General features: G+C 46.6%; 3 protein-coding genes, 2 long non-coding RNA genes, 1 other non-coding gene and 1 pseudogene across 17 annotated transcripts; 2 read left to right on the forward strand and 5 right to left on the reverse strand.

Annotated features, from left to right (window-relative positions):
• The first annotated feature begins 312,181 nt into the window (after positions 1–312,181).
• Positions 312,182–314,532, forward strand: LOC131515160 (uncharacterized). Its single transcript, XR_009263483.1, has 2 exons — positions 312,182–312,679; positions 313,447–314,532. It is a non-coding gene; the product is annotated as an uncharacterized LOC131515160 (long non-coding RNA).
• Positions 314,533–317,746: 3,214 nt separating this feature from the next.
• Positions 317,747–346,203, reverse strand: C6H6orf118 (chromosome 6 C6orf118 homolog). Of its 3 annotated transcripts, XM_058735859.1 has the most exons (11): positions 346,124–346,203; positions 339,309–339,991; positions 338,346–338,468; positions 337,227–337,286; positions 334,430–334,554; positions 327,788–327,846; positions 324,003–324,184; positions 320,904–320,957; positions 320,281–320,342; positions 318,259–318,582; positions 317,907–317,998 (listed from the first exon to the last, which is right to left on the reverse strand). In XM_058735859.1, the coding sequence occupies exons 1-10, from the start codon at positions 346,146–346,148 to the stop codon at positions 318,513–318,515; spliced, it is 1,443 nt and encodes a 480-aa protein (XP_058591842.1). In that variant the 5' UTR covers positions 346,149–346,203; the 3' UTR covers positions 317,907–317,998; positions 318,259–318,512. The 3 variants fall into 3 exon arrangements, with proteins under 3 accessions (XP_058591843.1, XP_058591841.1, XP_058591842.1); XM_058735860.1 differs by lacking the exon at positions 318,259–318,582 and having other exon boundaries at positions 317,747–317,975; XM_058735858.1 differs by lacking the exon at positions 318,259–318,582 and having other exon boundaries at positions 317,747–317,998.
• A 14,762-nt stretch (positions 346,204–360,965) lies between these two features.
• On the reverse strand, positions 360,966–974,948 carry PDE10A (phosphodiesterase 10A). Of its 8 annotated transcripts, none has more exons than XM_058735867.1 (23): positions 974,360–974,948; positions 716,490–716,624; positions 543,024–543,152; positions 481,904–481,932; positions 463,267–463,387; positions 462,191–462,240; positions 451,128–451,268; positions 448,092–448,247; positions 446,503–446,553; positions 445,414–445,472; positions 443,312–443,363; positions 435,523–435,665; positions 432,978–433,070; positions 430,007–430,193; positions 410,658–410,800; positions 408,268–408,351; positions 405,511–405,661; positions 401,882–402,037; positions 396,018–396,190; positions 376,167–376,278; positions 373,353–373,433; positions 369,577–369,665; positions 360,966–366,807 (listed from the first exon to the last, which is right to left on the reverse strand). In XM_058735867.1, exons 2-23 carry the CDS (start codon positions 716,536–716,538, stop codon positions 366,690–366,692), a joined length of 2,367 nt encoding a protein of 788 aa, XP_058591850.1. In that variant the 5' UTR covers positions 716,539–716,624; positions 974,360–974,948; the 3' UTR covers positions 360,966–366,689. The 8 variants fall into 8 exon arrangements, with proteins under 8 accessions (XP_058591850.1, XP_058591847.1, XP_058591844.1 ...); XM_058735864.1 differs by lacking the exon at positions 974,360–974,948 and adding an exon at positions 973,078–973,478; XM_058735861.1 differs by lacking the exons at positions 716,490–716,624; positions 974,360–974,948 and adding an exon at positions 666,960–667,824.
• Positions 651,740–651,812, forward strand: TRNAK-CUU (transfer RNA lysine (anticodon CUU)). Its single transcript has one exon. It is a non-coding gene; the product is annotated as a tRNA-Lys (tRNA).
• LOC131514938 (glutathione S-transferase kappa 1-like) lies at positions 756,429–757,767 on the reverse strand (annotated as a pseudogene).
• Positions 974,949–1,091,528: 116,580 nt separating the features above from the next.
• On the reverse strand, positions 1,091,529–1,100,106 carry TBXT (T-box transcription factor T). Its single transcript, XM_058732639.1, has 8 exons — positions 1,099,901–1,100,106; positions 1,099,236–1,099,500; positions 1,098,341–1,098,475; positions 1,097,490–1,097,551; positions 1,097,308–1,097,369; positions 1,095,644–1,095,820; positions 1,094,079–1,094,208; positions 1,091,529–1,092,449 (listed from the first exon to the last, which is right to left on the reverse strand). Exons 1-8 carry the CDS (start codon positions 1,100,104–1,100,106, stop codon positions 1,092,176–1,092,178), a joined length of 1,311 nt encoding a protein of 436 aa, XP_058588622.1. The 3' UTR covers positions 1,091,529–1,092,175.
• An 11,296-nt stretch (positions 1,100,107–1,111,402) lies between these two features.
• Positions 1,111,403–1,132,543, reverse strand: LOC131515164 (uncharacterized). 3 transcript variants are annotated; one of them, XR_009263484.1, is made up of 6 exons: positions 1,132,329–1,132,543; positions 1,121,969–1,122,064; positions 1,119,505–1,119,614; positions 1,118,400–1,118,521; positions 1,112,408–1,112,507; positions 1,111,403–1,111,967 (listed from the first exon to the last, which is right to left on the reverse strand). It is a non-coding gene; the product is annotated as an uncharacterized LOC131515164 (long non-coding RNA). The 3 variants fall into 3 exon arrangements; XR_009263485.1 differs by having other exon boundaries at positions 1,112,236–1,112,507; XR_009263486.1 differs by lacking the exon at positions 1,118,400–1,118,521.
• Positions 1,132,544–1,136,472: the final 3,929 nt, after the last annotated feature.

Genomic DNA, 1,136,472 nt, shown 5'->3' on the forward strand with positions numbered 1-1,136,472 from the left:
AGAGAATCCCAAGCAGGTCCCACACTGTCAGAGCCCGATTCAGTGTTCAAATTTACGAAATGAGAGATCATGACCTGAGCTGAAACCAAGAGTCTGACCCCAACCAACTGAGCCACCTGGGTGCTCCATATTTTGCCAATTTTTAAAATTTGTTTTATTAATGAGTTGTAAGAGTCCTTTATGTATTTTAGAGACCAGACCTTTGTAAAACATATGCTATACATATGTTGTCTCCAAGTCTGTATATTATCTTTGAAATTAACAGTGTTTCTCAAGGCACAGAAGTTTTAAATTTTGACGATGGACAATTTATCAGTTTTTCTTTTGTGACTTGAGCGTTTTGTGTCGTAACTAATAAATGTCTTTACTGAAATCAGTGTTGCAAAGATTTGATAGTACTTTGGCTGTCTTTAGGGGGGATGCCCTTCAGAAATTCCATGCTTTCAGTTTTACGTTTAGGTCATGGTCCATTTGGGGGTAATTTTTGTAGCTGGTATCAGGTAGCATTTATTGTTTTCTAAAGATGCCCAATTGCTTTGACATTATTTCTTGTAAAATCTGACCATTTGCACATAATTGTCAATACAGTTCTATCTAAATCTACTATCTTGCAAGTTGTCTTTCCCTTTTCCATTCTTTATTTATTTTATTTTTAAACATTTCTTTTTTTAAGTGTATTTATTTTGAGAAAGAGAGAGAGAGAGAGAGATCAAGTGGAGGAGGGGCAGAGAGAGAGAGAGAGAGAGAGAGAGAGAGGGAGAGAAACCCTCAAGCAGGCTCTGCACTGTCAGCACAGAGCCTGACGCACGGCTTGAATTCACAAACCGTGAGATCATGACCTGAGCCAAAAGCAAGAGTTAGACGCTTAACTAACTGAGCTACCCAGGTGCCTCACTTTTTACAAGTTTCTTTTGGATCACTTGAGTGCTTTTGTGTTTCCGTTTCCGTCAAATACCCTGAAAGTTTATCATTAATATTTTTGCATAAGGGGCACCTGGGTGGCTCAGTCGGTGGAGCGTCCAACTTCAGCTCAGGTCATCATCTTGTGGTTTGTGGGTTCCAGCCCCGCATCGGGCTCTGTGCTGACAGCTTAGAGTCTGGAGCCCGCTTCAGGTTCTGTGTCTCCCACCTCTCTCTGTCCCTCCCCTGCTGGCACTCTGTGTCTCTCTGTCTCTCAATAATAAATAAACGTAAAAAAAATTAAAATCATATTTTTGCTTAAGACATCTATTTATTACAGTCATTTAAAAATAAGAGAAAAAATTATATTTACTTTCATATTTATCATTTCAAGAGTTCTTTATTTGCTTTTGTATACTTCCCTTTCCTGACTGGTATTGTTTTTGTTCTACCAGAGGATCTTTTAGTGAAAATATACTGGCAGTAGGACTCCTCGGGTTTAGTGTTTCTGAAAATGTCTTTATTTCATATTCAATTTTGAGAGAAATTTTTGTTCTGCATAGAATTAGGGGTGGTGAGCGTTTTTCTTTTTGTTTTACCTCTCTAAGACAATTGGTGTTTTCAGAGATGGTGGATCCAAAGGAATTTTCCTCCCTGACTCTCCCTGGGGCAGCTTACCAACAACCATGAACACAACCCACAACCACAGCATCAAGAATGGAGACTGCTTCCCCACTAGTTTGGAGGGAGAAATCTTCCCAAAACCTCTCTGAAGAATTCCGAAGAAAGCTTCCAGTACATTGCCCATATTTTCCTATTGTCTACCCTACAAAGATCTGGGGCATTTCTAATAATCGATGGGACCCAAACTGGGTTAATCAAAGCCAAATAATATGACCGATACACGACGAAACTGGTTCCCCTTCCTAGTAAGTCCTGTTTCCCTTGACAGCCATTTAATAACCTGTGCCCTCTACAAAAATATAGGCAAATGATGGAAGGTAATGAGGCCCGCCATAACATGATCATTCACCTGTTAGGCTTAATGAGGCTTATGCTATATTCCTCCAAGTCCTGCAGAGTCTAAAGCTTAGCCGATTTATTTAATCAGGACCCTGATACATAATAGTGCTATTTTCTCCTGATAACTGCCAGCCACAGATTTAGCTTGATGAACTTCAGTGCCTCTAAACAATGCATAGAAAGTACAAGGAACCGGTTAAGGGGTGCCCGAAGTGTCCTTTCTAAGGTAGTTCGCGGCCATTATTGGGGGAGGGGCGGGGGGGGAGGGGCATCGATAATAGAGAGCAATCATTACCATCCTCCTTTTTATCTTTCCAGGCTACTGTCTCTGCTATGAGCACTGCTATACAAGTTGCACTTACTCTTAATTTAGTGCTCAAAATCATGTTTCATCCATCTCATTGGACAGCGACTCAAGAAAAGTGGTCTCACTAGCTTTTTTTTTCCCCCTTTATTTTTTTTGAGACTTAGGTAATCAAGACAATTCCTTGATTCAAACTCGTTGCTTGCAATATGGTTTGTGCAAAAACTTTAGACTTGCATTACCACACAGATAACCATGAATCAGAGTGAATGAGGGCTCTTTTGCGAACCATCTAGAATGTCTCCTGGCAGAAGGGATCGATTCTTTGTGTCTTGCACAAATGTGCAAATATAAGAGTCTAAACAATGCAATTTAGCTCCAAGCTCATCCTTAGCCCCACCAATAGGACTGGCTCTTTGCACATTATTTGTAATCTTGCATTTATACACCTCAAACTGAATTAAAATCCACCCTTCGTATCCCCCTGCCTTCTTCCAAACCTATTAACATCAGTTATATAGTAAATAAATACAGTAAAGTGAAAGAAAAACCATTTTTGCTTTCTGCTTTGTCTTCTAGAAGCAACTCTTTTGGTATTAACACTTCCCAACTCATCCCAATTGTGTGGGTTTTTTTTTTAATTTTTAGAACGTTTATTTATTTATTTTGAGAAAGAGAGAGAGAATAAGCAAGGGAGGGGAAGAGAGAGAGACAGAGACAGAGTATCTCAAGCAGACGCCGCACTGCCAGCGCAGAGCCCCAGTGCAGAGTCTGACGCGGGGCTCGAACTCATGAACTGTGAGATCATGATGGCAGCCAAAACCAAGAGTGGGACGCTTAGCAGACTAAGCCACCCAGGCGCCCCCGTCCCAACTGTTAAGGAAAGAACACACGTCATAAATCAAACGTGTTTGGTGCCTTCTTGTTTAGAACCAACAGGGAGAGGTGTTGAGATTGAAGGCAGGATATTAACCAGGATAAACTTCATAATTTTAGAGGCTTTGAGATTGAATAGACTATGACTGAAAGATACAGAAATGCTTACTCCTAATGCTCTTATACTCACCCGTTATCATGCTTATCTCTGTGGAACAAGTCAAGGAAAGACAAAGGAATGCACTGGCTCACCCAGACTTTCACTGTAATAGGGTCTCAATATAAATTAGACGCTAATAAATTATTTATAGGTGCCAGGCATCTTTCCTCAACGTTCTTATTCATGACTCCTTATACTATGCTTTAAAGTTTTTTACATCAAAAAACCACTGTGGTTATGTCTGGACTTCATCTTGAACTCTAGTCCCTTACCCCCTCCCTGCCAGATATTTCTACTGTCCTTCCCTCCACAGCTGGATTGGAATCAGCATCCATCGCTACAACTACACGTTTACTTATATCTCCAACAACTTTGTCCCACTGTTCTATCAGGATCCACCAGGAAAAACTCATTCCTAGAATTATTGTACAGTAACCAACCATTCCCGTTTGCCTGGAACTGATTGGTTTCCCAGGACACAGGACTATCAGTGTTAAAACTAGGAAAGTGATGAGCAAATCAAGATAGCTGGTCACCTTGAAACCAATTTTCCAGCCACTTGCCTTCTTTTATTCATTACCCATTTTTTCTTCTGGTTTCGGTTCACTCTTGGGAGTTCTCTCTGTTCCTCATTCTCCGTGGCAAATCTGATAGACTTCAATTAATTATGTCCTTCCTGGGGGGTTCCCAGCCTCCGTGGGCCTTCTCTTGATGTACTTTGGGGGCACAAGTATAGCTTTACATTTCTTAACAGTGTAATTAAATTTAAAATTTAGTTAGTTTCTGATTTATTTGCCTCCAGTCAGATACATGTGCCAGTAACTACATTCTTCGCAACTAGAAATAACTTTTGAGCTTTACTTTTTCTCTTGCTCCCAAGCCTTTCTCTCTCAATTTAATATCAATTATCTTGAGACCATCTGAAATTAGGCTTTGAGCAGGGAAAGACACCCAGGGATGAATCTCTATGAATAACTTATAAATTCTAAGAAACATTTATTGTCCCGGCCATTTCTTTTCTGTATTGTCTCCTCTTGTTGGGATCAGAAGGGAGCTGAATTTTCAGACCCTTTAAAGCCCCAGTGGTTTTTATTAATTTTGTTTTACTTGTTCTCTCAAGCAATTTTTGCCTAAGCTCACCTCATTCTTTTGAGATCTTGCTAAAAGCAGAAATTAAGAGTTATACTGTATTTGACTCTTTCCAATCTCTTCCTCCAGACCACACCACAACAGGCATATGGGCTGCTTTCCAAATTTTTATAAGTGATGTTTTATCAAATGTTTTGCCACTGCACACAAAATATAGCCTTTCCTCATAGTTTTCCTTTTGAACACTAACATGATTCTATTATGGCCATACTTTACGTCAAGGTGCCCCTTTTTTACTCTCCCAGGTAATTTAAGAGTTAAGTAGAGTGAACGAGGTAATTAAGTTAATAAATTAAGGTATGTGGGGTGGGGGGAGGTGCATACTTGGGTGGCTTAGTCATTTAAGCCTCTGACTTCAGCTCAGGTCATGATCTCACCGTCCTGAGCTTGGGGCCCGCATCGGGCTCTGTGCTGAGGGCTCGGAGCCTGGAGCCCGCTTTGGATTCTGTGTCTCCCTCTCTCTCTGCCCCTCCCCCGCTCACGCTCTGTCTCTGAAAAATGAATAAACCTTTAAAAAAAAATTAAAACAAAAAAAAACCGGAAAAAGAAAATTAAGTGGAAAAGGACCTATCATATTGTCGCCTGTAGTCCATGGTCATACCAGGCATGCCATCCATCTAATAACAGAGGAAGAAGTGTGGACGGAAAGACAACTCTGTGACTTCCTTAGCCTAGACGTGATTCACATCACTTCTGTATAGCCTACCGCCGAGAACTGAATGTGTCATGAATGCATTGGGGTGGGGGCAGGGTTTCCCCGACGGGCCACTGCTTCCGAGCTCTATCCCTGGAAGTCAAAGCACGGCCAGCCTCCCAACTGCTTGGCTCAGGAATGTTTCACCTTTCCCCTGTGCTCTGTGGGCCCGTCAGAGAAGCAATCTTCATTCTTACTAAATCTGAGTTCTGACCTTGCGTAGTTTATCAACCTCTCCCCGTCAACTTAGATTCGGCCATCTTCTTCTGGAGCATTCCCTCCACTGCACCAAGAGCGAGGTTTCTAAACTAAAGCACAAATATGAAGACATTCCCCTTTTGACGTCTTCCAAAGTTTCCCCGTTACCTTCGCACCTTCTCACGGTTTGTATGCCTTGCACCTGCCACCTTCTCAAAGCTCCTCTCAACTCTCTTGCAAACTCGTCCCTCTAGATTTCTCCAATCACCTTCCGATCCTAGCACTGAAAGCACCCAGCTATGTATTTACGTCCGAGCTATTTCTTCTGCCCGGTTCTCCCCATTTCCTCCCAAATGGTTTGCTTGGGTAACCATTACAGTGCCTACCTGATAGGTCTCACTTCTCTGGGTTTTGTTTAATTTGAGGATAGTTGGCACACGGTGTTACATTGGGTTCAGGTGTGCAGTGTAGTCTGTATGTCATCCTGTGCTCACCGCAAGTGTGACCACCATCTGTCACCATCTTCTGTCACAATACCATGGACTCTGTTCTCTGTGCCGTACCCTGTATCCCCATGACTTACTCATTCCATAACTGGAAGCCTGTGCCTCCCATCTGTCACCATACACCTCCATTTTAATACCGCTGACTATATGCCCGATGCTGATAGGTCGCACTTTTACCGTTACCTCCTCGGGCGGGCCTGCCTTCCTTACCCCAATCCTCAGGTTCTCGTTAAATATTCTCATTTTTGTCTCACAGCATCTTCCTCCCTCAGACTAACATTTACTTGAGTTATAGTGTTATGATCGCCTGATCACTTTTCTGTATACATTCCCTTATGATACCAGAATTCAAAACTCCTTCCCTTGTGTTTGTATCTGTTGCACCCAGTAACCTTTCTTGTACCTGGTGGAGCTCTGAAAACATTTGGCCCATTGACTCAAATTTAACTTGTGTGACACAAAGTCCGGGAACAGTGGCTCACATTATTGGCCAGTCACGAATAGAAGAAAATGGTTAGGCAAAGTCAGATTTTGTATATGTGTAAATGGAAGTTGGTAGGCTGAATTTCATATGAGGAATCTTTCAGGAACATTATCAATATGAATCAAACACTTTTAGAAGCAAATGCAAATTGAGAAAGCCACATAAATATTTTGCGAGAGAAATGCGCAGTCTAGCTTGGCATCAGAAAACTAAATGTACCTGGTACAAAATGCTTTGCAAGTCAGGAAACTATAGGGAAAAAATATATAATGTTTTAGATATTATTGATGTGTGTGTTTTGACACTTTAGCCATTTAAATCCAAAATTGCTTTTTGGTGGGGGGCAATACTTCCCAAATCTACCCCAGTAAGTGCAGGCAAATGTAGTGTCACTGATTTTAGGAAGAATAAAGAATAAGGTAAATCATACTAACTAGAATTATATCTCAGCCTTGTGTAAAATAAAATCTTTTTTTTGACCAGAAAAATTAAATAAGTAAAACATATTTATGTAATTATATATTTAATTAAATATACTTAATTATAAGTAAAAATATATTGCATATTTCTTTGCAACTTACAAGATGACAGAATACCTCAAGAATAGACAAAAACTGTTTTCACACTGGTTTTATTCTACTGGAATTAAGAGACATTTTTAGAGTCACACATACCGAACAAATCATTTTATTGTTTAATAATCCAGCTCTTCGAAATTGAAAACATATTTTAATTTCAATGAAACAAATGTTATTTGCTCCTAACATGTGTCTGACAGGCACGAGGACATCAATTCCAAGAGAGATGAGTCTCTGGCTCCAGAGCGGGACTGGAAGGAAAACAAAAGTGAAGAGTTGTTCACAGACCATTTCCATACAACGTGGAGAACACTGATGGAAGGTATGGATGCCCATTGACTCATTTTATCCTTGCCACCTAAGAAGCAAACGTTGACTCTGGCACTGTGTTTAATCACTGTTGTAAAGAAAAAGAAACTGGACCTCAGGGCCACCCGGGGGGCTCAGTCAGTTGAGAGCACAACTCTTGGTTTTGCTCAGGTCATGATCTCAGGATTCGTGAGTTCGAGCCCCGCATCCGGCTCTCCCCTGCCGGCGCAGAACCCACTTGGGATCCGCTGTCCCCCTCTCTCTGCCCCTCCTCCACTCTTACTCTCTTTCAAAAAATAAAAATAAACACTAAAAAAAAAAAAAAAGAAAGAAACTGAACCTCAGACCGTGTGTAGCCAATATCATATTGGATTGTGTCTTATCCTAATGACTTCATTCGAACATAATCAGCTCTTTAAAGACTCTGTCTCCAAATAAGCCACATTCTGAGATACTAGGAGTCAAACTTCAACATATCAATTCTGGGGGTTGAGGGGGGGACACAGTTTAGCCCATAACAGGGGTTAGATATTTAAAAGCCCTATGGATTTTTATTGCCTTTAAGAATCGTCCTGAAGCTCCCACCAGATACGCTAAAAAAAGTCAAGTTTACTATATAATTACACTGTATATACTTGACTGCCTCATTTTTTCTTTTTTTATGTCCCTTTATTTCTTTCAATGCTCTTTTACAAAGTCGGTAGAGATGTTTGCAATTTTCGCTTGCGGAGTAATTTCAGTTTGTATCTTGGACCTTTGACGTTATGGGATGCTGGGTCTCGTTTATGGTCTATAGAGAATGTCAGCATTTTTGTGGGCCGCGGTTGAAATGTCAGCTCTGCTTCCAAAGCCATTGCAGCGATATCCGTTCTGTTGCTGGCCTCTGAGAAATGGTCAGCAAGCCAGGATGCACCCGCAGCCGTTCATAAACCTGCCTCCAGGACGGTTCTCCCGAGCTGCTCCCTCTCTAGGACTTATAACATCAGCGTTTACCCCTTCCCGAGGCTCCCCTTTCAATTCTGCCAGAAACTCACCACTTCCATGGTTGTGCCATCTCTGGGCCCTGCAGGGAGGGGGACGCATGGAGAGGAATACAGGCCATAGGGTCTGACGCTTCCGTCCCAGAGACGCAGCTCTACCCCACCGAGGAAGGCTCCCTTCCTGGGAATTTTGATTCCTGCAACTTCGTTCCTGAAGCTCTTGCCCTGCCATCGCCTCTGCCTGCGACAGCCCAGGGACTGAGACATGAACAAAGCGAGACAATGGAAGGAAGAAAATCCTGGAGGATTCCCCCCATTCTTTCTTGAGACTTAGAAATTTCCTTTTCCGTTCCAGGAGCAGGAACAAGAAGGTGTGCCCAGCATCTCTCCCACCGGCCCTGCATGGTCACGTCTGGGTTTAGACGTGAATTGAAGGAAATCGTATGCCCATCATCCCCGTTGGGCTGTACCTGCATTCTGGTGACCCCCGGTTCACCTGGCCACACGCACCACTCAGCATTCTCCATAGCAGGCTTTATAGTTGAGTTCGGTGAGAATTAAGCATTATTGTTGTTATTCTTTATCATCGTTAGTGAAGCTTTTGAAAATGATTCTATTTACCTACACGTCTCTCCCGACTCCCAGAGTGGTGCATCTAACTACGCTTTCTAAATAGTTCTTCCTGACACGGGCATGTAGGAGTTACTAAATGTTTGCTAGAAGTATGGATTAATGAGTAAACGTGGGGATTCCTATACCATGGGCTCGTCAACTTCCCCATAAATCCATCCAACTCAGAAATCTGGACATTCATGCTTCTCTCTCATTCCTTCCCCCATCTGAAAATGATTCTGTTTGCTATTTGATATTTTCACTTTCGTGGATGTACCCATGCTTTCACAGTTTTTCTGTTTTCTCATTATTTATTTGAAGAGCTCTTTCTGTTTTGTGTAACAAAAAACAACACTTTGTCACATATATCAAACCCCTGCTTTTTTCTTTTTTTTTTTTTAATGTTTATTTATTTTGAGGGAAAGAGAGAGGGCAGAAGGAGAGAGGGGCAGAGAGAGAGGGAGAAAGAGAAAGAATGACAAGGAGGGTCTGCACTGTCAGCCCAGAGCCCAACATGGGGCTCGAACCCACGAACCAGGAGATCATGAGCTGAGCCGAAATCAAGAGTTGGATGCTTAACTGACTGAGCCACCCCGGCGCCCCACTCCTGTTCTTTTCAAAGACTGAGACCTGCTAACTCTGCTTTGTCTCCTGTTCGTTATTGCTTTATTCGTGAATTTCCATCTGTTAAAATAAAAAAACAAACCGAGACAAGTCGTAAAAATTCCCTGAACAAATAAAACCAGTTGAGCCATACAAATGAAGCTTAATTTAGCTTATTTTGCAAGCCTAACTTGATGGGAATCCTTTATCGCTCTGCCTCTGGAAATCATAAGCACAACTTGAACTGTTTTCTCAGGCTGATGTGAGGTAACCACTGACCAATTCCCTGTCATGTAAGAAAACTCTGGTATTATAACCAATCCCTGTGAAGAATAAACAGTCGCTGCTCTCTCACTATATAAGTTGCTTTATAACTCTACACCCCTGAGCCTCGTTCCATGTTTCAGTTTGAGTGCTCCCAGTTTGCCAACTGTCTTTCTGGTGTGTGCACAATAAACTTGCCCTGATTACTGCTGTGATGATGATTCATTGGTTTTACCTCTGTTTTTTATGAACTTGTGACACATCCATAGTTCTTCCCATTCTTTCCCTTTTATCACTATTGGTGTCACCTTCCTCTCTCACGTCGCGTCCTTTGGCATGAAAACAGGCTGTGTTATACTGGCAGGAGAAATCTGCTTTTACGTTCCCTTCTCCCTCAGGGAATCTCCCCATTCCTCTGGCCCCCTTGCAGAAAGGAAGACTGCAAGGGTCTGTAGGTGTCTACTTAACGCTTCCCATTCACTGCTGTCATACTCGAATCTTCCTTCCACCGTAATGACACTTGTCAAGGTTAAACACCACCTGCATGTTGCAAAATGCAATGGTCACTGTTCATCTCTCGCAACCTCCTCAAAACTCCTTCCTTTGGATTTCTGCACATTTCCGTCACTTGCTGCTCCCAGAAGGATGGCTTCCCTCCACCCCCTTCGTCCTGATGCTCAGTGTTGGACTCTTTCCTGGCTACATCCTCCCCATGCTCCTCTTCTCTTTCCATGTTCATGGTTACAATTCTCAGGAAACTAGGAGCAGAGATGGCCTTCCTCAACCTGGTAGAAGCTATCTCCAAAAGTCCTATGGATCCCATCATTCAGACTGGTGAGAGACCAATTACTTTTCCCCTTTTCCCCTAAGATCTGACATACTTGTGGTTGTCCACATGTAACTCCTATTCAACAAATTCGTGGAAGGGCTGGGATGTGTAGTAAGGCAAAAGGAGGAAGCAAAAGGCACGTGGACTGGGAAGAAAGAAACAAAAGTGTCCTGTTTGCAGACAACATGATTGCTGTGTGAGATATTCACAAAGAACCCCGGAGAAAGAACTAGAACCAAGATCACACAGATCGTAAGGTAAGTTTTCAAAGAGCACACAAGCAATGAACAATTTGAAATCACAAAAATTTAATTGCCATTGAAAATGGACCAAACACCATGAAATCATTTTATGTAAGTTTTTCGAAATGTGCGTAAGATCTGTATGCTGAAAACTACAAAATAATGACAAAAAAAAAAAAATCAAGGAAAATCTAAATAAATGGAGAGGAGTGTCACATTGGTTGATTAAAAGACTCAATATCATATCAGCATCTGTCTTCAAAAACTTATCTATAGATTCATCTCAATTTGAGATAAATATTGGAGAAAATTTTCTATAAATTAACAGGATGATCTTAAACCTTATACAGAAATGAAAAGAAACTAGAAGAGCCAATTTTGAAAAGGAAGAAAGTTGAAGAACTTATAATAGCATCTAAGTTAAATATTTACTATAAAGTTAAACTAATCCACCGACACAGTGTGTTTGGAAAAAATATTACCTATTGGGTCAATGGGACAGGATAGAGAGTCCAGGAATAGGACCATAGAGACCATCACTTGATTTTTAGGTAAAGATGCAAAGATAATTCAATGCAGAAAGGATAGTCTTTTCTAAGAATGGTGCTAGAATATTTGGGTATCTACAAGAAAATAAAAAAGTTGATCCATATCTTGCATCCAATAAAAATTTAACTCAAAATGGATCATAAATAGACATGTGAAACTAGAAGAAAATCTTGGTGATTTTTAGCTGGGCAGAGATTTCTTAGACATGGCCCCAGAAAAATGGCCCATCTAAGGCAATATTGATTAATTGAACCTCATCAAAATTAAAAACTTACACCTTTGAAAAGCACTCATAAAAAAAAAAGAAAAGAAAAGCACTCTTAGAGAATACACGCCCACCGACTGGCAGAAAATATTCGCAAATTACATATTTGAAAAAGAGCTTGTATCCTAAATATATAAAGAACTCTCAAAATGCAGTAGTAAGCAAACAACTCCTTTTTTATTTTTTTTTCAACGTTTTTTATTTATTTTTGGACAGAGAGAGACAGAGCATGAACGGGGGAGGGGCAGAGAGAGAGGGAGACACAGAATCGGAAACAGGCTCCAGGCTCGGAGCCATCAGCCCAGAGCCTGACGCGGGGCTCGAACTCACGGACCGCGAGATCATGACCTGGCTGAAGTCGGACGCTTAACCGACTGCGCCACCCAGGCGCCCAAACAACTCCTTTTTTAAATGACCAAAATATTTGAACAGGAACTTCCAAAAGATGGCAAATGGATGTCAAACAAACATATTGAAACATGCCCTACAGCTCTTGTTATTATGGAAAAGAAAACTAAAATGATGATAAGAAACCACTGCACATTTATTAGAAGGGCAAATAAAAATTAATAAAACCAAGTACTGACAAGAGCAAATAAAATTCTTACACGTTGCTGATGAAAATGCAAAACGGCACACCTAGTAAGAGAAACACAAACAAAAAAAAATTGTAAGGTCAAGAGAGGTGTAGAGTTTGAAGAAGAAAGAATGAATCCACCAGCTCAAAGGCTGCTGAGAAATCATGTGAGACAGAGTGGGAAGTGAAAATTGGATTTTGCAAAATAAATTATTAGTCAAGATTCTCCAGATAAACACAACCGACACAGAACCAACAGTCTCTCCCTCCCTCTCTCTCTCTCTCTCTCTCTTCCTCTCAAGTTTGTTTTACTCATTATGGAGGCTGAGAAGTCCTATGATCAGCCATCTGCAAGCTGAAAACCCAAAAAATCCAATGGTGTAACTCCAATCTTGTTGAAAGGCCTCAGAACCAAGGGAGTTGAAGGGTTCCAAGAGCAGAACACAGATGTCTCAGCTCCACAGGCAGGCAGAAAGGAGGTTGGCAGGAAAGTGAGATGGCTTAGTTCACAGTGGAGAGGTAAACACGAGTCCAGGTAATGATTTCATTTTCGTGAGCCAGCGTATAGACCCATATCTATATCTTTATATATGTTATGTAAGGTGTATATGACTATACAGTGTGTAGATGCATATGTGAAGCGAAATGTAGTGAAAAATAGCAAATGATGTTCTTCTGCCACAGTGTACATAACAACATGCTTTGAAAAGTGTATCATTTATTTTCTTTACTAAATTTTTTTTTTTTAATTTTTTTTTTCAACGTTTTTTATTTATTTTTGGGACAGAGAGAGACAGAGCATGAACAGGGGAGGGGCAGAGAGAGAGGGAGACACAGAATTGGAAACAGGCTCCAGGCTCTGAGCCATCAGCCCAGAGCCTGACGCGGGGCTCGAACTCACGGACCGCGAGATCGTGACCTGGCTGAAGTCGGACGCTTAACCGACTGCGCCACCCAGGCGCCCCTTTACTAAAATGTTTTTTAGCATTTTTATTTATTTCTGAGAGGCGGAGAGAGACAGAGAACAAGCAGGGGAGGGGCCGAGAGAGGGAGACACAGACTCCGAAGCAGGCTCCAGGCCCCGAGCCATCAGCACAGAGCCCAACGCAGGGCCCGAACCCACGAACCGTGAGATCATGACCTGACTGACGTCGGATGCTCAACCGACTGAGCCACCCAGGTGCCCCTGAAAAGTGTGTCCTTTCTTAAAGTTCATCATCTTTGAACCTCTATAGTGAGGAGAACAAATATATCCCTGAGAAAAGCCATACGTATTTGAGGAGCCATACGTATTATCTCATTTATGGTCATACGTATTATCTCATTTATGGTCTCTGCTGTTCATGGACAAATGGGATAACAATCTTATTTTTTTCCTTTCTTATTTTTCCTTCCAGGATAGCAAACAGGTTTTAAGGCATGTTTTAAAATTTTGCTCCTATGAGAAAGCAAAAAAATAAAATAAAATAAGCAAACAAAAAATAAAGCACCTAAGATAAATTACAAAAACAAGAGGGATTGGCAGGATTTGACGTGGATGCATTTTCCCTATTTTAAAACTAAACTTTAATGCAAAAATCTTAGTGGAACAAGTTCAATGCAATATTTGAAATTCCCAATATACAGAACTCACAAAACATAGGCCTTTCCTGTAACTAATTAAATAAACAGCTATTTTTAACCATTCACACAAGGCACTTGTCAACTTTCCTTTCCCAGGGATTCCGGTATCCATGGCTCCCGCTCAGCAAATGTGTCCTTTCTCCTGTGCCTGTCCGATGTGTGTCACTCAGCACAGAACCCAGTCCCCTTGTTATCCATGAGCAGGAGGCACGTGTACAAATAATTTCTCAAGAAGAATATACTTTAGAACAGTATGCACCATTCTGCTTACTCAACGGACACTCGATTTTATTAAAAATCTTAGGGGCACCTGGGTGGCTCAGTCCTCTGGGTGTCTGACTTCAGCTCAGATCATGATGTCCTAGTTCGTGGGTTCGAACCCTGCATCCGGCTCTGTGCTGACAACTCAGAGCCTGAAGCCTGGGTCAGATTCTCTCTCTCTCTCTCTCTCTCTCTCTCTGCCCCTCCCCTGCTCGTGCTCTGTCTCTCTCTCTCAAAAAATAAATAAATGTTTAAAAAAATGTTTAAAAATCTCAGACAACCTCAGAGTCTTAAATAGTGGAGTAACTACCCGATGAATTTCTTTTTTCTTCAGTACAGTGGAAAAGACCAAGCTGATGCACACAGAGAGAGGTGAATTTTCATCCGTAATTCCCTTTATGAAACTATTCTCTCTTTGTAGTTCTAGCAGTCAGACTAGACTAGAAGCTAGAAGCTAAAGACACAATTATTTATCTGAATCTTTTCTTCAGTGGGCTTGGGAAAGAAAAAGTGAAAGGAGACAGGAAGTGAACATGTCATATCCGTTTATTCTCCATGATCCACTCCAGCCACTTCTCCTGTATACACCTGCAACACTGAGGCAGTATTCACATATTGTTGTAACCATCAGAAGTGTGGCTCAGAAAGCTTCTGTTTCTCCTACTGAATATGGCCCAGAAGTTCCTTACACCCCAAATTCTTATTTTGTGATTTTCCTAAAAAGAAGGAATTGGAGGGGTGACCAGAGCCTCCGACTTCAGCTCGGGTCGTGATCTCACGGTCCGTGAGTTCGAGCCCCGCATCGGGTCCTCTGCTGTCAGCACAGAGCCCGCTTCAGATCCTCTGTCTCCCTCTCTCCTGCCCCTCCCCTGCTTGCTGTCTCTCTCTGTCTCTCTCACTCTCTCTCTCGGTCTCAAAAATAAACATTAAGAAAAAACTTTTAAAAAAAAGAAACAATTGGCAGATTTTACACTTTCAACATTCTTATTCTGTAATTTCCCTTGAGAAAAAAGGCAATGTGAGAATTTATCCTGTTCTCTACCATAGGCAGACAAATTAACATTTACTATTACCTCAAGATTTTTGCATTAAATGCCAAAATCCGCATGATTCCTTCCCCACCTATACCCCAAAACATGTGCTTTCATACTTGAAAATGAGTGCTTCTCTGGTGGTTTCCAGAAGCAGAACTTTCACAGGAAAAGCACTACACATTTATCACATTAAATGCTGACTTTAGAAAAGAAGTGTATTGACAAATGCGGAGTTACATCAAAATAATTATTTTCTCTGTTGCATTGATTCTATCCTGGTAAATAACCAGATTATTTAGAGTAAAGATTTCTGTGTGATCTCTGTGTTTTAATATAATGATATTTATTAATCATTATTTACCCTATTGCAAATTGGAATGAAGTAAGTGCCCAGCGATAATGGATTGACCTGATTTATTTTAGGACAGTTGCAGATGGAATAACACACATTGGTTGAAAAATCTTCGCCCTGAGAAGATTATTCAGTTACATGAGAAATATTTAAATTTTTCTGATGTTTATTCATTTTTGAGAGACAGAGAGAGACAGAGTGTGAGCGGGGGAGGGGCAGAGAGAGAGAGAGAGAGAGAGAGACAGAATCCGAAGTGGGCTCCGGGCTCCGAGCTGTCAGCACAGAGCCCGACGTGGGGCTCGACCTCACAGACCGCGAGATCATGACCTGAGCCGAAGCCCCAGGCTTAACCGACAGAGCCACTCAGGCGCCTCTACATGAGAACTATTTAGAATATTACTTTAAAGCATGATTAAAATTGTACGTAGAGAATGAAGCCTATGCAAGTGTGCCTGTGTGAATGTGCGTGCACACGCTCACACACACACATAGAGAATTACTGCAGTCTTTCCATGCTTGGACAGTGAGAAATCATCAGATGTTTTCCGGCAAGATTAATCAAGATCAGGTGTGCACTTTAGCAGGAGCAATGTGATGTCACGGCGAAGGACTTATTACAGGGACCGTGGCTGGGGCAAGAGAGAAATTAGGAGGTTACTGCCGTGGACGAGCTTTGGGGGCGGGGGGGTCAGGATCTGAGCTAAAGCAGGAGGGGAGTGGAGGCGGCAGAAAAAGAAAGGAGTAAAATGTTACCCGGGAGACTCAGTTGGTTAAATGCCCGACCTTTGATTTCAGCCCAGGTCATGATCTCCCAGTTCGCGGTTCAAACCCCATCCCCCCCCCACACGCGACTCTGCTCTGACAGCGAGAAACCCACTTGAGATTCTCTCCTCCTCTCTCTCTCTCTCTCAAAAAATAAATAAATGAACATTACAAAAAACTTTTTAAAGTGAAAGGAGAAAGTGGCAAGGTCCCTGTCCCTATAGATGGTGAGAGGCTCGCTATCTATGTTCTTTGTGTGTCTGCAGGTGTGAACTACCTTGAGGGGCACGCTAGCTGCTTGGATGCCTGTCTGAAATCTCACAGAAACAACGGCCAGACTTCAGCTCCCGGGAAGGAGGTGTCTAAGGGGCTCCTCGAAGCAGGCACTCTGTCCTCTCTCCGGCTTTGTCCCCCCCAGCCTCTGGTGCGGCACAGGGCCTCAGCAGACAAGCGATCGATGCTGCTCATTTATAACTGGCGGGAAGAATGCAGGCCGGGCGCCGGGCTCCTGTCCCAAACAGGCAGGGTGTCTTTGAATCTTCTACAGTCCGCTTCCCCTGGTCTCTTTTGCCAGGGTTCAGACGCATATCACTTCTGTGTTTGACTACCGAAGGTTCAATATTTGCAATCGGGCACATCGAGCCAAACCCTAAGACAGCTCACAGCATTTAAAATTGGGACAAACATGCTGTGGGCCTCAGGGAAGCAAGGGATTTCCCCAAAGAACCTATTAGTTGCCCAGAATCCAATAGTGGTCAGGAACGGTAGCTAAATTTCCACTGGTTCCTTCCTGCGAACGCTTCACGAAGAACAATTGCCTCCCAAGTAAGGAGGAGGTAATCAATATCAGTCTCTCTCCCCGACCAGTGCCGGGTCTATGAAAGTTCACAGTGGTCGAGTTTGACAGAACATTTCACCTTGTCTGACTTAAAAGTTATTGAGTTTGATTTGTACCCTGAGACACAGTATTAGAAACGCTTTGGTTGCTACGGCACTTGCTAAAAAGAGAGATGAAATCAGATGCCGGAATCAAGAACCTAGCAGTGTAGCTAGACCAGGTGAGTCTGCTCAACTTGACAGTGAGGGCACAGCACAGACGTCTAGAACGGAGGGCAACGAAGGGGGGGCCCGGGAAACTGGGCCTCGAAGAGACCGGAAAGGCCCTCACGTTTAAAGAAAATCCAGGGACGTTGGAGCCCCCATCTGAATAAATGACCATGTTTCTGACCTAAAGGAAAACTTGTGTCATGGGCCTTTTATTAGCTTTAGGCAACAGATATAAAGAAAACCCCATTCATTTTTCACTTTAAAGTAGCGTTTTTTTACAAAACTTTCGAAGGAGCCTGGGTGGCTCAGTCATATAAGCGGTTGATTCTCGATTTCGGCTCAGGTCACCGCTTGTGAGTTCGAGCCCCGCTTGGGATTCTGTCTCCTCCTCTCTCTGCCCCTCCCCAGCTCACTCCCTATCATTTTTTAAAAAAATAAATAAAAAGAAACTTTAAAAAAATAAAAGAGGGGTACCTGGGTGGTTGGTTAAGTTGGTGAAGGGTCCGACCCTTGGTTTCGGCTTGGGACATAATCTCGTGGTTTCATGAGTCCGAGCCCCGTGCTGGGCTCTGTTGCTGGCAGCTCGGATCCTGCTTGGGATTCCCTGCCTCTTTCTCTCTCTGCCCCTCCCCCCACTCACACTGTCTCTGTCTTCCTCAAATAAATAGTCCTTTAAATAATTAAAAGTAAAATGAAACATTCATTTACGTTGTCTCCATAAAATAAAGTAGCATGGCTTCTTATTACTTATGTAATCAATAATCTATTTTCATACACCGGCTTATGTTAAATATTTCGTTATTTAAAAAAGTAAGACCAAACAGGCTTATAGACAATTATTGGAATACGTCTATGCCTGTTTCCAGAGTGTAAACACCTGGAAGTTAAATTATGAAATAGAAACACTTTTAAGAATAAATATTCGCTCTCAAGTGCAATGTATGGCAGAAGGCAGAGAGAATCCCCTGGAGTAAACAGACATGGTCCCAAATTCTAGTTATGCTATTTGTCTGCTATGCGAACGTCGGCTGGTTACTTTTTTTTTTTCATATGGGTATTGGACAAAATAGTTCTGCCTTATAGGATTGTTAGACAAAATAAATAATACATCTTTCTTCTTCAAAAGCCAAGCATGGAATACAGACTCAATAAATATAAGATTGTTTCCATTCTTGAATAAAATGATGTCCTTTACGAAATGTGCAATGATCCCCAGATTTGACCTGCATTCCCACGTTTTTTATGTAATAGGAGATTCTTTTTGAGAGTTTAAAATGGTTCTTACACAGAATGCAGCTAAGGATACATTGATTTCGCTGATTCATTTTGGTACGTGTTCTGTTTTCTAAATTAGCTTAAAGTCTTTAGCTTGGTAGCTAAGAAGGTAAATGTACCGTATATACAGCAATAACACAATTTCTCCAAGTATATTTGAAAAGAATAAGGAATATGGAATTCTAGAGATACTGATTTCTTGATTCCAAGCTTTCCAGAAATGATATAAATAAACTTCTGACAGCCGGCATTGTACTATGGAGAGAGGAGAGGGCGTATCACGGTATAACAACCTCAAAGTTTCTTCCGAAGCTTTGATCTGGGAGTGTGAGCACGAGTAACGCATAGTTAGTTGTGGTTATTTTCACGCGTCACTCAAGACCCTTTGAATCTGTTCTGCGACAGCACTGGCCAGGGGCTTAGAGATGTGGATCCTGAATCCCTGTTATAATCATGTGTCAGCCTCTTTCAAGGATATAAGGGGAGAGAACATGGGACAAGTGAATTGTTTCAAATTTGATAAAAACTCTAGTACAAATGGTAAAAGGAAAAATCTAGTTCATCTTCCTCTCTGTATGTAACTAATAAGGGTTTCATTTGACCTCTTGTTTCCAATCGTCCTATTACTATTGGGAATCTATTTATCACGGGATTCTGTTTATGAAGCACCCACCTTGCGCCAGACAATTTAATGTATTATTTTGCTCCGATACCAATTAGACAGCGATGAAAACACTGAGCATTATTACACAGCGCCCAACAATTTGCATTTGAGACTGAGGCTGACGATGACGCGAGGGGAGGAAGAGAGTGTGGGTTTAATATTTCGATGTTCTTTGTTACTCAAGAAAGATCATACCGGACTTTCCAGCTCAAACTAGCCGGCCTGATGAATGAGACATAGGACTCAGGAGACCAGTAGCCAGACCCCTGAGAATGTTCAATGGAAATATCCTGCAAATCACTCAGGAGCCCACAGACCTCTGCCCATTTCTGACGAAGTTGCCAATGCCGTTAGAGTTTCACCTCTGCGGAGATCTTCCAATAAGGAACTAAACTTCCTACGCAAGCCTCCACAGCTAGAGCCTTGAACAAATTGCCCAACATGCCAAATTACTAATAGTGAGAAATCAAGTGTGCATGTGTGTGTAACATGCCTTTCCTTCTTCAAATCCAATTGTTTCCCATGCCCGTAGACATCTACACAATGGCAACCCCCGCCCCAGTGGAAACTACCCCGGGTGAGGTCGCCTGTGGCTTTCCTGTGGACGAATCCAGGGGATGCATGTCAGCACTTATGTGACTTGTCAGTTGCATTCACCACAACTGCCTCCTTCCTCTTCCTTGAGATACTCTCTCCTGACACATAGGAGACCACAAGTCACGGGAGTTCCTTGTCCCTCCCTGGCAGCTCTTTTCCAGCCTTCAGGGATACACTTTCGAATAAACGTTACCTGAACCAAGCAATCAAAAACACCCATCTCTGCACAATCTCTCCCTGGGAATATTGCAGCCAACAATTAATTCTAAACACCTTCCTTTATTCACCACCACGTACCACCATGAATCATTCAGGAGCCAACTTCCTCATGTACAAGCAGCAAATGAACATACTTGAGTCAACATTATTCTGAGGTGTCCATTAAGAGGACTCCATTACGTGTCCCTCATCCCCAATTATCCCCCTATCTATCTCCTAGGTTTGGAAGACTCACAACCTTAATAAAGCATGGCCTGCTGTGGATTTACAGCAGGTTTGTGTCCCATGACCGCTCTCTCATCCCGGTGTCATCGGAGCCACCGTTAGACCAGACTGTGTGTTGTGTACAACATCTCTGAGTGCAGACTTAAAGGCTGTCATCAGTGAATGGACTTATTTTTTAATCTCTGAGGAAGAAATCTGGAGATGGGTGCAGAATATGACACTCTTTAGAACTCGAAAGAAAGCTCCTAGGAAGTTAGATCCTTTAAGGGAAGCCAGCTCTTGGCATCCTCTGAGCTCATAGCACACAATCTCTCCTCGTGTTGGCATCTCTCTCCAAGCACCGCCTTCCTGCAGCTCCCCCAGAGAAGCAGCCATGTTCTTTTTCAGGACCCGCCAAGGACCCAGAGGGTGAGCCGCCTCAGGATTCCTCTCCCTGCTACCCTCCGAGAGTACATTTTCCCAAGTCCCAGGCACTCAGAGGGGGAATGTGACGAGGATTCTATGCTGACTGCTAATTTCCCAGTCTTCACTCAGTTGTCCCAGGGAGCTGACTGTGTGGCTGTGAGCCCCACACCCCCACAAGCGAGGTGGGGGTGTCTCTTCATGCAGGGTCTCCAGGGAGTATTTCACCAGCTTACATTGCACAGATGCCTGTGTTTTTCCTCAAAAACTTTTCAAGGTTTAACTCTCCCACCAGTTTGCTACTACACATACACTCTCAGAGACCGTGCAAGTTCATAATGCGGGAAAACCCAATTCACTCACAGTCACATAACTTGAAAGCGTTCAGGTTCTCCTCACTTCTGTGTGGTGCCCCTTTGCACTGGCCGGGACTGAGGAAGAAGTCACATGCCTCCAGGAAGGTGTTGCCTTAGCCTCACAAGGGAAGCTCCATGTGACCCGTCTAGTGAGTTCTTTCAAAATGTTGGTCAAGGTCCCTAAGACTTCAGGCTCTCTCTCTATGCAAAGTCTGTCAGCTACATAAGTGAAATCTTAGATTTATGATGGTTTAATGTCTGTTGTGCCCACTTATTTGTGAGAACCACGGAGACACAGGTTATGTCCGTTTGCTCTGGTGCATTGTCCATGCATAGAAATGCTGGGTGCATAGCAGACCCTCAACAATTCATAAGTTCACGGTGACCTCTACAAGCCTTTAGATGATGCACATGTTAACCTGAGAAGTAGGCTTTGATGCCCATCTATAATAATTGATTATTCTAGGGAGTTTATTTACAACTACAGGCTAATAGTTGTACCTGGCTTTAAAAAAAAAAAAAGTCACTATGTTAACCAGCTTTTTCTTGTCAGCCATGCGTGCCCAGCATGAAGCAAGAGATCTAGAACCAAGTGTCAGAGTATATGTTTAGACATCTGAGGAATGCTCCTACTGCAGAGTTCTACTGGCAGTCCCGGAAGTATGGAAGAGAGCTATCCAGCAATGGCTGTAGTTAAATGATCACAGTGTCACAAACTCGTGAGACAATACTCACTGATAATAATGTTTCAGAATCACTCTCAAGCCAGGAGTAAATGATGATTAGTGTGACAGTGCTTGAGGTCTCACTCTGCAGGAAGTGGCCTTGAAGCATTGCTTAAACATCCCTTTTGCAGCCAACCGCTTAAAAATGAACCTCTAACTTTGAGAAGGAGAGAAATCACCAGGACGTCCAACTAGACTCGAAACAAAGCAGGTTAAAGATTATCCTACGTGGGAGGGTCCTGGACAGGCTTGGGGAGACACTAAACACCAACTAGTTTTCTACTTATCTTGGTAACTGCACACCATCGCTAAGCGATGCCACTCAGATAAGAGGACAAGTCCATTGCCAGTGGGACCAATATATCATACTTCATTCCACATACATGTAATCCCAGAACATTTAGGAATTCCGTAGTTTAGACAGTGAAACCCATTGTTCAAATGAAAATCTCATGCAATATTGACAGGGGATGAGGAATTGTTATTCTTGTATGCCGGGGGTTCTTGTACTATATTCCAGGAAGTCTTAAAATTCCAAATAGATAACCACTCCATGCGGGTAAAACAGGGGAGGTCAAGAATACAGTGTGACCTCTTTCAACTTTATCCAGAAGTTTCTTCAAGGGTCCAGTTAATCATAAAATCACTCCAATGACAATGTTCAGCAGATTTGCCCGACATTTTTAATGGTGTATGTATTAATTTTAAATAAGAACTCTGGAGCACCATGCTAGCAAGTTTAAAGCAACATCTGCATCAGTCTTAAGCATCAGGACAGGTAGGTGTCAAAGCACTGAACTGCAGTTTGTATCTTAGGTATCTCTTGTCACTGGTAGTTATACGAACCTTTAGGGGAACAAAGGCTATTTTTTCAAGTTTATTTATTTATTTATTTATTTATTTTGAGACAGAGAGGGAGAAAAAGAGAGAGAGAGGGAGACAGAATGCCAAGCAGGTTCTGTGCTATCAGCAAAGAGCCCAACATGGGCTTGGATCCCACCAACCATGATATCATGACCCAAGCCGTAATCAAGAGTTGGACACACAACTGACTGAGCCACCCAGGTGCCCCAAAGCTATTCATTATTGTAATGTGTCAACAACAAGATAAATAGAGAAGCAGTGACACTTGATACAAAGTGGCTGCCAAACGGAGTCACCAGTAACAAAGCCCTGAGACTGGAAGGCCTGGGCCCTGAAGACTTGTTTTCCATGAGGTGTTCTTACTGGACCTACCACGTGCCCAAAACGAACCCCAGTAGCCACCTCAGCAGGGCCCTGTTGAAGTGGGCACCTGATCCCAAGAAGCCAAACCAAAAAGGGCCACTGGATCACAATCTCAGAAAATAGGACCATTGAGTATGGAGTCCAGCCTCTGAAATGTGACCTCACATACATATCCCCTGGGTTCTTGTTGTACTGTGGCGTCTGCCAGAGCAGATCTGGAGTGAGCCTGGAGGCCTGGATTTCTGCATCTCTAACAATTCCCCAGGAGCACTGATGATGCCAACCCATGGCCCACACTTTTGAGCAGCAGGTGTGCAGAGGGCTGGGAAACTCTCCTTCTGGTCAGCAGCCCTACGAAGTAAATTGCTCTTTGAAAGAAAAGCCTTTGGTCTGATTATTAAATAGAAAGGCAGAGCTACAAACTAGGGTACTTCTTTACAAAAACTTATTTAATGGGAACGCAATGGCAACATAGAAGCACAGCCTTCAGGCTCCGAAAAATCCTGATTCTCTTGGCCATCCCCATCAGCACCTTAGAATACAAAGGCACTGATATATAAGCCATTCCAGTATTATAATATCCGACTTGAATTAAAATCCACTTCATGTGAAAAGAAGCAGCAGGTGGTAAAAGGGCCATGCATTTGGGAAAGCGTTTGGAGACAACCCTTGGAAACGCAAGGACGATCATGTTGCTGAATCAGTTATATGTGTCGCCACTGAGGGAAGCAGACACCTTGATGGTGGCATTCGAAAGAGTAAGAGAGATATCACCCCAATCTGAAGCTTAGACATGAAAAGGAATGTACATCTAATAATAACAAGAGTAAAAAGTCACCCATAAGAAGGATGGAGTTGTCTCTGTAAAGGTGCTATGCTTGACTTGAGGTGAATTAAACTAACAGAGTCCATGCCCCTGAGAAGTTTACAATCTAAGATCAAAAAGGATAGAACTACTGCCTTTGCTGGCCAAAGAAATAAAGAGTTTAAATTCTCTGTCACAGAGAACATCTATGACACAGCTTAGGGGAATTTACAAGAAAGCAAAGCAAGATTGAATTGCTGTATGAAGAGATCAGTGGGTACGATTGTATTCCTCTCTCCTCTCATTCAGAAAATCATCGTTCCCTTTAATCTTCCTCACTGATTCTGGCCAGCAAAGCTGGAGTACCTTGAAGGCAAGTGCTTTTTATCTACCAAGAAAAACCAGGGGGTGCTTTGGGAACCTTGGGTGGTCCTATGAAACACATCTGGATCGCATTACATTCAATCGCTTCAAAGATTAACTTGGGTGAAAGCATCAGGAGCCTGCTCAACTACTGGACCATGACTCAAATGGTAGTAAATTCTGCAGCGTGCACCTGAAGCAATGGGAAAGTGGAGAGGAAGGAGTAGTAGCCGTTGACTGCTTCAGCTACAATACTTCCATGCATGGCTTCAAAACAAAAGCTAGTTAGGTGAGTAGGCCAAGATGGACGGTGCATCAGAAGAGTGATTATTTAAACACCACTAATTAGACCATTTTATGGAGGCCAAAATTATTTCCAACCCCCAGTCAGTTTAAACAAAATCTAACATGAAATGCATGTACAGTGTAAGAGAACACATTTTATTTAGCTTACTGCGCTGGTTTTTACCCTATATATACTTCTTTGAAACAATTTTTACAGAAAGAGACTTGTGACCACCACGTTCCTTTGTAAACTGGTGTTTGTCCTCCTGGAAACTGGAAAGTTTTCATTAGAAATGTGAAAATACTCTCGTAAAGAAAATGAATTGAATGGATCTCTTCTGTGTACAGCCATTTCTCTTATCTCTCCATGCCCAGTCTGGTAGAAACATTATTACCCAATTATGGCTCCGAGATTTCTCCCCTGACTCTCATAAAAGATTCCTAGTTTAAATTCAAACATTTTAATTTGATATGTCTCTATATGTTTGTTTCATATATTAAAAGGCTTTAGGCTCAGTGTACAAATAATATTGGCATAACACCTCATATTTAAGCGTCTAATGCCCTTAAACTTGGTTTTAACAACCCTTTAAGGAAATAGCATTAAAAACAAATAGATGGAAAACAAAACGAATAGATGGGCTGCTCTGTGTCATCCCCAGTTTCTTCCAGGCTCTCTGATCTGTGACTGTCACCTTAATTCTCAGGAGCCCATTTCTTCTCTAACCAGTGACTCTGATGGCTGTGTGCTTCTGGATTTGGACTCCATTGCTTATACCATTTAATTGGCTCTGTTGCGTCTGCCTTGCTTTGGGCTCATTTCTCTTTTTGACTTTGACTTCCATCATTGGAGAAGCTCAAGGACTCCTAATCGTCTACGCCTTGAGTTGACCATCGGCTTCCTCGGTTCTGTCCAATCTGTCTCCAGCCTTGGCCTTATCCCATGTCAGGCATCTTGTCCTCCTCGTCACAATCTAGCCATGGTGCGGACAAATGGAGGGCCTTGGTGTACATTTCTCAACAAGGAAATCACATGTCTCAGAGTCTGTAATTAAAAGCGATTGAATGGCAATGTGTAGGTTGTATTGGAGGCACACAGAGTGGAAGCAGGAAGTTCACTGCATACTTCATTGCTACTCTTTGGAAGTCCAGTATATCTGCTTCTCAGATCTTAAGCACTGTTTCTACTAGCTTGGGATGGTGAATGAAGTTTTCCTTCATACACAGAAAGCAAGAGGGTTAAAGTGGTTTGTTTCAAGCTCGTTCAGAAACTGGGATCATATAAAGTCAAAAACAATGGATTTCCAGATGTTAACTTAGCATCAGGCAGTCATTAATGTAATTTGCTGGACTGCATTTAGATAAAGCCTAATAGATTCATGCAATGATCTCCAGTGCAGAGTACTGTAGGATTCAATCATTCTTTCTACCAACAGAACATGTTACTGCCATGTCAAATTACTCACCCTCTGCAGAGGATGAACTTCTCCAGGAAGCTTGAAAAGCATTTCTAGTTCTATATGGCACTGAATTTTTATCATAAAAAAGGTAAGGGAATTTTTTTTTTACCTTCTTTCAGAAAAGTCTATTACAGTACTCAATGCTCTGATTAGAGGGATGGTAACTTAAATCTCTTGAATATAAAAAGGGAGGAAGACAGCCTTTGGCCATAATCACTGCCTCACTGCTCTGGTTAAACAGGAAACTCAGAAAGATTCCTCTCATCTTAGCTCTTGGCTCAGGAAAGAAAATCTTTGATCTCGTACACCTGCATCAGACTTCTGGGTATATTATGGACATTTTCACCTCACTATATAAACCAGAGAGGAGGTTTCCAGAAATGCAGAAAGATAACAGGGAATATTAAAGGAACTTTATATTTCATATCCAGGAAGGAGTCTGGCTAATAATTTAATTCCTATTTTTCTATCAATGTCGCAAGGACTTTCCCTCTTGCATATTACCCAGGCAAATATCTGCTATCTCCTGCGATCTGTTTATGAATAATGTGACCACTTCTATTTAAAAATGATAGCTTCGGGGCACCTGGGTGGCTCAGTCGGTTAGGCGTCCGTCTTCGGCTCAGGTCATGATCTCATGGTTCATGAGTTCGAGCCCCGGGTCAGGCTCTGTGCTGACAGCTTGGAGCCTGGAGCCTGTTTCAGAATCTGTCACTCCCCCTCTCTCTGTGTCCTCCCCCAAGCTCATGCTCTGTCTCTGTCTCTCAAAAAATAAATAAATGTTAAAAAAAATTTTAATGATAGATTCAATTTTATTCCTTCAATATTGACTGATTTTTTTTTTATTTTATGATTTTTGAAAATGTGTCCTGGCTCCACCATTTATAAGTAAACATCAAAAATGTGAAGATAATTCAAAGCAGTATGTAAAAGGAAAGAGTTAAGGGTAATGAAGGAGTCCTGCAAAGTTTCCTCTTCATTAGGTAAGAAGATCTATAATAGGTTAATTACACATATCATGGTACCCATTTATCAATAGCCTTTTAGAAGATCTATCCTAAAAAAGATTTTATCCACAGTAAAAATAAATAAATAAATACATAAATACATAAATACATAAATAAATAAATAAATAAAATCAGTATATTGAAGGCAATAATGCATCTAATTAGTAGGACAGCTACCAACTTAATCCTACCTTAAGATATATATTTTGGGGTGCCTGGGTGGCTCAGTCAGTTAGGTGTCCAACTTCGGCTCAGGTCATGATCTTACGGTTTGTGGGTTTGAGCCCCATGTCGGGCTCTATGCTGGTGGCTCAGGGCCTGGAGCTTGCTTCGGATTCTGTGTCTCCCCTTTCTCTGCTCCTCCCTGCTCTAGCTCTGTCTCTGTTTCCCTCTGTCTCTCTCTGTCTCTCTGTCTCTCTCAAAGATGAATAAACGTTTTTTTTTAATTAAAAAAATTTTTTTTAAAGATACATATTTTAATGAGTAGTCAGTACGTGCGAAAATGATTTCTGATGATGTGCAAACACCAAGTGTTCGGAGGGCAGGCATCCAGTCATATTTATCCTAAGTGCCCCAGATGCCCAACCTAACAGCACAAAGTCGAATGAATGTTGGTTATATATTGAATGGATGAGTTAATTAATTAGTAATCATCTATATTCTGATTGAAGTGGACAAACGATTTAACTTGTAACTGGAGAGAAATCACTTTGTTACCTAGCTTAGGTTTCAATAAGTTATCCAAGTGAAACCGAAGAGAGTTTGAAAAAGCTTTTAGGCTTTTAGTGCATATGCGCTCAAAATCGTAGCCCCAAGTGGCTTCTGCTATTTTACTTGGTGAGGGGACCACTTTCAAAGAAGCTATCAGAGCCTCCCGTTCTACTCAGTGACAGTCTTTGTTTATTTTTAGTGTGATCTCTGTCCCAATACCAAATTAGTACACGTACGCCCTATAAATAAGAACGTACAGAAAAGCAACAGTGAGAAAATAAAAATCACTCACACTCCTATCAAGGCTCTGCATTTACTATGATAGTCTTAAAATGTGCCTTTTAGATGGCAAATGTGTATGCGGTGACATGCTTCCTACAATATTTGAACTCAGTACCTAATATTCCACGACTACATGTGCCGTTACTTTTAAAAAAATTCCTCTTGATAGATTCCAAGGTTATCTCAATGTTCTGATATGATAAATAAATTTTAAAATCTGAAAATATTTCTCAGTATTTCTTTAGGGTATCTTTGTAATAAGTAAGAATTGCTTGGTCAACGATTTTAATAAACATTGCCAAACTGTTCTACACAAAGTTTGCATCGACTTGCCATCTTCCTAAAAGTTCGTAACATTTCATTTTTCGCTTCACTGTCATCGACAATGTGTGGCATTCATTTTTATCATTCTCAATTTGACGAGTCATGTACAATGTAGTGAACATCAACGATGCCTGCATAGGTTCATCCTCTTTTTTTGTTTCTTCTACAGAGAAATGATTATCCATACCCTTAATCCATTGTTTCTATTGATGTGTGTTTCTTTCTGTTATTGATTCATGAGGGTGTTGAAAACATTAAAGGTATTAATATTTTGTTCGTCATATGTACAGAAATTAGTTTTACCCTTAAAAATTTTTTGCAGCCCCAGAGTTTTATGGTAGGTCATAAGTTTGGTAAAGTTTGTGCCCCACAAACATTTGGCCATCGTCCTGGTTATAGCACATTGTCGGCTTTGCACCAATAGAATTCATGTTTGCAACTGATTTGAGATAACTGAGGACCCATCTGAAAATGCAAAGTGGCCTCTCGGGGCCATCCAAATAGGCGCCTTACTCTTAAGAATGACCAATAATTGGGGCGCCTGGGTGGCGCAGTCGGTTAAGCGTCCGACTTCAGCCAGGTCACGATCTCGCGGTCCGTGAGTTCGAGCCCCGCGTCGGGCTCTGGGCTGACGGCTCGGAGCCTGGAGCCCGCTTCCGATTCTGTGTCTCCCTCTCTCTCTGCCCCTCCCCCGTTCATGCTCTGTCTCTCTCTGTCCCAAAAATAAATAAAAAATGTTGAAAAAAAAAAAAATTTAAAAAAGAATGACCAATAAACTCCTGTATAAGCACTTATTCATTTATTTAACAAAACGCACTGGACCACTGCTGTGTGCTGGGAATTGTTCTAAACAAGAGGGATGTTTACAGTACTATTGTTGCTTTTTTGAACCTGACCCTATGCCAGACAAGTCTACACTATGCCCTACTAAATTACACAGGTATCAATAATCTACCAAGTAAATATGAGTGAAATTAGGAAACAAATAGAATTTCATCAGTGAAATTGGTGAGACGTATAGCATATGAATACATATAAGGTGTCTTGCTTTCCTCTTTCCTATGGGTGTGCCATGATACTTTCCTTCTGAGTTTCTGCCAATTATGCATTAAGAATGGGACGAGTGTCACAAAGTCGCATCACAGAGGTTAAAGCAAAGGATTTATCAGAGAGAAAAAGAAGGCTTTAGAGGCCAAAGGATACTGAGAGAAGAAAAGGTAACCTTCTACTTCCCCATCATGCACAGAGAGGCGAGCTGAGGCCAGGTGTCCCACTCTACGAACGGGCACAGCCCCGTGATGCCCTGCCTTTCTCTCAGGGAACCAAGGTGAGTTACCTGGTCAGTGGGACATGTCACAAACTGCCTGGCACTCAGGGGTCTGGAAGGGGATGCCAACTCTTACAGGAGTTATCTAGGAAAACCAGTCACTCAGCACCCAGGAAACATGGAGCCTGTAGGAAGGTGATCCATGGAAGCCTGGAGAGACAGCCCAGTGTTCCAACAGAGGCTAAGCTCACACCAGGACAGAACACCAGGGGAAGGAGGAATCCTCAGTCCTCGTTAGCTCATTGCCCAAGAAACCCAGAGGGAGCTTAGGTTTCTTTGTTGTTTCTGCTTTTGGACCCTTGTGTTCACAGCACTACTTATGACGATAGAGTGGCGATTTCAAGGATGGCAATGACGGTCAGGGTGGCAGACCACCCTTTCCATGAAGTCCACAGAAGATCTCCCACGCACGAGTCTTCTGTGCAGTGTGACTCGGGCCCTCCCGCCATCAAGAGTTCACTCAGTTTGGATCTGCGGAGGTTTGCGGCTACTGTGAAAGCTACACTGTGTGACTTCTGAAGCTAAGGCAATAGGTTTTCTGCCGGTCCTCATGAGACACCCCTTCTTGGTGGCCATTGACTACGCCCTGAGCAGGAGGGAGTCTATATGAAGCATTTATGTGTAAACATTCCAGCAGACTGTCCTCGACCAAAGTGCCAGATGACAGCCAGTATCAACCTCCAAACATGTGACTGAGCCTCAAAGTGACCTCAGCCCCACCACTGTCAGCTCTGCCCGAGAGTCTAGCAAAAACCATCGATTAGAGTCTAGACAAGATCCGGAACCATAGGAGCTACTTATAAAATAATCGGGTAATTATAAAATTATAAAATTATAAAATTGCGGGTAACGGGTGGCTCCGTGGGTTGAGCGTCCGACTTCAGCTCAGGTCATGATCCCCCAGTTCATGGGTTTGAGCCCCACGTCCAACTCTGTGCTGATGGCTCAGAGCCTGGAGCCTGCTTTGGATTCTCTTCCCCTCCCCCGCTCATGTTTTATTTCTGTCTCTCAAAAATAAATAAATGTTAAAAAAAATTTAAATAAAAAAATAAAATATTTATTGTTTTTTAAAGCCACTGTGTTGGAATCATTCATTATACAGCTATAGATAACCAGAACAGTCATATGTTTTTCTAGACCTCAACAGAAAGTTAAGTGAAAGTATCTTTAATTAACTATTTTGAGCTTCTTTTCAGTTCCAATAAACATATTCTATAGTCCCAGGAGAAATTTAGAAAGATAATAACTGTTTCTTCCTTTATGAATAGCTATCATTCTGATTGAATTAAAAGATTCCAAGGAAAATGTATGTCCAACAACTGTATCAATTGTCATATTCGATGCATATTGATCAAAAGAATACCTGATTAAAGGAATAAAAATTCTTCATAATTTTCAAATCAATTAAGACATTTCACAGGGGTGCTCGGGTGGCTCAATCTGTTAAGCACCCAACTCTTGATTTCAACTCAGGTCATGATCTCACAGACATGAGATCAAGCCCCACATCAGTCTCTGCACTGGGTGTGGATCCTGCTTAGGATTCTCTCTCTCCTTCTCCCTCTGCCTCTCTCTATCTTAAAGGAAAAAAAAGACATTTCACATTCAAAGTGAATTTTATTTCTTTTTCTTGAAGTTTTATTTTATTTATTTTTGGAGGCAGGGGAGGAGCAGAGAGAGAGGAAGAGAGAAAATTCCAAGCAGGTTCTGCACTGTCGGCACAGAGCCCCACGTGGGGCTCAAACTCACAAACCATGAGATTATGAGCTGAGCCAAAACCAAGAGTCAGATGCTTAACCAACTGAGCCACTCAGGTGCTCCTCAAAGTGAATTTTAAAATTTAACTATAATGGTACTTTTGTGTCTGACCAGCATGGACACACAGAGGCTAGATGTTCCCTCCCCACTGACACAATTTTTAAAAACACGTGAAACCATGATTTTCGAGATGCAGAATGCCAGGCAATGAAAGAACGAAAGATAATGACCCCTAAGACATAGGAAACAAATGAGATGAACCCTGTAACCACCATAGCTCAATGCCTTGAAAAGTTTGCAGGGCACAGCACAGGGAAGGGAAGCTAGGCAGAATCCAGTGGGTCACATGATGAAGTGACACAGAAGCTTTGGGAGAAGAAGCTGGCTGGAGTTTAAATGACTGAATATTAGAGATGAGAGAGAGAGAGAGAGAGAGAAGAGGCACACAGAGACCAGAAAAAAGGATAAGGACAGAGAGAGATCTACAGAGGGTCCCCTCAGGTATTTAGCAGAGTACTAATTAGCACATGTCTGTGACAATCTACCTGATGTTGAGGACAGAATCATCCAAATGGATTAAAGTGAACAGAAGAATATTACGGAAGGTATTGCATAGAGGGCAGTGGAGTTAAATACTATAGGCCGTCCTGCATTGTAAGTGAGATGAGAGCAGCATCTCTAGAATCCTAGAGGGAGCTTGTCCTCCTAGAAATCTATATCCAGAGAAAACTTTTGTCAAAAACAGAGAGAAAACTCAAGAAATTTTGAGATACATTGTAAACACTATAGGGTTGAGTAAAAAAGAACACAAAGAGTTATAGCTAATATGCCAACAAGGAGATAAAGCAGAATCATGAAAACATACTCAATCCAAAAGAAGAGGGAGAGGAGAAAAATAGAAGAAAATTGGAAAACCCAAAAACAGAAAAATCATAAACTTAAATGTAATTATATCAATAGTCACATAAAATGCGAAAGGTATAAACACTTCAGTTACAAAGCAGGGATTGTCAGAGTGGATAAAAAAGCAAGACCCAACTATATGTTGCTTACAATAAATCCATTTTAGGTGTAAAAATAAAGTGGCTGAAAGGAAAGGAATGGAAAGAGACATATCAGGCTAATCCCAGTCAAAAGGAAATCTGACATGCTGTATGAATACCTGACAAAGATTTCAGATTAAAGAATACTACCAGGAAGAAAGAAGGCCACAGTATATCAATTACTCAAAAAAACACAGCAGTCCCTAAATATTTATTCACCTAATAACAGAATATATTCCACATGAACTCATCAAGAAAATTAAAGAGGAAGGAATTCTTCCCAACTCCTGTGAAGCCAGAAGCCAGATAAACCAGAAAAAGACATTATGAGATAAGAAAACGGCAGTCTAATCTCTCTCAGAACGTAAATGCAGAAATTCTTAACAATACCTTTAACAAATTGATCAAACAATATAAAAAAAGGAAAACATATTCTAAGTATGGTTCATCACATGAATGCAGAGTTGATTTAATATTCAGAATATCTAAGAATGGAATTCTACATATTAAAAAACAAAAAAAAAAGAGAGAGAACACACATTGCCACTGCAATATGTATGGTAATATGGGTACAGTATAGGATGAAAATCCAAGAGACTTTCCTGATGAGTACTCTCAGGAAAGTAGGAATAGAAAGGAACATTCTCTACCTGATACGGGACATCAACGAAAACTTGAGCCAGCATCGTACTCGGTGGTTGAAGACTGACAAAGATATTCCTCTGAAAACCTACATTCCACATTGTACTGAGGTACTAGCTAGTGCAATCAGGCATGAAAAAGAAAATGTATCCACATTAGAAAAAAAGAACAGAATGATCTTTATACGGATATCACAAGGTCATCCACACAGGCAATCTGATAGAACCTATAAACAAAGAAGCGGATCTAATAAATAAGTTGATTAAGTTGCAGAGGAGAACAACAAAAAAAGTCCATTGTATTTCCGTAGAAGACCAATTAACAAATGGAAATAGAAATGTATGAAATAGCACATAGAATGGCATTGAAGATAACACAATACTAAACAATGAATTTGGCAAAAAAATATGAAAGTTCTGAGCACCGAAAACTATAAAACCTGGCCGAGAAAATGTGAAGAAAGACTACATAGTGCATTCCATGAATATAGCGTGGAAGTTTCGATATTATTAAGATGTCAGTTCTTCCAAAAATGATCAATAGAATCAACTCAACTTCAGTCAAAATCCCAGAAGGATTTTTTTTTTTTTTTGGTCAAAACTGACACCAACCAAACAAAAAAACCAATAAAAGTAGTTAGGATGCCAACTCTTACTGTGCCTGCATCGTACAGAAGGGGATTTTAGTGCTTGGGCTGTATTTTCGTTGCGGAGCATAGTTGCAAACGGAAAAGAATATGCACATCTTTGTTACAGAAAGTTGAGCGGCATGTGAAATATAGCAATAAATGAGGCAATATTGCTGAAGAAAATATTTTCTTAATGTAAAGCCAGCATTTGAGGGAAGATAGGAAAGAGAAAAAATAGTAGCTATTTAGAAAGGCAAAAAAACCAACACGTACAAGGTCTGCGCACGAAGAAGGGAGGGAGTCAGTGAACCTAGTGATCGCTCTTACTATCTGGCTGGCTACAAAGCATTTTTATCTCTATTTTCTCTGTAATCTTAATAAACAACCAGATCGACTGTATGCAGGTATTCCAAGAGCAAAATGGCTTTTACTTGTTATGGTCTTTTTGTGAGGGTAGCTAACCATGTGCCAGTCATTTAGAAGTTTAGAGGAACCGCGGGGGCAGGGGGCGGGAGGCTCAGTAAGTTGAGCAACCAACTCTTGAATTTGGCTCCGGTCCTGATCTCACGGTTCAAGGGTTCGAGCCCCGAATGGAGCTCTGCACCGATGGCATAGGGCCTGCCTGCTTGTGATCCTCTCTCTCCTTCTCTCTCTGCCCCTTCCTTGCTCATGTTCTCTTTCTCTCTCTCTCAAAAAATAAACTTAAAAAAAAAAGTTAAAAGGAATGTGAAAAAAGAAAAAAAAAGAAGATAGAGTTCCAACTGAATGTAGGGACAAGAGGGAGTTTTTGGGGTTTTTTTTTTAATGTTTTCATTTATTTTTGAGAGACAGAGAGAGATAGTGGGGGAGGGGGAGAGAGAGAGGGAGACACAGAATCCGAAGCAGGCTCCAGGCTCTGAGCTGTCAGCACAGAGCCCGACGTGGGGCTTGAACTCACAGACCGTGAGATCGTGACCTGAGCCGAAGTCAGATGCTCAACCGACTGAGCCACCCAGGCGCCCCTCAGAAGGAGTTTTTAAAGGACAGGAGGGCGACCACCCTCCTTCATAGATCTGCCTCTCGGTTTTCCAGATCACTGCTCTTTTTGCCTGCCCTTTAAATATCCTGATCTAGGAGCCTGTGCATGCCACAGACTCTTTGTATATACACTCCCCTTATGCCACCTCCTCATTTCTACTTTTTAGGGTTTATTTTAATCTACAGTAGCTGAGAAAACACAGGCCCTCAATAAATATCTGCCACCATTGCGTTGAATTCCCCAAATGAATAACAGGTTTGCCAGGTGACTAGAAGCTTTGTGTTCAAGTTCAGTATGAAAGGTTTGTGGTGAATTTGATCAAAACGGTTACATATTTTTTTCCCGCCTTCTTCAACTGGTGATTGGAAGAAGTATTTATGGTCTGAGCATTCTGGGAACTTGAAAGAGAGATGCTGAAGTGCGAAACGTCAGCGAAAGTGTTTCAAATAATTGCAGTGGCCCAGCCCTTGGCGTGAGACTCCTAGAAATGAGGACTCTGGAGATGTTAAAGCAAAGTGACGATAAGTGGTAGCAACAAGCACGTGAGGGGATGTGCCCCACGTGCCCGGAGCACATACAAGATTGACTTGGGGGTACGTTCCATGCCACCCTCTGGGGCAGTGTTACGCTGCCCTCCACCTGCTTGCAGCTCAGGCGCCCTACGAAACCTGAGCGTGGATTTCTACCAAGACCACTCGAATGTCTGCAGGGAATACAACGATATGGATCCGGTGTGGGCTCAGGGTGAGAAAACGACTCTCTTCCTTCTTGCCTACCCCCCCAAAGTGTTTTCTTTTCTCTCCCAGTTTTGATCATTAAGTTAATCTACTGGAAAATGAATATGTGTTCCATATTTCAAGTATAGAAAAATGACCTTTTTCAGTTGTTCACAGCTGCAACTGTGAGAAACCGAAATTAATATTGCTGCTAAATATGGCCATGAGCTGGAAAGAGGACAGCGCTTCTGTAGAAGGGGACAGATACCCTTTCCTGGAGAAGAAAAAGGCAGCTGCTCAATCCTTTCCCCAGAAGGGCAACACGGAATTTGAGCACCTACCTTTTTCACGCGGATCGCGATCATTGTCAATATTTGTCTGTGTACCTTGGAGGAGGCACTCTGTCCTGTACTCGCTGTGTTCCTGGAGAGTTGAATTGCCAGCCCGATCCCACACGACCCGGGAACTGAACCCCACTGCACACCTGGGAACCTGCCCTTTCCCGTTTACCCAGGTTTCACCCATTTCCTGTCCTCCCTATGATGGCCTGGCTAAGCATGACCATTCAGGGAAAAGGGCTCACTCAACTTCATGCAGGAGAAGCAGGCTGAGCTGGAAAAATGGACAACTGACCATAGTTTGCATCCATATGTTACTCTGCAATGTGAGGCAGGCCCGGAGGGGAGGGAAGGCCAAATATTTCCTCTGTCCCCAGAACAGAACCCGACTCTCACCAAGTCCTTCTTGTGGGGTGATGCACGGTGCACGGTACCTCGATATCCTGATTCCAGAGTGTTCTGATCTCACGCCAGGACTGTACTCAGTCACATCATCGTGGCTCTGCTGAGTTTAGCTGAGCCTCTTGGGCTTCCCTTCCCTTTTCTGATCCACAGCAGCCCTGCTCTGACTGGACAGACCTCCCGTCCCCCTTCTCATGCTGCATCGGTAGGTGCGCCCTCTCCATGGAGAAGCCACCTGCACCCAGGCTGACCTGCCCCTACATGCGGGCTATTTTCCAAACCGTGTGTATGTAAGGGTTAGTGTCAGGGCAAGAGCACCCCGACTGATGGGACCAATACCCAGCAAGCACCATGTGGAGTGATTCTAATCATGATGAAGAGCATCCCCCAGCCCCCACATCTTCTGACACCCTGGACTTTCTCCTCCTGAACCCAGACGGCTCCATAACCCAGCAGTTGGGCAGGACATGCCTGGCCAGGTGTCTTGTCTCTAGACTCTTGTTCCTGAGTCACTGCCAACACTTTTCGGGATTCGTCTGAGCCTGTGCCTTCACGGTTGTCAGATGTTTGCGTGCCAGCAATGCACAGACACTGCCTCTGCTCCCGGACTACCACCGAACCTTACCACAGCGCTCTCACCCTGAAGCCGCTGCTCTGTCACCATCCCCCCCATGCCTCCTGTGGGGTTGCAGGGATTTCCTCCTCATCTTCACTGACCACTGTGTCTACTTTGGACCCTGTCTTTTCCCTCGCTCTTGTAGTTTTCTTTCCCTGTAGCTTCCATGACATCGTTATGTCCCAATGATCTGACTGCCATGGTGTTTCTGCTGCTCCTTGTTCGTGGGGACTCTCTTCTTTCTTCCCCTGAATGTTCGTGTGCCCCATGCTGCCTTCCCATGACCCTGGCAGCCTCTTTTTCCTCCAAGGCTCCAACTTCATACTACTCCATCAGAAATCTCAGTTTTCAGTCCAGAATTCCCTTTACGCCTTGGTTACATACGGCTGATTAAGCATGTCAATTTTGGATGTCTCCAGCACTCATCAGATTCGTATTCCAAAATTAAGTCCCTAGTGTTTCTTCTCAGCTTTCCTGTTCTTCCTATGTCCCATTCTCGATGAATGGCGACACCTTGACCCCACGATCCAAACCACAACCCTAGATGCCTGTGTCTTACCTTATTCTATGAAGCCAGACATCAGCTGTGCCCCCGGTATTCTTTCCCTTTAAAATTTCTCTTAGAAGTCCTCACTCTGCCTTCTTTATTATTACAGATTAGGCTCCCTGAAGTAAAAGCTAAGACAAACATTTAAGTGCGAGTGCTTTGCTTTGGAGAGAATCCCAATCAAATCAGGAAGGGAGAAAAGGGACGGAGGGAACAGCAGCCTATAAAGCATGGATTTCCAAACGTGCTACCCTTGTGAGTAGCTAGCGTTTACTCCAAAAAAAGACAAAAAGCCAAGTAAGCCAAGAGCCTTTCAGTGGCTCACTTTCCACCTTGGCATATAGATCAAATGCCTCATCCTGGCACGTGCAGGCATCATGACAAGCCGCTGCCTCCCTCCCCTGCCACATCCCTGCGGGACCCCCACACCCAGAGCTCACACATCGTAACTGATGTCCAGTTTCCTCAACTAACCAGGCTGCTTTTCCCAGGCCTTATATCTTTTCCGACTGTTTGTTGCATCTGCTTTGGCAGAGTGTAGACAAGGTTCAGCCCAACAGATGCCTCGTCTATATACTTTTCGTCAACCTAGAGGTAACATTTCAGAGATCCTAGAGATGTCCATTTGAGGAGCCATAATACTTTTCTATTTACTTGTCTGCCTCTCCCACTAGATGGCGACTCTTCAGCGGACGACCGGGGTGGGAGCGTCTCCTCTCCAGCACAGGCCCTGACAAGGTCTGCACCATGCCTGATGTTTGTGAGCCTGGGGAGGCGGGGACCTGCCGAGCACAGCAGAGGCAACGTGATCTTATTTGATCTTAAAGCTTCTAGTGAGTGGTATGTGAATGTGTGTGAGTGTGGATACACAGAAGGAGGATAATTAAACGTCTGATGCAATTTAGCACGATTCCTTTCCTGTTATTGTTCTGGCTTTGCTGTCTGAATTGATAGCATGCATTTGGCCCAAACTCTGTGTTAAGCATTTCTGATGGTTTTGGCAGGTTTCCTGATGAGGTGCCAGATGTGCAGGTACCGGGATGGGGACCGCCAGCTTCTATCCATGGAGAAATTAGGGAGCGTATAAAAGTCACACCTTTTAAAATGACAAAAGCCGGTATTTTGTCCCTGAAGAGAGGATTTTCAGTGAATGTGTATACTTACAAAGGGACAGAGAAACACTGCTTAAAAGTAGGACAAGTAGCAAGTAGTTATTATACACCGAGATATAATATCTTTGACTGGAAAGGGAACCTGCGGGCGACTTTCCTAAGTACATCTCTAAGTACATCCCTGTCGCGCGTACGTATTTCTCACATTCTGTCCACCGCAAACGTAGATACTTGCCTCCACCGAACAGTCAAATGGCATTTTTAGAACCACAGACTTTCAGTCGGTAAAAGACTTGAGCCAGGAGAGCAAAAAGTGCCTGGACGCCACCCCTCGCCTGCCCCTCCTCACCAGCCCGGGGCCTCGTCGTCCCCCGGGATGAATCCCCCATGAATTCTAATTATAGGAGAGGGATCACCACCAGCCGGAAGGAGATATTTTATTTTTATATCTGCTGCCAGTAGATTGCCATTCACACTGCTCGAGGAAAAAAATGTGTTTACAAATGTATCATTAAACAGCAGATCTTAAATTGCACCACTATTAGCTGGTAACTATTGACCATTGTCAGAGCAGCACTGCTGTCTGGGAAAGGTCAGGCCTTTCATGTGTGTGTTTTTCACGTGATGAATAACAAATAATGAACCGCAGAATTTACCGGCTGCTGAGACTGCTTTCTCATATCTGCAGACTCGTTGCTGGGTTTATACTTTCTTGGCTGGCAGCAGACGAATCGGTTCGTATTTAGTCCATTTTTTAATCCCAGAAAGGAGACCCCGATTGGGGGAATTAGCCCTCGGAAGACCAACCGCAAACAAATTATGTCCCGTGCTATTTCTTGCCCTTGGCCAAGAGCTGAAAGGTACGTTGGCTCCGATAACAGGAGTCCAGGTGATTGATGAACCCGAGAGGTGACAAACGATAGCCTCTTCTGTGCCCATGCGCGTCAGGGCTCTACGTGGCCGGAAGGCTGAGAACAGAAAGACTCCACTCGCTCCACTCAGCAGTTCACTGGCCGAAGACAGGTGTTAAGTCGAAGCAGGAGAAGAGAAATAACCATTGGAACTCCCTACCACTGACTCTTCACCTCCAGCAAAGCATCACAACCCAGTGACAGGTCCAAGCAGAAACATCCTTGGCAGATAACCACCTGCTCGCTGGGCAAGTGCATGTGAGTTAGACCAGCGGCTTCCGGGAGCCACGCGAGGCCACTGAGCCCTGCTTCCCAGCTCACAGACAGGCCATGAGTTTGGATGTCGGCAGTCAGGTTACAAGAGGGCACTCAATCTTCACGAGGGCGTGGGCTCCTTGGCAAAACAAAACGTATCATCTAAGGTTTCAGCAGAAGAGATCTTTGGAGAAGAAAATATAGGCGAAAATAAGATGGTCTCGTTGCAAGAATTAAATGCAAATGTGTTACGTGCTAAATGACCACTTAATTCCAGTTCTCCTCCTCCTCCTCCTCCTCCTCCTCCTCCTTCTCTTTCTTCTCCTTCTCCTCCTTCTCCTCCTCCTCCTCCTCCTGCTCCTCCCCCTTCTCCTTCTTCTTCTCCTTCTTCTCCTCCTCCTTCCTCTTAGTCTTAGTCTTCTTCTGGCTGAGGAAGAAAAATTCATCATAAATGTGGAAAACCCATACAGACAGAACTGGAATTGCAGATGAGTGTGTTGACGTGCATGCCAGTGATGATACTAAGACAATTTGCTGTCCAGAGTGGGAAAATCAAACCGGATTTGTACATAAACCCCACACAAAAGTCATTTTCTGGTGGATTAGAACATTTAAAGAAAGGCACATGGGTGGCTCAGTCAATTAAGCGTCCAACTGTTGATTTCTGCTGAGATCATGATCTCATGGCTCGTGGGTTTGAGCACCACATTGGGTTCCATGCTGACAGCGTGGAGCCTGCTTGGGATTCTCTGTCTCCCTCCCTCTCTGCCCCTCCCTCCCTCATGCTTTCTCTCTCTCTCAAAAATAAATCAATAAACTTTTATATATATATATATATATATATATATATATATATATATTAAAAGAAAAAGAAAAACTTTAAAATACTGGAAGAAGTTATAGGACGTATCTTTATAAGTTGGGAAAATATTTGTTAAATATTGCACAACAAACCACGGTGAGATATCACTTTACACTGATAGAATGGTTAAAATCAAAAACACAAGAAATAACCAGTGTTGGCAAGGACATAGAGAAAAAGAACTCTTGTGCACTGTTCATGGGAATGTAAATTGGTGAAGCCACTGTGGAAAACAGTATGGAGTTTCCTCAAAAGCTTAAAAATAGGAATATCGTATCACCCAGTAATTCCGCTACGGGGTATTTACAAAAACACTAATTCAAAAAGGTATTTGCATCCCAGTGTTTACCGCAGCATCATTTACACTAGCCAAGAAATGGAAGCAACCCAAGTGTCCGTCGATAGATGAGAGAATAAAGAAGATGTGGTGTATATAGACAATGGACTATTACTTGGCCATAAAAGATGACATCTTGCCATTTGCAACGTGGATGGACCTAGAGGATATTATACTAAGTGAAATAAGTCAGACAGAGAAAGACGAATATCACACGTTTTCACTCACATGTGGAATTTAAGAAAACAAATAAAGAAAGGGAAAAAGAGACAAACAAAACACCCTTAACTACAGAAAATAATTTGGTGGCACCAAAGGGGAAGACGGTGGGGGGATGGGTGAGATACGTGAAGGGAATAAAAAGTACATGTACTGTGATAAGCACCAAGAAATGTACAGAATTCTTAAATCATTATATTGTACACCTGAAATTAATTTTCAAAATATTACACACAGAGACTGATAAATTCAGCTTCATGAATACTAAAAAGTATGCTTGTATCTAAATACACCCTAAGAAGGTAAAAAGATAGCCCTCACTTTTAGAGGAGATATTGACACTCTGTACATACGACTGACGAGGGAAAAGTACCCTCTACATTGTAAACAGCAGTACAATAGGTCAATAAGAAAAGATAAGCAGCACAACAAAGGAGTGGAAAATACCAGTAAACACAAATAGGCAGTTCACGGGAAAGGAAACCAACTGAAATATAAACTAAACATATGAAGAAAACTGTCAACGTCAAAAGTAACTCTCTTTGCAAGATGATAATTCATTTCTCACAAATTAAAATATTAAATGTTATCAAGAATGTGGAGGAAAACTATTTGCATAATTGATGGTCATACAAATTTATACAATTACATTGGAGATTTGCTTGGCAATATTCACTTACGTTGAAGATCACGAATGTCGGGTAGCCCAAGAAATCTGTTCCTTAATCTTAGTATTTTAGGAAAATCATTTTACATATTCACAAACGAGCACGCACGGCGAATGTTCATGCGCACTTTCTCCCACGGAAATGACAAAAATGCTAACAAAATATTTGATAAATATTTGATAAAATTGATATCAATTTTACAATGTTGTAAAATATACACAGTGACATCATAGACTGTTTGATGACATATGGATTTTGAAATAAAACTATAAGATGTGTAGATATGATAAACATCAAATTCAAAAAGTTATTTTTCCCAGGGAAAAGGGATCAGAGAAGATGATCAGGAGGGTATATCCTTGGAAGTGGAGGCTTGGGCCATATTGACAATATTTAATTTTTGAAGGTAGAAATTCGATTCTTCTGTCCACTGTTTTATATGTACGTTTCATAATAAAATTTTGACAGTAATAAAAGAAGACGGCAGCTACACTTGAGGTGAGGACAGCGTAACTTACAGACTTGTTGAATTGCTTTGTTGTACACCCGAAGCTCATGTAACATTGGCAGCCGCACCTTCCATAGAAAAGAGGTGAAAAGTTATGAAGAAAATGAACGAAACTTTTCCTCAAAGCAAACACGTATCTCTTGACATCTGATAATGAAAATCAGTGCAAAGCAATCTGTTAAAATATGTTGCCCAGGCTTGGAATAAGCATTGTTTCATAGAAGCAAACCGGGTTTCCAGGGGAATAAAAAAGGCATTCATGGACAACGGCTTCATTTGACCTGTAGGAGGAGATCTCTTGTCACTAGCCCAATGTCCCACCCATTTTTTTTCCCCAAATGCCTTGACTTCTCATTGTTCCATGAATGTTCTCGTATTGCCTTGCATGATGAAAAGACAAATAAACTTCCCCTTATTTGAGAACATCTTGTATATACGTGGGAGATCCCATATATAATCTGCAAGTCTATTGTAGCTGTATGTTCTAATCTATGACATTCCAAATGCCAAACTCCACGTTTCATAACTTTAGAGCCAACGACAATGATATGTGTAGAGAGGTGAAGCTAAGGATTTTCTTTTCTTTTTTTTTTTTAATGTTTATGTATTTGTTTTGAGAAAGAGACAGAGCACATGCCCATGTGGGGGAGCAGCAGAGAGAGAGGGGGAGAGAGAATTTCAAGCAGGCTCCGCGTTGTCAGCACAGAGCCCAACACGGGGCTCGATCTCGAGAGCCGTGAGAGTGTGACCTGAGCCGAAATCAAGAGTCAGACGCTTAACCGACTGAACCACCCAGGTGCCCCGAAGACGTGAATTTTCGAATAAAGCCACCCTGTGCATAACCGCCCTTGACACAGTCGTCATAACAGCAATAGCACATAGCATAATAACAGTGCAAGCTAAGGGCTTCCTAGGCGCCCTTAGGACCTATGTGCTTGGGGTCGATCCACAGCTACCACATTCCTACTGTGGACAAGAAATAAATCCCGGTATGATAGGGAACCGAGACCTGGGTGTCACTGCTTCCGGGGCAAACCTGGCTACTCCACGTGAGCGTGTGGGTGAACACACACTCACACACGTTCACACACACACACACGCCCATGTGTACACAGATGTGCGCACACACACACGTTCACATGCACACACACATGCACACGTGACGTAAAGCGAAGTGTGCGTCGGGCGAAGTTTCAGGGAAGAGGCAACGTTTGGTCTGCGGTTTGAAGGATTTGCCCAATATTCACTCCTCTCCACTTAAATTTAACATCTGCTCTTGTCTCCTGACCCTGACTTGGCTCTTCCTTCTGCTTGGATCGCCCCTCCGCAGGGTCCCAAGCCTGGGTCGAAGCCCGTGCTCCCTCCTGGTGTCCCCAAGCCCCCATGGCCACGTGCCCTGGGCCACGTGGGAGATCATAAAGCCAGGACACCACACCCGTTCGGATGAGGAAAATGAAAAGCCTGATTCTGTTCCGCACGTGGGACAAACACTAACAGGGGTCAACACGAGCACATCTTTCGTAAACTAGAACAAGATATCCTATATTTATTGCCAATCTCTCCGTGTTGTTGTTTACTAAACTGTAACCGTGGTTTCTGGTATTACTCAAGATGCAGGAGCCCACTTCCTCCGGCTCCCGGTGTGCCCCACAGACAGCACAAGCCACCACCATCACCTCCAAGCGAGCTCGACAACTCGGGGGAGGCCTGGAATGCGAGGAGGCTGGTGATGCTTCCCTGCACTCCACTCAGTTTAGGTCAGCTGGCCTGGCTGTGGCAGAGTGCTCTGCCCACGCGAGCAGGGGGACAGGTGCTCTCCTGAAACTGTACGCAGAGGGGACAACAAGCTTGTGATAGAACCCTCTGGCACCCAAGCATTGCTCATGGAACTGTGAAGGCACATTCGATTTCTCCTCGAGCATCTTGAGAAAAGCAGTGCCCACCAAAGCCAGCACGGTAACATTGGTTGAGGGTCATCGGCCACCAGCGCCGAGGTCCGAAATATCATCCAGCACAGTTAGCAGGATTTGGACACCACGGCCTGCGAAGTCAGGAGCAGGCATGCAGCCCGTAGCATTCAAGGGAACGTCTCTGATTTATGTCTTTTCCCCCGAAGGGCATGTACCCCGACTAAATCTGTAACCCACCTGAAATGTGCCTTCAGACTTGGCCAGGTTTTGATTTTAAAATTTATTTATTTATTTATTTATTTAGAGAGACAGCATGTGAGCAGGGAAGGAGCAGAGAGAGAGACAGAGAGACAGAGAGACAGAATGCGAAGCAGGCTCTGGGCGCTGAGCTGTCAGCACAGAGCCCGATGCAGGGCTCAAACTCACAAACCGTGAGATCAGGACCTGAGCCGAAGCGGGACGCTCAACCCCCTGAGCCACCCAGGCGCCCCTGTAGGCCAGCTTTTGCCTTTAGATTTGACCACAGACCCCTCCCCCCCATTCTCCATAACCCGTGACTAGGGAGGAATTGATCTCTGAAAAGTAACTTTCAGAGAACCGATGGAGGACAAAAGTCAGATTGTGCTCGGCTGGGTCGGGAAGAGTACGTGGCAAGTGAGGGTAGACTGGTCTTTGAAGAATGTTCTTGGCGTGCTTTATGGGTCCTCTCTCAACAGACGCTGTGTGTGGCGATAGTGGGTTTCTGGGGCTAACGCCCCAAGGCTGTGACTCCAAAAACCAGTGACTAGAGCATGTAGGCATTCAGTAGGACTTTGACAGATGAATGAAGGCTAGCGATGAGGCAAGTAGAAGCAGATAAAGGATCCAGAGACAAGTTTTCCATTTGTTGGCTTTTTGTAGGTGTTCCTTTTCAATACAGTCCATTTCCACATACATGATAAGACCTTGTAACACACCTGCTAACGGCACAGGGTTTTGAATCAGATGGGACTCTACTTTGAATTTTTCGCCCTTATTTGTGGCTTAGAGCCTTTGGCGGGTCACTTAGCCTCTCGGGCTCTCAAGGCCATCACCGGTAAAGTGGGAGTATCTCCTGAGGAAGAACTACACACAGGTTTAAGCTCAGTCATGTGGTGCAGGGTTTACCTGACTGACGGCATCTGGCACGCAGGGGAGCGCCTCCAAGGTGCATGTGTTTGTGGCTTTTGAAAAGGAGGGGATTGTTCCATGATCGAAAAGGGAGGGATTGCATTCAAGGGCGGGAAGGACAAATGTAGAACTTCGATAGTGGCCTGGGGTGAGTGGGGGGAGGGGGATTGGAGTGCGATGTGGGATCTCCACAGCACATCTCGAAGACCCGCTCGGGTTGCCATGAGGACCCTAAGTGCGATGGTGGGCCAGTCAACAGACGCGAGGTTGAAGGAGGAAGACCCGATCCCAAAGGCCTCGTGGCCAGGTAACTTAGGGGGGAAGAACCTTTTTCTGATCAAATAGCTCTGTAAATGCTCCCGTCTTAGTCTCCCTGTGGTTTTGCACCTGCTTTCTCTGCCCCAACCTCCAGCAACAGCAGAAAAGGTGTCTTAAGCCACTTTGTTCACTGGAAAGGTGGTCGCCTGCCGTTAACATCGTACACGTGGCATGGGGTGTGTGAGGAAACCTGGCCCAGGTGTGTGTGGGCTCGTATGTGTGCACCTGTGTCTGAGCCCACAGGCGTCGCCCCCTGCAAAGAACTGCTTCCTGGCTGGGAAGAAAGGAAAATGCACGTGCAGACACGCCCCTGCCTCGCACCCCTGTGCAGAAAGGCTAACGCAGAGCAAAAGAGGCACAGCCCCGACTTGGTGGCGAATGATGTCTCCTTTTATTCTGCTAGTACGTTTCATGAAAATCTCATTTCAAGTCAGCATGATTCGTTAATGCTGCAGCATAATTCCGTTACGTACTTCCGGAACATTTTGACGGTTACACTCGGTTGAAAATTATTCGAAACACGGGGTCTCAAATGAAACGCGCATGCGACAGCCCGCGCATCGTCCCCAGACTCGGCGATTTCTCATCGATTGCATTTACAGTATGGCCTTTTCCCCCTGTAGCTTCTCTTCTTAATATATTTTCTGACGCAAGCACCCCAGACGCCCTAAAAAAAAGCAGAAAAAGAGATCGTAATAAATGGTGGTACAGGGTGATTCGGTAGTACCATCTAGAGTCTTTTGAGATCATGACAATCTTTCTCATAAGCAAAGCAGTCTTTTCCTGTCCCATAGATTTAGTGAGATTTGAGGGAATAATAACTGTATTTTCTCCTTACACCTCCTCAGTTTAACCCTAAATCACTTGAACTTGTGGTAGGCCAAATACTTTCACTTTTGCATCTTATCGTTTTCCAGACACGTGTCTACTTTGCCAACAGGCCACTAAGATCTCCCTGAAGGGACTGGGGTACCAGAGGGCCTGTTTTTACCACGCAAAATTCAGTCCTCGGCATCATTTTTTTTATTATATAGTCTGGGGACAGGATATTTAAAACCATTGCATCAAATGGGATTTTATTAAATATAGGAAAATATTCAGCTGGACATCTAAGCAAATGCATCATAAGGAAAACCTATGTTTTGAGTCCAGCCCGTTAAGCGTCAGACTTCGGCTCAGGTCATGATCTCACGCTTTGTGGGTTCGAGCCCCCGCGTCGGGCTCTGGGCTGACGGCTCGGAGCCTGGAGCCTGTTTCGGATTCTGTGTCTCCCTCTCTCTCTCTCTCTCTGACCCTCCCCCGTTCATGCTCTGTCTCTCTCTGTCTCAAAAATAAATAATAGTTTAAAAAAAATTAAAAAAAAAAAAAGAGTAAAGGAAGGGAAAAAATACAAAGTGTCAATTCTTCTTCCCGCGTGCTTCCCCCGTTCCCTTAAAACCCACTTTATCTCAGGCCAGTTGGCTGCCCCTGCGGTGTGCCTGCCTTTTTATGAATATCTTCTTTATGCAGAGCGTTGCCCCAAACGATCAGTGGTCCCTGTTTCCTCTGAATTAATGCCATTGATAAGCGGTAAAAGGGAGAGATGCTGGCAATATACGATTATGGACGAACCGATGCAATTTCAGGGTCCGTTCCGCAGAAAGCCCTTGGGGAGAATCTGAGGAGTGGACCCCCGGGAAAAGGAACGCGGCCTTTGCAGCCGCTTGGGCGGCGCCCCGCAACTCCGGGGCTCTGCTGCCACCTGCCGGCCGCGAGGGGAACCGCGCTCCTTACGACAGTTCTTGCTTTAGGTCCCAGCTGACCCTCAGCTCCCGGACCTGCCGATCGACCCCCTTTTGGTATTCTTGGCCAGTCCAGCTGCAGACGCGCCAGACACCGGCGGGAGCGCGGGGAACTGTATTCTGAACGCAGTTCTGAACACAATTCTGGCAGGTTGTGCTTTCCCAGTACCTTGGTGCTTTGTATGGCAGCTATGTACCCGGTAGGTTTCAGCAACGTATACGCGACAGCCAGGCCGAATGAGGAGAGAGAAGGGGTGAGAACTTCGAGGGAACTTTCAGATTGTCGCCTTGCGATTCGTTCTCCGCCCCGATGCAGCGAATAAATGCGCACGTGGCCTTTTGGTCGGAGCCTTATTTGGTGAAAACCCGAGGCTAAACAGCGGTGAGGGGCTCTCCCTTCCGGATCTCGAAGGTGCTGAAAATAAATTCGATGCGGTTCTTTTTTTCTTTTTCTTTTTCTTTCCCCCCCAAATTGACTCGGTATTTGATTTCTCCCGGGAGACTGCCTGCTGCCTGGGGCCCTGGATCGAGATGAGATTCCTGTCGTGCATTAAACTAATTTGGATTGTGAAAAAGGACAAGACCAGGAAGTCGATTGAGAGACCAGATACCCTGAGATGGGCCTGGGGGATAAGGAGGGAGAAATTAATTAGCGCCGCCTTAAGCATTTCACCGAAGGGAGCAGGGCTGTGGGTGCAGTGGTCAGGACGCTGGGCCCCAGGGAGCTGCGGCCACAGCCCCTGCCCTCCGCGTGTTGCTCGAATGGAAACAACGCACATACCACAAGAGCACGGAAAACCTCAGGACGGTTTGCAAGGTGGTAGACTGATTACAGTGGGGGGGGGGGGGGGTGGGGGGGAGGGGGGGAGCCGTTTCCTGAGCTGCATTTACAACCGGAGCAGGAGGGGAAACGAACATATTTGAGGTCTTTCGATGGAGCACGGGTATTTCAATGCAGTGACCACTCGGTAGGGTGAGCTGGGACAACGAACCCAGGAGGGCTCCCCGGTAACATGGCTTTTCTCCGTGTGAAAGAGAAGTGAGTGGTAGGTGCTTCTCCAGGAAATAATGTTTTCAAAGTTTATATGTGCCTGCAGGTCAAATCTTCCTCGTTTCCGGTCTTGGCCATGCGCCCCTCCAACAACAGATTTCATGGCTGGCTTCTTTACTCTCTTTATCTTGTTGGTAATTCCCTAGATTGTTGGGAACATAAATAAATAAATAGATAGATAAATAGACAAATAGATAAATAAATAGATAAATAAATAAATAAATAAATAAATAAATAAATAAATATTTGTACCGGGACAGAGTAGCTGCATTCCTTCTTTGTCCCCCCAATAAAACGAATTTAATAAAATACAGCCAAAAATTCACATGCTTCTAAAATTAACGTCATAAACGTAAGTGGCATCAGAGGCACGTCTTCTGCCCGAGGACACGGATGAGACCCGATGACTGAATGTCCTGGGAGTCTGAGACACCAGGCCACGTGGACACTTGCGGTCACCAGCAAGGATGGAAGGATGTGGAGGGGAGCCAGTTGGCCGAAACCGCCCCGGCGAAGCTGTCTGCACAGTGGATCGCGGGTGCGAGGAATGCCTTGAGCTTTCTTCCAGCGGAAGAGTTGAAGAGGAAAATTAAAGGGGGCAGGACTTCGTCATCAGGCCACCTTGTCCCGATGGAATAATTAGGCACTTAACAAGGCTGCACCTTGGTGCAGGGGACCCTGCGATGAGGCGCAAGATTAGGGTCCTGCCTGGCGTCCGCGTGTCCACGAACAGGCAGCGGGTGGCTGGGAACTGCCATGCCGGCGTCCATGCTCAGATATGGACTCTGTTGGCCGCAAAAGAACTCCCACAATGCTGTCTACACCTTCCAGAAGGCAACAGGCTCAGGTGTCTTTCTGTACCTCCCCAAAGCGGTTGCCTAACATGCACACCACGGGCGAAACAAACCCCCTCCGCTCTCTTCCCCTGGGGGCCACAGGGTTAAAGGTGGCTCGGGGCAGGCAGGGTTGGAGAAGAGACCCCGCCTGGGTCCCCTCTGCAGGCCCCAGCACCTGCAGGCTCCGTCACCAACCCCAGGGGAGCGGCGACAGACCTGTCCCTCACGCCCACGTGGCCCCGGGAGCATCATTTTGTCTCTCTGTGCCCGAGTCTCTCCACCTGTGGTGGGTCGATGATGGCAGGGCCCCTCACAGGGCAGCTGTGAAGAGAAGAAGAGCGAAGACACAGAAAACATCCAGAAGTGCCATTGACTGACGTTGTAACTACTATTTATTTACGTTTGTCCAGCATCTGCCATACCCCAGGTACAAGACAACACCACTGTTAGTCCTTTTCTTTAAGTGTGTATTTATTTTTGAGAGAGGCAGAGTGTGAGCAGGGGAGGGGCCGAGAGAGAGGGAGACGCAGAATCCGAAGCAGCTCCAGGCTCCGAGCTGTCAGCCCAGAGCCCGACACGGGGCTTGAACTCATGATGGATCACGAGATCATGACCTGAGCCAAAGTCGGATGCTCAACCGACCGAGCCACCCAGGCACCCCTACATTTATTTATTTTTGAGAGACAGAGAGACAGAGCATGAGCAGGGGAGGGGCAGAGAGAGGGGGAGACACAGAATCTGAAACAGGCTCCAGGCTGCGAGCTGTCGGCACAGAGCCCGACGCGGGGCTTGAACTCACGGACCGCGAGATCGTGACCTGAGCCGAAGCCGGACGCTTTACCCCCTGGGCCCCCAGGCGCCTTCAGTCCCGCTGTTGTTCCCAGCAACAGCATGGTGAGTTTGATCTTGATTTCTCCATCTCGCAAATGAGGACGCAGGGCTGAGGGCAGTGGAAGTGCCCTGTCCAGGGTCACACGGGACAGGTGACGAGGTCCGTGTGTACGGTGAGGACTCGGGAGCCACCTGTGCTGTGCGATGCTGCCCGCACGGCAGTGCAACAATGTGGCGCCACGGAGGGCTTTCTTTTGAGAGCATAAGGCACGGCACCCGTGATTCCCGCCAGGGAGAGAGGACCCTGGGCTGATTCCTGAAGGATGTGAGACGCAGGGAGGGCGGTCCAGGTCCACACTGGAGGAAGTGCCACGAGGCGGGGAGATGGGGGAGGTCTGGGAAGAGGAAGGGAGGTCAGTGTTGGACTGATTGGGAAGGGGCCCCAGAGAGTGTGCAAGAAAAGAGTCGGGAAGGCTGTCTGAGGACAGATTTGGAGAGATCTGAAGGCCAGGCGGGGTTAGGATGTCAGACTCCCAGCCTCTGATCTTTCTTGTGCCGGGTCGGGGCGTGCTCAGGGCTGTGTTCTGGAAGCCGTGGATAGGATTCCCTGCAAGGAAGGCAGTGACCAGTTACCAGAATATCGCACCTGCAGGAAGCTTATGATTTGTGGTCTTAGGGGAAGGGTACTGACCCACAGGCCTTGTGAATCTTCTCCCGTGGACCACCTGACCTCCTGTGACCACCGCCCCCTCTCCCATGTGCTGGCACCCGCTCCCTCCCAAGAGGGGCTGTGAGCTGGAGACCCTATTCCTTACATTATCCCCCCGAAAGTAGCAAGGAACAATGACAAGGACAGGGACTCACAGCTCAGCCTTGCCATCTACGAGCCATGAAAGTTACTCAGCTTCTCAGAACCTCCTTTCCTCGGTAGTGAGGGGAAAACAATGTATCTAAGTGGCCAGGGGAATGCAGTCTTCCAGTGAGGACAATGAAAATAAAATGCCTGTGCTTTCTGCCATCGCTCTCCCTGGACTCTGGCCTGTGGTCACGTCTCCCATTCTGCTCGCTGGCTGAGCCCCTGTTCTGCTCCTTCTGACTTTTATAGGAAATCTGCAGGAGCTATGGCAGGATGGGCAAGGACGGCCATCTCCACGCACACTCTAAAATGTAGCGTAAGACCCTCAAAGAGGAAGCCGCCAAGATGGGGTGCCACCTCCCACCTGTCAGAATGGCCAAAATTAACAACTCAGGAAACAACAGGTCCTGGCAAGGATGCGGAGAAAGGGGAACCCCTCTTGCGCTGCTGGTGGGAATGCAAACCCGTGCGGCCACTCTGGAAAACAGTACGGACGTCCCTCAAAAAAACAAAAATAGAACTACTCTATGAGCTAGCAATTGAACTACTAGGAATTTATCCAAAGGCTACAAAAATGCTGTTTTGGGGGGCACATGCACCCCCATGTTTATAGCAGCACTATCAACAATAGCCAAAGTATGGAAAGAGCCCAATGTCCATCGACGGATGAATGGATAAAGGAGATGTGGTGTATATATACAATGGAGTATTACTCGGCAATCAAAAAGAATGATATCTTGCCATCAGCAACTACGTGGATGGAACTGGAGGGTATTATGCTAAGCGAAATTAGTCAGAGAAAGACAGATATCGTATGATTTCACTCATATGTGGAATTGGAGAAACACAACAGATGAACATACGGGAAGGGAAGGAAGATTAAGATAAAAACAGAGAGGCTGGCAAACCATAAGAGACTCCCAAATACAGAGAACAAACAAGTACAGAGGGTTGCTGGAGGGGAGGGGGTTGGGAGATGGGCTAAATGGGGGATGGGCATTAAGGAGGACATTTGTTGGGATGGTCGCTGGGTGTTACACGTAGGTGATGAGTCACTGGGTTCTACTCCTGAAGCCAACACTACACTGTTTGTTAACTAAATCAAATAGAAATAAAAAGAAAAGGCAGGACTATTGGGCATGGCCATCCAAGGAGCAGGTGCTGTGTTCTCTTCCTTTCATTTTCCTTCGACTTTTATTTATTTATTTATTTTTTTTACTTTTCTCCCTCAAAGTGAGAGCTGTAATGTGTACTAGTCTGTCTGACGTATGGGGGACATTAAATAAGTACTAACATAATAACCCTAAAAATATGCCACAAACAAATCACAGGGGTACACCGAGTCTCCAGCTGTTCAAGTTGGAACTTGAACAAGAAAGCATATGATCTTTGTAAAACACAGCACCCAAACTGTGGGACTCCTCCTTCTGTCTGTAGTCTTTTCCTACGTAATTTATCAGAATTATAAAATATGGCATGAGAGAATTGCATAAAGAAGAAAATGACAACTGAATAGCCTCATTTCCAGGTATAACATAATTAGCCATTCAGGCTTTTGAACTACAGTGTGTTTCCCCATGAGTATGTTCAGTGTACTTACATACGTCTTTATTTTGAAACAGTCGTATAGATGAATTGCGTTCACTATTTTTTCACTTAGCATTATTATAACTGTCGTTTCCTACGTTATGAAAATATATGTAACCAATACCCAATAATTCCCCCGCTACAAAGAGGTGATACAATAAATGAAATTTTACATCATATTTGGCCCCATTTCTGATTCTTCTAGGCTGGAATGCCAGCAGTAAAAATACTGGAATAAATGTTAAGGATATCTGAACGATTGGGGCACCTGGGTGGCTCAGTCCGTTGAGCGACCAACTTCGGCTCAGGTCACGATCTCACGATCGGTGAGTTTGAGCCCCGCGTCGGGCTCTGCGCTGACAGCTCGGAGCTTGGAGCCTGTTTCAGATTCTGTGTCTCCCTCTCTCTCTGACCCTCCCCCATTCATGCTCTGTCTCTCTGTGTCTCAGAAATAAATAAACATTAAAAAAAGAAAAAAGAATATCTGAACGATTTTGATACATGACCCAAAGTACTTTAATAAAGGAATTTGAACTCACATGGCAGTGTGGAGAAGGACTAACCCATTGTATTTATCAGCTGTCGTTATATTTTTAAGTCTTTGCTAATCTAATTGGGCTAAAATTGATCTGTGGGAAGAGAAGGGCAACTGAGTTGTTTTCCAGGATAGAGACGAATAGTAGCAACACGGGAATTATGGCGCTGGAGCCTAGAAGAAAGTTCTGGGCTGCACGTGTCGATCTTGGAGATGCCAGGACACAAAACTGAGTTGAAGCCAGGAACTTCTGGCCATCACACCCAGATTACGTGTTCAGTCATTTTCTTTAATTCCCCCAAAGCTGAACAAAACATGACAGAAAGTGTCAAAGAGCAGAAAAGGTACTATCGTTGGCAATGGCCGCAATGCCACCGATGAGGAAAACATCAATAATACGGCATATCCAGAGCATATTAGGCTCCAGGCTACTCCCGTGCAATATATTCACAGTAGCCCATCACACGTGGAGAGTACTCTTAACAGTTCCATTGAATCAACAAGGGGCGGACGGAGGCCCAAAGCCACTGTCCAGCTCGCAAGTGTAGGCGTGAAACTTGCTCCCAAGTTGTCTTAATCCGAAACATGTGCGCTTTTCCATCAAGTTTAGGCGCATCCATAAAATAGTCATCGACCAAGGAGCATGTTGGCTGGAAACGGCTAAAAAGAGAGCTAGCCCTGTCTTGTTCATTCAACCCAGTGCCTGTAATGGGTTTATGGACTTACACCTCCCGTGATTCTCTCCTCTAGAGGTGTAAGTATTGCACCTATAAGTACATATGAAATTAAATGTATAAAAATAAATGAATAATCCAATGAAACCTTCTACACGTATATGTGAAACCTATGAATATTAATATACATGAACATACGAGTACACCACATGTTTATATCACACACGCATAACTATGACCTGATGTCACTTTTGTAAATTTCAACCTGTCATTGAAAATTGAACAGTAATATTCCCAGACCCGCGTTTCATGAATTTCTGTGCCAGTTAAACACGTCAGAGGAAAATGGGAGTGACAGCTTCAGCTTTATACGTAAAGACCAGGTGTGTGCCACTCCATCCAGGTGACTAACATGAAGAAAAGACACTTATTCGTGGTACTTCACTCATTCCTGTCAAGAAGCCACGCAGAGTGCTTGCACGGTTTCTGGTCTGGAGCGCAGAAAACACGGAATTAACCACTCCCATCCCCACCCCCAGGAAAAAGCTGAACACAATGAAAATCAACAGCTCTCTTTCTCTCTCTCAGAGAACTGCAGTCACAGGCGGTGTGGAAATCGTGGGGGGAGGGGGGGCCAGACACGCAGGAGCAGAGAACCACGACCTCCCCCAGCCCACACCCAGGAGTAGAAGCCACTTACAAGCGTCGAGCAGGAGCATGTAAACCGAACCCGATGGAAGGGTGGCCGTTCGGATGCTGAGAGTTTAAAACCTGAGTCTTGGGGGCCCCACATTTTCCTGAGTTTCGCCACCAGAGGCCCCTGGTATCCTCAGAGTGAAGGTCAGTGAGCAAACCCACGGTGCTCCCTCCAGGGGGGTGAGGGAAACAAGCCCAGGACTCTGGTCTCCTTCACAAGGTCTCCTCTCAGGGGACACGGTTTCACCAGAGCTCTACTGCCAGGGGTTCTCTGAAACCTAGCTGATCCGGGGAAGGGACATACTCAGCTCAGTCTCACTGAGAGACTGGGGCCTCACCTCCAGACTAGAATGTTCCTCCTCCTACCTCTTACCTCCAATCAATGGGCTGCAGCACAGCAATGGGAATTGCAAGCCGCAGCCCCATTTCGGGAGGCGGGAGGGACACCCAAAGGAAACAAGGGAGACAAAACACACTGACTAAAGGAAACATTAACCTCAGACACCACAGCCACTGGGCATGGTAAACAGCTTCCAGCCACATAGACGTAAAACCTCACACCAAAGGTCTTTCTTGGTGCCTTTTACTCGATATATCATGTCTGGCATTCAACAACGAAAGAATCACAAGGCATTCCGAAAAGCAAAAAACACAATCTAAAGAGACAAACCAAGAATCAGAACCAGACTCAGAAATTGCAGGTATTTCGGAGTTATCAGACTGGGAATTCAAAGTAACTACAATATCCTAGGGCCTCTAATATGTAAGAATATACAGGTATGTGGGGAACCTGGGGGACTCAGTTGGTTAAGCGTCCAACTCTTGGTTTCGGCTCAGGTCATGATGTCGCAGTTTGTGAGTTCGAGCCCCGCATCAGGCTCCGTGCTGACAGTGCAGAGCTAGGGATTCTCCCTCCGTCTCTCTCTGCCCCTCCCCTGCTAATACTTCCTCTCTCACTCTCTGTCTCAATATAAATAAATTATTTATTTAAAAATTTTAAAAAGAGGGGCACCTGGGTGGCTCAGTCCGTTAAGCAGCCGACTTCGGCTCAGGTCATGATCTCGCGGTCCGTGAGTTCGAGCCCCGCGTCGGGCTCTGTGCTGACCGCTCAGAGCCTGGAGCCTGTTTCAGATTCTGTGTCTCCCTCTCTCTCTGACCCTCCCCCATTCATGCTGTGTCTCTCTCTGTCTCAAAAATAAATAAACGTTAAAAAAAATTTTTAATTTTTTTTAAAAGAACATATGGGTATTTAAGCAAGGAGATGGAAACTAAGTGAAAATCAAAAGGAAATCCTAGACAACAAGAATGCTGTAACAGAAATGAGAAGTGCCTTTGATGACCTCATCAGTAGACTGGACATGGCTGAAGAAAGAACCAGCAAGCTTGAAGATATATATGTTCACAGAAATGACACAAACTGAAATGCAAAGAGATTTTAAAAATGAAAAATAGGAACAGAAAATCTGAGAACAGTGGGCCAATTGCAAAAGGTGTAAAAACACACATATTGGAATAATAAGAAGGAGCAGGAGGGAGAAAGAAAGAAAGAAAGAAAGAAAGAAAGAAAGAAAGAAAGAAAGAAAGAAAGAAAGAAAGAAAGAAAAGGGAGGGAAGGACAGATGGAGGGAGGAAGGAAGGAAGGAAGGAAGGAAGGAAGGAAGGAAGGAAGAGGAAGGACCACTAAAATAAGTAAAAATAAGTAAAATAAGTAAAAAAAAAAGTCAAATTGTGATGCTAAGAAAATGGAGAAAATGGAATCATATAAATACTCAGTTAAAGTTAGAGAAGGCAGAAAAAAGTGGAAGTCATTTAAAAAAAAAGAAAAAAGGCAATGACTAAAAAATTTCAAATATGGTAGGCATTAATTCAAATATGCCAATAATCATTCTTAAATGTGAGCGGTCTAAATATATAAATTAAAATACAGAGTCTTTCAAGGATACAAAAAAACCCACTTAAATATAAAGGCTCGATTTGGCTAAAAGTAAAGGGTTGGAGAAGTCTATACCATGCTAACACTAATCAAAGGAAAGCCAGAAAAGTTACATTAACTTCAGTCAAAGCAAACCTCAGAGCAAGAAAAATTATCAGAGAAAAATTGGAGCATCAATTCTCTAAAAAGACATAAAAATCTTTAATGTGGATGCTCCTAACACCAGAGCATCAAAATAGGTGAGTCAAAATCGCCAAAAGAAATAGACTGATCTACTATTATGGTTGAAGACTTCAGCACCCCTGTATGGGTAATGGACAGACTCAGCAAGTCAGTCAGGATATAATTGAACTGAATAGGACCATCGATCAACTGGGTCTAGTTGACATTTCTAAATTACTTCACTCAACAATAGAGTATACATTCCCTTCTCCAGCCCACAGAGAATAGTCAACACTACAGAACACATTCTGGGTAATAAAACACATCTTAAAATTTTTTTAAAAAATAGATATCATGAAGTAAGCTTTCAAACAATGATGGAATGAAGGTAGAAATCAGTAACAGGAAGATGGCTAGAAAATCCCACATATTTGAAGACTAGACCAATTCTCATCTAAAAAACATGTTTGAGTCCAAGAAGTCTCAAAGGCAATAAGTGTTTTGAACTAAGTGGAAATGAAAGTATAACCAATACAAGTTTGTAAAATGCAGAAAAAGCAGTCCTGAGAGGAAATGTACAGCAATGAAGGCATGAACTAGAAAAGTTGAATGACATAAACTAAGCTAAGTGTCCATCTTAGACAAAAATAAATAGAAATAAGTAAGACCTAAATAAACAAGATCCAAATAAATGGAAAGATATTCCATGTTCATGAATAGGAAGACTCACTATTGTTCTGCCCAACTTGATCTTGAAGAGTCAGTGAAACCCAAATCTAACCTCACTAAGTTACTGGGTGAATATTGACAAACTGACTCTAAGGTTTATTCCAAGAGGCAAAAGAAATGGAAAAGCCAACACAATATTGAAGGAGAAAATGAAAGTCAGAGAATTGACACTATCTGACTTCAGTCTCACCAAACTTCAAGCCTCAGTAATCAAGACAGAGTGCTACTGGTAAAATGATAGACAAACAGGTCAATGAAACAGAATAGAGAGACCAGAAATAGTCCCACACGAATATAGTCAACTGATCTTTTGACAAAGGAGCAATGACAATTCTTTGGAGAAAGGACAGTCTTTCAACAAATACTGCTGAAACATCAGGGTGTTCACATGGAAAAAATGAATCCAGACACTGACTTTACACTTCTTACAAAAAATAGCTCAAAATGGATTATAGACCTAAACATAAGACACAAAACTATAAAACTCCTAGAAAATATCATAAGAGAAAAAAATAAAAGACCCTGAATTGTGTGCAGTTTTAAATACAGCTTCAAAAGCATCACCCATAAAACATATTAATAGGTTGAATATCATTAAAATTAAAAAATTTTGTCTGGCAAAGGCACTGTTAAGGGAATGAAGACAAGCCACAGATTGGGAGTAAACATTAACAAAACACATATCTAAGAAAGGAACTTGTGTCCAAAACACACAAAATATACAAAGAACTCTTGAAACTCAACAGTAAAGAAACAAACAAACAAACAAAAAAAGCAACTAAAAAGGGCGGGAGACTTTGACCAGACACCTCACCAAAGAAGACCTACAAAGACAAATTAGCATTTGACAAATATTCAACATCATATGTCATTTTGCGATTGCAAATCAAAATAACGGTGAGATACAACTATGCACCTACTCGAATGGCTAAACTGGCCTAAATACTGGTAAGGATGTGGAGCAAGGACTCTCATCAGTGGTGATGGGAACGCCTAATAGGGCAGTCTCTTTGGAAGACAGTCCGTCAGTTTCTTAGAAAGCCAACTTAGCTCCACCGTATAATCCAGTAAACACACTTCTAGATATTTACCCGAGTGAAAAGTACGTTCACACCCAAACCTGCACATGACTCTACAGAAGCTAATTGCCAGAGCAACCCAAATCAGACTCTGGACTTTAGTTACTAATAATGTATCAATATTGGTTCACGGATCATAACAAATGCGCAACATGAATGCAATATGTTAATACTAGGGAACCTGAAGTCAGGGGGAGAGAGAGAATATGGGAGTCCTCTTTAATTTATGATCGGTTTTTCTGTAAGCCTAAAACTTCTGTAAAAATAAAATTTATGGGGGCACTTGGGTGGCTCAGTCAGTTAAGCATCCGGCTTTGGCTCAGGTCATGATTTCATGGTTTGTGAGTTCAACCCCCACGTAGGGCTCTGTGCTGGCAACTCAGAGCCCAGAGCCTGCTTCAGATTCTCTCTCGCTGCCTCTCCCCCACTCGAGTTCTGTCTCTCTCTCTCAAAAAGATATAAACATTAAAAAATTTAATTTAAAAACAAATTGTATTATTTTTTAAATCCTTGCATTTTAAGCTAAAAGGAACCCACCCAGCCAGCCACCCACGCATCCATCCAGAAAAAGACAGAAGAAAACGCCATTCTCACAGAGTTTGCAAAAGAGAAAAATAAAGAGAATCCTGTCATGTCAAGAAGGAAGAAGTGCATTTTACGAGGAGTCACAAGTGCAAAGGGCCAATTACTGCTTCAATTTAAAAAGGACCAAGGATCTTTGGGTCATTTGAATGACATGGGGAAATGGGTGAGATAAAGGAGTACCAACTTTCTGTATAACTTCAATATTGTAATAATCTCTTTCACGTGGCAAAGAAAAAAGTCTCTTCTTTGGAGGCTGCCTTCCCAATTACATGATTTACATCTGAGGCTTGTTAAATGAATACCAATAAGTCAATGCCAATAATTAAATTAACAATATAGAAAAAGCTGAAATAATAAGACCAAGAACTACACATTTGTGTTTTGGTTTGAGATAATTATTCGATACGATTGTTTTTTAACCCAGTGACCAAAATTAGTGACCCATAACTTGGACCTTTCTTTTTTGTAATACTGGAATTGCTATTAAGTATTTTTAAAGACCGAAGATAACATAAATACCACCGGCTGAAACAGGTAATCACTCTGAGTTCTGTTACCTAGATATCCTCATGAGGCCTCGCGTCTTAGGCGAGACAACATATGATAAGTACGTGTCAGTCAATAGGGAACAGTCTGCCTTTTCCTCAAGTTAACCAAGGTGAAAGGAAATGCAGTGGTGCCTGGGTGACTCGATGAAGCATCTGACTCTTGACTTCGGCTCAGGCCACGATCGCACAGTTTGTGGGATCGAGCCCCACGTCGGGCTCTGCGCTGGCAGCACGGAGCCTGCTTTCTCTCCCTGCCCCTCCTCCGCTCATGTGCACGCAGGCACACACCCTCTCACTTTCTCTCTCAAAATAAAGAAAGAAACTGTACAAAAATAAAAAAAAGAAGAAAAGAAATACAAAATTCAGTGCAGAAGCAAAACGCCCTGGGTGAATTTACCCTGAACAGACTGATACCAGAAAGAGTATGTTAAAAATGTTTTAAGAACTTTCTCTCAAGTGGACAAAACAGGCAGCTATTTATTTCCTAAATTATATCCTTGCCTGGACAGGCTTTTTCTAAAGCCCTCAGGGAATCTTTTTTTGCTTATATTCAAGTCATACCACATATCTAAAGAAAAACAATTCTGGGATGTGTGATGTAACTATCAGTCACACGTTCCTCTCCTTGAGTGAATCTACAAGTCTCTTCAGAGACAAGGTTTTGACAGTGTGAGGAAAGGGGATCATCCTTTTCCTAATTTCTTAAAAAGTCACAGAGCACTGGGAAGAGAGAGAGGGTGGTGAGTTTGCAGACATTCCTCTCCCCCTGCCCAAACTCTGGCTTTCTTGTGGGGGACAAATGGACCATACAGATGGCAAACTCCACATCACGCTCTCAAGGCCAGCGAAACTATGTCATACAGCAGCACTCTCTGTTAGGCATGTAATAATCCAGCGACAAATTGCCTGGATTATCTGGTACTATCTCTCGCTCTGAACGTACTCTGTCAGGATATGCAATGATGACAGAGACTATCTTTAAAGGATGGAAGCAAGAAGATCATCTGGATCTACAAGATAATGTTACATCAATTCCATTTCCTTGCGGATAAATTGATTTTCAGTTCCCGAATTACAAGGGAAGAAGACGAATGGGGGTATTAGCTCGCCGTCCTTGGAGAATGAACTCACCAGGCGGCAGCTGTTCTCTGTAGACAGTGAGCCATCCGCATGCGCCACGTGTGGGCTGGGGCGTTCCCTGGGCGAGAGGTGTTCAAATGGTAACACCGAGGAGCAGAGCTCTGCCCCTGTCACCTGCTCCAAAGGGCTTCCCTGGTACATTCTGATTTGGGTAAACAGGATCCCATGGATCCTCACAGAGCAGAGTGTTTAGCTCACCACGTGTTTCTGACAAATCTCTTAGTCTTAGTCATCAAAAACTATATTCTACTAACCAACAGTAGAATTATCAATAGGTGAGAAAGTCTTCAACAAAATGGATTTATGCATGTGAAAACCGCTATTGGTGAAACCAATGTGGGCTGCCAACACAGGCATCAGGGGAAGCCACAGGCGATACTGAAACTTAGCTGCCTTTGGCAAAGGTGACAAGCTTGTCTTTGATGGTGATTTCAGCCACCAGTGTGTATGTTCTGGCAGAGTTGCATCCGGATGCTATCGAGGGTGGGAATGATAGGTGGTTCCACAGCAAGAATAGAGAGGGATTGTTACTTATCTTCCCTGCACGGCCTCCATGAAACGCCAGGTGTGTAAGGAACATTCAAAGCCAGATTACCCAAGAGAAAATGTTTCCAATGATTCTATTTCCAAGTAGCCCTGGGAGAAGCCTTCCAATGGATTAATGTCCCATGCCACGTGGGACCTCTTTCTCGATCTTCCTTAACGTTGGTTCCGTGATTTGAATTATAGTGAAATGAGCCTCAAGGTCCTTTGTAATGATTAACCAGTAGGCAGAATAAGTGTCGACAAGGCATCGTACGGACTATCTCTCAGTGTCTCTCTCATATCGTCAGTGACTTGTACAGATACAGACAAGTATTGATAACCCGTGATAGCATACCATCATAGATTTAGTAGAATTGACTCTTGTGGACGCTTATGTGCATTTTTATCAAGGAGATAGAGCACTTTGGGGCAAGTCTCCAGTCCACGTTACAATGCTACCAGTATAGTCTTCTTTGAGCCTGAGAGAAAAGAGGAAGAAATGTAGAGTGTAATAGAGAAGCGTGTTATAGCTGAAGGGATTTCAATTCTAGGGTCAACCACTTGCCAATTGTGTGCTCTTGAATGAGCCACCTTACTCTTTTTAAAACCTCAGGTTTTCTCCCGAAGGGAGAACTTCACTTGCCCAAGGACTTCTGGGAAGGGCTAGTTGTGATTCTCTTGGAAAGCACCAAAGACAGCATCTGGCACATAATAGTGTTTAATAAATATTGATTGTCCACATCTCACCACAAATGATTTTCCTGTTTGCAAATTCCTGCTGTCACTCCCTGAAACACAGAAGACTGGCAAACCACATTCGGATTAGAATACAGAGCTATGACGCATAGAGGAGAGCGACCCTTTGTCAAGAGAAAGTTATGTAAAGGGGACCTCTCCTTATAAGTTATGAAAGAAAAGTTTCCTCCCTCAAAGATTGCTCATTACCTACAAATGTTCATTGTTCCAGGTGCTAGAGTGCCTTTCGAAATCTATCAACACATTGCAATAGCAGATTGCTCTAATGGAAGGATGGCCCTAGACTTCCAATTCTACCAAGTGAAAGTTAACCAATTTGTTCTCAAGAGGTTTTTTGCACACCCCCTTCTGTGATGAATGGAAATGGCGTTGTGAAATGGGTGGAAATCTTTTGTGCAGCACTGCCCCCAACCCCAGTCTCAGGACTTAGCACCTAGCAAATGTCAGCTTCTAGGGTCCTGGTAACCTTCTGTTTCTTGAACTGAGTATTCAAATTTTTGAAAGTTCAATGGCATGCATTTTATATTTTTATAAAAAATGTTCATAAAAAGACCCCATAGCCAAATCGAAGAGCCTCTCATCAACCAAAAATGGTCAGAATCTGAACATCAGTAAGTATAAACCATAGTCGACTGAATGCCACAAACATTTAAATCTTTTAGTAATAAAAAACACAAAAATAAATGAATAAATAAGCTTTTTTGGTCACCTTGTCAAGATACTAAGAAACCTACTCACTAGTTTGAAAATGAATAAAAAAATCAAACCCTTATTTTGCCTTCCTTTTATGAGCTTTATCACAGCATAACCAAATGTGACAAGTTTTTCTTCCTGGAAGTGTCCCAGCTAATTAATGAAGAGTGAGTAAATGAATAATGATTAGATGATCACCGTTTATGCCACCTAATGAAACTGTGGACCAAGGTTATAAACATCCTTGTGAACAGTTCTCCTCGCAGACGAAAGATAACCATTCATGGTTCCTGATGGAAGGAAACGGACAACCCCCGTAAGAAGTATTCTTGCCAAAATCTGATTTCAGATTAGCCTGAAGATCTCACTACCAACTCACAGAAAGTTCAGAGGGGGGATCGATGTATTAAAGGATATCACAGGGATGCAATTAGTGATTTTCCCCCACAGAATCTGTGTGCAGAGAACCCAGTTTCATCAACAAATAAAACTGCAAGGAAAACATGAGTTGGGCATGCCCGTCGACTTCAGAGGCTTAAAAGTCACATCCACTGATGACAATGTCTGAACTTTATTTTGATACCAATTCCAGAAATAGCTTTAAAAATGATGAGAAAATCGAATATTAACCATATAGCTGCTAGTATTGCAATTTACTTTTTATTGTTTTAGGTAAGATCGTGGTATTGTTACATTCCTTCAGAGTCCTTATCTTTCAGAGGTACACGCTGAAATATTTATGGATAAGATACACTGATGCCTTACCTTTACTTCAAAATAATCTCGGAGATAGAGAAAATGTGTGTTTTTCTTGTTTTTGTAGAGATGAACAAGATTAACCGTGAGTTGATAATTTTTGGAGCTATGGGATAAGTCTGTAGTAACGTTTGCTCTGCTGCTGTGTTTTTGAAAATTTTCATCATTAGAAACACTACAAAGAGCTGTTCATTCCTTCCAAAAATAGGAGACTCCTTAGCATCTGTCATGCTCTTTGTGACTTGGCTTTAGGTTGCAACAGTCACCGTTCCTCGGGCATCTTACACATTTACCACTTGCTTTGTTCACACACACACGTCTTACTCCATGACTTTGCCCTGGTTATATTCCAGGGAGAATCTCCACTCATTTACGGAGGTCACTTCCGATAATATTTCTGCTTCCAGGATCCCTCCTCCACACCCTGCAAGTAGTAATTGTTTATGCGTTTAATTTGCTTAGCTCTTTGTTATCCTTGGTTCTGGCATTTGCCTCATCACACATTACTTATAGAGTCATACATATGCCCTGCTTGAATCTGGGCTCCCTGATGATGGCATGATCGCAGACATCACGGATTCAAGTACACATAGCAGCCATTCAAAGGCACAGAATCGGTGCATGCCATTTCCAGAATCAGTTTCCCTGCCCTCAGGCACCTCACGTACTCCCAACAGTACCCTGTGAGTTCCTGCCGCGGGTCTTCCGCTCTCAAAAGAGAGCTGGTCCCCATTATCAAATATATGATAGTACCCCCTTTAAATATGGGTTACGTGCTTCTGAAAACCGTTCTTGGAATGTATGCCAAGGGCCTTTGAATTCTCAAAATAACCCTCTCAAAAAATCAAGAGGAAAAGTACTAGCCTGTTATAAAGGTGAACAAGCAAAGAGAGCAAAACACGATACAAATTGGTAGAGACTCTTATGGGTCTTGCTTCGCCCAAGAAGCAGTGCAGGTGAAGAAGTCTACCTCTGAGCAAATGCTCGTGTCCCAAGAGTTGGTCTGGAAATATTGTGCACTAGGGTTCTTGAGTTCCAGTGTGCTTGTGACAAGACTTTTCTGCGTGCCAGTGATATCCCAAATACTTACGCGAAACTGGTCCTTTAACTCTCAGGATATGGAGGCTTACAGCCTTACCACCACCCCCCCACCCCCACCAAGGGCTTTTCCTGGAGCTGATAGTAATCAGTCAAGGAGCAAAGTTAGAAAGCTTAGGTGTGCAATTCAAAGCATCTAACTGTACACAAACTCAGAGTCTAGACAGACGGAGCAGGTCTATGAGGGAAGCAGTCGCTGGTCCTCTTCGGCCCCATTATTGCTTCTGGGGAACGTGAGTCCCAGAGCCGCAGGTGATGGCAAGTGACAGTGCTCTGTTGAGTGATGGCACAATTGTAACACTGGCTCATTTCTAAATACAGCTGCTGATAAATGTGTACACTTTGATATCGGAGAGAGTTTCTTACTGATTACTAACGAACAAATATTCGCTAAATGGGTTGAGTGGAGATATCCGTACAGAATCCAAAAAAGTGATCAAGCACAGAAGTGAAGCAATAAACATTTCAGCCATAAACATTCAGAGAGAGGGGGAGGCACAGAATCCAAAGACAGGCTCTAGGCTCTGAGCTGTCAGCCCAGAGCCCAAGGTGGGGCTCAAACCCACAAACTGTAAGATCATGACCTGAGCTGAAGTTGGACTCTTAACGGACTGAGCCACCCAGGTGCCTCCTAAATTTATTTTCTAAATAAGAGATATTTTGAGCTATCATTCACAGGCTATAAACTCCATTTTTTCAAGTATACAATGTGGGGGGAAGGGATGACCCATTAGTAGGTTCACACGGGTTTGCGACTGTCAACACTATCTCATAACATTCCATCACCCCGCCAAATAAGTCTCATACCCATTAGTGATCACCCCCCATTCTCCTCCCACCTCTAACAAACACTAATCTATGTACTGTTTCTATGGATATGGTTACTCTGAACATTTCATAAAAGTGGAATCATACAATATTTGTTCTTTGGGGGCGCCTGCGTGGCTCAGTTGGTTAAGCATCCAACTTCGGCTCGGGTCATGATCTCATCATGCCTGAGTTTGAACCCGGTGTTGGGCTCTGTGCTGACAGCTCGGAGCATGGAGCCTGTGTTCGGATTCTGTGTCTCCCTCTCTCTCTGCCCCTTCCCTGCTCTCTCTCTGTCTCTCTCTCTCTCAGAATAAATAAACATTAAAAAAAAATATGTTCTTTTTTTTCTGACTTGTTTCACTTAGCATAATGTTTTCAGGGTTCATCCATGTAGTAGCATGTGCCAGTATTTCCTTCACTTTTATGGCTAAATAACATTCCATCTTGTGAATATATCACATTTTATTTATCTATTCATAAATCGATATACTTTTGAGTTGTTTCTTCTTATCTATTATGTATGATACCACCATACATTCCTGTGCAGATATTTTTTTTATTTTTTTTTACACTTATTTATTTTTGAGAGACAGAGAGAGACAGAGCGTGATCAGGGGAGGGGCAGAGAGAGAGGGAGACACAGAATCCGAAGCAGGCTCCAGGCTCCGAGCTGTCAGCACAGAGCCCGACACAGGGCTCGAACTCACAAACCATGAGATCATGACCTGAGCCGAAGTTGGACGCTTAACCAACTGAGCCACCCAGGCGCCCCTCCTATGCAGATATTTTGTGTGAATATATATTTTAAATTTTCTAGAGTAACAGCCAGGGGTGGGACCGCAAGATTGCATGCTAAACGTATCTTTAACATTTTGAGGAACCCCCAACTGTTTTCCAAAGTGGCTGTGCCATTTTTCAATCCTACAGGCAATGCCCAAGATGTCCGATTTCTCCACATCTTCACCAGTGCTTGTTATGTTAATGCATATTGCATTTTGGTTTAAAAAAATTATAAACTGTTAAATTGTGGTATTTGACCATATTCTTCAACACACTGAAGGATCTGAACTATAGTATGGGTTGTGACTAAAATGTATGCAGTGGCTGGTTTATAAATTTAAATATTGACTGCCAAAACAATAATTGTTACCTAATTTTTAGGACGGTAAATATTTCTGATTTATGTGACCTAGACATCCACCATTTAAGCAAGAAGAAAGGCACATTCAGAGAAGAAAGAAAGATAATCCCAAAAGAAAAGTATGTGTGTGTGTGTATGTGTGTGTATATATATTTGGGTGAAATTTTACATAAATATTTAAGGTAACTTTGTGAATCCTTAATTAAGCAACCCCTAACACAGCTCCAATTCAATTTTTTAAAAAAATTGTCCGATACCTGCTACTTGTTGAGAACTGGGAAAAAATTGAATTAGAGTACAGAATGCTTGACATAACTTAAATTTGAGTAAATTAATGCTCTCTATCAACATAGATATAGCATCAGTTGTATGACTTACGTATGTGGGAAGTAAATATGTAAAGAAATAAATCTGAATGTTAGACACCTAATTCAAGATCACGGTTCATTTCAGAAAGTCAGCAGGGAACTATGGCTGATTGTGTAACGAGAGCTATGAAGTTTACACAGACGATTTTAGCAATTCTTTGCATTTATTGTTTCTTAATCTGGATGTTGGGTTCACCAGTATTCCTTATTTTACTTTTTTTTAATAACACGTTGTACGTCTGAATGTTTCATAACAAAAATGAAATTAATAGGATAAGTACTCGCCTATTACAAAGGTGAACAAACAAAAAGAACAGGCAGAAGTTAAAGTATCACTTACTTGAGACGCCAAGACAAAATTTCGATTGCTATCATTCTGTGCAAATAAAGCAATGCCAGGGAACACTTATACTCCTCTTACTGGCGAACTTTCTGGAAATAAAAATAGAGCTGGCATGGCTACCTTGCGCAGCGATCTCATATCCTGGGAATCTTTAAAGTTATAACTGGCCAATGTTGTTGGACCGTCAACAAAATAAAAGTACTAACTTTGGATGGCGCCAACTGGTTGTTTTCAGTTTTGTCCTAAGTTTTCCTTACAAGAGTTACATGATACATTTAAAATCGAAAGTCAAATATTTTAAATAAAATTTGATGTGCGAATCTGGATTAATTTTACCTGCCAGCAGGCCTGAATCTCAAACCATCCAGTAGTTTAACAAAATGTAATTGTATTTGTCACTCATGCAAAATCCAAATTAGGTAGACCAGCTGTTCGCCATCTTGTGGCTCTGCCATATGGCACAGGTGGCCTCTAAGATCCTTGTGGGTAAGGAAGAGAGTTACAGAGAGGCCCCTGGTCTTCACCACCATGGGCTCTCACAGTCCACTGGCCAGAGCCACACAGAGAGTCCCTCAGAGGAACCTGAAAAAGAAAACGGAGCACGTGAATCTTTGGTGAGAATGTACCATCCCTCCCAGAATTAGTGACTGCTTAGTTTTAAAAATAGGGAGTGAAAGGAAATACTAACGGCATGTTACTATAAAAAGAATTCCCCTCTCCTTACCTGGGGAATGTTTCCTTATAGCTTTTTACTATAGAAATAGAAAATTTTCCCATTTTATACATTAGCAGTTAGCTGGTGCATGTGTTTTCCACATGGAACTGTTAAAGCAGTGAAAACAAATTGTATGCAACAGCAATGACTTTCCTCTTCTCAATTTTTCCCTGCTGAAAATCATTTCCATAGGAGTTTTAGAAGTATGTAAATAACATGAAAGACTAAAACATAAACTCAATAACAAAAACAAAATCAAAATGTGCATTTTACTTTATATCCTCGGTCTACCTCCTTTTTTTTTTTTTTCAAAATCTATTAAAGGAAGAGTGAACTAATGTATTTTGGACCAAGAAGATGATGTTCATTAGATTTTAATGCTTTTTTACATTACTATTAAAATCTAGAGAAAAAGAATGCATATCGGCAGCATTTGATGCAATTCTACTTACTGTATAACACAAATACCAATTTGACCGATCGGTCCCCCCAAAACCTCGTCTTGCATCATCTTTTATCTCTACTACCCCTTTCTTTGTATTCTCTTGGGACACCTCCCTGATATAATGGGTTGAACAGCTTAGCAAAATAAGAAATTAGAGAATACGTAATATTATATGACTTCGTAACAGAAAGAGAGAAAGAGTGAGTAGTCTCGTGACTTCCCTATGAGAAACGCTGCTTGGGGAATTGATCCAAGTATAGAGTATGGAAAAAATGGACATGGAATTGCCACTTATATAATAATAAATTCTCCAAGTATTAACCTATGTCTTATCAGATAAAGATACAGGAGCAAGGTGATCATAAGGGCATGTAAAGTCCAAACCAGTGAAACCTCTCACACAAATGCATGAAAATATGAATATCCTACCTATTTTAACTAAATTTACAATAATAAAAAAATAGACCATATAATTTGCAAGTCACACTGGAAAAATCTCTAAACCCTGAGCTGTGCCTAAGTATGTAAGTAGTTTTCCTAAAAAAGAAATAAAGAAATAATAATAGTGAAGCCAGCTTCTTACCTGATTTTTCTACAGAGTATGATGAATGGAAAGGAAATAATATTATCCATTATGGGCATCAATTTGAATCCACTTGTTTCCTTAATACTTTTAATAAAACAAACTTTATTTTTTTAATGTAATTTGTTGTCAGATTGGCTTCCATACAACACCCAGTGCTCATCCCAAGAAGTGCCCTCCTCAATGCCCATCACCCACTTTCCCCTCACCCCCCACCTTCCACCCTCAGTTTGTTCTCTGTGTTTAAGGGCCTCTTATGGTTTGCCTCCCTCCCTCTCTGTAACTATTTTTTTGCCCCTTCCCCCATGGCCTTTTGTTAAGTTTCTCAAATTCCACATATGAGTGAAAGCATATAATATCTGTCTTCCTCTGACTTATTTCGCTTAGCATAATACCCTCCAGTTCCATCCACGTTGCTGCAAATGGAAAGATTTCATCCTTTCTCTCTCATTGCCAAGTAGTATTCCATTGTATATATTAACCACATCTTCTTTACCCATTCATCAGTTGATGGACATTTAGGCTCTGTCCATAATTTGGCTATTGTTGAAAGCACTGCTATAAACATTGAGGTACCCTATGCATCAGCACTCCAGTATCCATTGGGTAAATTCTTAGCAGTGCTATTGCTGGGTCATAGGGTAGTTCTATTTTTAATTTTTTGAGGAACCTCCACACTGTTTTCCAGAGTGGCTGCACCAGTTTGCATTCCCACCAACAGTGCAGGAGGGTTCCCATTTCTCCACATCCTCACCAGCATCTATGGTCTCCTGATTTATTCATTTTAGCCACTCTGACCAGCGTGAGGTGACATCTCAGTGTGGCTTTGATTTGTATTTCCCTGATGAGGAGTGACGTTGAGCATCATTCCATGTGTCTGTTGGCCATCTGGATGTCTTCTTTGGAAAAGTGTCTATTCATGCCTTCTGCCCATTTCTTCACCAGATTATTTGATTTGGGGGTGTGGAGTTTGGTGAGTTCTTTATAGATTTTGGATACTAGCCCTTTATCCAATATGTCATTTGTAAATATCTTTTCCCATTCCGTCGGTTGACTTTTAGTTTTGTTGATTGTTTCCTTTGCGGTGCAGAAGCTTTTTATCTTCATGAGGTCCCAATAGTTCATTTTTCCTTTCAATTCCTTTGCCTTTGGAAATGTATTGAGTAAGAAATTTCTGCAGCTGAGGTCAAAGAGATCATTGCCTGTTTTCTCCTCTGGATTTTGATGGTTTCCTGTCTCACATTCAGGTCTTTCATCCATTTTGAGTTTATTTTTGTGTGTGGTGTAAGAAAGTTTCATTCTTCTGCATGTCGCTGTCCAATTCTCCCAGCACCATTTGCTAAAGAGACTGTCTTTTTTCCATTGGATACCCTTTCCTGCTTTGTCAAAGATTAGTTGGCCATACATTTGTGGGTCCCATTCCGGGTTCTCTATTCTATTCCATTGGTCTCTGTGTCTGTTTTTGTGCCAATACCATACTCTCTTGATGATTTAGGTTTGTAGTAGAGGCTAAAGTCTGGGATTGTGATGCCTCCCGCTTTGGTTTCCTTCTTCAGTATTACTTTGGCTGTTCGGGGTCTTTTGTGGTTCCACACAAACTTTAGGATTGAATAAAACAAGTTTTAAAACTAACTTTCCTTGCAGACCTTCACACATAACTTCTCGTATTATTAGTTACTATTCAATAATGATAGGCAATTCTTTAACAATGTAAGCCCAAAACCTTGGGCTTTAAGTGCATGGAAGCTATTTGGTAGCTCCATCAAAGCCTATATTCATTTTCCTTTATTAAGTTAATAGATTTGCTTTTAGGAAACAAGATAGGTGTCCTGGTCGTCCAGGAGTGGGGCTTCAACACCTAGCCAAGGAATGGAGAATATGGCACAAATCTGACCAGTGAAACATTAAACTCCCCTTTTCCAGTTGACTTAATGGTACATACATGGCCTAGTATATCTCCAAAAATGTGATTTCACCCCCTGGATCCAATTTGATCATGTGAGAGTGGACCCCAGGATTTTTCTGAAGCAACCGGGTAGAGGCAAAATCTCAGTTGGACTTGAACTTCTGGTCACAAGAGCTTAAGTGGGGTCGACATAGTCGAGAGGAGGCTGAGAGGCAGCAACAAGAGCAGGTAACATTTAAGTCCCTTGGTCAAGCCAGGCCTGAAGCTGGCCCCTTTGGTCATTTGATCTGATAGATTATGTTTTTACCTAAAGCAGCCTAAATTTATATTTTATCCTTTACAACTCTATTTAAAGTATTTATTATAGGGGCACCTGCGGGGCTCCGTCAGTTGAGTGTCCGACTTCGGCTCAGCTTATGGTTTCGCGGTCTGTGAGTTCGAGCCCTGCGTCGAGCTCTGTGCTGACAGCTCAGAGCCGGGAGCCCGCTTCAGATTCTGTGTCTCCCCCTCTCTCTGCCCCTCCCCTGTTTGAGCTCTCTCTCTCTCTCTCTCTCTCTCTCTCTCTCTCTCAATCTCTCAAAAATAAACATTAAAAAATCAATAAAAAAATAAAATAAAATATTTTTTATAAAAGACTGTGCATTTGTTACAACGAAGCTGCCATTGTTCAAAGTGGTTTTATAATGTTTCTGAGTGAATTAATTTCAGGAACAGTTCAGAAGACACAAATGAAATAAATTTCATTATTTTATAAGCACATCTCATTTCTGGTCCCAAATAGGTTATTATCCAGGTTGACTGCCAATCACAGTTAATAGATTGGTTTTCTTGTTTTCTTTTTTAATTTTATTTTTTATTTTCTTAAATTTATATCCAAATTAGTTAGCATCTAGTGCAACACTGATTTCAGGAATAGATTCCTTAGTGCCCCTTACCCATTTAGCCCACCCCCCCACACTCCCTCCAGTAACCCTCAGTTTGTTCTCTATATTTATGAGTCTCTTCTGTTTTGTCCCCCTCCCTGTTTTTATATTATTTTTGTTTCCCTTCCCTTATATTCACCTGTCTTGTCTTTTTAAGTCCTCATATCAGTGAAGTCATATGATTTTTGTCTTTCTCTGACTGACTAATTTCACTTAGCATAATAGCCTCCAGTTCCATCCATGTAGTTGCAAATGGCAAGATTTCATTCTTTTTGATTGTCGAGGAATACTCCATTGTGTGTGTGTGTGTATATATATATATATATATATATATATACCACATCTTCTTTATCCATGCATTCATCGATGGACATTTGGGCTCTTTCCATCCTTTGGCTATTGTCGATAGTGCTGCTATAAACATGGGGGTGCATGTGTCCCTTCGAAACAGCACACCTGTATCCCGTGGATAAATGCCTAGTTGTGCAATTGCTGGGTCGTAGGGTAGTTCTGGTTTTAACTTTCTGAGGAAACTCCATACTGTTTTCCAGAGTGGCTGCACCAGCTTGCATTCCCAACAGTTAATAGTTTGTTAACACAGACACACAGATACACACAAGACAAAAGTCAACTACCACTTAGAATATTCAGACAACTGTGTGTTTCAGGCTCCAAAACTAATTTTAGAGGTGTTCTAAATATGGCCTGAATGATGGAAGAAGCAAGGTTCGTAGATGCAGATAGCATCCTTAAATAGGAATTCTGTATGTGGCGGTAACAACTATGCTAGTGTATAATTTCTTATGTTTAGTTAAACATCTCTTTTTAAAAATGAGCTCAGGTAACAGAGTATCAGTTCACCTGGGAATTCGTTAGCTCTTTCTGGATGAGAAGACTTGGATTTTTAAAGGAATTTTCGGCTTTTACTAAATGATTATGAAAAATAGGTTGCCAATAAAGGTCAGAAGTCAAATTTTTACAAGGAGAAAATTAACCAAAGATAAAAGAAAAATGTTGCTAGAGAACAGTTCCATAGCTGTTAAATAAAATTGTTCTTTATTATTTTATTTGTTGAATATTTATGAAGAATCATTAAAAACCAAATAAATAGCTACTCAAGGCCCAGATGCTTGAAACTTCATAGCTAAGTATTAATTCATAGAAGGATGTCACTATCTTTGTTATAATTCAATTTTTTTAATTACCAAAGAAAATTAACAGAGATAATAAAAGAGAAAATTAAAATAATTCCAGGATAAACACATGCGAGGTTTACAATTATTTACAGGAATGAGTTTTCCAATTAGCCATGGTTAAAAGCAGTAACATTTTTAGAAAATTTCATTCCAAACACGGAACAGAATTCTTTCACTTCAAATGTTCACATACATTAATAAAAGTAGAAACATGTCTATGTAAATAGATTAGTCCTGTTAATACACATGTTCAACTTGTGAATTTCTACCAAGAATAACCTTTTGTAAACTGATCAACTTCAGTTATTGGATTCCTATTGGCTATGGTGCCTGCTTTATTTGAATTTTGAAAGAAGTTTTAAAATATCTTTAATGTCATGATGTGTTCAGTATATTTTAGTATTTTACAATTTTATATTTTTAAATGTCTAATGTAAAAAAAAAATTCACCAAAAATGAGAGACACAGATAGTGATAAGACATCTACTGAAATACCATTATTATATGGATAAGAAAAACACGTCCAAAGGAAGGGGAAAATACAGCTCAGTAATGGAAGGGACAATCCAAGCCCACTGTTTCTCTCCCTAAACATAACTGTTTATTATTCACATAACTAGCTGCAGGAGATACTCATAAACTATCAGGACACCTTCGCACATCTCACTCAGGCATAAGGTCCATAAAATGCAATCAAATCCTAATTTTCTAAGAGTAAAAGTAAAAAGTAAGTCCAAACACTGCAAAAAGTCAGAAGTCTTGCCTCGTGTGTGTATTCAACTATTTACAAATGAAAACAGGCATCGCCGTGACACAAATATACCTGTTCTCATTTATCTATAAAAAAAACAATTAAAGAAAACGTTCATTCATGATAAATAAAAACCTTCAACAATAATACAGTAGTGCTATTCCCAGACGAACATTAGGAAAATATACTGCTTTTTCCAGTTGCTCTGGTACACTGATCTAGAAAATGTGCCCGTGCAATTCATCCAAGAACAGGAGAGTCCTACCCCCAAGTCATTAGCACGATAAAGCACCCCTCGACAAGTGATGTGAGATACCACTGGGGAATCTGCTCCCACCATGTTGATATGGTTCTCCATGAAGAAGTGCACGGCCACACCAAGAACTGAAGTCAAATCTCCAAACATTGTTCCTTAAAGCAAAACGTTCAACGAAAGGTACCCATGAAAAATGAACTGTTCAGATGCCCTCGCTACTCGCACTCCAAGTACATACTATTCCATAGAGCTGCCGCATGCACAAACCAGCAGTAGAGTTTCAAGTCTAATTTTAAATTTAAAACAACGACAAAATACCGCTCTGCCAATTTGATTGCAAATGAAATTTGCACACGCTTCACATGGAACCTGGGGTTCTAGTGGATGATGAAGCATTTATAATGGATTTATAGACCCTGTAAATTTTCACGAAGAAAAGAAATACTGGGGGAGAAAAGTAAGCCACTCTGAGTGGGATGAATAAAATTTTTTTAAAAATAATAAGTTTTATTTCTTTTGAGAGAGAGAGAGAATCCACAGCAGGCTTCACGCTGTCAGCACAGAGCCCCACTCAGGGCTGGATCCCACCAACCATGAGATCAAGACCTGAATGGAAATCAAGAGTCTGAGGCTCAACCAAGAGAGCCACACAGGTGCCCCGTTAAAAATTTTTTTAAACAAGCAAATACAAATACAAACAAAACTTGCAAAGGAGAAGAAAGAAGCCTTATTGTGAGTCGGAGGTCCATCTGGTGTGAGCAAAAAAGCAGGCAGGGGAGGTGCCAGGAGGGTTCATCCTTGGTAGTCAGTCAGGTTTGTACAGGTGAATGAGGCCGCCCCTGTCTCCAGAAAGTAACAACCATCAGGTTACAAGATGATGTTATTCTGCTGGTTGACAGGCAGACAGGCTGGGATGGGGACAGTGGGGACAGCATGAAAAGGCTAGTGCAGTGGCAGAGGGAACTAAGACTTCAGATCATGATCTGAGCTTCTTTCCTGTTGATGTCCCCAGACAGAACCACCTCCAGCAGGAGGCGCGACTCCCTGGGCAGGTGCCCGCTGAGCACCAGGCGGTGGAGGGAAGTGGACCAGGGAGCCAGCTGCCCAATGCAGCTTGTGGTTTTCAAAAATAGATTCTCTGGAAGAGGCTCACCCCGAGTTCCTTGTAATTCACGGATAAGCTGCCCTGTGAAACACAAGCCATTTAGGAAACTTTAATTACTTAACCAAAGTAATAAAATATTTATGAGAAAAAAGAACAGCCAGCAAGTCCATAAAGTAAACTAGCTGACAAATTAATTAGTGCTTAATAACAAGAAATTTCTATCAGTTGCCAAAAGCGCTACAAATTACTTATGGAATAAACAGACATTTTTTTTTCATTTCTGTTACCACTCTCAGTAACTAATTTGGGGCCATTACTCATAATTTCTTCTTTGGAGTACACAGCATGATTAGTACCATATAACATTAATAATCTGGGAAATTGATTTCAGAACGTGATTTTCCTCTTTTGATATAGGCCTAGTAATATGCTCTGATGTAGACAGAATGACCAAGCACTTCCACTGACCTCTTTTTCTTCCCAAATATTAAATTTAATGGACGAGAATCAAATACAAAAGCAAGCACAGGCAGAGTTTATTTAATAATGCCAGGTACTACATGCATTTTAGGGAGTTGAATTATTGCTTGTTAAATTAGCAAGCCTATTTATATAACATAGGTATTACTATGGGCAAGCATAGAATCAGTTTTTCAGATGCTAATATTAATGTTTCTAGCTCCAGGGGACCTAATGGGGGAAACCAGTTTCCTATTGTGGAGTGTGTTGGGCCTTCTCAAATATACAATCAAATTCAATGTAAGGTAATCAAAAACACAACAAATTCGGGATTTCAGAATTAAGTCCAAATATCTACTTTACATCAGTAAATAAATATAAGATAAACTCATTAAGACAAAGTTGACACAAAGACTGAGTTGAGAAATGAAATATTATTATTTGTGAAACACAAAAGTTTGTCAAAAATCCCCAGGAAAAGTGTTTACAAAAAGAAAGCTCAGTGGCTTTTCCACATGCAGAAGGTATGAAATGAGATCAAGTGGAACAGTATATGACAGTGAGGGACACAATGTTCAGTGAGGTTTTTTGCATAAACATTTATGTAGCAGATAGTAGCAATCTAACTCAAAAAATCACACATTTCAGGTATTGTAGTAAATTGCAGTTCTATTCCCTGGGAGAGGAAGAACATAAGAGAAAGAAAACATGTAAAGAATCAAAAGAACATAATTTATAAGGTTAGATTAATAGATATTTAATAAAAAAATATCTTGATAAAATACTCTTTCAAGTTTATGAAACACTGAATCAAAATTATAAATACATATAATCATAAAGAGAAGCCACACTGAATCAAAATGTAAACATATATAATCATAAAGAGAAGCCAAATAAATTCCAAAATGTAAAAAGAATATAAATAGTGTTTTCTGACCATGGGGAACACAAATTGTAAAATGATAATAAAAACAGACAAAAAGTGGTTATCTGAAAGTTTGAAAACCTTAGTAAGCAATACTTAGACTAAAGATACACAAATTATTATTTGATAATGAAAACTTTACACATTAAAGTTTATTGGATATGGCCAAAGCTATACTCATAGGAAAATTCATAGTCTAAACTTATTGTACAAATAAATGGGAGTGGGTTTTTTAAGCTGTTGTTGCCATGCAGTGCATAGGTTTTGAGGTGTTTCTATTTTTAAAGAGCAATATTAAAGCACAGAAATCAGAATAAGTGGGAAAACCAAAAAAAGCAAGAAAAATGAAACAGACCAAAAAAAAAACCCTGCAAGAAATGGATCAACCACGAGTTAAGGATAATTATTTTTGAAAAGGAGAAAGCACAAATACAAAAATCACAACAGTAAAGGGGAATATATTTATGGTTACAAAGGAAATTTTTTTAAATAGGTGTGTATATTTTATAACATTTAATTTAAAATTTCTATGACAGATAATTTATCAGAAAATATCAAAATTGCTCCAAGAGATACTAGAAACTCAAAGCAAAACAGAAATAATGTAAAGCATTGAAAAAAATTCAGTGGGGTCCCTGGGTGGCTCAGTTAAGCGTCAGACTCTTGATTTCAGCTCAGGTCATGATCTGTGTCAGGCTCTGAACTGACAGTGTGAAGCCTGTTTAGGATTCTCTCTCTCTCCCCTTCACTATCTCTGCCCCTACCCCACATGCTTGTGCACCCTCTCTCTCTCTCTCTCTCTCTCTCTCAAAATTAATAAATAAACATTTTAAAAAAGAATTCAGTTATACATTTTTCTTCAAAAAATAAGATCCAGATAGTTTCATATAAAAATCATTTGAGGGGGCACCTGGGTGGCTCAGTCAATCCAACTCATCCAACTTTGGGTTCGAGCCCCGCATCGGGCTCTGTGCTGACAGCTCAGAGCCTGGAGCCTGCTTCGGATTCTGTGTCTCCCTCCCTCTCTGCCCCTCCGCTGCTCACGCTCTGTCTCTCTCTGTCTTTCAATAATAAATAAAGGTTAAAAAAATTAAAAAAAATTAACTCATCATGACTGAATGAGCTGGATTCATGAAATTCAAGAATGTTTTACTTTTAGAAAATTGATTAATATGATGCTTTTACTACTATATCAAAAAGAAATGCAATATGACAATAGATTCTGTGAAGGTTTTGAGAAAATTCTTATGTAGCAATAACAAGAAAAAAACAAACAACCAAGATTAAAACAGTTTGATAGCTTCATAAACTCTGTCTGTTTGACACACACATGCACATGTACTCACATGCATTTATACTTACTGATATATAAAATTAGTATATTAATTATCTATGTAAACTAATATGTACATCTATCTCCTATGGTGTGTGTTTATGTATATACACACACACATACACATATATATACATTATATATATAATATACATATACATACACATATATACTTACATAATAAATGTATTATATTATGTGTATACACATATATATACAATATATAATATAATGTATATATACATATATAATATATATTATATATGTATAATATATATATATTAACCAAAGAGAGAATTAGCCAAAAACTATTAGAAAAGTTAGGGCAAGTAGAAAGGTGACACATTCTAAAATTTTATTGCCATTGTTTTTAATACACTGGGAATAGCCAATTAGAAAATATATTAAACCCTCCAAAGAGACATTGAAATAAATGAAAACATCTCAGTAAGTACAGTTAATATTGAACCAATGTTTATTCACCTATAAATGTAAACAGCCAGTGGAATCTCAAATAAGCACCACTATTTTACTTTTTTTTAATGTTTATTCATTTTTGAGAAAGAGAGAGAGCATGAGTGGGGGAGGAGCAGAGAGAGGGAGACACAGAATCCGAAGCAGGCTCCAGGCTCTGAGCTGTCAGCACAGAGCCTGATGAGGGGCTTGAACTCACAAATGGTGAGATCATGACCTGAGCCAAGATCAAGAGTCAGATGTTTTACTGACTGAGCCCCCCAGGCGCCCACCACTACCTTACTTTTACTTTTTAGCTTGCTCGAAGATACCCGAATATGCTAGGTAAACGGGTAGATTGGACCAAACTTTAGAAAGCACGGTTTGCCTAGGTCAACTGCAATGTCCATTATAAGCACTTTGCAACATATGACTTCTATTGCAAATGTAACTTATTGATAAAATCCTAAGTGTGAAGTGTAAGAGGTGAACATGCATTTAAATCATAGTTTATAAAAGCAAGCCGATGCAAAACCATCAAGTGTCACTCAGAAAGAGACTGGTTAATAATATGTGATGTGAGCCTCTGAAATTAGGGTCACCTCGGGGAGACTAGGGAAGCGCTGCTCAAGGATGACACACAAGTCTGTGTTTTATTTCACAGTGTTCTGTTCGTTTTGCCACTTTTTACCTACACATATATCATCCAGTGTTTGTACTGCGTGTTTAAAAAGAATAAAATGGGTCTGTCTGTGCCAATATAGAAAATTCTTTCAAAAACAGTAAATGAACAAAGTAAATATTTTATGTAAGTTTGAAAGGGTAAATAGATGTTAGAGACAGACAGACGACAGCAGGAGGGTAGGTGTATGGATTGATAGATAAACTGGAATAACATTAAAGGAAGAAAATATGGAGAAGCCACAACAGTCCCTGGGGACGGAGACCAGAATGGAAATGGATTTTGACTCCGAAACTTTTGTTTTTCAAACTGGACACCTGTGTTGTTTTCATTTAATTCTCTTTAATCATTTGTAGATACAGCATTAAGTACCTTTGTTTTTTCTTAAGACTTCTTTGTCTTAAAACATATTCATAGGATTTTAAAAACCATAATTTAAAAAAAAATCTGTGTGGTGGCTTGTTACAATCTTGCATGACTTTTTTTTTTAACTTTTTAATGTGTGTTTATTCATTTTTCGAGAGACAGAGTGTGAGCAGGAAAGGGGCAGAGGGAGGGAGACACAGAATCCGAAGGGGGCTCCAGGCCCTGAGCTGTCAGCACAGAGCCAGAAGCGGGGCCCGAACTCACAAACCATGAGATCATGACCTGAGCCAAAGTCAGACGCTGAACCGGCTGAGCCACCCAGGTGCCCCGCGTGACATTTTTAAAAATAAAGTTTGTTTATTTATTTTGAGGGAGAGAGAGAGAGAGAGAGAGAGAATCCCAAGCAGTCTCCACACTGTCAGCGCAGAGCCCATGCGGGGCTCCCTCCCACCAACCGTGAGAACGTGAACTCATGACCTGAGTGGAGATCCAGGGCTGGACGCTGAACCGACTGAGCCACCCGGGCGCCCCGCATGACATTTCTTATGTCAAATCTAGGCAACAAATGTTAAGCTAAAAGTAATATAATATTTATTAAATCAACATGCCTTAGAGTTTAAGAAATCCTTAGACTGTTATTATTCATGGATTCAAAAACCATTTCTCAGGTTCTTTTTAGGAGTTAGATGGAAGCTAGTTCCAAGAAACAGCAAGTGACAAAGCGCAGTTTCCGGTAAGAGGTCCCTGTGCAGCGAGGGTTGGCATGTACCAGGTGGCGGGAGGAGAGTTAACGCATTCTAGACATTCTAGATGTGCTCTCAGAGGAGACGCCCCTGATGCATTATGTGCCCCCAAGAAAGCAGGCCATTCTCCAACATTGGTGATTCAAGGACCTGGGCTCTCAAACCTGACCTCCCCGTGAACCCAGAGACCCCGCCTGTCCCCTCCCCAGCTCCCCAGCTTGGTGGCAGCTGCTCAGTCCCACGCACTGGGTTGGAGCCGCTTCTTGAATTAGTTCTTTGATTCTATTGTCTTCTTCCACCGTCATTCATTGTACCGTCTTATGACAGCAGGTTTTTTTTTTTTTTTAATTATTGTTTTAAGTGAGTGATACGCAGATACAAAACCCAACAGGCATGTATGGATGGTGGACAAACAGTGGCTGCCTGAGACTCATTTTCCCTTTTTTTTTTCTCACTCACAGAACCCCTATATCGATAAGAGTCGCAATTCACTCAATATTTTGTTAGGTATTTTGCTGATCTCCCTTTGGAGCAGACACGTCAATAAAATATAAGCTGTGGCCATAGAGTAAGGTGTCTGGGAAAGCTCTTAGGTTGCCTAAACTGGTCAGCATTGTTCGTCCTTCTTTCTTGCTTCCTTCTTCGTGCCTCAGAACAGTGGGAGTTCCAGCATCTGTCTTGTGGACCCCAAGGTGACCCGGGGGCCAGAGACCGCGGGAGGCAAGGGTGTAGCCATCTGGCCCACCGAATATGTCACAGGCCTACGGTTAGCCCTGGTCAGCCAGCTTCCAGGCTTCCCACCATCTGCAGTTCACGGTCCTTCCCTTCCCACCAGATCAAACACACACACATTCACGTAGGTCATACCTTCAGAAACAGCGTGTATTGTGTGCGTGTTTATGTACCCAGACTTCTGTGTGCATGTGCTTCTGTGCATTCAGAGAGAGAAGAGTAGGGATGAGAACCTAAAACATTTATTTTATTTTGTGGGGCACCCTGGGTGGCTCAGTCGGTTAAGCGTCCGACTTCGGCTCAAGTCATGATCCCAAGGTTCATGGGTTCGAGCCCCGCATCGGGCTCTGTGCTGACAGCTCGGAGCTTGGAGCCTGCTTCAGATTCTGTGTCTCCTTCTCTCTCCGCCCCTCCCCCACTTGTGCTCTGTCTCTCTCTCTCTCTCAAAAATAAATAAACATTAAAAAAAACACATTTATTTTATTTTAGTCATTTACTCCCCAATGTTTCCCAAAATGATAGAAGATTCTGTTGGAGATATTGGAGAGGAGGAGCTAAGAAAATCATTCATTTTGCTTAGGTTTCAAACACAAGCTGGTGGATTGGTTTGGTGATAGGTGCCAGAGAACTTTGGAAGCCAGCATGACCTTGGGTGAAAATTCCCTAAGAGTCTCTTATGTTTTGGCTCCCTCCCTCTCTAAGACAAACTGAGGGTTGATGGTGGGTGGGAGGGAGGGGAGGGTGGGTGACGGGTATTAGGGAGGGCACCTGTTGGGATGAGCACCGGGTGTTGTATGGAAACCAATTTGACAATAAAGTTCATAATAAATAAATAAATAAATAAATAAATAAATAAATAAATAAAAATTCCCTAAGATTGTGTGGATCAGAAAAGCCTTGGAGAAAGCACTCACCAGCTAAGAATTTCACCTTTCATAAATCACAACTGCTTTCGGCCTCTTTCGACGTGTGAGGCCACGCCGTAGCTGTGACCTGCGACCCGTAGCACCTGCGTGTGGATGCCTCACCATTCCAGGGGACAAGTGTCCACGCCACGCAGCAGAGGTTTCCAGGTAAGGAAGCAAGGTAGACCCAGTGTGGCTCCAAATGCCACCACACAACTGCATTGTGCCTCATGAAAAGGAATCATCTTAAAGGATACAATCGTTATGGCGTGTCACACAGGTGATGAGCGCAATGGAATCACAGGAGGGAGAGAAAGAGAAAATCCCAGAAGAGAAGACAGCAGTTCGGTTGCAAATCAAAACCTGCTGCTCCCTGAGTTCCGTAGTGGCACCCCCATGGTTTCCATAACCAGCTTTATAAAGTGCCTGTGGATCACAGCCTCTCTTATGGGGCACATCTGTGAGCGTACCTTTTAACCACCTCGACGGTGCTGAACGGAGACGACAGGAGCCAGTGACCACGAAGGGACCTGGATGTGGTATTCTCCCACGGAGAAGAAATTTGTCCTTCAGTGGTTTATACGCATGTACCTTAAAACCTTTATTTCTTGGATTTGGGGCTCACATTGTATGATCAGACGCATCGATTCCAAGTTGTGACATCAATTGCTGTCCCGAGGTGCGTCCTCTGAACTGGAATCCTCTTCTGACACGGAGAAAACGGAATAAGGGCTCACACCGTAAGAGGAAACAAGAATAATGAAAACTTCGAAATTTCTACAGACCAAGGAAAGCTCCAGAAGGCTGTCACTGTCACGGTGCCGAGACGCGCAGCGCAGAGGGCATTTAAATGCCAGAGCTCGCTTTCATTTTCCTAGTAATTACAGCGTCAGGGAAGATAAAACTTTACCAGTAAAGCCAGCCAGATCGGCGAATTTGTCCACATCTTTTAAGCTTTCAAATTGATGTAATTGCACGTAATATCGTCTTAAGGTCTTTTTCGTGCTGAGGCCGTCTGTAGTTACATCCTCTTTCCGATCTTCATCGGGGGTTTTGTGTCCTGTGTCTTTTATCCTTGCTAGATATTCCATGTGCTTTTAAAAATAACACATGTTCTTTACTTGTGTGTAAATGGTGAATGTGTAAACTTATTTCTACAGATGATAGATATATGACAAAGTCTGTTCATCTGTTTGGATATTCTAGATCTCTGGTTATTTTTAGCCCACTATTTTATGTCTATTCACGTATCTGTCCATTTATGCCTTTTGTTTGTTTATCTTAAACAATAAAAGAGCTTATTAAAAACAGCAGAGATCTTCCCAAATTCACAGGAAACCTGACAAGCTGGGCTCAGCCAGAAACGATGGCACCATCTAGGCAAAATCTAATATGTGCATGACCAGATGCTTGGAGAGGTTTGATTTAGCATAATCCATAATGAAGGCAGTTGATCTCCGCATCAGAAGTGACCACCACGATATTTTAGGCTGATAGGTGTGAACGTTCTCATTCGTAGCTGACCCCTAAAACTACACAAATCTTTGGCTGCTCACATCAGTATTTAGCACAGTTGGTTTAAGTGTATAACATTTTTGAAATCTTTTCACAAAACAAGGTGTTTCCCGGCAATTCTAAATAAATATAGAAGGCCAAACCAGCAAATCTGAGTGCATTCTGATTCCTACTAGAGCATGGGGGATTATGACCGCCCCCCCACCCCCAGGCAGAAATATTAGAGAAAAAGCCTAGTAGATTTGCTGACACAAATTAATTTTAGAACCTGTATGGCTGTGTGCAGGAAATGAGGGCGGGGCGCCTGGGTTGCTCAGACGGTTAAGCGTCTGACTCTGGGTTTCAGCTCAGGTCGTGATCTCCCAGTTTTGTGGGTTCCAGCCCCACGTGGGGCTCTGCCCTGACAGTGCAGAGCCTGCTTGTGATTCTCTCTCTCTCCCTCTCTCTCTCCGCCCGTCCCCCACTCCCACTGTCTCTGTCCTTCTCACAATAAATAAATAAACTTTGGGGGAGGGGGGAAGCAAACAGGGAAAGGATAAAAAGTTGAGTGACAACCCGAAAAAAAAGTATTTGCCACTATGTCACAAAAAGAGTTACAATTCACTACCCAGAGAAGGTGTTATCGATAAAAAAAAAAAAAAAAAAAGTGAAAGCTTAAATAACAAACCACTGAAAAAGAAATACAGAGGCTGAGTAAACACATAGGTTGTATTCAAAATAAAAGTGCAACCTCACTGGTAGCCAAAGACATGGAAATTAATAATGAGATGATCTTCTATGAAATTCTTTTTATCGGTGGAAACACCTAATGTTCACCTAATGTAAGTGAAAATCAGCACCTTAAGCACACTGTTTATGACGTCAAATGGCACAAGCTTTGTGGAGGACAGCCTAATAGCACACGTATCTCTTCGGATGGTTTTCAAAAGTAAGACTCCTAGGAAAACAGGGGTTCTGCTTCTAAGGATGTAGCCCAGAGAAATAGACAGGAAGATATTTACATTTTGAACTGTTGCAGAATGGCCACCACTATAGTGCATTCACTGCGTTCCAAGGACAGGACCACAAATGGGGTTGAAATTCCTCCCCACAAACCCCTGCTGAGTTTCGTTCCCATCTGCACACGAATGAACTAACACCGTGCAGAAACACGTCAGAGTTCTCACAGCTATCTACCCAGACTCCAGAGCAGGCGTTTAAACCCGGAGTCTACACAAATCGGTGCTAGAATACTACACCACAGGGCCTGCTTCATGGGTGTTTCCTGCATTCATATTTGAATAGAAAAAGGGGAGGAGGGGCAGGAAACAATGCTGAGGGCAACAGTACACTTATTAAGGATTTCGGAGTGAATCCGTGCAGTTTCACTATAGGCGCGCCCTGAAAACAGTGGCTGATTGTATTCGTCAGTCAGAAACACTGTCCCTAGCGTCATGGCACAGTGAGCAAAATTCTTACACGTGGCTAAATATATGCACAGAAATACTGGAAACCTGTACAGCACAGAGGAGAGAATCTCGTAAGTTTCTTATCATCCTGCATATTATATCTTTCCAAAGAAGATATATTCCATATGCAATAAGGAGATGATTAGATGGGTAAATCATTAAGAGTGGATAGAACGCTGAACCACACAACACAAGTCAAGAAGTCAGAGTCCCTGGGGTTTGAAGTCCGTCTGAAATCCATCTTAGCTTTTTGTGACCTCACCTACTTAGGGACTAGAGCTCCCCCGTCACCCGTGAACTTTAATTGCACTTCCCCCCAAATTTGGCTGGTGGGTTCAGAAGAAAACCAGCTTCGCAGCTTTGAATTTTGCCCTCTGGTAATGCTTCCGCATTTCAATGCCTCCCCCCAGTTATCTTGTGTTTAGGAGAGTATCAGTTGAAGTCGAAGGAACAGGTGCACGTACATTGGAAAATATCTAACTAAATCAATGAACAAAAACTCACTGGCGACTTTGGGTTATGTGTCTGGGCCATGGAGGAGGGAAGCCCAAACCTAGCTTCTTCCATGTTCTCCAAACCATTTCTTGCCTTTGCCACTGTGAACTTTTAATAACCACACTGAGAAGCGAAAGCACGGGTCGCACAGGCCCTTTGTGTGTGTCTGTTCCTTGGGAAAGGAGCCCATGGCAGACAAGTGAAGGTGGTGATTTACTGTCCATTAAAAGGTGGTAATAAGCACGGGGAAAAAAGAAAGCCTCTGCCCGGCATCTGCCCTGGGCCTTCCGCCCTGGCTCGCTGCGTTGTGTAGGTGCTGAGAGCTAATGAGCCTTCTTATATTGCCGGTCATAAAAAGGGCCAATGGCTCTCCATGCAGTAATGGACTCTCCACCGAAAGCTGCCTAACGGGCTTCATAAGGAACGATGAAAAAATCAATTGCCTCATTGAGGTTAGTCTCACATAGCTCTGCAGCAAAATAACCTCGCACAGGTCAGTCCACCGCGGTTTCACAAAAATTAAAAAATGGCTTTGGAACTGTGTGTTCCCCTCAGTGTTAAAGAGGGGAAAACATACATTTTCCATGCACTGTGTTCCAGTTGTCTACACCACAGGTCAAGAACAACCGGCAAAAGAAAGGGACCAGAGAAATGGATGAGGAACTGAATGGTGGTTCTGCTTCTAACCACATAAAAGCCTGATTCCTGTTTGCATGGCGTGTTCAAGTTCGTTGATCATTTCTTAACAGGCTTGTGAAGTACGTATGGCCATCTCTGCCTTATACCCAAGGCCACAAAGCAGTCCGTCGGGGCAGAACCCAGATTTAAACTCAGATCTGTTGCTTCCAACGGCAGTGAGTTGTTTGAGTCTTTTCTGACTATTTTTCTCTCCCTCCCATTTCAAGCAGATGGTCAGACAATATGCTCCTTTGTCTCAGCAAATGTTTAAGGCAGGCAGAAAAGACAAAGTGCTTGAAGTCAAGTCTTTCCTTCCTTCCTTCCTTCCTTCCTCCCCCTCTTCCTTCCATCTTTTTCTTTCTTTCTGTTTTTTTTTTTTTTTTGGAGGTAAAACCCAGAAGCCTTAAAGAGATGATTCTGAATATCCTCACCAGAAGAGGTCAGGAATTCCTTACAAACAGGAGGAGGAGACAGTAAGAGAATTTTCTGAAAGCGGGTGAGCAGAACGTAGGAGAATGCTAATGGTTCTTGGATGACAGTGTTTCCATTAGAGAGATGTTTAAAAAGAAAAATGTCAGCACATAGCGTTATAGATGTGGAGAAAACAAGCAAACGAACACCCAAATAAAAAGGAGCAACTCTTTGAAGCGATGGTGTTGAGGCTGCATAACCGTCCCCCCGAAAGATGTGAGTGTCCTCGTCCCCAGAACCCGAGACTGGCATTCTTGAATGTGACGTGGCAGAAAGGACCCACCGAAGTGACTAAACTAAGGATCACGAGATGGGGTCATTACCCTGCGTTATCTGGGTATTCCCTAAACATAACCACATGTGTCCTTACAAGAGGGAGGCAGAGGGGGGTTGGGTAGAGACAAGGGGTGGAGTGATGGAAAGAAGAGATGAAGGTTTCATGGGGGACAGTCCCCAAGCAAGGAATGAAGTTGGAAAATCTCTGGCATCTCCAGAAGGAGCACAGCACTACCCACATCTTGATTCCAGACTCTGAGTTCCAGAGCTCCGAGAGAGTGAATGTGGCTGTGGGTTCCAACAGCAGTGTTCTGACGGAGCCTTGATCGTAGGCAGGCACCCCAGTTCTGGGTCCGCAGGTGTGATTTGGGCAAGATAGTAGCCTCCAGGTTCAATGGCGGGCCTCCCAAGTGCATTCCCCATACTAGACATAGAGCTTTGGTTTTTCTCTTCCCTTTTCCTCATCAGTGGGATTCCCACCAGGGCTCTCAGTCAACAGCTTCATGGCCTTTCCCCTGCAGATTAAAGCTTTTGTTCCTTGAGAGGAAGGGGAGATAGGTCTGAACAGAATACCTATGATGAGTGCCATTCCCTTGCCCAGCAGGCGGGGAATGTTCTCAGGATTCTCCCTGACGTACTCCGTGAGTGCTTGCCGAGGCTTCTGAGGAAAAGCCTACAAGAGTGTGCACACGGTCCCATGTCTGTGACCTGAAGGATTTTCACCTTCTCAGCCTAGCCCATACTCAGCTTTTGGCAACTCGTTAAGAATTACTGGGGTGCCTGGGTGGCTCAGTCAGTTAAGTGACCAACTTCAGCTCAGGTCATGATCTCGCGGTTTGTGAGTTCAAGCCCCACGTCGGGCTCTGGGCTGACAGCTCAGAGCCTGAAACCTGCTTCAGATTCTGTGTCTCCCTCTCTCTCTGCCCTTCCCCACTCACGCTCTGTCTCTCTTTCCTTCAAAAATAAATAAGCATTTGAAAAAAAAGAATTTCTGACCAACTTATTTTGGTGACACCTGTCCAGGTAAGCAAATATTTGGGATCCGTTTCTTGCTATAGGAACCGTCTCTCTCCAGATTTGAAATTAGTTGTTTTTTCTGTGACTTCAGATTTCTCATGAACTCGAGAAAAGTTTTAACTTGCAGTTATCCAGTGTTGTGCTGTTGTTGTTGTTGTTGTTGTTGTTGTTGTATGGGTGAGAACAATGTTCTTGCTAATCGCACTCAAGAGAGGACTCTCCCACTGGTGAAGGTCATTGTCCCCCGCCACAGACTTGCACATTTGCTGATGCATTTTCTTGTCAATGTCAAATACAAGTCCACTCAAATGCCGCCAAACTACTGTTGAACCACTACTCATTTGATACAAACTGTCATTAAAACTGCTTACCTCTAATACTAATTGAAAATTGCCACCTTATTCTGATCTTTGTATAAGAGGAAATTGGTTTTCGTTTTTGTTTTTGTTTGTTGTTTTTTCTTTTACTTTGAGTTTATTCTTTCAAGAAATTTGGGCAGCGTATGTTAAGATAATGCCCCAGCGCATCACATGGTACCCTGAAGACCAGGGCAAAGGAATTTATCTCCAAATAGGATGCAAAAGATTCTTGACACTCAGGAAGAACAAGCCAGTGGTTTCTGCTCTAAATACTTTCTGCACATCAATTATCATTAAAAAATACTCAAATTTCCACTGAATTTGTAACCACTCCAGTTACTCTATGCTGAGTAAGAAGTGCCCCATATTAAAAATAATAAACGAAGCAAAAGACATTGCAGACAGTGGCCCAAGTTCTCCATCTATAAAATTCTTTATGTGAAATTACTTGCTTATTAAAAAAAAATGATATCCAGTAACCCAAGACCAATATTCTTTTGGTGGCTATGTGTTCCTTTTGAAGAAGACAGAAGCTCATTTTAGAAGCTAGCTGGTAATGTTCATATCAACAGGGAAGCACATTGATGCTATCTCAAATGATTGCATTAATTACAAAGTATAATATGTGTATATTTGTAAGCCAGCAACTAATGGGAAACACGGAGTCTGCAAGTAAATATAAGAGAGTGTGAAAAATACCGAATGAGGTTAAAGATACATAAGAATAAAACTCTCCATTTAATAGATGAGGTTGCTGAATGCTCAGACAGCAGCATTGTCCGAAATGGAATGGAGTGTTACACTTCATACGGCTGTATCTTCAACGTTTTTTAATAAAATTTACATTTTAGAACAATGTTCGATTCCCAGCAAATTACGAAAGTACAGAGATTTTTTATTACCCCACACTCAGTTTCCCCTAGGAGGAACATCTTACACAAACGGACATTTGTCACCATTAATGAACCAGTATTGGAATATTATTATTCATTAGAAACCACACTTTATACAGATTTCCTTAGTTTCATCTAATGTCCTTTCCTGTCCCACGGCCTCATCCAGACGCCAAATTACATTTATTCTTCGTGTCTCCTGAAGTTGTTCTTGGTTAATGCCGGGTTCTCAGGTACGTTTGTGATATTCGTGACAGTTTTGAGAGGTACTCATCAAATATTTTATAAGAGGCCCCTCCGATTGGTTTCTCTGATGTTTTCTCAATATTAGATAGGGGTTTGGGTTTGGAAGAGGAAGATCACAGAGGTGAAAGTCATTCTCATCGCATGGTCTCAAGGGTACGCACTCTCAGCGTGGTTCCTCACTGTCCACGTTGACCTTTCTCACCTGGCGGAGACCAGGGGGTCAGTTTCGCCACTTGTAAGTCTGCTTTTTCTCTTTTTCCTGCCGCACATGTTGGAAAGAAATCACTGCGAATGGCCCACATTTATGGAGTTATGCTCACCTCCTTAGGACATACTCCCCAAATCTTAACTCTAGAGACAATCATAAGTTTTAAAGAGACGGTTTCCAGACTCGATCCTCTGTAACCAGGGTTATTTTCTACTGCTGATATTAAAAGTATCTCATCTCCTCCGTAAAATAAACCTTGTTCCCCTACTCTAATGCCTCTTCAGGATGCAATATAAAATCTGTTGATGTTTGAAAGGAGAAACGAGACTCCTCTACGTGCAGAAATTTACTGCCAGTTGCGAGGTTTGGTGAGAGCAGCCTGAAATACACTCCGGCCCCAAGGTTCTGAAAGTTTGGGCTGTTAATGATGACACACACGGGTCAATTTCAATTCCCAAAAGCGAGAGCACTGAAACGATCCCTTCTCTGAGTGTTTCCAGAGTGGTTTCAGTGGGCTTTCCAACATTAGTTATGATTTATGTTGTCAAATGAAGCAAGAGCACATAGTCAGGTCGACTCCACAGGAATCTGATGTGGGACCGGCCAGGTCCCACCAAATGGGACTACTTGAGTGTATTTTTAGAATTTGACCCGGTTGTTTTATGAAATGAAGGCGAGTGGACTCAATCTATAGGTCTTAGAGGCTTACGGTACTCGGGGCGGGGGAGGGAGACAATGACACACAAAAGAAGACAGAGGAAGATTTGGTCGTGAAAACCCAAAACCCCGCACATACAGCAACGCATTTCTAAAGTTGTTCTGCATTTCCAAGAGTGGTTGATTAATTCAAAGGGCACTTAAAGGATCTCATTTGCAGCATTTTACTCTTGAACTGCTACCTAGTTTCTTCATTTCTAAAATGCCATCAATTTTAAAACGCATTGATGTAGTAATAGCTTCACGGGGAGAAGCAGAGAACAGGCGCATGAAAGAGATGTATCTAGATTTTACTCATTTTAAAGCAAAAATTGATTATAGAGTTTGAGAAAGTATAAAAGTATTTTAAATTGGCACAATGTTGGGGCGCCTGGTGGCTCAATCAGGTGAGCGTCCGACTTCAGCTCAGGTCATGATCTCTCAGTTCATGAGTTCGAGCCCCCCAAAGGGCTCTGTGCTGACAGCTCAGAGCCTGGAGCCTCCTTCAGATTCTGTGTTCTTCCTCTCTCTGCCCTTCCTTCCCTCCCTCCCTCTCTCTCAAAAATAAACATTTAAAAAATTTTTAAATTGTCACAATGTTGTCACATTTTTTTAAATTCCTTCACTCATCCCAATAATAGCATGGCTTTTCTTTAATGGCAAATTCATGACTTCCAGGGAATAGTCAATATTTTATTTCTGTATCGTTCATTTTAAAATTACAGCATTTCCTCATAAACATACACAAACACAGACAAATCTTGAGTAAATGAAAACCAACATAAAATTATACTATTGTAATTAACAAAAATGTTTGCTTTTTTGGTGTTTGGTTTTGTTCATAGCTTTTGGAGTAACACTTTTACCTATTTGAGATTTTTTAAAAATTTTTTTTAACGTTTATTCATTCTCAAAAGAGACAGAGAGAGACAGAGCATGAGTGGGGAAGGGGCAGGGAGAGAGGGAGACACAGAATCCGAAGCAGGCTACAGGCTCTCAGCCATCAGCACAGAGCCTGATTCAGGGCTTGAGATGCGGGGCTTGAACGCACGAACTGGGAGATCATGACCTGAGGTGAAGTCGGACGCTCAGCCAACTGAGCCACCCAGGTGCCCCTCTGTTTGAGATTTTTAAGTGAGGTTTATTTTTTTTTATTTTTTTTAACCTTTATTTATTTTTGAGACAGAGAGAGACAGAGCATGAACAGGTGAAGGGCAGAGAGAGAGGGAGACACAGAATCTGAAGCAGGCTCCAGGCTCGACGCGGGGCTCGAACTCACGGACCGCGAGATCATGACCTAAGCTGAAGTTGGCCGCTTAACCGACTGAGCCACCCAGGTGCCCCTAAGTGAGGTTTAACGTAGTATATTTTACACTTGTTACATAGTCCCCTCTAAAGATCAAGTTTGAAACATGGGCAAAGGCACACAGTTGTCTGATTCACAACCATCACAATGAAGACAGAGCCTCTCAATCACCCTGAACACACTCATGGAAAGGTCTTTGTGTGCATGTAAGTTTTCTTTTCTCCTGGGGAAATACTGAGGAGTAAAATTGATGGGTCAGTTATTATTAATAATTATGAATTATTATCAGTGGGATTATTAATATGGTTGGAATAAAAGGTACCATTTTGCTAAGTCTGTTGTATTTCCCTATCCATTCTTTGTTACCTATTCTTCCCCTTTATTCTTAATTATTGATTTAAAAGATTTATGATTTCCTGTTATCTCTGGTGGCTGATCCAGGGTCTACAAGATACCTCTCAACATGCCATTGTCTGACTTCAAATACTATCCCACGTTACACAGAGGATAAGAGCGTCCCCCCAACTCACTTCCATTTTCTCCTCCTGCCCTTTACCACTACGGCTTTTGTACGTTTTCTTCCTACATAGGTCGTAACCTCTACAATCCATTGTTATGATTTTCCTTTAAACAGTAATCTTTGGAAGTCCTTAAGAATAATACAAATGATATCTTATGTATACCTTCATTTTTATGGTTTCCAATGATCGTCATTGCTCTTAAGTTCCGCATTTCCATCTATCATCATGATCCTCTGCCTGAAAAATTTTCTTAACATTTCTTAACATGTATGTCTACTGGCAATAGATTATTTCAAGGTGGGTTTTTTTCACAAATAGTTTATATTTCACTTTAATATTTAATCCAGATTTCTGAGTTAACTGGTTTCCCCCCTTTGAATACTTTTAGGATGCGGTTCCATCCTTTTGGCCACCCACCATTTCTGAGTAGGGGACCGCCCTGACTTCTCTTTATTCCTCTGTGCTCTGCCTTTTTATCCTTGGTTTCCTGCAGCTTTCCTCTGGCGTCACTACGTGCAGAGTTTGACTTTCCGTGGTACATGGTGGTTCTGAGCTTCCTGCATCTGTGGTTTAATTTCTTTCACTAATTTTGCAAACCTTTCACTTGTTAACCCGTCTGTTCTCTTTTCTTTCTCTCTTGTCTTTCTGGAACTCCGGTTATGATTATCTTCGACACTTGGGTGGCCCACCATCCTCGAATGTACTAATCTTTTTCATATTATTTTTCTTTGTGACTCAGTTTGAAAGTTTCTACTAACCCAACTCAACTTCAAGGTTGCCAGTTACCTTTAGAGATGCCCGGTCTGCTGGTTAAGTGCATGGATTAAGTTCTTCCCCCCCTGACTTTGTATGTGTGCTGTTGTTGTTGTTGTTGTTGTGTGTGCGTATGTGTGTGTGTGTGGTTATTATTCGTAGCATTTCTATCTGATTCTTTTTTATTTTATTTTTTACTTTTTAAGTTTATTTATTTTTGGAGACAGACAGAGACAACATGAATGGGGAGGGGCAGAGAGAGAGAGAGGGAAACCCCGAATCCCAAGCAGGCCCCACAACTGGCAGCACAGAGCCGGATGCAGGGCTCAAACTCACGAACGATGAGATCATGACCTGAGATAAAACCAAGAGTCAGACACTTATCTGACTGAGCCACATAGGTGACCCTCTATCTGATTCTTTTTTATGGTTTCCGACTCTTTGGGAAATTCCCCATCTATCCATACAAGCTGAACCGTGTACTTTTTCCATATGTCTTTTTCAACATAAAGGTAGTGATTTCATAGTGCCTGTGTGATGGCTCTAACCTTGACGTCTTCTCCAAATCTTGTTCTGTTGATTGCTTTATCTCTTGATTATTGATCTTTTTTTTTTTTAATCATCTTTGCTTTTACTGTGTTTCTCATTAATCGAACATAGGATTTCTTTTTTGAATGTATAGAATAAAATGATAGAGACTGAGGTCAATTTCATTTATATACAAAAACCGGCACATGTCTTCTGTTTAAAGGCCACCGGGCTGGAAGTTAGATTCAGTGTGGTCCGTTGAGTCAGGCCTGGGCTCCGCTGTTTGCTACTATTGTCTGCGGCCAATCGCTCCCGTTGTCTGCAGGCTCCAGACTTCTGCGACAGCACTTGCTGCTAATTTGTGCTTGGCCTCGGGCCTCAAGTGACAGAGGGTTTGTCCCCGAAGTCCTGCTTTCAGAAGTCCCCGCTGATCCATCTTCAGTCTTGGGCAAGCCCTGTGTGCTCAGGCGTTGGGAGCTGAGCCTTCTCAGCATTTCTGGGGCCTCGCCTCTGTGGCATTTACACTCTGCCTTGTATCTCTGGAGGCTCTTGGATGGCACCAGCACCTGCCTGCGTTGGGCATGGCCTTGGGCCTAAGAGAGTTTCCTCCTTCCTCCCCCAGGGACGGCAGCCTTTCAGTTTTGATCTTCTCCCATACTCAGTGAGTCTCACTTAGGTCCATGGGCAGGAGGGTTTCCACTGCCCTCTTACAGCTACAGATGCATTTTGCTTCTACTCTTTGCTTCTACTCTTCCTCTTCCAGAAGCGCTGGATCTTTGCCTGGGCTGGAGGGTGGAGGGTTCCCTGCCCCTCACCTCAAAGTTTTGCCTTCAGATAGAGAAGGGTGTGGGTAAGCGGGTGAGCTTTCTTCACTGGCCCTGGAAGCAGTCGGTCATCACTGGGATGTCTGCACCGTCCAGGGAGGAACCACCCCAGTTTTCAGCCCTGTCCCCACTCTTCCTCGTGAGCGCCTAGCAGAGCAGCCCGAGGGAGAAATGGGACCATTTGAACTTCTCTCCTGCCTGCGGGAGCGTCTCTCCTGGTTTCTAGGCTGTTGTCTAGCCCACACCTGGCGTTTAAGAACGTGTTAAAATTTTATCTGCTTTCTTCTTACCTACTTTCACAACAGCCACCTCTTTCTCCCACCTGCTGCCAAAGGTAAAACCGTTCTTGTGTTCCTTCTCTTCTGGAAAGCCTTGTCAGTCTTCACAATTCAACACATTGGCTGAACATGTGTAGATTTTCAGACTTTTCTCATGGTCAGGACCAGAGTGGGATTCCTTTGAATTTTTCCACATACAAAGCCTAACTCCTTATCTGTTTTGCCCTGGTTTTTAACTGTTGTCGTTGATGAAACACAGAAGCCTCAGTTCGCGTGTGAATATTGCTATTTTAAGGTTTCTCTAATTGTAAGGCTTTTAAACCACAGACTCCTAGAGAAATGATTGTTTTGAGACTTCAAAGGAGAGCTACAGAGTATTTCTTTCACAGTAGCTCAGGAGAAGACTAGTCCTTTGTTATGTAAACTGCTACTTAATAAGGTAATTTCTAAATCACAAAAACACCAGAACTGGTCTGATTCCATCGCCATAGGAAAACCCCATCAAGATGTAGCCAGTTTATTTATTTTTTATTTTTTTTAACGTTTATTCATTTTTGAGACAGAGAGAGACAGAGCATGAGCAGAGGAGGAGCAGAGAGAGAGGGAGACACAGAATCTGAAACAGGCTCCGGGCTCTGAGCTGTCAGCCCAGAGACCAATGCGGGGCTCGAACTCACGGACCGCGAGATCATGACCTGAGTTGAAGTCGGACGCTCAGCCGACTGAGCCACCCAGGCGCCCCAAGTTGTAACCAGTTTAAAAAGATGTATTTAAGATCTAAAAATCTGAAATGCACTCACTTTTTGTTCGCCATCCTCACTGAACTTTCCTACCTTCCTTCCCCTGAAGAAACTCCATCAGATCTCCTATCTTTCAGGGCACTCCTAGGGTCCGTCCCGTTGAATCGGACATAATGAGTCCATAAATCTAAGTCCATCCTCCCCAACTTACGAGTGGTTTTCCTGGATCCCTTCAAGGCCAGGGTGAAGGATAGATGAGCCTGACGCAGCAGTGTGCTGGTAATGTCTAATGACCAGCCTTCCAAAGAGTAGAGAAGGACTTGATCAGTGGTGCTTACTGACCTCCATGCTGTAGATGCTCCAGCCAGGATTCACCCGTTATTGCCAAGGCAGCATCACCAAATACAAGCGAGAGAAGAGGTGCGCACAGCCAGCTCTCCCGAGTGCCAACACCACCCTGCACTGGAAGACACGTGGTTTTCCTTGCCCACCGCAGACACAAAGATTCCAGCGCAATGGAAGTAACACGATGAGGTTACCCCCTCGTGCAGGTTGGACGATGCTGCTTTCCGGCCTAGGACTCCCCTCTCGTGAGCTTTGACTTTTCTACCTCCGTGCCCTCTCACGTGGTACCAACAAGCAGGTCTTTCCATGGAGTCCGCCTACAACGTCTGGAAAACATGCATCTCTGGAGGAAGTGTGGCTCCCTTACAGGGCTACGCTCCTCATTCCACCTTCCCACGCCAGCGTGAGCCAAACACCAGTCCTTAGATTGAAAGAAAGTAACCAAGAGCCCACCGCAGACTCTTCCAAGGAAATGCCCCCTGTCAACTCGTCCACAGAACTTTTCCGGAGGCTGGGCGTGAATAACGGGTGAATCTCGTGGAATCAGAACTACCATCTCTCACTGTGTCTCAATAGACACATGGTCCATCGTCTTCACTAAGGACGTCTTGGGCACCTGGTCAACCTCCTGGTGCTTTTTTCACAGAGCCAGCGTCATACAAACCAGGACAGAGAGAGCCCTGCTGTGACACTCAAAGCCCGTCGCTCTAGGACGTGTCGGGTAAATAAGACTCAACCGAACTACCCATAAAGAAGAAAGCGTAAGCAATGTTTGTCAAGGCACAATCCAGGAACTATTTTGAAAGCAGCAGCTTTGGCATGCGAGGCAGACAACGGCTCTGTTCCTTGGTAACAGAACGTCTTCCGCAGACACCAAATGAGGAATTCGATACCTGCCTTAGGTGAAGTCATTTTTATTTCTATTTTTTTATGTTGGTTAAAGACACAGTGGTAACACGTGAGGCCAGGGGGGCTCACCCTGCGGCCTGCCTTTCCTTCATCCCGACCTGACACACAGCCCAGCGCCGTCCCGGCCTCTATCCTCCTTGTCCTCCTCGTCCCGGGCGGCAACCTGCCTGCACACACAGCGAATCCCTCCTTCCCCCCTCCGGTTTTCTTCTTGGCTTCTGCGTCATCGCCCCCTTGGTGACTTTCCCCCTGCTGCCTCGTTTGCTGGATTCTTGCGTCTCCCCTTTGCTCGTGTGCGAGATAAAAGTACTGATCGTACCATCTTACTCGGAGAATGTTACGCTGCTGTTTGGAAAGGACTGAGAACACGCCTTTCACTCAGCAAAAGCTGTACACCTGTTACCTGTCAATGTATTTACCATGATGGGGGGGGAGTTACATACTCACAGCTGGTACTAGTTGAATGCTTATTATACACCAGGCACATTTACCTTTTATTCAAGAATAATTTATAAACGATATAAGCTATATATGTTAATTCTTACTGTTGTTGTAAGAAGCACCCAAGTACCCCGGTTTTGCAGCAAAGGGCTCGGAGTCTCTGGAAGAACAAGAAAGCCTGTGTTTGTAGCAAAGCCCACCTGACTTCAAATCCCATGCTCTTTCACGAGCCACGAGCGCTGGTCCACACTGAGATGCCCACAGTCCTGCACTTTCCTCCCCTTCTGAATATTTCACATTCCCATCAGTGTTTGGTTCCTGGGCTGCTGACATCGCCGGGCACACGGTTACAATATCTAGAATTACCCATGCCTGTTCAGTCTTCCTGTGCACTCACATTCAGCTAATGAGTGAAACTCGATCATTTGATGTCTGCAGTGTTCCCTCACTCCACCCTCCCCTGTCCAGATCTCGGCTGGCTCCCGTCGGACCCTCATCACCTCCTGTGCACTGAGTTTTATAAAATACATCTCTGTCCATGGGGTTCTTTCTCATTCTGTATAGAGATTGAAACTGGTTCCTTACTGTCCATAGAATAAGAATTACAAGTCTGTGTTTACCCTTCACGAACAGCCTGGATGTGCACGGACAGGTTGACGACTTGAGAGATCATATGTAGGATGCAGGACTGTGTCCCCTTAAAACTCCCACCTTGATTGGATGCTTGGGTGGGTCAGTCAGTTGAGTGACCGACATTGGCTCAGGTCGCGATCTCACCGTTCGTGAGGTTGAGCCCCACGTCTGGCTCTCTGCTGTCAGCACAGAGCCCACTTTGGATCCTCTGTCCCCCTCTCTCTCTCCTCACCTCCCCTCTCTCATGCTCTCTCTTTCTCAAAGATGAATAAAGATTTAAAAAAACTCTCCCCGGAAGCCCTGCTCCCCAGCGGGACACTCTCTGGAGGCAGCACATCTAGGAGGTACTTAGGATTAGATGAGGTCATGAGGGCGGGGCCCCCATGACACATTAGACTCCTGAGGAGAAGAGAAATAGAGACCAGAGCCTACTTTCCGTGGCTCCTCCCCAACCCACATGAGACCCGGTGAGAAGGTGGCCGTCTGCAAGCCCAGAGGAGAGCTCTCCCGAAGAACCCAGCCAGCTGGGCCCTTGCTCTTGGACTTCCTGGCCTCCAGAGTCATGAGAAATCAATTTCTATTGTTGGAGCCACTCAGTGCGTGGCATTGGGTTAGGGCAGCCCGAGCAGACGGACGGAGAGACAGCAAGAGAGAGTCAGACCAACACGCTTCTTGGGGACACGTGCGTGGCAGAGGCAAGCAATTGCTTCCAAGACAAGCCAACCCCTTCCTCATTGCCATACACTGCGTCACACTCTTTCTTGTCTCAAATTCCTCTCTGGACTCATTTCTCCTCCAGGAGAAAGCTCCATCTCAGTCCCGTCTCAAAATCGAAGTCCCCCAGAAGCTGCCCTGGCCTCTCCGCGGGCTCCGTCCACACCAGCAGCCGCCCTTTCCCACCCCGCGCGTTTCAGTTGTGACCGCACGCGCCCCCAAGGGTGCTTCAGGCTGTGTTCTCACCGGGACCCCAGGCCTCAGCACCCTGACAATAGAAACGGCCAGGTCCACTTCAAGTGTCTGTGTTGCACCAGAGGAGGATGAAGCAGAGATGAGAAGAAACCACGAGAAAGGGCTCTTGCTCTCACACAGCTCTCCTGGGGCCACACGACCAGCAAAGGCGATGCAGACGCAAGGCCGCCTGGGAAGCGGTGTGATGTCATTAAGGGCCCTGTTCAGGGACGCCCAATAGACAGAAGGGTATGCAGCTTCTCTAACAATGACCCATGTGGCCCTCCGGCCCTGTGATGGTCAAGGAAAACCCCCACAGGAGGCAAGAGCTGTCTCACCCACAGGCCATTTGCAGGAAACTAACTGCCTCTTCGTTTTTCCCGGGGTTTCGTCTGCACACGGGCTCTTACGAAGCATTTGACTTTAGGACGACGGGCTCCTTCCTCTGCAGAAGCTGGAGAGCATCACACACACACACACACACACACACACACACACACGTAGTGTACAGGTACGTGCACTCGTTTGCATGCACACAGTTACACACAAACACCATCATACTCTCTCGCGTGTGTGCACACGCTCCCTCGCGCGAACGCACACCCACACACATTCACACACGCACACACCTGGCTACTGAAGCCTTGCGGAAGTGAATTCCCCATGTCTGGACACGCTGCGAAAACAGCACCCCCTCTCCCCTTAACTGGCAAAAGGCAAACCTCGGCTTAGAAAGCAGATTGAAGGAACGTGTGGTACATTTTCTTGACTTTTGAGCATTTCTCTCTCACAGAGGTGAAACGTTTCCATGCCCACGCAAACTGTTATTTTCAGGAGAAATGTCTGTTTTCACACAGAGACAGTGACTCATTTTCTTCAGGTGGGAGTTTATGTTTTATGAGAAACTTTCCAGAGGCAGCTGGGCGATGTGAATTTTTCTGTTTCTCAGTAGTATCATCAGCACCTGCTAGTTACGAAAATGGCTTCTACAGTCAACACGATGGGGTTCAATGCTAGATTATTCAAGTATTTTAAAGCAGCCTTAGTATTCACCTCTGGTTAAGATGACTTCCCTCTGTGCATATCTGAGAAAACCTGCTTTTATCCCATGTTATGACCTGTCATGGAAATGCTCAGAGGGCTTATGCCTGAAGAAGCTTCCAAATTACCATAAGGTAGAATCAGAAATGGTCAGAGACATGTGCTCTGCATCGACAAACGTCTGTGCGTGAAGTCAACGGGACCAGGCCCAGAGGCCCATCGCTGGTCTCCATAGACCTTCAAGCATATCAGGAAACGGCTCACTTTCCTGTGGCACCTGGGGGTCAGACGTCTCCTCGCGGTGAGGATGAGGGTTGGTGGGTCCCACCCCTGCGTCACAGGATGTCCGTAGCATCCTTGGCCTCTACCCACTAAATGCCGGGAGTAGGCTTCTGCAACCAGAAAAACCAAGTGCTGTCTCCAGACATCTTCCTCCTCAAAGTTTTAAAATGCATAAAGTCTCAAACATAAAGTCCTGAGGTACAAAACAGGCCTTATTCCCCAACCAGAACGAGGTCTCACAATAAAATACGTTTTTCTATCAATAAATTATCCTAAACTTTCTGAAGTCAGGGGCTGCCAGCTACTGCTTCTAAATGTAATTTGTTTTTGTTAAAAATTGACCCATATGTGATTATTTTTCAATTCCCTCAGTAGACCTCTAAAAAACTCTTTCCTGTGCCGTAATGATGAGTCTCTGGCTGAAAGTCTCACATCAGCTCTGTTTAAACTTTCAGAGGAGACACTCACACAAATGTGTTTAAGTCAATCATGATAAACTTTTTTTAACGTCGACTTATTTTTAACAAAGAGAGACAGAGCATGAGTGGGGGAGGAGCAGAGAGAGAGAGAGAGAGAGAGAGACACAGAATCCAAAGCAGGCTCCAGGCTCGGAGCTGTCACCAAAGAGCCCAACACGGGGCTTGAACTCACGAGCTGCGAGATCATGACCTGAGCGGAAGTTGGACGCTTAACCGACTGAGCCACACGGCTGCCCCTGTTTAAGTGCATTATAGAACGTCCATCAGATCTGACTTGCTGAAAACCGTTTTATGAGTCAATGACCTGGGAAGATGCAGGAGGAAACCCACAACATAATTTAGTTATCTCTAGCTATCTCTATCAGTGTCATCTCTATCTCTGTCTCTGTCTCTACATTGTTCATAAGCTTAGGGAAAGCTTTGGCTAAGTGAAACCAAGAATTACCCTTGGCTCTCAAAAGCTCTCCTGTCACACCTTCTTCCCCTTCCATCGGGCTTTCCAACTTCCAGCCACCGGGTCACCATAATCCGTATGTGGTCCAGGAAGTAGACTGTGTTTCTGAAGTCCTTCTCTCCCTCCTCATCCTTTTATTCATTCCCATCAGGTGTGACCTCTGCAGCATGACACTATTGATAGGCCGCTGCTATTGAATCAGAAAAAAATCTAAAAACAACATCACTAGGATTTTTTATAATATTCGCAATTCCCTCCTGACAACATGGCGTTCATATCATTGGCTATAATTTTATATGCATATATAATTCAACCCCATATTTCACACGCATAATATATAATATCAATAGTGAGGCATACATTATTTAGAGATAGCAGTGAAGTCTTGTTTTGCCATAGGATATAATAGTATTTAGACATACACACAGAAAGTCAATAGGAGCCTGTGAGAGATTTCTTTTTAATTAATTTTAATTAAATATTCAGTGAAACCCATTTATATTTCCCAATGTACAACATTTAATGAGTCTTTGTAATGCTCATATGATTTCCTCTGTTGAGTTCTTTCCCTGTAGCATTTTTCTTTTCGTAGTATGTTAGAAAAAATGTTATAGAGAAGAAGGGTTTATTGTATTTTAAATTTATATTCATTGCCAACTGGATGCCCAAGGGGCACTTAGGAAATGCCTTTTCATAAATCAAAAAATAAATAGGTGAATAAAGATTGCTCAGTAACCTACGAGACTCATGTGACCGTCATTGATCCATGCCAATAATCTGCACGATTCTCTGACACTGGAAGTTGTGGTTTAAGGATCCCTGTAGTGTTTATTATACAGAATCTGTATTGTTCTTCAGTTATGTCAGAGGACTTCCACTGGGAATATTTAAAGAGGAGGTCCATGAAAGAATGTTGACGTCTGCGTGAGTGGCTTTATGACTGGTCGAACATCACGCATTCATTGGTGTGATAGAAGGTCTTTCTGTTGGCTCAGATTTTATCAGTGATGTAAGAAGACAGCATATCTGTATGTTGTGCATAAAATGTAAAAATAGCTATTTGACAAACCAAGAGTCAATATCCATAGTCGTTTTAAAGATGGCTTCGAAATCAGAAATGCCTCTGTCCAAATCCTAGCTCACATTCAAAAATTTAGAATCTGTTTCTTGGTCTTGTCACATAATCTCTCCCTTCCACAGAATATTTGTCCAGGAAACTGAAATATTTGTTTTTACGTAGCAGGGCTCCTGGGTGAGAAAAACAAAACGCAAAGCGTTTTGGTGGAGGTGAAACCACTCTGGCAAAACTTCATGGCATTTCTATTTCTAATGCACAAACACAATTGCTTTCAGAATATTTTAATCATGAACATACGGAGATTGGAAAGGAAAAAATAAACTGGCCTTCATTCACAGATAATGTGTTTGTAAAAGTAGAAAATCCAAAGGAATTTACAAAAAAAAAAAAATTAAACCTAGTAAGTGAATTTTGCGAGGTAACAGGATACAAGGTCAATATACAAAAAGCAGGTGTAATTTTATGCGTAAGCAATGAACAATTGGAAATAAAATTTAAAATAAATACCATTTACAGTAATATCAAGCATTTAAATGATCAAGAATAAATACACCAAAAGTTGTTGAAGATCTCTTCCAAAAAATGACAAAACTTTTTTCAGCACAATTAAAGGCATCCTCCATAAAGTGAAATACATACTACGATTACAAGTTAGAAAAGTCAAGATGATGAGCAGTTTGCCCAAACTGATTTCTTTTTTTTTAATTTTTTTTTTTAATGTTTACTTATTTTGGACAGAGAGAAAGACAGAGCATGAGTGGGGGAGGGGCAGAGAGAGAGAAAGACACAGAATCTGAAACAGGCTCCAGGTTCCGAGCTGTCGGCAGAGTCCGAAGCGGGGCTGTAACTCACGGACAGCGAGATCGTGACCTAAGCCGAAGTCAGACGCTCAACTGGCTGTGCCACCCAGGCTCCCCTGCCCAAACTGATTTCGAGACCTAATGCAACAGACATCATGACAGTGCGGGGTTTGAATGAAGATAGACAAATAAATTATGAAACAGAATAGAGTCCAGAATTACACCGAGATTTAAGTGGAAAATCAAATTTCAACAAAAACACCAAATAATTAAATAAGAAAAGGAAAAATTTCTTCAACAAATGGTGCTAAAACACCTTAGTGTCCAAATTGAGGGGGCTTGGGGGTTGCCTCACATTCTACCATACACTGTTTTTTCTATGCGGATGATTGAAATAAGCACATTTTCAGAAAGAGACAAAGTGATGATATTACGTGATTCTGCAGCACACATCAACTACATTCCTTTTTTTTGCACCACTTGCAGAAATTTCACTCGGCTTTCATTGACATTTTCTTACTTTATCTGCAATTATCCTTTATATTTTTTTTAGCCTCAAGGGATTAATTTAGTAAACATCATGTGGAGAGAAGGGCTATCATTTTTATGTGTAATTACACGGTATTCTCTGCAATCTTAGATCAACTTAAATTTCCTATTAGAAGGATATAAAAACGAAAAGTCTTAAAATACAAATGAGATCTTATCAATGAGATCCATGCCTTTGAACTAAAATATATATTTCTTTCTTTCTTTTTTTTAGTGTTTATTTGTTTTTGAGACAGAGAGAGACAGAGCATGAACGGGGGAGGGGCAGAGAGAGAGGGAGACACAGAATCCAAAGCAGGCTCCAGGCTCTGAGCCGTCAGCACAGAGCCCAACGCGGGGCTCGAACTCACGGACGGCGAGATCATGACCTGAGCCGAAGTCGGACACTTAACCGACTGAGCCACCTAGGCGCCCCTAAAATATATATTTGTAACAGTGAATTACCCCATACCTTCCAACGTTAGAAGCCACAATCGTTTCCTCTAAATGTGATTTCTGTTATTATGAATTGACCAATGAATGATCATTTTGATCTACAAGCTAAATTAAATTGATCATGGATCAATGTTAAAACTGTAAGTGTAAATAAACGTTATAACTATACACATAAACGCTAACTAAACTTATCCTCGCTCCCATCTGAATATTTATAGAATGTGTTCACGCAATAAGTATGTATACACTCAAGTGTTTTTCTTTGTATATTATTAACTGCTTAAACGTAAGAAGGATTATTAAAATTAACTATTTAAAACTGCACTCAGCACTATTTGTCACTAAAAAGGAATGGAGGACTGATACGCAACAACATATGTGAGCCTCCATGGAAATAAAATCAACCAGGCACAAAAGACTACATGTTTGTATTCGTTTTCTACTGTTGCATCACAACAGCCACATACTCCACTCGGTGGCTGACAAAACTCTCCTCGAGCACCTCCCGCTTGTAGGTTGGGAATCTGCACACAGCTCGGCTGGGTCTTTGGTGCAGGCCAAAGTGACTTCAAGGTGGAGGTCAGGCTAGGCAAGTACCTGGAGGCACTGGGGAGGAACCTGTTTCTAGCTTGCTCAAGTCGCTGGCAGAATCCGGCTGCTTGAAGCCTGAAGATAAGAGTTCCTCACATCCTGGCCAGCTGTCAGCCGGGGACCCTCTCAACCCACAGACACCCCCCTCCCCAGTCCCACAAGGGGCCTCCTGCCTCTCCAAAGCCAGACAGGGCTCATCAAATCCTCTTAGTGCTTAGTCCTGTCTTTCTTTCTGCTCCAAATCTGGAGAAAACCCATTGCTTTTAAAGATCTACTGTGACAAAACGATGCTCGACGTCGCTCCTCGTCAGGGAAATACAAATCAAAACCAGACTGAGATACCACCTCACACAGGTCAGAGTGGCTAAAATGAACAGCTTAGGAAACAACAGATATTGGCGACGATGTGGAGAAAGGGGAACCCTCTTGCACTGCTGGTGGGAATGCAAACTGGTGCGGCCGCTCTGGAGAACAGTGTGGAGGTTCCTCAAAAAATTAAAACTAGAACTACCCTGTGACCCAGCAATAGCACTGCTAAGAATTTATCCAAAGGATCCAGGAGTGCTGATTCATAGGGGCTCACGTACCCCAATGTTTATAGCAGTGCTTTCAGCAATAGCCAAAGTAGGGAAAGAGCCCAAATGCCCATCAACTGATGAATGGATAAAGATGTGGTTTATACATACAATGGAATACTACTTGGCAATGAGAGAGAAAGAATGAAATCTTTCCATTTGAAGCAACGTGGATGGAACTGGCGGGTATTATGCTAAGCGAAATAAGTCAGTCACAGAAAGACAGATATTATGTGCTTTCACTCATTTGTGGAATTTGAGAAACTTAACAAAAGACCACGGGGGAAGGGAAGGGGAAAAGATAGTTTCAAACAGAGAGGGAGGCAAACCAGAAGAGACTCCTAAATACAGAGTACAAACTGAGGATTGATGGTGGGGGAAAGGGGGAGGCGAAAATGGATGATGGACATTGAGGAGGGCACTTGTTGGGATGAGCGCTGGGTGTTGTATGGAAGCAATGAATCATAGGAATCTATGCCAGAAGTCAAGAGCACACTGTATACACTGTATGTTAGATAACTTGACAACAAATTATATTTTATAAATAAATAAAAATAAAGACCTAAAGTGGTTATATTAGGCCCACCTGAATAATCTCCCTTTTATCATTTAAAGTACCATAGTCACCATTAAAATACCCGAGGATCAAGGTCATGAAGGCCACTTTAAATTTTGCCTATCACAGTATTGCATGATTCTATGTGTATGAATATTGGAAAAGGCAACTCTATAGGTACAAAAAGCAGATTAGTCATTACCTGGGGCAGGGGATGATTACAAACAGGCATGAGGGTTCATTGTGGGGTGAAATGTTTTGTTTTTTTTTTTAATTTTTTTAACGTTTATTTATTTTTTGAGACAGAGAGAGACAGAGCACGAATAGGGGAGGGTCAGAGAGAGGGAGACACAGAATCTGAAACAGGCTCCAGGCTCCGAGCTGTCAGCACAGAGCCCGATGCGGGGCTCGAACTCACAGACCGTGAGATCATGACCTGAGCCGAAGTCGGCTGCTTAACTGACTGAGCCACCCAGGCGCCCCTGAAATGTTTTAAAACTGGATGGTGGTGATGGATGCACAACTCAATGCATTTACTTAAAAGAGCTAAATTTTACATTTAAATGGGTAAATTTGTGGTGCGTAACTTATACATCAGCAGAGTTCTTAAAACATTCAATATGTTGACTGCTAAGAGTACTGTATATGTAAATATGTAAATAAATATATGATCGTACATATATGTAGTTGGTTAGGCAATTAGTTAGTTACCTTGCAATAGTCATGGATTTCTTAGAAAACACACAAAAAGAAATAGCTAGTTTAAAAAAAATTTTTTTAATTAAAAAAAAGAAATAGCTAGAAAACAAAATTTATAAATCGGACTCCAACAACATTATAAAAGAGTTCAAAACACTTTTGCTCGATAAAGGACACTGGTAAGATAATTAATAGGAAGGCCAGACACTGGAAGAATATATTCTCTCTACACGTGTGTGACAAATGACTTGCATCCAGAATGTAAAAAACTTATATAACATGAACAATAAAAAGACAAAGAACTCAATTAAAAATTGGCAAATGACTTAAACAAGTACTTAACAGAAGAAATACGAGTCGACAGTTGGGAATACAACATCATTAATCATCAAACAAACGCAAATTCTGCCCATCCTTAAACACTAAAGTGGGTGGAAGACAAGACTCACAGCACCCTATGTTGACAAGGATGTACAAAACCAGAAACTTTCAGACATTGCTGGCAGTCATGTAAAAGGTCACAGTAACTTTTGGAAAGTATTTTGCCTTTCTTTAGAAAGTAAATCTATACCTACACTATGATCAGTGATTCCATTCCTAGGTATATACAGAAGAAATCTTATTTATGCCCTTAATTTTTTTCTTCAAGTTTCTTCATCGTAATTTTCTTCATAATAACTGACCCTGGAAACGGAAACACTCTAAATGTCCAAAAACAGAAAAGTGGAAAAATATCATGTGCTACATTAATACGATGAAGTGCAACAATGACAATGAATAAATTACCACTCCCCATCAAAACGGAATAAATCTCCCAAACACACCCTAGAGTGAAAGAAGCCAGACACAGAATGAACCCCTTTCTAAATAGACAATTATTTTACAACAGGCAAAAACTAACTCCTTTTATAATAGGCAAAACTAATCTATGGCAACAGAACTCCATATAGAGGTTACCTAGACAGTGGTGTTTGAATGAAACCTCATGAGAACTTCTGCGGTATAGGTTATAAGATTGCCTTCATCGTGTGACGGTTTATTGAGCTTTACGCTTACACTTTGTGCACGTTTGTTTGTGTACGTTAGCCTGCAATAGAAAATGTCATTGAAAAAGTGTGAGTAAAGTGAGGGGTGCCTGGGTGGCTCAGTCGGTTCAGCGTCTGACTCTTGATCTCAGCTCAAGGTCTTGATCTCAGGGTCGTGAGCCGATGCCCTGGTTGGGCTTCACGCTGGGCATGAAGCCTACTTAAAAAAAAAGTAAAAGTAAAAAATGAGAATAAAATGAATGAAAAAGACAAATATGAGACTGGGGGAAAAAATCAGACACATCTGATAAAGGACTGCCATATGAAGAACGCACCAAGAACTTTCAAAACTCAACGGCAAAAAAAAAATAAACAACTGAATTAAAATGTAGGCAAAATATGTCAACACGCTTCACCAAAATATACAGATGGCGAATAAACGTACGGAAAGCTGTTTCATGACATAGGCCATCAGGGAAATGCAAATTAAAACAACATTGTGATAGTACGACACACCCATTAAATAAAACCGTCAAAATCTGAAACACCGCCAACACCAAATGCTGGCGATGATGTGAAACGACAAGAGCTTTCATTTATTGCTGGTGAGAAAGCAAAATGGTGCGGTCGCTTTGGAAGATAGTCCTGCAGTTTCTTACAAAACTACATAGACTATTACCACACAATCCAACAATCATGTTGCTTGGTTTTTGTATTGAAAAGTGTATCGAAATGTATTGAAAACTTACATCCACACCAAAACCTGCACATACGTGTTTATAGCCCCTTTATGTATAATTGCCAAATTTTGGAAGCAAACAAGACGTTGTTCAGTAAGTGAATAAATAAAATGTGTTACATCTAGAGAATGGGATATTATTTTTTTTTAATTTTTTTTCAATGTTTTTTATTTATTTTTGAGACAGAGAGAGACAGAGCATGAACGGGGGAGGGGCAGAGAGAGAGGGAGACACAGAATCGGAAACGGGCTCCAGGCTCCGAGCCATCAGCCCAGAGCCTGACGCGGGGCTCGAACTCACAGACCGCGAGATCGTGACCTGGCTGAAGCCGGACGCTTAACCAACTGAGCCACCCAGGCGCCCCTGAGAATGGGATATTATTAAGCACAAAAAAGAAAGGCACCATCTATGGGCACCTGGGGGGCTCAGTTGGTTAAGCATCTGACGCTTGATTTTCAGCTCCGATCATGATCTCAAGGTCGAGAGATTGAGCCCTGTGTGGGGCTCCACAGTGGGTTGGAACCTGTTTAAGATTTTCTTCCTCCCTCTCCCTCTGCCCCTCCACTACTCACACTCTCAAAAAAAAAAAAAAAGGAAGAAAGAAATTTTATTTTTGAGAAAAGAAAACAAAAGAACAAGAAGGGAACTAAAGAGATAACATGATAACATGAAAAGTGCTGCCAATCACTGAAAGTGTGACAATTTGGGCACTTTCCAAATGACTAATAGACTAAAACACAACGAATATATAAAACCCCAAAAGTGGATGGGGCGCCTGGGTGGCTCAGCAGGTTAAGCATCCCACTTTGGCCTTGGTCATGATCTCGTAGTTCCTGAGTTCAAGCCACGCGTCGGGCTCTGTACCGACAGCTCGGAGCCCGGATCCTGCTTCGGATTCTGTGTCTCCCTCTCTCTCTGCCCTGCCCCGCTCACACTCTGTCTCTCTCTTTCTCTCAAAAGTAAATAAATCATTAAAAAAATTTTTTTGAGTGTTTTTGCCTAAAGGAGAGTGAGAGAGAAAGAGCTAGACTAAAGAAAAACAGTAAGGGGAGAACAAAAAGCACTCTTACTGTTGACAGTAACTAAAGTCCCCACAAAACAAATCTTGGGACAAGGACTTGTGTGTAAGCAGCGTCTTTGGGAAATAACCCCTGGAAACACCAGCCCAAAGAGTGGGGTGGGGTGAGGTGGAGATAGGAGACAAGCTTGAGAGAGTTTACAGAGTGGGCATTATCCAGCTACCCATTACCGCGGTCAACCAGAGTTCAATCCTCATGGAGAATTCTAGAAGCCAGTGTACAACGAACGCCTCAGAGCTTCCTCAGCTGGGAGTGCAGGATCCTGTGTCTTTTCCGCTCACACCTGTCATGTGTCAGAGCAGCAATGAGGAAGGGATGTGGTGACGTCAAACCCCTTGCCCTCTGGTCCCTCACCCCAGGCAAAGTGACGTCTGGCCGTCTGAGGAAGCCATCAGGCAAAGAGTGCAGTTTCCGTTGGTGGGAAGGAAACAAAGCTTGTGCAGAAATGCTAAAACTTAAGGGACTATGGCAAGGCATCACAGTGTCTGCTCGAGGCACAACGTCTCGCTCTGAGAGCTGTCAAATGAAGAAAAGAATTAAACACATTCCCGCCACTCTTGTAGGAAACGTACTTCAAGGTGATCAAAACGCTGAGGCCCCTGAAAGACACATAGCTTTAAAAGGCAAACCCAAAGACAAAGTAACACTAGAATTACATCCAGCAAGTGTTCATCTAGAAGGCGCTGCCGGCATCATCAAGGCACATCTGGATGAAACACTCCCCCCGCCTGCTGGGATCCATCCTGGCCCTTCATCTTCAAACAAAAGAGGAGGCTTCTGCAGACAAAAAGCTTCTCTCTCATGGGCATCTGTGATAAAAGATGATGTTATTCTGTTGCTCTCAGACTCTCAATGTGTACTTTGTGGCTGTCAGATCTCCTTCCCCCTCCTCCTTCCCCTCCTCCTCCTCCTCCTCCTCCTTCTTCTTCTCCTTCTTCTTTCATTTCCTTCCTTCCTTTCTTCCTTCCTCCCCTCCTTTCCTTCCTTCCCCCCTTCCTCCCTCCCTTTTCCCCTCTTCCTCCTCCTCCTCCTCCTCCTCCTCCTCCTCCTCCTCCTCCTTCCCCTTCTCCTTCTCCTCTTTCTCCTCCTTCTTTTTGTGTTTATCCAATGTATCCATTATCTATTTACTGGCTCCCTTTATCAGGCTAACCACTCCTCCTCCATTTCATTTGTCATTAATTTTCTACACAGAGCCTAATCCCCACCCGATGTAAGACCATCAGATTTAGAAAGAGGACTCACTCATACAACTGGCAGCCATAGGAGGCTGACCACTGTCCCCTGTGTGTCCATTCCCAATCACGTAGAGCTGGGCTGGACAAGCACAGACTTTTAGGACAGTCTTGTACCCTGGGTAGGAAAGAAATAGGAACCGCCAGTTTCGCACCCCCATAGGTTTTCGTCTCCCTGTATCTATATAATCTATTGGTAATCTGAGTAACCAAGACCACATTCTAATCCAAGGAAATATCCATCAAACTCCCCCTTGTTTCCTACTCAGTGGGCCTGGCAGCCTGGGGCCCTTACTCAGTTACTTCCTTTTTGCTCAAGCTGTGAAAAATCAGCCATGGCATTGAATGCTTGGCTGAATTCCCATCTGTCTGAACTTGTCTTGAAATCCATTTATACATTGTCCCTGTCTCTGGATCTACTAGCCTCGAGCTCCATGATAAATACGATTATGCAATATGTATGTTAATTAATTTGAAAAGCAGTATGCCAGGGAAATTTGTCTTTTAGAAATGATCCAACCAGATTATAAATTTTAAAAGAAAACGTACCTCAATCAATTGATCGAGGTCAACATCAACAGTGATAAATCATGTTGGAATGTGGGGATGAAAATTGCACTTCCCCTCTGTGGTCTTCCTCCCAAATACATAACCACAGTCCAGTCATGAGAAAAACATGATATTCTATAAAGTACATGACCATGACCGGCACTCTTCAAATCCTCAAGGTCATCAAAAACAAAGAAAGGCTAAGAAACAGTCACAGCCAAGAGCTTCTTAAGGAGACAGGACAACTATACTGGGTTGAATGGTGCCCCCCCTTGGAAACCTATGCCCATCCCACAACTCAGAAGTAAGGGTTTTGTAGATGTGATTAGTTAAGAGGCGCTCATGGTGGCCCTTAGTCCGATATGATCGATATTCTTATAAAAAGAGGAGAATAGGCACAGAGACAGACACGTGCAGAGGAAAGACCGTGTGGTGAGACACAGGGAAAAGGTGAAACGATGACGGCAGAGATTGGACTGATGCATCTACAGGCCAAGAAAAGGCGAGGATGTCTGGTGACAGCAGAATCTCAGGCGAGGCAAGAGAGGATTCTGTCTGAGAGTCTGCAGAGGAAGTACGTCCCTGTCGACACCTTGATAAAACTTCTGTTGTAGTCAGCCATTCAAGTTGTGGTAGTTAGTTATGGCAGCTCTAAGAAATTATAGGTTACATTAAATTACGAAATAGAATGTGGAATCCTGGATGGAATCCTGAGGAAGAAAAAGGACAGTAGGTTAGAATTAAGGAAATCAGAATAAGATATTGACTTAGTTAATAATAGTGTACCACTATTGTCTATTAATTATAGCAAATATACCATACTAATATAAAATGTTAATAGGAAAAACTGGGTGTGGGATATATGGGAACTCTATGGTATCCTCATGATTTCTAGAAAACAAAAGGATTATTTAAAATCAAAGAACACTTGGGGCACCTGGGTGGCTCAGTTGGTTAAGTGTACGACTCTAGATTTCAGCTCGGGTCATGTTCTCGTGGTTTGTGAGATCCAGCCCCGCATGGGGCTCCACCCTGAACATGGAGTCCACGTGGGATTCTCTCTCTGCTCTTCCCCAGCTCATGGTCACTGTCTTTCTCTCTCTTTTTCTCAAAATAAATAAACATTCAAAGAATAAATACATAAAATTAAAGAATGCTTGAAAAAGTCAATAATCATGTAACACATATTTAATTGTATAACATAATTGTCTTTAAAATGTTTTTAAGTTCAAAGAGTTTTACCAATAATTTTTATGAACAATTTCTCTTGGGCTTAAAAGTAATAACTTCAATATACATAAAATTTGATCCAAATGATCTCAAAAGACTAAAAGTTACAAAACCTTCTTTCCCCTAATGAAAACTCTTTTAGCAAAACCTGACTAAAAATAGCACATTAAAAAAAAAAAAAAGAAGCTATAGTCCAAACTCTTGGTGATGTAGGAGCAATTTTTTTCAAGTAAAACACGAACACACAAAATGCTATGTTTTCAATATAACAGTATCAAAGCTGAGTAGGGGGAATTAAAAATTGTAAAAATAGGTTAAACTTCATAACCAACTACTATCCTAGATCATTATGAACATTCTGATAAAAGCAATAAAATTTAATATTCATTCCTGATTAAAATGATAATTATATGTGAAAATAAGAGGATGTGTCCTAAAAACAATAAAAACAAATATATCAATACCCAACATGCTTCTTGAAAGTTAAATAGAGGGCACCTGGGTGGCTCAATTGGTTAAGCATCTGACTTTGGCTCAGGTCATGATCTAATGGTTCGTGAGTTTGAACCCTGTGTCAGGGCTCTCTGCCATCAGCATGGATTCTGTTTCAGATCCTCTGTCCCCCTCTCTGCCCCACCCCTGCTCTCTCTCTCTCTCTCAAAAATAAACATTAAAAAAAAGTTAAACAGTAAAGCCTGTTAATGAAACAATTACACAGACATACTATGCAACTAAGTGTACCCCAGTTCGTTATTGCCATTCGTCATAATTCTATTGTATATAATCAACGTAGTAATCAATTATAGAATCGAAAAATTAGTATAAGTAATAAGTAATATAAAAATATATAGGAGATTCAACATGGACCCTATGTATTTAAAATTAAGAAAAGTGGTGAAGAAACATAAGTCGACAATAGTATGTAGAAGAGAAATTATTTTCATAGAAGTTAAAAGCAGAGGTTGATAAATCCATACCCATGGTGGGAGAACTAAGTAACTGATAGAATAAGCATACATAAAATCACTAACGTATACAGAATTTGAAAAACGTGATTATTCAGCTTACATGTATGAACCACCAACTATGCAATTTGTACTCATAAGCATGAGACGTTTACCAAAACAGATGTTACCTGGCTCGTTAAAAAAAGAAAAAGCAGAGGCGGACCCATAAACACAGACAACAAACTGGCAGTGGCCACAGGGGAGGGGGCAGGGGCATGGCAAAATGAGCGACAGTGGGAGGGGGACACAGGCTTCCAGTTACGAAATGAAAAAGTCACAGGAGGAAAAGGAACAGCGTAAGTAACATAGTCAATGATACTGTAATAGTGTTGTGTGCTGACAGATGGTGGCTATACTTGCAGCAAGCATAGCATAATGTTTAAAACTGTCCAGCCACTATGTTGTACACGTGAAGCCAATGAAACATTGTGTATCAACTATCCTCAAATTAAAAAAAATACATTAAAAATTTTAAATAAAAAGATTCTCTGACCACTTTGAATCAAATTAGAACACAATAACATAAAGAAAACCAAAAAATCCAAAAATGATTGGGAAGTAAGTAACACATTTCTCAATGGTCCACATGTCATTGAAGAAATTATAGTGGTAGTTAGAAAGAGTTTAAGGTGAATAATAATGAAAATATATAAAAATAGGTGGGATAAATCTAAATTAGTATTTCAAGGGAAATTCATAGTGTTAGATTAATATATTTGAGAGAAAAAACAAAAGTCAAAAACCAATGGCATAAATTTTCAACTTAAGAAACTGGATAAGGGAACAACAAATAAAACCAAGCTAAACAGAGGTAAGGGAAAAAAATTTAAAGACCAAATATTAATGAAAAAAATGTACAATAGAGGAAATCAACATGGTTGAAAAGTTATTTCTTTGCAAGCATTGATAAAATTTATATACACCTTACAAGACTGATTCCAAATCAGAAAACATTACTAATATCAGGAAAATAAGGAGACATCACTAAAGATACTAGAGATAGTAAAAGATTAACAAGAGGTTATTTTGAACTTTATGCCAATAAATTTTTAGAGATGAAACATAGTCATTCTTTAAAAAATCACAATTTGGTAAAACATTCATAATAGTAAAATAAAACCTAACTTTTCCAATATTTATTGAAGAAAGCATGCTCTAGGTCTATATAACTTCACTGGTGAATTTTTTCCAAATATTCAAGGAAGAAATAACATCACTTCTTACACAACCTCTTCCAAAGAATACAAAAATCAGGAAATATTTTCCCACTTATTCTATGAAGCCAGCATAACCTTGATACCAAAATGTTGTGAGGGTTTACAGGAGAAGAAAATTACAGGATAGTTTATCTCACTAACACAGAGATATCTTAAACAATATATTAGCAACTCAAATCCAGCAATATATAAAAAAGATAATATCATAACCTCCTGGGACTTATTCCAGGGATACAATTCCAGCAAATGAAAAACAAGGCACTACTAATTCACACAACAACATGGATGGATCTCACAATCAAAATGCCAGGTGAAAGAAGTTAGAGCGGATAGGCTACATTCTTTATGGTCCCATTTATATGTAATTTCTTTTTATTTCTTTTTGAGAGAGGGCACACAAGCACAAGTGGGGGGCAGAGGGAGAGAGGGATAGAGAGAATCCCAAGCAGGCTCGACACTCAGTTCAGAGCCCCACATGGGGCTCAATCCCATGACGTTAAGATCTTGACGTGAGCCAAAATCAAGAGTTGGATGCTTAACCGCCTGAGCCACCCAGATGTCCCTTTATTATATTTTCCATAATACCATAATTCCCATTAATGGTAAAATTGGTTTCAGGTGTAGAATTTAGTGATTCATCACTCACATACAACACCCAGTGCTCATCACAAGTGCCTGCCTTAATACCCATCACTCATTTAACCCATCCCCTCCTCCCTCCATCAACCCTCAGTTTGTCCTCTATAGTTAAGAGTCTTTTTATTTGTATGTAATTTAAAAGCAGGAAAAACTTACCTTTGATGTTAGAGTCAGAATAGTGGTTACCTTTGGCAGGGACTTTGACTGAGATGCTGCGTTAAGGAGCATTGTGGGTGTTGGATATATTCTGTATCAGTCTGTGCAGTATATACATGAGTAAATATCCTTTGAGATTTACAATTAAGATTTCCACATTTACTGTATGAAAAATATATCTCAATTTCTCAACTAATAAGTAGAATGTCCTCTCTCTAGTACATGTGATTTTTAAGTCGTTCTTCATTCTTTCACTTAGTCAGTTGTATCCCTTTCCACCAGAATAATTATTTAGAAAAATGACTGGAAATAGTAGAATTCAAACTTGGCATCACAAAATAAAGTGGAATAAACTTAAGAAGACTTTTGTGAGAATTATATGAATATGGCTATAAAACGTTACTGAGAAATCAAAGAAAACTTAATGAGGTGAAGTGTATCCATGTTACTGATCAGATGATTTTTTTTTTACATTGGAAATGCATTAACTGTAACCAAGATATAATAATGATTTCATGCAATTCCAACAGAATTTCAACATATACATTTACCACAAAGTTTTATAATATTTTAAACTTGAATAAAATCTAAATTTCCAAAAAGTAGTTAGCTTACTGTATTATGGTAAAACTACAAATAAACATACATTTTCTTCATTGGACAACTATCAAAAGCTATTTTTCAAATCATCATGGATTTTAGATTGTGCAAAATATGGTGCTGATGACTTAGGCCCTGCTGCACTCTCTGTCTTTAGCACAGTTCAGCACTCACCTGGAGCACTCAATTTGATGCTAAAAGGAACATGGCTCAGCCCAAATGAGGTTGACCAGGATAGAGAAAATTCATGTCAGAAATGTTTGACTTGGGATCAATAAAGAAAGAGTATTTTGATGGTGCTATTCTTCATGAGGATAGGCTATCTGCACATGGGTAGATGCTGAAATTAGGAATATCATCAGAGGGGACAGTCCTCAAGATGTAGGGACATTTGTGGTGAGTTCCTCATGGCTCTCAGTCCCAGCAATTAAGCACATCTTACATACACACTAACCATCTTTGGATGGATGGGAGAACGAATGCATACATACATGATAAATAAATACTCTTTGAACGCTCAGTTTCTGCAACTCAAAAAATTTTGTGTCATTTAATTTTATAATCACTTTCAGGATTAATCGGGATCAAAGCCAGGTCTTTTTTTGTCAAGTTAGCTAACAAACAGTGTGTAAAGTGTGCTCTTGGTTTCGGGGATAGATTCTCATGATTCATCGCTTCCATACAACACCCAGTGCTCATTCCATCAAGTGCCCTCCTCAATGCCCATCACCCATTTCCCCCTCTCCTCTGCCCCCCATCAACCCTCAGTTTGTTCTCTGCATTTAAGAGTCTCTTTTCAATAATAGCCAAATTATGGAAAGAGCCTAAATGTCCATCAACGGACAAATGGATAAAGAAGATGTAGTTTATATACACAATGGAATACTACGTGGCAATGAGAAAGAATGAAATACGGCCTTTTGTAGTTACGTGGATGGAACTGGAGAGTGTTACACTAAGTGAAATAAGTCAGTTAGAGAAAGACAAATATCATATGTTTTCATTCATGTGGATCTTGAGAAACTTAACAGCAGACCGTGCGGGAGGGGAAGGGGGGAAAAAAGTTACAGAGAGGGATGGAGGCAAACCATAAGAGACTCTTAAATACAGAGAACAAAGTGAGGACTGGGGGTGGGGGGTGTGGGAGAGAGGAAAGTGGTTGATGGTCATTGAGGAGGGCACCTGTTGGGATGAGCACTGGGTGTTGCATGGAAGCCAATTTGACAATAATTTTTTTTTTAAAAAAGAGTCTCTTATGGTTTGCCTCCCTCTCTGAGACATAAAATTAAGTTGAGACATAAAATTAAGCATTACAAACACACATTGGCATGTCATATCATACTCACATTGTTAAAAAAAACTCTGTGAATCCAATCCCTAAACTCTAACTCAACATCTTCCTTTCCTTCTTCTGATCCTTCTCTTCCTGTTCTTTCTCCTGTTCCTTTGCCCTTCCATTCTCTCCCCATCAGCATCTCCTTATTTTTTGGTAGGAATTAATTACTGTTCTTAAGAAAAAAATCTAATATTTGGAAACTAATTGTGCTCTAGCCCATTTCAGATGGGACATGAAGTTATCAAAAACTACAATTGTGGGCTCCCTGAATAGTTCAGTTGGTTAATCTTTCAACTCTTGTTTTGGCTCAGATCATGATCTCATGGCCGTGGGATCAAGCCCCATGTAAGGTTTAGCTCAGAGTGCAGAGCCTGCTTGGGAGTCTCTCTCTCTCTCTCTCTCTCTCTCTCTCTCTCTGCAGCTCACACTCTCTCTCTAAACACACACACACACACACACACACACACACACAACAAAACCCTAGAATTCCTATATTTGGGAATTTTTTTTCATTGTAGTTTGATTATTTGTGCACCACAAATAAAGCAACAAATATTTCCAAGTTAGTATCTTCAAAGACATCTGAAATTTGAATGCATCTGAAAATACATGCATCCTGTATGCATCAACTAGAACAGTTCAGCTTTTATGCCTTCTTACATTACAAGTATTTCAGGGATGCCTGAGTGGCTCGTTGGTCAAGCGTCCAACTTTGGCTCAGGTCGTGATCTCGTGGTCCATCAGTTCAAGCCCCACATCGGGCTCTGTGCTGCTGATGGCTCAGAGCCTAAAGCCTGCTTCAGATTCTGTGCCTTCCTCTCTCTCTGCCCCTCCCCCACTCACAGTCTGTCTGTCTTTCTCAAAAATAAATAAAACATTAAAAAAAAGAAGCATTTTTTTTGTTTTAGTTTGTTTTATGTTTTATAAGAATTATTTCATTAGAGGGATACCTGGGTGGGTCAGTCAATTAAGAGCTCGACTCTTGGTTTCAGCTCAGGATATGATCTCATGGTTTGTGGGTTTAAGCCCTGTGTCGGACTGACAGAGTGGAGCCTGCTTGAGATTCTTTCTCTCTCCCTCTCTGTCTGCCCCTCCCTAATCTCTCTCTAAATAAATAAACAATTGGGGCGCCTGGGTGGCTCAGTTGGTTAAGCGTCGGACTCCAACTCAGGTCCCGATCTTGCGTTCCGTGAGTTCGAGCCCCGCGTCGGGCTCTGGGCTGATGGCTCAGAGCCTGGAGCCTGAAGCCTGCTTCCGATTCTGTGTCTCCCTCTCTCTCTGCCCCTCCCCCGTTCATGCTCTGTCTCTCTGTCTCAAAAACAAATAAATGTTAAAAAAAATAAATAAATAAATAAAAAATTAACAATAAACTTAGAAGTATTTCATTTGAGATTATTTATAACCTCCAGACACTCAACATCATTTTTCTCAATTTTGTTTTCAATTAGGTCGATTCTCATTAATTATTAGAGTAAATAACCGTGTAATACTTTGATTGGATGTTTAACTATTGATCCTGCAAAAAAACTACCAGAAAAAAACAATTGACTAAAGTTTTGACTAAACTTTCAGTTCAAACAAGGCAGTTTTTTCAAGTATCCATGTAAATAAAGCTGGATAGTTAGATGTTCATGAAAATATATTTTTCATATTTCCCATCAAAATTTATGGTGAGAAATTTGAGAAAGATGACAATTCACTGTTACCAAAAGAAATACAAAATGAAAATTTCAAGAGATTATTACCAAGACAACTACCTTAAAATGCCATTTGGCTGAAATCTGACATTTGAAGGGTAGTGAAGATAACAGCAAGTAGACCTCGTCACAATTTAATATTTTTTACCTTTTGTAAAGTCATTATAGATAATGGCTGGGGCTGTAAGACAAAACACAGGACCTCCAGTTCAATTCGATCTTCAGATAAATAATGAATAATTCTATCGGGTAAGTATATGTTCAGCACTATTATTTTTCACGTAAGTTTATTCCAATACTGCATTGGGATATACTCGCACTATACAACAATTTGCTGTTTGTCTGAAATTCAAGTTTATCCAGGTGCCCTGTATTTTGACTTGTTGCATATGGCAACCTTGGTAACAATACCATGCAACAAGTCTCTGTAATCTAGACTCCACTATCTCCCTGATTTGTACAGAACTCCATACCCCGTCACATATTAACTATGCCTTTTTGATCAGCTTAGTGTTCTCAGATGATTAACTACCAGATATTTCTCACCTTTAATGCCAAATACAGCAACAACGTGTTGCAGGGGTGGGGAAGGGATGTTTAAAATAAAGATGTTGAATGGAAGGGTTGAATCGCTATGTTGCACACTTGAACAACCGTCTGTTGTAGGTTAACTAATGGTTAACTAGCTGCATGTTAACTACCAGGAATTTAAATTAAAACCTAAAAAAATATTTTAAAAAACTAAAGATGGATGTCAGGGGGGAGAAAATAGAAACCATCATGACTTTCTCCATCATAAGTAGCTAGCAAATTTTATCCCAAAATTCCCATTAAACTCTGCTTTCTGGCAAAGAAAGCAAAAAATAATACAACTAATCCTTTAAAAGGTACGAGGAAGAGTACAGAATAAAGAGAATACGAAACAATTCATATAAATAAATCAACCATAAAGAAAACTTAAGGAAGACGCTGATCATGAAGGAGATCACAGATTTCGAAACAGTAAGGTATTCCCAAACATCGGACGTCCAGATGAACACCTGATGCTTGCCAGGCACGCTCACTGCAGCAGAAAGAAAACTGCCCATATCATTTCCCAGCCACATGTGTCAATCATGTCATTCTGTGGTCTGAGGAACAGTTTTCTGTGAAACTCCTAGTAAACCTTTTAAGAGACACTGTGACCTTTTGTTATGTGTGCTTTTACCTGTATATCAAGAGTAAGTTGTAAACATTGTGAGGATAAGTCACAGGGGAGTGGAAATCGCAGATTTCAAGACATACTACAAAGCTGTGGTCACCAAAAAAGTATGTTCCTGAAACAGAAATAGACACACAGATCAATGGAACCGAACAGAGAGCTCTGAGATAAACTCACGCTTGTATGATCAATTAACCCATAACAAAATAGGCAAAAATATACAATGGGGAAAAGATAGTCTCTTCAATAAATGGCATTGGGAAAACTAAACAGCTGCATGCAAAAAAAAAAAAAAGAAAAATGACACTGGGCCACCAACATAAACTCAGAATGGATTAAAGGCCTAAATGTGAGACCTGAAATCATGAAAACTCTAGAAGAGACCACAATCGGTCACTTCTCTGACATTGACGGCAGCAATGTTTTTCTAGATATGTCTCCTAAGACAAGGGAAACAAAAGCAAAATAAACTATTGGGAATACATCAAAACAAAGAGCTATTGCACAGTGAAGGACGCCATCAAGAAAACAAAAAGGCAACCTACTGAATGGGAGAAGATATTTGTAAATGATATATCTGAAACGGAATTAATGCCCAAAATATATAAAGAATGTATACAACACAACACCAAAAACAAAACAAAACAAAAACTCACAAATAATCCAATTAAAAAATGAGCAGACAGGGTCGCCTGGGTGGCTCAGTGGGTTTAGCATCCGACGTCGGCTCAGGTCATGATCTCACGGTTCGTGGGTTCGAGCCCCGCATTGGGCCCTGTGCTGACAACTCAGAGCCTGGAGCTGCTTCAGATTCTGTGTCTCCCTCTCTCTCTGCCCTTCCCACACTCACCCTTTGTCTCTCTCTCTCTCTCTCAAAAAAATAGACATTAAAACAAAATTTTTTAGCTGGGCAGAGGACCTGAAGAGACGTTTTCCCCAAGACATCCAGATGGCCCACAGACACATGAAAACATACTTAACGTCACTTATCATGAGGAAATGCAAATCAAAACCACAATGATATATCATCTGACACCTGTCAGAATGGCTAAAATCAGAAATGAAAGAAATAACAAGTGTCTGTGAGGACGTAGAGAAAAAGACACCTTTGCGCACTATTGGTGGGAACGTAAATTGGTACAGCCAGTATGGAAAGCAGCCTGGAAGATCCTCAAAGAAATTAAAAATACAAATGCCATATGATCCAATAATTCCACTACTGGGTATTTACACGAAGAAAACAGAAACCCTCATTTGAAAAGATACAGGCGCCTCTCTGTTTATTGCCACAGCATTTCCAACAGCCAAGATACAGAAGCAACCTGTGTTTGCCGACAGATAAATGGATACGGAGACGTGGATGTATATTATATATTACGCAGCCGTAAAAAAAAAAAAAAAAAGTGAGATCTTGCCATTTATCACAACCTGGATGGGCCTGGAGGGTATATATTATGCTAAGTGAAATAAGTCATGCTGAGAAAGACAAGTGTTACATGATTTTCCTCCGAGGTGGAATCTCAAACAACAAGTGAACAAATGAATGGAAACCAGAAGCAGACCTGTGAATACAGAGAACAAAGCGGTGGCAGCAGGAGGGAAGGGGAGGGGAGGGCTGGGTAAAATGGCAGAAGAGGAGAGGGGAGGTACAGGCTTCCGGTTATGGAGTGAATAAGTCATGGGGTAGGGGGGAAAGGCACAGCGTAGGGAAGATAGTCAATTATGTTGTAACCTGTTTGTGCGGTGACCGTGGAAGGTACACTTGTGAGCGCAGCGAATCATTGCACAGAGAGGTTGACTCCCTGGGGACTAACGTAACATTGTGTGTCAACTGCGCTCAAAAATTTTGTTACGAAGGAGGGGGATCCAAGTATGGAAATGTAAATATGGTGTGTCTATGCAAGATTCCCTGCTGTGCTATTTCCATGGTTCCCCTCCCCACCGATCTGACGCAGTTTCTCCATCATCTTACAGAAAGAACGTGGCTTGAGTTTACACTCGGCATCATGGAGTGTGAGAACGATGTCTGGGCTCAATGGGAAGCTTCGTCCAAATGAACCGGGAGACAAGATGAAACCAGAAAAGAACCGGTTTTTTCTCTGCAACCGCTTGAGGCTGCTCACTTAAATCTGTAACATCTGCATCAGCCGTGAATGAAAACGTAGGGTCCTCCTGAAGAAAAATCAGAATTCAAGTGTGGGAGAAGCCGTCAGCTCCGCGGCCCAAGAGCCCTATAATATTAACCTCTGTGCAAGTTTAAATTGTGCCTCCGGTTTTGAGATTATGGAAATGTGTCCCACGGCAGAGGCAGAAGAGTGAGGTTGAGAGCTCCCGTATTCCGAACACTCTCAAATAGGTTAATATATACGGAGCTGAGAATTTGAGTCTTGCCAAAAATATTAAGTTCCGTATAATATTTAGGGTAGAGTCCAAATTAAGGAATATGTACTATGGATGACAAGATTATCAATATATCTACTGTAAGAAATTTGAAAAGTCAAGTCAGATAAAAATACTGCCCAAATACCCTGTGATTAATTAAAATGGGGGATTTAGGGGTGCCTGGGTGGCTCAGTTGGTTAAGCACCGACTCGCAGTTCGTGAGTTCGAGCCCCGAGTCAGGCTCTGTGCTGACAGCTCAGAGCCTGGAGCCTGCTTCAGATTTCCTATCTCCCTCTCTGCTCCTCCCCTGTTCATTCTCTCTCTCTCTCTCTCTCTCTCTCTCTCTCAAAAATAAATAAACATTTTAAAAAATTAAAAAATAAAATGGGGAATTTAAAATTACCTCCAGTAAGAGTAATTTTATAAGAGATTTCTATTTGTAGAATTATAGAGGCATCGTTCTGGACAGAAGAGAGAGGAGAAAACCTTTCACTACAAGTAGATTGAAAATTATGATCTCTGCTCAATGAAAGAAGGTTCCCACTGCCCGTTTAAGATTTAAAAACAGGAAATTTTATTCATAAGAAAGTCTGTCATTCCCAGTGCTCTTAAATTAAACTTTAAACTTTATGAACTTGTGATGAAGTCATATTCAAATATTCAAGTAGAAGATTATGCATGCATATGATCTATACAAGGAGCTACATAGCTTTAAAATCAAAGTCAATTTTAGTGAGTCAGAATAAATCAGAACATCACTGGAATGTTACCTGCACTTTCTTCCCTCTCGCTGTCTGTCACCCACATGTTGTGCTCAAATATATCACGTAAGTAGAACGATTAACATATACCGACTTAAGCACTCGATTCGACTGATAAACTTTCTCAAGAGAATTGCAACATAAACCCAGATTTACCCAACCTTGGTACAATCTTGTTTTCTTTACAAGTTTTTACTGTTCCTCTACTACGCGCAGGCTTCATGCAGAGTTAAAACTACAAAGTCTGACCTCTGATTGTTCGGGGAACGGGTTGGTGGGGTGTTCAAGACCAGGTCTCCAAGGGCCAGTCCAGGGTATGACAGAAGGGCACAAAAGTGGCTTCATTAACGACCTTGATGGGAAGGAGGGGAAAAAAAAAAAAAAAAAAACCACCAAGAATCGCTGGCGGCAAGTCAACATGAAACTTCCGGTTTAAAATAGCAGGTCGAAGGCACCTGCGTGCCCCCTCTCCTTGCAAAACTTTCCAAGTATCACCGCAACAAAATGCAAGAGGCACGAGCCCAGCCAGCCGAGCAAACCAGACGGGGAACAACACGCTGGGGTGACTTACCGGATTGTAAGAGGTGCTCGGGAGGTGAAGGGCTGCAAAGGGCTTGAGGGTACCAGGAACATCTGAAAAGGGCATGAGGGGGCTGGGGCTGGGGAGGGGTGGGTAGGCTGCACGTCAGAGGAGAACCAGGGTCCCCACACCGAGGGGCTGGATTTCTGGCCCCCCCCCCCCCAAACCACCACCGACGGACTCCAATCCACAGAACTGGAGGCTTATTTTCTGGAAAGCCTCAACACGGGGGGGATAAGGGTTTGAGAAAGGAGATCCAGCAGAGGCCTGGGGTGAGGAAAGAGGTTGAAAATAGGGAGATTGATTCTATAATTGAACTCTGGAGACTCCAAAACCTTTCCCGGATCAGCTCCCCGAGTGCTAGCCCTGGTTTTCTATCCGCCACAGACGGGGCTGGTGTAGGATTGCTCTCTGGACATAGCCACCGGCCGCACCCCGCTGTCCTCGGGAGGGAGGACGTTGGCCGGCCCTTCCAGACACAAACCAGTTCCTCGGCAACCCTGGCCTGTGCCCAGGGGCTTTAAATCTCCTTTTTAGGGATTACTCTGAAACCCAAGCAGAGGAAGCCCTACACCCAAAGCAAAGGGGAAACACGATAAATGGAATGTTTTGAGCACCACTGAATGCCTTTCTTCATTCCTTCGGAAAGAGAGGATCACAGTTAGTCACTGGCACCAGGCTGCATAGGAAGCAGGAATGGAGAGAGGGCCGGGGTCCGGGGGGAGGTTCACCGGGGAAAGCCTGTGGGTGGGCAGAAGGGAGGGAGCCAAACAGGTGGCCGGCCTTCAGATCAGGATGTATTCCAGAAAGAGGAGGGAAGGCCTGGGTAAGAAAAGCCCGAAATGGGGAATTCCTGATTCCACAGCAGGGGAGCCCAGAGCAACCCTTAATGTTAGACGAGCCCCCACAAGGCGAGAATGTTGGGTTCCAGCTCCCTCCCTCCACCTTGCGGGGCTCAGGGCTCAGACAGCTCATGGGGGAGCATGGTCTGCGTTAACAACGCGCTGACCCACAGACTGACGGCTGGACGCGTCAGTGAGGCAAACGTGTGCCCAAGAGCACAGGGCGGTGGCTCCCGAAGACGCGAAGACGTGGCATGAGCCAGTAGCTTACCCTCTGGTGGCACTTTTCCGGCTCCTTGCCAGCTTGCACTTCACCTCCACTCAGGGACTCACAGAGCTTCCCGAGGGCCAGCGAAAGCAGAAAGTAGAGTCCTGAGCCTGGTTTGCTGATGGTTCTTCGGTTACACTGCTGTAGTTCTGTACTGAGAGATGGCAGTTAAAGAACCCCCTCCCCCCACCACCGCCAGGTGGGAAGAGCTTCAGAGAGGACATCGGGCTTCCTATTTGCCTGGCCTGGAAAATGGTCGGATGTGTTAGATCGATGCTGAGTCATAGCGAACAACCAGCATTCTGGCCAACGGGCAGGAACTTGGAATAAAAGATGGAGAGATAGATGACCAGAACTTCCGGGGCAGAAACCTGTAGGTGGAGCCTCAGGACAGGCGTGATGTGTGAAGGCTTTGTGTGGACACTCACCCACGTGCACCCAAGAGGAGGCCCTCAGGCATCAGGTGGACCGGGGGACGTCCTGCGCGTGTCACTCATTTCCTCATCCACCCTGGTGCTCGCTGAAGTTCATGGAGAAAACGGCCAGGGTGGCAGGAATGGACACCCTGGACTTCCCTTCACCGAAGCTTGTCTGGCTAAAGACTCAACCGATTGCCCAACCTGCCCAAAGTGGGGGCCGCCTGAGCCCCCCGCGTGGCGTCATCCCCGGGTGGAGCAGAGAGCCACCTCGTCCACCTTGGTCATATGGAAACCTCCTTCAGGTCTTGTCCTCATCAGAGTACACACTCTGCATGGATATGGAGGTGCCTTCCCTGCCCACAGTGCTTCTCCCAGAGCCATCGTCCCGGGCTTGCTGGATGCCCTCTTCACTGCCGTGGTATTCCAGGACGCTCTGCATCTACCAAGAACCCCTCGTTTTCTCAGCAGAAGTGTTGCTGGGGGCTCCCACCCGCAGAATGCACTGTCTTTGCCACATCCAGATTCGGGATGGCCTATTGAAGACTCCCAGCACCACCTGGGAAGCACACCGTGCAAGTTTAGAAAGTTACACTCAAAGACGGGATAAATTCTTTGAACCAGCAAGCAACCCATGTAAGGTGCCATATTGGTTTTCTACTGCCGCACAAGAGATTGCTACCAACTTGGCAGCTTTAAAAGACAGTCCTCTGTTGTATCACAATTTCTCTGGGTCAGAGTTCTGGGTACAGCTCAGCTGGATCCTCTGCTCAGAGTCTCACAGGTCTGCAATCCAAGTGTGGGCTGGGGCTGTGTTCTCTTCTGAAGCTCAGGGTCCCTGCTCTTCAAGCTCATGACATGCATCGGAGGCATTTATTTCCTTGCCTCTGTGAGACTCATGGGGACTAGCTTTTTCAAGGCCAACAAGAGAAAGCAGCTCTGCCTCCCAAATGCTTTTCATAGGACTCGACTGATAAGGCCAGGCCCACCAGAGGCTTTTTGATGACCTCAAAGTCTGTGGATTAGGGACTTTATTTACATAAACAACAGTCCCAAGATAGAATTGGTGCTAGATATTTGTTAGATATATGTCTACATGCATCCCTTTATATATCTGTATTCCTGTTAATGAAATGATTTGAGGTATCTTTGCACAAATTGTACACAGGACAATTTCTTCCCACACAGCATGTATTCCGAACTGTGTTGGTACAACATGCCTACCCCAGCAGCGTCCCTACAAGCATCTTGGGCGGGCCTCTGTGGCAGGACTAGCTTTGGGAAGCTGTCATTATCATAGTTCACGCACTCTACCAGGAACATTTATTTCTACTATGAAGGGAGGTCTTGACAGACGACCTTCTGCTCAATCTGAAAACAATTGTTCAGAAAGCCAGAGTGAGTGGGTTTCACGCCTCTGTTAATGAAGCCTCAAATATATTGGTGTTCGTTTAAGCAAAAGACATTTTTCTTAAGGAAGCATTGGCTTACAAATTGATATATCTCTCTGGGCATAAACTAAGGAAGAACTGGAACCTGGTCACAGACTTAAATCAACACACACCCGTTGTGGGTGGCTGTGAGTGTCCTGCATCCCATATGACAGCGTCCCTTCGGGTGAGCTCACTGCTCATTACTAGCCATCTACTTCTCTAGTTTTCTCACAATAAAGCAAATACCCCAAGGTCACCAAAGGATTTCTCTTTTTTTAATTCTTCTCTGTTAAGAATTTCAGGTCACTGTTAAGAGGACAACACATTTTCGGGGCGCCTGGGTGGCTTGGTCGGTTAAGCGTCCGACTTCGGCTCAGGTCATGATCTCACGGTCCGTGAGTTCGAGCCCCTCGTCGGGCTCTGTGCTGACAGCTCAGAGCCTGGAGCCTGTTTCAGATTCTGTGTCTCCCTCTCTCTCTGCTCCTCCCCTGTTCATGCTCTGTCTCTGTCTCAAAAATAAATAAACGTTAAAAAAAAATTAAAAAAAAAAAAAGAGGACAACACAGTTTAAGGTCATCTCAAAAACAGTGAACTCAGCCTTGAAAAGTATGTTGGGGGACAAAAACTAGGAGAATGAAGCGATGTAGGTCTGGGCAAATCAGCTCAAGAAATAAGGAAATAGGAGATTATTGGTATGAGAGGCAGGACCTGCCAAGCCTCCGTTTGGGTCATGTTTTCCTCGGCCTTAAAAAATCCCACTCTCAGCACCTGGGTGGCTCACTTGTTAAGCGTCTGACTTCGGCTCAAGTCCTGACCTCACAGTTCGCAAGTTCGATCCCACATCCCGTGAGCTTGAGCCCCGCTTCGGGTGAACGTGAGCCCTGTTTTGCATAAAACACGAGCCCCGGATGAGCCCCACTTCCTCTTCTCTCTCAAAAAAATAATAAAATTAAATTAAAATTAAATCCCATTCACATCTTCTATTGGACTTCCTTGTATAGACATCAAAGAAATAACATGTGCTCTCACAATACATGGTCTCCTAATGTGAGCCCTACTCAAGAGGCACCCAAAGGCGACAGCTGGCATCAGAAATGACTAATGTTATCAACCAGAAAGCCTGAGTCAATAGCAGGTGCAGAAACCATGCTTCCGTCTTCAGGAGACTATTATTTTCCTACACAAAAATCACAGTTTTGTGAGGCAAATCTCTATTTGCAACCTCTTCTCAAGGATACTTACTATGAATGAAATAATCCTGTTGTCCCTGGAGAAGTTTACATTTCTGATCAAAAGCCCAAATCTCTCCCTATGTAATTAAAAGTTTTCCAGGTTATCGAAAACGACCAACACCAACACACAGCCCCTACTTGAGTCTCTGTTCGGATAGGTCTACACCAAAACAGGTCTGCCGATTACACGTTTTTTCTTAACCAGCTCCTGGGGAGGTCCCTGAGGTCATCACGGGCCTGTAGGCTGATACACCCACCAACCGAAATGTTCGAATCTGCCAGCTGGACCACCGCAGCCTGCTGGCATGCAGGCAGGGTTAAAATGGCTAAATTTCGTCCAGGGCTTAGAGGAATTCAGACCTCCAGAGCTCCATAAATTAAAGACTGATAACACTCATTCTCCTTGGGCCTTCTCCAACACTGCATCCTGTTCGGCCCCATCTCTAGTCGGTTTGACTTGGTACATTTCCTCAAAACAAGGGCCAGGAGTGCAGCACTGCCAAGCTGAAAGTCATTTCCATTTTGGATGGAAATAAGCAATTCCAATTTAGCTCCACTTTAAATCTTTCAAAATAATTTGTAAATATAACCCGATTTTCAGCAAAGCCGGATGATTCTGGCAATAGATCCCTGCTTTTTGGAGAAATTCAATAAGTGTTGACTGATTTCTTAAAAATTCATCAATTCTTTCTACTAACGATGGTTGGGTGATCCATCTTAAACCTCACCGGAGAATACACCAATTTTATTAGGCTGAGTAAAATATTACCAAGATGATTCAAGTAAAGGGATCAATTACCATAAGGCACCATTTCTCAAAACCCAAATTATATCAGACTAGACACGCTTGTTTCATAGAGTTGATGTCAAAGGCCGGTGTGTGTTTGTAATCACATGCACAGATTGATCTTCTAACATTATCTTCTAAAGTCCATGAAGGGAAAGCTCAGGGTTTTTGAAATTGCTTAGCCACCGTAATCTTTAATTCAAAAGGAGAACCTCGGTCTCCACTATCTCCAGGAATTTTTGAATCTAAATGAGCTTAAAGTACCAAACCAGCGTATTGACCAGTCTTGTTCCAAGACTCCAAATCAATAAACTCTCCAAATCTAATAGTCTCAGTAATAGAACTGTTCAATCATTCACTCACGGAAATAAGGATGCACGCAGTTATAGTCTGGAACAGCTTAAAAGATAATTAAATCAACACCATTCATCTTCCTGAGGATTGTCTGGAAAAGATGAGAGAAATAAACAAAATACGGAAGGACAAACTCCAAACTTATTTAGTGAAACATTCTGTCTTTTTGTAAGATTCCAAGGCCCACAAATAGAACACGATCCGCAATCATTTTCCAATATTTTCTCTTCCTTTTTGACCCCACAATGCCGACTGTGGTTAAGGCAAAGACACAATTAATGGAACGCCATTTCAGTGCGTGCACACATGTTATTTCCCAAGCAAGGCCACCATATTGCATAAATCTGGGAGGCACCGTGCACCTCCTGGTCTCTTTGAACGGCACCCCATAGGGGGCGCCGGGGTGGCTCAGTTGGTTCAGTGAATGGCGCCCCCTGCCGTTATATAGCACCCACTTACTGTTTTAATACAGGACTTCAAAAAGAAGGAACTCACCCTAAAATCAAACTTCACCTAGTTCACTTAATAGCATTCCAAGATTTGCCTGAATTACCTGAATTTTTTGTTTAGAAAACCAATGGATCTCCTGGGAATTTGTCATAGATATGAACATTGTAATTAATTCAAAAGCAAACATCAATGGGCCTTTATTCACATTTACCAGTACTTTGTGGTTAAGAACATGTAAGGAAAGAATTTTCAAAATCATTACCCACTGATACCTCTCAGTCAAGGGGAAAAAAGGTATAAAAATTACAGTCCAAGGTCCAGCTCTTTTAATCTGAGAGAAAAATATTTAAGGACAAAATAAGGGTGTATAGACATTTTATAACCTTCTTATTTGTTTTCTTCTTAAGTAAACTGCAAACAGATTACTTTAAAACAGTTAGGTAAAACTCATAGCCATTAAATAAGAAATGAGAAGGAGAGATTAGGATTATTTTGTTGTAAGGTATTTGCACTGCCCGAGAAGCAGTTTAGGGTTATTTGAAAGCAGATTTGTATTAGTTGTAAATGTATATGCAAAGTCTAGAACAACCACTAACAGTAAGAAAAGAAGTGTAACTTGTTGAGAAGAGGGGAAAAAGCTAATCCTATAAAAGGCTGAATTAAAATCACAAAAGGCAAAACCAGTGGAAGACAAATATAGGAACAAAGAAAAAGGGCGGGGCACCTGGGGGGCTCAGTCAGTTTAGCATTGGACTTGAGCGCAAGTCATGTTCTTGGGGTTCGTGAGTTCCAGCCCCACGTCTGGCTCTTCTGACAGCTCAGTTTCTGTGTCTACCTCTCTCTCTGCCCCTCCCTGACCCATACTCTCTCTCTCTCTCTCTCTCTCAAAAATAAATAAACTTTAAAAAAAAAAGGAAAAAGGGCAAAGAATGGAAAACAGTAACAAAAGTGATAGATATCATTCCAACCGTATCAATAATCACCATATTTTGTTTCATGTTTATTTATTTTGAGAGACAGAAAGTGAGCGGGGGCGGGGGGGAGGGGGCGGAGTGAGTGAGACAGAGACAGAATATGATGCAGACTCCATGCTGTCAATGCAGAGCCCAATGTGGGCTCCAACTCAGGAACCCGTGAGATCATGAGCTGAGCTGAAATCAAGAATTAGACACTTAACCGACAGAGCCACCCAGCAACCCCTATCAATAATCACTTTTAACGTCAATGGTCTAACTATAGCAACTAAAATACAGAAGTCATCAGACTGGATCAAAAAAGAAGACCCAACGGTATGTTGTCTACAAGAAACCCAGTTTGTTTATTTTTATTTATTTAAAAAAAATTTGTGTTTATTTTTGAGAGACAGAGCACAAGTGGGGGAGGGCAGAGAGAGGAAAACACAGAATCTGAAGCAGGACCCAGGCTCCGAGCTGTCAGCACAGAGCCCAACACAGGGCTGGGACCCCCGAACCACAAGATCGTGACCTGAGCCAAAGTCGGACCCTTAACCAACTGAGCCACCCAGGTGCCCCTACAAGAAACCTGCTTTAAATATAAACACATGTAGATTAAAAATAGCAGTTGGAGAAAAATACACCATGATGACACAAATCAAAAGAAAGCAGGAGTAGGTATATTAAGTTCACACAGAGCAGACTTCATATGGTGGAACGTTATCATGGGCAAAGAGGGACATTACATAGCGATAAAGGAGTCAATTCTCCAGGAATATATAACAAGCCTTAACATGTGTGTACCTCTCAACAAAACATAAAAATATATGAGGCAAAAGTCAATAGAATTGCAAGAAGAAATAGATGACTGAACTAGTATAAGAGAGACTTGAACTCTGCTCTATCAGACATGAACGGACCCAGTAGCGGAAAGTCAATAAGTCTCCTTCATCCAGCAACATCAGCATACACGTTCTACTTGACCTCACCGGGACATTCGCCAAGACAGACCACATTCCGGGTCATAAAATGTACCTTAAAACTTTGTGAAGAATAAAAATTAAGGGCATCTGAGTGGCTCAGTTGGTTCAGCGTCCAACTCTCGATTTCAGCTCAGCTCACGATCTCACATTTTGTGAGACTGGGTCCCACGCGGGGCTCTGCGTGGCAGCACAGCGCTTTAAATTTTTTTTGAATGTTTATTTATTTTTGACAGAGAGAGAGAGAGAGAGAGACAGAGCGTGAGTGGGCAAGGGGCAGAAAAAGAGGGAGGAAACAGAATCTGAAACAGGCTCCAGGTTCCGAGGTGTCAGCACAGAGCCTGATGCGGGGCTTGAACTCACGGACCGTGAGATCATGACCTGAGCAGAAGTCAGACGCTCAACCGACTGAGCCATCTAGGTGCCCCAGGAGCACAGCGCTTTAAATTCTCTCTCTCCCTCTCTCTCTCTGTCCCCTCCCCCCTCAAAATAAATAAATACGTTTTTTAAAAAAGAATAAAAATCATGCCACAGCCACATCTGCTATCAGACCACATTAGAATTAAACTAGAAATCAATTGGAGAAAGAAAGTCCCAACACATTTCTACATAACACATGGGTTGAAGAAGAAATCACAGTGAAATTAAAGCATTTTTTGCCAAATGGAAGCAAAACTACAACTTTTCAAAATTTGTAGAATACAACAAAAGCAGTAGAGGGAAGCTTGAACTATTGAATGAATATATTTGAAAAGAAGGAAGATCTATAATCAAATATTTAAGCTTTCACCTTAAGCAGCTTGAGAAAAATAGCAAATTAAGTCCACTGTAAGCATAAAAATAATAAAAATCAGAGCAGAAATCAATGAAATTGGAAACGGGAAATCAATAGAGAAAATCAACAAGACCCAAAACTCCTTTTTTATAAGATCAGTAAAACTGATAAGCCAGCTAGCTAAGAAAACATACACACACATATTTTTACTAATATCAGAAATGAAAGAGGGGCGCCTGGGTGGCTCAGTTGGTTGAGCAACCGACTTCGGCTCGGGTCATGGTATCGTGGTTTGTGACTTCGAGCCCCTGTCGAGGCTGACAGCGGGAGCCTGCTTGGGATTCTCTCTCCCTCTCTGTCTGCCCCTCCCCTGTTCTTGCTCTCTCTCTATCTCTCTCTCTCTCTCTCTCTCAAAATAACTAAATAAACTGTAAAAAAAAAATAAATAAAGTGATGACGACGATGTGGATGGAGCTAGAGTATAATAGTAAGTGTAATAAGTCAGAGAAAGGCAAATACCATGTGATATCACTCATAGGTGGAAATTAAGAAACGGATGAACATAGGGGAAGACAAGGGGAAAAAGAGAGAGGGAGACAAAACGTAAAAGACTTAATGATAGAAAACAAACTGATGGAAGGACGTGGGTGGGGAAGGGACTAGACAGGTGATGGGCATTAAGGAGGGCACCTGTTGGGATGAGCACTGGGTGTTATATGTAAGTGATGAATCACTAAATTCTACTCCTGAAACCAATATTACACTCTATGGTAACTAACCAGAATTTAAAAAAAAAAAAAAAAAAACGTGTAACATTAAAAGAAATCTGCTCTAATAGAAAGTCTTTATTAAAAAAACAAAAAACAAAAAACAAAAAACCAAACATATATGTGACTCTTAGAACCTTAAAATAAATGAAGCAAAAACATATAAAGTGGAAAGAAAACTAGACAAATCCACAAGTTACACACAGCATTGTTCTGTTTATATGACATTCTTGCCAAGGCAAACTATAGAGACAGAAAACAGATCAGCGATCACCCAGGACTACGGGCAGGGGAAAGGTCCACTACAAGAGTGCGGAGGGAAATGTTTTAGGGTGTACAAAATCTTTATTGTGGTGGTCGTTGCCTACCTGTATATGTTTGCAAAACTCACTGAACCCTACACTAAAAGAGGGAATTTCATTACATGTAAGTTAATTATGTTTTAATTTTTAAATTGGGAAAAATGAAGAAATATAAAAAAGTGACAGAAACTATTCACTGCAATCTCTATCTGTAATCTCTATTCTTACTTCCAGCAATTCAATTAACTCTTTTTTTTTTTTAAACAAGGCCCAGTTAGGAAAACTCAGTTCTAAGACTAGCACTCACACTTCTTAGCTGTGCCACCATCGAAAGCACCCTAGGGTTCAAATTTCTCGTGTGAAAAAGGAAAGGAGCACGTTCAACACACAAAGTAGATGATACTTAAGACCTCTTTCAGAACGCATGGCATTTCACTGATCCGGTGCACGTCGGTTGAAGCCATGCTTTTAGTGTTTTGTTTCCTCGCCATCATCATAAACCAGTCTGCAAACAGGGGGAAAGAAAGTCACATGAATAGCTTTGCAGCCAGAGATGTCGTTATTCACTGAAGTGGAGACTTCCAAGTCTGATCAACGTCTGATCAAACATTGCACACAGTAGACAGCGTGGCCTCACACGATATGCCTCCTTCTTGCTTGTGTGACTTCTCTTCTTACGACTCTGTCCCCATTCCTTCCAATCCAGGGACACAGGACTCATCGCGGTACCTCCACTGCCAAAAGCTGGCTCCTCTTCGAGAACGCTCTTCCCTGGCATCGCTTTGACTCCAGTTCTGTCTCTCTCATTTCCTCCAGGTCTTTACTCAAACGCTACCTGAAGCCATAAAGCCATCCTGTCTAGAGGTACAAAACCTCATCCCCGTTGACTGCGTTCTTCTTAGCACTGCTCAGTACATAATATGCTGTAGGTTTCCAAACAATGTCTGTTCAGTCCTATCCAACTGGAAGGGAAGCCCCACGAGACAGGGAAAGTGGATAAAAGAGTTTCTCCTCAGTAAGGACAATTAGAGTTCATCAAAAATGAGGCTCCATTAGCCACAGAGTCTCCAAAGAGCCTCCCTGGCATTTGTTCTGGAACGGTATGAACAGTGGATGCTATTATCTGTCTGCCATTAGTTAATGCTTTTCTGCACTTGACATTGGGTTGCGGTTATTGGCATGTGGTTCTTCACGCCATGGCCGGAATGAGGAACTTGTCTATTGGGCCATAGCTTTCTAAACACTGAGCAGCCACGTTCAAGCCTGCAGACAGCAATGAGGTCTGGATTTGGCACGACATGTACTGACTGGGTGGGACCCTGGGTCGTCTCCCTTGGGAACAGGCAAGAATATTGCCTTTGGGGAGGTGCCTGAGTGTCTCAATCAGTCAGACATCTGACTCTTGATTTCAGCCCAGGGCATGATCTCAGGGTTGTGAGACCCAGCTGGCAGCAGACTGCACACTGGTGTAGAGCCTGCTGAAGATTCTCTCCCTCTCTCTCTCTCTCTCTCTCTCCCCCCACCCCATCCACTCAGGCTCTTTCTTTCTAAGGAAAAAAATTCCCCTTGGGAAGAAGAGTGCAAACAGATATCGGGTGCTACTACTGGATGACGAAACTAACACGAAAATACCTACACCTCTCCCTATAGTACAGAGTTGTCACTGGAAGCCTTGGTGGCATCCAGAGTGACAGTCCCCGGCCCTCTCTTTGCCTCTAGAAGGGGCCACGGATGTAGTCTTGCCAATGGAACATAAACAGAAGTACCTTTGTCACTAACAAGTCACGGCAGGAGAAAAGTCGAGATGAGTTCCTTCACGCTGTAGTTCCCCTCCTGTTGACAGAAGAGTGGACGTGCAAGGTGTGAGGAACCGTGGACTTGAAGCCATCGTGGTCAGACCTGGATTTCCACATGAGCAAGCACCAAACGGCCGTCATGTTAAGCCCCTGAGAGGCAACGGGTTTGTTGAACCTGCTCTTGCCCTACCTAACGAGTGCTCAGAGGTTCTTTCCTATTGATGACCCCCCCCAATTATGTTTAAATTGTTCTAACCCTGTCTCAGAGTTAGAAAGTTCACGATATGAACTAACGGCTCTCAAATACCACCACCACCACCACACACACACACACACACACACACACGCATTGATCTAGAAAGGATTCCCAAGGGACTGTTAACAAAATGAACAAGGTCTGCTCTGGGTTCATTTTCTCTGCATGCACACATGTGCACTGTGCAGTGATCTTTGATGATGAATGGTGATGCTGACTTTTTTTTTTTAAAAATGACCATTCCTGGTACCCCATAAAGTCATAATATGAAGTGATTAGTACTAAACAGACATCGCTATAAAGTGCTCTGTGAGGAGATCACAGAAAATCTGAAAACTTGGGAGTCATCGACAAGAAGTCCGGAGGGGAAGCAAGAATTAGATGGTGAAGGTCCCCACATGCCTGAATAAAGGGTTGGATTTTGTATTAAGTAAATGTGCACTCAGGTGTCTCTCGGATTCTCTCTACCTACACCTCACCTGCACAGAGAATTCTTCCCCGACCAGCCACCTGACTGGAAACTCTGTCCTTGAAGCGTGTTGTCTCTCTTTATCACGTGACCCCTTTCCCGCCTGCCCTCCTCACTAGACTAGAAACTTTCTGACTCAGGGGATGCTGTCTTACTCATTTGCTTATTCTTTGGACCTAGCAGACTGGCTGGCCCGGAGTGTACATTCAATAAGTAATTGCTGAATGAATAAAATTGGGGGTGTTCGTGACTGGTTTGTGTCACTCTGTGCCTGTGCCTAGACCCACGTGGGTCTGGACGTGTTGTCTCCATTAGCAAATAAACCCTTCAACCTTGGAGCCAGAAATGTACACCCAAGCATTTTGCAGGGTGGCCCTAAAATTGCCATGTTCGTCTTCAAGATCTGTCAGTGCACCTCTCTGTAAGGAGGAACATTCGCACAGCGAGTGCCAGGTTGTCTTTCTGGAACAGGCGGACATGAGCCAGCCTTCCCCTGTACCTGGGGAGTGTGGTAGGCAGATGGGGACATATTTTCGAGCCATCCCAGAGCTGGAGAGCTCATTATTGAACCCACTAATAAATGAGGCGGGCTGTTTTCTTTTAAGTCTACATGCCTTCCCTCATTAGGTTCTCTCGTCACCTCCGAAGCAGCCCCGCCTTGCCAACACACCCTGGCCTTGAAAATTCCTGTTTGGGAATGGGAAAAAGTCCTTCTGTTTCTACAATGCCCTTCAGACATGCTATGAACGCATGAACCTAGAAAGCATTTATCCTTCTCCAAATCCCTTTTCTGAGCTAAGCTGTGTGTTTAGTAGACAGCGAATTGCTTACGGAATTGGAGAAGGAGGCTCTTGGGTGGCTCCATCGGTTAAGCGTCCGACTTCGGCTCAGGTCATGATCTCCCAGTTCGTGGGTTCGAGCCCCGCGTCGGGCTCTGTGCTGACAGCTCGGAGCCAGGAGCCTGCTTCCGATTCTGTGTCTCCCTCTCTCTCTGCCCCTCCCCTGCTCACGTTCTATCTCTCTGTCTCTCAAAAATAGACATTAGAAAAAAAAATTTTTTTTCAAAAAAGGGAATTGGAGAGGGGCGCCTGGGTGGCGCAGTCGGTTGAGCGTCCGACTTCAGCCAGGTCACGATCTCGCGGTCCGTGAGTTCGAGCCCCGCATCAGGCTCTGGGCTGATGGCTCGGAGCCTGGAGCCTGTTTCCGATTCTGTGTCTCCCTCTCTCTCTGCCCCTCCCCCGTTCATGCTCTGTCTCTCTCTGTCCCAAAAATAAATAAAAAACGTTGAAAAAAAAATAAAAAAAAAAAAAAAAAAAAAAGGGAATTGGAGAAAAATAAATCCCAGACACTAGCGAGAGAAATAAGGAAAAGCAAAATAATAGGTCTTCTCCCCCAGAGTATTTGACTGTGTCAAACCCACATCTCTCCCTGCAGGTAAAATTTATATCCAGTTCTTCCCAGGATAAGTAAAGCCTCTTAAAGGACAACTTGATAAGGGTGCCTGGGTGGCTCAGTCGGTTAAGCAGCAGACCTTGACCTCGGTTCAGGTCATGATCTCATGGCTCATGGAATGAGCCCCACATCAGCATGGAGCCTGTTTGGGATCCTCTCTCTCTCTCCTTCTCTCTCGGTCCCCTTCCATGCTTTCTCTCTCTCTCTCTCTCTCTCTCTCTCTCTCTCTCTCTCTCAAATAAACCTAAGCAAAGGAAAAGGACAACCTAAACTATGTCAGGCTCAGAAGCGTCTCTACGAAAACAAACTCCCACGGGCCTCTGCTGCTAAAGACCTTTCAAGTCTATGGAGAGCCTGATGCCAAAGTGACCGCAACATTAGCAGTCCGACCCGGGACTGAACGATTGTGACCTCAGTACAGATTTCACTGCCCACGAGCCCTTGCCTGTGGCCAGCAGTAACACAGTACAGTGGCTCTGGTTTTTATCTGCTTATTCACAGTTGATCAAGTTTGGGAAAAATGATTCATTATAACCAAACTCCTGAGAGACTGATTTGTGAACCAGAACGCCAATATTATCCGTTGATAACATGAGCTACAGCTGAGGAAGTGGGGGGTGTCTGTTGTACCATCAATAGAATCCCTTCCTAGAAGTCAGTTCTCTTTAACAAATTTATTTTCAGGGCACATTCTTTATTTTACTTAGCTCATCTATTATCATAAGCTCCTAGGTGATTTTCCCAGGAATTAAAGGCACTGAAATTATCTGGCATATTTCTGTGACATGAAGCTGTTATTCGCGAGATCAAAGACAGTGTTAATGAAGCATAGGGTTTACTAATCCCCATAAAGTTCCTAGCTTACCAGTTGAAAATGCATGGGCATCTAGACCGTCAAATAAGAACAATAATCAGTTTATAGTGATGTAAAGTCACAACAAATGCTGTAGTCAATAGAGAGGTTTATTCTTTACCATGGAAAAATCATCTCTATGTCTGATTCATGAATATATTTTTACAATAACGGTTTTGTTTTTAATAATTTATGTTTATGTGAATTACAAATCTATTGCCTTGCACACTAAATGCATGCCATTCTACTATCCATGTCCTTTGTATCGAGAAATTACTCAAGAAAATGGCGCACATTTATTTGAAAAGCTCTGAGTCATTACCTTCAGATGCTGTTATTAATTAAAAGTGCGAGGCCGATGAGCACAAATCTTCTGATGTTAGCACTACATTGATTCACCTCATCGTATGAAAGCTGGTTTTGCTTGACCCAGTAAGTACTGATTTCACCTCCGGAGTGTTATATCCTCACTTTGAAGTCCAAAGTTGAATTTTCTTTTTTTTTTTTTTTTTTTTTTTTTTCAACGTTTTTTTATTTATTTTTGGGACAGAGAGAGACAGAGCATGAACGGGGGAGGGGCAGAGAGAGAGGGAGACACAGAATCGGAAACAGGCTCCAGGCTCCGAGCCATCGGCCCAGAGCCCGACGCGGGGCTCGAACTCACGGGCCGCGAGATCGTGACCTGGCTGAAGTCGGACGCTCAACCGACTGCGCCACCCAGGCGCCCCCAAAGTTGAATTTTCAATGACGAACAAATTCAGATGTTACAAGCACCAAGTAGATTTGGTATGTCTGAAATCATAACAAGGGATTCTTTAAAAACACGGCTCAGGGGCGCCTGGGTGGCGCAGTCGGTTAAGCGTCCGACTTCAGCCAGGTCACGATCTCGCGGTCCGTGAGTTCGAGCCCCGCGTCAGGCTCTGGGCTGATGGCTCGGAGCCTGGAGCCTGGAGCCTGTTTCCGATTCTGTGTCTCCCTCTCTCTCTGCCCCTCCCCCGTTCATGCTCTGTCTCTCTCTGTCCCAAAAATAAATAAAAAATGTTGAAAAAAAATTAAAAAAAAAAATAAAAAAAAAAAAACACGGCTCAGTGGACACCTGAAAAGGTGTATCTGAATATTCTCTCTCTGTATATCTCATAGGGAATATATATTGAACTACTTGGAGATTTTTCAAAAGAAAAAACGTTGAGTTGTCACAGAATAAAAGTATTGATAATAAACATTAACTGAAATTCTTAATGTTAGTTATCATTATATGCCACTAAGATATGCTAAGTGTTTAATATACAAGATTTTACCGTGTAGATATTATTAGACAATAGCAGATATTAAATCATGTATATTGTTATTGTCCCTAGGATTTGCATATTGAGGCTTAATGGATTATAGAACTTCCTCAGTTCATGATGTCGGTAAGACACAGAGTCAGAATTTGCTCTAGTCTCTTGGCTGTTAACTGAAGCAACACCACTGTTTTTATGCCAATACCCTCTGACCCCTTCCAGAATGCACTGAAAGAATGAACGTAACAAAATTGATCATACTAAACGATATATAAATTACTATGGGGTATAGGAGCACCTTTCCAACCCATTCTGGATAAGGCAAAACCTTCACAGCCAAGTTAGGGTAAATGACTGACTTTTGAGTGACCAGGTTGACTTCTGAGATTTCAGATGGGCCAGTTTTGTAAGACACCATCGCCATGAAGGGGGCCACCCATAAATCGTTACACAGTTCCTGCACCTTCCCTAAGGATTATTGGGCAACTTTGCATAATATCCATATAAACCATAGAAAACAGTAAAGAATCAAAAAATAGACACTGGTATACAGACATTTGATTTTTGACAAAACATAAAATAAATTGACCAAAGCCTAAGGGCTAAAACTAGAAAACATGTAAAAGAAAACATGCGAAAATCAACTTGACTTTGAATACATGAAAATTCCTTCTTTTAAGGTTTATTTTTTTTATTTTTTTTAACGTTTATTTATTTTTGAGACAGAGAGAGACACAGCATGAACGGGGGAGGGATAGAGAGAGAGGGAGACACAGAATCGGAAGCAGGCTCCAGGCTCCGGGCCATCAGCCCAGAGCCTGACGCAGGGCTCAAACTCGCAGACCGCGAGATCGTGACCTGAGCCGAAGTCGGACGCTTAGCCGACTGAACCACCCAGGCGCCCCTAATGTTTATTTTTGAGAGAGAGAGTGAGTGAGCAGGGAGGAGCAGAGAGAGGGGGACAGAGGATCTGAAACGGACTCTGCACTGATAGGAGCAAGCCCGATGCGGGGCTCGAACTCACGAACCGTAAATCATGACCTGAGCCAAAGTCAGAAGCTCAACCAATTGAGCCACCCAGGCACCCTCAGACATGAAGATTTCTTAGTTATGACACCAATAACAAGAACTGTGCAACAAAATCAATACGTCCAACTTGCATCAAATTAAAACGCCTGTTCTTCAAAGACAGTGTTAGGAAAATGAAAATGTGGCCACAGAAAGGTTTACAATATATCTATCAGACAAAATAATGGTGAATTCTTACAACGTAATAGTAAGAAAACAACCAATGAAAATCAGCAAAGTATTTACAATCTCTGAAGAACACACAAAAATGGTCAATAACCATATGAAAAATGTTTGACATCTTTACTCATTAAAGAAATGCAGATTAGGTATTGAAAACACATGTTCCCACAACAACTTTTAAACAAACGTTCCTAGCAGATGTATTCACGTATCTCCAATCTGAAAATAACCCAAATGTCCATCAACCAGTGAAGAGATAAACAACTTGTGGTATACCCATATCTGTACTATTTCTCAGCAATTAAAAGGACCAAACTATTTATATATTCAGTATCATGGATGAAAGTCAAAACCATGCTGAGCAACAGAAGACAAATAAAGCGTGCATGCTGTGACTCTACTCATGTGAAATTGCGGAACAGGCAAAACCAGTCTATAGTGACAAAAAGTATCCCAGAGGTACGCTAGTTGTCAAAAGTAGAAAGGAGTAATTATTTCAAAGAGGCATAAACAAGCTTCGGGGGATAGAAATGTTCTAGAACTTGACGGTGCTGGTGTTTACACTGATGTATACATTTGTCAAAAGTCATCAAACTATGTGATCAAGATAGATGTATTTTTAAATACAAATTATAACCACGATAAATTATAGAAGAATGGCTCTGCTATTACCATTTCACCTTTTTGTTAAGGCTTTGGGGAAACAGGCGTTTTCATACATTGCTGGTTGACACGCAAATTGGTTCATGCAATATTTAGCAAACCTACTCAGCGTTCATCTTTTGACTTTGCGATCATACTTTTAGTAATTTACCCTAAAGATACACTTCAACCATACAACTGTATATGTGCATAAGGTTACTCATAGCAACATTGTTTATGAATGCCAATTGTTAGGAACAACCAGATACCTATACACAGGAGTTGAACAAAACTGATACATGTCCCCAAGGGTATATTAGGCAGCTTTGAGGAATAAAGAACATCTCAATGAATTGACATAATGTGATTTCCAAGATATAATTGCCAAGTGAAAGTAAAGTGTAAATATCTGTATATGGTGACCTTTTATATTAGAAGGAAAATGAAGAAAATAAATATGCATCTACTCACTAGTGCACAGAGAAGTACAGATGCGTAAACAAAAACCAAATAGGAGGTAGGGTCAGAAAAGCACAGAAGAGACGGCAAGTGATACCCATCTGAGTACACTATTTTTCACAGTCTGACTTTTAAACGATTTCCACGTATCATATACACAAAAAAGTAAATAATAAAGTCAATAAGAATACGAAAATTGCAGGCAAACAGCAAGCAACCTAACTATATTTCTAACGAGAGACATAACCACACCCAAAAGGGTGAGAGGAACTGACCCAAGTGACCTTTAGCCAGTTTATTTTGTATTAGATAGCCTCAGGATGAACAGAAAAAAATGAAGCATAAACACATTTTAAACTCTAGTTATAAGGGATTTGTTTCTTTTCAGTGGGTGTGACTTAACAATTCTAATACTACTTTCTCCAAATTCTAGGATTGAGCAAAGAAGTCAATATATCACAGCCAGATGAAGCCAGGGCTTTCCTGTGAAGCATAAAGAGAGAGGAGTTGAGAGTTAACCTTCTATATTGCATTGGAATTGGAGGTGCCAGTGTGAACCCATGATCTGATAGGCGGGTGTAGATTTGATGTACATACTGACATATACATGTATAGTGATATCTTGAGAGTTAAACAGGTGTGTGTGTGTGTGTGTGTGCGTGCATGTGTGTGCATGCACGCACATCTGCACATGTTTCCTGGCTCTGTCTGCTAAGAGGAACTAAAAGCAGTAATATCCAGTAACAGCGAGTGTACCTCATCATATTATGATATTTAGAAACCATAATCTCGGTTTCTATAATAACACTCTCTGCTAAAATATACCAGGGCTCATTAGGATACTGAGTCCAGGGCTGAGGCTGGGGAAGTACAAGATAAGAGGGAGTATACTGTTACACCAAAAATTAAAAAGAAAACAAAACAAAACACACTGGAGCCAGGACACAGGACGTGAGCAAGTCCGAAGGGGCTCCCAATGGTTAAAATGCATCGACTCAAGTAAGGACGCGTGCTTCCATATCAAAGTGGATAAATGAAGAGTCGAAACTTCAAAGCACTTCCTTATACGACAACTCCAAAGAGTACATTTAGAAGGAATGAGCAAATTAGAAAAACACCATTTGATTATCATTACAGCAAGCATTTATTCAGGTGAAAATCGTAAACAGATACTAAAAAAAGTGGATGCGATATTTAAGGAGAAACAAGATATTGACAGAATTTAAGGAGAAACAAGATACTGACAGAATCGCAAAGCATTTCCTCAAGAGATACTTTTTGATAACAAAGGTAAAGTAGTAACGTTATGGTAGAGAAACCTGGAAGACATAACTTGAGCAAAATGATGGAAATTAACATCACTGGGAAAGGGACAAGTCAGTGCTATGTGCCGTCTGATATAACGTACTAAAAACATCCATCTGTGTTGTTCCAGTGACAAATGCACACCCTGAATCTATTTGTTAGAAAACATCCAGCAATCACAGATTAAAGGGTGTTGAACACAACAACTAGTCTGTGCTTGTCAAAATGTCGCAGACTGATGAACTGTTCCAGGTTAAAGAAGACAAAAAGGAAGTGAGAACTAAAAGCAATGAGTATTCCTGGATTGGCTCTCTGATCAGTTTTTTTCTTCTGCTAACACAGATATGACTGGGGCAATTGGTTACATGTGAGTGATGACGGGTGACTAACAAATATGTTAAAACCACTGATAACTTGCACTGCAGATATGTAAGAGACTGTCCTCGGTTTCAGGAAGCACACACTGAATTATTTACCTGTAAGGAAAAATATTTCTGCAACTTTACGAGGTCCAGAAAAAAATGATAGAATAGATGTATAATGACCTCAGTACATTAACGTATATTCCTATGTAAAATAAATCTGGTATCAACGTTGAGTAAAGGGCATATGAGAATTGTTCATGCTATTTTTGCTAAACTCTCTGTAAGTCTGAAATTATTTCACAATACCATGCTTTTGAGAATTACCATGATTAGGCACATCATTGCCAAACAGGTAAACATAAGAGAGGAGGAAACAATATTGAGAAAAGACCAATAAAAAAAAAAATTAAAGACAGAAAAACAATGATACAAATGATAGCTGACTTACCAGAAAAAAAGGAGACCAGAATAATGGAATGCCATCTTATAAAGTATGAGAAGAAAGAAAGAAAAAAAAAGGAATGTCAGTCTCAAATTCTATAGCCGGTGATAATATACTCAAAAACTTAGAAGATAAAAAGACGTTGAAAAGAAAGAAAAACTCAGTGAACTTATCACTAGCAGACATGCACCACAAGGAAAGGAAATGTTATCAGAGGAAAACTGCAATCTTCTGAAAGAGATAAGGACCACCAAAATCAGCATAGGTATGAAAATATAAAAACACCAGATTTTAAACTCGTCTCTTATTTCCTTTATAACGTGTGTGATTAATGTGGGGCTACTGTCTATGTGGAGGTAAATTAGCAGACAGTGTGTATGACAAAACACTTCAATGGAAAGGCTGAAATTATTGCAGTGCATAAAAATGTAAAATCCAGCTAGATGCTATCTGTAAGAAATGTCCTTTAGAGACAGTTTGAAAGTAAAATGATACAAAATGCAAACAGGAGGCATAAAGAAGCTGGAATGCTTATATTAACATCAGACAAACTAGACTTCAAGGCAAGGTGTATCACCTGAGATAATGAGGGACATTTCAGAATGATAAAAAGTTCAGTTCATCATGAACACTTCATAATCATAAATGTGTTTGAACCTGACCGTCTCCATCAGAGTTCCACCAGAGAAACAGAATCCGCAGGATTTATATATTAAAAGATTTATTAAATGGGGTTGGCTTACATGGCTGTGGGCGTTGGCTGGGCAAGTCCAAAGTCTATCAAGGGCATCAGGAGGGGGCACACCGATGCTCTCAAGCACGAACTGAAGCTAGTCCACAGCTCGAATTTCTTCCTCGGAGAATCCTCCTCAGCTCTGCTCCTGAAGCCTTTCCACTGATTTCCTTTCCACTGATTGAGTGAGGCCCACCCAAGAGACTAATCTTCCTTACTTAAAATAAACTGATTATAGACATCAGTCCAATCTACTAAACACACTCACAGCACACCCTAGATTAGTGTTAACTATGTAACTGGATCAATAGGCTAGACAGGTTGACAAAGAAAACTGAATATCACACTGAGCCTAGAACTTCAAAACAGACCAAACAAAACCTCACGGACGTTCAGGAAGATACAGACAAACCCACAATCATAGTAGGAGATTTTCATACCTTTCTCTGGTAACCGAGAAAAGAATAAGACAAAGAATCGGTAAGCCCAAGGAATACCTGAACGGCATTATCAACTATCTTGATTAACGTGCACTTAAAAATAAAATACTGTAATGTAAAGCAATCATTGGGTATGCTATATGCCACATTACCACAAATTTAGTGGCTCAAAACAACACACATTTATCATTTCAGTTCCTGCGGGTTAGGCATCTGGACATGGTTTAGCTAAGTCTTTTGTTTGATGGTCTCATCAGGATGCAATGCTGGTGTTAACAGGGGCTGCATTTTCATCAGAGGCCAGACTGGGAAAGGATCGCCCTCCAAGCTTTTTCTGGTTTTTGGAGAATTTATTCCCTGGCAGCTGAAGGATTCATGAAGCTTGCTTTACTAAACCCAGCAAGCAAGAAAGAGACAGAGACAGAACCCAAAGACAGAGAAATCCCAAGTCGAGTCTGCTAACAAGACAAAATCTTGTATAACACAATCACGTCATTACAGGAGTAATAAAATATCCCTCTCCTCGCCCTATTCTATTGGTTATAAGCAAGGTACTGGTCTGACCCAACCTCAAGGGGAAAGAATTGCATAAAAGCGTAAGTACCAGGAGAGAGGATCTTGGGGGCCAGCTCAAAGTCTTTCTATGGCAATCCCCAAACCCAACAACTGAAGAAATCAAACTTTTTTCAAATTCACATGAAAGGAAAGATAAGACATATATAAATATATATATCAGAAAACAAAGGAAAAGTTTAGAATCCAGAAGCTAAACTCTCACTTAAAGAAGCTAGAAAAAGAGCACATATTAAAGCCAAAGTAGTAAGTAGAAAGGAAACTCTAAATATAAGATCAGAATGAATAAAATGGAAAGTAAACAATTGTAAAAAAATAACAAATCACAGTGCTTGAGAGAGTAAGGGCGAAAAAGGTTTAAAAAAAACCCTCAAACTATCAAAATCGTAATGAAAATGAGATATCATTACAGATACAGACCCTACAAGCATTAGAAGATGAATGAGAAAACAAAATGAAAACTTTTTTGCCAAACAATTTAACAACATAGTTACAGTCATGATTTCTGAAAAATGCAACTTTAAAAATTGACTGTAGGTGAATAAAAATCTGAATAGCCCTTTATCTCTTAAGGAAATAAGAGATTTCCTTATTCCCTGACTTTCCTTATTCCCTTATGTCCCTGACTTCCCACTTATCTTTCAATTCACTATTGAGAACCTTTCCACAATCAGTATTCTAGGCCCAGATGGTTTTACCAATCAATTAATTCAAAGCCTAAAAAATAAGTACCATCATTTCAGAAATTAGAGGAGGAAAAAAACACCAATTCATTTTATTTAACCAAAACAAACCAGATAAAGACATTATAAGAAATTAAAACTACAAACAAATACCCTTCATGAAACTTGACAAAAATACACTTAGCAAACATGAGTAAATCAAATCCAGAAATACATAAAAAGGACACTATGACTAAGAGTGTTTTATGCCAGAGATATAAGGATAATTGAATGATTAAATATCAATAATTCACCATATTAACAGAGAATAGTGACATTAACTATATAATTTGATCAAATAAAATGTAGACAAACATTTGATAATATTCAACCCCTATGCTAATAAAAGTTCTCCACAAAGAAAAGGAAACTTTCTCAAATTAATAAGTCATTTAAAAATAATATAGTTAACATTACACTTAATAGGAAAAGTAAAGCTTTTTCCCTAAAATTAGGAAACAAAGAGAAGGATGTCTTCTCTCACCATTTTTATTCAACATTGTTCTGCAGGTACTAACCAGTGAAGACAAACAACAACATCAATATATATCAATATACATATATATTGATATATATACCGGTATATGTATATGTATATTGTATATATTACACACACACACACACACACACACACACACACACACACACACACACCAGAATGCTCATAGCAGCTTTCTTCATTATAGCCAAACTCTGGACACCCAGATGTCCATCCACAACAGAATGGACTAAGGAATGGTGCCACAAAAAGGAGCAAACCACTGACACACTTGAATGAATTTCAAAGTATGGAATAGAGCAAAGAACCTGGACACTAACAAGTACATTTTCTATGTTTCCATTTAGTTTTTTAAATTTCTTAATGTTTATTTATTTTTGAGAGAGAGAGAGACAGAGCACAAGGGGGGGAGGAGCAGAGAGAGAGGGAGACACAGGATCTGAAGCAGGCTCCAGGCTCCGAGCTGTCAGCACAGAGCCCGATACAGGGCTTGAACTCACGAACTGCAAAATCATGACCTGAGCCGAAGCCGGACGCTCAACCGACTGAGCCACCCCGGCGCCCCTTATACGTTTCCATTTATATGAAGTTCTTGAACAGGAAAAATTATAGTGCTCAGGAGCAGAACACTGATTGCCTCTTGGGACAGAATTGAAGGAAAAGGCACGAATGAACCTCATGGAATGAAGAAACTGCTCTGTATCTTGATAAGGACATTGGTTATGCCAGTGCATGTGCTTCTCGAAACTCATTTAACTGAGATCTGCGCATTTCATTCCATGGAAAGTCATCTCCAAACTTTTTTAAAGCACTGCAGGAAAATACTGCGATTTAATGAATAGTATGAGTTATGGGCATGGGGTCTGAAAAACCTTTTTAAGTGAGTAAGGCTTGAATATGAACAATTATGTCGAGAATTTCCAAAAGATGAAAGCACGGAGTCACCGTGGTAGAGCAAAACCATGAGCCCCCAAGCATCATGTACGTACTTAGATTAGCTGCCCACCACACGATCTTGGCTGTCCATTGACTGTTGTTCTAGCAAGGAGCAGATAAGGTCGTGTCCCTGACTTCCCACCTGCACCATCAGGAACTTTCCATCTTGTAAACACTCTCCGAACCTCTGATTCTACTGGGCTGGTCTCATACTACTGAAAGCCCCTCCGCTTCTGAACGTTGGCTCTCTGGTTGGCATTCGTGACGAGACAGAACCAAGAAAAGGATAAAGACATGTTTTTAGGGGTTCGGTTGCCTCCTAGAGGTTAAAAAGGCTATTGAGCTATTGATATGAGAATTGCCCTGAAGCCATCCTTACCTGTCATAGCTGGATTCTGATGAGATGGGGGTTGGGTGGAGAGAGTGCAGGTGAAGCCGTGAGGTTTATCATTAAGCTGCAGAGGAGGAGTGAGGAATCTGAAATGGAGGGAAATGCTGAGGTCACTGGAGTCCCGCAAATTGGCTGACAGACGGCTAAAGATTAAGGCACAGCGATTCATAATTAAAAGATGGCAAAAGCACTCCTGAGCTGGTTTATTCCAATGTAACAAATACATCAGGGAAAATGAAATGGACCAGTCCAATAAAACTTAGATACGGTGCCGATGGAAGTAAAACGTAAGGGCTTATTTGGGCAAGAAATGGAGATCTGTGGGACCTGTGATGTTGTTTTGGGTTCATCAACGTACTCTTTTATTTCAGTCACTTGACCTTTCTTTCTTTCTCTTTTCTTTTCCCCGGCTGAAAATTGAAATAATAAATAGTTTTTCAGCCTTTTCAATAGTACAGATCAATTGTGGGGGTACGTAATCAATACAAAATTACCCAAGTTTAGCACCTGGCAAGAAAAAACACTGATTCACAGATATAAATAATCTCAAATTTTTATTATGGGGAAATAGATCATAGAATGAAGATATGTCTTCAGGGAAAATATCAAGAGCTAGACAGAAATATGTTTGCAACACACACCTCAAAACAAACTCCTTCTTATAATTGAAGACAAAAAGAAACACAAGGACATGAATTAATGGTTTTGGTTTCCTTTCCTTTCATCTCGTGGCTGGGAGAATGGAACATAGTGACGAAAAACAGACCATGAACGAGAAATAGAAGCCATCCAAGTGGCCGTTGTAATATGCTCATGATTCTGCATTTTGGTGATGACATCATTACATCAACCTAATATGTGATGGCTTTATTATCAGGCTAAAATTATACTGTCTTAGGCCAGATGTGCTGAGCGTGTCAGGGCTAATGCCAGTAATTAAATTAACTGTCAACTGTTGCATAGTTAGGTGAGTCCAAGGGTCTGGAGGGTGTCCCACAGCCCCCACATGGCCAACTCTATAAACTGACTCATATCTAACATTCGGAAGGGGATTTAACTCCTTTAACTGCATAGACTTGGTCCCTGTTAAAATTCAAATGCCCCAGTGTAGACGTGCACCGTGTGTGAGGCGTCAGTCCTGTTGTGTGAACAAAGGATCTGAGTGCAGGTGTTTCGGAAACCATTAGATGCCACCATATCTACCCGCCCCGTCCTCTTTGTTAAAGGGCTCCATTTGCCAGACGTTTGCCACACGTCCATCAGGCCTAAGTCGAAATTATTCAGCAGGGCTTCTGGAAGTGCAGCAACCATATTTTCTGGATGGCTAAGGAGGAAAACAAAGGGCTGGGTGCTTGATGGCAGGCTGTCCAGAGACAGCGTTCCAACCTGGATGACAACTTCCAGGCTACTTGACATGTGACAAAGAGATGATCTAACACACATTCATCTTCTTTAAGCTATTATGGTAGAGTGTAAATAGCTCATGTTTTAAGCTGTTTAAATATTATAATAGCTTATAATTTTAAGATATTGAAATTAGGGATTTTATTATTTGCAAATGAACACAATTTCTAACTAAAGCCACAGGAATTACAAGAATCAGAACTGCATTCTGAGACTGAAATCAAAACAAATGTGTGACATAAGGTAACCATTTGACAGAGTATCTGATGTTCGTTCTTCCAGATGACCTGAGCTGAACACATCACCCGGGCAGAAAGGGAGAGGAGTCATGGAGCCGGAAGGCAGCCCAGAACGACAATGCCAACGTGGCAGAGACAAGGGCAACGCGCCCCACCCCCAACTTTTCCCAAGCAGGTGTACATGGTACACTTGGAGCATCCCTGTTTCCCTTAGCACGTGCACACGTGTGTCCGCACACCTTGGGGCTTGAGATTGTGGACACATAACACCCTTTCCCTTCCCTGCACCTCAGGCCCGGTGAAAACCAGAGCCGTGAGACAGCCTGAGGTCGGCACGCTGCCACCGGTAGGAATGCAGAGGGCAGGTGACTCGACCACACCCCTGGCGCAGGGGACAACGGCGACATCCCCCACAGCTCCGCACACTGCCAAGAGCAGAAACAGGAAGTGCTCCCTAGAGACGTGCGATCCCTCCAGAGAGCCTCCACCTGCGAGAGGGAGTGCGCACCACAGACTCAGGGCCTCCTCCACACGGAGGCATGAAAAAGGGAACAGTGCACACACACACACACACACACACACACACACTGCTGAGATGCACCTCCTGTGCCTCAGCTCGAGCAACAGGTCAGCAACGAAGTGGTTGTTTTGATGATGACTGACGCAGTCCCCTTTTCTTCCCTGGACTTTTTGCATTGTCTCTTTGGGCCAATGTTGGACTTCGTTCTGAATCCAAGGATCCTCAAGATTAACTTTATGTCCTAATAAGACTTCAAGATTCTCTAGAAAACAGCAAAGCTACGTAGATAAAGGAAGTATCCAAATATTTTTGCAACCTTAATATAAACTCTCTAGATTTCATACACAGTTGGAGCCACAGAAGACATCGGCAATGATCAAAGCGACCCTTTTACTTTATAGGCGAGCAACCCACATCAAAAAACAGTGAAGTGAGTCTCTCAGGATAATCCCTGGTTACTACCAGATTTAGGACTTGACCCAGGGTTTGGGATTTGCAGAGGACTCACCCACTGCTCCCCTAGCATTGCAGAGCCTGCTTTCTTCCCCTGCGTAAGGAGCACCTCAAAGAGCCTAGACTCACAGAGCACACGGATGCCTTGTGCTCCCACAGAGCTCCTGAAGGCCAACAACATATGGCCTGAAGTCTTAAGAAATACGGTCAAAAAAGCCATTCCCAAAGCCTGATCACAGATCTTCTAAAATTTCCAAAGATGGGCAGAGGCTCTCGATTGCCATGATGACGAGTGATAAGACACATCCTGCTGAACATGAGAACAGAATAGTCTTCAAAAGCAGGCGATTCTCAGTCTCATTTAGTGGATTTCTTTCTGCTGAATGGTTCTGTCTCTCTAAAGTCATGCTAACCCTACAGGTTTTTTGAGGACTTAATTTTACACCCTTCCTTAGAACTTTATCTTCTGTAATAATGGTCATTTGCTTAAGTGCTATAAAATCGAGATGACATAACCTTCTCCCTTGAAAAAGCAAAATGGTCAAATTACTACCAAAAAAAGGCTTAAAAAAAAAAGACATCAGCTTGCACTTGGTTATGTACCAATTGAGAGGAACAATAAGAGACAATAAAATTGTCCAGAGAGAATTAAAAACACTGAAGAGTCTGCTTTTACTTTTCACCACACCCCTGTAATTCCAAACAATATCCTTGATAAGCTATCCCTCCCCACTGTGGCATTGCCTAAACTCACCTTGATCCATCAGCGCCTGTACTGTTGACTCTCAGCTGTGTACAGTCAGAGCCGACATTAGACTAACCCAGTGGTCGATAGTTACTGTAGTATCCAAGGTCTGGGCACACGGTCGGAGAAAAGTAAATCATACCCCTTTTAGAGATTTATATGGATGCTCTGAGCAAAAGCATCTCTGACTTAGATCCCATGGTACTGGAGCTATGTAAGCCAGGAGCTGCTAAAAACGGTCTCCTGGAGCTGAGAGAACTGCCCCGGAAATGAGGGTATTTTAGAGGGAAGGTGGAGCCAAGACACGGAGAGACAGATTGCCGATGATGTGTCTGAAGTCAAAGATGTGGCCAGTTCTGATATTGAGCCAACATCTTTTCTATATATATATTCATTCATTTGAACTTTTGAATTCTGCCATTTGCAACGGAAAGTATCCTAACGGATAAAACGTCACGTGCTCATTCCATATTTCCCATCATGTTGTCAGACGCCCAACCCTTTTGTATGCTTCTAGTCTTCAATGTCAGTTCGATTTTCCATGTTCTACAAAGTCTCAATTCTTCTGATGGATGTAATTGGTCATTTTCTGAGCTCCCATTGAACTGTGTCTGTTAGCTTTACTCACAGTATCAAAACCTGGTTTCTTTCATCATCTCCTACTTGAAGATAATAAGCATGACGAGTTAAAACATCTGTAAAATGTACTTACAACTAAGCAACAGTCATTGATCATACAACTACTTAGTTGTGAATACAGCAGATACTTTCACTCTTATCTTGCATATGAGTAACACCTAGTTTTTCCTGAAATTATCCCCTCCCTTGGCTGCCAGGATACATCTTATTCTTGTCAAACTAAAACATGATCAATCTTTTCTCTTTGTAACATGCTTCCATTGCTCCCCAAGGTGCCGTCAAGGGTAAAGGAAAACCCCGTTTCTGGCTCAGGTCACAATGTAAAATCATGTTTGTTTACGGACTGTTGCTCTGATTCCATCTTTTCCACCGGTTAGAATCTAAGCTTCCTGACCCTTCAAGACTCTTATATACTCTGTTTACTACTGTGTCCCAGTCACTTAGTGTCCTTTCCCTCAAGCATTAGGGAATTCGGTAGTTATTTGTGGGATAAATGAGTGGATGAAGCCAAACTTAGCATCCCACACCCTTCGGGGCACACCTCTCTGTCTCTACTGCTCTGGGGGGCCCTCCGTGCCCACATCAGCACAGTGTGCCACGGCCATGCCCACTTTGCTGACCTCACTCCTCTTCTCCCCTCAGTCTGGAGACCTCCTACCAGTATTTTTACCTAATTTCTCTCTTTTGAAATTTGTCTATCAGTCTTTCCTGACCTCTTCCCTCCTCTACCATCTGGAGTAGGTACTGTTTATCTACTCTGGTAGTTACTTCTGGAACCCTTTGTTCCAGTTGTTACCACAGTGCATTGTGGTGTTCTGAGCCTTTGTCTGCCTCTCCTTTTGAGTGCAGGAATGCTGCCATTTCTGTCAGTATTTCCAACACAATAACGTATCTTTTTTTTTTTAATTTTTTTAATGTTTATTTATTTTTGAGAGAGAGAAAGAGAGACAGCATGAGTGGGGGAGGGGCAAAGAGAGAGAGAAAGCATGAGCAGGGGAGGGTGAGAGAGAGAGACAGACAGACAGACAGAATCTGAAACAGACTCCAGGCTCTGAGCTGTCAGCACAGAGCCCAACACAGGGCTCGAACTCTGAATGGGAGATCATGACCTGATCTGAAGTCAGACACTTAACCGACTGAACCATCCAGGCGCCCCAAAAACATAATGCCAAGATCTACTTTTAAGAATAAGTAGTTTATTGACAGGGTGCCTGAGTGGCTCAGTCGGTTCAGCGTCTGACTTCAGCTCGGGTCATGATCTCACAGTTCCTGAGTTCGAGCCCCACATTGGGCTCTGTGCTGACTGTTCAGAGCCTGGAGCCTGCTTCCTCGAATTCTGTGTCTCCCTCTCTCTCTGCCCCTCCCCTGCTCCCTCTCTCTCTCTCTCTCTCAAAAATAAATAAACACTAAAAACTAGTTTATTCACAATGATAAACTTGGATTCCAGGTTCACAAAAAGACATTGTAGGTCATTTCTGCTCCGTGTTACAGCTTTAGTATCCTGGCATTAGCATCATTCCACAAAGATGTTTGAATATATACTAGCTGCACTATAATTCTGGCCTTGAACTAAAGAAAAAAATTGTATTTTCTATCCAGAAAATAAAGGGGAAAAAATGCTACAAAGTAAGTGATTTAGCCATAAAGTGGACATGTTACATCACCGTGAATCATCTTTTTTAAATTTCACTAGTTCACCATATGTCACTGTAGTGGGTTGTTTGCAAAACGTCTGCCATAATTACCTCCCTGTGTCCACACACTTGCATAATCCACTCCCACATGGAGTCACAGATTGCCCATGTTACTTGTTTGGGGTGGAACAATAGCAAACAGACAGAGACAGAGACATGAAAAATGCATGTTCATTAGGTCCTGCTGTCTTGTGCTACCCAGGATCTTTCTGTCACCATGTGAAGGACCCTGCACTCACCTGACAATGTAGTTAAGAGCCTTCACGGAGCAGAAATGAGCCAACCAACTAAGCATCCCACACATCCCACACACCCTAGACCCCCAGCCAGCCTGCCAATGGCCAGACATGAGTGAGGCCTTCTGGATCATCCAGTCCTGACTGTGCCCATGCAGAACAGAAGATTCCCCGGCTTACCCACAGCATCCTGGGAAATAATACATGTTCATTGTTTCTAACCACTAAGTTTGGGGATGGCTCATTATTTAGTGAAAGCTAACTAATAAGGTCATGGAATTTGAATAATTGAGCTACACCCATAAAATATATAATCAAACCAGAAAATAACTTTAGTTGAGGTAACTAAACCGAATAGATTTTTCATTTAATACTGAAAGAGTCATGCTTTGAAATCCGTCTTATCTTCAAAATCCATTCATTGACTCAACAAATGTTATTGAGCACCTACTCACATATTTACATAATTCACTTATGTGAATTAAACAGTGAATTATTTGAGACTCATCATCCGGTTCAGGACGCACCTTTGCTCGGATGGGACTTAAATGCAGAGACACCAGCACCAGGAAAACTTTTGAAGGAAGGGATGACGTTGACTGAAACTGCGGTACAATTTTTCTACAAGCTCAGAAGGAAAAGGAGAGAAAGAAAGAGAAGCAGATTTTTGTTTCCCTCTGAGTCAAGAAGGAAGCAGGAAATAAATATTTGTTCTCCGTTGGTGGGGACTTGAGAGAAAATGAAATAACGCGTGGCATACCAATGGAGGATACACATAAATGATGGCTATTTGCTGGCCCACAGGCGCCACGGGGTGATGTGACATCTGGAGCCACGGGGTGACAGGGGAACCAGCTTCCACGCAGTCCCCACAATGCTGCCCCTGGAGAATGTCCAGTCAGGGGGCATGTGTGGCAAACCCATTTGGAAAACCCATTTGGAAAATTAGCCTCAATCACCCCTTCCTTCTCTAAGTCCATCTGAAAGCAAAGTGGCTCCTTCCCTTCTTCAAGGGTAGCATCACTCTAGTGTTGAGCAAGGCTTGTGCCCACATTAATTATGAGTCTCGACCCATGCTTGAGACTCATAAAATGTAGGAAACGACTTGCTTTGTATCGGGGAAAGACAGAGTAATAAAGTGGCAGGAAGAGGGAGAGATAAAAGTCATAAAAAGGCAGCAGCCAAGCCAAAGAATCTGTCCCAGGGGAGGCGTATTCCAAGGAAAGGATCAACTGGTGCCACACCGGCTTGTGGTTTTAAATGAAAAGACTTATTAGACAATCAAATCAATGAGACAGCCCTGAGACACAGTGGAGCGCCCCACCACGGGGCTCCCCTTGAAGCAGGAAGATCACCGCAGTTTGACTTACACAGAAACAAGCACCCCAGGGACTGGCCAGAGCAAGAGGGGATCCTGCCGTGGGCTTGGGGATGCCCACGTTCGCATGTACCTGCGCATGCCCGCAGTTATGCCTGAAGATATATAACATGTTTTATGTACATTATATATAGTACGCACATACATGGGTGGGGATGTTACATCGTGGGCTACTTCTGGCCATGTTTATGTAGCCTGTATACGGTACCGAATAGGTTCCCTTGACAAAGAGTTTAAGGCAACTCATTAGATAGCCTTTCGAAAAACCAACTGTTTAGTTAATTCAGCAAACAAACTATGTGCTAAATACTCCCCAGGGACAAGGACCATACTGGGCCTGAGACATACAGTAAGATGGAGAAAACAGAAATGGTGTTTGCGCTCACACAGGCTGTCATCTAGAGGGGAAGCGGAGAATTATCGACCAATCACAAAAATGGATGCATAATTACCACAGCTATGAGTGCTATCATTAAAAAAGTACCACCATCGTGCATAACAGAGGCAGGCGACCTAATCAGAGAGATCAACAAAACCTCCTCAAACAAATCACTTTTGAGGTATAATCTGGAGGATGAGAAGAAACTCTCTCAGTGACGCTGGATAGGCTGGGAGGAGAAGGGACTGCAGGGGGGAGCCTGTGATGAGGGATAGGATGGGGTTTTCAAGGTCTTGTGAAGGTCGCTACAGCTTAACTACAGACCATAACAGAGGGAAATGTAGATGAGGCCACAGACTTGGGGAGAGGCCAGGCTGGCCAAGCCTTCGAAGCTATGGAAGACTCTAGACGGTAGCCAATGAAAACTTTAAGCAAAGGCTAACGTAGCCAGATTTGCTTCTTTTTCCGTTTGTTTGTTTTTTTAAAGAGAGAGAGAGAGCATGAGTGGGGAAGGGGGCAGAGGGAGAGAGACAGAGAGACAGAGAGATTGAGAATGTTAAGCAGGCTCCCAACCTGGGCCTCAATCCCACACGGATCCGATCATGACCTGAGCCACAATCAAAAGTCTCACGCTCAACTGACTGAGCCACCCAGGAGCCCCCAGATTTGTTTTTTGCAAACAATGAAGCTGTCACGCAGGGAAGAAAGCGAGAATGTGAGAGGATGCTGGGGTATTCCAGGTGAAAGGTGAATGTCATTTGTGCCACTGAACAGGAAAAGGAGGTAGTGAGAAGGAAACAGATTTGAATTCATTGCGATTTAATCCTTTTCTTCCTCATATTATTTTTCTTTGAGCACTAGATCCATTGACAGGCAAATATCCAAACCATGAGGCTCCAGAATATGCCTTGGATTTTTAATCATTGTTGATAGGTTCTATGCAGCCATCTTGACTGGTGCAGAGACAGAGGCACCAATGGCTATAGACTGAATGTTTGTGTTTCCCCCAAGTTCATATACTGAAACCCTATGCCCCCACCCCAGTGTGACGATAGAACCAGGTGGAGCCTTTGGGAGGCAATTAGGGCTAGATGGGGTCAGCCAGGTGGGGTCCTCACGGTGGGATAAGTGCCCTTAAAGGGTCACCAAAGAGCTTACTTCCTGGCTCTGCTGTCTGCCATGTGAGGGTACAGGAAGTGGGCAGTCTGCAACCCAAAAGAGGGTTCTCACTCGAACCTGACCATGCTGACACTCTGCTCTTGAACTTCCGGCCTCCAGAATTTTGAGAAGTTAGTTTTTGTTGTTTATAAGCACCCAGTCTACAGTAGTCTGTTTTACAGTCCAAACCACTGACCTAATACCAACCTCTGAGTTTTACCACCACTTTCCAGACCATGTTCCAGCAAACAGTTGTGTACTACAGAACATATGCTCAGTCAAAACAGCTCAGCCTCTGAAAACATTGGGAACCTGCGAACTAACCCCCCTTTGTATATTAATGTCTCTGAGGAGTCTTTTAGAAGAGATACCCGTTGGACATCATTTGACCCGATGTCTACAAAATGCATTTGACCCAGAAACATGTACTGTTCTTTTGTCTTGTGTTGTTTTGGTGCGCTATTCTTCTTCTTCTGGAACACCCGTTTGTGTACCTTTTAAAATAGGATCACAATTATTTCAGGTACCATGAGATTGTGATGTGAACCCTTGATTGCCACCCACACTTTCTTAGGACTCCATTAGTAACACAAAAGGTTTCCAAATGACTCAGAAATATGAGGATTAAAGATTCACAGCTTCCCTTTAAGGTGAATTGATAATGCCTAGCCTCGATGCTTTATATTCTTTTTCCAAAAACAACAATGAATTCCCTTTTTCTGAGCAAGAACCACACTTTCCCCTCCCAGTAACTTCTTCTGACCCATAACACTTGCTCTCTTACTGAGAGCACTTGTTAAGCACAAAGATGTGAACTAACCTACTTCACGGTGAATGTGCCATTAACAATATCGTTAAGAAACCAAACTCTTGCCCATTTTTTAAGCTGTGTCAAAAGGACTGGAAAGGCGGAAGAAAAAGGAAACGATGCAACTTTTTAAAATATTTTTCTCCGCTTAAAAAGAGCTTTTTTAATCACCTATTTTTTAATTAAAGTATAACTCACATGCAACGTTCCAGTAATTTCCGGTGTGCGAGATGATGCAATGTTGGCATACACCGGGAACCGATCACCACATTACGTCACGTCAGTCACAGTGCGCTGTTATAATTTTTTCATGAGAACTTTCAAGATCTGTCGTTTTCGCAACTTTCCAAGGTGTAGCACAGTATTAATACTATCGTCACCGTGCTGTAGCTACACCCCCAGGACTGATTTATTTTATAACTGAAGACTTCTCCCGCTTGAGCTCTCCATTCATTTCACCTGCCTCTTGCCCCCAGTCCCTCTGGCAACCACCCATCTGCTCTCTGTATCTATGAGTTTTGTCAAAACAAACAAACACCTATTTTTAAGCAGTTTCTTCCAAGCAACACAAATAGCTAATATAGATCTGCATACATTATCCCTTGAATTTTCACAGGCTTCGCTAGAAAAAAAGATTCCCCCCCCCCGCCAGTGGAGATACATGAATACAGTTCTTTTTTAAAAGACAGTTTACAAAAAGTGTTCCCCAAAAATACTTCTTGTTTCCTTCCCAGCAGCATCATCTATTGACTATTTTTCTCTTGAAAATAGAATTGTTTTCTTCCTCCCTTTCAGAAGGAGCCAGCATCATGAAGAACTAAGTACATACGTTGATTTCTTACACGTGTCTCATCCCCTGCGTCTAACTGTCTGCCCATAATTCCTGATGGGAAGCAGTCCTTTAAGAAACACTTGGTGGTAAAGCAATGATGGCAGGAACTACAGTGACCACTTTGGACTGAGTTTCTTTAATGATGAGGGCATCGCACACACATTATTTCATCTTTGCCACTGAGCTTTAAAGCGGGTAGTTTTTGTTATCCTCATGTGTCCGTCCGTTTGGGCTGCTGTAACAAAAATACCACAGACCAAGGGCTTGTAAACAACAGACATTTATTTCTCACGGGTCTGGGGGCTGGAAGTCCAAGTCCAGGGACTGGTAGATCCAGCGTCTGGTGAGAACCTGCATTCTGGTTCCCAGAGAGCTGTCTTCTGTCTGTTTCCTCACTCATTGGAAGGGCAAGGGTGGGGGTCTCTGGGGTTCCTCCAGAAGGACACTAATCCCTATCATGAAGACTCCTCCCTCATCACCTAATTACCCACCAAGGCCCTCCTCTAACACCGTCACATTGCAGGTTAGGTTTCAACATACGCGTTTAGGGAGGGCACAAACATTCGGTTTACGGACCTCCATTTTACAGACGTGCAAACTTAGACAAAGACCAACTCCAGTATGATTCCTGGTTTGTATGTCCAGGCAGCACCCAGATCTGCCTGCTTGGAAGAAAGCTCTCCTCACCCTACCCCTATGCTCTCTCAACACCCATCAAATGTCAGCCAACACCCAAAACTGCTCATATAAATGTCTGTCTTTGGGTAATTTATTACCTTATTTTTGCTCAGTGGTCTTGCGATCACTTCTCAGAAAGTGATTCTATGACTTCGACCTTATTTACGCTATCGAGAGTGCTGCTGTAATTTCCCGTGTGCTCAGCATGTGCCCCCCCCCGCCCCTCTGAATCACCACTTTGCAGAGCCATAAACTATGTCTCCATAATGGTAAGTTTCAACCACCCCCCCCAGTGTCTTCTCTTTCTCTACGAAGATATTTAATGAAATGTACTTAAAAACAAAAGCCTGCAGAAAGCTGAGTAATCACAACATAATGACAGGAAAGTATCAATTCATTCCATAAATTTTTGACAAGAATCCATTCTTTCCAGGCACTGTGTTGGGACTGTACATAAAACAGTAAACAAGACAGACTTTTTGACCGCAAGGAACTTTCAGTACGGTAGGAGACACAAACAAAGAAAGAGAATTCATAATGTGAAAAGCACTACCTTAGGGGTAAGTCCAGGGACTCTGGGATTAATGACTCTGTTTGAAGTTTCTGGAATAACCTCCTGAAGAAAGTGATGTCTCAACTAAGAAAATGAGTAGAACTGAACCAAATGAAGAGAACAGTGCAAGTGTTCCATACACACACACACACACACACACATCATATATAGGCCTTTATACACAACAGGGACAGTTAGCTGGAATGCACAGTGCGAGGATAAGTCTTCAGAGTTACAGGAAACTACTTGTTAAGCAGAGGGCAATATAACCAGATTCGTATAGAGCCAGCACTCTGTTTTCAAGGTGGAGAATAAATTGGAGATAATGAAATCTGTGGCTGAAGTTTGAATTAGAGGCTGTTAACTGCAGGAAGTGATGTGTGGCTGTTGAGTCTTGCACGTAGAGAGTTCTCTAACCCTTATCTGTACATCATGCAAGTGGGAAATTCAGGATCCATATGGGGTCTGGACAATCCGTTTGCGCAAGAAATAGAGAGGTGAGAGAAACAAGCTGAGTACAAGCCGTAGAAGGGGTGTCTGGGTGGCCCAGTCAGTTGAGTATCCAACTTCAGCACAGGTCATGATCTCACAGTTCATGGGTTCGAGACCCACGTCAGCTCTGTGCTGAAAGCTCAGAACCCGGAGCTTGATTCCAGTTCTGTATGTCTTCTCTCTCTCTGCCCCTCCCCTGCTCTCACCCTGTCTCTCTCTCTCTCTCTCTCTATCTGTTTCTGTCTCTCAAAAATAAATCAACATTTAAAAAAATCTAAAAAGTCAGAGAAGATGTTGATATGAAAGAGACTGACAAGGACCACGTAGGTAGTGGGAAGAGAAGAGCCTAGGACACAGGCACAGGGCCAACAACACTTTCAGGCAGAGAACGTGATTGCTGTCAGGAAGACTTGGAAGGATGAGCAAGAGAAGAAGGAAAACCGAGACACTACAGTCATGAAAGTCAGAGTGAAAGGTGGACTCAGGTGGGGAGAAGATTGTGAAGTGGCCTTCAAGACCCTCAGTGAAGGGCAGGGTGTATATTTCTGCAGATCTGTGATGAGCAGGAGGTAAAACTATACAGCACATATTTTGGAAAAGCTGAGCTCTGTGTGTGTGTGTGTGTGTGTGTGTGTGTGTGTGGTTCTGTTTGATTTCTTTTATTTGTCCATTTATTTAATACAAGGTGGAGAAGTAATAGTCTAGAAGTAGAGGTTGGACTGAAGGAAAATGTCACCCTCTCCTTCTGAACTCGATGGAGGTGAATGTAAGGGAAACGAGCACCAGCCATTGATGTGACGGCCACCATGGCACAGCTGAGGCCGGTAACTGAAGGGAACATTGAAGGAGGAAGTCAAGATGTGGTTCTCTCATCATGGGAGTGCGGTTTGTTTGGGCACGGAAGGTTATTTGGGGAGGAGCGGGGCAAGTGCGCACAGAAGGAGAGGTAAGGAGGCAGCAAGTGCAGGAAGGGACCCACAGGAGAGGCACAGCACTGCTGGGTGACTGATGGTGGTTTGGCGTAAGCAAGGTGGGGCTGGAAGACAGTAGGTCTTCCAGTGTTGCGCCAGTCGTCTCCAAGTCAGTTTGTGAGGGTGTGGGAAAGGATGCCCAGGACCTAAGAGAAGCTACTAAACTCTGGACAGACCATGCCCCTCACAAGTCCTAGTCCAAGGAAGCAAGCCTGCATTCAAGTACTCGGTTTTCAGGTCTCTCCCAGTGGTGGCCTCCAAGGACGTCAGCTATGGCATCTCTTAATGGAAACTCATAGATTGATGCTTATTTTGATTTCTGGCTTCTGAAACTTATTCCAATCTCCCTTCTAGATGAGAGGAAAGGCTCTTACTTAGCAATGCCCTTGCAAACACGGACCAGCACATCAAAGAAAGCATGCAAACAAAGAGAAGTGATTGAGAAGTCATGATGACCAAGTGGGGATGATCCACTGTGCGGTGAACTAGCTATGAGTTGACCAGGACAGAGAAATGAGGTAGTTTCTTTTAAGAAGAGTGGTTGATCTGGGGGATTCAATTATTAGTTCAATGGGATAAGAATAAAGGAATGGAAGTGAGGAGGACAGAAAATAAATTCAGTAAGCCCTTGAGAGTTGGCTGAAGGTAGAGAATTAAAAAATAATCACCGTGCTCCATTTTCTTGTTCTTGTTTCCAACCCTACCCCACTGTTAGCATTCAGTTGTCTTCTTTTGGGGCACCGTCTTTCTATTCCCCCCCTTACTTTCTTTCCAAAGCAAGCTATTTGTATCACTGGGAGAATTCTAGAGATCATCTAGCCGAACTTCACATTTTATAGGTGAGAAAACTCCCTTCGGGAGAGATTATGTAAATTGCCCGTGTCATACAGCTAAGACACAGTCAGAACTAAACTGGTGTGTGGCAACTTCAAGCACAGGGCTCCTTCCAAAAGCAGGGTAAATCTTCTCTCAATTTTTAAATACTGAAATTTTTCAGCTGACCATTCAAAAGCCCCATTTATCCATAACTTTTAAAAATAAAATGTCATGCCCATTTAATGCAAAGAAAAGCTGCCAGTTAACATTTTCCGATGTCTTCGGTCAGTAGGCAAGTCTTAAAGATCATTTTCCATACACAAGGTGCCATGTGTGTGCTTGAGTGCGCGTGCGCGCGCGCATGTGTGTGCGTGTGTGTGTGTGTTGGAGAGAAGGGGAGGAAGGAAGGAAGTTCAGAGAAGGGAAACATAGGTTATAAATACAAAAACAGAGAGGACAAAGTCCCTAACCTCAAAGAACTTAAAATATTTTCAGGGAGCCGCAATGTGAAACGACAGAACAATTACAAAGCAATTTATCAAAATTACATAGAGCATAGTGAATACATAAGCCTGAAGACGAAGTAAGGTCAAGGAGTGATTCTAAATAATGCTGTCCCAAAAAGCAATATAAAAATCATGGCTGCGAAACCCATGCATCCAGGTGGTGGCAGCCACATATAAATTACTCGTAGCAAAACTTCAGTGGAATTCATTCAATCCTACACCTTCTGGCATCACTCATCATTCTCTTTGGCTTTGGGTTGGATTTGGACAGGAGAGCAATATAGAGCCTTTATTGTTCTCAAAGTCACATAGTCTCTGTCCTTACATTTCATGGGCTTAATGTTATTAACATTATTTGACCCCATCACTCTCTCTGCTCAGGGCTTTATTTTCATTCTCACAGGTAAAGGGCTTGTGTGGTGTGAGTCTCCCCGCCCTAAATGTTGTTCTCTGTTTATATATGTCATGCTTCCCGGATTGTTCTGAAGTTTCATCCATTCTTTTCTTGCACACTTTCTTTGCTTTTGCGCTGCCCGCAAGGGCATCATGAAGCCGTTTATTTCTACTTCCTATATTCTCTAATCTGCCTTTGCTCTCTTACTTATATTCATTAATTCCCTTTTACCCCGTGCTCCTTTGTTGGGCGTCTGCCACAACCCCACTTACCCCCGCCATTTTTAATTTTGCTCCTTACTCTACGTTGCCTCTCCCTTCCCCTGGCCCAGGGGTCGGATCTCGACTTCTAAGGAATCACGTTTTATCTGTGGGTGTAACTTCCAGAAAACCTTGAATACATTCTTCTTGTGTTTTTCCTCGGGAAAAGTGAAATATAGACATTTCTTAACCATGTTTACTAGAGAGAAAAGATAGGTGTGAGAGAGACATTTTCACGCCTGAAGCATTCCACTATGAGAAGTTAACTACTGAAATGTTCCATTGTACGTGTGCATGTATGTCTGCTATGGCGAATATATATGTATACGTTATATATTCACCATATATGTGTGTGGATATGAATAATATACACATATATGCATTATATATACCTTATACACAATGATAGAAGGAACTTGGGGCTTACTGCCCCAAATCCATGTCTAAGTCCTTGGGCGTCCCTTTATCAAACCATACCCTCTGGTCCCCCAACCTCATTCTTTAGATAAAGCATTAGCACTAATAACAGCAGAGTTAAGGGAAAACATATAATTCTGTAGATGTTGAAGGAGTATTTGCTCACCATCTCCCTGATGGTGTGACGTGCCATATCAGGGCCAGTGTTAATCTCCCCTTGCTTACCGGCAAATACTAGAGGAACAATTCTGCGTGATCGTTTCTGACCTCCCCCAACTCCTACAGCTGTACCCACTCACCTTAGTTCTTTGCCCTTGAGTTTTACGCCTTCAGCACCAGACTTGCTTTCCTTTCCTTACACATTCACCATCTCACGTGTTTACAGTTTTCTTGGTGTTGTTTTGATGGAAACACGTAACTTCTACTCTCTTAGTGAATTTCAGCTACATAATACAGTGTTGTCAACTGTAGTCACCATGGTTTAGCTTAGACCCTCAGACCTTACTCATGTTATACCTGAAACTTACACCCTGTTACCCACCTCTCCCTGTTCCCTCTACCTCCAGCCCCTGGAAATCACTTTTCTACTCTCAGTTTCCATGGGGTTTACTTTTTATTATCATTGTTATTATTATTATTTCACATATACATGATACCATGCAGTATCTTTCGCTGTCTGACTTATTTCACTTAGCATAATGCGCTCAAGACTCACCCATGTTGTTTTAAATGGCAGGTTTCTTTCTTTCTCATGGCAGAATAATACTTCACCATATATATGTACCACAACTTCTTTATCCATTCATCTGCCCATACTTTGTGTCCATCTCCTGGCTACTGAGAATAATATCAGAATAAACATGGGGGTGAACATATCGCTTTGAGATCCCATTTTGGATATATGCCTTTGGATATATGCCCAGAAGTAGAATGGCTGGGTCATAGGATAATCCTATTTTTAATTTTCTGAGGACCCTCCCAACTGTTTTTTTTAGAGTGACCACACCAATTTATATTCTCATCAACAGTGCACATGAGTTCCCTTTTCTCTACAACCTGGCCAGCATTTGTTATTTTTGAGTTTCTGATGACAGTCATTCTAACAGGTACGAGGCGGTATCTCACTGTGGTTTTGATTTGCATTTCCCTGGTGATGACTGATGTTGAGAACCAGGCTTTCTTCATGCCCTGATTTCTCTTTTGTTGCTGCAACGATATCTTACTTCTTTTGATCGTTGGACATTAATTCTCTTATATGCTCCATAGTCTCTCTTTTCTTCTCAGTTACTTTCGGTAGTTTGTGCAGAAACTGCCTCCATCTTTTCCTCTCAGAAATCGGTCTTTATGCAATGACCTATTCCCATTCCATAGGAAACAGTAATTTAACTGTGTTAGGTGACATAACTAACCAGTAAAACGTTGCTCATCAGAAGAGGTGCCGATGCCCACACGTCTTCGGTCAAACCACACTGCTGGCTGGGAGAATTGCCTCTTAACTTCCTCGGCTGAAACACTGCCGAAGACTTCGAGTGAAGAATGACGTCGGGTTGAGTTGAAAACCTCAGAATTCCTAAGTCCCATGACTTACGCATCGCTTTACCTCCTCAAGGATCAGTGTTACAATCTGTAAAGCAACACGTTCAACAACTGCCCCCACAGGATTCTGAGCCTGCATATTACGTACCATAGGCAATAAAGCCTTAACAAATGTTTTCTCTTAGAAAGTTCTCATGGCTCTTTAACAGAAGGAAACTTGAATCTAATCGATATGGGTAGTTAATACAACTGCAACAAGAAATTGCAAAAACTCATTAGCTAGTAAAATTTATTTTGAAAATGTGTTACAATTTATAATGTTAAATATTAAGTACAAAAAAAGCTCATTTTAGAGATGAGGTTTGTGACAGGGATGCAAATATTTCTGTTCCTCCTCATTTTTAAAGTTCCCATCATAGAAGGATGTAATTGGGGAAACAAATCTAAAACGAAATCTGCCGGTGGAGCTGAGACCAAATCATTCGTGCTAGTGTTTTTCCAATAAGTGTGCAATTATCATAAACTAGATGAGATCCTAAAAAGTTGCAGGGAACCAAAATCTTGGGAGATGGAATCCTGTTTCCCCGTTGACTTTATAATCAATTCCAGCAGGCCTCTGAATGAATGTTTGCCAGACCCAATCTCATCATTCGCCTTTGGTAAAATAGGCCTCGCGAACTTGAGTGTTCAAGCTGACTGAATTTTGGAGAGCAGCCGGTGGACACTGATTCTGGGACCTGGTGCTTCATTGGGCACAAGCATGATAGGGTTGGTTTTAAGTCCAGGGTGAACCCACAGAACCCCACCTCAGAATCAAAGGAGGCCACTGTCATCCACGGCATGAAACATACTCATCATTGTTCCGTTGGAAAGTAAATCCCTGGTTTTCATTTTAAAGTCAATTTGAAGTGAAGTCCATCAACTACCAAATAAACGAAAGAGCTAAAACCACCTAAGTGTCAATAAAATAGAAACCACACAAATGTCCGCGTGGCCACACTCACACTGTGACCGAAACATCACAGAGGGTCACATCATCATTGACGTGTGTACCGGGAAAGTCCGAGTTTAGAGGAAGGGAGGATTGCTTGAAAACACAAGGAGGGAAGCCCAGGGACAAGGATCCCTGTGGCTCACACCTGTTAAAGTAACCAGGTTAAGCCCAAGATGGAGTCGCTCATGCTAAGCCCCACATCAGTAAACCAGTAACACTGAAGTTCCTAGGCTTGCTGTCCTGGAAAAGGAAGGCCGGGGTCCACCAACCCACCTTTGTCTGCTCGGCACACATTACCTGACCCCACCAGCTCCAAGCCTTCCCTTTGCTGCACCTACAGAAAATAACCCTGTTTTCACCCATCAGCAAATGCCCTGGATAACTTGCTTGTTCCTGTTCCATTTGGTCGATAAAAATCTCGCTTTGCTCAGCTCTTCTAGAACACCTTTCTCCTTGCTAGACCAGACACTGCCCGACTCATTAGTCACAGGATAAAAGCCTCGTAGATGAGTAAATTGTCTATGGAAAATTTTCTTTTAACATGCAAGACCAAGGAGCACTGAAGCCCATCACAGGAACCTCCATTTGTTTCCTGGGACTCTCAGAAACCGGGCTGGCCCCTTCTCAGGTGTAACATGATCACATGATCGTTGCCCCTTCACAGAACAACAAGGAAATCCCACTAAAAGGAAAAGCAAAAAGCCTCCACAAAGGGCTTGAGGGGCTCTGATTTCCAGATGGTTTCTGAGAGATGCCTTCATGCATTAGCATCTTTCCAACAGCCTCATTTTCTGCTTGGACATCTGCCCCCATGCGCCGCGCGCCCTGAAACTAAAGTCAAGTGTGCCTGGCACCCCACGCAGCCAGGCCACCGGCACAGCACGGGCCTCCTGACTTCCTAGGTCTGTGGTCTTTTCTTCTGATTCTAGGTAACTTTTCAAGCTAGCTGATGTCTAACACCGACCGCAGAGTGGTGCAAATTATTTCGAAAACCAAAGACATTGTACTCTCACGTGTCGAAGAAATCTCTAAAACATCGACTTTGTTGATTTGGAATTACATGTGCGTCTACGTCTCAACCACACCCCTTGTCCTAAATCTCACATTTGCTTTTCAGCTTCGATTGCCAGAGTTAAATATGGAGTCTCTAACGTAACGTAGCCCATGTCCATAGTAAACTCCTAAAGAAGGCATGAATACGGAATGAAAGTAACCCCCACCCAACCCCAGTGATACCTCGTTTCATTTCTAGAGGTAGTACGTTTTTTTAAAATATTTATTTTATTTTATTTTATTTTATTTTATTTTATTTTATTTATTCTTGAGAAAGAGAGAGAGCTGGGGAGGGGCAGGGAGAGGGAGAGAGAGAATCGCAAGCAGGTTCCACACTGTCGGCGCAGAGCCTGATGAACAGATCGATCCCACAAACCGTGAGATCGAAGCCTGAGCCGAAATTAGGCGTCTGATCCTCAACTGACTGGGCCACCCAGGTGCGCCATCTAGAGGTAGGACTTTTTAACACACACGTGCCTGTGCACATCATTTCCCACAACGTGTCCTGGAAATTTTTCGCAGCAGCGCACGTGAATCTACCTGTCCTTTTCACACCACATGGCCTTCTCCTCCACGGACCCTCCACAGCGGACTGAGCCAACGCCCCACCAGGGACTAGTTGCTTCTACATTCTTGTTATAAATATATTAGCGTAAACATCCCCAAACATGCATCTCCACACACTTGTATACACAACACACCTAGCTGTGGAAATCTGCATGTATTGTTTTTATTTTTAAGTTATTTCCAGAGTTTGCATTGTCACTGAATTGATTTATTGTTTACCTCACTTAGAGCAGTGAAGATATAATAGTTCTGATGGATTTGAAAAGTACACCACGTCCACAGCTTGACATTGTGAACACCACAGAAAAATGGATGAAATACACTTTTTTTTAATTTTTTTTATGTTTATTTATTTCTGAGACAGAGAGAGAGCATGACGCAGGGCTCGAACTCACAGACCACGAGATCCTGACCTGAGCCAAAGTCGGTCGCCCAACCGACTGAGCCACCCAGGCGCCCCAAAATACACTTCTAAGATTCAAACAGCTCTACCCTTCCGAAAAGAAGCTATTGGTATCCCTGATAAATGACTGACCTTTCAAAATATTTTGCTGTTTCACTGTTTCCTTCTTAATGAAAATGGAAATAGTAACCAACGTGCATTTAAACATAGACAAAAGAGACAGATTTACATTTCACCAAAGAAGCTATGGGGGTTGCAAACAAACACATGAGAATTGCTCAAAATCATGACTCATTAGAGAAATACGAGTTAAAACCACAAGACACATCTATCGGCAGGGAAACAATTAAAAACCCCCACCATGGAAAGTTTAAGTGAGGATGTTAAAGAACCATAACCACTCCACACTGCGGTCAGAAACACACATTTTAAAACACAATTTGGCAGTCTCTTAAGTTAAACATTCATGTGCTCTCTGACATAGGCATTAACTCAGGAGAAATGAAAGCATATGTTCATATAGAGGCTTATATGTTCATGGTCCTCGCAGACTCATTTGTGAAAGCTAAAAATTCATAAGTCAATTAACAAGAGTAGAATAACCGTGGTACATTCATCGTATGAATGAACCATTCACATGCACCGCAGGGAGAATCGCAAGAGAATCATGCTGTAATGAAGAAATCAGACAAAAAGAAGTGAACGCTTTATGTTTCTAGAAGAGACAAAGAATTCACTAATAGAAAGAAAAGAAAACATTGGTTTCCTGAAGACGCGACGCTGGAGAGGACTGGGAGAGAGCGATTAGAAGGGTAAACTTGAGGGTGATGGGTGTGCTCACTATGATGATGCTTTCATCCGTGAATATGTATTTCAAAACTTACAAAATTGCACACACCAGGTATTTATAGTTTCTTATACATCAGTCGTCCTTCAATAAAATGTTTAAATGAATCTTTGCACAAGAAAATCTGGATTTACCTCTTATTTTAGAAACACAGAAGATTTCATAACCCCCTATTCACTCCACCATCTCTCACCTCAACCTTGGCTGCAAAGACCAGCGAACAATGAGAGCCCTTTCCATCTGGGTCATCAAGACTCCTCTGTCATGGGTCACTTGGGTGGCTCAGTCGGTTAAGCGTCAGACTTGATTTCAGCTCAGGGCATGATCTCACCGTTCAGTTCCTGGGATTGAGCCCCGTGTTGGGCTCTGCGCTGACAGCATGAACCCTGCTTGGGATTCTCTCTCTGTCTCTCTCTCTGTCCCTTTCCTGATCTCTCTCTCCCTCTCAAAGTAAATAAATAAACTTAAAAAAAGAAAAAAAAGGTTGTTCTCAGAACTTCTCTCTGTCACGAGCTGTTACGTTAAGGAAAAAAGAGAGCATGGTCTCCGCAATACTAAAGCCTCTCTCCAGTGGGAACTTCCTGGTTCTGGAAGAGTTTCGATCTTTGTGCAAAGGTTTTCCCACATCTGCTGCCTCAACAAACAGCCTCTCTGGGTTGTTAAATTTCTGGTGCTAATCAGATTAGCCCACAGGCTGACTGCTCTCCCATGGTCGCTGTCCTCCTAGGGCTGCCCCTGGCGTGAGCTTTCTAGGGCCCTGCCAGGTGGGACAAGACCTGAGGCCTCCCCGCATTCACTGCACTCAGAAGCCCCTACCCCTGGCTGAACTCCAATCTGTCATGAGCTGTTTAAAGAACCTCTCCATCTGCTGTACTCGGAAGGCTTTTCTCCCGTGTGAACTCTCTGCTGTTGAAGGAGATAAAGAACTTCCCGCATTCGCCACCGGTGTGGTGCTCGGGTGGGAACAGGTGAAGGTTGGCCCATAGTCACTGCACCTGTAAGGCCTTTGTACGGTGTGGATGATCGCCACACGCGCACCGCAAGGCGGTCCCGGGTAGCTCCCGCCGCTGTCCTCGCAGAAGGCTACTCTGATGGGTGGTCGCAAATGAGGCCCCGCCTGCCCTTTTCCCTTTCCATGGGTTTCCCTTCATTCTGCCGCATCTGGTGCTGGTGAGGGTTTGGCCTGAACCGGACCCTCTCCCCCAGGGTCCCCCTCCCCCATGCAAAATGTCTTTCAAGAATAGGCCACACACGGGTAGGGTATGAAGGGGGTGGAGGGGAGAGGGAGACACGGGCGTCCGGGTTTGGAGTGAGTAAGTCACGGGAAGAAAAAGCACAGTGTAGGGAATATACCGAAAGGTATTGCAATGGCGTTGTGTGGTGACTGTGGTGGCCACACGTGCAGTGAGCCCAGCATGGCGTGCACGGTGGTCAAATCCCTATCTGTACACCTGAAATTAAGGTCAAGTCATGGGTGAGCTATACCTCGATTTTTTAAAAAATAAAAAAGAGGCGGCCACCCATCATCACCGGGGTAGGCCTGTCCCAGCCCTGCGGCCCCCACAGGGTTGCGTAGAGACAGCTTCCGGAAGCTTGCAGATTCCCGGAAGCCCTCCCCCTCCCCCAGCCTCGGGAAATACCCCTTTCGGGTCCCACACTTTTTATTTTAAAGTCATGGGGCATCTGGGTGGTTCAGTCGGTTGAGCGTCCGACTGAGCTCAGGTCATGATCTCACAGTCCGTGGGTTTGGGCCCCGCGTTAGGCTCTGTGCTGACAGCTCAGAGCCTGGAGCCTGCTTCCGATTCTGTGTCTCCCTCTCTCTCTGCCCCTAACCCACTCATGCTCTGTCTCTCTCTGTCTCAAAAATAAATAAAAACATTACAAAAAAAAAAATTAAAAAAAAAAAGTCTTTGCCCAGTTGCTGCAACCACGATCGCAGAAACGATGAGGCACATTTAAGGAAGTCCCAACCCAGTCAGCTGGCCCACCTTCGCCTCCAGACACCTGCGCACAGTGCGTGCTGCTGATCCGTCTCAATCTGATTCCTACCGTCTGTTCCCTTCAAGCGTTACTTCAAACATAGCCTACGGGATAATCTAAATGAATCTCTGTTCACAGGGCCTCAGCGTTTTTCTCTTTTCCATGTCCCTACCCTGTGCCACTTACACATGACAGTTATTTTTCCTTTTCCTTTCATGGGGGTTTTTAAAAAAGGGAAGGAATCCAAAGAACAATTGACCCTTGAACAGCAAAGTTCTGAACCGTGTGGGTCTACTTACACATGAATAAATACAGTATGGTACTGTAATCACTCTCTTTCTGGTGATTTCTGTAATGATATTTTCTTTCCTCTAGCCTACTTTATTTTAATAATGCAGCATATAATACATATACAAAATTTGTGTTGAGGGATTGTTTGTGTTATTGGTAAGGCTTTCGGTCCACGGTAAGCTTCTAGTAGTTAAGTTTTGGGGGGAGTCAAAAGTCATACACCGGGGGCACCTGGGTGGCTCAGTCAGTTGAGCATCAGACTCTTGATTAGGGCTCAGGTCATGATCCTAGGGTGCTGAGATCAAGCCCTGTGCCGGGCTCTGCACTGAGCATTGAGCCTGTTTAAGATTCTCTCTCTCCTTCTCTCTCTCCCCCTCTTCAAAAAGAAGTCATATGCAGATTTCCAACTACATGGGGAGTCAACCCCTCAACACCCACACGTTCAAAGGTCAACTGTAGTGTTACTTACTCAGGATGAATCAATAACTGACCAATATTAAGGTTTCCTTTATTTCATCAAGTTTCTACGGTCAGCCAATGTCCAGAAATCATGAAAATGTGTTTACTGCAGTGGCTTTCATAAAACAGTACTCTTTACAGAAGCAGCTCCACTGCTGAGATGTTCAGCCAGCGGTCCTCAACGCTTTCCCCTTCTACAACGTGTCCTAGGGGTAGACTCTCTTCAGCGGCTGCAGAGACTCAGTAACTAATGGTTCTCCTACACTGGGTGGGGAGGTGGAGAATCAGAATCTCCGGGACACGTGTTCCAGCTTGAACCTCCCACGCGGATCTGACCATCTGATGGCTCCCTACATGAGGCCGCCCTCCATCCGCCAGCTCGGTTTCCCCACCCAGAAGTGGAAGGACAGTTTCCAACTGAAAGGGTTGTGTAAACTGGTAAGTGAGAGAATACGAGGCTTTGAAACTTCTAAAAACGTGACTCCTATACTAACGGCAGCCGTGGTTACGGAACTACACCCTTGACCTCCCCAGAAGTAACTTGCATTTATTAAATGTGATGAATATTAATATGGAGGAACAGAAACACTAAAACGTGAATCATTCTGCTGCCCTCAAATCTATGTGACTCTTAGTATTGGCTTAGAATTCTTACCTTCTTATAAAACCTGGTAGACACTTCAGATAATCACTAGTAAAGGTGAGGACTTCGGCACTTGAGTTTCTCCCAAATAGAGTTTTTGTGTTATTAACAGTAAACTCTACACTGTAATAGAGAGAGAAGTATCCTTGTCTCATTTTATTTTTACCTTGCCCTCAATATCACCTTTTACGTCGTAATTACGTACAATTACGTCGTAATTGCCGAATTTTTAAAACAAACTAATTCAGAGAGCTGAGCACAAGAGATCAAGCACACGGGTGAGAAATGGGGTTTTCTGAGAACTGCATCCATAAGCACTGTTTCAAGTCTAGTCCACACCCATTCACCACACTGCCCCGCACACCCCACCCAACCTCACTCCCACGCTTTCGTTGGTGCAGTCGAGCCAGAAAAACACAGTCACAAAGGCTCAGCTCGCCCATTACTGTTCATCAGGGACAGTTAGGGCTTGCGTCTTCTGTGACCCTCAGCATTTTGCGAGCCTCTAATATAGCGCTTGTCACATCACACTTCAACTGTCCATGTATTTTTCTCTTTTCTTAATGTTTATTTATTTACTTTGAGAGAGAGAGAATGCATGAAAGTGGGGGAAGGGCAAAGACAGAGAAAGAGAGAGAGAATCCCAAACAGGTTCTGCGCTTCCAGAGCAGAGCCTGACTCGGGGCTCGATCCCACGAACTGTGAGATCTCGACAGGAGCCGAAATCAAGAGTCAAACGCTTAACCGGCTGAGCCCCCCCGGCGCCCCTAAACTGTTCATGTATTTTTCTGCCTCCCTCATTGTAGGTTCCCCAGGACCTGGAACTGAGTTTGGAGTAAATTTTTATCCTTAGCAACCAGCACACTGCCAGCCTATCGTAGGTATGAAATAAAAGGCAAATGAGTAGATGAACAAAGGTATCCACAATTGCTGAGTGAAACTTAGAAGTGCGCTCTAAAATCTTAGATCTGAGAAACATGGGCCAACAGCCATTCAGATAGCGATCACCACGTCTCCCGAAGGTTGGGAGCCCCCAGCGAAAACAGCAGCATCAGCTACTATGTTTAACGGTAGAATTGCCCACTACAGTCTGTTGAGCCCTGAGAAGTTGACTGTAAAATGAACTCTTTGGCTGACTCAACCCTGTCCGGTGGGAAGACCGAGAAGGACAGCCTCCAGCATCAACTCCTTTAACACTAATTATCCAGCCTGTTCCAGATTAAATTCAGAATAGAGCGGCCACAGGTCAGGCAATCTCCTTAAACTTTAACAGAAGTTAATTATTCATTGATCAAACTCATTTATACCTAATTAAAGTTTTCTCACAGTAGAAAATGCAAGATAACTGGGTTATGTTTCTCTCTTTGGGAGCGTACCTGGTATAGAAACAAGTTGGAAGAATTATGGCATTTGTGTTACATGAACATGCCTTTGCAAACTGAATTGTCAACTTAAGGCATGATTCGTTTAGGTGACTTTCCCCCGTGAAGGCAGCTTCCACGATACTTCCAAATTTTGGTGATTTCTGTAACCAGAAGAACATGGCCTTACTATAGACAAGCAGTGCTTATGACCACTTCATCAAAATCACAGAGACTGACTTGATGGAGGTAACTATTACTGTTTTATGAAGCACAATCAATGGGCCTCGCCACAAATATTTGTAACAAAACAACTGAAGAATTGAGTCTTGGGAAGGAACTGCCATTTCTTAAGGAATTTTTATACCGCCTTCTCCCAAGTCCTCTGTGCTGGCAGAAATATCGAGAAAGTGGTAGAGATCAGGCGTTTCTCCTTAGAAAAATAACATATGTTTATCCTAAGAAAAAAATGTTCTTGTGGCTTTCATTTTAATACCCACTGGTTATATTACGCGACTTGAAGTATGTTACTTTCTTTTGTAGAGTGTTTTCTAATATTGCACATATTTCAAAGTTTTCTATTTTTGTTTCAGGGATATAATTTCTTTTCTCTAGGCATATCTTTGAATGTCTTGTTCTCCCATGATGGCCAGATTGACAGCTTTATTTCCTGACACTGTGCATCTACAATTAAAACCGATGTCTGAACGTGCTAATTACCATAAAGACATTTCATGCAAAGTCTGAATTTCGAAGGCCAAATGTTAAGCCTCTTTCTAGATCCACAGTACTTTACAATTGTGTTATTGTTTTCATTCATAATAACAAGGATCTAAAATTTGAATCGAAACCCTCAATTCTCTGCAGTTTTCTTTTTTTTTTAACGTTTTATTTTTATTTTTGAGACAGAGAGAGACAGAGCATGAGCGGGGGAGGGGCAGAGAGAGAGGGAGACACAGAATCTGAAACAGGCTCCAGGCTCTGAGCGGTCAGCACAGAGCCGGACGCGGGGCTCGAACTCACGGACCGCGAGATCATGACCTGAGCCGAAGTCGGACGCTTAACCGACCGAGCCACCCAGGCGCCCCTAGTTTTCGAGTTTGGTGTATGCAAAAAGTCCCCAGCCCCTAGATCTATAAATAAGCAACTATGCCCTACAGGCATACTTAACTTTTCCTTGGAGGAACAAAAGATCATTTCTTTCCATTATAGGCAGAGTCAGGCCCTCTCAAGTTCCCACATTGCTGATTTGGGTACTTCCCATAATTTCCCATAATTAAGCCACATCATAATTGTCTGTTTATTTGTTAGTCTACCCACCAAGCTCCAAGAGTTGTGTTTTATTTTCCTTTGCGCCCAGAAACCGACAAAAAGTCCCACACGTGACGTGTGGCGGGAGAGCCAGAAATATTTGACTCAATCATGGAGAGTTAATAGAAAGTTTGGTTCACAGTTTGCAAGTTAAAAAGAAAAATCTGTGCCTACGAATCTTTCAATACATATTTGTTGTAAGCGTCAAATAAATGGATGGGTGGTGTTGGCGGAGGTCGCTGAGAATATGTAAGCACTGGCTGGCCCATGAGGTGGACCCCAACAATTTGAGGCACCCTGGTCCTTGGAATGTGCCTTCTGCCTGCCTTCCCTGCTCCCCAGAAGCTGCCCCAAGGGCACAGGCTCGAGACAGTGATGCGGTGTGGAGACCATCTGTAGATATGGCTCAACTCGATCCAGGCCTCCATATAATCTTTTAAGATTTGGTGTGCAGGCAGAGAGATCTGCTCATCGTGTGGCCGCCCAACGGAAGCCTCATTGGTCAAGTTCCCTTGCTTATTAAACCTGCTACCAGTCCTCTGGGGTGGCCTGCCCCTTTCTTTGGTCCCTCCCTGAGCTCCACATAAAGGGTCTGGTTTCAGATCACCCCCAGGATGCTCCCAGGGCGTCTGCGAGCCAGCAGGTGGCTGGATGCATGCATGAACTCACCATACAGTGCCTGATACGCTGGCACGTGAGTGTCAGATATGGAGACAGACGCCCAGCCTTGTTCCCTTTGCGAAAGTAAATAATGGCCTAAAATAAATTTCTAAAGGATACGACCGTATGGACTACCTGAAAGATTTTGAGAGATCTTTAGCAATCTTCACGGAACCACAGAAAATATTTTCATTGGAAGAAGCAAGCGGCTACCGCCGTTTCTCCTGATGAAATTTCATAACCTTGACCTTATTTGCATTTTTTTGTATATAAGCACAAATTTCAATGCTAGAGAATCGTCAGCACTATATAGATATGGATCTAAATACTGACTGAACTCACTAGATGAGGGGAGTCTACTCGAGGTTAAGAAAATAGCAAGCTGGGGTCCTTCAAATACATGTGATCTCCGCAAGAGATAAGCCATGAGAAGCATATGGAGGGAAATGCAGGACAGATGAACCAGTCTTCAGGTCGCTAAGATGTTGGTCTGAAATTGCTCTGCTTATGGATAGGGCCTGTGCTGTCTTAATGCCTTTCCTATACAATTATCCGTTTCTCCACTAGCCCCCAGATAAAGAAGGGCTTCCAAATTGATATCGATGAGTCCCAGCCCTGCCTTATTTTACCACGAGTTAATTTTAAATCTCTTTTTACCAGGAAACTCAGCAAACAACACGCCTTAGAACCCAGTCTAAGCTGCGTCCCTTGATAAGCCAAGCAGAAACAATGTATGTTTCTCCTTCTGAGAGATAATCCACATTATTTTTGAAATAGTTGAGGCTTTATACCGGCAGCGCTAGAGAACATGTTTCATGTTCAGGCCTTTTTAAAAAATAATAATCGTATTAATTCTTATGGAGCTGGTAAAGAAGAGGAAAAGGATTTTCTTTTCTAGAAAAGGATGAGATATTTAGGTTCTTAAAGCAGAGACACAAGTGCATAATGGCGGTAAAGCACCACACTGTCTTGAGAATTGGCAATCAGCACCCAATTTCGAAAGAAGTAAAGGCACAATAATGGGCAGCTATTGGGGATATTTTTCTTGCCAGCCAACATCTCATGCATCTTGTGTTAATTGGATTAAACCCAGCTGCTGTGCATCCAAAAACAGAACTTTGTCACACAGGGGAGCAGAATGGTAACAGTGATGTTTGCTCCGTTTGGAGAGGAGTCCACAGTAATATTTAGGAAATGTCATTTCTTTGTTATTTAAGTCGGCTGAGAGTTGCTTTCCAGAAACTTCCAGAAATTTCCAAATAATTAAAACCTGGGCCCATATACTGTAATGTGAGGTCCCCTCTGCGGGCACCTGGGGCAGGTGCCCAGCGTTCGGTCACGAGCGCGCCCACCCGCAGAGGCGCAGGCTGTGAGTGCTGCCTCCCCACGGCCACCCTGCAGGTCCCTCCTATGGGTCTCTGAAGGCCTTTCTGGATCTTGCGGGACATCTGAGTGTTCCCTGAAGATGGGGGCATCCCCAGTGTCGAGGGTGGGGGAGTTTTAGATTGCATTCTCCTGAAAACTTCTTCTGAGATTGTTTTTTAAGTAAGTCCTTTTCGTTTGTTGGCTTGTTTCCTGGGCTTGAATCCAAGTGCATGTACATCCCCTGTGAATTCCCCCCTCCGCCTGTCAGGACCCCAGCCCCAGAATGTCCGCCTGTGATGCTCTCTGCTGAGAGACACTGTTCGCAGGGGGACGTTTGTAGAATAGCTCCTGAAGGGGAGCCGGGTTTCACTCACATCACGGTGGGTGCTGAGGGAACTGAGGCAGAGCTGGTACGTGTGCCCAGGCACAGGCTGGAGGGCAATAAATCATCGTCGCTGAAATTATCTGCTCGTTCTCTCATTTCAGGTCATCTCCTGTGAAGAGGAAGAGAACCAAAGCAGAACATAGCCCCCTGATGTCTTAACTGTGTCTTTGACAAAAGCCACGTAGTCGGGAACCATCTACTTCCTGTAAATACAGCTTGAAGGCACTCAAAATGTCATCAAGGAAATGATCTCATAAGCTCGATCGTCATTGGTAGTTAGATAATACCGGCGTCTTGCAATAAAGACCAAAACTGTTTTAACTGTTATTATGCCTCGCCCTACGCTCTCACAACCCATGCTTCCCTGCCCTGCCCCGATCCCCCAGTGCCCCTCGCACCCGGAGAGGAATCCAGAGGCTGGTGCCCAGTGCCAACAATCCCTCACTTACCAGGAGGCCTCTCAGACCTGTGTGACTTCACCAGCTCCTCGCAGCCCCCCACACGGCTCGGTTCTCCCTCCTGATCATCTCACCCTGATCTCTGCGATGGTCCCTGAACGGTTTTCTGTGGCCATTCGTGCCTTCCACAATCCCTTCTCCCTTTGGCAGACACAGAGATTATTTAAACTACGTTTGACTACATCATCTGCTGACATCCTGTTGTACTTTCCGCGTCAAAGTCCTGAGCGTTCTGGTCCGTGTCTGCCTTCGGCAAGGCCATTTCGTGGCACCCTCCACGATGCTTTTAAGCCCCTGACACACCCGTCTTCTCTTGTTCCCTAAATGTACCAAGATCCTCTATAAGTGCCAGTGTTCCCCATGTACAATACTCTCCATCCTTCTTTCTTTTTTGAAATTTGTTTATTTCTTTCGAGAGAGAGAAAGAACGAGTGGCAGACACGCAGAGAGAGAGGGAGAGGGACAGAATCCCAAGCAGGCTCCCCACCGTCAGCACAGGGCCCAACGTGGGACTCAAAGCCATGAACCTGTGAGATGGTGACCTGAGCCAAAATCGGGAATTAGCCGCTCAACCGACTGAGCCACCCAGGCGCCCCTCCATCCTTCTTTCTTCTGGCAAAGTCCTGCTCCTCCCTCAAGCATCAGGGAGGCTTCCTCATGAGGGCTCACTTCAAACTTCCAAGACCAGAGAAGACCCTCCGCCCCACACACCGTGCTTTCCTCCACCGCGCTTGCCACCGTGGTGCTGGTTGGCAAAATTACTGGTAAACTGCACGTGGGCAGAGTCTGTGTCTCCCTTCTCCTTTGCTTCTCGAGACCTAGGCACACAGTAATCCCAATGGAGGCAATGAATGAGTTAATTGATAAGGGAATAAGCATACTTCCTAGGAAAGGAGCTGAGGAATAAACAGCGATGTCCTGGGCTTCTGATAATCCCAATTCATTGACGATGTGGTTGAAATGCTTCAATGTTGAGAAACGTGGAGAGATAAGGACAGGAGTCGTGATACCTGAATTGGCATAGATGTAAATGCATTACTCAAAACTGGAGGGTGTTTTTTTTTTTATTTTATTGAGAGAGAGAGAGAGAGAGAGAGCACAAGCGGGTGGGGAGGGGCAGAGATAGAGGGAGATCCAAAATCCCACAAACCAGGAGATCACAACCTGAGCTGAAACCAAGAGCCGGAGGCCCAAACGACTGAGCCACCCAGGCGCCTTCAAAACTAGAGTTTTTTAAGCTAGCGCAGAGTGTAGACATTGTAAAAGTAATGTATTATTTACTCCTGAAATAGTTAAAGAATTTATCTAGTGCCCATGTCTTCAGATACAGGAAAATATATAAACTGTTAGTTAATGCTAATTAATATAAAGAACTAATAATTTTAGATCTTACCCCTTTTTTCTGTTTGGTCTGCATTCTAGACACACGGAGTAAGACAAAACGTGCATTTTTACCGTTTGGACTACATGGCTGAAACACTCATCTGTATTATTTATGAGAGGAAACAATGAATCAAGAACGCTGTATGGTGTTATCAACAGCGCCCCCTTGCCCTAGAAATCCGTGGTGCCAATTCTATTTCCGGCACATGCGCGGCGGTAGAACACCTCGTCCAACGCGATAACTGTCCTCTGGGTCAAGCCAAGTGTCTGCGCAACGTACTGGGATCTCTGCAAGTGGGGACACGTGCTGATCTTTTCGAGGGCAGGGTCAGTTGCAGAAGGAAGTGGATGGACCGTGGGCATCTTTAACTTACCTTCATAACCATCAGCGACGACTGTATCTCTCTTGACACACTCCTCTCCTCGCCTGCCCTTCACAAGCGAGTCCTCCACCAGAAGACTCCGTACTCGCTGCCTCACTCTCTCGGTGCCCGTGGACCCCCCCCAACCCCCAGTGACACAACTTTGGTGACCAACACCGGATCCAATAGACTGTGTACTTCTCGCCCTCGGGGACCTCTCTGGAGCATTTTAAGGTTCTTCTCAAAACTCTCTGTTTAAGTAACACGAGTTTCTGACTCCCTTTAATCGTCTGCTCAACTCTCAGTGCGTTTGAAGGAACGCTCTTCTTGTGTTCTCGCAGATTCTGTCCTTTGTCCTTTCTCTTCTCTTGGCACACTTCCCAGACTACCTTATTTATTCCTGATGTTTAAATACCACCTGTTAACTGATTGCGCCCGGCAGGGCATTCTTCCCTAGCTTACACCCGGCACTTTAGCTACATTAATAATAGTATCTATTAGGTTCCGACATTTCCTCCGCTGGTGTCTTCATCTTTCCCCTGAAAACTTCGCTCTTGTTCATATTTCCTATGCTAGGGGATGATTCCATTGTCTGGCAGGCTATGCCAGCCCCACGTTGGGTGGCCGCCTTAAAGCCGGGGTCCTTAACTGAAACTACATTTATTTTTTTAATATGAAATTTATTGTCAAATTGGTTTCCATACAACACCCAGTGCTCCTCCCAACAGGTGCCCTCCTCAATGCCCGTCACCCACTTTCCCCTCTCCCCTACCCCCCCCCCGTCAACCCTCAGTTTATTCTCAGTTTTTAAGAGTCTCTTATGGTTTGCCTCCCTCCCTCTTGAAATTTTTTTTACCCTTCCCCTCCCCCATGGTCTTCTGTTAAGTTTCTCAGGATCCACATAGGAGTGAAAACATGTGGTATCTGTCTTTCTCTGCCTGACTTATTTCACTTAGCATAACGCTTTCCAGTTCCATCCACGTTGCTGCAAAAGGCCATATTTCATTCTTTTCATTGCCAAGTAGTATTTCATTGTATATATAAACCACAACTTCTTTCTCCATTCCTCAATTGATCGACATTTGGGCTCTTTCCATAATTTGGCTATTGTTGAAAGTGCTGCTATAAACATTGGGGTACAAGTGCCCCTATGCATCAGCACTCCTGTATTCCTTGGGTAAATTCCTAGCAGTGCTATTGCTGGGTCATAGGATAGATCTATTTTGAATTTTTTGAGGAACCTCCACACTGTTTTCCAGAGCGGCTGCACCAGTTTGCATTCCCACCAACAGTGCAGGAGGGTTCCCTTTTCTCCACATCCTCACCAGCATCTATGGTCTCCTGATTTATTCATTTTAGCCACTCTGACCAGCGTGAGGTGACATCTCAGTGTGGTTTTGATTTGAATTTCCCTGATGAGGAGTGACGTTGAGCATCTTTTCATGTGCCTGTTGGCCATCTGGATGTCTTCTTTAGAGAAGTGTCTATTCATGTCTTCTGCCCATTTCTTCGCTGGATTATTTGTTTTTTGGGTGTGGAGTTTGGTGAGTTCTTTATAGATTTTGGATACTAGCCCTTTGTCCGATATGTCATTTGCAAATATCTTTTCCCATTCTGTCAGTTGCCTCTTAGTTTTGTTGATTGTTTCCTTTGCAGTGTAGAAGCTTTTTATCTTCATGAGGTCCCAGTAGTTCATTTTTTCTTTTAATTCCCTTGCTTTTGGGTATGTGTTGGGTAGGAAATTGCTGTTGCTGAGGTCAGAACCTGAGGGATAGAACAAGAGCATGCTTGGGGGGAGGAGGTAGATCTTTGAACTCCTTCTCCTATCTCTCAGCAAAACTTTGTGTGTTTGTGAGCTGATAACGTTTTCTAAGTCAACATTTTATGTGATTCTCAAAAGTCCATGGACTCTAAAAAGCCAAGAATCATCTCACCCCCTGATCTCTCCTTCAACCCTCATACCCAATATATTGCAAAGTCTCGTCCATCCTACTTTAATATCTATCCACACTGTCCTTTCTATTGCTATTACCCATGTCCTAAAGTTCTTAAAATCTTTGCTTCCTAAAAAGGTTACCTGCCTCCAATCTATCCCATTCTCCATATTACCAAAACAATCATCTTTCTAAATAGCTGAATTCTTCCCTGCCCCAAACCCTCCAAATGCCCACCATCACTTTCAGAAAAACTCTGTAGCATGGCAAACTCACTCTCTGTGATTGCACTCTGCCTGACTCACCAGCCATACCCTGTCTGACCCTTCCTCACTGGTCACCCCATCCTCTCTTTACAGTCTCAGACCACTCTTTCCTGAAGCTGCCTTCTGCCTCCTGCCCCGTCCCCAACATGTGGCCACCTGCCCACACTCATGCCAAGCCATAGCCATTGTTTCTAGCCAACCAACACAATGATACCCCAAATCTGTAGGAAAGATGGGAGTCGTCTAGAGGCATATGGTGAGACAGTGTTTATAGAAGTGAGTCTTGGGGATGAGCAGGATTTTGCCAGGAATGGAGGAGTGACATGTCCTCCAGTGTAATTAGATATGATCATTGAGCCCTCCCCGCAAACTATGCATTCCTGTTTTAGCTTCTGTCATGCAGACCAGCTCGTCTGCTCTTTCAAGAAATAATTATTTACCATTTTAACCCCTCTACTACCTTTCAAGGCCCCTTACGTTCTTACATCTCAACACTTTACGGAGCTTTTATCTTTCTGAAATATTTTTAACTTGCTAGCACGTGCATTCATTCATTCAAAAAATCGCTGAATAAGCATGAACATTCTGATAAGCAGAGCGTCAGCGCTAAGGATAGGCCCATACAAGAGAGAGATGGTTTCATTCCTACGTGGTTTATAATCTGTTCGCGTCATAGCCAGTACGCAAATAACTATAGAAATACTTACTCAGTTATAAATTTGGTAGGTAAGACGAAGGGAAAATAACAAGTTACTCTGAGAGTATATTTTTGAAGCTCTTCTTTAACCAAAAGCCAGACATATTTTATGTTCACCTTATTCAGTTTCCCACGGCAAGGAATATATTAACACTGCTTATAGCCACCTTCGTTCCCTCCCTTCTTGAATGGGTGGACGGTTGTGAAGGCACATGGATTAAGGTATTTGCAATGGTCCTCGTTTACTCACTGCAAAAATTTAGAGGCATGCCCCTTCCACTAACGTCTTCCTCACACAAATGTACACACCCCTTTGCTTACTGTTGTTTCTCTCTGAGGCTTCCTAGGACCTCTCTCCCCATCCCCTTATTTTCAACTTTCCTTTGACTCATATGTTAATTCGTTCACCGTCTTATAGGGAACCTAATCTATGTCCTTCAAAAAAGTGAACGTAACAGCAGCTCCTTGACGGGCTTGGATGCCTGACAGCCTTTGTGCTTGACTGGCTATGTTGTTCATCAGTGTGGTCCACATGAGAATGAGATTTTCCGGAAACTAGGAGTCACATCTGGATTGCAGTGGTCGCCGTGTGAAGGACCATGTGTCATCCAACGTGTCCCTCCAGGTCACTAGTTGACTCATGTTGGTTTCAGGAAGCGGACCGCAGCTTTTCCAGCACCGTGGTGATGTATGCAGTAAAGCTAGTTCTTGCTACCCGTCCTAAAACAACGTTACTACGGCACCTGGGTGGTTCGGCCAGTTAAGCGTTGGGCTCAGGTCAAGATCTCACGGTTCGTGAGATCGAGCACCACGTCGGTTCTGTGCTGCCTGTGCACAGCCTGCTTGCGAATCTCTGTCTCCCTCTTTCTCTGTCCTCCTTCTCTCTCTCTCTCTCTTTCTCTCTCTGTCTCAAAATAAATAAACTTAAAAAAACGTTATTGAGTGATAACTGCCAAGTGTGCGTCGTAATATAAAACAAACATTAAATCAATAGAACTCATTTGGGAATGAAAATTTCTGAAACTGCCAAGATCTCACAGCTTCCCCTTTCTCCTACCTCACTCACGATGGATGGAGAAGCAGGAGACCAGCTTGTATCTTCCCCGTGGATACTTACACGCCTTCAGGTTTGCGGCTCCAGAATCTTGTTTCACTCCACGAGATCGGTTTTTGTCTTTGGTCCCCTGGTTGGCTTCGTTTTCACGGAAAAGGACTGTGTCGTTTTATAGGCAACTTTCTTTCCCTTTCCCTGGTATAAACAATACCGATGCACCTTACGACCAGTGGGGTATTAGATACAAAGAAATACAATGAAATGTCCAAGCTTTTTAAATTATCATTACTTGCTACCTTGAGAGGTTCAACATCCTCTTAAGACTAAGGCTAGTCTCTCGTAAAAACAAGGTGTAATTATTACACCTCAGAAAATTAAAAACGCCCCTATGATGCCACCTGATACCTAATCCATACTCAAGTGTCTTCAACGGTCCCAAGAATGCCTGGTACCACTGGGTTTCTTTCTTCACCGGAATTCACCCAAGGTGTATGTATTGCATTTGGTTATAAGTGATATTATTAATGGCACTGTGCACCAGCTCAGTAGGAACAATGTTTTTAAATAAAATCTTCTGTTTTAGGCAAAGTCATTTATTTCGTCTTATTTTTATCTTTCTTGCCTCTTTTTTAAGCAATGTTATCAAAGTATATTTTACACATCATAAAATCCACCCATTTCAAACATACAATTCAATGACTTTTATTAACTTTACTGAGTGATACAACGATCACCATATTTGGAAATATGGTTTGGGAATATTTTCATCCCTCCAGGAAGATCTCTGATGCCTGGGCAGCCTGGGGAGCTCAGTCAGTTAGGCGTCTGAATCTTGATTCCGGCTCAGGTCATGATGTCACGATTCGTGGGCTCGAGCCTCGCATCAGGCTCTGAGCTGAGCATGGAACCTGCTTAATATTCTCTCCCTCCCTCTCCCTCTGCCCCTCCCCCATTTCTCTCTTTTAAAAACAAACGTATCTCTGATGCCCACTCACAACTAATCCCCATCCCAAGTTCAGCACAAGGCAAGCACTGGTCTGCTTTCTGTCTCTATAAATTTGCCTTTTCAGGTTGCATGATATAAGTGGAATCATACCATATGAAGTCTTTCATTGAGAATAATGCTTCTGAGGAGGGCCTTGTTTTAAAACATCACTTCAAAGACTTTGGAGTTCAACTGCTAGCTGGGTCATGTCTGTCCTAATCCCCGAGATGAACCCAATGGTCTGGGTTACTACAGACCAGCTATTTCTACACCCACTGTTTTGCCTCAAGGACAGCAGACGGGCATGGCTCCCCTTTTCTCTACCTTCCCGTCTTTTTCTCTGCCAGGTAGTGACATTTTGACCCTTTACTATAACTTCCATTGTTATGATCTTGGAAGATTCTGTCTTCAATCCACTATCTACACCCTGCTCCCCACCCCAATACCCATTGGAATTCTTTAAATCCTGACCTAAACTGGGGTCTCTATTTGCAAGGGTGGGAGGTCCAGCACCACTAGATTCCGGGCAGCAACCGCATCATCAGGATTTGGTTGATAGATAGACGTATACATCCAGGTATACAGGTATCGTCAATTTCCGCCTCCTCCCTTCCCCTTCAGTGCTGACTCACTTTCCCTTGGTTAGCTCCTTTCTTGGGAGGCTCTCTCAACATGGCAACCGAGTTATATCTCCTCTAAACTTAGCAAGCCAGCAAGAAAAAAGGCCTCTCGTCTGACAAAAATGCTTCTTTCAAAGTTTCTGAATTGGACCGAAGCAAATAAAGTGCCCGTCCCTGAGCAGTCATGCTGACCTTGATTGCCCAAGGTGACTACTCCCGGGACTGGAGCAGGACTGGAGTCATCAAAGAACACGGACTGAGAGCAAAGGAGGTTGGTTCCTTAAAGGGACACCATGAGCTATTACCAGAAAATGGAAAACGGAATACTGACCAGAGGAAACAGTATTTTCCCCCCGACACAGCCTCTAAGTCAGAGTAGACAAACTCTCCGTAAAGGCTCGAGTAGAAAAAGGATTTGTGGGCTCTGAGGTTTTTGCCACAACTACTCACTTCTGCCACCACAGTGCAAAAGTGGCCACAGACGACATACAAGTAGGTGAGTGTGGCTGTGTTCCTAACAGCTGCATGTACAAGAGTCTGCAGCCACTCAGTTTGCTAACCCCGTGCTCTGTCATCCACAGAAGCCACACCCAAGACCAGTAGGCATGGCTGTCACCGTGCTTTAATAATACTCTATCGGCAGGGCTCAGTCAATTAGGCATCCTACTCTTGATTTCAGCTCAGTTCATGATCTTACAGTTCATGAGTTCGAGCCCCACATTGGGCTCCACGCTGACAGTGCTGAGCCTGCTTGGGATTCTCCCTCTCTCTCAGCCCCTCTTCCACTCACGTTGTCTCTGTCTGTCTCAAAATAAATAAACACACTTAAAAATATATATAATACTGTATCGTCCATATGTCGTTTTTAACGTTTATTTATTTTTGAGACAGAGACAGAGCATGAGCAGGGGAGGGGCAGAGAGAGAGGGAGACACAGAATCTGAAACAGGCTCCAGGCTCTGAGCTGTCAGCACAGAGCCTGACGTGGGGCTCGAACTCATGAACCGTGAGATCATGACCTGAGCCGAAGTCGGACGCTCAACCGACCAAGCCACCCAGGCGCCCCCATATGTCGTTTTAAAGAACAATTCAAAGCTCTTCTCCAAACATTATCAATGAACAAGATGCCCACTAATGACCAGTGAGGATGCAAACAGTAATGGTGATAAATCCCAAATTGAAAGGACCCTGAAGCTAAGAGGAAGTCCTTCAACAAATCTTTATGTTTGTATTGATGCAGAAAGGACTGGTAAAATGTTAAAAGACATTGAGAGCACCTGTAGAAAGAATAATGCTAAGTGAAATAAGTCAGACAAAGACAAATACATGTGATTTCACTCAAATGTAGAACTTAAAAATCAGAGCAAATGAGCACGAGAGAGAGAGAGAGAGAGAGAGAGAGAGGCAAGCCAAGAAACAGACTCTTAACTACAGAGAACAAATTGATGGACATGAGAGGTGAGGTGAGCGGGAAAATGGGGGTAATAAGATATGGGGGTGGAAGGGTCACTTGTCCTGTTGGGCACTGGCTGATGGCTGGGAGTGTTGAATCACTGTATTGCACACCCAACACTAATATCACACTGTATTATAACTAACTGGAATTAAAAATTTTAACTTGGGTAAATAGATAGATAGATAGATAGACAGACAGGTAAATGACACTTTATTTCATATGCTCAGACTTTCCTATTTCTAGTTAAAATCTTAACGCTTGCTACAATTTTAAAGCATTGATAGTTCTTTTATCCAGGATGACTACACTATTTCTGCATTACTAAGAAAGTTAATAATTTTATAGAAAATATGGACAATTTCATACCTCCCACTTAAAATTTAAATACATATATGACTTAATGACTAATATTTTTAAGACTCTCATAATGAAATATAAAGTAGAAAGCAGTGAGCTCTTAAAGCTTATAAAATTCTGCAACTCAAAATACCTACACTTATCACGATAAATACAACATTTTTCACAGCCTGTTACTTGTTTGTTGCAGCCTTAATTCATTTGTAAGTACAATCCTTCTTTTACCATGAATTTGTAAGACTGCCACTACTTGTCACGTTTCCAGTACTCATGTGGCCACCTGTCCCTATATGTCCAAATTCAGTTTTTATTGCATTTTTATCATCACGCCAAGCATGCACGATGGGTACCAATCCCAACAGGTTCGTTCCCCTCCATAATTTCAGAAATTATGAAATTCACAAATAAAGCAATAAGCATTTCTAATTTCTTTCTAGAATAGAAACCTTGGCTCTTCTCTAGAATAAGGACGTTCCTTGCCTTGGTGCCTTTAAAAGGCAAAAACCAAAGCAATGCTTCTGGTAAAATGTGGCCATGCTTTCACGGCAACAGGGACCAAATGACTCCTTGATTTGCATATGGGCTGGTGGATTCTACCTGATGCGTGGAGACCCCAGGAAAGTTAGATAATCGGCCCCAAATCAGCTTATCTTGGCATGGGTCTGGTCCTCTGTGAAACCCAAGAACTGTTCAACCCACCACCTGGCCTAATTAACCTATCAGTGATGGAAAGCTGTGTGAAGTCTTTTGGCAACACTGTTGCTCTCGAGCAAATAATCGCCCCTCCGGCACCCGTCTACATGGTAGTTAATCGGGTGGCATGTGTTTGGGTAACTTCCCGGACCCCTTAGCGTGAACACCCAGGCGGGACTCCGTTCCTGCTGGGCAAAGCCACAACGCATCCCTCATCTGGTGCTTACTGGGCAAACAACTCTGAAGTTGGCAACCTTGACTGGAATCCAGTTGAGTCATTTGTTGAGTGGGTAGAGTGACACTTGTCAAACGTCACCAGATTGCTGTGAAGCTGAACGACACCCCTGTATTTTCAAGTATGAGGTAAATTCTAAGGTCGCCCGGGTGGCTCACTGGTTAAGCGTCCAACTCGTGATCAGCTCGGGTCATGATCTCACTGTTCGTGCGATCGAGTCCGAGCCCAGGCTCTGCACCGACGGCCTGCTTGGGATCTTCTCTTTCCCCTGCTCTGCCCTGCCTCCCACACCCTCAAAATAAATAAATAAACATTTTTTGAAAAGTATGAGGCAAATTCTAAAATATCACAGAAGCATAATGGTAACTATTGCAGAAGAAGCTTTGTGTCCCCTGCAAAGACCTGTCCAGCACCTCGCAGATAAGGTGTTGATAACTAGTAGTCTGGCTTTTCTTTGAAATTGCACCTTGTGTTTTGGATAAGGCAAAGTGTGCCATGCTTTGTGTGGGACAAAGGAGCACAAGCCATAGTCCTCAAAAAGAGGGAGAATGCTAATTGAAGAAATGAGACATGTAAACATAACAGGAACGATCAGGGAGTGATACAGCATGTAATCAGAACAGAGCTGTGCAGGGCATGTGCTGTAGGACACGGGCCGCGTTTGTCCTCCCGTGAAATCATGTATGTTCTCAAATATATAAATGTAAACCATAACCCTCCCCCCACCACCACCGCCAGAACACTTGCAGATTTGGATGTTGAAAGCTCTGAGAAATCTTGTGGGGAAGAAACTCAGTTACAGTAAAACCTCGGTTTGTGAGCTTAATTCCTTCCAGAAACACACTCATCATCCAAAGCACTCGTATAGCAAAGCGAATTTCAAGAACCATTGGCTCAGTTGCGATCATGTGACCTTCGGCATCATGGACGACTTCTATTGGAAGACATCGCTCGTTTATCGAGCTAAAATTTATCAGAAATGTTTGCTCCTCTTCCAGAACACTCACCAAACAAATTACTCAGAATCCAAGCTGTTAGTGTAACCTCATTTAAATCAACCACTCCCGAATGTATTGGAGCCTGAAAATTATCAACATTCCAAAGAAATCCCTCAGGCCATGTTCACGAAGGGCTGTTCTAGAAGTTCCACGTGATTGCCGGGCGAGTGAGGAAGAGCTGGGGGCATTTCATGGAGCCAGAACGAGGGGCAAAAGGCCAGCATCAGAGAAGAGGGAAGGAAAGACTTTCCAAGACGGGGATCAGAGGAGGCTGCGGGTTGAAGGAGGACACTGAGCTCTTAAAAGGCACAAGTGAGTTATGTGGACATTCTTGTCCATCACGGTTCCCAGCCCGCTGTCCACACGACAGCAGATAGTACATTTCTGATTGATGAAATTCACAGATTAGGACACTAGCATTCATGTTGGGAGGGTAGTGAGTAGAATAGACTGAGTACTGCAGAGAAGTAGAATGTAAGGCTGGGGAGGAGTAGGAAGGGAGGAAAGTTAACACTTACCTCGCATCATGTGCCAGGCTCGGTGTGGCAGGGATTTCCTACCTGGTCTCACTTAAGCCTGACGGTCATCCTGCGGCAAGCTAGTGGATGATTTCACTAACGCAGCAGAAGGTGGCAGGGAAAGGGGAATCCCATGTGGGAAAAGCAGTTCAACTCAATAAGAAAGAGAAGAAAACCCTCTAGACGAATTGCTACCAACCTTTTAAATCTGATGAATTTTTTTTTTATTTTTTTTTAAGTTTTATTTATTTTTGAGAGAGAGACAGAGAAGAGTCAGTGGGGGAGAGGCAGAGAGGGAGAGAGAGAGAATCTCAAGCAGGCTCTGTGCTGTCAGAATGGAGCCTGATGCGGGGCTCGAACTCACACACTGTGAGATCATGACCTGAGCCGAAACCAAGAGTCGGACTCTTAACCAACTGAGCCACCCAGGTGCCCCTGACGAATTTTATTTTTGATAGTGTGGGTAGAGGGGCACCTGGGTGGCTCAGGTGACAGAGCGCTAACACTCAATTTCGGCTCAGGTCACGATCCAGGGTCCTGGGTTCGAGCCCCACATCGGGTTCTGCATCGAAAGCTCGGAGACTGTTTGGGACTCTCTCTCTCCCTCTCTCTGCCCCTCTCTCTGCTTGTGTGCTCACGTTCGCTCGCTCTCTCTCTCTCTCTAAAAATAAATAAACATTAAAAGAAATTTCTCTCCTTCTGCCCCTCCCCTCTGCTCACTCTCTCTCTAAAAAAAAAAACAAAAAATAGTGTCAGTAGAATCCAGATCCCTGAGCTATTTTATCTTACAATTTCTTATAAAATGAACAAGAATTATACATTTAGGGTAATTACCATGGTTATTTTTCTCTTTTAAAATGATGTATCCTACTTCTTAGTTTCTGATCTCCTGATACCTTCCCAGGTGTCTATTTTTGTACTCTCGAAATAATCCTTAGTAGTTGAATGTCTCGTCACTAATTCCACTGCACCCCTGCATTGAATGCCATCTGGGGCCACTAACTTTATTTTGTTGGAATGATCCAAGTGTGCTTTTACTTGAATTTCCACAGCAGCTATTTTTACAAAGTCCTCAATATTTTCTAATTTTCCACAACACACTTCTTCCTTTTCCAGAATTTTAAAAGAAATGATTAAGATACTAACAGAATCCAAGCTCCGTGAAAAGCGCTGCTTTGAGATGTCTCCATTTTAACTACAAATGTCAGTAAGATTCGGTTGAAAACAATAGATTTTTCACTTGTTAATGGTCTCTCAGGTGCTTAATTAAAAGCCTCTTCACTTTTAAGATTCAATTAAAAGATTATTTTCAAAACCTTCATTTTCAAATCAACAGGATACTGATTTAATCTGCTTTGAAAGATATTTAATGAAACTGAGTCACAAACAATTATTTCAATAACTAATGGAGCACAGGTGAGCTTATAAGCCTGCAGGGGAAAGAGCAGGTGACATCATTGATACAGGAGCAGGTGCTTTCCAGAATATCTACACTAGTCTATGCACCCCGGTGCTCCCAGGTTCTGGGCACGCCCTACTCTATTTCCTTCTAGACACTGGGCTCACATAGAAGGACCAATCCAGCCCAGTTTCTACACCACCCTTGTAGTGCAGTAAGGGGCCTGACAGTCCAGCTCAAAGGTCACAGAGCTCTTCTGACACCTGCCTGGAATCTTCCTGGTCCTGGCCTCAGCCCTGAGATGGAGCTTCAGTGTTTGAGGAAGTACCCTGCTAATGCCAACTGCCTGTCTACCCAAGCCTGCACCTGTCACGTCACTTAGATTTCCCACTGCCTCCCCCTACCTCGCATAAGACCACCACACTAGCTTTTTGGTTGAATTTTCACTCATCGTTTGTCAGATCCTTTGACTTACATGCCTTGGCTTTGGAGTGGACCTCCACAGGGCCCTCAGATGGCCATTGCGGGGATCAAATTCCCTTTAGCCTTGCTCTTTCTCAGCCTAGTCTATCTTAGGAGCAATTACACCAGGTTTGATGCAATCTAAGCTTTAAAAGCAATTCTGATATCTAGGGGCACCTGGGTGGCTCAGTCAGTTAAGCGTCTGACTCTTGGTGTCACCTCAGGTCACACTCTTCCGGTTCATGAGTTCCAGTCCCGAGCCAGGCTCTGCACGGACAATGCGGAGCCTTCTTGGGATTCTCTCTCTCCCTCTGCCCCTCCCCAACTTGCACTCTTTCTTTCTCTAAATAAATAAATAAACTTAAAAAACATAAAAGCACTTCTGCCATCCGCAAAAACATTCAACCGGCAAATACCAACTAATGACATTGAAGGCCATGTAGATAGAGATACAGCTGGCCAAGCACAGAAATGGGGTCAAGGGCCCGTGTGCTAGGATAGGGCATATAAGTTTCCTACCGAGAGAAATATTGAGGAGAGGAGTAATAGAATCAGACTTTCAAGTGATGAAGAAGACATTCTGGGAGGGTCATAGAAGAGAGGAGACCTGAGGCAGAGAAATATACCCTTACCAAAGAAAATGAAAATGAGAACCTGAAACCAGAGGAATAGAGACAAAAAACACTTCAGAACCATCATGGATAGTAGGGAGTGACGGCTGACTGGGGGAAGAAATGAGAGAGGAGAATGAATGTCCAGATTTCTGAGTTGGATGGATTTGTGGAGAAGTTGATGGGCCCACGGTACAGGAATCCACACATTCACTCATTAATGCATACTTTTACCAAATGTTTAGTAACTCCTACGTGCCCACATTAGGAAGAACTGGAATGTTCAGTTAGATACACAACTCTGGAAGTCTGGAGAGATGTGTGGGCTGGGCTCTTGTGGGCACGCAGACAGGACTTGAGTGCCATGAAAGTCAACTGAAAAAGCAAAAGACAGTTTGTAAAATTAGAGGCTAAAACAGCTGGATAAGGCAAAATTTTCAAGACTAGACCTTTTAAAAATGCTTAGTTCACATTGAAAAATTCCTTAGACAATACAGCTGGAAAACGTTATTGAGACAATTGACAAAATTTCCATCTGACCCCTAAATTATTTAGTAGTATTGCATCAATGTTAAACATCCTGATTTTAATAAATGTACTATGATTATTTAAAAGAACGTCTCCTTTCCTTAGGAGAGACATTCTGAAGTATTTAAGGGTGGAGAGCTATTGTTGCCACTTAATGTCTAATGGTTTAGGAAAATAATATATATTAAACGTATAATTTAATTTATAAATATATAAATTTATCTAATGTATAAGTATGATTTCGCTTATATGTTATGTATATGTCTAGAGAAAACACACCAGAGCAATTGGGTAAAATGTACATAATGAGTAAATCTGGATAAAGGATATACAGGTTTTATTTAGCTACTCCTATAACTTTTTATAGGTTTTAAATGACTTCAAACTATTAATTCATATCAAAATTAAAATTTTATATAAAAACTTGATGAAGTGGGGTCATTTAGGAAAAGCCAAAGAAAAGGACAAATTGTTGTGTAATAAATCATTTTTAAATACTGTTTAATATAAGTAAAAAATATGTCTTTTCATATAAGGCGTAGGGAATCTGACCCATTGTTTAATAAGCACTCCTCAATTAAAAAAAAAAAAAAAAAACTATGTAAGCAAAGGAATGGAGCCGGGATATGAAAATTCTGGACAAAATCAGCAAATAGAGAGGTTGTCTGGGCATCACGGATTTCTGGCCACCTCATAGTAAATGTCCGTGACAACTGCCAGCTCTGATCAAGATGTGTCCACCGGCAATAAAAGTCTAGGAACCCTCGTGCACAAGCTGGACTAGGGTTTCTTTTGCATCTGTGAATCCGTAAGAGCCCTTCTAGCCTCACACACTTGATGGTAGCCTAGCCATTCGGCCTCTGTCCCATTCGTGTGGTTGCACATAAATATCCTGCCAAGGTGGGGCTACATGCAATAATGCAGGCGTAGTTTTCTATCTTTTCATTTCTCCTGGGCACAATGAGAGTATCCCTTGTCTTAAGGATCATCCTCACTAACTGCATCTAAAAAGAAATTCTGTGAGTCGCAAGTTAAGTGGAACTTCTGATGGGGATAGAGGTGTGATGAGGAAACCCAGTGCAGGGACAGTGCTGGGCCTCAGAGAGACTGGAAATGGAAACTGGTCAGGGGCAGGGACTCTCCATCCCTCACAGCTCTTTCTTTTCTAGTTTTGCTTCAATCTCCTCTCCCAGCAGACTAGCTTCCTCTTTATGATCCACAATTAAGACATCGTTTACTCAGAGGATCTGCTTTCACGAAAATGAAAAATGAAATGTAGTCATAATTTGACTCTATTAAAATACACAATTTTCCTGCCTATTGATTTTCCACAATGACGCCAAGACTGTTGAGAGCGGGAAGTACAGTCTTTTTAACAGGTGGTGCTGGAGCATGGATTTCCGCATCCAGAAGAATGAGATCAGACTCCTAGCTCACACCATATACAATAATTAACTCAAAAGACATCAACAACCTAAATACAATAACTGAAACCATAAAACTCTTAGAAGCAAACATGGCAGTAAACCAGTATGACTTTGCATTTCACAATGAATTCCTTGATATGACATCAAAAGCATGAGAAACTAAAGTAAATATGAATACATTGGACTTCATCAAAGTTAAGAACTTTTGTGCATCCAAGGACATTAATCAAAAAAATAACAGATGACCTACAAAATAGGAGAGAATAGTTGCCAATCACATATTTGGCAAGAGTCTAGAGTCCAAAATGTATAAATAACTCTCATATCTAAGGAACGATAAGATACCACCTTATGCCCGTTAGAATGGCTAAATCAAGAAGGCAAGAAACAAGTGTTGGCAGGACTTGAAGAGAAAGGAAGCCTCGTGCACTGTTGGTGGGCATGTCAATGGGTGCAGCCACTGTGGGAAACAGTATGGAGGTTCCTCAAAAAACTAAAAATAGAAATAGCATATGATCCAATAATTCCACTACCGGGTATGTAGCCAGGGAAAATGAAAACGCTAAGTCGAAAAGATCTATGATATAGCCTCTATGTTTATTGCATCATTATTGCAACAGCCAAGACATGGAAGCAACCTAGGTGACCATCACTTGGAATAGATGAGTGGATAAGGAAAATGTGCACACACAGATACATACAATGAATATTACGCAGCTATAAAAAAGGACGAGATTGTGCCATTTGAGACAACACGAATGGACCTAGAGATTATTGTCCTAGGTGAAGTAAGTCAGACTGAGAAAGGCAAATATCATATGATTCCACTCATAAATGGGATCTTAAAAAAAGTGAATAAACAAACAAAAAGCAGCCTCAGAATTATAAATACAGAGAACAAACCGATGGTTGCCAGAGGAAAGGGAAGCTGGGGTGGGGAGGCAAACTGGGTGAAGGGGAGTGGGAGACACAGGACTCCAGTTATGGAATGAATAAGTCACAGGAATAAAAAGCAGAGCATAGGAAATACAGTCAGTGATACTGTGACAGCAATGTACTGGGACAGATGGTACCTATACTTGTGGTGAGCATAGCAGACTCTGTAAACTTGGCAAATCACTAAGTTATACACTTGAAACTAATGGAAACCTGTGTGCCAACTACACTCAAATAAAATATGTAAATGCCAAAAAAAAGAAAGAACAAAAAGGTAAACAACGCAATTTAAACATGGGCAAAGGACTTGAATAGATATCTCATCAAACAAAAGATACAAATTGCCAACATGCACACAAGAAGATGCTCAACATTATTCATTTTTAAGGAAATGTAAATCAAAACCACAACTGGGCACCACTTTATACCCACTAAGCTGACTATAATTTTTAAAAATGGAAAAATTGGGGGTGCCTGGGTAGCTCAGTAGGTTAAGCATCCAACTCTTGATTTCGGCTCAGGTCATGATCTCACAGTTCGTGGGTTCAAGCACCACGTTGGGCTCCATGCTGATGGTGCAGAACCTGCTGGGATTCTCTCTCTCCCTCTCTCTCTTCTCTCTCTCTCTCTCTCTCTCTCTCTCTCTCTCTCTCTCAAAGTCAATTTAAAAACTTACAAAAAAAGAGGAGGTTAGAGAGGAGGTCCTGTTCATGGTTCCATTCCCAACTCCCTATTCAAGTGTTTGGTGATTACCACACAGTCATAAAATGCCTACTGAGTTCATGAAAGAAGGAAGGAAGGATGTCGTGGTCTTTTCTCCTTAAAATAGCTTTTAGCTAGAGTAGCTAGATGTCGTAGAACTTCTAGAGTATCCTTATTTTGAATAACCTCACTCAATATTCTCACTTACGCACACTTACCTTTGACAGACCAAGTGCTCTGATTCTCAGCCCCAAACACAGTCACTGTAGCTACTGAGACGTGGCTTTTACATGCCAGCTATAACCACCGGGGTCAAAACTGGCCACTGAAAGCTTGCAGAGTTCACGTACTATAGTTATCAATATCCTTGTTCACCGGCACCTTGTAATACGCCAGCCCTGAAACCAATTTTGTGTGTTCAAAGGAAAAGTACAAAAATCAATTACCAAAGAAGGATTACTTTTGTATTGCAACCTCTTGCCTCCCAGAGTAATCCAAAAATCATTAGAGACCGTCACATTCATAGAAACACACTCTTCACCTCTTTCCTGATAGATTTTTCTTTACAGAAAAAAGGGAGAAGAGGATGACAACCTGTGTATTGAAAGCTAAGAAATGTCTTTGTTTTAGTGATATTTCAGTTTGAATCCGTGGTGCCTCTTTATCACAATTTTTACAAACTAAGTTGTCAAATTTAGTCAGTTTAAAAGACAAGTGAACAAGAACCGAGGATGATCACATGGCCTGTTAGAAAACCTTTTTTTTTTTTTCTGTTTTATTAGTCACATTAGCATTCTATTGCCCTTTAAATGTCACAAGTTCAATATCACAGCTGTATGCATCCCGGGAATATTTCTTCTCGTTATAATAAAACATGAGGCTACAATTTCCAAGGACATAGATAAGATGACAGAAAAACAACAAAATAAGAATCAAAACACATTGGACACTGTTACATATAAGAAGCTTGGTTATTTTTGAGTCAACATTTTGTCATTGTTCTAACGCTGAGCTCATCCAGACTTGGTTCCATTTGCTTACCGATACACGTGATTGTTTCTCCTTTTGTTATCTAAAACATGATTGGAAAAATAAAACGTGTTTACCCAGCCAACAAGCTGGGTATCGTTTCCAATGTTACATCACCGTAGTTACAGATAAGCATGTTTATAACATCCCGAATCTCTGAGAAGCTGGGGAGCTGAAGCCATCCCAGGAAATAGATCAAAGAGCAAAAATAGGGAAATAACAAAGGATAGATGAGTTCTGATTGTTTCCAAGTCTGGAGTCCATGAGCAGACCATGTGACAACAGGGTAAGTTGTGGTTTCCACCAATATTTTCAAGGACTGATGCCCAGGAAACACACACACGAGGTTTCTTCCTCTATCCTATCCTCCCCGTGACAGTTCTTGGCAACTTCTGAAATTACGATTTCTTCTTATTTCATTTTTCTTTTCTCATCAATATCCGTGTCTTGTCAGTCCTCCTGCCAGAATACTTCTCATACCCATCTTCTCTCATTTGCTCATCTTCTACAACTTTCCTGGTTTGTTACTTATCTAAATTACACTGCGCTTTTCAATTCTTTTCTCTGACTTCTGATTCTTCCCTCCCTATTTCCTGTGCTGCCTTGTGATCAAAACTAGCTTTTTGAGATAAATCCAGGCATGTGTTTCTCTTGATAAATAATATTCTATTTCTCCCTATTGCCTAAAGCAATGGTCCCCAAACTGTGGACAGAAAACCAATATACATACATATTTTCTGAATCAAGGTGTGAAGGCACAACAGTCACGGCGTGGTCTACAGATCCAAAGCCTCGTTGCTTAGGACAAAAGTAAGAACTAACTCAAAGAATAAGACAAACTTATTGGTGTAACTATACAGGAAAGAGTGTATGTAACCAGTGAAGAATAAAAACTAGAGATCTATGGTTGATTGGCTCGCCTGGGGGTGGGAGTGCCGTGATTGGCAGCTCCCACTCAGATCCCATGGTTGGAATGGAGGTCCCCGTAGTTTTTGAAATACGCCCACGTCCTGCAAGGAGGGAGGCAGCGCTCGGGTGTGTCAGCACGAAGGACGTCTGCCATAGGGGTCTTGAGATTCTCCATGCTAAAAGCAGGCACTACAGAAGGGTGTTCAGTACTTGTCATGGAGCATTGGGTTGTTATCACATCTCCAGCAGGAAACATGAAATCTGGGAAAATGAAGAAAACACTGCCAAAAAAAAAGAAAAAAAAACTTTGGAGCGTAGCCAAAGCGAGAAAGAATGAAGCGTCCCTGTCCTCCAAAGGGAAGCAGAATGAGGTGAGACCTCACATTCATCCCAACACCGTTACCCAGAACTTTGACATTTTCAACACAGAGGGACTGAATGTCACAGAAAGCTACCAGAGATTTGAGTTCGGGTCAAGGTGGAGCAGTTGTAATAAAAATACCAGAGGGGCCACTTTCTCAGAATAAGGGCGGGGCTATTAAAATAGACCAGCCTGAAAAAGGCTTAAAAACAATCCTCAGCAGAATTTAAGTGATTACTTCATTACTTAACATACTCCATATATGTTATAAAAAAAAAAAAATGAGGAAGGAGGACATGATCCAGAGACTCTAAATTTTTCAATTTTTATTTTTTTAATGTTCATTTATTTACATTACATAATGTAATGTAAATTTATTTAATTTATTTAATAAATTTATAAATAAATTGATTAATTTATAAATAAATTAGTTAATAATTAATTTATAAATTAATTAATTATAAATAAATTAATAAATTTTACAAATAAATTTATTAATTTATTTACATTACATAATGTTTGTTTATTTACACAGTATGTGTGTGCGAGTAGGGGAGAGGGGCAGAGAGAGAAAGAGGGAGAGAGAGAATCCCAAGCAGGCTCAGCACGGAGCCCTACTCAGGGCTGAATCCCATGACTGTGAGATCATGACCTGTGCTGAAATCAAGATTCAAAACTTAACCGACTGATCCACCCAGGTGCCCCTAAAGTTTTCGATTTTTAAACATCTTTCCTGAGATATATTTCACATATCATAAAATTCACCCATTTAAAATGTACATATCCGTGGTTTTTCAATATTCACATCATTGTACAATGATTACCACTGGGACATTTTCATCACCCCATCCCCAAAACGCCTGTCCTCAGTAACAGTCATTCTCCAATCCCTTCTCCATCCCCCAGTCCCTAAAAACCACCGGTCTACTTTCTGTATGTGTTGTTTGGACATTTTATGTAAGTGAAATCATACCAATGAGCGGAATTTCTGGGCCATCCAGTGACTCCATGTTTAACCTTTTGACAGCTATCACTTTTCCAGAGTTCTGCATCATTTTACATTCCCACCAGTAATGTAGGAGGGTTTCAATTTCTCCCCAGCCTCGCTGGTGGATGCCATTGTCTGCCTTTCTTATTATAGCCATCCTACCGTGTAGGAAGTGGCATCACACAGTTGTGATTCTAACTTACATTTCCCTGTTCACTTTGTTTTTTAGCCATTTGGAGAAATATTAGCCATTTCTTTGGAGAAATATCTATTCCGATCACTTGCCCATTTTTAATATGCATATTGCTGAACTTATTTCTAATAGTTTTATTGGGGAATTCTTGGATTTCTCTATAAACAAGATCATGTAATGGGCAGATAGAGCTCTTCTATCTGTACATCTCCCTTTCCAATCTTGGTGTTTTTCACTTCTTTCTCTTGCCTAATTTCACTGGCTAGAACCTTCAGTGCCATGTTGAATAGAAGTGTCTTGTTCTTGACCTTAGGGGCAAAGCACTTAGTGTGTCCCCAATAAGTATGATATTGGCTGTGGGACTTTCCCAGATGACCTCTGTTGGATTTAGGAAGTTCCCTCGACTTGTAGTTTGTTGAGTAACAGTTTTTATAATAAAAGCATGTTGGATTTTTGTCAAATGATTTTTGCTGTATCTATTGAAATGTTCATCTGATTTTTCCATTATTCTATGAATATGACGCACTATCCCGATTGATTGTTGGGGTTCCTTGATGTGTAGATTAATTTTGTTCATCAAATTTGAGAAATTTTTGGCATTGTTTCCTCAAATACTCTTTCTGACCCTTTTGACCCTTTGTCTTTCTCTAATCTTTGTGGTATTCCATTACGCATTTGCCAGTACCCTTGATGGGGTCCAACAGGTCTCTGAGGCTCTATTGACTTTTCTTCACTCCATTTTCTTTATGTATAATCTGTATAATCTCTATTGACAGATCTTCAAGTTCACTGATTCTTTATCCTAACAGCTCAAATCTGTATTATGTCCATCTAGTAAATTTTTTATTTCAGTTATTTAGTTTTTGAGTCCAAAATTGCTATTTGAGATGATATAAATAATATAAATATATTTTTTGCTATATAAATTTTGTTATGGAGTGATGTTTGTATGCCCCAAAATTTAGAAGTTGAAACCCTCACCGTAATATGATGGGATCAGAAGGATATTTTCCTGGAAATTAATTGGGTCATAAGAGTGGAGCCCTTAGAATGGGACTGATGCCCTTATAAGAAGAAACGACAGAAAGCTCTCCCCCCCTCTCTCTCTCTTCCCCCATGTGATGCTACAATGAGAAGATGGCCTATGAACCAGAAAAAGGATCCTCACCAGATACCCGATCTGCCAGCACGCTGATCTTAGATTTCCCAGGGTCCAGAACTTAAGAAATAAATTATATTCTTACACATTTAGTCTATGGGTATTTTGTTATGGCCACTTGAACTGACTAAGATAAATCTCTCTTTCTTTATTGACATTCTTTGTTTGGTAAGACCTTGTAGCTACATTTTCCTTTCATTGTTTAGACTCTCTCTGTCTACTAAGTACACATCTGAGCCCCCCAGGGACACTTTCTGTCAACTCTTCTTTTTACGGTAAGTGCGTCATTCTTTCTTCTTTGTTTTTTTTTTTAAAGTTTTTTTTTTAATGTTTAGTTATTTTTGAAACAGAGAGAGACAGAGCATGAACGGGGGAGGGTCAGAGAGAGGGAGATACAGAATCTGAAACAGGCTCCAGGCTCTGAGCTGTCAGCACAGAGCCTGACGCGGGGCTCGAACTCACGGACCGCAAGATGGTGACCTGAGCCGAAGTCGGCCGCTTAACCGACTGAGCCACCCAGGCGCCCCATCTTTCTTACTTCTTTGTATGACACATACTTTTTTATCGAAACCTGAACATTTTAGATAATAACATATCTAGTATTAGACTCCTTCACACACACACACATCCCATTGTTGTGTTTGTTGCCGATTTTAATTTTCTTCGTTGTAGCTCACTTGTTTAGCAACTTTCCCAAACTAATCTATAGATTCTGTGTATTGAAATATATAGTATATTATAATAATATATATAGGATATATATAGCATTATATATAGATATAGCATTATACATATAGATATATATATAGCATTATATATCCTATATATAATATTATGTATTATGTATGTATATATCTATATATATATAGCATTATATATCCTATATATAATATTATGTATTATTATGTATTGTGTACTATTATTATGTATTATTTTATATAGGCTATATAAAGCAACTGACTTCTCTGATAACTTTTTCTTTAAATCCTCATCTTTATTTTTAAAACTGGCTTCATATGGGTCAGACCTGGATCAGTCTAATTTAGTGACCAACCAACGATTACTTCGTTGGAAGATATTTTTCTGTGCCTTCTCTGTATGTCTCCTACTTTTGCCAAGTGGGTCAGTATGCGGATACAGGTCTTCAAACATCAGGCGCTTAACAAGACAGCTTTAACTTTCACTTCCCGCTGTGCATACAGTCAAGGTCAGCCAGAGGTGAACTCATGGTACTTACTCTTTCGCAAAGTCTTTGCTGGTCTTGCACACAGCTGTGCATATGCACGCGGCCTTTTAGATCACAAGGACTAGATCAGAGCTTTTCAAGTTCCTTCTCATTATCTAAGCGTCCTTTTAAATTCTGCCCCGGCTCGTGTTTGCCTTCACTAAAATCACAGCCCTAAGCAGGTGAGATGTTGCCAGTAGTCAACAGTTTGCTGTAGTTTTTGTAGTGACCAACACATTTAAAAACTTAGATGAAATTAGAAAATGCCCCCAAAAAGCAAAACTTTCCAGGGTATATTGAAATAAAATAGGCTAACTGAAAAGCACTATTATGATTAGAGTAAGTAAACTTACAATGAAAAACTACCAGATAAAAATGAAACAATAAAAATTCTAGTTCCAGGAAGCTTTGCCAAAAAATTCTGCACGTTTTTGAAGGAAGAAATGACATTCTTACACTAACTGTTTTAGGGAATAGCCAAGGCAGCGAAAATCTTTATAACAAAACTAAAAAAAAAACATTACAAAAGGAAACTCAGACCCATCTGTCATGAACATAGATACAAAACTCCTGAGCAAGAAGCAGACTGAATCAAGCAGCAAATAAAAAGGATAATCTACTAAGATATATTGAAGTGACCTCAAAAGCAAGGTCTTGGTAATAATATCAAGACTCATTGTAATTTTCCAAATCAATAGAGTAGGTGGGGAAATTCATATAATTAAATCAATGAACACAGAAAACATTTTTATAATGTATCTATTAAGGATGGGGGTCTGGGTGGCTCAGTCGGTTAATTGTGCGACTCTGGATTTCAGCTTGATTTCCACTCAGGTCATGATCTCTCGGTTCATGAGCTTGAACACTGTCAGTGCAGGCATTCTCTCTCTCTCTCTCTCTCTCTCTCTCTCTGTCTCTCTGTGCCCCTCCCCTGTTCTCTCTTTTTCGAAATATTTTTTTTTTAAAAAAGGATGAAAAGTCTTTCTGGAAACTAAGAATGGAAGGTAAACGTTAATCTGATAAAGGGCATCTGTGAAATACACAAAATGGCAAAAACAACCTCAGTGGCGGAATGTTCAAAGCCTTCCTCCACAGTGGGTTGTGTTTAAATCCTACCTGCTGCCGTTATTACATACCCGCCCTAACCTAGGAGAGAAACAGAAAGAAAAGTACACGGATGGGAAAGTGAAATTAAACCTGCAACTATTTACAGGAGGCATAGCTAGGTGCTAAACTATGTACTAGAGTCTATACATAATTTATTAGAATTAATAGGTATGTTTAGAAAGGTTGCTCTCTCTAACAACCTGCTACAGATACAAAAGTAGAAAAGTAAAAATGCCAAATTCGAACACATTTTTTACTACCAGCAGCAAAGAGGAAACAAAAATACAGAGAGGTAGCGCTTCCTTTTCCTTTCCTTCTCTGCCTGAACAAATCCGCTCCAAGCCACGGTGCGGAGCCAAGCAAAACAGCTTTCTGCTGGGGCCTGGGGGGTGGCCCAGTGCGGAGTCTGGGAACCGGAACAGTGGAAGGAAGATATGCGTGCGTGGGAGCCCCACAGGGTCTCAGACCCAAGCAGAGGGGCAGGCCTGCTGTGCAGCGAGTCCAAGCAGGGTGAACAGGGTGATCTCGGGCTGGAGGGGAAGCAGACGGGAAGTCAGAGCCAGAGTGGTGAGCTGGCCAAGGAGGGCGCGCCGGCAGGGTGGAAGGTCTGGCCTGTGGCGTCTGAACCTGAACAGGGTGAGCGTCCCCATCCAAGGAAAGGGGGGAGGAGAAATTGATGGGTTACATGTGAGGCTTGGCCAAGGAGGTAAACATCTTCAAGAGAATGAGAGCAGGTTTATGTTAGGAAACAGGTGACCAAAGAGTTGCAAGGGAGGGGCGCCCGGGGGGCGCGTCCGACTTCGGCTCAGGTCGTGATCTGGCAGTTCCTGAGTTCGAGCCCCGCCTCGGGCTCTGTGCTGGCAACTCGGAGCCTGGAGTCTGCTTCGGATTCTGTGCCTCCCTCTCTCTCTCTCTGCTCCTCTCCTGCCCTCTCTCTTTCTCTCTCTCTCAAGATTAAACAGTTAATTTTTTTTTTTTTTTTTGGATTGCAAGGGAGAAGAAAGCTAGAATTAATGCTGTGGTATGAGATCATAATTAGAGTTGTCAGTGTGAGCTCACATACTTCAAAATATGCAGAAAGGTATAGAAGCAAATACACGTGTACATGCACACACTCGCTCATGCACATACACGCACCTATCATGCATGTACACACATTCGTATAGTGTCCCACTCTACTGCCAGGCCTGGGAGCAGCCGGGCCCCAGCAGCGATGATTACACCTAGTGCTGCACACATAGTACGTTCTTAACACCATCGTGTGCCAGAAGGAACCAGGGCTCCCTGGAGAATGGGCTGATTCTAGATCTGGGACAGAGAAAGTAAAAAAAAAAAAAAAAAAAAAAAGGACCTGGAATATCTTGCGATTCTTGAAAACAAACAAACCAAAAAAAAGTGCTCAAAAAATGATGTGCAAAAGGACACAGAAACCAAGTTGAAGCACCTCCAGTGGCCAAATCTGGGACCATTGAAACATCAGAATACAACAAACAAATAAACAGAATTGTAATTCATTGGATACAATGGGAAACCAGTAGTCCCTGATAGCTACATACATACCTCCACGCGTAAGGGACGGGTTTTACCACACGGTTTGGAAATCCCTCCCCATAAAAAAAACACGTTCATTAATTACAAGGAGTAAACAAGTGTCTTCACAGGAGGGACCCTGGCAAACACTGCATTCATCACTGTCATCCAATTCATCATCTTCAGCAGCAGAACAAATAGCTTTCGAGCCTCCGTGTAAGATGTAGGAGAATAGCCCCACCGTTGTATTCCTGTGTTACGGTTCTCCAGAAAACAAACCCGATAGGATGTATAGATCGGCATGGAAGGGGACGTTTATCACACGGATTGGCTCACGCAGTTCCGGTCGCCTAGAAGTCCTGCCACCTGCCACGTGCAAGCTGGAGAACCCGGGAAGCCTCTGGTGTCACTCGGTCTGAGGCTGAAGGGCCTGAGGACTAGAAGCCCTGGTGGTTGACAGGAGGGGGAAGAAATGAATGTTCAGCTCGAGAAAAGAGAGAGAAATCTTTCCTTCCTTTGGTTTGTTGTTCCATCAGGTCCCCCACGGAAGGGACCATGTCCCCCACGGATGGGATGGTGCCCCCCCATGGATGGGACCGTGTCCCCCACGGGAGGGACGGTGCCCCCCACGGTGGTGAGGGTGGGTCTCTTTACTCATGTACGGAATCAAATGCTCGTCTCCTGCACGCACCCCCTCACAGACACACCGGGGGATGATGCTTACCAGCTCTCCGGGGTCACTTCTGTCCAGTTGCCCATCACACTGACCGAACTCAACTCCAAAATCTAATCGTGAGGAACAGCAGACAAACCCAAACCAAGAACATTTTGCAAAATAACTGGCCTGTCATCTCCAAAAGTGCCCCATTCCCCGAAGTCAAATATTGAGGAACTCATCCAGGCTGGAGTAAATTAAAGAGACCCGACAACTACACACGCTGATTCTGGACTGTATTCCTTTGCTGTGGGATGTCATTGGGACAATCAGAGAAATTCAAATGCAGCCTGAACTAAATATTATTACTGTATCAGTGTTAATGACATGATTTTAATCGCTGTTAGGTAGGAGGACGTCAGCATTCGTAGGAGATGAACATGAAAATATTTAGAGGAAATGAAGCATCGAACAGTTCAGGATTTTTAAAAGCCTCGTCCCGTCTCACAACCTGTTTATAATTTTATGATTGCTTTAAGCTTTTAAAAAAAAAAAAAAGAGCAAGAGCACTACATGACTTAATATAACATCTTTACAAGTTACGTGTATTCCTGTTGCAGACGTGCCAGTCACTGTCATGCAGTGTTTGGTACGCCAAAAAATATACGACGTCAGAGAAAGTTACAGTGGAGAGACCCACCTTGCATGCCAGTTCGCCCCTGTATTGTCATACAAATGTCATGAAATTGAGCCACCCAGGTGCCCCATAAATGGACAGTTTGTATCACAGTGCAGTGGAGAGACAATAGATTGTGGAATACGATGGGGCGTCACAAAGTAATGAACAAACCGCCACTACGCGCAAGAGATGAGAATTACCAGCATCGTCATGAGTGAAAGGAACAAGACACAAAGAATATGTATATATGACTCGTTTTGCATAAGACTCAAGTACTAATCCGTCAGGTTAGAAGCCAACACGATGGTTACCTATGGGCAGGAAAGGCATGGGGAAGAGGTCAGAGGGCTTCGAAGGTGTCCGCGCTGTTCAATGTCATCCCATCCTGGATGGAGGAATCGTAGGTTTGTGCCCGTGTGATCAGGCATTCGGCTGTATGCTTATAATGTGTCACTGTGTTTTCCGCTGGCTGTATGGCAAAAGACAAAAAACAAAAAAAAACTTAAAACATTGTTACTGTGAATTCATAATCAGAAATTTATCAAATTAACCGAGTATATCACCTCTTCCCATAGTTCAATAATTCCAAGCCTGGTGTATTGGAAATTGCTACTCCTGCCAATGGTTTCAAGAGCATGCTCAGGCATTTCAACGAGCCTCAGAATTGAATTACATTAATTTCTTTGAAATTCAAAAAACAAATGGTTATGGTTTTAAGAGACAACGAGGGTATCACAAAATTCCACAAAGAATTTGACTTTGCAGCCCCTGAAACCGTGGTATGCATTGTTTTGAACCAATGGAACTCTTCTTCTAGCAAATGTTGATGGAGTCTAACTTTCCAAGGAGAATTTTATGGTACTCACAACTTTCGTAAATGATTTCTGGACTAAAATATTGAATTAGTGTTATTATCCTTCGGTGTGCCATTAGATGTTTAATGAATGTTTTTCACACAGATAACAATGGACACCGTTATCCTGGTAGACATATAAAAGAAACCATTATCTTACTGCTTTAATATCCTTCTTTGCTTTAGTTCTCTTAAAATCCTTCCAGAAGAAAAATGCCTATTCCTCCTTCCCTTCTTTATGCCTCTCCAGGGCTTACATCAGTTGCTAATTGCAGTGTCCTGTTTTATCTACTTGGGCCCATAGAGATCAAAGACCTTTTTTGTGACTTTCCTTCCATAATACCAAACGTAAATTGCTATTTATTATCAACATATATAATGTGCCAACATTCAAGGGGAAGTTTCTCTTAGATGAGAAAATTTGCATAAAAATAGATGCTTGCATTTTAATTGTAGGGCATATGGCTACTCTTACCCCTGCCAGAGTTAAAAAATAAAAACAGCAGAACACGAATGTGACAGGAAGAGTGTATCCCGTAAGCTGATGCGCATTCCACTGTGCCCTGACCTACGATAAACTACGCAGTGTCAGAAATTAGTAGTAAGATAAAAATAGTATTATTCTAACTTCAGTAGGCCAGACTAACCTTCACGTGGAACCCAAAGACTTGAGGATGTTCTGAATTGTGAGATTCTGGAAAACTTTGCCTTAAATTTCATTGTGCAGCATCTTGAAATCTAGTCCGGTGACACCCAGGGAAGACTTACATTTTCCACGTGCGTTTGTGCCTTCCAGTCGTTCTTGCGTCCTCTCACCCTGCCAGCTCCCTTCCCATCGTCAAATGGAATATTTCCTTAAAATCTGAGGTCTCTCTGGTCTGTCAGAATAACTGACAGAAAGGCTGAAAGGTACTTCCACTAAACAGTGTGTGACAAGCTGGTCTAATGAAGTATGGCAGCTTTCATCATACCTCAGTGACCCTACAAAAGAGTTACCCATTCCTCTTATAGAAACAAATTACATTCCTCTTGATATAGTTTCTACCTTCAGAAAAAGCAACAAAACCCACAAATGACTCACAGGCAGAGTTGTTCCCACGTTGTGCCATCTGATACAATCCATTAATGCCATGTGACAGCCGTCACAACCAACACTTGTGTGGCGATCTCTGTGTGTGTGCGCACACGGGTGTGCATGTGTGTGTGCGTGTGTGTGTGTGTATGTGTGTCTTATTGGTATTTCAGAAGAGGAAGAGAAGAGGAATGTCCCCTCTTCTAGTGTGGAAAAAAATGAAATGTACATATTTGTAATACTCTTAACACCTTGTTCCACCACTGGGACCAAAGAGAAAGAAGTGTAGGGTATTTCTTGGCGGCATTTCCGATGGACAATCATCGGGATTTCTGTGACCCGCTAATCCATGGCTGTTAGCTCACCACTTTAAATAGAAACTTTATATTTGTGCTCTTCTTCTCTGCCGTGTCTTTACGTCCGTGAATTTTCAGACTTGGTAAAGTTATAAAAGGAAAGAAAAAATTGCACCTGTGACTAGTTTAGCTCTTTGCAGAATTTCCTTCATTATTATTCCAGCTGTCTGTGCTTTGAGTAAGAATTCCCCATCCACACGAAGTGGCTTCTCTATCTGCTTGATCTTCTGGAGATAAAATGTGAATGCCCTGCCATAGACTGATGATCAGAACTTCAGTGTGAGGTCCATATGGCTCATGTGTGTCCTAGGCTGGGAAATAATGAGGCTGCTTTTGTTTTCTTTTGTTTGTGTTACTGCTGTTTTAGCACAATTGGATCCAAACAGAAAATGGAGGCCAAAAAAAAAAAAAAAGGAAATGCAGGTCAAAGGTAATTGGAACCTTGTTTTATGAGATGACATACTTTTAAGCCCTTTTCCCAAGCTGGGGTTATTGTTGGGGTTTTTTTGTCTGTCTGTTTAGTTAAAAAGCAAAAACAATAGTGAAATAACAAACATACGGTGGAATTGATTTAAATCATGTGCCCTTTAGTTGAAACTTTGGAAAGAGTCCCCAGGACTCTTTATTTACTAAAGATTTTTTAAATTCCAATACACTGCCCACGAATACAAGTTATTTCATGAACTAATCTTTCCAGAACATGACACTTCTTAGCCATGCCAGATTTTTCAGGCTACCACTAAAGAAATAAAACAAGGGTCAGAACAGAGTAGGCAGAAAAGAAGAAATCTTATGCATCAACATAAAGAATGTCCCAAAGCCAAAGGGCCTGTTTTCCAGCTGGGACTTAGTGTTGCAATCCGAATTTTATCAACACGCTCAGCAATTTTCAGGCTGCCAACAGAGATATTCCGAAAGCAGAAGGAGACCAAAGTCTGCTGGGGAAGAAAGGCCAACTCCAAAGTAAAATGGTAGACTATATCAAGACACTTCAGCCTCTTGGTTGGTTCTTTTGAGTTTGAGAAAGGGTCGGACAAGCAGGAGCATGAAGTCTCCACTTAAGTGCATGAGATTTGCCACCGCAAATTTGACAACTCGTGCACAGACACTGACAGGCAAGAGACTGTCATTATCTGGTAGGTGACTGATATGAGAAGCCAGACCAGTGTGCCAACACTTTGGCCACTGTAACCCATACCTGCTTCTCAGCTTTCAAACTCTATGTTTGTTACTAGGTTTAAAGAAAAAAGGGACAGAGAGACAGAGAGGGACGGAGATAGAAGGAGACACGAGCATCTCACCAGCATTTGGTCTGTAGGAAACTTAAAGCTTTGGATGTTACTTCCTACAGCGTCAACTGGGAGGTCCCTAGAAAGAGAGAACAAAAGAAAAAAAGGTCTTAAATAGATATTAACCATAAACATTTGTTTATGAGCACTTCATATATTGGCCACCAATCAGTACAATGACCTCAAGTCTTCATAATAAGAGGTTTTTTAGGGTATTCAAAAGAAATTTCTACAGTTACTCATGCTACCTTTTTACTAAGCCTATTAGATTTTGAATGAGAGCTACTATCTGAATGTATTTAATATGCCTACTGACAAAAATGTTATTGCATGAGAAATTTCAAAGTCAAAATTACTCAGCCAAAAAAAAAAATCTTTGGGAAATCATCCAAATTATTTCAGATAAATAACAATACAGGCAAAAAAAAATGTTTAATGTAGATCATCTAACAAGAACAAAAAAATAAATGCTATGAACCTGACATTCTAATCCGTAGCTAATTCCCTTATTTGTTGAGAATTCGCTTTGTGCAAGACCCCGTGAAAAATGTAATGGATAAAAAAGATGAAGAAAATGTGCTTTTTGCCCTCCATTAACTCCCATTTTAATAGTTAAGATAAAAGAAATGCACTAATCACCCTGACCCATGGTAATATACAGTGAGAGCGAGGGGTGTCTATTCGCTTCAACATATATGTTCTCCTCATGGAACAATGTGAACACCCTTCTTAATTTATGTTTAATTATCATTTTTATGGACGTTTTAAAATGCAAAAAAAAATAAATTAGAAAAAGTGGTACAATGAATCTTCAATGACCCACTTTCAAACACATCTGAATTTTTGCCTTTATTCTTTCAGCAATACGCCTCCACTCTTGTTATGGGGGACAGCACATCTAGGCTACATGAAAATAAATCCCTGGCAGAGTCAGTTAAGCATCCAACTTCAGCTCAGGTCATGATCTCACAGTTTGTGAGTTCGAGCCCCATGTTGGGCTCTGTGCTGACGCCTCAGAGCCTGGAGCCTGCTTCAGATTCCAGGGCTGCCTCTCTCTCTGCCCCACCCCTCTTGCGTTCTGTCTCTCTCTGTCTCTCAGAAATGAATAAGTGTTTTAAAAAAAGTTTTAAATAAATAAACCAATCCCAGGCATCACTATATGCTTAGTACCTATTCTCATATAAGAACATTTTTATAAAAATAAAACCACCATTAATGCATTTAACCAAATTAAAATTTATTTCTTGATATCTTATAATACCCAGTCTGAATTGGGATTTCTTTTTTTTTTTTTAATATGAAATTTACTGTCCAGTTGGTTTCTGTAAAACACCCAGTGCTCATCCCAACAGGTGCCATTCACTCAAAAATATCTTTTTATTGTTGATTTGCTTGAATTAGGATCTAGGAAGGCCCTTATCTTACACTTTGTTGATGTTTTTTAATCTATAGTAGGTTCCCCTCCCCACCCCCTTTTTTGGACTAGGATTAAACTGTGTGCCCTCAAAACTCCTATTTGAAGCTCTACTCCTCTCTACCTCTCAGAATGTGACTGTGTTTGGAGAGGGAGCCATTACAGAGGTAGTTATGTTATAATGAGGTCATTGGGGTGGACCTTAATTCAATCTGACTAGTGTCTTTACAAGAAGAGGAGGTTAGCACACGGGCACACAGAAGAAAGACCATGTGAGGACGCTATGAGATGGTGGCCATCACAAGCCAAGGAGACAGGTCTTAGGGGAAACCAAGCCTGCCAAAACTTTGATCTCTGACTTCCAGCTTCCGGAACTGTAAGGAAATAAAGTTGTCTTACTTAGACCATGCTGTGGTATTTTGTTATGTCCCCCACAGCAAATCAATACACCCACATCTTAGATTTAGTATGCTTGTCTATGCCCCAAAGCTTCAGTTAGCTCCTTGTAGATGGATCTGTGATGACTGCCAGGTCACCGCCACTGGTGGCCACTGGTCCACCAAACCCATCGAAGTAGACCTTACCTGAGACCACCTTGCTCAGTGCTCTCCCTGCTCTCCTGGCCTTCCCAACCTATAGCTTTTTCTGGGGCCCACTCTCTCAATAAATCACATCCACTGAGCCCTGCAGTGGCAACTGCTTTTAGGGAACTCAGTGTAATGTGGTTGGTGACAGTCGAGGTCCTAAGAAGGGATTCTGGATGGGATGGGCTTCTGGACTTGCACGCCTGGCTGCGCGTTGCTAAGGCAGTGACGTTGCTAAGATTGGCACGGCAGGAGGTGTATTCAGAGGACCCCTCAGGTACGTAAAAGTATGAGTGCTGAGGCCTTGGCCTGTGTAAACTGGAACAGGACAAACACAGAAGGACATACACCAGCTCCTGCAGTGTCTCCAGGATTTGAAAAAAAAAAAAAAACAGGGGGATAGTGAGAATTATAAAGACTGTAGATTTGGGTGGATATTCCCAAGTGCCATAGATTCCTTAAAGAGAGAAAATGGCAGGCTCAGATCCATGAATCACAATGTAGAGCATAATGTGAAAGTCGGGAAACTTCTTTGACTCTATGTAAATGGATATTCACATCCGCAGCCAGAGGCAAACAGGGCTGGAGATCAAGCCTAGGACCTAATTTGAACAATGGAAAACTTCAAAGAAAGCTGCCCCTGCAGTCTCTGATAGCTTCCTTACTTTCCAGCACAATAGAATGGCTAAAGGTTTTACTGCCACAGACCCAGAACAGCTATTTCTCTAAGTAGTTGTTATTCCTTTCAGTGGAAAATGGTATTTCAGTCCCTCATTCGACGTAAGGGTGCTCCGAATGTGGATGGAGATGTCACATGCAATAAAGCCAGTCTAAAATTAGGTTTTTGGGGTTTTTTAATGCATGTTGATGTAGAATTAGAACTACAGATCAAGTCTGAGGATTTTCAGCTTCAATATTTCACTGTTTTCAAGAACACAATTTCCAGTATCAAGTAGCTTAATATGATATCAAGTGACTTCCATAACCAGGTAAATTTAAAAGCATAATTATGGGTGGGGTGATGGGTACTAAGGAGGGCACTTGTTGGGATGAGCACTGGGTATTATCTGTAAGTGATGAATCAATAAACTCTACTCCCAAAACCAATATTACACTCTATGTTAACTAACTATAATTTAACAAAAATTTGAAAAAAATAAGAAAGGCATTATTAAACTGGAAAACCCAAAGAAATCTATCCTTTTTTTAATTCTTCATAAAAAAACATAAAACTCTATGTATCAATGGAGAATGAATTTAAAGAATGGAATAGTAAAAGGCATAAGAGATACAATGTTATAAACTAAAGTAACAGGAATTGGTGACGCAGGGAATCCCATTTACAGTTGATATAAGGTAAAATATAGTTCTTCATTCACGCTTTCTTCATTAACCAATTTCGTGTCTAGTATTTTCTTTAGAAATATATACAGAAAAATTCATCATGTTCAATACATTAGGACCCAACCTCAGTACGAAAGAGAAAGACTAAACATAAATCATAGAAGTCTCAGCATTGAAAGAAAGCATAGATACAACTACCACATTGGCGGCTGTCCATGGTCCTGATTGTACATGGCGGGGAGCAGGGGGAAGGGGAAACAAAGAGGGTACACAACATAGCCCCCACCCCAACTGTGCGCTATAACAACTTAAAATCCCAATACTTATGAAAAGAGTACGTACATTAACCGAAAATATGACAGAACTTAAACTATGATTGTGTACGGAATCCACTCTGTAAGTTGTACGAGGCAAGTGATTATTCCATTTGTTCTACAAAAGTATAAACTTTATAAATATCACCATCAAGATAAAAAAAACAATAAGATAAATGAAAGGTGCAAACTTATGGGCTCATGTCCCACTCCCAGCTCAGACCGTGTCCCCAGGGCCACCTCATAAATCCACTATCTAGTCAAAAGCACACCTTATATAACAGTGCTCTTCATAGTGTCTTCCAATGGTCACCCCTCCTTAACTTCAATATTTGTGGAACAGTTTAAGATATAGGAGCTTTTTTTCCTTAACAAAATTTATTTTTTCTCGTCAAACATTCAAAGTTTCCTCAGATCTTAATTTGTTCCGTTTTGTGAGAAAGTAAATGTGTTACATCATGTGACCTTTCTGTAATGACTGTATTATTCCTTGGGTACACCATCTTCCCCTCATTTCTTGTAGCTATAAGTTACTTACACGTCTCCACATGCTCATGAGTCATGGGGAGGCAAGATAATGCCTAGACATTATGTAATGCATGAGAGCTAAAAGATGGGCACCAAAATCCAAGTCCTAGCTTAGAGTCCAAGAACATAAGACACGAGGAAAGCCTTGAGAAACTAACTCTACCATTTAAATTATTTTCAATGTCTTAAAATGAAAATAATGACACTCAATTTAAAATTTTTAAAAATTTTTCTTTATTTAAGAGACAGAGACAGTGTGAGTGGGTGAGGAACAGAGAGAGAGAGAGAGAGAGAGAATCCCCAGCAAGCTCCATGCTGACCGCACAGAGCCCAACACAGGGCTTGAACTCGTGAAATCATGAGATCATGACCTGAGCCAAAACCTGGAGTCAGTCACTTAACCAACTGAGCCACCCAGGGGCCCCACAATCACATTCGATTTAAAGGTACAACATTAATTCACTTGGGTGAACTGGCTGTGTGTGCACGTGTGTGTGCATGTGTGCATGCTTGTGTGTGAGTGTGTACATGTGCATGCTTCTGGATGCACATCTGTGTGTGCGTGCACATATGTGCATGCTTGTGTGTGTGTGTGCACGCATGTGTGTGTGTACACATAACTAGGAGACCAAAATACCCTAATGTACTCTAAATGTACAAAAATATTTATGTATGCAAATTTGTGTTGCAGATAATCACCAAATGTTAGGCAGGAAAGCCCCAGTAAGAAATTCTTCATTTATGTAATTAAGTTTATCGTTTGTGTGTTTATTTCAAGGTGAACTCCCTTAAGATTCGTTTCCTAATTTGAGGCATTAGCACATTCAAACAGTGGTTGAGTCTCATACTTAACAAGGAACGTAGCATCTGTAAAATGTGTCTAGAAATATGCTCTTTCTATGGGGAGAGGCTAATGAGAGGAACCAGGATAGGACCCATCACGGAAATGATTTACATTCGTAACTGACCCTTCCAAGCCAACTCATCAATCAGTGGGTGCCTGAGAGCAGTGACAGGATATTCACATGGTTTTTATTACTCTTGGCTCTATCATTCTGTGTATTTTGAAATCTTGATGCTTTCTGATGCTTTTCTTGATGCTTTCTAGCTTAAGCCTATTCAACCAAGACGTGATAAGGACCACTCTATGTTTTAGTACACTAAGTGTTTTGAGGCAAATTCATACAAAAATTAGGTCCCTTTCCTCAGGAAGATTTTTACAACCTGCTCTCAAACAAGACAAATATAAGATGTGCTACAGTGGAGGTATATACACAATCATAAGAGAATAAATACAGAGAGACTTCTCACACGGCCATCCTGGGAGGATTAGTACAGGCAGGTTCACGGCAGCACAGGAAGAACAGAAGGCTTCTGGTGGATTCCACATGTAAACAAGGTCTTCAGGCTGGGAAGGATTGGAGAAAAGGATACCACAGAAAAAAGCCAGAAAGAATAAAATTGTAGGTCACATTTAGGGAACGATAGATGTTCCAGTACGATGGGCTTGTCCTGTGTCATCAATTCCCCATATTTTTTAATAATGGTAATAACGTAATAATAATTTTTAACAATATAATCTCTACACCCAACATGGGGCTCGAACTCATGACACCGAGATCAGGAGTCGCATCCTCCACCCACGGAGCCAGCGAGGCCTCCCTTCTCCATATTTTATGTCATAAAATACTTCACTTTCTGAAAGTGTTCAGATACTAGGGTCTTCGAATACGTGTTTTGATTAGAAATAAAACCGCAGAGGCCGGGCTGTGAAAATAATATTTAAAAAAAAAATCCAGATGAGACTATTTAATTTTATCATTTATATTTAAAAGGAAGAGTCTTTCGATCAGAGGCAGGAAGAAGGGACTGGAGCAGGTGCAGGCAGTCAGATGCCACCGCAGGAGAGCGACGTTGCCAAAATAACGTTGCACACAGAACCCCAGGCCGGGCACTGCATTAACGCTGCCCCCCAACACTGAGCAGGGTGCTTATGAAGGGAGGAGAGTGAATATGGCCCCCACGTATTATCAGCGTTCTGATCTAGTTGAGGCTTTGGCTTTGCTACCTTGGGTTCTCTGGCTTCCCTCTCGCCATATGTCCATTAGAGGCACCACCAACGTCCAGCTAGGTCTTCTTGCAATATCAATGAACTCAACCCCTCAGTGCCATCTTGTCCTCCCGCCAAACTCCCCAGAGTGGGGGGGGGGGAGGGACACCCGCCACACTGTATTTGGGCCATGGAACCCTCACACTCTTGGTCTTTTCCCCATGCCCCAGTCCAGTGCCCTTCCTCTGCCCCCTCTGAACATGAACCTTCTGCACTTTATGGAGGTCTGCAGTCATCCTCAATGAACCAGTAAGTGGCTGACTCGGTTCCAACCGAATGCTTACACGATGAAAAAGAGAGAAAGAGATAAAAACATAGGGCTTGGCCTTGTAATCATTTTTGATCTATCCATAAAGGGAAGATAGATATGTTTATCAAATGGGTGCGAGATAAGAGCTAAGTAAGTCTCAGAATGTGCACCTTCTTCTGTAAATACCTTTTAAGGTACTGAGCCCATTCTCTTAATTGGTGGGCGTCTGGGGCGCCTGGGTGGCTCGGTCGGTTAAGCGTCCGACTTCGGCTCAGGTCATGATCTCGAGGTCCGTGAGTTTGAGCCCCGCGTCGGGCTCTGTGCTGACTGCTCAGAGCCTGGAGCCTGTTTCAGATTCTGTGTCTCCCTCTCTCTGACCCTCCCCCATCCATGCTCTGTCTCTCTCTGTCTCAAAAATAAATAAACGTTAAAAAAAAATTTAATTGGTGGGCATCTGTCTAAATATTAATGGGGTGGATAAAGTAGATGAATATATATCATGAATCCCTAAATAAAAGACTGTCGGCAGATAAAGTAAATTCCAGATAGTAGACCCTATCTAACCCTACGGCCAAAATTACTAGGTGTTATAAAATGTTACAGGGAGGGGAGAGGCTGGTAGGTTTGAGTTGTTTCCATACAAGAGGGAATACATGGAATAATCTAGTGGTTAAAGAAGCCAAGAGATGGGAGCTTCATATGTTTTCTGACAACGAAGAAGACATTGAAAGCTGTTGCAAGGGTATATCCTCTGCAAAAGAATCATAATTTCCTGCCTATTTTTAGCCAGTTAATTTTAGCCTAAAATTTCATCTCTCCCAAAGAGTTGCCAGAATTTTTTTCTAAGGTAACTGATGAAATTAAGAATGTGAACAACTTGGGGCGCCTAGGCGGCTCAGTCAGTTAAGCCTCCGACTTTGACCCAGGTCATGATCCTGCACTTCGTGAGTTTGAGGGCCACGTCGGGCTCTGTGCTGACAGCTCAGAGCTTGGAGCCTGCTTCAGATTCTGTGTCTCATTCTCTCTCTGCCCCTCCTCTGCTTGCACCTGTCTCTCTGTCTCCTAAAAATAAATAAACATCAAAAAAAAACTTTTAAAGAATGCAAACAACTCTAAAGTTGTATTTCTAAACTTTCACGTGGATTTAACCACCTTAATGATTTCAAACCCCACTGCAGAGGGCAGATTCAGATTTCCTCTGATTCAACCTCACCTTACACTGCAAACAAAAGTCAAATCTAAATGTAAGAGTTAAACCTGTATTTTCAGATGAAAAGAATTTATGACTGTGGGTTAAGAATAGATTTCAAGGGTAGTACTCAAGAAGCACAAACCATGAAACAAAAATTGAAAATTAGACTTCCTCAAACTAAGAATTTTGCTATTTAAAGGCATTTAAAAATGAAACAGGCAATCCACATACTGGAAGCAAATATTTTTAAAATGTGTATCCAATTTAGAAACCTTGGATCCACTGGGGACCGGGGTAGCTCAACTGGTTGAGCTTCCAACTCTTGGTTTTGGTCATGTTGCCAGGGTCATGGGATTGAGCCTCGTGTCAGGCTCTGTGCTGAGCAAGGAGCCTGCTTAAGATTCTCTCTCTGTCTCTTTCTGCCCCCTCTCCTCCACTCGTATGTTCTCTCGAAAGAAAGAAAGAAAGAAACCTTGGATCCAGAATATGTAAAGAACTCTTAGAGCTCAACAAAAAGACAAAAAAAAAAACCCATCTGAAAAAAATGGGGAAAATATTCAGACATTTTACCAAAGAAAATATACCAATGGCTAATAAGCATAACAAAAGATGCCCCTGTAACTAGTTATTAGGCAAATACAAATGAAAACCACAGTGAGATACCATGACAGATGCCCTAGAATGGTGAAAAATTAAAACACTGACTTTTCTGCCTATTGGCCAATAAAGGAAAGAACCAGAGCCCTCACACATGCCCCGCAGGAGTGCAAAATGGACAGCTGCTTTGGAAGACGGTTTTGGCAATTTCTTACATGTTACCCATGCTTTTATCATACAACCCAGCAATCTCCCTCCAACCTACTGAAAATAAATTGTAAAAATTATTTTCACTGAGACTTATTCATAATAACAAAACAATATGAACAATCCAAATGTCCCTGAACAGGTAAAAGAACAAACAAACTGTGGCGGATCCCTACGATGCCATATTATTCAACCGAAAACGAACAAGCTGCCAATACAAAACACAACACGAGTAAACCCCAAAACATTACAGAGAGATGATATCGGATGAAAAGGAGCAGTGAGGTCCTAACAACAGGAAAGATGTCAGCAGTGGCCACGGGCTGGGGTGAGGGACCTGGGTGACTGTGCAGGGAACTTTCTGGTGGTGGTTACACAACTGTAAATGCTTATCAAAACTCATTGAACTGTAGCTAAAAATTGGTGTATTTTGTTGTATGTAAATTAGACCTTGGTAAATCTTAGTTTAAAAAACAAAACACAGACACAAGAACAAACACACACATGCAGAGGCCTTTTTCTGAAGCTCAAAAGGAAATGTGCATTCAGACATAAATTAATAAAGTTTTCCTGGGCATGCTGTCTAATTATTATGATTTGAACCACGCACTGAGTTTTCTAGAATCGCACTGTCCAGTACATTCAGTACATTAGCCACTAATACCTTGGGTCTATTTAAATGTAAATTAATTAACAGCAGAAAAATGTACCATTTCCTCAGTCCCACCAACAACATGTCAAGTGCTCAGTGGCCACTGCAGAAAGTTCTATTGGACAGCACTAATATAAAATGATGCACAAAGAAGGAGGCCTGGGGGGTTCAGTTGGTTAAGTGTCTAACTCTTGGTCTCAGGTCATGATCTCGTGGTTCGGGAGATCGTCATTAGGCTCTATGCTGTTAGCACTGAGTCTGCTTTGGATCCTCTGTTTTCCTCTCTCTGCCCCTCCCCTGCTCATTCTCTCTCTCTCTCTCTCTCTCTCTCTCTCTCTCTCTCTCTCAAAAAAAAAAAAATTAAAAAATAAAAATAATATGCAAGGAAAGCACATTATTTTCAGATCCAAAAGGAGAAAGACATTAATTCTCCATTTTGTCCAGCCCTATACTGATACTGTAAAAGTACTCAGGGAGGGTACCTAATGGAAACTTAAAGCTTTCATTATTTTATATTTTGAGCAAGAGAAAGGATAGTTTGGGCAGTTCTCGGTTAGAACGCAAGGCAGGTAATCACGGGAGATAATGGTCTCTTTCATGCAATCTAGCGAGAGCCTGTAAGTGAAGACCCGTAAAGTGGTGAGCTGATTAAATATTGACGGAGACGGGAAAGCGAACGAGGGACACATTCTCATGGAGTCTTGTACCCACACATAAACACTGACCTTTACTGTCCACGTAGGCAAGAGCTCAATTCCTCTCAACCTACTTTCTTGCTTTTTCCTCTTGAAATATATCCCTGAGAGGGGTGATATGCTCCCACCAGAAAGAATGTGTTTTTACTGATTCTCACTTGCAGTACATTCATGGACAGGAATATTAATAACATGAAAATAACATTTCATAAGGACCTCCCATGGATGAAACATAAACCCGGGCTGCGGTGACTCCCTATTTGGGGGCGGGGGGCGGGGGGTAGGGTAGCGTCTAATAGCTACTGTCGCTTCCAGTTCAAGTCAGCTTCAAGTGTGCTCGTGATTTGTATGTTTCCGCAGGAACTGTTTTCCCCGTGTCTCCTGGTATAAAAACTAGCCATTCCCGTATTTCCCCTTTCTACGTGGGAGAGCTTTTACCACAAATTGGTAAACAGTTGTGACGCAGTTGTTCTGCTTTAAAGAGGCCCGTAAAGATGACCGTCGTGGAGCGATTCTGTGAAACAATAATATGTTGTTGGGAACAATTTAGGTTCCATGTTTTCTGCATTTTATTTGCCCTTCACACCGGTGGAGTGGCCCTCCTCATTAGGCCTCCCATCCTGCAGAAAATGATGCAGCCCCTGGGAAAACAGGCACTTCTCGAGAGGCATTTATCAAGCCGTAGGATGAGTTTTCCATTTCTATTGCTGGCCATGCTCTAATGTGTTTGTAGAAGAGATAGCGAAATTGAAATTGGGCCGGTCCTATCTCTCCACGCCAGCCGAGAGCTAGCAGGCTGGAAAAATGGGGGTGTGCGGCTCTCACTCTTTTAAAGCAAAGGCTGAAAGTATCTTTAAGGGGGTTTTTCTTAACCTGGGGGAAAAGACAGACTCCACCACCTATTTGCATACGTTAGAAGGGCCAAACCCCCTAACATGCCACTGAAGACGCTCTGATGCCTGATGGAAAGGTGGCTTTCTCAATCCAAATCCCAGCATGGAACCCCATTTCCTCAGCATCCCCTTTTGGGCCCCACCCTTCTCTGTCTCCTTGCCATTCGCCATGCTGTACTCCCAACACTCTCCCCCTCCCACCCTGCTCTGCCCATGGAACTCCTTCGAGGTAAGTCTCGGGGGGGGGGGGGGGTGTTCCATAGTAAAGCCATTCATTAAATTAGCACAAATTGTCACAGAAGAAGCATTTCTTAGCAAACCTCTGCTCAGTCGCATATAGTTGAGATGATCGAGTAATGTTTTTCAAAAATAACGTATTAAACAAGTGTTCCGTGCCACACCCCATGTTGCACTTGCCTGCAGTTACAAGTAACAACAACAAAACTCAAACGACGATTTTTTAAAATAAGGGTTTGATTCTCTCCCACAAATAGGAATCCCAGTACAGAATGGACATGACGGTCCAACCATATAAAGGATTTAAGCTCTATTTATCTTCCTGTTCCACCTCCCTTACTTGTGCAACTGTTGGGTTCATGGTAATGAGATTCCCTTCCCACTCCAAACATATCTTCCACATTCCTGGTAAGAAGGGTGGGGAGAGGGAGAGGTAACATTCAGAATGGTGGAGTAAGGACCAAGTACATTAATAAGAACTAACTGCTAATTACAGGGGCGCCTCGGTGGCTCAGCCAGTTAAGCATCCGACTTTGGCTCAGGTCATGATTTCACGGTTCATGAGATGGAGCCCCACAGCAGGCTCTGTGCTGTCAGTGCAGAGCCTGCCTGGGATTCTCTCTCCCCCTCTATATGAAAATACGCTATTCCGCAAAAGCAATCACAACACCAGCAAAAATGGCAAATCAACCTTTTTAGAACTCTGGAAATTAAACAAAGGCTTGTAACCCTCCAAGAAGAGCTTATTCAAGAGAAACAACATCCCTTCAGTGAGGTGTTGGTGTTTTCACTTGCCCTGTTGCTGTGTTCCTCACCCCCCTCCCTCTATGAGAGCCTTGCAAACCAGCAGCCCCACCACCGCCGATCGGAAGGCCGGCAGCCTCACCACCATGGGACGGGGAGGAACTGGATTAGAGCCCCCCATGCCCCGTCCTCCGTGAACTGTCAGTATTTGACCCGTCTGCGAACTCTCTGGAAACCCCTACTTTCGGAGTTTTCTTTATTTGACCTTACTCAGAAGTCACACGCTCTGAGCTCCTTTCCTCCAGACAGTTATTAAAAATGATCGGTGGTGATTGCTAAACATTACAGCCACCTGAGGAGGGAATAACCATTGGATACAACAAGAGGTTTGCAAAAAAACGGTTACAAAGAAAATCCAAAGCATGAGACGTCCGTAGAAAGCTTGAAAAACTCCAACATACTTCTGGAAATCGAGCAGCCCACATGTACATGCAAAGCTACACGAATTCCCAGCAAACACCTTACAAGGTCCTAAACACCCCCATCTCGCGAACCTTGAGGCTTTGTGCAAGCATGAGGAGGAGACAATGCAGAGCTGGAAAGTACAGAAGCGCTGAGGTGGAAACCCAGCACACACACGCAGAGCCCTTAGCAAGCACTGGAGACCTAGTGACTCAATTTAAAGACATTTCTGTCCAATCATAGCTGACCACCAAGTCAACAAGGCAGGAACTTCAGTGGTTTTACATGACAGACTTCACAGAATCTGTTCAATCAAGTCATTAAAGAAAATCATCAGCAACAACAACAAAAAGAAAAGCCACAATAACAAACTCTGAAGAGGGGCTGGTGAAGAATCTGATTTCCAGAGTTGTCACATTTTAGTATGTAAAAGTCTACTTTTCAGTAAAAAAAAAAAATATATCACATGACGTTCAAAGAAGCAGTAAGATACGGCCCATGTGCAGGGAAAAAACAGTCAATAGAAATGACCCCTGAGGTAACCCACATGTTGGACTTACCAGACAAAGATGTTAGGTCAACTATCATAAATATGTTCAAAGTAAAAGAGACCACATCTAAAGACCTGGAGGAAAATATGGGGGGAGGGGGAATGCTTCACCAAATAGGAAATATCAAAAAGAGAAAGTTTTGAAAGGTACTGAATAGGAATTCTGGAGTCGGAAAGTTTAGTAACTTGACCAAAAAGTTCACTAGAGTGGCTTAACGTAGATTTGAGCTGGCAGAAGAAAGTCAGTAAACTTTAAACCAGTCAATTGATACTCTCCAGTCGGAAGCACAGAAATAAAAAATAATGAAGAAAAATCGCAGAGCCTCAGAGACCTATGGGCCATTAACTGGGCCAACATATATGTAATGGGAGTCCCAGAAAGAGAAGGGAGAAAGAAATGGGCAAATAGGATATTTAAATAATCTCTGAAAACTTACCAAATTTGGCATTTTTTAAAATGTTCATTTATTTGTTTTTGAGAAAGAGAGCACAAGCTGGGGAGGGGGGCAGAGAGAGGGAGACACAGAATCCAAAGCACAAGGCTCCAAGCTGTCTGCACAGGGCCCGACACTGGGCTCGAGCTCACAAACTGTAAGATAATGACCTGAGCCAAAATCGGATGCCTAACCGACTGAGCCACCCAGGTACCCCCCCCCCCAAATTTGACTTTCTGAAAATGTTAATCTACACATTCAAGAAGCTCCGTAAACTCCACATACGAAAAATTCAAAGAGATCTCGACCAAGACACATCGTAAACTGTCAAAGAGAGAAACTGAAAGTGGCAAGAAAGAAGCCAATTGTCACCTATCCTCAAAAATATTAACGGCTAATCTCTCACGGTGACTAGAAAGCAATGGAATAACACATTCAAAGCGCTGGAAGGAAAAGAATGTCAGACAAGAATTCTATACTGAACAAAACCACCCTGCAAAAATGAAGGAGAAATGAAGATCTCCCCAGAAAAACAAAAACTGAGGACATTTGTCAGTAGCAGGGATCCCCAAGAAGAGGCACTTCAGATGGAAATAAAAGGACAATGGATAGCAGCTCAATCCACACGAGGAAAGACAGAGCACTAGTCCAGGGAACTATGTAGGTAAATGTAAAACAACAGCATAAACAGTCTTTGTTTGCAATGGTTTCATCCCTCTAGCTAAAGGAATACTGCATAAAGCTATAATGGTAAAACTGTGATCGTGGATTGTAAAATTGTGATTTGTACAAGAATAGCACAATGGAGGGGGAAGAGTAAACCTGAATAACAGCAACATTTTCGTGTACTGCTGAAATTAAATCGATAAAAACTAAATGGTTATAGGATGCCTGGGTAGCTCAGTTGGCTAAGCATCCGACTTCGGTTCAGGTCATGATCTCGCAGTTCGTGAGTTCAAGCCCCACATCGGGCTCTGTGCTGGTAGCTCAGAGCCTGGAGCCTGCTTCCGATTCTGTGTCTCCCTCTCTCTCTATCCCTCCCATGCTCATGCTCTGTCTCTGTCTCTGTCTCTCTCTCTCAAAAATAAATAAAGATTAAAAAATTAAATTTAAAATGAAATGGTTAGATGCTAAAGTATTAATTGTAATTCCAGGGGAACTAGTAAAGTTAGTTCAAGAAATATAGCAAAGGAAATAAGGGAATTAAAATGGTACAATAGGAAATATTCAGTTAACATAAAAAAGACATTAGTAAGACATAAAAAGACATTAATAAGGAATAAAGATGATAGACATCAAATATACAGAAAATAAATAGTAATTACCATAACATATCTTACATACATTAGTAATTACATTAAAATAAATTAATTAAACACTAAAATCTAGGGGCAGAGATTGGCAGGATGAGTTTTTTAAAAAAATGATCCAAGTATAGATCAAGAAGTATACTTCAGGTTCAAAGACACGTATAAGTTGGAACTAAAAGTGTAGAAAACTCTTCCCAGGCATAGAGTAATGAAAAGACAGCTGGAGTAGCTAACCTCATATCTGACAAAACAGATTGTAATACAAGGATTGTTAGTAGAGACAAAGAAGGACATTTTATATTCATAACAAGAGTCAATCCGTTGGAGAGATATAACAATTATAAACTTACATGCACTGAATAATAGATCCCAAAATACATGAGCCAAAACCCAATAGAATTGAAGGGATACACAGATTATTCAGCAAGAATAGTTGGAGACTTTCATTTCCCTGCTTTCAGTAACAGATGGAAAAATTAAGCGAAAGATCAAAACAGAAATAGAAGACTGGAAGACCACTAAGAACCAGCCAGACCGAACAGATATCTATAGAACACCCACCCACAACAGACTGTACACTCTCCTCAAGTACTCCTGGAACAGAGAGAATTCCACAGCTCTGAGTGCTCACATTTAAAAGGAAGAAAGATCTCAAATCAATAACCTAGCCTTCTACCCAAAGCACTGGAAAAAATACGAGAAAACTGGGGCGCCTGGGTGGCTCAGTCGGTTGAGCATCCGACTTCGGCTCAGGTCATGTTCTCACAATCCATGTGTCCGAGCCCCACGTTGGGCTCTGTGCTGACAGCTCAGAGCCTGGAGCCTGCTTCGGATTCTGTCTCCCTCTCTCTCGATCCCTCCCCCGTTCATGCTCTGTCTCTCTCTGTCTCAAAAATAAATAAATAAAAACATTAAAAAAAATTCGAGAAAAGTTAACCCAAAGCAAGCAGTAGGAAGACTATAATAAAGATTAGTGTGGAAATGATGAACTAAGGAATAGAAAGCAATAGAGAAAAATCAACTAAACCCAAAAGTTTCTTCTCTGACAAACGTTTAGCTAGACTGACCAAGAAGAAAAGGAAGACAACACTCACATTACTAAAATCAGGAATGAAAGAGGGGACATCACTACCAACTTTACAGAAACAAAAAGGACTATAGGGAATACTATGGACAACTGTGTCAAGAAATTATATAACCTACAAGAAAGGGTCAAATTCCTAGAAGGACACAAACTATCAAAAGGGGCTCAAGAAGGATAAAATACGAATCCACACATAACAAGGGAAGAGATTCTACTAGTAAACAAAATGTTCCCACAAAGGAAAGTCCAGACCCAGATGACTTCACGGGTGAATTCCACCGAATGTTTAAGGAATTAACACCACGAAATGTGGCAAATCCATACAATGATATATCTTGGGCAATAGAAAGAACGAAGTACTGTGACAGGGACGACATGGATGAACCCGTAAAGCACGCCCAGTGACAGAAGCCAGACACAAAAGGTCACAGACTGCTCGGTGCTACCTGTGTGAAATGTCTAGAATCAGCAAACGCAGGAAAGCAGAAAGCGGGTTACTGGTTGCCAGAGGCTACATGGAAGGGAGGACGAGGGACTGATCATTGGCAGGTACAGGGTTTTCTAACCCTGGTGGGGGGAGGGGATGAAACACACCTGAAACCAGACAGGGCTGATGAGCATGCCCCTCTGTGAATATACTGAAAACCACTGCTGATGCCTATAAATTAAAAGGAAAAAATGATGGTCTGTGGATTATATCTCAGTTGAGCTGTATTTTTTCCTCAAGTAAATGGAGGAAATACACAAACTGTGAAGAGCAAAGACCTAAAAGAACGTGGCCACTGAGTCTCTGGTTCAAAGAAAGCCTTCTTGATAACCCCACCCAGCACATCCTATGGGCCAGCACCAGCTCACCTGCCCCCCGCACCCCCACCCCCACCCCCGCTCCCCCTCGCAGTTGCATGGTGTTGCCCTGAACCAGCTGGGATCAGATTCTAATAACAAAAAGGAGGGGAAAGCGGTATTAGATATTTTAACTGATGTTTACAAAAACAATGTATTAAATGACCATTTCGCACACTACTCTGACTCCCTAGCGAGGCCTCACAGCACTGTGCACCCCCACTTTGCAATATTTGCCACTATAGCCATTTGCATGAGTCTGCGGATTGTTTGACTAATGCTTGCGTTCCCTGTTACGGTTTAAATTTCCCAAGGATAGGAATCGTGTTTGTTTTTTGCCATCATTTTATCCCCAGTGCCCAGCCCGGTAACTTGGCATAAAATCATCAGTAAATAAATACATGTTGAAAGAATCCTAAACTAATGAACCTTGAGAATATTTTGATTGTCAGTAGAGGAGAGGTTTTAAATAACCCCAGGGACTAAATTAAGGGAATGGAGAATCTATAATAGGAATAGCATCATACACTTCAAAATAGATTCTGTTGGCTGACTTTTTAATTCTCTGGTCTCAGAGTCCAAATGAGGGACCTATTTTACCAAAATTAAGTTTTAATAGAGAAAAAAAGCAACCGTATTAAGTGCACGTGAAACTGAGCAGGAGGTTCTGTTTCTGTGGGGGGCCTGGCCAGGGGAGGGGGCTCCTGGTGAGAAGAACAGACAGGTATGGGACCACCGAGGGAAGCTGGGGTCCACCTGCGGAGCGGGCCAGAGCACACAGCACCCCTGGATGCCGGGATCTGGAGTGAAAACCAGGAAGGGAAGCCTCGTCAGCCCTTTGAATCCATGAATATTTTGCTCTTAAAGTCATAGCTTCAATACATCTTGGTACGTGTTCAAAGTATTCTTTTTTCTCTAAGAAGAGCAAATTTGCAGTATATTTTCCCCGTTCCTGTATATCTAAACATGCTTTAAATGCCTTTCTCCATAAAAGACTTCTCCGGGCACATTTCTTGGGTAGCAGGCATTTATCTCGAAAATTGTTGACTATAGCACAATTGTCTTCTGAAACTGGGGACGGAGGAAATGATGCAGGGCAAGTGAAGTTTTTGCACCTCTGAATGTAAACTATTCACATGTCTCCAATACTTCCAGAATCTTTGCAAGCTCTTGTAACTAAAAAGAAAAGTAGCATCGAGGGAAGGCTGTGCACGTGTGGGGTCAGAGAACATATGGGACCCCCCTGTACTTTCTGCTCGATTTTGCTGTGAACCTAAAACTGCTCTAAAAAATATAGTCAACTTAAAAAAAAAGAGAAAGAAAGAAAGAAAGAAAGAAAGAAAGAAAGAAAGAAAGAAAGAAAGAAAGAAAGAAAAAGAAAAAAATACCTATGTGGACAGAGGAATGGATCTGTTCTCACTTCTAACTCCAAAATGCAGTCATGATTTGTAGACAAATCTTTCACATTGACTTAAGTGTACTATTATGTTTTTAAATTTTCACTGCAGCCCTTTCTTGCCTCATGCCTCTCAATATTTATTCTACCCTGGTGAGGCTTTCTCTTCTCTTCTCTTATGCGTTTCTCCGAGTTTATTCTACCCTACAACCTATTAAGAACGTTAAGCAGTTTTCTACGTTTTTCTTCTTATTCGGGTCATAAAGCAATTAAAGGTTATGTAAACTTCTCTCTATGACTCAAGATGTTAGTCACTTGCACTTTTGGTATTCCATGAAACACTTTGTTTGTTGTTAAAATAAGTCAAGCTCTCAAGGGCGCCTGGGTGGCTCAGTCGGTGAAGCGTCTGACTTTGGCTCAGGTCATGATCTGTCGGTTCAGGAGTCGAGCCCTGTGTTGGGCTCTCTGTTATCAGAACAAAGCCCGCTTTGAATCTTCAGTCTCTCTCTCTCTCTCTCTGCCCGCCCTCCTCAAAAATAAGCATTTTTTAAAAATAAAAATAAAGTAAGTCAAGTTCTAGGCAGAAACATTTTTTTACCAATAGGAGGGGTATGTGGCTTGCTTTTGACCATTCCCCATCCACTTGGATGACAACCAAAATCCCTCCTTGGATGTTCAGGTGCAGGACGAGTTGACAGACATAATTTCTATCCCACTCTCCAAGTGCTCAGTAGACATTCATCCAGTTGGGCTCTGTTGGGTCTTCTATGGTGGGTCCTCCTAATAGTCCCAACCAGTGAAGCACAAGACCAGCCACAAATCCCAGCATGCACTGCCGCAGAGTGGTCCTGATTCCTCTCTCCCTGTGACCCTGACCTGCAAAGTCAGGGTGTTGTTATCATCTCTCCTCCCCACCCACCACCCCCCCTGCCACCTACCTTCTGTCTTGTTTTTTTTCTCCTAGGAGTGTAAAGAAATACAAATGTCTGATAAAAATATGGGAAAATTCCATCTCACGAGAAATGACAGAACTACAACTTGAAAAAAATGATACATTCCAGTATATTTCTCTCTAATCTTAGTCAAGATTTTAAAGCAGTTATTTTGTGAATATGCATTATTGGTGAGAAAGCAAATCAGGGCAGGTTTATAAAAAAGATTGCACCCTTTCAATCTCCTTCCAGGAATTTATTCTAAAGAAACAATAATGATAACTATAATAATAAATATAATAATTAGTATTCACAGCATTATTTATAACAGAAAACCAAAGTACCAACATTGGAATAAGGCTTAAAATGCAAATCTATACTGAGATCTTATGCAATGCTTTTAGGTTATTTTTAAAAATATATTTAATACCATCTAAAAATGCTCATTATATCATATTAAGTCAAAAACATTTTATAACTCTGTCACACAAAATATCACGTACAGGGTTACCCCAATTTTGTTCTCTACATCTATATTTGTGTAAGCAGATTCTTTCACCACATAAATACGGGTTTAAATATACGTTTACCAAAAAAACCACAGGAAATGAATATAAAAACGTGTTAGTAATGATTTTTATGCAACAATTTCTAATTTTTTCCTCAATTTTTTCTATTTCTAATAGACCCTGCTCTGAGGTTCCATTTCTTTTGAAATTAGAATAGAAACAAGTAACGTCATAAAAATATTTTTATTACCGAGAAAGAAAGATGAGTTAATGCTCTGATACAAAATTAGTATTTTTGGCTTGCTTTTAATTGTTATTCAGACCTCGAAACTTTATTGAGTGCATAGCACAGAATTAGACATAGCCGTGTTACCACAGTAACATAATCACAGCCCAAATAATGGTAAGAAAAGAAGTTCAACAGTTGATTTACCCCAACAGTGAATCCTATTTAGATATTGTCCTAAGCAAACTGTACTGGATATGATGTGAATAAACTTACTTCTGGAAGTGTTTATAGTACTGAAAGAAGTACTTTATCAAGAAGTACCCATGTGTAGGTTAGAAATGATTAGCGCTTCTCGGGGCGCCTGGGTGGCTCAGTTGGTCGAGCACCTGATTTCGGCTCAGGTCATGATCTCACAGTTTGTGAGTTCGAGCCCCACGTCGGGCTCTGTGCCTGCTTCAAATTCTGTGTCTCCCCCTCTCTCTTTACCCCTCCCCTCCCCGTGCTCTGTTTCTCTCTTTCTCTCTCTCTCTCTCTCAAACATTAAAAAAGTGTAAAAAAGAAAAAAAAAGAAATGATTAGTGCTTCCCAACATGTCCTAAAATAAAAGCTGATAGATGATCGACTGAGAGAGAAACAATGCAAACTAGAAAGGGAACAAAATTCAGTTCCAGGCGGAAGTCTCACTTACGAATTTGATTTGTTCTCTCATCACTATTATGTTCTCTCTTCTGGGGAGAGAACCAAAGAGTCAGAATTTCTGAAAATTCATTCTCTGCTAGTTTCCTCTGGGCACCCATCACGAAAGGCACTCCAGAAAAAAGCTGCACCTCAGCGATTCCTAGAAATTCAGCCTCCAATCTCCATAAAAAGTCCGAGTGTGCTCTCAGTGTCAGCATGAAATGCTGGGTTTTCCTTCAGTAAAGATCAGACAAAATGAGAGTTTATGTGGTCTCTCCCCGGCTTACTCTGTCCTGGGACCCATGGGTTGCAACTAGGCGGCTTTATAACTCGGAGTTAGGAGAAAGAGGGTCGGGAGAAGTATTTTCCCCATGTTGGAGGAATTCTGGCCCATGTTTCATCACCCTCGTGGAAGCGGAATACAATAAGAGATGATTCTAAGCGACAAAAAACATCAGAAAAGGACATGAAACAGATCTTCTCTAACCACTGGGCTTTGCCATCCAAAAGCCTTACTTACTTTACTTACGAAAGTGTACAAGACTTACTTGCCAGAGGGAAGGTCACTTTCCCCATATTCATTGGCATGGCTCATCCCTATGGGTGGAGGGGATTGGGAAACTGCACGCCCCCTAGAGGTATTCTCTAGCCACAACCACAAGCTGCTTGGACGCTTTCTTTAAAAATGAAGAAAGCAGCTATTGCTGTATATTTTGTTATGTTCTAGGCACTGTGCTTAGAATTTCCACTTACCGTTTCAACTAATCCTATCGGCTGTACGAAATAAGTACCGTGATTGCTACATTTTAAAGATGGGGAACTTGAGACTCCGAGAGGGTCTCACTGCGAGAGAGGCGGGTTTGGGATTCTCGCCCAAATGTGTCTGAAGCCGGAGACTTCGTTCTTCACATCTCGACCACGCTGCCTGGAGAACTGACCAACTTAACCACATCAACTTGTGTTATAGCCAGGGCAGAGATAACTTTAATCTGCTCGTCCTTTACTTCATTCCACATGTTCGTGTAGGTTTTAAGATGGGAGATACTGTAGGTAATCAGATGTCATTTGCTCTCTACTTTACTGCTTACACCCAGCGTGTGAACCCATCCTTTCTAGATATACCCACACACGCACACAACCGATGCACGTAGCATATTTCTGTGAACACGTAAGTGGTGAGAGGAGAAATGTACGTGACTGAAACACAGATCTGACCCCTCCATCTTAGAACTATCATTTTCTTTGTTTTGCTTCGTTTTGGTCACCGAATTCTGCGGGTCCTCACTCCACTTGAACAGCTTCTCTTTAATCGTATTTTTTTTTCTTTCTTCTTATAATTACTCCTGAAGTGATGGTATTTCTTGAGATTCAATATCTGTGTCCAAGACTGCTAACTGACCATCAATCCTACTTCCTCGTATTTCAGGCCACAGCCAGGCTGCATTTTCCAACTTCCCATGTGCGGCCGCCGGGAATGATTTGTAAACCCACCAAGTCATACTTGTAAAAACATTGTATGCACAATCCACCATATTCTTACATATCTGCTGGCTGAACATTGGCCAGTGATATAAAGATAGTAATGTTTGGCATCCTGGGTCCCTGAATGAAACACGAGGAACAGAATATCCCACATCTACCAACTCTCAATTGGACCCATAGGGTCTTGTTAGATGCACAGGAAATAAATTTCCTCTGTGTTAAACCCATGGAACTTGGGCATTTGGTTTTTATAGCAATCAGCCTACAGTCACCCATACGGAACTTGTTATCTTGAAGGGGGTGCTGCCCTAAGGAAACCTTAAATTCGTGACATGGTTTTAGCAGGAAGGTGGAAGGCAACACGGCACACTGGAGAGTCTTGTGATGCCACGGGGAACAGCTGGCGAAACTGTGTCCTGAGTAACGTGGTCAGCAGAGCATACTGGGTCAGGACAGAGTCAGAGCACTATGTTTGGGATGCTTTGGTCCGCCCTTCGCAAGGGATAAAATAAGCTTGGGCAACACATTGATGGTTTTCAAGAAGAACTTAAAGGAAACACAGAACATCTGAAACTGAGCAAGTCTGGTTAGAAAAACCAAGTGCTTCTGGCCCCAAATGGAAGAGAATAAGACCAATCAGAGCTTTGGTCCACAAAGGCTAATGAGATTCCTCGATCGACCAGAGACCCGGATGTGTGTTCACTACCAGACTCCACCCCTGAGCCTGTGGTTTAAGGTTCAAAATGGCAGCAGGGAAGCATGGGCAGAGGAAGCAAAGCTAAAAGGCATGTCCAGGAATGAACTGGGGTATGGTCAGTCCCACATGCAGCCAACCAGAAATAAACAGGTCAGAATGCCCACAGCTTCTGAGGAGAGGGTGCTGCCCAAAAACCATGATCCTGGTCTAAAAAGTTCCATGACCATTGGGTAGGTCTTGAAAAAGGCTTCAAGAGCTAAACTCTGCATAAGCAGGGAGTAAAATGCAAGTTATTCCATCATTAAAGAGAGCATACTCCACACAACCTACTCAAAAGCAGCCATGGAAAAGAAAGTTCCCAAATGTGCATACTTAGGATTAGTGTATAACAAGTTACCCCCAAAACTTAGCAGCTCAAGAAAGTAAACTCAGTATCTCACACAATTTTTGTGGGACAGGAATCGGGGGTCAGCTCAGCTGGGAGTTTCAGGATCAGGGTCTCTCAGGAGGTTGCAGCCAAGAGGGGGCACTGGGGCTGCAGTCATCTGGGCTTGACCGGGGCCGGAAGGTCTGTTTCAGGGTGGCCTGTTCTCAGACCGAGCAGGTCAGTGCTGGTGATCCTCGACGCTCCTCACCCCATGAACCCCCCCAGCGGGTTGTGTGTATGTGTCCTCAGAGATAGCAAACAGCTTCCCCCAGGGAGTTCCATGCACAAGAGGACAAGGTAGAAGCCACGTGTTGTCATTCTGGCAATATCCCATTGGCCATGCAGGCCAGCCCTATCTCACACGAGAGAAGACTGCATGGCACAGGACCTTGTACTAGTTTCCTGTAACAAAGTACCACCAAGTCGCGTGACTTAAAACAACGTTCTACCTCAGCTCTGGAGGCAGGAAGTCCAAAATCAAGGTGTCTTTAGGGTCTCTTCCTTCTGGAGGGAAGAACTTCTTCCTCGCCTCTCTCCTAGCTTTTGGTGGTTGCCGGTGATTCTTAGCCATCATTGGCTTGTAGACGCATCGTCTGATCTCTGTACCCACCTTCGCATGGTGTTCTAGGCTTTGTCTGTGTCTTATATGTGGACACCGGCCATTGGATTTAGAGATCCACCCAATCTAGTATGAGTGCATCTTAACTCAATTACATCTGCAAAAGCCCTATTTCCAAAAAAATACCACATTCTGTGATTCTGGTGGACATGATTAGAGGAGAAGGGTGGGGGAGCCTGTTCAACCCAGTATAGACGCCAACACCAAGGTCTGAGAATTGTTCAGTGCCCCGTTGCAAGCTCGCTACCATAGCCCTTGACAGTGGAATGTTATTGTTGCTGTTGACATTGTTAGAGCTGTGAGAAGAGCACTCCTTTGTTATAAAATATTCCGTAGCTTTCTATTGCCAGCTTTTCACCCTGGCCCCTAAAAATCCCATAAGGTGATGAAGTTCTATTCCCCTTAACACAATCAGTACTTAATCTTTCTTCACCGAAGTTGTTTCTTCTGCGTGAATTACCCTTCTTGATTCTGGACATCTTTCAAATGATCTCTCCAGTTTTGGTTTCTTCAAGAGGCTATTCTACTGACTGTGTGTGTGTGTGTGTGTGTGTGTGTGTGTGTGTGTTTATCCACAAATAAAGCAGCCCTCTCCCCTTCTCTGCCCTCAGTACCATATTGTGCCTTACTCCTCAGATATCTGCCCTGGAATAAAATCATTTACAGATGTGCCTGGCTCCCTGACTGGATGTTGAAATTCTAGAGAAGAGGGACAGATTCTTGGTCACCTTGTTAATCCCAGGGTCCGACTGAGGACACCACCCCTATTATGGGAGTAAGTGCTGACTGAATACATGTTGAATGAATTACTACTGAATTATTTTAGACCCTAAAGTTACATACATTGAAAACGAGTATTATTTAGACATGGTTTTTCCACCAAAATCTAATTCAGGCACATTTACTCTTCCCTTCCTTTATAAAAGATTGGAATGATCATAACCTAAGCTTAAAATGTCACCGTTCTATTCCACAATGTCAGAAAGAGAAAAAAGAGAGAGAAAGAGAGAGGCAGGAGGGAGGGAGAAAGACAGGTACAGCGGACTTACTGTCCTGTAATCAGAGTAAGACATTGATTCCAAATATCATTTTTAAAAAATTCTGCTCCTCCAGGGCGCCAGGGTAGCTCAGTCAGTTAAGTGTCCAACTCTTGGTTTCGGCTCAGGTCATGATCTCACAGTTCGCGAGTTCGAGCCCCGTATAGGGCTCTGGGCTGACAGTGTGAAGTCCACTTGGGGTTCTCTCTCCCTCTCTCTCTACCCTTCCCCAGCTCTTTTTTCTCTCTCACTCTCTGTCACTCTCTCTTCCTCTCAAAAATAAATAAATAAACTAAAAATAAATAGATAGATAGATAGATAGATAGATAGATGCTACTCCTTAAAAGCAGATCAGGACAATTGAGCATACGTAAGGTCTTAGCCAGTCTGATGACTTTTCTTCCCAAGATAATGGTTGGTAGGAGATGTTTTGATGGTGATGGAAGTGTTTTCATTAGGTGTCTCTTGCAGACTTTTTCCCCGTCAATACTCTTTGTATTTCACACAGTAGGATGTGTTCTTTCCTTCAGCCGACAATGGCATCAGAGAAAACCCGGCTGGAGTGTGTGTCAGACATTTGCCTTGAGCAGATCGCAGAGACTTTATCCAGTGTCCTGTTATAAGTTTCCAGAAAAATATATTTTTTGCCAGGGCTAAAAACCACCAGATGACATTTGAACTATTGATTAGAAGGATTCTGTTTGCCATCCGCATAAATGCCTTATGCTCTGAAATATATATGCAAATTTTATTTTCTGCAACAATGAGAAACATTATCAATTCATGAATTCACTCTCTTCTTCGAAGGGCAGAACTCATAAGGAACAAGGGAAAAGAAAGCCTGGGGCTTTGGAAGAAGGACTTCCGGCAGGAAATGAGACAGGTCCCACTCCCCATGACCGTGATGCTTCTTGGCTCCTGATAGCCTTTGCAATCTGGGGAAGGCTCCCAACGCCGGAGAAATCCGTTAACTGTGTGCTTTTATAAAATAAAAAGGATCGAAGATCCTATTCTGTATATAAACTACCCGGGCATTCTTCAAAGAGAGGCCCACTGATTTTCATCAACAATAAGTCCAGAAGATTCACTATCAATGGATGAAAACATTCCACATTCTCTGCCAAGGTAGAGCATTTCCTCTTTTACTTATAAAAGTTGCCATACGATCACGACATTTTAAAGGCAGTGAGCCATCTGTAAAAGAAAAGCTTAAACAGCTTTCTAAACGCTATCTCCTCCCCTGAACATTTCAAGAGAGGGCTGTCTTTGCTCTGGGAAGTTTTCATTCTTCCTCTTTAAAAAATATGGGTATGGGGGCGCCTGGGTGGCTCAGTCGGCTGAGCGCCCGACTTCGGCTCAGGTCATGATCTCGCTGGGCGTGAGTTCGCGCCCCGCGTCTTACTCTGAGCCTGGAGCCTGCTTCTGATTCCGTGTCTCCCTCTCTCTCTGCGCTTCCCCCCCTGCTCACACTCTGCTTCTCTCTCAAAAATAAATAGCAAAAACGTAAAAATTCAATACATTTTTTAAAAAATTTTAAATATGGATAATATTTTTTTTTTATTAAAAAACAGGCATGGTTGGGCACGTTGGTGGCTCAGTCGGTTAAGTGTTCGGCTCTTGGTGTCGGCTCAGGTGGTGAGGTCAAGGTTCTTGGGATCGAGCCCTTCATTGGGCTTTGCGGATGGTGCAGAGTCTGCTTGGAGTTCTCTCTCTCTCTCTCTCTCTCTCTCTCTCTCTGTCTCAAAAAATAAATAAATAAACTTTAAAAAAAAAGCATGGACCATATTATAAGGAGAGAAAACACACCACAGGGGGTATGTCAGAGCCCAAACACCATCAGCAGTGCTTCGTGAAATGCACTTCACCACATCACATCACTATCTCAGCACCCGTCACAGTGAAATTACAATGGACCAGGCAGAACTTACCAACCTCTCCAGTGAACACAGTGAGACAGGAGCCCCCATACTGATGAAGAACCAACCGCACCGTGCGAAATTCTGAAGGCCTGGCCCTTCATACCTAGAATGCAGAACAGGATGGATACCGGGCGGGCAACGTTCTTCAGAAAGTCAATGAATTTCTCGGCACTTCTGAAAACTATTTAGCATGGAAGCCATGATCTCTCTGAAGAACCATACAGCTTCTCGTCCTCAGATATGCCAGCATTTGAATCAATGGTACCATGTATTTGCAGAGAAATGGCCGGACCGTGCGCTCCTTGATGGTCTAACCTGCCCGTGTCCATAGCGGCCTCCATACCCCGGACAGCAGTTGGCTTATGCATCGAATTAATAACTTGATTTGAAGTTTGATCGGAAATTTGAAATCTACACCACTAGCTTATGAATTAAGCAGATGATTTCATAAGATAGCTGTTTTATTTCATTCCTCGTTTTAATGAATTAATTACAGTTTGGGATCCTAACTCCCGTATAATCCCGCTTCTCAGTGGATGGGAGCATATCTGCTACAGCCGGGGCCAGCCACTTTGGAGGAGACACTCCAAGAGCACAGTAAGTTGGTCTCCAGTTGTCAGCCACTGCTGACCACTGCTGAGACAGAGAAACCTCCGAAAATCAAAATAAGCAGCATTTCAGGGGCGCCTGGGGGGCTCAGTCGGTTGGGCGTCCGACTTCGGCTCAGGTCATGATCTCACGGTTCCTGAGTTTGAGCCCGGCGTGGGGCTCTGTGCTGTCAGCACAGAGCCTGCTTTGGGTCCTCGGTCCCCCTCACTCTGCTCCTCCCCAGCTCACATGCACTCTCTCTCAAAAATAAATCAACATTTAAAAAAACAAAGCAGTACCTCAACTTAGGGCAGATATTCTAACAGAGATGTCAACCAGGGCTGGGGAGTTTCCCCTTATTTCTCCTTTTTCTTTCCTTTGTGCCTTATCATTTCATAATTGCTTTTGTTGACCTGGAAAAAATACGCAGAATGTAAAAGTTTCACTTGACCAAAATTTTTTTTTCAGGGCGCCTGGGTGGCTCAGTTGATTAAGCTACGGACTTCAGCTTGGGTCATGATCTCACGATTTGTGAGTCAGAGCCCCGCGTCGGGCTCTGTGCTGACAGTGTGGAGCCTGCTTGGGATCCTCTCTCCCTCCCTCTCTCTCTGCCCCTCCCCTACTCATGCTTTCTCTCTCTCAAAATAAATAAATAAAACTTAAATTTTTTTTTCTTTGTCCTTATACTTCTAAAGGTAACCCTTACACAGTGAACTTGAGCTGTCAACTCAAGCAAATACAAGTATAATTTGAGTGAGAAAATAACGCACAACAGCTGCCCATCTATGGAAAAGCCTAAATGCACAGCTATACGCGTTGTCAACCGTGCTGGATCGGACCACGCTAGGCTAGTTAGGTTCTTTGCTTTTTAATGCAATCTGCTTTGCTCAAAATACAAGACGAGATGGCGAGGGACAATATGAGAAAACTCACAGAGCAGCAACCATCCGTTGTTACTGGGTGTATGTCCTTTGGAACGCAATGTGCTAAAGGTGTGGGGATGTTCGGGCAGTAAAGGTCACCCTCTAGAAAGAATAATCCCTAACGGAGGCAGGAGAAAACATAAGGGAAAATACAGAGAATGAAATAAAGCAATGTACAGAGCCCACGTCCGAGCTATCTAACCCCACTGGGAGGTCCGGCCAGGAGTTCAGGGCTTCGCCCACAGCAGCCTCCAAATCCATCCCAAGTTCGGCTGTGCCTTGAGCTCCCTCGTGGCCATTGTCCACCTTACTTAGCAAAGGAGACAACTTTGAGTCTTGTGGTTGGTTGGCTGAGACTTAAGGGCGGTGTGGAGATTCCAGAAATTGCCCTATGGTTTGGTGCCTCCTTCTTCGGCCAATCTTGGGATCTTGATGATTATGAGCTCCCCACCCTCCCTGCATCGTCAGAGAGGGTCCTGGCTGTGTCTCTCAGCATCTTCCAGAAGGAGCTGGGCTGCAGGTAGGAGCCGAATGCGAACAGGTAACCCGCAATCATAGAGGCGGTTGTGCTTAACTTGATAAACATTCGTCATTCTCACCATGCAAATGTCTCAAGTAGCCTTATACATAGTTACCCGAACTTTCTCAAAGGGTTGTGATACAAACTTTTCTTTTCAGAACGAGTATACCAGTTAAAATCCCCACCAGCCCGTGGATGAGCATAATAAACCCCCAGGACTCACACACTGAGTAATAACACTTTTCAAAGTAGCTTCCGACCTGGTATTTGAAAATGTTGTTTTAATCGCCTATGTCCTTGACTACCAGTGGGGATGACCTCTACTGTTGTCAAATGTTTACCAGCTGACTGTTTTTCTCATTGTGGGGTTATCTGTGTTTGTCCTTTGGCAATTCTCTCGAGGAATCCTTCCCACCCCGGGGAAGACCGATTAGAGTGATCCGCAAGAAATGAAGCAGGGAATGAAGAGACGGTGCTTTCTTTGGGGCCCTCTTCGGGAGGAAAAGCTGTTAGAGCTGCCGAGACTGACGACAGTTGTCATTTATTGAGACCGCTGTGCGCCAGGCACCTGACGTCATTTCACTTACAGCTGACCCTTGCACAGGGCGGGTTTGAACCGCGTGGGTTTGTTCCTATACAGATTTTTTTTTTTTTCCCCAAGAAATACGGCACCGTAAATGTATGTTCTTTCAGGATTTTCTTAGTAACACCTCCTCTCTCTTGCTTGCTTTACTGTAAGACTCCGGTATATAATACACATCACGTGCAATACGTGTTCATCGAGTGCTTATACCATCAGGCTTCTCCTCAACAGTAGGCTACTACTAGTGGTTAGGTTTGGGGGATCACAAGTTATATGTGAATTTTCAATTACATGGGGGATCGGCGCCCCTAATCCTGCATTGTTCAAGGGTCGGCTGTATTTTACAAACGGTAAGCTGAGAACCTAAGTAATGCAAGTTATTTTAAGGTGACTGAAGGTCACAGCTAGGCCACTAGGTCTTTTCTTCTGTCTTCAGAGCTAAAGCACACAGGCTCTGGGGTCAGATTGCCAACTTTTGATTTCTGGGTCCACCGCTTACCTGCTGTGTGTCCCTGGGCAAGTTACTCAACTACTCCGTGCTCCCAGATTCCTCATCTGGAAATAAATTCCTATCTTCCTCATGGGATTACTGTAAGGATTAATTGATTCAATTCATTCAATGGGCAATGGGCTATCACTTCCTTCTATAAGTTTATTGAAACATCTGCTATGTGAGTAGATTTGTCATCAGTTTCACAATCCACTCTTTTTCTATTGCTTTAAATATTTTGAGGCAATGGAGTTACGTGGAAAGGGACTTGATTTTCGTATCTTCTTAATTAATGTTTGCTTTTTATCCTCGAGACTTTTTCTTCCTTATCCTTCTGGATGCTTTTCTCCTAACTTTATTCTGAGGTAGCTAATAGAGCTCTCTGTAAAGTAATGCCTTTGCGGTTTAACTTCTGCCCTTTCTATGTTTTTGAGCCTTCGAGAGCCTCACGTGTTAGGTACATAGCTCTTTCAAAGGTCATGTAGCTAGGTTTTCTTGATTCTGAGAATATTTGTCTTTTAACAGGTGCATGTTACCCACTTAAATTATTAAATCGATTCTCAAACATATCACCTCTTTTGTTCCTGTTCTAAATGGAGTTTTCTCCTTCATTATACTGTAACTGGTTACTTTTTCTATATATGAACACTATTGATTTTTTAGGTAAGGCTCATATCCTACCAACCCAATAGATCCCTTTATGGTTTGAGTTAGTTTTCTTCTTGCTTTTCTAGGACATTCGAGGCATGCTATCATAGCGGCTATCAGTAATGGTCTTCCTTGAATTCTATGTCTTGTGCCCTAGTTGTGCTCTCTTCCTTACTTGCACTGGATTTCCCACCACGTTTAATATCCTTGCCTTGTTTCTGACCATGAACCCCAGGCCTCTCATCTCCCCAGTAAGAATCCAGCCCTGATACTTCAGTATTTATATGTTATGATGTTAAAACCGTGTCTATCCTTTCTTATTTCCTCGGAAGTTTTTAGTAGGACAGCTGTTGAATTTGCCAAAGTGTTTTTAAATTCATTTGGAGACACTCATAGGATTTTTTTTTCTCCGACCCAGTAGTATGGAGAATTATATTAATAGATTTCTTAATGATAAATCGGATTCGTGGTATAAATTCCACTTAGTCATGGTGTACTTTTTTTTTTCTTAATGTGGTTTTTCAATGTTTACTAACAGTGTTTTTGCGTTGATATGAATAAGCAACTTTGATCTACATTTTCTTTTTGGTATATTGACTGGTATCTAACCTTGATTCACAAAACGAATTTAAGTTTTGACTCATTTTCTGTGGTCTGAAAGAATGTTTTTGACTTTGAGATCATCTGGACTTCGAACATTTGGTAGAATCCCTGTGATAGCAACTGAGCAGGGGGTGATTTTTGTGGGGTGAGCCTTGATAACCTTCTGTTTCTTCTGTGGGAACTGGTGGAAGGTTTTTTTTAGCTCTAATGAGATCATCTTGGGTCAATTTTATTTTCCTAAGAGATTGTTAATTTTGCTGAGGTTTTCAAATGTATTAGCACAATGGTGTAAAAATGGTGTTATCTTGTTTCAAATTTCCTTCAATATCAATAGATATTTTATATATTTGTGCTTTCTCCTTTTACTTCATAAAATTGGCTAGTGGATTTTCTTTTTTCTTTCTTTTTTTAAAGTATCTTCAAAGAATCAAGATTTTGATGATTACTTTGATCTAATATTTTTCTGCTCTGTACCTCATTAGTTTTTTTTTTCTTTATTTTTATTATTTCCTTATTATGCTTTGTTCTGTTCACCTCGCGCTTTGAATAACTTTTCAAATTGCTAATTCAATCCATTTATTTTCACCCTTGTGTGTTTATTGCTACAGCTATTTATTTAAGACTGTGAATTTTCCTCTAGTCACTGCTTTAAATGTGTTCCATTGATTCTGAGATGTAAATTCTTTTTTTTCCCCGGAAATTCTTAAATTTCAATTCATATTTCCCCTTTCTTTCCGGAGTCATTGAAGAGAAGGCTTTAAATTCCCAAATGAAAAGAATTGGGGGAGTTTTCATTTTGATAATTCCCTTTTAAATTTCTAGATCTTTAATATTTTGATCAGAGTTTGCTTGTATTTATTCCATGTGATTTTCTAACGCTTTCGCGATGATCCAATATATGATCAACATATAATTTTTGAATGGTCTACGTGCAACTGTGAGGGAGGTACATTCTCTGTTTTCAGGATGTAGTTCCATACACACGTGATACACTTTGTTTCGGACACTGTTTAGATTGTTTATGTTCTTACTTATCAGTGCAGCTGACCTGTCTTAGACTGACCGTTATGACAGTTTTCTACCCTTTCAGTGCCAGTGTCTGGTCCTCCTTGCCTTTCCTACAGTTTCTGCTCCGTGCAGGTAGGGGCCATGCGGTGCGTAGATATTCACATCTTCATTATGAGTTTTGACTCCGGATTATAAAATCTCCTTGTTTAATGCTCTTCCGCCCAAATTCCCCTTTATCTGAAATCAGAATTTATCACCGATCTTCTCCTTGTTTCCATCCGCCTCGTATATGGTCCTCATTCCTTTATTTTTAGCCTTTTGAATCAATGGATATTGGGTAGGTCTCTCTCCACAGCACAGAGTCGGGTTCTATTTTATGTGCCACTGTGAAAATAGTTCTCTTTTAATGGATGAGTTAATCCCATTCGCCTTGTATTTGTACCACTGATATATTGGTTTCAAACCTGTCACGTAATCTTCTGTTCTGATTACTCTATGTATTTGGTCATATTCATTGTATTTCTTTGTACGGTGAAGCTTCTTTCTTCGTATTTTTGCAAATTCTTTTGGCACTTTTGGAATTGCTAACCTTTGGTTCTAGTAGTTAGCTGTATATTTATAGTTCTTACAGCAGTCCCATTTTTTTTCACCTAACCATTACCACCCAGGCTCTGAGGTTTAACAAGCAGCAGCGTCTGACTTACATCTCTTTTCTATGTATTAGTCAGTGATCAGTGTCATTAGTCACTAGTCATTAGTCACCGATGTCATTCTCCTTTGCCCTCCGTCCCTTCCTTTCCTTGCACTTTCTGTATGTTTCTTTCTACTTTGTCACAAGATACGACAGTCTTGGTTTAATCTTGGCTCATCAACGAAAGTACTGAATTACCAGCACTCGCTGGTTCTTTCCCGGCTGGTCCCCAGTCTGTCCCCAGTCGGATGATGATCATTCTCTAGTCGGTGTCTCCAGAGGTTTCTGTGCACCGTGCTCCCTGAGCTCATACACATATGCACTCTCTGTCCTAAAAGCCTTATGCTTCCAGAACAACTTGGTCTCACGCCTGCCCAGCTCATTCAAACACACAAGCAAGGCTGTTTGTTTGCAAAGGCTCAATGAGTGCTTTCAATGAGCCAGGTCTCAGATTTAACCATTTCCATTTCAATTTTCCCTGAAAAACAACTGCCCCTTTCATTATATACAATTATGCTTTTTCCCATTATCCAGAAATTTTATGTGGATCATTATTTTAAATATTCATTCTTTCCCTTTATTTTGTTTTATTTTTTCAAGAATTGCAATGATCTCTATTTCCCATCTTCCATTTCAACCACTTTCCCTCTAGTCATTTTTACTTCTGTTTAATAAAATTCTTGGTTGCTTTCCTGTCTTCCTTTAATGTTTCTTATTAAATTTTCATTCTAGTTGACTCACCCTAGGACACCAAGTAATTTTTTCTTCACTTCTGAGATGGATTTTGCCTTTTCCTTCCATATTGTTCCTGATTTCTATTCACTCTGGTTAATACACACATACACACAGGGGCACCTGGGTGGCTCAGTCGGTTAAACGTCTGACTTCCTCTCAGGTCATGATCTCACAGTTTGTGAGTTCGAGCCCGGTGTCGGCTCTGTGCTGATAGCTTGGAGCCTGGAGCCTGCTTCGGATCCTGTGCCTCCCTCTCTCTCTGCCCCTCCCCTGCTCGCACTCTATCTCTTCTTTAAAACTAAATAAACATTAAAAAAAAATACACACACACACAGGTTATATATGTGCAGTTTACAAATGTTCAAACTATATACATCCAGGTATATATGTGAGTATGTATGTCAAGATTATATATATACATATTCAGATTATATATGTATTATATATTTAGATTACATATGTATATCAGGGTGCCTGGATGGCTCAGTCAGTTGAGTGTTTGATTTGGCTCAGGTCATGATCTCACAGTTTGTGAGTTCAAGCCCCACGTTGGGCTCTGTGCTGACAGCTTAGAGCCTGGAGCCTGCTTTGGATTCTGTTGTCTTCCTCTCTCTCTGTTCCTCCCCTGTTCACTCTCTGTCTCTCTCTGTCTCCCAAAAATGAATAAATGTGAAATTTTTTTTCAATTGATTATAGATAGATAGATAGATAGATAATATGTGTATATAATTTAGATTATAGATAATCTATAATTATTGCTTCCTGGTTGTTTTGTGGGGGGATAATTTTTATCAGTAGTAAAGGTTGTGATTTGCATTTTCTAGTTTTTTAGAAAAGGTTTCTATGAAGTTGCTTTGATTTTTTTCCATTCCCAGACATTTATGAAGAGGGCTCCTCATTACAAACTTTCTCTCTCATCAGGTTAGCAAAACCGAGTTTACTAAGTGGTGATTTAGGTATTGGTAGAAGGTTACAGGTGGGTACATCTCATTTCTTAGTTTCTGCAAATTCTTTCTCTTCCTTCTCTCTCTACCCTGACGCCCCTCTGAGAGGCACCCCCCTTACAGATCTGATTCTCCCCAAGGGGCAGTGTTTCCCTGAAGCCGCAAAATCCAGTGTTGCACACTCGAATCCCTACCCCTGGAGCCAGTCCCTGACCAAGGTTGAGCAGTTTAGACTCAGGGTCGGACTTTCTCTTTCTGAGAGTGATTTTGCCTGTATTTCATTGTGGATTCCCACTGTCCTCTTCTATTGTTCACAGGGTCTCTGAAGCCTTCCTTCCCCTCCCCTGTTTTCTGCACCTAATGGCTTGTAACGGTGATGGAAACTCCTCTGGAATTTGACATTTGCTTCTTTAGATCATTGAAATTTTTGGTATTCTCTGCCTCCCAGCAATTAGGGTGCTGGGGCTTGCGTGTGACTTCATTTATGCTCCTTTAGGACTCTTGTTTCCAGGAAGACGCATGAAGAGATTCTGAGTCCAGCCCTTCCCATTACCCACCCAACATGACAGCTCAGCTATTTCATTATCTCATGACATTCGTTTCCCCCAAAGAGTAGGCATTCACGCTGTCACTCCTCTTTCTAGACATTCTGTCTTTTCTCTTTGATGGCTGTTTAGATATTTGTCTCTGTGTTTGATGGTTCACGGTGTTCTGATAATGTACCTATGACAAAGTTTGGGGTCACGTGTTTTGATTGAGACTTACTGTGTTTTTTCACACTCAAGATCGATGCCTTTTTTCAATTCCGGAAAATTTCCTCGGCATTACTTTATTATCTCATTCTGGAACCCTGACTTGGTACATGTTGGAACTTTAATTTCTGCCCCAGCATCTATTTTCCTTTCTGGCTGATAACAAGATCTCAATTTTTATCTTTGTATACTGGGATGATGGCCACGTCAGTAAATTCTTGCCAATGAGCAGGGAATTTGAAAAACTTGGTTTTTTGTTTTTTGTTTTTTGTTTTTTTTTTTTTGCTTGTACGACCTTAGCAAATTCAATTAAAATCTCTCCCTTAGTTTCTTCAGATGTTAAATGGGCTATTTTATTTTTTAAGTTCATTTATTTATTTTGAGAGAAAGAGAGAGAGTGAGCATGAGTGGGGAGGGGCATAAAGAGGGGGAGAAAGAGAATCCCAAGCAGGCCCCGAGTGGTGAACACAGAGCCCGACGTGGGGCTCGAATGTAGAAATGGTGAGATCGTGACCTGAGTCAAAATCAAGAGTTGGACACTTAGACACTTAACTGACTGAGGTACCCAAGCACCACAAATGGGGCTATTTTAGAAGAATCAATGATGCGAGCGCCTGGCATAGTTCCTGAAACAATTTTTTTTTTTTTAACCTGAAGATCTGCATCAGGAAAAATTAAACGTTGGTTCTGTGTGATTTGTCTCATCCAGGAGGTCAGCGGACTTTTAAAATCCCTACACTCTAGTGGTGATGCCACGATATGCAAGCATCTCAGAGCAAGTTCTCACCTTAAAGACCTGGTTGCTAAACGTGGTCTTCCCATGTCTGTTGTGTTTTAAGTAGCACATGGGTTTCATTCTCCAGGTATCCTGTTTAGTTATAAAATTAATTTAGGAAACATCTCTAAATGCCCAACTTGCGTAATCCCATAATATTTAATACGTACGCATATATAGGCAACATTAAAGGGTTTCATTGACATTAGCGGTAGGTGTTTATATAACTCGCTTCAAGGAAAGAAGGAATCCAAGATCTCCATGAACGTTAAAGGTTGAATGTGTTCACTTTTTCATTTTATCATATCAGAGTCAGTGTTGCGGTCCGATCCTTTGAGACATCGGCATCATCCCGTAAACATCCCAGCGGCCGCCTGGGTCTTCAAGGGAGACTGTGACGCAGACGAGGACACGAGACGGAGATGAGATAAGGGTGGCTGTGTCCCCGTTTGCCAGAGCCGTTGAAGTCTTTATCACCACCCCTCTTATTTTAGAATCTCTTGCGGAGCTACCCTGTCATTCCAGAAAGGACACCTTACAAATGGTAGATTAGTGGGCAACAAGGAGTTGGTGATGATGTGACTACTAGGCGGTGAGACCAGGAGCCTGTCATTTAAAGCGATCACCGATGAAGCTTTCTAATTCATGAGGGGTAGGAAAAGGGTGCATTTGTGCATTTCTGCAGGTTTCCACTGACGACGCTTCTTCCCTTGCACGTGTGTCTTGACCAATAAAATGTGCAAGTGTATTTGGCTGAGCATCAGTCGTGAGTATAAAACTCGAGCACAGAGAGAGAGCATGTGCCCCAAAACACTACGAAGTGAGAACATAGTTACCACTGTATAAGCAAAGTTGCTGTGGAATGTTAGATTTTTCTGACCAGGAATGACCCTGAAAACACCTTGTTCAACCTTCACGTGCACCAGCCCTAAGTCATTTTGTAGGACCATCTTGTCTGACCTGTGCTGTGAATGTTCCTTTTATTCTCAGTTCCAGAGGATGAAGAGAAAGAAGAGAAGCGCCAGGGAACTGATTTAAACTAACACAGCCCCGGGGCACCCAGGGGGCTCCGTGGGTTGAGCGTCCGACTTCCGCTCAGGTCATGATCTCACGGTTCGTGGGTTCGAGCCCCGTGTCAGGCTCTGTGCTGACAGCTCGGAGCCTGGAGCCTGCTTCGGATTCTCTGTCTCCCTCTCTTTTGGTGCTACCCCCCACTCACACTTTTTTTTCCCTCTTTCTCTTTCTCAAAAATAAACAAACGTAAAAAATTTTTAAAATTTAAAAAAATTAAACTAACCCAGATTTCTGGAGGCCAGGCCAGCAGATTGCAACACAGAATGCCAATGTATTTGCTCATAATAATGAGGAAGTAGACAAGTTTTTTTAAGTTTATTTATTTATTTTGAAAGAGAGAGAGAGGAGAGAGAGAATGTCGCACTGAGCCCCATACAGGGCTCGGTCCCACAAACCCAACTGTAAGACCACGACCTAAGCGGAAACCAAGAGTCGGACACTTAACTGACTGAGCCCGCTGGGTGCCCCGGAAATAGATAATTTTCTGACGATCAGCCTATGTACGCTCCAAGAAACCTCCTATCCCAGAAGCAGACTTAGAAGACAGAACTGAATGCATTCCTCAACACGCGCAAATGATAACTAACAAATATGTTGAAGATGATAAATGCAGTTAGATTTGTACCTTTATCTTTTTAAGTTTATTTATTTATTTTGAGAGAGAGAGAGAGAAATAGAGAGAGAGAGAGAGAGAGAGAGAGAGAGAACCAGCAGAGGAGGCGCACAGATAGGGAGAAAGAGAATCCCAAGCAGGCCCTGTGCTTGAACCGATGAACCATAGGTTCATGACCTGAGCTGAAGTCAAGAGTTGGATGCTCAACCAACTGAGCCACCCAGATGCCCCTAAATTTGTACTTAATTTTTTTAATGTGTATTTATTTTTGAGAGAGACAGAAACAGAATGCGAGTGGGTTAGGGGCAGAGAGAGAGGAGACACAGAATCGAAAGCAGGCTCCAGGCTCTGAGCTGTCATCACAGAGCCCAAGGGGGGGCTCGAACTCACGGGCCCTGAGATCAGGACCTGAGCCGAAGTTGGACGCTCAACAGACTGAGCCACCCAGGTGCCCCTAAATTTGTACTTATAAAACGCATTTTTAAGCATGCCTGTGAAAACACTGATGCATAAAAAGAGAGGAAAGAAATAACGGAGTTAAAGTTCATGATTAGACATGCATTTGGCTTATATTAAAAAAGAAAACATCTAAAAAATCAAGAAGAGATTCCTTAGTAAATTTCATGAAGTTCCAGTAAAAATGAACATCAAACAAATCTTTTTGTGTGTGTGTCCTGCTCCCCCGAAATCTATGCCACCGGTCATGTATGATAGTACGGTTTTGAAAATTTGACAGAAAACTGCAATAACACATTTTTCCGGAAATCTGCGTATTCTTGACATCTTACTGAAATATTGCCGCCAGAAGAGTCCCTGAGCTACTAAGAGGTAAAATTAAAGGTCACTTCTATCATTGAATAAAAGTGATTGCTCCAGAAAAGTAGCAAATGGCTAGAACAAACCGAGATATAATTTCCTGAATGATTTATCCCTTCCTCACTGATGGGTGGCACCAATTTTAATATGTATTTTGTTCTTGTAGTGGTCTAGATTTTCACCAATCCCCGACGTTGCGACTATTGGAGCCCGCTTCGGATTCTGTGTCTCCCTCTCTCTCTGCCCCTCCCCCACACATGCTCTGTCTCTCTCTGTCTCAGAAATAAATAAACATTAAAAAATAATTTTTTTTAAGTACATGCGGGAACTGGGTGGGAGCGTGGCTGTCTCCCAGCGGGACTGGGACACTCTAGGCTTACCTCTGGGGACGCTCAGAGTGTCGTCCTGACTGTTGGCCAAAAGAAGGATGAGGTGGGTCGGCTAATGGTTTGTCCTGTGCTGTTTAGGGTTTGAAACCCCCCTGGAGATGTTCTGAATTCGTGCGTTTGCCTTGTTAAGGGGTGAGAGACGGATGCCGTGCTCCAGCCTTCCTGGGCTACACACACTAACTTCAGCTCCGCACCAGCTGACAGAAAAGATACCTTCGTTACACTTCTGTCTGGTCTCCTCTGACACCCAGCGATATCTCTCAGTGGTTCACAAAGCACATCCCCGGAAAGGGGGAAAGGGGTGGGGGAGGGAAGGCGGCTGCATCTGGATGTTTCTTCATGCTTGATGATGATGAGTACCAGTGTGCCGCATGGCTGTATCCTTCGTCTTTACACGTGTGAGTACACCCTACGGAGGCTGCACACCCTTCCGTCTACCCCACCCGGGGTGATTAGCGCAAGGTCTCATATGGCAAGAGACCTCATTATTGATTGACAAATATACCTTTATTTTCATGCTCTTCTACATTACAAATTTCAAAGTCTTGTCCAGTTCTAAAAGCCAAAGCATTAAGATTTTGGCTGGAGTTTTGCTAAACATACACATCTTATTGCATCAGAATTGACAATTTTACAATATTTCCGACTGTCTTTCCCGCCCTTCAGTACAATAGGGAGAAAGACATACACAACAGTCAGTATTTGTGCTGCCAAGGCGAGCGCTTTCCACAACAGTTAAAGATAAAAGCAACACAGCAGGGCCTGTATGCGAACAAGACTGGAGAAGGAAAATATTGGTTGCTATCAGGGGCAAGTTTAAGGGTGCCACCAGACCATTTTAAAAGCTAACATTTATTATATACTATATTGCCAGGCACTGTTCGAAGCATTTTGCGTATAGTAACCTGTTTAATCCTCATAACAACCCATGAGGTGTGGATAGATACTTGACGATAGATAGATAGACAGATAAGATGATAGATCAATAGATGATAGATAAGAGGATAGAGATAGGTAGGTAGATAGGTAGATAGATACATAGATAGATAGATAATAGATAAAAGATAGATACATAGATACATAGATAGATAATAGGTAGATAGATAAAAGATAGGTGATAGATAGATAGATAATAGATAGATGATAGATGGGTAATATATAATAGATAGATAGATGATTGATAGATTAGATATATAGATAGATAATAGATATCCACTTTTCAGGTGAGGAAACTGACATAGAGCAGTTAAGGAAGTTGCTCCAGGTCAAACATGGAGAAGAGAGAGTCTTCAGACACGGTGTGACCCAGAGCTTGAGTTCTTAGCCAATACTCTAGACACCTATGCAAATAAACTAAGAGCTGTCTAGGACGGACAAGGTCAGCATGATGTAGTCAACCCTGCCTCTATCGTGTGTGTGCCTGTTTTGGACACACTTTCTTGCACTAGAGGGAAGAGCAAGATTTCTAGAGGGAAGGAAGTATTTAATGTGGTTGCGAAGGCCCAGCTTTCCACACTTATTCCCGACAGGACAGGACCCCTCTCCACACCCTCCACTAGCCCCACATGGCAGAGAATTCGGAGGGCCAACCAGCGGCACTCAGAGAGGGGAACCCGGGGACACTGATCTAGAAGGGTACCCCTGAGGTGATATGTAGCCAGGAATATACAAACCTTGACAGAAACCGGTTCCCCAACCTGTGTATCCAAGGAAGCTTGAATGTGGACCTAAGCAAAGGCTAGGGATGGTCTGCAAGAACTGAACTTAAGAAGGCAGATGATTCCCTGATGGTTTTTTAGCATCTTTTTTTTTAATGTTTGTTTGTTTGTTTGTTTGTTTTGAGAGAGAGGGGGTCAGACAGAGAGAGAGAGGGAGAGAGAGAATCCCAAGCAGGCCCCACACTGTCAGCACAGAGCCCAATGTAGGGCTCAATCCCATGAACCATGAGATCATGAGCGGAGCAGAAGTCAAGAGTCGGACACTTACCTGACTGAGCCACCCAGGGGTCCCCTAGCATGGTCAAGGGTCTTAAGTCAGGTGCAATCTGAAGAAAAGCAGGACCCCCAGGTGGCCCTTGAGTGCATGGGACATCTTGGAAGAAAGAGTGGTGCCATTCACACCCAGAAAGGGGTTGTATCATGTTCCTAAATGCTCGTCTCCCTCAGAGTTCTGATGGGAAGCGGGCCTCCGCACATTCTTAACCGGTCTGAACCGGGTGGACCCAGTCCGAACAATTACAGTCCCACGGCCAAATTCTTAACGACCTCAGTGGACAAGTCCAAGCGTTTGTGGCCAGTTGCTCTGTTCAAGCTGGAACGAAGAGCCTCCGCTAAGCCCTTTACGACGTGAGGATTTAAACAAGCACCAGCCACAGGCAACTGTAAGCTGCTTTGTAACTCAGCAAACGGGTCCAAGTGTTCTCACGTCTGCTTCCGGAATTCAGATTTCTCAGGTCGGGAGGGGTCCTAATGAGCTGAAGTTAATGCCATTTACACAGATCTCCACCGCTGTAAGAGCCTCTTACAGCCTGAGGACAGAATGTAATCTTATGTAATCGCTGATCCTATCCTGCCATGGGTTTCCATCCCATTAGAGGCAATTGCCTTTTATTGGTGACATGGCAGAGCCCTGCTGTGTGCCAGGATGCCAGCCAGAGCGGGAATTATTTGAACCGGTGAAACGGTGTTTGGGGAAAACAACAAAAGAACAACGTCCATGGGCTTTACCCAGACTCGCCCACTCAAGTCAATGCTGATTTGCTGACGAACATGATTTGGACCCATTTTCTCCTTGACTTGCTTGTGAGTCTTCCAAACGTCTCTACCCAAGATTCTTTCTGTCCACACCTGCTTGGACTACCCCCCCCTCCCCCCACACACACACTTGCTTTGCTCCACCTTCTGTACTGTAAAGACTCAGGGGCTTGTAACACCGTACAAGGAGGGTAGTCTGGGCATTACTAGGATTCTGATCTGCATTGTCTCTGCAGAGGTGTTCTGGCCCCAGCCTCCAGCTCAGAGGAATACATCCATGGTTCAACCAAGCTCTCACACGTCATACTCAGGAGGCCATGAGGCTGCAGACAAAGAGGTCAAAGTTTACAAAAGCATGTTCCATTTCATTGTGAGTATCATAAGGCCGTTTTGTCATATTTATTGCAAAAAAAGAAGTATATTAGTGGCTTTCTTACATTCACTTAACTGAGCCAAATAGGAAAAGAAGATGGGTCTCATTTTCCAAATAAATTCATACATCAAATAGTCAGAGGACGAGAAGGATCCAGGTAGCTCTAAGAAGGTCACGATAGCTCCAATGAGCCCACCTCCCACTGTACTAGGATTGGCCCCCGTGAGCAAGAGAATACGGCAGAAGTAATATGTCACTTCCGAGATGATGGTGTGAGAGACACTGTGTTTACATCTCCACATTCTCTCTCTCTCGCTCCCTCTCTCTCTCTCCCCTCGCCCTGTGTGAAGTCTCTGTGTGAAGCCAGATGTCAAGTCCTGAGAAAACCCACAGAGCAGCCCATGTGGCGAGGAACTGAATCCTCCCCCCGGCGGCCACGTGAGGGAGATCGCAAGCCGCTCTCCCACCCCGGTCCAGCCTTCGGATGACCGAAGCCGCAGCCAGCCCCGTGGCCGCACCTGCAGAACCTCTGAGCCAGAAGCACCCAGCGAAGCCATGCCCGGAAGCCTGACCCTCAAAACTTGTGTGAAGCAGTGAGTGTCGTCTTTGTCTGTAGGTTTGGGGGTAATTTGCCACGTAGCAGCCGGCATCTGACTCGCCGGGTCTCCAGAGAGGGAGACTAAGCCACCCAGACATCACACATCACCTCTGTCCCTTTGCTCGGCCTTTCCTGCCCAAATCCAGGAGTTATGGGGCTGCTGTGCTAGGGGCTATCACAAATTTGTGTTCTCAGATGCCTATGGTTACTTCACAAAACGTATTGAATTGCCACATTAAAATGTTCTACGTGATTTGCATGCTTCTCTGAACAGGATGCCTTGCTTTTCTAAATAGCCCACACTCAGAAGGTTTTAAACACAGCGGAACGAAATCAGCAGGAATGGCATTTGCCATCTCAATGAAATTCCAGGGGACAGGAATTCTTGGATTCACCATGACATGGGTCTCCATCACAGTGAGGACTGTGGGAGTCCGTGCTCAGCTTATCCTTCCTCTGCAGAGAGTTCTAGAAAGGGCTTCCCCCAGGGATCGGCCTCGAACCCCAATTACCATCTCAAAACTTAATCCCACGTGATAGGCTCCTGTCTGAGAACCAAACTGATCCACTCAGAGATCCAGCAACTGGGGATGAACCGTAACCACGTTAAGTCTTCACTCAAGAAGAAGCTCTCCCTCCCTCTCTTTTTTTTTCTAATGTTTATTTTTGACAGAGAGAGAGAGAGACAGAGCATGAGCGGGGGAGGGGCAGAGAGAGAGGGAGACACAGAATCTGAAGCAGGCTCCAGGCTGTGAGCTGTCAGCACAGAGCCCAACGCAGGGCTTGAACCCACGGACCACGAGATCATGACCTGAGCTGAAGTCAGATGCTCAACTGACTGAGCCACCCAGGTGCCCCACTTCCCCCTCTTAAAAATATAAAATAGGGGTGCCTGGGTGCCTCAGTTGGTTAAGCATCCTACTCTTGATTTCGGCTCAGGTCATGATCTCACGGTTCATGGGATCGAGTCCCGCATGCGGAGCCTACATGGGATTCTCTCTCTCCCTCTCTCTCTCTCTGCCCCTCTCCCACTCCCACTCTCTCTCTTTCTCAAGATAAATAAACTTTAAAAATAATAATAAATAAAATAAAATAAAGTAAAATAAAATAAAGCAAAGTAAAATAAAATAAAATAAAGTAAAATAAAATAAAACAAAGTAAAGTAAAATAAAATAAAATAAAACAAAGTAAAATAAAATAAAACAAAGTAAAGTAAAATAAAATAAAATAAAATAAAATAGAATAAAGTAAAGTAAAGTAAAGTAAAGTAAAGTAAAGTAAAATTATATCAAATCAAATCAAATCCTGCCAAAATGCTCAGGAGCAACCCTGGGACATAAGCGGAGGCAAGGCAGAACGGTGGCCAGGACGACGGTGTCGTATTACATGTGGGGTCTCCTGTCTACATGTTTGTCTGCGTTCCTGCTCTTGCTGCTGCCCACCCTGCGCCCTAGGAACATTCTGGTTACAAAGCCCGTCTCGGTCAGTGTGCACTAAAGCCCTCGCCCTCCTGGTTCACCAGAATTTCTTTCATTCTGGCACAGAAGAGAGATCGGATTCATGTGACAAAGCTGCTTTTTCGCAAAGGCTGCAAGAGGGTTCAGAGGCTCGTCAGCTCAGTACTGATGTTTCCAGACGCAGGATTTCCCCAATGTTTGAATGTTATGAATTCATAAAATCTAAGACACTGAAGGGAGAGCAAAAAGTCTGCTTTTACGGAGTTAACGTAATGAGCACGTGATGTTTAAAAATTTTTCCAGTTTAACGCCCAGACTAGAAATGCGGGATGACAGATCATTCGAACACAGGGCTTTCTTCTAGAAGTATGACGACCTGCATCGGCATCATATCTTCGAGCCCCATTCCAGTGGATAGGGGTGTCCTGTTTGGGAGGGGCCTGTGGAGAGAGGGGGGTCTTCATTTTCAGTTCTGAAGCTGTCAAGTTTGAAACAATGATACCCTAAGAGGTGGCCCACAAGGTGTAATAAAAGAAAAAATATTCTCTGCTTATTCTGATATGGTCTCAATGGTTTTTTTTAATATTTGTTTTATTCATTCATTCATTCATTCATTCATTTATTGAGGAAGGCAGAGGGAGAGAATGAGCAGGGGAGGGACAGAGAGAGAGGGAGAGAGAAAGAATCCCAAGCAGACTTCGTACCAACAGTACAGAGCCCGACGTGGGCTTGATCTCACGAACCCTGAGATCAAGACCTGAGCTGAAATTAAGTCAGACGCTTGACGGACTGAGCGCCCCATGATCTCAATGTTTAAATACACTGAATGGAGACAGTAACATTTCACATCTTCAGAGCACCTTAAAAGGAAGTGGGGTCGCCCCTGTTCTCAGGTGTAGGGCTCTTCCATACCTTCCTGGCGTTGGCGTTCCCCATAGCTCCTAACAGAGCTGCTCATACATGAGAGGGTTTCAAGATACAGGTGGCACATGAGCTCTTGAATAAGAGACGATGGAGCCTTTCCTCTGTCCGCCTGCCCAACAGTTACTCCCAAGACACTGACATAATTGCAAGACTAAACAGATCAGCACTAACGTCTATGAAGGAAGAAATGCCACAGAGACGCATCATCCCAACCCGCCGCCTAGACGAGTAACTGTCCCAAGTCCCACCTCGCCTCCCACCTGACACCCACACTTACCTGCTCTGGCGCAGAGAGCACAGCATCCCCTCCCCCACCGACTTGTCATCAAGAGCTAACATCGACTGGTCCGTCATCACAAGCTTGATTCAAATTCTGTCCCAAAGCCAGCATCCTCTCTCTCTTTCCAGGAATGAAAGACACATGAAATGAGAAACAGAAGGAGTAACATGACCTGTTTCACTGGAGCCCGTTTGATGCATTTAACTCTCTTAATGAGGGGGGAAAAAAAGAACAACAAGGATGTGTGTTTCCGGGCCCCTTTCTTTTCTTTTCTTTCTTTCTTTCTTTCTTTCTTTCTTTCTTTCTTTCTTTCTTTCTTTTTTTTTCTAGTGTTCATTTATTTCTGAGAGAGAGACAGAGAGTGAGAGGAGGAGGGTAGAGAGACAAGGAGACACAGAATCCGAAGCAGGCTCCAGGCTCTGAGCTGTCAGCACAGAGCCCCACGTGGGACTTGAACCCACAAACCATGAGATCATGACCTGAGCCGAAGTCAGACGCTTAACCGACTGAGCCACCCAGGCACCCCTGGGCCCCTTTATTTTCAGGGGCGACTAATTTGGTCTCCAGAACCTCCATCTTTAACTAGCAAGGTCTATATAACATGAGGGAAGTGCGTATTAACCGGTTTAAAGCAACTAAACATCGTGCCATTTGCTGTCCAGACTCCATCTCAGCCCAGGTCTCAGCGTTTTGCTCCTAATGCTCTCTATTTAAAATTGGATAATCCTGGTATCCTTCCAGAAATGCATATTTGAATGAACTATGGGATGCTCCTTCTCATGAGGACTTTTCTCATCGTTGAATCCCTTGTGGCTCCATGCCAACCAAATTTTGCAAAGCCCACGTCAGAAACCCACCGAGTCACTGGCATGTGTATCACTTTTGATAAGCGGGTGGGGAAATGATTTTCAAGAAGACAATGCAATGGATGCATAAATTAGGAAATCGTCAGATATTATACACTCATGACATGACAGCTAGGCAATGGAAACAGTACTTTCACAGGGTTGGGAATTGACAGGAAGAATGTATCATGTTACTATTTTCACTGTGTAAATGATTTCGTATTTTTGGATCAATCACTTCCCATCTCTGAAACCCACCTTCGTCATTTTTGCAGTGAGGGGATTTGACTAAATAAACCGCCCCTCCGTCTTTCCGTCCCTAAATCATGTGTGGGGCTGATGGTACCTGGGGGGTGGCTCAGAGAGCTGAGGACAAACAACCGATAATCTATCTCATGCCCTTTTATGGACAAAACAAAACAAAACAACAACCACAACAACAAAAAACGGCGAATCCCTTTTCTTCTCACTTTCCAGCGCTCCCCACCCCATGGCCTGCGACTTCCGTAAGATCGGCTCATCGGGCCCGAAATAAGCTTGGCCCATCGTGACACTGTTGATATCACAACTGTTCCCTGCAGACTGGCACAGCACACTGACAAAGCACATGTGGGGCTGCCCCAAGCCATCACGTCAAAAAATCCTATCTATGCAAATGCGCAAACCGCAGATTGACAGCACACTTTGTCTGAAAGATTCTTAATTCGTGTCTAGGAGCAGCCGGCGGACAAGACGCATGGTCGGAGCTCCACCGTGAGGCCCCAGGCTCCTAGGCGTGGGCGACTTTTGTTCCTCCGTGAAGCAGGCGAATAATGAGTGATCTGAAAGGGAAGCGAGTGGGGCCATGTTCACAGCCACCCGGATCGGGCAACTAGCGGCAGAAACCAGGGACTGCACGTCACCTCCAGCACCGAGCAGAAGAGACCAGTCTCCCGTCCCTGCTCCATCTGGGGTCTTCCAGTTACCAGTGAGTGTAAACCCGATGCCCTGCCTGAAGGTGCTATATCACCAATCAGTTTGGAAAATCTTCCACATAAAAACACATGAGGATACTGGGAATGGTGTGGTCAGCGACCTACAAAGGGTGAGACAGAAAATTGATCCATCAGGGGCGCCTGGGTGGCTCCGTCGATTAAGGGTCTGACTTTGGCTCAGGGCATGATCTCGCGGTCCATGAGTTCAAGCCCCGCGTCGGGCTCTGTGCTGACAGCTCGGAGCTCAGAGCCCGGAGCCTGCTTCCGATTCTGTGTCTCCCTCGCTCTCTGCCCCTCCCCCACTCGCATTCTGTCTCGGTCTCGAAAATAAGTAATAAACATTAACAAAAAAGAAAATTGGTCCATCAGCTAGAGAGGTCAGCAAGCCCATGGAAGAGACCTTTACTTCCTGAGCCGCTAATTAAATCCAGATGCAAGCATTGTACACGAGTGATTTTCTGGCTCAGAATCTTTGGGACACAACACAGGACAAGCTCCTGAATAAGTGTGGGCTGTAGGTCTGGGGAGCAGAGCCTTAAAGGAGCAGAAGCTCCCCAGATGTTTGTTGACTTGTCCAAAGTCCCGAAACAAACAGTAGAGGTAAAACTATAACAAAGGTTTCCCGGTTCCCAAGCCGGTGTCTCTCCCGACCATTTACTGGCAGAAAAAATGAACTCAAGGCCATGCAGACCATCCACTCTCTTCTAGACATTCTAAAATCTATTCCTGGATCTAGAAAATCCAGCAAAACATGGTACCAAAATCAAGTTTGTACACTGTAGAATTATTTATACTAAATTGCATTTCTTCTTGACCTCAGCTTACATGGATTATCTTTAAAATAAATAACTGGGGCGCCTGGGTGGCGCAGTCGGTTAAGCGTCCGACTTCAGCCAGGTCACGATCTCGCGGTCCGTGAGTTCGAGCCCCGCGTCAGGCTCTGGGCCGATGGCTCGGAGCCTGGAGCCTGTTTCCGATTCTGTGTCTCCCTCTCTCTCTGCCCCTCCCCCGTTCATGCTCTGTCTCTCTCTGTCCCAAAAATAAATAAAAAAAAAAATGTTGAAAAAAAAAATTTTAAAAAAATAAAAAAATAAAAAAAAATAAAATAAAATAAATAACTCTGTTGAAATGACTGCATTTCCAGGGATCCGGAAGTAGACAACCCTTGGCCACGAAAGAGCTGAGCCAACTGAGAAACATGCAAACAAGCAAATAAGTGGAAAGCCAATATATCACCTTCTGATATACTGATATACTAAAATTAAAGAATCTTCAGGCAATAGGATGGCTAGGATTAATTCACAGAATCAGGAGACGAGCGCCACCAGTCGTAAGCAATCACGGACTGGCACCTTTTTGCATCATATCTGATGGCAGCAATAGTTCCCGCTTAAGAGGTAAAAACTTCGTGGGGCGCCTGGGTGGCGCAGTCGGTTAAGCGTCCGACTTCAGCCAGGTCACGATCTCGCGGTCCATGAGTTCGAGCCCCGCGTCCAGCTCTGTGCTGACAGCTCGGAGCCTGGAGCCTGTTTCTGATTCTGTGTCTCCCTCTCTCTCTGCCCCTCCCCGTTCATGCTCTGTCTCTCTCTGTCCCAAAAATAAATAAAAAACGTTGAAAAAAAAAAATTTAAAAAAAAAAAAAAAAAAAAAGAGGTAAAAACTTCGAGAAGCAAAGGAGAGCCCGTATCCCTGCAGGCACCTCACCTTCGAGGACAGGGGGAAGCCACACCTGTATTACTCGTGCGAATTTTGCTTTCCACCACCTCACAAAGAAAATGAGAGGGTGGAGAGAGGCCACGACTCTTTTTTTTTTTTTTTAATTTTTTTTTTTCTTTTAACGTTTATTTATTTTTGAGACAGAGAGAGACAGAGCATGAACGGGGGAGGGGCAGAGAGAGAGGGAGACACAGGACTCTTTTTTAATGAAGCATCCTCCATGTGGAGGGACATTCCAGGGTGGCAGAAAGTTCTCCCTTATTCACAGCACAATCCGTGACTGCCGTAAAGACACAGCTGAGGGCTTTGTGGTACTATATAGAATGTAATTCTTTTTTTTTCTTAATATTTACTTATTTGGGGGGAGAGTGCAAAGGGGGGAGGGGCAGAGAGAGAGGGGACAGAGAATGTCTTGTGCTGACAGCAGAGAGCCTAATGCAGGGCTCGAACTCATGAACTGTGAGATCATGACCTGAGGCGAAGTCAGACGCTCAACTGACTGAGCCACCGAGGCACTCCCGTAGAATGTAATTCTTTGTTCTGAATTCTGAATTCTTGCCTGATGTTAGCCACAGATCGGCTCCAATTCTAAATATAGAATATGTATATATACATATCCTAAATATATAAAATATAAATCTATAAGCATTTAAATTTAATATTATATATGTAAATAATATGTATGTATGTGATATATTAATAATTAATAATTAATAATAATAAATAATATGTATGTGTGTAATATGTTAATGTTATATTAATATATGTTAACAATACATACTAAATAAAAATAAGTAAGAATAAAGAAATAATAACAATAATAATTAATATAATAATATTTCTATAGATCTCCTTTGTCACATGAGCTACCAGAACGTCTTAAGACTCTCTCCTAGAACACCTGCAGGCCTTAATACCTCACATATATGCTGACGGCTCAGAGCCTGGAGCCTGCTTCGAATTCTGTGTCTCCCTCTCTCTCTGCCCCTCCCCAGCTCACACTCTGTCTCTCTCTCTCAAAAATAAATAAACATTGAAAAAAATAATTAAAAAAAAATAAGTAACAGGTGACTTCAACTCTTCTATGACCCCCACGCATATAATTTGATTCCAATATTTCCTTCAAAGAGACAGAGAAACAGGGAAAGACACACAAAAAGGCCGACAGAGAGACAGGGACCTGGGTCTAGAGAGATGTAGGCATATTCGTATATATCTATGGGCAGATAAATAAATAAAACTTAGATAATTCTGTTTACTCTTCACCTCACTCAGGTTGTCACCTGGTCTCAGATTTTGGCATATTAGTGCCTCATCAACTGGGCCGACGCTCCCCCCATTCTGATGTAGAACCCAGAACATCTTCAGATTCGCCCAAGAAAATGCATATGTGCAAAAACCATTGGTGAACAAGAAAAAGTTGCCACAAATTTGGTAAGGAAGAAACAGGGCAGCATTGACAACAAAAGGAGACAACTTAAGTACAAAAAAAACCCAAAATATCTTAAGTATTTCTTTTGATCCGCAAATCTTTCTTCACCCAGAGCGTCATGTAAGGGAAAGGGAGGATTTGAGGGAAAGGGAACAAAAATGACAAAGAATTTCCTTCTTAATCATTCCTCCATGGAGCTTCCTTAGTGTTTCCCCCTTTTTTAGATTTTTCTCCCTGGAAAAGTTACAGTGTATTATCACTTAGTTTGAAATTCAACTTTCCCGTTTCGTTGGAATCCAGGTGACAGGTGACATCAGGTTCTTGTGCTTTTTCCTATTCATTGTGACTATTCCTCATATGCCAGTATTGGACCAGCAACACTCATTATTTACCATTTACTAACATATACTGGACCCAGTGAACCCTTAATGTTCACTGAGGGTGCCTGGGTAGCTCTTTTGGTTAAGCACCCAACTCTTGATTTCGGCCCAGGTGGTGATCTCAAGGTTCGTGAGTTTGAGCTCTGCATTGGGCTCTGTGCTGACAGCATGAGCTCTCTTTCCCTCTCTCTCTCTGCCCCTTCCCCACTTGCTCTCTCTCCCTCTTGAAATAAATAAAAACAAACTAGAAAAAAAAAATTTAAATGCTTGCTGAATGAGTGGATGGATGGGTGAGTGGGTGGAAGGAAGGACTGTCTAATCTTAAAATCTATAGAAAGCAACCATTCTAGACCAAAGAGCTAAGTAATAACTAACTTTCTTTGCCATTTCTCCTGGGTCTGCGTGCCCTGAACAAAGCAACATTCCCATCAGCAGTGAGCATGTGTGGAGCGTCTCTTAGAAGTAAGGATCCATTATCATTCTGTTTCTTTATATCCTTAGCACCTGCTACAGTGTCTGGCCTATAGCAGGCACTCAATAAATACTCTTGAGGAAAAACTATGAAACAACCATTTTTCAGCATCCCATCATCAAAATCACAAAAATATAAACATTCAACTGGCCAAGTTAGCTATACTTGTTGAGGAAGCTTGAAATTTTGTTGACAGGTTGTCCTTGCTAAGATTTGAATGCTTCCTTGTGAATTATGCAGATGACCTCAGGTCAGAAAGGGAATAGATACTTATTTATTGACCTATATAAGGTTTACTTGTGAGGCCCCTGGGTGGCTCAGTTAGTTAAGCATGTGACTTTGGCTAAAGTCATGATCCCAAGGTTCACGGGTTCAAGGCCCATGTCGGGCTCTGTGCTGACAGCTCAGAGCCTGGAGCCTGCTTCGAATTCAGTGTGTGTGTGTGTGTGTGTGTGTGTTTGTGTGTCTGCACCTCCCCCAACTGCACTCTGTCTCTGTCTCTCTCTCTCTCTCTCTCTCAAAAATTAATAAATATTTTTAAAAATTGAATAAGGTTTACTTGTATTTTTAAAACATCATATTCCCACCCAATGAAGGTGATTTAGCTGAACATAAGATATGGACATTAATCATCTTTTTTTAAAAAATACAATTTCTAAGGGATGCCTAGATGGCTCAGTTGGTTGAGCATCCAACTCTTGGTTTTGGCTCAAGTCATGATCCCTGGATTGTGGAATCCAGCCCCACATTGGGCTTCTCGCTAAGCATGGAGCCTGCTTAAGATTCTCTCTCTCTCTCTCTCTCTCTCTCACTCTCTCTCTCTCTCTCCTTCTGCCCCTCTCCCTGCTCACTCCCTCTCTCTCAAATAAAAATATATGTAATTTGTAGATTCTAATAAAACTTTCTATGTGGTGGTTTTCAAGATCGTATATCAAGATGCTAAAATGCATCATTATAGAAAGAAAACCCAATTAAACATGAGCAAGGATCCAAGGACGTGCTTTTCCGGGAAAGATACACAAATGCCCAGTAAACACATGAAAGGATGCTCAGTAACATTAGGCATCGGGGAAATGCAAATCCAACGCACAAGGAAGTGCCTCTTCATACCCTCTAGGATAGCTAAAATAAAAAAGATGACAACAGATGTTTTCAAGGATGTGGCAGAAAGTGGAGCCCTCACGCACTGCTGGTGTGAGTGCCCCCCTGCCGGGGACACACACGAAGCCTGCTCTCCTCCACTCCCAGCCTCCAAGAGGCCTCCAAGATTCTCCAAGAGAATCCTCCCTGCTCCGTCTTGTTTCACCACCTACTAATCCTCTGTCACGCTCTTGGGGGAACTTCCGGGACCATTTTGCTTTGCAAAGTCACAGCTAACTTTCTATTGGTGTTAAAAGGTCTTTTTGAGAAGGTTGACCCACATATTAAAACAACATCTAGGTAAATCCATTGAGTAGTGGCGATACTCTTAACCAAAGAAACAGCTACTGTTCGAAGCACCAGGGACGCCTGGTGCTATCTTAAGTCACGTTCTTCCTCCTTCCTTTGGAGCTGGTCCAGGGACAAGAGGAAAAAGACTAGAAACAGAGAAATACTCTTAAAAGGATGTGTGACACGCTCTTCTTAAACATCCCTTGAACCACGCAATGGGCGAATCCTAACGTTTTCCATACCAGCCGTGGCTCTAAGAAACTTTTTATTACGTGTCTCGGGCAATAGATAGAAAGAAGTTGAGTCAAAATTATTATCTGCAATAAAAGCAGCCCAGGGTGAGGAGGGCTTTGTAAGCTGGTGCACATTGCACCTGCTTGAGTAAGCACACGTGATAGAAAATTCTTTTAGAGGGCCTCCTAAAACACTCTTGTACGATACGGAGCATTTGCTCTTGTGACCAGGTCGGTTTTCAGTCCACGTAATTGTGTTTTGTGGACCTGATATTCCCAATGCCACTTCAATTGTAGAATTTACTCTTGGAGTCTTCACCTTGAGGAAAAATCTGAACAGACAGTGGTGTCGTACTCCTGATACCCACCGGCTCTCGGCTTCTTACCCCGACACGGCTGACCTTCGGAACCGCAGCCTGCCCACAGAGAACAGCGAGGCAAGACACGCCGGCCACCTTTTCGGTAAGTCGTACACACGGAAAATATGAATCGTTGCCCCATAACTTGTCCCATTCCTACACCAAAAATGTGCCTGTGCCTCTATCTTTCGGTGTTACTGCATCTGTGTGCGTTTCATGTTTACTGTATTAAAGCAGACTGGACCATAGCCCGGGGAAACATAAACTAATTGATAGAGATTTCAGCTTGGCTTGAACCGTCCCCAAATCTTAACTCATGCAGACATTTCATTTTTCTAAACTGGACGTTCTGCCGAGATAGATGAAGACAGATGGTGTCACCCCGGAGCTGGTTATCCTGATGAAAGATCCCAGGGCCTCACAGCTGTCCACAAGCGTGACCCCTGACCTCGCGCACCCAGACAGGTTGGGCAGGGGGCAGGGAGAGGCGACAGCATGTTAGCACAGCTGCTTCCATGATGTGAGCCCCGACAGGGCGGCTGTGATTATTTTTTGCTTACATTCTGCTAACCGTGCATGCGGATAGGAAGGGCAGATCATGTGACTCTAACGTATTCACATCACTTCCATCGGGAAACGTCACGATCTGGTTCAGCAACACTGGAACCAGCATCATTCAGTCCAAATGGTCTAAAACCCAACCCTTATCATGTGTCATGCCATATATTTTAAGAACCCGGTCAGGTTTGTTGTGTCCGGTAATTTATGACCAACAGACAGTAAAGGTAATGAAAATGGGGAGGCGTTAAGAAATAAAAACCACTTGGGCACCTGTGTCTGTCAGACTATTCGAGTAGAAAAATCAATGTCTGGGGCTGTTTTCCCAACACAGGGAAAACATTCCGATGGACAATGACAAATTGGAAGGTGAGAGCAAAGTCTCTTATCTCTACATAGACTAAAAAGTACTTGACAATGACACTTACATTCGCTGTGTGCGTTCCGATAAGGAGAGCGTGATTGGTGTCCCTTGGAATCCTACACTGAGTGTTTTCGCCTCATTCTGAATGAATATTTGTGCAGAACCCAGATACCACAGATTAAGGTCACAGAAACAGATGTATAGCGAAGGCAGTAGAATTGACAAGAGTGAGGTCGTTTCCGACCGTTCGGGAAGAGAAGCGGCAGGAACGGAGCACATGTGGATGTCCGTGTGAATTTTTATTTGTAATGGCCCAGACTGGTACAAACGTTAAATGCAGCAGGATGGGAATTAACTAGAGTGGTCAAGTTCCTTCGCTACTGACAAAACTACCCCAGCACCTGGTAGCTGAGAATTCAGTGTGAAATGAAACAGGAAAGGGAAAACAATTAACACATGGGACGTTAAAGTTAATTATCATTCCACTCATTTAGAGTGCAGATAATGAACGAAGCAAGGTGGCTAAAATTATTTCTCAAATTGAGCGCCGACAATGAAATACATATTTCCCGGGTGATGATATTTTCATCAACGTTACCAATCAAAATATTTGTCTGCTCCTTTGCCCAGAAAACAGTAAAAACAACGTATCTGGTGTAACCCTCTGCTTCATCATCTGTAAAATAAGAATAACCGTATCACAGGCCCTGGTTGTGAAAATCAGACCAATTATATTTATTCTGGGCACCTGCTCGGTGCCCTGTTAGGGGTTTTCTTTGCCTCGCCTGCCCTACAGCGCCCTTGCCACATCCTGAAAACTTCCTATTGGCATGTGTTCAAACCTCTCCCTCAACCTCTCCTCCCTGTGGTTTGCTCGACCATCAGATCCGAGCTGCCTGTCAAGGAGCTAAGTTATTAAACATGTTGAATTAGCCCTTTGGAGTCAAGAATTTCTATGGAAGAAGCTAGGTTTCAAGTAGCCCCCTGTTCTAAAGAGATACCCTAGCCAACACAAGCAAGCCATGTGCAAGATTGTGAGAGCCCTTGGGAGATCCAACCCTCCACCCCACCCTGCTCCTCCAGGCAAAGAGTGTATTTCTTCTAATTCAAGCCAGGTGAAAGGGAGCATGACGTTTCCCCTATAACATTTAAGACACATAGAGACTGGGTACTTGACCTTCATCCCAAAAAGATTCTTAGAGCAAGAGGTTGGCTGAAGTTATCCGTGAGAGATGAGCTTCCTTGAGAGTGGCCTGCCAGGAGCTTCCCACGGGCCAGACCGGTCACCATGGGAAGTAGCCCATAGATCGCCATGAAAGAGCCTACCCCAGGCAACAGCTTGTCAGAAAGAGAGGATGTTGAGGGAAAGAGCATGTGAGGTACCCCACCCCCACCCCATGACTGAAATCTTCGAATATTCACAGTAGCAGCATCAACACCCGATTGCAAAGGCACAGGTCAAGCAAGACCTTAACCCGCCTGCCCCTTTCCTCCCTCCGCTCACCCAGGAAGGAGCAAACAGAGCTAAGAGAAGAAAAAGAGCACAAAGAAAATAACCAACCATATTTTCTTCCTCACTATAGGCTTACGGATCAGGCCAGAAGATACGTGAAAAAGAGACAAAGTTTCAGTTGAATGACAAGTTGAAATTCCAGTTGAGATCAAGTGTATGAAACCCTATCGATATGTCACATGTCGAATTGATGGGAAAACTGCCAGAGCATTTCTTTTGGGGTGGGGAGGGCCATGTGGCAGGGGTCAGGAAGATCTGCTTCCTTATTCACTATTCAGAACCCAGATCGCTCAGTAAACCTGTTGTGAGCGTTAATCTTCAATGTTTCCTTAATATATTTTCCCTCCCACTATGGTTGGTTGGTTGGTTGGTTGGTTGGTTGGTTGGTTTCAGGGGGAAAGAGAGCACAAGTCATGGAGGGGGACAGAGGAGGGTGGGGGAAGAATCCCAAGCAGACTCCACACTCATCATAGAGCCTGACGTGGGGCTTGATCCCACAACCCTGAAATCATGACCTGAGCCGAAATCAGAAGCTCCATCAAGTGAGCCACTCAGGTACCCCTCCCACTATGTTTTAAATGCTAAAAAACAAATACCTCAGCAAGGTTCCTAAGAAATGTTTTGCTCCCCACAGAGCATCCCCAAAGGAAGGCTGTTCCTCTTGTATCTCTGCCACGTGTGCCTTATGCATTCATTTATACATTCTTTCCCATTTCACAAATATTTATTAATAGCTTATTACGTATGTGTAAATGGAGGGAAAATGGCACAGCTGTTAGAAGCATGGGCTCCTGTAATCACAGTTTTCCTGGTTTGAGTCCCAGTTCCCCCACTGGCTACCTGTGAAAACCCAGCAGGATCCTTAACCTTTTGGTTCTTGAGTCTTCTTCTCGGGAACATGGAAATAATAATGCTGTTAGCATCAAGTGAGAAAACCATGCAAAAAAGAAAAAAAAAACTGTAAAGTTTCTCTCCCATCACAAGAACTTGGAAGCAGTTAAGACCAAAATGAGCTGACAGAAGACTATTGCAATTCCAGACAGAGGAAACAGCAAATATAACCATCCTGGTGAGGGAACTGGTTTTGTCTGTTAGAGGAACGGGAAGAAGGCTGGCGTAGCTGCATATCAAACCACCCCAAATATCTTTAATGCCTTTAAACAGCGACGATGAACTTGGCCTTTCTTTCTGTGAGTCACCAAATTTGACCAAGTTCAGATGCACTGCACGTCTGGTCTCAGCTGGGCTCACTGTCACGTCAGCGGTCAGCTGCTGGGTCTGCTGCGGGCTTCCTGCTCACGGACCGCCTCAGCTGTCACACGTCTCTGCTCCAGGTGGCCTCTGATCCTCCAGCCCGCAGCCCTCAACTTCTCTCCCACGGCGCCCCTTCACCCGAGCTAGTCACGAGGCCAACGCAGATTCGCGGAGTAGAGAGACAGGCTTCGACTCTTGACGGGAGAAGATTCCAGGTCCCACTGCAAAGAGTCACAGATCTGGGAAGTTGGCATTCAGGGCTACTATTTTGTCATCTGCACCACGGTGGCCGAGGCAGTGCGTGCAAAGAGAGAGATGGGCAGTGGCCAGACGGTTCCGAGCATGTAGGTCATGGGAAGGGAGCGGAGTCTTTTCACCGAACACAGTGTAAGTCACTGGAAGCTAGTGTGATTCATGTGTTTGAAATATTACTTAGGAATCCCGCATGGGTGATAGGCTGCGAAGGGTAGGAACGCAAGCAGAGTGATCATTTACAAGTAATTGCAGTAACGCAGGCAATATTTGGTGGCATCTTGGATGCGCTGCTGGGGAGCTGGGAAATGTCAATGAACCAGAAAATATCTTATAAATAGAGCTGATAGGACATGCTGATGTATAAACTGTGGGCAGTATGGAGGCAGAGAAATCACGCATGACACATAGGGCTTTAGCTGCTGGGGAAGTTAGGGTAGTCTTTACAGAGAAGTGGAAAAGTGGGGAAGGAACAAATTTGGTGAAGCAATCCAAGTTCCATTTTGCATACATGAAGTCCGTGATCTCCATTTTTCATCCAGATGGCGACATCAAGTAAGCAATTAGATACATGAGTCTAGATGTATTCAGGTGTTCAGACCCAGCATCATCAGCACATTAATGGTATTCTAAAACATGGAAACACACGTGACCACCCATGGAGAGAAGATAAATAAGAGAATGAGATCCAGGACCAAATCTTGGAAAAATCAAAAAATTCAGACGTTATCCGGAAGATGAGAAAACAGCCAATAAGACAGGAGTATCCCATGCAACCATCAGGTAGTTAAAAACCAAAGGTAACCTTGGCACCTTGGCCCTTTGCATTGACATGTTGGACTGGATGATTCTTCGTTGTCGGGGTTCGCTGGCCTCCATCCCCTGGACGCCAGCAGTACCCCCTCCCATTTCTGACCCCCATAAAAGTCTCTAGACATTACCGAGTAACACCTTGGGGGCCCAGATCACCCCCAGTTGAGAACCACTGCTCTGGCAGGACAAAAAGAGCTGTGAACTGCATCAGGTAATACTCAACAGTCCAATGCACTGTGGAAAGAGAGTGAACATGGGCTTGTCAACAGGGGGTCATGATAATCCTCATGGGGTGGTGCTGGTCCCAAGACCAGCAGGCTCGAGACAGGAAGACCTAATGTTTTAGTCTTTGAGATAATAGGAAATGTAAACTTTGTATGGTGACAGACAGTAACTATAGTTATTGTGCATAATGTATAGAATGGTCGAATCACTCTGTTGTACACCTGAAACTTGTATAACATCGTATGTCAAACACACATCAATTTAAAATTTTTATAATTAGGGGCGCCTGGGTGGCTCAGTTGGTTGAGCTCCGGCTTCGGCTCAGATCACAATCTCATGGTTCGTGGGTTCAAGACCCACGTTGGGCTCTGTGCCGACAGCGGGGAGCCTGGGGCCTGTTTCGGATTCCGTGTCTCCCTCCCTCTCTGCCCCTCCCCAGCTCGCACTCTGTCTCTCTCTCCCCAACATAAATAAACATTAAAACATTATTTTAATTAAACAAATACAATTTTTATAATGAAAAAAAAGAAAAAATACATATTGGTCTCGGCCTCCAGCCTGTGGCCCAGGGCTCCTGAAACCCTAGAAAATTCCTAAGAAAGAAGAACACCAGGAGAATCTTTGGTTGTAATGAGGCAACTCCAGGTGGGCACCTGGATGAGGCCCGGGTTCCAGAAAGGGCAGCCATGATGAGAAGGTTGGAACTTCTGGTGTTGGAACCCCCACACCGCAGCTCTCTAGAGAGGACAGGGGGGCTGGAGATGGAGTTAATAATTGACCACGCCTACGTGAGGAAGCCTCCATAAAGTTCGGTGAGCTTCCAGGCTGGCAAATACATCCACACAGTGGGAGAGAGAGACCCCCCGACTCCCCAGGAGCTCCTGGGCTCGGCCCCCTCCCAGACCTCATCCTATGTGTCTCTCCCTCTGGCTGTTCATCTACATAAACCGGGAAGCCTAAGTAAGCACTTCTCTGAGTTCTGTGAACCGCTCTTGCAAGTTAGTCAAAGCCAAGGAAGGGGCCATTGGAACCTCTGATGGCTCTAGCCATGTGGTCAGACGCTTATGAGTGGAGTCTGAAGTGGGGGGGATGGGCGGTGCTGTGGGACTGAGCCCTCACCTGTGGGGTCTGATACCACCTCCAGGTAGACAGTGTCAGAACCGAGTTGCGTCGCAGGATACCCAGCTGGTGTCGCAGACTTACTTGGGGTGGGGAAAAGCCTCCCCACGCTTGGTAACCAGAGTGTCAGGAGTGACGTGTTCCCTGTGACAGTGAAGGAGACTCACAGGAGAGAAACACGCGGGGGAAGAACTGGCTTTTTCCCAACACGGGAAGAAAAAAAACGAAACGGGTTTTCTCCCGGTAGACGATTCAAGCCGGAAAACAAGAGAAAAGTGATTTCTCACCTTGAAGACAGTCAGGCCGGAGGAATTTCCTCTTCCTGACGGGCCAGTCAGTTCTTTTGTTCTATTCTGCTCCTCGCCTGGTTGGGTAGAGCCCACCCACCTGGTGGGAGGCCATCTGCTTCACTCGGTCTAGAGATCAAGTACGAGTCTCATCCAGAAACACGCCCTCCCCCAGACACCCCAGAGTAATGTTGGACCAAGTATCTGGGGACCTCACTGCCCAGTCACGTTGACACATTAAAATCAACCATCACAGGTGTCATGGGAGGAAAAAAGAAACGCTTGGGAGGCTCATCGTCACTAAAATATTCTCCCTCTTATTTAGCCATTGGTCCAGCCGGCTGAGAGCTTCACCGTATAGGATCCAGGCACAGGGTGATGTGAGGACAAAGCCATCACTTAGGACTCATCAAACCTCCATTCTTGACTTACTGTCCCAACCCCAGTATTAAAGTGACTGGATATTAGTGTACCGTCGGAATTCCATTAGCTTCTTCAGCTATCCACAAAACTTCTCCAGCAGAAACGTGCTTCTGTTCAGGGAAGTGTGCCAAATGGTAACTATAACATGGACAATGTCCCAAAGTTACAGGCGTCTAAAAATCGGCCCTCCGGAACAAGTCAGGGAAGGCTATAGACTCCCTTTAAGGCCTACTCCACTTGAAGCTTTTACAATCATGCAATCCTAATCTGAGCAGGCACATGCCTGGCCACAGCTCCCTATCTCCGGGGTTGACCAGATTTCCCTTCTGTCGACCTCTTTCTCTTGCTCTCACAGTGCCTGTGAGAATTCTTGTCTCTCTACCCTCTGGTTTCATTGAGCAAGCTCAGACTCAGCTTTCCATTTGGAAATAGTGCCCCAAGTAATTACCGTCGGCCCATAATAAGCCTAATTCAAATCAAATGTCCCTCCAGGTCATACATATAAGGCTGAAGGTCAAAGATACTCCTCCTACCCATCCAGGTCCCACCAGGTCAACTTTGCCGGGTTTCCCACCAGGGAGGGGAACTCAGAAAATCAATAATCTGTTTGTTTCCAGCTGATGATGGTTTCTGCCACTTCATCCACACTTTTTGCCCACTTGCTTTTGCAATCAACTCATAGTTTCAGTAGATGGATTCCGGCTACAAACCTTTTTCTCCGTAAGAAAACGAGCTGACCCGAATTAGATGCAGGAAGGTAGTCATGGCATTGGTGGCCCACGTCCTATCCCCCAAGAGTTGACACCCTGAACGGGGAAAACAGCGAAGAAAGTGTGTTTGTTCTACACGCACGCCGCACTGAATCGTTCATAACAAAACCTACTCACCCTGACTCCTCTCTCTCATTCTCCCCACCCAGTTCAGCCCACCCTGCTTTTTGTGTGTTCCTTCTCACAGGACGCCTCGTCTTCCGACAAGGTGCAACTTAAAGATGGTGTGAGTTTGTTCCTTTCTGTCTTCAGATCCCCACCACCCCCATTAGAAGATGAACTCCAGAGGGCAAGACTCCTTGTCCGTCTTGTTCACTGATGAAGCCTGCCGAGAACTGTGTCTGGAACACGGTCGGTACTCAAGTGTGCGTCACATGGATGAATCCATCGTGTTCCTCCCAACAGGCGGTTTGGGAGGAGAGAGCCAAGAAACAGACCCATCCAGCCTCCTGGACCCTCCTTTCTCTCAGAGAAAAGCAGGAAGGCCAAGGAACGTCTCCTCTGCCCTTCCTCGCCTTGCAAGTCCTGCAGACTTCTGACTTCACTTTCGGTGGTCAGTCCTAATTTGAGTAACTGATTAAACCCAACTGTCTCCCCCCAGGCTGTTCGCTCCTTGAGTGACAACCACCCAGGCTGCATTTTGTTCAAACTTCGGCCTCGATCTCTATGCCCCAACTTCTAACTCGTCCCAAATGTCTCTTTCACTATTGCCTTTTCAATTCTCAATTTACGACACTGGCCTCTGCTGTCCCGTTCACGTGCATCTTGATGAGAAGAAATCACACAGGCTTCCTCTCTCTCGGCCCAGGAGTGGCATGAACCTGAGCCAAACCACAAAGCCCTCTGGATCAGTTTCAGAACTTCTTTTGTCCGACGGCGGGTGGCACTGAACCGGTTCGGAGCGTGTCTCCGCCGTGCCCATGGCAGCCCCATGAAGTGGGTTTGTAGCATCATGACTATGGGTGCTCACAGCCGCCCCCACGTCTGTGTGTGGCCTTTGCCTCCTGAACATGCATTTGAGAACCTCTTCTGATCCAAAACTGGCAGCATTCTCGTTCCCTAACTGACTCCCGTTCATTGATTTTCCTCCATAAGTAGTTTCGGAACACGACCTGAGAGATTGTTCTAGAAAGAGAAAGAATGGTTTCGTCTCAAAAGATGGGACACGGGGGATTGATGACACTACAGTCTTGTCTACCTGCTGTCCCCTGTTTGTCAAACCCGCGAAGGACAACGCACATCATTTGTTGTTTTAAAATGTTCTAATTTTTTTTTCTCCAACACGGTGCAAGGGGATGTCAGAGAAAAGCATATACAGATGAGGAGAGTCACAGGTATTCAGTCTTGCGTGATTTATTTCCTCCCGGGGAGAGTTTAAACATTAAGTGAGTCCGCTTGAGTCTTCCTTCTCAAATCTATCAGTCAATCACCAGACTGTCAAAGAGCGCTAGGACGCCGGAAAGATAGCATACGTGGTTTTTGTTGTGTTTTGTTTTGTTTTTCATCAAGGCGCATAATCCAGCAAAAAGCATAAAGCATGCTTTCATGAAAAGTCGCCGTTTCTGTAGAAAGTACAGGGTAACATACTAAGACTCAGAGAAAAGGGAATGGCTTTAAGTCTACACCGATTAGGACTGGCGTCGTCTGAACAGAAGAGATGGGGGTCTGTGTCTCAAAAACCAGTTTGCGTGACTCGTGAGGGCCGTGAGGGCCCCTGGAGAAAAGCAGAGGCAGCAGGGCTCCGTGGACACACGTCTGCACAGATGGCTGGTTGAGCTCAGAGGGCTAATCAACTCATCTTCATTTATGAATCCGCTAGTTCGAGAAGTTTCTTAGCGTTGTGTTCAACACTCCACACGCTGTGTTGAGTGGGTGCAGAGGACACAGCCGAACAGAAAGAATGTGTGCCCTCGTGGAGCTCAGATTTTAGTGCCAGAAACAGAGCTAAACACAAGCATGCTAACCAGTAAGTTACAAGCTGTGTCCGTGCCAGAAAGGAAAGAGCGGGGTCCTGTGAGGTCGGGTGGGCATGGGGCAGGGGCCACAGGGCGCTGGAAGAGGAACAGCCCAGGAGGGGACAGTGCATGCGAAGCCTCTGACGGGAAGGGCACGATGTGTTCCGATGGTAAAGTCTACGGAGGGGTGGCAGGTGCACCGCAAGGGCGTTAAGCCTCACACAGCCAGGCGCCAGCCCCGCACGGCTGCGCCTTCTGTAGGGATGGGGCTCGCACAACACGGGAAGGAGCTGGGATGGCAGCTGGAACACCGGGGAGTATTCTAAGCCCAACACCAACATAACGGGTTTATGTTTAAAGGATGCCAGGGGGCACGCCTGGGTGGCTCAGTTGCTTGAGTGTCAGACTCTTGATTTCCGCTCAGGTCACGATCTTACGGTTCGTGAGTTCAAGCCCCAAGTTGGGCTCTGGGCTGACAGAGCAGAGCCTGCTTGGGATTCTCTCTCTCCCTCTCCTTCTGCCCCTCCCCTGCTCTCTCAATCTCCCTCTCCCCCCCCCCGCCCACTTTCTCTCTCTCTCTTAAAGTAAATAAACTTGAAAATTATTTTTAAAATAAAAAAAGTTTTTTTTAAGATGTCTTAAGTGCTGATGTGTGGGGAAACCACAGAGGAGGCGTATATGGAAGCTAAGATACCAATTACGTGACTACAAAGTCCAGAAGACAGATGGTGACCCTCTCAAGTGGTTTCCAAGGAAAGGACCGTTATTTTGCTACCGAAAGCGATCCTGGATAACATTCCAGGAGAATGTTTAGCCATTTTTATTCTTATGGGAAAAAAATCGATATCTTAGGGGAAATATCTTCTCTGTCTCTAAGTCACAGAGAAGGAGCAGTGAGGAGGGAAAACGTTGAGATAAAAGAGAGGCAAACGGGGGCTGCCCGGGTGGTTCAGGTGGTTAAGCGTCAGACTCTAGATTTCAGCTCAGGTCATGATCCCATCGTTCATGGGTTCGAGCCCCGCATCGGGCTCTGTGCTGACAACACGGAGCCTGCTTAGGATTCTGTCTCTGTCTCTGCTCTGCCCCCGCTCATGCTCAGTCTCTCTCCCTCTCAAAATAAACAAGCAAACAAACAAACATTGGAAAAAAAGAGAGACAGAAAGGAAGAATTAAAAGAATAAAATCCAGAAGGACACAGAGCTGCCTATTGGAAGGGTTTGCCTTGGACACGAGGATTCTCTTTACTCTAAGATGCATGGAAAGGAAGACAGGTTGAGGAGACAGAGCATGAGCTGTGGGACATCCAGGAAGCAGAATGCAGCGACCGCCATGTTCCAGGATGTCTCCCCACTTCTTAGCCGGCACTGTACTGGGCCTGTGACACAGCCGACAGGCTGGTCACTGTCTCCAAAAAACGTGTCCGAACACGCTGAAGGTCAGTGGACCGGGACCATCAAGAATCTGAAGAGGGCAACATAATGAGACGGTGAGGATTGGGAAGGGAAGGGACTATTAAGGAATCGGGGTAGGGTGACCTTCTAGAAGCACAGAGGAGAGCAGAGAGGCTGACAGCACCTGTTCCTTCTCTGGGAGTCCAGAAACACGGGAAGGAGACACTCCATCAGAGGGACACTCCAAAAAGTGAAGTCAGCACGGCCTGGCCGGGTTTGGGCTGGAGTAAAGCCAAGAACTGGCAAATTCCAGACGTGAGCCCAAGTCGGAGCTTCTGAGGCCAAGTGCAGACTCCCTTCCACAAGGACAAAGCTGGGGTACAAGCTTACGCCTGTACCAGTAATCAGATGCGTTGGGACCGAGTGAATGAGGAGATTGGTTGATTAAGTGGTGTTTGCTCGAGGGGTCATACGAGGAATGATGAAGAATTTGGCTACCAGAGTTTACGAAACTGACCCACCCAAAATCCTTTTGGAAAATTGCCATAATTGCCCCCCTAGGACTCTGACTTTGGTAGCAGTCAGCCTCCCTGGCAAGAAAAAACTGAGCCAAACAAATCTTACTCCGCTCCCCCCTCCCCCGTTCATCCTTACCCCCCTTCCCCGGATTCTTCTGAGTTCACCCTCCCTCTCTCTCCCGCTAATTTTTCTAGCCCTGTTCCTTCCATTTCTGTCCCCGGTTTTGCTACTCCCTAACAATCTAGAACTGGCACGTGTGTCCAGAGAGAAGCCAGACCCCCAGTTATCGCTGGACCACTGTTTTGGAAAACGAGCCCATCTGTGCCTTGACTGCATTTCACTGCCCTGAACCTACAGCGACTCGGGGTGGGGGGGGCGGGGGGAGGAAACCGACTGGCTCCACAAAGCCTTTTGAGCACAACCCTTGCTGGGACGGCCGGGGCACGCGATTCAGGAGGCGGGAGCTCGGCTGTCAAGCCACTGGTCAGGTCACACCCTCCAGCTACGGTCTGCCAGGGTCAGAGGACGTCAGCCTGGTTGATGCTGGTTGAGCGTTTAATGCTCCTGCCTCCTCTTTGGGACTCAGTCCCACTTGCAATGCTGCCGTCTCGTCTTCGTTCGGTCTAAGATGCGTGGCTTTTCTGCAATGTCACAACCTATGTCCGGATCAGAACCCCACGCGGGCTCTATTAAGTGGGGTCCGTTTAGTACTGGGTAAAGGCAAGGAGTAAATTAGAATCACACTTGGCAGATGTAACCTCCGATCCGGCATCGTGATGACATGCTACCCTTGTCCTGCAACGGTCCTTCCTGTTCCAAGCTCCAAGATCGGGGGGGGGGGGGGGGGGGCGGGGGGCGGGGTGAGAAGAGACATTATTTAGAATATCTTCCTCACCTTTCTGAGAAATAAACTGTACCGAGAGGTATGGTCATAGGGCTCTCTCTTTCATGGCGAAACGAGGCTTCCCGTCACCCCACGAACATGACCGCTTCATGGCTGGGATACACCGACAAGCCCTGGGTGACTATTTCCACCCGTGACATCAGACAGTCAACCAGGACACTGTTTCAGTCCCCTCTTCTGTGACCTCGTCCCTGAGCTTTTTTTTTTTCTTTTAAGGGTCAGTCTTAGTTGCAACTGACATGCAGCATTTTCAAAGACTCAGAGTGGTCTTTATCACAACCCTTGACTTCACCTTCTCTGCCAACAGGAAATTTTATACAACTCATATCTCCCCGGTTAGAACCATGCTGGGAAGCAGGGCTCTGGAGCGGTGTGGTACTGCCACCTACTGGCAAAAAAGGGTTCTGCCCCCGTCTGAATTTTACTCATTTTTTTTTTCTGTTCGAGCGCTCCGTGTTCCCTCTAACCCCATAAGGATTTCGCTTTTATCTTTCCACTTCTAAACACAAGTTGGGTGAATAATCAAACAAAAGCCCCATTTAAACCCCTCCTAATCAAAATCGGTTAAGATCTTGCCACCGAGGCATAAACAAAAATCACTGAGGCAAGGCCGGGGCTCTGTTTTTATTTCAAATGCCACATTGGAGCCATTTTCTAGTGTTTTCTCGGGGCCCGCCCTCCCCTTCGTCAACAAACCCGCGGAGAACGGAGAGCTGCACCTTCCCTCTGCCCTCCTGTCCTGGACCCCGCATCGTCCCCGCTGTAACCAGACCCTAAGTCTGTCATTTGCCTGAAAGGCTACTGCACCCACCTGCGACCGTATCATCGGATGGCTCCGAAACAGACACTGACGCTGACTGTCACCAGATGTAACAAGTGCCTTATGTGCATTTCATTGGACCCACAAGCTCAAATTAGCCTGTCAGAATTTCACTATTCCTGACGCCAGTGTGCGAAGTGACACAATTAACTCAAGAGAATAAAGAAAAGGCTTGTCAGAGCCCTCAGCCGTCTCTCTTCTCTCAGTTCCATCCCGTGCCTGGTGCCTGATTTAATTCACATTCTTGTCATGCTTGAAGGGTGTGTGTGTGTGTGTGTGTTGCCCTTCAAGCTTCAAAACCATCACACGGTAAAGAGTTGGGGTAAAATGGTGACCCAAATGCGTTTTCCCTCCTTTTGCTTACCTTTGGCAAATGAGAATTTGTCAAAGGCCGAATCCTAGCTCTTGGCGAGAAAAACAAACATGCTGCAAAGAAGGAGGTGGACCTGGAAGGATCACAGCTCTAGGAATACCGACCCCGCGTGACTGACACCCGCCAAATCTGAAGGCTTCGGGGCCACCAAGAGGCGGCTCTTCTCAGACGGCACGAAAGCAGAAATAAGGGATCCTCAGAAGAAGGGTCCCTTTCGTGCCATGTCCTGCCTCCAGCAAAAGAGGGTATGACACCGGGTCTTTTAGGGAAAAGCATAAGCACACGCTGTCCTCAAACATGGCCTGGAACAGACCCACCGAGGTCGGGAACGTTTCCCACAAGATGCACATTCACTCCTACGGTGAGAATTGGATCATTTCAGATCCTCACCCCAAGGCTCGTGAGGAGAGCTGTTTAGATAAGGGAGGAAGGCGCCCCCAGAGACATGCTGCTGTGGAATCGCAGAGACGTGAACGGGCCCCGCACCACTGCTCACCGGCCTCGGGCCCGCACCAGGCGGGCCCCACGTTCCAGAAAATCATGCAACCCCACCCAGCCTCCCCTGAAGCGGAGACGAGGCGGGCGGAGGCCAAGCCTGGGCCCCTGCCACTGGAGCCAGCACAGGGGGAGCCAGGGCCTCAAATGCTCAAAAGGTAAATGATCTACCAGCAAATTATGACAACTTCCTCTTCTGTCTTTAAAGGCCCCTCCCATGCTGCATCCGTCAGACGTCTCCAGAGAAACAGCACCAAGAGAGAGACAGAAAGAGACTTCTCATAAGAAATGGGCTTATAGGGGCGCCTGGGTGGCTCAGTCCATTGAGCGTCTGAGTTCAGCTCAGGTCATGATCTCACGTTTCGTGAGCTCGAGCCCCGCGTCGGCTCTGTGCAGACAGCTCAAGCCTGGAGCCTGCTTCGGATTCTGTGTCTCCCTCTCTCTCTCAAAAATAAATAAATATTTTTTAAAAGTTTTTTTAAGAAATGGGCTTGTGAGCCTGTGAGGGCTGACAAGGCAGAATTCCACGGGGCAGGAGGGCAGCCTGGACGTTCAGGCAGGACTCAACCTCGCGGTCTTGAGGCTGAATTAACTTCTTCTCCCAGAAATCTGTTTTTGCTCTTCAAGCCGTCACCTGATTGGCTGAGGCCCACCCGTGTGCCAGAGAGTAACGCGTTTTACTTAATGTCACATGATGGTAAGTATTCACCACTTCTCCACGGTACCCTCACAGCGGCACACGGACCACCGTGGGCCCGAGCAACCAGGCATCGCCACCCCAGCCAACCTGCCGTGTACAGGTAACCTCCGCGCGCGCCATCCCAGATAGCCCCAGTTCTCTTCCTGGCCACCCAAGAGGCTTACGTACTAAATACAAAACCACGTCTCTTTCAGGTCACTTGAGATTCTGTAATAATTAGATCCTGGCTGAAATATAACGAGATCTCTTCTGTCGTTCTCTCTCGCCAGCTCCGGCTGCCTGAGGGGTCAGCTGGCCTCCTTAGAAAAGGCTCCTGCGTCGGCCGGGGCCCAGAGAAGCCGTTCCGAGACACCGGTGCCTGGATAGGGAACTGGAATAGAATTAGCGAGTATATCCCGGTATGCTGGGTTATTTTTTTTTTCATTTCCAGGAGAATTTACATGTGTTTATTCTTTCACCCAGCACCATGGAAAGAGTCTGAAGCATCTGGGATCTCTGGCTGGGCCACTGGCAGGCGGTCCAGGTAGCAGCCTTGGTGGCCGGCGCCCCACCTTTCTTCCAAGGCCACGGACTTGCCCTCCGTGGGATTCCAACCCAACTCCATGCACTGACCACAGGGAAAGACCCCGCTGCGGGCTCCATCTCCTGACCCATCAGGGCTGCCACAGCCCTGCAGGCAGACAGAAAGTGACAAAAGATTCGATGGCACAGTGATGCAGAACCCACAGGCTGTACCAGCCACGGCAAGCAGGGAGACAGGTGCGGCTCCATCACACCCAACAGGTGCCACCCACTGTCCTCATCCCTGAGGCTTCTCAGAGGACGCCTGGTATAGTCTGGGTCACCGTCACTATCAGATGGGCCGCAGGGGACTGCCACCAAGACAGAAGCCCTCCTCCCTCACCCCTGGCAGGGAAGGACTATGGCGCCATCCCTCCCGTGCCCATGACCCGCTCACACAGCAAGTGCTTCGTAAAGCATGGACGGGGTGTGGCACCATGAGACCAAACTCCAAGAGGTGTTAGTTCTCTTCTAGAGTCAGGCAGTGGAGACAACGGCAGGTAGGATGCTGTCATCCTTCAGCTCAGCAACCACAGTCCGCGGGCCTGTCTGCACATGGTGTGGCCGAGGAAGAGACCTAAAGGACAGGGCTTGTTCAAAGTGCTAACAAACACCTGAAATCAGGTACAGACAGACAAGGTGCCCGTGCTGGTTAAAGGACAAGTCAGTTAAACGTCCGACTTCTGCTCATGTCACGATCTCGCGGTCCGTGAGTTGGAGCCTCGCGTCGGGCTCTGTGCCGACAGCTCGGAGCCTGGAGCCTGCTTCGGATTCTGTGTCTCCCTCTCTCTGCCCCTCTGTCTCTCTGTCTCTCTCTCTCTCTCTCTCTCTCTCTCTGTCTCTCTCTCAAAAATAAACAAAACATTAATTTTTTTTAATCTGTGTGAAAAGCCCTTGGGCTGAGAACTCATACTTAAGAAAATAAGTTGCCAAGTTAGCATTCCCCATCTTCTCCAAATTATTTGAAATCACTCCTTATTAAACGAGCCCGTTTCCTCATTTGAAAGTACATCTTTGTCTTTGATAAACTGAGGTATAGGAAAGTTTATCTCTCAAATGGATTTGGGTATAAAGCTCAAAGCACTTATTTTGGTTCATTTTTGCCTAGAAGAGCTGTTTTACCACTGATGGACTATTAGTGTCATGCTGTGTGGTCCACGAGTAAATAATAGAGATCGGAAGAAAATTGCACCTTGGGCATCGATGCGAAATGAATTACAAATTGTGATAGGAAAGCCAAAAATGTTATTAATTGTTGATGATGCCATCGATCGATGGAAAAAATCAATAAAGCCATGACAAATAAGTTCATGCAAAGATGCTTTGCTCTGCTAGACATCAGGGAAATGTGCCCTCAAACCATCACGGGACACGCCTACTATTTCCAGAAGAGCTCCCTTCGCCGCTGGTGTGACTGCCGACCCGTGCATCACTCTGGGACACAGCCTGGCAGTTTCTCAGCCACCCAGACCTGCACCTTCTACATGACTCAGGCGTCTTGTTCGTAGGTATTCACTCCGGACAAATGGAAGCACACGTCCCCGCAGAGATTTCTGCAAAAATTCTCACAACCGGTTTTTCGTTTTTTGAGATTTTATTCACTTTTTTTTTTTTTTTTTTTTTTGGCCATAGCTGCAAACTGGGAAAAAAAAAACACCAAAACCCAAATGTCCATCAGTAGATGAATGGATAAACGAGAGGTGGTCTGCCCGTATAATAGGATGCTGGCCAACAAGAAAAGGGAATATGCTATTGACACTGGTCACAAACGGCGACTCCCAAAACGACGACGCTGGGGGAAAGACGCGACCGGATAAAGGTATAAGCTGCATGGTTTCGTTGGTGTAAAATTCTCTAAACTGCAAACTTATCTGTGAGGATTGATTGTGGACTAGCCGTTCTTGGGGACGAAGGTGGGGGGTGGAAGGGGTAGGAAGGAAGGGTTTCAAAGGTGCGGAAATGAACTTTGCGTGGTTCACATATCCCTAAGCTTGACTGTGGTTTATAAACTTGTCGAAGTTCCCAGACTGTGTACTTTGATATGCACAGTGTACTGTATATGAAACGTGTCTCAAAAAAGCTGTTAGAAACACAGGCCAACCAAAAAATAGTAAAAAAAAACAAAAAAAAAAAACAAAAAAAAAAAAAAGAAAAGAAAAGAAAGAAAAAAAAGTAATGTACTGGAGAATGTGGTCTAGCTACCTTCAAATAAAAAATACTTATTATTTTAGAAATTTGAGTGGGAGAATGCCCTATTTTGCAAACCTAGCGTGATTTGCTTTCTAAAGTTAGGCCTACAGCCTGTCCAGACTTGGGGTCCACTGCTCCCCTGCCCGCAGGCCTGGGGTGATGTGCTGCCTTCCCCACCAGCAGCTGTTCCTGGATGGTGATTCTGATGTCAGGGCTGAGGGGTCCCATTACTTTGCTGCGAAACCAGTTCAGACCTTCTGAACTCTTTGCGCCTTCCTGTACGTGCACGTGACTCTCATGGCTGTCCTTTTTTCTTTAACGTTTATTTATTTTTGAGAGAGAGAGAGAGAGACAGAGCATGAGTTGGGGTAGGGGCGGAGAGAGAGAGGGAGACACAGAATCCGAAGCAGGCTCCAGGCTCTGAGCCATCAGCACAGAGCCCGATGCGGGGCTGGAACTCACAAACCATGAGATCATGACCTGGGCCAAAGTCAGAGGCTTAACCCACTGAGCCACCCAGGCACCCCTGAGGCAAACACAGATTATTAAAGAGAATTTCCGTCACCCTGCCCAGCGCTCAGCCCGGCCCTAGCCTGCCCAGCACCACCCTGGGTCAGGTCTACCAGAAGCCACTTCTCAGTGCGTGAGCACCCTTAGGAACCCTAATCTTTAGGGGGCACTCCCAGGAACCAGCTTTTTCGCCAGAAATTACCAAAGTCATGTGATGGCAAGACGTTCCCCAAAACAAAAGAAAATGCACAAAGAACATCAACCACTAAATATCTACTACATGTGAGTGAAACGCGGAAATACAGCAAGAAATGCTACTGGCAACGTCAGCGTGCATTGTCATACCCGCCAAAGAGCGTCATCGACAGGCACACCCAGTCTGGTTGAGAAAATTAAGTATTTCGTTGCCATCCGCTTAAATACCTGAAAGATATCATTAATATCTTGATAGAACATGTAAAAAAATCCCTTTAATACCCTAATATTCTGGGGGCGCCTACGTGGCTCAGTCGGTAAAGTGTCTGACTTCGGCTTAGGTCATGATCTCGTGATTCATGAGTTCAAGCCCCACATCAGGCTCTATGCTGACAGCTCAGAGCCTGGAGCCTGCTTCAGATTCTGTCTCCCTCTCTCTCTGCCCCTCCCCCACTCGTGCTCTGTCTCTCTCTCTCTCTCTCTCTCTCTCTCTCTGTCAAAAATAAAAACATTAAAAAAAATTTTTTAAATACCCTAATACACTGGGACAATCATCCAGAAAGGAAGTCTTTAAGCATGTACTTTAAGTAGCTGGAACTGATTATCTTGGCTATATTTAATCTGACCACGGTTTTGTCTTTTCGATGCAACTCAGAAACACAGAAAGCTGAGGTCTTGATTCCTTGACCTTGTAAGCTAAAGATCAATTTTTGTCTCACTCTGCTTGAGATTTTTTTTTGCTAAAATTCTATTTTAAAATTGCAGTAAGTTTGCAAAATAGAGAACAGTGGGAAATAAAAACCTTGTCTATAAGCCATCATTCAGATGAGAGTCTTGCTTTTCCAATACACGTTCTTTGAAAACATGATTTTTTGGATTGTTTGATACGTCTCTTTTTGAAAAACAACGTATGTTGTTGTTTTTTTTTACCATCATCCTTGCAACCTAAGTGTGCCCATCTCTGGTCACTGTCATCAGAGAAATTCCTCCAAGTGAGCTTAGCAAGTCGAAACTGCTCACCCGTTGAAGCTGTTCATCTACATTGCAAATCGCTCTCCGGAATATTTGCACTAATTTACATGGTTACCAGCAATATTTGGGCATGCTCTTTTTAAGCACCTTACTAGGTTGCTTAATATAGATCCTATACACTTATCTCTGCCGTAGCTCCAAGCTAAATGTATTTATATCCACACTTGGAGCGGCAAATGCGTTCCACATGTTCTATTCACCACGCCACTCCTGCACTGACAGAGTCTCTAACACGCACAAAGTTCTTTGTGTTGAAGCGGGACTGAACCCTGCAAACCCTCCCAAGGATGGTTCTCCAGACACCCTGGGATTCGCTTCTTCTCCAGAACTCTCTCCACTGGACGCTATCATTGCTCCGATCAAAGACGAAGCCTAGAAGTTTATGAAGCACGAACCGAGCTGCCTTTTATCTTGTCCCCAAACACACTTCCCAGTATCTTCCCGGTCAGCCTTCCTTCACCTGACACCGAGATCTTCTGCAATTTCAGGTTTTTTTCAGACCTGCCCTCCTTGGTCAGCACCCCATGCTTCAGACATGTTCCATCAGATGACAGGGTGTCCCCTGACTTGTGACTCTCCGTACAGATACTTACACTCGTGCGTAGCAATCACTTCTGCCGTTTCGCCTCGGATATTACGGAGGGCGAACGGCCTAATGTATTTATATTTTAGCAGAGGACTCCGGGAAATAATAATGAATTACCAATTCTCTAATTTCCAGCCCTTTCGTGTGTGGATGCCACACGAGGCCAGCCCAGGAGATAGGAATGTGGTCCCCAAGCAGTCCTTTGTCCGACTTGAGAACCATCGTTTAAATGCTTACTGCCCACTGGTCTGTGCTTCCTGGAAGTTTACTATGATAGTGGGTTGTGTTTTCCTATTTCAGGTACATCTCCTGGCTAAGACAGATGGACGGACAGACAGGCTATGCTATTTGCATATATGTGTATATACATACGCACACATAACCGTACTATGTGTGTTATACCAATGACATGTACCTAATATATATATTCACAGTTATATCCATAACAATTATGCATGCATAATTAATCATCCACGAAGCATCCATGACTAGTATTCTGGCATTGACTACCAATTTTTTCTTTGACAAATCAGAAGGAAAAACTAGAACTCAGAGGTCTTAACGGTTATGGTTCAGGTTCTCTTTCTGGTTGATGCTTCTGGTTCCATACCACCCAATGGCTCCACCTGGGCCCCTCAGGCCAAACAAAGTCCTCTGCGGATTCACACCGGTCCGGGACAATACGCTGGTGGGAGTAAAACTCTAGAAAGCTTTCCAACACCCTGTAATTGTCACGGCCGCTCTGTGACCTTGGGGTATCAATACACCGATGTTTCCCACGACTTTTTCACTTGATTTCTCAGCTTTCCTAACTGCAGCCCCAACGCTCTCATTCTGTCCAAAGGAGTTGTAGACAAGGGTGGGCAGGCAGGGGAGATTCGGGTTCTTTCTGCACAAGGTTCACACAGAATCGCTGCTACCACCCCTTGGTGCTTCTTGCGGTTGACCTTGGACTTGGCATCATCCACAACACTCGTCCGTCCAGGTGATCCTGCTTGGCCGTGCGGTTCCTCGGGGAGGAAGCCCCCAGCCCTTGAGACTCTTACTCTAAGATCGCCAAGCCCAAGATCATGGCCCTGGAAGCAGCTCTTTCTGGTTACGTGCAGAGAATTTCTCAAGGTGCAAGCCGGCCAGAGGGAGACTGGCTCGGGGAAATCCACACCTCAGGGAGCCAAAGCCAGCTTCCCTTTCCCTCTAGAGACCAGCCTCTGGGGGGCAGAACATCTTTTCTTTTAAGTCCTCCAAAAACAAGATATTTGGCTGCCTACCTTTCAACAGATATTAGTTGTCTTACCCCGCCCTTGGAAGAAAATTCTGTCTCCGTAATTCATAGGCAATTTCATCCAGGCTGCATATCAAGGACCTGGCATCCTCTCTTAATAAAGAGAAAAATGCGCATTTAACTTCCGGAAAGGCATCCCTGGAGTTAGGCACGCACTCCATTAGCATCATTAAAACTTAGTCTTTCCGCTGCAAAGGTACTGCTTTTCATTTTCTATTGTTTTAGTCAACTCCTTTCTCCTTTCTCCTTTTACCCCCAAAGTTGTAAACGATGGCGCTTCGGGAGGTCTGTGAAAATCTCCAGGGAAAACAAACCCTGAAGAATTTTTGTCTCCCAATCACTGTGGTGTTGTTTTGAGAAGTGTTGTTGTTGTTGTTGTTGTTTAAACGTCCTTGACTCCGAGGGACATAAAGAACAACTTCTCAGCGGAAGATTGCAATATTTCACACCGTCAAATACCTATTTCCCGGCTGCAAACGCTTCCCTATTTCTTGCTTGTCGTTATGTGTTATTGTTGTTGCTATTTTCTCTTTAAATATTTCATGCCCCCTTACGTGTGGGCTGGAGATGACTGACCTTCCACCATGTGAAATAATTTCTGGTGTGTGGGACAGCAGGAGCTGGCAGAAGGCAAGACAGAGTCTGTCCCTGTGCCAGACGAGGAATAAGGTGCTACTCTAGTCCTTCTACCCTCTCTTCCGCTGCCCTCCCCTCTCCTCCTCCACACTGGCAGCAGGTGTGAAGGACAGAGCTTTGGCGACAGCAAGCCAGTGATCGAAGCCTTCCAAGATAGAGTTTTGATTGTAACGCTCGGCCTCTTGACCCGGCTGCCGAAGGCCTTGTACCGGGTCGAATTATTATTACCCGCTTCTCAAAAATTCTGACTTTATGAACAAGCGAAAGAGTCCGCTAAGTGCCGCCCAGCCGTGCTCAGGTCTGCCCGTCTCTATATTGATGCTTCCCGAGGAATTTGCTTAGCATTGGCGACGAATAAAAACGTAAGTGGGACAGACACTCTGTGCACAGCTCTTCAAACGGACAAGGCATGGCCGGGAGTCCCTGGTTGAATGGATAGCTCCCTCCCTCAGCCTGCAGCCTCACAGAGAAGTTTGGCATCCAAAATGTCCAGTGATCATTGTTAGAATCACAGCAATTTTCTAAACATAGCTCTGCATCGAGGGTGAAGCATTTTTAAATGCTATAAAGCGGGTTACCCTGCCATCTTGTGGCAAATAGAAAGAAAAACACTCTGCTCAACATTGACATCACTTGATCTGTCATCACTTGAAATGATACTGCCCCTATGTCACACGGAATGTTCCAGAGAGAGAGAACTGAAATCAGGAGAGAGGCTGATAGGAGCCCACAACTTGGCCCAACTTCACCCACCCCCATGGCGCTCCCTGAACACTTATTTGGAACTCCCAAGGAAAAATTCATGACCTCCCATTGCCAATCAAATTGATCGATGCACGTAATTTGAGTATACAGCTCAATGAGTTTTGACCAAGGTGGCACTACCACAACTATAAATAAAAATTGCCTTCACCCCCCAAATTTCCCTCTTGCCGTGTTGCCCAACCACACCCCATCCCCGCCTAACCACCGATCTTTTTTCTCCCATGGTGTGCCAGCTCTAGAATTTTCAACAACCTGAATCGTACAGTAACTTCCTTTTGCTTCCTGACTTCTTTCTCTCACCATGATTTTGAAATTTATCCACCTTTGCAGGTAGATACAAGTAATCGAATCCTTTTTGTTGCTGAGTGCCGTATCATTGTACAGGTATACCACAATTTGTTTGTCCATTCATTAGCTGTCCCAGTTTGGGGCAATTATAAATGAATCAATCTGAACATTTGTACACACGTCTTTGTGTGGACATGTGTCTTTCGCTTCTCTGGGTAAATGGCTAGGAGTAAATTCACATGATCATATTGTAAGTGGGTGACAGCTTCACATGGAGCGGCCTGATCTTTCCCCCAACTGGTTATATCATCTGACATTCCAACGATTATGGCTGTACCTGCCTCACCACATCCAGGCCAGCAGTAGGTGATGCCGATCTATCCTGTTTTAACGTCTCGCTACAGTTTCAACGTGCATTGCCCTGGTTACTAAAAACATCTTTTTGTACATGCATTGCAGATATATATTCTTCCACGGGCCAGTATCATTATGCTTTCAATAATCAATTATCTTATAAGCAGATGAAAAAAATTATATAAAAATATTGTTTAAATTTTATATATTCATCTCTTATGAAGTGTCTGTTTGAATCCTTACCCAGTATTTAATTCTTCTTATTATTGAATGTTTGGAATTCCTTACATAGTCTGAGCATCAGTCTTTTGTCAAATATATGTGCTGCAAGTAGTTTTCTCCCAGACTGCGTATTGCCATTTTATTTTATTTTTTTAAGTTTATTTATTTATTTTGAGGGAGAGAGAGAGAGAGAACACAAGCAGGGGAGTCACAGAGAGAGAGGGAGAGAGAATCCCAAGCAGGCTCCACACCATCAGCACAGAGCCCGATGTGGGGCTAGAACCCACAAACCACAAGATCATGACCTGAGCTCAAATCAAGAGTCAGACGTCCAATGGACTGAGCCACCCAGGTGCTCTGCCATTTTAGTTTAAAGATTTGGAATCATTCTATCATCTTGATGAATTAACACCTTCATTATTACGAAGTGCTGGTCATTGTGCCTGGTAACGTTCCTTATTTTAAAGACTACTTTGTCCAATATTAATATGACCATACCAGGTTTTTTTTAATAGTGTTTGTATAGAATTTTTTTTCCCACATGTAAGTATTTAAAGAGGGTTGCTAGTACATAGCATTCGGTTGAGTCTCATGTCTACTCAATGTGCCTTTTATTTGGAATGTTTGTGCCATTCACATTTATTGCAATGCATCCATGTAGTCAGGTTTACATTTACAACCCTGACATTTTTGTTATAAATGTCCCACTTGACCTTTGTTCCAATTTTACCCTTTTCCATGTCTTTGTTCTTATTTTTGTTTTATTATTTTTTTTTAACGTTTATTTATTTTTGAGACAGAGAGAGACAGAGCATGAACAGGGGAGGAGCAGACAGAGAGGGAGACACAATCTGAAACAGGCTCCAGGCTCTGAGCTGTCAGCACAGAGCCCAATGCGGGGCCCGAACTCACGGACCGTGAGATCATGACCTGAGCCGAAGTCAGATGCTTAACCAACCAAGCCACCCAGGCACCCCTTTTTGCCTTTGTTTTAGAGTTGCTCTAGATTTCGTAATATGCATCTATATGTAATCACCACCCACCTTCAACTCATGTCATACGTCTTCACACACCTGCAAAAACTTAAGGCAATGTCCTTTTGCTTCCTCTCTATTCTTTGTGCTTTTGTGTTTTTGAACTTCTGCATATGCTATGCCCTCCACAATGCATTGTCATTGTGCTTTCAACAATCAATTATCTTTGAAATAGATGAAAAAATGTAAAAACAACAAAGTGTTTTCTATTTACACCACAGTCACCAATTCTAGTGTTCCTCATTCTTTTGCATAAATCCAAGTTTCTGTCTAATGTCATTTTCTTGGGCAGAAAGAATGCCTGTCAGCATTCCTTGCAGCCCAGCCCAGCAGACAGTGAGTATTCCCAGCTTTTGTTTTTATGTAAAAGGCTTCCCTTGAAAAATATGAAGCCAGATTGACAAGGGTCTCCCACCCCACATGATCTTCAACATTTGTAAGATGTTCCACTGTCTTCAGGGTTGCATAGTTTCCATTGATAAGTCTGTAATAATTCTTATGTCTGGTGAGCTATATAATGTCTTTTTTTCCCTCCACCTGCTTATTAGATGTTCTTTCCATTATTTAGGTTAAGCAGTTTAATTATGAAGTTCCCATTTAAAAATACTTCTTAGGACGGGGCGCCTGGGTGGCTCAGTCGGTTAAGCTTCCGACTTCGGCTCAGGTCATGATCTCACGGTTTGTGGGTTCAAGCCCCATGTCGGGCTCTGTGCTGACAGCTCGGAGCCTGGAGCCTGCTTCTGATTCTGTGTCTCCCTTTCTCTCTGCTCCTCCCCTGCTCATGCTGTCTCTCTCTGTCTCTCAAAAATAAATAAATGTAAACAAAAAATATTTCTTAGGATATTTTAGCTTCTTCAATGATGTGTATTTGTACATTTCATCAAATTTGAACACCTATTGACCAGTATTTCTTCAATAACTGCCCTTCTCCTATTTCTTCTGATCCAACAATTTCATGTAAGTTAGACTACTTGAATTTTCCCACATCAGTGAGATTCTATTAAGTTCTTTCAACCTCTTTTTTTTATTCTCTGTGTGCTTCAGTTTGAATCTTTCTATTCCTGTCTTCAAGTTTACTTGTGTTTTCTCTCGTCTCCTATGCTGCTGTTCCATCCAGTGAAACGGTATTTTTCACCTTTAGAAGTGACATTTGGGGCAGGGCTCCTGGGTGGTTCAGTCGGTTAAGCATCCTGCTCTTGACTTCAGCTCAGGTCATGATCTCACCATTCATGGGTTCACACCCCACATTGGGCTCTATGCTGGTAGTGTGGAGCCTGCTTGGGATTCTCTCTTTCCTTCTCTCTCTCTGCCCCTCCCCTGCTCATATGCTCTGTCTCTCTGTCTCAAAATAAACTAACTTTAAAAAAGTGACATTTTGGGGGTGCCTGAGTGGCTCAGTCAGTTGAGCATCTGACTTTGATCTCATGGTTCGTGAATTTGAGCCCCACATTGGGCTCCCTGCTGTCAGCACAGAGCCTGCTTTGGATCCTCCGCCCCCCTCTCTCTCTCTGTCCCTCCTCCTCCATCTCTCTCTCTCTCTCTCTCTCTCTCAAAAAGAAATGTGTATTTAAGAAAAAGAAGTGACATTTGGGTTTTTTGTGTGTTTTGTTTCTTTCCTCATTGTATTCTTGTTTTCCTTCAATTATATGAGCATATTCGTAATATTTACAGTAGCTGTTTTAAGATCCTTGCAATTTCTGGATCTATTTGTAGTGACTGATTTTCTTCCTGATCAGAGGTGAACATTTCCTGTCTCTTTACATGTTGATCATTTTTTATAAGATGCTGGGTATTTTGAATGTTATATTGTTAAGTGTTTGGATTGTCTTTTCTCCCTTTAAGAAGTATTGAATTATTTTTTTTCATAGACAGTGGTAATCAAGCTAATCTTCTTGAACTTTGTTTAAGCAAGACCAATTCTAAAGTAGTCTTTCCTCTAAGGATGATTTAGCCCTGCTAGTAAGAAGTGACCCTTCTGTCATCTGTACTGGTTGCCGCAAGAGTTCGAAATGCCTCTTACTCTGGCTGAGTGAAATTTGAATGTCTCCTGGCCTTATTCTGGGCGAACTCTCAGAACTTTTCACCTTATAGCCCCCAGCTATTGTTGATTTCATAGCTTCAAGGAGTTTCACACTACACGTGTACAGATAAGCCTGTAGGGAAGCTTCAAAGAATCCCTTACGCGGGTTTCTGGAGCTTGTTCTCTGCAAGGCTCCCAACCCTTCTGTACTCTGTCCCGTCAATTTCAGCACTTCTGTCCCTCCGCCTACTGCCTCTGTCTCCTCCACTCAGTCAGTTCATTCACTGCGACCTCCCTCCTTCTCCAAGGCTCACCCCATCTGTTCTCTTCTCTCAGGGAGCACGGGACTAGACCACTGGCTGCCCAGTATCCGAAAGCATTGTTTCATTATTTCATTGTTTTCTAGCTTTTTGTAGTAAGAAGGTAAAACTAATCCCAGATAATCCATCAGTTGATAAAATAGGAATTCCCAGGAAGCTCTCTTTTGATCATCAGTGAACACCATGGTGTATTAGCGCTCTGTGGCTGCCATAATAAACCGCCACAAACTTGATACTTTAGGATGGCAGGAAGTTCTTCTCTCCCAGCTCTGGAAGCCACAGTCTGATCCCAGGGTGTTGGCAGTGCTGCATTCCCCAGAGCGGCTTTAGGAGAAAGTCTGTTCTTTGTTTCTTTCCATTTCTGGTGGCCAGCAGCATTCCTTGACTTGTGTCTGCGTCACATGAGGCCTAATCCTCGGATTTAAAAATGTGGAAGCTGAAGCCCCAAATCGTGACATAGATATTCCCACTCGGAAAGCAGAGGAAATGTAGGACTCCTAGACCTCCCTCTCAGAGACTCTGAGTTAGTGGGTTTGGACTAAGAACAGGGGATCTGAATTTTCCCAAACTCAAACATAGTTTCCGGTATAGGTGGTCAGTGGACCACAGCGAGAAACAGCATTCAAAGGGCTCTCTCCTGGCCAGGAAGTGAAGTAAATAAAAAATCCCGCAAGCCAAAGGAACAGGGTACAACACCAGGCAGACAGCTAATAACACTTGCAACCTCAGAACGGGTACTTCTACATTGTGCTACCTTTGTTAGACTAGAGCTAGAACTGATATCATACTTTCCACAGTAAAAGAAACTCTAGCCTCCCTTGAAACATGATTATTAGATATTTTCACTTGGATTCATACTGAGACACATTCCCTCCTTCTCCAAATCTGGACTGCTAGCAAGCTGATCATGATGGAAAGCCATTGGCCACATTTCAGGGTCTTTTGCGCCCCTGGTTCACCAGGGAATGAGGAAACCCTAGAACACGGGTTCCCAATGATTCTTCTAGAGTAAATTCCCAACTTTAGGCTAAAAGTCTTTCCCTAAAAATGAACACATGTCCTACATTCCTTATTAGTGACAGCTATAAAGTTGTCCCAAAAACATATCCTAACCAGGGGCTTCACAGCAAATATTTTCAGATATTCTAATGGCTTTAAAGAAAGGGCACAAATGAAATGCTCAATGGGCTTAATTTAGTACTTTGCCTTGAACCCATTCCAGTATTCCATAGATCAATTGGGAACAGGGTAAAAAAAATTTTTAAGTGGTCTGCAATGATGTTTTGGAGGGCTAGAGAATAACCTCTACATGAAAGTTTACATGACTAACATTTTTAGCTAAGGATCAGCTTGAAAATGATTTTTGTGTGTTCTCAAAGCCAAACCACCAGTCAATTCAATCAATCCAAATAAATTCAAAAGTCATACTGGTTAGGAAAAAAAAAAACAAACAAAACCCCAGTGACTACTGAAGTTTCCACTTAAACAGGCTAAATGCTATTTAAAAAGACACTAATGTTATCAGAGTTAATACACAATGGCATAAGAACTCTTCCTTGGATCCACTGAAGGAAATGAATCATTCAGCTTGAACCCTTGGCATTTACATTAGAAGGTAAACCAGTAGGTGCTATGGGCTAAGCCTCATTCATCACAACCTGTAGCACACAGGAGGGAATTAATAAATATTTGAACAATTCTGTAGATATTCCTATAGGATAGACTTCTGTTTTTCTGGAATAAAAAGATCTTCAGTTTTAATAAAAGTAATTCATTATTATTATTGTTATTATTATAAACTTAATCATAAAAAAACCATGAATTTCAAAACGAGATGCTGAGTGAAATTTAATATTTCTTTCAGCTGAAGGTTAATAGTTCTTTCTGCTGAACTCCTGACCTGACAAAATTAAACAGCAATAAATATCCTTACTCCCCCATATATCTCTGTACTGTATTTCATTTATATATGCCACTTAAGCATATATAAATGAAGCATATATAAATTTATTTAAGCCAACTTAAATAAAATAACACTGTTTTTCAAAGGTAAGCAATTACTTAGGAAAAAAAACCTGTAAAATATTTCATATAGCTCACAAACCTATCAGTAACGGCGATAGATATTAGACTTTTTAGAGATCCTCTCTTCTTGGGGCATCTGGGTGGCTCAGTTGGTTAAGCATCTGACTCTTGATTTTAGCTCAGGTCATGATCTCACAGTTGCTGAGTTCAAGCCCCACGTCAGGCTCTGCACTGACAGTGTGGAGCCTGCTTGGGATACTCTCTCTGCCTCTTCTCTGCCCCTCTCCTGCATGTGCAATCTCTCTCTCTCTCTGTCTCTGTCTCTCTCACAATAAATAAAATTAGAAACAAAAAACAAAGATCTCATCTTCCGTTCCCTTCACGTATTTACTTCTATTACCCGTTCTCTCCATTGGGGACCCTCCAGCAGGTGACCACAAATGGATCACGCGCCATATTGAATAGAGAAAGTGAGATCTGGGTGAATATTTCACCCGTTCACTATAAAGGCTTCTGTATGTTTTCAACTGACGTTTCTCCATAGAAAGTCTTGAGTGAAAAATGATGTGTAAATTGAATGCAAAATAGAAAATACTTTCAGCCATTTTAAGTGACTTAATATGAGAATAAAACCATGAAACTGGGGGGTCGGGGATAAGCAGCACGGGGCAGGGTGGGACAGGGATGACGACGTGATCAAATAACGGAAGCACAAGTCCCAAAACTCCAAGCTGGCCTCAACAGTACGATTTTCAGGAGGAGTTTGGTCCAAACTATTAACTGGGACCCCTTGCCTGACTGCTTCCATGGGATGGGTCTCCCCTCAAGTTCCAGGGGATGTTACACCAACTTGGGAAGGGGATCTGGAGGCTTGATATTGACTGAGTCTTCGCCCTACAAGTACAACCTAGTTTCAACAAATCTAGAAATCCGTAAGTAAATGTAATTCCAAAGCAGTGCTTAGATAATTTAGACTCTCACATGACTCAAAAGGCTTGTCGAGATTTCTAGACGCCTTGGGATTAGTTAAAAATTCCGAAAGGTATTTGTGGGCAAGCCTGAGTTTACAGAACCTCTGGAAGCCAGACACACAGAAGCTGTCTCACATCCTTCTATCAGGTGCTCACGGAAAGACAGGACAGAGAAAGCCTGGGGTCTGGTGCGGCCCGGAGGAAGGGTGGTTCACTGCAGACAAGGCACAAGGCGGCTTCCGGGCTCTCTTCTTCTGTGAAAATAAAGATTTAAGCCACGAGTAAGAGGTGCGAACCCAGTCATTCCCAGTGCACGTTCGATGTCCTCACTGCCCCTGGGGACAGAGTAAAACAGAGAAAGCTCTCTGCTTGGGAAAAATGAAGGAAACTCCCGGACCAGGGTCCTAAACCACTACAGTGGGACCTTCCATCGCTGCTGGAGGAAAAGAAAATCTACTCCATACAAGATCTCCCAGAGTCACGGAGGATAAAACCCACCAGCCAGATACGCAGCACCTGCTGAGGGCTGAGGCTAACCAGGGACCACAGAGAAACGTCCTCTCCCCAGGCCCCGCCACTAAGCTAGCCAGCCGAAGAAACAAGTGACAGCAGCTTCCCCCTGGAAATCCCCTGGTGTGGGCTGAATTGTGTCCCTCCCCCGGAAAAAAAGATGTCTGTCAGTCTTAACCCCTGGTACCTGTGAATGTGACGTCATTCGGAAACAGGGTCTCTGGAGACGTAATCCAGTTAATTGAATAATTGCAGTCAAACAGAAATACTTCTGGTCTTACGTGAGCTGCGCTGTATTTCATCCCATAGTTTCCCTTCCTTATTCAACCTGTCATAACTATCTAAGCATGTCCTATTTGTGTTCATTTGCATTTCCAGACTCAAGTAATCTAAGTTCTGCCGGAAGTTTATTTTTAATTTGAAAAGAGTATACAATGTTTTTTAACTCGTCAAAACTTTTGCTCACATCGACAGCTTTACCAGGAGACTCGAGTCCCACGTTTCAGTGTATTTTATCCAATGGCAGTCTTTTGCATAAGGGGGTTAGAATTAAGTTATACTAGAGGGGAAAGGAAAATAACGTGCCCCCTCAGAAAATCTTAGTTAAAGTTCCTTCATTTGGCACAATCTGGAGACCGCATGTTAGAGAAATAATCGTTGGTAAGTCTGAGAATCCTTGTTAAAAATTTGATTTGCACAGGGTTAGAAGAGGACTTTAAATACAATGCTATTGCAAAGAAAGATCATGCACCTTTTGACAACTCATTCATTCATTCATCAAACATTACTAAATGCCTACTACACGCCAGGTACTTCCCAAGGCATTTGAGATACATCAGTGAACAAACAAAACAAAACAAAAATACCTTCAAGGCCTTCAAGGAGCTTACACTTTGGCAGAAAGAGACTAAAAGAGAGGTAAGTAAATGACACAGTATGTCGGAAGGTGACGAATATTCTGGGGTGGGGAGAGAAGCACGAGGAAGGGTGAGTAGAGGGAGCGGGTCACATTGCAGGATGAAAACAGAAGAACGGGACAGAGACAAGCATGGAATTTGGGGGGAAGCCCCATCACCAGATCCAATTAAATAATCCATATTTATAAATCTATTAAAGTGTGATGACTTTGTCTAGTTGACGTTTTTTAACTATTATCAACTGTGCTCATACTTTATGCATATTTAGGCTTCAACTATTACACTCAACATCCATCTACAACCAAATATTTGCACTTAGACAAAACCCTAACATGCATAAATGGATTTATGGATACCTTCCCAACCGTGGCAAGAATTTCAACTCTAGGACATATGGGATTGTAGCCTCTCTTCCTGGGGATAACTGGGAAAGGAGAACACTGGGATTTGGGGATAGAATCGGATGGAACCGAAAGCAGATGGCAAAGCAGGTAAAGGAGACTTACAACAAAGTCCTACAACTAAGGAACGGGGACAGGCTATAAAACCAGGACTTGGAGCTTGGTGGTGACGGCTTAGATCTGTCGGGAAGAAGGATGTTAAGAAATGTGTAAGAGGGAACACGCAAGTGTTTTATTTTAAATATCTCTAACTACCTGTGTATCTGGGGCAAACCTACCACCAGTTCATGTGCACCAATGGAGATTCTGAAACATACCCGGAGCAGTAAAGGGAGGCCAGGCCAGGCCAGCTCTGAAGCTGAAATCCCAGCATTAGGAGCATGAGCTCGACAGTGGGGCCCTACGTGGGGATCCATTGCATCTTGAGTGGCAATCAGAGGTTCAAGTACATGCACTCTGGGGCCCCTGGGTGGCTCAGCCAGTTAAGTGTCCAATTTCCGCTCAGGTCATGATCTCACGGTTTGTGAGTTTGAACCCCGCATCAGTCTCTGGGCTGACAGCTCAGAGCCCACATCAGATCCTCTGTCTCCCTCTCCCTCTCTCTCTCTCTCTTTCTCAAGAAATAAACATTAAAAAAAAAAAGATTAAAAACAACAACAACAGAACATGCACTCTGCAGCCGAGGCCCCTTCCCTGCTTACAAACTCCATGACTCGCGTCTCTCGGTTCATCATTAGGCTCCACAGGGCCCGCTTCAACCTTCGTGCTACACGACGAGGATCAGAACGGTACCGGCTCGAATGGCAGAAGGAGGACCAAATGAATGAATGTGCAAAGAAAGCATCGAGATCAGTGTTCACAAATTCACCGTGCCCATCACTGTTTTAGGCTGGGTGGGCGGGGTGGACAAAACCAACCTCCACCCTGCGACTCTCGGAGCTGACATTCAAGCTAACCGCAACAGGCCATAAAAAACAAAACCAATAAGGAAATTGATTAGGGTATTGCATTGCCTATATGTGGTGGAGAAGAATTTAGCAGAGAGGGGACAGTTGTAATTTTGAATGAGGCAGTCGTGGGAGGCTCTACCAGGGCACTGTTGAGCAAAGGCTCAGTCTACAGAGAGGGGCCTGAGGGATGCCAGGCAGAGGGGGGCGTAGCCCAGGTGGGATGACCCAGGATGGTAACAGTCGGAAGGGTCACAAAACAATGGGTGGGAGGCACCCGTGGGAGCCTGATGGCACCAGCCTGGGGACCTTGGAATCCACCCTGGGGGACCGGGGTGCCAGAGAGGCACGTCCCTGTGCACGGGAGTGCTTGCCTTGGGTCTCAGAAGGACCCCTCTGGCTGTTGAGCTGGGACAGAAGTGGGGGAGACCAAGGAGCGAAGCAGGGGGGCCAGTAGGAGGCAATCACCACAAACCAGGCAAAATATGACCGTGGCTGAGCGTAACTTGGTGCCCAGGTGGCTTTGGCGGGTGGGAGTCCTGTGACTCCAGATCTGCACTTCGGGAAAAGGAAGCAAAGCTGTTTTTAACAGGGAACCTGACACTCAATCCCTATCATCACTCTCTCGGTGAGTCCTTGTCACAGCAGATGAGCTAAGGGCGTGGGGGCAGAGATAGCTCGACACAAACACTTTTCACCACATCTCTAAAATACTTTGCCGACTCAGACGTTCAGTCTCTGACTCTAGATGCAGACGATCTGCGTGTCAATACTCCAGGACGCCGCTCGTATATGGCGACTGTAAGTTCCGTCCAAGTCTAATTAACGTATTTCTATGGATTGCAAAGTATTCATGTTTTCTAATACGAGGCAGGCTTAGGAAGGTGCAGGAAGTCCATAAGAGAAAAATCTTCCATGAATGGGCAGGCTGGAAACATCAGCAGGTGCCGGGCGGCCGTCGGTGACGGGCACCTCCGGATCCCAGCCACCGAGGCTCTGCCACCGAGGTGAGATCTACCCAGAAACCGCAACACGTGACTTGTGTGACTGCATCCTTATGAGCCACGGGCAGGGGAGGAAAATCTCCTCCTCTACCTTTGAGGTTCTTCCAGCTGGAGTAGGAAGCACATTTCCAGGAGACAGATTAACAGGGGAAAAAAAAAAAACCCAAAATTCTACTAACCTGTGCACAGAGGCCCAATAACAAAAATGACCAGGAGAGGGGAGCCTAGGTGGCTTAGTCCGTTAAATGTCTGACTCTCGATTTCAGCTCAGGTCACGATCCCACGGTTTGGGAGTTCGGGCGCCACGTTGAGCCTCTGACAGCACGGAGCCTGCGTGGGATTCTCTCTCTCTCTGCCTCTCCCCTGCCCATGCTCTCTGTCTCTCAAAATAAATAAACATTTTTTAAAAAAAGAAAATGAGCAGAACAATTTTTATACATTTTAGACAGAGAGACAACCCATTTGTGAGGAATTGACAGGATAAGGAAAACAGGTGTTTGGGAGCTTTAACTAGTAGGGAATCCTAAACAGAATTTGGGCTGAGGCAAGAGATTAGAAAACCGGCAGCGAGGGTTGTTTCTACGGCTTTCTCAACTGGAAAGTCTTGACCTTTGATGATGGGGATGTCTTTTGACTTCTTAGTAAAAGAAAGGTGTTTTTCATGAGTGGTTTGTTTCCTGTTTTCCTACTCAGGGGGACAGAAGAGGCTCTGACTGTCCTTGGAGCAGCTGTGACCTAAGTAACTTCTATTTAAAACAATCCGGCCGAAGTGCCCTTTGGGGCGGCCTGCCCTCGGCCCCCCCACAGGGGTGTGGCCACCTCGCTTCATAGTCTAGGCTCATCCTTTCTGTGCAATGTACAGAAACGAGAGAGGCTCCAAAGTTAGCAAGAGTGTCAGAATTGCTAGCCGCTCTCTGGTGTTAATATCCAAAGAGACTGTTACAAACAGAAATTCACAGGGTCCCTGGGGGGCGGAGTCGGCTTCCCGTCCTTGATTTTCGCTCAGGTCATGATCTCGCAGTTCCTTCCAGCTGCACTGACAGTAAGGAGGCTGCTTGGGATTCTCTCTCTCCCTCTCTCTCTGCCTGTCCCTGACTCACTCTCGCTCTCTCTCACAAAATAAAGAAACATTAAGAAAAAAAACGGAAATTCGCTTCAACTGCAGTATGCATGCTTCCGGTGGGACCTTGAAACAAGGTTTCTTTAGAGGGATAATTATACCTACACGAGGAAACTCACCTTTCTCCCTGAAATTTAAGGATTTCCAGGTGCATGGTTGGGGGGGGGGGGTAGAGAAAAGCACTAGGCTTTGGATGGCTTCAGGGCAGACCCGCCAGGATGCAGAAGAGGCCCCAAGCACCTGCACACGCCGGGAGGGAGGCTGTGCCCGGCCCCCAGCCCGCGGCAGGCAGGTGACAAGGCCAAGCTGAGCTGCCCCGAGGAGATAAGATCAAGTTGCACTGCCGCGTCTGCTCTCGAGCAATAGATACATTTTTCTCCAGACGCGCCCCTTTCCAAGGCGGGGAATATACAAATCTGGATTCCAAACACGTATGAAAACGTTTCTCTGTGTATTAACATCTCCCAGTCCCCTTTTTCGGGAATGATAACCGGTTTCAGTTTAAACAGCTCCGCACAGTGTAAGAGACTCCAGACGATTGTATTCGTCTGTCTCCCCAGCCCTGGCCGGCAGAAACTCGGTACCCGATCGAGTGTGTGGAATAAATGCGTGAGTGCATGACATCATAAAAACGCTCTGGTTAGAGCTCTGTGACGGGAAGTCTAATCACGCTGGCAGCAGAGGTCTTACGGGGATGCCACAGGCCGGAGCTGGGACGCGCAAGGCTGGTATCCTTGGGGGGGACACGGAGTGAGTCTCAGCCCCCAGGGGCCGAGTGGCACAGCTCAGCTCAGCTTGTCCGCACAGACGCGCCGTGTGGTCTCTGTCCTGCTTCTGATGGGTGTTCTCTCTTCACTGTGGCAGCCTGACGGTCCCTGCCACCCACAGTCCCTCCCCCCACCCTGGATGTCACCGCAGCCTCCTGGGCAGTCTCCAGGCTCGACTCCCGAGTCCCGGTGCTTCTCTCCGGAGGTCTTTCTTTGGCCACGGAGGCCTGCTGGCTCGTGCAGGGGCGCCGGCCTGGTGAGCCACACTCAGGAGCAACCTTGAACCAGGGAAGGATGGGACTGAGCAAGTAACTTCCCCAACCTCCACACTCCTCGGTGGGATCGCTCGGAGCCTCGGTCTCCCCAGGTGTCCCAGATGCCCAAGCAGGCCTGCGATATGCCTTCCATTGGGCAATCATCCTAGGACTCAGGTGTCCGTCCCATTGAGGGCTGGCGTCTGGTAATCTGCCCACCGTGGAAGGTGTGGGATTCCCTCAGAAGGGGACTGCTGTGGTCACTGGGGTCTCCAGTACAAGGAGCTCAGGGAACTTGATTCTCTCAATAGTTATCCCGAGTTACGACTACCTCCCATCTTGAAAGGAAGAGAAAGAAGGAAGCCGGAGGAAGTCAAGGCACTAACACAGCTTCCACCACACCAAGATCCCTGTCCCTTCCCAGCAGGACACACAGCGGGGACCGAAAGATCACCCGTATCAGCTTCTGCCTCAGTGATGGAATGCTGTCCTCAAACACTTGAGCTTCTTTGAAATCTTGTTGATCGTGGGCCAGTGAGAATCACCTTAGCTCTCAAAGCCATGCTTCTGCACATGCTAAGGCAGCTTGAAAGTGTACAATTTAGACCAGGCAGGGGGATGAAAAAAATCACGCCCTAAATCTTACACATGAACAAAGGAAATAGCCCAATAGGCTTACTACAAATGTAAAGGGTGACGCTCTAAGAAAGAATAAGCTAATAGCTCGGTTCCTGAAACAATTAGGTTAATAAACGTTCGGCCATTTTACAAGAGCATAAACCAATTTTATTTGTGGGCAAAGTCCTTGAGATTGGAAAAATCAATAGAGGCCATTTCACTTTACTACCTCAAGAGAATTCTGGCACATTTTCTCATTTCTGCCAAGAACGTGAGTTCGGTACATATTGAAAGTACAGGAAAATGTGTAACGAAGCACTGTCCGGAGAGAGGGAAAATTTGAATTATTTTCAATGAACCGAGAGGACATGAGATGGAAAATACAGTGAAGCAAATAATTACCTCGAAATAGATCTTAAATATGCAATCACTTAAGAGAGTGCTTGCATTCCAGAAAAGTCCGAGATCAATTCCTGTTAGAGCGGACAATAAGAAATCTAGATGACCTGGTTCAAAGATCATTTCCTCAACTAAAAATGAGGGGTCTGAATTCACATGCCAAAGGTCACGCCCAATATTTATGCGAAGCCAGAGTGGTCTAGATTTGCATCCCCCGACGTAGCCCAATGCTAAGCCAGCTTTCCCCTGGCCCTTGAGTGTACCTGGCATTGGGGGTGGAGCTCATTACTGAGGTTTAGGTTACCTGCCCGTTCACTTGTCCCCGGGTCACGCAGCAGACGTACGGGGAGGCCTCACGGTGTCTGCTCCCTACAGCTGCTGTAGCAAAGCACCACGGTTGGGGTGTCTTCACCGGCAGAAATTTACTGCCTTCTGGTTCTGGAAGCTGCGAGCCCGGGATCCGGGCGTCGGCAGGGCCGTGCTCCCTCTGAAGGAGCAGGCGGATCCGGGCCGCCCGCCCGGCTGCTGGAGGCTCCCGGGCTGGTGGCAGAACACCACCTTCCACGGTGTTCCCCGTGGGTGCCTCTGTGTCCACGTTCCCCATTCAGAGGGACACCAGCTGCCGTGGGTGAGGACCCACCTACTCTGATGTGATCTCAACTTCTGCCAAGACCTCATGTCCAAGTAAGGTCACACACATCTGAGGTTCTGGGTCTTAGAATTCCAACATCTTCTGGGAGGAGGTGATTCAACCCAGATAGTCACTAAAACGCATCAAACATTATGAAGGTTTTGAAGGTGCTGATGTAACTTATGGCGTCTTCCTTCAGGAATCAAACCCGTCTTTCTGGGGGACACTGATTCATCAACAGAAAATTACCATAGGGGCGCCTGGGTGGCTCAGTCGGTTAAGCATACAATTCAGCTCAGGTCACGATCTCACTGTTCCTAAGTTCTAGCCTCACATCAGGCTCTGTGCTAACAGATCCTAGCCTGCTTGGGATCCTCTGTCTCCCCTTCTCTGCCCCTGCCCCAGTCTTTCTCTCTCTCAAAAATGAATAAACATTTATAAAAAAAGAAAAAGAGGGGCGCCTGCATGGCTCAGTCAGTTGAGTGTCTGACTCTGGGTTTTGGCTCAGGCCATGATCCCAGGGTTTGTGAGTTCAGGGTGCAGAGCCTGCATGGGATTCTCTCTCTCTCCCTCTCTCTGCCCCTTTGCCACTCACACCTGTTCTCTCTGTCTCTCTCAAAATAAAGAAAAGTAAGAAAAGAAAAGAAAACTACCATATCTGTGATGATACATGCACAGGAGGGGCCACAGGACCACTCAGGGACAGCAAAGGCCGCCTTCGGGACAAGGTGAACATCTGAGCTGGTCTTAGCTCTGAATCCTACTTAATGCAGCTGGAAGAAAGGCCAGGCTGTTCTAGGCTGGGAAACCGTCCCTGTCAATTGCAGACGATGTGACCGTGGGGAGGCCCGGGGCAAGGGGCGCTGGTGAAAGGGGCAGTGACATAGGACGGACAGGGCGCTAAGCAGGAAGGCTCGCCCACGTTAGCGAGAACGGTGGCAGGCCAGCGCCTGGCAGACGCCTGGGGCAGCCCCTTTGACCAGAAGTGAGGCGGGTGGCCGGCGATGGCACGACACCCCTTTTCCAGGCACGTTTGCTGGGGAGGAGGAAAGCTGCAAGACGAAGAGGGCTCCTTGAGACCTGCCGGCGTGGCTCCCGTGAGGCCCGGTCCCCCAGCCGGTGGAGAAGAGCCCACAGGGCAGGGCCGGGAAGGGCGCAGGGCAGCGTCCTGCGGGGAGGGCTTCTCCCTGCGCCCAGGCCTGGGTCCGCCTGGTTTCTCGGGGCCCATCTCGGCCCTGCCCCCGTGGGGCTCCGGAAGCTGCAAGAAAAAGCCCACCTGCACGAGAACATCCCTCCTTTCATTGGGTGCCCTTTACCCAATGACTGCTGGCCGCTCAGGACAGTCTCCGAGTGCCCTGACTCACTGTTCCTGGCAAGAAAGACGAGAGCAAATCTACAACGCACCTGAGAGCAGAATCTGGTAACCCATCTCAGGGTTAAAATTCTCCTATTAAACTTGGCAAGCAGAAAGCACGGGAGAAATGGCATGTCACTGGAACAGCTTCAACAGTTCTTGAGGTCATTCACACTTTATTGGGGGGGGGAGGGGCAGAGGGAGAGAGAGAGAAAGAGAAAGACAGTATTTTTTTTAATGTTTATTTATTTTGAGAGAGAGAGACAGAGCATGAGTAGGGGAGGGGCAGAGAGAGAGGGAGACAGAATCCCAAGCAGGCTCTGTGCTGATGGAACCGATGCAGGGCTCGAACCCACGAACCACGAGATCATGACCTGAGCCAGAATCAAGAGTTGGATGCTTAACCATCTGAGCCACCCAGGAGCCCCAGTAATTCACATTTATAAGAATTAGATTCAAGAGATTTATACATATTTGAACATAAAACATAATACTCATTTAGATATAATAACCAGAAGGCTGAACTGAGCACTAAAGCCGAGCAAACTCAGATGATACAGCGGTAATTTTAGATCTGGTCTCTACAATAACAATAAAGGGAGACTATGAAAAATTATAGTTTAGTTTTGCAAAAATGTTCCTCTTTAGAATTTATTGTTACATTTACGAGTGAATCTAAAGCAAATTAGAATATGGTACCAAATCCAAGTTAAGATATTCAGCATTCTGAAGATAAAGATATATCCTAAATAAGTTTAAATGTGCTCACTAACTGACCATAACAATGTGCTCATTAACTGCAAGTTCAAGTGAATTAAGATTTTAAAAATAATTCCCCCAAAAAGGCAATGGTGTCTGACTAAAGTTATTGCTGTTTCACTCATTCTGTTAATTTGGTCAATGTCTTTTATTAGCATTATATATGTCCATGGATATGTTTCACAATTCTTTAAGAGAATTACATAGAATTGGGTACATTTGACCTAGTGACAAAGTATCCTTTGTGATAAAACATTATTAAAGGCACAGGACCCTTCTGAGATTCCATGCAATGTTTTTTAATTTTATTTTTTATTTTTTAAAATTTACATCCAAATTAGTTAGCATCTAGTGCAACAATGATTTTAGGAGTAGGTTCCTTGATGCCCTTCCCCCATTGAGCCCATCCCCCCTCCCACACCCCCTCCAGCAACTCTCAGTTTGTTCTCTGAGTCTCTTCTGTTTTGTCCCCCTCCCTGGTTTTATATTATTTTTGTTTCCCTTCCCTTATGTTCATCTGTTTTGTCTCTTAAAGTCCTCATATGAGTAAAGTCATATGATTTTTGTCTTTCTCTAATTTCACTTAGCATAATACCCTCCAGTTCCATCCACGTAGTTGCAAATGGCAAGATTTCATTCTTTCTCATCGCCAAGTAATACTCCATGGTGTGTGTGTATATATGTGTGTGTGTGTGTGTGTGTGTGTGTGTGTGTGTATCACGTCTTCTTTATCCATTCATCTATTGATGGACATTGGGGCTCTTTCCATACTTTGGCTGTTGTTGATAGTGCTGCTATAAACATGCGGGGTGCATGTGTCCCTTCAAAACAGCACACCCATATCCCGTGGATCAATGCCTAGTAGTGCCATTGCTGGGTCGTAGGGTAGTTCTATTTTTAGTTTTTTGAGGAACCTCCATACTGTTTTCCAGAGCGGCTGCACCAGCTTGCATTCCCACCAACAGTGCAAAAGAGATCCTCTCTCTCCGCATCTTCGCCAACATCTGTTGTTGCCTGAGTTGTTCATGTTAGCCATTCTGCCAGCTGTCAGGTGGTATCTCATTGTGGTTTTGATCTGTATTTCCCTGATGATGAGTGAGGTTGAGCATCTTTTCATGTGTCGGTTGGCCATCTGGATGTCTTCTTTGGAGAAGTGTCTATTCACGTCTTTTGCCCATTTCTTCACTGGATTATTTGTTTTTTGGGTGTTGAGTTTGATAAATTCTCTACAGATTTTGGATGCCAACCCTTTATCTGATATGCCATTTGCAAATATCTTTTCCCATTCTGTCGGTTGCCTTTAAGTTTTGCTAGATTCCATGCAATTTTAAACATCATCTAGAAATACTTTGGTGTCAAGACACTTCTATTCTGCTACTATTAATGCCTTACCCTCGAACATTTTCCCAATTCCCTTCACTGCCTATCCCTCCTGTTCTTTTTATGTTTCCCGCATCACAGAGATGAGAGAAACCCTCGGGATCCAGATCAAGGCTTCACTATGTCTATATACGCACAAGTCCCACTAGACGCTCAAAAAAGAAAATGAGTTATTTTGGGAAAATACCGCGTGGTACATCTCCTTCTTAGAGACTGACAGGGTGCTGAAAGCACGGTCTGAAAGATGAGGTGATCTCAGTCTCAGTTCTAATTATCCCCTCGACTTGCTGTGGAATCTTGGACAAATCCCTTCATCTAATTGCTTTTTCATTCTTAATCTCTAAATTAGAGCCTGGATTAACAATGTACAGACATGTGGAATTGGAAGGGAAGTTTTAGAGCCGTCTGGTCTGATCAAACCTGTGTTTCTGTTTCATGTGTGTGCATGTAGTGTTATGAAAAGCTGTATTTTTTTCTTATGAAAGGATTATCTAATAAATGGTGCTAAAAAGTTGCCTATTACGGAAAAGAGGTAGCAAGGGAAGACACTGAACAATAATTTCAGCGAAAGGGGCCAGATAATTTATTTTTGTAAAAGAAATGTGTAAAGAACTGAAAAAAGAAGAAGACATTGGCAAGTATAAGTAACCATGCCAAAGTATGAACATCAACAGCTCTGAGTGCACAGAATTATAGACATTTTCCTACTTTTCTACACCGTTGAGTGTTTTCCAAAATTTCCTTTTTTTTAAATTTTTTAAGTTTATTTATTTATGAGAAATAGAGACAGCACGAGTGGGGGAAAAGCAGAGAGAGGGAGGCACAGAATCCGAGGCAGGCTCCAGGCTCCAAGCTGTCAGTGCAGAGCTCGATGTGGGGCTGAAACTCACACACTGTGAGATCATGACCTGAAGTTGGAGAAGTTGGACGCTCAACCGACTGAGTCACCCAGGCACCCCCCAAAATTTCTAAGAGGAGCCAATATTACTTTTTTAAAATTGTTTTTAATGTTTATTTTATTTTTGAGAGAGGGAGAGAGAGAGAAGGACAGAGTGTGAACAGGGGAGGGGCAGAAAGAGAGAGAGGCACAGAATTCAGAGCAGGCTCCAGGCTCTGAGCCGTCAGCACAGAGCCCGATGCGGGCTCAAACCCACAAACCGCGAGATCATGACCTGAGCTGAAGTCAGACACTCAACCAACTGAGCCACCCAGGTGCCCCAAGATTACTTTTATAATTATAGCAAAACACATACTCTCAGAAAATAATATACATTCTGAAGTTTTACCCTTCCGCCTCCAGAAAAGCTCAACACCCTCATTTCCAAACCAGGGGAATGTAAGAGTGAGTGAAAAATCTGTTAGTTGCTCAATCCATTTTTCAAACATTGTCAAGAGAGTTTAATTTTAGGTTACAAGTGAATTACTGTCAAGAGAATGGGAAGGCAAGCCATTGACTGAGACCTGAGTTTTGCAAAAGACACATCTGATGCAGGACTGTCGTCCAAAACATGCAAAGAGCTCTTAAAACTCAACAATGAGGAAATATGAACAACCCGATTACAAAATGGGCAAAAGATCTGAACACACACCTCACCAAGGAAGACGTACAGATGGCAAACCACGGATGAAAAGATGCCCCATATCGTGTGCCGTCAGGGAAGTGCAAATGAGAACAAGGAGGCACCACTTTGCGCCTATCAGAATGACCAAAGCCCAGAACCCTGGGAACGCCAAACGCAGGCGAAGCCGTGGAGCCACAGAACTCCCCTTACTGTTGGTGTGCATGCAAGATGGAGCAGCCACTTGGAAGGTAGTCTTGGAGTTCTTTACAAAACGAAATACGCTCGTGCAAATGCTCCCGCCACACTCCTTAGTATTAACCCAAATTAGTCGAAGGCTCACGTCCACACAAAAACCTGCATATTACAGCAGGTTTGTAGCAGCTTTGCTCGTCATTGCCCAAACCAACATGTCCTTCACAGGTGAGTGGATAAAGGAACTGCGGTAACTCCAAACCGTGGAATATTATTCAGCGCCGAAAAGGCACGCAGATCAGTCCACGAAAAGGCACAGAGGAAACATAAATGCATATAACTCAGCGAAAGAGGCAAAGCTGAAAAGGCCACATACAGTAGGATTCCAACCGTACGACATTTTGGAAAAGGCAAAACTATGGAGGCCGTGAAAATATCGGTGGTTGTCAGAGGTGGTTGGGGGAGGGATGTGTATGCAGAGCACGGGTTTTTAGGGCACTAACCCTATTCTGTACGATGTTAAAGTGGTGATATGTCATTACACGCTGGTGGGGGCAGAGATGACAGGGGAAATCTCTGTCCTTTCTGCTCAATTTTGCTGTAAGCTAAAGCTACTCTAAAACATACCGTCTATGAAAAAATAAAATAACGATTTATAAATGTAAATAGACTGTCCCTGCCGTTAGGATTTTAAATCACTGCTTTTAATGCAAAGAATAATGTGGAGATAGTGGAGAAGCCGGGGGAATAATCTTGAGGATCTATAAAGAGAACATTGCCCGGGCCCTTGGGTCCCCAAACACCCCAAAACCTGCCATCCACCACCTACCCCTGTCACCAGCCTGGGGCCAGCTACGTGCCTGGATTTACCTATAAAACATGCCAATAGGAGATCCTCTCTTTAAGTGCTACTAATGTAAGTTGCTTGCTACCCCTTGAAAAGAGTTCTATCCTTTAAAGAAAACACAAATTCTCATCAAAGCTAGTAAAGTAGCAAGAGAAACAAAGATCACTGGCAGGTGCTTGTTCTCTCCTCTTATGTATTTAGTTTTTAAGTTTATTATGAGAGAGAGAGCGCAAGCAAGGGAGGGGTGGAGAGAGAGGGAGAGAGAGACTCCCAAGCAGCCTCCTTACTGTCAGTGCAGCGCCTGGCACGGGGTTCGATGCCACGAGCCGTGAGATCATGACCTGAGCTGAGATCGAGAGCCGAACGTTTCACCGAATGAGCCACGCAGGCGCCCCAAGAAAAGCAGCCTTTCTTTAAAGAGCTAAAAAGTGTCCAGAAACGCTAAATACTAAAAACGTCCGTGCAACACTTACAATACTTCTATGTGTATCTAGAGTTTGCAGGTTATGTGACTTGATCTCTAACTTTGGCTCTAATGTGCATAGAAAATGCACGAAATTCCTTAGAAAATACATCCCCACCTTTTTCTCTCCAGCTCGCACACAGGCGGTGTTATGGGGTGGGGGCGGGAGCAGACTTAATACCTAACCTCAGCCCCCCTCCTTCATTTCCAAAACAAAACACAAAGCGGCTGGCAAGCGAGATGGTGTCATGACAGAATCCACTGCAACTCAGACTACCAGGAACTTCATTGTCCAGTGTCGTTCCCACCTAGTAACTAGTACCTCATGTGCTGGGTAAGAGTGCTGGGATCACAGTCACACCTGCCCTCCTGTGTTGACGCACCCGCCCCTCCTCACACTTCCTCCCAGGGATTCTAGGACTTTGGAGGACTGTCTCCCCCCCCCACCCCCCCCCCCCACAGTAGGTTCCGGATTCCCCAGGGATTCTTGGCTTTTCCCGAGTCTCGTTTCATTCTAGTGCCGCCCCTCTCACCACACGCACAGACCTGTCTTCAACGGTCCAGCGACATTTGAAACATCAACCCCCTCGCCCCCCACCCCGATGTCCCCTCTGACTAATGCCACTTCCCACTGTGCCTGGAGAGTCAGCCCCTGGGGCCCCAGCCCCGGAGCTTCTGATGCAGTACGTTGGGAGTGGATCTGAGAATGGCCCTTCCCAACACGTTCCCAGGGACACTGATGCTGCTGGTTAAGGAGCAGACCTGGAAAAGTACGGCCACACACGGCTGTTAGCACATCCCAAGGCAACGAGGAGTCCAAGTTCAGGGCACAGGGAAAGGGAATGGGGTTAGGAAACAGACATAATAAAAAGTCATGCTAATACGAGCTGACATGGACTATTTCCTACGGTCCAGGCAGTATGTTAAATGCTTAAGCTTGATTTCCCCCATTTAATCCCCAGATAATTAATTACATGAAGGGGGATGATCATCACTGCGGTTTCCCAGACGGAGAAACACACAGACACGTAGAGCAGCTCGTGCAGCCGGGGCTGGGAGCCCTGGGGCCACCGCTTCGGGCCCACAGAGCGCCCCCGGCTCCCACACCTGGGCTGGAAACGCCAGGTTCTGTTTCCCAGCTGTTCCACATGCCTCCCGTGAGCCCCTTCGGCTCCACTGTCCTTCCTTCTCTGGCCTGCCCCGGAGAGGCAAGCCCTATCTGCACTTGACCAGGGCGGGTCTGCTGGGGACGGGCCCCGCTGGAGCCCCCAGCATGAACCGTGAGGCCACAGCATGGAACTGACCCTTTCCCCGGAGATCACCCCGGGGTTGCTGCGCCTCTGCCCTCTGCAGGAGGCCTCTCCTACATGCTGCCCTCCTTTAGGGGTCCAGGACTGCTCCCCACCGCTCAGTCCTCTGGCCCAGGTATGCCGACACAAAAGGACGAGGTGTGGGTTACTGCCCTGGCCCTTGTGGGTCCCCCACTGCAGCACCTCGGAAAACAGTTCTCTGTAAGTAAACTGTTCCGAGATTATCCTAATTTGAGCGTGCCTCCTTCCTGTAGTACGAGATCCGGGGGGAAGGCTGATGACAGCCCCCGGGAAAGTTTCTCTTCCCTGTAAAAGCAAGGAGCGACACAAACTACTCTCTTCCTTGGCCCTTGACCCATCAGGGAAGAAGTCTAAATATCAGGCCCAAATCCTAGGATGGCGGAACCAGGGAAGGGAGGGCGCTGGTTCTGGATACTGGATACGGGAAGGCGCTGTGTGGCCACTGGGCCAGTTCTGGGACGGCCCACCTCCGGGCTGCTGGACATTTAAAATAATATGTCTTTGGGGCGCCTGGGGGGCTTACTGAGTTGAGCATAGGACTCTTGATTTCAGCTTAGGTCATGATCCCTTGGGTCATCGAGCCCCGTGTTGGACTCCGCCCTGAGCACAGAACGTGCTTAAGATTCTTGCTCTCTTGGGGCGCCTGGGGGGCTCAGTCGGTTAAGCTGAGCTGACCAGCTCAGGTCATGATCGGGCTCTATGCTGACCGCTCGGAGCCCGGAACCTGCTTCTGATTCTGTGTCTCCCTCTCTCTCTCTGCCCCTCCCCTGCTCATGCTATGTCTCTCTCAAAAATAAATAAACATTAAAAAAATTTAAAAAAGGTTTTCTCTCTCTCTCTCTACACTTCCTTTTACCCCTCTCCCCTACTTGCACTCTCTCAAATAAAAAAGAAATAAAATAATATGTCTTTGGTGCTTATTAGTTTTTATTTTGGAATAACTTGAATTTTTTTTCATGTTTTTATTTTTTATTTTTGAGACACAGAGAGACAGAGCACCAGCGGGGGAGGGGCAGAGAGAGAGGGAGACACAGAGCCCAACGCGGGGCTCGAACCCCATGAAGCATGAGATCCTGACCTGAGCCCAAGTCAGATGCTTAACCGACCGAGCCACCCAGGCGCCCCTCTCAACTGCCAGCTTTGATTAGATTTCACCAGTTTTTCTACTAACTGTCCGTTTTCTGTGCCAGGATCCCACCCCAGAACGCCACATCGCACTTTGTTTTTGGTTCTGCGGTTTCCGTCCTTCCCAGAAACCATCTTTGGCCCCCCGGCTCCTCGGGGACATTCTCCTGGTGGCCCTCTGGCAGCTTTAGTGCTCTGGTGTTTCTGTAAGGTGCGGGCGCAGCTCTCGTGGGTTTTCACGGACCCCAAGAAGCAGAGCCTGAGGCCGCTCTCACCTCCCTTATGCGCACACGGTTCCTCTGGCAACGTGCGCTGAGGACACGTTTCCTTCCCTGTGGGGTTGCGTTACCCTCTTCCTCAAAAACGTCTGACCGTGTGAGTCTGTTTCTGGTCTCTTCCTATCGTTTTACCAATACCGCACACTCTCGATGAACTTTATGGGAAGTTTCGAAGGCAGGTGAGTGGAGTGCCTGCCTCTCTGTCCTTTCCACATACATTTCAAAACGATCTGGTCAGTTTCTAGAGAAAAAGCACCCCCAGGACTTCTGTGCCCACTAGAGAGGAGCTGGAGAGAAGAAGGGTGATACCGAGTGGTGTAAGTTATCCTTTCCTTCCGGGGCTTGGGGCTTTCAGAGCCAACTGTCATTGGGTTTAGAAAGAAAGCAGGAGGGTGTTGTGTGTGGAATACATATTGCCCGTTAACACTGTCCACACTCGCGGCCACAACAGACTCTCAGGCTTCATGGTCTCCAGCAGCAAGCCCCCTGCACGGCTCCCCGGTGTCTGTGCACCCCCACCATGGTGCCTCGCACACAGACTCAAACATCAGCCCACAGACCGTCGAAGTGAAAGCACGTGGTCCTTTCAGATGCTCAACTCCGAGGGGCGCCCGGGGGGGTCAGTCGGCTGAGCGTCCGGCTTCTGCTCAGGTCACGATCTCGCAGTTCGTGGGTTCGAGCCCCGCGTCGAGCTCCGTGCTGGCAGCTCGGATCCCGGAGCCTGCTTGGGATTCTGTGTCTCCCCCTCTCTCTGCCCCTCCCCTGCTCATTCTGTCTCTCCCTCTCTCTCAAAAATAAATAAACATTAACAAAATTTAGAATCTGGCAACTCTTGACAAGCGGACAGGCCCAAATTAAAGATGCCATCAAGTGCCATTCAACAACTACCTGAACAAAAAGACTGATTTGTTATGATAGAAACTAGCATATCCCTACGGACCTCATAACCAAACTAAGGCAGGCATACGCTTTAGAAAAAAACGAAGACCTTTTTTTATTACAAACAACATAATTTCAACTTTCTTGTTGTTTTACTTGGAGAAACAAAGTAGCACTAATACTAAACATCTTGTATATTCCTGACAGGTGAATAGATTCATGATGACTTAGAACCCGGAATCCAATTGTGTGAACTCTCTTCTTCCAAATAGAAATCAATGCTTTGTATTTGCTCAATGCAACACAAGGTAACATGGGCCCATTGCACAGAATTAAGATGAAAAACGCATGCAACAAATGGTCGTGACATAATTGGGTAGTCAATAAGCAATTAAAAATAGCTACTGATGTGTCTCCCTCTCTCTCTGCCCTCCCCCCCGCCCGCTCTCACTCTCTCTCCCAAAAATAAATAATGAAACATTAAAAAAAATAGTTACTAAATATTTGCTACATGCCAGAGAACACACAGAAGGGGGAAAAAAAGAGGTAAGTCTAGTTCAAGATGCTTGCTCTTGTTAATAAGCAAAGAAAATGAAATATTTTTAAAAGCTTGAGTAAAAATCGGGGTGCCTGGGTGGCTCAGTCGGTGGAACATCTGACTCTTGCTTTCGGCTCAGGTCACGATCTCCCTGTTTGAGGGATCGAGCCCCATGTCGGGCTCCACTCTAACAGTGCAGGGCCTGCTTGGGATTCTCTCTCCTTCTCTCTGCCCCTCCTCTGCATCCCTGCATGCACACACATTCTCTCTCTCTCTCTCTCTCTCCCTCAAAAGAAATAAATAAACTTGAAATTTTTTTTAAATTACCATACTGCTCAAAACCATCTATATATTCAATGTAATCCCCATCACAATTCTAATGGCATTTTTCACAGAAATAGAAAAACAATCCTACGATTTCTATAGAACCACAAAAAACCCTGAATAGCGAAAACAATCCCGAGAAAGAACAAAGCTGGAAGCATTATTCTTTCTGATTTCAAATTACACTAGGTTAACATAAAATAAACAAAACTTCTAGAATGTCTAAAAGAAACGAAGAGAGTTTTATCTGAGCCCAAGTTAGGACGGCCTTCCAGGATACACATCTTCACAAAGAAGAGAGCACTCTGGGAAAGGAATATTTGGGGTAGGGTCATATACTTTGTTTACATTAAAAAGTGCAAATCAAAACCAAAGGACATTGCAGAAAGTCGCAGACCTTATCTTAACCTTCAGGTATGTTCAGGGCCATATGACTTTAATCTTATGAGAACCAGGGAAGTTTCTTCCTTTTTCTTATCTTTTGTGTTCAGAATGCTCCTTTTTGGTTATTTTCTTTAACAAAGCAGTGGTATCGTGTGTGCTTGGGGCAGAAATAGAGCCCATGCTTTGAGGTTTTGCCGAGTCATTCTGACCTTGGTAAATGTTAAAGTACAGCTTCCCTGGGAGCCCAGGAGCAGAGTCCACAAACATGAAAAGTGGAAAACTTCCTTTATCAACTACAAAGCTATAATCAAACAGTGTGATACTGGCATTAAAATAGACACGTAGACCAACGGAAAGAATCGAGGTCCCGGAAATAAACGTCCACAGGTACAATCCACTCACATTTGACAAGGGAGCCAGGAAGACTCGACTGATAAAGGAGAGGGTCTGCAATAAACGGTGTCAGGAAAATGGATAATTGTGTGCAGAAGAAAGAAATTGGACACCTACCTTACATAACTCATGAAAGTTAACTCGAAATGGATTAAAGACTTAACGACTGAATTCTGGAAAACTCCTGGAAGAAAACGGGGGTGGCGGGGGAAAGCAACTTAACATGGGTCTTGCCAATGATTTTTTTTTTTTTTGGCTAAGACATCAAAAGCATCAACCACAAAAATGAAAATTAATAAATGGGACTACATCAAACTGAGAAGCTTCTGCACAGCAAAAGAAACCAACAACGAAATAGAAAGACAACCTACTGAAAGAGAGAAAATACCTGCAAATCACGTATCAGATAAGCGTTAGCATCTAAACTATGTAAAGAACTCCTAGGGGCGCCTGGGTGGCGCAGTCGGTTAAGCGTCCGACTTCGGCCAGGTCACGATCTCGCGGTCCGTGAGTTCGAGCCCCGCGTCAGGCTCTGGGCTGATGGCTCGGAGCCTGGAGCCTGTTTCCGATTCTGTGTCTCCCTCTCTCTCTCTGCCCCTCCCCCGTTCATGCTCTGTCTCTCTCTGTCCCAAAAATAAATAAAAAACGTTGAAAAAAAAAAAAAAAGAACTCCTTTCACTCAACAGCAAAATAACAAACAGTCCAATTTAAAAATGGGCAGAGCTCTGAATGCTGCAATAAACGGAAGAGTGCGTATATAGTTTCGAGTTAGTGTTTTTGTTTCCTATACCATATGATTTCACTTCTATGTGAAATCTGAAAAACAAAAGCACATGAAAAGGACTCATAAATACAGAGAACTGGTGGCTGCACGAAGGAAAAGGGGTGGGGGCGGAGGAGGGCATGAAGTACAAACTTCTGGCTCTAAAATAAATGAGTCAAGGAGATGAAAAGTACAGCAGAGGGCATAGAGTCAATATCATTGCAACAGCCTCCTCTGGTGGCTACACTCGCTGCGGTAAGCACTGAGTAATACATAGGACCGTCCAGTCACTGTGTTGAAACTCACATAACATTGCATGTCAACTGTTTACCTCGGTTTGAAAAAAAGACCTAGTAAGTGTTGTCAAAGAAGTAGAGAAAAGGGAACCCTTACGAACCGTTGGTGGGAGTGTGGCAAATTGGTGAAGCCACTGCAGAAAACAGTATGGAGATTCCTCAAAAACATTAAACATAGAACTGCCATATGATCCAGAAATTCCGATTCTGGCTGTAAATCCGAAAAAACTGAAATTAGTAGGTCAGAGATATCTACACACCCATGCTCATGACAGCATTATTCACGTAGTCGAGATATGGAAACAGACTAAAAGTCAAGAAATGAATGGAATGAATGATGGAGATATATACATATATATGTAAATAAAATATATAAATACACAATTTTTATATATGTCACACATCTGTATATACTCCATTATATATGTATGTTATATATAATTATATATTATATTACATTATATAATATGTACATCGTATATAAAAGTAAAACATATGCACACATAACATATTTTTTATGTTCTATAGATGTGTATATATGTGTCCATTTGGGTATATATATATATATATAATGAAATATTACTCAGCCACGAGGAAGAAGGAAATCCTGCCATTTGGGACAACGTGGATGAATTTGAGGGCATTATGCTAAGTAAAATAAGTCAGAGAGAGAGAGACAAATACTTTGTGGTCTCACTTATGCGTGGAATCTAGAAAAGCTCACGTCATAAGGAGAATGGAATGCTGGCTACCGGGGTGGGGGTGGGGTGAAGGAAAAGGGGAGGTAAGGGTCAAAGGGGCAAATGTACAGTTACAAGATGAGCAAGTTCTGGCTATAATGTACAATACGGTGATTACGGTTCATAACCCTGCATGATATCCTTGAGAGTGGTTGCAAGTAAATGCGACGTGTTGTCCCCACAAAAGAATGGTAATTCTGTGATGTGACAGATGGGGTAGCTGACTCCACGGTGGTGACCATTTCCCGGCATATAAACGTACGTACGTATGCTTTAAAGTGACGGAATGTTATATGTCAAACGTCTCTCTCAGTAAAACTGGAGGGAAAAAAGAAGGTCTTCGCAGAACGGTCAAGGTCTCGGGCCCTGCACAACCCCAAACAGAGCAGAGAGCTCCGTTGGCCGCAGTGTCGATGCCAAATGAACAAACCTTTTAGAATATTTGTTTTTTTTTGAAAAAGGAAGAGAGTTTTATCAGAGCCCAAGCGAGGACACCTGCCGGGGATACACAATCTTCACGAAGAAGAGAGCGAAGGAACGTGTGAGACAGGACTGTGTGTGTGTCTGTGCCATCAAGAATTAGGAACCCTCAGCAGCAAGGCCATTCCAGAAAACTGCAGAAAATTGATCTCACGCTTGCCGGACGGGCAAGGTCGCAGGCTTCCCGGCTTGGGAACCCAGGGAGATTTTTACTCTCTAGTTTGAAATGTTTCTTTGAGGCCACTTGCTAACAAAGCAGATGTCCGATGCGAGCTCGGGGCAGAAACAGAGCCCGCGCTTTGAAGTTTGCTGAAGTCGTTGTGACCTTGGTAAGAGCACAGCTTCGCTGGGAGCCCGGGGGCAGGGCCCGCAAACATTAAAAGATGAACATTCCCCTTATCAGCAGATGTGAGGGCGCGAGGCCATTTACGGCAACGTGGCGAACGGCCAGCTGCTCAAACACGAGACACAGCACCTGGCAGGGGAGGAAGTCCAGAAGAACCCAGAATTCTGGGTTAGAGGGAAGGGAGGGAGGTCCTGCACACTGCTCTCACGTCAGAACCCAGAAAGGCCTCTGAGGGTGCGGGGGGCAGCCCAGAGTGAGCGCAGCCCGGCAGGGAGAGGAAAGCTGGGAACCGACGGGACCACCCCTAAGTCAGCACCTCCAAGAGACACCCGGCCTTGAAACTTACCGGCCCTCCCGCTTCACCTCCACAGTCACCATCGTAACTCACGGGCATTCGCTCCCAGCTTCCAGGTGTGTTACCTGTGGGCTCACTTCAACCCGAGCCCCCCCTGCACCTGCTCTCCTGTACACCTGGGCCTGGGAGCCCTGTCTTCCTCCCGCTCGGTCCTCTCCTTCTGTCCTGACTCCCGGGACTCCAGGCTCCGGGCTCCAGCCCTGCTCACCTCCTCCTCCCTCTGGAGACCCTCCAGGGGGGTTCCCCTCATCCTCTGGATTCTCCTTCCACCCCCTGCTGACTCCCCAGGGTCTGTCTCCCCGCCAGACGTCTCCCTCTGGATGTAATTCCCCAGAGACGGTAAGCTTCATATGTCCCCAGATGAACTAACCTTTACCCTGGGTCCCCTGTCTTAGTGAAGGACAGCAGCATCTGAGTTGCCATCCAAGCCAGAAACCCGGGAGTCACCTCGGAATCCTGTACCCCTTGGTTTCCTCATCCAGTCCCTCCCACCGACTTAGACCCCTTGCACTTGGTCCCTCTCGTGTCCTCACTGCCACCCCCACGGCTCAGACTCACATCACCTCCAGCCTGGACTCCCACAGCAGTCTCCTCCTGGCATCCTTCTCTCCAGTCCCACCTCCCACAACACTTTTCTGAACAGTCTTATTTGACTCCATCCTTTCGTTTTCCAGAACCACCAGCCCCCAGTGTCAGGATATACACACACACGCACGCACACACACACACACACGCACACACCCCACAGCCATCACCACCACCAATGCCCACGCCAGTGCCTATCCATTTGCTCTTTCACTCACACGGCTCCTTCTACCCAGAATCACCACTCCCCTCATGGGAGCATGAGGTAAGGAATAACTCACAAAGTCGACTGGGCTTTTTGTCCCTTGTGCCTCATGGATAGTATTAATGAGATCTGCGGGCTCATCTTTGTTCCGTCCTTACACCATCACGAATACCCCGCAGCCCCATGACAAATTATCGCATTCGTTGCTTTACACAAAATATTAAATTGGGATGAAATTTAAATTCTAGAGAATACATCGAAAAATTTTAAATAATTCCCTGAGCTACAAAATAAGAATAATAACCGTAACCTACCTCATAGGATCACATGAGAATTAAAGAACACAGGCAAAGTGTATAGACCAGCGTCCCCTCTATGATAAGGGCTGAACAAGTGTCAGCATAACTGTCATTGTGTAGCAACTGATAGAAAATAATACAACCGACGCTTATGAATCCGCTTTCAATATTAAACTACATGAAGATCTTAGAATATTTGCTTCATGTTCTTCTTTTTTAAAAGAAAGAAAACACTACAGATACGGCTAAAATACTGAAGCCAGCCTCAGCCTTCCCGTTCCTCCCTCCTCTCTTCCCTACAGTTAATCGACATCCTAGAAGCAGTGAATTTCATACCAATGCATGTTTAATTATCTGTGTGCTTTTATTTTCTAATTATATTAATAGCACTACCATTGTGTGTACTCTCCTCAGACTTGCTTTTTTCAACCAACATCATGTTTTGTATATTTCGCCACGTGGACATATTTAGTGCGATTTCTCTCATCTGCTTTGCAGTGTTCCACTTAAAGACTTGACCACCAGGACCATTCCTACCCGACTCAGAAACCATGGTGCCTCTTCTACAGTATCATTCAGTGAACATCAATAGATAAATATTTAGATGACAGATGATGATGATGATAGACAGATAGACAGACAGACAGGACAGATAGAGAACGAGAAAGAATGAGAGACAGAGCAATCTCCTTGCGACACTTTAGGGCAAACGCAGCAAATCAAGATAGACTAGGTTCAGCTACAATAACAACTTGACCCCAACATCCACTGCCTGACCGAAGAAAGCTCGCGTGGTAATCGCGTTGCATATGCAAAACGGTGGGCTCTGTTTAAGAACTCGGTTCGCAGCGGACCCAGTGTCCCAGGAGCCTCACCGCCTAGAATACAAGTCTTCACAGCTTCTGCCATAAATATCTCTTTCATAGTCTACACTCTGATTAACACTCTCTCTCTGCTCACTTATTTCTTTTCCTAAAGCACAACGCCATCCTCTCTAAAGCAGACAAATCCCACCCCGTCACTACATCCAGCTCAAAGGCCAAGGTCCTCGCGGGATACACAGTGCTTTCTCCATCAGTCGAGAACCAGGATAATTACAAGAAGTTACAAATGGCTATTTATACAAAGGGTAAGAAGTCCTTGCTCCGTAGCCTTACAGAGAAGGTTTTGCAAGGGTCCCCTACTAAGGAGCAGAGTGAAGTCCTGGCTGCATCAGGACAGAGCTCTCCTTCATCATCCTTGTCGCTGGTTTGGTCCCCTTTTGTCCCCTTGGGCGTCTGTGAAGTGGCCTTTGGGGAATACATTCTCTTAGGGGATATGCGGTTTCCTTCCTCCCTGCTCCTCTTTGTGGATGTTCAGGGAACCCAGCGGTTAAAGCTTTTGAGCAGCAACGGACTTACCTTGGGTTCCTGATCGCCTTTAATAGTAAAACTCCCTCAAAACTCAGTGCACATCCAATCTGTTTGCTTCCAGTCTGTTCCACGAGCCCACGACTCACTTAGAGGTGCTCTCAGAGCCCTTTACTTCCTCATCCTCATGGCCCATCCCTAATTTACCTTCCACAGCCCAGAGGCTGTGGGGCTTTGGTGGAAAGGCCGCATCTGTAATTCATTCTTTACTTTCCGACATATAATCAGGCGGTGGCTCTTTCAAAATCTCACCTCTGACATCTGTAAATTCAAAGCCGCCCGCTTTTCCCACACTGAGAAGTCACATTTCTGACCTCTGTATTCCCTTTCATTTCGTTTTACAAATAAGCCCATCTTTCCAGAATTCACCTTTCTTGTCGTGTGCGATCACAACCATCCCGCGTTGGCCCAAACAAGTTACATGGCCCTCAGGCAAGGAGGGCTGCAAGATGCTGGGGACACACAGGTATTCGGTGAGCTTTTTGCCAGATCACATCCCCCACCGTTCATGTCAACTCACACCTGCTCCAGCAGTGGGTAAGAATGTGCCCACCGGTGTCCTTGTACGCGTTTAGTTTATCAGGCTTTCTTTTTTGTTGCTGCTTTTCTTTTCACACGTCTGCCCCACAAACTGTCAACTCCCTAAGGATTGAGGCCACGTCTTCCTTTCCACACTTCCAACAACTAGCCAACTGTCCGAAATAGACCCGTAATGTTGATCTGATGCATGTCGCTTGAATACATGAATGAATGCTAGGATAACTTGTATTGCTTTCTTTTCTTTTCTTTTTTTACTTCTATTGCTTTTCAATGAAAAGTTTACCAATCCGAAGGATACACACGACAAAGTGCCTGCTATCAGAGTTTGATCCCAGCTCTATTTTTTACCGTGTAGTTTAAGCAGATCAATTCACCACTTCCCATTTTCACTCTCTCCCCGGTATAATGGGAAATATAGTGCCTACTTGATAAGATTCCAGTGAGCATATATAATCAATAGAAGGCAACTTGAACATAGGGAATTCAAAAACATTAGTAAAGTCCAATTTATTTCTGTATATGATAAACATCTGCTTTTTCAGCTGCCACCTTTTCGTCTCTAAAAGCAGAGTGAATCACGCCCCAGGAAGAGCTAATGGATTTAAACCCGTGGCAAGAACACCACCTGACATTGACCTCCTGGCCCACAGAAAGCAGACCCTGCCCATCTTGTTTCTCTCTCTCCCTGACCTCAAACTCTACTCTTCCAGGTTGGGATCAAATCCCTAATGTAACTCGACCCTTACGCTGATTTTCACAACAGCCCTGTATACGGTTGCCCAAAGAAATTGGGACTGATACTGGGGCGCCTGGGGAGCTCAGTCGATTGAGCATCTGACTTCGGCTCAGGTCATGATCTCACAGTTCATGGGTTCGAGCCCCGCGTCGGGCTCTTTGCTGACAGCTCGGAGCCTGGAACCTGCTTCGGGTTCTGTGTCTCCCTCTCTCTCTGCCCCTCCCCTGCTCGCACTCTGTCACTCAAAAAAATACACAAATAAACATTAAAAAAATGCTTTTCAAGAAACTGGACTTGTATTAACTCTAAGCGCTCAGGCCACATTATAGGCAAAGTGGGGGTCAAAAAAATCAAGTCACAACGTTGTCATGAAGATCACAATCAGTTGAGACGTGTGTGGTACAAAGCCAGGCGAGTGCTGGAATGTTTCAGAGCACTGCAACACTTAACAATCAGTAAAGATGATTTAATTGAGTGAGTATTAACTACATGATTACTACATTTTACCAAATGTATGTATATAAACTTGCACTGGCAAACAAGAAACATATTTGATCAAGCATAAGAGACTCTTAAAAACAGAACAAACTGAGGGTCGATGGGGGGTGGGAGGGAGGGGAGGGTGGGGGATGGGTATTGAGGAGGGCACCTTTTGGGATGAGCCCTGGGTGTTGTATGGAAACCAATTTGACAATAAATTTCATATATTGAAAAAAAAGAAAAAGAAAAAAATATGAATCAAAGATTTAAATAAATAATAATAAGACAAAAGAAAAAGAAACATATTTGATCTGTATTGTGGCAGGGATGAATTTCTTATTTCTATCAAATAAGCAAAACGTAGTTTTCCTTGGAGAAAACTATGAAATGAAAGCAGAAAATACCCTAACAACTGCTATCGTTATGAATATGCACACAAAGTAAAGCTAATCACATGCACACATGTATTTATTCCAGTATCTTGATGCATATAATGCATTAACTTTATTAGAAATTAAAACTGAAAAAAACTGACAAAATGAGATGTATCTTCACTACTTTATACACATCTGCAGACATTCACGCTATGTACATGATGGCTGTGAATTTTCATGGGTCATTTTTCCAGTCCCTTGAGGGTTGTTGTCTGTTTCCTTTAAGTTTACAAATTCTGTAATGAAATCCCAAAGGTTCCTTAAACACAACAAATGAATACGATAGATGAGAAAGAAAGTACCTTAAGCATAAAAGGAAATTTTTAAATAAACATCTGTTTCAGCGCATATTTACTCAAAAACACATGGCGAGACTTTGTAATCTTCCACTTTGATTTTAAAGGATTTTTTGTAGCATTTTGGCCTTGAGTGTAGCAAAGATTCTCCCTAACTAGGGGGGACAACCCCCTGCAGCATTTTCCAGACTACACACAGAGTGGCTGCAGAAGCAGAATTTACCTTGAAGATAGTGATGTTTAAACTTTAGGTCCATTCACTCTCGTGGCCAGAACTATGGAAGGAGCCTCCCCAATTTGGTATTTTTAATTCCGTCTTCTTTTCCATTGAAGACACCCAATATGATCTAAGACCCGACAAAACCTGGATCCACCTGTACGGTTCACTCAGCAACCATTCCAACACCTTTCTCTGGTGACTTTCTCTACGATGTAAACTGGAAAGTAGGGTGTTCTGTTTCATAGAGTCCTTTGCAGCTAAAGATGGCCTGGGGACACAGTGCTGGGCCATGAGATATGTGTGGATCCCCGGGAAGGGCCTTCCCCTCTAAATAAAACAGAAAAGCCTCATGATGAGAAGCTCTTTGGCTTTTGTCCTTTTCTTCCCCCTTTGTTCCTCCATGGGACAGAGATTCATGCCTCTCGACAGGCATATTTAAAAATTTTTTTTAAAATTTTTTTAACGTTTATTTATTTTTGAGACAGAGAGAGACAGAGCATGAACGGGGCAGGGTCAGAGAGAGGGAGACACAGAATCTGAAACAGGCTCCAGGCTCTGAGCTGTCAGCACAGAGCCCGATGCGGGCCTTGAACTCACAGACTGCGAGATCGTGACCTGAGCCGAAGTCAGCCGCTTAACCGACTGAGCCACCCAGGCGCCCCCTTTAAAAAAATTTTTTTTTTTAATGTTTATTCATTTTTGAAAGAGAGAGCATCAGTGGGGGAGGGACAGAGAGAGAGGGAGACACAGAATCTGAAACAGGCTCCAGGCTCTGAGCTGTCAGCACAGAGCCCCATGCGGGACTCGAACTCACAGACCACGAGATCATGATCTGAGCCGAAGTCAGATGCTTAACCGACAGAGCCACCCAGGTTCCCCTGAAGACAGCCACATTGAGGAGGAAAATGATACTTAAGGGGAACAGAGAAGGAAGAGCGAAAGACACCAGTTCCCAATATTATCATTGAACCTAGGCCCCCTACAAATAAACGTCTTTTTACTGTTTTTACAAATTAGTCTTTTCCATGCTTAAACTAGTAGTTTTCTGTTGCTCTCGGCCTTACCAAATCCTGAGATTTGAACTATAGGACCAACTGCAAGAAAATTAACCATAAAAGGCTAACCATGTAAAACAGATAATATAAATCGGCCATTTCACTTTTAAATTAAAAGTTGTCAGAGCAACACCTATATAGGCTTCTTCAAAAATTTAATATCTCTAGGGGGCCTGGGTGAGCATCCAACGGTTGAGCATCCAACTTCGGCTCAGGTGATGATCTTGCAGTTTGTGAGTTCGAGCCCCACATTGGGCTCTGTGCTGACAGCTCAGAGCCTGGAGGCCGCTTCAGATTCTGTGTCTCCCCCTCTCTCTGCCCCTCCCCCGCTCATGCTCTGTCTCTGTCTCTCAATAATAAATAAATGTTTAAAAAAAATTTTTAAATTTAATATCTCTAAAAGCTATATAATTTGAGAAAAGAAAGCCACCCCTACTCACACGTCTCCCCACTTTCCCGATCCTTGCCCATGAGAATTTAGTCTCAATTCTTCACTTCTTTCCAAATAATTTATTTCTATATTGCTAAACAACATATACTGACTGAGATTTAAATCTTGGGCTAAGCATTCTTTTATACGTGTGTGTGTGTGTGTGTGTGTGTGTGTATACATTTTTTAATGTTTATTTATTTTTGAAGAAGAGAGAGACAGAGTATGAGTGGTGGGGGCTGGGCAGAGAGAGAGGGAGACACAGAATCCGAAGCAGGCTCCGGGCTCCAAGCTGTCAGCACAGAGCCCGACGTGGGGCTCGAACCCACGAACCATGAGATCGTGACCTGAGCCGAAGTCGAACGCTTAACCAATGGAGTTGGGCTAAGCATTCTTAAGCACAGGATGAAACATGTCTATTTAACACTCACGAATATAAACATTTCCAAAGTACTGTTTAGTCTAATCTCGGTTCGAATGGATGGTTTTGAGAGTAGCATGAGATTGTCCCGCTTCTCCTATCATGACATCAATACTTACTGCTGCTCCCGCTCACTTGTCTCATGCTTCTCTAGGTTCTGCTTCACATTGTTTTCAATAATCTACCAAGAATAAAAAATCATTGTTTCCGTATAATGGCATGGTATTGCTCATACATATCAACAAGAACATTGAACCAAAATGGAATACAATTTCTGGAATCAGGCATAACGTACTCATGTATGCCATATATAATACAGAGGAATATATATATATATATATATCCTAGAAGTAGAACTATAGTCAGTTAAGCAGCAGATTCTTAGTATGAATTTTGGAGGGCTGTCCTGACAGTCATTAGAGGAGCCAGTTCACTACACTCCTTGTCACCATGTAAACTCATTACAGTTCATTGTTAGGTGTGGAAGGGTTAGAGGAACGGTCAATTCTGATTGGTATATCCAACTATTTAAAAAGGTTGTTTATTTTTTTCACTAATACATTAGGTTATACCTGTCGGGTTTTAAGCTACTGTCTACATACTGAGATATTCCTAGCATTACAGAAATTACCGTTTAGAAGGATAATGCATATATTCTTATTTTGTATATGACACAATACAAGAAGCACACAGCACTAAAGGAAATATTTCTATTGGAAAACACTGATTCACATAAACTTACATGTATTTTCTTCTTTAAAATTCGATTTGCTGTTTCTAATTTTATAGCTTCAGTCTGAAGGAGAAATGGTTTTAAAAGTAAGATACTTGGTTAAGAATATATGTTAAATACTTTTCCCCACTTATGGAACAAAAATCTGTAAATGATGTTATTCTAAGTTCAAAAGTAGCCAATAGCACATCGTTTAAAAACATGAACAAACAAAGCATGACTGGAAGGACAGGTAGTAAGACAGATCCTAACCCTCTAGATCAAAAACAAGAGGACATAAGGGTTGATATTACAAAAACCTAGAGAATTTTAGGGAAATTCTAGAGCAGTTCCTCAATTTTCATAACTAATCACAGAATCTGTTAAAGTGGCTTGATACAATATAAAAATACAAATATCAATAAGTCACATATATACCAGCAATAACTGATTACAAACTGTAATGTAAAGTGTTTTTAAAGTTTCCATTAACAATAGTAACAGATGCCATAAAGTCCAGACAGCAAACATAAAAAATTAAGAGCCAATGCATAAAAATAAATTAAATAAATGTAAAATGACCCTTGATGGGAGTGTGAATATTGTAAAGCTGTAATTTCTTCCCGAATGAATCTATAGGTTCGCTGTAAACACAACCAAAATACTGAGAGTATTATTACTGAAACTTGAAAAATATTTAATACTGTGAATGAGAATATCCAAGATAATTGTGAGCAAAATAATGACGGGCAGAGGGTGTAAACATTTGCTCTTTCACATTAGCAGTTACATCAGTGAACCTAGATAGTATACAATTAAAAACCTAAATTGAGCTTTCAACCCAATTCTACTGCTTTCTCACTGTGACTTCAATCAAGTTACTGAGTGTATCTGTGCTGTGGTTTCCTTATCTGAAAAAGTCGGTTAATAATGGCTTAGGGTTGTTGGAAATTATACGAAATAGTATTTTTTAAATGTTCACAGTAGTATCTGGCACACTGTAAATCCCTGATGCATTTAGTTATTTTTTATTTTGGTTAGAAATGACATATTTCAGGGGCGCCTGGGTGGCTCAGTCAGTTAAGCGTCTGACTTCAGCTCAGGTCACGATCTTGCGGTTCGTGAGTCCAAGCCCCGCGTAGGGCTCTGTGTTGACAGCTTGGAGCCTGGAGCCTGCTTGGGTTCTGTGTCTCCTTCTCTCTGCCCCTCCCCCACTTGCAGTCTGCCTCTCTCTGTCTCTCAAAAATAAATAAATGTAAAAAAAAAAGTTTTTTTTAAATAAATGACATATATCAAATCCAAAACCAGAAATGAATTATTTCATAAGATAGTAAAAGCAATTCTATTGTAGCTTCTAGCATTTGATTTAAGGAGCAAAATATATAAATAATAAATAGCTAAAGTAATATAAATTAGTGATATGGAACCCTTATACAGACTTTTCTATTTCCTAGATTCAATCCACTTTAAGAGGTTTTAATCATGAAGGAAAAATTTACATAATTTTACATTACATTTATGATGTATCTTGTGATACATTTACATTATTACATGATTTAAAGCTATAACATATTTAAAGTTATATTATATAATTATATATACATTGCATAATATATAATACAATTTAATATAATATATTTAAAGTTATAATATATTTAAAACTATAACATATTATTTTCAATGTTTAAAAATTCGACTGTAAATTAGTGTTCATTCTCAGGACATTATGTCATTTAAAAAAGAATAGACTGTAGGGGTACCTGAGTGGCTTAGTCGGTTAAGCCTCGACTTCGGTTAGGTCGTGATCTCATGTTCGTGGATTCGAACCCCGGGTCGGGCTCTGTGACAGCTCATCCCATTCTGTGAGCTGTGACAGCTCAGAGCCTGGAGCCTGCTTTGGATTCTGTGTGTGTGCGTCTCTCTCTCTCTGCCCCTCCCCCCTCTCAAAACAAAGAAACATAAAAAAAAAAAAGGACTATAAACAAAATCACAGAAAGAAATCTGAACATACTATTTTAAAAGAAAGAGAGATGTCAAAATAAGTTTAAACCACTACTAACTTCCTATACACTTTATAATTCTGCTTTTTAAAAAAATTTTAATGTTTATTTTTGAGAGAGAGAGAGAGAGAGAGACAGAGCACGAGTGGGGGAGGGGCAGAGAGAGAGGGAGACACAGAATCTGAAGCAGCTCCAGGCTCTGAGCTGTCAGCACAGAGCCCGACGCGGGGCTCGAACTCATGAAGCGCAAGATTGTGACCTGAGCCGAAGTCGGACATTCAACTGACTGAGCCACCCAGGCGTCCCTTTATAATTCTGCTTTTTAAAAAAAGATTGAAAAAATAGTGCTGGAAAAATCTATGTAATTATATAACCATGAGACAAAGAATAATCATATATCATTTATAAACTCTATAACAAAGTGATAACATTGAGTCAGATATTGCACAAATTAATTAGGTTACGACATACAAAAAGTAGAATACCATAACATTTCAAAACACAGACTACAATTTACATGATATTGTTCATCATTGGTTCGTCAAAATGGTTAGTAATAACTGTTAAAGACTACTTCTAGTATAGTAGACTTCCTTTTCCATGGCAGTAGCGAATTTCTATCTTCTAGCACAATTGTTCAACTCACTGAAAATCTAACTACGAAGTTTCAGTGTGACACAATGAAAACTGTTAGGGCTTTGGAACCCCCAAAGTATTAAGCTCGAATCCCAGCTTTGCCGCCTCTAACCTGTGTCACGTGGGGCAGGTAGTTCTGAACCCCTCTGAGCTTCAGCTCAAGCTACTTCGTACATATCAGATGACAATTGTCATCACCTTCATGACAAGCATCTTCTATACAAAATTGTTAAGAGACATCAACTGACCTGAAAGAGATCCACTTTGCACCTTACCAGAACTCTACATAATGTTTATCACCTTTATTTTTGTTGTTTTAGCTAGATCTCTTCATTATTCTAACCATTTGCCACAAATGTTTTGCAATTAAAATATATTTGGACCCAACTGTCCATTATTTTTCACCCAATGGCCAAATGAAATTGCTTCAGGCGTTTGCCAACCTCTTCAGGCAAAAGAACAATGTAGACATTCAAATGAATAAACTACATACCTCTATGCTTTTAATCCTATTTTCAGTGATATGTGAAATTCCAGTATGAATCAGAGTCGTTTTAATTTCTCTTTCAAGAGCATGAATTTCATCCCATTTACTGAGTATTTCACACCTCTTCTTTTCAACCTTCTCAATAAGGGTAAGGTGATCCTCATCCATTACATTTTTCTTAGATGATTCTGAAAATATTTTTAAAAGCAAAGTATTACTGTGTTTAATATGTCATCTCTTATGAATAGTATTATGCATTATTAACACTATGGTGTATGTTATATACTGCCATATATAATGTGTATATATATGTGTGTGTATAATATATATATAAAATAATGTATATATATATAATATATATATAATGTGTGTATATATAATGTGTATAATGTGTATATATATGTGTATATAATATATATGTTATATATATATTATATATAATGTGTATATATATGTGTATAATGTGTGTATAATATATATATATTATATATACATAATGTGTGTATATATAATGTGTATGTGTATATATGTGTGTATAATATATATATTATATATAACATGTATATATATGTGTGTATTATATATATTATATATATGACATATATATAATGTGTGTATATATAATGTGTATATATGTGTATAATGTGTATATATGTGTATACATGTTATATATATGTTATATATAATATGTATATATATAATGTGTATGTGTGTATAATATATATATTATATATACATAATGTGTGTATATATAATTTGTATGTGTATATATATGTATACATATATATACACACATATATATACATATATACATATACGTATATGTATACATATATATTATATATATAATGTGTGTATATATATGTGTATATTATATATATTACATATATATAATGTGTGTATATAATGTGTATAGTGTGTATATTTGTGTATAATATATATACTATATATATAAAGTGTATATATATATATTGTATATAATGTGTATAGTGTGTGTATATATATGTAATGCTAAAATATAATAATGTAAGTCAAGGTTCAAGCACATCAATAAAAATGATCTGATCCGAGAATGGGGACATGCCTCTTCTAATTCATTTATATTATCAAAAAGTATCTACTGAGTGCCCAATCTGAGCACCTAACACAGTGTGGGGAAGGTATGAGGACAACTCTGCAGAATCACGGCAAAATCGATAACCAAATGTTGAACAGGCGTTAGAGAGGTGGAAGGGCACGGGGAGACGGAGAGGGGGCAGAAGGGCAGATTTCAGCACATTTCAGTAAAAAGAAAGGTATGCAGTACTGTGGGGACTTTGAGGGCCAGGTGAGTGGCATCGGTAAATAACACTAGGAAGGAAGCAGGGGGACTACCCGAAAAGGCCTTATAATCTATGTTGGGACATCAGCCGAAGCTGTGGAAGGCTTTTAGGCCGGGATAAACACAACCACACAATGGTCACTGTCTACAGTACCAAAAGTGGAAGAGAAAGAGCAAGGCTGGAACAGGAAAACCAGTCAGAAAGCCACTGCCATCATTCAAACAAGATCAGATCAGGATGGTGCCTGTCGCCTAGAGAAGTGGAGAGATACAAAATGATTTAAGGGACTGGAAACAAGGAGGGCTCACTGGATCTGAATGTAGAGGAAGAGGTAGATATCCAAGTAACCCCTACGTTTCAGCTCTGCCACAGCTAGGGACAGATGCAGTGCGAAGGAAGTGAGTTCACTGCAGCAGAGAGGTAAGATTCCATGTTGGTCATTAACTCCAAGCTCTGCTGAGGTGGCTGATGGGGTGAGGAGAGAAAGATTTCTGCCACAGGTTTCCTGACTTGACCTCCATGTGTTTGGTGGTGTCATTCATTGAAACAGAGAGTTTAGTCTTGATGGTGTTGGGTTGAGGCACCTATGGGATACTCAAGTGGACACGTCCAGAGGGAAGTTGGATATACAAATCTGAAGCCAAAAAAGAGATCTGGGCTGGAAAGAGTTGGAATCAAAGATGCGTGTGTTGAACCAAAGACATGCCAAGGCTCCAACAGACATCAATATCTAAGGATTCAGAAAGGAGGTGGAGACATTGACAGTAACTCACTTGATTATACAGTACTTGAGTTACTAGAATGTAACTCATTAGAGGTAACTCACTAGAGCGGGAAGACAATTTTTTGAGAAAGAATGACTACCCCTTTCTGATAGAAAAAAAAAAAAAGGTAAGTCGAAAGGGTGATAATGCTTACCTGTACAAAATGAACAAGATGGAAACCACTGCCATCATTCAAACTTGCCAGATTTGGAAGAAGGGAAAACTCTGAAGGTGAGTTCTGAAATCTGGGGAATTAGCTAAACAGATGCATGAGGAACTAACCAAGCGGGTAGAAACAGCCATAGTTAAGCTTCTACCCACGAAGTCTGATCCCCACCTTAACCTAAGCTGAGCGTTTTAACCTGTAACAATTGACTGAGGGCACAGAAGTCAAAAGGGATGTGAAGTCACTAAAATGACCCAACTGTTACCCCTTTTCTACCTAAGGAGGAAAACTGAGGCACCAACATGGGGAAATTCCACAGGAAATGTATGGTTGGAAGAGAGGCTCCTGAATGAGAAAGCTTTGGGAAAAAAAGAAAAGGATGAACACAAGCCACCAGATTTCTTCAATAGCACTGGAAAAGTGTCAGAAACAGCTAGAATCAAATATTAAGAAAAGTTGACTTCAGTGCTAGAAATTAGTAACATCCTCTTGTTTATTTTTTTATATCTTTCATTTTATCCTGTTAGCAATTAACAATAAAGCCCTTAGATTTAAAAGAAACATGGGACAAACACCATATGATTCCACTCTTAAATGGAATCTTAAGAAGAAGAAGGAGAAGGAGAAGAAGAAACACACAAAAAGCAGAATCAGACCATAACTACAGAGAACAAACTGATGGTGGGCAGAGGGAAGGGGATGGAGGGATGGATAAAGGGGGTGAAGGGGAGAGGGAGGCATAGGGCTCCAGTTACGGAATGAGTAAGTCATGGGAACGAAAGCAGAGCATAAGGAATGTAGTCAATGATACTATAACAGCAATTTACTGGGGCTCATGGTAGCCGTGCTCGCGGTGAGCGCAGAGCATATGCATAAACTTGTCAAATCACCAAGTTGTGCACCTGAAACTAATGTAAACATTGTGTGTCAATGCTACTCAAATTAAAATTAAGAAAAAAGGAAAATGGTGGGCTTGTGTTAGGAGACAGCAAGGAAACGGAAAATGGTGAGCTGGAGTTCCATCCATGACCCGTGTGTAAGAGGATCCCAAGAATAGGCAACGTGGATGCAGGAGAAGGGTGGACCCCACCACGCTCCGAGCCCTGAGAAGGAGTCAGAAGACAAGCGCTGAGCCAGCCCCACAAGAGACCCTCGGAGGATGGCCAGCAGGTAAATCACACGGGTGTTGCTCACAGGAAGAAAGAACTAGCAGGAGGAAGCAAGAGACTCCAGCAAGAACCTTTGAGGCCAAGGTCTTCTAAGAACTTAAAACAGGTCATATCTGTGAGTATATCCTAAAAGCTGCTGGCGGGGGTGGGGGGGGTGGTTTAAAAGCTTAACCAACTGAGCCACCCAGGCGCCCCCCATTTGGTCAGTTTCTTGGGCTCTAGTCCAAATGTCTCGGTCAAAACTTGATGGAATTCTTTCTGCAGGAGGTCTTGGCTTAATTCAGTGTTCTACTAAAAACCACAAAGATCTGAGAGAAGAATGAATTGGTTCACAGGTTGCATCTGGCTCCCGAGAAACACAATTACTTGCCCGACTCTTCCTTAGCTGATTGCAGCAACGTGCGTTCCACCTCTAGTTCACTTCTGAGTCTACAGGTTTGATAATAAAAAGAGAGTAAAATATCAGAACTCCGTTTGCACCGTTCTTCCTTTGTCTATTTTATGCCACAGGTCTTTTTTTTTTTTTTTAAATTGACAAATACCAAGTGATCTCAGTTTCTATCAAAAAAGGTGATTTTGAACATCGACATAAGATGAGAGCCTACAGCCGTCAAATTCAATAAACAAAGGGTACTTTCTTACCAAGATTGCACAAGCCACTAGCTGAAGAAGCTGGAAAATAAATAAATGATCTCCCATAGGGTTTATGGATATTATTTTGTTACTTGAATTTCTACGAAGCAGGGAAGCAAAGAAACCAGCGTTTACACTCTGAGACGAACCAGAGACGAGGGCCAGTGGAAGCACGTCACTGCTGTTGGAAGGCACACCGCATGTCCCCTGTGCATTTCGATTTCCTCCCACAGATACAATTCACAAATCCCAGTACATTTACGCTAAAAGTAAAATGCAAGAAATTTTCGGAGCGCCTAGGTGGCTCAGTCAGTTAAGCGTCCAACTCTCGCTTGTGGCTCAGGTCACAATCTTACAGTCTGTGGGATCAAGCCCCACATTGGGCTCTGTGCTGAGCCTGAAGCCTGCTTGGGATTCTCTGTCTCCCTCTCTCTCTATATCCCTCCCCCTCCCGGACTCTCTCCTTCTCTCTCAAAACAAATAAATAAACTTAAAAAACATTTTAAAAGAAGGAAATGAAAACAGTTGTAATTTCTTTGTATCCTCCCCCTGGTTCCAAAGGAAAAAACAAAACCAAAAACACGAACACAATAATTAAACTAAATCAACTGTATTATCTCTGATTTGGAGGGAAAAAGATGGGGGCGCTAACATGTACAGAAAACCCCTGCGATTTGGTTACCAACATCACTACCACAAATGAGTCGATGCTGCCTGCCTACAAGAGGCCTAATGGCTAAATATTTTCACATACGTCAGCTCACTGCATCAGAAATTAAAAGAAATAGAAAGGTATTATGACCCCCAATGTTAAGAGATTGAAATTAAGTGAATTACTAATAATCTTAACAGTCTTTTCAGCATGTAGATCCAGAGCATTTAGTTTCTAGAAATGTTTAATGTATCACAGTTTCAAGTGTGATGTTCTGTCCCATTGATTTTTCTTCTTCTGAGACTTTAATCATGTCCAATGGATCTTCTTTTCTGTCTTCCACTTCAACCACTTTTTCTCTGACTTTCTTTTCTGATCTCATTTTCATTCTCTTGCTTGTTCTCCCGCTTTTCTCTAACGCTCTTTATTGTGGTGTCACTCAAGACTATTCCTGCTGGGGGGCGCCTGGGGGGCGCCGTCGGTGGAGTGTCCGACTTCAGCCGGGTCACGATCTCGCGGTCCGTGAGTTCGAGCCCCGCGTCGGGCTCTGGGCTGACAGCTCGGAGCCTGGAGCCTGTTTCCGACTCTGTGTCTCCCTCTCTCTCTGACCCTCCCCCGTTCATGCTCTGTCTCTCTCTGTCCCAAAAATAAATTAAAAACGTTGAAAAAAAAAATTAAAAAAAAAAGACTATTCCTGCTGGGAGCGTCATAATTCAGTGTGGATCTATGACATAATCTTGACCTTTCCAACTAGCTGTTCCTCAGTGGCCAAACCTTGATTCACATCTTCCTTTTTCTTGCCATTCATTGCTGTGCTTATTGTTTACATTACTGACTCCAGATCGTTTTCATATCCAGAAACGCTCTTCAGGGAATATTTAAGTGAGGAGCGTTGGGGCAGTTTCCTTCTCCGACTTTTTGTTGTCGTCGGCTGGCCGAGATTTTCATCAACTAAATTGCTTGGGCCCCCATTTTCTGTTCTCTCTTGAAGCCATTTGTACAGACAGAGATCACTTGCACCTCTGCGCCGTGGTGGGCAGGGCTAGTGGTTCGGGGAGTGTGTGAGGTACGGGTTTCTAAACCCCCCTCCTCTGCTTCTTTTTCTCTTCAATGCACAGCTTTAAAGGACGCCGATCACTTCCTTTTAAACCTGTTCCCACCATATCATCATTTCAGAATTGGCTCTTTGCTTCCACCCGCACTCCAAAGTCCTCTCCTTCTAAGTCAGTGCTCTGAGAGACCGACCAGGAACCTCTGTTATTATCTGTATTATTTAGGGAAGCTGCTCTCTCTCCCTCCCTCCTTCTCTCTCTTCCTCTCCCTCTATCTCTCCCTTCTCCCCCTCCCTTTCTTCCCCCACCCCTCTATCCTTGTCTCTCTCTCCCTTTCCCTCTGCCTCCCTCCATTTCTCTCCTCACCCCTCTCTCTTTCTCTCTCTCCCTCCCTTTCAAGCCTCACCCCTCTGCCAGCAGAAGAAGAGATATAATAAAGATTAGAGTAGAAATAAACAATATAGAATAAAAAAAAACCCCAGTAGAACAGATCAGTGAAACTAAGAGGTGGTTTTTTGAAAAAATAAACAAAATTGATAACCCGCTAGACTTCTCAAAAAGAAGAGATGGGGGATAAATAGATAAAATCATGAATGAAATTGGACTTACCACAACCAACCCTTCCAAAATACAAACAATTATCAGAGAATACTATGAAAAATTCTATGCCAGCAAACTGGACAACCTAGAAGAACTGGACAAACTCCTAGACACCCACACACTGCCAAAACTCAAGTGGGAAGAAAGAGAAAACTTGGACAGACCCACAACTAGTGAAGAAATTGAATCAATTATCAAAAATCTCCCAACAAATAAGAGTCCTGGGCCAGATGGCTTCCCAGGGGAATTCTACCAGACATTTAAAGCAGAGTTAATACCTATCTTTCTCAAGCTGTTCCAAAAAATAGAAACGGAAGGAAAGCTTCTGCACTCATTCTATGAAGCCAGCATTCCCTTGATTCCCAAACCAGACAGAGACCCCACAAAAAAGGAGAAGTACAGGCCAATTTCCCTGATGAACAGGGATGCAAAAATGCAGCCCCTCCTGGGCTGCAGGGCTGGTACAATATTTGCAAATCATTGTGATACATCACATTAATAAAATAAATGAATATAATATAATAAAATAAATAAATAAAGAAAGAAAGGATAAGAACCATATGATCCTGTCAATAGATGTAGGAAAAGTATTTGACAAAATACAGCAACTTTTCTTCACAAAAAACCCTCAAGAAAGTTGGGACAGAAGGAACATACTTAAACATCATAAAAGCCATATATGAAAAACCCACAGCTAACATAATCCTCAATGAAAACTGAGAGCTTTCCCCCTGAGATCAGGAACATGACAGGGATGTCCACTCTCACCACTGTTGTTTAACATAGTGTTGGAAGTCCTAGCCTCAGCAATCATACAACAAAATGAAATAAAAGGCATCAAAACTGGCAAAGACAAAGTCAAACTTTCACTTTTCATAGACGACGTGATACTCTACATGGAAAACCCAAAAGATTCCACAAAAAAGCTGCTAGAACTGATACGTGAATTCAGCAGAGTCGCAGGGCACAAAACCAATGTACAGAAATCAGTTGGCATTCCTATACACCAATAATGAAGCAAGAGAAAGAGAAATCGAGAAATCTATCCCATTTGCAATTGCACCAAGAACCATAAAATACCTAGGAATAAACCTAACCAAAGAGGTAAAAGATATGTGTGCTGAAAACTATAGAAAACTTATGAAGTAAATTGAAGAAGACACAAATAAATGGAAAAACATTCCATGCTCATGCATTGGAAGAATGGATATTGTTAAAATGTCAATACTACCCAAAGCAATCTACACATTCAATGCAACCCCAATCAAAATTGCACTGGCATTCTTCTCAAAGCTAGAACAAGCAATCCTAAAATTTGTATGGAACCACAAAAGACCCTGAATAGCCAAAGTGATGTTGAAAAAAAAAAACCAAAGCGGGAGGCATCACAACCCCAGACTTTAGCCTCTACTACAAAGCTGTAACCATCAAGATTGTATGGTATTCGCACAAAAACAGACACACAGACCAGTGGAATAGAAAAGAGAACCCAGAATGTACCCACAAGCGTATGGCCAACTAATCTTTGACAAAGCAGGAAAGAGTATCCAATGGAAAAAAGACAGTCTCTTTAGAAATGGTGCTGGGAGAACTGGACAGCAACACGCAGAAGAATGAAACTAGACCACTTTCTTACACCATTCACAAAAACAAACTCAAAATGGATGAAAGACTTAAATGTGAGACAAGAAACCATCAAAACCCTAAAGGAGAAAATAGGCAACAGCCTCTTTGACCTCAGCCGCAGCAATTTCCTGCTCGACACGTCTCCAAAGGCAAGGGAATTAAGAGCAAAAATGAACTATTGGGACCTCATCAAGATAAAAAGCTTCTGCACTGCAAGGAAACCATCAACAAAACTAAAAGGCAACTGACAGAATGGGAAAAGATATTTGCAAATGACATATCGGATAAAGGGTTACTCTCCAAAATCTATAAAGAACTTACCAAACTCCACACCCAAAAAACAAAACAAATAATCCAATCAAGAAATGGGCAAAAGACATGAATAGACCCTTCTCCAAAGAAGACATCCAGATGGCCAACCGACACATGAAAAGATGCTCAACATCACTCATCATCAGGGAAATACAAATCAAAGCCACGACGAGATATCACCTCACACCAGTCAGAGTGGCTAAAATTAACAACTCAGGAAACAACAGATGCTGACGAGGATGTGGAGAAACGGGAACCCTCTTGCACTGCTGGTGGGAATGCAAACTGGTGCAGCCACTCTGGGAAATTGTGTGGAGGCTCCTCAAAAAATTAAAACTAGAACTACCCTACGACCCAGCAACAGTGCTACTGGGAATTTACCCAAGTGATACAGGAGTGCTGACTCATAGGGGCACATATACCCCAATATTTATAGCAGCACTTTCAACAATAGCCAAATTATGGAAAGAGCCCAAATGTCCATCAATGGATGAATGGATAAAGAAGATATGGTTTATATACACAATGGAATACTACTTGGCAATAAGGAAGAACGAAATCCTGCCATGTGCAGCAATGTGGATGGAACTGGAGGGTATTATGCTGAGTGAAATAAGTCAGGCAGAGAAAGACAGATACCACATGTTTTCACTCATATGTGGAATTTGGGAAACGTAACAGAAGACCATGGGGGAGGGGAAGAGGGGAAAACAATAGTTTCAAACAGAGAGGGAGGGAGGTAAACCATCAGAGACTCTTAAATCCAGAGAACAAACTGAGGGTTGATGGGAGAGTGGGGGAAGGGAAAATGGGTGATGGGCATTGAGGAAGGCACCTGTTGGGATGAGCACTGGGTGTTGTATGGAAGCCATGAACCACGGGAATCTACCCCCAAAACCAAGAGCACACTTTACGCACCGTATGTCAGCCAATTTGACAATAAATTATATTTTTAAAAATTGTATTTTAAATTATATTTAAAAAAGACCTAAGTCAATGGAATGGCCTCCCAGGATCACAGCTTGGAAGGCGCAATGTGGTAAAGGTGATGATACCCTCCCAGGCCATCTACCAATCAATTCAATCCCTACCAAAGTCCCAAAGGCCATTTCAGCAGAAATGAAAAGGACGTATCTTTGATACAAAGTCTGCAAAAGGGGGCGCCTTCGTGCCTCAGTCATTTCAGTGTCCAACTTCTGCTCAGCTCAATATCTCGTGGTTCATGAGTTCAAGCACCACATCCGGTGCATTGCTATCAGCACAGAGCCTGCTTCAGATCCTCTGTCCTCCTCTCTCTCTGCCCCTCCCCCACTTGCTCTCTCAAAAACAAATCAACATTGGAAAAAAAAAACCTCACTCCCCTCTCTCTCCTCCTTCCTCCCACCCCCTTTCTTTTTCTCCCCATCCCTCTGTCCTTCTCTCTCCCTTTCCCCCTCTCTCCCTCCCACTCTCTCTTCACCTCTCTCCTTCTCTCTCTCACTGGTCTTAGAACATGTTATGTTTTCTACCAGTTCCATTGTTCTCCCTTCCCCCACTGCCCTTTCTGTCGCGAACGATTCACTGCCATTCGACGTGCGTTTTTCCATTTTCAGGTATCCTGAAGTCTGGATGCTTTTTGTCTTCTAGTTATACTGAAGGCACCGTTTCACTTTTTGGCTTTTGTTTCCTGTTTTGTTTTCTTGAGTGTGCTGGCTTTGCTTCAGTCTTTTTTTTTTTTTAACCCTCTACAAAACATACGCCCTATCCAATTGTTATTTCATCTGGAAGACTATACAGAAAGGTCAAAAGATGTTTTTAAGTTAAAAGAAAATAATAAGCCCATTCATGAAAGGTGTCTTGACTTTGCAGCCGGGTCACCTACCAGTAGGTCCCCAGGAGACCACCACGGAAGACGAGATTCCCTCGGAAACCGTCCCAAACCACCCTCCCCCATACAAACGCCGGGTTTGGTTGAATTTCCCAGTCACAGATGTGATGGCTTGGGAAAGGGGCCAGATGACAGGCACACTGTTAGCGAAGGCAACATATCTCACCCAACAACGCAGGAAAAATGTAAATACACGCTTGTCACGTGGCTTTAATACATTGTACAATAGTATAATCCCAACGTAAATCAAATCAGACTGTCAACCCTCACTTGTCATTATGCTCCAGGGCAGCCTTGGTGGCCGTCACAATCGCCCTCAGCTCCTCCCTGGCCTGGTTGACATCTGCTGTCTTCACGGACCTCTTCTCCAGCCCCTTGGCATTAGCCAGCAGAGTCTAGGAGGACAAGGCCATAACGGATGAGACACACACAGGAAGGAATATTACAGTGTATTCAAGATATTTTAAGTCAAAACAGAAATTCTAGGTAAAATAGGTAAATAGGAAAATATGGGAGGAGGGATAACTCGTCATGTAAAGATCTGGACAAAATATTGTTTTAAAATTTATGAAGGCTTTATTTTACGAAGACATTTAAAAAGTGGTGGGGTTTCACTGCAGGATGTGGAGACACAAAGATCCCTGCCTCTTTAGGTGATGGGCTGCCACATTTCCAGAAACAGAAAGAAAGAGCTGATGCCCTGTTGGCCAGGGAACTTTTCATGCTGGTGTTTGATTGAAATTAGCGCACATACGTTCATCTGGACTCAACGTGAAAAACCCAAGGAACAGGGTAGGCCCAACCGGACCCTTTGCTTGTTTCTCTCAAACAAAAGCTTACTTTTCTGGGGCGCCTGGGCGGCTCAGCGAATTAAGCATCTGACTCTTGGTTTTAGCTCAAGTCATGATCTCACAGTTTGTGAGAGGGAGCCCCGCGTCGGGCTCCGTGCCCTGACAGTGCGGATCCTACTTGGGATTCTCTCTCCCCATCTCTCGGCCGCTTCCCCACTCATGCCGCTCGCTCGCTCTCTCTCAAAATAAATAAACTTTAAAAAAAAGGCTGTCTCTCCCTCTTCCTCTGCTCCTAAGATGAGGTAAGATAAAGTAAAATAAGACAAAATAAAATTAAAATAAAATAATAAAATAATTACAGATGAAAAGAAAAGATTTAAGGAGTAAATCAGAACTGACCTCCCTGTAAGGCTGTGATATTTTTCAAATACAAGGCAACTGTACTTCCCAATTTATAAGACAGAATTCTTAAACTTTATTGAATTCGAAAAGTCAAAAGTAGTTTTAGTAATGCCACATTCTCTTAGTTTTTGTGAATGAGGGAGTTGATCTCGCAGTCTATTTTCCTTACTAGAATATCCACAGGTGCGACCTCGGCCTGGAGGGGACACCTGGGGGCAGTTAGGCGAGGACACCATGCACTTGTACGTGCTGCATTATAGCTGTCACAATACACTTTTTTTTAAAGTTCATTTATTTCTTTTAAGAGAGAGAGAATCCCAAGCAGGCTCCGTGTGCCAGCACGAACCCCAAGATCATGACCCGAGACGAGACGAAGAGTCGGACGCTTAACCGACTGAGCCACCCAGGGGCCCCCACTGCAACGCACTCTCCATGCTTTCCCTACGTGCTGTCTGGTAATTCCTGACATGGCACCATCTATGTTCCCAGACTGTTTCTATGTAGTTACTTCAGTGGTTTGGGAACAGAGATTTGTGTCAGTATATGTCTCGCTCTGATCTCTGCTCCCTACGTCTGTGCCCAGGTCCAAACTCCCCTCTTCTTATAAGGACATCAGCCGCTGGATTAGGACCCACCCTAAGGACCTCATCCTAACTTAATTATACTTGCACAGACCCTAGTTCCCAGTAAGATCACACTCACAGCCCCCCGGGTGGACACGATGTTTTGGAGGACACTATTCAGCCCAGCACAGTTGCCTCATAGGGAAAGATGTATAATCTAGAAGGCCATTGCTAAGCATCAATGAGATAAGGACCACACACACACACACACACAAGCTATGGTAGCCAATGTACAATAAAGAACAGCTTAAAGTTGGAAATGCTGCTTTGAGATATTTATGGGGCATTTTCTTAGTTTTATATTGCTGTCATAACAAATACCCACAAAATTACTGGCTTAATACAAACTCCGCATCTCTGTCCTGTGGGGCAGGAGTCTGGTTGGCTCTGCTGGGCCCTGCTGGGGTCTCTCTGGGCAGAACTCTCAGTACCAGCTGGGCTCCCTTCCTTTCTGAAGGCTCTGGGGCGGACTGTCCTCCAGGATCACTCAGGTTGTCGGGCAGGACCCACTTCGTTGCGGTTGTAGGACTTGAGGTCCTGTCCCTGTCGCCTGTCAGCTCCTGGACGCCTCTCCCCAGGGCCCCACCTGGCCCCCCACCCCCATCCCAGAGCCCCCAGTGGCCATGGAATCCTTCCATCACAGGGAATCTCTCCGACTCCCCTTCTGGCCCCACCCAGGGAAGCAGACGTAGGCCTCAGCTTGTAGGGGTCTGTGGGATTAGATTGGGCCCCCCAGGTAATTCAGGATAGTTTCCCTATCTTTAGGTCTGTAATCTGCCTGCCCCAGACACCTAAGTGTCAACGTCCAATGGGATTATACCTGGACACAGGTATAACCTGGAGCTCCCAGGAAGTATCTGGGTGCCATAGACAGAGCTGGGGATCATCAGTATAAAGGTGAGCAGATATATCACATAACCAGAGAAAGAGGGAGAAAAGGGCCAGTGCTGAGTGAAACAGCCATGGGAGGACAGGGTTACAGGGGGATGAGCCAGAGAGATCCCTGAGAACAGGTGGCCAGAGACATCGGCACAACACAAGCAACGTGTATGCCCCTCCTCCACCCCACCGCTGGTGCTCACTGCGACCGGAAGGTGAAGTCCTTACCCACAAGCCCCTCAGCTGGTCTCCAGCTTTTCTACTATGGAAGCAGATGGGGCCTCTTGGATTCTGAATGTTTTCTCCTGCCCGTGAAATATGAAAGAATGAAGAAACAGACTCTGTTTAGGCACTTGCGTGATCATTCGTTACCTTATACTGTGATGCAGTCTGGGACCGCAGGAGTATTGCCATGTAGAGTTCGTATTCATCCTATACCAAAAAAAAAAAAAAAAAAAAAATCCGTTGAAAACGTGTTTAACACTACTATGTAAGTTTCTTTGCATGTATAAATAATATGGAAGTTAAGGATGTCAGTCTAGATCATTTCAAAAACATAAAATGTTCCTTCAGCATATTAACCAATACGCACAATAAAGTGTATAAAATCTCACCAACCTGGAAGCAGGTCTGAATGTTAACTATGGATCACCTCAGAACAGTATCAGCAAATACTCTGACACGCACACACAGCACGTGATCTCCTGCCATATGGGTGCTCTGGGGACTTGGGTCCTGCCGACCTGCCAGAGATGGGCTCCCTAGGGATGGGGACATTCTCTGGAGAACAGGCCACTGTATTCCTGCTTTTAAGTATCCTCGTCTTTAGGATTTGGATAAGAGAAAGATGTGTAAGAAACGCCGTTTCAACTCACTTTTTTTAATTTTTTTTTTTCAACGTTTTTTTATTTATTTTTGGGACAGAGAGAGACAGAGCATGAACGGGGGAGGGGCAGAGAGAGAGGGAGACACAGAATCGGAAACAGGCTCCAGGCTCCGAGCCATCAGCCCAGAGCCTGACGCGGGGCTCGAACTCACGGACCGCGAGATCGTGACCTGGCTGAAGTCGGACGCTTAACCGACTGCGCCACCCAGGCGCCCCTCAACTCACTTTTGATATGAAGCTCAACGTTCATCATGAAATCACAACAAACTTGTAATTCCATAAAAATTTATATAAACTTATTATGCATAATTATAAATGTTTATATGTTATATATATACAATTTGTAAAAGTCTATAAATAGTTGGGAAGCTTTAGCAGGAAAGAAAATGGGCTTAAGGAGTGAGCTAGCTGGTTGTTTATTCACATGTCCCACTGGTGATTTGCGTGGCCATAAGCACATTACTTTGAGTCTGTGAGTCACTTTCCGTCTCTGTAAAATGGAAGCCATGATACTTGGCAGGAATTCTGTGAGAAGAGCAATCCTGTGCGCAGAAGGTCATGTATGGCTCTCAATTGTTATGTGACAAATATACCCTTATTATTACCTTAACTTCTTTCAAGATATCCCCAAATATCAAAGAACTATTGCAAATATCTTCAAAGACTTTTCCATAGACCTGCAGTCTGTTGAACTGTTGAGAGTCACATACACACACGTTTTGGAGCTCCTGGTGGAGAAACAGAACCAGACATTTCAGGATGTCTTAATTTTCCTTTCCAAAGAGTTTCTCAGGGGGAGGAAAGAGAATTTCCATGGGGTTTTCTATCAGCGGGTCCAGCTCATACCAGCCCAGAGCTGGGTCTGGGCAGAGCCAGGTGGCCAACTGAGGAGCCTGAGGAGGTCTGATTGCTTGATTGTCCAAGGCGTGTTTGTCTTTGTTTTCTTCATTCACCCCCTTGCACCCTGTGTTTAAGGACTCACTGCACCCACAGGGTCCTTCTCTTTCCATTAGTCCTCTCAGCCAAAACCCTCATCAGGTTTGGTTACTTCTCAGGCACACTGCTACTTCCTCTCTTCCCGTAGTCTCTCTCTTGCATCACATGCCTGGTCACTGTGCATGACTCACGGCCCCTGGGAGTTCACTAAAGCGCCTCCCATCACACTAATTATCTTCCACAGACACGAGTGACTCCGGGCAGAATCTACCTCTGTCACCTGACTGTCTACCCCCGCTTCACTCTGCCCTCAGTGCTTTCATAGCAAGTTAGGCAAACCTTTCCTCAGATGCATCTGCTATCCATGAACATTGTATATCACAGCTGCCAGGCAGCGTCTGATGCTCTCCCTATGAAATCACCTCCAACTGATTAAGTTTCTGGATTTAGCCTTCTTCTACTTCTCCCCGTGATGATTTACCTCGTGTCAGATGTTCCCAGCCCCTGGTGGATATCCTACATCCTACCCGGAAATGTAAATGAGGTGTCTGAATGCGGACGTCCACCCACAACATTTGGACACCCGGAACTCCCGCAGTGTGCCCACGGGACTGCAAGGTCAACCTCCTTACCTGTTCCAACTTCTTCTCATGCCGTGTCGCTGCCTGCCTCCCCGTGAAGTCGTTCTTCCGGAGATGGTGCTTGGCAAGAACTTCTTTTTGGAAACGCAAGAACTTCCTGTACCTGTCTGTCTTCGTCAGGCCGGCTAAGTACGAGCTGATGTACTGATACGCATCCTTATGTCGGGGAGGCATCACGCACTCACGGCTGGACTCCACCGCTCTGTACTTGAGAACCTTCACCTCTGGCAACCTCAGCTCTTCTCTCCTCCGCCACTCGGGAGAACCCTCTTTCCTCGGAGACTTCCTTTGAATGAAATCCTCTCCTGCAGTGTGGGAACTATGCTCCGCAGGGTTCAAATACCTGAACAGCGGTGCGTTCTGTGCCTCATTGGGCCCCAGAGCTGTATTGATGGTAAAATAAGCCAGAGCGTCTTTCATCTTGGTGATCTCCTTATCGGATTTTCCGATCGGCTTTTCCACCTGGAAGATCTTTTCCCCTTTTGGTCTATTGGCATTGGGCCAGTGATACAGGATGGTCTCAGGAGGCCTGTAGAGCTTATTGGGATTCAAGTGCCCAGAGGTGTAAAGATAGACATCCTCTCTGTGATCTTTCTGAAGTTTGTTCAGAAGTGTCCTTAGATTGCATAAAGTCCGAACACCTGGCACTTCACAGTGTTTCCACCGCAGGTAAACTGGTCAGGAAAGATAATGAGACTATTAAGTCGGAGGTTCCACAATAAGACAATAAGACCGCTGTGCGTATCTGCTGAGCTGCTACCTCCCAGTCCCAGAGGAGGAGCTGACAGACACGAGAGGAAACAGCACGCAGGCCAGGCCTTCTGCAAACGGGGGGCTGCTAGGTGCACATGATGTGCAGGTCCGATCAGAGAGCCCAGGGCCCCGCAGGGGCGCACCTGGCTGGCTCAGTTGGTAGAGCGTAAGACTCTCGATCTTGGGGTGGCAGGTTTTAGTCCTATGTTGGGTGTGGAGATTACTTCAAAATAAAGTAAGACAGAGAGGGAGAGAAAGAGAAGAAAGAAAGAAAGAAAGAAAGAAAGAAAGAAAGAAAGAAAGGGAAAGGAAAAAAGAAAAGAAGGAAGGAGGAAAGAAAGAGAGAGAGAAAGAAAGGAGGGAGGGAGGAAGGGAGAAACGGGGGGGGAGAAAGGGAGAAAGAAGGAAAGAAAGAAAGAAACCAGGGCCCTACAAAGCCAAGAAGGAGGAGGATGGGGATTTTGATTCAACAGAGGGTTTCTTACAATATTAGCAAAGGTTTTGAAAGGGAAGTTTAACGGCATAATTAGAATTCATAATGATGATGCTCAGAGACACCCAACGTAGGAAATAAACACAGGTGTTTTCTCTCTCAATACTGAAATGTCTCAGCGTCCCTGGCCAAACCCCCAGGGACTGACAAGTCAGTCACCCCTTCTGCTCCCATCCCCACTTGTAGAAGATAAGGAGCCATGGAGTAAACCCCGTGGGAGAGCTGACGGGGACCCCAGCTCCTTCCACAAAGGGCCCAGCTTCTCCTATGTCCCCGTGGTGGGGTGCCACGTGGGCACATGGTCCAGGACATAAAACTGGAAAAACCTGGCTGTTTGAATCAGACTCCTAACCACGTGAGCTCTAAACAGTTACATAATCTCTCTGAATCATAATTTCCTCCTCTGAAAGATCAGGATAATCATCCTACTCAAAAGGGTTGATTGACAGCTAAATGGAATCGCTTTTGGCAAAGAAGCACACGGCCTAGAACAGACACTCCATGAACGGTATCTATTTTCAGGAAAGGACTACAGCACAGGGAACACCTTGCCAAATGCTTCTGGTAGAACAACAGTTGACCCAGACTCCAACTCGAGGAAAGGAGATTTTGGCCACGCGCCGTGAGGGCCCCGGAGCCACGAGCATACGGCATAACTTTCCAGAGAACCCCGGAGGAGTAGCTGACCAGATCTGCGGTCCCACACGTCAACCTGGGCTGGGGAGGGCACTGGCAACAGAGCCCTTGAGGGCCCACCCTGAACACCCCCCATCCAAGCGTTGCCCACATCCGTGACCCCGGGCCCCACGATGATTCCATCTGGGACTAGTTTCGTCCAAATGCTGTAAAAGGGAAGCAGAAGGACTTATGTGACCCACTCGGGTCCAGGCACCTCTCGAGACAGGTAGCGTGTTGGGTGGGCCTCACCTAATCACATGAAGATGGTCATAGAGGAGGGGTCAGAGGCCGGGGGGCATGAGGAGAACTGATCCCTGAATACAGCATTTGTACCCAACTGTTGGATCAGCCCTCTTATCCCACAAGTGCCTGGGCTCCAGGGGAGGGCCTTCTGGGACCCGTGCCACATCCAAACCCTGACCAATCCACGTCCAGAAGCAGTGACAATAAATCAGGACACAGTGTTTCCTCTGTTTTCACCTGTGAAAAGTAAGAAAGGCCCAGAGAACCTGAAGAACCGGGGTAATTTCTGTTACTATATAACAAATTACTACAAACAGCAGCTTCAAACCCGTGTTTAGCTCAAGGTTATAAGGGTCCGGACTTCAGCCTGAAGGGGCTGGATTCTCCTCTCAGGATGTCACAACACGGATATCAAAACGTGGGCCTGGCTGAGCTCTCGGAAGCCTTGGAAGTGGGGTGGGGAACCTGCTTGCAGCCTTATTCCTATTGTTGAGCGAATCGAGTTCTTGAGATGGTAGGACTGAGGTCCCCACTTCCTCGTTGGCTGTTGGTGGGGGTCACGCTCAGCTCCTAGTGGCTGCCCTCATTCTAAAAATATGACTTCCTTTTCCACATCTATTCACGAAGCAAAACAGTTAACTCTTGGTCTCTTTCTGAGGCCCTTCATCCTTCATCCCTGAACCCCCTTCACATACTTCTCATGCTCCCCGACTTCTGACCCCTCCACTATGACCAGCTTCGTGTGATTAGGTCAGGCCCACCCAACATGCTACCTGTCTTGAGGTCTCTGGTGCCATGGGATACAGCACAATCGCAGAGCACTCTGTCCCCCTGTTCAAAGGCTTGGGGACTATGCCAAGTGTCCACGAGAGGTCAGGCAAACTTGAGCCATTCCAGAATTCTACCCACCTCGGGGATACTGCCAAGCCCAGACCACAGTCTCCCCTTCTCCCTGTTGATTAGCTTCTTCCGTCAAAGAAACCACTCATAAAATGTTAAAACATCAACAGAACATTTTTTCAAGACGGATGATCATACGTAATCAAAGGCATCAACACTTAAAGAAGGTGCTAAAAACACATCGCATTTGTTGGGCTTCTCCAGAGGACAGAACCAAAAGGGTGTACAGAGAGAGAGAATATATAGAGATTTCTTCTAAGGAATCGGCTCACGTGATTATGGTACAAACCCACCTCATGCCCAAGGCATTCTGCTGGAGAATTCCCTCTTGCCCTGGGGAGGTCAGTGTTTATTCGAGTACAGCAGCAGACGAGGCCCGCCCACATTTCAGAGAGCAATCTGCTCCACTCAAAGTCTACTGGGATAAATGTTCCCTTCATCCAACAAACATCCTCAACAGACACATCCAGAATGAAATTTGGCCAAACCATCTGGGCACCGTGGCCTAGCTGCGCTGAGAACTAAAATTCCCCGTCACCTACATGATACCAACTCTCTTTGGAAAGCAGGAGAAAGAGGCATTTCTGGTGTTGTGCTATCCTGTCGACTTTATTTCCCAAAAGGCTTTGGAACCACCGGAAAATTAGCAAACTCATTCTCCTCACAGCGGCCAGAGCAGAGGCCCAGGGCCGCGGGGAACCGGCCAAGCCAGGCTGGGTGCTTGAACTCCTGAAAGAATCTACACGGGGAAGCCTCCGTCTGTGCAGATACTCGGGTTGGTTTTGCCCCCTCCGGCATTTTAATCGCCTGTCGGGTGTCTACAGCGCTTCTCGAGATCGTGATCCCTCTCTCCTGAACTCCGCACACGGCCTCGTCCTGTCCTCGTTCACTCTCTGCCACCCACCGTCACACGCTTCCGGGGCGATTTCGACAGTTCCTCCAGGGAAGAAACTGTGTTTTTATTCACATCAGCCGCGTCAGAAAGAGACCAAGAGTTAACTGTTTTGCTTCATGAATAAACGCGGGAAAGGAAGTCATATTCTTAGAATTTGAAATAATAATACAAAATTTTACTCCGCACCACACCGTGCTCTCTCCCTCAGAGGATTCCGCACCAGGAATCATGTTCGTTTTGTTTTGTTTAAGTTTATTTATTTATTTTGAGAGAGAGGGAGGGAGGGGGGAGGGGGGAGGAGGGAGGGGGAGGGGGAGGGAGGGAGAATCCCCAGCAGGCTCCATACTGCTCCCGTGGAGCCTGACACCGGGCCCGAACCCATGAACCGTGACATCATCGCCTGAGCTGAAATCAAGAGCCAGACACTTAACTGACTGAGCCCCCCAGGCGCCCCCATCCCACCGGGAATCCCAAAGTCCAGTAGGAATGAGCTATGAGTACCCGCGACAGGGAGACCGTGGGAGCCACCAGAGCACGTGTCTGTAGTGCGGTAGTGAGAAGCGGGAAAACACCTCACCTTAATTATCCTGAAATCGCTGGGCCCGGAAGGCGGATTCGTGAGCCCACCTCCCATTTCTATGCTCCTAACAAAGGGACTTTGCAGATTTAATTAAAGTTATGCCCTTAAAATAGGGTTTCCTGAATTACCTGGGGGGGGCCCGATCTAATCCCATGGGCCCCTAACAGCACAGAACCTTCCCTGGGTGGGACCAGAAGGGGAGTCGGAGAGATTCCCTGTGATGGAAGGATTCCATGGCCACTGGGGGCTCTGGGATGGGGGTGGGGAGCCAGGTGGGGCCCTGGGGAGAGGCGTCCAGGAGCTGACAGGCGACAGGGACAGGACCTCAAGTCCTACAACCGCAACGAAGTGGGTCCTGCCCGACAACCTGAGTGATCCTGGAGGACAGTCTGCCCCAGAGCCTTCAGAAAGGAAGGGAGCCCAGCTGGTACTGAGAGTTCTGCCCAGAGAGACCCCAGCAGGGCCCAGCAGAGCCAACCAGACTCCTGCCCCACAGGACAGAGATGCGGAGTTTGGTTTGCTTTGTGTCACTACATCTGTGGTCATCCGTTACAGCAGCAGCAGAAAATGAACGAATACAGCAAGGGGAGTGCAGGCTACGCAGCATCCAGGACTGGACAGGCCAGTTGGTGATGACGGTCAGGGGAGGGCTTGCGGCCAGTGGGAGGGGCGGGAAAACCACCAAGAGACTTGACAATTCGGGAGAGCCAGCACTGCCGGGAGAGGGGATGGGTGGCCACCCCTGAACACCATCGCCCCCTCCCCGGAACCCCCCACCCCAGGATCCCCCACCCCCCAGATCCCAAAAGAAAGAACGCAGTGATGCCTCCCAAAGTCAGGGAGAGGCTTCACTTCCTTTTATTATTATTAATTAGTTAATTAATTCAGATAGCACAAGCAGGGAAGGGGCAGAGATGGAGGGAGGGAGGGAGGGGGAGAGAGAGAGAGAGAGAGAGAGAGAGAGAGAGAGAGAGAAAGCGAGCGCCAAGCCACCTCCTTGCTGACAGAGCCTGACTCCGGGGCTCAATCCCACTAACCTTTAGATCGAGATCATGACCTGAGCCAAAAGCACGAGTCCGAGGCGAAACTGACTGAGCCCCCAGGCGCCCAGAGGCTTCAGTTTCTTTACCTACGTGTTAAACAAAAAAACAACCTCAAAAGCCTGGGACGCTGTAAATTTCTAACCACCGCCTGCGGCACAGCCTGGGCGATGCCCCGGCCCTTACTTTTTTGCATTTCACCCGATCTCCTGGTGTGGGGTCGGCCTGGCAACGAATTTCTCCTCCTCCTTTTCACTGTACAGAATATGCACTTATTAAGAAATACCAGGAAAAAAAAAAAAGGACGCGCTGGTGTATTTCCCTGCCACCGCGTGGCACGTTTTGCATACACCACGCAGCCGCCACGTGACTGGAACCTTCTCGGGCAGTGCGGGGCGGGGGGGGGGGGGGCGCTTAGGGACCACGCACACAGACACTGCAAGGCCAGCGTGCGTGACCACGTCTGGGAGCCCCGCAGACACCGCGGGGGCGCGCGCAGAAACGCGTATTCCGCGCCAGGCCGTCTGAACAGTCGGCCACCGTCCGTGGCGGGCAACAGACCTCACGGTGCGCGGGCACAAAGGGACTCTGAAAGGGCTGAAACAGCGCACCTGGAAATTCATTCAGACCACGTGCCCGGGGACTGGAGATTATCATGGGCCATTATCATGCAGAGTCTTTATTAAAAAAAGGGGGGGGGGGGACGGGGGTGGTGGAGAGGTTTCGCGAACACAGCTCGTCGAGTCATTGCACGGGGAACAGAAGAAAGGGTCCGAAACCACGGGAAACCACCTCGCGGGGCGGCCCGCCTGGGGTCTGCGGCTGCCCAGCGAGGCCCCGCAGGACGCGGCGCAGCGGGACGGGCCCCGAAGCGGGGCTCTTTACAAAGGGCGCTCCCAACGGCTTCTAGAAATCCCGCCCTCATCCCTCCTCCCCCCGGGGGACGCACACGAGCACGTGCCCACACGCACGCTCGAGTGCACACACGCACGTGCGCGCACACGACCTTGCTCCTTTGAACGTGACCCTGAGCTGTTCCGGGGAGGCACCGCATCCCCCGCCCCCCTCTGCACGCAGCCCCAAACCCGGGTGACCCGGCGGCCGAGGCGCAGCCACCAGAAGCGGTTTCATTCGTCACACCAGGCTCAGGGCAGCCGGGGCCCGGGCGATCACACCGCGAACGGACGTCAGGCGGCGCCCACGGCGCGCTCGGGGCGCACTTACACTCGGGCTCTGACTCCCGGGCCATCGTCGCTCCGCTGCAGCTCCCGGGAGCCCGCGGTTACCACGGAGACGGACAAACATGCGGAGCCCCGCCCCCGCGGGGAGGGGCCCTCTGCTGCTGGGCAACCGGCACCAGGTCCCGCCCTCCGCCCCTCCCTCCCTTATATGTCTTCTCAAACTGAAAGTACTACATTTCCTGGCTTATTATTATTATTATTTTTAATAAAACACTTGTTACGATTTGAGAACCGTCAAAATACCCTTGTACGCTAATACTTTGCCAAAGCCTGGGGAGCACAAAAGGCAACTGGTCTTTGGCTGGCCATCTTTATAGACCCCTGTGGGTTGCGCGATGGGCAACTCAGGCAACTGTACAAGGAGTTCCAGCACACAGTAGGTGCCTGTCACTAAATTATCACTTAGTTATTTTTGTGTTATTTTCCATGACTCTCCTAGTAGGAAACTGAGATCACGTGAGGTAAAAACTTGGCCACGATCAGTTAGAAGAAGAATGTAAACGCACCTCTGTTTGCAGCCTCTTGTCAGGCTGTGACATGTGTCAACGGAGGAAAAGCTAAAAATCTCTACGTTTACTATCTCTGAAAACTGTAAATGTATTTAAATTTCTTGCACCAGGGAGAATTCAAGTGGCGTGGCGTGGTGGCGGCTGGTCTCAGACATGATTTCGGGCAGCCCCGAACTGCTGAGCAGCTCCCCAGGGAGAAAGTGATGCTAAGGCGCGTCGGTGTCCGAGAAATGTGGGCACAGAATCTTCTTTTATCCCCAGTGATGCTGGTCAGACACTTTGCGAACGTTTTGGAAACCATGCAGTTGCCCCGACCGTAGCGAACTCAAGTGGTCCATAATTAGGAACGTTTGAATTTGACCTGGAAAAAAATAATAATAATGGCGGCAGTGTTTTCCTGGTTCTCTCTCTCCAACATTCACAGTCTTAGGCATCTGATCATAACTAGAAATACTGACATGAAAATGCCCACAAAAGGTAAGGACATCTAAGCACTGACCCAGGACAGGAAAAGTGGTGTTCCCCACATTCCTTTAATTATAAATGAGGGTCAGGGATGTGGCAATCCAGGTGTTTGTATTACCAACCATTTGAGATGAAACCATGAGCTTTTCCGCTCCGAGTTGCCTAGCGACTTGGTGGCAGGCAGACAGGTGACAGAGGCATTCTCCTCTCTCCTTCCACAGATGGGCTAAGGGGACAGGGCTCCCTGGCTTCGGGAGAGACTTCCATGAGAAGTGGGGGCCCCCGGGGCCAGTGGGTCACCCCCAGGGTTCAGCCTGTGCCGCCCTCACGCTGGCGCGAGAATGGATTTGGCTTATTCTACGTGGAATTACTGAGTCTTGGTTTAGATCAGAAAGAAATTAATGTATTTGTTCCCAAGACCTGAGTTTCTCCCAAGCGACCCCTTATGGTCGGACACATACAGTTAAATTCATCCACCCTGCATCCACTAAAAATCAGGAAGCCAGTGGTCAAATCAACACCAAACATTAAAGCCCACTGCAGCTCTCCTATTGCTAGAGATCTCAACAAAGTGTGTGAGGCAGAAAGTTATCATTACCGGTGAAATGAAGTGACCTGCGCAAACCAGATCTTCCTTGAGGCCGGATTTCTATTTCTATTCGTAGGAACGAGTCCCCAGGAAGGGCTCACCGGGCGAACAGCGCGCGCAGGTATTTGGATTTGTGTTCTGCTATTGCGTCTTTTCAGCTCTAGGTGGCGCCGGAACACATCTTAAAACCCTCGCCTGCGTTCCTGCCTCCACGGGAGACTCGGGCCTTCATCCCAGGGAATTCCCTTGTCCACACGTCCTTTCATCCTGCCGGGTTCAAGAAGAAAACAGGAAGCGTTGTCTGCCCTGGCCACTTTGCCAAGAATGCCGACACGCACGATTTGTTCCCTGCTCTACAGACGCTCGGAGCAGAGGAGACAAACCACTTCCGCGCAGGAGGCGGCAGAGGGAGCGCGCGGAGAGAGGTGCGCCCCGGCCCGGAGGAGGGCCGTCTGGGAGTGCTCCTGGAGGACCCCACGTTCAAGGTGCCCACGACGGGCCTGCAGCAGGACGGGGGAGAGCCTCCTGTGCGGTCATTACAACCGACGGGTTGGAAACGTACTTGGCCAAAAGTGAACGTTTTTAGTTACGGCCTTTGCACCCATTGGGATGTGTTGTGCACGAACGGAAAAGGCCAAGACAACTTTTCTAGCACCTCTGTGCTTTCTAAGCTCCGGAGTGACAGAGTGATGTGTTTAGGGAACTCCGGGGAGACTGTGGGCTGAGAGTCTGTGCCAGCCTGACAGGAGCACGTGGAAAGTGACGGGGTGTCTGGGAGCTGCAGAGGCCAGACGGCATCTCAGTTCGGTCCTGCCCACCGCAAGGAGCCCGGGGAGAATTCAGCACGCGGAGAGACCACAGATTTCCCTCTCCCTGCTGCTTCACCCTGTGGACGGTGAACGGGGACAGTGACGAGTCAGGAACTGCATCCCAGCTCTGCACCCTTAAAAGTGCTGCACGCACCGACACCCCCAAATCTCCCCCCTCCGGCCTCACGCAGTGGAAGCGGACTCTCCATCCACCAAAGGGCCCAGGGGGCTGGGGTCCCTGCCCTTTGCCCTCCCCTCTCCAGGGGCCGCACCCGCCGCAGAGAAGACTCTGCCCGCTGTTCGTTCTGTCGCCATCGGATGGAAGGTTTCCCGGAAAACAAACGTGTTCTTGTGTTTCCAATCTTGAAAATACAGGAAAGCGAAACCTTGGCTCTGACTCGGCACGTGTCGAAGGCAAAGACCCCCTCACCCTGACCGGACCCAGCAGATCGCTGTCAGAGACCCGCCCGGGGAGGGCATGCGGCTGGCAGGTGCAGGGGGGTCGCCAACCCAGCGCGGCCTGACCCCGGGAGGGCAGGGTCTCCCGCCGGGCCCGTGTCTGCCGCAAGGGGCGCTGTCTCCTCGATTTTTGCCCCAAAGGTCCTTTAATGCAAAGAACTGTATTTTTAGGTGGCGGGTAAGGACAAAGGAACGACAAGACCCAGGAAGATTGAAAAATGAAGAAGAAGGTGTAGCAGGGACACAGATCCCCCAGAAGGGCCCCCGTGACTCTCCCCACCCGTGTCCTCTGCAGGCCTCCTCCTCCTCCCAAAGTAAAACAAGCCTTCATCCCATCACGTTTGTACATAAAACCGCATTTCTTTCCTTTCTTTTTTTAAAGTTTATTTTGAGATAGAGAAGAGCAGAGGAGAGGCAGAGGGAGAGGGAGAGAGAGAATCCCAAGCAGGCTCTGTGCTGTTGCTGGCTCAGAGCCCAACTGGGGTCTCCATCTCATGAAGTGTCAGCTCCTGACCTGAGTCCAGATCAAGAGCCCCAGGCACCTGTGAAAATTGCTGCCTTGGGCCAGGATGTGTCATTAAAAACAATGAAAATATTTTTGATGTAATGGCTTTTCACCTAACAGTGTGGTTTTCCAGAAGAATTTCAGCCATTAAGTGAGGGATGAAAACTCCGCCTACCAACCCCTCCTTCCTCCGGCGCCTCTAGTCTGTCCTCAAAGACAACCCACATCCCTTGGGTAGCCTTCAGGAGGCAGGCGGGCCCACACGGGTGGGCGCAGCGACCCCCCTCCACGCTTCCCCTGCACACAGCACGGCCGGCCTCTCACTCCATCCTGGACCCGCAGTCCTTCTCTTACAAAAACATTTTGGAAATCACTCCACACCCGTACCTGTAGGGCCTTTTTTCTTTCTTAAGTTTATTTATTTATTTTGAGAGAGAGATGTGGAAGGGCAGTGAGGGAGAGAGAGGGAGAGAATCCCAAACAGCCTCCTTGCTTGTCAGAGCAGAGCCCGATGTGGGGCTCAAAGCCACGAACCATGAGATCACGGAGATCACGGCCAGAACTGAAACAAGAGTTGGATGCTTAACCGTGGGAGCCACCCAGGTGCCCCAAGAACCTGACTTTTAAAACAGCTGTATTGTATTCCATTCTATGTATAATCAGCACACAATTAACTGACGTTTCTTCTGTCTCTGCTCTTTTGTATTGAACTCCTGTGCTTGCCTTTAGATCATTTCTTCGGTGTGAGAATATGCAGGGAATAGGACTGTCCTCCACGGAGGCTGGGTCCACCGGTACCCGCCACAGGGAGGTGATGTGGGGCCCGGAGCCGACGGTCAAGAAAGAATTCTCGAGATGACGTTTTTGGTGCAAAAAGAGGTATTTTTATTATGGCACGGGACGGGACCCGTGGGCAGAAAGAGCTGCCCTGGGGTCATGAGGAGTGACTGATTATATACTTTTTGATTAGTGGGGGTGAGGGATAAGAAGGTCTCTAAGGAATTTGGAAGCAAGGCTTCCAGGACCTCGAGGGACTAGCTGCTGTTAAGTTTATTTACTTTACTTCTTTATTTATTCTAGTAAAACATTTGTCTTGAACGCCTTCAGGGGGACAGGCCACGTTTGAATGATGCTCGCTAACACGCATCTGGGGTGGGGGGGGGGGGTTACGGTTACCCGAGGGCAGTAACACTAACCAGAGCGGAGGTATCGTGGTAAGACAGTAAAGGAAGGCCTTGTTGGAGCTGGGGGACTGTCACAGTCTGCGAGCCTCAGTGACTCAGGACTCCTGTCTGGAGGCTGGGAGCTGCAGCAAAGTCCGGCCTTCGCTCCATTGCCTTCCGTCAAGGATGCCTGCCCCCCGCCACACCAGCCCCACCCCACCCCCGCTTCATCTCCCCCAAATAAGTGGCATCGATCAGTGTTACCGCACCTCGGACCTCCGCCAATACGAAGCTGCCGATTGGCTGGTGAGGGAGGGAAAAATCTGCAATTAAACCGTGAAGGAAATAAGCAAGATGCGACGATTTTTAAAAGCAATGTCAGGCTTACTCTTTCAGGTCAGAGGACCAGAGAGGCCTCTCCGTGTTCCCTGTGGCTGCTCTGGCAACCACAAATTTAGTAGCTTACACAGTACAAAGTCAGAAGTTCCGACCAGGTTCACAGGATCCAATCCAGGAGCGGGCAGGGCGGCGTTTCCGGGGAGGCTCCAGGGGAGAATCTCTTCCCTTGCCTTTCTGGGGTCCAGACGAGGAGGGAGTGAAAGGCAAGCTAAGGGCAAAGCCAACACCCCACAGCTCCTCCCCCCCACCCCAGGTGGGATCTGTGTGACCCTCCTCGGTCACTCCCGGCTGCCCGAGAACAAAGAAGAGGGAAAATCAAATGGCTAACTGATCACAGTCATGCAGGACTGTGTAATGATTTACAAAAAACAAGGCAAGCTCCAGAAATTTACAGACTCAATTTCCTAGAGCCCTAACATCACCCTCCCCTCCACAGGATAGAAAATCTTATATATTGGTCACTCCTCACTACCCTAGTGCAGCCCACAGGTCCTGTCCCCGTGCTGTAATAAAAACACCTTCTTCTACCAAAACGACTCAAGAATTCCTTCTTGGCTCTTGGGTCCCAAACCGCAACACTTCCAACCACATCCCAGACGGGCCTGCATTCCTGGGCTCCTGGCCCCTTCTTCCGCCTTCAGGGTCATCGATAAGCCAGGGCGGGTGGATTCTTTCTGATGAGGTTTTTGGAGTATGGGGTTGGGGGGGGGGGGAGGTTCGTGGGGGCCCAAGCTGATGGCCAGGAAAGAATTCTTGAGACGTCTTTGGTGCCCCTCTCCCATTTAGAGATACTCTGGGGACTGCACTGGGTCCCCGTGGACAGGAGGGTCGTTCTCATCCTCAAGTCACCTGAAAGCAGCCTTCACCCTGCCGGCTGGCCCTGACCTACCCTCCTGCTCCGGGCATCAGGCTGCAGACCCTTCTGGGGACCCCCGTTCAGCCTCCAGGGGCCGCGCTCAGGGCCAGGGAAGAGACGGCTGGAGTCTGGGCAGTGAACGGAAGGCAGAGACTGGCCTGGAGCGGGACGGACCCGCTGCCCCCAGGTCTTCTCTGGCAGGACGTGAAGGCCAGCTCGAGTAGGGGGCCGCAGATGGTCACGGACTGGGGCTTTGTTGAGTTTTGGTTGATGTTTCATGATGGGAGAGAGCGGAGCATGTTTAAGGGACGGGGCCTTCGGAGGAGGAAAGGTTGACAGTGTCCAAGGTGGAGGACGCTGGATCGCGTGGCCGGTACACCTCTCAAGGGTACACCTCTCAAAGGCACACGTCAGCTGCCAAAGGCAAGGGGGGCAGGAGCTCCCTGTCCCTGCAGGAGACAAAACGAAAGCAGCCGGCTACTCCATGTTGTCCGCGGGCCTCCAGTCATTCTGATGTCAACGCGATGCTTGGGGAAAGTACACCTAAAAGCGAGCCGGCAGCTCCCACGCGGGATTCCGTGGTGGCACCGCCTTTGAGGCCCAGAACCCTCGCCAGAGTGCCTTTTTCCAGAAACTGGCGGTCCTGGTATTAGGTGTGGCCTTTTAATTTCCCCCAGGGAGCCGCCCCGCGCAAGGGCAAACACAGGCCAACTGCTCAGCGATCGCTGCCTGAGCCCTGCACCAGCCCAGCCCCCGCTGCAAACGGAGGGCGCCGCGCAAGGGGACCGGGACTCTCCGCCACCTGTTTCAAAACGTCTTGGCCTTGCTGATCACTTCCTGCTGCTTAGCCTTACTTCGCACGGCTTGTATTTTCACCGGAAGCTGAGGGTTGCTCACGCTAAGAACGAGAATCTCGGCCTATCCCTCCCTGAATGCGGAACTAGGCGGGAGCCGGGAGCTCACCTCGCTGGAGTCCCGGCGTCCCAGGTGTGACTGTCCCGCCCGACGGACGGGCCTTGAGGGTAAGACCGAGCGCAGATGGTCAGGAAGGGCGGCGTGGCAGCCGTCCGGGTAGAAAAGTGGAGGAAAGGGGAATTCTTTGTTCTGTCTTCCCAAGGGGCATTTTCCTGGCCATGTGCCCGAGGAAGGATTATTCTCCCGAGGTTGGGGTGAAGGGGACACTGTTACCGAGAGAAGAAATCGAGCCTGAGTTGAAGTCACTATAAAAAGGCAAAGTGTGTCAGCGATGCTGTGCAAGTGACTCACGGAGCGCGCGGGCCGTGCGGACAGGGCACAGGGGAGGGGGGGTGAGAGCGCCCCCCCACCCCGGCGCCCTCACCGTGCCTCCCCTCACCCCCCCCCCCGCCCCCCTGGGGCCCCTCAGTGACCCCCTCCCACTACCCCCCGCTGGGCCCTCTCAGAGCCCCTCCCCCCCCACTGGGTCCGCTCAGCGTCCCCTCCCCCCACCCCCCCTGGGTCCCCTGGGGAAGGGCCCCCCTGGCACCCCAGAGGCTCGCACCTGCCGCTCCTCCCCCACCCGTAGGGACCCAGACCACCCCCACTTCTCCACTGCACGTGTTCTGAGAGCCCAGAAGAATTCACACCCGACCCCAGGGGGTGGGGGGGGTAGGATTTTGAGAATCTTCAACAATTCTTTCTTTCTAGCAGCCCCCAAACTTAGTTGATCACGCTGTTTTCTTATTTTTCTTCTCTTTTCTTTTTTCTTTTTCTTTTTCCTTTCCTTTCCTTTCCTTTCCTTTTCTTTCTTTCCTTTCCTTTCTTTTTCTTTCCTTTCCTTTTCTTTCTTTCCTTTTGTTCTTTTCTTTTCTTTCAAGGTAGGACTCTGATGAGACAACACGCTTTTTTTTTTTTTTCCAACGTTTTGTTTTTTTTTTTTTTAATTTATTTTTGGGACAGAGAGAGACAGAGCATGAACGGGGGAGGGGCAGAGAGAGAGGGAGACACAGAATCGGAAACAGGCTCCAGGCTCCGAGCCATCAGCCCAGAGCCCGACGCGGGGCTTGAACTCACGGACCGCGAGATCGTGACCTGGCTGAAATCGGACGCTTAACCGACTGCGCCACCCAGGCGCCCCACAACACGCTTTTAAAAAAAGCTAAATTCAGGGACACCTGGGTGGCTTAGTGGGTTAAGCCTCCAACTTTGGCTCAGGTCATGATCTCATGATTGGTGAGTTCAAGCCCAGCATCAGGCTCTGTGCTGGCCCCTCAGAGCCTGGAGCCCACTTCAGAATCTGTGTCTTCCTCTGTCTCTGCCCGCCCCCTGCTCTCGCTCTCTCTCTCTCTCTCTCTCAAAAATAAACATTAGAAAAAATTAAGAAAAGCCAAATTCGTTTTATTCCCTTTCTAAGCCTCTTTGTCCTCAAATAGCACCAACATAGTTGCTTTTGGGGGGGATTGCAGGGTAAGGTCAAGCGGTATGATTTTTCTTTGTCCTCTGGGGACTTGTCTATCCCCACCTCTGGGGAGGGTTGTGACGCAGGCAGAGGACAGCCGTTGTTTGCAATGGCTCTCCTTTCTTGGGCTTGGTGTTTGTTTTGGAAAACTAATTTCTTGGGAGGAAGCGTGGCTCCGGGAGAAGAAAAGAGCCTTTGCAGGGGAGAAGCAGAACAGGAGAGGAGCCTCCGAAACTTGAGACAAGAGGGTGGTAGGGGGCTTTCCCAGACCACCCAGCTCTCAAGGCACCGGGCGCGGTGCAGGAGATCCGAGTGGACCCCGAATGTCCAGGGGTCCCCCGGAGTGCCCCGCACTGATCCCGCTCTCCGGCTGCCCTGGACAAAGGCACCTCACGGGAACCAGTGTGGAGCAGAGGACTCCCTCCATGCAAAGCCCAGGGACTCTCACGTGAGCTCGAGTCCCTGCTGATACGTGACAGCAAGTTTCCCACCAGCCAGCAGGAAGGGAGTTGCAAGTCAGATCTGGGTTTTGAAAATGAATCGAACACTTTTGTACTCCTGTATTGTAGGGTCAAACTCATACACACGAACGGTATCACGAACTCATACACACGAACAGTAGAATGGACAGCCGCGTACCCACCACCCACATTCAAAACTTCACATTTTGACTTATTTGCTTTATCGGTTTCTCTCTCCGTCCTGCTGAAACTTGTGACCCAGCAGCAGACATCATGAGTCGTTGGCCCTGAGTCCTGGAGCACACATCTGAAATACAGACCTCGTCCCGAAGCACAGGCCGTCTTTACACCTAAGAACTCCCAGTCCTTACCTGTTGTCTGCTAATACCCAGCCCAGTATTAAAACTTCCCTAATCACCCACAAAATATCAGTTATAGCTCCCTTTTCAGACACGAATCCATACATTTGTTACCTCTTTTTTCAATAGCTTTACTGTATAATTTACAGACGACACAATTCACCCGTCTAAAGTGTCTCTTTTCACAAACGGTCCCACTTTTCCATTTCTGTTAATGACATTGACATTTGTCTCGTCAACTGCCCACTTTTGGGGTTTGTCTGGCTATTTCCTTTTGTGCTGTGGTTGAACTTGCCCGCTGGCCTGTGTCGTCCGTCAAGTGGAGGTTGGGTTTAGGGTTCGATTTTGTTTAGGGTGGACGGTAAGAACACCTCGTGGCTGGTGATCCGTACCTTCTGTTATTGGTGATGTAGGATTTGGTCACTGTCTTGTGGGGGGCGGTGGTTACCACGCCATCTTGTTGCTGTGACGGTAGGTCCTTCCCTCTGTGATTGGTGAGCGGGCTGTGATGTATACGTGGGGTCACGAAGCTGTCCAGTCTCACAGGAATCTTCCTTCCACGGGCTCTCCCTGCCTCATGGCTTACTTTTTCCCTTTAAGTGCGACTTTCCGAGAAAGGAGTTTGTGCGTGAGTCGCCCCCAAAACTGCCTAATGAACTCAGTCCTTTTTACTTTGCGTCTCAGTACGGACTTACAGAACCTTACTCATCCCATGGAAAGTCATCAATTATACTCATGATGCTTTTGCATAAGTTTTATCGAAATACACGTAATCTCCCACGAAGCACTCTTTCAAGGTGTGCATTCAGCGGTCTATGGCACGTCCACAGTGGAGTGGTTCGTGGTACATTCACAGAGATGTGCGCCCACGCCTCTTCTCTCCAGGGGACATTCGTCGTCCCAGAACAAAGCCCACACGCGAGCAGAGGCTCTCCGTGTTCATTTCCCTGCCAGCCCGCGGCAACCGCTGACTTTTCTGTCTCTACGAATTCACCTGCTCCAAACATTTCGTGTAAGTGGAATCATACGACGTGCCGTCTTCGTGGTGTGTCCGCGCTTCCTCCCGTTTTGTGACCGAATGCCACTCTGTCGTGTGGCTCCCGCACGTTTGAGTGTCCATTCGTCACGTGACAGACACTTGGCTTGTTTCCTGTTTGGATATTCCGAGTGACGCTGCCGTGAACATCTGTGTACAACCTTTTGTGTCAACCTACGTATTCATTTCTCTTGGGTCTAGAACCGGGGGTAGAATTGCTGGGTTGTAGGGAAACGTTGTGGTGAACATTTTGAGAGAGTGGCAACCTGTCTTCCCAAGTGGCCGCGCTGTTCCGCAATCCCGCAAAAAACAGCAACAACAACAACAAACCCATGGTGGCTGTAACTTCTCCACCCTCCCTTTTTTCCCTTTAAGTGCGACTTTCCGAGAAAGGAGTTTGTGCGTGAGTCGCCCCCAAAACTGCCACCCTCCCTTGTTAGTGTCTTGTTTCTTCCAGGCATTTCTGTGGGTGTGATGTGGCCTTTCATTGCATTTCCCTAATAACTAATGATGTTGAATGCCTGTTCATGTGCTTCTTGGCCATTTATAGATCTTCCTTCGAGAAATGTCTATTCAAATCCTTGGTCTATTTCTCGATTGGGTGACTTCCCTTTTTATCGTGGAGTTTTAACAACGGTTTAGGTATTTTGGATGCGAGACCCTTACCATATATGTGATTTGCAACTATTTTCTTTCATTTTGTGCGTGGAGTTTTTACTCTTTTGATGGTGTCCTCTGAAGCAGAACTGTTCCTTTTGCAGTGCAGTCTGATGTTTCTATTTTTTCCTTTTGTTGCTGGTAGTTTTGGTGCCATAGCTAAGAGACTATTGCTTACCCCAAGGTCACTTCCATCAGTTATCTGCTAGAACGCCGTCTCATTAGACAGGTTCACCACCGTCCATCACCGCTCTGTCTCTCGCCTGCCCTGATTTTCTTCCTTGCAGTTGCCCCTACCTGACACACTACGTTCGCACTGGCTCGCCTGTCCCCCTCCGTCTTCCACACCGGACTGTCCCTTCCTTGAAAGTAAAGCTTCTCTCTCTTTTTCCCGGGGCTGGATGCCCAGTGTCTGGAACAGAGCCAGGCTCATGGCGGGAAGTCACCATAGCCGAGGAAATGATGCCCAGGCAGAGCACAAGGCAAAACGGCCCCATGCCAGAGCCCAAGCGGCGCTGGCCAAATGCGTCAGAGCAAAGGCCCTGGGTGGCTGGAATTTTACAGAGCACACTGGAGGACTGCAAAGGAGCCAACACAAAACAAAAGCAAGACAAACAGATTTAAAGAGCAGAGATATCCTGGGAGGGCTCTGTGCATTGGAGACTTTTTACAAACAACAGTAAGCGCCCTGAGAGGGGAGAGCAAATCCTGGTGTGACGGTTCATTTCATGTGTCAGCGTGCCAGCATCTGGCTGAACATCAGTCCAGGTGTGTCCGGGGCGGGGTGTGGCTGGACCACAACGGCGCTGGAATCGGTGAACTGCCCTCGGCCGGCTGTCCTCCCGGGGCTGGGGGGGTGGGGAGGGAACCAGCCCCTCCCACCGACTGGAGGCCTGAGCAGAGCAAAAGGAGGAAAAAGGGGAATCTCGATCTCTCTGCCCGACCCGGAGCTGGAACATCGGTCTCTCCTGCCCTTGGACTAGAACGTAAACCACAGCTTTCCGGGGTCTCCAGCTTGCAGGTGGCTGGTCACGGGACTCCTCGGCTTTCAACACCGTGGGAGCCAGTCCTCATAATAAATGCCTGTGTGTGTGTGTGTGTGTGTGCGTGTGTCGGTCAGGGTTCTCCTGAGAAACAGAACCAATGGGATGTACACACACACACACACACACACACACATATACACACATATGTGTAACGTGTATGTGTAGATATCCCACCGGCTCTGTTTCTCAGGAGCAACACAGAAATGACTAATACAGCTGGGCCGACCCCGATAGACTCTGAATGCCAGCAGGGCATCGAACAGGAGTAGCACTTTTATTCTGAAAGAAAAGCAACTTTAGGGAATTTGAATAATTCCGTTGGTGATGGCTGCACCTCACTGTGCTGTGTGGACCAAGATATCAGCTCCTCCGTAAATCCTGTCTGTCGGGACAGCACGTAGCGGGGGGTGTCTCGGCCGGCCTGTGTAAAGAACAATCTAAGGAATTCTCTGAACCACTGGAACCAGAAATGTGAAACCGGGGATGGGATAGGCCAGGATAGCAAATACACATTTCACTAGCCCTGACTTCAGTGACAAAAATGTGACTATTTTTCTAGAACCGTGTTCAATTTGCCTTGAATTCCTAATTTGTCCAATGTAGGAAACTTTTTCTAATGTTTATTTTTGAGACAGAGAGAGAGAAAGTGCAAGCAGAGGAGGGGCAGAGAGAGAGGGAGACACAGAATCCAAAGCAGGCTCCAGGGACTGAGCTGTCAGCACAGAGCCCGACGCGGGGCTCGAACTCATGAACCGCGAGATCATGAGCCCAGCCGAAGTCGGACGCTTAACCGACTGAGCCACTCAGGCGCCCCATTTCTAAAACCTTAAAAAAGACTCGGGCATAAAGAAGGCGAGACAGCTTTCGCCAAATAACTGAAAGGCTGTCAGATGGAAGAGGAAGGGGACTTATCCACGTGACACGCTCATACCTTGGAGTAGAAATTATAAAGCTACAGATTTCTGGGCAACTTCAGATAGAATTTTCTGGCCACCAGAGCCGTCCAACAGTGGTCTGGCTTGTATTAGAGTATTACAGCATTACAGTACCCCTGGAGTGAGAAGTCGGATGACCATCTATCAGAAATGGCACGTAAAAGATCTTGCGTTGCGGCTGGAAGGTTGGACCAGTGCCCCCACAGTCATGGTTCCACGTGGACACAACTCAGTTCCCAGGAGGCTCAGGAAATGGGGTGTTCTGACGCGTGCCTTTTATAGGGTCCCTTTTTTGGTCTACGGCCAGTCCGGGTCCAGAGACGCCTGCCAGGGTGAACAGGGGAAAGCTATTTTCTTGATGTACTTTAATTTTATTCACGTGTCTCAGTCCTTCCGCGTGCTGAAAGGTCTGAATCATTTTCTCCCCAGTGACTTAGCCTTTCCCATACGCTAAGAGCATTCTTCTGAGCAAGACTTCTACGTAATTAGTGATACAGACGTCAGAAAGACCAGATCCTGATTATGCGTAATTACCGTGTGAAAATTTATAAGTGTGTGTTTCACATACGTTCCTGATGTTTCTTTTCTGGTCAGTTTCCTTTCTCTCCTCAACATCAGTGAGGGAAAAGCCTAAATCTGTCATGCAGCCGGTGAGAGGCTTCTTTTTTTGTGTTTGACGACGGGAGAAGGGAATAGAAGAGGAAGATAGCATAGAGGTCACGGAACAACTCTGCTGTTCCAGCATCGCGCTTCGGTATTCTCGTGAGAACAGCGTCAGCCGTGTATTATTTGGGAAGTGTTTAAAAATCATTAAACGTGTGAGATTTTCAGGTCTGTAAATGAGTAGTTTCCCCTCTCTTGGAACCGTGACGATGTGGACATTAACTGCCGGGCAAGTGGCCAAGTGTCAGAGGCTTCGGGGAGGTGAAGGGGTCAACTCGAAACCTATGGAAACGGTGTCTCCTGCTCCTAATTCCCCTCCTTCCACACGTCAAGTGCCCGGTAAGCATGTTGAATGCATGTTGGCCTGAGAAGTGTTGCTTTTTAGGGTTCCTTTCGCTTTAGGAAATGGGTACGACGGGGAAACGTTCCTCTCCTCAAAGCTCTTGAGTTACAGAAGGCTGGTGGAAAAATCAGACATGGGCATATAAAGGATCCAGATTCAGATCAGCTGTCCAGGGTACCAGTCTACAGCCCGAATTACCAAAGAAGTTCATGGCTGTATTAGCTCCTGAAATATATGATAGTAAATGCTTTTTATTCGGTTTCACGGGAAATGAATACTGAACAAATCTGTCTACAACACAATACGGTGCTATGCACTCAGAGGGCGTTCTGTTCGTAAGAGTTGGGGGGGGGGGGGCAGTTCCTTTTTTAAGAGATTTCTACACTTTTGTCTAATTCACAAGGCTGTGGACTCTCATATTTAATACCGTAACAGGTCTTTATTTCAGGAGACATTTGTCGTGTTTGCTCCCGAATTTCGTCTTAATACATTTCTGGTGACGGAGGGTCTGTGGATATACAATTGACCTCCTCACCCTTTTGGTCTTAAAGATTTATCATTTGCCTGCCCACCTGATGGTCAGCAGAGATGTCAAATAAGCACAGTTTCTTGAAACAGAGGTTTAAAGCTAAAGCCACGAGTGTGCTTATCGTGGTATACAGATTACGTGAGGTTTAGCCTAGAACATTTTCGTCGCTCTAGCGGAAGGAATCCCCGCACTTGCACACAGACGCATGCGTGCGACACGAGTCCTTCCCGCTCCTGAGTCTCCGCCCCCACCAACAATTTGGATGGTTCCTGGGGATCCCGAAGGCCAGGGAAGCTACTTTGGAAGTCTCAGGGTCAGCGCTCAGGGCCATTAGCTTTGTAACCTGATGCTTGAGTTGCTCTCAAATACTCTTCAAACCTTTCAAACGACACAATGAGATTCATAGATAATGTTACAGGATTTCACATCGCACTCAGGCAGTCTCTTCCTTTCCGCTAGGAAACGGCTGCGGCAAACATACCACATCGTGTCAGCGTGGACCTGGGGTTTTCTGTGCAGACAAAGCCTGAGTGTTTGCAAACACGCTTCCGTGGAGCCAGCGTGTGTCCTCCCCAACGTACGGAACATCTCTTACCTTCCCCGCAAATGATAAACGTGAAAGAGGATACTTTAAAAACTCTGTATTCAATTATTCACACCAAAGGATATCCATTAAAATTATGAACAGCTCTACATATATTTCATGTATCATACATATATATATACTTTGTATGTATAGTTACATATCGACAAAAGGTTTCTTGCTGCTCTAAGCATGTGAGTAAAACAAAGCTACATTTTTCAGTGTAACACCCATATGTGCATATATACCGGCAGTCTGCATTATGAGTTTATTTACAACTGGCCTCGGTTATAATAAATGATGACTGTTCTATTATACAAACATAACAGTAAAGGTTTCTTTTAGGTACAAAGACTGCAAATGAAAACGTGAAAAAAATTACACACATGTACAATATTTATAATTTATAAATGCCAAGGTAAGACCTCTTTAAATTATTGCCCTTGCGCATTTTACAAAGATCTTTAATGTGTCATCCATACGAAATAATTGGGTTTGAAATCTGCCGACTCATCAACTACCGTGAAGCCGGAAACTCTTTCTCCTTCCAAAAGAGAGCCCATTAAAACTTTGGATGCAGACCCATCACCCCCACAAATCTGTTTATCGAGCACGCCGTGTTTCTGATAGCCCATCTTACGCCCTAGCGGTGTGGGCTCAGCAAGATTGCTGCCTGCAAATTCTTCGGTACCTTGACTAGGGAGGGAGATAGGATCTCTTCTATTCATACGGACTTACAGAGAAAGCCACCTCTTCAGAAAGTTTCAAGAGGCTGCATTTCCATGAAGTTTGGGTAACTTTCACAGTGTTTTGGGCGAGCACGTTATTTCACACGGGTCACTGGGTCGGGTCTGGCGAGGCGGTGGAGGCATCGTATAGACAGTCCTCCTACAAAGAAGTCTATCGTCCTTTCCACACGCACACGAAATGGATACGCAGAACAGACACCACAGACAGATCACATGGGAAACAATCCTGCCGATCTGGCTTTTACTCAGGCCGTTTGAGATACGGCACGGGACTGGCTTATCCTTCAAGTGGCTAAAGAAAACACCCACAAGTCGCAACGCCCCGGGTCTAGTCATCTTTCAGGTGGGCCGGAGTACCAGCTGGGGCCCTTTTCAACCTTAACTTGTAGTAGGAATGAAAATGGTCCGTTTAAACTTCTGCAGCTATAGCTCAAAACCATCAGCTGGCACCCCCCACGAGCCAACTGACGTCTTTACTCGCCACGGCGGACTGGGCTCTAACTTGGGGTCCGGGTCCTCGGGTGACACTCATCGACGCCCCAGGAGAGGCACGCTCGGGTCTAGCCTGCGTTCAGTGCCCGTTTTCCTGACCCTCGCTGTGAAGGTCGGTCACACCGCACGCTGGGTAGACAGCCCCGTGGTCCACCGCGGGTTCAAGGTGGGGGAAAACTTGGCAGGCGAGCGAAGGGAGTGGTGCTTCTTTGAATTTCGAATATTGTTTCTTCGGGAACATTCACATCTTTCTCTTTGTCCCACCCCTTTACTTTAGAACCAGAACACAAATGAAACGTTTTTCTCTCTTTTCTGCTATTTTTTTTTTTTTTTTTTTTTTACCATCATGGAAATGCATCGAATGCTTCAGACAACCGAAATATCCAGTACAAAAAAAAAAGGACAAAACACACAAAGTGTGAAGCACTGCCTGGGGGATCACGAATTCAAACTTAAGATGAAGTGGTGAAAGAAATCGGCAGAATGCGTCTCAGGGTAAATACTTAAGCGAAGGCAAAACGGAACAGCCACGCACTGCTGGGGAAGGGGGCTGTCGAGAACGGGTAATTTACATCTCACAGAGGTTTCTAAAGCCAGGCTGATACTTGCAGTCAAAGGGGTCACACTAGTGCGACTGAAGGAAGGAGTCTTTCAAGAATTAAGCCCCAAATAAAACCAGCGCAGTGTAGAAAGCAAACACAGGTCCGAAACAGATACAGAAGTGATTTTCAAAATCCAAGTCATGCGCATGTACCTGAAGCCTAACGAAATCACACCGTAATCGTGTCGCAGTTCTTGGAAATGCTTGCAAAAAAGCCTGCATCTCAACGGTTCATTGGTTACAGTCATGAGGGTGTGTGCGAAGGACACCAAATAAAGGACAGAAATCTGAGGAGAGAACGGTCCTTCCCATTCATTCAATTTGATCAAATTAACTATAGATGTGTCCCTTTAAATGTTTTTACTTATAATTAAGCAAGAAGAAGAAAACAATAAATCTATGAATATAGACGTAAAATCACAGAGTTTAAAATAAAGGCACAGGCCCAGGCATGGTGAAGAATTTAGTCCTATTAAAGCTCAAACCTTAATTTTGAGTTAAAAGACCAGAAACGTAATAGTCAAACTAAATCTATTACAAAATCCAGGTAGCTAAGGATTTTATGCATCTATGTGTATCACGTACAAACATATCTAGAGTGCCCAATCATACCAATAAAGCAAAATTCACTGAGATTAATTGTGGAAAAGGAAAAAAAAAGAATCTAAAGCTATCCAAAAAGCATGCTCAAAAGAGGAAACCTACGCTGAATAAATCCAGGTTCCAAGTAGTTCTGTTGTCGTCACCGTGAGAACACGTCACCTCGAGTGGCACCGTATCATTGGCACAGACGCCTTCCCACGGAGGGGAAGCCTTCCCATGAGGGCGGCTGTGCTGAGAAATTCAGCTTCGTCTCTCCTCCATGACTCTGACGAGCCTCACAGAGTGATGAGGGCTGGGATGTGGATCTCAATCCGGCCCATAAAAGGGCCACTTTTGAGACTGACTTTCCACATCCATTTATATTTGTTTAAGTTTTTCTAATGAATCAAACCAAAGTCAGCTATTTATTAATAAGATGCTTGGGATTTTTAGAATTTTATTCCACTGCCTAAGTTCGATATTTCATGTTGCTGGCAGGCATTTCCAAGAAAATTTCTAGTTAAAAAATACAGTCAGTATCTCTGGGGAAGATGATGTACGAATTGCATTTGACAACAAAGCTGTGTCTATTATCCATCAGCACAACCACTAACAATTTCCACAAATCGAACAAGCTACACATACTCACAGCTGGTTACCAAGTTTATGCGGAGGGAAATTTTGGCCCAACTTGAAATACCACCTTAATGAGAAACTTGTCAAAATTTCTGGTAATTAAAGCCATCTGCCCTTTGAAGAAAAGATCTGGGAGAAAGAGGAGGACAGAACTCAAAAGTTTGTCTGCCAAAATATAAAAATACTCCTAACTGCATTGTTTCCAAAGCAGATGACTGACTAAATGCCACTGCATCTTGGGCCCAGTTTAGGTCAATCTATGATTCCGAAGTAGTACTAAGGAATATTCATAGTTTACGTTAGAACGTCCTTTGTTCAAACTTTGCTTTGGTCATGAGGATACCTTAGGAGAAATCAGCCAATCGATAAATCCACGTACATTTCTTTGGAAAGTTGTTCAAAGAACACATCACATGACATAATACACCTGGCTATGCCAAAATAAGAGACCTTTCTCTAATAATCTTCGAACGGCACTCTTAAAATGGAAAGATAGCCATAGGATTCCTCCCCCTCATGACTGTTTTCTGTATCAAAAAGCCCAATTCACGCATTCTTTTAAGATCCTTTTAATTAAACGCATCTTAAATGATACTTCCTCCCCTGGTCCCTTGCATGTCAGTCGTCGAGTTAAATTAGATGCCTAGTACGAATTCTCGCGAGTGAGGTTCGATTTGGTGGGTCCAGTTTCATACATGCGGGTGCGGAAAAACATGCAACATTTTAGAATCCAATCCTGTAAACGCACTAACGTGAAAAGGGATGTTTTCTAGTCCGCTCTTTATCAAACAATATACATTTTCCAACACGCGTCAGTTTTTGAAGAAAGGGGCTCTTACTTTTTATTGATGTCTTGCATCTGTCTCCCCTATACATATGTCCTTTCATGCATGTGTGTATATCTGCGTGTGTGCGCGTGTGTGTGTCTAGGTACAGTGGTATTTCATTTTACCTCGTATTGCGTAACAGCAAATGGAGCCCCACGTAGGGAAGATGGCAACTTTCAAAAGCCTACAGGGAAACTGAACACATAGTGTTAATTCTAAAATAAGAACGTTTACATGTAGCTAACTCTTCTACAACATAAATCGTGTTGTAGAAACATTTAATCTTTTTGGCAAAAACCATATGGGTAATAACGTGTACATCACTGAATATGTAAAAGAGTATTTCCAAAATTGATTTTATTGAAAGTCATATGCCGGTCTCCTGCCACGGGAACAGTAGCTAAGCTATTTGTTATGAATCAGCCCCATCACTTCTTGAGACTCGAATTCCTTCGGGGTCGGGACTAACCACAGCTTTGGAGGTGACCTTGCCATGGTGCTGAAAATCAACAGCATGAATGGGCACCAGAAGCGACTGGCTTGTACTCCTTGTACGAAGGGGTCCAGACTCTTGTGTATTCTTCAAAACGTTTACATTGTACAGTAATAAGAGTCTACCCAAAATTATACAGAAGAAACTCTCCAAATCACAGGTTGCGGTGTAGGTCCTTGACCTCGAGCAGAGGAAAGAGGACAGAAGTTAGCCCCGAAGCACCCGCACTGGGTTCCACTTCCCGGTCACGGACGGAGAGCGTGGGGAGTGCGACTGAGGAGCACAAAAGGGGACGAGCGGGTAGCGGGCACGGCAGATCAAAGTAAAAATTACACACGACTTAAATTTCACGGTTTAATGTGATTTTAAGAGAAACGTATGGTATTTTAATGAAAGAATTCGTAGAAGAAACCTCTCATTTTGAGTGTGAGTCTCAAATTTTGCAATGACACCAAGTGAAAATATAAAGAAATCATTATTAAAATTCACATTTTACATCCCCTAAGACCTGTCTGTTAAGAAAGACTCATATGCTTGGCTTTTGTTTTGTTCTTTATGCAAAGGGTTTAGAAAATTTGCCTACAATGATGGGAAAAAAAAAAAAAAACAACACCAACTAAAAAATATTCTTTGCCGTTTTTTGGTGGATACTTGTGGTTCGGAGATTTGTTATGGTGTATACTTGCCTCTTTTCTCAGGACAGAAAGTCCACCTCATTCAGTGTTCGACCTATTCATCTGAGCCCTTCGGTATAAACCTAAAGAACACACTTTCGTCCACCTAACTTTTAATTCACGAGGCTCTGAAACAGGAATCTGACTACTGTCCATCACTGATGGCAGAAAGACACTTCTTACGCTGTCCCCTCAATGACGCTTGTCCTGAGGCCGTCTGCTACACTTCACGCTAATTACAAGTAGGTCACACACAAACATTCACAACAGTAACATGTAAAAATTCCTATTTAGAACCAACAACGTCAAAGCAACATTGGTGTTAGAGCCAAAGTACAATATCAGAGTAGTACCATTTTAACCCCTCACTGGAAAGATACAATGGAAAAGTACCCCCTTCTGAATGATTGTTGTCCTATCCCATTAAGGCCTCAGCAATATGTGCCTATTAGAAAAGGCCAGTTCACAGGTCAAACGGGGTCACGTGGACAGCCGATCTGGCCCCGGGGTGGTCCTGGTTGGTCACCGTCTACGATGCGTTACAGACGAGACTGGCGGGGAGTCATCCGCTTGCCGTGTTTCCCGATGTCACCTTGTCGAAGAGGTCTGCAGCCTAGTTACCAGGTGTAGGTTTCCCCCCCCAAAAATAAAAGGAAGAAAAGTCAAAGAAGCAGGACGGGCGTCTTCAGGTGGGACAGCTGGTCGCGGAGCGGTCAGTCCCCCATCTTCACTGGCAGCTTCTCGGATGGCTCGTGGGCCCCCGGCTGGGACGAGACCCACACGGCACTCTCCTCCCCTCGGATCACCTTCTCCCACTGGCTCAGGTTATTCCTACGGATAAGAGATGCGGGGACAGGTGATGCTTGAAAAAGGATTTCCGGACTCGGGTCTCAGAATTTAACCACACCGCCCTGAGGCACAGCTGAGCAAGAGGGCTTTCTGGTGCCCTCCTGACTCCGAAAATGGCTTTTGTGCCGTGGCCACGCAGGACCCCGCTAGGTCTCCCTGATGTGGCCCTGCACCTTGACTTAGCAGAGCCTGAAGCCACCAAGGCTTGGAGGGGGGGCACCCGTCTGCCTCAAGCCACCAAGGCTTGGGGGGGGCACCCGTTCCCACGAGCTCCAGGCAAGGGTACAAAAGGAGAGCTCAGCTCGGGACTTACCGCCTCCTCATCAGTTAGAAAGGCTGACTGGAGGGGCGCCTGGGTGGCTCAGTCGGTTAAGCGTCTGACTCTTGGTTCCAGCTCAGGTCATGATCTCACAGTTCATGAGTTCGAGCCCCGGGTCGGGCTCTGTGCTGACAGTGCAGAGCCTGCTTGGGATTCTCTCCCTCCCTCTCTCTGTGTCCCTCCCGTTTGCTCTCTCTCTCTCTCTCTCTCTCAAAATAAATAAACATTAAAAAAAAAAAAAAAGCTGACTTGGAAAGGGGCACAAGCCGTCGGGAGTACTACCCAGGAGCACGGAGAGAAATGGAAAGGAAGGGAGGCTCCAGCAGCAAAAAAGTTCACCAACAGTACCAACAGCCAGGAGCCCGTGCTCTGCAGGTGGAAACAGTGCGCCGCCTGGGCTCCCTGTCACGTCATACCTGAAACCGGAAGGCGGTCCTATTCTGAACACCGTGTCACATATAAAAATTCACCGTAAGTTACACGTGACACAAAAGTGGGAAGTTTCCTTGTTGCACTAAAGCCATCTTCGTGCCCTGGCAACCTCTGGTGTCGGCTGACCTCCCCCCCCCCCCCCCCCCCCCCCCGCCGGCCCTTCTCTCTCCGCATCTGCAGCTCAATGCTGCAGACACTGCCCCTCAACCTTCCGGAACAGTGTGGCACAGTGTGGCCGCCACCACCCCGGGACCAACATCCTGCCTCCCGTGGTTAACCGGGAAGAGATCTTAGCAACATCTCCCGCCTTGCAGCTTGCTTTCTTCTACACAAAGTCCACGTGAGACACACAATTCATACAGAGCACACGCACGGGAAGACGCCTCTGAACAAAAGCAATCTCTAAAAACCTAACCTGAAAACTGTAACGTTTTACCTTCTGTGCCACATTATCGCATGATATTTTCCCGGAGCCTAAAGGGGGTTTTTGACATATCGGAAAAAAGACCTATACTAATTTTGCTCTTTCCTCGGACACCAATGATACATGATGACTTTTTTAAGTGTTAAGAAGGTTAAAATGGCCTTTAACGGATTACGTGGTCCAGCCAAGTACAACGAAGCAAGAATGCATCAAAGCTGCCGAGACAGAAGAATCCCAGTGTTGACCGTGACGAGGATACTAATATAATAGAAAGTAGTCCCTTCTGTTGGTTCTAAGTATTTAGCATAAAACACAGATAATGTTTAGATTGGAAAAGACTCTGGACTGTCGCCTAGGTTCTCTTTAATCACCTGGATTTTGAGTGATTTCTCTTTGGTGGGGCACTGACTTTTCCAACTGATCCCATCAGGATTGAGTCCTAGTTCAAACTCCCTGTTGTCCACAGGGCTTAGTCCTGACGTAAAAAGATAATACTTTAATAAACTGACCACTGCTGAACGTCTGACGGTTCAACAAAATAGGCTGGGATGTCTCACGTTCATGTTTATTTTTTTAAATTTTTTTTTTTTTTTTTTAATGTTTTTAATTTATTTTTGGGACAGAGAGAGACAGAGCATGAACGGGGGAGGGGCAGAGAGAGAGGGAGACACAGAATCGGAAACAGGCTCCAGGCTCCGAGCCATCAGCCCAGAGCCTGACGCGGGGCTCGAACTCACGGACCGCGAGATCGTGACCTGGCTGAAGTCGGACGCTTAACCGACTGCGCCACCCAGGCGCCCCATCACGTTCATGTTTAAAACCATCAGTCTGTCCACGCAGTCCCCCGCCCCCCGCTCGGCGGGCCCACCCCAAGCCCCAGGGTGCTTCATGGTTAAGTCGTTAGGGACATCAGCTGGACACCAGCTCACGTGCAGAATATCAGCACGTATGGCCGCTCTGCTCATAGCCCTTTGACATCCCCACAGGGGACTTCTTCTCGAAGTCAAATGGAAATCTTACAAAAATTCCAATGTCCTTAGCTGAGCTCATCCCTCAAAAGCGAGCGACGGTGAAGGGGCTCAGGGACGTCTGAGGCCAGGGTGGGTGACAGTCGGCTTACAGCTCTTCCGGGGAAAAGACAGAACTCCCCGAGAAAGAAGATCCCACGCTGGTTCCCGCTCCTCATGTGCCTGATAAGCTGTGTGACCGAGGCTGAGCCCCTCCCCACAAGCAGCCTCGAGCACACAGCACGGCCCCTGTCTTTTCACGCACACACCGGCCACAGATCCCCGGGGCGTAACAAACCAAATCCCAAGCCACACGCCTTCTGGCTCCTTTTTGGAGGTTGCGTGACTTTATGAATGTCCCTACCATATACTTGGTACCTAGAAAAACACACGGCCCGTAAAGTTACGTTCGTTGTAAACCTTCGGGAAGGCACAACACACGCCGATGGGACAGAACAATCCTATACGGCATCTTAGTCACTTTTAAAACTGATGCCCCGCCCCCCCCCGCCCCCCCCAAAAATAACATGAAATAAGACTGACATCCCAGCTTGCGCCGTGGCACGTACCTGCACGCCTGCAGGAGAGGCTCCGTGGGCGGGAAGATCTGTGTCAGGGTGGTATAGCAGGGGATCGCCACGGCGTTGTAGAAGCCCAGCTGCCCCCGCGCAGAGCCACGGACAAGAAGACACAAGACCGCACGTTAGCGACTCTAGTAGATGCCGCTTCTCCAGCGAAGCTTCCGCTTTTCCACTTCTCAAGCCTAACTACGGAATTAAGTGTTCTAGTGTTGCTCTGTGATATCCGGGCTCGGCGAATACCGCTGCGGAGGGCGTTCGGAACGCCCCAAAGTAGTTTTTGAGATAACACACAGGAAAAGAAGTTGAACCGAAACCCAAGGGCAACAGCCAGTGAGACTCCATCTATGGATCAGTCAAGTTATCAATTCAAGTACTGTTCGTGTTGCTGGTCAAAGTTAGGTTTTTTTTTTTGTTTGTTTTCTTTTTAATGTTTATTTATTTTTGAGAGAGAGAGAGAGAGAGAGAGAGAGAGAGAGAGAGAGAGAGAGAGAGATACAGCGCGAGTGGGACAGGGGCAGAGAGAGAGGGAGACACAGAATCCGAAGCAGGCTCCGGGCTCTGAGCTGTCGGCACAGAGCCTGACGCGGGGCTCAAACTCCGGGAACAGAGAGATCATGACCTGAGCCCAAGTCGGATGCTCACCCGACTGAGCCACCCAGGCGCCCCAGAAAGTTAGTTTTCTACCACAGACATTTCAGAGTCAAACCTGCTATTTGTCTACATGGAGGCCTCTTTATAACTTAATATTGGGGAATCAGCACAGGGTGTTTTGTGGGTCTGTTACCCTTGGCCTTTGGGGCATTGTTTGGTCTCCTGAGACGTTCTTAATCTCCCTCCCTTTTTTTTTGACCTACAACAAATCTCATTGACTATATCACAGTTCTTCTCAGGTTACAGTTCTTTTAATATGCCAGATTTCACAGTTTTTGATCTCTGGCACTTTAAAAAATATATTAAGGGACATTTTATTAGGAATTTCAGGCCACATTAGAAATAAATGCTTCCATCCCAGACTGGCCTACTGAAGGTCGGATGAAAAAGACCTCTTAGACTGTTAGCAGGGAACACAGAGGGTCTAGCTACAATTACCACCAGATATGACTGCCTCTTTGGATGAGGTGACCCCCCAAACCAGGGCTTACCAAATTCTTTTAAAAAAAGTGAACTTCAATGAGATGCACCCAAGGTACAGAAGAGCGGACTCTCCTTGGCGGTTACTTTCTGCCTTCTGCTGCTGTGCAGACTATCTGCACTCAAACTCATACTGTAAATGGGTTCTGCAACTTTGGCATAAAGCCAGACTCTTCTCTTAATTCAATGGTGCTGGAACACGGTCCATTCTCCGACGGCACCTTCAGCCATCCTGGGCTTTCGGCTGGGACGAAAGCTTAACTATCCAGAAAGAACTCTGTTAGGTAGGTATCTACCAGTGCGATGGCTAGATTGTAGGGTAGCTCTATTTTTAACTTAAAATTTTTTTTTAATGTTTATCTACTCAGGGAGAGAGAGCACGAGCAGGGGAGGGGCAGAGAGAGAGAAGGAGAGAGAGGATCCCAAGCACGCTCTAGTGTGGTCAGAGCAGAGTCAGACGCCTCAATCTCATAAACTGTGAGACCACGGCCTGAGCCGAATTCAAGAGTTGGGATGTTTAACCGACTGAGCCACCCAGGCACCCCTTTCACTTTTTGAGGAACCTCTATTCTGTTTTCCAGAGTGGCCGTGCCACTTTGCATTCCCATCAATAGTGCGTGAGGGTTCCTTTTTCTCCACATCCTTGCCGACACCTGTTGTTTCCTGTGTTGTTACTTTTAGCCACTTTGACAGGTGTGAGGTGATATCTCGTTGTGGTTTGGATTTGCATTTCCCTGATGCTGAGTGATGTGGAGCATCTTTTCATGTGTCTGTTGGCCATCTGGATGTCTTCTTGGGAAAAAATGTCTATTCATGTCTTCTGCCTATGTCTTCACTGGATTATTTGTTTTTTTTTTTTCGGTGTTGCATTTGATAAGTTCTTTATAGATTTTTGATACTAACCCTTTATCAGATATATCATTGATACAAAAGTACTGATTCAAAGGGGCCCATGCACCCCAATGTTTATAGTAGCATTACGAACAGCCTACTTATGGGAAGACCCCAAATGTCCATCGACAGATGAATGGATACAGAGGATGTGGTTTATATACACAATGGAATATTATGTAACCATCAAAAAGAATGAAATCTTGCCATTTGCAATGACGTGGATGGAGCTAGAATGTATTACGCTAAGCAAGTAAGTCAGAGAGAGACAATTATCATATGAGTTCACTCATATGTGGAATTTGCGAAGCAAAACAGATGAACACGGGGAAGAGGAAAAAAAGAGGAGAGGGAAACGAACCACAAGAGACTCTTGATGGTAGACAACAAACTGAGGGCTGCTGGAGGGGTGTGGGTGGGGGATGGGCTAGATGGGTGATGGGCAGTAAGGAGGGCATTTGTTGAGATGAGCACTGGGTGTCGGATGTAAGTGATGGATCACTGGGTTCTACTCCTGAAACCAATATTGCCCTGTATGTTAACTAACTAGAATTTATATAAAATGCCCTGTATGTTAACTAACTAGAATTTATATAAAAATTTGAAAAAGAAAAAAAAAAAGAACTTTGTCAGATCCCTATCTTAAGCCATTGTAGCAAGATAAGATTCAGAGGAATTAACAAATCAAATAGAAAGCCATGAAACATAGGGTGACTAAAGAAAACAGAGGCAAATGCTTAATCACATGGTGGGACAGGACAGGATGAGCAGAGGCCAGGGAGGGCAGACAGGTCTCAGGAGCACCTACGTGGGAAAGCTCCATAAACAATATTAAAAAGAAACTAAACTGCAAAATGCACACGAGACAGGCCTGCCAGGTGCACGTTCCACAGGAAGGAACAACAGGCCCCCCATCAGCAAAGCTGGCGAAGGACGCGAGCACCCCGTGGACGGAAGGCAGTGAGGAGGAGAAAGCCACAGGGCCTTTGCCTTTCTCTGTGCTGGCGTCTTCGAAACCTGTGGACCTGCCTGAACTGCTGTATTAATAGTAAATTAACTCTAAGTAAAGTAGGAAAACTTGAGACCTCATCCCAAACCGTCATCCTGTGTGTTTTCTCAAATGTTTTCTAAACTAAATTCTAGGTTACAATTATTTGTCCGCAGCTAACTTCCTCATGACGGCGTTAGAAGAACGGTACTTTTGAAAGACCGTGGGTCTGGGAAGTACCTTGTACCACACGTGCACACACGCAGAACTGACAAGGCACAGAGCTGTCAAAACATCACAAAACTGACATCAACCATGCGGTAAGACCTGAAAAAATATTAATTAATGTCAACTGACCGGAAGAGAAAACCCAACATGTACTAGGACACTGTGCGTTACTCGTTGGGAGGAGAGGACCTGATCAAAACCTAGAACGCTTCTCTCTAAAGGATACCTTTGCACAATGACGAAAGGTTTTCTGCTTGTTAAAAATATTAACAACTCAAATTCATCCATTCTTCTATTTCAAGTCACTGATTACTGCGCTCAGATCTGTAGCAAGAACTGAAGGCAGGAGCAGCTGTGGATTCCTGAAATCCAACTAGAACTTCCTGACCCTGGTCTGGCCACCCGCAAACTCCACCTGAGTAGAGAAGATTTCCGGGCCTAGGCTCTGCAGGACGGTGGATACTTTTTATTCACGGATGACTCTGGGAGCGCCTCACATTATATGACCTTCCAGCAGGACCCATACCTGGCCCTGTGGGACCTCGTCCTTCTTGTCTCTGTCCATCATGGGGATGGGCTGTATTCCCAGCTTCTTCATCTCGTCACCCTAAGATAAACAGGGAAAGCCAAGATTGCTCAACTTATCAACGGTCACAAAGTTCTGACATTAACGAGTTCCCTTTATGCATTAATTTCCTTCAAAATGGATAACGTTTCTGGCTACTGATCCACGCAAGTGTCAAAACAAAAACTTAACGTATCATTGTTTGGCGTCTATCCTGACGCCGTCTGTTCTGGTTCCGCCGTGTGCGAGTTAGTGACAGGTACAACAAGAGGAGCGGACTAAGCAGTGATGGCCAACCGAGCCTGGAACAGACCTCGCGGCCTTCTCCTCACTTACGTTTCAAGGGAGTCTTTGTGTGTGTTGAACGGGACGGAGCGAGGCTCTAGAGAGAAATGTTGTATATCAAGAATAAACACAAGCCTGCTAGAACGGTGTAACTGGCTGTAAGCAGGGCAAAGGTTATAATCCCAGATGTTTATATTGAAGATTGACTGTGTCGCAGCCTCTGGGGTAGGTGACTTGTGGCTATTCTTTCATTCAACCTTCATGGCATACTAGGGAGTTAGAAATTATTGTCCCCATTTTATAGATTTTAAACATTCTTTCCCTCTTTTTTAGTTATTTGTTGAAGACCATTAAAATCTTTCTTAATACATCCCAACTGTTTCCTTACTACCCCATGTCCCTCACATTTCTTAATTATTTGATTATTTTAATTATTTCGCAATCATGCTTACGTTTAGAAGTCAGATGCACAGAAGTAAGGCCATCCTAGATTTGCTAAGGTCCAGAAATAAAGGTCAATGACCCTCATGAAGATTTCCAGGTACAGGACAAAGGAAGCTGTCCTAACAACATGAAGGCACGTGAGCACAGCTTTTGCGATAGTGTGGTCGCTTTTAAACGTTAACGTCAGGGGTTCTCAAACGTTTTCGTTTTCCGTTCTGAGCGAGTGAAGCTAGCCAGGCCTCTCGCTCGAGGATACCACGAGTGCAGTACGTGAACGGATCTCGACTAAACAATGACCTGACTATGTACTGTACTCCCAGACCAGGATAAATGCTAACCAGGAAAACAACAGAGTGTTGTGGAGGGTACACAACGGGGACCGTCCCTAGAGCAAGGCCTGCCCAGGAAGGCTGCGGAGGGCAGGGCGGGGCCAGGGGAGCCGCCCTGGGTGGCGACGAGAGGGCCTTGGGTCAGGGAGTCCAGACAGGTTGAGACGTGGCATAGTCTGGAGGGGCAGTGGTGCGTGTAGATGAAGTCCGTGCTTTCGGTCTTTATCACAACGGCACGCGGGGGCAGATTGCAAACAGCGCTAACGTGGCCACTAGCCCGCAGATGGGGCAACTGAGGCACGGGGCTAGGTGGGGGGCTGGCCTGAGGCTTCATCCCCAAGTACAAAAGCAGGATTTTCATCTCAAGCAGCAGGACATCAACGACCACACTCTGAGTCACTGCTATTCTGACTCCAAACGAAAAGGCAAGGACTCCGGTTAGAACGCTGCGGTAATTTGGGCGCAGGGCGGCCAAGTCTTGGAGCGGGGAGGCGTGGTGGGTGCTGGGCAGAGAGTGGACCTAGCGAACCCCAGGGAGGTCAACAGGCAAGACGCAGCGACATCCGTCTCCTCTCATGGACTACGAGGTCCGTGAAGACAGCGTCCCTGGGCACACTGGGAGCTTGGTCAATCTCTCTGCACCGTTTCATCAGTGCAGAACAGAGAGGGAAAAAAATCTACGTAACACATCTGTCACATTTTCATTCGTGTTTTAGAATCCAAATATAGTTGTTAAAGTATGGGTTATATCAGTTAAATAAAATTATCTGCAAAACAATAAGCTAGCTTTAGACCAGTTTCCTTATGTGGCATTTACCGAATGTACCTCACGCGAGAGTGTGTATGCACAATGTGTAAGGCATTCTGGAAAAATGACACAAGTATAATCAGCTCGAGGCCTGCGGTCCTCACGCAGCAAAAATTTTTCTCTTTGCCATCATGAAAACAATTCAATGTCATAAATCGTTTCTACTAAATTTTCAACTGAATGGTTTTCTGGTTTTTACTTTTTACAACCATTCTTTCATACGGGTGAGGCCTAAGGTTTGAATCACCAACTACCAAACTCTCCGCCCTTCAAATTTTAATTTTACTTCTTCCAACCAAACGAGGTACCCAAAGATTTAGTTTCACTCTCCCCACCTCACTGTAATCTTTGAATATGCAGGGGCCTCGCTATTTGCGGAGTCATTTGAACAAGAGAATATTCCACTTACTCGTGGGCAATTCAGAAAGAAAACGGAGAAATAAACCCCTGATATTTTGATCAGAAATAAAAATTTCTGATAATTTGGATCATCCAGTCAAGAAAAGGTATGAATTAAAGTAATATCCACGGTTGTTTCACGTATCAGGAGTTTTAGGAGTTAAAAGCACACATGCTCAGTAGAACTCCTAATTTGCAGCTGAATTAACTATCTGGTATATTCGCAGAAACTCGTACGTCTCTGGTACAAGAGAATTATCTCCCAAATTTCCAAGTGCGGACACACACAGCGTGTGACACTGAGGGACTCACAATGGGCTGTACGTCTGCGTAAATGTCTTTGTATCTGTGCAGAAATGCTAATTCCTCTACTGCATGTGATTGACAACGGTTTTCCGAAGGAACCAGCACCCAGAGCAACTAAGATATTGTTACTTAAAATACCCGCTCGTTAACGTTCTCGTCCAATTTGTTCTCATTTCCGCGTTCATATAAAAAGCGAAAACATACCTCAGCCCAGAATTCTGCATATATATCATTTGCTGTCAGTTTTGTAACCGGCCACAGTTTTGTTACGGAACAAAGATCACAGGCAGTCATCATCAAACCAATGACACGGTCTCTGGAACACAGGAACATAAAACGGGTCAGCGTGGCGTGGGCAAGACAGGCTAGAAAGGCGTCTGCATTTTCAGGAAAAAGAGGCTTTAAGCAGGCATTCCTTCGCGACGAGGAGGAGGGAGCTGACGGTACAAAGCCAGCAGGCAGGGACGTAGATGCAACGAAAGCGCGGTGTTAGCCCAACTGGAAGGGCATCGGTCACCTCTGTCACCTGCCGCGGGAAGGATTCGGCGGTGTCCCTGCTGCCTGGGTACCACGGCTGAAACCAGAGAGGATGCAGGCATGTACCTAAACCCTAAGTCCTCTACTGCGCTTATACTGGGCCAGATTCACACCTTCCACGGAGTTCTGGAAACGCACGGGGCAAAGAAACCTTGAAGAAAACAATCTACCCCGATCCTCTTGTTTCTGGAAGAGAAACGTGAGGTGCGAAGAAGTGAAGCGAGGTCCCCAAGGCGTGAGCAGCTGGAGACCAGGCCACAGCGGACACGGGTCTGTCCCCCGAGTCTGGGCTGGGAGGCGGGGGGGCTGCCGCCAGGCGCTGTGTGGATCCCGACCTCCGCGGCTTCGCACCCACACTCTGACTTCCCTTTTCCAAATATGGGTTGGTTTCATCCTTCCTCTCCAAGAAAAAGAAAACACTGCTTAAAGCCTTCCAGCAGACGTCCGCCCTGTAATTTTAAGGGATGTGGTGTAGAGACGTGTGTTCGCCCTGAAGGGAATCTACACTTACGGTCACACCAACTGCTAATGAGGAAGGAATTTTCATATGCCGACTTTAACTTTTGTGAAGCAAATTACCTAAGTTTGAGAAGGCGAATGATGAAGAAAGATACAAAACTGTGTAGCAGGTGAGATATGGCCATTGCCAGCTCAGTGCAATGAGTCTTTGGGATCCGTGGCACCTAAAGGCTGCCTGCTTGTGGCTCACAGATGGTCCCCTTCGGGGGGCACAGTCCTGCCCTGGGTCCAGAGCCCATGCCGACCAGGGCACACGGCACCAACACCTATCCGTCGCTTTGGCAGAGTTTCCGATCTAGTGGTACCCGTTGGCACGATTCCTGGACATCTGGGGGCCCCTGCTTTGCCTGTGACCTGCGTCTGGGATGCTGATCACTCACGACGTTCCTTAATTTCCCATCAGCCACTTCCTTTAGGCCATTTGCCTCAGTAACGATCTCTTCTACCATTTTACTTTTCATAAGAACACGTCTCTACTGGGGCAGAACGAGTAACTTTAAAAATGTTGATGAGACTTCTGTGTATCCTTCCTGTGACCCCAAACAGATGCCATGTAAAGATCCAAACCCCTTAATGTGATCAGGAAACTCCCTATTTTCTTGATGAGCTAGTTTCCTAATCATTTTGCGGTTTCAAGGAAGAATATTTCTGGATTTGGGCTTCTAAACGGGTGAGTTTATTATCTGCTTATTCAACAGGGAAGTTCATTAAACAGAAATAGAACATGAAATAAACCGATTATTCTGTTTCATAAGATTGAAATAATCCAATCTCATTCAATCTGTATTCACATATATACCTCAACATTTCCTTCTCTTGGCTAAATATTCTAATAAGCTTTGTCTCAAAAAAGATTTTCTAGCTCATAAATCTATGAAACAAGGCATGTTAACAGAACCGGGCGCTGGAAAACACAAGGAACCAATTTTCTCCCTGGAAAGGATTTCACGGGGAGCGTTGGTACTCTTAGGGTTGAAAAGATTACGACCCAGTTGTCATTCAGATGTTACTGTCAAAACAACTTAGACAAAACAACTTAACAGTTATTTTACTGTTAAGTAAATAAATAAATAAATAAATAAATAAATAAATAAATAACAGATTACAATTTTTTTTATTAAATGCCTTTAATAAGTAAAATTACTTAGTTTTCATTCTCAGTGACAAATCAGTTAGATGTTCACGGTTGTCTGGAAATATTAATGTAAAATGGAATCGTTTTATTTGTTTCTATGAGTGGGATATAGGCCCAATGGGGATAGATGATTGATTCATAATGCATTCTAACAACCGTCAGAGGGGTGGGGGTCACGGTTCAGTGTACTGATGATGCGACCTTACATAACCTAGCCACCGAAAGCAACAACGAGGCCAACACAATGTCACAGATGATTCCGTGGTAAGTAATCTCAGGGGGTTTGACTATATTTATTTACTCCCAACATTCTCAACGTCTCTATGGATCAGGCCCAGTTCTAGTAACGAACCGAGTAGACCCTGCTCTTCCAGAACTAACATTCTAACAGGGAAAAGCAGAAAACCATGTCGAACGTTGCGCTGAACAGGTTTGTAAAAAGTGTTTTGAGAGGCAAAACCACGAAGCTCTGTGAGAGAGTCCCGAGAGAGATGACTAGGCATGCAAGTCCTGATGTGTCACGAACAAGTATGGGGTGTTTGAGGAACAAACGACAAGTCGGTCTGGCGCACATTGGGTGCCGCCCGGTCTGGACACAACGGGGGAGACCATTGTTCCAAGTCAGAAGGTCAGACCCTGGAGGATGTGAGCAGGGGGGTGACACGGTCCAGGTTGTGGAGAGATCGCTGTGGACAATCACGCACACAACCGCAGGGGCCAGGGCAGATGGGGACAGACCGTTGAGGAGGACACCACAGCGGTCCAATGACAGCAGCATGACTCGATGGCAGGAGTGGACACAGGGAAGGGAGAGGAGGAGGGCTCCGGATATCCGCCTCTCACCAGGGGACACATTCATCTTCTCGGAGCCATCCTAACCTGAAAATTCTCTCCCCACAGCGGAAGATCACAGGACCACAGAACTCCATGCAGGTGGGTTACTGATGGGCAGAAAGGAAGCCCCAGCTCTCCCATACTGCCCCCCCCAGCGCCCTCCGACCCCCCGTTCTCTATAAAGTTCATCAGTCAAGGATGATGAATGATGTCCTATTGAAGAAAAGTAGAAACACACAGCTGGACCAGATGAAACAGAATTAACTTTATAAGAGTTCAGGTAGAGACATGACAAAATATAAAGAATGAATTCTCTATGGGGCGCCTGGGGGGCTCAGTCGGGTGAGCATCTTTGGCTCAGGTCACGATCTCACGGACTGTGAGTTCAAGCCCCGCGTCGGGCTCTGTGCTGACAGCTCAGAGCCTGGAGCCTGCTTCGGATTCTGTGTCTTCCTCTCTCTCTGCTCCTCCCCTGCTCACTCTCTCTCTCTCTCTCTCATTAAATTTAAATAAACTTGGGGTGCCTGGGGGGCTCAATCGGGTGAGCATCTTCGGCTCAGGTCATGATCTCATGGTCTGTGAGTTCGAGCCCCACATTGGGCTTTTTGTGCTGACAGCTCGGAGACTGGAGCCTGTTTCGGATTCTGTGTCTTTGTCTCTCTCTGCCCCTTCCCTGCTTGTGCTCTGTCTCTCTCTCTCCCTCTCTCAAAAACAAATAAACATTAAAAAAAATTATAAAAAAAATGAATTCTCATATGGTTATTATTACATTTCCTTATTTGTGTTAATATCTGGAATTCAAGAAGAATGAATGGCTCGTTCAATTTCCATACCCAGCTGGGAACGGTAGACTCAGTGTCTCCAACTCTCTATCATCACTGCTCCCTAGGCTCTGACCTCATTCCAGTCTCCCAAATATCTACTAACATCTTAACAGTCAAATAACAGACACACAATGAAGTTTATTTAAAAACATACTTCCAGGGGCGCCTGGGTGGCGCAGTCGGTTAAGCGTCCGACTTCAGCCAGGTCACGATCTCGCGGTCCGTGAGTTCGAGCCCCGCGTCAGGCTCTGGGCTGATGGCTCGGAGCCTGGAGCCTGTTTCCGATTCTGTGTCTCCCTCTCTCTGCCCCTCCCCCGTTCATGCTCTGTCTCTCTCTGTCCCAAAAATAAATAAAAAACGTTGAAAAAAAAAAATTTAAAAAAACAAAAAACAAAAAAAAAAAACATACTTCCAGCTTATGGGCTACACACATTAACTCACAGAGAGAAAAGGAGCTTTGGAGAAGCATCCTTTTTAAAGACTTTGCAGAGAACCCCTGGCCACTGTGAGTACGGAACAGCTGGCAAGGGAGGCTCCGGTCCTTTGGACCACAGCAGTGCTAACGGCTGGGATCAGGGAAGGGAACGGTTCATGTTTCTTTGGAACAGGAATTACTCAAGCAAGAAAATTAGGAGTGAGATATGAAAACCGGCAAAATTTGGAGATGGCACCTGTTCATTCTGTTCAATGCCCAGCTGAGCGATTTCTGCCGCGGAGGTGAACTCCACCGGCAGCCTGTAGCCCCCGCTGCAGGAACAGCGTCCAGGTGTAGCCGGTGCCCTCTCGGGAGCGTTGGGAGCAAGGCCAGGTCAGTGACAAGGAGGGCTGGTGAAACAGGCATCTAGTCACAGGGAAGTGACATCTGTGGGAACCCAAGAGGAGTAGGGGGCTTTAGAGAACAGCCCACGCGGGCCGCAGCAGCCACGAGGGCGGTTCGGACCCTGCACGAAAAGCCACTGTGACTGCGCGCTGGGCCTGCCATCTCTAAGGACAGCACAGAATGGCTCCACCTGTACAAGTTCCTACATACACCGACACAAAATGCCCATAAAGAGATCTATGAAACGCCACCAAAGCCACATCAGATGTGGGAATATTTCATGTACCAACAATTCTAAGCTGGACGAAAAGCTTACCCATCACTACACGTATCCCACGGGCTGCTTCTATGAGCTTATCCACTCCTAATCCCCTCCGAAATGACATTTGATCTCATCTGCCAGATTAAAGACCATTATATATATATTTTTTTAAGAAAGAGAAAGGGAGCACACAAGCAGGAAGAGGGGCAGAGACAGGAGAGAGGATCCCAAGCAGGCTCTGCGAGTGTGGCTCAATTCCATGACTGTGAGATCACGACTTGAGCTGATATTAAGGGTCAGATGCTTAACCGACTGAGCCACCCAGGCGCCCCTGGCCTATTCTAGAGCCTCATAAAAATGTTTTCACATAGTACACACTGTTTCGCTCAACAAAATATTTGTGTGACTCATTCATGTTGTTGCATGAATCGGCAGTTCTAATTTTTTTTTTTTTTAATTGCTGGATAGAACAGTACTCCATTGTATAAATGTCACAAAGTGACTATCCATGCACCTGTTGTTGGAATTTGGGCTCCTTCCAGTTTAGATATATCATGAATAAGGCTGCTGTAAACATTTGTGTCTGAGTCTCTGTGTGAACAATATGCTTTTATTTCTCTTGAGTAACCTAAGAGTGGAATCACAAAGAAACACACATTTAGTTTTATAACAAACTTCCAAAGTTCTTTCCAAAGCAGCTGTACGTTTTACCCTCCCACAACCAGTATATTAGTATTTTAGTAGTTCCATATCGTTGCCAACAATTGGGTACCGTTGATCTTTTTAATTTGGCCAGTCTAGTGAATGTGTAGTGGCGTATCATGGTATTAACTTGCTTTTCCTTACGTCTAAACATGTTGAGCAAAATTTATGTTCTTATTGGGGGTTGGGTCTGGAAAAAATCTTTCTATTGCAAGCACTGAAAAAAGGGGGGAAAGAACGATAGAGGATACAAAAAAGAAGAGAAAAGGGAATCATATAAAATAATCAATTAAAGCTACAAAAGGTGGGAAAAGAGTGGCAGACAAAAATAGGAACAAAGAACAACTGTGAGGAATAGAAAACAGTAATAAGTATGACACATATTAACGCAACTGTATCAATAATTACTTTAAATGTCAGTGGTCTAAAGATACCAATTACAACAGGTCATCAGAGTAGACCGAAAAACAAGACCCAACCAGACCATATGTTGTCTACAAAACACCCAGATTAAATATAAAGACACATATAGATTAAAAGTCAACGAAAGGAGAAAGATACCAGGGAACATTATTCATAAGAAAATGGGAACAGCTATATTAATTTCAGACAGAACAGACTTCAGAGCATGGAAAGTTATCAGCAATAAAAAGGAGCATTTTATAATAATAAAGGGGTCAGTTCTCCACACAGAGAAGGAAACAGTCAACAACACTAAAAGGCAACCGACGGAACGGGAGAAGATACTTGCAAACAACATATCTGATAGAGGGTTAGTATCCAAAATCTATAAAGAACTTCTCAAACTCAACACCCAAAAAACAAACGACCCAGTTAAGAAATGAGCAGAAGACACTGAAAAGACATTTTCCAAAGAGGACATCCAGATGGTTAACAGAGACATGAAAAGATGCTCAACGTCACTCATCATCAGGGAAACAGAAATCAAAACCACAACGAGATACCGCCTCACACCAGTCAGAATGGCTAAAATTAACAACACAAGAAACAACAGGTGTTGCCAGGATGTGGAGAAAGGGGAACCCCTCTTGCACTGCTGGTGGGAATGCGAACTGGGGCAGCCACTCTGGAAAACAGTACGAAGGTTCCTCAAAAAGTTAAAAATAAAATTACCTTATGACCCAGCAACTGTGCTACTAAGTATTTACTCAAAGGATACAAAAATACAGATTCAAAGTGGTACCTGCACCCCAATGTTTAGAGCAGCATTATCAACAACAGCCAATCTCGGGAGAGAGCCCAAATGTCCACTGACTGATGAACAGATAAAGAAGACGTGTTATATGCACACAATGGATACAGTGGAATATTACTCACCCACCAAAAAAAGAGAACGAAATCTTGTCATTTGCAAGGACGTGGATGGAGACAGAATGTATTATGCTAAGCGAAATAAGTCAATCAGAGAAAGACAAATATCATATGATTTCACTTGTATGTGGAATTTGAGAAACAAAACAGATGAACATATGGGAAGGGTGGGGAGAGAAGAAAAGGAAACAAGCCATAAGAGATGCTTAACAACAGAGAACAAACTGAGGGGTGACAGAGGAAGGTCGGTGGGAGACGGGCTAAATGGGTGATGGGTATCAAGAAGGGCGCTTGTGATGAGCACTGGGTGTTGTATGAAGTGATGAACCGATGATTTCTGCTTCTGAAACCAATATTGCACCGTACACATTGACTAAAAAAAAGTCAAAACAAACTAAAAAAAGAAAAAAAAATGATAGAACTGCTAAGGACAAATAGATAAATCCACTATTATATCTGGAGACTTCAGATTATATCTGGAGACTCAGAAATGGGCAGATCCGGTGAGGGCACGTGAATATTCAATAACTTCATCAAACCACGGGGTATAATTGACATCTGTAGGCTACTTTATCTAACAACTGTAGAAAACACATTCTTGTCAAACTCACTTGGAACATCCACCAAGACAGACTGTTTTCCAAGCCACAGAATACACCTTAACAAATTTAAAAGAATAGAAATCATGCAGGGCATGCTCTTAGACAACAATGGAATTAACGACTTATCTAGTTATAGCTATCCGTGACAGAAAAATAGCTGGAAAAATCCCCCATATACCTGGAGATTAAATAAAGCACTTTGAAATAACACTCAGATCCTAGGAGAAATCAAGAAAAAATTTGAAATGTTTATGACTAAATGAAAATGAAAACACAGCTTATGCAACTTCTGGGGTGCAGGGAAAGAAGTGTTTGGAGAGAAACTGATAACACTGAATACGTGCACACTTTAATGAAGATAAAGTAAAAACATCTAAGCTTCTACTTCAGGAAACTAGAAAAAGAAGAGCCAAGTAAATCCAAATCCAAATGAAGCAGGAAAAAAGAAGTAAGAATTAGAGCAGAAATCAATGAACTTGAAAACAGGAAATCAACAGAGAAAATCAACCAAATCAAAAGCTGGGTTCTCTGAAAGGATCAATAAAAATAAGCCTCTCTAGCCAGTCTAACTTACAACAACAACAACAACAACAACAACAAACCAAAGAGATAATTTGTACTAGGAATTTGTATCTCATTCTCAGAAATGGGAGAGTAAATGTCACTACGGATTCCATGGCCACTAGAAGGACAATGAAGGGAATACTCTCAGCAACCCTATGCCCACAAATTTGATAACGTGGATGATATGGACCAATGTCTTGAATTTGCCAAAACAAACACAAGAAGAAATAGATAATCCAAATAGGCCGATATCTATTAAAGAAGTTGAATCAATAATTAACAACCTTCCAAAACAGAAACACCAGACCCAGATGGATTCAGATGGTGAATCCGACCAAATATTTAAGGAAGAAATTATACTAATTTTCTATAATCTCTTTCAGAGGACAGAAACACAGGAAACATGTCCTAACACATTCCATGAGGCCAGCATCACCCTAATACCAAAACTGTGCAAAGACATTACAAGGAAACTACAGAATGGTACCTCTCATGAGTATAAATGCAAAAATCCTCCATATGACATTAGCAAATCTAACAGTGTATAAAAAGAATTATATACCATCCCAAGGATGAGTTATTCCAGGTATGTAAATAAATTTCAGTACTCAAGAATCAATTAATGTAATCCATCATACCAACAGACTAAAAAGAAAAATCACAGTATCCTGTCAGTAGATGCAGTAAAAACATTTGACAGAATCCAACAGTCATTCATGAGCTAAGCATGGGGGTTGCAGGGACTGTCTTAACTTGATAAATATCTACAAAAAACCTATAGTCAACATCATACTTAATGGTGGGAAACTCAAAGCTTTCTGAGGAAGATCAGGAACAAGGCAAGAATGTTCTCTTTCACTACACCTTTTCAGTACTGTACTAGAAGTCCTTGCTAATGCAATAAGACAAGAAAAAGAAATAAACGATATACTGTTTAAGAACGAAGGACTAAAACTGTCTTTGTTTACACATGGTATGACTGTCAATGTAGAAAGTTTGAAAGAATCAATAAAACCATTTCTGGAACTAATAAATGATTACAGCAAGGTCACAGGATACAAAGTTAACATAGCAAAGGCAATCATTTCCTATATACCAGCAAAGAACAAATGACATTTGAAATTAAAAACACATTACTGTTTACATTAGAATCACCTACAAAATGAAATACATGTTCATAGGGAGAAGCAAAAGCCCCAGGATAGCCAACACAATATGGAAGGAAAACAAAGTTGGAGGACAGATACTACCTGACTTCAGTATTTACTATAAAGCTACAGTAATCAAGAAAATGAGATAGTGGAGAAAGAATAAACAAACGTATCAACGGAACAGAGAGCCCAAAACAGACCCACATAAATATAGGAAAATCATCTGTGACAGAGGCAAAAGCAATACAGTGGAACAAAGTAGTCTTTTCAACAAAGGGTGTTGGAAAAACTGGACATCCACTTGCAAAAAAAAAAAAAAAAAAAAAAAAAAAAAAAAAAAAAAAGAATCTAGACACAGACCTTAAACTCTTCACCAAAAATTGACTTAAAATGGATCATAGACATAAGTGTAAAATACAAACCCAAAATACTCCTACACGGATACCAAAGAATAATCTGCTACTGTCTTGAAGCTCTCTTCTGCTGGCATTACACTTTGTAAACACCTGGTACTCAGTAAGTGTTGGCATACAGATGGAAAGGCTGATGTCAACCACTGTGCCTGAAAGTACTGCGTGCCTAGCCCTTGAGGACTGGCTGATGGGGAGTTCTCCCAGCTTCTGACTCCTGGTTGTGCTGCACAAGCCCCTGGCCGAGCCTCCACCCCCATTCGGCATCAGTTGATCTCCTGTCCTCTACGGTAGAGCTTGTTTTTTTTTTTCTTGCTGTACCCTCCCCCCATTCTGCGACTTCCTCCGTGCTGTCCATCTGTCTTTCTGCTGCTGCAAGCGTTTGCTCTGGCCTAGAAACACCAAGAACAGAAAACTATTCAGTTCTAGGCACGTGTACAAATTCTTCACCTTCCCAATAGCCTGGCCAGTTTCTTCTTACCAGGACACAGTTGAGTCTCCATCTCAGGATTTCTTGAGATTGGCAAGCTGAAGGCTCTTGCTCTTCTCTCAATGGCACCAGCCAGCTCTGATGACGTCCTCACTAAAGGGGCAGGCAACCATGGGATTCCAAGGGCTCCAAGGAACAGGAATGGAACAGAAGGAAGAAGGCCTCTTCTGGTGAAGCTCAAAGGCTCCCACCCTGCATACGGGCCCATGTGCCCACACGTGCCCAGCTTGAGTCAGGACACTAAGCTCACCTTGCCCCATTGGTTTGGGTGTTAGTTCATGGCAGCTCTGATTACAGACAAGATCAAACCATACAGTTTTTGATTCCATGTAATGCTATAGCAAAAAATGAGCTTAAAACTGCTTTGTACTATGGTCATTATCACTCTCTTACCTTCCCTTCTCCATGAAACCTTTCATGAGTCATGGCTGGAGAATCTCACTATACCCCACTGTCCCAAGAAGCCGAAAGGTACGATTCCTGGGGTTTCTTTCCCCAGCAATGAACCCAGTCCTCCCTGCAGGACTGTTATTCTTGATCCAAGGTTAGAACATCCGGTAGGCCATGGCCTGGTAGGAGATGTTCCCTTACCTAATTGCTACCTATCCAAGAAGGAAGACAGGTGTCTGGTGTAAATTGACCTGGGTGGGGATGAGACAGGACAAGGCAGCCAAACAGGCCCAAAAGGTGGCTGTCCCCTAGCCAGGAAGCTTCAGGGAAGTCTCCAGGCTTGGCCAGGGTCTTCCCTCCCCAAACTCAAATCTATCTGCCCCCAGGGTCAGTTGGGCTCTTTTGTGTGGAGAAGACAGAAAAATCGCTTAGGCCTCTGTATTCGTCTGTCAGGGCTGCTGCAACAAAGCACCACAGACTTGGTGGCTGAAACAACACAGCACTGTCTCACAGTTCTGGAGGCCAGAAGTCCAAGATCAAGAGGTCTGCAAGGTGGGCTCCTTGTGGGGATCATGAGGGAAGGATCTGTTCCAGACCGCTCTTCTTGACTTGCAGGTGGCCATCTTCTCCCTGTGTCTTCACGCGGTCTTCCGCCACGTCTGTATCTCAAGTTCTTCTTCTAAAGATCTCAGTCATACAGGATTAAGATCCACCTCTATGGCCTCATTTTGTCTACCTCTTTCAAGACTGTACCTTCAAATGCTGCCACATCCTGGGAATCAGGATTGCAACACAGGAGTTTTTTTGGGGGGAGGGGGGTGGGGCGGGGGACACAATTCAGCCCGTGGCAGTACCTAGAACAAAATTTTATTTTGAGGATGTTCCTGGTCTGGAGCTGAGCTGGGCCAATGTGGATGGCTGTTCCCGTCTCAATCTCTCTCAACCTTCCCATTCCCTCAGATGAAGTCCAACATCCCTTTGTCTCTCTATAGAATCTGCGTTGGGCAGAAGGAGGGCAAGTGGCTGTCTTGTTCTTTGTTGCATGTCCAGCACCTGGTCCAGGCTTGGCACATTCACATGGTGTGGCTTGACTTTTGACTTCCTTAAAGGTTGCTTTGAAAATTGTAAGTTCTCAACATGATAAAGTCCAATCTATCATTTGAAGATTAGTGTTTTTGTCTTGTTTCTTCCAGCTTCATTGAGATATGATTGACAAATAAAAGTTGTATATATTTAGGTTGTACAACATGGTGATTTGATACACGTGTATACTGTGAAATGATTACCACAATCAAATTAATTAACACATCCTTCAGCACAGTTACGTTTGTGTGTATGATAAGAACACTTAAGATCTACTCTCTTAGCAAAATTACAAGTATAAAATACAGTATTATTAACTATAATCACCATGCTATACCTTAGATCCCCAGACATTATTCATCTTACAACTGAAAGCATGTACCTTTTGACCAACATCTCTGAAGGTTAGTGCTTTTTGTGTGCCAAGGAATCTCTGCCTACCCAAGGTCATGAAGGCTTTTTCCTCTGTTTTATTCTAGACATTTTATAAGTTTAGCTTTTACATTTAAGTCTATCATCCAACTGAAAACTCAGTAAACTCAAGAGCCATTTGTTGAAAAGACTATCTGTTCCTCCATTGAATTATTGAAAATAATTCAGTTGAGTTATCAGTTGAAAATCAACTGGCTACATAGTATGCCTTCTGTAACCTGTTCCCTGTTCCACCAATTTATTTGTCTACCCTAACACCAATATACACTGTCTTGATTCCTAGTACGTTATAGTAAACCTTGAAAGCAGGTAGTGTTAAGTCCTCCATTTGGGCTTTTGCTTTGTCAAAGTTGTCTGGACTCTTCTAGACCTTCTGTATTTCTATCTAAATTTGAGGTGAGCTTGTCAATGTCTACAAAAAAGCCTGATAGGGCTTCAACTGGGATTGGCATTTTTGGAGGAGTATTTGCAGAGAATTGGCATCTTAGCAATACTGACTTTTGCAATTCAAAATCATGACACATCAGTCTAGCCATATAGTGCTCTTTCTCTCAAAAATGTTCTGCATTTTTAGTATAGAGATTTAGATATCATGTTAAATCTATTCAAAGTGTTTTTTTTTAATGGCATAGCAAGTAAAAGTGTTTTATTAGCTTCAATTTCCAATTGATAGTTATTCGTATATAAAAATAAATGATTTTTTTAAAATGTTGACCATATATCCCTGTAAACTTGCTAAATTCACTTATTAAGTCTAGCAGACTTTTTGGAGATTCCTTACAATTTTATTTTTAGTAGATGATGGCATGTGATTTACAAATAAGGACAGATTTATTTTTTCCCTTCAACTCTTATGCCTTTAATTCCTTTTCTCACTGTAATGCACTGGCTAGGACTCCCAGCTCAAAGTAGACTAGAAGTTATCATGGTGGGCATCCTTCATTTGCTTCTAGACTTGAGGAAAAAACCCTTATATACCATTATCATCATACTGGGTATAGTGTTTTGAAGATGCTCTCTACGAAATGAAATAAGATCCCTTATATTCCTCATTTGGTTAGATATTCCCCCCATTAATAAGAGTTTTTGTCAAATGCTTTTTCTACAATCTTTTGAAATGATCATATAGTTTCTTCTTTATTTTGAATATTCCTGTGAATTATATTAGCAACTGCTATTCCTGAGATAAAAGCCACTTGTTATGTTTTTTGTGACTGAATTTGTTAGACTTTGTTATAAATTTTATATCTATGTCTATGAAGAATATTGACCTTTAATTTACTATTTTTTTTTCCTTTCTTTCAATGTTTATTTATTTTTGAGAGAGAGTATTAGAAGGGGAGGGCAGAGAGAGAAACACAAATCTGAAAGAGACTCCAGGCTCTAAGCTGTCAGCGCAGAGCCTGACGCAGGGCTAGAACTCAGGAATGGCGAGATCATGACCTCAGCCGAAGTCAGAAGCTTAACCGACTGAGCCACCCAGGCGCCCCTTTGATTTTTCTGTAATGTGCTTGTCAGATGTTGGTTTCAGGATTATGCAGGCTTCATAAAATAAGGTGGTTACAATTCCCTTCTTCATAAACATTTTGTAAGTGGTTACAATTCCCTTCTTCATAAACATTTTGTATAAGATTGATATTCTTTCTTCCGTAAATGTTTGACAGAATTCACAAGTGAAACCATGAGAGAGCCACAGAGATTGTGGTCCCAAATCTGGATTCATATTTCCCTCATATCCTTAGTGACCTATGGACCAAGGTCAAAATAGAAACAGAAACCACCCTAAAAATGCTTAAAGGCACGTATCCATAAGTTTAGAGTGATCCATGAAGAATTTAATTGGCTGCTAGAGTAACAGTCAATTATCTTCAGAGAAAGAGAACAGAATCCAGAAAGATAACACAGCATATTATCCACAATGTAGTAAATAAATAAATCTTTTTTTTTTTTTTTAATTTTTTTCAACATTTTTTATTTATTTTTGGGACAGAGAGAGACAGAGCATGAACGGGGGAGGGGCAGAGAGACAGGGAGACACAGAATCGGAAACAGGCTCCAGGCTCCGAGCCATCGGCCCAGAGCCTGGCGCGGGGCTCGAACTCATGGACCGCGAGATCGTGACCTGGCTGAAGTCGGACGCTTAACCGACTGCGCCACCCAGGCGCCCCAATAAATAAATCTTTGATAAAATTAGAAAATGTACTCCATGATCTGGAGAAAAAAATAGTCAACAAAAAAGGTTCATAGAAAACTCAGATGGTGAAAGTGTGAAGAATTTGTAAATAACTGATATGTCAAAGAATCTTCAGAAAAATATGTATTTGAGTACAAAGGGTGAAGAGATAAGGAATTTTCAGAGACACATAAAAGCTACAAAAATAACCCAGAAGAAATCTCAGAACTGAAAAGCACACCATACAAGCTAAGTAAACTAAAATACACCACTGGATGGAGTTAACAACAGACTGGGAAGAACACTGGAAAGGATCAGTGGAATTAAAGACACAGACCAACCAATTAACCCAAACAGAGGGACAGAGAAGAGAACGACTGAAACCACAACGCAGAGTTTTAGCAGCCTGTAAGATGGCATGAAGCGATCTCTCACGTGCATAATTGGAGCTGCAGGGAAAAAAGTGATAAATGGGGCAGAAAAAATATTTGAAGAAAAATAACGGTGGAAAGTCGTCTACATGTCACTGAAATCGGCAGCCCACAGTCCCAGACGGCTCAGTGAAGGACCTCAAGCAGGACCAGGAGCCAGAGGAAATCTTAAGAGCAGCCAGAATAAAAAGACACGTTATATATATAGAAGAATAACCATTAGAATGACCACTGACTTCTCATCAGGAAAAAAAAAAAATGAAGGCCAGGAGACAACTGTAAAACGCTAAAAGAAAATCTGTCAACTTAGAATTGTAAGTCCTGCAAAAATCTCTGAAAAGTAAAGCCAAAATAAAGGTTTTTTTCAGATAAACAAAGGCCGAAAGAAACTGGTGTCAACACATACTTTAAGAAATGTTAAAGGAAGTTCTCTAGACTAAAACAAGATGATACCAGATAGAAATCTGGAACTGCTCAAATAAATGCAAAGCACTGGAAACAGTGTGTGTGTGTGTGTGTGTGTGTGTGTGTGTGTGTGTATGGGAAAATATGACAGATTATTTTTCTTTTTAACTCTTTAATAACCAATTGACTATTTAATTGAAAATGTCAGCAACCTATCTGGGATACAGAACTAATGTATCAGTATACTACTTAGCAACAGCATAAAAGACAAAAAGGGGTGTAAGTGGGTTGTTTTTTAAGGTTTTTACATTATACAGAAATGGAATGATAGAAATTCAAAGACCCTGATAAAAATGAAGACTGTAAATTCAAGAGCAACCACTTAAAACATAAAGAGGTGTAACGATAAAAGCCAGTTAGAAGGGGCACCTGGGTGGCTCAGTCAGTTAAGCGTCCGACTTCGGCTCAGGTCACGATCTTGAGGTTCATGGGTTCGAGCCCCACGTCGGGCTCTGTGCTGACGGCTCAGACTGGAGCCTGCTTCGGATTCTGTGTCTCCCCCTCTCCCTGCCCCTCCCATGCTCATGCTCTGTCTCTCTTTGTCCCTCAATAGTAAATAAACGTTAAACTCAAGGCAGCTAACTCAAGGCAGGAGAGGAGGGACAAAGAACAAAGCGTTAAAGAGAAAACAAGCAAGGTAAAGAGACAACCACACACACAGTAACTTTAAATGCAGACAGACTGAACGGTCCATTGTGAAGTCAGTAATTTCGGGCCTCAACTACTGCTGGGAACAAGACACACTGTAAATAACGAGACAGGGAGGATGACAGTAGAGGGGCGGAAAAGAGTAAAACAGTAAGCATACAGAAGCTGGGGTGGCTCGTAACACAGAAGACCTCAAAGCAAGAAGTATTACAGACAAAAAGAGAACTGATTTCACCCTGATAAGAGGGCAAATCACCAAGAACACACAACAAACATAAATGTGTAAGCACCTAATGAAGTTTCTAAACACATGACGTGAAATTGAGAAATATACAGACATTCATAACTTTATGTAGACTGGAAGTTGTATTTCCAGTTAAAAATGGGGGAAGAAACATTCATAGGTGATAAAAATCTGTAAAACGACTGTATAAATTTTACCAAGAAACCGACAGGACCTATGTAGACAAACTATAAAATGTGGTCAGTATTAAAGACTCATGCCAATGTCTTTGAAGACAATATACTTACATTTATAAACAGCCACAATCAAAATGCCAACGTGGATATTTTTAACTGACAGCAGGATATTTTTTTCTTTCTAAGTATTCACAATGAGGGGGATAAAAGTCATGATGTCTATAATTTACATTCAAGTGGTACATTGCAAAAGAAAGGTAAAAATATATGGTAAAATGTCAACAAGTTTTGAATGCAGGAAGTGGGTATAAATTGCAGACTTTGAATATAATTTCTACTTCTTTGTAAGTCTGCAAATTTTTTAATAAAAATGTTTAAAATGCATTTATTAACTAACAATTTCCATAAAGTTTTTGGAAGGTAAATGGAAGATGAAGATTATCTTACCGGGTATGTATGATAAATTTCAACATAGTTACAATCAAAACAGTATGATCACAGTTGAGGATTAGATAATTAGCATTTAAATGATTTAAGGAATCCAAACAATTATTCAAGTTTATATGAGAACTTCAACCAGTGGAAGAATGAATTAATTAAACGGTATTGATTCAACCCACCAGGAATAAATAAAAGACATAACTTCAGAAGAACTAAGATCTAACTATGAAAGTCAAAATTATAAAAATATATGAATAGAATTTTAAGTACTATTTATATTACTGTGAGGACAGGGGAGGCCATTTTAAGCAAGACAGAAAACCAGATTTGATAAAAACAAATGAAAGATTTGGCCTCATGAAATTAAATTTCTTTATGGTCAGAAGAACTTCCAAATAGAATTTTTGAAAATCACCTAAAGAAAATGTTCGTGACATAGAGAAACTTTTAGTATCCTTAATAATATATATAATGCAAACTGATTTATAAAAAAGTAAGCAATTCAACAAAAAATACAAAAGTTCTGAGCACACACATACATAGAAGTAGGAACAATAAATAGTCAACAAAAAATGAAATGATCTTTAATGCAGCGTGCTATCAGAAAATGGCATTATTTAATGAGCAACGGTTTTCACCCATATGTTAGGACGAGTGTGAGTTTCTATAATCCTTTTAGAAAATGTATTATGTTCATAAATTTCTAGCACCATGCACTACACAACACATATTTTTAAAGGATCACTAGAGGTCGGGGCGCCTGGGTGGCTCAGTCGGTTAGGCGGCCGACTTTGGCTCAGGTCATGATCTTGCGGTCTGTGGGTTCGAGCCCCGCGTTGGGCTCTGTGCTGACAGCTCAGAGCCTGGAGCCTGTTTTGGATTCTGTGTCTCCCTCTCTCTGACCCTCCCCCGTTCATGCTCTGTCTCTCTCTGTCTCAAAAATAAATAAACGTTAAAAAAATTTTTTTAAAAATAAATAAATAAATAAAGGACCACTAGGTAACACTAACTAAGCAAGTTTATTGCAGCTTTATTTGTACTGCAAATCTAGAAATGTCTAACCATCAATATAGGGAAAGGTTTAACAAGCCTTTATGTAGTACTCTATACTATAAGATGTTACATATATTTGTGTGTATATGTATATATACATATATGTATACATATATATACATATATACATATGTATATACATATACATACACACACACACACACACACACACACACACACACACACACACACAAAGTGCCTGGGATGATATTATGCCCAATAGACTGTTGGCATGGAGTGCAGAAGAACAGAATATTCTTCTTCTAGCAAACCATAAGAGACTATTAACTATAGAGAACAAACTGAGGGTTGGTGGAAGAATGGGCTAAATGGGTGATGGGCAGGGTCCCCTGGGTGGCTCAGTCGGCTGGGCATCTGACTTCGGCTCAGGTCATGATCTCGTGGTTTGTGAGTTCGAGCCCCACGTCGGGCTCTGTGCCGACAGCTCGGAGCCTGGAGCCTGCTTCGGATTCTGTGTCTCCCTCTCTCTGCTCCTCCCCCACTCATGCTCTCTCTCGATCACACTACTGACTAGAATTTAAATAAAAATTTGAAGAGAAATACAAAGAACATTCTTCTTATATATACTTCTGCCCTTGTTGAACTGTTAAGACAAACATGCATTACCTCTAAAATTATTAACTGCCCCCAAATTATTTAATCTTCTACAACTAGACAGTATACACCACTAAGACACACACATGCATTAAGCACCAAATATAATATTTGCAATTAGATTTTTAAAATTTTCTATTTTATAATACTTGTTATTGTAACCATTTTGCTAAAAATATATACAAGAAACTTGGTATTAATTACACGGTTCTTACTTATAACCTAAAAAAAAGACGTACACACATAGGTTTGGGTAAGCCGAAGGCTTCTTTCCTGCAGGGTAATATTTTCCCCATCTTATCACCGCTGTAAGAAAGGACTGTGAACAGACACCTGTTCCTACAAGAGCTGCACACAAAGCCCGCTGCAGGTTCAGAGACACGGTCATTATAGATCACGGGCGTCCCTTGGGCTGCAGGCGGAAGATGTTTGTGCTGGGAAGAACCTTTGTGGCCCTTCATGACACACTGATCCCTTCCATGATGCCGGGAGGGCCCTGGCAGTGTGTTCAGACTGCCTGAGGGGAAAATAAGATGTCTCTGTTTTCTTGAAACAAGGTTCCCCAGATTGTGTAAGTTTCAGGCTCCACAAAATCCGGATCTGCCTGTTCGAAGGCGGACTGAACCACCCACAACTGTGGCTTATCCAAAGGAATGGACAGCATTATATCCTGTGTATATAATATTCTTGAAGAGGGCAACTTTTATCCATAGTCATTAGTAGACTTCGTGTTTTGTGTTTGTGGTACCTGAGTGGATGGCTTCTAAAACCCTTCAAACAGACTCCTCCAGAAAGAAACGTTCCGATCAGTCCTTAACGCATCGCGGAGGAAGAACGAAAGCACCCGGACAAAGAGAATACAGACCCAAGTTCAGCAGGACTAGAACAGATCGCTAAGTGGACGTCCACAAATCTAAGATAAACATGGCATCACTTAAGATGGCCTTGGTCACACACGGAAACGGCAAAGGGAAAGTCTTAGCAATAAAAGCTGGCGGTCACACCTCCCAAGTGACGAGCAGGAAGGTTAGCCAGCGGACTGAGGTCTAACGTACAGACGGTGGCCAGCTTCACAGTGAACACACGTCAGGTATTTCTGAATCCACCGGGCAAGAGACACCTTCTCAGAAAAAATAATTTCCGACTAATTTCGCTTGGTGCATTAGAGCATTTAAAGTAATCTAACCCCTCTTGTGACTCCATGTCCGAAATGCGCTTCTGGATTGCCACTCGGCTTCCCAAATGATCTGACCACATCGAATGCCAATATTCTGATGCCGGTAACTAGAATGTACATTTGTAGATCAGTAAAACGGATTCCCGGTTTTATACGTCAATCACATTGGCTTGGCCAAGATGATCTGGTTTCTGAAAAATGAACCCATTTTCATCTGAGTTTGAATCTGTGAAGCCCAAGACTAAAAACCCTGGACCGAAATAAATTCAAGGAGAGGCCTCTTGGCAAGCACCCGTTCCTGGGTGAGCAGTTGAAATCGCAATTCATATTTTAATTATCCCCACCGTGGACTCAGCAATTGTGTCAGACAAGGAAATATGCAAAGTCAGCATAAAGTGCACGTGACCCAAAAAGAAAATACACAATTTCTTTTACATTTCTGCTTTCAAATACAAACGTAGGCTAAACTGCATTTCTGTTTCTAAGGATACGCTCATTCCAGGTAATACTTCCTAGGCTTCTAAACTTTGAAAAATTATTTTTACCTATGTGATTGATTATTAAGGTTTAGCGATCCGGTCTGGTACATCTCCTCCAGCTGCTTCCTGTTTCCAAAGTACAAAGCAAGGTCTGTGGCAATGATGGCTTTACGGATGATCTCAAGCACCTGTTCGTATTCACTGGAGCTGAGGGTGGAGAAGATATTGTGCCCTTCCAGCTATGGAAAAAACACAAAGAAACACCACCAATAGGATGCACAAGCTCTCATCTCACGACACATCCCCGTCCCGTCACTTGAAACAACACAGTTTGGCCAATGGCATCTGGCACACAAATGACAGTTTGGGGGAAACAAAAGAACAGTTTGTAATGATCAAGGAAATCAACGTTGCGGTTTCTCTTCAGGCTACAAAACCCAAGCTACCGCGTAAATGCATCCTTTAACGACCGTAACATCATTCGCTACCACAAAATCCCAGGGATTCGAATACATACCTTGGTGTTGGATATTTCTAGTAAGTAATTCAAGGTCTAGAAAATGCATTTAAGTAAGAGACATTTCTTCTTAAACGAATGCAAGCCTTTGGTCATTTTTTATATTATACTGGAAATTAATGGGCTTAAAAAGTCACGTGTATCTTCGTCCACTTCAAGTCTAATGAACAGTAAACATTTTCCATATCCTAAAACAAAATGTCCCACAACCTCAAAATAGTTAAGTGAGGCATATTAAAGTTTCTCTCTACAGGCAACAACACTTTCACGTAAAGCACACGTCACGGAGGTGCAGACGCTGGGGCCCAACCTCTCTTCTGTTCTCATGGGAGGTGGGACGGCAGACTGTCAGTGTAGACAAGACCCAAACGTGGGTCATTGGGACTCTATTTCCTCAGAAGCATCCTTTTGCTTATGAAATCTCTTAAAAACTTTTTATAATAACTTCTTCCTCTGAGAATTATAAGCCTTTATGGGTAATTGAGATAAAAATGGGCCAATTTGTTCAAACAAGAAAGACTGAAATAATAAAGACGCATTCAACTGTGGGCTCATCAATTACTGCTCAATTATTCATGATTAGCCAACACAATCTTACTGTAATCGATGGTTAATTGCTTTCACTTGTTTTAAGCTATCTTTATTGGCCGATACAATACATTAAAAACTTGAAATTATGAAAGTGTACTTTTTTACAAAGTCAGACATCTCACTGAAACATTGTCACCTTCCCACTATGCTGAAACAAGGCTGTACACGCACCACTCGTTTTCTTGTTCTTTTCAAGTTTATTGATTTATTTATTTATTATTTTTTTTTTTTTAAAAATTTTTTTTTCAACGTTTTTTATTTATTTTTGGGACAGAGAGAGACAGAGCATGAACGGGGGAGGGGCAGAAAGAGAGGGAGACACAGAATCGGAAACAGGCTCCAGGCTCCGAGCCGTCAGCCCAGAGCCTGACGCGGGGCTCGAACTCACGGACCGTGAGATCGTGACCTGGCTGAAGTCGGACGCTTAACCGACTGCGCCACCCAGGCGCCCCTTTATTGATTTATTTTGATAGAGAGGGAGACAGAAAGAGAGAGAGAGAGAAAGAGAGAGAGAGCATCTCAAGCAGGCTCTGTTGCTGACTTGGGGGCTCGATCCCACGACCCTGGGATCATGACCTGAGCTGAAGTCAAGAGTCGGATGCTCTGCCGACTGAGGCACCCAGGCGCCCCAGACTTGGGAATCTTCCAGACAATAACGATAGGAAGGCCTGACGTCTGCGGAACGTTTTAAATTGAGAAGGCGTTTTCATACGTGTGATTTCACTCTCAAGTCATAAAACTGCGCGACTCTTTGATGTCTGGCTGAGCTGAAGTATCTGCTGAAACAGCACAAGCCTCTTCTGTGACCACAGAGCAACGGCAGAGTTTCACATCAACCGGCCGCGTCGGCGATTTGAGCCGCACGATCTCACCGGCGGCCGCCTTCGTGGACGCTCAACGGAGCCAAAGGGTGCACGTGACGGCAGGCAGGGCCTCGGCGCAAGGAAGAGCCGCCAGCCCCGTCGGCCACCACGGGGAGGGGACTCGGGCTCTGGGAAGGCGGACGAACTCTGCTAGCCGTTAAGCCCCGTCCCACGTCCACTCGCCGAAATCTCAGGGCAGGAGGCTAAAGACCCCGCTCTGCCTGCTGCTAGGAAGCCTGCTTTGCTCTCATCTGCCCCTAATTCCAGCGAGGCGGCTGGGCTGCTTCAATACTTTGTCACCCGCGCTCCCCAGCCATTACCACGTATCAGACTGGTGTGGGTCCTTGGAACACGTGCACCACTGTCAGGCTGTCTGAGGGGGAATCACACGCGACACGCATGTAATGCTTCATTCTATCAGCAACGGACCATTACGTGATGACGTCTAAACATATTCTACCACACAGTTGATAAAACGGGGACCTCTTAGCCTGGGTTCCAGAAATCCTCTCAGGGACCACAAAGTTGTGAACTCACTGCAAATATATATATATATACATATATATATATAATATATATATGTATATATATAAAATAAATAAATATATATATATCACATCCAGCATATGATATATTATATATTACATATGATATTATATATATCATATCATATGCTGAACATGTCCTTCGTAAGCACAGTATTTCATCAGATTCTCAAAAGTGTAAATATCCATGATCTGTGGCAGAGGGAGACCCATTTTAAAGGATCTGTATATTTGTTGGCGACTTCAGTTTATTATGTCTTTGACTGCTTTTTGATATTAAAGGGAATTCGGTGGAAAAGCTCAGGAGAGGATCTTTACAATGAAAAGTAGTAACTAGGATCCTTTTAGTTCCTCCTTCAATATTTTGCAAGAGCAAAGGCGATAAATGAACACACGAACAGTAAGTGGCCCCTTCCCTCCAAGAGGATCCAGTCTACACTCTTCAGCACGTTCTTTTCTTCCAAAGCACAGAAAGTAAGGACACACAGTAACCACACGCAGCAGATAAACAGCTTGAAATCTTTTAAGAGCTCTAATTTCCCATCAGTGAGCATGATGAAACCCCATTACTGCTTTTATGTATCAACTGGTAAGTTTCCCATAATCTCCCAGGTTACAGTGTCAGAAGTTTATTTTCTGCTGCTTCAAGCCAGTTCGTCCCATTTTGCATCAACCAGGCGTAAGATCACCAGCATTTTACACGCAGAAATGACTCGGGCGCGACACCTGGGCGCTGCTCCTTACCGGCCGTGTCGTTCCCACCACGAAATGAACGTACGTGGGCGCTCATCTGGCAGGTACTCGGCCCGCAGTGTCTACCCGGGTGTGAGGGTACTTGCAGCGTACTTAGTACCTGCTCTGGCCGTGGCCCTAAATGAGGGAAGTGCGCCCTTGGAGGAGTTCACAGTGTAGTGGGAGAGAGGCAGAGAAGCACGTCGGGAGACAGGTGCAGCCAAGGGCTCCAGGAGAGCGAGGGCGGGGACACGGATTCTGAGGGACCGGGAGTCGCACGTGTGCAGGGAGCAGCGTGCGACCACACGTGTTCGGTGGGAGCCACACAATTTCCGTGCTGCTCAAGCGCATCGTCTCCACAGAGAAACGGTGACAGGGGGACAGAGTTCCAACAGAGGCCTCATGTCAGAACTGAAATAATCATGGGAAGGTAGTTAGCAGGGTCACGACAGGAGGAGGCCTGTTTTAGGATAATCACTGGCTACAACACGGGCAGCAGGTAGGGTAGGACGGGAGCAGGTGGGCATACTCACCCATCTGTCCTCAGCAGGCTTTCACAGATTATTATTAATCATAAATCGTTCTCCCCAAAGCCCTGTGCTGCTTAGCCCGATCAAAGAGATTCCTCAGGGAAGGCCTGGGAGCTCAGGTTTCAATACCCCATGCCCACCAAGCGAGCTCACCCCCCAGCCATGCGGCCCGGGTGGGTGCGAGTCTCGCCACAGGAAGCCACAGGCCGAATCCTTCGGGGGACGTGAGATGAACACAGCCCGCGGCGTTGAGCATTCACGACCGCCACAGCTTGATGTGCATCCTGGTATCTGATCACCTACCGTATCAAACCACGTGCTAGGACTGTAATTAAGAACTCAGGGTTTGGGGTCAAACAATTCTAGTTTGTAATCCTGGTCCGTTACTTACTAGCTGTATGATAGCGGACAAGTTACTTAACCTCTTCGATGTACGTTACTCTCACCTCTAAAATGGAAATAAATGGTAATAAAAATCAACGTGCCAATATGTGCACAATTCTGAAGTTTCTGATTTATTTGTCTATGTATACTAAGTATTAAGTAATAACTATCAGAGTATTTATACTGAATGCCTGATGAGTGACTGAACGATTACTCTGACGGTGGTGACGAAAAGGACCAAATCTCCAGTATGACTTCTGCAGTCAGAGCAGAGGGGGTAGTAAGGACACTCGGCAAAGACACACCTACGCCCACAGCTCAGTGTGGTAGCCAAAGATCACGTCTATCCATTCAGAATGCATCCACAGAAAAGGACGGATTTAAGCTGGCCCCTGTACCATTATATACCAAATTATTTATCTTCTGTCGGGCCACGTTGACAGGGGAAGGATAGTTCCAGATCCACAGTCATTGGGTGGCCACGGTGATAAAGATCTGTGGAGATCAGGACAGCGGCAGGCAGGCAAAACCTTCCATAATCTTTTATACAGATAAACAGAGGTATCACGGACGTCCATGCGATCTAACAATACATTACCGTCTCATAGTTGAGCGACTGGAACCTGGAATTTTTACTGTTCCTCTCGGATATCACCTTAAATCGGTCAAGTCTGGAGCGGTCTTGACAAAACATAAAACGGGCCGGCCTTGGTGACGGGACGTTGGGGGCGAGGGGAACAATGGCTCCAAGGTCATCCCCCTGTGGTGGCTGGGTGGTGGAGGCCGCCCCCATTTTGGTCACATCGGACGCTGAGCTGAGGTGTCTGGAGATAGAAGTCTCCCTGCGCCCTGGTCTGAGACCCTGGTGTGACAGCCACAGCCTATCGGTGACCACGAGGACCCCAGAGAGAAGGCGGGGGGAGCAGGGAGAATGGCAGTGTGAGGGCAGAGCTCTGGACGCAGACCTCCCTCAGTCCACACCGTGAGCTCCAGTGGGGGGTGGGGGGGACAACTTGTCTTTGTTGTTACTACAACCCCTGGGCCTAAAATGGGTGTTGGCAGCTGGGAGGAGCTCAATGAATATGTTTGCGATCAAAATGGAATTCAAGGGGGCAGTTAGATGGGTCTGAGGAGAACTACTCAGAGAAGTATCCTAAGCATAAAATGTCAAATCAGCAGAGAGTACGGTAATTTCCAGAAAAGGAAGGAAGCCTTTCCTGAACAGAGACAGGGCCATCTGTTTATGACCCTGATACGTCTTTCCCTGTCACAACCCCCACGGGAGGTTTTAGGTCATGTCAGGGTATGGATTCGGTGACGCCTGTCCGAGTCTAGGTCAAGTAGCAAGAACACCTTAAACGCGGCAAGTTGAGAAGAATGAACACAACAGAACTAGAAGGACTTCCATGCACTTAAACCTGGACCTGCCCAACCCTCCAGGTGTACGTCCAGTATGTCGGGGTTTGAGAATATGACGATCCGTATAAAGAAACACAACACGCGAAACATACTTTGCCTTAGAGGATCACCTACTTCAAACTCGAACGTGGCCGCAAAACAGATACGTATTCAAAACCTTCACCGAAGGTTCATGGTCAGAGCGCCCCACAATTACCTACTGAGGATATACACACGAGGTTCTGCGGGGACGTACAGCTGCAGCTGTTGAAGGAGGCCCAACCGAAACCCCGCGTTTACTCGGAACCACTAGAACCTCCCGGGAGGGGACCGCGGAGGCCGCGGGCGGGCAGGCGGTGTGAGGTCTCACCTGCAGGATGGACACCGTCTGGGAGAAGTGGTGCTGTTCCATGGTGGACGTAGAGTAGAGGGCGGCCAGGGGGTGATCAAATTTCTGCAGGTAGCTGTTACTGAAGCCCCTGTGGTCCAGGTCGTGACACAGGCACGCAATTAGCAGTCCTTTGCGCTTTAAAAAAAAAAAAAAAAAAATCCAGTGCACAGATGTTCAGAACAAAGCAGCGGATAGGAGAAGATTTACAGCTTATCATTCCTATAGTGGGGACAGAGTCCTGCCATTGAAACAGCCAACATCCTTAGGAATCTCTGAAGTTCCACATGATCTGTCTTCTTTCTTAACCTCTTTTGTTGTTTTTCTGCTTTTAAAATAGACAATTGAATCATTCTTGAGTGTTCCTGCCCAACTCCGGGGAAAAGTTCATGGTGGTCATCAAATTAAAGCAAACGTTCCCAAGAATTACAGGGCAAGGAACTCTGTCGGAGGGGACCGTTTCAGCATTTCATTCAAAACCCGTTCTGGGTTAAACTCCAACAATATTATTGTTATTACAAACAAACAAGGAAGAAAAGAAGTAAATCCTATGGCAGGTGAAAAAATGGCCAGCTGTCCGGTGAGAGAGAGACCACAGAGCGGGTGCAAGGAGGTGAAGGGTTAATACAGCAAGGCAGGCCACAGAAAGTCCACGTGAGCAGACCTTTGCGGGAGCGAGGGAGAAGCAGGGGGGTGCTGGGAGAAGAGCGCAGGGGTGGGTGCAGGGAGCAGGTGGGCCTGTCCCGACAGTCAGAGGGTCAGGAGGGTAGCAGGGCTGCAGGGAGGGGACAGAGAATCCTGGCAGAGAAGGGAGGCAGACCATCTTCTGTGGGAACCAGGGAAGGAAGACAGGGTTTCTGGCAGAGCAGTGGGCGTCCTGCGGCCAAGGGGAGTCAGCGACCGAAAGGGGCGAAACGCTGGGCGCTGACCCTCCGTTGGCACGGTGCAGGGCGCTGGTGACCTGGGCCGGAGCGTGTTCGGGGGGTGGGCCGGAGAAGATCGGGGAGAGCACTGGAGCCAGCCGCTGCGGCAGCTGTTCTGTGGGTTTGGGGAAACGGGGAGCTAAGAACTCAGGGGGGAGCCGAGCGGAAAGGCAGGCGGAGGGTGCGTTACGATGGAGGTGACAACGCGGTGCTCCCACACGCGGACCAGACAGTCCAGCAGAGAACGCACGGATGGAGGAGAGGGAGGGAAGAACCACCAGGGCAGGGACGAGGTCAAGTGGCAAGGCCAGCTCTGGACAGGAGCCTGGCAGGTGTTCCGGTGAGTGGGTGGTCACAGCCCACAGAAGGCAGATGCTGGCAGGGAGGAGGGGGTCTGCAGAAACCCCACGAGGTTAGCTGTCCGTGTCCGCCCTGCCCCTTTCTAGCCTCCCTGGGCACAACGGTTTCTCCTACAACCTAACGAGCAGGGGGGGGCCTCCCAGACGCCCCTCGGCTGCCACAGGCTCACTGGCCATAGGATAACTGAATTACTTATGTTCTGAGTAGCACTTGGGTTTGGGGTCTTTCGCATATTTTGTGCTGCTGTGTTACCCAGGATGAATCCGGCAAGAGATTTCAAGGTTTTAAAATCTTGCACGACAGACAAATGGAGAAAAACTACGATGTACCTCTTCTCAATTTTTTTTATGTATTTTATTTTTGTTGACATAATATTCAATAGTTTTATTGAACGTATGCCACAATTAAGCATGTGAAAATAATTCACGAGGTGAGGAGTTACCTTTGTTAATATGCTACTTTAACAAGATCAAATGATCATTTCTAACAGCTCTTTTAGAGATTAAATACCCTTTTTTAAAAAACATATTTAAAATGTTTACACATACTATCTTGGGATTATTTTCAGGCAAAAGGACCTGAGGTTTTGTGAAAACATAATGATGTAATTCTAAAAACAAACTAGGAGCTTAAACGAGAGTTAATTTGTGGCCACTACATTTTCGCACTTAAAGTGCCATTTTTTTTTTTTAACGTTTATTTACTTTTGAGACAGAGAGAGACAGAGGATGAACAGGGGAGGGTCAGAGAGAGAGAGGGAGACACAGAATCTGAAACAGGCTCCAGGCTCTGAGCCGTCAGCACAGAGCCCAACGCAGGGCTCGAACTCACGGACTGCGAGATCGTGACCCGAGCCGAAGTCGGCCGCTTGACCGACTGAGCCACCCAGGCGCCCCAAAGTGCCATTTTTTTTAGTGTACATTTCAACGCAACCTGAAAGATGGTTTCTACAGTTGTCAAAATCACAGACTATCCTCTGGCGAAGAAGACAATGAAATTGCTTTCTCTTTTTTTTTAATGTTTGTTTGTTTGTTTATTTAGAGAGACAGAGAACGCATGAGCGGGAAGAGGTGCGGAGAGAGAGGAGAGAGAATCCCAAGCAGGCGCCATGCTGTCAGCGCAGAGCCTAACGAGGGGCTCGATCCCACAACCATGAGATCGTTTCCTGAGCGGAAATCAAGAGTTGGATGCTTAACCCACTGAGCCACCCAGGCATTCCTGAAATTGCTTTCTTAGAAGGAACTGAATGGAAAAAATGCTGAATGTCTCAAAAATATGGCGTTTCATGGAGTGGAAAATCAGCGAAAATCTATACGAAGAAAGAACAAATTTCATTTTCTTGGTAATAAATAAGTTGTTAGGCTAACCAAGATCTACCAAGAGATTAGCAATAAAAAAGCAAAAATGTCAACACTTTCTCTAAAGTAACACTTTTTCTAAAATGCACTTTCCGAGTCTCCTGCCCAGACTGTGACTCTGGGGTGACGGGACGGGACGCGCACAGGATGGCCCTCAGGAGTGCCGGGCTCTAGTGTGAACGTGCCCGTGAGAGAAGCGCTGTGTCTTTGTCACCGAGCTGACAGCGTACTGTCGGCATGGCCAACATGTTCTCTGAAGCAGGGGAGGAGGAGGGCTAGGGAGGAGGGGAGGGGGATTCGAGTTGGGCTTTTTTGCGGGCACCTCCAGGACCACGTGGGGAAAGGACATGCTTGGCGGTCAGCCCGGCTGGGCCCGAGGTGCTCCCATCACGGAGGGGCGGGTGGGGCGGACGACGCAGGGGCCAGCCATCGGTGCAGGAAAGGACCAGGCAGCCCCAAATCTCTTAGTCTGTCCCGGCTCTGGGTATGTAAAGTCAGGTGGGTCCGTGAAGCATCACAGAGCCCGGCTCCTCACGAGGCAGGAGATCATTTACGTCCTCACTGTTCTTCATGTTCTGGCTTCTGAAATCAGTAGGATTTGCCTACACTACCCAGGGCACAAGGGCAGTGAGAAAAATCTACTTGGTTTGTGTAACAAAGACTTCCAGAAGACTGAAGCTTTAACAGGGAAAAAAAAACTACAAAACTAGTGTTTCCTCGGGGGGCGGGGGGTGAGGAATGTTTTGGTGAAGCTGGAATTTCTGTATCTACCTTTGTGATAGAAAATAATACGAAAAACACACGGGCATGGCCACTTTAAAAGCGTGCTCCTACGAAATTACCAAACCGTCCTGGGGGAACAGGTCAGGGAGCCACGTCCGGAAGGTGCTCCAGACATACAGCGTCTGAATCCACTCGTGTTATTTGAAATGGAGGGGGGGGGGGAAAAAAAAAGCGCGTGGACGCCCACCTCCAGGTCGGTGAAAAGCCCGTGGTTGTTCTGGAGTATGGCATACATGCAGTGCGCCACGGTGACCGCGTGTTTCCAGTTGTGGTAAGGAACCCGCCGGTAGTTCTTCTTCACGGACATGATGAAACGACACAACTTTTCGAGCTCGAAGCTGTGCGGAGAAGAGGAGAAACCGTTACGACAGAAACCGGTAAAGAGCCGATACGTTCTCGCTAGAGCTCTGGTTTAAACACGTGCGTCTGGGGGCGCCTGGGAGGCTCAGTCGGTTAAGCGTCCCACTCTTGGGTTCAGCTCAGGTCTCGAGCTCACCGTTCGTGGGATCGAGCCCCATGTCAGGCTCTGCCGACAGCGCGGGGCCTGCTTGGGATTCTCTCTCTGTCTCTGTCTCTGTCTCTGTCTCTCTCTCTCTCTGTCTCTCTCCCTCTCTTTGCCCCTCCTCCGCTCAGGTGCACCCGTACCTTCTCCGTCTCAAAATGAAATGATAAACGTTAAAAAAAAGAAACACATCCATCTGTACCCATATACACTTGCAACTATGAAAATGTGCACAGTGACTGGGTCCAGGAGCACCAAAGCCTCTCTCATCACTTCCCTTCTGTTTCTCTGGCTGGTTAAGAGAGGAGGACTCTTTCAGAGCTTCTCATCTGATACACTCGCTGGCCCACCAAGGGGCCAGTACCAGAAGGGGCGTGTAGGAGCGTGTCGCTAACTCACTTCACCCTCACGTCCCCGCACCGTGCTGGACAGACAGCAACATATCATCACCCTGCTTAAGGGCACCGTGAGCTAATATTTTCCAAAAAAGCATATTCAGATTCCCAAACTTCAATATAGCATAGGAATTTCCTAGATGAGTGATTACCCTCTCGAACTACTGTGGTGCACTCAAATTATTAAGTGGCAAATGGCCACGCCAAAACCCTGACACCGTACGTAGAACGATATGACCCGTTTTAAACGTTTTTTTAATGTCTGTTTATTTTTGAGAGACCGAGAACGCACGTGCCAGAGTTGGGGGGGAGGTGGGGAGACATAGGGGAGGACCGAGGATCCAAAGCAGGCTCCGCGCTGACGGCAGAGAGCCCGACAAGGGGCTCAAACTCACAAACCGTGAGATCGTGACCCGAGCCAAAGTTGGATGCTTAACCGACTGGGCCACCCGGGCGCCCCAGGATACGTTTTTATTATGTAACACTGTTATTATATTTTATTTTCATATTTCATGTATTTCTACTTATTTAAGGCCCTACCAACTCTCTCAAGGAATTTAAGGCAGCTTAAAATAAAAGCACATCAATATAGAACAAGGCTCTTTGAAATACCAGGAAGATGAGAGTCTATAAAACTTCTAAAAATATATAACCTTTACTCTTCTCCACTGAAGACTGTTTAAAAATTAAAAAAAAAAAATGTTTATTTATTTTTGACAGAGAGAGAGACAGACAGAGCATGAGCGGGGGAGGGGCAGAGAGAGAGAGAGAGGGAGACACAGAATCCGAAGCAGGCTCCAGGCTCCGAGCTGTCGGCACAGAGCCCGACGGGGGGGCTCGAACTCACAGAGCACGAGATCATGACCTGAGCCAAAGTAGGCCGCTCAACCGACTGAGCCACCCAGGTGCCCCTCCACTGAAGATTTTCAAATGTCCTTGAAGAATAAGGTAGGTCATTTTTAAGAGTTCCAACTGGTCAAACTCTCAACTGATATCTAAGAAATAAGTGTTGTTAACTACCCTGTGTGCGTTCTTTCAAAAGAGCAACTTATAAAAGTCACCAATAAAAGTAGGAGAAGGCAGAGAATTCAATGGCAAAGGAGTGACAATCTAGCTTCAGAGAAACTAAGGGCCTCTATAAGCCACTTTATGATTAAATGAGTGAAAAAGAGAAAAAGAAAATTATTCCTTGCATTTTTTTTTTAATTACTTGCATTTTAAGTATGTGTTTAAGTTGTAAAACGTTAAATGGAAAGTCATGAAAGGTCTCTAGGACAGGCCACGAGAGGGGGAAAGACCCACAGGGAAAGGGAACCACAGTGAAATCACTAACAAAGCACTTGGCAGTGAATTAGGAGACCTGTGTCCTTCACACCTGTTCGAACAGATACAGCATGTAGGTTGAAAGCTGACGCTAAATTTAATGCACATTTTCCAAAGACACACTTGGAAATAGTATATAACGATGTGGAGAAATAACCCCTACCTCTTCCCATTACACGGCCTAAGGTAATTTTCACCTGTATCTTTATCATCACCTAGTAGAGACACGGTCGTCAGCCAAGGGACAGCCACCCTGGCAAAGAGCTCAGGGGTAGCCATAAGGGAAATCCAAATCCGAAAATCAACTTGTCCAATAATCTCAGCCTTTTTTAATTTAAATATTAAAAAATGTTACTTATATAAGGCGTATTTTCTTTTTTTTTTAAATTTTTTTTTTTTTTCAACATTTTTTTAATTTATTTTTGGGACAGAGAGAGACAGAGCATGAACGGGGGAGGGGCAGAGAGAGAGGGAGACACAGAATCGGAAACAGGCTCCAGGCTCCGAGCCATCGGCCCAGAGCCTGACGCGGGGCTCGAACTCACGGACCGCGAGATCGTGACCTGGCTGAAGTCGGACGCTTAACCGACTGCGCCACCCAGGCGCCCCTAAGGCGTATTTTCAAATAGTTATCGACCAAGGAAGTGGCCAGGCATGTAGGCAGGGGGAGGAAGAGGTCATATCACTCAAGAGATTAAGAAGGAAGTTTCTGGGTCATTCATACCAGGATGTCCCACAGGACCGATGGACCATGTAGACAAAAATCCCAGGCCACATGTTTTCAAAAGGACCAATGTCAAAGTGGAATCTGAAACGAAAGAACACAAGGCTGATCAGTAAATATAATTAGGGTAAACATAAACACAAATAAAGTAACTTAATTTTGCGTCTTTTAAGAAACTAAAAAACCACTGGGAGTCTAGCCATCTCTCTTCCTGCGTTCTTAGGCACATCTTTGTTGTATTAAATGTTTCCAGGAGGAAATTCCACACATTCCCTTAGGAACTTAGCCCAATATTTAAGCCATTGCTTAATCTTCTATGAAACAATCTCTAAAAAATGATGTTGCGGTCGTTATCAGAGCAATGAGAGCGTACAAAATTAACTTTACTGTGAATCCTACGTGTGTTTTACACAACTTACAGACAAGGGGGGAAAACGATTTTTTTTAGAGTGGAAAATCATTCTATCTCCCATTTAAATCCAGAGAGAAACTTCATAAATACAAACATCCAAAGTTATTACCTATTTTCCGTTTGCTAATTTAACTACTAAGATTTAACCCGCACAGGCAAGGCGGTAAACTATTTAAAAGAAACCGTCTTCCTCCAGTTACACTTCTGACGCCACACGTGTGAGTTTTCCACACCCGGCAATTCTCCAGCCCTCTGCACACACCAACCGATGATGCCCTCTAACGCGGTGTGCTTCCGACCCCACCGCAGCTAGCGTAGCCTGCGCGGGTCACGGGCTCGGTCCCGCAACACCGCCCCCGACTGCAGGTGCCAACCGTGAGGCCGTCCACCCCTCTGACCATCAGCTATAAAGCTGAGGTTCCCACAACCCCCACCTCGGGTGTCGCAAGGCAGAACGGCTCACAGAACTCAGGGGAGCATCTCACTTACCACTACCAGTTTATTATTAGGGATGCAAGTCAGGAACGGGCAAACGAAGAGATGCATGGGCCATGGCACGGGGGAAGGGATGAGCTCTCAGGCCTCGGCAGGGGCACCACCCTCCTGGCACCTAACGTGTGTGCCCACCGGAAAGCCCTCCGAAGCCCCTGTTGAGGGTTTCTGGAGGTTCCATTCCACGGGCACATTTGCTTAAATCGTTGGTCGCTGGTGACTGACTCAATCCCCAGCCCCTGTCCCTTCCCAGGAGGTCTGAGGGTGGGGCTGAAAATTACAACCCCCTAACCATGTGGTTGGCTCCTTGGACAACCGGCCCCCACCCTCCTAGAGTCCTTCAATAGCAGAAACTCAAGTGTGGTCGAACAAGGTTCATTCTGAACAAGAAAAGACACTTCTCTCACGCCGGTCATTCGGGAAACTCAAGGGGTTTAGGAGCTCTGAGCCAGGACCCGGCTCCAAAGAGCAAATATACAGATTTCTTATTCTAGCACAATGTGTACTGTACACAAACCATCAGAGGGTAAGCTGAGGCAAATAAGAGATCGTAAGAGCTTATGTGAGCAAAAATCTATTCCAACAGGGCAGTGGGAAGCCTGTAGGGACAGGAGCCAGCAGAGACCCCGGTGCAGAAACGCTGCAAAAGCCAAGGAAGGCAGTTGCTGCTGACTGTGGCTTCAGGCCCAGTCGGCTGTCCGTGCCTGGCTGTCCTCGGGGTTTCCATCACGTAGCCTTGAGGCCCTTTGGGTTTGGATTTTGGTTTGCTTACGCCAGCTGCTCTGGCATTAGAGTCACCTCTGTCTGATGGCCTTCTTGTTTAATGAACAGTTCCGATGATAGGGCAAGTGTCAGCTCTGGGTTACTTCTGAAGCTCTCTGGTATGTAGCTGAGCGCTGGCTTGCACTTAAAGTTTTAATTTTTAACGTTTATTTATTTTTGAGAGAGAGAGAGAGAGAGTGAGTGAGAGCAGAGGAGGGGCAGAGAGAGAGACAGAGGGAGATTGCTGGCTTGCACTTAGAATGAACATACATATCATCAGAGGTCCTACCACCAGGAACTCACATATATTAACACAGGATTAGGAAAGAAAATGTGAAAGGTGAACTCATTCTTACTAAATTCTAAAATTTAGTTTTGAAATTTAAAAGTGCACGGAAATAGAAACTTTTACATCCCTGGTCTTCAACGCCACTTTGAACGTCAGGTACCGTCTGCTGTAAAGTAGGCAGAAGACTAACGAGAAAAAGCTAACATCTCAGTTAACCCATTTCAAAATGGCGGTCAGATGTTTTTTCCTAAAGATAAAAGAGGCGTGGCCTTTATTTCCACCTTCCATCACGAGAAGGGGAGTCACGGTGGAAGGGAAAATGGGAACCCACAGAGCACGTGTAACGTGGGGTCCATGACCCTAACTGTATACCCAGTTCGTGTCGGGCGGAATCAAGTTAAAACCGTTCCGGAAGCGACAGGACAAAACACTCACAATTCGATCTCCTTGCAGAGGCGCACCGGGAGGTTAAAGTGCATGAGGCCTTGCCACTCTTCCGCGGTACAGATGCTGTGGTAGGACAGCTTCTCCATCGTCACCCGGTAAATGCACTCGGAATGTCGGATCCTGTGATACATCTGGATGGCAAACCCACAAAGTTAAGGGTAAGTTAAATGAGCGTTTCAAGTAGTTATGTCACTAAAGGTCAGAATTCGGTACAAAAGAATCAGTCAGAACTATGACTGAAAACACTATTATTATCCATTAACTATGATCGCCATACATTTCCATATACAACGAAGACACCCACACATGTGCCTTTGAAGATACAAAACACCTCAGATTTTTTTAAATTGTATCTCCATTTTAAAAGGCTTATTAAATTCTGCAATTCTCTCTGGATAGTGAGATTATTTGGTATGTGTCTGGTGGTCCCTTTCTTCTTAGATTCCCAGCCTCCAGTACTGGGAGAAACTCCCAACGTCTGTTGTCTCTAGACCACCAAGTCTATGATATTTTGTTACGGGACCCCAAACACACTGAGACAGAGACTAAATGAGTCAGGAGTTAAGACTGTTTTTCTAAGTCTTCTTGTAAAAATATTTATCTTAGGGGCACCTGGGTGGCTCAGTCGGTTAAGTGTCTGACTTCAGCTCAGGCCATGATCTCATAGTTTGTGCGTTCGAGCCCCGTGTCGGGCTCTGTGCTGACAGCTCAGAGCCTGGAGCCTGCTTTTGATTCTGTGTCTCCCTCTCTCTCTGCCCCTCCCTGCTTATACTCTGTCTCTGCGTCTCTCTCTCTCTCTCTCAAAAATAAATAAACATTAAAAAATTAAAAAATATATATTTATCTTAATGCTTGGTGACGTCAAAGTCCTCGGGTCCACGGAGTCTCGACAATGTCTAATCGTGAAGTCCTTTATCAGTAAAAGAATTTGAGAGATGCATGCCTAATAAATGTATACTCCTTTAGCAATTACATGCACATACAATGGGTGGATATATTGTTTATACTAAAATAGAAATTTAAAAAGATAAAAAAATAGAAAGTATGTATTTTTTAATATTTTATTTTATTACTGTTAATAAGATGTTATTTTATTACTGAAGAAGACTTTTTGTTCTTATTAAACAATCACGTATTTTAAAATGAAAGCACGAATTACAAGTATGTTGTCAGTTGTCAAGCTTTTTCTTTAATAATTTGTGCCACGGTGATGTTAAGGTCTGGGTTCAGTTTGATTTATTTCAATACTTAGATTTTGAGTTACACTATTCGAAAAAGATACGCTGAAAACTACGCAGTTCCATCCAAATGGAATAAACGTAGTACTGGCTGTTCTTAAACATCACACTTGGAGCTTTTGTTCCCTAGCCACTAATATTTTTGGCTTAAATTCACATAACTTTCTATTTCCCCTGGTGAGTATCAGTTAATCCTGCAAACGAATTAGCTGCATCTTTATATATTATCGAACAGGTTCATTATGAAACTTAAAGAACTCTTCGTGGAGAAGAGTTTAGTAAGTTAAAAGCGGTTTCATAAATCAAAATCGTAAAAAAAAACAACAACATTCCATTTTAAAGGAAGAAAGAGAGGTAAAAGGGAATAAAGAAGCAAACAGAAAGCAACAAGACGGGGGATTTATCCTTAAACATAAAATGTGATAGTTGAAACATTCTGGGTAAAAGGCAAAAATTGCCAGACCGGATAAAAAACAAGACCCATCTTATACGTTTTACCAAAAAAATCCTACCTTAAAAATAAAGACCCAGATGAGGTAAAATGATGGAAATTATATACCATTTAATACCACTCAAAAGAAAGCTGGGGTGGCTGTATTACTATCAGATGAGGTAGATTTTGAGCAAAGACTATTAGCAGGGGTAAAGAAGGATAATTTTGAATGATAAAGGGGGTCGATTTGTCAAGAGGCCATGATGCTCTTAAACGTCAGCTGGTTTTCAACAGGTGCGCAGGGGCAAGGTGGTGCAGAAAGGACAGTAAAGGGGACAGACGGTGCCAGGCCGACTGGACACCCACGCGCAAATAAATGCACGACTACCCTCACCTTGCACCCTACACAAAGTTGACTCAAAATGGATCACAGACCTAAATGTAAAACCTAAACTTCGAGAAGGAAACATAGGAGGAAATCTTTGTGACTTTAGGTTAGGCAAACATTTCTTTGATACAGTGCTAAACAGCATGATCATAAAAAGAAAACAACTAATAATTGGACTTCTTCAAGGTTAAGAACTGCTCTTAGAAAGAAACTGGTAAGAGAATAACAAGACAAGCCAAAACGCTGGAAGCAAATGTTTGTAAATAACCTACTGATAAATGACTGTTTACTTGGCAGCATGAAATACGCAGCTGTCAGACCCAGGGGACCACGGGGCTATCAGACCCAGGGGACCAGAGGGCTATCAGCCCGGCTGAGCTTGTGGCTCATGGTTCTGGGATCTGAAGGCCTGCGTAGTTAGACAGACTTGGCTGTGCTCTGAGAGAGGATCTGCTGAATTAAGAGCTCTGGGAAGAGAAGAGAAGCCTGTGTGAGACTGTGTTGGAAAACAGTCCCTCCCCATTGAAGAAATGAAAACTCGACCTGTAGCTTACATAGCTGGAGTTTCTCAGTGTATACTGTTGGCATATAATATTAGAATTTCGGGCTAAAAAAGTAACAAACAAAACTTGTCTAAGAACAACGAACACTTGGGGTACACGGGGAAAGTTACAGGGCCCTGCGCATACTGGTCTCCCACAGAGGAAATAATTCCAGATGAATCTGAGTAAGTAGGTAAATATCAAATAAATAAGAAAATGAATCAAAAAATTCAACAAAGGAGAGACCAACACAAGGCCGAATCCATAGATGGGTAATCCTAAGATCTGAGTTAATGAAAGACAACGGAGAGATTAAAAATATACCGTGGGAAAAATGTACCGTTTGGCACGTCACTTCCCATGCCTACAAAGCTACTCTAGTTTACGGAAGCCACAAGCACCAAAAAAGGCAAAGGAATGAGAATTATTTTTTCTTGACCAGATCCTAGGGAGATGTGTTTAAGATGCTGTCTTTCTTCAAGCCAGGCCCAAACAAACTACCACAGACAACCCAGAAAGAAACCTTTCCACGCTGAGATTTGCAAGTGTGACAATATTATTCTCCAGGCCCTTTGCTTGATGAAAAACCAACAGGGGAGCAGAAAAAAAGACATGCACAGACACAAATCTGTATTATTTTTGGTGTTATGCTCCTACTAACAAGGATAGTTTAGTTTAGAAGAAAGCAAAGAGGATTAAGTCACAAGAAAAGTGACCCAAGCTGTGTGTCCTGACACGCTTCGTTGTATGGAAAACGGAGAGGTCCTGTAAGATTCGCTGACTTCTCTTACTCTGTCAACGTACAGGTTTTCTCTTAGGGTAGGCCTCAAAGCTCCCTCGGTTAGCTCTTTCTTGCTACTTTCCAGTAAAAACTGAGGGAAATACCAATTAAAAAAAAAAAAAAAAAGCAGCTTAGCCCATGGAAACAACCCCCCAGCTATATATGTAGCAATGAAGTGGGATTTTATGAAACTGACTACGATGACTATTCGCAAAACACAAATATCATGACTAACTAGAGCTAAGCACAAAGGGAGTATTGTTGAGAAACACGTCCTAAGAATCTTACCTACACTACCTGATTTAGTCCTAACGGCAAGCCCATGCTTGGTGTTATTGCTACTCGTTAGTTTAGGAAATAGACACTCAAAAGCAAACCAACTTTCTCAAGGTCCGAACTGGGTAAGTTGGAAGTAATGGTCTTAAAATGGCCGGATTTCATGCTTTCTCATTGCCAAGTAGTATTCCATTGTATATATATATACCACATCTTCTTTATCCATTTATCGGTGGATAGACGTTTGGGATCTTTCCGTTATTTGGCTACTGTTGAAAGCGCTGCTATAAACACTGGGGTACATGTGCCCCTGTGAATCAGTACTCCTGTATCCTCTGGGTAAATTCCTAGTAGCGCTCCTGCTGGGTCGTAGGGTAGTTCTATTTTTAATTTCTGGAGGAATTTCCACACTGATTTCCAGAGCGACTGCACCAGCTTGCATTGCCACCAACAGTGCAAGAGGACTCCTCATTCTCCGCATCCTCGCCAGCATCTGTTGTTGCCCGAGTTGTTAATTTTAGCCATTCTGACAGAGGTGGTATCTCATTGTGGTCTTGTTTTGTATTTCCCTGATGATGAGCGATTTTGAGCATCTTTTCATGTGTCTGTCTTGCCATTTTCAACAATGTGGATGGAACTGGAGACTGCTATGCTAAGTGAAATAAGTCAGAGAAAGACAGATGTCGTATGTTTTCACGCATATGTGGAATTTGAGACACTTAACGGAAGACCATGGGAGAGGGGAAGAGGAAAAAGAAAAGAGTTTCAAACAGAGAGGGAGGCAAACCCTAAGAGACTCTTAAATACAGAAAACAAACTGAGGGTTGAGGGGAGGGGTGACGGAGCGGTGGAGGGGAAAATGAGTGATGGGCATTGAGGAAGGCACTTGTCGGGATGAGCACTGGGTGTTGTATGGAAGCGATGAATCATGGGAATCTACTTCCGAAGCCAAGAGCCCACTGTATACACTGTATGTTAACTAACTTGACAATAAGTTCTATTTAGAAAAAGAAAAATATTAAAAATTAAAGTTAACACATTAAAAAAATTAAAAATTCAGCAAAAATAAAATGCACATCTCTCTGATTTCCAGCTTGAGACAGAACAATACTCAGCAACCTTCAACTCCAAAAGTGATCAGAGGATGATTTAAAAGGGCAGAGGGAAAGAGTGTCAAATGTGAAAGAAAAATTGCACATCTGAAAGCGATGCCTTGAAAATCAACACAAGAATGGAAACTGCCTGTACTCAGCGCCTTGAGACTTCAACAAATACAGACATACGTGTGGGACCTGAAACCACGTAGGCTTCAGGGTCAGTTAATTCTCAATCTGTACCTAGCACAGGACCTAACACGTTCAAGTGTTCAGCTCCTATTTGGGGAAGGAATAAATGAGCATATTTTATAAACCTTGTAGTCCTAGAGTCCCCCCAAAAATCTAAGTCCATTAAAACCCGTTACCTATACACTTGTAGATTTGGAAAAGGATTAAAAGGTTTCTATTTCGTGTAACCTATTTCGTGTTACCTAAAAGGTGAGGTCTAAGAATTTTTATTCAGTCATTTTTTTCTAAGAGTATTCAACTTAAGGATGTTAGAGGGGGGAAAAGTGGGTGTTACCATGTTCCTACAGAGATAGGTAAATTTTAGGTGGGTATTTCTTTTAATATTTATTAATTTATTCTGAAAGAGAGAGAAAGCAAGCAGCCTCCACACTGTCACTGCTGAGCCCAAGCGAGGCTCGGTCCCAGGAACGGTGAGATCATGACCTGAGCAGAAATCAGGAGTCGGACGCTTAACCAACTGAGTCCAAGCGTCCCTTGGCGGGCATTTCTGAGAAAAGTTTTGTTGGAGATATGAAAAACTCAAGTGTTGTACCCAACATTCAGTTCATCATCTACAGACACAAATTCAACTTACGCAATTCTCCTCTGAAGTACACCACGAATTATTAAACTTTCTACCAACTTATTCCAAACTATTTGATTCATCCTATCTTTGCCTTCTCATTTACATTACATTGTGAAGGTGTTTCCTGAACTTTCCCCCATTCCGGCAAAATTTCACACTCTCTTAGGTACCGCCTACTCTGTATCTTGTATAGAATAGAAAACTTAAAAACACGCCTTACTGTCTGTCTCTCTCTTCAGCAGTCTCAGGGAAGGGCAGGGTCATGTGAAAGGTCTACTTGCATTCAGACCCTGGCTCGCTCAAACACGTGCTGCTATGTGACCTTGTGCAAGTTGCTTAAACTCTGGACGGCTGATCTTTCTTGTGCCAGATGGAAATGTATTCCTCACTCTGGACTGGTGTGAGACTGTGGTTTTTGTGTGTAAAATGTCCAAGACAGAACCCGTCATGGAGTAAGTGTCGTACTGAGTTAAGAGTGGTTCCTACTATGACGATCTTACATTCACCGTCCGGGACAGAGAAGATACCCACTGCTTGGTTGGTGAATTCAGGAACGAATACAGGTTACGCCATTTATTAAATCTGTCCCTAGCCAACTGGCTTCGATTCAATAATGAATTTCCCCCCACATTCCTTTAGTGGCAAATGGCTTCTGATCCCAAGTGTAAAGCTCTAATCTGCTTTAAAGGATTGCCTTCTCCAGGCAGAGAATGGAACAGGTATTATGGCTCTCCTGTTGGCTCTCGGCATCGTTATCAAATTATTTACTTGAAAGCATAATATGCGTGACTAAATTAATTAACTCTTACTTTTAAAAGAGCTTTCAAGCTTTTTTAAAGTGGTTGTTACCTTTCTGCTAACGGTACGAGCATTATCTATTAATGAGACGGAGACGTTGCCAGTCAGAGGCATGCCCCCTGCATGATACAAGAGGTGTAATCAAAAGCAAGCACAGGAGAGCTGAAGAACAGGAGTGTTCCTACGGCCCATGTGCCCTGCCTCTCGGACAAAACTTTTAATCAGAGACGACTGAGCCAAACAACAGTAAGATGTGCCGTTCGATTATCACGTTCACGGTTAGAAGCAATTTTCAGGGGCGCCTGGGTGGTTCGGTAGGCTAAGCATCTGACGTCACCTCAGGTCACGATCTCCCAGTTCGAGGGTTCGAGCCCCGCGTCGGGCTCTGCGCCGACAGCTCGGAGCCCGGAGCCTGCTTCGGATTCTGTGTCTCCCCCTCTCTCTGCCCCTCCCCCACTTGCACCGTCTCTCTCTCTCTCTCTCTCAAAAATAAACATTAAAAAATTTTTTTAAATAATAATAACAAGGAAGCAATTTCCATGTGAACAATTTCAAGAGCAGAAGGATTTAAAAATTTCTAGGACCGACATACTTAATCTCTGTATCAGCGGACCATTAAAAAGCACTTCATCCTGGGGCGCCTGGGTGGGTCAGCCAACTGAGTGTCAGACTCTTGGTTTCGGCTTAGGTCACGATCTCAGGGTTCATGGGTTCAAGCTCTACGTCAGGCTCCATGCTGACAGTGCAGAGCTTGCTTGGGATCCTCTCTCTCCCTCTCCTTCTGCCCCTCTCCTGCTCGCGTGCTCTCTCAAAATAAACTTAAAAAAAAAAAAAAAAGTACTTCGTACTAGCAGCACAAAGCTTTTCACATTTATGACCTTAATAAAAATTTATGTATATCCTCTAGAAACAAATAGAACATTGAGGGAAAGACAAGGAGCCCACAGATGTGATTAATGCTTAGGACAGGGTTTACTACAAGGTGTTTTTCCTAAGCTTCGTATGATGGTTGGGGGAAGAATGTTCAAATGCGGAAGCAAATTTGCTCAAAAAAATCATGTCAGTGCCAGCACGAGGACCGGATTCAGGTCTTAGCCTCTACTCTCGTGGTCTGTGGACCACTCTTTTTAGTTGAAGAAGGTTCTGGAAAACCCCATTGTAAAGAAACCAGCGGCTGTCTTACCGAAACTGGGAACTGTCTTCTTTTTTATTTGGAAGGATTCGTGCTCCAACTAACAAAAGAAGTGTTACTTTAAAGAAGACATGTGAGTTGGTCTTTTTCTGAATAGGAGCACTTTTGAAATAAACTCAGCTCCAAGAATCCCTCAGGCGGGAAGGCCAGGAAGGGAAGTGGAGAACAGGAGTCACCCTGGAGCAGGTTCAGATAAAGAGGCTGTTGTTTTGAGTTGGAGAACCTGTCCAAACAATATAATTTTTATAACTTTTAGTGAGAAGAAATATTGCAGTAAAAACAACAAAACAAAACAAAACAAAAAACAGTCACAAACTCCACAGAGAGCTGCCACTGCATCACATAGTTTGGCAACTTGCACCGTAAGTAATTTTCTTAAAAAAAAAAAAAAAAAAAAATCAATGGAAAGATAGACTGCCTGTTAACTGAGTCACGACTTTTCAGGAGTGTTATTTTTCTTGTGTAAATTTGGTTTTAGTGTGCTATAAACATTTAATCACGTTTGCACCCGGGTTTTATGATGCAACACCCTGCGGGTTTGAAGACCTTGGGACTTGCCGGGGCCAGCCGTTAATCACACGGATGAATCAACTCAGGAGTGTTTTGTTTTGTTTTTAAATTAATTTATTGAAACTCATGTTAGTTAACAGACAGTGTAATATCGGTTTCAGGAGAATTTAGTGATTCATCACTTACATACAACACCCAGGGCTCATCCCAGCAAGTGCCCTCCTTAATGCCCATCCCCCTCCACCTCCTCTCCAGCAGCCCTCAGCCTGTTCTCTGTATTTGGGTCTCTTACGATTGATCTCCCTGTTTTCATCTTACTTTTCTTTCCCCTCCCCGACGTTCATCTGTTTTGTTTCTTAAATTCCACATGAGTGAAACCATATATTTATCTTTCTCTGACTCATTTCACTTAGCATAATACACTCTAGGTCCATCCGCATTGTTGCAAATGGCAAGATTCATTCTCTTTGACGTCTAATATTCCATTGTGCGTGTGTACATATGCACGTAGTTGTACCCCACGTATTCTTTATCCATTTATCTGTCGACAGACATTTGGGCTCTTTCTGTACTTGGACTCTTGTGGACAGTGCTGTTATAAACATTGGGTGCGTGTGCCCCTTTGTATCCTTTTGTACACCAAGCAGTGCAGTTGCTGGGTTGTAGGATAGTTCTATTTTTTATTTTTTGGAGGATCCTCCATACTGTTTTCCAGAGTGGCTGCACCGGTCTGCATTTCCACCAACAGTGCAAAACAGTCCCCCTACCTCCGCATCCTTGCCAACGTCTATTGTTTCTTGAGTTGTTCACTTTATCCATTCAGACAGGTGTGAGGTGGTGTCTCATTGTTTTGATTCGTATTTCCCTAATGATAAGTGATGTTGAGCATCTTTTTATGTGTCTGTTAGCCATCTGGACAGCTTAGGAAAAGTGTCTGTACGTGTCGTCTACCCATTTCTTCATCGGATGATTTGTTTTGTTTTTCAGGCGTTAAGCTTGGTAAGCTCTTTATAGATTTTGGGCACTAAGCCTTTTTCCGCTTTGTAATTGGAAAATATCTTCCATTCTCTTGGCTGCCTTCGAGTTTTGTTGATTGCATCGTTTGCTGTGTAGCAGCTTTTAATCTTGATGAAATCTCAACAGTTGACTTTTGCTTTTGTTTCCCTTTCCTCTGGAGACGTGTCTAGTAAGAAACTGCTGTGGCTGAGGTCAAAGAGGGTGCTACCTGTTTTCTCCTCCAGGATTTTGATGGATAGCAATCCATCTTATTCGGTCTTATTAGGTTGGGTCTTATTCGGTCTTATTAGGTTGGGTCTTATTTACTCAAACATAAATCCATTCTGAATTTACTTCTGTGTACGGTGTGAGAAAGTGGTCCAGTTTGATTCTTCTGTATGTTGCTGGCTGGTTTTCCCAGCACCACTTGCTGAAGAGACTGTCTTTTTTCCACTGGATACTCTTTCCTGCTTTGTCAAGGATTAGTTAGCCAGACGTTTGTGGGTTCATTTCTGGGTTCTCTATTCGTTTTTTTTTTTTTTAACCTTTTTAAAGTTTAATTTTGAGAGAGACAGAAACGGCATGAGTGGTGGAGGGGGAGAGAGAGTGGGGGAGAGGGAGAGAATCACAAGCAGGATCTGCACTGTGAGTGCAGAGCCCAACGAGAGGCTCAGACTCACAAACCGGGGGATCATGACCTGAGCTGAAATCGAGAGTTGGACGCTTAACCGACTGAGCCACCCAGGCGCCCCTGGGTTCTCTCTTCTGTTCCACTGATCTAGGTGTCGGTTTTTGTGCCAGTATCACACTGTGTTGATGATTACGGCTTTGTAATGCAGCTTGAAGTCCAAAATTGTGATGCCTCCAGCTTTGGCTTTCTTTTTCAACATGACTGTGGTTATCCGGGATCTTATCTGGTTCCATACAAATTTGAGAATTGTTTGCTCTAGCTCTGTGAAGAACGCTGGTGCTATTTTGATAGGGATTGCATTGAAGACATAGATTGCTTTGGGTAGTATTGACATTTTAACAGTATTTGTTCTTCCAATCTACGAGCGTGGAACGTTTTTCCACTTCCTTGTGTCTTCAATTTCTTACATAAGTTTTCTATAGTTTTCAGAGTACAGATCTTTTACCTCTTTGGTTAGGTTTATTCCTAGGTATCTTACGGGTTTTGGTGCAACTGTAGATAGGGTCGATTCCTTGATTTCTCTTTCTGCTGCTTCATTATTGGTGTATAGAAATGCAACTGATTTCTGTACATTGATTTTTTATCCTCTGATTTTGCTGAGTTCGTGTATTAGTTCTAGCAGCGTTCTGAGGGAGTCTTTCAGGTTTTCCACGTAGAGCACCACGTCACGAGCGAAGAATGAAAGTTTGACTTCTTCTTTGCCAATCTGTTGCCTGGTTGCTGAGGCGAGGACTTCCAGTACTATGTTGGACAACAGTGGTGCAAGTGGATATCCCTGTTATGTTCCTGACTTTAGGGGGAAAGCTCTCAGTTTTTCCCCATTGAGGATGATATTAGCTGTGGGTCTTTCATACATGACCTTTATGATGTTGACTTATGTTCCTTCTATCCCTACTTTCTTGGGGTTTTTTATTAAGAAAGGATGTTGTACTTTGTCAAATGCTTTTCCTCCATCTGTTGAGAGGATCATATGGCTCTTCTCCTTTCTTTTATCAATGTGGTACATCAGGTTGATTGATCTGTGAACACTGACCCAGCCCTGCAGCCCAGGGATAAATCCCACTTGATTATGGCGAATAATTCTTTTAATGTACCGTAAAGTTCGGTTTCCTATATCTTGTTGAGAATTTTTGCATCCAGGTTCATCAGGAATATTGGACTGTAATCCTCCTTTCTAGAGGGGTCTTTGTCTGGTTTTGCAACCAAGGTAATGCTGGCTTCATAGATAAGTTTGGAAGCTTTCCTTCCATTTCCATTTTTTGCAATAGTTTGAAAAGGTATTAACTCTTTTAAATGTCTGGTAGAATTCCCCTAGGAAGCCATCTCACAGGACTCTTGTTTCTTGAGTGATTTTTGATAATTGACTCAATTTCTTTGCCGGTTATGGGCCTGTTCAGATTGTCTATTTCTTCCTGTTTCAGTTTTGGTACTGTTTGAGTTTCTAGGAGTTTTTCCATTTCTTCCAGATTGTCTAGTTTGTTGGCATGTAATTTTCCACAGTATTCTCTTATAATCGTTTGTATTTCTGTGGTGTTGGTTGTGATCTCTCTTCTTTCATTCATGATTTTATTTTTTTGTGTCCTCTCTTTTCTTTTTGACAAGTACAGCTAGGGATTTATCAATTCTGTTGATGGTTCCAAAGAACTAGCGTTTAGTTTCATTGATCTGTTCTGCTGGGTTTTTATTTGTTGGTTTCCGTATCGTTTATTTCTGTTCTAATCTTTACTTTTTCCCTTCTTCTGTTGGCTTTAGGCTTTATTTGCTGCTTTTCTAGTTCCTTTAGGTATAAGGTGAGGTTGCGTATTTGGGACCTTCTTACTTCTTGAGAATTGCAATGCACTTCCCTCTTAGGACTGCCTTTGCTGCATCCCAAAGGGTTTGGACTGTGGTGTTTTCATTTTCATTTGCTTCCAAGTATTTTTTTAACTTCTTTAATTTCCTGATTGACCCATTCATTCTTGAGCAGGATGTTCTTTCACCTCTATGTATTTGAGGGCTTTTCAAAATTTTTTCTTGTGGTTGATTTTAAGTTTCATAGTGCTGTGATCTGAGAATATGCACGGTATGATCTCGATCTTCTTGTATCTGTTTGTGACCCAGATGTGATCTATTCTGGAGAATGTTCCAGGAACACTTGGGGAAAAATGTGTATTCTGCTGCTTTAGGGTAAAATGTTCTGAATATATCTGTTAAATCCCTCTGTTCCAGTGTGTCATTCGCTGTCATTGTTTCCTTGTTGATTTTCTGCTTAGAGGATCTGTCCATTGTTGTAAGTGGGGTATTAAAGTCTCTTACTATCATGGTATTATTCACAATGAGTTCCTATATGTTGGTTATTAACTGATTTGTATATCTGGGTGCTTTCAAGTTGGGGGCATAAATATTTACAATTGTTAGATCTCCTTGATGGATACACCCCTTAATTATGATATAATGACCTTCTTCATTTCTTGTTACAGTCTTTGTTTTAAATCTAGTTTGTCTGACAGAAGTATGGCGACTCTTTCTTTTGACCTCCATAAGCATGGCAGATAGTTCTCCATCCCCTCACTTTCAATCTGAAGGTATTTAGCTCTAAAAAGAGTTTCTTGTCGGCAGCACATAGATGGATCTTTTTTTTTCTTTTTTTAAAAAATCCATTCTGATACCCTAAGTCTTTTCATTGGGGCATTTAATCCATTTACATTCAGAGGGATTACTGAAAGATAGGAATTTAGTGCCATTGTGTTACCAGTAGACTTGGTGTTTCTGGTGATGTTCACTGGTCCTTTCTTCTCTTCGTTGCTTTTGGTCTTTTCTTTTCTCCACTTAGAGAATCCCCCTTAAAATTTCTTGCAGCACTGGTTTAGTGGTCACGAACTCCTTTAGTTTTGTTTGTCTGGGAAAGTCTGGATCTCTCCTTCTATTCTGAATGACAGCCTTGCTGAGTAAAGGACTCTTAGTGCATATTTTTCCTATTCAGCATGTTGAATATTTCCTGCCACTCCCCTCTGGCCTGCCAAGTTTCAGCGGACAGGTCTGCTACGTGTGTTTACCCTTGTAGGTGAAGGACCTTTGGGCCCTAGCTACTTTCAGAATTCTCTTTTTATATTTGTATTTTGTAAGTTTCACCATGAATTATCTCTTTGTATTTTGCAAGTTTCACTATGATCAACAGTGTTGATCTATTTTTGTTGATTTTGAAGGGAGTCCTCCGTGCCTGTTGGACTTGGATGCCTGTTTCCTTCCCCAGATTGGGGAAGTTCTCAGCTATAATTTGTTCAAATGATCCTCTGCCCTGTTTTCCAGCTCTTCTTCTGGGACTCTTATGATACAGATATTGTTTTGTTCCATGGAATCACTTAGTTCTCTAAGTCTCCCCTTGTGATAGAATATCCTTCCCTTCTTTTTTTCAAGCGTTATTATTTTCCATAATTTTATCTTCTGTATCAATGATTCTTTCCTCTGCTTCTTTGATCCTCATTGTCAGTACGTCTAGTTTGTTTTGCGTCCCAGTTATGGCATTTTTTATTTCATCCTGATTACTTCTTAGGTCTTTGACCTCTGCACCAAGGGTTTCTCTGGTGTCTTCTATGCTTTTTTTTTTTTTTTTCAAGCTCAGCTAGTAGTCTTACGACTGTTGTTCTAAGTTCTTGTTCAGATATATTGCATACATCTGTTTTGAGCAAGTCCCTGGCTGTGATTTCTTTTTGACCTTTCTTTTGGGGAGAATTCCTCTGTCTTGTCATTTTGGCTAAGTTTCTGTCTTTAGGGTGTTTTAGCAGTCAATCACCATAACCACTAGGCCACCTCATCCCACTCTTTTGGGTGTTTTAAAAGCATGTTATATTTCCTGCACCTGAGGGTACTGCTATATGAGAAAGAAATCATACACTGTCCAGGGCCTAGCACTCCAGGAAGTGTTTCTGGTGTATCTTATACGCATTCCACCGCTCGTTCCCGCTGGTCAGTCCACTTCAGAGCTCCTCGCCTGTACTGGGGAGTGTTTGAACCTTAATGAGGTGTGCTTTATTTGTTGAAGTACCCCTGAAAAAAAGTGTCGGGGGGGGGGAAGCCTGATCCCCAAAAAAAGAGAAAATGAAAGGGAGCCAAAAAATAAACCCAGAGAATCAAAAAACATGAAGGCTGATTCCAAAGAAAAAGAAAGGAAAAAAAGAAGAAAAGAAAAAAGGAATAAAAAAGCCTGATGGAAAAAAAGAGAAAAGGACATGACAAAACAAACAAGAAACTAGGAGCCTGATTCCAAAAGTACAAACGAAGAAGAAAGAAGAAAAGAAGAAAAGAACTGTAGGTGTTGTTCTGAAGGAGCTGATTTTCAGAACACCTGGGGCCTGGAAGGTGCTGGCTGTGCTGGGCTTCAGGAGAGGCCTGCTGCGTTGGCTCAGGGTCAGTCTGGCCCCCACAGATAAGCAGCTGGCAGGCCTGCGGCGGGGCGGGGTTCGGCGTAAACGGGTCCTGCCTCCACCGGGGGCCTGTGTGTTGCACTCTGAGGTCGCACCGTGCTGGTGTTGGGGGCAAGATGGCGCCACCCCAATCTCTGGTCCTCGGACAGGGATCTCACACCCTGCCCTGTTCAGGCAGCCCTCACGGAACAGCGAGGGCGGTCAGCTCGCCCTGCGCCACGGCTGTCCTGCCTTTTATCTTTGGCACAGGGCTGGGATTCAAAACTCAAAGTCTTAAAAGCATGGGGCACCGCACGGATGTGCCCTCCTTCCTCTGGAGTCGAGCCTCTCCACGCCGTGCGACGTCCTCTGTCCCTGAGAAACGGTCCCACGCCTGCACGGCGTGCGGAATCTATGGTGTGGCACCGCTCAAAGCAGCAAAGGTTATATTTCCTCCGGGTGCACTTCTGTCCCCTGCTGACAAAAGGCCTTTGGATGGCACCTGCAGGGTCTTTTATCCTTGGGACGCAATAAACCCTCTTCCAACAGTACTCCAGGAAGGGGACTGTTCTCTCCCAGTGCTCCCCGGAGATCCTATACGCTCCGGGGCCGGCTCCCTCCCTCCCCCTCCCCGGGGCCGGCACAGGCCACAGCTCCGCCCCAGAGAAAGTCATGCACTTCTAAAACCTCACAGTTTGAGCTCCAAGTGCTGTTTGCAAAAGAGAACTGGGACACTCAGGACTTCTCGCTCTCCCGTCTGTGGGCCAAAGAGGTTTTCCCCTTGTGCAAACTTTATGCCACACTTTCTCAATCCTTCCCTCTCTCTCTGCCTTTTGTCTCTCCGCGGAAAGGGTTCCCTCCCCCTCCGTGGCACCTCCGTCTTTCTCTCCCCCAAATCATTTCCACATACCTCCCACCTGTCACGCAGTCTCCCTCCAGCTGTGGAGATCCTCGGCCACTCTGCAGATCCACTTCCCGAGTGTTCTAGAAATCCGACCTCAATAGAGCCGTCCGTGTTTGAGGGACGAGGAAAGCCCAGGGTCCCCCTGCTTCTCTGCCGTCTTAACTCCTCCCCGACTCAGGAGTGTTTAAACCGACAGTGATGCGTTCTTCAAGGAACACATGGAATCCCGGATAGACCTTAAGACGACTGATTTCTACCTCCTTAACTTCCACACATACACTGACCTAAAAATGACTTTTGTCCACCTCCCATTTCAAATTAACCCCTTCCTTAAATTGCTCTAGTATAAAAACCTCCTAAAACAAATGGAAATATAAAATATGGTATTAATGAGATCTAATAATGGTTTCTAAAGCTTTCACAAAATATTGAAGGTGGACAGAAATAAGTTTTCAGCCGATAGATCATTTAAAATAACTTTTGCTCGACCATTTAAAATCACTTTTTCCATATCTTAGCTCAGGTGGAATTCAAATGAAGAGAAATTGCTTTTGAATAAAGCAAAATAAATTGCATTTTGAATAAAATGCTTTCTGTTATTTCCTTATTAATGAAAGCAATACTTCAGGCCTCCCTGGAGAGAAAAGGGACAAGCAGGAATAAAATTGATGTTGAAGAGTGGGAATCGAATTTCTCAGTGTCAAAGAAGAAAGTTCCAAAGATGGCAACGAGGTGGCTAGAAGGAATTCTGTGGTGTAAGAGCAGGGGTGTCAATATGTATCTCAGGGAAAGAGAGAAAGAGGAAGTGACTCCAGAGGCTTAGGTAAAATCTCTCTTCTCAAATGGTGAGAAAAAGGGAAAACGTTTCAGAGGAGAAACCTGTCCGACAGCACCTTAACCAAATGAGGAAGCGAACGTCACCAAAGGATGTGTCCCTGCTCAGGGGATCTGCTGGGGACACATCAGCCTGTGAGAGTCCTGCCAGAATTATAACCTCAATATAATCGTGAGGAAACATCAGACAAGTCCAAATTAAATTAAGAAACATTCTACAAAATCACCGGCCTATACGCTTAAAAAATACCCAGGTCACGAAAGGCCAAGAGTAAGGAATGGGTCCAGATGAAAGGACGCTAAAGAAGTCTGTAGTTTAGGGACGCCTGGGGGGCTCAGTGGGTTAAGCGTCTGACTCCTGATTTCGACTCAGGTCACGATCTCAGGGTTCGTGAGTTCGAGCCCCACGTCGAGTTCTGCGCTGACAGCTGCGGAGCCTGCTTGGGACTCTCTCTCTCCCCCTTTCTCTCTCCCCCTCCTCTGCTCGTGCACTCTCTCTCTCTCTCTCTCTCTCAAAATAAATAAAATAAACATGAAAAAGAAGAAGTTTGTAGGTAAGATACCTGGCATAGGTTAGGGGCTGAATTTAGTCCCCAAATTCCTATGTTGAAACCTTAAATCTGTAGTGCCTCAGAACGTGACATGTTTGGAGACAGGGCCTTTAAGAGGCGATTAGGGTAAAATGAGGTCAAAAGGCTGGGCCTGAATTCGGTAGGACATGTGTCCTTCTGAGCAAAGGGGATCAGAACCCAGACATGCACAGGAGGAGGACCGTATGTAGACACAGGGAGAAGAGGGCCACCTAGAGACCAAGGAGAGAGGCCTCAGAAGAAACCGAAGTCACTGATACAATGGGACTTGGAGTTGCCAGACTGTGGCTGATCACTTCCTGTTGTCTAAGCCAGCCAGTCTGCAGTGCGGGTCATGACAGTCCTAACAAACTTGTACGGTTCCAACAGGAATTTCTGGACTTTGAAATTCTGCAGTGGAAAAATGAGATGATGTACTTGTCTTTAGAAAATACAAACAAAAGTACTTGGGCGTTAGGGGACATTTTGTCTAAAACACGCTCTCAAACAGATCAGAGAAACACAACATCTATGAATGGGATGGAGAGAGAAGAAAGAAAGAAAGAAAGAAGGAAAGAAGGAAAGAAAGAAAGAAAGAAAGAAGGAAAGAAAGAAAGAACAAAAGAATGAAAGAAAGAACGAAAGAAAGAATGAAAGAACGAAAGAAAGAAAGAAAGGAAGGAAGGAAGGAAAGAAGAAAATCAAGGTAAAAATGGCAACATACCAACACTGGGGAGCACAGGTAATGGTATGAAGGAACCTTTGTATTATTTTTGTAAGTTGCCTTCTGTCTGAAGTTACTTTAAAATAAAAAAGTATAAAAAACTTACACTAAGCTTAGTTTCAGTCTAAAATAGGTAAAATGTATTTATAGGTATATCAGCCATTTTTTTAAGTCACAGACATCTTATTAGGATAGAACAGTTTCCAATAATTGATATTTTTTACCTTTGATAATCATTTATCACAATTTCATAACATGGTTCCTTTGATCACATAATGACATATACTATCGCAAGCCAAAATTAGTTTTTAACACTTATTATACATGTTTTAGCTTATCTTAATAAATAAAACACTTTAAAGCATAAAACATGTTACATTAGATCAAACTTCTGTGGGGTACAGAAATACATATTCAGAGAGAGAAAAGAATGATGCTAGAGTTGACGATCATATGACCGTATTGTTATATATTTAAATGCACTACAATGTTCTCAAGTTGCTACAGCAGATTCCACCGGAAACATTTTAAAAAAACCCATAAAGGGGTGCCTGGGTGGCTCAGTCGGTTAAGCATCCAACTTCAGCTCAGGTCATGATCTCACAGTTTTGTGAGTTCGAGCCCTGTGTCGGGCTCTGTGCTGATAGCTGGGAGCCCGGAGCCTGCTTCAGATTCTGTGTCTCTGGCTCTCTCTGCCCCTCCCCTGCTCACGCTCTGTCTCTCTCTGTCTCGAAAATAAATAAAAACAGTAAAGAAAATTTAAAAAACCGATAAAAACCAATACTCAGGATATACTAGAAATTATATTCTCTGCAACTTTTTTAAAAGTTTACTTATTTATTTTGGGGGCAGGGCAGAGAGAGAGACAGAGAATCCCAAGCAGACTCCGTGCTGTCAGTGTAGAGCCTGACGCAGGCCTTGAACTCACAAACTGTGAGATCATGACTTGAACCGAAATCAAGACTTGGGTGCATGTCTACGGCCATACCACCCTGAACGTGCCCGATCTCCTCTGATCTCGGAAGCTAAGCAGGATCAGGCCTGGTTAGTACTTGGATGGAAGACTTGGGCGCGTAACCAACTGAGCCCCCCAGAGGTCCCCTCTCTGCAACTTTTAAACTAAAGAAAACAAATGTAAGCCTGTCTCTCTCTCTCTCTCTATATATATATATGAGAAATACAGGTACAGAAAATGTTTAAAGCAAAAAGTATTTGCCAGCTGTGCTAATATAATGTATTTCTGATGCACTGGGTGACAGGAGAGGTCCCTGTGAGAGGGCACAGGGTGACGCAGAGGAGGGGTGTTCTTACTGAACAGCACTGAGTTGCATACGGTTGTCCCTAGTCACCAGAGTACTGTTTTTTGCCACTTTTGTTCCTAATCATCTCTCAGCTGTTTCCATCAGCTACGTGGCTGTCCCTATGGAACTCGAGGTTCTATCTCCAAAAAGTACACTTTTCCACATTAGTATGGTGGTAACTCCCATTTACATTGGTTTAGCTTTGTAAAAGGTTACAATTTTCCCGGACTTTGAAATGCCAGTAATATCATTAAAGGATTATCAGAGTTTACCTAATACCAAATGTTTATCTCCACTATTTTAAAGCGAGGCCTCACAAAACAAACGGGAACTCACTTAATAGATTATTCAGTGACGAAGGCACACGTACGTGTTTTGCGGGGGTCGAGCGCACTGACCCCTAATCTGACCACCGTGCTGAGACGTGCCCCACGCAGTCTCACGAGTGGGACTGTCCCGGGGGGGGTGTCAACCCAGGAGTCCCCGCCATCTTCTGTACACGAGTCTCCAATGCAGTGCATATGACAGACAGTAAGGGTTTAGATAACATTGCCTTACTCATTTCCGTAGATACCGTGATGAGTAAACCTTATATTTGAACACTGCACCTTTAGATAACCTCATTTTTGTTTTTAACAGATTCGTCTTGAAACAAATGCAAATTATTAGAAGAGTTGTTTTTGTTTTGTTTTGTTTTTTCCCAAAGCATTTTAAGACCTCTCCTGAAATATGTACAACCAGGAATCACTTTTCTGGGTTGTGAAGGAAATGCTGGGGCGGGGGGGAGAAACCTTTCCACTGCTTTACCTAAAAGGGTTCAAAGTGGATACGGAGTAGTAAAAAGACATTTAAAACAGCGTCACTTACATTGGCACAGTGTAGGGCTAACGCACAGAAGACAGCAAACATCTTGAAGTTGTTCTCGTCCGTTTTCGAGAAGGCACTACCGCTCAGTTTGTTGACCATCTGCACCACGCCTATGACACTCCCCCGACTCACGATGGGCATGCACAGTATGTTCCGCGTGGTGTAGCCCGTGTACAAGTCCACTTCCCTGTGGTAGCGTTCGAGAGCAAAACACACACACACACACACACACACACACAGAAGAAAGTGAACTATACATTCCGTCATAAGTCTCAAGTGAGTTTTGCAATTTACATGCTTCCATTACAAAGGAACTGTAATGGGGCCACTTAGCTTCTAAATTCAAGGACAGTGTGACATTTGGAAGTGCTGAGCTAAAATCTTTTCAAACGCGTCCTAACCAATCTGTTCTTTTATTTTCAAGAGCTTTTCGGAACGGTCTCTAGGGGGCTTTCAGTTTATCATCCGGTGTTGAGAATCCAGCACGCTCAGGTCAACACAGACAAACCGGATGCAGAGGAAAAAATATAATAAATTCGGTAAAATAGCGTTCTTTTGGACTTGGCTGTATGTTATGAGAGATGTAACTTGCTAGTAAACAAACTTAAATGGGAGTTATCGCCTTACGAATTTAGAGCAGGGGTCAGCACACTGCAGACGAGGGGCAAAAACAGCCCTCTGCTATTTTGTTAACATTTTTATTTCTTTAATGTATATTTATTTATTCATATGAGAAAGAGAGAGAGAGAACGAGAGAGAACTAGAGAGCAGGGGAGGGGCAGAGAGAGAGGGAGAGAGAGAATCCCAAGCAGGCTCCGCAGCTGTCAGCACAGAGCCTGATGTGGGGCTCGAACTCACGATCCGTGAGATCATGACCTGAGCCGAAATCAAGAGTCAGACGCTTCACCGACGGAGCCCCCCCAGGCGCCCCTGTTAACAGTTTTAATGGAACACAACCGCACCATTCTTGAATGGATTGTCACCACCCTGCAACACAGCCGAGGACTCGTGCCAGAGACGTTATGGCCCCAAATACTTACTAACTGATCCTTAATAGAAAATGTTTGCGGCCTCCCGATTTCGAGAAAATGTTTTTTACAAATAGGACTCAGCTCCACAGACACAGCCAGATAGCTAGAGGCGGCCATTCGTGCCTGGCTTCCTGCACTTAGAGTAATGTTTTGAGACTGATCCATATGGTAGCAGGCACCACGGTACAAGTGGTCCGGCACCTCATGGCTGCGCGGTGTTCCAGGGTATGGAATATCCGTCTTATTTACCCACTCACCAGTTCACGGATATTAGTATTTGCTGACAGCCAGTTTTTTGGCAATTGTGAAAAATGCTGTTTTGCAGATGTGCAGACAAGTCTCTGGGTGGATACGTGTTGCTTTTCTGGATCCCTCGGAGTGCAGCCGACTGAGTGCGGTCAGTATGTGCTTAACTCTACAAGAAACTGCAGAACTGTTCTCCACGGTGGCTGCACCTTTATCCATTCCCACCAGCAAAGTATGAGAACCCAGGCTTCTGCACATCCTTGCCAGCACTTGCCGGGGCCACTGTTTAAAAACTATCCGTTCCCACTGCTGTGTAACGAGATCTCATGTCAAAGTACATCTCCCTCACATCAGGCATCTTTTCATGTGTCTAATGGCCATTCATGCATCTTCTTTTGTGAAATGTTTGTTAAAATGTGGGGTTCTATTCATTACAGTAGAGGTATCCTATTACAATGGAAGAGTTGTTTACATATTCTGGAGACAGTATTTTGTCAGATTCAAGCTTTGCAAATATTTTCTCACAGTCTGTTGTTTGCCTTTTCATGGTTCTTAAACGTTGACCCATAAAATTTTTATCTAACAGTTTTATAAATAAGGATATATAAATATTTCCAATGTTTAAGCGCTAAAATAATAAGTTTGGGGTTTTTTGGAAAAAAACCTGAGATTTTCTACATGCTCGTAATTTATTGATAAAACATTACTAAGATAAACTTGTGTTTATATACAAGTTGCACATGTTCGTCATTAATCAAGTTTCTGAAAAAAATGCTTACTGTTTATTTAACTGCCTCTTAAAGTAAACCAAATGTTCGAATTAATAGAACACTAACGCCAAAATATTTGAACTATTACTCCCTACCAGTCACAGCATCAATCTTGAGACTTTCAATTTTTAAGATCTGTTAAAATCAGATTATATAATTTGGTTTCTAATTCTCCAAAGAAACTCAAAACAAAATAAAAAACCCTTATAAGCCATCTGATATCCAACTTGAATAATATCCAATAAAAGCGTCAATCCATGGAGCCCCTGCTTTCTGTCTGTTGCAAAGCTGCCCGATCTCTTATGAGTATTTTCTCTAATTTTAGACACACGCACACACACACACGCACACACACACACGCGCGCACACACACACACACACACACACACACACACCCTACAAAATAGGCATCACTGTACCATTTTAAAGATGAAAAAACTGAGACTCCAAGAGATAAAGTAACTCACTCCAGGTCACTCCAGAGTTAATTAATGATGGGACAGGGATTCCAAGGTAGGAAATTTCATCAGGAGAGGTTACTGCCTTGTAAGGTATGGTTTGATGGAGAACATGCCCAGGAAAAAATGAGAACACTATAATAACAATAATAAAATGATAATAATAATAATAATAACAACAACAAAAGCAGCCTTAAAAGTTTAAACTGCTCCTGTATAAATGTGTTTATCGCATCTTAATCTCCTGTAGCTGGACAGCATTAGTGGTTTGTAGTCCATCATTTTATAAATATCTGAAAACACTTGAGGACTGATAAGAGAGTTGGTTCAAAGAAAGTGTCACAGAGCGCCCAGGAGGAAGGACCTCACAGCGATGGCAGGTGGGGAACTGGGGGCGCGTCATTACAGAGGCTCCAGCCAAGTGGGACGTGACAGAGAGAAGGATGGGCCGTAAGCTATTTCTTACCTGTTGAAGCGTGGGTCTGCATAGGCATCTGGAATGTTCAGGACTTCCCCTGTTCTTGCTACCTGACCAGCAATCCCTTTCTCAATTGAAAATCTGCAGATATAAAACCAGAGGGACATGCTAATTAAAATATAGATGATGTCAAATAATTCGGAACATGGAACATTTCACCACCCACTAAAGAGTAAGCGAAAAAGCATTGTTTCATTTTAAATACTCGCACCAATTTTACGTTTACGTATTCAAAATCACCTTATTAGGACGTAATACGGAAAGGTAAAGTAGAAAACCACTGCACGGTCATCACGGGAGAGCTTGTTGTAGGATATATTCCACAATACGTTAAACTACACTGGGTCACAAGCTGAAATTGAACAACGAACTAGCGGTCTCCTCTCATGACCAATAATAATCTTGTATAGTTGCAAAGCACCTTGTAATTTACAAGACGCAATGTAAGTTTTCTTTAACTATTTATACCTATTTATTTATTTATTTATTTATTTATTAATTTTTAAGTAGGCTCTATGCCCAGTACGGGGCTTGAACTCATGACCCCTGAGATCAAGAGCCTCACGCTCTACCGACTGAGCCAGCCAGGCACTCCTGAACATAAATTTTCTTAACGAATTCTCACTGTGGTGTGAACGGAAGCCCATAAGGTTCAGTAATTTGTCAGTACTCCTAAAATACTGGTGGCACAACAGAAACGAGGTCCACACCAGTGCACTTCCCACCATACCACACATATAGCCAAACTCATAGGTTAAACGAGTTTACACCTGACTGGAGACACTATGCAGGACTAGGACTTGAAGGCATTTATAACACAAGCACTGCCTAAAAATAACACAACTTACAATGTCTAGTATCTTTCATTCTCTAATTTGCCAAATTTCAAAACAGTCAAAATGCAAGCTTTCTTTGATTACCCTTAATTATGTTTTGATATATCAGCGTTTTCTCTTACAAATATATTCTCATTTTATAGGTTTCTCGTTGTGATATCATCATAACTCATGCGCTCGTTTCAAAGTTAGTTAAGAAAGATGTCTACAGTCTACGATATCTACAGATTTCAAAAGCTGGAAAATAATTTTCGTAATATTACATTTTCCACATTATAGGAAATCACTGTTCCTGAAATAAAGCTCAACTTTAAGGCTGTTCCCTAGGGGAAAAAATAAAAGGAAAGTCGACACAGAAGAGAATGAACTTTCTTAAAAGAGCAAAAAATGAACCCAACATTGCATAGAAAGCAAGCTTGTTTCGTCCTGGTTTTCTTGCGCTTCGAGCAAGACGAACAGAACAAATTAGACGGCTGTAGGAAAAGAGTGTTAGAAACATTTCATGATTTATGCCTGATTTTCCTGCTTGGCTGCCTCTGTCAGCGGAGGCCCTGGCAAGGCAGGCGCTCACATACACGGCTGGCATCAGCTGGCCACTGGAGCGAGCGCGGCCGGCACATTCCCCTCGCTGTCTCTCCCAGGCCCGTCCACGCAAACTTCGAGTGACCGTCTCCAAAAGGAGATCGATACCAGCACCGTTAAGGGACACTGAGCCTTCGGCAAGAGAACTCCCTTTACCTAAATGACTACGTGCAGACTGACTTACTGAGGGGCTAAAAAGCAAATACACCAGAAACAAAACAAAAATAACAAATCTAAACAGTGCCACGACTTCGGACTGCGAATCCGTGAGTGTGGAATGCAGGGCCCGGCACAGAAGGGGAAGTGCTCAGGGGCAGGGGCTTCTGGCACCCGATCCGCTCTCTTACACGACAGACCAAAGAAGAGCGGAACTTAGTCCGTGAGGAATTGTGTTTTCCTACGGCGTTTGCAACCACCAGAGCGCCTTACGCTCTTGCGTGGAAAAACAGTTGCACGAGACGTATAAGCAAAGGAACGCAAGGACGATCTCTGGGCGTCAGTGACGGTGCTCCCCGCAGCGGTTCAGACTGTGCGACCTGACTGTGGCAGGCACGCCTTACAGTCAGACCCCATTCCGTCCATTTAAGCGACGGCAGCTGCCACTTAAGGAACGAAGAAGGCTGTAGTTTCCAGATGCAGCGGGCGTGTGCTATCTGACTGACCACACCAGCTGTTCGGTTACGGACTCGTGTGCTTAAGTCATTCAGTCTATCAGGTCCATTTCCGCTACGGTCTGGACGCTGAGACCGCCGTCGGCTGGGAAGGGGCGGGGGCGATACCCCGCCGCTCCTACACAGAGGACCTGCAGACTCCAGGTGGGATGTTCCTTTACCTACCTGGGAGCACTAGTAAGTTTTTCCACCATGATTTCCAAAAGGACCGCCTCCGGAAGACGGCATTTCCAGGAGTGACGCTAAAGCTTCCTAGGCGCGGTTTCGCTGGCACTGCAATGTCATTCCCAGAAGTACTACCTTCAGGAGGCGGGTCCTGGTGGGAATGATATCACAGTATGACAAGTACTGTCAGCATACCTGTGAACAGGCACAGAAAGGTGGGTAACGGAACACCTGCACAGCCGCACTCGCAGTATAGGGACATTCTACTTCTGGCTGTACCTGATTTCTTTGGTCTTCTTGAAGACAGGTTTTCCTTCCTTTTCCTCTCCGATATCAAAAAGGTCTGAATATAACTCCTTGTTCTTATGGTCTACCTGGAAAAGTGCACAACGGTCGGCATTCACCAGATTTTTTGCATATATCTAAAGACAAACGATAAAGCGAGAGTGAGCCGACGAGAAATTCAGAGTTTAAAGGCAAACGTTATCAGACACAAATCTCAATGTCAGCTGACCTATACTCCACCTGGGCAGCAAATGAGCGCGGTAACTAAACAAACAGGAGCATATAAACACTCTGTTAACGTGCTGACACCGGCTGGCACCGATAGGGACCAACAAACAACCGCGGGGTATGCGCGTCGTGCTGTTGCCGACACCGCACGGGTCTCGAAGGGGCTGGAACGCAGTTGCCGGCCCCGCCCCCTCAGAGCCCTTCCCTCACGCCGGTCCCTCTTCCAGAACCTCTGGGCTTACCCTTGTGCCCCCCGGGTGAGCCATTCTGCCGGGCTGGTACTCGCGACACGTCGGTCGTGAACAAGATACGAAACGTAATCTCTCGTGAGGTTCGTATTCACGTTTGTTGCTCCTGCTTGCTGCACTAACGATCCTGTGTAATTACTACTAAGCGTTTCCCGGGTGCCCACACGTTTACATGCTCCGGGTGCCTCGATTCACTTCATCGTCACGGTAATAACATTAAGTCAGGGAGCATTTTCATCTCCGCTTTACGTGTGAGGACAACCGAGGCAGGAGGCAACTCCTCATCCACTATCCCATGGCTAGTGAATGACAGACCGCGTGTTTGAACTCGTGCTAGCTCTTTTCATGGCCTGGCTCTTGTAATAAAAACACCCTTTTCCATTTCTAACTGGAACGCTCTGTTCACTTTGTCATTCACTCGTTCATCAGCCTCTTTCCGCAGTTACTTCTTTAATGCTAACACGTCCCACTGACCCTGCCGGGTCGGGGCTACGGTTGGAGAATTCCGGCAACCTCAGACCCCAGATTTTAGACATGAGATTTATTCCTCGGAGAAAAAGAGCTGATTCTTGGAGAAAAACAGCCGTCACAAAAGTCTGTGCAAGAGGGACATGGGCCACCTTGTGGCCACCGGAAAATATATAATCTCACGTGAAACTACTTTATTGGTCTAATGAAAAGAAGTCAGCATGGGTTAGATACACTGGTTCATCTCATATCACATACTTGTCTTTATAGATTGTACTCATTCACTGAGTACAGGCTGTGCCAGGGACTGATTTTACTGCATATTAAGATTATGAGAACTTGACAGTTTGTCTCTTTCCATTAGCCTGTGAGTTCTGGGACAGCAGAAGCTGCTTCTTTTTCCCACAGTATTGCAAATGCCCAGCACAAGGCCTAGAGTAGAGGTCAGCTAACTAAGTCCATCAGCCAAAGCCAGCCCACTGCCTGTTTTTATAAATAAAATTTTATTGGGAAAGGATTATGTTCATTCCTTTACGCAATGTTTAAGGCTGCTACAATAGCAGAGCTGAGTGTCTGCAATAGTGTTTGGCCCACGGAGCGTAAAACTTTACCAGAAAGGTTTGCCAACCCTTAGGTTAAAACACATAAGCCTTCCGTAGCCCAAGAAGTCTCAATAAATATTGGAGGAAGGATGAACGACATCAAGTTAGGGAGACAGTAATGGGACTGTGTTTTGGCAAACGGAAGAATCGCCCACTTATTCTGCAAACTCATGGTATCTTGAACTTTTAAATAATAATAATGGTCCTGAACTATTAGTGATTACATTATGAAAAGCAAAATTTGCATCCCTACTGACTGGGTCATGTTAAATGCTTAATACTTTGGCACGTACTTATGTTAATAATTATAAAAATCTAAACAGAACGGCCAATTTTCTAGAAAAGTGAGTTGACAAGTAATTGAAAAATCTGAACAGAAACAGAATAATAGGGCTCCTGGGTGGCTCAGTCAGTTAAGAATCTGACTCTTGGTTTCGGCTCAGGTCATGATCTCACAGTTCGTGAGACTGAGGCCTGTGTCGGGCTCTGAGTGGATAGTGCGGAGCCTGCTTGGGATTCTCTCTCTCTCTCTCTCTCTCTCTCTCTCTGCCCGTCACTCTCCCTGTTTCTCTCAAAATAAACAAACATTAAAAAAAAGAAGAAACAGAATAATACAGACAATTGAAAAATTATCAAAGCATTATCCCCATAAAAGGCATCAGGCCCAAATGATTTCAAATATGAATCACTTAAGAATCTTCAACAAATAAATTTCCACCCTATGTTCAGAAAGAACGCAAGTTTTTCGGTTATTTTCGAAGCCCTGCTATGCCACTGATACTGAAAATTGACAAAGATACTATAAAAAAGCAGATCGCAGACCAATTTACCTTGTAACCCAGAGAAACCTCATAAACAAAAGTTTTAGTAAATCAGACTTAGGAATTAACATATTATAATATTTAAAAACTATTCAGAACTGTTCAGTGTCATAAACTCTAATATTTCATAATAGCAATAAAACAAAGGAAGAGATGATGCAATTATCTTCATGTCGCCAAAAAGGCACGTGAAGCCATTCGGCCATCCTTCACGATAAAAACTTTCGTCAAGTGAAACCGAAGACTGGATCCACACGCACGTGTGTGTATGTGTACGTCTATCCCCATATCCTAAGCCCCTACGATGTCCGGCTTTGACAACCAACGGGGCCACGCCCGGTGGACCCACAGCGCTATGGGAACCGGGGACGCTTGCCTTAAGGGGCTCACACACAGACTCACTTGCCTCAGGGACCGGCGCACAAGCACCAGTTGGAGAAGCTCCTAGAATGTACCTGAAGGAGATTCGTTTGCTAATTTTAAAGTGCCTGCCAGATGGGCAGGAGCCCTGGGACGCACAAAAGCGCTGGCGTGCAGTCCACACAGGGGGTCCTCCTTGATCACCTGGCTCTGGCGGCCGGGGCGGGGGCGGGGGGCTCGCATCACCGGGGCCTACAGGACTGCGACAATCCAGGCTACCCCTCGCCCCATCCCCCCAGGGCACGACGCCGACAACAGACTGAAACACACCCCTCCTTCCTGTGAAAAAGGCCTGTGGACTCGTCACGGAGCTCCGACCTGAGGAGCCGTCGCGGGCTTGCCCACCTGGAGAGCCCAGAGGAGCATCAGGGGCGGTTGGTCGAGGACGCCATCTTTGTGCTCTCCTCGGCCCTGTCACGGCTCGCCAGTACCTCTCAGAAAGGAGCTCGTATGCTCGTCTGGAGCCCCAAGTCTTACACATGTCCCCCAGGTCAGCCGCCCTGGAGGCCAGCTCCACAGCCGAGGCCCACGTAAGGTCGGATGTACATCTGCATCCTCTAAAAGCTGCTGCCTGACACTCTCCTTCTCGTCAGCCAGGAACGAGGCGCTGACACGTCCTCCCGCGTGTAGCACTGTTAGGTCTTAGCACACCCTTCACGAGGGGGCCTAACAAGAATACATCCAGCTGCTGAGATGACCGCAAAGGTGTGAAAGACCATCAGGCGCCAGGGGAAGCCGAAAGACGGGGCCTGCACAAGGTGCCCCTGCAAGGCCGGGGGGAAAACAGCTGTCTCACCTCGTACAGAGAAACAACACAGAGACGGGCACCTGGGGTGGGGGGCTCTGTGGGTTGAGCGTCCGACTTCGGCTCAGCTCATGGTCTCACGGTCTGTGAGTCTGAGCCCCGCATGGGGCTCTGTGCTGACGGCTCGGAGCCCGGAGCCTGCTTCGGATTCTGTGTCTCCCTCTCTCTCTGTCCCTCCCCCGCTCACGCTCTGTCTCTCTCTGTCTCTCTCTCTCTCTCTGGCAAAAATAAATAAACATTTTTAAAAAAGGAAACAAACACAGAGAGTTGAGCAAAGTGAAGAAGATAGAGAATATGTTCCAAACAAAGGAACAAGATAAAACATCAGAAAAAGAAACTAATGAAATGGAGATCGGTAACTTAGATAGAACTCAAGAACGGTCATAAAGACGCTCGCTCAACACGGGGAAGAGACCAGCACAGTGAGAACAGACAACACACTCAATGATGAAAAGCTGAGAGCTTTTCCTCTAAGATCAGGAATAGGACAAGGATGCCACTCTCACCGTTTTTGTTCAACAGAGTATTAGCACTTCTAGCCAGAATAGTGACGTAAGAGAAAGAAAAGCCATCCACATTCGATAAAAAGAAGTAAAACTGACGTGATCTTATAGAGAGAAAACCCTAAAGACTCCGCAGGCACACGCGCGCACGCACACACACACACACACACACACACACACACACAAACCTTTTAGAACTAATGAACAACTTCAGTAAAATTGCAGGGTATAAAATGAACATACAGAAATCTGCTGCATTTCTATATACTAACCAACTATTAGAAACAGAAATTAAGAAAACAATCCCATTTACAATTGCATCAAAAGAATAAAATACCGAGGAACAAATTTCATCAAGGAAAGGAGAGACCTGTATGCTGGAAATTGTAAGACACTGATGGAAAAAGTTGAAGACACAAATAATTGGAAAGATACTCCATGCTCATGGATTGGAGGAACTAATATTGTTAAAATGACTGTATTATCCAAAACATCTACAGATTCAATGTAATCCCTATCAAAATCCCAATGGAATTTTTCACAGAACTAGAACAAAGAATCCTAAAATTCCACACACAATACTTCAAATAGCCAAAGCAATCTTGAGAAAGAACCAATCTGGAAGTATCACGGTCCCTGATTTCAAACGATATTATAAAGCTATAATAATCAAAACAGTATGGTTCTGGCATAAAAACAAAATAGAGAGTCCACACAGATGGTCAATTTGTGACAAAGAAGGCAAGAATGTAAATGGGGAAAGGGTCGTCTCTTCAATAAAGGGTGTCAAGAAAACTAGACAGCCAGAATGCAAAGGAATGAAACTGGTCTCGTATTTTGTAACACATGAAAAAACTGACTCACGATGGATTAGAGACTTGAATGGGAGACCTAAAACCATAAAATTACAAGAACAAAAATACAGGCAGTAAGTTCTTTGACCCTGGTCTTGGCAATGTTTTTTTTTTTCTGGTTTGTTTTTTGTTCCTTTTTGTTGTTTTTGGATCTGATTCCAAAAGCAACGGCAACAAAAGGAAAAGTAAGTGGGAATACACAAATAAGAAATCTTTTGCACAGCAAAGGAAACCATCAACAAAATGAAGAGGAAATCTATTGAATGGGAGAAAATATTTACAAATCATATATCCAGTAAGGGATGAATATCCAAAATATATAAAAAATGCATACAACTAAACAGCAAAACACAACAATCCAATTAATAAATGGGCAGAGGATTTGAACAGATGTTTTTCCAAAAAAGACATCAGATGGTCAACAGGTATGTGAAAAAGATGCTTAATTAACATCATGAATCGTCACGAAAATGCAAACCAAAACCTCTACGACGTATTACCTAAAACTCTTGAAATCAAGAGTCAGAAGCTCAACTGACTGAGCCGCCCAGGTGCCCGAATTATGCCTCATTTAAAAAAAAACATACAATTTGCGGTAGCGGGTGATTCATTTGGTTGAGCGTCCAACTCTTGATTTCACTTCAGGTCACGATCACACGGTTCACGAGACAGAGCCCCAGGCTGACAGCACAGAGTCTGCTTGGGTTTCTCTCTCTCCCCTTCCTCACTTGTGCACAGGTGTCTCTCAAAATATATAAACATTAAAAAAACCCCACAATTACGTAATAGAAAGAAGAGAGTGCATATATTTGATAAGGCAAATTTTACTGTTCAGTGTGCTGTTGAATATGTCGGAAAATCAAGAAAATCAACTGAAAAACAATCACAGGTTGTGAGAAAGGCTTCTTCTGTTTTAAGATCAGTGATTCTGAACATAACATTCACGTTTTCATTCTCCCCAAATAGAGGCTTTCAGTTTGAACTGGTACTCTTATGTGCTGAAATCAGAAATCCTAGACCTGTTTGGGGAACATTTATGAACTCCAAACATCTGAAGGTCATTCTAAAAGCCACCTGCCTCTCTCATTCATGCCTGCGCGTGTGCGCGTGCACACACACGCGCACACACACACAGCTTTACTCGTAAGTGGAAAGCAACTTCTTGATAACAAGAGTGGATTTAAGATTCAGTGAAAACAAGGCACACTGCTGGACGGAAGCAGGGAGAGTAACAAATTTTCCTCAGGGTGTAAGCTCCCATATCTCATCGTTAGGTATGTTGGTTGTAGGACCCCAGCAGATACTACGCAACTACTTAAGGACTTTTCCTCGTATTCCTCATTTGCTAGGAGTTTGCATCTACTGGGTGTTGAGTATTATAAAGTTTTTGTAATCCATTCTTAAAATAATGTAATTTTTCTCCCTTTACTCAATTAGAATCGGGAACTACGTTAATTTATTACTTAACGTCGAACTGCTCTTGCGTTCCTGGGGTGAATGCTTCTTAGCTGATGTCACCTTTCCTCCTGGGTTTGCTGTTTATCACTGATTTCGGATGTTTGCGTCTATATTCTGCTCAATGGCTTTCCTTTTTTCCACCGTTGGGGAATATGAGCGTTAGGTCAAAAAGTCAAGGAACAGCCAGTGTCGGTGAGAATGTGGAGAAGCCGGAACCCGGGTGCACTGCTGACGGGAACAGAACCTGGTGCAACTGCACGGAAAACAGCCTAGCAGCTCCTCCGGAAGTGAAACACACAATCCCCGCGCGACCCGGCAGTGCCACTCCCTAAGTACGGAACAACTGAAAACACATATTCAAGCGAAGAAAGCTATACAGATGTTCAAAGCAGTACTTTTCCCATCAGCCAAAATGTGGCAACAATCCAAACGTTTATCAGCTGACGATGGGCAAAGAACGTGCACGTCTATCCACATAACAGAGTATTATTCAGCCACAGAAATGAGTTAAGTGCTGATATTTGCTACAGCACGGGAGGACTTGAACACGGTACGCTAAGGGAAAAAAGCCAGGCACAAAACCCACATATTACATGATCTCTTTTATGGGAGATGTCTAGAACAGGTAAATCCACAGAAAAAGAATTAGGTTAGTGGTTGCTTAGGATGGGGGGCGGGGGTGGGCAGGAAGGAGAATGGGGGCCTCAATAGATGATGGCTAAAATGACACCGAGTGTCTTTTTTAAGTAATGAAAATGTTCTAAATCGACTGGTGATGGCTTCACGTATCTTTGAATATGCTAAAAACCACTGAACTGACCACTCGAAACGGATGAATAGTGTGGCATGTGAATTATGCCACAAAACGGTCTTAAAAAAGATAAATAATACAAGAACCAGTCAACAAGTATCTTCCCTAGTCAAGCTATGTTAATCCATGTATTTATATTTCTATATTCTTAATATTTTTCACTTCATAGCAGTCTACTTCCTGTGGCTTTCAGCTCCAGGTGCCCACTAGTCTTCCAGAAGAGAGGAACACGTAAGACTAAAACTAAACAGAACGAACCTCAAGTGGTTGGGAATCCCCACTACGGTCGACATGCACAAGGTCTTTTGGAGACTATAAGAAGGCACCGAATGTTTTTCAAAGTTTAGCTCGCCACTAAATAATGAAAAGCTCAGACATTTTCCCAAAAGTTATTGAAACCCCCTCACAATGAACAAAAGTCACAAAGAAATCAGAGCAACACCTGGAGAGCACTAAGTGCCGTCTTTCCATCATGACTTTAAGACAGCTTATGCCTCGAATAATGCATTAAAACGTTCCCCCATATATTAGGACATGAATCATTTTCGAACAAAAACCAACCTACCATTATGTGTTCAAGTAGAGAGTCTATTGCGACTATGTTATCAAAATATGTCCTGAAAAAAAAGGAACAGAAAACTGGTAATTACTCTAAATAGGAACACAGAACATCTTAAACTTTGCATACATTTCCCAGTTTTGTCTACATTGAAGTAAAAAACGTAAATAGACATGTTGTTTGATTTTTGTCCTTTTGTGGAAACAACCAATAACAAGTTACTTTAGAGATAAATGAAACCTTATCAGTAACTTTGGTATGGAGTATCTAATTTTGGAGAGTATTTTATTGGTAAGTACCTATTTTGAGAGCAAGTTTGTAGCATTTAAGTAAAACTATGAAGGGATAAAATTGCCCACCATTTTTAATATTTTCATGAATAACTTTGATCTGAAATAAAAATGTTCAAATTTGCTTAATCTCATTAATACAGTTAAAATGTAAATTAGCACTGAAAACCTGGAAAGTTAAAACACAGTTGCACTGTACCAAGAAAGCCATGTAACTCATTTGAGAAGAAACGTCAGAATACAAGAAATAATGACGACCTGATCATTTTACACGAGTAACTTGTGTTCATTACTACAAACAGCAGGTAAATACTTAGGAGATACGTGGCAGCTACACTGAAATGTCAACCTGATAAACGAGGAATGAGTAGGCATGTATTCTAGGGGATATTTTAACATAGGATCTACTGGTTCCTGGGAACTCAGCAAGGGACTCAGAATTAAGATAACTGAATAGTGATAAACAATGCCTTTCGCTTAAAAGACAAATTACCCAGCTTGGAGCCACTGAGACGCTGGTAATGTAATGTACCACAAGCAAGGGGGGAAGGTCCAGTGGGTTTCCCCGAGGGAAGAGATTTACAGGGATCGAATCGGGCTGTGGAAGCCTTGCAAGGTGTTCAACTCCACTAGCAAAGGAAGGTGAGTGGCTTCCCTTCCTGTGCGCTTGGGTGGTCAAGTCATGTGTCCCAGAAGTACTGTTTGATTCTGTCTCGGGGACACAGGGGCCTGGCGATCAAAGGAAAGCACCCTCATCCCCGTGCTTCTCTAATTGCGTATTTCAAAACAGCATGTAACAAAAAGCAGCACCTTCAGACTAACGAGTGCTGGGGTCCCAACAGTCCTTGACGAGGAAGGTATGAAGTGCCACCAAAGTGGCCTGTGAGGGAGAACGCGGTCCCGGCCGCTGCCGGTGGCCGTGGAACAGCAGGTGTGTTATTCCTCCGTTAACTTGCCACAGGACGTGGCCCTGAAGTGACCACCTCCTGGGCCATTATTTCAGATTTCGGCCATTCAGTAGATGGCTCAGATCTACAGACAACCCCGCTGGGAGCAGGGGAACCGATGTGAACCGATGTTGTGGTGAACGTCTCTACCTGCTTCCGCCCCCGCCCAAGGAAGCTTTTCCAGGGCAAACTTCAGGGAAATGGAACATTTTCTCTGAAGTGGTATTTGAGCTCCCATACATGGGAAAATTAAAATAATGGTAATATTGCCGATACGGGGGCGCCTGGGTGGCTCAGTCGGCGAAGCGTCCGACTCTCGGTTTCGGCTCAGGTCGTGATCTCATGGTTCGTGAGTTCCAGCCCCACGCTGGCTCTGTGCTGACAGCGTGGAGCCTGCTTGGGATTCTCTGTCTCTCCTTCTCTCTCTTTCTCTGCCCCTCCCTGCTCACTTTCTCTCTCAAAACAAATAAATAAACTTAAAAAAGATATTGCTCATCTGGTTTAATTTACTGACATTTTCAGAAAATGCCAGAGAGGGTTTTTGGAAAATAATAAACTAGAACATTTCCTCTTCTCCTGCTCTCGGCTTTCTCCTGCAAAAACAGGAATACTTAGTACCTTTAACATGCGCTAGTGAGTCTAATTAGAAGACATGCACCAAATTGCAAATAAGTATTATCGCATATACGTCTGCAATCCTTCACTTGTAAAGTGACCACGGGTGCGAACGTAACTTAATGGTCCGGGACAGGAACCTTTCTTACCAGACTACCGACTGCAGAATACACAGTACCTATTGCCGTTGGAGCCTGCACTGAGGGTAAACCCCTGATCCGAAAGAACTACGTCACCCCTAGAAACCAACACTTACTTGGATACGTCAAGGAGGAAGTCATTCAATTCGGTCTGCTTGGCAAGGCCTCTGCACACCTGCCAAAGAGAATGATGACTATTAATTGTAAGAGAGTTCCCCTTACAAAAAGGAACAATTCCAGAATACTATTTTCCCTCACTGTATTTTGAAAGATGTGACGCGATCACTTTCTATAACATGGTAATACTATCAATGGCAAGTTGAGACTTGAGATACTTCAATCCCAAGTATCTATGGAAGGCTTACGTGTGCTAAGCTCTGTTTTACGCACTTTATTATCTCAATCAGCACAGAACACCATGGACTGGGGATGTGCTTTCCTCATTGAAGCAAGAAGTCGTGCAGAACCACACTCCCGCTCCAGAGTCACTGAGGGACGGGGCCGGCATTCAGACCCAGGCGATCAACCTCCACGGTTGCTCTTTAAAACTACTTCCCACTTTACACGACTGACACGTGGGCACGCATCCCACTTTACGCGAGACGGTCAGGCCCGAGAGGTCCTTGCTCCCCACACTATCACTCTGTAACTGTGTGCTTTTTCTCCTCCTATCCCACAATCTGAGTTTGCTGCAACAGATTTTTCCACAACAAAGAGAGGTGGAAGGTACAAGGGGAGAATCGTTTCGCTGCTGTGTCCCCGAATTCTGAGGTTGAGTTACTGGGAGACTCAATAAAGTCTGTGGTCTTTCCAATTAGAGCGTATTTTCAAGAGAAGCCAGTATCTGAAATTGGACATCAAAGTTTCCATATACCATTTAGTTCAGAGGATGCCTTAATTTAGGAAATGGGACTCATGATAATATCAATGTTACTGCCAGCAGGAGGCCGTCAGTGGAAAGCAAATACTGTGACAGAGCCCACACCATTTACCGTACAAACGATTTATAGTTATACATAAATACACGGCAGTAATTGCAAGATGTTAAAGGCAGGGAGTAAGTAAATATAAGTGAGTAGACACAACAGTTGAGAAATAACAAAACACCTAATATCCAAAAATGACACACTAGGGTCACTTAGTAAGCCCCACCCCACCCCCCAGTGGGGCACCGGAGCCCCCGGGAAAACACCCCCGGGACACACCTGCACCTGATGGATGGCTACTGAAGCCCAGGCAAGATTTGCTGTCGCGACCTACAAAGAAAGGGATGACACACGTTTTGATTAGTCACATGCAGAGACCCCAACACAGCGCCTCCAGCATAACCACGTATGAGTAATTTCCTGAGCCCACTGAGTATCTGAATATTTTGCCAAACGCAGAGCATCGAATATGTAGAGGGTTTCTCTTTCGTATTTCCTGCTCCTTTATAATGGAGCCTAACGCTCTCTCGATCCTCTTAATTTGGGATAAAAAAGCAAGACAAAGGCCTGAGAGCGTTAGCCTCCAACGATTTTCGCAGAAAATGATTACTCTCCAGTTGAACAAAAACACTATTAAAATGGCCTCGGTGACTAGCATAAAACGATGAAGTATTTGCAACCTCCTGCTGACAAGTTCTCAAATTCCTGGCCCTGCCTCTTCTTTTATTGTTCGTTCGCTTCCCCAACATTTGCTGGGTGCCTAGTAGGTACCGGGCACTCCTCTAGATGCCGGGGACCCGGCCACCAGCAGCGACACCGCAACAGCTCACGGCGGACCGTGGGAGAGAGAAAGACGAGGAGGAGAGCCAGCTGCTGACAAGGAGCCAGAGAGAAGAGGAGGCACCAGAGGGAGAGGAAATGCTGGGGGAGCCGCCCGAGCCCACATGCAGTGCTCAGGGAAGGCCTCCTCCGCGAGAGGGCAGCACGTGGGGACAACTCCTGAGGGAGGCGGCTGGGTCGGGACAACGAGGACACGCAGAGCCCAGGCCGAGGGACAGCACGTGCGCGGGCTCTGAGCCAGAGCGGGTCAGCCTTGCTCGAGGGTCCAGTGTGGCTGGGGGGGGGGGGGGGGGAGCAGGAGGTGGGGGTCATCCCACTAAGTGGACAAGGCCCCTGAGGGACGGGCGCATATGCACCCTGGGAGTGACACACACATCCCGGCAGTAACTGGTTTTCGGGTTAATGAGCCAATTGTGATCCAGGGAATACTTCACGGAGCCCACTGGTTCCCAAATGTATTTGGTGCTGGAGCCTTTACTCAGGATACGCTCTAGGGAGAGGTCGTTTTTAAGAAAACTTCATAAAGACAACCAGAAAGTGAAAATTCTACAAAGTCACCCTGCTACTTTATTTAGTTCATAATACGGCATACTTCAATTTGTCTTGTTAGAATGGATTCCTACTAAAATAAATTACTGGATTTCTTTTTTTATGAACGCGTAGGTATTATTTTTGAGAAAGAGAGACTGCCCATGCATAGGACCTTGACTGGGGGAGGGGCAGAGAGCGAGGGGGACAGAGGATCCCAAGCAGGCTCTGAGCTGTCAGCACAGAGCCCAAAGGCGGGGCTCGAGCTCATGAACGATGAGATCGTGACCTGAGCTGAAGCTGGACACTTAGCCGACTGAGCCACCCAGGCTCCCCTAGATTACTATACGTCTAATTGAATCAGTTTTCCCTCTAAATAAGTACAAAAGAAAAAGTTTTTAAAAACCATCAAAACGTTGTTAAGCAACGTGTGGTTTGCGCTATTCACTCATCTATTAACTGAACAATATTAATGAGTAGCCTCAGCGGGCTAGCCTCACCTCCTGATGACTCATACAGAAGGCTTCTTTGCCCCAGTGCCGATACAGCTCAAGGATGCCAATCAAATCACCGATTGCAGTGACAATTGGTAAACAAAGAACAGACTGTATACGAGTCCCAGACTCCAGGCCAGTACCTCTTGGAAATCGTTCGTCCTGAAAAATAAAGGGAGAAAAGATACAAATTCAGTTTCGGTAAAAGAGATGGAATCGTCATGTTATGATTCTTATTTGTCAGAAATCGCCTAATACTTGCAATAAAACACAGCTAGTCTCTTTAAAAGGAAAACCAAATGACAATGGACACTATAAACTGTATTTGAGAAAACGCTTATCTTAGGGGGCACACGCCGCCCGATGTTTACGGCAGCACTATCGACAACAGCCAAACTACGGAAAGAGCCCAAATGTTCATCGACTAACAAACGGATCAAGAAGACGTGGTGCGTGGATACAAGGGAATACTACTCAACCACCAAAGAGAATGAAATCGTGCCATTTGCAACGACGTGGATGGAACCAGGGTGTATTATGCTACGCGAAATGCCTCAGAGACAAATACCATACGATTTCACTCATATGCGGAATTTAAGAAACAGAACAGGTCAATACATGGGAATGGGGGAAAAAAGAGACAGGGACTGGATTTAAGACATTTTTAAATACAGAGAACAGACTGAAGGTTGTTGGAGGGCGGTGGGTGGGGGATGGGCTAGAAGGGTGAGGGGCATTAAGGACACTTGTTGAGATGAGCACGGGGTGTCATATGTGAGTGATGAAATCACTGAAGTCTACTTCTGAAACCAATTACTATACTATATGTTAGCTAACTAGAATTTAAATAATAATTTGGGAAAAAAAAAGTTTATCTTTAGTAACCTGGCACCTATGCACAGATACTGCTTTAATGTTTCTTTATCCCTGTGGAGTAGAATTTACTTAACTAATGAATATATATTAATTTCATGCCATACTAAAAGGAATTATGCTGGCTAACACGTATTTATCCGTCACCGTCTATGTGCCGTAACTTTTCCGGGGCCTTTACCGGTATAATGTCACGAGTGAAAATGACTCCACATGTAAATACCACAAGAAGGAAAGTTTATTGCTTCTTTTCTTTTTTTCAGGTTAGAATAATGTCAAAGTGTGCGGGTTTTTCAAAAAGTTTTTAATGTTTTATTTATGTTTGAGAGAGAGACAGAGAGCAGGAGAGGGGCAGAGAGAGGGAGACACAAGGTTGGAAGCAGGCTCCAGACTCTGAGCTGTCAGCACAAGAGCCTGACGCGGGGCTCAAACTCACAAACTGTGAGATTATGAGCCGAGCAGAAGTCAGATGCTTAACCAACTGAACCACCCAGGCACCGCAAATAATGTCAAAGTGTACGTTAACGATGATCTTTCTGATTGAATCTCAAAGGCCCATATTAAGTATTCAAATCATCTAATAATTATCAATTACTTATAAAGAATGAAATTGGTCCTTTGACTTTAATAACTTTCTGGCTTAACAAATCACTCAAAGGAATACAGGGAAATCAAATGAATTAATCCCCAAACACTAATTCTCCTTATTGAATTTCTGCTGTTCTGTAGGAAGCTTTTCATAAATCAACAGCACAGATCAGTACTGCCGATTTATAGGTCTTTTGAAAGCTTGAATATACACCAGGACATGTTCAAGGGACAACCTATATGGTATCTTAACACTTTCCAAAACTGCAGTGTATTTGAGATGGGACATCGTGTGAATTTACGGTGCAAACATGCTGATTTGGCGTATCCATATGTTGTAATATGACCGCCATTGCAGTAGTTTGCATTTCTATCTCGTCACGTGATTAGCCTACAACTAGACCTAGTCTTTCAGTGACCTTCGTCATCTACATCCGCATCTATACAGATAACTGGAGGCAAAACCGCAATTAAAACCCAGGTCTCTCGACTCCGAGTTAGCACTTTCCAGAGCAATTTCCTTACACCTGTTTGCCTACCTGTCCATTTCAGCCTAAACTCAGGGAGTGACTCTTCGTCACGAGGCTCACCTGTCGCGTGGGAGACTGCCCTAAGGGCTCCGTTTCGTCACACTCCCTACGTCCGCGTCCTTCGTCAGTACCCTCCAGTATCGAGTCCGGGTTTGCTTACGTGACTCACTTGAACCAACGCGAGGGTGGGAAATGCGATACCAGCAGAGGCTTGAAAACTCACTTGCATGTTCCAAGTCTTCTCTGGAAGCCTTGCCACCATCATTGAGAACATTCCAGGCTGGCCTTACTTAGGGGTGGGGTGGGGTGGGGAGCTGGGGAGGTGTGGGAGTGACAAACACAGAGAACTGAGGCCATCTAAGGCCAGCCAGTTGACGGCAGTTGACGGCCAGCTGATGTCAGATGCACAAGCAAGCCCAGCTGAAGGTGGCCCAATCCAGGGCTCAGGAGAAGTGACAAGTGGCTGTTGGGTGACAGCAGTGATACTCGGGCAGCACAGCCCTCAGCACCAGCTGACTCTTTGTGTGCATCTTGCTCCGACATGAAACACAAAACCGTAATCATCCAGGGGCGCCTGGGGGGCTCGGTCAGTGAGACGAAGGCTCAGGTCACGATCCCACAGTGCACAGGATGGAGCCCCGGGTCACGCTCTGCACTGACAGCAGGGAGCCTCCTCGGGATTCTCTCCCTCCCTCTCTCTGACCCTTCCTTGCTCGTGCTCTCTCTCTCTCAAAATAAATAAGTAACCAAAAAACAAACAAAACAAAACACCCATAGCAATCATTTAGTTTACATGAATATAAACCCGCAATTTATGTTCAAATGTACTGGTATGGACTGAAATAAGAGCTAAAAGTAGCCCTCGGTGGGTATCGTAAGATAGGATTTTCTGAGGACAAAAGTTCATTTACAAACAAATTCACTTATTGATCTGTATCTTGCTCTAATGCGTTTATAAAACGGCTTGAATCGTAACAGCAAAATGATATGCCACCTGCATGAAATAAATCTTTCAGGTTACGAATGTCACAAAAAGCAAAAAGCCATTTACCCCAAGGATGTCTTCCACGAGCAACGTTTTTCTGGATTTGGCCACGTAGGCAGAGATGGTGGTGCCCTGGGCGATGGGCCCGGCAGGGATGAGCCGGGGTTTCCCTTCCTTGATTCCGGGGGGGGTGAACACACACAGACTCTAGAAGAAGGAAAGAACACGTCTTACGGATTTTACAGACCTCCCTGTACTTCCGCACTAACAGACAGACTCCTAGGTATTACTTATCAGTCACGAGGCATCTTTGAGCCAATGAAAACGAGGAAGATGCCTTGCAATGATCAAAGTGGGGTGTGTGAGGTGAAATTCTCTCCGGTATTCCCAATGGGACACAAAACACAGGCTTGATGTAGGACTAAAATCAATGTCCAGGCACAGCAAACCTCGCAAAATGGCCTCTTATCTCGATATATGGAAAATAATAAAATACAAAGTAAGTGGTCCTTGGGGTCCAGATACTGCCAAACGAGAAACAGAGAACATCGGGTCCAACCTGCCCCAGAGGCTGGCACACAGATCTGGAGACGGGATCAGTGACTACAAGTCAAGTTGTTCAGAACATTGTTTCTTCCTCTTTTTTTTTTATGACTCAATCACTCCATTCTTTAAACTGGCCTGACTATAAAATGACAGATTCAAAATACTCTCGATAAACATTTTGCTCTCCTCTGTGCAAAAAATTACGGACAAATCTGGGTGCATCTTTCCCTTTCAAATGACCAGGTGGGAAGGTAAAATCCTGAAGGTATCTTAAAATAAATGTTTTTTTTTTTAATATGATCAGTTATTTTTACTAAATCCAGTACTTTGAATAAATTTCTACTAAGAATTGCTAACCAAAACAAATCCCCTAGAGATTGGGGGCAGTATTTTGACACCACTATATTACGATTATCTACTCAATTTGAAAAGTATTAAGGTTCAGTAAATTCTCCCAGCACTTTACTTTTATCTTAGACTGGACTGCTGTAAGTTAAAGCCTGAAGACCTGTGAAGCAGTAAGATTAGACAATCCTCTTAAGCTATACATGTTCCTATTAATACTTACTAAGCAAATTCTCGGTAAAGACATCGAATTGGATCTAATTATACACGTATTAGATCAGTGGTCTTCAAGGCTTTGTAATGTCAGAGAATACTTTCTTCCTATAAAATCTTAACTTATAATCACAGGAGAGTAAACCCTATAAACTCGAGCTCCTTCAATCAGCCAGGAGTAGGGAGGAGGAAAGGAAAGCAAAGCATAGGCGCACCCCAGCTGCTTGAAATAAGTCATTACTTACAGATGAGAGGCGAAGTTCAAAATAGTTTTATTCACGCCTATAGCTCTATCAGTTTGGACTGTGCCTAAGTAGCGTTTGCTATTAAGTACAATGCCTGTGAAAAATATTTTTAAAATGATTCTTATTAAGGGATTAAGTTTAAAACGCTTATTACAAGTTATGCACTTTTAAAAGATTTTTAAGATTTAACTACATATAAGATGGCAAATGACAACTTCACCTTATGTTTAGAGGTTAGACTTCAGTGTCGCTATTTTTAAAGTTACTATAATTCTATTACCCACCAATATGCACATGGCATAGATGATGTAATCTGATTTCTTACCATCGCCACATGACAAGCCAGTGTGCCACCCTCTCTTAAGATTGAAAGAAGAGTAGAAAAAGTATTCAGGAATGGGAAGATGGGATAATTGCAGGAAAAAGGTGTAAAGGATACGCTGTATCTAGCCGGAAGGAAAATCAGAGTTAATGACGATTTTCTCAAACTACGAGAAAGTTAATCCTAAGAAAGCTGCTGAGAAACGTTCTCTTTCTTTACCAAAGACAGAAGGCAGGAAATGAACTTGAATTGAACTGAGGGCTTGCAGAGCTCCTACAGGACTTCCCACGGCCATGACCGTGACAGAAGGTAAACTCTGGGGCAGGCTCACAGCAGTGGCTTGGGCTTTTTTTTTTTTTTTTTTTTTTAAATAGTCTTTGGCTTTGTTTGTGTTTGAAGATCTACAACAGACATGGTTTTTGGATGGCTTTGTGATATATGCCCTTCACGGCTAGATTTAACAATATCTTAAGTTATAATTAACCTTCAAAAGTCAATCATGAAAGGATAGCTTATACGTCCCTATATTACTAGGAGATCATGTATTTAATATCATAAAATGTTCACTGCCTCTACAGAGTTCATATATGGGGCACAAGCAACAGATAAGCAAACACCGTACCAAGGTTGTCTGGGAAGCTAGTCTATGTATTGGGCTTCCTGACAATAAAAGGTTTGGAAATCTTTCAATTACTTGATTGAATCTGAAAAACCTGTCAACAATAAATAATTACCAAAAAATTAAGTAGCTCTTTACTGTGGAAACTTTATCCTTGTTTTACCAATTACCTTCTGATTTTTGTTCATATTTACAGGATAGAAATGTTTCCAAATGGGAGCTGAGGACAAGTGCTAACAAGTATTGAATAAGTTGTCAGATGAAGGCCAAGGGCTCCGGCAGGAAGGGAGAATGAGGACCAGCCTGGGACTGACACCAGTTTCTGACGTGGTTTCACTTTCTCCCCTCTGCATTAGGGGCTTTCCTGTTCTTTTTTTGTTTCTATGTTTTACTCCATACAACTTCCTGTGCAAAAGTTCCCTTCATAACATCCACTTCTGATGGAAGATCAGTCACTGGCTTGAATTATGTGTTCAGTAATGGGTTCTTTATGACCTTCGCGGTTGTACGGACTGATTGGCAGCTATTATCACAAACAGAAAAAGTCAGTAACAAACCTCTGAATTAGAGGCTGAATTTTACAGGTATTCAAGGGATGGGGAAGATCTATGAAACCTACCTTTATTTACCCTACAGAAATAAGCAAACGGACAGCTGTGTACTGAATAGCTACTCCCCAGTGGTTAAACTAACACCTCCACCAAATACCTGGGTCTGTTTCTGAATTCTCAACTCTGTGCCAGTAGACTGATCGGTCTACCATACTGTTTTAATTACGACAAGTTTGTAGCACATTTTGTGATCTGACAAGGCAAGTCTTGCTTTGGTTCTGAATGTTTCAAAGCATTCACAGTTTATTTTATAAGATAGACTTTGCATTTTTCATTGGTAACGGGGGCTGCATTAATGCATTAACCGATAATGAGTGTAAGTTCTAGGGAAACTTACAAAGGAAAGAGTAACTTTATTTAAAAAAATCATTATGATCTTTGGCATATGGGTTTGACTGGGATGTTCATATGATTAAGATTAAAAAATATTATATTATTTTTATAAGAGGGCGAAAGGAAACTTCTATCAAACATCACTATGCAATATTTTAGAATGTATTAAGACTACTTACGCATGTACTTATAATACATAACTTATCTATAAAACCCAATGTTGAACTGAGTCTCTAAAATTATTTCCTTCTCTAACACTGTATAAATCTACGAAAGCTTTGATCAGCACAAACATATTTTAGAGGCTAGAGATAAAAACAACTAAAAACAAGGAAAAATTCCAAAGTTTCAAACCAGAACCACCTCTACTCTTTCCAGAGAAGAAATCAACTGCACTCAGCGCATGCAACTTGACAAATACTGCTTATTTCTAAGATGAGGTAATTTAAAGCCACTAAGATTGGTAACAGTTGTCATGAGCAGTAGATTGGCTCAGTGAAGCAATAAGGAAGCATTCAAATTATTAAAAAAAAAAGCAAATTTGCAGAAATCAATTTGATGGGAAATGAACACTAGAAAAGACTATCACGATTTAATTTTAAAAAAACTGATTTTTTGGTGAAATGGGAAAATCACTGATGTCAATTAGATACTTCCGGTGATAGACATTGTTCTCATCTTCCTTCCTTCCTAGACGCAATTCAAAGATCACTTTATTCATGAAACTTCATTTCTTATGTTAAGGGTTCAACTCACAATCAGTTAAATTTTAGAAATACTTTTAAAAATATATCACTTAAGCTTACCCTTAAGTTGTTTTTCTCCCAAGACACTAGATGGCAGTGGTTAGTAAACGAATTTAGATCTATGCACGTGGGCGTGACCGCCTGGCCCCAAATCCACCTGGAATTTTAAAGACAGAACTAACTCTGCAGGATTCTTTTTAGACTTTTTTTTAAAAAAGTTTGTTTGTTTCTTCTTCTTCTGAGAGAGAGAGACAGAGAGAGACAGAGAGAGAGAATGGGAGGGGCAGAGAGAGAGAATCCCAAAGCCTGACGAAGAGCTTAAACTCACCCCAAACCAAGAGTCAGACATGTAACCAACTGAGCACCCGGCACCCCCCCACCCTGCAGGAGTCTTAAAATTAACCTACTGAAGTTCACTGTGCAGTTGAAGGAAGTCACACGATTCCTTTAAACTACCTGCTATAAACTGATTTCTAACACCAATATATGAAAAGCCAGGTACGAATGTACTGTATGAATTAAAAATTTAGGAGTTCGAAAGGTTTTACGCTTTTCCAAACAACTCTTATTGATAACACAAGAAAAAACTGTAATGATAATATTATAAAGGATGTAATGTATCAGAGTAGAAGACCAGGTATGGAAGAGAAAAATGGTAAAAACAGTAAAAGTTTAATTAAGCAAAATCCTATCACAGGAAAACTAGTTTTGTTTCCAACAAGTATTTCAACAGCACCTTGTACACATCGATGTCAGCCCCTAGTAAGGCTCAGGACATATAAATACACTCCTTCGTGCCCTAACTCTGGACCTGTCGCAAACTGCTCCTTCTACCTAAGAAAGTCCTTTATTTCCCGTCTGCTCTACTAAGTGCGAGGTCTTCCCGGCCCCGCTGACACAGAGCTAATCATCGAGTTGTTTTTAAAGTGATCCCCCCCCCAAGACCCCCTCAAATTCGGCATCCCAGAACACCTGGCGTTTCTCTCCGTTTGCACTCAAGACCAGATGTTATAATCAACTGTGGATTTCTCGATTTCCCCTACGTTCTTTGATGACAGGAATGTTTTGTTTGGCTTTGTTTTGTTTTTTATAATCTTCGTATGCTCATCGATTTAGCATAGATTTTTGGCACATGAAAAGTATTTTAAGTGGTTTGTTGAATGAATCGCATCCATGACGTAACATTTAACCAACGGAAGTTAGATTAAGCTTCAGGAAGTTTAAGACTCTTGTCAAAGTCACAAAGTGGTGAACTGGAACTCACGGGGGCCAACTCCAGAATCATGATTCTTTGGGAAGCCGTCCTTCTTCCCAGCTCTGAAACAGCACGCACAGCACGGGACCCGTCTTTCCCGAAGGGCTGGCGGGGTTGCGGGGGGAACTGAACGAGAAGAGCACCGGCGGTGGGGTGTTGAACGAGGGAGCCCCTTCCGGCTCACCACTGCTCTCGGGGACAGCAAACTGCCCAAACAAGGTTGGTACTCAACAGCCTGCTGAATACATGTCCTACTCAAACAAGAGCCTGCTGAATACACGTCCTACTGGCTTTTAGAAGAGCTTTATTTTAATACCGTTTTCAGTTTCTTCCATTTACTGGTCTATTAGGTTTTCTATTTGCATTAAACGGGACAATTTATATTTTCCTCAAAAACTGACCATTTTTTTCCCCTACATTTTCACATTTATTAGTACAAGTATCCTCTCATAATTTATCATTTTCATCCTGTTTTATTTTCTAAATTATTAAACATAAATAACTGTGTCTTCTCTTTTTGTTAATTAGGTCAGTAAATACCTGATATCTGTATAAAGTCTTTAGATTCCCTTGTTTATATGGATTTTCTCTTTCTAAATCCATAGGTTAAAATGGCACATCCCAAGGGGACAGATACTTTAATTTATGACTGTGTCTCTAGTACCTGAGATTACTACTATGTAATTCTACCCAATAAAGATGTGTTGAATTCATGAATTAACTTATTTTGTCCCTTATTTATTAATGCTCAAAAATGCATACAAGGTGCTTCAAGGATCTGCACTATCCACTGTGGACAGCCTTGCCCAGGGTTGTAGCAATGCGCCAATTCATTTTTGTAAACCTAATTGTCTGAATATCCCAGTAACTATACTCGTTTTTTCTCCCAAGAAGTGACAAGTGACATTGCACATTAATTTTGTTTAATTTCCTTGTTTTTAGCCATTATGGGGATCTGAACTCTTCAATGGGGGCTAAACACATCAAAGTAGGATCTAACCCAAAGAGGAAAGGGAAACCCATGTTGGTAAATCCTAAAATAATATATATATATATATATATATATATATATATATATATACACACACACTTTTTGGATAAACCTACTTGCAGACACTACTAACATTCTCCAAATTGTATTTTTTGTTTGTCAATCACTAAAACACTATTGTATATTTCTGTCCTTTTGGGTTTTTTTTGGTGTGACTGTTTTGCTTCACAAATTTTAACGCATCAGCACTTATTGGGTAAACTAAGTAACAGGTCTCCCCTCGTTGCAGACTAAATCCTTCATAAATGCCAAGTGATCTCCTGTTCCAATTTAATGCTTTTATTCCCCAAACTCATCTTCGCCACTGATCATGTGGTACTTTCTCTCCTTTGGTTTTCATTGTTCTGGAACAGGTCTGCTTCACCTAAAATTCTCTTTTTATTTTCAATCATCCGTAAGTCCTTTTCTATATGTGCCTCTATAAAACAGAAGACAGTCGTGAGTTTTTTAAACCTAACTTACAATTTTTTTCTTTCGGTAACTGGGTCTATCCTACTTGTAATTTGGTTGTGACATATTTTGGTAGAGAGTTCCACAATCTATTTTATGTTTTACTTTTAGTGTTTTAACACTATTTCGTTTGTTTTCTATCTTTTCCTGAACTTTCCATGTTTTCTTTAAATTTTTTCTCTCCAACAATATTAATGTGGGTTTTTAATTCTACTAGGGGAACTTCTGACATACATAAACTTTATTTAAGTTATATTTATCAATGCATCAATTTCAGAAATTAATTACTTAATTTCTGCTGGTTCTTATTTATAAAAAAAGAAAACAATACTTTTATAAGTATAAGCATTTTATAATTCTCCCTGTGTCCATCTTAATCCTTGGAATTTTTGATACAGACTAAAAATTTTATCTCAGTCTGTTTGGGCTACCTTATTATAATTTTTTCACTACAGCATATACATTTTGTTATATATGTGAGTTATTTAAGTAAGGCTTTATAACTATGATTCAAAATCCTGAGGCAATTTAAAAAAGATTTACAAGGGGAGCCTGGGTGGCTCAGTCGGTTAAGCGTCCAACTTCAGCTCAGGTCATGATCTCGCAGTTTGTGAGTTCGAGCCCTGCATCGGGCTCTGTGCTGACAGCTCAGAGCCCGGAGCCTGCTTCGGATTCTGTGTCTCCCTCTCTCTCTGCCCCTCCCTGCTCACGCTCTGTCTTAAAAATAAATAAACCATTAAAAAACATATGTAAAATAAAATAAAAAAGATTTACAAATACCTATAACATGCCCCTTTTTACAAAGGAAGGAATAGAAGAAAATACATGTGTATCTGCTCACCCCGGCCAAAAAAAAAAAAAAAAAAAGCTTTATTTTATTAATATGGTTGGCTTACATTTTAGAAGTATGTCAACATCTGTTCAAGCAATAGGGCAGATTAGATAATTTGATACTCCTGAAAAAATCAATTTAAAAAAATTTTAAAGGCTGGATAAAGTACATTTTCAATCCTTTCTAATGCATTGCTGGGCTGAGAAGAATGGACAGAATGCACAGGAATCTAAAAAGAAGTCAATAACGGAACTTGCGAGGCAAGCAAATCCCAAGTTGGATTTTTCTAGAGAGCGAGCAAAGCCTGGATGTACTGACCCTCCCTCAGGAAAGCACCGCGGGAGACAAGACCTGCTGGAGGCCAGGGCCGGAACAGGCTGGCGCCTCATCGAAGCTGGTGGTTACGGTCAATATAGCTACAGGTGCAAGGAGATTACTAGGACACCAGATTGTCTCGAATTTATTGCTGGAGGGAAAATGAAAATCTCTTCTGAGAAATCATAACTGTGCATCACGTGGCTGTGAGGCTGGAATCCATACTACTCTGTAGTCTGAAAAAAAATCTCATGAGATAATTTAAAGTTGTGCTGGATTGGTATTGCCTTAGGTGACCGGCCAAAACGAATACATATCCCGTCTCCAGGAAAAGAACTTCAACACAACCCTCAAGAACACCCATTTTAAAAGGCCCGAGGATAGCCTGGAGCCTGTTTCCGATTCTGTGTCTCCCTCTCTCTCTGCCCCTCCCCCATTCATGCTCTGTCTCTCTCTGTCCCAAAAATAAATAAAAAACGTTGAAAAAAAAAAAAATTTAAAAGGCCCGAGGAAGAGTATGATTCACGGTCAAAACATCAAATAAAATGAGACACACAAGCAAATAAGCCACCAGCTGTTGACAGGTGGGTGAAACAAAAGCCAAGAAATGTAAATTCTGGGTGAATAAAAAACAATATAAAAGAGGTTTAGTTAATATATCCCAAGAAATAAAAGATAAACTTGAAAAAATATCCAGGGGATAAAAAACTATATTGAAGAACTGAGAGAAAATCCAAAAGAACCCGAAAGCAACTATGTTAAAGTCAATATACGGAGAGAGAATTTTTATTAATCTGAATTCTCTATCCAGCAAAGATGCATTTCAAGGAAGTGTTGAAATAAAGACCTACTCCAACAAAAACTGAGAGACTCCCACCAGGATACCCTCACTAAGGGAAATTCTACAGGGTAGAAGAGACCCGAACGCAGACTTGAACGCACAGAAAGAAAAATGTGGCCGACCAAACACAGTAGTACCCCTAGGTCTCTGCCTTCACGAAGCGTACATTCTAGAGAGAGCCAGATGAACCAATCGTCCCACAAAGCACAAATGTACACTCACAGCTAAGTTCTACGAAGGAGAAGCATGCGATACTAAGAAGGCTCGACAGAGTGAGATCTGACTCGGGAAGGTCAGAATTAGCCACATCTTGGCCACGTTCTCTGCTGTTCCCAGGCCACACGTGGACCAAGGAAGCAGTGACCCCAGAGAGAACCATGCCGAGTACCATTAGCTGACCTCAGTAATTCAGGAATGCAGAATAAAGAGCCGACTAGAGCCTGGATGGACAGACTATCATCCCCTCAATTATTAAGTTACAGAAGTAAAAGAATTTAGAAGCGATACACATAGAATACGCTTTAGGTGTTGTGGACACAGAAGGTTTTTCTAAGTCACATATTTCAGGAAGCTACTTCACGGAGGTCAATGTACAAACAAGCCTGCAAAAATAAAGCCAAACCTGCAGCCAAGTGACCAAGAGTCTGGGATCTGGGAATCTAAACCCAGGCTCTCCAGTCAAGCACTTCTTGAGGCTCTCACCGCCTGCAGACCCCTGGCCTCTTGTGGCCTGCCCTTTCTGACCTCTGAAACCACTCTTCCCCCACTACCCCCTCCAATTCTCGTTCACACACAGCAGAAGAGGGTCATCCCATGGGGCCCTCAGTGCCCGGGTTCACTCACTTCTTCTCGTGTCAACAGTTAGAAATGCTGAGTCCAGCATCCAGGTTTCATCAGAGAACCGGATCGGTCCAAGTTTGGGTCACAAACAGCTGTGACTGAAGGAAAAGGGTCACACAGCAGGTACTCAGCTGCCAAGGCCAAGCCCTGTGAGCTGTCTGCAGATCCCAGGGGTGTCATAATGAGACTTGCACTCTCCTGATGGCACCGAGCTCACATACACACCGGCACGTTTTAAATACAATTGCAAATGATATACTAGGTTTTTTTTTTTTTTAAAGGGATTCTTAATTTTTAAATAAAAGTCCCAAAATTTTAGAAATAAATTTTTAGAATGAGCAGGGAAGAATGAGATCTCCTTGTTATTTTAGTAGCTTAGCCATTTAAAACTGCTGCCAGTGTCTGAAGTATCATTTAAAGTTTTTGGAAGCAGGAGTGGTATCTGAATAACTCAACTTAATGGAACTCTTGTCTCTGTACATGGAAGGCACTAGGAGAGATGCTGGGTGAATGCAAAGATTAGTAAGGAAAGGTCCTTGCCCCAGAGAGCTTTTAATCTGTAACGTAAATTTTTACGATGCAAGGGGAGGGAACAAAAACGATCAATGATGGGTTCAGTGAATCGGCCAGGAAACATTTTTGTGCAACGACTTTTCATCCTTTGCTTTACTGTATTATTTACGAGCACCATTAAATGTCTCGGAATACTTGCGTCTCTATTCCTATTACCATTTTATAAACCATAAATAGCACACATTTTGATTACTCATGAATACAAGCATCACAGTGCAAAAAGAAACCCCAAATCTCCAAGAACAATGCCTAACACATAAGAAATACGTAGTGAAATTTTTCCAAATGTATTTACAAATGCTTTCTATACAGTTAACCTATGAATGTAATTCTTATTGGCTCAGAATATTCTTTTAAGATGTTACGTGTGTGGTTTTAACGTCACAACAAAAATAAAATGCCAGTAAGCTGAACATCTTGAATGGCTTATGCACGCTGCATTTGACCATGGGCTGTCCTCTGAGTAAGCTGCAACAGAAACAGAGGCTCCAGCCTGTGGCACGCAACACGAAGACAGGCACACCACGGAACAGGGTGAGCTACGGCCACCGCGGCTCAGGGGTCTCCGCGGAGTAACGCCGTCCCCGCACTGTTTCAGTGGCCTTCGGGAAGTCCAAAAAACTCACCTAAAAAATGCTCCACTTTCGTCCTTGCTTTATTCTACTGCAGGCAGCGTGCTGAAAAGGGCATACGCCGTCCCTGACACCCCCGCCCACAGTGCCGAAGCATCTTCTGTACAGAACGGTCTAGAGGTGCCATTCATAAGACAGGCCAAAACCAAAACAGTAAGTAAACTGTGAGCTTTCATGCCCAAACGTTGCCACGCTGGTGAGATTTTCACCGGGCAACAACCGTAGACAGAAACGAAATACAAAGTGAGTTTGAAGTACTTAATTGCCACGTGTCTGTGGTTTGTAGCCCAGCTGAGCTTTTTTAAAGAGCTTATGACACGTTCTTATCTAGAGCACCAGAATCTAAATTCAGATACTTACGTTATTGCACTCTCCAAGGAAATACAGTGCAAATCCATCAGCTTTTGTGGCTGCCAAAGTAATAAAAAAGGAAGAAACTAATCTCAATGGAAGAACAGACCACGTATGAATTCTTTAAGGTGAGACCTCAGAGAGGAATCTTGTGAAAGGACTTGTTAACATAATTAACGGTCATGCAGCGAATCGAGCCAACCAATTTATGGCTTTATTCAATGACATAGAACATTTTCATTCATTATTTATCAGTTATTGCAAACTTTAAGACGTGACATCCTCACATGCACACAGCAGCCAATGCACTACGCAATAATATGTTTGTGAAACTTTAAATGTTACAACTATTGGAAAATATGTTTCGTTTAAGAACGGGATTTAATTGTTAAAGTACTAAAAAATACCAGACACAATATTCATAATAATGAGTAATCAAGGCAAGCATCACCCAAAGAGGATGATGCACGTATCCATGCAGCCTCACGAAGAGAACACGGCTGAACTCCCCTAACACTGCTTCAGGGCCATGTGAAGGCAGTTCCCATGGCAGGTAACCGATATTACTCCCGAGGAGGATCGCTTGCCTATAGACTCACGGTTCACTCCTTTTCACTCGTGCGGCCTTGGGTCAAATATTTGGCCTGCCTTGGCCACAGCTTCCCCATCAGAAAAGAGGTGATCAAAGTACGTACATCTGCCATCTGCCCCAATAAATTTAAAATGCTTTGTGTTGCTTAAAAATTAAGGGTTTCCTTCGTAAAGATGTGATTTAATTCAACAAAACTACACGTTCCAAAGAAACTAGGCTTTATTTAGAAAGCATAGTATATTCCATTTGCACATCTGGCAGATACTTTTTTGAGACTGGGTAAGTTAGGAAGTTTTAGGTTTGACTCATTCTGGTCGTTTCAGAATAGAGTATTTTCACTTCAAACTTAGCCCGAGAATAAAAGCAAATAAAAGCAAATAAATGACTTGCATTTGCCTTGTAGTACGTATATTACTCTTTCCATTTTCTGCAACAGAATAAAAGACACTTTGGTTCAAAAGTTCTACCAGAAGGAATATAAAACATTTCTTACCTATTTTAATGATGCTGCTCAATTCATAAAGGAGTAATTGATTGTCTCCTCCTGTATCCAATCGCTGTTCGATGTAGCTGTTTAATTCATACACAACTCCCTGCATATTCGTATCTTGGTACTTTTAATAAAAAAAAAAAAAAAAGAAGAAAGAAAGAAAGAAAAAGAAAGGGCATAATTAAATACAATAAGATAAAAATTCCTTAATTTATAAAACATTTTATTAATTACATAACTATGTGTGTGTGTGTGTGTGTGTGTATGTATAATTTTATGCTTTTACACATTATGCTTTTAAAGAACATTTATTTAAATATAATCTACTAAAAAATTGATTGCAAATTAAATTGCTGTGACATAGAATTATTTACAGGGGTGCCTGGGTGGCTGAGTCAGTTAGGCCTCCGACTTTGGCTCAGGTCATGATCTCACAGCGTGTGAGTTCAAGCCTTGCATCTGTCTCTGTGCTGACAGCTCAGAGCCTGGAGCCTGTTTCAGACTCTGTCTCCCTCTCTCTCTGCCCCTCCCCTGCTCACGCTCTGTCTCTCTCTGTCTCTCAAAAACAAATAATAAATGAAAACTTAAAGAATTATCGGAGCGCCTGGGTGGCTCAGTCGGTTGAGTGTCCGACTTCAGCTCAGGTCACGATCTCACGGTTTGTTGAGTTCAAGCCCCACATCGGGCTCTGTGCTGACAGTTCAGAGCCCGGAGCCTGCGTTGGATTCTGTGTCTCCCTCTCTCTCTGCCCCTCCCCCACTTGTGCTCTGTCTCTCTCTGTCTCTCAAAAATAAATGAAGGTAAAAAAAAAGAATTATTTATAGGTGCCATGTATATTTCTATTAAAATATCAAGTGTTACAAATTACAACTTTGTTTCTGAAGTTGTATATAGCTATTCGGTAAAAGTAGCATAAAAGTTTGCCAAAAGTGTGCTGCACTGGGTAAAACGAAGGTTATTATTCTCCAGCCACCTGCCACGATGGGGCCACTACCCTGGTCCCATCCAAACTCTACCCCCGGCTCAGGAGGGAGCAGCTCTCATGGCCACCCCGTGGCAGGACCAGCTAGCTGCCCCCGGAAGCCCAAAGCTCTGGGCTGCAGGGACACCAGCAGTAGAGGGGTTTGGGGAAAAGGCGGATGCTAGATCTTAGCTACTCCAGCACAAGCTACCGCCGTGACTTCTCTCCAAGGACCCAAAGGCTGTCTTCTAACAAGCTTCCTCACCACTAAGCTTGCCGCCCTAAGCCTGTTCTCCAAACAACAACCATGGTAAGTTCTACAAGCAAAATAAAATTCTGTCACTTCCTGGCTTAAAGTCCTTCCCACTGCACTTAGAATAGCAGACTCCCCACGGGGTGGCCTCTCACATTCTACAAAATGTGGTCACTGTCTGCCTACGACACCGTCTCAAGCCCCCTTTCTCTTTCTTAACCACGCAGGTATCTTTCGCTCCTAAAGGTCGATTACTCGCCATTCCTCTTCTTCCTTAAATTCCAGTGTAAGTGTCGTATCAGTGTCGGGTGTCCAATATCATGATTTGGCAACTCCATGCATCACCCAGGGCTCATCACAAGTGCACCCTTTAATCCCCATCACCTATTTCCCCCATGGTCCACCCCCCTCCGCTCTGGTAGCCATCAGTGTGTTCTCTACAGCGAAGAGCAGTCTGTTTCTTGGTTTGTCCTACTTCCTCTTTTTTAACCCCCCCCCTTTGTTTTCCATTTGTTTCGTTTCTTAAATTCCACATGAGTGAAATCATATGCTCCTTGTCTTTTGCTGACTGAGCTCAGCATGACGTTCTCTAGCTCCATCCACGTCGTTGCAAAGCACTGTTCTCAACGAATGGCTGGGGAATGAAGGGATGTGAATGAACAGACGAAAGAATGGATGAATCAGTCCCTCAGTCATTCTGCCAACAGGTACCGGTGATCCTGGCAATCTATCACACACCCTCCCCTGCACAGAAGAGATCCCAGGGCATTCACACAACAACGTGCACTCAACGGAGATGCTGGGTTCCACGGGCTTGTGCTGGCTTGGGAGTACGTTCCAAAAGTGGCCAACGCTTTTTCAAATACAACTGAAACACCAGACCTTCCTGGTATCTCTTCCAGTCTGAGCAAGACTGGACTGCTAGAGTGGATTTCTTCTAGAAGAATCCCCAAGCTGCATTATCACAGACGATCCCTGCACCGAGGCTGTGCGAAATACGTCCCGGAGGGTGCACTGGCACGTGTGCACAGGTGTGTGGTGTGGGCCAGGAAGGCCCATCCAAGGGGGTTTCTCAACGCACGGCGGGGGGTGGGGGTGGGGCCTGGCGCGGCAGGGCCATGTGGCTACGACAACACTCAAGAGACGAAGCCGGGGTGGCTCGCATCCTGGACGGACCTGAAGCCGCCGTCGGAATGACCCGGCCAGGCGGCTGCCTGATCCCAGTGTCCCCGGAGCTGGAAGAGACAGGGTGGCCTGCTATCTTCTCATCCGTGTCCCCGGGAAAAGTTCCGGGTTTCAGCGGACACAAGTTTGACTTGATTCTCCTCGGCAAGTCACGGTGCCTGGACGAATTCCAGGCTGGAGCCAATTCACAGGCCCAGGATCCTCTGAGTGAAGGAGGGGCAGGGGACGTCAGGGCAGCCAGGGGGCCGTAGTTCAGGTGCGTCTCAAACGCGAGCCCCAGCTGGCGTGCCAACCCCTGTGGTGACTGCAGTCCGGAACACACGTGTGCCACAGGCGTCCCCAGAGGCTGACAGAATCCCACCCTGACGATCGTCACTGAAAAGGCTTGAAGACGCAAGACCCACAGAAGTCTGGAGCGACAGCTTCCCCGGGAGCGAGAACGACAGAAAGGAACCAGCGCGCGGGACCCCAGGGCATCAGAACGGAAGCCCGCCGGCACGCCTTCCTTCTTAGGCTTCAACACCAGCCGCAAGACTGCCGGCCGCTCCTCCGAGACCCTCACCTAGTGCTGCCACTCCCGTGTCTGCCCCCGGATCGGGCTCTCCGGGAGGTGCGTTCTCTGCTCCGGCCTCTGCTGGGCCTCCTACCTGGGGTCCGCCTCCCCCCCTTTAACCCGGGCACCCTATCGGCTTGGCTGCACGCGGCCGCACGCAGACCACAGGCCTCCCGACCAGTGCTGTGGCTCCGTACTGCGCCCACCGAATCAGTCCTAACTTCCCAGTTGCGGTCCGGCTGCAGATACGGCCCAGGTCCTCTGCTCGGGTAGACAGCCCTGTGTCAGGGCAAAGCCGGCAGAAAAAAATCAAGAGCGCTCCGAAAGCCCGATGCCCCCAAAGCGTGGCAGGGCCGTATGGGGTCGCAAAAGCCTATGCTGTTCCCTCACCATCTGCAAACAGCATCCTAACTCGACTGCTGCCAGTTTTGAGGAACTCCAGAGAAAAGATTCCGTCCTAACATACTCTCTCTCTCTCTTCGTCACCAGTAATTAGAAACATTTGTTGTACATTTTTTTCCCCCCAAAGTCCTGGGAAAGAACTTATCGGAGACTGAGGCTAACCAAAAGGAGAGCGAGGCTAAGAGACACAGATTAAGTCACGAGGACAGCGTCTGAATCCCTAGATCCGGACACACAGAGACCCTCCTGCCTAAAAACCTCACGCTAGACACACGGTGTTCGCGAACCAATTCGTTCTTTGAACACTTTCTCTCTCTTCTGGGGAGGGGAACTGTAGCTGGTCTCAAGCTGGGTTCTTAGTCACCCGACAGGAGTCCCTATAAACACCATACACGGGCAGAGCCCTTGCTCTGACCACGCACCTCGGAGAGCACAGCCGTGGCCGAGGCCTGGGTGTGGGGCAGAGAGGAACGAACAGCTGTTCCCCACCTCTTCTAGGCCGGACGCGGTGCCACCCGTGGGAACAAGGAGGCGATCCACAACACGGGCAGCTTGTCGCGGGGTTTCCTTCCGCCGTGCCTCCGGGCTTTCGTCTTCCCAGTTGCGAAACAAGGAGGTTAAAGCGCACTGCCTTTAAAATACTTTTCAACACGCGCTGTGATAATCTGTGCCCTAGGATTTTAATTTCGTCGTTCGACTTCAAATTCTAATCGTTAACCTGGCGGATGGGTGAGTACACCCCGCTTCCTTTGATTCCTAGTGACACGATTGCATCATAAGAGCAAAATGTCCTCTTATGGCTACTCGTGCATAGTAATGTCCTATCAACTCTCCAATATTAAAGCCCTATCGACACAGCAAAGATGATTCACAAGAGCCAAGTGGTCTGTCCGTAGATGAATGAATCAAGAAAATGCCACACACACACCACGTATGTATACAAACTAGAGGAGATATAATATCAGAATATTATTCAGTCCATGGGGCGCCTGGGTGGCTCAGTCACAGTTACACGTCCGACTTCGGCTCAGGTCATGATCTCACGGCTCGTGACTTTGAGCCCCGTGTCGGGCTCTGTGCTGACAGCTCGGAGCCTGGAGCTGCTTCAGAATCTGTGTTTCCCTCTCTCTCTGCCCCTCCCCCTTGCTCAGGCTCTGTGTCTCTCTCTCTCAAAAATAAACATGAAACAGAAGTTCAGTCCTAAAAAAGGAGGAAATCCTGCTAATTTGTGGTAACACAGATGAAACTAGAGGGCATTCTGCTAATTAAAATAGACACAGAAAGACAAACGCTATATTATCTCACTTACATGTGGAATCTAAAAGGCCAACCTCACGGGAGTATAGATCAGACTGGCAGGTGTCCGGGGCTGGGGTGTGGGGGAAATGGGGGAGAAGACGGTCAAAGGTTACAAACTTTCTGGGGGGAATGCACACTGGTGCAGCCACTGTGGAAAACAGTCCAGAGGCTCCACAAGAAACTAAAAATAGAATGACCATATGACCCAGTCATTCTACGTCTGAGTTTTTTACCCAAAGATTATGAAAACACTAATTTGAAAAGCTGTACGCACCCTTATGTTTACAGCAGCATTAGTGACGACAGGCAACGCACGGAAGCAGCCCGAGTGCCGGTGAAAAGATGAACGGACAAAGAAGGGGTGGGGTATACACAGTGGGAGATTACGCAGCCATAAAAAAGGATGAGATCCTGCCATCTGCAACAATATGGATGGATCTAGACGGTATGATGCCAAGGGTCGGAGAAAGACAAATACCAGATGATTTCACTTATACGTGGAATTTAGGAAACAAAACAAAGAACGAGAAAAAGGAACAAAAGCCAGACTCTTACGTACAGAGAACAAATCAATGGTTATCAGGAGAGAGGTGGGTGGGGGTGGGGAAAAGAGGTGCGTGGGACTAAAGACTGAACGTATTGCGATGAGCACCAGGTAACAGAACTGTTGAGTCACCATATCCTACACCTGAAACTAACGTAGCACTGTATGTCAATTACACCGGCATTAAAAGGAAAAAGATGATCATTTAAAAAAAGAGACAGAGGAACTTAAAGGAGTAAAACAGACACAGACACACACCAATCCAGTGGCACATGTAACCACTTAAGGACCCTGATTTGAACAAAACGACTTAACAAGAATCTTTTCAGACAGCTGAGGGAAACTGAACATGGCCCGAGGATGAAGGTATTATTGCTACGTGGGACTGTCAGGCATGAAAATGGCACGTAATTGAGGTTTTTGTGTAAAAAAAAATGTCGTTTCCCAATAGAAACCCATACAGAAGCCTTTACGGCTGAAATCACACGATGACAGAGATTTGCTTTAAACTACACCAGCAATCAAAAAGGGGAGGGGACGTGCAGACAAAAGAACAGCGACGCGGTCATCACTGAAGCTCGGTGGCAGGTACGCGGCGGTCAATATGCAATTCTCTCTTCTTGTATGTAGAGCAAGTGTCTATACACAAAAGGAAGTTAAAACGCAAAGAGAAGAAGAGACCAGTAACAGTCCAGGGAAGCACCGATCCCGCCGCTGCTCGTTTACTCAGCAGCCTTCCTGCGTGTCCACAGAAGATGGACACAACCCGCACCCTGTGTGAGTTTCAGAAAGCAAAGGACTTGGACGCGGCGTGGCCTTCAGCAGGTAGGGGACAAGCCAGCCAACTCTAGGACGTCTCTGCCCATTTGTGATCTTCTACACAAATAAACGTGAAATACTAACTATGCACACTGAATAAAAAAGGTTACAAACTTTCAGGTATAAGATGAGAAAGTTCTGGAATCTGATGTAGAGGACAGGTCTGGAACCAAAACTGCTGTAGTCCAAACGGAAAACCGCTGGAAGGAGCCTTTCAGTGCTGTTGCCACACACACCCCAGCCCTGGCGGGCACGGGTACATCCCTTGACTTGACTGCGGCGACCGCTTCATAGGCACACGTGGATCAAGTCATCGTGTACTCTATGATGTACACGTATGCTGAAGTATATACCCTTCTTATTCGTCAAAAATAAAAATAAAATAATTTTTAAGCAAAAGAGTCCTTCAGAAAATAATGAACATCTTGGTAAAAATAATAAGAGCAATGACGACAAAGGACACGGAACATTTAATCTCTCCGTAAAATCTCCACGGTCCTTCCAAATCAGTCTTTGCCCCCAAGGCTACCACTGTTTGTGACTTTTGTCCGCTACAGATTAGCCTTGCTCGTTAGAATGTTATCTAAACGGACTCATGCAACGTGTCCCGTTTTGAACTCCAGTCTATCAGCCTGCCGCGATATCACTGAGATGCGTCCACCGCCGTGTCCCAGGGGTCTGTCCCTTCCACGGCTCGCTGCATGCTGTTGCATGAACAAAAACAATGTGTTTCTCTGTTCTACCACTGTGGGTCGTGTGGGATGTTTGTGTTTCCTGGCTCTGGGATATTATGAATAAAGCTGCTGTGAACATCTTCGTGTGAACCCAGAAGAACCCAGAAGTCTTCCTGTGGACACAGGTTTTCGATTATCTTAGGCAAATCTGTAAGAGTGAAATTCGTGGGTCGAAAAGTAAATGTGTGTTTAACTTTTCAAGAAACTGCCAAACCCTTTACGATGCTATATATTAAGTACGGTTATAAAAGTGATTTAGGTATTTTAGGCTAAAATAAATTATAAATAGGTCATCAGGTCACGCAAACACCACTGGCAGAAAAGTTCTAACCAAGAATGAGCTCTCACATGGGAAGTTACAGATGGCTGTGAGCCTCAAAGGCAAAATGAATGGGGGGGGGGGGTAGCAAAGAGGGTGCCACTGACACTTTTACAAAAAAAGTTTTAAAATCCAAGCAGGGGCGCCTGGGCAGCTCAGTTGGTTAAGCGTCTGACTCTTGATTTCAGCTCGGGTCACGATCTCATGGCTTTGTGGGCTCGAGCCCCGCGTCAGGCTCTCCAGTGACAGCGAGAAGCCTGCTTGGGATTCTCTGTCTCTCCCTCTCTCTCTGCCCCTCCCCTACTTGCACCATCCCTGTCGAAATAAATACACTTAAAAAAAGTTTCAAATCCTAAATCTCAACCAAGGGATTAGCACACTCATCCTGAGCTTATCCTAATACTATGGGGAAAAAGCAAAAGCGAAAGCAGCTGCCTTTACTCGTCCTGCTCTGTCATGAGCACAGAGGAAGAAAAGCCAGGCAGAGGTGTTTCGGGGGTGTTCCACAGCCAGGCGGGTCCCCCGTGGCGCAGGAGAAGCAAGAGCACAGACAACATCTTACAGAGACCCTGGAGGCCACAGGAGAGCAAAGAGCAGAGTACAAGGTCGGGACTGAGCAGGAAAGACCTTACGCCGTGAGTTCCCGTTAAAAGCGGTAGAAACAAGCAGGCTGGGATTCCGAAAACCATGTCGGCTCAATGTAAGGGAAGAGAAATAATGGAAACTTAACAATCCTAAAGGACATTATTGTAAGTTTTCAAAGGGTTGTCTATAATATTAACTAATTTAATTTAGGGCGAAAAAAGGTCCATGAGAGGAAAGGGCCTTTCTTAATAATTATTTAGGAAAAGGGAGTCCATGAGATACAACAGTTTTAAATCACTGAGGGACACTGAGGGCAAGCATTTCTGGAAGGTGTAAGAAGGCTAGTACGAAAGGGTTAAGTTATTAGAGCAGATGAATGATAAAGTTAAGCAAACCTAAGTGCTGAACTCAACAGATACATTTCTGAACATCGCGGGTGATCAGATCTTTTTCAACCACGTATTCAGATAACGCCCCAACTCCCATGAAATTGAAATCCTCGCTGGGGAAAACATAAGCAAATACCAGCTTGGGGGCCTGGGGGGTCAGACGGTGAGGCTCAGATCACGATCTCACGGCTCCTGAGACCGAGCCCCGAGGGGGCGCTGTGCTGCCAGCTCAGAGCCCGCGTGGGATTCGCTCTCCCTCTCAATATAAACAAACAAATAAACACTTAAAAAAAGGCAACGACAGCACCTACGACAGAAGTAAAACACTTGCACGACAGAAACCAGGCCTCGGGATGTGAGCCAGCCGCAGTGAGCGACGCTGATCTGGGTAGCGTGCCGTGCGCCCAGGGCGTGGACCCTAAGGACCCCCTCACGGGACGAGACACTGCGTGCTGGCGGTGTTCGCTAGACTCGGGTGTAGACACGTCCAGGCACCGGGCCTCCAGCCGCACGGGCGGGACTGAGAAAGTGACACGCGCGCCGTCTCGCAGGCAGCAAAGCCGGGGTCCCCTCCCCTCCCGCGCAGCTGGCGCCCGCGATCCCTCCTCCTTCGGAGGCGAAGCCCCACGCACCCGCCGCCTAAGACTTCTGTCCTCTCGCGCGCGGGCTCCCGCCGCTCCAATGAGATGCTATGACGTCACCAGGGACCTCCACGTGTCCAGACCCCAAGGGTCACACGCGACCCCCGGGAGCAGGCGTGCGTGACGTCAGCCTGCTGCTCGGTGCGCACCGTGAACGCCCGCACCCCGGCCGCACGCCCACGCGGACGCCGCTCCGCTACCCCCTGTGCCACCCGTGTGAACGTCCTGTCGCCGGGCTGCTCTGCGCGTCCCCTTCTCTACTCGAGCCACGCTGGCGCCCTCGGCCACCCCCTCCCGCCCCACACCGTCACACCCCGTCCCCGGGCCGGCGGGTCCCACTCACTCGTGTTAACGCCCGGCCACCTCCTCACCTGCCCCGTCCAGAACCCTCTCAGCTCTCTCAAGCGGCACGCCAACCCTGGGCACCTGATGACCTCCCCCCCCCCCCCCCGACTTCCTGCACACACACCACTACCCCGCCCCCCACCCCCGCCCCATGTATGGCAACCCACCCTCCCAGGGTCAGACAGACCCCCCGGGCCAGCGTTTCCCCTCCTGTTCTACACCACGCATCCGGGGCAGCCAGCTCTACCTTCCAGAGGCGTCTAGAACTGCACCGACCACCCCAGGCGCCGCTCCCCGCCCCCCTCATCGCTGTCCTGCTCCAAACCCTCCTCCTCTCTTGCAGGATCACTGCGCCAACCTCCTCACCATCCCCCTTGGCAATGAAAAATCATTCTTCTAAAGTGCTGCTGAATAAACTTACTTTGCATTTCTACCCTTAGGTCTGCACTAGTAAAAGCGGTCGACAGCTTTTTCCGTTTTGTATCATGCTGGAACTTTTGTGTCAGGAATAAACTTTCCTCCTCGAACGAGTTCCTACCATGGCGCTTGAAATGCATACCTTGTATCATGTAGGAGTTTTCTTCTCTTTAATGTTTGGTGGAACTATCCAGTAAAACTTTCGGACATCAGGCCATTTTAGGTGGTTTTTACTAACTTTCCAGATTTTTCATCAGCTAATAGTATATTTAGGTTCCTAAACGCTTCTTCACTTTTGATGACTTAACAATTTCCTCAAATTGACCATGACATCCAAATTTTCCAATGTATGCGTATGTAGTATTCGCTCTTAAATTATGAATGGTCTCCTTGTTTATAGTTATACTCCCTTTCTGATTCCTGAATTAAGGATTATATTTCTTGAATACATAGCCAAATATTGTCTATTTTACTGATTAAGAAAATATGTTTTGCATTATTAATCACATCTATATTTTAAATCAAGGACCAATGATTTCTTCTCTTATTAATTTTCCCCTCTTCTGCTTTTTAGAAGTTTATTTTTGGTGTTCTAATAAATGAACATAGGAATACAAATTTTCATCCTATTTTGGCTGCATCCCTTAAATTTGGTTGACTTTATCCCCAGTTTACATTTGAGGCTTTGAAATATTATTTTTTTAAAAGACCACCCAGATAAACAGTGGCCAAAGTAGCGAATTCAAACCTAAGTGCCATTTACATTTACACTAGCATTTACACTAGGATCAGACAAGCTCTTTTCAACGTATCACAACAAAAGGCACAGAGACGCAGTTCACACGAAAAGAAAACCAGCTATTTAACTATGGAAAGATGCTTATTTGCTCTAAGTAAAAATATTAAAACAATGTCACTGCCATTTATGCCATTTATATAACTGTTAATTTGGCTAAAATGAAAGCACAAACTGGAAAAGTTGATAAATGTCTATTAAGTGAGTATTAAATGCCATAAAATATGTCCATTAACCTATTAACCTCAGATCCTGGCATTTTTCCTTCGGAAGTATTTCATAAGAATAAAATTTCCAGGGCGTCTGGGTGGCTCAGTCAGTTAAGCATCCAACTTCAGCTCAGGTCAGGATCTCACAGTTCCTGAGTTCGAGTCCCCCATCAGGCTCAAGCCCTGCCTCGAGTAACCTCAAGCCCCGCTTTGGGCTCCACACTTTCTTTCCCTCTCTCTCTCTCTCTCTCTCTCTCTCTCTTCCCCTCGTGGGACTCTCTCTCTCCCTCTCTCTCACATGTGCTCTCTCTCTCTCAAAAATGAATAAGTAAATAAAACTGCCATACACATAAAGATAGTAAGTCTATGAAAAATTAGAAACAATCTAAAGATCCAACGATCCAACTGTGAGAAAGTAAATACCGCAGAGAAATTCAAGGGGATCGTTTCAGTCACTAAATAAAATATGAGACTGCATAACATAAGGACCTACTTACAGCATAATGCAAACTAAAAACACCAAAAATCACAAGCCCTGTTAACTACTACTGCATAAATATGTGCACGTGAAGCAAAGACCAGAAGGAAATCTTCGTTAACAGCCATCGCTGACGGCATTAAGGTGATCTTAATTTTATTTCAGAGGCGTAGTTCTGGTTTTTTCAAAAAATGCAAGTATGAGTGATTTTCAGTAGACTGAAGCAGCACTGGGTAAGGTGGATGGATGGGCACAGGATCCAAAGCACAGCTGTTAGAAGAGCCTTTGCAAAGAAAGTTAGTGCATGATACTCGACCTCAAACGCAGAAATAAGAGACGCTGTGACACACAAACTAGCAAACAAAAGAGGCTTATATCAAATAGCCTGAGTCTTAAATATAGAGTCAGCTATAATTTGAGAATGATGGAGACGAGGTTAGCGTTCACGATTCAGAGGGGAGGAAAAATCCTGAACACCTGCCACACAAAAGAAGTCTCCTCAAGCTTACCAAAGGAAGGCAAAGAGCACCCGCACTTAGCAAAAGCAGCTCATACTTAATGGAAACAAATGACACAGCCAAGAGGAAGTGGAGACATTCACAGCCGTGTATCTCCAGTGCTTTTCCCAACACCGCTGCAATGTGCCCTCAGAAAATTCCACTCACAGGAAAATTCCACACCTATATCATAATGATCTGGTCAGTCCTTTAACCATTTCACAAGGCTCACATGCTTTTAATTTCCAGGGCATTCATTCATGTCACACGGTGTTAATGGCACGCTCGCCCTGAAACGGATTCGGACAATAACTCTGGAAATCCCGAATTCTCACTCAGTGACTGGTTAGTCAAGGAGCACAGGTATGAGGACATCAAGTCGGCTGCTGGTCAAGCTTTACTTCCGGTCACACGATGTAGGCGGTTATCCGAATCTTCTTCACGCTTACTTTTTGAGAGAAGATGCGTCTCAATCATCCGTCCTGGATTTTATGCAGCATCTCAAGAGAGGTCGATTAAGGAAATACGACCCTCCAACCCCTCAGGGTCCAACACTCTTGATGCAAAATGTCGAGCAAAAACAATTTTAAGTTGTAAAGAAGGAAGCACACAGATAGTACAAATGAAAACAAAAGAACCGAACAGCAGGGAGAAAACTCCTTGTGTGAAATTACCAACACATGCCTCAAGACAAATGCTCAATTTTATATAAACTCTTTGCCTTCCGCGAGAAACTGAGCACTGTTCTTACAACTGAGTTAGGAGTGAACGCATTCAGAAGTAAAATAATCTGTCTTGAGTTACCCAACTTCCTGTTAGGCTGGGTGAGGTCCCCACACCGCTGTTAGCATCTGTCAGTATTCAGACGTACCTCTTTACCACCTCGACTTTTGACTATTACAAAGCAGTAGGACTTCAATCCAATAAAACTAGATTCTATAAAGAGAAGGTTGAAATAAATCTCTGGCAGTGAAATGAACAAACAGAAAAACAAAACCAAACCAAAGCAAGGGGTGGAGAAGAGAGAGGGAAGGAGGGAGGGAGGGAGGGAGAGGGAGAGAGAAGTTTGCAAATGTTTGCAGGCTACTGTTTTCTAGAGATTCCATCACATCTTAGAAAGCTCGGACCCACCATCACCCGGATGCCGGTCCTACTGCACACAGCTACCGACCCGACCCACCTCCCCTCCTCCCTCCCTGCTGAGCCCTGAAACTCACTGTCGGTCATCAGCAAACCCTTTCTCTTCTTAAACTCCTCTGAGAGGAAAAACCGTTTACCTTTTTGCCCGGACTGGAAACCTTTCCTCCCCTCCTGATCATACCGCTTCCTAGACTGAAGCGGATTATCACACGATGCAAAATTAAGCTGCAGAACGTATGGTTGTGGGTATGAGGCACGTCACACAGAAATTCTTAATAAATACAGTAATAGATATTTTACAAACACGAGCAAGAGACGGACTATCCCAGGAAAAGCGACGAGTCACAAGTTGCGATTCCATTACAATCTCTCCCCTCTCACTTGGTCAAGAACTAAAGATAAAAACAGAGAAACGGGGCAACTGCCACCGTTGGTGGCCACGTGCCACCAACTTCAAGGTGACATTAAACTAGTGACACCAAACTGAAAACAGGCACCAAGGGCTGACTCAAAATTGCCCGTCCCGAGAACAGCACCGTTGCACGAAGTCAGCAGCAAATGCTCTGGGGAAACTGATGACCCAGGATGCCAACTGCTGTGAGCTCCCCCTGCTTACGCCGCAGGGCCCCGTGTTTAGAAATACACTGAGCGGAAATCCAAGGGAACCAGGATTCACTAACGGAATTGAGCGTTCCTTCAGTTTCACAAAATCACTCAACAGGCCGGATGTAGCCGTACTGTTTCCCAGGCCAGGTCAAAACGACAACATCGCAAAGAAATCTTGCTTCCAGTACAAGCGCTTTGTTTCCCTTAAGCTACAGACAAGTGACAGATAAGCTTCTCCTGTGGGGGTGTCCACAACTCTGTTCGATCACTGTTCCCCTGGGTCACCCCCTACTGAACTGGTGTCGCTGAACGTCACTCGCTGGGATTCCATCACAGTATCCGATAGGAGAACTCGGACAACACTCACACTTACGGTACGCAGAGACGAGGAACTTCTACCTCTGAACACCAAACCTAACATCATTCGAGGATAAACAAACATAAAGAATAGAAGCCGACAATGTAGCCTCTTAACATAAATAACATTATCAGAGAGGAAGGAGAACCACCAAAAATACGCAAGGTGTCGGTCGGTATTACAGGAGGACGCCCAGGACAAAGCTGATTTTGGGTGTCGTGGGAGGGAGAATCGGGGCAAGATGAAGTTTGGGAAAGCAGCTGCTTTCAAAAAATTAACGAGTTAGTAAGAATTTATCGATGATGGCAAAAGGCACACTGAAATGAAGAGAAAGAACCAAAATACAGAAGGAACCTTAATTAAAAAGAGCCACTGTACGTTTAAGAAGAATAGCACCAGTACAGAATTATGCTGCCAAAGTCCATGTCAATGATGCAGAGAGAAAATCTGAGTGGTTCTTCTAGGATACATTAGGAGAACGGGAGAAGAGAAAGACCGGGTATCTGGTGATCTGGAAGAGAACAAAATAAAGAGGACAGCCCCAATGGGCCAAGAAAGACACACACAAAATACACTGAACGAAACCAGGACTTGTAAAATGGATTCAGAAAGCTCATCGCCTGCCAGGCTCAATTAACAAAAGCTAAAACATTTACATACAACCTGGGACAAGTAATGAATTCTAACAGCAAATGACAATCTGCTAAATATTCAGAAAAGAAAACAGCAACATTTACAAGGGGGAAAAAAAAATGAAGGCGTAACAGAACATATCTACAGCATTTTGAGAGACAGAGATGATATCCAAGAATTCTAGACCCAGCTAGAATCTGGTTATGTCCTAGCAACTGTGCATCCAAATACACTTCTTATCCTGGCATTTTTCTCTCCCTTTCCTGGTCATGAATGTTTTGACTTCTAAGCTGGAACCACGTCAACATAGCACCAACAGTAATAACACCAGAAAAGATTGATTGTGCTGATTAGATGCAAACGAGTGACAGATGTGGCTGACAGCACATCCCTCCAGATGTTGGCCTGCTCAGCCTCTGTGACCTGGGCTTTCCTGCACTTGGCCCCAGCCTCCTCCTCCTGATGGCCTCCCTGCCCTGCACGCTGCAGGCAGCCTCCTGTCTCAGGCCTCTGCACCTGCTGGGCCACTGCCTGGAAGGCTCTACCTGCCCCCCACCCGCACCCCCCAGCCCCCAGCAAGGTTCACGGCCTCATGTCTCTTCTGTCCGTCCTCGGTCACCGCCCTCGTGAGCCACACCTGGCTGCACGTGCCCGCATGCAGCCCGACACCTCGTACCCTGGTTCTGTCTCTACCGCATCCATTACCATGGGACCCAGTGCACGTGTTCGGCACTTGTGTTTACCGACTCCTCCCCACACTGATGGAAACACTGCGATGGGAGAAGTTCCGCCTAGTTTCCTCCTTGATGGGCCCAGAGGAATGGGGATCAGTCTCTATGTGGTGAGCGAGCGACGGTGTGTGACCAGAAGAGTACAGCCGACTGCTCAGGATTATGCTGACTTTAGCAAAGGCGTCTGACACAGCATCTCCCATCCTTCTTATGGGTGGAATCTCCACGTGTGGCACTGCCCCCTTTACTTAATAAACTGAAAAGGGGGCGTAGGAAAACACCTTGGAAAAATGACTCAAATTTGTAGCTTCAAAACAGAGAAATAGAGAATGTTAGGTAGCAGAGGTAAGACTTTCCTCAAAATGCTGGGATGGTTCAAAACCAGATAAAATGCAGCTTAAATAAATGTACAGCCTTAGAGTTAAGTTTATTTATTTTTAATCCGTGACAAAGAACTTTTCTTTTTTTTTCTTTTTTAAATTTTCTTTAGCGTTTATTTATTTTTGAGAGCAAGAGCGTGAGTAGGGGAGGAGCAGAGAGAGAAAGGGAGGGAAACACAATCCGAAGCAGGCTCCAGGCTCCGAGCTGTCGGCACAGAGCCCGACGCGGGGCTCGAACCCACAGACCGCGAGATCATGACCTGAGCCAAAGTCGGACACTCAACCGACTGAGCCCCCCAGGCGCCCCGTGACAAAGAAGTTTTCTTGGTTCTCTTTACTTTACTGACTTTTCCTTCTTAATCTGCTTTGCAAACCTTTCCATGTCTTCTCCACGAAACAACTGGAGTGTCCAGAGTTTAGTGCTCAGACCCTTTTTCTCCAAAGACAAACTGCCTCAGTGATGTCGTTTTGTCCCCTGGCACTGTCCATAAGACACCGTCCCCCAGGAACCTCTATGTCTCTAGCCATGACCTTTCCTCCTGGCTCAACAGAAGCAGCTTCTTTCTAACCATCTCTGTGATGTCTGTCTGAGAGGTCCAGTCTCACCAGCCTCACTCCCCGACACTCGTCCTGCTGTCCCCACCCCCCCCCCCGAGTTACTTGTAAAGAAAAACTTCTTTCTAGCAGGTGCTGACACCAAATGAGCCAGGAGTCGTTCCTGAGCCCTGTCTTCTTACCACAGATAGGCCGTGAGCAAAGTCTGTGAGCTCTTGCTTCCTAGTACGCCTGACGAATGCTCACACCCCACGGTTAAAGCCCACACGCCAGCCATCACCACCCCCTGCCTGCACCCCCTAAACTACTGTCAGGCCCTCTGTGCCCATGCTCTCCCCACTGTGTATACTCTCAGCCCAGCAGCTACGGGACTCGCCTAATGTTTAAGTTAGACTGTGAATCACAGACACCTGGGTGGCTCAGTCGGTTAGGCACCCAACTTTGGCTCAGGTCATGATCTTGTGGACTGCAGTTCGAGCCCCTTGTAGGGCTCTGTGATGACAGCTCAGAGCCTGGAGCCTGCTTTGGATTCTGCGTCTGTCTCTCTGCCCCTCTCCTACTCGTGTGCGCACGCTCTCTCTCTCTCTCAAAAATAAATAAAAATTAACAAATTTGTTTTTCAAGTTAGACTGTGACCCAGTGGTTTCCAATCGTTCTCAGAATTCCACCCACAGCCTGTGCAGTGAGTTCCCAGGCCTGAACCCCCCTTCTACTCCAGCCCCAGCCCTCGCTGCCCTTCTGCCCTTCGTCTCCTCTTTCTGGATGGTTTTCTTATTCCCTCCGGTCTCTGCTCAAGTGTCAACTTCTCAAATAAACTCCCCCGACTACTCTCTGTCTACAAGTTTCTTTACAAAGGGAATTCTCCCTTAAAACCGTATTACAGATGCACTGTTTCCAAGGAGTTACCTGTCCCACCTCACGGTCTCGGCGTCCTGCCACAATGGGTCTGTAACGTCAAGTCACAGCTGCCGCCTTCTAAAAACCTACTGATAATGTACCCTTTGTCTAGAGAGCGTTGGCCAGACGCTAAGGAAGCATTTTGAGAAACTGTTTTAAAAGTAAGTATGTTTCACCAGAAAAGAGAGGACACAATCCCTCTACTCAAAGATGCTTTGCCCAGAAAGAGGCGCACTGAGGATACCATGACACGGTCATTATCTGAATCCGAGATGTCTTGCAGCGATATTTTGTGTAACTAAAATACACAGAAACGTATTCAGTTTAAAAAAAAAAAAAAAAAGGCCACTCTTGGCCTATACAACTGTTCTACCCAAATATAACCTAGTTTATATTTAAAGGAGTGGGATGCGATCGCCAAATCGGTTATAGCACCGCGGTAGGAAATCTCTGTATCTGGGGACACTGGAGGCAAAGGAAGAGGGTTCTGGAGAACAAGGGAACAGAGTTAACATCCTGACTAAGCCGAGGTCAGAAATACAATTCTAACTGTTGTCAGCACAATAGAATGTCAGGAAAACACCCAGATCGGCTACAACAACCCTATTCCTTTCCCCACCTCCCTCAAAACAACACTGAAATCTAAAATTTCTTCAGAATTGTAAACGCTAAACTGAAGGTAGGCATTCCTTATAGTTTAAGTCAAAAACCAAAAAGGACGACGGGTGAGCCAACTGGAGCTTCCTTCCCGACTGCCCTGATTCACTCACAAAGTGCACAGAGCTGCTTCAGACATGTGACAAGACAGTGGCACCCCGGCAGCTTATGACCCGGCCCGCGCTCGCTTCTCAGCCGCCCTCTTTGCCCTCAAGCATCACGTTTTAGCCTTTGCCGCTCCTCCCGGGGGATACAGAAGCTCCAGGCTGACCCTTCCGGCCCCTGCTACACCTTGGAGCACCCAGACTGGGGAACTTCCCACTTGCGAGCTCTGGTAACCGTGGCGGTCTCCGGTCCAACCCCATAGAGGTTGCTGTGGACGGAGGGGATGGTGCCCAGCCTGCAGGGATGGCCTGGTCATTTTTGAGCTTCCTTTCTTCAGATTTTCAAAAGTAAAGGAAGATACCTGTGCAGGTGAGCCTACGAAGAGCACTTCAGCTTGTGTTTTATAAGAGCGATGTCTCACCTAAAGTCGCGTCCAACGCAATTCAAACTGAGTATTTCCACTACTGAATCCACGTTTAAGATCTTTATGGATACAGTATAATTAAAATGTGTTTCTACATAATTCGTTATGACTCTGCAGTCCAAGCACAGCATGGTCAGGGCTTTCGGTACTCGTGCCCCATCAACTCTTAAGTTTGCTAGGTCTCTTAAAGCTCCCCCTAAGTCATTTCTCTTGGACGTGAAAACGGCGCATTTAATGTTTCCTAAAAGTACAGAGGAAGGTCACGTCTTGAACACACAAGTGGTCACCTCCTGTTGTCGCAGAGAGAAGGTGCATGAACTCAAAGGCAGGGGATGGGCAGGTAACAGGCACCTTGCGGGGGAGTGTGGGTAGGGGACCTCCGCGCCTGGGCTGGGAAAACGCCGTGCCGGTCGGCGTCGGCTTCTCTTACGGTTTCTCAAGAGAAGCCAGAAATCCAGTCTTTCCACGCAGTCTCTCGGTGCCTCATGCTGGCAACGCATTCAGAAAACCCCATGAGCATGTGCAGGCCAGACGAGACGCAGCTGTTGGCCGTGCATGGTTTGGGGCCTCCAGTTTCCAACCGCTCATGAGCCATGCTCCGGAGAGGACAGGCAGTGCTCGTCGTTCTGTTTCTAGTGCTTGAACATGTGAGAGCACTGCGGACACGTACATCCGAGAGTATTCATTTCCCACACGGTGGGAGCAGGAATCGTATTCGCGTTACTTACCCTGCTGACTTCCTTAGGAGCCGATTCATCTGGGGGAAAAGGAAGGGAAAACACAATTAGAGACTCTGAGTAGCTTCTGAAATGCAGACTATGTCATTCACGCTCAATAAACTAGAAGGCCGTCTGGCTATGCTTCCTATTACAAAATCTAAGAATTTGGCCTCAACCGTCCGTCAAGTAAAGGTTACACATGATAGAGGTACGTGCAAAGCTGGAGGGAAAACGAAATACCACGGGTCATTTTCGAGACTGCCTTGTTAGAGGCTCTGAAACCGCAGTGTCTGCAAACAACCTTCTAGATGCCACAACCGCACGGACATCGCCAAGTGACCCTTAACGTCTGTGCTGCCGGGTTAATTACAGCATTCCTTCCCTGCTGGAAGAAGACGCGTCCCCGCACAGCACCCTGGTCGAGGCTCGCAGACCCCGGTCCACGATGCCGCTCTGTACCGTGGGTCCCGGGGGCGCTGGGGGCCTGCCTGGGCCAGCCTGTCGGCAGTGTTACCGCAAAGCGAGACTGGTGGATGGGTGGCGCCTGGTCTAGGTGAGACGCTCGGAAGGGCTCTCCCTGGGGGGGGGCTGGCCACGTGACCCGAACATGCCTACGTGGCCAACAGGGTACAAGGAGCAAAGTGGCCAAGACGCTGCTTGAGGTCACTGGTTCCGACCCACGGCACACGCATGTGGCCCTCGCAGAGAGGGACTGGACTGGAGCCCTCCCTGGGAGGCCACCCGGAATTCAGTGCTACTGCCGACTCGTGTCCTCACCAACCGGATCGTGTCTAAGTAGCAACATTGGCGCACACCGAACACGCCCCAGAGCTCGTGTGCTCTGTTACTCGAAAGCACCGCCGGACTTATCCCGACGCTGGCAAAACCACGCCCCCCGAGTTCAAACGGGGTTTGCGCTTCCTCTTTCGACATCCTTACGAAGTAAACAGCTGAGTCCTGTCGTTTGCTTTTTCCTCATCTTTCTCCAATTCGCTGCTTATTTCCACAGATACCAAGTCCGGTGCCAAACTGCACGGCAACCGGCAGCCTCCAGACTGGCCCCTGAATCCGGGATCTGCCCTGGCGACCGTACTCCACACGCACGCACACGCACGCGCACGCACAGAAACGCACACACGCATGCGTACAGCCACGCACGCGCAAGCAGGTGCGCACCCGCGGAGGCGCACAGGAACTCACCCACGCACGCGTACAGCCACGTGCATGCAGGCACACCCACGCGCACCCGGGCACACGCGCACCCACGTCCGTCCTGTCCCTCAGATGCTTCAGAACGGAAAGGCAATCAGATTTCAAAGCTGGCTGCATAACGACTTCACCTGGGGCCGTTCGGAAATGACCAAGTGTGGCCCCCTGGGGAGCAGATGGGCAACACGCAGCCCTCAGTTTTGCAAGTATTCCATTAATACGCACTTGTTGACGACGTATGCCTTCTAACTGTTCCCTAGCGATTTGAGTACTGCATCTGATTGCCCCGAGAAGATCCCTAAGCAGGTTACAGGAAAAAACCTTACGTTGCCCTCCACGCGGAAATGCCATCACAGCAGTGGTCAACCTACTCTTCGACTCCCAACCCCTGACCTCTCCTGAAGCCCCCGGGAGACGAGAGGGACCGTTCGGTTTGATCATTACCGCCAATTTCTTAACGGATTCGAAAGGGACGAAGCCTTCTACGTTTTTAATTTTTATCTAAGACGTTCAGTAAGTGTGGGCAAACGTCCCAATGGATTAGGAAGCACAGAATGAAAAGCAGCCATTGTACAAACAGGTTTCCTCTCCGGACCGAATGGCCTTCCCGACTGTGGCACGTGGATCCTTCCCCCTCTCCAGTCATCACGAAGATCTGAAGGCTGGTTCAGATGTTCCCTTTGGTTTCTCCTTTAGTTGTACTTGGCACTTCTCAAACTTGAGCGTGCGTAAGACGCTCCACCAGGATGTATTTATAAAAACCGACTAGTGTTTGCTTTAGGGGCAATATAAAGTATTTGAAAGAAAAAATTTTACCCACAGCTGATTTCTAGGTTCCCACCATACGCACGGATTCACAAATGTACCCCTATCTCTCCCTCCGACTCAGGAGTCAAGTTTTGTTAAATGGATGTCATATCTATTATACTTGGGGAACGTGGTATTTTAGCCGAAGAAATTAATGGGCACGGTGAAATCTGCTGGAAGAAGGAAGCTGCTTCCTCTTTCCTAAATGCGGAATATTCACGTAGCTGAACTCTCTTGCCCCAAGAAAATGCACGCACGTGGAAGAGAGCTCTTAGAATGTCTCCCCTGTGGAAGAGTGGTGCCTCAAGGACAGAGACCAGGGGCTTGGGGCATGGACCACCGTTGGAAGCCCACACCCGCAGTCACCTGGGACACTGCTTCGGGCAAGCTGGCCGACTCCTTTGGCCACCTTACAAGTCTGAACTGAAAGAACATCCTGCCGACATAATTCGCTTCCGAAAAACAGCTTTCCCCACAAAGACGTTTTCAAAGGAACAGAGCAGAGAAGCACCCCATCCTCCTCATGCAAAACATCTCACGATCGCAGGGGAAGAGCCCAGGGCTCAGACTGTCTCCTGAGAGCCCACGACTGCCATGTCTCGGTGCCCTTCCAACACGCACTGAGGACTGAACTGTCGCCACCACGGAGCACAGAGTTCAGCAGGAAAGCTTGTTTTAAAACGAAAGGTGTTGGGGATCATGGAAAAGTAAGGAACTGCCATGGATGCAACATTCTGAATAATTCACGAGCATCGAATTAGTAACAAGAACGTTCACAAGAGCAGATATGGATTTTTACGCAGCTGTAGGGGTTCGATTCACATTTGTTTATTCAACAGATATGTACCACGGAATCGTTATATGGCGGGCATGATCCCTGTTCTCAAGGCGCTCACACTCTGGCAGGATAAATAAACAAGAAAACAAAACCTAATTTGAGAGTGGGATTGTTTATAACTGTTTAAAGAGACACTTGTTTTTTAACAACCGGAGAAAAAAAAGAAAGTCTCTTCAATCTCAACATTATTTTAGTAACTTTTCAATGTCTTAGGAAGAACAGCTCATGGAATAAAAAACCAAATTTCATTTCTATAAATAAATGTTCCCTTTGCTTTCTCCTTTAGTTTTGCTTGGTGCTTCTCAAACTTGAGCGTGCATAAGACGCTCCACCAGGATGTATTTATAAAAACCAACTAGTTTTTTGCTTTAGGGACAATTTGAAGTATTTGATTCATGGGGATTACCTTCACGGGAAGTAGTTAACTTTGACTATTTTATAAAATCTTTAAAACTCTGCATCCATTCATACTTTCATTTTTGTGATCACTTTTGCTATTTCCTTGACATGAAGCGGGATTTCAGGAATGGACACACACATAATTAGAACGTAAAGGAACTTCTATGTGACGGCTGATTTAAGTTCTGTGGCTGCTTATCATGTCCTTCTTTACTCTGTGGTTAGCCTGTGGCTTTATTACTCTATGTCCAGAGAAGGTATTTTAAACAATTCCTACTTTTTAAATTGATCGATCATTTCCTTGAGTATAACATACACTTTTACTAAATCTTCCTTGGGTAAGTTCTCTACTTTCAGCGCTGACTCTACCGGAGAAGACAGAAGTCCAAGATGTCACAAATTGGTATTATGCATCCGGAGAAGAGACACAATGACCAGAAGTGACAGAAATTGGTGTTCTCTGGAAGGACTTCCCTGTGCCTCTATCACTTTGCCTTCTGGGCTTTGCAGGCATTCTAATATTCCTAAATGGAGCAGATCTGTCTTCCTATTATGGAAAATACTTAGTTCCTGTGAAAATTAATACGGCCAGCCATCTTTTCAATATACAGTTGATCACTGAACATGGGTTCGAACTGAACAGGTCCACTGATAACATGGGTGTTTTTTTTAAATAAATACAGTGTAGTTCTGTAAATGTATTTTCTCTTATGATCGTATAATATTTTCTGTTCTCTAGTTTACCCTGTAGTAAGACCACCGTACATCCATTAACTTACAAAATACGTGTTAATCTACTATTTACAGGATTAGTAAGGCTCCTTCTGGTCAACAGTAGGCTATTAGGGGTTATGTTTTCTCGATGTTCGACCACAGTGGGGGTGGGGGGAGGCAGGTCAGCACCCCGAAGCCCCTCGTGGCTCAGGAGCTGGCACGGCTCCCTTCAGCCTCCTCCGGCCACTTCTGGCATTCCGCAATAGCTGTGGCGCTGTCTAAAGTCAGCTGTCTTCTTACAACAAAGCGCTCTGAATGATTCCATCCCCAGGCATTTATCAAGCACCTGATGTTGCCAGACGCTGAATAAACGTCTCAGTTGGCGCGGTCTGAAGGGAAGCCCTTACATCTCACGGCTTCGCGACATCCACCTGCACAATGACCCACCCCAGTGGGTGGCGGGAGCCGGCTCCAAGTCATGGGGGAGGCAAATGGAAACCAGCCGACCATGAAGCCTGCTCAGCCTAGGGGCTCCCACGCTTGCGAGTTAATTTCCTTATTTCTTTAGCCAGTTTTATAAGGCAAAACTAAAAACACTTCAAAAAAGCATGAAGGAAATGTAACGAGACGTTCCTAGGATATTACGTTTATACCACTCAATTAATACACTGCTACTTAAGATAAAGGCTTCAGAAAGCTCTTCCATTCCTATCAAAAAATAAAACAAATTCCTCTGCTTAGGATTGAAGTCCTCACAACTTGGTTCTGCTCTCTTTTTCCCACTGGAATACACAACACACAGGACTCCCTTCCCGCCCCAGTAAGACTGGTCTTTCCAGAGCCCCAAGCAGGATTTGCTAACTCTTAACTCAAAATCTTCATACCTTCAAACCACAATTATTGAGTATCCCCATTACGTGCCTGGTACTATTCTAGGTGCCTACAACACACCTCAGAACAAAGGAAAAAGACGGCGATCCCCGTCCGGAAGGAGTCCATAAACATGATAAAAAACTAAGTTATACGGCCGAGTTCCAAGTGGTCCTGCCTCAAAGTGGGAACAAAGCAAAGCAGATTAGGAAGCATCAGAGAGCGATGGGAAAAGGGTGGGAACAGCACTAAGGGCAGCACTAAGGTGGTCAGTGTGGGCCCAGGGCGGGCGGGGAGTTGTAAAAGCAGCTACCTGAGGGAAAAGCATTCTAGGCAGAGGGATCAGCCCGAGCAAAGCCCCTGAGACATGAGTGTCCCTGCAGTTTCTTGCCGCCAAAGTTGATTCCCCCTTCTTTCAAGAATTAGCTCAATTTGGATTTCGCCCATGAGGCCCTCTCAAAAGCAACAGGCCCACCACATCCTTCACTGTTTTTATGCACTCCTCTCCTGCTGAGAAAGCAGAGTGCTACAGAAAAAAAAGAAAAGAGAAGAGAAGAGAAGAGAAGAGAAGAGAAGAGAAGAGAAGAGAAGAGAAGAGAAGAGAAGAAAAAAGAACCTGCGAAAAAAAATTTTAAAAATTATAAATAAAAAATTATTGAGCTTTCCTAAAACTCTTACAATGTCTGTGCATTTTAGGAAATATCTTTATCACGTTGCTTCAATAGCAGGGATGAGGAGACATGAGAAATCCAAAGCTTACCCATCTTACTTATCACAATGGCAAAGTCTATAGCATCTATACGGTCTGGGAGTTTTCTGAGGATGGGAGAACCGTCCCGGGACGCACTGGTCACCTCCAGATTCCCAAGATTCTCCAGACTATATGTGATTCCATGCAGTCTGGCTCATCACACGCTACCATGTCAGCAGAGATCTCAACTGAAAACCGAAAATAGTAGAAGATCCTGGCACTAAATAGATGATAAACACTAAGAATTCCAAAAAAGGCTTCCATTTTACTGACTCGATCTTTTTTCAAATTGCAATCGCAATGAGGAAAACTAAGAACAAGCTGGAAGTGTGCTGCCCGAGTTTCTAGTTGTCAGCAAACCTCTGACTTCACTTTACAAATGTGTCTAAGTCACTCGTGGGTCTGCTGTGGCCTGATTACTACTAACTGAAGTCTCCCCTCTTTGGAATTCTCTAAAGCCGCTCCAAGGAAACATAGAGTAAGGACCGGATTATGTGTCCACAGAGTTGTCGCACGCTCACTGCACTCACTCTGCAGAACATCGAGTGTGCGGGAGACGGAGGGAGCTGAGAATTCTGCCTTTCTTTTTGAGTTTCTAAGTGCGATGAAAACAGCAAGACTTTTAAAAGAGTCTCATTGTATTAAAAATTTTTTTTATCAAAAAAAAGTCCTCAGCATCTGGAGAAAGGTGAGGATCGTGAGGGGTTCTCTTTCTGCCTGAGACCGGCTGGGCGGGGCAGCCCAGGAGACCCGCTCAGGGAGCTGGTCCGGCCAGGCAGGGGGGCAAGGTGGTCTCGGTGGGAAGAGGGCAGCAGGCCATAGGCAAGTGAGGGCGGCCGGTGTGAAGTTCACTTACATCAGGGAACTGCTTTTCTCAAGGAAAATGTTCATTTATATCGGACGTTGTGTTTTCTTTACCACCCAAAGGAATAAGAGAAACCAGGCAACTGCTCAGTGCTCCCGAGATACTAACAAAAAATACTAGAACTCAAAAAACTAGAACTGAGAAGAATTTAACTGTCCACAATTTTTAGCACACTGGCTCTTTCTTGTTATCACAATCCTACTTCTTCAACGTTTCTGGTATCTGTTAAGAAATTACGACTTTTAGGTAATTCTGTATTAAAAGACTTTTTAGTTTCGAAGGCAGCAGTTTATAGCAATGAATCATTGAGTGCTTACTTTCCCTTTGTCTGAGGCTTGTTATGGGTAACATTGCCTACAGTAGGAAAATAATAGGCCACTTCTGTTCACGCAGGATTAACTGCTACAGAAACTTCCAGTCATAAACAAGTAGAAAACCAGACAAAATACATGAAACAAAAGCTTTTAGACACTGGTCACACCAGGCAGTTCAACACGGTCATCCCAGAGATAAAACATTTGAAAAGAACTTCCACGCTCATTGGGAATAAACACTGACAGCAATGAGGAATTTAATGGGATCTTGTTACCCTTACAAAGGGCGCCTGTGAGAAACCTACAGGTGCCGCCATACCTGATGGTGAAAGACTTAAATCCTTCCCTCTCACCGTCTCTGTGCAACATTATCCTGGAGGTTCTAGCCGGCAAAATAAGACACAAAAGTGTGTGTGTGTGTGTGTGTGTACCTGGACAGGTAGACATACACATATAAACTTGTAAGTTGCATAAAATTCATCTTACATGTAAATATCATATATGTGGTGTACAAGGGATTGGAAAGCAAAAAATAACACTCTTTATTCACAGAGGACGCGAGCCCTCGGGTAGAAAGTCCTAAGGAATCTTCCCCAAAACCCACTAGGATGAATCAGTGAAGTTAGTAAGGTCGTGAAACGCAAGATGAAAAAAAAAAATCAAGGACCAAATAGAGACACACACTGTCAGGATAATGCCAATGGCCAAGAAAAGCCAAGTCAATTCAGAAAACTAATGAAGTTGGAGAAGCCCCACGACATCCCGAGAGTCTCTGCAGCGATTATCAGCCAAAGCCGGGTGGTACTTTTCCCCACATGCTCAGCAGCACTTATCTTCTGTCTACTTGGTAACAGCCGTGCTGACAGGTGTGAGGTCACATCTCATTGTAGTTTCTATTCGTATGTCCCTGATGATGAGTGATATTGACGTTCCATAATTTATATATGATTTTATTTCTCACTTGTACCTCAGCAAAGCTGAAACAAAAAGAAAATAGTGCAATGGCACTAACATAATGACGGACATGGAGTTCAGTGAGCCCCAACAGAATCCAGAAATAGACGTATCCAGACATGTGATTTTTCAACACAGCTACCAAAGTGATTCACTGCAGAAAAATCATCTTTTTAACAAATGCTTCTGGAAGAAATAGATATTCATGTGGAAAATAACAAAAACAAAAATTTGACCCTTACCTTACATCACATATACAAGTTTACTTGAATCACTGACCTATATACAAGAGTGAAAACTATATAACATAAGAGAAAATCTTGAGTTAAGCATATTTCTTGGATTAGAATAAAAAACTATAAAGGAAAAAATGACAAGACAGACTTTATCAAAATGAAATATATTGGCTCTTCAAAAAGACTGTCGAGGAAACAAAAAGACCACAAAATGAGAGACACAGAGGATTACAGATCTAACAAAAAACTTATACCCAAAATACATAAAGCGATCTTACAACTCAATATTAAGATAATGAATATCCCCAATTTAAAAATGGGCAAAATATTGGGACACCTGGGTGGCTCAGTCAACTAGGTGTCTAACTCTTGATTTCGGCTCAGCTCACGACGTCACGGTTCGCGAGATCGGGTCCTGTGTCAGACTCTGTGCGGACAGCACGGAGCCTACTTGGGGTTCTCTCTCTTCCTCTCTCTGTCCCTGCCCCATGCATTCATTCTCTCTCTCTCTCAAAATAAGTAAACAAATAATAAATATAAATAAATAAAATAAACATATATAAACATATATTTATAAAATAATATAAATCGAAATAAATATAAATCAAAATCAGCAAAACATCTGAACAGATGCTTCACAAAAAAAGACCTAGAAACGGCAAACGAATTCATTTCAAAAATGGCCAATGTCTTCAGATATTTGAGAAAGAAATGCAAACTGCAGCTACCATAAGACACCATCCACACCCATTAGAACATAAAGGAAACGGGAAACATGGGAAGCAACTGGACACTTGTGAGTTGCTCCAAGTGTGCTCTACCCAAGTAACAAAACATCCCTGAGCAACAGAAACGAACAAAGCAGCATACCGGTGACCCAGAGACGCGTTATGCTAAGTGAGGGAAAGCACACACGAACACGACACACCGGATGATGCATCTACCGGAAACCGTGGAAGCAGGACGAAAGGCAGATCGGGGGCTGCCGGGGACTAGCGGCAGGGGACAGAGGGGAGAATGGCTGCACAGGGGGACACGGAGACATTCTACGACGGCAGAAATGTTGACGTGGCGGTGGTCACGTGAAACCTCAATGAACTATATATACTTACAATCGGTCAGATTTACCGTACATAAAATATACCTAATAAGCCGATTAAGCAGAAAGCGGTGTCGTGGCTTTAGCTCAGGGTGAAGCCGTTCTTTGCTCCACAGTTGGCTTGTTTTCCCTCAAGACGCCATCCTGACCAGAATGTCCTCTTGCCCCCCCCCCCCCACTTCGGGGCCAGCCGGGGCCCTGGGGAGAAGGGAGGATTGTGTCCCGCCATCCCCTCTGTCAGTCCCACGATCACCAACCTGGAAGTCGTCCCTCCGTATTTGCTAAGAACCTCACGACCTGACCAGTTTCATTCCTTTCCCTCGAAGCTGCCTCCAGTCATTCCGCAGGGCTCTGACGTCCACACGGAAGAACACACAGGGCAGAAGACGAGCAAAACCAAAGGAATTTCACAGGGAAGCGTAAAGTCGCTCTGGCAATAGGCTATCAGATTCAGTGAGGGTTTCAGGCAAGACGAAGGGCTGGTAGCACGAGCCAGAGCCCGAATGGAGGCCTAGGAGACAGGTGAGAGCCTCTGTCCCCACCCTTTGTGAATTAACAGGCTCTGAGACACGGCAGCCCTTAGATCTTAGATGTCTGACCAGTGGGTTCAACGGAATCCGGAGGACAGTGTGGGAAGGTCAAAGCCTACTCACCATCGCTACCACAACGTTCTCTAAATTCCCCTACGTGCCCAGTTCTCTGATGCAAGAAAGGCGTTTGTTAGAAGCTGCCCAAGACTGGACTCTTACATGCACACCTTGGAAAACAGGTTGGCAGCTTCTGAAATCCTAGTCCTGGGTATTTACCTAAGACTAAGTATGCAAAACACCAACTTTCCAAGAAACACCAAGCCAGTGCGCAAAAAAAAAAAAAAAAGGTTTTAAAGTAGAACTAACTGAGACCTTCAATTGCTAAGATTATATGTTTTCTACTACTCGTAGGAAATGGAATCCAGGAGCCAGAAAAGATCAGATAAACAAAATTACAGATGCTTCTGCACATGTAGGTCCAGGTCAATCTTAATGCTGCACTTACACAAGGAAGACTAAAGAATCAGCATGGAAGTCATTATTCTGTAACACCCCTTAATTATAATCAATTATAAAAGGGAATTAAACCTTTATTGGTGGAAGAGTCTGTTGAATTAAAAAACATTGTGACTGTGCTTTTGTGGACATTGGTGAAAGAGCTGGTAATGGAATAATTCCAGAATCGTACCAAGTAGTGATTGGTAGAATAAGTATAGCCCAAGAAGAAATATTTTTTTAGAATGGTATTTCCAACAACTTGAGAAAATAGCCACTAAACAGATATAAGAAGTCATATTCTTTTTTTTAACTTTTTTTTAATGTTTTTATTTATTTCTGAGACAGAGAGAGACAGAGCATGAGCGGGGGAGGGGCAGAGAGCGAGGGAGACACAGAATCCGAAGCAGGCTCCGGGCTCCGAGCTGTCGGCACAGAGCCCGACGCGGGGCTCGAACTCACGGATCGCGAGATCATGACCTGAGCCAAAGTCGGACGCATTTTAATTTAAGAATATGACTTCTTGGGGCACCTGGGTGGCTCAGTCGGTTGAGCGTCCGACTTCGGCTCAGGTCATGATCTCACGGTCCGTGAGTTCGAACCCCGCATCGGGCTCTGTGCCGACAGCTCGGAGGCCGGAGTCTGCTTCGGATTCTGTGTCTCCCTCTGTCTGACCCTGCCCCGCTCCTGCTCTGGCTCTGTCTATCAAAAATAAATAAATGTAGGGTTGCCTGGGTGGCTCAGTTGGTTGAGCGTCCAACTTTGGCTCAGGTCATGATCTCGTGGTCTATGGGTTCGAGCCCGGGTCGGGCTCTGTGCTGATGGCTCACAGCTGCTTCGGATTCTCTGTCTCCCTCACTCTCTGCCCCTCCCCCGCTCATGCTCGGTCTCTCTCTGTCTCAGAAATAAATAAAAACATTTAAAAAAATAATAAAATAAAATAATCAAAATGCGTTGAAGACCAATATTATGACCTCTTTCTATTAACACTATAGAAAATTAACCAAAAAAGCTGCAGTACTGAGTATCTAGAATTTAAAAGTAAGTATAGCATTTTTTATCTGAGATAAATGATAATAAACTCTTCACCTCTACTAAGAGCCTGGGCCGACACACTGGAGGTCTCTAAACAAACCGGCTGTGGTTCTGGGGCACAGGTGGAGCCAGGATCACAGGTGGGTCGGGGGTTTCCGATCTGGCACCGCCATTCACTTGTCACCAGAGGATCTGCAGCGTTTGGTGCTATTGCGATCTAAATTTTGGAGCTGCCGGTAGTTTCCAAACTTTTTCTAACAGGGCAAGGTTCTCTTTTCAAATAAAATCTCACATGGAATAAACCGACAGATTAAATAGGTGGAAAGAAACACGGTAGCAGATCTTATAATTGGCTTAGTATCAATCCCAGCCTCCTGTAAGATCTCCTTCCTGCCCCGGAGGTTAAAAACCACGCTGCCAAATTTCCTCGCGCCTGCCCAGAGTTACCACTCATGTGAGACTGAGTTCAGAACTGAGTTGATGGGAAGACAGACAGGGGTAAGCTCCCCCCCTCCCCTTTTCTGGGAGGATCAAAGCAAAGACACATGGATCTACAGCCACCAGATTCCTGCCTCCCCGGGCTTCCCGGAGCGAAGCAAGTAGTCTGCAGTCCCCGGGGGAGGAGGAAACTCTAGGGCCTGGAAGTCTTTCTTGGTCACTCTTCCCACAGTTGGTCCCTTCAGTCCTTCCGATAATTTTTAAGTCGCTCAATATCTTTCTCTCTGATTGGTTCCTGTTACCTATAACCAAACCTTGACAGAAGTATTTTATCAGGAAAAATTCACTCTCAAAGTTACAAATTATTACCTATCTCATTATGAAGTCAACAAATGAGAAGAAGCTGTTTGGATGAACATAAAAGTCTGAAACACACATTATGGAAGGCACCTGCAGTCTTACATCAGGCTCAGAATTACATTCATTTCTCGATTTTTTTTTTCCTCAGAGACCCATAATGGTTCACACAGATAACAAGACACGAGAGAGAAAACACTGTTTTGGAAAGTGTGTGGTTGTCTCATAGACTTCCTTACAAATTCAAAGTCTCTTGACTGAAATGACTCAGAAACTTGACAGATACGTTTTACAAAATTTTCTTTCAAAGTTCAATCTCTAAACACACAGCCAGTACAAACACAAATTTCTCATAACAAGAAACATACAAACAAACACACAATAAACCAACTCTTGCATATGTTCTTGTGATTGGAATATGTACTGAATTAACTTTTTTGAAAAAAACTCGGGCAGGGGCACCTGGGTGGCTCAGTCGGTTGGCCAGAAGCCCTGAAGCACTTCTGTAGAAGGATGGAATTAAGAACAGCGTGAAAGCCACTACTGCTCACGTGATTCCATTTCCATTTTTTTTAATGCCACAATTAAAGAGAAAAGAGAACGCTGCTAATCCTAGGTCTGTGAATGACTTATAAGATGAACCCCATTCAAATATAATAAGCACGGGGGGTTCAGGTGTGAGGCACTTGGCCCAGATAACCATGCGTTAAATCCAAGAACACAAGACTTACATACACTCAGGGCGCGTAAATTTCAACTCCCCAAATATTTCCCTGGGGTTGAAATGTTAGCCCCATCTCTCATTTCATCTCTCTCATTTACTACCGTGTAAACACTTAAAAATGTTTTCTGTTTTAGTTCTAAATAACACTCATTGGAATCCCCTGCTGTACGGAGATGTCATCTGCTGAGTAGATGACAACTCCTTAGGAAGGAAGGCGGGCCCAGCCCGGTGCACCCCCAGCAGAAGGTACGGCCCCTGCCCCACACTTCTCTGTCCCACACTGGCGTTTGTTTTCTCTGTGTTACTTACTAATACCATGCGCCCATTTATTATTTAATCGTTTGGTCTTCCCTCCATCCCCACCTACAGTGAAAATTCAAGGAGGGCAAAGACGTCTCTTGTGGAGTTAAGTTCAGCACCTAGAACTGTGTCTGATGCAAGGTAGAGGATTCTAAATGAATGAACAGCTGTTAAATGAACGGCTGTATATAACCACTTGATCATATTCATCCAGGGGTATAAAGAGGGTATGTAAGTTTATTGATAATTATGAACATTCATTCAATGCCTACTATGTTCTCAGCCTGAAATATCAAAAGATATATTATTTTCTAGCAATGAACCGAATCACACTAATTTAATAACTTCACACCTGCCACAGCACCAAAAGTACAGGATAAATGAAATCAGTAACATACGACAGACCTGAAGCCACTATTAGAGAAACAGAAAATTTAAACAACCCTCTGATATCGGTCAAAGAATTTATCCACATGTGGCATTACAGAGGCTTCGAATCTACTAGGAAATATTTTTATAAAATGCTGATAAAGTAATGATTTAAAATCAGCAGACAACTCAAATGAACATTGAAAAACATAAAAGCACGTAACCATTTCAGAAGGTTCACGGCTGTAGAAACGGGAGCCGAGATCTTAATATAAAAATAACCTGGAGGTTTAGGACAAAATGGCACCTAATACTATGATAATCTTCTTAGCACCACCTTAGAAAACATAATGTTCACTAATGTTATAGCAAGAAGGAAAAAATGACGAGGAGCTTTGGTAGGTGGGTTTTATTTTAATACTGTGAAAGAATAAAATACTACATCCTGGTATTTGTACACAAACAAGCCTAATACATGTAAAGGATCACCTCCCAGGATTTTATTAGGAAGTGAAAGGATTTTATTTCCTGTTAGATGATTACTCTTTTTCACCACACTGCTACCCTCCATGGGTGAATGAAAATGGTCAGCTACACCACCCTTTCTCTAAAACCTCATCAGCTTCAGTCATTAAATCCTTAGGCAAATAAGGAGAAAATATAGATCCGTGGACCCAACTATGCTTTCAACGAAAGAAAAATGTTTCATAGTTGCAAATTTACTTGGAATGGCAATTTTGACAGTTTAAGTCTATCTTACGTTACTTTAGCGTGATCTAAGTTTCTTAAAGTGAGGCATGACCTTCCCTGGGGCATCACGCCGTCTCCCAGGTACTGGTGAATGCTTCAAAAACAACTACTGAATGGAGGCAGGAACATCACTTGATGGCCCGCATTGGTTTGCAGGACAAAGGGGCAGTGAGAAAGATGCACGGTTACTAGAAAGTCTTCTGAACAAGATCATCGTCATGATGGCAAGAGCGGCGGGAAATCCAGGAACACTTGCTGAGGAGGCCAGGAGTACCCTGGAACAGGTTTAAGGTAAGAAAGCAGGAATCGTGCCAATGCGATTGTCCCTCCCATTGTATATTCCCAGTTCCTGCATGTGCTGTCCTCCCCAGACATACCCTTTCTTTCAGCATTTCTGACTTTTTTTATTAAAATTTTTTTTTAAGTTTATTTATTATTAAGAGACAGAGAGACACAGAGTGTGAGCAAGGGAAGGGTAGAGAGAGGGGGAGACACAGAATCCGAAGCAGGCTCCAGGCTCCGAGCTGTCAGCACAGAGCCGGACGCGGGACTCAAACCCATGAACTGCGAGATCATGACCTGAGCCGAAGTCGGTCGCCCAACCGACTGAGCCACCCAGGCGCCCCATTTCTGCCTTTTTAAAAAATCATTTCTAACATGTGCTGGGCAAACATTTTCAAAAATTGCTAACACTACTTTCACTTCTATGATCCTTGTAAAAATAAGTCCTATTTCCATTTAGATCTGTCACAATAATGCTATAAGACAGTCAGTGACCCAAATGTTTAGAGCAAAAAGGTCCGTGTACATAAATTATTTCTAAAAACAAGAAAACATAACAAAGTGAAAGAAAAAGTTAACGGGGTAAATTATGTTTCTATAGTCTAGTAAGTTCAACAGCTGTTTGGAATAGTTCAAACAACCTTTCCTAGGTATCCTGATTATTTTATATGTCTGAGATTATGGTGAGCACATTGCAAATATCTGAAGAAATCAAATAACAACATTCTATGGATTTCAGTCATGTTCGAAAATATAAACTTTTATTATTTCATTTTTAATGTATAAATATGTAAAAGGCAGAAAAACTAGAAAATACAAATAAATGAAGACGAAATTTAAATCATGAAGTACAATACAAAAATCAGACTTACACATCATAGAAGTTTTAGGTGGTGCCTATATTGTTTCCATGCTTCCATATGCAAGTAAATATAATTCACGCTTCATAAAATAGTGTCTTTCTATAGTAAACTTATATTTCATTTGCTTTTTAAAAACTAAAAATACCAGCGTCCTTATACGTAAGTAAATATAGCTACAACATGATCATTTTATGATTATGCCACATAGATTATGCTACATTGTGTACGTGCTATGTAGCATTCCATTGGCCAAATTATATTCACTAATGTCGCTCTCTCGGTCACACACACACACACACACACACACACGTGGACTTGTGCACGAGTTCCCAGTGTCCTACACAATGCAAAAAAAATAAAACCAAAAACAAAATCTTGCCTGCCCGAGTGTATGTGTGTGTATTTTTCATGCTAACACAGTTAAGTTCTTAAATCTTTGGTTTCCACTGACACCATTGATGCTTCTGTAAATGTTTAAAAAGCACAGTTTTTCCTCAATAGGATGTCTGATTCAAATAGTATCTTCATACCTAGCTAGAAATTTTCCATTAAAACTTTTTTAATCCACAGAGGGGAAAATTGTAGGGCTAAACGATACCTCGGAGAGGGTGTAGTCCACGCTCATGAGACCAGAGCCTCACCACCTCCTAAAAGACCACGTGACCTCGGTGCCCTCCCCCTGGCACAACACTCCCCACACTCCCCCACTCTGCAGGTTAAACAATCTTTTTCCTCGCTAAAATGAAGTCACTTACGTGAGACAAATGGCTGGCTCTGTTTTGTTCAGTGCTCTCCCTCCTGTGCCTGGCTTCCCACTTGGACACGGACGAGTTGTTCCTTATCTATTTGTTGAATAAAATTCATCAGTCGATACTAGAGTCTCTCTAACGACTGCTGGTCCAAATGGTCACCTGGGTCGCCATACTCCCCGGTTACGTATTCCTACTGCTACACAAAGGCTTGCACGCTGACTAGGGTGTTACATACACCTGCACTCGTCCCTTGGAATTGCGGGAAGAGCACCTCCCCGGGGCTGTGGGGAGACCGGGACAGGGCTACGGTCTCCCTTCCCAACCCAGTTTAATCATCTAAAAAAAAAAAAAAGATAGATTCAGTCCATTTTTACAGACAGTACTCAGGAGCCAAAGAAGGGTCACAATCAGGGACATTCTGGAGGGGGCTCACGTTTCAAAGGGCAAAGACGGTGGGAGTTCCAGATAAAAGGCAATGGCATTCCCAGGACTCCGAGGAACAGGGGACAGGTGGTGACCAGGCCTGAAGAAACGGAGCTCGGGCAGGGCCGCCAGCACGGGAAGCTTAGCTGGCAGGTGCAACGCTGGAAGGCCGGGATCCAGCGTCTCTGCAGGAGTCAACGAGGCGGGCAGTGTGGATGAGGGCGGGGTACAACCCTGAAACCGCCCTGTGCGAGACCATCAGGCCATCCCTGAGGCTGCTGCCCTCGGAGAAAGTCTACGGAGGGGCCCAAACTCTGGCTCCGCCCACGGGACGAGCAGTGTTCTACCCCGCGCTGAATCCATCCTGTGCACTGGGGACAGAGACGCACACAGAGAACAGGTGGGTCATCGGGAAGACCAAGGACGGCACCGGAGGCGAGGGAGGTGGGGCGGGGCTGGCCAGACCGAGCCAGGCGCGGAGCAGCTGACCCCCCTTGTCCTCCCTGTCACAGCTGAAGTGGTCGTGCTCGAGACCGAAGCCTTAAAATGTAGGTTTGGGAAAGGATCGAGCTCCCATTTCCTCTAAGAAATGTCTTCAACTGTTTGGCAAGGCCTGACCGCCTTTGAGGAAAACCACAGACCTTCTCTCAGAAAATTAAATGCACGCTCCCCAGCTCCGCGTATGACGTCGGAGGGGCTACGCGGACCCCAGGTTGACTTTGGGGTTGTCTGGCTGTAAACCGGTTCCGTTCACAAGTTCGTAGATACGAACACACCTTAATTACGAGTTCCCAAAACTTGTCTCGTGTGGTGCTTTGAATATCCTGAAGGTAGCAGGCATCCAGACACGTGATACAGACACAACCGATGAAACGATACCAAAACGTATCGTACACACAGGCATAATCTCACTACTCCCGTTGTCCAATCCACGCTGCCTCCCTCGTGGCGACCGACGCTCCCTCTCTGGGGGCCATCCTGTCCCACGTGTTCCCGCTCGCCTAGAAGCACAGCCATGTAATCAAAGTACTTGGGGTTTTTTCTCACCAACACGGCCTTGAACCGCACACGTTACACGGCAGCTTACTTCCGTCACTTCGAATTCCACGATATTCTCTGGACAAGAGAGCCACCCATCTGTGCACGAAGTCTACAACGTTCCGTAAGGCAACCACACCGCCGTTTCCTCACCATCCCCTGTGCACAGTCGGTCGGGTCGATTTCAGTATCTTACCGCTGCGATAAATACTTTGGCGTATACATCTTCCTTCTCTCTAGAAAGCACCGCACGTTCCTTCAAAGCAAAAAGTGACTGCACTCTGGTGTGTCTGTTGGGGAAACGTGGCCTCCGTCCTAGTTTTTTTCTAACCAGCGATCGATCATCAGTTCAGCAGGTGTCTATCTACCAGCAACCTTGGCTGAGATCTACATGCTACTGACCAACACCGTTCGGTGCCCCTGGAGTGAGTTCTGGCTGAGACCGCCTGCCATCCCTCCTGCCTCACAAGGGTCTCTCTGCTTCCCTACCTGGCACGGGCTTCCTGCGGGGCTAAAATGCCATTCTGTCTCTGCAGCACGGGCGGGCTGAGCGGGAACTCCCACGAGGTCCCGATTTGGGCAGGAGGTTCGTGGACAGGTACAGATCCTGCCCTGTGGCTCCTGCAGTCCAGGAGAGCTGCGACTCCGCCTGGACAGACAGACTCCCCTGCACGTCCACACCCCATGCCCTTGAACGGAGAAGGCACAGAACCACAGTGAGCAGGGCAGAAGGTGGAGACCCGAGGACAAAGCCTCCTGACTTCCCACGCCTCACAAATGCTGGGGATTAAGTGAGATAACACGGTATTTGTAAACTCATGTTCCCGTACCCCCGATACGCATGAGCCACTGGACTTCCATCGGGATCCACCTGGAAGACAGACGCCACCGGCGTCAGGGTCCACCCGTCCCGAGCCACGTTCAGCAAGTGGACATTCTGCATTTAGCAGGGTGTCGGCCCATCTCCTGCCAGGTTTGTCCAGATCCCTGCCCAGATTAGAACTGCTGAGGCCTCCTCGAGCTGCTCGTCAACCCAGCTGACGGACGTGAAGCAGGGATGCTCCCCCCGTCGCCCCTGTGTGGGGTCGCCACACGGCCTCAGTGGATTTCTGACTATTAGTCTCCCAAGTCCTATAATGAAAGCAGAACGTAACAAAAAGAGCAGACGTTGCTCACGGAACAACGTTTCTGTGGGACGGTGTCGTCCTTGAGAAAACTCCGGATTACGATACAACACATCACGGGAAAGAAAAAAAAATGATGCTCCCGAGCATCAAATCATAGCTGAATGGTTGTCAGCTGCTTTTTTATCCTTCCTACTTCGCTTTTCAAATTAAACATTTAACGACATACTTCTTGAGAACTAACACGTTTTATTAAGAGTTCCTATTCTCTGGGTGTCTTCTAAGTTAATGAGAATCTTTTTAAAATTGTTTTGAGTTCGGTGGCACATTAGTTTCAGGTGTATGGACGCAGTGACTCAACTCCTTTAGACACTAGGCTGTACTCACCGCAAACGTAGCTGCCACTGTCACCCCACGCAGCACGAGTCCAGTGTCCCTGACTATATATATTCCCTGTGCTGTGCCTCTTACTCCCGTGACGTATTCACTCCGTAACGGGAAGCCTGTCCCTCCCTCTCCCCTTCACCCATCTCCCCCCGCCCCTATGGCCACCATCAGTTCATTCTTTGGATTTATACATCTGAGTCTGCTTTTTGTTTATTCATGTTTTTAGGTCCCCCATATGAGTCATATGTATTTGCCTTTCCTAGTCTGACTTATTTCATTAGCCTAATACCCTCTAGGTCCATCTGCGGGGCGCCTGGGAGGCTCAGTCAGTCAAGCGTCTGACTTCAGCTCCGGTCAGGATCTCACGGTTCAGGAGTTCGAGCCCTGCTGTCAGCACAGACTCTGCCTCGGATCCACTGTTCCCCTCTCTCTTTACTCCTCCGCCGCCTGAACATCTCTCTCTTTCAAAAATAAACAAACATTTTAAATAAACGCCCTCTAGGTCCACCTATATTGTCACAAATGGCCCAATCCCATCCTTTTTAATGGTGCGTAATATTCCACTGTGTGTGTGTGTGTGTGTGTGTGTGTGTGTGTGTGTGTGTGTCACATCTTCCTTATCCATCCTTGTATCCATGGACACTTAGGTTGCTTCTGTATCCTGGCTACTGTCAATAACGCTGCAGTGAACACAGCAGTGCATTTTTATCTTTTCAAATCAGTGTTTTCATTTCCTTTGGGTAAATATGCAGGACACCATCCACCAAATACAAAGGCAGCCTACTGAATGGGACAAGATATCTGCGAATGGCATAGCCAATAAGGGGTTAATATCCAAAATACACAAAGAATTTTCATAACTCAACGTGCCCCAAACGAATCACCCAGCTAAAAAATAGGCAGAGGACCTGAATAGACGTTGGTTCAGAAAAGACACACAGATGGGCCAATAGACGAATGGCCAATAGACGAATGGCCAATAGACGAATGCAAACATGCTCAATATGACTAATTATAAGAAAACTCAAATCGAAACCACAATGAGGGATCACCTTACCTTGGTCAGAATGTCTACAATCAAAAAGATAAGAAATAATAAGTGTCGGAGAAGATGTGCAGAAAAAGAAACATTCGTACGCTGATGGGAATGGTAAATTGGGACAGTCATCCTGGGAAAAGAGTATGGAGGTTCCTCGAAAAATTAAAAATAGTAATATCATATGATACGTATTTAAAATTTGGGGCGCCTGGGTGGCGCAGTCGGTTAAGCGTCCGACTTCAGCCAGGTCACGATCTCGCGGTCTGTGAGTTCGAGCCCCGCGTCGGGCTCTGGGCTGATGGCTCGGAGCCTGGAGCCTGTTTCCGATTCTGTGTCTCCCTCTCTCTCTGCCCCTCCCCCGTTCATGCTCTGTCTCTCTCTGTCCCAAAAATAAATAAAAAAAAACGTTGAAAAAAAAAATTAAAAAAAAAAAATAAATAAAATAAAATTTGTTTGGTCCCTGGGGCTCCTCGGTGGCTCTGTTGGTCGAGCATCCAGCTCTGGTCGTGATCTCACAGTCAGGGGATCGAGCCCATGCTGAAGTGTGGAGCCTGCTTGGGATTCTCTCTCTCCCTCCCTCTGCCCCTCCACCACTTGTGCTCTCTCTTAAAATAAATGAACATTAGAAATAAAATGTGGTCCCTTAAAAAATGCTTTGAACGTCTTACACAGAACTGTCTTATCAACAAATTCTGTGCTATTCACAAAATGTCATCCAGGAAGAAACTGTGTTTTCTGTAGCTCAAATGAACTACCTCAAAAAGGAATATGCACACACATATTTTTTTAAAAACCACTTGAAAAATTGTTTCAAAGACTGCATCTTAAAAAAAAAAAAAAAAAAAAAAAAAGAACCAGCAAAGACTCTGTCTAAATAAGGCCCAGAAGGATGGCGGGCGGGTTTCTCAAATTGGAAAGCAGCATTTTAAAAAGTCATTACTGGGGCACCTGGGTGGCTCAGTTGGTTGAGCGTCCGACTCTTGATTTCGGCTTAGGTCATGATCCCAGGGTTGTGGGATTGAGCCCCGCATCAGGCTCCGTGCTGAGTGTGGAGCCTGTTTGGGATTCTCTCCCTCTCGCCCTCTCTCTCTCTCTCTCTCTGTCTCTCTCTCCCCCCACCCCTTCTCTCTCTCTGCCTATCTCCCCCACACGTGAGCTCTTTCTCTCTTTCTCAAATAAAATTTAAAAAAATTAAGTAACTGATTTACTGATATTAAACCAACCTGATATTCCCACTTGGTCATACTGTATCACCTTTTTTATATGTTACTGAATTTGGTTTCCTAATTTGTTTAAAGACTATTCATGCATATACATGAGGGACACTGATCTACAGTTTTCTCGTGATGCCTTAGTCTGGCTTTCACACAGAGTGATACAGGACTCATAGAACAAGTTGGGAAGTTTTCCTCCTCCTCTGTTTTCTGAAAGAGTTTGTAAAAGGTTGGCATTACTCCACTTGAAAGTTCTGCTACGATTTCCCAGTAGAGTCAACAGGGAACAAGGTTTTTGTTGTGTGAAGACATTTAATCATTATACGCCTATTCCGACTGTCTATTTGTCGCTGGGTCAGTTTTGGTGATGGGCATCTTTCCAGGAACTGTTTCATTTGAGTTGTCGAATTCTGGCATAAGCGGTGAGGGGCGCCTGGGGGGCTCCATCGGTCAAGTGTCCACCTTTGGCTCAGGCCAAGATCTCACAGTTTATGGGTCTGAGCCCCAGGTTGGGCTCTGTGCTAACGGTACAGGGCCTGCTCGGGACTCTCTTTCCCTCTCTCTCTCTCTCTGCCCCTCCCCGATTCGCACTTTCTCTCTCTCTCTCAAGATAAACAATTCTTACACATAAATAAACTAATTAATTATTCTGGCGTAAGGTTGTCCCCCCCCCCCCCCCCCCATCTACGGCAGATGGGTCTGTCCTCCAGAAGGGAAGGAGCACACCTAACACTTATGTCATTTTCAGGTCTGCTCGAGTTCTAGGTTGCGCCCGGGTGTTTCCCGAGGGTTGACCAGCAGAAGCTGTGAAGATTTCTCCACCCTAGGGACAGGTTTGCCTCCATCTTGACTGAGATCTCAGGCTGGTGCATCCAGCTACTGACCCAGCCTTCCCCACTCCCCAACCCCCGAAACGCCACGGGGTTGGGGGAAAGGAAGTTGCCCCACGCCAAACTGAGTAAACCCTTTAACTCAGCACCTCTGCACCGACCAGGCACGGGCCAGGGGTAGTGCAAGCAGCCCCAAGCCATAACACGAAAAGTGCCCACAAGTTCTTGCCTGAAGGTCGCGGTTTTCAAGTCATAAATGCTTCTCGCATTGTCATATGCCTTTCACGGACGTCCAGAGACCAAAATGGCTGTTTTTGTCCAGCTGTGCATTTGTAATTGTTTTGGGGAAGAGCACTGGCCACGTTCTTCACTCAGCCACAGCTACAAGTCTAACTGCATTCAAACTCATCATTTTTACTACGGAGCAGCAATCATCAGTGTGGTTCCAAGACTTCCGGGCTCCCAGAGCCTGTTCAGAGGCTCCCGGGTAAAAACGATTTTCATAACAATACTAAAATGTCACGTGCTGGGGCGCCTGGGTGGCTCGGTCCGTTGAGCATCTGACTTCGGCTCAGGTCACGGTCCCGTGGTTTGTGAGTTCAAGCCCCACGTCGGGTTCACTGCTGTCAGTACAGAGCCTGCTTTGGATCCTCTGTCCCTGCCTCTCTCTGCCCCTTCCCCACTCGTTCTCTCTCTCCCTCAAAAATAAATAAACATAAAAAAAACCCTTTAAAATGTCATTTGCCTATCTCTCCTTTTCTCAGCAGCATTCAGGAGCTACAGGATACTCTCGTAATTCGTGGACTGCATCTTTAGTTTTCTAACATTTTCTAAGTTGTTCTCAGGTCGCAGGTTTAGGACGGAAACGCGTTTTCGGAGGTTGACTCATGTTCTCGACACTCGCACGTGCTATTCTCTGGTGTCTTTGGTTACAGGCAAGACAGTCTTTGTAACTTCCACTGACATCCAACAAATAGTTCTCTTGAAATCGCAGGTGGTCTTTGCACCCCGTGGACACAGAGAAGGCATTACACCGAGAGGCAGACACTTCCAGTTAGAAAATAAACAAGTCACGGGGATGAAAAGCACAGCGCGGGGAACACGGTCAACACCAGTGTCATCGCTTTGCAGGGCGGCAGATGGCGGCCACACTTGTCACGGTGAGCATCGCACGGGGCACAGACGCATCCAATCCCAGTCAGGACACCGGTAACTAATGCAGCACCGTGTAGCAACACCACCTCGAGTAAAAAGTATCCACCAGCTACAACTGCCATCATTTACCACTGAATGTTTTCATTATTTGATCCTCAAGTAAAATAGATTTATAGTGTATTTTCTTACGTTTAACAAACGATCATGGGCTTGAAAAAGGGAATCTCAGGAAACTCATTTTCTCAACCCACAGCCACGCTAGTTGTGTTTCGCGACACTTAAAAAAGATGAAACCGACCTATCAGAAGACTCTCTGACCCATGGAAGGGAGGGATCTACACCAAAGACACGGGGTGGTACTGTAAATCCAAAACAAAAATATGATAAAATACCACTCTCTTGGCTTTCATAATTCGCCTTATCCTGTCTTCTGCCACAGAACATTTGCAAACGGTATTGGGCTACGAGTTAAGTTGCAAGGTTCTTCTGAGGCCAATCATTCGGTGTACAAAAAGAAAAAGGAACTGAATATATTAAACACAGACAAGACACGCTTTTACAAGCCCCCAAATGGTCTGTTACAGCTTTTCAAACTAGAAATGCCCAAACCACCGGCTTCGGGGCGAGTTTACTATTCGGCACTGACTGGAGGATCGCACAGAGCCGCTGAGAAAGTAATCAAGGCCGTGGGGTGGGCACGGCCAAATGCCTGCCGCAGGAGAGGTCAGTACGCAATTCACAATCCTGTCACTTTTCCACGGATACGGCAGCTCATTGGAGACCTAACTGCACACACACAGAATTAACAACTACGAATCTGAAGGAGTCTATCCACGTGTCTGCCGTCATCGCTTTCACTCTATTTGTCTGAAGTCAGCTCATACTAATCATCAAGAGCTTTTATGTGATTCTTGGGCAACAAACACGAGAGGCGCTGAAATACCAAAGCGCTGGACAACTTTTTCAAGGATCCTAGTTCACCCCGGAGCAACGGGGCTGACACCTGTTTTGGTAAAAGTGCCAGAGGCTGGCACAAATCAAGGTAACGATGTCAAACTGCACCAGCGGTCATTGTGTTTTTCGACGCCACACACCCGCAAAAACTATAGATGTTTTATGTAAGTTATTACGCAGCAAGCACAGGAGGTAATGACCTATTCTAAGTGGCGAGTAACTTTTTGATCTCTCACACGCCGATAGGAACAGCAATGCCAGTTTCGCTTGAGGCCGACCTTGATGTAGGAGGCCAGTACCGCTCCCCTTGCCCACTGACCATCAACGGAAGGCAAGAGTCACCAACAGGATCCAAGCGGGTCACGTCGGGAGCAGCCTCTCCTCCCCGCCCCTTTGGGTGGCACAGACTGTCCCGTCCCTGATACACCTGTTATCACAGGTGCGTGGAGTCATCTGGCACCAGAAGCAGATTCACCTGCACTGCAGCCTGGAAGTGTTGCAGACAGACTGCTTGCTCTGGGCCCCCGTCACAGCCCAGCCTTTTGTGTTATCCAGCGTAGAGGACAGAAAAGGTTCTCAGGTGTGGAATATGCTTCCAGAACCTAACCAGGCTACCAGCAGTAGGCTAACTGCTTCGTAGTAACAGGTTTCAGATGCAGTTATTCACTGTGCGGGCAGTGGCCCGGGACCACGGAACACCTACAGATTTTGCTGACTTGAGGACGACTTCCTAATCATGGTAGGGTTCACCTCCGGTGGCAGGTTGGTAACCATTTCACAAACGACTCCCTGGAGAAACTATGCTCTGATTGGTAGCATTTCCCAATCTCTGGGGTGTAAATACCCCAATGACGTACTAAAACCAGCCCGCATAGGCTTATAAGGGCCAACTATAAAACTTTTAGGAATCCTGCAAGCTGGTTAATACAGCCATTATTTAAAATTTAATTATATTATTATATCTTATAAGACGAGTAAATACAATCCAATGGAAGGAAATATATGACAAGATTGCCTAAGGGGAGAAAGAGGATTCTGGGAAGACAGCACAGTAGGAAGCACCGGGAATCGGTCTCCTCCTCCAGACGACAATGTCACTGGCAGAAACTGTTCCGTACGACTATTTTAGACTCGAGTGTATTAAAGGCTCGACATTTTCAGGGACTACCAGGATGGTAAATTACAGTTCAGTTTGGTCAACTTCAGCTCTTAGCACAGTAGCAGCTACCCATCGCCACCCCCATGGCAGGGAGCTGGGCACAGCATTCCCGGAGTTGCTTCTACACAGCCTACGGCAGTCGGCGTAAACAAAAAGGGCCCTGTCCTCCAAATATCCAGGATCTCTGCTCTGATCACTGATCTCGGAAGTGCTACTTCAGATCTCGGAAGTACAAACAAAGAGGCGAGCAGTCATTATCACTGCGCTGCCCCGATTATTGCAAAGTTCTCTCCTCTGGCTAAAGAGACTGTCTGGGAGCTTAAGGAGCTGGTCTTCTTTTTATCCACCCTTCATTTTCTCATTTTCTCCTCTGGGAGCCAGGAATTAAAGACATTAAAGACATTCAAAAGCAACTGCATAGACCATGCATACCTAGGGAAAGAAGCAGGCTGAGAAAAGACCTGAGAACCCTGTAAGCTTACATCGTCGGCTGATCCTCAGGACGGAAATAGCCTAGAAAAGGCAAAAGCAAAACAAATTAAAAAAAACCCTGGAGAAGAGGTGAACTGATTTCCAGAGCCATCTATTACGTTCAAGTATCTAATTTTAAACGACAACAACAAAATCATAAGGCACGCAAAGAAATAATAGAGGACAGCTTATTCAAAAAAAATCAATCAATCAACACAGTCCCAACAGAGACCTAACGGCAGATCTATAAACAAAGACTTTAAGAGACTCTTGTCACCGTGCTCAAGCTGAACAGAACTTAAGGGACCTGTAGGACACTATCAACTGGATCAAGGTACACGTTGTGGGAGTTCCGGAAGAGGAGAATATTTAAAGAAACAATACCTGAAAACTACCCAAACTTGATGAAAGACGTGAATGTAAACATCCAAGAAACTGAACAAATTCCAAGTGAGGTGTGCTCAGGGACGCACACGACGTGTGTCATAATCAAATGTTCAAAAGACAAAGAGAGAATCTTGAAAGCGGAAGACAAGTGACTCATCACATACAAGGGATCCTCAGTCAGATAGTGAGCAGATTTCTCCTCAGGAAAATTGGAGGCTTGAAGACAGTGGGCCAACAAATTCGAAGTGCAGAAAGGAAACAGAAATTGTCCACTGGCATCATTTTACCAACGGTTTGCAACCCCAGTGTTTGTTTTTTACATCGTTTAAGAGACGAATGTATTTTTTTTTTCATTATTACTCTACTAGTGTTACTGTAACTTTGGTTTGTAACTCCACGTTTTGTTTCCCATATAACTTAAGAAATGAATGCATTTAAAATAATTATTAGTTTGGGGAGCCTGGGTGGCTCAGTCGGTTGGGTGTCCGACTTTGGCTCAGGTCACGATCTCGCGGCTCGTGAGCTCGAGCCCCGCGTCGGGCTCTGTGCTGATGGCTCGGAGCCTGGAGCCTGCTTCGGATTCTGTGTCTCCCTCTTTCTCCGGCCCTTCCCCTCTTGAGCTCTGTCTCTTTCTCTCTCTCTCTCAAAAATAAATAAACATTAAAAAAAAAATTTTAATAATAAAATAATTATTAGTTTATGTTTCGAAGCACACAATGTATAAAGATGTAATTCTGTGACATAAATAACTGAGAGGGCTTGGAATAGAGCTTAAAGGAGCAGAATTTTTGTATGTTACTGAAGTTAAGGTGGTATAAATTCAAGTGTTATCACTCTAGGATATTAAATGTAATCAGAGTGGTAACAACCACAAAGAAATAGCTATAGAACACACACACGCACACACACACACTAAGGAATTTAAATGTGTCACAAGAACAAAATTTAGCTAAACACAAAATAGGACAAAGAAGCAAGAAATGAGGGACAGAAAAAAAAACAGTATAAGACTTGTGAAAAAGAAATAGGAAAACACAAGTAAGTTCCTCTTTATCAGGAGTCATTTTAAAGGTAAACAGTTTAAACTCTCTAATCACAATACAGAGATTGGCAGAATAGATTAAAAACATTATACAACTATATGCTATCTAAAAGAAGCTCACTTTAGATCCAAAGACACAGATAGGTTGAAAGTGAAAGGGCAGAAAAAGATATTCCATACACATAATAGCCAAGAGAGAGCAAAGATGGGTATGACTATCAGACAAAATAGATTTTAAATCAACAAAGCTGACAAGAGACAGAGAAAATTACACATTAATTTGTAATAGAGCAACAAGATATCATAATTACAAACTTTTAAGCACCTAATAAAAGATCATCAAAATACAGGAAGCAGAAATTAACAGAACTGAAGAGAGATATAGGCAGTTCTACAGTAATAGTTGGAAACTTCAATACCCTACTCTCCAGGATGGATAAGCCAATCAGACAGAAGAGAAGCTTAAAAAAAAAAAAAAAATAGAGGAATTGAACAACATAATAACCCAACTATGTCTGAACGACATATACAGAATACTACCCAACAACAACAGAATACACATTCTTTTCAAGGGCACATGGGACATTTCACAGGACCACATTAGGCCGCAAATAAAGTCTCAAGACACTTTAAAAGATAGATTCAAAGCATCTTCTCCAACTACAATTGAGATGAAGTTCTGTCAGTAACAAAAGGAATACTGGACAATTCACAAATTTGTAGCAAGTAAACAAGACACTCTTAAAAAAAACAATGTGAAGAAGAAATCACAATGGAAATTAGAAAATACTTAAAAATGAATGAAAACAACACAACATACCAAGACTTCCGGGACACAGAGAAACCACTGTTTACATTAATATTTATATTATAACTGTCAATACGTGTGCTAAAAACATTAATAAGAAAGCTCTCCAAGCAACTACTTAACTTTACAACTATAGTAACTAGAAAAAGAAGAACTAAGTCCAGAATCAGCCGGAGGAAAAATATTATAAAGATTATAGCAGAGGTAAATGAAAAAGAACAGAAAGACCATACAGAAAAATCCGCAAAATCAAAAATTGTTTCTTTGAAAGGATCAATAAAATTGACAAGTCCTAGATACAGGGACTAAAGAAAAAAAGAAAGAAGATTCCAGTTACTAAAATCATGTGGGGACACGACTAACAATTCCACAGAAATAAAAAGGATTGAAAGAGAAGTACTAGGAACAATTATATACCAAGACACTGGATAACCTCGATGAAGTGCATAAATTCTTAGAAACACAAACCTACCAAGAATAAACCATGAAGAAAAAGAAAATGTGAGGAGACTGGTGACTAATAGGAAACCGAATCAATAATCAAAAACCTGGGACGCCTGGGTGGCGCAGTCGGTTAAGCGTCCGACTCTTGATTTTAGCTCAGGTCATGATCTCACGCTTCGTAAGTTCAAGCCCCACATCGGGCTCTGCACGGCCACTGTGGAGCCTGCTTGGGATTCTCTCTCTCTCCCTCTATCTGTGCCTCTCCCCTGTGCATGTTCTCTCTCTCTCTCCAAGTAAATAAATGAACTTAAAAAAATAATCAAAAATCTCCCAACCAAGGAAAGCCCTGAACAGGATAGCTTCATTGGTGAATGCTATCCAACATGTAAGGAAGGGCTAATGCTAATCTTTCATAAACTTCTCAAAAAATAAAAAATAAAAACAAAAAAACAAAACAACAAAGAGGAAAGAACACTTCCTAACTCACTGCTTGAGGCCAGCATTACCTTGATAGCTCAACATACAAATACTGGTCAATACAATAGGCCACATTGACAGAAAGAAGGAAAACAAAACTACACGATCTCTGGATTGATTCAGAAACTGCGTTTGACAAAATTTAACACCTTTTTATGACAAAAACACTCGACAAACTAGGAACAGAAAGAAACCACTCCAACAAAATAAAAGCCCAACTATAAAAAGCTCATAGCAAATATGTCCAGTGGTGACAGAGGAAAACGTTTCTCTCCGATCAAACACAAAACACAGATGCCCACTTTCAACCCTTCTGTTCAACACAGAACAGGCACTGAAGTTCTACCAGAGTAACTAGAAAGGAAAAAATATAAATAAATAAAAGGCATCTATACTGGAAAGCAGTAAAATTATCTGTGTTCACAGAGGATATGTTTTCATATGGTAAAAAAACAACCTAAAAATTCCACACAACAAAACTGTGTTGGATTTAATAAATGAATTCAGCAAAGTAGGATACGAAGTCGACACACAGAAAGCACTTGGATTTCTGTACACTAACAGTAAACAATCCAAAAAGGAAACCAAGAAAACAACGTCATTTACAAGACCATTAAAAAGAATCAAATATTTAGGAATCAACTTAAACAAGGAGGTAAAAGACTTGCACAATGCAAGCTACACAACATTGATGAAATAAAGTAAAGAAGACTTGAATAAGTGCAAACACAACCCACATTCGTAGAGGGGAAGATGTAGATTATTACGACGTCAGTACTACCCGGAGCGATCAACAGATTCTGTGCAATCCACATCAAAATCCCAAATACGACTTTTGGAAAAATAGAAAAACCTTTCCTGGAATTCATATGGAATCTCAAGGGACCCCCAGAAGCCAAAACAATCTTCAAAAGGAAGAACAAAGCTGGAGGACTCACACTTTCTGATTTTAAAACTTACTAGAAAACTATACTATGGTAATCAAAATCACTGAGGGACTGGCACCAAGGCAGACATACAGATCAACAGAATAAAAAGCCCAGACATAAACTTGCTCATATACTAGTCAAATGATTTTTGACAAGAGCGTTGAAACCACTCAATTGTGAAACAGTCTTTTCGACAAACGGGTGTTGGGAAAACTGGATACTCGCATGCAAAGAGAGCGAAGAGCCTTACGTAACACCACATTGAAAGATTAGCTCAGAATAGATCAAATACCTAAACACAAGAGTTAAAACTACAAAACGCTTAAAAGAAAACAAAGTGCAGAAGCTTCATGACATTAGATTTGGCCCTGATTTCTTGGATACAAAGGTACAGACAACCAAAGAAAAAATAGCAGATCTGAACTTCACGAAAACTTGAACAAACTGTGTATCAAAAGACACTATCGACAGACTAGAAAGGCAGCCCATGGAACTGGAGAAAATATTTGTGAGTCACATATCCGATAAGGGATGGCGATCCAGAATATACAGATAACTCCTAAAACTCAACAACAACAAAAACAACCTGATTAAAAAATGGGCAAAGGACTTGAGTGAACATTTCCCCAAAGAAGACAAGTAAGCCAATAAGTGCATGGAAAGATGCCCGGTGTCACGAACCATTAGGAAAACTGAGATCAAAACTTGAAGATACCACATCACACCCATTATGCTGGCTACTGTCGAAACAATAGAAAACAGCAAGTGTTGGCAAGGGTGTGGAGAAAACTTCCAGCACTTTCAGCAGGCGGCGGGAGACGGCCCTCGGTGCCACTGCCGTGAAGGCAGTGGGGCGGCTCCACAATCAAACACAGAGTGACTGTGGCGCCCTTCGCTCAGCTGGCTTTTAGGGAACAAAAACTCCCGAGCTATGAGTAAGACGAGCACATCGTATTTTACATGCCCAGCTGTGTCAGAAAATATGACGTTAGTGCATCATCGAATTAAAGAAATTAAATGAATGTATATATTATGAACAAGTCACTGCATACAGCACTTACGGGGAGCAGGCAGAATTCTCTCTTTAGACCATAACTTCTTAAAAGATTTTAGTCTTCCATTAAAAGTCAGCAATAGGAGAGCTGGAAGATTCTGACATTGAAATAGGTCTCCGATTTTTAAAAAAAAAATTTTTTTTTTAGTGTTTATTTATTTTTGAGAGACAGGGAGAGACGGCGTGAGCAGGGGAGGGGCAGAGAGAGAGGGAGACACAGAATAAAGCAGGCTCCAGGCTCCGAGCTGTCAGCACAGAGCCCGATGCAGGGCTCGAACTCATGGACCGCGAGATCATGACCTGAGCCTAAGTCGGAGGCTCAACTGACTGAGCCACCCAGGCGCCCCAATAGGTCTCCAATTTTTAAAACTCATACTCCCTTATACTCTGAAAAACTGAGAACCTCAGAAAGACTTTATTTACGTATAAGTATTGATATCTGCTATAACAGAAACAAAAACCTTGGGGCGCTTGGGTGGCTCAGTCGGTTAAGCGTCTGACTTCGGCTCAGGTTATGATCTCATGGTCTGTGGGTTCGAGCCCTGTGTCGGGCTCTGTGCTGACAGCTCAGCCTGGAGCCTGCTTCTGATAATGGGTCTCCCTCTCACTCTGTCTCTCTGTCTCTCTGTCTCTCTCTCAAAAATAAACAAACATTAAAACATTTTTTTTTTTTAATTTTTTTTTCAACGTTTTTTATTTATTTTTTTTTGGGACAGAGAGAGACAGAGCATGAACGGGGCAGGGGCAGAGAGAGAGGGAGACACAGAATCGGAAACAGGCTCCAGGCTCCGAGCCATCAGCCCAGAGCCTGACGCGGGGCTCGAACTCACGGACCGCGAGATCGTGACCTGGCTGAAGTCGGACGCTCAACCGACTGCGCCACCCAGGCGCCCCTAAAACATTTTTAAAAAAGAAACAAAAACCATTAAAAATGTATATTTTTCAATTTTAAAATAATATTAATAATCCCACAGAAAACACACATACACAATTTATGAAAAAATAACTATTTTCCAAAACAAAACAAAATGTACTGGGAAGAGGTCCGTTGTTTTATATTTTATAAATCTTCTTAAAGTCTTAACTGAGAAGGCTGGCTTCTCTAATCTGCCTCTGCATTTAATTTTTTGTGACCTGTTATTCTGGTGGAACCAAATGAAGAAAATCTGACCTCACAAACATACGTAGTTGGAGAAAGGAGGAGTATTTTTAAAGGCTTTTCACAGCTGTACGTATTCTTTGAAATGAAACCAAGCTTTGGCAAGGAGTAGTTTCCTACAGATTGGCTGCAAGGTGGATTTGGACCGTTCTGACCTTTTTACTTGGTTGGTGCAGTGGATGCTGTGAATTTTCACCCAGAGGCCCCGGAGCAACGAGGAACTAACTCATCCCCGCTCCGAACGGCGCCGGCGCAGGACCCGGTTCCTCTAGGGGGACTGCCTCGAGTGGGGACAGCCAGCTCAGTCAAAGTCATGCCCATCCAGGGGGCAGACTCTCCGGAGCCCTAGCCAACTGTGGGGGTGGACCCAGGCCCAGACCTGAGCCCACTCAGGCCACCCAACTTTAGGATTACACAGAGGGCTGGCTCAGCTCTGTGGAGAACTTACCCGGACACCCTGTTCAACTCCTCTGCCAGACCCTTCCTTTTTTCTTTTCTTAACGTTTATTTATTTTTGAGAGAGAGAGAGAGAGAGAGAGAGAGAGAGAGAGAGAGAGAGAGCATGAGCAGGGGAGGGGCAGAGAGAGAGGGAGACACAGAATCCGAAGCGGGCTCCAGGCTCTGAGCTGTGGGCACAGAGCCCGACGTGGGGCTCGAACCCACAAACCAGAGGCTTAAACGACGGCCCCGGTCCTTCCTTGCTTTTCCATTTCCATCTCGTTCCCCATCCTCTCCTCTGCAGGTGTTGATCCCCTGAAAATTCTGACAAACCTCCTCCACGCTAAAGTCCGCTTCAGAGTCGGGTTTCCCAGGAAACCCACCTTGTGACAAGAAGTCTAGAAATGTCTCAGGGCTTGAGGCGACAGGGGAGCGCTCCGTGGGTGCAGACCGGCCAGTTTTTCAAAATTATTTCAATACTCAGTATGAGCAGAGTTGTGTTCGTGAGGTGAGTCACAGACCTACCTACAGTCCACAGATCCAGTCACCTCCTTACTGGTCCCTTCTGTCCAAATCGCCTCCCTTCCTAATCTATCCATCTTAAATTCCAGATCATAACCCTTCCCTCACCTACACTCTTTCTTCTACGTTTGTGTGGCAAAACCACAACCCCGATTACATTCCACTTTTTGTCGACCTGGCGGCTGGACACATGCAACTGAACTTGGTTGGGAGAAAGCCCCAAATCACGCTGACTGCTAATCAATTTCAGTTGATCAGTTGATCAATTGATCAGTTGATCAATTCCAGTCCTCAAGGGGGGAGGGGCGCGTCCATGCTGCCAAACCATCATCACACAGATATGGCGCATTCATGGCCCTGCCTGGCCACCCCCCACCTTCCGCTCTGTTCTCAAACGTCCCATGCCTCCTGCCCCCATCTCACCATTTTAAGTTGAACACTTGGAAGGTGTCTAGGAAAACGGAACATTCTCCAGCACCGTACCATCCCCTTGTGTCGCCCAGGTTAAAAACAAAACCAACAAAAACAAAACAAACGAAACGAAAGCATCCCACTCCAGTTACCACTCCCTTTCTCCTCTCCTTTACGATAAACCTTAAGACCCGCGCGTATGCCTCACCTCCACGTCCTCTCTTCCACGCTCTCCTAAACCCAGCCCAATCCACGCCGCCGCGTCACCAAAACTAGACTTAGCAAAATCCCTGCTACCCCCCACAGAGCTGGAGTGCTCGGTTCTTCATCCTCCGCTCATCGGGTTCGCAAGCAGCATCTGACGCAACTGTTCGGTCTACGCTACAGGTTTTCTGCCCTTGGCACCCAGGACACCGCGGTCCCTCGGTTATCTTAGCTCATGGGCCACTCCCTTTCTGTTCTTGGATACAATGGTACTTGTTGGTTCCTTTTCCCCAAAATATTATGTTCAAGTGCTACCAGGCCGAGTGCTTACAGACCATCTATACTTAACTCCCTTGGTGATCTCACCCAGTCTCGTGGCTCTAAATGCCATTTATACGCTCGTGATTCCCCAATTTATATCTTCAGTTCTAACCGCACTTGGAACGTCAGACGTCAGGCCTACCCGACTGCAGGTATGTCTAAGAAACACCTCACGCTCCCTATGTCCAGAACTGAACTCCCGATGCCCAGCTTCCCCTCTGCCCCAATGTGCTCTTTTCATATTCCTCCCGTCTTCAAACTTCTATTTCGGAAATAAAGACTAAAGAGATGCTTTCAAGTTAAAAATTGGTGTTAAGATAGGTTCAACGCATCTGTTGTTATGAAGTAATTACATGTCTACTGAGGCATGAATTACTTACACGTGGACATTCAAACAGAGAAATGGGAATCTTCAACGTCAGTGTAAGTCATCCTTATAAATTACTGTCCTGCTTTAATTTTTTTAATTCTCTCACAGAAGAAACTGCATCGCTCTTGGACAAAGCTATTTAACCTATATTAAACGAGTGGATCTATCCCAGGACTCAAATCTCATTTGACAGTTTAGCATCACACAATCTCAACTGGATCAGTCAAATCGGGAGGAGAATGTAAAATTTCCACACTGGCTTTATAGGTTAATAGGTTGAAATTAAAAAAAAAAAAAAAAAAAAAAAAAAAAAAAAAAAAAAGCATGTGCTTTGTCTAAGCAGATCAGCATTTTCAAAATTAGTAAATACACATTTCCAAAATTTGGTTGTATTAGAACATCTACAAAAATTAGAATGTGAAGAATCTGACTGCAGAGTTGTATTTATTAAGAAAGTAGGAAAGAATAAATATGTTTTTAAATGACAATAAATACAAAAGATAACATACTTCGACTTTTCACGTAACACTATTGGGGCGTCAGAACCCCAGCTTGACCATATAGCATTTAATTAGAACTGATTGACCAGCATGTAGTAAACCCATGAGAGAATGAATGGAAGAGTAGATAAGAAACACACTGAGTGTAGGGGCGCCTGGGTGGCTCGGTCGCTTAAGCGTCCGACTTCGCCTCAGGTCATGATCTCACAGTTCGTGAGTTTGAGCCCCGCGTCGGGCTCTGTGCTGACAACTCAGGGACTAGAGCCTGCTTCGGATTCTGTGTCTCCCTCTCTCTCTGCCCCTCCCCTGCCCATGCTCTATCTCTCTCTGTCTCAAAAAGAAATAAAAACATTAAAAAAAATTTTTTAAATAATACACTGAGTGTATAAACTGAGAGTCAACCGATCAATTAAGCTACACACTCTGAAGACAGCGTGACCAGTTTTAATTAAAGCCCACTTTAATAACAGCCTAGCCTCTTTGTGTCTGGAAACTGAGTCTAGCTATGCATTATTATCAAGAAATAAGAGTATAATCACACTGTGATTATGATAATATTGAAATTAAGCATAATTCTTGCAACTCTAGACATTTTCCAGAAATAATTTTTAGAGTTAATAATATCCCTAATTTTTTAAAAAAAAACATACTTCCATTAACACCACAGACACGTAAGTGCGATCAAATTAACAATTTCCAACTAAGTTTACTATCCCAAAAAGCATGAAAGCACAGTGAGAATTCAAGGTGAATATGTGATCATTCTAATGTCCTAACAGTCCAGAAAAGCAGCAGAATTGCAGCAAATTGCCTGAATACTGTAATTTTATTTATATTTACTGACTACGATTACCTATAACCATACTTTCTTGGTCTAAACCCCGGTGTCAAAAGTAGAATATAAAACTCCTGAACAGATTCACATTAATGACTGCTTAATTTTGAGTTACATTATTCCCAAAGATCTACCCACATCGAAAAGCTCTTTCTCTCCTATCTTTATTGATCAAAGAACCTTCTAGTGCCATCATAGAAAACAGCTGCACTTGATGGCAGTAGTTTTGATGACAATGTAAAATCACTTAGCAGGTCTGACACCGCTTCACATGGTAAAAACGCAAGGACAAATGATAAGCAACTTTTACATTTCCAGCGTAATTTTCCATCAGTGGAAAAGAATGAGGCTAATATGAGAGCTTCTTGGGCTTTGAAATAAGTCACAGGCTTCTTTGCTATCATTTATCAAAATAAAATCATTAAGGAAAAACTCTAAACATTGAAAAAGGCATTTAAAATAATAAATATGTTTCACTTTGAATTACATACAGAAGTATTCCCTTTACCATGCTGGACAGCCACAAAGCCATAGTAGGATAAAGGACCAATCTTTAGGCAACGGACCACGGGTACAAATGACTCATTTTCTGTGTTAAACAATATATGAATTACTCTAAAGTCTCCAGTTTCCAATTAATATTTTTTTAAAAAACTATAGTTTTCACATGATGAGCTAACAAGCTTCTGTCACAATTTTACCATTAATCACAACTGATCTCATTACAGACATTAGAGTACTTTTGAAGTATTCACTCACTCAATCTTTCATTCATTCAATAAGTATTTAATACACCCCCATTATATCCAACACTGCATAAGATATTATAAGCTGGGCCAATATTTGGAGAGTTCTGCCACCAAATGCTTCCTCTGTATAATTTAGACACTAGTAAAGAAAGTACATTTTTATGAAAGGTAAGCCAGGTAGGAGAAGTATGAAATGGATGGCCTTCTCCAGATATTGAAACACATACTGTGACAAGTCTTAAATGGACTCAGATCCCTATCCCTACCCTCAGACCAAAACAGAAGACAAGACTGGTCAACACAGAAAAACATTCCAGTAAAAACAATTATGACCAAGAATTTCCCATGAAATCTCTCATTCTAAGGAATTATTTAAAATAGCATTGGGGCGCCTGGGTGGCTCAGTCGGTTAAGCGTCCGACTTCGGCTCAGGTCATGATCTCACGGTCCGTGAGTTCGAGCCCCGCGTCGGGCTCTGTGCTGACAGCTCGGAGCCTGGAGCCTCCTCCGTTTCTGTGTCTCCCCCTCTCTCTGCCCCTCCCCCGTCCATGCTCTGTCTCCTTCTGTCTCAAAAATAAATAAAAACATTAAAAAAAAATAGCATTAAAAGTATTCACAACCCCCCCCCCCCAACTGGAAATAACTAAATGGGCTTTAGCAGACGGATGGACGAGCAAACTGGGGTACGTCCACAACACAGAACACTGCCTAGGGCTTTGTGAGTAATTAGTATGCGTCAGGGGCTGATCCCTACATTTGCCCTGTGAAGGAAGTTTTACCTCATTTTATCTTTTATTTTTATTGAGATATAATTGACAAACATTATATTAGATTCAGACGTACACATATACAAATGATGATTCACTCTTTGTATATTGCAGAAGGATCACCTCAGTAAGTCTAGTTAATATCCGTCAACATACGTAGTTAGAACTTCTTTAACCTCGTTTTAGAAATGAGGCAACAGTAGTTTTAGTACAGAAATTAAATGAGGTCATTCAGCTAAATATTAAGTGACAGACCCCAGACTTAAACTCAGAGCTGTCTGATCCCAAAGCCGTTTGCTGAATGCCGTTTGCTGAATGCTATGACGTGGCTGGAAAATACTGTCTTCTAAAAAAATCACAGCTTGATTCCAATCCACAAATTACGAGAGGAGAGCAAATTAATGAGAATAAATACAGGACACAAACTAAAAGGACAAAAATGGGTAGCTGGGCTCCAATGAAGAAAACTCTTTTCTCATTGGGAAAAAAAAAAAAAAAAAAAATTAGAGACAGTATTTAACAAATGTCTGCGATTTATCAGGAAGCCATAATTTCACCGGGTGCTGCGGAAATCCACAGAACAGAACACTTTTTTACGTTGATATCAGTGTCATTTACGAACTAGAAGAGGCAGCAGGTATTTCTCCCTTTGGAAGATGGAACAATCCAGCCTCTGCTTCAACGAAGGCATTCAAGAACGTAACGATGAAAACTAGAGCTTCAGATACAGTACGGGCTGCCCACGACGAAAACCAGACTGATGGGCTTATAGTTGGGGACGAACGAGCTCTCCAGCGCTTGTTACGACATCTGTTGCAAAGTTATTACCACCTGCAGTTCTGGCCCAAGGAGTTGTAACTACAGCAGTGAATCAAATCTGTATATTCACACTAAGTAAAACGATAAAAAAAATTTCTAAAATAAAATAACACTTTCATACGTGCTTACTCTATTGAAGGCTGTAGTAAAACTCAAGAAGGTATGGGCAAAATTATTTTAGGTGACTAAAACAAAATTCAGACATCATTAAAGCCAAGACGTAAAATAAGTTCAAGCAATCTGAAACTGGGAAGGAACTACGGGAATTAAAATTCGTGGCACTGAAGACCTCACCCTGTTTAAGCAGACAAATGTGAGAACCTCTGCTCCGGGAAGGCTAATCCCTGAGAACCCCCAGAGGAGTCTGGGGGCGGGGGTGCGACTTCATGGCCAAGGAGAGGGCCCAGCCCTGGGCGGGTCAGGCCCCTGCCCTGCCTCGTCCGGCCTCCGTCCAGCCTCCCCTCTGCTTCCCGCTGTTCATGTGAACGGCTCTCCACCTGCTTCACAAAAACTGCCTTTGGTTTCAAGTTAAAGGTATTCCTGGATGTGAGAGTTAAATGGAAAACAGGGAAAGAAGAACTCTGCCCTCGGCTTTCTTTTAACCTGTGAAACCGATGGGTTTCTAAGAATTCCTGGGGTTCCTTTGCTGCAGCTGTGAGGGTTGTTAAAAATATTTCTTTCCTTCAAGTTGGGGGTAGAAATTCTGTGACACGACTTTTTCCTTTTTTTTCTTTTTAATACTCTCACCACCGGCTGGTTAGGTGAGGGAAACAATGTCTAAGTACTATCTTACAGAAACCTTTTTCTAAACGCTCCTTTGCGTCTTTCATTTGGGGCTCTGGAGTACTGCAAGGTGCTGGAAAACGGAAAGGTCTGGGGAGCCTATCTCACAAAATCAAAACGTGGACAGGAATTCAGAGGTCTTCACGCTGCCTCTGCTCCCCTCAAGTCTTATCAACTAAGCCACATGAGCACCGTGCTGCCTTTTCAGTTATGAAAGTCTATTCAGAACGGAAATCCTGAGGCGCCCCCGAACCCGTATCAGGGCTGAATGAGGACCTCTGTCCACTTCTTTCTGCAAAGTAACTAAATTACCTCCTCCTTCAAATATACATTTCTTTTGTTTGTTTCTCATTGGAGGTGAACAATAGTTTGAAGCATATTCTATCAAAAAATCTCAATAGACTACTCATTGTCTGAATTTTTTTTTTCTTGAGAGAGAGCGAGAGCAGGCATGTGTGCAAGCAGGGGAGGGGCGGAGAGAGACACTCTTAAGGACTTACCCTTCTTTTTTAATGTTTATCTTGGGGGGGGGTGGAGAGAGAGAGAGAGAGAGAAAGAGATGGGCAGAGAGAGAGAGAGAGAGAGACAGAACCCGAAGCAGGCTCCAGGCTCTGAGCTGTCATCAGAGAGCCCGACGCAGGGCTCGAACCCACGAACCGTGAGATCATGACCTGAGCCGAAGTCGGACGCTTAACTGAATGAGCCACCCAGGCGCCCCGCGAAAGAGAGAGTCTTAAGCAGGTTCCACGCTCAGCACAGGACCTGGCGTGGGACACGATCCCACAACCTGGGAACAGGATGTGAGCTGAAATCAAGAATCAGACACTTAACTGAATGAGCCACCCAGGTACCCCTGATCTGAAAATTTTTTATAACTTTCAAGATGTAAGTCACGCAATCAACTTAAATACCCCCTTTACTTTTGAAAAGACTCCCAATTCTATCACCTAGAACCCTAGATGGTCATTTCATAGAGCACAGACGTAGTGGAACGCACATGAAATCAGCAGCAGGAGGTGAGTCCGCTCGCAGGACTTCACGCACAATGCTGGAACCAAGTTCTAAGGTGCCTGTCGATCAGACAGAGCACCTAGGAAAGCGAAGCCCACAGATTTCTGAGCTCAAGCACTAAAAGCCCCTGATTCTTTGGGCCCAGACCCGGTCAGCAGCTTACAGTAGAACAAGACGTGTATTGCGTAATTTTACCCTTAGGTAATATTACCCCTAGGTAAGCAGTCAGTCAGTCACTGGACTCGTTCACTCAATGACGCTTACTGAGTGGGTGACGGATGAAGAAGAACGTCATGAGGACACATCCTGAGCCCAGGAGCCTGCTGATCACAGTGCACGGGGACAAGAGCTCAGCAAAGTCATCACCCGAGGGCGGGCCCAAACCCTCTCAGGCTCTAAGATGCGCCCCAGTATTGGGTTTGTGTGGTTGTTTATAAAATTTACAAAAGTCAGGCATTTTTGGCTCTGACCTGCCTCTGTCACATGTGGGGCATGTTGAGAGGGACCGGGCAGGTGGAGCGTTTATAGGACCCAGCCAAAGGGAAATTGATCTGGGGGCGTATTTAATTTGGATTTAGTGGGATGTGTTTGAGTGGCTTAGTCACTTCCATGACGGTTAAACTATTACTTACCCTCCCAGGAATACCCCTAACATGTCCTGTGACACCAGACTAGGGCAGGGACACCGGATATCAGCGACAAACTGGTTAACATGTGTTGTCAATCCGAGGAAAACAAGAAAAACTGGAAAACCCCTAAAATATTATAGCTTACAGATGAAAAAAGTTTGAGGCAGATTTCCCCAAATTTGGTAACAATCCTAAAATATTCACACGGCTTTATCAATAATGAGTTGTAAAGTTAAAAGAAAATTTTCCAAATTAGCAAAACAAATTTTATCGTATTTTTCTCAATCGTGCTAGCAGAAGATTATTTTTCCATCCTCTCTATGCGAAATGAATATACAAAAGTGTCATTAGGAGAGTCCAAGAGTGTGCAGCAAAAAAAATAGTATAAGGTTATGTGAGGGAATAAATTAATACAGCTTTGTATTAATTTTATGGATTTGTGTGATGTTTGTGATATGTTCCAACTTTAAAAAATTCTTAATTTATGGTATTTCTTTTCTCAAACCAAAGAAATATTCACATTTATGCCAAATTTTCTTATATATATATATATATATATATATATATGTATGTATATATGTATATACATATATATTATATATACAGGTATATATATATTTTATATGTATATACACGTATATAGGTATTTTACATACATATATTTACTTATTTTGAGACAGAAAGAGGTGGGGGGCAGAGGGGTAGAGAAAGAGGGACAGAGAGAGAATCCTAAGCAGGCTCCTCACTGTCAGCATAGAACCTGATGTGGGGCTTAAGACCCATGAACCATGAGATCATGATCTGAGCCAAAATCAAGAGTCGGACACATAACTCACTGAGCTTCCCAGGTAACGCAAAAGAGACCTTCTTAAAGAAAATTTGGTATATGGGGCACCTGGGTGGCTCAGTCAGTTAAGCGTCCAACTCTTGATTTTGGCTCGGGTCATGATCTCACAGTTCATGAAGTTGAGCCCCACGCTGGGCTCTGTGCTGACAGCACGGAGCCTGCTTAGGATTCTCTCTCTCTCTGCCCTTCCCTGTTCATGTTCTCTCCCCTTCAAAATAAATAAATATTAAAAAAAAAAAAAAGAAGGTCTCTCCCACTCTCCAGCCTCATAAAACACGAATCTACTCCCTATGTACAGAATCACCCAAGCTACGAAAGCCAGCCAGTGGTGACGTAGGCAGCAGGTGGGCGCGTCTAAGTCAATCTGGGAATACCCCCTAAAGACTCCCAAGAAGATGGGATACTTGAATTAAAGTTTAATGAAAAATATTTTCGTTGTGTAAAATATGCATAAAATTACCATTTGATCCATTTTATAGTTCGGCGGTATTTACTGTTTCACAGTATTGTGCAATCTCTGAGCTTTTTCGTCTCGTAAAAATGAAAGTCTGTGCCCATTAACCACTCACTCGCCATCCCCTCCCCTCCCAGCCCCTGGCACCCACCATTCTACTTCTGTCTCCAAGAATCTGACTAGTCAAGACACCTCATGTAAGTGGAACATACCATATTTGCCCTTTTGCAACTGGTCTATTTCATTTAGCATAATTTCCTCAAGGTTCGTCCGTGTGGAGGCATGCGTCAGAATTTCCTTCCTTTCTAAGCCTGAATAACGTTCCGCCATGTGTGTATATCACACGTGGCATCCATCCACGCCTCAGTGGACACCCGGGTTGCTTACACCATTTGACCATTGCAAATAATACGACTCTGCTCACAGATGTATAACTATCTCTTCCGGCCCCTGCTTTCACTTCTTTTGCACATGCACCCGGGAAGGGGGACTGCTGGATCGTATGGCGAGCTTAGTTTTAATTTTCTGAGAAACCACCCCCGTTACTCACAGCAATCGCTTCCTTTTACATTCCTACCAGCGGCGCATGAGGGTTTCAATCGCTCCACGGTCTCGCCAACACCTGCTACTTTCTGGGTTGTGCTCGATGTTACTATGGCCATCCCAGTGGGTGTGAGGTGGTATCTCACTGTGGTTTTGATTTGCATTTCCCTGATGATGAGTGATGCTGAACACCCTTTCATGTACCAACCCGGCAATCTGTGTATCTTCTTAAAGAAGTATCTATCCAAGTCCTTTGTTCTTTTTTAAATCTGGGGTTTTCTTGTTAAGTTCTATGAGTTCTTTAGATGGCCTTACCAGATGCGTGCCTTATAGATATTTTCTCTTATTTCATGGGTTGCCTTTTCACTCTGCCAACTGTCTCCTGAGATGCATACACTGAATGTGAAGGACAAGTGTGGATAATCAAAACAAGGGAGGGGCGCCTGGGTGGCTCAGTTGGTTAAGCGTCTGACTTCAGGTCAGGTTATGATCTCACGGTCCGTGAGTTCGAGCCCCGCGTCGGGCTCTGTGCTGACAGCTCGGAGCCCGGAGCCTGCTTCCCATTCTGCGTCTCCTCCTCTCTCTCTGCCCCTCCCCCACTCGTGCTCGCTCTCCCTCTCTCTCAAAAATAAGTAAACATCAAAAAAAAAAATAAAAAAGTAAAACCGGGGGGGGGGGGGGAAAGGGCATCGATGTCAGTTGTGCTAGTATGGGAGCATGAAACAAAATCCTGTGTTGGCATTCTGTGTAGGTTAAACGCAGGGTGCATGTGAAGAAAGAGAAACAAATGTAGACGGGAAGAATGGCCATGAAAAGTCAGCTTCCAAATTGCCTTGAATGGACTTTGAACTCTATCCCCAAAGTTCTGCACCAATGTAGGATTTTAGCCGTGGCAGTAATATGGGAAAACAGTAAGGGCAAACGCAGGAGTTTACATTTTCAAGCAACCACTTTAACATCAGTACAGAGGACAGATTTTAGAAAGGTTCTTTTGCAAAGACCCCATGTACATCTCAGCCAGGCAGGCTCCTCACACTGGCCGGAACAGCCACCCCTTCCCGTCGTCCCCGCTCTGCGAAAGCTCCCTGCTCCCTGCCATGACCACAGTGCGTCTTCCACTGCGGCTACTTGCTCTGTCAGTCGTCTTTGGAAAAACCCATCTGATAGAAGCAATGCAACAAAGACGTTACAATCCAGGAACAACTTGACATGTAAAACCTCTCAGATGTACAAGCAGTTTAAAAAGTGGCTGGCTGGGTAAGGAAATGTCTTCTATCAGTGGTGAGCCCCCTTTTTTGCGGACAGCTAAAACAAAAACATGCGTAAACCGATATAAAGTCTTCATTTTATTGCCAAATGAAAAACAAATCGGTAAGCTGACCATAGAAATACTTCCTCATGAGAAAATGGACTACTTGACAGGCATCAAAATATCAGTATCTTGGCATATTTGGAAAGTAGCCAGAGGAAGGTGCCTCTTTACCTCTTTGCCTTGAAATTAGATCATGAAACACGCAGCAGATTCTGTTGCCTTACCAATAACCATTTCTTCTTCCTCACCAAAGGTGCCACGAGGTGCTAAAATGTCTTCCTTCTGAGGGCTGATGGAGCGGAGGTGGGTGGGGGACGGGCTAAACGGGTGACGGGCATTGAGGAGGGTACTTGTTGGCACGAGCACCGGGTGCTGTATGTAAGCGATGAATCACTGGGTTCTCCTCCTGAAGCCATTATTCCCCTATACGTTCACTAACTTGGATTTCAATAAAATTAAAAAAAAAAAATAGACAATGGGACAAAAAATGAAATCAAATCAAATCAATCAATCAACTGTTTTTCTTCCAGTCGCCCTGTGCTCAAGGAAGGAGTCATCTTCCCACCCTGGTCGAGGGAATGTTAGTTGGGAGGCCAGTTCTACGAACTCTGTTTTCCTGGTGACGGACTGACCGACGGTGCAAATCAGGCAGGCGGAGTACATAGACAGGTTCCCCCCCCCCCCCCGCCCGCCCACTTTCCATACCTGCTACCGTCTGCCCACCGCGGAATGTTACGGCATAGTGTTGCGAGCAAATACCCCGTATGGCAACGTATACGGTCAAAGCGACTCTGCGTGATTCCGGAAGCACCGGAAGGTCAGCGCCAGGTAACCAAATACAGAGCGTGCGTTCCATTCCTGTGACGCTTCACCTACACGTCTCAAATAAGGAAGCTGGGAGGCAGTAGGCAAAGGACATCCTCCTGGCAGACACTAGGCCAGACCAGGCAAGAAAAAAAGCTGTCGCCGTACCCCACGTCCCCCCCAAGACGGCCTCACTAATCAAAGATGACATCACTCTTCCCTACTGAACACGGATACAGCCTCAGAGTCCTTACTAATCTCCTTCCACCTAATGGCAATCACCAGGTAGCTGTCTAATTATTGCCTATTTGCTATCCCGCACCTTGCTTCACATTTGCCGGATACAGAGAGCCCGGAGACTCAGGGTTATACGACCGTCACATTGGAATAACCTCTTTAGGGTAGCATTTGCCCTGCAAGTTGTCTCCACATCCTTGTGCGAGGCCCCTGAGTGGGACTCTGCCAATAGGCAATCCACCAGACCTTTCAGAGCCAATCGCTAGAGCTGGTATCATTACCCTGAAGTCAGGCTCGCGTTGTGCCACGTGTTGACCTAAGCAAGGGGAAACAGTGTCATGGCTAAGGGTCCAGCCTCTAGGGGCGCCTGGGTGGCTCGGTCAGTCTGACTTCGGTTCAGGTCATGATCTCAGGGTTGGTGAGTTGGAGCCAACTGACAGTGCAGAGCCTGCTTGGGATCCTCTCCCTCCCTCCCTCCCTCTCTCTCTGTCTCTCCCTCTCTCTCTCCTCCTCCTCCTCCACCAACTCATGCTTTTTTGTTTCTCTCTCAGAATAAATAAATAAATAAACTTAAAAAAAAAAAAAAAAAAGAGTACAGCCTCTAGGGTAAAAACACCGTGTTCGTATCCCAAATCTGATGCTTCACCACCTTATTTCATTTGCCTCATCTTTAAAATGGGGATGATGAGAATATCCTTCTCGTAACACTTTGTTAAGGGTTACCTGAGTTAACAGAAGTAATGCATTTAGAATCGTGGTTGACAAACAGGTGCAATGTATTTGCTATTATATTTTGAAAATTTAATCTTTACACAAATTTACAACTCTACTAAGATCTTTCGTTTCTTTTTTTAAACTACTTGAGTAAGTTAATACACTTTTTTAATCCGTAGGCACATCTCCTCTACCTGCTCCTTCCTGTTAACTTTTTTGGTTGTTTTCTTAATAGCATAAAAATACAATTTTAAACTTTTCTTTTTATAAAAAGTATGGGGAGTTTCTGCAATCTCATGGGCTTTGCTACACTGACTCATTATCTTTTCTATAAATGTTTACTAGTCAGGAATTAAATCCATTTCATAATGCTGTAATTTTATTAGTAATCCCCAGTTTTACTGAAACTCTGCATGTCCATATATAACTTACGTGTATCCCTTCATTCAATAAATATTTAGAGCAAGAATCCTACATAACAGAATACTGTTCTAGGCAATGGACTTGCAGTTCTTAAATTTAGCAAAAATAATTTAAATATATGCTGCATGTAACACTTTTAAATGTGTATGGGCAAAGTATAATAAGCCTCTTTAATGTGAAAACAATATTATAAGAAAAAAATAGGGCCGCTTAGGTGGCTCAGTCGGTTGAGTCTCCATCTGACTTCGGCTCAGGTCATGATCTCGCGGTCCGTGGGTTTGAGCCCCGCGTCGGGCTCTGTGCTGACAGCTCAGAGCCTGGAGCCCATCTCAGATTCTGTGTCTTCCTCTCCCTTTCTGCCCCTCCCCCACTCTCACTCTGTTGCTCTCTGTCTCTCTCTCTACAAAATAAATAAAAAAATTTTTTAAAAAGAAAAAATATTTTGCATCCAAAGCCACTTCTCTAACTTCCTCTTTAGAGCATCACACACAAAAAAGAACTGAAGTTACAAATCTTAGAAATTACCAGTGTTTAACACATTCCACCTTAAACTTTAGAATTTCATATAAAAAATTTATAAAGACAGTTCTAATAGGACTTATTCTAGAACTTAATTTTCTGAGCCCCACCGTAAAATGATGTACAAAACACTGAATAGGCACTACAGTATGAGGATAATCATGAACCAAACTGAAATCTAAGTGCCTCCACTGACATTTAAAAGAGTATTTTAATTTTTTTTCACATTTATTTATCTCTGAAAGGGAGAGAGAGTGACACAGCACAAGCAGGGGAGGGGCAGAAAGAGAGGGAGACACAGAATACGAAGCAGGCTCCAGGCTCCAAGCTGTCAGCACAGAGCCCCACGCAGGGCTCGAACCCAGGAACCGCGAGATCACGACCTGAGCTGAAATCAGATGCTTAACCCACTGAGCCACTCAGGCGCCCCTAAAAGAATATTTTAAGGCTGTGAGTGAGAAGTAGTATTAAGTCCATCTCAAATAATTCTCATGCATATGTAATTATGAAAATATGGTTGTTTACAAGTGTTTTAAATCTCTAAGTGAAAAACATCATATAAATTCCAAAATAAGTAGTTTTGACTATGATTGACCTAAGGAGATTCAAATTTTAAAACCCTTAGCCTGAGATCAACTCCTCAAACGGCCCGAGAATTAATGGCTCCTTATCGATTGCAAGCGTTTGGTGTTTACAATTAGTCAAAGACAAAGCATTCCTTTCATCATTTTTATCACTTCCTGTTCCACTGTTTTGGAAGTGTGAGAACTGTCCTTATTTTGTTGTGTCTCTGCACAGTGTTCTGGGCTTTATGAGTCATTCTTAATAACGTTTCACGATTTACACAGATTGGAGAGAGGAGGGCTTTCCCTCCTCCCGAATCTGCTCCACACCATGTGCACTTTCCTCCAAATACGTTCGGCATTTTTCCATTTAGGTTTTAACCTGTGCCAAAACCAAAGGGAGCGTTCGTTTACTCCGCTTGAAAATGTCAAAGTTGTACGGGTTCAACAAAAAGTTTGCGGCAGAACTTTACTCCCTGATGTTTCACAAACATAGGCATGCACAGTTTTTGCTTCCGTTTCAAAAGATTGAGCAACGCCATTACGAGATCTGTAAGTTACTGATACTGACGTGACCAGCGTGTGGGTGGGAACAACTGGCCGGAGATTGAAACTTCGCTGCACTGACTTTTTTCATACCGAACAAGGCACTATAGAGGGTAAAACTCCGTTCGAAATCTATCTTATCAAATCTCCTTCAATCCTTTACATAACCTCGTGTTGCCCTTCAGATAAACTCCAAAGCCTTTAAACACAACCTCAAAGGTCCTGCACAACTGGTCTCTGCTCACGTCTGTGTCCAGCTCCTTCGTGATGCTGCACAGGGCTCTCCCCCGGCCCCGGGCAGTGCTCCCCACTCATGCTCCCTCTCTTCCAACCAGCAAACTCATCCTGCAGACCTCGCACTCTACTGTCCCACAGAACCCTGTCCTAGCTGCAACACAGCTCATTATACGCCAACCCTCCTTTTTAAGCACTTTCTCCCTAAATTTTGTCCAGTCTTATGGCAATATGATCGACCTACCACACACTGTAGAAGTTAGGGTGTACAGAGTAATTATCTGACTTCATAGATCAGGAAATGATGATTACAGTGAGTTCAGTTAACATCTATCATCCATATAGACACAAAAAGTGTCCTTTTCCTTGTGAGGAGAGCTTTTAGGACCCACTCTCATAACACCTTTCTTCTGCATCATACCTCGGTGTTAGCTACAGTCATCACGTTGTGCACCTTACGTCCCTGGCACGTATTTATAATTGGACGTTTGTGCTTTGGACCACCTTCCTCCAGTCCCCCCTCAAACCACCCCAAACTCCGGTAAACACAAATCTGATCCCTTTTAGTGTTTTTTTTTTTAATCCCACATAAAAGTAAGACCATACAGTATTTAGCTCTGTCTGACGGACTTTACGCAGCACAATGTCCTCAGAGTTGATCCATGCAGCTCCAAGTGGTAGGATTTCTTCCCTTGTCACAGCCGAGTGATATTCCATGTGCACAGAGACCACCACTTTTTTATTCTTTCATCCGTTGGTGGACACTTCAATCGTACCCATCTCTTGGCTACTGTAAATAAGGCTGCAGTGTACATAAGGACGAAGATAGTTCTTCTACACTGGTGCGTTCGCTTCCTTCAGACATATTCTCAGCAGTGGAACTGCTGGTTCGTAGGGTGGTTCTATTTTTAATCTTTTAGGACCCTCCAGACTGTTTTCCACAGAGGCGGTACCCATCGACATTCCACCAACGACGCGTGAGGGCCCCCTTTCCTCTCCATCCTCACCAGCATTTGTTAGGTCATCGTTGTAAATTTCATTAGGTCTTTAGCGCAGCGAACATGCGGTATTGTATTCGTTTCAGGTGTACAATGTAGTGAGTCGCCAGTTGTGTGTGTTACGCACGGCTCGTCCTAAGTGTGCTCTTTAATCCCCGTCGCCTAGTTCACCCATCCCTCCACCCACCTCCCTTCCGGTAAAGCGTCAGCTCGTTCTCCAGAGTTGTTTTCCCTTTTCTTCCCTGTGTTTCTCACAGGCCACATAGGAGTGAGAGCATATGGCATTCGTCTTCTACTAAATGACTTACTTCACTTAGGATTACACTCTTCAAGTGCATCCTTATCACCATAAATGGCAAGATTTCATCCTTCTTTATGGCTGAATAAAATCCCATTGTACACACACACTCCTTTATCCATTCACCTATCAATGGACATTCGGTTCACTTCCATAGTGGACTCTGTTTTTGGATTCCTCGGGTAAATACCCAGCAGTGTGATTACTGGATTGTACAGTTGCTCTATTTTTAATTTTTTGAGTAACCTCCAAACCGTTTCCCACAAGGGCTGTACCGGTTTGCATTCCCAAAGCCAGTGCAGGAGGGTTCCTTTTTCTTCACATCCTTGCCAACATTTGCTGTCTCTCGTGTCGTCGGTTTTAGCCATTCTGATAGGTGTGAGGTGACATCTTATTGTTTGTTTTTTAATTTATATTTCCCTGATCATGAGGGATGGAGCATCTTTTCATGTATCTGTTGGCCATCTGGATGTCTTCTTTAGAAAAACGTCTATTCATGTCTTCTGCCTATTTGTAATTGATTATTTGTTTTGAGGGTGTTGAGCTGTGCATGTTATATATTTTGGATATACACACCTTGTTGGATATGTCATTTGCAGTATCTTCTCCCATTCAAATAGGTTGCCTTTTAGTTTTGCTGACTGTTTCCTTTGCTCTGCAGAAATTTTATTTTGACGTAATGCCAGTAGTTTAATTTCGCTTTCATTTCCCCTGCCTCAGGGGACATACCTAGAAAACCGCTGCCACAGCCTATGTCAGACCTTACTGCCTGTGCTCTCTTATAGGATTTTTACAGCTTCAGGTCTCACATTTAGGTCTTCAATCCATTTTTACTTTATTCTTTGTGTACGGCATAAGAAAGTGGTCCCGTTTATTTCTTTTGCACGTAGCCGTCCAGTTGTCCCAACGCCCTTTGTTGAAGAGACTGTCTGTTTCTCACTGGATATTCTTCCCTACATTATCCAAGAGTAACTGACCATATAGTTGTGGGTTCATTTCGGGGCTCTGTTCTGTTCTATGGATCTGTATGTCTATTTTTGTGCTAGTACCATACTGTTTAGATTACTACAGCTTTGTAATACAACTTGATGTCTGGATCAGTGATGCCTCCAGATCTGCTTTCCTTTTTCAAGATTGATTTGGCAATTTGGGTTTGTTTTTTTTTGTTTTTTTGGTTTTTTTGGTGTGTGTGTGGTTCCATATGAATTTTAGGATGTTTTTTGTTGTTGTTCTAGTTTTGTGAAAAACGCTGTTAGTATTTTGACAGGGATGATTAGATCTGTCGATGGCTTTGGGTGGGATAGACATCTTAACAATATTTGTTCTTCTAATCCATGAGCATGGAATGTCTTTCCATTTCTTTGTGTCTTCATCAATTTCTTTCATCAGTGTTTTATCAGAGGATAGGTCTCTCACCTCCTTGGTTAAGTTTATTCCTAGGTGTCTAGGATTCTTAAAACAATTGTAGATTGTTAATCCTACAATGGTAGGATTCTTAAAATGATTCTTAAAACAATTGTAAATAGGATTTATTTCCTGATTTCTTTTTCTGCAGCTTCAATATTTGTGTGTCAAAATGGAACAGATTTCTGCACGTTGATTCTGTATCCTGCAACGTTACTGAATTCCTTGATCAGCTCGAGTAGATCTTCCAGGGAGTCTCTCATGGTATCTGTAAATGGGAAAAGTTTTACTTCTTCCTTGCTAATTTGGATGCCTTGTATTCCTTTTTCTTCTCTGACTGCCGTGGCTAGGACTTCACGTATGAGGCTGGATAAAATGGTGAGAGTCCATCTTTGTCTTGGTCCTGACCTTAGAGGAAACAGTTTTTCACCCCTGAGTAGAAGGGTAGCTGTGAGTTTTTTATATATGACCTTTATCATGTTGAGGTGTGTTCCCTCTAAACCCACCTTCTTGAGAGCTTTTATCATGAATGGATGTTGTACTTTGTCAAATGCTTCTTCTGCATCTACTGAAATGTCCCCATGGTTTTTTTGTCCGTTCTCTTACCGATGTGATGCAGGACAATGACTGATTCTATTGCATCCCACTTGATTGTGGCAAATGATTTTTTTTAATGTATTGTTGAATTTGGTTTGCTAATATTTTGTTGAGGATTTTTGAGTTTTGCATTTATGCTCATCAGAGATTTTGGCCTTTAGTTCTCTTCTGTCATGTCTCTATCTGCCTTTGGTATCAGGGTAATTAACGTAGGCCTCGTTGAATGAATTTGGAAATTTTCCCTCCTCTTCCATTTTTTGGAATAGTTTGAGAAGAACTGGTATTAACTCTTCTTTAAATGTCTGGTAGAATTCACCATCTGGTCCTGAACTTTTCTTCCTTAGGAGTTTTTTTTTTTTATTAGAGATTACATTTTATTGCTGGAAATTGGGTCTGTTCGAAATTTTTATTTAAATATTTTATTGAGAAAGAGAGAGTGAGAGCAAGCACAGGGGAGGGGCAGAGAGTGAGGGACAGAGAGAATCCCAAACAGAGGCTCAAACTCATGAACCATGAGATCATGACCTGAGCTGATATCAAGAGTCGGATGTCAACCGACTGGGCCACCCAGTCGCCCCATTCTGCTCAAATTTTCTATTTCTTCCTAGTTCAAGTTTGGAAGGTTGTATGTTTCTAGAAATTTATCCATTTTTTTCTATGTTTTCCAATTTGCCGGCATATAATTTTTTTTTTTCAACGTTTATTTTATTTTTGGGACAGAGAGAGACAGAGCATGAACGGGGGAGGGACAGAGAGAGAGGGAGACACAGAATCGGAAACAGGTTCCAGGCTCCGAGCCATCGGCCCAGAGCCCGACGCGGGGCTCGAACTCACGGACCGTGAGATCGTGACCTGGCTGAAGTCAGACGCTTAACCGACTGCGCCACCCAGGCGCCCTATAATTTTTTATAATATTCTCTTATAATCCTTTATATTTCTGTGGGGTCAGTTATTTTTCCTCTTCCATTTCTGATTTTGCTTTTTGAGCCCTCTCTCTCTCTTTTCTTTGATGAGTCTGGCTAAAGGTTTATCAATCTTGTTGATCTTTTCAAAGAACCAGCTCCTGATTTCACTGATCTGTTCTATTGTGAGTTTTTTTGTTTTTGTTTTTGTTTTTGTTTCGATTTTGTATATTTCTGCTCTAATCTCTATTATTTCCTTCCTTCTACTGGTTTGGGGGTTTGTTAGTTCCCTTTCTAGCTCCTTTAGGTGTGAGGGTAGATTGATTATCTGATATTTTTCTTGCTTCTTGAGGTAGGCCTGTACTGCTAGAAACTTCCCTCTTAGAACAACTTTTGTTGCATCCCAAAGATTTTGGACCTATCTCTTATCTTTTTTGATGCTAGCCATTCTAGCAAGAGCTGATACCTTACTGTTGTTTTGATTTTCATTTCCCTAGTTGGTGATGTTGAACATCTTTTCATGTACCTGTTGGCCATTCCTATATATTCTTTGAAAATGTCTACTTGGGTCCCTCGCCCAGTTTTAATTGGATTATTTGTTTCGTGTTTTGTTTTTGTTTTTTCTTTTGCTGTTGACTTACATGAGTTCCTTATATATTCTGGATATTAGCCTCTTATCACACAGATGGTTTTACCATTCATAGGTTGTCTTTTCACTGGTGAGTTTTCCTTTTGATGTGCAAAGGCTTTTTAGTTTGATGTAGTCCCACTTATTTATGTTTGCTTTTGTTGCTGTGCTTTAGGTGTCCTATCCAAATATTATTGCCAAGACCCATGTCAAGGAGCTTTTTTCCTATGTTTTCTAGAAGTTTTATGGTTTCAGGTCTTACATTTAAATCTCTGACCTATTTTGAGTTAATTGTCATGAATGGTGTAAGACAGAGGTCAAGTTTCATTTCTTCCCATGTGAATGTCCGATTTTCCCAGCACCATTTAACGAACAGACTGTCCTTTCTCCGTTGAGTATAACTGACTCTACTGTGAAATATTAGTTGACCTCATATACTTATTTATTTCTGAGCTTTATTCTGTTCCACTGGCCTATTTTTTTTTTTTATGCCAGTATCATACTGTTTTGCTTAATATATCCTGAAATCAGAAAGTGTAATTCCTCCTGCTTCATTCTTCCTTCTCAGGAATGCTTTGGCTATTCAGTCTTTTGTAGTTTCATATAAATTTTAGGTTTGTTTCTTCTACTTCTGTGAAGACATGCCATTGGAATCTTGATAGGAACTGCGCTGAATCTACAGATGGCTTTTGGTAGTATTGACATTTTAACAGTATTAATTCTTCCAACTTACACATACAGGATAATCTCCATTTACTTGTGCCTTCTTCAATTTCTTTCATCAGTTGTCTTGTAATTTTCAGACCAGAGCTTTCACCTCCTGGAGCCAATGTATTCCTAAGTGTTTTATTATTTTTGATATTACTATAAATGACATCACTTTCTTTTTTAGATAATTTGTTGTTTGTGTATAGAAACAGTACTGATTTTTCTATATTAATTTTGTGTCCTGCAACTTAATTGAATTCATTGATAAGACCTAATAATAATTTTTTGGTGGAGGTCTTCAGGACCTTCTGTATATAAAATCCTGCCATCTGCAAATAGAGACATTTTACTTCTTCCTTTCCAATCGGATACATTTTACTTCTTTTTCTTGCCTAACTCCTCAGGCTAGGACTTCTGGTACCATATTGAATAGAAGTGTCAAGAGCGGACAGCTTTGTCTTTTTCCTGATCTTAGAGAAAAAGCTTTCAACCTTAGCATGTTATATAATTTACTTAGGATGGAGGGACTGGGTGAAACCGGTCAAAAGTTACAAACTTCAAATTATAAGGATGTAATGTACAACGTGATGACTATAGTTAACATTGCCGTATGGTATATTTGAAAGTCACTAAGAGAATAAATTGTAAACTTTTCATTTTGTGCCCCCTGTAGAAACACTAAGTTCCATTACAACTGAATTCATGTCCAGTGCTTAGCAAACGCAAAACACACAGTAGATAGTTGGTGACTTTTAGTAAAATGAATGAATTTTAAACCAAAAATGATGACCCTGGGACAGAAATTGAGCTGTGTGTTTTTCTAGACCCCACCAACTTCCTATGTAACAGTCTTAATGACCAATGATAACATATTAATGAGGGAGAAGCAAAATGCAGGAAAAAGCCAGTAAGGGACTGGGAAATATACATTGTTTATTATACCTTGCAATGGAAAAGTAATCAAACAAGCAGAGGATAATTGGTGTAAACTGAATTAGAATGACTGAAACCTGGGGAAAAACCTTCCATACGAGAAACTCTAGAAGTTCCTTTTGATGTTTACTCTATTTCTTTTTTATTAAAAAAGCAACATATACAAGAATATAAACTGATAAATCCCCCAAATCCAGAAACAACCACAATGACATAGTTCACTAGCTCTTCGTCTACACAATTACATATATGATTATTTCCTTGTAAAAGATGGCACTATATCCTGTTCTGCAACTCACCATGCTTCAGTGAAGCTACCAATTAAAACACCTATTTTAGGGTTGTTTTTTTTTTTCCACTTTTCCTATTACAGTCAATGCGGAACATGAATAACCAGTTAAAATGAGAGCAGAAAGACAAAACATTGTAACACTACCTTCTCCGCAGCACTCTTAAAATACGAAAAATATTCCAACCCTACACCACAGCAAGCCCCACAGCCCTGCCTTGGATCCTACCAGCCAACACCAGCACCGCGTTTGCTCTAGCACAGGCCCTCCGTGCCCAGGACGGGGGCTCTCAAATGTTAAACTTGCACTAGAATTACCTGAGGGGGCTTATCAAAACACAGATTTTAGGTCCCACTGCAGGAGTTTCTGACTCCGGGGGTTTTGAGTGAGATGAGGCCTACGGCATTTCTAACTAGTTCCCGAAGGATGTCCACGGTGATGTGGGAATCCCACCAGAGAATCGGTGGCCTCGATGAAGAACCAATGCCCACAAAGAGCCTTCTCAATCTGCACACCTCTTAGTGGCCTCGGTTCTCCCAGCATGGTCCTGAAAACCCACACTGCACCACTCAACACTGGATTACACAGCCTCGGTTGCTGTACTCTCACAGTACCTTCTTTCCACGCCAGGAGATTACGCGTCCCTCAGGGACGGTACACGCAAGGAACACGGCTCCTGTGACTCACCAGGACCCCGGGACACGGCAAATAGATGCATCTGCTTAATCCACAGGCCCCACCTGACTGCCTAAAAGCAAATGATGTGCATCTTAAAATCTCGAGCAAATTTATTTCTAGTAAACATTTCTGTTTGCTAGACATTGGGCTACATGTTTTCCAACATCCACACCAACAAATCCTGAAACGATCTTATTCTCTGATTATGTGTTTATTATCTGTGTTCTCCTATCAGAAAGTGACCTTCGAGGGAGCAAGTTTTTAGCCCTTGTTCTCTAATTACGTTCCCATAGTAGGTACTCAGGATTTCATTCATTCATTCATTCATTCATTCATTCATTCGAGAGAAAGAGAACACAAGCATGAGAGAGGGGCAGAGGGAAAGGAAGAGACAGAATCCCAAGCAGGCTCTAACCAAGATCATGACCTGAGACGAAATCAAGAGGCAGACTCTTAACCGACTGAGCCACCCAAGAGCCCCTCAAGAAATACTTGCTAATCAGCATACTGAATCACTGGCTAGGGAAATGAGTAGTATCTGCTCACATTCCAGCTACAACTTGGCCACTCAACTAGAAATTATTATTCAATCTTTAATCAAATAAGCTAGATCACTGTGAAACGTTCGGGCACCTTTTAAAAAGTAGATTCAAAAAATGAGAAATGGTTATACCACTCATCTCTCACAAGTTTTCATTTGAGTTTTAAAAACCTGTGGTAAGTAAAACATCAACTTAAATGTTGAAATACATTCTATTAAGTAGATGCAATGATTTTAATTCAACATCCTTTTCTATTACATGGACAATCAGAAAATACGATTTTTACTCAAAGAAACACGGATGAAAATAAAGTACTTTCAAAAATCCACTAGCTCATAACATTTTCGTTCATTAGAATCACTTCTAAACAAAATTTCTGCCGAGGAAATGCACTAATGATGTCGAATGTACAAATAATGGCTGCCGGTGGTAGGAACTTTACAGATACTGCAAAAACTGCTTCCGAAATCAATCTAGCTTGTAACAAAGCTACTAAAATTATTTGAACTAGTTTCATAATCACTAACAATGTGTGATGACCTGAATTAATCTTTAAAATTATCAAAATCCCAATCAACTTGATTAGATTGCTACAGAGCCCAAACACTCTCAAAAAGAATATATTAAAGATACACCTTTGCACTCAGATGAACAATTAACAGAATTAATGGAATACATCAAGTAACTCTTTGCAAATGAACTTTATCCCCCTTCTAGTAACCAGATTGTGAACTTATGATTATTTATAATGCAAATCAAGGCATTCAACACATTTTGTTTCCATTCCAAAAAAGAAAATAAAAAGACTGAGATATGAAATTTCTACGTGAAGATGTCACTTCCATAATCGACACAAAGCAGTGGGCTTTCTTCAAAGAGAAGAAAGTGCACGAAATGAAGTTCCAAGTAAACCATTTCAATGATGTGGGTTTTTCCTGACTCATGATATGGACTAATAGTTAACACATAATTTATTAGTGTCCTACTTACGAAAACCTTCCAACATTGCATGCCTTGGCAAACTAATTCATGCCCCATTAATTTAATATCCCACGACATTATAAACACTAGCACAGAAACCATCTGTTACACGCTAAGCAGGACTAATGCTCCTGAATCTGCATTTCAGGCTGCATATAGTGGGTTTAGGGGACAGGATGGAAATCTCACTAATTCTAGGCAAGAAGTATTTAGTAGTTTTATTTGAATGAAAATTGTTCCATCTCTAGAATCATGGAGAGGTGAAAAATATGGAGTAACTCCAGCCACTGAGTAAAAAACAAAGGAAGCCATTCATGTATTTGTTGAAAATATTTAAGGCAGCTGACAGCACCAATGTTTTCATTATTAATTATTGGACATGTACGGGTACCCTGATGGTGAGATGGTCTGCTATTTAATATTTCAGACATATAAACACAGTAGTAACAAATTCTTGGACATAAAAGACACTGCTACTCATGATTCTTAAATGACTTGGGTTCAATCAATCGCCCTCTTGAATACCAAAAAGCTTCCCTTTAGAATGTGAATATCACAGTTACGTTTTGGGGGTTTTAAACAAAGCCCATGTATTTTAAATATTATTCTAATACCAGGAGATGCCAAATACAGTCATACTGACTGTACGTACGTTTTTACTAACGTAGAACTAAGCTTTTTACATTAGAAGCCAAAAGGGGACATCGCTGAGAGTCCAAGTAATTCAGGATTCTTCCCGAGCATAACTGAAATACTGAAATGGCATTAGGGACGTCAAACTGTGTTCCGTCTTGGAACCTTCCCACCGGAAATGCAAAGGGTAGGATCTTCATCGTATCCTAACGTTGATTTATCACTTTGATAGCTCTGCCTTGATACTTGTGGAGACGTTAAATAGTTTAGTAATCGGAGTCTTGATGAGTACCGGCTGGGCCTGTCAAATTGCCCGTGCGTAAAAATTAACATGAAGTACAAAATTTAGTAAAACAATTCAATTCATGACCTAGGTAACTTTGTATTCTTCCTGAAAGTTTTCCCAAATCAAAGTATGGCTGTGAGTTACGGGTACAGTCCCTGATACTTTCAGGGAATATTTATGCACTCTCTAAATGAGAACCTAAAGTTTTAAAAGAAAGAACCGCTACCTCCAATTCCCGGCATCGCTTGAAAACCAACTGTTTGGGATTTTGGATCCGAGGTCCACCTCCAAAAGGCAATTTGCCTCACAAGTACAGATAGAACTCTGCGCATTTAAAATGCAAATGTTATGAAAGCAGGGAAATCAAACTGAGAACGGTAACAGTACAGACTCTGAAAATGTCAATCTCTGAAGACACTGGGGGGTTCGGCTTTCCCCAACCCCCTTCTCTGCCAACACAAAGCAGAGCGATGGGCTGTGGGGCGGACCCCTCTGCAGACCATCTGGCTCAGAGCCCCCCGGGCCTGGACTGTGTCCAGCCTCGGTCAGACTAACCGGAAGGAGGCAGAAACTTAACGACTCTCTTCGACTGGTCTGAGCACCAACTCCCCGGAAACCTAACCATCTAGAATCTCAATAGCGCTTTACACAGAGTTTGCTACCTACACGAAAAGACAACGCACCGGGCGGGATTTACCAATCACAGTATAGAATCCCTTCCCTCTGGAAGCTTTCCAGTGAGCAGGGGGAGACAGGAAGAGCATGAAAGTAATTCTGCTTCCGGGCACAATACTGACACTGGTGGCCACTTGGAGGTTGAGAATCCAACCCTCCTTTGTTCGTTCATTCAAAACGTTTAGAGCACCCCTCCCCGCTGCATCGGGGGTGCTGCCGGCGAGGGATACACAAGTAACTGCGACTCCCGCGGCCAGGGCCCCCCAGGGGCTCACCGGTACCGCCCAGGGATCACCCTCGACCCAGCAAGGGAAGGCGGCCACGTAAGCCTCGCTCGCTGCCGGCAGATGTGAACGGTCAACACCCGCAAAACCCCCGGACGCTACAGCCGCCCTGGTCACGCAGACCCGGTGCACGGGGAGTACCGCCGCGGGGAATCGGCCCCCCACTCCGTCTTCAGCTTCTCTGAGCACCGCACGAGCAAGGCGCTCGAGAGAACAGCACGTGCACGAAGGAACGCCAGCGGTTTGGACAGCGTGACGTCATCGTGACGTCATCACGACGAACCCGCTTGCCAGCAGCGTGCCGGCCGGATGTGGGAGAAGCAAACGTCATCTGTTATTCACCCATTCGCTTAAATCTGAAATTTCCCAGATGGCCTTTCTCGGAACGGAGTACCGTACGCCTTCACGTGACCTCCCCGTAGTGCAGACCATTTCCACACGAGGCCGGCTTGTCCGTGGTTGAAAAATAAGCTACGTGAGCGTTTACCGAGTCCTTGTGCATAAAGCACGGTTTCCCTCCGTCCGCTTTCTCTCACTAAACTGACACAAAGGGAAGCAGTCCGGACAGGCCCGACTTTCAAGAATATTCTCCCAGAAGTTCTGTCTCTCACGCTTTCTGTTCCCGGGTCTGGCGTGGAAACAGAAATACCCCCCCCCCCCCCCCGCCCCAAAAGCCCTCTCCGCAAAAATGTCCTTCCTCCGAGCATTTCCCACGAAGCCCCTTGGAAGGAGACGAAGGCCTCGTTGAGGAGAACACAAAATTTTAAAAAGAGTGAGGGCGCGATGGAGAAGAGACACAAGGCTTCAGCCTTAATCCAGAATCACACACAAAACACAAGGACCCGGAACTGGCTTTCAGTAGTTCCGCAAAAGTGGGCGGGGCTGTCCTCAAGCCACGCCCACAGGGCTAGCCCTAAACCTGGGTTGCCAGGGGCTGCAGGGGCTGCGTCCAGAGTCCCGAGATGGTTCTCCCGGTTGGAAGGGGTGCAGGGGCCCAGCCGCCCGCCCACCGGCAGGCGTACCATTAAAGGTTCCTTTGCAGTGTTTCCACCCTAAGCTGCGCGCGGCCTGTCTGCAGGGGCCCCACCGCTAGAGGGAAGCCCCAGGTCACACGCATTCAGCTTCTCTTGGTTCCTGATCCCAGCAGTGGTCCTGAGCCCTCCGGGGGCCACCAAGCGAGATGGCCTCTGTGTAAGGACAATTTTGCCTTCAGGTACAAGGGAGCACTGCTTCAGCTCCACTCTGCTATTCTCAATAATCATTTACCTCTTGAGTGGATGTACTCAACAGTTCAAAGTAGTATTGGATTGACTAATACAGAAAACAGATTTGAAAGACACGGAATGGCACATCCAAATAGTTACAAAAATCTAAGGGTCGTTTAACAACATCACTGTAACACTAAGACGCGACGCAAAATTTGTCATCTTCTGAGCCCTATACTCAATTTCCCATCTCGTAAATATCCCTTATTCTGGCACTATATTATTATCCATCATTATATAGCAAGTTGATGAAATCTGCATCTTTATATGAGGTGCCTTAAGCACAACTCAGTCATACGTTCAAAGCGTCAAACATCTCAGACTGCTTCCAAACGTCTGAGGTATGTTATAGCTGAATATGCCACATCAAGCTTTGTTCTCACTATTAAAAGCTGTGATTGTTTTGAAAAAAAAAAAATGCTACGTTTGTTTCTGCAATTTATTTCTATTTCTCTCTCCCTCTCAATCCACACACACATACACAGACTCACGTACATGTACTTTAAAATCTAATTTGTGTTTCAATGTCAAAAGCTCTCTTTTGTAAAGGTTTCTTTATTATAAAAACTCTGCAAGAAAATTATAGAAACTTTGAAAATTAGAGGAAACTCAGCCCAAGGAGCCTACGAGGGCCACAGATCTAACAACATAACATCTTAATAGTGATCATTTATAAGCTTTAATTATGGCATTCTGTTACACTAAATAAATTTCCAGAAAAATAGCATATATTTGTTTCTAACATAAAAGTTCTTCATAGAGTCAAAATCATACGTAATATAAATTTCTACTATAAGAAGAACATTCTGGGAAACACGAAGTCTTATTTGGCCAAACATAAATTCATTTAAAACTATGCTACAGTATTCAAATCCAATATATTAACACATGTTCAGCTTGGGAGGAAATTTATTTCACTTCCCATCCCTTTTGAGTCCACATTTCTTTTGTCATAAATATAACAGCATCTTAAGTTCATGAGTGTGAACAAAATGTCTAATGCAAAGTCAGGAGTTCTCTTCCTACTGTGTCCACGTGAAAATTATTTAATGATTTCTCTTTGCAAAATGCAGTAATACAAATACGTTTTTGAAATATAAAGAATATCTGTATAATCACTAATAACAATTGCTGAACAAAATCAAGGCTAATATTACCTTCTGCATTTTCAACATGTCATATCCAAATGAATTTTCACAAGTCCTTTGCCAAGCTTTTGTAGCCAACGATCTTACTTCAGTGGATTTATTTCCTCTCACTCTAACTTCTTTTATCTTTTGAAACACAGTAAAACTTTTACAGAGTGAAAAATGCTAATTCTGTCTACTTTATACTTTCTAGCATGTACTAAACACTCGGTTTTGTTCGTTTGTTTTTGTCGCCGTAAACTAGAAAACAATCCCCGCTCCATCCGAATGAGATCTTACCTTCTGGTTTGTTGTTTTTCCTCTTGAGCCATTTTTCTACGGTCTCGGCACTAACACTTTCAGATACAAACTCATCCAACACCTGGGGATGAAGGGAAAGATACGCCTTCACTTTTTCATCTGTCAGACCTGTGAAAGAATTAAAAAGACTAACATTAACCTGGATGACACCTCTGTGAGCATCAAACATATAGAAAAATGGCCCGTTATGCTAAGATTGACCTGAAATATAAAACGAACATAAAGATGTGTACACATACATGGAATATTATTCATCCGCAAAGAGGATTTAAGTCCTGATACATGTTACAACACAGGGGAAACCCCGAACACAGTAGGGTAAATAAAAAAACCCAAACACAAAGGAGAGATATCCTCTGATTCCACTTCTATGAACTACCTAGAACAGGCAAATTCACAGAGACAAAGCAGATTAGGAGTTACCAGGGACTGAGGGAGGGGAGGATGGGGAATTTGCTACTTAATCGGTTTCCAGGGAAGGCAAAGTTGTAGGAGTAGACAGAGGTCATGGTCACAGTACACACGGGGACTATAATTAATGCCAATGAATTATACACTTGAAATGTTCAAAATGGCAAGTTTTAGGTTATGTATATTTTGCCAGTATAAAAAAAAAACAGTAAAAATGGCAAAAGTTAAAACTTCAGCAACTTGAAACTACAGACATGGGGCGCCTGGGCAGCTCAGTCGGGTAAGCGTCTGACTTCAGCTCAGGTCATGATCTCACAGTTCCTGAGTTCGAGCCCCGCACTGGGCTCTGTGCTGACAGCTCGGGGCCTGGAGCCTGCTTCGGGTTCTGTGTCTCCCTCTCTCTGCCCCTCCCTTGCTTGTGCTCTGTCTCTCTCGCTCTCTCTCTCAAAAATAAATAAACATTAAAAACAATTTTTTTAAGCTACAGACGTTACATCACGTTACACAGCTGCTTTCCAACAGCACCTTTCAGTGTGTACTTGGGCCGGCACTGTGCTCCCGTGCTGTGCAGGGAAGCCTTACCAAGCACTCAGATCTTTCTGGAAATAGTAACCACTGCTTCCAACACGCAAGGTGAGTGAGACTCTAGGAGGGGAAGTGAACAGGAGAATATAATGCTGGTACGGTTGAGGTGCTAAAAAGGTGTTCGCGGCACAAATTCACATCTTTCGTTGTTCGCAGCACAAAGTATCCTTTCTCTCAGGGGCCCGAAATCCGATGGTATTAACAACAATCAGCTCAGGATGATCAACAACCATTCCCTGCTATTCCATGTTATGTGGTCAGTGGCAGTGAAATCAATTTTCGGTCTGATAACAACAACTGTTGACTATACACACGGGATTTTCAGGCAAAGTTCTTTTGCAAACTTTCATGTTGAACATGCAAAATCGTGTGTTGTGAGACTGGTGCTTCGTGCTGGTACGCCATTCATCAACCAACTCCAAATCACAGACAGGCTACCAATAATTGTAAATCTGTGACGGCAATTATTTTTCACTACCGTGTCCCCTCTGTGAATTACTCAATAAATTACCATCCTTAGGGACAGTCGGATAAAAAAGGAAATAGAAAATTGTACTTTCGGTGACCAAAAGAAGAAAAGGAAGCATATCCTTATGACTCCAGGGAATAAGCTGCCTGTTCCCGACATCAGACCAGCCACAGAATTAACATGTGTTAATTAATTCTGCTGGGGACTAAAGTCACAACCCCTACGATGCTTCGATGCTTCGAGAGAATGGTATAGTCGAGACGGCAAATAGTTTCTTCAATGAATTCACTACTAAAACAGTCAATTTATGCTACAGACAGACGGATAGCTACGGATGTATAATTACACAGTTGTATTAGACAAAAGAAAACTCGGACCCTGTCTGGCCAGGGGGCAAAAGAGCCCCCGTGATGTAAAATTCAGTTTGAGAAGTTCCACCAGGTGCTGAAGACAAGACTCAATAAAGTGAGAGGGGGCTCTCCTGACAGAATAAATCACAGTCCCCAGGTACAAAAGGCACAGGACGTTGAAGTGAACGGACGGCTGACTTGACCTCCAAGAAGACACACGATGCAAATTTCACACTCTCTTCAACGGTGTCCTTCGGTCCTTCACAGCGGTGCATGTCTGACACTTGCTTCCTTCCTAAAACTTCATCACTTTTGTGACTGTTCTTGTCCCAACTTCCTATCTGCTCCTTACTTCCTCTTTCTCCTCGCTCATCTAGGACGATGACAGCAAAATGTGAAGCAGGAATCCTAATGTATTTTTGATCTCCGGTCCCTGGACATTCTTCCATCTGGACTTAAAACTGAGTCACCTCCATCCCCTTCTTCCCAAAGTGGTTTCAACTCTCAGCTCTCCTCTTGTCTGCTACCAGTGCTCCCCAGCGTCCCAGAGACCCAGGCCGGAAATAGAAAAGTCGGCACTGACTCATCCCCCTTGTGGTCTCCGTTCATCTTACTGCACTACGATACCCATCCTGTTTGCTATCTTGCGTATCACATTAAAGGGCTTGTGTCTAAAATATACAAAGAACACTTACAACTCGACAAGAAGAAAACAGGCAACTCAATTAAAACGGAGTTGAGGATCTGAACAGACATTTCATCGGAAAAGATACAGATACGATAAATAAGCACATGAAAAGATGCCCATCGGTCCTTCGTGAAGTGAGGTTAAAAGTGAGATCCCACTATATACACCTGTGAGAATGGCTAACGTTGGCAAAACAGACTATCATTTTTGGCAAGGATCCGGGGCACTAACATTCCTCATTCGCTGCTGGTGAGAATGCAAAATGGGAATGACTTTGGAAGACTGGCAGCTCCTTATAAAGCCAGATACGATCTTAGCGTGTGACCTGGCACCCACACTACTAGGTGCTTAGCCGGCTGACCTGGACACTGACGTCCCCACAAAACCTGCATGTGAACGCGGACAGCAGCTTTATTCACCGCCATCCCAAACGCAAGGTGCCGAAACGGTCTTGCAGCAGGGCAGTGGCGCCTCCACACAATGAGATATTATTCAGCGAAAGAGAAGACGTGCCAACGAGCCACGAGAAAACATGGGTTAGGCCTCGACGCGTATTGCTAAGTGCAAAGGACTAGTGCGCAAAGGCTGCGTGTTGTGTAATTCTAATCATACGACTGTTGTGGAAAAGGCCAAACTACAGCCGTTGAGAAGAGAGAGACCCACGGCTGCCAGGGCTGTAGGGAAGGGAGAAAGACGCACAGGGCATCTCTGCGGGTGAGAAAACTACCCCACATGACACTCTGATGGTGAGGGAGGGCGCATTCGTCAGAACTCACAGGTGTAGTAAACTTTTAAGAAAACACTTGGAAAAGTCAGGCTGTCTAATGGGAGGCAGCGTACGGCCAAAGAATCTAAATGCATTACAAATGTATGAAACAACCTCAGCAAAGGAGGAGGGGGGATAAGGTGCTGAGCTAAGTAACTTCAGCAATGAGCGGAGTCTGGAAGACTAAAACCAAAGGAAATTCCACGGAGTCCAGGTACTCGAGTTGATCGAGTTATGCCACGTGGGTAGAATTTAACAATTCTCACCCCACGAGTCGTTTATCCCAGAACTGAACAATTAAATAAGTGCATGGTGGGAATGAGGCTTCTCAGCGGTAGAGTAAGCAAGAGGAGGAGTCTAGAATGATCTATGGGATAACGGATTAGAGTTCGACACATCAGTATGGACTCCTATTTAAATGAACACAGGCAGAGATGGTTACACATTCAAATACTGGTAGGTATGCTCTCTATACACTCAGGTCAGTAGATATACATCCATTTGCTCGTTAGGTTAGCTGTGAGGGCCTAGAAGCAACAATAAGCCAACACCCACACGTTCACGTAGCACCCAGATCTTTGCTTCTAATACCACTCCCCAATAAAAGGAACCACAGCTCCTTGGAGAAATGGCCGAGTCTAGGAGCAGTACACAAAATACGTAAGACGAGCCGTAAAGTAAGGGAGTATACACAAAACGATGGGGTATGTCAAGGATACAAAAGCTGATTGAAAGAGTTCCCAATTATTAAAACAGGGAGCCATTTGAGTAGCAAAATAAAGCCCTGGATTATAATCCAAAGAGTGAAATAATAACCCTTCCTAGAGTCTGAATGTTTGTGTGCCATCCTCCAAACTCCTGTGTTAAAACCCTAATTGCCAAAGGTGATGGCGTTAGTGGGTGGGGCCTCCTCGAAATGCCTCAGCCATGAGGGTGGGACCTCATGAACGGGATTCTCGCTTCGTAAGAGGCTCCAGAGACCCCTGGACTCTTTCCACCGCGTGCAGATACACGAAGTCCGTGACCTGAAAGCAGGCCCTCACCCAACCAAGCAGGTGCCATGACCTGAGACTTCCAGCCTCAGAACTGTAGGCAATAAATTTCTGTTGTCTAGACGCCACGCAGTCTGTGGTATCATAGCAGCCTGAATGGACTAAGACGGCCCCAGAGTCCATGCTGATATAAATAAATGACTGAATAAATAAACAGAGAAGAACAAATAGCCCACTCAGAAGAATTCCAAACAATCTACGTAGACACTCTGCCCTTCAGGAGGCAGAGGATAACTCCCCACTCCTTGACCCTTCTTTTGTAAAATTACTCAAAACTAAAATTTTAAAGATCAGTTGAGTCATAAATGAGTTACGACGTCTAAGTAAACATCTAGGCTAAAAAAGTTCATCAAATCCTGTATTCAATTACGGAGAAGGAATGACAGGTCACACACACACCATTTTGGCTGGAAATGCCATTTAGAATTCCAAAGAGTATCACCTGGCTTTACCTCTCAAAGGTCTCAAAAAATCAGAGTACAATTTTCTTCCCAAATTACCAATCACATCTCATGAAAATAACTACCTCCTTCAGCAAGAGGGGCACCATGGTAGCGGGAGGCATTAATGGCCTGGCGATCAAAAGTACGGGCACAAGTTAGCTTCCTTTTCTCACCTGCTGACCCGGGCAAAGTGCCTCACCTCTCAGCCTGGCTTCCTATTTGCACGGGAATGAGATTCAAATGGGAATGGGAATAATAACAGAATCTACCTCATGGGTCATTACAACAACTCAATAACATAATTAATTCATAGACACCATTTTTGCCTGGTCCATTCAAGAACGGTACCAAAAATGCTGTTTTTTTACCTGTATGAAGCCAATGTTTACATTTGTCTAGAGGCTCTAATCACAGGCTTGTAACGTTTCATTTCTCTAACATTAAAACTCCAGATTTTCTAAAACTTCCATTTTTTACAATATTTTACTTTTAGGTAATCTCTACACCCACCGTGGGGCTCAAACCCACACCCTGAGATCAAGAGTTGCACGCTCCAACTGAGCCAGCCAGGCACCCCTAAACTTCCATTTTTATCGTAGCATTTAATGTATACTCAAGGCCCTTAGCCATCAAAAGCAACCTCCCTCACTTTTTTTCTAACATTTTATCCACCTTTACTTGCTATTAACATCCAATTTTGCAAAGAACCTTCGGGCCAACACAGGACCAACCCAGAGTAAGACACTGAAATAACAACTCTTCACTCTTGGAAAGTGGTACATGTATGGATGTTTTGTTTGGTTTCTGACTTTGGTTTAATGTTTCCATAGCTTCCCATGGCCTGTACATTCCGCTTATGTCAAAAAAAAAAATTATTGTTTTTTATTTGTTTGCTTTTGTTTTTTGAGAATAAACCCAGTGAAAGCCATAAGGTTAGAACAGGGCGGTCCTTAGCACACAGTAGCATCCAACGATTACAAATTTGCCACCAAAACTCCACACGAGGAATCACAGAGATTACAAGTAACATGCAATTTTGAAACAATGTACATAAAAAAATACTTCAGGGAGCGCCTGGGTGGCTGGGTGGGTTAAGCAAGCAAAGCTTGATTTCCGCCCGGGTCACGACCACGTTTGTAAGACGGGGCCCCAAGTCCGACAGTGTGGAGCCTGCTTGGGATTCTCCGGCAGGGGTGCTGAGGGGCAGAGGTTGGGGCAGGGGTGCAGACAGAAGGGGAAGCACAAAGACCCTGACACACTGAACGTGCACACGGAGTTAGAGACCGCTGGATGAATTTCCTTATTTCCATACCGCCCACCGAAGACGCCACGAAGGATTGCAACCTAAACGAAACCAACACGAAAACAGCAGAGTGGGTCATGGAACGGTGCTGGAGCACTGAACCTGAAGGCAGGTAACAAAGAGCAAAACAAAGACTGATAAGGAGATTCGTAAAGACCATCGATTCTGTGGCCGGTGGTAACTGAGCCAACAACCTGAGGAACAGATAAGGAACAGCTTCCTTTCGGTGCCGAGTAACTCTTCTCAAGAAACAGACACACAGGTAGAAGCCACAGGGATTCCTCCCACTTCGGTATTTTATTAGGGGACCACAGGGTGATAACAAAAAGGATTAGCTTCGCCGTGTTTCCGTCAATGGTAATGCAGAGTATCAGGGACGAAATGCTAAGATCAGTCCCATTCATTCTTCATCTTTTTTGTAAACCCAGTACCAAGACTACTTTCCTTCATCTCAGCAGAAATCTCATCAGAAAATCTTTCTCATCTCATCAGAGATCTCAGAGCCTCTCATCGTACCACCCTTTTGGTTACTGCTGTCTGCAACCTGCAAGTTCAGTTTTTTCCAATGGAGACCCCGTATCTGTGTGTGTGCGCGTGTGCGCCCGTGCACACACTCACACACACACACAACCACACGAAAACACATAATGGGCTCTCATGTCCTCAACACCCAGCTTCAACAATAATCAACTCGTAGCCAATATTTTCCATCTGTGCCCCCACCCACTCTCTTCTCATATAATTTTGAAACAATCTCATGCATCATTTCAATACGTTCATAGATGTCAACGTCTATCTCTGAAAAACAACAACTATTCTAACCACGAATGTTATCATCACACGCACGGAGATATTAGCCATTATTTTTAATACCACCGACATCCCGATGTTGAAGTTCCTATTTTTCACTGTTTGTTTTAAGTAGCTTAAATGAACCCAGACCCAGGTAAGGTCTATATGCTACAGTTGGAGTTCTGTGGTATTTTCCCGAGGTCTCTTTTATCCCATCTATTTTGTTGTCCCCATTATAATTTGTTATTGTAGAAAACACATCTTTTGTTCTATGCTTTTCTACAGTCTATGTTCATCTCACTGTGTCCCTATGGTGGTGTTTAGCATGTTTATCTGCTCTTTGCATTTCCTGAAAACTCAAGTTAGATCTAGAGACAAACTGAGGTTCAATTTGGGGGGGGGGGGGGTGTACGGGGGGGGGGGAGGCAAGTTTCAAAGTGGTGTTGTGCTCTTCTGTCAAAAGGCTTATACCATCTGGCTGTCTCTCTGTCTGCGACATCAGCAGCATCTATGATCCAAGAGTTCCTAATTGGTTAGGGCTTGAAAACAGTGGTTTCCTAATTCTGGAATGCGTTCTTCATTTATTAACTGAAATATCACAAAGAAAAACGTCACCTTGTTAACTATTTAGTTCATATAAACAAGACTGGGTAAATGCTTAATTTGTTCCCCTTTGTTTACAATTTTCACAGGGAATTGGTTCAGTAGCAATCTCTTGTAGGTGAGCAACTAACAAAAATAGCATTAGTACGAAATCACAGATTTGAAAACATCTGATCTGTTTCTTCAGCTGTAGTTACAGGCCTAAGTTGGAGAGACCAAGGCTTGGTTCCGGACCGCCACAACAAAGCAAGTATCTCAACCTCGATGGCTGCTGACCGATCAGTGGCGGACACTGGCCGATCAGAGCGGTGCACGCTGAAGGCTAGGGCGCCGGTGTCCATTTCAAATGTAAAATAAGATAACAATGAACTTGAACTCTTCCCTTCACAGATGATTTTTCTGCAGCACGCGATTCTGTTTAATAGCATTCTACCCACAGAACTTCTTTCAAAATTTGAGTCAATCCTGGGGAGCCTGGGTGGCTCAGTCGGTTAGACGTCCGACTTTGGCTCAGGTCATGATCTCACGGTCCGTGAGTTCGAGCCCCGCGTCGGGCTCTGTGCTGACAGCTCAGAGCCTGGAGCCTGCTTTGGATTCTGTGCCTCCCTCTCTCTCTGCCCCTCCCCTGCTCACGCTGTCTCTCCCGGTCTCTCAAAAATAAATAAATAAATAAATGTAAAAAACAACAACAACAACAAAAACATTTGAGTCAATCCTCTCAAACCTGCCACTGCTTTATCAACTAAGTTTATAGCATATTCGAAATCCTCTGTTGTTGTTTCAACAGCCTTCACAGCATCTTCACCAGGCGTAGGGTCCATCTCAAGAAACCACTTTCTTTGTTCATCCATAAGAAGTAACTCCTCACCCGTTCAAGTTTCATCATGACACTCCAGCCATTTAGTCCCATCTTTAGGCTGTGCTTCTAATCCTAGTTTTCTTGCTATTTCCACCATATCTGCAGTTACTGCCTCCACTGAAGTCTTGAACCCCTCCCTCCAAGTCCTCTATGAGGGTTGGATCTACTTCTTCCAAACTCCATTAAATACCAGTATCAGACTGGTATTCTGATCTCTTCTCATGAACTACGAATACTCTTCATGGCATCTAGAATGGTGAATCCTTTCCACAGGGTTTTTAGTTTACTTTGCCCACATCCATCAGAGGAATCACTATCTATGGCAGCTATAGCCTTAGGAAGTGTCTTTCTTTCTTTCTTTCTTTCTTTCTTTCTTTCTTTCTTTCTTTCTTTCTTTCTTTCTTTTCTTTCTTTCTTTCTTTCTTTCTTTCTTTCTTTCTTTCTTTCTTTCTTTCTTTCTTTCTTTCTTTCACGTTCATTTGTTTTTGAGAGACAGAGAAACAGATAGGGCACGAGCAGGGAAGGGGCAGAGAAGAGAGAGGGAGACACAGAATCCGAAGCAGGCTCCAGGCTCTGAGCTGTCAGCACAGAGCCCGACACTGGGCTTGAACTCAAGAACTGGGAGATCATGACCTGAGCCGAAGTCAGACGCTCAACCGACTGAGCCACCCAGGCACCCCGGAAATATATTTCTTAAATAGTAAGACTCGAGGGTCAAAACTACTCCTTGATCCATGGGCTGCAGGATGGATGCTGGATTAGCAGGCACGAAAACAACATTCCTCTGGCTGTCCATCTCCATCAGAGCTCTTGGGTGACCAGGCACATTATCAATGAGCAGTCGTATTTTTTAAAAAATCTTTCTCTGAGCAGCAGGCTTAAAGTATTCAGTAAACCATGTTGTAAACAGACGTGCTGTCATCCAGGTTTTGTTGCTCCATTTGTAGAACATAAGGCAGATCAGTACATTCTGGAGGGCCCTACTGATGAAGCAGAGAAGCAGGAAAACGTTCACCGTCAGTCCAGAAGGCTGACCTATGGCCTGCACAGGTCCCGGAAGGATCAGATACACCCTGGTGGCTACATCCTTAAAGCGTCTCATGACTGCCTGTCCAATAGCGTCACCAATAGTTCACATCAAACTGACAAGCACCAGGGAAATCTTGCAAAAGTGGTTTTACAAGTAGAAATTCAAAAAACCATTTACGATCTAATACCTCCCGCACGTCCTCTCCCACTCGAGCATGGAGGCACCAGCTTCACACAGCCAGGGCAGCTCTTTCTCCCTGTAGGTCCTGTCCTCACGTTACTTAAATTAACTTCCTAAACTGCACCCTGCAACGTTTATTTATTTTTGGGACAGAGGGAGACAGAGCATGAGCAGGGGAGGGGCAGAGAGAGAGGGAGACACGGAATCGGAAGCAGGCTCCAGGCTCTGAGCCGTCAGCACGGAGCCCGACGCGGGGCTCGAACTCACGGACCGTGAGATCGCGACCTGAGCTGAAGTCGGACGCTCAACCGACGGAGCCATCCAGGCGCCCCCCTAAACTGCACCCTGAAATGTCGTAAGGATTCTTTCCTGAGACGCCTGGGTGGCTCCATCGGTTAAGCATCCGACTCTTGATTTCCGCTCAGGTCAGGAGCTCACACTTGCCCGAGTTTGAGGCCCCGGGTCGGGCTATGCACAGAGCCCACGTGAGAGCCTCCCTGTCTCTGCCCCCCCCCCCCTTGCACTCTGTCTCTTTCACAATAAATAAATAAACTTAAAAAAAAAACACACAAAACTCTTTCCTGACCTTCTTGAGCATCAGGCTCAACGGAAATGCAACACTATGATTTCTGGAACAGTAAACGGGCATCGGCCTGAAGCCGGGCACTGACTTCTTTCAGCTACAACAGTCCACGATGGCATCTGCCTCCAACAGAAGGCACTTTTGTCTACATTGAAAATCTAGACTTAGCGTAGCCACCTTCGTCAATCATCTCCGCTCCATCTTCGGGATGATCTGCCGCCTCACCTGGACCTCTGATGTCACGGAGGCGGCTTGTCTGCCGATGCCTCGTGGACCGGTCCTTCCAGCGTCAGACTCTCCTCCTTCAGCTTCCTCACCTCTCTCGGCCTTCAGCAAAGTCCAGAGAAGTAAGGCCTTGCTCTGGGCCGGTCTCGGCTTAGGGGAAACAGGGCTCACTCCATCTGTCCAGGCTACGAGAACTTTCTCCATTTCAGCAATAAGGCTGCTTCGCTCGCGTATCATTTGCGCGTTCACTGGAGCAGCACTTAGTTTCGTCCAAGAACCTTTCTTCTGATTTCACAACGTGGCTCCCTGGTGGATGCGAAAGGCCCAGCTGTTGGCCCTTGTCAGCTTTCGACACGCCTTCCTCAGGAAGCGCCACCGTCTCTGCCTTCTGATGTGAAGTGAAGGACGTGGGGCTCCACCGTACGGTGTGGGGTACCTGGCCTCATTTCCATCCTGCCGTGTTTCAGGGGCTCGCGAGGCCCCCAGAGAGGGGCACACAGGGAACGGCTGGTCCGTGAAAGAGTCGGAAAGCACAGTTATCGAGTAAGCGGGCCATTGCACCCGGGCACCCTCCATGGGGCCCCCGAAACAGTTACAACGGTAACCTCCTGATCACCGTAACAAACACGATAATAACGAGAAAGGGTGAGGTAGGCCAAGAATTGCCAAAACGTGCCACAGGGACACGAAGCGAGCAAGCGCCGTCGGAAAAACGGGAAACGTGCCGGATGCGGCGTCGCCACAAACCTTCAACTCGTACAACAAACAAACAAACGCATTCTTTGTGAGGCACAATAAAACGAGGTGTGCGTGTAAACGGGTCGTCACCCTCGCACTATAAGAGCGGAAAATGAACACAGACAAGTAGTTGGATCCGTTTTCTACTGCTACGGGGCCAATAATGGAGGTGGGAACAAAGATAACAAGCCTAAAAACGCGCTTTTTCTTTTTTAATGTGTATTTGTTTCTGAGGGAAATGAGCGAGTGAGCAGGGGAGGGGAGAGAGAGAGAGGGAGACAGAGGATGACAAGCGGGCTCCGCACCATCAGCACAGTGCCAGACGCGGGGCCTGAACTCAGGAACCGTGAGGTCACGACCGGAGCCGAAGTCAGACCCGAAAGTGGCTGAGCCCCACCCCGGGGCGTCCTGAAAACTCACCTCTTAAAGCACAATTGCCCTGTGTCTTCCGTTCTCTCCTGGCTGATCTTAATATATTTTAACAGGATCACCACCGACTAGTGTCACCCCCCAATGTGTAATTATGTCACACGTTTTAACTCAATTTATAAATTGAAACACCTGACTGCTCAATCTGAGGCTTTGATAAGAGGGTGGGAAGAAATTCTGGGAGCAGAAACGGCCCGAGTCATGGGCTAGCCCTGAAAATTGGTCTAATCTGAGCCTCTGCTGTCGCCCACGCTCCCTTCTTTCCTTACAGGTGCGGCCCCTTCCCTGCCGTGCTCTCTGCCTGGCTAGGGGCACCCAGCCAGTCTAAAGGCACCTTCCCGGAGACCTCTCACTAGGCACCCCTTCTGCGCCCACTGCCCTGCTCCATGAGCCCTCCCTCTAGTCGCTCTGACACTCCAAGGCCTCGGCCCACGCTGGAACCCTCCTTTCGGTTAGCGTGATCTTATAAGCTGCAGCCTCTCCAAGGAGACAACCAGCTCCACGAGGGCAGGGACTGATGTTCCGACGTCAGCTACGCGGCACGGCCCCCGGACCCTGATCGTCCACCGCTGTCCACGCAGCACGGTCCCGGGCTCTGTGCGGAAAAGACAACACGGGGGGCCCGAGACCGCTCCCGTCCTAGAGGCCACCGGCGGGCCCCGAGAACGCGGCTCTGGAGCAGCACCGAGGGCCCCCGTGCCCGGGATGCCGGTGTGGACAGCACAGTTGATGCCCAACACCAGTTCTCCTTCCAGGAGTCCGCAGGTGTGGACAGTGCCAGGGGGAGGGTGCCTATGCGACCAGCCCCAGGAAAAATGCGGAGTCCCAAGCCTCTAGTGAGTCCTCCTGGTAGACGGCACTTTACATGTGTTGTCACAATTGTTGCTGAGGAATCCGAGCTCCCCGTGACGTCCCTGAGAGAGGACTGCTGGCCGCACAGGCCAGGTCTCCCGGGTCGTGGCCTCGTGCACCTTCCCTTTGCCGATGTTGCATTGTCTGCCCTTTTGCCGTAAGAAATCTTAACCATGAGTATGACCGCACGCTGCGTCCCGGAGTCACCCTCGCAAGTTACGAAAGTTACAAAAACCGTCTCGGGAGCGCCCGGCACAGGACCACGGTCATTAAATGAATTAACCAGCGAGTCATTCTTTGTCTTGATGTGACCTCCCAGAAGTGCAGATGTGTGTGCTCGAAGCCGTGCCGAGTCCTGCAAGATCACGTCCCGCAAGGTGCGTCCAGGCCTGTGTCCAAGGGTCCAAGGAAAAGACCCCTCCTCCTGTCAGCCCACTGCTCCTACTCAAGTTCCCAATCTTCCTTGAGACCAGATGAGAGTCTCTCTTTCTCTAGCACTGTTTCCTGTTTCTTTTTCCATCCAAACAGTTTACAGTCTACAGGGTTTTCTAAAAAATTAGAACGTCTTTATGTTTTGAATATGCTTTCCTAATTGTGACATCCCCCAGTCCACCTAGACTGTAACACCAGGTCAGGAAATATATCCTTGTGAATAGTGCAACACGGAACCCTTTATATCCATGTGTTTCCCCACAAAGTGCTACTACGCATGAGCTTATGAATATAAGGCTTTATAGAGCAGTTTCTTCTACCCCTTTATCAAAAAAGGGAAGGGATAATGGGCTCTAAAGGTAATTTCTTCTTTGGGCTTCTTTAATGAAAAAGGCAAAATCCTTTCCATGCCACAAATAAAGGTTATCATGTGCCAGATGTCAATGGTTTTCAGTATCACTGACATGACTCCAAAGTTATAACAAAACACGTAGATTAGATGCTTCTCTGGATTTTGTCAAGCCCCACAGCCAATGATGTCACTGTTTTCAACCAAGGAGGAAAAACAGGTAGGAAAGTAAGAACAGAGGCCTTATTATTTTCCCCAGAAAAAGGAAAACAATCCTAAAAATCACGTTGACCCACAAAAGACCGCGCCGAGCCTCAGGGAATGCTGAGAGAATACAACAATGACGATTTCAAACTTAACTGCAAATTTATAGTAATCAAAACTGTATGGTCCTGGCAGCGAGAGCCCAGAAATAGACCTTCACATACACACTCAACTCGTAACTGACAAGGGAGCCTCCAAGACTGGAGGGGACGAGACAGCCTCTTCAACAAGTAGTGCTGGGAAAACTGAAGAACCACCCACAGAAGAATAAAATCGGATCCTTATTTTACACCACGAACAAAAATGAACTCAAAACGTAATAAAGACTTAAAAGAAGACCTGAAGCTGGGGTGCCTGGGTAGCTCACTTGGTTAAGCATCCGACTCTATTTCAGCTCTGGTCATGATCCCAAGGTCATGGGCTTGAGCCCTGCATCAGGCTCCATGCTGAGCGTGGAGCCTGCTTGGGATTTTCTCTCTCTGTCTCTCTCTCTCTCTCTCTCTCTTGCTCGCTCTCACTCTCGCTCTTTCTCCCTTCCATGGCCCCTTTCCCCAGCTTGTTCTCTCTCTCAAATAAAATAAAATACGACCTGAAACCATAAAACTCCTAGAAGAAAACATGGAAAAAGCTCCTTGACATTGGTCTTGACAATGATTTGATGGCAATGACACCCAAAGCACAAGCAACAGAAGGAAAAGTAAGCAGGACGACCTCAAACTCAAACTCAAAACCTCCTGCACAGGGGAAAAAAAAAAAAAAAAAAACCCAAAGCCATCAGCAAAATAAAAAGGCAGCCTATGCGTAAGAGAAAATATTTGCAAACTAGTTGATAAGGGATTAATATCCAAAACATATAAGGAATTCATATAGTTCAAAAACAGAACAAAAAAAAACCAGTCTGATTAAAAAATGAGCAAAGGACCTGAATAGACATTTTTCCAAAGAGCACGTAAAAATGGTCTCCAGATACACGAAAAGATGCTCAGAGAAAAACAAACACCACGTGATCTCTCACATGCAGAATTTAAGTAACAAATCAAATGAGCAAACAAAGGAAAGAGAGGCCAAAAACAGACTGGTAAATACAGGCCACAAACTGGTGGTCGCCAGAGGGGAGGAGGGTGGGGGGGGGACGGAGAAATCGGGTGAGGAGGACACGTGTGGTGATGAGCACTGAGAAACGCATGGAATCGGTGAATTGTCACACTGTACGCCTGAAACTAACACAACACTGTATGTTAATTACACTAAAATTAAAAAAAAAAAAAAGAAAAGAAAAGATGCTCAACATCACTCGTCATCGGGGAAACGCCATCGAAACCACAATGAGGTATCACCGCACATGTGAGAAGGACCATCACCAAAACAAGAAATAACAAGTGTCTGCATTTTTGTGGGAAAAGGGGAACCCTTGTGCACTGCTGGTGGGACTGTAACTGGGTGCAGCCACTGTGGGAAACAGTATGGAGGCTCCTCAGACGACAGCAACCCCATGTCCGGGTATACACCTGAGGGAAATCCACTCCCTGTCTTGACGAGATGTTGGCATCCCTATGTTCACTGCAGCATCATTCCCAACAACCAGGCCATGGACACAACCTAACCGTCCAACAGCAGATGAATGAATCAAGAAGGTGGGGTGTTAACACACACACGTGCACACACACACACACACACACACACACACACAGGAATATTACTCAGCCATAAAAGAAGGAAACTGCCTTTTGTGACAAGACAGATGGACCTTGAGGATGTTGTATTAACTTAAATAAGGCAGACAGAGGAAGACAAATACTGTACGATGTCATTTATAGGTAGAACCTAAAGAAGCCAAACTCAAAGAAATACAGACTGGAATGGGGGTCGCCAGAAGCTGGCGGGGGAGGGGGTCAGCGTACAATCATATCGCTATAAGTTCTGGGGATCTAATGTGCAGCTGGGGACTATAATTAACAAAGCCATACTATACATCTGACAGTTGTTAAGAGAGTAGGTCCTAAAAGTTATCGCCACACACAAAAAACGCGGGGGGTGGTGATGTTAACTGACCTTGTCGTGGTAATCATTTCTCAGTATATACATGTACGGAATCATCAAGTTGTGCACTTACTTCACAACTATACAGAAGACAATCGTATCTCAATAAAGTTGAAAAAATTTAATGCCTTCTAATAATTATCCCTGCCTTCTATCCACCTCACCTAAATAATCTCTTCCTACCCAAGTACATTCCTACAGAAAGACGATTCGCCTATGACCTAAAGCAGTCATTGAATGAACCTTGATTGAATATACTGCCAGGATTCTGACCTACATAAATGACTATTTATTCCAAGTGAATTAACAGCTGCAGGGTGCTTTGGTTGCAGAGGAGACACTGTTTCTAACGATCCTAATTTGCGAGGGCAAATCCCACACTGCAGTATTTCTAAGCCAAAATAAAATTAAGTATGTGTTTCCCCTTGGCTGAGAACATCAATGCAAGTTTCTTTAACTGAGAAAGGCACATAAAAACCTAAGCTGCTCAAAGTGATAAGGATGAAAACAACAATTTTTCAACTAAAATTAAAAGAATTAGCTTAAGTACACCGAAATTCACCCTTTTCATGACTCATAAAACTACATTTCCAAAGGAAAGTCTAAAAACAGAGGCAGATATTCAGGCACAGGTTATGCAGTACAAAGGGTTTAAGACTCACCTCTTTACCTCAAGTTCAGTTATAAATCCAAAGTAACCTGGCGGGAGGCAGCACACCCTCGCTCCCCAGGTTCTGAGCTACCAGACCCAAGCTCAAATATGGGCTATGTGCACGAAGAAAGTCACTTAACCCTCTAAGACTCCTCGTCCCCACAAACAAAAGATGGGCCCAATCATGGGACCTACTCCACAGGGAGTAGGGATATAGGAATATCTATAGGAATACATGCAAAGATGTGCACACATCCGAAGTGGTTAGGGAATTATATTTAATGACATCCATCCAAACCAGTAAGAAATCCTAGAATTTAAGTTTCTGACTGAAATCCAAATGTAATTTGACCTCACAAAACCCGTATTTACCTATATTTGGCGCATATTTCATCTAGGTGTTTTTCAGAAATAGTAACACTTTAGATATACCCGTGACTGTTTAAACTGACAATTATGAAACCCAGGGACTGCCCAGCTAACCGCCACATGAACAAGAACGTATACCTGACCGCTCACTGCACAGGAACCCAGGCAGGTCTAAATTCAAGAGCTCCCAGGCAGGACCACACAAGCATAGGTGCCAAAGACTGGATTAAGTCAATTAACTACTGGAAAGAGCCAGAGGATCATGGAGTTCAAGGGCATGGATATAATGATGCTGCACAGAGTGCAGAGGGTGAGGTTAGCTGAGGGCAAATCCATAAGTAAACCTGAGGGCTGTCTTGAAGGAGGTAATCGGTGAATCAGAAGATGGGTGACAACAGGAAAGGAGCAAACAGGCTAGAGATAAAGACAGAAGCAATCCAAGAAAGTTCAAGGTTTGGGCCCTGAAGACAGCTGGGATGGACAAAACTCCCTTTTTTGGATGGTGGTGACACCGGGGAAACGGTTCGAGAGTTGGGATGGTTGATCTGGATGAAAGGTGCAAGGACCGAGCAGCCATCGACTTTGAAAAGCAGCAGGTCGAGTCAATGTTATTAACATGATCCGTATGGTAACATTAACCAATGGACGGAGATCAAACTCTGTCCCCGAAAGCGAAAGTGGTTCCTCCAATGTTGGACAACAGCCACTGCACACAGAAAAGCCGAATGCTGAATAAACACACTCGGCACCTCGGCCACAAAACACGCAACGAATCCGTGGACCATCGTCTCAGCTGCCGACCAACACACTTAAACTAATAACAAGAAAAATTTTAAACCTACTACTACATACTGAGATCTTTGGTGAAGCGTTCGCTAAAATGTTACAAAAAAAATTAATGATAAGCACTGCCATGGAAATAAACCTTACAGTAGTATACAGTGTTTGAAGAAAGCTTTTTAAAAGGACTTTATAAAGGAAAGAAAATCGGTTTCATGTGATGCAATTTAATGTGCGGAAATAGAACAGAAAAGTGGAGAAAAGAGAAACATACAAAAAAAAAAAAAAGATGCTGTAAGACATACACAGACAGACTTTGAATCAATAAGCACAGTGTTCGCTGTTTTACAACCAGGACTTAGATAAGACAGTCAGAATAACAACAGTCATTTCTCAGGCCCATTTAATGCCCCGGTGATTACGTTCTTTTAGTATTCACATCAGCATCTTCGTTTAAAAGAAGTATACCCTAAAAGTGAAAGTACACAAATTCCATATGTTAGGGATTTCTATAAACAATTCCTAAGTTTACTTGCCAAAAGGAATTTTAAAAGTCGTGTATTCATATACAAATTTGAAACGAAGAAAATGAAAGAATACCGACATCTCATCAAAAGGACTGAAAGTCGTTTTTCTTTCTTTACTAGAAAACGTACCTTCTTAAGGTTTTGTATTATAAATTGATCCAGAAATTGTATTTTTCTGAACTTCCTCTGTGACAGTATATTATCACTATTTACACTTCTGCAACATAATTGATTTAAAAATATTATCGAAGTCTTACTGTGTCAGGTATTATACTGTGTTTTAGGATGAAATCAGGGAACATAAGAAGAAGTCGGAAGAGCAGTCAGATAACCATGCTGCAAGGCTGATAAAGTACATCGACCGAATACAAAACGTGTCCGACACCAGTCCTTCTAAACACTGCGATTCAGCAAACGTTTACTGAATGCGTACTAAGAACGAGACGTACCTATGTGGTTCGGATACAATAAGCAAACGATATCCTTAAGCTTACGGAGTCTTAAAATTCTCTTTAATACTAGGTAAGGCTAGCCAACAAGAGCTAGTGACAAATTTAAAAAGACAACGAAGGGGTAGGAAACACCAAAGGTGACTCCACCTTTTCCAGCTTGGGTAACTGACGGTGACTTGAAACACAGGAGGTAACAGACGATTCACGGAAAAGAAAGCGGTTTTGGTTTGAGATGTGCCAAACTGCAGTGGCCCACAAGATTATCTATATGGTGATGTCTAGCAAGCAGTAGGAAATATACATCTGCAGCTCGGAAGAATACGCGGTGTATACTAGAAGTCGTCCACATTGATAACAGATTTACAAATGAATCGGATTTCCCAGGAATACTGCATTACAACCTACAGAGCCAAAGAAAATGTTAATCTGCATCTCTGACCTAGTTTTTAAAATCAGGGAAGAAAAGAGGGGCACCTGGGTGGCTCAGTCGATTGAGCGCCCCACTTCGGCTCAGGTCATGATCTCGCGGTCCATGAGTTCGAGCCCCGCGTCGGGCTCTGTGCTGACAGCTCAGAGCCCGGAGCCTGCTTCCGATTCTGTGTCTCCCTCTCTCTCTGCCCCTAACCCACTCGCGTTCTGTCTCCATCTCTCTCAAAAATAAATAAACATTTAAGAAAAAAATTTTTTTAATTTTTTTATACCATAATGAGATATCACTTCGCACCTGTTAGGAAGACTCAAATCAAGAACACAGGGAACAGCGAGCGGTGGCAAATATGGAGAGCAAAAGGAATCCTCACGTACTGTTGTTAGTGGGAATGCAAACTGGTGCAGCCACTTAGAAAACAGTATGGAGGAGGTTCGTCACAAACAGTTGGAAACAGAATTACCATATAACCCAGTAATTCCACTACTGGGTATTTACTCAAAGAATATGAAAAGACTCATTTGAAAAGACAGATGCACCCCTCTAATTATCGCAGCCTTATTTGCAATAGCCAAATTCTGGAGGTGGCCCAAGTGTCCATCAACAGATGAGTGGATAAAGAAGATGTGGTTTATACACACACACACACACACACACACACACACACACACACACACAATGGAATATTACTCGGCCAAAAAAAAAAAAAAACCCAACAATGAAATCTTACCATTCACAACACCATGAATGGAGCTAGGGAGTATAATGCTAACTGAAATAAGTCAGAGAAAGGCAAGTACCATACAACTTCACTCGAGTGTAATTTAAGAAACAAAACGAATGCACAAAGACAAAAAGAGAGAGAGAGAGAGAGAGAGACAAGCCAAGAAACAGACTCTTCACCACAGAGAACGAGCTGGCGGCTACGAGTGGGGAGGTGGGTGGGGGGATGGGTGAACTAGGTGATGGGGATTAACGAGCACACTTATGACGAGCCCTGAGTAATGTGCAGAACCGCTGAAACGGATATGACACTGTATATCAACTATGGTGGAATTAAAATTTTTAAATAATTATAAAACTTATGCCATTCTAGACATTCAAGGCATGTATACACTTTTTTTCAGTTGGACTGTAGAGTCAGCCTTGGGATCCACCCCTCTTTATTCAAATCATCCAGATTCAAGACCGTCACCTACAGAAAGGCCTTCGGTGACCAGCAGTACCCTAAGATTCGGGGCCCACGCCCCGTGTAATACGCACGGCTGTGAATCTGACGGGTTCTACTCTCATCATCAGGGTGTGTTACAGCGGAGCCTGGCATTAAAATAAGGAGATGACCCAGCTGGGTCTGACCTGAGCCCACGAGCCCTTTTAGGAGCCAGGATTTTCTCCCGCTGGTGCTGGTGGCAGAAGAGGAAAGGCAGGCCGGAAGCACAAGGAGGGCCCAAGGCGCCTCGGCTGCCTCGAAGATGAGAAGCCACGTGTCGAGGACAGCAGACAGGCTCCGGGTGCCGGGGGAGGCCCCACACGGCCGGCCGGCGAGGGGATGGGGACCTCGGTCCCACGATCACAAGGAACTGAATTCGGTCAATGGCAAGAATGAGTTTGTGAGCAGAGCTTTCCCGAGAGCCTCGAGGTGAGAATTCAGTACGGCGGACACCTTAATGTTAGTCTTGCGATAACGTGAGCCAACGAAACAACACAGAACAGGCCACACGGCTCCAGACTGCTAGTCCACAGAACCGCGAGCTAATAAACGGGCACTGTTTTCAGCCACTGTGTTTGTAGTGATTTGTTTTGCAAAAAATAGATCACCAATATGCTTCTGAAAGTTGGGATTATTTTTATGACTATTCCAGTTTAAGAGGAATTTTTTTAAAGTTTATTTATTTTTTTGAGGGAGACAGAGAGACAGAGTGTGAGCAGGGGAGGAGCACAGAGACAGGGAGACACGGAATCCAAATCAGGCTCCAGGCTCCGAGCTGTCAGCACAGAGCCCGACGCGGGGCTCGAACCCACGAACCGCGAGATCATGACCTGAGCCAAAGTCAGACGCTTAACCGACTGAGCCATCCAGGCACCCCAGTAAACAGGAATGTTTCATGCAGTTCCCAAACTATGTTACCTATAACCAATTTAACAAAAAGTGGAACTACCAGCAGTTGTCAAAGATGTAGACATTTTTTTCTTTTTTTTAATGTTTATTTATTTTTGAGACAGAGACAGAGTGTGAGCGGGGTGGAGGGGGGGGGGGGGTGGTGGGGAGGAGAGGGAGACACAGAATCTAAAGTAGGCTCCAGGCTCTGAGCTGTCAGCACAGAGCCTGTGTGGGGCTCGAACCCACAAACTGTGACATCACGACCTGAGCTGAAGTCAGACGCTCAACAAACTGAGCCACCCAGGCGCCCTGACATTGTTTTCGTTCATAAACATACAAACTCAGAAGAGAACCTCTCCATCTTGCCTATCTCATATGAGCGGTAAAAGGCAGAAAGAGATAAGCACAGAAGTTCTGAAGGAGCATGTGCGTGATTATGATGGGAGGCACCAACTAGTAGTGAAATATTCCTGAAAGGCTACAGTTTGTGAAAACAGGTATTCATTAAACTCGCTATAACACTCCCAGCACACCAAAGCAAGCATCCAATCCATATTCCCTGAAGGGCATGGGCAGAAGACTGTACGTTCCAAAGGGAATCGCATAAAGCAGATTGTATTAGTCAGCTTGGAATGTTATGGTGGAGAGAGCGCTTGTCCTCTGGGGCCTCTTCTTAGGAAGAACAGTAATCCTACGGGATTACGGGCTCACTCTTATGACATCATTCAGTCTTAATTATTTCCTTACTCCAGATACAGTCACGTTGGAGGTTAAGGCTTCAACATATGAATTTGAGGGGAACACAGTTCAGTCCACAGCAGCGGGGATTCTCATCTAAATATCTTAAATTATTTCACTTGGTGGTACATTCTCAAAAAAAAGGTATTTTAAATTTGCTTAAATTTTAAAACATCAATAAATGCAAAACATGGGCAGATATCGTAAGTTTCAGTTTAAAGGGGGTACTAAACACCTATTTGAGTGGGAATATGTGGTTACAAGATACTAATGTCAAAGGCTCCGTTAGCAGGCAAACAGGTGAACAACCCAAGGAGGGGATAAACCCATAAAAGGTTAGACAGTCAGCAATATACTGAGAATCGGCTTTTTAAAAAAAGCATACGGTTTGGGGATGCCTGGGTGGCTCAGCGGGTTAAGCATCTGGCTCTTGGTTTCAGCTCAGGTCACGATCTCAAAGTTTCATGGGTTTGAGCCCCGCATCAGGCTCCGCACTGATGGTGCAAAGCCAGCCTGGGATTCCCTGTCTCCCTCTCAAAATAAACAAACTTAAAAAAAAAAGACTTATTGAATAACTGTGCCTATCTCACTTAAAAAAAAAAAAGCATACGGTTTCACTAGTTAATTACCTCAAATATTTAAGAAAATAATAGCAATCCCACACAAAGTCGAGAAGGAAGATGACCCAAACTCATGAGGCATCTTGCCCTGATATCAACGACCAATATGCCTCATGAACACAGAACAAAAATCCTTAACAAAATATTAGAAAATTAAATCTAACAGCACAGAATAAGGAATATGCACCACCATCGAGAAGGTTTTCTCCCAGAAATTTGAGTTTTGTTTCACATCCAAAAATCAATTAACACGACACGTCAAGTTAATAGAATAAAGGACAAAAACCGTATCATCATGTAAATGGATACAGAGCTCTTTGACAAAATCGATTATATTCGTGATATAGACTCCCAGCAAAGTAAAAACAGAAAGGAGTTTTCTTGACCAGATAAAAGGCATGCATGAAAATGTACAGCAAACATCATAGTTCATGGTCAAAAGCTTTCTTCAGACAAGGAACAAGGCAAAGCGGTCAGCTTGTCAGCTCTCGCCATTTCCATTCAGCACTGTACTAATGGTTCCAGCTAGGGTAATAAAGCCAGAAAAAAAGCGAAAGGAAGTAAAAGCATATAGATTAACAAAGAAGTAAAGTGGCATATACCTGCAAGCAACATACATAAAAATCTTAAAGAGTCTACAAAAAATAACGAAAATAAGCATACTGAGGTCACAGGATAGAATTCACATTGAAAAATCAATTAGTTTGTTAAACATTAGGAATAACCAAAAATGAACATAAGCAATAGCATCAGAAAGAAAAAAATACATAGAAATAACTCACAAAATAGGTTTGAGATCTACCCTCTGAAAACTAAGAACACTGCAACCACAAAGTAAAGAACACTTACATGGATATACCATGTACATGGACTAGAGAACTCAGTATCATCAGGATGTCTGTCCCCTCCAGACTGATCTATAGCTTTTTGTAAGAAACTGATAAGCTGATCCAAAAACATGTCTGGATTCAGAAGACCTAAAATAACCAGAACAATTGTGAAAAAGAGAAGGAGAAGACTTCCGCATCTGAGACTGACACCCACTATAAAAGCTAGGGCAGCATATCTCACAAATAAATACATCGATAATACACTCTTACAGTATGCCACTCTACCTAAAATGGTCGAATCCATGCATTTCCAACATAAAACTTCTGCAAAACCTTCTCCTTAACAGTCTCTGTCATCTCTATAAGTAACAACTCCAGTCTCCCAGCTGCTCAGGGCAAAACCTCTCGGGTCATCCTTGACCCTGTCTCTCGCTCACTAGGTCCAGCTGGCACCCAATCCAGAATCCAACCACTCAACACCTTTACTCCTGCTCGCCAGGCTCTAGCCGCCTCCTCGCTCACCTGCACCTTTCGGTAGTTTGCTGACTCCTAAATGGTTCCCTGGCCCTCCATCACTGTATTCTCTACACTGCAACGGAGTGATCCTGTGAAAATTTAAGTCAGACCATATCACCCCACAGCTCAAGTGGCTTCCACATCATCAGAGTCATGGCCAGTCCCCCAAACAACCTCCACGGCCCTCCCATCTCTGTTTTCCCTCTTGCTCACCTCAGTCCGGTCACCTTAGCCATGCCAGGAGTGCTGCCTCAGGGCATTTGCACATGGGTGTCCTTGCCTGGGAAGCTCTTGGCCCAGTTGTCCAAATGACCCACTCCCCCAACTCCTTCACATCTCAACCCACTCCACTGTCATTTTCTCATGGATGGCTCCCTGGCTGCCCTTTGTAAAACTGCCAATTATTCCACCACCCCCCCCCCAAAAAAAAAAAACAAACAAATGCACAGAAAGTCTCCTCTCTATTTTATCTTTGAGTATATACAGCCAACACACCAGTTTTATTTTCTTCACTACTTCACTCCCAGCCTACAATCGTGCCTGGCATATAATAAATACCTGACACGTTATCTGCCGAATGAATGAATGTGTGTGTCTTTTGACAATTCCTATTTTGAAAATTCAGCAAGCTAACTTGTTTACACAAAGAAGCATATGGTTCAAAGTAAGACTTGGTTAAATCACGTAAGACTTTAGAATCTGGAGAGAAGAATCGGAAAGCTCCGGAAAACAGAAATGATGACAAAATCAGAAGTTTATTACTGTGAAAGGAGCATGGCTTTTTTTTCCTGGCACAGCAGGTTAAAGCGTTTCAGGTGTTTTAGAAATCAATCTTCGAGCGGTGTGCCTGGCTGACTCAGTCACAAGAGCACGCGACTCCTGATCTCAGGGTTGTGAGTTCCAGCCCCATGTGGGGTATAGCGATTATAAAAGAAAATACATGAACTTAAAAGAAAAAGCAAAAAAAGAGGGGCGCCCGGGGGGACTCAGTCAGTTAGGCATCCGACGTCGGCTCAGGTCATGATCTCACGGTTCGTGGGTTGGAGCCCTGCGCTGGGCTCTGTGCTGACAGCTTGGGAGCCTGGAGTCAGCTTCAGATTCTGCGTCTGCCCTTTCCCCACTCGTATTCTGTGTGCGTCCTCGCTCTCAAAAAATAAATAAATAAACATGAAAAGAAAGAAAACTTGGGGAGGAATTATGACACCTGCCCTTTAACTGTAAAGTGAGATCATTAAAATTATTGCAGATTGTCAAAACTCACAGAACTCGGGTATTTTGTTCACCAGAAAACTACCTCTGCCTGCAAAATCTAAGAAGCCACAGTCACAGAATTTGGCACCGTCTTCTAGTAGTTGCCAAATTATAGCCATTATTTGCCAAATTCTGCTGGAGAGGTAAGAGGTGCATTTTTTTAAGTCAGTGAGTTTCTACTTCAGAAATACCCAGTATTTCTGTGGCTAAAAATGAAATCTAATAAAAGTTGACAAGTTTGTCTTTGACAATTGAAACAGAAATATGCATTTGGGGGAAAAATACTAAAAATACACCTCCCACTGCTACACAATATGGTCTTCATAATGTCTCTTAAAATAGAGAAATAGACTCGTATCCCCCACCAAGGGAGAAATTGTGAGCAACTGTTCTTGCAGAAAATTAAAAGAAAAAAAAAAAAAACTCCTATAACAAATAAAAGCTCTCAGTTTTCGTCTTCCAAAAGGATCCTTTTTAAAGATCTAAGAGGGGGCTCTGTCGGTTAAGCGGCCGACTTCGGCTCAGGTCACGATCTTGCGGTCTGTGAGTTCAAGCCCCGCTTCGGGCTCTGTGCTGACGGCTCGGAGCCTGGAGCCTGCTTCGGACTCTGTGTCTCCCTCTCTCTCTGTGCCCCTCCTCTGCTCGTGCTCTGTCTCTCTTGCTCTCAAAAATGAATAAAACATAAAACAGTTAAAAAAATAAATAAAGACCCAAGAGGCATCATACATCAAGGAGTACCCCCCAAGACTACAACTCTGACAAGATTATTTCTTTCTCCTCACTCTCCAAATCTTGACCTTGCTGTTCAACAAGTCTTGATCCCATCAACAAAAGGCCCAGCCTTTTGAGTCTGCAGGCTCAGGCCATGCTGAGGCCCTCCCCTCCACAGGACACTTGCACGTTTCAGTCCCTGTGGCTCCACGCTGTGAGGGCCGCACATCCAGGAGAAGATCAAAACGCACATCGGTAGGTCCTCTCGCGGTAAGTGCGGTCAAGCCGCCTCTGACTTCAATGCTCAAAGAGCTTTTATTTATTTATTTATTTATTTATTTTTAATTTTGTTTTTTAACGTTTATTTTACTTTTGAGACAGAGACAGAGCATGAACGGGGGAGGGTCAGAGAGAGAGGAAGACACAGAATCGGAAGCAGGCTCCAGGCTCTGAGCCATCAGCCCAGAGCCCGACGCGGGGCTCTAACTCACGGACCGCGAGATGGTGACCTGAGCCGAAGTCGGGCGCTCAACCGACTGAGCCACCCAGGCGCCCCTGAAAGAGCTTTTAATCCTTACGAATACCAAGGTCTTAACTCCCCTCAAACACTGTTGACAACTGATCACTGAAATCAGGCCAATAATCACCAAGATGAAGTCATCGGAGACCAACCACATGAACGTCAGTTCTGTATTTAAACCCAGGAAATCCCTCTCCTTAGCACACAAAATTTTATGAACTAATTTTAGTAACATTAGTTTCCCCGGGTCACATAGGAAGTTTTTTTCATCACTTTTCAGCGGCACTGTGTGTTGTTTCAAAATTCTGTAAGAAACTTAAATGATTTAAATGTTATCATGGAATTCAATTCTATCAGACAAGAAGACTCCCAGAAAGACAACATATTTTCTAACGTAATTACACTAAAAAATAAAGTAACACTGATCTGATGTGAGGCTGACGTCAGAAAAAGCATCTATGCTGTCCCCAGGCTGTTCCTCGGCAAAAGAACTAAATAACTAGACCAGCGCGGCAATCATTAGTTTACTAGACACACAAGCTGTTTGTTTTCATAAGAAAAACAATTATAATGTTTAGAAGATTTCAAAAGATGGAAACCAAATGTTTATTCCCATTCAAACGGAGGGCGCAGCACCATGGAGAAACGGGAGACAGCCTGTTATGAAATCTCATCCACGAAGAAAAGGAATGGATTTGTCCCTTTTCAATCAATACGTGAAACCTCTGGATTCTCCAACTGATTTACATGGAAACACAGAGCCTATCATTAGCTCTTCTTCAATATAACCTTCGGATAAGTATCTTTACACCAATTTAAACCAAAGGTGAAAAAAAACTCTGGAGAGTATCACAGAACATTCCTTGTTAATCCCACCCATCGAGAATGACAACCCACATTTCTCCGAGACGTGTGTGCAAAAGCAGCTGATTTCCTCAGCCTCTGGACTCCCTTGCTGCTCCATTCCGTCCTCACCCCACCACACCGTTCCCGGCACCCCGGCACGACCCGTGTTGTGCGACCAGAGTCGGTAACCTGCGTCACCCGAGAACGAGAGTTTGTCACACTCAGATCCTTGGATTCCCAGCTTCCTGGCCTGGCACGTGGTAAGTCTAAAACCACTGTTCTCAGCCAGGGGTGATCTCGTCCCCAGGAAGACACGTGGCGAGCGGTAGCTGGAGATATTCTGTGTTGTCAAGGCAGGACGGGAGGAGGGGCAGGGGGACGGGCACTGGCGTCTCGCGGGTACCAGCCAGGGACGCTGTTCGACACCCTCCCATGCACGGGCTGCACCCACACAAAGCGCCAGCGGTGCTGAGGTTGAGAAATGCTGTTTCAGTGACTTTGGCTGAAAGAACGGATTCTACAGCTTGCCCACGCGTAGAGGTCTCAGAAGAAGATAAAGGGGTAAGAGAGAGGGGGAGGGGAGGGAGGAGAAAAGAAAGAAGAGGACGGTTAGATGTTACAAGAGCAGCCTAGCGACTCCTGCGGGGATGTGCCGCAAGAAACGCAGCTGGAGACGGGGACAGAATATGCTGCTTTCGCTGTCTTGGCACCTGGAATTGAGACTCTAGGTCACCTCTCAACCAGAAGGCCTATGAAATTACGGCAATTCCAAACCACGTAGGGGCTGGTGCAGGTTGAATTGTATCCCCCCCAGATTCCTACACCCAAGCTCTAGCCCCCGGGACCTCGGGGCGCGACCTGCTTTGGAAACAGGGTCAGGGGAGACGTACTGGTTGAAACGAGATCCCGCTGGAATCGCGCGGGCCCTACATGCAGCCTGACTGGTGTCCTCACACAAGTAAGGCCCCGCAAGGGGACAGCACGTGAAAACGGAAGCAGGCGTCGGGGGGGGGGGGGGGCCGTGCCACAAGCCCAGGGACACCAAGACGGCCAGCGAAGCGTCAGAGGCCGGGACAGGGGCCTGGGACGGAGATCCTCCCTCTGGTCCTCGGAAGGAGCCCGCCCTGCCAAAGCCTGCTTTCCGATCCCAGCTTCCAGAACAGGGAGAGTCCGCTTCTGCTGTTTACGGCGCACGGTCTGTGGTAGTTGGGGTGGCAGCCGTACGGAAGCAAGACGGGCCGTCCTCCGAAGGCCCGGAGGACCTGGGCGGTCTTCCACGGGCGGACGGCCCAGGGGGTCCGACTGCGGTTTCGTCTCTATCACGGTCACGGCTACCGCCGCGGACAGACATCCTCCGCACGGCGGTGAGCATAAACAGCAGGAGTCCAACGGTGACGTATCTGCGGCTAAACTAACTTCATCAATGCTCTGGGAATAAACGCACGATTGATTATGTGTCCCAACAGAGATAGGAAATATCCTAGGTCAAATTACAATCCGGAATTTATTCGACTTTCCCGTTTTAAGAAGATAAAGTGTAACAAATAATTTTTTTAAAAGGGAAGGGGAAAAAAAAAAACAGAAGAAAGGTCACAAGGAAGTGATCTGGACTGAAAAGTGCTCCCAGGGTTTTCCAGAAACTTCGAGTAGTCTCCCAGGCTGGAATCCACTAACCCCAAGTCAATGAGCTCCAAGGCACCCCAGGAACTCCCTGACGTGTCCGTGAATGGTGCTGTCTTGAACACAAGGGCATTTTCCTGGGGGAACGGTCAACACACGTACCTCGGAATCTCAAAGACTTCTACAGTCCCGTCAACTGAGCTAGAACCCGATCCTTTTCCTTCAGTCACGTCCTACAGCTCACAGACCACATATGCTTCCTCTGCTGACTGGACATTTTGGATTGACTTTTCTTTTTTAATGTTTATTTTTGAGAGACAGTAAGAGACAGAGCATGAGCGGGGCAGGGGCAGGGAGAGAGGGAGACACAGAATCCGAAGCAGACTCCGGGCTCCGAGCCGTCAGCACAGAGCCCGACGCGGGGCTGGAACCCACGAACCACAGATTGACTTTATTAACCAAGTAAACCATCTCTCTGCAATGCGGTCCCCAAGTTTGATCAAGTAAATTCTATCACATTCTCACAGAAGAGCGATTTATCTTTTTTTTTTTTTTGCCTTAACATTTGAAACACTGTATTAACTGAAAGCTCTCTGAAGGTGTCTATTCCTCTCCCTGTAGAACGATGGTACACCATTCTCCCCTCTCCACCTCCACATCGGTAAACACACAGTGAGAAGAGAAGTACGTTTGAAATGCACATTGGGGTCCATTTCTGAAATCCAGGACTTTATTTTTGTTAATCACCCAAATAATGGTGTTTCTCCTCCCGTGATACGGACTTTAGACTAGTGTGTAAAATATTACCGTCAGGGTAATTTCAGTACTTACTATCTGGAGATTAAATATCCCCAAGCAAAATACAGTAGGAGGAAAACTTCCTCCTAAGATACGTGTGTATCTGGTGACGAGGTCTAGATATGAACTTCCTGCGGCACCGTAGATAAACAAAGCAGTGTGCTCCCAACTCCCAAATCCAGGAGGAGCGAGGGCACAGAGGTAGCGACGGTCAGCACGTCCAAGGCACGGCGACAACACACGTCCTCCAGCGTCCCGTCGAGCAGCAGGGCCTGTGGGGAGCAGGGGCAGGGCCCGCTTCTCCTCAGGGAAGCCCCCGCACCCCCTCGAGGCCTGAACCCAAAAGAAAAACAATCTTCTCGCGGCGCCTGCCGGGCTCAGTCGGTTAAGCATCCGACTCTTGGTTTTGGCTCAGGTCACGATCTCACGGTTCGTGGGTTCGAGCCCCACGTTGGGCTCTGGGCTGACAGCTCGGAGCCCGCTTGGGATTCTCTCCCTCTCCCCCCCCCCCCCCCCCCGTGTCTCCCTCTCTCTCAAAATAAATAAGTAAACTTAAAAATAAGAAGGGAATCAACCTTCTCAGCAGGCCCTGGTGGGTGCTTCCCTCCCGATGAGAAGGGGTGCCCACCAGCACAGCAGAGAGGCGGGGAGAGCGCGACAGGGAGGAGTCCGGCAACCCTGCTCATTCAGAAAGTACCGCCAGGGAGAGAACTCGGCAGGGGATGACAGCGGAAGTTGTTAGCGTCCCAGGGGGAACAACACTCAGCCAAGCTGCCTGAGCCCCGAGTGCAGTTTCAGTACACGAGGAGGAGAAGCAGGAAACCAAAACTAAGAGGGAGACAGAAGGAGCGGGGCAGACGACCTAAGAGAAGCGGGGGAGCAGGAGTGGGGGGAGCATCTAGGCATCAGCTGTCCTGACGCTCCTTCCACGCCCCAACGTGACCCGCACAGAGCTCTGCTCTACAAACAGAACCACCTCCGTGTGTTCCCATTCCACAGATGGGAAAACCGGGGCAAAGAGAGCCCACGTCGCTCGGCGGGTAGGTGGCTTAGCCTGACTCCAGAGTTTGGTTCTGGATCACTGTGCTGTGATTAAGATGGTCTTTGCACGTTCCCTGGGCAGCTAAAAATTATACTTTCTGTAGGCCAATTTAGATTTTCAGTTCCAAGTGATCATAATGAATTAAAGGTTCCATTCCTACTGTATGCAGACCTCTCACAGGAGGAAAAGAGTTATTAAATAGTGTTTCTGTACCCAACAACCAATAATATATTCATGTACAAATTCTTATTATCCAGGTTATTCTTCAATTGTAATCTTTACTTATGATCATTACATTCATCAAACCTTTCCTCTCAAATCTGAAGCTAAGAAAGTACATAAGGAAGGATTTTTATCCCCTCAAAAAAGTATTTTCGTTGCATCTTTGCTCATTCTAGTATGTTCCCACAAGCTCTGCACACCGGCAAGACCGCCCGCCTGCCTCTCCTCCCTCATCCTCCCCAACCAGTCCTCTCTCCTGCTCTCCGGCCCTCTCTCCTGCTCTCCGGGCCTCTCTCCTGCTCTCTCCTGCTCTCCGGCCCTCTCTCCTGCTCTCCGGGCATCTCTCCTGCTCTCCGGCCCTCTCTCCTGCTCTCTCCTGCTCTCTGGCCCTCTCTCCTGCTCTCTGCCCTCTCTCCTGCTCTCCGGCCCTCTCTCCTGCTCTCTGCCCTCTCTCCTGCTCTCCAGCCCTCTCTCCTGCTCTCTGCCCTCTCTCCTGATCTCCGGTCCTCTCTCCTGCTCTCTCCTGCTCTCCGGCCCTCTCTCCTGCTCTCCGGGCCTCTCTCCTGCTCTCCGGCCCTCTCTCCTGCTCTCTCCTGCTCTCTGGCCCTCTCTCCTGCTCTCTGCCCTCTCTCCTGCTCTCCAGCCCTCTCTCCTGCTCTCTGCCCTCTCTCCTGATCTCCGGTCCTCTCTCCTGCTCTCTCCTGCTCTCCGGCCCTCTCTCCTGCTCTCCGGGCCTCTCTCCTGCTCTCCGGCCCTCTCTCCTGCTCTCTCCTGCTCTCTGGCCCTCTCTCCTGCTCTCTGCCCTCTCTCCTGCTCTCCAGCCCTCTCTCCTGCTCTCTGCCCTCTCTCCTGCTCTCCGGCCCTCTCTCCTGCTCTCTGCCCTCTCTCCTGCTCTCCAGCCCTCTCTCCTGCTCTCTGCCCTCTCTCCTGATCTCCGGTCCTCTCTCCTGCTCTCCGGGGCCATGAGAACATTCCCGGCCTGGGCGGTTCCCTCTGACTTTTCTGTTCTCTTTTCCTTCCTTGCTCTCCTCTAGATTTAACAAGACTCCTTCGCTTTCCATCCCCCAGGCCCACAGCCGTTCACAGTCCCATAGCTGGCGTTAGCACTACTGGAAACGGTGTGAATTATTTACACGATTATCTGCTCTCTGCGCAGCCCGGCTACAACAGAAGCTTCCTGAGAACAGGCACTTTACGGGTTTGACTCCGTTCACTCCACACACGGTACGGTGCCTAAGAGGTGTTCAAATATCTGTTGAATGAGTTTTCCCACGGTCCATTCAGCTAAAAGACTTGACAAACTGATTCCGTTCCACTTTCTTTAGGAATAAAGAGCAGAAGCCAGACTGAAGAGTCCGACCCGCCTTTAACAGGTAAACTGGTTTTGTTTCGCATTTGGAACCTAGAACAGTCTATGGTTCCTAAAACAGGACACAAGAACCCAACGGGAGACACAAACAGGTATTCCGCGTGGATGTATTAACATCAGAAACTAAAGACGAGGCCTTCTTAGGATGCCAAATTCTACTTGGGCTTGGGAGCTGGGCAAGTACGTAATTAACCGCACACGCGGGTCTCGAGGACGTACGCTTTTACCTTTCCTCTGACGTCAGGGGTGCCTGGGCCTCTCACCACAAACGCTCAGGCCTCAGAAAAGGCAGGGTCATCGAAAGCACGAGACTCGTGTTCCTCTGTGCCCAGGGTAAACTGTGTCATTACAACGCACTTCGCGTCTCTCGGCTGCACCACTGTTAAACGCCAGTTAGGGTGAAGTCTCTTCTGAAGCTGGGCCAGCTTGTCGTCCGTCCAGCCCGGCATCTGGGAGGCCGTCTAAACACGCAAGCCATTTTGCAAATGAACACTTCACAGACTCAGCGCAAGCACATCATCACAGGAAATGCAACCCTAAATACACAGCTCACTGGCAAGGAGTCAAGCACACGAGTTCAAATATGAAGCGCGGAACACGCCCGCTATTTTGGACAAAAAGGAACTGCGTCTTCCTGCGGTGGGTCCGACAGACTCCCACACACACACGCAAACATAAAATAAGGTGCATATGTGCACGTGTATCAGACACACAGAAACAATTTGAGGTCTCAGTCCTACCACTAACGGGTAGAATAATCTGGCAAGTCAGGTAGCCTTTCTAACACGTTTGCTCACCTATGAAGTAATTATCTAGCCATCTCATGGCTCTGATGAGAACTGAAAATAACACGTAAAGGACAGGACACTCGGGTCACAGAAATGGTACCTATAATGATGACACGAATGAAGACACACAAACCCACCCCCCTCCCCCCACCTCAACCACAGAGGTTCGAGCTTGTATTCCCTCTTTCTCCTGGGAATCCTGAGTCTTCAAATAGAAGGGACTATTCTTTGTGACTTTGTAAGAAATATGAAAATGAAACATCTCTTAGGCATAAAACACTTCTCTGAAATGTTTCTCCCCCAAAAGTCCTTGAAAAAAAAAATCCTCAACTCCAACTCCCTCTTCTTCAGAGTAAGTACTGACAGTCGAGACTCTCAAGCAAAGGTGTGCCGAGAAGCCCAAGCCCGTTCTCCCAAGCAGGGCCGCCGAGAGCGCTGGGGCCTGCCCCCTGCTGCACGAAGGACGGGCAGGGGAGCCGGGAGGCGGCCACGGCCCTCTAGTCCTGCTTCCCTTGGGCGCACGTGAACTCCAGGGTGAGAACAGGGCTGACAAGACCGCTCTGACACTCCTGCTCAGACAGGGAAAGGTTTTGACTAGAGACGTCTTTCTGATAAAAGAGATTATGCAGCAACAATTTATGTTACCAATCCTTCCTCAAACTATTCAGACTTAAGAGTTAGAAATATCATCCGTGGCCACCTGCCCAGGAACGTCCCATGCCTGAATGAGCTGGAGACACCTACCGCCGACAGCTCAGCTCCTGTCTAGTCCAACACATGAGGTGGCCCACCGCCCCCCCAAAGGACTCCACGCTACGCTCAGAGGACGCTGTCACAACTACTTATTTAATCAATGCAGATTAAGTACCATACACTCTGTCCCTCATTTTCTGATATGTCCTTGTAAGTTACTATCAAGTAATTCACTGACTAGGAGCTTATCTGACACCTAACGATGTCTTCCTAAGATCCAAACGGTTTATCCTCCACTTACCAAATACAAATGCAATAGATAAATCAGGGTTTCTTTGTGGGAGAGAGAAATGGACTCTTCCTCCCTAACAATCTTAATTAAAGAGGAGAAGCCAGGGGTGCCTGGGTGGCTCAGTCGGTTGAGCATCCGACTTCGGCTCAGGTCATGATCTCACGGTTTGAGGGCTCGAGCCCCGCATCGGGCTCTGTGCTGAGAGCTCAGAGCCTGGAGCCTGCTTCCGATCCTGTGTCTCCCTCCCTCTCTGCTCCTCCCCCACTCTCACTTTGTCTCACTCTGTCTCTCAAAAATAAATAAACGTAAAAAAAAAATTTTTTTTAATTAAAAAAAAAAAAGAGGAGAAGCCAGGGACTAGAATTGGGCTTAAACTAAACATTTTCTTCTAAGTATGTAAAAAAATTATGACATTATCATCAAAGTGCATTACAAGAGGAGAGTTTATACTGTGGTACATATACATTGAGAAGTCAGGAATTTCCTTTAAGAAATAAAATGGGTAACATTCCAGGGGAAATACACAAAAATACATAATAAAGACATATAAGACTACAGACCAAAAATATCCCGGGACAAGAAGCATTTTACTGAATCCATTCTATTTCCAAGTTTTAAAAAGCCATACATATAAAAATTCTGAGACTATTTTATCGATGTATAACTTCACTTCTCAACAAGACATACAAAATTAGGACTGTTAACAATCAACATGGAACATAAAACCCAAGTCTTAGAAGCAGAAGTAATCTGGAAATCACCGAATGCCTCCTTTTATAAGTGAAGCAGCCACAGCCCAGCTAAGTGACCGAGCAGGTGTGACAGAAGGAGCACCCAGATGCCCCACATCTCAGTGTAACATCATTTCACCTAACCATTCTGAATCTTTGGATTTTTTCATTTTTTAAAAAAAGGCATTCCTCCTGGCCCTTTTTTTAAGTCTCTCAGCAGCTTTCACAGGGCACGCTGAGCTCCAAAGTGTTACTGGTGATAAAGACATTTCCTGTCTCTGACACGGTAACATACTGCTAGGCTGTGACTAACTTTTTAGTTCAAAGGACTGCAGAGGAAATATTTTTAACAGGGCCAAGGGTATCTTTAAAAATAATGAATTGTTCACATCCCTCCTATAATATATAGGAGCTTTGGGGGAAACAATTATAGTGACTCTCACTGAAATACATTCAAGTCTAACAGAATAAGTGCCAATTCCATTTTTTACAGAATATTTTGAGGGCAGTTTTAGGTTTCCCAGTAAAACTGAGAAGAAGATTCAAAGAATTGCCACAGGCCCACCCCCACACATGCACAGCCTCCCCCACCATCGACGTCCTGCACTAGCATGGGACAGAAGTTACAATCAATGACCCTGTGCGGACACATCCTCCTCACTCAAAAGTCCACGGCTGACGGGAGCCTGGGTGGGTCAGTTGGTTAAGCGTCCGACGCTTGACCCTGGTTCAGGTCATGATCTCATGGTTTGTGAGTTTGAGCCCCACGTCGGGCGGTGTGCTACCATCGTGGAGCCTGCTTGGGATCCTCTCTCTCCATCTCTCTCTCACTCTCTCTCACAATAAACAGAACTCAGAAAAATAAAAAAATAAAGTCCACGGCCGATGGTATAGTTCACACGCACACTCCACGGGTCTGGACAAATGCAGGACCACACATGTCCGTCATTTCGGCACTGCACGCAGTACTGTCACTGACAAACGGTCCTCTACGCTCTGCCTGTTCATCCCTCCCCACACTTCCAACCCCTCACCTTTCTACTGACGCCATAGTTTTGCCTTTTCTAGAACGTCCTATAGTCAAAATCATATGGTACGTAACCTTTACAGAGTGTTTTCTTTCACTTAGTAATAGGCATTTAAAATTCTCCCACGTCGTATCACAGCTTGACCGCTCGTTTTAGCCCCAGGTCATATGAGCTTTTTGTATATTTTAGGTACTAGTCCTGCCCCAGTCCCACCTCCTGCAAATAGTTTCAACCAGCCTGCAGTTTGTCTTCTCCTTCTCTTGACGTGGTCTTTCAGAGGGCAAACGTTTTTAATTTAATTAAGTCCAGCTTATCGTTCTATCATGGGCCCGATTTCTCTTTCAGCCTTTGGGGGTGTAACTAAAAAGCCGTTGCTCAGAAACAAAGTCATGTAGGTCTTCTGCTACGCTCTTCTAGGAGTTTTATGGTTTCCCATTCCACATTTAGGTCTATGATCCATCTTGGGGTAGTTTTTGGTGACGGGTATAAGATCTATGTCTAGAATCTTGTTGTTGTTGTTGTTTTGGGGTTTTGCTATTCTGTTCCGCTCATCTATTTATCGACTTGTTCTCACCAATACCTCATAGCCTTGTTACTGTAGTTTTCATAGTAAGTCAAGATGCTGGGTATTATCAGTCCTCCAATTTTGTTCTTCTTCAAGACTATGTTGGCTACTCTGGGTCTTTGGCCCTCTATATAAACTTCCCAATCAGTGTGCTAATATCTACAGAACAACCTGCTGGGATGTGGACGGGGATTGCATTTACTATGTAGATCCAGTTGGAAAGAACTGACATCTTGGCATCCGTTCTCCCTATGCAGGAACACGGACTATCTTTCCATTTATTCAGTTCTCTGGTTTCATTCATCAGAGTTTTGTGGGTTTCCTCGGATTCTGTATATATTTTCTTAGGTCTGTACCTAAGTATTTCATTTTGGGGGGGTGCTAATATAAATGGTTATCAGATGTTTAATTTAAAATCCCCTTGTTCAGGGGCGCCTAGGTGGCTCAGTCGATTGAGCTTCTGACTTCGGCTCAGGTCATGATCTTGCAGTCTGTGAGTTCGAGTCCCACGTCGGGCTCTGTACAGACAGCTCGGAGCCCGGAGTCTGTTTCGGATTCTGTGTCTCCCTCTCTCTCTGCTCCTCCCCTGCTCGTGCTCTGGCTCTCTCTCTCTCTCAAAAATAAATAAATAAACATTAAAAAAAATTTTTTTAATAAATAAATAAATAAATAAAATTCCCTTGTTCGTTGCTGGTACACAGGAAACCAACTGATTTCTACGTATGAACTTTAGATCTCTGCAACCCGGCTACTGCAGCTTATTCATTCCAGGAGTAGTTTTGCTGGTTCTTTCAAATTTTCTACATAGCCAATCATAATATCTGTGATAGAAGACTTTCATTTCTTCCTTCCCAATCTGTGTTACCTTTATTTCCTTTTCTTGTCTTATTGCATTAACTAGAACTTCCAGTACAATGTTGAAAAGAAACAGTGAGAGGGAACATCTTTGTCTGGTACCCGATCTTAACGAGAAAACATCAACTTTCTCATCGTTAAGGACGATGCTAGCTGTAGGTTTTTTGTAGACAGACTGACTTAGCAAAAATGGCAAAGCGGGGCGCTTAAAGGGCCTGTCCCTCCGCAGAAACACTCCCCGCCCCGAAGAAAGAGCAAAAACTGGCCAACTCAACTTTGTCAGAACTCTGAAAACCAGTCAGATGTTTACAGCAACGAGAGATACCGAATCCAGGAAAATTCAACTTGAAAACGGATGAAGGGCTTTGCGCCGTTTTAACTGCCTTTGCCGCGCCCCCTCCCTTGCTCAGCAGTGGGCCTGAAGGTGGCAGCCCGTTTCCAGGGTTGGACCCTGGTCCCCGCTTCCAGAGGGCACAAAGCAGAGCTCACTCTCAGGGTCCTGGCGGGCCGTGTGACGTGTCTGGGGGCTCTCTGGAGGACGCACCTCAGGTACGTGACTTTGCTTCACCTAATTCAGAGCTCTCTTGGGCAGAAGGTAGCCCCTCAAACACTTCCCTGGAAACCACTGAAAAGCAAAGGAATCACCCGCAGCTGGGGCAGGGGTTCGGGGGAAAGGGGACAGCAAAATGTTACAGCTGAAGCCAACAACAGACACACTTGAAAACCCGGGAGGAAAAGCTGGGGAGACAGAACACTGCGAGTTTCCACTTAAACCAGGGACGGCACACATGCTAAGAAAAGAGCCGAGAAGGCCCTAAAGTGTCAACTTCTGACCTCTGGCTGATGTTCAGCCTCAAAGCTAACAGAAAGCAAAGACTAAGGCAGTCGTAAAACACAAGGCTGGGCATCAAAACGTGTCCCAGCACAGAGCCAATATACAAAGATAGGGAGGGCTGTGATTTTCCTTTCTTTTTGGCTCCAGATATTCACCGAGATCTCTTCTCCACACAGCAGCTGACCGTATTGAAAGGAGAAGAGACTTCAGAGAGCACACATGATAAATAACAGTTTAGAAAAGTAGTTTTCCCTGAAGAAATAAGAATGTTTGCGTCCACTGCAAAACATCTGCACAGGAATGTTTACAGCAGCTCTATTCGAAATTACCAAAATCTAGAAACAACCCCCATGTCCTTCAATGGGTGAGTGGTTAAACTGTGGTGCAACCATACGTATGTATAGAAATACACATAATGACCAAAAAGGGTAAGACTGGTACGAGTAAAATAAAAGTGATAAACTAAATTTATTTCATCAAAGAAAAACTGCATCACACTTCACAGAATCTTCTAAAAAGCTGCCTGTGAAGTTAACTATAAATCAAATTCATTTTCCTAACCATTTCTATCATAAAAATAGGTTCCGCACAGAAAAAAAACGTAAAGCTACATAATTAAAGAGATTATTTTGTCCTAATAACATAATAACCATAATAAAGAAGTGCGAATAAACACTGACATTACTTTTAATGGAACAGTCTCCATCTAGTGTATCTGACTGACGAACTGAAGAAACACACGCTCAAACTACTCCCCCATGCCTCCCTGGTTGCACAGATCCTCCTGGTGGGACTTTACAGGTGCCCGACACACATCCGTGCGCTGACGTGAGCTAAAAGGTAGGAAGGCAAAGGTAGCATCCGAGGACTCCGGGGTGCGGGCTACTCGGTGAGCCTCTGCACACCTGACTGAAGACACGGCCTCCGCTCTCAACTTGCTATCTTACAGATGTTTTCTTAAGTTCAAAAGTACAAGACAGAAAAACTCTTAAACGCTAAATTCTGCATTAGCCAGTCAAAGCGCAAGAGCATTTCAGGGCTAACGAGGTCTCACGTTCCCGTTTATCATCACTTAGGCGGTGCCAGTTTCTACGCGCTGCTCCGTATATTCACCTTCCCCACGTGTAACCCTCCTTTTGCGCGCTGTCCTCCCTCTCGCCCCGCTTTCCCTCCTTCTCCTCCATTTGGCAAGCCAGACGACTGAGGGTCGGACACATTAAAAGATCCGTCCGAAGTCAAACAACTAGTCAACAGCAACCGCAGAATTAAAACCCAGTGAGGTTAGCTTGAAATGAAACAATAATACAGTCCTTTTTTTTTTTTCGTCCCCACTCAGGATTTCTCAACGTAGTGAGGGAGTCACAAACATCTGGTGAAGTCTGGTGACTTCCCCGAGTCACAGAGGGCTACCAGAGCGGGGTGAGATCTGAACCGAGTCCTCAAGGACTAAGGACAGTGGCCAGAGGGAGAGGGAAGGCCATCGGACAAAGGAACAGCCCGGGTCGGAGTCTGGCCTGAGTGTCGGGCATACTGCAGGTTAAAGCAATCACACTTTTAAAAAACACACCTATAGGGGGCGCCTGGGTGGTTCAGCCAGTTAAGCATCTGACCTCAGCTCAGGTCATGATCTCACGGTTCAGGGGTTCGAGCTCTGCATGGGCTCTGTGCTGACAACTGCTTCAGATTCTGCCCACTCCCTCTCTCCCTCTGTCTCTGCCCACCTCCCCACTGGTGCGCTGTCTCTGTCTTTCAAAAATAAGTAAGTGTTAAAAACAAATTTTAAAAACACACCCAGCTTTCGTATGTAAAATATGGCAAAATGAACAAGTCCAAATCCCATTCACATCCCCATATACTGCTGGTGGGAGTGTAAATCGGTACAATCGTGTGGGAAAAGCATTTGGCAGCATCTAGAGAAGGTGCACTTACGCATGCCCTGTCATCCAACAGCCCCACCCTCCAGCAACGCAGACCTTCTGTCCACCAAGACACAACCAGTACTAGAATACTGAAGGAGCACCGAAAACACCAATCATGCAACGACAGTAGAATCAAAAAATAGGGGCGCCTGCGTGGCTCAGTCGGTTGAGCGTCCGACTTCGGCCCAGGTCACGATCTCACGGTTCACGAGTTCGAGGCCCGCGTCGGGCTCCACGCTGACAGCTCAGAGCCTGGAGCCCGCTTTGGATTCTGTGTCTCCCTCGCTCTCTGCCCCTCCCCCACCAGACCTCTGTCTCTCTCGCTCAAAAATAAACAAACGTTAAAATAAATAAATACAAGAAAAAAATAAAACTGGTCCGTCATACACTGGAACACCATACAACAACAAGAACAAACCAGTTACAACCGCATGCAACAAAACGTGTGAAGTTCGCAAACAGAATGCTGAACAGAAGAAACGAGAGACCAAGAGTACGTACTGCACGATCCTCCCTACAAACCGTTTTTTTAAATTCCCACCTATAACAGGTCATAGAAAGTGGTCATCCTTAGGTGTAGGAACTGCAAGGGGGCACAGTAGGAGCTTTGGAATTATTACTATTATCACCCCCATTTCTCAGTCAAGGAAACTAAGATTCAGAGAGGTTACATTACTTACAATTAAGTAAGTGGTAGAAAGGGCATTCAAATCCAGATTTATGAAATTTTTAGAAATATACAGCCATGAGGGAGGCTGGACGGCTCAGTCGATTAAATGTCTGACTCCTGATTTCGACTCGGGTCAGAATCTCACAGTTCATGAGTTTGAGCCCCGTGTCAGCTTCTGCACTGACAGCACGGAGCCTGCTTGGAATTCTCTCTCTCTCTCTCTCTCTCTCTCTCTCTCTCACTCACTCTTGCTCTCTCTCTGCCCCTCTCCCACTCAATTGTGTGAATGTGCTCTCTCTCAAAAAAAAAAAAATACCAACAAAAATACACACACAGGGCCATGGATTAAAAGCTACTCAGAAAAACCATCATGTTTTCCACCAGCGTGAAGCCTTCATGATGAGCTGTGACCGCAAACAGTGCCTTTTCTAGGCTCTTCCCTTCCACACAAACATCTGTTTGTCCCCTCTAAGAAACCATTCCCAATCTCCCTCTACACTCTCATCAGACTCTGTAACTAGCTTGTCTTAAAATTACTTTTAGAGGGAGTTCCGGAAGATGGCGGCGTAGGAGGACGCTGGGCTCACCGCGCGTCCTGCTGATCACTTAGATTCCACCTACACCTGCCTAAAGAACCCAGAAAACCGCCAGAGGATTAGCAGAACGGAGTCTCCGGAGCCAAGCGCAGACGAGAGGCCCACGGAAGAGGGTAGGAAGGGCGGCGAGGCGGTGCGCGCTCCACGGACTGGCGGGAGGGAGCCGGGGCGGAGGGGCGGCTCGCCGGCCAAGCGGAGCCCCCGAGTCGGGCTGGCAAAAGCGGAGGGGCCGGACGGACTGTGTTCCGACAGCAAGCGCGACTTAGCGTCTGGGAGGTCAGAAGTTAACAGCTCTGCTCAGAAAGCGGGAAGGCTGGAGGACAAAGGGAGGGAGAGCTGCTGAGCCCCCGGACGGCAGAGCTCAGCTTGGCGGGGAACAAAGGCGCTCGCCAGCGCCATCTCCCCCGCCCATCCCCCAGCCAAAATCCCAAAGAGAACCAGTTCCTGCCAGGGAACTTGCTCGCTCCGCGCAAACACCCAACTCTGTGCTCCTGCGGAGCCAAACCTCCGGCAGCGGATCTGACTCCCTCCCGCTGCCACAGGGCCCCTCCTGAAGTGGATCACCTAAGGAGAAGCGAGCTGAGCCTGCCCCTCCCGCCCCCGTGCACCTTGCCTACCCACCCCAGCTAATACGCCAGCTCCCCAGCACCACAAGCCTGGCAGTGTGCAAGTAGCCCAGACGGGCCACGCCACCCCACAGTGAATCCCGCCCCTAGGAGAGGGCAAGAGAAGGCACTCACCAGTCTGACTGTGGCCCCAGCGGTGGGCTGGGGGCAGACATCAGGTCGGACTGCGGCCCCGCCCACCAACTCCAGTTATACACCACAGCACGGGGGAAGTGCCCTGCGGGTCCTCACCGCTCCAGGCACTATCCAAAATGACCAAACGGAAGAATTCCCCTCAGAAGAATCTCCAGGAAATAACAACAGCTAATGAACTGATCAAAAAGGATTTAAATAATATAACAGAAAGTGAATTTAGAATAATAGTCATAAAATTAATCGCTGGGCTTGAAAACAGTATACAGGACAGCAGAGAATCTCTTGCTACAGAGATCAAGGGACTAAGGCACAGTCACGAGGAGCTGAAAAACGCTTTAAACGAAATGCAAAACAAAATGGAAACCACGACGGCTCGGGTTGAAGAGGCAGAGGAGAGAATAGGTGAACTAGAAGATAAAGTTATGGAGAAAGAGGAAGCTGAAAGAAAGAGAGATAAAAAAATCCAGGAGTATGAGGGGAAAATTAGAGAACTAAGTGATACACTAAAAAGAAATAATATACGCATAATTGGTATCCCAGAGGAGGAAGAGAGAGGGAAAGGTGCTGAAGGGGTACTTGAAGAAATTATAGCTGAGAACTTCCCTGAACTGGGGAAGGAAAAAGGCATTGAAATCCAAGAGGCACAGAGAACTCCCTTCAGACGTAACTTGAATCGATCTTCTGCCCGACATATCATAGTGAAACTGGCAAAATACAAGGATAAAGAGAAAATTCTGAAAGCAGCAAGGGATAAACGTGCCCTCACATATAAAGGGAGACCTATAAGACTCGTGACTGATCTCTCCTTTGAAACTTGGCAGGCCAGAAAGGCTTGGCACGATATCTTCAGTGTGCTAAACAGAAAAAATATGCAGCCGAGAATCCTTTATCCAGCAAGTCTGTCATTTAGAATAGAAGGAGAGATAAAGGTCTTCCCAAACAAACAAAAACTGAAGGAATTTGTCACCACGAAACCAGCCCTACAAGAGATCCTAAGGGGGATCCTGTGAGACAAAGTACCAGAGACATCACTACAAGCATAAAACATACAGACATCACAATGACTCTAAACCCGTATCTTTCTATAATAACACTGAATGTAAATGGATTAAATGCACCAACCAAAAGACATAGGGTATCAGAATGGATAAAAAAACAAGACCCATCTATTTGCTGTCTACAAGAGACTCATTTGAGATCTGAGGACACCTTTAGATTGAGAGTGAGGGGATGGAGAACTATTTATCATGCTACTGGAAGCCAAAAGAAAGCTGGAGTAGCCATACTTATATCAGACAAACTAGACTTTAAATTAAAGGCTGTAACAAGAGATGAAGAAGGGCATTATATAATAATTACAGGGTCTATCCATCAGGAAGAGCTAACAATTATAAATGTCTATGCGCCAAATACCGGAGCCCCCAGATATATAAAACAATTACTCATAAACATAAGCAACCTTATGGATAAGAATGTGGTAACTGCAGGGGACTTTAACACTCCACTTACAGAAATGGACAGATCATCTAGACACACGGTCAATAAAGAAACAAGGGCCCTGAATGACACATTGGATCAGATGGACTTGACAGATATATTTAGAACTCTGCATCCCAAAGCAACAGAATATACTTTCTTCTCGAGTGCACATGGAACATTCTCCAAGATAGATCATATACTGGGTCACAAAACAGCCCTTCATAAGTTTACAAGAATTGAAATTACACCATGCATACTTTCAGACCACAATGCTGTGAAGCTTGAAATCAACCACAGGAAAAAGTCTGGAAAACCTCCAAAAGCATGGAGGTTAAAGAACACCCTACTAACGAATGAGTGGGTCAACCAGGCAATTAGAGAAGAAATTAAAAAATATATGGAAACAAACGAAAATGAAAATACAACAATCCAAACGCTTTGGGATGCAGCGAAGGCAGTCCTGAGAGGAAAATACATTGCAATCCAGGCCTATCTCAAGAAACAAGAAAAATCCCAAATACAAAATCTAACAGCACACCTAAAGGAAATAGAAGCAGAACAGCAAAGGCAGCCTAAACCCAGCAGAAGAAGAGAAATCATAAAGATCAGAGCAGAAATAAATAATATAGAATCTAAAAAAACTGTAGAGCAGATCAACGAAACCAAGAGTTGGTTTTTTGAAAAAATAAACAAAATTGACAAACCTCTAGCCAGGCTTCTCAAAAAGAAAAGGGAGATGACCCAAATAGATAAAATCATGAATGAAAATGGAAATATTACAACCAATCCCTCAGAGATACAAACAATTATCAGGGAATACTATGAAAAATTATATGCCAACAAATTGGACAACCTGGAAGAAATGGACAAATTCCTAAACACCCACACTCTTCCAAAACTCAATCAGGAGGAAATAGAAAGCTTGAACAGACCCATAACCAGCGAAGAAATTGAATCGGTTATCAAAAATCTCCCAACAAATAAGAGTCCAGGACCAGATGGCTTCCCAGGGGAGTTCTACCAGACGTTTAAAGCAGAGATAATACCTATCCTTCTCAAGCTATTCCAAGAAATAGAAAGGGAAGGAAAACTTCCAGACTCATTCTATGAAGCCAGTATTACTTTGATTCCTAAACCAGACAGAGACCCAGTAAAAAAAGAGAACTACAGGCCAATATCCCTGATGAATATGGATGCAAAAATTCTCAATAAGATACTAGCAAATCGAATTCAACAGCATATAAAAAGAATTATTCACCATGATCAAGTGGGATTCATTCCTGGGATGCAGGGCTGGTTCAACATTCGCAAATCGATCAACGTGATACATCACATTAACAAAAAAAAAGAGAAGAACCATATGATCCTGTCAATCGATGCAGAAAAGGCCTTTGACAAAATCCAGCACCCTTTCTTAATAAAAACCCTTGAGAAAGTCGGGATAGAAGGAACATACTTAAAGATCATAAAAGCCATATATGAAAAGCCCACAGCTAACATCATCCTCAATGGGGAAAAACTGAGAGCTTTTTCCCTGAGATCAGGAACACGACAGGGATGCCCACTCTCACCGCTGTTGTTTAATATAGTGCTGGAAGTTCTAGCATCAGCAATCAGACAACAAAAGGAAATCAAAGGCATCCAAATTGGCAAAGATGAAGTCAAGCTTTCGCTTTTTGCAGATGACATGATATTATACATGGAAAATCCGATAGACTCCACCAAAAGTCTGCTAGAACTGATACATGAATTCAGCAAAGTTGCAGGATACAAAATCAATGTACAGAAATCAGTTGCATTCTTATACACTAACAATGAAGCCACAGAAAGACAAATAAAGAAACTAATCCCATTCACAATTGCACCAAGAAGCATAAAATACCTAGGAATAAATCTAACCAAAGATGTAAAAGATCTGTATGCTGAAAACTATAGAAAGCTTATGCAGGTAATTGAAGAAGATATAAAGAAATGGAAAGACATTCCCTGCTCATGGATTGGAAGAATAAATATTGTCAAAATGTCAATACTACCCAAAGCTATCTACACATTCAATGCAATCCCAATCAAAATTGCACCAGCATTCTTCTTGAAACTAGAACAAGCCATCCTAAAATTCATATGGAACCACAAAAGGCCCCGAATAGCCAAAGTAATTTTGAAGAAGAAGACCAAAGCAGGAGGCATCACAATCCCAGACTTTAGCCTCTACTACAAAGCTGTAATCATCAAGACAGCATGGTATTGGCATAAAAACAGACACATAGACCAATGGAATCGAATAGAAACCCCAGAACTAGACCCACAAACGTATGGCCAACTCATTTTTGACAAAGCAGGAAAGAACATCCAAAGGAAAAAAGACAGTCTCTTTAACAAATGGTGCTGGGAGATCTGGACAGCAACATGCAGAAGGTTGAAACTAGACCACTTTCTCACACCATTCACAAAAATAAACTCAAAATGGATAAAGGACCTGAATGTGAGACAGGAAACCATCAAAACCTTAGAGGAGAAAGCAGGAAAAGACCTCTCTGACCTCAGCCGTAGCAATCTCTTACTCGGCACATCCCCAAAGGCAAGGGAATTAAAAGCAAAAGTGAATTACTGGGACCTTATGAAAATAAAAAGCTTCTGCACAGCAAAGGAAACAACCAACAAAACTAAAAGGCAACCAACGGAATGGGAAAAGATATTTGCAAATGACACATCGGACAAAGGGCTAGTATCCAAAATCTATAAAGAGCTCATCAAACTCCACACCCGAAAAACAAATAACCCAGTGAAGAAATGGGCAGAAAACATGAATAGACACTTCTCTAAAGAAGACATCCGGATGGCCAACAGGCACATGAAAAGATGTTCAACGTCGCTCCTCATCAGGGAAATACAAATCAAAACCACACTCAGATACCACCTCACGCCAGTCAGAGTGGCCAAAATGAAGAAATCAGGAGACTATAGATGCTGGAGAGGATGTGGAGAAATGGGAACCCTCTTGCACTGTTGGTGGGAATGCAAATTGGTGCAGCCGCTCTGGAAAGCAGTGTGGAGGTTCCTCAGAAAATTAAAAATAGACCTACCCTATGACCCAGCAATAGCACTGCTAGGAATTTATCCAAGGGATACAGGAGTACTGATGCATAGGGGCACTTGTACCCCAATGTTTATAGCAGCACTCTCAACAATAGCCAAATTATGGAAAGAGCCTAAATGTCCATCAACGGATGAATGGATAAAGAAATTGTGGTTTATATACACAATGGAATACTACGTGGCAATGAGAAAAAATGAAATATGGCCTTTTGTAGCAACGTGGATGGAACTGGAGAGTGTGATGCTAAGTGAAATAAGCCATACAGAGAAAGACAGATACCATATGGTTTCACTCTTATGTGGATCCTGAGAAACGTAACAGAAACCCATGGGGGAGGGGAAGGGAAAAAAAAAAAAAAAAGAGGTTAGAGTGGGAGAGAGCCAAAGCATAAGAGACTGTTAAAAACTGAGAACAAACTGAGGGTTGATGGGGGGTGGGAGGGAGGGCAGGGTGGGTGATGGGTATTGAGGAGGGCACCTTTTGGGATGAGCACTGGGTGTTGTATGGAAACCAATTTGACAGTAAATTTCATATATTAAAAATAAATAAATAAATAAATAAATAAATAAATAAATAAAATTACTTTTAAATAACTTTGTAAAAACCATCATTTATGGAGGGCTAAGTGCCAGGCGTTTTATCAGCCTTTTCTCAGTAAGGATATGGGGTTTCGAGACAGAAATAATCCAGGGTCACATAGCTAAAAAATACTGAAATTCGGATCCAAACCCAAGACTTTCCGAATCCAAATCCAAAGCTCTACTTACTTACTATATTATGTTTCCAGCTTTCATTTCACCTTATTGGTAGTGACCGATTTATCTGCTTTGACCTCAAGATTCTCGAACTTATTCATTTATATCGTCTGCTCTAAATAAAGGGCCTAGCAAACAACAGGTGCTCAGGGAAGGTTTTCAGAAGAACTGAGTCGTCAGTAGGTGTAATTTCCTCCAAAGATAAAAAAATAAAGGTTCTATTATACTACGTCGGTGCTTATTAGATCAGTCAAATATTCACCAAATGCCTATGCCCCCAGACACCCTGACATTTTCTGCAGAAATAACTAAAAACACACTATTCTCTCACAAAGTTTATAGGAACAGAGTAGCTATTAGCGACATGTGCTTACGGAGCACGTGGAAAGTTGCTACTCCAAAGTGAGATCCGCTGTCAGTATAAAATACACACTGGCTTTCAAAGACAACAGTACAGGGGCGCCTGGGTGGCGCAGTCGGTTAAGCGTCCGACTTCAGCCAGGTCACGATCTCGCGGTCCGTGAGTTCGAGCCCCGCGTCAGGCTCTGGGCTGATGGCTCGGAGCCTGGAGCCTGTTTCCGATTCTGTGTCTCCCTCTCTCTCTGCCCCTCCCCCGTTCATGCTCTGTCTCTCTCTGTCCCAAAAATAAATTAAAAAAAACAAAAACAAAAAAAAAACAAAAAAAAAAAACGTTCAAAGACAACAGTAAAAATGAAAAAAATATAAAATATTTCATCACATAATGTTTGTACTAACTACATGCTAAAACTCCAACATTTTGGAAATATTAAATTCAGTATATTATTGAAATTAACTTTCGCGGTTTACTTTTTTAAACTAGCCGCTAGAAAGTTTTAACTTAGTACGTGGTTCACGTTGTATTTCCACGGGACAGCACCGCTCTAAGGACCCTTTTTTACCTCTTTATTCAAGATCTCTTTCCGTTAACTTAGACTATTAAAATGCACAGTGAGTCTAAGTGACGGTCCACTCAGCTGCCATCCTAGGTCTTGGCTTCCACGTGAAGCAGTGACCTCACTATTTTTTCCTTTCCTTGCGAGAGTGTTATCTGACTGGTTAGTATTCAAAGGACATGGTCCCACTTCGCCAAACTACTTAAATACCGATTGTGACTTTACTCTTGTTAAGTGACTATCGTGTATACAACAAATAACACTCCTGATTTATATAAAGTAAGGTGTATCAATATAATACTTCTTTAATATTCTTCGTATCAGTACGTAATCTCTTGCGATGATACTGAAAGCCTGGAGGTGGGTAGGGCTATTATTCTTACCCCTTTTCTGATGCAAAGCCTGAGACAAAAGTGAGTGACTTGCCCGAGAACAGAAGGCTTGTCATCGGCAGAGAGCAGACTCCAACCAGGTTTTCAGACCCATCTCAGCGGTGCTTCAGAATAAGCAATTAGTCTTTGTATTAGCTTCCTGCAGGGGCCATAACAAATCGCCACTAACGGGAGACCTCGAACAACAGAACTTCATTCCCTCGCAGCTCTGGAGGCCAGAACTCGGAAGCCCAGGCAGAGCCTGCCCGGGCCGTACCCCTGGGGGCCGTCTGGAAGACCATTTCCGGCTGCCGGCATCTCCTGACCCTGTAGCCTCATCCCTTTAATCTCTGCCTCTCCTGACACCCCCCTTCCCATCACACTGCCACTTCCTCTTTCGGCTGTGATATCTCCCTCTCTCTTATAAAGGCACTTGTTGGATTTCATGTCCATCCAAGTAATCCAGGATGAACTCATCACAAGATGCTTAACTTGATTGCATCTGCTAAGACCCTCTTTCCCAACAAGGTAACAGCCACAGGTTCTGGGTTTAGGACGTGGTGGTAGGGATTGGGGGGGGGGGGGCGGGGACCATTCAACCCCCTGCTTGCCTTTAGCCCCTAGAGCCTCTGGTCTGAACAGGAGCTTGACTCTGTCCTCCAGTTTGTAAGTCCTGGCTTTTCTTCCCAGGAAGGATAAAAACAAAACACTATGATGACTGATTAGGGAAAAAGTAAGGATTTGGAGAATCAGGCAGACCTGGACCCAAAAAGGTGCCTCAATGTTTGGTAACTGTGTGACTTTGGAAAAACGATTCCATCTCCCTGGGTCTCAGTTCTAGCTTCTCTGATAAAGTAACACCTCCCTGATGGGATTCTACGATCATTAAATTAAAAAACAAAAAACAAACAAACAAAAAAAAAAAACAAACAAAGGAAACCATCAGCACTGTGCCAGTATCACCTTGGCCCCTGCACCACCTTCTTTTCCAGATTTATGCTTTCGGTCAAGTGATGTCTAGGGTCGTATCTCACAGTGAGTGTTATTTAGAAAGCCCAGCACCCATCTGTTATGTGCAGCCTTAAGAAAATCTATGGTGTATGGAACCAGAAAAGACCCCAAATAGCCAAAGCGATCTTGAAAGAGAAAACCAAAGCAGGAGGCCTCACAATCCCAGACTTCAAGCTATACTACAAGGCTGTAATCACAAGACAGTGTGGTACTGGCACAAGAACAGACACTCAGACCAATGGAACAGAATAGAGAACCCTGAAATGGACCCACAAACATATGGGAAACTAACGTTTGACAAAGCAGAAAAGAATAGCCAATGGAATAAAGTCTCTTCAGCAAGTGGTGCTGGGAAAACTGGACAGTGACATGCAGAAGAATGAACCGGAACCACTTTCTTACACCATACCCAAAAATAAACTCAAAGTAGATGAAAGACTTCAGTGTAAGACAGGAAGCCATCAAAATCCTCGAGGAGAAAGCAGGCAAAAACCTCTTTGATCTCGGCCGCAGCAACTTCCTACTCAACACGTCTCCCGAGGCAAGGGAAACAAAAGCAAAAATGAACTACTGGGACCTCATCAAAATTAAAAGCTTCTGCACAGCGAAGGAATCAATCAGCAAATCTAAAAGGCAACCAACAGAATGGGAGAAGATATTTGCAAATGACATATCAGATAAAGGGTTAGTATCCAAAATCTACAAAGAACTTCTCAAACTCAACACCCAAAAAACAAACAGTCCAGTGAAGAAATGGGCAAAAGACATGAATAGACACTTCTCCAAGGAAGACATCCCGGTGGCCAACCGACACATGAAAAGATGCTCAATATCACTCATCATCAGGGAAATACAAATCAAAACCACAATGAGATACCACCTGATACCTGGCAGAATGGCTAACATTAACAACTCAGGCAACAACAGATGTTGGCAAGGATGCGGAGAGAGAGGATCTCTTTTGCACTGTTGGTGGCAATGCAAGCTGGTGCAGCCACTCTGGAGAACAGTATGGAGGTTCCTCAAAAAACTAAAAATAGAACTACCCTACGACCCAGCAATTGCACTACTGGGCATTTATCCAAGGGATACAGGTGTGCTGTTTCGAAGGGACACGTGCACCCCCATGGTTACAGCAGCACTATTGACAATAGCCAAAGTATGGAAAGAGCCCAAATGTCCATCGATGGATGAATGGATAAAGAAGATGTGGTACATATATACAATGGAGTATTCCCTGGCAATTAAAAAGAATGAAATCTTGCCATTTGCAACTACATGGATGGAACCAGAGGGTATTATGCTCAGCGAAATTAGTCAGAGAAAGACAAATATCATTTGACTTCACTCATATGAGGACTTTAAGGTACAAAACAGATGAACATAAGGGAAGGGAAACAAAAATAATATAAAAACAGGGAGGGGGAAAAACATAAGACACTCTTAAACATGGAGAACAAACTGAGGGTTGCTGGAGGGGGTGTGGGAGGGGGGATGGGCTAAATGGGTAAGGGGCACTAAGGAATCTACTCCTGGAATCATTGATTCACTGTATGCTAACTAATTTGGATGTAAGTTTTAAAAAAGAAAAAAGAAAATTAAAGAAAATCTATGGTGTAAAAATATAAAAATCCGAATTTACTAAAAGGATGAGTTATCATATGCTTTACAAAAGGTTCCTTTGACTTAGGAAAGAATTCACCGTCTAGGTTTACCTTCAATACCAAACCAAATCTGCAAACCTCTGTTAAAGATTCGCTTGCTCTGCAAACAGCTTACGCCCAAGAAAGGCTTTATCAAGAAGAGTCCACCTGCATAAAGGAGGAGCTAATTTGCAGTTTCTTACTAATCAGCCCTTTCTCCTGCTGTGACTGGTGCCATAAGGAAGAAAGAACACTGCTGGCCTCGTCGCAAACTTACCACACGGATCAAAGTGGTTTTCTTCAAAGAAAGCTGAAGCCGACCTAGCCGACTGGTGATCTGATCCTTATTTGCTGATGTTAATTGGTCTTTGAAGACACTATTGATCTGAAGATATTTTTGACCCACATTTCCTGAAAATATTAAAGTTAAATAGGGTGGAGAGAAGCGTTACCAGGAGAGTCCAGTCACAGGCATTTTGGCTCGGGAAATAACACTGACAGGACTGTGCTCTATATGCCGAAAACACTGGAAAGTCATAGGAGGCCACGTAAAAGGGTATAATCCAAGGTGACCGTGTCCTCTGGCAACCCCTGCAAACTAACAAAGTCTCTGAAAATCTAACAATTTTTTTAAAAGGCAGAATGAATCTTCTAAATAACTGCATAAATATTGTGCCCCCAAAAAACGAACATGGAAAAAGACACTATTAATCTGATCTGACATCTAAAACACGCAACTGTCTGACCACACTCTCCCTCCTGCTTAAATGCAGTTGCCCCCACGAGAGAAACCACCGAGACAAATGGGAGAGCCCCTGGTAACGATCGATGCAACGCACATGATGCGTATTACCATACGCTTTCAAAGATACAAACATGAAATTACAATTCCGTTATCTTCCTATTTTAATATCAAGAAGCTAGAATGCTTTAGCTAAGAGAAGAATGTATTCAGAACCAAAATCAACCTTCAAGGATTCCTTCGTTTTAAAACCAGAATCACTTGATTCTGTTTAATAACAGTTTATAAACTTCTTCCTCAACCTAAAAGAGTCTTCAAAGTTTTTGTTGGAAGACCTAAGCTATGTAGGATGTTCAGTACATCAATTTTCCAAACACTGACTGAAGTCTCTGTCCGCAAGTAGCCTGATCTTCAAAGGCAGAAACTAAAATCTTATTCAACATCCGCAAATACAGAATCCGTAAATAATGAGGACTGACTCTGTCTTCACATAGTAGGCACCTGGCGAATATTTTAGAACTGAATGAGTAAGTGCTCCCATTACTTCCAGTAATTTCATTATTAATAATGATTATTATTAAAATCATTGTATTCTCGTAATCCCATCTAAGACACGCCCGTTTTACACTGGATCCACTGGGGCAGGAAGCTGTCCACATCAAGACCCACGCTATCCGTCAGCAGTCAAGCTAACCAACTGAGTCTGTGAGAACCAAGCCCCTGCCAACAGGCTATTTTCTTTGTCGATTCTACTAGCCCTTTGCTGATAAATGTGGAAACACGGAACAGCACACGGAACAGCACAGCCATGAGATTCTGCTGGGAAACGAAGGGATCAAGTCCTGCCAATAGACTGGAACAAGAAATTACACGCCGCTTAGGCGTCGGCACGGAGACACTAAACACATCCATTCCTGTGCTTAAGCACAGGATCAATATCACCACCATGGATAAAGTCATCACCGAGGGGAAAGTAAGGTCAGAGTGCTGACAGAACGTAAGTTCTTTTCACACTTTGTCCTTGGAAAGACAGTTCTCTGATTTGTGACTGTAGCCATTTTCGAACACGGCGATATCCGAGAAGCATCTCACTTCACCTCTTAGACAAACCGATTTGACTCTTCGAGCAAGTTCTCACACGCGTTCGGTGACGAGCCGAATGGCCCGCTCCGTCTCACAGCCACGGTCATCCTCCACGGGGCAGCAAACACAGCAGAAGTTTCCGGCCACCTGCTCCCGCTACGGCTTTTCCTCCTCGGCTCACGTACACGCCCCTCAACCTGCTACCTCCCTGTCAATATCGTGCCCCCCTCCCCCACCCCCCAACGCAACAGCCACCAGTTCTTCACCATCCGGGAGCCAAATTCTCCCTGGTGGCGAAGGAGTGCCAGGATTCCGATTCTGCACACCACCCGTGTAAGCCTCCCGCACACGGCACATCTGATTTCTGGAAAGGTTCGTGAACGTCACCTATTAGCTCTGAGACTCCCAATTCCCTGCCTCAACTCTGAATCACTTTTCTGACAATAAGTTAATGGCCGAAGAAAGGGGACACGATTTTTCTGGTCGCTGACACCAGCTAACTCACGGAATAAAATTCCGCCTGTGCAAGATAGCTTGCCAGGGTTTTCTCTGAGCTCGGCCACTTCCGGACCCACGGAGCAAGTTCATCCTTCGATGCCTCAACTTCCTCGCCTGTAAAATGGGGCTGACGATAGTATCTACAGCTCACAGGACTGCTGTAAGGATTAAACGAGAAGAGATTACAACTGCTCAAAACAGTGCTCAGCAAATGCTGGCCGTCGCTAACACACGAATATAAAATATCAGTTTATAGAAGTCAAAAAATAAATTACTGTGTTGCTATAAAACTGGCCTCAGTAGAATATCATAGCTTAAGGACGGACCTGGAGAAATTCAGTGGCATTTCTAAATTCCCAAGACATTTTCTCGACTTCCTTGGTGATAGAAGTATAGATGTTAAACAGATAATTCCTGCTTCTAATTGGTTGTACATGCTGATTACTGTGATCTGTAATTCTCATTGCTAACTTTATTCAACGAGGGTGTATTTAGAAATGTAAGATTAGGCAATAATGCAGAACTTGAATTGCACTAATCTGAGCTGATCTCAGGATGACCAACTAATAATTTTTGGTACATAGTGAGCTAGGTTATTCAGGTTTATAGACTTTCATTTTGATATGGGCCCCTTGGGCTCCCTTTTTAAATTTTTTTTATTAAGTTTATACATTTAGTTTTTGAGAGTGAGAGGGCAACCTAGGGGGAGAGAGAGAGAGAGAGAGAGAGAGAGAGAGAGAGAGAGAGAGAGAGAATCAATCCCAAGCAGGCTCCATACTGTCAGCGCAGAGCCCGATGTGGGGCTCAAACCCATGAACTGTAAGATCATGACCTAAGCTGAAATCAAGAGTCAGACACTTAACCACCCAGGCGCCCCAAACTGGGCTCCCTTTTTTAACGAGAGGCACAAAATTCCAGGTTTGAATGTTATCTTTCCTCTTTAGGATTTCATAATGAGCCATTGATACAGTTAAGCATTTTACTGGATGACATACCGTTCAGACTTTATCACTATAATGACAGTTTGGCTCTAGAACATGCTCCGTCTGGATTTTTTTTTTTTTTAATGAGTAGAGAGAATATGTTTGGCATATGTACCAGTAGATTATCACCAGTCTTGAACAGCTAAATCTCATGAATCTCATATTCCTCCTCATTTCAGCGTAAATGCCAGTAAATATGTTGCGACACATGGCCTGCCAGATGTTGTGTTGCTGAACGATCTCAGTCCGTGGTCAGTCTCTCCCCTTCCCCATAGGTTCCAAAAGACAGAGGCGAAGGTACAGATATTGAGGACAGTGTATATAAGTTTTTGTACCGGCCACCTACTGAACTAACCCGTTCATCATATCTGCCAGCGTTCTTTTTTCACAAAAAAAAATACCAAATGTGAAGCCTCGTAAGGGGTAACAAACATACCACAGAATACCATGCACGATGAATTAAACATATTTTTGCTAACAAACATCCATTTCTGCCAAACAATTCAGAAAGAATACTAAACTGTTTAAGCAGACAGGAATCTGGCCTACAGTCAAGAACAGCAATATAGTTGAAAGAGAAAGACTTCAGTAGAGCTGCTTTTGCAGACAAAGAGCCGTTTCCCACTCTGCACAAAGTGTGGGAAAGGAGCCAAGGGCGCTGCTTATCAGCTGTCTGACATCAGAGCAGGACTGTGTGCGTCAGCCGGCCCAGGAGAGACCCCTGGCTCATGGCAAAGGCCCGTGTGCTTCTTCTCTTATCAGTTTACAGCGTCTGGCACCTTCAGCCATTCCTGTGTGAACCCAAGAGGCAGGGAGGTGTGTAATTGTCGGGTAGGGTGTAGGCTAAAGTTGTGAGCTAAGCAGGTTTGAGCCACTGAGGAATGAAACAAACAGCCTAACATATTACGTTAATTACAATAAAAGTTTCTGCCCTCAAATTCAACCTTTAAAGCAAGTGTTTCATTTTTTAAAAAGGTGCTCTAGCTATACATGACAACTCTCTCTACTGACGCAGATGTGCGTCAGAGTTCTAGTTCCAGAAGAGTCATTCCATTAAACTCCATTTAGGAGAGTTAGAGACACAGCGATCTGTTAGAAAACGTGCATGTAACGCTTACGTTAGCTCCACTGAAACAGGTGTTTGGGGGCTGAGAATCGGATTAAAACTGCTTTCAAGTGCCCGCCAACGTGTGCATCTGGAAACACGGGGTCTGAAAGGCAGGCGGAGGCACACCCAGTGACCTGGTGGGGCTCAGGCACAGCCCTCCAACCAGGAGCGGGAATTTCCTGAAGAGGGAAACTGCCTTATAGAAACTACCCACAATTAATTTTTAAAAACACCTGACTTAAAATTACCTTAAGTTTTTAATATTTGAAGAAATATCACACTTGCTAACCAAAAATTAAGCTCGTCGACGTAATAAACTCGCGTTTTGAAGATCCAAAACAAAAGACTTCTACGGGCTAGTTTCAATTCAGCTTGTACGTCAAATAGTCCTCTATTAAAAAACCACAAGGTGTTTATTCCATGATTTATAGCTATCTCCAATTACACTTCACGAACGACATGGGACCCTGCTGACACAGCCAATAAAACAGACTTAAGAAATTACAAACCTACTGCTTATTATTCCTTACAGCTTCTGTGTTAACTTGAAATGAAAATAATCAACTTGCACCCAGAGACTCCCCTCTGTGGGTTGGAAGTCATGATGTCATAAACCGTGGCCAAGTAGAAACCTGGTTCTCTCCTTCCGGGACAAAAAAAATCCCCTCACTGCCCACACCTTCTGTTAAGGGCTGAAAGACGTTGCCACAAAATTCTACGTAGAAGCCCTAACCCTCAATGGGAGGACCCCTGGAGATGGGGCTCCTGGGGAGGGGATGAGGTCACCGAGCGGGGCCCTCGGGGCGGGATTCGCGCCCTTCTGCGAAGACAAGCCACGCGAGCGCGTGGCAAGAAGAGGGCCGTGTGCAAGCCAGGAAGAGAACTCTCATCAGGAACTGGAACAGCCTGGACCTTGACCCTGGCCTTCCAGCCAGAACTGTGAGAATAGGCGGCCGTTGTGTCAGCCCCCCAGTCTAGGGCACCTTGTCACAGCAGCCGAGCGGACCAACACCCCTTTTCCTGTCCTCACACCTCAGTCCTCCTCTCATTCTTACGGAGTCGGCTCTGTGCCCTCACCCGCACCCTTCCATCCGTGTCCCCGGCCTTCTCGGCCGTCTCCGCCGCCCTACTGAGCGTGAAGAATTGTCGCAACGATGCCTCAGCTACCACCACGGAATCCCTTGCCTATCCCGGCACAACGTAAACCCAAACATCCAAGTCCTTTCTCTGGCCTCAATTGTTCAGAGGAGACCGCACAGCTGTGCCAAACCCTCAATTTCTCCCGGGATGACTCCGTGTCCTGGTCCCCAGGGAGCAGAACCAAGGCTTCCCTCACTCTTCCGCACCCACACACATCGTTGTCTCCCTGACACGTAATGTGACTGCTTTGATTTCTGGGAGGATCCTTCCCTTTTCCTCCTCAGCATCTCTCTGAACCGTTACCCACATCCTACCTTCTCCCTTACCCCAGCCAGCTCTCCCCCTCCCCCACACCCCCCTCCCCCGGGACCCCGGAGATCCCTTCTTTGTTTTGTTCACTCGATTACCCCTTTCCACATCTCAGGTCCTCAAACTCTCTTCATCCCCTTCTCACAGATTTCTAATACGCTTGCCCACCAATCCCGACGCGACAACAATCAAACTTCCCTCAAGCCGGGAAACTCATCATGTATTCTCTTTTTCCTTCTTCCACCATCCCGCGCTCGCCGTCCTGCCCTCAGTCAGATTCGTGCCTCCAACACCACACTGTGACATCAGACCCCATCACTGCCCTGGAACGGCTTTCGGAGATTCGAGCCAAACTTCCCTGAGCACTTCAATCCGATCATCTCGGCCTCCTGACGGCCTCAGTCTTCACCTGCTCAGACTCAGCCATATCAGATGTTAGGAACCAATCCCGTGCTTTCTTGATAATTTCTCCTACGTAACACACCAGAGAAGGTCTGTTATCCAACAATCAATGTGCCTAAAGCAGGTAAATCATCGCACAGACTACCCATCCTGAGAAGCGTAAAGTGAAAAACAGCCAACCAGAACTTCACAGAGACTCTCAAAATCTGTTACAACCCATCCGATACTAAACGCTGCAAGCTCTAGAAAACAATAAAAACCTGCCAACGATGCCTTGAGGAGTCACTGAGGGTTGATGTCCAAAAGACATCAACGTACGCACGAAACAAGTTTCAGTCGATCGGTAATTTTAAGACACTGGCAGAGTAACACTTAGGGCTACAAAGTACTAGTTTGCGACCTACCGAAGTAGCCCTTCCAAGTGTCTTTTGCTGACTTAGAGCCTCTGCTCACCTGTTAAATGTTGGGATTTCGTCTCTCCTATCCTCATTCTATATTCTTTTCCTTCCAAGTCTTCTCTACCCCCATGTCTTCAACTGTAACGTCTCTGTGGGTGACTTCTACATCTATACTTTTAGCTTCTAAACAACAACAACAAAAATCAAATAACGATCAGATAATTGATACCTTACCTTCCTGCATCTTTACTTGCCCTTCTTCTGCACCCCATCTCTAAGTGAACCGCCCCCCCCCCCGCCAGTCACCTAAGCCAACTATCCCAGCCATCCTGCAATCTACTCCCTCCCTCAGTCCTCAGGCACGCATAAGCCGCTGAATCCTGGTCTTCCTACCTCCAGGACACCTCTGCACCCTAGTAGCCTGTTCAATTCTCACCGTGACTGCCCCCTGACCAGGACATCACCAGACAGCCCTTTCCTCTCCTCACACCAGGGAAGGTCACTGTGGCCACTCCAGAACAAATCCTGATTGGACAAATCGATCGTGAGAGCAACCTGGTCCCCTGCGAGTCGGCCGGTTAGCCACTCTCCCTCCAACACGCTAACCAGGCTACAGTGAGAGCATCTATCTCGCCGCCATCAGAACAAAGCCAACTGGCAGGGTGGGTGCAGCCAAGAAGTGGATCCTAGGAATGTCAAGGAGCCACGAATTCATCAGGCCTGGAGCTGCCCTGCCTCGGGGTTCCTGGTTTGAGCGCATCACCTTTCGTACTCTTCAAGCGATCTGGATGGGTTGCAACCTAAAGGTACCCGATTACGGACACAGTCCTGTGAACCAGCCCTACCGCCTCCCCCGCCCCCACCAGTTAACTAGTGTTTCTGCTTTCAGGTCTCCGGGGCAGCATCTCTGCACGCTACCCTGGGTGGGGGAACCCACCCCCTGGGGACGCGCAGGCCGGCAGGACGGACACCGGGAGCACAGGCCCTCGGGGCGGCCGGCCCGCCACCCCACACTGCACGCGGGTCCACGGCCAGGGACACCGGGAAGCTGCGAGCAGGCTGGGCAGGTCCTGAGGCTGCGGCCGTCCGCGTCCGGACGACCCCACGCCTCCGCAGGCCGCGGGGCCCCTAACACGCCAGCACCCACACGCGGACCCTTCACCGCGTACTCTGGGGCCCACCTCCCGGCCGCCCTGCACCGGGAGGTCCACCCAGACCCCGCCCGGGGTCCATCCGGGGCTTCCACGCCCCACCAGCCGCCACACCCGACGGCAGGGCGGGCGGAGGCGGGCACTTCCGGTGACGTCACGTGCAGGCCGGAAGTACAGCCCGGCCGCCGGCGTCTCGGGGACCCGGAGTTTTCCTTCGACTGAGGTGGGCACGCGGCCTGGAATCCGGGACCCGCAACTGGAGGACGGGCTGAAGAAACAAGAACACCTGGAAGACTGTTTAAACAAGCAACATTGCACAGCCCCTTGCCCCTGCCAGCACCCCCCCCCCCCCGGCCTCTCCCCTCACCCCCGGCTGAAAAAGAACACACGAGGATGCCACTCGGTGGGCTGCGAGGCGCAGGGGCAACACGGCTGAGTACCCTGCTGGGTTCCCGCGGTGCGCGGAGCCGCAGGCCCAGGGAGGCCGCATCCCTGTTCGTTCAGTGGCCGCGGGTGTCTTGTTACCCGCGTGGGTAAACTGGACCCCTTGCCCCTCCCCAAGGCCTTTTCCTCCCCGCAAGAATCCAGGCGTGCCGGTGACCTCAAGATCCTCTTCTGCGAACACCACAAGCCGGTGGCACACTGACAGTTTTGCAGGGTGGGAGCAACGTGCGTTTTAAGGTTTTAAGCGAAAGGGCAATAATCTGTTTCACATTTGTATTTTAAAATGCAGCATTTAGTTCCTCACTGTTTCAAAACCAAGTGAAAAAACTCCGATATGGAAGCACCTCCACGACCTGGAGCCAAACACACCCTCCCCTCCGCTCTGACTCTAGGTACTGCCGCCCATTCCCACCTCAACCCTCTCCTAACAAATATGCATGCCCTCCTCGTCCACCGAACTTTCTCTACTTCTGTTCTCACGTGCATAATACAAAGTCACTGTCTCCACCTGATTTCTCTCCATGCCTGCCTTAAAGCTCTGTCTGAAAGTCAACCATCCGGCTGTGCAAGATAATGTAAGACGTCAGTGCCGCCCCTGTCGTTAAGGTGTTCACAGTCAGACCACTAAGAACACAGCGTTGGAACAACCGTGCAAGAGGCCTAAAGGAAAAGGGAGAACAGACTTACCAGTTGACCAAAGGTGGTAGGCCCGTGGGGATGAACCCCGCTTTTCCACCTCCAGTAGCTATGTGTATGGCACCACTAACCAATGAGAAAGAACACGAGAACTTCAAATCTGGACAGGTTAAATTCTACAGTTTTTAGTATAGTAAGAAAAACAGATGAAAATAGACCTTAATTTCCTTCGTAGATCCATTATAATGACAGTGAGGGAAGAAAACCCAAGTAAAAAGGCCTGTCAACTGTTCAGTTCTAACTTGCCATATCTCTTAACGCCCATAAAAATAGAAACATTGAGTTGTCTGTTGAAGCCTTATAATTGAGAAGAACAGTTTGGACCATTTAATACTAATTTGAGTTATCAGCACACTTGGACAGAGGGACAGCGCTATGGACTGAATGTGTGTGTTCCCTGAAAATCCGTATGTTGAAGCCCTAATCTTCAGTGTTTCAAGGTGAAACCTTTGGGAGGTAATGAGCTCATGATGGTGGAGGCCTCCAGATGGGATTAGTGCTCCAGAAGAGGCAGGAGAGACTTTCTCTCACTCTCTCTGCCATGAGGATAATGGAGGAAGGTGGCCGTCTGCAAACTCTCAGTAGGAGAGCTCTCAGTACGAGCCAAATCCTCCTGCACCTCCAGAATCAGCCTGTGCCTCCAGAGAGGAGGAGCATAAATGTCTGTGGTTTAGGCCACCCAGCCTACATATTTGTAACAGCAGCCCAAACTGAGTAAGAGGGGAATATGCATGTCACTGAAAAGGTATGATAAACAGAATTAACAAAACAGTGAATTTCTCGTAATGTGCTGCTAAGGCATTCAAGCTTTGAGAAATTTCCTTTGATTCTGATGAGCAAAAGTGCTAAATCCTACTGGGGGTGGGGATTAATTTATTCTGTTTGGCACAAAGGATTTGAATAGCCCTAAGCTGATCTCATATTTAAAGAAGAAAAAAGGAATCAATCAGTAGTTTTGAGAGAAGCATTGAGTAGAAGTCCAAGGACAAGGAATTTTGTTCTGGCCATTTCATGAACTTGCCACACAAGCCTAGAAAAATCACAAAAGGTAATTTTAGTGATTTGGCTTTTATCTCTTCACCCGACGATGCATTGATTAGTCCATTCAACAACTATTTTTGAGCATCAACAAAATGCTAAGTACTAGAAATCTAGAGATAATAAAAACAGGGTCCTTGGGGCGCCTGGGTGGCTCAGCGGGTTAAGCGTCTGACTTCGGCTCAGGTCATGATCTCACAGTTCGTGAGTTCCAGCCCGGCATCGGGCTCTGTGCTGCCAGCTCGGAGCCTGGAGCCTGCTTCAGATTCTGTGTCTCCCTCTTTCTCTGCCCCTCCCCCACTCATGTTCAGTCTTTCATTTCTAGAAGTACAAAGCAATACAATAAAAAGTAAGCGAACTGTAGCGAAAGTGTTAAAGTTAATGCAAGGTTAAAAACACAAAACCAATGGGAAAATAAAAGCTATGTGATGAGAGCTTCATAAGTAGGAGCCTATGTTTTAAATCATTATACTTCACAAATCTGTATCTCAATTTAATAACAAGTTAGAGATCCATATTTCAAATGAAGTACATTTTTCCAAGATGAATTTGTTCTTATCAAATGACCTACTCACCAAGTCTTAATAAATCTACCTATTTTAAAAGCACAATAAAATATGAAATTTAAAAAGGTTTTGAGAAAACATACTGAATATAAAAATGGGACCCAATTCGAAAGAACAAAAATCATACATACACCAAAGGAAACAACATAGATTCATGAATCATGGGAACAGATGCCCAAAAACCGCCAAATTCTACTCTTTGGGGATTTTTATTAGCTATACAATCAAGTATAGATGATTCGTTCTGAGCTTTCATTTCTTGAACTTCCTTTATTTTGTTGGCCTTTTCAAATTGTTATACATTCAAAAATTAAAGCAATATAAAGACAGTATACACAGAGAAGCCTGATTCTCACCAGACCCCACCCCCACCCCCCGCCACCAACACACGCGCACAAATTATGATTTCCTGTGTATCTTGCCAATGTTCCTTCAGGTAGCAAATAATGAACTTGCATGAATACAAGCGAAGCACATCAACTGTATCCACCACCAAAACACCAGCCTTCACAAGCTGCTTGATTCATGCAAAGCTTTTCTGAGCCAACTGCTTACGATAATAACAGTCAACATTTGTCGAGTGCCTACTATGTACCAGGTTGTACCAGGCAGTATTCTAATCACTTTCCATTTATTAAATTATTTAATCTTCAAAATAACCCTATGACAGATCAGTAGGTCTACGTCTTACAGAAGAGGAAAAGAGGACTAAGAGACTAACTTGCTAACGTTTACCCAGCAAATACGTAACTGAGCCATGTTTCCAATGAGTGTGCCTTCAGATTGCATAGTCTCGAATTCCTACTCTCCTCCTACCTGTCAACCTTACTGCCTCTCAACCGTTCACAGGTTAAAAGCCAAATATTGTGGTTGGCCAAAAAATAACCTTTCAAAAGACGGCCATGCCTCCTCCCTGGAACCTGGGGATGCTACTTTATATGGCAAAACATGAAATTAAAGATTTTGAGAGGAAGAGCTTAGCCTGGATTCTCCAAGCGGGCCCCTAAATGTTCACACCTTCAAGGTATCCCACACAGTGCTACAGCTGCTCAAATAATTCTCTTCCCAGGAAAGCGGAAAGAAAAAGACAAGAAAGCACAAATTGTGTTAAAGTATATATGGGGAGAAACCAATCAGAACAATTTAAGGAGAAAGCTGCACACCAAACACTGGGCTCTCAAATTTAAATTTAATAGTTAAATTGCTCATCTTTAGCGACACTTTAAGGAAAACCAAACGAGGAATTTCCTTTCGGCTCTCGGTTCTTCGATGGGGATAAGTTAGTTTTGCTATAAACATTTAGCATTTATTCCCGAGGAAGATGAAGACATTTCTCAATTTACTGCACTGTATCATTTTATTAACACTAGCAGGACTGATAGAAAAACTAACCACTGCATGTCTCATCAAGTAAAAACTGTAAGAAACCTAGCAGTTAGCAAGTTCTAGGCCCACCCATCGTGACTGAGGGCCAAATGTGGAGGAAAACTCCAGGCTCGTACCTCACAAGGGAAAAGACTGTTTATCAGGCGGGCGGGGGGGGGGGGGGGATTTTTTCTCTTATTTTCATAGAGCACCCGAGAGCAGAGTTACAAAACACTGAAACGTATGCAAACCTACACATCTTAAAAGTTTTTGCAAACGGGATTAACAAATCTACCAAAATGCTTGTTATTTCTTAGAAATAACAACAAGATTTAGTCAGTCTTAAAACATACAGCTTAATAGAATGCTACATTGAATGCAGCCTTAAAAGCCTTCCTCCAAAAAGCCTTTCTGGTCCCAGTTTGTCAGATGATCACGTATGACCTTGGATAAACCGACTTTAAATCCATCCGTAAGTAAGTTGGTGGTTTCCCCAAATTTAAAGTATGAATGATTTCTTTTCCTCCTTCCCTGATTCATATGATAGAAGAACTAAGGCATAAGTCCTCTGGGAAAGCCCTGTTCAAAAGCAAACCAAAACAAGACATACTTTTCACATGCCTTCCAGGAAAAAGAAATGACTATTTCTGCCTTTTTAGAATTCAGGCTGCAAACTACAGAGGTTAAATGAAGATAAGCACCTTACAAAAGGTCTCCACACAGAAACACCCAGAAAACACTGCTGCCCAGCTATCAGAACCCTGTGGGTCTCAGAGATCCAGCGACCAGAGCTGAGTTCCACCCCTCCAAGTACAATGCTCCCTTGACATTTTGTTTCTGTTGCCAATCCTATGAAACCAGATGACCCTATTCTATTTTAACCAGTATTAGCCTTTATACTTTTCCTATTACCAACCAGAAATGTTATCTTCTGTCCTTAAGGGAATTTATAAAGTTGAACAAATATTGCTTTAAAAACTGGATGGGTTTTCTTTCTAAGTACATGTCTACTGCATTCCAAATTAAGTTATTCTGGTTATAACAGACACCAGGAGAAAATACCTCTCCCATCCCCACCCCTCCCCAGCCTTGGCTTAATACTAGGGCAAAATCCTGGTGGCATTAAACTACGGAGGAGTGAGAAAAATGAATATACCGGGTCCCCCGCCATCAAAGTCAGTGCTTTCAAATATATTCCAAGATAAATATGAAGTAAAACGCCTGCATTTAAGCTACATTGGGAGAGACACTAAAAATAAGTTGCATTTGAAAAAGCACCGTTTTAAGAAAGCGTGGACGTGCAACTCAATCACAACAACCACGAGGAAATCATAGATTTTTCCAGCTATTTCCCCTCGGTTAACAAAGTGCTTGAATCAAAACGAATTTGACAATGGGACAGGGTTGTTTCGCCCAGATACTTTCCCGTGGCATCGTATCAGGATTCGTTATAAATGAGCACGGTCCAAAGGGAATCACGCTGCAACCTTCTTGCCTATAAATCTTCACAGCCAGCACCAAGGGGGCTTTTCTTCCCAAGCCCCCAAAATAGCTGAAAGCATCTCAAGCGTTTTCCCTGACAAGTATTTTCAGCACGCCTCTGTCAGTTTTTCAAGTCAGAACTTGGAATAAGGTTGAAGTTTTGTACTTGGAATAAAGCTGGTGCGGTAGTCCTGGGTCAATGGAGAAATTATTTGTTTATTGTTTTGTCTTGCTTTGCTCTACTCCAGTAAACCTGTCAGTCAGTACTGGCTGTGGTCTCTCCTTCAAAGCCCAGGGTTTCCAGTAACAAGAACCACAGCTGTATGGGACGGGCTGCCAGAGATGTGAACGACCACAAGCATTACTCATCCGGTCCTGCCCTGCTCTGTAATCTTGGCCAAAAGGCAATGTCACGTTCACCTCACACTTGGGACACACAAGCGAAGAGCTCACACAGCTCCTCAGAAGACCCTTAAAAATGCTAATGTAGCCGCTGAATATAGAGTAGCCTGACGTAAATTAAAAATATAACCTACCTGAGATTGCCTTCAACGGGTTTTATGCGTTTGCCAGAAGGAACTTAATCCACAAAGCCGACCCAGTCATTCAGCAGTGTTTTTTGTTTAAAAGACTACACTGTGTGTTTGTAACAAAGATCTCAAATATCTATTTTAAAATACAAATAGAAATGCTATTACATTTAAAAAAAACATTCGTTATAGTACAATCGGTTTTAATTGAAATCCACATATATATATGAACGATACAGTTCAAAATGCCCTCATTAGGGAAGTTGATGATATGATTCAATTTTCTTTTTTTTTTAATTAAAAAAAATTTTCAACATTTATTTATTATTGAGAAACAGAGAGAGTGCATGAGCATGGGAGGGACAGAGAGAAGGGGAGACACAGAGTCTGAAACAGGATCCAGGCTCTGAGCCGTCAGCACAGAGCCGGACGCGGGGCTCGAACTCACAAATCGCAAGATCACGACCTGAGCCGAAGACAGACGCTTAACCGACTGAGCCCCCAGGTGCCCCTATATGATTCAATATTCTAAAATGAGCAAAAGCAGCATGAATATGGGATACTACAATAAAACAATTTTTAAAATATCAAGCAATTCACATATCGACTATTACATCAACAAAATCTACAGGTAGTATTAGGACATTACATAAGTCACATTTCAATTCCTTTAAAGTCTTACAGTAAATATTTATGTTTTAATAAAGAGATTTTGATTGTAACTTAAGAAATTTTAAAAAGGCAAATGCACTCCTAAACCATTCATCTTGTAAGGACACTAACCTTATGAGTCATGTAGGTGATTCTGATTAAGATAAGGATGCGAAGAGTATCGAGTCAAAATTCCAGACGCGCTGAAAACTTTCCTCAGGTTTCTTGTTCTATCGCAGCCCACAAAACAAATTATTCTAAGTGTGCTAAGTCATCAATATTAATACTTGTACCAGGAGATGAGATTCTTGCTGAATGAAACTGGCCTGTAGAACATGAGCTTTCTATTAATTGCTTTCTGCATGGATTACTTGACATAAATTTTTTTTCATTCCTGGTAAGGAAGAACTCTATAGTATTGGATTTGAATTAGAGGTAGCAGTATTTAATAAACAATAAACTTAGTAGGTAAATATATATATATTTTGGCTTTAAATACTGAAAACCCCTTAATGGAATAACACCCAAATTGCAGTGAGCACATCTAGTGCTCAAGTCTTGGTGACTAAATACCCTTCTCCGTTAACAGGACCGAGGCTCCTTGGAGAAATGGCTGATCCCTGGTATGAAATAGGAAAACATAAAGTAAATGTGGAAAAATCTGTGCTAGAAGGCCAAGAAACACCTGAGGCTAACAGGCAGTATGGGAAACGGACTAAGAAAATGTTCTGCAAGGATTGGTACAGGCCAAATCTGGGGCAGTTTGAGGATCAGAAATCATATATACAGCTGTGGGCTGTAATACATTAAATACAAAAGGACAATGGATACATGTGGTAATGTATTATTGTACATTGAGATGTACAAGAAACTCACGAGTCCATGTTAATACCCAAAGTAAAACAAGGAAGGGGGTAGCTCTTGTGTATAAGAGAATTCAAAATTTAAATGAGGAGGGAATACTGGAATTTGTCAAAACACATCCTTCTGTAAACCTCGAAGTAACAGTTCAAGCAAAATTCATCAACGGATGGGAAAACCACTTGAATAACTGGGTGTTGAGAACTAACAGTCCCACCGCCTGCAAGTACCATTCCCCAGATCACTCATTACCAAGGAGAAAAGATACCTTTACAGTAGAGACATCTGGCTGACACCAACTGAACCTAAGGGCAAATTTAGCATCACTAAAAATAGAACTGACATTATGTGATACAGTGAAAACGTGTGCTAAGCCAGAGAACCATATACTCTCCTGCATAGTTTGAACGAGAAGCGGCATCTAAAGGGACGGCAGGAGGGAAGGCTGGCAAAGCAAGACCCAGATCGCGAAGCAGGGATTATCTCCAATCGACGCATGAAGAAACGGAACTTCAGAGAAGTCGGATAACTCTCTCAGAATCCACTGTCTCATCATTGGCCGAGCTGAAGTTCGCACCAGGTCCGTCTGGTCTAAAACCCAGATGCTTTTGACTACAGGAGCCTGGCAACCTCAACCTGATCGTCCATTCTCGTACATTTTGCAAAGCAACTTGGCCAAAACTTTGACGCTATCCTTCATGACTTTCTCCCCACCTCCACACCCCATGCACCAGGCCGTACCTGTTGGCTGCACCTTTAAAATATATTCACGACCCCACCACGGCTCATCCAGTCTCCTGCCTACTGTGGCCCAGGCCACCACGATCCTTTGCCTGGACTGCTCACTGGCCTCCTAACTTGTCTCCCTGTGTCTGCTTCTCAACGCAGAAGCCGGAATGGTTTCAGTAAGTCAGAACAGGTCATCTGTCTCCTTATAAACCCTTTCACGGCTTCCTATGTTATTCAAAGAACAGACAAAACGTTTAATGGGGCTCTGAATACCCTACACAATCTTTCTTTTCTCCCTTACTCTCTCACTCTGGCCTCTCTGCTTCGCCTCCCAATATTCCAGCCATGCTCTCAAATCAGGTTTTTACACTTGCTCCAGGTTCCCTCGGAAAACCTTGTCACGAGCAATCTGCGTGGCTCACCTGCTTGAAATCTTGGCTCAGATGTTACCTTCTTGGTACAGCCTTCCCTGCTTGTATCAAAAGTATAAGTACACTCCATCTCCCCCTTCACTGTTGCATTTTTCTCCCGAGCACTCACCTCCAACCTGATGCGCGATTTACTTAATTTTTTTTAACGGTTATTCAATTTTTGAGAGACAAAGAGAGCCAGAGCACGAGCAGGGGAACGGCAGAGAGAGGGGGAGACAGAATCCGAAGCAGGCTCCGGGCCCTGAGCTGTCAGCACAGAGCCCAACTGGGGGCCCCTGGGGGTGGTTCAGTCGGTTCAGCGTCCGACTCTTGATTTCGGCTCAGGCCGTGATCTCACAGTTTCTGAGTTCGAGCTCCGTGTCAGGCTCTGCAGTACAGAGCCTGCTGGGGATGCTCTCTCTCCCTCTCTCTCTGCCCCTCCCCTGCGCACTCTCTCTTGTCCCTTTCTCGTTCTCTCAGAATAAACACCAAAAACAAAACAAAAAAACACTTTAAAAAGACTTTTACCCCACTTATTTTTTGTTGAGGGGGGAAGAAAAACGAAACCTGTCAATCCACTGGGTAATTAAAATACAATATCTATTTTGGCAACTCTTTAATTGCATCTGAGAATGGTTAAAATTTCGTTCTGCGAAAGTTTAGAAGCAAACTTTATTATTCATAATTGAATTTCTGTTCTTATTTCCACATTTTGGAAAGAGATCGCTCCATATGACTAGCTATACCAAAGAGATCTTAAAAATATAACTTTTAAGAGTTACGGGCAAACGCACTGGTAACTTACTGTCAAAGTTATCTCTTCAAACAGGAAAAGCAACTGACAAAATACTCTTCAGCAAAACTGTACTTAAAAGTTGCCAAACTTAAAATATTGGTTCAGAAGTGGTTCCCCATCACGAGAAAGGAAGTTCTTCCCCCGATCGGTAAAGAAGGTACCAACGTGTGACGTTGGGCCATGGGCTCATCCTAAGGTTCAGATGTGTAAAATGGTCATGATAATAAGAGCAATCTCATAAGGATTATCGTAAAGGATAATAAGGATAACGGATGTAAAACTTTTAATATACTGCCTAGAATGTGATAGTTGCTCAATAAATTGTTCCTCGGGTTCTTCTATTTTCCACTAAGCTTATACAGGGGGTACCATCACAAATCCTTTTTCAAAGAAAAAGGTTCCATCATCTCTCGATTTTTTTGGATAGACATTACTAATCCCAGATGAGCGGTTAGAAACTTGGTTCACTACCAGCCAGGAGCCACCGGGCTGTGGAGCTCAAAGGCAAATATGTCGTGACTGCCCTTGCACCCGTTCACCCTCTGTCGTCTCTGGAAGAGATCTCCAGTCGTCTCTCTGGAATGCCTTCCTCTCACCTGCCACCTCACCCAGACGCGCCTCCCAACCCTTCAGAGAGGTGAGCCGCAAGCCCTTCCAGAAAGTACCTCCACAGCAGCCCGAACTCTGACCCAGACAGCCCAGCACCTTCTGATCTCTCCTCCGCACTGGTTAATTTCAGAATTGCTGCATTACAGCACGATCGGGGATGAACTTGAAAGAACACGCTCAACCCCTCCCTACGGTGACCTCCAGGGTCTCCACCACGCGCTCTGCCCAAAACCGCTCGGGGGGAAACCGGGCACCCGGCACGGCCGCCCTGACCTTCAGAAGGCGACGGGACCTGCGCGTGCACTCTGTGCCCAGTGTACCCCCCTCGCCTGCAAGCGGGTTGGACGTGTCCCTGCGGCACGAATGCAGGGCGCCCTTCCCGCGCGTCGGACCGACAGCATCCCAGCCGGTTCTGGCTGTGTCCCCATGGGCCCTTCTTGTGCATCTTGGAATGAGCAACAGTCGGAGGAAGCCTTAAAGCCCCTGCCTCCGTCACGAACCCCACGCTGACTAGGAAGACCTTAGGGGCGCCTCTGTGTCACTGCCGTGTCATAAAACAGCTACTTCGAGAGGCCCAGGGCCTTTCAACAGGCTTAGCAGAGCACCGGGTACACCGTAAGCGCCTAATAAGCGTTCGCTGCCGCCTCCTTTGGACAAGCCCCCTCCTCACCATATAATGTGGCCATACCACGGTTGGCCGCTAACCGCCAGGGCACGCGGGCACAGGCAGGAGCGCTTCTCGGGCCACCAGCTCGGAGCCTCTAAGCAGGCCTCCCTGGCCTCCTGGGCAGCCTGACCCCTCCGGGCCGCATCGGGCATGCGGGCAGCCCCGGGGGCAGAGACTTGCACGGGCCCCCAGATCACCTCCTTCCCACGAGGAGTCACAGCGGGCACCGGTGGGGACTTCTGCTGCCCAACTCTCACAGGCCAAGGATCCACCAACCGCCCTCCAACAGATTCCAACTGCCGAGGCAGAGTCCGACCTCGTTCCCTTCGGCGCCGCTGACATCACAGTGCGAGCCTGGAATCTTCGCCGGACTGCACGTCACACGCCCCCCCTGCCCGGTCAGAGGCCTTCGTCTGGCTCGGTCTACGCTTCCCACCCACACGGGCACCTGGCCCCTTACACTCACCCACCTTCACCCCTCCGGGGATTCCGGGGGACACTCACTGGGTTTTTGGCACTGCGGGGGGACCCACGGCCAAGAGAGCCTGCAGATTTTCCAGCATGCTAACCACTCCGCAGAGAGAGAGAGAGACACAGAGAGAGAGGCCAGTGCACAGTTCTAGAGCACGACTGTCTACGACGGTGGCAGTGAATGAGCTCTCTGTAAAGTGAGGTTTCAAGATCAGGGTAAAAGTGAATCCAAAGACAAAGTGAGTTGTCCACTGAGGGTCCTTGTTTCTATTTAAAAAGCCAAAACGCGTGTGTTCGTGTGCGTGTGTGGATGTCCTAACGCGTCCCGCAATTGACAACATCCCAACTCTTCCCGGCCGGGCTCACTGTGACGAGATCACAGCTGCCTTCCTCCTCCCTCTTCCGCTGCGGGACCACACTCCCCGCGCGTTGACTTCCTCGCTGCGTCCTTCTCCCTGGGTCCCGCGGAGCTTCGCACCGGCAGATCTACGTCCGTGTATTTCCTCGTCAAACCTGCCACTCATGCAACGCATGCTCTAGAAAGCTCTCGAGACCACTTCATCAAGGACACAGAAGAGTATCTGCCCACAGACGTATCCACAGGGCCGGCCACGCTGCCTCTACTCACCGGGACAGGATCGTTATGAAGTATAACCACACGGAACTATTTCCAATACGGCTCCCAGGCTATTCCCTCCACGCTTGTGTCCCAAATAAGGAACTAATTCTTTAAACACACCTAAGGCAGAAAGCAACATGAGCCAAATCTCGTGTCCAAAGATGTACGTAAATACGACTTTGGTATTTTCCCCCTAGCTACTCAAATGCAGTAACATCAATATGTTGTTTTGCAAACAGTTCTGTACGACCCATAACTTGCCAACATTCACTGAGGGCTTGCTATGTAATGCTGCGTTTTACGTCACTTAGTGACATAAATATAATTCTAATACGCGATGCTTCCAACTGCCCTAGGAAGGAGAAAGGAGGAAGCCAGTGCACAAAAACCGTAGACCCCTAGACTCTAAGACGCAGTTGCCCCAGCCCCCAAACTCACTTCACAAGAGTCACTGCTTTCGAGATGTCCTTGTCTCTCAACGCCCCACTCGCGGACATGTTTACACTAAGAACTTGCCAACAGACAACTTCTTAGTCCTTCAAAACACTTCACCTTGACTAGTCAGGCAGGCTGTTCTCTGATCTTTTTATTTGCTCTCCATGCATTAAATAACCAGTAAGGTCTGCCATGTCTGCCTCATTTATTATTGATATTTTATGATTATCCGGTTTCCTCTCAAAGTCTCTCAGTATAAAGAGTTCCATAGTGAAGAGCCTCACGACTACTGCAGTATTGAACCCAACTTTATGCTGGTTGCAGTAACCATTGTTATATGGCAGATGTCAGAAAATGAAGGAGAAAATCGCTTTTATGACCATACTTTAAAATTTTTTTTAACGTTATTTGAGAGAGAGAGAGAGAGAGAGAGAGACAGAGTGTGAGCAGGGCAGGGGAAGAGAGAGAGGGAGGCAGAATCTGAAGCAGGCTCCAGGCTCCGAGCTGTCAGCACAGAGCCCGACGTGGGGCTTGAACTCGTGAACCGTGAGACCATAACCCGAGCCGAAGTCAGATGCTTAACCGACTGAGCCACCCCAGGGGCCCCTATAATCAATACTTTTTTTAAAAGCGGACACCACGATCAGGGTATGCTGAGCAAAACAGGTGGCTGAGACCGGTCTGTGCTTTCCGTGCTGTCCTTTTCTCTGTTCACCGCTCACCCGGCCCCGGCCGTCTCCATAGGCCTCGCCAGGGACAGGAACGTCAATCAAGAAAGTAACTCTAGCTGAGGTCTCAGGCCATGGTAGCAAACACGGACAGCAAAGCAGTCCCCCCGCCGCCAGCCCACATTGCCGCCCCACCCACCTCTGCAACCCACATTACACCCTTTCTCAACTGAACACTCGAGAGAGCCAGCGGCCACCTAAAGGAAGTGACCCTGCACTATCCCCCTCCTGGCCTCTGGGACTTCATTAACAAGTTGTACCACTGTAGGGGCGCCCGGGGGGCTCAGTCGGTGAAGCGTCCGACTTCGGCTCAGGTCACGATCTCAACAGTTCCTGAGTTCAAGCCCCACGTGGGGCTCTGTGCTGACGGCTCGGAGCCTGGAGCCTGCTTCCGATTCTGTGTCTCCCTCTTTCTCTCTGCCCCTCCCCGCCCTCAAAAGTAAATAAACATTTAAAAAAAATGTTAAAAGAACGTTGCAACCTGTACTCTTCCTGTTCAAGACCATCATTACACGCACACGCAGTTTAAGACACTGGGAGAAAGTTAACAGGGTCACGTACGGGGAGGGGAATTTCTCCCTTTATGCTGAACATTGTTCACATCAATGAGTTTTCTAAGTGAATAATTACGACACGAGAAAGGAATGTCAACAGTAATAAAAAGCTATCAGAAAACGAACCTCTTCTGCATTCCTAACCTTTATTACAAACTTCTCGCTCACATTCACCAAATCCAAAACTTGGTAGCTCTCCTGGGCTCCTTCTTTCCCTCACGTGTGAAATTTTAGAAACAAATACATCTTTATCAATTTGAATTCCTTAGCATCGTTGACATCTATTCTCGCCACCCCGTCCCCTCTACCTTAATTTGAGCCGTCATCATGTCGCTCTACGGCAGTCTACTAACCGGCTTCCTGTCCTTCACCTTGGACCCCCCCCCCACCCCCGACTCCACCCTTGGCATTGCTTCCACACTTCCAGAACCTACACTAAAAAGAAGGAAGCAAGCCGGCCAGCCAGCAAGCCACGGCACAGGTTTAACCCGTCCAGCGATGCCTTCCGGTTTGTGCAGAATTCAATCAACTCAGTCTGCCCGGGACACCTGCCAAAACATCATCTCCCACCATGTCCCCCACTGTCCTCCATGTTTTTCTAAGAATAAGCTTCTTACGCCTCCCTCAATCTTCCATGATTTTGTTCATGCTATCTCCCTTAGCCTGGAATGTGCCTCCCTTTCCTATCTCCGCTGACAGGAAAATTACTTCTGATTAGGAACTCGAGCCATGCGTCACCTCCTCCATCAAAGTCTTCTCCTTGTCCCTCAAATGGAAGGCTCCTTCCTCTGTGCTCAAGCTGCCACTGAATCAATAAAATCAAACAGGACCCCCGTGTACTGGATGCCGTTGGTTCCAGGAACTTCAAACGTTGCGTGCATCCCATATTAACGCTACTTGGAGGTAGGCACCTTCTACATTTTATAACTTATAACATGTTGAAACCTCTCCCATGTGAGGAATGACAAAACAGAAGTCAGATGGGTTGGGTGGGAGGGCAGGAGAGCGAGAACTTGTCCAAAACCTTACGGTAAAAGAGACCAGCTACCCACTAGGTTGCATCACTTTTATTAACGTTCCATTGTACTTAACTTGCTTCAATTTCTCCCTTTCTCTGCAAAATCCCAATCTTCTTGGGGACAGGGACTATTTCTGACTCATGCTTGGATCCTCAGGCCTAGTGCAGAGCTGGACACACAACTGGTCGCTGGGCAATGCAGCCACGTGAGTCAGGGAGGGCGCAGTCGGAGGGGGTACAGGCTTTGGGGTCACACACCATGACCGTGAACAAACGATTTCAGCTCCAAGCCTCAGTGTCCCCACAAGTGCAAAAGTGACGGAACGGACTTTGTATAAGGGCTACTGAAAAGATGTCATGAGACAACACAGATGAAGCACCTGACACACAGCCTGGAACACAGCAGATTCTCAAAAATGCTGTCGATGGTTACAATATCAACGAAGAAAAAGAAACTCACGATAGGGGCAAGCATCAGCCGTAATGGCTAAGTTTTGCTGATGTAACAAACTATCCCGGCATCTTAGTGCTTCAAAACACCAAGGATTTATTTGCACTCACTCAACTTGCCCATGGAAGTCCTGGTAGCTTACCTCTACTTGGCTCTCACTCAAGAACTCAAAATAGAGGTGCCTGGGCGGCACAGTCGGTCGAGCGTCTGAATTCGGCTCGGGTCATGATCTCGTGGTCCATGAGTTCGAGCCCCACGTCGGGCTCTGTGCTGACAGCTCCGAGCCTGGAGCCTGCTTCGGATTCTGTGTCTCCCTCTCTCTCTCTGCTCCTTCCCCACTCGCACTCTGTCTTTCTCTCTCCCTCTCTCAAAAATAAAGATTAAAAAAAAAAGAAGAACTCAGAATAAAACCTCATATGGGACGTCACTGCCTACCATGACAGGGGAAGAGAACACGGTAAACCGTGAACTGGCTATTAAAGACATCTCACCTCCTTCCACATTTTATTGGTCAGGGCAAGCCACATGATCATAAGCTTGAAGGAGGGGGAGAAACGGAGTCCTGTGTTGACGACTGACCACAGGGGGAATGGAAAAGCACTTCTTAGAGTAGCAGGTGAACCGGGTGTATATACAAGTGGGAGGAAAGTTGAGGGTAGGCAGAGGGACAAGAATGGACAGGGGTCGGCACAGACCAAAGGGTAAGTCAGGTCTGGAGAGGGGCATCTGTGGTGTGGCATCATGTGGCTGAAACACAGGATATGTGGGGACTGCAGGAGCCCGGGCCAATCAACAAAGATAGGTTGACTCAGACTGTTGAGGGCATTTATGCTATAACAACGGTCATATGTGTGGTGGGGACCCAGGAGATCGGAATGATATTTGGAATTAAGCATGATCATCATAGCGTTCTTGATATTCCAATAGGAAGTGTATTTATTCTGTTGTTACCTTGTCATAATTATTTTATTTACTCATTTTTTATTTTAGACAGGGTGTGAGCAGGGGCGAGGGGCAGAGAGAGAGAGAGAGGGTGGGAAAGAGAGAGAAAATCTCAAAGGCTCCTTGCTCAGTGCAGAGCCCGACGCGGGGCTTGATCCCACGACCCTGGGATGATGACCTGAGCCGGAACCAAGAGTCGGATGCTCAACCCACTGAGCCACTCAGGAGCCCCCACCTTGTCATAATTAAACTCACTTTCTATTTTTCTCGCTTCACAACCTGGAAATAGCAACATAACTTTTTTCAAAGTATTGTTTCCACTTAGATGGAGAAAAAAGTTAACTTCCAGAAATCCACTGACAATAGGACCAAAAGATGTGCACACCCATCACCACAAAGAAAGAGCAGCTTCTCCTCACTAGAAAGGGTTACACTACACACCCCTGTCCTTGCTTGAGTGTAGACAATGAAGCTTTTTTTTTTTAATATTTTTTTAATGTTCATTTATTTTGAGGGAGAGAGATAGGGTGAGCAGGGGGAGGGGCAGAGAGAGAAGGAGACACAGGATCAGAAGCAGGCTCCAGGCTCCGAGCTGCCAGCACAGAGCCCGATGCGGGGCTCGAACCCACGGACCGCAAGATCGTGACCTGAGCCGAAGTCAGACGCTCACCCCACTGAGCCACCCAGGCGGCCCTCCGACTTCAAGTCTTAATGAAATGTCTTCTCGTACAAACAGCTGAGGGCCCACATCAGCGTTCCAGTCAGTCCCAACACTGTTCCTAACCCCCGGCTCCGCTTGTAACTCTCTCCTAAAACCATGTTCTTTTCCACGGAACGAAATGCGGGTGTTTGTTTCTCCACCTTTTCCACTGCCAGAGGCAAGACTCGCCACTCATACTAGCTAAGCAAAAACAAAACAGAACAACCAAAACAAAAGGTGTGCAGCTCTGAGGCCGTCACCCAGCCCCGTGGCCAACTGTGTGCGAAAGAGAAGTACGGGACCGCTGTACTAAACCACGGAGCTCTTCAGGGCACCTGTTACTACATTATGACGGAGCCTGTCCCGACCGTCAGGACACACGGGACCGACAGCATGCCCGCCCCTCTGCTTCACCACCGTGGTGGAATAAGAAAACTGCATCACCTGTGGTCCTGCCAGTCCTGAGGACAGACCCTGAGCAGCACTGATGGGGTCGAATCCTTGGCCCAGATGACGGGACACTATGGAGTGCCAGCCCCGATTCCCAGGCCTTCTAACGCAGCAGGAGAGGAAGGCCTGCCACCAGAGGGGCGTGGGAAAGAGAGAGAAGCAGTACGTACTAACCCGTAGGATTCTCTCTCTCTACACCACCAACTTCTCGTCTCTTGAGTAAACACCCGCTAGCTTATCAGCATCGTAAGTGCAGCCATCACGTATGTTCATTGCCTTGAAAGCAGCAGGAAGAAAATTCTCGATAAATATTAATCCAGGTTGTCTAAGAAAGCCTGCCACAATGTTTGGATCGAACGAGCTACGTTTGTTTTGTACGACTGGGAGTGCAATAAAATAAAGATCACGCACCGAGGCGTAACAAAGATCACGCGCTGTTTGGCTTATTCGATCTCGTTCATTCAAACTCAAGTCTCTTTCCCACCATATGAAGACTTGCCTGATTCTGTTTGAAAATTATACTGTTGGGAGGGCCTGGGCGTCTCATCCGGTTAAGCACCTGACTCTCGATTTCGTTCGGCTCAGGTCATGATCTCTTGGTTCACGAGATCGAGCCTCATACTGGGCTCTGCACGGACATCGAGAGCCTGCTCGGGATGCTCACCCTTCTCTCTCTGCCCCTCCCTTGCAGGCACACACACAGTCTCTCTCTCTCTGTCCTCTCTCTCTGTCGAAATAAATAAACATTTAAAAAAGAAAATTATACTGTCCTCACGATTTGCTGCAGACAGCTTCAGTTGGTTTCCAAGATCGGATACTATCCTTCCCTACTTCTTTTCCACGCTCCTATACCCCCTTTCCCTAGTACTGACACATACATCGTAAACGTGTGAAAGACAAATTTCATTTAGGGTTCCGGAAGTCGCCCGGTATGCGGAACAATACCACTAGGAACGAATGCCCACACAAGGGCATCGCGCTAAGTGACCTACTCTGAATCTGAAAGTGGACCAAATGAGCCCCATGTTGCCCCAAGAAGAGTAGAAAGTACTTTTTGGTGTGAAATCTGCGTTCTTCCCCTATTTCTTTGAACGACTGCAACCCGAGGGGAGGAGCTTTTCATTCCCTTCCCCAGCCCCACCATGTAAATAAACGTCCGGGGCACTTTCCTCTTCCACAGATGCTGTGAAACCGTCTTCGCATCCGAAGATGAGGTGAGAAGTACAGCTGTATGGCTTTGTCCCGCCGAGACGAACGCTGGTTTAAAGCGTACGTTACAAGACTACTAACACAGCCAGCAAGAGAAAGTCGCCTGGCTGTTATTTCTTTCAAGAATAACCATAAAAATACCTAGGCATCCACACATCAGAAACTAAACCCTACCATTTTAGCAAGTAAGGCATAAATTCAAGCAGAATGACATAAGAGCTATCAGCAAAGTCCTTGATTACATGTGCAATCGGAGACAATGCTTAAAGCTGAAGGTGCATTCAAATCTGACACACGACGCATCTAAAAATTCAAACAGAAAAGGATATTTTCTCTTTACGTAGGAGATCGTTGCTCCTTTATACCTACCTTTCCTGCGTACAGGCATCCTTTCAACTGAAAACCAAATCTCTCGCTTTGTTTTTGTTCCTCGTATCACACGGTGAACTAGAAGGGAAGGTTAGTTTCCCAGCAGCAGCTGCCTCTTCAAGAGTAATGTTGTATATTCTTTGTGTGTGTTTGGATTTTTATTTACGTTTCACGCTCTGTAACTCACTGGCCAACGAACTGACCACTTAGTTGATTACAGTCAAGACATCTCCTACTCGTAGACGCTGAGGAAGCCCACAGAACTGTCAAGTGGAGGTTGTAAAACGTATTATTTGCCACAACTAAGCGTGGAACTACCTAAGTGAGTCCATATGAGAGTTCCTCATCTGAACAGGAATACAAAAGTGAAAGACATAGTAATATTTTAATTAACAACTATACCCCAGCCTTTAGTTCCCTCCCTTCAGCCTCAGCCTCCTATATTTACTAACGCCCACTTATTATTTTGACTCATCTATCCAACAAACATTCAGATGCAGTTTGAACTGAACTCAACATCTCCCTCCCCAGGCCAGCCCTTCTCCTGGGACCCTTTTCTCCACGCCCATACGTGAAACCCGGAAGCCCTCCTGTGTTCCCAGCCACCCTCCCATCTCTGACACGTGCAGCCACAGCCCCAAGTTGTGCTAACTATGGCACACAGACATCTCTCAAGTGTTTCCGCTCGTCCCATCCCTTCTGTCACTTAGGGTCCCACGCACTTCTGGACTCTTTCTCCACTCTAACCACTCGGTCTTAAATTCTGCCCCTCCAAACCACTGTTCACAAACGCCAAGTAATCCTTGTAAATGCTACTTTTATGCTTCATGCTCCCCTCCTTAAAAACCATTAGCCAATTCTCATCATTTGGAGATGAAGCCGAAACCGTTAAAAGAACGAAGCCCAACGTTAGTAGAAGAAAGAAAGTAACAAAGACTACTGCAGCAATAAATGAAACGGAGATTAAAAACACAGCAGAAGCGATCAATGAAACTAACAGCTGGTTTGTCGAAAAGATGAACAAAATTGGCATACCTTTAGCTGAACTCACTGGGGAAAAAAGATAGGGTACTCAAAATCAGAAATGCAAGAGATGTTACAACTGATACAACAGACACACAAAGGGGCATAATAGACAGATACAAACAATCCTATGCCAACAAACTGGACAACCTAGAAGAAGAAATGGGTAAATTCCTAGAAACGTACAACCTACCAAACTGAGTGATGATGAAATGGAAAATGGGAGCTAGCAAGAAGACTGCGTCAGTCACCAAAAACCTCCCAGCAAACAAAAGCCCACAAGAATTAATAACAATCCAGGGGCACCTGGGTGGCTCGGTAGGTTAGGGGTCCAACTTCAGCTCAGGTCACGAGCTCACGGTCCCTGAGTTTGAGCCCCGCGTCAGGCTCTCTGCCGTCGGTTCAGAGCCTGCTTCAGATCCTCTGTCTCCCTCTCTCTCTGCCCTTCCTTGGCTCTCTCTCTCTCAAAAATAAATAAACATTTAAAGAAAATCCACAAATCCATGTGATACACCACAGTAACAAAATGAAGGATAAAAATCATACGATCATCTCAATAAATGGAGAAAGCGCGTGTGAGGAAATTCAGCATCCATTTATGATGAAAACGCTCAACGAAGCAGGTACAGACAAAATGTACCTCAACGCAATAAAGACAACACATGACAAGCCCCCAGCTGACATCATACTCCACGGTTAAAAGCTGAAAGCTTTTCCTCTAAGATCCAGAACAGACAAGGATGTCCACGGTTTTGGAAGCTCCAGCCAGAGCAGCTGGGCAAGAAAAAGAAATAAAAAGCGTCCAAGTTGGAAAGGAAGAAGTAAAACTGTCACTATTTGCAGATAACATACTGTTATACATAGAAAATCCTAAAGACTCCATCAAAAAACCGTCAGAATAAGCGAATTCAGTGAAGGTACGCAATACAAAATCGGAATACAAAAATCAGCTGTTTCTATACACTGATAACAAATTATCAGAGAGATTAAGAAAACAGTCCCATTTACCACTGCCTCAAAAAGAATAAAATACGTAATAAAATCAACCAAGGAAGCAAAAGACTGCACACTGAAAACTACAGGACATCAGTGAATGGAACGGAAGAGAATACAAATAAATGGAAAGATACTCTGTGTTCACACGCTAGAAAAGTTAATATAGTTAAAATGTCCGTACTACCCCAAGCAACATACAGATTCAATGAAATCTTCGTCAAAACCCCAAGAGTACTTCTCACGAAAGTAGAACAATCCTGAAATTTGTAGGGAACCACAAAGGACCCTGAATAGCCAAAGCAACCTTGAGGATAAAGAGCAAAGCTGGAGGCATCACACCCCTGATTTTTCAAACTATATTACAAAGCTGTAGTAATTAAACCAGTATGGTGCTGGTATAGAAACAGGCACATGTTATCAGTGGAACAGAACAGAGAGCCCATAACTCAACCCATGCATATAGTCCACTGATTTATGACAAAGGAACCAAGAACATACAATGGGGAAAAGACAGGCTCTTCAACACACGGTGTTGGGAAAATTGGACGGCCACGTACATGCAACAGAACGAAACTGGACCACTGTCTTACATCATAGACAAAACTTAACTCAAGATGGATTGAGGACTTGAACATAAGACCTAAAACCATAAAACGCCTAGAAGAAAACACAGGTGGTGAGCCCCCTGACGTCAGTCTCAGGATATTTTTAAATCTGACACCAAAAGCAAGGCAACAAAAGCAAAAATAAATAAGTGGGACTATGTCAAACTAAAATACTTCTGCACTGCCAGGAAAGCATCAAGAAAATGAAAAGGCAACCGACTGAATGGGAGAAGATATTTACAAATCGCGTATCCCGTAAGGGGTTAATATCTCAACTATATAAAGAACTCCTACAACTCAATAGCAAAAACAATCTGATTAATAAATGGGCAGAAGATATGAACACACATTTTCCAAAGAAGATAGACAGATGGGCAACAGATCCATGAAAAGATGCTCAACCTCGCTGTCAGGGAAACGCAAATCAAAACCACAGTGAGATATGACCTCACACTCGTTAGAACAGCGATTATCAAAAAGACAAGAAATAACAACCATTGACAATGACAGAGACAGAGAGGAAAAAAAACCTTTGTGGAATGTAAACTGGTGCAACTATGACGAAGTACAGTACGGAAATTCCTCAAAACATTAAAAACAGGGGCGTCTGGGTGGCTCAGTCAGTTGAGCATCTGACTCTTGATCTCGGCTCAGGTCATGATCTCATGGTTTGCGAGACAAATCCCGCGTCGGGCTCTGTGCTGACAGCGTGCAGCCTGCTTGGGATTCTCTCCCTCCCTCTGCCTCTGCCCTCCCTGATCCTGTTCTCTCTCTCTCTCTCTCAAAATAAACAGATAAACTTAAAAATAATACCTATAAAAAGATTAAAAATAATAGAACTACCATATGCTACAGAAATCCTACTTCTGGGTTTTTATCGAAAGAAAACGAAAAATACGTCTGCACTCCTATATTCACTGCGACAATATTTACAACAGCCCAGATACAGAGACAACCTAAGTGTCCACGGGCGGGTGAATAGGTAAAGAAATTGTGGTGCATATACACAATGGAATATTACTCAGCCTTAAAAAAAAAAAGTTATCTTGCGATCTGTAATAACACGAATGGACTTCAAGGGCATTTTGCTAAGAGAATTAAATCAGAGAAAGAAAAGTACAACAGGATCTCTCTTACATGTAGAGTCTGAAAACAAAAACTCAAACAAACTCATAGATACAGAGAACCGATTGGAGGTCGCAACGGGCAGGGGTAGGGGTGAGAAATGAGTGATGGGCTTTTGGTGGCGTTTTTTGTTTTTTGTTTTTTTTTAGTTCAAATATATTGAATAAAAATGTAAGAACAAAGCGCATCTCTGGTACATACAAAAATAAATAAATAAATGTCAATATGGCTTCTAAATATCTGATCCCAAATCACCTCTTCAGCTTCACCCCCCACCACTCAGCTCCCTACTTTAAACTCCAAGCGCCCGGACCTCCATGGTAGGTCCACGGGTGGTCGGGCGCGTGTCTCGTGCCTGGCCTTGACTCTTGCAGGACACCCTCCCTCCCACCCCCCTTCTTCCCCACCTGCTGGTTAACTCCTACTTGTCCTTCAAGACTCGCCGTGACCCATTGCAGTAGGTTTTCCCCCAACACACCAAACCACCAAAGCCATTATCAGGTGTTCTCCGATCTTGTCTCTGGAACCGAGACTTGCCTTCCTCTGTTCACTGTTCTATTTCCAGCACCTAGAGGAGTTTCTGGCACACAGGAGGCACTCGCTAACTATCTGAATTAAATGAAGCGGGATGGAGAACACGTTAAAACCCCTGCGCAGACTCTGGGGAGTCTCCTGAAGAAACAAACAAGGAATGCTAAGCGTGGGAACTGTTCGTTGTCAAGAATGGGATGAAACAGGAATCCAAGCAAAATGTTCAATCCATTGGGCGGAATTTGCAAAAATACATAGAAAATAAATAGCCTCACCCCATTCATTATTTTAAGACAAAGCAAATTTGATAAGGTAGCTAACTGTCATAACAATTAGGCGAAACCTATCATTTTACGTGTCAGTGTTCCAAAAACACGTTTTATGCAGACACTCTCAACAAACTCTTGCTGGATGTTTCTGATACCGAAGTGATGAAGAGAAGTTTGGATATCTTCCATATGTGACACAGAGAAGCAAACGGCAAAGATTATCCGGCTCTGATGAAAGCAGTGAGATATTATCACTTTGTGGGTTTGATAAAAGAAGAAGAAAAAAAAAGCGATGATACGGCATCAGATTTGTGAGTCCGATATTCTTTTACGTATGATACTTAAAGTTGTCTCTTGAAACTCCTTTTAGCAAAGCAGTATTTTGGGCATAAGAACAAGACTTAATTCAGTTCAGGTTAATTTTATCAGCTTACCCCCCACCCAGTGTATTTTGCTAAAATTCAAGTGTCTTTTCACTTTTCTGCTGCTCTGGCTCGGCCCCTCCCTCCGTGTCCTCTGCCTGAGTTTACACCATTCCCCGTCTGTGGTCACTTTCATTTTCTGGTTCCTGCGATCTAACCCCCTGGGTCTGCAGCATCGCAGGGGAACGTATGCATCACACCCTGAAGACCAAAGTGGAGGGAAAGAAAGAAAGCAAAACCTATTTTCATTGATTCGCGTTAGATTTTGTAATCCTGGATTTTACCCACAGACTTCAATTTTCTTCCTTCGGTTTTTACGCCCGATTTGCAGCTTGGCAACACTGGCTTTCTAGTAAGTTCCCTGAACTTCATTTCCTCTGTTCTTCCCTCCAGCGGCACACAAGGCATTCTCCAGGTCAGCTGTGTCATTTGTCCCTATCCGCACGACACGGGACGCAAGTCAGCAGAACTGAATGTAAGCCGTGCCTGGCACGCCTAGTCTCCTTACCCGAAACCCTGTCGGGAACCAATTTATAAAATTATTCTGAAAATAAGTGCTGTCTTCAGTACAAGGCCCAGTCCCAAAGAGGCCGAAGCCCCCTAACCATAGTCAGCGAGGTCCCAGGAAACAGCCTTCAACAGCCACTGTGTGATTTCAGGAAATAGCAGCTCCTTGGCAGCCACAGTCAACACTCTTTAAAAGACAATGGCATCTCTTCCCCAAGTGGTTTCACTTCTTTGGAGAAGCATTTTCTTCAGACAGACAGCCTAACGGGGGTGGGCCTTCTGTGGAAGATTCTAAAGTTTGTGTTAGCAACTATTACAAAATACAGGTTAACACATCCAGAAGAGGCAGTGTCATTGCTACAAGCACAAATTCGTGTCCTACTAGCAAATTATTACACGGCCACCGAACGTCCGAAGACTAGCTTCCTTCTAGCACAAATGCATTTCGCCAACAGACGACGTATCACGATCGGTTTCTCCCGAGTCCCACAATTCAAAACGCACTCCAGTTTCCTCCACAAATGACCCGGCGGGTTCCTAAACAACAGGGAAAAAGGCACACACGATATAGTCCACCACCCGTATTTTCACAAAAAGTTCTCAACGCCATTCAACTCTCTGAGATCATTTTTTCAACGTATGCTACTGAAAATATCTTACTTTTGAATTACCCCGGCAGACGTGTCTCGCGTGGATGCAGAATGAGTCGGTGGTGTTCCCGTGTTAGATGCCCAGAATCAACACGAAGGGCATGGCTTCAAGCAAACGTATCTTCCTAGTAACACAAGACTGACCTCTTCCCGGATGCGCTTTCCCACGTGCGGTTACGTCTGCATCAAACCGAAATGCTCGAGCAGCACAGGTTCGAGCGCGGCAAAAGCCTGAAAGGGCACAGGTTCCCCTGGAAGGAAGAGTCCCTGCGCATCACCTGACTCCATCAGGCAAGCGGGCCCCTTGCGATGGCAAAATGCTGAAGGAGGCAGGGCCGCGATTTCGGGAAGGGGTCAGCCTTAGGAACCGCGGTATCGACTGCGATGTCACACCTCTTCAACTCCATAGGAACAATTTACATCTGGCCAGCCATCGGCCGTCTGTACTGAAGGCGGGAGGGGGAGGGGAAGCGGGAGCCCGTAGCCCTGCTCCTTGGCAAGTCTGGTACCCACGGACAGCCCTCCGGCTTGCTGGGAGTGAGGGGTTTCTCAGTAAGGGGATGCTCTGAGCCGAAAGAGGGAAAGCCCCGGGCCAGCCAGGGCCCACCGGTCAGCCTACCCAGGGCACATGTGACTAAGCCAAGGGAAGCGTCAGCCAAACACAAGATCCATCTTTTGCCACCTGAATTTCAATACAGTTAACACACAGTGTTGTTAGTTCCGGGCGTACGATATAGAGAGTCAACGCTTCCGTACGTTCCTCAGGGCTCATCGGGATACGTGTACTCTTTAATCTCCATCACTTATGTCCCCCACCCCCCGTCCAACCTCCCCTCACGTAACCATCAGCGTGTTCTCTATAGTTAAGAGTCACTTTGGGGGTTTCTTTTCTCCTTTCTTCATTTGTTTCTTAAGTTCCACATACGAGTGAAATCATACGGTATTTGTCTCTCTCTTATTCCGATTTAGCATCATACCCTAGCTCCAACCCTGTTGTTGCAAATGGCAAGATTTCATTCTTTTTTGTGGCCGAATAATATTCCATTGTATATTTATACCACGCCTTCGCTATCCATTCATCCACCGATGGACACGGGGGTTGCTTCCCTAATTTAGCTATTGTAAATAGTGCTGCTATGAACACCCGGGTTCATGTATCCCTTGGATTTAGTGTTTTTGTACTGAGTAAATACCCAGGAGTTCAATTACTGGATCGTAGGGGAGCTCTGTTTTCAACTTTCTGAGGAACTCCCGTATCGTTTTCCATAGTGGCTGCACCAGTGTGCATTCCCAACAACAGTGCAGCAGGGTTCCTACTTCTCTACATCCTCGCCAACATTCGTTGCTTCTTGTGTATTTGATTTTAGCCACTCTGACAGGTGCGAGGCGATAACCTCATTGTACTTTTGATACGCATTTCCCTAATGGTGAGTGGCACTGAGCACTTTTTCATGTGTCTATTGGCCCTCTGGATGTCTTCTTTGGAGAACTATCTCCCTGTCTTCTGCCGGTTTTAATCGGATTATTGGTTTTGGAGATACTGAGTTGTAGAAGTTCTTTATATATTTTGGATACTAACCCTTTATCAGATATGTCATTTGCAAATATCTTCTCCCATTCGGCAGTTTGCCTTTTAGTTTGTTGACTGTTTCCTTTGCTGTGCAGAAGCTTTTTATTTTGATGTAGTCCCAACAGTTTATTTTTGCTTTTATTTCCCTGGCCTCAGGAGACATATCTGGAAAATTTTTGCTATGGCCCATGTGAGAGACATTACCACCTGTGGTTTCTTCTAGGATTTTCATGGTTTCAGGTCTCACATTTAGGTCTTTAATCCATTTTGAGGTTTTTCTGTTTTTGTTTTTTTGTTTGTTTTTTTTTTTTCTGTATGGTATAAGAAAGTGGTCCAGTTTCATTCTTTTGCATGTATATGTCCGGTTTTCCCAAAACCATTTGTTTAAGAAACTATCTTTTTGCCATGGAATATTCGTTCCTGCTTTGTCAAAGAGTAACTGACCATATAATGTGGGTTGATTTCTGGGTTTTCTCTTCTGTTCCACTGATCTATATAGGTCTACTCAGTATTATACTGTTTTAATGACTACAGTTTTGAAATATACCTTGAAATCTGGAATTGTGATACATCCAGCTTTAGTTTTCTTTCTCAAAATTGCTCGCAAAATCAATCTTTTTTAAATTTATATTTATTTCGAGACAGAGGGTGAGAATGAGCAGGGAAGGGACACAGAGAGGGGGAGAGAGAGAATCCCAAGCAGGCTCCGTGCTGTCAGCATAGAGCCCAACGCAGGGGTCAAAACCACGAACCATGAGATCACGATCTGAGCCTAAATCAAGTCAGACACTCAACCGACTGAGGCACCCAGGTGCCCCACAAAATCAGTAAATAATAAAGAATAAACACCACTGCCCTTCTGCCTTTAGGATCCACATGCATTTGCACACTTCTCCGTAGTGAAGCAGACTGTCGACGGTGGAATAATCACACAAAAATTAAGGCTGCTTTTCCCTAAAATAAGTTACATATATTAATTAAATGTTAGAAAAGTGACCAATAAAACCATCAGAAGAATACACTGAGCCTGCTTCTCTGATAATATACAGACATATCCGTACACACTGTGTGTTGTTACATGTGTTTGCTACATTGGTAAATCGGCTACGTAAGAAAACCAACTACATTTATAGACCACATAACTGTAGTAATTTGGAGGTTTTCTTACTCTGCGATGGCATAACAAAATGCTAACTTAGAAGTTACACAGGCAGAAAAGAAACTGGGGCAGAATTCACCCTGATAGCAACACTCGAGTCTAAATCCCAGAGCCTGCATCTGGCCCGAAACCTGCCCATTCCACAAACACAGAAAAGGCACTTGAAGATTCTCCAGACGTGGTCCTGTGTTGCCCATCTGTATTAGCCTCCTTCTCCTCCCACCACAGCGGCTCACGTCCATGTCAGACATAAAACCGGCTGCAGTTCACGTGCAAATAGCCTGCCTTCCTGGAGGAGACAATGGTCTACTGTGAAGGAAGGACCAGGAACAGAGAGGGGGAAAAAAGTCACTTGAGCCAGAAGATCCAAGAAGCACATGGGTCTCTTCCACAAGAGGGGGTTCAGGACCCCTCAAGTTATATCTGCACATGAGTCAGCCCTGCCCCTTGTCCCCCACCTTGACCAGATACCATCCCTGGGGCAAGACCGTGGTGATCAGTACTGGCCTCCCGTCCTCTTGTAATAGCCTTGTTCACGTGAGCTTCACGGCCAGCGGCGTGAACCCTCCGACGAGGTGTGAAGGACGACATGGGCTGGATAAGCATCAAAGTGCAAAAAGTCAAAAGCAATGCTACGTGGGTAATAACCAGAAGAACCTCTGAGTGCAGACGGGCCGTGGGCCCGTGCCCTGCTTAGCATGGGAGAGATGTGTAGGGTACTGATCAAGTGTAGACGAATCTTCAGAATCAGACAAACCCAGAGCGCCCCGGACAAGTTACTGAAACTGGTGTGGTGTGGCATCTAAAATCCCTAGATGACGGGGAGGTTGTAGGGATTACATGAGGTGACATATCTGATCAGCACCCAATCTGAGCTATCCTGCCCTATCGAGGCCTCAACATACACTGAGCTACAATCCTGCAATGAAGAATCCGTTTCAAAAATGCCAAGACACATTGTAACCTTTCCCTATTCGTATCCCTTCACACATGGCCATTCACACATGGCCATTACTCGTGTTGTTTTCCTATCAATTCTTATTCTCTACTTTTAAAAAAACTGGCTCAGTATTCTGGGCCATGACACTTTTTTTTTTTTTAACCATGGACCAGTGTCTGTGTCTGTGGAATACAGACACCAGATTGTTTTCTTTCGTGTCTCCTCTCCCACCCTGACGCCACCCCAGCAGTGCGTGAATATGGGGAGGTGACGACGGGGAGGAGAAGTGGAAGAGGAGAGAGGCGCCAGCGGGGTGCAGTCGGTTGAGCGTCCGGCTTCGGCTCAGGTCACGATCTCGCGGCATGTGAGTTCAAGCCCCGCGTCGGGCTCTGTGCTGACAGCTCGGAGCCTGGAGCCTGTTTCGGATTCTGTGTCTCCCTCTCTCTCTGCCCCTCCCCCGTTCATGATCTGTCTCTCTCGGTCTCAAAAATAAATAAAACTTTTAAAAAAAATTTAAAAAAATAAAATAAATAAACATAAAAAATAAATAAATAAATAAATAAAAGTATGAATTGCCTATAATGCTCACAATATACATTTCAGAAGGCCAAAAGGCATTCTTCTGACATTGAAAAGACCTTCTGTCTTTCGAATCTGGCAAGCTGTGTGGGATCCTCATCTGTAAAGGAATATGGGAGGTTGATCGAGAAGAGCAAATCCCAGACGCAGAGAGGCCTCTCCCTCGTCTGTCACACCCACTGTTACTAACTGATAGGTTATTTTCCTAAACTGTTTTCCTTTCTTCCCGGGACAGCTAGGCCGTGGTGCCCAGCTGTTTTGTCACACATCAGGCTAGATGTTATTGTGAAGGTACGTTTTAGATGTGATGGACATTTAAATCAGGCGACTCTGGGTAAAGCGGAGGACCTTCCGTAAATGTGGAGGGCCTCGTCCAATCAGTCAAAGGCCTTGAGGGCAAAGACTGAGGTTTCCTCCAAGGAGGAATTCTCAAGACTGCAACACAGAAACCCTGCCCAAGTTTCCAGCCTGCTGCCCTACAAAATTTGGACTCTGAGACTGCAACACTAGCGTTTGCCTGAACTTCCAGCCTGACCTACAAACTTTAGATTTGCCAACCCCCACAATCACGTGAGCCAGCTCCTTAAAGTGAGTCTGCCTGTCTCTGTCTCTCTCTCTCTCTCTCTCTCTCTCTCTCTCTCTCTGTGCTCACACCCCCACAACTGGCTCTGATTGGAGTTGGTCTGTTTCCCCGGGCGGCCCGAACTAACACGCTTCCTCTCCGCCCTAAATACCTAATAAAATCCGTATGGTAGAACACGCACAAGTATGTACGCACACGCACGCACACGCACACGCACAGGGGAGCCAACAGAAAACACCTGCTGCTGAAAAGTTTACGCCAGAAAGAAACCCTGTAAAGGAAGACATTCCTTTATGATCAACTTAGATCTAAGGGACTCTCATGCCCTGTGCCTTCCAACCTATGGCACAGGAAGTGCAGAGAGGAGGAGAGAGAGAGAGAGAGAGAGAGAGGAAACCAGAGGAATCTAAACACTGGCAAAAAGCAAATGCTTGGGAGCGCCTGGGGGCTCAGTGGGTTGAGCATCTGACTTCGGCTCAGGTCACGATCTCACAGTTTGTGGGTTCGAGCCCCGGGTCCGGCTCGGTGCAGACGGCACCAAGCCTCCTTCTGATTCTCTGTCCCTCTCTCTCTACCCCTCTCCCTCCCTCCCTCCCTCCCTCTCTCTCTCAAAAATAAATAAACATTTTTTAAAAAAAGCAAATGCTTGAAATATCATCAAAGAAAGCACGTTACAAACATAAGCTTTTAAAAATGGCACAAAATCATGAAAACATTTTAAAGAACGATGAATTGGTAGCTGGGAATACATCACAGAAGATAAAGCCTCCAGAGTTCAGTGACTGCAACTTACTAATAAGGTGGCCTCTCAATCTTTCACTTGAAAGCAGCTTATTCTTCTTGCTTGATACACGGTGCTAAACCTCACTTATCTGGAGTATAAGCCAATGACGAGGTACGTCAGCACAACAAACAAAAACGACTGTAAATGATAAAAACCTCCAATCATCAGGATTTAAGAGACTACTCCAGAGTTAGAACCTTCAACTCCAGAAATCAAGAGAACAGTACCACCCTGGGATCAGCTTTGCCCCGGTTCTCTCCGTGTTCAGAGGCCTCATGATGTAACCCGACATTTTTTTTCCCTTATATATTCAGCGAGGATTACCATCAGTCCCTCAGCGGGATGCACGGAGGCTTAACTACAATAATCCAGGCAAAACGTTCAGGACGGTGCCTGACACAGAAGTTCCATTTACTTCTATCCAGAAAAGGGTCAGCGATATGAGTCTGCTCTGATTTGGGAGTCACGGTGACATACATCATTTCCAAGCAAAGTTTCAAAGGCTTCTACCCAAAATGGTTCATTTTTTTCAAGTGCGGCACTTGAAAAGGTGGCGAAATCCACTAAACTGGTCTAAACCCCCAGGATGACAGATTATAGAGATTCTGCAATTACGTTTTCCTCAGAGTAACGAGAACGGCAGCACTCTGAATACTCGAACTGCCAGACTTAAAAAAAAAAAAATCCACATATTGAAAAGACCCCTTACTTAACTGAAAGCAGACCTTTGTGTTAAAAAGGCACAGACTTTTGTCCCAGTTAGAATCCCTGATACCACGACTGTCACAGGGCGTGTGTGTGTGTGTGTGTGTGTGTGGTTTTTTAAATACAGAGATAAATGACTTTACCCTATTTCAGGATTTTTAATGTGCAAGTGGGTAGATGGTGTGGGAGGGCGTGATGAGTAACCGTGGAGAGAACTTTTGCAGAGCTCCTAAGAGTCGAAAAGTTAGGCTGTGCAGGGAGAGAGCGGGAGAACGAGCGAGATAGAGAGACAGAGAAACGCTCAACGGAATCAGCTAGAACACAGCAAAACTTAATTACAAAGGGCCCATGGCATAGCACGTGTTCTTTGTTCCCCTTAGACAACAACATGACAACAAAATTAGGAAAAAAATTCCGGAAAGCTGCCTGCCACCCAAAGCGTGACCTTAACAGCACATAAGGTTCCACGGAAAAATGTTTCTGGCAACCTGGGGCTCGTAAATATCACCATCGTCCTGCATTTGGACAGCCAGAAGTCACGTCATTTGAATGACACGTTCAAACCGAAACCTTTTATTTTCTTAATTAGATATAAATTAATTTATAAACTGTCCAAGTAAAGCAGGAAGAAACATTAAAAACTCCTTTCAATTAGCCCAGTTTGGAGTTAGGAGGTTTCTCTTAATTAAAGCACACTTGAGAATTTTAATCAGCTGAGAAGCAGCAATTGCTTTCCATTTAAAAACTAACAAGAATAAATTGTTATCATATTAAATCATTTTTCCTGTAGCAGTTTCATTTTCGTTTCAATTAAACCCCACTGTCGATATAAAGAACTCAGTCGCAATTAGGAAGAATCGTCCGTGAGCCACTCGTCATCCAAAACCACTTCACGTTCCTTGAAACCTTTAACTTCAGTACAAAAGCAGGGAATCCAAGCGTGGCTATTTCAACATTGATTTGAACGTACTTGGAGCTGTAATTATGGGGAAAACGGATTTTAGTCATTCCGTGCAATTTAACATATAATGACTTGCAGGAACCAAACAGACTTGTCCTTGCTCCTTCCCCTGCCTTCTGCTGAATGAATGATCAAGGGACGTAGGTGTTTGGATGGAACAGAAGTTTCTCCAGGTAGACCTCTGGAGCCTTTGTTTTATCTGGATGAAGATTAAGCAAAGCTTCCCACCGTCTGTACTGCCCAGGAAGCGGGGCTGAAGTAGAAGAGTGGGGTTGGCGGGGGTCAAGCTTTCCATGATGGACATGAGCATATCCACAGTCAACTAGGTCCATTGAAATATCCATACTACTTGGGTTTTAACAGTCATATTGAGATATAATCCACACGCCACATAGCTAACTCATTTAAAGCGTACAATTTGATGGTTTGTGGCATATTTTTTTCAACTGTGGTTAAAAAGTATGTACCAAAACTTGCCATTTCGACCATTCATTTGTTTTTGTCCTATTTTAGAGAGACAGACACAGCGCATGGGACAGGGGAGAAGGGCAGAGGGAGAGACAGAATCTTAAGCAGGCTCCACCCTCAGCGGGAGCCCGACGCAGGACTTGATCCCACGACCCTGGGATCATGACCTGAGCCAAAGTCAAAAGTCAGATGTCCACCCAGGCGCCCCCATTTCAACCATTTTTAAGCGTGTACTTCAATGGCAGTCATTACGTTCACAATGTTGTGTGACCACTGCCATAGGGTTAGGGTTTCAAAACTTTTTCACCACCCCAAACAGAAACTCTGCGACCATTAAATAATAATTTCCTATTCTCTCCTCCCCCCACCCCATGGTATCCTATTCTACTTTCTGTCTCAATAAATTTGCTGGGTAAGTGGAATCACACAATATTTATCCTTTTGTATCTGGCATAATGTGTTTGAGATTCATCCATGTGGTGGCATGTGTCAGAATTTCTGTCCTTTTTAAGGCTGAATAATATTCAACTGCATAGATAGATAGATAGATAGATAGACCCTATTTTGTTTATCCATTCATCTGCTGATGGACACCTGGGGTGTTTGGACCCTTGGCTGTTGTGAGTCATGCTGTGATGAACATTAACATTCAAGTATTTGTTCTAATCCCAGGTTAGGGTTCCTTCGGACACATACCTAGGAGTGGAATTGCTGGGTCACGCGGTAATTCTATGTTTAGCATTTGAAGAACCACCAAACTGTTTGCCCTTCTGGCTGAACTGATTTATATTCCCAGCAGCAGCAAACAAGGGGTTCTAAGTTCTCCACATCCTTCCCATTTTACCGATTATAGCTATTGTAGTAGGTGAGAGACGCTATCTCATTCTGCTTGTGATCTGCATTTTCCTAATGACCGATGACGAGCATCTCTTCATGTCCTTATTGGCAATTTGTTTATCTTCTTTAGAGAAATATCTATCCAAGTCCTTTGATCATTGTATAATTGAGTTGTCTTTTTGTTGTGGAGTTATGGAAGTTCTTTGTATCTTTTCTGGATATTAAACCTTTATCAGATTTCCAAGTATCTCCTCCCACTCCATAGGTTGTCTTTTCACTTGCTTGATAGTGTCCCCTTAACACACAGAAGTTCTTCATTCTGATGAGGCCCCATGTATCTATTTTTTTCTTTTGTTGCTTGTGCTTCTGGTGTCCTATCTAGAATCCACTGCCCACAGCAGTTGTTTGTGAAGGAAGTCTGTCCTTATCATGCTTTGTTCTAGTTGTTATCCTACATCCCATGCTGACAAGGCTCCCGTCCTGAGCGCCATGACTAACCCTGGTAGGATGCCTTTACAGAGTGTATTTGGAAAAGAAATTTTTTTCTGCTGAAAATTCTTAGAGGAACGTATACTTGACTACCCTATCATTTTGATACAGATAGGGAAAAAGGTGAAGTAATCTCATGGAAAGCATGATGCCTGCAGCCTACAGAAAGATCTATGGTGTAGGGCCTTTCTACGCACAGAGAGCGGGTCTTCTGGGTAGAAAGGGGGAAGAATAAAGGCAATCTTGGGGAGACAGAAGAAAAAGCACAGCTCTTCCAGAATCAGCTGGATGGAGTCCTTATGTGCACCAAGTCTAACGCTCTCTGTCTAGCTCTCCTGCAAATCAGTCCAGTGCGACGCATTTTATTTTAACAATAACTATTGCCATCAAAATAACTGCACTTATGTTTTCCTGTGTAGTGTGTGTAAGGCCAACGTTTTCTTTTGATCAGATAGAGGAAGGTTCATTTCAGCTCAGCCACTTGGCATTTCATTAATGCGTGCATCATCCTTAATGTCTACCTGGGGGAAGGGGTGAGACATTTAAAAAAAAAAAAATCAATCCTCTTGGCATTGGTTACAGTGAGACAATGTGAACAATAACGAACTGTCATCAGTCATTTCCTTCCAAAAATAAACGGGGCCTTATCTGCATCAGTACAGATTTATTGATTACAGTATGTCTGAATTAAATAATTTCCCACATTTTTATTACCCGATGAAATGTTATAGAATCATAGATAAGTAATATTACACACGTAATTTAAAACTATTATGAAGAGTGAAGAGGGGAGAAAGGAGACGACCCTCCAAAGCAGTGTGTGTGATCTAGGATGTGTCTTACAAACGTCTGTCAGTTATTTACATCTCTTCAAAAAACCTAACTTCTTTTTTTTTAAGTTTATTTCTTTTGAGAGAGCGAGGGAGAGAGCGCACAAGCGGGTGAGGGGCAGAGAGCAAGAGAGACTGAGTCCCAAGCAGGTTCCGTGCCATCAGCACAGAGCCCAACGTGGGGCTCGAACCCATGAGCGGTGAGATCATGACTTGAGCCGAGATCAAGAATCAGACACCTAACCGAGGACCCTGAAATCCAACCTTAACAAAAGTAACCTCAGATGCAGAAGTGGGATACAAACCACCACCACCACTAATGCTCCAAGGGGACGGTGACATAACTATTTATTTACAGAGGGCGCCAAGAGGCTGAGCTAAAGGAGGCCCGCTAAGCAGGGGGCCACAGAAGCTAGGCTGCTTTCCAGTCCAAGGACGCAGAATTCCGGGCCGAGTAGAAAGCTGCGGAGGGAGGCTGAGAAGTCAAACGTCAGCTAACAGCTAGTCAGAGTGCCTGGACCACGGAGACGGTGGGACCTCTCTCCCTGGAAAGAGCTTTCCTTCCGCTGTAACTTAACAAACTTCCTACACACCAGAGACTCACTGCTTGGAGGACGAGAGCCCTAAAGAAATGACAACTGTGCCCTGCACCTTCCCGGTCGACAAGAAGCTGTAAGGGGAGGGCTCGCCGCAATCACCGTATTTCAAAAAGCCACCCAAGCTGATCCTCTCCATTAAGTTAATGTCCCTGACACACAGCTCCGAAGTGGCCTCTCCACGCCCTGTGCTGCCATAGGAACAGACACCTGGGGACCTCAGGAGCCCGGTGGCTTCAGTGCAGAAGAGGGTTAGGAGGGACGTGAAGGTTGAAGCGATGGGGTCCCTCCTGGGAGCGGGAAGGAGCACTACAACAAAAATGATCTGCCTCGGTATCTTGAGAAAGGTGGGATCTCTTTGGTAGAGACATTATCAACTTTCTACTTACAGGCTAACCCCTTCTTCGTAATTACAGAAATTACAGGCTGGAAAAAAAGCAAAAAAGTCTCCTTGGAAGAAAGAAAGAATGTGGTAATTAACAAAAGCAACCAACAAATAAACATTTAAAAACCCAGCATTTATGTCTCCAAAGGAAACAGGGAACAGGAGTTCGGAGGAGTACTGGAGAAAAGGCATGGTTTAGATCATTGTTCTTTATAAAAATTCCTCTTCTCACACAACCGGTATGTCCCTGAAGCTATGTATAAAAACGGAATCCTTACCAATCGAATTCAAAACTCCGTTTTCTTTTTATTTTTTTTTTTTATTTTTTTCCTTTTGATTTCGGCTCAGCTCATGATATCACTGTCATGCTCCACACTGGGCATGAGCCTCCTTGAGATCCTCTCTCCCTCTGCATTTTCTTTTTAATTCTATCGGTGGAACTATTGCTTTCCAAAATGAATGTCCTGAGTGGTTCTCAAAGTAAAGATCGCATCAGCAGGTGCTGGGCCCCACTCTCAGAGTTCCTGGTTCAGTAGATCTGGGGCGGGACCCAGGGCACTGGTAGAACCTCTACCTTAGGCCAGCTTGGCCAATTCCGAGGTGTTTGTCTGGCGTGGGGTGCGGGATGTGCCTGCAGCACCGGCCAGGTGAAGTTCATCTGTGCTGGTGGAGTATCACGTCACGAGTTGCCACGCTGCAGGGGCTGGCTGGTCCTTCCAAGAAAGAACACGGCTCGCTCGGCAGAAGGAGCCCGGGTGTTTTGGGAGAAAGACCCACCGCTGGCCCTCAGTCCCGCGTGACCATGAAATGCTGGCTTCTCATGCAAAACAAGGGCAAAACACCCTGCTGTTTCCGGACTGTACTAAATAGTAACAAACGACCTTGCTCCGGACGGTACGCGCTGTGAGTGTTCACAAAGTACAGGGAGAAAACATACATTGAACAGAAATGAGAAAGAAAGCAAAAGAGGAGAGGAGAATACGATAGCGGAAATAGGGATAAGAGGAAACTCATGCTGCAGAACGTGACCCACACACTACAGATAAGCCACCGATTTGACTGTAAACTTCCGGCAGTATGGCAAAAGTGCAAACTGCTCATTCACACCGCTCAGGGTCCACAGAACGAAAGCAGACTGTTTGTTCTGGGCAAACAGAACACTATTCCCGCTGTCCGGAGAATGAGCGCATTGACTGGGTCACAGGCCGCGGTCCGGGTGGGTCCGCGGGTCTCTGGCCTGTCTTAACTCAAGCCTGGATGTGGCAATCACCGCTCTACGGTGCCTCCTGAAAGTGGGGTCCAAACCCCCCCACCACCACCACTTAAACGAAGACCCACTTGCCTTAATCAAGAGTGGAGAGAGAGGGGGCAGGGAACATGCTAGAACCGCCAAGCTGCACTCGGCGGAGTGGAACCACCCCACCTCTGCCGAGAAGCGGCGAGTGTCTTCCCCCGGGCAGGGGAAGTCTTCTCCTTGGAAAAGGGCTTGGATTTATTCTGGTGGAGACATGAGCAGGTGAGTGAGAGCCCAGAAGAAGCGAGTGTCCTGGGCGCACGCCTCGCATAGAGAATGGATTTCTGAAAGGCATCAGAAGAAAGTAATATCCCCAAAGGGAGCTTCCTTGTTATAATCTTTGCGAGGAGCAGTGGTTATTATTTTTATCATTTTAGGAGACTGAACGGAGGCACCAATTTAGTCTTGGCATAAACACACCATCACAGATTGCATTTGTCGGCACAGCACAAAGTCAAGTGCGTGTGTGTGTTCGCTGCTGTTGGGAAGGAGGGGGAGTTCAACGGTGTGCTGCCTCTTACTGGATGTACATTCAGCCCCTTCCATCGGTGATCAGGTGAGGAAACTTGCAAACATTCTTAGGTCCATGTTTGTAGACAATTAACTTAGGAAATGTCTGGCCCGAGCAAGTATCAGGCCAGATTTGTAAGTTACAGCATACACTGACACAGGAAGCGGCTGCTTTGAGTTAAGACTACATTTCACCTCTTTTAATTTACCCCAAAGGGGACGTGTGACAAATCTCAACATTCTCTTACCTATGCATTTTGTCAATTTTTCTCAGAGACGTGGGGTTACTTCCTAGAAGTGTTTCACTTATATCCAAATAAATGAACACGTCTGTTCAAATCAAAAATGTGAAAGATCATAATCCTTGGTGAGATATAGAATCTGGGGCATTCAAGGAAAAAAAGATCCCTTGAATAACCACCTGAGGAATAATCATAAACAGAAAATAAAGAGATAGGCATATCATGTTCTAAGTTAATGATAACCAAAGCTTCTGTTTTCCTGACAGAAAAGTGTTACTGTACAATTAGAGTAAGCTTTCTGGATGCAATGTTTCAAAGAGTAAAAGCGTTATCGTTATATAAGCATCTCAATGTCACGTGAGCCCTTCCCATGACCTCTAGGACGTCCCTTCCCATTTGTTCTCTGTTTTTCTACAGATTCCAAATGCATAACTCTATCTGTGGATAGACATTTACATGCACACACTCAAGAAAAAAATCTCTTGTTCACCTCAGGTCATATGATGCATACAACGAAAAGAATCCCGTATTTTTTATCCTTGGGTTAGCACATATCCTGGAAAACGTCTCACGTGCTCGCCCCACACACATTTCATCATGTTAGCAAACATCCAAGTGAGTTCATTGGCTCCTTGCAAAAAAAATCTTGATACACAACATACATACACACACACGCACACACCTCCAGACAAAATAACAATTATTCTGAGGAGCAAACGGAGGGTGAAAATAAGGAAACGTGGTTTGATAAGTTATATTTATGGAATCCAGAGTCTTCCTACCGACATAGAATTATGAGGATTAAACATCAATCATAAAAAAAGAAGCACTCTAATCGTGTTACAATTTACAGCTCTTTGGAAAAGCTTCACAAGGAAAACCACAGTCGGCAGCAGCCCTTACAGGAAACCTGACATTCCAGACGTTCCGTGGCCCCATGGCCAGGCTCTAAGTGAATCCCAGGAACAGCAGCCGTCTGTTCCGTCTACTTCCCACCGCAAACGAAATACTCGCTATTCACACAGGGGAATCTGCCGCACAGGCAATGGTGTTGCGAAGACGGGACAGACTGTTTATACGCCACACGAACTCGTTTGTGAAGAATGAATTGGAGGTACAGCGGTGACCCCCCTTTGCTTACTTTAATCAGGCATTATTCTATCTACTGTCCAAACCTCCCGCCTTCCAGACCAGACCCAGTCCCGCCCCTCCTCACCTCGGAAGACTGGGTGGTCTATGGAGAGGGCACAGGGGTGAGTCAACCTCCACGGGGGCTGAGTGACAGTCACCGGGTCACCTGACACCTCAAAACCGATTTTATGTAGAACAACGGCCTACCTTTAGCGAGATGGCTATGACCACACCTGAGATGATTAATGTGGGAGTCCTCCATAACAGAAATAACAGCTGGTGGGTATTCAGTGCGGGGTCCTACGCACCGAATATTTAGCTAATTTAATCCTAGGAACAAGGTGATATTCTTTCCATTCCGTTTCACAGAGGAGGTAAGTGGGGCAAGACGAAATTACGCAACTGATTTGTCACAGACAGTAGGTGACAGGCCAGGATGGGGGCTGCGGGGAGGGTGGCGAAGAAGAGGAACACGGCCATCGCCCACGTGTCCCGCCCACCGCCAACCCCCACCCCCCGCCGCCAGGCCTGCCTTGACTTCCAGTGTGTGCTCATGACCAAATCAACCCATCTACGACGTGCGCGGATCGTACCTGACCATGAATGACGGACAGCAACCTGTCCTCACCTCCCCCAAACTGGCCCTCTATGGCGGACGGCGGTAACATCCCCACAGAGACGTCACAACACTACCCGTGTCTGCCATGAGAATTCAGTCACTGTTCATCAAATCCTTTTGGGAACACCTATGTATCAGGCAGCATAACAGCATCAGAAAGACAAAGGCGTCGATTTTGTATGCAAAAAGGCTCTACGCCAACACTACCAATTTCTTCCTCCAAGGGTGCAGAAATAAAGAACCCAGGCACCCTCCTATCGCGAGTGTGCGCCTTCCTGGCACAGGCAGGAGAGATCCTCCCAGATTTGGGCTAAAGCCTTTGTGGAGCCATCACTGAATTCCCTGGGGAATGATGTTTACAACAAAGCAGGGGGTGCAAAGCAAAAGGCAAAATCTGGCTTGAGTTTTGCCTAACAGCCAAAAAATAATTTCTACAACCGTGCCTGGTCTCTACCTCTTGAAGTAAAAAAATGCTCGTTAGCAACTATTCTCCATAATCCAAGTCTCCCATAAGGTTCTTATTCCAGTCTGCACCTCCTTTCTCCAGTCCCATGCTCGGTGTTAGTAAATGCTGTCAGTAACATCGCTCCCAAAAATGGGTCAGAATTTCTTGATGCTGGATGAAAGGGCCCAACTCAAAATGGAGTGCAATCAGACTTCAAGACTATGTCTTATGTGAAATGCCTGGGTATAAAGCCTCCTACTTTTTGCACCCCCCCCCACGCCCCCTCCCAAAAAAACCCCAAAACTATTTTACTCTTTTCTGTTTGGAAACAATTCTAATAATGCAGCGCAACACCCTTCCCCTGTTTTTTATAACCACTTTACAATTCTGATCACTTAGCAGTCAAAACTAAATGAAAACAAAAGCTAAATGCAAAAGGATTTTAACAATGAGGAAGGATAGAAGGAAGGAGGAAGGAAGGAAGGAAGGAAGGAAGGAAGGAAGGAAGGAAGGAAGATGGAAAGGAGGAAGGAAGGAAGGAGGAAGGAAATGAAAGAAGGAGGAAGGAGGAAGGAAATTAAGGAAAGAAGGAAGGAGGGAGGGAGGAAGGAGGAAGTAAAGAAGGAAGGAAGGAAGGAAGGAAGGAAGGAAGGAAGGAAGAAGGAAAGAGGCAGGGAGGGAGGGAGGAAGGAAGGAATGAAGAAAGGAAGAAAGGAAGGAAGAAGGAAGGATGGAAAGAAGGAGGAAGGAAGGAAAAAGGAAGGAAGGAGGAAGGAAATGAAAGAAGGAAGGAGGAAGGAAATGAAGGAAAGAAGGAGGGAGGGAGGAAGGAAGGAGGAAGTAAAGAAGGAAGGAAGAAGGAATGAAGGAAGGAGGAAGGAAGGAATGAGCAAAGAAGGAAGGAAGGAAGAGGGGAGGAGGAAGGAAAGAAAGAAGGAAGGAGGAAGGAAGGAAGAAGGAAAGAAGGAAGGAAGGAAAGAAGGAAGGAGAAAGGAGGGAGGGAGGAAGGAAGGAAGGAGGAAGGAAGGAAAGAAGGAGGAAGGAAGGAAAGAAGAAGGAAGGAGGAAGGAAGGAAGGAAAGAACAAAGGAAGGAGGGAGGGAGGAAAGAAGAAGGAAGGAGGAAGGAAGGAAGAAGGAAGGAAGGAAAGAACAAAGGAAGGAGGGAGGGAGGGAAGAAGGAAGGAAGATAGAAGGAAGGAGGAAGGAAAGAGGAAGGAAGGAAGAAAGTTTAAGAAGGAAGAGCTCAAGTCATTTTTGTATCACAGAAAATCTAGCTTTAAAAGAAAAATAATTTCCCTTATGGGGGACCTGGGTGGCTCAGTCGGTGAGCGTCCAACTTCGGCTCAGGTCATGATCTTGCCATTCCGGAGTTCCAGCCCGGCGTCGGGCTCTGTACTGACAGCTCAGAGCCTGGAGTGTGTGTGTCTCCCTCTCCTGCCCCACCTCCACTCATGCTCTGTCTCTCTCTCTCAAAAATAAACAAAGATTATTAAAAAACACATCAAAAAAATAAAAAGAAAAGAAAATTTCCTTAAACTCATTATTGCCACCGTTGTGGCGCACTCTGAAAGAAAGTACGTAAGCCGTACTCGCGTGCTCGGATCAGCTGATCTGCACCAGTGTCTGGGAGAGAACATTAATGCTGTATTCTCTAGGTTGTTAACATAGCTACGCAGATAAATGCAAAAATAAAACAAAAAAATTTTAAAGCATGTACTACGAAATCTTAAAACTTGATCATTTAAATATATACTAGTCAAAATTGGTAAAAGTTAAGTTCGTCATCCCAAGGTTAATTCACCCACACAACACCCACACCGTATAATAAGGTATGTATTTAGTTGCCTACCTAGCAACCTAAAATAGAATATGCGAACAACAATGGCAAATTAAGTACTATGCTTAGAGAGAACTAGAGTCTCCCAGTACCCAGAACACACACTTGCCACTCAAACATTATATAACAATGAGAATTATTAACTTTTATATTCTGTGTCCCCCGATTTCGTAACAATGCCCTAACCATGCATCACATTTGCGCCGAAGTTTACCGTTCAGCAAGCACTTTCACGTTCATTATTTCGTCTTTATCCAGGCCAAAACGTAAGGGAGGGAGGGCGAGAGGAGAGAAGAAGAGAAACATTCAGAAACTCCCCCTACCCGGAGACAGAGGAACTAACATCCAAACTGTTTGACCTTCAAGCTCCGGGTCATTCGATCCCACGTCTTACCTTCTTTACAGGACGCCCTGACACCTTCAGAGGACAGACTTGCTGCTCTAGACTTTTTACTCATTATCTTACTGTGCACCACTGTGAACTCAAGAGATGAATTTTATCTTTACAGGAAGCAGCACCTGTTACACTTCTCAACTGCGCTTATTAACGAAGACGAAACATGAAGGGAGACGTAAACCACGACCTCTGCGGCGTCAGGTGAACCGAAGTTCCCCAAAACGCACGCGTGTCCCTCGTTGCCATCAGGATACAAGCAAGGCAGACTCCACGTGAAATTTTTAGATCTTGTAAATGTTTTTAAGTTGCCGGGAGATTTTCAAATCACAAAAAATTCCGATGGTTTTCATCGACCAGCGTTTTCTTAATCCTTTAAAACTTGTATGTCTTCCCGTTTCTGTATTGTTACACAGGTAGTATTAAAGTTTTCTAGCATTTTCAAATCGCCAACCATAATACACCATTTACTCAATAAACATATATCATTTATCAAATAAGTACAGCTATATTATCCTAGGTCAATAAAGGTGATAGGGGAGTAAAGGTCGCTACCCAAGATACGGCTCTCAGGCACAAAGATTATCCTAAACTGGTTAACTTTTAAGAAACAGCAACACAAGAAAAGCTCTGAAAACCAAGGAAAGGTCACCCTATTGCAAGGGACATTTACATGTATAAGGGAAATCTCCATTTGTAAGGGTATCTCCCTCAGTACCAGGGAGAGGAGGAAGGCTTTAAATCTCTAGAAGGCCAAGACGTAAATCCGCATAATAATCACACCCTTGTTTACCGTGTGGAACCTGGTCCCCACCAGAACTGACTCCCCACCCCCAACATCCTTCGTCTTTACCTGGAGATGGGATTTAAGGTGATAGCTCAGGCCATTTGGGGGAAGTAGCTCCGTTTTCCTGGGTCTCTCCAACAGATATAGGGGATCTATGTGTTCTTAAACTTTTGTTTGATTTTCTCCCGTTAATCTGCCTCATGTCAGTTTGATTCTTAGACCGTCTAGGAAAAACCCTGAAGGGCAGAGGAACATTTTTTCCTCCCCCAACGAGGACTACAAGTAAAACTGTCATGTCACTTTATCAACTAATTGGATTGCCAAATTTAGACAAGCTTACTCACGGCCCTCCAACATGGGAAGAGAAGCAGCTAATGACTTTAGCTCAAAGAAAAAGTAAAGAGCATGAAAACAAAGTAAAAACGCAGGAGAACTCCCAGGTACTAACCTGTACATCCCTCTTAACTGCGACCAAGCTCTACGGGTCCTCCACTGCCTGCCCTCTAGGCTTTCTCGTTCCCAATGGCTGAAAGGACATCACATTCTTATATCTGGAAGTCAGACACGTACAGCAAAGTTTTGATAAACCGTGCAAGGGTGTACCTAAGATACAGATCTAGATCACACACAGCTTGTGTAAGAGTTTATACATTTGTTTATAAAAAATTACTGATTGAAAATAATTTATAAGTTTGGCAGAGAATAAGATATGTCACCCAGTCAGTACAGTGCCTTTACGCGGGCTGTTACTTTGCCCTGCGGCCAACCGGAAAATACGAAGAACGCACACACAGAAAATAACGATCAGCCATCCAAGGTCCCTACTCCCGTAAGCGCTGCCCACACAGTCAGAAGGGCTGTTCTTCATCCAGGGGCTGGCCCCGCGGTTCCCATCTGCAGGGCTCAGAGCTTACCCACAAATGTGGTCCTCTGCTCGACCTGACCAGAGAGGAAGGGGGCACCACGCTGCCTAGGGGACAGACAGGACACACGCTTTCCTGGGCAGCACGTGGACACCAGCACAGGGTGACTGATGCACACAGACCCACAGAGGAAGAAAAACAAATGGGGAAAAAAAAAAACCTAAAAGTTGGAAAAAAAGGTAAGCAAAACCCCAGAACTGTCTTAATTATGTATCAAGTGCTCGCTAGAGCGACAAAGAGAACTATAAGCCTTAAGAGTTCTTTACAGGGCATTTCTAGGTTATAAAAGAACAATAATTGATGCTCAATGACAGGTAAGATAGAAGAAAGGCACCACACATTTTTGAAAGGTTCTTATGCAAAATAACTAAAATCATTAGAAGCAGGGGCTTTAAAATTACACTTGAGTTACCCGGGAAACACTCTGGCCCCAGGAAGGCCGGATCGGGGAGTCCACGACGGGTGATGGCGCACAAAGGCAGCGTCCACTCCCTCAGCCCACGTCTTCCTAGGGCACAGGCAAGGTCCCAGGACCGTGCCTCAGTGGGACCAGTGCAGGGGCCAAGCTCTTAGGTTCCGGGACTTACTTAGCTTATGATTTGTCTGCTTTGGACTGTCTTAAGAACCAAATGAGATCACAGATGATAGAAAACAATTCAGAAAACAGGTGATCTTTCCAGATCTGGAAAGCGTGGTTATCCACAGAACTTCATCCGCGGAACTGTCCAGCTTACTGAGTCGCCTGCAAGGCAGGCCAGCAGCACCTGCCTCCTGGGGCCACCACTTCCTCCATTTCAGGGGCATGTCCTCCTGTGAACTGGGTTTCGTCCACCATCTGTCAAGGGGGCCATCATAAACTCCCACGTGCACTTCCTCTGCTCCCCCGGCGGGGAATGTGGCACGTCACCGTGGCCCTGGGGAAGGCAGCAACCGCGACACCACTGGCCCAAGATGCCAGCTCAGGCCCCCACACCTGTCGGTCCTGTGCCAGAACACCTTCCGGCCCACAGCCCACTTTCTGCCAAGTGACCAAACTGGCTGATCAGACTTCCCCTCCTCCTCTGACTCGTCCTCCCTTGGGAACCCCATCCCACTTGCCCACGTTGGTTCAGCCACCAGATGCACTGGTGTCTTGCAGGCCGTAGTGTATAGGTGGCCCTTTATGGCCTTCAGATCCTTGGGTGGGGGGAATGCCCTCTGGCCCAGTAATCTACTCGCACCCCAGCACCCCACTCGCTAATTCAGGCCCAGGGCCCCTGAGTATGCGCGCTCCCTCTCTTGCAACATACTAAACTTCCAAAACATTTGGTAGGCTCCCAAGAAGACATACAAACATGCTTATCACAAGTTTAAACACGTGCAAATATGTATATATGTATATATTTTTTTACAGCAAATACGCTCTATACGTATTTTTGTCAAAACCTTGGAGGTGAGGCATAGTTCATTCAGTTAAGGTCTACTGTAGAACTTCACCAGAAAGCTAATCTTCAATGAGGTCAGACCTGATTTCTGTCTGGAAAGGTTATTCTATAATTCAGGTACACGTTCTCACTCGCAACCCCGTGACAAGGTCTCACTTCTGAATTATAGTTCAAAGATGGATGGATGGGTGGATGGATGGACGGACAGACGGACGGATGGAAACACGGGGGCCTTGCAGTTCGTAACCCTGACGAAATACATTCGGCCTCACCCGCCGAAGCCCTCCTTGGTTTGCTCTGCCTGGATTCTCACCCACAGAGCCTTCTGAGACGGCACCCCGGCTTCATCCCCACACGTGCACTCTGGGACAGCGAACCACAGTGAGGTTCTGGGTAGGAAAGAGCCTTTTTCTTCTTTTGGAAATGGAAGAGGAGCACGCGTGAAACAGACAGGGAGAGCCAGCAGACCTGCTGTTCGGCAGCATTCTCAGGCAAATTCAGTTTGAAAAGGGTCAACAGGAACGTTGAGCATAGAGAAACTCATTTCTCTACAGTAATCTTTGCCCAAGTACGCTCTCAAAAGTGGGTGCACCAGGGGCGCCTGGGTGGCTCAGTCGGTTAAGCGTCCGGCTCTTGATTTCGGCTCAGGTCACGATCTCACGGTTTGTGAGTTCGAGCCCCACGTCGGGCTCTGCGTTGATGGCGCGGAGCCTGCTTCGGATTCTGTCTCTCCTTCTCTCTGCCCCTTAACCTGCTTGTGCTCCTTCTATCCCAAAATAAATACACTTAAAAAAAAAAAAAAAAAAAAAAAAGAATTCCCATTTCAAGAAATCCCATAACCCTGGAACATCCCCATCATCTCCTCTAGGTGAAGGGCATTCCCAGTATCCCCATCTGCTGCGTTTATCCCTGGGCATCATACATATGAAGGGAGGCCCCAGTGGTCCTCCCTCTGTAATGTAGCCATTACACGATTCATTCATTAGCCCACAGGCAGGCGTTCCTCGACAATGGTGCATTCTAACACCTCGTGATACACTGTCGTACGTCATACATACAACATGTTATATACGCTCAGCACAGGACCCCTGCTAAAATCATTCTAACGTATCTAAATCATAAGTAAGGCCACATTATCCAAATCTCCACTAGGATCACTAATCAACACTTTGGGGAAAAAAAAAAAAAGGAAAGACACAAGAATGCATGAGACACAGGGATTCCTTGAGAAAACTGGCCACTCTGAGCACACCGCCACCGACTTCTGTGAGCATTAACCTAGTAATCCACAAAACAGGACACGGCAGTCAATATCCTCTCTCCGAGCAGGTTCACCGTCCACACAAAAAGTAAAGCATTCCGCCAAAAGAAAGCGCACGTATGTCCTACGGTTCTCGGAGATGACTGCATATATATTTGTATGTGTCTCTTGATTTCTACCTTATTCTTTGTAAAGTGACTTAGGACCACAAGACACTAAAAGAGAGAACCATGGATACAAATTCTACGCAGAAAGCCCCAAAGTTCCTTTTTCGTGAAAATGCTGCCCTTATGACACCCGCGAGATCATGACCTGAACCGAAATCAGACGGTTGACCAACTGAGCCACCCAGGCGTCCTGATTTAGTATTTATTTTAAAGTAGTCTCTTTATCATGAGGCTTATGCAGTCACCATACTTGTGAATAATAGCACTGATTAATAATTTAATCAATGCTGTATATAACCTGATTCAGAAAAAAGCAATGATATACTTTACTAAACTAAATCCCATCTGCGCCAAATTTTTAAGTAAAGCTACACTCCCTACAATTTTGAAATATTATTTAGAACGATCACTTGTAAAGGCTGAGGACTAGGAACCCGAAAATGTGGAAACTTGATAATCTGAATGCTCTCTGAATAGAACGTTCTGATTCATTTAACATTCTCTCTAACAGAGTGTTAATTGGAAAACCTTTTCTGTTCTCAAACTTGCTAAAATCCTTTTCAAAATGTGTCATGTCCATGTTCCTTCCCATATAGCTTACAAGAATATAAATCAAACTTTCTTTTTTTAAAAAAATTTATTTTTATGTTTATTTAATTTAGAGAGGGGCGGCAGGGGGAGAGCGAGAGCAAGAGCGAGAGCGAGAGAGAATATCCCAAGCAGGCTCCAGACTCCAAGCTGTCAGCCCAGAACCCAAAGTGGGGCTCGAACTCAGGAACTGTGAGATCATGACTTAGAGCGGAGATCAAGAGTCAGCTGCTTAACTGACTGAGCCACCCAGGTGTCCCTAGTTAACCTTTCTTTGATACTGAAATGCCTCGCCACTAGATAAACGAATTGTCACCTTGAAACATCGTCTATAAGGGGCGCCTGGGTGGCTCAGTCTGTTAAGCGTCCGACTTCGGCTCAGGTCATGATCTCACAGTTCGTGAGTTCGAGCCTCACGTCGGTGCTGACAGCTCGGAGCCTGGAGCCTGCTTCTGATTCTGTGTCTCCCTCTCTCTCTGACCCTCCCCGGCTCTGTGCGCGTGCTCTCTCTCCCAAAAATAAATAAATAAATATTAAAACAAACAGACATCGTATGTATGTAGAACATACAGAGCACAACTGTTTGGAATTCTATCGATCTGAAGAAAACTCTTGGAACTTGAATTAATACTTCTTAAAAAACCATCTGCCTCAGACTCTACGAATGGAATGAAGGCAGTAAACAGGGTCTCCTCTGTGTGTCGTCTTAGCAGCAGAAGCCAGGTCCCCTGCCCCCAGGCCTCTCCGGATGACTGACTGCCCAGCAGCGGGGCTTGCTACAGGCGAGGGGACAGTCACCTGCGGCGTCCGCGGCTCCCTCGGGTGCAAACCCTGAGCCTCCCCACTTTAGGAGAGCTGGCGTGGCCCTCCGGCAAGAAGAGTCTGGAAGTGCAGGGCTGGTCCTCCCCAAAACAGCCCTCCCCCAGCCAGAGGAGGCCAGGGGTGAACGCCCCCCAGCCCCACACACTTGACCTGGGAGGAAGGAGTCCCTGCCAGGATCCAGCCCTTTGCTGCCCACATCTCAATGCAATTAAGTCACCTTCTGGTGGCCGCAACTCCGGTCTGGGACCCTCCCGTAGCTGCCCCCTCCCTCCTACTGGAATCACCTCTCAAATAAATCACCCGCCCTAATCCCAAGGTCTGCTTTCAGGGAACACCAAAGAAACTGGAATTCTTCCAAAGCTCTCTTTGGGGAAACTGAGGGATGAAGAGAAGGAGCGCAGCCTAGGGCTCTGACCTCAGCGTGACTTCACAGACACGCGGCCACACTCACGTCCGGGGAAACCCACAGGCGCCATCGTCGGAGCTCGTGAGCAGTTCACGGACACGGACACCAGCCCAGCACGAACCTCCACCCAGAACAAGCCCCAGGCACGCCTACAAAGATCCCCAGATGCTTCCACCCGAGGACACTCCCAGGACACTCCTCAGCAAGTCGGGAAAGGAAGGCAAAATCGCCCAGCGAGCTAAGCAGCAGGTCGAACCCTAAAATAGGAGCGAGGTCTTCTCTGGAAAGCAGGCCAGCCTGGCACAGGCCAGCGAGCAGGACGCGGGGCCGCAAGGACGTTCCCTGCGGACCCTGTCACAGAGTCGGTTTCCTCTGAAAACCAGAAGCAATGTGTTAAGGATTTCTGAAAACCGCTCTGTGCTCGCTTCTGGTTTTCAGACTAAAAACCTAACCTGGGCTTCTCGTACTTAGAATCAAAACAAAAATTTTACAGAAGTAAAATGTCTTCAATTTAAGAAAACTCCGAGGTAGGAGGCCTTACAAGAGATGTGTTATTTCTCCTCCGGAGGAAGAGTATTGGGGGAAACTAACATCTACTGAGCACCCATTTTACCGAGCAGGCAACTGGCAATCTGGGGAATTAAGCAGAGTTGACATCCGAGCCCAAACTGTACTCCAAAATCCAGGCTTCCAGTGTCCCACACTGCTTCTTGGGGACCCCTCCTTCAGTATACACTCGGTAGTCATCTGAGATACACCGACAGCAAACCTCAAGCTCCCGATGTCAGGGACAGAGAGATGAACTGGCCATCAGTTTTGGTATCAGGACAGGGGCATCATCGCCCAGGTGCTCCGTGCGAAGAACAGAAGGAAGGAGGGACACACTCACCAGGCGGCATAGTTGAATGCCCGTCTGGAATTTCTTTTAATGCTTACGAACTGTTACCTGCTGAAAAGCAGAAGCCAATTACATAACTTTTTTTTTTTTCAAATGTATTTGCCCACTCCATAGTATTAAAGGATTCCAAAATATCATGACAGATAAAAGTGTAATTCCTCAAATTACTTGTGAAGTTTTAAATTAAAATACTGTAATCATAAGTTTCAGATAAATGCAAACCAGATTTAAGTTTATTTATTTATTCAGAGAGAAGGAACATGTGTGCGTGAGTTGGGGAGGTGCAGGGAGAGAGGGAGGGAGAGAACCCCAAGCAGACTCTACGCTGTCAGTGGAGCCCGATGTAGGGCTCAAACTCACAAACTCACGAACCCGAACCGTGAGATCATGACCTGAGCTGAAACCAAGAGTCAAACGTTTAACGGACTGAGCCACCCAGGTGCCCCTGTAGAATGTTTTTTAAAGGTGTCTAAAATGTAGACTCACAGGGCTCCCGGCTGGCTCAGTCGGTAGAGCGTGGGACTCTTGATCCCAGGGTTGTGAGTTCGAGCCCCACGTTGGGTGTGGAGATTATTTCAAAACAAAATCTTTCAAAAGATAATAAAATAAAACGTAGACTCAAAATTCACCCTCAAGGAGACCATGGCTAACGGGTACCTTCTTACCTTTCCGGAATTTAATTTTGGAATTAAATTCCAGAAGAAAAATGGAATACACAGATAGGAATAAGAGCACTCATGTAGTTAGCTAAGAATACAGACCAACAGGGGCGCCTGGGTGGCTCAGTCCCTTAAGCGTGTGACTTTGGCTCAGGTCATGATCTCACGGTTCATGAGTTCAAGCCCTGCATGGGGCTCTCTGCCGTCAGCGCAGAGCCTGCTTTGAATCCTCTGTCCTTCTCCCCCTCCCCGCCTCTCCCCTGCTCATGTGCGCAAGGTCTCTGTCTCTCAAATAAACATAAAAAAAAAAAAAAAAAAAGAATATAGACCACCAATCTACAAAACCCTGAAGTAAATAACCAGTTGCAAAGAAAAAAGCTAAACCATACAAACTGAGTGTGAGTTACAGTGTCCTCTGGATAACGGCCCAGAGATGGGAGACACATCTTCGCAAGGCACACACCTCACCTGAGCCTTTCCCGGGCTGCAGAGCTCCCCCCCGCCCCCGCCCCCAGCCCCCCGCCGCCCCCCACCCCAACCTCAAGCAGCAGGGAGGCCCCCTGGAAGCATTCCTCTGCAGTCAGGCCAAGGGAATGTGAACAATTCAGACACCCAAGAGAACAGAGGTCACATCTGCTGGGGGTGCAGGAGATCCATAAATGGGGAAAAACGACTATAACAGCAGCTCAAAAACTAGATTCCCCTAAATGGAAGAATTCTAATGACAATCACTTTTTTTTTTCCGAGTTCTTTCTCTTTCCAGAAATTCTTCCCTTTTATTTTCAACACATTGCCCTTTAATTCTTTGCCAAGAAAGGGGAACGGGTCTCAGACTCCAGCCACTTCCTGGTATCAGGGTTTCCAAAAGCTGTGCTTCCTGTCACTATAAAGAAACGCCTTCCGCAGCCAACCGGATGCTTTGGGTGCCCTCTGCTCCATCTCCCTGCCACCTGCAAAGGTCCTCGTGGGGGGCGGCCATGCCACCCTCTCGAGAAAGGCTGTCTCCCGGGGCTTACTCAGAGTCCCAGGCGGTGACGATGGCCCACGTGCTCCGGCACTTACTCTGTCCAAGACACTACTGTTAATACTTGACATTATGTCATTTCATCCCCAGGGCGTCGTATGACAGTCCACTGAGGGCTTGTCCTACCCCAGGTCCTTGGTAACCGCCTAACAAATAGAGATGTATACCCACTTTTTTTTTTTATTTTTTTAAGTTTATTTATTCATTTCGAGAGAGACAGAGGCAGCATGAGTCCGGGACAGGCAGAGAAAGAGAGAGCAACAGAGAGGATCCCCAGCAGGCTCCACGCTGCCAGCACGAACCCGACGCGGGGCTTGAACTCACGAAGGGCGAGATCAATGAAACCAAGAGTCGGACGGACGCTTCGCCGACTGAGCCCCCCAGGCGCCCCCAGAGACGCACACCCACCTCTAAAACATCTGTTTCTTACCGAGAAGCTGCCAGCACCAAGAGACTGAGACACATCAACAAGGGCCGACACTGTGTCGGTAAAGAAAACAAAAAAACGAACAAGAGTAGACCGTCGGTGTCTCTGCAGACGCACCTCCTCTGCGAGGTTTGTTTCCACCTGACAATGAAAGGCATTTGTAAAAGGTCGAGCTCATCCCGAAAGCCCGTACTCAGTGGCTCACTGTATTAGCAACACGAGGTACCTCCCGCCAGACTGCACCCAGATAACAAGTCGTCATACTAATTCCAAATCGCAAAGATTTGGCGAGGATGCGTTCTGCAAGGTTCCAACACAACACAAAGACAATTAACAAAATCACGGAGGAAGAAAAAATGACAGATTTCCAAACGATGGCCCATTTGATAAAAAGAACAGAACAGTTACGAAACACAGAAGGTGCCAAAACTCTACAGCTGTAGCAGAATCGCATGAGAAACTTAATTCAACCAGAGCACGCACATTAATAGGGGCTAACCGTAACATAAGGACTTTCCCAGTGATCTGAACAAGTCCCTGAAGGCATCTGCACGGCTCAATCCTTTCCCCACCCATCCCTGTCCCCACGCTGGTGAGGGGACAGCCGCAGTCATCAGGGTTTTCCCTGAACACCCCAGGCTGCTCTGGAAAAAACAGCGCCTTCCAGAAAGAGGCCTAAAGCGGTGCAAAGCTGACGAGCTCCACATCTGCAAGGCTTAGGGTGTGGGGCACGGAGAGACCCCGGGAGCATGAATATACGGGCCAGAAAAGTTTGGGAGGGGAGAAGGCCGACATTTAAGGTTAGGGAAGGGTTTTCACAGAATCCAGTAACTAGGAAGGAAGTAGCAGCTAAAACAAAACCAATGGCTGGACTGGGAGGAAATAATATTAAGTGATAAGACAAAGAAAATGTCAGCAGTAGAAAGCAAAACACAGGAAAACAGGCAGGGCTGGAATCCAAGCCAGGGAGGAAGGAAGAAACCCACTTAGAGACTTAAAACGGCGAGTAGTAACTTGAAACTCGGAATAAAATCAGGGGAAGGGACGAAACGGGAGCGTCGGAAGCATTCAGTCCCACCACGAAAGGCCCAGCCCGAGGAAGGGTTTCGGAGGTCAAGGACTGCCTTTCATCTGGTCTGCCCGGAGCGGCTCCCACACGAGCCCGGCTCAAGTTCACGCCGTCCCCGCCCTGGATGAAAAGCCAAGTCACCGCGACGCTAGACAGGATCGTAAGAAACCGCCGTGGCCGCTGCGCAATGGTGCTAAGTGAGAAGACGACACGGGGCGCCGCTTCCATTCGCTGCAAGAGACTTAGAATGTGAAGCCCACGTCTCCACAGGGAAGACACTGGGGTTCTTGCCAACACGTAGCGATTTCGACCAGAGGAAGCTGGCTGGGAAGCTCTCCAGGGGCCTCCACAAAACTTCGTATCTTAACTGTGAGCCATAGACTGTATCAGAGTCGGAAAGTACGTTAAAATAGAAGCGGGGGTTTTTTCCTTTTCCGTTTTCAGGTCGGTGCATGACGGACACACGGAGCTGACCGGACCAGGGGTCCTGATGCCCATGGTTTTGTTTTGTTTTGTTTTGTTTTAATATTCACGGTCTGACATTTGGGGCTCTCGCATAGAAATACGTGGGAGGCTAGAGGAAGACAGAAGTCAAGTGAACAGAGTTCAGGGGCTGAAAAAGCAAACTGTGATCTCAGTAGGAAGATGACAGAAAACACAGCAACAAGGGAAGACAGGATCAACCACAGAGCAGGGCGACTGGCAGTTAACTGGCATTTCAGTGAATTCTTACTTGGAAGTTTAATTTTTGAGTTGAGAGTAAATGATGTTAGTCCTGGTCCCCACTGCCATCCACGCCGAGCAGGGGCGGGGTCAACGCTTCCCTGAGTTTCTACCCAGTTTCCACAGGCAATTTACAAACAGACAAGGGTCCACTTTCACTGCCCAGCCGAACACGGGAATGTGTACGTGCGCGCTTACACATTTTCCTTCTTTCCTATAGCAACGTACCCGGAAGATCCTTAGTATATTTGTGTCTCTGCGGCAAATTTCATTTAGCCAAGCCCCTGCGGATAGATCGTTATGTGGTTTTCAATACTCTCTTTCAAATGATGCTGCAATGTTTTCATACCTCGCTAAGTCATTGTGTCCATGTGTGAATGTACCTGAATGATAGGTTCCCAGGAGAATTACTGGTTCGGTGGGTACATGCATTTTTAATACCGATCGATACAGCCAAATTGCCCGCTGCGAAGGCTGTTCCAACCAATACTCCCACCAGGAATGTAGGGGAATACTACACTTGCCAATGGGTATTATAAAGTTTATTAATCTTTGCAAATCTGACAGGTGAAAATGGTACCATGGTATTATTTTAAATTGCATGTAGTTTATCATTATGAGGTTGAACATCGTTTCATTTTTTTTTTTTAACGTTTATTTATTTTTGAGACAGAGAGAGACAGAGCATGAACAGGGGAGGGGCAGAGAGAGAGGGACACACAGAATCTGAAACAGGCTGCAGGCTCTGAGCGGTCAGCACAGACCCCGACGCGGGGCTCGAACTCACGGACCGCGAGATCGTGACCTGAGCCGAAGTCGGACGCTTAACCGACCAAGCCACCCAGGCGCCCCACATCATTTCATTTTTCACATGGCCCTTTATTTCTCTCCCTAGGAACTATCTGTTCGTGTCCTTTGACTATTTTTTATTAGGTTCTTTTACTTTCTTTCACTTCTTTCACTTAACCATTTCCTGGAGTTCATTGTGTATCAAAGGAGTCAGCCCTACGCTGCGATACGAGCGGTTAATGCTTCTTTCCAGAATGGACAATTTTGGTTTTTTCTACATGACTTCCTAGTTGTCCCCAAACCATTTTATTCAATAGTCTATTTTTACTCCTTGTAGAAAGATGACACTTTAAAATAGTCTAAATTCCTTTATGTGTCTGGGTCTGTTTTAAGAGTTTTCTATTCTGTTGCACTGGTTTATCTAGTCACATGTCACTACCACGTTGTTTTAATTGCTGAGGTTTTAAAACGAGGTCTTTGCTTAATCTGCCTTAAAATAACTGGATAGGTTTAATCATGAGACGCAAAGAGTATTATCCCAAAAAGGCAGGATGACCAATGAGACAAGAACGTTTCTGAGAGTAAACTTCTGGTCTTGGGACAAAAAGAAACTCTGAAAATGGATAGACTCCTCACAGCAATGATAAAATACGCAGCCACGGCAATCAAGCCTTGTGGATATCGTTTTAAATGTTTATTTTGGAAGCTGCCGGAACTATTAACACAGAAACACGTAATTACGTCACGTACAAATACGTTCGATTCGAATTCCACACACTCGTGATGCTTTTTTGCCGGCGGACTGACCTGCTCTTCGTGCAAAATGGCTTCTCGCACAGGACTTACCAACTCTTAAAAGTCCAAATGTGCTTGCGGTTTTATAAATAATTCATGATATCCAGCACATGGCATTGTTTCAGCACTTCATAAGCAACCCTTTCTCTTTGCTAGCGTGGAAAATGTTTCTGTCGAAGTAAAAAGCTTTTTATCACTGCCTCAGGAAATAAAACAGAGGCATCCAGAATGCTCTGCACACACGTCCCCCTCCTTCCCATCAGCTCGTGCTGAGCTCACCGCCCCAGCGGCCCTGGTGCAGGAACACGCTGTGTTCTCGGTAACTCAGAAGCCCCGGTCATTGGTGCCAAAGAGCGTATTTGGACGGTATGGGGAAAAAAAAGTGAAGCAGATGATGCTTCAAGTTATGCTGCAACTGGACAACCACATTACTTATTTCATTACTGCCTTCCTTCTGGGGAAATTAACATTCTTAAAGGACCATTTTGATCACACTCTCCCACCTAAACACCTTCGCTTGCTTATTCATTAGACCTATTGTCTAATTGCTTGGCAATGTACTAGGCATTGAGGTTAAGAGAATGAATGAAACATGCTCCCTGCCCACGGGAAGGCAGGGAGACAAACACTAAGTGGAAAAGTACAAGCGCGAGGCATTGCGGGGTGAGGGGTGGGGACACCAAGGAGGGGATTCCTGGAGGCCTGCGGATGGCCACTGGACGGAGCCACCCCCCCCCCCCGCCCCCGAGATGTCTGGGCCTGTAGGAAGTGGAGGGGAGACGAGGTAGAGGCAGAGAGGGACTCACAGCACAGAGAGCTTCGTCCTGTGGGCGATGATGCCGTTAAAGAGCGTTCTCTCACCTGCGCACCCCTCTCCAATGGTCCCTGCCCAGAAGGTGTCATAATTGCTTCCGATCTTGCCCGGACCCCGTGTTAGACAGCAGCTCCCCGAAGGCAGGGAGGAGCTCTGTGCAGATGCAGTTTTCGCCAGTGAGTAGGACAGCGACGGGAACACAGACGCTGGGTGAACATTTGCCTGTTACGTGACCGCATGACACGGTGGTCTTGGGCACCTCCCACCCCGTCCCTGGTATAAGCACGGGGTGACCCCCACACGAAGACTGGACGGCCTTTGCCCAGTCTGTCATGCCAGCTTGATCTCCCAGTTCTCCTCTGCGTCAAGCCCTCGCACCAAACCACCCTGCGCCCCTGGGCCTCCGTCTAGGCCCTTCCATCTCTGGGGCACCTTTCCCTCCCTCAGCTCCAGGCACCCCCACACCTTTCCACCCGCAGGACCCCCCTCCTCCAACTTCTTCCTGCTGGGCAGTCGTCATCAGGACTTGCACTGAGAGCTCCAAAGTGTCCACACTTCATAGTTCCGCGTATTTGCGCCTGGACCGAGCGTGTGCATTTACTCCTGCAATTCTCTCCGCACGCGGTCACTGGGCCAGCGGGAGTCCCAGGACCTTCCTCCTAAACAGCTCTGTCACCCCCCTCCCGGGTGGACTGTCCAGCTACTGCCCCCCACAGGGGCCCCGCAGGGACCCTCCGGGCAGCTCATCTCCTGTCGGTTTCCCGCCCCCCTGCACCTGACGCCCCGCGGCACCCACGCCTCCTCCCGCAGCTCTCGACCTGGGAAGAGGCAGCTACCAGTGTCCCGCTTCCATTCCGCGCCTTCTCTCAGGCTTGCTCTGTTCCTTCTCCTTTCTTCAAACTCCTCGGCAGTAACATTGTCGCGTCCGTCCCACCTGCAGAAAAGCCAGCTCTCCGCTCGCGGCCGGGGTGAGGCCTGAGGCCAGGGGGCTCGCTCTCCCCTTTCCTGCCCTCAGGACTTCGAGGGCCCTGTGCCTTCGTCTCCGCTGACTCTTCACCCCCCAAAAACGGGCCTCCGTGTCTGCCCCCCCCGGGGCTGTGCTCACGTACTTGACCTCGGGGGCATCTGACTTCTCCGGTGCCCCCTTCCCACGCGGGTGGGCCCGGTTCTGATGCGTTTCTCCTCCTCTCTGCCTCAACCCCCACTCCGGCCTCCCATGGCTCTTCCTTCTGCTCCTGGGACACAGTCTTCTGTGTCTTTGGCTCCCAGCAGGTCACCATTCACAACGGCCACCGTGTCATTCCACACCCCCTACGGGGGAAGCCACCACGACCTACAGCCGTCTGGGCTGGACTCCTCCAGCTCTGCCCACAGGACCTCACAGTGCACAGGGGCCCCGGGGCCATGCTCACACTGGAACCCCCGGGCCACCCTTGCACAGGGACCCCGGGGCCACAGCCACCCTTGCACAGGGACCCCGGGGCCACACTCGCACTGGGGCCACGGCCGCCCTCGCACAGGGACCCCAGGGCCACCCTTGCACGGGGACCCCGGGGCCATGCCTGCACTGGAGCCCCAGGTCACCCTCGCACAAGGACACCAGGGCCACGCTTGCACTGGAGCCCCGGGTCACCCCTGCACAGGGACCCCAGGGCCACGCTCACACTGGAGTCCCCGGGCCACCCTTGCACAGGAACCCCGGGGCCACGCTCGCACTAGAGCCCCAGGCCACCCCTGCACAGGGACCCCGGGGCCATGCTCACACTGGAACCCCCGGGCCACCCTTGCACAGGGACCCCGGGGCCATGCTCACACTGGAACCCCCGGGCCACCCTTGCACAGGGACCCCGGGGCCATGCTCACACTGGAACCCCCGGGCCACCCTTGCACAGGGACCCCGGGGCCACGCTCGCACTAGAGCCCCAGGCCACCCCTGCACAGGGACCCCGGGGCCACGCTCTCACTGGAGCCCCCAGGTCATCCCTGCACAGGGACCCCGGGGCCACGCTCTCACTGGAGCTCCCAGGCCACCCTTGCACAGGGACCCCGGGGCCACAGCCACCCTGGCACAGGGACCCCGGGGCCACGCTCGCTCTGGGGCCATGGCCACCATCGCACAGGGACCCCGGGGCCACGCTCACACTGGAGTCCCCGGGCCACCCTTGCACAGGGACCCCGGGGCCACGCTCTCACTGGAGCCCCCAGGTCACCCCTGCACAGGGACCCCGGGGCCACAGCCACCCTTGCACAGGGACCCCGGGGCCACGCTCTCACTGGAGCTCCCAGGCCACCCTTGCACAGGGACCCCGGGGCCACAGCCACCCTGGCACAGGGACCCCGGGGCCACGCTTGCTCGGGGGCCATGGCCACCATCGCACAGGGACCCCGGGGCCACGCTCACACTGGAGTCCCCGGGCCACCCTTGCACAGGGACCCCGGGGCCACGCTCTCACTGGAGCTCCCAGGCCACCCTCGCACAGGGACCCTAGGGCCACCCTTGCACAGGGACCCCGGGGCCACGCTCTCACTGGAGCTCCCAGGCCACCCTCGCACAGGGACCCTAGGGCCACGCTTGCACAGGGACCCCGGGGCCACGCTTGCACTGGAGCCCCAGGTCACCCTCGCACAAGGACACCAGGGCCACGCTCGCACTAGAGCCCCAGGTCACCCCTGCACAGGGACCCCGGGGCCACGCTCTCACTGGAGCTCCCAGGCCACCCTTGCACAGGGACCCCGGGGCCACACTTGCACAGGGACCCCCGGGGCCACGCTCGCACTGGAGCCCCAAGCCACCCTCACACAGGGACCCCGGGGTCACGCTCGCACTGGGGCCACGGCCGCCCTCACACTGGGGGCCAACCCCGTGACTGTAAACACCAGGACCACTCTCTGCTCCCAGCCTCCATCCAGGCACCCACCCTCCAGGCACCCACCCTCCAGGCACCCACCCTCCAGGCACCCACCCTCCGACTGCCAGACTTTTCTCACCAGCTGCCTTCTTAGCGTCTCCACTAAGTGGTGCCATAGGCACCTCGGACTTAAGGCTGCCGAACACAACACTCACTCCCTGGCCGTCCTGGCTGCCCCTTCCTTTTCCCTCTGTCCACACACCCGTCCCACCGCTCGCCCGGCTCACTCTGCCTCCCAGCGCCTCCCGAAGCCACATTCCAGCTCCAAGCTGTCACCCCCCACCCCCATCTCCTGTCCTGCCCACCACAGTGGCCCACGTGCGCTCCGTCTCCCCCACAGCCCCTCAGTTCACTCACCAGACCACAGCTAGAATGGGCTTAGATCAGAGCACACAACCCCCACTGGCTCAAAACCTTCCAGGACCTTCCCCGCTGGTGCAGCCACGTGCAACTTCCCCCCAACTTACGAAGCCCCACGCTGGCCCGTGGGCTCCGTCCGCTCCGCTGCTCTGCTGGGTGCCCCTGTGCCTCATTCTGTCCTCTAACCTGCCTCTCCCTCTGCCTGGGACACTGCACGCCTGGCCGCACCGGCCGCTCAGAGCCCAGGTGAAGGTCCCCTCCCCAGAGAGACTGCCACAGGCCACGTGAACTAAAGGAGCCACCCGGCACCCCTGGATTTTAACCTAACGCGTAGCTCTGGTGATATTCGGCACTTCTGATGCTCAACGGGGTTTCTTTCCTTTGCGTGCTTGATGGGTTGGCGTCTACACCACAGAGTGCAGGCACCCTATGGTCAGAAACCCCCATCACCAACCACAGCGCTTACCCAAGAGCAGGCTGGCGATTCTGATGCTTCCGGTTCGTTTCTTCCTTTTCTCTGGGCAAGGACCCACCACCAGCACCAGCCCCGAACTCACTCACTCACTCTCTCTCTCACACACACACCCCTTCCCAATCCAGAATGGAACCATCTGCCTTACCCAGCCCCTATGGCTTCCATTCCAGGTGCATGCTCCTGGTCTCCCTTCGGCCTCCAGCTTGGCCTCACTGGCAGAGGACATCAGCCCCCCGACCCTGGTCACACAGAAGCCCAGTGCAACCACAGACGTGGCGTCTCCCTGCCTCTCTACCTTACCTTTCCTCCCGGCGTGTGGTCTTTCAGAGAGGTTCACGCTAAAGGAGAAGCAGGACATCTCGAGTGTCAACCCAGGAGAAGCGTCTCTCCTCACCACCCCCTCCCCATGCCTCACCCCGAGCTGTTTTCTGACAGCAGCCTCTGGATGGGGCCCTCGGCTGGCCAGCATTGGGTCCCCAGGGCTTCGCTCCCCCACGCCCCGGGGCCACCCTCGCACAGGGACCCTGGCTGGAAGCACCCCGCCGCCTCAGACCCCTGCTGGCTCCTCGGTGAGATCTTTTCAGGGCCCTCCAATCAGAAAGCGCTCAGCCCTCCGTCCCCAGGACATCCTGTCCTGCCTCTGCCAGGCAATGACCATGTGCGCAAGCCCTGTCTGTCCCTCCTGCGAGCTGTGTGTGCTCCCGAGAGCGAAGACTCTGTCTCACGCACGGCGGATTCCTGGCACCCTAGGACAGAGGCCAAGGCCAAGTCAGTTTTCAATGAGTGGCCTTCAATTTCTAAGCTCCTTCTACACAAGCACCATGTTGTTTTCTGGGTTTTTTCACCTTTGAATTTCCAAAATAAATACGCAAGCGCCTTCGATAGGTACGTCAGCCGCTCTTGGGCTCGGGATACAACCAAGAGAGCCGAGGTCCTGCCTGAGGCTCTCACCAAGCTTGCTTTCTGCACTGGAAGGACAGGCAATAATAAACAAGCGAGGCAGTAAATGAGCAAGAGAATTCCAGAAAGCGGTAAATGCTACAAATAAAATCAGAGTGCTAGGCATCGTGTTTCCTCAGTAAGATCTCAGAGCTGCTCTATCACTAGGGGGTTTTCCCTTACACCAATTTAGATCAGCTGGGGGAGCCTGATTTACATTTTAAAAGGAAATTAAAATGTTTTGAATCACAACTAAGAGCTTTCCTTTTAAGGGAGAAATATTCCTTTTTCATGAAAATGGTTTTTTTCTTTCTCTCTCAGATGGCAAGAACTGTTTTTACACAAACAAAAATTAACCATGTATTAATTGATGAAATGCTTGTCACACCAGGTTTCACCTGCTTTCACAGTAAACAAAGTCCTAACATTTGCTTAACTATCTAGTGCAGCGCATTTTTTTTTCCTTGTGATAAGGAAGGACTTTTGAGATCCACATTCTTTTTTTATTTCTTTTTTAATTTTTTTAATGTTTATTCATTTTTTTTTTTTTGAGAGACAAGGAGAGAAAGAGCGGGGGAGGGGCAGAGAGAGACACACACAGAATCCAAAGCAGCCTCCAGGCTCCGAGCTGTCAGCACAGAGCCCGACGCGGGGCTCGAACTCATGACCGACGGAGCCACCCAGGCGCCCCTTGAGATCCACATTCTTAGCAACTTTCAAATCCGCAACACTGCATTATCAACTACAGTCACCACGTTGTTACATTGCCAGGACTTACTCATCTTATTGAAATGCATGTCTTTTCCTGAGGGATACAAAAAGGTTGATGTATAAAATTATCTGAGGTTAAGGCTCCAGACTGACGGAAGACACGGTCTTCTCCTGTTTCCACTGCCTCTCACTTAGATTTGCAGGGATTATCTTTGTTCACGTAGGTCGTTTGAAACTAAAAAAGGAGTGCTGCGAAATCTAAATTAACGCGCCAACACAGTTCCCCACCGTTTAAACAGCTCGGCCCCGGGGCTTTTAAGCCCTTCTACGTGCAGGAAAAATTCACAACTCTGCCTTGCTGGCTGTCTTGGGACGTATCCAGATCTATATTTCAAGTCCTCTGAAGGAACAGTCCTCATTATTTTCATCTCTCGCCAACAACCTGGACCCAGTAGGGGCTCAATATTTACCTGTTGGCTGCCTGTTAGCGGACTTGACCTCCGAGACGCGTGTGCGGAGTGCACGCACAAACCTGCCGTGTCATTTTCCTTGCTCCCTCCGTCCCCTCTTTGACCAGCCAGCACCTTCCTCTTCCTACAGCTCTGCACCATTCGCAGTGGCCCGGCTGTAGAGACAGGGGCATCTGTGAAGGAGACTTGCCGACTTCTGCACGTCCTCAAGTCTTGTCCCCCTAGGGATATCTCCGGCACCTTCCACCACAGCACCGAATGCAGGCAAGGGGAGCCGTATTTTCCAGAAAACTGCAGCTTATACTGGTCTATCGCAGCATGACTTTTTAGCTCTCCTCTGCACACACAGGCACACACACGCACACACACACACACACACACACACACACACAGCGGCAAAGTGGACTTCTCCATTCTCTCTAGGAGAATCTGGATTCTCCAGGTGCAGAGATTCTGTTCTATTCCAGCCAACAACTTTCCAAGCAGTGACGGGCTGAAGCCCGGAGCCTGAGGGCAAGGTCAGAGGTCAACACGTGGAGGTAGTTGGCTGACGAGGGGGGAGGGGGAGAGTCGGGCATGGCTTGAAGAGGGTGGCCTGTGACCACTGACCTTCTAGAGCTGGGCATCAATGCGACACCTGCTTCCAGGAGGCTCCTCGCGGACACGGCCCGGCCAGGGCAGTCCCCGGCAACCGGCAGTAGGTTTGAATAAGTACATGCTCCGTGCATTTACTGACTGAACCAGTGAGTCAGTGGGAACCGAAACGCACAGCCAAAACGGACAGGAGCGGAACCAGGATATCAAACTTCCAAACACGACTCGCTTTTTGACGATGACGGAAATGAAACCCGCATTCCTAGAAACAGTAATGGGACACAGCAGCCTTTATGTGACAACTTGACTGTTAGACCCAGGAGAGACCAACCGGAAAGGGAATAAAGGGAATACGCACACAACAATTAAGGTACACCTGTATACATTTGCGCATTTTTACATGCTTAGAGAATCCAGAATTTTTTTTTTCAAAAAGGCTCATTTTTACCGACAAACATCAAAAAAGCCTGCCGAGATTTCAGTACTCGGCAGTTTCGACAGGTGTGGTTTATCCTGTAGTGAGACAGAAACAAAGACCCCACAAGCAGCAGAGCAGAAACCCGCCGCCGACCTTTGGGCATCCCTCCACCTCGTCCCATTTCTGCCTGAGGCAGGTCTAATAAGAGATTTTGCTTAAGAGCAGCCCCTTCATACTCACGACCCAGGTAATGTCCCAGAGAAGCCTTTTATAGCCTCCTGTTCTTACTTAAACCCCAGGCTGCTCCTCGCTGACTTGGTCAGGGGGAAGAAAACAGATACACAGAGACAAAATCCCAGCAACTCTGGAGGGTGTTTATCCGCGGTCTTCTCCCAGCCAGAACTTTTGGCAGAGTGGGTCCCTCCTGATGGCTTTCTTCTCTAGGTCTTCTGTCCTTCCAAAGAGGAAGCCTGCTGGGTCCCCCTAGGACAACCCCAGCCAGCCTGAACTGTTCATCTTTATCCCGCCCCAGACATCCCTGGCAAATGCCCCCACCCCAAAGTAACAAACTGCAGTAAGGGGCAACATACAAACAGAAACCTCAACATTTTAGAGAACTCGGTTCCATCTAAACGCCTGCCCCCATCTTCTTACCACTCCCCTCTCCCCCAAAACAGTGTTCATCCCAGATGAATGGAGGTAACCTTCCCTTCCCCCCCACCCCCAATACACTCCAGCTACCAAACGTGAGAAGCAGATGTTTATGTAGAACGCACAGTGCAGGTGGAAGGGGACAGACAGGAACCACAGTCCTAGGCCCATGGCTTACCCAGCGCACTTCAGAGCTCCTTGGGAGCTCACCCCACCAAAAATTCGGGGCAAATGGGTGTCCGTTTCAGTAAGAAAAAATGCCCGCAACTAAGGGCAGCAGGCCCGGCCCCTCGTGCCCAGACCACGTCCCTCCCCAACTGAGCATCTAAGAGTCAACCACGACCCGCGGGTGGGGGGGCTGGAGGAGCTGGGGAGCTGCACGTCAGACAAGGGGAGACGCCTGCTAGAGGAGTCGGGGGGCGGGGGGCGGGGGGGAGTCCAGGGCCCACGTCCGGCGTCCTATCAGGTCCGCCGGCAAGTAGCAGAGACGGCCGCCGGCAGCCGGTGACCGAGGCGCGCGCGGCGCGAGAGGCCACTGGGCCACGCGGCCGCGGTGGTACCGCCCGCGCCCGGGAGGCGGGATCGCTGGGGGCTGCTGGGCCCGCGCAGGACCCGCTCGCAGGCCCAGGGGCTGCACCCCAGGGGCGCTCAGGCGGGCAGCGAACCCAGACAAGTGCCGGCAGCGAGGTAGGGCTGGACCCCAAGTGCCCAGAGGCGAAGACTGGCCGGGGCTGGGGAACGAGCGGCGGACGGGAGCCAGAAGCCAAAACGGCGACCCTGGAGAGTGTGCCGAGAGCAGGCGCCGCGGAAACGCGGTTCCCTAGCGAGCAGCAGACAAAGGCTCGGGTGCGCACGCGGTGGACGGTGGCGCCCGGGCCCCGCGCTGAGGGCCGCGGAAACCCGCGCCCACCCCGGCCGGGGCCGGAGTCGCCCGGTGCCCCGCGGGCGCGACCTCCGCCGTCCCCCACTCCCGGCCGCGGGTCTCCGGCCCTCACCTTGCTCGCCCTCCATCCGCGACAACGGCGATCCCCCCTTCCGCGCACCGGGTGTCTCTTCCCTCGGCATCTCCCGCCTCCTGCCTTCTAGCAAACCTCTGCCTTGACTATTCTGCTCAGCCTTGCCCCCCTCCCCCGCGACACGCCTTCCACCACCCCTGCTCCCGCGCGCTCTCAGCCCCGCACCCGGGGCCGGGGAGGCGGGGCGGCCGCGGTCGGCCCGGGGGTCCGAGCCGGCGGCGCCTTGCTCCTCCACCCTAACGCCCCATTGTCCTTGCCTCAGCAGCCCAAGCACCAGCTCAAGCCCAGGATCGAGACAAAGTGGACTCTTGGCGGAGGTGCACCCGTTTCACTCTGCTAGTCCAGGCTCCGGAACAGGGTCACTGCAGGGGGGCGCGGAGGGGGGGAAGCGGCCCCCGCGCCCACACCGACCCCGGGGGACCGCGACTGCCCTCACCTTGGGGAGCGCGGAGCTCGGGGTCCCGGCCTGCCCTCCCTCGGCCCGGGGACCCAGCGGGCGGGACCCCCAAGCGCAAGCCCACCGGTCCCAGGCTAAGGAGAGAGGAGCCCGGCGTAAGGGGTCACGGAGTAGAGACCAGGACGACGTGCCGGGCAAGTGTGGCCACAAACAGCACCGGGGGACCCGAGGCCGGCGGCGGGTCCCGCTCTCACCGCGCGGCGCCCGCCGCCCTGCCCGGTCACCCGTCGTCCCCCCCACCCCACCCCACCCCCCGGTAAGCGCGCGGAGCCTGGGAAACCCGGGCGTCCCGGCGCGGACGGACGCTCCCGCGCGCCACCAACGCGCCCCGAGCCCCCCGCGAAGCCCGCTGGGCGCCCAGTGCCCCCCCCCCCAACCCCGGCCGCGGGGAACGAGGAGCCCGGCACTTACTGGGGCTCAGGAAACACTCCGTCAACCTTCGGAAGCAGCTCGCGTTATTAGAAGGTCCATCTTCCATGTCGGAGCCGAAGAGCAGGGGCGACGCGGCGGCGAGGGCGAAGCCGGCGCCTCGGGGCCGCCGCGGGGTTCGGCCGCCGCCGCCTGGGCTGGGGCCGGGGCAGCCCCCGCCGGCGCCCGGGAAGCCGGGGGAGCCCGCGCGGCGGGCGGCCGGGCCGAGCGGGAGCCGGAGCCCGGCGCGGGCCGGGAGCAGCAAACCCTGAAGCGCGGAGCAGAGGAAGAGCCGCCGCCGCCCGCCGCCGCGGGGATTGCCGCCGGGAGGGACGCTCAAGCGAGCTGCCGCCGGGGCTCCGCCGCCGCCAGCATCGCCGCCGCCTCCTCCAGCCGCCGCCGCCGCGCCCTCCCTTCCTGGGAGACGCACGGGGAGGTGAAAGGCAGATGAGGAGGGGAGAAGAGAAGGAGGGGGCGGGGGGGGCGGCGGCCAGAAGTAAAAGGAAGATGGAGAGGAGGAGGAGGAGGAGGGGACAGGGGAGGAGAGGGCGAGCGCGAAGGGAGCGCGGGCCGAGACCCAGCCGCCGCCGCCGCGCGCACACGGGGCGCCCGGGCCCCCGGCGGGGCCGGCGCGGCCTGCGGAGGAGGGGGGCGGGCGCGGGGGCGCGGCTCGCTCGGCCCGGCCGCGGCCAGGCCGTTCGGGGGCCGGGCCCGGGCCCGCCGCGCTCCCCCCGCCGGCCGCGCCGCGCCAGGGCTCCGGGCGGAGTTGGCCGGGGCCGGGGCCGGGCTCGTCCTCGGCCGCCGGCAGGGGGGCCTGGGGGCGGGGAGCGAGCGGCTCCGCGGGGCTGGCCATGGCCCTCCTCCCCGGGCCGCGCGGCGGGGCCGGCCGCCGGCGGGAGGGGCGCGCCGCGGGCCCGGACTCGGCGGGCTCCGCCCCCGCGGGACCTGCCCTCCCCGGCCGGTCGGCCCGAGCGCGGGTCCGGTCCTCCTCTCCGGTCTTCCGCCGCCCCTCGCGGCCCAGTCCTCACATGGCGTCCCGCTCCGGGTGCGGGAGGACCTGGGGCCGGGCGCGAGTCCCCGGCGGCCGGCTGGCGCGCGCGATCGGCGTGCTCCCGGCCGGGGCGAGGGGCCGCGGAGACGCTGCCTGCAAGCGTGGCGTGGTTTGTGCGCGCTCCGGCGGCCGAGCCTCGGCGACTGCTCGAAAGCAGCGGAGAAAAGCGCCGCAGTGCCGCTGCCCGTGGAGGAGGTGGCGGCGGCGGCGGCGGCGGCTGCAGAAGACGCCCACTGGCGGAGCGGGCGCTCCCCACGCCGCCGCCGCCGCCCGCGCCCGCGCCCACGTAGCGCGCCCCGCCGCCGCTGGGTCCCCCGGCGCCGGGTCCCCGCACCCCCGCGGGCCTCTGCGGACGCCCGGCGTCCTGGCTGGGGTGGGGGGCGGGGGAGCTCCTGCGTCTCTGCGGGGCGTCGTCACATCTGGGTCTGGTGTTCCGGGTTCTAAATCCGCCGCCCAGCAGCTGCGCCAGCAGCTGTGCTCCGCTGGGCAAGCCACGTCGGCCTGTCCCTCGCCCGAGCCAGGGAACCCTCCTGGTGGCTGGCCAGCAACTCCGACCGAGCTGGGCTCAGAGCTCCCGGGAGAGGAGTTCAAACTCGGACGTTTGGTTGGAGTTTAAATCAACGCACAGTGTTTCCCATAAACTAAGATTTAGTAAGTCTGTTCATCCCCGCGACTCCCTTTGCGATACACACTTTAGAACGAACTTGGTGTGCACAGCCCAGTTTGCCCCGGGTGAGGTCAGAGAACGGACAGGGCAAACTGTGGCTCAAAAAAGAAACACTGTAAGATCGTCACCCCAAAGCCCTGAGGACCGCCTCGTCACCTGCGGCTCTTTTGCACAACATCACCCACCCCACCCCCGCTCCCTCCTTCCCAGCCCGAATCCAAACAGTTGCTGCCGACGGGAAATGTGCCGCCCAATGGGCGCTCGGAACAAGAAGCCGCCAGAAGTTTGGGAAGTTCAAGCGCCCGAGCGCACTGATGCGCAGGTGCCTGCGTGCGGGAAGGCGCGCTGCGCGGGGTCACCAATGCACTCGGGGTCCGACAGGGGGGCGACAGGCCTGCTGCCCCACGGTGGGACGGGCTGTCCAGACTCCCTCGACCAGGTCCCCTTCCCAGGAGTGGAGCGCGCGCACCGGAGCCCAACTTGCACGACGGGCAGGGCGGGCACCTGAGCGCAAGGCGCGCGCGGCGGTGCGGCCGCGTGGCTGACACAGGGCCCGGGGCCCGGCGTGCGCCCTGCAGCCGGGCGTTTCTCGCTTTCCATGGCTTCTTCCGACCGTCCAGCTTCCAGATGTTTTTATTTTGAAGCGTGCTCCAGATCCTTCCCTAGTCCCTGCTTCTTCCCCACTCCCATCCAGACACCCACAGTGGGAAAGGACATATTTGTATTTGCACCAGACTGGGCAAGTGGGGCGCCGGGGACTTGATGCGACTCCCCTCTCCCAGCAAAGGCTGTGGGCGTTTCAGCAACCGCGGGGCGCACGCGGAGCGCTGCCCGAAGCGGGCGTCAAGCCCTGGCTCTCACTGGATCGTAATCCCTAAATTTGCAAAACAGGAAAAAGATTCTGGTGACTCTTACCTTGCAGAGTGGGTATTTTTACCGCTGCCTTTGCTTTTTTTTCGACGAAGAAAAAACTAGAACAATGCTGCCGGGTCTGGTGCCGAAGCCTCCGGGGCCGTCGCATCGGAGAGGCGCAGACCCGGACTCCGGGATTCTCGTGGGCGTCGGGACTCCGCACCCGCTGCGGACGTGGCCTCGCGGGCAGGGTCTCCCCAGGGCTCGAGGGCACGCGTCTCTCCTCGAAGTGTTTGCTGTTCGTTCTTTTACGCGCCAAACGTTTCTTCTTGTCGGTTACGTTTCTTTTGTTGCCTTTTGGAGCGATTAAAGTGACCTTCCCATTATAAGAAAATGTACAAGTAATTCGAATACAAGCCTCCATATGGGCGCGGGAAGCGGGGCGGGAACCATCCAATACTTGCTCTCTGGGTCTTTTTTAAATCAGAACGCAAACTTTAGTGTTTTCTCTAACCCTTTTCTGGCATCAAACTTCATTCTATTTTCCGTCCTTCTTTCCTCCAAACGCTTGCTGGAAGGCACGCATTTCCTGGACAAATCAAAAATGACAAAGCATGACAACGGAAAAGGAACACGCTGAGGAGGTGTTTACAGACTATCGATTACACGGGTTAAGTAACTCCCTACTTAATGCTGGAGTTGGGCTCTGTTAACGTAAGTGTAGCAGGCACCGCGTCACGTGTCCTTTCTTCAGGAAAGCTTGTTTACTCCAAGATGTAAATTGCAAACCCGCGGATGTAAACGCTCTGTCACTCACCCTTGTGTTCAGGTGTTGCAACACCTGTGGAATGTGTTTCTGGCGCATTCTTTTCCTTCCCTTTGAACTTCGCTAGTGATATATCAGAAAAGGGGAAAGATGTCACTAAACATTTGGTACTCCAAACCTTTTATGAATAAACACATTGGCCCCAAATTCAGTGAGCACCGCGTCCGAATAGTCCCCATGAAATCTGCGATGTAGTTACATGTCCAAATGTTACCAGATTGCAGTGCAATTTAAACACGACTGAAATTATTAGTTGTAACTCCAGGGGCACGGGATTCACGCCAGCACAGTGCTCTTTGTGAAATAAACAACTTTCCTCATTTTCAACTGAGAAAATGCTAGCCTACTGCAAAGCATAAAAACTAAAATAACATTAGGAAGGCAGTTAACGCTACTAAGTTGCCAGAATTATGATGATCAATGTTAAAAGCATTTGTCTCTGCCCTTCACCAAGAAGAATGATCAGGAAAGAAGTTTATATTGGTAATGAAACCTTATGCTTGCTTCAGTATCTGCCTGTTTATCATCTAATTTGATTTATTTGTTCTTAAAAGGATCTTAAGACGTGGGTCAAGGTAGAGCCTAAGGTATTTTTTAAATGATTTCCTCCTAAAACTGTGAAATTTCTTTATAATAACCATCCACTCCTTTTAGTAGCCTGAAAGTTAAATTTATAATAAATATGGTTTTTATTTCATTAAATTTTGGTCAACAGGCAGGCCAGTGTCTTAATTCATTTCATTTAACAACTTTTGTTACTAGTGCTGACAGCTGTAAACTTCACATTGTCAACTGATTGAATAACCTGCTTTTTCTTTTCAAATATTTCTTTAGAAAGACAGAAACTAAAGGTTGATTAAATATTAAACTCATCTACTTACACAGATAAAGTCTATGAAAAAGACACATTCTTTGACACATTTACCTTGATTTTAAATTTTATGACTTACAGAAGTACATGGTTATCGGAGCAAAATAATTAATAAGCAGGTAGCTTTGCTCCCACTCCCAAAAGAAACATGTGGGTTTTACAGTCCGATTTTCAATTTAATTGCTAGTCAATTATCAATTTGTATGTCCCCCAGGTGTGATATGTCATCCCAACAACGCTCTGCATTCTAATGAAATAATTTATTAGTGATTATCTGGCATGTGAAAAATGGAGTTCAGCCATCAGGCATCTACTCACGACCTCCCAAACCCACCAACTGCCCCGCTACGAGTTCTAAGTTTGTCTTTCCGGGAAGCCTCCTTCGATTTTCCTCGTCCCTAATCCACCATAGCTGTGTCGAGGTAGACTCCTGAGACTGATGTGTTTTTATCAGCACATATGAATATTTTGCATTAAATCTCCTAAGACATGTAATGCGTGTATAATTTGCATCGACAATTCCGTTTTAAAGTTTGAAGTCAGTGTCCTGCTACCCTTACCACTCATAACCTTTAATAAAGGCCATCATACAGTAGGTGCTCAATGATTGCTCCCCTACCTTCCACCTGCATGCTCACTGCTTACAAATGTCTGTTAGTGTTGATGTTAACAAATCTTGACTTAAGTGAGGGATGCATTCTTACAGTATTGTTGTAGTCCAGCCTAAAAAACAAAGGTCATTATAATTTCAGTAAGAAAATATTATTATAAAGTCAGTCCACTGGATGGCACAGTCTTGAAAATAGACAAAGATGATTTAAAAGACAATTTCTTCAGCTACCCTTCATATCCCTAGATCTTCAGGTTACATTTTTTTATGAATTCAATCTAATTAACTATAAAACAAAGTACAATTTTATATTGCCTTACGTTAGAAAACAAAAACCAGTATATTATTTCACATTTAAAAAATCAAAATAGTGTGGGGCGCCTGGGTGACTCAGTCGGTTGGGCGTCTGACTTCGGCTCAGGTCATGATCTCACCCCTCGTGAGTTCGAGCCCCTCCTGGGGCTCTGTGTTGACAGCTCAGAGCCCGGAGCCTCCTTCGGGTTCTGTGTCTCCCTCTCTCTCTGCCCCTCCCCCGCTTGTGCTCTGTCTCTCTCTGTCTCTCAAAAATGAATAAATGTAAAAAAAAAAACCTTTTTTTAATAAAAAAAAAATCAAAATAGTGTTTACTCTTCGATGAGAATATTTTTGATCTTAGGCAGATTATTAAACCATTAATATTCCAAACAAATCTTCTTAAGTGTCCATACCTTCCGTAAAGAGGGTTCAGGGTGTTTCTTGATACATAAGATTCAAGTGGAAATTTTCATTAATCAAAAGCAAAGCATTTAATTCCCTCCTAAAAAATAGGCTCTGCTTAACGTCTAATGAGCATCCAGCCCTGAGGATACCGGTGTGACAAAGAACTGTTGTGGTTATGTAATCAATACTAAGTTCCGGTGATAACCATGTAAGCATTAACTCTTACATAACACTGCTGTGTTATGACATCGAACTAGATTTTGAAGCTGTTTCCGTTCAAAAAAAATATCAAATCGCTTTAGAGATCCACTGTGATCTGTAGCCTGCTGAAGTAGCCGTCATGTCTTAAAAACGTGCAAACTAGAATATAACCATGTTGTGTTTAAATAATAACCAGTGCTGTTTAAACAATCAACACTTCTATCAAAGTGGAACCACAAGTCAGAGATACCAATGACATCTGAGACTATGTTTGAAGAGTCCAAGAAGCACAGTACGAGAGAATTATTTGTATGGCTATACACACACATACACACACACATATACCTAAGAGAAAGAAATTCCCAAAAGAAAGAAATACTTCTTTAAGACAGTCACAGCCCAGTGAAAGCATTCAAATAGAAAGTGACCACAGGGGGCATTCAGGATAAAAAGGTAGGCTAGGGAATGGCTTCAATTAATAAAGTTAATTAATGATAAATTAGAGAAAGGTCACCAAAGTTCCTACTGAGTGCCCCACCACGAGGAGGACATTGGTGCCAGCACAAATCACTGTGTGGATTGTTAATGTTAAGCATGTCTTCATCCGTGGCTTGGGAATCCTTTCCTTGTAAACATTATTGTAGTACAATACCCATATTTTTACAATGAACCTTGGTATTTATTCAAGGAGTCTGATGCACTTTTGGGGAAGAGAAAAACTGTTGGCTCTTCCAGATTTGTCTCAAAAATAAGGACCAAAAAATGGCTCACTGAATCCAGAGAATTCTCTTCTGTTCATCTCAAAAAAGAAAAGAAGGAGCAGGAAGAGGAAGAGGAGGAGAAACCAGCCATGGCCTGGGGCACAAGTGGGCACTCTGAGTTGTGTGCCAGTCTAGACCAGGATTGGACAGGCATTTAAGGGCATGCGGGGAGGCCAAGTTCATCCACATGGGTGAATTGCTCTGACCCTGACTTATAAAGACCTGTTTCTCCCTGAGTTTCTCTTATTAAAGTGCCCAGAGGAAAAGGAGAGAGAAGGTTTCACGCTAGTGTGCATTCTACAAAGTCAGACACACAGTTCCCAGGCAATATCCCAAGGATTTGGACTTATGAGGCAGAAGGCCCTTGTCTACACAGCCAGCCTGACTTGCTGGTCCACACACATCCAGTATCTCTTAAAGCAGCAGGTTACACGGGAGCTATACCTAGAACTTTGTATATGAGATCCTTGGAAATAGACCCGTATAAGAAAAAAACAACTACAGGGGCACCTCAGTGGCCCAGTCGGTTAAGCGTCCGACTTCGGCTCAGGTCATGATCTCACAGTTCATGAGTTGGAGACTCGCATCGGGCTCTGGGCTGACAGCTCAGATTCTGTTTCTCCCTCTGTCTGCCCCTCCGCTGCTTGCACTCTGTCTCTCGCATTGTCTCAAAAGTACGTAAACATTAAAAAAAAAATTTTTTTAAGAAAAAAATAACTACAGAAGCCGAAAGATAAGCAGCCTTCGTGTTCAGAGACATCGGACTTTGGACAGAGCCAGAGAAATCTGTTAGGAGCCAGCATGTATTGGGCAGGCAGTTAAAGAAAGAAGTGGACACAACATATCTTCCATAATCTCTGGACACATTCATTTCCTTTGGTTCAGAAATTGGGGTTTAATAACTTTGTGTTTGTGTGTTGCACTAATTAAATTTTTTTTAATGTTTAGTTATTTTTGAGAGACAGAGACAGAATGCAAGCTGGGGAGGGATAGAGAGAGAGGGGGAGACACAGAATTTGAAGCAGGCTCCAGGCTCCGAGCTGTCAGCACCTAGCCCGATGTGTGACTCAAACTCATGAGCTGTGAGATCATGACCCGAGCTGAAGTCGGGTGCTTAACCGACTGAGCCACTCAGGCACCCGTGTGTGGCACGGATTAATATTGTACCCAACAACAAAGGTAAAGTCAAAAAAGTGGGATGTCCTCTCCAGACAGCTCATTTGCATCCTCATTATGCTCCCAGCATGAAACAATCTTTCAATAGGGCTTCGTTGTTCCAAACAGAAGAGCCACAGCTGTATTACAAAGCTGTAAGCATCAAGACAGTATGGTACTGGCACAAGAACAGACACTCAGATCAATGGAATAGAACAGAGAACCCAGAAATGGACCCACAAACGAATGGCCAACTAATCTTTGACAAAACAGGAAAGAATAGCCAATGGAATAAAGACAGTCTCTTCACTCAGCAAGTGGTGCTGGGAAAACTGGACAGCGACATGCAGAAGAATGAACCCGGACCACTTTCTTACGCCAGACACAAAAATAAACTCAAAATGGATGAAAGACCTCAATGTGAGACAAGAAGCCATCAAAATCCTCGAGAAGAAAGCGGGCAAAAACCTCTTTGATCTTGGCCACGGCAACTTCTTACTCAACACGTCTCCAGGAGGCAAGGGAAACAAAAGCAAAAATGAACTGTTGGGACCTCATCAAGATAAAAAGCTTTTGCACAGTGAAGGAAATAGTCAACAAAACTGAAAGGCAACCAACAGAATGGGAGAAGATATTTGCAAATGACATATCAGATAAAGGGTTAGTATCCAAAATCTATAAAGAACTTATCAAACTCAACACCCCCCCCCCCAAAATAGTCCAGTGAAGAAATGGGCAAAAGACATGAATAGACACTTCTCCAAAGAAGACATCCAGATGGCCAACCGACACATGAAAAGATGCTCAATATCACTCATCATCAGGGAAATACAAATCAAAACCACAATGAGATACCACCTCACGCCTGTCAGAATGGCTAACATGAACAACTCAGGCAACAACAGATGTTGGCGAGGATGCGGAGAGAGAGGATCTCTTTTGCACTGTTGGTGGGAATGCAAGCTGGTGCAGCCACTCTGGAGAACAGTATGGAGGTTCCTCAAAAAACTAAGAATAGAACTACCCTACGACCCAGCAATTGCCCTACTAGGCATTTATCCAAGGGATACAGGTGTGCTGTTTCAAAGAGGCATATGCACCCCAGTGTTTATAGCACCACTATTGACAATAGCCAAAGTGTGGAAAGAGCCCAAATGTCCATCGATGGATGAATGGATAAAGAAGATGTGGTATATGTATACAATGGAGTATTACTCGGCAATCAAAAAGAATGAAATCTTGCCATTCGCAACTATGTGGATGGAACCAGAAGGTATTATACTAAGCGAAATTAGTCAGAGAAAGACAAATATCATACGACTCTACTCACATGAGGACTTTAAGATACAAAACAGATGAACATAAGGGAAGGGAAGCAAAAATAATGTAAAACCAGGGAGGGGGACAACACATAAGAGACTCTTAAATATGGAGAACAAACCGAGGGTTGCTGGAGGGGTTTTGGAAGGGGGATGGGCTAAATGGGTAAGAGGCACTAAGGAATCTACTCCTGAAATCATTGTCGCACTATATGCTAACTAACTTGGATGTAAATTTAAAAAATAAAATAAAATAACATAACATAACAGAATAGCCAGTGAGTATGGGCACAGGCCAACCACTGGAAGGGTCCTGAATTCACCGCTTTAGCAATAAAACTGGGCTTGGCCCAATTTCATCTCTGACTTCCTGAAGTTGCACAAGGAATCTCCCTATCTGTCCTCTACCAAATTTCACCTGTGTCTTCACTGATGGCAGGTCTCCAGTCAGATTATTGCAATCTAGTGGCGTGCATGAAAATTTACTGTTCTCCTTCTCCCTTCTAGCACTGCATTCTGGTAGAAATTTCCACTGGAAGTTTCCAGAGATCTCTACCTAGGAGTCTTGCGCCCCTGGTACATTATCTTGCATTATGACTGTCAGTGTTCAAAATAATCCTACATAAGGATCCTGACCCCGCTCACATCATCCACCATCAGTGCTATCAGTAAGAAAAAACAATTTTTTGGCTTATCAACCCGAGTTTAAAAAATATACCAAAAAGCCAAATATACCCTCCTGATTTGAAATCTCCATGATTCTCCGTCTTACTTTTTACTTATGAGATGTTAGTCGGCTGTGCACAGAGAGCCTCGGGCTGAGGGGCAGGAGTGTGCCCCTCAGCAGGCACGTGCCCACTCTACAGAGGGACCCGCCAAGCAAGCCTCCTTGTCGACCCACCAAGCAGCATCGACAGTTTGCTGCTGTTGCTTTCCAAGTGACACCGGCCATTTTTGAATGGCCCCAGCTGGCCCAAGTCCAAGTCTATCCACTTGCGGTCAAACAGGGCGGGAAGGTAACATCTGGAGGCTGTATTTGCCCCAGCTCTGCCACCTGGCAGGGGGCCAGGAAGAATCCTGCCACACACAGATGGTGACGGTGGCCTGTCTCGTGTCAGAGAGAGAAAGCTTCAGATGGGAAGTAATTTGCAGGCTGGGTGAGACCGTGTCCATCCTGTCCTTCCAAACGGTGTGAGGGTGAGCCTTGCTCCCCAAGTGAGTGTCTGGATCCCAGGACGCGTGTCTTGTGGTATACACACTGCCATACCCCTAACACACCTCCTAACCCGAGCCATCAGAAAATGCAGCGGAGCGAAATACAGGGGGAGGAGCGTCTCGAAGGCACTTCATCACGGTTACCGTTTTCCCCTCCGTGGAGTCAAGGCCTCGTCACAGGCACACCGAGCACTGCAGTGGACCATCATTCACTCACAGGCAACTCATTTGATACCGAAAGTTTAGAAATGTTAACATGCGCATTCGAAAAAATTCTCTCGCTTGGTTTAAAAAACAAATGGAATTAGGGGTGCCTGGGTGGCTCAGTGGGTTAAGCGTCAGACTTTGGCTCAGGTCCTGATCTCACGGTCCGTGGATTCGAGCCCCGGATCGGGCCCTGGGCTGACGGCTCAGAGCCTGGATCACGCTTCGGATTCTGTGTCTCCCTCTCTCTCTGCCCCTCCCCCGCTCATTCTCTCTCTCTCTCTCTCTCTCTCTCTCTCTCTCTCTCTCTCAAAAGTAAATAAACATTAAAAAAATGTGTTAATGGGATTGAACAAATTAAAACCAAGTTAAAAATGACTGTGATTTTATCTAATAATCTCATATAATTGACAAATCCTGACATAATCACCTTAATTTAAATGTGAATGTCTTCCTCTGAATTCCTTTTCCAAGTTTCTGGAGTTAGCAGAAGGAGGCTTACGGGAAGCGGTTCAGGTTCCAGGGAGTGGAGAAGGCAGATACTTCCCGGGCCCTGAGAACAACCCAGTGGGCCAGCATTCCCCATGCCTTAGGCGCAGGGCAAGAACGGGAAGAAATGTGTTCAAACATGACGAGACGTTAACAGTGGCAGGGGTACCATGGATTACGGCAGAGTCTCAGCATATGAAGGAGAAGTTGATCGTATCCTCTTATAGGTGCAAAGAGTCTATTGATCACATGGACAACACGATCAATAGCGTAGCTTTCTCGCTAGCTACTGACGCCTGTACGTATCTGTGGCCTCCAGGTACCTGATACCCTTTCAGATTAGGCTACCCCGGTGAAGAGACGAATTTCATACGTTTTCCATTGTGTCAGTGTTCCGTCACCCTGTTTTGGCAAAAAGTTCACTGTTTTTGAAGAATAAATAGTAAGGGATGCTTGCTATAAATTCCCAGAGTCGACTTGTTTCTGTGAGTATCATCCAGCGATAGGCAAGAGTGAAACCCTCGTCTATTTTTAACTGTTTTGACCTCTTTCCTAACCCTCTTTCCCCAAGACTGGTAAACTTGCATGATTTTATTTTTATTAAAAAAAATTTTTTTTTAATGTTTCTTTATTTTTGAGACAGAGAGAGACAGAGTGCAAGCAGAGGAGGGGCACAGAGAGAGGGAGACACAGAATCTGAAGCAGGCTCCAGGCTCTGAGTTGTCAGCACAGAGCCTGATGCGGGGCTCAAACCCACAAACCGCGAGATTATGACCTGAGCCGAAGTCGGACGTGTAACCAACTGAGCCACCCAGATACCCGGGTAATTTTATTTTTTTTAGGGATGCCCTGAGCACAATAGCCCAAAAGTGATCACAGGGCACTATAAGCCCTGAAGAGCACAAATACAGCCCAGGGGCTTTGCCCACTTGGTCCCAAGACCTGAATACCATTTACACGGCCACTTGTGAGTTAAGTCAACCCAGGAGGAGAAAATGACTTATTCATTCTGCCGACTATTTTGTATATCTCTCTATGCCTGTGTTCATTATGACTGCGCTCAGAAGACACAATTCATTTACCCCATAACTGCTCATAACAGCCCTCAGAGGTGGAAGCATTTATGGCTAGGACGCAGGCCCATTTTGTAGATTTTTCACACATAGTATAAGCCTGAGGAAAAGCAGCCATAGCAGGCAAATTAGAGCTCTTGATTTCCCCTTTAGTTATATATCTTGTGCTTTATTCTCTAAGACAGGATGTTAACATTCAGTATTTCTGGATTTCTGTTTATTAAGGTGAGATCAGCTACACAGGGCTCAATAAAAATGCTCTTCCCATATGAAAGCAAGCGTGCATATGAAATCACTCTCGTTTATAGCCGGGTTAGTATATATCCTCTGAAAGTCAACCCGTCTGTTTTCTGTCAAACTCCATCTCTTAAGTGACTGTAAAACACAGGTCAAGTCTGCTTTTATTTTTGAACTCTGATTTCAACAAGTCCAACATAAGTAAGTCTTCAACAGAGAGATGAGCACAAGGAGATGACTAAAATATCCCTTTGAGTCTTGATTTAGAAACTGATTCTAGGTACAAAAAAGATTTCCTAAAGCTTATCAGAAAACTCATTACCTGCATAAAGGTATCGCCCCTCATCTATCTCTAACTGGTCAATGGTATAAAGCAACGTCTTTCAGCTTGACCGAAGTTTTTTTGTTTTCTAATATTCATTTTTGAGAGACAGACAGACAGACAGAACACAGTGGGGGAGGGGCAGAGAGAGAGGGAGACACAGAATCCGAAGCAGGCTCCAGGCTCCGAGCTGTCCGCACAGAGCCCAATGCAGGGCTGGAACTCACAAGTTGTGAGATCATCCTGAGCTGAAGTCAGATGCCCAACGGACTGAGCCACCCAGGCACCCCTTGACCAAGCTTTTTGTTTTTTCTTTTTCATGCTTTTTATTTATTTTTGAGAGCAAGAGAGACAGAGCACCAGCAGGGGAGGGGCAGAGAGAGAGAGGGGAGACACACAGAATCCGAAGCAGGATTCTCTGAGCTGTCAGCACCGAGTCCGGCACCGGGCTCAAACCCACGAGCCGTGAGATCGTAATCTGGGCGGAAGTCTGACGCTTAACCGACTGAGCCACCCAGGCGCCCCAACCCTTGACCAAAGCTTTTGAACCAGACTCTGGCAATTCGCTGTGGCCAACTGGAGTTGTGAGCGTCTACTGGGATAGAGAAGGGTCCTTCCCTTTGCCCTTAACAGTGGGTTGAAAAAAGGTAGCAGCAGCAGGCCCACCCCCACCCCTAGCAATTAAACCTGAAACTAACTGGGGCGCCTGGGTAGCTCAGTCGGTTAAGCGTCTGACTTCGGCTCAGGTCATGATCTCACAGTCCGTGAGTTCGAGCCCCGCGTTGGGCTCTGTGCTGACCGCCTGGAGCCTGTTTCGGATTCTGTGTCTCCCTCTCTCTGTGACCCTCCCCCATTCATGCTCTGTCTCTCTCTGTCTCAAAAATAAATAAACGTTAAAAAATTAAAAAAAAAAAAAAAACCTGAAACTAACCAATTAACACTTCCCGGAGCTGTCATTTTACCTCAACTTCCCCAGAAAACAGTCACCGAGCAATGTATCACCCTGAAGAAAATATAATTAGTGACTTAAAAAAAATTTTTTTTCGAATCTTGGCTTGTAAACTTCACATTTCCTCTTCAAACACTGCAGGGTAGAAGGATTGCGATCCAATTCCTTGGCGCTGTGATGGCATGAATGTGGTCGTGTGGGCCAGAAGACGGAGCGGTATGTGAATTCTATTTGCTGGGGGTAAATCCTGATGGTGTGGCAAAAGTGTAGGTCCACAGTCACAAAATTAGAATCGAAAGTTTTGGAACCACAGACAAATCCAAAATTAGGGTACATGGTTTTTAAACAGGAGCGCACACTAAATGGAGCAAGTTCTGGGCTGTTGTTTAGAAGCTTCCAGAGAGCCCAGACCAGTGGCAGTCCATGAGCTCGGGATGGCGAAAAAATTGAAAGGGGACAAAATCATGATTTGTTTGTTAAATAAGCCGTCACCGGGTACAGCAGAACCCTGAAGGAGGTATGATTGGTGAAAATTCAAACTCTCCAACAGACAAGACTGAAGAAGGAGAAAAGGGTGTTGTCATGATGAGTGAAGTTCACACAGATCCCCCAGGAGGGAGTGGTCTCTGCCTGAACGCTGATGCAGCACTGGGGTCACAAAAGTCAGGGGTCTGTAACTCCACTTTGGCACAGAAAGATCGATTCCAAAAATGAGAAAAGCAGAGCTGTTAAATTTTACTTATTTACTTATTTACATGTCTTTATTTATTCATGCGTTTGATCCACGTATCTTCTCTGCTGGTTTTGGAAGGATGAGGGTTAAAACCTAGATCCCCGAAGGGCAGGAGTGACTGTGGTATGGTGGGGTGACGCGGACCCCGCTGAGATCCTGAGACCCTCCACCCACCGCTCTGGCCTCTGTGGCCACTGTGGTTTCAAAGAATCATTCAGGGCGCCTGGGTGGCTCAGTCGGTTGAGCGTCCGACTTCAGCTCAGGTCGTGATCTCACAGTTTGTGGGTTCGAGCCCCGCGTCGGGCTCTGCGCTGACGGCTCGGAGCCTGAAGCCTGCTTCAGATTCTGCGTCTCCCTCTCTCTCTGCCCCTCCCCCACTCATGCTCTCTGTCAAAAATAAACACTGAAAAAAAAAAAGAATCAGGTCATGCATTTGCCTCCAGATTCTGTTACTTTATGTATTAGTTCCCGTTGTGTATGATTCCCTTCTTCCAGTTTTTTCTTTTTTTTTTTTTTTTTTTTTAAATTTTTTTTTTTTTCAACGTTTTTTTATTTATTTTTGGGACAGAGAGAGACAGAGCATGAACGGGGGAGGGGCAGAGAGAGAGGGAGACACAGAATCGGAAACAGGCTCCAGGCTCCGAGCCATCGGCCCAGAGCCTGACGCGGGGCTCGAACTCACGGACCGCGAGATCGTGACCTGGCTGAAGTCGGACGCTCAACCGACTGCGCCACCCAGGCGCCCCCCAGTTTTTTCTTTTGTTTCGCAATTATTCACGCTGTGTACTTGGCTCCTTTAGTTTTTAGTCTCTCTTCTTTCCTGTTGAAGGCATTTCTGTTCATACATTTTCCCGGAGTTGAGCATTCAAGGATCTCATAGTCTTCAAATTAAAATATCCCCCCTTTCATATGTTTCTAGACGATTGTTTATATATATAATATATTTTTAAATATATATAATATATATTTTAAATATATATTATATATTTATACTATATATATTTATATTTAAATATTTATATTTTATATATATTTATATTTAAATATATATATATTTTAATGTTTATTTATTGTTGAGAGAGAGGGAGTACAAGTGGGGGAGGGGTGGTAAGAGAGAGAAACACAGAATCTGAAGCAGGCTCCAGGCTCTGAGCTGTCAGCACAGAGTCTCACACGGGGCTCAAACCTATAGACCACGAGATCATGACCTGTGCCGAAGATGGACGCTTAACAGACCGAGCCCCCCAGGCAGCCCTCCAGATGGTTCTTAATTTCAGTTTTCATATCCTCCCTGACGCATGCGTGGGTTGTATGGAAGTGTGATAATCGATTTCCAAGCGGTAAAGAATAGCGTCAACCACATTATTATTTGATTTTATTTTGGATTATAGTAGAAGAATGTGGCCTGTAAACCTTTAATTTTGAACTTTAAAGTGTTCTTTGTGTCCATACATATGCTCAACCTTTATAAAGGTCCGGTGGGGAAGGAGGCTTTGAGTGTGTCAGACTCATGCAGAAGCCACTTCCTGTCTCTTTTCTGGAGGCGCTTCCAGGTCCAAATCTTGCTTTTACCTCCTTCCAGCGGTGCCTGGCATGTCGTAAGCACTCGCTAGATAGAAACATTACTAGAAAAAGAAATTGGTCTCTGGGGTCGGAACAGACTTGGTTTTGAATCCTAGATCGGCCACACCCTTGCAGCCCTTGGGCAAGTCACTTTAGAAGTATGAGGATTCAGAGAGAAAACACAAGGAAACTGCTAGACCAATGCCTAGCATGGAGCCAATGCCCACTGACTGGGACCTGCTCTTTGTCCTAGAGTTTGTCTCATGGACAACCTAGACTGGCTTGAGTTTGTCTCATGAACAGCCTAGACTGGCTTGAGTTCTAGCTCGTGAGCTCTTAGCCTTACTGGTGATTCTTGAGGCTCAAGAAAGCCAACGCACTCGTCCCGAAAGCAAGCAAAGCGCCCAAGGGGTTTTTCTTCCAAACAAGACCGCAGAGCGCGTATAGCCTCCCATCTTTGAACACTGTAACACTAACTTCCCACAACCACTTTCAGTGGATTTTTCACGTGGTGTGTGGGTGTCCCCATCCCAATTCTCAAGGCTGTAAAAGTGGTTTTATTCTGAGCGCGTCTTCCTTATCCACTTGTAGACCTCACTTTCCTCCCGGAGCCCATCTTCGTCGGTCCCGATGCCCACAGCGTGCACCAACCCATTGCCCCTGGGACCTTTCCTTTTGGGGAAAAAGAATCAAAACGTTCAAGGCTGAGTTTTTACCATACATCATCTTAATGATGAGAATCGAAGTGAAGACATCAACATAATTTGCTTTTAGAGCATCAATGGTTTTCTCCACTCCTGTGTCTGCCTTTAAAATATGGCTAAATTGTTGCTATTCCGTGAACAGTCAACTCTTCATATGGTTTTGAGAGCCTGAGATTTAAGTATCTGCTTTGTTTGCTTGTTTTTGTTTTAGAGGACAAAACCATAAAGCTTTCCGTTTCATCCTTGGAAAGTCTAAGCAAAATACGACCGCACTTATACATGTGTGGGTCTCAAATAAGATTTATTTTTATTTCGTAAGAGTGAAGTATATTATCCTCCAAGCAGATTCTGTGTATTCAAAAGAGGAAAGAAGCCTTTAAAATATTTAATTCAAATTTTTCTTGGATGATCTGTATTCTATGTTTAGCTAAAATAGGATAATTTTAAATCAGATGTACAAAACTCTCAGAGGTGCCCACATGTGTGGACGCCCCCAGAGGAGACTGGCAAACTAAAAAGGAATCCCTTCTCTTCCCTGATTTACCTCCGTCAGGCCCATGAGGAAAACCCAGAAATGCTGCGTGAGGATTCGGGGGCAGCTGACCGCAGACCCGGGTTCCATTCAAGGAAATCAGTCATGCATTCGCGGAACAGACATCAACTGGCTGCCTTCCATATTCCAGGCATTGCTCTGGGCACTTGGGAGACACGAGGGAGCCAAACAGACAATCTCCCCACAGCCCTCGTGGAGCTCGTCTTCTAGAATGGAAAATAAAAAGCAATAAACCTCATCAACGAGTCGATTAGGGAATGTGGTGGACGTGGTCAGTGCAGGGGCAGACAAAGAGCACGGTGAGGCAGGTCCGCGGCACTGGACGGGTCTGCAGAGAGGGGCAAGGGCAGCTGGTCGGTGAGCCACGACCTGGCAGAGGTGAGGGCGAGCCTGCGGGTACGTGGGCAAGAGGGCCCCGGGCAGAGGGGATGGCCCGGGTGAAGGCCCATGGGGAGGGCACGTGTGGCTTCCCAAGGAGTAGCAGAGACATCAGGTGCCTGGATCAGATGAGAAGGGAGAGGGTGGGGGGTGGCCCCGAGACAGGAAGGTCACGGAGTCCGGCCCACATGTGCCGTTCAGGCCACTGCCCTTGGTTTCCTTCCTCGTGAAATGGGGAAGCACTCGTGGGCTCACGTGATCTGACTTTTGTTTTTAAAAAAACCATCTACAGGGGCGCCTGGGTGGCTCAGTGGATTAAGCGTCCGACTTTGGCTCAGGTCACGATCTCTCGGGCCCTGGGTTCGAGCCCCGTGTCGGGCTCTGTGCGGACAGCTGGGAGCCTGGAGCCTGCTTCGGATTCTGTGTCTCCCTCTCTCTCTGCCCCTCCCCTGCTCATGCTCTGTTTCTGTCTTTCTCTCTCAAAAAAATAAATAAACATTAAAAATTTTTTGATACAAAATAGAAAAATCATCTACATTGTATGTACATATTATTCCCTGAATTGCTCTCTAGAAGGAGGGGTGCTATGAGATGGACAAAGTGGCGATCCACATTTGTGCTCCCCTTCCTGTGTGCCCGAGAGGGGCCAAGACCTTCAGGAGCCCCAGAGAGGGCTGGGCCACCCAAGGGCTGCCTCCTTATGCAGGATGGACACTAACACGTTCCCCCCAAGTGGAACTGTTCTGCTAACAGCTTTCAAAGAAGTACAAAATCCTCCTTAAACGACGATGGTTCATTTTACGTGGGATTTGGCTTGGCCGAGGCGCCCAAATGCCCGGTCAGTTATTAGTCTGGATGTTTCTGTGAAGGCATCTTTCAGATGAGATTAGTATTTAAATCAGTAGACTCTGAGTCTCTCTGTGTCCCTCTCTTTCTCTCCCCCCCCCCTCCACTGGCTGCTTCTCTGCCCCAGCTGACTAATACTCGTCCCTGCACTTCCTTCCCTGTGATCACCACCTTTGTGTTCAGACCTTTCGCTTCCGTATTTAGGCGGCTGGCAGAGGGATTCCAGTTTCTCTCTTCAGAAGCAATAACCTTTGGGGATTTTTTAAAAATTTTTTTTAAGTTTATTTATCTTTGAGAGAAGGAGAGACAGAGCGTGAGCGGGGGAGGAGCAGAGAGAGAGGGAGACACAGAATCCGAGGCGGGCTCCGGGCTCCGAGCTGTCAGCACAGGGCCGGACGTGGGGCTGGAACCCACGGACCGTGAGATCATGACCTCGGACACTCAACCGAGTCACCCAGGCACCCCTATTTTTTTTAATTCAAACCAGACGTGTAAAAGCTCAAATCCTCGCCACCGTTTCATTTGGATTCCAAAATAAGGTTATTAAAAATGGTTCCCCCCACCGCCCCACCTTGGCTTGCAGAAACCGTCCCTCCTGTGCTGCCCGATCCACGCCAACCCCTAGCCACCCACACTCTGCTTCTCGCTCTCATTCTCTCTTTGTACTGACAGGTTTTGTGGTTTTGTGCATTAGCTCTTACCAGAAAAGAAAAGAAAAAAATTCCCTTTGAATGATAAATTAGCATGCACGTTCGCTTTTACACGTGGTAGAAATTCTAGCCTAGCAACAGCCACCAAATCCACTGTCATCCACAAGGCTCTGGTCTGTTTTCTTCTAGAAAGATGTAAAGCAGTCAGCCAGACTTTTCTCGAGTCTTTTATGCCGAGGGGAGCATTAGGAGATGAAAGAAGATGGGAGGTCGTCTACAAAGAAATCACGCCGAGAGGATCCATTTGGAGAGTCTGAATTTTCCTAAGCGTATTGGATCCCATTACGTGTGACAGATGCACGAAGCACGCAGCCTGTGGTCAGCTCAGGTAAGTGTCCAGGTGTCCAACGTGAGGGGACTGTTTGTTTACACCCCAGTTCTCAAGGTGCACATAACAACACCCACCGGCACCCGCCACAGGCACCCCACGGTCCCCAGGGTGTCCGGTGCGAGGCATCGGCACGTGGATCAAATCGGTTTCTCTTCGGAACGACCTCACCAGATGGGGACATCCAAATGCACACCAGGTGGAGGAACACTAGGAGAGGAGTCAGTATCCCTAAAACTAACCAGGCTGATGAGTCTTGGTCTATGCCCAGGTGACCTCATCCTTCCCTTAATGTTCTTTATGCCATTGGTACTGGCAGAGAAAAACATGGGGCACCAGAGTGGGTTCAGAAAAGGTGTCAAGACCCCCCTACCAGCCTTCACACCCAGCCTGGAGAAGGATACGGGCAGGAGAGGCTGTTTCATCAGGGCGAGCCCAGGTTCTGGTGCTCTCCTTTCCCACCGGCCCTCGAGGGGCCGTGAGCGTGCCTCCTTCTCCCGCCAGGATCCCTCCAGAGATGCTATCGATAGGGCCAGGCAGGGCTCCCAAAGCTCTCAAAGCACTGAACGCCAGGGAAACACTTCACAGTCTCCGTAAGGATTGAGGCTATTCGACGTCACAGTTCGGGGAAATGTACAGGTAGAAGTTAGGCCAATAAAATTGCTGGCACTCAACTGTTTTTGACCTACCGAAGTGGTATTTTCACATGAGGTATTTCCTCATACATAACTATGCCTTCTTCCACTTTCCTTTTAGGACACAGAACCACAGGATTTCATGTGTCACCAGTTCAGGGTGCAGAGAGAGAAGGTTCTCTCTGGCATTCTAGAATAGTCTTCATCTATGGTCACTATGGGTAATGTTAGAGTACCCACGGTAGATACTTTGGATACTATTTGGATTCCATTGGGTATCCATGGTGGGTATTGAGTACTATTGGATATTCACTGTGGCTACTACTGTGTACTATTCAGTACTCATGGTAGGTGCTTTCGGGTACCTATGGTGGGTACTACTGTGTGCTGTTGGGTATTGTTATGGATACCATTGAGTCCTGGAATGCCAACGAAACCAACCGTGAATCCTGTTATTTGGTTCTTCTCTTAAAGAGAATAACATAAAATTGGGAGAAGTGAAACAACTCCATCATGAAATTTCTTCTCCAAACTTTTGGGAGTAACATGGCAAAGGGAGATTGAATGCCCACAAAAAATTTTGCAAGTTCTAAAATATGAGTTTCAGGGGCGCCCGGGTGGCGCCGTCGGTCGGGCGTCCAACTTCAGCCGGGTCACGATCTCGCGGTCCGTGGGTTCGAGCCCCGCGTCGGGCTCTGGGCTGACAGCTCAGAGCCTGGAGCCTGCTTCCGATTCCGCGTCTCCCTCTCTCTCTGCCCCTCCCCCGTTCATGCTCTGTCTCTCTCTGTCCCAAAAATAAATAAAAAACGTTGAAAAAAAAATTAAAAAAAAAATAATAAAATAAAATATGAGTTACTGCCAAAAAAAGCAAAAAGGGTCACAGTTCAGCTGTAGCAACCTCCACTGGGCAAACAAGGTGAAAAAACATAATCTCTCCATTCCAAAGGCAAACTTCCAGCTACAATTGGAGATGCTCTCCCCGAAGATAGGTATCTTTCAACAACAATAAGAAAAAAAAAAAAAGAAAATGGAGTCTTGCTTACATAAATTGATCTTGAACTTCAGGCATGGTCTGTGGACAATCTTTACATAAAGATACAGGAACCTTGAAAAATTTCTACCACTATGCGATATATACACCCCAAAACGCTTCCTTTCAAAAATACTCATTACCTTATGCCTAAAAACATCACCTTATGCCTTATTTCCTCCTATAAACCTTAGGGTGGCCAACTTGAAGAAAATGATTTTATGTGCTAATATCTTTACATGGCTATCGGACCTACTATTCTGAAGACTCTCAAGTTACTTTGTAAATTGCCCATGAAAGCCCCCACGCAGGTCACACATGGGACTGTCCATGAGACAGTGGTACCGACCGGCTTCAAGCCTCCGTCCTTATAACAACACCTGTATTTACAGAGCACTACAGGGACATCAGTTTCCCTCCTCATCCAACAGGCCCACGTGAGTCTATATGATCAAATCAGTTTGCAAATGGAGAACAGAGACATTTGCTATTCAGAAAGGAATAAAAAGCCAGCTTCCTAATACTTGGTCCATGTGGCTGTAGACCAAAAAACAAAACGAAACAAAAGACCATTTTATTTTATTTTTTAATTTTTTTTACATTTATTCATTTTTGAGAGACAGAGAGAGAGCGCTAGTGGGGGAGGGGCAGAGAGAGAGGGGGACACCGAATCCGAAGCAGGCTCCAGGCTCTGAGCTGTCCGCACAGAGCCCGACGCAGGGCTCGAACTCACAGACTGTGAGATCATGCCCTGAGCCGAAGTCAGATGCTTAACTGACTGAGCCACCCAGGCACCCCCAAAAAACACCATTTTAAAAGAAAATTTCAAAATGATGTTTTAGGCATCAATACTAACATCAATAATTGTTCTGGAAAGATGTGTGCGTGTGTGTGTGTGTGTGTGTGTGTGTGTGTGTGTTTTCCCTTAAAGCAGTGGTTCAGAATCATCTGCAGGATCTCAGAAAAACAGATCGCCACACCCCTTTAATCTGGGGTGGGGCTGAGGATGTACATTTTTAATAAGTTCCCAAGGGATATGGATACTACTTGCCTAAAGCTATAAAGAAATTCTAATTATTTCACATATTTCCCTCCCGCTTCTAAGAGCAAATTGCCTACAGGATGTAGTCAGCATCTCCGGGTAAGAGTTCCGAAATACACTTGTGTTTACGCAGCACCGACACAAGGCCTGGCCTTTGCAGACACCACTGCAGACAGAACCGGTCAGTCTCACAAAGCTATTTGTCACCACTGGTTGGTTCTGCTCTCGCAGAGCTGCTGGAGGAAGACAGGAAGCTTAGAGAGGGTCACTGAGACCCCAAACCAGCTTGATGATAATCCGTCCACTTGGATTAATGACAATGAGTCGAATTTTTCTGCGACCACTTATCATCATCAAAGGAAGGTGTAACAGCTCACAGCACAGTGGGTGTAATTCCAGAAAACCTACTGCATGATGAAACTGCCCTAAGTTGTCCTTGATCCAGTTTTTACTTGCTTATTTTCCACCAATCGATCAAAACAGCCAAATTTATCTAAGGGCCACATTTACCATCACCCGGAAATACGATCAACAGCCACGGTCTGGAATCCGGCTGCCAGCTGGTACGTCCCTGCTTCCAGAAAGCTGCACCCGGACTTCAGGCGTGGGTTAGACGGACCTCCGATTTGCTCCTGTGGACACCTAAATTTCCCCCAGTTGAGCAGTTGTCTTAACACCGTCTGCCTCCTCGTCGGCTTCGTCCTCAACCCTCACCTTTTACGCCCAATGCACATTTTACGCCCAAATGTAAAAGTGGGTCAGAGACCAGGTCCACTCCGACCACCGTGCTAACGCATAACCCAGCTGTTACCATACGGTGTGAATCCACACAAACATTTGCTGAATGAAGACCGAAGCTGTAGACAGTGACTCACAGGGAGAGGTCTCCGAGGGACCGAGTATCAGAACGCCGACGCAGATCTCAAGTGGGAGGAGGGAGCAGGACCCAAAAGAACACAGCTCAGGGCACACGGAAGACCCTGGGGTGGGCGTCCCCAGTACAGACTTCTGGAAAACAGCCCAATTTGGGGTGCCTGCGTGGCTCAGCAGGTTAAGTGTCGGACTTCGGCCAGGGTCATGATCTCACGGTCCGTTAGTTCGAGCCCCGTGTCGGGCTCTGTGCTGACGGATCGGAGCCCGGAGTCTGCTTCGGATTCTGTGTCTCCTTCTCTCTCTGCCCCTCCCCCGCTCATGCTCTGTCTCTCTCTGTCTCAAAAATAAATAAAAACATTTAAAAAAATTGACAACAACGAAAAGAAAACAGCCCAATCAACTGGTACCCGGAAGGAAACGTCAGACAAGGACCTGTTCAACCACAACAACAAGCGTGCACACGTATGCACACACACATGCACAACTGTATGGAGTGAGGTGCTTTGCCAGCCTGATGGAGTGAGGTGCTACCAGGGGCAGAACCGAATACAGACGGACGGCAGAGCCCTGGAACATCATTTACTGAAAACAGACCCGTCAAGCTTTCGGTTGTCTTCCTGTTATTTGATCTTTCTGCGCCTTTCCACACGCCTTGTACACCCCATGCTCCTTCTCTTCCAGCCGCCCTGGCTTCCTGGCTGCCTCTCTCAAGCACGCCAGGCATCCACGAAGTCGCTCTGGGCCTTTGCACCTGCCGTCCCCTCCGTCTGGCATGCTCTTTGCCTACCCATCCATGTTGTCCTCTCCTTCGTCTTGTTCACGAAGGTCACCTTCCCCATGGTGTCCCCTCATCACAGGACACGTCTTCTCACCACATACCTCATCCCCTCTCCTGCTTTGTCTCCTGATATACTCCACGCTTACTCAGTTACTCCCTGGGTCCGTCCCACTAGGATCCCCGAGGGCTGGGAGCTGTGCTCACGGCTGTCCCCCAGAGCACAGGGCAGCCTGGTACGCGTGGGTACTTGGAGAAACGCTTGTTCCACACGTGCACGCTCTCGCCCACGTGGCTGCAGTACTGTAGTGAGTTTCCTGGCAGCGTGAGAAGAACCTTCAAGAACCTGCGTCTGGGCATTATGGTGATGTTCCCCAAAGGCCACATTCAAAGGGTAAATGCGTGGCGTGAATGACTGAGGCTTGATATTTCAACAGAACTTATTTGATGTTAAAATTACACTGGAAGTTCTATACCCCACGTGATAATTTTAGTGTCTTTTCTGATCGATTTTGTCACCGTATCAGTCTGTGGAATGACGCCGGGATCGGTTGAATCAGTGAAGTAATTGTGGAGGTACAAGACGTTCACCTGACCTCCCCGAAGTTAAATATGTCGCCATAAAGAGACAGAACACCTCTATCAGCTCCAAGTCATACAGCTCTGGGTTTTGAAATTATTTAACGAAACATACTCACGATACGCAGCAATGGCACTACTAGGAATTTATCCAAATGATAGAAAAGTGCTGATTCGAAGAGGCACGTGCCCCAATGTTTACAGCAGCGCTATCAGCAACGGCCAAATTATGGAAAGAGCCCAAATGTCCGCCCCTGATGAATGGATAAAGAAGATGTGGTATATATATATACGACGGAATGTTACACGGCAATGCGAAAGAATGAAACCTTGCCATTTGCGACAGCGTGGATGGAACTAGAGATGCTAAGAGAAATAAGTCAGGTCAGAGAAAGACAAATATATGATTTCACTCATATGTCGAACTTGAGAAACTCAACAGATGAACGTAGGGGAAGGGAAGGAAAAATAAGATAAACACAGAGAGGGAAGCAAATCATAAGAGATTCTTAAATGCAGAGAACAAACTGAGGGTTGCTGGAGGGAGGGCAGGGAAGGGGAATGGGCTAGACGGGTGATGGGCATTAGGGAGGGCACTTTTCGGGATGAGCACCGGGTGTCACATGTAAGGGATGAATCACTGGGTTCTACTCCCGAAGCCAAGACTACACTGTACGTTCACTAATTGAATTTAAATTTGAAAAAATTAAATTAAAAAAAGAGAAACAGGCTAAGAAAATGCCCTATTTAACTGTATTACTTTCCTTTTTGAAATCCATATATAGCTTTGAAAGTTTCAGAACTGCCAAATTCCGCTTCAGCAAACGTTTGTTTTAAAAAAGAAAAAAAAACTTTATTCATTTTGAGAGAGAGAGAGAGAGAGAGAGAGAGATTGGAAGTGGGGAAGGGGCAGAGAGAGAGGGAAAGAATCTCATACAGGATCCACACTGTCAGTGCAGGGCCCAATGTGGGGCTCGATCCCACAAACCACGATATCATGACCCGGGCCGAAATCAGGAGTCGGATCCTTAACCCACCGAGCTACCCAGGTGCCCCAGCAAAGGTTTCACTGTACGGATGCCCGAAGCATCAGCACACGTAAGCCTGTAATAAACAATCTTGCTTCTGTTTAGATCTTACGGTAACTGACTCACCGGACGCCTGTTGACTTACAATTTAGAAACTTCACCAGAAGAGAACCATTTCACCAGCACCATAAAACAGATCAAAAAGATGGCCTATGGTTGCAGATAAGTCAAAGGATCCTTCCGTGAGGAGGCTTACGGTGTGTGTTCTGCCTTCTTCGAAGGCTGTAATTCAGCTGATAATTCCAAAGCTGAGGTGCAAGTTAAATGAGAAGGGCCTGCCTGTTCGTCAGCATTGGTCAGAGAGACGGACAACGCCTGCCTTTGCTTTGGAGAAAACGTATTATGTCAGTTCCCGGAAGGCTTCTCCACCAGAACCCGGAGGGTTCTACTTGCGTGGCCAAGCATTCAAGGAGCAGCTCCCTCCCGCGAGTAAGCTCCCACAGGGGACGCACCCAAGGCGCCCGGTCTGGCGGGAGGGCGGCTGGGGGGGAAAGAGAACTTCAGCCAGGCGCCAGGTACTACGTCCACCATCTCCGAGGACGCTGAAGCCAGAGGAATGCTTCTCCGACGCTCTCAGGGGGCAGAACGCCTGAAGGACACGCCGCTCTTTGTGAACACGCTTACGTTTTGATACCTAAAACGTAAAAGCAGGGTTTATAATATGACCTACTTGATTCACTGTCACTGCAGATTCCAGCATAGACAGGTGGTAACAGAAGCCATTAAGCAAAAGCAATAATGCGAAAATGAGGAAATAGAACCAATGAGCCTAATTGTTTTGGGGAGCAAAGAAAGAGGCAGCAATTTGTCAGTTTTAATGGGGGCTCCTCAGAGGCCTGGCTGGAAATGACTGTAGCAGAATCCTGAGCGGCCTCTCCACGCTCTAAGCGTGCACGGGCGGGCACGCACGCACACGGACGGGCCGGCTGTGTCTTTCACACTGAGCTGGGCGCATCCGTGAAAGGACTAACACGTGAACGACTGCGGGCTGTCTTTCCTCATCTTTCCGTAGCGAGCCCTCTGGGATCCGGCGATACGATGCATTTGCACTCTCAGCCTGGAAAACTCTGGAATCTTTTGTGCTGGGCCCGTGCCCGAGGAACAAATGTTTCCTTATTTGATTTCCCCGCGAGGCTGACTCTTCGCAGATGTCCGCTGCTCTCAGTCTCGCTGCTTCTCATCTTTGCAGCCACATTTGTGGTTTGAGGCCTCTCCACCTTCGGGTGCACGCTGCGGAGTCGCGTTCTTGTTCAGGGAGGAGCCGCGCCCGCCCCCCCCACCCAGAGTCGGGCTCATCCGTTTGGTTTGGAACATGAGGGTGGGCCCTGAATTCTTGCAGCGGCAGCATTAACAGCTTCTTATAAAGAAGACAGAGCACAGCACCTTCTCAAACAAAAGGCCGTGATATCAGAAGCCTGTGCTGGGAAGGGACATAGCCTTTTCTTTCCCCAATCCAATCACAGACTATGTGTGTATTTGTTCTTTTTCCCCTCATTTTTTAGGAAGTGCTTTTTAGAAAACCCTTAGCGCAATAGATGTTCGCAATTTGAATGAGAGGACAAACATGAGCATACGCGTGTTTGACGTGTTTGCTGACTTTAGTGGCCATTAGCATCGTCGCACGACGGGCATCGGCTCTGACCCAAACGTGTGTGTCTGTAGAATAAGCTTCTCCATTAAGTGCTACTAGGTATCCTCCAGGAAGGTCTGGGGAAATGTGAAATAATTTGATGTTAAGCAGACGGACAGGAATAACACAGAAACCAAAACAATGGTTCTTTCAGTCGACTTTTACAATTCTCTCTATTCAAAGGTTTAACACACCCACAATAACTCCCACTACGGCGGATGCCCTCACCCTCCTTTCTGTCCCCGCCCCCTCCGGCTGCATGCGCAGTCTCCCCACCCCACCCAGCTCCCAGGCATCACCCAGGGGCAGGCTGCCCAGTGGAGGAGGCAGCTTGTTGTGCGAAAGCTGAGCATTCACAATACTGAACTTCGGAAGATTTCTTAACTGTGGGATCAGAACCCCCAACTGAGGGACCCCGAAGTGCGTCTTTAAAGTCAAGATGAGCGACCATGACTTTGTATATCACGCGGACATGAGAAGAATTACAAAATCCAGAAGGTCAGGAAATGACAGTTTTCTGCTCTGAGCAATCATCCGGCATCCTGAGACAATCTCGAAACGCTGCATCGTCTAACCGATCCGACCTTCCCCCGGATTCCATCAGCAAAGTGCGGTTTTCAACACTGACGTTCGCTAGTTGGCTAGTGATACCAAGGGACTGACTTTAAAACGATTCTTCCCGTAAGTATAAAACGCAGGGACTCACATTTGCATAATGCATCAGGCTTTATCTTTCCTAAGTCGCTCCTGTGAAATGTTGTCACTGGCTCCACATTTCAGATGTGCAGCCTTAGATCTGGAGGGTAAGGGTCCCAGAGAGGTTATTATTTTTTAAACAAACGCTACGTGATGCTTACGCTTTGCCAGACATTATCTGAAGCGTTTCCCAAATATTCACTCATTTAATCATCCAACAGCCTCGAGAAGTAGGGGCTAGAAAACAGAGCCATGCAGAGGCAGGGGGCTCCCAGCGGTCTCTGCTTGGGGAGTTGCAGAATCAGGGTCTGAGCCGGACTGTCTGCCTCCACAGCCCCGGCCCCAAACCACCACCCCGGGGCTGGCCGGTGGACCCCACACGCGTGACCGTGGGCCGGGGCTTCACGCGAGACACTGACAGCACGCGACAGGGACCCCACGTGGATCCGCGTCTCGCAAGAGCAGGGCTTCAAGGAAGGATGTCCAGCTTGTGTGTCCCCCTCCAGGGATGCACTTTCAACACCTGAAAGACTGCTTTGTGAGCCTTTGAAAAGAAGTTTAGGGGGAGAAGATGCACGCTGAAGAATTGGCTTGAGCGTGTCAATGGTTCTCACATCCTCGGGCTCATCCCAAGCCCTCGGATTTGGCCCCATGTGTGAGAGGTTTTGGTGAAGTAACCGAGGAAGCCCCACAAGGTGCCCCTGACAGCTCAGGGGGTGTCCCGGCTGGAAGCTCAGGCGGGAAGCCCTGCGAAGAGAGGTCTCGGCCCTGCCAGCAGGGCACTGTGTCAATTGCTCTCAAGTGCTAATTCCAGCCACATAACCATTGCTGTTGCCAAGCAGGGGGACGGAAAACGTGCGGTCTGGAAAGGCCTCCAGGCCGCACTGCTATGTGAAGAAAGCAAGATGAAGAGCAGGGAATGTAGAATGCTACCTTTTGTGGAAGGGAAGAGGAGAAAATAGTATGCAGTCACGTTTGCATTATTGTGCAACAAAACTCTGTAAAGCTAGGAAATGCACACCCGTATCAGGCGTCCGCGAGGCGCTCGCGTCTTGCCGGTAGTAACTAACATGGTGACCCTGCCTTTCTTTCACTGGCTACTTTTATTTATTTATTGTTTACACGTTTATTTATTTACTTTTGAGAGGGAGTGAGCGAGCAGGGGAGGAGTGGAGAGAGGAAGGGAAACAGCCAATCCCAAGCAGGCTCCGAGCCCGACCCGGGGCTCGAACCCACGGACCATGAGCTCGTGACCCAGGCCGAAACCAAACATCAGAGGCGCCCCCACCGGCTCCCTTCGGATGCACCGTGTCCGCTGGGTGTGTGATCCGTGGGGTGCTGCGTGCCTCCTACTTGCCAGACCTGTCGTTTTCTCTCGGTCACAGCAGAACCGGCAAGAGGCCAGAGCTGAACACGCGGCCGCCTCTCGCCAAAGCTCATGATGCTCCCACCCCGTGTCACCTCTCATTTCACGTCAGGGTCAAAGAGTTTCGGCCCAAGCCGCCCTCTGCTGCTCCACAGGGACCATTCCTGATGTCCCCCTGGCTTTCCACCCTCACGGTCTGGCCTTCTGCGCGGTGCACGGGCTCACCCTCGTGGGAAATGACCCGCCTCCGGCCGCGGGCCCGTCCAGTGCCGTTCTCCCCGCGCATTTCCTCGAAGCGCACACGAAACGTGTTTTGCCGATTGTTGCCGTTGCAGCTTGCCTGGCCTCGGGGGTCCCTGCCCTCGGCCTCGTCCTGCTCTGACCCATCTCCTCTGTGAGGACCGGGAGCTCTACGAACGGTGAGATCGGATCGGGCCACCTCCTCGGCTCGTGGGGGCCGAGCGCAAGCATGTTGGTGTGTCTGTAGGGTCTTGGGAGGCTCTGCAGCCCCATCGCCCACCCCCCGCTGGCTCCCGGAAGGGCAGGATCGCCCCCCCCCCCCCCCCCCGTCCGCGGGCTCCCGGAAGGGCAGGATCGTCCCCCACCCGCGGGCTCCCCGAAGGGCAGAACTGCTTCTCCCTTCGAGCGCTGGCCTGCACCTGCCAGGCACCCACACATGCTCCTCCCGTCTCCTCCAAACCTTCATGTCCTTCTCTGCCCGCTCGCCTCTGCTCAGCCCCGGCCTCCCTTGAGCCTCCAGCCTCCATCAGGATCTCCAGGAGGGACTGCTGCTGCCTTCGCCTCCCGGAGAGGCTCCCCCATGCAGCCTGAAGCACCCGGCTACTGGGGCTACTCGGAGAGGCTCCCCCATGCAGCCTGAAGCACCCGGCTACTGGGGCTACTCGGTGTCCCTGCTGGGCCGTAAGCTCTGAGCCAATGCTGTTTACCATTTCACCTTCTGCCTTTAAAACAAGCACTCAGTAAGCACTCCCCGAATTAATGGGTTTTAATTATATCCTTGACACTTTTTGAATGCACACCAAATGAATTGATAAGCAGGCAGCTTATGTCATCCCTTGAAGGCTTCGCAATGATTCAGCCCTTGAATAGGTCCTTTTCTGCTCAGTAATTTTAGGTTAAAAGACGGGGCTTTTTAAAGTACCTAATCAGTGGCAAGACCAACCGTCAAATCTGGATCCAGGTCCTGGCCCAGTGGGCGTTCTGCTCACTTGTGCAAAAGTGCGAGGGCGGGGGGCAGTGTGGTGTGGCAACAAGGGGGCTAGGTGGAGGGAGGTGCAGGCTGACCTCAGCCCCGATCCAGATCTGCCTGCCCCGGGGCACACGCCTCCGGTACATCCCAGCCTCCTGGAGGCTCCTAGGGGAGCGTTAGGCTGGGACACCAGGTACAATCACGTACCTTTCCACTGGGAGAGTTATGCCTGATTTCAAAGCAGACCTTTGTGCTATGAAGAGGGACAGGCATTCCCACATCTTTGAAACTCCCCAGGACAGGACAGGACTCTTCAGGAGGTCTCTTGCATGCCCTCTGTCATGATAATTTGGTCATTACAAAGACTTCTCCTGGGGCAGCCACAGGCACCAGCTTCTGGGTCACTGTCCCCACTGGGCACAGTCCCAGGATCCCACAGCCCTCTCTCCTCTGCTGGTCTTTCCACCTGCCTTGTGCATAAATACATCTGGCAAAATGTTCCTCCCCAAACCCTTAGTCCAGAAAGTATCTCCTGGGAAGTCACACATATCACACACAAAAGCCCTGTTCACCTTAGAGTCTGTGTTGAGAAAATTCCTACCTATAAAGTATGCAGACATCTTTGGCCATAAAGTATCAATCATTCCTTGCTTTCCTAACAGAATAAAAATTCTTATAACAAAAGTATTGTCCAGGGGCGCCTGGGTGGCGCAGTCGGTTAAGCGTCCGACTTCAGCCAGGTCACGATCTCGCGGTCCGTGAGTTTGAGCCCCACGTCAGGCTCTGGGCTGATGGCTCGGAGCCTGGAGCCTGTTTCCGATTCTGTGTCTCCCTCTCTCTGCACCTCCCCTGTTCATGCTCTGTCTCTCTCTGTCCCAAAAATAAATAAAAAACGTTGAAAAAAAATTAAAAAAAAAAAAAAAAAAAAAAGTATTGTCCAATACAACCAGGAGTGGAATATTGCATTTTATTTCCAAACCCCACCTAAATCTGTAATGGCTGGGCTGCAGAGAGATGCCACACTTTCTCTTATCCTGTAAACATCATAGAGAGGATAGAATAAGTCTAGATGACCATGAATGACCTAAAAGATCTATTAGCTCCAGGTGTCACACTATAATTTAAAAAAATCATTATGTGCTCTAATTTTTTTTAAGTTTATTTATTTATTTTCCGAGACAGAGAGAGAGAGAGAGAGAGAGAGAGCTGGAAGACAGAGACAGAGGGAGAGAGAGAGAATCCCGAGCAAACTCAGCACTGTCCGTGCGGAGCCAGAAGCGGGGCTCAGTCTCACGAACCAAGAGATCATGACCTGAGCTGAAATCAAGAGTCACCCAGCACCCCTGTGCTCTAATTTGTTTTAAGTGTTGAATCTATGGATCAATGATTTCTCACTGGCTTTGGGGATTTGAGTTTCACTGTGGATTCCCATGCAATGGTTAGTTCAGATTTTTATTGTTTCTGGGGAATATTGTGTGAAATCATGAGTTAAGTGAAACATTTAAAATTCCAGTGAATTTTTTAGTGAAAGAGATAGGAGACAAGTCCAGCACTCCACATAACTTATCATGGTTTCTCTTTATGCTGTTTAAAAAACTCGCACCTGTTGTAAAGGTTGTTCAGTAATCAGTGAGGGCCTGATTTGTTCCAACAGTGTTCCCTGATCGAAAAGAACAGCTTTGTAATCTCCACATCTGGGCATTAACTAAATTCATCTCAGGGTTAATTTTTTTCTGGGATCAATTAACTTCAGGCAAGAAGGTAACATGACCCCGGGGCCTTAAACAGTTTTCAGACTTCAAATAATGCCTGCTGTTCTCATAATGCTCAGAAAAGTTCTCAGAAGTTTTTCCCAGCTAACAATTATATGAAATCAACATGTATGTGTATATATATGTATGTATGTATGTATATATGTATGTATATATATACATATATATGTACATATATATAAACATATATAGACATATATAAGCATATATATAAATATACATATATATATAATTTTTTTAAGTTTATGTATTTGAGAGAGAGAGAGAGTCCCAAGCAGGCTCCACACTGTAGGCATTGGAGCCTCATGTGGGGCTCAAACCCACAAACCATGAGATCATGACCCGAGCTTCAATCAAGAGTCAAGTGCTTAACTGACCGAGCCACCTAGGCGCTCCGGAAATCAATTTACTATATGATTTTTCTACAATGTATTCTGAATTTGATAAATCTAGTTTGAAGTAAATATTTTAGTTTTAATGGATACAAGTTGAAACATCTCATAAAACCACACGGCAATAATGTTGGATAATACATAATTCAAGACACTATAATGTAATATAAACCGGAAAGAAAGGTGACTCATTATATAATAGGCTTCCTGCCTTTGGGGCACAGTGCACAGGTATAGCTCACTATAAGTGAATTAAATACAGAGACAAACTTCCAAAATCAGAGACGTAGAGAATCCTTTTATTTTTTTAAACGTTATCCTCAACCTTATCGTTAACCAATTTCCAAGCCCTATGCACCATGCCTGACTGGAGTACCACAGGCAACGTGGGCCAGGGCGGTGAGGGTCCACTCCGGAAAGCGTGCTGGGAAACGGAGCAGGGAGGAGGGACAGGCAATGTGAAGGGGCCAGGAGTACTTTGCCACCGACGGAGGGAAGTCAGATCCAGAAATGGCACTGTTGAATCACGCGGCTCTACAGGTTCGAGTCCACTGCTCCCCGACCCCGCATCCAGTGTCCTATAGCCGTGGCAGGTGGAGAGAGAGGCACAGGGGCAGGAGAGCCACACCATGTGGTGATTGAGTGGCCACGAGGGCCACCTGTCTCCATTTACAAGAAAGGGGAGTGTCGTGTGCGCGAAGCTCCTGTCCCGCTATACGCTTCTCTGAGTCCGAAATTCACCCGGTATGGTTTTGTTTTGTTTGCTGCTAAACTATCTGGGACAGAGGATGGGTGAGGAGAGAATGTGGACGGTAAAGAGAAGACGCAAAATCACAACAAAATCGAGCTCCCGAACCGAACAAAGCCTGCCCACCGAGAATGCCAACTCCCTAAAAGCACAATTGTAACCAATGCTGTTCAAGCTGGCGGCCTCCCCCTGCATTTGGCCCAGCCTTCAATACGATCGATGATGGGATTTTCCCCCCCAGAGAACAAATCTCTTCTGTGAAAATGAAGTCGATGAGGAATGCTGTTTCTTCCTGTCATTTTCCCCTGAGGTGCACAACGAGACGGAGACGAGGGTCCTGCCTCTACGAAAAACCACGTGCACGATGCTCACACTGCGTCTTTTAGGAGGGACGTCTTGCATGGCAGCGTGAGGACCTCTGTGGCCTCCTTCCCAGGAGACCTGGGGAGGACTATTGCAAAAACCCAGACATCTAAAGCCTCCGCGGAAGGCCCTAAGGGCACACAGCAAATGAAGGAACATCTGTTTGAGAAAATCCATGGAAATTCATTCAGAAGGCCAGTGTCCGCGGCACTTGGGCTGAGGTGGTAGCCTCTCCACTCCTCCGGGCTCAGCAAGGGGGAGACTTCACTCCAGAAGGCTGCAGCCAGACCTCGGGCATCACCCTGCCGTCCCCCACCAGCCCCCGGGCACAGGGCTTTCTTCCCAGGAGGAGGGAATATATAGAATATATATGAGTTTCTCATTCTTCTCCCAGCTGCCTGTGTCCCGGCTGAGCGCAGCCGAGGGGGGGGGGGTCTCCCTCCTTCTGGCCAGACCCCCCCACCCGTGGAACGCAGCCTTTACCTTGACACAGCAGGCCGAGAGCCCTCCCCTAGCTGGGTAGGGGTGGTTCCACGCCAGGAGAGGCGAACAAGGAGGACCCGCCCACCTTCCACGCATCCTCCCTCACAGGCACTCGGCTGCTGGAGCACAGGTGTCGCTCTGAGAGAAGTTCACGGCCGTCCCACTCCCAGCCCCACAGCCCTGGCTCAGAGACTTGGCCCGGGGGGTGGGGAGAAGCAGGCCTGACCCAGATAGCTCCTCTCTCCTCCCAAGGCACTGACTGCCTTTGCAGCAGGGCCGGAGAATTTACACCCGGGGCCCCCTCAAGAGCAGTAGAGGTTGTGGCGAGAGGCAACCAGGGGGACCTTCTTGATTTTAAGACAGAGGCCGCCTAGACTGCCGCCGGCTAGCTTGCAGGAGAGGAGCAGGAAGTCAGACAGCTGGCAGGAGCCTCCCTAGGGTCGGAATATCAAACATGACCTCAGAAACTTTTCCTTTAAAGGAGCCAGAATTTGATTGGATTAGTCTGTGAAGCAATTTATGCCCCAGGGCAGTGTTGAAAACAACTGAATGATAGGCCAGCAAGGCATTGGTGGAGTTTAACAGCTGTGTGTGGACAAGAAAGTCAGGAAAAGGGCCCCGCCAGCACCTCTGCCCCCCAGGGTGACTGTGCACCCAAAGCTGTGTCTCTCTAAGGAGACTATCAGAAGCTTGTGCTGTGTGTGTGTGTGTGTGTGTGTGTGTGTGAGAGAGAGAGAGAGAGAGAGAGAGAGAGAGAGAGAGAGAGAGAGAGAGACACTACACTAAAAGAATCCAACCACTATGATAGGGAAAAATAGGGTAAAATAGGCAGGGGGGAAAGGTTGGGACCCGAGGTCCCTGGGTGGAGAAAAACACATTTTGGAACAATGCTGGGAGGGTGTGACCACTGCAGACCCCCTCAGGGGTAAGGTTCCTCTCCAGCATGAAACAGACCCCACCTACTCCCCCTCAGGTTCCCCTCAGGAATCTGACAAAAGATCTAACTAAAAATAAGAAATAGGCCATGAAACATATGACCCACAAGGAATGATATGGCCATAGACCAGCCTTCATACAACCGAGACGAGCCAATCAGGAATGGACCTCCCAGCACCCAGAGCTATCAAGCCAATAAGGGTGGGACCTGGGAAGGAACTAGAGGGACGGGAGGGGGGGAGGGCCTACCAGAACCTTCTAAAACAAGGACCCTTGCCTATAGTCCGCGGGCATTCACTTTTGAATGTCCCCTCTTTAAGGAGAGCTTTCCTCAGAAACTGCTTGTAAGAGTAACCAGATGACAGATTAAAACATACTTACTTATTTATTTATTTATTTATTTATTTATTTATTTATTTATTTTGAGAGAAAGAGAACACTTGAGCAGGGGAGCGAAGGAGACAGAGAATCCCAAGCGCTGGCAGCTCAGAGCCTGATATGGGACTCGAACACATGAACCATTAGATCATGACCAGAGCCAAAACGAAGAGTCAGACACAACTGAATGAGCCCCCCCAGATGCCCTCATATGCCAGATTTACCAGGATATTTCAAAGTGGTCATACATATGTTCACAGAACTAAAGGATGCCATGATTGAAGAAGTAAGGGAAGGTGTGGTGATGTTGCATCACATCTAGAGCACTAATAAAGAAAGAGAAATTATGGAAAAGAACCAGGTGGAAACTAGAGAGCTGAAAAGCACAATGAAAACTTGGTCAGGAGCCGAACAGAACACATGAACTGGCTAGAGAAAGAATTAGCAAACTTGAGGATAGGCTGATAGAGGTTTTGCAAGCGGAAGGACAGAGAGAAAAAAAGAATAAGGAAAATGAACAGAGCCTCGAAGAAAAGCGGGGTATCATTTAGCACACCAACACACATATAAAGGAAGTACCAGAAGGAGAGAAGACGGAAGAAAAAAATATTCAAATTCATAAACGTTCCCAATTTATTGAAGGACAATAACCAATCACCTACATCCCTAGAAAGCTGAATGAACTCCAAATCTGCTAAACTCAGAGACTTATAGACAGACATATCAAGTAAAAACATTAAATGTCAAAGACAAGGAGAAAATCTTGAAAATAAGAGAAAAACAACACACATCCAAGGGAACCCCAGTAAGGGGACAGCTGACTTCTCAGCAGAAGCAATGGAGGCCAGAGGGCGGTGGAATAACATATTCGAAGTGCTTGAAGGAGAACAAAACCGTCAACAAAGAATTCAATTCACAGCAAAGGTATACTTCAAAAATAAAGGGGGAATAAAAACTTTTTCTAAGGAGGGGCGCCTGGGTGGCTCCGTCGGTTGGGCGTCCGACTTCGGCTCAGGTCACGATCTCACGGTCCGTGGGTTCGAGCCCCGCGTCGGGCTCTGGGCTGATGGCTCAGAGCCTGGAGCCTGCTTCCGATTCTGTGTCTCCCTCTCTCTCTGCCCCTCCCCCGTTCATGCTCTGTCTCTCTCTGTCTCAAAAATAAATAAAAACATTAAAAAAAAAAAAAAACTTTTTCTAAGGCAAAAACTGGGATAATTTGTTGCGACCAGACCCATTTCATGAGAAATACTAAAGAATGTTCTTTAGGCAAAATATCATAATTCTAATCCACATGAGCAAAGAGCACTGGTAAAAGGAATTATATAATTATAGGAGACACTATAAATGCATGTTTTTCTCCTTTCTTAGGTCCCCTATAAAGCATGAAATAATTTTATAAAAAGTTTTATAAAATAAGTATAGTCTGTTGTTGGGCCTGTAACATATAAAAATAGAATAGAACCATCATGTATTTGCCAATAACAGTAGAAAGGAAACGCAGTCAGGGGCAGAGTTGTAATTGCTAAGGAAACGATGACAGGTGGTAAAGTAATAATTATAAGGAAGTAGGTTTGGGTTTGTAATACAATAGATGTAATATGTATAACCATACCATAAAAAGGAGGAAAGGGAACAGAGCTATATAGGAGTAACAGTCCTACATATCGCAGGAATTAAGCTCGGATAAATTTGAAGCTGCTTCTGATAAGATATATGTGGTATGCCCTAGAGCAACCACTAAAATGTAACTCAAAAATATAGAGTGGCCACTTCACCCTGATTAGGATGACGATGATCAAAACAAAACAAAAACAAAAGCAAAAACAAACCCCAGAAAATGGCAACGGTTGACAAGGATGCGGAGAGACTGAAGGCTTTGGTCATTGCTGGTGGAAGTGTAGAATGATGCAACTGCTATGGAAAATGACACAGCAATTTTTCAAGACTTTAAACAGTTCTACTTCTGTGTATGTGTCTGAAAGAAGTGGATGAGGGGATTCAAACAGATATTTGGACACCCATGTTTTTAGCCTCATGCACAACAGCCACAAGGTGGAAGCAATCCAAGGGCCTGCTGATGGATGGATAGATAAATGGTGATGTAATACTTACAATGAAATACCATTCAGAATGGTTGACCTGGTAAATTTTATGTTATGTATATTTTACCACAATAAAAAAAGAATTGTGCTTATAGGTGAAAAGATACAAAGAAAACATCCTTACTCGGTCACCACTCCTACTGAGAGCAGCGAGTACTGGTTCCCATCAGCCCTTCAGAATAACACCTAAGAGAATTCTTTTATTCCTCAGGCTTGGCTTTTTAAAATTAATGTCATGAAGGGAGTCCCTCTTTTCTCTTCAAACTCCCAACCTCCTACTATTCCCCCCACCCCCATTTCCTTAGTATCTAACGGAATTTTAAGCGGTGTGCATCTCTCTCCTAAACACCAATGAGATTATTCAATAATAACACTAGTTGTTCAAGGCACCTTTGGTTGAGCAGTCACAGGAGAAGCAGGGGACTCCTTGAATCTAGTTATCAATCTCCTCTGTCTCTGCAGGAACACTTAGGTTAAGCTTTAAATTCTAGTTCCTTTCCCAGTGTTATGAAAAGTGAAAACTGAAAAAAATAACCCTAATAATGGCTACTGCCTAAGGTGAAGGCAGGCAGCCTAGAGTGACGCCATATAAAAGGAATACTACTTGTAATCACCAATGAGAGACATAGCCTGATATAGTAGAAAGAGCGACAGGTTTGAAATCATAAAGACAAAAACAGAGTGAAAATCATCATTAGTGAGATTAAAGCTCTACATTAGAAAATATTCATTCAGTGTCAAAGAGTATAGAAAAAGAGAAATTAAAAATATATCTATATATAGAGATAGATAAACAGAAGAGACATGAGATATATAGAAAACAAAAAAGGAAAATGGCAAGCTATAATAAATCCAACTATATTAATAATCACATTAAATGTAAATGGATTAAACAATCCAATAGAAAGGCAGAGGTTGAGTGCATGAAAAACAAAACAAAACATAACCCACCGATTTGTTGTCTACAGAAGACACATTTTAGATTCAGATACAAATAGTTTTAAAGTGAAAGACTGAAAAACATACATCAGGCAAACAGCAACCACCGGAAAGCAGAAGGGACTGTAATAATAGCAAAGTGACTTTAAAACAAACAAACAACAATGTTCCCAGAGATAAAGAGGGACATTTTATAATGATGGAAAGTTCAACCCATCAGAAAGCTGTAACAATTACAAAGATATATGTACCTAATGACAGAGCATTAAAATACACGAAACAAAAACTGACAGAATTGAAGACAGAAATGGGAAAATTCAACAATAATAGTTAAAGACTTTAATACCCCAATTTCAATAATGCATAGAACAATAAGAAGATCGACAAGGAAACAGAAGAATAACAGTATAAACCAACTAGATCTAACCAATTTGTACAGAACACTTTACCTAATGGCAACAGACTACAGTCTTCCTCAAGGGCACTTGAAACATTCTGCAGGATAGACCATCTGCTAGGCCATAAAACAACCTCAATAAGTTCAAAAGAATACAAATGCTGGAAAGTATTTTCTCTGGCCACAGTGGAATGAAATCAGAAATCAAGAACATGGAGAAATTCGGGAAACCCACAAATAGGAGAAAAGTAAACAACACACTCCCAAACAATCAAGGGGTCAAAGAAGAAATAAAAAGGAAATTGGAAAATACTTCCAGATGAATGAAAATAAAGACACAACATACCAAAACTTATGGGTGCAGCTAATGCGGTGCTCAGAGGGAAATTTACAGCCTAGATCAATGAAGCAGAAAGGTCTCAAATCAGTAACCTAAGCTTCCACCTTAAGACATAAGAAAAAGAAGAGTCAACTGCACCTGAAGAAGAGAATCACAAAGATTAGGGTGCAGATTACTAACATGGAGAACAGAAAGAGAATATAGGAAATCAGTGAAGCCAAATACTGGTACACAAATGTTCATAACAGTGTTATTCACAATAGCCAAGAGGTGGAAATAACCCAAATGTCCCTTAGTTGATGAATGGACAGAAAAAATGGGGCATATTCCTAAAATGGGGGAATTATTCATCCATAAAAGGGAATGAAATACTGACACCCGTGCTCAGTGAAAAATGACAGACAGAAAAGACACACACAACGTCGTCCCGTTCACATGGAAGTCCAGAATGGGAAAATCTATAGAGCAGATTCCTGGTTGTTTAGGGATGTGGGACAGAGAGGGGGCAAGGGCATGTGGTATGGAGCTAAAGGGCATGAGATTTCTTTCTGAAGTAATAAAAATATTCTAAGACCCACCATGGTGAGGATTGCGTATACCCATGAATACAGCCAAACCTATGAAGCTCTGTGTTTCTATGGGTGAATTATACCTAAATAGAGCTGCTTTAAAAAAAATATAACCTCACTTAGAGGCTCCTGACATGAGCACATACACAGCATATGTATATACACAGTACCTTTTTGAGGTCACATCATATGGAATATAAGAAAATCTAGGGTCTGGGGCCTGGGTGGCTCAGTCAGTTGAGTCTCCAAGTCTTGATTTTGACTCAGGTCGTGAACCCAGGATTGTGGGATGAAGTCCTGCATCGGGCTCTGCGCTGAGTGTGGAGCCTGCTTAGGCTCCTCTCTCTCTCTCTCTCTCTCTCTCTCTCTCTCTCTCTGCCCCTCCTCATCCCACTCATGATCTCTATTTCTCTCTAAGAAAAGAAAAAAGAAAAAAAAAGAAAATCTGGGGGCAAGAAATTAAAATGCCCCTTATCACCCAATATATTATATAGATGGGGCATTGGAAAGGATTAGATTTAAATTTAAATGATCTTTTGCTGCAGAGTATGTGGTATATCCTCTGCAGTTTTATTTATGCCTAGTTTTATAAGGATCATCCTTGGCCTCCAATTGTACTTGGAATGAAATCCCAAGTACGATTCTTCCAAGTAGATTTAGCAAGTCTACCATCACAGGAAGTATTTTGTCAGCTTATCTTCGACTTCAAAATAACATCTAAATCATGCAACTTACCAGTGTCCTTGTACCCCTAGAAGGACCTCTGAGGAAAAAGTAACTGGTTTGCATTTAAAGGAGTCTTTCTCTCAGCTAGAGAATGAGATCGTCATGCTGATGACCGGACAGGTAGATACCAGGGAGTGAAAGTGACACGTTTGAAGCATTCGTTGATGCAAGGTGGTTGGGAGATTGTAGGGTATTCGACTTATTTGGCGTGACACTTGCACCTGTCAATATTATAGCCAGGAGGACAGGGACAGAGGTCCCGTTGGTAGTGCTGAACCCTTTTGTGCTGGTAGGTTGGAGGGACCCAGTCGAATGCCCTGCCTATTGGAATAAACAGATCGTTATGAGGCACCCCTCTGTTCCAGGCAGACAGAAGGAGCGGTATTTTGTTCAGCAAGGTCCTGACTTCAGAAGCCTGGGAGTGCACGCCTAGAACTACAGGGAAGCTTGCAGAACAGCCACCTGTGGGGGCGCCACCGACACAGACCGTCCACCTCAGTCGCGGCTGGTTCCGTGCCTTCTGCAGGGGTGTCCCCGTCGTCCTCTGATCGCGGGCGGAACCGAACAGCCCGCGACCTGAGTCACTCTCACAGCTCTTCCCACGTTCTCAGACTCATTTAAATACTAAACCTCGCACTCTGCCGGCCACTGGGCAGTTCTGTTCCAATTAGGCTTGGATACGCCGTTTTCTTTGATTCTTACCAAAACTGTTGTGTTGAATTTCTCACACGTTCTGACACCGTGCCTGGTAGCGGGGAGACAGGCGTCAATAGACGGGTTTCTACCAGCAGGAAAGTCAGAGTCTGGAGAGGGGGAGACATAAATAGCTGCAGAATACCAAGACATGTGAGAGCGAACTACCTTGGTGTCAGGAGGGGTGGGGGGATGATCTACTCGTCCTGCGTGTGTGTGCCTGTGCAGCGGGCTCTGGGGAGACTTCACGGACTTGAGATGAATCTAGAAGAATGACTGCCAGAGAAACGCCAGGAGAGAAATTCTGCAGGCAGCGGGTCCTCCCACGCTGGCAAGAAGATGCCGTGCGGGGAACCCGCAGGCAGCCTGGCCCTGGGTCCTGCAGGTCAGGTGCAAGGGGGCGGGCGGGGAGGAGGACGGTGCCAGATCAGCTGTGTTAGCGTATTTTCCTACTTTCCGTCAAGGGGCAAACACTGCCGGGGCCCCTGGTGGGTGGGGCTACCTCAGGGTCAGGGTCAGGGTCAGGTTCCGGTGAATTCAGAACATGCCCCGCGGCACAGTCAGCCTGCGGATCAACTCCGTGTGCAATTAAGTGCCAAAGAAAGCCATGAAAGCAGAAAGCAGGTACGTTTTTAAAATGTAGCTTCCTAAAAACTCCCTGCCCTTTGTCCACTTCCTCCTGACGGTGACCACTTTTAACTTACAATGAAGCCAGGCCGCGTTCCCGGCTTGCTGACGTCAATGGGCTTTTCGCCTGAGTAAGGACCTCACCGCGTACCCGAGGGGACTGATTCTAATCTCCGGCACGTGGGCTGGCCGCATCCCTGCAAACCTGGCCGACCAGCCAGCACACCCGTAAGTGGGACAGCGCTGCCCTTCTAGGGGCTACGCGCACACACAAGCCCGGCAAAGAAGAAGGAGATTTCCTGTAACGTTTCAGAAATCTGCTTGTCAAGACACGGACGGTGAAGATCCACTCATTCGTCGGGGGAGAGCGACAGCGTGCGGCCCGCTCCCGAATGTGCTAAGCTGACAAGCGTCACAAAATTCAAAGGAACAGAAGTAGAACAAGACCAAGGCGGCCGTCCGTCACGCACCGGGGACCGGAGCTGGCAGCCAGCCGTTCCCCCCCGGAGACGGCTGCGGTTCCCAAGTCCTGTGAGGGAGCTCGGCCGGTCCGGGGCCAGGTCCCGCGATGCTCCCTCTCGTTGTCTCATCTGCACCACAATCAGGTGAGCACAAGGCCTCTCTGATCTCCCTCCGAAGGATCTAACTCCCAGGATCGCGCGACTCGCCCTGGGAAAGGTCAACTGCTGAAAACAGGTCGGTGATCACCCACTGCCAGAATCTTTATTAAGTAAAAAAAAAAATTTTAATGTTTATTGCATTTTTGAGACACAGAGAGAGAGAGAGAGCGCACACGAGCGGGGGAGGAGCAGAGAGAGAGGGAGACACTGAATCCGAAGCAGGCTCCAGGCTCCGAGCTGTGAGCACAAGAGTCCGACGCAGGGCTCGAACCCACGAACCATGAGATCATGACCTGAGCGGAAGTAGGTGCTTAACCGACTGCATCACCCTGGCACCCCTTGTTTTTTTATTCCAAAGAAACGTCTGGAAGCCCACTGGTCTTCAACGTGCCCGCGCAGCCTGAAATGCTTCGGACGGATCAGCTGCAGTCTTTTTCGAGTAAAATGAACCTGTTTCACAGACTCACAAAAAACAAACTCACTTTGGAGAAGGAAGGTTGTGTTGTGTTGCAAAGGCCAGGTTCTTGGTTTGTTTGCAAGCTTGCAAATAATGATTTCTGGTTATTCAGACAGACAAAACCACCACCACCCCCCGAGCGGAAGAGTGTAACTCTAACTCTGCCTTCACACTGCCTTACATCCGACGTGGGGTCCAGGACAACAGGGCCATGTTCCTTCCTTTAGAGGGACCATCGTGGGGCTTCTGCAGCTGCAATATTGGGCTGATATTGTCGTTGCCTTAGCCTCACGCAGGCGTAGTGAGGGACAAAATCATGCATGTCATGGCACCAGGTCTGAGAGCCATTAGAAGGTCGTGTGGGTGAAGCCATAAGAACACAAAGGTGACACATGCCTAGGTGGCCCTTGGCCACTTACTTGTTGTTCATTCACTGTTTCCCCTTCATGAGTTCCAAAGAAAGACAATGCATAGTAGAGATCGTACATCAGCTCAAAGCTTTCAAATGTGAGTTCAAGAGTTGTTGCAGACAAGACGTTAAATCTACACGCATGCTGATCTGATCTCTTTGGGGAAGACAGATATGAAATATTACCCGCTCGAACACTCAGAAACTGTCCAATTCCCTCTGACTCCAAAGATCACACTGGACCTCGCTCTTTGCCGTGTAAATCCTGGGCTTGGGCCAAAAGCAACAAAACAGGGTCTCCCGTCTCCCTTTCTCCGTCCCGCCTCTTCTGTACCTCCCCACCGTCACTCCTTCCCGCCGCTGCCTCTCACTCCCTCTGGTGCCCCCTCCCTGACCCTCGCTGATGGCCGTGGGATGGCGCGGGGGCTGAGAAGCCCACTGGGGCCCATCCAGCCCGTCTCTCCTTGTGTTCAAATCCCGCGGGGTTCTCGAAGATGGACGGCTGCTGGCTGGACCCACCGCTGTGAGGATGTGATTTCCCAAGCCACAAAGTCAGATCGTCCAGAATGGACGGAACCACCTGCTGCAGGAGTAGCCAAGTCATGGAAAACACAGCTTCTGGCACTTTCTCTCATAAACCCAAACATATTCGCACACGTGCACCAAGGAGGGAGTAAACGCAGCATCGGCAGCGTCACACAGCACCCTATGTTGTCCCTAACAGAGAAATTCCGTATATGTTTGGGAACGGGTTCAAGTCTGCGGGCTCCGGGCCAGCAAACGCCGTGGGTGTTGTTGGCTGCGGTCCTGGAACGCCCACTGCCAAACGAGCAGACTCGCGCAACGGCAACGGCTTTGGAGGGACCTGCTTTGCACCCCACCCCCGCCAAAGAAAGGGGGAGCAGCGTGGGGACCAGGAAAGAAAGGGGGGGCCGGGGCACCCACTTCAATTGTAAACCAGCCCACATCACCAACGTCAGGTCCAAACAGGGAGCGTGTGGCGAGGATAACTTCAAGGAAAGCTGGCTGCCAAAACAGTAGGATGGGCACGTCCCTGCCACCGCGGCTTTCTTTGAACGAGGTCCCTTCCAAGAAGAGTTCACACAGAGTTTACACGAAGTACCCTATTTGTCACAACTAAAACCCCCGAGAGGCATTTGTGTCCTGACCGTCACACCTGTAAATCCGCCAACGTGCCGACCGTTGAAGAGGGGACATCCATCAATGTGCTGTGATCCACAGCAAAAACCCTGCTGATTAGGTTTTGTGAGTGGGTGTCACAGAACAGGAAATGCCCTTCGTTTTCTGTCTCTCTGAAAAGAGCCAGAGATCAAATACACATACAAAGAGATGCAACACCAAGCAGATGAACGAAAACATCTTTCCGGCTCTGGGCTTGATCATCCCACGCTTTAGGTCAAGGAAGACAAAGCGACACCCTGAAGAGAAATACGACAAATGAGCCCCATCACCTGTCACTGGAGGTCGATAGCCACCTACACAACTGCGGTGAGCATCCGCGGTTCCCTCGGTCTCCGGGTCAACCCAATTTCTGTCTCTGCCCTCGAAATCCTCTCCTTTTTTTTTTTTTTTTTTTTTTTTTTTTTTTATATTTTAAATGTTTATTTGTTTTGAGAGACAGAGCATGAGCAGGGGAAGGGGAGAGGGAGACGGACACACAGAATCCGAAGCAGGCTCCGGGCTCCGAGCTGTCAGCACAGAGCCTGATGCGGGGCTCGACTCACAAACCGCGAGCCCAATGGAGGGCTCGAACTCATGAACCGCGAGATCATGACCTGAACTGAAGTCGGACGCTTAATGGCTGAACCATCCAGGTGCCCCTACATCCTCTCCTTTTAAAGGGCATCCCCTTTTCACTGCAGACCCCACTGCCCTCGGTGCCAGGTCTCAAAAGGCAAACCTCCATCTCAAGGTGGTTCTCTCCCCTGCAACCCCAGCGCCCAGCACTACCCGTTTCACAGCACGGTTCTCTCACCACATGAGGGTGCCTGAGCCACCAGCCACCCACCAGGTCCCAGGCGCCCACCCCTGGCCCCCAAGACGGTGCCATTGGGACAGGATTCGGGGAGTCTCTTGAAGGTCTCGGAGACAAACCCTTTTACACGAGGGATGTTGTTTTAGGCTTCGTTAAGTTTCCCCATAGCACCTTAGCATGACCCAAATGCAGCCCAGGTCCTCAGAAAAGACTCCTTGGGGTGGTAAGACATTTCCGTGAATTTGGGGGACTGTTCAAACAATGGGATGGAACATAGTTGTGCTATGCCAAATATAACAGTCACTGGGCCTTTAGCTACAAAAGTAGTCATATACAGCTTCTGGTTGTAATCCTTCCGAAGTATAGAGGTTATTACCATTTAGGAAACAGATAATTTTGATGAAAGGTAAGATATGAAGTCTATTTTTTAAAAAGGATTCCATAACTTCAAAAACGCGGCCAATGCCTGTGCACTATTAATATAATAACTAAAGCAATCATTTGCTAAAGGAGGACGGCTTCATTTAAACATTGCAAATTTTACTTCCTTGGGTTCAGACTGAGATTGCTTAGGATAACACAGGTGTGACAAGAGAGGAGGAAGAGAGGACAGAGCCTCGCCTTTCCAAGAACTTGGAGGTAAAAGGAAATGTTTGTCCCCCGAGGGGGCGGCCAGCCTCCTGAACTCTAATAACAGAACTCTAATAACATCAGTGATGGAAACACATCCCAGGAAAATTCGGAGGCAGGGCAGACAAGGTGCCGTGGTTTCAGAAAAGCACATTTTAGGGATGTGTGGCTCTGCAGCGAGGGGAAAAGATGAAGTCTGAGAAGCAAAAGCAGTTCTATCACCAGAAACACATCCTCAACCGGGCAGCAAGGGTATCTCAAGGATGTGAGCTGTGGTCTGGACGAAACACCCTTCAAGACGGTTCTTCCCCTTTGCCTTAATTGTGTGTTCCCTAAGCAAACGTCTGATGACTGTGTTGGCATCTCAGATGTCTCGATAGCAGGAAAGAGTTTTCCATGGGTCCTGGGCAGGAGCGTTACTAGACGGAACTTCTTGCCATTACAAGTCAATAAATTAGCATTCTAATAAGTACTTAAGGTAGAAGCCTGATGTTACGCAGAATGATTGATCTACAACTAAATGTAGGGATTGGACCAGAGTCAAAGTCACCGTCCCTTCCCGTTTCTATCCTGCCTCGATCCCTAATGATTCACTTTGGCCTTAGTGTTAACATTCCTCCTCATTATAATGTCCAAGTATAATTAAATCAATACATCTTGCTAGGAGATTCCTGGCAGCCAAGAGGAAAAGGGAAACCTTGGAGGCTAATTAGTTCTCATTACCTAACGAAAGGATCCTTTAGGAACAAGTATTAGGAGACATTAAACTCCTATCTTCATTTACCATCTAGACTTTAAGGAGAAAAAGACTTGTGAATAACAGTTTTACACGGTTTCATTCAAGGAAACGTGGATTTTTCAAAAGTGTTTTTATAGAATGAAACATTCGTCTTACACTTAACCCCAAGGCTATCCCTATCAGAGCAAGTGATTTAGAATTTAGTTAAGTCTTTCAGGGCGCCTGGATGGCTCTGGCAGGTAACCATCTGACTCTCGATTTCGGCTCAGGTCATGATGTCAAGTTCGTGGGATCAAGCCCGTGTCAGGCTCTGGGCTGACAGTGCGGCGGTGCCTGCTTGGGATTCTCTCTCTCTCTCTCTCTCTCTCTCTCTCTCTCTCTCTGCCCCTCCCCTGCTTGCATGCTCTGTCTCAAAATAAACCAGTAAACTTACTTTAAAAAATACCCTTTCCCTCCGGATGCAGAGCAGTGCCACCCCACAGAAGGTGACAGTGCAAATCATCCGCTTCTCTGCTCTCCCACAACTAGCCACTCACCGCACGCGACTACTGAGCCCCTGAGATGTGGCGGTGCGAGTGAGACAGAACATGTTTTAATTTCACTGAATTTTAATGAACTTAAGTAACAACAGTCACACGGGGCAAATGGCTACCCAGCAATGTCAGGGTGTAAGAACTAATTGGACACTGCGTGCTGCTCACAGTGGTAGCTTCCCGGGGTCTTTCTCCCTTTAAGGCGCCTGCCCCGGGAGGGATGAGCAGCCTTTGCCTCTGATCAAGGCTGAACGGAAACATGCCGATTTTGTTCTTGACCCTCCCGCAGGGAGGAGAAAATCTCCCCCTGGCTGCGAGACGTCAGCATTTGCTGCTGGTGAGGTTCGGCCCGTCTGCCCCCGCCCCATATTAAAACACAAACACCAAACCACTGGACCTCCCCCTCCCCTGTCAGCTATCACCCACTTCTTGGTTCTTTATTTTACTTTTTAATGTTTATTTATTTATTTTAAGAGAGAGAGAGAGAGAGAGAGAGAGAGAGAGAGAGAGAGAATCCCAAGCGTTCTCCATACTGTCAGCACAGAGCCCGTCTCGGGGCTTGAACCCAGGAACCGTGAGATCATGACCTGAGCCTAAATCAAAAGGATCCTGAGCCCCCAGGCGCCCCCTTTGTTTTTTAAAATGAAGCTCCTGGACGTTTCCTGCCTCCCCTCCTCCTCCCCTTCTGCCCTGGGGCCTCTCAGGCTCTCCCTGCACTGAAGGTCTTGTCAAGGTCACCGGTCTATGTGGGATCCACACCCCCAAGTCCTGCTACCAGTTCTCCGGTGCATCTGCCAGTCGTTTGCTTTCGCCTCGAAATGCTTCCGCCTCTCGGTTTGGGGGCCACCTTACCCCCCCGTCTCGCTCCTGCTCTCGGCCCATTTCTCAGGGGTTCACTGGCAGTGCTCCCTAACCTCACCTTCCACTGTCCGCTCGGCAGCTTGGGGACGTCGGAAAGGCTCCTCCCTCCCAGCACGTCCAAAACAGAGCCCCGTTTCTCCCCTGCCCTGTATCTGCCCTGCCCCGCCCATCAGGACGAAGGGACCCAGGGCAGAAAACCAAGGCAAAAGACAACGGTTCACCAGGAATATTCCTTCTCTCTCTCTCCTCGTACCTCCCCCCGATTTACCAGCTAGGTTCGTCAAGTCAAGGGTGTCTTCAAAATCCCCGTTCTCACATGGTCACCCTGCCCAAGCCAAGGCCGTGCCATTTCTCTGTCTTCCATCTCTGCTTTCCCGCCCGCTGTCCTGAGCACCCTTCAGGTAAGACCAAGCCATCTTCCAAATTTCAAACCGAATCACGTCGCTCTTTTGCTTCAAACTTTCTCAGGCTTTCCCAACACGTGGAGACCACAACCGGGGGCCTCCAGGGACGCTCCGATCTCGCTCTTTTCTGAACCTAGGCCCTCCCCTCCCCCGTGCTGCCCTGCCCGCCGTGCTGCTCTGCCTTGAACTCACCGACTCACACCTGCCTCCACACTCACCAGCCGGCCCGGAACGCTCTTCCTCCAGGTCCTCCTGGGAGAGCAGAGGTCGTCACAACTGTTCCAGATCCAGCTGGGCCTTGAGTCCCACACTCTTTCCTCACCCTGCTTCACTCTCTTCACTCCCGGAAACTACAACATTTGCTGACTTACCTTCTGTCCTCCAACTGGATTCCCAGGACCAAGGATCAAACTTGCACCCGGAGGGGGCTACAGAATATTTCCACAAGAATGAATGGACATTGCCCCTGGAGCCACACTCAGAGCTAAATGGAGTTCTCTGCTGGCCCTATGCAAAGCTCTTCTGGTTTTTATAAATATACAAAAGAAGACAGCCAAGAACTTATAAGCGTGCCCTCTTATAAACATGCCTAAACATACAAACGGATCGCTTTTCAGAATGGTCACCACCTTCTCTACATCAGAGCCGGAGAAAGGCACATTTGTTTTGTATTTTAGGAGCTTTGCCTCCGAGGTTCTAATAGTCCCGTTTCATGAAACATTTCCGGTCAATTAAGAACTCTGTTGTCGGGTATTTCGTTTCACCATAAAAGCCATCAGATGAAAGTAACGTAAATGGTGTTTGTGCTGAAAATACCCTTGTTTGATAGTGATTGAGGACGTCACTCTTCGTTGCAATATTAAAGGACTAGTTCGGCAGTGGGATTAATCAAGAAGGTGCCTGACTTAACTTCAAAATATAAGAGAGATAAAAAGCAAAGTTTAGCGGTCAAGGAAATCCTCAAAAATGCAAGAACAGTTGTAAAAGAGGAAAAAGCCACCCAGGTGTTTTGGAAATCTCTTGTAAGCCTGCTCGTCCTGAACATCGAGAAGTCCCATATCTTTCCCAATCATGGACAGCTTTCTCGGGTTCTCCGCCCATGAGACCCCCACTCAGGGTCTCTCCTCGGAGAGAACACCAAGGCGAAGGGCAAGAAGGGTCCCGGGGGGCTCTCTGTACCTGTTGCCTTGCAGGGCTCCGAGCTGCCTTCCGCTGGGTCATCGCCCATCTGCGCCCAGGTGTCCACACTGCTCCTCAGAGTCGGCAAAGTCGGTCCTTTGCTCCCACTCCTCAGTGTGAAGGGAAGACAGCTGGCTGGAAGGGACAACGGGACACGATATTAATGTCGACTGCCCCTGACACGGACCGTTTTCATCAGGAGCGGGGCTCCTCCTGGAAGTCTCCAGTCTCGGACCGTCCGTCTGGGAGATGGGCGTGGTGTGGCCAGGCCTTAAGTGAGTGCCGTCCTGGCTAACAGGGTCTGAGAAACACTTTCCTGGATCCGTACCCCCAGGGGACCGGCCTCACGGTAAAACCAGGAAGGAGCAACTCAGGAGTGCCCCTGGCAGCAGATTCTGGGAAACCGCACCTTCCTGGCAGACCCGGAGCCCGGGCCATCCACGACGCGAGTTGACGCAAGCAATGCTCGTCTCCGTGGCGTCTTCCGAGTTATTTGCCGTAAAGCAAGAGCGCACTTGCTCCCATAGGGAGAAACCACAGCGTGCTGAAGTTGTATAGCAGCGACCAGGAGACAGCATCTTCGGAGATTTTATGGGTTTAATTCAGAAATGTGTGACGGGGAGAGGGGGCGCTTAGCCAGCCCTTTTTCACGAAGGTCATAGAAGCTTGCTCTCATTAAGGAGGACGATGAGGCTGGGGACCACTGAACACTGAGGGCAGAAGAGCCGGGGGAGGAGCACCGGGGCACAGGCAAGGTGTCAGGAGAGGACAGAGGGGAGACAGAGGCGAGGCCTGGAGACGAGATCATCGAAGCAAACACCACCAGAACTTTGGCAAACACTGGAGCTTCTAAATGTTCCATCCCATCATCCCAGGGCCCCCAACAGCAGTGCCGAGAGAGGCGCAGGAAGGACCCTCCCCAACATGTGTATTTGTGGGGCTGTAGCTGGGAGCTCGTGTCTGTGAGCCTCTGTCACTGTCCTTACCTTTCACGCACAACTAGCAGGAGCCAGACGAGGACGCAGAGGTGAACAATCATAGGACAGTCAACGGTAAGTCACTGCTAAGTCCCACGTACAGATGTCAGAATGCTTTACTGGTGGGACGAAGACTTTGGAGACGTAATAAACATTTTGCATTGCGACGTCCCATAAGACCATGAAAACCAGCTTTGCGATGGTATAACTGACACAGAACCGGAACCACAGCACGTGGACAGCTTCTGGCCGGTGTAGACACCTCTGAAACCATTATCAGCACCACATTTAGTCATGACGCTTGCGTGGAAATGAAAACACGAAACGGAGCAAAGACCGCAGTCGGATGTCCTGTGTCTCAGTCTCAGTTTCCGCCCTCCCCACCCAGCATGGGACCACCCGCCTCCCTCGCCTGCCTCACGGAGTCAAGGAGGATCCAAGTGGTCAGACAGGGCTGTTTCCTATTCAGGCCACCCCGTCTGCCCGGAGCTTGTGGGATGGAAACCCAGAAACCAGGAGGCCCGGGCTGCTGGAGGTGGGGGGAGCCCTGGGGGCGCGGGCAGGCCCAGGCTGGCCTCTCCTGAGCCCCCAGCTCCCCCGTCCTGCGTGTCAGATCTCCCGTGCGTCCTTCAGACTGCCGTATGCTCTGACAGTATCTGGGTCTAGACCACCAGGGCCAGACTTTCTTCCTAAAATAAGAATAGATCGTGGTCAAATTCAACCGTGACAAGTGCAGATAAGATAAATTAAAGGTCGGTGGGAGGTGTCACTCACCATGAAATCCCAGGCAGGTGGGGGCGGTGGGGGGGGGGGGGGGGGAGGGATACAGCCCTACCTTCACCCACGCAGCCAGAATGGTGTCCAGGTATCGGGTTTCAGGCGTTTAGGGGCCTGTTGTCAGACTAGGGGAAAGAGGAATCAAATGGCCAAGGGGATCTTTGCAGCCCTGGAGAGAAATCCATGAATTGGCCCGCCAATGAAGTGGGAGTCTGCTGTGAGACTGGAGGCCGCCCAGCATGTAAGGTTGGGGGGCAATTACTGTTCGACATAAAAGTGATGGGTGTATGAACCCATCTCACCACAGGGGCACACAAGGGGTGTGTGTGTGTGTGTGTGTGTGTGTGTGTGTATGGGTGAACACAAGAGGTGTCGCTCTGGGTTCAGGTTGACTCCCCCAGGCAGCAACTTGTTGAGAAGAAGGTCCCGGGAGGGGACCTCCAGAATGCTGCACGGCTGTGAGGGACAGACAGACCCCAGACGGGAGCCCCCGAGCAGGACGGCCGCAGGAGAGCGCTGGGCTCCTGGTGGACGGGGCTGGCAGCCAGGACAGGATGCTGAGCCAGAACTGGAGCCAGGCGGCCCCTCGGTGAGCCCTCGGTGGGGGCTGGGGGCCGCTGACCCTCCCGTGGGGTTCATGTACTGTGCCCTATTCACACCCCAAACTGGTGAGGTTTAGGGACATACAAATTATAAACGTTTTTGAGACAAGCGACCCGATTTTTATCAGGATGAAAATCATGATGTAAACTTTTTTAAATAAGATCAAAAACATTCACCCTGGAGCCATACGCAACATCGGACAACGGGAGCGCCAGGAGCGTCGGAGGAGCATCGCCTAAATTTGAGCCAATGTTGCATCGAGACATTTTCTCCCCCCAAATCAACCATTCAGCGGATTCCAGGAATGTTGTGTTTCGGGGCCACTGAAAAGGGCAAGTTTCCCTGAAGGAGAAGGAGCCTGCAGGAAAGGAAGATTCCGTGAGTACGGAAGGGAGAAGCAGGGGAGCGAGGGGAGGTGGAGACGACGTTCACACACAGGTGCACACGCACGCAGACACTCTCACACACATAGCACACGCCGAGCCTCTTTCAGCATGGGAGAGGTTAGGTGGCCTAGAAGGCCAGCCAGATGCACGAACGCCCAGGACGCAAGACGCAGTATAAACCTGCCTGACAGGATGTGGGGATGAGGAAATCCTCTAAGGCGCTGGGGAGCCTCCAGGCTGCCGGCTGCCGTGCACGGTGTTCGGTGTTCGGGAAGGTTTGGAGCTCAGTCCTCACTTCCCAGGCACCTAAGGGCTTCTCCTGTGGCTTCGCAGTTACTGCTGCAAATTGCTCTCTCCCGGGGCCTTATTCTATTCCACCAGAGCAGGTAGATTTCCCTTTCTTCTGTGCAAAGCGACTGGGATTGACTGTGACATTAAATGCAGGCTCATTTACCGTGGACGTCCTCCCCCTTAGAGCCTGGGCCGCACGGCAGCCGACACACGCCGAGAACAAACAATGAGAACGGAAGTCTCACAGAAAGACCACTGAGTCATTCTCTCATCCAGACTCAGGAAGCCCAGGTGAAGGTCCTGCCTGTCCCCGCCCGGACCGACACCAACCACGAGTCGAGTAGGGGAGCCCCTCTGACCTTTGAGGCCTGGGTTGTAAGTTTGCACAGCTGTGAAATTCACAGGTTACTTGCAACTGATTTGGTGTGTGAAATTCACAGCATGATGCCTTTATACAGCAGGCTCCTTCCTTCTCTTTTACTGTTTGAATCTGCTCTTGTGTGTTGCAGGGCAAGGTGGGGAGGGGGCTTCCGGGTGAGGCCCGGCCCCCTGGACGCCCAGGGACACGGGTGCTGAGGTTGGGGGAAGCACCTGACCTTGTGGGAGGAAGGTGGGAGCAGTGCCAGCGTCTGTTACAGGCAGGTTTCAGAGGATCAGGCCTGAGAACAAGGTAGGAAAAACAAAGAGATGGGCAAAGACCAGAGAATTCTGTCCTGAAGAAAAGAGAGGGGAGGCACTCAAGCTGGTTTTGAACGTCTGAGTGAAGAGCTATCTGTAGACCAAAGTCTTTTTTTTTTTTACGTTTATTTATTTATTTTAAGAGAGAGACCATGAGAGCATGAGTGGGGTGGGCAGAGAAAGAGAGGGAGAGAGAGAATCCCAAGCAGGCTCCACACTGTCAGCACAGAGCCCAACACGGGGCTGGAACTCAGGAACCCTGAGATCATGACCTGAGCTGAAACCAAGAGTCGGACCCTTAACCGACTGAGCCACCCAGGCGCCCCCAATGACTATTTTCAATGACTATTGCTCATTTAAAATTAAAAAAAAAAAACTGTGACAAATGTATATGATACGACATTTACCATTTCAACCATGTTAAAGGGCTCGGCTCTGTGGCATGAAGTACATTCGCACGGTTGTGTGAACATCACCACCGTCCATCTCCGACATGCTGTGTCTTCTCACCCCGAACCCCTGTGCCCATTAACCCCTGACCCCCCATGTTCTCCGCCGGCCTGTGGAAACCACCATTCTGCTTTCTGTTTCTACAAGTCTGACGACTGTAGGAATTTCATATAAATGGAATCACCCAATACCCCACTGTCCTTTTATGACTGGCTTATTTCACTTTACAAAACATCCAAGCTTCATCCATGTTATAGCATGTGTCAAAATCTCCTTCCTTTTTTCTTGTAAGTTTATCTGTTTATTTTGAGAGAGAGAGAGACAGAGAGAGAGAGAGAGAGCATGTGCAAGTGGAGGGGTACAGAGAGAGAGGGAAAGAGAACCCTAGCACGCTCCACACAACGTGGAGCTTGATGTGGGGCTTGAACTCACTGCCTGCGAGATCATGACCTGGGCTGAAGTTGGATGCTTAACCAGCTGAGCCACCCAGGCACCCAAGTTTTGTTTGATTTTTAAAAAATGATAGTATACAGGGGCACCCGGGTGGCTCAGTCGGTTAAGCATCCGACTTCGGCTCAGGTCATGGTCTCATGGTTCGTGAGTTCAAGCCCCGTGTCGGGCTCTGTGCTGACAGCTCGTAGCCCAGAGCCCCCTTCGGATTCTGGGTCTCCCTCTCTGTCTGTTCCTCCCCTGCTTGCGCTCTGTCTCTCTCTGTCTCTCTCAAAAATAAAAATCGAAAAAAAAATTTTTTTAATGGTAGTATATACAGTTTGGGGTGATTTTTTTGACTTACCTATAATTCTCAGAATTCCAGTGTGGTCGCGTTCAGGGTCACCACCAGCTTATACAATCCCCAATGTGTGTATGCAAAGGTGCCCCTTTGGCACAGAGCAGCCCCAGGCCAGCACAGGGCAGAATGGGGTGGATTTCAGCCCACTTACCACTTTACCAAGGGCAGCTTACCAGAGACAACTGGAAATCACACAGTAGCCCTGCTCTAAAAAGTATTTAAACAGTGTAAAGAAACAAAAAGGAATAAAAAATGGGACAAAAAACCACCCCTATCTGAAATTCTCCTAAAATCAAGCCTCATATCATGAATGTCCTGTGAGTTATTTCTCAACTTCTGGTTTGAATGTGAATATAATAATAAATAATACACAATGGCTGAAATCAACACCAATGTATCTAACACTCTGAGAAACGCCCTTAGATAACACGGGAGTTGCCCGACCTGGGGAAACAGTCATCCTCTTGAAGGAAGGCCTGGCGAGGCATTTTGGGTAGTTTTTAGCTCATTGAACCAATGATTTGATGTGATTGCCGAGAGGTAAGGCACCGCCATGGGTGAATGAAATGCAAATCCATTCCCAGGAACCGGAAGACAGTCTGGACCACCATGCGCTCTGGCCGGGCCACTTCCGCAGGACTGTTCTCAGACCCCAGGTCTAAGGAGGTCCCTGACTGTGTTCACGCAGAATCTTGAAAACGGCAAAGAAATCACATGGGCCTTATGTACGGTTGCCCGTAAACAGTCTCAGAATTTAAGAACGTCATACAAAACAGTAATTTATCAGATTGTTTTCAAAGGAAACTGTTTAAAAAATGTTAAGCGGAGACTGGTCGGCCGGATAGAAAGAAGGACTTTCTAATTCCAGTTAGGCCATTCAGGGACCAAATGCACAGCCTCGCCCTAGGAGGATTGGAACGAGGCCCCTGTGGGGTGGGACAGGAGGGCAGGTTGGAGGGTCTCCTCGCTCTGACTGAGACCAGCTCCCTGTGTGAAGTGTTTAGGACTTACTGCCTCTCATCACTTCCCTTGAACCTGTAGCCAGGAAAGTACACTTCAAAAATATTTGATTTGGGTGTTCAGTGCGGAATGATTTCATCCCCCATCCAGTCACTCCTCCTTCACTTGAAAACACTGCATTGCTTTTTATTTGCTTCAAGGTAAATGACACTTGGGGTCTGAATGAAGACCCAGGAGACTTTCCTGAGAAGAATGGTAGGCTTAAACGGCCCAACTGCCGGGAGAGAGAGGGACTTTTGTCACTCTTATTTCCTGTCTGTGTTCTAAGAGCCTCTGACTGGTCCACAATGAATTAAAAAGCAATACGATCCAGATGCTTTTTCTGGTAAACAGCTCCTTTGTAGGAAGAGTAAACAGAACAGGATATTCACTGACCGCCCCTGTGACACTCACTCACGGCTGAGAGCGGCTCTCTGTGCCCCTGCACCCAGGAGGAAGCCTTTCCGGCTGTTCCAGACCCATCGGCACACATGGTCTCGGACAGCTCTGCTCTCTTCTTTTTAACGCACTCATTGATTATATTTTAAATGACGAGGTGAAGACAGCCTATAAAAAAGATGCCAGTATATAAATTAAGGGAATCTAAGTGCCTAAGAAAACTCCCAAAGCTACTAAAAATTTCCTCTGAGAATTCCTTGCCACAGTCTCGCCACATCGAGCCGTATATCGCCGATGCTGAAGTTACACGTTTCAGGACGTTTCAACTATCTTCTAAACCTAGGGACTCCAAAGTCATTTCTTCCATGAGCACAGAACTACAAATTTGCATGTTTAAGCAAATGCATTTGTCCCCAGTTTTTCAAGCGGCCCAGAATGATTTACATGATGATGTCAGCTCATTCCACCCGATGAATCTCATCGTGACACTATATAAATTTCATGGAAATCTAGTCCCAAGGCACATCTGGTGTTGTCACAAAAAGGACATAAGATGGGTTTTCTTTGCTATATTCACCATTATCTGTGGAAAGCAGAAGGTGGTTCCCTTTCACCTAATCCCGCTGCATTCGCTTGTACCTCTGACACTATCATTAATGTTAACTCGCATTCATTCCAGAAAAATGCCAGGCGAGGTAAGATCCTTGTGAAGTCTGGTATATGCAAAGTTCTACCGAGCACCTTGAAACCCAGGAGCGAACAGCATGCTATACCTTTGCAGGTACCGAGGCACGGTCTACTGATCTTACGCATCCTGCCATAAAACTCGTTCCAAAATAAACAGATGTGTATTTTGCACCCAGAAGCTTAATTTGAACTACATCGAAAAAAAAAAATTTTTAACGTGTATTCGCTTTTTTTTGGGAGACAGAGACAGAGAGTGAGCAGGGAAGGGGCAGAGAGAGAGGGAGACACAGAATCCGAAGCAGGCTCCGGGCTCCGAGCCGTCAGCCCAGAGCCCGACGCGGGGCTCGAACTCACGGACCGCGAGATCGTGACCTGGCTGAAGTCGGACGCTTCACCGACGGCGCCACCCGGGCGCCCCTGAGTCCTTTACATTTAAAACATGACCCATCCTACCACAATAGTCCGGATTCGTTTTTCACTCCAAAGCCCACTCACTCACGCCCAGTTGGAGGGACTTGCCCCTTGCTCCGGATGGCAGAGGCAGCAAGCAGTACCCGGGGATCCCGGCTCCTGTCTGGCCGGCTCAGGAGCCCCTGTGGGGCGGCGTGAATTCTGAAACGCGCAAGGATCAAAGGAGAGCACATTTTGCTGCCGTTGCTGACAATCCTATACTTTAAATTCCATCCTTTAAAAACAGCGGTGAGACGAATAACCCTTAGCCTTTTCCAGAGCAGTCAGGTAGGACATGAATTTTAACTATCTCGTTTTGCGCTCTGTCGACAAAACAAAGGCTGTTTCTGATTAGCTGCCTCCAATTGGTTACTTAAACACTTTCAAGCCAATTTTTGAGGGTGTGGGAACGGCCAAGGAATCAAATAAAGGTTTGATTATTTCTTTCTTTTTCCCTTGGAGGTCAGTCTATGAATTTTATTCAAATAATAAAAGCTCTCTGTGAGATGCTGAAGAAAGAAAAAAAAAGAACTTTATTTCGCTGAGAAACGCACGCCATGAATTATGTAAGCCGTTCCAGAAGCAGGACCATTCACGTTCTGCAGCATAGGCCACAGGCTTAAAGTGCAAGCCTGCAGCCCATCAAAAGTAAAAGGAAAGCACCGCTGAGTGTCACTCGGCCACGAGCGTAAGGGACCTGCTTCTGTGCGCAGGCAGGGGCCTCACCCTAGGAAGACAGGAGCCTGGGCGGCTGCCCTATACTCGCCACGCAAATCCGGGCACTTTATTTAAAATCGCAAAGTTGCAACAGGACAGTAAATGTCACCTCGTCTACTGTCCCAGGGGCTCAGATTTTGCATCTATCAAGGGAGGTTATAAAATCGTTCCTATTCTCCCCGGGGCCGTTTTGGAGACAGAGCGTCACAGACGGGGGAGGCAGCGAGGAAACGAGGCGGGATGAGAGACACGCAAAATCGGCGGGCTCTCCTGTTGCCACCACCCCGGGGGACCCGTGGGTGGGCAGCTAGGCTTGGAAAAAGACTGGCTAAGACCCAGGCTTGTGATCTTGCCTTTGCTAACAGGAAATCGGAAGCACTTCTTTGTGATGTCGTTGTGAGAGCCACCAAGTCCTAGGCTTTGCATCTGCCCGGGGAAATCCCAAAGTTGCTTTAATCGCCCCTCATCATTCCTCTAAGATGCGTGCACAAGGGTAATGAGTTTGCTCGAATTTCCCTGTACTACCAACGATCGGGGGGAAGGAGAAATGCAGGCGGGAGTCACAGGGAAGCAGGTGCAGCATTCGGAAGTCAGGAGACTACAGATCATCACGCGGACGACACAGGCGCCCAGGGCTGTCTTTCCCACCAAAGCAGACACAGGCTCCCCGTCCAGGGACGCGGAGGGCCGAGACGTCGGGGGCCGCTCATTAAAGAGGATTTCCTCCTGGTGCGTAATTTTCAGGATCCATGAGGCTCGTACATCAGACGCAAGGACTTGGTTCGTGTCCCTGAAAGTACAGGGCTGTTTCTTGCTTCTTGTTCTTCTTAAACTGGTCGTTGCCTTTTTTTTTTTTTTTATTACTTTATTTTGAGAGAGAGGAGAGAGAGACAGAGAGAGACAGAGAGAGAGACAGAGAGAGAGACAGAGAGAGAGACAGAGAGAGAATCCCAAGCAGGCTCCTCGGAGTCTGTGCAGGGCTTGACATGGGGCTCGAACTCAAGAACCGAGAGATCGTGACCTGAGCCGAAATCAAGAGTCGGACGCTCAACCGACCGAGCCCCCCAGGTGCCCCTTGTACCTACTAGAAAAATCAACTATCCTCGCTTATCCGTTCCGGGTACCACGTAACTGGAGCCGTGCCCTGCACCTGCTGCCTTCTGTCCACCTTGCTTCCCCAAAACACACAGTGTTTCTGCGACGCTTGAGCCCAGGGTGGGTCCTACTTGTCTCCTTTGTCTGCAAACATCCGACGTGGCAGTTTTTAAGGAATCTGGCAGCTGAAGGAGTGAGCTCCAGGGCTTTGAAGGCTCCTGCCCGCGCTGTGCGTGCTGTGTGAGTGGAGTTAAAGCAGCGCGATCCACCTTCTTCAGAGGCCGGCCCTCATTGCTGGGAAAATGTGGTCTTAGGAATAAATAACAGCTGTTTCTACCTGACGGAGTACAGATGAGCACGGAGTAGACTGCATCACTACGCATATGCGGGACAGGCAGGAAGAGGAAAAACCAAGGAGGCATACGGTTTACGGGATAGATGTCTGGGGTGCAAAGAACAGAGACCGGTTCTGTCACGAGACCGGTCGCGTTCTGCGACCTCCCAGCTCGTGGAGGAAAAGAGGGCGGGAGAATCCAGGGACTCAAGCGGGTCTCTGTTATCTGAAGCAATCACACAAATAAGTTAGGAAATATCTTACAGAATTGTAAAACCCTATCATGTGAGCAAAAATGAAATTGCTCCCCCCCTGGGGTAAAAGAATTATCCTCAACAGTTAGATGGGGACCCTCAACATTTTATATTAGTATAACTATAGCCGGGCTTATAAGTAAGCAAAATAAATGACGAGCCAGATGGTATCATCCAAGCAATGCCGGCAAAAACTCGGGGTGTGAGGGGAAAGCGGGGGGGGGGGGCGGAGGTCTGCCACCAGTCAGCGGTGCCAAGTTCGAATGGGGTCTGGGCCAGCTGCCTCTGCTGGTTCCCGTGTGAGAGCGGGGCGGTGGGAGACTGTGGTCAGACCCCACCTCGCCCTGAGAATCAGCTTCCTTGGGCAGACCCGCCCTTCCCCCCCATCCCGGGGTGCAGAGTGACAGCGGACGACCCTTGCCGAGTTCAGAGCTCAGCACATAGAGCGGCGTTTTCCAAGAGTCACCTACCTGAGGCGGGCACGCTGACGTTTCCCTTTGGGAAAACATTCTCCACTTGTGACCAGACTGGAGATTTCAGAGAAGGCCAAACGTGTCCCAAACCAACGGAACAAAAAATAACCCCAAGGGCGCATGGGCCAGTCTAGGGAGAACAGAATAGACGAGCAGCGCCGTGTTGATGGATGGTCCAAATGGAAAGGGTCCCCCCGGAGGCACCGGACACGTTCCCGGCGGTGATGCCCTCACACCAGAGACCCCGGGGAGCAGCTGAGGCCCGACTTCACACAGGAGCACGGGCCACACGAGCTCAGTGACTAACAGAGAGGGGGGGTTCTTGGGGATTGATGCTTCTTTCCTTCTCGGACGCACATACTGAAGTTGAGGCCAAATTTTACCAAACGTTGTCTCACGACTCTTACTTGGGAGCTTTCATCAGAAGTCAGCATGCAAGGCTTGTCAGAGAAACCAAAACACCACCCGGTGAATCGTGTGCAACCCGAGCTTGCTGAAGGCAACAGGCCTCTGCAGGAGCCCAGCGATTTTTGTAAAGACAATTCTTCTTTTTTCTTAATGTTTATTAATTTTTGAGAGAGAGAGAGAGAGAGACAGAGAGAGACAGAGAGAGTGAGAGTGTGGGAGGGGCAGAGAGAGAGGGAGACACAGAATCCAAAGCAGGCCCCAGGCCCCGAGCTGCCAGCACAGAGCCCGACGTGTGGCTCGAACTCACGAACCGCGAGATCATGACTTGAGCTGAAGCTGGACGCTTAACCGACTGAGCCACCCAGGCATCCCCTGAAGACGATTCTAGCTGTCTCTTTTCTCTTCCAACCTGTCTCTAAAAGATTTTAGGGTCTGGGAAGGAACCTGTATAAGAAGCCGACCCCACATTGACGGAGGGCCATGGGAGTGTCCCAGGAATGGGCCAGCTTACGGTTTCTCTTCCGAAGGCAGAGGTCACCATGCTGCACCCAAAAATCCAAAATGTCCATGGAAATTTGGGGGGGAATCGATAGGAGGAAGATGGGTTAGAAGATCAAAAATTATAAAAGACATGAATAAATCATTTGCTTTCTTGGTCAATCACTTGATTGCAAGAAAAACTCTTGGCATGTCAGTTTATTTAATGAAACTTAACTTGAATAATCCATGCTTCCAAAGAAAATTGAGGACTTTGGGGGGGACCAGCTGCTTTTCATCTTATGCTGCTGAAAAGACCAAAATTCAAAGCTGCTTTGTGAGTTTGCAGAAAGGAAGAAGAGAAATGGCTTTAAGTTTGGTTTGTTTTGCTTGTTTGTTTTGGGTTTTTTTAATTTTTTTTTTTTTTTTTTGGTTTTTGAGAGAGAGAGAGAGAGAGAGAGAGAGAGAGAGAGAGACAGAGCATGAGTGGGGGAGGGGCAGAGAGAGAAAGACACACACACACACACACACAGACACACACACACACACACACACACACACAACCTGAAACAGGCTCCAGGCTCCGAGCTACCAGCACAGACCCCACTGCAGGGCTGGAACTCAGGAACAAAGAGATCATGACCTGAGCCGAAGTCAGACGCTCAACCAACTGAGCCACCCAGGTGCCCTTGTTTTGTTTTGTTTTTTTCTCAGACAACCAGGTCTCGGTCTTTAGCAGTAAACTAGGCAAAAATCCACCAGTGCAAGGAACACTCGCCCACCTCAGCTCACACACGCCTTCCAGGAGGGACAACAGTGGTGATGGGGGTGCATGGCAGGAGTTGTGTGCACCTGCGGTCTCTCCCGATGCCCACCACCCGGAGGAAGTCTGTCCCCTGGCCAAGAGTCTGGGGCTCCTTCCCAGTGCTCCCCATCAAGACAACTGGTGCTCTCTCTCTCTCTCTCTCTTTCATTTTATTTGGCTACTCCTCATGCTCCCCCAGAACAGCTCCTGGTACACATCTCCCCGTGGGAGAGGAGGACACAAGTGTAAGACTGCCTTCACCCCTCCCCTCAGAAGTGACATGTGGGTACCCTGACACTGGCTTTTCTGCTTCCACTTGGAACTTGCCAGAAACAATACACATTTTGGGAAATGCGACGGTTTGAAGACAAAGGATCCGTCTGGGATTGCAACAAGCCACTTTCCACCAGGCAAAACCCACCCCTTGAGACTGTGAGTGACAGGGCAGTGGCTGGGGGCAGCGGGAGCAAAAGGCACCTGTCAGCCACCCAGAGTGGAGTCGGATGCAGGGATGTGTGAAACGGCCCAAAGAAGACAGCAGGGAAGGTGGCCTTGGCTTCAGAGAGGCCGCGGACCACATCCAAAGCCGCTGACGTCCTCACGGGAAATTTAAACCACTTCTGGGGCCAAAGAGAACACATCCCTTGGGTGGAGTTAAACCCCGAGTCCTTCATTTGTTCAGACTCTGCTTTCTCTATTAGCTAATTCATATTATGTAAGAGTTATAGACATTTAATATAAAAGAAAGTACAGCTATTTGGAATGAAGCTAATTAAGGAGAGGTTAGGGGGAAAATGGATATTTTTAAAGCAGTGAAAATTCAATTTCAGTGAAATTAAACATCAACCTTCTCTGCATGGAAAATCCCCAAAATACAGCAGTGGTATTTTTTCATCCTGATTTTGTTCTCCTGACTTACAGACGTGAGGGGATGAAAGGAAACATCAGAATATCTGGATGAATTATTTGAAGTAAGCTTCTCTGATATGGAGAACTGGAAATGTGTTTTTAAACAAGGATCGTGTTGGGAGACATTTAAAGATAAATCAAGATAATAAAATAACAACCATTCACCACCTGTTCCTACCCCGGGGTTGGGGGGGGGGGGGTGGGTAGTAATAAATATTCACCTGACTTGGGAACTCAGATTGGTAACCAGGGGGTCCAACCACGTGGATCCAAAGTCCCTACGGATCACTGTACTGATGTGGTCAGAGTCTTAATACGCCTGTGACTTAGATGTTTTAAAGCCACATGCTCAGCAAGGCCTAGAGTAGTGATGGCCAGTAGCGATTTCTTTAAAAAGGGGGGCCTTGGGGCACCTGGGCAGCTCAGCCGGTTAAGTCTCCAACTCTTGACCTCGGCTCAGGTCACGATTCCGTGGTTCATGAGATCGAGCCCCCTGTCAGGCTCTGCGCTGACAATGGGGAGCCTGCTTGGGATTCTCTCTCTCCCTCTCTCTCTCTCCCCCCTCCCCCGCTCGCATGTCAGCTCACTCTCTCTCAAAATAAATAAATAAGCATTTAACATACATAAATAAATAAATAAATAAATAAATAAATAAATAAGTAAGTAAATAAATAGGGGCGCCTTTTCAAACAATTGTAAAGGGTAAGTATTGACAGTCCTCGTAAGTCCTCCTACCAGTTCTCAAATAACCACACCTGCTGTGGACTATTCAACAACAGCAATACCGACATTTCCCAGGTTACTTGAAAGGGCAAAGGAGACTAGCTTCAGAATGCTGGGTAAAATCACCAGCCAGAAGACAGGGACCCATTTCGGTTGTGATAAGTTGTCTTTGGAAGGCAACGAATAGACAGATGTATGTGTGTGTGTACATATATATATACACACATAAATGAATAAGTGAAAGTCACATATGGATGCATATGTTTTCAATGTGCTACCTACATGTATTTCTTGAAGCGAATTCCTACAAGATGCATTCCAATGAAAAGATGAGCAAAACATCAAGCCAACCCAGAAATCAAGACTGGGGTAAAACAAACGGGCAGGAAATCCCGAAAGGAGTAAACAGTCACGTGGGTGTAGGAACAGAGCCGCGCAGGGAAGAGGGGAAGGCCGTGTGGGCTTCGGGGGGCCGAGGGTCGGGACAGAAGCATCAAGGATTCAGGTCCCCAGGCGACAGTGTGCCTGGTGTGTTGTAAGAATCACAAAGACAAGTGTGGCTGGGGACCAACTGGCAGAGAGAAGAAGGACTCCAGGGTTTTGCCTTAGTAACTGCGGGCGGGGGAGGGGGCATGAACAAGCTGCCATCAATATGTATTTTTATAAAAAGGAAACCTAGAGACGCCTGGGTGGCTCAGTCGGTTGAGCATCCAACTTCGGCTCAGGTCATGATCTCAGGGTTCATGGGTTCGAGTCCTGAGTCGGGCTCTGTGTTGACAGGTCGAAGCCTGGAGCTGCTTCGGATTCTATGTCTCCCTCTCTTTCTCTGCCCCTCCTCACTCACACTTTGTCTCTCTCTCTCTCTCTTAAAAATAAATAAAAATTAAAAAAAATTTAAAAAAAAAGGAAACCTAACAGTTACTTTAAAACAGTAACAGCTAACCAATAAACACGTGGTATTAAAACCTGAGTGTGTCTTAGGGGCAATTAAGCGTTATTGTCCCAGGAAATATTGCAGAACAGTGACGTGCCCACCTCCTAGCCCAACACTTCCAGCCTGAACCCTGGCTCTCCCTGCTTTTAGTGATTTTTATTTATTTATTTTTTAAATATTTATTTTATTTTGGGGAGAGCTCAAGCCGGGGAGGGGGAGGGGTGGAGAGAGGAGGCCAGGGGATCTGAAGCGGGCTCTGTGCTGACGGGCTGGCAGCCCCAGGGCTCGAACTCACCAACCGTGAGATCAGAACCTGCGCGGGAGTCAGAGGGGTTCAACCGACCGAGCCACCCAGGCGCCCCTCTGCCCCCTTTTAATAGTGTAGTCATGGGCGACTTATCTAATCTTCCCATGCCTCAGTTTCCTGATCTGCCACATGGAGGAACTGGACGGCATCGCTGTGAAGATTGTGAGTTCGGGCGTTGACACTCAGCCCCATGTCTAGCACACAGTAAGTGCTCAAGGAGACTTGCTTGCCATCTTCGCAGTAAAGCAGATATACAGCAGGCTCAGTATTTTACATGAAAGTCTTACCCAGAATCAAGAGTCAGGGTAAGAAGCGGCCAGTGACGATATCTCTGTGTTTTTGGCAAAACAGCTATTCAAGATAAGACCATGGCTTTCAGATCTCTTTCTGGGAAGTTCACAAAATTAACTTTCCTGGTTTTGGTTTGGGCGTGGACCATTCGAGTTCTCTTACCAGAAAGTGACAGGTGCACCCAGCCCTGGTGCGGGACGGACCCCAGAGGAAACGCCCTTTCGCTGTGGGTGAATGAACTCATCCCGTCCTCTCGCTGGCCGTGGCTGTCAGGGAGCGTGACGAGGAGATTGTTCACGCAGCCGGAGGACCTGGACTTGGCTTTCTCACAAGAACCACCTTATCTCGTCTGTTATTCCATGCCTTTCCCCCCTGCTTTACCATATAGCTTTTCCCTGGTGGAAGCCAACTCAAAATGACACCCTGGCAGGCTTTCCTATCTTGACAACTCTCTTAAGGGGTCTGCTGGCATACTGGCTCTTAGACCCCTGCTCCCCAGTGACAGTTCTCCGCGATGCCAGCTCCCGGTCTGGACGATTAACTTCCACCTGCTCTAAATCCCAACGGTTCTCATGGCCAACGAACGCTGCCTCGTTCCAGAAACGGCATGCCCCCACATGCCCAACACAGTGGTGGTCAGCGCTCCAGATGCTCCGGTTTCCTTCCCGCTACAACGAGCCACGTAAGCCGTGCTCTCGTCCTGCTGCCAACCTCGCCAGCCGTGCCCCGTCAACACCTGATCTGTGAAACAGAACCAGGCAAGAAGCTATTCCTTGAAGGATAGCCAGGATGGTGATTTACTTTTTGCACATATCACCTTAGGTTACAAAGAGCTTCTTCGGGCCGAGATGAAGAGGAGAGGCTCTTCCTATTTTGTGGTTGCACTTGTGCGGACTCATTCACGGTGTAATCCGGAATTCTGTTTTCAGCGGTGTTGCGTTGGGCTGGCTGGCCCTCATTCTCCATGAAACCGACTTTTCTGCCAACAAACTCGCTTCCGCAGCATGCCAAGGTGTCCTCAGGATAAGTGGCAATGTCTATAAAGTGCTTGGAGTTCTCCGAAGAAAAAGCACCGAAGAATAGAGCATTAGCACACTATTATTCTCATAAAGAGTGGGTGGAATTGCAAAGAGGAATCATGTCAAAGATGTAAGGAAACTTAAAAGTCTGAGACTTTAAAAGGCTGGGATTATTAAAACACCCAGTTGTTTGACAGGAGAAAATTGAACTGTTCTCCTGTCTCAAAAACTATGATGCCACTTTCTCATCACTTGCTGTACCCCACAATCTCTTCCTCCCGCACCAAGCTTTCGCCTAAGTCGAGAAAGCTCCATATACGAAACCTTATCGCACAGACATACCATGCAATGACAGTCTGGTTTCAGCGGAAGAAAAACTGTGCTATGTCCATGGCAGCCCCCACAGTCATGGATATGTGCAGGACCCTAAATGCGACACCCGTGTGCCCAGGCAATTTTTAACTTCTGTTCATGGATATGGAGTGAGGTTTGGGGTCCATGCGAGCGGAGAGGTGGAGCTGAGCTCTCAGATTAAAGCCAGGGCTCTCCAAGGGCTACATCCACATGGAAGAAGGAAACTAGAAGGATCGACCTACTGGAGGAGAGAACCCAAGGGCCATATCTCTCCCTGGTCTCTTGGTGAAAAGAAAGCTGAGAAATAAACACCTGATGTATGCACCCAGCATTTGTCATCTAAAATTATACTGTGTGTGGTGTGGGAGCCCACCTGCTGGGGAAGAAGCCTAAGGAGGGGTCTCGGGGAGGTGATCCTCCTGGGACCCCTTCCAAGAACAAGAGCAAATCCCTCTGGAAGGACATCGCCACCACCCAAGCCACACTCGCTTCCCGTAGAAAAAGAGGCCAGGGTGAAAACAACAAAAGGGGAGAATATACACGACAGAGACTCTGTACACACCACCAGCACGAACATTAGCACTCCCCCAAGTTTCAGACATGAGAACAAGAGAAAAGCTCTATGGCTATTTGAAATTCTGAGACAGAAAAGGATTCCGAACTGCAATCAAAAAATAAAATATTATGAAGAAAGGAGGCAGATTTGGAAATGAACCAAATAATAGCTTCTAGAAGTAAGAATCCAGTCACTGAAAACAGAGGAAAAAACAGCATATTGGATGAAGTCTATGGGAGCAAACGCGTGAACCGGGAGGTAGATGTGAGGATTACATAGAACACGGCTAGATCCATGAGCTAGGGAAGAGGAAAGGAACATGACGGGGTGTGAAACACAGAAGGGGAACATCCAGCATATCCTTAGTCAAAGCGCCAGAAGAAGACAGAGAGGATGCCAGAGATGTTTTCAGAGATAATGGTAGAGAATTCTCAAGATGGCTGAAAGACAAGAATTCTCAGATGAGTAAACCATGAAAGTTCTAAGCAGGTTAGATATCCACACACTTGAATTCTGTAGTGGTCAGTGTTTTCCAGAGAAACCGAGCCAATAGGAAATATATACACATACACGTAGAGAGGTTTATAGTAAGAAATTGGCCCATCTGATTATGGAGGCTGGCCAGTCTCAGATCTGCCAAAATGGCGTCCCAGTTGGAGTGTGAAGGCTGGAAGCGGCCATAGAACCAAGAGGAGAGCTGGGGTTCCAGCTGGAAGGCCGCCCAGCAGGAGAACTCTCTCTCACTGGGAGGGTCAGCATTTTGTCTAGTCAAGTCTTCAACAGATTGGATGATGGAGCCCACCCACATTATGAAAGGCAATCGGATTTTCTCAGTCTACCAACTTAGTGTTAACCTCGCCCCCAAATACCCTCAGACAGACAGACAGACCTGCAATCATCTTTGAGTATCTGGGGACCCAGTGGCCCAGTCAAATTAGTCCCATAAAATTAACCATCATGGACTCTTTATTAGTGAAACTACAGAACACCAAAGGCGAAAGAACACAATTAAAGCAACGAGAGAAGGAAGATACTTGACCTACAAAGGAATGACACTTGAGCCTCCAGGGTCGTCTTCACAGATCCGAAGGTATTTGCCGTAATATCTTCAAAGTGATGAGACAAAATAAGTGTTAATATAGATTTTTTTACTCCGTCTTATTCAAGAGCGAAGGGCAAAAAAAAAAGGGGGGGGGGGCGGGCGCCTGGATGGCTCAGTCGGTTGAGCGTCCGACCTCGGCTCAGGTCATGATCTCGCGGTCTGTGAGTTCGAGCCCTGCTTCGGATTCTGTGTCTCCCTCTCTCTCTGCCCCTCCCCCCCTCAAGCTCTGTCTGTCTCTGTCTCAAAAATAAATAAAAACATTTAAAAAATTTTTTAAAAAGATTATCACAGGAGGACAAGGACTAAGAGAGAGGACAAGTGATTTGGCAGTAGGGAGTAAAGCTGAATATAAGCATATCCAATTGCTGGCAGTTTTACTCCATGGATGATGCATTAAAAAAAAAAGATGTCAACTTACAACATTCAAAAGTCTGCACAGCAATATTACGTATGATATAAGAATACATACACACACAGTAAAAGTTTCTATGGCTTTTAAAATCATAGTAAAAGCATGTGAATAAAAGCCGCAAATTTAGGTTTGTGGTTTCTCATGGAGAGGAAGAGAAGGAAATAGGATTGGTTATGGGTACAGAGAAATGTATTTATACCCGTAATGATTCACTGTTTGAAAAAATACTGCAGGGCATGGCTTCTAAACTTACAAGGTCAAAAACCACAGACCAAGGGGTTTCCCTTGAGATTTTATTTCAATTTTTCTAATATTTCCCTTGTAACGATGACACATTGAAACCCTAAAATGCAGAATGCCATTAAGTTTTTTTTCATGTTTGTTTATTTTTGAGAGAGAGAGACTGAGGTGTGAGGGAGGGGCAGAGAGAGAGGGAGACACAGACTCTGAAGCAGGCTCCAGGCTCCGAGCTGTCAACACACAGCCCAATGCGGGGCTCGAACTCATGAACCACGAGATCGTGACCTGAGCGGAAGTCGGACACTGAGCTGACTAAGCCACACAGGTGCCCCTCAACTTGTTTATTTTTGATAAGTTTCCAGTTGTGAGCTCCTGGCCTAACAGACACAGATGGTTTTATTTAAAGGCAGTATTCTGATTTACAATATCATTAGTCAGTTTTCAAGATACCCTTTTCCTTGCAACCTCTCTGGCACTCATTTCGTTTTAAAAATAACTTTTGCTAGTTTAAATGGGATTGAAACGATAGCCTATTGGTGCTTTAATTTAATTTTCCAAAAGATCAATAAAAGTAATCTCTTGACATCAGGCGCTCAGAATTGTGGGCAAGTTTCTATCACAGTTTCTTTATGTAAAGTGTCTTTGGATTTTCTTTACACACTTACACAGTCTTTCAGCATGGATGATGCGCTGTCTCTATCGACCCTGGCCCATCACATTTATCACAAATATTTCTCTGAGTTTTAAAGGTTTTCCGTTTTATTTTAGTTGTACTGGTTTCCGTGGCACAAAATTCAGTGTTTTCACCTTTTCCTTTGTAATCCCTCAAATTGCTTCGATTATTAGAACATCGTCATTTCTGAAGAGTTAACTAAGATCCTTTCAACACCAGTAACAATGATATTTTTACTACTGTCCTGATCTAAAAAGAGATAAACTCCTGACTCACGTATGATTAGAAAAGTTGGTTTGCTCCCTGGAACCCACTACTCCACGTACTATAAATACGTTTAATTCATCATATCAAATGTAGTCGCGTAATGGCAGAACTCAAGTCTGGTTGATTGACTACACACAACACGTATCTTAGCTTTCTCTAGAACCGCGTCCATGAAGACTTCCACAACTTTGAGCAAACTTCCTAGTGCGGGCAGCCCTTTTCCAGTCTCTTCTGGCACAGTCTAGCATAAGATCGGGGAACTGGCCGTCACGTAAGGCTACCTGAGTGACTGTTGCATGAATGCCTCCTGGCTCCAAGTGGGTAGGAAGGCGGTGTTAGGGCCAACCCTGGGGCTCAAATATTTTACAATTTACTGAGGGGACCTGGAGACGTGGAAAGTCAGGGAAGAAGGTCATAAGCGTCAGATCCAAACGTTGTGATCCCAACGCTGAGTGTCTAGTTCAGAAGGACCAGAGCAGTGTGGATGGACTCATAAGGTGACCCACCTCAGATCTGTTCTCCAAAGACTATTTCTTAAATATGATTTAAAAAAAAAAACACCCAGTAAGACAGGCCAGGATAAATTAATACAAGAAGAAACTGGGACCTTAGGAGGCAAATTGGAGAGCATTAAATTAAAGCCGAGGCCCACAACCTCAGATTATTTGCTTTACTTTCTAGAAAGTGGCTGGAGACTTCCTGACAAATGAGGTCACACGGGAAAATACTCTAAACTCACAGTGTGCACATGATTAAAAATTACCATTTGCTAGAAGAAATCAGATGGGCCTGGGCTCTTGCGTCCAAAACCCGAACTTCCCCTCAATAATTTCTCAACACGCCCAGGATAATAAGCATCCGCTCACAGCAAGGCAGGCAAATGACTCAAGAGTGCAATCCCTAGACGGGATTTTACAAGGAACAAAGTTAAGTGAAGGCCAGAGAGCCAGAGTTCTGGTCATTTAGCCTGACTGCAGGACACGATTCAGAGTAGTTCCGGTGTTGAGAATAACTGGGTAAGAGCCAAGGCATGATCAGGGGGTAGGGAGGGCGGGATGGGTGAGACAGGTCAAGGGGATGGAGAGGCACAAAATTCTAGTCATAAAATAAACAAGTCATTTATTTTATAAAACAAAATAAAATAAAAATTTTATTTTTTATAAAATGAAAAAGTGCAGTGTAGGCGGTATAGTCAGTAATGTTGTAATGACGTACGGTGACGGATGGTGACTCCACTTGGGAGCTGAGCACAGGTAGAGAACGGTCGAATCACCGTGTCGCACACTGAAACTAACATGACATTGTATGGCCGCTACGCTTCGATGAAATAGAGAGTTTGAAAGTTTTCTAAGTTTTTAAAAAACATAAGCAGTAAATAAAATGTACTGAGTGCTTTCTTGCATGCATTAAGATAATCACAGGGCTTGGGGTGCCTGGGGGGTTCAGTCGGTTGAGCGTCCGACTTCGGCTCGGGTCGCGATCTCGCGGTCCGTGGGTTCGAGCCCCGCGTCGGGCTCTGGGCCGACGGCTCGGAGCCCGGAGTCCGCTTCGGATTCTGTGTCCCCCTCTCTCTCTGCCCCTCCCCCACTTTGTGCTCTCTCTCTCTCTCTCTCAAAAATAAATACAATGTAAAAAAAAAAAAGGTAATCACAGGGCTTTTATGAAATCCACTAGGTACGATTTCTCACCAGGCAAACTGGCAAAAGCCTAAAACGTGCACGTGCTAGAGAGAGCGTGGATCCATTTCCAATAGGTCGATGTGGTTGATTACGCCAACAACTACTGTTAAAACGTCCATGCAACTCGGTCATAATTTTTTTAAAAAGTTCCGTCAGATTCAGTCTGCTCATTTGTGTAGAATTACTGCTTCTGTATTCATAAGAGGGACGGGCTTACAGTTTACTTTTTCCCCTACGTCCCTGTCTGGCATTTCATATGATATCAGAAATGTCACATCGACGTCCACCAACATTGTCAATATGCAACGCAGTACTCTCCAGTACTGGAGAAAGAAATCATGCGACCTGTTGGAAAGGAACACATAAAGTTGTCATACTTACAGAGGACATTGCTAACTACGCAGAACCCAGGGAAACTTGAGGACAGATTGTTACAACGGATTCAGATTTGTTGGATAAAAGACCAGGTGCCTCCCTACAGCTAGTAACAACTGTTTAGAAAATGCCGTTTAAATAATATGCTGTTTCGACAGCATCCAACAGTACAGACCCACTGGTGCTAAATCTAATAAAAGGAGCTAGTTCTTTTGAAGGAAGAGATTATCATCATGTCACCAAAGAACATTTTTAAAAGACCTAAAGAGACGGAGCAGTACCACAGTCCTAAGATGAGAAGGATCATTATTCTAAAGCTGTCAGTTCTTCCAAGTCTATCTTTCAGGTTCTACCCAATTCCAACGTGATTCTCCACAGGGCCTCTCTGATAAGATGACTCTAAAATTACTGTGGAAGGAGCAGTTAAGGGGCACCTGCCATGCCAGATGTCAAGACACTTCAGTCTATGATGCACAAGACAAGGGGGTACTTGGGCAGAGATGGCCAACCGGTGGAATGGAAGACAGAACCTAGGAACAGACTCAGATATATGTCAATGGAAATTAAAAATTGTATGTATGACAGGCGTACAATACGTTTTGAAATAAAGTGCTTGCACGATTGGTTTTCATGTCGAGCAAGATAATAAAATTGGCTCCCTACTACGTATTATCTATAGAAAGCAATTCAGGTGGGGGGGAAAACCCCTACTATGAAACAAAAACTTGAACACACTCAGAGGAAAATTTGGAAGAGGGTCATTAGGCTGTAGGAGCACAAATCACATAAATAATGGTTGGCAAAAGTGAGAACTTTCAAATCAAAAACTGCTGTTCATCAAAAGGAACGATAAATAGTGAGAATAAAACGACACAAACAGCAGGAAGGCGCTTCTGGATATAAACACAAACAGAAGAGCACAAGTGTCTGGACTATTAAAGAACAACAAATCAATTAGGAAGGACATCAAAAACCCACTGGAAAATAAGCAAAGAAACGAAAATAAGCAAACACTCAATAAACATGAAAATATGCTTACATCCGCTAGTCACAAAACATCATAATCAAGACCGCTAGGTACGATTTCTCACCAGGCAAACTGGCAAAAACCTAAAACGTGCACGTGCTAGAGAGAGCGTGGATCCATTTCTAATAGGTCGATGTGGTTGATTACGTCAACAACTACTGTTAAAACGTCCATGCAACTCGGTCATAATTTGCACACACTATGGATCCTTTTCTCATCGGTGTAATGACTTTGGGAGGCAGTGTGACATCGGCAGGTAAAAAGTGAAGAAATATCTATTCATGACCGAATAACTACACTTCTTTTTTTTTAATATAATTTATTGTCAAGTTAGCTAACATACGGTGTTGACAGTGTGCTCTTGGTTTCGGGGACAGATTCCCGTGATTCATCGCTTCCATGCAACGCCCAGTGCTCATCCCAACAGTGCCCTCCTCAGTGCCCATCACCCATGTTCCCCTCCCCCCATTAACCCTCAGTTTGCTCTCTGTATTTAAGAGTCTCTTACGGGTTTGTCTCCCTCTCTAGATAACCTATCTTTAAACCCATCTCATACATATGCACAAGGAGCTATGTACCCAAAATAGAAGCATTTTATAATAAAAAAAAAAAAATGAAAGCAAGAAGCAAATGTTCCTCACCAGAAAAACAAATAAATCGAAGCATATCTGTGTAACAGAATCTCACATAACTTTAGAAAAATAAATGCACTTGAGCTGTATACACACGAGCATCCGAAAAGGGCAAGGCACAGAGGATCACACAAAATTTCTTCTGTATGGTTTATAAATCTGCACCGCTTTACCAAATGTTGTTTAGACACATGCGCACATGGTGCCAACGAATCAAGGCATACCAGAGAATGACCAACACCAAATTTAGGGCAGTGCTTATCTGTGCTGCGGAAGGACAGCCATGAGACTGGGGAGGAGGAGACCATGCGGGGGGAGGGCGGCAGGGAGAAGGATGCCTGTGCAACTCTTTTTTTACACGTTAAGTTGGGTGGAGTTGCACGGTTGTTCGTTATACCGTTTTTTATATCTCTCTGCATGCCCGAGATAATTGGCGATACATCCACGGTGATGACATTTGTGTGTGCGCACAGGTATGGGTGTGGACGCGGGTGTGTGGGGCCCCGCCCAACAAATTCTGTAAGCAGAGGCCAGGAATCCGTGGTTTTGAAAAGCATCTCAGGAGAGAGAGCAAGGGGCAGCTTGAAAATAACAAGCACAGCACGTGTCCTTGAAGACTTTTTAGCCCGATGAACACATATTAATAATGGCCAGGGAGATAAAAATGGCGCAACAAAGACACCAGAAACAACAGAGACAGTGATACGTATGTGGGTCAAGGCGGGGGACAGTGTTAGACTTATGTGGGGTAAAGTAATTGACTCATTCATTCGAGATTCTGTGAACGATCATTTTCGTCCCGGGCATCACACAGAGTTGCGGGAATAGTGCCTGGAACCGGCTGGGCAAAAAAAGCATATACGGTTTCTATGCTTCTGTGAACAAAGATTCAAGTGAGTAAGACACAGGGGAACTTGTTCCCTGAAGCAAGACCACCAGAGAGGGCTTTTCCTAGCGAAATGCTTTTCCTAGCATTTCTTCGTTCCTTCAACAAACAGTCATTAAGCAAAGGGTGTGGGTCAGGAGCGCTGGTGCTGGATAGACGAACGCCCACGGACCCCGGTGTTTCTGTCCATGGTCAAGGAGGAGCAGGTCAAGGCCGACACGGGGCCGACACGGAACAGCTGCTGGGGGCAGGCAGGGACCAGGCTGACTCGGAGATCAGCCAAGTTCACCCTCCACTTGATGGCCATCTTTCAAAACAAAGACATATACAGAAGGAACTAGCAAGTTGCAGAAGGGTGTAAGCCTCTGAGATACGTGTAACACTGTGAACTTTCTGAAAACCCGATCTGATTCTAGGATGTTTTAATAAATTGCTGAAAGAATTTTACTTGTGAAAGTGCTCCTGAAAAAAATTTAGTGTTTAAAAAAAAAATAAACATTAAGTGTAAAAAAAGTTTGTTTTTTTTAAATTTTTTTTAACGTTTATTTATTTTTGAGACAGAGAGAGACAGAGCATGAACGGGGGAGGGGCAGAGAGAGAGGGAGACACAGAATCGGAAGCAGGCTCCAGGCTCTGAGCCGTCAGCCCAGAGCCCGACGTGGGGCTCGAACTCACGGACCGCGAGATCGTGACCTGGCTGAAGTCGGACGCTTAACTGACTGAGCTACTCAGGCACCCCAAAAAAGTTTTTTTTAAAACCTCATTGCAAAGCTTGCCTTCAGACATTTTATATGCCCTCTTCCTGATCAGAATAGGCTGTATCTTAGAATTATATAAACTTAGAAAATTCACAAAATTAAAGGCGATCACCACAAATGTACGACCTAGAGAAAGTGGTTGATTCTTCAGCGTATTTCCTCCGCATACTCTGCTTTAAAATAAATCTTACAAATTAAAAAAAAATTGTTTTCTCTAATCAACTAAATTACATTTTAAAATAAAAATATTTAAAAATTAATATCATCTTTATTCATTGTTTAGTTTTTTTTATGTTTATTTTTGAAAGAAAGAGAGAGAGACAGAGTGTGAGCAGGGGAGGGGCAGAGAGAGAGGGAGACACAGAATCCGAAGCGGGGGCCGGGCTCCGAGCCGTCAGCACAGAGCCCGAAGCAGGGCTTGAACCCGTGAACAGGGAGATCGTGACCTGAGCCGAAGTCGGACGCTTAACCGACCGAGCCACCCAGGCGCCCTCAAAATCGTATCATTTTTAAATTATAAAAGAAACATAGGCTTTCAGTTGAGGATGTCAGGCTAAGCACATATATTTGTCTCTACTCCCTCACGAGACTCCGTTAAGTGTGCCAACAGGGCACCCTATGCGTCAGACAGTGTCCAAAATATCATGTTCACGTTCACTCAATCTTTACGTCAACACTGTGAAGTGAGCGCGGACGTTACGCCTGTTTTACAGAAGAGGAAACTGAGGTAAGATTACATTGCGAGTTAGTGGCGGAGACGATCTTTGAACTCAGGTAATCCAGCTCAAGTCGACGCTCAACGTGGTAAAAAGTAAAGTAATTATTTTTTAACGTTTGGGGTAAACGAATCCACAGCATCAAAAAGAACGGAAGGGACAATCAGGAGAGGAGAGAGTTTGACAGATTTCCCGACGGCAGGAGATGAGCCTGTTGGTGGATAAAACCCAAGAGGACGTGGCCGGTGGGCCCGAGCAGGGTTCCTGCATGAGACAGCCCTGTGCCCCGGGCTGTGAGCCCACAGGTAGGACCAGGAAGGTGGGACAGGGCTCACCGCACGTGTGACCGACCGGTCCCTTCATCCCCACTCTGTTCTCCGCACCCCAGAAAATAAAACAGGGCTCGTGCGGCTCGGCATCGATCACATTGTCTGGGCATGCCACCACTCTGGATAACCTCTCTCACGCTGGCCCGTCCAGCTCCTTGCTCACTCACCGCCTGGGTGGGCCTCCGAGGGACAGCCCTGCCCCCTTCTACCCACCTTCCACGGAAGCTGCCACGGAGCCATCCTGCTCACAGCAGGGACTGGCACGAAGACAGACCCACTAAGCTACGAGTAGAGAAGCAACGCCAGACCCCAGAGAAAATGCCCTGGTCCATCTTTCTTCAATATGAACTTTTTGTCTCCAAAAAGGCCCATTAGCATTTAGTTGTCAATTCTACGTTCAGTATTTATGCTGGTTGAGTAGTTGGAACACGGAAGCATTGAGATGGATCTTACCCCGCAAATGGATACACAAACCACTAGAAAATACTAAGTGCTAAGCTACCTAAGGCTCTGGGAGAATGGGAGAGGTGTGGTTTGGGCTCTCTACTTGCATTTTGTTGCGTGGTTTCTTTTTTTCTTTTAAATCTATTAATTTATTTTGAAAGAGAGAGAGAGGGCGCACGCACGCGCACAAGTGAGAGAGGGGCAGAGAGAAGAGAGAGAATCCCAAGCAGGCTCCGAGCCATCAGTGCAGAGCCCGACGCGGGGCTCGAACTCACAAACTGTGAGATCATGACCTGAACTGAGATCAAGGGTCGGACACTTAACCGACTGAGCCGCCCACGTGCCTCTTGCTGTGCGGTTTCTAACAGCCTCATGTGAGTGCGTGCGAGTTCTCTCCTTGCACGGGATCCGGAAGCTTTGCACTCTTTTCCCCTTTCAAGTATTTTCCTTCCCCTAAACTTCAGAGTCACCGATTCCGCTAACAGTGAAATAACACTGCTATCTCAATGTCAAAAACATGATATAAATATTTCTGTTTTCTTGCCTGTGCCAAAAGGTTTTCTATGTGGGCTGTCGTCTGGGGATGGGCAAAACTCACAGCAGAAAATAGGTGTCGAGAAATGGCGCAGAACCCAGTAGAGGTTCAAGAAGCCTAGTGCTGAAATCTGAGCACCCACTTCAGGGGTGTGTGTGTGTGTGCGATCTGACACACCAGTGAAGAGGCACTCTGATTCGGAAATAGAATTACATCATCCCGAGGGACCAGCTGGAGAAGCAGTAGAATGTGGTTCGATGCATGGACTTGGGCGTGGTCTTCTGATGTCTGCCATTGTGACTGTGCAATTTAGGCAAGTTACTTAGCCCCTCTCTGCCTCAGTTTCCTCATATGTGAAATGAGGATAAGAGAATAAATCTTATAAAGCTGCTGTGAGTAAATGAGTTAATGCATATTAGAGTTAATTCACATGAGAATTGAATTGGGTCCGTGCAAAGTCCTCAATAAAGACAGGCCGTCATCATCACCATAACCACCATCACCATCATCGTCACCATCACCAACATCATCACCATCATCACCATCACCACCATTACCGTCATCTGTGGACTATTTCAAGTGAAGTTATTAAGAAACGATAAGTACAAAGTGAGCTAAAAGCTCCTAAAACATTGGTCAGACTCCAAATGTCTCCTGTTGGATGCACCGTTTTATGCACATCCCTCCCCTCCCGGAATACTTACAAACTAATTCTGGCTACCACCCAAATCTAGCTTTCTAAAACATTTATTGGTGTATGAAAAACACTTCCTTTTTTAAATCCCTGCCTTTGAGTATTGACCATTTCTGCTATTAAATGGGCAAAGAGAAATATCACTACTGATTCTCAAATGTCTTACATTTCCAACTCAAACATTGGCTCGTTCTTTCCTTAGCATTGATTGGCCACTTCCGGAAGTTACCTGGCCGAACCCGTGACAGGTGTTCAGGTGGAGAATCTCAGGAGGGGAGCGACTGTCCTCACTGACCCACTTAGGGCTCCCCGAGTGCAATCTGAGCGGGGAGCCCGTGGGGCTGAGGGAACGGAAATGCTGGCGGCAGGGCAGGGGAGGGGGCACGGCCTGGGGACGGAGGAGGAAGGTGGGCGACAAGCCCTGTTCTAGTGGACGCAGACCTGCTGACCAAGGAGGCGGAGGACGACAGCCTCAGCTCACGCAGAGAGCAGTGAGCGCGTGGGAACAACCTGCACTCCAGGGGAGAAATAGAAGGGACCCAAAACAAAGTGGCCAAACATGGCAAGTGGTTCTTCCCAGGGACTTCCTGGACTCTTAGCAGCACAGAGGAGGCAGAAGGAGGCTGGTGGCAGGAGGGGGCCACGTGGGGGCTGGGGCTGGGGATGCCTGGGGGCTGGGGGCGGCCTCCCCGGGGCAGGGGAGGGGCAGAGCTCCCCGGCCTGGGGCTGGGGCTGGCTGGCTGGGCTCACTCTCCCCATGCAGGGAGCAGGTAGTCAGGTCACCCCAAGCCCTGCTGTGCCCTTAGATGTTCACAAGGGGACGGACAGAGCGGAATAGACACCGCACACCCGGCTTCCACCCCACTGGGGCCCTTGGCCCAGCTGGAGGATGATGACCCTTTGTCTTTTCCTTCTGTCGGTTCCGTTTCAGACACAATGTTATCTCACATCCGTCTCCCCAGACACAGCCCGCTGAGATGCACAGGGCGTGGTGTCCCCCGGACCCCAGGCACGGGGCACCGACTCCCCGGTTCTAGAAGCTTCTTCGAGGGTTCCGGGACGCACCCTTTTTCAGCAGCCACAGCATTCAGCACCCCGTGTGTGTCTCTGTGGAGTCGCGGGGGCCTGGAGGGGCAGGGGGACCGGCACAGCGGGACAGAGGGCCGAGGGCCCGGGGCAGGTGCAGCCGGTTTTCAGGGCAAGTGTCAGAGAAGTTGGGGTGGCGGCTACCTGGGGTACCCGGGAGAGTTCCCAGCGGCCAGAGGCCACAACGCGCCCCCTGCCTGCCCCACCTGTTCGCGCAAACTTCAGGCCCAGGCACGCGCTTGCCCCTAGATTCCTTTAGGTGCCCTGAACCTCTCCAACACGCTGCCGTCGCTGCCTTCGGGGGAGCTGCCCCCAGGCAAGGCCAGCCTGGGGGAACCTGCAGAGGGCCCCCCACCCCCCCGCAGCACACACCAGGAGGCCGGCTGCTCCCCCCCCGCCCAGGCTCGGAGCCAGCGCCCCTGCTCAGCTAGGCCTGGACTCCTGAGCCAGAGAAACCCAGGGGGGTGGGAGGAGTGGGGGTAACAAGGGCACACTGCTTTAAACCACTGGGATCCTGGGGCACTCGTTACCCAGCGAAAGATGACCAGTATAATTTGTTCTGTTACTTACGCCCAAACAGTGTTAACAAACCAGCAGAACAGGAGTATTTAAAACCCGCACATTCCTTTAGACACCGAAGGGCCCCGAGTGGAAGGAAACATCGTCCAATGTCAGCATCTGTGAGGAAGAAGCCTTTTAGCAGATGCTACCGAAAATCTGAGCTACGTTTACCTAGAGACCTGTGTCCTCAGACGCTCTTCTTTCATTCTTATGGGAACGTCGGTTCCAAATTTATATCACATTCGGAGACACTGTGCTCATTTATTTGCTACGGACACATATTAAAAGATGTATCCATCTGTAACCGTAAACTATTTTTACTGAAAAGGAAAATAGCATTTGAGAGAAATTTTAGGAACATTGGGGTCGATGATCAATGAAATGCTTTTTGAACAATATGTGAAACTGAATTCTGGAATCCTAAGGAACCGAAACAAATGAAATCCCTCGAAATTTAACCAGGAAGTCGATGTCATCTTGGATCGACTCAGTAGCAAATGAACTCATGTACTTTAAACATCAACCCACAGGGGGTTTGTAGGTTTGATGCAGGGAACGCGCTTCCCCACGGCCGAGGGCCACACTCCTGGTCGGAGGCCACCTGAGGGGGCAGGCTTATCAGACAAATTCTAAGGGAGGACTTTTATTTCACGTTGTGGAAGGCTCACGTAAACAGCTCTCCTTGACCTGAGCCAAGGGTAGAATTTTGGTTTTGTTTTCAATAAAAATATTTTAAAAACTCTCAGGTTTCATTTCTTATAGAAGAGACACATGTTATTTTAGTGTTTAGGGTTTTTTTTTTTTCACCACAGATGCTAACTTGTTTAAATTTTGACTAAATCCATTACAACTGTGTATTGTACGCATATTAAAATGTTGTATATCTTCCTTGAAGTGACCAAATCTCATGAATCCATGGTGCTCCTTGGAATCGACAATGCTGCTCCACTGAAATATACAGAAATGCTAATGGTCACACACATCCCCCGTTCCCCCCCCCGCCCCCCGGATTGGGGTAAGCATAGTGACAATCAACCAGAAATAAAAAAGCATAAACCATAATTCTTATACAATAATTTACTTGATTTTCTTATATCCGTAAACTCCCAAATGTCAAACTAGCAAGGTACGTAATTCAAATAGGCAGTCCCTTTGTCAAATGTTTCACGTAAGTTTTTTATCATTAGGCCTCCCTCTTTTTCTAACAACTATGAAAGTTCCAGAATTGTCCTAGTGCATATGGCATAGGGGCCGATGCAGTGTTTCCGTGAGAGACAGCGAGCTTGAGAACCACTTCTTATGTGGTTCCGGAACATGTATGACCGCCCACAGCTGGCTGGTTCAGTCACCAGCCACCAGCCGAAATTCACCTTCCTTGGACTATGTACTAACTTGTCTCCCTGCAAGATACTGGGCTTCTGAAGGTGCTGGTGACCACTCATGTTTGTAACCCAGCGTCTGGCACACAGTTGGTGCTTAATAAGGGACTGTGGAACGGAGCCTCCAATGTTTTTGAAACACAGATTGAAAATATCCTCCCAGAAAACAAAACAGAACAGAACATTTTCCTGGTAAAGAGAGAAGATCAGGGTGCCTGGGTGGCTCAGTCGGGTAAGGTCCGACTTTGACTCAGGTCATGATCTCACGGTTTGTGGGTTCCAGCCCCGCATTGGGCTCTGTGCTCACAGCTCGGAGCCTGGAGCCCGCTTCGGATTCTGTGTCTCTCTCTCTCCCTGCCCCTCCCCTGCTTGTGCTCTGGTTCTCGCTCTCAAAAATAAAAACATTAAAAAAAAAGAGAGAAGACCTAATATTCCTGAAACGAATACCAATAATAAATCAGTATGCTGCTGGAGACAAACGTCGCTCTAGAAGTAGTTTTAGAAAAAAGTACGTTTAAATTTTAATACAACCGTTCTTATAGATACGGGCCGCCAAAACATACCTAAAAGGGTGGCTAAGCACATGGGTTGTGGAAGCAGACAGCTTCGCTCCTCTCCATCACCCCGTGAGCTCTGGCAAGTCATGTAGTCTCTTTTTAATTTTTTTAAATTAAGAAACATTTTTTAAAGTTTGCTTATTTATTTTGAGAGAGACAGAGAGAGTGGGAGTGGGGGAGGGGCAGAGACAGAGGGAGAGAGAAAATCCGAAGCAGGCTCCATGCTGCCAGCGCAGAGCCTGATGCGGGGCTTGAACTCAAGAAACCGCAAGATTGTGACCTGAGCTGAAACCAGGAGTCGGACGCTTAACCAACAGAGCCACCCAGGTGCCGCAGGATCCCAAGCAGGCTCTGTACAGGCAGCAGAGAGCCCACTGTGGGGCTCGAGCTCATGACCTGAGCCCAAGTTGGACACTCAACTGAGCCACCCAGGCACCCCCAGCCTCTTAAGCCCCAGTTTCCTTATCTGTGGAGTTACAGTAATAATGGTACCTCCTTCATTATCTTGTTGCAAGAGTCAAGTAAATAAAATATGTAAAGCACTTAGGTGATCACCCTTTTGGGGTCAAGAATACAGGTTATTTTGTTCCCGAACCTGAACATGCATCATAAATCAAATCATTTAATGAAGCCAGAATTCGAATTTCTGGGGCACCAAGAATAAGCTTCTCTCAGATGGCCTGTATCTTGAATTTTTTTTTACTGCAATTATAAAAAGTAAATTGTTGTTTCAATAACAAAAGTTTATTTTTAAAATTGAACAGAAGCTCCAAGAAGTAAAGTAGAGTTTTCTCTACACAGACATGCTTAGTGAATGCACAATATTTGAAGTTCCAGGAAGACTAACTTCCCAACTGGGAAGTTGGGGACAAGGATAATTGACAATAAAAATTCACAGCTGTCTTTGAAGACTTGTGTTTTTGGAGCCATTATTTTTTAAATTTTTTTTTTCAACGTTTTTTTATTTATTTTTGGACAGAGAGAGACACAGCATGAACGGGGGAGGGGCAGAGAGAGAGGGAGACACAGAATCGGAAACAGGCTCCAGGCTCCGAGCCATCAGCCCAGAGCCTGACGCAGGGCTCGAACTCACGGACCGCGAGATCGTGACCTGGCTGAAGTCGGACGCTTAACCGACTGCGCCACCCAGGCGCCCCTGGAGCCATTATTAATAAGAATCGGCTTCAGGAGTGGGAAAAAAAAAAGAGGTTTTAAAAGTGATGCGAATTAATATTCCAAGCTGCATTATGGCAGGAAAGCGATGACTTATCGATATCTTCGACGCCTAGGAAGAATGGACATCTGATAGGCAATGTTGCTGATTTTATTTTATGCTTCAGCCAGTGAGGCATGACGGAGCTGGGCTATGTACTATAATAAAACAATCTGTATTAATGCTCACTTAACAACAACCACAGATCCTCCTTATTTTGCACAAATCACTTTTTAATATGAAATTGCCACACGGTGCACTTTAAATGTTGTACAATTTTATTCATCAGTTATGCCTCAATGAAGCTGAAATAAAAAGAATAAAGATCCCCATGCCCTACCCGCCCCCCAAAAAATCTCATTGAAAGTACTTGTGTGATTTTTGTTGATTTTAACGTGAACCCACAAGCTAGGAGTGGTGGCAGAAAAGGACCACATCCATGTCTTAGAAATGTTTTTCCTCTACTTTAGGTATGAAAGAACGTAAGAAAAAAGACAGTTCCCTCCACTCTCCACGTGGGATGTGATAGGACAAAGCAGAAATAAATCCCCATAACTATTTTTCTTTTTCTAGAAAGCTTCTCTTACGATGTACTCATGTCCTCTGTTCACAGGAAACCAGATGAAACTGACATGTAGCGCACCCCCCCCCCCGCCCCGCCCCGGGACCGTGCTCAGAACGTCCAGGTCCTGAGTGTTTCTGTGCCAGCTCGTGAAAAGCCGCACTTTTAATGAAATCGCTTACTAGCAATTATTATTTCATGCTAACAGGGTCCTGACTCTCACCATATTGTAAAATAGTAATTACAAGTTACCACCTTTCAAGTGCTTAATTAAACTTACTCGTAAGACTCGCAACATAAACGGTTGGCCTGGGGAAATGAGGTCTCCGAAATGATCACATGACTGGGCATCTCAGGAGCAAGCTCTGTGTGTTTAAACAAGTCTTTCTCCGAAGACTTCTCCATAAATGTCATCCTACCATCACTCAAAGACACTGCTATTAGAATCAGTCTTTTCCTTAAAACACAGCGCAAAAAGCAGGGTGTCTAGTCTTCATTATCAAACAAGCTTCAAAGCTGTTCTTTACCTAGTAATTTGGAGGAATGGCTGATAAACAGTGATTTAAACTACAGAACAGTAGGGTAAAGGGAATGAATGGAGCTACCCCAGGAGACAGGGAAATGCCACTCATCTGGAAGAGGCAGGACAGCTGGCCACGTAACTCCATGTGGCGCTCGCTGATGGAGACAGAGGACGTGGAGAGCGCCCCCCCCACCCCCGCCCAGGCACTGTGGCTGTGCACATTTGGGATGGACTTTGCACGGTGTTGGGAGTTCCTGTCTGGTGGCAAGTTCCAGGGAGAAACGTGAACTCGGCATTCTAGAGAAGCCCAGCCCTGGATGGAACCCCCAATGACTCAAATAACAATATGCTAGAAATGTTGGGGAAATAATTTTTTAAAAATCAATATAAAAAAAAGACTGGGTAAGTTCTTTGGGGAGGATAAAGATGTCCAGAAGCACTTTTCTCCAGCAGATTTCCTACTTTAAAAATGCTTTCCTAGTTTTTGAGAGGTTATGCATTCACAGTGTTCAAAAAAAAAAATGATAAGAAGACATATATGAACAGCTCACCTCCTGTCCATTCACCATTACTACCCACTACCCCCGAAGAGCTGAGCACAGTTATTGCTTTCTTTTCTGTCTCCTTGCAGATTTTTATGCAGATCTAAGCAAATACGAATGTGTGCTTCCCTCTGTTACAACACAAAGTTGAGCACTGTTGATTTGTCTCGTAATAACGCATCTTTGAGATCCTTCCGATTCAGTATGTAGACTTCACTCCTTTTGTAACAATGGGGAGGGGCAGGTGGATGGACAGAGCAAACTTTCAGTTCCACCCTGGTGGGCATTTAGGTTGTTTCTAGTCTCTGCTGCTGGGGACAACATCACAGTGAATTGGCACATGCGGCAGGTGGTTTAAAGCTATTCAGGGGCTGCTGGGTGGCGTGGTCAGTTGTGTCTGACTCTCGATTTCAGCTCAGGTCATGATCTCATGGTTCGTGAGTTCGAGCCCTGAGCAGGGTTCTACGCTGACAGTGTGGAGCCTCCTTGGGATTCTCTCTCTCTCTCTCTCTCTCTCTCTCTCTCTCTCTCTCATGCTGTCTCTTTCAAAATAAATAAACTTAAAAAAAACAGGTAAAAAATGAAGCTATTCAAAGCATCATACATCTTTGTACTTTTGATGGATGTGGCCAGACCGTTCTTGCTGGCAATATATGACTATGCCCATTTTCTTAAAACCTTGTTGTTTTCAAGTTGTACGTGACAAATGGTATCTCAGTGGGGAGGCTGAGCACTGTTCATATGTTCATGGGACACTCTTACTTCCTTTTCTGTGAATTCAGTGTTCGTGTCTTTTGTGCCCCTCCCTTCTTCTGTTAAGATATTAGTCTTTTTCTTGTTGTCTTGTGGGAGTTACCAATTTCTTTTCCATTTTTTCCTTTCTGTTTTACTTTGTTTATGGTGTATTGGAGGAGTTCTCTTTTTAAACAAAGTTAAAAATATCAACCATACCTTTCATGCCATCTTCTTTTTTTAAATATAATTTAACTTTATTTTTTTTATTTTTTAAGATTTACATCCAAATCAGTTAGTAATAGTGAAGCAATGATTTCAGGAGTAAATTCCTTAATGCCCCTTCCCCATTTAGCCCATCCCCCCTCCCACAACCCCTCCAGCAACCCTCAGTTTGTTCTCCAGATTTATGAGTCTCTTCTGTTTTGTCCCCCTCCTTGGTTTTATATTATTTTTGTTTCCCTTCCCTTATGTTCATCTGTTTGGACTCTTAAATTCCTCCTATGAGTGAAGTCATATGATTTTTGTCTTTCTCTGACTAATTTCGCTTAGCATAATACCCTCCGGTTCCATCCACGTAGTTGCCAATGGCAAGATTTCATTCTTTTTGATTGCCGAGTAATACTCCATTGTATATATAAACCACATTTTCTTTATCCATTCATCCATCGATGGACATTGGGGCTCTTTCCATACTTTGGCTATTGTCGATAGTGCTGCTATAAACCGGGGGGTGGGGGGGATGTGTCCCTTTGAAACAGCACACCTGTATCCCTTGGATAAATGCCTAGTAGGGCAATTGCTGGGTCGTAGGGTGGTTCTATTTTTAGTTTTTTGAGGAACCTCCATACTGTTCTCCAGAGTGGCTGCACCAGCTTGCATTCCCACCAACAGTGCAAAAGAGATCCTCTTTTTCCTCATCCTTATCAACATCTGTTATTTCCTGAGCTGTTAATGTTAGCCATTCTGCCAGGTGTCAGGTGGTATCTCATTGTGGTTTTGATTTGTATTTCCCTGATGATGAGTGATGTGGAGGATTTTTTCATGTGTTGGTTGGCCATCTGGATGTCTTCTTTGGAAAAGTGTCTATTCATGTCTTTTGCCCATTTCTTCACTGGATTATTTGTTTTTTGGGTGTTGAGTTTGAGAAGTTCTTTGTAGATTTTGAATATTAACCCTTTATCTGATATGTCATTTGCAAATATCTTCTCCCATTCTGTCGGTTGCCTTTCAGTTTTGCTGATTGTTTCCTTCGCTGTGCAGAAGTTTTAATTTTGATGAGGTCCCAGTAGTTCATTTTTGCTTTTGTTTCCCTTGCCTCCAGAGACGTGTTGAGTAAGAAATTGCTGCAGGCAAGATCAAAGAGGTTTTTGCCTGCTTTCTCCTTGAGGATTTTGATGGCTTCCTGTCTTACATTGAGGTCTTTCATCCACTTTGAGTTTATTTTTGGGTATGGTGTAAGAAAGTGGTCCAGGTTCATTCTTCTACATTTTGCTGTCCAGTTTTCCCAGCACCACTTGCTGAAGAGACTGTCTTTATTCCATTGGATATTCTTTCCTGCTTTGTCAAAGATTAGTTTCCCATATGTTTGTGGGTCCATTTCTGGGTTCTATATTTTATTCCATTGATCTGAGTGTCTGTTCTTGTGCCAGTACCATACTGTCTTGATGATTACAGCTTTGTAGTATAGTTTGAAGTCTGGGATTGTGATGCCTCCTGCTTTGGTTTCCTTTTTCAAGATTGCTTTGGCTATTTGGGGTCTTTTCTGGTTCCATACAAATTTTAGGATTATTTGTTCTAGCTCTGTGAAGAATGCTGGTGTTACTTTGATAGGGAAGAATTCTGGTGTTACTTTGATAGGATTGAATATGTAGATTGCTTTGGGTAGTATCGACATTTTACCAATATTTGTTCTTCCTATCCAGGAGCATGGAATCTTTTTCCATTTCTTTGTGTCTTCTTCAATTTCTTTCATAAGCTTTCTATAGTTTTCAGTGTATAGATTTTTCACCTCTTTGGTTAGATTTATTCCTAGGTATTTTATGGTTTTTGGTGCAACTGTAAATGGGATCGATTCCTTGATTTCTCTTTCTGTTGCTTCATTGTTGTTGTATAGGAATGCAACTGATTTCTGTGCATTGATTTTATATCCTGCAACTTTGCTGCATTCATGAATCAGTTCTAGAAGTTTTTTGGTGGAATCTTTTGGGTTTTCCATATAGAGTATCATGTCATCTGTGAAGAGTGAAAGTTTTACTTCCTCCTGGCCGATTTGGATGCCATTTATTTCTTTGCATTGTCTGATTGCAGAGTGCCAAGCCTTCCAATACTATGTTGAATAACAGTGTCGAGAGTGGACATCCCTGTCTTGCTCCTGACCTTAGGGGGAAAGCTCTCAATTTTTCCCCATTGAGGATGATATTAGCGTTGGGTTGCTCGTATATGGTTTTTATCATCTTGAGGTATGATCCTTCTATCCCTACTTTCTTCAGGGTTTTTATCAAGAAAGGATGCTGTATTTTGTCAAATGCTTTCTCTGCATCTACTGAGAGGATCATATGGTTCTTGTCCTTTCTTTTATTGATGTGATGAATCACATTAATTGTTTTGTGGATATTGAACCAGCCCTACATCCCAGGTATAAATCCCACTTGGTCGTGGTGAATAATTTTTTAATGTATTGTTGGGTCTGGTTGGCTAATATCTTGTTGAGGATTTTTGCATCCATGTTCATCGGGGAAATTGGTCTATAGTTCTCCTTTTTAGTGTGGTCTCTGTCTGGTTTTGGAATCATGCCTTCTGAATTTTCAAATACAGTTAGAAAGGCCATTACTTTGCTGTGTTTATAAAAGAATTCTTATATTTCTTCTAGAGTTTTGATGACTTTTTTTTAAATTTAAATCTTTTATTCATTTAGGATTTATCCTGAGGTGCAGCATGAAATATAGATCCATGTACAAGGTTTTTCTAGATGGCAACAATATTTTCTTTAAAATTTTTAAAAAATATATTTATTCTTGAGAGAGAGACAGACAGAGTGTGAGTGGGGGAGGAGCAGAGAGGGGGAAACACAGAATGCGAAGCAGGTTCCAGGCTCCAAGCTGTCAGCACGGAGCCTTACGTGGGGTTCGAAACCATGAACCGAGAGAACATGACCTGAACTGAAGGTGGACGCTCAACCAACTGAGCCACCCAGGCCCCCCTGGTTTCTAATCATTTTCAGGCCCATTTGTAGTTCTCCAGAGGCAAAATCCCTTAAAAAATGGCAGGAAATTGAACCTTCATGTGTATTGTTTCTTTGACGAGGCTCTTTCAGAAGGTTTGTGCATTGCCAACCTTGTTGCCCAATCTGGTTTACTCAAGGTCTGCACCTCAGTCCCTTATTCTAGTGAGGCATGGCATTTGTTGCCTTGAAGTCTGGTGTGACTTCCCCTTACCATGTCGTGAGGTTTGGAAAACTCATTTACTTACAGCAAAATGAAAAGATACCAGACAGGCTTAAGTTGCTGTAAGTGCAGATGTCTGAGCAGACGGTGTGATGTGATGCCCACGGTGTGCTGGCCGCTGGCGAGAGGAAGGGGCCCTGGGAACCCTGTGCCTGCTTCTCGAGATGGGGACAATTCCGTGATGCCCGCAGCGGCATCCCTCCCAGGTGAAGGGAGGGAAACTTTTTGGGACATGTCCAAAAATACATTTTAGAAAGAAGATGGGACACAGAACAAAGTGTTTCACGCAGACTTTGGGGTGTTTTTAATAACCTTAGATGGTATTCAAGTGTCCCAGGCTACTTCCTGACAGAGGTGAGCGTCGTGACGCATGACAAATGCAATGCAAGGAATAAAGGTGCGGGGACATCTTGAATCCATGGATTCTCACTTGGCATGAGATGATGGGGTCCGGCCAAGCGAGGACCTGCCCACTTTTCAGGGCCAAACCATCCCTCACTGGGGCCCGGCACATGGTGCGTTGTCTTTTTCACAAGGAGAGAAGCGACGGGCTCTCTAAGACCTCGGTTTGTCTCCTGCCGCTCTGTGACAACGTGGCCCCAAAGGCACAAGCCCACTCCCAAGGTGAAGAAAAGAATATTAAGGATTAGCATGCCACAACACATCGCCTTGTTCATGGGTTTCCAAAGACCATTTGCAGCCGGCAGAGTTCTTCACCTATCGGATAGATCATGAAATAGCCACGTCTGAAAAGACCTTCCCTGAAGGTGAACTAGTCCAATCTCCTCACTGAAAGTGTGGAAAATTACACCCAGAGCAGTTTGTGAAGTGCCCAGATCACGTAGGTCCCTGGGCCTCCGCAGTGGCTTTAATTACTTTTCTACTCTCATCTTTTTCATGTTTATTAAACTAGACTTGAGGTGGGCTGAAAGGTGAGCTCTAAACCACACCCGGGAAGAAATTCTGTTTCTGTTCCGCCTCATATAAAATCATTTTGTGCTCAATTGCACATATTGATAAAAATCAACGTGTCCAATCAATGCTAATTTGTTTTTTAATTTTGCACCTAAAGGGATTCTGATTCTAGAATAAATCGTATGTGATCTAACCCCATGACTCTTCTCTAGAAGTGTTTTCTTTTTAAGGACCGAAGACACCCCTTACGTTATTTTACTTCCTTCTCTTTCCATGTACAGTCAATACAGCAAGAGTTGCCCAGTCACAAAGCTTTCTCATCTTGGGGTGTGATATGTTTTTTACGCCTGACGGCATTAGGCTTATTCTGGGGGACACAGAGCTTGGGGCTCTTGAAAGGCATCTGTGAGGCACGGAAGTAAGAGCAGCCATGAGACGAAAGGCAGAGGGTGTCCCACACAGCCCCCTCCCCGGCGTCCCCAGGGCCACAGAGGAGCCTCTGTCAGACAGGAAAACCAGGCTCCTAGCGTCACATGGTGGAAGAAGGGTAAGCACACGGTCTGCTGTTTGATTGTGGTAGTTTGTTTCCCCTTGCCCATCCTTAAAGTCTGGCATTTATGGCTTCTCTCCCAGCCGGTGTCCCAGTGTTCCATCCAGGCCGAGCCCAACAGCACATGGCTTTGGCCGTCCAGATGCGCCAGGCGGACGGGCAGCCCAAAGGCCCCGTATTTGCGGGCTGCCTCGAGGTCTCCTCCAGCTCCCTCTTCAGCTTTGGTGTCGAGATCGTCTCCAGAAGTCCCCGGGTGGGTTCTGTAGAGGCGCCAGCCTTCTCTGCGGCGGCCAGGATGCTCTGGGTCTCCGTGGTTCTTCATCCCGTGGCCAGACACGCACCCACAGCTCCCTGGACGCCTTCTCAGCATCTCCGGGGGCTCCAGCTTCACAGTGGCGAGGGATCGCATGGCCAATAAACTTTCTTTTTCAAGGATCACAGAGAAGAAATCTTGGGGGACTGGACGGGAGGCTGGACACGCCGCCCGGGGAGCCTGACGTCATTTCTGGGGGTTGGGCGTTGCAGGGAGGCAGAGCTGGCGGCTTGTTTCCATCTTCCATGAGCGCTGCGAAGAGACTCGGGCATAACCGCAGGTTGATGTTCCCGAAGTTTCTATCAGCACAGGCCCTCCAGCCAGGCGCAGGGGACAGTGCGGCACAGAGGAGCTCCAAGGGGGCGCAGCAGAGACCCCAGGCCGCAGCAGCACACGCTTCCTATCCCTGGAGTTTAACTGTGATTTCATTCATTCTTCCTCCACTGTCTCCCAGCCTGGAGCAAGTGAGCGGAAGGCCAGCCAGTCCCCCAGCCGGTCCCTGGGCCGCTCCCTGCGGCCGCGGGGAGAACTCCCGGCACGCACCTCCGCCTACTGATTCCTCGAAACTCATTTCCAAGCTAGTTGTTCCCAAACGTGGAATTGGCTGCTGCGCCAATGCCAACGTTAAAGAAAAAACATGCGCGAGGATTGCGCTTCCCCCCAGATATTTGTCACCATCCTTCTGTGTCCCATCTGCTACTGACTCTACAAGGTTCGAACTTGTTTCTTGGCTTTGTCGGTGGGCACTTTTCATCCAGTTGTTTACTGTGAAGTTCTAAGGTTCCTAAGTGCTCTCTACTCAAACTTTATTTCCAGGAGGCGTCTCATTACATATAAAGGGGCAATTTACGATGCACTGTATATTTAATAGAAGGATAGTGTTTGTGTATCCCAGCCAGCAGGGTGATGTTAATGACGCTGGTATTATATGTCTAACTATATACATAAAATATGTATAACTGTTGTTATAATTATCAGTACCGTCATCGTAACTGACATTTCATGAGCGCTCCCGGCGTGCCCGGTGCTTCTCCAAGCTCAGGCCTGCCGTGGACGCGGTCAGGTGATCCGTGGCTTTGCCTTTGTGCCAGACGCGGCCACTGGATTTCCCAAGGGCATTGGTTCGCACCGTCACGCTGCTCCCTTTGGAAAAACGTATTCTAATGTTTCTTTCCTTTATTTTGAATGATGAAACCTAACTTAGAAGCAAACAGTTTCCATATGAATTAATTCTTCTCTGTGGCCACGTTCTGGATTAGAAACACACATGGCTTTTGTCTTCTCAGGACTCACGGTTCACCGAAAGCATTGATTTCAACCTTGGCTTCTTTCCTCCTTCTTCCTCTACCTTCTTCCCTTCCAGCATCCTTCCCTTCTGGCATCCTTCCCTTTCTACTTCAAGCAATTATTCATTAGACTGCCCCACTTTAAAGATGAGAAAGTTAAGGCCTGGGTACGCTTCCTACATCACACGGCTGTTTAGTGGGCCTGGGCCAGGTTTGCTGATCTCCTCCCCATGCTTCTCTCATTATACCTGCTCACAGGTTTTCAATAAATATTATTGAACGATGACTGAGTGAAGCGTGTGTGCTAAGCACCTTGCTGGATGCATTCAAAAGAATAAAATAGGGGGGCCTCCCAGACTGGAGGGAGATTAAGGGCTAACACTTGTGCCCTCTGATTGTGCCCCATTTTTATCTAATCCTTTAAAACGGGCATTATCATGATCATTTTAAAGGTGAGATCATTGAGCTCACAGAAATTTAGGGACTTGTCCCAGGTCCCACAGCTGGCAAGCCACGGGGCAGGGGCCCAGGGTTTGGGAGGTTGTGGGTTTGGGATCTGCACGGGGCCAGTTGGCCTCAAAGCCCATTTCTGGTCTGCCCCAAAAAGTTTACGCTCAATCTCATAGAGATGACTGAAAACACAGGAAGGTAAGAAGGGACGTTACATTTCCCACCGCAGCTAGAAAATGTAAATGCCCCAGAAATTCACACACACGAAGTAAGTCAAGTAATGACCTTGGGAAGTCAGGGGAACGGTATCAGATAATAATTCCCCCGTCAGTTAATATTCTTTACTCTGTCAGCGGGTCACCGGCAAGATCTCTGCTGGGTCCTTCATAATTTTGTAAGAATGTTTTTCAATTTCCCCTCAGTTTTGCTTGATATACGAGTCTGGTTTTTCTCTTTTTTGTTGTTATTTTTTAAAATGTTTCTTTATTGATGGAGAGAGAGAGAGAGAGAGAGAATGCAGGGGAGGGGCAGAGAGAGAATCCCAAGCAGCCTCCATGCTCTCAGCACAGAGCCTGCCGTGGGGCTTGATCCCACAGACTGTGGGATCATGACCTGAGCTGAAACCAAGAGTTGGACACTTAACCAACTGAGCCACCCAGGCGCCTCTGGCTTTTTCTTTAGATTCAAAATGGTCAACATGAGGTTAAGATATCATGTCACGACTAGATGCTTAAAAATAGCAGATTAAAAAAGCAGCCTCCGTTATTATAAACATAAAAAGCTTGGTGTTTTGATGCGAATAATTAATATGTAATTATAAGCCATATGCATGTTATTATATCTGCTATAATTAATACAGCAGTTAACAAAATATCATTTTTTTCCAAGAAAAATGAGATGTAAACTATCATATCAATATTTTGTTCCATTTTTTAACTTTCTCTTTAAAGTTTATATATTAACTTTGAGAGAGAGAAAGAGAGAGCTGGGGAGGGGCAGAGAGAAAGAATGCTAAGCAGGCTCCACACTACCAGCATGGAGCCCAATATGGGGCCCGAACTCAGGAACTGCAAGATCACGACCTGGGCCAAAGTCTACAGTCGGATGCTTAACCGACTGAGCCACCCAGACGCCCCTATAAATATTTAAACAGTACATGCGCTGTGTGGCCAGAACTACGGTCAGTGACCGGAAGGAGCTGTGTGCCTAGTCAATGACCATCTGCTTCCACCCCTCGCGGAAATCCAGTGTGTGGCCTTTCTAAATAACACCTTTTTAAAGGTTCATTACCACTCACGATCAGTGGTTACCAGATGTTTAGAGTTCAGAAACATTTTAAAGAAACGATGGTGGGGCTGGGGGAGACACGAGAAAGCCAATTTCCAGTTTTGTAAACCTGTTCTGTAACTATGTTTTACAGTCACATCATACAAGGGATCGTTGCAAATTCAGTGAATTAGAACACACACGTACAGCAACTGCTAGTCTGTAAGTATCACTCTGTGAAAATTTCACTATGCATTCTTTTTCTTCTGTCACTTTAGACTGGGAGAAGCTTTGTCGCTCACCCATAATTGTTCTCAGGCAAATAATTAGCACCCTTTTCTACGTGGCCTATATTCAGCTTTCTCAGCCAGCTCTGGGGACAGTGGCCCTCTCTCCCCAACAGCGGGTGTCCCACACTCCTGCTGCGAATGTTTCAGACATGGAGATTCCCCCAAGGTCTTGCACACAACAGAGAGTAAGGAGGAAGGAAAGGAGCAAGGAAGGAAAAGAACAAAGAAGAGGGGAAGAAGGGAAAGCAAAAGAAAAAAGGAACCTACTCCAGCAATGACAAAAACTTTTAAAGTCTGGGAATGAGAATAAAGGAAATTGTTTATGCCAAAAATTGGCCACAGACGAACACAAGGCTTGGTCTAAAATCTGGTGACTCACTGACCCATATGTGATCAGGATTTGTAGGACACAGTCAGCACTCATTAGCAGCTGGGACGTTTGCACAGTTACTGGAGGACGGCCCGTGTCCGGGGTCCCTCCCCCCCAGCCCAGTATTCACACTACTGGTCAGCAACTCTCCAGAGGGCCATTGGCTCACCTGTTTCTTCTTTCCTTAAAGACATCGCCAAAATGTTTTTCTCCTGAAAATCCCACTGTGAGAGTTCTTGTATTTTGGGGATTTCGTTCAAATATTTCATATCGCTATTCATTTCATATTTTTCTGCCCTGTCTAGCCAAACAATAAGGTTTTACTATTTTTTGTAATGTTTATTTATTTTTGAGAGAGAGAGAGACTGAGCACAAGCGAGGGAGGGGCAGAGAGAAGGAGACACAGAACCCGCAGCAGGCTCCAGGCTCCGAGCCATCAGCACAGAACTCGAAGCAGGGCTCGATCTCACGAACTGCGAGATCATGACCTGAGCCGAAGTCAGATGCTTAACCGACTGAGCCCCCCCGGGGCGCCCCCATCATACGGTTTTAAAGAGTAGCATCCAGTCCTACTTAAGTGGCTTTGTGTTACTCACACTTGCACTGAAGGACACAAATGTTTCAGCATTGCGCATTCCACCTGGTCTGACCTTGAGCTGGAGGCACAGAAAACCTTTCGCCCACAGTAACAGCTACGTCTGAATGAATGCGTCTGTGGTCCAGTGCTGTTCTGAGAGCAATGCAGCTTGACGACAATCGGAAGGTAGAAATAATAACTTCCATTTCATTACTCCCCATATTATACATGAAGAAACTGAGGCCCGAGATCCCCCTCACCTAGCGCATGGCGGCATTAACAGCGTGCCTGACTACCTTGAAATGCTGCCTTTATGTGACAAAATCCAGGACAGCATAGACCGTAGGAGAAAACCTGTGGTTGGAGCAGTGCGGCAGGGGGATTAAACGTTTGGGCTGTGCCAGGGGAAGACCCGGGATCCGAATCTCTGCTTTGATTCTTAGCGGTTGTCTTTGGGCGTTTTACTTATCATTTTGAATCTCAGTTCTCCCACCTGGAAAAGAAGGAATATTAGCATTTTCCTCAGATGCGCTCAAGAAATGAGAGGTATCATTACAAACCAATTTAGGAAATCACACTGGTTTTAATATATTCTAGTGCCAAAAATCTGTTTGCAAAAAAAAAAAAAAAAAAAAAAAAAAAAAATCAAGCCCTGTAGATGAGGCGATATTACTGTGATTACTATCCCTTTGGGAAAATCTACAGAGTTTAGATACAGCCTTTTTTTTTTTTTTAACGTTTTATTTATTTTTGAGACAGAGAGAGACAGAGCATGAACGGGGGAGGGTCAGAGAGAGGGAGACACAGAATCTGAAACAGGCTCCAGGCTCTGAGCGGTCAGCACAGAGCCCGACGCGGGGCTCGAACTCACGGACCGCGAGATCATGACCTGAGCCAAAGTCGGCCGCTCAACCGACTGAGCCACCCGGGCGCCCCAGATACAGCCTTTTAAAAATATTCTATGGCCATTAATTTAAACAGTGAAGTTTGTTGAAAACTTTCTGCTTTTGGTTTGAAAAGTCTAGTTTAGGGGCGCCTGGGTGGCTCAGTCAATTAAGCGTCGGACCCTAGATTCCGGCTCAGGTCACGATCTCAAGGTTTGTGAGTTCAAGCCCCGCTTCGGGCTCCACGCTGACAGTGCCGAGCCCACTTGGGATTCTCTCCTTCAAAACAAATAAATAAAACTGAAAAACATAAAAATCTAGTTTGGTTTTCTAAAACATCTCCTCTGAAAGCACAAAAAAATATTTTTAAAGACGTCAATAAAATCCCAGTAGGTAAACGGCCACACACCTGTCCTTAGTTCCTAACTGCTGGCACCTGTCCCTCTACCTTATTGTACAGTCCCCGTCCCCGTGGCCACTGTCTCTGCAGTACAATCCCAGGTGAGAGTGTCAAGGAACACGGGTACGAGAAAACAGCCACCGTTACTGACAGGCCATGAAGACTGGAGCCACGAGAAAGGGGTTTGCTGCCAGCCGCTTTTGCACCTCGAAATAAAACGTCGAGCCTGGAAAGAGCACACTTTTCCTGATAGGCAGGCTCATCCTTGTATATGCTTATGGTACCTACTAACACGTTGCTTACAGGGCCTCAGAAAAGCCTTGTTTGAAGTCTGGTTTGTTAATTTGGTTTCGTGCCCAGCTGGAAAGCCCCACAGAAAGTGTAGACGGTGGCCTGGAAACCCTAGCAGATAATCCGAAGGCGTCTGCAAATTAAGGTCAATTCTGCATGCAATTGTGTTCTGCAAACTAGTCGGGTTGTTTATTTTTTTATGCCCTCTTTCTTACTGTTTACATGTCATGTGGAAAACCACTTCCTGCAAGCTGTCTGTCCGGGCTGGGATTTTATAGAACCCAGGAAATGAAGTCGCCAGACCTGCAGGCACGGGGGTATTTAAATACAGATGCAAAGATGGAGACGAATAAATGGAAATAAATGTGCTTCACGGTTTGCCAGGGCGCACAGAATCATCCCATTTATTTCAAACTTTGGACACGTGTGGGAACGCTATGTGACTCAGGGCTCTTCTGTGCAGCCGTTGAAAGATTATATAACAGGCAATTTTGACTTAAAAAGATGCTAACTACTCGAGTCTTTCAAACTTCTCGTTGTTTTCTAATTGAATTGGCTGGCTCACAAACAGCACACTCCACTTCTAATTCACACTTTTAGCTCAAGTGAAAAGAGATGCCTTCTACCCCAAAACACCTCTCCTTACGTTTTGCCACTTGTGCTTAGATTCTTTCCCTCGGTTGGGTCAGATGGCCCTGCAAACAAATGGCTTGTTATGAGCTTAAGGGGTCACAGAGAGAAACCAAGAATTATGTCCATGTAAATGTACATTTATTTTAGAATATTTGATTGCGGGGCACCTGGGTGGTTCAGTCGGTTGAGCATCCGACTTCGGCTCAGGTCACGGTCTCGCGGTCCGTGGGTTCGAGCCCCGCGTCGGGCTCTGTGCTGACCGCTCAGAGCCTAGATCCTGCTTTCGATTCTGGGTCTCCCTCTCTCTCTGCCCCTCCCCGCTTGTGCTCTGTCTGTCTGTCTGTCTCTCTCTCTCTCTCTCTCAAAAACAAACATTTAAAAAATAAATAAAAAATAAAATATCTGATCGGGATATAATATATGCCTACAGAGCATCAGATGCACCCTTTAAAAGCACACCTTATTCAGTGGGGTCTGTACACTCCCAAGGCTGTGTGGCCATTACCACCATCTACTTGCAGAACATCACCCCCAAGGGAGAGTCCACACCGGTGAGAATTCACTCTCTGTCCATTCTGTGCCCAGCTCCTGGCAATCATTCGCCTACATCCGTCTCTGTGGCTCCGCCCATCCCAGGCCCTTCACGTAAGTGGAATCATGCAGTGGGTGGTCACTGTGACGGGCTTCTTTCGCTTGGCATGGTCTTCTTAAGGCTCGTCCATGCTGCAGCATGTTATCGGTGCTTCCTCCTTTTTATGGCTGAATAACACTCCATGGTGTGAACAGGCCCCATTTTGTTGATCTATCTATCGGTAGATAGACATTTGGGCTCTTTCCACTTTGGTGCTATTCTCCCATTACTCCTAGCAACGCTCCAATATGTTTTCACGTGAATGCACAATTTCAATGGTCTTGGGTATATATTTACTGGTGGCACTGGGAGGCCATAGGGTGTCTGTATGTTTAACTCTTCGAGAAACTGCCACACTGCTTTCCATAGTGCCTGCACCATTTTTCCTTTCCCATCAATGGTGCACAAGGGGTTCCAATTTTTCCACATCCTTGCTGGCATTTGATGCCTGTATATTTCATGTTAACCATCCTAATGGGTGCGAAGGAGTGTCTCATGGTGATTTTGATTTGCGTTTACCTAGTGACTAATGGTGTTGAGCATCTTTTCATGTGCGTATTGGCCATTTATTTGTGTGTCTTCCTGAGAGAAATATCTATTCATTTTTAACTACTAACCATTTGTCTTTTTATTATTGAGTCCAAGAGCTCTTTATATATTCCAGACAGTAGATCCTGTGATTTGCAAATATGTCCTCCCACCTGTGGGTTGGTCTTCTCATTTTGATAATGTGCTTTGAAGTACAAACATCTTTGATTTTGATGAGGCCTGGTTTCCGTTTGTTCCCTCGACGTCTGTGCTTTCACTGTCCTATGTAGGAAAGCATTGTCTATACTGAAGCCATACAGTTTACATCTATGTTTCTTCTATGGGCTTTATAGTTTTAGCTTTTACATTAAGGGCTTTGATCTATTTTGGGGTAATTTTGGTATACGGTATAAGGTAGTCATTTGTTTTAAATGTGCTCACTTGGGGCACCTGGGGGGCTCAGTCGATTGAGCATCCATCCGACTTTGGGTCGGGTCATGATCTCACGGTTGGTGAGTTCAAGCCCCGCGTCAGGCTCTCTGCTGTCAGCACAGAGCCCGCCTCAGATCCTCTGTCTGCCTCTCTGCATCTCCCCCACTCGTGCGCTCTTTCTCTCTCTCTCAAAAATAAATAAACATTGCTTCATTTATCTCTCAAACATTTCCATATTTACAGGGAAATGCAAGATTATGCCTTAATAGCGTCAGAACACCTATGGAAAGAATCCTATCGTGTGGTATTTCGAAGAACTTTTGAAGCTTAACCTGTCACAAACAAACGACAAATATGTCAATAATGATAACGTAGGGCTAGAAATCCAAAGAGTACTAGGGGAAAAAAGATAGGGAGTCCAGACTGGTCTGTGAAATCAGTTTTCCTTGAACGTCAACGAAGGGCAGTTAACGTACTAACCCCACCCAAAGCCTTGCTGCGTCTGCGTTTGAACCAGATTTTTCGATATTAAGCCAGAGAAACACTGTGACCATGTAATCATCTTTGTTATTCTCACACTTTCCTCCCTTTGTCTAAATGAAAGCCAGACAAAACACACAGGCATTGAGTTCCACAAAGGCAAGTATGTTACATGCTAAGTGAAAACAGTACGAAGCAAACTGTCAAGTTCGTATGTGTATTTTGGTTTCTGGTCCACAAAGCATCTACATGAAACTGCGTCTTTTTCTTCATTACAAGTTAAAAATTATCATGGAAACATTTCCATTTCAGCCCTGTTTATGAAGTATGTATATTCTAGACTAACGCTGCCCGGTAGCACTTTCTGTGATGATGGAATGTTCTAGATCTGTGCTGCCCATACGTGTGGCCATCACAGGGGGCTACCGGGTGCTTGAAAGGTGGCCAAACCAGCTGAGGAATTGCATTTTTAATGTTATCTACTTTTAATGAAGTCAAATTCAAATACCCACAAGTAGCTGATGGTTCTACCATCGGACAGCCAGAGTCTGTCCCCCGCCAAACCACGCACATGAATTTTAGAGTCGACGGGGTGGTCCGTTGAAACTATAACCTATATCAAAAAAGGAAAAAGTTGAGATATAGTGCTTGTGGTAATTTGTATCGGTTAATTTAAACAGTGATGCATGTTGCTAGAATCCCTTCCTTTCTCTCTGCCAAAGAAAAGAGTATATGCAGACTTCTGGCTGGATATACCCTATATGCTGCCAAGCGTGTAACTAAAATTAAGCAAAAGTTTAACTGCTAATAGTTTTTTTTTATACCCTGTGAAAATCTTGGAAAGCACATAATCATAGAAATCACATTCAAATAAAAATGTAAAAACATTAGCAAGTTTGTCTGTGAGCAGAGTGTCTCATATCTAAACAAAGATTATAGAGCATTTTCTAACACGGAATTGAGAAGAGAAAGGGGCCTCCGTGCTCTATTCTAAGAACTATCTAGCCCACTTCTTAGCACTTCAGCCTCTGTGAGTTTGTGTGCGCGATCTAAATATAACAAGCTACTCACGTAGCACGCTACCCTCAAGCATTGTGGGGGAGTCTACAGACACCAGCTCCTTGTAGATGAAAAGACTGTCCTTAATCTATAATGTGATTGATTTTTTCTTATGATATAATTCCAGAAAGTACTCACAGATATAGTAACATCTGAAGAAAACAATTTCTCTGCTCAAAAAAGGAATCCTGGCGAGATCTTAGTTTCAATCTCCATGAGAACATTACAATAAAAATATTACCAAATAAAAACAAAGCAAAGCTAAATGCAGAATCACAAAGAAAAAAAAAAAAGGTAGGCTTTTCTTCTCAGGACTAGAAAAGAGTCCCAAGCCCTAGGAGGGCCCACTGACAGTGAATCGAAGTGTCATATCAGATGGCGTCACATCTCTGAGCGCTCAGGGACTTAGGAATCGTCAAGGGACATCTACTTTGTTAAAAAAGAAAACAAACACACAGAAAGGTGTTGCATGGAAAATACTAGTCTCCCTCCCAACCCCCAATCACCATATCCACTGCCGAGATAAAACCACATTTTCCTTGTATCCTTCCAGAATGCTCACTGTATGGAAATTTATATGTAACAGGCAGCCTTCTATTTCAAGAAGCTATGTAAGTTTCAGGGGCTTGAAGCTATGCTCTGAGTTTCCGTCCCAGAAACAATGGAGTCACTCTGGACCCTGTTCACAGGACACACAGCTTGTCCTTCCAGGAGGGTGTCACGGTCACGGCTCCGGGTTCATCATCTCTGGTCTAAAGGTGTTTACCAGCCTTCAAGCTGGCCTCTTCACCGTCCTCCGTGTCCCCTCGGAGGATGTCACTTCACGTGGATGTCACTTCATTCTCTAACCACTGATGTCATGACTTCAGCACAGGGGAAGGGCTCAGTGAGGAACAGAAAGAGCTGGCCGCCCCAGCCCAGGTGCACACGGCCCCCTCACACGCACCCCTGCAGGTCCCGCTAACCCCACCAACAGGCCTGCAAGGTATGCCCTCACTCCTCGCCCGAGGCCTGTGCTCCCCATGGGACACAGTCCTCCCCGGGGGACACGGTGCTCCCCGAGGGACACAGTGCAGGTGGCGGAATCTGATTTACAGACAGAGGTTTCAAGGGCAGGGCTCACGTTTTGTTACTATTTCCGTCTGTCGTGCCCAGTACGACCTGTGACTGAAAGACAGGACCCCAAATAGACGCTGCTTCTGTACTGATTGAACTGTGGGGAGCCCCAGGGACCCCACAGGGGCCGCTCTGTTACCACAGAGTGAAAGAAACCTGAGAGTTGAACCGGCTTCACTCTGTGGCACCTGCAAGGCCCCGGGGGCCAGAGACGGTTCCGGCAGCTGGCCACACACGCTGGCCGCCGCGGGGTCTCAGCGGCCTCACGGCTACCAGTGTGGCTCTGGCCACATGTCTCCGGGCCCTGCAGACGGGAGCGAGGCCCGGCTCCCGGGCACATCCCTGAACCCCCAGGCCCGACAGCCACCTTCTGATGTGGGGCAGCGGCCTGGTGGAGGTTTCTGCTGACTCCCACTCATTTCCTCCAACAACCTTACTACGTTGGTCAACAATTCTGCAAGGGAGACAAGGAATACATCTGTGAAAACGGCAAAAAATGTAACTCCCAGATCCTGATCTCACGTGGATCAAATCTCCAGTGTAAAAAGAGAAACCAAACGCAAACGAAGCAAAAGGAGAATCTGGAAAGCCCTGCGCCCCTCCCCCGCCTCAGTGAGGCTCCAGCTCAGAAGCTGGTGGCAGCACCGGGGGGGGGGGGGGGGGTGGGGGGGGGGTGGGGGGGTGTCTGTGGACCGCCCGGCCCTGTCTGCACGAGGACACCGCAGGGGCCTAACCACAGCCACGCCTGGGCTAACTCCAGTGGCCACCGGCCCGTGGACTGAGCCCGTGTGACCCGCGCAGGGCCGGGGCTGGGCGGACAGGCCCACAGAGCGTGGCCCGGCGGATATTCACCATACGTATGTTATCGGGCTTGAAGTGCTTCTTTAAAAGATCCGCCTGCAATGTTCGTAGTTCCGTGAGACTAAAACAATGTTTAACCCTGATAACATCTTATGGAAACAATGCAAAATGCTTTTGGGCCCAGTGACAAGGCGAACAATAAAGCATTGTATGGTTTGAAGAAAGTCCGGCAAGGAAACTACCCCGCTTTCCAGGGATTACGTCGAGAGCTCCAGGGAGAAGCGCTTCAGTTATTAAATGCAGCCTAGTTAGGCTAAATGCTCCTTTTATGGCCCTCAACGCTTTTACGTCCACCTGTCTCGTCTAGCAAAGCCCTAGAACATAAGGGAAAGAGCCCAAGAACTTGAACCCCTCCTCCCAACCCTTTGCTTCCTAGGTCTGAGTTTCTGCGTCACATCGGAAGTTCTAGAGACGGCCCTCAGCCCCCTGTCCTCTAATGCTTTCTATCTCTTTCCGAGCTTCCCGTCTCACCTGTAAAGAGGACCGGCTTAGCCCCAGGGGTGCAGCCTTACCTGGGTCACCACTTTCCCTCTCTGGGTCTCTCTGTCTTCATTTGTACACGGGGTCCCTCCCCTGCTCTGTGATCTAATGATTATCATCATTTCTCATTACATATTTGAATGGGAACTTTACTCCCCAAACGAATCTACTTAGGAGAAGACAGTTTCCGGTTTCCGGGGACAAAGGCTGGGACTCTTTCTTTAGCATAACAAGGGAGGACGTCTGTGCTCCATTTTGCTGGGAAGCGAGAATTCGTGATGGAGGGAAAATCTGTAGGTCAGGGTATTTCAGAAGATGCAAAATTTTAGCGTCTGGAGGCGCCCACGGTGAAACAGGCCGACCCCTTTCAGCCTTGCAACATGCGAAGGTGTAGGAATGCATCTGGCCCCCAAACCACTCTTTTCACAGACATCAGTGAAGGGAGTTCTTTACCCACAGTTACGTGATTTTTTTAGCAGACTCGTTCTTGTCATTTCCCTCAGCCAGATCCTTTTCTTAAGTCGATAGGCAAAATGATCTGTGAAAACACGTATCCACACTCTGAAGTTTCATTTCAAATGACTTCGGGTTCAAATCAGTGAGCTTTTGCTCACTGTTTATCCACTCAAACGGCACAAGTGATTGTTTTAAAATATGCTCATGCATACCTGGTCTCTTACCTCTTGGCAGAAGAAATAATCCTTTTTGTGCTCGAAAATATCATTTCTCTTATTTGTTTAAGCAATCAATGCATGTCAACATTATGAGTCCTCTTAGAAGTTTCCACGTCTGAAATAATGAAGGAAGTTTGCCTCGTGTTGCTATGATGGAAATGTTTGAAAAGTTGATCTTATGTTTTGTGACGACAACGTGTTCCCCGTTGCTTGACTGTTTCTTCCCATATTCTCAACAGTATAAACTTTAGAAGTCAGAAAGTACTTCTAATTTCCAAATGTTTATTTTTTTCTTTCTATGGATCACATTTTGGAAAAGTTCAGATCCTCAGGTTTAGTGATTTTGATGAGGACATAGCCAAAACTAAAAATAAAGAAGAAAAGAGGCTTCTGCTCTAAATGAGTTCCCCAGTGATAAAAGGCTAGCTTGGGTTAATTCGTTTATTGTCAAATTTTTCAGGTGACAATCTCCTAAGAAGCAGGTAAGAGAAGGAAGGAGAGGCTTTCCGGAATTTTAACCACAGCTGACAGCAAAAATATCTGTCAGTGTGACAGTAAGTAAATGGAAAAGAAAAACCCATAAAATCTAGATATAACAACTCAGAACCACACAGGGCCATTTGTAACAAGGAAAAATCACCCTTACCCCTGGAAAATCTTCAAAGAGATGTATTACAACCAATCATGCGATGCAATAAGCAGGCTCAACATGTTTTGTTTTTTCTTTCCTTTTTAAGGTTGAGAAGTGTTTACGACGTCATTTTGCAAAAACTTCCTTCAAAACTTTTCAATTAAAAAAAGATCTGGCGATTGTGTAGGAAATTCACTTGCCTGTTACACCAGCGTCTTTAAGAATCTCCAATGGGGGGCCTTTCCAATTTAAACACTCTCCCCTGAAAGCCAAATTGGAAAAAGACAACAACACTACCGCAGAATGTCAGCGGAAACGGACAGAACTTCTAGACGTGTAAAGGTAAAATGAACGTGACTTGGACAGAATTATCTTTGACTTTTGTACTTCCTTTGCATTTCAAGTCCCTTTTGAAAGTGACTATTTAATACGAATAGTTTTTCAATAACAGGAATTAGAATGTTAAGGGGACAAAGCAAATTGTGGGGACACAGAAATAATCGTGTGTTGTTATGCATATTTTTAAAGCATGCACAAGAGACTCCATGTTGCTCTTGAATATACACATAAAAGTTAAACAGAAATGAACACACCAGGTCCCTAAATGCCACTGCTTCTGGACCACCGTCAGGAGGCGGCTGGGAAGGTCAATAAGATCTTTAATGTTACTGATAACTTTCCTTCACCCGGAACAAAGGATCCCAACGTGGAAGCAAATGTGACAAGATTAGAACTCTTCATTCCGGAGGGTTGGAGTACAGCTCTCTGCTTAGTTATTTACTTTTACTTTTTTCGGTTTTTTATTTTGTTCCTTTAATAATTCTATTAAAAAAAAAAAAAAAAAAGAATTCCCAGAGAGCTCACCAAAGCAGTAGCTCTGGGCAATGAGTTTTTAGAACTTTTCAGAGGCCAGTAACTTTACGTGGGGCATCTTTCTGAATCACCATTTAGAAAAGAACACGAAACACAAACACAAGCATCTGTGAAATGCCTTTGGGCTGAGTGACAAGAGAGCTGGTGTGCCTTACCGGTGGGCTTGTAAAACAATCCATAGTCTATCAAATGGAAACGTGAGTATTTCCAGAGAGCCAAGTGAAAAAGAAAAAAGGCTCCTACTCTATCTCAGTGATTGTATCAAGTCGATGGGGGCAAACCAAGCACACCCTTCAGAAACATGCCAGAGGAACGGCCTGTTGCTACAACAAGGAGTCGTGTGGCCATCGCCGCTGGGAGCCAGAGGCCAGGTAGCCCCAACCTCTCCAGAACATGGGCGTCTTCCTACCGGAGCTCTCTCTGCTGCACAATGGCATCTGCCCGGACACTTCCTTAGCAACCATTTCACACCCTGACTTTGAAATCATCCACTATTTTGGCAACAGGATGAGAATTCGCCGTTCATGAACTTCTAAAAGGTCATCGGCTGAAAACAAGCCTGTTTCCTTTGACTCACCCCCTTCCTTATTCGGGAAGCCTACCCATCGCACTGAAGACAAAACCTCACTTCTTGAGGAGAAAATAATGCACTTGCCTCATTTCTGAAATGGGAAAACAACATTTTATTTGGGGGATATGAGAAAAAAATATCCTGGTGTCGACTGCCCACGCTTTCTTACTCTACTTTTGATGGAAGAAGGCAAGAACAGCACATGGAAAGCAAACCATTTTGTCTAAACAATTTAAAACTTTTATGGTTTATCCTCAATGTCGGTTATTAAAGTATACTTATAAATCTCATACTTTGCAAAAGTACACAGGTAATTGATATTAAACTTTTTAAAAAATTTATTTATCTATCTTGAGAGAGAGAGAGAGAGAGCAGAGAAGGGACAGAGAGAGGGGGGGAAGAGAGAGAATCCCAAGCAGGCTCCACGCTATCAAAGCAGAGCCCTACTCAGGGCTTGATCTCACAAACTGTGGAACCATGAGATCATGACCTGAGCTAAAATCAAGAGTCAGACACTTAACTGATTAAGCCATCCAGATGCCCTCATATTTAACTTTTAAGTAGTATTCGGATTTAAGACTTACATTTAATTTTCAGAAAAAAAAAAAAAAAAAGGCCAACGATTGTATTACTTCCAGAAAGGGACTGTTTCATATTCTTGCAAAACTCATTTGATAATAAATTCAATCAGCTTCCACATTGCCAGAGTCTTCAAACAATTTCACCAGGTAGTTTTGAGAAGACACAGGAGAAATTTGCTCATAGTATTGAGCTCCTTTTATTTATTAACTATTTTCAAAACATCCTATGTGATGAGAAAAAAAATACCAAAACTGTTTCTTACCAAAGATTTTTAGCTGTGAAATTCACACTAATTAAAATAAGCTTATTTTTAGATTGGTTCTTGTTAGCTCTAGAAATCAAGTAGCTTTTTCTGGCTAATTATGCATTTGTATAATACACATGTAAATTTTTCCAAAGCATAAAAAGGCAACAAAAATAAGAAAATCTGAGAACACCCGTAACATGTCTCCCTGCTAGTGAATTACAGTCATGTCCAAACAGACTCAAGACGTTCAGAAGTCGGGAGGCACCTGGCTGGCTCAGTCGGTGGAGCCCATGACTCTCGACTTTGGGGTCACGAGTTCAAGCCCCAAGTTGGGCGTACAGATGACTTAACTGAATAAAACTTTAAAAAAAAAAACCCTCTGAAGTTGATATAACCACGGGTCACTTTGGCCCATTTCCACGGAAGCACATACAGTGGTAAAACACAGAAGGCAGATGAACGTTTTGTAAATAAAAGAATTGTTTTCATTCCAACTCCTTACAAAATAGGGCATCATTTTTTGATGTCCATGCTTTCCGTCCCTCCTTCCATCCCTCCTTCTGTCCCTCCTTCCCTCTCTCCTTCCCCCCAGGGCCTTGTTTTCAGCTCGGAAAACGTCCAGGGGTCTGATCCCGGCCCCGTGAGAAACTCACAGGTGAGTCAGCAGAATGGAGGGGAGTTGGTAGAGAACTTCCATGTTACAGATGGGAAACTGAGGCCCGGGGCTGGTGAGAAACCGCCCCAGGCTGACCAAGTCGGCACCAGGACCCTGGCTGTTTTTCTCTCCAGGGAGGATGCGCGTCATAAAGTCAACCCTACGTATCTGCACCTTTTTTCTCTCATGCTCTTCCCTTTAAAAATAAGGAGAAGTGGATTTGGCATGTGGGGGTGGGGAAAGGAGGATCTGGAAGCTGCTCCCGGGATCTCTAAAACACATGAATGCCCGGCATGCTCACTCGTTTCCTGAAGAGCAGTGTGCAGCCCAGAGGGAGAGTGCCCGCTGACCTCAGCTCTCCTCTGGAGGACCCGCACTTGGGGACGCAGGGAGCAGAGAGGCTGGCACTCTGGGCCGGGTGGCCAATTTGCTGCAAAGTGGCCCAGGCCTCATTCGAGTAGCAAGAAAGCTTGTCTTTTGCTAGCATGTGTACTGATGTGAGGTGATGTGGAGGCATGACCCGACAAGGGTCATGGGTCCCAAGGGACGCGGCGGCCGGTTTTTCTCTCGAGGAAGGAGTTGTTGCAGCTGTGGTTTTCACACACGACCCTTTCCTGAGGACTGGTCGTGACAAGGCACACGATCTAACGAGTGAGAAGACAGCCAGAATCTCATCTTGGCCATCAGCGGCGGTCTGTCTCCAGGAAGGAGGGAGCGAGATTCTGACTTATTCTAAGCAACATGGAGGAGCTGTGCACTTTCTGTTGAATGGACGGAAGTGCTCTCTTGTACTCTGGAGAAAGTGCCAGACGTGCAAACCTACCCTGAAGCCAACTAGACAGATAAGGGGCATTACATCTGAGTGTTTTATTCTGTGGTATTGAATACACACAAAAGCATGCAGGTACGAAACACAGAGGTAAGTTATAAAGCACGAAACTAAACTGGCCGCCATGAGTCACGCACAGGGCGGGAACAGGAATGTTTCCAGGGTCATTGCAACCTCGGCCTGCTCCTCCTGGCCTGTCTGCCTCCTCTCGCCAGAGGACCTCAGTTTTTAACATTTGTGTTCATTATCACCTCCTTTAAAGAAAGTTTTATCACATAGGTGTCTCTTTTTAAAAAATATTTAATTTTGAGGGAGGGAGAGAGAGCACGAGCAGAGGAAGGGCAGAGAGAGAGGTGGGTACAGAGGATCTGAAGCAGGTTCTGCACTGACACAGAGCCCAATGTGGGGCCCGGACTCAGGAACCGTGAGATCGTGACCTGAGCTGAAACCATGAGTCAGACGCTCCGCCGACCGAGCCATCTGGGCGCCCCAGGTGAGTATCTCTTGAACGCTGCATTATTTAGCTTGGCTTGCTTTGGGGTCTAAAGAAAACGCGTCACCATACCAAAAGCAACCTCTTGCAACATGCTTGTTTCCACTCAGAATTTTGTTTCTAAGCCTCCTCCTCGTGACGACGCGTAGAAGATTTCCGCTTCTGCACCGCGTTCCCTTTTGTGACGAGAACAATTTTCACTCACCCGTCCCGGTGCTGGGCTTGCGGCTTGCCTCCCAGTGTGCTGTGCATCTCTCAGGATGTGTGCCTCCCTGAGTCTTCTTCCTGGGGCACAGGTGCCAGGGGTTCCCTAATGAGCACACCCGGGAGTGGACGTGCTGCCTGCCGCGCCGGTGACCCAACTTCAGGAAGGGCGCCGGACTGTCGTCCGGAGCTGGAAGCCAACCGGCTTTCCCACCGATAATGTAAGGATCGCCACTGATCTCTGTCCTTGCCGATTCTTTAAAGTCTTCGTCAAACCAGTAGGTACAAATTGTGTCTCATCCACGTTTGCGTGATTCCTAACGAGGCTCAGCATCTCTGTGTATTTTCATTGGTCATTGTGTTTCTTCTGTGAATTCCCTGATTGTACCTTTTGCCTCTCTATTTTCAGTTGGGTTGTCCGTTTTTTTAAATCGATTTTAAGGGTCCCTTGTATACTCCAGATCCTACTCTCTTGTGGATCATTCGTGCTGCAAGTGTCTTGTCTCAACGTGTGTCTTGTACTTTGTCCGTGTTACCTTTTGATGAGCAGGTGTTTCCAATTTTTAAAAATTTTGATTTGTTTATTAAACATTTTTTAGTGTTTCTTTATTCTTGGATAAATAGAGTGTTTCTTTATTCTTGGATAAATAAACAGAGCCAGAGCGCAAGCAGGAGAGGGGCAGGGACAGAGGGAGACACCGAGTCCGAAGCAGGCTCCAGGCTCTGAGCTGTCAGCACAGAGCCCGACGTGGGGCTTGAACCCACAAACCACAAGATCATGGCCTGAGCCAGAGTTGGATGCCTAACCAACTGAGCTACTCACATGCCCTTATTTACTTTTCAAAGCTTATTTTATTTTGAGAGAGACAGAGACAGCATGACTGGGGGAGGGGCAGAGAGAGAGAGGGAGAGAGAGAATCTCAAGCAGGCTCCACACTAACAACGCAGAGCCTGAGGTGGGGCTTGAACTCACGAACCATGAGATTATCATGACCTGAGTTGAAACCAAGAGTTGGATGCTTAACCGACGGAGCTACCCAGGCACCCCAGATGTTCCTAATCTTAATGGAGCCATGCCTTTATCTATAATTTCTTTTGTGGGTAATGCTTTTAGTTTCTGTTGAGGATAACCTTCCCTGCCCAGAGTCAGAAAGATATTTTTAAAGTTTTAAAATCTTGCCTTTCCCACGTAAGTCTTTAATCCATCAGGAATTCATGGTGTGAGGGTGTGAGATAAGGGTCCGGTTTTTACTTCTCCCTCCATGTTTAACAAAGTCCCCCAACCACCCCTTAGTTGGCCTCCTCCTTTTTCATTGTTTTTATTCCTGTCTTCTTTTTATTTTTTAAATTTAAAGCCAAGTTAGTTAACACGTAGTGTAATAATGATTCCAGGAGTAGAATTTAGTGATTCATCACTTATACACGACAGCCAGTGCTCATCCCAGCAAGTGCCCTCCTTAATGCCCATCCCCCATTTAGCCCATCCCTTCCCACCTCCCCTCCTTCAACCCTCAGTTCGTTCTCTGTATTTAAGAGTCTCTTATGGTTTGCCTGGCCTCCTCCTTTTGCAAGTGATATGGAAGGCTCATTTTCACCATGACAGGAAAGGAAGGCATGTCTGGCTCACGATAATGGAAAGAAATTCTGTAGTGACGACTGTGTGTGTGTGTGTGTGTGTGTGTGTGTGTGTGTGTGTAAATAAAGGTCATTTTTTTAGGGTAAAGGAGGGAACTCCTCTCATCCCCAGTCACATCATTTCTGCAGTTTCTTACTAGATCTACCTCAAGTCAGGTGCGAAATGTGGTATTTGTTTCTGATTGCAATACTGCATTGACGACTCAATTAATTCCTTTCCCAACAACCGTATTTTAATGGCAAGGAAAAGAGTCACATGCTTTGCTTTCTAAATATTGCTTGACTGTTTGGGGGTGGCGGATATAAAGTTAATTCATTTGAGTTTTTGTTTGCACTTGCTGGAATTGACCGTACAGATCCCGACATCGGGCAGACCGGCAGACGAGACTCTGGGCACCTAGCAGACCTGAATTCACTTTCAGGCGTCAGGGTGCAGTCTGGGCTCACAGCCCACAGGGGCCTTTTCAGCTCCTACCTGCTGCCTCCTACTCCTTCCCACGTGGCCACAGCGAGCTCCCTCGCCAACTTGCTAGGAAGGAGCATTTGCTACCCTGCAATTCACTGCTGCCTCTCTACTCCACAGGGCACATTCACAGAGCACCTGCTGTGTGCCGTGCCTGCTGGCCTCCTAAAGGACACAGAGCGTAACGAGGACATTTCTGCTGCCTTCACTCATATAACCTCGTGCTCTAGGTTTGCCGTTACCGATTCACACCATCCGTCTCGGGCACCCTCATCCGTGTAATGTGACACGCCCCCCAGTGTCCTGCTGTTCTCCCGCCTACCTCCGGGATGAGGTCAGCACCCTCCCTGGAGTTTTCCACTCTACGCTTCTCATTGACATCTTCCTAACCCTCGGTATCATTTCACTTGCTCTCTGATGGGTCAACACTCTAACTTTGAATCAGTGATTTAAAAAAAAATATTTATTTATTTTGCGAGGGGGGAGGGGGAGAGAGGGAGAGAGAGAGAGAGAATCCCAAGAAAGCTCAGTGCTATCAGCGCGGAGCTCGACGCGGGGCTCGATCTCATGAACTGAGAGATCACGACCTAAGCCGAAACCAAGAGTCGGATGCTTAACCGACTGAGCCACCCAGGCACCCTGAATCAGTGATTTTTAAAAAACAAAACAAAATTTGTACGGCCTTCATCTTGGTATTCCAAATACACTGCCTTGGCACACTTTATGAGCACCTGGGCCAGCACCAACTCCAGCCTCCAGAACTTAGCACATTCTCGATTCACCGCAACCTTCTCGCCCGCTCCCTCGTACGGTCTCTTGCCTACCACATCTGCTCTTGTGTTCCGACGACAAATATTTTAAGCATTGGTGACACACTGAATAAGATGTAGCCCTTGCCCACGAGGTGCTCACAGACAAGTGGGGCATACAGGAACACAGATGGAGTACTGCGGACAGTCTGGTGAGTTCCAAGACGCAGAAATGAACAACCTGCGACGGGGCACATCCGGAGGGGCATCTATGCTCTTCAGGGTCGGGTGCGGAGGGTTCATTGACAATGTCCTGGAAGGGAGCTGGACTCGGCAGGGCCAGGAGGAAGAATGTGTGACGTACAGAGGGTAAAACGTGAGCACAGAAAGAAGAGAAATGTGTCACGGTGAACGTAGACGGCTTCAAACGGTTCCAGAGCTTCTCCCCTACCTCCTCGGAAACGTCCCTCGTTTCACCTCCTCCCTCTTGTGTCCACACCTCTCTTCTACTGGCTCGTTCCTTCCCGTCCACAGAGTTTCAAGGTCTCCACTGTTCTGGACGTCCTTTCAGCTCCAGGGAAGCTCTGCAGGGGCTCGCTGCCCCTACCTTATTCTCCTCCCCACTCCCCAGGTTGACTCTAGGCTGGAGAAAATACCACCTGCCTTGCAGGCCACTGGTGTTCACCTCATCGACTGATGGAAAGGCTCCTTGGATCTGATATTCTTGGGCCTCCTGGAAGCTCCTCATTTCATTGCCATAAAGCTGGCCTTACTGGGGTGGAGTCCAGTCTCTCTAAATCTCCGTTTCCTCGTCGCACCTTCAGAAATGGACGCTCCTCTACAGCCTGTTGAAGATCCTCTGACTTTCTCGGCTCGCTCCCTTCACGCGAGTTTTGTCTGTTCTCGTAGCTTTAGCTCCATGCCTCTGTTCATGACTCCGATTAACGTATTTTTTTCTCCCCAAGCTCTAGCCTCTCTGACCACATCCCTGGTTTTCACCCCCATCTGGAAACTCCAACACCACCTCAAATTCAAGCTATTTAAATTGTACAATGTCATTTGTGTCTTGTAAGTCGCTCTCTGTTTTCATGTCCAAGATGATACCCTTAGAAACTACTTTGGTGCTTTTTAAAATTTTTGTTTTAAGTGGGCTCCAATGCCCAACGTGGGGCTTAAACTCACGACCCTGAGATCAAGAGTTGCACACTGGGTCATCCAGGCATCCTTCGAAATTGCTTTTGAATCTAAAATCTTCCTCACCCTTGGCTTGGTCCATCAGAGCAAGCCCAGTCTTTCCTTCCACTGTGTAATGTCACTTCCAGGCACTCCTTCCTGCCCAGTCTCCTTTCCACGCTCCCAACCCAGATGTGTACTCCGATGTGCACGCAATGGGCCCCCTCTGGTCCATTCCGTTATGCTAAGGCCACCAGATTTCTTTCCTAAGGAACCACTGAAGTTCTCTTGTTCATAAACTTCAGAAGGAAGCCTCCACAGTCTTAGCAAACCCATCTTACTGGCCTTTTGTCCATCACTTACCAAAATCAATGTGATATCCACGCACTTGGGGCAACTTGTTATCCTAGAACATTTATTTTCATTGTTTCTCTTTCTTTTCTTTTTCCGGGGCATTACTTATGCACGGGATGCCTTTCATCTCATTGTCATATTTATCAGTCCAAAAAAAATTTGAGGTGACTGCTGTCTGTAAGCCATTGTCCATGGTCTTTGGTAAAGACAAATTCAGTCTAAGTTGACAAAGATGAAACTTACAAGCCATATAACATAGTGGTAGAAAGAGTGCTGTTTTTAAGTCCTGAGAGTTTCCACTTCCAGGTGAGAAGGAGTGAATATATCCTCCCTTGTCTCTTTTGCTAAATGCAGCTATAAAACGCGGACAATGCGAATCAACAAACTATTTGTGGTCCCTGAAAATTATACAATGGTGGGTGGATTGAGAAAAAAAGACCAGGATTTGAAATACCCCTGGAGAGGTGAGCTAACCCATTCCACACCCACCCCACCCCACCCCGTATTCCCTATGCGAGCACAACACAGCTGATACCTAGAGGAAGGTGTCCGAGGCCCGGTCCCTAGATCTGCTCGACAAAGGGAGCATCAGGAAGCCCTAATGCAAAGGGAGACTGTGGGAATGACGTCGCTTTTCCTTGCCTCTGCTCCCCAGGCCGCAGGCCATCTGGTGCTGCCAGTGGTGCAGGCAGGCTCTCAGACTCGCAGGGCATCCGGAGCCCCCCTGGAGTCAAAACTCTGAGGGCTGAGATTTCCCTGCAAACAGTGGAGCCATGATCCCATGACAAGGGGTAAACTTCCCCTGCCCTTTTCTCTTTTCATCCCCCACCTCTTGGCCCACACAAGAAGCCACATGCAGGATCCAGTCCAAAAGTCACTCAGCACACAACACCCAGGAAAACCTCAGCCTGCATGAGAAAAGACAGGCAACCAACGGCAAAGCAGGAATGGGACGGGGGTTGCTATTCAAAGGCACCAGGTTATCCAGAGAGACATCTGTAACCCAGAGAGGATCCGGAAGACCACGGGGAATTCTTCATCTACCTTATACGAGAGGTTCCATGCTGGCGGCAGTATGTTCCCTGCCTCGGGACAGACGCCTGTTCTTGCCTCCAGTCAGAATGTTCCATTGTCTTTCCCACCCTCTCCCTGTATTCCATAATTTCCCCTTCTCAGATTATTCCCATTCGTGCCTCTAAGCCGGGCAAGTTTGCATTCAAGGGTGAAGTGCCTGGAGTTCTCCTAAGAAAACTAAAATGTAACAATAATAAAAATAATCTTGGCCAGTATTATTATTTTTTTTGCCTAAACATTTGGTGTGAAAATGCAATAAAATGCAGTAGTCTTTAATATTCAAAAAGGCCAGTCGTTTCCTTTCAAAACGTAATTGAAAATTTTCATGCTTAATGAATCCCAATATGTAAAGTAATTAACAGAGACGCCGAATCTAGTAAAGTGTCAAAAACGAGTTTATAGCCAAAACGAGTGTATCGTGAGAGAACAGTTAATCAATCCCTAATGTGATTAATTTGTGATGCTGCGCTTTCCGGATGATACATTAGAGTCTTTGTTATATAAAATAGGAATACACGTGACAGCAGTAGGTAGAAATGGTAAAGTAAGATAGCGTAGTCACACCGATGCCCAGAAAATGTCCCGTCAGACCTCGGGTTCCCGGGACTACTGATAGCGAACTTGAGGGGCACACAGCACGCTGCACGTTTAACAATGCCTGAATAAAGCATCACCTATGAGAATTTATTTGGACCATCTCTGTGCTCTTTCTAGTTGCCAGATTCTCACACCAAATAATGGTTGAGCTCATATTATGTGCACAGGGCTGGGCCTTGTCTTCCTGTTGGCTGACTTTGCCTGAGGTCTTGGGCTCTCTTCTGTTGTATTTAATATCGTTTCTTTTTTTTTTTTTCATGTTTATTTATTTTTGAGAGAAAGAGAGACAGCGTGAGCAGGGGAGGGGCAGAGAGAAAGGGAGACACAGAATCCGAAGCGGGCTCCAGGCTCTGAGCCGTCAGCACAGAGCCCGACGCGAGGCTCGAACTCACAAGCCATGAGATCATGACCCAGCCGAAGTCAGATGCTCAACAGACTGAGCCACCAAAGCGCCCTGTGTTTAATATCATTTCTGACCATGACTGTGTCTCTACTCAGTGTTTGCCTCGTGATTGCTTAACTTTCTCTATCCATTTGGTATCTGACCACTGTCTGGCTCATCTCTGGTTTAAATTTGCTCCTTATTTGGTGCACTCAGCCCCAAGTCTGGGTGTTGATAAATGAACCCAAGGGCAAAGAGATATAAAGGCAAGGAATGATATCACCGGCTCAGGGGTTGATGTGATAAAGGAAATAAAGTATACATACACTAACATCACATTATGGTGGGCACCTATGGTTGGCAGAATAACACCTCCCCGCCAAGAGGTCCACATTCGAATCTCTGGGACCTGTGAATAGTTCCTTCCTTGGTGACAGGAAATGTGAGGGTGTGATTACATTAGGGACCTTGAGACGGGGAGATTATCTTGGATTATCCCAGTGGGCCCAGTGTAACCACGAGGCTCCTCAAAAGTGAAAGGTGATGTCAGAAAAGGAAGCAGAGGGAGATGTGACTCCGGAAGAGGAGGTCAGGGTGATTTTATGGAGGGAAGACTCCATAGGACATTGCTGGCTTTAAAGACGGAGGAAGGAGCCACAAGCCAAGGAACACAGGGGGTCTTTAGAAACTCAAAAAGCCAAGGAAACCAATTTTCCTCTAGAGACGCAAGAAGGAACACAGCCTGCCAGCAGCCTGTTGTTGGACTTTTAACCCACGGAACTGTAAGACAATAAATTTATGCTGTCTTAGGCCCCTACATTTTTGGTTAATTGTTATTATATCAGCCACAGAAAAATAACAGGACGTCCCAAATATTCAGGGCAAAAAAATTCCGATTGAGGAGAAAGACTCAAGAATCTGGGATGAAGGTAGACAATTGGCTGCCGACATTAAGTATAATCTGAAAGTTCTTCTTCTTTTTTTTTTTTTAAGCTGAAAGTTCTAATTAAAGAATGTTCACCTTGAATTCTTTAAATCAAAAGTTTCTTAATAATTCAAAATCTAATCACAAAGTTAGCATATAGCTCAGTAAAAGGACTAAGTCACGTGACTCACTGACAAGTTAATTGTCCTCGGGGATTTTACTGCCATCCCTCCTCATGAATTTGATTTACTGTTTCAGAGAAATCATATTGCTAATTTAAGACTCCCTCACAGGCATTGCCATAGACATCCCACCTTACTGCAATTTACAGAAATTTACTTGGTCCTCGTAACTGAAAGTCACAGTATAACCTAGTCAGAGGGTCCAGAGCAGGGCCAAGGTGTGGGAAATCTGATTAAGTGAATCACCAGCTGCCTAAAACAGGCTGAGCCCAGGGACTCTGATCTGACGTGTAGACGGGTTGCACTCTGAGCTGGAGATCAACACGGTTTCCCTATTTTTCATTTGACCTTCAGAGATGAACACTGGACTCAATTGTCTAACCCTCCCCCGACATTTCCTGTGGAACTTGGACTTCTGCTAACTCGATTCATCATATTTCCCTTGGGTCCACGTATAACGTAGAATCCATCATAAATGAGTTTTGAAACTAAAACGCCCATTCAGAGGAATATTGAGAACTACTCTCACTGGGCACCCAGTGACGTACTTACTGGTGCAACAGACCAGCCCTTGCAGAGGCATCGTGACTTAATCGACACACATCATGCGGAGCAGGAGATCACACAACACATTCCAAAAGTCAAGTTCAATTTTTCGTGTAGGGATTCTGCACAATTTTGAAAATGCTCTCGAATACAAAGAAAAGAAGAAAGTGATCTATCCAAGAATAGACTTGTATGCTGTTTTCACACCACTGCATTTCTTGAACAATTACCTCGTACTGCTCTCTGATGTTCCACGCGTACTTTTCTTGCCTTAGAAATTAACAGGTATATGACTTACATGTGCTAGAGAATTATGTAGCCCTCCGAAGCAGTGACCGTTGTATGGCTGCCTGGTGATACGAAATAATGTTTGAAATATTTTATTCCGTTAGCATATATTTGGTAAGTTGATGCTCTGCCTGAAACCCATTACTGAAGAGATTAAAATCATCAAGGTTTCACCCCATTTGTCCAGCTGCACATTCCCAGGTAGCTGTTACGGAATGTAATGGAAATTACTAGCACAGCCATAATTTTAGTCCTAATGCCTTAATATTATGTCTTATTAGTCACACTAGGATGTGTCCTCTTTATTAAAAAAAATTTTTTTAATGTTTACTTATGTTTTGAAAGAGAGAGACAGAGGGTGAGTGGGGGAGGGGCAGAGAGAGAGGGAGACACAGAATCGGAAGCAGGCTCCAGGCTCCGAGCTGTCAGCACAGAGCCCGACATGGGGCTTGAACTCACACACCGCGAGACCATGACCTGAGCTGAAGTCGGACGCTTAACCAACTGAGCCACCAGGCACCCCAGGATGTGTCCTCTTTAAATGTTGGGAGCAGGTCCTTTGAATTTTTTTCTTCCACCAGAGCACGTAACATGGCTCACTTTCACTCTTTCTTGCCATGTCTGCAGAATGAATGAATCAAATAAGAAGCAGAAATGTATGCATTAAAAAGGAGGCCACTTCCTCAGACAGAGGCTTTGTAGCAGTTTGGTGATTCTGTTATAAGCATAGGTTCTAGAGTACTGATGGGCACTGATCACAGAAGAGAAGACCCTTTTCGAGAAGGAAGCTTTCTTTCCCAGAAGCACAGAAGGAAAGCATAAGAGCCTGGTAGGATTCCTGGTTTAGAGAAAACTCGCATTTGGAACGAACTAGAATGCGTGCTGTAGAAAGCCATGGCTGGCCGTGGACAGGTCAGTTTAAGGCATCTGCAGACACATAGCTGGAGATCCAGAAGGGCTGGAAGAACTCATCTAGCTCAACTCCACTCATTTTAGAGAAGAGGTAACTAGGATAAATGAGGTTAAGTGACTTGTCAACTTCAAACCGCTAGTTAACTTGAATGGCAGGAGCAACTCAGATCGGCTGACATGAGATGAATGGACTGGTGCCAGGAGAAAGCAAGAGGAAGCCATGAGAGCATGCCTCCTAATTCATTGGATCTGTGATGCTCCATTTCAGTTCAGTGAAACTCTGTCCATTGGCCCTCTCAGCTATTTATCAACAACCCCCCTCACATGTCCACCTTCCTGGTATTTACTTTCTCCTTTCTCCTTTTCAACATTAACTTCCCGCTTGCTCTCTGACGACACTCGTCTTTCTTTTGACAATCAAATCCTTTCTTCTCCTTTCCAACTGTAGCCCGTTCCACAAAGGAAAGGAAGTTAGGACAATTGAAGAAATTTAAATAATTCAAACGCCAAACTTTGGATATGATAGAACGTAAACTACTAGAGAAAACAATTCGTATTGTCCCCATTTTTAATAGGAGCTCAATGTAAAGAGTAGCAAAGAATGCCAAATCTCTTACTTCAACAACTTGAACATCACCTTTCGGACAGCAGTCAGCTCAAACGTCTCCAATAACTTTGCTATTATTTTGTTCTCTCCCATGCAGACCACGTGGGATATGGGGATAGCCAGGGGCACTGGAACGAGGGAGACTGAGTTTGAGACGGGAACTGTGTACAGAGAAGAGGGGTGAACACAAACACAAGGGGCTGCCAGGGTAAAATTGCTTTCGTGGGTCAGGTCCCATTAACACAGATCAAACAAGATCAAGGCGCAGCTGGGCTGGGACTCTTCAGTACCTGGGAGAGTTCCCGGTGGTTCGGTAACTGGGGAAGACCCGAAGTGAATGTGCCCCTTAACCCCCAAAAGTCTCGAAGGCCCTCTTCCATTAGGACGAGTCCTAACGCCAAAGAGGGAGGATAGATTATCATCCGTTCAAACATCAAGATTTAAATTTGGTGGGAGAATCCAGCCTTCTTGTAAACTTCAAAGAGACTAATTCCTTCATCTCTGCTTTACTTTTCATAAAATATTAGGCATTGGACAATTTAGGCAACTGTCAGACCTCAGTCTCCTAATCTGGAAAATGGGCACAGGATACTTCCCTCATAGGGTTGCCATGAGAAGGGAGGGAGGTTATGCACGTTAAACGCCTAACACAATGTTGACCATATACCTCCTCAATAAATCATAACAGTCACTCTTCCTCTCCTTCCCTCTCTCTCTCTCTTTTTTTGCCATCTACTTCTTTTCTAAATTGGAGGCAGAAATTCTGATAAAGCAGAGACTTTAAAATTAGCTTGCTCTTTGATTCCATAGTTAGATCTAGTTGATAGAACAAACTTAAGTTACCTAGTTGATAAAACTGAAAAAACTCAAGAGAGTTCTTGATTAATATCATAGATATACCCTCACAAAGACAGTTAGACTTAATTTTTAAAAGTCTTAACGATGCAGCGCCTGGGTGGCTCAGTTTGTTTAGTGTCCGACTTTGGCTCAGGTCATGATCTCGAGGTTCATGGGTTCAAGCCCCCCATCAGACACGCTGCTGTCAGTGCAGATCCCGCTTTGGATCCTCTGTCCCCCTGTCTCTGCCCCTCCTCTGCTCACGCTCACTCTCTCTCAAATTGAATAAACATTAAAAAAATAATAAAAGTCTCGGGGCGCCTGGATGGCGCAGTCGGTTAAGCGTCCGACTTCAGCCAGGTCACGATCTCGCGGTCCGTGAGTTCGAGCCCCGCGTCAGGCTCTGGGCTGATGGCTCGGAGCCTGGAGCCTGTTTCTGATTCTGTGTCTCCCTCTCTCTCTGCCCCTCCCCCGTTCATGCTCTGTCTCTCTCTGTCCCAAAATAAATAAAAAACGTTGAAAAAAAAAATTTTTTTTAAAAATAAAAGTCTTAATGATTAAAACCATCATTATTGTTGTTATCGTGCCTTTATTTATTACATCAAATTCTCATCCACTTGGCATTACCAAAATTTAAGAGCCTCTAAATCCATCGCCTGTAAGAAGATAATCTTTTGTCAAATTTCTGCACATTGTAAAAGAAGATTCGCTTTAAATCAAAATATTACAAACATCTTTCAAGAACGGAACTACTTATTAGAGGAGGAAAAAGAGAATTAGGGATGACGTGAGACTTCTGGTCAGTGTTTCCCAAATATAGCACGTTAGCATCACCTGAGGGACTTTCGAAATACAGATTCACTGTGATGTGCTAACACGCCTCTGTGGCTGGTATTTCAGCAAGGTGATCACGATGTGCAAACACGTTTGGAAGGCACGGATGGAGTTCAGGACAAGCGTGTTTCCAATAACGGCTTCTGATCAAGATTTTTACAGTACTTGTTTCCATAACTTGTTTCAAAACTGCTTTACTAACTCTTTTTAATTAGTGGTCGCCATATTCCCCATATGAACAGCATTCCTCAACATTCCCAATGAGTGGCAATGCCTCAGGGACAGACCTGAAAGATATGTTCCAGAATAATGTGTTAGCCAAGGAACCAATGTGTTGAGAAGCCACGCTACGTGGAAGAAAGTAACTGAAGACGTAATCCCAGACCCTAAAATAGTGCACGTGCAGTTAGAGAGATAATTTCACACGTAACTAAGTCTAAGCTGTGGAGGGCACAGTGCGTGCCCAGGGGTTCACGGGAGGCTGACCGAGTGGGGAGAGATGTTCACAATACAGTGGTGACTGTATTTCCAAACTCACTGGACAACGGGGAAAAAGAGTCATTATGACACCCAAGGCCAGTGTCTGTGCACAGCAGTATCATTTTCTAGAACACGGCTAACTCATCCTGAAGATTAAGTCAACACCGACTTGAGCGAGTGTCTAAGTAATTGAGATTTATACGTGAGGAATAAAAAAGCATTTTTCCTTCACATAAAGACTTATATTCCACATGATGGGAAATGGGAAGTATGTCTTCCAGCAGCTTTTAGAAAAAAAAAAAGGGGGGGCTCTTTTACGTGAATGAGTCTGAATCTCACCCAATGGCACTTCAAGTTTTTGTTCCTGGATTTTGGTGGTATCCTATGGAACCGATCTCAGATTTCTCTTAATCAGAAAAGAGAGAGAGAGTTTTCCACGTCTGACCTTAGAAGACCCAAACAACTCCAAATGGATGGGCCCAGCGCTTGAATACAAAACTGGACATTTACAGATGTCTTTCTTTTTGAATGCTTTTGATATTTACTAATATTTTCTTATTTCAAACTGGGTTACTCATTTCAAATCTTCACATGCAATTATAATGATAAGAAAATCAGTAACTTTTCTATAGCTAAAATTAGTATATGCAAACATTTTCTTGCTTTGTCTTAGAAAATGCATCTGACTAATTAAATACATTATTCCTTCTACTGCAAATTATTCTCAGTGGGTACTTTCAGATTCGATGGAATGAAGAAGACATTACAGTTGGTGGCATAAAAAATGCAAAGATGAATAAAACATGAGCTAAAGAAGGTAAGGTTTAATAAATTCCCAGGAGAAGTATTAACAAAATACTATGATCAGGGCATTACCAATAAATAGCCATTAAAAATTCTTACCAAGAGAATTTCTTTCTTTCTTTCTTTCTTTCTCTTTCTTTCTTTCTTTCTTTCTTTCTTTCTTTCTTTCTTTCTTTCTTTCTTTCTTTCTTTCTTTCCTTCCTTCTTTCTTTCTCTTTCTTTCTTTCTTTCTCTTTCTTTCTTTCTTTCTTTCTTTCTTTCTTTCTTTCTTTCTTTCTTTCTTTTTCTTTCTTTCCTTCCTTCCTTCCTTCTTTCTCTTTTTTTCTTTCTTTCTTTCCTTCTTTCTTTCTCTTTCTTTCTTTCTTTCTTTCTTTCTTTCTTTCTTTCTCTCTTTCTTTCTGTTTATTTATTTATTTGAGAGAGAGGAAGAGAGAGAGAATCCCAAGAAGGCTCCGTGCTGTCAGCACAGAACCCAGCGTGGGGCTTGATCTCCCGAACTGTGAGATCACGACCTGAGCGGAAATCAAGAGTTGGACGCTTAACTAACTGAGCCACCCAGGTGCCCCCAAACAAGACAATTTCTGAAGCTGAAAGACCCAAGTGGTTTTGAGTGTTAATAAATACTACATTTTTAAAAGAAATAGGATGAAATGATGACCTTCGCCCGCATTAGGAACTGAAGGTCGGAGACAACTGACGAAGACATTCCAGCTTGAACGACAGCCCGACCCACCCGACTTTGCTGTCCTCCACCCATCTCTGCGTCCCGAGCTAGCACGGTAAGCACGCAGGACGTGCTCCAAGATTACTGACCACAAGAATAAATGAAACAATAGAAGATAAGCAGGTGTGTAAAGGGGCGGGGGGGTATCCTATTTACGCTCTCTCCGTGACACAAGAAGTTTAACAACCTCCAGCCTGAAGGATAAGGACGGCTGCCTGCACCGGTATCCGGGCTTGCCCGGAATTACACGGCGCCGTGTAGATTGCTTCAGCATGACAGGAGCTACCCAGCGGCGTGAGTTTCAAGCTCCCTGTCTACGGCCGCTTTTACTGTCACTACTCAGTCATCTAAATCCAGTCGATAAAAGCTATTGGCTTTTTACTACATGCCAGGCCACTCGCAGGCACGCCACTCAGAGAGAAGTGTGCGTCCATCCGAGGGCGTGCCGAACGCTCATGGGCACTTTGGTCAGGAGCCTGGTCTCAAATCAGGGAATAAGTATGTTAAACGCCTTTCAACACTCCTTGACCAAGCCGTCGCAAATCTTGAATCTGTCCCCTTCAGGTGCACAGCACAGCAGACAAGAGACCCCCTTTGCGCTCTTCAGTAAGTGCCTGACTTACAGACACCCACCCGAGATGACCATTTACATGGGTGTTCATCAGTCATGTGACCTACCTCTACCAAGAGGGGAAAACACCCTTGCCACATGAAGTGAAAATGCAGGTTATGGCTGTATGGATCATTCCATTCTTGGTAGTAACACAGAACATGTATATCGTGTGCCCACATATAGAGCATCTGGAAGAAAATACAGTAAAATAGAAGACTGGTGAGATTAAATGTAGTTCTACTTTTTTTCTAACTCCTTTTCTGACATTCTTGGAACGACCACGCATTACTTTTGCAATCAGGAAAAGAGCTACTTGCTTTATTTTGAAGGGTGGAAAAATGACAATACCCAATTTAATGTATAACTCAACAATTATGTTTTGTTTTGCCGATCAAGTATTACATATCCCTTTTTGGAATGTACCTCTTTCCTAAGTGATTTTTCTGTTTCTGTTAGCTTTCAGGGTACATTTTATCCAACAAGCCTCAAACTCACATCCTTGTAGGACTTAAACTCTTTCCTTACATTTGAAGAAATAATTCAGGAATATTGCCAACTGATTCTAGAAGAAGCAACTCAGTTTTAGGCATTAACCTGGAGATGTTTATTTGAACCCTATATTTAACATTTTTTAATCTATACTTTAGACTGCCATTGACATGCAATGATCTTTCTAGGTTTGAGACTTGGAATTCAGGGTGTATAGAGGGCACAAATGGAAGCCTGGTTCTGGCAACATCCCCACAGAGACAAAGCAGGGAGAGGTTGCAGAAAAAGGTCATGAACAAGACATTACTTAGGGCAGTCACATAGCTACTATTCCAGCCCAGGGGGGAGGGTGTCGGGGCGGGGGGAGGGCAAAGCATCTTCTGGGGAATTCTGACCCACCATGGAGATGACAAGGCGGTAAGGTCTGGAATTCAGAATTGGGGTAGTGTGTGAACGTGTCTGTTGCAGCAAAATGCTGGTTAATAACTGGTCTAAAAGGAACGCAGCAGTTAATACATTTTCTTTCATTTGAATCTAAAGCATATTTTTCGATCAAAGATTCTGCTTCGTAATAAGCCTCTCCGAAACAGCAGCGTAGTCATATCTGTGCAAACAGACTAAAACTTCTACTTCACCACAGATAGCCAAGCTCGGCGAACATTTCCGTCCGTTCACGAAGCACGATCGAAACTCACGTTTAGCCTCTGAAACCAATTCAGAAACATACACATTCATAGTTTTTTTAACTGTTCCTCTGGGGCCTTGATGCACAATAGAAGAAGTTTACCAATCAAACGTCATAGTCTTTTACTCTTGGCCACTAATGATCTTAATCAAGATGTATCACTTTAATCAAACCAAATCCCTGCATTAGAAAATGATGTGAGCAAAACAGCAAATACGAATTGTGCTACTGTCTGACATGCATGAACCTGGACAGATCAAGAAGTGTGTTTTTTCCTGCGCTGGGGGGGCCTCCCAAATCCAGAACCAATGCTGTGCAAGCAATACTTCGTTCTCTCTCTCTCTCTGAAAAGATTGACAACTTATATCTTTGTTTTTTGCCACAGACATGCTTCGTTTTCTCCTTCAGATTCTCACTTAAAGTTTGATCACATATATCTGAGCATATGTGTATATGTATGTGGTTTGTTCTCACTGTCACTACATGATTGATAATTTGACAGTTAATTTAAACGGATAATCAAAGCGTGTGTTTTTGGGTGTGAGAAAGAGAGGAGGGTGGGGGGTGGAGGGAGAGAAAGGCCACTTTGGGGCACTGCAATGTTCAACTTGTGTGAGCTACGGGCAAAGAGAGAGGAGAGCACTGTGTAGACACAGAAATTCTGCAAGCCAGTTTCTATGGCCACTCCCATCATCCCAGAATGAAAATGTAGTTCTTAGTGTATTTTTACAAATACCCAGAAAGGTCTTCTAACGTCTCATAAAATTGTTCTGTGGCTTAACATTTGGCTTTCTTCAGCGGGACATAGGTGAGGATTACTGTTTTGGACAGAATGTTTGTTATCTCCCCTACCCCAAATTCTCATGGTGAATCCTGACCCCGCAGTGTACTGGGAGACCAGACAGCCCCCTGCGCCTGTCTCCGGGAGAGAAGACCAGTGTCAGGACCCGGAAGGGGACTCACCGGACACAACTCTGCCAGCCCCTTGGTCTCAGACTCTCGACCTCCAGAAATGTGAAAAATAAGGGTGTTTGAATTAAGTCACGGAAAGTATGATATTCTATTACAGCAGCCCAAATGGACTCAGACAATGGCAAACGCTGGAGAACAATATCTATTTTCATAATCATAGTGACACATTGTTTTCTCCTTAGATGCTCGAGAAGATTCAGAAGAAAGAGGGAGGTGGGAAGAAAATACACATTTGGAAAGATTTTCTAACTATTACCTGGAGCACTGCTGTGAACACAGTGATCAGTTTGAATACCTGTCTGGGGAAGGAGGCACATTTTTTGTTTTTTTTTTTCCTCTTTTAATCTAAGAAGGTTTGAAAAAATATGAAATTATAATGAACCACTAAGCATCCATAGTACTTTTTGGCATTAAAATTAATGACAAAATTCTATTAGCGTCAGTGTGTGTGTGTGTGTGTGTGTGTGTGTGTGTGTATGTGATCTTCTTGGTGGGTAAGGTAGGGGTAAATTGGGGGGTTGGGGGGTTGGGATAAATTGGGGGCTGGGGCAGTGGCTGCAAATACATATAATGTCCAGGTATTGGACATAAAGGAGAAATGGAAGGTTAAAAAAAAAAAAAACAGAGAAGAAAGAGATTCATTCTACCATTTTAACAGAAACGTTATTCGACTCTCAGACAAGGATCTGGCTGCCACTGGCTTCCCAAGCTGCTGCCCCCTGCCACCGGGTGAGCGTCTGGAATGACTGCACAGTGCCCCCCGCCCCCTCGGCAGGCCCCCCCTCGCCCACCCCCCCCTTCCCAGGCTCCACGAGGAGCAAGCACACTCCAGAGAGCCGAATCCTATTCCGGAGGTTTCATCAAAGGCTCCAGTATTCCAAGGCACGACGCTTACAAAAACAAAGACACCCATCCTGGTCCTGGTGGGGTCGGGCAAACTTCCATGTTTGAGCAGGGATCTTCTCGTCCTGTGTCCTGTGGTGTCATCCCTGGAAAGGGGCTGAGGAGCCCTCCCAGGGGGCCCTCTGTCTGGAGGGACCTATTTGGGGGCCTCGATGGTCACAAAGGCTCCCTGTGTTCTCGCACCTGCAGGGCCACACGGTGGGGGAGGGGCCTCTATTTAATACTCTATTTCATTCCTGGGACAGGAACAGTATTAAATAGAGGCCCCTCCCCCACACCGAAGGGACCCTCGAGTGAGGTCAACAGGGGGACCAGACAGACCCATCAGCAGGTGCTCTAGGTGACAGGACCGTGGGCTTTGGGGGTTTGGGAGACGGCCTGCGAGGGAGGAAGCGAACACGCTCCGAACTTGTCCTCTGTGCCCACAGCCCCTGAGCTCATTCGCAGACGTTCCCTCCTGCCATTATTTCAGGGGCACGCTGGCTGCCTCTCCCCGGATGAGAAAGCAGCACCCCATCGTGACCGGTTATTTGTCCCATCAGAGCCGCACAGCTGGCGGTGGGAATACGGTGATCCCAGCCTCCCTGTGTCTCCGATGTGGGACCCGGTGCCTGGTGAAACCAACCCCGACAGGAAGCACCTGCAGAAGGATCTAGAACCCAGGTGTGCGAGGCCGGTCCCCACCCCCCCTTCCCACACACCACAGCTTCGCTAAACAGAGGGGCTGCAGGGGATAAAGTCCCCAGGAGTGATTCCGGGGGAACACGGCCTGAGCAGCCCTGGACTGTGGACCACCAAACATACACGCGCAGCAAAGCCGCGAGGTCGGAGGTCGCGTCACTCACGACACCGCTTCCCTGGGGAAGCTCAGGTTGGACTAGGCCTGTGAGGGCCACAGAGGGGAGACGCACTCATCCACCTGTTAAGTGGCTCACGAGCTGCTCGGGGGACTTGTCCCCCAAGCAGCTCTCATCAGGTCTGACACGCGGTCTTCCCTGGGGGTTTCTCGCTCTTTGCTTTCGATGCCTGATGTCACTCCCGGGGGACCCCTGCTTTTGTCACGTGCCAGTGACTTCAGGTAGGCTGACCCTTGTCCTGGGCGTCCTGCGTGCGGCCGACTTGCTCTGCTGTTTTCCACCCTGGCCGCCTCCTGTCCTGGCACCAAGGTGGCGCCCTTGGGGACAGCATCCCAGCGAGGCCCTGCAGGCCTGCGTCCCTCCCAGCTTCGCTCTCCTTCGTGCTGTGACGCTGAGGCTCAGGGGCCGGAAGACGACAGCCGTGGAGTCCACGCTCAGAGTCCGGGAGGAGCGTTCTCTCTCTCGGCCGTGGCCAGCTTGCGGGGCCACAGGGAGCGGTGTCTCGGTGACTCCAGAGACATACGTGCCTTCAGCGACTTTTAATTCTGGATTTCCGTGTGATTTTTACTCTCCGCCTCTTTAGGCTGTGTGGTCAGCCCCACGGGACGCAGATCACATGCTTCCATCGTCTGGGACAAACGCCTCACCGGTGGTCCAAGCGCCTCGCCCGGACCGCACTGCCCCAGCTCCCCATACATGCTGATTCTCAGGCCTGGATGCACCACCCCACCCCCGCCCCCGCCTGCTCTGCCTGCCCCAACCCAAGAGGACAAATGTGAGCGCCTGCAGGCGGCCCCGGGTGCCAGTCTCCGGGGTGAATCCTGTAGTCAGACACAAAGGGTGTGGGAGAGGGAGCAGACATTTGCCAGCATGGCCACCACCCCAGCGACAGTCCACGGTGACTCCAGGAGCCACATCTGTGAGCCAATCAATGGCCCTCCTCTGGCTCCAACCCTGGGGTTCACTCTCTGCTCCAAATGGTTATTCGTTTGGCACTGTCCCTGCCTCTTCTTAGAAACTGGCACCCAGTCCCCACTGCCGGATTCCTGATGCGACCCCACGTTCCACAGGGTTCCGTCTTGGGGCCACGGCTCCTCTCTGATTCTTCACCTCCGGGACCCCACCCCTGCCCGGGCCTTAAATGCCGTCTCCCTGCTGACCACACCCGAGTCTGTGTCTCAGCCCAGACCTCACCCTGAATTCCAGACCCGAGGACCCAACAACAGCCTACTCCATTTCCACGTGGATGTAACACCCACGTCGGATTTAACACAGTCCAAAAAGGACCTCTTGACCATCCCAGGCAAATCTCCTCTTCCCCCCACCCCTGCCGTCCACTCCATCGGGAGATGGAAAGTAGCCTTCCAGGGGCCCAGGCAGAAGCTACAAGCCCACCTTGACATTTCTCCCCCCACCAGCTTCTAGTCTAGCAGTGGATCTGACTGGCTGTGGCTGCAATATGGATTAGAAATGCATCCGCTCCCACAATCACCTACCATCATGTTCTAATCCTGCAACGGCTTTGCTCCCACACTCGGAGTCCAAGTTTCCCCCCTGCTCAACAAGGCGACGCGCGGGCTGGTTCCTGGCTTTGGGCAGGGAGCACAGTATTCCTTACTTATTAGGGATTGGACTAAGGCTAAGCCAAACAGTGGTGGAACTAAGAATCCAGGAAGACTAGAGTTGCATAAGAGTTAAAAGTTTAAGCGACAACACAGTGTTGAAGAACAAAGTCAAGGAACCAATATTACACAACTTCCAGATCACTCTAAAGGTGCAATACCAAAGACAAAAGAGGAGACAAACAGACCTACGGAGTAGAATAGAGAGTCCAGAGATAGACCCGCACAAATACAGTCGACGGATCTCTAACAAAGGTGTAAAGGCAATTCAATGGAGAAAGGGGGTCTTGTCCACACAAGGTGCCGGTACAGGTGGGAACCCATGTGTAAAAATATGAATCTGGACACTGACCTTATGTCCTTCACAAAAGTTAAGTCAACATGGATCATCGACCTAAAGGTAAAATGCAAAACTATAAACCTTCTAGAAGATAACATACAAGAAAATCTAAAGTGACCTTGGGTTTGGTGATGATTTTGTAGACGCCACACCAAAGACACAATCCATGAAAGAAAGAATTGAGAAGCTGGAGGCCGCCTGGGGGGCTCAGTTGGTTGAGCTTCTGACTTCGGCTCAGGTCACGATCTCGCGGTTTGTGAGTTTGAGCCCCGCGTCGGGCTCGCTGCTGTTCGTGCAGAGTCCACTTTCAATCCTCTGTCCCCCTCTCCCTCTGCCCCTCCCCTGCTTGCATGCTCTCTCTCAAAAATAAGTAAAACACTTTAAATAAATTTTTAAAAAGAATGGATAACCTGGACGTCATTAAAATTACAAAATTTCTGCTCTGCGAAAGATACTGTCTATAGAATGACAAGACAAGCCACGGACTGGGAGAAAATATTTGCTAAACACACATCTGATAAAGAACTGTATCTCACATATACAAAGAACATCTACAACTCAACAACAACAAGACACGACACGACCCAAATAAAAACTGGCAAAAGAACTGAACAGACACCTCATCGAAGGAGATACGCCAATTGAAAATAAGCATATGGAAGGATGCTCAGTATCCGGGGTCCTTAGGGAGATGCAAAATAAAACAGCCATGAGATGATAAGCAAGACGGAACCCTAATGTACAGCATGGGCTTTAGTTAGTAATAACGTATCGATATTGGTTCAGCGTTTGTGACAAATGTGCCACGCTCACGGAAGATGTTAAAAGTAGGACAAAGCGTGGGGACAATGGCAGAGGAGATTGACGGGAATGCTCTGTCCTTTTTGCTCAAGTTTTTCTGTAAACCTAACACTGCTCCAAAAAAATTAAAATCTATCAAAAAAAAAAATAGGGGCACGGACAGGAATATTTTACCTTAGGGCTAGGCACACATGGCCAAGAGTTCAAAAATTAATGTCATCTTTCTACAATCACCTAATGACAAAGAACTATGGCGGCGGGATCACGGAGGAAGAGGGTAGCAGTGTGGCCGTTGTTCATGCAAACACACCAAATGGGGACGGGACGTGTGGGCTACCTTTAGGTCATTCTTGTAGCATTGTATTGACTCAGCTCACGTATTTTACTGACAAACACATATTTAAAGGACTTAAGAATTTCTTTCATTTTCTAACCAATAGAAGTCCCATCAAAGGAAAGTGTCTGCAAATGTTCCCTGTTTGGTAGGAAGGACCCCGGCAGGCACAGTGGAGGAAGGATGGCCGCCCTCAATATCTGCGAAAAATTATAGCTTTATTTGGGGCACCCGGGTGGCTCCGTCAGTTAAATGTCTGACCTCAGCTCAGGTCATGATCTCACGGTTCATGAGTTCGAGCCCCACGTTGGGCTCCATGCTGATGATGCAGAGCCTGCTTGAGATTGTCTCTCTCTCCCTCTCTGTGTCCCTTCCCTGCTCTCTCTCTCCGTTTCTCAAAAATGAACAAACTTAAAAAAAAATAAAAAAGAATGTGATCTTTATTTCAGTGCAAATGAAACTGCTCAAAAACAGCAGAGTGTACAAAAAGACGAAAGCAAAACGCTCGAGTTATTTTACACGAATGACCTTACAGACTATCCTGGGCCAAATATTTCAAATGGGCTTTCCGTGGGAGGGATCAGTCCCCTAAGACAGTGAAGTCCCAGCTGAGAACTGAACGTTACCCACGTGGTGCACACTTATCACCACACTTATCTCTACCCTTCTCCCCACCCGCTGGTCTCTGTAAGAAGTCAGGGCCTGGTAGGAAAAGTAAAAACTCACTACGAAGAAGATAAAATTCCATTCTACAGAGTCAGAATTCCTGTCCTCAGAAACAGACGATGTAATGCAAAGCCTTTTCAGGAGCACTTGTTTCGCCCTCGATCCCCCTGGATCACGCACCTGGACGGGCACCCCACGGGCCGGCGGGGGCACCAGCTTTCCGGGCACCGGGCTCTGCTCTCGCTTAGCTCCGTGGATCCCCGCGATCTTGTGCCAGGAGCTTTACCGGGGGCGGGGAGGGGGGAGGCTGAGCCCTTCGGGCAGCCATCAGTCACTCGTACCCCCGGCCCTCTGTCCAACCTCCTGGGGCGTCCCTGCCTACCGCGCCCCCCGCGCCACACACCCCGTTACTCGAGATTCCAGGGGTGCACCGGCTACTTCTGCGCGGCCCCGCCCCTCCGGCGAGTCACAAACAGGGACAAATGGGCCACAGGCTGGCATTTCGCGTTTTCGCTTCTGTCTGGAGCTCTCCGGTATTAAAAGAGAACAGAGACCAGGTTTTAAAGATTTCTACATCCAAGTCCCTCGAAGGAAAAGGAGGTGTGCCCGAAAGCGCACAAAATCATAGCAACTGGCATGTTTCCGGCGTTTATCACGGGCCAGCTGCTGGGACTGGCATTTCCCTCGCATTATCTCATTTTGTCTTCACAAACACGGTTTAAAACAGGGATGAGTTTCGTTGTACAGATCCAAACACAGAGCCTCACAAAAAGTAGAACCTGCCTGACGTCTCAATGCTAGAGGCAGACAGGATCCAAACCCTGGCTGGCTCCGCGTGCCGGTGTTGTTCACGACCACGCAGCTCCACTCTGTATGTGCACTCGCACACTCGCGGCACACTCACACACACACACACTCACAATACACAGCACCTGCACACTCACACCCTGACTTGCATGTGCACGCGCACTCACACACGCGCACTCCCGTTCACTCACGCTCAGACACGCACGCAGACTGGTTTCCCGTTTAACAACACGATCACGTAACACTGACCCCGTTAGACCGTCCGAGAACTGGTCTCTCCCAGACACCACCCCACTCTCAGAGCACCTCGAAAACGAAGGTGATTTGATCACTGGAGTTTACAGATCAGTGGGAGTAAGGGAAACTTTCTGGCACAAGGAACTCACGGTACCGATGAAAAAGATCCACCAAACTAGTAATGAATAAACACAAATGTGCCATTGGTTTGTGCTGCACACAGTCCTATAGCAGAAAAAAATTAAAATTATACAGATACTGTATTAGAAAAGCCAACCTTATGTGACACGGGCTTATTTTAGAGCTCTGTCAAAACAGAACTGTCATTTCAACGTCAAAAAGGGAGTTAATTTTTCTGCATCTACATACCCCGTTCTTGCCAACAATTGTTCCCGTCATCTCGCGGCACCTGAACTGAATTTTCTGGAGGCGGTTCTGAAGGGGCTGTGGCAAAAGGCACCCCCTCTGGAGGGGAACCTGCCAACACCTTTGTCTCACTCTTTCCTCCACTTTTCCCCCCGCTCCTCCTGCTGGGAAGTCGCTAGCTCTTCTCCTGTCCTCCGAGTGCCCGTTGGCCATCAAGCTGTCTGAGGACAATGGTGACGGCTAGTGACCCTCGTGGGCTGTCACACTGAAGCACCCGGGGTGGCCGTGTTGGCGACTCAGGGGTCTTTGCGGGGCATCACTGGCCTGGATCAAAATGGGCCAGTGCCCCACATCGATTCCTCACTCTCCTGCCTGAAAAGGTCATGGACTGTGACCCGGGCACACAAAGGAGGTCAAAAAAGAACGACCCTTACAGTCTGTTCCTCCCCACATGCATTCAGATTGTCCTTTGGGTCAGGCCTGCATCTACGATACGCATTCGGGATTTGGGGTTTTGTCGATTTTCACCTTTGGTTTTCTCGACGTTTGTCCGCAAGTTGCTGAACTCAACACAATCAAAACGGAACTCTTGATTTTACAACCAGATTGCATCTTGCACACCTCCCTTCAATTCGCCTGAAATTTGGAGAAAAGATTTCCTCACATCTTGTTGGCCACTCACTTGCTCAACTGGGCCAAACAGAGCTTTTCCCCCAGATGCTGGAGCCAAAATCTTTCCTCTGGTCCTGCCCAGAGTGTCCGAGTAAACCCACCAGGGCCATGCGTGCGAATCAATTAAAATTCGGTAATGTCATTTAGAATGAAATACCCCAATCATCCCTTGATGCCTTCCATGACGGGGCTTATTTTTTGTTTTTCCAAACCCAGATCGCTTCTCTCCCCTCAAGTTCATGACACCGAAGCTGTGGATAAACCAGGCCAATTCTTCTGTAGAATGCTCTACTTTCTGGACCTGACCCGTGGTGCCATTTTATCTTCTAGCCCCCGCAATTCCTGCCTACTGGACGTCAGATACAAAGAGGGTCCCCTAATCATTTGTCATCCACACCGCAGTACTGTTGTGAGTGAAGAAGGGATTCATTACTACCTACGCCTGGATAACAAGCATGACACAGGAAAAGGTGTGGACAGCAAACAGATGTGTGCTGACCCTTGGTCTAAAGGCTTGAGTCGAGTCTGGGTGAGCTACGGGGCAATACTTCCAAGGTGACACTGTGTCTTTCACCTTGTCACAGTGCTGAGTTTGATTACCTGGTGAAGTGGTGATCGTCGGATCCCCTAGTGCACGTGCATGGTTTCACTATTTGCAATTAATACCTAATTTGTGGGGTGATTATTTTATAGGGCACCTTGAGGATATCTTCTCTCCAGCACCTTGCACCTAATTGTTTTGGGACCCACTGATGAAACTTATCAATGCTATTATTTCCTTGGGGCTCGCGGAATGGTGTTTTCTAAGTCCGTCCTTTATCCTGGATGTATTACAGTTTGTATCTTCTTCATAATGAAGAGCTTCCTCCCAATACTCAGAGAAAACTTAGTCCCTCCTACAAAGACAAGGCAGAGTCCTCCCCTTTAGTCTACCGCGTTCAGGTTGAGGACTTGGGATGACAGTCACCTCAAATCGGGATTCAATTTTTAAATTTTTTTTTTTTTTTCAACGTTTATTTATTTTTGGGACAGAGAGAGACAGAGCATGAACGGGGGAGGGGCAGAGAGAGGGAGACACAGAATCGGAAACAGGCTCCAGGCTCTGAGCCATCAGCCCAGAGCCTGACGCGGGGCTCGAACTCACGGACCGCGAGATCGTGACCTGGCTGAAGTCGGACGCCCAACCGACTGCGCCACCCAGGCGCCCCGGGATTCAATTTTTAATATGATCATAAGGTATATCACAGTCTGAAAATGTAGCAAATGGCTAAAGCATTGTAGTCAGTATTAAAATGGAAATAGACGTATTTAGAACATACACTTGGGTGCCCGGGTGGCTCAGTCGGTTAAGTATCCGACTCTTGATTTTAAGCATCCGACTCTTGATTTCAGTTCAGGTCATGATCTCATGGTTCATGGCTTTGAGCCTCATGTCAGGCTCTGCGTCGACAGTGCAGAGCCTGCTTGGGATTCTCTCTCTCCTCTCTTTCTGCCTCTCCCCTGCTCTCCCTCTCCCAAAATGAATAAATAAACTTAAAAAAAAGAGAATATGCTCTTAATCTTTGGTCTTAACATAATGAAAGCCAAATGCTATGTCTACACCCCGAATGTGGCTTGTTTCTGAGCAGAGAGCAGAACACGTTATGGTGTCCTGTGAGTGTTGTGTTTCTTTCACTCCATTTGGTAGGATATAATCTAAGTATTCTGAGCAGAGAGCAGCCAAGGTAGGTGAGGGTGTCAGTAAATTCAGGTCATGTTCTATTAGTGGGAAAACCTTCAAGTTAAAGGTTCATAGAGTTAGTAATTTTCTCCTCTTTCCATTCAATTGAAGAAATAGTTATTGAAGTCCTGCAAGGTGCCAGATATATGCTATGCTTTCGTAAATATTTGTATCTATGTCATAAAAAAAAAAAAAAGTCCATGCTTAGCTGGAAAATCTGGAAACTCTCAAAGTTTAAGATTTTGTTAACATTACATGTCTCAAAAACATTCTAATCATCAAGACTGATTTTAAAAACATAATAAAGGGGGTGCCTGGGTGGCTCAGTGGGTTAAGCGGCTGACTTCGGCTCAGGTCACCATCTCATGGTTCGAGAGTTCAAGCCCAGAGTCGGGAAGGCTTTCTGCTGTCAACACAGAGCCTGCTTTGGGTCCTCTGTCTCCCTCTCTCTCTGATCCCCCCACTCTCACATGATTTCTCTCTCTCTCTCTCTCAAAAATAAATAAATATTAAAACACACACACACACACACACACACACACACACACACACACACACACACAGTAAAGCTCCTAATTATATTTTGCCCATTTGCTTCAAAAAAGTGGGTCGGGTATAGTTAAATCAAGGTGGGAGTTAAATCAAGGTGAAACTGTAACAGAGACATTGTGGGGAAAACCAGGCACAGACTCAGCAGAGTCTTTTAAATGTCTGGTGTTTCTATCGCCTGGGCCCAGTGGGTCCCAGACAGAGCTAAGGCGTTCTGTCCTGTGTGTGTTAGAACGTGGCCATTTTGGTCACTTCCAGACCTCACAAGAAGACAGAATCCAAGCAGTCATGTGTTTGCAGAACCCACACCATCGTTCAAAGTTTCCAAATAGCAGTTGTCTCTTCAGATGGTGACCGAAGGAAGACGTGTGGGCGGGGAGGGAAGAATCTGGAATCCACCACAAAATGTGCCACTGCCTCAACATGGAGAGCAAAACTTGAAAATCTTCATGTGGAAATATAATTTTTTAATGGTGTCAATCATCAAAGTTAACTCTAAACCAGTAGTATGCTAAGAGGTGTTTAATTAATTTGAATGAGGATGTGAGATTGGTGACAAATTAATGACAACGGACTCCATGGGAACATCAACCATTTAAATTTAAATGCTGGCCAAAAACAAACCAAAAAGAAAAAAGAAAAAACCCAAAAAACGCCAAAGCTGGAATTTCCAAGGCAGCCTCAAAAGCCCACCTCCAATCTGGAGCTCAGATCAGGCTTCTGCCATGAAGGGTAAAATGAAAGAAGAAAAACATAGTGGCTGAACAACCGGACAGAGAGGGTAGGTCTGTGCCTCTGATGACTGTTACCACTGCCTCCCGCCAGCTGCGGGTGGGCTTTGTCAGTCTGTGTGTGTGTGTGTGTGTGTGTGTGTGTGTTGGTGGGAGATTTAAAATCTTACCAAACAAAGGAGTCTGTGTAAAATACATAAGCCGCATAGGGGAGCAGAGTTTAGAGGTAAGTTCCTTCTTACAGTTTTTAAAGTCTGTGTTTAAGGGCAATTTGTTTGTCCTGCGTCTTGGTGACATCTAACTTCATCTCGCTCTTCCTCAAATAACAGGAAGGACTTCCCTCGAAGAGGCTTGTCTTTTGTGTGGAATTTATTGCACCTCTGTCCACAAAGCAATGGTTCACCCATCTGCTAATGAGGCCATCCATTCAGTAAATATGCCCTGAACGTCCATGTGATTAGCATCATGCCAGATTTTAACGGTGTCCCCCATGCTCTTCTTATCCAAGAGGTAACCCATTTCATCATGAACCATCTTCAGAAACGGATGGCGATTGTCTTTTAGACGTGACAAGTGAAGTGAGTACGTGCCTGAGCCAGACCACCTCCTTCCCTCTTTTACAGATACGAATATTCTTACTAAATGGATGTTAACTCTGGGGAGCGTAAGCGCCCAAACCCTTTATGTGTGGACCATAGAAAACATGTTTGTTCCTGCTTTTTGGCCCACGTTTTACATTGTTAACCGGGTCATCTGGACGGTGTGGTGGCTCCTCTGGGACATCTGTCAGGCTATTCCTGTTTTGTTCTTGTGAGCACATACTGAAGACAAATCCAATGGCAGACGTCCTGGAATTTCACATTTCCCCAGGAGTAGATTTCGGTCACTCCTAGTTCGAGAGAGAGAGACCCTCGGCACTTTCTTTCTGAGCAGATGTGCTCAGAATCCAGGGTTACCAGCTCCATGAACCAGGCTAGGGAATTTTTCAAAAACAAGTATACTCACGTGATTCACCAAGCAAGGAGGGACGACCCTGTGAGCCCTGAACTTGAGCAGGAGGGAAGAAGCCTAGACTTTGCCGGTACTTGCTGGGAGCTGAGGGATGCGTAACTCAGGCTCCTTCTCCTCATGAGGATTTATTATATTATGGACTTTTTTATATTATATTATGGACTGTATTATGGACTTCCTAATTTATTATATTAGGACTATATTATGTCACAGGAGCCTGGGGACCGTCTGCCTGTAAAAGTGCAATGAAACCAGGACGCTGCACACTGAGAGCTGGAAACATCACCACGTTGGGGGGGTGCACACACAGAAGGGCTCACGGGATTCTGGACCGAGAGCTCCTCTGGTCCCCATACAACAGCCTGAGCCCCAAAAGGAACTCCACAAAGTGTGGTCGGCTAAGCCTCAGAGCTTTTTCCAGAAGCCGGTGGTAGTGATGATTGACCTCCGTAGCTGGAAGGCCCTTGGGAACCTACAGTCAGATCCCACCATGTTAAGGTTGGAGTTTACGGTCCTGGTACCGTGACATCTAGCTTAATGTAACTCAGGGAAGGGAAGTGACTTGTCCACGGCCACACTGTCAATTACTGGCCAGGGTACAACTAAAACGATGCCCCATTTGTTACCACTAGAGCAATAGACTGGAAGAGGTTACTGAGGATGATTCCCCACATCTACAGACTGCATTGCCATTTTGAATCCATCTGTAAGGCAACATACGGCCTGAGGGGACACAGGGGGGGCCCCGATTGCTGTCATGGAAATGATGAGGTAAGAGACCACTGAAGAGTGAAATTACTCTTGGAACAGAGCTGGGCTAGAGTCTCCATCTCCCGGATCCCATGCTGGAACCACCACTATTGCACCAGATCAGAGGCTCACTATAAAAGCATTAATTTTTAGCAGTCATTTGGCCTGCTTAGATCTTTCTTAAGTTTATTTACTTGAGAGAGAGAGAGAGAGAGAGAGAGAGAGCAGGGGAGGGGCAGAGAGACAGGGAGACACAGAATCCCAAGCAGGCTCCGCGCTGTCAGGACAGAGCCCAATGTGGGGCTCGAACTCACGAACTGTGAGATCATGACCTGAGCGAAACCGAGAGTCGGACGCTTAACCAACTGAGCCACCCAGGCGCCCCCCTGCTTAGATCTTATAAACTGCCCTGTATCATCAGCGCTCATGAATTATTCTCTGCAATCTCTTAAGCGGATGTCTGTCTCTACCGAGAACTTGACTCGTGTAGGGGTCCACAGCGGAGCCCTGGGTACATCAGCATCACTGAAACGGGTAGCATTTCAAATCATCCCCCACTTTTTGCTTTCTCTGGTTCACGGTGACTTGGCTAAGGAACTCTAAGGCAACATTTTGCGTTGAGATACAGGAATTGCTAAATTATTAGGACACAGTCACTGTCTTCACACGAAGATGCAAACACCCACAAGTTTAAACACATTTTTGAGCCAAATCAGCACTGTATCTCTAGTTAATGCGTGTTAGGTACTTTGCTATGGAGCCATGGGGACAAAGGTTTCTACAGCAGAAGCTTCTAGCTTTTTGTGTTTTCTCCTATCAAAGATCAAAATAAAAGCTGGTCTGAGCTACGAGGTTGTTTCTGGTTTGGGTGATCTGTCAATGGTCACTTCGAGTCATGAATGAGACGGCCTCTCCCCCAAGTGACCCAATGGGTCCTCAAGGTGGGTGGTCATGATACCGACACAGGAGAAGCGCATGCAGAGAAGGGGTGGGTGAAGGTGACTCTTTTGGTTGCTGTTAAGCACGTTGAGCAAAAAGGCGTGTTATTCCAGCGATCCCCGTGACCATCACTGCATCACTCAGGCTGAGTCTCTCTCCTCCCCTTAATTATCATCTTAGTAGCCATCCACTCATCGCCCTGCCTTAGCCTCTCCTCCTGGAAGCCATCTGCCTCCTGCTGTGAGGTTCATTTTCCTCCCACATGACTTCTGCTGCACACACAACAATCCGGAGGGGCTACCTGCCTGCTGCATCAGACCCGATCCGCGACCCACGGTCGAGCTAACATCCACCTCTACGTTCCGCACTTCACAGCTGGGACCTGGCTCTGTGACCACCTGGACTGAAATGCCTATTAACTCAACTCTTGCCCCAGGCCCCTGCAGGGACACTTAGATGCTGACACGAAAACCTCTGCCCTCTGGGGGACACGGGTGTGCCAACACATAAATGATGATTCTGCTCGGGAGGGGTAGGCTGAGCTCAGCGTCAAGTTCAGTCACTCCTTCCATGAGCTTATACAATCATCGGGACCCTCTTTAAGAAAAACATGACAGATGTATGACTACAAAATCAGGTCCTGGACCTTGCAGGGGCCTGTGCACGTGACGTGTCCTCACACGTAGGCTTTATTAACCTCATGGACAATCTGCCGCCCGGCTCAATTTACGTGTGCGGACACTGCAAGGCGGGTGCCCTTACCACCCACCACCAGCTCTTTATCTCGCTCCAAAGACTTTGATCTAGTATGTTCCACCTACAGGCTCCTTTCCCTAGCCAAATTCTACCAACTGGACCGGACCCCACTCATCCCGACTTCTCCACGAAGACACCCCTGATTGCATCATTTTCCCTTCATTCTCTCTCTCTTCAATGTCCTAGTGCTAATGGTGGCCCTATACCTACATACAGGGTCTCACGAAAAACGTTTGGATTGTTCCGGGTTAGACTTACTGGGGCAATTTGATGATCAGTTCTAAGAGGGCATGATTTTGGTTTTATGGCTTAACGTCCAACATATGATGGATGCTTACGACTTGCTTGCATCACAAGGAATCGTTGACCTTGACAATTCCACCTTCAAAACCAATGCTTAGTGGCACCAAGGGGCATATTTTTTATAGTGCATGAGGTCCTACCAGGTGAATCAACTCTGAACATAAACTGGCATCCTCCCCCCAGATTTATCTGTCCCACACGTAATTCTCTAGGATTGCGTGTTTGCTCTGCTCTCTCGTCATTCTACTTATTCTCCTTGGAGGGGGAGGGGGTTGTCTCAATGCCTCTCATGACTTCAACTGTTTTGTATGTGTGAGGACCCCAGATCTATATTTCTAGGCCAGCACTTTCCCCCCCGAGCTCCCAGCTCCTTTATCTAACTATTCTTTCACATCTCTGCGTCCCTAAGGAAACCATACAGATCGAATCCATAACTAAGTACAGGAATGCGGCCGTGAAAAAGACAAAACCTAAAAAGTGTGTTTGAACCATTTTGATGTCTGTGCGTCTGTGCTAGGTGAGAAACTCCCCAAAGGCAGAGGTGAGTCTCGTCCATCTGTAAATGCTTAGCACGTCACCTCATCGGGAACAGAGTAGGAATTACGCAAGTCTTTGGATTAATAAATAATGTGCAAACACATGAACAGTTCCTGCTGTGCATTGCGAAAAATGGTGCTGCATCTAAATGCTCACATGGAGTCTTCATGGGTCACAGGTTCCTGCCATGTTCCAGTCAAAGATGTCTTTGGATGGGGTGCCCATCACGCTCCCCCCCCCATCTCCAGCATATATTCTTTGTTTTAAATTTTATTTTAATATTTATTTTTGAGAGACAGAGAGAGACAGAGCATGAGCAGGGGAGGGGAGGAGAGAGAGGGAGAAAACAGAATTCAAAGCAGGCTCCAGGCTCTGAGCTGTCGGCACAGAGCCCGACGCGGAGCTCGAACCCACGGACCGCGAGATCATGATCTGAGCCGAAGTTGGGCGCTCAACCGACTGAGCCACCCAGGCGCCCCCAGTATATATGTTTCCATACATACAGGTACAGTTACTGGAACTGGCAGAACCTGGCATTTTCCTACCTGGAGGAGGCATGCTTGAATTTGGCTCCCAGCGCCCCTCCCTCGCCCCCTCCTGCGCTGGGCCTTCTCACTGTACTCTGTATGTGACTCGCTTGTAAAAAAAAAAAAAAAAAAAAAAAAAAAAAAAAAAAAAAAGGGGCGCCTGGGTGGCGCAGTCGGTTGAGCGTCCGGCTTCAGCCAGGTCACGATCTCGCGGTCTGTGAGTTCGAGCCCCGCGTCAGGCTCTGGGCTGATGGCTCGGAGCCTGGAGCCTGTTTCCGATTCTGTGTCTCCCTCTCTCTCTGCCCCTCCCCCGTTCATGCTCTGTCTCTCTCTGTCCCAAAAATAAAATAAAAAATGTTGAAAAAAAATTAAAAAAAAAAAAAAAAAAAAAAAAAAAAATCTCTACTTCTCTCTCCTTCCTACATGAAAGAACTGTTGCTTTTGACACCAAGAATGTAAAGGTAGATGTTTTTGAATAAGGAACTAAAAAATGAAAAGAAGAAACAAACCTGTGTTTAACCAAGAACCGTTCTTCAATCGGATTTCACTTTATGAGTGAAAACATGGGTTTAACAAGTTAAATCCTAAGGAACCCCAGAAATAGGTGTGCTCGGAGGGTGGGCTGATGGGGTAGGTTGATAGGAAAGATTTAATGGGAAATATTTTCTCAAAACAATGACTCATCCTATATTCAAAGGTCCTCGAATTGTAATATTTTCTTCCGAATCCACGTTATAGTGTTGACAGCTGCTCCAATGGACTTGAATTCCATCCTGATGTTATAACTTTCTGACTTTCAATCACTCGTTTGTTTTCATTTGTTTTGTTTCGTGTTTTGGTCCCTAGGCGGGCTAAGAAGACACAAATGCTCAAGCTGTGTTATTAAGAGGTACCAGGTGGGGGACAGATGACCCACCCTTAGAAGAGGGGTCCGTGACGGAGCCCCCACCTCACCAGAAGCGCTCCAAGGAAGAAGGGGTCTCTGGAAAAGTGGCCAGGGTCCACTTCCTCTAAGGTCAAGAAGCTATGGAAAACCCGAGGTGCTGACAGGTGGGGTGCCTGGTGAGGGGGCAGAGGGTGAGGGAGAAAGGCACGGGGCGCACTGCAGGGGGAGGGGGGGAGGGGCTGGGGGCACAGTGCGATGGGGAGACAGCCTGGCAGAGCGAGCATGGAGGCAGGTGTAGAAGCCTGTCCTGTCCTTTAACGTGGGAGTGAACTTTGGACGGCGGCAGGGTATCTCCAGGATGCCTGGGGCAAAGAGGACGCACCTGTCCCGGAGGAGAAGGTTCCAAGCAGGTGGCACAGCGACTGGGAGCGCCTGGGCCGCCGTGGCCTAGTGCAGGTGTCCAGGGGATGAGACCAGCCTGGGCCTCCCTGCAGGCACCTCCGTGGGCCCAGCACCTGGAGCTCCAGTAGCTAAGATGCAGGGGGGAAGTGGGAGAGGGCCAAATGCCAAGGACAAAAGACAAATGAAAGGAAATGACTGTCTAAAAGTGAAAAGGCCCCAGTGGGGGAAGAAAGAGCCACCTCCTCCAGCCACAGAGCAGGCCAGGGAGTCCGTCTTTCTTCTGGGTCACCCTCCCCTCCAAAGGGCTTTCTCCCCATCTCAAAACCCATCCCCTACCTCACCAGTCCCCCCCCCCCCCCGCCCCCTCCCCAGCCAGGAATCCCTTTGAACTCGATTTACAAGTATATATACATGTTTTTTAATGTTTATTTTGAGAGAGAAAGTGTGCAAGTGGGGGAGGGGCCGAGAGAGGAGAGAAAGAATCCAAAGCAGGATCCCGACGCAGGGCTTGAACTCACGACGAACTGTGAGATCATGACCCGAGCCGAAACCAACAGTCAGACACTCAGCCAACTGAGCCACCCAGGGGCGCCTACAAGCATATTTAAATAATGTTTTAAGGTGTCAGGAATGAAAGGGAGGGGTCCTAAAATGGCTCGAAAGGGCAGCTGCCTCAAGGCCTCACCTGTGGGTCTCCCCTCTGTACCTTCTGCTTCAGTCCATCAACATGGCCTCTCACGGCCAGTGAATGTGCATTTTTAGGTCATTCCCATTGAATTAGGTAATATTTGGCAAAGCTGACTGAATCCCTTTGGGACTTCTTTATCATACTTAAATGTCTCAATAATTTATTTAAACAAGAGTCTGTGAAGCAACACAAGAGGTGAGGGACGGGGTCAGGTTTGCAATCCATCACCCCGGGGCTGAGCCCTGACCCTCCCTGTTCCTGAGTTCTGCAGACACTGCTCGCATGACCTCATGTCTCAGCCTATTCCCTCATCCAAAGGAAGAGAAGAATCTCGTACATCTTATGCTTCTGAAGAGTCAGATAAGAGCCTATTTCCAGCACTCACCATTGAATTGAATGCATATTATGATCAATAGCATTGATCACGTCAAACGTTAGCTCTTCCTCGGCTCGCTCCCACCCCAAGGTGTTCTGTGGGGTCCTTTCCTTTCAGGAGATCTGAAGCGTCCACACCTCGTTGAGTTCCTCTGGAATACACACAACAGTTGACCCCATACGTTTACCGTCCAAAGAATGAATTAAACTGCTGGCAGCGTAAGAGGTTTCAGCCTCGACTTCCAGAATTCTGAGATCTGATGTCAGAGAAAGTCTACAATTTACCCATTAGAGCCCAGATGGGTGGCTCCTGTTTCCAGAGCCGAGGGCTATCCGCCTTAGTCTAACCCAGATGAGGCCTCCCCCTACCCTGCCCTCTTTGACCACATGACTTGTTCTTGTCCCACGTGATGGAAACGTGGCATCGGTACATCCAAAGATCTGTAAGAGGGTAAGCTCTTCGTGCTTTGAGATCGCCACCTGAAATTGTCAGGATCCCTGTCCAGAATCGCCGCAGACAGAAAGGGGCCAGTAACGTCTAATGTTCATCCCTTCAGGGACCCGCCCTTACGGATGCCCATACAGAGTACACCTGCTATTTCTATGTCCACGTTAGTCTCAGGATGTTACCCTGGGTTGTACTGACATGTTGGAAAGTTAGCACGGGCTGATGGAAGCTTGTCCATTCTCAACCCAGTGATCTAGTGACCCTTCTCATCCGGAGCCACTGGACCTAGGAGCCACGTTTATTAAGCTTGGAAATGTGGGCAACATGGTTGTGTTCATTCTTTTGGTCCAAAAATAAATTTCGGGGTTGTTTTTAGGCCTTCAAGTCTCTTCAGTGGTCAGCTAACACTATGAAAATAAACACTTTTAGTTTTAAAATATAAACGTCAATGTGGGCCTAATTAATTAGTTGAATTTTGCCAGATTACACATTTTACGCATTATCTACAGATCCCTCGCCACCCCCAGGGGTTACGTTCTCGAAATGTTCCTCGACTGGCAAAACCCAGGCCTCTGAGCACAGAGGTGCTCGAAGAACAACGTGTCAGAGGAAAATAATAAAAATAGTATCGAGCATATTTTTTATAAAAAGCAAAGCACATTCCCAGAGGCACCCATTTCTAAGATAGAACAGATTCTTTAGTGATAAAAACCCAGTAAGGACCCTTCCTCCAGAAACACGTGTAAGGTTTACCATCAATGGTATAGTGAACAGGGGGCACTTGATTCAGTCATCGTTGGACTGAAATGTAACATGTTCTAAATCTTCCTGATCCCTGTTGAAGAGTTAAAGGTTTGGCAGAAACGATTGTGTAACTGCTTGGCCTTTAAAGAAAGGATCAAACGAACAAGAACACCTTCTCTGGGCTTGCCCTCATCTGTGTGTTCTCACGCCAGGGTGTGAACTGGCGATTTTGTACACCCCTCACGGACGTGCCCACACGTCTGCCGGGGGCAGGATCAGCGTAGGTGGTGCTCTTTGGTGTCCAAGTTTTAACCGCGGGGTATAACTAAGGCAAAACCACCGCGGTGGCAGGCTCCTGCATGGCATCGGTGTGGCGTTTTACATGAATCGAGCGCCTTTGTTCAAAGGACCCCCGTTCTTCCCATCTGTGCCAGCCGGCCGGTGTAGCAGCCGCGGCAGGGGCAGGGGGACACCCGTCCCTTCCTGGGTCGCGCTCTGCTGCCCAGATGGTTCCAGGCCCCTCCTGGAACATGGGGCCTTCATGGACCCTGAGGCTCATTTCCCATATGTGAAGTGACACTGACTATTCTAGGTGTCCCCAACGCAGCCTAGATGCTGCTGCTCATGTTTCGGCACTTGGTGGACATGCCATGTGGCCCAGCTGAGCTCCCGAGACCTTCCCGAGACTTGGTGACGGTCTTCCTCGGTGCGGCCACAACTCACAGAGGCCCCTGGCCCTTTCCTCAAACACTGTGAGCCACAGCCTTCTAGGACCTTCCTTGCACACGGATGACAAATGTACCTTTGAAACTAACCAGCTGCTTCAGCTATTGAATTTTATTTAGTAATTTTTTAAAGCTTATTTATTTATTTTTCGCAAGAAAGAGAGCAAGAGAGAGAGAGAGAGAGAGATTGAGAGAGAGAGAGTGCCAAGCAGGGTCCGTGCTGTCAGTACAGAGCCCTGTGCTGGGCTCCATCCCATGAACCATGAGATCATGACCTGAGTCACAATCAAGTCAGACGCTTAACCGACGGAGCCACCCAGGCGCCCCTTGCTTTATTTCGTAAATTTAAAAAGCAAGTTGATCATAAAACAACAGGAATCCCCATAATTGAAGTGCTTGAACTGATCCCTCATAATCTTATTTCTTTGCACACAGTCAACACACGGGTATCACATGCTACCGTGAGGGACACTGTCCAGTGACTAGGCACTAATGTATCAGATTTTGCAAGTTCCCCGTCCTTCCATCACAGAGACAGCTTGGGGACCAGCGTGAGTCACCACCCCATCCAAACGTACGGACAGCTTGAGACGACATTCCTCCCGTCGGCCACCGATCATTTTAACGAATGCACTTGAGTCTCTCTCAGAAAGAAACAAGCCCACACTGTGCATAAGTCAAAGACAGAGACACGGGCAAAGGCTGCATATTGCTCGATACGAGCAGGGAGCCCGTGGACAGGCGGGACGCTGGCACGTGCTGGGATCTTCACCAAGCTGACAGAGGTAATCGCTGTCCTTCTGTATTCCTACGCCTCCCCGTGCACACGGGGCTGGCGCGGGCTCCTGAGGACATACGCCGTGTCCCGCCCCGTGTCCCCTGTGTTCCTTACATCCATGCATTTCCACCCCGTCTGCCGTGCAGTGCCGGCCGGGTCACAGCGGCCCTCTTGGCAGGAGAGCAGCGAGGACACTTAATGGAAATGGAAATTTGGAGAAGGGCCTTGGGGGCAGGCAGGGCTGGAGGGAGGCCGGGACCAGGATGGCACGAGGTCAAGTCAGAGGTGTGGCTCGTGGAAATGCTGAGGAAAAACTGGAAAGAAGAAAAGGGCAAGTTCAGCCTCAACCTCTTGCTTGTTTCAAGTTTTAGAGACATGTGAGGAGAACGTGCCCGACCTCCCCAAAGTCCTCTTAGAGACGTAGATTCGAGCCGAAGACACAGGGGGCTGCAGGGTTAGTGGGGACGGCTCCCGCACAGGAGGGTCACAACCCTGGGCGGTGCAAGGTGGCAGGGGGACATTTCAGTTTGGGGGGGGGGGGGGGGGCTCCGCGGTTTCTGGAGCCAGGCGCGCCTCGTGCCCGGCTCAAATGGGTCTGCAAAGCCACATCCCCCTTTTCTCTGCCACTAAGTCCAAAGCTCAGGCTTTCTGCCGAGAATGGACGGTTGCTGCAGGGCTGAGAGAGGGAGAAGGTCCAATATAAAGAAAAGGATTATATTCCAGAGGCCTCTCGTGAAGCCTTTCAGCGGAGGCAGACGGAACCCGCTGGGCGCGGCCAAATATTTCCACGGCCTCGTTTTCACCGCCTGTGTTCCCTTCCCCACCTTGCTTTGTGGTCATGCCGCCTCTCGCTCCAGGCCTGAGCTCACTTGCCTGGGAAAGCTCTCAGGAAGCTGCATCTTGGATGCCCCCCAGGTCCCGGGCGGTGGGAGGACCACCCTGGGTGGGCACACTGGGCACCGGTCACCTTTTCGGGCTCAGAGGAGCCTTCACTTACTGCCAGGAGCTCTGGGCTCCTGTAAGAACCACGCCAATTTGAACCTGTTCTCCTGGTTCTACAGGCCACGGAGTAAAGCAAGTAGGGGAGGGAAGTGATGGATTGAGCGGGCAGGTGTCATCGAGGACGGAGAGGGGCCGGGGACAGGCGGGGACCGGGCCAGCCCTAATTCTACCACTGCCCGGGGGCTGCAGAGAAACCTATGAACCGTGCTCGGCCCCCACTGTCCTCGCTGGAAACTGGAAAAGTTAGATCAGTTCACGAATCTTTTCTGTCTCAGTTTTTTTCCTGCTACGATTATGCTTGACAGGGGATAAGGAATTGCGGGGTTCCTTCTCATGGCTAAGGCTAAGGCACCACTCCAGATAGACGCAGGGGCCCAGTGTCCCGGCAAATCAGAGATGCCTTTCGTCTTCGCTTGCCTAAGGCAATCAAAACAGGAGATCCTTGCTTATTGTCAACTGATTTGCCCTCTGGCCTCTGCGTGGGTCACCGTGGAAAGCACTCTCCAAACCCCTCCGAGCTCTCCTCCGCTGAAAACCACGAAGGCTGCGTGTTAAAACGGCAGGCTACCCAACATGGATGGAACTGGAGAGCGTTATGCCGAGTGAAATAAGTCATACAGAAAAGGACAGATTCCATATGTTTTCACTCCTATGTGGATCCCGAGAAACTTAACAGAAGACCATGGGGGAGGGGAAGAAAAAAAATGGTTAGAGAGGGAGGGAGCCAAACCATAAGAGACTCCTAAAAACTGAGAACAAACTGAGGGTTGATGGGGGGTGGGACGGAGGGGTGAGCGGGTGATGGGTATTGAGGGCACCTGTTGGGATGAGCACTGGGTGTTGTATGGAAACCACTTTGACAATAAATTTCATAATAAAAAAAAAAAGAAAATGGCAGGCTACAATTTTTCTTTCATGTGAAGTACAAGACATTGTTGCTTGCTAACATTCTTTGACATAACACTGGCCACGTGGACGTTGAACAGAATTCGAGCATTCTACGTCCAACATTTTGTCACAGTGGGGCTCTGTTAAGGAGGTACATGACGCCTGTCAGTAAATCATCCCCAATGTTGGCCACTACAGATTCTGCAACAAATTATTTCAAAGTGCTATAGCTAAGTATTCTTTGCTACAGGAGTAAAACGTCCGTGCGCCCAGCCCCTGTGGCAGAGAACGCTGCCCTGAGCTGGGAGGCTCTAAGGCCTGCAGCTTTGCAAGAAAATGAAGCTCTGTTCCTCCCTGATGGGGCAGCCGAGGCACTGGCCAGCCGGGCGTCCCATGCAGCGTCCCTCCTGCCACCCATCCACCCTCCACCCTGCGGCTCTCCCTGGCCTCTATGTCTCTGCAGCACGTCCCTGGCACCCCATCCTCCTCACAGCCCCCCTCCGAGCCCTGTGCACCTGCTCGCCCCCGCTCTGCGCCCTCCCCCTTCTCGCGCCCACACGCAGGGCAGGGCCGGTCCAATCGCTCCTGGTGCATCCTCCACCCCTAGCTCTGTCGCTGGGGGGCAGGGGCGCTCTGAGATTTCTGGCCCCACTGTGACTCCCAGCAAGCCTGTTGGGTGTTTAATGGACAAACCGAACAAAAAAGGATGCCTTGGGGCCACGTCCTAACATTTGCAGGAAACGAGGCCTCGCCGCTTGGCTCCTCGCTGGCTCTGCCGTCCGGTGAAACGCACAACCACACGCACACTGAGATCCGCCACGGAAAGGGGGGGGTCAGGGGTCTCCACGTAGAAAATTAATGAAGCGACCCACGAAATGAGTTCCCAGAGGCAGCCGAAAGCACAAAGATAAGTCCCCCAAACAACAGACTTGGTCTGCCCCCCCCCAGACAATGAATAAATTCACTCTGGGCGCAACATGATGGAATATGTTGGCCGGACGTAGAAGACACTTGGCTGGCCGACCTTCCCGTGGGCTCTCAGAAGGCTCCACTCTGGACCAGGGACACGTCCCATCACCCCACCCCCAGAAGGAGGATTTCTACATCAACACTCTCTGGTCTCAGACTTGGCAAGGCAGGTGGTTCAGGAGAGGTGAACTAGAATTATTCCCCCCTGACCCATCTGTTTTGAAAACATTAAATTCGGACACAGAAGCAGAGAGAACACAGGCTTGCTGTGGGATCAACACGTAACCGTCTCAAGGCTTTTGTCTGCGGATATTTCCTCTTTCATCTTTGTGTAAACAAGATGTCCAAAGTCTATGCTGATGACATTAAGCAGTTTGACATGTGACAACTGGCTGAATATTTTATGAATGTTGGTTCTCCGCTCCCTGAGGACACGGGAATGGGGCTTCGCTTCCCTTCCTGGCATCGCCTCCTCACGGTCTTGATTACTTGCCCACACTCCAATGTCTGCTGTTTGTCCCGTAGTCACCTCCTCAGAGTGCAAAACTGTCACTGACCAACTGTAACCCCCATGTGCAGAGTTGCGACAACACAGCATTGCTGGCCGTGGCCCTGGATGTCCACATTCCGTCTCCAGGATCTACTGAACGGTTGACCAGCCTCCTGTGATGCTTCTCTGCCTGTAACCACCCAGCAGCCCACGTCCCGGGAACGCGTGCCTCTCCTCACCCCCTGTCTCCCTCTTGTCTCAGCGAGGACTTTCCCCCAGGACTCCGCCCGCCTCTGGAAAGGACTCTATGCCTTGTGCTCAAATTGCCTCTCCTGACGCCACCTTGGCAGCTACTACGAGATTAATCTTCTGAACGTAGTTTCTTCATTTAACATCTGCCGGTTAAAAGAAAGCAAACACAGCACAGACGGTCTAGAAGCTAAGGTCCGAACGGCTTAGATGGGACGAAAGACCACTCACCATCACATCAGATGGTCTTTCCAACCTGCCTTCCCCCTGTCCTCGTCACAAATCTTCGCTCAGGCCAAGCAGGCCTTGAGACGGCCACAGGAAATAAGCTTTTCCTGTCCCCACGCCCTCGCTTGGGCTGTGTTGACTGTCCCTCCACCATTCCGGAAGGCTCACCGGAATCCCCCACCCTTCCTATTCGTTCCCTGGGCCACCCAGCTGTGCGGCCACCCTCCCCTCGGTCACCACTTGTCCTATCCATGTCCTGTGTGTGTCCTGCAGGCCGGGGTCCCCCTCCTCTGACCAGAGCAGGGAGACAGCAGGTTCACTAACCCACGGTGCTAGCAACCTGCCCCCACAGCTGGGGGCCCCCGGCCGGCATGTGTGCTCATCTACAGAGTGTGCTCCCGATGGGGACGTCCTCCTCACCAGTGCTCCCCTGACCACCTCCACTGACATAGTTGATTGTTAATTTAATCTTACACCGATGGTTCTGGGTTGTAATGGGCCAATGTCTTCACTGTAAATCACCTCAAGTTCTTTGGGGAGGTGGGAAACGTAGAAATAGACCCAGCTTCTGTCACTGACTTCTTTTCTCTCCGCTCAGCCATTGGATTACCAATGCTGTAGGTGCCAGATAAGTATGTTTCGGAGGATAATAATACATTGTCCAGACAACACATTTTATTTCTCGTCGCCAGGTTCAGTGTTTTAAAGGGAAATAGATTTTTTAAATAACGCCAGTAAAACTGACTAGTGATCAATCAAGGAACACCGAAGACCCTGAAAGGGGGAAAAAAGTGTCCTCTCGCTAAATGAATATCCTACAACTCTAGGTGAAAGAGGAAAATTGACTTTTTTCCCCACACTGACTAGCACTGTTCACGGAGCACACGATTGTAGCTGATCAATGAGCTATTTTTGCAAAACGAGTAGTGGCTTTTTCAAGAGTTTCAAGTTGCTTCGCTAAAATTTAAGGTAGCAGTATCATAGTAAATGATTAGCGAAATGTAAGTTGGAAATCTAAAATTGAATAAAATGAGAAATGTCTAAAATGAAATCTTTCCTTCAAATTATTATACAATTTATTCATCACCTAGAGATTCTTTATATTCCTTTCTACTCTCTATATAAAAACCTGCAAAGAAGTTACAACGATCATTATTCTGCAAGGAGGAAGTTGAGTCTGAGAGAGGTTGTGTAACTTTTTACCAAGAATTATCTTTAGATCCTCTAAAAGAGCTGCGTTGGCATGATATTCTGTATAAATGTCATTTTAAAATGATGCCAAAATTAAATGCTTGACAATAAATCTAACAACATGTGCAAGGCATGTATGAGGAAAACTACAAAACTCTGATGAGCAAAATCAAAGAAGAACTAAATAAATGGAGAGACATTCCATGTTCATGGATAGGAAGCCTCAATATTGTCAAGATGGCAATAATTCCCAAATTGATCTACAGATTCAGTACAATCCCAGCAAAACTCTCAGCAAGTTAGTTTGTGGCTATTGACAAATTGATTCTAAGCCTTATATAGAAAACAAAAGACCCAGAAGAGTCAACACAATAGCGAAGAAGAACAAAGGTGGAGGACTGACACTACCTGACTTCAAGACTTACTATAAAGCTACAGGAATCAAGACCATGTGTCGTGGCAAAAGAATAGACAAACAGATCCATGGAACAGAACAGAGAGCTCAGAAATAGGCTCAATAAATATAGTCAACTGGTCTTTGGCAAAGGAGCAAAGACCGTACAACGGAGCAAAGACGGTCCTTTTAACAAACGGTGCTGGAACCATGGACACCCATGTGCACAAAAATGAATCTAGACACAGATGTTACACCCTTCACAAAAACTAATCCAAAATGGATCAGAGACCATGTAAAATGCAAAACCTACATGTAAAATGCAAACCCTAAAACTCCTGGAAGATAAAGCAGGAGAAAACGTAAATGAACTGGGGTAACGATGACTTTTTTTTTAGATACAGCACCAAAGGCATGATCCCTGAAAAAAACAAAAATTGGTAAGCTAGACTTTGTTAAAATGAACAACTTCAGGGGTGCCTGGGTGGCTCAAGTCTGTTGATGAGCATCCGACTTCAGCTCAGGTCATGATCTCACAGTTCGTGAGTTTGAGCCCCGTGTCGGGCTCTGTACTGACAGCTCAGAGCCTGGAGCCAGGTTCAGATTCTGTGTCTCCCGCTCTCTGTGCCCCTCCCCCACTCACGCTCTGTCTCTCTCTGCCTCTCAAAAATAAAGAAACGTAATAAAAAAAATGTTTTTTGAAATGAACAACTTCAGCTCTGCAAAAGTCAGTGTTAAAAAAATGAGAAGACAAAGCACAGACTGGGAGAGTCTACTTGCAAATAACACATCGGATAAAGGACTGCTATCTAAAATATACGAAGAACCTTAAAACTCAAGGAAACAAACAATCCGATTAAAAGGCCTTAACAGATACTTCACCAAAAAAGACATGTGGAAGGAAAAGAAACCTATGCAAAGAGACTCAGCACCATACGGTCATCAGGGAAATGCAAATTAAAAAAAAAAAGCAATGAGATGCCACAACAGACATATTAGGAGGACCCGAATCCAGAACACTGACAACACCAAATGTTGGTGAGGGTGTGAAGAAACAGAAATTCTCATTCATTGCTGGTGGAATGCAAAGCGGGTTCAGCCCCTCTGGCAGTTTCTTACAAAACTAAGCATAATCTTATCATATAATCCAGCCGTTGCACTCTTTGGTATTTACTCAAGGAGTTGAAAAGTTATGTCTCTACAAAAACCTGCATGCAGATGTTTATAACAGCTCTGTTCATAACTGCCAAAACTTGGAAGCCACCCAGATAGTCTGTAGTAGGTGAATGGATAAATAGACTGATACAGCCAGACAATGGAATATTGTTCAGCACAAAAAAGAAAGGAGCTATCAAGTCATAAAAAAGCATGGAGGAACCTCAAAGGCCTATTACTACCTGAAGGAAGCCAGTCTAAAAAGACGACCCACTTTCTGAAGAGGGGCGGATGTAGTGAACTGATTTGAGTTTACGGAAGGGTGTGTGCCGATGGTGTTGTTGAACGTATGGTGTATATTTCGCCTTTTCAAAATCCAACAAATTCTGAATTTGGCAGGGTATCGAGCCCCAAGGGTTTTGGGTATGGGACTGTGGGCTTGCAGAGTAGAGATTCTGATCCACAGTCGGAAAGAACAGGAGCTCGGTGGTCAGGCTGCCTGGGTTCCCGCCCTACCGTTTGCTACGACACGGCTTGTCCTCACCCAGCCACGGCTTGTCCTCACCCAGCCACGCCAAACCTCCTTCCATTGACCATAAACAGAATGGAATGATACCAGCCTTGCCTTCCACCCGGGATTATTATGAATGTCAAATTAAAACAGCAGATGAAAGCCTATAAAGTGACTCATAAAAAGATTTCATTCCAGGGTTACATGTTTGGACCAATGGAGAAAGACAAGGAGTCGTATTTATTTCTGATAAATTATTTCCCGGCCCTTTCTGCCATGATTTCCATATTCTTGAAATTCTGATTCACCAAACAGGGTTTAAAAGTTTTAAATTTCCTTACATAGGAATACAATAAAGCAGAAACCAAAATCTAACATTTGTAACAACTTGTGCATACAGTCGGTTCGGGTTCTTCATTGCCAAAAACAAACCAAACTGAAACGAAACGGAGCAAAAAGAAAAACCAAACCCATGTGGAAAAATGACTGTAGCAGAGTGAACAATAAGCCAGTCCACGACGAACAGAATGTCAAGAAAGGTCTTTAATATCCCCCATCGCGTGCGCGAGACTAGCTGTGGCATTAGCTCTGTTCCTCTGCTTGTGCCCCGATAAATCTGGCATTATGTGGTAACTGACAAAGGAAATGTCGAGGCTCGCTGCCCTATTTCTACAGATGATCCTTGGCATCAGAAAGATGAATAAATCACACGATGAAAATGGACTCTCTGCGTGCATCTACCCTTCCGTAAAGGGACTGAGAGTTTACAAAAATGCCTATTTCTGGTTGTCTGTTCAAACGAAAGAATAAACACTGCCAGGGTCAACATTACAAGCAGAAAGAGAGAAAATAAGCAAGGAATGAATCCTTTCCATCATCGTGTGTTCCAGTGCCCTGTGCCCGGCTCCTGAAACATTGAATCCGTAAATATCTGGTGGCTGAGTGAGTCAATCGGATAACGACGGCGGGGGGTGGGGGCAATCTCTTCCCTGCTGTTCTGCCCCAAATGATGGAATTCAGGGCATTCTTATTTTTTATCCTTAAGGTGGTACGCATTTTAACCGGGGTTGGGGATCTCGTTATGGAAATCAGGATTTCAGATTTGGCAGAGGTCAAGAACAATTTAGAAACCAACTGGTGTATCATTGATACTGTTGTGCAGGAAAATCGCCCAGAGACGAGCGAGTACAAGATCAGTGTTGCGTGATGGGGGAGGGCTGGGTAGGAGGGAGTCCTGAGTCACCCAGCTTGGGGCTTGGATGTCACGCAAGTTTCTTTTTTTTTTTTAATTTTTTTTTTAACGTTTATTTATTTTTGAGACAGAGAGAGACAGAGCATGAACAGGGGAGGATCAGAGAGAGGGAGACACAGAATCTGAAACAGGCTCCAGGCTCTGAGCCGTCAGTGCAGAGCCCAACGCAGGGCTCGAACTCACGGACCGCAAGATCATGACCTGGGCCGAAGTCGGCCGCTCAGCCGACTGAGCCACCCAGGCGCCCCCATGTCACACAAGTTTCAACCAGAGTGAAGGGGGGCAGGGGCCGGAGACTTCAAAGCAGGTGCTGAGGTCCTGGCTGCGTGACGTCATCTAGAGACTGGTCTTTGAGTACTGTGTTTGGCTTTCCAACTTCAAGTTCTATTTCTTGCGCTCACAGTCTGATAGAAGTACGAAAAAACATACAGGATAGGAAAGACAGGAAAAAATATATAGTTGTTTGCACCAGCCCACTTTATTCCCTTTTACACTGTGTCTGGGGAGAAGCTGTGGTCCACGGGGTGCGAGGGTGGTGCAGCGGGGGTGTCCGACACCCCGCTTGTGGCCCGAGCTCATTCCGCTGACCTGCTTCATGCCGTCCAAGTCCCTTTGCCTGCCTCATACCTCACACCTCATGCCTCCCAAAGCTGTCTGTCTCCGTGGCAGAACCAGCCCCTGGCGAAAAACCTAGAGTCGTCTTTCAGCTCAGTATCTATTGATTGTTTGTTACGTCCTCACTCTGCTAGTTCCCTTAGAGGGCTTCGTGTTTAACAGGGCTGGTACTGTCTCGGGGCTTAGGAATCCTTCCGTCTGTTGAGAGAGAGGCAGCCAGAGCAGGGGTTAAGATGTGCTCCGGAGGCAAGCTGCTTGGGTTTGAAATTCATCACCTCCAATTCCTAGGGAGCGTGAAGCTTCCTCACGGGTGGGCATGTTCTGGACTGGTCACGCTACGCTAGGGACAGTGACGAGCCGGGGGAGGGAAACAGTGGTGGAGTAGTAATGACAGTTCTGGCTGCAAATGGTAGGAACCCGACGTAAGAAGCACAAAAACCTGGAGGGAAAATTCAATGACCCAGTTACAGGAAGCACAGAATAACTGGAATGAGAAACTCAAAGGGTCTCCAGACGCTCTCACCTCTTGGTTCTCTCCGCTTGGCGGCTACCTTCTCCTTCCCGCAGGAGACCTGAGCGCTCCAGGTGGAAGAGAACAGGGCGGCTTGTAGCTCTGGAATTCAGATCTAACTCTGCAGCCCCAAAAGAGGTTATCCCGGGGCCACAAGTCCTGAGAAGACATTCACTGGCCCAGGAGGATCAAGGGCTCACCCCTGGACCAAGGGGCTGTGAACAGGAGGCTCACGTTTCTACTGGAGCTGCTGGTTTGCAACGAGGGGAAGGCAGAAGGATGTTGAGGATGCTTCCGAGAAGAAGAGACAGCTGGGGGCAGCCAGTCCGGAGAACCTCCACCCACCCGCACCCACACCCCCCACAGCTGTGATAAGCCAGACACAACGCTAGACTCTGAGATAAGGTCAGCTGGGGGTGGCCCTGGGTGTCAGGTGGAAGAGCACAGGGGCAGCGTGACGTCGTGAGGCCCTAGGTGCCTGTCACCTCCCGTAATCAGCCGCAGAATGAACCAACGTGGGCACAGACAGCACGTCCTTGCCACACAATGCCACCCGGTCGCTGCACCTCACGTGAACCGAGGAACACCGGCTCTGGAAACAGGAGAACCGGACTCGGGTTCTGACTCCGCCGGCGAGGTTGGAAAAACAGCTTCAACGCTGAACCTTCAGTTTCCTGATGTGTAAAGGGATAGATGCCCCCTGATCGTCTCACAGGGATCTGGCGGTGGCCGAGACGGCACAGGCGAAATGTTCCTATCTGCCAGAAGAGGAGTGGAGCAAGCCCACCCGGCCCGACCTGCCCGGCAGCTTAGGGATGACGTTTCCCTGCTGTGGATCGATCGGATCGTTTACGGGGAGTGATACAGACACGCCAACCCGGTAGCGACCATCCCTCCTCACACCTGCTCCCAGAGGCCGGGGTTCTCAGCCCCGTTTTCCAGGGAGGACACTGTTGCAACAAGGCGGTCTGGCTAATGAAGGGACGACTGTCCCGCCTTCCCCGCGCCCTCCTGCTCCCTGCAAACTTGCATGGACTCACTCCCCTCCAGCTCCCCCTCCCCCGGCAACCCGCTTTCCTCCCAGACTCCCCTTCTGGTGAGAAGCCAAAGCGGAAAAGGAGGAAGAAGGAGAAACTGAAGAAAGCCACGAAGTTTAAAATCACGCTACACCCTTGCAGACCTGCCCTCCCCCCCCCTCCCCGCCCCCGGGACGTGTCCCTCTGTGTTCGCTGGGGGGTAGCAAACCCTGGAACGAAATGCATCAGGCAGACAGGGCTGCTCCCGGGTTGCTCCTGCAGCTCCCGCCAGACTGCGTTTCAGTGACTTTGCCTTGTGTGCTTCCCACCCCGGCTGCAAGGTCATTGAGGTAAGGCTCTGAAAACACCCTGTCCCCACCCCCAGGGCCGGATATGGAATCTGCTGCAAGAAGGGTTTCTCTAGGGGGCGCCTGGCTGGCCCAATGGGTACAGCACGTGAGTCTTGATTTCGGGGTCCTGAGTTCAAACTCCACCGTGGGTGCAGAGATTACTTCAAAATAAAATCTCTAGGGGCGCCTGTGTGGCTCAGTCGGTTGAGCGGCCGGCTTCGGCTCAGGTCATGATCTCACGGTCCGTGAGTTCGAGCCCCGCGTCGGGCTCTGTGCTGACAGCTCAGAGCCTGGAGCCTGTTTCGGATTCTGTGTCTCCCTCTCTCTCTGACCCTCCCCCGTTCATGCTCTGTCTCTCTCTGTCTCAAAAATAAATAAACGTTAAAAAAAAAAATTAAAAAAAAATAAAATAAAAAATAAAATCTCTAAAAAAACAAAACAAAACAAAAACAGAAGGGTTTCTAAAATGAATAGCTGGCTGAAATAATAATATTAAAGATGTTTACTAGGTTGTCTGATGCCATTCATCTCTATTTATATTTACTAATCTGTGGTTAATACTGTATTCAGAAACGTATTAACAGTGGCACTGTTTTAAAAAATTTTTTTTCTTAAAAATTTTTTTTTAAGTTTATTTATTTATTTTTGAGAGAGAGAGAGACAGAGTGAGCAGGAAGGGTCAGAGAGAGAGGGGGAGAGAGAGAATCCCAAGCAGGCTCCGCACTGTCAGCACAGAGCCCGAGGTGGGGCTCGAATTCACAAACCGTGAGATCATCACCTGAGCCGAAACCAAGAGTCGGACGCTTAACTGACTGAGCCACCCAGGCGCCCCTAAAAATCTTTTTTAAAAAACTCCCGAAACACAAGTTACTAATATAAAATCCAGGAGGGAACTTTTTAAAAGAAACATCTTTTGAATACAACAAATTATATTTGGCAAAAATGTATGTTTGTTACTACAAATGCAACCATCAAAGATGAGATAGAAAAATGTTTCTTATATATTAGTAAAAAGTAGATAAGTGTATGCGTGATTCGAATTCATTTTTTGTTAGAAAAATAACGAATGAAGGAACCACAAAGATCTATAGCAAAATGTTCTAACAGGATTATTATCACTGATACAAGATTAAGGATGCTTTTATTTTAATTTTTACTTATTTATATTTCAAAACTCTCCTCCAGTGAACAGATACTAATTTTCATAGAAAAGAACAGTGGGAATCTTTTGTAAACTCCCACAAATCACCAGTTCAAAAGTTCATCATAAGTGACCATTTGTTTTCTCTCCTTTCTCCCGTATTTTTTTAAAAAATGTAAAATTTTTACTTCATTTTGAGAAAGAGAGTACAAGCAGTGGAGGAAAAGAAAGGGAGACACAGAATTGGAAGCAGGCTCCAGGATCTGAGCTGTCAGCACAGAGCCCGACGCGGGGCTGGAACTCACGATCCATGAGATCACGACCTGAGCCGACGTCTGATGCTCGCTCCACCTGAGCCACCCAGGCGCCCCTCCCTGTATTCTCTGAGCTCTAGATTTGTTTGTGTTTCCTAAAAATGCATGTTATCAGCTCCCTAATTAAATGTAAACCTTGAATTTCTCCGGTTTATTTAAACTTGAGCGTGCGGGCAAGTGAAAACCAGTCCCGGGGCTCAGCACATCATGGCAGAAAGATGCCACTCGGCAGGTGCGTGGTTCCGGACTCCCCAGGACTCTTGCTTCTGCAGGGTGACTTGTATCCAGCATTTCACCGGCACAGGAGATCGCTTAGAAAAAGCAGTAGATAAATAACAAGTCAAGAAGGTAAATGACATAGTCATGAATCCAGGACTTTAATTCCTTAATCGTGTTTCAGGTGGACTCTCCCTGAAACATTCTCTCATAATCGTGCTGCATTTGGTTTAAAGAAACCCTGTGGTACTCCTGATATTCCTATTCACTGCAGCGATATGCAGTAGGCTTCAAACGTGGGTAAATACTAAGGTCTGGCGAGTAGATAAAATAAATTTAACACAGGCTATTTTGTAATTGAGAATCAATACACATTATAATCTTATTCTATTAGGCTTGAATGAATCGTGCCGTCAACATTTTAATCTCAGAGGCTACTCAAAGATGGCTAAAAGCTACTTATTAAGTGCTAACGAGCTGGATTAAAACAAATGTTTATCATCTATGGCATTATAAATCTATTCACACCTCCGACAACTGGAAAGTAGTTAAGACCACACCATGCCTGCAGATAGCAGGCAGCTGAAAAAAATACGGAGTGCATTTTGTCCAGGACAGAATCTTAGAACCAGCTTTTTAAAGGGGATCATGAGATCACGACCTGAGCCAAAATCAAGAGTCAGACGCTTAACCAACTGAGCCACCCAGACGCCCCTCATTGTAGTTTTGATCCGTATTTCCCCGATGATGAGTGACGTTGAGCATCTTTTCATGTGTCTGTTGGCCATCTGTGTGTCTTCTTCGGAAGAACGTCTATTCGTGTTCTGCTCATTTTTTAATTGGATTATTTGTTTTTCTGAGTGTTGAATTTTACAAGTTCTTTATGCATTTTGGAGACTAACCCTTTATCAGAATACGTCACTTGCCAATATCTTCTCCCATTCCGTCGGGTGCCTTTTAGTTTTGCTGATTGTTTCCCTCTCTGTGCAGGAGCTTTTAATTCTGATGCAGTCTCAATAGTTTATTTTCGCTTTTGTTTCCTTTGCCTCAGGAGACGTATCTAGAAAAAGTTGCTACCGCCAATGGCAGAGGAATGACTGCCTGTGCTTTCTTCGAGGACTTTTATGGTTTCAGGTCTCACAGTTAGGTCTTTAATCCATTTTGAGCTCAAGAAATTGTTGAATAAGGAAATGCAGCACTGGAAATTATTTTTGAAAAGACCCAACATCCCAGCCAGCCTTAAGGCCACGGGCGAACAAGTACATGTGTACCATCCAGAATATCTTTGTGTGTGTGTGTGTGTGTGTGTGTGTGTGTTTACATCTTTCCCACTGCTCCACTGCAAAGGACTTATTTATTTATTTATTTTTACTGAGTGTGCAGCAAGCCCGTTCAGATGAAGAGGAGAAGTATACCTGGGATGAAGGAAACCACTTCCTTTTCCATTGCATAAACCACAGCAAACAAACCACCAAATCCTCGAGCAGGTTACCGCACTTCTAGAAGAGACCCCGGAAGATAGTAAGTGCTCAGTAAACATTGCTGTGGATTTGGACAGCTTGATTTTTGATCTGTCTTCCCAAACGCCTAGCACATTCCCCCATCCTTCTCGCTCTCCCTCAGAAGTGCTGACCCTGGACAGAGGAATGAAGGTCCGGGGTGGGGGGTGCGGGGTCAGGGCTGGGATGGGGCAGGCGGTGGCCGTGGAGCCATGGAGTAGCTGTTACCTGCTCAGTCAGTGGCCACAGCCGAGAGGAAGGACGCAGATTCTAACAACAGATCCCGAGCCACATTCGTGACCCAGGCGAATGGTGCCTCGACGGTGGGGTTGGCCCCTCACGGCTCTGCCCTCACGTTCGATTTCCCTACATGCCTCTCCTCAGTGTGCGCCTCCCTTCCCTTTGCCCTGTTCAGAACAAACGTGAGAAGTCATTATCTTGACAGCGTGGCTAAAAGAATGGAAGCCACTTCCAGTGATGAAGCATTTAATGTTTTAATTACTGATAATTATGATGCTGCCTAGGAACATGGAAGATGGCATTATTTAAACGTAGGAGACAAGTTTAAATTATGCTAATGTGTTTCAGGTTGCCTATGATTTGTGGGTTTTTTTTTTTTTTTGACAGAGTATAAAGACTCAGTCAGATAACTGACTTGGGTGAGTTGCTGGGTGGTTTCTCTGTGTGACAGCAATGACATTCTTGAGCTGAAGGCAGGCAGGTGCCGTGAGGAGCCACCAGCCACGCAGAAGGTGGCCTCCGAAAGGTCAACTCAAGGCTTCAGCAAACCTGACACTGTTCTGAGTTCGAAGTTTCCGAACTGGGCAAAAACTTTCCCTGTTAATCTCAGACCTCCAAACTTCAAACTTCTGCTTTAAAGGATACGTACGCATTCCAGTATGTTCAGACTCACGCACGGCGATCCTTTTAACTGCTGCACAAATTTTTGTTTCATTCCGTTGCTTAGTTTAAAAGTCCCACGGGATTTGAATTCGGAAATGCCTAAGTTCAGTCTGTGGTTCTACTACGTCAATGTCTGAGATCCTCAGAAAGTTACTTGCTCTCTTGGTCACTTCAAAAAGGCTGAGTCTTTCCCCAGGGGGGGGGCTGGGGGGAAAAAGGCTGAGTCTTTCCCCAGGGGGTCACGAACTTAAATTTGGTAAAAGATGAAACAGAAAACAAACGAAAGAATCATTTGCCACGAAACAACTGCATCTCAAAATATCAGATGGTACGACCAAATGAAGTTTTGATTGGGATACTACTATATATTTAAGAAGCTTTGCTTTGGGCAAAGATTATGTAACTGTTATATAATTCACATGCACAACCATTAAAAACACTCTTTGCAAACAGCCTATGTTTACCCCATCATAGTTCTCATCCAGATCCTCCAACGGCTTATGTATCTCAATTACGATTCCTGACCTACCGTGAACCACTCGATCTGAATCTTCATCTCAGAGCAAAGAATGTAGCCTTCTTTGTATTTGCAAGTACCAGCCTGGTTCACAAACCTTTGTTAACATGTCAACATCACGAAGTGGTTGATGGGATTTGGGTATTTCTCGTAAGACGATCTGTGGCAGCATCGATCGTGGTATTTTTCAGGGCAACCTACTGTCTTCTTTCTTGCAAAAAAATTTTTTTTAATTTCATTTTCACCCACCGCATTTTTTGCACACTGCTGCATATAGTCAGAAGGTGATCGTTCTATCGAAAGTACTGGTCCTAAATCTCTTGAGTCACAGAGGTGCTCCCTGGCTTTAGGTAGACAATGCTTTCAATTAGCCTTTTTTCTGCGGACGCGCTCAGAACAGTGAACTCTCTGGGCTGGTCTGTCAGTCTCCCGGAAGTGAGAGAGCCACGGGCAGGGAGACTGGGGCCCTTCACGTTTTTATGCTTCAACTTTTTCACTTGTTACAAAGGAAAAGTTACCCCCCTCCCCCACACCAGCTGTCAGTTGCTCACGTAACTGCCAGCAGGCATGTGGCTGTGTACCCGGATTCCGTGTGCTAGTAATGTGCACGTTTCTGGACAAACTGAAACCTCTCTTTTAAAAATGTTTATTTCTGAGAGAGAGAGGGGGGGAGAGAATCCCAAGAAGCAGGCTCTGCACTGTCAGCTCAGAGCCCCATGTGGGGCTCGATCCCAGGAACGGTGAGGTCATGACCTGAGCTGAAATCAAGAGTTGGACGCTTCACCGACTGAGCCCGCAGGCACCCCTGAAACCACTTTTTATCATGGCTCAAATCTGGGCAACTTGCCCTGAGTCCTATGAGCCCGGCCCAGACCACTGCAGGGGACTCACTGCTCTCCCTGCACCTGCCCTACGGACCCTGCACCCCGCCCACCCGTGACACGGCCAACTCCTCGCCCTGACTCAGAGCCTTTGCATTTGCTGTTCCTTCTTCCTGGAATGCTGTTCCTCCAGATGGTCACATGACTTGTGCAGTCACTTCATTCAGATCTCTGTCCAAATGTCATCCCTGGAGAGAGGCCCTGTCTCCTATCCAAAACACTGTACATGAAGGACCCCACCACACATGCCCACCTCGTCCCTCACTGGCCCTCATGCTTGCATTTTGTTTTCTTTTTCTTTCTTTTTTTTTTTTTCATGATACCCACGAACATTGACACTGCATTCCAGTTATTTGTTCCGTGTTTTACCGCTCGGCCCCATGCCCTGAGCTCTGGAGAACAGGGGCTCTGTCTCATTCATTTACGGCTGCATCCCAGGGCCCGCAGTCAAATGTGTTCCCAGAGCAGGGCTCAGGGCCTACGCATCTGTGACGCAGTGGATGAAATCAGACAGACCCTTCCCCCCAAGTTGCTTACGGTTCAGGAAATGAGACGGGCCAGCGCGTGAGAAAAGTATTCCTGACAGGAGATCTGTAGTGAAGACCGAGAGAACCTGTATCCGTGAGCTATGCTCTGTGCTCTGAGCCCCCGGTCAAGCTGGTCACTTCCACGGGGTTCCTAAGTTTGGGTCCTTCTGGGTTCACGCCCACGGCGAGGACAGGGCATTCGGTGGCTGACTTAGGGCAGATCTGCTTTCCTGCCATCATGTCACACGTGGTAGCAGGGCCACATTCAAAGGTACCATGTGACCCACTGGCCACGGCCACTATAGGGGGAAGAGGAAGAACCCACAGTGCCCACGTCCTGGGTGCCAGGCGGGTGTCAAACTCCTCCTTGCTCACCTGACTTAAATCCTAGGTTCAGGGGCGCCTGGGTGGCTAAGTCGGTTAAGTGTCCGACTTTAGCTCAGGTCATGATCTCACCGTTCATGAGTTCGAGCCCCGCATCGGGCTTTGTGCTGACAGCTGGGAGCCTGGAGCCCGCTTCTGCTTCTGTGTCTCCCTCTCTCTCTGCCCCTCCCCCGCTCACACTCTGTCTGTCTCTCAAAAATAAGTAAACGTTAAAAAAAAAAAAATCCAAGGTTCAGCTTGTTGAAGTCACCAGCTCAAAGGCACCTAACCCAGAGGTGCAGACCTTTACGCCCTGCAGGTAGGGTCCCCATCAACGGTGTTCGGATGAACAGAACTCCTTGTTATTGCCCCGGGGAAGATCTCAGCCACCACCACCTTCAACAGCGGACAAGAAACCTGACACGTGTGGTGGCCGAGTGGCTCTTTCTCGTCTCTCAGGGTCAAGTAGCTTTTAGCAGCACAAGAAAAGATGAAGTGATTTGAGGGCTTACGTCATCACTCCTGCAAGCGGGCCTCCAGCTGTGTGGTCCCCAAGCCCCAATTTAGATCAGCTGAAAACGGTCCAGCCGCATTGTGGTTCCTTGACATTTGAGAGAGGAGGCCTGACGTCCTAGAGCCCATCCCTTACGTCCAGTCTAAAGAAGATTCCAGCTGTGCTCCTCGGGCCATCCGGGCGGCCACAGAGGCAAGAGCAACACACACAAACTGCCTGAGTGGCTGGCCTGAGGCCCGCTGGGAGAACAGGGGGACCACAGACCCGCCCCGGGTGCCCCTCCTGCTGGCCAGCTCAGAGCTAGTCAACTGTAGGAGGTCCATGAGCGACTCTGCTGTGGCCCCCGCGGCCTGGGCATCCCCGTGCAGGGGTCTGTCCTCCGGACACCCACCAGGGGTGGGAGGACCACTACCACCAGGAACACGTGCCTCTCAAACACCAACCCGGACGGAAGTCAAACCTCCAACCGAAAGGGCCAGAGGCATTCAACACTCCCAACTTTCTATCACTCCTCTTCTGTCTTCCCAAGTTTCTTAGTAGGATCTTGCCTCAAAAATTAACGTCAAGAAACTCCTTTTGTCCTCAGGAACACTGAAACATTATATCATGATTTTGATCAGCAACACAATTTCAAAAGAGAAAGGATTCTCAAGCTCCTTAGAAATGAACCCCACACACCTCGGTTCCAATTTCCTGTTCTCACAGCACAAAAGGACAGTTTTGCACTGTGTCAGCCTTTGAAATGTCCTGTTTTTCTCCTCCTTTTTTCCTCAGGTTGTGTTTCTCACTCAGGGAGCCGATAAAACGTCCCCACTTTCCATTTTCCCTCCAAATACAACACACCGCTGTGAACTCCCAGGGAACGCGGCAGGTGCACAATTGGAGCCTTGTCCCTCTGTCCCCGCGGGCGCCCTGCCACGCCCTCTGAGTGTGCCTGCCCACACCGCCTGCGGGAGCCCCCAGGACCCTGTCCGCATGTCCCCACCGGTCACACGTAGGCTGGGTCACACGTGGGTCCCCCTGGCGCCTCTGGGGTTGGGCTGGAGCCCGGGACCCCGCAGACATTGCCCACCACTGCCTGGGAGCCCCGAGGGAACAGGGCGGGGGAGGCATGGAGGGGACCCCCGGAGAGGGCACGGAGGGGGCGCCCAGGGGGCCTGGAGGGACAAGTGGCCAGGAGGGAGGGTAGGGAGTGGGCACGGAGAGAGCCGGGAGGTGGTGGATGGGCTGGGTGAGGGAGGGGTGAAGCCAGGCGGGTCCCAGCAGACCTCACCTCTCGCGGTGGCAGCTCAGGGCGGGGCGGAGGGGGGGGGGGAGACGCCGGGGGGGGGGGGGGCGGGGGGGAGGGACGCAGGGAGGGGGGGCGGAGACGGGGGCAGGTGCACCCTCCCCCCACCGCCGGCCAGGGTCACTGCGCTCGCCCCGTCCGCGAAGGACACGCGCACAGACACGCGCACGGACTGCAGAGCCGCGTCCCCCACTCCCCCCACATCCTTCCCAGTCCCCCAGAGTCTCCCCACTCTCCCCGCATCCCCCCAGTCCCCCGCAGTTCCCCCCCACAAGCCCCCCAGTCCCCCGGCGTCCCCCCGACTCTCTCTACATCCCCCGCAGTCCCCCCGCGTCCCCCCAGTCTCCCACCGGGTCCTCCAGTCCCCTGCACCCCCCCCCCACTCCCTGCGGGGTCCCCACTGCCCCCACTTCCCCCGCGTCTCCCCCTAGTCCCTCCCACCCTCCCCTGACCTGACAGGTGACACCGGAACCCACCCGCGGGTGCTGCCCACGCAGACACCCCTCTCTAACCCGCCGGTGTCCTCACCGCTTCCCCCAGAAGCAATCACGGCTAAACCCAACGGCCTGCAGAAAAAAATTACATTTAGGAACAGATTTTCAGCCACTAAGATCTGATCGGACCCAGGTCCAATAGTATTTCGTGGTCGCTCAAAATTGAGATGATGTTATTATTAAACACACATCACTTATTTTTTTTTTAATGTTTATTTATTCTTGAGAGAGAGAGAGAGCATGGGGGAGGGGCAGAGAGAGCGTGGGGGAGGGGCAGAGAGAGAGGGAAACACAGACCTTGAGGCAGGCTCCAGGCTCTGAGCCATCAGCACAGAGCTCACTCGGTGTTTGAACCCCGAACCATGAGTTCATGACCTGAGGGAATTCCAACCCTTAACAGGACGGAGCCACCCGATGGCCCCCCACGTTACTTATTTTGATACCTGGCTTTCAGTCTATTTTCTTTGCAATGCATTCTAAAGATTAGTTACAAAAATGGATTGTCCATTCACTCCCACCCTAAGGACTGTGGTCTAGAAAGAGCGCGGATCCCCCCGGCGGGGACCCTCGGTGAGTCCCACACGCTCCCCACACCGGAGAGAAAGCACGGAGAGCTGGCTCAGGAAGCCGAGCTCCCGCAAGAGATCATTCTGTCTAGAGAAGTTTGCTCTCAGACAGACAGACAGACACACACACACACACACACACACACACACACACGCGCGCGCGCGCGCCTTTACTAAAAACATCGTAACTAGGGCATTCTCTAGCCTCTTGCACACCTGCTATCACAGACCCTGTGGCCAGTGTGCAGTATAAACCCCCAGCAGCCCTGCCCAGAAGGATTTCAGCCTAGGGCAAGAAAATCATCCAATACCGACTTGACGGCAAGTTAGCTCTGAAACATAAACGTCATCCGGGGATCTCAAGACAGAAATGAAGGGAGGTGAAGCAACGTGAAACTCAGGTGAAAATATAGGAATACATATCCTAAGTGTATGTGCACATTTCTGATACAGACACATATCCCGTTAACCCTGAGCAGAGGTTGATGCTGCCATTGTACAGAGACGAAAATTCTTTGGTAAAATGCGCAAGATCGCACACACAGAGAAACCTGCAGTTTGAAAACCTGAATGCGGTTTTGTCCCTTTGTTAGAACGGGCCGGTCCAAGCCTGAACCGAACCTTCCGCGGCCGTAACTGGCGTCGTCCGGGAACCAGGCCCGCAGGTGCAGAGGCATCTACAGGCACTGTGCTCACTTCGCCCCCAACACCAGCTTTCCCATCCCGGGTGAGGGCTCCAGCCCCCTCTCACCAACATCCTTTTACTCTGTAACAGCTGACACATCTTCAAGGAAGAACAAAGCTTTTCGCTCTGCCAGGAGACAAAAGGCTGAATTCAAGTCAATCAGTGGGTGAACCAGCGCACCAGAGCACGTCTCCCAGTCCTGCCTCCGCTGGGTTTTAACTGGGGTAGCGCCGGTCAGGGCAAGGGGCGAGGGCGCGGAGGGCCAGGAGCCGTCCCGGGCTTCCTTCCCAGGACACAGGGCATCCCCAGTGTCCCTGTGGATGAGACACGCCCCAGGGAAGCTCTGTGGCCACTGCCAAGAGCCCACCCACAGGCCGCTCTGGTCCCCTGATGTCACCACTCCCCCAGTGGAGCCGCCCCAGGCACCCTTGCTGGATCCTGGAGGACCCAGTAACCTAAGGGGTTAGGGATTCAGCCAGACATGCAGTCACACTGTAAAAGCAAGTGCAGAGTTAGGGGTTTATACTCTTATCGCTCTCAGTGAAGTGATCACCGGGAATCAGAGTTCATGGGTTTCAGCAGCCGGACTTGGGTCGTTCCTGCTTAAAACACTCACAGGCTCCTTCCATGATTTCCTAAGATGAGGTCCTGGTGTCCCAGGGGAAGGGAGCATTTCCACCATCAGGAGCAGGCTCCGTGAAACATGTTACCTCAAACCAGGCACAGAGCTCACAAAGCAGGCTGCCTCCTCTGAAAGGGCAGAGCCAGGCACCCCTTCCATCAGGACTGTGATCAAAACCAGGATAAGCTTCGAGATCATCTGATGAAGAGACCCTGCTGGAACACCCTGGGAACTTTTCTGCTTCCCGAAGCTGCCTTTGCTCCAAGGCCGATTCCCTCTTACGGCAGTGGCTACGTGACAAGGAAAGGCCACCTCTCTCTGACATTTGTGGATGCTGCGTCCTGTCTGTGGGAGGGGCCGGAAGCCCCCACTCTTAACTCCACAGCCGCAGGGCAACACCTCCGGGAGAAAGGCCATCTCAGCTGCATCCGCGGGTGGGAACATTCGTGGAAGAAACTGCACAGACAGAGGACCCATGAGAATCTAAATGGAGGGCCTGCTTCCCGGGCAGTGGTAATAAGCTGAAGCTCCAGGTCCCGGCCCCAAATATTCTAGAAATCTTGCTCTAGAGATGACATGTTGACACCTGGAAACTCGGAATCTTGCATGCAACTGGGAAATTGGTGAACATTCTGTGGGTCAGAAATGCTTTTTCTAACTAGACGTGTAACGTTTATTAAGTGATCATGAAAACAGAACGACCACTTTGTCTGTATTGCTTTTGGTAGTAAGTGCTTCGGGGAATCGTCTGCTAACTTTCCTCCACCTCCAAGCTGGGCTCCAAACAAACTGTCACCCGCCACCCACCCCTCCCTTGAGTGGGAGTCATGTCACCTAAACATTGGAGACACAAGCAAAAACACTGACAATCGTCCACAGTAATAATGAGTAATGCTCTCATCTACAGTGTGTACAAGAGCCAGCTCCTCTGGTCCTTTCCCAAACCTCAGGTGGATGTCCGTGCAGAAGCCTGCACACGTGATGTTAGGGAGCCGTGCTGGACTGTGTCACTGTCACACTGAGGGCTCGCGACATGCTCAGGGGTGGGGGTGGGGGTGGGGGTGGGGGTGGGGGGCCCGCCCCTGTCCCCAGAAGGAGAGATATGCCCCCATAAGTTGTCTGTGTGACACTGGAACTTCGTGTCTTAGGGAGTCAGGCCCGCGTCACCTCTAACGTCCATCCCTCTGTGTGGATTGCGAAGAAAAGATAAGAGATGTCTGCTATCCTTTGTGAGACACGACCCGAGCACCTGAGACCATACAAGCAAAGAAGGAGGTGAGTAAACCCCCGTTCTCCTCCGTCCCCTGGGCAGGGGATCTGCAGGTGCTGACAGGGTCAGACGGATGCAAATGGGTAATTCTCACCAAATCCAGAAGCTGATTTTAGAGCATCAATCCTTAGCAGGTTGGAACTGTCAGATCCTTAACCCCCATAAATTGCATGCAAACCTACCCTCCAACTTTGAGAAGGAGCCATAGAAAACAAGGTTTGTTTGTCTCTGCAAAACAAGGTTTCTTGTCTCTGCAAACCTCCAGGCCCTGATCCTGACCGGTAACTGGATGACATTTTATCTACATAAAGTAGCCTAACATAACTTTTAAAAACAGATTCCTATCTCTCTGGTCAGAAATTATTACCAGTCCCTTCTGGTAAGAAATTATGGCCCAGGATAGGAATTCACACTTAAATTTACCTTTAATATTTTCTAAAGTTTCTGTATACTTAAAAATTTCAGGAATCATTTTTTTTAAAAATCTTTTGTTAATGGTTTCTGGGATAGTTATTGATATTTTATAGTATGTCTTTCCTTCGTACCTCACAAATTTCTCCACTCTCTCTTCCACCTGTCAAGATGTCATATCTTGTTTTATTGTTTTGTTTTTTTAAAGACAAAAACACAGGGGTGCCTGGGTGGCTCTGTCGGTTGAGCCTCTGACTTCGGCTCAGGTCATGATCTCACGGTCTGTGGGTTCGAGTCCCGCATCGGGCTCTGTGCTGATGGCTCGGGGCCTGGAGCCTGCTTCGGATTCTGTGTCTCCCTCTCTCTCTGCCCCTCCCCTGCTCATGCTCTGTCTCTCTCACTCTCAAAAAATGAATAAATGTTAAAAAAAAAATTTTTTTTAAAGACAAAAACACACAAACAATTAAAAAACACACAAAAATCATCCAATGCCAGGTCAATGGGAAATCAGAGGAGATACCACAGAGCTATGTTTATCCGTCTTAACGATAGCCCACGACGGAATTTTAAGAAAGTCGGTCTTCTTAAGTGTCTACAACTGCCATACTAGGAAATGTAAGGTTTTAGCTAACTTAGCAAGTTTACGAAGTAGCTTATCTATAGAACCAGATTTAGGATCTTGATTTTAAAACCTTTTTGAGTTTGTGATTTTTCCTGATGATTTCCAGAACGGCACTAAGCAGGGCTCTCCTCTTGGGCAAAACTGTATTCTACGTTCCCCGGGAGGATGCCTCTGCCCTCCTGACCCCCTGCCTCCCCAGCTTGTCCCAGCTACCTCAGCCTGCTGGGCTCCGAGCCCCACTGATTTCTGATTTCTCCGAGGTCCCAAACAACCCAAGGTGTCACCTTCTCTGCCCTTAATGCAAAGCCCTCTGCCCTCAGCGTGGACCACCCTTGTCAGGAGATGGCAATGAAGTCGGTTAACCTCATTTCATCAGCTGCGGCCAGCACGCAACAGGTGAAGGTTCGTGAGAGGCGTTTCCGGGCTTAACCGAGTCCAACTGGCAGAGTGCGCGGAGACATTTCCTGGGGACAAAAGGGTGGCTGGGTCCCTGACGTATTCTAGGTGACCTCCTCCCGCACGATTTCAAGTCTGAATGCTGACGTGGCCACAGCGCTTGTGAACGGGGGTCCCCGCTCGACCGGGGCTGGTCTACCGCTGGGGTGGGTGCTGTGCTCGGTACCGCGTGCACTTCCGCCCCACCTGCTGCGAGCTGGACCGGAAGTCCTTCACACTGCCACTAGTCCAAGACCGGATAAATATGCCCCTCGCTCTGATTCTCATATTCCTAGGTCATGTTTCTTCTCTTTAGTTGTAGGAGTTTTCAATGAATAAAAACGACATTAACGCATTTCTGTAGCTCCTGTTCTCAGGATCTTCAGTAAGCACCAACACTCAAGTTATCTTCGGAAGAAGCAGCGAAGAAACATGAGCCATTTCTCTCCCCCTTTGTGTGGGTTTTGGGGGTCCTTGACCAGGAGCAAAGGGTTGTTTGTCCAGCCTTGACTGTGACTCACCAGCCCACATACCAAGGCAAAATTATGTGTCTTTGTTAAGTTCCTGCCGTTCCCAGGGTAGAGAGGTGGGAAAGAAGGGAGGGCAGACCACCCTTAGACGCTGGAGGACACCCGTGGGGCCCCCCCAGACAAATGAGGGAATGTGAAGGCTGGGGGACGCCTGGATCCTCCCGGGGCCGCGACAAAACAGCCTGTCTGGGCTCTGACTCAGCAACGGTAACATCCCCTGTGACCTGGGGCACGAGCGGGACTGCTCACCCCGGGACCCTTCGACTCCAGGGCAGGCAGTACCCACCCCAGGGTTCCCTAAGTCCCCTGGATGCAGGGACACGGGGGCCGAGGGAGCGGCTGCTCAGCCGGCTGACCTGAGCTGGCTGGAGTGCAGACACTATTCTTAGCCGGAAGCGTTCTTTCCTGCATCTTATGCCACGGGCCCGAACTGGCAATGGCAGAGAAGCCCAGCCCTGTGCAAGTTCTGGGTTCCGTTCTAGGTAGCAGTCGGTGAAGGTCAGGTGTCAGAGCGGAGGGACCAAGGCCAAAAGTGTGTGACCCCAGGAAAGGTGCGGACAGGTGTGCCCCCAAGTACGAGCTGAGGGTGTGCGGGGGAAGAAGACACAGACGGGTGTGTCAGGAGCCAAAGGGTTCACACCGGACGTAAGACTGTGAGGTTGTCTTGCCAGGACCAGGTAAATTCACTCCGGCCTCAGCAGCAGACGAGCGGGAGACATGCCAGGCAGACAGGCAGCCGGGGGACCGGGCCGGAGAGGGACCAGAGCCGGCCGTTTCGCCCCCAGAGTGGCTGGAAGGGAGCAGGAAGCACACTCAACACGCTGAGCAGACAGCGAGGCCGACCTCCTTCCAGAGGCTTCCGGAGGGTGAGCTCTGGAGACGCTTACAGACCAGGCACGGCCACCACCTGGGCCACCTGCACGCCGTCCCCAGTGACCGCACAGAGCACCTGTCCTGTGGAGCCTGTCTGCAGCCCCATCAGCCGGGCCAGGTACGCAGGTGACCGGCAGGCACCATCCCAGGTGGGGGACCCCCACCCCAGACTGGGGGACGGGCTCAACAAACGCTGTGCATCTCTTAGAGCGTTGCCAGGGCCGGACGCCGAACTTTCCACACGGACAGTCCTGGCCCTCAGCTGCCCCGCGGCAGCCGCAGGGGACAGAGGTGGGATCCAGCCACCGCACTTGTGGCCCGGAAGTGCCACCACCAAGGGGCCGGGTGTCTGGGCGGGGCCTGGGCCTTTTCGCCCTTCCTGCCGCACCTGTCCTCGAGCCCCCTTCTGGAGAGCTCCGTGAACAAACCCTGAGAAGGGTGCCGGACAGGGACCGGAGGGGCCTCCCGGCCACACGTGTGAGTGTCAGTTCAACACCCTCCTACAAACGGCGGGACTGCGGGCAAGTCACTTACCAACCCCGACGCTGCTCTGAGGGCGTCAGGGCCTCGCTCCCCCCCCACCCCGTGCTGAATGCCCTGCCCCACTCCACCATCCCCCATCTGTCCTGGGGCCGCAGGGGAGCCAGGGATGCTGCCCTCCAGGACTCACATCCAGACCGGACGAGGAAGGCAGCGAGGGTGTCCCTGGAGGGTGGTAGGGGGCTTGTGGGCTGGGCTCGCGTCAGGCCCCGAGGAGTACAAAGTCCTGCTACCCACCCCGCCCGGGGTTATGGGGGGGGGGGCGGGTCAGGCCCACCCAGGGCTCAGAATACAGGGGCCGAGAGAGCAGAGGGCACCTGAGAAGCGCTGGCCGGACCCACACTGTGTGGGCTGCACACGGAGGTCGGAGGGAGTGAGCCCGGAGGTGAGCAAGCCATGTCCTCAGCCTCAGAGGTTCTGGGTGGTGCCAGCGGCTGAGCCTGCCAGGACGGCGCCGAACCCTGGTCGCCCCCTCCCACTCCGCCCTCCCGGAGACCTCGGCTAGACTATTCTCAGCAATTCTGAGAATGAAACTTGGTTTCTGAACGCTTGGTTTTCTTCACGCTTCTTCCCCAAATGCCTCGGGATGTCCCCATGCAAGAGCGGGGCTGTGGCACATGTGACTTGTCCTGCAGCAAAGGCAAGGACAGGAGTAGCTGGGACTGTGATGCTTCCTTCTTCCCCTGCTGGTCTAAGTGCTTGGACACGGCCGAGCCCCGGAGGCCTCAGTGCAGGGGCACCTGGGGGGCTCAGTGGGTTAAGTGTCTCACTTCAGCTCAGGTAACCATCTCACGGCGCGTGGGTTCGAGCCCCGCGTCGGGCTCCGTGCCGACCGCTCAGAGCCTGGAGCCTGCTGCGGATTCTGTGTCTCCCTCTCTCTCTGCCCCTCCCCTGCTCACACTGTGTCTCTCAAAAATATGTAATAAACATAAAAAAAAAAAAAAAAAAAGAAGAAGCCTCAGTGTAGACTCTGGGTCTGGCTTCCTACCACCTTCCAGGGAGGGCATCCTCACTCTGCTTACCGAACCGGGAGAGAACTCTACACTGTGACACTGGGGTGCATCAGCAGACACACCTGGAGCAGGCAGCAGCTGGGGAGTCCTGCAGGGGCAGGCCGAGGGGGAGGGGAGGAGGGGGAAGGGAAGGAGGGGGAGGGGAGGAGAAGGAGGAGGGGAGGGAGGGAAGGAGAGGATGGAGGAGGGGACGTAGAGGAGGGGAGATGAAGGAGGAGGGGGAAGGGAAGGAGGGGGAGGGGAGGAAGGGGGAGGGGAGATGAAGGAGGAGGGGAAGGGAAAGAGGAGGGGGAAGGGAAGGAGGGGGAGGAGAAGGAAGGGGGAGGGGAGAGGAAGGAGGAGGGGGAAGGGAAGGAGGGGGAGGGGAGGAAGGGGAAGAGAAGGAAGGGGGAGGGGAGAGGAAGGAGGAGGGGGAAGGGAAGGAGGAGGGGGAAGGGAAGGAGGGGGAGGAGAGGAAGGGGGAGGAGAAGGAAGGGGGAGGGGAGAGAAAGGAGGAGGGGGAAGGGAAGGAGGGGGAGGGGAGGAAGGGGGAGGAGAAGGAAGGGGGAGGGGAGAAGGAGGAGGAGGGGGAAGGGAAGGAGGGGGAGGGGAGGAAGGGGGAGGAGAAGGAAGGGGGAGGGGAGAAGGAGGAGGAGGGGGAAGGGAAGGAGGGGGAGGGGAGGAAGGGGGAGGAGGAAGGAAGGGGGAGGGGGAAGGGAAGGAGGAGGGGGAAGGGAAGGAGGGGGAGGAGAGGAAGGGAAGGAGGGGGAGGGGAGGAAGGGGGAGGAGAGGAAGGGAAGGAGGGGGAGGGGAGGAAGGGGGAGGAGAAGGAAGGGGGAGGGGAGAAGGAGGAGGAGGGGGAAGGGAAGGAGGGGGAGGGGAGGAAGGGGGAGGAGAAGGAAGGGGGAGGGGAGAGGAAGGAGGAGGGGGAAGGGAAGGAGGAGGGGGAAGGGAAGGAGGGGGAGGAGAGGAAGGGGGAGGAGAAGGAAGGGGGAGGGGAGAGAAAGGACGAGGGGGAAGGGAAGGAGGGGGAGGGGAGGAAGGGGGAGGAGAAGGAAGGGGAGGGGAGAGGAAGGAGGAGGGGGAAGGGAAGGAGGGGGAGGAGAGGAAGGGGAGGAGAAGGAAGGGGGAGGGGAGAGAAAGGAGGAGGGGGAAGGGAAGGAGGGGGAGGGGAGGAAGGGGGAGGGGAGAGGAAGGAGGAGGGGGAAGGGAAGGAGGGGGAGGGGAGGAAGGGGGAGGAGAAGGAAGGGGGAGGGGAGAGAAAGGAGGAGGGGGAAGGGAAGGAGGGGGAGGGGAGGAAGGGGGAGGGGAGAGGAAGGAGGAGGGGGAAGGGAAGGAGGAGGGGGAAGGGAAGGAGGGGGAGGAGAGGAAGGGGGAGGAGAAGGAAGGGGGAGGGGAGAGAAAGGAGGAGGGGGAAGGGAAGGAGGGGGAGGGGAGGAAGGGGGAGGGGAGATGAAGGAGGAGGGGAAGGGAAAGAGAGGGAGGGGGAGGGGAAGAAGGAGGGAGGGAGGGAGGGAGGGAAGGAGAGGATGGGGAGGAAGGGGGAGGAGAAGGGAGGGGGGGAGAGGAAAGAGGATGGGGAAGGGAAGGAGGGGGAGGGGAGGAAGGGGGAGGGGAGATGAAGGAGGAGGAGAAAGGGAAGGAGAGGGAGGGGGAGGGGAAGGAGGAGGGGAGGGAGGGAAGGAGAGGATGGGGGAGGGGAGGAAGGGGAGGGGAGGAAGGGGGAGGGGAGGAAGGGGAGGGGAGATGAAGGAGGAGGGGAAGGGAAAGAGAGGGAGGGGGAGGGGAAGGAGGAGGGAAGGGAGGGAAGGAGAGGATGGGGAGGAGAAGGAAGGGGGAGGGGAGGAAGGGGAGGGGAAGAAGGGGGAGGGAGAAAGAGGGAGGGGAGATGAAGGAGGTGGGGGATGGGAAGGAGAAGGAGAGGAGAGTAGGAAGGAGGAGGGGAAGCAGAGGTGGGGGGGAAGGGGGCAGGGGAGAGTCTCCTCAGGGCCTGAAAGGAATGAACTGGAAGAAGGAAAGGTGGGGCCAGGTGGGGAGCACCCATCTTAAGGACAGAGAGTCACTGATGACCCCAGAGAATGAAAACCTTCCACAGCTCCCTCAAAAGAAAAAAAGCAAATAAAACCCAACCCTCTGGCCTGCTCTGAATACTCAGCTGAGGTATGAAATGGCCACTTCTGCAGGTTAAAATAGTCAAATACTAGCAATGTCGTTGTGTGCGTTGGCCTAACGCGGGGCCACCCCACTGTCCGGACAGGCCACTCTCTCAAGTGGTCTTCCCTCTTTTTCCCCCCTGTCCACAGCGTTCGCCTTCCAAGCTGGCAGGAGCCGTGCGTTCTGGTGAGGGGGTGTTGTCTGGGACCGCCCTGCCCCCTGCCCCTGCCCCCGGGCCCACCGTACAAATCTTTCCTTTCCGAGGAATGTTCGTCTATCCGCTTCCAAGTGCCCCCCGCTGCATTCATCTGGTGGAGCTCTGGCCACGGCCAGGTTGGCACGTCAGGCCCCTGGGGTCTTTCCCGGCCACTGGCAACAAGGGACAAGCCCCTTGATCCTGACCGTGAACAGATGCTCACCCACGTGACACTGTAGCTCTTTTTGGCCACGCTGATCATTCTCAGCATCACTTTCAAATTGATCCCAAGTTAACACCCACCTGCATCCCGGATGGGTCCCTGAGAGAATCATGCCACGGGATGGTGACCGTCCACCGGTCACGGGTGGCCCAGGCCCAGGATTAGAAATGGGACTCTCTGGTCTGCTCAGTCCTCAGGGACGTACTGCCTTCTAGAAGCTTCACGGTCAGGAAGGGGCAGAGGGGTGTGGAAACTCCTCTTTCACAGGAGGACCTAAACATTCTCCAGAACTGCAGGGCAACAAAAAGTCTGAAGAGGGAAACCGAAGGCCCAGAGAAATGAAATGCTGTAAGGAAGAAGGAGATTTGAGTGTTTACTAAGAAGGTAACTCACAGGCTTCGGTGTTATTTGTGTAGTGATATATGGCCACGGAGTTAAAATGGTATACTGTCTTCCTTGGTAATCTTTTCCCTTTTATTTATAATTTTCCTTACTTTCTCTGTTTTCAAACATCCCTTCACTCGCTGCATCATAAATTATGTGGTTCTAGGTTCAACCTTTGCCCAAGGGTGTCATTTGAAAACTCAAGGAAACGTTTGCTGTCAGAGGTTACGTTAGAAAAACAGATTGATCCAGGTTACCCCACTAGTTGTGAATGATGTCTAAGGCAGGGGGTCCTGAGGTCCCTCTGGGTAACCCACCAACGTGGGCCTGGCTCACATCTCTCGTTTTTAAAAACAGGGCATTGCCACTAACTCCGACCGGAAGTTGATCGGAGAAGGTCGGAACAGCCGGGCTTTGTTCTGCCCGTGAACCATAGCACATGGCCTTGAGCCACTGTAATTGTAGGGTTCACGTAACAGCAAGACACAATTTACGACCTTGGGGGAAATAGCTTTTCACATCAAAATTATACCATCGTATTTATCATTTCCTGTAGTTACCAAAACCCACATTAATGGGACACCTTTTGGTCTAAATGAGCTTAAGCCAAGAAATGATGAATGTAAACTAGGGTTTTCTATGATTTTTTTTTTGACCTGTTATTCTTTAAATACTGTAATTCAGGTCTTTTTTTACATAATATTTTTACACTTTTTGATTGAGCTACAATTCACACACCATGAAATTCTCCCCTTTAACGTCTACAATCCGGTGGTTTTTAGCATATTCACAAGATGGCACAATTATCACCCCTAATTCCAGAACATTCCCATCAGCCCCGAAGAAATCTCGTACCCACTGGTAGTCACTCCTCAGAGTCCCCTTCCGCCAGCCCCAGGCAACCACTCCTTTCAAGATAATTTGTTCTAATTCAGTAAGAATGGCTTTGGGACTGTTTCAGCTGCTTTGGATGACACACAGTACCACAAAGTGGATACTTGGGTGGATTTAGAAAAACTGGGTCCCAATCCCATTTATGTGACTGTCAGGCAGCCCACTGAAGCGCTCCTGTGTCTCCTCGTCTACACCGTGTGGATCGCAAGCCACTTAGGCGGAGCTGGTGTGGCAACGAGAGGAGGAAGTCTGTGTCAAAGCCCCCGGTGCCCCGAGGACACTCAACGATCTTTAAAGAACAAAACAGGCTCCTGCTCTCAAGGTGGGGGTCACAGTCTCCCTGGTTCCACAGGACTGTCTGCGGAGGCCGGGAGGTTGTGCGAGCCGGTGGCGGGAGGCTTCCCGGCGTCCACCCGAGTCCTGCTCTGTGGGGCAGCCTGGAGTCTGGACTTCGTTTGAGGAGCGGTTGGGGGTTGGGGGGTGGTTCTCTCTTCCTCCAGACCTGGCACCGTGTGGCTCTGAGGGCTGGAGCCTCTGTACCCATTTGGGCTGCACAGCTGAGGACCGGTCTACTCAGGGAGGCGGGACAACCCGAGGTGGCTGCGGAGAAGGGCGCTCAGAAGCCCATTTCCGGGCAGTCCTGGGAGCCTGCGGGTGCCCTTTACTTTCTAAGCCAGTTTGGGTTGAGGTCACCTTGGCTAAACCAAACCACGGTCTCCAGTGACCCAATCACTAATCTAGGTGCCAACACAAAGGGGGTTTGTGGATATGATTGAGGACCCTAACTGGTCAACCTGAGCTTAATCAAAGGGGAGATTAACCCGAGTGGATGTGGCCTAATCAGATGAGCCCTTTGAAGGGGGCTCAGACCTTCCTGGAGTCAGAGGCCCCAAAACCCCCTTGCTCACCGCTCCAGCCCATCCCGCCTTCCGGAGCCCTGCCTTGGACTTGGGACTGGCTTATCCAGCCCCGACAAGCACGGGAGCCAATTCCTAGCAATAAATCCCCGAGTATGTGCACGTGCACACATCTACATGAATGTCCTCCTTCTGCTTCCTTGGCTGGATCCTGACTGCCACACCGGTTATCTTTTAGTTACTACCAGGCACACTCTGTCTGGGTCAACAGCACTGCGCAGTCCTGAAGGAGAAGGGGACACACACACGCAGACCCGGCCTTGGGCCGGCCCCGTCATGCCCTCTTTGTGCTGCCTCCGCGACTCTGGAATCCCCAGGCCACTGCTCCTCGAAGACACTGCCTAGGCCCTCTCTCAACCTCAGTCTCAGCCCGCGGGGAAACAAACGAGGGGTCTTTGCAGGGCCGGGCGGCCAGGCCCCTGCGTCAAGTGCTACACCCCACAGCCGGACAGGATACACAGTGGGGTTCGGACTCTGAGAATCAGCCGCGTCCTGGAGATGCCACCTCAAAGGGACACTGACACGGGCTGATGTCAACGGGAAAGGCAGCGGGCGGCTCAGCTTCCCCCACGTGGATCCTCACGTATCTGCTGAGTTACCAAGCGGTCCTAGTCCACAAGTCGCCGCGAAGAACACTCCTGGCTGACGCGTCTGTTTCAGGGAGCCTGCAAGGAACACTCGTCGCGCAGGATGGGCGCTGGCCGTGTTCCAGCCTGAGACCGGCCCCCCCACCACCCCTCTCCTGACGTCGGACGTCGGACGGCTAAGACTCGGAAACCCAACTCCACGTGCCGCGTCATCTCCCCAGGACCGACGTGAATTCACCCCTTCTTTTACGTTGTCCTGACCCTTCCACCCTCCCTTCTTCCACAGGCTCCTTCTCATGCAGGTTGGGTCCAGGGCCCGCACGTTCAACGCTGCCCCTCCCCATTACTGTATCGTCCGGCAAAATCCCTATTCCAGAAGAACCCCACGTCTGCTTCCTCTGGATCAGTGCGGGGGTCGAGGAGGGCCGATGTACAGATGTGACGGGAGCCTGGTATGAGCCCGTACTTGTGATGTGACAACTTGAAACAGTTCCAGGAGCCAGCAGCGCTCCACGGTGGCTTCTCGAGACCACCTTCTCGTCCAGTGTCTGCAAATCGGACTTTTTTCCGTCCTCCTCTCACCTCCTCTCTCAGCCATTACATGACCCCGCTTCCCACGTCCATCCCATCCGTTAGAGGAGACAGTGCTCCCTTTCTTCCGGGCTCACCCTGTGGATCCCAGCTGTGGCTTTCCACCTGCCACGGAGCTCGGTAATAGCCGCGACCCACCCCCCCCCCGGGACAGAGGCTGCTCACTGAGAGCGGGGGACGCTTCTCGCCGAGTGGGGGGTCCTCAAGCTCTCCCGCAAACACCAGCAGCAAGCCTGACTGCCGTCGCATGTGTCCTCCAGCCGGCTCCTCGCCGCCCCCTCGCCGCCCCCCTCCCCGTTACCAAGGCCTCACAGAGATGTGTCCGAGCTGGCCATCCGTGTCCTCCTCACTCTCTGTGCGTCATTTGACTCACAAGAGTCTGGCTTCTGCCCTCTCCCTCTGCAGACTCTGCCCCTTTTCCTAAATTCAATGGAGATCTCAAGCCTTCATCTCCCTAGACCTCTTAGGCGGCCACCCTCCTCCCGTCTCCCTCTGGTGGCGTCGAGGCCACGGCCTCCCCAGGCTCCCTGGTCGCACTCTGTGCCTCTGCTCTAATCTAGACCTCTCCTCCGAACGCCGGCACAGTCCCCAACGTCCACCTGGCATGTCTCAAAGTCACGTCAGGTCCAAGGAGACCAAACCCAGAGTCCAGCCCACCCTCAGCGAGCCCTCTCTGGGGGGTGCGATCCATCCGCTTGGACAAGCCTAGACCTTCTCTGCACCGCCCCACCCCCCACGCTGAATCCTGCACTAAAGACCAGTCGACTCCACTCTCTAAATATCTCAACTCCGTCTACTTCCCACCCCGCCAGTATCCGCCTAGTCCAGGCTCTTCTAGACTCTTCCACGCCCCGATTATCGCCTCCATTCTGCCCTCCCAGCTGCAGCCAGACGTTTTCCAGGATGGAAATCTGATGCTGTTCCTACCACCCTGGCTGCCAAAAGTCCCAGGGGCTTCTCTTTCTTTGGAGGCTCAGGGTCAAAATCCTCAGCATGGCCTAAATGCACTTGTACAAAGTCTCAGGTCCGGCGGCCACATCTTCTCCAGCCTCCTGTCACATCACCACGCCCTGGGCCCATGCCCCGGCCACACGGTCCCTGCCAGCCCCACGTGCACCATCCCACATGTCACCTGCGGGGCTCGCCACGCGCAGTTCCTCTGCCTGGAACCTCGGTCCCTCCTCTATCCTTCCTTCCGATTTCACTCAGGAACCCCTTCCTTCGAGAAGGAAGGCTCTCGGGACCTCCTCGCCCCACTTCAGCTCCACCAATCACTCTGCCCTCGACACGCTCACTGTCCAGACGCTCAGTCACACCTGGTCTTGCCCGAGATTCAGCTTTTCCTGCTCACGGCCGACTCCCAGCTCCTGGCTCGGCCCAGGGCCCGCGGGAGGGCTCCCCAAACATCCATCCGAGGAACGAACCAGTTAATGCGAACGATTAACGCGATCCAGTGGTAAGCGACAGAAACGCGGTCACGAAAGAGACTTCCGAAGAAGTTACGATGTCTGGCCACGTTCAGCGAGGGCAACAAAGCCCCCCGTTTGAATGGAAGAAGAGATACCAGGTTTCTTGATAGAGAATCCGCGTCCCGACTCCACTAGATGTGTTCCCTAAACCCTCCGGAGAAACAAAATCACTAGGTGCACACGCCTCCCGTGTGGGCTGGGATAGCGCTAGACCCCGGCCACGCGGTGCAGGCGGGAAGAAAAGGAGAGGGAGTGCGACAGAAGGGTCAGCTCTGGGCTGGCAGACTCGGCTCCGGACGGTGCTGTGCTGTGTGCACACAGGGGCCAGTGACACACGGGCGCAGAGCCCCCGTCCCCCCCTCTGCGAGCTGCACAGCGGGAGGCAAAGATGACTTTGGGGAGAGGGGCCGGCAGATGACAGCAGAAGCATCTGGATAAGAAGGGCGGTCATTTTATTCTTTTCTTTTTTTAATTTTTTTAAATGTTTTTATTTATTTTTGAGACAGAGAGACAGAGAGACAGAGCATGAGCAGGGGAGGGGCAGAGAGACGGGGAGACACAGAATCCAAAGCAGGCTCCAGGCTCCGAGCCGTCAGCACAGAGCCCGACGCGGGGCTCGAACTCACGGAGTGTGAGATCGTGACCCGAGCCGAAGTCGGACGCTTAACCGACCGAGCCACCCAGGCGCCCTACTTTATTCTTTAAGCCACCATTCAGTCCGTTCGTCAGCAAACGCTTATGAAGCATCCACTTGGTACCCGGGAGGCGTAGAGGTCGTGGGATATTCAAGTGACAACAGGCAAATCACTCCCTTCAGGGCCTCCTGCCTCCAGGGGCCACTGCAGAGGACAGTGCAATCATCCGAGTGGCTTAGATCCTGCTGGCGGACAGAAGCCCAAGACTGAGCGGAGAGGAAGCCGCAGGAAGTAGAAACAAACAGGAAAACACAATGAGATGCCACTCACACCCACTAGGGTGGTGTTACTTTAAAAAAAAAAAAAAAGCAAAGAAAGAAGACAGAAAGTGCTGGTGGGGACTGGAGGCATGGGAAGCCCCGTGCGCGGCTGCTGGGAAGTCGTAACCTGGTGCGGCCGCTGTGGAAACCAGGGTGGCGGTTCTCGAGGAAATTACACCTCAAATTACACGCGATGCAGCAGTCCCACTTCTGGTTACACACCCCAGAGGGGCTGGAACAAGAGGGGAATTCAAGTCACTGCTCGTCTGAGTATTTGGCTCAGAAAACACCTGAGAATCAGCACGGCTATTTTCGCCACGTCAAGGTTAAAGAGAGGAGCCCAAGGCATTCAAAGGCAAGGTACTGAGCTGAGTAAAAGACCGTGAATTTGCCCTTGGAATTTTGGTTCTCTTTTTTCAACTTCGTGCTCTAGGAATATTCATTCCCTCATGTGGGGAGTGATCATTAAGTTTGCGCTAAGTGCTCAGCATCGCAGGGCAGAGAGAACAGATACAGCCTTGTCTGCGGTCAGCTTCCAAGCTCCCAGCCACAGGCCTGCCCGCTCCTCCCCCTCCCCTGCAGAGCAGATGCGGGGAAGGGTGTCTCTAAAGGAAGGAACAGCGTGTGCAAAGTCCCTGCAGAACACGACGAACGTGAGAAGGCACCAGCACCAGCACCCCCAAATTCCCCACACGGTCCTCAAGGACACCTTAAGAAACTCCATCAAACTCCCGCCCCGGTGTCCTTTTATGGCCCCTCAGTGGCAGGAGAAACCCGAGGTCTCCAGCCTCGCTCACGGGATTTCACATTCCACGTCTGGCTCGCCTCTTCCGCCTTCTCCTGCCACCTGCTCTACGAATCACGGTTCCGCCGCACAGCAAAGCTCACAGTTCCCTGTTATTTCTGTGCCACTGACCTTGCCATCTGTCAGGCCTGAAAAAACTCCTTCAGCCCCTCCCTCTTCTGCAGGGTAACGTTCATTCGCCCTTCAAGACCTAGATCAGATCTCGCCTCCTCCGGGAAGCCCACCGGCATTCCGTCTCTAGTGAGACTCCTGTTATGGACCCTAAAGCTACATGCTCTGTTTCCCTCTCAGTTTGCCTCCTTCGCTTGTGTCTGAGCCTCAGAGGACCCAATCCGTGTCCTTCCCACGGCAGCATGCACGCTACCCAGTGCCCAGCATGGGGGAGACAGCCAACACTTTTCCAATGTCTTCTGTTGTTTTGACTTTTTTTTATTGTTTTCTGGAACCCAGTGTGATGTCAACTAATCAACTGTTTCTTCTGTGACTTTGAAATGTCAGATGCAGAGCCTAGGGTTTATTCTGCACCATCCAGGGTGCCCAACGTCCAAGCTGGTGCCCGCTGTGGTCCAGACACCTGCCTCCCTCTGCCACTGTCCCTTATCTGAGCCTGGTTCCCAAGACTCCCTCTGATTCTTTGAGTGAGCTGATGTCCTTCCAGTTAAGTTCCTTCTTTTTTTTTTTTTTTTTTAAGTTTATGGACGTATTTTAAGAGAGACAGAGCACAAGTGGGGGATGGGCAGAGAGAGAGGGAGAGGGAGAGAATCCCATACAGGCTCCACACTGTCAGCCCAGAGCCCGATGCGGGGCTCAAACTCACACACCGCGAGACCGTGACCTGAACCCAAGTCGGACGCCTAACCCGCTGAGCCACCCAGGTGCTCCTTCTTTGCTTCTGAATTGGTTCTTATTATTTGCAAACAAGAACCCTGAAACGAATGAAAATATGTGACATCTGTGGCCGTCCATGGATTTTTTTTTTTTTTTTTTTCCAGGCTCGTAAACATTTCCTAGTTTGACTGGACCAGTTCAGTGAAAAGAACACTTCTCAAAAGTCCTGGAACTCTCCTTTCAGGCGCCAGACTCTACAACTGACTCGATGTGGCCTTGACGGAGTCATTTCGACACCTACTTCCCCACAAGGATGCCCCTGGGATTAATGAGTTAATAGTCCAAGTCCTCTGTGCTTTAAATAGTGCCTCCGGGCAAGGAGAGAGCAGAGCCGCAAAGAAATCATGAAGAGGTTCCTTAAGAAGCATCACACTCCTCTCAAACTTGAAATGAGAAATTGAGGACAATGGCCAATTTTCCCCTCAAGAAGTGGTCAAGACTTGTTGAGTCTAAGAAATTGAGAGGAGAGAAGACACATAAAAATGTCAATGAGGTTTGGTTTCTTCCAACCCCAGTTTTCAGTAGGTTGGCGAACCACCCGCTTCCAGGGCCCAATCTGTGCGGCTCGGCCGCTCCGGAGGCGGGGCGGGCACTCCTGCCTCCGTGCACTTGTGAGTCCCGGTGACTCTTGGCCCCTGCTTCCCTGAGTTTCTCCCCGCTCTCCTTCTCCTCCTCCTCCTCCTCCGCGTCCCTCTTCCTCCTCCCCGCCCTCCTCCCCTCCCCCTCTGCCTCCCCCAGCACCAATCCCGGGTACCTCTCGTCACGCTGGGCATGCGGGGCTGGGGTGCTGTTGTCTGTGGACCCACCTTCCGCCAAGAACGAAGCATTGGAAGGCACGGATGTTTCCTTTTGCTCAGCAGGGATTTTGTCTGGGGTCATTCTAGAGCTGATCCTTCCTCCTGCCCCCCCAAATACTACTTACTTCCTCACCCTTCTCCTCAAGCAGGACTCCCGGTCGTTAGCACGTAAGGAACAGCAGATACCCACCTAAGCACAGCCGTGGACGTGGCTGAGCCAGCTGAAAGCGTGGCTTCCTCCCCACCTACCCCTCCTCACAAGTTACCAGCTGGGAGCTGGACGCAGGACGCAGGACGCAGGGACTCACTGGCAGGTGGCAAACGTCCAGGGCACTCTAGAACACTGTGCTCTCGTGACCCACGTTCCCCCTTCCTACCAGTAAAAGAAGTCTAGCCCACTCCTTTTTTGATCTACTTGTTTTTACAAAGTATATACAGAGGAAATGTACTAACAAATAACGTGCATGATAAAATATGAACTAAAATCCGAAATTCCACAAGGGTAATGTACAAATATCTAGAAACATCCTCCTCCTTTCTTTTCACTCCCCAGGGAGGGTCCGTGAGCACCCCTGGTGTGAGAGCTTCCCACTTTGGACGTCGCCCTTCCAGAGCTTAAGTGAAGGAGAATCTGCCTGCACTCTTCCTTCGTAGGGAATTCAAATTTCAGTTACATTTGACTGTTTAAAAGACCATGTTTTGTTCACATGGGTTGGGTTGGCATCTCAGCACAGTACTTTGCAAACAGTAGGTTACCAGTCAATTAATTTAATTTAAGGACTTTGAATGGCTGTTTTTCCAACTCACTTCTGGGTCTCAGTTTCCTTCTGGATCGTTACCATTACAAAACCCAGCGTTATCCTGTCTTCTAGCTCAGCAGTGGAAATCAGTGCATTGATTATAGACCAGAGGACAGGGCAGGCCCTCCCCAGAGCCCCTGCTGCCCATTCCTCCTCGTCCACCGCCCCCAGAGGGCTCAGACCAGACAATGTGCTGGCCCAGGCTGGGCGACGTGGCCGGCCGACTTCCGAGTGTCCTGGGTGGACCTCAGGCCAGCCTGAACACCTGCACGAATTCCCCCTCGCTGATCCTGAGCCAAGGGCACTTAGATTAGCCCTGGTCAGGTGAGGTGGCCCTTCTGTCTCGGATGTACGAGAGTCTGATGGGAAGGCCTGCACCTCCCGTCGGAACACCAATGACCAAAGGCGTCCCTCTGGCAGGCAGGCCCTTGCTGGGGTCTACTTAGTGCTGGGTGTGGAGGAAGAAGGCCCGGCAGGCACAAATCTGCTCAAATGGCACTTCTCAGCCCAAGAAAGCTGCAGAGTTCATGAGTGACAAGAAGTATTCAGTCAATAGCTGCGAATAAATGACGAGGGAATCACAGGCTGCCACCTTACTCTTTCACGGTCACAGAAGAGCTGGGAACAAGTTCATGTTTGTCCAGAGAAGGTACAAATAACTATATGCTTGCTTATTTTATTTTATGATTTTTTTTAACGTTTATTCATTTTTTTTAAATTTTTTTTTTTACGTTTTATTTATTTTTGAGACAGAGAGAGACAGAGCATGAACGGGGGAGGGGCAGAGAGAGAGGGAGACACAGAATCGGAAGCAGGCTCCAGGCTCTGAGCCATCAGCCCAGAGCCCGACGCGGGGCTCGAACTCACGGACTGCGAGATCGTGACCTGAGCTGAAGTCGGCCGCTCAACCGACTGAGCCACCCAGGCGCCCCTAACGTTTATTCATTTTTGAGAGACAGAGAGACAGCGTGAACGGGGGAGGGTCAGAGAGAGAGGGAGACACAGAATCCGAAGCGGGCTCCGGGCTCCGAGCTGTCAGCACAGAGCCCGACGCGGGGCTCGAACCTGTGAGACCATGACCTGAGCCGAAGTCGGACACTCAACCGACTGAGCCACCCAGGTGCCTCTATCCTTTCTTATTTTAATATGAAGGTAATTAAAACACGAAACCAAAAACTCTTAAACTATGAATTTGATGTAAATTATGCCAAGAGTTCATCTCTGTTGTGATTTTGCTCACTCTGAACAGCTACACGATCTTGCTGCCCCTGTGTTCCTCACCCCCGTGTAGCTACTTTAGAAAAACTTTGCTAAGGAAAAAAAAAAAGGAAAATATACGCACAATTTGAAAAAGATTTTATAGATGTGCTGAAAAAAGTGAACTTGTGTAATGTAACAATGGTCCTTTTCCCCCTGAAATCATATATGCTTGATAGCTTAAATCTAAACAAAACCTCAGTGCGCTTGTCTCTGACATATTAAAAACTTGAAAGATAACATTACATATTTTTTTAAAATGTTAAAACTGTCACAATCAATCAACCAGACAAAAAGGGGGGTAATTCAGAGGGAGAGATGAAAAGGCTGATCCGTCTATTTTCACCCAGTCTGGTGATGTAACTACGTGACTTCCATTAAATGAGCCACTTAGTGCCACCAATGTACCCATTAGAACCCCTGTAATTACCGTTATGAGGGGCTTGGCAGTTAAATCTCTGCATATACTAAGGAACGTAAGCATTCATATTTAAATCCAACTTGCACACAGCCCCAGAAACACCCACCTACTTTAACTCTCTAAGTGAGTTAAAACGAGTAACAGACAGAAGGAAGTTTACTTTGGAAATTCACCAGGGCCTCCTCTGGGTCAGCAGTATGGGACAGTCGGTGAAGCTGACACCACTCCATGGTTCACTACGAGCCAAGGACTACACTAGGCACTTTATTTCTCCTTGTTCTCGTCACCATCTTGCGTAGCACAGAGAGGTGAAGCGACCCGTCCCTGGGCACACAGCAAGCTAGCAGTGGAAGAGGCCAGACTCCAGAGGCCAGATCTCTGTGAAAATCGGAGAGATTTTTCCTGGCACACCCGTCCAGGTTCTTCCGGGAGGTGGAGGAGGGCACAACGCCCATGCACCCCAGCATCCCCACTGCACCGGCCGGCGTGAAAGCACCAGATGGGTCAGGGTCCGCCCCCCAAGGGGCACACTTGAAAAGACATCGGCCCACAGAGGCTTTACGAAACCCCAGCGCCGAACGAGGTTGGGGGCAGTACAAGCTGAAGGAGTTTGGGGCAGGAGAGCAGCGAGCTCAAGGGTGGCTTGGAGAAGTTAAAGGGGATCCCTAGAAAGTCCGGAAGGCTGGGACAGGGCATGTCGGACTGGGATGTAAGGAGCTGAGGAGCCGAGACTCACATCAGAGGAGGCCAAGGGACCGGCCGAGAGAAGGAGAGAATTTCTCCACAGGAACGGTTGGGGGTGGGGCAGGAGGGCAGCAGGGCCGCAAGGAACGCTGAGACACAGCCCCGAGCTTTCTCCTGGAGCCCCAGGGCCCTCAGGGAAGGACTGCGCAGGGCAGTGGATGGTCAAGCGGGTGCTGGGAGAAACCTGTGCTGGCCGCCAGGAGCCCTACGGGGCAAGAGGTCCCAGCAAGAGAAGAGTGAGGGCCTGTACGGGGAGCTGTGCACACAGCACCAGAAGGGAAGGTCCCAGGCCCCCCGGGCGGGCGGCTTCCCGAAGGGGGAGTGCTGGGTGTGAAGCAGAGAGGACCAGGACGCTCACCGGAGATGCGGCGCAGGAGGGGACAAAGCTGAGTCTAGTCGTAGCGTGAACTTGAGTTTCTCCAACTAGGCCAATCTGCTGGAAAGAGCCTCCCCCCCACCCCGAGAAAAACAGGCCTTTTCTACCGGGGCCTGGAGGGCTGCGAGGGGCTGGGTTTGAGCTGTGGGGTCCAAAGTCATTCACCACAAGGTCACGGGCAAGGTCAGAGGGCCTCAGAGCACTGACGGGATGGGAGCAGGAAGGAGGCTGGGGGCAGCTGACCGGTCTAAGTCCAGGTACAAGTTCCGTGAGCGGCGCTGGGCAGGGGTGGGGTGGGGGGAGGCCTTCCTTGGCAAGCTTACCATTAGGAGCTCAGGAGAAGCAGGTTGTATAATATGCAAATTGCTAATCAGTGAAATTTAACAGGGAGCAGCTAAGGTGTTCCAAGTCACTCCGTTTTCCATTTTCGAAGATGAACATAAGATACCTAACGCCCTCTCGTTGAACCTGAGTTTCGAAATGTCATGAGTTACCACAAGGCTAGAATTTGAAGTTCTTGATTTAAAGTTAACTTAAAACTCCAGTATGTTTTAAAACCAGAAGGCAGGATGGGAAAAACGTTTATACCCTGTTCAGTTTCACTCATACATTTCATTCTCTTTCACTGTTACACCCAATTCTTGTCTTTACACTTTTTTAAAACTTTTTATTTTATCTTCTATGTTTAGGTTTTTTAATGTTTATCTATTTTTGAGAGAGAGAGAGAGAGAGAGAGAGAGAGAGAGAGATATCAAGCAGGGGAGGGGCAGAGAGAGAGGGAGACACAGAATCCGAAGCAGGTGCCAGGCTACTAGCTGTCAGCATGGAGCCCGATGCCGGGCTTGAACTTATGAATGGTGAGATCATGACCTGAGCCGAAGTCGGACGCTCAACCAACTGAGCCACCCGGGTGCCCCTATCTTTAGGTTTTTTAGAGAGAGAAAGAGAGCAAATGGGTGAGGGGGCCAGGGGGGAGTGAGGCAGGGAGAGAGAGGGAGAGAGAGAGAGAGACAGAGAGAGAGAGAGAGAGAGAGAGAGAGAGAGAGACAGAATCTCAAGCAGACTTCATGCTCACCACGGAGCCTGATGAGGGGCTCGATCTCACAACTGGGAGATCATGACCTGAGCTGAAACCAAGAGTCAGATGCTCAACCAACTGAGCCACCCAGGGGCCCCTTGATTCTACTTTTTTGTTTTTAATGTTTATTCATTTTTGAGAGACAGAGCATGCGCAGGGGAGGGGCAGAGAGACAGGGAGACACAGAATCCAAACCAGGCTCCAGGCTCTGAGCTGTCAGCACAGAGCCCGACGCGGGGCTCGAACTCACAGACCAAGAGATCATGACCTGAGCTGAAGTCAGAGGCCCAACCGACTGAGGCACCCAGGTGCCCCTTGTTTTTACATTTTTTTAAAATCTTTATTCATTTTTGAAAGACAGAGACAGAGCATGAGTGGGGAAGGGGCAGAGAAAGACGGAGACACAGAATCCGAAGCAGGCTCCAGGCTCCGAGCTGTTGGCACAGAGCCCGACGCGGGGCTTGAACCCATGAACTGCAAGATCATGACCTGAGCCAAAGTCGGACACTTAACCCACTGAGCCACTCAGATGCCCCTTTACTCTTTAATCATAATTTGAGGAGGTTGAAAAGAATTACATTGAAGAAATAACAGTGTGAAAATACCAGCATCACTGGGAAGAGAGCAGGGAGCCCCCAACTTTGGTGTAAAAATTGCCAGGGAGTTTGTTACAACGCTGACGTCTCGGATGCACCTTTTGACAGAGTGCTGTATATTCTCGGCTTTGTATTTATGGAATCGTTAACTGTTATGTTCATTAGCGTCAGGACAACTTATTGAAGAGTTACATAAAACATGCACAGAGGGCCTAATTCTACACCTAACGACTCCTGCAGATGTAAAGCCTTCTTGTGAGTTACCCGGCAGGGAGGGGGGCCGTGCTGTGTCTTTGCGGCTCACTGTGATTCGCTCTCAACAACGCTCCTTTTGGAGACGAGAGCAGGTAATGAGAAACGGAAACAGGTTAAATACTAGGGGTCCGATCTTCAGAGGTTCCGTGAACCTGAGACACAAAGTGGCAGGTCCCGGTCTGAGCATCCTACATGCAGCATTAGCAACAAATCGTCAGACTTTAAATTTCACCGCAGGGGGCTAGTCCAGTCTGGACTGAAAGAAAGAAAAGAAAAGGAAAATGGCAGTGTAGGTGATTTCTGTGCCAAAATCACAAGGGTCAAGTTCACGACGGCCACATTAATGCAATTCTAAGCAGAGGCACCTTATAGGAGGGCCTTTAACAAACCATTCTCAGGAAACAAAAAAAAAAAAAAAGAAAAAGAAAAAGTGCCTATGAGAAAGGACTGAGAAGAGATGCAACCAGGATAAGGAAAACAAGAGTGCTGAATTAGGACAAGCCACTGTCCTCCACTGAGCAACACAAAACATTTGCCCCACACCCAGGTGGCTAATCATACCCATTCTGAAAGCTGGAAAACATCCCAGAAATGACCCATCTTCGACCAGTTTCACCCACAACGTTGCTGGGCCAACCCCTTCAACCCACTTATTTGGAGAAGTATGTGCGCGAACTCATCAGACCGTCGGGACCCAGGAAATGGCGTTTCTAACAGCTCTGCTTAGTGCATTCAACAGGGATGTGTTTCCCCTTTCCACTTAGAGGCTGCTTGTGAGACATTATTTATGTGCTGTTAAACCTCATAAGGAAAATATTAACGCTTCTTGGAATCAACTGAACCTACCAAACAAGCATTACATTGTATCATTTGATGGACAACTTCCTATGGTGCATAAATCTGCCAACATCGGCTAAATATGTAAGTGATTTATTACATTCTCTTTGCTGTGTTTAATAAGATGACTATAAATTTGACCAATGACTAGGTATGAGACCTCCAAACTCTCATTAATTAGCTACATAGGAATGTCTCAATGCAAAAAAAAAAAAAAAAAAAAAAAAAAAAAAATTCCCACCGAGGCTGTCTGTAGCACACAGCAATTCAAAAGTGAGTACTGAAATAGGAAAAGGTACCTGAATGTGGGGAATAAATCTGCAAGAGCATTGATCCTTCAGGGATCCTTCAGGGCAGTTTCCAGAATGTGCGATGGCGCATAGTCAGTCTCGGTCATCGCTTGGTGAGGCTTATGGGATCTAACAGAAAATGGGTTCTTTGTGGACGTCCCGAAGCAGATCAGACGTGGTAAAGCAAACACCATCATTTCACCCAGGGGCCCCAGGAAAGCTGTGCCCTGTGGGACGGGGGTCCCAAGCTACACCCTCTGCTTTCAGACCTAGGCCGTGCTGCCAGATTTTGAGAGAAGCCTGTGGTTAGCATTCCTACCCCCCCCCCACCCCCCATCAGAAGCACAGAGTGATGTGCTTACAGCGAGTACAGAAAATTGTGTCAACCCGGGGGAAGTGTCCTCACAAGGGAAGCCCTCCCAAAGGGGCGAGTTACTCTGTTTGCAACAAGGCCAGCACAGAGAGCTTTGATTAGCCCATCACTGGGGTCACAGCAGGTGCAAGCTGGTCCAGGGACAGGAGGGACTGCTCTGCTCCTGCAGGCACGGCACGAGGGCGACGCCTGTCTCAGGGCCCCTCTCTTCCTTCTTTCGCTTCAGACTCGAGGCGCACTAGGGCCCAGAAAGCTCCCTGAGGAACGCCAAGCAGAGCTGTTTCTTCTTGCAGTGGTTTGCGGAAGGAGGACATGGGAGCCGTTGAGATGAATGATTTGGAAACCAAATAAAAGCAAACATGGATGAGAAAGGAAGGCCACGAGCCCCGTGGGGATAACACCGAGCCATCCAATCCCCGCTGCCTCCTTTCCCTGGGAAGAAAACCCCGCAGCCCCAACACCCCGCCCTATTCATTTGAGATACTGTGGCCCCTCACACAGTTCGAAGTATTTTTTTTAGACGTAGTAAGTGGTGTTTCTATTTCTGAATGTTTTTCCCAGCGAGGCACCCATTGGAACCACGGTGGCCGGAGTCGCTGGCCTATCTGTGGATAGGGTGGAAGGAGGCCCCAGACACACACCTGGGGCATCTCTTTTCAAGATGGCGGAGGGGTTGCTAACTCCAGCAGTCCTTCTGTTGACAGGGCCTTCCCAAACAAGGAGTTACTTTCCGATCCTACCACAGAAACGCAATCGCCGCAGATACGTTACGTTCATTTCCTGGCCCTTAGGATTTATACACCAGCAATAATGACGCACAGGCAAGGAGGGACACAAAACCTCGTAGCTGCTGAGGATCTCAGAAGGACTCGGCAATAACCCGGTTATCCTAGGAAAGCCTGGTGAACACAGGAGCTGTAACTAAGCTGGCCCAAGGGGCTACAGCGTAGTCAAAGTGGGTGGGTTCTGCTGTATTAGGCGTGTTTTCACGATCATCTAGAACATGTCTCTAGCAATGTTATCAGACATCGTACAAAACACAGTAGCACAAAAGTATGGCAAAGTCCCTGCCTCATATAAAAACCATCTGATGTAAGGTCATAACAGGTTAGTAACGTGTGTAAAAAACAGGTAGGAAGATACATTTGTGAGCAGACAAGGAGATAAATCTTAAATCTGAAATACATTAATCTTTAAATCTGAAAAGAGTCAAAGGCAACTGGGTGACTCCGCCCAATACACAGGCTTGCCTCTGACATCCTTTCTGATCATGTGTGCCTTGCTGTGAAGCGAATTCACTCCCAGATGGTAAGCCCAGGGGTTTTTTGTTTGTTTTTTTGGGGGTAGGGAGGGGGTGGAGGTTGGCAGCAGTTACGAAAAGAAAGAACACAGATGATTTTTGTGTTCTCGTTAACTTAACAAAGAGAACAAAGTTAACTTAAATCTAAACTGTTAACATGTCAATCGCCCTATTTTTTGGCCCTAAACAGATTTGCCCGGATCTCAATCTTGACCTCACTAGGTCTTTTGGTTACAAGTTATTGTGTTCAATCCAAATTTGCCTTTCAGTGCTATAGGTCAAGTTCGCTAAAGTCTCACGGACCTTTCAGAAGGGACACAGCACCGATTAGCAAAGCGTTTCTCATTATTGATTCCATCGGCCAAAAACATTATTATTGCCTTCGCCCAGCACTGGTGATTACATTTCCATAGGATAGCTTTTTTATTCATTTTTTTTCTCAGGTAGAAGCTTGGGAAATAAATGCATCACAAGGAGAAATCAATCGGCAGGACCAGCTCATTCATTTTTGCCCTGACTCATTCATGTGACAAGCATTTCTCGAGCGCCTCTCGTGCTGGCACCTGTTCTGGGCTAGCAACAGGGGCTACCTTCCCTGTCTCCCCAGCAGTTTCCATCTGGGGTAATTTGGAGGGTGTGTCCGTGGGAGGCCGGACGTCAGGATCCTCTGTGGGTGCTGGGAGGAGGAGGCCTGCCATGTGAACGGGACCATCAGGGAAGGTCTTCCAGAGAGGGTGACCCCCGAACGATGACCCTGAGGCTGTGGGCGGTGAGAAGCACGCTGGTGTACTCCAGGGGAGCAAGGAGACTGGGATGCCAGAGGGAAGTGGACACGAGCTCAGAGGGGCAGAGGGGGAGGGGGGGGGGTCCACCTTGAGGACCTCTGTAGGACCTTGGCCTTTCCTCTGCCCGAGATGGGTTTTGAGCAGAGAGGTGACCCAACCTGGCTTATAGTCAAAGGCCCACCCCCTGGCTGTGTTGAGAGTAGACGGTAGGGGTCAAGGTCAGCGGGATGAAAGTCAAGTCACAGAACTCCTCCAAGCCCCACCTCCCTCTTCTGTACACACAGGGTAATGATGTTGGGGCCTCCTCATGCTTCCTTGTGATGACTGCACGAGATAACGCAGGAAGGGGACCTGACCTCCTACGTGCCCGGGAGTAAAATCTTAGTAAATGTCGTGTTTGTTATCATTACGTTGGCTGACGGTTATCAGCAACCGGGTTTAGTAAGCGCCCAGGAAACTCACCTGAAATAAGCCAACACTGAGACCCATCTGGTAATACTCTCCTGGTAACACATTCTGCACGCCTGAAGATGGGGAGTGAGGCTGTGGGACACTCACCGGGGCACCCCTGCACTGAGACGAACGAACATGGGGATGTCCCTGCCCGGGTCCCCTGCAGACTCCTGGTGGCAAGTCTCCAGCACTCTTTCCTTCTGTCTACACAAGCTGAATCCATAAGGCCGTGTGGTTGGCAGAATAATAACCCCTGAAGTTGCCCTGGTCCCTGTCCCCGCACCTGTCGCTGGGTCACCTCACCTGGATCTCAGACTTCCCGTCTCCAGAGCTGGGAGGGAATCCACTTCCATTGCATAAGCCCCAGATGTGTGGTGTTTGCCACAGCACACTCCTGCTGGCCTCGTCCACCATTCATGGCTGTCGCCCACCAACTGCTCCGCTCCGGGTCCAGGCTGGTTCTCCTGGCCCCTATGGGATTTGGGGACCTCGATTCCCATTCTTTGCCCCGATTTTGACTAAGGATTTCCATCCACCCCCTTTGGTGCCGACACCTGCTAGCAGCTTCCCCCCCACCCACCCCCCGCCTCCCGTCTTCAGCGGAACAGGGCACCCTCCCCTCCATCCCACCCCCTTCCTACGCCCCTTGCCAGCTCTCTCATCTTTGGTCTCGGAACTCCTTTCACATTCGTAAAAGTGACTGAGAACTCCAAAGAGCTTGGGTTTGTATGGGTTTTATCTGTATTGATATACAGCCACGTTATAAATTCACGCGGAGAAAATGCACAACTATTTTTAAAAGCAATGAACCCATGATACGTTAATACAGACAACACATGTTTTCAAAAGCAGAAAAAAGTTTAGGGAGAGAGTGGCACCGTTTTACATTTTACAAATTTCTTGAGCATCTGGATTAATGGAAGGCAATAGATCTTTAAAAACGCCCTTGCAGGGGCGCCTGGGGGGTTCAGTCGGTTTGAGTGTCCAGCTTTGGCTCAGGTCATGATCTCACAGTTTGTGAGTTCGAGCCCCACGTTGGGCTCTGTGCTGACAGCTTGAAGCCTGGAGCCTGGAGCCTGCTTTGGATTCTGTGTCTTCCTCTCTCTGCCCCTCCCCTGCCCATTCTCTCTCTCTCTCTCTCTCTCTCTCTCTCTGTCCCTTTCTCTCAAAAATAAACATTTAAAAATTTAAAAAAATACAAATAAGAATGTCTTTGCATTCATTCTGTTGAGATATTTTGCTTTTATTGGACTTACATGAAGATCCAGCCTCATACAGACATGTGGTTGGGAAAGGGAGGAGTACTTTAATAACCTTTTCAGAAAATTGTGGGTATTTTTCTTTGATAATATGCCAAAACTCATGAAGTAGCACCTTCTTAAAAGTCAACTGCAGCATGGAATCTGAACCAATAATCATGACCTTTTTGGGCTCTGGACCCTTAAAATCCAGAAATCGATCTTGAACTTTGAGTCGATCTTTTACCCATTCCCAATTTGTAACATCATTTCTTGGTCACTTAGAAAATACTGGTTCACTCAGCTACACGATATTAAAAAATCACAGCCTCAATACCAGTCGTATCAGGGAAGTTCGTAAGTACTGAGAAGCGGGCTTATGGTGGCCCAACACAAGTTCCTAATTTTCAATTCTAATTTTCCCTCAAAAGCTTGAATTTTATCATCAGGCACAAATACTGTCACTTATTTTTCCTGAAGTGACAGTCTCCCGGTTCTTTGTGGAGAAGTCTGCCAAATACACACATCTGAACGAGAGAGTTTGTCAGTTGTCCTCAAGTAAAAATGGCGACTTATGAAAAAAGTAGGCAGCTCGGTTTGCTCTGTGATGTTGCACACGATTCTTCTCCAAGACAATCGATGGGATTCTATAAACAATTGGAGGGTCCATGCGCCCTCCCATTCATCACACAAAAATATTAAAAAGATGCACCCAATGGCAATGCAAGCTGGTCCAGCCACTCTGCAGAACAGTATGGAGGTTCCTCAAGAAACTAAAAATAGAGCTACCCTACGACCCAGCAATTGCCCTACTAGGCATTTATCCAAGGGATACAGGTGTGCTGTTTCGAAGGGACGCATGCACCCCCGTGTTTATAGCAGCGCTATCGACAATAGCCAAAGTATGGAAAGAGCCCAAATGTCCCTCGATGGATGAATGGATAAAGAAGGTGTGGTCTATACATACAAGGGAGTATTACTCGGCAATCAAAAAGAATGAAATCTTGCCATTGGCAACTACGTGGATGGAACCGGAGGGTATTACGCTAAGTGAAATTAGTCAGAGAAAGATAAAAATCATGACTTCACTCATAGGATGACTTTAAGAGACAAAACAGATGAACATAAGGGAAGGGAAACAAAAATAATATAAAACCAGGGAGGGCGACAAAACAGAAGAGACTCATAAATCTGGAAAACAAACAGAGGGTTACTGGAGGGGGTGTGGGAGGGGGGATGGGCTAAATGGGGAAGGGGCATTAAGGAACCTACTCCTGAAATCATTGTTGCACTATATGCTAACTAATTTGGATGTAAATTAGAAAAAAAAAAAAAAGAGAAAAAAAAACTCTGCAAATACTAACTCCCTAAAAACAAGTAAATTTATGAGAGTTAAAAAAAAAAAGATGCACCCAAGTGTCAGGGTCTCACAAAGCTAACCGTTTTACAGGTTCCTCAAGGGCATTATTAGGTGACAGTGTTTTGTTCTTTGCTTTACTACGAGAGCCGAATGGTAATGACCCTAAGCCATGCCGGGCACCAGTCCTTTCTGTCACCGTTGGTTTCTACACGGCCAGGGCAAATGTCAGCCTACTCAGAGATCAGACAACATCTTCGCACTTTTGTGGGAAGACTTGTGGCCTCTCAACGCCCCCCCCCCCACAAAAGTGTGGGGAACCCCCGGGGCTCCTGGACCACCTTTGCAGAGCAGAATTGGCAGACTAATTCCCTGGGAATTGGCTTCTTATTCCCTGGGATCCTTTGAACCGTTTATCATGGATAGCTGAGAACTCTGTTGGACCCTTCACACACTGTAAAGACGATATTAAAATTAATTAACTTTAGTTATACGTCTTTCCTATAAACACGGTATGTTTTCAAAATAAAACGTATTCATAGCGTCAGGTTTGGGGAAGGTGAAGCAGTGGCGTCTGGAGGGGGAGTGCCCTCTGCTGGTCTGCACAGGAAATGACTGGCCCGGAAGGCGGAGGTCTCTGTGCCTTTGAGGGTCCATCCAGTCCTTTTATTGAGTTCCTTTTAAGAGGCAGATTCAGGGTATTCAACATTCTAAAACCACATGCTTCCTTTGCTTTTCAATATGAAAGTGTTTTGAAAGAATCAAGATTATTACGGTAGAATCTAACATGATCAAAGATATTTGGTGAGGGGCACCCGGGTGGCTCAGTCGGTTAAGCGTCCAACTTCAGCTCGGGTCACGATCTCCGGTTTGGAGTTCGAGCCCCGCGTCAGGCTCTGTGCTGACAGCTCGGAGCCCGGAGCCTGCTTTGGATTCTGTGTCCCCTCCTCTCTCTGCCCCTCCCCTGCTCATGCTCTGTCTCATCTCTGTCTTCCAAAAATAAATAAATAAACGTTAAAAAAAATATTTGGTGACAGTCAATTTTCTGTAACTTAGCTGCAGGGCTCGTTAGGAAACTTATTTATTTGTGTGTGTGCTTGTTTGTTTATCTACTTATTTATCTATTTCTATTTGAAAGCGAGAGAACACAAGCGGGGGAGAGAGGCAGAAGCCAGAAGCGCGAGAGGGGGAGAGAGAGAGAATGAGAGAGACAGAGAGACAGAGAATCCCCAGCAGGTTCCATGCTGTCAGCACAGAGCCTGACACGGGGCTCGATCCCGTGAGCGACCGAGCCCCCCAGGCTCCCCTCGTTAGGAAGCTTAAAAGCAAAACCAAAAGTAGTCTCCTTGTTGCTTATCTTCAGGAACCACTGGCATTTGGATGAAGTAGATGTTTTGATCAGGGCACTGCGTACGTGTGAAGGGAGTAAAAGAGAGCCAACGGGTAGCTTTCAGGAAGAGAGCACATAACAGAAAGACTCCTTTTCATTCACGTACAAGGGACAACTCTCTCCCTAATAAACTCCACCCCAATAAACACAATCGTCACCACAGCACACGCCAGCTCTTGTTACGGTCCCGCAGATGCCGCGTGAGGATTGAAACTCTTCTAAGAGTCACTCAGGTTTTGGGTAAATTCTCAACGACGCGCCCTCACGAAGCAGAGGAAAGCAATTTAACTATCGTATACGTAGCAGGAGTCCACTTGGTTCCAGGAGACGGGGGCTAATGTCCTGAATGGTTTTCCATGGTCCCCGAATGGTTCTGCCGTTTGAGAAAGTCACCCTGGCTGGTCCCATACACACACTGTGTAAGTGGGTAGATGTCACTGGGCACTGACTGAGCACCGACGACGCGCTAGGCACCCCGTCAGGCTCTGGGAAGGGTCAAAGGTTGAGAGCTGTACTTCAGCTCTGCCACACGTACGATCTAGTGATTCCCCCCAGAACTGCCAGCACAAGGTGGGCCACTGGAGGCGGGCCCTCTGAACAGGGACTTTGGGTGTCGAGAGAGGGAAGGCGTCATGACACAGCAGGTGGGACCGGAGCCGGTTTTGAGAACTGTTGGATTATAACAGGCACCAATGGGAGATGGAATGTTCCGGACTGGCACAGCACACGAGCAAAAGCTTTAAGTCGGACATGTTCTGGAAGTATTTTGGAAATGAGAATGAATGAAGCATCACTTATTAAAAGTATGTGACCCGGACCGATGGTTTCATATGCCTAAGAGGAACGATGATGTCTGCAGCGTTTTCCCCAAAGCATGCACATTCGGCTCGGAATCGTGGCTCGGGCCCCAGCAGCCTCCACAAGGGCCCCTCTCCCGACTCTATCTCGCCTGCTGTGGGGAGCCCCACCTCGTGGAGTGGGGGGGGGGAGGGGTGCTGGAGGCGGATGGTGTGCTGGCAAGCCCTCTTCGATGGTTCTGGATGCCGGGCTTGAACACGGACATGGGCTTTCTTGAGCTGAGCCAATGAGCAGATCGGAAGTGAGCACTTACACTTGGCCGATCCCGCTTAAAAGGCGCGGCAGTTTGCTCCTTCCTCTGCCCCCGCAGGGCTTGTGATAGCACGTGGCTACGGTTCACGGTACCTCCAGGTTTGAAGAGGAAGGAAATCATCTCACCTCTGCTGGCTGGCCTCCTTAAAAAGCTCCGATGCCTAGACCCTGGTGTGGAAACTTCGGTTGTTTTATCCTAACAGGTGTTCGCCATGCTGACTGTGGCAAGGAGACGCTGCCGGAAGTCACAGAAGCGGTCTTCTCTAACATCCACCTGTGGCGTGAAGACAATTTTCCACTCTTCCCCTTTAAAAACCTCACGTGATCCCTTTCCCACGGCCCCCATCAGTGTGGGGAACGTGGCTCCTGTCCCCATGGACAGCGCTGAACAGATGCCCTCTCAGCAGCACCGTCGGCCCTTGTCTGCCACCGCTGTGGTTCCCGCGAGGGCCGGTCAGGGACAGGAGTCGCCCGGACGAGCTCCTGCTCCTCTCCATACGCTGTACCCCGATGCCCGCGGCAAATCCGCTCTGTGCCCCAAGGCTGGTCCTCGGTCATCCGCTTCTCCTAGGTAACATCATCGCTCGTGGCTCGTGAGTTGGCTTCAAAAACCTCTTTTCCGGAGACACGGGGATGCAGTTACAGAACACCAGAAAGTGGCGGTGCACTTGGCCGTCAGGCGTGAGCCGGCTCGTTCCCTGCCCATCGGCGTCTTCACCAAAAATGTGCTCATTGTGCTCCCTTCACCCCTGGGGGGCGGCACCTGCCCTTTCACGCCCATGCCCCTGACACTGGGTGACCCTGAACGGAGTCATTTGGTCAAGATGCCCGCCCCTCCCCCCAGCAGCTCACGTTGCTGCTTCTCTGCACACAGATCTGCCGTTAACTGGGAGGCTTCGCCACCTTCCCACCCAGCGCTGCAGCCTGGGGCTCCCGCTGGTGCCTGTGACTTTGAACGACACCCCGCGGTCTTACGACTGCTTTTCCCACAGTGTAAAAATAATCCTCGCACAAGGGAAAGCACCGTTCCGCGTGTGTTCTAGCCAAAGGGGCACCATGTTTGAATGAAAGTGACATAAAGGGCTTGATGGTGTCACAGCACGAACTGAGAGAGTCATAATGGAAACATACTAAAGACGAGGACTCAGTGGGTCATTGAGAAAACCCAAGTTTCAGAAACTGGCATTTTCTCTCAAAATGTGTCTGTCTCGAGCTGGTTTTCCCCAACCATCCAACGGGCAGATGCTGTTTGCATTTACACTGGGGCTGTGCTCCCTGTTCCCACTCAGGATATTAGTTTGTTTACTTTTATTTTTATTTTTTTTTTTTGAGAGAGAGAGGTGGGGGGAGAGGGAGAGAGAGAATCCCAAGAGGGTGCCACACTCAGCACAAGAGCCCAATGCGGGGCTCGAACCCATGAACTGTGAGATCGTGACCTGAGCCAAAATAAAAAAGTCGGGCACTCAATCTGCTGAGCCACCCGGGCGCCCACAAGGTATTACTTCAAACTGCAGTGTTCACATGGCCATAAGACTGCTTCTACATTGTAGGGGCGCCTGGGTGGCCCAGTCGATTGAGCGTCCGACTTCGGCTCGGGTCATGATCTCGCGGTTCATGAGTTCGAGCCCCGTGTCGGGCTCTGTGTGGACAGCTGGGAGCCCGGAGCCTGCTTCCGATTCTGTGTCTCCCTCTCTCTCTGCCCCTCCCCTGCTCGTTCTCTGTCTCTCCGTGTCTCTCGAAAATAAATAAACACATTAAAAAAAAATTAAAAAGTAAAATCTACTTCCCCTGTCGGCCGTGGGTTAGCAGGGACAGAGACAAACCCGTGAAAGCAACTTTTGTAGCTCGCCTAGAACTCTTAGGAAGGTAACCATTATTCAGAACAGAACTGGATTTCGTAAATACGCCGGTCAGTCTCACTCTTCAAATTGTCGACCGTGTACGACCCAAATGACTTACCACCACCAGTGCTCTGAAACCACCGAGCCTCTTGGAAGACGGCCAGAGACCCGAATGATTCACTAGCCACGCTCGGGAAACATTAATTAGGAGCACCGCTGTCAGGGTCAGCCAGGGCCCGGGTCCCCAGGCCGAGCAGGCAGGTGCCTCGAGTGGAGACTATCTCCTGGCGGAGACATGCACTGAGCAGAGGAGCAGCTGCAAGGGCCAGCAGCGGTAGCCCCCGGCAGCTGCGAGGTCCCTCCCGGCCCGAGGACCCTGGGGGAGACGCATGGCCATGACGCGGCCGGCCGCCTGAACGTCCAGCCGCAGTGGGCGGTGCACCAGGCCCCCGGGCCACGTGAAGGAGGGGGCGGTGGACGGCATCCACCAACGACACCGCGTAGCTTGGGTTCAGCTGACAGGAGCGCCTGAGACAGAGGCTCGGGTGCAGGTAGTTTAGGTGGGAAGTGACCTCAGGGAACAGGGTGGCGAGAAAGGGAGAGAGGAAAAGCCAAAACAGGGATGCAGTTTGGAAGTTGCCACTGAGCAAGAGGGGTTGCGGTCTGCCAGGAGCCCGTGCGAAGCACCCACCCGGGGCGCTCATCCCCTGGCCCCCGGGGCCGTGGCGAGGGCTTCCTTGGATGCATGTGTTACGGGGCATGTATACAGGCCAGGCGGGCCGCCAGGGGGAGAAGGCAGTGGGCCGTGGGCCAGGCAGCACACGGCTTGAGGAAGAGGCCTCCGGTGAGTCGGAAGGAGCACCCGTGGGACCACACATGGAAGCCAGGCTCACAGGTTGGACGGAGGTGAACGGGTAGAAGGGGGTAGATGCATTTGGAGGCGGATGCCTGGGTGGCTGGGCAGGTGGATGGAGGCACCCGTGAAGGCGTTAATGGGTCAGCGGATTCAGGCCAGAAGCTGGCCAGTGTGGACCATCTCAGGAGAGCCCTGAATGCCAGGGTGAGGGGTCCTGCATCGCAAGAAAGGCAGCTGGGCCTCACACAGTGTCCCGCCCAGAAGGGTCACCCGAGTCCAGGGTGGACGCACGGCCACCCTGCCCGATGCTGCCCCCACCCCCGCGGTCACCGGACAAGTTCGCCCAGTGCCCTCCACAGCCTCACCTCCCACTTTGTGGAGGAGAAGCGCTCGGGATGCCAACTTTCCTCGTGAGAGAGAGAGCACCAAACACAGACCATAACCAGAGTCTGTGACCAAGGGCTTCTCTCACAAAGACTTCTCAGAAGTCAGGAGTCTACGCTCCCAGGTTCAAGGGGACGGTAAGCTAGGGAGGACATGGTCCACAGAAGCACCTCAGACTTTCGGATGAACCCTGGGGAACATTTCATCACCAAACTTCTGCAATTTTGAAAATGTTGAGAAGAAGACATCACGTGTTTCTTGGCCCGGCAGCTGACACACCGGGGTGACCAAGGGTCAGATCACTGGGGCCACTCTGTGTGTGGAGAAAATATCCGCACCCAGGAAATTTCAGAAAATCCCGTTTTCTTTCTGCCACCATGTTTTCTCAGAATGAAATGTTCCTATTGATTTATTGCCAGCAGACCAAGCCCTTGCAGACCCAGGAGGCTCGGGCAGGAAAGGGGCCCGGAGGCCGGCTCGTTCCGAGGTCCCCCACTGCTGGGCTGCATGAAATGACTCTGGAGATAATCACAGATGCGTAGACCCAGCGAATCTGGAAATCCGTGTTTTCTGGCCCCCAACGCTTCTGGGCACAGCACTTCCGGGAAAAGAGCTCAGAGCTCACCCCGTGGGGGGCCGTCTGAAGCCCACCTTCCCCGCACAGCAGCGCTGGCCGCCCAGACCTGGCGCGGGGGGCGCCCTCCCGGCTCCCAACAGGTGCCCTCCTCAATGCCCATCACCCACTTTCCCCTCTCCCCCACCCCCATCAACCCTCAATTTGCTCTCAGTGTCCAAGAGTCTCTTATGGTTTGCCTCTTTAATTTAACACATTCTCTAACAAAGACATGCACAGATCATTCCTAAGGTTCACACAAAAGTATTAGGACAATGGGTTGATTACCTTCATTACCCTGTTATGTAATTCGAAGGCTTCCAGGGGTTAAAAACATTCACCCACAAAGAGAGCACTCAACATGTGAATGAAGCTGGGCTCACCAATGTCCCAAGAAACCTGGCATTTCATCTCAGTGGGCTACTTCCATCCTGGCCTTCCATTTTGACCAGGTCCTGAACTTCAGGGGGGGTCAGCACTTGGTTACAGCAAACAATGACCTCCCTGCCACCTCCCCAACCAACCAACACGGCACTTAAGGTTTCCATCCCTTGCACAAAACTCAGATTCTTCTACAGGTCAGGAGAAGGATGCCTCTCGTAAGGCTTTTTGCTATCGCTCAACACTGCATTCCACTCGTCTCCCCGAGTGCGTGCCAAGTGCAGGGAAATGTGAAGCCGTCCCTCTGTGAACTGGCCCCCATTGTGAAAGCTGCATCCGATCCCTTGGGGCTCCTTAGGGACACTGGGGTAAGGGGAATGATGAAAGGGTTGCCGAGGACAAGGATCCCTGAAAGAAAATGCATTTGCAGCCCCCTTCCTGCCTTTGCAACGTGGTGTCGTTCTGTGTGTGTGTGTGTGTGTGTGTGTGTGTGTGTGTAAAGAACAATTATGTTTCCTAAGGCAACAAAACCAGATTAGAACAATTCATTACACAGACTTCTCTCCAAATTGTAGGGCAGGTAATTCTGTGTCTGAGTGCCCGCCTGCTTTGTGCCTGGAGGTCAAGAACAACGCTCAGGGTTATAAGATAGATGCCAGAACTTTCACTGGTATGCGACTTTCCAGCTGCATAGCTCACGTACACACACAAAACAGATTTGTGCTGTTGTTTTTTTGTTTGTTTGTTTTTTGCAAACAAGCATGGAGAAAGAAAATGGGATGGAAGTAACTTTCGTCTTAAGCATCTTGTTCAGTATTATTTAAGCTTCTGTGAAAACTGTGGCATAAGTGTAGGTCCTGTGGCTTTTGAATCAATTAACTGTATTTCAGAATCATATTTCGTTAATTAGTGAGTATTTCATAGGGTGGGGAGCTATAAGCACATAAGGAAGTGGAGACGAAGAAAATTCTTTGCACCCAGAGGTCTTGGGAAGCATCATCTCATAAAGCTGCTCCTGGACACACTGGTCAGGCTCTGAGTCCCACCCAGGGTCCCGTGCTGTCGAGATCGCGGCGGCCGCCTATCAGGGACCCTCCATGGGGGAGGCCAGTCTAGCTGAGAGCTGTCTGCTCTGGAGATAACAAGTGGGGAAGGGAATGTTTTCTGGCATTGATGGTAAGAGCCTTGACCGTAACCCTTCTTCTTTTGGCGGACTGTGACTTCACCACTGAGTTGGACCGGCGGTTTGGCCACGGCAGCCATGTTGCCTCCAAGACATCCACGTGGTAAGGCGGGGACCTGTGGGGCGAGATGGAGACACTGACCACCACAGGGGACACATTCTGAGCTGCCTGTGTCTATGAGTGTTGTACCTAGGAGAAGCTCAAATTAGCATTTATTCCCATCAGAGTAAGGCTTTTAAAGGACTTGATTGCCAGGGGATACGCAAATTTCACAAATCCTTTGTGCATCCGAAACTGTGGGGACACTGAAATCCCTGTATGGATCCTTCAGTGGGTAAAGCGAGAAAGGAAGGAACCCCCAAATCGGAGGGAGGTACTCCCGGCTTTGACCACTTAAATTGTGCTCCCAGGAGTGTGCTCCCCGAACCCAGGGGCTGGGCCATCTGAGCTGCTGCCTTAGAAACACAAAACTCCAGGCTCAATACAGAAACACCCTTTGAGGGTAGAATCTTCATTGTTAAAAAGCACTTCACTGGTTCTCAAGTCAACTTTGAAAATCACTATTGTTAAAGATACTAAGTCGATTCCTGTTATCCAGTCGTGTTCTATACGGTCACTGTGGGCACCACATTGGTGGGTACTGAACGATCTCCCTGGGGGCGGGGCACAGGCCTAGGCTCCTACGGGACCCTGCTCACCACACTGTCATCAAACAATCGATACAGAACCTTATTTAATGTGTGCTTCTATCTAGAGACACTGTACTTAATATAGATTTGATTCATCAACATCAAACGCCTGGTCAACAACACATGGCCATCACTATGTATCTGTGACTGTGAACTAACCATAACTATCACTCCTGCCTGAGCAAAGCTTCTCAAACCCAGGGATTTTCCCCAGAAGGCACATCACAGCCCTCTAGTGCTTAGGAATGGACAGAACTTTAGACAATGCTTGGGGGTCTTTTAAAGAAACAACTGCGGCAGGGCGCCTGGGTGGCTCAGTCCGTTAAGTGTCCGACTCTGACTCAGGTCACGATCTCACGGTCCGTGGGTTCAAGCCCCGCGTCAGGCTCTGGGCTGACAGCTCGGGGCCTGGAGCCTGCTTCCGATTCTGTGTCTCCCTCTCTCTCTGCCCCTCCCCTGCTCACACTCCATCTTTCTCTATCTCTCAAGAATAAATAAACATTAAAAATTTTTTTTAAAAAAGGAAAAAGAAACAACCGTGGCAAAATATATATACCAAAGATGTACCAGTCAATCATTCACACTGTTGTGTGACCACCACCACGTCCACGTCTAGAACTTCCATCATCCCAAATTCCATACCCGTTAAACAGTAATTTCCTATTCCTCCCTACCTTGCGAGCCATTTCAAACGGCAAAGTCACCAACCAGAGGCACAAACCCGTGAAAAGCGGGGCACTAGATACACCAGGAAGGGTCACCTGGTCACAGTACGAGCCGGAACAAGAGGACAGAGTGTCACCGCCCTGCTTGACTTCAGTGGGACACACGTGTATCAGGCCACGCGTGTGTTTTTACTTCCCCCCAGATATCCGAAAGTGAGCCGAAGCAACGTGAGTATCGATTTGGGGGCTGCAGATGGAATTTAACAAGTAGGCGGATCGGTAAGTCCACAACCCACGAGCAACGAGGATCTAGCGTGCATTCACGAGTTGGCTGGGCACAGCCTCCCTGACCACGACGGGTGCCGGACAGGACTGCGGGCTCACAGAGGACTCGTGTTGTAGGCACTGAGGGCAGCTAAGGGCTTCTGTCTGGAAGGAATCGGGCACGTGCTGCTAACTGCCCATTGAAGGAGCGTGTGCTATCGTGGCCTTAGAGGCTCCCGACGCCTCGTCAGACGGGTCACCGGGTAGACAGAGCTGGAGTCCCCAGAGGACTGGGTGCACTCATCCCTCCAATCAACATTTACTGAGTGCCTGCGATCTGCCACATGCCAGGATGCGGCGGGGACCTCCCTGCCCTCTGGGGCTGAGGTGCTCGTCAGCAGGCAATGAATAGGACGAAGAGTGAAACATAAACACACAGCCTACTTAGGGAGGGAAGCGAGGTAAGGGAGGGGGGCTGCATTTCAGACGGAGAGGAAACATGGATGATGAGGCAGGGCGCCCGGGGGGGGGGGGGGGGGCTGGGAGAGCCCTTAGGGTGGAGGATGAAATTGTAAAACCCCGAGGCAGGTGCTGAGGGGCGGAGTCTAGCAGAGGAGGGTGTGGACATCAGGGCCCGAGTTCAAGTCTCCAGGGCAGGTGAAGAGAAGACGAGCCCGTGAGGGTTCTGAGCAGAGAAGTGACCACCTCCAAAGCCCTGCCCCAAGGATGGCTGTGACAGCCGTGGGGAGGACAGACGGGGAGGTGGAAGGGAAGGAGGGCGGAGGCAGAGAGCCCAGAGAGAGGCCACCACCGTCCTCCAGCCAGAGAAGGGGACGCAGGGGTCAGAGGAGAAGGGGCTGCACTCGGCACGGATTCTGATGGTGGAGGGGACAGAGGTGTCCTTTAGGACGGAACCTCACAGCCATTCTCCACGGATGGACGTGTCCACAGATGGCCGAGAACAAAACTGACATAAACAATGACTGGAAAGGGTTCTGTTGCTTGTTTTTAAGGAAACCTCCCTTCCTTTCCCCTGCCATTTCTGCACTTTAGATGTTCCCCGGGGGACACAGCCTTCCTCCCCCAGCGCTCACGGAAACCTCTCCGGAGGCTTCACCTGCGGGAAGTGCCCGCAGCTCAGGGATGGGGCCTGGGGTTCTGCAGCCACTGCTACAGTGAAGGCAGAAGGCCAGTCCCCACCCCCCAACTTCACCCCTTCCCACCTTCCCCGGGAAAAGAGGAATTTGTGAATAATAGGGAGAGAGAGAGAGGAACCAATAAATACAGCTTCCTTGAGAGCTTAAATACTTGACTTCTTATTATTAAAAAAAATGTGCTAAAGCACTTAAAAATAATCCATGCTTTCCTTCCACTTACCTTGGGCATCTGCTGTAAGTTGTTTAAATGGCACCGGTTCATGGGCAGCAGAAAACTAGGGAGGGATCCCGAAAGAGGCAGTTTGAGGTGCAGGCAGACAGGCTTTAGCAATCTTACTCATCTGAGTCTAATCTCACAGACTTGCACACTTATCTTAAAGATGGGTTTATAAGGGCGCCTGGACGGCTCAGTCGGTTGAGCGTCCGATTTTGGCTCAGGCCACGATCTCGCGGTTTGTGAGTTCGGGCCCCACGTCGGGCTGGCTGCCGTCAGTGCAGAGCGTCCACCTTGGATCCTCTGTCTCCCTCTCTCTTTCTCTCAAAACTAAATAAACGTTAAGAAAAAGATGGGTTTATAGTGAATGCCCCCCATGCATTACCAGATACCCACATGGTCGCCCAGCCATTCCCCCCAAACTAAAGGGTGACGATGAAACCGAAGTAACAACAGTTCACGAGGCAGAGAAGCCAGACGTGCGGTGAATGACAGCCCCACCCACTCAGGACAACGCCAGTGGGTGCGATGACGACAACGTATCCTGCAGAAAATCGGGAAGGTGCCGTCTGCTTGTGCAAGGCACCTGTCCTGGGCCCCAGGGACGCTGGCTTGGAGCCTCAGCCACGTGCCTTTAACTTGAATTTCCAAATCACACGTTTTAGCAACTCCTCAATAATCTCCAAAATGCCTTGGGTAAGCACGCAACCTGAAACTCCGGTTTCGGCCTGCTAGAGCAGGAAATTTGAACCTGGCCGTGCTGGGGAGCCGTCTGTGTCCCTCGGGGGTCCCCTGACTTGGGGCCGGCTCCTTCTGCCTTAACTTCGGCTGGAAGTTCAGAGCTTCATTTGAGGCGGAACACCAGCAGCCTATGGTGACACACAGAGCCTTTATCTCCTCTCCCTCCCGGTCCCAGCGTTGTCTCATTTATAGCTCCTCAGCTGCCGATGTGTAAGTTCTTACTTGTATTTCACAATTACTTCATCGTATGAGAATTAGCCATCAGTCCCCTCACCACCAAGCAATAAACCAAGAAAAACGAGCGCGTACACGTTATACTGACATAAAAGACGACACAGACAGAAGACGCATCAACACGCAGGTGTGCAGGGCACGGTACTTCCAGAGCCCAGAAACAGAATGGAGCCTTGTGAGTGCAGTTACTGAGGGTGAGCGTGCGGTGTGGATGGATGGGTGATCAAAGGACCCCCGAGCCAGAGGTGGGGTTGTGAGTGCAGGAAGCGTGGCCGCGTGAGCATCGTGGAAGGTCCCCGAGGCACAGACTGTACTCAGTGTCTACAGGAAAAGGTGATCACCGAGACGGGCAAGGTGGAGAGTAACGGAGCTGTGGGAGGCAGGGAGGCCGTGGGCTGGCTCTGTTGCCTTCTCATCTGGACCCAAATCTAAGCCTTCTCTCCTCCAGCCCGTTCCCTCCCCAGCAGCCAGAGAGACCTTTCTCAAAAAACCATCTCATCTTGCCATCATCTGCGGAAAAGACTTCACACGCTTCCCACTGTCTTAAGGTTTTCAGGGAAAGTTGCTAAAGACTCTGACAAAATTATATGCTATTGTAAACAAACAAACAAACAAACAAAAAAATGATCGAAATGAACGAACTGAGAACCAAGTGGGGAAACGTGTTTGCTATAAATGGGACCAAGGGCGTTGGGTAAAGAGCTCACATGCTGTGCTCTGCCTGCTCCCGTCCCCACCAGAATGGGCAAAGGACAGGAAGAGAACCATGAGAAAACTATTGAATAAAAACAAAGAGTAAGCGTTCAACTTCATTAGTTAAGGACTGAGACGTAAGAGAATTAGCTTTCCCACCTAGCAAATTGGCAAAGAATTTTAAATGATTCATTGTGAGAAACAAACTCTCATAGGCTGCTAGTGGAGACAAAATTCACGTCCACCTTCCCCCTGACAAGCACCGAGAGCCTGAAAGATATTTATACATTTCAATCTATTTATTTCATTTCTAGGAATTTAACCTAAAACATTGAGATGTGAACTGATATTTAAATATAAAGATGTTGACAGCATGTTAGAATAGCAAAAAATCTGCATGTCCAAACATAGAGAAATGGTTAAGCGAATTATGATAGAATATTATGTGACCATAAAAAGATGTGAAATAGACAGGGGCGCCTGGGTGGCTCAGTCGGTTGAGCATCCGACTTCGGCTCAGGTCGTGATCTCACAGTCTATGAGCTCAAGCCCGGGTCGGGCTCTGTGCTGACAGCTCGGAGCCTGGAGCCTGCTTTCGATTCTGTGTCCCCCTCGCTCTCTGCCCCTCCCCCGCTCATGCTCTGTTTCTCTCTCTGTCAAAAATACATAAACATTAAAAAAAATTAAAAAAAAAAAGATGTGAAATAGATAAATTTCAGGAAGGTAGGAAAATGCTCGTAACAGAGTGTTACGTGGGCTTTGAAAACTCGGTGTATGAAACCATCTGCACAGTGTGACCCAAGTAAATTAAAATGTTAATGGGGACTATCTTGAGTCATGACATACGGATTCATGATTTTACTTCCTGAACTTTTTTGTCTTTGTATTCCTGGTGTTCTAGAATGCGCACGCTTTGGTTTTTAAACTCTAACAAAAAAGCAATAAAAGCTACAAATAATTTTAACGTCAAGGAAGGGGTGGGGGGGGGGCAGGGACAGGAGAGCCACTGGTCACATTGAGATGGCAGACCTCTTACTACCTGGTCAAGGTGAACGTAGGGAGATGCCAGGGACAGGGTCAAGTCGAGAGTAACTCAAGTTCACGCAGCTGACTGGCTGATACCTAGCAACTGGGGGGGGGGGGGGTGGAGGGAATCAGCAGAAGACACTTTGAGGGGACTGAACGGGGTGTGTGAGACCAGTACGGGCAATGCTGAATCCGAGGTGCTCTCGCGATCGTCGGTGAAGGTGACCGGTAGGAAGCGCGCCACTGGCAGGTGGCAGGTGGCGGTAGGAATGCACACATCTCCTGGCAGGGAGGGAATACTTGAGTGGAAGCCCAAGGCAGCACCTGCCAACTGCCAGGAGGTGGCCGGGGGCTGAAGCTCCTCGAAAAAGCTGCCTGGGGGGAGTAAGATTTGATCTCACAGACCAACATCGTAGTGCAGGTGGGAAAAAGGGGGACATTCCAGGGAGAGACCGGGGGAGACGTAAGCAAAGGTGGAAATCAAGGTGTTTCCGAGAAAATGTCAAAGTCGGGTAAAGGTTCTCAATGGAGAATAGCAAATCTGGAAAATTCCCCTGGACCCACGTCGGGGAGAGGCTGACAGTCAGAAGTGACTGCCTTATACTCACTTGGGACTCTATTCAACTTAACGCATCTTCACCCTCGTGAAACCTCACAGAGAGGGTGATGCCACGCAGGCTGAACAGCGCCTTTACGAAATAACTTCGTGTCTGTTTCTGCTGGCACAATTCTCTTAGTTTTATCACATTTGTAATAGTCTCTTTTCATTTGTTTAATAAATGCAAGCAAATAAAAAATCTTTTCCTTAAACACAAACCTACTAACTAGAAAACCTACTGAGAAGTACAGACGTACTTCGCAGCAGGGAGACCCCTCACTTTTATGGACCTCAGTGGTCACATTAGGATGGGATTTTACCGTGTTACTGGCGTTCCAACATTCACTGAGCACACAGGTGAGAGCCGGGGACATGCGTTGGCTCCCTCTCCGGCATCATCCCCCCTTCCTTCTATAGGACCCCGAGTGTGCTAACCTAACCCTAACCATAGCCCACACTATGTGGGCAGGACTGTCCCCTCCCCAGCCCCAGAGGTGGGACCCTCCCCATGATCTAACACCAATCAGTTACTTTGTCCCCTTGGCTCGAGGGACTGGCTCAGGTGGGCAGGTGAGTCACTAGCCGTGAGGAAATATGTTGGGCTAAGCTGCAAAGGGGACTGTGTTGTCTTCAACACGAGCCAGGGCAGTGAAGGTGACAGAGGAGATTCCCTGGGAAGGAGAGGGCTGCAGCTGAATCCCCAGACACATTCAGTGCGAGTTCTTCAGTGGGACGGGGGTGTCCTGAGACCACAGGGCAAAGGGGGTCCGTAACCAGCAGCCACACCCAAAGAGCCGGCTCCTGGACCCCGTGGCACTGAATGGAGTCGATTCTGAGGCTAGCCCCAGGTGTCAGCGCTGAAGGAGGAATCGTGCTTGCTGAGGGGGACGCCTGGTAGAGGAAGGAAACGAGGTCATATGCCGGAAAACGGAGTTTTTCCAGCATTATTTGCAAGGTTTATTCATTGGCCTCATGCCTGGCTGAGGGGAAACAGAAGCACCCCTGGGAGGTTACGTCAACGTCACCTCCTCTGCTCCAAACCTCTTACCTCAACCCTCAAGGCTTTCACCTCCTTACAAGGTGAGTTCTCGACACATTCAGAACCCAAAACTACTGCAATACTTCTGGAAACAGAACAAAACCCGACAGGTTCTTGGCTCTGCCTTTACGTTGCTCTGCCCGGAGGGTCAGCTGACCACTCTCCGTTTTCTTTTGAACGCTCGCAAAATGGTTATCATCCATCACTTCTTGTTATAAATTCAGAGCCTGAAAGGCAACAGGTTTTTAAGATTCTGCCTTCCCCCAAGAGAGAGCAAACATTTGCTGAGCTCATTTACAAAACTGAGATTTGTAACAGCTAGCCTGTACTTTTGGGTTTTAAAGAACTTTCCTTAACACACACACACACACACACACACACACACACTGTCATTTGAGATTGATGTCGATATTTTAATTGACATAAAATTCTTGCCATCGAGATCTGTCATTTTGATGATCTATGTTCTTAGAGGAGATGTGAAGGATACATTTTAAAACTCAGGTGTACAAAAAAAGTCGTCCTCCTTAACATGGATGATGTAAGATTAGCCTTTCCCTTTTTCTTTTGCTCACAATTCACTGAAACACATACTGTGAAGGAAAGCTGGTAAGTGCCTGAAAGTAAACTATTCATTCACAACTGGATTTTTAAAAATATTAATCATTTAGGAATTCAAAGTGTGTGCATGTTTTGAGACTCTGTTAAGAATTATGATAAGGGAGGTGAGGGAAAAATAATATAAAAACAGAGAGGGAGTTGAACCATAAGAGATTCTTAAATACAAAGAACAAACTGAGGTTGATGGAGGGAGGGAGGTGGGGGGTGGGCTAGGCGGGTGACAGGCATTAAGGCGAGCACCTGTTGGGACGAGCACTGGGTGTTATATGTAAGTGATGAATCACTAAATTCTGTTCCTGAAATCATTACTACACTATACGTCAACTAACTTGGATTTAAATTAAGAAATAAAAACAACAACAAAACAGTGTGGAAATCCTTCCAAGCCAACTTGTAAAGATATAACTTGTTATTTTTAGTGGCATCATGCTTTAATGCAGCCATTGCTTTATTGGTGGGTTTTTATTTTATTGCAATATGAACATACTCAATGGCAAAAGAAAAATAAAGTATTCTGACAGAGAGAGATAAAAAAATAAAGAATTAGGGGCGCCTGGATGGCTCAGTCAGTTGAGCATCCGACTTCAGCTCAGGGCATGATCTCCTGGTTTGTGAGTTTGAGCCCCGCATCGGGCTCTGTGCTAACATCTCAGAGCCTGGAGCCTGCTTCGGATTCTGTGTCTCCCTCCCTCCCTGCCCCTCCCCTGCTCATGCTGTGTCTCTCTTTGTCTGTCAAAAATAAAAGAAACATTAAAAAAATGTAAAAAAAAAATTATAATGAAAATTCTGTTGTTTTTTCCCCCATAAATGGAACACATAAGAAAATGCAGTCTTTTCCTTGGTAGCTCGTTCACCTACACGGGATACAAGGGCTTGCTTGGCATTAGGAAAAAAAAATGGTCAGGGGTGCCTGTGGGGCTCAGTTAAGCGTCTGACTCTTGGTTTCTGCTCAGGTCACGATCTCACAGTTTGTGAGTTTGAGCCCCACATCAGGCTCTGCACTGACAGCGCAGAGCCTGCTTGGGATTCTCTCTCTCCCTCTCTCTCTCTTCCTCTCTCTCTGCCTCTACCCCCCACCCCCCACTGCTTGCTCGAGCTCTCTCTTTCAAAATAAATAAAGTTAAAAAAAAAAAAAAGAAAAAAATTGTTCAGCTGGACCCAGTTCTCAGATCTGAGGTTCAGCTCCCAAGAAACGCTAACCATGGTGCGAATTTGTTCCATGACGTCACTTCTTCTTCTGTGCAAGATAAGAAAGGTGGCATTACTAGGTTTGTCAGAAACGGTCACGAGCTGACTATTAAAACAGTTCTGAAACAAAAAATTCTATAAATGACAGTGCTGGTGACGGATGTGAAATGTACATTTTACATATTTTCTTAATATGGTTTTGCAAAAGTCCGCACAGTCCACAGTATTCCCAACTGAAATTAGGAAGTGGAAGGAAAATTTAAATATATCTCAAGCCCCTAAAAACTTGTACCGAATTCTCAGTGGCGTATATGAGATTCAGTGTGACGCGCTCGGTCCACACTGGGATGTCGGGATCCCTCCCCAGAGAAGACCCCAAATCCCCAAAGGCAACTTATAACCTTGTTTGCTCCCTTGTCTCTCCGGGGCTCCAAAGCAGAGGAGTATTTGGTCCAAGAAAGGACACTGGGCGGGGTCAGTAGGGACACTGGTTAACATCAAACTGGTCAGTTTCCTAGAGAGGAATAGGAAGCAGGAAAAAAGGACTTCAAAAGCAAAGCAGGTGCACAATTTTAAGACTAATGCAAAAGGCGAGCAGAGGCAATCATGAAAGAGGGCTTGCTTGGGGGATCTGTGGTGTGGGTCGAGGTCAGCCGTTTAGGGGCAGACCTGACCCTGTATTTACTAAATAAATTGGTATCTTCTCCAATTCTTCCAAAATGATTGGTTTCTGACATCCTTGCATGGGCACTCTCGCTATCAGGGTGACATCAGGGGGTAGGTACCCTGTGTCTCTCTCCCCCGGGTCACTGGCGCAGTTGAGATCACTGTAGGAGAAGACACCCGAGGGTTTTAATCCCTGTCACGACTGCGATCGCTGCATAAAGCAATACAGAAATCCACGGAAATACCACACAGGTTACGTTTCTTTGTCATCTGTCATGACCAGTCCCATCAGATCATAGACCAATACCTGGTATCAGTAAGTGCCCAGGAGTTTATGTGGCGGGCTCAGCTTCGCGCGGGGACATCTGAGTCTCTAGGAATGATTTCAGTCCTACAGACGGATTTACCTTACTAGCCTTCAAAGAATTAAAATTTCCGATCCTCACTGACCAACACAAGACGGAGGCCATCAGTTCGAGAAGCGCTTACTCAGGAAGCCGCCAGTCCCAGAGGCTGCACACGCATAGTTTCCAGTCCTTGCTTTGAACACTCAGTTTGTTCTTTTTCCCGTCATCCTCAGATTGCGGGCAATTCACTGTGATGTGCTTGGTTTTTGATTTCTAGGAAGATCACTTTTCTTTTGCTGTTTTGTTTTAACCCAGAGATGTTGCCTAATTAGATGCTTTCTAATTGCTCTGCCTGCCTTCTCTGTTGGTTTTTAAGAGTGGGGTTTGGATTTGGGAGAAATGAAGTGACTTTGTGGTGGAAAAGCAATACAGGGCAGAGCAGGGACCGGAACGCAATGTTCCCGATAGCGAGCCCAACGCTCGACTGTAACATACTTGCGCGAAGTGGCTTTTTGGAGAAACTTTCACGGATAACATGAGATGGGCCTTTGAGTTTGGAAGCTGCAATGAGAATGTAAAATGACTCTTACAGGGGTGTCTGGGGGGCTCAGTCGGTTAAGCATCTGGCTCTTAATCTCGGCTCAGGTCATGATCTCATGGTTCCTGGGTTCAAGCCCCACATCAGGGTCCACGCTGATAGCGCAGAGCCTGCTTGGGATTCTCTCTGCCGCTCCACTGCTCTCTCCCTCTTCTCTCTCTCTCTCTCTCTCTCTCTCTCTCTCTCAAAATAAGGAAATGAACTTAAAAAAAAATAAAGTGACTCACATATCTAGATGTTGCTTAGAAACTCCTGAAGTAATGAATACTGCAAACATTCATTGTGTGTCTGATACGTGCCCAACACCAGGGACTTGCTGGGCTTCTAGGGCCATTTAAACACAGCGGGCCTGCCCCAAGGTCGGGAGGCCAGCGTGTGACACAGGACACAGAAGGGGCAAAAGCGGGGAGGAGAGGTCTACTTACAAATCTGATACGTATATTTTGTAACAAAAAAAAAGACAAAACAACCAGTGATGAGCCCACTAACTCATCACAGATGTTGTCAAATGAAGAAGAAAGGAGAATCTAGGCATTGCTTAATTCAGATGCTGGCACGTTTAAAATAAAGGAGCATGCCACTCTAATTCGAAGATGAGCTCTTTTCTACCAGAAGGAAACCTACTGTCATGAATTCAATGCTCTCGCTGAAGCCTCAAACGGTGCAAGTCTTGGCGGCGGAGAAAACCAAAATGGGGGCGAGGTTCTCCGTAACCACGTTCACCTGACCATCCCAGTCTGCGCACCGACCAACCCAGCAGTCGGGCGGCGGAGTCCACGACCGTATCGTTCCCAAACACTTCCCACGAGACTCTTTCTCTCCCCGAAGTGAGAAGTCGCCACTGCAGACACAGCACTTCTACGGGACCTTCACGGTTAAAAACCAACAGCCTTCAGCTCTGAGGCTTGCTGCCAAGCCCCCGTGCGTCACGGAACACAAAGGCCACAGATGATCCCAACATCCCGGGGAGAAGCCCGGAGACGAGGCTCAGAGTTGCAATCTGTCTGCCGGCCCTTCCGCCATCGCACGGACTCCCCTGGGCCGGGACGTCCCCCCCGCCCAAGTCCCCGAGCAGGAAAAGGGCAAAGGGACGAGTGGCCGCTGGGAAGCTAGGAAAGGTTAAAATTCCCGGACGCGGTCTCGGACCGTGCGCACCGAGCGTCCGCCCGGCCGACCTCATCTGATCCCGTGGGCTTCAGATGGACGTTTCAGCACCTGCATTTAGAAGCCCAACAGGCAGGATCTGCAGCAAATGCGCCCGACGCGGTTCGAGGAAAAGGATTCGAAACTGACTACTTTGGTCTCCTCCCGGAGACACCGTCTGCTTTCACAAGGACTAATCGTTCTGGCTCCCGTTGGCTCTGGGCGCCCAGGACTCACAGACGAGCCTCACCTTCTGGAAACGAGGCGCTGCTTCCTGTGCTGGCTTTGTCCTCGTGTCCCCGTGGCTCGCTCGGTCCCCATCGCTGCTCACGCCCAGGCCCTCCCTCCCTGCCAGCGCTCACCTGTCACCCCCACCTGCTCCTTCTTGCTCCTGCTCATGTGCTAGCGGCCGAGGGTCTGCAAGCGTAGCCCAGTCGGGTGCTCCCGGAACCTCTTCACACTTCGACACATCTGAATGCGATGCCTTTTAAAAATCACTTTTGAAATCAGAATCTTTTAAAATGCCCGCATGAAAATCTTACCTACTGCAACGCTTCACAATAGTTTCATAAAATTAAATATGTGATGCTTATTCTCTAAGAGCTTTCCATGTGCCCGTGACTGAGCTAAATTCTTCATACGCTATCTTAGTTAGCCTTCCCGCAACAACCTTCTCAGGAAGGTGGAATTGTCGTCTGTGTTTTATGGAAGAGATGGGAAATAAAGGCTCCGAGGAACGACTTACTTTGTTTAATTATTAATTTGTTACTAATTTTCATTTAATTACTATAGTATACTTACAGTTATTAAATACAATTAATTGATACACTACATTATATTTATTAAATAGAATTTGTTACATTTATTAAATAGAATAATAAGTGTGTTAACTTTTTAAATTTGCCCAAACGCCACACATTTAGTTAGCGGTAGAACCAGAATTTACAGGTGTTTCCAAAGCAAAGCAGACGCTGGTCACTCCGACCCAAAGGAAACCTGTCTGACCAGTGGACGGGCTCCATCAGGCATCACCGCCCAGTGTCCTGCACAAAAAAATCTGCCTGATTTCTGAGAATGAGATCAAACGCAAACCAGAGATGCCTCCTTCTTACATGGACAGTCAGAAGCGAGAGCCTAACATCTGTGCCTTTGCTGAGTTTTGCCCAGACTCCAGAAGCCATTCACGGTCATCGCACGTATGGAGCCGTTTTAAGAGGAAGAGTTAAATCATCAGAGAATAAGCTGTCTTCAAGGGTGTTTGGGGGCGTCACCATCCACAGGCTCAGTGAACGAGCGAGGTCAGGTCAGCAATATCAACCACCTGGGCACACCAATCAGTCCTCAGTACCACCCAGGATGATGTCCCTAAAATACGGTAGAAGCTGCAAGGGTCAGGACAAGGAATGCAGGGTGACCCGCTTAGAAATCTTGACTCAACGGTGAGACTCATCCTCCCTGGTTTAGAAACGGAGATAGAGTCATGGGCTCCCAACTGTCCGCGTCCTAACCCCTGAGGCTGTGGATGTGGCGCTTTACATGGGGAGGACTTTGCAGAGATGATCCTGGGTTAGCCGGTGGGCCCAATGTGATCACAAGGGTCCCTGTAAGAGGGAAGCAAAAGAGCCAAAAGCAGAAAAAAGAGACGTGACAACAGAGACAGGATGGAGGAGGATGCTCTGATGGGGGAGGAAGGGCCATGAGCCAAGGGGTGCGGGCGTCCCCAGAAGCTGGACAAGGCAGAGAAACAGACTGTCCCCTGGAGCCTCCAGCGTGAGTGTGGGCCTGCCGGCGCCTTCACTGTAGCCCCGCAGACGACACACTTTGGACTTCCGACCTCCAGAACGATCATGTTCACACATTTGTGTTGTGTTAAGCTATTATCAACTTGTCGTGGCAGCAACAGGGAGTCACGACAACGGTCAGCTTGTAATTTAGGGGTGAGAAGGACCTGGGTGTCATGTCTCCCAGCATCGTTAGAGCCACCTGGTTAATTAGGAGCCTGACATCGCGTTGTACGTAATTTGTCTCATCCACGCAAGAATCATGCTGGGCACTTCAAGATATGATTAACTCATCTGAGATTGAAAACGTATTAATGAAATGTTACCTTTAAAAGGCTGCTTTACACCCTGGAGGCAGCTGGACGGAGGGCCTCCATGGGAGGGGCTGGAGCTGCCTTTCTAGAAGGTGGAAGGCAGTCTGTTTTGAGATGCACACGTGTGACTGGATTCCTATGGAAAATGGCGGCACTCCCATCCACTTTGCGCAGAGCCCCAAGAACGGGGGGTGGGGGGGATGGAAGAAGAGGATGTGGGGCCGGGAACTTCAACTGGACTCTGAACTCGAGGGGCAGAGAAATCCAAGTAACACCTGACTTACATATGATGAACCCTGAATACACAGTCAAAATTGTTTAAGACGCAAAAAAACCTCACGGAGAGAAATTCCAGGTCTTCCAAATGCTCCCCATTCTATAGGAACTTCATCGTCATCAACAATCTCCCAAACCAAGTTCAATGCTGAAATTGAGGCTGCTTCCAAGTGTTCATTGATAGATGAATAGATAAGGAAGGTATGGTACACACACACACACACACACACACACACAGAGGAATATTATTTGGCCATAAAAACAAATAAAATCTTGCCATTTGCAACAATACAGATGGAACTAGGGTGTATTATGCTAAGTGAAATAAACCACTCAGAGAAAGAAAAATGCCATATGATTTCACTCATATGTGGGATTTAAGAAACAAAACAAATGAACATAGGGAAAAAGAGAGAGAAACCAAGGAACATAGTCTTCACTATGGAGGACAAACTGATGGTCCCAGAAAGGACGAGTATGGATGGGGACATAGGTGATGGGGATCAAGGAGCGCACTTGTCTCAAGGAGCACTGGGTGGCGTATAAGGCTGCTGACTCACTAGATTGCACTCCTGAAACTGATACGACCCTGTATGTTAACTACACTGGAATTAAAACTTTAACAATAAAAAATAAAAGCTTGGAAGGAGAAAAAGGCAAGATCGACTCGAGAAATAGTAAGTTTGACTATATGAAGGTCTTAGGACAAGCGACTGGAGATCAGTTTTTGGAGAGGAAAGCTTGTAAAGGACCTTGAAGGCAGAATTTGAGGTTTGCGGTATAGACAATCAGAATTCATCAAGAAAAAGAAAAGAAGTTGAGGCTGTTTCACGTTTGGTGTTCAGGGTGACCTTTGTCTGTGCCTTCAGCAGGTCAGTGAGGGTGCTGTGCTGATAACCATGCTCAAAAAGACCATTCAGGTTCAGGACCACGTGAACAGGCAATAATGGCAAAGCCCAAGTCACTTCCTTTGTTGTAGATGGTTCTTTTTTTCCCAATCTCCCTTTGGAAAATAACGATGGTGCTGAATCTGTAGAACCCTTCAAACTTCCTAATAATACCATTTACTTTTTTTTTTAAAGTGTATTTGATTATTTTTTGAGACAGAGAGAGAGAGCCAGCTGAGGAGGGGCAAAGCGAGAGGGAGAGAGGGAATCCGAAGCAGGCTCCACACGGTCAGCATGGAGCCCAACGCAGGGCTCAAACCCACGAACCGCGAGACCATGACCTGAGCCGAGATCAAGAGTCGGGCGCTTAACCGACTGAGCCACCCAGGCGTCCCCCTGATAATCCGATCAAAGAAAACACAGAGTAAAATGCTGAACTGTCTGCCTTCTCAACTCAAAAAGCTGGACCATGCTGTCATTGCCTGAGCGGGTTTCCGGGGACCAATCATCAACAAAATTGAGCAGTAACTGAAGCCCCCCCGCGTGCCTCCCCCGTATCTGTTTCTACAAGCCCCTTCTTCCTCCACCTCCCTCCCCGCACAGAGGTTCAGGACCCTCTGCTTTGCTTCACAATACCGTGGCAGGCTTCCAAACATCACAGCCCACACTAAGGACTCACAAACTCACGGCGCTCTCCTCCACAGTCTGTTTGTGTTTTATTTGCACTGTAAAGAGTAAGATCTTTTCTGTTTTTAAAAATATGTTTAGTATTTGCCTCTGAAAAGCGTAGTGGAAAAGGCAGGACTAAGAAATAAAGAATAAAGCACTAATGGTGGGCAGGAGAGTGGGGAAGATATTTAAAGTTTTTTCCGCCGTGTCTCAAATTACGCAAGGTGGGAAGCATGCACCCTGTCTATAGATACGGTCAGCCTTGACTGGTCCAGGTTCATCAAGACAGTTTCCTGGGTTAGTTAGGGACATGTTAGAAATTAATAAAAAGTGGCAGTGGTGACATTTATTGAGCACTTATTGTATACCAGACACTTTTCTAGGCCTTCAGGGGCTCCTGGGTGGCTCAGTGGGTTAAGCGCCCGACTTCGGCTCAGGTCACGATCTCGCGGTTCGTGGGTTTGAGCCCCGCGTCAGGCTCTGTGCTGACAGCTCAGGGCCTGGAGCCTGCTTCGGATTCTGTGTCTCCCTCTTTCTCTGACCCTCCCCTGCTCTGCTCTCTCAAAAAGAAATAAACATCAAAAAAAAAAAATCTAGGTGTTCAAATAGGCTAGCACAACATTGCAGTAAGATTTCACGCGCAGAAGGCAGATGATGTGCTGGGTCTCATTCTAGTGAGCGGGCATGAACCCCCCGCTGAGGACATGCCATATGGCATCCTCGAGTCCTTCTTCCCCTGACAGTCCTGCTTTGGAAGGAGGTGTAGACTCGTGTCGGTAAATATTCTTCACTGTTCTGCGCTCAACAATGATGGCTTTGATTAGATCTTGGAAGGTGTTGCCGTGGTCTGAACTTCCCCTGTTCAGATTACCATGTGGCGTCTCTCACCCGACCGGACCCAGACTGATACAAAATCTTCCGCAGAGGCGGGGTTTGACCCTACGAGGACATATGTCCCTGTTCCCGATGGGATGTATCTCTTTTCAGGGGTCAAAGTGAGATGGCGTTGGGCCACCTGCTGGATGTGGCAGTCTTCTTTGTCACGTCGTCCTAGACACCTCCGTTTTGCTTTGAGATGCCTAACTTCAAAGTTCTGTTCTCGGGCATGCACATTTCTACCGAGATGAGTCTTCTTACGTTTGTGAAAGTGTAGGGTCTTTCCTGATTTCGTCTCCTTCTGTCCCCGAGCTCCTCTGCCTCAACTGGGCCAAGGCCTGTTGATGTGTAGTGACAGCCATGTTTCGCTGGTGGAAATGTTTCCACTTCCCACCGTAAAACCCTACCTCGTGAAGACTTTTCACTGGGAGCAGGCCCACTGGCGGCTGGGCGTGTCCGGCAAAGGACTACGAGGCATTTGTCAAACTTTCCAGGCCCAGGAAAACCCTCAGCACACTTTGCCAAGTACTTTTCTCCCTGATTTTTAAATCCATGTGCCTTTCAAGGGAAATTTAATCCGTATGCTCCCCATTCATTCACACTCAACTCATCTCATCCTTCTGTCATTTCGCAAGAGCTTTGATGTTTAAGAAGCTTTCCATGTACGTTTCACAAGCCTGTCTTTTTGTTCTTTAAACTACGAAAGCCACAGCAAACAGAATCCGAGTCTTAAAAGACTCGCGATGGGTCGTCCATTCAGAAAAAATGTAAGAAACCTGGATGGGTTCCAGACTTGTCCAGTGAATGTTACCTTCTGTGCTAAACCGGAATATTGGGCAATGGCGCTGGCTCATAGGAATGGAAAGTTTCAACCAATTTCAAAAAGTCATCCCTTCAGGCCCGGGAATATTTAAGTAAATCATATCTAAATTCCACCCAGCAAGACAGTAAAACAATCTCTGCTAAATACAAACAAGTCGCGTCCCTTTAGAAATAGTTTCCTGGCTGAGGCCAGAGGAGGAAGCCGTCTCCAGCTCAGGGGAACGCGCTTGTCTGAACACACAACGTGAAGGGAACGGCGACTGCACCACGGTGGCAGCAGGTGAGTGGGGTTTGCTGTCTCCATGCCTCTCCGAGCCCCCTGCACCACATCACACATGTGCACAACCCTCCTCATTGTTGCAAAAGTGCACGTCGTTTGGAAACATCCCACCCGGCGGGGGGGGGGGGGGGGGGGGGAGGGGTGTTATTTGTACCTCATGCAAAATCTAGCAGCTGGGGGGAGGGGTCGGCCAGGTGGCTGGGTGCTCTGGACCCTGGCTGACACCCACCGTGCAGCTCCCCACCCCCACCCCAGCACCTGACCCCCGCATACCTGTGTGCACAGCCTCATCTCATCAGATCTCAGCCGGGCCAGGAGGAAAGAGTTCTGTGGCTAAGAGACCCGCTGACCTTGGTGACACAATTCAGCTTTTTAAGAAAATGTTTATTTATTTATTTTTGAGAGAGAGAGAGAGAGAGAGAGAGAGAGAGGCAGTAGGAGAGGAAGAGAGAGAATCCCAAGAAAGCTCCGCTCCTTCAGCACAGAGCCCAACTTGGGGCTCGAACTCAGGAACCACAAGACCAAGAACTGAGCTGAAATCAAGAGTCAGACGCTCAACCAGCTGCTCCACCCCGGGCACCCTGACGCACTTCAGCTTCAAGTGAACTGGGGTATGTGGTGGGTCTGCACCCCTAGCGCTAACACTGAGCTTGTCGGGGGAGCAGCCCTGGACTCTGAAGGTCACCTGACGGGACTCTCGCAGAACATCTTGTGCTTCGTGACACGTGTCTGTGGACGTGTCTGTCCCAGCAACCAGGCTGTGGGATCTTCAAGGGTGCAGCTGTCCCTGCCCTGAAGCGGATGCCTAGCCCACCACAGCAGCCTACGGGTGTTGCACGAACAAACGCATGAGCATCAGCCACGAACGGCGTTGCGTATCATAAACCCAAGCAGAAAAGTGGCCGTGAACTGTGTGTGAGTCAGAGGAATCTGGAGCCGGGACAGGCACAGGTCAGGCGTGCCTGCCTTCGGTTTGTGAAGCACAGCGTGCTCCACTGCGTTCCCACCCAGGGTCAGGGGGCGCGGCGGGGGCAACGTGAGGCTGGGAGGGGGCTGCCGGGCACCCCTGCAGTCCTCACCGAAGGTGGCCTGGCATCCCACAGTCACCGGCTGGGCTTAGTGTCACCATCAGCCTTCTGGGGAGCCCGGACGCCTGGTGGACGGAACGTGGGCGGCGGAGGTCCTGGGGTCACCGCGCCCGGCACGTGGAGAGGGTCATTTTATGGGAGAAGTCAAGCAGGGTGATCAGGTGCAGCACCCCCACCCAGAGCTCGAGAGGTGTGACCCCAGTGTGAAGGGGCCGCCCCCCACGACTTGGCTCTGTGGCTGCGATCGGAAGCGGCCTGCCTGGATTTGCCATCCTGGAGGGGGCTGCGCGGTGCTCCAGGAGCGCAGACCCCAGAGAGAAAGCCAAGGTGATTCTGGAACATCCTGTGCCTGAAGGAGTCCCTGCCTCCGCCCCGAACAAGCCGCCGAAGGAGGTGAAGAGAAGGAAGGGAGGCGTGGGGAGATCCTGAGGGGGCGGTGATGGGGGGCCCGACAGAGAGCACTCGAACCCTCAGTCACAGAAACCACTTTCCGGAGAAGTAAAGACCGCAGGTGACATCTATTCCCTGGAGACACGGAGGAGCACCGATTGGGGGGGCGGGGGGCGGGCGCTGGCAGAGGAAGGCAGAAGGACCCGCGGACATGCATTTTAAAACCTGCATTTCTTCCTAAAAGTTCCCTAAGGCTTTTGTTAAAAAAAGCCTCTTCCATCAATTTCTGGCCAGTGACAGGGAGACAACCAGGAAATGCGGTCCCTTCATCCCACCTCTAGAACACTATCCTTCCTCTAAGATTTTCCACTATACAATTTCTATTGCTTATTTTTTAAGTCCATTTATTTATTTTGAGAGAGAGAGAGTGCGCGAGCATGAGTGGGGAAGGAGTAGAGAGAGTCCCAGGCAGGCTCCATGCTGGCAGCACCGAGCCCAAGGTGGGGCTCGAACTCACCAACCGTGAGATCATGACCGGAGCCGAAACCAAGAATCAGACGCTTAACCGACTGAGCCACCAGGCGCCTCACAACTATACGATTTCTTAAAAAAATACACCACGCACATAATTTCAATCCATTTGAATCACATGGGTTTGTTTGTATCACTCAAAGAAATCTAAAGTTGATATAAATGCCTTAGTCTTGATGTTACCGAAAGGGATTTTATGTAAAATGTCCTTCCAAACAGTAAGGAAGAGTCCAGGAATTAACCCACGTCAAGGGTAATGGATCTCCTTTTGACAAGCACAATAATGGATCGGATTAATTGAACACCACAATGTGCTAGACCTTAAGAATAAACTATTTCAGGCATATTTGACTGTGAGGGCCTAGGGGATATTTGGCAAGTGCACGGCAAAGAACTCTGGGGAAGGAAAAACACGGAGGGGGGGAAGGTACGGTGTGTGTAAGTGCGAGGCTTGGAAATGCTGTTGTGTGGGGGGTGTGAGCACAGTTCTGGGGGGGGACCACGCAGTCCAGCTACGATCTGCACGCTTCTGCAGCAGCTAACCGCTAGACGGAAGGATCTGCCAGATAAAGAAGCCAGGCCGGAAAGCTAGCTTGAAATTTTAGGGGTGTGTGTGGTGATTTTCTCACACTTATTGTTAAGATTTCAAAATCCATGTTAATATCTCTTTTCAAAATCCACTGGAAACACAGGTGAGGATACAGTGCATAAGGTAGGGGCTGGAGCCAAGGAAAGGTGAAGATTTGCCCCAAGTGGAGAAGACCTAGTAATGAACAGAAGGTACCACCTGACTATGTAGATGGCGGCTTGGATGATGGGATTTTAGGGGCAGGTGGGCTCTCAGAATCACCTGGAAATCCCCTGGAGGGAGTGGCCGTTAGCCAAACGATAGAGGCAGAGTCCACAGGTCCAACGTCGTAGATGTTGATAGAGTTTTATGAAGCTCCCAAGGTTATTCCAATATGCCCTCTGCTCCTATATCGTGTGCCTTCAGAGAGAGGAAATGCTCAGTGAACAGCTCTCTTCTGTCATCTCCCGTCGATGTGATATATGTACACGTAATGTGCGGAGAATCAGAGCAGAAAGACCAAATGGAATGAACTGTTACGCTCTTTTAGTCTCTATATACTTGCTCTGATATCTCTATCTCTATCTAGAAAGAGGAATTATTCAGATAACTAAGTTTGAGAGTTTATATAGCTTAGATGACTCTGTGAATGTGTGCTTATTCACCTCAAATATTTATTGAACACCTACGATAAGCTGGACACTATGCAAGGATACTGTAAAGATAAAAGAAAATTGCAATCATCTCTGGCAGCTCTTGGGGCAGACACAGAGAGCCTGAAAAGTCTCGATAAAACCTAAAAATAGTGGAGAAAATGCTTTAAAAATCCTTTCAATGGTGTAGTTGAGTTCCTTAGTGAGGCCATAAGTGGGAGTGTGGCTGTCCCGCAGGCCCCGGGGCTCTGGAGCTGGGGGCCGCCCCTGCTGGGACTAATGACCACACAGGAAGTAGGCAGACAGGTGTGTGTGGCCTGTGCAAAGCTAGTGGAGGAGGAACAGGGGCCCCTGGGAAGCCAGAACCAGGAGATCCTCAGCGAGCACGCGAACGAGGAGAAAATCAGACCTACAGAAGGAGATAACGGAAAGTGTTCCGTGTTGGCCTTGGCTCCTCGGGGGGAGGAGAATATACGTCCAGCGAGAATCTGGAAGCACCACCTGCCCGCTTCGGGATTCAGACTTACACGATGATCACAGACTGGACAAGAGACTGTTTTAAATCGTTGCCGGGTTGGTAGTAGCATCGAGCATCTGGAAACCCCAATGAATTTCACTAAAAAGCAGGTGTAGTGTTAGCGCGGATGGGGTACAGGGTCTAATACAGTAACCGGGGTCCCGGAGGGACAGGGGCACCGGTGAAAGACAGGCTGAGCCTTTGAGAGAGGTGCCAAACCTCAGATGGAGCTCATGCAACGACCCTGGGGTACAGTATGTAAATAATGAAAACATCCACACTCACAAACGTGGCAGAGAAGAGGCCATAACCCAAGTCCTCCGATGACAGCCATGTCTTCACCGCAGTCTCCTAGCCCTGACCTTGCACGTTTGAGCACCTTTCATGAGTTCAATGTCAACGCTGCCTACGAGATACTCGAGAAAAGCCAATGAAAGAACGAAACGCCAAGAGAAAAGTTTGGCTGAGTAGGGTTCAGCCACAAACCATGGCAATATCTGACATTTTTCCACCCCTCCCCAACCAACCTATACTCCCTTGGAGTGGACACCACCTCTTCGAGAAGGCATGATCGACGTTGTCCATCGCCAGCAATCACTACGCAATTCTGCCTATTGACAAGGATCAACTCTAGGTACCACTAATAAGGAGGGAAAGCTATATTCGGACCGCCCTTTGCACAATTGTTACGGAGACAAAAGCACACTCTTGTTAGTTGTTTCCTGGTGGGCCCGCTGGTGTAACACACACCAGAGCAATGACACGCCCGCTTCTTGGTAAAATGCACAAGTGGTTCTGCCACACCGCTGGTTCACCTCGACTTCCCGTCTGGATTGGGAGGGCCACCAAGCCAGTATGAGACCTTGTTTGAGCTGCTAACCCCATCGAGGAACACATCAGGACATACGGACATATCTGGACCTTCCCTAGGCTCTCTTGTGCTTAACCTCAGTAAATAACAATCTCAGAATCACCTCCCACATCAGAATCTTCCACAGCGAGACTATTTCAGGCAACGAGAAACTCCCTAGACCGGAGGGCCCAGCTGCTTTTCTCCTCAAGGGACCCAAGAGGCACATGGTTTTTCCCTCCCCCGTCCATCCCCCACGCACCTTTCCCGAGCACCGCTCGGTGCCAGATGCTGGCCGCTGTGCCCTGAGAGACAGTAACTGCCACCAACATGGGGCTACATCCCTTTCTGATGGCCACTTCAGACCAGTGTCCCGTGACTTCAGCCGAACGCAATTTAAAGAAGCGTTGACGCAAAACTGGAGGGGCTCCACGTTGTCCTGATGCAAATGAAAACGTCTCCCGGAGGAGGACGTGCAAACACTGTGTCTCCTTGTTTCCACTGGGTGGCAGCAAACTCTGGAAAGACGTCCCTGGCCACTGAGGACAGGAAGATGGCCGGGAGGCTCAGCAGTGGCATTTGCCTTTTAAGCCGGAAGATCTGTAGATACGCGAGGCAGGCGAGGGGGGTGGCGAGAGTAAACCAAGGGCCCCCGCGAGGCTGCCTTTCGCTCTTTCCCAAGTTCTGAAGCCTCGACTTTTGATTCCGTGGCCCGTGGGGAGACCTCATGAGAAGTTAATGACCTTTGTCAGCCACCACTTACCTTCCTTGTCTTCACGGCAAAACCATCAAATCCAGCGTGAATGACTGAAGGACGGTCAGTGTGGCTCGAGGGCTGTAACAAAGGCACCTCGGGGGTGGGGTGTCGACAGTGGGGGTGGCGGAAGGGGGACAAGAGTTCCATGGAGCTCTTTGTACCTTCTGCTCAATTCTGCTTGCGCTTAAAACGGCTCTAACATACACAAGTTGTTAATTATTTTTAAAACAAACAGTTACAGGTTACTCCTTTTCCTCCAGCCGGGTAGATCCCCCGTCGTACTCCCACGCTTCCCGCAGGTCCCTGGTGCGCACAGAGCCCTCCCGCTGTTCACCGAGGAAAGCACCAGCGGCCAACGATGGAATGGGGTCCGAGTGACGAAGTTAAAGAATACGTGGGGTGTGGGTCATCATATAATGGTGTTAGCGCCTTCCAACTCTGATAGCACTCCATCTAAACGTGTCATTATTTTCAAGTCAAGGAAATAAGGGGTCTAATGTGTGCATTTCCGAAGGGATCCCCGCCCTGCATGGTACCAGGCAGGTGGGCCAAATATTTCAGGGTCTCTCCTCACCCCCTCATCCTAAACTGTCACACCCCCTTTCAAATTTTACAAGAAAACAGAACCCGCACCCGCCCCCCCCATCATTTTCTTTCTAATAGACTATCTTTTTAAAATAGCCAAAGCACAAGCATGTTGGGAGACTAGGGGCTGAGGCTGAACTTGGTGTTTTCAGACCCTTTTAATGTCTGATAAATAACACGCCATCCATTGTGTTCCATAAAGAGTCACGATTTTCGGTCTCATTTTAAAGATATTTGGAAGGGTTTTTGCAGAAATTTGAAGGCACTTCAAGTTATGGCGGTTGTACGTTTAGAGCATTTTTTCCTGTATTTCCTGTATTGGAGAACGCATTCATTCATGCAAATGTAAGTTCATGGTCCCAGCGGCAGGTGTGGGTGGATGTGGGGCTCAAAGGTGCCACCAGGACCCAGGTGCTGGCTGCCACTCAGCTCTGTTCCCCACGTGATCGGGCTGGAGGTGGGGCCTTCAGGAGGTGAGATGATCAGGTCACGAACTCGGGGAGCGCCTTTACAAAAAAGACCCCAGCGAGCTCTCCTGCCCTTTCCACCGGGTGAGGACACGGCGAGAAGACGGCCACGTGCAACCCAGAAGAGGGCGGGAACCGGAGCCTGCTGGCACCCTGGACCCGCCAGCCTTCGGAGCTGAGACAAATGAATGTCTGTTGTTCAGGAGCCACTGGGTCTCTGGCGTTCGGTTACAGCCGCTCAAAGGGAGGAAGATGTGTGCTTATTAGCAGCGTCGTGATCAATTCCAGTAGTTACGGAGATTCGGAGAGTGGTTACTGTGGTTCTAGAGAGAGAACCCACCTTGAGCTCCTCCCTCCCTCCTTCCTTCCTTCCTTCCTCCTTCCCTCCCTCCCTCTTTCTCTCTCACCTTTTCTCTTTCTTCTTTCTCTTCCTTCCTTCCTTTCCTTCCTTCCTTCCTTCCTTCCTTCCTTCCTTCCCGTCCTTCCTTCCTCTCTCCCTTCTCTCCTTCCTTCCTCCTTCCTCCCTTCCTTCCTTCCTCTCTTTCTCTCTCACCTTTTCTTTCTCTCTTTTCTTCTTTCTTTCTTCTTCTTTCACATCCTTCCTTCCTGTCTTTTTCACCTTTTCTTTTTCTCTTTCTTTTCTTTCTTTCTCTTTCTTTCTTTCTTTCTTTCTTTCTTTCTTTCTTTCCTTCTTTCCTCTTGTTCTTACTCTTTTTCTTTTTGTTTTAACATGACAAGGTTTGCAGCGGCCAATATTCACGCACCCAAAGTCCTACACAACACAATTCCCCCCACCAACCTCACCCCACATGCTCCAGGCATGGAGTATCTGGGAAAAAATGTTTGAAGAAGAAAACTAATGGAGGGGAAATGTTTATATAGGTTCTGAACAAAGGCTGCTGGCCCTTCCCCCCCTGAAATTCCAATTCCAAGTTCTCTATAATAACTGGAAAGTAATGGGGGGCGGGCGACAGAAGCTGCGGGTGCAGAGGACAAGTGTGGTGCACTGAGCAAGACTGGGTGGTCAGGCCGGGCGGGTAATGGCCACGAGAGGTCCTGCTCCCCAGCCCCCTAGTCCCCCAGTGCTGTCTGATGGACAAGAGGAAATAGTGAGCCCCTGCTTACAACCTCACCAGCGCTGCTCCCCCCACACCTTTTGTCGTAAAAAGGCCACAGGGAAACTGAGCCCAGATAGTCATGCAAGCCCCTGGTGGCCCTTTTGATGAGAAAATACTAGCACTTGGTGACTGGCCTTGCTAACCCCTCCCCCACAGCTCAGGGTTCATGTTCCTCTTGGACTCCTGACACTCGCTGCCCCCTGTGGATCCCAGAGCCCCGTGTTCTGGCTTCTCTGACCCCCGTGGGCAGCCGTACCTGCACCCTGCGCCCGTCACCTCCAGCCGCTCCCAGGGCGCGTCCCCAAGCACTGTAACTGTCTTCTTGTCCGACGAGTGTCTGGCCACATCCTTCTAGGAATAATCCCGAGCAAATGGCCCTGTGTCCACGTCATGTCCAAACTGCTGGTTGTCCCCACCGCAGGGTCTCAGCAGTGACTCTGCCCAGGGAAGGCTGACTATGAACTTGAAAATGTTCAGGTGCTGACAAGAGGGACCCCAAAGGCTGTATGAACAATCTCTGGTTGTCTCTCGCCTTTTTCGCCTGCACCACGAACACTCTGGCTTAGAGTCCTCCCTCCTCTGTGTGGTTCTGGAACTGCCTCATTCTACGCCTGTGTCCCCGCTGAGGCTGGAGACTCCTGGAGAGCGGGACGGACAACATGCTAAAGGAGCTGATGCCCGCATCTGTCCTTCATGCTGAGATGATTACAGGAGGACTGCAAGAAGAATGGAGGGTGTTTCCAGTGTCCTTTCCACACGTTTGGTAACTGTGGTGAGACGAACAAAATCAGGAGGTAACATCCAGACAGCTGATTCTAACTGCGCTGTCGTCGCTCCTCAAATTCTGCCAATTGTCCTACTAACATCCATTTTCCGGTTCAGGATGACATATTACATTTAGTTGTCAGAACGTCTTAGAAAAGCTGACTTTTGGGGGCGCCCATGTGGCTCAGTGGATTAAGCATCCGATTCTCGATTTTGGCTCAGGTCATGATCTCAAAGTTCGGGAGCTCGAACCCTGCATGAGGCTCCATGCTGACAGTGTGGAGCCTGCTTGGGATTCTCTCTCCCTCTCTCTCTCTGCTGTCGCTTTCTCTCTCTCTCTTAAACAAAAAAAAAGCTGATTTTTGACCCGCAGGCTCTGTGCTGGGCTCGCTCCTGGTTACGCTTTTGCACACGTTCCACATCGCTCTCTCCATCTTGTTAGGTGAGCGTCTATCGTTGCCAACACTTAACTGACGGCTCGAATGAGGCTCAGAGAACCTAAATGACGCCACGGCAGTCCCACGGCAATCAACTGCCACGTGGGTGCGTGAGTCCCATCTGTCCATCCAACTGCGCCCTTCAGTTCATGCAGCCACACGGCTATGCCGCCAGATCGCCAGCTTGCCCATCTGTGATCCTTAGTCTCCTCTTCCCAGATGGCCACATGTCAGTCTACTGCAGAGCACCCAGCACAGGCTACATGTGCCGTCAGAGCTCAGGAAAGGTTTTCCGACGGAGCTGAACATTCCAGGCATCACACGGAACTTCAGTCGGGCTTGGATTGCAGCACAGCTAACACCACGCTCTAGCTTCTAGTTCCAAAACTCACGCTACGTGGGCTTTTCAAATTTGTTTCTCAGCATACGGTCACTTGGTGCTTAGTTGACTCACTGGTTGCTTTGGGCTTAACGCTAACGATACAAATTCCTTGTTTGTGGCCTGAGTTGTCTCGTTGCTGATGTACTCATGCACTCACAGCCCTGGTCAACCTCACGTGCCGCTCTTTGGTCTTCTTGTCATGTACTCTAAGGGCCGATGATAATTCTGTGGCACTTCCCGCATGACTGAAGTTTCAAAGAATTCTCTGAGAATAAAATATGGCTTCAATAAGAGTCGGTTCAATAGGACAGCTGATTTAGGAACCATGCACCCAAAGTGTATTTGCCAACGGAGGTCAGTCTCTGGAGGAATGTTGTATGTCTCTCCCCGTGACGTGTTTAACCAGTTTCACAGCGATTTGGGGGAAGCCGGAAGAGACGTGTTTACCAAATCTGCAGACGACAGACTTCCGAGATGTAGCTAACATGATAAATGATAGACTTGAACTGCCAAAGGCCTCAACAGGCCAGAACGCTTGACTGAAACCCAAGATGAAATGAAACAGAGATGTATGTTAAGGCTTACTTTTAGGATCCAAAAATCAATTCCATCAGTGCTGGAAAACCGGGATTTACAGGCATTCGTGTGAAAAGGACACAGAGGAGTTTGAGGAAGATCATAAACTCAATAGGGGGCCCAGGGCAGATGCGACTACTGTGAGAGGGACCCCCACCCTATGCCACGTTCATGGAAGAAAAAGACGCAGAGCAAACTTGGTTGTGGCCCCCCCTGTGCTCAGACTGGCCATGCAATAGCTTAAGGATTATGTGCGATTTGGAGGGCCACAATTTAGGATGGAAACGCTGGAAAACACTCATATATCATTGTTCAAGATCTCTAGGCTCCCTAAAACTGACATCATACGAAGAGAAAACCTTTTAATAGGTTCTCATTAACCGGATGAGCGGCTCAGAGCCCTAGTTCGGTGTCAGAAACCCCAGGGGGGCTTTACAAGTTTCATATGTGGGATGACTGTGATTCTGGTTTGGTGCAGAATCTGGGCGTCTGCCTTTTTAAAAGATTTCCAGGTGTTTCCGATGAACAGCCGGGATTTAGAACCGTTGGCCTAAGGGACAAAGTCTAAACTCCACAGCCCGGCTGTCAGAGAAATACGGGTTTGCCCCCAGACCACTCTCTCTCTGTAACTTCCAAAACCCACTCACGGCGGGTTGAACTGTGTGCCCCCAGAAGATGTGTTTGACGTCCTGACCTCAAGTACCTGTGAACCCCACTTCATTGGGAAATAGGGTCTTGGCAGATATAATAATCAAGTTAAAATGAGGTCATACTCCAGTGCGGGGGCAGTCATGGGGGGGGGGGCCCGGTCCAATATGGCAGGTGACCCTACAAGAAGAGAAGCAGAGACACCCACACGCAGAGGGAAGGGGGTCACGTGAAGACAGAGCCTGGCAGGAGGCTGCCAGAAGCCAAGGGACACCTGGGGCCACCGGAAGCTGGGGGAGGATGTGCGGAAGGCTCCTTCCCTGGAGTTTCAGAGAAAGCAAAGCTCTGCTGACACCTTGATCTTGGACTTCCAGCCTACAAACCTGGGAGAGAATAAAGTTCGGTGGTTTAAGCCCAGTCGGGGGGCACTCTGGCTACAGCAGCCCCAGGGAATCACACAGTCTCCTTATCTGGTCCTCAAGCCACACACCTGAACTCTTCCTGGCCTGGCGCCTGGGGCCTCCCTGCTTCTGGCCTGCGCTCAGCGCTCTCTCAGCCTCCCTGTCTCCAAGTGTCTGCATCCTGCCAGCCCTCCACATTCCCGCTCAAGTGCGCTCCTCCCCCCAAGCCCCCTGCACCCCCCAGCCGGACCCAGCGCCTCCCTGCACAAGCACTCGTGTCCTCAGGGCCTTGGCTTCTGGGGGGGGGGTGGGGGTGTCTCTGCCCCATGGGTGCAGCCGGTCCCCGCTGACAGAGGCCCACCCTCCTCACTCCTGTTGAACCGGGAAGACGCCTAAGGACCGGCTTTGCACCCACCCTTGTAGCAGCCAAAGCACCTGGTGCCACGCCGCGCACACACGCAAACGAAAAGAGCTAGAGGAACCATCTTGAGAAGTACGAGCATCAGTTGGACAAGAGCGTGGGCGTGTTTTTGTGGCTCCGGAACTCGAAAGGGAAGCAGAGAAGCAGAATGAAGCTCCCCACAACTCGGGGTGTCCGGAAAAAGGCCGGACCCTCCGTGTTTGGAAGCCTAACGCAGAAATAGCTGACGTGCGTCCAGGGGCTTCTGGCAGTTGGTTTACAAGCTGGAATTGAGAGGCAGAGTTTCAGAAGGACAACGTGAGTTCGGGAGACATTCACGTGTGGGTTGTATTGAAAAACACGTTTTCGAGAGGCGGTGACACCAGCCAGAGAGACGTGGTGTTCGTAGCCAAGAAGAGAGAGGAAAAATCCATCAGCGGCCTGGGCAGGCGGGGCCTCCAGTGTTTGGCGGCGGTAAGGATGGAGAAGGACAAGGGGTGTGCGGGGTGGAGAGACCCCAGAAGGAGAGCGCGGTCAGCGTGGCTCAGCCTCTTCTTGGCCGGCCGGCAGCCCAGGCCTCCACCTGCTGTGCTCCCCCCACAGGGCGGCCCCCAGAAGCCCGTGCTCACCGGGACTGTCCCCGCCCACGTGGGCTCCAGGCCGCCAGGGACTTTGGTAATTTATGTGCTTATTCCCAGCCTCCAGAAGAATGCCTGACAGAATAGCGATCAACAAATTTGTGTGCGGCGAACGCGAGCGTGTTGGCTAATTTTTGGAACAATGCTCAATCATGCGCTGCCGGAGTCTAGGTATTTTATTATCGAGAAAGACTTCTGCTGGCGACTTAAAGAAACACCATTGAGATCGCGACGCCCTCCCACGTTTTGACCAGAGAGGACATTTAATGCCAATCAGATCCAAACCACTAGTAGCCACATTCTCACCTTGTCCACTAAAGGTTTATTTTATTTTTTGAGGCGGGGGACAGAGGATGTGAAGCGGGCTCTGTGCTGACAGTAGACGGCCCGATGTGGGGCTCAAACTGACGAACCTCGAGACCATGACCTGAGCCGGAGCCCAAGGCTCAACCCAATGAGCCACCCAGGCGCCCTGTCACCTTGTCCGTTAATTCCCTCCACAAGGACTGGTTGAGACTGGCTGTGTCCCAGCTGACGTAAGGCGTGCTGGGGACATATGGGCTAAGCAGAAACAGGCACTTGTGCATACCTTCGGCAAGCTTCCAGTCTAGCGCCCGGGGAGATTTTTGTAAACATAAAAAAGTCCCTTGATAATTACAAATTCTGACATGTGCTATGCAGAAAACGCACAGGGCACTCTAAGGGACATAATTAGCGTGGAGTCCTTTCTGAACAGGTCACATTTAACCGCAGAACTAAAGCAAGGTACGCAGAGGCGTGACACCCACGGACCCGGAGGATGTGCGTGTTGGCCAAGCTCTGTGGCTCATTCCCGGATCTTCAGGAGGTCGTGCCGCTGGCTGAGGCCGGGACTCTGCCCTCTCAGGAGTTTGCTACAAAATCAACCGCAGCCACCTTCTCAGTGTAAAAATAGCATCTTCCTCTGCTTACGGAGTCAGGTTGCTGAGCAACCTGGTTTTTTCCTTTTCCTTTTTGAATCTCCTCGTACACTAATTTTTCATTGGCCCTTTGCGTAGTTAGTCTGGAAGGGCTGATTGGTCAGAGCGATGTGGTAAGTCATGCTGGCAAGAGCTAGGGCGACCGTGACGCCACGGGGGAGGGAAGCAGAACCCGTGCAGGCTCGCTGCTGGAGCCGACGACCCAGGCGGAATCTGGGGGCTTCCTGCCCAACCTTATAGGAAAGGCAGAGGCTGAAGGAAACCACAGGGAGGACTTCAAGGACACAAAGGGCATAAGGGTTGTCTTTCTGGTTGTCACTCAAGAGTAAAGACATCCATCTGGCCGATGGGCATCAAGTCTCTCTCTCTCTCTCTCTCTCTCTCTCTCTCTCTCTCTCTCTCTCACAAACACACACACACACACACACACACACACACACACACACACACTCACTCACTTACCTAACTGGAAAGGACTAGAGACTAAAGGTGAATACCTTTCTTCCAACTCAGAGGGTATTGGATGGTAAGGGAAATAAAGTTATAGGACAAATCAGTGCGAAGATCAGTCTCTCCTTCTCAAACTCCAGTCTTAAGTCCAAATGCCATCACCGGTCCATAAAGCCAAACAATCAGCTTGCCTTTATTCAGTACACTTTCCACGCCTACAGTTGGCGATGGGATAACACAGTGATCATCACATAGAGTAAAATATGTGATATTTCCCTGACTAACCCGAATGTTCACAACAGGATCTGACGAAAGTGCTGAGCAAGTTCATGGCTGAAACCAGACTTGGGCCCTCTCTTACTCGGTAGAGAGATTCTGTTGCCAGCCACTCTCACCTCGCATGGTCAACCACAGAAGCGGAGAGCCTACGAGGGACGAGATCGAGAGTCTAGAAGCCCATCATTTTCCACGCTGGCATACATATTGAACTCTCAACCTAATTCTGGATGAGCAGATTTGGATGACTACACAGGGAAACATTCGCCCAAATGGAAGCACCTTCTGCACAGGGCCCGTCTTCAATCGCATCTCCAGCACAGGGCCAAGTAGCCCGCACGACAATGATGTTCCCTAAATACCAGTTGAATGAACCACGCGTGCACAAATGAACGGACGGCCACACCAAGCAGCAAAGGATGGGCTTTCTTTCCTCTGTTATTCTCAACTCTGTTCCGGGCATCTCTTCAAACTCAGTCTGCACTTCGTGTAACGTGTAACAAAGGGCCTCATCTCTCCTCTGCTGTAAGACGACAGCGTGGCACGTCAAGGGTCAAGGCACGCTGGGCCGTTCCGTAGTGGTGGGGGGTGGACGGCAAGGCTCGGGCTGGTGGGGGCAGGAGGCAGGCAGAGCCAGGCCATGCGAGGCCCACAGCTTTGCTGAAGAACTTGGACTTTATTTTGTGTGCTCGGGAGCCCCGTGTGTCTCAGCCCCTCGCCGTCTACCCTCCGCCGCTACGGAATGGTCTAGCGCTCCCTCAGCAGGCCTTCTGATTTGTGCAGCTGTGTCTTTTTTTTTATGTTTATTTTTTATTTATTTTGAGAGAGAAAGAGGGCGGGGGAGGGGCAGACAGAGAGGGAGAGAGAACGCCAAGCAGGCTGCGCACTGTCAGCACAGCACGAACCGTGAGATCATGAACTGAGCCGAAATCAAGTAGTTTAACCAACTGAGCCACCCAGGCGTCCCTGTGCAGCCGGGTCTTAATTTTCATTGTCTTCTCTGCCTGGAACGCCCTTCTGACATACTGAGCTTTAAGATTCAACTTAGTGCTACCCCCCCTGCCAGGCGGCCTCCCCTCTCTTTTCCATGGCACCCTCAGCAGGCCGTCCTACTTAGACCTCATCCAAGGGCACTGCGATAATCCATTTTTATTCCCACGTCTCTACCATATGGTGTGACGTCTGCCCTGGAGCGCAGGCTTTTTTTTTTTTTAATTTTCTTTTTCGCCACCACTAAGCACAGTCCTGGCACATAAAAGTCCAAAATGTTAGCTGACCTGATAGTCGGTGTTGAGGACCGAATATCTAGAGCTACTTATACATATGCTCCGTTGTCAAAGTTGCTTTCCAAACAGTCTGCCTGTTATCAACAATGCATCGCCTTCTTCTTACATCGTTTATGGGAGCTGTAGGAAGTGGTGATCAATAACTATTTCCGAATTGAATAACATGAAGACAAGTCTTTTTTGGAGGCTGCATTGACTGTATATACAGATTACACTCTGTCTTAGAAGCTCATGGTCTTTCCAGAATCCGTGTTCAAGGAAGCCCACCCATCTTATCACGTGCCCGTCTTTCTGACCACCGCCCTGGTTTCTCAGAGAGCCACAAAATGGGCACCGGGATTTGGATCTGCCCCTCGGTGGCTGAGTTTATGCAGTGTTTGGATGGTTTCTGAGAAATGAGCATTTTCCTTTGATTTGTGTTTCTGGCTTCAAAGTCTCAAATTATCAGTTGACTAATCGATTCTCATCTAGACGGAGTGACGGTCTTTGGGATCATATGTATAGACTGCTCACCCTGAAACATTCTCTTCTTCTTCTCCCTGGATGGATGCCTTGTGAACTCCTATGTCCCTTCACAAAACTGGCTCTGGGTCCCCACATCAGAGAGTGGTTATCTGTGACAGAGCTGGCTAGACAACCACCAGGATTTGTGTTCCCCAACCACAGAAAAGGGTTCGAGAAAGTGGCTTTGCCCCAGGGACGATATTTCCCAGCCTCACTTTGCATCTAGATGTGGCCTCCTGGCTGCCCCTTGACAGCAGGATACAAGCGAAAGAGTCAGGTGTCACCTCTGGACCAAGACTCACAAGCAGATGTGACTGCCACACACTCGTTCTCCTTCCACAGTCTGGATGCACAGAACACCCGTCTGATGGACGGCACCTGGGCCCGAGTCTCCGAATGGGGGAAATCTGACCGGACCAGAAACACACATCTCATACTGGCACGTGAAGCAGAACTAAACCTCTAATGTATTTGAGCCTCTTTTTTGCAAACTATCTGTTACGAGGACAAGTGTGACTGTAGCTGATACCTTATCCGATGGAGCAGTGAAGACGCACAGGCCATTCTCAACACTGCTTTCCTCGCGTCCTGCATGTAATTCGTTACCAAGTCCCGTTGCCGGACTTCCTAGCACAGCTGAGGCAGGGTGAAGGAACGAACAGGGTGCGTTCCAGCTCCTGTAGAATTCTATAAGGAACAGTCAGGTAAAGAGCTGGAATTTTTGTTCTCATGCATTGAGAGCCCACTGAAGAATATTGATCAATGGAGTTCCATGTGGTTTCTGTTTTTTTCTTTCAGTTTATTTATTTATTTTGAGGCAGGAGGCAGAGGGAGAGGGAGGGAGAGAATCCCAAGCAGGCCCCACACTGTCAGTGCCAAGCCTGATGTGGGGCTCAAACTCATGAGCCACAAGATCACGACCTGAGCCGAAATCAAGAGTCGGACGCTTAACCGACCGAGCCACCCAGGCGGCCCATGTGGTTTCCATTTTTTAAAAAATTGTCTCTGCTCTGACCACACTGCAGGAAGACAAGGAGACAGACACCAGGAGGAAAGCTGATTTGAAGTGGAAGGTGAGCAGGCTGGCAGGCGTGGAGACAGAGAGCAGATTGATTTTGAGAGTAGAGGCAACAGCATTTCTTTAAGGTTTGGATGCCATTGGTATAGAAGGGAGAGAGATCAGAGGCGATGGCCAGTTTGGGTCAGAGGTCAGTGCACAAAACTGGAGAGCGAAAAGCAATTAGAGGCCAAAGCAGGAGTTTTCCTTTGGACGTAGGATGTTTGAGATTTCAACGAGACATCGGTGTCGGAGAGGTCCAGAAAACTGCTGTACACCACAGTCTGGTGCTCACTGAAAATATGAAAGGCAGAGGTCAAACTCTGGAAATCACTTTTGTAGAGACGGTATTTAAAACCATCATCTTGGATGAGATCGCCTGGGGAGAAAGTGCGGCCACAGACGAGGGCTGGGTTCCCCAACGCGGAGCAAACAGAGAGGTGGGATGGAGAACACTAGGAAAGAGGGGCAAACAAGAGGGGAGATGTCACAGGGCCCAAAAGAAGGGGACTTTTCCAGGAGGAGGAAGTGAGCGCTATGTTGAGCTGCTGTTGAGGAATTGAGAAGAGAAGTGACCGCTGGGTCTGGAAGACAGAGACACCGGGGAGCTTTTGCTGGGTGTAGAGACAGAAGGCCGTGGACAGAATCTGAGGCTGAGGATGCAAGGATGGAGATGTCTGCTTCCAAGGGGAGCAGAGAGGCAGGGCAGCTACTGGAGAGGATTGCGGGATTTCGCAGGGTTGTTTTGTTAAAGACAAACACAAGAGCAATGCTTCATGTGGAGGCAAATGATCAAGTACAGAAGACAATTGGTGGCACAGGGGAAAGTAACTGTGAGACAAAATCCTTGACTCAAGAGAGGGGACAGGCTCCTGAACCCCAGCGGAGGGGCAGGGGGATCTCATCTGTCGTAACAGAAGAGGACGGACGGCCCCCTCTGGGTATGGATTGTGCAAGTTGGCAAAAAGACCAGGAAGTCTCTGTGATGAATTCTGTTCTATTACTGCAGTAATCAACAAGGGGAGGTCATTGGCCAAGAGTGAGGAAAACTTCCAGAATTAACCGGTAATTGAAACAAACACCTAATTCTTTAGACTACGACATATAACGATTTACTTTTTCAAAATAAAATCGCACTCAGAATTTTCCCCATTTACAGTACGATTTTAGCCCCCGATTCCCGGAGAATCTCTTTAGGGCACCTCTCCCAGGTTTCAAGTTTCCTTGGATGGCAAGGGCCTCCCGGGTGGGAATTAGGGTTCCGGGCAAAGCCGCCACTCTATCTCCATAAAAAGCCTTGTCCTGACAGTTCCGTGGAACGTTGACACGATGGAACACACACTCTCAGAGTTGGCTCAGTCCAACCTGGAAGCCGCGGAAGGAGCCGCATCCGTTCGGGGGAACCTGAATGTCGCCGCCGGTTCCGAAAGCTTGGTTTTTGCAGGACACGCGGTTCCTGGGCCCTCCGGTGAGGGCAGTGCCAGAGAGAGAAAGGAAGGGCGTGGGGAAGATGCCTTTCAGTGATTACAGTTTGAATTACCCTGCCAGTAGGTCTTGAGTTGACGGTGGGTGAGAGCCGGGTGGGAAATTTTCCAAAGCTACGTCAGTTGCTGCCCATGAGACACGGACACCACAGCTTCAGGCAAATGGGAAACGAGATAGAAAATGGGTCCCTGGCTGTGTGTATTATGGCTTCAGGATAAAAGTCAACCGAAGCAACGGCCTGATGCTTTACAGAGGTCTGGGAGCCACATTCAAAAGACGTTTCTAACCGGCCACCTCCTTGCTCCCGGGGGAAACTGGTACAGGCTGGCCCACGAGGCCACAGACTGCTTTCCCGGGCTCACACAAGGCTCGGAAGGTACGGGCGTCAGCCCCGGGAGCTGTGTGGCTCCCCTGCTGATGCGAAGACCTCGCCTGGGAAGGACGGCAAAGCCCAAGACCGCCCACCGGCCTGGCCGGTAAGCCACCCAGGGTTAATGGGAAGGGGCCAAGTGGGAACCTGGAGCTGCCCACCCCCCACCACCATGGCATCTCTGAGAGGGACGTCCCGATGCTCTCGAAAGTGCTAGTGGGCAGAGGCCCTCCTCCTCAGGGGTGTCCCCTCCCTCTGCCCCCTGCTCTGTGTGCCCCCTCCCCCGGCCAGCCCTGGAGGTCTGCCCTGCCCTGCCCTGCCCCAAGGGAACAATCCAGAAGGGATGGCTTCTCCAGATCTCCTCTCAGCCCCGGGGTTTGTCCCAAGGGTCCCCCCACTGTGACTGCTCTTGGCATCCCTCCGGCTCACGCCTGGGGACCCCACGTGGGAAGGATGCATGATGAAGAGTCAGGACCGCTAAATCTGCACATTCTAGCAACTGTGGTCACCTGGGGCGGATTCGAATATGGGGTTCTAGACACAGAGGAGGGGGACGGAGACCTTGCTGTAATTATCGTCTTCCCGTGGATCTTAGTAACCCAGCTGAGCGGGCGGAGCCCGGAGCCCGACGGCCCGCCCTTCCTGGCAGCGCCTTGCACATGCGCAGTCTGAACTTGGCCGGGTAATTCAACGTTTGGGGTCTCCCTTCCGGCAAAGCGGGCCTGAGACCCCCAGGGCTGTCTTCACAGCTGGCTGTGAGGGGCAGAGGCCTTCCCGCGGTGCCTGGTGCACGAGAAGCGCCCAGAAAATAGGCGGTTAGCAGCACAATAACAGTGAAGAGAACTATGGCTCTGCCCCTGCCTCTCCGGAATAATGGCTTCAATCCAACCTGCCTGGTCCAGCTGCAAGACCCCAGGAGGCCCTCGTGCCTGCGCTGCGTGACCTCGGGCCTCATTACGGCTTCCCCAGTGATCCCTCCTCTGGTCATCTTGCCTCCTCCGTGTCACCTGCCTCCTCCGTGTCTCCTCCATGTCACCTGCCTCCTCCATGTCACCTGCCTCCTCCATGTCACCTGCCTCCTCCGTGTCTCCTCTGTGTCACCTGCCTCCTCCATGTCACCTGCCTCCTCCGTGTCTCCTCCGTGTCACCTGCCTCCTCCGTGTCTCCGTGTCACCTGCCTCCTCCATGTCTCCTCCGTGTCACCTGCCTCCTCCGTGTCTCCTCCGTGTCTCCTGCCTCCTCCGTGTCTCCTCCGTGTCACCTGCCTCCTCCGTGTCTCCTCCGTGTCTCCTCCGTGTCACCTGCCTCCTCCGTGTCTCCTCCGTGTCACCTGCCTCCTCCGTGTCTCCTCCGTGTCTCCTCCGTGTCACCTGCCTCCTCCGTGTCTCCGTGTCACCTGCCTCCTCCATGTCTCCTCCGTGTCACCTGCCTCCTCCGTGTCTCCTCCGTGTCACCTGCCTCCTCTGTGTCTCCTCTGTGTCACCGCCTCCTGGCCACATCCCCACTCACTCTCCACACCACCCACCACCTGCTCCTGGTTGGTTCCCCCAGACATGTCGGGGCTTCACTCCAGTCCCTGCAGTCCAGCCTGCTGTGGTCACCACGACTATTGCCCGCACCACCTTTCACTCGCTCCTGTGTCACCTCTGCCCTACTCCCTGCTTCTCCCTTGGCCCTGCCTCGAGGCCATCCTGTGACCCTCCTTCTCCACCACACTGTCCCCATGGCTCCCCCGCCGGCCCTCCCGCTTCCTGTGCCCTCCACGCTCTCCCCTCCCGCCCCTCCTTTGCAAGGCTGCACGCCGGAGATGGGCAGTAGCACCCGGCGGCCAGCAGCGGTGAGCGGGGCTCAGCACGTTGCCTGCATGCCCGGTCAGGGTCGCGTACCCCCCTGCCACGTCTCCTCCGTGTGCTCCCCCTTTTCCCAATCTCCTTCCTGCTGCCCCCCCCACCAGACCTTCAAACGGGGGGGGGGGGCGCCTCCCAGCCTCTTTCCTTTCCTGTCTACACCCCCTCCCCATCCCATGACATCAAACAACAACAGTACGGGTGACCCTACGTCATATTTCAGGCCGAGCCGCAGACACAGACATCCCCCTGCAGGCCCTGCTGTGTTCACCTGCTCCCCAAAATCCCTTCTCCAGGCTTCCTGTCCCCGGGAACCCTTTCTCCTCGCTGCTCAGGACTTTGATCTTGGAGTCCTCTGATGCATGCCTCTCTCACACCCCTTGCAGCCCCCAGCACATCCTGCTGCCTTTAGCTTTTCGTAGACCCAGCATCCAACCCCTTCTCCTGCATCTACAGTGCTCTGATGGAAGCCTCACCCCTCACATGGATGGCCCCAAGAGGTCCCCTGCTTTGGGCCCTTGTCACTCTGCTGTCCCGTGGCACAGCAAGCAGGGTGAAAACGCATTCCGCTCAAACCCTGACCGGCTTCCCACTTTGCTCTGTATCAAGCCCAGGGTCTTAGGACGGCCCCGGAGGCCCCCAGGCTCCTGTGCAACAACACTGCCTTCACTCACCTCTCCTTCTCCCTGCCACGTTCCTCAATGGGGTGTCACAGGGCTTGCTCCTGCGTGGCCTGACTCTGGACTCTTGTCCCCACCCGCCTTCCTTCCGCACCTCCTTTCCCTGCCTTACTTTGTCTTAGCACTTCCCACTGCTTTAAAAATGTATTTTTCTTGCTTATTTTCTCTTTTCTCCACTACAGTTCAAGCCCCGGGCAGGGGTTTTACTCTAGTGTTTTCTTCGCTCTGTCCTCAATGTCTTCAGGGGAGTCTGGCATGAATTAGATGCTCAACCAAGACATGCCGCGTGAATGATGAGATGTGATAAGACAGAACCATCCTCTCTTGGACTGGGGGGCGTGGAGACACAGCCAGTGTGGCGGCAGGGGAGGCTCTGGAAAGTCCTGAAGCCTCAGTGCGCAAGACGCTGGCCACAAGGCTGGTGAGCTGGCCGAGCTGGCCGGAGGCGCAGGAAGCCGGAACCTGGGCGCACTGAGCCGCAGGGCAAGTTTACATTCAGATCTCCCCGATGAACAGATGGAAATGTTTTGATTGCTCATCAGATAGTCAAACTGCGTCTAAACAAAGTGCCGACAAATTTGCTAAGTACAGTGCTTTCTGTTCAGAAGAGTCACAAGGCATCTGACACACACAGTGTGCACCAGCTTAGACGCAACACTGCCACTGTAAAAACTATATTTGAAAGTTTCTTTTAATAACATCTTGAGGGTGGGTTGTGGTTGTTTTTTGGTTTTTTTTTTTTTTGGAAGTCTAATTTGGTTCTGCAAAGGGGATGAAGCTTTGGTTCCTAGCACAATGAATTTGCTTCCTCAATTTCTTTGTTCCCTTATACTAGAGGATCCTAGAACGGCACTGGAGCTAAAGACTGTAAAAAAAAAAAAATATTTTCTAAATGATGTGAATAAAATCTAACACAAATTAGTTTAAAGCCACAGAGAAAGAGTGCAGGTTTTGGAATCAGAGCTGGATTTGAATTGCTGATCAGTCACCATCGCTATTCTGAGCCTTGGTTTCACCATCTGAAAAATGGGAACCTTGTAGGGCTTTGGATTAGAACGGCTGTAATTATAGTAGCTATAAGGGCACTCAGCTCATAGTTCAAGCTCCGAAGTGACTAACAATCTGTGTCTTTTCAGTTAAAAAAAAAAAAACAGCAGCCAAACGGACCAATCGTGACATTATGAAAACATTGTGTAGAATCACGGTGCTTTTACAGCTCAATCTTACAACTTCTAACAACCCATTATGTTATGTATGGCATCTACATAAGCCATCAACAAACCTTCCCCCAAAACCGTGCTTTTGGTGAAAAACCCATCAGTGTTTTTGGTGAAAACACATCTACCTCTTGATGGAGAACAAAAAGTATATCTGCCCTGTTCCCTGAACACTTTCAGGAGAGCACAGCTCCCAACATGACATCCGAAGACCCGGTCACACAACTCCATCCGTTTCTTAGCACTCCATACTGAAATTTTTTTTTTTCCTAAAAAGAACTTTAAAACCAAATAATTCCCCAAAATAAATGATCTTGCTCTATAGACAGGGACTCGATGGCCAACTCCCATCTGGTCGTAGAGACAAGATGTGCCATGGTCGCCAGGCTTCCAATCCCTCACTGTCAGTGACACTATGGCCGGGTAAAAACCAGACAAATGAACCTTGGAAAAGCGAGACGCAAGCCACTAGCATCCTTTCGAATGAGGCCTTTTCACCTTCAGTCCCCGGACATGTGTGTTTCTGTATCACGGTCGTTCCCCATGTGTGGCTCACCCCCTGGGTGCAGAACACGGTCACTGGGTCCGGGACACTCGTCTCACCCTCCACATCTACACAACCCAGAAGGGACGACATACCCGGAGAACGCGTAACACCAGACGGGCATGGTGACTGTGATGTGAGCGGGATAAGGCCGGTGCTTGGAGAGCCCGGGAGAGGAGAGCTCATTCTCAAGGGGCCGTGACAGGGGCCTTCGAGGGACAAGGCGGTGCCTGTTTTCTCTCTGGGGGGAGGGGCACGTCCTTATACTTGCAAATGGTTCACCACCGCATCTTCCGGTGGGTGCGAAGATTCTAGATAGACGCTTACAGTCGATCCTCATTAGTCACGGATTCCATACTCGGGAATTTGCCTACTTGCTAAAATTTATTTGTAAACCTCGAATCAGCACTTGCAAGTGTTTCCGCTCGTTTCCCAACACGTGCAGAGAAACGACAACTTTGGGCTTCTTTATGTACGTGTCCCCAAGGAGGCCGAACGGGGCAACGCTTTGCCTTCTTGTTTGAGCTCTCATACCGGAAACAAGTGTCCTTATGTGGTCTACTTAATGCCACATTCTGTACATTTTTAGGCTGTATGGGTGGGGTGTGCTGGAGCGCTCGCCGTCTAGCGCCTTATAGAGAAAATACCTGTGTTAGATAAGCTTTGTTCAGGCATGAGCTAACTTGCCGTTGGCCATGAGTTCAATGTTACTGAATCAACACTATGTAGTAAGTAAGGTGTTTTGGTGGCACCTGGGGGGCTCAGTTGGTTAAGCGTCTGACTTCAGCTCAGGCCATGATCTTGCAGTTCGTGGGTTCGAGCCCCGCGTCGGGCTCTGTGCTGACAGCTCGGAGTCTGGAGCCCACTTCGGATTCTGTGTCTCCCCCTCGCTCTGCCGCTCCCCTGCTCACGCTCTATCTCTGTCTCTCTCAAAAATAAAATAAACAGTAAAATGTTTTTAAAAAGTAAGGTGTTTTTAATCAGAAACACACATAAAATAAGGTTTTACATTTATCAGTGGACAAAACTGTGAAGACAGGTTCGCGGGAAAATAACCCTGCATTTCTGCTAGGAGCCATGGCGCAGCGTTTGCCAGTTTGGTGTTTGTGTGACTTCATGTGTGTTTACAAATGTATGTACTGACATTCACACACATATATGTGCGACTATGTCAGCATGTGGGGGGGATATGACACAGGGCTGAGGTCATGGTTTCATGAGACAACGCTGTCCTGATTCAATATCACTTATAGTGTGAAACCAACATTCTCAGGAGATGGAAAATGTGAGGGCAGAGAAACACATTAAGAGTCTGTGCGTAAAACACTCGTCCGTGGCCAAAGTTCAACACAGGACTCCAACGAGATGTGACATGTGAGATGTCTGTGCTCTTCACCTTGCGAGGAGATTTTATATCTTTCTTATAACAACTCTGACTTCACTAGGCCCATGAGAGTCTCGCACACGAGGGCTTCCTTCAGTGCAGCTAGATGGTAATACTTCTCCAAGAAATGTCAATATTCTAAATGTTTTCAGTTTCACAAATGTGTCTCCAAATAGTTTGTATTAGTAAACTTTAAGTGCTAACTTTTTAAACAAACCCACCCTCTGTGTACACGCCCCTATTGGCTTGCTGTACAGAAAAAGGAGGCTTTTCCAACTGTCAACATTTTGAAGCACAGTTATCAGACAGATCTGAGGTTCCCATAGCAACATGTTCCATCGCCTAGGTGATAGCGATCTTACGACGTCATCAGTGAGCTACACTAACTCGGAAAACAAGCAGACGTTTCCTCCTGGGTGTCCCCACATCTCCATCTGCCTCCGAGGCTTAGAGGGCAGATGTCCCAGGCCCAGCGTCATGGAGAGTCTTCAGGCCATTTCATAAACTGAATTCCAGGATTTCGCTGCTACGGCATCTTTCATTCTCAAGGGGTTCGCAGCACTCACCAAGTTGCCCCTGCAGATTTCTCCCGGCTGCAGAACACAGGTCAAAACGGAGACACGGCAGCTCGGGGGGAAATGGGCAACAGCTGTGCACAGGCGTAGAGGGAGGGGGCAAAATGGAAAGTGTCCGGTGATTTCGCCAACGCAGGTGGCAGGAGCCACTCTGGAAAAAGGCGAGGAGAAGCAGGAGCCACATGACACGCTCTCCGCCTCAAGCCACGGGACAGCCCACATGTAGAAAGGCACACCCACCTCTGTTCCATTCTGTCACTATCTCCAGCGTGCGAGCGCGTGGGGGAAGGTATCAGAGACGGGACAAAGGGGCAGAAGCGAGTTATGTGAGTGTCGCTGTCTTAAGTACATCGAAGACCTAAAGTTTGGCCTTGGGAAGGGGGTTCCGTGCTGCTCTCTGCCGTATCGCAGTGATGGTTTGTTTGAAGGCAGATGTGTTCAGGATGTGTCGAGAGCAAAAGCGAAATGAGAGAACGGAACGTCACTCAACTGGTCTCCAAGCACGGAAGCACTCTCCTAATGCCTATTTTGCTTCCAAAATAATCAAATATCATTTAGGCGCTTGGTAATTAACCCAAAGGGGGCTTTTAACAAACAGCATGGAGTTCTAACTTGAAAACGCACAATTACAGAGTGTGTCCAAAACCAATTTCCTTTTGCAACAGGAAAATATGTCATCTAACTGCCTGTTAGAAGTGCTTGTATTCAGCTAGAAGCTCGGATGGAAGCCTGGCCAATCGGTGCCCAAATACAGGTACGTGCTGAGGCTGCCCTCAGCCTCAAAGAGGACAAAACAGGGCCTCTCCTCCCACACTGTAATAATTTTTTAAAAAATTAACCAGCAGCTTTAAAAATTATATAATAATAAAATGAGAAATAATTTGAGAATAAGACAAGAAAATACAATGAAATCCCAAAATTTGATTCAGACCATACATTCCATGAGAAGGCTAGAATGCATAGTGAGAAATCCCAGAGGGTTGGGGCGCCTGAGTGGCTCAGTGCGTTAAGCGTCTGACTTCGGCTCAGGTCATGATCTCACGGTTCGTGGGTTTGACCTCCGTGTCGGGCTCTGTGCTGACAGCCAGGGAGTCTGGAGCCTGCTTCGGATGCTGTGTCTCCCTCTCTCTCTGCCCCTCCCCCATGCATGCTCTGTCTCTGTCTCTCTGTCTCTCAAAAATGGATAAACGTTAAAAAACTGTTTTTAATAAAAAATTAAAAAAAGAGATCCCAGAGGGCTGAGGTCAGAGGGGGGCCTTTCCACACCTGCCATCACCTGTCACGGGTCAGCCCACGTTTTCTCTACACCGGAGAAGCAGCCGCACAACAGGACGGGAAGAACCGCCTAGTTCAGAACCCTCCTTTCTCTTCCCAGCTTTCTGATTCGGGTGACCTGGCCCTACAAGCTGCTGCACATAAACACCCGCTGTGGCATTGGAACCGTGGTCTGATGAGCTCTCCCCTTTGCCTTCCTAAAAGCTAAGATGACCGCTACCAGCTAGATCATGGCCATGTGCATACTTCAAAGCTTCTTCCGCCTCCCCGTTCCTTTCAACGCACCCCTCGGTGTGCTCAAACACGGGGGTGCAAAGACGGGTGCATCATTGCCATTTTGATGATCACTCTTTTTAAATCCTATTTTTGGTCGGCCTTCTGAAACAAATCAAAGCCTGAGATAACCCTGGCATTAAAATACATGAATCCACCAGAGAAAGGTATTTTGATACGAAGGTATTCCTAAAAATGCTTAATCCGGCCCTATTGTTAGGTCCGCACGTCGGTCTTTAAATTAAGATGCAAACAGCAACAATCCATGAGTGATGACTTTTGCATGAGGTGGCTATGCTGACATTGCCATGGAAATATTAATTTCAGAATGTATAATGATTCCGCTTTAAATATGCTAAGCAAAACTGTCGTCAGCCATTGTCGGACCTAATGCCAGTTCTGAATTTGCGGTCCGATGACGCAAACATGTTTCTGCGAGATCGGCCTGTATCAAAAAGGTAAGACGTCTGTCAGCGTCATGAGACTCGTGACCTAATTCCAAGTTTGATTTCCACGTGTTCTTTTCTGCCCAAACTGGGTCAGTGAGTACTCAGATTCAAACCAGGAACGTAAGGTCGAGCCTTATTGCCGGCTACAGCTGACATGACCACAGCATGTGGTCCCAAGCTAATGACAAAGGAGAAAAGAAAACACGCCTTTTCTTCCACCACCTGTCTGTCCCCCTCATGCCAGATTCACAGGCATATACCAAACTTTCAGGTACAGCAAGTGTCCTGTTGCAAGGCTCTGAGTTAAGAGACGGTAAAAACAAATAAAACAAAAAACTGACTTCTTTTGGTCTTCAGCAATTACCAACATTTCTGCCTGTTTTGTAGCTGTCAAACAACTGGAATTTTCACTTGCTCTGTGGGATGTGGACCAACCATGCTGTCATTATAGTACATTAAAACACGAATGTCCTGTTGTTGTTTTTTTAATTTTTTTTTTTTTTTTTTTTTTGAGACAGAGAGAGACAGAGCATGAGCAGGGGAGAGGCAGAGACACAGGGAGACAGAATCTGAAGCAGGCTCCAGGCTCTGAGCTGTCAGCACAGAGCCCGACGTGGGGTTAGAACCCACAAACCATGGGGGGGGGAGATTGTGACCTGAGCCAAAGTTGGACACTTAACCAACTGAGCCACCCAGGCGCCCCACGAATGTCCTCTGTTAAATGACACTGCCCAATTCTGTCTCTACCACATGGGGGATCTTCAATCAGTCACCTCTGTTGTTCAAGTTATGTGTTGGTGGGATATTCTCAGTTACAGGCAACAGAAGATCTGGTGAAAAAGAGTTCAAAAATGGGATTTGGTATTTCACATAAGAAGCCTGGGGGCTGGGTGGTTCCAAGGTCGGTAACTCAACAGCTCACAGCTCAATCAGGGCCCCTGGTTGGCTTTTCTGAAATGCCTTTGGATTTCCTTCATGGTTTCAAGACAGTGACACTAAGTCCCAGCACTGCACTCAGCCCAGGAAGGAAAAGAGTCATGCTCGCACCCCAAATATGCATTTTTTCCCAGCAGCTGTCTCCTGACTCAGAGACTGGGGCTGGGGTGCAGGGCACATGCTGGGCTATCACTAACCCACCACGGGCTTAGATCCGTCCCAGGACACATGGAGGTGAAGACAAGGGCACAGCTGGGATCCTGCCAGCGACACAGAAGCACAGAGAAAGAGTGGCTGTGAAAGTGCCCGCCAGTCCCGCACAAAGGAGATGGTGAGTGTCCCGAGTCAGGTCAGGCAGATCGAGGAATAAGGGCTTGGCCTCCACAAGAGTACATCTATGAGCCATACAAAGGGCAGATCAACTAAAGAAAAGAAACAGAGAAGAGCCAGAAAGATGTTCTTTCGGCGGGGCACGTAGGGAGCTGGAGCAGGGCGAGTGCAGGTGCAGCCAGTGCCCCCAGCAAGCCTCCCACCCTCCCAGGCCTTGCTGCCATAGACCCCCCCAAACCACCTTCAGAACCCCCCACACCGCCGTCAGACCCACACACCACCATCAGACCCCTCACACCGCCATCAGACCGCCACACACTGCCATCAGACCCCCCATACTGCCATCAGACCCCACACACTGTCATCAGACCCCACACACTGCCATCAGACCCCCCACACTGCCATCAGACCCCCGCACACTGCCATCAGACCCCCACACACTGCCATCAGATCCCCTACACCACCATTAGACCCTCACACACCGTCATCAGACCCCCACACCATTAGATCCCCCCACACCGCCATCAGACCCCCCATACTTCCATCAGACCCCACACACTGCCATCAGACCCCCCATACTGCCATCAGACCCCACACACTGTCATCAGACCCCACACACTGCCATCAGACCCCCCACACTGCCATCAGATCCCCGCACACTGCCATCAGACCCCCACACACTGCCATCAGATCCCCTACACCACCATTAGACCCTCACACACCGTCATCAGACCCCCACACCATTAGATCCCCCCACACTGCCATCAGACCCCCCATACTGCCATCAGACCCCACACACTGCCATCAGACCCCCCATACTGTCATCAGACCCCACACACTGCCATCAGACTCTCCACATCACCATCAGACCCACACACACTACCATCAGACCACTATACACTGCCATGAGACCCCCCACACCGCCATTAGACCCCCCCACACCACCATCAGATGCCCCCCCCGCCCCGCCCCCCGTCAGTGCTCTAGCCCTTAGCTTTGCTCCAGCCTCAGGATCCCAAGACCCGAAGTCCACATGTGCACTGGGGTTTGTGATTTCATGATGTCGGTTCCATCCAACCATCCCTCTTGACTTGTATTTCTTCCCACCTGCTCCTGAGAGAGAGACCAGGCCTCTGACCCCTCTTGGTGTCACACCTCTTTCTCCTCATCCCCCAGACATTGCTCAGTAAGTACAGGAAGCCCACAGGAATTAATTCACTTATACTTCAAAAGGGGAAATAATTGTGTAATCCAACAACACCAGGGTGGTGCAGGACAATACAGAGTGAACATTCAAACGCCACATATTAGAAGCTGTGGGCATTTTTCAACCACAGTGGTGTCATCATGTATAGAATTCTCTGGAAGGTGGGCTCAAACATGGATGTACTGTTTTTAGTGGTTTTTTTTTTCCAGGGCAGTTTTAGGTTCTGACAAAATCAAGCAGAATGTATTTAAATAAATAAATAAATAATGTTTTAAATAAATAAATAATGTATTAATTAATGTATAAATTAATATATTAAATAAATAAAAATATTTTTTTTTCATGTTTATTTATTTTTGAGAGAGAGAGTGTATGAGCAGGGGAGGGGCAGAGAGAGAGGGAGAGGGAGACACAGAATCCGAAGCAGGCTCCGGGCTCCGAGCCGTCAGCACAGAGCCTGACACGGGGTTCAAACTCACGAGCCATGAGATCATGACCTGAGCCAAACTTGGACGCTTAACTGACTGAACCACGCATGCGCCCCTTAGTTTGTATTTTTAAAACAAATTTACTATGGTGTCAGATATTAGAACATTTCCTACAAACACGCCTATCCGCAACCATTTCTCTGCATCTGAAGCCCGGCCTGCAGGGGGAGCCAGTGAGGGCACCTTGGAAATTAATGACACTGATGAGTGACAGAGTCTCACATTCTCTGTCCGGATGTGTTTGCAACCTTGTGCTCAGTTACAGAGAGCTGTTTTCAATGACAGACGACAGAAAATCTGCTCCTACCAAACGCAAAGGGTGGACGCAAATCATATTCTTCGGGGAAGCGCTTTGTTTGTACCCACGGCAGTGGCAAATGGCCAAGGTTCACAAAACTCTATCCTTGAAAAAAACACGGATTTCTCTGAATGGACCAGCTTCTTTAGACAGGAAACAGAGACCCAGAGCCTCGCCATCGCCTCCTGGGATGGGACCGCACACACCGTGCCCTGGGACAGGGCAGCCCGTGCAGACGTACTAGGCCCCACACTGGGACACGGGACGTGAAGACACCGTAGGTGACAGGTGGCACAACTGCGAAGGCGTTGCCCGGGCCTACACCCTCCTAGAATGGCCTGGCCTACTCACGTTGTTGAGAGTGAGCGCCTCGTCATTCTACAGACTCGGTTTCTTCTGTCACCATGGTCTTTCCGTTCTGCAGCCGGGGGTCGGCAAATTTCTGCAAGTGCCAGATCATAGTGTAGGCTCTGGGGTCACATTGTGATCTCTGTGACCCTCTGTCCTCTGTCCTCATCCCCGCCCTTCTTCCCCTCCTCCTCCTCCTTTACAACCCTTTGAGAAACCATTCTGTTGACCGCCCGTACAGAAACGGGCCCCGGGTTGACTGGCCTGCCATCTGCGGTCGGCCAACCCAGGCAAACCATCTTGAGCTATCTTGACAAGCCTACTTCAGAACAATAATCATTCCGTGGTCCTTCAATCCTATCTATTCAACATTCCTTGAACTTTATTGTGCAGAGGAGCGCAACGTAATGTTCTAGTAAAAGTCCAGCCAGGCCAGAGACCTCGCTGTCGGTGGCTTTCGGAAACCTCGTGGCAATGAGGTTACTCCCCTGGTGATGCACTCTCTACATGCCTCAGAGGCTCCGATGTCTTTATAGGTTTGGCTTGTGTCATTACACATCATTAGCCTCTCTTCAATCGCCATACAAAATGGCACTCATCTAAAGTGGTCGGCCGCTACTGTCCGCTCTCTGCCCGTCTGGTGAACCGTTTTCGGGATGCAGTCACACTCGTGTGGATGCGTGTCATCTGTGGTGGCTTTCTTACCGCAGTCGCAGAGCTGAGTAGTTGCAATAGAGACCATGTGGCCCACAAAGCCTGAAATATTTACTGCTAGCCCTTTACAGGAAGTTTCCTGACCCCCACTCTAAAGTACAAAGCAGGATCAAGGCTATTTCTTTATGTATTTTCTACTTGGCTACCTACCTGTCCTCCTGCACGCACGCTCACACTCATTCTTTCCATCAAAAATTCTCACTGACAGTCTTCTGTGTACAGGACATTGTTAGTCTGGAGGGAGGACGTGTTACAGAAAAAGAACCCCTACCTTTAAGAACAAGGCCCTTGGTCTTCCGATCCTGGTATAATTGTATTGAGCAACTATCAAAATGCTTATCCTTCCATGGTTGGGTTCTCAGGTGTGTATGTGTGTGCACGCACACACACACACACACACACACACACACACACACACACACCTGCTTGCCACAGACTCCAGAACAAAGATCAAAGTCAGCAACAGGTACGATCAACTTTGTTTATATTTTAAAGTTGGTAAGAAATTGTTTTTGATGTTTCCACGCTTTCTTTCTGTGCTCATAACTATTCATGAATAGTTTCCCATCTCACCATGTCTATCGTTATCTGAAACGTTTTTATTTGTATATTTGTTAATTTACTTGTTCTACACAGGATAATATACCAGAATATATCCCACGGGTCAGGGATTTTTATCTTACAGCACCACAGCCCCATCATTTGAGACCACAGTCAGTGCTCAGTTAATATTAAATACATACATTCTCAAGACACCAAGAGCCCCTTCTCCAACCTCTACGTGATCAAAATCTTCTTTGAGAAGGGAGAAGGGAACTTACACGCTCACAGAATAATCTGAAGGTGGACTTTGTTGTTGCTCCCGGCCTTGAGTGCAGGTCTGTGCCTTCTGATATGTGCTGTCAGGCCCTACCAACCAAGTCTTGGGGATAGAAAAGCCAAGTGCGGGCCTGCTGGCTCCGAGGTGTGCCGTACGGACAGCCATCTCTCCACGAGAATGACTCCGGGTCACAGATTTCCTCTGTTAGTGTTCCCCAGCTCCTGCTCACACGGCTTGTCACTATTCTGGAATATCTCCAACAGCTAAGAGGTAAGAGCCAAGGTAAGTGGATCTCAGGTGCAGATAGATGGATAGGAACGGACTTAAATTTGGAGGCATTTAGTCCTATGTGGTCAGATGAGAAAGCACAAAAAGAACAACCTGTTGTTGTTGGTGATTTATTTATCCAGCAAACACATCACAAAGGTATTCTGTTGGTCTGGGGGTGGAATGCAAGAGGCCTTATTTTTGCCAATTTATGCCCGTCTTTTCTCATTTTTCTTTCATTTATATTATTTTTTTTTTAATTTTTTTCAACGTTTTTTATTTATTTTTGGGACAGAGAGAGAGAGCATGAACGGGGGAGGGGCAGAGAGAGAGGGAGACACAGAATCGGAAACAGGCTCCAGGCTCCGAGCCATCAGCCCAGAGCCTGACGCGGGGCTCGAACTCACGGACTGCGAGATCGTGACCTGGCTGAAGTCGGACGCTTAACCGACTGCGCCACCCAGGCGCCCCTCTTTCATTTATATTATTAAGGAGGATCATATATATTGAACACATAGGATACAGCAGGGAACAAAAATGACAATGACTGCTGCCTTCAGGGAACTGAATATTCTAGAAGCTGAAGGTGAAGTCAAATAATAAGAACAACACAATAAACTTAAAAATCACTGGGTATAGGAGTGCTTGGGTGGCTCAGTCCCTTGAGTGTTCGACTCTTGATTTTGGCTCAAGTCATGATCTCATAGTAGTGAGATCAAGCCCCGCATTGGGCTCTGCACTGAGCATGAAGCCTAATTGGGACTCTCTCTCTCTCTTCCCCTTCCCCTTCCACTTCTCCTTCTCTCTCTCTCTCTCTCTCTCTCTCTCTCTCTCTCTCTAAGACAATAATAAAAAAGTCACTCAGTATATTAGAAGGTGATAATGCTTTGGATAAAAGACTAGGATAAGGAAGAACAGGAAGAGGCATTTGGGGGGCACGAGTTGAAATCTGAATAGTGCTCTAGTTTAAATCGTGTAATAGTTCTCGTTAAGAAAGATCACACTTGAGCCCAGGTTTTAAAGAGGTGAGGGAATGATACATGGAGACTCCTGGGGAAAGGGTATTTCAGGCAAAGGGAATACCCAGTGTAACGTCCCTAAGACAAGGGAGGCCTTGCTGTGCTCACAGAACAGTAGGGAGACCAGTTGGCCACAACAGAGGGAACCAAGGGGTGAGCAGTAGGAAGCTAGTTCAGGGAGGCAGGGGCAGGCCACGTGGGGCCATGTGGGCCCTTTGAAGGACTTTAGCTTTCACTCTCGGTGAAGTAGGGAGGATTGACAAACTTTGAGCTGAGAAGCAAGATACGACTTACATTGTAACAGGCTTGCTCCTGCCATCGTGTTGAGACTGGACTATAGGGGAGCAAGAGTAGAGGCAGGGAGACCAGTGCAGGATGCCGGTGGCTGGGTCAGGGTAGTGGCAATGGAAATAATGAGAAGTAGTAGGAGTCCACATGTATGTTGAAGGTCAAGTGAATAGGATTTACTCAATGGATCAGAATAGGGGATGTGAGAGAAAGAAAGGGTTGGACGGTGACTACAAGATTTTTGGCCTGAGCAACAGAAAGACCTGAATTGTCATCAGCGGAGAGGAGGGAGGCTGAAGGGTAAGAGAGTTTGGGGTGGGGACGGATCAGGGACTCAGATTCAGATATATGAGTGCGAGGTATCGCCTAGACATCCAGATGGAGATGCCGAGCAGATACACAAGTCTGGAGGGGAGGCCAGAAGTCTGGACGAGAGAAATCAGTCTGGAAATTGATGGTGTGTAGATGTCATCTAATGCCAGGAGTCTGGGTTAGATCATCCAAGGAGGGGAGAACAGGTTGAGAAGAAGACGGACGAGTGAGCTCTGGGGCATTTCCACATTAGGGAGCCTGGGGTAGAGGAACAGCAGCCACGAGCCGAGGAGAGGAGTGAGTCTGGGGAAGGCCGAGCAGAATGTGATGTCTTGGGACCACGTGAAGAAGGGGCTGTGTGTTAAAGAGGGGGAGCACGGACGGCTGGTCAACTGTCCAGTGTGTTCACAGAGCCAGACGGAAGAGGGCCAGGAGCTAACCGCTGGATTCGGCCACACAGAGGTCATCGGTGACTCTGACAAGGCAGTTTCTGTGGAGAAAGGCGGGTGGGGGTCTGACTGGAGGGAAACCCCAGAGGGAAGCACAGAAGAGAGAGACTCGGGCTTGTGAGCACAAATGAGCCATTAAAGGGGTTTCCTGCAAAAAGAAAATAAATAGTCCAGGAGGTGGCGGGAAAGCGGGCTCAAGAGAAAGTTTAGGATGTCAGAAATACCAAGGTATCCATATGCCACGGGCTGTGGCTCAGACACAGCATTCTTGACACATCCCTGCCTTCCCAGTCGTGGGGCGCGGGTGCTGTCGGGAGAAACCCACCGGGTCATGGGTGCACGGCTCTTTCCCTTTGCTCAAATCACAGGGGACCTGGTCTGCCGCTCTATATGTTCAGACACGCTCATACTCTCAGGGTTACCCACTCTGACTGTGTACGAATGGTTGTGGGGGGGCGCGTGCAAGCTGGGCCTCCGAGGCTTCTCCAACGGGCTGGAGGGAAGGTTCCGAAACCCAAAACACACCACCTCAGTAGGTACAAGGACTAGGTTACCTGGACGCAGGTGACCTGAGATGGACTGTGATAGTTGTAGTAGATGTAGTCGTTTTGCCTTTCTCACATCTGTGACATAATTCGCTCTTCAGAATCTGTCTTTAGGGAGGCACGACGGACACCTGAATTCCTATTTCACAGTTTGGGAGATGTGGGCGGGTGGTGGGGACAGGGGTAGCCAGAGCCCTGGAGTGGGGGCAGAGACGCCCCTGATACAAAACCGTATCTTGAGCAGTCATAAGCCAAAGGAAAAAAAAGGAAAAAGAAAGAAAAAAAGGGAACCTGGACCCAAAGCTCACACTTTATACAAAAATTCACTCAAAATGAACCACAAACTTAAACGTAAGACATAGGGGTGCCCGGGTGGCTCCGTCGGTTAAGCGTCTGACTTTGGCCCAGGTCATGATCTCACAGTTTATGAGTTCGAGCCCCACATCGGGCTCTGTGCTGACAGCTCGGAGCCTGGAGCTCCTTCAGATTCTGTGTCTCTCTCTGCCCCCTCCTCTTTCTCTCTCAAAAGTAAACATTAAAAATTTTTTTTAAAAAAGGGGCTTTTAGGAGACAACAGGAGAAAATCTTTAGGACCTGGGGCGAGGCAAAGACTTCTTCAGCTTGACAAAAGCATAACCCGTAAAAAGGAAAATCAATAAAATGGGCTTCACCAAAATTCAAAACTCGTGCTGAGCAGAAGCCCCTGTGGAGAGGTTGAAAAGGTGAAGCCACAGACTGGGAGGAAATATTGGCAAAACCACATAAACAAGGGTCTGGTATCTCGAATATATAAGGAATTCTCAACATTCGACAGAAAGACGAATTATCGAATTAGAAAATGGACAAAAGGTAGGAGCAGACGTTTCATTCGAGAGGATACACAGATGGCAATTTTCTGCCCAGGAAAAGGTGGTCGACATTATGAACCCTTAGGGAAGTGCATATGAAAGTCACGGTGAGTTGTCCGTACCCACCTATCAGATGGCCGAGCCCGTAAAAACTAGTGATAACACCAAATGCTGGCAAGGACGCAGAGAGACTGGATCGTTCCCCCGTGGCCGGTAAGGATGTGAAATGGCACAGCCCCTCTAGAAACGTGTGCCTGCATCTTTCAACACTAAAGGTGCCCTTGCCACGGGACCCAGGAATTGCACTCTGGGGGAAGAGAAGACGGGTTCACATCGGCACCTGCGTGCAAATGCCCACAGCATTTGGGGGACTGGTTGAACTGTGGCTCCCTCCTCACCGTGGGCTGCTCCTCAGCTATCAGCTCACACTGTGGGTGACTCTCCAGAGAACTGGACTGGAAGAGCCAGTCTCAAAGGCTGCACCTAGAAGATTCCATCACCATAGTGTTCGCAAAACAACAAACTAGTCGAGATGGAGAACAGGTAGTCGTTGTCAGGCGGCGATGAGCCAGAAGGTAGGCGCCGGGCTCTCCGGGGGTCTCGGTGACAGAGCCGCTCCGCACACTGGTTACGATGGTGGCCAAACAACTGTACAAGTGTGAGAAAACTGCACGCACACACGTGTGCATGCACAGATGCGTGCACGTGACGCTGTGACACCTGAGTAAAGTGGAGGCACTCTATGAATGTCGACCCTCTGGTTGTGATGCTGCTGGGACATTAGCTTCCCACAAGCCTCTGGAGAACCCCCGACAGTGAGGTGAGGAACCAGAGACACGTGCCCGTGTGCAGTTCTCGATCTCATCCTCAGGGGAGGCTGGGAGCCAAGGCAGGACCAAAGAGTGTGACTGAAGAGCCAGTCACGTAGCTCTTGCTCGGAGCTAAGTGCATCCCTTCTTATCTTGCAAAAGATAACCCATCAGCCACAGTAATTTAGAATTAAATGTGCATGTGTCGTTGAGTGTTGAGAAAGCAATCCTATTTTGACTTCTTCCGCAGCATTTGTGTCCGTGTCTAAATCCTTCTTAGACACAAAAGTTCCATTTGAAATGGAAAAATCAAACAAAAAAGTCGGACCTCTAAAAAACTCGAGAGTTTGCAGTTAATTTGGAAACCTTGGCTGTGAGCTTGGACACACTCTCCCTGCAGGTCCCCGCACCAGAGACAGTTAAAAAACAAGCCGGGCTCCCAGCCCCTGGCCATTAGAGCACAGCATCGAAGGCGAGAAGAATTAGACTTTCCCCACAATCCCACCCCGTGCTGAACAGCCACAGCGTGTCAGGCAGATTCGGCTCTCCTTATCCTCGAATGACTCCATCGGTCATAGCAGAGATCGTCCAACATCAGAGCTACTGAAAATAATTCTGTTTTCTAATTAAGATGCTTTACTTAACACCAAAGACGATTTAATTGTCTAACAGAACTAGGTTGCAGTTTGACAGATTTTATAGTTGCATATATAGGCTTGCTCAGGGCAGAACAAAGGTTGCTGGATTTTTCTCCAACTATTAGCTATCGAACAAATTTACTAGAAGTATGCTAAGACCCTTCAAAAAGTATGGGCCAGCCATTAAATGATCGAGAATTCAGCATAAGAACATAATTAAGGATGCCATTAAAGATTTAGCTGTAAGGATTTCTGTTACACTATTGTTATAAATAGCTAAGAGTTGGGGTGCCTGGGCGGCTCATTCGGTTAAATGTCTCACTTCAGCTCAGGTCATGATCTCGCTGTTCACGAGTTCGAGCTCCGTGGCAGTCTTTGTGCTGACAGCTCGGAGCCTGGAGCCTGCTTAGGATTCTGTGTCTCCCTCGCTCTCTCTGCCCTCCCCTGCTCACACTCTCTTTCAAAAATAAGTAAACGTTAAAAATAAATTAAGAAAAATAGCTAAAAGTCAACAACGAAAGATTGATTGTATGAGTTATCGACAGTTATATATTAAAATGACAGCATACAATGTTTTATAAACTACAGTAAACCATTATTTTTAGAAAAAAACATAAATGTATAAATGACTTTACGCAGAAGGTTTGAAGCACAAACACAAAGATATTCCGTATAGTGGTCTATGAGTAGAATTCAGGAGGCCTTGTATTTTCACCTAGTTTTGTCTGTCTTTTCTCAGTTTCTTTCATTCCAATTATTAAGGAGGACAATATATTCATTACTTATAGTTTATGTATAAATTATGCATTTGCATAGATTATATATGTATACCTAAATTATACATAATTTATAACACAGTATTTAAAATATCTAGTTACTATTTATGCGTCATTAAATATACGACATGTATTATATACAAAAAGTCAGTACATCGAGGCTCTGTCTACATCTTACTCAGACACAGGTGCTAGAGGGAAGCGTAGGACGCACATGGGCATTCTTACAGACGCTTGAATGGGGTCTTCTTTTAAGTCAGAAATGAGATCCAAAGGTACTCTGCATGAGAATCATTCTTATTTGTACTATATGCAGATTTCTTGGAGGATCAGACTCAATGGGGCTCAAGGAAATTAACAGAGCCCAAGAGAAGAATGGGCCATACATAATTGCCACAGAACTTTCTGGAAGCCACCTGGCAGAATCCGAGTGGGCCCTCAGGCCAGCAAGTGCTTGGATACCCACCCTCTAAGTGGCTGCAGTAAAGCCACTTAGAGCAGTAAAGCTCAACCCCTCACCCTTGATGTACCGGGCACCCCTGAAACCTTGTCATCCTGCTAGAACTAAAGAATGGAAATGTTTTCAGAACGACAGGCGGGACAAGTGGGGACCCCTCTTGCCTGGCATTCACTCTGCGCGGAAAGAGGACAAACCTGTCTTCATCTCTGAAAGCCTGGGGGTGCCAGCACCCTGTGGTGTTGGTCATGGGGGTTCAGGCCATCGCTGGCTCTCTTAAATTCGCTCTCAGTAGATACTCATGGGGCAGCCTCTTCTAAGTGTTAGGAACAACGGTAGGCCCTGGGACCCCCAAGACGCTGCAGTTTTTCTTCAACCAGAGGTTACTCAGATGGTGCCCCAAAACGTACTCAGGGGAATGGTGGAGGAGGAGTGGACGCGAGGGACCCCGTCGCTGGGGACCTGCCGGCCCCGTCTTGTTGGTGCAACAGAAGAATTCAACATGGAGCAGGGGCCTGTTCTGGTTTCCAGCCCGGGCTCTTCCCCTGAAGGTTGTGTGTCCTTAATCAAGGGAACCGGCCTCCTTGAGCTTCTGAGTCTCCATCTATCAGGGGAATAATCCCACCCTCACACAAGGCTGCTGCCAGGACCACATCAAATTCTGTGTGTCAACTCTGGCACGCGGTAGTCGTTGACCAAGGAACCAATTCCATCTGTGGCCTTCCTCGCTGTAGACATTCAATAACCATCAGAAAAGGGGCTGGTGTACAAAACAAAATGAAAGAAAACGAGACATCTGCAAAGCACCAAGCAGCTTCCTCACCTGTAGACTAGATCTGGTGACAGCAACGGAAGGGTCTGGAAACGGGGAAGGATTCGGGATGGGACGCACACCTTCCCCCCTCCTCACATCGGTGTGTCTGCTTCTGGGAAGGACAGAGTGGATATCGATCCGAGGAAGATTATTTTTCTTGCCCTGGGGTTCTGGATAAGTTCCAATTTTTCCCACAGAATTATGCAGACCGTCCTTCCTTCCTCCCTCCCTTCCTCCCTTCCTTCCTATATAATTTATTGTCAAATTGGCTTCCATACCACACCCAGTGCTCATCCCAACAAGGGCCCTCCTCAGTGCCCCTCACCCACTTTCCCCTCCCTCCCACCCCCCATCCACCCTCAGTTTATTCTCAGTTTTTAAGAGTCTCTTGTGGTTTGCCTCCCTCCCTCTCTGTAACTTTTCTTTTTCCCCTTCCCCTCCCCCAAGGTCTTCTGATAAGTTTCTCAGGATCCACAGAGGAGTGAAAGCGTATGGTATCTGTCTTTCTCTGACTGACTTACTTCACTTAGCATAATACCCTCGGCTTCTTTAAAGCGCTGCCAGAAACATTCCGATAACGCGCGTTCAGCCATCCCGCTCCAAGCACTGGGGCAACCTTGACACCTCCAGTGTGGCGGCCCCTCCACCCCCACCCCCGTGAGCAGGAAGGGGGTAGATGCCTTGAATTTGCTACTAGAAAATCATGAAGTCAAAGCATCCTTGTTTAGCAGGATCCATTACTACCAGGTTCGGATAAACAGATGTAAGTTCAAGGTCCCAACACCATCCCCGTGACTTCGCTACGGGAAAAGTTGGTCCAACACAGTTAAGAACGGACATTCCCAGATTCAAAAGAAAGAGAGTGTCTCGGGAACAGAGTGAGACAAAGTGAGAGCTGCTTCCCTGCTTAGACTGAAGGAAAATGCACTCTGCCACGCGGTCGCTCAGGGACCCAGAACCTTCCCTCATGTGGCTGTCATGCCCTGGGTCTCTGCAGCCCCAGCTGAGGAGGAAGGAGCATCAGGGGCTGCGGTGAACGGCTTCCTGGGTCAGACCTAGAGGTGGCTCCCTTTCTAGGGGCAAGCACCCAGTCCCCGGGCCACACCTGCTCCCACAGGGCACTGGGAGACGCCTGGCTTTGCATCGCGGAAGAAAGAGAAAACGGAATTCGCTGGACAGTGTAGGGTGTCTGCAAAACTGTGCCTGGAATGCTCTACGCCAGACTGAGGCGGCCGGATGGAGCCGCGGCATCTCGGCTTCAAGCCACCAGAGCTCTGACCTGTGTCTGGCCAGAAAGAGTCGCACCAGCAAACAGAAAAGAAAATAAAAAAAACAAGAAAGAGAAGAGAAAGAAAGGATCTGAAAACCCGGTGGAAGTAATGACTGAGATTTAGACTAAGAGGAAAGAGACAAAGAAACAACGGAAGTCCCAGGGACGTTCATGAGCAAAATCAAGATGTTCCAACCCTCGAACAAAGATTGGGGGCAGCCAAGGTGGCGGAACGGCATGGAAGCTTTTTGTGGGTCTCGCGTCCACGAAATACAGCCAGACCAAGACTAAGCCATGCTGCACGCCTAGAAAACTGACTGGAGGAGTAATGCAACAATCCGCACAACCTGAACCACAGAATTCAGCAGGTACGCGGCGCAGCGAACTCGGGGAGCGAGAAGTCGCAGGAAGGGAGGTGCTTTTGCAGGCGGAGAGAGGACAGAGGCAGGGGTGGGGGGGGGGGTAGAGAAGACAGGAAAAGCACCCCCCGCCAAAAGCAGCTGGAGAGAAAGTGGAAGATTGGAAACAGCCGCAGGGACTCAACTGAGAAAGGCGAAAGGAGAGGGTTTCAATTCCATTAAGACTGTAAACAAGGGGAGTGCAAAGGCTGCAACTCCGCAGCTCCCTACCTGGCGGTGCTCTGCTGGGAAGGGCGAATCCCCAGGAGCAGAGTGGGGTCCGGGAAGTGCTCGGGCCACACGGGGAGAAGCGGTCCCGCTGCTGGAAGGACACTGGGTGGAGACTGTTGAAGCCACCTGGTCCCAGCAGACCCCAGAAGGCAGCCACATTCGCTGGTGCTGGAACAAGGTCCTCAAGGGTGAAGCCTGGTGCCAGGTACGCGTTGTGATTTCCCACCATCCCTGAAACGCTGCTGCTACACCGGCTCGCGAACTTTTTCTGGGGCGGGCCGGCACCTGGCCGCAGTCTCGGGGCACCGGCAGCAGCAGGGTCCAGCGGCAGTTCCTGGGTGCAGCGGACATTCGGCCGTTGCTCGTTGGGCCAGTGCTCGGTGAGACGCTCCCGCGGAGGGGAGGAAAGGGTCAAAGCCGCGGCCCTTCGGGAGTAAGGGGCCGGGGAAATCAGCCGCATCTGAGACAAAACTCGGGAGAGAGGTACTGCCTGGGGCCTGGTCGCGGAGAGTGAAAAAGCGGGGAGTGGACGAGAGCTGAAGACAGAGGACAGGTGCGCCATTGCTGACCTAGGAGAACAGACCGGGTGGCTGGCTGACGCCATGTTCCGCTCCCGCGCATGCGCATACGCACCTACGAGCGCCGCCACACTCCACCCCAGGAGGCTAGCAGCGCCATCTAGTGGACAGCGGAGCCGTTACACTGAGCCCGGCCCAACTGGGCCAACTTCGCTCTTGAAGAACACGAGTCCCACCGCCGGCTTAGTTTATGGACTATGAGGCACTGCACAGACTGACTTCTAGGGGAAAATGAAGCAATTTCAGACCTACTTCAGTCTGTTAGCAGGTCCATCTATTCAATTTTATTTTTTTTATTTTTTTTAATTTTTTCTCTTTTACACTTCTTTTTTCTTGAATACAGATAGAGAAAAAATTCATTTTTATGTTCAATTTTTATTAAAGATATTTTTCTTTAATTTTTATTCCTATATTTTTTACTTTTGTGTAAATTTTTTCAAATTCTATTTTACTTCCATCATTTTATTTTAGTCTACGTCAGTGTATTCACCTCTTCAAATGTTCAAATGATCTCCTTTTTTTTCTTTTTCTTTTTTTCTTTTTCGTTTCTTTTCTTTTTCTTGAATGCAGAAAATGAAAAACTTCATTTTTACTTTGAATTTCTATTAAAATATTTTTCTTTAATTTTTCACTGTATTTTTTGCTTTTATGTAATTTTTTTCAAATTCTATTTTACTTCCATCATTTTATTTTAGTCTACTACAGTGTATTCACTTTTTTAAATTTTCAAATGATTTCCTTTTTTCTTTCTTTTTTTAGATCTTTTTTCTCTTTTTCATTTCTTTTCTCTTGAGTACAGAAAAAGAAAAAAATTCATATTTATTTTTAGTTTTTATTAAAAATATTTTTCTTTGATTTTTTTCTACTATATTCTTTACTTTTGTGTATATTTTTTCAAATTCTATTTTACCCCCATCAACTCATTTTAGTCTACTTCAGTGAATTCATTTTTTCTAATTCCCAAACGGTTTCCTTTTTTTTCTTCCCCCCCTTTTTTTCTCTAATCTGTCAAACCACTTTCAACACCTAGACCAAAACACACTTAGGATCTAGCATCATATATTCGATTTGTGTGTGTGTGTGTGTGTGTGTGTGTGTGATTTTTAATTTTAGTATTTTCTTAATTTTGATTTTATTTCAATTCTTCTACCTCATTAATTCCTTTTCTCCCTTCCAAATGACAAAATGAAGGAATTCACCCCAAAAGAAAGAGCACGAAGAAACGACGGCCAGGAATTTAACCAACACAGATACAAGCAAGACGTCTGAACCAGAATTTAGAATCACGATAATACTAGCTGGAGTCGAAAATAGAGGAACATCCCTTTCTGCAGAGATAAAAGAAGTAAAAAATAGCCAGAATGAAATGAAAAATGCTCTAACTGAGCTGCAATCACGGATGGATGCAGCAGTGGCAAGGATGGATGAAGCAGAACAGAGAATCAGCGATATAGAGGACAAACTTATAGAGAATAAGGAAGCAGAAAAAAAGAGGGAGATGAAGGCAAAAGAGCATGATTTAAGAATTAGAGAAATCAGTGACTCATTAAAAAGGAACAACATCAGAATCATAGGGGTCCCAGAAGAGGAAGAGAGAGAAATAGGGGTAGAAGGGTTATGTGGGCAAATCATAGCGGAAAACTTTCCTAACCTGGGGAAGGACACGGACATCGAAATCCAGGAAGCACAGAGGACCCCCATTAGATTCAACAAAAACCGACCATCAGCAAGGCATATCTCAGTCAAATTCACAAAATACTCAGGCAAGGAGAGACTCATGAAAGCAGCAAGGGAAAAAAAGGCCCTAACCTACCAGGGAAGACAGATCAGGTTTGCAGCAGACCTATCCACAGAAACTTGGCAGGCCAGAAAGGAGTGGCGGGACATATCCAGTGTGCTGAATCAGAAAAAATATGCAGCCAAGAATTCTTTATCCAGCAAGGCTGTCATTCAAAATAGAAGGAGAGTTAAAAAGTTTCCCAGACAGGGGCGCCTGGGTGGCGCAGTCGGTTAAGCGTCCGACTTCAGCCAGGTCACGATCTCGCGGTCTGTGAGTTCGAGCCCCGCGTCGGGCTCTGGGCTGATGGCTCGGAGCCTGGAGCCTGTTTCCGATTCTGTGTGTCTCCCTCTCTCTCTGCCCCTTCCCCGTTCATGCTCTGTCTCTCTCTGTCCCAAAAATAAATAAAAAACGTTGAAAAAAAAAAATTAAAAAAAAAAAAAAAAAAAAAAAGTTTCCCAGACAAACAAAAATTAAAGGAGTTTGTGACCAACCAGCCCTGCAAGAAATTTGAAGGGGACTCTCTGAGGGGAGAAAAGATGAAGATATACATAAATACATAAATAAATAAATAAATAAATAAATAAATACCAAAAGCAACAAAGATTAGAAAGGACCAGAGAACACCACCAGAAACTCCAACTCTACAAGCATCATAATGGCAATAAATTCGTATCTTTCAGTACTCACTCTAAACGTGAATGGACTCAATGACCAATCAAAAGACATAGGGTAACAGAATGGATAAGAAAACAAGATCCATCTATATGCTGTTTACAAGAGACCCACTTGAGACCTAAAGACACCTTCAGATTGAAAATAAAGGGATGGAGAACCATCTATCATGCTAATGGTCAACAAAAGAAAGCCAGAGTAGCCATACTTATATCGAACAACCTAGACTTTAAAATAAAGACTATCAAGAGATGCAGAAGGGCATTGTATCCTAATCAAGGGGTCTAGCCACCAAGAAGACCTAACAATTGTAAACATTTATGCGCCAAATGTGCGAGCACCCACATACATAAATCAATTAATCACAAACGTAAAGAAACTCATCGATAGCAATACCATAATAGTAGGAGACTTCAACACCCCACCCACAGCAATGGACAGATCATCGAATCAAAAAATCAACAAGGAAACAATGGCTTTGAATGACACACTGGACCAGATGGACTTAACAGATACATTCAGAACGTTTCATCCTGCAGCAGAATATACATTCTTTTCCAGTGCACATGGAACGTTCTCCATATACTGGGACACAAATCAGCCCTAAGTAAGTAGAATGCTCTAAGCCAGTTACGATTCCCTCTTATCATTCAGTTCTCAGGGAAAAAAAATTGTCACCTTCTTTCAGAGGCCAATATAACAACCCAATTTTATTTTTATTTCATTTTTAGAATTTTTAGTGTTTATTTATTTAGAGGCAGAGTACCAGCAGGGGAGGGGCAGAGAGAGAGGGAGACACAGAATCTGAAGGAGGCTCCAGGCTCTGAGCTGTCAGCACAGAGCCCAACTCAGGGGCTCAAACTCAGGAACCGTGAGATCACGATCTGAGCCAAAGTCGGACGCTCAACCGACTGAGCCACCCAGGCGCCCCGTAACAACCCAATTTTAAAAAGTGCTCCATCATATTATAAGAGTCATCACTACCTGAAATGATCTTATTTATTTACCTGTTTTACTTGTTCACTGTCTATCCCTTCTCCTTCCCATCTGCTGGTACAGTCTCCACGTCGTGTGAAAGCTGACACTCTGTCTTGTTCCCCAGAGAAGGTGTCCGCTATATTGTAAGTGTTCTGTAATTACTGTCTGAATACACCCTAGAAGGTGGAATTGAGTCCATACTGATACCGAGGCAAGAACATCTGAGACTACTAAGTGATCATAAGCACCCAGATGATTTGTAAATGGAAGTCTGATCGTGTCACCTCCCTCCCGTAAAGCACATTAATGTCAGCGTCCCCTTGCCGGTAACAAGTGGAACACGTCTAGACTCCGAGCAGCGCCTGGGGTCTGCAGCCATCTGCTAAAGATTTGTCAGGTATTTGTTGAACACCTACTTGGTGCTGGGCATGTTGACGGGTATTTTTGAAGGGCATGGTGGGCGATTCCAATAAATAAACAAGCAGTGTGGTAAGTGTCATGTTAGAGAAAAGTGTCATGTCAGAGAAAGTATGACTTGTATGGATCCCATGGGAAGGCCAATTTCACTCCTGCCTCCCCCAGAAACTTCCTCTTTACTCCAGCTGTGAGGGCCCTCTGTCTGTCTCTGTCAGTTTCACACCTCCAGCTCTGACTTCTGGAGTTCATCCTCGTCCGAAATCCCTCTTCCTTCCTACCAACCCCTGAACATTCGCATCAAATGCTTTCAATTCCAATTTGAATTTTCAGTTCAAACTCTTTTCTGACGCCTTCCCAGATTCCTCGTGGAAAGTTAGCTGTCTTCCTCTCTGCTCACGGACCCTGACACACGTTTATTAAAATCTTCCTTATGCTGTGTTATAATCCCACACTTCAGGTCTGTCTCATACCAGACTTTGAGTTCCTTTAAAACAGAAACTAAATCGTGCTTGTCTTTTTAAGCACCTTACAGAGTATCCAACATGTGGCACAGAGCCATTGTTTAATGAATGTGGATATTACCAGGGAGCCCCGGTTTTTCTCACGTCAGCATTCTAGACATGGTGGGGACAAAGGAACTTAGAGCAAGTACATCTCTGATATTACTTCCCAAAAATACATGGGTCCACTTCTAAGAGAACATACTCAAAGAGAAAGCATCAGTGTCCATGTGTTATGTACATTTATCCAAACTCACATGGGATGCAGAGACTGGAATGTCATTTAAAAATATAAAGACACGATAAAAAAGATTTCAAGGGGCGCCTGGGTGGCTCAGTGGGTTAAGCCTCCGACATTGGCTCAGGTCATGATCTCACGGTTGGTGGGTTCGAGCCCCATGTCGGGCTCTGTGCTGACAGCTCGGAGTCTGGATCCTGCTTCGGATTCTGTGTCTCCTTCTCTCTGCCCCTCCCTCTCTCTCTTTAAATTTAAATAAACTTGGGGTGCCTGGGGGGCTCAGTCAGTTGAGCGGCCGACTGCGGCTCAGGTCATGATCTCATGGCTCATGGGTTCAAGCCCCGCGTGGGGCTCTGTGCTGACAGCTCGGAGCCTGGAGCCTGCTTCTGATTCTGTCTCCCTCTCGCTCCGTCCCTACCCCAACTCATGCTCTGTTTCGCTCTGTCTCAAAAATAAATAAACATAATTTTTTTTTTAAATATAAAGTCACAAACCCAAGGAAGACCTCTCGGGTTAAAGAACTGTCAACAGACTGCTTCTTTGTTCTTATAGCCCAGACTTCATGGGATGTACAGATTTTTTGACACAATATTTTTAGCCCAGTATTTCCATAGGAAACATTTATATTCAACCCACATTCAAAAACTCAGTGAGACACTCTAGACTAAGCACACAGGGCGAGACCTCAGCTTCCGTCCCCGGTGCCGCAGGCAGAAGCCCAAGCAGGACGGTGGCTTCGCAGAGCTCGCAGGACATCGACAGCCTGGCACACGGCCTACGATCGCGAACTCTGGGACACAGGCAGAGCCCCGCGTGGCCGTTTTTCATGCGGAAACACCAACTGGCTTCTCTGAATAATTCTCACCACTGGACCGTTCCCAGGTCCCCAGCTGCTGGACATCCACCGCTTTGAGTCTGAATGTGCTTCTCGGCCCGAAACCGTGGCTTTACCCCCCACCTTGTCCACACCATCAACTTTTCCCGAACCTGGTGACCAAAGACCGACTCTGGATGCATCTTTCTCAATCATCGATATTTTTTTCTTTGCCCCATTTTTCTCATGAATTCTGCGTTTACCGTTCTGACATCTAGCTGATCATTGCACACCTCTCCGAACAGCCACAAAGAGTGGCCACTGAAACGTGCTTATTTAGAAGCCGGGAAAACAGACTCTAGAGGAATCCGGCTTTCCTGGTGGCTCAGCCAGCTCACGGGAGCACAGGACCCCCACGCAGGGCTCTCACTCCCCCCTTCCTCCCCCACCAGCCTCCACGATGACACGTCTGCCTCACAACATGGCTCTGGATCCAACACCAAAGCGGGCTGGTAGGCGAAAACAACAACAACAACAACAACGTTGTCGTGCTTTTGGCTATGAACTTCAGTTTGGGAAGTGCTGTCACACACACCGCCACGTGTTAGAGTCGCACATCCCGCGAGGCAGATGACAGGCAGTATTCTCTCCAGGCCACTGGAGTGGGAAACACGTACGCAAGGGGCGCCCCCGACGTGAAGCATCTGAGAAGGCAGGAACTTTCCGTGTCAGGCACGGCTCCCGGAAAGCTCCAGCGATGGGTAACATGCAGCTTCTTCCCTGAGGAAGCTCTCACCATCTAGTGGCGAACGGGGACGCGTACATCAAGAAGCCCAGAGCAGTGTGCGAAGGGCCCCCCACCCCGAGACACACAGCAGGTTGCTCAGGGAAAGGAGGTGGTTATCACTGGCGAGAGAGGACTGGGGAAGGCTGTGTACGCGAGGCCGTGTTTGGGTTGCTTCTTTGCTTTGCTTTTTGTTGTTGTTGTTGTTGAATATTTATTTATTTTTGAGACAGGGAGAGAGCAGAGCATGAGTGGGGGAGGGGCAGAGAGAGAGGGAGACAGAATCCAAAGCAGGCTCCAGGCTCCGAGCTGTCAGCACAGAGCCCGACGCGGGGCTCGAACTCACAAGCTGTGAGATCATGACCTGAGCCGAAGTCGGACGCTCAGCCGACTGAGCCCCCACCAGGCGCCCCTAGAACAGTAATACTTTTAATATGAGGAGAAAAAAGACGGATGGGTCAGGGAGGGCAGAGGAGGAGGGAGTAGGCATTTGGTTGGGGGGCAATTCTAGAGGAATGAGGAATGTGCGGGGAAACTGAGGAAGAGGGGCCAAAGGGTAGAGATGGGCCACAGGGCATCCTCCCCAGCATCCTCCCTTTCAAGCCAGCAACGCTACCAGCCCTCCTCTCCCCAGGTGTGTTTCTTCAGTCCTCTCCTGCCAGGACTGAGGAGGGACAGACGGGGGAGAAAGACCCTGGCCGTGATGGGAGAGTCGGACCGCGATGTCAGGGAAAGGTCTGTACAAATTTCAGAGGACCGCTTACCGACACTGGACCGAAGTCCTACATAGCGAGGGGGCGACCGCGATCTCCTTGGCCTGCACGAGTCCCCTTACGGCATCCCAGAGGCCCTCCCCCACAAGCTGCCCGTGACATTGGTCCATCCTCCGCGTGGTTCCACGTGGCACCCTCTTGAGACCTCGCGAGGCTTCGACCTGCCTTTTATTATTATTATTATTATTATTATTATTATTATTTGCCCAAGTGCAAGATAAGGAGACATCAGCTAACAACCCTATTCTGTGAGCTCTCTTTTCATCTGCGACCTACTTCTGTGAATCCGCGAAGCAACTTTTCTCCCAAGTCATTCAAATGAGATGTTCACATTCTCCAAAAACAACTTTGCGTTGGAATTCGCTCTCCTATGCACCCAAAATAAGCTTACATGTTAAACAAAAAAAAATACCTGACCTTACTAGATCCCTTCTTTCTTAATGTCTCTGAATAACACTTTTTCACAACTTACGAAAGAAATATTTATCAGAAGAGTGGGCCCGGTACATGTCTAGACATCGTTAGAGGCTCTCCAGTGTTTGGCACACAGTAGGACTCAATAAATATTTGTTGGAAGAATGAAGAACCAACAGTGATCATTCCGTGAAAGGACACTGGCCGGTTATTTTGGCAAACACACAAAACCAGGCTAAGAAGTGAGCTTCTGTCTGTTACACAAAGCCTACCATCAAGAGCGGCAAATCACAACTGGAAACAAAAAAACATTACTCAAGTCCTATAAACAGGATATAATTAAGAATTGACTTGCTCTAAGCCAAACTGGCCTTTTAATGAGTGCTAATCAAAAGAGTCTTGCTAAGCTCAGGCATTCTTACCTGTCAAAGCTTAAATTCGGGGCCCTACACACCAGCTCCTGATGTAGAAAATAAAGCGGCATAAGTGTTTAAAAATCCAGACGTCTGCAGAAACCCCACGCCAGGGAAGGGTCGCATGTTGGTCTGTCCCCAGGCTTCTGTCTCCATAAAGACTTCAGAAGCAAAAAAAATCGGATTGTAAATGTCCAAAGTCTCAGTAAATGACGTGCTCCCCTCCCCACCAAGTCAAGGGCCCTTGTAAACGGCGTGATGGGCTTTGGCTCTCTCGAACCACAACCGTGAACACAGCAGCGACTCGGAGTGAAACACCCCGATGAAACCAGCTCAAAATCAGAACGGCCTGATGACACGAACAGAACAGCTGTGCCACCAAAAGCTAACACTGGTGGGTTTTTTTTTTTTCTTGCACCATATACAAAAATAAACTCAAAATGGATTAAAGACCTAAATGTGAGGCTTGAAACCATAAAACTCCCAGAAGAAAACACAGGCAGTAATTTCTTTCACACTGGCTGTAGCAACGTTTTTCTAGATGGGTCTCCTCAGGCAAGGGAAATAAAAGCAAAAATAAACTATTGGGGCTACACCAAAATAAAAAGCCTTTGCACAGTGAAGGAAACCACCAACGAAACAAAAAGATGACCTAATGAATGGGAGAAAATATTTGCAACTGATATACTAAATAAGGAGTTAACATCCAAAATATATAACTTCTACGAGCAATGCCAAAACAAAAACAAAAACAGAAAGTCTGATTTAAAAATGTGCAGAGGACCTGAACAGAAAAAAAAAAAAAAAAATCCAGATGGCCAACAGACGCACGAAAAAATGCTCCACATCGCTCACCGTCAGGAAATCAAAACCACAATGAGATATCACCTTACAACCGTCAGGACGGCTAGAATCAAAAAGACAAGAAATAACAAGTGTTGGTGAGGATGTGGAAAATAGAGAACCCTCGTGCACTGGCGTTGGGAATGCAGACTGGTGCGGCCACTGTGGAAAACAGTACGGAGGTTCCTCAAAAAAATTAAAAATAGAACTACCCCATGCTCCAGCAATGTCAATACTGGGTATTTACCCAAAGAAAACGAAATCATTAACTCAAAAAGATAAATGCACTCCTATGTTTACTGCAGCGTTATTTACAAAAGCCAAGATACAGAAGCAACCTAAGTGTCCACTGAACATTCAGGTGCAGGAATGAGGAAGACGTGAGACATATGCAGCGGAATATTACACAGCCATGAAAAAGAATGAGGTCTTGTCACGGGCCACAACATGGATGTAGTGACTTATTTCATGGACAACATGGACTTATTTCACAAAGTGAAATAAGTCAAAGGCAAATTTATGATTTCACTTATATATGGAATCTTAAACACACACACACACACACACACAAATGAATAAACAACAGAAAGCAGAAACAGACCCATAAATACAGAGAACCACCTGGTGGTGGCCTGTGGGGGTGGGAGGGGCGGGAGGATGGGCCAAAATGGGTGATGGGAAGAGGGAGATACGGGCTTAGTCACGGAATGAAGAGGTCACAGGGATGAAAGGTACAACACAGGAGTAAGGCAAAGGTCCCGGAACAGTTTGTGTGGTGACAGATGGCAGTTACACTGTGGTGAACACAGCGTGACATATAAACTTGTCTAGTCCCTGTCGTGCGCCTGAAACTAATGCCAACGTTGTACGTCCACTATACTCCAATTTTAAAAAAGCTTTCGTAAAACTGTGGTATAGAATTCATTGACAGCGACGGGCATCCCTGGACACACTGTAGAAATATGATTAAGTCTCCTACTTGAAGAAGGGAACATCACCAGCTCATCATATCTTTTGAAGAGTTCATTTAAGTCGCTACTGGGCATATAGTTTACCAATTTTATTGCAATGCAGTATGTTTTTTTTTAATGAAATAATGCCATAAAGCTGACTTTTGGCTAAAATGCTACTGAGCTTGTGAGAGTTTTATGTGAGGGTATGCAGCTTTGTACTGCTCACCGGACAAGTTCAGGGCCCCAGAGAACCCACCTAGGGTTTTCTCGCTGGAGAAAGTTCCTGAACTAGTGAACACACTAGTTCCTGAGTCCCTTGTTAAATATTTCCTCAAGACATAGACATGAAGAAGTCCAGAAGTATTCAGGCTATACCAACAAAAACAACAATAAAATACTTACTATAAATAACTAGGTTACCTGGGGTGTGTGTGTGTGTGTGTGTGTGTGTGTGTGTGTGTAAAAGTGGATTAAACGAAAAGGAAAATGAAATTCTATTTAGAGAGTGCAAATGATATTTTATTTAGGGAAGTCAAGTCTTGAGTCCTTGGGATGTCTGTACAAGAGTATTTATGGCAGCATTCTTTACAGCCTCAGAAAACTAGAAAGAAAATAAATGCCCTTTGATACGGGAATGAGTAAAATATCGCTCATCTACACCACACAATATTATTCAGCCAGCATGAAGAATTAGGTAGAATATACACCAGTTGACTCAGTGAGATTTCTAGGTAGCACGGCTCATTGAGCCAAGGTATAGAAAATATGTATAATGTCCTTATTTTGTAAAGCAAACAATAACACAGAAGCCACGTGTGCTTTCTCTCCAGCCCTGTTGTTCTTGAGTTTGAATAACAAGTTCAGATAACGAGATTTCATTATAGTGAAAGACACCTGCATAGGCGTCTGTATACGTGTGTGTATATGTACGTGTGTGTATAGAGAGAGAGAGTTAGTTAGTCATATAGTTATATAATTATACGTGTACATCAATAAACAGCATTATTCCACTTTTCTGCATTTATAAAAGATCTCCACATTTATAAAAGTTATTTATGTAAATCCATGTAATAAAATTCTACCCACAATTTCTAAAAGGAAGAAATGAAACAGGTAAATTGTTTTAACTTGTATCGTTCGGTTTCTTCCGGTATTTCTATCCCTAGAAACAGTATCTACACTGGGTATGAGCCGATGTCTGGCACATTGTAGGTACTGCCTTGTCCTTGCCCTTGTAATGACCTTCAGAAGGAGATGCAGGTGAGGAAAATGGTTCCCGCTGAGGTTAAGACGCTTGGCTTATGTAACCCCATAGCCAGCAGGACCGGACCTGTCGCCTGAGGCCGCCCAACTCCCAAATCACATGGACTACTCACGAGCCTCCTGAAACCCTTGTCTGATTCTGTCACATCAGACCCGCGTGGGGAATCACACGGAGTCAGCTCCAACAATGGACACACTCTTTGCCACTAAACGCTTTGACGACTGCACTCACCACCCACCCCTGAGTTCCTGGGCCCTGGGATTGGCTGAGGACGTCATAGGATTCTCAGTGCTCAGCAATCCCACACCCATGCAGGGGAGGCAACTGGTAAACCCTAGACGTCGACAACACCCAGGCGACAACATCCAGGTTTCAGTTGGAGAACCTCAAGACACGAGTCCCAGGTGTTTTGTTGTCCAAGAACATTTATTAAGTGTCTCCTCTACACTCAGAATACCCTTTGAGCAACATGTTGTAGTGTCGTTAGTGCATTCCAATCTGTGGCACCGGGACTCAAATTTTATCAGACTGAGTCTTTGCGGGCAGGGTTGGCCTGAATCAATGCGGAAAACGGAAGCCTGTATTAAAACACACACCGTGGAAACTAACGGAGGAAGCCCACAGACGCACCGTCAGCAGCCAGCCAGACACTAGGCCAAGGAGAAGGTGTAATCAGGGAAAATCGACCCGAACCATTTCCTATTGGAAGGGGGAACGTGCTGGGAACAACAGCCCCCCTCTTACACATGTGCTCACGGAATGTTCAGCTGAGGCCCCGGTGTAGTTCTGCATCACGATGAATCTGTAGGACCAGTGGCCCGGCGCCCTGCTGACCACGCTGGCTTTCTCCCTTCAGCCCCTATCCATTTGGGTGTTCAGTGTCCGAACTCACGTCGTCACCTTCGGCAGACTTGCCACACGCCCCGCTGAGCACCCCTTTCTGGGGGCTGATCCGCCTTCTTGGGGACCTAGTCTCTCCTGTGCCTCTGGGAGGTTCTCCCCAGAGCGCCCACCGATTCCACCCTCGGCCCGGAGCCCCACCTCTTGCGAGGTCTCTCATAAAGTGAAATGTGATCGGTCATTGGGAATTAACTAATGACATGCGCAGTTCCGTAACCTCTTTCCTGGATGAAATACGGGAGTAAAGGTAATCTTCTCCAGATTCCGATGCAACCCTATCCTTTTGTTTTTCTATAAAGAACACAGAGCTGACAACGTTTTATCTTCATAGTCTTTTCAGGACCCATGGTCCGCCCGAAGCTTCAGGACGGCCTGCAGGCACACTCCAGCACCTGTTGGTGTGGACCCACGAAGAGGCAGTGGCAGGAGAAGTCAGGAGCTTAGCCGCCATGTCAGACTGGGACGTGAACCCAACTCCGCAACTCAGCAGCCCCGTGACCTTACACAAGCTCCTTACCCTCTTCCCGTCTCAGTTCCCTCATGTCGAAGGGGAACGGCAGTATCCCCGGCTTCCTAGATCTCTGTAAGGATTAAATGAGAAGCTGATCACTTCCATCTCTGACCAACAAGTGAGAGCTTTAGTAACTCATTAACAGTGAACCTCGAATAAGGACATTGACACGAGCCTGTGCGAAACCAGCACAAATCTCCCCATTGCTACTGCCACCAAGGCACTGTCCCGCAAGAGATACAGAGATGCCCCTTCGTAAACTGTCTGCCTGGGGCGCCCGGGTGGCTCAGTCGGTGAAGCGTCCGACTTTGGCTCGGGTCACGATCTCACGGTTTGTGAGCTGGAGCCCCGCATAGGGCTCTTGGCTGTCAGCACGGAGCTTGCTTGGGATTCTCTGTCTCCCTCTCCCTCTGTCCCTCCCCTGCTGGCACTCTCTCTCTCAAAAATAAAATAATAAAAATAAAAATAAACTGTCTGCCCAAAGCAAACTTCTTCCAGTCCTTAGAACATGCTCCGTGCTTCGCCGCCCTTACGCTTGGAGTCTGTTTTCCACCTGCAGTGCTGTCTGCACACCCATCTCCTGCAATTTCCACGCTGGCTCAAGGCCGGCCTCACCTTCCCATCATCAGTGATGCCTTCTCTGAGACTCCAGGCAGAGGGGTCTCACCTGGGCTTTGCCCTTGTCTCCACTCACTCAGCCTTCCTCTTAGCACGCAGTTTGCACAACGGTTTAGGAGTAAGTTTCGCCCCTTGTGCTCAATGGCAAGAACCCTAAAAACTTGCACATTTCGGTTTTCCTCATAAAAACTTCGTTCAGTAAACATCTGCTACTGCCTCATTTATGAAATACCCCATTCAGGCTTGCCAATAAGCACGCCGTAGTGAGCTGTGCAGGCACTGGGGTTGGCAGGACGGTTGAAAATGACAACTCTGGATGAAAAAAAACACCTTCACAGAATAATTAAAAGTCTCCCTGGAACTTACTGGCTTTCTGTTTTGTTTCTACCTTGAAAATAATTGCGGAAGATGCTAAGAATGTGTGACGCATTTGGTGTCTCTTCGCACCCCCAGGGGCTGGGAGGGGGAGAAGGTTCCAGAAGTTTCTACGCCTCTCTCTGTCTGCCTGAGGTCCCAGCCACGGGTGCTCGCCTGTGCCGGCCCCTCTGCTCACCCGCCGTGGCCTTGTCCACTTTACTTGCGGCTTGTTCCCTTCAAATCCCACTTGACTTCCTCCTGGGAAAAGTGCTACTCATTCCGACCACTTATTAGGCACTTACTGTATACCAACCACTACATGCAGTGCTCTACGATCAGCTGGTGCGCTGGCAGGTACTTGGCTGGCCCCGCAGGGAGGGAAAGCCCCGACGTCGAGACTTTGCCGATTTCCATGGTGTAAATTCCCCCAGTTCTGCTAAAAGCCCGTTTTGAACATGAGGATTTGCTCCAACGGGACTGCACATACCGAACGATGTGAGCAGAATGTGCCTTTCAGCCTGCACGTGCGCCATTCCATCTCGGAAAAGCCAGGTGAAGACAGCAGGAATCACAAACCACACACTCTGGTTTCGCCGTCCCACCCACATCTGGGGACGCGGCTTTGCGACGCAGACGACCCTCCTGCCTGCCTCCCCCCAACCCCGGGACTCCCCCTTCTCCTCCCCAGCTGGTCGGTTTGTTTTCTGTTGTTTTCTGTTCCTTTTCTCCTGGTGCCTCCCTCTTGGCTCGCCACCCCCCACCCCGCCTTGTTCTCCTCTTCCTGCAAACAGGGGGGCCACACAAATGCACGTACCAACTGCAGAGCAAACTTCAGGTCTTCCTCAAGGCGACCTTCTCCACGCGACGTGCTGCTTGCAGTATTTATCCAGGGAACACGTACAAATTGCCGTGTTTACTGGGTCGCTGTCCTCTGATGTGTCACCGGGGCGGTGTCTGAGCAGGGCGGCCCCAGTCCCATGTTCCCACGGGCCCTGTGGGTTCTTTGCCACACGGTTTTGCCTGACGTGCTGACTTTCAGGATGTTGTGTCAGGACAGAAGTAACTTGGGTGCCCCCTCCCTCCACCGCCTCTCGCTCACAAGAGCCCATCGTGGGTATCTGTTCCCAACTCTGCGTCGGTGACGTCACGTTGGTAGCCTCACTCCGCCAGGGTGGGACTCGAGAATTTACGTCACTAACATTCCCAGATAACGTCCACGTGCGGCTGGTGCAGACTCCGAGAACCAGTGCCCGGGATGAGAGCCGGCCTACGGCCTTCCTTTGTGTGAGGGCCAGGCCCCCTCCCCCTGTCCTCCTGCTCATCACCGTGGGAGGGGTGACAGGGACACCTGCCAGAACCTCATCCTGGATCCCCACACTGCAAGGTCCACCCACGGGAAGGCCCAGCTGCATTTCCTTCCTTCCAGAAGGGGGAGCAGTGGCCCCCACCTTCTCCCTGGCTTCAGAGGGTAGGAAGTGCCCCCCCCCCACCCCGGCCGTGGCTGAGCCGGCTTTAGAGTTGTCCCCGTCTGGGTTTACTCCCCAGCTCTTCGGCCCTTCAGCTTCTGTGCTGTGCGACCCCGCGCTGGTCCGTGACCCTCTCTAAGCTCTGAGTGTTTTGCGGGCAGAGGACATGTGCACTGCCTGCCTCCCCCTCGGGTCACGCCACACAGGATGGGCTCTGCAGCATGGCTTCTGCAGGTGTGACCACCCCCCCCCCCCGCCCCCGGCCAGCGCCTGCTGGTCAGAAATGCAGACCCGAGGGCCCACCCACACCTGCTGAACCAGAACCGGCAGGCAACAATCCCCAGGTGACTCCTGGACACAGGAAAACGTGACAAGCACTCGTCCGGTACGCATTTACACAGAGAAGGACCCAGGACAGAAGGGAGTACGAAGAGATCATTAAATGGGAAGAGAAACAGAACCCCTGGGGTTAGGCTCAAATGTGGGCTCGCCGGCCCACCCCCGGCCCACCCCAGCCTGCCCTTGGAGGAAGGATTCCCTAGAGCTCCTGGGTTATGGGCCCTCTGACCTGGCAGAAGGATCCTGGGCCGAACTGTCCTCTGGTAAAGTAACAGTAACTCATTCACTGCTGACATCACGATGTTGACATTTACTGTTTTCAAGTTCCTTCCAGAGAAAATGCTCTGAGAATTCAGGATCTGATCCCGCTGGTTACGGGGTCGGGTAGGAAAACAAAGTCACTGAAACACATTTTCCCTAAGGTATTGAGTATCTAAGGAATCTGGGTCCCCATTCGAACCTCTCCCACTTACGAGGGATGTCTGTTCCAGACCATCCGATCAATGCCTGTGCTTGTCAGTCTTTGCTGCCTTCACAGTGTAGACACGTCAGGACACGTTTCACTGCCAATCTATCGTAAAGTAAAACTGCATCCCTTTACGGTAAAATAAAACTGAAGATTCCGGGAAGTCTACGAGAGTGACTTGGAAGGACCACTCTATCCCCACGACCCGCTGACAGAGGGGGATCTGGCAGTAAGACCAGGTACGAGGAAGACAGAACCAACAAGGGTGTGGATGGGGTGGGTTCTCCAAACAAAATGATCTGAATACCAAAAGATGATGAACAGTCCTTCGGAAAATTGATGAAAAGGACTTTTACCAAAATGACCCCACGCGAATCCTGAGAAATTCCGATGTCATAAAACTTTATCATTGGTAGCTATCTTTTGAGTTCCAAAGTAACTCTGGCCATTATTGTTTTTGATAGAGAATAAAAATGACCTAGGGAGGGGCGCCTGGGGGGCTCAGTCGGTTAAGCATCTGACTTCAGCTCGGATCATGATCTTGCAGTTCGGGAGTTCAAGCCCCGCCTCAGACTCTGAGCTGTCAGCACAGAGCCCGGAGCCTGCTTCGGATTCTGTGTCTCCCTTTCTCCCTGCCCCTCCTCCACTCACACTCTGTCTCTCTCTCTCTCTCAAAAATAAACATTAAAAAAAATGACCTAGGGAAAAACTGGGAGACTAAAAATGTAAAATATTGTACAATTATATCATAATAATGTGGGCTAAAATATGAGGAAGAACAAGAATATTGAGCTAAGAGATTTGTTTTTAATAACACTGGGCTTTTTTATTTTTTTAAGTTTATTTTTTTTATTTTGAGAGAGAGAGAGAGAGAGAGAGGGAAAGAGAACACTCCCATGCAACTGGGGGAGGGGCAGAGAGAGAGAGGGAGAGAAAGAATCCCAAGCAGGCTCTATACTGTCAGCACAAAGCCTGATGTGGGGCTCAAACTCACGGACCTTGAGATCATGACCTGAGTTGAAATCAAGAGTCCGATGCTCAACCAATTGAGCCCCCCAGGCACCTCTGATCTGACAGACTTTTTTTTTTTAATGTTTGTTTATTCTTGAGAGAGAGAGAGACAAAGCACAAGCAGGGGAGGGGCAGAGAGAGAGGGAGACACACAATCCTAAGCAGGCTCCAGGCTCCAAGCTGTCAGCACAGAGCCTGACACAGGGCTCGAACCCACGAACCGTGAGATGGTGACCTGAGCCGAAGTCGGACGCTCAACCCACTGAGCCCCCTAGGCGCCCCTGATCTAACAGACTTCTTAAAAAATCACTATTATTTTGCACGAATTCAGTCCAATCTCTTCTTTTCCCTTTATCTTGTTATGGTGGATTTCTGTGTTGTTCCGTTATCTTCCTTAAAAAGTGAACTTACGTTGACTTGCAAATACGCCCTATTTCTTTTACATATTTCAAATTTCCAAAATTACACATAAAACAGAATATCCTCTGTGATCTCACTGGGAGGGCCCAGAAAATGCTAAAACAATACTTAATCATCCTACGTCTACAACAGTACAGTTTTCGCCGGGGGTTGCAACAGGCTTATGCAGTTTGCTGGCGACAGGTTCTGGATCTGGCATGATTCGCTCACAGTAACAGGTTCGTAGTTTCTTTTACCATTTTCTGCTCGCGTTCTGAGCACTTCTGAAGTTTTCAGCTTATGAGTCCCATCACAAGGACGAGAGAGGAGCTTCCTTCCTTTCAACACTATCTTAAGCTGGGAGTAACCTCTACCTGTTTTCCGTTTGTCACTGCCCCGGAAGGAACACTTGTCAAGAGCTCCCTTTCCTAAAGGCCTTCCCCACAGGGGGTTCTTTCTCCTCAGAAACTTCTGTTGCGCACAGAGCTCTTTCTGCAAATGGGCATTCGTGGGAACCTCCCAGTGCTTAGGACGAACAGGTCCATCTGGGAGGCAGAAAGGGAGAGCCCTTTCCCAGGAGGAAGAAAGCAGCGAGCCTGGAAGCAGGGCCCTATGGATCGTGAGAACAAAAACTATGCCGGCCTTCAGCCAAACCTTAAAGTCCAAAGCACCGAAAAGGGGGGGAGGGGTGGAATCTGTAGCGAAGGATGGAATAAAGGACGATTCAAAGCCCGATCTGACTGAACCTTCACACTTCAGGACTCCATGTAAAAGAGAAAAACTGATGGCAAAAAATTCACTGAAGTCATGTAAACCTAGAGAACAAGTGTGGACATCTGGGCTCCTGTACCGATTCAATAAGGTGCCCGCGCCCTTTCCGGAAAGGTACTGACTTCTTTGGACATTCCGCTCTCATAGAGGCTGGAATGATCTAGAATGTGGATTCCCTGTGGCTCCTACACGTCATATCGTTGTACATCCCTTCAAGCTCTGCAAAGTGGGTTTATGGAGCAGGCCAGGCCCTAGAGGCCTTTATCACTGGTTACGGGTGTCCTGTCAGCCTTTATCGCTGGATAGGGGTGTCCTGTCGGCAGGGAGGGATCTGGAAAACCACCTTCTGAGCCGACCAAGCGTCACGCTGGATTCAGCACCTCTCTAAAGTGACAGATCGCATCACGGGCAAGATAACAATGGTCAGTATGTGAACCCCACTTCCGAAAGTATTTTATGTCTTCTCCTGGGGTGTTGTACTCTGTTTCCTTCTAAAGCTTCGCAGAACTTCAACTGAGGTGGAATCTCTTTCAAAATTGGTTCTGCCCACCCCGAGGTCCGTTCTTCAGAACATTCTGGAATTATTGGCAGACCGCCCAGTTTATACCCAGCAGCTTTTCTGCTTCCCTACCAACAGGTGGTTGCCCTTCCAACTGATCTCGTGAGTGATGCTAGATTATTCTTCCTTGAACCCCCCTCCCGCGCGCACACACACACACACACACACACACACACACGAGCATGATGGGAAATTTAAACGCCCGACCCTCGTATTCAACATCCTTTTCAGTCGGGTTCCGATCTCCTTTCTAGTTGGGTCTCGTCCCAAACCTCGTTCTTCCACAGGTCGGTCACTGTCCTTCAGCGGCGTCCCCTGCCTGCTGTTTAATTTCGACGCTCCCGTCCACAACGCAAAATCTTCCAACTCCAGGCCGAGGCAGGCCTTCCCCTTTCTCCTTTCTTCTTTACGGTCTCTTCCTTCTTTACGGAAGGGTACTTGTCCCGTGTGTTCATTCAGCAAGCTTTTGCTGAGGACCTCCTGAGCGCGAGGCATTGCTAGAGCTAGTGGGTCAATGCGCTGGGCCGGTACGTCGTCAAACACCCGCTGTAACGATTTATAATAAACAGTTGACGTTCATCGACAATTTACCGCACCAGGCAGTGTGAGTCCTTCCCAGCGTGTGCGTTCTTGCACCCTCCCAGTGGCCTTCTAAAGTAGGGGCTGACGTTACCTTCAGTTTCTCAAATGAGCCAACGAGGCACAGAGAAATGAAGTAATTTCCCCAGCCGGGATAAAAGTTGGCGTTCTGGCTCCAGAAGCCCCTCACGGCCACCAGCCTGCTCTGCGTCCCACCAGGAGGCCGTGGCTGTTACTGCTTCTGCTACATACTGTTTTCCCACGTTGTCAGGTTTTCACTTGTGCTCGTCCTGTGTCCCCAACTTAGCTTCGCCGACTCCGAGTCTCTCAGCAACCATAACCCTACAGCTCCCAGGGAAACCAGATTCACAAAACCAGGATGAGATCCAGACGGAATTAGATGTGGGAGCCGAGGAGATGTGCCTATGATGTGAACTGATGCTTTACAGCAGTAAAGCCTTGGATTGCGAGGAGCTTGCTCTGGGAGGGTTCCGCGAGACGAGCAAAGATTTCTAGTAAGTTTTAACTCGATAAACGAGCGACGTCTCGCAATACGAGCCGTACGTGACGCCGAATGTCACGTGATCACAACTGAGCCCATGGTTCTTGAAGTTCGCCTTGATATACAAGTGCTTTGGTTTACGAGCGGGTTTCCGGAACGAATTATGTTCGCAAGCCAAGGTTTTACTGTATTTAGGGAAATTCCAATAAAGAATACACTCCCCAGGCTTATGTTTGCTTCCAACCTTGGTTCTGGAACTTGCCTACTGTATTGAGATTTTCCTACAATATTACTATTGCAGTAAAATTTCCGACATTTTCCCCTTAGGTGTTAATTTTGTCTTCTCAAAGAAATAGGGAAAACTCACTAGCAGCCTGAGAAATCTGGGAGAGGCAGGAAACCACACCTCTCAACTCCCTGCTCCGAGGAAGGGCTGGGAGACCGGCCGAGGCTGCCTTGCCCCGTCTAGCCCTCCCCCGCCCGCACCCTCAAGTCCACAGAGGCTCTAGCCGCTGGGATTCAAGACCTCTTCTTGTCCTTCCCACTTGGCTCCATTAGCTTTGCTGAGAGTTCTTTAATGTGTGCTTCCTCAGCCACTTTTTAGTTTCATAAAAGCAAAAAGTGGCCACAGAGCATTCCTACCCAAAAGCTGTGGGTTTTCCATCCCGTTTTGGGGACCAACCTCTCCCGCCCCCCCGAACATTGCATTTCAAACCGAGCATTAGAGGAAATTAGGAACCGAAACAGGGCAGGCCTGAGAAATGAAGACCCAGTCTTTCGAGCTTGCTGCAGAATGACCATTTCTGTGTTGCCTGGAACTTACTAGTTGAAGTCTACATATTAGATTTCACTCTATGGTTTACGCTATGACTTTGGGGCTTTCTTCTCTCTGTTCTTCCAGAAATGCTTTTAGACTCTTTAGTTTTTATCACTCCCTACTTGTCCCTTTACCATATTCAATGATGAAATATTACTTTCTTCCTTTTTCAATGTTTTAAGTATTTATTTTTGAGAGAGAGAGAGAGAGAGAGAGCGAGAGTGTGAGTGGGGTACAGGCAGAGAGAGAGTGAGAATCCACAGCAGGCTCCAGGCTCTGAGCTGTCAGCACAGATCACGAACCTGAACCAAAGTCAGACGCTGAACCGACTGAGCCGCCCAGGGGCCCCCAAATATGGCTTTCTAAAATACTTACTGCTTTTCAGATTCACATAGGAGTGAAATACGTTGTACACGTAAAACTAACATACCACTGTGTGTCGACTATACTCAGACAAAAAAAAATTGAAAATCAAAGGTATTAATATTTTAGAGCAGTGTTAAGTTTATAGAAAATTGAGCAGGAAGTAAAGAGGTCCCATATTCTCCTTCCCTCCTGCCCTCAGCCCCCTTGTTAATGATGTGGCGTATTTGTTACAGCTGATGGACCAATGTTGATACGTTACTATGAACTGGAGTCCACAGTTTACATCAGGGGTCACGCCTGGCCCTGTATATTCTATGGGTTTTGCCAACTGTCACGTATCCACCATGACAGTATCGTCCAGAGTCGTCTCACTGCCCTAAAAAGGCCTGTGTTCGTCCCTCCCCCCACTTAACCCCTGACAGCAGCTAATCTTTGTACGTCTGCAGAGTTTCGCCTTTTCCAGAATGCCATAGTTAATGCCATACGCTGCGTGGTCTTTTCAGACTGGCTCCTTCCAATGAGCCATACGCACTTAAGTTTCCTTCATGTCTTTCCAGGACGTGATGGCCTGTTCCTTTTTTGGTGCTGAATAATATTCCGTCGTCCAGAGGTATCATCTTATGTATCTGTTCCCGCGAGACCCGCGGGAGGCACCTGCTGATGCTGCCAGCCGAGTCACACGGTCCTCCCACCCCTCCTCCCGCCGTCCACGCGTGCACCACGCTGGCCACCTGTACCCTGTGGGCTCCTGGCTGCACGGTGGGTGTCGCAGCCCTCGAGCCGGACGGGAGGGCCGGTGCCAGCACGCCTGTGACCAGGGAGCCTCCGTGAAGGCTTCTTTGGTTTGCACCTCACTGGCCAGGCAGCGTCCCGTGCCCCCTCTGCCGGGGGGTGGGTGGGGGGAGGCGGGCAGGCAAGCCTTTTGCTCCTCACGGTTCCGTGGCAGAGGAGATCAAAGGAGAGGGCACCGAGAACGTGTCGGACTAGCTCAACCCAGAGGTTTTGCCTCCGCAGGGAACAAGCAACCACGATCAACAGAATCGGCACAGCTCCAGCTTGGCCCGTGCTCACTGCCCTCCAACCCCCCGGGATCTCCCTGCCGCCCTCGCTGAGACCCAGCTGGCGAGAGACGCGAACACGGGGCGCGGGTTCCAAGAGCCCTCCTCCTGGCTGCTGTCACAGCCGCTTGTCCCCCGGCCCAACAGCGTGTGCGTGTAACACGCCTGGGCAATCTTGTCTTCTGGGGGGCCCCTGGCATGCCACCAGACCCAACTCTGCCCGTCCCCTGACGTTTAAGCTCGGGTCCTGAACGCCGAGTTGGAAGGACAGGGAGGAGAGAAGGGGCCAAAGCTCGTTTTAGTGGCATTTCTCATTTGTTTCCGCTGAGGTCTTTGCGATAACTTCTTAGCTGTTCCCTCTGCCCGTATTCCATCCGTTCCCCCTTGTATTTCCAGCTGAGTCTCCCCGAAACACAGCAGAGCGTCTCTCTTACTTGCCCCCCAATCTTTGCTGCCTCCCCACCGCCTGCCGCCCAGAACCCCGATGTCTTAGTCTGACACGCAACATTCCCCGCCACCTGCCTGCCGTCTCACTATCCCCAGTCTGACCACAGGCTCTGCCTCTGAGCTTCTGCTCATGCTGTTCCCTCTGTCTGTAATGCGCCCTTCTTACAAAAATGCACTATTTCCATGCACAAACCAAGGAAAGCCAGGCACTAATCCAGTTAGACAGCTCTAGTATGGCATATATATTAAAGCGTTTGAGATGTGAGTACAAAAGTTATTTTTTAAGTACATCAACATTGTACACTTAAAAATTTTTTTGATGTTTCTATTTATTTTTAAGATAGACAGAAAGCAGGAGCTGGGGAAGGGCAGAGAAACAGGGAGACAGGAACCGAAGCGGGCTCTGCACTGAGAGCTGAGAGCCGGATGCGGGGCTAGAACTCACAGGCTGTGAGATCACGAGCTGAGCCAAGGTCAGATGCTCAACCGACTGAGCCCCCCAGGCACCTCTGGAAGTTATTTCATAGTATAGATGTGCTTTAAGGATTATTTTAAGCACTGGAGTGCCTGGGGGGCTCCGTCGGTGAAGCGTCCGACTTCAGCTCAGGTCCTGATCTCACGGTTTGTGAGTTCGAGCCCCACATCGGCCTCACTGCTGTCAGCGTGGGGCCTGCTTTGGATCCTCTGTCCCCCTCCCCTCTCTCTGCCCTTCTCCCAAAAGTAAATAAACATTTTTTTTAAAACTTAAGGGCTATTTGAAGGACTGAAACTAATACTCTACTATATATTAATTAACTAGAATTTAAATAAAAACTTGAAACATTAAAAAAATAGAATACAGCTAAACCCAATAAAAATTATTTGTAATCCTCTCTCCCCACCAAAGGAATTATTCAAGGAAGACGAACGATATAAAACCAGAGAATTTAAAGACTGTGCTTTGGTAACCTACTAACAACATTATATACTTTCACATATATGAAAATCTCTGAAGCTACATGGAGAAGAGCATAGTATGCATTCTGTTTTGCTACAATTTTTTAGCAATTCCTTAGCCTTCTGGGCCTCAACTGTCACATCAGTAAAATGGGCATATTCATAACCTGGACACAAGACAGGTGGACAGAGTGGGATCCTCACTGGGGGTCCTTCCAGCTTTAAAACATTCAACACTGTTAGATATTTAGAAGAAAAATAAAAGAATGTTTTAAAAGTTACTAAATTACTTAGTAATGGCAGCATTGCATTTCCAACAATCTCTCCCTAACTCACGTAAACATGTGACTAACACATGTGGGAATCCAGAGTCTGGAGGAGGGGGAAGCACAGCAGCACGAAGAAATTCTGCATTTCTCATTTTAAAAAAATTTTTAATGTTTATTTTATTTTTGAGACAGAGAGAGACAGAGCATGAGTCGGGGAGGGGCAAAGAGGGAGACACAAGACCCGAAACAGTCTCCAGGTTCCGAGCTGTCAGCACAGAGCCCGACTCGGGGCTCGAACCCACAGACCGCGAGATCATGACCTGAGCCGAAGTCGGAGGCTCAACCGACTGAGCCACCCAGGCGCCCCAAGTTTATTTAAATTTACAGAGAGAGACAGTGACCCTCCCCCGTTCATGCTCTCTCTCTGTCTCAAAAATAAATAAACGTTAAAAAAAAAAAAAGAGAGACAGAGACAGAGACAGAGCTTGAGCAGGGGTGGGGCAGAGAGAGAGGGAGACACAGAATCCACAACAGGCTCCAGGCTCTGAGCCGTCAGCACAGAGCCCGGCGCGGGGCTTGAACTCACGGACCGCGAGATCATGACCGGAGCCGAAGTTGGACACCCCACCGCCTGAGCCACCCAGGTGCCCCTTCGCCACAGTTTTTAAGAGTCCAAGAGAAGGAACTGCTCTCCACCTCACTTAGTCCTTTTCCGAAACCCCTATTCGGGTGACTCCATTCTGTGGCGTCTCATGTAATTGCTTCGAGGGGTTCTACCCAGCTCCAAACGGTACTGGTGTCCAGAAACCTAACAAGAATGATGGAAGTTGCACAAGGAAAGCAATTCTTGAGGAATTTCAGCCTGGCCCGCTCACACCACCCCGTGATACTTACTCACAGGACCTTTCTAGTGCCCGTGAGCAGACAGACATCCGCCCCACCAAATGCGAGGAATACTTTAGATCTTTCTTAACAACTTGTGGCACCTTTCACCAGATTCTGCCTCTTCTTACGAGTCTCACTTGACTTTTAGAAACAACTATTCATACAAGGAAGTAGCAAATTACAGGGATTTTTCACCACACACATTTCCGTGTCCGTGGAGCACAAGGGAAGATGTGTCTGCGGCGGTACAGGGCTCAGTCACGTCACAGAACGAAAGGAAGCCTGGGGTCTTAAGACCGCTGTACCCAAGGTGTGGCACATTCCCAAATGTATCTTCCCCTTAACTGATTACTGCGTGATGGGGCGCCTGGGGGGCCCCTTCGGTTGAGCGTCCGACTTTGGCTCAGGTCATGATCGCACGGCTTGTGGGTTCAAGCCCCGCGTCGGGCTCTGTGCTGATGGCTCGGAGGCTGAAGCCTGGAGCCTGCTTCGGATTCTGTGTCTCCCTCTCTCTCTGTCCCTAACCCACTCGCATTCTGTCTCTGTCTCTCTCAAAAATAAATAAACATGGGGGCGCCTGGGTGGCGCAGTCGGTTAAGCGTCCGACTTCAGCCAGGCCACGATCTCGCGGTCCGTGAGTTCGAGCCCCGCGTCAGGCTCTGGGCTGATGGCTCAGAGCCTGGAGCCTGTTTCCGATTCTGTGTCTCCCTCTCTCTCTGCCCCTCCCCTGTTCATGCTATGTCTCTCTCTGTCCCAAAAATAAAAAAAAAAAAAAAAAAAAGTTGAAAAAAAAATAAATAAATAAACATGAAAAAAATTAAAAAAAAAAAAAAAAAAAGAAGCATGTATTATTACTAACAATCACAACTGACATTCACCCGTGGCTCCTCTGCTGGTCAATGTGCTAAGCTCTTCACATGAATTATTCTCTTTAAGGCAATTTGACTGCAGTGCCCGGCAGGGTCCAGCGCGACACCACTTTGCTCCGGACCTCCCTCCTAATTAAGGACTTGCCGCCCAGGGCGTTGTGGCTGGGCCTTTGTGAGGATAAAATGAGTGACCTACAGGAAATACAGCCCCTGGCCTCTAAGAGCTTAAAAGCTTTTGAAGCAGGAAAGCTTGTTCGGAGACAAATAATAATACAAAAGCTAGCAGCAACCGTCTTTAAAACAGATTTGCTCTGTCTTCCTTAGAAATACTGTTCGGGGGCGCCTGGGTGGCGCAGTCGGTTGAGCGTCCGACTTCAGCCAGGTCACGATCTCGCGGTCCGTGAGTTCGAGCCCCGCGTCGGGCTCTGGGCCGATGGCTCGGAGCCTGGAGCCTGTTTCCGATTCTGTGTCTCCCTCTCTCTCTGCCCCTCCCTGTTCATGCTCTTTCTCTCTCTCAAAAATAAACATTAAAAAAAAAAATCTAGCTCTTTCTTTTTTTTAAATTTTTTTTTCAACGTTTTTTATTTATTTTTGGGACAGAGAGAGACAGAGCATGAACGGGGGAGGGGCAGAGAGAGAGGGAGACACAGAATCGGAACCAGGCTCCAGGCTCCGAGCCATCGGCCCAGAGCCTGACGCGGGGCTCGAACTCACGGACCGCGAGATCGTGACCTGGCTGAAGTCGGACGCTCAACCGACTGCGCCACCCAGGCGCCCCATAATCTAGCTCTTTCTCTCATCTCTGCGCTGCTGGGGCTGGAAGGTAGAGATGCCAGGTGGGGGGTGGGGGGTGGGCAGCGGCTGGATCCCAAGGCACAAAAAGGTCTTTCTCAGCTCACGTGCACACGAGCAAAGTACAAAAAGGCCCACGATGCAAGAGAAAGCCGAAAGAAACTCTTCTTCTACGGGAACAAGGCATGACAAATAATTACCCTTTGGCCTAGTTTTATTTATTTTCTTTTATTAAGAAAATTTTTCTTCAATGTTTATTTTTCAGAGACAATGCGCGAACGGAGAAGGGGCAGAGACAGGGGGAGACTCAGAATCCGCAGCAGGCTCCAGGCTCCGAGCTGCCAGCACAGAGCCCGACGCGGGGCTCGAACCCACGAACCGCGAGATCGTGACCCGAGCCAAAGTTGGACGCCCCACGGACTGAGCCACCCAGGCGCCCCTGGCCTGGTTCTAGAAGAAAGTCTCGCGTCCTCCCAAAATCCACAGGGCCTTGTTCCACAGTGTTTCGTCTTCCCTTTCAAAGTTCCAGCCGTACTGGAAACGCCGGAGGCTGCCTCGAACAGAGGAAGCGCGGGTCCCGGCCAGCAGGGCCCTCAGACCGGGCGTGGAGAGGGACACCGGCTGGGCTCCGGCGGTGTGCACGGCGAGGGCGTGCTGCGCTTCACTTCTGAAAGCAACAGGATTTCAGGCTCAACACCTCTGCCTCCGGCTGTTCTTGGCAAACGGCAATACATACATAACAGAGCGAGAAGTCTGCAATATGCTCGGCAGACTTAGACGCCAAGGTGAGGCCATTCCTAAAGAATGTTCGGCTCCCCGTTTCCACCCAATGGTTTCCAGATTGGCGTGCGAGGAGCTGCCTCGTCCAGAGCTGGGTGGGGTGGGGACAGGAGGAGCCAGGGACGGGACAGGACAGCACAGGACAGGGCTGGGAGGAAACGAAAGGTCGTGTCCAAGCCCTTGGCTTTTATCTCCGTCTGGAATGATTTGGTGAAGACAGAAGAAAAAGTTTCAGTGTTCCCGCCATAAACGTATAATGAGCCCTTTATAATGAACCACGTCCTCCTCGTGAAAAATGTTACACAGCATTCTGTGTGGATTAAGTCAGAGAAACACGCTAACTGGCGAGACGTTGCATTCGTTGGGGGAGATTGGCGATCCGCGGGGCGTCTGTGGAAGGCGGCCTAGAAAGTGGATTCCCTGAAAAAGATTCCATCCAGAGCCTCTAGTTTGTTTTCTTTTTTTTTTAATTTTTTTTTTTAACGTTTTATTTATTTTTGAGACAGAGAGAGACAGAGCGCGAGCAGGGAAGGGGCAGAGAGAGAGGGAGACACAGAATCCGAAGCAGGCTCCAGGCTTTGAGCCATCAGCACAGAGCCCGACGCGGGGCTCGAACTCATGGACCGCGAGATCGTGACCTGAGCTGAAGTCGGACGCGTAACCGACTGCGCCACCCAGGCGCCCCATCGTTTATTTATTTTTGAGAGAGAGAGACAGAGTGCGAGTAGGGGAGGGGCAGAGAGAGGGGGAGACACAGAATGGGAAGCAGGCTCCAGGCTCTGAGCCATCAGCCCAGAGCCCGACGCGGGGCTCGAACTCATGGACCGCGAGATCGTGACCTGAGCCGAAGTCGGACGCTTAACCGACTGCGCCACCCAGGCGCCCCAAGAGCCTCTAGTTTTTGGGGAAAAGAACATGAAGAGGGTGGTTGAATACTTTGGGCAAGGAGGGCTCAAGCTTGGCTCCCAGGGACGGGCCGGACAGCTCAGGACACGTCCCGGCCCCTCTGCCTGCTGCCCCCTCGGGTGTCCGCCTCCTGGCCGAGCGGCCAGGCCCGGGGATGGGCAGAAGCGGCCGGCCCCGCACGCTCAGCAGCCAAAGAGCACACCCTGCCCTTCTCCACTTGCACCGTAGCCAGCGGGGGCACACGCCCGCCACGCGCAAAGGCAGGGTAGGGTGCGGCAAGGAAGCGGGGCCCTGAGACGGAAGAGTGACAAGCCCAGCACCCGGGGCTTCCCCGCACATCAGAGGACCTCACTTAGGGATGTGCCGCCCTGGAAGGCCAGGAGAGGAGGGTGGGGAGCAAGAGAGCAGATGAGACTGACAAGAATCAGTGACAGCCACACGGGAGAAAAATCGAATTGTCAAGGTGAAAAGAGAATTAATAACGGCTGGCCAGCGTACAAAGACCCGAGCAGTGGGCGCCTGGGGGGCGCCGTCGATCAAGCGTCTGACTCTTGATTTCAGCTCAGGTCATGATCTCACGGTTGGTGAGTTTGGGCCCCACGTCGGGTTCTGTGCTGGCAGCGTGGAGCCCCCTTGGGATTCTCTCTCAGTCTCTCTGGCCTCCTCACTCGTGCTCTCTCTCTCTCTCTCTCTCTCTCTCTCTCTCTCTGTGTGTGTCTCAAAAATAAACATTTAAAAAAATAAGAAGAAAGACCCAACGTGTGCGGTGGGGGGGACCCGTGGCGCAGAGCACCCCCGCCAGGGCACAGGGCAAGGGGAAGAGGCCACATCTCAACCCACGGCGGCACGCTGTTTGCAGCGGAGGGAAAGCATTAAGTCCGAGGTCTGCTGACTGCAAACGGGATACAATGCTGAAGCCACACCTAGACGCGTCCACGTCCAATTTCAGAGCACTGGTGACCAGGACGGGCTGGATGTCGCGAAAAGACAGGGCAGGGAAGAGCCAGACATCCAGCAAGATGTTTAACAGAAGGCAGCAGGCAGGGGCCCCACAGGCGCAGGTGCACAGCGCCCACAGTTGGGTACTCAGTCCTCATCACGGAGGTGCTCGTGCCCCCGCGCCCCGCGCCCCCCACCCCGGGATGAAGACAGAGTCAGGACCCGGGATTCCGGTCTGGCCTCGGGTCCTGGGACGAGATCGCATGACAACTGACTCCACGCCGGCCAAACGGGGTCCCGTCCTACTTGACCGGGGGGCAACGGCCACCTAGAATGGTCGCATGGAAACGCTGCACGTCCCTTAACGGGAGGCACACATTGTCACAGCAAGCAAGTGGGGCCGGGCGGCAGGGACACTGCCGGCTCCTCACGGGACTGGAGCTTTACCCACGGACAGTGGCCAGGCCGCCCGCCTCTCCCCACCCGTGTCTGCTTGGACGGGCCCCCCAAGGCTTGGGAAACTACGAGAAGGGGGTCTGCCACCCTGTGCACCCAGCGCCCCCCAGTTTGCCACCACAGGCTGTGCGGACGTTCCCTGGGCTGGACGGCAAGGCCCGGAATCCACGGCCGAGCGGCCGGAAGAAGCGTGGTCCCAGGGGAGGCTCGCCATCCTCGGAGGGAAGCCCAGGGAGCCCGTCGTGAGTTCTCCTTTCCAGAAATCCCCGAAGGTCTCCGTGGCCTCGATGCACGTCTTCTCTGTCCGGGCACGACGCGTGCTGACGAGGCGGTCTGGGGGCAGGGCAGGGGGCACCAGCTCCAGAGGGCAAGCAGCACCCCTGCCTGCACACCACACACCATACAGCACCCCAGGCCCTCTAGTCAGCACGACTGCCGCTCCCAGGGTCTTGCCCTCGAAGCTCCGCACTGGACACCTTACACGCGGGATTTCAAATCCTCACGACCATCCCGTGTCCCAGTATTATTCTGACAACAGCACAGAGACACGGACAGACGGGCAGACCGAGGCTCAGGGCATAAGCGGCCCGAGGCTCGGAAGCTGGCAGCGACGTGCGTGAGGTCTGGGCCCCGGTTCAGCGTTGCCCGGCCACACAAGTCAGGTGGGATGCACGTTCGGACAGATTCGTGGAGCAACGTGCTTTCCCGTGGACCCTGAGAAAGGATGTGATCGGGTCCGGGGTCTGTCTTTCCAGACTCTAACCGCCTGACGCAGAAGACGGGCCTCGCGTGCTCTGTACGTTGGTTAAAGCGTCTGGATGACGCTCGTCACAACTTGAGCTCCCGGATGGGCCGTGGGTGATGTCATATCCGGTCCTGCGAGAGCCAGGTCAGGTCAGCTGTCTCTGTCCACCTCTTTAGGCACCCGGATGCAGACACCAGCGAGGGGCCCCAGGCAAGGACAATCAAGACCCCGGCCACACTCCCTGGGCGGAGAGAATCTGCCTGCCTGCTTTCGGTCAAGCCTTTGCGCCCTCAACAGAGACACGTGTGACCAGCAAGTTACCTGTCGACTGCGCCCCATGGTTTATGTGTGTGCTGCACAGTGGCTTTGATGATTGCATGCTGAAATACGAAACAAGCACACACGCACACATCCCTGGGTTGTAACTGCTCAGACGACCTGATCCTAGACATGAGGTCATGCACCAGCAACGATAATTTTTCAGATGTTGACAAAAATGCAGCCAACCTTTCGGTCCCCTGAAAGGCAAGTTTTCGAGTAATTGATCAAGAGCTATGTTGGTTTCCTCCCCCCTGCCCCCTGTCTCCCACCTTCTCACACACACTTTTACACAAGGAAGGACCAACAATGTCTCTAATGTTGACCCGGGGCAGCTGGAAGTCTGCGGCTGTAAAACAGGCCTGTCTTGTTCCCTGTCTGGACAGCGCATCAGTCTCTAGAACAGCACCCGGGACGCCGTCTCGTCCGACGCTCCCGCGGGCCTGGCGTGTGCTTCCTTCACTTTCTTAGGGGGTGACTTGGTATTTCAAAACTTTTTTTTTAATGTTTACTTATTTCTGAGACAGAGAGAGACAGAGCACAAGCACAGGACGGGCAGGGAGAGAGGGAGACACAGAATCCGAAGCGGGCTCCAGGCTCTGAGCCGTCAGCCCAGAGCCCGACGCGGGGCTCGAACTCACCAATCGTGAGATCACGGCCTGAGCCGAAGTCGGACGTTTAACCGACTGAGCCCCCCAGGCGCCCCTGGATGTCTTCGTATTTTAAAAGACAACACGAGCGGCACAATTCCCGGTTCAAATCCCAGCTGCGAGCTGCGTGACAGCACAGGTTATTTAAATCTCTGGGTCAAAATTTTCTCAAGTGGGAGGACAAAGTATGGCTCAGAGGACTGTGGTGGAAACTTTATTGGAAGCATCAAGCAGAAAAATACACAAATGGCTTTACCACTAAAGAAAAGGGCCCGGAAGGTAAACGACCCAAAGCCTGCTGCTGAGGAGCGTTGGAAACCCACAGGCGCACCTGTGACCGGCAGGTGACCGCGTAGATCCCCTCCCCCAGTTTTTTAACTGGGAACTCCAGGCCTCACTTCCCTGGCCCCTTGGGGCAGGCATCTCGCCTGGCTGGGCTCTGAGGGCCAGATTCACACCCCCCCCCCCCCAGGTCACAGCGGGTCGTCAGGGAAGAGTAGGAACCATACAGCCAAGACGTGTCAGCTACATAGAGTTACCTGGTTTCCTGGCAGGTGAAGACACACGCACGCAAAGACAGTGACCTCTTGGTTTGAAATCCACGGACACGGAGACTTCTCTTAGCTGTCTCACTCTTTTCTCTCTGCTATTGCCAAGAAATTATTCATGTTATCTATAAACCTTCCCTGTAAAATTGAACTCGCTTCCTCGTTCTTAAACCTGCAGGTGCACCTGGGTGGCTCCGTCAGTTAAGCATCAGGTCGTGATCTCACGGTTCGTGGGATTGAGCCCCACGTCGGGCTCTGTCCTGATAGCACAGAGCCTGCTTGGCATTCTCTCTCTCTCTCTCTCTCTCTCTCTCTGCCCCTTCCCCTGCTTTCTCTCTCTCTCTCTCTCTCTCTCTCTCTCTCAAAGGCGGGTGCAGGTGTAGGGGACCGAACGTGGGAGCGCGGCGCTGGGTGGCGCTCTGGAGGCAGCTCCCGCAGGTGTATCAAAACGGAGGCGGGGCGGCTCCCTCGTCTGGAGCCCAACTTTCCTCTGGGGTTGCGCACTCCGTGACATCGCAGAGACACGAGAGGCAGAAGAAAGAGAAACGTCAGGGGCGTTTTCCCCGAGAAACGACGCCTCTGTTTTAAGGGTCGGGCCCGGGCTCCAGCTCTGCCCGGGAGAAAGCCCAGAGATCTCGCTCTCTGATCAGCTGGTACGCACTTGTGCACAGGTGAAATGATGAAGGATCCCTGGGTTTCCTTAAATGGGTAAACGGGTGGGTGGCTGTTTTCTCCACAAAGTCTGTCCCCTCCTAGGTGTCACGATAGCATTCCCCGAAATCCTGCTCTGCTCACCTCCCCCAAATATGTAACGTGTATGTGAGTGTCAAACACACCAAGGGGAATCCGGGCACAGACGCTTAGCGGTCCGGGCACCCAACACGGAAATCCCAGGTCAGAGGACCCTGTGGGAAAAGAGAATAGCAGTCACCCAAAAGCTATGGGAAAGTAGCACAGAACGACCGAAACAAAGTGAGCTGATCTGTGCCAATGTCCCTCATCCGACGGAAATGACGGAGAAGGAGCAGCAGACGTGTGCTCTGAAGAAGGCATCGGAGACACACGCAAGGCAAAGATGACTCACCAAGAGGCGTGACAGTCGCGGGGGGATTTACAGGGTGTACGAGATTGAAAGCCAGGCTTCCATAAAACAAATGCACACTCGTATTTTATAAAACATCCAGATCCAAGCCTATCCGGGCACGTGGGACGGAGTCATTCCCCGTGATGAAGCTTACGCAGAAAGCCTTATTAACACGCCCAGATGACAGTAAGATCTGTCACATGACCCTCTGCCACGGTGGCCGTTTCCTACCCAAAGACCTCTGCAGAAAATGGGTCAAAGATACCGGTAACTTTTTGGCCAAGGAAGAGCAGAATCAGACGCACCACGCCAAGGTGTCCACCGTGGTGAGGTGTCGTGGCAGACAGGGAGAGAGGGACCGAGTCGCAGGGATTGTGTAGGTCACCTGGCCTGACCAGGTGGCGTGGGAAACCTCAGTCATACCTAATCAGGGGCTTCCTTGTGAACGAGGAGCTTTAAAGGGTTTTGAAGCAAGGGGGCACCTGGGGGGCTCAGTCAGTTGAGCGTCTGACTTCATAATCTCACGGTTCGTGCGTTCAAGCCCCGCGTCGGGCTCTGTGCTGATGGCTCAGAGCCTGGCACCTGCTTTCGATTTTGTGCCTCCCTCTCTCTCTGCCCCACCCTCGCTCATGCTCTGTCTCTCTCTGTCTCAAAAATAAATAAACGTTAAAAAACATTTTTTAAGTGTTTTGAAGCGATTAAAAGACCAAAAGTAAAAACTCATCTGAATATATGCATCGGAAGTAGAAAGTCACTTGACAAAAAGTCTACCTCCAATGTCCACTCTCGATGAAACTGTTAACAGAAGCCCTGAGGCGAAGCTGGGGAAGGAGGTGAAGCCCAGGGTGTGAAGGGAGTTTTACGGTCCGTGGGAATCCCGCTCACGGTTGGATACAGGCGTGTGATGTGATCGGGTTTGCATTTAGGAATAATCACCCCGATGAGGTTTCCCTGTCTCTACCCAAAGGCCAGCAACCGGGTCTGTGCGGAAACAAAAGACGCCTCCCCACAGAGTCTTTATCAGCATTTTTCAATGACATTCTGGAAGAATCAGGCAGCGCAGTCAGATGAGGAAGTTTGTAAAGGTATCACACGTGGGAAGGGAAGCTCAAATCACCATTATTTGTAACTGACTACCTGGGACGCTCGACAAAATAATCTGAAGAACAAATATAAACGACACAAGAGTCAGCAAGGTAGCAGAGCACAAAATCAGCAAATATCCTTCGTCCCTCTCCGTCTTTCTCTTCTTCCTTTTCTCACTCCTGAATAATTCAGTCCTCAGGCTGTGAGACGGGGCCAGACAGGCAGCTCGGCCAAGGCCAAGGGCAGCGCTGTGCTGCACTGGATCTTCGAGGTGCAGCCAGGATGTGTGGCGCGTGTCCCCACGGGGAAGCGAGGGCAGCAGTGAGGGGAGAAAATTCATCAGCTAGCATGGGTGTAGATACAGCCAGCTGGGTGTCTCGCTATCAGAGAAGAGAGCGGGAAAGGAAAACTCGAGAATGAGCCCTGAAACAGTGGTTTGGAACGGAAGTGTTGGTAAGAACTCCCGGTTCTGAATACAGATAAACATAGGAAAGACTACAGATGCGAACGTGTTTATGCATGTGTGTACGTCTCAGTCTCTCTACATAGCGAGATACAGAGAAAGAGATCAAGACGTGAGGTGGACGTGTGTGTGCCCAAAGGCACAGAGGTGACCTTGAAGCAGCCTGCGCTAGCCAAATCTAGGACGACGTGAGCTTCAAAATAATAATGGCTGTAATGCATGATAACCTGTAAGAGACCAAGACTTCAAACTCATGTATATCAACAAGTGAATGAGTGGAAAAGGAAGGAGTTTGAAAAGGAAAAGAGTATTTGCAGGATGGAAGGACCTTCCCACAATCCCTTACTGCTCAGAATGGAGGGGAGGGGGGATGCGGAACTTTCCGACGGAGAAAACTGGAACACGCTACCCTAAAACAAGAGATCGAGCGGTCAAGGTGGACGTCGTCAGTTACAGGGTAAATCTAATTCCGGGGCCACCTGTCAAAACACAGTAAGAGGAACACAGCATAGTTTCTGTGCTATTCCTCCCGGCAGGGCGGAGCCCAGGTCTACCATGAGCACACATCAGAACGAACTCAAACCAAGAGACATTCTGCAAAACACCTTACTCGTTACCTTTAAAAACACCAAGGCAGGGCGCCTGGGTGGCTCAGTCCATTGAGCGTCTGAGTTCAGCTCAGCTCATGATCTCCTGGTTCGCGAGTTCGAGCCCCACGTCGGGCTCTGTGCTGACAGCTCAGAGCCTGGAGCCCGCTTCCTATTCTGTGTCTCCCTCTCTCTCTGTCCCTCCACCACTCATGCTCTCTCTCTCTCAAAAACTAAATAAACATAAAAAAGAAATTTTTAAACACCAAAGCGATAAAAGTCTTTCCAACAGCTCCAGACTGAAGGAGACTAAAGAAAAGACAAATGCACAGGTAGGTCTGGACCTGACCCTTTGCTATTAAGGATATTATTAGAACTGCTGGAAAACGTGAGCGGGGTCTGGAGGTTAGATGGCAATGAGAGACCAATGTTTGGTTCTAGTCTTTGATGGTTGTATCGCATTCGTGTAAAAGCAAGCCCTGGTTTGTAGAAAGTGCACACTAAAATGGTCAGGATGATGGTTCCGGTTAAAGAAAGCCTTTCTACTGTACTTCAACTTTTCTGTAAGTTTGAGATCGTGTCAAGATTTAAAAAGCAGTTTATAGGGGCACCCGGGTGACTCAGTCGGCTAAGCGTCAGACTCTTGATTTCGGGTCAGGTCATGGACTCAAAGTTCCTGGGATCGAGCCCCGAGTTGGGCTCTGTGCTGATCGTGAAGACCCTGCTTGGGATTCTCTCCACCTCTCTCTGCCCCTGCCCTGCTCTCATGCGTGCGCACACACTCTTTCTCTCAAAATAAATAAATAAACATTGAAAACAATCAAAAGCGGTTTATAAAAATAGCATTCACCACACACAAGAAACTAGTCTAAAAAATTAATGGGAAAAATAATTCCATTTATAAGAGCATACTTAAGAATAAATTTAGAGGAAACAGGCAGGATCTATATGAAGCAAAGTGGGAAATACTACTAGCTGCCAAAAAAGCAGACATTTTAAATTATATACCTTTTGTGTCTTTCCAATTTTTACAAATTACATTTACTTTTTATTCAACAGCAAATTTTAGGGGCGCCTGGATGTCTCAGTCGGTGAAGCGTCTGACTTTGGCTCAGGTCATGATTTCACAGTTCATGGGTTGGAGCCCCACAGGGGGCTCTGTGCTGACAGCTTGGAGCCTGGAGCCTGCTTCGGATTCTGTGTGTGTGTCTCTCTCTGCCCCTCCCCTGGCTCATGCTCTCTCTCTCTCTCTCTCTCTCTCTCTCTCAAAAATAAATAAATATTTTAAAAAATAAAAATAAAAAAATTTAAAAATTACAGCAACAAAGATAGCATGTGGAAGCAAATATGGCCGGAACAAGAATTTTCAGCGGGCCCGGCTTCAGGGAGGGCTGGTCTGAAAACATCTCTTCTAAATAAAGGGGAAAAGTTGCACAGGATTGGACTCTGGCTGTTAAATCCAAATGCTGGTACATGAGCCACGGCTCCTCACTGCCTCCTGAACATGTCAAGATGACTCAACTCAACCAAGCCTTCGAGAAATGGATCGCTCCCTTCTAGAAGACTCTATAACCCTTTGGATGGCTTCCATGAGACTGCTCACTTAAGGGCTGGTGTTACACATTCTTATCTTCCTGTAAAGACTGAAAATTCCTTAAGGGCTGGGAAAAATGCTCCCCTGGCCACCAGTAGCCAGGGGGTTGGTACTGTGTGCACAGGAGGCATGAGACTGTGTGACAGTGAACTCGTTCTCTTTTCCCTCTCTCGATCCGAACTCACACCCAGATTGTTACTGGGGCCTCATCGGTTAAGAACCAAGTGGGGTGGAAAGGGAGTAAAACACCAGTAATGTACTGCCTCTAAGTTTTAAAAAGAGAGCTAGAAAGTCTCAATCATCAGACCCGGGTTCTGACAACCACGGCTGTTCCACACATTTCCAAAGATTATTTGGCATTAATTTCTGCAGATTGGCGTGTGTGGGCAGCCACAAAGCTTTTCTTTATTTATTTCATTATTTTACCTCTTTACCTATCAAACCTAGACTAGCCAGATTTCGGCACTTGAAGTGGAAAAGTAAAGAACTGTACGTACCCACTGCATTTAACTTGAAACATTTTAAAGCATGAAATAACAAGTGATCCCTGAAAATGTACCCATGGCATAAATACCGGGGGCTAAAGTCCAGCCTCCTGGGGTTTGAGGGGGTGAAAACCTACGCTCTGTATCAGTGGAAGCCTAAAGGACTCTCACTTGAAAAAAATAAAGAAAAGGTAAATACTCCCCAAGCACATATGGATTAAGAACCAGATGTGACAAGTTTTCAAGAGCACAGAAACGGTTTTAGAGAGGACAGTGTGCCTTTCGCTCCGCGGTGGACGGTGAAGCTGTTTTTGCTCCTCGGGGAATCGAGGACTCTGGCTCGGTGGGGACTGACACCTGCCTGAGGGGGAAGGGTTCACACCGACTGCTCCGATCCGCCCTGGACCTTCTCATCTGTCTTCCTGGTTCCTTTCCTCCTCCCTCTCCCGGTGCTGGGTTCCAACGCGTGGGTTCCTGTCTCAGACGTTAACGTAAAGTCATTCGCCGTCTGCCTACTCTGTGCCCAACCCTGGAAGAAAAGCAGGAATGATTTGTTGATCGGGCTCTAAATATATATGGATTCTTTTCAGTCTAGGTGGGGAGCCACGGCCTCACACGGAAACCTTCGATGCACAATCTCGGAGCCGCCCTGGAAGTGGCTCGGGGCAGGGCTGCCTTGGTCAGCAATGTGACAGACCAGGGGGGGCAGAGGCCTCGTAGGTGCCGCCCCGTTAACGCATTCCCAAAGCGCAGGGCCCTCCGGGTCACAACCCTTCATCCAAAGAGACTTGCTTTAATTTACTGGTTTTCACCAAGAGGCCACAACAATTCGGGAGCTGTGGGACCGCTGTCACCAAGAGAGCTGCCAAGTACGGTCTAGACCAGGATTTTGTTCCTTTTTCAACTCCTAGGAGGAAACGGATTTTTACAATAGACCAAATATACACACAGGCCACTAAATAATACCTGCCCATTCTGCTGGACCCTCGAGCTCTCCTTGTCCTTCCCTTCCCCTCCCTCCCCTCCCCCTCCTCCCCCTCTCCTCCCCTCCCCTTCCTTTTCCCCACTTCCCCATCCCCTTCTGCCTCCCCCTCCTCTCCCCCATTCCATTGTTTTTACAAATCTGGCTGGGATTCACTAAAAACAGGTTTCATGACTCCCAAGTAGGTTACTACCCACCATCTGAGAAACACTGGGTGAGGGCAGAGGACAGGCTGATGACGGGGTGGGGAGAAGACCCATCATCGCCACGAATGCCCGCATGCATGTGGAATGACTCGGCATTGCTTATTTGCAAACACAGCACCCCGGTTCTCCATGCAAGGTGCTTGTTCTTTACCGTAATCCCTCCTCTCGGCTATCCGGTCAATTCCCTTCTTCGCTAACACGACAACATTTCTTGACAAAACTTAAGCATGCTTGCCTGTGTATTATCTGCCTCGTAAAGAAGTCATCGAAGCAAAACAAGTTCTGATATTTTCTATCACCTCCAGTGCACTACTTGATTCGGCCTATTACATTTTTAATTAATTCTTAAGCAACGTTGTAAAGGTTTACGGCAATTTTGAAATTGCTTTCCCACGCCGTGTATAGACCATCACTAGCAATTCGTGCAGACCGGCTCATCAGTGCACATTCGTAAGGTTTTGTTTCTTCGCGTTGCCCCCCCGCCCCCCGTGCGTACATATTTGCCAAGTGATAACTTATTACTCTACTGACTGCACCGTGTGTATGAAGCGTTTCCCTCTTCTCTAGAATCTTTCAGGCCAATGGAAGGAAGAAGCGTCTGAACACTACTGAACCGGTCCCCAAGCCACACGGGACGTGGGCGGCACCTGGGACCCCACCGGAGCTCCAGACTCAGGAGGGGAAGGTGCCACCACTGGGGGAGATGGCCCTGGCCTCGCGGAGGAGACAGAAACTCCGAGGGGATCCACGGATGCTTCAAGTTGCCACAGAGAGACACCGAGCGGAGAAAGGAGCCCTCAGAAGAGGGAGCTTCATAAGCACTCTTGGAAGGTACTTGTCCTCTTAGCGGCAAGGTGCAGTACCCGGAAGGCAGGAATGAGGTGAACGCAGATATTAAGGCCTCCTGTGCGTCGCTATTGTGAGTTGACAAACCACGGGCTCCTCCATGATCTCCCTGGGTCTCCTTTAGGACACCAATGGGGCCGACCTTCATGCCAAAGGAGAGTGTTTGTGCCTAACTCTACTAGAGAACCCAATTAGTGCTGGTGATTTCCTGCTGGGAGAAGGGGCAGGGGTAGGGGTGGCTGTCCTGTTTGATGCACCATCTCGTGTCCTGCCCTCTTAGAGAAAGAGACCCCACCCATCTCACTGTGCAAGAATGAGGAATTCCATCTCCAGGCTAGTTCCTATTTTGGCTGGGCCAGCAGGCTCTCGGCTCTGGGGCGTAGGATCTCACCTGGACTTGGCCTCATTATCTGGAGGAACGGGTGATGCAGGAGCCAAGTCCAAGGCTGTGGGTCCCACCCCTCTCCCCGTGACTGTCCCTCAAGTCCGTGTGCGGTTCCAGAACCTTCCTGAAAACCCCTTGCTCCGTACTTCCTCCTCTTAGGATTTCACCACCTGTACCTGCGAGGAGCCTCAAAGGAGAGCTGAGGGCACAGAGTCCATCTAGGGGCTCCCCTAAAAGTCCTCCTTCGCCTCTTTCTGTAATACATTTATTTTGTGCATCCTACATCCGCAGAAAAGTTCCATTAAAAAGGGAGTGCAATCATTCATCTACACATTCATTCAGCAAATATTTCAGAGCACTGAATGTTGCCAGGCTTTATTCTATCTTCTAGAAGTACACTGTAAAAAACAAACAAACAAGCAAACAAACAAACAAAACCTTCTACCTTTATGAAAAACACATTTTCCTAGGGAGAGACAGGCAGGCCATAAAAAAAAAAAAAAGTGAGCAAAATAAGAAAACTTCAGAGAGCATTTTGTCCTAGGACTTAAACATCTCATTGCCCAGTGATGACCCTGACCCTAACCCCAAGGTCATGCCCATTCTCAACGACCCTGTATGGCCAGCACTTAGCACAGGCCCAGTGCTAAATCCGAAGATGTCTGACAAACAGAATAAAATGGGATAAAATACACAGTAGCAGGCACACTGGATAATCCTTGTTGATTTTCTTTCTTCTGATGAAAGTCTAACCCTATTTTCAACGGCTTAGCACACGCGTGAGGCTGGCCCCAGCGTCACTCTCAGTGACTCCATGAAATCCTGCCATTGGCAGAATTTCAATGCCACTTTGAAATTCCTTTGCATTGCATTTCAGACAACTAAATAGCAGTGACTTCAGAAACCTGACGATCAGACAGAAAATAACAAAAACTGGAGGAAATGGGCAAGAAAAGAGCTTAATATTAAGCAGCGGGTAGGACAGATGACCACACTAACAGTTGACAGAGGACTTTCCTGGGATGTTACAACAAATCACTCTTCCCCCTATTCTCCCCGGATGTTCATAATGAAGTTACACAACACTTACACTCTGTAAGCCATTGTTGTTTATGCGTGTGAATTGCCGCTTTTATCATTGCACAGCCTCCTTTGTGAGTTACCACTGAGTCCTGAGTCGGTACAATTTGTCCATCTCTTCACACAACCATAACCAAAGTCTTAGAGGTCTGACCCCCACCCCACCCCCAGGGTCATCCAATTCAACCTTCCAAAGTTAGGAGGAGGAAACAGACACGTGTCTGTTTCCAGACACGTGTAATTTCCTTTCTGGCCCAACTGTGAGAACTGACTCTTGGACTCCGCTCTGCACCCTTGAACATCCCTTTCCCCGACTCCCCTCTCTCCTGCATCCTCTGTGGCACTGCCTGCACCACACTGGCCTCTCTGCTGGGAGCCAGAGAAACTAACAGAACTGAAAAGTCGTCTCAACTGTCGCTCTTTGCTATCAAACCTCTGTAAGAATGTTCTTTAACATCAATTCTTGGTCCAGAGGTCATAGCCACTTCTTTTTTACTAATGATTATAAATCACCCTTTAAGAGAGTTTTTCTCATAATAAGACAGTCTCATCAATTATTTTTTAGAAATTGATCTGTTAGGAAAAAAGCCATTCCAACTAGTTTTGGGGGTCATGGAGATGCAAGGCAGCTACCAACCTAGATGTTTAGTTACCTTCTGAGTTTTAGAGCCACAGAATTGACAATACTCCCCCTGCCTCCAGTTCCAGAAGCCCCCCCCAAAACCCACGATCCATCAATGACACAGAGAAGCCACAAAACCCGAATGCCATTGTGATGTCAAAAAGGTACACAGAGGAAGTAACATGTTTGGTTCAGTCATTAACTCATCAGATGAAGGAATAGCTACCCGTAGGTGGTTTCCCGCAGCTCAGGAAGTCTGGGGAGTGTAAAATATGAGTCGACCATAGTCCTGTGCAAACCTGCCCTGCTTCCCCTCTACACAGAGCCTCCCCCCCCCCACCTTCAGGGGACTCTGCCGTGGCGGGAAGCCGGAAAACTGTGCCAGATGGGGTCTTAACCAATTTCATCAAAAATAGAAACTACTTATTTTTAAAGGGAATGCAATAGTGAACAGTGGACATCATTTTCGTCCAAATATCATCCTAAAAGAACAAAAGAGCAAACACTAGAAGACGAAACGCTGCAGAACAATGAGGACGCAGACAGGAAGACAGACTCGGGGAGCCTACAGGGCCAGGAAGGTAGACTTCCCACCAGGACAAAGCTGGGCAAACAGGGCCTCCTGCTGTGTCTCAGGGCAGGGTGCCTGATGAAACGTCCTGTGGTCAAACCAGTTTCTAAGCAGACAATAATTCCTCGGAAAGAAACTACCATAAAGAGAGTGCGAAGAGAGTGGGAAAGGAAGAGTATCCGCCCGTGGAATGAGATCAATCAATAAACTTATTCAGTGTTTTCATCAGAGACTCTTCCCGTGCAGCCTTCAACACAGCCATCATCTTCACAGCTAACTGAACGGGACGTGTTCTTGGATCGAAGTTCAGAGCAACGAAGAAAAGTACAGGGCGCCTGGGTGGCTCAATCGGTTAGGCATCCAACTTCAGCTCAGGTCATGATCTCACGGTGCGTGGGTTCGAGCCCCCGGGTCGCGCTCTATGCTGACTGCTCAGAGCCTGGAGCCTGCTTCGGATTCTGGGTCTCCCTCTCTCTCTCTGACCCTCCCCCGTTCATACTCTCTCTCTGTCTTAAAAATAAATAAACGTTAAAAAAAATTTTTTTTTAAAGAAAAGAAAAGTATAAGCACAGTAAAACAAAAACTGTGGGCTGGCACTGTCTACCGGCACACCAAACTTCTCTTAGCTGGAAAGACAAAACTTTACAAAGTTAACATTTTATGCAAATATCTTTCATCAGTATAATCCGAACACGTGTTGGACACAGGGCCAGCTGGGATCCACGAGAGGACTATATCCTGACCGTGATTTTCCGTGCGTGCGTGCACACACACACACACACACGCCAGGCACATGTGCGTGCGAGTGCACACGCATGCATGCATGTCAAATAATTTCAATGGGCATCCAAAGAAATGTTCAGCCAACGCTAGGACAATGCACTTCCTTCTCCTGTTTACTCAGCTAAATGAAAAAGGATGGTGCGATCACAGTCAGGGAGAAAACCAAAGCCTTCCATGTGCCTTCACCATGACCCATTTACGACCTTGCCTGCATCCCCATAAGAAATCTCCTTTAGAGACACTATCAAGGGGGCAGGAGCCATTCAAACACAACAACCGGGAAATACCCACACCTCTCAGCCAGGCCTGGGAACCGTGTGCACCTGGCATAGACCGGTGAGAGGTGAGGGCATGAAAAGGCACAATGGATCTTTGTTCCTCCATTCCAAGGTCCCACCACACTCTCTCCAGGTAGCCTGCGTGCTTATCAGCTATTTAAAACTTTGGATCAATGCACCCTGCTGACAGATGGTCTTATAATCCATGCCTACCACTGGAATTTAATTTCCAATCGCCTTAACTTACTACATGCTATATCATACGCTTTCAATGGTTAAAATGAACAAACACATTGGCCTTCCGAGTTGTGGAAACTTTTAACAGAAGCCCCTTCTGATAGTCAAGGCCAGCAAGACGGATGTAAATATTTTTCTCTATTCTTCCGTGTGCATACTGTCAACTTTGGCCAAGAGGTCCAAAGGAAAAGACGAGAACAGCACTGAGTGCAGAGGTAGAGGACATCCGGTTCCTTAACCACGGGGGTGAGGGTCTTTGCACACTTCAGCGCACGCGCATAACGTGTGGTTCACACCGGTTTTCTCCCGGCCTCCCCATCTCCCACTGTCAAGGTGTGCACAGCCATAAACTCTACCATATATGCAGAAGATATGTTTCCCCCACCTGGGGCGTGTGCCCCGGCTACCATTTCCCAAAGAAACGCACTCACAATAATACAGTAGTTGAGTGTTTACGCTCTTAATGGTTTCTACAGTTACATACTCGCAGGCAATTATCAAGTGGCATTTTTTATTTGCCAAATACAAAGGATACGGTGAAATCATTAGAGATTTTTAAGCCCTAAAACAAAACCAATCTGTAGAACAGGTCATTCCAAAATTATTACAATCTCCGAGTAATATGGATGTAGCTACGTTCTGTTCCCGGTCCCGACCTGCAAAATATTCCCCGCAAAGGAATGCAGAAATTACTTGCTGTTAGTACAGGACCTCCACAGCCTACCTTTTTAAATGCTAAAACCATGCGTCTCAACAAAAAAAGACGAGACGTGTCTGTTAAGATACAACTCGTATTTCTTTTACAACTGGAAGACATGTATTCGTCAATTATTAAACCGCTGTAAAATGCCCCCATGTTGTTATTTGCCATGATAATGACGTCATTTCCCATGGACATCACGAGCAGCTTCACCAGAAGAACATGCTATGTATCTTTGAGGGTAACCCTCAGGTCAAACCCGGATGCTGGGGACTCAGCTGATGAATTTGTCAGATACTCAAGGTGATACCAAATTATTCTCCTCAAAGACGGAAAACCACCGACCATTCAGATCCAGTCATTTGCACTATTTGCATTTCTTACCAAATGCCAGTTTTCCAGCAAAACGAATGTAAGAAATGTACTGACTTTTGCTCTAAGGTCATAACTGAGCAAATAAAGTCAAAACATGGGCAGTCACGAAAATGCAACCCGTTTCCAGGTAAGTGGACAACAATATGCTCTCACCTATTTCTATTAAATCCCAGACGCACTGTCCAGGGATGGCCAAAACCCGACCTCTGCTTTAAAATGCACACAAGCCGTGCAAAAGGTTCCCAGTGGGCCCAGAGATTCAGGTCTCGTGCGCAGGAAGGACTTTGGTGACTCTGTGTTTCTTATGACGTCAAGGGAGAAGAGCCATCCACTCCCATCTTGGAGACACACGCCCATGTCTCCTGGTGCTCTGCTCAGACCCGAGCCTGCCTGCCGCCGACCAAGACCACAAAGCTGAGTTCTGGAAAGCAAAGCCATCGCTCAAAACAACCCCTCCACCTGCCTCAATTCAGGTCACGCCCCCTGTCCTCTTCCACAGCTTAACAGACAGCAAAACATTTGCACCGGGGTCATTTTTCCTTTGTATTTTAATGACAGCCTAGACCGGGCTTGACTGGCTCCTTTGGGCCTACTTTTATTCAAATCCCCGATGCTTTCAGGGAAATAAAAGGTGTCTGTTTGGGTTTCTTTCCTGTGGGGACCAGACGCCCAGGTATTACTTTTGTTTCCACAGGAAATTACCCTCTTCACTTTGTCCTTGCTATTATTCCAGGCAGAGGAGCACCCAACTGCTTTCATCACAACATCTCTCCTCGAAATCACAACACGTCACCCAATTTGCTTCAAACCTCCCCTCCAACTTCAGGAGAAGGCAGAGGGCCTGCCTGTGCAGGGGTGAGGATTCAGCATGACGCAACCCTCAGCCTGCCTGGATTGGAGAAGCATGGAAGAAGTCGACATCCTCCCTGCTGTCCCTCACCGGCCACAGACACTCGGGGACAGCCCTGGCACCCCACCCTCTCGACACAGGTGTCCAGCACAAGCAGCCACGCAGCCCATACGTCCACGGGACAGCCGGTCACACCAGCACCCACGACAGCAGGGCAGGCAGAGGACCTGGAAAGGGTCGGCAGCCCCCAACCCACACCTCCCCGGCCTCCTCCAGCTCCTCTCCCCTCCCACCCCTCCTTCCCTTGCTCTCCACAGAGCTTCAAGTTCTCCCAAATCTGGGTCTCCAGCACCGGCTGAATCAGCTCATCCCAACCTACCCCCAATTTCCTCAAGATACCAGTAAAATCCCATATGTGGGGAGAGAAGTCTACTCAAGTTGCCTTGACCCGGAAGGCTGTGCCGGAAAAGCTGGGCTAGAGCGTTTCGCAGAGGATCTCAACTCCTAGAGGCTTCCCGGCCGCCTCCTTCCCTCTCCTCCGCCCCCCTCCCCCTACCTTGCTCCGGGCTGCCTCGGCCCCCAGGCCGGGCACTGGGCTCCTCCTCTGGGCTCGGGGACTCTCCTCCACCTCCTCCACCCTCGAGGGCTTTGCGTTTCTTCGACATCTCTGCCCGGGACTGGGGCTTTGGGGGTTTCTTTCCTCACCCCGGGCCCTCCCCCCTCGGAGAGGAGAGCGAAGGTGGGGTTAGGTGGAGGGGAGCAAGCGCGACGGAAGGGGTGGGGAGTAGAGACCGGGGAGGGAGATGGAGGGCAGGGGAGGCAGGGGAGGCAGGGGAGGCAGGGGAGGCAGGGGAGGCAGGGGAGGCAGGGACTGGCGCACAGATCCCTCCGTTCAGCCGAGCAGCTCCACGTCTAGGGGGCTGTTGGCACCGGCCGGCTCTCTCCTTCCTCCTGCCTCTTCTTCTTTCCACTAGAAGGGTGAGCTGAGAGCGGAGAAGAGCTCAGCACCCAGAGAGGAGGGCTCCTCGGGGCCCCTCAGCTGATTTCTTCCTAATCTGGGAGGGGGAGGGGGGGTTCCCTGTACTGGGACCCCTGGCCCTGTCCGTTCATGAAGGAGCAGGGGGAGGGGGGGTGGGAGGGGGGACACTGTTTGTGATATTTGGTGGGGGGTGCTTTCCGTGGACTGCAAGAAAATTGGGTGGAATGAAGAAAATCAAATGCTGCAGGGTGCGATACAGTGATGCCTTCAGGTGCTGGAGGTTCCGAACCCTCCTCCCGATGACATCACGTAGGCTTTTGCGAAAGGGACTGGGGGGGGGGAGGTGGGGGGGGGCAGAGGAGAGTGGCAGCAGAGGTGAGGGATGGAGAGAGGAGGAGGGGGATTTGCCCCCATCCAGAACTCCAGGGGGAAGCCAAGAAGGGAGGAAGGAAGGAAGGTGCTGGAACACCAGCAGCTCCTCTTGGCCGCTTCACCCGGCACCTGCCAGGCTGGCATCACGGGGCTGGAGGGCAGCCTCCGTGGGGAACTTGGAGCTGGAAACTCGGGCCAGGCAGTGGCCCGGAGGCAATCACTCAGCACCCAGAGTTGGCTGCAGTCTCACAGCCTTGAGTCTGGCTTCTACAGACTCAGGCTTCGTCCAACCCCCTCCCGCGAGCCACTCTCCTCCAGAGCAGCCCTGTTCCCAAACGACATGCTCGCGCCCCATCTCACTGACAAAGAGGATGGACGGAAATGATGGGGGTTGGGGGGGGGGGGGGAGAGTAGGGGAAAAGGTTCGAATGAAGTTTTTCCGGACTCTCAAGGGTTAAATAATAGGTAAAAGCAACTATCAACTTACCCGCCAAAGTGTGCTGAGGCGCGGACCTGGTCTCCGCTTCATTTCAAGTTCGTGCCTTTGAAAAAGGGAGAGGGAAAAGGTGGGGGTGGCGGCGCCAGCCGGCCAGGAGCGCCGCGGGTCCAGGGCTCCGACGAAAACTGCGCAAAACGAGTTGCCAGGCGAGGCCGGTGGCCCAAGTTCGGGACCTCTCCAAGAACGCTCGCTTCGGCTCCGCCAAGCAGGCATATTCCAAAGGCTTCGGGCACCCCGGCTTTCGCGCCGATCTTCTCAGAAAAGGGGGGACAACTCTAAACGGGGTGTCGCGGTCTTCTTTCCCTCCCTTCCATCTGGGGGTGTCGAGGGAAGCCGCGCTGAGCCCTCCAGGCGCCAAGGAGGACCGGTCCATCTCAGCCCATTCTCTCGGTGCTGCCGCAAGTTTGGACCCACACATCTATGCAGAACAGGAGTGCGAGTGTGCGCGCGTGTGTGTGTGTGTGTGTGCGCGCGCGCGCGTGTGCCAGCCCGTGTGCCGCGCACACTGGGCATCTGGGGGTGCATGTGCTCTCAGGAACGACTCTCCGCGGCTGCCTGGAACTTGGAGAGTTTTCCTTTAAGCCGGAGCCGCTGCTCGGACACCCCCCGCGTCCAACAGGAGGCGATGACGTCTGTAGCCTCGTTGCCAGACCGTCCCCAGGCTGCCGCTGCCTTCATTGACAGGAGCGGGCGCTCTCCGACGTCAGCAGCCGGACCTTTGGCAAGGCTGCTCCCGCGGAGACGGCTCCCACCCCCGCACCTGCCAGCCCGCCCCCGGGGTGGGGGGGGGTAATGAAATCAAAGCCACCGGGGAGGGGGCCGGGGAGGCTCTGGGGCTGGGGGGCGGAGGACTCCGACCAGCCCTCTTTGTCCTGGAGCTCGGGAGTATATAAATAGTGCTGTCTCCAGCCAGACTTGCACCCCTCTTGTACGCCCCCGCAGTGCCCCCCCCCCGCCCGGCCCCTTGTCACTTTGTATCTGGCTCGGCCTGGAGAGAGGCGGGGGAGGGGCGGGAGTGGAGGCAGACGCGGCTTCTCTCCCTCTCCCCATTCATAGATTCGGTGGCTGGCGTGTCAGGGCCGCCGCGGAGCTCAGGGAGTCGCAGTGAATGGACTAATGCCCGCGCGCGCGGGGACCTCCACTCGCGAGGACGTCGCCTCTGCAGGGGGCGCTGCTCCCACGCGGGGACAACCACCCTCGCCGCGGGGCGGGGGCGCGGGGGGGGGGGGGGGAGATCCCAAAGGACCACCCTTCAAAGGCCAGGGGCTCGGCCTGCCCTGCCCCTCCAGCCCCAGGGGCCTTCCTTGCCAATGCAGTGCGAGCACCAAGAGAATGGAGCCCGGCTGGGCCGCGCGGTGAGAGCGGGGGGTGCGGGACCCTCCAGGCCTGTGTGCCCCCCGAACTCCCAGACCTTAGCAACAGCCAGGGGAGCGGCCACGTGGCGCAGGGCAGCGGCTGGGGCCGGGGTGTCGCCTCCCTCTGCGCTCCTATGCCAACCCAAACCCGCTCGCCCTCCACCCCCAGCCCCCAGGGGTGCGCGCACCTGGGTGGGGATGCGGGGGTGGGGGGCGCCCCAAGGGGAGGTTCCGCGGCCAAAACCCCGCTCAAGGGAATCCGTGGGCTTACGCCCCCCACGCGCAGTTGCCGGAGGGGGCCTGATGGCTGGGCCCACGCCCGCCCAGGGGAGCGCACCCACCCCTCCTCGCTGGGCGCCGCCCCGGGCTTCTCACCCAGGAACACGAAAGATTGAGTTTCGAGGCGCCCTGCACACCACAGGAGCCTCACCTGCGCTCGCAAAGGCTTCCACAAACCTGGCCAAAGTGAACCGGAACCCCTTTGCTTCCCCAAGACCCCCGAGCTGGGCCTGGGGACAGCAGGCAACCAAGAGTGTGGTGTCTGCAGAGACCTTCCCAGCCAGCGGTGGCCCAGCCTGTGGGAGAAGGCTCCCCCCGGGTGATCCTGCCCAGTACACAGTCACCCTGCCGCTTGGGCACTGCACCCCAGCCCCTCTTCCAGTAGAGGAAATGCCTTCACCGTCCCCCTCGGCATGGCCTAATCCCAAGTCATGTACAGTTTGCTCTCCAACACACACACGCACACACACACGCCCTGGGCTCTCCTGCAGGAAGACGACCATCCGTAGCCCCTCTTCTCCCTCACCCCACCCAGCCTCTCTCCTGTTCAGCCCTCTGGTTTCTCACCTGCCACCTGCTCTCGAACCAGCCCCAGTAACACCGTCTTCAGACATCTGCCTCAACTGCTCAGAGAAACTCTGCTGTTCCCCCGGCCACCTGCCAGCCTGCGCCACTCCGGACAAAGGCGAATTTTCAGTCCTCGCCTCGTCCGACTTGCTAACCACACGGGGCAGAGTTCACCCTTCCCTCGCATCGACACGTCCTTCTCTCGGCCTTCAGGACACCACACTCCCGGGACTGCCTCCTACCTTACTGGCCGTCCCCTGGGGTCGCATCTGTTGAAGCTGTATCTGCCCAGCTTCCTACTGTTGGAAGGACATATAGGCTGTATGTTGGAAGGCTGTAGGGCTGGCCCACGGCCCCTTATCATGTCCCAGCCCTGCTGCTCTCACTCAGCCCCCCGGTCCAGTCCTATCGGAACCCAGAAGATGAGGCTGGACCCCCAGCCTAAGTCACACCTCCGCCTGGATGCCCGGAAGGCACACCTAACAGGGCTGTAACTAGGTTCCGGATGTTACCTTCGCCCCAAACCCGCTCGTCCTGCGGTTTTTCCCACGTCGGTACATGAACGAACGTTTCAACCTTTCTGCTGCCCTGAGGCCGAAAACGCTGCAGTAACAAGGACTCCTGTGTTCTCCTTCCCTCACGTTCCATCCATCAGCAAATTCTGTGCCATCTACCTCTACATATGCCCGGATGCCAAGTCACTACCTCCCCGCTGACGCTCCCCCAATCCCACCTCCTGTCTGTCGCTGCTGTCTCTCCCGTAGAGTTCCAAACCATGTTCCTTCTCTAGGAAAAAAGTCCCTCCAGGCCCGAGGAAGAGGGGTCCTCATAATGATCTGCCAGTCCTGCCCCCCTACCCCCCATCCCCGGCCATCTGGACTTATGCCTCTTGCCTCCCTGCTCCGTGGTCCCCAGCCCCACAGGCCTTTTCTGGCACCCACGTGGAGAGGTGCACACATGCTGATCCCTCTCTGGACCCTTCTGCTGCTGAATCCTCACTAGGCTCATTCTCTTCCCCTCCTCACCTGTACCCGGGCATCCTCGGGAACCTCTAGGGGCCACCCTGCCTAAAACTTGAACACACTTCCTGTCCCTGGCCTTACTTAATCTTCCTACCTGGACTATTTCCAGTTAACTGATTTGCCCTGTTTATTCTACCTCCTCACTCAAATGCTAGCTTCAGGGGCGCCTGGGTGGCTGAGTCGGTGGAGGGTCCGACTTTGACTCAGGTCATGATCTCACAGTTCACGAGTTCAAGCCCTGCATCAGGCTCTGTGCCGACAGCTCAGAGCCTGCTTGGGATTCTCTCTCTCCTCTCTCTCTCTCTCTCTCAAAAATAAATAAACATGTTTTAAAAACAAAAACAAAAACTAAAAACTAAAATGCCAGCTTCATGATCATGGGGATTTTTTTTTAATCTTTGCTTATAGTCACATAAAAACTAGAGTTAGCCTCATGAAAGTTCTTCATCTCACCACACATTCAAGAGATGCTTGATTTGTTAGCAAGTGGAAGGTGAGCTTGGAGGCTGGGGGGGGGGGTTCCAAATGAAAGATCCGTGTGAGAGTATGTGAGCCCCCTGCCCAAGAGCACCGTTAGGTCTGTGGGTGGTCCCTGAGGAGCCATCCTCTCTCTTCCTCACTTTCCTCTTCACTTCTTCCTCTCCCCCCTTCTTTCCTTGTCCCTCATAGTCTTTCCCTTCCCGCCCAAGCCTTACGCCTGCCGTAAGAGGAACTGCCTTCCAGTTCCTGAAATTTTGGAATGCCCACTCTAGAAGTCAAACATTATATTCCTTCAGTAATCACTGCGCTCCAAACCCCGACGTCCCAGGATCTCCCCTCCAGGCTCCCCATCCAGCAGAGGGGAACAGGTGCATGTGCACAAGATGCCCTGGGCTGAGCGCTGTCCCCAGAGAGGACCGTTGGGCAGAGAAGAGGCCTGGGGCAGCTCACACCCAGGCAGGTCCTGTAGGCTGGAGGGAGCTCCACGGTGTAGACAGAGAGCAAGCCCGGAGGCTCAAGAGGGTGGATGGTTTGCAACATATCAGGGCACTCCAGTGTTGGGCTGGAGGTGAGCAGGTAGTGAGGGGCCTCATGGCCTCACTAAAGAGTTGGAAGTGTGTCCCAGGCCTTGATGGGTTTTCAGAAAGAGATGAAATGGTGTTTTAGAAGGAAAATTGGAGAGAGCATCTGAAGAAGTAAGAGGAGAGACAGGGCAGCGGCCAAGTGAAGCGGTGACCGGACGCGACCTCGAGTGAGGACATGCCAATCTCATGCTGGAGGGTGTGGAGGGGCCAACGGAAGCGGTTCTAGAATGCAGGCGTGATTGTCAGAGCCAAAAATAAGTTCGGCTCTGCTGAGGATGGCCAGGTAATCGACATCAAGCAGGCAGGCAGGGTCCGCTTCTGTGCCACAAACGATTGTAGCTGGAGATGTGTTACCCACCTTGCACGCCTGAAAACTCCGTGTTACTGACACGACCCCAGCAGAGCAGGAAGGAGGAGCTTCCGTGAAGACTTTCAAGAAACTGATGTACAAGCCCGGGCCTCCTTGCCCGTTTCCAGTGGGGGGGGACATCTTGGTGAGGACTGGGATCCTCTCCCCTTTTGTTCAGGAAAAGAACACATCAAGTTATAGGACGTTATATGGGCTTGGAAGCCATTTCGCCCAACTATGGAAGGGATGTTGGGGGGAGCAAAGGCACTGTGGTCTCTGAGGGAGCTCCGTGGCTCCCCACCATGAGGGGAAGATACTGGCTTTGAGCTGGGCTTCACTGCTCCAGGCTACTGCTTCCAGACCCCGACCAAGGAGAACTGTAGGAACAACAAGGTCTGCAGGGGACTTTAAGATTCTTCGAACACCGGGAGGGGCTCGATTTTAGTGTGGGCGCTCCTTCACTCAGTCAGAGACCAGTTCATTTTTCTTTTCCCAGATTCTTTTCATTTGGAGAAGTGAGATCTTAGGATACTGGGGTGGTAATTTGGACCACTTCCAAGAACAGATAGAAAGAACCAGATCAGGGGCGCCTGGGTGGCGCAGTCGGTTAAGCGTCCGACTTCAGCCAGGTCACGATCTCGCGGTCCGTGAGTTCGAGCCCTGCGTCAGGCTCTGGGCTGATGGCTCGGAGCCTGGAGCCTGTTTCTGATTCTGTGTCTCCCTCTCTCTCTGCCCCTCCCCCGTTCATGCTCTGTCTCTCTCTGTCCCAAAAAATAAATAAATAAATAAAAAACGTTGAAAAGAAAGAACCAGATCAAAGTCGCCGGCCTGGACAAGGTGGCCTGTTTTGTAAACACCTTGTTAGAAAAACCCATGTTCCTGTTGACCCACTAAGCACAGTCGTTTCTATGCCTAAAAGGATTTCTGAGTCATGAGAAAATGATTCTCAAGAGGATATTGGAGACATGGAGAATCTGAAAGTAGCTTATTTAATGTTGTGAGTAGCTGAAATCAGAAAATAAACATTTGGTCTAATCACTGATTGGTAGAGCCAGAAAGAACATTCGATTATCTAATGAGACTAATCCCTTAGCTCCCGAAGTCTGTGTTATAAATGAAGAAAATGAGCTCAAGCAACATAACACAGCCAAAGAGTAGTGAGGACTTTCAGAAGGTTTGTTTTCGGAAGGAGGATATCATAGCTGTGCATCATGTTCGGATGCTAAAACCGATCACGTAAATACAGAAATTTAATCACATCGTATCCATTCCTCTTCTTCCATAAAGCAGCCTAACTCATTATCCTAAATATTTCACCTATGTATATTTCAGCACTCGCTTTTTAAACATTTTTTTAAATGTTTATTTATTTTTGAGAGAGAGAGAAGGAGGGGGAGAGAGAGAGAGAGAGAGAGAGAGAGAGGGAGATAGCGTGAGCAGGGGAGGGACAGAATCCGAAACAGACTCCAGGCTCTGAGCTGTCAGCACAGGGGCCGACGTGGGGCTCGAACCCACAGACCGTGAGATCATGACCTGAGCCTAAGTTGGACGCTCAACTGACTGAGCTACCCAGGTGCCCCTCAGCACTCACTTTTCAAGATTTTTATTTGGAAGTAATTTCGAATTTACAGAAAAGTTGCAAGCATAAAAATGATACCACGAACACCCAGATTCCTCTCTTGTTGACCTTTTATTTCCATTTGCGTGTCACTTGTGTGTGCTCTATTCTTTAACTCAGTTATGAGTGAGTTACATACCTAGACCCTTTGCCCCCCAACGTATTTCATTGTGTATTTCCTAAGAATAGGAATATTTTCTTATATAAAGACAGCGCTGTGGCCAACTTCAGTAAATTAAAATTGATGATGCGTATGTTCATCTGGTTGCCGTCCATATTCCAGTTTTTTCCACCCAGTTGGTGTTTTATAGAATACCCCCCCCCCCAGACCCCACAGAACAGAATACAGTCAGGGGTCGAGGATTGCCTTTAATTGCTCTATTTCTTAGAATCCTTCCATCTGGCACATTTCCAGAACCTTTCTTTGTCTTTTATGACACAGACATTTTGGAAGAATATAGACATCTCATCTCCCTGTTCTTAATAAACCATTTCTCAGTGTGGATTTGATGTTTCCTCATGGTTCGATTCAGGTTACACATTTTCAGCTGAAATACTACCAAGGGGAGGTGGTGTCTTTATCAGAATATGCATCTGGAATCTCTTGCTGTCCATCTGGCTCATCTGGTCTGAATCCTGATCCGGGCCTTGTCTGATTTCCCCTCCGTGTAATCACTCCTTTCGTTTCACTTGAAACTAGCAAGCGATCTGTAGGGAGACACCTGAAGATCTGGTGACTACTCTGCTGTGAATCTCTATCTGCCCAGAACTGGCTTCCATGGAGGGTTCCGGTTTGTCCACTTGTGCGTGATGGCCTCCTCACTCAGCACTCCCACAAAGTTACTCACCGGCCCTGGAAGGGGCACACACCCTCGCTTCTTCTCCCTCCTTTTTACCATTTCCTGCATCTACTTCTTGGGGATATTATGAGTATTTAAGTAGTAAGGACCATAATTTCCTATTTCAATGGCTTATAATTCATTTCTGTATGTAATTATTTTGCTCTTATTTGGTCTATTAAAGGTCAGGTGAGAGTCCCTTGAAGATGACCTTGAGTCCACAGGCATTTCCTCAGCATTCCTTACCAGCAAAATGTTTCAGGGCCATCTTGGACCTACTGTGCTCAGCCTGGAATCAGCCACTTCCTCGAGGAACACTGGTCCTTGTGGTGGAGTTAGAGACCAAGATCTGGGACCAGGGGTGCTCACTGCTATTGGGTGTCTGCTCCTCTTGGCCTTGCAGCACACACACTAGGCAGTAAGTGAGCACACACACGCATGCACACACAGATATATGCACATATGCACATTATAGACAAGCACACCTGCACACATACGCCCACGTTTGCATATTTGAGAAGTCAGGTGTTATCTCTTCTACCACAGTGAAGTCCTGTTCCCGACAGCATCAGTGGGTTTGCTCATCTGCTCAGCCCTATAGTGCATCTAACAGTTTCCTAATTCCCTTGCCCTCAGCAGTACAACAAAGCAACCATGACAAGAGGTCAGGATTTGTCTGCGATTCTCCCCTGATGCCTCGTACCACATGCTACGAAGTCCTTTGGATCTAGAGTCAAAGGCTGTGTTCAGAAACCATTTGGATTTGTTCTTTCTTAGTTCCCTTCACTGTCTTTTATTGGAAAAGAATGACTGGATTCCTTTGTTTCGGTTTCCTTCCATGTTTTCCCCCTTCCCATTTTTATTGATTTAATTTTACGTTTGTAAGTATTGTGAATATGCTTCTGAAGGTCAAAGGTATCCTTGGAGACATCCAGAGAGAAGGTCCTTCCCTCCCGTGTGCCTTCCATTCTGTCTCTCCCCCAACCCCTTGTAGGAAGCCAGTTTCATTGTCTTCTGGTTTATCCTCACTCTGTTGCCTTCTGCAAAGGTGAGCAGGTAATGTTTGTTTCCTTGTTTTCTCCACAGAACGTATCCTATACATGCTCCTTTGCAATCTGCCATTTTTTGTTGAACCGCATTTCCTGGAAATCACATTCTGCCGACTTCTCAGCACTTTTCTTGCTTTCTCGAACAGCTGTATGAGTGCCCCATGGCTCAGCCAGCCTATGTCCTATGCTTGGGTATTTAGCTAACTTGGCTGCCCTGAACTGCTTTGCGCACTTACATTTTCATACAGTCAGAGGTGCACCTCAGGGCAAATCCCTGCAGGTGGGGTTGCAGAGCCACAGGGTAAGTATAAACACAGTTTTCTTAGGCAGGGTCAAGAGCTTTAGTTTACAATTCATCAATCACTTTTTTTTTTTAAACATTTATTTATTTTTGAGACAGAGAGAGACAGAGCATGAACGAGGGAGGGTTAGAGAGAGAGAGGGAGACACAGAATCTGGAACAGGCTCCAGGCTCTGAGCGGTCAGCACAGAGCCCGACGCGGGGCTCGAACTCACGAACCGCGAGATCATGACCTGAGCCGAAGTCGGCCGTTTAACCGATTAAGCCACCCAGGTGCCCCATCAATCACTTTTTAAAAAAATAAAAATAAATAAATTTTCCCAAGTGTCAATGGATCTCCACTAATGAAAAAAATATATTTAATATGTTTTAAGGAAGTAATTTAAGGAAGGAATGAACCGAAAGGGCTAGTGCCTAGAGGCTGCTTTATCATCAGGCAACTTGGGATGTAGCCAACTTAACAGGATATAACGGAAATGCATGCTTCGGTAACTCTTGTCTACTGAATGGAGCAAATGAATGCTGAACCCGGAATTCCTCTGTATTATGTAATAAATCAACTAGAAAGAGATGAGTTGGGACCAGGAATAGTTTCTGTTCTCACCTGCGTTATGCTCCTGCTCTGTGAATTTGGGAAAACCATTTGATGCTATTATGACTCTGTTTCCTCATCTGTAAAATGGGGATAAAAATATTTGCCCTGACTACACAACAGTTTGGTTTAAGGACCAAATGCGTGTGTCATTTATAGACATAAATGACAAAGTATTATCTATCTATCTATCATCTATCTTTTGTCTCTATGTGTCCAGAGTCTTTGAAATATCTTCCTTCCTAGACAGCAAGGGGAAAGAATATTTTTTTTTTTTTTTAATTTTTTTTTTTAAATTTTTTTTTTTCAACGTTTTTAATTTATTTTTGGGACAGAGAGAGACAGAGCATGAACGGGGGAGGGGCAGAGAGAGAGGGAGACACAGAATCGGAAACAGGCTCCAGGCTCCGAGCCATCAGCCCAGAGCCTGACGCGGGGCTCGAACTCACAGACCGCGAGATCGTGACCTGGCTGAAGTCGGACGCTTAACCGACTGCGCCACCCAGGCGCCCCAAGGGGAAAGAATATTTAACTGAAATTCAAGAAACCTGTGTTTTGGGGGCGCCTGAGTGGCTCAGCCGGTTAAGCGTCTGACTTCGGCTCAGGTCATGATCTCGAGGTCCGTGAGTTTGAGCCCCGCGTCGGGCTCAGAGCTCAGAACCGACAGCTCAGAGCCTGGAGCCTGTTTCGGATTCTGTGTCTCCCTCTCTGCCCCTCCCCTGCACTCTCTCTCTCTCTCTCTCTCTCAAAAATAAAGATTAAAAATTTTTTTTAAAAATAAAAAAAAGAAACCTGTGTTTTTGTTCATTTTCATCCTCACCACTGTTAACACACCGTTTATCTCTGGAAATGTTATTTTGTCTTTTCTGGATCATGTTCCATCTTCATACGGGGACTTCATAAGGGTTGAACTCCTTCCCCTGTGAGGCTCTTTATGGTCCTAAAACATGTGGCTGCTTCAAGCAACCTATGTGAGGCCGGCAGCGAGAGCACGGGTGTCTGGGAGGAACACCACACCCCCTCTTTAAAGAGCTTCACCAAGAAGTAAGTTACTTGAAAATGGGATATTTACCAAAGCAAGCTGCTGCGGTCCCTGAAAGTCTAAGATCATTTTTCTACCCGGCAGAACCAGCCACCTTTGACCTGGTGGAAAGTACTTAGGGCTTTTCTCCCCCCTTGTCTAGCCATAAGATGCAGGGTAATTAGTTTGAGCTTAGTTAGCCAACAAGGGAAGACAATCAAATAAAAGAGACAGAAGGACACCATCCCTCTACTCTGTCACCCTGAGTGGCCGAGATGCAGGAAGTCCCTCACCTGGCAGGAGGCAAACGAAGAGAGAGCCTACCAGCTGGCCAACGGCTGCCTGTCATTGTTCAGACTCTCCTGCCTCAAAGACTCTGATGCCCTGACTCTAACACAGCAACCCCTTCAGGCGCGGGGCTCCCCGGCCACCGGGCGGACCAGGTTAGCAAGGCGAGGTCTCTCTGAGACAGCACGCTGCCGGCTCCAGTCTGGAGCCGCGGTCTCGTCTACACCTCTCGCAGCCCACGGCCATTCAGACCAGTTGACCGCCTCCGTCCCGGCCAGGCCCGGCGCGACCCTTCTGCGTCTCCATCAGAGTCTCTTTATCCTCCCAGTGGCTCTTAGAAAACCTCACTGTCTTCACAGCTCTCACCCCAGTCTGGGAGCCAGCAGTGTCATCAAAAAACCCCCCTTCCACTTTCCATCTGCCCCCGACTCGTCACGGACGGTCGGGCCTCTGTCCCCAAGCATCGAGGAGGTGTCTCCTCTCACTGTCCTCCCGTCTGACTTGAGGTCCTCGTCGTTCTCAGCTTAGACCGCACGGAGGTCACCTAACACACCCCTCGCCCGACGCAGTCTTAGGAAATGATGTCTGACCACACCATGCCCCAGCTTCCCATGGTGCAACACTCCCCGAAGGACAAAGCTGACTGTGCACCGGGCACGGATGGCCCTGAGAGCTGGCTCTGGCTCACCTGTCTACCTCTACCCTCCTCCAGCTGCCCTGGGCCCCTTCCCCTCCAGCCACACCCATCACCTGAAGTTTCCCACAAGTGCCAGCCTCTCCAGCCTCCCCACCCTCACCAATGCCCTCCCTGTGCCAGGATGTCCTGCCTGGACGCTTGCCCGAGGCCCAAATCCGCCAGGTGACTGATTCCTTCTCCGCGAGTGCGCAGCTCGCGGGCTGCCTGCCCTGGCATCTCTCCTCCTCTGTTCTCCTCCCTGGCACGCGGTGATGGCATCTCTCCTCCTCTGTTCTCCTCCCTGGCACGCGGTGATGCCCCGTGCCCTGGAGGGCACTGGAAACACCTGTGCAAGGGCACCCCCTTCGCCCGGTGCATTCTTGCAGTCAGACCCCGTGCATCGGTGGAAACGCGTCCTGCCAGAAGCAACGGAAAGCCCCGCCCCTCGCCCTCACCCAGCGGCGTGTCCGGCAACGGGCTGCTGATGACGCCGCTCAGCGCAGGGGTCCTTCCTCCCGCCGGTCGCTTCACCGGCACGACGGCCGCCCGCATCCAGGTGCCATTTTGTATTCAAGGCGTGGAGATGAGAAAAGAAAGACTGACATCTGCTCCTGCTCCCAGGAAAAATAAAACCGTGGCTGGGCCCCTGCAGCACTGGCTTAACGTCTGCTTCGCCAGGACGGTGTTACAGGCCATCCCCGGCTCGAGAGCAGCAGGGGGACAGGACCGCTTCACCTGGTGCTGCTCCCCTCCCCTTGGGAGGGGAGAAGGGAGACCAGATGGAATCTGGAAATGCAGTCAGCAGGGCTGTGGCACCTGTGCCCTGACCCACCCACCGCCACCCCTCAGCACCCAGCCTCCCCGGCCCCACGCAGTGGGCGCGTCATCGGGACTGGTCAGCTGGAGGTCAGGCGGACCCTGCTTTTACCATGGCAGTTTTCTTCTGTCGTCGCAAGAAATCATTTTTATTTTACTTTTTTTTAAATTTTCAATGTTTATTTATTTTTAAGAGAGAGACAGAGCGTGAGCAGGGGACGGACAGAGAGAGAGAGGGAGACACGGAATCCGAAGCAGGCTCTGGGCTCCGAGCTGTCAGCACAGAGCCCGACGCGGGACTCGAACTCACGGACCGCGAGATCGTGACCTGAGCCGAAGTCGGACGCTCAACCGACTGCGCCACCCAGGCGCCCCACGACATCATTTTTTGATGATGACCAAGCAGGAGTTAACTACCTTGGGCATTACTCTCTTCATACCAAACGTGTTCTCATTTGGCGTAAAGCAGGTGGTTTTTATTTTTCAATGACTTCATGAGACCTCATGAGCCGTCTTTCAGTGACACCATGAGATGTCACTCCTGTCCCCCATTAGGGACTGCGCACGTTGACCCATTTGTGAGGAGAAAAACGATCAAGCTATGCTATCACCCTTGATTTTAGAATGGCAACTGATAAGCTGTGACAGAAACAGTACTGACTGACCAGAGGCTAAAAGCCTCGAGGAGACCGATATAACCACGGTCAAGAAGGTAGAAGGATTGCTGAGCCAAGCCAAATGCCAGCATAAAAGTGCCTCCATTTCCTGTACGTGACAAGAACCAGGATGTAGCTCTTCGCCAAAGTTAAATTGGATGGGCTGGTGTTCATCCATTCACCCTCTGGGAGCAAGTACGTTTTTTATAACATATAAGCAGGTCATTGGAAGTTCTGAAATTGTTTCCCTCAGATTTGAGATAGTTCTCAACACAACTGAGGTCTGAAATGTTAGAGGAGTGCCTGGGTGACTCAGTTGGTTCAGCGTCCGACTTCGGCTCAGGTCACGATCTCACGGCTTGTGGGTTCGAGCCCTGCGTCGGGCTCTGTGCTGACAGCTCGGAGCCTAGAGCCTGCTTCGGATTCTGTGTCCCCCTCTCTCTCTGCCCTTTACCTGCTCCCACTCTGTCTCTCTCTCTATCTCTCTCTCAAAAATTAAAAAAAAGAAAATAAATGTTAGAGATCGTGTTGCAAATCTAGAATTTTCCGTTGAGAAATGCTATGATTTTGACTCAATAAATAAAAGTACATACTGTTGCAACATGTAACTCATTTGTAATTGGATCTTTGATCAACGTTTTTTTCAACTCCTTATTCTGGTCACCATGGCAGTGTTAAAAGCATAAATGTATACAATGAGTGTTGTAAAAGGATTATTATGGTATGCACGAACACACGTTCAACTTGAACAGAGATGGAAGCTGGGAAACTTCACACAACTGCCCATCTGAGGAAATTCTATACGCATCAAGTAAGGATGGCAAGAAACATCTTTAATCTCTTTCAAATGTATCAAGGCGCCTTCAAGGAAAACCCCATTGCTCGGGTCTGCGAATTGTCTTCTATGTCTTGAGGTGCGTTTATCTTAAATACATGCTGAAAATAGCTAACAAAATATTTCCACCGCTCGAAACTGTAAAAGGAAACGGTAGGGTTCGCAGAGTTCATAGGTGACAGAGACGGGAAACTTACACGCAAGTGGGAAGAACAATGAGCAGGGGGACAGAAAAAAGGAAGGCTGACCAGAGAGTCCAGCGGGCTGCGGAGCAGGTTGGGGGCCCCGCCTTCTCACACTTCTCAAGGGCACATCAGTGGTCACCGGTAATGAAGAGCTTGAATCTGGACACCAGCCGCACAAGCAAGGGCTCTCTTGCCATCTGTGTCCGGGCTCAGCCTAGCCCCCCACCATCCCTGCGTTTATCGGTTTGCTCCTAGAAAACACAGCGCCGTGGGCCAGGCCCAGCGCCGCGCACCCTGGGGCACCGGGTGCCCGTCAGCAGTGCCCAGGCTCCTGGAGGAGATTCCCGGGCTGGCGAGGCAGGCCCACGGGAAGAGAATAACGCGTGTGGAGGTGTAAGTGCAGGCGTGCTTCGGGCAGTGAAGGAGAAGTGCCCACGCACAGTCACAGATCACAGATCACCGTCAAGCTGTGCTTGTGGAATGGGATGGAAACCCGTAAGAGAAGACATCTTGGAAGTGGTATTTCTAGCAGGATCTGAAAACATGGCGGGCACCGGCCTACAAAGGAGCGAGTGGGGGGTGGCTCTAGGCGAGGCTAAGAGAGAGAGAGAGAGAGAGCTCCCAGAGACTCAGGGGTGAGCAGTGGGCAGGCCAGGGAGGGTGCAGGGTAAGAACTAAGCAAAATATTCCAATGGATCAGATATTCCAGCAATCGATTGATGAGTCTTCAATTAGTAACAGTGGTCTTTGTTCATCAAACACTGTTATACTTTTAGTTTCCGTTTGCTATTTCTGTGCATGTCACTGGAGCCAAATACACACTAAGTGATGATTCTGGGGGCACCACAGAAAAGCCGAGGTGACACGGGTACGTAGGTCTGTCCTAAGGCCACAGGTGGGCCTCACAGGGGTTTAAGTGGGAAGGTGACAGCGTCGGACGTGTTTCATTTCCCCCGAGGTCCAGCACGTGCCCCTCTCTCCTGTCCATGTCATCAGCTCAAGATGGCACGTTTCTAGGGGCGCCTGGGGGGCTCAGTCGATTAAGCCTCGGACTCTCGGTTTCGGCTCAGGGCACGATCTCACGGTTCGTGAGTTCGAGCCCTACATCGGGCTCTGCGCTGACAGTGCTGAGCCTGCTTGGGAATCTGTCACTCCTTCTCTCTGCCCCTCCCCCACTCTCCCTCTCAAAATAAATAAATAAACTTTTTAAAAAAATTTTAAAAATCACACGTTTCTAGGGAGCAAACTGGGGATACGTTGTGGTCTCCCTGCCTTGCACCAAAGCCTGGGAAATGAGGAATCACCTTGTTAAAAATGATTTAATTATGGCTGCACTCAGAGGAAGAGACCGTGAAGACCCCTGAGACTCAGAGCCAGTGCGTTAAAAAGGAGACAGCAGGGCCTCGGATGGCGGGGCAGGGCGGGTGGGGAACCAGGCCAGAGTGCAGCCCAGGAGCAGGAGGGCCAGCGATGCAGGGAGGCAGAGGGCACGGCCGAACCACAGAACCCACCTGCCCCTTCTGCCCCAGTCCACCTACTGCCCCACGCAGAGCTACAGGTCTCCCGGGCTCCTTGCGGGCAGGAGGGGCCACCGCGGGAAGAGTGCTGTCCAGCAGCAGGAGGGGAACTGGACGTGCGCCAGTCCAGGCCCGTAGGGACCCGGTATGGCTGCTCTAGGCTTTCCTTTCTTTGCTGCCGAGGCCTTAGCCCTGAGGCACTTTATTGTCAGGCTGCTTGTTAGAGTGATGGAGCCTTCTGCGCTGACAGATGAGAGCGGGGGAGCACCCGGGCCGGCATCGCCCTCGCCCCCGAGGCCCCCGCGGCAGGAACCTCGAACGGTCACGTCCATCTGAGAGTCTCCAGCACGGCTGTGCTCTGGGTGCTCAGCGCTGCTCGGGGTAGAAGGCCAGCGGTGGGGACTCCCAGCCGGCCAGCGGATGCCATCCACCCGGGACCGGCGACATAATCCGCGGGGTCGCCAGGGGTATCAACCACAAAGATACACTCCCAGGCAAGACTTTCCGCTCGTCTGAGGCACGGTACCATTGCGACACGAGGCAAAGAGAAGACCTCGCTGGAGGAAAATGGAGACACCAGTGCCACTATCCCAGATCCTGAAATGAGTCGTGAAGCCACTGAGAGATGAATCACACAGGAGAAGCTTAGTGAATCTCTCCCCCGAGTACTCACATGTGGAGAGCAAGCCGGTTTGTGCCTCCGCGCTCACCCAGGGCCATACCCCCTTATGGAAAGCCATGAACTCAAACAGGTGCCTTAGTGTGGTCTACGGATTCATGGCCCCAAAGATGTCCTCGTCCTCGGGACCGGGAGTGGGGAAGCTCCCATGGCAAAGGGGACTCGGCAGTGTGATCATGGACGAGGAGGGGGACTTGAGATGGGGAGAGTAAATGGAATTATCTAGGTAGGCCAGGCCAATTTAATCCCCCGAATCCTTAACAGCTGTGCTGAGAAAGGCAGATGGAGAAGGGGCCAGAGGCCACGGACACAGGCACCTCCAGAAGTTGGGCAAAGCAGGGGTGGGTTTCTCGAGAGGAGAATCTAGAAGGAACAGAGAGCCTTGCTGACCCCTTGACTGTAGCCCCGTGAGACTGTGTTGGACCTCTGACCTCCAGAACTGTAAGACGGCCAATCTGTGTTGCTTTAAGCCACTAAATTTGTTACAGCAGCAGCAAGAAACTAATACACTTAGGTCGGCAATAACCAAAGATGTGGAAACTATGTGTCTTCCAAAAAACCCGTTATGTTAGCCTGTGTCTGTGGTAGTATTGGGGGTGGGGTGTGTCTCAGGCGCCTAACGTAAGGCACTAGCAAAGAAAGATCCAGAAGGCATAAGAATTGAGTCCACCCCCAAACATTCTCAAAGAGATACAATGACCTCTTTGGCAAAATATGAAAGGGCACGAAAGTCCTTGGTGACTTTCAGCATCTTCTCTCGTTTGGGTTTTCAGGCAGCCACAGGTGCATTTAGCGGGTGTTCGTAGAAGGGGAAGTCACGCCTGACCGGACGCTCTTGCCACAGGTGACAGTTTGAAGGGGACACGTAGGAGACGTACCCTTTGTAAGAGATACTTATGTTTGCTGTCAGTATGTTAAACACACGTGACACAAAAGAGACGTTAAGCATCTTTAAGTCGACAATTCAGTGGCATCTTTCGCATTCACGGTGCTGTGAAGCCTTCACCACCGTCCGGTCCCAGAACTTTTCCACTCATCCCAAACACAGACTCTGTCCTCACCAAACACCCCCCAGCCCCTTCCTGGGCTCCCACCCTCCACTTCCTGTCTCTGTGGATTTGATGACTCCAGAGACCCCATCTAAGAGGAAGCACGCGGTCTTCGTCCACTGTATCTGGCTTACGGCACTTGGCACGACGTCCTCAAGTTTCATCCACGCCGTAGCTCGGGCCAGAACCCCATTCCTCTTTATGGCTGAATAATATTCCCTTGCGTGCATCATCGTTTGTTCACCCACTCAGCAGCTGATGGGCATTTGGGTGGTACCCTCCTTTTTGGCTATTGTGAGCAACGCCGTCCACACCTCAGACGTTCCCGGTTTTCATTCTCGGCACACTTCCGGTTTATCAGTGATGGGAAGACCGTTAAAAAGGGGGTTTCTCAGACTCTACCAGCGAGGGTGCTCTTAACTGCAGTCCGGCTGGGAAGTGCCATGCCACCGGGACTTTAGGAACAAGGTATCAATCACATCAAGTGGGTGAGGGCAGAAAGGTGGGAATTTACAGCTGGGGGCTGAACCCAGCCTGCCAAGTTCAAGCCTATCCTACAGGATGAATTTCGTAGCACATTTAGGCAGGAGTAAAATGGCCCAAATTACTGTGTCTTTCTGGAGAGTGTGGACGAGCCCTCTGGTCTGCAAATCCAGATGTTTACAGACAGCAGTTTTATTCACTTCTGATAGAGAAGCAGCATTGCATTTAGGCCACAAAGCTGCGTCCGGCCCACACCCCTCTTCCAGGCTGTCTGATTGCCCACCGCCCCGCACGGCCAAGGCACCCAATAGCACCGCTCCGGGCTTCTCCAGCACACCGGGACCCAGGCCCAGAACTTTCCAAGAGGAAACACACGTGGACGCGGGCGCAGGGCCCTGGATCAGACAGGCACACTCACAGCACATCACCACTAATCTTCTTCCTGCCCTGATGACTTTTTTAACAGAAAAATAACACTGACTCGAGTAGATTCTCAGGCCATGAACAATAGGCACTTGCTGGAGAGGTGGCTGGGTAGGAGGTCTGGGGGGCAACGTGGGTCTGCAGGGGGTTCCAGTGATGGCGTCTGGGGGGAGGGGGCGGGCTTGGGCATCAAGATCTGTGGCCAGGAAAACGCGGTCGCTCCCCGCCCGCAGCCCGGGAACTGGGGGTATCCCTCCCCCTCCATCCCATTCCGGATCCTCTCCAGCTCTCCCAGGCAGGAGTTGCTGGGGATGCTGGGGGATCGGCAGGGTCCTGCAAGGCTAGCACAAGGGACCCAGAGCTGTGCCAGGGTGGGGGGTGGGGGGCAGTGGTGCGGCAGAGGAGGATGTGGCGGCTGTGGGGAGACAGAAGGGACAGGCCAGGGGGGCAGTGGCGCAGGGGGGAGCGGGGAGTGCGGCGGTGGTGGGGGTGTAGGGGGAGCTGCGGGGGGGTGGGGGGGAGGCGCAGCGGCAGCAGCGGGGGCGGCAGGGCAGCAGCGAGGCCCAGGGAAGGCCGGCCCTCGCGCTCCCCTCGCGGGCCCCCTGCCCCCCTCCCCCCCCGCACCCCCGCCCGAGGCTGCTGGCGTCAGAGCCGCCTGCGTCAATGCCTCGGTGACACACACAGCTTTTTTTTCTCCTGCTCCTTTTTCTCAATGAGAGGAGCCTAATGGGATTTTTATTATCGGACCCATAAATCACGCTGCGGGGCCGTCACGCCGGGCACGTGCCCAGCAACCCCACCCCCACCGGCGCAGCAAGCGAGGGGGTGGGGCAGGCGGCCGTCCCTCCGGTCCCCCCCCCCCCGCACCGCTTTAACCCCCCCCCCCGCACCGCTTTAACCCCCCCCCCCCCGCACCGCTTTAACCCCCCCCCCCCCCTCCCCGGCTCCGGCTCCGGCTCCGGGCGCGGTGCGCGCAGGTGGACCCCGGGCAGCCGGCCCTGAGCTCCGTGCCCGCCCGAGCCCGGGCGGTCCGGCCAGCGCCGCGCTCACAAGGGCGGAGGGGGAGACCGGGAGGTGCGGGGCGGCGACGGGCTGGCCAGGGGGCACGGCCCGCGTTCAAGCTGCTGCTGCGACACGAGCGGGCCGACGTCGTGTTGGTGGGGGGTGTTGGTGCATAGCGGCATTAGCTGCAGCTTCGGCCCCCGCCCCGCGGGGTTTTGTGGGGGTGCGTTACGGACACAAAGCAGAGCACCGGCTATGAATGCAAATCAAGGAGCAAATGCGTCAGCAGCAGAAGGCGTCTGGGGTGGCAGGAGGCCTGCAGGCTTCAGCGTTCTGATGCCCGGGGCGCCGGCAGGCTTCTGCCACATAAACAGCGCTGGTCGATCCCATCAACGCCTGTCTCCAAACAGTCCAGCCCGTTCGTGCTTCTCGGTGCTGGGGGGTGGGAGGCCCAGGTTGGCTCCCGGAGGGGGGTGGGGCGGAGAATGTCACGGGGTCTCCGTCCTTACTTTTGTCAGAGGTCCCAACACTGGTGATGGCCCAGCCGTTTCACAGGGAGGCCCAGGGATCAAGCCGTGGGGTAGGGGTCCCGGGGAGGGAGTCCCGGCTCCTGGGAGTGGACAGACCCCTCCCACCTCTCTGAAGCCACCTACTGGGAACAGCCACGCCGAACCGGCTAAGTTCCCCCCGAACAGGTGCTCGGGGAACTCTGAAACCTGGGGTCAGGGGCTTCCCTGATGGAGCTGCACCGCGTCCGGTAACTTCTCCAGGCAGCCTCTTTGGGCTCACGCGGACACCTCCCAGAGCCCAGCTCCTTCAACTAAAAGTGGGTGCCCAGAGCACAGTGCCTTCGGAGGAAAGTAGCTACAAAGACCGTGACCCCATTTTGGGTAAATTCATAATGATTTTAAGTCCCCTTTTCCCCTGTGGTCTCCGTTGCTCCGAATTTCTTCGATGGCCATAAATATCTAACCCTGGAGCAGAGGGGGGTGTGTCTGTTCGTTCCAATTCCAGACCTTTCTCTTCTCCGACTCTGCTGGAGCCAGAGACCCAGGCTGCACACTGCCACAGAGGAGCGGGCTGTCTGCCTGCCTGAACCGCCGTGTTCAGGTGGCCGGTTGCACCCACACCATCCAGATCTGGCTGCGTTTTTACAGCAGACAAGCTCTCTGCTTGTGGGTGAGCTTCTTCCAAAGGAGTTAATAAATTGACTATGGCCAGCTAAGGGAGGCGAGTGATATATTTAAGGAGGGATCACATCAACTGCTGAATTCCTCACATTTCTTTCCCTCCAGCAAGGATAGAGAGAATGAAAACAGGGAAGGAGCGAGGCCTGAAGAGAGGGCTCAGGAGGGTGGAAGGAGGGAGACGTGGAAAAGATAAATGAACGCTTACAGCCTGGCCTGTTTGCGTCATTAGGATTGTAACCCATGGATGTGCAGGATGACGTCTTTTATACTAACTGTGGCACCCAGCAGTTTTGGGGTGCACAACAACAACAAAAGAAATGGACGTGAGGACATTGTAGCCTTAGGACAGAGTTGCAAATAGAACCTCAGTCATCTGTGTCTAAGCCCATATTCCGCTCGGAGGGTAACGGTGGTCTGCAGCCTGGGGGCGACAGATGAAACCTGTATTAACACGGTGACGGATAGACTTCAGTGGAAGATCCCACTTATTGCACGAACAAGCCAAAACTGGTCCTCTTGCAAAACGATTTTTATGCAAAATTGGGCAGGCGCAGTGAATGCTATCAGATAATTATTAGCTCACTTTTTTTTTTTTCTGCATCCAAAGCAGAGAAACGATAGACTTTGCAAATATGTAAAGATATGGATGTCAGTGCGGAGAAAGGGGATCAGGACTCCTTTGCAGAGGAGGAAATGGGCGCGATAAGGACGGAGGTGTGGGTCCCGCACTGACTCTCACCAAGGGCGGGATGCGGGGGGAGGGGCCTGCCAGCGGCTGGCTCCGCCCCTGCGGCTCCCGAGTGCGTCCCGGGTGCGGGTGCCGCACGGATCCCTGCCCGGGAGGCGCCCACACACCCTGACCCGGGAACCAGCCCCGCCCGCCCACCTGCTGGAAACACCCACCGAGTCGGCGCACAGCTTGCAGTGCCCTCCCCCCCGCCCCCACGCCGGCAGACACGGAGGTGGGGGCGGGGGAGGGCGCGGGGAGCGGCGCAGGAAACAACCGACCTCCTCTGGAGCCCTGCCCACGGGCAAGGGAAACCCCCAAATGGGGACTGTCTTGTGTACGTCCTCCAGTGACAAGTTGAACGTGTCATCTCCTATCCTTTCCCTGCAGGGGGACTGTATGCGCGCGCGCGTCTGTGTGTGTGTGTGTGTGTGTGTGTGTGCGCGCGCGCGCCCTCTGAGCATACACGCTCACAAAACGTACAGTAACCCTGCAGAAGGACTGAGTCTGGGAAACATGCACTGCCTATAAGCTATAGTCTTCAACGCATATGTCTCCAGCTATTTGGGCACCCAGCACCCGCCTCCGTTGTCACCACGCTCCCCAGCGTGTGCAGGGAGGGAACCCGGGAGCCAAAGATGTGACCTGTGCCCGAGGACGTCAGGTGTAGCCCCTCCGACTTCCTCGCCTCGGGCTTTGTTCCGCTGCGATCCCGCAAACCCGCTGCGGTGTCGCACGCGCGCACCGCTAGTTGGGGGAAATCCTTGACCTCGGCGTGGCTGGAGAGTCTTCATACATTTTAATTTTACTGGTTGAAAGGAACGGCTAGGAGGAGGAAAGAAAGGGCAACGGACACATTAAAGGATTGTTTTTTACAAAATGTCGTTGTTGTTTTTCCATATGAAAGGTTGGCACAGTAAAGCAGAGAGAGAGAGCTCAGGGCGCAAGATGCTTCCGCTGAAAGGAGAGTCCACCGAGTTCTCTGGAACTGTGCCAGTATTTCTTCCCTAGGACTCACAAGTCGCTTCATGGTACTGCTTCTCTTCTTTTTGTTTATCATTGTTTAAAATGCCAAAGAGGGAAAAAGAGGGCCGCCTGGGCGCTCAGTCGGTTAGGCATCTGCCTTCGGCTCAGGTCATGATCTCGCGGTCTGTGAGCTCGAGCCTGGCGTCGGGCTCTGTGTTGCCAGCTCAGAGCCTGGAGCCTGCTTGGGATGCTGTGTCTCCCTCTCTCTGCCCCTCCCCCACTTGGGTACTTTCTCTCTCTCTCTCTTTCAAAAATAAATAAGTATGTTTACCAGATAAAAAATTGAATGTTAAGAAAAAATAATTTTAAATGTGATATCAATCTTTGCATTTGTCCCCCCTCTCAATTGCCTTCACGGGGCTCCACGACTGGTTTCTAAAGTATCTCGAGGTGAAATGGTAAGGGCGGCTCTGATGTGAGCACAGCAGTAGTCATGGATGAGCCAGGCCTTATACTTGTGTGGTTCTTAAGGGTTGCAAGGGGACAGAGTGGGGACCCCGAGGTGCTGGGGGCAAGCTGCCCGGGGGTGTCTCTGCAAGGACACACGACGGGATTCTGGAGGCAGTCATGAATTCTACTCTGAGAACTGGTCATTGGGCTCAGGGGCCCCAAGGTTCCTGCTCTTGAATGACAAGGGAGGCACATGTTTCCTGGAACCTCAAGGAGGCTGAGACAGGAAGCTGGGGGAATCACTCTGCGACAAGAGAGTCAAGGTGTTTGGGTTCTGTCTTGGGAACCATTAACGGATGGCAGTGAATGAACACCATTAGGACTGCTGTAATGGAGTCCCAGGAACTAGATGGCTAGAAATTTATCCCGTCGCAGTCCTGGAGGCTGGACGTCAGGGGTCAAGGTGAGGGCAGGGCCGCACGCCCTCTGACACTGGGTTCCTCCAGTTTCTGGTGCCAGCTGTGGATCCCTGGGGTTCCTTGGCCTCCTGCTGCATCACTCTGCTCTTTGCCTCTGCCTCTGTCACATGGCCTTCTCTGTGTGTCCTTTGCTTTTCTTCTAAGGACATCGGTCATATTGGACTGGGACCCACCCAAATGACCTCATCTTAACTTGATACATCTGCAAAGACCCGATTCCAAATAAGATCATGTTCACTGATGCCAGGGGTCGGGGCTGCCTCAGAGCACACAGTTTGAGCCTTAGCAGGTGCTTTGGGGTTGTAACATTTGGATGGTCCCCGCCTCGGTCCATGAGGAGCTAGTCCTGAGTTTCTCCAAGGATGCAGCTGAGAGTCGCAGAGGGAAGAAATCCAGTGTTTTCACACTGTCCCGCAATGCGGCGTGGCGCGCCGGGTGGCCTCAGCAGCCTCGAGAGAAACCAGCTCAGCAGGTGCAGCTCCCGGCCACGCCGATGGTGGGACAGGTGCTTTAGAGGTGGCGTGGGGACAGACCCGCCAGCAGACCCTGGCCTGCCTCTCAGATGACCCAGGGTTGTGTGGGGACAGCAGAGCCTGAACCTGAGGAGGAGAGGGAGAGAAGGCTCCTACGGGTCTTTAGGGCCCAGTGACTCCAGGTGCGGGCTTGGCACCAACAGCCCTTCCTTCCATTGCCTGGCCCTCTGCCCTTCTCCAGCTGGTGACATCCGTAGACACGAGCGCATACGCCCCCGTGTTGAGCGCCAAGGTAACTGGACAGACAGTTGGCTGGATCTGTTCCACCCTGATGCGTGCCACTCAGTGTCAGGGCTTCCTGAGGGGCAGCGATGTGTGTCTGCCTACAAGAAATGACCCTTGGGTTAAGTGCAGGCAGGGCAGTGATTTCCAGCAGCATCCCGCGGAGTTCTAGGGCTGGGAAGAGGCGTCCAGCAGCCCTGGGAGGGGGAGGGGAGGGGTGCCGGGCCTCCCAGTTCAGGTCAGAGCTTCGCTGCTGCTTTACCGTGATTGGTTCTCCCCGCTGACAGCGTGTACGGATTTGGTGAAGGACCCCATCTGGGGAAGGAGTCAAGCAAAGTGAAGAAGGAATTCGTGCCTGTGTTCGTTGAACAGATGGGTGGGGTACCTGTATTCCAGGCTCCCTTCTAGGTGCATGAGAGACACCCGTGAACAAAATAAGCTACGATTCTTACACTTGGAGAACTCGCATTCTATTGGCTGAGGGACATACGATCGAGGATAATAAGTGAGAAAAACAGATATTATGACAGAAGACAATCTATGCTTTGAGAAAAAACCAAATACAGGAGTATGTAAGGGTGATAGAGTAATGGTGGGCTTTACCAAGGAGATGGAATTAAAGCAGGATTGGAGTTGGTGAAGGAGTTGGTAATGTGGGGGGGGGGGGGGTTGTGCAAAGAATGTTCCAATTACAAGGAAGAACCAGAGACTGGGACATGAAGTAATTAGGAAACCCTGCAGGTCATGGCAAGGATTTCAGTTTTTACTTGGAAATGGAGGCCTAGCCATTCTTTTTGCACAGAAAAATGACAGAATCTGGCATGCGTGATAGAAGGATCTCGTGGGCTACAGGGTGGAAAACGGACTGGTGGGGGCAGATGGGGGCAGCAGGGAGGCCAGCGTGGAGACATCGCAGAAACCCCAGTGGGGGGTGAGGCCACCCAGAGCAGGGTGGTAGTGGCAGGAATGATAAGATGCTGTCATATTCTGTGTATATTTCGAAGGTGGAGCTCAGAGGATTTCTGTGAGCTTCGATGTGGGATGTCATGAAAAAGGGAGCAGAGGGTGATGCTAAAGAAATAAAATCGCAGTGGGAACGACTTACTGGGAAAATGCAAAACCTGGAAAGTAACACACCAAATCTGAAAAGAACCAGAAATCAATTCTGGATTTTAAAAACGCATTGATCACAAGTAGGAAGTCAGTGGGTGAGTTTAAAAGTTTAAAGTCAATGGACAGACACAGCTGAAGAGAAATTATTAAAAAAGAAGATTCATCAGGAGAAAGTGTCCAGAATATGACACAGAGTGATCAAATACGGGGCAAATTTTAAAAGGAGGTAGGGTGTATTAAAGAGGTATAAATGTTTTGTGTTTTAATCCCCCAAAGATAGAAATGATTCCATGGGAGAGAGGCAACAATTGACAATTGAAGAGATAACGGTGGATGGTTTCCCAGAAATCATGAAAGAAATCAATCCACAGGTTCAGGAAACCCAGAGAGCATCAAACAAGATAAAGAAAAGATGTCCTCGCCTAAACATAACATGGAAAGAGAAAGTAGCCGAAGAAGAAAAAATGGGCTATCTTCAAAGGGTCCCCAAACTGAGCACTGAATTTCCAGAAAACTGAGACAGGAAGCCTGAAGACCGAATGGCATCCTCAGCGAGAGTGCCGGCCGACACGAAATCCCGGGCAACCTTCAGCGGCGACGAAAAGAAGGACATATCATTCAAGCAGTGGCTGAAACGGTTTGTCACCACAAGGCCACACTAAAAGAAATTCTAAAGAGTGTGCTTGAGGCAGAAGGAAAACGGCCCAGAGGGAAAGACAGAGATGCCCGAAGGAATAAAGAGAAAAGGAAGAGACAAACGTAGGAGTGAATCTAAATTAACCTTGCCTTGCTAGTACAAAAAATAATAATGTATTATGGGGTTAAAACACAGAATTAAAATGTATGAAGATAATACCGTGTATGGTGTGAGCGGGATAAATGGAATTGAAATATTCTAAGGTCTATTTTATTTTCTGGGGAGGGATAAATTTATTGATCAACGTTAGCTTGTGACCGGATACAGATGTATTCTGTCCTGTCAGAGGGAACATTTCAGTTCCCTCAGTCAGAGGGGAATATGGGGAATTCTACACTTGGTCTAAAAGGCATCCACCCAGAAGTATTATTATTTAAGTATTACCCCATGCACCCGTAACTAATCTCAAACTAATGTTACCTCAAGAGCCCACCAATTCTTTCTCCGTTAGTCATCACATCTGCATGAGGACTCGTAAGTTCGGGAGAGAACTTTCAATCTCAAATACTAACATACATATTGGAGGAAGTCTTGGAGGGACAAAAGCCAATTCCCACCCGGCTTTGGGCAATGGTCAGTTAAAGGTATGGCTTATTTGAAAAATCTCTGAATGATCAGTTAAAGGTATGGCTTATTTGAAAAATCTCTGAATGGATCAAGGTACCTCAATACATCTTTTTGTGGACAAAATGGCAGAAGAGAAAGGAAGTTAAGGGTGTGACGTCCTCACTAAAGTGTGATAGGGTCAAACCACCTCAGCTGAAAGAGAGAGGCAGAGGGACATGGCCATGGGAAGACTAAGGACTATACAGCAAGCAGGAATCATGGAGCGTGTCAGCTCTGTGAGGGCTTTGGCTTTAGACTTTATCTCTTTAGAGCCCTGCAGAGCCAACTGATGGAGTGTGTGGGTTAGAGGGATGACAAGACCTTACTCACATTTTTAAAGGGTCTCTGTGGCCACAGTATTGAAAAGAGCCCATGGGGAAGTGGCTTGTGACAACAGCCACCACGTGAAGCTGCCTGGAATCATAGACAAGAAGCTATCCTAGACATTTGAACTACAATCCACATTGTTGGTGGGTTAATCCTTCATAGCGTTATTCAGGCGAGAGCTAGTTGTGTTTGCTGGAAAGGAAACTGAGAAGGGGAATTTCTTTCACATCACCATCCCGTTCAAGTCACAAGGTACTGAAGAGTCGCCATGTTGGCACCGGAAGTCAGTGGTCACGTGGCCACGAAAAGGTAATGTTGTTTAAAATTCTTTTGTTTTGTTTGTGTTTTGTGGTTGGATTTCCGTGTCATTCGCAGTTCCTGAGTACGTGGACTGTGTTGTCATCAGAGAGTGGGACATGAGCTACGTTGTTGGGCACACATTCACTCAACATTTGCAAGCGAATGTCCTGGGGGCAGTTTTCCCCCAGATCTGAGCTGTTGTATGTGATGGTTTAGTCCTGTCAACCTGAGACACGCCTTATAAGAAGCCCACGGTGCGCCAACGTGGTGTGGTTTTTTTTGGAAAATATTGAACATCTGCTTCAGTAATTTCTTATTTTGATACTCTTTTCTTCAAGACATTCTATTGGGGCTTTCAAAGATTTTTTTCTCTATGTTTTGTATGTACATGCCGCTGAGATTTTAATGACTTCGTTACTTTATCAGCCAGTATACCTCTGCGAATAATATTTTCTGGTTTTAACACTTCACCACTGATTACGGTTATCAAAGCGATGGCAATATAAGAAGGATCACACTTCTCAATAACACTAGTGAAAGTTTTGCCTTCGTTTCTTCAGAGTAACTAACCTTCATTATCGTCATTGGGCTTACTATTAATAATGCATTCAGGAGAGATTCACTACACTTGACAGAAAAGCCCCGGGAGCCTTGGTACAGCACCAATAACTTAGGAATAAAAATAAGTAACATGGGCTTTATTTCTGTATTTTAGATAATAATATTAACCAGCCACCTTAAAAATTAGGTTTGATTAAGAACAGAGATGTTGTGCAAATAAAAGTTTTAAGAGGAGGTAAATGCTTACTTACATAATTAGATTTCCACAAACTTTCCGGTTACAGCTGACAGATTAACCTCATCACACGTAATAAGTGTTCCTATTGCCAGGTTGAAAACCCTTACTGGAAATATCAGTGGCTCCACAATGCAGGGGTGACATATTTCAGTTCAATTCCAGGTAAGTTCATTGTCCGTGAAAAAACAAACGAACAAACAAGAACCTTTATATCATCCACAGTTGATGGAACATATTCTGTCTGTCGAGTTTTTATGATGTATTTAGCTAAGGTAAACATCAGACATTTAAATAAATAAATAAATAAATAAATAAATAAATTTAAATAAATTTAAATAAAGCAGACATTATAAGTCTATCCACGGGACTAAAAGAAAATATGACATCAGTGAAGTAATAGAAAATCTCAACATTGAAATGGAAACTTGAGGTGCCTGGCCAGCATAGTCAATAGAGCATGTGATTGTTGATCTCAGGGTTGTGAGTTCAAGCCCCACCTTAGGTGTGGAGCCTACTTAAAAAAAAAAGAAAAAGAAATGGAAACATAAAAAACAGAAACCCTAGGGCTGAAAAGTATAATAACTGAAAACAAAATTAAAATAACATATGGGGAATGGCTGGAGAAAAAAATCAGTAAACTTAAAGAAAAATAATTAGAAATTATTTATTTTGAAGTAAGTGATCAAAGATGACAAATAAACGAACAGTTTCAGGGACTTGTAGAAAAATATTAGTCAAACTTTTGTAGGCATGATTGTATTCCCAGGAAGAGGGCAGATTGAAAGGGTTACAAAAATTATTAGAAGAAATAATGGTAAGGTCTTTAAATTAGACTTGAGAAAAAAAATCAAATCTAAGATTCAAGAAAGGCATCAAACCCCAAGTAGAATAAACACAACCTCACTTCGACAAGTCGTAGTCAACTTGCTGAGAGCCAAAAACAAAGAGAAAATATTGAAATCAACAAGGGAAAATTAAACATCCGGTCACATGGGAAAATGATACATGGAATGGCTGACATCTCCTCAGGAACAGTGGAGACCAGACACATTGGAATATCCCATTCCAGGTGTTGAAATAAAACACAGATAATTAAGAATTCCATATCTAATGAAACCATCCTTCAAACATGAAGGCTAAAAAGGGTATTTCTTAATAAATGAAAACTGAGATAATTTGTTGATCAAATACCTGCACTACAATAAATTCTAGGTAAAATTTTTCAGGAACTGGGTATGGTGGCCATCCCAGCCACACCAGATGGTAACTATTTAGTAAACATAAAAGAATTTGTGTGTGTGTGTGTGTATGTGTGTGTGTATTCTCTTATGTTCTTTAAAAGATATATTGCTATTAAATAGCAAGGATTGAAACATTATACTGGTAATTTAGAAAGCTTGTAGAGACATTATATATGACCATACTAGCACAAAGGGAGTGTTTTGGGGAACACCACCATATTGGTGTAAAGTTCCTATATTTTACTGTAACTGGGTCAGTATTAATCTGTAGGCTGTTTTGATAAATGTAAAATATATATTTTAATCCCTTGAATAACTGCTAGATAGGAAAACAAAATATGGCAAAATATAAAGATGATGTGTTACAAATTCTGTTTACCACAAAAGAGAACAGGAAATAAGAAAAACAAAAAAAAAAAGAGGAGACAAATAAGAAACAAATCGCAAAATGGCAGGACTTAATCCAATCATATTATTACATACAAATGGACCAAACACTCCAGTCAAACACCAGAGATGATCAGACTAGATATAAAAGTAAGATCCAATTATCTTTGGTCTATAAGAAATGCACTTTAAATTGAAAGAAGTGGATATTACAAATATATATTTTATATATCCTAAAAGAATGGAAAAAAGATACATTATGCAAACAACAGGTGTTAAGAAAGTTGAAACGGCTACCTTAATGCTAGGCAAAACAGATTATACAACAAGGAATATTATTACAGACGAAATACAAAATGGACAATCCAAGAGTGGAAATCAATTAAACCAAACTGGTTCTTTTAAAAAGAAATAGTATAAAACTTATAAAAATTTAACTAGATTGATGAAGAAGAAGGAAGAGATGTTACCAATATCCATAATGGCAGAGGATACCTCGACTACAGCAGCCTTCCAAAACAGAAAGCACCAGGCCCATGTGGATTCACTGGTGAATTCTATGAAACATTTAAAGAAGAAATGATACCGATTCTCTGTAATCTCTTCAAGAAGATGGAATCAGAGGGACTATTTTCTAACTCACTGTGTGAAACCTGCATTACCATAGTACCAAAACCACACAAAGAAAGGAATTAAGAAAGAAAAAAGAGGAAACTACAAAGCGGTGTCTCTCGTGAACATAGATGCAAAAGTCCTCAACAACGTCTTATGAAATCAGATCCTACAATATAAAAAAGAATTATACACCACCACCAACTGGAACTTATTGGTATGCATCCCAGGCATGCAAGCCTGGGTCAACATTTGAAAATAAATTAACGTGACCCATCATATCAACAGGATAAAGAAGACAAATCACATGATCATCTTGATAAATGCACAAAAAGCGTTTGGCAAAATGCAGCACCCATTCCTAATAAAAACTCCCAGCAAGCTAAGAATAGAAGGAACTTTCTTAAATTGATAAAGCAAATTTACAAAAACCTATCGCTACAATCGTACTTCATGGTGAGAAACTCCAAGCTTTCTCGCTAAGATCAGAAACGAGGCAAACACGTCCCCTCACACCACAGCTTTTCAACATCTTCTCGGAGTTGGCTCTTGTCCATTTTTTCCTAATATTATTGAGATGTAATTGACATACGATGCTATCAAAGTTTAACGTGTACAGCACAGTGATTAGCTTACATGCATTGTAATCGAGGACCTTATTAGTTTTGTTAATATCCATCATTTGATGGAGATAGGGAAAAAAATGGTGTTTTCCTTGTGATGAGAACCCTTAGGATTTACTCTCTTAACAGCTTTTAAACGGGGTGTGTTGCAGTTTATGCAAATTATACTTTAACGAAGTTAAAATCAACTTAATGAACTGATTTTTCAAACAGAAGAAAAAAAAAAAAACGGGGAAGCTAAGGCTGATGACACCAAGCCAGGCTCTCGTGATCATGCCGAGCGACCAGTAGTTGTCCCTGTGATGGTCCTGCCCCACAGGGGTGTGCTGAGGCACAGGGAGGGAGAGGGGAGGAGGGCAGTCTCATAGGCTGGTCAGGAGAGCTGAGTCAGCTTACTGGTCCCTCCAAGGCAAACTGTCCCTGCGGCTCCTCTTTCCAGAGTCGGTTCCATTTTTTATAGCTCTGGGCATTCTTGGTCGTAGGGCCCCTGCCACTACAGAGCACACATATTAAAAAGTCACCACATCCCACATTAAATATAAATGGGTTTAGTTAAATTGCAGGAAACCAGTTGGCATAATGTCATATTTTGTGGGCCTTTAGTTAAACATTTATTTATTTCAAGTTTTCTGTTTCTCCCACCCACAAATTGCCGCCAATTTTTTCCCTTTGTAGTTCTTAAAAATCGCACCAAATCGAGTACAGTAGGACTTCTGTACCTACGGAGACTTTTTTTCTTCTTTTTGAAAGCTTCTCTTTCATCTACAGAGAGCTCACGCCACAGAGAACTGAGTGGGGTGGGCAGGGTGGGGTGAACCCACCCCTGGCCCCGCACACCGGGGTGACAGCCTGAGCCCCGTTCCTCGGGCAGCATTCAGGCACAGATCACCTGTGGGCATCTGTCCTGTTCGCATGCGCAGTCTGAGCGGCATGTCTGGGCTGGCCCAGAGCCTCTGCCTCTAACCAGCTCCTGATGATGCCTGTTGTCTTCGACTGGGGTCTTTCCCAGCAGAGCCTGACTCCTCGGGGTTCTAGTCTGAGGAGTTCTCTAGGAAGGGTCCCCAGAGGAGCCGGTCAGGAGGAGGGAAGCAGGAGAGGCCTTAGAAGAGGAACCTCCCAGAAGTGTTGTTAGCGGAAGGCCAGCTCTGACCTGACCCCAGAGGGGCTCCGGACCAAGCATCACCCCAGGAGCCGCCCCTGCCGTAGCAGGCTCCCACCCCCATTCCCCTCTATCCCCCCTCCCGCCCCCCAGAGCAAGTTTCCCAAGGAGGCAGCTTTGAGCCAAATGCAGTTAACTTTCACAGTAACTGGGGCCCGGGAGAGGGGACCCGGCCGCCCACAGCTCCTGCCCCACAGCCTGGCTCTTGTTCCTAAAGACCATCTTTGTATGGTGGCCTCAGCTAATGGGTATCCTACCCCAATACAGATTTCCAGGAACCACCCCCAAGACAAAAGTTGTTTCCAGAAGTTTCCAAGGAATTCTAGTTGCAGCCAAGTTTGGGAGGCACTGAATTTTAACTAGAATTTCATTGGCTTTAACTCTTGCCCAGTAATGAGTGTCTGCGGAGAATTTCTCTCCAGCCTCTGGGCTGCCACGGGAGCCTCCAGCTTGCACACCCTTGACCGTTGTTGGCTGGGTGGTGTTAGCCTGCACTGAACTCATAGCCACACAGCCACCCCGGGACTCCTGGGGGCAGCAGACCCCCTCTCCCCCTCTCCTTTTTGTCATACGTTTTGCAAGCGTAGCTCTTTGCAAACCCTATACCACAGAGTTTTTAGTGAAACACCTTTTTGGTTTTTACATCGTCTACAGCCTATGGGCAGGTGATGTCCTGATTGGTGTGTGTGTGGTGAAGGGGGGAAACGGGGTGTATTTATCCAAGTGATAATGTTCTCAGAATCTCCCCTGTTTCCACATGCCCTGTGGTTGGTAAGGACTAAGGACCAGGCCAGGCTCTCTGGGGAGACTCCTTAGTCTCTCATGGCGATAAACGCCCTTGGATTCTGGACTCCTTCCTCAGACAGACTCAGTTACTCAAGCAGGCAATGAGAGTGCCTGGAGGATTCTATTCCTTGCTCTGGTTCAGGAAGCGACCGTGAGTAACGTCCTCATTTTTCTTCTTCTCGTGCTTTTCACCAGAAACAGCAACTTTGTCTAACACACCCAGTGCCCTTCGGGTACCCTTGGCTCTTTTGGGCAGGAAGACGGTGTGTATGATTTTTTTTTTCACTATTTGGTCTTCTTCACCCTTCAGATTTCCTACAACAAAAGAGCGCTTCTGTCTATGCAATGAGCACACACAGAGATGGCCTCTAATCACAAGGGCTAGGCGACAAAGGGCAGATTTTAGGCATTTACTGAGTCTGTACCGAGGTGTGCATGAGTCATGTTTCATGAATGACCTCACTCTAAAGTCTTTCCAGTTGTGAATGGAAAAATGACAGCCTGGGTAATAGGAGGTCTTGTAAAAAAGTGTCTCTGTTTTCAGCCTGCTACGTAGTATACGAAAATCTCAGGGTTTCTGGTGAGCTGTTAAAAACATATTAATTTGCGATTATCACCCTAAAATGAAACGTCTTGTACGATAGGAATTATTTGTATGTCATCCCACCAAATATCCTATAGGCTGTATGTGATTTCTCCAGACCCTCCCAGAAAGACGAAGAAAGGCAAAGAAGGCATTGGTTTGATGCATTTTCCAAATTACCATAAATTGCTAGGACTGTGTTTGATGCTGATTATTTCATACATAGTGGCTTAAAACGCAGATCTGTTGATTCACAGATCGATAACATAAGCATGTCTGAGTAACAAGATGAAAAGAGGAGACTGTGTTTTTATCATGTTACTCTCATCAATGGAGATACTAAGCTGGAGGCTGAAGCTTAGAAAAATCTAGAATTGGTAGTTCAGCTGTCTTCACTGATCTGGTATCTGACAGTTACTAACACTCTCTACCCCTCCTTGGTTGAGATGAGCCAGGGGAATTCTGCTCTCAGATGGTGACACATTCTCTTCTGCAATACACGTAGGAGAGGCGGTGGTGTAATGGCCAGGAGGCCGGGTTAACGTGTGTGACATGGGACTTCACCCCACCCATCACGTACCCACTGTGTGGCCCCCGTGCGACCACCCTGTTGTCCCAATGTGGGTCCAGGCAAGCTGCAGGGGGGCCCTGCCCCTCTTCTAAACTCCCATGGTGCCATCATCTTGAGAATGTGGATTATTGAAGGCCGATCCAAAATAAATTTCAACCAAAAAGGACAAAGTTTTATAGAAGCACACAACTGTAACAAATCTAGGAATAAAACCTAGTATCCAACTCATCTGGATCCTTTCCTTAACAACTCTTAGACCCTCCGATGGATGCCCACAACATATAAACGACCCCATGTGGCCCTGAGGCTGGGATAGTGAACACATTTCAGTCTCCCAGATCCCCTAAGTTCTTTAAGAGGTGGATGTTGGGAGACAATTTCCCATGGGTCTTTTGTGTTCCTGGATGCCTGCACGCGAGGCACAGACTGCTTTTGTTCTGGACATCGTTGCAAGGATGTTTGCATGTGAGCAGCCTTGGGAATAAGGTGGAATCTTCCTCCGCAGCAAAAGGCATGCATGCTTACCGGCCAGTGGGACACACGATGTCCCCTTCCGCGGCCAATGGCACACTCGTCCGGTCCGTCCGTTCACATCCCTCAGGCAGGTTCTTCTCCAGAGCTGCGCATAACTGCAAATTAACATGTCCCCTTCACGTTGGCTTACAGGAAGTGGGGTTTGGGGGCACTGAGCCATCAGCTGCCAACGCGGTGAGTGGCCGACTGGCCTTCATCTGGACCAGCACCCGGGACTGTGGGCTGGGCGTGCTGATTTGTTAGCTTGCGAGTGGGGAACATTCCAGGCCCCCTGACACTTCTGGACTGAAGGCTGACTCTCACAGCACACCTCTAGGACTCACTAAAATTGACAGCGATTGTGATTAATGGGCTTTTCTTTCTGGTAAGTTTTCAAATATCAGCGATGCTGTAAGTTGCAGAAGATGACCTTCCATCCCCACCCACCCTGGCCTATAAATGATGAATAAAGGCATAAGCCCCATAGAAGGACTGAAGGAGACACCACATGCAGAAACACCCAGAAAGCGACTGAAACTCACTTGAAGGCAGACTTGATAAATTTAAGGTACATAATATACCCCAGGACAACTATACATGTGCACGAAAGAAATACGGCTAAGAAGCCAATTATAGCAATAAAATTGGATTATTAAAAAACAGTTAATACAGAAGAATACAGGAAAAGAGACAAAGAGACAAACACCAGATGGCATAAACCAAAAATAATAGCAAGAGAATAGATGTAAACACGAAAATATTGATAACCGCTGGGCATGTAAAGGGTCTAATTCAGGAATTTCTGCCAGCAGCCAGAGAGTAAACATTTTATGCTTTGCACGCAATAAGATCTTTGCTACCAACACAAAACTCTGCTGTCGTAGCAAGAAATCAGTAACAGACATTCCGCCATTGAATAGATGTGGCCGTGCTCCAACAAAATTTATTTACAAAACCAGGTGGTGGGATTTGGCCCAGGGGCCATAGCTTGCTGGCCTCCAGCCTAAGTGGTCCAGTTAACAGGCAAACCTATATATAAAGAGACTGAGACGCTAATCGTAAAACATTGGGAAAACATGTCTTATTAGAATAGCAGTAAAAAAAAAAAAAAAAAATGCTGAAGTGGCGAGATTAACATTAGACAGAGTAGATTTAGAACAAAGACTGTTGCCCAGGATGGAAAGAGACATTTTATAATGATAAGTGGGTCAATTCATCATTAGAACATTCAATGCTAACATTCAATGCACTTAATAGCAGATCTTCAAAATACTTGCAGCAAAAACTGATAAAAATGAAAGGATAAATAAACAAATCCACAGTTATAAATGGAGCTTTCAATCTACTCTCTCAATAATTGATAAAACAAGGAAACAGAAGATTAATAAATATACAGGAGGCACCCACGTGGCTCAGTCTGTTAAGCATCTGACTCTTAGTTTGGGCTCAGGTCATGATCTCACAGTTTGTGAGTTTGAGCCCCACACCGGACTCTGTGCTGACAGTGCAGAGCCTGCTTGGGATTCTCTCTCTGCTCCTCTCCTGCTTGTGCTCTCGATTTCTTTCTCTCAAAATAAATAAATAAACATTAAATAAATAAATAAAGATACAGAAGTTTTGGCAAACACTAATATCAATTGTCTTAATTGACATCTATAGAAAACTACCCCCAACTACAAAATGCAAGTTCATTTCAAGTGCACATGGGACTTTTACCAAGGTAGACCACATTCGGGACCAAAAAACAACTGTCCGGAATTTTTTTTTAACATTTATTCATTTTTGAGAGACAGAGTGTGAACAGGGGAGGGGTAGAGAGAGAGGGAGACGCAGAATCCGAAGCAGGTTCCAGGCTCAGCACAGGCCCGACACAGGGCTCAAACTCACGGACCATGAGATCATGACCTGAGCTGAAGTTCAGACCTCAGCTGAACCAACTGAGCCACCCAGGTGCCCCTTAACTGTCCATAATTTTAAAGATTGAAATCATAAAAAGAATATTCTCTGAACAAAGTGATATTAAATTAGAAGTTAATAACAGCAATATATGTGGCAAATCCCCAAATGTTTGGATATTGAACAAACATGCAATGTTTCAAAGAAGAAATCAAAAAGGGAAATTAGAAAAATATTTTGATTTGGATAAAAATGAAAACAGTCTGTCAAAATTTGCAAGATGCAGCCAAATCAGTACTTAAAGGAAAAGTTATAGCCTCGAATGCTTATGTTAGAAGATAAATATTGCAAACTGGTGATCTAAGCTCCCAACCTAAGAAAACTAGTAAGGGGCAAGACCTGATATGGCAGAGTGAGGAATGTGGCGCGTCCTCTCCCCCAAAAGACAAAAATAAACAAAACAACAATTTCAGGGCTCTGGGAATTGACCCAAAACATATAACAACTGAGAAATGGTTATTCACGAAAACCTATTGATCCTCAGGTAAGAATGGAGGGAGATGCCAGGGTCCTTGCCCCAGCGGACCCCAGCACTCTCTGCTTCACCAGTGAGAGAGCTGCACCAGTTTGGGGTGAGCCATGGAAGTCAGCGATCTTGCCACTAGCCGAGCCTCACTTATTTTGAGGGGAGTACAAAACTAGCAAACGACAACCCCGCCTCCAGGGCCGTTGTGAGTAACAGCAGAGACCTGGTGACAAAGGTAGTGGAAAGGCAGTCAGGATACGGTCAGCTAGCCCGCGGTCTGGTCTTGACTGGGACAAGCGGCAGAGCAGAGGACTGGCCAGAAAATTAGCAGGGCAATCCAGGAACTGGGACAGCTCTGGAGGCCGGCTCCGTGCATTCACATGGCAGAGACTGGAGAGAGCCCGCGCTCTCCGTGAACTGACCGTGGGCCTGCACTTGTGCAGAGAGGGGAACGTTAGAGCCAGGAGAGACCCGAGGGCCCTCCCGGAGTCATAAACTGACCTACCGGCAGGTGGTGGAAGCTTTACTGGCTGGAGCTGTCTAAGCACAGCCCCTGAGCAGAGTCCCCTGCTAACCACTGTGCTATGCAGACACAAGGATGAGCCCTCAAACCCTCAAATGCCAGACTGAAGAATAAAACAAGATTGAAAAAAAAACAAAACAAAACTGAGCAAAGACAGTGTTGGTCACACACCGTAGGGGAACCAGATTTCCCAGATTTAGTGTAAGGAAGTCCCTACACAAATGAAACACCAGCAACCATACCCTCCAGTGGGAAATAGCAGATTCCATAGTTGCTAAATGTACAGTATATACAGAACGTTACCCAAATATTGGTAAGATCTAACATATTATCCAGACTGCCCAGAAACAGCTAAGTATGATCCACAGGGAGGGGGGGAAAGCACTCAACAGTTCTATTTTTCAACACCAAGATATCTGTTTAGTACTTTTAGAGAATTTCTCTCTTTTCTGTGTGGAACCATCTTATTTTAATTCATCAGACTGGTTTTAGCAATTTAAACTGCTTCAGCATTTTGAGCGTATTTATTTATTTCAACATTTTTCTAAAGTTTTGGTTTTAATGTTCTTATTTATTTTTGAAACAGAGAGACAGAGCATGAGCAGGGGAGGGGCAGAGAGATGGGGAGACACAGAATCCGAAACAGGCTCCAGGCTCCGAGCTGTCAGCACAGAGCCCGACGCGGGGCTCGAACCCATGACTGGTGAGATCATGACCTGAGCCACCCAGATGCCCCTTTATTTAAACATTTTTATAATGTTTATTTTTTATTTATTTTTATTTTTATTTATTTATTATTTTTTTTTAGCGTTTATTTATTTTTGAGACAGAGAGAGACAGAGCATGAGTGGGGGAGGGGCAGAGAGAGAGGGAGACACAGAATCGGAAGCAGGCTCCAGGCTCTGAGCCGTCAGCCCAGAGCCCGACGGGGCTCGAACTCACGGACCGTGAGATCGTGACCTGAGCTGAAGTCCGACGCTTAACTGACTGAGCCACCCAGGCGCCCCTATTTTTTATTTTTTTGAGAGAGAGAGAGAGAGAGAGAGAGAGAGAGAGAGAGAGAGAGAGAGAATGAGTGGGGGCGGGGCAGAGAGAGAGGGACCCTGTTGGCTTTGTAGCTGTCATCATGCACCTCAGGCTTCACATTCCTGCAGGGACCCTGAGGTGCCCAGAGCTCTTCTCAGCTCCTGGCGGTCCCCTGGGCAATCAGCTGTCCCTGAGCAGCTGTCCCCAGAGTGCAGCTTCTCACCGGGGCGCCCCCTTCCCCAGCAAGGGGGTAAGGGTGTTGGCCCCCGGGCTGGGTAGTGCTGGGGGCGATGGGCTTCTCCGTGTCCCGGACACATCCTGAGTTAGGCAGAGCCTGTGCCCGGGGGCTGGGAGGGGAGGCTCCGGCAGCATCCCTGCCTCCACGCCCTGGGGCAGTGAAGCTTTGCCCCGCATCCGCGAACTCCCGCATCCACGCACCCCGGCCCCCCCGCCCCCGTACACCTCTCCCGCACCCCTTCATTCGCACACCCCGACTCCGCGGCCCCCGCATCCCCAGCACCCCCGCGCCCCCCGCGCACCCCTTCATCCGCACACCCTGCCCCAGCGCACCCTCGCCCCTGTACACCCCCGCCCCCCCACCCTCCGTCCCTGTGCACCCCCCGGCACCCCCCAGCACCCGCGCACCCGCTCACTCCCACACCCGCGCACCCGCGCACCCCCCGGAAGAACTTGGGAGGGAGGGATCTGTCTCCCCCACGTCAGCACACCCCTTCTTGGTACAGTGCGGGATCCTGGCCCAAGAGGGTTTCTTGCCCCTTGTCCAGAAGCAGAAGATGTCTCTTCTCCCTTCCCTGGCTATCATGGGTCTTTGCTTGCAACCTGGAGGTGACACTTTGCTGTGTCTCTTCCAGGGAGGTAAGACTTTTAAGACAAAAGGAGCAGGGCAGTGGGTAGTGTGCTGGGTCTGTCCCGGTGAGGGAGGCCCGTGCCAAAGCGGGCACCGCGGCCTGTGTGTCCCGAGACCCCCTGTTCCAAGCGCAGCCGCTGGCCCACCCTTGGCCCTCAGCGCAGTGCTGGCATTCAAGGTGATTTCTTCTTGCCCTTTATTTCCCAGCCACCTCTGGCCCACGCTCTGCTCAAGTGAGGCGCTTGGAGTGTCCATCTGTCCTCGGAGAGTTTGTCTTCGAAACTCGGGTGACTTGGTTGCCTTGCAAAGTCCGTTTGATGAGCAGCTCGAGGAAAGTTACGAGTCTGTAGATCAGCCAGTTTTCTCCTGTTACCAGGAGGAAAATGACATTTTCAGCAGCTTGCTGCGTCCTATGTGGGAGCAACTCTCTAGGGTGGGGATCTAAAAGCGGAGAATCGGGGCCCATGACGTGCACCGTAGGAGCCGATTTTGTTTACAAAACTCTGACGTCAAATGTGGGGCGTTTTTCTTCATTCCAACAAATTCCTCTGGACATCCTTTTTTTTTTTTTTTTTGAATTTGCTCAGAATTTTACTAGGATTACCAAGGTTCCCAGGGAGCAAGGCAGGGTTTGTGGGGGAGGAGGGAGGAATATTGCCCTGGGGAAAGACCTCGCATAGACACCGAGGCAGGCTAGCGGATACAGTGTGGGGACAGGGGGAGGCAAGGGTTGGAGGAACAGAGAGGCTTGGGAGAACAGGGTCGCAGCAGAGCCCCCGCAAGGCCTCGGCCGCCCTCCACGCTTAGGGGTCAAGGTGTGCACTCCACAGAGCACGAGGAGGGGGACCGAGGAGCCAGGCTGAGGCATCCCAATAAATACATTTAGCAGCACACGGATGCCTGGGGGGAAGGACGGCTCGCTCCTCAGAGGCCCCCTGGACTTCTGACGAACTATAGGTTATAAATCAACAGGCTCCCAGGACTGGCTTCTCAGATTTGGTGATCTTCTAGGCCGAAGGTTCCAACTCTCTCTTGGTGCAGTGGTCTTCCTGGCAACGAGTCCCAACCTGGGCCACCTCGTTAACACACAAAAGACACTTATCACCCGGGAATTCTAAGGGTGTGTGCCCAGGACCAGACAAAGATCAAATATTCATGTTTTTATAAGACCACACACAGTTTTCATGGAGGCAAACTCATGATCTGAATGTATCTTCTGTCCCCAGCAATGACACGGTGACTGAGAACTAATCTGCTTTATTTTTCTCCCTCCTTCACACACGCGTTTGGGGACGCTTGGCTTCTGGTGTCCATTGAGGACACTGTACTGAGTGAGTCTGTGGAATTGACTGTTCAATGAGCACAGCTTAGCGTTGAACACAGAGAGAATCCCCTACGAGAGAGAGTGGAAAACGTGCTGACAGTAAACACTCAGCAGAGGACTTCTTTGGTGAGAGACGGACAGAATTTTCTCCTGGGCCCCCTATAATTATACATAGTCCGGAAGTTTCCATCTACTGTGGGGCAGCCATAATTGGGGCAGTCCCTTTCAAATTGTTTCTGAGTGAATTACTTCAGGGAGATTGGTGACCATGGAAGAGGTCTCTCAAAGCAGCCAGAGACCTGAGAAGCGCTTGTGTTGTTCTAGAAATAAGTGTAAATGGGTCCAAGGTGCCATTCTCTTTGGTGGGCTGACAAAGGGAAAGAGATTTTCTCCCCACTTAGGTCAGTGGCATTACTCACGGGGCCCTCCAGGGGCCGCCAGAGAACCTCGAGGAGCACCTGTTGGGTGCATTCAGAAGGAGACACCGCGGAAGCGAGTCTCATAAGCAATGAGAATGATTTAAGGCCACCGGGCTCGCGGCAAAAGGACTGATGTCTAGCTGCTGTCAAACAGATGCTCGTGTCAAAGCCACACGACGTAAGTCCGTACACATGCACTTTTCCCCAGGACGCTCTCTCTGCCGACTCTGGGTTCCACTTGAGAGAGAAGGAAACGCAAATAAGGTGGGGTGGGGTGGGGTGGGTAGAAGTCAAGGAGACCGAGGGTGCAAGGCAGCAGGAGAGCCCGAACCTCTTCCTGGAGGGTGTGCCTGTTTCCTCTGAGCTCTGGCTTTGTGGTCTTTACAGTGAAGGGGCGCCTGGGTGGCTCAGTCGGTTAAGGTTCCGACTTCGGCTCAGGTCACGATTTCACGGTTCTTGAGTTCGGGCCCCGCATCAGGCTCGGGGCCTGGAGCCTGCTTCAGATTCTGTGTCTCCCTCTCTCTCTGCCCCTCCCCTGCTTGTGCTCTGTCTTTCTCCATCTCTCAAAAAGGAATAAACGTTAAGAAAAGAGTTTTAAAGTAAAGCAGCTGGACCATCTCATATTGAGGGCTCTTTCGTTCTTTAAGACTGTGTTTCTTCCTTGTGTCGGATCACGCTGGACTTAGAGCGTGTTGTTTCATCGGAACAAACTGCCGTTCCGGTGTTGAGGCCCCAGACACCGGGCATCGTCTCGTGCTCGGAGAATCTGCAACCCAGGCCCATGGTGCTTCCAGCGATGACAGGTGCATTTCCATTGGAAGTCGGGAAAATGGTGACATTATAACTGGCAGAATTTTAACTGTAAATTTACAATCCTATTCCGCTCAAGAGAGAAAACAACTAAAACATAATCTCCTTCGGGGCACCCGGGTGGCTCAGTCCGTTAAGTGTCTGACTCTTCATTTCGGCTCAGGCCATGATCTCATGGTTCGTGGAAATCAAGCCCCGTGTCAGGCTCTGGGCTGACGTCACGGAGCCTGCTTGAGATTCTCTCTCTCTGCCTTTCTCTCTCTCTCTTTCTCTCTGCTCCTTATCCTGCTCACATGCTCTCTTTCTCAAAATAAATAATAAATTTAAAACTTAAAAAAAAACAAGAACGGTCCATGTTTAGTATCCTCGGTAACTCGCGTAATGTCATGCAGAGAAGGTATCTGTAAGGATGTAGTAAGTGACAAATTAACTAGGTGAACACACGGATAAATGAACGTTTACCGTGGCTCTGCAGCCTACACGGGAATCTGTTGTGCAGAGAAGCATCTCTATCGTGTCGTTTCACCCCATTTGTACGATTAAAAGTGAGGCAATATGTCCGGTGTTTTCCTGCTTATTTGACGTCTGGAAAGGGCTTGTAAGCGGAAGGGTGTGAGGATGACACAGAAGCTAACGTTCACCCAGCATCTATCAAGTGCTAGAAAGCTGTCAGGCTCTGGATATGGTCCTCACAGTCGATGCTCATGAATCTGTGCTGTGGTCAGGGTTCCTGGGCACTACTCGCGGAAGTCTATGCCTCATGCGTTGGAAGGGAGGATTTTGTATGCATATCACAGATAGAATCCGCGAGAAGGTTGGAGTAAAAGCTCAAGGCGCAGAAACCTAGGGGCGTGCGGGAGAGGGGCGAAGGTCGCCTCCAAGGGCAGTCCCGGTGGGACCCCTTCTGCTGCCCCTCCCCCTTCCCTCCCGTGCTTGTGACCCTCCCTCAGGATTCGGCGTCTTGGGTAAGAGCAACTGACGACTCGAGCTTGACCCACCTGCTCTTGTCTTCCCTGCCAGGGTTGTGGGGAGAGGGATTATTCTCCTCTTGGGCTTTTCTAGTGGGACCTGGGTCGCCTGTCACGAAAGACTCGTAATAAAAGCCATTATGGTTCAACGGGATGAAGGTTGGTATCCTGGGCAGGAGAAAAAGAAGAGGGAGAAGTCAGTTATAGGCAGTTACAGCTACTATTCACGTCTTACAGAGGAGGAAACCTGGGCTCAGAGAGGTTCCGTAGCTCGTTCAGCGTCACACAGCTGCTCAATTGTATTGCGACGCCAAGGAGCACAAGAGAATGGTTGTGCCCTGTCCTTTCATTAATCAGTTAACTTATTTAGCAAAATACAGGTCGAGTAATTACTGTGTTTCAGGAAGTGCTCTAGGCGATGAAAATACCATGGTGAATTATTCTCAACTATGGTGGCCCCTATCCTCCTGTTCTTTATAATCTAAGTGAGGGTATGGACATTAACCGTGCAACCGTCACGGGCGCTTGGGTGGCTCAGTCGGTTAAGCGTCCGAAGCTCAGGTCACGATCTCGCCATTCGTGGGCTCGAGCCCCGCGTCGGGCTCTGTGCTGACAGCTCGGAGCCTGGAACCTGCTTCCGATTCTGTGTCTGCCTGTCTCTTGCTCCGTCTCTCTCTCTCTCAAAAATAAATAAACGTTTTAAAATAAATTAAAAAAAACATGGAACCACCAAATGAAATAAGCCATGACGGATTTGTGAAGATTAAGAAGAAAAACTACAAAGTATCACAGGAGAACTTACAATGAATGCGAGGCTATTTAAGTTGTCTGAGACAAGAGATTTAGCCAGGGGAAGAATGGGGAAAATAGCGTCGCAGAGAGTTCAGCATATATCAGACCCTGCGATTGGAAAGAGCACGATGTGTTCAACGTGGTTGCATGCTCAGATATTTCCTTTATAGATTATTTTGGCTAGAGTCTGCAAAATTTGTCATTTTTGCAAAGCCTGAGTACCTACGTGTAATTATTAAATGCACGTGAAGACGTGGATTGTTGACTGATTATTTTACGACCTGACGCCTTCCTGAATTTTGAATTTTTTATTTGAAATTTGAAACCAGACAAAATAAGTAACAAAATCTCTTCGAGTGGAGAGAAACACCGCATCGGCAATGCGCCATGAGAGGACGTAGCCTCCGGCCTCAAGGAAATCCATCTCCTTCCAGAAGTTATCCTTGACCGTGCATTTTCTTTTGGTGCCCGTGCAGAGGCCGGAAATGTAAAGAAGAAGAGGACAAACCTCCAAAAAGAAAAGTTCCGCCTCTTCAATCAGGATCATGTCACCGAGCCCTCTTACGTGACAACACAAGCCACGCTCGAGATGGTCATTCACGCTTCTTCTACACACTGGTGGCTACCACCACTGCATGTTTTGCAGAAATGGGAACACCGTGCCTGTGACGTGTGCCAGACGTCCACCTGGGGGAGCTAAGTTGGAAGGGCAGGAAGAAATCGCATCTTTGTGTAAGAAAGCGGTTTCCGCAGCCCCGTCCATACTGCCGCTCTGGGCGTGAGCAATCCTCGGGAAATGTCAAGTGCATTCTCAGCGTGTGGGTTCACTTAGCCTTGGCAATGCCATGGGAACGAACAGCTCCCACGTCTAAGGGATTGAAACGATACTTATTCCTTGCTCGTGCTTCGGCACTGTGCGCAGCTAGGGTGTCTTTATTTGCCGTGGCCCCTTCGGAACCAGTCTGGTGGGGAGCCCACCTTCTCGCGTGTTTCCCCCAGGGCCAGGAGAGGAAAAGGACTATGGTGGATGCACACAGACTCAAGGCTCCTTCTTTGAAGTGGCTCAGCTCTTGTCCGAGTGAGTCACAGGTCGCTGCTGACTTCAAAGTGGGTGACCAAGTGCAGCCTTGCCGAAGGCACCCGGAGAAGGAGGACAGTTGAGATCTCCACGGGCACACCTGATGACAATCACGGAGGCAGATGGGAATGACCGCGTGGCCCCGGACTTTGTAGGGTCGCACGCATATCGCCAAGGTTTGCAGTGAAACCTTTGCCCCTTCGACTCTGAAGTCTGTGTGTGAGGCAGGATCCACTCAAGGAAATGGGAATTACTGTAGGTATTTCAAGCCTAGAGGCAATAGGTTATACAGTGCGGGGAAAGCTGGGGAGGGAAGGGGGAGGGAGGGCAGGGAGATGAAACATGACGTGGCCCCTGAGGTCAGGGGCGCGAACTGGCCTGCGCTGGGGTCCCTGAGCCTGTACCACGGCTGCATTGTTGGTTCTGAACCTCCCACCAGTGCGCTCACCAACGGCTGCGACTCGACCACGGTAATGTACCATCGTTCATTTCTCGATGTTAACGGCTGTGTTCTGCGTACGTAAGAAGACGTCCTTCTACTGGAGAAATGCACACAGAAGCGCTGGTGGGCGGTAGGGCCTGAGTTTGGCAAATAACTTTCAGAAGATTCAGCTTCTTCGCATCTTCCGAATGGCACCTATTTTGTCAGTTTGAGTTTTTGTGTTTTGGTTTTTGGGTTTTTTTACATTCGAACACTGAGCGTAGGAGCGCTGTGGATGGTCTGAACAACAAACAGATCCGTTCCTTCCCCCACGGGAAGTAACAGCCCCAGCTCTTCCTGAAGAGCGCTCCGTTCTCACGCCAACATGACTGCTCCTCCCTTGCCTGCTGCTGTCTTGGCACAAGGCTCCTGAAACGCCTGGGTGACAGCCACAGCTTGAATTTGAATAGGACTGTCATTCGTGCCCCCAGATGGAAATGAGGAAATGTTGGCCCTCTGGGAACCGGGACGCGACAACTGCCAACCTAAAGTTGCAGGTGCACATTTCATTGGGAGATTGGGATCCTTTTCTGGGATCACGGGGGGTGGGGGGGGATGGTAGTGGGACTTCCTTCCCCCCCTTGATTCCCAGACCCATATGTCACACCTGCTGGGGACACAGTACCACATACTGGTCACTGGTTAAAGGAGCCTCTCAGTAAGCCTGGTGTCCCCCTACCAGCCCATTCCTCACCTTTTCAATCAACTCCATTCCGGCGTAATTTACATACAACGCAACTCAACAGTTTCAAGGGTGGCATCCAGTGGGTTTTACCATGATTAGAATTTTTATTCTCTCAAAGTTTCCCCCTACTCCTTTGCATCCTGTCCACTCCCCCCAAACCTGGGTCTTGGCAACCACTAGTGTGACCTGTGTCACGACAGCTTGGCTCTTTCCAGAATGTCATACAAATGGACTCAGACAGCATGTGGTCTTTCATGGTTGGCTTCTGCGACTCGACGTCATGCTTTTGAGGTTCGGCCATGTGTCGTGTGCGTGGGTGACGTGTTCCTTTTTCCTGCCTAATCGTATTCTGTTACGTGCAGATGCCGTAATAATAGCCTTGAAGTCAGGTAGCGTGAGCTTTCCTACTTTGTCATAATTTTTCAAAAGTGTCTTCGACGTTCTAGGTTCTTTGCATAACTCGCAAAGAAAGCTTACAATCAGCTTCTTAATTTCTTAATTTCTACGAAAATGCCTGCTGGGATTTGGATTAGGACCTCGATGAACACCAAGGTCAGTTTGGGGAAAGAAAACATCTTAATAATACTAATTAATCCCTCTATCTCCTGAGGTTGAAAGCCGTCTACACTTGCCAAGATTTGTGTATTGTTTTCAACAGTTTTCTCTTTTTAGTTTACAATAGAGAGGTTTTGCACGTATCTTGTTAAGGCTATCCCTAATTATTTCATCTATTTGCTGCTCTTGTAAATGGTCTTATTTAAATTTTGATTTCCAATCAGTCATTGCTCGTATATGGAAAAATAATTAATTTCTGTGTCTTGATCATGTCGCCTGCAACCTTGCTAAAGTAATTTATTATTCTAGTAGCTTTTTTTTTCATAGGTTCTTGGGGATTTTTCTATGTAGACAATTATGTAGTCTCTAAAGAAAATCAGCTTTATATTTCCCTTTCAGTCTGCATGGTTCCCCCCCTCCCCCGCCTTGTTTTACGGCACTGGTAGGTAGGACCTCCAAACCATGGTGAGTAGAAGTGCCTTATTTCAGATCAGGCTTTCATCATGACCCACAACGTTGGCTGTACGTTTTTGTATTGCAGTGCTTTATTATGTGGATAAAATTAAGTTATATGCCCAGTGTTCCAAGAATTTTATTTATCAAAAATGAATATTGAATTTTGTGTCTTTTTTGCATCCGTTGAGATGATCGTATTTTGTTTCCTTTGTGGTCGGTTGATATGGTAAATCATACTAACTGATTTTCAAATGTGGATTCAACCTTACTTTCATGAAATTTTGCTCACTTATTTATGACGTATTACATTTCTTACAGTAGGCAGGATCTGCTCGGTCGGTATTTTGTTAAGAGTAACTGCGTCTCTCATCATGAGGTCTATTTATCTGCTTTTGGTCTCAGTGCCATCAACCTCCTGGTATGTCCTAGAAGGGTTTATACTACTTCCTGAAGCTCGCTGGGCCAGGATAATTGTGCTTGGGGTTTTCTGCTGGGGCTGTTTTAAACCATCCTGTAATTATTTTGAAGAAGCAGAGCTATTCTGGTCATCAGTTTCTTCTTGAGTCAGTTGGTAGTTTGTACCTTTAAGGACTGTCGTCCAATTCATCTGAGTTGACGTATTAGTTCTTATGAAACTAATTCCTGTAAAGTGACTGGTTTCTGTAAAGTACAGTTGACCCTTGTAGGATATCACTTTGACTACCTGAATCCACTTATATATGGATTTTTTTTCAATAAATGCAGGACAGTACTGTAAATGTATTTTTTCTTTTTTTGTGATTTTCTTATCTTCTTTTCTCTAGCTTACTCTATTGTAAGAATACAGTATGTGACACAGATAACATACAGAATGTGTGTTAACTTATGGTTTATGTTATGGTAAGACTCCCAGTCAACAGTAGACTTAGTAGTTAAGTTTTGGGAGAGTCAAAGTTAAAGGTGGATTTTCAAGTGTGGGGGGGGGGGGGTCAGCGCCTCCAGCCCCCACATCGTTTAAGGGTCAACTGTAGTTCATAATATTCCCTCATTATCCCTTCAGCATGTGTGAGATCTGTACCAATGACCCCTCTCTCTCACCTGATTTTGGTAAATTTTATCTTTTCTATTTTATCCTGGTCGGTCTGATTATACTTTATTAATTATTGACCCTTGCAAATAGCACAGTTCTGGTTTCAGTGACTTTATTGGTCTTCTGTTTTCTTTAAAAAATTTTTTTTAATGTTTTTATTTATTTTTGAGAGACAGAAAGACAGAGCTCGAGCTGGGGAGTGGCAGAGAAAGAGGGAGACAGAAATCTTCAGCAGGCTCCAGGCTCTGAGCGGTGAGCCTAGAGCCCGACGCCAGGCTCGAACTCATGAATCACGAGATACGACCTGAGCTAAAGTTGGACGCTTCACCGACTGAGCCACCCAGGCGCCCCTGGTTTTCTGTTTTCTATTTGACAGATCTATTTTCTTATCTTTAACATTTTTCCTTCCAGGGTCGTTTGGTTCAATTTTCTCTTCTTTCCTAATTTCTTTGAGCTGACGCGTGGGTGATTGATTTGAGACCTTTCTTCTTTTCTCACACAAGCTTTTAATGTTGAAAGTTGCGCACTAAGCACTGGCACCAACATCAGTGTGCTGTGCCTTCAACTTTACACAATTAAAAACATTCTCAATTTGTGTGCGTGTGGTTTCTTCTTTTCCTCATGGTTATTTCGAATGTGTTTTCCTGTAGCCAAATACTTGGAAATTGTCTCTATTTCTGTTCCCGATTTTTAATTGTATGCTGTCATGAAAAGAAAATATACTTACATGCACTCTGTCCTCTCAGATCTATTTAGACTTGCCTTACGGCCAGAATAGGGTCTATCCTGATGCGTGTTTATTTCTACTTGAAGAGAGGGTATATTCTGCTGTTGGGTGAAGTGAGTTCCGAATGTCAATGATAGTAAGTTGGATGACAGTTGTGATACACTGAATGACGGTCCCCAAAGATATCCAGGTCCTAATCCCTGGGACCTGTGAAGATTACTTTTATGGGAACAAGAAATTTGCATGTAAGGATTTTGAGAGGAGGCGATCACCCTGGATTATCCAGATGCGTCCTACACGTAACCACGAGAGTCCCTTATAAGAGGGAAGAGGGGCAGATCTGAACACAGAAGGGGAAAAGTGGAGACAGAAGCAGAGAGAGATTTGAAGATCAATGCGCTGCTGGTATTGAAGGTGGAGGAAGGGGCCATGAGTCAAGGAATGCAGAGAACGTGGCTTTCACGCGTGGAAAAGGAAAGGAAATCGATTTTTCCTGGAGTCTCTGGAGGGAGCATGGCCTTCTCTTCACTTTGATTTCGGCCCAGTGAAGCCCATTCCTGACTTCTGACCTCCAGGTTGCAAGAGAGCACGTGTGTTTTGTTTTAAACCACCAAGTCCGTGGTGTTTCAGCAGCCGTAGGAAACTACCACAATAGTGTTGCTCAGGACTTCTATATCCTTATTTATTTTTGGTCTATTCATTCTATTAACGAGGGAGGCGTGTTCCAGTCCCCAACCATAACTGTATGGTCTGTTTCTTTTTCTTTCTGCCTCCGTTTTTCTTCTTGTATTCTGTACCTATGTTATACATTTCACACTATTACGTTCTCGTGAGGAATTGTCTCTTTCCTCGTCAGGAAGTGTCTCATTTCATCTCTAGCAATTTTCCTTACCCTGATGTGTATTTGGACTGTCATCAACATAGCCATTCTGGTGTCCTTGTGATGGGCGTTTTTATGAGCTACCGTTTTCCACCCTTTCCTTTTTAGCACGTGGCTTTATATCCAAAGTGGGTATTTTGTAGACATGTCCAATCTGATGAGCCCTCACACTCAGTTCTGGTGTTTAGACCACATATATGTGATCTAATTATCAATGTGGATAGACTGAAAATAACCACTTTGCTATGCATTTTCTATTTGTCTTATCTTCCCTTTGTTCCTTTTCAATTAAATCAGGTTTGCTAATCATTTCATTTCATTTCCGCTGTTGGCTATTAGCTATACTTTTCTGTGTTATTTCTAAGTGGTTTTTCTAGAGTTTACAAAATACATATTTAACTTAACACAATCTACCTTAAGTAGTATTAGCCTGCCTTATGCATCTGTGAAGAACCTAACGACAGTCTTTTTACCTTAATCCTTTCTGTTCCTTGGGCTGTATTTTGTACACTAGAAATTACGTATTTCTACATAATTTATAAGTCCTTCAACCTAGTATTGTAATTTTTGCTTTCAACTGTCAATTATGTTTTAAAGAAATTTTTTAAAAATGAGAAAAAAAGGTATCATACAGACCTACCTATCTACCACTTCGGGTTCTCTATTCCTTTGAGAGGATCTCACTTCTATTTGGGAATATTCTCCCTTTGCCCAAAAAACTTCCTTTAACATTTTGGAATTACTGCTCTGCTCATGGGGAAGTCCCTTAAGTTTTCTTTCTCTAACGAAGGCTTTACACGGTTTTAATTTTTGAAAAATGATTTTCATTTTGAAAAGACTTCTAGGTTGATTTTTGTTTCTAATTATCTTAAATACGTCTCCCGTTGTACTCCTGCTTCCATACTTTCTGATGGGAAACCTGGCATATTTGTTCTCATTGCTCCTAGGCAGGTGTAATTTTTTCTGGCTCCTGCTAAATTTTCTCTTTATTACTAGTTTTTAGCAAGTTAATGGTGATGCACACAACATAGTCTTTCTTTCTTTCTTTCTTTCTTTCTTTCTTTCTTTCTTTCTTTCTACTCATTGAGTATCTGGTGTTGGTGGGCTTATAGTTTTTCTTAAATTTGTAAATTGTTTTGCCATTATTTCTTCAAATACTAGTCTACTGCCCCTTCCACCATCTCCCGGGACTCCAATTCTGTGCATATGAGACTACGTGATGTTTTCCACAGGCCGGGAATACTCTGTTGATTATTTCCCAGCCTTTTCTCCTCTGTGAGCTTCATTTCAGATAGTTTCTACCATCATGGCCTCAAGTTCACTGCTTTTTAAAATATTTACCTACCACACCTAATCTGCTGTTAATCCCATCCGATTGCTTTCAGATGTTTTACGCGTTTTCATCTCTAGAAATACGACCTCAACCTTTGTCGACACCTTCCATTTCAGTCTACACCATACTTACGGGCATCTCTATCCCCCGGAATATACGGCACACGGGGAATATCTCTTTGATCTCCTTTCCTGCTCCTTCCATCATCTTTTCATTTCTGGTTCTGTTTCCACTGGTTGATGTATCTCCTGATGAAGGGTCGTATTTTCCTGCTTTTTTTTTTTTTGCCTGCCAGGCGGTCTTATATGATATCCTGGACACCGTGACGTTGGCGTTGTTGGCTTCTGGGTTTTGCCGTATTCCTCTAAAAACTGTTTGTTCGGCCACGTGTGCAGTTACGAGTAGCGGCATCCTTTGGAGGCTTTCTCTGGAGCTATGTTAGGAAGCCCAGGGCCATCCTTAGGGCGTTACGGCCCCACTACTAAAGCAATCTTCTGATGAGGGTCTCGCTGATGCTCACGCTCCCTGTTTCTCTCTTTAGTGGTGCAGGAATTATTCCTTGTCCTGTGGGGGCTGCAAGAACTGCATTATCTGCTCTTTCCCTTGTCTTTTTTCTTTGGCTGCCTTGGGCAAATCCCCCTCCTGTACGTGTGCGTCGGCACTCACTCAGCGGCTCAGGGAGATCCCTCTGTGCATTCTTCTCTTTCTCCGTAGTTCCCTCATCTCTTGTATTTTTGAACCTGCGAGTTCTATCCACCTCGGCCTCCGTGAGCTTCCAACGGTGTCTCCTCACGTTCGTAATGCCGCCAGGCTCTACTGCTTTCGTACCCTTGCCCCGCAGCCTGGAGACAGTCTCCGGGCATTAGGCACAGGGGACATCGAGCTCAGCTCCTCTGTTTCCCCTTCCCTCAGAGATCTCGTTCCCCTGCTGCCCGTGGCCCCGTGTCTGACACCATTGCTTTCTACGTTCTGTATCGTTTTACAGTTGGGTGAGGTGGCAGGTAAATCTGGTCTCTCTCACTCCATCTGGGCTAGACCTGGGAGTCCCCAGCACGTCCTGTATTGACGTAGCGAATGGGGTGTTTCCCAGACACTGTGCCAAACGTAGTCAGCTTACGGGTTCTCTGGACTTGGGTTGTCTATTCGTCCGTGACCACCTTCCTAAGACCCCTCCCTCCACCATCTCCCCCGGCAGTCCTTGTGTTCCCGCTTCCCTTAAGTGGACACAGCCATCACTCTTCCAGAATTCCAGGTCATTCCTAGCTATACGTTTGCACTCCCTCCTGGGAGTCCTTGCCAGGGTGTTACAGCTCACGTCAGGGAAAGAGCACCTGGCACCGTAGGGAGATTGGCAGAAAGACGCTCGCAAAGAAAAAGAGAAAAACGCAGGGGACCCGGTCTGGTTTCTTTCTGAACATGCTGGTGACTGACCCTCCTGACCAGGAATATTTTCTGGGACAGTCCCTGTCTATTGCATTTTCCTATCTAAATTTAAACCTGTGCGAATCGAACCTAGACTCCACACGTGCGCGGTACACATTTCCCTGGAAAATGTCACCTGGGCCACGCAATGATCTGTGTGTAAGATGAGATTTCCTAACCTCCCACACGCCCTGCGCCCTGAGTGGCCTGCACCTTGCCGAGGGACCTCTTCTACCGTTCTGGGCTCACCTCGTGTGTCTCCCATGGAGATGCAGGACCCAAGGGCCTTACTCGAGCTTCCAGATCTCTCTCTCTGCTCTTCGCGGGCCTCAGGCCCCCGCCTGTAGGTATTTGCTAGATGCCACTGCTCCCGCTCATCTCCACACGGCCCCTCTGTTCTCTCGGCAAGCCCGCATATCTTCAGTTGGATTTCAGGAGGATTTGGCCCTCGATGTTCCTCTAGCTTCCAGAAGAGAACACGGAGCTTTTGCGCTGAGGCCGCGGCCAATCCTGTGGGAGACTTTGGAACCGAGGTGACCCTTCCAGTGCCTTCCAGGCTGAAATCAAGAGGCCGGACGCTATATCCCCACCCGCCAGACATGGGCCGTGTGCTCCTCAAACAAGGTGCTTCCCCGCGCTCACAGACACTGCCCGGGGAGGACTCTGTCTGTCGATGTTCCCCGCACCCCAGCTGCGGTGGGTGGGGCCCCCAAGTATCCACAGCGTCATCCTCTTTGATTTTTTAAAAAACATTCTCACTGAGACTCACTGAATTCTAGCCTCCCAGCTGGTCATGGCCCGAAGCTGGAAACATACTGGCCCGGCTCCCGCTTGGGGAGACAGCACCTGGCACCTTGCTGAGCTCATAGCAGGTGACGGCATCCCACCGTAATCCCGTCTCTGTTGACGGCAAGGAAACGCCTTCTCTCCGGTAGCCGGGGCCAAACATGAGTCATTCTTTTCTCTCACATCCCACATCTGTCCCTCCACCTCGTGGGGCTGGCTCCCCCTTCAAAACGCGGCGTGTCGGAGGCCGCACCCTTCTTCCCCCTTGGCTGCTGCGGCCCTGGGGTGAGCTTCCAGACTTCCGCCGAAACGATCCTTTAAAAACGTTAAGTCAGGTAACGCTAGTCCTACTCCGCACTCAAGACCCTCTGGTCTCCCTCCATTTCACTCAGAGTGAGAGGCTGAGACTTGACAACGGTCCGTAAATCCCTGCCAGTGTCCCCCCAGCCTCTCTGAACACATGTCCCACATGGCCGCCCCGCTCGCTGTTCCGGAAACTTCTCTTCACAGTCACTCCGTCACCGCGAGGGGCCCCCACCTCAGGGCCTGGAAGGCTCTTCGTCAGGACATCCTCGTGGCTCATTTCTCCTTCTCCAGGTCCTGGCCGAATAACCGCCTGTAAACCAGGCCCACACTCCACCCTTCTGTTTGGCCTCTTTCAAAACCCTTTCTCTGTTCCACTTTTCACAGCATTTCCTTCCTATAGCACGCTAAACAGTGTACCGTGTTTCCACTTTTTCTGTCTCCTTTACTGGGCTTTCGATCACAGGAGGGCAGGGAGTTCTGTTTTTTCGTGCACAGATGTATTCCTGGGGGGGGGGGGTGTAGAATGTAGCCTGGCCCACGTAGGCGCTCGGTAATTATTCATAGAAGCTGTCAGTGGTGATGGAGGGACCCCGAGGGACCCCGAGCTTTGACTTGTCTTTTCTCCAGAACTTACTCCCATTTTTAAAATCCTGATTCTCATGCATGTACTGGAGTGCACATTCTTTTTTTTTTTTTTTTTAAATGTTTATGTGTTTATTTTGAGAGAAAGAAAGCATGAATGATGGAGGGGCAGAGAGAGAGGGGGAGAGAGAGAATCCCAAGCAGGCTCCACGCTGTCAGCGCAGAGCCCGATGCGGGGCTTGAACCCACCACAGACCCTGAGATCACGACCTGAGCTGAAAAGTTGGACCCACTTGATTGACTGAACCACCCGGGGGCCCCTGCAATGTCATCACATCCTTAGGCCCTAAACCGTGGACATGCAAAGTGGCTTATGTTCAAAAGGTTTTAATTCATCCATCTTGTTACTAACTTCAAATCTGATTTGAAATCACGAATTTTCCTGATTTATGTAACTGACAAAAACGAACGCGGGAGAATAGCCTTTCTGATAGGGATTTTGTCTCCCGGGCTCCTGCTAGCAATGAAAACAGTCTGTGATTCTAAGAGTCTGTTCAGTCTCCACGACCACATCCAAATATTTCAACACCAAGCCACAGCATGCACAGTTGGGCGGCCCAGCTGGTCCGCAAGATCCGGGGGAGGCTCGTGGGGGGCTGACGTCAACTGGCAGAGCCCAGTCTGGAAGCAGCTCGCGCTTAGCCTGCCTCCCACGTGTTTCTGTCTTTTCCGTCCCCTGTTATCAGCTGACTTTGCTTCTCAGTATTCACATTCACCTTCTCTGATTTTCTCAACAAGGACATTTGGGGCCCCCCCCGGGCCCTTTGGTCATCCCGTTCTCAGGCTGTGACTCTGTCGATGAAAAATACAGGAGTTAAGCGTGCGTGGTTACGACAAACGCCACCCTTAACGATGCATTTCCTTCTCACGATAGTGCCAGGTTTTTTTTAAATGTCAGGACCCATTCTTTGAGGCTTTTCCGTGGGCTTAGTAAACCGTGCCTCTCTTTGTCACTACGGTGTGGTGAATAAACCCGGGAGGGAACTCACACGGCGGGACTCACGGAAGCTTAGGGTGCTGGGTGGAAGGAAACAGACGAAACTGGCCCAGTTCGGGATCTAAATAGGAAATGTTCTCTTCTACCAGCGCTTACTTTCATGTGAAATTCCTCCCGCAGAGCTGGCAGCCTAACTTAATTACAGACTATGAGGGCCTGAGGCTCCAAACCTGGAGACGGGGACAGGAGGCGTGGAGGCCGACCCGCAGAAAGCCGCACCGCTGGCTGACCGACCAGGCTCGGGCGCTTGGGTCCCCAGAGCTTCTGTACTGCGTGGACCCCTGCTCTCGGTGACAATCCCGCACCACACCACCCCTCCCTCAGCTGCCCTCGGTTTCTCCCACCGTCACCCGATTCTCAGAATCCAGCAGTTATTTGCTGACCAATTTGTTTAATGTTTATTTATTTTGAGAGAGAGAGAGAGAGAGAGAGAGAGAGCAGGGGAGGAGCAGAGAGAGGGGGAGACACAGAATCCGAAGCAGCATCAAGACACTCAGCTGTCAGCACAGAGCCCGACGTGGGGCTCGAACTCACGAACCGCGAGCTCATGACCTGAGCCAAAGTCGGATGCTCAACCGACTGAGCCACACTGAGGCGCCCCAATGGAAACCATTTCGATGTAGGCTGGATGACCGGGAAGACTGGTGGCCCCGTTGCGAGTTCCGTGGGGCTGTTAGCGGAACGACGCCACGTGGACGGTCTCCCGTGGAGCGCCACAGAGCTTCAATACGGTCTTAGAAACAAATCTTGAAAGCAAATGGTCTCCTTGTCACATGCATTCAAGAGGGAACGTTCTCACGGAGAGTCAATGTGTAGTCAGACTAAAAACCAAAATAAAACAAAAAACAGAGACCGCGGCGGTCTCAACTATCAGTCTGACTCCCAGATGGTGAAACTTGGTTAAGTGTCATCTCAAGTCTTGCGTTCGAATTCGGCACCAGAAAGGCACCGCCTCACAGCAGGTTGCCGCAGAATTTTAGGATTCAGAAACTCTAAACTCCCAAGGGAACGCGTGGCATCATTCACTGACCCAAACCCCAAGGGAGTGTGCCCTTGCGCTATATTAAAAGAGGTTCTAGAAGAAAGGGAGATGTTAACCCTGACGTGACCCAGCACTGTGGAAGGGTCTGCGGGCACGCTTTTGGAAACACTTTGACAGACTTGTGTAAATCCAGCTATGGGCAGCTGGAATCCTGGAGGGAAGGATTGTTCCTGGAAGGAACCATTGTTTATTGGGAAGACCGAAGTTACTGGTGACATTCAGCTTCAAGAAGAAAACAGGAGACCTGAGAGCTGACCTCAAATATCTAGAGATGTTGACGCTGTTACAAGGAATAGATTTTTTTTTTTTTAAATTTTTTTTTTTCAACGTTTTTTATTTATTTTTGGGACAGAGAGAGACAGAGCATGAACAGGGAAGGGGCAGAGAGAGAGGGAGACACAGAATCGGAAACAGGCTCCAGGCTCCGAGCCATCAACCCAGAGCCTGACGCGGGGCTCGAACTCACGGACCGCGAGATCGTGACCTGGTTGAAGTCGGACGCTTAACCGACTGCGCCACCCAGGCGCCCCTACAAGGAATAGATTTTTATCTCCAGTGCCAATGCAACCTGATACAGATACCCCCAGGTTATTATTTTTTTTTCCTGGAAAATGTTGCCAAGTTGGCGTATCAACATTTGCTATGCAAGTACGTATTTCCCACGAGTCTTGGGAATGTCTGCAACGTGAAGGAGGTGTTCTTGCCTCATAATTGCATTATTAAAAGTAATTAACATTTTAAAATATCACTAAGCCAGAGACTGACATGGAAAATCAAGAGTCTGCATTTCCCTTCATGCTATCGCATTTCCCAACGTCTCAGGATCTGCCTGGACTATAATAGGTGACTACATGGGAGTATTTCTGATCTGGCATCAATGGCTTTTGGTGTCTACACCCGTGGGGCTGCCACTACAATCAACCTTTCCAACACCCAGAGGTCACGGGGCCACATGGCCTCATTAACCTGCAACCAGGCAACCATGGATGTGCTTTAGAACCATCATAGGTTAGATCCCCCTTCTAGAATTTCATCCAGATAGAATCATTTACATACGGTCTCGTGCCTGGCTTTTGATCAGGGTAAATTTTTCTTTGGGATTCATCACTCTTACACGTGTCAGGGCCTTTTTATTACCGGGTAGCTTTCCATTGTATGGAAACCACAATTTTATATCCATTCACCTGTTGATCGACATTGGGGGTTTTTCCTAGGTTTTGGCTATTTCAGGCAAAGCTGCCGTGAACATTCCCGTAAAGTCTGTGTGCGGAGAAGGCTGGCATCTCTTTCACTTACATTCCTACGAGTCATGGCCAGCATGTTCTTAAAGTTTCTGTTTGGAGCATCAAGTATAAAAAGTTGAGTTGATCACACTCCTAAGTTCTTGGCACAATATCATCTCCACCCACGGGGCTACCTATCTCTAGCCCTTTTCGTGTTTCTTTTATGTACTTACGAATGAATTTTTTAGTTTTCCTCCCCATCCCCATATCCCTTCCCTTCAAATCCTTGGGAGAGTTTGAAGCGGTTCCCACATCAGATCGTGACTCGGACAGGAAACCCGTCCAACCAGAGATGTCCACGCTACAAGAAAGAGCGCGTCAACAGCTTGTAGCAAATGGACAAATCCATGGAAATGTCTTAGAGTGACTTGTCCAGAGACCAACGCTCTGCATCACAATCTCCCACCAGTTGAATGAGGGGTACAGGTTAGTAATAAACAAAAGGGACATACGTGTCTCATTTCTTGGTTTACGTCTGAATTTACCCCGGTTGTAAGTATTTTTAACAAGTCCCACAGGAGCATTCTTCTGCTTGTAATGCGTGTGTGCGCGCGTACCTGTGCACACACATTTTAATTTAGGTGAGTGACATTGTGCTCTAGCTCCTATTTGCTTCTGTTTTTATTCACCGAGCACCATGCTTTTAAGATCTATCCATTTCGCTTCTAACGACCACCTTGCACACCAGATATACATCTACCACATTTGTCCGTCACTGTCTCCACATTCCTGCCATAGAAATACACCGCAATAGGGGCGCCTGGGTGGCGCAGTCGGTTAAGCGTCCGACTTCAGCCAGGTCACGATCTCGCGGTCCGTGAGTTCGAGCCCCGCGTCAGGCTCTGGGCTGATGGCTCAGAGCCTGGAGCCTGTTTCCGATTCTGTGTCTCCCTCTCTCTCTGCCCCTCCCCCGTTCATGCTATGTCTCTCTCTGTCCCAAAAATAAATAAAAAACGTTGAAAAAAAAAAAATTAAAAAAAAAAAAAAGAAATACACCGCAATAAACATTCTCGCATGCGTCCATGGTGAACCCATGTGAAGATCTAACAAACATATATTAATTTGAGTAATATCGTTAGCGCACTCTTCAAAATGGTTACACCTGTCAACATACGGGATTCCTATCCTTCTATTCCACCAAACTGACACTATGCATGAGTTTCACCGATCTAACAGATATCGAGGGGTATCTTACAGTTTCCCATGTGGAGTTCCGGTGCATTGATGATTTCCTATTTACTCTAGAGTTCTGACAATGTTAGTGTTTTCATTATATTTTTTTTAGTTAGTATTGCCATGGTAGAGAGACGCTAACATTTCATAAGTTCTCGGATCCGAAAATGTTGGTGAATTCTGTTACTGGTTCTAATAGTTGGATTTTTTTTGATAGATGAGTAGATCATCTGGAAGTAACAACAGTTTTTATGTCCCTCTGATTCTTACTTCTAGTTTCTTTCTTGGTAACACCTGTCAGAAGCTTAAGTACAAATGTTAAATAACTGTAGTGATGATGCGTATCCCCACCTTGTTGACAATTTCAGAGGAAACAGTAAAATGTCCTTAATAAGACGAAAGTATGCTGTAACTTTCAGAGTACATAACGGTAACAAGAAGTTCTTTTACGCTACTAGTTTGTTAGTTATTCTCACTACGTGTTGAATTTACCAAGAATGTTTTCTGCATCCGTTCGGGTAATCATGCATCATATACTTGAGTCTTAGTCAATGTGGCGAATTCCGTTGATGTGTTCCCTCTCGCATTCATGAATAAGTCTCATTTAATTATCACCTCTTTTTAAAAAATATACTATGGGATTTTCTTTGCTATCTCTCACGGAAAACATTTACACCTGTGTTCAAAATAAACTATGCTTGTAATTGTCCTCTCTTAAATTGTCCTTATCTAGCAATAGAATGAAAAGTGCATTTTTTATACAAAGGGGGGGAAAAACATTGTAAAGTAGAAATGAATTGTTTCCTGCAAGTTGAATAAAACTTATCAATACAACCATCTGGCCTTTAGAGTTCTGGAGAGAGAAAAAAAAGATGTTTTTTAAATGTTATATTTATATCTAGGTACTGGGGGCCAATTAAAAGTGTGGTAAAAAAAAAAACATCTCAAAAGCCCTGGTTAGGGGAGTCACGAAGTCCTTTTCTTTAACCACCTGCCCAACCCCTCTTCATATCCCTCTATGAGTCACGCTGACGGCATCGTTGGAACCGATCAAATTCAGGCACCTGTCACCATTGCCTCCTTCCTGCCCAGAAGCCCTAGTGAAATTACCTACCTTGTCTCACTGTAAATAGTTGCCTTTTCCCCTCCCCACTCAACCCCCGAACTTCTTTAGCATCTTGAACTTCAGGTATTAGACATAACCAACTGAAGCAATAGAAGTGAGTCCGTCTTTGCCTCCACAGGTATGGTTCTGTTGACCTTGGCAGAGGACAGAACTGGCCTTCCGGTCTCCATATGCCACAAGCTACATGAGTGCCTGGGTTCCGTTCAGGGTCTCGCTTACGTGTGTCCCCATCTATTGGAAGGTGGGGAGTGCACGCTGATGTGAGGGAGGTGCCCATTCCAGGGCAGGGGGACCACTCCCTGCTTGTGGGGAACAGAATATCCCAAGAACGCCACCGTTTTCAAATATTTGTCTCTCTGAGAATAATTTTCCAGCCTCCTGTCTTTCCCCCCATCTCTGGACTGATTCGTCTTTACTGTGGACCGAATGTCTGTGTGCTGCCCAAATTCACGCATTGGAATCCTGATCCCAAGCTGATGGAATTAGAAGGTGGGCCTTCTGCAGGTGATTAGCTCATGAGAGGGGTTCCCTCGTGAATGGGATTAATGCCCTCTTAAAAGACCCCAGAGAACTTCCTTCCCGCTTCCAGCCGTGTGAGGAGACAGACAGAAATTTACAGACGGTGAGCCAGAAGAGATCCCTCACCAGATCTCGACCGTGCTGGCACCCGACTCTCAGGCTCCCGGCCTCAGAACTGTGACAGATAAATGTCTGTTGTTTATGAGCCACTAATCTGTGGTATTTTGTTATGGCAGCCCAAACAGACCAAGGCAATCTTTGAGACAAAAAATCAGGCTCTGGGATCATGCCTCTAAATATTTATGCCAGACGTTTGGGTTAGAGGTCCCTTGGGACTCCGTTTCTGCTGGAGGTGCTCATGAGGCACCAAGAAAAAAGGGAGTGAAAAGCAGAGAAACAGAAAGCCAAGGGGTTAATACTCCAGAGCTGCGGCCCGCTACCCACGCTCATGCGTGATCGTCTAGCCAGGGCTCACGCCCTGCGAAGTCAACAGACAACAAAATGTCTCTACCCAGAATTATCTTTGGGGGAAAAAAAAGAAGTAAGAGGTAAAAGGAGACAAAATTAAGATACGAAGAGGAATCTTAAAATTGTTGATGCAAATGAGTTTGAGGTTCTCGGCCCGAACCAACTAGTTCCAAAGACGTGGAAAATACTTGTGTATGAAATGGACGGAAAACTGCGTGTAATGCTTGAGGAACTTTAAAAATGAGGGGTAAAACATGTAAATCAGCTTTTTATTTTCAAAATGCACAAAGGAAAAAATGACAAAAGAGAGGGTAGGTTGATAAACTGCTTGATCCCAGGCCATTCTTTCCTGTGTGATTAGTGCACGCGTCCATCCACATTTTGAGTTCAGGAACAAACCACATCTTGCTAATTTCATTTCTGTCTTGGACGGGATTGTGGACGATGGAAATTCTTAAATTACCACCGTCCCCTTTCTGTTTCGTCTTCAATGTTTTTAACGTTTATTTATTTTTGAGAGAGAAAGAGAGACAGAGAGCGGGCAGGGGAAGGGCAGAGAGAGCGAGACACAGAATCGGAAGCAGGCTCCAGACTCCGAGCTGTGAGCACAGAGCCCGATGCGGGGCTGGAACCCACGGACCGCGAGATCGTGACCTAAGCCGAAGTTGGCCGCTTAACTGACGGAGCCACCCAGGCCGCACCTCACCCTTCCCTTTTCTTAAGAATGTTGGAAGCAGCTACATATATGTCAGCTGACACATAGATCCCCACGCACAGCAAACTGTTAACTACTTCGAAATGAGGAGTGGTGAACGGATGTGCATACAAGTTCATTTTAATCTAAAGCCTAAGGGTACTTAGCGAGTAGGTAGCTAATCAGAAATCTACACTTCACAGGTAACTGTAACAGGATTTTGAGGCACTGTTACATAAATCTGCCGTAGAAATGTCTTGAATTAGCAAATTTTCCTTGGTGAAGGAAATAGTATTCACAAACCGCAATCGTGTAGGAAGTTTTACAGTTTCCACTGCCCTTGTACAGACAGGTGTTAAAATCTGGTTACATCTAATCCATAGGGAGTGGGGCTCTAGATCTGGGGCTCGCCACCTAAAGAGGACGAAAGACAATGGTCGCCTACTTCATCCGAGAAGCCTGACCCTGATATGGGGTACTTTGGGGCTCCCCACTCGTACCCGGGGACATGTAGAAAGGATTCCACCAAAGACCACAAAGCCAGCTGTGGCCTTGGGGTCTGCCTGTTAACAGACACAGGTGAGGCAGAACCGAGTTCGAGACTTCTCGGGTTGCAACAGCCCGCCTGGAGTCAGGTGGCGGAGAAGGGGGCCCATCTTTAATCACGAGTGATTGGCAATGTCATTCAAAAATCTGAAAGTCGTTTGCTAGACCCTGCCTTATGCCATGCAACCCTCCCGCCGCCACAACCGAGCAGACCAAAGGCGGACGTCTGCTAGAGGGTCTGGGGCCAAGTTATCCACAGGGGCCTCCACTGAGGACTTTTCTTGGGGCGTATAAATACGGGGCAGAGGAAGGCAGTGGGCAGGAGCAGAGCTGGTGCACAGGAAGAGACAGCCAGAGGAGACGGGGGACAGATAGAGCTGGGAGGGAACCGAAGGAGCAGTGTGAGCAGAGATGAAGCAGGGCGCTGCGGTGACCACCAGGTGAGGTCCCAACACAGCTCCCTAGGGGAAGCAGAGCCCTGCCACACAGCCAGGGCTCCCGCTGGCTCGCGAGGGGCGTCCCAGGCCCACGGGCTAAGTGGACAGAAGAATGGGACGCCAGACGTCCCAACGGTGTGGTCATGGTAGGCCTGTCGTCCCCACAGCCTGACCCTCCAACCTGATAGGTTAGAAACATGAGCACTCTTCTGTCAGAACATCTCTTAAGCCTACAAACACTCACAGGCATCTTGGAAAGAAGAATGATGCTGATCTGCTTGTCAGCCTAACTAAATTGTTTTACCAGAGCTCCCTTGCTTATTAAATAAATGAACGTTCCTTCCAAGAAGCCGTTTCTGTGTGGTCAGAATCCAACCTGGCCTAATCAGAACTCTCATCGGGGCCCCCAGATCTATGCTTTGTCCATACGAAATAAGAACTAAACAGAGGGGAAACTTTGAAATACCAAAGCTTAGAAGAGAGCAGAGACTGGAGAACACGATGATGAATGAAGTCACTTGTCGCACAAACGTGGATTAGCCGTCTCTCTCTGAAAGTCACTTTGGGTATAAAAATGGTGCCAGCCCCTCCTCTAAAGGGTTCACAATACAGTGGAACCAACAGCCTCCTACAGAGCTTTTCATGATAAAAGGCAGCGTGTGACGTCATAAAGGCATAAACCAAATATTTAAAGGTAGATAAAGACACACTAATGTTCTTATATGAATCAGTCTTTATTCAGGAAAACCGTTCTTTCCTAAACCTGCACGGAATCGATCCTTCTTCCTTGCTTTAATGAGAGCTGCTGCTACCGAAACTCTGTTTGATGAAGATTCCAGAGTGCTTGTCAACCTTTCCCGCACTTAGCACCAGTTTACAGGTATATCTGTTACAATAAGCAAACTTCGGAAGGTTCAAACTGTAGTTGTGTCATTAACATGAAAAGTAACATTGAAATGGATGGTTCTTCAGAATACATGTGTTCTCTCACCAGTATGCATTAGATAATTGATATATATAAAATATATATATGTATGATATGATACATATAACATATAATATAAAACATATAACATGTAATATATAACATGTATTATATATATATACACACACGTATATATATGACATATATATATATATATATATACACACACACACATATATATATATATGACGGTGCCCTAGGATAAAGCTAACACAGATGAAATTAAAAGCAAATGACAGAACGAGAAACAGATTTTTAAAAAATTTTTTTAATGTTTGTTTTGAGAAAGATCGAGAGAGACTGTGAGCAGGGGAGGGGCAGAGAGAGAGGGAGACACAGAATCCAAAGTAGGCTCCGGGCTCCAGGCTCCGAGCCGTCAGCACAGAGCCCGACGCAAGGCTCGAACTCAGGGGAAGATCATGACCTGAGCTAAAGTCAGACGCTCCACTGACTGAGCCACACAGGCACCCCAGAAACAGATTTTTTTTAATGTTCATTTATTTATTTTGGGGGGGGGGTGCGCAGGAACAGGGGAGGGGCAGAGAGAGAGAGAGAGAGAAAGAATCTTAAGCAGGCTCCAGGCTCAGTGCAGAGCCCGACGCGGGGCTCGATCCCACGACTCTGGGATCATGACCTGAGCCGAGATCAAGAGTCAGATGCTTAACTGACTAAGTCACCCAGGCACCCCCAGATTTTTAAATTTCATTAATCACTCCCTGTTCCGGCCATGCTGCAAGAGGTAATAAACTTAGATTGATCTGTAGTAATCTTTATTTGTACCACATTTGTCCTGCCAAGGTATCAGGGTTATTCTCTAAAACAGTTAAAATGCTTTCCAGTATATAGACTATGTCCTGGAATAGTATATAGTCCACAATCGTTTTCTTTAAAGTTTTGAGCTTATTTGCATAAAACTCCCAAAGCCTTGTGCCTTTTGAAAAACTTCTGGGATTGGTTGTAAGTATGAGGGGCAAGCAATTTATTTTTCAAAGTGGAGCATTTTTAAGATTTAAGAAGGGCGCCAACCACACAGATGCCCAAACAGACATAAAAACAAGATGCCCCCAGTCAGACGAGGGATGTTGTGGGTCTAGGGAAGTTCAGGGTAAGTTGGGCTCTGTGATGCATTCTCTCTCTGGAGGACCTGAGGAGACGTGGAAAAATGAAAAAACAATGTCCTATTCAAATCTCTCTGGAAACCTGCTCATCAGACTTCTCCACGAGATTTACAAGCGAAAGGTAACAGAGAGGCCTCGTCTAGAGAGTGCTTTGAGCAGGCTAGACGTGGTCTTTCTAGGTTGCATGTGACACATGACTACAGGATTTATAAATTTATAGCCCATGAGCCTCTGGAAAATGTCAACATCAAATACGTAATTATTAGACTATAAAGTAGAGCCACTGTATGATTGAAATGCCCCCTTTGGGGGACAGCCGTGCCCTGCACGCCTGACCAGGAGCCTCACAAGATAGATCTTTCAAGCAAGACCCTGGAAATTGCCCTGGTGACCTAGCCCTCCCCTTGATTCCCCAGGGTCTCAGGATTGCCTGCACCTGTCGGGTCACCAGTAAAGCTTAATAAAGCTACACTTTCTGATTCTTGAGAGTCTATTTGCTATTCCAACCAAATTTCCCCCATTTATTATCATAGAACTGGGCAGGACGCATGTTTATAATTTGCTTGACCTCTTCTCTATGATCATACAGCAACACTAACAGCGTGCCTTTGCATGTTTTCTCTTGGTTTCTTGATCGTCCTTGCCTTTAGAATTCCACGCACAGCTGCAAACACAATGCCACGGACAGAATGCCACTTTTATCCATGAACGCTTCTGTGGACATTCCTTAAAAACAAGAACGTGCTGTTATCCAGCCACAGTGCGGTGGATGAAATCGGGAAGTAACCTTGATATGGCACTAACATCTACAATGACAGACCTTTTTAAAACGATGCCAAGTGTTCCACAAATGGGCGTTTACAGAGAAACATACACGCGAATCAGACTCCGGTTTGGGCTGTCATCCGGGATGATGTTGTTTTGTCTGTTTACCTTCCTTTGATCTAGAACATCTCTTTGGCCTGCCTTTGTCTTTACCACATCGATGGCTTTAAAGACGGCGTGGCCTATACAAGTTTTCAAAAGACGTTTTTGAACAAGATGCCCGACTGGAAGGAGAATTTGCCTAGTCTCGGGTTTGTTAGAATAATACAGTCCTGTTGGAAGACAGAGAATGCCCTGCGATTGACAGGAATAGAGCAGATAGTAATAAAAGCAAAATCCAAGCGGGGAATGTATGTAAGGCTTCTATTCGTGTTTGTTTACGGTGAAACGTTGAGATCAAAATAACCTACCGCCATATGAACGTAAAAAATTTGACTACGCGTTATCACCACTGAAGAAGAAAAGGTGTATTTTCCGAGAACCAATTTCTGTCCTCACCTCATCTAGAGTTGATGTGGACCAAAACACAGCGTTGGCGATTTAGGGGAACAAGGAGGCGTTACGCTTGAGCACACACACACCGGTTATTCCTGTGTATCATAAACTGCTGGGGGCGGCCGAAGACCAGGAAAAACCACGGTCATAGTTTGAATGTAATGAGACTGACTCACGGTGTCCCAGTAGCGAATATACTACAGTTTGCCCGGTGTCGGATAAAATAGCAAGTTTTTCCTTTGCCCAAAGTTTGGGGGGTTTTGTTTGTTTATTAGATTCCTTTGGCTGCTATGAAGCGCAGTAATCTTCTTTGCATTCTGTACGTCCCCTGTGCCGTTTCTCGGATCGGCTGGTCTGATCCAACTGGAATTTGATCTGATTTCATCGACTTGCCTTCAGGCTTCAATGGTTTGCTTCCTTGGAACCTGGCTCTGCATGGGTGATCCCGTCATTTGGCAAACATCCAAACATTTTACTCCCCCTTGTACCTTAAGACACGTGAAGGGGGCGCACCTGGGTGGCTCAGAGCATCCAACTTCGGCTCAGGTCATGATCTCACGGTTTGTCGCTTCGAGCCCCGCGTCGGGCTCCGTGCTGACAGCTCGGAGCCCCCCCCCCCGGAGCCTGTTTGGGTTTCTGTGTCTCTCTCTCTTTCTGCCCCCCCACCCCCACCCCCGCCTCAAAGAAATGCAAAAAAAGAGAGAGAGTGAGAGACGGAGATGTGAAGGGATGAATATTCAAAACATTCTGGCTCCGTTTTCCGCCCTCTACTCAAATGGTGATGAACTTGGCTACCCAATGGGGCCCAGAGACAAACAGGCATTTTTCCACAGCCACAGGCCACCCCTCACGGGACTACCTACCGAGTCACTGCTTCGGAGGGCTAGGGCTGTGGCGAAAGCGGAGCGCTGAGGTGAGGTTCGGGGACCAAGCGGGAGCACGAGCGGGAAGCGAACCCACTTTGTGGACAAAGGCAGACTGCTCCCCAGAACTCTGCCAGCATGACGCATTTTCTTCCCTTGTTACATGGCTTGTGAGTTACCGTCTCAGGAAGAACGCTCAGATCCTGGTCTAACTGCCTTCATGGATATACTTTTAAAATTCCACTGTATTCTCCAGAGAAAGGGAAACAGAGCCATCAGTTACAGGGTTCAGGAATAAGTGCCCGGAAAGGAATGGGACCAAGAACCTCCCAAGCAGCATTCTTTGGAGTTTTCCTCTTTTTCTCCGTCTTTATCTACGAACTGTGAAATGCCGGCTGTGAGCCAAGGGACATTTTGAACTCAGGACAAGTTTTAACACATGCTGACAGTTTCCTTTCACTCAGGGGGGACCTGGCTCATCAAACTGGCGCCTGACGGGCGAGGGCCAGTGGCACCAACAGCTGCAGTACTGATCGCCAAGCCCTGAAGCTCGGTCCGCGTGTTCCTAAGCCATCCCTTGACTGAAGGGGCTGAGTGGCCAGGGCCGTAGGTGACAATGGCACAGACCCGTGGGCTGCCTGACCTCTTTTGGCACCTTTCTTTGTCGAGCGAGAACCCTCGGCACCAGCCCTGAAGCTGAGGAAATATCTACCCGACTTTCTGAATTAAAAATGAACTGGGGGGGGGGACCCCTACAGACAGATCATCAAAGTCGGGTAAACTTGGGTCCCCAGCTGCTCCCTCTCATCCTTTTCCACCAAATAATCAAATCTTCTGTGAGTTCTCTGCATCATTCATGATGAAATAGTAGCTTGCTGCAGGGCCAGTTTATTCCTCTTCGAGGCACCCTTCAGACACAACATTCTCAGCATTTTGACACAAGCTGAAAATTCCACCAACGGGCGCCTAGATGGCTCAGTTGGTTAAGCGTCCGACTCTATGTTCCGGCTCAGGTCGTGACCTCGCGGTTCGTGGGTTCGAGTCCCGCAGCAGGCTCTGCACTGTCGGCTTGGGATTCATTCTCTCTCTCTCTGTCCCTCCCCTTCTCTCACTCTCTCAAAATAAATAAATAAACTTAAAAAAAAAAAAAAGGTGTGGTAATGAACAGAACTCCAGGAACAAAGATTTTAATAAATAAATAAATAAACAAATAAAAAATAAAAATTCCAACAAATGCCATTATTTAAAAAATAAGCCATTTATTTGGGGTTGCCCCTTCCTTTTTCTAGAGATTGATCATGGAATGTACGTTCTTTCTGATTTTTTTTTTTTTTTTTTGAGAGAGAGAGAGTGAGCACGAGAGGGGGAGAGAGAGAATCTCAAGCCGGCTCTACACCCAGCTAGAAGCCCAACACAGGGCTTGATCCCATGACCGTGAGATCATGACCTGAGCCAGAATCAAGAGCCGGACGCTTCACTGAGCCACCCAGGCGCCCCATGGAATGTACATTCTTAAGCAATTTCTAAAACTCATCCATGTGACACGGTGAAGTGATGTGAAACAGGACATTTCTTAAAATCATAAACGCATAAATTTGTGAATGCTAAAGTTTTCAACCACCGAGCAGTTTTTTCCACGGATTTTTCTGAACCAAACGTCTGTAGCTAAAATAATCAGAATCATATGCACCTCCAAATTTTGTAAGTATTTCCGATTTCCTGGATTTAGTCTCCTCCAGTATTTGAAAACTGATCCTTTATGAGAACCCAAGGAAAAGCTAAATGTGGGAGGTGTGCAAATGGTCTCAGCTCACATTTTGTGATCTGGGGATTATAGATTTCAATACCATGTGGAAATAACTAGCTTAAAAATATCACACATTCTACAATTTCGGCTTTTCTACATGTGAGGAGATCAGAACCAACTGTTGAAACTCTGGGGAAACTCAGGGCTATCAACAAGTTGTTATTGTGCTGAAAGCATCCACACAGCAGAGAGCAATGTGTTGAGCCAGAAATCTAGACACATTTCACTGAAAGTTGCCATTAATTCCTATTATAATAGATACATTTTTAAAGAGGTTTTTTTTTTTCTTTTTTGGTAATTTGGCTAACAACTTTTGGGGTCTACAAAGCAAATAACACAGAACACTACTGGCTCATTTGTTTTAATTCTTTTTAACGTTTATTTATTTATTTATTTATTTATTTTAAATTTTTTTTTCAACATTTTTTATTTATTTTTGGGACAGAGAGAGACAGAGCATGAACGGGGGAGGGGCAGAGAGAGAGGAAGACACAGAATTGGAAACAGGCTCCAGGCTCCGAGCCATCAGCCCAGAGCCCGACGCGGGGCTCGAACTCATGGACCGCGAGATCGTGACCTGGCTGAAGTCGGACGCTTAACCGACTGCGCCACCCAGGCGCCCCGACGTTTATTTATTTTTGAGAGATCAAGAGAGACAGAGCGTGAGCGGGGGAGAGGCAGAGAGAGAGGGAGACACAGAATCCGAAACAGGCTCCAGGCTCCGAGCTGTCAGGACAGAGCCTGATGCGGGACTCAAACCCGCAAACTCTGAGATCATGACCGGAGCTGAAGTCGGACGCTTAACCGACTGAGCCACCCAGGCGCCCCACATCCTGGCTTATGGAGTCAGCGCAGGGCCCTGTGTGGAGCGGCGACATAGATGTGGACATAGTCCGGGATCTCTCTGGACAGTGGGGCTGCCGGGGACAAAAGAAGAAAAAGGTCAGCAGTGAAAGAACATTCACACTCCCCAGTTCGGTGAGAAATAGATCACACCCAAACTCAAGTCAAGAAACACTAGGATCCTGTAACCATTCAACAATATTTGTCGTGCAGTAAAATCTGGGCCAGACGTTTAGGCTGGGAGGTTTGGGACAAAACACATGGGCGCGCGGGAGGAGGACAATACAGGTCTTCCCGGAAGGGTTGCCAAACTTCAGAAAGGTTAACTACCACCTTGGAACTGAGACTTGAAAAGTAATTAGGAATTTCCTTGGCAGCCAAGTAGGAGGAGAATACGTCCGGAGACGAGCATCCTTCATAACACACCCAAGGGGGGGGTGGGGACTGAACATCTGGTGGCGGGGGCAATGAACACGCATACCAAGCACTTCCCACAACTAAGAAACAGGACCGGACGTTACGAGACTAAAACGACAAAGAAAAGAAATATGTATATGTAGCTGGAAATGAAGAGTAAGAATCTGGGGACGGGGGCACCTGAGTGGCTCAGTCAGTTGAGCAGCAGACTCTCGATTTCAGCTCAGGTCATCATCTCCTGACGGGTTCATGGGTTTGAACCCCGCGTCGGGCTCTGTGCTGACATTGTGGAGCCTACTTGGGATTCTCTCTGTCCCTCCCTCTCTGCTCCTCACCCGCCCTCCCCCTTGAAATAAATAAGTAAACTTAAAAAAAAAAAAGAATTTGGGGACATGGGACAACAGGACAGAAAACGTTAAATAAAGACAAGAGTGAGATTAGTACTCAAAATACCTACCGTAAGTTGCTGAACACTTAAAATTGGCTCTGTACTTCCAACCAACCAACGAAAAGAGGAAGACACAATCAGTTGCCTCGTTGCCAGTGGAAACCAAATTTTAAAAGAATCAATTGCTGGGGGGTGGGGGTGGGGCGCCTGGGTGGCTCAGTCGGTGAAGCGTCTAACTTCGGCTCAGGTCACGATCCCGAGGTTGGTGGGTTCAGGCACCGCGTCGGGCTCTGTGCTGACAGCTGGGAGCCCGGAGCCCGCTTGGGACTCTGTGTCTCCCTCTCTCTGCCTCTCCCCCGCTTGTGCTCTGTCTCTGTCTCCTCTCAAAAATACACATTAAAGCAAAAAAATTAAAAATGAATAAATAAATCCAAATTAAGAAAAAAATTAATTGCACCAGAGACGCACGGGTTAATTTCGTGGAACCCTGACATGTGTGTCTCCGGGTGATTCTTCATGACATAGTGAACAGTGTCCTTGACAAGGTCTGGACATTAAGAAAAGCATGAATGGAAATAGCTCCCCTTCCGAGGGACCTGAGGCACAACCACCAGAGCACAGCTGGGGAAAAGAACTTCTATTTTGGATCAAAATAATGCAGCCCGGACCCACAGCTCTCTGACAGTCAGGTAGGAGGGGCTTCCGGACGCCATCCCCGTCATGCCCAGGTCGGGATGGGTAACGACCTGGACAGCTCGACGGCCATTTCCCCGCAGAGGGAGGAGCTCCGAGGCAGTATCTGAAGACAGAGCCCAGGTTTTCCTCGGAAAGCAGTTCTGGCTTGATCACAACACAGAGAATGGCCACGGTGCCTCTAGCTTAGTCAACTGGGTCATCTCCCCAAGTCTCGTCTGGGTTCAAAGACGGGCGGACGGGAAGTCTTGGTTCAAGGTGGCTTGTGCGGTGCTCGCCACCAGACGGCCCAGCAGGCGCTGCAAGGATTCACGCCAGCCGGGAGTACCACCGAGGGGCCGGATGCGTCCCACGCTTTCCTCGGCTGCTCCCGGAAATGTGACCGATGTCTGACGCCACGTGAAGAGGTATGGCTACCCTGCCGGAGAGACCACAGGGAGAGGCTACGTTTGGGCAGCCACCAGCCATTACAGCCGTTGAGCAGAAGCACCGGATATGTGAGCGGAGACGTCGTGCTGCCATATGAGCGACACCAAGTGGCCTGACCCCTCTCTCTTTCCCTCCCCCACCTCTCAAAAATAAATAAACATTTACAAAGTGAAAAAGAAAACAGAATCATCGCAAACCAATGGCTACTGGTTTCAGTCCCTGAGGTTTGGGCTAGTTTGCCAAATGGCCTTGGATTACTAAAATACCTCCACACTTGGAAAAAAATTAAAAGCATATGTGTCGAAACACCCACAAAGACCTCCTTTCCCCAAACTGAAAAAGTAAACAAGTAAAATCTAACATTAAGCATTAATACTTGTTGATCGCCAGGGGGACCTGCATGGCTCAGTCGGTTGAGCATCAGACTTTGGCTCGGGTCATGATCTTGCGGCTCGTGGGTTTGAGTCTGGCCTCGGGCTCTGTGCTGGCAGCTTGGAGCCTGGAGCCTTCTTAGGATTCTATGTCTCTGTCTGTCTGTCTTTCTCTCTCCCCCCTGCCCCTCCCCTGCTCGTCCTCTGTCTTTCTCTCTCTCTCAAAAGGAAATAAGCATAAACAATTTTAAAAAACAAAAGACAAAAAACTTCCAGATCACGAAATAAATCGAAGGGTTATGTAGGCTGTTACCTGTATACCGGTTAAATGCTGGAGGTGACACGGTTATTCATGGTTAACGGGATCAGAAAGTGCTTTCAACAACTACACGAAGCATCCCCCACACAAGATACACATCCACGAAAAATGAGAGGTTTGGTTCTGAAATCGTTACTCTTAAACCCTTCTCCTGGGTTGCCGGTCGAGCCTGTAACCGCACTGAAGAGTCAGAGATGAGACTGTGGGAAGAGAAGTTCATCCCGATGGAACAGACGTCCTGCACAAGGCCTAGAGGTGGTGAAAGGGCGGGCGTGCTCAGGACCAGTGTGGCAAAGCGGAGGACCGCGGGACAGAGCTGTCGACATGGTCCTAAACCACCGCAGAAGACCTCTCCTCGGTTCCCCAGGGCCACCGTAACAGAGTGCCACAACCGAGGTGACTTGTGACACCAAGGAACTGTTCTTTCACGGGTCTGGAGGCTGGAAGTTCTAAACCAAGATGGTGGCAGAACTACGCTGTCCCTGAAGCCTCTCACGGAGGCTCCTTCCCTGCCTCTTCGAGCTTCTGGTGGTCGCCAACGATCCTTGGAGTTCCTTGGCCTGGGACAGCGTAACTCCAGTCACCGCACCCACGGTATCATGTGTTTTCCATGCGTGTTTCTGTGTCTGCACGTGGCATTCTCTCTGTGAGCCTGTGTCCAAATTCCCCTCTGCTTCTAAGGACACCGAGTCATTACCGCCACCCTATCCAACTTGATGACCAACTTGATGACCTCTGTGAAAACCCTACTTCAAATAACCTCACATTCTGAGGCTCCGGGTGAACATGGAACCAGCCTCTTTTCAACCCACTCCAACCTTCAGTTCCCATCGAAGGCACCGGGATGTTTTACGGCATACAGTTACCCCACTGGAGCAGGAGTGAAATGAACGACTGCAAGAGGGCGACAAGGTCAGGACCTTCTGTGAATGAAGGAATCGTGATGACCTTCCTCCGATAATGACAGATGCTTGTGTGTTATTACTTGACTCTTGTGGGTGGACGAATCTTGGCTCTCCGACCAGAATCTGGTGGAAGGCCAGTGACCTCCATTTTTTCATCGACGTGCTGCCCAATAAATACTTTCGGCCCGGAAAAATGTTCCATGAGAAGGAGTAGCAGGAAGCCGGGAGGAGACCACGTACTGAATCCGCACCGCGCTCCGGGTCAGGCTTCACTCACACGTCTGCTCACCAGGCAGCCTGAGACCCCAGGCCACAACGAGGAACCCGATGAATAGAGAAATTTGACACCTGCCCACACCAACAGTCTGCATGTTTTACTTGCCTTTATGGGGACCCCACTCATGCACCTCGATAGCATTTAACAAGTGTTGGCAACGGAAGAGGGAAGGCTCTGGGGTCTTGTGAGATGCTCAGGGTTGCTGTGGGGTGTGGCTTTGAGAGGGGCTCTTAAAAGACCGGATTTCATTCCATGTTATTGTTGGTTGTGAGACTGTCCGTCTCTGGATGCAAGAGAGCCACACGGCTACCTCAGTAAAACATAAACACATGAGACCCATGCACGAAAATACTGCTTGGCAGAAACTTAGATTATTTTTTTCTTCCTTATACCTTTCTGAATCTCTTTTTTTTTTAAAGTTTTTATTGATTTATTTTGAGAAAGAACAAGCAGGGGAGGAACAGAGAGAGGGAACGAGAGAGAATCCCAAGCAGGCTCCACGCTGTCAGTGCAAAGCCCTGTGCGGAGCTCGAAGTCACGAGCCACGGGATCATGACCAGAGCCGAAATCAAGAATACGACCGACCCTTCGTCGACTGAGCCACCCAGGTACCCCCCTTTTCTGAATCTCCTCATGAACATCTTTGTTTCTGCAATGGAAATGAATAAGCACTTAAACACACACACAAAAATTTTGGCTGTGGCATTTTAGGTCAGAACGTGAATATGACTTCCTCTACTAACCTCTGGGCACTTACCAGCTAATCATCTCTAAGTGAGGCAGCGTCGTTTCCTTATCACTGTGGCCCAGAGCTAGAAATACCCATGAAAATAACAACCACCACCCAGGATTCTTGAGACTCAAATCAGATCGGAAAAGTTTCAGCACCGAGCACAGTACAAAAGACAAAGGACGTGGCATACGCACAAGCACCTGCCACTTTGTCATCTCTTTCCTTTCACGACAGCCTGTCTCCTCACCACTGCGTTAACCTTTGTTAAAAGAAAATTAAGTGGAGACCAGGCTTGAAAATCTCCCAAGCACACAAAATTATTTAAGCCACGTCAGCAAAACTAAATCTAGCTTATGTCGTGACCGTTAAGTGACACGAGAACAAGCCAGTTCTCGTAAATGCCTCTGATAATCGGGAAAGAACCTGAAGCCATCTTTCTAAAATGGTATGAGAGAACTGCTTTTAGCCAATCCCTTGCCGTCTGGAAACCCACCCTGCAGTAGCCGGTCAGGGTGACGGTTGGACAACCTCTTCATTTTCACTTTATAAGCCATCCCGTAATGCCATGCTGCTGAGTTCACATCAGTTCGGGTTTGGAGGCTCCCAGCTGCAAACTGTACTTACGCGTTCAATACACTCTTCCTAAATGCTATTTTACTGATCTGGTGGTTCGAATTTTTGCTGTTACCGGATTTGGGGCACACTTCAGGATGGACTGCATGTTCTCGCCCTTAAGCCAAACACCCCCAGAAAGACTTCTGGCATGGGATAGTACTCACACGTTTTCAGATTTGTACATTAATTAATATCACTCAACAATATTGTGTCACGTATTTTTTTAAAAAGCATGTCAAAATTTAAGAGTAGACCTTTTCTCTAATACTAGTTTGTAACTTAATATCTTAACAACGCATATTTAAGACACATGCCTCCAAATTTTGGAGGAGGGGGGTAGTTTCACAGAGACTGATATCTGTTGCCTAGAAGGATCAAGGTGTGTAAATATAAAAACACAAAAAAAGTAGGCAAAAAATATGAAAAGGAGACAAATTAGTTTGGGGCTAGATGGCGTAGAGTCCTGAAAAGCACAAAGGTCATATTTGTACTGTTTGCCCCCTATTCTCTTGGGAGACACTTAAAGGCTCCTTCCCACCGCATTGTCAAAAGCTAAGCTCTTACCGTAGACTTGGTTTTTCAACAGCCGGTGAGTAAATGCGCGTGCGTCATTGTTCGCTGAAATTCACAAACTTATTTGGAGCTTTGGTGCACAAGGCAGATTGAGAGGCACCAGCGATAGATTAAAGCCGTGGCAAATATACCAAGCAAGTACTCTGTGTTTAGAATTCTTCACCAAACAGCTATATCGCCTGCTGGAAATCACATTTTCAAATGTTGAAGAAATTAATCTCCAAAATACTAAAGGTTAACAGAAGGATTTCAAATTTTCGTAGCTTTGATGTGGCAAAGTGCCTTCTCCTTGGGCCAATGCAGAAGTGCAGGGGTTGTTTGCTATACTGAACACTCCCAGACTTTCGACATCAATGAAAATAGTTTTATTTTTGTACCAGATTACCTTTAATGAAAAGGAAAATAAGATTTGATGCGGCTGAGTTAATAATGTAACACCCATCTTCTTTTTCATAAGGGTAGTTTTTGTCTATATGAAGCACGAAAAAAATTAAATGCTAGTAAACATATAAAATATTTTGCCCTTATATTTTTTGAGCCACTGGGGAGAGTAACAGATCATTCAAAACCATAAACTTTTTTTATATTATATTTTTTTAACTTATTTTTGAAGGAGACAGAGACAGAGTGTGGGCGGGGGAGGGGCAGAGACAGAGGGAGACACAGAATCTGAAACAGGCTCCAGGCTCTGAGCTGTCGGCATAGAGCCGACGCGGGGCTCGAATCCCCGAGCCGTGAGATCGTGACCTGAGCCGAGGTCAGATGCTTAACCGACTGAACCCCCCAGGCTCCCCAAAACCATATACTTTTAAAATAACAGGTACTTATTCAGAATTTGCTGCTTATCAATTGGACAGGCAAACCACTTATCCGATATAAGCCCACTTGCTCATACATAAATTTGGAATAACCATCCCTAGCTTGCAAGACGACTGTAAGAGTTCAAAGTAATAATGAATATGACAGCGATTTTGCATCTTAAGGGGATATACACACACAGGGCATATTATTATAAGTGCAGGTTCAGGAAAGAAGTAGCAATATATCACCCACAGAACTCCTCGCCTGGGGACACCCCCCCCCCCACCCCATCACTGACTCTGAAAACAGAAGAAATACAGAGTATCTTCAGACTTAGCTTCAAATGTGCACATATGTATTTGGCAAAGATTTGGAATTATCTTTTTTTTATTAATTTTTTTTTAACATTTATCTTTGAGAGGCAGGGCAAGACAGAACGTGGGTGGGGAAGGGGCAGAGAGGGGGGCAGACACAGAATCCAAAGCAGGCTCCAGGCTCTGAGCTGTCAGCACAGAGCCGGATGCTGGGCTTGAACTCACTGACCGCGAGATCATGACCTGAGCCGAAGTCGGACGCGTAACCGACTGAGCCACCCAGGCGCCCCTGGAATTACCTTTTTTAATTTGAATGTCTTGTGAGGATAAATATCAGCTTAGCAATTGGATGGGTCAAGAAAGGGTGGAAATGAAACAGATAAACCACAGAGTCAGTTTCCCAGATGCTCAACATCCCAAGCTCCTGGGGTGGGGGGTGGGAGGTGGGGGTAGGGAAGGAAGAAATGAGTTTAGAATTTTTCTAAAGTTCACCCAAAAATCACATGCACACGCTAATCCTGATTTTACTTACAAAGTACCTTAGAATTAAGTCAGAGTGGCTGTGCGCTTGCAAAAGGATTGAGGGGGAATTTGTAAGGCATTCACCTTGACCTTGTATCACATTCTGAAGCGATTCCAGTTTAAAACTCTCCACACCTGATCTCAAATAACGAAAACTACTTTCCATCTGCGGAAGGTTCTGTTGTAGGGTCTCCCGGGGCCGGTGAAGGCCGCACAGAAGTCAAAGATGCTCCATTAAACCGGTCCAAGAGGAGCTCCGCCAGGGGGCGCCCTGCCCGCACCACCCGCCCCACCACCCTGAGACGTGGGGCCCCCGTCCGCGACAGCAGCTCCCCACCCCCAGGGGGCGCCAGGCCCGCGCCGCCTGCCCTGCCGCCCCCAAGGGCCACCCTGCACGCACCACCCGCCTCGCCGCCCCGAGGGGGCGCCAGACCCATGCCACCTGCTTCCGCGCCCCAGGGGGCACCCGGCCCGCGCCACCTGCGCACACCCCCCTCCCCCCCCCACACACACACCCAGGGGCCTCCCGGCCCACAGCACCTGCCCCGCTGCCCCGAGGGGAATGACCGGCCAGCACCCTCTGCCTGCGTGCGTGTCGGGTGGGCGCCGGGCAGGAAGGAGGCTCCCCAAGGGGTCCCCGGGGACCCCGTCACCACTGCCCCGAGGATGCCCCTCAGCCAACATCCCAGTCATGCAGCCCCGCGCATCGTGGGACAAACCGCGGGGAAAAAGAGGAAAAGGCGGACGCGGTGCCAGCTGCCCGGACGCCTGCCGTCCTCGGCACTGCGGACAACCGTCCGTGTCTGAGACCGGTTTCCCCCACTGTAAGAGGGGTATCAGGAGCCGTCAGCGGGGCTCTGAAACTTGGCAACGCTGGCAGGGCCCCCCCGCGCCCCGCACGCGCCCCAGGACCGTCCCGTCTGCACCTGCGTCTCCGCGGGAGACTCCCTCCAGGACAAGGGGGTTCCCCGTACTGAGGGCCTACGGCTCCGTTTTCCTCGTGGACAAGCCCTTCCGTGGGTTCGTCTACACTCTGTGTTCATCTCTACCTCCCATTCACCCCTTTTCTCCCCGGCTGGCTTCCATCCCCAACATGACACTCGTGTTAGCTGGCCACCTCACCCCCCCCCCCTCCAGGGGTGACATTTCTCCCCTGACCTTCCCTGGGGGAGCACTCTGCCCAGTTGACACCCCCTCCTGGAAACACCGTGGGCCCCGGGCTTCGTCCCTCTGGCTCTCTTCTGCCCTCCCCACCTGGGCAGTGACTCCAGCTCCGCCTTCTTGGTGACTGTCTCCTCGCCCTCCCTGCCCTAAACGTTGTGTGGCCCCGAGGCCTTCTTCTCGTCTCTCCCAGAAATCCACTGACCATCCGTGTGCTGGGGACTCCAAACGATCATCTCTGGCCTGGATTTTCTTCCCGGCTTCAAACCTGAATACGCAACAGAAATCACAAGGATCTCAAACTCCGCGTGTCCGAAGGGAAACTCTTTGATGTCCCCCCCCCCCAAAACGATACGCACCTGTGCCACCCGTCCCCGGGACCACGGTTCATCCGGTTCCTCCAGACAGAAACCCAGGCACGTACCCCGGTGTCCCCTTTCTCTTAATGTTCACACCCAGGTCCCAGCAAACCCAGTCAAACCAGTGGCCAGAATGACGTCTGTGCATCCCCTCGGCTCTGTCTCGGCCTGGCCGCTTGTGTATCGTGGGCCCCAACGTCTCACAGGTCTCGGCGTTTGCTGTCGTCCCGACCCCACCAACCGATCTCTTTCCCCTAAATTCCTCATGGCCACTGAGAATCCACATCTCAGGGGCCCCACCTGTCTTCCCACCCTCATCTTTCCTCTCTCTCTCTCTCTCTCTCACCCAGTCCTGTGGCATTTCTTCGGCAACGCACCAAAGCGTCCTTTTCTTTAAGGCCGTTCCTCCGCCTGGAATCCACACATCTGAACCGCTCGCACAAGGAGTCCTTCTCGTGCTCGTGTCTTAACCAAACATCACACCCCGTGAATCTATTCCATCTCCTACCGCCTATTCCGAGAACCTCATCCACTGGCTCCAGAGCGGACTCCATGGGGGTAGGGCGCGCCCAGCGCCCAGCGCCCAGCACCATGCCTGGGGTACAGCGGGCACCTAATAAAGATCTGAAGAGGGAGTGAAAACTCGGGCTGCATACTTTGTCGGGTAAGGCAAATCCAAGTAAGCAGAGTTACTGGAAAATACTTTGTAATTGTAAAACCGCTTAAGTAACATTAGCACTTTACCCACGATGCATATATATTGGTAAAAATCTAATAGAGGAGGCCTAATAAAACGAAAATAGAAGCCATTGACATTTAAGAAAAGAATAGCCATACAGAGTTGTAAAACCCCTCTGTAGCCTACTAACTTCGAATGCCAATGCCATGGACGTAGATGTTTTCTTTATTCACCCAAATTCTAACAGCCTGCTCCGTGACAGGCTGTGTTTGGTCAGTTGGGATCATCTGGCTGTGAGCGACAAACAGAAGTACAGCGAAAATAATAACAACGACAGGATTCAAACGGACTTAAAATCGTAAGGGAACTTATAATCTCCTTTATAATCTCAGACATAAATTGCATGAAACTTTCGTCAGAATCACAGTCTCTCAGAGACGGGCCTCACATGGAAAGATCTCTCCACACCACCTTCCCCTCACAAAGACTCTCTCCTTGACCAGACCTGAAGCAGGCCCCTCTGCGCTCTCTTCTCGACTGGGACTTGACCTTGACCAGCCACCCTGCCCTCGACCTGAAGTGTTAGCGAAGCCCAGTGTTAGCGAAGAATCCTGCTAGGTCAGTTTAGCAAAGATCCCTTCACGGTTGATGTCTAATCAGGCCCCGGGGTAGTTTTCTGCACCCCCCCCACCCCCCCACCCCCTGCTCTGCTCACCAGCTGTAAATCCCCGTCGCCTTCGCTGCGTGGGGACTGGAACCCAGTTCTGGATAAAGTCTCTCTCCTCTACTGCAGTAGCTCAAACAAAATCTGCCTTCCTGTTTTTAACAGCTGCCTGGTGAATAATTTCTCTATTACACCTTGTTCCTGGCTCCCTGCTCTGGTTGGTCACCAAAGCAGTTCTGTGGGTCAGATCTTTATCTATCTACAGACCTATCCATCTGTTTGTCTCTCTATCTATCTGCCTCTCTCTTTCTCTTGCATCAGCTTTTCCCACTGATGATGCTGTCATGGGGACCAAAGTTGACTTTTGAGCAAGAGGGGGTCCACATTAAGAAGGTGGCCTGGGCCAACGACACCCAGCTGTTCTACTGGACAAGCTTTCTTTGGGTTTCTTGGAAGAGAACACATAAGACCAGGATGGGTGTCACCAAGCTGAATTGAATTACAGCCTCGTGAATATTAAGGGCATATATGTTGTATATTTGGTGTATATTTGTATACATTATTGTATATTTAGTGTATCCTGAAACTTTAGTGACTCATGAATTTGGATCACACATATTCTGTATATAATTATTCAGTAGGTCATAAGTATTTGGCACCTTTGTGTATTGAATGGATCATGAATATTCGGTACCCAGGCAACTCATGAATATTAGGTGCCCATTTCCTCCATCTCTCTCTTCTCTATTTAACACTCACACACTGCCGACTACTTATCTATACTTAGCACGACCCAAGAGCTCTGCCCGTGCCTAACGAACTTTTTGCTACTAGCTCCTTTTCTGTACTTAACATGTCTTACGTTTTCACCCTGGTTTACAAACATTCACTTCTCACTGTAGAATTGAAACGCTCAAAAGTAAATGCACACTGCAGAGCCCACAGTCCAGTAATTCTAATAAAGAAAAATTCACCGAATTGGGTAATTGAAGATTGTTTTCAGCCTGGAGAGGGAAATGAGGTTCCAACAGGAGAAAAGGCAGAGACACCTATGCTAGGGGATGTGTGTGGTCAGGGATGGCTTTTGAAGGAGGCCCAAAGGATGAGAACCACAGCCATGTGATGGGTCTGGGGGCATCCCAGGCCCCCAGGCCCTGCTGCAGGAACACACCAGGCACGTTCTAGCACCCTACGGCCCAGGGACGGTGCTTGGTGAGCCAAGCGGACACTTCTAGACGCTGAGGCTGGATAGGCAGGCAGGAGCCAAATATTGCACCGAGGGCCATCGGGAGTTTGAAGGGTGTGTTGTTATCTGATTGGTTTATCCCTTTAAAAGTTCATTCTGTCTACTATTTGGAGACTGCGTGAGTGAGCAAAGCAAAAACGAGAACAGCTAAACCAGTCAGGAAGCCGCTGGGATAATCCAGCTCAGGATGGCAGTGGCATGGACAGAGAGAGCGGGGTGGAGACAGAGAAAAGTGGGTGGTCTCGAGACGTATTTTGAAGATCAAATCGACGGGATTTATTGGTGACCAGGAAGAGGGAGAGTGGAAGGGTCGAGTCAAGGTGACCCCATGGCTGGACGGACCTCATGGTGGAGGCAGGTGCCATTTACTGAGATGGGAGGCAGACGGTTCAGTTCGGGAGGGAGTCTCAAGAGCTCCTTCTAGACAGGCCACGTTTGAGCTGCCTGTATCCATTGTGGTTGCGTTGTCTGTGTTAACGAGCAATGTCATCATCCAGCTTGGGTTTCAGAAGAAATGTCTGGGCTAGAGATATCATTTGGACCTTCTCAGTGCGTAGACGGCGTGTCAACACCTGGAAATACTGAGGCCACCGAAGGAAAGAGCGAAGAAGGAAGTGTGGTTAAAAAGGCCGGACGCTTTCTTACGGAGGCGCGCATCCACGGACCGCGTGGCCCAGCCTGGAGGTACCCCATGTCTAGCTATCTGTCCCAGGGGAATGAGAAACGATCTTTACGCAAAAACCTGTCCGTGAGTATTCACAGCAACATTATTCATCCTCGTCCAAAACCGGACGTGCCGCAAGTGGCCTTCGATGGGTACGCGGATACACCGGCTGCGCTCAGTCCACAGCATGGCTCCACCCGTGTGCCAGTGACACGGGTGACAGTGTGGCCAGCCTCAGTGCATGATGCTGACGAGGGAGGAAGCCAGTGTCGGGTGCATATACCACGTGGTTCCGCCTCGGTGACACTTTGGAAAAGGAACGCCTGTAGGATCAGCGGTTGCCAGGGACTGGGGTGGGGTGGGGGGGGGGGGGAGGCACCGGGGGATTCTTTGCTTGTTAGAACTGCTCTGTGTCCCGTTTGTGCTGCTGGTTACAAAAATCACGTGTGTTAAAGCCCCCAGAACAGGACACCAAAAAAGTGAATGTTACTGTATGCAAATGTTTTAAAATGAAATAAATGCTAAATTTAAAAAAAAAAGAAGAAGAAGAAGAAGAAGAAAGGAAACCAAAGAATCCAAACCAAGGAGCCTTTATGTGGCTTCTACTGTCGACTAACCTCGAGTGGTGCCCAAGGCAGTCGGACGTCGCCACGTTGGAGGTCACCAGCCGTCTCCCAGGAGAAATTAAGAAGACAAGCGCAAAACAGATGTTCATTCCCCAGAAGGAAAATGATTATAAATTGTTTATAAGTTTCAGACCAAACTGATGCCGGCTGCAGGACTGTTCTGAACCAAAACCCACGCGTGGGGGAGAAACACCCCCTTTATTCGGGCGAGTTCGCTGCACGGACTCGGCTCGAGCTCTCTGCTGTGATCCCATTAAAAAATCCCGCGTAGGGGCGCCTGGGTGGCGCAGTCGGTTGGGCGTCCGACTTCAGCCAGGTCACGATCTCGCGGTCCGTGAGTTTGAGCCCCGCGTCAGGCTCTGGGCTGATGGCTCGGAGCCTGGAGCCTGTTTCCGATTCTGTGTCTCCCTCTCTCTCTGCCCCTCCCCCGTTCATGCTCTGTCTCTCTCTGTCCCAAAAATAAATAAATGTTGAAAAAAAAAAAATTAAAAAAAAAAAAAAATCCCGCGTAAAGCCTTCCTCCCCTCTGAACAGGGAGGAGCTTTCGAAGCGAAGTCACACGGCCCAGCTGACAGAGCACAACTCAGCGAGCCCCGCCAGCCTTCGTCCTCTCTCCCTTTAAAACTGAACTCCCTGTGCAGCTCCATCCTGCAAAACACATCCTTTTACTGCAATTGAAAGATGCGATTCACCAAATCCGTTTTGCAGGGAAAACGGCGGTGATGTAGTGTCTTCGTGTTGTGTCTTGGGAAACCCCGGGCTATGTGTGCCGTAGGCAAGTGAATTCTGCGCCCTATCCCTTCTGCCCAGTGACCCAGGGCTGCTGGGGCTCCCCCTGGTGGCTGCCTTGGGTGTCAGCTCTGGGATTACCTTGGTGTCAAACCAGCAAAAACAGGAACCCACCTTAGCTACAGAAAGACAGAATCTAGTAACTTACCGATGAGAGAAAAACAAAACTATGTGTGCAAAGGTACTCACTTTAGCATTGTTTTTTTTTTAATTTTTTTAAATGTTTATTTTTGAGAGAGAGAGAGAGACAGAGCACGAGTGGGGGAGGGGCAGAGAGAGAGGGAGACACAGAATCCCAAGCAGGCTCCAGGCTCTGAGCTGTCAGCACAGTCCGACGCGGGGCTCAAACTCACGGACTGCGAGATCATGACCTGAGCCAAAGTCGGACGCTCAGCCGACTGAGCCACCCAGGCGCCCAGCGTGGTGTAAAATAATGAAAAATTGGGAATGAATTCACGTCCATCAACGTGGGACTGGTTCCCTACCAGAGGACCCCACCCCTCGGTGGAACGCGACTCACCGCGGGGACAAGGACCCTCGTCCCTAGCGCTCCTGTGGTGAGAAGGCCAAGGCATGTTGATATCAACCTGAGTGTGCATTTCTGCCAACAAGACGCAAAGGTGGCCGACAGCACTCCACTAGCCATCGGGAAACGCAAGCCAGAACCACAGTGAGATATCGCCTCACACCTGTTGGGATGCTATTATGGAAAGGGTAAGGGATGACAAGCGTCAAGAGGATGTGGAGAAAAGGGAACCCTCATGCACTCTTTGTGGGGCTGTAAATTGCTGCAACCACTATGGAAAACAGTATGAACGTGCATCAAAAAATTAAAAATGAGCCCATCGTAGGATCCGGCAATCCTGTTTCTGAGCGTATATCCGAAGGAAATGAAATCCGTATCTCGAAGAGATGCCCACTCCCCCACGTTCACTGCACCATCATTTACAATGGCCAAGACGCGGAAACAGCCTTAGTGTCCTTCGAGGGATGAGTGAATAAAGACAAGGTCACACACACACACACACACACACACACACTGGAATATTCTTCTCCCATAAAACGAGGGGAATCCTACCATTTGCAACAACACAGATAAATCTGGACGGTATTGTGCCACATGAAATAAGCCGGATGGAGAAAGGCAAAGGCTATATGATATCACTTACATGTGGAATCAAGAAAAAAGGTCACAGAGGGGCGCCTGGGTGGCTCAGTCGGTTGAGCGTCCGACTTCAGCTCAGGTCACGATCTCGCGGTCCGTGAGTTCGAGCCCCGCGTCAGGCTCTGGGCTGACGGCTCGGAGCCTGGAGCCTGCTTCCGATTCTGTGTCTCCCTCTCTCTCTGTCCCTCCCCCATTCATGCTCTGTCTCTCTGTCTCAAAAATAAATAAACGTTAAAAAAATTTTTTAAAAAAGAAAAAAGGTCACAGAAACAGAACCGAATCGTGGTTTCAGGGGTGGGAAGGAGTATAAATGGGGAGGTACGGTTAAAAGGATACAAATGTTCAGTCGGAAGAAGTTCTGAGGACCTAATGTACAGCGTGGGGACCATGGCTAATAATTCGGTATCATATACCAGAAATTGCTGGGCGTAGACCTTACGTGTCCACACCACTTACACGCACACTCACACACACGTCAGCGAGGTGAGGTGATGGATGTGCTCATTCTCTTGGTCTTGGCAATCCCTCCCAGCGGGCATGTATATCCAGTCACCACACTACACACTAAATATATACAATTGCATTTGTCAATTGTTCTTTAACAAGGTTTAAAAGAGTAGGTCTGTGTTTGCACAAAGAGAGATGGGGAAAGGAGGTTCAGTGAACCGTAACAGCGGCTGCAAGTTTTTTTTTTTAACGATTTTTAATTTCTTCTCTTTGATTTTCTGCGTCACCTGAATTTTCCCCGTATGTATGTGTTAGCTGCGTAACTGGAAGGACAGTCGTTTTCATTCCTTTAAAATAAAAAGACGGCGCGATCTTTACAAAGTCGTCTCTAATGAGCGGGAGTCGGGATGTTCTCTTGGAAACCGGCAGGAACGTCAGTGATTTTACAGGAACCCAGGGGCCCCGATGAATTCTGGGTTTATTCTCCTACCTCCAAGACTGCAGACAGGCTTCGGCTGGAGAGACCCAGTAGGGAATGAAGCAGGAGAATCCAGCGCGAGATGAAACTCGAAGCTTCTAAAAGGAGATCCCCACAGGCGTGACCTCCCGGATCACTCCGAAAAGCCACCGCTGACCCAGGCATTCTTTTCCGTGTGGCCTGCCACAGCCAGTGTGACATCTCGTCCCTCGATGACGTCACCAACGCCGGCCTGTCCCACTGGACCCTGAGCTTCACGAAGATATGCACCTTTCTCTGTTGTTGTTGTTGCTCACAATTCATCCTTGTCATCTGGCAAGGCCACTGACGCATTTTATGCGCTCAAAGACTACGCTCGCGTAAGCACGTAAAAGCACTGTAGCATAACTTTTAAAAAATTAATTATAGGGGCGCCTGGGTGGCTCAGTCGGTTAAGCGTTCGACTTCAGCCAGGTCACGATCTCGCGGTCCGTGAGTTCGAGCCCCGCGTCAGGCTCTGGGCCGATGGCTCGGAGCCTGGAGCCTGTTTCCGATTCTGTGTCTCCCTCTCTCTCTGCCCCTCCCCCGTTCATGCTCTGTCTCTCTCTGTCCCAAAAATAAATAAAAAACGTTGAAAAAAAAAAAAATTAAAAAAAAAAAAAAAAAAAAAAAACGTTGAAAAAAAAAAAAAAAAAGCACTGTAGCATAACTTTTAAAAAATTAATTATAGGGGCGCCTGGGTGGCTCAGTCGGTTAAGCGGCCGACTTCGGCTCAGGTCATGATCTCGCCGTCCGTGAGTTCGAGCCCCGCGTCAGGCTCTGTGTTGACCGCTCAGAACCTGGAGCCTGTTTCAGATTCTGTGTCTCCCTCTCTCTGCCCCTCCCCCGTTCATGCTCTGTCTCTCTCTGTCTCATAAATAAATAAATTTTAAAAAAAAAAATTAAAAAATTAATTATAGCCCTTATCGAGTTGGGAAGCACAACTTAACTGACCTATTCATCTTAAGAATGCATTTCGTACTCTTGGCTTTGGTTGCATATTTTAAAGCAATAAATGAGTCGCTATTTTTTTCTTGACAGTTACCTAGTTACCGCCATCCATCTAAGAAATTGCAAACGGCAGAGGAAACACCAGAACCGTACAGGATGTTTCACTGTGAGAAAAGTTAAACACGTAAATCCTGGGGGCGCCTGGGTGGCCCAGTCGGTTAAGCGGCCGACTTCGGCTCAGGTCATGATCTCACGGTCTGTGGGTTCGAGCCCCGTGTCGGGCTCTGTGCTGACAGCTCAGAGCCTGGAGCTTGTTTTGGATTCTGTGTCTCCCTCTTTCTCTGACCCTCCCCTGTTCATACTCTCTCTCTGTCTCAAAAATAAATAAATGTTAAAAAAAATTTTAAAAAACACATAAATCCTGGATTTGGAAGGCTGAGACCCTGTTTCTCCCAGGGCACCGCTGCATGCGTGACCCTACGGATCGGTGTGGTTCCACCTGGTAAAGCGTTAACAAGCAGCAGAGTCTGGGCAAGGTCGTTCAGAAGGTCACAGCAGCAAATCCACAGGAGGGAGTTAGAAACCCAGGAACAGCCCGATTCGGGGCTTCAGCATCTGAGACGCTGTGTACACAGCTCAGAATTACAGAGGCTTCTGGAACAAGAGGCAATGAGGTAGATGTATTTCCTCGCTGGGAGCACCAGGGAGGAGGACGGCGGGACAGAGGTTGAATTTTGTTGGCTCTCAAACACAGCGGTGACGTCTCAGGGAGTAACCTCAGAAGAAAGGACACATCGCCTGAAGCCTAAAGGGAAAACCAAACAAATGTTCTTTACACTTGAAGGAGCGTATAGTGAGCTCCGGGTCAATGGTCAGACTCTTTCCAGCTGAGGCCACTTTACCCAGAGCCCGCTAAAAAGAGTGTGAGATGACGTCACACAGTCTAAAAAGGAGTGATTTCATGAACATTCTAAATGCCTTACGCTAAACTTGTGACAGATTCTTCAAATCAATCAAATGCCCCCCAGGGTTTAATCATGTGCTTACCGTGAAACTTAGTTAACCTGGAACGTGGGGTTATATTAATAGAAGCATATTTGTCAGATCATGGGAGGTCCTAATCCCACTATAATAATCACAATATGTTGAATGTCCATTATTTCTTAACCCTCAGAACAACTGTGAGAGGCAGACGCCTGGTGGGGGGGTATCCTGCACCCCAGTGTCTAGAGGAACAGGCACCAGATTGGCCCCGTGACCTTGTGGGAATTCTGTCAGCCGGTGCAGGGGAAACGCTGACTTAGCCCAGGGCTGGGCATCAGTAAAGAAATAGTAGCAATTGTTTGATGATTATTGACAGACGAGAACCCAAGATTCCTCTGGTCACATGACCTGCCCGAGATCCCAGCAGTTGTAGGAAGTCGAGCCAGGGTTCCAACCCGGCTTTGGATTTTAAGCTCTGGTCCCTTCTTCTTCACCAGCTTCTCAGCCAGCTTTTCCACTCAGTGTTGCCGTGACGGCATCACAGGTGACACCTTTCCTTTGTCCAGATATGTTGACGTGATTCCCCCGGATGCTGATAGGTCTCTTCTAGAAACTAAGTCTTTCCACGATTACTTACGTCTTCCGTGGTTCCCTGTCCATCTACTCTGCTGGGTAACGTCTCTCTGTGGAAAAAGCCTAAAAGAAACAAACAAAGAAAGAAACAAAAGCACGTGTTCTCCCTCCTGCCTCCCCGTCAGCTTCAGACCTATCTTGTCCCTTCCCGGCACACTTGTGTTTATAGAGTCTTCTGCTATTTACCTGCTCTGCCAACCCTTCTGTTTGTCCCCTTGAAATCTGGCTACAATCTTCCTATTGTACTGAACTGCAGGGGTCCCAGTGATGCTAGACAGATAGAAAGATAGATAATAGATAAATGGATAGATGGATGACAGATGGATGATAGATAGATAGATAGAGAGATAATAGATGGGTAGGTAGATAATAGATGGAGAGATAGATGATAGATGGATGGATAGATATAGACAGATAGAAAGGTAGATAATAGATTGATAGATAGATGATAGATGGATAGATAGATGTAGACAGATGGATAGATAGAAAGGTAGATAAGAGATAAATGGATAGATGGATAATAGATGACAGATAGATGGGTAGATAGAAAGGTAGATAATAGATGCAAAGGTGGATGATAGATGGATGATAGATATAGACAGATAGCCAATGCTTTACTCTGTCTTCCGTCCCCACCTTGACAGCGCTAGGCGCCCCTAGGCACCTCCCAGCCCCCGAGCCCCTTCCCTCGGCTTCCTGACCCACTTTTGTATTTTCCTTCCTTGCTCTAACTTTGCCAACTTGTCTAGTTTCTTTTCTTGACTCCTCTTTATGCTGTCTCCGGACTGTCCGAATTTCTCTTAAAGATCAGGGAATTTCAGGATGATAGCGAATCTCAAAAGTTATGTTGCAACCACGATCTACGGTTTAATACCCTCCCCACAGCCCTCTCTAACTGCCCGTGTGCAGAGCAATGTACCTTCACCTAGCTACAATGTAGGAAGATCTATCAGTTACCCCAAAAAACTGGCTTCCTACAGCCTTTTGCAGTTCTGCCCCTTGAAGTCACCAAGAACAAGAACTGTCCCTGTTCTCCGCACAATCACTCCAGACACAGAAGGCTCTCGCGTGGCCCCGACTTTGCCCCAAAATTCTGAGGTTTCTTCTTTCCAGATAGCAACCCAAGATTCTTCAACCACAACTCATGAAATATGGTTTCTTCTGCTCCGCTCTTCTGTCTCAGAGCACATCCCAATTTCCCTACCTTTACACTCTGGATTTTGCTTGCCTGAGAGGACCTTTTTGAAATACAGAGGGATGCCCACCCCTCTGGTTCTAGAGAAGATGCATATGGGAGGTTGATTCCCAGCTGGAATGGGATCCCAGGTAGATAGATGGAGAGACAGATGGGTAGAGATAGGCAGAGGATTGCAGATGGATAAACTGAATCCATACATCAGAAGCAAGGTCAAACCACAGCTAGGCAAGATAAAAGCTGTTTAGTTCAGTGCTGGAAGTTGACAAGCACAGTAAATGTGATCGAATGTGTGCACGGAGCCTGCCCCACACCATCGTGAGTCAGCGGGCATATGGCGCCCGGGCATTGGCGGTCCACTCCCTGTGGTCCCGAACCCAGGGACAGCCGTGTCTTGTCCACGGCTCTGCCTCTCCGCCAACACAACTTGCTCTCCAGAATGCCTACATCTATTGCCCTGGAGTCTTTTCCACGTTGCAAAATTACCCTTTTTGACTTACTTTAGCTTTTTTCTGCACCCCAGTATCCCACCTGGGGAGAAAAGCGTATTGTTCATAGTGGTAGTGTCAGGACCTGACACGTAGTAACGGCTCCGTAAATATTACCTGAACCAACAAGGGACTTGGTGAAGGGGTGAGTGTGTCTGTTCACACACAGAAGAGGGTGCGCTAACCAGCAATTTTCAAACACAGCGACCTGCGAAGCTTTGCCGAGGTTGTCTCGCCATCGTGTGGCCTTTTAGGGTATTGCATCTAAAGGCTTTTAAGCCCGGCTGCATTTCACAACCGTTGGCCCAGGTGGGGGAAAGAAATTGCGGTGTTTGCCCCATTGGCTGGTGGAATTAAGTCAGAAGCTGATAGGACCTACTACATTCAGCTTGCTTTATGTATCTGAAGTTTTGTTATTAAGTGTAAATATTTAATCTCTAAGCCTTCCTGATGAACTGTTACTTTTCTGATTATGATAATGAAATGTCTCTGGTAATACTCTGATATTACAATAATCACTTAAGTCTTCTTATGCTTAACATTTGCCAATGGTATGTCTTTTTTGTTCCATTTCTTTCAACCTGTCTTTGTCTTTATATTTAAAGTGTGTCTCTTATAGCCGCCATATAGTTTGGTCTTGTTTTTGTCCATTTTGACAATCTCTGTTGTTGTTGTTGTTGTTGTTGTTTTCATAATCTTTGGCTTTTAATTAGAGCATTTATACCATTAACATTTAATGTAATGGTTGTCATGGTTAGGTTATTGTTTTCTGTTTGTTCCCTCTGTGTTTGTTCCTCTGATTCTCATTTCCGTCCTTCTTTTGGATAATCTAAATTGTTAGTATTCCATTTTAATTTACCTATGAACTTTTCAGCTATGTCCCCTGTGTGTTTTTAGTTGTTGCTTTACAGATTAAAATGTACATACCCCTCGTTTGACATTTGAGTTACAGTTAATATTGTCTCACTTCTACTAAAATGTGGAAGACTCACAGATTTATTGGCCCCTCTACCGACACCATCCCACTGATCTTTATGCTTCAGTTGTCTGAGGATGTCTGCATTCATTGAAAACCTCACCAGACGACACTATAGCGTTTTCTTTCAATAGTCATAAGTGTTTAAAGAACTTCAGAGGAAGAAAAATAGGCACGCATATTATCCAAGCTATTTATCATCACTTTGCCTTTCTTAGTGAAGATTCAAGTCTCACGGGTGCCATTTTCCTTCAGCATGAAGAACTGTTTTTCATAATTTGGTTCGCCAGTGATAGTTCTTAGTTTTCCCTTACTGGAGAATATCTTTATTTTGCCTCATTCTTGACAAATATTTTTGGTTAGTACAGAATTCTGGATTGACAGTTCTTTTTTTTTCGGCATTTTGAACATGCTATTCCACTGTGCTCCGACTTTCGTGGTTTCCAATGTGACATCTGTGGTTATTCAAAGTATTGTTTCCCGGTATGATTTGTGCCATTTTTTTCTCTAGCTGCACTAAAGAGATTTTCCTTATCTTTGGGTCTGAACAATTTGCTTATGCTACGTCTAGGCATAGTTTTCTTTGAGTTTATCTTATTTGGGATTCACTGAGCTTTTTGAGTCTGTAAATAAATATATCTTTCATCAAATTTGGGAAGTTTTCAGTGATTATTTCTTCAGATACTCTTTCTACACCAATGTCTTTTTCTGATGCTCTGAAACTTTAATGACACACATTTTAGACCTTATGATGTTTCCTCACAGTCTCACAGCTCCCTGAGAGTCTATATATTTTTTTTTAATAATTGTCCTCTGTTCTTCAGATTAGATTATCTTATTGATCTACCTGTAAATTCACGGACACTATTCTGTCCTCTGATATTGATTGAGCCCATCCAGTGAATTTTTAACTTCAACAAGTTTATTTTTTCTCAAATTTCCTTTTGGTTCTTTTTAATAATTTTGATTTCTCTGCTAGTCACTTCTGTCATCCTGCTAATCTCAAAATTGTTTACCATTATTTCATGGAGCATAGTGCTAATAGCTGATTGAAATCCTTGTCTCATAATCTCCATGTCTGGATACCTTGTGGTTGGTCTCTGTTTATTGCCTTTTCATCTGATCGTATATTTTCCTGATTTTTTGTAAGTTAAGCAATTTTGGATGATATCGCAGACACGTGAATGTTGTGAATGTTATGTTGTTTTGATTCTGATTTCCATTATAATCTTTGGAGAATATTGTTTTGTTTTACCAACCAACCAACACAATTAGATTCTGAGAACACACATTCCCACCTCAGGCAGATATGAGGGTCAACAATCACAGCTGATTGTTTTTGATAAATGCCCTGAGGGTAGGGCTCTGCCCCCTGAGCAAGCTCTGAGCCAGGTCAAATACAGACAAGCTCTCTGAGTTTTTTCCGAGGACTCACAGGTCAGACAATGACGATTCTCTTGGCTGCCTCCAAGTTTGGGAAATTATGAATAAAGCTGCTGTAGGCATTTGTGAGCAGGTTTTGTGTTTATCTTCTGGGAGGAGTTTTGACTAACAGTATATGCTCACTACTGTCTGTTCTCCTGATTAAACCTAAAATCTCTGGACAAAACAAAAAAAAGGAACTACTCTGAACTCTGAAAAGTAAACGAAAGCAGGTGGTTTTTGAAGGGAAGGAAAGAGTTGGAGAAATGGGGTGCCTGGGTGGCTAGGTCAGTTGGAGTGACCGACTCTTGATTTCAGCTCAGGTCATGAACCCAGGGTCATAGGACTGAGCCCCATGTCAGGCTCCGTGCTTGGTGTGGAGCCTGCTTAGGATTCTCTCTCTCTCTCTCTCTCTCTCTCTCTCCCTCTGCCTCTGTCCCCTGATCTCTCTAAAGAAAAAAAAAAAGTTGGAGAAAAGACATGAAATGCAGTAAGCTTCCTATTTATTTTTACCAATGACACCAAAACAATAAAATGGGAGAAAATAGTTTTTTCCGCAAATGTTGCTAAAACAACTTGATATTTACATGCAAAAAAACCACACAAAAAAAACCCCCAAAAAGATGAAGTTGAATCCCTTCTACACACCATATACAAAAATTAACTCAAAATGTATCTAAGATCAAACTGTAAGAGCTAAAAGTATAAAACTCTTAGAAGAAAACCTAGGAGTAAATCTTTGTGATCTCGGTTGAACAATGGTTTCTTAGATAGGACACCAAAAGCACAAGCAACAAAATTAAAAATGGATAAATTGGATCCCATCAAAATTAAATACTTTTGTACATCAGAAGAAATCATCAAGAAAGTGAGAAAATAACCTACAGAACAGGAGAAACACTTGCAAATCATGTATCTGAGAAGGGACTTATATCCAGGATACATAAAGAACTCTGACAACTCAACGATAAAAGAACCAATAATTCAATTTTTCTAATATGCAAAAGATTTGAATAGGTATTTTTTTTAAGGATGTAGAATGGCCGGTAAGCTCACTGTCATGGTTAGCTCGGGCTGCCATAACAAATTACCATAGCCTCAACCACAAACACTCATTTCTTACAGTTCCGGAGCCTGGAAAGTCTAAGACTGAGGCCTCAGCAGATTCAGTGTCTGGTGAGGGTCCGCTTCTTATCTCATAGACAGCTGTCTTCTCACTGTGTCCTCACATGACCGAAGGAACAGAAGAGCTCTCTGGGGTGTCTTTTATAAAGGCATTAATCCCATTCGTGAGGGCTCCACTTTCATAACCTAATCACCCCCCCCCCCACAAAGGCCCATTCCCAAATATCATCACATTGGGGATTAGGGTTTCCATACATGAATTTTGAGGAAACACAGACATAACACATATGAAAAGATGTTCAACATAATTAGCCAATAGGGAAATGCAAATCAAAACCACAATGACATACGATCTTACATCCATTAGGATGGCTAAGACTTTAAAAAGAAAGACCATACCAATGGCGGGCAAGAATCCGGATAACTTGGAAGCCTCACACATCACTAATGGGATTGCAAAATGTTGCGGCAACTCGGGAAACATTTTGGCAGTCCCTCAAACATTAAATATGGAGTCACCATACGACCCAGCAATCCTACTTCTAGGGATATAGCCAAGAGAAATGAAAACATATGTCCGTACAAAAACTTACACATAAACGTTCATAGCGGCATTATTCACAACACCCCAAAAGGGGAAACAACCCAAATGTCCACTGGAGGATGAATGGATAAACACAGTGTGATGTATCGTGCGGTGGATTCTTATTCATTGATAGAAAGGAAGGGCATACTGACACCTGCTGTGACGTAGATGAATCTTGAGAAAACATTATGCTAAGTAAAAGAAGCCAGGACAAAAGTATGTGGTTCCACGGATACAAAATGCCCAGAATAGGCAAACCCACTGGGATAGGGCTGGTGGTTCCCAGGAGCTGGGGAGAGGGAAGAATGTGGAGTGACAGCTGACACGTGCGGGTGGCAAAAGAACCCTGACGTTCGGTGGTCACGCTCGTTGCACAATCTTGAATATACTAAAACTGCGAACTGCACGCTGAAATAGGGTGAGTCTATAGCTTGTGAATTTGAACTCAATAAAGCTGTCATTTTTTAAATGAGGCAGCATTTTCACCTACCACAACGATAATGTCTAAAAGCTTGCTAACAGGTAAGGCCGATAAGGCCATGGATACGTAGGGACTCTATCCCCTGAAGGTGGTCACGTAAATTGGCCCAGCCTCTTTCACGGACGACACGGTCGTATCTGTCAATATTCAATATGCATACACCCAGAATTTCAAGTTCTAGAAACATGTTCTGTTAGTAAGTTCATAGAGGTACACAAAAGATTTGGTCTACATGTGTTGATACGTAATGAGCTATAAATATTGCACGACTGACAAAATTTGAGAAAGTTCTGTGGTTTAGTTAATGGTATTGTACCAATTTTAATTTCTGATTTTGATAGATATATAATGGTTATATAAGATTTTGGTATCAGAATAAACTGGATAAAGGTTATTTGGGAACTTCCTGGACTAGTTTTTGCCACATTTTTTGTTAAGTCTAAGATCATTACAGAATAAAAGGTTAAAAACACTGTATATAGTTTTGTGATAAATGTGTATACTGTCAAAATATACCTGTTTGCGGAAATGAACACCACATTCAGGAGAGCAGTTTCCTACAGCCGAGAGTATGGGTAATGCAATCAGGGAGAGGCAGAGACGAGGGACTTCAACTCTATTTGTAGTATTTTGCTTCATAAGCTGAACGATAGAGATTTACGTGTTTATTGTATTACTCTTTGAAAATTTTGCATACGTTTTTTCTAACAGGTTATTAACAGGAAAGTGTACAAGAAAAAGACAATGCAAAGAAATTTGCAATCAATTTTGTAAGTCTCCAAATGTCCCTGAACCCCCATAGATTCCAGGATGAAAACTCTTGGTTTGAAGAACATTCCAGCGTTCGTAAATCCACTTGCTTCAGAGAGATACTTTCTCCTCCACTACCAGAAGCATCCAGAAGGAAGCGGTTCTGCTGGGGTGCCCTTCTGTCGCTGGGAGGGAGGGAGGGGAGTCTGATGGGCTGGAGACAGAGGGAAACCCTTTCAACAAGCATGTGTTTGTGGCTAGTGCTGTCCTCGTATTCACAGAGAGATGCCACCTGCCCGTCCGGGAAGGGGCGGTGAGATTCTCTGCCTGGGCTCCCCACGCTGGTATGAACTATTTTCGTCCGGATTGGTGACTCATAGCGTCAACTGAAAACAGCCAGTCCCTAGCAACACGCAGACACGTCCAGCTTCTCTGGATTCCTATGGAGACTGGTATTTTCTTCTTACTTCAGTCTTGATGTGGCACCCAAGACAAAATTTGTACAGCTTTTCCACTTTCTAATCAGCAGGCGTGGATGTGGATTGAGCCAAAATGACAGCAGAAAACCAGCTGCGGACCCAGATTCTTCAACTAGGCAGGCTGCTCTTGTCCTTTAAAACATTTTTTTTAATGTTTATTTATTCTTGAGAGAGAGAGAGAGAGAGAGAGCATGAGCAGGGGAGGGGCAGAGCGAGAGAGGGACACAGAATCCGAAGCAGGTTCCAGGCTCCGAGCTGTCACCCCAGAGCCCGACGTGGGGCTTGAACTCACAAACCATGAGATCATGACCTGAAGTCAGACGCTTAACCGACTGAGCCACCCAGGCGCCCCAACTCTTATACTTTTTAAACCTTGAGGGACAAGGCACCAGGAGTTATCTCAGCTTCCTCTCAGCCTTTAACCGCCTCATGGCCTCCAAAGGTCAGGATGGGACAAGGGCCGTGCCCAGACAGTTCCATGGCCTCCCGATTCTAGATCTGATACCGAACGTCCAAGAAAATAAGTACAGAGAGCAAGGTGCATAGGGACCAGAATAAGCAGGAGAGAGACTGAACTGCGTTCCCAGCAAGTCCTTTAAATCTGGTTCCTATGGATTTGCTCCACGTTAGCCCTCGTGCTCCTGAGCAGGACTTTGCTCCTGGGGACGTGCTCTCCTTGGCGGGGTGCTCCCCTCCCTCATCACCACCGCCTTGACCTTCCTTGTCTTTCCCTCTGGCTGTCCTTGGCCTTTCGCCAGCTCTGCAGGCCTTTCTGATCTAAAACCAATAGTGTCTCAGATTCAGGCACCAAGGCGTCTTCGGAGCCCTGCCCGGAATCCGCAGTAACAGCATCCAGTCTTTGACTTCATGACCCATCCAGGCCCCAAGGGCTCCCAGCCCAAACTTCTCTAAATGGTTATTTGACAAACCCACTTGGGAAGGGCATAGGTACACCCAACGGTGTGTCTGGAATTATCTTATTTCCCCCTGGAGGGGCCCAGGTTTCCAGGCTGCACACACCGTTGCCTGTGTTACCTTCTTGCTCCTCAGGGACCCGGGAGTCACTGTCACCGCCCACCTCAGCCGGCTTTGTCCACTCTTCCGGGAAAATCTCGACGGGGGGGGGGGGGGGGGGTGGGGGGGGGGGCGGGGTGGTGCTGCAGCGCCAGGAACAGGAGGTGGTTCCCTCCTGACACCTCACAGAGCGCTCAGGTGGCTGGGCCCCCGAGGAACATTTCCACCGGCAACACTATATACGCGGGAGCCGCGGCGACGGCGGCAATGACTCCATGGTGGCCGCAGGAGCGACCGGGCGCGGGGAGGGGGGCTCACTGCCCGCGGGCTGCGGCAGCAGGGCTGTTGGCACAAAGGCCAAGCCAGCGGCTCCCCGCACGTTGCTGCGGAGCGCTCGCTCCCCCGAGGTGGTTTACGCGGAGAAGGGAAGAGCTGGGCGCAGGGCCGGCGCGCTGGGGTTCCTGCAGCAGGTTCAACGAAGAGCGCGGCGCCCCCTCCGGGGCTGGCGGGGAGACAGCGCTGCAGCCTTACGTCGTCGGGTCCCTGCGGCCGGCTCGCCACCTCGTCCCCGGGGAGGAGGGATGGCCAGGTAGGAGGACCGTGCGAAAGTTAGCACCTCGCTCAAACCGCTGACTCAACGCCGGCACGTTCAGTCCCATCCCAATGCCCACAGGCGCGCGGGACGGGCAAACAGCTCGGAGACAACACACAAGTTTGTTTGTGGGACGTCTCCACGGGGCCCGCCTGCCCCTCCTGGAAACACGAGCCCCCTGTCCCGCCGCCGTCGGAGCACAGGGGGCGCCCTGGCCGGGATTCGCCCTGAGATTCCACACACACCCCTGCGCGCAGCAGCCGAGTCACCGAGTCACCGCCAGGAGGCCGGTGGTACGTGACACCCGCCAGGTCCGCAGGAGGCGCTCCGGGGACGGCCGTGCGGGGAGCGGGCGGCACCCCCCCCCCCCACCACACCCCTGCTCAGCCCCGGGCCCTGAGCCCGCCCCGGAGCGCAGCCGGGGCATCGGGGCGCGGGGCCAGGCCCTGGGCACTGCTGCCCACAGGTTCTCTGAAGGGGACCCCGGACTGACTCTCGGCGCTGGGAGAGGGGGCCGCACGGGTTAATTGCTAATCATGAGTGTTAATTGTCAATTGTTAGCCTCTCGAAGATGCAGCTTCCTCGTGGGCAAAATGGGGATGAGAAGCACTTGGCAAGGTTATAGGAAGAATTAAAAGTGTATGTGAGTGTATATATGGGTATATGCATATGTATGTGTGTACATGCATATAAACATGTATATTAATATGTATGTATCAATGTATATGAGTATGCTTATAAGTATGTATCCTGTGTACATGTATATTATGTGTATGTGTGTATATGTATACGAATATATTATGGATACGAATGTGTATGCATATACAAAATTTCATATATGTGTATTATATAAATACGTAATGTCATGCATTGTCATGTGTATTTATTATATGCATATGTGTATGCGTGCATGTATACATATATGAATACGTATCTGTGTTACGTCACATCTATGACTATGTGCACGTATGCAAATATGCATATGCACATATATGATGTACGTGTGCATATATATGAATATATGCATACACCTGTGTGGGTATGCCCATATGAATATGTATATTGTATGCATGGTGACTGTCACATGATCACTTGTTTGTCCCCTGCCACAGCTAGGTTCCTGCTCCCCCACCCCCGCCATGGCTCCCACATCCCAGGTAGAGAAGGTCTCCCCAGAGCCCTACCCTTGCCTGAGAGAGCAATGCCCCAGGGTGGCCTTGCCATCCAGCGCTGGGCCAGTGTGCCCAGACCACCCTCACCCAGATGCCCTGTTCCCCCTGCTCCGTGCACTCCCCAGTCTGACCCAGTTTTCCACCCTCCCAAACCCCTCCCCTGCACATCTGAGAGCTCCCTTTTTTTTTTAAATTTGTACTGCTTTACTGGTGTGTAAGTAACCTATAACAAATTGTACATATTTAGGCTGTACTATTTATTTGATGTGCTTTGATATGTGTGTGCTCCTGTGACGTCATCGGCACAATCAGGACCGTGAGTGTTTTCAGCACACCTCAGCTTTTCCCCACACCCTCTGTGACTCATCTCCCTCCCGACTTCCATCCTGCACAACCACAGATAAGTTTTCTGTAGCTAAATATATCACTTTGTATTTTATACAACCCTGTATAAATGGAATAATAGACCATGTGCTTCTTTTTAATGTTTATTTACTTTTGAGAGAGAGGGAGAGACAGAGCATGAGCTGGGGAGGGGAAGGGAGAGAGGGAGACACAGAATCCAAAGCAGGCTCCAGGCTCCGAGCTGTCAGCACAGAGCCCGACGTGGGACTTGAACTCACGAACCGCGAGATCATGACCTGAACCGAAGTCAGATGCTCAGCTGGCTGAGCCATCCGGGCGCCCCTAGACCATGTACTTTTTATTGTCTGGCTTCTTTTATGTAAAATAATTATTTCAAGATTTTTCAATGTTGTTTCATGTATCAATACTTTTTTCTTTATCATTGAATAATATTCCATTGTGTGAATATACCAAAATATGATTATCCATTCACCTGTTGATGAGCATTTCGGCTGTTTTCTGTTGTTTAGCATTACAAATAAAGCTTCTGTGAACATTGTATGCTTGCATTTCTGTGGAACAAAATGCGCATTTTTCTTGGTAAGAATTTCAGAGTAGAAAGGCTGGACCATAGAGAAGATAGCTCTTCAATTGTTTAAGAAACCATGAAACACTTCCCAAAGTAGATGGAGTATGTTACATCGCTACCACCAGTGTGTGAAAGTTTCCACATTTTTGCCAATACTTAATATGGTCAGTCTTTTGAATTTTAGCCATCGTAGCAGGTGTAGTGGTTTCTTACTGTGGTTTCCATTCACATTTCTGTACAACTAATTACACTGAGCAGATTTTCATTTTTTATTTGCTAGCTATACTTCTTATTTAGTGAAATGTCTCTTATAATTTAATAGTAAGAGTTCTTTATATGTACAAGTCCTACTATTTATATAATTTACAAATATGTTCTCCCAATCTGTGACTTGCCTTTTCATGAGTTTTAAAGTGTGTGTTTTAAACAGCAAGTTTCATTTTGAGGAAATCAAATTTATCATTTGTGTGTGTGTCTTTTACAATTTGTGGTTTGGGAGTCCTTTTGAAGAAATCTGGCCAAATTCGAGGTCACTAAGATTTTCTCCTGTTTCCTTCTAGAAGTTTTGTAGTTTTATCTGTTGCATTTGGGTCTGAGACCTATTTCAAGTTGATGCTACAAATGGTGTGAGGCAAGGGCCTGCATTTTTGTTTTTGTTTTTATATGGCTATCAATTGTCCTAGGACCATTTGTTTTGAGGAGGTTATCCTTGAATTGCCTTGGCACTTTGTCAAAAATCAATTGGTTAGAACGATAGAACACTTTCCATTTATTCTTTTCTATCTGTACGCCAATATCACATGGCTTTGATTAATGTAAATATATAATGTTTCTTTAAATCATTTAGGATAAATTAGCCGAATCTGTTCTCTTTGAATGTTATTTTGACCATGTCAGTTCATTTGCATTGCCATTTAAACTTTATAATTAGCTTTTCAACATCTACACTAAAAAACCTCCTGGGATTTAATTGAAATTGCCTTGAATCCATCAATCAATTAAAGAACTGACATCTTAACAATATTGTCTTCTCATCCATGAACATAGTATATCTCTCCATTTATCTACATCTTCTTCTATACTTCTCAGCAATGTTTTGCAGCAAGATATTACAAATAAGACAGATGTCCATAATTAGGTAAATTGTAATGCCTCCATGTTACATCAGATAAGAGACAGGTTTTATTAGATAAAATAGAAAACTCACATTACAGTAGAGTAAAAAGATGGAAGTTTAATTTTCTGTAACATATAAATCTTAAAAGAGGCAGTTCAAAGTTTGTGTGGAAGATCCATGATGGTTTTCGAGGCCCAGGTGGCTCTGTATTTCTTCCCTATCAATCTTACCACACGGCTTTCATCCATGGTCAAGCAGACAGCTTGACCCATAGCCAACTCACCCATAATACAGACAAAAAGCCAGAGGGGGTACTGCTTACAACACAGCAGGGAAGATTAAGAGTTTAGAGTGGAAATTAATAATAATTTAAAGAAGTAAGGGTAAAAAGTGGTGTATTCAAATGACATTCAGATGAGATACAACAGATTCATTCTCCCAAAAGGGAGAACCAAAATAACAGAACAGAATGCCATATGTTATAAAGAAATATGTTATCAATTATAAACTATAAGAAATTAAAGAAATTAGGGGGAGACTGGGTGGCTCAGTCGGTTAAACGTCCAACTCTTGATTTCGGCTCAGGTCATGATCTCATAGTTCATGGGATTGAGCCCCGCGTTGGTCTCTGCACTGGCAACGTGGAGCCTGCTTGGGATTCTGTCTCTGTCTCTGTCTCTGTCTCTGTCTCTCTCTCTCCTCTCAAAATAAATAAACATTAAAAAGAGAAATAAAAAATATATGCACTTTAGCCCACTACAGCCATTGAAAGACAGACACAGAACAATCCAGAAGATACTGTAAAGCAATGGTAAAGAAGAAATGTTTAAACATCTGGAGAGAAAAAGTTGAAGTAACCTATAAGAGAAAACTGTCGAAATGGCTCCAGAATAATTCCCAGCATGTTCCATCCATTGGTGCAGCAATCCATACAGATTCTTAAAGAAAAAAATGTGTGGTCAATCAATTTTTTACCCAACTTGTTATTTAAAGCATAAAAGAATAGGGACCCCTGGATGGCTCAGTAGGTTAAACGTCTGACTTCAGCTCAGGTCATGACCTCACGGTTCGTGGGTTCGAGCCCCGCATCAGGCTCTGTGCTGACAGCTCAGAGCCTAGAGCCTGCTGCAGATTCTGTGTCTCTCTCCCTCTCTCTCTTCCCCTCCCCTGATCAGGCTCTGCCTCTCTCTCTCTCTCAAATATAAATAAGCATTAAAAAATTTTAAGGCATAAAAGAATAGAATATAGAGTAAAAAGATAGAAATAAAAGTCACTGCTAGAACAAAATAGAAAAGTCGAGTTTACTAGAGTACATACATAAAACAACAAAAACACACACAAATCAACTTAGTGGAAAACATGTTCTAAATAAGCAATAAAAATAGTAAATGCGACATAAAACTCATGACAAAGTGAATATGAAAAGTGCCCTCCATAACAATAAAGGCAACTGAACTAATTTTGTTTTTAAAAGATAGACTCTCAAACTGGATCAAAAGGCAAAACCTAACACATGTAATATATTAAAAACACAAAGTGAAAGCACCTAAAATGAAACACGCCTGGGTGAGAAACTGGTAACAGGGTTCCACCTGCAAAATGGGGCCACCATCGGAGGTGAGACCACATGTTTTCTTCCCTGCGGGTTACCTTGCATGTATATAAGGGTCTTAAATTCACTGTTGTCATGTCTAGGAAGGTACAGTCTATTAGTTGAACAGGCAGTAAACAATAATAGCCATTGGTAGAGTCTACCTGGAAAAGGCATTTGAATTCAAACTATTTTCATTTTTTTATTTTTATTTTTTTTGTGAGAGCGAAAGACAGAGAGAGAGAGAGCACGTGCACACACGACAGCGGGGTAGGGGCAGAGAGAATCCCAAGCAGGCTCCACGCACAGCACAGAACCCAAGGCGGGGCTCCATCCCATGACCTTGGGATCATGACCTGGGCTGCAATCAAGAGTCAGAGGCTCAACCGACTGAGCCACCCAGGTGCCCTGAATTCAACCTATTTTTAAAACATGGTGTGACTGAACAAAGTATTTCTGCAGGTCAGATACACAGGACAAGGGTTTCTGATCCCGGTGTTTTTGTTAACATAGGAGGTAAAGCGAGGTTTACCTGGGGGGGATGGGAGGGATGAGACGCTGTGCAGAGGGGAGGGCGGTGAGGGACGCGGAAAACAGGTGCGGGCTGGCGGTGGTTGGGCCGTAGGGGGCGCGGTGAGCAAAGCAGCTTTGCGTTATAATCATTGACGTCCAGTCTGTACCCATCGTCTTCCACCGTGAGCTTCGTATCATCTGCCTAGAAGGGAGTCAGCCTCGAGTCACGGAGAATCATCCACTTTGGAACCTGATGAGCGTGCATTCAACCCCATCCAATTACTGCAACCCACGTTGGTAACAGCTCTGCTGCGTGGCTTCTCGCGCCCCTCATTCCGTCCCTGCCTCCCCTTGCCGTCAGTCCAGAGCTGTGAGGCTCTCCTTTGACCTGGTCAAGCGTCCAGGATGAGGTGGCACCACAAAAGTACCACCACTAACTTGTGCAGTTACCTTTGCAAGCCGCCGAGCCCACTGTCTGCCCCGGGAGCCCTCGGGTCAGGCCCGTTTGCCTTCGTGGACGGCCGAGCGTTCACGGACACACACAGATTCCGTTTGCCTCATCTGGAGGGAATGTCCTCACAGTCGGCACTGCAGTAAGTATGAGTCACACGTCACCCTCCTCCCTTTGACATTTCTGACCCACGGCTGCCCAGCCCACCCACCACCCACCTCACCCCCTCCCCCCGCCCTCCGCCAGGAGAAAGACGCCGGGGGGCCAGTCACATCTCATTAAAACTGATGGGACCTCAAAAGTGCTTTGGAAACAAATGACAAACCCACTTAGAGAACTCTGACTCACCACGTTTTCTTTCTAAAAATTCCACTGGCAACTTTTCACTAACCGTCACCATGGCAGGGGACGAAATATCCACCCAGCGCCACAGGTTAGTTCTGAAGGGAGAATTTCACATCTTGCCCGACTTGGGATTAGCCGGGCAGGAGGCAAGAAGGGAGCGGGTGGGCGCTCCAGCTACATCGCGATCGACACGGGGTGACTCAGCCACCAGCCCTGGGACGCATGGTCACCCCGCTGTGCTGACCGCCTTGGCCGAGAAGACATTGAAACCAGAGGTCAGAATCCTTGTGGCCTCACCTGTCAGAAGGTGAGTGGAAAAGCATCTCAGAAAATATGGCCTCGTCACATCTTCAGAATATCTAACATCTTTTCTGTGAAGCTCCGTGTTAGCCGCTGGAAATTGTTTCCAACGAGTTATCCGGGACGTTAGTTTACCAAGACGAAGAAATGAACGATCATTTCTTTCCAGAGCACTTTCAACTTTGAGATGTGTGAGATTGTGAGCAAAGGAGTCAGGTGTTGTCCTGTTTGAAACTTACGTTCTCATGCTTTAAAGAGTTACATGGCTTAACAATAATGTAGACTGACTTCAAAATAACGCAGACTGACCCAACAACTTAATTTTGCTTTAGTCGTGCTAGCGGAGAGGGACCACCTAACGTGGTAACTATCGTGCCTCTGTGAACAGCCAGGGAAGACATCCTGGACAGACCACGGACTTTAGAGACAGACACAGACGTGGTTGTACTTTGAACATCCCATTAATTATATGAGTTTGGACGCACATCTGAAAACTCCAAGCTACGCTATGATTATAAAAGTAGAATTCCGTGACGCCTCCCCCATCTCGGTTACCGTGGACACGAATAGCTATGAGAAGGCATTCCATTGGCATAAAACTGGCCCATTGGTCTCCCTTTCCCCTTCTTTGGTTTTCCCAAGTTTACATCTCGAATTGGGGGACGTGCTGTACTGCAGAGGCTCCCCCACCCTGGTTTCTGTTGTGTGAGGTACACATAGGAACCGTGTTTGTCTCCATGAGTTAGTGTGGAGACAAAACAGGAAAACGTCATTGGGTATAACTCCGGGCACAGAGTACGTGGGCCCGTAGACGTCAGCGGTAACAACCGGGCTTTCTCTCAGGGGCCTGTTAGATTTTCAGAAGGGTCACTGTCTACAACAGACACGGAAAATGACAATGTCAAAGAGATGTTTATTTTTGAGAGAGAGACAGAGCGTGAGCAGGGGAGGGGCAGAGAGAGGGGGAGACACAGAATCCGAAGCGGGCTCCGAGCCGTCAGCCCAGATCCTGACGCGGGGCTCGAATTCACAAACCTCGAGATCATGACCTCAGCTTAACTGACTGAGCCACCCAGGCGCCCCAGAAAGTGGCACATCCTAACGGTAGCTAACTGATTTATTTTTCACGTGGCTAATTAGCTGTGGTTGAACCTCCCTTCGTATTTGACTTCTCCCTAAAGTGTCTCTTACAAAAGCTGTAGCTGGCGTTCATGTGACTCGTTTTTAACGGTTACTTTCGTGTTCGGGCAGACATTTTCAGGAAGTTGCACAGCCAAAGAGCAGTGTTTTATGAACTGAGAATGTTTCTAGGATGCTTTTATGTTGTTCTTCAATATATTGTGATGAGATCACAGAAAGAACACACATGATTTTGGAATTAGAGGCAACCTAGCTTTGTCTTTTCTAGAAGAATCTTACTGGATGAAGCGCATTCAAAAGCAAGAAGGAGGGGCACCTGGGTGGCTCAGTGGGTTAGTCGTCTGACTTCGGCTCAGGTCACGATCTCAAGGTTCATGGGTTCGAGTCCTGCGTCGGGCTCCGTGCTGGCAGCTCCGAGCCCAGAGCCCGCTTCGGATTCTGTGTCTCCCTCTCTCTCTGCCCCTCCCCTGCTCGCACTCTGCCTCTCTCAAAAATAAACATCAAATTAAAAAAAAAAAAAAAAAAAAAGATGTGCCACTTTCTCCAAAACCATGTACCATTTAATTAAGATACACCCCACCTCCTGCTTTCCGGCCCATCAATCACCCAGACCCAAGGAATTTTCCCCAACGCTGTCTGAACTATGTGTTTTTCCCGATGAGAAGATTCTCCTACATAGGTGAGGAATGGCATTCATGTCCCACACTTGGCCTCTAAGAACTGAGCACACAGACAGGCGCGGACGGAGACGCTGCCCTCCACAGACAGAGGCGATGCCCCCCCAGCCCCCTGGAAAATTAAGTGTAACTCTGAGGAAAAGGACGGGGCTAAACCACAGTATGTCGTGCACCCGAGGAGGAGCGCAGGACGAAGGTTACGCTGATGGTGGTGTTACTCACGGGGAACCAAGAAAGCCACTTCCTTGTCCACCTACACCACTTTGCAACATTTCAGCACCCCTGGGATTGGGAGTTTCATTGTCTAGAGAAACTTCAGTTTCTCTAGGGCAGGTCACTTCCTCTGCCCTCCTCTACCTTTCCTGCTTCCACCACGAAAGGCTGTCGGTCTGGTTTCTCCACCTCCCACCGGGCTGCAAGCAGCAGAGGGACATGCGGGGGGGACAGTTCTGGCCATGGCAGGATGGCACGGGGACAACCAGTCGCTCCTGTGCCTCCTTTTCTCCTTCCTCTGCTTGAGACCTGGACGGAAGCCTGCAAACGCAGAGGCCCCGGGACAGAGGATTAAATCCAACAGGGTGGGGCAGACAGAGACAAGAATGTGTGATCCTAGTAACAACCCACAGCCTCATCGTAAACCCGGGTCCGCCTCTCACCCGTCTCTCGTTGTGTAACGCGAAGGAAGCCCAATAACTTGGAGCCGCGTGGCTTTTGCAGAACTCATACCTCTCTTGAGCATAAATAAAGCAGATTCTGATCAGAGCGTCAGATCCCACGTAGGGAAAGTGGGAACTTAACATTAAGTCAGACACAAATATTTATCCAGCGGTGTGGACTTCAGCAGGCTGTGCGGAAGAATCCAGAGTGAAAGGCACTCAGGCCGGGCTCCTCTGTGCAGCCTGCTGTCGCGGGTCTTGGAGGCAGCGCTGTGGCAAGAACTGGACGGACACCTACACCTACCTGCGTTCACAAGTACCTGGGCCTGTCCGGCCAACGAGCCAGTGAAAGCTGATTTCTAGGAAGGCTGAAGAAGCCAAGTGTGATGGGTTTGACCTGGGAAAAGGTGTTAACGGTCAGAGGGAAGGGGCGTCTGGGTGGCTCAGTCGGGTAAGACTCTGACTTCGGCTCAGGTCGTGATCTCACGGTTCATGAGTTCGAGCCCCACGTCGGGCTCTGCGCGGACAGAGCGGAGCCTGCTTGGGATTCTCTCTCTCCCTCTCTCTCTGCTACTCCCCTGTGTGTGCACTCCCTGTCTCTCTCCACATCAGTAAATAAATAAATAAACGTTCAAAAAAAGTAGAGGGAAAGAGTGATCTGGGTTGTGGTGGCTGTTTCTCCCCACACTTACATCATCTCCGTGTCTGTACCTTGGGGAGAAACCAGTCGTCAGGGTTTTTCAAATTAGAAAAAAAAACTGTCACTAAAAATTCTATCAGTCCCCGAGGGCCAGACAGAAACAGCTGCCAGCTTCTCTTGCAGAGTGCGATGCAGAAGCGAGAGGCCGTGCCTTCACCTCTTCCGTCCTTGGCACTGAGCGGGCCCCAGGGCAGCCGGGTGGCCCCCCGGCAGGGGCAGCCGCAGCCAGAGTCTTCAGTATGCAGCCGGAGATCAACGCTTGGCAAACGGCAGGTCCCCCGGACTTCTGGGACCGCAAAGCGACAGGCGTCTCCGGGTGAGCTCCATGCTGTCTCACGGGTGCCGGGGACCCTGCGGGAGCAGACCCGGCGGGGAACAGGTGGGGCCGAAACCCACGTGCGCCCGGTGCTGCCCGTCCACTGCGGCTGCGTGAGCCCCGCGCAGGTTTCTCATTCTGAGCCGACAGGGGCTCCGCGTGGGCCCAGCCGGCCCCGGACACGCCTTCCGGCGACAAAAGGGTGCCGTGCGGAGGGCTCGCCAGATTATGACGGAGACATGGTCTCCCGGTGTCTGGGAATGAGAATCAGTGGTATCTGGGTTTCCACTCGGATGAGGCCCCAGGAACTCAGAGCACACAGCTTAACATAAGGTACGGAAGTCGGACCATCATGCAAACCACTATACATTTAATTCCGTGTTAAGTTCTCCCTTTCAGAAAGAAGCTCAGAATTAAATTATGATCGTTGGGACTTTAAAAGTCAGGGAGTTCAGTTGGAAATGAGCACAGGCACAGGCAGCTACCTGGGAGGAACAGGTGCGTCACAGAGACAGAGAAGAGTGACCGGTCATGGGCATCTGTGCTTGCCTGCCAGGCTGGAGACACGCACTCGTGCACACACACACACACACACACACACGGGGAAACGAGGAATTGTTCCTAGTGTAAAGCATGTTCTTACCTCTGCCTTCAGCAGCTGGCCAGGAGGAAACTCACTCATTTATTTTTTTTTTAAGATTTTTTTTTAGGCTTATTTTGAGAGAGAGAGAGAGAGAAAGAGAGAGAGAGAGAGAGAGAGAGAGAGAGAATCCCAGGCAGGCTCCACGCAGTCAGCACAGAGCCCGACCTGGGGCTTGAACCCACGGAACTGTGAGATCATGACCTGAGCCGAAACCCAGAGTCAGGCGCTCAACAGACTGAGCCTACCCAGGCGCCCCGAAACTCATTTCATTTAAAGGTGAGCAATGAGAAAGGCGCCAGCTCAATATTAGACATTGAAACCACAGGGAAGAAAAGAAATCGGAGGAAAGAAACCAGAATGCATTGATACATGAATAACACAGGGGAGTCTTTGCTTCCGGTTTCAGTAAAAACCAAATTCCTGAGACTGTGGATTGCAACTTCGCAAGATAAAGAAGCACATGAGCTACAAAATAACAGCCTTTGTTCAAATTTCTCAGGAGACAAAGACACATAAATGGACTAAACTCTAGATGGTGGCAAACCATCTGTAGGAGGGAAACACCCAAGAACACTGGCATCCACGTCCGAACGGCAAGGATGGGAGGAATGTGCGAAGGACGGCGGTAGGGACGATCTAGGGGAATGTTTTACACCTGCGTGTCTGGGACCCTGAGGAGCCTGAGCCAGTGACTGGTCCTGCACCAGCCCCTAACCCTCTTCCACAGGCCTCCACTGGCCTCCGCTGGTGGCTCGGTCAGTTAAGCATCCAACTTCGGCTCAGGTCGCGATGTCACAGTTTGTGGGTTCGGGCCCCGTGTCGGGCTCGCTCTTCTCAGAGCCCACTTTGGATCCTCTGTTCTCTTTCTCTACACAGCCCCCACCCCTGCTTACACACACTCTCTCCCTCTCGAAAATAAATGAACAAAACAAAAAATCCCATCATCCTCAACGTGGCGCTCAGACTCTTGACCCCACTCAGTCTTTCTAGGTAGTTTTAAAATAATTAATTAATTAATTAATTAAAGCAGATTCTCCCAACAATTAAAATAAAGCATGCATGCGTCGTCTAAACCAGCTTTTTCTTTGGATCCGGTTAACAATGTTTACTACAATCCAAACATTATATGGAAACAGAGATGATTTAAAAATCACCTTCTGAGCCCAAGACATTTTGCAGCTTTTCATATGAATTTGAGTTATAAGCTCTGCGTATTTTAATCCCAAATGAAAGACTCAAGTAAACTTTTCTTTTTTTTTTTTTTTTTTTTTTTTTTTTTTTTTTTTTTCAACGTTTTTTATTTATTTTTGGGACAGAGAGAGACAGAGCATGAACGGGGAAGGGGCAGAGAGAGAGGGAGACACAGAATCGGAAACAGGCTCCAGGCTCCGAGCCATCAACCCAGAGCCTGACGCGGGGCTCGAACTCACGGACCGCGAGATCGTGACCTGGTTGAAGTCGGACGCTTAACCGACTGCGCCACCCAGGCGCCCCTCAAGTAAACTTTTCTACGAAAGCCTCGTGAAAAGGTTGATGTGATCAGCATCTCAGTTCTCCTTGGGGCAAGATCTTTGGATCAATGGAATACTTTCCTCCAAATTTTAGAATGGTACCAGATTGTTAATATTAAATAAGTACTTTTAACATTAGCTGTCTCTTTTCCTGAAATACGGTCAATGCTTTTCACATGAGCAGTGGAAATATTATAAGGAGCCCTCGCAAAACGTGAGACAAATGCCCATTGTCTGGTTTTCCTCTTCTGCGCTGATCGCCAGGTGTGCACCAAGCGTGATGGTTTCCATTGCAAAGCCATCATGAACCCGGCCCTTCCTGACTGACATCTCTTCTTTCGTGAAATTCATTCAATATTACAGTTGGTAGATTCATGAATGAAAGTTGTAACTCTTTAAAAGCTGAAAATAAAGGAAAAGAAAGGAAGGAAAGGGAAGGGAAGGGAAGGGAAGGGAAGGGAAGGAAAGAAAAAGGAAAGGAGAGGAGAGGAAAGGAAAGGAAAAGAAAGGAAAAGAAAAGAAAAGAAAAGAAAAGAAAAGAAAAGAAAAGAAAAGAAAAGAAAAGAAAAAGAAAAGAAAAGAAAAGAAAATTCCAAGGACAAATGACTTCTCTGGTAAGTTTTACAAAACATTTTTTACAAAACATTTTATGATGAAATAAGCATTATTCTGATAATAAAAACTGATAAAGAGGTTATCCAAAAAAAGGTCATGTTCATATCCCTCAGAAGTATATCAACAAAAATCATTATTAAAAATATTAGCAAATGAGGGGCGCCTGGGTGGCGCAGTCGGTTAAGCGTCCGACTTCAGCCAGGTCACGATCTCGCGGTCCGTGAGTTCGAGCCCCGCGTCAGGCTCTGGGCTGATGGCTCGGAGCCTGGAGCCTGTTTCCGATTCTGTGTCTCCCTCTCTCTCTGCCCCTCCCCCGTTCATGCTCTGTCTCTCTCTGTCCCAAAAATAAATAAAAAACGTTGAAAAAAAAAAAAAATTAAAAAAAAAAAATATATTAGCAAATGAATCCAGTAATGTATAAAAAGTATATTACATAATGATCAATGGTATTTACCGGAAGAATGCAAGATTGGTTTAAAGTTTGAAATTCAAATAAAGTAGTACATCATGTAACAATTAAGAATAGAATTACCAGGGGTGCCCAGGAGGCCCAGTCGGTTGAGCATCCAACTTCGGCCCAGGTCATGATCTTGTGGTTCATGGGTTCAAGCTCCAGGTCGGGCTCTATGCTGACAGTTCAGAGCCTGGAGCCTGCTTCCGATTCTGTGTCTCCCTCTCTCTCTCTGCTCCCCCCCCACCCTGCTCTCACTGTCTCTCTCTCTCTCAAAAAAAAATAAAAACATTAAAAAAAAAAAAAGGAATCGAATTACTACATGATTCAGCAGCCCTCCCATTTCTAGGCATATATCCAAAAGAATGGAAAGCAGGGTCTCAAAATGGTATTTGCTCTCCTGGATTCACAGCAGTGTTGTTCCCAACGGCCAAATGGTAGGGACAACCCAAGTGTCCACGGACAGATGGGTGGGTAAACGAAATGTGGTCCATACGAACGACGGAATATTATTTAGCCTTAAAAAGGAAGGAAATTCCCTTTACAGGGATAGGTCTTGAGGATATTCTGCTCAGTGAAATAAGCCAGTTACAAAAAGACAAATCCTGTATGATCTGTCTTCTGTGAGGCCTCTAGAGTCAGGACAGCCCCTGAGACAGAAAGGAGAAGGGTGGGTGCCCGGGCGGGGGGGGGGGGGGTAGCGAGTGTTTAAAGGGGATAGAGTTTCAGTTTGCCATCATGAGAATGTTCTGGAGACGGATGGTGGGAACAGTTGCCCAACATGAATGTACGTGATGCCACATAAAAATGGTTAAGACGGTCAACTTTTCATGTCGTACGTATTTTACGACAATTTTAAAACCGTACAAGTCTCGGGCGCCCGGGGGGCTCGGTCAGTTGAGCACCTGACTCTTGATCTGGGCTCAGGTCGTGATCTCACGGTCATGGGATGGAACCAGCACTGGACTTGGCACTGAGCGTGGAGCCTGCTTGGGATTCTCCCCCCACCCCCCGCTGTGCTCTGTCTCTGTCTCTCCCAAAATAAATAAATGAACATTCAGAAGAAAACCACACAAGTCTCGGCTGGCCCACCGGGGCCTGCCCGGTCCCGGCCTGCCCATGTCCCCCACTCTCCACCGCCCGCCTTCGCTCCCTCCATGTTGCCCTTCTCGTTCCTTGAGCGGAACGGCTGTCTCTACTCTCAGAGTCTCTGGCTTGCTGCTCGGCCCCAGGACAGTGCTCCCACAGATCTGCCCCTGCCCACAGGTCTGTGTGACCTCAGGCTTGGCTTCAGTCACCTCCCTGGAGAAGCGCTCTTCTTACCTTACCTTAAGGGCTCCCAGCCCAGGTCGCCCTTCCTCCTAAGACACGGCTTATTTTCTCCCACGTACTTAGCACGATTCACATGTGTCTTCCTTTAAGAACTTTTTCTCGGGGCGCCTGGGTGGCGCAGTCGGTTAAGCGTCCGACTTCAGCCAGGTCACGATCTCGCGGTCCGTGAGTTCGAGCCCCGCGTCAGGCTCTGGGCTGATGGCTCGAAGCCTGGAGCCTGTTTCCGATTCTGTGTCTCCCTCTCTCTCTGCCCCTCCCCCGTTCATGCTCTGTCTCTCTCTCTGTCCCAAAAATAAATTAAAAATGTTGAAAAAAAAATTAAAAAAAAACAAAACTTTTTCTCTTGTTTGAGACGAAGTGACGGGGTTTCATCCACTGCGTTCCTTCTCCACCCAACGCTGTGTGTTAGCACACACGCGTATTCAGTATATACGGACCGACAGAAGGGGGCAGGACGGTCACAGCTGTGGAGGCTTGGGGGGGTCCACGCGTCTCTCCCTTTCCTGCCCGTTCACACCTCTACCTTCTTTTCTACAAAAAGGGGATCGTTTCTTAGGAGGTTGAGTTGACACATGCGATGCTTAGAATAGTAACAGGCGCGTCATAAGCACCCAACATGGCAGCTGTTGCCAAGTCCCAGGAATGTAAAGCTGGGAGTCGGGTCGGCCAGCTGGCTTCTGTGGGTGCGGGAACCAAAGCAGTGGTGTCCATTTGGGTGCCGGGAGGCGAGCGTCTTCTACCGAGAGGATTCTCCCTGGGATTTATTGGGGGGGGGGTGCGTCTGGGACCTTTACGATGCCCTGGGACTGAACAATGGTCTCTTCGTTTGATGTCTGGAAGTTTTTACACCTGAGTCAATGAAGATCCCGGGTGAGTCAGCAGTAAACTTTTCCTTTTAAGTGAAAGAAGGGCCATAGTGGGGTTGGGAAGGGGAACCTCCACCTTCCAGAACCTCTGCAAGCAAGTCACTTCTAGGAGAGAGTGTACGTGGAAGGGAGGAGCTGGAAAAACACCTCCACTCAAACTCTCACCAGGGGAAACCACTCTGTGGGGAATGCTCACCACTGGTTCTCACACCATCAGGCTTTTTACCGCCATTGACCTGGTGAGACAGCTCACCTCACTTAGAAGCCAAAGTCGGACGCTTCACCGACCGGGCCACCCAGGCGTCCCCAGATAATGTTTATTTATTAACACAGGTTCTCTATAAATCGACGCCGAACAGTAATCATAGGTTAAAAAAGAAGAACGGGATAAAAGGCGGGATACATTTTTCCTGTTTAAGGGTGTTTTCAATAGTACCTTGTAATGCCATTTGGGATCATTTACCAAACACGTGAGGTGCCTTCATTAGAACTGAAACCCAGTATGTCTAAATTAAACACATAAAAGGCATAAGAAGCTATTAGTTAAAAAGCGGTGTTCATTTGTAATGAGAAAAATATGTATATTTTTGGATTCACCCCGAATTATTTGACTCAGAAATGGACAGAGAGTTGACGATAAGTTGAATTACTGTCTCCTGACCCGTGGGTCTCATCTCCCACCGAATGCCCTGGGTAGGGAGTTATGGTTCCCCGCCCCACTGATGTAGGGCTTAGCCGTGTGACTTGATTGGACTCACATAATATGGGTGAAAGTTAAAGCTTGCGGGCTATGAGTAAAAGGTTTAAGAAGCGTGGAAGTTTCCGTTGGATCTCCTGTCACTTCCAACCTCCACCGTGAGAACCGCATCCCCAGATGGTGTGTCCCTTGAGCCTGGTCCCTGAGGAAAAAAAAAACCCACGGACCATACTTAGACCAGCCCTGCCTGGAAGGGAGCCACAGACCCCAATCTGCAGACCCTGACAAATAAGATCGGGGTCTGTGGCTCTCTTCCAGGCAGGGCTGGGCTAAACCCAAATAAGGGTCTGGTTTTGCGAGCACCTGAGATTTTGAGGTTGTTACACAGCATTGTCACATCAAAACCTGATAAAGCTTGAGAACTGCAGACTTCCTGGGGCACCTGGGTGGCTCAGGTGATTAAGCATCCGAATCTTGGTTTCGGCACAGGTCGTGATCTCACAGTTCATGAGATTGAGCCCCGAGTTGGACTCCATGCTAACAGCATGGAACCTGCTTGGGTTTCTCTCTCTCTCTCTCTCTCTCTCTCTCTCTCTCTCTCTCTCTCTCTCTCCCCCTCTCGGCACCCCCCTCACCCTCACTCGCACATGCCAGCTCTCTCGCGCGCTCTCTCTCTCTCTCTCAAAATAAATAAATAAACCAAAAAAAGAGAATTGGAGAATTTCGTAACCAACGTGAAACTCAACAGGGACTTGGAAGCACATGGAATTCTTTGTCTAAATGGAATATTCCAGCCACACAGTCCTTGAGCACATACATAGAGGCTTGATAGGAGGTGGATGTTTACACAGGTGTCAAACGTGACACGCTGGGATCAGGGGCCACTATCCTTACTCACGTGCAAGCCTAGGCTTTGTTCCTAGAACAAGGTAAGAGAGGGTATCCATCAAAACGATCTTCTCATTCGTTAGGGATGGATTCTTTCTGAGAAAGAGACAAGAGATATCAGAATAAAGTCTTGTCTGAAATAAGGCCCTAAGCAGATTGGTCCGCTCTTTTCGGTCCAAAAGTTATCCACTCTTAAGACCTGGGGCCCTCCATAACCCCAAACCTATGCAAATGAAGGCCAAGAGGAGAAAAACCCCAGAGTTACTGCCTGTTTAACGAGAGAGAGGGGCACCAGGCTGCCTCAGATGGATCGTGTGATTCTTGATCTTGGGGTCATGAGTTCGAGCCCCACGTGGGGTGTAGAGTTTACTTAAAATAAAAAATAATAATAAAAATAAAGGGGAAAGAAAACACCGGCTGGCACACGAGTGCGGCCAATGCAGCCTTTTGGCCCCTCCTAGCCGAGGAGCTGGCCCTGGGCCCAGAGGAGGCCTCGCTGATGACACCACGGGGGGCACTTCTGGGTGTAGAAGAAAGAGACAACATGGTGCCTTCAACTTGCAGGTGCAAGCATTTCCACGCGTTTTCCACCTGAACACGGCGAGTTTCACGTCACTCTCCCGGAACCGAAACCTTTCCCCCACTCAGGTTTGGCTTCAGATTCTCTTACCTTCTGTCACGCGCAGAGTTTTGCCCAGAAAATGCTTGTCAGTTTTTCCTCTTCAATGTTGACCCTCTCGCTCTAGTGACCGGCCAACTCAGGGTCACCTGATACATTCCACTGCTTGTTTTCGCAACTGCGCTCCCACCTGGAGAAGTCGAGTGGAGCGCAGTTCATTTTCATCCCCAATGGAAGGGAAAGTGTCTTCCGAGTCGTCCTGAGCTGTCCAATATTGTCCATCTGTCCCCAGAGCTCTGAAGGCAGCTCTGTCAGTCTTCCGTTCTTAGCAGCAATAGCTCCGTGCTCCGTGTGGTCTGATACATCCTTCCGATCTTCTGATACATATTCTCATATATTCTCTGTGCCCTTTGGAGTCTTATCCTCCCATCGCTTCTCGGCCTTTTGGCTAAGATCAAGTGTGGAGTCTTATTCTCCCAACCCCAAGGGAGTTCGTATTTGACCTCCCTTTTCCTCATTATTTTTTTTTTAATATATGAAATTTATTGTCAAATTGGTTTCCATACAACACCCAGTGCTCATCCCAAAACCTCATTATTTTTCTTCTTCCGTTCTAAAGACTTCTTTCTAGACCCTTCTAGCACTTCTGAAGATTTCTGGCTGTCCAGCTTCACGTCCTTTCTGATGAGCGGTTGACTCTTACCTTCAAAGGCAACCACCTTTTTACGAGCTACATGTGGGTTCCACTAAGCCCTCTGCTTTGTCTTTCCAGAGATGAGCCAAACCACTCCATCAGAAAGTCGGGTTCCGATCCTGGATTTCTCATAGAGATGTTGCGGTTTCTCTCCTGTTCTTTTTTTTTTTTTTTTTTTTTTTAACATTTTTTTTTCAACTTTTTTTTTTTTTTTTTTTTTTTTTAATTTTTATTTTTGGGACAGAGAGAGACAGAGCATGAACAAGGGAGGGGCAGAGAGAGAGGGAGACACAGAATCGGAAACAGGCTCCAGGCTCCGAGCCATCGGCCCAGAGCCTGACGCGGGGCTCGAACTCACGGACCGCGAGATCGTGACCTGGCTGAAGTCGGACGCTTAACCGACTGCGCCACCCAGGCGCCCCTTTTTTAACATTTTTTATTTATTTTTGGGACAGAGAGAGACAGAGCATGAACGGGGGAGGGGCAGAGAGAGAGGGAGACACAGAATCGGAAACAGGCTCCAGGCTCCGAGCCATCAGCCCAGAGCCTGACGCGGGGCTCAAACTCACGGACCGCGAGATCGTGACCTGGCTGAAGTCGGACGCTTAACCGACTGCGCCACCCAGGCGCCCCTCTCCTGTTCTTTTTTAATATTCTAACATTTGCCATCAAGTCCTCTCCAACTCGATGGCTGTCCTCTGTCGTCTCTTGTCTCTATTACCACGTGGACCCGAATGCAGCGCCCCTGCCAACAATCGGAGGGCCTCTTCGAACAGTCCCATCGTTTCTGCCTCTACACTGCCTGATGGCCTCTTTCCTTCCTCCGCAGTCCTGTTTCCTCTTGCGCACTGGTGGTGAAAGTTCCTGGTGTCTTTTGGGTTGTCTTTCTTCCGTTGAATGAATTTCACAGCATTTTCAACTGACCCAGAAGGTAGCCAACGGGACAAAGCGCTGCCCTGAAAAGTTCCAAGTTCTGGATAAAACAGATCTTTTTTTTTTTTTTTAACGTTTATTTATTTTTGAGAGGGTGAGTGGGGAGGGGCAGGGAGAGGGGGAGACCCAGAATCCGCAGCGGGCTCCGGGCTCCGAGCCGTCAGCCCAGAGCCCGACGGGGGGCTCGAACCCACGCACCGTGAGATCGTGACCTGAGCCGAAGTCGGACGCTCAACCGACTGAGCCACCCAGGCGCCCCAAAAAGTATTTTTCTTTTTAGAACGCATAACCCTATCACCACCACCTTCCCCCCAAAAGAAAAGAAGATCTGATAAAACAATCCAGCCACATACATTAAAAGTTGTAGAGAACAGTTTCTAAAGAGTACTTTCACCTTATATTCACACAGGGGTCAGTCCCCCCATAAGCCACAGACAAGGGATGCAGATTATACAATTTCTTTTCAAATATTGGGCTGTATATCTTTTTTTGTTCGTGACTAATTGAGAGCCTGCCTTAATCTTGGTAGAGAAATAATTCCTAGGAATGTCCCTCCAGATAAGAAAGAAATTTGCAGCCCAAATCAGGACCGATGGCCTAGGATCTTGACTAGATGTTTCTTACATGCAGCCATACCTCATTCTAAGGATTCCATAAGTAGAGCTGGGCAACTATTTGTTTTATTGGCTTAGAATTTTATCTATGATGCTGTAGCACAAATCACTGTTTCTACCCACTTTCCAACACCTTGCTCTCTTTCATTTCTCACAACAGCCCCAGCAGACAAGCATGTTCTTCCTCCGCCTTTACAGATAAGGAACTTGAATTTCCGGAGCGCGTAACTCACTCTCCTGGGGTCCCACAGCAAGTGAGGCCAACGGGCACTCAAATCCAGGTCTTCTGCACCAAACTGTGGGCTCTTTGCCCCACACGGCTGTCGCCGCCCCACCGCACAAGCAGGAAATCACTGTTTGGTTACTTCAATATTAATTCCCTGAATTTGAACCGGGGGTCACCTTTAGAAACTCCCGTGTCCCTCTTCTACATGTAAAATCAGTCTCCCTGGCCAGAGTGGAAGGCCCCTGGAGAAAGCGCCATGTGACTCAGTCTCCCTGCAGTCCCCAGCACGGGGCAGGGCCGTGTTCCCTGGCCGCGACCTCCAGGAACGTGTCCTCAAGACAAGAACCCTGCACCCAGGCTCTTCTTGCTCCCTCCGGTCAGTCCTGGGGGACAAGACCCTGATGCCAGCCTTCACAGAGCAGCCGGCTGCAGGGGAGTCCAAGTTTTCGGGATCCCAGGGGACCGTCCGTCCCTCCAAAGCCCAGCGCTTCTCCAGCAGACCCCGCCTGTGCTGGGCAGGAGCCACAGTGCGGACTACGGCCCGTTTCATTTCCCACTTCTACTCGCACAGTGGCTTATTCAAAAATTACGCTCGTAACACCCTTGTCAATAAACCTTCTGATGTGGGATAGGTCTGCACGTGAGCAGCGGTTACGAAATCGAGGAAAACTAGGGGCAAAGAGTGGACGAGAGCCGTGTCCCGCTTGGAAAGCAGGCACAAGGGCACTGCACACTCAGCCCTTTGCGCTGAGTTCTGGGTTCGCCCTCAGTACGACAAATGGATCGCCGCGGGTCCTAGAAAGAGCAGTGGAGCCGAAGGAAGCCCCAGCATTGGGCTGGGCCCCTGGCCATGATACCTAAGGAGTTCACCAAGGGCACTAAAAAGTTAGCAGTGCTGACTTGTAAACACACTTCTCCCACTCCCTCGGGAAGTTTCGAAGCCCCTCTGCCTCGTTTCTCTTCACCCTTAACGTCCACGACACCACGTGTGTCCATAGTGTCACCTTACTGGCCGAGCTCCGACGGACTGGCCATCTGTAGCTCTTGGCAATTCTGAATAGGAGGTTCAAGTACGCAGCATCAAACTAAGCGTTCAGCCACTAGATGGAAAGACTGCCCCGATCGAGCCATCTGGTTCTCTGCTCAGAACGCCAGCAGGGAAGATATTTACAAATGCCCTATTGTTCCCACATATCAACTGTCGCTTTGTGTCAGTTCATGTCGCCCACGATGCCATCCCCCACGACTCGGTGTTGACTCTCTTGAAAGTCAATTATCACCTTCTGCATTTTTGTGGTAATGAGCAACGAGTGAATACACGCAGTTCACACGCAGCGTTCACACGCAGCTCTGCAGCTCGTTAGATGAAGCATTAAGGTTCACAACAGATTACAATGCTCCTTTGGGACAAGGTCTTTGCCACCAGCCGTCACAGACTCTTGCCCCCCAAAAAGAGGAGTCTGAATAAAAACTAGACCAACCAAATTTGGATATTGCTTTTATTTTGCAGAAAAAGGCCTCCTGCTGATTGTCTTTGGCTACTTAAAAGACAAAGATAAACGATCGTAGGTTTAACAACACAAGAGGTTAACTACCGATGCTCAAAATGAACACGTTCTAGTGGGCAGAGCGGGCAAGTCTGCATTTCAACTACAACCTGCTGTCCTCGGCTGTGACATTATCCTGTCCTTCCCGGCACAGGCCCACCTGTGACCGCCGCCACAGAGGGTCTGGGAAGTCCTCCAAAGCCACAAGGAAGAGAACTGAGTGTGCATCTGTCTTGCACGAGTAGGACCGGTGGGGTTTACAACTGCTGGCGGGCCGAGGCTGCACGTGCCGTATGAGAAACGCCACGTGTCTGACCCCAGCAAATGGCGTTTATCGCGAATCATGGTAAATTCGGGCCACCGCGCTGCTTCCGTGCAGAGTTCACTGCGGGTGCGCGGCGGGCACGGCACTCCTGAGGGACGGCGGGACACGTGTCCCTCCTCCTAACCGTAAAGGGAGGGTGACAGGGCCTGTTTCCTTCCCTCAACCCAGGAGCGGCCACCTCGGTACCTGGGAGGTGAATCGGACCCGCACTTGCGGCCGCCACAGCGAAGTCCCGCGTCGTTTACGACACAGGCCTCGATTCACATGGAAGGTGGCGACACGGGCGTCCACGAGGCTATGAGGCGGGCTTGGGCCGAGGCGTCGTACTGGCTGTCAGGGATGTCTGTGGCCGCGGGGGCCCCTTCGTACAGCGGGGATCCCGAGGAGGGGGAGGCCGGGACCGGGTGGGCGAGAGGCGCCGCGTGTGCGGAGGGTCCCCGGAAGAACTGGGCGCCCAGCCCGTTGGACATCCCCGCGGTCTGGGCGCTGGGCGTGATGGAGCCGCTGCTCACGGACCACAGGCTCGGGTACTGGCTGAAATGCAAACGTGGAGACAGTCAGGCACAGACCTGAAGCGGGGCCCCAGACCGGCTGCGGGAGGGACAGCAACAGCCAACGACCCGAGTGCTGACCAGGGCGCCAGACGGCGTCTTCCAAACAGGTCACCCGCTCTGTTAGTCAACCACACCCTGAGGCGACCCTCAGGTGCACACCCCACTGCACCGACCCTCGAGAGGCAGACAACACCCTCCTGAAGCATGATGGTTTGGAAGGTGCTTTACGGTGACTCCAAAACAAGGACTCCAAAACAAGGTCCCCTGCACCTTGTCCTGGGCAGCAATGCCCGCCAGCGGGGCGCGGTGCAGCAAGAACGGGTCTGAGAGTCGGACCCGGAGCCCCGCCCTTCCCTAGCTGCGTCAGGGAACACTGGCCTGTAACCAGTTTCGAGCCTGTGTCCCAATCCGTGGAAGGAGGGGTTGGACATCGGTATTAGACCCTTCGGTCTGGGAACGTAGACTTCAGCAGGTTGCAAACCTGCTAAAATCGTATGGAGAAAACGTCTTCCTATAAATGAAGGCGACCTTACTCTACGTGGTGCTATAATGCTTACCGAGCCATGTGCTGTATTTCAGCTGTATTTGAACTTGAAAACAACCCTGAGTTGAAGGAAGTAGTCTACTGCCCCTGTTTATAGACAGAACACATGGCTCCGAGATGCCCAGTCCGGATGGTGCTGTGGGGTCCCCCCCTGCCAGGGGTCTGTAACCTGCAGGTGATTCCATTTCTGTGCTGGTTTCTAAGCGACCGTCCCGCCCTTGAAAAGTTGGCTGCTTCACGCACCTGAAGCGCTGTTTGCTTTATTTTTTACAGGCAGACACTTAGATTCTTATTATCAAAGAATTCTTTCCTAGACAAAAGAATTAAGATCTGAGGCATAGTATGATATGCTAAATAGAATAAACGGCACTGCTTTCGAAGTCGAGATAACTTGTCTACAGACTCATTCTACTGTGAGCCACCAACTTGCCAAATCATTTCACATCCCTGAGCCTGTTTCCTCTGTAGAAAATTAGAGTTGACTTTCAACTTTGTCTTAGTTTTTTATAATAACCCTATGAAAACCCTCCGTATGTTCACCAATCAGCTTGATTTTTTAAGCCCATCTCCCCCTACATTATTTTCAAGTTAATAATAAAGCATCCATTGTTCTTTACTAGTTACCAGCAACCACGTTAAGGACTTTGGTCCTATATCCACAGGAAAGCCAACTACATCTTTTCCCTTAATTTAATAGCTCTTCTCAAAAAAAGGCGCTAGAAACATTTCTTCAGATTACACCTGCTGACCCCAACTCTGTAAAGACAAAGAGATGGGGTCACTTGGCATTCTTGTAGAAACGAGGCTCCGAGAGTTTAAGAGACTTGTCCTTCGCAGGAACTAGTAAGTGCCAGAGCCAGGATGGGTGCCCTGGCTTCCCTGTTATATCTCTATCCATGCCGCACCGCGGTCATGCAACCTGGGATCCCCGGGTTAGCGGTACGGCTACAAATAACTGCCCAGCCGCCCCCAGGTGAAGGGCAGAATAAAGACCAAGGATGGAAACGGCAGGACGTCACATTCAGGGTCCCAGGACGCTCTGCATCATGTCCGGACATACATTACCTGGAGCCAGTGGGCGGGCCGGCGCTGTGGCCCACGGGGAGCATGCTGGTATGGACAGGCGTTCCCAGGCTGGGCCAGCCGTCGTGGGACTGGAGCATGGATAAGCATGCAGACGGATTGTCAGAAAAGGCTGTGGGAGGTGACAAGCCATCGTTATGGACGCCATTGGCCTGTTTCATTGGTCATCAAAGGCAAATATTTATGGCCGTACGTCTGTTTTGGAAAATGCATCCAAGTCAACCCAAGCCTTTTCTTTATCTTTAGATCAGCAGATGCCCCGTAGAAACGGAATCCTACAACCACTGGATGGGGGGTTAATTATCTTTAAATTTTGTTAACGTTTATTTATTTTTGGGAGACAGAGAGAGACAGAGCGTGAGCGACAGAGGGGCAGAAAGAGAAGGAGACACAGAATCGGAAGCAGGCTCCAGGCGCCGAGCTGTCAGCACGGAGCCCGACACGGGGCTCGAAACCACAGACCGCGAGATCATGGCCCGAGCCGAAGTCGGACGCTCAACCGACTGAGCCACCCAGGCGCCCTAGGGATTAATTATCTTTAAAAATAAAAATAAACAGGGGCATCGGACTTTGGCTCAGGTCACGATCTCGCGGTTCGTGGGTTTGAGCCCCGCGTCAGGCTTTGGGCTGATAGCTCGGAGCCTGGAGCCTGCTTCGGATTCTGTGTCTCCTTCTCTCTCTCTGCCCCTCCCCCGGCTCCCGCTCTGTCTCTCTCTGTCTTTCAATAATAAACGTTAAAAAAAATAATAAATGTAACTTCAGCCTGTCTTTTCCCAAAACATTATTTCTTAAGATTTGAAAGGACTTTAGAAACACTTGCTTCAGACAAAACTAAAATACAATCTTCTAACCTCAGGGTCCAGCCGCTGGTTGAACAAGTCCCAGTGACTATTTCTTTCCCAAATAAGCTCCTTTCATTTCAAATCAGCTTTAATTGCTTAATTGTTTTATGGTGTTCATTAACTATGTTCCTCTTTTTAGAGCCAGACAATATCAAGTCTAGCCGTGCATGGTGTTAGAGGAAGTTAGGGAAGGGATGTCAGGGGTCCAGCCCTGTGCTCACAGTCCTTAAGCGCTCGTCAGGATCAGCCGGAAGACTGCGGATTCAGTAGGTGTGGGGTAGTTTCCAGGTGATGCCCGCGCCGCTGGCCCAGGCACCACACTTGGAGAGACACTGGAAAATCACGCGTGGGTCTGGTTCAGCCAGTAATTCTCACGCCCATCTGACCCAGCATCATCACTTTAGAGGGGTCCATAAAATATCCAAACCCGGGCCCCCGGAGACAGACCCGCAGCTCAGGAAAAACAGATGCATTTCAGCACCGCAAGCCCCCTGGGCCGGACCTCACACCTTCAGTGCGAAGCCAGTGGCGGGCGGGAGGCGAAACGAAGGTCCGTCTTGAGCCACTAAGGGGCTGGCTTGGGTCCGCTCCAGAGGACATTCTTCCAATCCTGGTCTCCAGAACCCATCCTACCGATAGAGGCCTTTCCAGACGCGGTCTCCCATCCACCCCCAAAGCCCGGGTCTACTGCGACTTAGAACTTACTTGGAGAATTATTCCGATGTGCGTAAGGGCTGGGGTAGGGGGACGGACGGTGGTTCCTCAGGGCGGGGTACCTTTCACAGCCGTGAGTGGAGGGAAGTGAGAGGGGCCCTCCGAACTGTGGGTGGGGGGCGGCGGGCGGGCACAGGGTGCTGGTTTCAGGGATGAGCCACCCCCCTGCTGTGAGAAAAGAGTGCTGAGTAACTGGCATTTGCATACCTCCCTTATTTAAAGGACAGGAGAGCTGAGACCAGAAAACCGGGGGTGTCTTCCTGAGGGGTCCCTGACGAAGAGAGGACTCATAGCGTCTAACACCAAGTCCCCAGATCAAGTCCCGAGGCATCTGGGCTTCAGCTCCACACGAGAGGCCATAGGCGGACGAGGGTTTCCACAGCCACAGGGCACCCGAGAAGGGCCGGGGAACCCCAGCCTCGGCCAACACCTGCTGCTTCCTCACCCCCTCTGCCTCGACCCCCCAGAACCTTCCGAGGCCCGTCAGCTTCCAGGCCCTAACTGCTGAGCATGAAAAAATGCGGAAACACATGAAATTCAGAACCAGACACGCTCAAGACACACGGGGCGACTCACGCGCGTGGCACCCCCTCCCCTCCCTTCACCTGCTCCTACTGCCACCCCCCGGCCCGGGAGCTGTGTCCCCACTGGAGCCAGTTTCTTCCTGCTTTTCCTCTGCTTTAGGCTCAAGGTTCTCCCCGTCGTGCATCAGAGAATCACTCCCTCCACACCCGGCCCGCCTCTCACCCTCCAATCTCTTCTCCAGTCACTGGTTTTTAAGGCATTTTTTTTTTTTTAATTCAGAAACGCAACCTCTAAAGGGACAACTATTCTGGCTCTAATTTCCAAACGACAAACAATTCCTGGGACAACATTTAAATGCTCTTCTAAAAGAGCTGTTTGTTAAATTAGCCGAGAAGAGGGTTAAAGAAGAAATAGACTGGAAACGTGCCATGCTGGTCTATCCGGCCTCCGGAAGAAGCGGCGAACGCGAACTTTTCTGTCCATTATTTAAATTCCAAGCCCCTTCCCTGTATAGAGAGGACAGCTACACAGAACTTGGCCTCCTGATGGCTCTCTAGACCCGCACCCCCGGGCTCTGGCTGGTGCAACTGGACAAGGGAGCTGGACTGGGAGCCCTCTTCCCAGCCTGCAAGCCGCCGTCCCCTCTAAAACCAGCCTCAGGGGACGGCCACCCCTGGAACCGAAACGGGCCAAGGGAAAAACCACACCGCTCATGAGCATCGTTCCCAACACGATCCTCCAGTCTCCTATCGCTGACAAAGAGAGAAACCGTGTCTAACGAGCTGGCTTCTCCACTTGCCCAACACGGCAGGGTCCAGCCACCCACCAAGATCTCAGCGATCCGACCCAGCCCTGGCTCGAGCTGCCTCGGAGCCGGACCAAAGACCCCAGGTAAACTCTCCCCGGGCTTCTCGGTCAAGGGTGCTGAATGGCACCCACAGCCCTCCCAGTTGGATCGAGGGTGAAGACCAGTAGTAAGGGAGCCTCAACATCATGGGCCCACGTGCCCTGCACGGCAGAAGTGCGGTCAACTCCCCCAAGCGCGCCACGGGTCGCCCCTCCGGCTTCCAGCCCTCAGCTGCCTAGTCCCCGAGGGAAGGCACGCTGAGACAGAGTGCAACAAACCGTACATTGGGAGTACCCGGGCTGCTGGCTGTCTCCAGGATCCTCTGTCATATCCTTGTGATCGCTTCTGTCAAAACAACGCACCGAACTGTCAAAAAGGAGAACTTTCGGAAAACAGCATTTGCAGAAATATTTCCTCTTTCTGCATATTTCTTGGCCCGCAGGGTAGAAGTTAGAAACCTCTCACCTTTCCTTTGCGTCAAGGAAAGCTTTTGCAAACGGATTGTATTTAATTTTAAGAGCTGTGATCTGAAAAACAAGAATTCACGGTTACTGGTACACAGCCGGAGGATTGTTTGGTACCAGGAAATTGGGAAACATCAGTGCGTCCCTTTAAAGGTTCAGACAGAACCGGACCCCCACCCGGTGGATTTTTCTGTTTGGGTCTGAGGTGGCTGAGCAATGGGAACATTTCACAAAGTACGTTGTTAAAAGCTGCTTTTCTGAGCGGAAATCACGGGAAGAAGTTTAACCCGCGGCTGACAACATTCTGCGCGCAGAAATCAAACAAACGTGGTTCAAAACATAACCCGGATCCGCTTAGGAAAGAGCGACCTTCCAGGGCTCTCAGGTGGCCGACACGGACAACCTAACCAGCTCATCACAAAACGTCCGCACGCTGGGCTCAGACTTCGAGATTTACAGGCAGCGACCAGTGTTGGGCACCTTGCGGATTCTGGCCCCTCCCGGCTGCCGGTCAGGACGCTTTCCAAAGATTTCCTCCCTCCCTCCCTCATCTTGCTCTCAAGAAATTCGCACGGCACTTCACCTAAAAGTTTTGTTCTTTTCGTTCGGAGATTCATTTGGTAGATGGTTCTAGTTTTAGACGCGTTGACAGAGAAATAAGGGCAAAAGGCCTGGCCAAGGACCGGGACTAAACTTTTCGCCCCTCCGGGCCGATTTTACGCTCATGGCAGGTTATCTGATGAGGCCTTACTTACCAGGCTAAAATGCCACAGGGCCCCACACGCAGAGTCTCTGCATGCTTTGTGAGCTCCGAGGGAACGTCGCCCACCCAGACGCCTCCCCGCCGCTCACCTCCTCGTTCTGATAAGCGGTCACCGCTATGAACTGGGTCTCCGGGAAGCAGTGGCTGGTGATCATGCGCTGGGCGCCCCCAACTCTCACTATGTGGATCCGAGGCTCGTACTTATGTAAGGAGTTCAGCATGATCTGGGGGAAGCAGAGAAACCAGACCTTCAGATAAGGAAACGTCCCTTGCCCTGCTGCTGAGGAGAAAAATACACGCGATGTGCACAGAGCCGTGTAGCTCACAGCAAAGTGTCTCTTTGCTGGTAAGTGGGCGGGTTTCCCCACGGGCCCTGCTTCCCACGACTAGTGTTAAAAAAAAAAAAAAAAAGGAATGTGAGATGCTACACCCCAGTAGAGGCAATGAATGCCCATCATGAACTCCTTTGACCCGGTGGAGTAACCTGTTAAGGCTTCCAGGATGGAAGCAGCCGTCTTTAAAAGCCTGGGCTTGTGCGCGAGGCGCTTGAACCTGGGGTCTCCCGGTTGGGCTCTCAGAAAATGCCAAATTCACAAGTTTGTTCAGAGCACGCGGCCACACGGCAGCCCATATTTAGCTCCAAAGTGACCACTGCCCCTCAAGGCTGGTATTTTCTCTGCCCCTAGGGCGGTCGAGGGCTTGAATGCAAAAGCTCCCCCCAGCCTGAGACCCAGACCGGCTGAGTCTTCAAAGGGGAAGCTTTGCCCCCTGCCCCGCGCTGCAGGCCTTGGTGTTGCCCTCATCGCTTTCCTATAAACAACACCGAAGGCTTCATTGAGGCCGGGGGTGGCAGTTTCTCCCGGACAGAGGTCACCTGGCGCGCAAGCAGAGCCCCTCCCAAGGCTCCGCCAGCGGAAGGTGCGGCCCCGCGGCCCGCCTGGCGCGGCCCCTGCCCCTGCCCGGCGCGGGCTCCATCACACCTACCTGACCCCCTCCGTTGAGCTTGTTGGTGAGCTTGACTTTGCTGAAGGATACAGGCGCCTTCATCCAGTGCGCCCCGAAGTTGGGCGAGTCGGGGTGGATGTAGACGCAGCTGGGCGCCTGCGGCTCGGGCTTGCCGCCCGGGACCCACTCTCCGTTCACATACTTCCAGCGGTGGTTGTCGGCCGCCACGAAGTCCAGGAGGAAGGAGTACATGGCGTTGGGGTCCAGGCCGGACACGTTCACCTTCAGCACCGGGAACATCCTCCTGGAAAGGAAGGAGTGCGGCAGGAGGACCCCCAGAGAGGAGCTTTTGGACGGAAGGCACGCAACCTGGGACAGAGGCGGCTGTCATCTGGGGGCAGAGAGAAGCCCCCACGCCCCCGCTTCCCAGAGCCCCCCTAGGTCTCCAGGCGTCCCCCACGCACTCTCACGGCCTCCGGAGGCAGGGTCGGGGAGCACTGGCCGAGGGTTCTCCGCGCGCGGGGCAAGCGCGTGTCCCCGGGACGCCTCCCGAACTTCCGCGGGGAAGACCTCAGGAGAGTGGCGGCGGGGGCACACCGGGCTCCGCGGCCGAGCGAGCGGAAGGGAGCAAGAAAGACCCCCCGCCTACCCCGTCCCCGGCAGGAAGCCTTCTCCGGGCCCCCGGGCGCCCCGCGCGCGCCTACCGGCCGTTCTTGGTCACGATCATCTCGTTGGTGAGCTCCTTGAAGCGCAGCCACAGCTCGCTCTCCTCCAGGCCCACGCGCAGCTCGCGCTCCGTGGGGTCGCCCTTCTCGCTGCCCGCCTGCAGCTCGCTCTCCACGGCGCTCAGCAGGTGGTCCACTCGGTACTGCAGGCTCTTCCCCGCGCCCTCGGCGCCGGGAGAGCTCATCCTCCCGCCCGCCCCCTCCCCGCCGCCCCCCGAAGCCCCGACTCGCGACGCGACAGCCACCTTCACCCCGGCCGGCGGCCGCTTTTCCGAGACGGCGCCGGGCTCCCGGGCGGAGGGCGAGGAGCGCGACCTGGGGGGGGAGGGGGCGGGGGAGAGGGGTGGGGGGGAAGGCTCTTCCACTTGAACTCCCGCGACGCACGACCCGAGTAGGTCTCCGGGGACCGCACCGGCGTCCCCTCCCATAAATAGGGCCGCGGCGGCCGCCGAGGGGAGCGGCCGATTGGGCCGCGCGCCCTTTGAAGTGCGGGGGCGACTGCCCATTGGCCGCGCGCGGCCATTTCAGACCCGGCGCGGGGGCTGGGGACGCCGGGGGACCCACCCCGGGCTCCCGCGCCCGCTTCCTGTCAGCCGGGGCCCCGGCCCGACGCGTCCCCGGCCCGGCCCCTCCGCCCCCGCCCTCCCCCAAGCGTTTGCGCCTCCATCAAAGCGGCGGGGCGGGGGCCGCGGGGCCGGGCCCCTGCCCGCGCGTCCCCGAGGGACTGCCGTCGCGCGGGGGCCGGCCCGGGGTCGCCCCGCCGGCGCCCGGAGCCCGGCCCCCGCAGAAGGGCGCGCGCCCCCGCGCCGCGTCGCCCGGTCGTGCGCCCCGCGGGACCGGGTCCCTCCGCTCCGCTAGCGCCCGAGACCGGGGATCGGCCCACCCGGCGCCCCCGTCCCCCGCGCCTCGGCGGCCCGAGCCTCTGCCCGACGGTGGGCTCCGCGCCCAGAGAGGGAAATACTCAGAAATCAACCAAACGGGTCCCTTTAGGAAGTTTTCCCGCCTGCTGCGTAAACGCGGGACTTGGATGATGGGGTTTGCGCGTGCACTGAGTGGGACCTGGGGGTTTGCGTGGCTTCTGTGGTCTGATCTTTCCTTCCGCGGAAGGTGGGCGCGGGAGGAGGCTGGCCAGGGTGCGCCCCGGAGAGCAGGGTTTGGGGTGCGCCTCCCCGCCAGGCCCCGAGGGCCGCAGCGCCCGGCGGCGTGGGGAGCGGGTGGTTTATGACCTTTCGGTGAGAACCTCCGCCAGGAGAGCGAAGGAAAGGTGACAATGAGCAGGAAATAGTTCAATGAGGTCTCTTTAAACAATAACATTCCTCCTAAAACGGGAGCCCGGGAGGCGAGGAGGAGCAGCAGGTCCGAGCGCCGGCTGCGCGCCTCTGAACCCCATGGCCACCACTCTAACCCGAGCGTGCGGTTCCAGCCGGTTCCCGGGTCTTCGCCGCGCGCACCCCGCCCCCACGGCCCGGGGTTGGGGGGGGAGCCAGTGCATCGGGTGGGGCGGCCCACGCAGGACAGCCTCGCGCCCGAGCTAGGGGGCTCTCCCGGCAGGACGCGGGGTCTGCGCCCCGGCCACCCCCTCCCTGCCGGGGCAAGCCGCGGGAGGGATCCGGGCCTTCGCCTCCCGGGAGCCAGCCCTGGGGGTACAGGGACGCCCGCCGCCCCCCTGGGGTGGAGATAGCGTGTTTCCAGAGCTGGTTTCCGCCCCTCTCCAAATGGGTCCTGAAGAGCCAGGAAGCCCAGCGCACCTCGTCCCTGTACGCATTTCTCGGTTTCTTTTGTTGTCTAGGACGCAGGCGATTCCCAAGGGGCTGACCCGAGGGGTGGGGGCGGGGAAGGGAGGATTTTCCTTCTGGAAAGAGGCACCGAAAGGACCTCATTTGCCCCTGACAGCGGGGCCCTCCCGAGTTGCCATCCACCCGGCTCTTTGGGCCTTGGGATTTGGGGGCGAGTCTTTTTCGAGAGAATTAAAATGTGTCAAAGGTCATTTCTGCGTCCGCACTTGTCCTAAAGGGGAGAGGCCGGGTGTGAGGTGGAGAAAGAAGGGAGGGGATCCGGCAATCGAGGCTCTCTGAAGCCCTCCCCCCATCAGAAGCGGCGCTTCCAACGCCCCCTGACCGGTAAGGCGCGAGTTCTGTCGGTGTGGTCCACAAAGCCCAGTAGAGCTCCCGGTGATGAAGGGTTTCGAGATCGTTCCAGAACTATGGTTCTGATTTCAGCGGGCTCCACAAACAGGAGGGGGCACGACCAGCTAAGAATAAAACCCCATCAGGAAAGAATGTTAAGCTTCAAAGCCGTGCAATGCCGTTTTTACCCTCCACAAAGAACGTCCCAAGGGTTCAAGAACACCACCCAGAAATTCGGCCCCAGTAGCTGGTGCAGCTAGGGGCTGGGGGTTCCCGACTGTGCCGAGCTGGGAAGCACCCTCCTTTTCCACCACCGATTCTTTGCACCTTTCTGGGCCTTGTCTTCTGGATCTTTGTTCCTCGGTTCCCAGGAGAAGCGTCTCCAACTCTCCAGCCCTTTCACTGAAGGCTTCCGTGCATGACAGTTTACAGCCAAAAACTTCCTCAGGCCCAGCTATAAAGGATTCCCGGTTAGTAACAATGTGCCTCCTTGGGAAGGAGGAGGTGCGGCCGGCTGCTCTGTCCCAACGTCTGTCTTTCTGTCTTTCCTTGGGAAGCCCTGCCTTTCAGGGGAAAATCTGCAAAAGGTCTTATGGCTGGACCTCAGAATGCAAATGGTCACCCCCAAAATAACTTAGCAAACACTTTACAAGAAATCTCTCTGTCTCTCTCTCTCTGTCTCTCTCTCTCTCTCTCTCACACACACACACACACCCCTCAATTTCCAGAAACCATTTTCCCCAGGCCCAACCCTTTTCAAGCAACAAAACCATTTGTCTTTTAGGAGTAGGTATCGATGTCCCAAAGCAGGCTCAAGGCCGGCAGGGGCAGGGGACAGCATTGTAGGACCCCTCCTTTTCTGGGAGAAAAACTAACTTTTACTTTCTGATTGTAAAATTTCTGTTCAGTGTGGAATATAATAGAGATTTATGTATACCCATAATACGTGTGTGCGTGTGTGTGTGAAAATAAAAACTTCCATCACTAACCACTATTCACATTTTGCTGGCCTTTCCTCACTTTTGTTCATTTTTTTCCTTCTGCCGAGCTCACTCTCCCGTACTGGTCAGGCCCGGCGGCCAAAAGCTTTGGCAAGTCCTAAATTTAAAACAACGTAGATAGAGTGGGGAATAGCAAATCATTTCTGTCACCAGTTGGTTTATTTCTCTCTCCCATTGAAAGGAACCCAATTAATTGTATTATGGTTTGTAAAGTTCCATTATATAATTTTCTGGACTCCTCACCATTAAAAAAAAAATGTTAAGGCCGTTGGGTTGTTTGGGGGGCACTTGTGGTTTGTGGAGGAGAACAGGGACCTGTCTTTTTCTGAGTACCCTGGCCCAGCTCAGTGCGGCCACGGGAAGGTGCCTGTCAGGCCGCCATCTTGAGCTGCGGCCTGCTGTCCCCTGGCCGGCTGGGACGGCCCTCACAGCCCCTGGATTGGAGGACGGTCCGATGGAGAAGCACTTCAACCCAAATACGTCCTCAGTAGATGTTCTGTGTGCTTTGTGGCACATGACCGTGCACGGTTGCCTGACGGGAGTTCACACATTAAAAACAAACAAGCCTGGTGAGAGGCTCAGGGCCTGGGATTGGGGCGCGTCTCCTTAAAACTCCAGGGCGGCTGCTCAGGTCCCCTCGGGTTCAAGGCTGCGGAGGAGGGCTCCGTGGGCTGGCCGGGCTGCCGTCCCTCCCGCGGTGGGAGCTCAAGTGCTCTCTGTGGGGACGCTCAATTTTGTCCATGCTTGCGGGGCACGGGTTTCCCCATGGTGTGTGAGTGGGGTGTCTTTCCCCCGACGTCCCTCGAATGCAGGGGGAGCCCTTCCGTGGTCGGTCCAGCTGACAGTTGCTGTCTTCTGGGGACTCTCCGCATCCCACCCGGCCCCTGGCCGGGGCCTGTTCTGTTTACCCCGCTGGCTCCCGCAGCTGTGGCCCCCAAGCCTTTCTGCACGTCGTAAGTGGCTCTCAAAGTGTCCACTCGTCTCAGTGTCCCTTTTGGGTCTAGTGCTTCCGATGGAGATTTCGCTTCTGTGGCGGCCTTCCAGCAGCCCCCGCGCCCTCCATGGCCTCGCTGGCCTGTTTCGCAGGCTCCCGCTCCCCAGGGCCCTGTCTCTTAGAGGCCACAGCTTTCTGGGTCTCACTGAGAAGGCCCAGCAGTTTTCTGGATTCGTCTTCCGGTTCGTATAGTTTATTATATCCTCTGATCCTTCTAGATAATCCCACCGCCCTTAGCCCCCAACACTCAGCTCCACACCACTTGCGTTCCGCACTCACTCCTCCTAAATAGGGAGGCCTCCGTGCCTGGGGCTCGCTCTCTGTGGCCTCGATGTGTGGACGTGGATGCCCAGTCACAGGCCAGGTGCAGGCTCCCACACTCATGGGCTCAAATAGTCCATTGTCTTGAAGAAGTGAAGGAGGGATTCTCTGTGGAAACTGTGTATCGAATGAGGCCCAGAGAAGGAAGAGAAATTAACAAAGTGAGTGTGAAAGCGATCAGAGCATCCCCCCCCCACCCCGTTTAAAATTACTCAAGAAGCCCTGATGGGGCCTCCACTCCATCATCTAAGGGATGATTATACACTTAACACTGTGGGACCTGCTGTCTCCTTTCTTTGTACCTTCTCTACATCTGCACCTATGTTTTGGAAACTCCTATTTTGCTACTGAAAGCAACATGAGATCCCAAATGTATTGTCTCGTAGAAAAGAATGTTGGGGACACAGATGTGGGCCCAGGCCTGCCCAGCTCTGGTCGCCACAATCACTAGTTAGCAGTGAGGGTGGACGTTGTCCTAAGGGTTGTCCTCATTGCTGCAAGGGCCACGCAGTGGCTCGGGCTCAGAGCTGGGACACCTGACATTTGTGTGGAGAGAGCAGAGGCAGTCTGGGGGTGTGGCCCTGGGGACAGGGCAGGGTTCCCGGCCCGGGAGTGGAAGAGAGACAGAGCTTTTGTAGAAGCAGCAAGGGATGTGTGGCTAGGAGGGAGTCTACTTTTCATGACAGCAGAGACTCAAAGACACAGTCCCCAATCTAGCAAGAGCGAGGCCATGCGGGCAGGACATTCCACGGTGAGACAAGCGTGCTAAGTGCACGATGTGGGAAGAGAAAGGGGGCAGCAGCCAGGTAGGTAGGGATGGGGGTGAGGCCCGGAGCAGACTTTCGGAAGGGGAAGGGCTTTCAGCATCTACAAGGATAGATAGGAGGGCCCTGAAAAGGTCTGCAGTGTAGCCTGTGAACGTAGTGGAACCCTTCCGGGGGCTTCCTGTAAGGATTCTCGTAAACACCGCAGATGAAGACCAAAAACGAACAAGGAAGAATAAGAGAGCGATCAAATTGTAAGAAGAGTTTGGGGATGGCTGGCTGGGGGCAGGCGAGAGAAGGGAGGCCAGAGGCAGAGCCGGGCAGAAACCTGCCCGAGGGAGGAGAGGAGGCAGAAAATGGCAGGGCTGGGGGTGGGGGGTGTGGGGGGTGCTGGCCTGGCCCCCTCGTGTCTGCTCAGAACGATGGGGAGGGAGGGCCGAAAGTATGAGCTCCCTACGGGTCAAGTAGCAGACTGATGGGGCCACGGGAGGGCTCAGCAGGGCCGCAGGAAGAGACGCTCCATCCGTGGTTCTCACCGCAGCCACTGGGGAAGAAAGTCCTCCGAAAACTAGAATCTGCCCTTTCTACATACGTGCTAACACACACTGCCTGCAGGATGGTCCCCCCCACCCCCGCCCCAGCCCAGCCCCCCACCCCCGGACGCAAGCGGGAGGAATTCGCGTTCACGGAGGCCACTGTCCCCGAGCCATGATCTGGACGCCGGCGGCCCTGCACGGGGGAGGTGGCGGGGGGGGGGGGGGGCTGCTGAGAGCCTCTCCTTTAGGTTCAGGCAACTACGGCTTAGGGTAAAGAAGCCATCCTGTTTAAACCCATCCTGTTTCCACTAGACCAGGTTAAGCACATGGCAAGTGCAGACAAACGCACCGTCCCCCTGTCGCCCGCCACACGCATACATTCCAGTTATAAAAGGAACCTGGGGTGTGTGCGTTTGGGGAGGGGGAAAGGGTCAGCTTAAATACTTTGGAAATCTGAAACACGCGATAGTCACACGAAGGACGACGGTAAACTAGGGGCTGAAGAAGGAACATCTCAATCCTTAAACAGCTGGCCGTGCGGTCAAAGATGTCGGAAACTAGAGAGAGGGAAGAGGGGCCAAAGCCGACTAGAGCTTCGGGCTAAACACATTCTCCTGGTCCCGATCCCGCAGAACCCTGGGAACGTCAGCACTATTAGCCTCCCCCTTTAAATTCTTTCATAGTGGGGCGCCTGGGTGGCTCAGCCGGTTAAGCAGCAGACTCTGGATTTTGGCCCAGGTCATGATCTGTCTCACGCTGACAGTGCAGAGCCTGCTTGGGATTCTCTCTCTTTCCCTCCCTCTTTCTCTCTCTGCCCCTCCCCTGCTTATGCTCTCTCTCTCTCTCAAAATAAATAAAACTTCTAAAAATAAATGAATAGGGGCGCCTGGGTGGCTCAGTCGGTTGAGCGCCCGACTTCAGCTCAGGTCACGATCTCACGGTCCGTGATTTCGAGCCCCGTGTCGGGCTCTGGGCTGATGGCTCAGAGCCTGGAGCCTGCTTCCGATTCTGTGTCTCTCTCTCTCTCTCCCTCTCTCTCTGCCCCTCCCCCATTCATTCTCTGTCTCTCTCTGTCTCAAAAAAAATAAACATTAAAATATTAAAAAATAAATAAATAAATAAATAAATAAATAAAAATAAATGAATAAACAAAATGTTTCGTAGTAAAAGAAAATGTAGATCTGAGAGGTAGAGAAATTCCCCAGGGTCACACAGCAAGAATCACACGTTATGCTAGCAGACTAAGGTGACTCCAACACAGGGGTAGGGAGAGTCAAGTCACGTTCTTGGTCTTTGCTCGTCTGCTTGTCGTCTAGCTTTCTGACATCATCATTAACCCCAGAGGGAGGCTTTTGGAAACACCACGCTACTGTGATAGCTTCTTCACCGGGGTGCGAGAAAGGTTCGTGAGACCGAAGGCCGTGAAGGACCCTGGCAGTGTTACGGAAACTTGTTGGCTCATGTTTGGGGCAAAACAAAAACTGTGTTAAAATTGAAAACTTAATTAAAACTTAAAGATGGGGGAATTTTGTTACTTTTCACGACAGGCAATACCGTGAATCATCCGCTGGCGAGCTGGCCTGGGTAGGGGATTAGAGATCGGGTCAGTTACGGCCATCACCCGAAAAAATCACTTGACATCTGTAGCCTGGGTTTCTTTCACAATTTGTGACGTAGGTATGCTGGCTCCGTGCAAAGGTTTGTGAGGGCTAATAAGATGCCGTTTTGAATCGGTGCCATTTTCGGCTCTGCACTGAGGTGCGAGAGGTCCTCCGAAAATCGCTGGGCTCCGTGCCCAACACTGGGCCACCGCTTGTTGTTTGAGTCTTTTGAAAATAAGCCCTCCAAGTAACAGACCTACCAAAGATCGAGTCTGCGGGTTTGCAACGTGCCAAACAGTTCCCTTGGGAACACCTTCCGTTCAGAAAAATACAAACATATCGAGCGATTGTTCAACTGTCTGCCATAATCCTTGGCTTACTTAAAACCCTGGACCCAATCTAGCAAATTCTTTACCTGCATCCGGCTTCCCTAGCCATCTTGCCCCGTGGTCCCTTCTCAAAACAACGGTCAAAATCAACAACTCCTCCACGCCCCTCCCCAGCCCCAGACACTCGTGCCAAGCTGGGCTCCGGGGGCGCCGGGTGGTGACACAGTGTGGGAAGCGACTCTGATGGAGATACAGCCTTCAAGTTCACTGCCAGCAGAGCCATTGCAGAAGTCACAAAACAGAAGGGTTCACAGGCCAAGTGAAGAGGCTCAGATCACAAGGTTTGAATCAACTAGAGATACCCCGTGAGCAGCAAAGGAAAGGAGATGGGGTACGTCATCCCGCTTGGGTGGGGGGCCCTCACTACCTGGAGCCACGGGTCTGGCTCTCTTGGCTGCATCGCGTTCCCGAAGACGGTACGGTGATGCGAGCCAGCATTGGGGCTGAGCGAGTGGGCCTAGACACTGCCTAGAGAGTAAATCCCCTGGTGAACCTTTGTGGACTCATGACCCAGCATCAATGAGACATACTCGTGGGCCGTCTTGTTTCATCGGACCCCTCGCCCCATCTCCGACACCTCCAGATCACTTTGATGTCCGATCCTCACCCATGAAAGAAATATTGTGGCATGTATCCCTTAAAGACAGGATTCTTTCTGGTTATACCTAACCGTAACACCATTATCAAAACCACCCCCCCAAAAAATAATTCCTTAATGTCATCAGAAATCTAGTCAGGGTTCGGATCTCCCTGTCAGTCTCATGAATCCATGAGAAGATTCTGACACGTATCTTTTGATGCCCCCTGTGCAAGAGTTTCCACAGCTTCGTTTTAAGCCTCGAAAGGGAATTTCTGGGTTAATATCCACCTGTAGAATTTCTGGAATATCCGAATTTTTTCCCAAAAAGGCTGAACCAGTTTTAGAGGCCACCTGCAGTGAGCGAGCATCCACTCGCTTTGCAGCCTGCCCAACACGGGCCTTCGTCCAGTTTTATCATTTTTCCCATCTGATAGGTATACAAAGAATGTTACGGTTTTGAATTACATTTTCCTGATTACGAAGGATTTTGAGTATCCCATTGAATCTTCTTTCTAAAATTCTATTACAAGAGTTCGTTTATTTATTTATTTTTAAGTTCATTTATTTATTTATTTATTATTTTTTTTTAACGTTTATTTATTTTTGAGACAGAGAGAGACAGAGCATGAACGGGGGAGGGTCAGAGAGAGAGGGAGACACAGAATCTGAAACAGGCTCCAGGCTCTAGGCGGTCAGCACAGAGCCCGACGCGGGGCTCGAACTCACGGACCGCGAGATCGTGACCTGAGCCGAAGTCGGACGCTCAACCGACTGAGCCACCCAGGCGCCCCCATTTATTTATTTTGAGAGAGAGCGTGCACATGCGAGCTGGGAAGGGGCAGAGAGAGAGAGAGAGAGAGAGAGAGCAAGAGCCCAATGCAGGGCTTGAACTCAAGAACCATGAGATCATGACCTGAGCTGAAACCAAGAGTCGGATGCTTGTCCAACGAAGCCACCCAGGCACCCTCAGGAGTTCTTTTTAAATGCCAGTACTAGTCATTTGTCGATTTTATAAAAGCAAACATACTCCCACGTTGTGACTCGACTTTTCCTGTCCTTGATGATGTCTTTTTGTGAACAGAAAATCTCAGTTTCAACATGGTCAGATTTATCACACTGTCCTTTTCATTTTACATTCTTTGTGCCTTTAAGAGAGCCGTCCCGGCAGCCCAAGAGACTCTCTTATATTGTTAAAGCTTCATAGTCCTGTCTTTTTACGTTTAGGACTTTAATCCATAGAGAATTGACTTCTGTGCGTGAGATGAGACGGAGACCAGTCTCAACGTAGAAAACCAATCGTCCCAGCACCGTTCGCTAAATCGTCCTCTGTTTCAGCAGAGACCAACAACAAATCTGCCAGACATCGTTTCCATTCTGCGTCTGACTTTGGAGTCTGATTTTTTTTTATGTTTATTTATTTATTTTGAGAAAGAGGGAGGCAGAGAGAGGGAGTGAAAGAGAGAATTCCAAGTGGGCTCCACACCATCAGTGAGGAGCCATATCTATACAGGGATCGAACCCATGAACTGTGAGATCATGACCTGAGCAGAAGTCAAGAGTTGGACGCTTAATCAACTGAGCCCCCCAGGCGCCCCTAAATTGCTACAGAGCTTTAAATCGGGACCTGCCCCGCCCCTTACTACTTTCTGTTTCCGGTGTGTCCCTCCTGTCCCAGCTGGCACCTCCTTCCCATGAACTTCAGAATTAGCTCGTCAACTTCCATGAAACATTATTGAACTTGCATTAGATCTAAAGATTAGATTGAGGGGAACTCACACCATTTAAATTGCACGGTACTTCTATTCAAGACCATCACACTTCCTTTTATTCAGGTCTTTTTTCAATGTCTCTCAATGATGTTTGATCATTTTTTTCTTCACAAAGGGCTTATGTCCATTTTTCCAAATTGAATCCTAGGTAATTACTTTCATTTTCCAGAAAAGTAGGATGCATTCTTGCTTTTCTATGTTCTTCAGGACTTTTCTATTTTTAAAAATCTGTTTTTTTAATTTTTTACAAACATTACAGCTTTTCTTTCTTTTTCTTGTTTATAATACTAGTGAAACTTCCAGAACAATCTTGAATAGAAATGAGATGCACAGGCATCCTTCTGTTGTTCCCAACTTCGAAAGGAACGGTGTCAACGTTTCACCATCAAGTACATTTTTTTACAAAAATACTTTTAAATACACTAACAGATTAAGTGATTTTCTTCTTATTCATAATTTGCTATTATTTTTATTACAGCAGAAGTTACTGAATTGAACTCTATGTTACTGGGCTCTGTTAGTATTTTGTTTAGGACTTTTGCAACTACATTCTTGAATGCGATCAGCTTCTATGTTTTCTTCTAGTTTATGCTGGGTTCACAAAAAAGTTGGGGGATGTGCCTTCTCTCCCCATTTTCTAGAGAGTTCATAGATGGATAATGACATTATTTCCTAAGTATTTAGAGAATTCACCAGTGAAACCATTTGGGCCTAGAGTTTTCTTATTTTCCTTGTGAGAAACTTTTGAAATTATGTATCCGATGCATTCAATAACTATAGGACTATTTAAGTTTTCCATTTCTTCTCACTGAAATAATTTACCCACTGTTGCTACTGAGATGTCATCTGTCTTTTTAATTGTTATTCCTTTGTAATGATCGGTCTTTTCTCTCTGGCTTCTTTACAGAACTTCATTTTACATTTGCTGTTTTTTTACGTATTGCTCTTGTGATTCCTTGGGAATCCCTAGATCGAAGGATTACTTTCTTTCATCGATTCTGGAATGTTTAAATTTTTTCCTTCAGGTATTTCTTCTTCCCCATTCTTTCAGGTATTTCTACTAAGCCAGCATTAAACGTATGGTGGATTGTCTCACTAGAGCCTCTGTTTCCTTTAACCTCTCTGTTATTATATAGTCTGTCACTTTGTTTTTCTGTGCTATATTTTGGATAATTCCAAATATTATTATTTGGATAATTTTGATCTATGTAGTTCACTCATGTTATCTTCAGGTATGTCTAATCTATTCTTTAGCCCCCCATTGAGTAGTTTTTATTTATTATGTTTCCACTCTAAAAGCTCTATTTCATTCTTTTTCAAACATCTTTTTTTTAAATGCTTATTTGTTTTTGAGAGAGAGAGAGAGAGACAGAGTGTAAGCGGGGGTGGGGGGTGGGGGGGTGGGAGGGCAGAGATAGAGGGAGACACAGAGTCCCAAGCAGGCTCCAGGCTCTGAGTTGTCAGCACAGAGCCTGACGTGGGGCCCGAACTTACAGACCACGAGATCATGACCTGAGCCTACTACGTCGGATGCTTCACTGACTGAGCCACCTAGGCGCCCCTCAAACATCTTGATTCATTTTAGAGTCTCCTAGTGCTTAGTCATAATTTAAATTTTTTTCCTGAAACTTACTTAACCATATAAATCATACTTAGGTATTTTCTCCATCTGTTAATTTCCATGATCTCATCCCTCTGTGAGTTTTATTCTTCTCCTTTTTCTACGTCTTCTCATTCATGGTTCCAGGCTTCTGTGTGGAAAATGTTACGTTTATAACAAATATGTTATTTAGTGGATGATGTTATTGTTGCTTATCATAACTTTGAACTAAAGAAAAAGAAATCTGCCATTTAATTGCTTCTTTGGGAGTTTCAACATTTCTTCGTCCTTTTCATCAAGGTGATGCTACGGTCTCATTCCTGGTCCACGTAGTTGGTCCAATATCGCCTTGCTGTCCTGGCCTCCTGCAACGAAGAAAAGGGGAAAACTACATATAAACTCCAAAGGCCAAGTGCCACGGCCAAGTGCACCCACCGCCTCTCAGGACCCTAATTCTTGGCCATTTTTCTTATTCACCAAGGAGTTAGAAAACAATTTACCACCCCCCGCCAACCCCTGCTGTTATCCTGGGAATCTCCCTCTCTTCAGGCTGCTGACCCATCTAATTCTCAGCCTCGAAATTTCCATGACCTTTGCCCCTACTCCACAGAGGGCACGTGCTTGCTCTATTACCTCTGGGCTTTGCCCAGAGCTGCTCAGACTCAGAGATCGTGCTGGGCATCCCGCTCTGACCGCAACCTCCCATCCTCCAGCGCCCCCTGCTTTCCCTCCCACTCGAATCCTCCTTTGCTCGCCCAGGAACTGCATCGTCTAACCCCTAGGCAGAGAAGAGACACGAGCGAACCACAACATGGTGAGTCTGAATTGCTTGTTCCAAAGTCAGAGGTACTGTGGCCATCCTAGAAGGAGCAGGCTCATCCCTTGTGTGTTCTGGAAGGTTAATCCTAAAGGAAGAGACAGAGGGAGAGAGAGACTTGAAGACTACATTTAAATTTTTTCTGCACATAAACTCTTAAAATGGTATTAACACCAATGTACAGTATTTTCTGCAAATGTAAGATTTTTTCCACTTCATTGAACTTCATAGCATTAAACATTTTTGGATCACAGACCTCTTTTAAAATCTAATTTTTAAAGACAGCACCCTGTGAATCCTTTCTCCAAGAAAAATCACACGTACATAATCATATAAAATATATTTTAAGTGCTTTCCACCCCCCAAGCTTATGAATCTGACGTTAAACACCTCAATCTACTAGACGTTTGCCAACAGATTTCCCCATTCAGTAGCTCTCTGAAGTCTCACTTGTAAATTTTTTATTGTCTATCCATTCATACTTACAATATCTATGCCTCTTTTTCTTTTTTTTTAAGTTTTTTAACATTTATTTATTTATTTTTAATTTTTTTTTAACGTTTATTTATTTTTGAGACAAAGAGAGACAGAGCATGAACGGGGGAGGGGCAGAGAGAGAGGGAGACACAGAATCGGAAGCAGGCTCCAGGCTCCGAGCCATCGGCGCAGAGCCAGACGCGGGGCTCGAACTCACAGACTGTGAGATCGTGACCGGAGCTGAAGTCGGATGTTCAACCGAGTCAGCCACCCAGGCACCCCGACCTCTTTTTCCGATATGCGAATCCGTAAGGCAGTTATATCTCAGGCTGGAAATTTTGAGCACTGGGGAACTCACGGAAATGTTTTCAAGATTCTGAAAATAAGGCATGTAAATTTCGGATTCACATTTTATACTCCACAATTCTGCTTCGGAAGACGTTTTGAGAGCCACAGGTCTCGGCTAGATAAAACCATGTCTGCTGCCAACAAGACAAAGTAAGCTTCACCAAAACCAGTTATCAGAGAAATGAGAACAAATCGGTATTAAGGAGGGTTTGTGTGCGCGTATGCCTACGTGTGCGTGCAGGAAAGAAAGATCTCCGCTGCAGTCGCGTGAAAAGCCAAACAAACAAATGACTCGGGAGGCGCACACGTGGGCTGTATGTGTTGGCTTGAAACTAATATCCATAGAACATTTATAATCGAGTAGAATTTGAGGGCTACCCGGGAAACAGGGATCAGAGGACAGCTGGTACCCGATGATCCTGTCTCGTCTTCATTTCCGGGTCTACACCCGAGTGCCCAGAGGAACGCCACCTGTGACATTTTTTGGAGGCCGGAGAGCAGAGTTCGTTGGGTTAAGAGCAAATTCCGGCTCCTTACCAGCTCCCGACCTGCACGGAGCGTGCACCGGATGCCTCAGGCGTCACCGGCCTCTGGGCTAAGCTTCATCTTTGTGGTGACAGTATGACGGTTACGCTCGAAAGTACAAGTTGCCTTGATACAACTAGTAATTCTGTTCACTTCAGTCACGCTGCAAAGGACTCCGAAACGAAAAGCGGATGCTGACGGGGTACCCGGGTTGTAAGAGACCGATCCAGGCGCCTTAGGCCTTGCCACGCCACCTTGAGATGGACTACGGCTGAAACAGCTGTCCCCCCAACGCAACTGAACACGGCGAGAGGCCCGGCCGCACCTGGGTGTCTCCCTGGAAGGAGGCAGGGGGCCCTCGCTGCTTCGCTGGTGGACCTGGTCGCTGGGAGGGATGGGAGATGCCTGGCCAGGGGCGCCTGCTCCCGCCCGCACGAGGCACTCTCGACGGCCGCCAGCTACATTGCTTGCACACACGGGACCCGGGTTGTACAAAGAACTCAGCGTTCAAAGAGCTGGTAGCACGTCCCGGGGGTACGAAAGGCGCCTGACAGACGTCACTCAACTGAGTCCGCGCAAGACCCTCGCGTGGCTATCTCCATACGCACCGCGCAAAATGAGGAAACCGAGGCTGGGCCTGACAAAGGCCTCATGGGTAGATGGGGTGGCCGGGAGTCGAGTCAGGTATGCCCTACGACGCCTGGGGTGCCATCGTGCCTCGGAGCGAGAAGGGGCGCCGTAGACGTAGGTGGAAAACTGAACCAGAGGGAGCTCGTTCATTCATTCATTCATTCATTCATTCAAGAAAAATTAACCGAGCTCCTGCTGTTTGCCAGCGACTGAACCGGAAGCAGGAGGCATGCAGGGAAGGCGGTAGGCCGAGTCCCCTCGCTGGGTTTCCAACAGGGGGGACCGTGGGGGAGGGGCAGGCAGACAGGCAAAGAGCGGGTCTGTGGTGGGAGTGGAGGGAAATGCGGGGTACCCACCTTTTCCTGGGGGGCGTCCCGGAAGGCTTCCCGGAGAAAGTGGCCTCAGGCGGAGATCTGAGGTGGGAGCCTGCCCCCTAAACCTGGCATCCTTCGTATTTGGTCGCTGTTACCCCTTCACCGCTAAATTCTCAAAAACTGCCCTTTGGGGTTTTTTGCACTATTTCTTCTCTCTGGCATTTTTTTTTTTTTTTTCCCAGACTACTCACATGCCACACCGGGCTGGTTGGTGCCCTCTGGTCTTCCGATTGGGACCTTCTGTTTTAGCAGCTGGACTGTCGCATTTCAGGAAGGTGAGGGGAGGCTGTGCTGCGGGCCGCTGCCTAGGTGGGCACACGCTCCCCCCGTCCTCCTCCCCCTGGGCCCGGGCCACGCTCCACGCTGCCCGTGTCCACTTGGGAACACGCAGTCCCGCTTTAGGAAGCAAACATGACATTTAGGGTGTGAGTGTCAACTTTTAAAACAGAACTTGGCAAAGCTGGACCAGAAGGATCATTAAAGTGTGGGTTTATTTACTCCGATCTTAAAATCTTTCCTCGCATACCCTTTGATATTGTAGGAGATAGTTCCTTACGGCCAAGAAATAGCATCACGTCCCCTGGAAGCCCCGGGCTCGTCTTGTCCGGTCATCCCCCTGCGTGCCAGCCTTGCTGGGCAGTGCCCTGGCAATGCAGGGAAGGGACAGGGAAGCCAGAACACGGACAGGCAAGTGCTGTTTACATCGTGTTTTGTCTTTGAGTCAGACTCAAGATTCTATTTTTATCTCTGTAACCACCACCGTCACCAACCCCTCTGTCCTCTGGTCCCCATGTGAAGCCCCGGGATGGAAGTGCAGTTTGGGAGGAGGGCAGGCCATGTGCCTCTTCACCCTTAGTTCTAAACGGCAGCTCCCGCTTACAGGCAGCCCTCCGGCATTGATCAGAGCTTTCACTGGAGATTTCTGCTCACCCCCGGCCGCCCCCGCCGTGCTGGCCCCTGGCCCACATCCCCCCAGCCCGAAGACAGAGCCTCGCTGTGCGGCCTCAGACCAGACGACACTGACCAGGTCTCCGGCTGTGCCCTCCGCGTCCACATCTGCAAACCAGCTGCCCCTCTCCAGGAGTCTGCTCGCGGTAGCACCAAGCAGAGAAAAGCAAACAGAAGCACAGCTGTCAAGATCAGCACTCCTTGAACACACAGTGCTGTTGTTAGAGCGCCTTCAACAGCTTTTCTTGCTGGGAGCCTGAGGCTCACAGGCATCTTGGAAGAAACAACGGTCAGCCGCGGTGAGGGAAGCATTCGACGTGCCACGCGGGAGGCAACCGCGGACGGACGAGTGATGCCGCCGGCCCCCTGGTGTAGCCCCTGAAACTGCATTTTCCTTTCGCTCACTCGGAGAATTAAAAATAAAGTGGGTCTCGAGCCGGGAAGTGTGGGGCCAAAGAAGTGTCGATGGCCCAAGGGGGTGGCTCCTGGATGGAGGGCGTCAGTCTCCGCTCAGCTGAGATCCTCGCAGCCGCTGAGCTGCGATATGTGATGAGAACCCCTCATCGCTCGGGGGGGACGAAGGGACGGTGGTCCTCGGGGAAGCTGGCCCCGAGCCTAGAATGCAGTCATCGGCCCCCCCCCCCCGCCCCCGCCCTGAGCTGCTGCCTCTCTCTCAGTGCTAATGGGACATGAACGTTTGTCACTGTGCTGTCCCCTCCCCTCCATGGCCTGCATCCTGCGCCCTGTGACCTTGGAGACGGAGGTGGGGAGACTGTGTCTCGTGGGGACTTCTCCTCAGGCCTCCACCAGCCCTGGGTGCTGTCCAGGTCAAGTCCCAGACCTCACAGGGACCACTGCCCGACCCCAGGGGACTCCTTCCTTCCCGGTGCTCCTCCTGGTGAGGCCAGGTGAAGCAGGGCACAGGGTGAGCCCCACAGCAAGGCCCCGGGGGCTCCGGGCAGGGCTGGGGGCACCAGCGGGCGCAGGAGCAGGACGGGGGCCTCTCCCGCTGGGATGAGACAGGTGCCTGAAAGCCCCTCCTGCCATTTGTCCCTGTGCACACGACACAGCAAACGCCAACGAAGAAACAAACACAGCCTTTCATCAGCTCCCGGGGAACAGCTGCTTGACTCTTTGCTTTTCTTGGAAAAGGACCCCGGCCCGGCGACGGGAGGACACGCAGTGATTAGGAGCCGCGGTACCCGCCTCGGAGGTGCTCAGAGCTCCGAGAGCCGAAGAACGAAGAACGTAACTCACCGAGGGACAAGTTCAGCCTCAGCTGAGGCAGGAGCTAGTGAGAGAGGTAGAGGAGTCCGGGAATGCCTCCTGGAGGAGGTGATGGATTAGCTGACAGGAGGGAAGAGGTAAAGGGAGACTGGAACCCAGTCTCAGAGAGGGAATTCGCCCGCGGAGGGAAAGGTGGCTCGCAAATACGGTAGCCAAGGTAGCGGGCAGAGTGTGTTTGGGTGGGCGCGGGTGCCCTCTGAAGGCACGTTTTGGGGCGAACGTGTCGTCGTTGACTCTGGTCTCGGGCCGAGCGGGGTGAAGCATCTTCCCGTCGCCTCCTCCCGTCGCCTCCGCGGCTACCACTGCAGCTCCTTCCCGGCTGGAGCCCAAGGCCCGCCCCCCGATGGCCGTCTGGGGTCCCGGCGCACCCCCCTGCGTGGGGCCTCAAGGCTCGGGCGTCCTCCGGGGGTGTTTGGTCAACGCTGGGGGCGGCGGGGGCGCGGGGTGGGGGGGATACTCAGCCAACCCGTCACTCTCCGTCGGGCCACGGAGCTAAAGCCTCGAGCGCTGAGAAGTGCACCCGGCTCGGCCCAGGCCTCTGCCCGACTGTCCACAGAGAAACCAACACGCCGCGTGAAACTCGGCTCTGAGCCTGGCGGCATGGGCAGCAGCTTCGCGAAGACCTTGCTTTTCCCAGCTAGGTCGTCCCCAGGCGCTGCCTTGCTACGCAGCCTAAACCGCCACGCGTCTACACGCACGAGATGAGCAAAGGTGCGGCAGGAAAACGAGGCCAACGGGATCTTGCAAGATGCCGTCTCCCCTCTCTTTAAACCTAAAGTTTGGCGGGTTTTCTCAGCCACAGAAGCACGTCTGCTAAGCGAGTCAGTGATAGGTTGTAAAGTGGCCCGGTGAACCCAGGGAGCCCAGCTTCCCGTCACGTTTCGGACGGGACCCCCGGGTTGGCCCATATCCGTGTGCCGGAAGCACGGGTCAGCCCAGGAAGACGAGGCGACGGCCTCGTGTGTCCGTCCGGGCCCCTTGGGTTTCTGTGATTACCTGAGTCGGTTTAATCCAAGCAAAGAGAACGTGTTGAAGACATTCAGCCAATTTTTGATGAGAAGGACAGGCGGCCCCTGGAGGGGGGGGTCCCCAGAGCTCAGGGAGCAGCCGCAGGCAGGGCCAGTAGCTGCCACGGGGAACCTTCCGGACAGGAGCCCCATCTGCATTTCCGAGGCCAGACCACACCCTTCCTATATATTACCATTTCCCCAACTGTGTGAACTGATTAAAGGGGGTTGGAAAATTACTTACGCCCCTAAATCACAGCAACAAAGGCTGTGTTTCTCTCTTCAATCAAAACAGCCTGGTGGACCGATTCAAATGCTAATGGCCGGAGCTGAATTGGCCCCTAAAAGGGAGACGCTCTTCCCTGCAAACAACCAGAAACTCACTCCTTTGCTGCAAGAAATCTGCAGGATTCTTCCAGTCGGGCGGGCGGGGCCGTCTGTTAAACCGCTTCATGGGAAACATCCCCGTGGTGGCCTGGGGTGAGGCATGCTCAGCGTGTGGGGTTCTGCAGAAGAGAAGGGAGCCTTCGCTTTGAAAGAGGCTCTGACTCCAAGAACGTGGTCTCTTCTGTCACCCCCATGCCTGTTCCCTGTCCCAGGAGACACTAGCTTGCCTCTGTTACCGAGGGGCCCGGGAAAGCCCTCGGGGTTGGAACGCGGGGCAGATGATGGAGAGGTTTTAACAACTCCTCTCCTCTGTCTCTCTTTTGCCATTGTTCCAGTGCGCTTTCGTAACATTTGGTTTTGTGTTTGCCTCGTCCACCAATTATGCAGCCCCGCACGTTTTGGCCTTGCACCTACGCTGTGCCCGGTGGGGGGCACACCGCTCACCAAGTGGCCGGCTCCCGGGTTCCCTGGGTGCCTTGTGAGGGTTAGCTCCATTCTGCTGGCGTATGCGTGTCTGGGAGAGCAACGCTGGTTTTCAGTTTGTGCCAGTAAGATGCTTTCGCAATTTCCAGCCGCGACGGAATTATTATACAATCCTCAAGGGTAAGGATCCCCTCCCCCAGGGCTACTTCCTATGGTCCCCGAGGATCTCATAGAGCAGGGGTTACTCCGGTTTACTGTTTAGATCTGCACTCTGACGGCTTCTTTCTTGCCAATTGGCCTTTGTGACATCTTTTTTTTTTTTTTTAATGTGTATTTATTATTTTTTGAAAGACAGACAGAGACGACGTGAGCAGGGGAGGGGCGGAGAGAGAGGGAGACACAGAATCCGCAGCAGGCTCCAGGCTCCGAGCCGTCAGCGCAGAGCCCGACGCGGGGCGCGAACCCACGAACCGCGAGATGGTGACCTGAGCTGAAGTCGGACGCTCAACCGACTGAGCCCCCCAGGCGCCCCGTGACCCTTCTTTTACTGGGGAACAGTGTGCTACCACTATGTAGAGTGACGATTCTCTCGTGGATCCGTGACAAGGCAGCGAATATGAGTTTGCAAAGTACTATTTAGAAAATCCACATACACCCGCACATTCAGGAAGGAACTCACCTCCTGGAGAAGTCCGTGTTGGCGAGAGAAGCAGAATACACGCGACGGGAGCGGCGAAGGTATGCTTTGCTTCGGGATTCCTTCTCCTCTGACTTACACACCGTCTTGTTCTGAAACAAACGTTTTATGCTTGTTTCTGTTCATGTCCTGCCTCCACCGCTGGAATTGAGAACCGCCGAGGACGGGTTCCTCTCTCTCCCTCTTTACATCTCTAACGCACAGATCGATCTATCCCACCCGGGCAGCACACTGCGCTGCTTCTCAAGACGAGCGAATCCAGCACAAATCCTTCCTGGTTTACACTGCTGCCTTTGGATGCGTGTCAAAATATTCTGGGCATGCTGCAAATACCTCGACTCCTTGGCCTTGGTCCTCCAGGATAAGTTAGTTCGTGAGAGCAGGCTAATTCTACCGAAAAGCAGGAGTCCGACAGACAGCGAGGTACCCAGGCTCAGGCTGGTAAAAAGCAAATGGACTGAAGCGTCTGGGGGGCTCAGTCTGGCTCTTGGTTTCAGCTCAGGTCATGATCTCACGGTTCGTGAGTTCCAGTCCCGCCTCGGGCTCCGTGCTGACAGTGTGGAGCCCGCTTGGGATTCCTTCTCTCTCCCTGTCTCTCCGCTCCGCCCCTGCTCACTCTCTGTCTCTCTCAGAATAAATAAACTTAAAAAAAAAAAAAAAAAAAAAAGTGGATGATATTAACTGAAGCACAGTTAAGGGTCTTATCAAGTATCGTATTTGAGATAATATTTAAAAAATCCAAACGTAGTCACATAAACTGCACCCCTCTAAGAAAACGAGGAGAAAAAAAACCCATACAAGTAGGTAGAAAGTTACATCCAACTGAATCCCAAATGAAAGAGTATTAGGTCTGTGAAAATTTCAAACAGATGGAAAAACAAGAAATAAGAACACGTAGGAATATGAGGGGCCCCGGAAGGACGCACAGCAGAGCATTTTCAAGCCCCAGTGGTCCTTGGTGCAGAAATTATTACACGTAAAGCAAAGCACACCCTCAGTCAGTGCTCCAATGGAGACGCCTACGATCATGACCCGTCCTTGAACTTCACGTCCAGACAGAATCAGGTACCAGTAGAGACAGCAGGTTACTCCGTTCAGGATGTCCCAGACTTGCCTAATCACCGCATTCACAGGAATTACCCGAGGAGCTTGATAACAGCACAGATTCCTGGGTCCCAACACAGACCAACTAAATCTGAGTCTTCAGGGAAAGACCTAGAACTGCACGTTTTTACCAAGAGCCCCCGTGACCGCGATGACTCAGCACATTTGGGGAACCCTGGTACAGCCAAGTCCGGCTCAGGAAAACAAACCGGTCTTCTTGGACAGCCCCAAACATATGGCAACAACTTGCCATTGTATTCTTTGCTTTACGAATCAACTATAGGGGCCCCTGGGTGGCTCAGTTGGTTAAGCGGCCGACTTCGGCTCAAGTCATGATCTCGCGGTCTGTGAGTTCGAGTCCCGCATCGGGCTCTGTGCTGACAGCTCGGAGCCCGGAGCCTGCTTCGGATTCTGGGTCTCCCTCTCTCTCTGCCCCTCCCCCGCTCAAAAATAAATACTGTGTTTTTTTAAAAAAACAATCCAACTTAAAGCTAGACTATATTAGCAATAGGACACGTTTTGTTTTCTAAATTAAAGGCCCAAGTAAGCACATGTGTGGGTTTCCAGTGTGGTTGTGCTGTCGGGGTCGTGGTGATAAACACATCCCTGGATTTCTAGATCATATATATTCACAGAATGTTAGAGGCAGGATGGGCCGCCAAGAACATCATCCCGTCAGGGTCCCTCATCCGACAGACAACAGGTGCACCTCCGTGAGCCGTGTAAGTTCGTGCATCCGTGCGCGTGTGAGTGCATATTACAGGCGTGTGTCTTTACCCCTTCCTGAGTTTGGGAGCATTCTGCAGCCAAGCCCCTTAACCCATAGCCTGTACGTATTAAACAGAGTCCAATTCTAGCTCATAATCCATGATGGGCAGTCCTTGGGGGAAAGTTTGTTCATTTTGTTTCATGAATTTCAAGAAGTCGCATGCACCTTAAGAAGGCCGACTGTTTCTCAGGTTATACTGATGTAATCTTGACATGCTTTAGGAAACTAAGCCCAGCTATCTGGCTTTGTGATTGGTAAAGATAAGTCTGGCCTCAGTCAGTGGAGACACGGGTGGGACGGTCACCTTTACCCAACACTCAGCTGGGCTCTGTCCTATTCTCAGGATAAAGAAAGCATCTGTCTGGAAAAAAAGAAAAAAACCGAAAAAACAAGAAGAAAAAGCATTTGTCTGAATCCTTTCATTTTTTTCTTCTCTACTATGGGTTCTTCTAGATTCCACACTGAACCCCCAGCGCCTTGGGCCTTCTCCCGGGTACGGACAGCCCGACTGGATGGGGGGCCGGGGCGGAAAGAGGTGAGAGAGGCAAGCAAAGGTGTCCGGGAGCAGCTCACCTGGTCCTGGCCTCGGGCCGGCCTCTCTGCCACGTCCTGCTTTTTCCTGGATTTATCCCACTTTATCCTGGATTCCACCAGCCGAGGAAGAAGGTCCTGAGAGGGAACAGGAGACAGGCTTTTACACACACCCTTCGGTGCCGCAGATCGGTGATGCCCTCAGCCACGCGGAGGCCTTCCGATTTCCGCCACAACTTAAAAACTGGGAAACTCGCCTCACATCTGCGCCTCGACGGCGGCCAGGTCCCCCCTGGAACGTAGGGCCAAGATTGCAAATGGGGCGCGGGGTTGTTGCCACACCCACGTTTCGGTGACCCCTGTCGCCCCTACATGCTGCCCCCCGCCATTCAGGCCCTCTGGTTGGACAGCACCGGCACTGGCCTCACTGTGCCTTACGCACGATGCCAGCCGCCCGGTTACACGTCAGTATCGTGTGTCGTATCAGAGCACGTACTGGTTCCTCCTTGCTGGCTCGCAGGCTTTTTAGTCTTCCTTCGGGTTTGTCTATTTCTTTCTCTCGAATCATCTCCAGGGGAAAACCAGGCAAAATCTGTGTGGCGGGCCCCCGTCTCCCCCTGCCCTCCGCTCGGCCTTGCCGTTGACTGTGCAGGGGGGCGGGGGCGTGTGCATCCGGAACTCGGTCTTTCCGGGTTGAAATGCAGCTCCGGGCCTTCTGTCCTGTCTCTCTGGGTGATGACCGACTCACGCCCCGTGCATCTCGCCGGCCCAGCAGAGGCCACGGCACCCTGCCAAGCTGCGCGGTGGGTGACATGTTGGCACCTAGGGACGTTTAATACACGCTGGCTGATAAGGGTAATTGGCCGTTTCTGCCTTTCAGCTCCCGGGGACCCTTCGCCACGAGGCTGGCGGTCTGATCTGGCCCCTTCTTGCCTCCAGGACCTTCTTCCCGCTTCCCGTGACCACACGTCACCCCAGCCTGCACGCACCGGGCTTGCCCTGTGCGGGGTCCCCGGCCTGGCGCTCTTTGATCTGATGCTGCCGCGCTGGCTTCTCCGGGCCACTTGCTCTTGCCCTTGGTGTCATCTCTGCGGACGTAAGCCACCCAGTGAGAGCAGGTAAGAAAAACGGGGTGGAACGCTCACCACGGAATATGGTACAACCGCTGGAAGCATGAGATTGGATGCAGACATTATTTAAACAAAAAGGCTCAAAATGGAGTCACTTACGCCAAGCCCCACGTCACCAAACTGAGACTTCGGTGGGGTTTCCGCTTTCCGGGAAATGGAGACTTCAGCCCGCCCGTGAGGAAGTGCCTGACCAGCACTAACTACCATTAGGTACTTGCTAGACATCTGCCGTCCCCGAGGGAAAGTGTGCTTTTTTGACTCCTATCAGTTTCTTGTCCCCACTCTCTTCTGCCCGTAAGCCTTCCGTTTTGTCCAGCTCCTCAGAGCTCCTCTCTGTCTGCTCGATGGGACGCTGCCCGATTCGTGAATCGCCAAATAAAGCCAATGGGACCTTTATAAGGTACCCCGTTGAATTGTGTTAACAACATAGAATGTGGGTGCAGAAGCGTGCACTCGGCCACACCCCCAAACACCCCGGAAGAGCGGCTGGGGGCGGGGCGGGGCTGGGGTGGGGGGAGGGGGCCACACACACCAAGCAAGACAGGGACAACGCAGCCCCAATGCCGGCCATCGCTCCACCCAGCCCACACCCTCCAAACAGTATACGTCACTCCCATACTTAGAGCACAACAGGATCTTTATGCGAACATAAAGAAGTTCCTGTACTTTTATTCTTCAGTATACTGGAGCCTACTTATTTATACATTAATGTTTTATAGCAAAGGCCAGTTCGGAGCAAAAAGGAGGTCAACGTCATGACACGTGTGGCGTGAAATTCAAGGCACATTGGCCTATTTTGTAACAAAGCAATTCGACACTTCCTATTCTCTTGTTTCCTAAGTCCTTACCATAAAAAAGCAAGAGTTTTGGACAAATTCCGGAACTGGAAGGTCTCAGAAATAGAATTTCAGTATGCAAAGGAGAAATCCACTTTTAGTGACAAGTGAGACGAAATGTGGCAAGAGAACATCAAACGCAGCGAGGGTGAAGTCTTCGGTAAGGTAAGCCCCACTCCGAGACTGAAATGAAGAATGATTTTCGGGGCTTAAAAAAAGACAGAAAAATCCAGGGGGCCGATGAGATTTTAAAGCCTTTTATGGAGAATAATTGGCCTCGTTCATTCACCCGATGGTGACACAGGGACAGCTGAATGTTTCAAATACAGAAATGGTGGGGACGCCTAAGTTCACAACATCACCGCACCTGTCGCTCGCCTAGGGCAGGCCTGCTGCGGGATTATTTACAATGGGACTCGAGGAGCCTACAGAAAACAAACCGAGCAAAGCACATGAGCAAAGCAAATGAAACAAGAATAAACATAAACAAGGTCACTCTGGCAAAGCCCCGCCCCCTCAGCACCGGCCACCTGCAGCAGCGTCACTGAGTGCTCGGTACCCGTCGCAGGCTTTCGATGCCCATTTCCCAGTGACCAGCGCGAAGCCACTGCCAGGCCCAGCAAGTGGCAGGGGCTCTCCCAAGGTGGCCAACGCTGCTGGCTAAGGACCCAACGCCTGTCACCCGTGTCTTCCTTAACTAACAGGGCCCCAGCCGCGCTGTGGGGGGCGAGGCGCCCAGCTGAAGAAACCGTGTTTTCCGGCCCCCTTGTGAGTTCCAATGGCAATGTGACAGAGCTCGGGACAACTATATGTAAGGGAACTTTTGGGTGAAGCTTCCAAAAGGCCCCACTGATGTCAGCGGGAAGCAGGCTCGCCCCCCACGGCACCAGGGACTCATCCCACTTCAAGAGCAACATTTCCTTGACATCATATGTTTCACTAAAAATTCTTGCAAATTGTTCTTTTACTCTACGTTTCACATGTTTGCTTCAACCTCAGCATAACGTGTTTTGTTTCAGCTGCGCTGGAAATGCACATTGTCACTTACGGGGGTTCCCTTGTCCCTCAGCAAGGGGGAGAAGGGTGAGCGAGAAAGCAAAGGCCTGTCTAGGCGTCCTAACGTGCAGTTCTGGGTTTGAGCTCAGCCACCCCCCCCACCCCCCGGTGTGGATGCCAAAGTGACTCGATCCTAGCGACAATTTTTTTTTTTTTTTAGAGGATCTCATTGGGTGATAAGCCACTGTCACTGATGGTCACATAATCTCTCCATTTGTGGGAGTGTTTGATCGTTGGATGGCTTGATCGGTAGAGAGGTCGCCGTTGGCGACGATCAGTGATTAAATCTGCGTTGGGAAAGTTTCCCTGGAAGACGTTTGTTTACTTAGTTGGAGTTGCAATGCCTTACCGGACGCACCCCTTCTCTGCTTGCGCGCCTCCTTTTCATTCACCAATTCCTCTTCCTTGTCTTCCTCGTCTTCCCCTTCCCCTCTTCACGCCCCCTCCTCTCCTCTTCTCCTCCTCCTTCATCAGTACCCAGCTGGTGGATCCCCGCGTGAACCAAGGAGGGTGCTGGGGAGGAGTCTTTTCTTCCTCAGCCTTCCGCGGTTCTCTGCTGGACGTTCGCCACTTCGGACGGAAGCCTCAAGTTGCTGGCGAGCTGCCATCCGATGGCCTCGGCTCAGTTTGGGAATTACGGTGAAGATTTTGCATGTTCTCGTGTTCTACATGCTTAAGTAGGGTTTTTGAAAGTTTGACGTAATGCTTCTTAGATCATAAAGCTGAGCGTGGGCTCCAAGCAATTCATGGCAGCTACACTGTCCCCGACTATGTCCCATTCTCATGTAAAAGGTCACACCTGCAGCAAAGGTCTTCACGTATTTTATTTCCTCCTTTTATTCTAGAAGCGTTTGTATCTCAGAGTTGGTTAACGTTCTCAAACACTTCTGGTCGCGATCTTCGGTCACTTACGACCTTCCCGTTTGTTGCAGGTTTTCATTTTCTCACCCCGTTGTGGAATTTTGGCTGTGTTGACGTCGTCCGCCAAATCGGTCATGTCCGTTCCCAAGCGCTTGTCCGGGTTTTCGGGTGTTTTACACAACCACCCACCGTAATGTGAGAGACATCTGACTTGCCTCGTCTGCTCCTGGGTCTAGTTGATAGCCTTCCGATCTTTGGGGACACAAAGTTTATTTACCTCCAGTCTCCGTCTCAAACTGCGTATCTGTGATTCACAACAAGCTCGTCAATGGTTCATGATGAGCACACTTTTCCCACAGCTTCTGCCACCTTAAACAATATCACCAAATCTTCCGGGGGAATCGACGGAAACATCAAATTCTGTTAAGCTGCTTTCTGTACTTGGAGACACATACCGACTATTGGCCAGTTGGAATTAGTAGTGTGATTTTGTTTTCAATCTGTCTTTACTGATAACACTATATACTGAAGAAAAAAAATAGACCTCATCCTACTTTTAATATCTTGGACTATATAATACCCCCAGGTCAAGTTGCAGGGAGGGGAGGGGTTGTCTTTTTAACTCTGAAATGTTTTGACTGTTTATTTGGAAAAATGTTTTAAACTTATGCGTAAGTTACAGGAATAGTATAATGAGCTCCTATATGTCCTTCAGTCAGATGTATCCGTTGTAAACATTTTTTTCGCATTGTGCGTCACATGAAATACATGTTTCGGGTCTCTCTTTCTCTCCTTTTATATGTGGGTTTTCATATACATGCATATATATGATACCTACCTTACATATACATACATTGTAGATATAATTATATTATTATTATTATTACTTCATCATCTGAGAGAAAGTTACAGACATAATGACCCTTTACCCCTAAATAGTTCATCATATGCTTCCCAATAAAAAGGTCGTGCTTTCATCTAACCTTAACAAAATGCCCAAATTTAGGAATTGAATATTGCTGTAATGCTATTGTCTCATTTTCAACTCGATTCAAATTTCACCAGTGGCTCCGATACGCCGGTGAGGATAATGTGCTAAGGTTATATTGAGATCCAGCCGACTAAGAGAAGGGGACGTTAACTTTGAGAATGCGTCTATATCAGAAAGGTGCAACATGCCTGTTCCTAGGATGACAATCAGACTCAATCAAAAGGAATTATTTAAGTATTCAAACAGCGACTGGGGCGCTCACTTCAGCCACACACAGGGAAAGCGAAACCACGCAGAGATCCACCTGCCTGCGCGAGGATGGCCCGTGAGTTCTCGAGGCGCTCGATATTGTTTGCAGAAAGGGAAAAAGGGGGCGAGTGTTATGAACCAAATTGTGTTCCTCCAAATTCACATATCGAAGTCCCGGCCCTCAGTGTGACATATTTGGAGACAGCATCTTTTGGAAATTAATTAAGGTTACCTGAGGTCATAAGGGTGGGGCCCTAACCCAATAGGACTGGTGTCCTTATGAGGATGTGCGCTCGTACAGAGGAAAGGCCATGTGAGGAGGCAGGGAGAAGGCGGCCGTCTGCAGGGCGGGAGGAGAGCCTCGCTGGGAAGCCGCCCTCCTGGCACCTTGATGTTGCACTCGCAGCCTCTTGTACCCTGAGAAAGAAATTCCTGCGGTTTAATCCCTCCCGTCTGCAGTATTTTGTTATGGGGGCCCTAGCAGACTGATGCATCGGGGGAAAATAGGGGTGAAATAATAGAGTACAATTCTCACGAGTTTCTTAAATCAGACTTCATGGTTGAAACAAATCTTTTAACACTACCTGAGGCAGCGCTCAGTGTACGTAGAGGAAATCCAATCTTTTTAAAAAGTGGAAAGAATAAAAGGACCCAAACGGAAGGAAACATTCGATGCTTCGCTCGAAATGTTAAGTCTTTGATATGAGGAGTGTGGGATAAGTCACGTATAGACTGTAATATCTAGAACAACCACACACAACACAGTACAGAGCAGGGCACCTACAGGGCTCAGTTGGCTAAGTTTCCGATTTGACTGCAGCTCAGGTCATGATCTCACAGTTCTTGAGTTCGAGCCCCACGTCAGGCTCTGCGCTGACAGTTTGGAGCCTGCTTGGGATTCTCTCTCTCCCTCTCACTTGGCCTCTCTCTCTCTCTCTCTCTCTCTCTCAAAATAAATAAATTTAAGAAAAGAAAGAAAGAAAAGTCAAAAGACCCCGAATAGCCATCACAATAGCACAAGAGAAGAACAAAGTCAGAGGGTGGAAACTATGCAACTTGAAGATTTAGTAAGGATACAAAAATCATGATGGTGTGTTCTTGGTGAACAAATAGACAAACACACCAATGGGACAGAATAAACACAGACTTACACAAACACATCAACTGATCTTTGACGAAGGAGTGAAGGCTATTCAACAGAGAGAAGATAGTCTTCTCAAGAAATGGAACAACCGAGGGGCACCTGGGGCGGGGGGCTCAGTTGGTTAAGCGTCTGAATGCGACTCAGGTCATGATCTCACGGTTCATGGGTTCCAGCCCCGCATCGGGCTCTGTGCTGACAGAGCCTAGAGCCTGCTTCAGATTCTGTTTCCCTCTCTCTCTCTGCCCCTCCCCCACTCGTACTCGAGCACTCTCTCTCTCTCTCTCTCTCTCAAGAATAAACTTAAAAAAAAGAAAAAAGAAATAGAACAATCGAACATCCATGTGAAAGCAAAAAGAATCTCGATACAGAGCTCAGACTCAAGCTCGGGATGGATCATGGACCCACAAGGAGAGTGAAAGCCTCGAAACCCCTAGGAGATCCCACAGGAGAAACCTAGGTGACCTCGGTTGGTGATAAGTTTTTCAGATACTACGCTAAAGGCAGCACAATCCATGAAAAACGTTGGTAAGCTGGATTTCGGTGAAATTCAAACCTCTGCTCTATGAAAGACAGTAGCCGACTGAAGAGACAAACAGAAACAGGGAGGAAATGTGTGCAAAAATGTACCTGAGGACTTGCCTTGAAAAGACACACAGAACTCTTAAAACTTAACAAGAAAACAATACAATTAAAAAATGGGCCAGGGGCGCCTGGGAGGCTCAGTTGAGCGTCTGATCTCAGCTCGGGTCACGATCTCACGGTTTGTGAGTTCGAGCCCCACCTCGGGCTCTGTGCTGACAGCTCAGAGCCTGCTTGGGATTCTCTCTCTCTCCCTCTCACTCTGTCCCTCCTCCCCCTACTCTCTCAAAAATAAGTAAATAAACTTAAAAAAATAAAAAGATAAAAAAAATGCGCCAAAGATCTCCGCAGGCACCTGACCCAAGAAAACAAACCCACGGCAGATAATCACATGAACAAATGATCAGGTCATGTCTTCAGGGAAATGCAAACTGATTAGCACCGCCCACCTGTTAGAAAGGCCAAAATGGCCAAAATCTGCAACACTGACACCCAATGCCGGCAGGGCTGTGGTGCAGCGGAAACTGTCACTGCTGGTGGGCGTGCAAAATCGTGCGGCCACGCGGAAGACAGATGGGCGGTTTCTTACACGGCTACGCATGCTCTTACCATAAGATTTGGCTTTTGGGCCCCTTGGTATTTACCCAAAGGGGCTGTAGCTTCTGTCCCCGTGAAAAGCTGCACACAGATGTTTATAGCAGCTTTATTTCTAATTGCCCAAACTAAGAAGTAAGCAAAATGTTCTTCACTAAGTAAATGAATACATAAACTGTGGCGCTGCCCCACAGTAGCATTATTATTCAGCGCTCAAAAGAAATGAACTATCAAGCCACGGAAAGACACGAAGGAGCCTTAAATGGTATCACTGAGTGAAAGAGACCAATCTGAAAAGGCTGTGCCCTGCATGACGCCGGCGACACGCCATTCTGGAAAAGGCTAAACTGCGGAGACGGTGACAGGATCCCTGTGTGCCAGGCACTGAGGGCGGGAGGGGTGAACAGAGCACAGAGGATTTTTAGGGCGGGGAAAGTGCGTGATATTCAAACGTTGGATACGCGACGTGGCACGGGTGTCGAAGCCCGTAGGATGTGTAACACCAAGAGTGAACCCTAAAGTCCGCTGTGGACTGCAGTTAATAATGACAAATTGGGGAAGCCTGGGTGGCTCAGTCGGTTGAGCGTCCGACTTCGGCTCAGGTCATGATCTCGCGGCTCGTGGGTTCGAGCCCCGCGTTGGGCTCTGTCCTGACAGCTGGGAGCCCGGAGCCTGCTGCGGATTCTGTGTCTCCCTCTCTCTCTGCCCCTAACCCACTCGCATTCTGACCTCTGTCTCTCTCAAAAATAAAGTAAACATTAAAAAAAAAAAATTAAAACAAATAAGTCACAAATTGATCATTCTGTCTTTACCTTGAAGGATGTGGATTAGGCTTTTCTTTTTAACCCTCTGCAATCTACCAGTCATTTGTCACACAGAAAACGCCGGCAAATTTAGGTCACCTTCTCTGCATAGAATAAAGGCGTGTGATTCACCTGTCACTGAAATCTTCCAAGTACCCCTCGTAGACGTGACCAGTAGCCTCTGTGTGGCACGAGACGCCGTGACCACAGCCCGTGTCATGGCACATGCCATTCTGACAATCCTGACATATTTTGGCTTACTGTTTTAAATTTACTTAAACATTTTTTTTTCTAATGTTTTTATTTATTTTTGAGAGAGACAGAGACGGAGCGGGAGCTGGGGAGGGGCAGAGAGAGAGAGGGAGACACAGAAAGTGGAGCAGGCTCCAGGCTCTGAGCTGTCAGCAAAGAGCCGGACGCGGGGCTCGAACTCGTGAATCTCAAGATCGTGACTGGAGCTGAAGTCAGAGGCTCAACCGACTGGGCCACCCAGGTGCACCCACCCCATCCTTCCCTTTAAATGTCTTGCTAAGTCACCAAGGTTTTGCGGGGTCACTCGCCAGTCTCCCAAAGCACGGTGTGCACCCAGGGGGATTTTGCCCCCCTGGGAGATTAGGATATGAATCTACATTTTCAGCAGGGCTTTTGTCATTTTTTTCCTGACTTAGCCTCTGATTTGATTGTCGTGGCCAGTCCCCGGCTTCATAAAACTGACCAAGGTTTCAGCCTAGGCCCCAAAGGCTTTCTTTTTGGCATTTCCTGTGGTTTCCCACTGCCTTCGGGGGGGGGGGGGGGGCGGCACCGAGGGGTGTGGAAGAAGCATAATCTGTACGCTCGCTTACCCAACCGTGAAAGCCACAGCGTGTCCCAAAGAGCTGCAGTGAGTGATGGCAGCACGGCTGTCCCACCGGGCGGCCTCAGCATGTCACGTACAGTGCGAGTCTTTTCATTAACGAACCCCCCAAGTACCCCTTTTGTTCTGGAAAGTGTGCGCTCCAGGCCCCACGAATCTCGGCCCCACCACGGTGCCCTGTCTGTGACTGATGACATAGGACAGGCCCCCAGCCTCTGCCGGTAGGTTAAATATCAGCGACACTTCACACCTTTTTTTTTTTTTTTTTTTTTAGAAAAAAATTAAAAAACGTGAATAGAAGATTTCTCCCCCAAATGGGTAACGGAGAGCACCCTACTTTGGAGAACACTGACTCCCACACTTGAATCTCAAGCTTTTGTCCCCTTTCAAGGGGAGGGTGTTCTTGCCACAACAGCAATCACCGTGGCGGGGTGGCCGGCCCTCTGTGCACCAGGCCACGGGGTACAGATCCCCAAGCTCCCGCGTGCAAAGTGCCATGGGACAGACATGTGCCCCTTCACCCAGAGTTTCTGTTCCCACCACGTTTTGAGGGGATACGTGGGAATCTAAGCTTCCGCCCTGGAGGGGTCTGCAAGCAGCAGGGGGGGGGGAGGGCCCGGGTGAGTGCCAGTGCTGGGAGAGCAGAGGGGAGTGGCTGCGGGGCAGCAGGGGGGCCGGAGGCGGTCAGGTACCTGGGAAGCCCTGTGGGGAGGGGGGACTTAGACCCTCAAGTGGTCCCATCAGGAAGATTCCTCTGCCGTGCTGTGGGAGGGGTGTGGGAGGAAAGCGGGCAGGGGCGGGTGGTTCTCGAAGCCCCCCCCGCAATGAGACTCGATGGGCTGGGCAGCCCCCCATAAAAAGGAGTGTAGACGCGCCCCACCCCCACCCTGGGCCCTTTACGGAAAAAGCCTGCAGACCCTGGAAAATACACGAATAAGAAGTCCCAAACCTTGTACTAACCGGGGATTCTGACGAACCCCTGAGTCACTAAGGCTTTTTCTTTCCCCCGTAAAGTTTTTTTTTTTCCTTAGAATGGATACAGCTGATGTAAATATGACCAAGTGCCTGCGCCTTTCAAGTTGGTCTCCTTAATCTGGCCGGGCAGATAAATGGCGTGGAGGCCGGGAGCGGGGCGGGGTGGGCGGCAATCCCGAGGGCTTCCTGGAGCTGCAGCATTAACATACCTGCTCCCGGATCAAAGCCGGCCTCACCTTCCCTGCCAGAGCTCAACGGGGGAGAAAGAAGTCTAATATAATTACAAATAAGCCGCAATTTGGTATGATCCGAAACTGTGACAGTTTGTTACCAAGGATTAAGGTTGATGGAGAGCAGTTGACTCAGGACCAGTTGAGAATACTCCCGAAACTTGAAGCTTTTCTGTAGAGCGTTCCCTCAGTGACAGGGTTCCTTCGCCATGGGGCCCACCGTCCCCCAGGGGAGACAGATGGTAACCAGGTAACCACAGAACCCCGCCTACAGCTGAGTGAGTGTCCCTGAGGAAGGAGACCCCCAGGCCTGAGAACCCAGTGTGTTGGAGGAGGACAATCCCCGCCCCCCCAGGAGGGAGGCTAGGCCAGCAGGGGGCCGGAGGGAAGTTTGGGCACCAGACTCCCTGTGGAGAAGCACTCTGTCCACCCCCCATCAGCCACCACCACCACAAGCACCCAGAGGCCAGGGAGATGAGAGCTGAGGACAGAGCAGGACAGATGATGGTTTCCACCTTTATCATAAGAGCTGGGGGCGGGGGGGGTGGGGGGGGTGGGGGGAGACACAGATGTTTAGAAGGGGAGGCTGATATCCCTAGATGTGTTTTAAAATCACTATCCAGTTGAAAATTGGTGTGAGAGGGGCAAGAGCGGACACAGGAAGGCCACCGGTCCAGGTCACGGCGGCCCGGCCGAGTGTGGGGGCCTGAGAGATGTGCGAGTTCGGGATATGAGAACGAGCTTGGGGTACGTCAGGTGTTGCGGGAGTAGAGGGTGATGGCAGGGGTCACTCCCAGGTTCCAGGGTGCAGGCACTATAGCCCCCTTACGCTGAATGCTCACGGCGATTGTGGCATCCCCCTCGTTGGGCACAGGATGAGTGACAGAGACAGAAGGAGTGTTCCCAGAGCCCCACAGCTGGGCAGACGCGGGTTCCCACTGGCCCACCTTCTGCTGGCCACGCTTGCTTCCTACCTCCATGCTGCCTCCCCACCATGGGTGCCCCAGAACCTCCCCGAAACCCCACTGAACCCATCGACCAGGTGAGCCCATGACCCTCTTCGAAATACACCGAGGGGTCCCAGGTCAGGCTGAGCCCACGGCAGGCCCCTCGTGGGCGGCCGCGTGGCTCTATCCACCATCAGGTTGATGGTCATCAGCCGTCTGCGTGTGTTCCCCACTGAGGCCAAGCGCAGTTACAGTCGGGTTTTATAATTCAGCGAAGCTTTGACATAACCTCGTAAAATGGGACTATTAAAGGGGGTTCTTTCCGAAAAAACAAAACCATCAAGCTGACCACTTTGGGGAAACGTGATGGAGGTGAGTCACCTAAGACACAGCCAGCGAATCAGCGCAGGGGAGAGAACCGTCGAGTCGGAAAGGCGTCTGCACTTGGGCTGGCCGTCCCCGGCGCTGACACCATCACCAACGGGAAGTCTAGGACGCAGACAACACATCCAGTTATGGAGGACGCACGAAAACCACACCGAACCAGTCAGCAGACCCAGCCTCAAAGGGAAAGCCTGGGCGCCACCAAAAGCCAGGGGATGAATATGTGTGCATTTCCTTTAAACGTATTCACGGTAAGTGATTCGAGGACAGAGCAGCTTTTAATATTAACTGCCTGCCACCCGACGCAGATGGCTCGACGAATTGTTAGTCTCTAGGTTCCCTCCAGTTAGTCTCGATTTAGGAGTGACATGTGACCTCCACATCTCAAAAAGTAACAATGGGAGATTCGTCCTCTGCGATACTGAAAAGTACTGTCACAGGAATCAGGTGGACAGAATCGAAACACAGAAAAATACCCAGGGGCGCCTGGGTGGCTCAGTCGGTTGAGCGGGCAACTGTTGACCTCGTGGTTGTGAGTTACAGCCCCACGGGAGCTGTAGAGATTACCTAAAAATAGAAATCTTTAAAAAATAAAAAAGGAAAGGGGCACCTGGGTGGCTCAGTCAGTTAAGTGTCCGACTTCGGCTCAGGTCACGATCTCACACTCCGTGAGTTCGAGCCCCGCGTCGGGCTCTGTGCTGACGGCTCAGAGCCCAGAGCTGCTTCGGATTCTGTGTCTTCCTTTCTCTCTCTGCCCCTCCCCTGCTCACACTCTGTCTCTCTCTCCCTCTCTTCCTCTCTCTCAGAAATAAACATTAAAAAATGTTTTAAAGGAAAACACTCAAACATCTTTGAAAGGGTAGTATCTGGTAGGGAATGAATTGTCTAACAAATGGCTTTAAGAAAAACGGCTAAATATTTTGGCAATATAAGGTCAGATTCCGACCTCATGAGCAAGCAAATGTAGAGAGTGAAATTATAAAAATTACCACGCCACATAAATGGGTTTCTAAGTGCGGCCGCGTGGTGAAACCCCCCCGGGCGGGTCCCAGGAGTCTAGGTTTTCGGGCTCCTCAGGGGGCTCCAATGTGCGGCCAAAGTGACAAACCACAATACAGATCAATACTTACATACCACTTGCTTTAGGAAGATAAACGACATAAAGGGAAAGATTGAAACATTGCAATCACCTCCGAATTGAAGCTATCGTTGGCTCCCACAAATTTAAAAACCACGAGCACGGAAAGGTAAATGACAAACCGGTAACTTTTTGCCCCTCTATGACAGGCACGGGGCTGATGGCGCGATGATGAGATCTTAGGAAGCAAAAAGAAACCGGGCCATCAAAATCCCTCCTCCGGCCCCCTGGTGCACACACAGAGATGGCTGCTAGGGAGAGGGACGTGAGGAATACACACCCAGGAGACCGTGAAAGCGTGTTCCAGCTCACCAGCGATAAAGGATGCGAAACCAACCGCTAGTATTTATAATGTGGGTGTAAACGGGTTTTATGGACCCCTCAGTGCTGGACAGTGTGAAGACAGGTGCTAGCACGGTGTGCACGAGAAGACAGCTTAGGTCACCATGACTGTGAAGACGTCACACTCAACTCAGCAGTCCCACTCTGTGCTCTTATGTGATGATTCGTGTGCAAAGCTTCTAGGTGCCCATCAAAGGACGAGCCTCTGTGTGCCCCCCCCCCCCCGCCCACCGGACTCAGAAACCGTCCCTCTTGGACGCCCTCCACCCTCCGCACAGCTTTGTCCTGTCGACCCCCGGGACTATTAGTTAGTTTGCTGGTGTCTGACGGCCAGGGGACACCCAGCACGTGGGGGACACCCAGCCCACTGTGGGGTCTGGGGCCTGCCTGGGAGTCTGTGCCTCCTTCTCCCTCTGCCCCTCCCCCACTCGCGCTCTCTCTCTCTCTCTCAAAAATAAATAAACGTTAAAAATTTTAAAAAAAAATAGAACAAAATTGAGATGAAAATCAGGGGAAAATACAGTGGCAAGATTCCCGTCACCTCCTCTCAGGAGGAAACCGAGAAGCCCCCAAGCAGCGTCAGCCCTTGGGGAAGGCGGCCAGGGGGCGGGGGGGGGGGCCCGGGGAGGGTTCGCGCCTTTAACCTTAAACTTGAATCCAGATGCTCTTTGCATATATGTGAGCGCACATTTCCAGAGACATGTCTGTGTCACCTCTGGGCGCCCACACGCCGCTTGGCTTCAAACACCCTCCTCCTCTGCTCGCTGCAGATGGGCCGGATCGAAGGAGGCCGCCGAGGACTCACATGCTGGAAATCCCGTGGCCCTAAAGTGTTGGGAGCAAGTGGGTCTTTCCTCGTAAAGTTAGCGGATGGCTCCTCTCACCATACCTGGGACACCAATTGAAAAAGGAAGAAGGAAGTGGTCAAAGTCAGGCTTTTTTGTGAACTTCAAAGGTTATCTCTCCCTCCCCCCGCTTTACATTTTACTGTCTGGGGAGCTGACTCGTCTGCAGCCACTGGCAGGGCCTGTGTCCCGTGGCGTCAAACCTGCCTCCTCACGGCCCATAAAACTACAGCAGGGGACCGGGACCGCAGGTGTGGGCGGGAGAGGCCAGGATGCCCCCTTAATGATTTCCCTGACACCCCGGCCAGCCGAGCTGGGGCTGGAGGGAGATGGGAGCTCTGTCTGTTTGGGAGGGTGAGCGGGTCAGCTCCCCCCAAAAACGATCTCCAAAATTGCTGCCCTCAGCACCGGGCGGGGAAGCGGGGAAGCGGGTCTCAGAACCTCCCACAGACACTTGGGTCCCGCGCACAAATCCATTGGAACTCAGGCCACGGGGACGGGGGAAGCAGACAGAAGCCCCGTCAACCCCAACATGTGACAACCCAAGGGAAAAAAAAGAGGTCAAACCACGTCAAGTCCCACGTCGGAG

The sequence above is a fragment of the Neofelis nebulosa genome, chromosome 6, assembly GCF_028018385.1.
Source record: "Neofelis nebulosa isolate mNeoNeb1 chromosome 6, mNeoNeb1.pri, whole genome shotgun sequence".
Classification (NCBI taxonomy): Eukaryota; Metazoa; Chordata; class Mammalia; order Carnivora; family Felidae; genus Neofelis; species Neofelis nebulosa.

Excerpts from the sequence above, each read along its gene's own strand:
- PDE10A (XM_058735861.1), bottom strand. The coding sequence starts at position 667,809 with ATGGCCAGCCCCGCGGAGCCGCTCGCTCCCCGCCCCCAGGCCCCCCTG. Across the intron at positions 445,473-446,502 it reads TAGCCATCCATCAGGTGCAG|GTGTGCAGAGGCCTTGCCAA; the intron begins GTGTGTCCCGGG and ends TCTCTTTGGCAG. Across the intron at positions 435,666-443,311 it reads CTCTACTTGAACACATAATG|ATATATGCAAAAAATCTGGT; the intron begins GTAGGTTGGTTT and ends GTTTGTCTTTAG.
- C6H6orf118 (XM_058735858.1), bottom strand. The coding sequence starts at position 346,148 with ATGGCCCGGGAGTCAGAGCCCGAGT. Across the intron at positions 338,469-339,308 it reads ATGAGAAGAAGTTGGAACAG|GAGCTCCAAAACGTGTGTGT; the intron begins GTAAGGAGGTTG and ends TTTCTCCACCAG. Across the intron at positions 327,847-334,429 it reads GCCCTGGAGCATAATGACAA|ACTCAGAAGTGAACTAGAGG; the intron begins GTGAGGGTTGAC and ends TCAAACCTGTAG.
- TBXT (XM_058732639.1), bottom strand. The coding sequence starts at position 1,100,106 with ATGAGCTCTCCCGGCGCCGAGGGCGCGGGGAAGAGCCTGCAGTACCGA. Across the intron at positions 1,098,476-1,099,235 it reads AGCTCAACGGAGGGGGTCAG|ATCATGCTGAACTCCTTACA; the intron begins GTAGGTGTGATG and ends TGCTTCCCCCAG. Across the intron at positions 1,097,552-1,098,340 it reads CCGCTTATCAGAACGAGGAG|ATCACAGCTCTTAAAATTAA; the intron begins GTGAGCGGCGGG and ends CTTGTTTTTCAG.